The sequence below is a fragment of the Tinamus guttatus genome, unplaced genomic scaffold (assembly GCF_059628265.1).
Source record: "Tinamus guttatus ecotype Peru unplaced genomic scaffold, ASM5962826v1 Tinamus_guttatus_pri_ptg000109l, whole genome shotgun sequence".
Lineage (NCBI taxonomy): Eukaryota > Metazoa > Chordata > Aves > Tinamiformes > Tinamidae > Tinamus > Tinamus guttatus.
In genome coordinates, this window is record NW_028288643.1 from 367,904 (window position 1) to 1,521,336 (window position 1,153,433).

The 1,153,433-nt window shown below is 36.0% G+C and overlaps 1 protein-coding gene across 3 annotated transcripts; it reads right to left on the reverse strand.

The window, feature by feature from the left end:
* Positions 1 to 231,254: 231,254 nt before the first annotated feature.
* PCDH9 (protocadherin 9) lies at positions 231,255 to 885,540 on the reverse strand. Of its 3 annotated transcripts, XM_088520993.1 has the most exons (5): positions 885,048 to 885,540; positions 880,637 to 883,806; positions 584,454 to 584,519; positions 457,113 to 457,188; positions 231,255 to 231,941 (listed from the first exon to the last, which is right to left on the reverse strand). In XM_088520993.1, exons 2-5 carry the CDS (start codon positions 883,670 to 883,672, stop codon positions 231,568 to 231,570), a joined length of 3,552 nt encoding a protein of 1,183 aa, XP_088377119.1. In that variant the 5' UTR covers positions 883,673 to 883,806; positions 885,048 to 885,540; the 3' UTR covers positions 231,255 to 231,567. The 3 variants fall into 3 exon arrangements, with proteins under 3 accessions (XP_088377119.1, XP_088377120.1, XP_088377118.1); XM_088520994.1 differs by lacking the exon at positions 584,454 to 584,519; XM_088520992.1 differs by lacking the exon at positions 584,454 to 584,519 and having other exon boundaries at positions 457,113 to 457,314.
* Positions 885,541 to 1,153,433: the final 267,893 nt, after the last annotated feature.

The following is a 1,153,433-nucleotide window of genomic DNA, read 5'->3' on the forward strand; positions in this document are numbered from 1 at the left end:
ACAGTGAAAGGTCTTGTCACTTGACTGGGTTTGTCTTGCCTTGAGATGATTTTAGTTTGTTTAATCATGGTTTCATTTATTTAGTAATCAGGAAATTTGCCTAGTAATCCATTTTTTTGTTTGTTTGTTTCAGTTTTATTGATGAGAAATAGTTATGTTATGTGGCTTGAATTATCTCTGAACCCAGAATAAACTGTGGTGTGGGAGAATACAAACTCAAGATCATATCAGAGATTTCAGACTATAAATAAAAATTATGGTGACTAATCAACTATCACTATAGGAGTGCAACCTCATATTGTTAAGAAAAGAGATTTAAAGAAAACAAAGAGAAAATAAAACTGAATAACTGAGAATCAAGGGCCATATAAGCTGACTGCATTAAGAAAATGAATAAAAATAAACTTAAGCATACCCAAGACTGAAGAGGAAGAAGAAGGCATTAACACCAACATTAAATGCTTTTCAGTGAAGTGAGGAACAAATGATACATCTTTCATGAACTTCATCTCTTCCCAGGGAAATCCTCAGGATGCTGACAAGTCCTTGTAACATCCTTCCAGCCAGCTAAAACCAATGATCTTAGGAACCAGAAATGTACTGGAAGAAAGAGTATAACTCCAAAGAAAATATGCAGATAAAAAAATCTTTATGTATAACAATTTCTCTGTTCTTGAGGCTTTCCTGGATTAATTTGCACTATATGGTATTATAATATGATTAATAATTAAGGCTACTAACTTGCTATTTTTTTTCAATAGATTAACAGTAAAATGATTGTTTCACAAAATAAGATGTGCTCCGTTTTTCTCCCCTACATCAACATTTTGAGTACAATAAATGCTTAAAGGCAATACACACAATTTTTACAAAAATAAATTCATACACATGGAATAAAAGCAAAATATAAACATGCAAAATCTCTAGAAAAAAATAGTATGTCCATGCTAATATGCAGATTATTTTTATTCCTATTTAATTGACACCAACTGAATGGTGTCAATTATTAGTGTGTTTTTTCTTAATCAAATATAGCTTTGTACTATGATTGAATTACAATTGCCATTGCAATCAGATTTTTTTCTTTGTGTGTGTGCTTTTAGATTTTTTAGTAATCATGTTTAATACTAGCTTTTTCAAATAAAAATTAAAAACAGACAGAAGAGCTGCATAAATCCATATATAATTGATTATAACCAAGTACGGAGACTAGAGCAACAGATTAGGGGACACATCTCTTTCCAACAGTCAATGTTACCAATTTAAGAGAAGTTACAAGAAACTCAGGTGCGAACAATTATGGAATGACTTGTGATTGGGGATATTTTTTTTTTCTTTCTATTTCCTGTAATGCATCTGCAAAAGTTTTTATTATGTAAGTGTCTAACCCTTTTATGAATCCAGCTAAACTATTGTCTTAGGGATATCTTGTGGAAATGGATTCTACAAGTTAATTATGTATTGTGTAGAGGTTCTATTCCCTTTCATCAACTTCAAATTTCTTGTATTTCAATTTTATTCAGTGTTTCTTTGTTACTGTATTACGATTTTTTGTATTTCTTCTCTCACTGATAAGTCTTATAGAAGTGTAAAATATTCCATTATTATAGATTTTAAGATGCATTATCTTTTCTGTATTGAGATCTTTTTTGTACATCTGAATAAACATTACTCTTACTTGTCCCATGAGAGAACTAAACCTTTTTTTCCCATTTTGAATGCATTTTTTTTTCTTAATCTGTATGATCAGTTCTTTCCAGAGTACACTTTCTGGTGCTTAGAAAGCATTGTTTTTAGTGCACTTTGCTGTCAAGAAATTAAACAACCTATTTATATCAATATGTAGTGTTTAAATATGCAATTATATACAAACTGATTTTAATTACTCTCATCTTGCTTACAAAAAGATAGATGTTCTTGGTGTCATAAAACATATCAATAGCTCTATACTAATTCTTGATATACTGTTGAATACCTGATAATTTTTATAAATAAAGCCCAGTTGTGAATATTGAAGAACAGTACATCTCTAAGTTAAATTGTTTTCTAAGTGCAATAAAAAGATTACAAAAATATAATTACTATACACATTCATAATAGAATGACTGCTTAAAAATAATTATTTTGTTATGTTGTGCCTGCTTCTGTTATGAAAATCAAGTCTCCTGAGAAAAATAAAGGGCAAATACAATTTGGCATATATATAATCTCTTTTCAAGTCAACAGATGTGTAATTCAACTCAACATCTGCTTGGTTTTTACTTTTAGTACTAGCTCATGTATGTGAATTTATAATTTATATGGATTGACCAAAAATCAAGTAGGAAATTCCTCAAAAATTAAAGATTTGTGTCCAATAAATATTATGAAATTAGTTTATTTTAATGAAATTAGAAAAAAACCCCACATATTTAGGTATTGGATAAAAAAAGTGTTTAGGGTGAGTATATTAATAGAGATACATTAAGATGGGAGTTAAGAGCTTGCTTTAAATGTCAAATTTAATATCTAGGTCTATCAGAATGAAGACAGAATTTAAACTTCAAACACATGAAATCCACATAATTAATTAATACTCAGGAAGCTGTAAGTGCATGACAGCTGTAGCTAGAGCAATGTGTGAACGTGTGTGTATGTAAATTAATGTATGAATGTGAGGGAATGTAGATTATGTGTGAATCCATAAATGCAAGTATATGCATGTCAGGTGTTCTTGCTATTTTAATTTTTTATTTTAAAGTCATATAGTATCTCTCTGATATTGCCCCAGAATCATTCATTTTACACTCCACTAGACATGAACAGTGTGGACGAAACTGAAAACTAATATAAGAACTTAGTTTTCATAATGCTAATATTCCTATAAACATCTTCTAATGTAGTTAGGGGGCCAGGGAAAGACCATCCTGACTGTCCCTTTGCCTCACAAACCACCCAAAGTCTTTGCCTAACTTGAAATAGGTCTAACATGTAACTTTTCAGCAGTGAAGGCTCCTTCATTTGAGATTAAATGCACCACCCTGATTATCTAAAAGCTAGTTATTCTATGACTGCACTAACTATGACAGGATCTTTTTGTAGTCACTGGAGAGTATCAGGGACCCTCACAAGCCTCGTTCTGGCGGTCTTTAAATCAAATGAAGCAAGTGAACCAAGGGACATTTCTGTTTCTCCACAAGACTTAAAGATATCCCAAAATGCAGAGCACAACTTACAAATTTATTTTTAAATCTCCAACGGACTGTTAAATAAATCCTTTGTAAAGTCAGTCTTTAGGTCTGAAACTTGACAGCAATTATTCCTTGGCAATTACATTTTAGTTTCTACAGAATTTACAACCCTCATCTTTTAATGTGTTTTAAAGAAACTATAGCAACATGAATGTAAACAGTCAATGCTGATAATACTGGTAAATTCAGAATGGTTTTGGAAAATAGTGATAAATATCTTTTCATGTCGTCCTAGATTAGTCAAATTCCACATCAAAATGGCTGACAATGATGCTTTGATGCAATGATGAAAAGGAAGGAAGGAAGGAAGGAAGGAAGGAAGGAAGGAAGGAAGGAAGGAAGGAAGGAAGGAAGGAAGGAAGGAAGGAAGGAAGGAAGGAAGGAGGGAGGGAGGGAGGGAGGGAGGGAAGGAAGGAGGGAAGGAAGGAAGGAAGGAAGGAAGGAAGGAAGGAAGGAAGGAAGGAAGGAAGGAAGGAAGGAAGGAAGGAAGGAAGGAAGGAAGGAAGGAAGGAAGGAAGGAAGGAAGGAAGGAAGGAAGGAAGGAAGGAAGGAAGGAAGGAAGGAAGGAAGGAAGGAAGGAAGGAAGGAAGGAGGGAGGGAGGGAGGGAGGGAGGGAGGGAGGGAGGGAGGGAGGGAGGGAGGGAGGGAGGGAGGGAGGGAGGGAGGGAGGAAGGAAGGAAGGAAGGAAGGAAGGAAGGAAGGAAGGAAGGAAGGAAGGAAGGAAGGAAGGAAGGAAGGAAGGAAGGAAGGAAGGAGGGAGGGAGGGAGGGAGGGAGGGAGGGAGGGAAGGAAGGAAGGAAGGAAGGAAGGAAGGAAGGAAGGAAGGAAGGAAGGAAGGAAGGAAGGAAGGAAGGAAGGAAGGAAGGAAGGAAGGAAGGAAGGAAGGAAGGAAGGAAGGAAGGAAGGAAGGAAGGAAGGAAGGAAGGAAGGAAGGAAGGAAGGAAGGAAGGAAGGAAGGAAGGAAGGAAGGAAGGAAGGAAGGAAGGAAGGAAGGAAGGAAGGAAGGAAGGAAGGAAGGAAGGAAGGAAGGAAGGAAGGAAGGAAGGAAGGAAGGAAGGAAGGAAGGAAGGAAGGAAGGAAGGAAGGAAGGAAGGAAGGAAGGAAGGAAGGAAGGAAGGAAGGAAGGGCCCAGAAAAAGCGGCGGGTGATCGTCGTGGGTGACTCCATGTTACAGGGCACGGAGGCACCGATATGTAGACCAGACCCCTTATCCAGAGAGGTTTGCTGCTTGCCAGGGGCCCGAATAAAGGATGTTACAGAAAGGCTCCCAAGGCTTGTCCAGGAGTCTGACTATTACCCACTGGTACTGTTTCGCATGGGCAGAAATGATGCAATGGGGAAATTGAGGGATATCAAACCTGACTTCAGAGCCCTAGGAATGACCGTCAAAGGTATGGGAGCCCAAGCAGTGTTCTTCTCCGTCCTACCAATGAGGGGAATGGATTCAAGGAGGAGAAGGCAGATATGGCAGATTAACAACTGGCTGCGCCTCTTGGCTTGGCAACAGGGTTTTGGATTCTATGACCATGAGACTCTTTTCTATGACACAGCTAGTGGGGAATGATGGGAACCACCTTAGCAAGAGGGGCACACCTGTCTTTGCCAAAAGGCAAACCTGGTTAGGAGAGCTTTAAATTAGATGAGAAGGGGGAAGTGGAGTTTCACACAGACAGGGCAATCGGTACCACACAGCCGAAGTCAGATAGCATCCAGTGGGAGTATGCTAGTGAGAAGTGAGGATAGGATATGATTATAGACGGTCGTCTTTCACCCCTCCTGGGAAACCTGCAGGCTCAATTACTTCCCTGAAATGCTTGTACACCAATGTGCGAAGCATGGGAATAAGCAGGACAAACTGGAGATCTGTGTGCGGTCCCAGCCTCATGATCTCATTGGAATCACAGAGACGTGGTGGGATAGCTCACACAACTGGAGCCCTGCCATGGGAGGCTATGTGCTCTTTAGGAAGGACAGGCTGGGAAGGGGAGGTGGTGGAGTTGCTCTTTATGAGAGAAAGCAGCTCGAATGCATGGAGCTCAACCTGGGAGTGGATGATGAGCGAGTTGAGAGCTTGTGGGTAAAAGTTAAAGGGCAGGCTATTGTGGGAGACACTGTGGTGGGTGTCTGCTACAGGTCACCTGAACTGGATGAGGAAGTTGATGAAGCCTTCTATAGTCAGCGGATGTTGCCTCTCGGTCACAGGCCCTGGTTCTCATGTGGGACTTCAACTACCCCGACATCAACTGGAAGGACAACACAGCCAGGCACAAACAGTCCTGGAGGTTCCTGCAGAGTGTCGACGATAACTTTTTGACGCAGGTTGTGGAGGAGCCGATGAGGAGAGGTGGGCTACTGGACCTCGTGCTAGCAAATAGAGAGGGACTTGTAGGAGATGTGAAGGTGGCGGGTAGCCTCAGCTGCAGTGACCATGAGTTGGTGGAGTTCAGGATCCAATGAGGAGGAGGCAGGGCTGTAAGCAGCCTTGCAACCATGGACTTCAGGAGGGCCGACTTCAGCATCCTCAGAGACGTCCTCAGAGGAATCCTGTGGGCTAGAGCTCTAGAAGGAAGGGGAAGTTTTCAAGCAGCACTTCCTCCATGCCCAGCAACAGTGCATCCCTGTGGGTAAGAAGTCAGGCAGAGGGGGCAGGAGACCTGCATGGATGAGCAAGGAGGTTGTGGCAATGCTCAAGCAGAAGAAGGCGGTATACAGAATGTGGAAAAAAGGACAGGCCCCCTGGGAGAAATACAGGAACGTAGTCAGGGAATGCAGAGATGTGACAAGGAAAGCTAAGGCATGTTTGGAATGCAATCTGGCAAGGAATGTTAAAAAACACAAGAAAAACTTCTTCCAATATATTAAGAGCAAAAGGAAGATCAGGGAAAACGTGGGTCCGCTAATGAATGAGGTGGGCACCCTGGTTATGAAAAACACAGAAAAAGCAGAGTTGCTGAATGCCTTCTTTGCTTCGGTGTTTACCAAGGGCAGCCCTTTAGAGCCCCAGGCCCTAGGGACAAGAGAAGAAGCCTGGAGAGAGGAAGACTCACCCTGGGTAGAGGAAGATTGGGTCAGAGAGCACCTAAGGAAACTCGATACCCACAAATCCATGGGCCCTGATGGGATGCACTCCAGAGTGCTGCGTGAGCTGGCAGAGGTCATAGCTAAGCCGCTCTCTATCATCTTTGAAAGATCCTGGACAACGGGGGAGGGGCCGGAGGACTGGAAGAAAGCCAATGTCACACCAGTCTTCAAAAAAGGCAAGAAGGAGGACCCAGGCAACTACAGGCCAGTGAGCCTCACCTCCGTCCCCGGAAAAGTGATGGAACGGCTCATACTGGCTGTTATCTGCAGGCACATGGAGGACAAGAAGGTGCTCAAGAGTAGTCAGCATGGATGCACCAAGGGGAAATCTTGCTTGACTAACCTGATAGCCTTCTATGATGGAATGACCAGCTGGATAGATGAGGGGAGAGTGGTGGATGTCATCTATCTCGACTTCACCAAGGCTTTTGACACCGTCCCTCACAATATCCTCTTGGGCAAGCTCCAGAAGTGTGGGATAGATGAGTGCACAGTGAGGTGGATTAAGAACTGTCTGGATGGCAGAGCTCAGAGGGTGGTGATCAGCACTGCAGAGTCTAGTTGGAGGCCTGTAGCTAGCGGTGTCCCCAGGGGTCAGTCCTCGGTCCAGTCCTGTTCAATTTATCTATTTATTTTTATCTATCAATTTATCTATGACCTGGATGAAGGCACAGAGTGCTCCCTCAGCAAGTTTGCTGATGATACAAAACTGGGAGGCCCCAGAAGGCTGCGCTGCCATCCAGACAACTGGGCAGTGAGAAATCTTATGAAATTCAACAAGGCTAAGTGCAAGGTCCTGCACGTGGGGAGGAATAACCCCAGACACCAGTACAGGCTGGGGACTGACCTTCTGGAGGGCAGCTCTGCACCTGGGCATCATGGTGGATGACAAGTTGACCATGAGGCAGAAGTGTGCCCTCGTGGCCAAGAAGGCCAATGGAATCCTGGGCTGCATTAAGAAGAGCGTCTCCAGCAGGTCGAGGGAGGTGATCCTGTCCCTCTGCTCAGCCCTGGTGAGGCCACATCTGGAGTATTGTGTCCAGTTCTGGGCTCTACAGTACAAGAGGGATTTGGTGCTGCTGGTCCAGTGCAGGGCTACAAGGATGATCAGGGGCCTGGAACATCTGCCCTATGAGGAAAGGCTGAAAGATCTGGGCCTGCTCAGCCTGGAGAAGAGAAGGCTGAGAGGGTACCTGATCAATGTCTATAAATACCTCAAGGGAGGCAGTGAGGAGGATAGTGCTGGCCTCTTTTCAATTGTGGCCACTGAGAAAACTAGAGGAAACGGCTGGAAACTGAAGCACGAAAAGTTCCACAAGAACTTAAGGAAAAATTTCTTGACAGTGAGGGTGACAGAACACTGGAACAGGTTGACAAGAGAGATTGTGGAGTCTCCTTCTCTGGAGATCTTCAAAACTCTCTTGGACACAGTTCTGTGCCACATGCGCTAGGTGTCCCTGCTTATGCAGAGGGTTTTGGACTAGATGATCTCTAGAGGTCCCTTCCAACCTTAAGCATTTTATTACTATATTATTCTACTATTCTAAAAGGAGTTGAATGAAAATGAGGCCTGGAAAACAATATATAATATAGAATAAAACAATGTTAAAAAAAATCAACACTTTCAGTTTACTGAAAAGTCAGATGTGCATCTGTATTGGAGATAGAAATTTCTGTGATCTGTAGAGTCACAAAAATCTCCTGTGAGAAGCAGAGGCCAGACCTTCAGAAAGATGTTTGCCTGCCTAGGCTGAGCGATAAGGAGCAGGGATGCAGCTGCTCAGCCCGGTTCACAGGCAGCCCCCTCCAATAACCTGTTGAAGGCAGCTGCTCGGCCGAGCTTGTAACCGACTTAACCACAGACGTCCTCCAAACTAGCTTTGAAGCCCAAACACCTGAAAATGAGGAAGAAGAGGAAGAAGGCAGGACCCTCGAATTGAGGGCTGGGACCCCCGACTGGCATGCGCGCCTGCGCATCTTGGGGGGAGAGTTGCGCAACTCAAGGCGGAGTTTGTCTGCCCCCTGGGCTGCCTCCTGGGTCGGACTGACCTTACGTGCCAGGATGCACCGGGCATAGAGAGGACAGTGAGGAGAGAGCGGCAGGAGGAGAAACTCCTAACTCTGAGGCCTGCGCTGACTCCGCAGGAGCCGGTCAGCAACTCTCTCTCTCTCTGATCTGCCAGCTCGAGAGGATCTTCGGGTCCAGATCGGCAGGTATCACCTCATGAGTAGTTATCCATACTTTGCTTCTTTTATGTGCTTTCACCTGAATAAATGCTCGATGTAGTCACCTCATTCTGGCTGATTATTGCCAAATCCTGAGCCCATCCGGAACAACATCTCTTTGTGTATCAGAGTGACACATGAAGAAATTATACTTCAGCATGGAGAAAATGGTACTTCTCAATTCACCAGTAAGTATATTATCAAGTATCAATAGCAGTAAGTTATAGTTAGAGAAGTACAACAGTCCCAGCTAGAGCAGCAATTAAACTATAGAAAAGTTTAGAAGAGGAAAAGAGTTAATGCTGAATTTGCTATAATTTTTAATTTGTAAAAGCAAGACATAGCACCTGAGAATAAATTTCATCAAAGTGCTGGAAACCTGTGGTAAACCAATAGGCTTAGATCACTGTGATTATCCTGTCTAGAAAGCTGGACCTATATCCACATTGCTCCATATGTTCTGAACATACCGACAACTAGCTTTCACAGAATCACAGAATCAGAGAATGGTTGTGGTTGGAAGGGACCTCTAGAGAACATCTAGCCCAGCGCCCTGGCTCCAGCAGGGGCACCTAGAGCACGTGGCACAGGGTGGGATCCAGGCGGGTTTGGAAGATCTCCAGAGAAGGAGACTCCACAACCTCTTTCGGTAGCCTGTTGCAGTGCTCTCTCACCCTCACAGGAAAGAAGTTCTTCCTCATATGGAGGTGGAGCTTCCTGCGTTTCAACTTGTACCCATTACCCCTTGTCCTGTCACCTGCCACCATGGAGAGGAGCCTGGACCCATCCTCCCTACATTCACCCCTCAGATACTTGAACATATTGATCAAATCTCCTCTCAGCCTTCTCTTCTCCAGACTAAACAGGCCCATCTTACTTAGTCTTTCCTCATAAGATGGATGCTCCAGTCCCTTAATCATCTTTGTCACTCTATGCTGGACCCTTTCTAGAAGTTCTATATCCCTCTCATACTGGGGAGCCCAGAATCATGCACAAAACTCCAGGTGCAGCCTCACCAGAGCTCAGTAAAGAGAGAGGATCACTTCCCTCGACCTGCTGGCAACACTCCTCCTGATGCAGGCCGGGATCTCATTGGCCTTCTTGGCCATGAAAGCACATTGCTGACTCATGGTTAACTTACATCAACCAGGACTCGCAAATCCCTCTCCATGGAGCACCTTTCCAGCAGGTCAACCCCTAATCTGTACTGGTGTCTGGGGTTATTCCTTCCCAGGTACAGAACCCTGCACTTGTCCTTGTTGAACCTCATGTGGAAAATTTTGGAAATTTTGACAAAAATGTTTGATTTCAGCTGAACTAGGGTAGCCAGTTCCTGTCTGAGAAAGGACTATGAGCTTTTCTTTCCAGAAGTGGCTGTATATTTTAGATTTTCTTTTCAACATTTATCATTTGTAAATTAATTTTAGAAGTTTCTAAGGTGCTTTGGGATCTGTAAATGAAAATCATTACTCATAACTTTACTTAAAAGTGTCTCCATAAAAAAATATATCTGAAGATTTTTTTTTAAAAAAATGCATAGATGATTATGACAGAGTCTGCTAATCTATGCACTCAAGTGTGCCTGCTCTCATGCTACGGTTTTAAAAGAGAGGACACATTGGCATTACCGTTGTTAAAACTTCACAAGTTCAGAATTGCCATGTATCTTTCATATGAAGCTGAGCACACACTACAAAGGATTTTATATATATATATAAATATATATATATATATAAATAATGGCACAGTAAAAACATGTAAGGTGTTAAAGACTCCTGCCTCCCTACCATACAGTTTCTGTCAGTTGGACTGTTTTCCTCCCATCTTCAAGACTAGCTATGATCATATTCTGGGGAATATTGCCTGTAGATGCCTAGCAGTTGTAGAACAAGGAAAGAATAAAAAAAAAAAAAAAAAAAAAAAAAAAAAAAAAGAAGAGAGAGAACTATAACATCTTAAAATAAATGACTATTTCAAGAGGGAAAAAAAGAAGTAAAGGAAAAAAACATTTATAATGTTTGCTATAGTGAAAACATATGCATCTCTGTATAAAAAAGCAGAAGATAAGAAAGAAAGAAAGAAAGAAAGAAAGAAAGAAAGAAAGAAAGAAAGAAAGAAAGAAAGAAAGAAAGAAAGAAAGAAAGAAAGAAAGAAAGAAAGAAAGAAAGAAAGAAAGAAAGAAAGAAAGAAAGAAAGAAAGAAAGAAAGAAAGAAAGAAAGAAAGAAAGAAAGAAAGAAAGAAAGAAAGAAAGAAAGAAAAGGAAAGAGAGAGAGAGAAAGAGTAAGGAAGGAAGGAAGAGAAGGAAAGGCATTATTTTGAACAAATATGAAGATTTCCATCTTGTGAAAGAGTGAATTATTCTATTTATTCTGTGGTTGCTTTGCTGACGATGTATGGGGAGTTTAAGACCACACACAGAACCATACTGAACTCAATGGCTTCTTTCAAAATAGATACACAAAATCGTAAGCAACTCTGCTGAGAGTTCAAGATGTTAAGTATAGTGCTGTCCAAACAGTGAAGAACTGCACCTAATCTAGTAAAAGATTTATGAGTATAGGCACATGGCTTCTGATTCAGATCTGCTGGATGTTCAAGTAGCTTAGTTTACAAGCAGTCGTACTGCATCTCACTGGTAGATATTCCTCAAGATATTATTACAAATGATGGATGGAAAGTATTTTTATTCCAATACAAAAATGCAAAGGAGACTATCAGAATGATGTGTTACTATACACGGAAAAAAATAACATAAACAAAGTGCCTCAGTTGTCCAATCTTTGAACATTTCTTTTTTTTTTTTCCAATAAATTACATGAGAACTCCATAATGATAAGCCTAGGATACTATGCAATAAAAGCTATAGGAATCAAATATAAAAATTGGCACGAGATTTCTTATATATCTAAACATAAATCTAAACATTCTTCTGAAAACATGATGTTTTAAATGCTTCAAAAATATAAGTTTTCATTGAGATGGCTTCAAGCCTAAATCATTGAACCAAAAAGTGTTATTTCAGTTGGCATTAGCCTCCTGTAAGTTGACACGCACCACTGAAGTGATGCTCACTTCATCACAGCTATCTATCCAGTTGCAATTTTACGATGCTATTATACATAGTAACATATATTCACATAAACAGTGTGTTAGCTAAATAACGTGATAATAAAGCATGTCCTTCTCACAGTGAATTATTCTATAAATGATTGTCATGACCCAATGCCTCCAGGACATTTTCAATAAGCAGTTGCAGTATTTATCTCTCTCTTTTTTTTTTTTTTTTTTCCTTGTGTGTCATTGTTTTATTTTATTATCATTAGAACACAGTCCTATGAACTGATACTGAAAAGTGAGCAGTTCCCTTAATGAGTGTTGATATTTTTGTTTGGACTTGGCCAAAGCTTACATCTGTGCTGTAGCACTTGGGTGCACAAAATTACAAGCTGCATTAGATTGTGAATGCATGTAAAGTCATCTACAACAAATGGAAAAGGTTAAAGGGAAGCAACTTTGTACTACACAAAGGCACTTTTATTGAGCTGTGACTGTGTTAGAGAGATACATTGTTCTTATATTTATATAATGTAGATGGAAAGAAGAGTTTATATGAGATATTGAATGCTGGAAAAGAGGAAAATATACAAAGGGAAGTAAAAGCAACTAAAATTGTCAGTTGTGTTACCAAACAATGTTTTCATAGACTGAAATTTAGTGCTCATACCTCCTTATTATATTTTTTTCATATTTGTACTTCAAAAATGTAAAAGATGAGGCTTTTTGTATTGTTGCTGTTTACTACAAATTACACATTATCCAAAATAAAAATCTCTTTGTGTCAAGAACTTCTTTCCTGTGAGGGTGACAGATCATTGGAACAGGCTGCCCAGAGAGGTTGTGGAGTCTCCTTCTCTGGAGACCTTCCAAACCCACCTGGATGTCACCTGGTGCCATGTGTTCTAAGTGCCCATGCTTGAGCAGGAGGGATTGGACTACATGATCTCTAGAGGTCCTTCCAACCTTAAGCATTCTCTGATTCTGTGGTCTCAACCATTCTGTGATTCTACGATTTTGTGAAGAGGTGATCTATTTATTTCCTTCCTTTCCTTCCTCTTTTTCTCTCAATATTTACTTCTTCCTTTATGAAAGAAAGGAACATTAGATATGAACCAATCAAATACCTGCTCTTTTACTTGGTCTGCCTTACTAAGCAGACATATGACATTTGAAAAATATTGCATGCTTGCACATAAAAAGCAAACAAGACACATATTTAACATTCTTTCATGATAAAAATCATGAAAGCTTTTACAAAGCTAAATCAAAATTATTTACTATTGTTCACATCTCCTTGGCTTGGCATGAGGATAAACTAAATGTCTCATCTTGAGAAAATATCCCCTCAACAAAAAACTCAAGAATATCCTTTTCATCCCTAAAACTTTTCAGATTATATATTCAATGAAAGCTGTGGCTATTAATCCTTTAATAGAATTGCAATGCATTAATCTACTTGTTAAATATTATGACAAGGCTGATAAGCTTACCGAATACAATGTTATCAAAGCATCATTTTGCAAAAATGCAGTCATGCAATCATGTCGTGCTCAGATCATATATGAATGAAATTGTTCCCATGGTGAATATATATAAGCTGAGTAAAAACAAATCTTGAAAAGATAAGATTTATAGAGAAAAAGAAAAGAAGATAAATGAAATCAAAACCAAATTTATTTACAGAAAATTTAAATAAGAGTAAAATTTCCATACAATTAGGCAGGCATCAGAAAAAGAAATCATAATAACTCTTTTTTTTTTTCAAAAAATAACCTTGCAAAATGTTATTTAGAGCCTTGTTATTTTCAATTCACAGAATGTTGCAAATAGTATTGAAAAGTTAAAAGAAAAATCATAGAAAATCTAATTCAGATCTCTATTGGCACTGTTACAGTATGGGAGATCAGGCCTTTGAAACTGGTTTTATCATCAGATGAAATGCTTGTAACTCAGTTCACCTATCTATCTGTAGATCCTATGTATCTATACACCCAGCGCTGTTAAGGTTTTTTAACTGATATGATCTTATAAAAGCCATAAAAAATACAAACAAAGTGATGATATAAAGTTGTATGAATGAAAGAGTTTTCAGCCTCAGGGCCACTAATTTGTGAGTGCATACTGCTTCAGGAAGGTTTTCTGTACCATCATGATGTGATTCTTCAGCAAAACAAACTTATGGGAAAGGAAAGATAACACCTCCAGCTTAAACATACCTCAAAGGTGCCATGGACCTTATTGTCATCCTTTCATCTGTTGTATCTACAATAAATATTCTACATCATAGAGTCATTCTGTGCATTAACAACAAGTTGTGCACTTTGAATTTGTTGTGTGTGAGCAACTTCTCTAATCTGTCTGGCCTCAAATCTACTAAAAGTTGACTGTGGGACATGGGCCACATGCATACATGGCTTCAGATGCTTCAACTTTTTTATATTAAAGGAGAGAAAAAAAAAGTGGATTCTCAGGCTCAAATTTCAAAACAGACTGACTCACACAGGAGGCAGTAGGCCAGAAAAGAAAGGTTTTCTTTTAATCAAGGCATCACTATAGTTATAACTTCAAAGAATTTTCATTATTTGTCAAGGAAGAAAAACATACTGTTAGTTTTCCAAGAGAGATACTGTCTCTTATTGTTCCAACTGATTTTCACCTTCAGTCTCCTGGGAATATAAATCTGTGCTCCAATAAGAAGTGTCATGCTATCTTTTCTTTTGCCCCTTATGGGAAAGCAAGAATTCTGATGAAATTGGTAAACAAATTTGCTTCCTCCTCTTCATTTCTCTCCTTCAGTCTCTCATCTTTTGCGATAACAAGAGAACACAGAGTGACACAGCTTGTTATATCAAGTATATATATATAAAAATACATGGTAGATATTTACATATGGTGTATATATCTACACACACACACAATACATATATATGTTTAAGTATATATGAGTATGTATATTTATGTGTATATATATATACACGCACACACACTTTATGAAACTGAAGAGGTCAAGCTGATGAAGCTTACTAATTTGCAACACATTTACGAGAATGCAAAGATTATTTTAAAACACTCTCGTAGAGCACAACATCAGCAGTAATCTAGTTTAGATCAACTTCCTTTCACTACAGCCTAAAATTAGTTAATTACATCCCACTCTTGTAAAATAAGAACACATATATAAATGTGAGACAGACACAACAGAATTATCATGGCAACTTATCTATTAACAGGATTACGAAGTTAGTGCTTTAATTACAACCATCCTATGAGTATTCTATATTCGTTTTATGGAATACGTGAGATTATAGGAAGGCCAATGCCATGCAAAGCATATGCAAGTGTCAAAAGCTGTTTTTCAGTTTTTCCACCTTAGAAATATTGATTGCTTTAAAATATTTGTATCTCCTCAATAGACACTTCCTTCTTAGCGTAATTCAGCGTACCTCCAGTAACATGAATAAAGTTAATTTACTGAAAACTAAATAAAGGACTAACCATAGGGCAGAAACAAAATTGTAATTCTTTGCATATTCTTAGCTATTTTCCTTTTTCCTTCTTATGTACAGAATGTAAATTTTATTCTGGATAAGACTTAAGTGTCAAAAAGCAGGAGTCCTAAGTTATTTCTTATTTAGCTGAGAAATGCATATTCTCGATTAGTCTCCTTTTTGTCAATCTCTTGTTCTTTTTGCAATAAAAATAGTCATAGATCTTATTTTTCAGTGTTAAGATGTTCGTTTTGGTACTAATATGATTAAAAATAAATTATTACTTTTTTCTTTTTCTTTTTTTTTAAACATTGTTATTCACTATGCTAATGTTTCAAGAAAACGTTATTTCATTTCCAGAAAAGGTGATACTTTTTTCCTTTGAGATATTTTTGTTGAATTATGCCTATTTTGGAGTCCTGTAAGGATTTATTATGTTCAGCTGGATCTCAGAATATTGGTTATAGACACAGCCTAAGAATTTCTCTTCTGCTAGTATTTTCTAATAGACTGCAATTGTTTCTTGTCAACAGTCATGGTTTCAGTTCCATCCATCCTTTGCAAATATAGGTGTACTTTTAATAAGTAATTGAGAAAAATACGCAGCCAGTTGCAAACAGCCATTTATAACAACTAGTGAACAAGCAATCTAAATCCTTCTTTTAGTAGAAATACTTCATTTTCCCAAGTCAGTTTAATATGACTGCATTCTTGCCATTGAGAAGGTACATATTTTGTAGAAATGTACATCTCCAATTTCACGTCATACAGTTAAAATAGCCTAAGAATGAAAAAATGGCTTTGGTTGAAATCTGTAGATTTTCATTTAGATTTTCAGTGGGAAATAATTGCACAAAGCCATCTTTTGTTTACCTGCAGAAACCAGTTTATGGCTAGAAAAATATTTGTGTACACATATCACAGCAGAGGAGAGTTGAAGGTTAAGAGGTTGATTATACTTACTGTAACATATATTCTGCAGCTGATTCATAACTGTGTGATCTTCAGAACTCTCACTTAACAAAGAAAGCTTAAAGAGAAAGGAAAGAAAATTCCTTCTAATGAGGATTTAAACCACTAAGATTTATTGAATAAAAGAAAAGCTATTATTGGAGAAAGAAGGTTGCCATGTTTTCAACCCATACTTTCATTGTCTTTACTTTCAGAGAAAGATGGCAGAGTGTGTGAAAGCACTTTTTTTCAGGAGCAATCAAAGGAGAAATAATGAGAGGGAGGGGAAGCATTTATCCTTTAAAAGGAAAATCTACAAACCCAAAGCCATGGATAAGGAACAAGATGAAAAGCAGCACAATCCACTTGCAGAGAAAATTGTGGAAAAAGCAAATCTCTGACTATAAGAATCATTAATCAAAAAGAAAAAAATATGGACATTGGCCATTAAAAGTACTATAATCTCTCCAGTGAAATTAATTTTAGGGTCATTATGAATTTAGTGCTTCTTAATGATTTATAATGCAATGGCACCTAGAAGTCATTCCTGGGGTATACACACCGATGTGTTGTAATGCATATGCATACAGATTAAATAAAAGATTCCATTCAGAGAAGTGCTTGCTAACTCATCCAAAGAATCTAGAGCACTACTCTGCTAATTTTTCAGCAGACAGCTGTCAGGCTGCTCTTTGCATTTTTAATTTAAGGGGATATGTATAAAAAAAAAAGAAAAAAAAAAAAGCCATGCAGATTCTTTTTATTCTTCATCACCATTCCTAGAACTTGGGAAATACCTAAGAAAACATTTAAATATTTCATGTTGTGAGGTGAATATAAGATTAAAATTTTATGTCTATAACTGCAGTATATGGGACATTATTTTTCCCATACGTTACACAGATTCAGATTAACAGAGTGTAGCAGCCTTTGCACATCATGCTGAGCACATGTTCAGAATCTCCAGCAGGATTATCTAGCTGTGAATGTATGTGTTTCATCCCACGCTTGACAGACGCTTAAGCAGGAGTAGATCTCCCGCCTCCAGAACTGATAGCCTAATTTCAGTGCTACTGGAACAACCAGGTCCTTTTTTTGCCTTGTGCCTTGTCACTGTGCCATAACGAGACTGGCTTTTCCATTGCCAGGCCAGCAAGCAACTCTATGCCCAGACCTGGCTTTGCCTATATGATTTTTTCAAATTGCTTGCTGCCTGTGATCCCAAAGTGTCAGATGCCTGTGGCTAGAAGGGAAGCAGAGGTTTCAGGAATAATGGTGGGTGTATAATGGCAGAATTTATTTTCAAATTTTAAATCTGACAACCTTAGCAATACTCCACATGAAGCAGGCCCTTAATTTGAGGCAGAATGCCATGATGCAGTCCTTAGTGAATAAAAAGCTTTCTTTAAATCATCATCAACAAAACAGAGAGACAGAAAAAGAGGAACAAACTGAGATAAAAAATGCATGTACTAATGACCCTTAACTTCCACTGCTTTGTACCTTCTAGACACCGCCACCTGTGCAACAATGCCATAGGAAAGGAGAATCCACTATTTAAGAAGAGAAGATTTCTAAAGGGATTATTACTCAATTATTTCTCAACTGTATGATGGGAAGCCTCTATACAGCCATGGTTCAAAATAATCTTTTTAACCATCCTACTGAAACTGAAACTTCTTGGTAAGGAGGTGGAAGTGTTTGTATAAGACAGTGATTTTCAGAAGCTATTGGAAGCTACCTAAAGTAGGCAAGTACAAAAGAGAAATGAAACACCTTTCTCATTTCAAGGCATCTAAAATGAACAAATGAGAAATTGATCCTTCTCTGAGCCATATTACCTTTCTCCTGAGCACACAAGATATCATAGAAGTTTAGGAGCTTCATACAGTACCATCTGCAAACATTTTTTGTTTGTTTTCTTCTCAAATTTAAACATTCTTTATGCGTTCCTTGCATTTCTCAATAAACTGAAATGTCTTTCATGTGAAAGGATTTCACTTACTAGAGTATAATACCTGATCTTGATACTCTGCAACCTGACAGACATGAGGACAAGATAGAGCCAACAGCAACTGACCATCAAAAAAAAAAATTACACTCCTCTGAGTAGATTTATAATTTGGTTCTATTTTTTTTTCCAGTTTTGGTTATAACAGGACAACATGGGCCAGAAGCCTTGAACAGTATGATCTGAAAGAACTACTTGATGAAATAGAAAGGTCATCTAGAGCTGTGAAAACGTCATTTAGGTAGGGAGGATTTTTATTCTTCTTCTAGTGTCTGTCCAATGCTCCTGCAATGGTATGAAAGATCTGCGAAGGCCTATAAATGTCTCACTCCCCTTCCCATTCCAACTCTGTAGTCGTGAAAGACAGCACTTTTTTTTTTTTTTTTTTTCCCTCACAAGGGGATTCTAGTATAACACTCAATAACAAACCTGAGGAAAGGAGAACTAGCATCAGGGAGTTATATCTAACCTTGAGGAATAAATAAATAAATAAATAAATAAATAAATAAATAAATAAATTCCTGTATATCTTGGCTCTAAACACTACCAGGTGACAGATGTATGTCCACTCCAGTGGCTATCCAAAATCAGTAACTGGATGACTATATATGTCATTGTCATAAGGTTATGTGGAGTGCAGGCTGCCTGCAAATTCCATCTGTCTCCACAATAACCATCATGGAAGGCTCTTCACAGCCTCTGTCTGCCCAGCATCAGCTGTGCGAAGCTGCTGAGGGCAGTGGTCAAAACAAGCCGTTCGATGTCTAGTCTGTTTTTATTGTAGAAAGGGTTTCACATGGACCTAAAAGCAGATAAAATGAGCCCAAGTTTTTATTCCTGGAAGCTTCAGACTTCAGACTATCTTTTCCTCTGTGTTGAATTTTAGTAAATTTGGAGTGCTTAAAAAATAACAAAAATCCTGACTTTTCCTGTTGTAGAAATTCCTGATGGTATCAACATGATGATGAGGCAGATTCTGAGGATACAGAATCTGCTCTAGTTTTTTATAGGCACTGAAAAGAAAAAATAATTCTCTAATTGCTAAATGAACCTGCCTTCCATAAAAATATTCTGAAGAATCAGAAGTAAAATATTTTTTTTGTTATTTATTCATTTTTTAAAAAACATTGACAGCATGAAGTGCAACATACTCTCTGTTTCTCCTGATATATTTAGTGCCATGTCACCCTACACATCACTGGCTCATGGAATAAAAAGGCAAAAGCAGAAGATGAATTACAGAATGCATTCTGCTTAGTATTTTACTAATTGCCATGTGGCCATCATAGTGAACTGTGCTTTAAAAGACAATTGAGAACATTTTTCCTCCTGATTCTGAGAATATGCATTCGACCAGGTGATCATCAGTCCTAACTGGGAGAAGGAATATGTCAAAATGTTGTCCTGAAAGACAGTGGAATGATTGTAGCAGGTCAGTGAGACTGTAATTGGTATTAATGCTCATCACAGATTAGAGGCCTCTGGGCCCAAGTAAGATCAAACAATTTTTTTGCTTGTTTATTTTCATCTGACTGGCAGTAGATCAACAAAATAACTGCTGAGTATCGGAATCTCAAAGGGGAAGTATTTCTTTTTCTTTTCTCTGTGTATTACTCAGTGAAGTATAGCTTGAGAAATGGCAGGGACACCCCCTGTAATCATTTGTTTGTATATTTATACAGATCCCTGCTGAGAGGTGGATGGCAGCACCTATTACTTATTGTTTAACTTTTATTTCATTGTGTGCTGGGAGGGGATAACAGAATCACCAGCTACAGCTCCAGACTTTTTAAGTGGTATAGCATTTGAAATAGGTTTATTTAGGTTAAAGAAAGTTCAGAAAAAAATACAGAATAATGAATATGGCAATTCTCCCCTCCTCCTTTGATTCACTGAAGCCAACTGATACAGAAACACAGTGTGTTTGTTTGTTTGTTTAATTTTTAAAATTATTTTCTTTCCACCTAAAATATTTGTTCTTTGAGTTCATCAATAAGGTTCTTATCTTCTCCTTATTCAAATATCTTCTTGACAGTTAGTTTATATATAACAGAACAGGCAATACAATGCAGTGAAAATTTGGTTAACAAAGACCTATGCTAGCCAGACTATGTAGTTTCACATATCTCAATATGGACTTACCAGTTTGAGGTCATCCATTTTTTTATTTTTCCATAACTTCAGGCGTTGGCTCTCAGGAACCTAATCACTCACAGGAAGCTTGTGGCAATGAAGCTTTGCAACAAAGTCTTGATGTGACTCCTAAAGCCTTCACAATTATTACAGCTGGATCCAGATGGAATATCTCCTTACTAGTCTATTTAAGATGGTTATGCCAGAAGCATTAGTTAGTTAGTGAAAGCTTTTACTTTTACTTTTTTTTTTTTTTTTTTTTTTACTTATTTATATATTTCACAGGACATAACCTACCACAAGCATATGCTGCATCAAACAGCAAATGAAGGTTTCTTTGGGGAAATAGCTTTTGTACCATCTGATTAATCTCAGCGACTAATAATATTACATTAAAGAAGCCTGTGAAGAAAAATGCTAGAATAGAATAGATCCATTAGAGGACTATATTATAGAGTAGTGAGATTTGTATTTTAAGTGGAGTGACTTTTGAAACAAGAAGGTAGGAAGGGATACACAGTTCTGCATTCTATTAGGCACTTGAAGCTGATCATTACTTTAGTATTTCATGAGTCTTGAGTTATTCCTCAGGGGAAATGGTGGCAACCTATGGAACCAAGAATAAATAAAATATATTAAAAAAATGAAATAAATTAAAATAATTGAAGTACATGGAAATACTAAGTAACAACTCTACCAAAACTGCAGCTATAGAGCATGGAGTTTTGACTCTTCATTAACAAAGCCCAAAGACTTATTTTTGCAATAAAAGGAGTGTTTAGTTTTTATGCTTTTTTTTTTCTCATGCTGATGCATTTAATACTTTTCTGTCAACTCAAGCAGAGGTTCCCTAGGAGGGACAAACACTGTGATATTTCACCAAAAAATGAAAACCTCCAAGAAAAGGGGTTTTAAACTAAGGATTATAACAAAAATGAAAAAAAAAAGAAAATGATGCTTTATTGATCCAATACAAACATGAACCTCATATTCAGTTATTTTTAGTCGATGACTGACTATTTTCCTAACTATATTATAGAACCTAGGCCATGATCTGTAATGGCATAAGGATGACACCAATAGCACGGTCTTCATGAAGACAATGAAAAACAGTGAAGAATACCAAATGGGATGTTAAAGACAAGTTACAATTTTATCGATATGAGGGAACCCGTAACAGGTCTTTTGGCACAATGGTCTACAACATGACAATGAATTACAGCTGAAAGTTCTAATGTTACAAATCTATAAATTCACCATCAATTCATGTCCCGTGTCTCTATCTTGAGATTCTGTGATTCTGTGAGAAGGCTTAACTTAATTTTTTATTCTAAAAAAGTGAATTCTAATTGCATATCTAAACACCTATCTACATGTACAGCTGATCCTTTCTTCACATAGTTTCAAATTTTACCACTTATATCTTGACAATTATAATACTATGTTGAACTTTTTGTAGTTCAGTATAATATGAGAAAGCATAAATGGAAAAGCTGTCAGTCTTATTTCCTGATGTGGTATTTATTGCTGCTATATCTTGATGATATATTTATAGGAACGTGTACATGATCGTTCATTTAGATTTTAACACACTCAGCAGCTTTAACTAAGTCTAAATTTAACAGTACATCTATTGATTTTATATGCTTGATAATTTTGCTTGATAGCTTACAATCTCAGAAGCCTGAGACATTTTAAGTAAAGAAACTTCACATTTTAATTGTATTCCAGTACTTTTTTATTATTTCCTTCTTTCTCTGGCTGTATAGCTGAAGAGTAGCTCTTAAGGGTAAGGAAAGAAGTTCTAAGTTTTAGGAAAGGCATTCTAGTTGTGCAAACCTTGAGTCCTGAGGCTTTGGGACAAGGAATGTGTGTGGCTACAGGGAACCATGATGGAATGAAAATGGAAGTGGGACTGCAGAGGAGAAAGCTTTGTGCAGATTGAAAATGAATGCAAATCAAAGGGAAAGAGAGGGAGAGGAGAAACACAGGAATCAAATAAAAAAAAAAGTTTAAAAGTATTATAAAAATAGGTAATCCCTTAATTTTACTGTTCTTTTGGAATATTCACTAGTAGCTAAAAACTTAAACCCTTTAGGACATGGACTTTTTGTGTGTGTATATTCCAGCCTACAGAATGACTTTCGTTCATGGTTCCAAGGAAAAGAGCTACGTTTTCTATGGACATATATAAGCATATATGGACACACTTATATCAGGTATACACATCAAGTATTTACAAGCAAGAATTTGCTTGCCCTTAGGCATTAACATAAGCCTCAGATGTGTTCATCTAAAGACTAAAGTTTGCCATTTAATATGCAAACCTTGGAAATTGGTTCCCTTTGCCTTGGAAAAGTTCCTGTACATGAAGTATGCTTTGATTTTTATTATTATTATTTTAATTTAAAGAAGTCATAAAAGCAAACAAAACTAGTGTATCATTCCATTGCTTTTAAGATTTGACAGCTTGGAATGACTAAGTCTATCAATCAGTGCAGGCATCTATCACCTTTAACTCATCCAACAACACGACAATATTTAGGAGTTCATGGTATGTGGTTTGAATCTGAAGCAATGGCATTCCACCAATGATAAACATTAATATGTAGTGTTTTATATTTCACCTGACAGAGACTCAAATTCAGCTAGAATATTCAGGCTTAGCTTGAGAAAGGAAACAAAAATTGACATTTCATATTTTCCTTTTCCAGGGTGATGCTTTACACCAGGCCAGCCTCTGCTGACATTCAAAGCTGCAGGACTCCACTTAACTGTGGCAGCTGTTAGAGCATTTCTGAACAGGAAATAAAAGTTTGGACTTCTGACATTCTGTAGTTATGTATCATACTAAAGAAAACTTGCTCAGATGGTACAAAATGAAACTTCAAAATTTGCCAAGGAAATATTTTAGTATGTCACTGTGAATAGCAGATAATTTTGATGACAATGAAAAGGACTCTATTTATGCATGACATTAATCTTTCTTCCTAGGGGTATATTAGTTATAGTTGTCATTTTCTGAGATGCAGCATGTCTCTGAAATAGGATGATCTTTTTTTCACCTGTAAACTTAAATAAAGTTATTCTCTCTCAATTTGACATAAATATTTCTTTTGTTTGAATGAAGTTTATAGAAGGAATCCTGCCCCATTGAAAAGAAACTATTGCAGCATCTCCCTTCTGAGATTGTGGCATCATAATTAGCATATTAGTTAATAGTTAATAAGATAGTTAATAGTTACCTAACCTTTACTTCATTTGTGAAAGTTAAACTATGACTGAAGAATTATTGGAAAAATTATGATGCTTACTCAATAAATTGCATATTTCTATGTAAGGCTGCTGTATGTGTCCAGGATGTAACTAAATATTAAGGATTTGGGATATATAGAATGAAGCTCAGCAGAACTTTCTTATTCACCAAAACATTTAGACACTTGTTAAATAGGAACAAATTTAAACACATGCTTCAATACTGTGTTGAGTATTTCAGAATGACCTGCGCAGTGAGGGAACAGGGAGCAGTGAAAGTGAACATGTATTTTCTAATTCTGTACCAGATATATGACCAATTCCTGTGAACTGCATTGCACAGCAGTCCTAATCTTTTGTGTTGCATTATAATCTACATGCAGAAGGATCACGATAACAATACAACAATAAGTACACAGACAATAAGTACAATAAGTATACAGACATGGATTTTTAACGGAAGTTGTAAAAGTCTTTAAAACATACCTAAATGAGGTAAAGAAATAATTGTTTTATCCTTTAAAATTGCACTTTCAACCTAATAAAATAATGTTTAATTAATAAAATGTGAGAAAGCAGTGACATTGTATTAAGGCATTTTTTTTTAAAAAAAAAAGTCAGTGTTTGGATCTTACATCATTGTAGTTCCACAGGCTGAATGCCAAGTCGTCTACCTGGCAAGAACCACAAGGTCCTTTGCAGAGTCATTCACATTTAAAGTTAACAGCAAGATATTTTGACTTTACGGTTCTCATAACTTTACAGTCAAGAGAAGATCCTCTGAAAGTATCCTTTTTTGGAATTTGTCATACATTACCCAGATGTCACTGTGATTCATACAGAAACACTCAAATCTATATATTAAGCCTGTAGCATTATAATCACTTAAGAGTTTAAGGAAAAGCACATGTTCCTATAATCACTCACTTTGCAGAGCATGGAAGCAACAAAAGATATTCTTAATTTCATGTTTACTTACATGTCCTCCAGTAATTCAAATTCTATTCCAGGATTTGCCTTTTTGTTACTGCTCTCAAAACATTTACTCTCTCATGTTATGCCAAAAACTCTCTGCCTGCATATATTGCTTTGATATTTAATATCCTACTTCCCTGAGGCTCCTTCAAAGTTCTTTGTGGCTTAGCCCCACTCTATCAATCATTGAGTTGTGAACTAACTAGTATAAAATAGCAGCATTCAGGCAAGTGTGAGCATAATGATCAGGATATCAGGATAGACAAAAACACCCAGTCCTCCAGCACCCACAAATGTACCTGTTAATGTCAGTAAGTAATGTAACTGTGTTAAATTTCTGTTCTGTTTTGATAGTTATTTCCCATTTTGGTAAACACTGTGAAGATGCTGTTAATGTTTTAGTACAAATACATCTTCTAGTTACCAGAGAAGAAGTTTGAATCACAGGAATAGATCAAAAGAGATAGAAGCATCACAACTTGTGTCCAGATTTGCTGGTGAGTGTTTAGACCTTTTTTTCCTCCTCCCCTCTTCCTCCCTTTCCTCTTCCCTTCCCTTCCCTTCCCTTCCCTTCCCTTCCCTTCCCTTCCCTTCCCTTCCTTTCCCTTCCCTTCCCTTGCCTTGCCTTCCTCTCCTTTCCCCTCTTTTCCCCTCCCTTCCCTTCCCCTCTTTTCCCCTCCCCTTTTTAATTTATGTATATATGTACGTATCTATATATGTACAATAGTGAATTCAATACTTTTGATACTTTGATATCATAATAACATAAGCATCTAATCATTTTTGGCATTACTATGTCAGGTCTATCAGGATCATAATCTCAGTCTATACCGCTCATTAAAACACACAGCATTACACCTCTTTGTTTTGCCCAGGAAACTGAAGAAATGCTAGAACATAACACATATGGGAGAGAAAATAATAGTTTTGTTTTTCATTTAATGGTTAGGGAGTAAAGTAGACTTTCCATCTGCTCCTTCTGAAATCCTTATGAGACATAAAAAATATGGACTCCTTATGAGACATAAAAGTGATATTCTCCTGCAGTTCACTAATAGCCAGTAGTTACTGAGACTCACTATCTTAATTTGATCTAACATTCATCAGTAACTGTTTACTTAGTATGCTCTGCTTTCACATTATTGTCCATAAATACATTGTCATTCTGGAAGACAAACTGAATAACTGCATCTATGAAACACAGAACCACTTTAAGAGGTACTTGAAACAGTCATGTTCTCCCTTCTTACCTTTTCCTTTCCAGTTACACATTTAGATGCTCTAATTTATAAATATCTATATATGAGCAAGGAACTCTCTCTAGTCGCTTGTATGTAGGCAGGTAGTATAAACTGAGGTTCCACTCCAGGAATGCATGGGTCTCCTTTGAGTCCTGTATCCTTCTGCCAGCACTATTTAGAAATTTCAGATATCTTGGGAAATCTCAGAGCGTTGTAAGCACTTGTGTAGACAATTCAGCAGAGCCCAAGGTCCCTAAACTCCCACTGTAGGAGTTCCAGGAGATTGAAGGTCCCCACTTTTGGTGCTGGAGAATGCCTGCATGTGGGTTACTGAAGTGAGATTTTACCATTTTGCTCTTGACCACTGACGGATTTAGCTGCTTTGATCATTCACTAATGGTCAAGTGACCATTACTCCTAAACTGTTGTAGCGGAAGCCCAGGAGTACCACTCATGGTGCAAGCCTAATGTCTCTAAGAAATCACAGCATGAGAAAAAAACATCTAAGGCTTAGGAGATGCTGTCCTGAAGCTTTCAGACTTTAGCTGGGATCTCATTAGCAGAAAATATAAAAAGGAGGCTCAAGCAGACCCCAAGACTTCAGAGAAAGAAACTGCTACCATGAACAGATAGTTTTAACACATTGCTTCCAGTAAAGTGTTCAGGAGGATAACAGCTCATCATTGGAAGAAATCATGCAGTCTTTCCTCTTTCATTTATTTCAGGTTGTCCTTGATTTAATAACTTCTGTCATATTCTGTCAAACACAGATGTTTGCTGAATAATTAATATGTATATATGTGTATATATTTGTATCTTTGACTTCATAACCTCCTACATATCACCTGGTAGAAAGGGAAAGAAATCTGTAGGCATATGACTTGAGTTTGTTGATGTTGTCATTGATTTTCTTTGTTTTTATCATATTTGACACAAGTTTATTTATCTATTTGTTTGTCTGCTTTTGAATCTTTTTAGAAAAGCTATTCATAGCTTAGTGTTTTCTGAAACAATCATATTAAACATAACTGTGAAAGAAGGGTTATGTATATTATCAGCTTCTATTGAAAATTTGTGTAGAAGATTATAAATACAAAATAAATATAGTTCTGTAAAATTGTTAGGTTTGTGATAGAAATTTCTTTCAAAACATTCATGAGCAGATTTAACAGTATGCTCTGGTTGTTTTGTGTCAATTTAGTAAACACAAATTTACATAAAACTAGTTTAACTGGTCATTCAAATTGAGTTTATGGATAATTTGTGTCCCTTTAACTGTAGAAAGAAACTGAAGATTATGATTACATCATACTCAGGAATTCAGACGAGAGAGATCTCTCTCTTTATATAATTTGAGCCAACATAGTGAATTCCAAAGATATTATTTTACTCATTTTTTTTATATAATATCTCCAGAAATCCCAAAGATAATATCAGCCAATGAATTTTACAGCTATATCCCACAAATGAGTCTAAAGTAGTGTGCTATAGGATCCACAGTAACATCTCAGAGAGAGAAAGCTTTCCATTTAAATATAATATTGGTTTAGTAATACATGTGAAAACTGGCTATGGGCAACTTTGGAAGGAAATTAGGAAGTTTCCAAACATTGGAAGAATTAGTATCTACATGCTGCTGTAGATAACTACCTTGTTTTAATAAGTGATATATAAGTTCCTAAATAGGTTTCTATGACTGGAAAGCATGTGATTAAAAATAATCTGTGATCAGTAACCCATGGTGTCCTTGTAGTCTTAGGTTGTCTGGTGATTTTTATACATTCTGTAAAGAAGTTAATTTTTTTTTTTGCGTACATTGTTTTTTTGGTAGAACTCTGCTTACTTTAAAATGAATATATTCAGAGGAAGCCACTGCATATTAATTTAAAATTAAATATTTTAGTATAACATTGATTTTATTGTGATTTTTCCCCCCAAAAGCAAAACATCTGAAATCTAAAAACAGGATCAATTAGTAGAGATGTTCCCTTCACAATAAATGTTCAAAATACTATTAAATAAGCTCTTTATGCTCATTTTAAAACAATCCTTTGTTTAGTATACTCTGTATTTGAGAAGACTGAAAAATTACTGTGAGTAGATTGACCCTGTCAGTAGGTAGTTTAAAAGATTTTACATTTTACATGCAATATTTTTGATTGCACTTGTTTACTCTTGCTCTTCACAGGTAGCTGCTATTTTACTTTATGTTTTAGAAAAAAAAAAAAAAAACATAAAATCTCCTCACTTCCTTTTTTTTCTTCTTCAGCCTTTATCATCTGTAATTTGTCTGTTTCCTCCTCCGATAACTATCTTAAATTACTCTTCATTTTAGCTGTACTATATTTTTACAAGGCCATAATTTCCCAGAATCAAGACGATATCTTTAATCACATATTTTAAGCATATACTTTTAACAAACATTATTTGCAGACATACTGATGCATCATTAGACTTATTTTCCATTATAATTTTATACCTCTTACTTTTTTCTTTATTTGTCACAAGATTTTTTATTTCTATCACAAAAGCAGGGAAACAGAAATCATGCATGACAGTGTTTCTCTCTGACAATGTGTTTGAGTACCATATACCTACAGATTCTTTTCCTTTTCTGCTAAGTACTATGTATGAGGTGATGAAGTCTTGCTTCACAAGTGATCACATGAATTTATAAAGATTACGTTTTTAAAAAGCCCCAATTTCACACAGTGATCTGTTTTTCCAACACTCATTTTTTTATGTTAGACACTAAAATACAAATGCTCACATTCAGAGTTTTCCCAAACAGGCAATAATGCTGTTCATCTTTGTGAAAGTAGAGACTTCTGAGATCTTAAAAAAGAATCATTTCTTATGAAACTTACTTGCTTTCATGACTGCCAAACATGTTTAATCTGCAATCTGTCCACCACATACACATATACATGCAGAACAAGTCATAAGATTTCTGCATGTCCTTTCACAGATGTAAAAAGTATCTCTACCCAGAAAACACCAGTTGTCATGCCAACATGACCCTCAGTTTCTCTTAAATCTAGAAAGGAACAAGCTGTGATTTTTGTTGTGTCAAAGAGAAGAGGTTATGATATTTGCTCTGTCAAGAGTAGCAAGTCTGTGACATAATCATTCAGAAATGTTTTTATCTACTCTGGTCGCATTATCTGTATGTTGTGAAGAAAGAAAATATAGGTGTTAAAAGTCAAGTGCTCTCAGGAGGGGTCAGTTCCAAACCTGTATCACTAATTTTGAGCAGGTTGTCTGGTTACACGTAGGTGTCAGCATGTTTTCTTTCTTTCAGCTATCTTTGATAAAGAGAATACAAATGCAGTTTATAACAACTTTGTTTCCTCCCACTGAGTGAAAAGATTACCTGTTGTTATTTGCAAATGATAACACTTTACATAAACACACTCAACTTATGCCACTTTAGATTTGATCTTATATTGTGGTAATAACTTCAGAGAAAGGCACTATTCTTTATAGTGAGTACAATACTGTATAGCTTAGGCAGCAAGGTGTAGAAGTGATGATTCTTCTCATGCTTGAGGGATCACACACATGCAAAAATACAATTTGTTTTGAAAACATTTCAAAAGTGTATTTTTTAATCACATATTCCACTATTCACTGCTGTGCTATATTCCCTGTCATTAACTGAGCTTGCAAAATATATATATATGCGTAAAGCACATAACACATTAGCATTCTGCCATATGTCCCATGGACAATTATCTAGACAGTATTTCTGCATATAGATTCCTTCAGGTTTTCCTTATTAGCAAAAATCATCTATGATGATTATCCTCTTTATTAAAAGTCCAACAGTGTGGATAGTTCATAAATAGTTTGACCATTTTCTATCTGAGAAATAAATCCAGCAATTTGGTTAGTTTCAGCAAATAAATAAAACACGTTGTTGTTTCTCTTTCTTGCTTAACTTCTAAAATCAGGTTTCAAATGTAAATATTCCCACAGATTTATTAAAAAAAAAAACTTTTGGAGGTATGAAACATTTATTTCTTACACTTGGGTATTTTTAGCAATCTTTATGTCTGGTCTGGTATCCATAAAACAGAGATGTTGGAGGGGAAGAGTTTATTCTATTTTTGTAAAATCTTCAAGGCTCTCATTCTGATTCAGACTTGCATATGCTTGAACCTCTGCTTTCTCTCTCTCTGTCTCTCTCTCTCTCTCTTTTTTAATAGAGTGTTTCTATCTGGTTTCCTTCCCTTGAATTTGTGAAACAAATTCTCAGCCTGTATACATCAATATAGTTGAATTTATTTTTGTGAAGCACTACCTGAGAATTAACTTTTGTTTCAGATGGATTATCTCAAAATTTCTCCAGTCAAAGCTGTGAAGGTGTTTATACCAGCGTATACTCACCTTTTGTGTTATCCTAAAAAAAGTCAAATCAATTTCTTTATGCAAAAGTAGCAGGCATACAACAGGAAAGGAATACTTTTTTGTTGTTGTTAAATTGTATCCGTCATTTACCACTATCAAGTATCAATAAAATAATCTAAATATTATATGAGAGAATCAACAGCTGATTTTGAATACAGAGCTTAAATAGAGTATCAAATCGAGGCAAACAGCCTAGATGCTTACACAGTGTGTACTATGGATAGTGCTCATCTCAAAACAATATACCACAATAAACAGAGATTATCTTGCAAAGGGAGAAATATGGGATCAGGCAAGAAATATGACATAGAAGTTTTCACTGCTTAAGATCTGTAAGCTGAAGATTTTTTACGAGTAAAGAAGTCACTATAGTTTAATCTTGTCCCTAGGTCCACAAATTTTCATATTTCATATGTGCTACTCTTTTCTTAACAACCAGCTTCAGTGGTTCTCACTGTTCATCTGATATGTCTACATGTCTTTTTACAGCACACTTGGCTTAAAATATGTCATTATATAGTACTTGCTGGCAAAGAAGTTGAGCATTTCATTCACAGATGGTTCTTTCTTCCTGCCACGGTTTATCAGTACTCTTAAAGATTTCAGTTCTTCACTTCGGTGCTAAGATATCACTGCAAAGAAAGTTTAGAGAGGTTACATGTTTTAGTTAATAATAGTTTGTATCAAGTCAACAGATATCAATTCATGTGGCAATTTTTAACTATTCTTTTTTTTTTTTTTTTTTTTTGTGGATGAGTATAGTTCTGTAGTCATATACATTTTCTTAGACATTTCAGATGAAACTGAGAATAACTGAATTAAGAAAAAAACCTACTTGAGCTGTTAAATAATGCTTAGTATGCTAACAGCACTTTTCTCCCACGTATAGTTAATATTATGGAAGCTACCCTCTTTTAAAAGTCTGGTTCCAGTTGTAGAAATTTGTCTCTTCTGACTTCTCTGAATCTTCTAATAAGTAGTCAAAAAGTAAAGACACATTTTGAACTAAGATATTGTTTCTTCTTTTTCTTAATCCTTGCAAGGAGTGGAGGGAGTTACTTGCTAAAATTTAATAACATTTGTTAAAAGCTGCTTCAAAAATTAATAGAAGTATGAAGGGAAAAGCTCAAAAGATATGAAAGACAGTTACTGGAACATCTGCTGGATCTCTAAGGTATAATTGTGACACATGCCACATGTCACCTTCAGTGACTATGTCCCACCAGCAATGAAAATTAAGAGAACTGGAAGATGGCCATATGTCAGCCAGTAGAAAACAGACAGTCTTGAGCAGTGATAAACACATACTCTAATTTTATCCAGTTTGAGGAACAGTTTGTACACTGTTTATTTGGGATGATAAACAATCTATATATCACAATCTTGTACTTTCAGAGTGTCATTATATTAGATAATGACACTATCAGCATTCTCAAAGATGATGTGTTTGTAAAGAAGCAAAGTAGTATCAGTACTATTAGTATGAGTTTGAAGGAGAAAAAAAAAAATGTTCACCAATATTTAGAGAACTTCTTGACTATTTTCAAAGCTGATTGATTGTCCTATATATAATCAACTATACCTGAACATTAAAAGTGCCACAGAAACAACTTTGACTAAAGTCCTGTGAAGGAAATAAACAAATATGAAAAACAGATTCCTTGCCACAAATTCCATAGCCCTTTACACACATTAAAGAACAGATATTTTTTAATAGAAATTAGAAAATATATATATATATACATATTTAGAAAGGATATGCAAATTCGCCTTACAAAGGTAATAAATAACCATTTTAACCATCTACCTATGAATAGTATATAATAATAGCTATACAGACCTCATCAGTATCTAGAGCTTGTTTCAAGCTGTATATAACTTCAGCCAGACTTTTGTGCTTTTATCAATAGGATTAAAAAACTTTTTGTTATCAAATATTTTCCTCTTGTGTGTATATGCATGCTGAAACATAGCATGCTAACTTGCTTCCCTTAGAAAAGGCAAGCAGAATCTTTATAAATATTAATATTTTAAATGGTTTGCCAGATTAGAACTAGCATGTTTCTTCCAAAACACCTTACTAGCACAAGAAGTGATATTTCAGGAGTTATTAGGCATATAGGATTTTTTTAGACTCATTTATTTAATGGAATCAGTATTTCTGAAAGTCTCTGAAGTTTTACTTTCTGTGCAGTCTTCTACTGAAATGCTTTGTAACTATACCTGAAAAGGAATGTATCAATGACATCCACGGGGAATGGAGCTTGAAAGCACATGCCAAAGGAAAAGTAGCACTATATCCAGACTGGTGCTAGGACCTTCTTTGCAGTTTGTCCATCACCAAGCCTGGAGACATCACGCTTAGGTCTAAGATTAGAGTTATGGTTAGGACTAGGGTTAGGTTTAAAAGAGAGAGAAAGCCTAGAGCCTCATGGGGAGTGGGTTTAGAAAGGGCATCCCAATGTTTACAGACAATGTTTTACAAACAGGAAGTTTCATCTGCATATGGAAAAGAACTTCTGTCCATGTATAACATGGGCACAATGATGGTTCTATAGAAAAGGAGAATAAAAACCTGTAATTAGGAAAACAGAAAAGGCTGATTGTGTTATGATGTGTTATTTTTAAGAATCTTGATTAATCTTTCCTAGAACCTATGTGGGTTCTGCAAAACATTAAAATAATATCTACTATTTTCAACCTTGATAAATATTTCATCATAAAGAGCATTAACAAAGAGATATTGCATATTATCCTGCAACAATAAACACTCAAGTAACACAATGCAAATGATCTTTCTAATTATTACCATTAACCAAAGTGTTTTCCTTGTGACTACATTAGTAGTAATCGTTGGTTGCTTTTTCTTTTTTTAATACGGTTCAGTTTTACAGGTGCATGCTCCTTTGGCTCATTCAATCTACACAGTGAAAATACTTTCAGAAAATTTAGGCATTCATTTATTCATGGACCCCCTGGACACAGCAGTTAACAAGTTTTGCTTATTTTGATGCAGATAATAAGAACTGATTTGACAATAGCATAGTTTATTGTGGTCCAAGTGAAACTAAGTCATTAGTTAGACAGTCTATGATGAGTAAAAATAACACCTCAGCAATACCATCTGGATTCTCTTAATTAAATATAACCTTCAACCAACTTCTAACTTTTTTTTCAGCATTAAACTGCCCTGCAGTTCTTAGGTAAGTATCTTGCAATATTTAATTAACACTATGTTCTATCTTTTGCATATACTTCTCAATATTAAAATTCCTGTACTCATGCCTTCATTCATTTTAACATTCCTATTATTTCTGAGATTTCAGCCCAAGCTTAATGACCTTAGTTTTTAAATACAAATTATCTTCCAATAATCTAGGAGCTTCCCAGGAGATTTGGAAATCTAAGAGAGCAAAGGTAAAAGAAAACAAAAAAATATAGAAAACTTTAGAAGAAAAATGAAGATAAAAATTAATTTCCTTGTATGTATTTTCATAATCATTTGAGAATATCCAGTGGATTAGACCAATGTTCCCTGCAGCTAATATCTGTCTTTAAAGATAGATAGCACATCCTGAAAAATAGGTAAAGGACCATAGGCTTCTAGCTTCCAACAATTTGCAACTTGGGAACATCACAAAATCATAAATTATTTTAGATTGTTCTTCCATTAATCTGTCCAGTTCCTCTCTTACATTGCTGTACACTTTTACCATACTCAATATTCTGAGCAAACAGCTCCATGTGTAATCATGACATGTGGAAAACACATCTTGTTGTTTGTCTATTTTCTCATTCCCAGTATGGAAAATCTTCAATGTCTTCAGCTGCCTGTGCTGCAATGCTGAACTTTCTCCAGTTTTACTGTATCCTCTTTTTAGATACGAAGACCACGACTGCACCCAATATTCCAGATGAAAATACAACGGGAATTTGTGAAGTGATACGATGATGTTCAGGGTCTTAGCTTGGTGATTTTTTTTTGTCTCTTTGTATTTTGAGGGACAAAAGACACAGTTTGCTATTTGCTTGCTATTCTCTCTCTCTCTCTCTCTTTTTTTTTTTTTTTTTCATAATTCCCAGGGTGGAAAATGTGAATATATTAATTCAAAACCTCATGTTTGTTGACTATCCCAAAGAATTCTAGCAGGACTTTAAGGTATGACTTCCTCATAGAAAAGTTATTATTTTGTTAATATGCCATACATATCCATGTCTACTGATTTTATCCTTTAGTAAAATTTCTACTAAATCCTCAGGTACAGATCTCTGCTGTGTAGGTTTGTATCTTCACAGATCTCAGCAGGATTTCTTTTGGCAGGGGGGAGAGGGAGGGGAAGAAGGGGAAGAAGGACAAGGAAGGATGGGACAACTGTCATCATTGTATTATCTAGTATCTATGTCCCTAAGCCTCTGGGACAAAAGTGCCTTTAAGCAAGAATTTACAAGTTGCATATAGTAAATTTAATTCCCAAGCTCTTCTTTATTTTTTTTTCTTGCAAAGCATCTCTAGAGGACTAGAACAGAATCAGATCTCAAGGAAATTTTCTTTATTCAGCTGTATTTGCTCCTTCACTTTATACTCACCTAAAAGATAACCATTCTGTGATTGAACTGCTTGTGGTCCATAATATCAAATAAGAGTTTTGGTAGCATCAGCCAATATGGACCAATTAGAATATTAGGTCTCAGAAGCTAACTATTGGAAGGTTTCATTTAGCTATATTGTAGATATCTGTACAGGAAAGAAAAAAAAGGAAAAAAGAAAACCAGAAAGTAACAGTTGCTATTCTTTTTCTAAATCTATTCAACTTCGTGAGTCTGCAGAAATTAGCAGCTTAGAAAAACAGTTATCTGAATGGCAGCCTTTCTCCATGACTGACATCTTTATGGATTTATATGTTAAAAAGTGAAACAAACAAACAAACAAACAAATGGATTTGATTGTGCTATTCAGGATTCAGGGTTCAATGAAGAAAAAAAAAAATCCAAGGCCTGGGCTGGGCTTTGGATTTGATTTTAGAGAAAATATGGCAAAACTTCAAATTCAAATGTGAATGGGGAATTTTTACTAATGATTTTGAGTGCGAATTCCCATGAGTGGTGTTTGCTAAACTGAAATTAAAGACCAGGAGAGCTGCAAAAACATGGAACTAAAGAACAAAAAGGATTTCCATCTTTAGTGATTATGGAACTAGGAATTATCTCTGTCTTTGCAATATCAATGGCACCCATGTTTCATGCCAAAACCTAATGCCATGCTTACAACTTGCAGCAAATAGACCATTAACATTCAGTTAAGCATTTCATGCTGTTTATACGTTTTGCCATGGTGCAATCTTAATATCTATGAGAAGAAAGATTTATAAAGAACAAAAGCATATTTTCAAGCAGAAAAGAGTACTGTCTGTGTGAGATATAGAAGTGTCAATCAGCTGAAAAGGTAACAAATTTAAAATGTGCTTTTAATAAGTTTGCTCTTTGGGAGAGATTTTTTTGTATTTGATTTGAGAACCACTACATTTCAATTTGGCTATTGCACTGAGATATCCTTAGATTTTGCTGCTGGAAAACTATTTTGTATAGTACTGTGTTCATCCAAAGTTGTATTGCAGTGCTTTATTGGCCTACAGAATCAAGGCTGCTTCATTTAGAAAGGATTCATGCCTTAAAAACTGCAAATATAGACCTTGAGCAGCCTTTACCTGAAATGCCTTCTGACCAAATTTGGTCTATTTTGAAACTCAGTTTGAACAGGGAAATGTGTTGACATCATATTTGTTCTGCATAAAGTATATTGAATTGATTATGACCTTGGAGTACGGAAAGAGTTCATCTGTGCAATTTGCAGGTGTACAGCATGATTTAAAAAATCTCAAGTGTGACATACCTTTATTTACTTAAAATAATTTCCAGTTAGATGAATATAATGAAACTTTATAATTTTCTTCCAGTCTCTATACAGTGCCCACACTTAGTGCTCACTGGATAAATGCCCCTTTGTAGTGTTAAGTGTCTTACTGAAAAAATGAGAAAAACCTTCACAAATGCAATATAGTCACATCCACATGTGTATTTTGCCATGCATATAAAAAGTGGGGAAAAAGGGGGTAAACAGACTTCAAAAAATACTGACTTCTACCTCATTTAAAGAAATAATTTTATCATTTATATAGGTCACACTTTACTTTGTAACTGATAAGAAAAATCCACTTTTTCTTTCTGCCTTACAGCATTGTTCCTGTGCCATGTCTGCTACATTGGAAGCAATAACCAAAGCTGTAGAGGGATCTGCTATTCCCTTGAGGAAACACTGGGGGAAAGCTGGGAAATACAGCTCATGCCGCTGCGGATCTGTAAGATGAGGTAGGTTTCCTAGGTTGAAGAAGTGAGATGATGATAGTGCAAAAATTACTAACAAGATAACTAATATAAGAGCAAAAGATTGTTGGACTATGCAAAAAGAGGAATGGGAGACCATAGAATGGAGGTGTTTCAAATAACTTCTGCATATTTAAGGGGAGAATAAAGAGAAAATTTACTTAGTGTTAGCATATTTAGGGCTTGGTCCTTGGCTTTTATCTCCTGTGGTTTTATTGCTCTGAAACAATTTAATTTTATATTAACAATCCCAGACGAATTCAATGTTTCTACCATTTTTTCAAAATACTTTGATTTGTATTTCCTATTTCTAATTAAATTAGTTTAAATAAAATCTCATTTTTTCCCCCAGACCTACTTTTTAAGCTTTCTTTCCTTTTAAGGGGAAGAGGTAAAGAGGTAAAGTTAAAGTTACCCAAAATCATATATATTTATGTTTTCGTTTGGTTGACTTTTTGACATCAACTTCTTAAAACTGTTAAGCGAAGTCCCTTTACAATGCACACAGAGCAGAATGACCATCATTCTTCTTCCTTCTCTCACAAGCATATGAAGAATATAAAGGGCACATAATAGAAGGAAAAAGTAGAACATCATCTCTATTTCTTGCAGATGATCACCTCTCAAACCCCAGATGATGTTTTCTTGCCATTCAGGATATCACCAAAGTGTGCTCATCTCACTAAGTTAGCCTGAGAGAAAGAAGACTGTACAGTACTATTGGTACAAATACAAGATCTGAAATGTGCTATTTGTGATTTTCATCCAAAGCCAAAGGATGAAAATTTTTCTGAGGGAAACAAAGAAAAAGGTTCATCCCATGAAGTATGGCATGGCATATGGGCAACCAGTATTTTGACATATGCAGTTTCTGATTTCCAGATAAGAAAAAGACCTCAGGTATTTCTTATGCAAAAATATGATATAATGGGAATGTGCAATGGCACTCCGTATTACCAGAGGTTATTTGTGTTTTTAATCTAATTCAGATTCTCCATAAGTATTGTAAGAGACAAATTTTATCTTTTCTATCAGACTACAGTTTCCAAGATACTCTCTAAAAGGGCTTTTGTTTTGTTTTGATTTCCGTTTTTTAGATTATATATAATAGTAGATTTACAGAAAGTAATTTTCACCATTTTTAAAAGCTAATTTGCTTTATAAATAATTATGAAAATTATATACTACAAGGAGCTAAAGTCATTCTGGGATTATTTTTTCTGTCATTCTGCACAACATACAATTTAAATATGAAAGCAAGTTTCTTGAATTTAAGGAGCTTATTTTAACCAGACAATAAGATGAAACTTTTGCCACCTTATGCAGCAACAAATATTGGGAAAATTTATAGAAAAATACTGTGTTATACATGTTATAATACTATGTTACATAATACTATGTTACACGTTATAATCTTTAGAAGTAAATATTCACTGAGACTAGCGGTTGAAGAAATCACAACAATTTTGTCTACTCAAACTTGATTATGCAGTTGAAAATTATTCTTCCAGAATCTGGGAAAAATAATTTTTGTTTAAATTGTTTTTGAATGTACATCGAATCATAATGTACTAAGACATTCTTGAAGATATTGCTTGATCTGTGCTTACCTTTATAAATATTGACAACCCATTGCTGTACTATAAGTTCCCTTGAATTTCTTTTTTCATATCCTATCTTCCTTAAAAAAACAAGCTGCTCCGTAAATGTGCTTATCTATATGTTTGTGTATGGCTATGAATGTAAAATATTTTTAAAAATATATGTTATGCAGATGTATTATTAGTTTGATATGGATGATATATATTTAAATGACTACAAATGATGAATGTAAAAGAGTTAAAATTTTTATTCAGTACATTCCATATAGCTGCACAGGTTAACATCAGGGTTAAATTTTGCCAGCCATTTTCCTTTAAAAAGAATCACATTATAGATCTTGCAACACTAAAGAATGTCAACTAAAATCAGATGTGAGATCAGTTTAAAAACCTAATGGTGGTATAATATACCATTAAACATTTGTCAAAACTGAAAATGTCAGTATTAGTGTAAAATCGTATGTGAAAAAACCCGACTTCTTTCAATCACTTTTATTGGCCATACAATACACATCTCCCTGAAACAGTTCAATATAGAGGAAACATAAGGTTATGTCTAGCACCTTCTATGTTTCATTGATTTTTGCTTTATGTGTAAGGGATGATCGAGAGACTCCATAAACACTTCTTTTGAAGAAAGTGAATTTTAATCTCTACTCTTAATGATCTATCAAGTTTATAAATGTAGTACACGTTCTTACTACAAAGCTGATTGCTCCAACTTTGTCACTGTAGTTAGTTAGTTAAAACTTCCGAACGCATTTATACTGCAAAGAAATTCGGCCATTCCTGCATGAGAAGTTGGATAAATATTCTGAATAAGGTGTATCTATACTGGAGTCTTCTGACAGCATTATTTCTGTCTGAGTAATGAAGACATAGCATACTTAAAATGTTTTAAATGCATCTGTTTTTCATACTTCCTTATCTGAACGGATATGGCAATATTTGTGCACATAGAAATATAAATCCTAAGTAGAACTTTATAATTCAAACTGCACTCACTCAGAGAATACTTTGTTGAAACAATATGCTAGAAAGCTGCTGATAATATTTGCTAATAATAGCAAAATTGCTCCAACATGATTCTGTCCAGAGTGGATCTTTAATAAAATTATTTCCATTATATTTTGCTTCCAAACAGTACTCCTCACCTTGACCTTTCTTTAAACTTAAGATTGTTTTGTTTTACTCTTTTTATTATAACTCAAAAAGTTAAATATTTAGCTTTAGGAAACACAGAACCTCTTTTCAAATATAGGTAAATTTCTAGTGAGAGATGCTTCGTCTTATTCATCAAAATCTTGTGCAAGTTGGGATGTAGGTTACTTTAAATTACACTATTACTAGTTACAAATGGTTGAAGAAGTTCAATAATTCTCTCAAGATATATCAGTGCTATCTTTAACAGATTTTTTTTTCTTTCAGAGCTTAATCCTATGATACATCCTAGTGTGGTACTTCACTGTTGAGTAATTTTTAATAGAGATATCTGCCTGAATACAGTGTTCTCCAACCTGTATGAATGTTGGGGTTTCAGTTTTGCAGAAACAACTTGCATGGATAAAACCAACTATGTTCAAATGTTCATTAAAAGGACTCACTGAACAAATTTAACTACTCTAAACTATCTTTTACACATTTAGATCTTCAGGGAAAAAAAAAAAAAAGCTTCATTTGCACACAATCTTTCTGCAAATACACTTTAACACATAGGCTGAAATGGATCTCATCTGCTCACTTGCTTTACCTAAGCAAGATGAAGAAGCAACATTTTAGAAAGACTCTGCCTTTTTTATTTTCTCATGAAGAGAAATGACTTTGAAAGGAATAAAGATATCAGTTCAGAATTTCTGTCTTACCTTGAAATGCCAATATCTTTGTTCAAAATTTGTTTGGAGGCTTTGTACAACAACAACAAAAAAGTTTTACATGTATAATGAGGAGTTCCTGAATTTGGCATTAAAATTTTACAATGCTTACTTATTATAATCAAGAATTTGTAAAATGCACAAAATGCTTTAACAATGATTAAATAAATGAAAATATTTTCTTAAGACTCAAGAAAACTATAATCAAAAACATTTCTAACTTTCTTAGACTTTAAAGATAAAAGTATTTCGTTCCAAAGAAATGATTTCCACTCTGCAAAAGTGTTGCAGTTGGAATTTTGCAGAAAAGGGGTGGAAAAGCATTGCAGTAGGTCTACTGGAAGTAACTCATGACCTGCCTCCATCTCATGTGACAAATGTTCCCCAACGCCCTTTGTCTGCAGCTGCAGAAAAAGGAATAACCAAAGTAATTGTGGACTCAGAAAAACGAGTCATAATTGCCTGAAGGCACTCTCCATATAACTCCCTGTGTGGCCTGTCAAGAAGCTGGATGGGAGGTGGAGAATGACAATTGATTACCGAAAACTTAATCATAACACTGGCCCACTAATGGTGGCAGTCTCTAGTATAGCTGAGATGATTGTCATGGCTATACAATCAGCAGCACACCCCACCAGGCCCAGGGATGGCCACCCTAGATATCAAAGATATGTTCTTTATGGTACCTCTAGATGATAAAGATAAGCCACAGTGTGCATTTACATGGGATGGTGTACAATACACTTTTAATCGATTGCCACAGGGATATAAACACCCACCATTGCATATAATGCACTCACAAAACTTCTAGCCATGGTAAAGAAACTCCCTGGTATATTCATTTATCAATATATAGATGATATATGAATAGATGGGAGTGACAAGGAGAGTGTAGTAGAAACTGCCCAAACTGTTTGGCGTCTATTAACAAACCATGACATGGAGGTACCATCATCCAAATATCAAGGTCCAGCACAAGAAGTTAAATTCCTGGGAGCTTTGTGTGTACCAGGAGCTGTAGCTTTGCCTGATGATACAGGGATGGGCTCTGGAGAGGACACTCGTGCCGGAGCACCTTGTCTAAAGGAGAACAACCGTGGCATAAGCTGCTGAACGAGAAAGCACTGACAGTGAGAGGCAGCTCCAGAGTCGACCCCTGTGCAGCAGGGCTGAGCTCTGGGCCAAAGGCGGCTCTGACTGAGCGGGGGAGGAGCCGGCAGGGCAGGCGGGAATTCAGGGCCCCCAGGGAGCGGGAGTGACCAGAAGCGCTAGTGCAGGCAGGGGGTCTCCTTCCAGGTGTGGTAAAGAATCCTCTCCACAGATTCTTCCAGCAGCGGGAGATCAGGTGAAGCCATGGTCTCCACTTGGCAGAGAGCTTCCACCAGGAAGACTGTGGCGACACAGACTGAACCACCACAGAAACATGCAGCGGTCCAGGTTTCTGGCTGTGGGGAATGCCTGGGCCTCTCCATGTTACTGGGGAGTGGCAAAAACACAGCCTGCCTTAGGTGTGAGCAGGTGGACGACCTGCTCAGCCTGGTGGTGGAGCTAAAGGAGGAGGTAGAAAGCCTGAGGGCCATCAGGGAATGTGAAAGAGAAATAGACTGGTGGAGCCGCGTTCTGCAGTCTTCCCAGGAAAGCCACTCAGAGAAGCCCCCAATTCAGTCTGTAAATCCAGTACCGTCTTGCCATAGGGCAGACGGGGCAGAATTAACAGTATCAATGGACGATTAACAATGGAAACAGGTCCCTACACGAGGTGGCAGGAGAACACTTCTAGAGCCCGCCTCACCTCCACCAGTGACCGCGTCCAACAGGTACAAGGCCCTGGAACTTCGGGATCAGATAGATGAGGTCATGAACCAAGGAACATCTAGGGGGCTGTCTACAGAGAGGGAGTCAGGTCCATGCTCTGAGGCTGCTCCCCCTAAGGAGAAAAGGAGCACCCAGAAGAAGCAGCAGGTGATCGTCATGGATGACTCCATGCTATAGGGCATGGAGGCATCAAGACGTAGACTGGACCCCTCATCCAGAGAGGTCTGCTGCTTGCCAGGGGCCTGAATAAAGGATGTTACAGAAAGGTTCCCAAGGCTTGCCCAGGAGTCTGACTATTACCCACTGGTACTGTTTCGCGTGGGCACAAATGATGCCATGGGGAAACTGAGGGATATCAAGCAAGACTTCAGAGCCCTAGGGATGGCTGTCAAAGGTATGGGAGCCCAGACAGTGTTCTCCTCTATCCGATCAATGAGGGGAATGGATTCAAGGAGGAGAAGGCGGATATGGCAGATTAACAACTGGCTGCGCTGCAGGGCTTGGCAACAGGGTTTTGTATTCTATAACCATGAGACTCTTTTTTATGACCACCAGCTAGTGGGGAATGATGGGAATCACCTCAGCAAGAGGGGCACACATCTCTTTGTCAAAAGGCTGGCCAACCTGGTTAGGAGGGCTTTAAACTAGACAAGAATGGGGAAGGGGAGTGTAATACAGACACGGTGAACAGTACCACACAGCCAAGGTCAGATGGCTTCCAGTGATGCTAGTGGGGAGGTGAGGATAGGAAATGATCACAGAGGGTCCTCTTTCACCCCTCCTGGGAAACCTGCAGGTTCGATTACTTCCCTGAAATGCCTGTATACCAATGTGCGAAGCGTGGGGAATAAGCAGGACGAACTGGAGATCTGTGTGCGGTCCCAGCGTCATCATCTCATTGGAATCACAGAGACGTGGTGGGATAGCTCACATGACTGGAGCGCTGCCATGGAAGGCAATGCTCGTTAGTAAGGACAGGCTGGGAAGGCGAGGTGGTGGAGTAGCGCTTTATGTGAGAGAGCAACTGGAATGCATGGAGCTCAACCTGGGAGTGGATGATGAGCAAGTTGAGTGCTTGTGGGTAAGGGTTAAAGGGCAGCCTAATGGGGAGATACTGTGGTGGGTGTCTGCTACAGGCCACCTGAACAGGACGAGGAAGTTGATGAGGCCTTCTATAGTCAGCTGGATATTGCCTCTCGGTCACAGGCCCTGGTTCTCATGGGGGACTTCAACTACCCTGACATCAACTGGAAGGACAACACAGCCAGGCACAACAGTCCTGGAGGTTCCTGCAGAGCGTTGACGATAACTTTTTGAGGCAGGTTGTGGAGGAGGCAACGAGGAGAGGTGGGCTACTGGACCTCGTGCTAACAAATAAAGAGGGACTTGTAGGAGATGTGAAGGTGGGGAGTAGCCTCAGCTGCAGTGACCATGAGTTAGTGGAGTTCAGGATCCAATGAGGAGGAGGCAGGGCTGTAAGTAGCCTTGCAACAATGGACTTCAGGAGAGCCAACCTTAGCCTCCTCAGAGACCTCCTCGAAAGAATCCCATGGGCTAGAGCTCTAGAAGGAAGGGGAAGTTTTCAAGCAGCACTTCCTCTGTACTCAGCAACAGTGCATCCCTGTGTGTAAGAAGTCAGGCAGAGGGGGCAGAAGACCTGTGTGGATGAGCAAGGAGGTTGTGGCAATGCTCAAGCAGAAGGCAGCGGTATACAGAATGTGGAAAAAAGGACAGGCCCCCTGGGAGAAATACAGGAACGTTTGTCAGGGAATGCAGAGTTGCAGCAAGGAAAGCTAAGGTGCATTTGGAACGCAATCTGGTAAGGGATGTTAAAAATAACAAGAAAAACTTCTTCAAATATATTAAGAGCAAAAGGAAGATTAGGGAAAACATGGGTCCGCTGGTGAGCGGGATGGGCACCCTGGTTATGAATAACACAGAAAAAGCAGAGTTGCTGAATGCCTTCTTTTCTTTGGTGTTTACCAAGGGCAGCCCTTTAGAGTCCCAGGCCCTAGGGACAAGAGAAGAAGCCTGGAGAGAGGAAGACTCACCCTGGATGGAGGAAGACTGGGTCAGAGAGCACCTGTGTCAGAGAGCACCTAAAGAAACTCGATACACAAAAATCCATGGGTCCTGATGGGATGCACCCCAGAGTGCTGAGGGAGCCTGTGGAGGTCATAGCTAAGCCGCTTGAAAGATCCTGGAGAACAGGGGAGGTGCTGGAGGACTGGAAGAAGACCAATGTCACGCCAGTCTTCAAAAAAGGCAAGAAGGAGGACCCAGGCAACTACAGGCCAGTGAGCCTCACCTCCGTCCCCGGAAAAGTGATGGAACGGCTCATACTGGCTGTTGTCTCCAGGCACGTGGAGGACAAGAAGATGCTCAAGAGTAGTCAGCATGGATTCACCAAGGAGAATTCTTGCTTGACTAACCTGATAGCCTTCTATGATGGAATGACCAGCTGGATACATGAGGGGAGAGCAGTGGGTGTCGTCTATCTTGACCTCACAAGGCTTTTGACACCGTCCCTCACAACATCCTCCTGGGCAAGCTCTGGAAGTGTGGGATAGATGAGTGCACAGTGAGGTGGATTAGGAACTGGCTGGATGGCAGAGCTCAGAGGGTGGTGATCAGTGGTGCAGAGTCTAGTTGGAGGCTTGTAGCTAGCGGGGTCCCCCAGGGGTCAGTCCTTGGTCCAGTCCTGTTCAATTTATTCATCAATGACCTGCACGAAGGCACAGAGTGCTCCCTCAGAAAGTTTGCTGATGATACCAAACTGGGAGGAGTAGCTGCAGAAGACTGCACTGCCATCCAGAAGAACTTGGACAGACTGGACAACTGGGTGGTAAAAATCTCATGAAATTCAACAAGGCCAAGTGCAAGGTCCTGCACCTGGGGAGGAATAACCCCAGACACTAGTGCCCGCTGGGGACCAACCTTCTGGAGGCAGCTCTGCAGAGAGGGACCTGGGTGTCATGGTGGATGACACGCTGACCATGAGGCAGCAGTGTGCCCTCATGGCCAAGAAGGCCAATGGGATCCTGCATTAAGAAGAGCGTCTCCAGCAGGTCTAGGGAGGTGATCCTGCCCCTCTACTCAGCCCTGGTGAGGCCACATCTGGAGTATTGTGTCCAGTTCTGGGCCCCACAGTACAAGAGGGATGTGGAGCTGCTGGAGAGAGTCCAGCGCAGGGCTACAAGGATGATCAGGGGCCTAGAACATCTGCCATATGAGGGGAGACTGAGGGAGCTGGGCCTGTTCAGCCTGGAGAAGAGAAGGCTGAGAGGGGATCTAATCAGTGTCTATAAGTACCTCAAGGGAGGGAGTGAATAGGATGGTGCTGGCCTCTTTTCAGTGGTGGCCGCCGACAGAAGTAGAGGTAATGGCCACACATTAAAGCGTCAAAAGTTCCACAGGAACTTAAGGAAAATTTTCTTAACAGTGAGGGTGACAGAGCACTGGAACAGGCTGCCCAGAGAGGTTGTGGAGTCTCCTTCTCTGGAGATCTTCAAAACCTGCTTGGATGCAGTCCTGTTCCATGTGCTCTAGGTGACCCTGCATGTGCAGGAGGGTTGGACTAGTTGGCCTCTAGAGGTCCCTTCCAACCTTATGCATTCTATGATTCTATGATTCTGTGATTTTAATGGAGATGGAAAAAGGGGCCCCTACCTCAAAACAAGAAGGAACTTCAACAACTAATGAGAACACTAGGATATTGGAGGAAACATGTTCCTGGCTTCTCTGTAATTGTCCATCCTTTATATGATTTGCTGAGAGAGAACAAGTCGCGAGATTGTGCTCCAACTCATGCAGAAGACATTAGAACCGTAAAGGATGAATTAGTTATCAAGCTAGGCCGTCTAAATCCAGTGGACCCTTTTTGGGCCGAATGGGGTTTCTCTGAATATGTCTCCTATTGCAGCATCTTCCAAAAAGGACCTTCAGGTTCTTCACGAGCCCTGCTTTTCTCGTCCACCTCCTTTAAAGAAACAGAGCAGTGTTACTCGGATTGGGAAAAGGGATTCCTCTCCTTAGTACAAGCAGTGAAAGAGGCAGAAAGCGTACAAACCTCACAGTATATTATTGTTCACGGCCCCTTTCCATTGTTAAACACTCTCCTTAAAGGCACCCCCCTTCCAGAGGTATCGCACAGAAGGGAAATATCCGCAAATGGCATGCTTATTTAGAAGGAATAAGCCACCTGTTATCACTAAAAGAAGGACCAACTAGGACCTCCAAATTACAACAGCCAGCAAGCTCAGACACTGCGACATTATGTCTTCCGTATAAACCTTCACCTATTAAGGTAACCCCAGAATTCCCTATATCCTTGGGGTATGGTTTACTGATGCCTCTCCCCGATGGGGCATGGTTTGCTCATGCCTCTGCCCGAAGAACAAGCTCTGAGAATTATAAGGCAGCAGCCCTGGAAATAAGTTCAGGATGGTCAGTAACTGAGGAGGTGAAGGTAGTGTCCAGGTTAGGGAACTCCGAGCCATGTTGTTAGCTGTGGAAAATGGAGCTGAGGTAATTTATACTGATTTCTATGCCACGTTTAAGGGAGCAACAGAATGGATATGTCAATGGGAGGCAAATAATTGGGGGGTAAATTGTATAGCGGAGGACAAGTGACTGGCAGAGACTTTTAGAAGTAAGCAGACACCGACTTTAGAGATAGTTCAGGATTCAACGAGGAGGAGGCAGGGCTGTAAGTAGCCTTGCGACGATGGACTTCAGGAGGGCCAACTTTAGCCTCTTCAGAGACCTCCTCGGTAGAATCCCATGGGCTAGTGCTCTAGAAGGCAGGGGGGCCCAAGAGAGCTGGTTAGTTTTCAAGCAGCACTTCCTCCACGCCCAGCAACAGTGCATCCCTGTGTGTAGGAAGGCAGGCAGAGGGGGCAGGCGACCTGCCTGGATGAGCCGGGAGCTTGTGGCAATGCTCAAGCAGAAGGCAGCGGTATACAGAATGTGGAAAAAAGGACAGGTCCCCTGGGAGAAATAGAGGAACGTAGTCAGGGAATGCAGAGATGCGACAAGGAAAGCTAAGGCACGTCTGGAAGGCAAGCTGGCAAGGGACGTTAAAAATAACAAAAAAAATTTCTTCAAATACATTAACAGCAAAAGGAAGATCAGGGAAAACGTGGGTCCGCTGGCGGACGGGATGGGCACCCTGGTTACAAATAACACAGAAAAAGCAGAGTTGCTCAATGCCTTCTTTGCTTCAGTGTTTACCAAGGGCAGCCCTTTAGAGCCCCAGGCCCTAGAGACAAGAGAAGAAGCTGGTGGAGAGGAAGACTTGCCCTGGGTAGAGGAAGATTGGGTCAGAGAGCACCTAAGGAAACTCGATACCCAAAAATCCATGGGCCCTGATGGGATGCACCCCAGAGTGCTGCGTGAGCTGGCGGATGCCATAGCTAAGCCGCTCTCCATCATCTTTGAAAGATCCTGGAGAACGGGGGAGGTGCCGGAAGACTGGAAGAAGGCCAATGTCACGCCAGTCTTCAAAAAAGGCAAGAAGGAGGACCCAGGCAACTACAGGCCGGTCAGCCTCACCTCCGTCCCCGGAAAAGTGATGGAACGGCTCATGCTGGCCGTTGTCTCCAAGCACATGGAGGACAAGAAGGTGCTCAAGAGTAGTCAGCATGGATTCACCAAGGGGAAATCTTGCCTGACTAACCTGATAGCCTTCTATGATGAAATGACCGGCTGGATAGACGAGGGGAGAATGGTGGATGTCGTCACAATACACAACACAATATTTGGTATCCCTATTAAGAGGTGAGTCCAGCCGCCCCTACTTCCTCTAACCTTTGAGGATTAAATGGAATGCAAAGCGATTCATCTCTTACCAAATTTGCTCCCCTGCCACTCCATCCAACCGCAACATGCATCCACACTTAAATCTATTTAAATCTACACAATCTATTAGAAGCTCTGTGGAGATGGTCACTGGTGACTACAAGCTTTTGCAATTCTCTGCTACATGGTAATCACATGGTTCAGAGCAAATGCAAGAAGTAGGTCCCAAGCACGTGCATAACATATGAGTGTAAAAAGTGCATATTTTCTAGGCTGCAAGTTTTCCCCGAATTTCTGCTTTCTTTGATTTACACAGATGCACTAGATGATGTAATCAGATTCTGACAGCTCACAAATTTCCAGGTTCACTTCAGCATGAGATGATCTCAGCTCAACTTTCTTTAACTGCACAGAATCTATCCCTTCCATCAGACTTGAATATTCCTCTTCCTCCTACCATTATAGTTTTACTTGTATATTCCTTATGTAGAAAACCTATCTATATCTGACTTTAGGCCAGTAGCTTTTGGTTACTAAGAGCAAATGACTTACAACTTCACTGGAAAAATACGAAGCACATAATGGTAAATGCAACAAAATGGTAAATGCATGAAAAGCAGCACGGTTTAGATCAATGTTATTTAAGTTTAGATAAATTTTAAGCACAGATATTAGGGAGACAAGCACTGTTGTGGGGCCAAATATCATTCCATTATAATCAACAGCATTCAAACCCCACAAAACTATGCAATTTTATAAGGATAAATTGCAATATTTGCCATATATGTGATGTAGAACATATCTGAGGAGACGAAAATGATAGGTTTGGATGCTATGTTGTGTTAATTCATAGGACTTAGAACAACAGTCTCAGTGATTTTAACAATATTTTCTACTTACCAAAATCAGTTTAAACATCTATAAAGCTAAGATCTATGAAATTGTATTGACAAACTGAAATTACCCTTTACTCAGGTTTTTTTTTTTGCTGTTACAGACCTCAACTTCTTCATTTATGTTTAGTGTTTGAGTATATGCATCACTATTAGTCATTTGGATAGAGTGGTATAACACCAGCAAATAATTTACGTTCATATAATAGAAAAGACATCTATCCACGATCCATGTTCATTGGTTTTTGCTTATACCGGGAGAAAAAAGAAAAAAAATACAGTCTTGCTTCAATATGCTTTAAAAATGTGGTAATGTTCTTCAAATTTTACTGTATTGTTTGTAATAATGTAGGTATTATAAAATATTTTGAATAAAATGTTTAATGTTAGAAAGTTTTGAATTGCAATTTCAGAGTTGAGGAATAATTTCTTAAGCCTTACAGCCTTCAGGTTATTGTGATCTAGTAACTTCATGAGGCACATTCTTATAAACATCCCCTTTCAGGCATTATCACTGGGGATCCCAAGTGATCTCTCCTTGCAGTTACATCTCTCAGCTATTCGTGTACAAAATACAACTTTTATCTGACAATTGTGCTAACTCAGATGACACTTCCAAGCAAAGCTATTATATGTTGTTCTTTGCAACATATGCTGAAATTTGTAGAGATCAGCAGCCTTCAGCAAGATCTCTTGCTCCTTCCTCAGGCTGTGACAATGACACCCTTTAAAATGTTCCATGGAAATTATCCATCTGATGCTTTCTGCAGTATGCTGAAAACGCAATACCTGAATCACAGAGATAACAAATTTAGCACAGACAATTCCATATGAAACACTTACTTAATGAAATGAATTCCAAAGATGCAATAAAATCTTAAAAATATATCATCAATAACAACAAAACACTCTCAAGCATGAAAGGTTATAATATTTCCAATATATATTGCAGCAATGTCCCTTATCCAGGAAAATTAGGTTCATCTATTTTTTTCTTCTGCTTTGTTCTCTGCTCTATAAAATACCACCTGCCAAGTTTCAGAGTATTTACAGATCTACAATAATTCAGTATCTTCTCTAAATTTGCTAGCAGATGTTGAATTATTCTGGAATTAACTCATTCTTTGTGGTTCCTTGTAGCAATTAAGTGTGTGGCAGCTTCCTGAAATGTTGATGAAACTATTTTTTCATTTGCATAATTGTTTGTTCTACTTAGTAGTTTAAAATCATATGTTACAAAAAGCAGTGCAATTGTAATGAAAGAGTAATAAATAAATAATTAGCTTTAAAGTTGAAGAGAGACTGGTTAGGGCTATTTATGTGCTACCTAAAACTCAAATGAAAATCACAGAGATTTCAGAAGATTAAGTTTTTATGAGTTCAAATTAAACTTTGCTTCAAGTTTACACATGCAGTGTCTAGTTGAAGAAGCAGGGGCAAGGAAGTGGAGAGAGACCAGCATGTCAGAATCAAAGAAGGAAAACCTAGAGTTTCTTTAGAAGACCAAAACGCATCTCCTCATGCCTCTAACTCTCTTAGTATTTTTTTCACCACTATCTACTTCATGCTTGTTCCACTGGTTCCATTGTGCTATGCACTTCTACTGCATTCCTGTTCACTAGAGAGACACAGCTTATTGTCTTTTCAAGGCAATATCTTTTTCTTCGTAAAAAAAAAACGGGAGTTTAACTGTTATAAAATATCTTTTGCCATCATCCAGATTTCAAACTCTGCAGGAAAGTTAATGCATAACAATTTCATAGATAAAACAATAGAAAAGAAATCACCTGCTTTCTGATTGTTTTAGATTGATATAATATTACGTTTGAAATCATAGTTAGCAGTACTAGACCCAGTTAACTGGAACATTGTGCTGTGCTGCTTTCCATTATTCCAAAATAACTCAAACTGAGTTGAGATGGACATTTGCAGTTTGATCTCAAAAGAGAGGGAACCTGCCATAGAACATTTTGTAACAGCTATTATAAAGAATTTATCCAGTTTATTGCTGGAGAATCTGAATTGGAGGAAAAAGTAAATCATTAGTTTATCCTAATTCTGTGCTGATCCTCAGTCTTTTTACATATTTAGTGGTAATTGGCAGTGGACTCAGTTCCCTTGATACTATTTTAATATTCAAAAGTTGACATAGGAATCAAACAGAACTTGGATGAACATAGAATGTAGATAGCTTAGGGCTATCTTCTCATATTTTATTTTGAACTTGTCTTTACTGTAATTAAACAAACAAGCAAACAAAAAACACACAATTCCTTCCTGAAAGGAGTACATGATAATAACACTCCCTTGAGTGTACAAATATGTGCACACCTACATACCCATACATAGGCACACACAGTGCTTTACATTTCAAAAGTATTGTTCAAATGCCAAAAAGCTAAGCTTTTTTATTGAAATACATTTTATTATCCTGCTTCAAATTCTGAGTAAGTATTGAAAATACAGACCTTTTCTCCTTTTTCCTCAAAATAGACGTTCGGTTCTTATTAATACACTCAACATTTCAATGCAAGAGGTTTGGGGATTGCTGAAGAGTGCTTTTATGGAGCTTTAAATAACAAATCCAACTGATCCAAACTGCTCAGCATCTCACATTAATTTAGAAGACTGTCTGGGAAGGTTTTTTTTTCCAGTTTTTTTACTATACTTTTAATATATCATAACAAGATGACTAAGTTAGTCATCACACTAATGGCATGCAACTAAGAAAATTAAAGCTATATCATAACCTCTAGAGAAATTAAAATGATCTCATGATGCTCACAATTTCTATTTCTCACTAGTATCTTTGTGTGCTATCCTCTTGGCATTCGTATTCTCTGGTTCAGACAAATTATGTTATTGTAAGATATTGGAAGCCACTTCTGTCTAGCCAGTGCAACATCTTAAAGTACCATTGGTTTGGAAAGTGAAAATTCATGCAAGCTTATTATCATAGCTTCTTTCTTTCTCTCTCTCTCTCTCTTTTTTTTTTTTTATTTATTTTTTTATTTCATGAGCCACCCGCTCTTTATTTTGACAAGAAACATTACTTGTTACTCTTACTCATTGTAGCATATCTAAATTTAGACAGCAAACTGCTTGGGGCAGGTGTTATGTCTCTAATGTATTGTGTACACTGGATAGTGAATGTTATATAACCCAAGAAACAACAGCATAGGACTGGATGACGCCCTTGAGTTACATGTACAGACAGCCTTCTGTGCAGACATTTTCTTGTAATCCAGTCTGAGAGAAAGGGATATATCAGCTGGCTTCTCAGTTGGACCCTATAGCAATGAGGCCTTGATTGAGATCACATAAGAATTAGCTGTAGGGTTGAAGGAAAAATGGTTAGATTAGAGAGAGGAGTTAAAAGGGGCATGTCATCTATTATAACAGTTAAATGTAGGTTATCAATAAATTCTACTCTAGAGGGATGCCTTGAGCGACCTTCATTAGACCATAAAATCTTAAGTTATAACAATCATTATTACTTATTTTCTTAATGTTAATAACAAAAGGAAGAATTTATGTTTGGTTTTATTCTGAATTTATTCTGAATCTACTTCAATGGAGTCACCCCAGATTTATGTTGGTGTAAATGAGAACAAAAACTGCTTTGATTTATTCTTCTGAGTTTCTATCAAAGTCACTTGGAATAGTTCTCTCTTACTCACTAGTGTTTTTAAAGGAATACAACAATTTCTTTCTGCTAGCCTGCCAAAGCCTCTACATTTTAAACTAGCTCCCTTCATTTAATAACAAGAATCTACGTTTTAACACTTGTCTTGAGGTGACTACAAACATTCCCAATGACAACAAATACTCTAATAAAATTAACAGGACATATCCAGTCATTCATGAAACATCTGCAAATATCATTAGAGGCTTTCAGCTCCACAGTCATAGATTATTCAATCTGTCCAAGCATATTTTAATACTTTTTTTCTAATATAAGTAAAATCTTTACTTCACCATTTCATCTTAAACACACAGATCACAGAAAGAAAAAGTACTCTGATCACTATACAAAGCAGTGATATTTTCCTGAAAATGTGTTAGTCAAAATCCTCCCACAAACAAAAGAACTTTGAAGGGGGACAGTTGGATTTTGCTTTATGTCTTGCAAAAAATGTCCATCAGTGTAAAAGACACATAAAACAATTATTTAATGTTATTCTATTTTTAGAATACATTCTGAAATCTTGAGTAGGAAACACACCATTTAGATGCATTTATTCTGTTCCAAAATACTACTACTATTATTTTCATTTATCAAATGTTCCCTTGTGTTTCAAATTTCAAAAAGCAAGAGTCAAGCCTGCCACTTTCATTAATCATCATTGCATAGCTTCTGGACAGAATCACATCTAACAATCCTACTAATCAAACTGCTTTTCAACATCATAAAATTAATTTATATTCATTTCATTCTGTTTTATCTTCAACTTAGTGACCTTTCCATCCACTCTTTACCATTAGGCTAGAATATTGCATTTTGAGTGTTTTGATGTTTTAACAATTATTTACAGGTTCCGTTTTAGTTTTGGATACCCACAGTCCTCAAAGTGTTGTAAAGTGTTTATAGTATTTGCACAACATGACATAACCAACTTAGTCCATATACCTCATAAGAATTAACCTGAAAAATTATAAATAACAAAGCTCAATTAATCTTTCTGTGTATGTAGTTTTGAATACAGCTTTTTTGAAGATTTATGAGATTATGCTCAGGTAAGATATTAAATTATCACATTCAAAAGTTCAAAATGAGAGCTTCCAAATTATCAAGTGATGGTGACAATAAAGAAAGAGAGAAAGACAGAGAAGCATTGAACACATATATATTAGAAACATTTTAGAATAGTATATTTTCACTTTAGGTTCAAAATACAGAGGTGTAAATTAAAGTAGTTAAGTCATAAATGATAAGACTGGTTAAAAAAAATAAAGGGTAAAGGTAAATAAGAAAAAAAATGATTTTACTGACCATTTTTCAATTTTATGGTTCCAAATTGTTTGCTGTACAGTCCAATGGATATGATAAGCAAGAATTTTCTTAAAAAAGCCTTATATATAATCTTGTACTATAAAATAGGTATTAGCTTTCATCCTCGATGAGAATGAAAGATTAAGAGGTCTTATTTTCTCGTGAGCATTCTTTACACACAGTGATTCTATTAAATATTGCATAACACCATTAATTACATGGTTTTGATGCATGTTATGATATAAAAGAGTGATTTACTTAATTTACTGTGTTACCTGTGTTATAGATATCCTGAAAATCGGGATTACTTTTATATAAATGTTTTTAATTCAGAAGCTATATAAAATGTGATGGTCATGAATGAACAGAGATGAGAAAAGGCAGAGAGGGTAATCAAGATCATTTACTGTAGCTGATGAATTAGGTATTGCCATTCCAAAAATGTTGTCAGTTATGAAAGAAAATAGTCAGAGGAAAATAGGCAGAATGATTCCTGTTATTTGGTAATGAGCACACAAATATGGTCTGTTCTGTTATAGCTCTGCATGTTAGGTCTTCCAGAAAAAAAACATCATCATCACTGTTTCAGAATTTGAAGGTCTGTTACCGTGAGCACACACTGAAAAGTCCATGTTTATGGACAGAGCAAAGGAACCTTAGCAGAAGATGAGAGTCAGGCCATAGCACTTTTTTCAAAGACGAAATAGGATAATGCAGCACTGAAGTATTTGTAAAGACTAAAACAAATTAGGGATCAATAAATATCCTTCTGCACTGCTGTTTACAGGAGCATGCCTTCCAGATATGCCATTTGCTAATGTTTTATGAGTTGTTCTGAGGATATTGCCTGTAGGACTTTGTTCTCACATTCATGATGTGCATTATGGAATATCCAGCAGGGCCTCAAATAAGCCATCTCTAGTTCTGTGCTAATGCTTCCCAGAAATAAAAGGAAGCTTGCCTCTTCTTTTATCTGGCACAGTTAGAAGCCAGAGGATTCACATTTAATCACAGAATCACAGAATGGTTAAGGTTGGAAGGGACCTCTAGAGATCATCTAGTTCAACCCCTCTGCACAAGCAGGGACACCTAGAGCACGAGGCACAGGGTGACATCCAGGCGGGTTTGGAAGATCTCCAGAGAAGGACACTCCACAACCTCCCTGCGCAGCCTGTTCCAGGGCTCTGTCACCCTCACAGTAAGGAAATTCTTCCTCATATGGAGGTGGAACTTGCTGTGTTTCAATTTATACCTGTTACCCCTCGTCCTGTCACTGGCCACCATGGAGAAGAGCCTGGCCCCATCCTCCCTACATTCACCCCTCAGGTACTTGAACATGTTGATCAAATGTCCTCTCAGCCTTCTCTTCTCCAGACTAAACAGGCCCAGCTCGCTTAGTCTTTCTTCATGTGACAAATGCTCCAATCCCTTAATTACGTTCTTGGCTCTCCGCTAGACCCTCTCTAGAAGTTCAATGTCCTTCTTGTACTAGGGAGCCCAGAACTGCACGCAATTCTCCAGATGTGGCCTCACCAGAGCTGAGGAGAGGAGGCAGATCACCTCCCTCGACCTGCTGGCAACGTTCCTCCTGCCTCAGGCCAGGATCCCATTGGCCTTCTTAGCCACAAGGGCACATTGCTGACTTACGGTTAACTTGTTGTCAACCAGGACTCCCAAATCCCTCTCTGCGGAGCTGCTTTCCAGCAGATCAACCCGTAATCTGCACTGATGTCTGAGGTTATTCCTCCCCTGGTACAGGACTCTACACTTGTCCTTGTTGAACCTCACGAGGTTCCTCTCTGCCCAACTCTCCATCCTGTCTAGGTCTCTCTGAATGGCGGCACAGCCCTCTGGAGTGTTGGCCACTCCTCCCAGTTTGGTGTCATCTGCAAACTTGCTGAGGGTGCACTCTGTACCCTTGTCCACGGCACTGATGAACAAGTTGAATAGCACTGGGCCCGGTACTGACCCCTGCGAGACATGACTGACCACAGGCCTCCAACTAGACTCAGCTCCATTTATCACCACCTTCTGGTCTCTTTCATCCAGCCAGTCTTCAATCCACTTCACTATCCACTCATCCAGCCCACAAACCCACTACTTATTTCCCCTCTATTTTTGAAACTGTTAAAATAACATGGCATCTCCATTTTGTATCTCATTAAGGACTACTTTTTCTTATTTTTTAGAAAAAAAAAGTGACCAATAGTTTTTTCTACCTATGTGGCTTTTTAATTCTTGTCTGAATTTATTAATATATTTTATTAAAAAAAAACTATGTAAGTGAAAAAGGAGAGCCATTTCCAGTGGATGTGAAGTATAATGTTGCACAACAGTTTAGCGCTTTATTAAGTTCCTTGAAGTATTAAAAGTTGGATAAAAAAATGCAGCTGTCACTTCAACTAAATCCTTATGCCTTTCCTGTGCATCAAGAGAATGTTTTCTTCTCTTCAGTTCCCATATTATCAGCTAGTTTCTTATTCTCAGTCACTGTTGTACATGACTTTCAGCAATGATAACTGTCAACACCGTGATAAGAGTAGGGAACGCGTGTCATAAAGGTGTAACGGGAATAGTCATACAGCAAAACCCCCACAAGCAACAAAACTCAAAGGTAATGCAAGGAAGGGACTTATGCCATTTGTTGTGACTAAACTTGTCATCTGAATCTTAAACCTTACTATCAAATCATAATCCCTCTTACTCTCAGAGAAGTTTTCCTATTACTAAGGGTGATTTGAAAGATTTTCACTGCTCAGGGGAAAGAGTGTCCTTTGTAAAGGAAACAACAAGTCTTCACTACAGTACTAGACTTGCTCTAGAAACAAATCAAAGTACAAGACCCATATGTCTAGAGAGGACTTTTTCATTAAGAAGTCTAGTGATCTATTTGGCAGTAGATAGGAATGGGCAATTTACATGAATAAATGCAGCCTAAAAATGTATTAAATCACATTAGTAACTTTGGTACTAAGCTCACAACTTTAAGGATTGGATTATATTACTATTGTTACTGTAGTTTTAGTATTTTTATTAATAGTCCTAAAAATGTGTTTTGAACTCAAATTTAATCTTCAGGGAAAAAAAGTTTTCCTATCTACCCATCATTATTCCTTTTCCATTATGTTTTCTTTTTTCCTTTCCTTTCCTTTCCTTTCCTTTCCTTTCCTTTCCTTTTCCTTTCCTTTCCTTTCCTTTCCTTTCCTTTCCTTTCCCTTTCCTTTCCTTCCTTTCCTTTCCTTTCCTTTCCTTTCCTTTCCTTCCTTTCCTTTCCTTTCCTTTCCTTTCCTTTCCTTTCCTTTCTTTCCTTTCCTTTCCTTTCCTTTCCTTTCCTTTCCTTTCCTTTCCTTTCCTTTCCTTTCCTCTTCCTTTCCTTTCCTTTCCTTTCCTTTCCTTTCCTTTCCTTTCCTTTCCTTTCCTTTCCTTTCCTTTCCTTTCCTTTCCTCGCCTCGCCTCACCTTTCCTTGCCTTTCCTTTCTTTCTCTTGCTCTCTCACTCTTTCTCTACCTCTTTCTCTCCTTCACGTTGATGTGACAAGAGATACTACAATCACTTCAAGAAATTCTTAAACAAAATATTATAATCAGTGTTTCTCAAAACCTCATAATAAACCTCCAAACCAAAAGTTTGGAGTGTGATATAAATAAGAAACAAAGATTTACTCTGCTCTCGGATCTTACAGATCTTTACTTCTTTACAGATCTGGATGCCTGTGCCATTTCATATCATGCAGGATTTAGGTTCATTATAGAGAAATAGCAATAAGAGAATTAAATGATACAATAATGAGAGAAAATTGATTAGATAAATGATAACTCAGATTTAGTAAGCATTTCTAAACCTATATAAAAATATCATAAAATATCTAGTGAGGGTTGTACCGGATGTCACCCAAACTATTCAGCTTCTCTGTATTCTGGGTACAGATGAAGCAAAAGTACACTGCTGCTAATGCAGAATTTACATTTAGTGAAACATTTATTGCTAAGCACGAATATGAATTGCAACCCTTAAAATATATTATATTTGCTGCCCAGGAAGAGGAAGAAATGAATTACTTGTGTATAATTTTTGAAGCATTAATGCTAGAGCACCTGCCAAATTGCAGCAGTGCTAAGTAAGAACACAAATATTTTTAAGTCTTCCCCAGCCACAGAACTCCAATACACATTTTTTTTCTGAAAGATTATCAGACATATTTGAAGTAGTTTTGTGTGCAAATATTTCATATGCAGCATATGCACATAATCAGTAAGAAAAGTTCCCTTTAAGACTCTCATAAATGACTTCTGGCATATCTGATATGAAAGTTGCATTAATTTTCAGAGAGTTGGACCATGGGGTTTAATAGCATTACATCACTTGCTAGTAGGTCAGTAATAAGCATAGAACAAAACCTAATAAATGAGCCATCCACCATCATTTACTACTAAAAGAAATGTGGCTGACTTCAGTATTTTAATGTTCAATTGATAAATTAGATGTCACGTGTTACATCCATGCTGCATAAAACTTATACCAAATAATATTTACAGGTCTATTTCATGCAGTCAGCAAAGTACCATTTCATTTAATAACACTCTAATGATAAAGTGTACCCAGCATCTGAATGTTGGGTAAATACTATATTTGCTACAGAAGTGAATACAATTAGATTACAGAAAAACATCATAATATTAGACTTATTTTGACCTTTACACACAGCTTCTAATTAGATTACATTAAGCGACATAATATTAGACTTACTTTGACCTTTACATATAACCTCTAATAATTCCAGTAAATATATTTTGCTTTACAATATCTAAACTAGATGGTTATTATTTTCAAATAAGTTGTCTAATCTCTTTTTTTCTTCAAAAATAATAATTACATACAAAATTATTCTTGTTTGCAGTGTTTTGCACTTTTTTTTTGCAAGATCACCTATTTTTCTTGATTAATTTTATTTAGATTTCACCAGCTACATATAAGAAAATCGACAGCCGCATTCAATCTATCCATACCTTACTTCATTGGGGATTTAGATCCTTAACACTTCCTACTGAAACAATCAAATCCAAATATATTTGGGAATATCTAGAGGCAGTCCTACAGTGTTATCAGGGATATCTCTGCTTAGTTAAGATGCTGTCTGGATGTCTAAGTTTATCAGGTCTTGAAGTGCTCAGAACTCCTTTGAGGGCTTCTTACGTTGTATTCTGCTGCAGTTCAGATTTATGCAGTTGACTGACTGAACTCCATCTCAGTACTCTGGATATGCAGATCATATCAGGAATACAGGTCTCCTGTAATATTACTGGCACTTTTTGCAGGGTAGTCAAGGCCACTATCACAAACATCTCTGCAGAGAGGTAGAGAGACTGGATTGTCATGCACAGAAGAATGAATGACTGAATGAAGACTTCGATGGAAAGCTACCTAACTTAGCCTTGCTGGGAAGCTTGCTTGCAAATTTCCAGAGGAACCTTTCTTCCTATTCTTTCCCTAGTTCACTTACACTGCCTTTATACTACCTTTAGTAGCTGTGCTGAATACATTACACCTTCCTTGGCAAGCAGTCACTTTAGTAAAGCCCATTTGTACACAATTCTGCAGAGTCATGAGACATTTTGGGGTGGACAGATACATTCACTCTCCTCACTGCCTAGACTGATACTACTGCACAAGCATCATTCCATTGCTCTGTGTATGTTCTGCATATGTTTCAACAGCACAGAAAATCCATATGGGATTTGTCTACCTCACACCCGCTTTTTGAAAGACATGCCCAGAAGCTCCATTTTGCTTCCATTTTGCAGTCATTACACAGAGATGGCTGTTCCTTGCTGCTTCTGCTACAGGTTTGTACCAGAAAGAACCACAACTCATTATGTTTATGGGAGGCATCCAAGAAATTCAAAATAATGTGGCTGGGCTTGGCATTGCAGACTTTTCTCTCACTGGAGACTTTGGTACAGGTGCAACCTGAAATATTACTTTTTACCTTTCCTTTCAGGTGTCAGCTGGGTCACAGCTGTCAACAAACAGTGCTTGTGAAATGCTCCCATCGCTCCTTCTGCTGTGTTTGACTCATTTTGTTAAGCTATAGGAGAAGACTTTATTTCGGTATCCATATACCAGAAGAGAGTCCTCAAAACCACTTTCTCTCAGACTAGCTCTGTTATGGGCAATAGACCTTTGTTCATGGCACATTCTATTTCTTTATTATACAAATAAATAGAGTTAGGGACACATTCTGAATATTATTATTAATTTTCTGCTGTATCTTCTGGGTGGGTGATCATAGAATCATAGAAACCTTAAGGTTGGAAGGGACCTTTAGAGATCATCTAGGCCAATCCCCCTGCACACACTTTCTGCCTTGAATTTTGATTGATATAAATTCTTAAATTTTTCTGTGACCTAACTGTTCTCTGGCAAACAAATACTGGTACAGGCCTACGGTTTCTGAAAGAATGGAAGAAATTACTTAATGCTGTTTGACCTAATATTAGTGGGGTCTGTACATGTTAATGTGTTTCTGTAGTTTGTGCCTTTCGTTTTCACCTGGAATTGATTTCTCTTTTTTGTTTCTTGTCTTTGTCTCTTGTAATTAGTTTCTTTATTAAAAAAAGAAAAAAGAAAAAAGAAAGTTTGAATCTGCGATAGGAATTTTCATCCTGCGGAAACTTCAGTGTAACTGTCATTTTTTAATTACAAATATGAATGAAGAATTAGAAAGGTGAATTTATAACAACAACAATGTATTGAAAACAGGCCAGGAAGAACATTTTCTATCATTTATAGGCCAGCAACTTAGATCTATGCAACTAGTTTGGGGAACTGGGACCATCCCTTTCCAGGCAGACATCCAGTAAGGTAAACAGCCAAGAAACTGACTGAGGAAACATTCATGATGCCCAGGTTGTCCATGGAGCCAAGGCTTTCCTGTGTCTCACCAGTTGTACTGTAAGTTAGCCAGAGCTCCCAGGCACTTGGGCAGCCAACACCCAAACAGGTGGGATTTCAGGAAGCCAGAGAATCCGTGTGTCAGTCATTTGACCGGTATGTGAGTTGACAGAAAACCAGGCATTCCTGCAAGCTTCCAACCTACCCATCTGCTTTGTTTCTTTTTCTTTTTTTTTTTTTTTCCAAAAGTTTTAGTTAAATGTCAAGTTTTAGGAAAAGAGTCTAAGTGAATCAAACTAATTATTTTTCAAAGAAGAACTATTAATTGCAAATTTTTGCTCACTTCAGAATAAATACCAGGAAAGTAGGGGGAAAACTTTTGAATTGTTGCAAAAATAAAATCATATAAGTTCTACAGTACAGACGATATACTGGAACATACCACAGTGCAGTCAGAATATTCTGAATATTCCCAGGAGTATTCTTAAGGATATTTTCATATTGGCATGAAATACAACAGTCCTTATAAAGTTATAAAGTAGTACTTTTACCTAGAACTCTTTAGTAGCCCCAGAGACAAGAACGTAAAAGTGAGACCTATTGCTACAGTGATCCAGATCTGTGGCTCAACAAAGTAATTCAGGACACTCAGTCCTGAATTTTATAAATGATAAATTCACTTTAAAAATACATTGGTGTAATATATATGTATATACTTTGTACATTTTTAGTTTCATAAGCCTTACTTAAGAATCAAGGGACAAATGGTTCCTGAAGTGTTATTACTTAGAACTACTTCTTTCTCCTCATTTTGACACATCTGGGGCATGCAATTATTTACAAAGGTCATTTTCCACATTAAAAAAAAAGTAAAGGACAGTGACCAGAAGGCAGCATTTAGGCTATGAATATACCATGACATTTTAATCAATGAGAAAACCCAATGTCAAGAACCCGCTTATTTCAGGGGTGACAAAGACTTATATTTCATCAGATACTTGTAAACTTGCCTAAGGCATAGAGAGTTCCATTCCAGCAGAAAAAGAATATAGAGGTTCAAATACATATATATACATATATAGTCATAAAAGCCGAGACAAACTCATCTTTAGATGTTCAGTTTATAGTTTGCTTAAAGAGCATAGATTCACAGAGTAACCGTCAACATGCATCTGTAGCCTATGCCTAGTGAGACTAAGCTCTTTCTTTATCGGGGACTCCTAAAAAGGATAATCTCCTCTTTATTTGTCCATAAATTTCCAAAAGTAGGTCAACAGAAAGGATTTAGCTGAGGCTTACCTATCTAAATGACACACTATGGACACATAGGTCCCAAATTAAAATTCTCAAAAATGCACACTGTTCCTAGTTATTTATGGAAAGAATTTACAAATAATGGCATTTGAGCAGGCTTACAATTTCCAGGATATACTTAATAGCTTAGTTTTTCAACTCTATCACTATCTACCAGATGATAGATACTTTTTCACCTAACTTGCCTGTTGGGCTTTATCTAATAAGGATAGGGAATTATAGGGAATGTATAGAACAGATTGAACTCAGCACTTAGCCTGGAGACATGGGAGGGTGCAATTTTGTTTTCTTTAGTCTTGAGCTGGTCAGCATTAGGCCACGTGAGTAATAGTATCTATTCAACAAGTTTGCAGAAGTGTAGGAGAATGGAGGAGGATACCATCAGTCCCACTGCGAGTAAGGCACTTTTACACCAGTTTTAACAAATATAAAATATGTGCTGCTTTTCTTCTAAGGGAATTTAGTCCACATGTTCCATATGTGACCTAATCAACAGGACATCATGATTTCTATATCAGGGTTTTTTGTCTCTTGCAACAAAGAAATGCCAAAACTCAAGTCCTACTTAGACATTATTTTACGGGGATACTCATTAAGGAAGGGGATCTCATTCCCTTCTCCATTGACTGCTATATTGTTTTTTTGGTTGATTAGTTGCTTATATATATATATATATTTTTTTTTTTGAAATGTAAGTAGATAGTGAGCCTGAGGAATGTAATTTTATTTTCAATTGTTTTTCTTGTATATTTAAACAGTTACTTCAGAATTACTTTTGATTCCACTGACACTGACAGTCTCATAACTTTTGATTGATTTACAAAAGCTTTATTGGCAAATTAATTAAGACCTGTGCTTAATATCCGGAGTCTCGTGATTCACAGAAATAGAATTAAAATCAGTTTAGCACTGCGTGATAAGACTTTGATTTATCAGGAACCACTTGACATCTTTTGACATATTATGTTAATTAATTTACACTTCTAAAATATCATACCCACTTTTCAATTATCCTCTCAAATATTTTGCTTTGTAAAATTTAAATTTTCAAATGCAGGAAAATTTCAAGCAAAACTGCAGCATTCAAGAATAAGCAGGCATATTAATCAGCCTAAATACTTAAGACAAGCTCCAGATCCAAGTAAAATCAGTCTCAATATATTGTATCGTTTGGTATATTCAATATTGATTAATGGTATGAATATATTGTTAAATTAGTGTTGTTTCGTCTTGAGGATTGGACTGATATGATGAGTTTATGCTCTATATTGTATTACATATCCAATAGGATTTCTGATGCTTGTTTGAATTTAGAGTATCTGGCAAGAATTAGATGGCTAAGAATCTACAAAAGTCAGAATGATCATCCTGTTACTAATATTGGCAAAGGAGTCATGTGTTCCCTTCTCCATCACCCACTTCCTTTTAGGATTTATTTTATTTTGACTTATGCGCCTGCTCCTATTTAGGATCCAGAGAGATGAGCCCTTCTTCTGAAATTATATATCTTACCTGGAGCAAAATAAAAAGAGATTTAGCTGAATGAGGTGTAATAGCAGACAAGATAAACTATCTCAGTCTTTAACTGAAATTTTGAAAATCCTTCTTTAGCTGTTAGTTACTTTGACTATATTTCACAGGTACTTCACTGCCTGACTTCACAGGTTTCCAGGGCATGTCTGTGTCCTAAAATGTCATGCTTCAGTTTTAACCAGGTCAACCACTCAGCACTCAAGTCTACCTGAAATCTAAAAATTAGGCTACCAGAGTCCTCTGGAAGCAACTAACACACATTTAGACTGTTTGAGAAGAGCTTTTTTTTTTTTTTTTTCCTAAGCTAACTTAAACAAGATTGGGTAAAGGAACCTCATACATGTTCATAAATATCTTGATTCTTTGCTGGAACATTTTCAAAGTGATGGTGCAGGAGAAAGCAGTAAGGATTTTAATATTGGAATATTTAAAGAGAATTTAGGAAGTCTCCATCATTAGATGATATCCATGAAGATGATCCATGAGACTTTGCCTATATAAACTCTTTGACTGGTAGCATCCTGTTTGGAGGATTCAGAAGCATAGGGAAAAGTTATAAATTTAAATGGCACTTAGGTTTTTAACCTCAGCACCTAAAATGACATTTAATCATATGCCGACTTAACGATTGTCTTCTTGATTTAAGTTTCCCTTTTTCACTACTGCAGTTCTGTACAAAGTTATCAGGAAAAATATATATAAGAGAAAAGTAAGAGAGAATGCAAAGCAGAAAAAAAAAATGACCAAGAACATTATGTTCAGAGCTAGGCTTTTCTTTAAGTATAGGCTTTCTTTAAGGAATTTAAGTATAAAAAATGCCATGTTTCCTTTTTTTCACTTGGTCTCCCCTGAAAACAAAACTTCAGTGTTATGTTAACAGACTTCATGGTCTAAAGAAATGGTTTGGCCTTCAATCGATGTGGTCACTTTTGCTTCATCAGTTCACAAGTTGCTAAGCTAATTTCTGTAAAGAAACTTGAAAATTGAGCTGTATTCTCATTCCATCAAAACACCAAGACCAGACATCTAGTCATTTCATTAAGGATTATTCCTCTGGTACCTAAAACCACTCTCTCATTCACTGTTGTGCACTTTTTGTGACTATAAGAAGACCCGTTATCATTGTTATGTTTAATATTCAGCTTTAAACAGCATAAAATTATTTCAGTATCATTTGAAGTTGTTGCTGTACACTGATCTACATGTGTATGCTGTTATTTAACACACTTTTGCTAATTTTTCTCATTCTTTTACAACAGGGAGTTGGGAATTGCCATAGATCCAAAAAAGCAAGATTAGGTTACGTTGGCAGTTCCATATGATCTGTGCTTCATTAAATTGAAAGAAAATACTGTATAACTTTATTAGCCTTGAAGTTTGTTCATAATGGCTCTGAGATTACAACTAAGACATCTTAATATTACTGAGCAAAACTGTTAACTTTAGCTACATATTCATCCTTTAAAATTTCTAAGAACTCTTTTGCAAAGATACCAAAGTGAATTCACAAGTGGAATTTCCTATTCAGTTCAAGTTATGAATTTCTTACTTTTCTTACTTTTCTACTCCACTCAACAATAATTAATGAAACATAATCAGTTTACCTGATTGCTTTTGCCTCACTTTCAATGAGATAACTAGACCTGTGCACAAGCATGCACTTTTCCCTGCAAAGATAACACTAACATTCTTCTGCAATATCGCCTTTTAGCAATATATTCAATATATTTTTAGAAACTTGATAAAAACAAACAGAAATAGACTTTTTTTTTGTTATATTACAAATTTATTGCTCTATTTCTGTAGGTCTTTCTTTTCCCATGTGGCAAGAAATTAAATTTACTATGACAAAATATTATCATCAAACTGAGGTGTTTTATAGAATACCCAGAAGATCAACAAATTGCAGTTTTTTTTTCCTTTTTTCTTCTGTTGTTTACACAAATCTAAGTTTAAAAGCTATACATAGCGTATAAATAAGACATTGAGTTTAGAGTACATTTTAACTTCCATTTATAATTTCTATTTAACTATATGAGTTGTTCTTTTGCTAGGCATAACAAAACTTTGTTTGTGAGACTGTGCATTATACCAGGGAAAAGGGCAAGATGGTTGATTTTATCTTGTTACAAAAACAAGAGAAAGAAGAAAAGTTTACCAATTTCAGGTAGGGAACAAATATTTTTGCAGTCTAGCTTATGACTGTTAACATGTCTTGTTTCTGTATGTTTGTTTTGTCAGCTCAAAGCCATTTCAGCAAAGGTAAATTTGATTCAGCACCCTGTGAATGAACAACACAACATAACTCCATAATATGTCAGTTCATAGAGATCTCAGTATGCATAGTGATTGCAACAAAAGATTATAAATATGTAATAACAAGAAAGCAGATAAGAAGATATCTGAAAATGTGAATACTAGCTATAGAGTGTCCATAATTTTAAGCTATATTTTAAAAATTATTTCCCTTCACTGAGGACAAGAGAGAAACACAAAGAAGAATCAAGATGACAGTGGGCTGAAGTGAGAAGTAGGGAAAAAAATAGCAAGGAAATACAGCAAGGGAAGAATAAGAATATAACCCAAATTTGTATATTCATAGTGCTATACCAGGTGTTGTCTGATGTTTATATAAAATAACAAGAGGCAACTCAGAAATATCAAAGACTGGAAAGATTAAGAGATATAGAGAACAAGAATGAAGAATAAAATATTTTCATTTTAAGTTGGCTTAGATTCCTTACATTGTTTTAAGCCTGAGAGAGATTCTTTACACTAATCCATTCTCCTTATCACAAAATTTAAGTTAATCTTGACAGATATTTGTCTCTTCCACTTAAAATAGATTACTTTTAGTGATAGAAGGTTCCCAGGCTTACTTGGCAAACTTTCTAGGCTTTCATCACCTATACCTTCAGAAAGTATTTTCTAATATCTCCCATATTAGAGAATTAATCTTTTCTGTTGCAGTATAAACCCACTAAATCTTCTCCCTTTCTTTGAAAAAGTATCCTATGAATTTTTTTATCTTCTTTCTATTCTGTTTTACTTGCAGGTCATAGCCTTAAGACCTTCAGTCAGTATTTCTGTTCTGGTTTGGTCTCTCATCAACTGGTGCCTACTCACTATAAAGCCTAAATTAAAAAGATTGACAGACTATTCACCAATGCTGAACTGAAAAAAAAAGATGTCTACATTCATCCTGTGGACCACAAGAAATATTTTAAGGAGATGTCAACTTCCTCTCTTTTTTTTTTCTTTCTTTTTAGTGATGTAATGATATTGTTGACTCATGCTCATCTTGGGATCCTCTTTAACTCAGAAATGTTACCCAGACAGCTTGCAATTGCCCTATTTAACTGCATCTAATTCCTTCAAATGCAAGTCCAATTTGTCAAGATTATTTTGAATTTCACTCCTGTCCTCCAAGACACTTGCACTCTTTCCTAAGCTTGGTATCATATATAAACATATTTATTAGGTTAACACTCTATCCCAAGAACCAGGCTAGTCATACAGAAACTCTAGCATGGTATGTTCAAACTGTTGAAACACTCCTCTCCAGAGCAGTATGCAGAACAGGAAGAGCAAAATAAAGAAATATGTTATACAAGTCAAGTAGATCAGTGTAAAATAAAATTACAGAATAAGAATCAAAGAAAGCCATATATAGGCTGTACTGCAGGTATGAGAACTATGCATATGCATAGTTCACTCATTAACTAACAGAACTCAAAAAAGTAAATAAAGATTTTTTTTTTCATAGGTAGTATGTCTGTAAAGTTATCTTCCAGCATGTTTAATCAAACTTCCTTCTTGTCTTGCAAATATTAGATGATCCATGCATAAATTCTAGCAAAAGAATACCACACCTTCCAGAATCCTATATAAATATTAGAAAGGGACCAACAAAAGACTTTTTATTCCTCTTTACCAAGTGTTACATCATTTGATTCTGCTTGTCTTCCCAGTTTTAATATTCAGTTAATAGATATCAAAATATTGTCTATGCCAGTGTCTGGTTATAATCATAGCAATATTATAGCAATATGCAAATAAATATGGCAGTCATATTTCTCTGTTTTCATTTTCATTGCAATCACCTTTTTTTCCAACTTCTTGATGTTATTATAGTTGAACTAGAAGATAATTATGATGTCAGTAAACTAAATACAAACTAAATATGAAAATGCTATAATGCAGTTAAGCAATAGTACCTAAACCTTTATCTTCTATATCCCCAGCCCAGTTCATAGATCCGTGAGTCCAGCCCCCTGAAGGTTCAGCCACAGTGTCAACAATGCACTGCACTTTCTTCTCCAAGTAGCCATCACAGATGTGAAAAATGATGTGGCTTACTTCATGTTAACATTGTTGTGATATTATCAGTAAATAGGTAAAGCCCACAAGGTTGTGCAAAAATCTGAACCAACGCCTTTAAATGAATATTAAATGGTTAGTGCACACTGGCTGTTTCTCCTTTTAAACAGTCCATTTATAGCAGATGTCCGGGAAGAGAGTCCTTGAATAGCAATTGCCAACAGAATTCTTGAGTCAGTAATAACAATATTTTCTGTTTTTATATATTTCTTTATTATTTCTTTATATATTTCATAACACCTCTACAATAAATCCTTAATTTCCATGCCTATGAACTATTTTAATCTTTGGGTTTGATAGCACAAGTTAGGATGAGTTCAGTTCCCTGTTGTTCTTTCAAAGGCGAACTGTACTTTTCTGGGTTAAAAACACACACACACACGCACGAAATAAAAAAGGAAACAAAGACAAAGGGGCATTTGTTATGTCCAAGGATAGTCATAACATTGTAGTGTTGAAAATTAACTCTTACTCTGAAAAGTATTATCTTTGCATCATACTGAAAGGATTGCATCACATTAAAAGAAATGAAATAACATAGTATATGGTGCACCTGTGTAGATTATGAAAAAATTTAACTAGAAAAGATAGAAGTCATTTATTATAATTTAGGTCAGGTGAAATTCAATGATCAGCGTATGTTGATCACTCCTTGTTGTCAATCATGGTTACGCAATAGTTTGAGATTAACATGTATTATTTATTTATGAGTTCTTCTCCCCTTCTTTAGCTAGTATTCTAGAAGAAATAGATTTCTACATAGAATACATACCCCACAGTATATTTAATATAGTAAAATCCAATTAACAGAATTTTAATTCTGGTAGCATAATTCTTACACAGCTGTAATTACAATGAATGCACAGGGGATACAGTTTCCAGTCATACAGGTGGTATTAAAGACTACATTAAATAGGTAGAAGATATAATCACTTTATTATGGGTGCTTCAAACACTCCAACATTTTGACTTTAAAGGACTGAGTATTAACATCTGTTACTCTTCAAAGCTTTCCCTGATGCATATTTCTATATACAGTAGTCCATGTGCCAAAGTGCATGTGTGCAGTGGTGTGTGTATGCATTCTTGTCAGCTTGACTATAGAAAAATAATGGTTGTCCTTTAGAGAAGAAAAATATAAAACGATCTAGACAGTAATTGTGCTACTTTTCCAGGACATATAGAATGATATTTGACTGTATGCTCTCTTTTTATCTGTTAAGTTGCAGCTTTGCATTTAATTCTGTAAAACAGGATCTCCAAAATTCAGTGAGGTTCAAAAGCATACAAATGATGAATTCATTGTGATTTTATAACTCTCCTTATATATCTGAATCTCAGCCCCACAGAAGAGATTACTACAGCTATAAGTTAAAGGGAGAGTTTTCATTGAATGTGTGTATAAGATTTAGCTTGCAGTAAATATCCTGAATAACTTTGAAAATCTCTGCTCATTTGACAGTACATGGCATATACCTGAATATTGTTATTACCATTATTTTAGTCAAGAAGAGAAAATATCATAAGTCAAAGTAAGTGGATTATTTTCACACAAGGTATATTTACTTTGCATAATTATTCATTCTACATAGACTATTTAAAACCTTGATTTAACTTTGCTATTGCCAAAAGCAACAAGCAATACATTAGCATGAGAGTAATGTAAGTTAAGAAGCAGTAATGTTTTAGATTTCTCTTGTCTCAGTTTCATAACAAAGAATGATACTTTTAACCTTGACATAAGGTAGAGTGGAAGTGGAGGATTATTCCTGCACAAGGGGCTCTCTTACTCCTAATTTCCCTCACTCCAATTTGATAGCTTTAATCCTGCTCATTTGTAGATTTTAGCACAATAAATATTAAAATAATAAACTAAAAGTAAGTAAGTCTTAAATTTGTTTTCAGTCATGAAATTACTGGTGGGGAAGGTAGAGGAAAATAGGAATGAACCACTTTTACAAAGAGGTGTAATATGTACCTGTAGATTTATTATCTAAATTCTAAACTTTTTTTTTTTTTTAGTAGAAATAAGTGCTTCAAAGTGTCCTTCTCTGTCCTGTTAGTCCTTTTTTTGGTTTGTTTGTTTTGTATTCAGTCTTGTTTTGGTAAAATAAATTAGTCACTTGTGATTTGAATATGTAGTTTCAGAAGGCAATTTAGATATGGCAGTCCTCCCCGTTTGTCTTCTGACATTGCATATTGCATGGCCCTCCATTAGATATTGATTTCATATTTGCATGATGTTTTGTGATTGGCTTATTTTTTCATAATACTTTATTATTCTTGTTTTAATGTCTTCTGCTTTTTCATTCATACAGCCATTTAATCTTGACTAATTTGAGAAAATAATCATAGGTCTCTAGACACTGATTCTGGCATTTCGTCTTTCTGATAGCTGTCAGGTTACAAAATATAAAGCTCCTGTGAGGGCTCTTTTTAAAAGAATCACATATTTCAATTATTCATTTCCACAAAGGAAAAATCACAATGTGTTAATACTTTCCTACGGCAGATTTTATATTTTGGCATTAGCACACATTAAGGCTGCAGCTTTTAGAAAGCTGGCAAAGTAAAGGAGAGTCACTATGTTACCAGATGGAGTGCTCAGGTAACATACTGAAATCAATGTAGTTTATTAATACAAAAGTGTTTGGATAGGCTGTGTATTAAACTCAACCTTCAAAAGAAGGCTGACGGTGGCTTGCCAGACTTTGGAGTTCACAGAAAAACAGACCCTGTTAACTGATGAAGTTATTTCATGTATGTTCTGAGATTTATTTTGAAGAATCTTTGGAAGGTTTGCCTGCCATGTGCCACTCAATTCTTCTGTCTTCCCAGCCAAGTAGATAGAATTCAGGCTTCCCATTTAAAAGGAGTCCAGGACGAATAATTATATACTCCAATTGTTCTCCATCTGCTGCTTGCTTGATCTACAAATGTCTTTTCTTGTACCAAGCAGGAAGCAAACAGCAGAAATTCAGCTGTTCAGAGTTTCCATCTGGGAAATTGCAAGTTGCTGTGTTCCAGGACATAGAAGAAAGACTTTTTCCTGCATATATACTTAAATTAGATTAAAAAGTATAGGAAAAGAAACCATAAAATATATACAAATGATTTGGTTTCCACCAGGTTAGTACCAAAGGAAAACAGACTAGATCAAGCAGCAGAGAAGCTACCTATTGCACACAAGATAGAGTTATGTAAGTTAGAATGCATGCTGCATGCTCATGATGCTATATCACTGCAATACTCATGAATTCCAGGAATCACTTTTTAGAGTCAGGTACACGTTTCTGCATATTTCTTCTGGAACCATGTGACTCCAAATTTTGCATATTATATTAAAACATAGGGTAAGTCTTATAGTTCCAGAGCCAGACTTACAAGGATGGAAAAGATGTTACAGCTAACACTGGTGACAAAATTCAAAACAGTTCAAAACAAGAGTATTGAACTATTAGAACTAATTGTTTTGCTTGATCTGAAAGAAAATAAACTTGTTTTGTTTTGTAGTAAAGTTGACTATTTCTTTGAAAGGAGACACGCTTTCCAAAATAACTTACTTGGACAACTCAAATTATGCTTGTTCAAACCAGTTAGTTTATTTAGAAAATCTACATTTAAAATACTCATATGAGGTAATTTAAGTACTTTGTATGTGTAGGGTATAACTAAGTAAAATAATTCAGTAAGAACATTTAGGACGGACTAGCAAAACCGTAAATGTATATGTGGGCAGAGAAATCAAAAATCTGATATCATTGCATATAAAAATCAGTAGTTATACAGAGAAAAGCAGAGAAACACTATATATAATAGATTTTGACATGTTTGTTTAAATATATGTTTATCAACTGAATTTTTAGAGAACATTCTTTCCTAGTCCTGTCATTACATTTGGGAAATACATAGAATTTTGCACTGTTTGCTGCATCAGTACCCATAACTCTTGCAGCAGTATGTCTGTATGGTCCAGATTAAGAATGTGCCAACACTCCCTTTGTAAACCTCTATATTCAGAGGATTAGCATAACATGGTATTAGAAACTCTTTCTGAGATGAAACTAAGTACCCGGTGCTTCAGCTTCAGCAGCAGGCTGATGTGATGTGAGGCTCTCATGGCATGACTACTAATATTAATTTCTTGAGCATTCACTTCTGAGGATCTTCATGCTAGACCTGCAGCATGAATTAGGTGCTATAACACCGAGCTTCTCAATGCCTGGGCCCCCAAGGGGAATCCACCCGCCTAAGTAACATGCCTAGGCTCTCTGTACAAGAGCCTGGAAGACTGACAATTTCTGAAAAGGATCCCAGTTGAGAGCATGCTGTACTCAGAACTGCAAAATCTCCGCACAAGGAGACGCTGTAGTAAAGAGAACTTTTTTCTTCCCAGTTGGCGGTGACATTTTTAAAATGTTTGTAGAGTAAGCAAGACTATTAAAGATCTCTGTGGATTTTTGTGAGTGACCTATATAGAGGCCTATATAGAGTTTTGCTGGTACTTGGTCTCAGAAGGAAGCACCCTGCAAAGGCTCCTTTTTGAAGATGAAACTGTAGCTTTTGAAGGCTCATATAGAAGCTTTTCTACCTTTTAATTCAAGCCAGCAATATGAAGTGTTGATAAGGGGTTTTGTTATAGCTGCTTGAGCTGTTTTTGCTGTTTTTTTTTTTTTCTCATAAAAATATCCTTTCTTGGTCCTTGAATTTGTATGTAGAGTTCTACACAAAATTTGAATTCATTTCAAGTGAAAACAAGAAAAAGCAAGTTTGATTAAGATGTTCATAAGAGGTGTTGACATGTGGTGAAGCTATACTAAGGATGATAATTAAAGTGTTTTATTAAACTTGTTCTTTGTTCTATGTCTTTCAGCTTGTCAGGAAAAATTATTGCTACAGGTGTTTTCATTTTAAAAATGAAACAAAATGATGAATGATTACAGAACAAAACCCTTATGGGAATATATCTTTTAGTTACTGTATTGATGTTACTATTGTCTTTTGCGTGGTGTGGCAGACATAAATTTTCTGGGTTTATCATTTTTAGCGATTTGTAGAATTAATCAAGCATAGACTTAATCATATAATGTCTTCTTTTCCTTTATATATATATATATATATATATTTATATATATATATATATATAAAATGAAGCTCCTGATAAACCTCCTCAATCAGAAATATATTTTAAGTAATAAATGAATATATGAAGAAATGCTTAGACATTTAAATGATTGGTCCTTATCAAATTATAAGTATTGTGTCTCATTTTATGGTGTTAATGGATTTTATGTGATTTTTGTCTCTGTCTACAAGATTCATCAAGATTCATCAACTCTGCTAAATATACTATAACCTGTAATGTTGATGTACCCACCACCTGCTCTCTGCTCTCAGGTATTTGGGACCAATGTCTACTTGTTGAGGAATTATTTTGGATGAAATCTGGAAATTTTTCAAGTTTCCAAAATAAAAAAGTATAAAAAAACCCTTACTGGCAAGACAGAAGTGCTAGGAAATGTGAAACAGAACACACATAAAGCTCAGGTTCAGATCCCTCAGTGCTAGGTAACCATGTCCATTTTTTTAACCACAGCACTCAAACAAGCATAAAGTTCCCCTTACAATCAGAACCACATGAATAAAAAGCCCAGCTCCTCCATAAAAGAAAGCCAGTGCAAAAAAAAATCTGCTTCCCAGTTTGTGGCACAGCACAATTAATTGGGTCTACTGTTGTTTATGGAAACTTGTCACTTTCTTTTAACATTCAGCACATCTAATTGCATGAAGATGCAGTCCCGCCCTTTGCAAGTTTTACTAAGCAAAATTTGGCTCTTGGCATGTTTTATATTATGCATGTTGGTCAAGCTGTGGATTTCAAACAATGTAGCTTTGAAATTAATTAATGTGGACTTAATAATTAAAACAGCAGTATCAGCATCCACTAATTTCTGCTACATTAGTCAGTTCACAGAGTTTGTTTAGTTTATCTGAATTAATTAATTCTCTTCTCAGCGCAGTCGTTTATTTTCAAGGTAACTGCTGTTTTGAACTATTCAGCCATCCTAGTGAAAAGAATTCAGTATGGTATTAGAAAATTATATTGTGCCTCTCATTTTATGTTAAAAGCTTAGTAAGTATGTGCGCTGGTTGTAATGGAAAAAAAATGTGACTGTTTTCTTAACAGAATAACATTTCCTAAGATACATTTATGTGGCTATCAGCAGTACATTGCATCTTGGATGGCAGATGCTCTTAAAAATGGCACATTAAAAGGTTTGCCTGTTCTGCTCAGAAAAAAATAAATGAGCTAATCTCTTTATAACTCCAGATTTCTAAAACTAGATTGTGAATTTCATCAGACCTTCACCTATTCTAACTGAAAGGACACTAGCAGAGTTAAGTTTTGGCTATCCTTCTGTTCTTGGAGCTACAGGACAGCCAGGGCTGCATAGCCCTGAGCATAAACTAAGGCAGCATTTGGACTATTTCTACCAGCCAGACACACTTCTATGGGTCTCTCAATACCACACGCGTTTATAATAAGCAATATGTTCAGGAAAACAAAAAGCATGAATTTGATGTTGTTATTTAAAGCAATAAATGGACACATTAGCTTAGTCTTGTGGTAAGACATGGAGGTTTTAACAGGCTTTAGCATTCTAAATATTGGAAAATATGTTAAATAAAAGTGCTTACAAAATAAGACTTCCCTGAAATTTTTCTGAACAAATTTTTTGAAAATTCCAGTTGCAGAAAAGAAAGAAATAGATAACATCAAATCTTTCAGTTAACCAATCATTTCTATCTGATCCCCAAAAAAGAGTAGAAAATCAACATGAGATTTTAGGATTTTTCTTTAGTATATATAATGGTTTTTGAAGTAGATTGCTCTGGTCAGTAAAGCAAATTACATAAAGAGCGATCAAATACTAGGTCTGTAAACAATCTAAATAAAACAGACATAGAATAGAAAGGAAGAGGTTATAGAAAAACAAGTAGTATGACCAGTAACCCTGGTAACTGCAGATCTGAAAATAAAATTTTGGTCTTTTGAATTCTTATTTAGACATCAATCTGCAAGTCCACTTTACATCTAGAATTTCCAATAGAATGCTAAACCTTTGAAAGTAACAGTGATGGATTGACCAAATATTTCACAGACAACACTATAGTATTTTCATGTTTATTACATTAATAATTCTGTTAAGTAAATATTTTCTTTCTGTGATACAAAACTAAACCAAAAGAGCATAGATCTTAAATATTTTATGTATAATATATTTAAACACTCTAGATTGCAGGCAAACAAATAAATGAATTTATTCCTTCTATAGAGCTACTGACATTTTGAGGTTAAAAAGTTTGACTTACAATCAAAAACCTTTCTGTTTAGTTTACAATTTGCTTTTATTATGAGGATTGTTAATTAAATCCCCTTTTTTTTTCCTGAATCTTTTCATAAACCATGCAAATAACAGGTAAAGCTAATTTGTGAATTTGTCCTTGATGAAGCTGAGAAGTGTTTCCAGCTGGAACTGATTACACTTAGTCTGCTGTGTTGAAGAGGAAAAGTAATCCAAAAGACAACAGTAAATAATTGTGTTCCTCACTTGGTTTTAATCTGTATTGTCAGATTAGTTGAATACAGACAATTATCAGAAAATGGTTCACACTGTCCACATGAGTATTTCCTAGTAGGAATAATATTCTGTTCTTTGAGCTAGAATTACTTAGAGTAGCTGACAGTTAACAGTTCTAGAACTACCTTAAAAAGTCATTTTTACTTTTAGCATCTTGCAAAATCTTACCTTAACTGGCACCCTAATGTAAAAAATAAAAATAAAATAATAATAATAATAAAAGATAGGGCATTCTAATTAATGCTAGAGGAGTTTGGGGAAGGATTTATATCAATAAATACAGATTCATAAATTGTCTGAGCACTGTAGTGAGAAAACACATTCATCCATAGCACAGATGGAAAAGACTATATGGGTAGCCAGGATCACAAACCTTTTAAGTGTAATAACTTATTTTGCTTCTGACAAGCTTATCCACATAGTTACATTTACAATGAAATATCCTATTAACATGAGTGGGAGATGTGGATGTAATTCCCAGGGTAGCCTAAAGTGATTGAGCTGCCAAACGATATTTCAGTATTGAGGGAAACAAACAAACAAGCAAACAAAAAGCAGGAGAAATGTGGAAGCACGGGAATAAATAATTAATTTATATATAAAAAAAATCTAGTGCTAGTATGTAAGAGTGACCAGTGAAGTTTGTGTTTTTGTTCTTTTTTTTAATATGACATCATTATCGGCTTCTTGCCCTGTTGCTTATCTTTGCTAACATCTACCCCTCAGCAGGTGCTTTTGCCAGACTAGGATCCACAGATTTCGGTCCTTATATGCAAAGGTCATGTAATGGTGATTTAGCAAATGGCATATTGTACACAGTGTGTCCAAGGAGAACATTAGCGTACTCATGTACGTAGCACTTCCACAGTTCCCAGTTCTCATGATCTCAAGTGATTCATCACACCATTTTACTGTTCGAAAAGAGACACACAGCCCCAGTCATTCAGCAGCTGCAAAACACTGTGCTTTGATATGGCTTTGTATTAGAGTTTGCATTGACTTGGGATTTCAAGTCAGTATCCAAGCTGCCTACCAGTTCCAAGTAGTTAATGTTAGGCATCAAGGCTCCTCAGAGACAACTGCTTCATCACAGAATGAACCTGCAGAAGATGTATAGGTGTCTGGGCCAGAGACAATGTGCATTTCAAACAGCAGATAACTAACACAATGTGTTTCTGTACTAATACGTTTCTCACAGGCTTGAGTTTTCTATATTATGTTTTCTGAGGGTCACTTGACCTTGACAAAGCCCAAGAAGGGCTTTGTTCTTAAAAACACAGCCAAGACGGCTAAGCCCACATTGTGACCAGTCTGAGATATGTCTGTGCGTAGTCTGAATGCTACCCAAACACATCCTATGACCACTTCCCTGACCCATTCTGACAAGTGATGTTTAACAGCTTCATGAGAAAGTTATTAGAAGCATTATGGTTGATACGGAGCAGCCAAGGAGCCAGTAAATACATATTATAGTATCCTAATTCAGAAAACACAGAATCATGCTCTAATTTTTGACACTTTTTAACAGATTGAGTTATCTTAAACCTCCCTAAGAATCATTAAAACCCAATGTAATTTTGCAGCAAGCTTCTTTAAATTCTTCTATTAGTTGTACAGCACATTGCACAGTGGAGTTGTTTCTATTAATTTTCTTTTTTTAAAAAAAAAAAATCTATTTGTAATCAGTATCAGATTTCCAGATAATGACTATTTAAATACCTGCAAATTAAAAATCCTAGGTAAGTCATACATAAGAAGTATTTTTACAAAGTCATTAAAGTTCTTTTTTCTGTAGATGAAAGCAGGGGATATTTTGCATAAAATGTTTTAAATTAAGCACTAAATAAGATATATTCTCTGTGTCTCTCTTGCCAAATTCTAAATGACCATGATTTTTTTAATCTTAGTGCTATAAGCCTCATTTAAAAAAAAAAAAAAGACAGGACATTCTTCATGGGAATGCTTTCAGAAATTCAGCTGCAGCACCTCGATGACATTGTTATGTAAGAATTAAATAGATGTGCCAGCTCTCCTCAATGTAGTTTGTGAAAATCAGAATTCCCAGAAGGGAGTTTCAACTAGATCACTATCAGTTGTTGGAGACTGTTCATTGATGATGTGAGAATTGTTATTCACAGGCTTTTGCAGCAGATCTTCTCATCACTCCAGAATTGTAAAATCCTCATTTATGTCAGCGGGTCATTGAAGTAGAACTGCACATCTCATAGGGAAGAGGTGATATATACAATAAAGTGGATGAATACATTCTGCTGAAGACTAATGCAACTTTTACAATGCCATCTTTTCTCACATTAAGGCTTTTCTGCAGATTATGAAGGCTAAAGTCATTCCTCTAAAGTCATTATATGTGGAAACATTTTACAATATCTGTTTTAGGGAACCATGCAGACCAGCAGCTCCCTGTGAACCAGGTACTGGTAGCAGCTGCCAGTCTGGCTGCCAGGTGCCATCACGCTCCCCAAAAGGAAGAAGGCCTCAGGGGTCTAGGGACAGGGACTGGCAGGCCCAAGCTGGACCACAACGGGGCCATGGGTGGGTGCTGACAAGAGAGCCTTGTGGGGTAGAGACGGCTGGCTGACAGTTGTCCCAATCCAGTGTCAGGGGAGGTTTCGACACGATCCCAAGAGCGAGATTAAGACACAAATGGGGTCAAATGCCACACAACCTTGTTAACTTTAGTCTCATACAACCTTGTTAGCTTTATTCTCATAAATGCAATAGGACAGAGAGAAGAAGAAGAGAAATAGAAAGATAAGCAAGCAAGCAGGAGAGATGCAACAAGATTATAGTTACCACAACCACCAGTCTGTCTAAGTGTCGCTGGCTCTGCTTCGGTGCAGGTACAGGTGCCTCGGTGCAGGTACAGGTGCTTCAGTGCAGGTGATGTGCACCCCTCGGTGTAATTGATCTTCAGGGACAGAAGGCTGTGCATCTTGGTGCAGGTGATGTTCAGAGGCAGAAGGCTGCGCACACCGGTGCAGGTGATGTTCAGGAAAAGAAGCCATGCATCTTGGTGCAGGTGATGATCCACACACACCCATGCAGGTGATGTTCTGCCCCTGGTGCAGGAGGAATAGGTGCTCCTTTTATGTCCCCCTCTCAAAGAGTCCTCCCACTTTCTTGAAGTTTTCTGGTACATGTTGTTTGTGTCATACGCACGGTGTGCTCTGATGTTCCTCTTCAGCCGATCGGAACATGAGCTGCTCTGGTGGGCACTGCTGAGTAAAGTCTTGAGCTGATCTTTCCAGAGACAGCATGCCAATGCCAGGTAGATAGCTGATATTATAGTCTTTCCAGAGACAAGATACCAGAGTTGGGAAGTGTAAATGGGGAAAGATAATGTCCTTGTTTGGTGTCTTGAGCTGGTCTTCCCAGAGACAAGATACCAGGGCATTGTTGAGGTAGATGGTGTGTCAACAATGTCGAGACAAACACAATCCATAATAGTTTCTTACAGCACTGCCCATGGGAACCTGACAATCTGCAGCAAGACCTCCTACTAAATTTTCAACGAAAATACATGAAACAAACCAAGAAAAGCATTTTTTACAGTGTTACATTAATTTGTGTGTGTGTGTAGGGTTCATAAAGGAATCTTTTCAGCTGGACAATATATAAACAACTTAAGCAGTACAGAAACAAAGATTGTCTTCCCCCATCATCCCTACTAAATGCACAATATAAGTAATGAATAGAGACCATTTATAATCCTGATAGAATTCTTTCAAAGATTAGTCTCCATCAGCTGAGATGAAGTAATTACTTTTATGGGGGCTTTCAGCTATTGCAATCCAAATCAGCATAGATTTAATCATGGAGGGGGCACAGGTGAATTTATGTTATTTCTATTTAAAAAGAATAGCACTATTCATATGGTCACTCACTGTGCGTCAGATAAGGGAATAGTAATTTGTAAAGATAACAGATTTCCAAGTACAAATCTGGTCATACCTAGGAATAGAAGCAAAACTAAAAGTGGGAATACACATGGCACCTTCTCCACCATTAGCACTTAATGCAAGATTGAATTATGCTTTCCCACCATGGGCAAAGATTTACTTCATCTTCATCCTGGAGGTGAAAAACTCAATATTGCAGCATTTGCAGCATTGAATACAGAGAGAGAAGATGAAAAACAGAGCTGAAGGTTTTGAACTTGCCAGGACGGAGTGGGGAGGTGGGAAGAGTCAGTGGAAGTTCTTGAGCTTGCAAAGAAGGAGAGCGAGTATGGTTTTGGTGGGGTGAATGGGAGAGGTCCAGTATCTTGAAAGATCTTGAAGAATGGAAATGAGAGAATGGAAAGAATAATCTTGAAGAATGAGGATAGTAAAAGAAGTGTCACTGGATTTGATGACCTCTGGGTTGTTACACAATGATTTATATCTATATCTTCTTGATTGCTGAGGAAGAAGCATTCTGTTATATGGAGTTTATCAGTCACTGCCTCTCCAAAATCATTCCCTTCTGATCCTCCCCTCCCATAGAGCTGTGTTCAAACTATCTAAGTGCTGCAGCAGCTATTTCTCAAACTACTGCTATTTCAGCCCGGGATGAGCTTGCCTAAATTCTGCTACTTTTACAGTGAACAGAATGATCTTGGAGAAAAACATGTCATGGTGTCTGGCCAGATATGCCAGAAATCCAAGATATGCCAGATATGCAAGAAAATGCCTGCTCCTCCTTCTGCTGTCAGAGCCTGAGAGAATTAAAGTGGCTGTATGTATTCCTTTTCCCCCAGAAAAATGTCCTTACTCCCAGTCTATGTCTCAGTGACGGAAATAGTTGAGGATTTTTCAAATGGGATAAAGAAAATAGGCATTTCAGGAAGTACGAGTTGCCCACGTAGATGAACTTAACTTCTTTCTGCCTTAGTTAAGCCTGCCCACAAAACATATCAAGAAATGCTTTTCATCAATGATGAGCAGGATATAGGCAATGATTTGGTAAACTCAGTCACATCAAGACTCACAAGATTTAAACAGCTATTAAAGGAAAATTGTAGATAAAAATGACATGTTCTTACAAAAAATAAAGTTAGCCATATCAAAAATCCTTGTAAAATAGAAGTGTTGATTACAGAAAGATTTAATGAGCAGTCCAATAATGCTTTCATTTATATAAACTCATAACTTTCTGCAATTTGATGCTTAGAGATTTTCTGAGATTCAGTTCTCATCCAAATCATTGTGGTTAAATAGCATTTTGATACGGCTTTGTCCAATTGCTTTCTGAATGTACTCTTACTTTTGCATACTTACTTGCACTTACTTTTTCAAAATATATTGCAGCAATGATTTTCTCCTTAAAATGCTTGTGTGAAATTCTTTCCTTTAGTTTAATTAAGAATGTCACTTGATTGTTCTCATTTGGTGTTGACAAAATCTCATGTAGTAAATTTAAATTTCTATTTTCTTTATGTCACACATTTTACTATAGATCCCTATCATATTTTCCATTTTCTATTCTACCTACCCAGCCATGTCATTTTAACTTCAAAATTCCAGTCTATATAATGAGTTCCTTGTACAGTACAGAAACACTTTAAGACCTTTTATAATTGTCTCTGAATTGTTTAGTTCTACTGTATATTTCTATTATGTAATATTCTATATACATTTTACATCTATATCTCCATATAGTCATACATATGCAAAGAGGAAAAGGTACACCTGAGCTTATCAGAACAGTATACAATATTCAATAAGTAAACATGATGGTTTTACATTTATATCATACTTATGCTTTATGTTTAGCTTCACACTAAAATATTTTTCATAATCTATTTTACAAAGGAGAAAAGCGAAAAAAAAGAAAACCAAAAGTCTTCAATGGGACACAGACTAGGAGATATTCCTTTGCACAGCTAACACAAGAAAAAAGGGTCAGCACAACATATGCCTTCTATTATCATTTAAAGGAAGGGGGGACTCTAAAAAAGGAGAATATAATTATCCTTGTTAAATATTACACCATATACATACCCACTCTCAAACTAGGAGACTCAGCTTCAGTGTTCTCCCTAATGTGAGGAAGTTCAAATCCACATTTCACATCTCCAACAGAAAACTGCAGTCATTAAAACAATGATAAGACTTGACTCATTAATTTCTTTCATGTTTCTGAGGAATTATTGACAACAAAAAGTAAAGAACTGTAAGTAAGTTGTTCATGCAATTCATAGTTTCAAAAATTAAAATAAGGGATTTATTTTCTAGCCAGAGGTGTACTGGAAGGGAATTGGCAACACAAAGTGGATTCTCACAGAAATAAAGAAGCTAATTGTCAGTATCTGTGATAAATTTCACATATCAGTATTTCCCTTTCATTTTTTTCTCCTTAAACTTTTATAGTTTTGAAGCCTTTTTATTTTGCTAACAAAATCACCAGCACAAAACCACAAAACCTGTTTCTTCGGTTAAATGGATATAAGACCTACATTAGTGGCATCTCAAATGGTAGTAATACGTAGCTTAATCAGGTGAACTCAGCACTAGCTGTCTCAGATGTCTAAATAAGATCAAGGTGTCTAATTTATCTTCCACAGCACATATCATAATGACTTTTAGATTAAGTCTTTTCAACCAAATAATTGTATTTGAATAGGTAATGGGTGACACCATCACCAGTTTAAAGGATGGAAGATAGTTAATGGGACCATATGTTTTGCATGTGGACTGGGAAGACATGAACCACTGGTTATATCAGGACTAGCAGAAGGAATTATGAGTGTAAGAAAAGGTCCAAGCCAGAAGTTCATATCCCTATTGTCTCTGAAGTATCTGTGACCCCTCACAAAGTATTTGAACTCTTCTAGTGGCAGCCCACACTAATACTGCCTGAAAAAGCTGTCTGACATGTAAACACATGACATTCAGGACGTACAGGAAAGATGCTAGAGACAGCTGGTCTACCTGAGATTGTACATGAGGTCTTTAAAAATATGTCTCTATCAAAATATGCAAAATATGTGTTGATATGTTGATTTGAACAAAACTATAGCAAGCCATGACAGGTTATAAATGATTAAGCTAATGCCCTAGACCTGTTATGATAGTTTGTTTATTTATTTTAAAGGTATAGTTTGTCATTTCTAGTCCTAAGTGAGTAGTGTGAGATATATATTCACACCAATATGCCTAAGATAGAGACAGAGAATATTTTTTGGCCAAATTTAGATCGCACACTCAAATATTGCTCTTCTCTCATTTGTTCCTTTTGGTGAGTAGCCATATCTACACATTTCTACTATAAACAGCACTCTACTATAAATAGTGGAAAACGCTACCTTAGGAACTGCCAAGGTATCTTCTGGAAAACCACTAGTCAAAACAAGCCATAACTCTTCAAACAGAAATTTAATAATGATTAAGCTAATACCCTAGACCTGTTTTGTGTAGCCTCCATGATTATTTGTCCCAAGCACCTGCTAATAAGCCCAGTTGCTTTTGCAGCTATAGAAATGTATGAGGATAAAACAAACAAACAAAAAAAAAAAAAAAAACACAATATTGAGACCAGTGGTCATAATCAGTGTCCTTTGTTAGACTCCAAATCAGTAGAAACATTGCTTTCTGAAACTCAGGCATCAAGAGGATAATGCCTGTGGTTAAACAAAGACGTACTGAGATATACATACAGATATACTCAGTACATGAGCAGAAGTGCCAACAGAGAGGCAAAGCAGTAAAATAAGGAAAGATAAGGAATATGAAGGCAGGTAAAAGCAGTAAAACTCAGAGGAAAAACAGTTTTTTGGAACCCACATATTGACCAATAAAATTTATATATAAAAGTAAAGTCTCTTGTTATTTGCATGATCTTGTGTTCAGGGATAAGAGACTTCACGTACCTTTTATAAACAAATAAGATGATTGCCTCAAAAACTCCTGATTCACTTTAATCAATTTCTTCTCCTAATGGAAATAATGCCCAGAGTCCTGAACTTCAACTAACTGCTCAGGTCAGAGAGGGTTAGATTGTAGTCAGCCTCCACAGTGTTTCAGAAAAAGCTCCTATAATTAAAAACATGACAGTGGATGAATAGTAAAAGTTTAAAAAATACTGCTGTGAAAGAAGGCAGGCAGCATATTAATTTGAACTGTATTTAAAGTTATGTTATTATTGCACCTTGTTTGTTGTATTTGGGTAATTTGGATTGAAAGGAAAAACTGGTAGCTGGAAGTCTCATATTACAAGTAAAAGGTCTCAAATAGATCTTATTGTCTCTTTCACTGAGCATATCAACAGCAAAATTATTCTGCCTGAGGCACAGGAAACAAATATTGTTAAGTACAACACTATTTCTGTTATGATCTCTCAAGGACTGTCCTCAAGGACTGTCATGTTTCTGATACCAATTTCTTTATATGTCACTTTTTGTAACAAGTCTGTGCCCTTGTATACACTCAGTCTGTTCATCTGTGTTCATAGCTATGGACTTTCAAGACTGGAGGGACAACCAAGGACAATAGTTCTTTCTGAGCTGTAGTACTGTTCTAAAAATCAAGATAAACTATCTCATTTTCTAAGAACTCTAAGCTTACTAGCACACTTGGATTAGACGATGAAAATAGATGTATCACTGACTTATTCTCAGTAAAATTCCAAGTATCTGTAATATCTTTTAATAAGCTCTCATATTTATGTATACTCTCATCTTGTTCTTGTTTTGCTTTATACAAAAGGCTATTACTCAAGCTTCTCTAAGGAGCAAGGAATGAATTTCACCCTTGGTAGATATTAACACTAATAAAAATACAGCTATAGCATTATTGCTAACAATCATTTATATAGCTGTAGTCATGTGCTATGGTTTATAAAGAAAGAAACATTCTGAGCTACCAAAGCTTAAACTAAACAAAGATCGACACAACTATTTCAAGCCAAGACAAAGTAACTCTTCACAAGTAATACTTGTGAAAACTGAGAAGTATTAATTTTGACATAACAAGGAAAAATAATTAAATATGAATTTAAAATATTTTCTAAAAAGGAGAAAATATAGATAAATACAAGGTCAAATGGATGCATTGTGCACAATTTAATGATTCATATCTCTGTTTTTGCTTCCTGACTTGAATTTGTTTCATCTAACTTAAACAACAAATGTACATAAATGAAATCATCCCATGTAGTCTGTTAAAACAGAGACACTTCTCCAGAAGGTAAAGCAGATCTCAAATGACACCAAAAACATGTACTTTAATTTAGATGGGAAGGCATGAGTAGTCATAAAGATTTTTTAAAAATATTTTTTCCTTATTCATATGTGCACATGTATGCACACGTACATAGTGTATTTTAATTAAATTATTAATTAAAATATTAGGTTGGTATACATTGCTGCCTAAGAGAGGCCTAGGGAGCAAGCTAGTTAACAATAGTTAAGAGGTGTGGATGATCAAGGATCTAATACTTACACTCATTTTTGATCTTTGGTTATCTATTCTTCCCAACATAAGCCTCCTATAAAACAGCCTAGCTCTGAGCAAGCTGGAAGCAAGTCCACACCTCTTGTCCTCCAGTCTATGGATTTATCCTTGGATTTCTTTTATGTAGCAAAGCAAACAAAGCCAAATGATATGTTCAAGGTGACTCTGAAAATCTGAAGCAAAGCAAAATACTATACTACCCATCTTTCTTCAGATCCATATTGATGACCCACTTCTATCATGTTGCCTAGAGGGAAGTTATTCACAGATAATGATGAAATAAACAAAGATTACCAGCTTTATTAATATTTCTACTTAATATATATCTTCAAGAGGTAAATTCTTAAGCTTGAAGCTGTGTGTATAATTGAACTAGGCCATACTCTCCTATTAACATTGCCTTAGTTCCCCCTCTCCTTATTCCAGTTATTTATTATCCCTTGCCTTAAGTTAGACTGCAAGATCCTTCAGAAAATATCTGTCTATTACTATTTTGTCAACAGCACTGATCTTAACTGTGACCTAATTTAGTCAGAGCCTTCTAGACTTTGCACTTCTATTGCAATATGATTTCTAAATAACAAAAGAAAAAGAAAAAAAAAAAACTCTTGGATTTCTTCCCCAACCACTTTCCACTTTCTTTCCATTTGTAAATTAATTGATCCAGTAAAATAAAATAGTATACTTATTCTTGGTAAAGGAATGGAAGTTTATCCTGTTAAATCACTATCTCTGTAATCTATTTTCTCCCTTAACTGTGTAAGTAATATTCTGTTACAGACTTTGTGTACCAGGACACCATCTTGATAACTGTGGTAAAAGTAAGTTTACAGATTTTCTGACTAGTTTTGATATTCACCATAAAGTGGTATGATATTACTTTTACTAATAAAAATTAGCAATTTTTTAATGGAGTTGGAAACTCTAAGCTCATAATTGTAATAACTAATACTTAAAGCCAACTGTATGATATTAGCTGTATTATAGTTAATAGTGCTGAGAGTACTTAATCGGGGGTGATTTTCCCGAAGGGGTCTTTATGAGTATAATTAATACCATGTAAGTAGTCTAATTCTGGACTTTGTTATAAATGATTTTAATATACTAAAATGCTAGAAAACAAGAAATGATTAGTGAGAGAATTTCAAAAGATTTATGCATCTCTAGTGAGTACTGAAATGTTCTACCCAACAGTCAACTTGGTTGACAAAAGATGTGTTATTTTGCAACTTTTTTACATAAGTGAAGTAATCAAATGTTGTGTGCATTTTCTGTCTCTTTACACAATGCACATACACACATATGCATGTGCGCATTTCTTTACAAGGGTGGCAAGCGAGTGCATTGAAAGTGTAGTAAGTGAACAAGTAAATTTAAATAAAAAGACACAAGTAGTACATCTCTGAACAATTCAACAGTCAGTGGGACACAATAAGAGATTCCCTTCTACAGGATTGATTGTTTCATTGAAAAGCTTTCCTAGTATTTAATAATATCATGAATACATTATGAAATGTGTCTGGAGAGCTGTGCTGCAGAAAATGATCTGGGAGCATTGGTCAACAGCCAGCTGAACATGAGTCAGCAGTGTGCCCAGGTAGGCAATAAGGTTATTTAGTCTGGAGAAGAGGAGGCTCAGGAGAGACTTTATTGCTCTCTACTACTACCTGAATGGAGGTTGTAGCAAGGCAGGGGTTGATCTCTTCTCCAGAATAACTACCGATAGGACAAGAGGAAATGGTCTCAAGTTGTGCCATGGGAGAGTGAGGTTAGACATTAGGAAAACTTTCTACATGGAAAGAGTGATGAAGCATTGGAAGAGGCTGCCCAAGGTGGAGTCACTGTCCCAGATAGTGTTCAAGAAGCATGTAGCTGCGACACATCTGGGCATGGCTTTGCAGGCATGGTGGTGATGGGTGTATAGTTGGACTTGATGATCTCAATGGTCTTTTCCAACCATAATGTTTCTATGATTCTATAAACAACAAAGAACAACAACAACAAAAAATAGTTTTATGTGAGGCAGCCATTAAAAAGATCAACTAAAATGTGTAACTGTTAGTGTAGGAATCATATATTTTGGCCTAGAAGCTTCAAGGGAATACATGGCTTTAGTATTTTTGTTTTTTTTTGAACTTATTCTCCATTTAGGATAAAACTTCCTTTCAGAAGGTCTTACACTAGTTCATACTTTATTTTGAAAACTTGATTTTCCTTTTATATTTCCTGTCTTAATCAGAACTTTGTTCTGAACTGTTCTCAAAAAAAATTAAGGGAATACTGGAAATACTGGAGATACATCGGCTTAGAGAAATTTGCAACTCTCTACATCTATCCATTAAACATTTATTTATAAATATTCTCAGAAGCTCACATATGCAATAAAAGAGAGTGAGGATTGTAATGTTTCTGAAATTTTACACTTCTATATTTTAGCACTGCTAGCTGGAGATAGCCAGATTTCATTAGACTGAATGTTCTCCTAGAATTAGGCAAAGTTTCCTTAAGGCTTCAGTCTTTTTTATGAAAGTCACATAAATCCAGTAAAATTTAGACTTCTAGTAAATCAGTGCCTGCCTCCACCCCAGCTTCAGTATCTAAAAGTTAAGGTGTCGCCTCAGCTGACCTTCTGAGTGATTATACCCCTGGCTGCCAGTCGCTGGTCCATGACACTGGTCTCCCGTAGGTTGCATGACATATTTATCAGCTGCACTTGGAAGTCTCGGATATCCCAAAACGTGTGAAGTGATGCTAAAAGCTTTTGTGTGGGTAGCTGAGATCAAGATATCTAAGTCTGAGAAAATTCCTTTAGACTTTCTTAGTCATCAGTGTATAAAATCAGTTACTTCTAGGTTCATTTCATTTAGCCTCAAGGTTAGGGACTAAATGTATCTAAGGCTGTTCAGATCAATGCCCCTGCAGATTATTTCTCTCCACTGGTTCCAAGTAGAGTCAAGCGGCCCACACATAAGCATCTAGTGATAGTGATACTTAGTGGAAGATAAGGCAGAAGACTTGTGGGAGATAGATACTCTGTTTGGATGGCAGCTGGCAGCCAGGTAGCATCCCAAGGCATGCCCCCAAGGCAGCATCAAGGGCACCCCAAACAGCACTTGGTACCTGTGTGAGTACTGAAACAATCTCTAGAAGAGCTATCTCAGATGTCTTTAGAAAGCAAGTTCGTAAGTTTAGAAACATAGGCAACAGGTGTCACACTGCAATGCCCAAGAGGCATCCCGAGTCTGTAGATATGAGGCAAGATATGGCAGCTGGAGGCCAAGTGAGTTCCTTAGGGCATTTCCAATGAAGCGAGACTCCTTTTCAGGAGTAAATGAAATTAAGAAATCTCTAATGTTGAGTTCAATATCTCCGGATGCCATTAATTATTTTGACTTTGAGCTTTATTCAGTTACCTAAATTGCATTATCTGCTGCTATTTGGAAAGCCTGAAGGTATTTAAGACAACCAAGCAGGCTGTCAAATAATACAGGACTTACAGTAGATCGCCCTCAAGCATCTTAAATGACACTGGATGCTCATAGTTAGGCAATTAAACTGTGCCCTGACAAAATCACCTGTGGCACCAGAAGAAATCCGAATCACAACTGCCAGATTCACAATGCTCAGTCTAGAGCTGTGTTAATTGGTAGGTCTGTGATTCATTAGATCTTGATGCATTTTTAAAAGCAGACACTTGAAACTTTTGGCCAGATCCTCCCGTGAGTAATGGTCTCTTTGAACTGCTCAGGCTGTGGCTTCTGAAGAATCCATAATCGGTTTGTAACTGTCTGCCAGAAACTCCTTGGCAGATGTCCACTGAGTCCATAACGTCATTCACTACTTTTCTGGCAAGGGGCCCACCAAAAAGTTTCATAGGAGTAGTGTGATTTAGTGATTTAGTTCTTACTGTTGACAGTAAGAACTTGCTTCTGCAGAAAGTTTTACCAGCCATAGCCAGTACACTTCAATTCATAGCAGTGTAACTCTCCATCCAGATGTTTTTATATCAAACTAAGTGTGTCTTTTTGGTTTAGCTAAGGCTGTTTCCCAGAGAACACTTGAAATTTCTGTTCCTGTGACTTAGGAGAACACCTTTCACTCTTTATGTTTCAGAAAGAAATGTTGTGGGCTTCTTTTTGTTTAGCAAAAGCAAGCCAAAACAAAACAAAGAATAAATATAGGTTTCTGAACTGGGACATTACACTAGAAAGTTTAGTAAGAACTATGTTTCAAAAAGTTGTTCTGTATCTGTTAGAATAAAAGCACAAATAGGGAACAAGAATAGGGCAGATGTTTAGAGATCTAGCAGCTATAAGCTGCACTTTCCTCTTGACACGGCCTTTTAAAGAGCGTATGCACCTATAAAGGAATTAGTCCAAAATACATTGCAGCACAACTGTGTCATTTTTTTTTTCTGTCTGTTGTGACTAATTTAAAAATTCAAGTCAACCTCAAGTCTTACACAACTCAGAAGCCATGCAAATTGCTATGTTACTTGAATATGAAATCATGGCTCTTTGGACTGCTCTGAAATATTATTAACCACTAATTTAAGTTACTGCCTTTCTAAATTTACGTTTATATATCAAAGAAAGAGTGCTTTGAAGTGTATGTTTCTACGACTAAAAAGTTAAATAATTAGAATTATTGTAATTCAAAAATCGCTAATTAACAGCACTTCATTTTCTCCATGAAATAATAAAAATATGTTATACTCATCCTCTGCTTATTGTAGCTTCACATCCTAGTTAAATTTTCAGAACAAAATTGCATTGATGAGGGATATATGAAAGATTTATGTGATCTGGCTAACTATGGTGACAGAAAAGTCTCTTTCAGGTCTGTATTCTGACATTAACCTTGCTAGGTTAACATAAAAGAGGAATAAATATAGAATAAATGTATCACATGTATCAAGCCAGTAGCCTAAATAGAAGCTTCAGCTGTCATCTGGTCTACCCTGAGATATCCAAGGGATGTGGAATTGCTAGATATGATTCAGAAAGGAGAGGCAGCTGGCAATTAGCCTACTATTGGTCATCCCAAATGGTAGTACGTCTGGGCAAAGTGAAATAATTGCCTTTCCCTGCTGCTTTTCTGGTTCACATAAACCGTATTTTTTCAGGAGAAGCCATTGTCTTTATATCTGTCTGTAAAGTCCACAGTATGACGTTGATGTTATTATTTAATCATATTAATAATTTTACAAGGATTTGTAATTCTGAACATAAAAAAACAAGGATGAAAAGAAGAAGATTCATATGGAGTGCTTACATGGAATGTAGAAAATCCATGGTTTATTTCTGTTCTTACTACACATTTACAATGTGACCTGAAATAAGTTATTTTATTTGTCCTTTCATCTTATATGTTAACCTGTAGAATGGAGAAAAATGGGCCACTTTACTTGAATTCAGTAGTATTTTAGAGTGCATTATTCCATGATAATTATACTCCATAGAAAAATCTGGGAATGTATCCATATTAATCAGTTAATTGAATAGCTAAACAACTTCCTGTTTTATGAAATTCATTTTAGGGTAATGATTGCCTGAAAACAGTGAGCACGAACTTCAACAAGCATGTATGAATTTCATGAAAATACTTTCATGACATCACTATGGAACTAGTTTAGATCAAAAGGGATTGAGTGGCTTCATGTGAAATATGTATGCGGAAGAAATGTGAAGAGAAAACCAGAATTACTTTCAAAAGAGTTCTCTATTTTTTCTTTATTTGGGTAACTGGAAGAAGAAATATAACTGTTAACTGAACTATAGGATTTATACCTTAGATGCATTTAGAGAGAATCTGATATTTCATGTGTTTATATCAAGTTCTCTTTTATTGTGCTGTGAGGATGTTGTGAAAATCAATATATCACTTTTTATCTGTGCTCAAAGAAAGGGAGTCTTCATGAATATATGCATCAGAAAAGAACTATGTATTGCACAGAGTTTCAAACCCACAACTACACTATTAGAATGGTTGCAGGTATAGATGAACAAGGCAGCTTTGGAGCTTTCATAATACAGAAAAGTACCATATATTGGGGCTGCAGCAAGTAAATAATGAAATTCTATCAGAAATATTAAAACTGGGTGGAAATATTAAAACAGGCAGGAAATTAAGAATTTGGTTTCATATATAGAATCATAGAATCATAGAATCATAGAATGCTTAGGGTTGGAAGGGACCTCTAGAGATCATCTAGTCCAACCCCCCTGCATACGCAGGGACACCTAGAGTACGTGGCACAGGACTGCATCCAAGCGGGTTTTGAAGATCTCCAGAGAAGGAGACTCTACAACCTCTCTGGGCAGCCTGTTCCAGTGCTCTGTCACCCTCACTGTTAAGAAATTTTTCCTTAAGTTCCTATGGAATTTTTGATGTTTCAGTTTCCGGCCATTTCCTCTAGTCCTATCAGTGGCCACCACTGAAAAGAGACCATCCCCGTCCTCTGCACTCCCTCCCTTGAGGTATTTATATACACTGATTAGATCCCCTCTCAGCCTTGTCTTCTCCAGGTTGAACAGGCCCAGCTCCCTCAGCCTCTCCTCATAGGGCAGATGTTCCAGGCCCCTGATCATCCTTGTAGCCCTGCGCTGGACTCTCTCCAGCAGCTCCACATCCCTCTTGTACTGTGGAGTCCAGAACTGGACACAATACTCCAGATGCGGCCTCACCAGGGCTGAGTAGAGGGGCAGGATCACCTCCCTCGACCTGCTAGAGATGCTCTTCTTAATGCAGCCCAGGATTCCATTGGCCTTCTTGGCCACGAGGGCACACTGCTGCCTCATGGTCAACTTGTCATCCACCATGACACCCAGGTCTTTCTCTGCAGAGCTGCTCTCCAGAAGGTCGGTCCCCAGCCTGTACTGGTGTCTGGGGTTATTCCTCCCCAGGTGCAGGACCTTGCACTTGGCCTTGTTGAATTGCATGAGGTTTTTCACCGCCCAGTTGTCCAGTCTGTCCAGGTCCCTCTGGATAGCATCACAGCCCTCTGGGGTATCGGCTACTCCTCCCAGTTTCGTGTCATCAGCAAACTTGCTGAGGGAGCACTCTGTGCCTTCATCCAGGTCATTGATGAATAAATTGAACAGGACTGGACCAAGGACTGACCCCTGGGGGACCCCACTAGCCACAGGCCTCCAACTAGACTCTGCACCGCTGATCACCACTCTCTGGGCCCTGCCATCCGGCCAGTTCCTAATCCATCTCACTGTGCACTCATCTATCCCACACTTCCGGAGCTTGCCCAGGAGGATGTTGTGAGGGACGGTGTCAAAAGCCTTGGTGAAGTCGAGATAGACGACATCCACCGCTCTCCCCTCGTCTATCCAGCCGGTCATTTCATCATAGAAGGCTATCAGGTTAGTCAGGCAAGATTTCCCCTTGGTGAATCCATGCTGACTACTCTTGAGCACCTTCTTGTCCTCCATGTGCCTGGAAGCAGGAATATATGGAATGGAATAGAATATATGCAGGAAGCAGGAATATATGGAATGGAATATAATTTCAAGGGTTTAAAATTTCACAACAGATATTAAGTTTCAATTAACTAATGAATATGAAAATCTTGCTCACTCCTGAAATGACTCAGTACAATGACTACCTGTTGGAAAGCAAAAGGGGAAGAGGGACAGATGCAACAAGGACTTCCCACGTGCTCTAGGTGTCCCTGCTTGAGCACAGGGATGGACTAGATGATTTCTAGAGGTCCATTCCAACCTCAACCATTCTATGATTCTGTGACTAAGCCTATGGCTATTCTGTGGAGTGGTCTTTTATAATTTATAATTTCTTCCTTAAGGCTAGAAACTTTAATCAAAACTTATGTTTTTCATGAAAAAAAATTTAAAAAAGACTTCCATGAAGCATTACTTCTTGGAGGGAGAAAAAAAAAGCAAGATAATGTACAAAAGCTTAGAAGCATAAAAGAGATCTCTGACTGCAATTGGCAAGCAAGCAGAAAGAAATGGATTAGCAAAATATCAGGAAATTTTTTTGTGATTTTTTTTGTGAATTTTGGTAAAATTAAATTTTTGGTACAGTGGTCTTGTATTTTTTTCCAGAGGCTAATAATCTGTAGAAAAAGCTATTTCACTAGGCCAGGCTTAGTGACCAGTAGCCAGGCTGAGTTATCGCAAAACTATATCCCTGAATTGAAGATTTAAAAACAAACAAACAAAAAGGAGCAGGCAAGATGCCTGCTGTGTTTCCTCATTGCAAGGGCTCTGCTTAAGATCCTATGGACAACACATCTTCGGTAGTAGCTTGGGTGTTGTTTTATGGAAGTGAAGAACTGTCTTTCACCAAGAGTGGAGAATATAGTAACCTATTGAGAAAATTTGATAAGTACCACAAGATTAAAATCTTCATAACTGAGTTGGATGGCAATGCTCCTGGGAAATACAGACAGTATTTCTTCCAGCCATCAGAGAAAGTCTTTTCTAGATTCTGAGCTTTGCTATTTTATGTGCAGTGAAGGACAGGAGAGGGGGAAAGGCATGTATTACTAAATTCCTTTACTGTTTCTTACCCTACAGGTACAGGATTTAAATGTGAAAAAGATAAGTCTCACAAAAAGACATATATATGTGCACACATATATTTGTGGATTTTTTTGTTCAGATTTCAGCGTCCTATTCCCTGCTCCCTCCCTATTTCTAATTTTTCCCCCCTTATTTTGCATATAGGCACTATGCATACAAGTGAAAATATATTAATGTTATGTTTTGGGGAGACACTAATTTTCACCATTTCTGGATGAATGATATCTGTTTTCATGTTAAAGTACTGTCATTATTTGAACCAGACCTCACAGGTAAAGCAGACTTCTTACATTAATTCAGCCAATACTTTTATCCAGGAAAGCCCTTTAACTCATTAAAGCTAGACTTTTTAATTTAGAACATTTTAGAAGGATTTTTAATGAATAAATACACTGAACTGTACATATTAAACTTATACATATCAATTTATAAACAAGAAGCAAAGGAAGAGTTTAGATACAATGAAGAACTGCAGACAAACTAAATTTATTATATTAATCCTTTTTACTAAGTGTTGTAGGGCTTTAAATAATAATTTGATCTGAAAATTAGTACCATCGGCCTCGGTAATGGTAACAGTAAAAGCTTAACAGCTGAAAAGATTAAAGATATTTTGAAAACATACAGTAGTATAGTATGTTAGTATATCTGTAGTAAAAAATAGGAATGAGATGGGGAATCCTTATTGATTCTGGAAAGCTAGTCTAGAGTAGCAACAGAGCTGAAGCAACAGAGGGAACTTAATCAGAATCATTAAAAGAAGAAGAAATTCATAATTTTGAGCAATTGATTCCCCCAGGTAGATAGAAAAGTAAGTAAAGTAATCTGAAAACCCAGTGCCATAAATTCTAATAAGATACCAGTATGTCTTCTGGGATATTACCTACAATGACTTATACTAAGAAACTAATTAATTAGTTGTACTGTTTCACCAAAATACTGAAGATTTTAGCTTTACTATGCCTTCTCTCCCTTTTGTCAATTCCTATTAGCCATCTGTGGCAAATAACAAGTAAGAATAGCAAGGAGATAATGAAAACTTTATTATTATCACTTCCTGGGGTCATTTATTGCTTATTCTGCTCAGCTAATGTTTTTGTCCAAGCAGACCAGAATCAAGCAGATGATTGACATTGCTAGTTTTGTTGCTCATAAAACCTAATCACGTATCTTTGAACCACGGACTGGAAGAGATTTTTCTGATATTCAACCATATACGTAAAAACAGGAAGAACTTGAAATTCTGGAATCTTTGAAATCAACAGTCTGAATATTCCAGCTGTCAGGTCCTACAAAATGAGCCTCTAGGGGAACAAAATTAAAATTTGAGGGTATGAAATACTCACTCCTCAACTTCAAAGGAGGTAAGGGATGTAGTAAGTAAAATTTGCTTCCCTCTTCCATGTCCAGAAAAAAAGTAGGAGCAGGGAAGGTTTCTGAAGAAGAAAAGTGAGTGACAGGTAAAGTACATAATAATTTAAAAGTAAACAAAATTATTCATGTCCTGTAGAACAGTTCTGTTCTTGTGTGCATCTGTGAAACAAAGCAAAATATTATTTTGAAATAAAAAGTTCACCTTGTGTGAAGTGTCTGAAGATAATTTTTAATTTATGTATAATGCCTGCAAACAAACAAGCAAACAAAAACAAACAAAAAACTCCACAATGTCCTAGAGTGATCCCGATTTATAAGATTTGCTTATGCACAAATTTCACATGCGTTATTGGATGAGTGGCAGGTTTGAAGAATTATTTTGTTACTGAAATTGTTTGGAAAAAGTTTGATGGAAAGTGTTATTTTTTAGCCAATTTTGAAATTAACTAATATACTACAAAAATTTTTTTACACGTTCTATGAAATTTCAAACAATACTCAAATGCTCAAACTGCTGGTTGTCACTATGTAATTTTGGGAAACATGGGTTTCTTCACACATAACAAAAAAAAATCTTATCTAAGGGAGAAACTAGACTTCCTCATGGAGCCACTGCCAATACCTTTCTATTTCTTTTTTTTTTCCTCTCTGTTTCATGGATTGCATGTGGAGGTGTGGCAGAATATAAGGATATCCAGATCATCTCAGTAGCTGGTTTATATTTTAAAATCATTGTAATATTATATCTAGATCTCACGTAAAAGATTTCTAAAAAGTGTTTTCTTTTCTGAGGAAATCTATGTAAGAAAATAAGAACATCTATGCAGTATTTGCAGAACTGCAGTCTAGTGCAAATTTTGCTTCTGATAGTATCCTGTAAGAAATGTTTAGAGAAAAATAAATACACAGTGTATAGAATTCTATTTCCTTGGAACGTTCCCCTGCAATTTCTGTTTAGAAAGAAAATGATTTTATTAATTTTATTTTGATTCTTTATGACTATCTTTTCAATATTTCCTTTTCCCTTCTTTCTTGTATCATTCATTCTCTCTTATTTTTTCAGTTACATGCAAGATGTATACAGGTAGTAAATTGATCCAACATAATTCTTTCTAGTCACATTTGAGTAGTCCCTCTTGAACAAGCCCTGATCTGATTTTTTTTAACTGGTAGCAGTGTCTTTCAGGTGCAGTAAAATTAACAGAGAAATATGAAGAGAGTACACATCACAGGGAGTGAAAGTACAAGCATAAAGAGTAAATGTGACACAACTCATTTTTAGCCCATGCATAGAAAGCTTGCATGATTAGGGTAACAACTGTACCATAGAATGCTAATCTTGCTCTTGAAACAGCTATATTTTTTCAAATTTATAAAACTTTTTTTTTTCATTATAAGAAAAGTTGTGTTGCCCTTCTGCAGCAAAAATAGGACAATTAATGCTACTCTCTCCCTCCAGAATTCAGAGCTCCTAAACATTAAAAGGAGTGAAATAGTAGCAATATCATAAAGAGTTCATGTCCACAAATAATGAAATATTACCTCTAGAGAAAAGGACTCATAACTGAGATACAACAGCTACTCCCTTAGGCAATGCATCTTAGCAATGAGAAAATAAAAAATGCAAAACCAATAATTTGCAGAATGACTTGAAAAGCAAGAATTTTCAGTTTTCCACGAGGCGCCACCAAAATCCTTACAAAAAGGTTTCATAACATGAAAAAGACATAAAGGCTGAGTTGCATTTTCTGTTTGTTATGAGGGTGCTTTGTGTGCAGAGTAGGGGTGTTTGAAGTTTAACTGATCTATAAAAACAGACTTCTTAAAGGAATCACTAACATTGTGTTTGTACTTTGAAGGGTGTGGATTAACTTAACAGGAGAGGTGTTTTTGATGTGCACTTTATGTTTCAATTTGCAAGATTCTATGACAAATACCTACTGTAATAGCTCCTGTACAGCTGTTTAGAATAGAAATGTGTCAGCATTCCCTTGCCTCGCCCCCTTTTTTTTTCCTTAATAAGTTGAAAAAACAATGAAGAAATAGAGTGCCTTTGAAAACTAAGGTGTTCAATTAGCTTTAAAAGGCAGGTTTGCATGGGAACAAAATACAGAGGGAACACTGAACAGGGAAATAAGAACAAATGTGTTCCTCCATGCTACCTGCCTGTCATTTGATGCTTGTTATCTAACTGTTCTTACCATAACACTATGTTCTGATACAGAAATTCAGTTTGCTCACCAGCACAGAGCACTGACATAAAATCAGCGATCAGATAAGAACAAGTATGAATTCTTCTCACTTTTCTACTCTTATTCAGAAATTCTATCACCAAGTTTCAGCAGTCTGCTTTAGTCGTTCTTGACAATTTTGGTTTGAATTCTCATTTACAATATGGTGTTAGGTGTTTTTTATCTTTGTTTTGCTTACAGAGTTTTAGAAGAATTTTCTGATTTTAGACTTTTCCCTCTTCTAGGGGAGAATATTATTTTTCTATCTTTCTGATTTTTCCTTCTTCTGGATCAGTAATTCTTCCTCCAGTATTTCAAGAAATCTCCTTTTCACCTCTAACACTACAGAAAAACTAACATATCTGAATGAATATAGCCCTTTGGGAATGTAAATAGATGCTTAGTGTCTCATTATATCTTTATTTTCCTAGCTTGATTGATTTTGCCCATGAATGCATGGTAGTGGGAAATGAAAAAGATGTTTCCAAGATGATTCAACCCTTCATTCAACATAAAACAAGCATTAAAAATCCTACATATTTAAATAGTGTTAATAATTAGTTACTTACTGTATGGTAATTATCTAAAAAAGTATCTAAATGATTTCTGCTCTTTTTGTGTATCCAGATTCCTCATGAATAGCAATTCCCACTGCACAGAAAAACTTTGAAACCACTTAGTGCATTATAGATGAAAATGGAAGGAGAATGGAAGCTCAGGCGAGTGACTATTGTAAGACAAGCATTGTCTTTCTTCTCCAAAGTGATTATCCAAACAAATTCCATCACTGTAAACCACCATGTAATTATTTTATCAGGTGGTCCTCGTTGAATACAAATTTAAGGGCTTCCCTAACTAACATTAATATTAAACCCACATTTCAAACCCAAGGGGACCTGGATGGAGAACCTGACAGGGACAATAGAAACTCGGTTTGATAGTGTCAAAAACAGATTTTTTTTTTTTTCTGAGGGAGTCCGCAAACAAAACAGTTTCCCCACTCGGTGTGTTTTTAAGTGACATTTATGGTTACACTTTTGTTACAAAGCAACAAGCCCTGACAGAGTTTGTAATCCACTTAAAGGAATATCTTGGGATAAGGAAACCATAAAAGTGGAAACCTTTTTAATGACTACTACACCTTTTTGAAATGTCCATTCTTTACAAAATAATTTACTTCTTCATGTTCACAAATTCTCCTTAGCAATAAGATGTGCTATTGCACCAAAAAAAAAAAAAAGAAAAAAAAAAACTAATTATAGTATTCCTAAGAAATGAGAGCCGTGAGTAAGAATTATGAAGCTCTTTCTCTCTCTTTTTCTCTCTCACTCTTTCTCCCTTTCTTTTGCTCTTTCTCTTTCTTTTTATCATCTTCAAGGAGGGAGGTGATGGAAATGTAAATATTCTACATTACCCTGTTTTCAAGGAGGTTTTTGCACATCACAAGACATCACAAGGCACACAGGCCAATTTATGTTTTTTCTCAAAAATTACGTCAGATGGGATTTTAATCACCAGGCAAAAGTTTCCCCTCTCTCTTCTTCTTTTCTTTTTTGGCCAAATAAAGTGAAAATAGTTTTAAATATTAAAGGAAGATAAAGCTATCAATCAACAGTTCAAAACTGGTATCCACCCAGCCCTAATAAGGAAGAACAGATAGGCAATGTCAGTGTCTAAGCAGGGGGATCCTACTTGAGCAGGGGGGTTGGACTAGATGATCTCTAGAGATCCCTTCTAATCTCAACCATTCAGTGATTGTGTGACTCTGTAATGTCAGCTATTAGGTGTCAAAATAAAGATGTACCAACCAGCTATTAGGTGTCAAAATAAAGATGTACCAACCACATCTATTGCAGAAAAGATTAATTCTTTTCTGGGGACAGCTGTAAAAGTGAAGGCTGTGTAGGCAAGTCATTAAAAGAAATTAACAGAACGAACACAGAGTTGACATTCCTATTCACATCTGAAAACCTTTTAACTAGCAGAATTGTTTCTTTTGCATGCAGTATGCTACTACTGATTTTAAACTCTTTTCCATCTTTTTAGCAATCAGAATCATAAATAAATAGAATACAAATATAGCAAAAACAACTGAATAAACTCACATAATAATGTTTCTTAGGCTGCTCTTTTCTTCCATCTTCACTTTGCTTTTTACTTTTTTGCCTCTTGGGATTCAGTTCAGATTCTTTTTTTCATACAAATTCACTCATATCCTCCTAAAGGTGCATATGTTGTCTACAAGGGTATTCTGGGTACTCCAGTCTTCCACATGTGCATGTTCAGGTTTTGTTTCTGTCTTGTACATATGAAACTCCTAATATATTCATCAGCTTGATATCTTTTCTTTCCTTGAAATATTACATTCCCACTTTTGTAGGGATTTTGAGAAAAAAAAAAAAAAGTCATGTATACCATTGCTTAATTTACAGTTCTCTGTGATTCTTCTTCATTTTTACTTTAACTTTTTCAAATTCTCATCTTCACTGAGGCAACTATCATACAAGACTTCATAACGATATAGAAAAGCAAATGCAAGAATAGAATATGGGACAGTTTACTGTTAAGAAAAAACTATTACATGGTATGGCAGTAGAATCCATAGTGATTTGTTCATTTCAGTTATAGCTCTGTCTATAATCTTGTCTGGCATAAACTATGCAACAGAGGCAAAACAATACTTCTTGATGCTGTGCAAAGAGAAGTAAAAAAAGAAGAAGAAATGATAAGTTATGAAACTTTATGTAATTATTGGATTAGGAAGCAATAAAAACAGAAATATTGCTGTATAGAAAATAGCACAAGATCATATAGTTCAGATCATAAGGGACCTCTATAGGTTTGTGATCTAACCACCTTCTGAAAACAGGGTCAACTATCAGATCAGACCCAGGGCTTTTTGCAGTCTGGATACAAAAGTGATCCTCACCTGCAGTCCTGTGCTGTTTTAACAACTCCTTTGGTTAAAAGGAAATAAATTACATTTGAATCTAATAACTGGCATTTTTCTTTAAATGGAGGTGTGGACATTATAAATGGTATTGTTCTGTATGTAGTTAGGAAATAGTCATAATATGGATTGGGGATACTTTGCCTCTTCAACACTCTTTCTGTAGCTGAAGTTTAAAACTCTCAGAAACATCTCCCCAGCTGTATTTTTGTATATAGTTCTGCAGAGTTTCGTGCATAGGCAAAATCTTCCATCTGAAGATAACCACTGACAGTCTGCTCTAAAAATACAGATTAAACTCATTCAATAGTCTTCAACATAGTACAAATAAAAGAAGAATGATGCAGCATAAAGAACACTTTAATATTCTAGAAGTCAATTGTGGGATTTACTGAATCTGTTTTGCAACTCCATATGCAAGCTTTTGCTGATGTCTGCATGAAAAGTGTAACATCTTCCCACAAACACATGAGTAGGATGGGATTAACCTTAATAACTTTAGGCTTCTGCTATGTAGAAGCACATGAGCTAATCATCTAGACTCCCTTAAAAATTCAAGCAGAGAAATAGGAATTTTCAAGCTGCACTTCACTTGACCTATCTTAAACTTCTACCTCAAAAGAGGAAAAAATACTGTCTGTAAAAAAGTCTTTAATCCAGCTGCATTATGAAACCCAAACTGTGCTTTTTGTGGAGCAAAGCAACAGAGTTTTGCATTTTGCATGATTTTTTTTGCAAGATGTTTACTGCTTTTTACGTAAGCACCATTTTAAATATTATTTGAAAAAAAAAAGTGCCATTTCTTTCTATTCTATTCTCATTAATATTAAAAACTTTGCTGGCAGAGTTATGCATATGAAGACTCACACATTTTAAAACTCTAATGCTACCAGAGATCTGTAATGTAGATCTGTGCTGAGACTGAGAAATCAACCACAAGCCAAATATGAACGTTTGGAAAGTGACTCAAGGTTTTAGTCTAATGATTGTCAAAGCAGATTTTTGGTGATGCCACTCACACAGTTCAGAGAGTTAGACATTAGGTATTTTGAAAGTTCAGTAGCTCAAAGACTTCAATTTCACATTCATACTGATGGGAACAGGCTTGAAAAGCTGTAGGAGCTCATTCACATCTCAAATCTTAGGAATCCTGTTTGTTAAAATTCTCAGGCAGACATTTCTTCTGCACTGAAACTGTAAGTGGTGTGCTTTTACTAAGGTTGTCCTTTTTTTTTTTTTTTTTTATTTCTTAGCCACATTTTTTTTTTAAAAAAAAAAAGGTGAAACTTGTGCAGACAGTTTCATTATACTCCTTTTAGAAGACCTGTGTGTGTAGAATACATTTGAACAATGCTGTCCTTCAGGTATACAGAATTCCTTTTCCAGTAGACCTCATAAAAGGGGATGTATAACATGTGTTACATGGCTGAGAGGCACCCTAGAGGTACTAAAATTTATTCAGCATCTACTGCTTCAGTGGTACATGCATATTAATTTCAACATGTTATTGTGTGATTTAGAAATTAAGAATCAATTGTCTAATTAAAATTAACTACTAGGCACAGTCCAGTAAAAAGTTGGATACACTGTAAATCTTGTATCTTAGTAAAGAAATGCATTATGTGTCATATCTGTTCAAAATGGTCTCTCTCATTAGATTTATGTATTTTCCATAGTTGTTGATATTACAATCTAATTTAAAATGAATTAATCTCTATAAATTTCTATACAAAGGAAAATAAAAGACAAGCTAATATGAAGGTCTACTTTTACATTGGACATAGTGAACCGTTACTATACTGATATGCACTGGTATCATGCAATATCTTGCTTTACTCTTTATTTATAACCTATAGGAAAGGCTACATTAAAAATCAATTAAAAAGACTAAAATAGACTGAATGCAAAATTTATGTCTAAAGAGTATTTATGTCTAAAGGGTAAGCTAAAAAATCTGCATGGCACTTGTGTATTATGCATGTACCATTAGATATTAAATTTAATCCCCACTGATGTCAGTCAATTTGATTTAAAAATGAAGAATGGGGTTTTTTCTCACTCTTCACAGATTCGCTGGAAGGTATTACCACTCAACAACAATTTACCTTCCTTTGTTTGTAAGACAGTGTACCATTAAGTCATACCAAATTATCAACTATAATATAAAATATAAGATACCAATTATAATGAGGTTGATCATCAGAGTTCATATGAATCCAGTATTATACAGAATAAATAAATAATTAAATCTCTGCATTTTCTTCCACTTGAAAACTAATGTAGGATTCCATCAGACTGTTCACTTGGATTTCAGGTTCATTTCTATTCCAAGAGAGAATAAAAACAAGCATTTTGAAATTTCTTATCATGTAACTTCTTAAAAAAAATAGTATGGATTAATACTAGTGTTTAATTCCAGTGCAAGAGTTCCTATTTATGAACAATGAGTAACACAATGAATGGGAATGTCATTGAGTCTGTGCAGAGTAATTCGTATTTATGTGTCCATTAGTTAATGTCTACAGACAATCAACAGAAACTTAGCTAATACAGAAAAAGAAATCTAAAGAGCTTTTGGGTCATCTTAAAGTGGGTGTCTACATTTGGTCAACTAGGAAGCCCTGTAGACTATATCATGCTGACTAAGGGTCTGACTCAGTTGTCTCTGAAGTTTCCAGCTTACTTTTTGTTGCTAAGAATTGTGGATTTTTTTTTTTTATGCTAACAGCAGCTAAAAAGTCCTAGCAGCCTAAAATAGAATCTTTGCAATAAAGTTAGATGAATCTGAACCTCAATCTTTAAAAAAGATATTGCATGAAATACTTTTAGAAGTATATACAAAATTTCTGTCAAACATGTGAAGTTCAATTATTGTATTATAAAAGGCAGAAAACCATTATTTTTTTCTTTGGAAATGACATAATTTCCAGTACAGTTTTCATCATAATGACTCTAATTTTCAGAAGTTTTTAATATGTAGCAGCATTAGAGCACATGAAATTAGTTTTTTTTTTTTAAATAATACTTTTGTGTAAACCTTGATATTGCTCAGAAATGAACTAGATCATTAAAAAATGAAGATTTCTACTTATGTACTAAGTCTGAAAAATAAATACTCTGACAATAAAGATAAAGATGCACTTCCAGGGCAAAAGTGATCTCATCCAAAACTGTAATAGGAGATGTGTCTTTCTTTTCCTAGAGAGTTCTCTTCCATAAGACAACTAGATATCTAATTTATGATTACTGCTTATCTTTTATGTAGCTGGCATTAGGGCAGATAAAGCCAAGGAGCTTTGAGAAAGCTAGTAGGTTTCTCTGTAAGCAGCTATATCCCCAAGATATATGCACAGCTAACGCCACTGTCAAAGGTATCTACCCATAAAACAGAAGGACCTACCTCAAAAGGACAGCCACCATATTATTTAGAAGAGAATAAAACTGATTTGCACTGAATCCAAATTCAAGGGGCTTCACACCAGATTAATTATGTATGCAAGATTGTACTGATGTTTTTTTAATGAATCCTCATTCATAAATCACACTCCAGCTGCTTTCCTCAGTAGGATGCCATATAACTGAAGAGCTATTATCAGGCTGGCACCTGCCCTCGTCACTTTACATCTTATGGAGATATTTTGATTACAGTTACTTTCAGTTATTTTTGAAGTACTGTACATGTTGAAATGATATGTAGATGACCAGAAAAGTCTTCAATATATTCATTCTCAGTATAGTTCAAGTAATATAATGTTAAGTCAAGGAACTGTACATTTTCAAAACTTTTTGCAAATACTCAAAAGACCTGGTGAAATAACTAGTTTATTAATATTCTCAGATCACTGTCAGGAAAGTTTACAAGACAAATTACCCAAAGAATTCATTAAAATAAGCTTTCATGTATTACCAATAACTGATAAACAGCTGGTTCACCTGGCCTTGATATTTGTATCAGATGGAGCAGCTTATAATTTTAATTCTAAAATGCTTATTTATAACAAATTGAGCTTTTTTTTTCTAACATAGCTTCTCTTTTTGCTACATTCTTTTAGTTTACTTGAAAGACTAGAGAGATCCGGACACTTTTCCAAACCCTCAACCATCTTTCTATCCATCACATGATTGCTCTGGATGTACATACATACATGAAACACCCAGAGTTATCCCATCTAACATTTGAAAATGAAGCTGGGAATGAAAACACACTGGCTCTCAATTTCCTGCAAAGTCACTGAAGAGGGACATAAAGAATTTTTAAGTGAGCTTTAAACACCAAATTGCCCTTTGAAGATTTATCAGCTACAAAAGAAAAGTCTTGGGTTTGGCACTTAATATTAGACTAAAAGAACCTGGGCCTGAATATCTGTAGACCTATATCCAGATAGACTGCAGGACATGTGAAATTCATTTTCCTGATCTAGGAAGTTTAGACCAGAAATGATATGAAGCCCTCCCTGCCTGTGCACAGAGGTTTCTTTCCTGACATCCTCACAGAGAGAAACAAAAAAACGTACCCAATCTTGACACACAGTCAGGATACAGTATGCTAACGGTACAGGATACCCACTTTACAGAAATGCATAATTAGACTAGCTGTGAAGACATTATCTGAAAATAGCCTATATATCCATTTTTCCACAAAAACTGATATGCTGTTATTTGTCTACAAATCCTTGGAAACAAGCTTTTTTTTTTTTCTTTTAGTGGAAATCATATACACAATAAAAGATGAATTCCACAAGTAAAAATCATAAACGTATTAGAGCTCATTTTAAAAACTCGTAAACACTTTAAATTGTGTAATTTTTGTGATGGAATCACCTCAATCAGTAGAGTTTTGTTTAACTTCACAGAGAACAGGAAATTGCAGGAGGCTTTTTTTTATTTCTTTTGTGTAATTTAGACAGAAATTGCTCTAACTCTTTTTACCACTGCTATTTTCTTTCAGTTTAGGAGGAAAATAGTTTGACCTACAATACAGATTCTCTTGGTATTTTGTCAAATTTATTTTATGCCAGCAGCAGTCACTGATTTTAATTGAATGGAAACAACAGTTCTCATCCTCTGTGTCACATTGCTGGGTTTTGTATCGTTGAATTTTAACGTTGCTTTCACTGGGACTTGCCGAGTGAGGCTTACGCCAACTTCTGAGTCTCCTTGCTGTACTTCTTTCCAGGGCAGCATTGTTTGCCTTTTGTCTGCTCTCTGATTAAATTGACATTATTTTACCTTTTGTGACTCCTGTGTCATTTTCTGTTGACAGCGTCTAGCAATGGTAACAAGCCAGTGTCCTTGCAGAGGAGGCAGAAACCATTGATTGTCTGGGTGTATTAATGCAGACCCTTTAAATGTCATGCAGGCATAGCTTTGTGTTCAGTGGCAGCTGAATAGGTGCTAGGGAGAGATGTTATTAACCACAGATAACAGGCAGCACCCTCTATAGACAAGCAATGTCACTTTGTACCCTTTGAGGAACAGTTGGTAGCAAAATTTGTTTGAGCAATCCTTCATCTCCCTATGCACACACCCTGGACTGATGCTATTTCAGGCAGAAGAGTTGCAATAGCATTCTGGTTAGACCAATGTTGGTAGGTTACTCCTATAATTTCCAGGGAACTGAACCACTTTTTGTACCATCCATCTGCACTTCACAGCTTAAGTCTCTTCAGAACAATGAGATAAGACCTGCTGACACAAAAGGTTAAATGTTTACTGTGGATTGGGAAGTTATAATTGTGTTTTCAAAAATGAATGATTAAAAGCGGTTACAAGCAGCACCTGGCTTTTAAGTCTTATCCATAACACAGGGGAAGTATAATAATTATATCAAATCCTTCTAAAAACATCCCTTTAAATAGGATAGAGATGAGAATGTCAGTCTTAAAATTATAAAGTTTATAAAACATGTGCACTTAAAGTGAGTAGTGGAGAATGGTCTGCATAAAATCTCATATGCTTTGCATGCATATGCTCATATACATGGAGCATTTCCTGAGACCCATCTCTGTTCAGCAACACAATTAGAGAGAGGCTTGTCATATTTTCAAGATTTACATGGAAATTTCAATGTTTTGCTAGATTAAGGAACTTGCCAAGAATTAAAGTAGGAACTGCAGTGGGAATTTTGTCTTCCTTCTGTTCCTTTTTTATCATGAATCATGAATAGCACAATATAACCAATGTAATTTGAATTATCATCAGCATTCTAAAGGCACAACTGTTCTTGTAATCCATCCAAAAATCAGACATTTTATCCTGCTTCTAGGTCATTCTGTGACACATTCTCTGCATGAACAAATGAAAATGGTGATGATGTGTCAAAATACATGACAAGAAGTTATGTTAGAAGGTGGAGTATACTAGCTCACGCATGATGTAATGTTAAAGTGACTGGCTTCCACTCTGGAGTTGTCTCACATCCAGTCATCTCTAAGCACTATCAAAATAAGTTCAGTCTGCCTGCACCTACCAATTTTTTTTTTCCAGTTGCTGCAAGACTTTGTAGAAACTGAAAGGAAGCACAAATTCCAATTGATTCCTGTAATATAAGTAGGAAGCACAAATACTTAAATTAATAAATACACAAATATACAATACACAAATATATAAATATGACCCACAGAATAAGTTCTGTTATATGATTAAGCCAAAAGATGGTGTGTGACATATTATTTTGAGGATAGTAAAAATGCTACTTACACATATTCTGTAAGCTCAAAGGAGTGATGTTTATTATGTGATTTTTTTTTCATGACAGTTGTTGTTTTGCAATATGTGGTACAGTGCTATCTAAGTTATTAATGATTACATACAGTCTTGAAAAGGTACGGTCCATTATGAAGATTTCATTAGTTCCTTTCTTTTTAAAAAAAAAAAAAATGGCAAAAAGATAGAGATTTTTCAAACTTGGTAGAGAAAAATACAACAAAAGGAATATTATCTTCTATATAGTTTATATACACAATACCATAATAAGATGCATCCATTTTGATAAAACTTTTATTTTCAATAACCTTCATTGAATAAAGAAGTGTGGCAATATATGTACGCAGAATGCACATCTGCAGAAGAGCTCTTCACACTAGGGTTAATATCCTGGACTTCTCTGCAGACATCAGTGGTGTGTGCCAAAATGCAGGTATTCAGAGCACCATGCTGGATAAACTACAGCATTAATTATATCTTTGTGCTGTATTTGGCATATCCCATTAAATATCTAAAAATATCCCTACAGTAATAAGGATATTGCAACATATATAGGTGTTTGGGTGACATAGAATAGCATCTGGCTTTAGTCATAACTGATATAGGTCTGTCAAGCAGGTTCCTAATGCATATTTTTGTCGCTCTGTCTCCAGTGCCAGGGTAATAGTGATGTCCAAGATACTCAGAGGTTGCTGGAGTTCAAATCTCAATAGATCTGTGCAAAAGATTACATAGTATTTTCAGGTTCAGACTGTTTTCAATATTTGTATCTCCTTTGGTTTGCTGAGGGACCCATTATCCTGTGCAATTTTACAAGGAGATCTATTTCAACAGCAGTTTGCAAGGAAGCTTCCTTCAAATATTTCACAGACACATAAGGCAGCAACTAAAGACAGCAAAAGTTAACTCACATTTCTTCCTTTACGAGGTCTATGTTCGGACCTAGGTGCTACTTAGCAAAAGTTGTTGACACTATCAGACCATAAGTAGAGCAGAAAGTCTTTTTCCTGCCTTTCTTCTCTGGTATTAAATTTATTTGTAGCTGTCACATGTACAGGCAGTTAAACTACTCTAGATCCAAAGGCCAAAGAATTGTAAAGAGGACTTGGGGAGATGGTTCTACTGACACAGCAGATGATACCTCCATTTTTCTTTTTAGAAGAAGATTCACATCAAGAAAATAGGAATTCTGATTTCAACAGTCCTGAAACCATGACTTGGCAGATTATATTCAAAGTCTTCAGAATGATGGAAAGCACTTTTGGATGTCAAGTAGGAATATAACTATTCCAAGCAATTTTCAGTGAGTCTATAACGGGGAAAAAAAATCAAGACTGTAAAAATAACTTCAAAATGTAATGATGACTGGAGAATGATAATGCTATTTCCTGGAAACTTATAAAGTCTCAAAGTCTATTTAAAACAAACCAAGAACTTTTTCTCTCAGCAAATGAAGAAAATATGTATTGATATTACTGAATATTGATACTACAATTTTACGATGCTGTGATATAACACACTAGCCTGCATTTCCTGCCCTGGAAAGATAACTGGCAGATCAATTTGAAACATGCAGAGTAAGGATGTTTGTTAACTTTTTTTTTCATTATTACAGTTTAGTGTCTTGCAATGAAAAATGAAAAGCTCTCAGTTTTGGTTAAAATCAGCAACTTTCTGTTAAACTTTCCTGCTTTAAAGACATATTTCACCAAATATATTCTAAGCCACTCTAGTCATAGTTATATAATCAAATTAAAAAAAAAAAAAAAACTTTTTGATACTTATGATAAAAAAAATCCATGACAAAATTAGAACTGAATGAAAAATATGGAAGTTATTTTGATGTTCAAATAATTCATGGGACAGTTTTTTTCACAGACACAAAATTGCAAATAAATCCTTTTTATCAATTCTAATTAATAATATTTTCCAATACAGTTAAGCATGCATGAATGCAGGTGTTTGTAATTCCTTATTTACTAGCCATGACAGTTATAAATTGTGTGGAGACCTATGCAGGCTTTTTTTCTACCTCCACAGACCATCCATTTTCACTTCTTTTTCTATGTGCTCAGTGATGACCTACACTTTGGCTGCTATTCAGTTTTTCAGCTTCTTTTGAGTTCCCTTCAAAGCAGCAAAAATTGCAATTATTCATAGCTCTTTGCATCGTCATGTTTTCTCCCACCATTTCTTATAATGCTGTGTGGCTGGTCTCCTCCATTGTGTGACTGAAAAAGAGAAGGAAGGAATGGGAAAGACAACTATTATGTAAAGACTGCAAGCAACATCTATCACTGATTTGTCATTTTGTATTTTTCTGCTTAATAAAAGACCAGGCAACTAATGAAGAACTAGAAATTACAATGTTATATGTATAACCAATTACAAGCTGAAAATTATGTTTCTAATATTTAAATATAATAATAATAATAAAGTTTTGAAAAAAATATGCTCATAAGTGGCTAATGGGTAGAATTGCCTGAATAAATTCACAACAGCTAATTTACATTGTGGTAGTTCATCCTTTTTTTTCTTCATATTTCAGGAAAACTTACTCCACTGAGGTATCACAGGGTATTCTGTGCTACATTTGGCCAGGTTTTCAATAGGCTTTTTTTTTAAAAAAAAAAAGGCAGTGAAGACCAGAAAGTCAAACTTAAGCAAACTTAAGATTCCTACAAATATTCAGAGAAATATTAACCATTTTATGAAGGGCACCCTACCTCCTAAAATCATAACCTTACAAGGGACATTGAAAGATAAGCTACTCCATGAAGGTAAATGTAGTCAATATTTACTGCTGCATATCTGCCCCAGAATTAAAGAGCTTTAATGATTAAGGTTTCTAAATGCTTGCAGCAATCCACTGGAAAAGTTCCTTAGCATTAAAATAATAATTTTCCCTACTACCCGGTTTTCCTTGGTGAAATCAAACTTATTTTGTACTGCTGCTTGAAAAAAAAAAAAAAAAAAAAAAAAAAAAAAAAAAACTATTACTTACTCTCCTACAGATTTGTTGTGCATGAAGGTGTTTATCACTCCTCATCCTTTCTTTTCCTTCTTAAGCTTCATATACTAGTATACTCAATGTTTCCTCATTTGATCTTACAGAATAAGTACTTGAAATGTAATTATTCTCTTCATCATTCTCTTGCTATGTTGAGTTGAGAAAATATTTCTAGAAACATGGTGCCCAAAACTGGAAACAGCATTACAACTGAGATTGTAGTGGGGAATGATGGGAACCATCTCAGCAAGAGGGGCACACGTCTCTGCCGAAAGGCTGGCCAACCTGGTTAGGAGAGCTTTAAACTAGGCAAGAAGGGGGAAGGGGAGTGTCACACAGACACGGCGAACAGTACCACACAGCCAAGGTCAGATGGCTTACAGCGATGCTAGTGGGGAAGTGAGGATAAGAAATGATCACAGAGGGTCCTCTTTCACCCCTCCTGGGAAACCTGCAGGCTCGGTTACTTCCCTGAAATGCCTGTACACCAATGTGCGAAGCGTGGGGAATAAGCAGGACAAACTGGAGATCTGTGTGTGGTCCCAGCGTCATGATCTCATTGGAATCACAGAGACGTGGTGGGATAGCTCACACGACTGGAGCGCTGCCATGGAAGGCTATGTGCTCTTTAGGAAGGACAGGCTGGGAAGGCGAGGTGGTGGAGTTGCTCTTTATGTGAGAGAGCAACTGGAATGCATGGAGCTCAGCCTGGGGGTGGAGGATGAGCGAGTTGAGAGCTTGTGGGTAAGGGTTAAAGGGCAGGCTACCTGAACAGGACAAGGAGTTTGATGAGGCCTTCCACAGTCAGCTGGATATTGCCTCACAGTCACACAGGCCCTGGTTCTCATGGGGGACTTCACTACCCTGACATCAACTGGAAGGACAACACAGACAGGCACAAACAGTCCTGGAGGTTCCTGCAGAGTGTTGACGATAACTTTTTGAGGCAGGTTGTGGAGGAGGCAACGAGGAGAGGTGGGCTACTGGACCTCGTGCTAACAAATGGAGAGGGACTTGTAGGAGATGTGAAGGTGGGGGTAGCCTTAGCTACAGTAACCATGAGTTGGTGGACTTCAGGATCCAATGAGGAGGAGGCAGGGCTCTAAGTAGACTTGCAACAGTGGACTCCAGGAGGGCCAAATGTAGCCTCTTCAGAGACCTCCTCAGAAGAATCCCATGGGCTAGAGCTCTAGAAGGGACGGGAAGTTCCCAAGCGGCACTTCCTCCATGCTCAGCAACAGTGCATCCCTGTGTGTAAGAAGTCAGGCAGAGGAGGCAGGAGACCTTTGTGGATGAGCAAGGAGCTTATGGCAATGCTGAAGCAGAAGAAGGCGGTATACAGAATGTGGAAAAAAGGACAGGCCCCCTGGGAGAAATACAGGAACATAGTCAGGGAATGCAGAGATGCGACAAGGAAAGCTAAGGCACGTTTGGAATGCAATCTGACAAGGGATGTTAAAAATAACAAGAAAAAACTTCTTCAAATATATTAACAGCAAAAGGAAGATCAGGGAAAATGTGGGTCCGCTGGTGAACGGGATGGGCACCCTGGTTACAAATAACACAGAAAAAGCAGAGTTGCTGAATGCCTTTTTTTCTTCGGTGTTTACCAAGGGCAGCCCTTTAGAGCCCCAGGCCCTAGGGACAAGAGAAGAAGCCTGGAGAGAAAAAGACTTGCCCTGAGTAGAGGAAGACTGGGTCAGAGAGCACCTAAGGAAACTCGATACCCACAAATCCATGGGCCCTGATGGGATGCACCCCAGAGTTCTGTGTGAGTTGGCGGATGTCATAGCTAAGCCGCTCTCCATCATCTTTGAAAGATCCTGGAGAACAGGGGAGGTGCCGGAGGACTGGAAGAAGGCCAATGTCACACCAGTCTTCAAAAAAGGCAAGAAGGAGGACCCAGGCAACTACAGGCCAGTCAGCCTCACCTCTGTCCCTGGAAAAGTGGTGGAACGGCTCATACTGACTGTTGTCTCCAGGCGCATGGAGGACAAGAAGGTGCTCAAAAGTAGTCAGCATGATTCACCAAGAGGAAATCTTGCTTGACTAACCTGATAGCCTTCTATAATGTAATGACCAGCTGAATAGATGAGGATAGAGCAGTGGATGTCGTCTATCTGAACTTCACCAAGGCTTTTGACACCATCTCTCAAAACATCCTCCTTGGCAAGCTCTGGCAGTATGGGATAGATGAGTGCACAGTGAGGTGGATTAGGAACTGTCTGAATGGCAGAGCTCAGAGGGTGGTGATCAGCGGTGCAGAGTCCAGCTGGAGGCCTGTAGCTAGCGGTGTCCCCCAGGGGTCAGGGGGGCACTGCTCAGTCCGCTCCTCAGTCCAGTCCTGTTCAATTTATTCATCAATGACCTGGATGAAGGCACAGAGTGCTCCCTCAGAAAGTTTGCTGATGATATCAAACCAGGAGGAGCAGCTGATACCCCAGAAGGCTGCGCTGCTATCCAGAGGGACTTGGACAGACTGGACAAATGGGCGGTGAAAAATCTCATGAAATTCAACAAGGCCAAGTGCAAGGTCCTGCACCTGGGGAGGAATAACCCCAGACACCAGTACAGGGTGCAAGGTCCTGCACCTGGGGAGGAATAACCCCAGACACCAGTACAGGCTGGGGACTGACCTTCTGGAGAGCAGCTCTGCAGAGAAAGACCTGGGTGTCATGGTGGATGACAAGTTGACCATGAGGCAGCAGTGTGCTCTTGTGGCCAAGAAGGCTGATGGGATCCTGGGAGCGCATTAAGAAGAGCGTCTCCAGCAGGTCGAGGGAGGTGATCCTGCCCCTCTACTCAGCCCTGGTGATGCCACATCTGGAGTATTGTGTCCAGTTCTGGGCTCCACAGTACAAGAGGGATGTGGAGCTGCTGGAGAGAGTCCGGCACAGGGCTACAAGGATGATCAGGGGCCCGGAAGATCTGCCCTGTGAGGAGAGGCTGAGGGAGCTGGGCCTGTTCAGCCTAGAGAAGAGAAGGCTGAGAGGGGATCTGATCAGTGTCTATAAGTACCTCAAGGGAGGGAGTGAGGAGGATGGTGCTGGCCTCTTTTCAGTGGTGGCCACCGACAGAACTAGAGGTAATGGCCTCAAACTGAAACACCGAAAGTTCTACAGGAAGTTAAGGAAAAATCTCTTGACAGTGAGGGTGACAGAGCACTGGAACAGGCTGCCCAGAGAGGTTGTGGAGTCTCCTTCTCTGGAGATCTTCAAAACCCGCTTGGATGCAGTCCTGTGCCACGTGCTCTAGGTGACCCTGTGTGTGCAGGGGGGTTGGACTAGATGATCTCTAGAGGTCCCTTCCAACCTTAAGTATTCTATGGTTCTATGATTCTGTGATTGCATCAGTGGTGAGCGGAGTTCAAAAATTATTTTATATATCTCTCAGGTTATACTTCCCAGTAATATGTTTTCCTATTATATTTGCATTTTTTCATGGCCTTATCCATTTTGATTAAGACTTTACTAAAGTCAAGATAAATATTTTCTTTTTTGGTTATCTGTTTACAGTTCCTTTTATCCTTTTCATAAATGGAAACTTGTTTATTCCTAATAAATCCATATTGGTTGCAATTCATTTCATTGTTTTCTTAAAGATACGTGCAAATATTTTTTTCAGTATTTGTGCTGTTGGTGTAAGTTAAAGAAGTGACAGGAATATAATTCCCTATGTTTCATTTTGAGGATGAAACGATTGTTGCCTTTCTCCAGGCTTTTGGTACCAGACCAAAATAATTATTTAAAATAATTGTAAAAAGTTTTCATATTTCATCACCTGACACTTTAAAGTACTGTCAGCTGAAGCTCCTCAATCACAGATTCTCTGAAAATCTGTTATTTGCTTTCTGTCATCTAGCCATTTTTTTCTCTTTCAAGGCTGAGATCTCATTGCATGCTAGTGTTGTTGATATAAACTACATTTACCCAATGATAGAAGCAAGACTCTTTTTAGTGAAAACTAACACAAGTCCTAATATTAATTGTAACCTGAGACTAAATAAGAATAACATTTCAACCTTCTTAGCCTTACACACCGGTAAGTAAGTAAGTGCCTATTTCACTATGTAGTGTAAACTCCTTGCCTTATCTTTCCCTTATTATTTACCATGTGCTTATGGCACTGTTTCTCATGACTCGTCATTCTTTTACATTTTTTTTCTTTGATATAAAATTTTAGACAAGACTTTCCAGCACATCTCTTCCACTTAATAAAACAGGGCACCAACTACTTATTGCTTAATTGATTCCACATCACTTGGCACGCTTTTGGCTCATTACATCTTAGACTGAGTTAGGTGATATGAAAGCACAATTCAGTAATCTGAAAAGCCTGTACGGATTTGCCTCCTTTGGCCTTCTACAGTCTTCCAACACTATTACAGTAAGTTTTGCACTGTCAGTCTCCACTGTCAGTCTCCACTCTTGACTACCTCCATCTCACACTCTGTGGCCAACAATGCATATAGCTTCAGGCTATACCTATGCCAGTAAACTCAGTAGTGGCTAGGAACCATCCTCAGTGCTATCACATTGCCAGAAAATCTCCTGGCGTGTTCTTGATACTTTGCCATTAGCACTTTCCCCTGAACACAGTTTGGGAGTTGCAGCTTTCCTGGGGCCATCCCTATGTATACAAACTGCCCGCATCCACAGTTTTGAAAAGATTAAAATATTTATGTTTACTTTACAACTGTTTAAAGTATGTTTACTTTATTGCCTTTGTATGTTTACTTGTATAGATACAGCCTCAGTTTCCTGCTGCAACAAATTTTCCAATATTATTCCAGATCCAGAGCCAAGTGCTATATATTATTCATATGGCCAGCAGATTCATGAGAAACAAAATGTTTTCTATCCTGTTGTATTTAGCAATGTAGAGATAGTCTTTTATTACATTTCTTCATGTTTGTTCTATTTCTCCGATTATTCTTTTAGCAGCAAAACGTAATTTTCTATTTCTTGACACTTTTCTTCTTTCATTTGGAGAACATGCAGTGTAGCCAAACTTATCACTTCTAACATTTCTACCTTTCCTTTAGAGATGATACAGCTTCTAGAAAGTTTTCCATATCATTTTTTTTGTTTCTATTCAAGTCTGTCTTCATGTTTTCCTTCTGTTGCTCTTCTTCTTTCCAATTCTGAGGACTATGGATACTGTCTTTTCATGCTTAGCCTACCTCGTTAGGTCCCACCTCAATATTCTCAAGCAGTTCTTATATTTTAATTAAAATAAAATCCATTAATTAGAATCACATATTCCAGATCTTTTCTGCACCCTCTTTATAACTAACATTTTTGCAACATTTTTGAAGGATTTCATCCCATTCATCCCATCTAGCTATAGAAGTTGAAAGGCACAAGAATCTGACCTGTTCATTAAAAGGATCAGTTAGAGTCAGTGGAGGAAAAGAAACACCTGCATTCTCCATTTGCATATAAAATGATGCACCAATTGGTCAAACCAATTGAGAAAATATTTTTGATCCACTCGCCATTGGTATCTTAAATGAATAACAGCTGTTTCCATAACAGAATTCGTGAAGTGACTTTCCACTAACATAGGACTGCAAACCACACATTGAGAAGCAGTGAAATAATTTAGGATTCTGATCCTACTCAATCTGCTCATACTATATATACACATGACTTTAACTTATTGTCATATAAGTAAGTGCCTTTTACAGAAGTATTGATCATAATTCATTTAGTCACCTTTACACAATTACATTAAATTTTAAGTCTGACTGTAACTGTTATTCTTGCATTGGTTCTCTGTTATGTTATACTTTAGACTTGTAAACATTCTATTTAAAACATATCTGTAAATGAGTACTTTTATTAGGTGTGCAAATTATAGAACAGTTCTGTTGTCCTGGAAGACTACATTGGAAAAGAGTACTTAATTTTCACTTTAGCAAATGCCAACTGTGAAAGCAGGCAATACAAGCAATTAGCCAAGGGGGCCATGACTTTTATTCCCAATCGTCTGTCAATGAATTTACCACCCACAGCCTCTGTGTGGGTTTATGAGCATGTGCAGGGCATTACGTGCATTTTTTCAGGCTTACTTAAATTTTGCTACTAGGATAGCAAGGAAATCAACTTTCATTGGTTTATCATTTTATTCTCTTGTCCTATCAAAAAAAACTCATTACAATGTAGAATAGTAAGGAGCCATATGCTTCTGCCTTTTTAGTCAACGAAGACCTATTCACCTTACAGCCAGGTATAGCTTATTTTAGTAGGATCAAAAAATTTGCATATTCCAAAATTTTGGCAGATTTTCCAATGGCAAAGGACCTTAACTCCTCAGCCTCTCTGATTCATAGTATACATTTGGTCTATTTGAAAATATATTACCTATAAATGCCTGTATTACACTGTACTATATGAGATACTCTTCAAAGAGAATAGGTATATCTTTTAGCAGATATATATCACTCCAGTATTTCAAGTCCTGCAATACTATAATAAGTGCTGATATTTTTATAGGCACTGATTTAATTCTAGGCTAATTTTGGCACTAGTAATAACTAGATTAGTGGCAGAGAAATATCATAAGATATTGTTACTTTTGGTTGCCACATTACCAAGAGGCTACAAGAGAGATCAAGTCACTAGCAGCATATAGGCATAAATCTTGGTGTCATCAAAGAACATGTTATCCGAAGGAAAAAAAAAAAAAAAAAGGTGAGTGATGATGGAAGAGGACAAAAGGAACATTTTCTAGTAGTTTTAAATCTCTCAAAGTTTTTCTAACTGAGATAAAATTTACTCTTCATCAGAGAAAAAAAAAAAAAAAGAAAAACTCAGATGTAGACCTAAGTCAGAAGTCAAGACAGGATTCCTTGGCTAGAGACTAGTTTCAGAAAACGCTAAAAGAAGTCTCATGGCCCGTGTTATATAAGAGGTCAGTCCAAATAATCATAAAATTCTCTGAATCTACCAAAAAAGTACACTGTTGCTTTTGGCAGGATACAGTTCTAACTTCCCCAAAATATTTACTTTTCCACATTTTGGCTTTGCAGCCACAATTAAAGCTCTCTTTTTTGAGAGCTCAAGAAGGATACTGATACTTTCTTTTCCCTCCTCCACCTTATATCTTTGTGTCTACCATTACTTTAAAATAAAAGAGGAGCAGAGTGTGAGCACATATACTAGACTACTGATTGCTTCCCCTGCTTAATGATTAACTTCCTCCCTGCCTGCTACTGGTGGTAAGCACCATTAGTTAAATCTTCCTTACTGAGAAATGCTGTCATATTCAACTCTTCCAGCATCATGGCTTATTTATTTTTTTTCTTAATACCAATAAACAGAGGAGGTACAGATTAGTAGCACACATTCTGTATTCCATTGCACACCATCCTTTTGCTTACATAAGATTCAGATTAAATGGAAAGAACTGTGATAGAACTGTCTAATGGAAAAAAACAAAACAGCAACAAACACAACTCTCCAGTTTATCCTGGAGCATTGCCTAAACATTTGAAACACAAATTCATATTACAAAATAATGCTTGTATCTCAGAAATCTTTAGAGAGCAGAAAAGTGACAATAAACAAGCTTGCTTCCTCCTTTTTTTCATTTTTTAAGATATCAGCATCTGAAAGTTTGCAATCAACTGAAGAGGGTTAGATGTGTAGCAAAGTAAGCAGTTCTGCACACCGTTTCTTGATATAAGAAAAAAGCCCCAAACAAAGCAAACTTATTTAAATGATTATAGAGACTGGATCACCCCAGGGAAATAAGAGGTATGTTTTCTTGCTGTCAATGAGTCAGAAACTTTTCATGAGGATCTGTTTTTTCTTTTTTGTTTAATAACCCTGCCACACATGTAAGTTGAGTGGTGTAAACTGCATCACCATAAAAGTATTTCATCTGTTCTAGTACTAATTTTGAGGTGAATGCCTCCCTATGGGACACAACCCAATTACACATCAGTTTTACTTGTAATTCTTATGAACCGTTCTATATTGTACTTGAAGTTATTAAGTTTCTCTTTCAATAAACCTGTAAGCTAGAAATTTGTTTTTCTTCTTTGCCTAAGTACATAATTTAATTCCTTGTTATTTTTAACCTTGCACTTTCTTAATGCATAATGGGATCTGGAGCAAGCTAGACTCCGGCATGCACCAATGGATGCAACAATTCCATAAGGAGATAACATATTGGCAATCAGTGCAAAAACTGTTAGACCCTAAGTTGCTAGTATAGCTAAAGTATTAAGTTAATACTGCAGAGGCAAAGAAGTTTTCATGAAGACATTAAATATAACTACAGGCTGACATTTGGCTCACTATCCTAGCGCATGCTCTCTCTTAATACATTCTTTTGGGCCAAAAAATATGAAAGACAAAGGTGATCTTGAACACTGCCATCATGATGATGAATGTACCACTTCCTGAGCAGGGACACCTTTTTGCTAGTCTTCTAGCACATGAACAGTCTTTTGGAATCCACAAGACTGATAAAAAAATTAATTCAGACAGAATTAATAACTGAATAATAAATTCACAAATTTAGTCTGAATTTAGTTTTTTGTTTTGTTCTTTTTTGTTTGTTTGTTTGTTCTCTTGTTAGGGTGAAATTGTCATCTGACTCCAATCATCTAAAACTTAAAAGCCTAACCTAAAACAGTTATTTTTAAAATAGATGGTTGGCATTAAAGGACAGTTCCACATCTTACCCACAGATTACTACGTTTTTCTTATTGTCAAGAGAATATTAATACATCCTAGCTGGATGTGAAGAATATCATTTACTATATAAAAATGCACACAGGAGAAAAGAACAAGCAAAGATACCTTAGTTATCACTGGATTAAAACATTCAATCAGCTTGGCTGCAATGCAATTTGTCTCATTATCCTATGTCTCCGCCTTTCCCTTCTTTTCCTAGAGGTCAGGCTGTAGCCTCTAGCACAGTGCCTCACTGCTTTTATCTGGTGGTTGGCCAGTGACTTAATACTGTATGGTGGGCTGACGCAAACTGCCACAATATCCTCAGCTCAGTGAAATCCCAGGAGTAAGAAATTATCTCTATTTTCCCATTAAGCTGAGCTTGCAGTTTAATGGGCAAATAGCATTCATCTTATAACCATTTTAGAAAGCCTAATAAGTTGCTTACTATAAAAGAAATAGTTCTGAAGTTATGAACGTATCTGAACTGAAAGTACTTATCACAAACTGATCCTATTTTCTCTGTGAAACTGTGGTATTTCTTTTGGTGCTTCTCTCTATTATTTTCTCCTTATGGATTTCTCCTTGTAGTCCCTAGATTTCTATTTTTCTTGGATCATAAATCCATATGATTGCACAGATCATCTGGGTGCCTTGGCAAGTCTGATACTGCATAAATTGGGTTAGGCTGTTAGGAAATGTATGTGAATCCTACAGAAGTCTTTTAGGAAATAGCTCTGAACAGTTCCAATATCATAAGCTTACAGCCAGTTACTCAATTTAAGGTTACGTTTAAATGTTCTTTGGATTCACTTTTTGCTGATAGACTTTTTCATATGTTTTCATATTTCTTGTCAGCAGCTCACACTAAAATATGGCAACTCAGTCCCTGAAGCCAGATATCAGATTATTACTCTGAGTTTGAAAGTACAACACGACATTTTCCAAGATAACAGAGGAAGGGTCTTGCATTATTGGAAAAATCTCTCACAGTGTCCTACATTAAAAAGGAGTTTAGAAAGATATTGTTACTGTTGCAGGTCACCACTGATATGGTGAATGCACAGATATCTGTGCATCGACTTCTTTGATTAAATTCACAGACAGTTTTGCAATTTTACTACTTCTAAAAATGAATTGAGTTGTAAAATGAAAATAAGCAAAACTAAATCATGACTCTCATGCAGATCTGTATATATATCTGAAAAAAAATGTAGAAAACTTACTTATCTAAATGAGATAATGGTGAAACTATTTCATTTTTTCCCTGCTGTATTAAAGACTTGTCCATTGCTTTCAGCGAATAAGTGTGTCAATGAATATTCAGTACTTCTAAGAAGCAGTTCATTCCTCTATCAGAACAAGTTCCTTGTATGGGCAACATAAATGCATAACATTAATAGCACTTGATGACAATAAACTATTTGGGAGATACAGCATTTACAGGAGAAATATCCTGAAGTCTAAAACTAAACTGTTCATGAAAAACTCTAAAAAGGAAAGTGTTTATAAATTGTGCAATACTATCTTCCTAATTACGTGCTTTTTTATATTCCTTGAAGTGTTAACCACAGATCCATTTTTTTTAAGATAATCTGAATTGCTCTTTTTGCTCAAGAATATCAGGTGAGAAACATATATATATACACACACACATATGTATACTAGAGAGAGACATAAGTCTCATATCACCAACAAAGCATCAGAACATAATGCTTTCTTTAAACCATAGACTTTTTTCTTATGGATATCTATACTGCACTTCATGCTAGAATCACACATACTACTTATACGTCTATCTTTTTTAATGTGACAAAGAGACTTTACATGAATAGCTAGCCTTCAAAAGGGAAGTATAAGACACCTGAGACTTTAATCAAAGCTAATGAATGTCTTAAGAGTGATTCTTAAACTACACTCATGTTTAAAGGTTACTGAGACTTGGACCACCATGCTGTGGTATAATGTTTCACAAATGTGGTGTAATCCTTCAGTGAAGGATTAGCACAGGAAAAACCTTGTAGACAGAAACACTAATTCCCTTCAGATGAATAGGCAGCTAAAATGACAAGCAAAACTAAAGACAAACAGGATGTAGTTTTGAAAAATATATTTGAACCCTGAACACATTTAGAATGTATAGTACTGTAGGAGGAAAAAAAAATGAAAAAAAAGAAACCAAGAAACATCAACCAAGTGATCCAAGTCAAAATGCTTGTTTGAGAGTTAGAAACACTTCAGATGCTAGACATACTATGTCTGTCCTCTGAACTACATAAGAAACCTGAGACACAGAAGACGTTCAGATCCCTTAAACATCAACTAACAAAAGTTTACACACCATGATTTTCAGTGCAAATCATCATTCATAGAGCACATTTACTATAAGATATAGGACTAACAGTCTGGAAAGTTCTCTTATAGAAAATCTTCTCAGAATGCCACTAGCTCTACACTGACATTTACTCAGTTTGCAGCACAGTCAATTAAAATAAAAACTAATGGTACATTTGTGTTTAAAGGGTATCTATGTCCTTCAAACAGCTTCAGAGATGTTCTTCTAGAAACAGCATCAGTTGTGTGTATATATATATATATGTATATATGTATAAAGCAAAAAGCAAAGCTGTACTTTCTTCTGCGGTTCAACACTGTCAAAGTATAACAGCTTCAAAAAGTAAAACTTAGGTTTAAAATGTTATTTCCTTTCAGAATTATTGAGTATTTTGTCAGTCCTTCATTGTTTGATATATCTACAAGATTAATGAACTGTCATGCTTTTTTTCACATCAGCCATCACATCCATTGTATTTTTGATGTATTATTTAAACAGAGTACCTGAAAATGTGTGGGTTTTTTTCCTGATAAAATTCTTATTTACTTCTAGTAAAAAAAAAATCCATTTGGAAATCAAAATTATTTAATCTTTACTCCTAAATAAGAAAATAGGACACTATTTTATTGATAGTAAACTGCAGTGAAGCAACAAGTATAAGAAAATGATGAAACCATGGAACTGGATTATGCAAATTCCAAAATTAGAATGGTGTTGTATTGCAGAAATCCTGAAAAGCAACTGGACAGACAGATTAGAAGTTGAATGTTTTCAACTACAAGTTAAAGATTCATACCTGTTGTCCAAATAGCATGTTTATTATATTGCAATCTTTTGTTGCAATCAAGATAATTCACAGAACTGATAAAAAATGACAATAAATCTGAAGACACATTTTTAAAGAGCAAATCTGTAAGAACAGAAAATGCACTTGAAAAAAAATTAAAAAAAAACAAGTTATTTGTTCTAGGTATTTGAGAACATTTGACTGGCAGAAAGCTCTAGGATTAGGCAAAGGTTTAACTGAAATCAAAAGGTATTTAACAGATAAAAAGCAGAGAGGCCTCTGATTGGACAATGGCAAGTTCTCAGGAATGTAGATTGTAGCTTGTCAACTAACCTGAATGTTTTTAATGTTCTTTATTTAAATACAGTTGTTCAAGAATATTGGAATTTTGGAAACAATTTACCATTACTGAAAAATCTTGTGACAACCTTAATCTATTTCACTTCACTGTGATATGACTGACAGCATTATAATACTCATGTATAAATCATGTATAAATTCAAAACCAAGTATTTTATAGTTCATCTTTTTAATCCTGATTCTGTTCCCTGATTTCCAGCAGGTACACAATTCAAGTAACACACTTTCAACAGCACTCATCTGCAAACAGAATGTTGGGTTTTTTCCTTGTTCTCCAAGCATGTCAACCCAGCCTATTTTAGCTGTTCTCATAAAAGAGCTTGAGATCAGCTTTAGCAGGAATCAGAAGGCAGAGAAGCACTTGCATATGAAGCAGATGGAAGATTTACGCTCTTGTAAACCACACCTGATATCACTGTTAGAGGCAACATTTCAGAGAAGTCTTGGAATTTTTATCCTTTTTATGCATATTAAACTGAATGAAAAAAAAATCATTTCATCTTACCCTGAACTTTGATATGAAAAGCAAAAGAACACTTTAATACTGCTATATTGTGCCTTTTCAAAAGGAATAGCTGATAAGAATTATTTTCTCTATTTTTTTTAACCTCATATTACAAACATTGATTATAATCTATTCTATGTTATGTGAGGCTACAGTACATAATTTCTGTGAGATTTCTGTCAATGGCTGCCTTAACATGCAGGATTTGTAACACATTTAATAATCAAAATAGTTATGTTTACATAGAGTCATAGAATCATGGTTGGAAAAGACCTTCAAGATCATCCAACCATTCGCCCATGACCACCATGTCTGCTAAGTCATAAGTGCCTCATCTACATGTTTCTTGAACACTACCTGGGACAGCGACTCCACCACTTCCTTGGGCAGCCTCTTCCAATGCTTGACTACTTTGACTCTTTCCATGTAGAAATTTTTCCTAATATCTAACTTGACCCTCCCATAGCACAACTTGAGACCATTTCCTCTTATCCTATTGGTAGTTATTCTCAAGAATACGCTACAACCCACTACAACTCGCTACGACTTCCATGCAGGTAGCTGCAGAGAGCAATTAGATCTCTCCTGAGTCTCCTCTTCTGTAGACTAAATAACCCCAGCTCCCTCAGATGCTCTTCATAAGGTCTGTGCTCCAGTCCTTTCACCAGCTTAACTGCCCATCCTAGGACAGGCTCCAGCACTTCCACGCCTTTCTTGTAGTGAGGGACCCAAAACTGAACACAGAGATCATGAACATCACTGGAGGTCTTGTCTGGTATTAGACACATGTTTGTTGCAGATGAACTGTCATAGATCCCCAAAGACTATAATGAGGGCATAAATACTTAACTCACACATGAATATTTGCATGTAGACTACCTTACTATAGTAGCACACATCAGTTACCTATGCACAGGTGTCTGGGAAGCATAGGTAATTCTGATCCCTCTTTATCCATACAGGAAGGTGCATATACTTTCTGTAACTCTTGTGCCATATTTTGTTCCATGACTAACTCCGGGATCTTGCAAAAAGCATAAAACACTTAGTCAACACTTTAGTCAAAAGAATCACTCCCTTAGTGTCTTATTCGGATGTTACCACAGTAAATCTGTAGAAACCTATGTATACATATTCTGTAACTATCCAGAGGTACAGCAGAAAAAATGAGCAAAAAGGAACTCAGAAGTTAGCATGAAAGCTGCAGCATGGAAGAGGGCTCAGAGGTACTGCTTGAATTTGCATGGGGCTGCATGAGTCTTGCACAAGCACTGTTGTGACAGAGGTCCTTCCAACCTTAATCATTCTATAACCCTGTGCTACTGCAGAGAAACTGTTAGGACTTATATTCCCACAATATCTGACTCACTCAGTTATAACCGAATGACTGTATTAATTCCTAGTTAGAGCAGTGGTATTTTCACATTATTATGATGCTCAGATCTCTAAATCCAAAAAAAAAAAAAAAAAAAAAAAAAAAAACTTTTATTTATTCTGTATTTATTATAAAGTGTCATTATTCTCAAGAAGTTCAAGATGCTCTTTACAAGAAGAAACATCAATAAATTGTATTTATTTCATTTACTACTCAAGGCAGTAAAAAGTCAGCCAACATAGAGGATGGTAGAATACTGTGCATATTACACACCTTATGATAATGAACATAAGATCAACAGTTGTGCTTTGTTGGCTGAGTTAGCAGAGACTACTGGATACAAATGCTATATGGCATCTAAGATAAACCTAGTCTAGGGTTTTTTTTAATTTTTTTCCCTCTGTAAGATGCTGTGAGAGCACTATGATGTTTAAAAAAAGAGAAATATGAAATTTTTTGATACAGTGGGGCTGTAATCCAACCCTCTTCAGATATGGGATGCAGTTCAATATCAGGATGAAGGCAACTAGCAATGCTTTAAGGACCGTGCCATTTTAAAATTATATTTTGTACTATGGTAGACATTGTTCATTGAGTTTTTTACCTTGGTATTTCCATAATTTAAATTAGAAGAAATAGCTGTTATGGTGTTGGCCCTTCTAACTGAAATGTACTTCCCTATTTGAAGCTTGCTTACCTTCATATTCACATTTACTGTAACCATGTCATCAGAATTGGATATTTGATCTGTGGAGCAAGTAATTATCAGGGCAGGAAGAGCAGTGAAGTAAGTGATATTGAGTATTTTATTATGAATAGCAACATAAGGTATTAGTGTTCAGAGCATGAGCATAGCTTAGGAGAATAAGAAATGGCTCTAAGTACAATTGCTCACATTTACAAGTTCACACTTCACTGTCTAGGCATATTCTTTAGTGCTTGCCCTAGATATGATATTTCCACACAAATTACATCCAGAAAACTCATCACTTTAACATTTATATTAAGAAGAAAAAAAAATCAGAATATATATGAGGTATTGGTTCAATTTTAGTGTATTTTCTTTAATGACAAAAGGGCCGAGAATATATTATGTTGTTAACTATTTACATTCAGTACATTTTTACTGAACTTTGTGGCCATTCATAGCCCTTCTTTTATTAAAACAAAAGCCTTTTAAGACCTGACAGCTTTTTCCAAATTGCTAAAAGTGATGATCATTGCAGTTCTTTCTTTAATGTTCTCTCTTTCATTAGTACCTGTGAAAGAGTCCTTACTTTCTGAATAGATTTGGGGTTTGGCTGGAACATACTGCTGAAGCATACAGCCCTATTCATAACTACAATCACCCTGTTTCCTGCAGATTTAGAAAAACCTTCTGTGGTTTGTTAATTTAAATGGTATGATTCAGTTTCCCAAATCTTTAGGGGATGCACAGATGTACAGAGAAAATGCCATGTCCCTGTGGCAGCTGCCACAGGAAATGAGATCAATGATAGACACGATGAAATTCAGTTATCTACACATAGGCATCTCTAGCCATCTGAGATAGCCTATACCATTTCGTTGCCTTCTCGTTCTCTTTCCTTTAGGTTGTATGTTATACCACCCTTGTGCAGGTGTTTCAGGGATTCTGATGATATTAAACATCTGTGTTTAGGCACACAAATTTTACCTAGCGTGCATCAGAAAAATATTAAAGTCAAGAAATCCATTCTGCAACAAAGACATAGGGTCTACAGGGTATCAGTGGTCAAGCAAGAGATTCACTAAATCCTGTGCCTCTGTATCAAATGAGCAAGCCAGAGGTGTTGTGTCACTGAAGCAAAAGGTTCCTTTATAGTTTGGTCCTTTATAGAATCAAACAGAAAAAGTGTTCTTGTGCAAGAGAACAATGTGGACTGGAAACCCAGTGTCTGCTACCTCTTCTAGTGACTTTGTATTTGTGCACAGTGGGGCTGCATCTGGGTAGCCATGGGGAGCCTGGGGGCAGTGACCCCCAGCACTGGTGGAGCCCGCAGGGACTGACCACTGGAGCCCAATCCATGTGGATCTGCAATGGGTCAAACACAGATGTATAATTTGATAAATACAACACCAGAGCAGTGTCCACTCCAGATCCATGGATTCTTCATAAAGAAAATGATTATTTAGACACACACACACACACCGAAAAAAAAAAAAAAAAAAAAAAGAAAAAGAGAGAGAGAAGGCTTTTGGCACATGAAGAAGGCATGAAGAAGGCAGACCTAAGAGGAGGCAGATAAGGGAATACAAGTTAGCAAAAAGCTAAACCCTTCCTCATTTCAGATTGCTTTCCCATAACCTCACTCAGGGAATGAACCCCATTAGTGATGGATTTGAAGGATTCCCTAAATCCATTTACTAGGTAATGAGATTTCTACACATATGCTGGACTTGCAGCTCTGCCTTACCCAATTTGCAAGCAATGCCCCAAATGGCACAGTGAATATCAATGGCACAATGAAACTAATGTAGCTGGTTACATGCATAAGAAAAACGCTTTTATTTTTTTTCCCTACAAACAGCATTTAAGTCCCCCATCTACTGCTCAGACTTTTAACGATTGATTAGTACAATCAGATTACTTGTAATGCGTTCTTGAGAGTGGCATGAAGTGTAATCCCCAAACATTTTAAATTTATACTATATCATTTGAAGAACAATAAGAAAACTTAAAAAATTGTAACTGCCCTGGTAGTCCATTATATGATTACATTTTTCAGTTTTGCTAAACTTATCTCACATAAAGGTATGCTGAATTTGGACTCACAACCACATGCAAGAAAGTAATGTTTTCCGTAACTTTGATTTTTTGCTTTAAAAATAACACTTTCCTTTTTAATTATTAAAATATTGCAGAAATATTACAGAAAAACTGAAAATTCAAAACCGCTACTAATCTTTGGAGAGAATGCTGTAACCCCTTTCTAAATGCTTTTTCTTTTATGTAAGTAATATATTGAAATATATGAAGCTAAATAACTAATACTAAATGAGATATGAATTTGACACTTAGCTGAGGAAGGCATCAGCCTTCTGATGCTGAAAAGCTGCCAGGAACAAAAGAAGCCCTATGTTTATTAATCATACTTCTGACAACTGAAGAATGGAAATGCTTCTTAAAAATATCAGAGTTATTTTAGGTAACACTAATCACGCATGATCTGGTAAATTAGACATTCGCTGAAAACCAGCAATCCTGCCCCACATCCTCCTAACACTGCTCTGCTGGAAACAAATAAGAGGACCAATGTGGACTGCACTGAGTGCACAGGGTACCAGCAGATCAATAGGACTCTTGCCTACCATTAGGATTTTTATAGAATTTCACAAATGACTGAAACACTAACAACAAATGTTGTCTTCCTCCAAAAACCACAAGAGACTGCCTGCAAATTAGGCCCTTTTAAGAGAAAGGAAAAGAAAATAGAAATGATAAGGTTAGGAGGCAGATGCTTCAGGAACAGAATGTTTGATTGAAGAAATGTATAAACTGAAACAAACTCATTTAGCTGGTGCCCTTGCTGATTAGAGAGACGAGCCTTCTTAGGAAAGGCAAACCAACACTGACCAAGCAGCAGAAACAAACTTCTTTTTCCCTGACAGCAAAGAGCAGAATCATTTAGAGTCTTGAAAACTACTGCCAGATTAATGGATGATAGCATGTTTTTAATTGAAATCTTACCTATTTCTTTCAGTATACATAATGTATATATATATGCATACAATGGAAGTAGATATGAATATACTAGACCAGTCAACTGTGTCCATACTTAAAAATATGAATTAGCCAGAGAACAAGTCCAATTACTGAAATTCATACTATGAATTTATTAAAACGGCTTTGGTCCTCCTCTATAGTGCTCAGCATTCCTGAGAGCCAGCAAAGCTGGTGCAGTCCTGAGGTTTGTTCCCCTACATTTCCATAGACCCAGTCTGTTAGCACAGACTAAACACTTTCCATTCCATTTGGTTTCAGAGCCAAATACCAATCCTTCTTCATCTTGTTAATATGCACATAGGATTCCTTCTTCCAAAGCCACAGGACACCAAATTTGTTTGTAGCCTATTTCAAATATGATGCTTAATCTTTTGCAAAGAGTTGTCTCTGTCAGCACATCAATAAGATGTGTTTTACCTTACTAACCAGTTAGCAAAATCTGGCGAACAACTTATTCTATCAAGGAGAAACTCAAGGGCTATAATTTTACCTCATTTTATATGTTGCATTATTATACACAATATTTGTATTACTGATAAAATATTCCGTGACTTGCAATAATAAATAAATAGTTGCAGATGCTAAAGTCTGTCTCAAAAATATTAATAATAATAATTGACACCTGAATGATATAAAGAGCAGTATTAGATGGTGAATTCTCAGCTTAGATAAATGCTCAAAAGTACTGATGTGTAATAAGATAGCATCATCCAAAGTATTTGTGCCTCCTCAGCCACAATTTCCAGTTCTATATAATATGTCTTTCTATAATATATCACTGCAGCTCTGTATAATACGTAAATTGTGAACAAAATGTATATTCAGTGAGAATTCAGTGTATATTCAATGTGATTCTGAACTGCTCAAGTTGAAGTTACAGTTTATCAACTGTGCCTGAAGCTAAACTGTAGGTATAACATTAGATATCAGATTATTCTCCATCTCACTACATTTAGATTATCTCAAAATTTTTTCTCATTTTTTTTCCATGATTCCACTGCTCAGTGGAAAATGTCCAGCACACTACACTCCCCTGCATCCTATGTATATACTGATTTTATCAAGGTGGCCAGATACACTGAAACTAAATGGGGCTGCGACATGACCCAGGAGATTGCCAACATGAATGATTTATGCCCTCAAGCACACTGTGGCATAGCTCAGAAACTAGGGATATCACTGCCTTTGATTAGACCAAAGATTTGATTAGACCAAAGATTAGACCAATCTCTTGGAAGATTTTTTTTTTTTTTTGCAAGGCTACAGATACTACAGTAACATTTGGAGTCTTCTGATTCTTTCCAGATCAGAAAGCAGGAAAGCAGAAGTGTTTTAAATAGCTGCTGGAAAAAGTGTTATCAACTATTTGCTTGAGATTTGATCGCCAAGCACTCTTTATTTTGACCAAATCAGCTCTTCCACACATTTGTGGAGTCCAACAATCTATTGTGCTTTATATGTCATTCTACACAATTTAATAAAAATGAGTAACAGGAAGAGTAATAAAATTATTATATAATTTAATTAGGGGCAGGGTTGACTACATTAGCATTAATTTTCCTTTTATTTGATTTAGCTGCAGTTTACAAGAATGAGGTAAATATCTCTAGAGTTTGAGATGCACATATATTAAGAAAAAACTACAGTTGTACTCAGATTTAACTTGGTGTATGCTTAAAAACAGTGTTCCCTTCTCCTGGAATATTCCTTTTATTTTCTTGGCATAACGAGACACAGAAATTGTGTCAGTTAGAATTTCATAATATATGATAACTCATGGTAATGCCTGCACAGTCACAGGAAGTTAAATACCATATAAAAGGTGAAATTTTACAGAAACAAAACAACTATGTTTTCACGAGACCACAAAGACTATTAAAAGTTTGTAATGCACTGCCTGTATTTTGGAAGTCTTTGAATATTCATACACAGGTAGCCTTAGCTGAGATACTCAGCACAGCACCTTGCCAAACTCTAAAACAGTCATGATAGCATGCAGTTCCCAATATCCATTTTATCGTTAAGTAAACAGAAGTCATTTCAGAAGACTTTTGTAATGATTCACTACTTTTAAATATTCATTCCTATTATCTTTTAGCAATATCAATATCTTCTGTAGCTTCTGAAACAGGCATAATACTATTTATGTGAAAAACTTCGCTTTGATTTTTTTCTGATAAAAAGTCCTCCTCTAGTTTCCCTGTATAAAATTTTATTTATTTATTTATTTATTTTTAATTCTGCATGATTTTTATAGTGTTCCAAAGAAAGTCTTTCCAGTTTTCTCCAGATCAAGTTAATTTGGCTGGGGAGCAAAGGGCATAATTTTTATCGAACATACTGTGGTAGTACATAAAACATCTAATCAAATGTTATGAACTTTAACAAAGAATCTATACTATACATTTCCACTTAGCAGACATACATTATTTTGACTTTAAATGGCTCCTTTCTTTTTCTGCCCTTCTTTTTCTTTTTCTTTTTCCGCTCTTCTTTTTCTTTTTTTCTTTTTCTTCTCCTTTTTCTTTTTCCTTTCTTTTTCTTTTCCTTTTTCTTCTTCTTCTTTTCTTTTTCTGTAGTCATTATTACACAAGGATCTAATAGCAGCCCTTTCCCTTTGTATCCCTCCATTTCTATCTAGTGCATATAGTGGGCATTAACCTTTTAGCTGAAGCTTATCTCTGATAAGTATAAGTTAAAACCCGAAGTTTGACCTTCTCTAAACTTCAGAGGTACTGAAAAGAGTAGACCGAATTTCAATACAATTTATAGGAAAAAAGAATGTTCTTCCTTTCAGAGGCAAGAGAAAGACAAGCTGGAGGACTGAATTAGATGAACACCAAATAATAGAGGATATACTATTTTCTCCTACAGTTAAAGTTCAGCTATAAGTTGTTTAAAAAAAACACAAAGTTTTTTATAAGTTATCCTGAAATCACATTGTTTGTGTCAATAAGGCAAACCAACAGTCAGCTGGGGAGAGCTCTGTATGAGTATCTATCTGGTAAGATGCACAAGCAATGCTCCCTGTAGTAAAAGAGACCCCTCTTTTTTTTTTTTTTTTTTTTTTTTTCTCTCCAGTAGGTTTTTATATAAATATGTGTGTGTGTGTATGTGTTATATATGTTTCATATATATTATCTATCTATATACATGGGAGTGGGATGGTATAGATAGATTATTAGATATATTTAGATATAGATTTAGGTTTAAATTTAGATATAGATATTTATATACACACACAAACCTATCTTCAAGTGTGGATTTTGTGTGTGTGTGTGGGTGTGGAGGAGTGGGGGAGTGTGATACAAGCAAAATATCTTAGCAATTATGCCCAAGTACTTTGTTTGCTGAATGCATTTAGCACGTTTTATCTGATATATGCAGCTTTACAGATGAAATCAAAGTGTTATCCTAATCATACTAGCAAATGACAAATGTACTCTCCCTTTTTGTGTAATTAATTCTTTTTTAGGTGTTCATGGTACACATGAAAGAGAAATCAAACAGTGTTTTTCACAGGATTTCTCTATGTATAATCCTAATGTATAATAGAACTCAAAAGTCTAAGAAGCTGCATAAAACACATTCACATCATATCTTTTTTTTTAATCTCTCCTCACGTACTGAATATTTCCATAACATTTTTTTTCTCTGCCTCTTTTTCCTCTTTCCAAATGATGCCATCTCTTACTATCTTTATCTTGTATGCTATATATTATGCAGGTTGTTTCTATAGTAATATTTTCAAAACAAATATCCACCTTAAATGTTCCATTAAGATACCTCAACTTTTCTTTAATCATCTACTAGATTAAATGTAGTATTAGATTTATCACAATATAAAAATATTATTTAATGGAATTAAATGTCCTAACAGCCTCACTAAAAAGAAAAAAATAAAATAAAATAAAAAAAGGATTTAATTATAATTTAATCATGTCTGTTTCTTTTGTCTCTCTCTCTATCTTTCCCGCTATCTCTCTATTTATTTATAATAGAGGAAATCAAGTTACAAATATTACATCGATATAGGTGACTTAAAGTGTTATTGCCAAACCAAATACGCTCATGGTCCTTTAAAGATTTGGATCAAGAAGAAAAATCATTGTGATAGCATTTCATACATCATATTTCATACATCATTGTAAGGGATTCTAATTTTAACAGATAAAACAGATTCAAAACATTTTTTTCTTCCACAAATCTAGAAATTCTTCATATATAAATAAATATATGAATAGTAAATAAATAAACATTGATCAAGTCTCTGAAGGTTATTTATTCTCCAGAGCAAAGAATTTTACATTTTTTGTCTCCAGAAATATTCTTCAAATTGAACTTTTTTTTTTTTTTTTTCCAAAATGCTACCCTTAAAAGAGGATTGGATTCTTCTGTTAGAAAGTAGATTTTTTTAAACATGCACAATATGGCATATAAAAAAGCTCTAAAAACTCATGTGTTTCCAACTTCAAGACTATCCTTTGAACGTTTCTGTCAGGTAGAATGGATTGGATCACATAAAAATGTAGGTTGAGGCAGGGTGCAAGAGTTATGCCAAGGAGAGAGCAGTTTTAGCTACTGATTTTGCAGTAATTTATAGTGCTTCCTGCTTGGGCCTGTAGGCAGCTTCGTAAGAGACGAAGCATTTAAAATAAGAAGTCAAAAGACAAAACTGAGGCTACCAGATGTAATTCCCAGAACTCTTAAACACCAAATAATCAGCTTAGGAATCTTTAAAAAACAGTGCCAATGTCCATAAGTTATGACGAATGGCAAGACATAGGCTTCCATATACATTTCTAGTGAGCCCGGAGTTGTAGCATGAATTGAAATGAAGTTCTAAACACTTGCATGATGTTCTCCATACCTCCATATTCTCCAGTCTTATCGTGCGCCATGTCTCTATAGTCTTCAACAATGTAGAGAAGTGGTGACAGGAGATACAGTAATTGCTTTAGGAGGCAACACATTAAATCCAATTTCTATACATTTGCAGAAGCCAAATGTTTCCGATATGTTATTTTCCTAAAAAAAAATCTGTATTTTCAAACTAATGCTGTTCAGTGTTCTTGCAGAAGATTATATAATAAATTCAGATCTATGTTACTTTTGTTATTTAAAGAATAAAGAAAATTATAATAAGCTTTGAATATTTTATTGAGTTTGAATATACATTTTCTAACTAAGAAATTTAGGAAATTTAAATAAGTACACAATGCTTCATTGCAAGCTCTTGGTTAACTGAAACTCATTAAAAACTTCCCTAGCACTGATCATTTTGCATTAGGGAGTGATTACACAAGCAGATCACAGGGCAGACTGAGGGTGGGGAAACAGATGGTGGGTGGAGAGTAGGAGATGAGCAGCTGCCTTTGAAACACATGAGAGCACCTTAGCTGACACCACTGTTGGTACTTTTATTAAAAAAAGAAAAAAGAAAAAAATGAATTGTATTCTTAACAGTGTAGGAAGGAAACAAGGACAGAAGGCAGTGAGGGAGGTCACATTCAAGTATATATTTAAACAGTCGATCTAAGACAATGTGGAGTAGAAATTAGAACATACTTAAAATGCACCAAAGGAAAGAGGTAGCTTGCAAAACACTGCTGAGCATTAAACTCTGTTATTATTTGGTATAACACTCAGATTCTTGGTGACTAACTGAAATCAAGAGAGAAGAGGTGCAATTGTCATCTGCACTTTCCTTAATCTTTATCAAATGCCCATCAACAACATGACATTGAGATATTGGATCAGGAAAGGGAGGAGAGAAAAGTGGGGATGGTCAATGCGTACTCAAGATACCAGTGACCATGTCACTGTAAGATATATCCTTTTCTCTCTCTTTTCAACATGGCCAAGATGATGTTTCCAAGCTAATCTGTCTCTTTGTCAACATTTGAATTTTTGAACATATTTCTCACTCATTTTTTTTTCACCAGTGCAAACACAGATCAGTATGACTGACTTGTTTTAAGGTAGAAATTAAAATGTAAACCTCCAAAATATCAACAAAACTGACTTTTTTTTTCTGTTTCTCCAGATAGAAGGTAAAAAGTTAATGGCCTCAGGACAATTCACTGTTCATAAAGGCTCACAGATTCTCCTGTTACACATTACATTCATATAGTATTACACTGTGTCTATTGACACTAGGCCTTTGGGATTTTCATAGATCTCAGAATATGATTTGTAAAATTATTCACAATTTAGCCAGTGCAGACCAACATGCTACTGCTCTAATATTCAAAGGTAAGCCAAAAACACAAGTCTTTTCTTACATTGGCTAGTAAGAGTGTCACATTACAAGCCTAAACCAAGCAAAAGGGAACGGTAATTAAAAGGGCAGGATGTGTTCCAGTTGTTCTAATCAAAGAGAGCTTAATCCCCTCATAAGCTGACTGGCTTTGTTGGAGGAAATTCTGAACAACCTTGTTACTTTTGATAACTGTAAGCCACTGACTCATGGCCCCTTGACAGCTAGCTGAGCATGTAATAACATTTCTCTGTATTTGGGGACTGGCTTAGCTGGCTTTATAATAGATTATTGTGGATGTTAAAGTGAAATGTTAGTCTTTCTTTAAAGCTCTGTATTCCCTGGTAATTAAGGTTATAAAAAGGGCATTGAACACAATGCAGCTTCAAGGTCGCCAAACATGGATACGAAAGTCTTCAGTTTGTGTAAATAAGGTATTAGCCATAGGTTTAGTCTGCAGTGCTAATAAGTAAAAGATGGTTCCCCTATTACCAGTAAATGACAATTTCACTGAAAGCTACTTTTAACAGCAAACAAGAGCCTTCCATTTCAATTAAAGGATCCAGGAAATTGTAAGCACTTAAAAAAAAAAAAAAAAGGGACAGAAAAAAAGGAGAAATATGTGGAAAGGAAACAACAACAACAAAAAGCAAAACAAAACCTCTCTGATAAGTGGAATGTTACCAGATAAAGACCAAAATCAAGTCACACTGCACAAATACATCTGCAAAAGTGGTGTAACAAAAACCTTAGAGGAACTAAGCCTTCAGCAAATCTAGCAAATCTAGAGGGAATGTGAAAACTAGGACTTCATTTTAACTTTCAGGACAGTTATACGTAGTTCATAGATGTAAAGTTTTTTGTAAAAACACGCAAAAAAAAAAAAAAAAAAAAAAAAAGGCCAGGAGTGAGGACAAAAAAAAAAGAAACTGTGGCACTTTGATGAGAAGTGAGTGGTAGGTAAAGAAGGTGAAATGATGTCTGATGACAGCTATTAGGAGTGACCAATATAAATATCTTTTAAGATAACTCTACGTGAATGCATTCATGAGAATACTGTAGCTACATTTGTAGCAGATCCAGAAGAAGTTTCCTTACTCCTTTGTGCCCAGATGAAGAGATCAGAGCTCATTGCTACCTCTCTGTTCTGCTAATTCAATTGGCTGTTTGACAGTGCTCTAGAAAAGACATATGAAATGACTTAAAAGAGAACAACTGTGAACATCCATACACCAAAACATCATAGGAGCACAATATGAAAGGTGATGTGCATTAGCTAAAACAAGCTTAGGCCAAGCTTGCTATAAGAAAACCTTTTCATGACAAAGAAGACAGTCAAGCAGTAGTTTTGGAGAAGTCTTGCAGATTTCCAACCACCTGAGACATGCCTAGGTAAAGTCCAGAGCAACCTGGCTGATCCCATAGCTAATCATGACTGAACAGGAAGTTGAACTGGAGACTTCTTGAGGTCCTTCCCAACTTGAATTATCTTATGATCCTATGTAATAAGACTAAGCTAGAAAGAACAAATGCTTTAATCCACACTCACTGGTGAAAAGAGGGGTTCAGTTTCCAGTTAATTCTGCAGTGATCTTTTAAAATTTACTCAAAGTGAAACTGCTTCAACAAGAACATGAGCAAATTTGAACTTTTCACCACTGCTATGAGTACTGCTTAAGCTGTGATTCCTGGAGAGAATGCAAGCTTAGAAGCAAAAGTTAGCATTGTGATTTGGAGACAGCAAAATTTAAGCACTAGCTGCTGACTACTAACCTGGGAAACACTGAGAGAACAGCTAATTTTTGAGAACCTTTAGACCTGAAATCTTCAAAATATTACTCACCTAATTTGTAGTTACACCATGTCACTGTGGAAGAGAGCATTCAAATATTCTATATTACAACTGAAGCACTGAAGACCTGGGTTGCTCTGGAAACTATGAGCTAATTTCTGTATCACAATATTTTCATATAATGATGTCAATCAAATGTATTACTCTCTAAACTTCAACTTGTCTTTCTCTGACCAGGTCCTATATTCCAACATGTCATAGTAATAAATCAGAGTAGAAACACAGAAAAGAAGGAAAGTATTTGGCTTTGTTTTTCTCCCCACCCACCTCCCCTCCAGTTCCCCTTGGACAACTTCTAAACTTCTAAAACTTCTAAAAAAGCTAAAAACTTCTAAAAAACTTCTAAAAACTTCAGATGTTTTTGTTTGACAATTTTTAGATACAATTTCTGGATTACTCAGTAGCTTGTCACATCAGTATATATCATATCTAGCTTAGTCTGCTCCTAAGTATGAACTTTTAGACAGATTAACTCATGCAAAGTTCCAAGGAAGCACAGTTTCTGTTTCCCTTTAAGAAGGGAGGGAAAATGAAGTATGGAAAAGATCAGCCATCATCAGTATATAAGTCTTCATGCTGTAGTTATAGGAGTACCATATCAGAAACCTACTTAAATCTTATCTATTGGGCAAATGAAGACACAAATTACACATCTTGCAGATAATTATAGTTATACTTGCAGCTCTAATATTTAATTACCTTTTCCACAAAGAAGATAGAAATAGTTATGAATGCAATTTTAAAACATAGTCCCACAGAATCATGTGATCATATTATCATGAAAGTATTTACATACGATATTATAGTACATAATATACTTATAAATAGTAGTAAAGCGTAATCATATTCTCCAAGCAGAAAGAGTGATCACTCCTGAATGTGTACACAAGACTTGATCATGACCATAATTACTTCAACCAAAGAATTTAATTTTGAATTATGAAAACAAAATACTGCTGTTCTTAAAAGAATAGACACGCTTGTTCTGAGGAAAAGAGCTCGGGGAACCTGAAATGGATTAAATTAAGTATATAAAAAGCAAATAAATCTTTCCAAAGCACAGTAAAGGGACGAGGTACAGCTGCATGTTGTGAAGAGTTCAGTCTTGCTGGAAGGCATGTTTTTGAATTGCTTATTAGACTAAGTCCAAGTCTCTTAATTTCAGTATCCTGTCTGGGGCTAGAAGCTAAGGTAGCAAGCTGTTCTGTTCAGGTCAAAAGAAAACTTTGGGGGAGGAATAACAGCAAAAGTTTGAAACACCTGAATTTAGGTGTCTATATATATGCTATCAAGACTCCTTTTACAGTCAACTAAGGTCTACACCATGATTTTAGAGGTCTAAACACAGGCTTTGTGTGCCTTCTGTGATTCCCTGGGGCATTCAAGTCATCTGCAGGTATGCCACAAAAGCAAATGGAGATCCCTATCCTTCTGTAGTGGCAGCTGGAAACCAGGTGGGATGCCTCCAAGCATCTCATTTGGCATAAGATAACCTATTTTCAGACACATGAATAAACCATAAACATCAAAATAGAAAATAAAGAATAGGCTAGTTATTTAAAGATTTGGGAGCCTCCAACCCAGATGTGGTCCTAAATTCCAATATCTGGATTAGCTCAGAAGGACCCACTTAGTTAAGGACAGCAACATGTTAATGTAGTTAATATAGACACCTCAGTGTTTTGTTAGTCCTGTTTAAAAAATGGATGTCCCTTTTTTGGTTTAGCCTGACGCAAATTCTACATGCCACAACATATTATTTCAAAGAAATGGTCTGGGTTTATAAAGTGCAAGATAAAGAAACGAAAATGAAGAAATTAATAATATTTTGGTATACAGACCTAAGTGATATATCCCATCTACTGCTTGCCCTGCATTCAGCTCGAGAAGGCTCTCCCAATTAAACAGGCTCAGCTAAAGAAGGGTTCACTTCCTCTTTTTTTTTTTTTTTTTTTCCCTGAATTGTTACACTTAACTCAAAGTTCTGCAATCAGGTCAGGGAAAACACATTGCCTTCTTCCCACTTTTTATCATCATAAATACTCTAACAAAATACTGAGCATGTAGATACTTAAATAGTAGCCTGTTTTAAAAAATGTTGAAAGTTGTCTGTTGAAAATTTATTGTACATAGACATTGTACATAGACAGGCCAGCATATAGTAAAATAGTTCTTTATATGCATGATATTTCAAGATAATTTTCCTTTGCTTAAAATAGTAGCAGTACTTTTGAGGGAAGAACATGTGGACAGCACACACCCCCCTTTTTTTCTTCTACTTCAGCTAAAACTACTGTACTTCCCCAATTATTCTTCAACTGTACTGCTGTATGCTCTAATTATAATTGTTCAGCTCTAAACTCTGTCTGTGTAGACTACAATTCCCATTTTACACTGAAATAAAAAATTCCCAGTCTAAATTATTCACAGCAGGATATCAATGCACCAGACTTGTAGCAGTTCACAAAAAAAAAAAAAAAAAAAAAAAAAAAGTTGGATAAGATCCCAAAGCAGAGGAGGCAGATAGGTAGTGCTTCTATGATATCAAGCACTGGGCCCTCAACTGCTGCAAAATGACATCTCATAAGTGACTTTATTGGAGAAAAATCAAATTACAGTAAGGAAATTTTGGCTACAATTCTGTGCAAATTGTTGTCACAGGCTTTTATTTGTTTTTATAGCTGTTTTTTATATTCCACTAGGAATATAAGCATTAAATTAAATTTACTAATAAAACCAACATTTGACAAGATAATAGATTATTCACTCTAAGGAATTAATGAAGAATTAAATGATTCACTTCTTATATAATAATCGTCTACAAAATCTCCATAACTTATATTTATGACCCAGGTATTCTTTAGTCAGTTAATAATGATTTTTTCCCCATGGGAAATTCATCAAGACAATCAGGGAAATACTAATGAAAAGTTTCAGCAGATTTTCCTAAAGGCTAGTATAGGATAATTATTAATTATTTCTACCACTTTAGCTTGTGCTAGTCTGCAGGAAGAAGATCAGAAAAATCAGAAAAAGAGTCTAGGAAGAAAAGAAAAAGAGAAAGATATTTTGGAGAGTTTTACTTAGCCATTCTCTCAGAATCTTATGAAAGGCCTTGACCTGTATCATTCCCTTTCCTCTCCTTCTCGCTCCCTTTCCTAGACTGAAGCCAAATGCCCATCTTACGGCCCAATCACAATAACTGAAGTTCATGATCTCATTATTCTCCTCAGATTGATGCTTGTACTTTTTCTCCAGAGTTATGATCGCAATTTCTTGGACTTTCACTAAAAAGCATAGAAATATAAAACACTTGGAATCTTTTTACAATGAGATTTTACAGAAGACTCCAACATAATTTTTTCCCCTCCTTTAGCTATATAATTGAAGAATGTCTCACAACAATTTTGTTCTGCATCAGGATGTGATACAGATGAAAATATAAGAGTATACAAACTTACTGTATTGGTAGACTAGTATAATAGACTCATATTTTACACCTTCCAGAAGAAGCTGTAATGGTATTCTCAGTTCCCAAGAGAACAAGCATCAAGGACACGTATGAAAAGACTGCTCTATTTCCATTGCGTATTAAGCTTAAATTCTGGGCTTTGACACAGCAACCTGCTGATTATCCACCATTATGTTAGTCATGAAAATCTGTTAGATCATCTGAGCTAATTAACCAAACTTAATGTAATTATATAAATATAAATATATATATATGGGTAAATATTTATACACAAATCAAATTGTATTATTCTTTAAAAGACAATAAGCAATCATCCAATTCTGACTGATCCCTGAGAAAATAATAAGCAAATAACTTGTCATAGATTATTGCTCTTAACTGAACAACAGGAAGCTTCTGGCTTGAGCTCAGCAGCAAAAATCTCTCTTTCCTCTCTCTGTTTTTGGGGAAACAGCCTGAGTCTCTCTGTAGTAGTCGTCATAAACACTGTGTCCTTCACAGCTGTCTATGAAGTCCGGCTGTAGGGAAGAATCTCTTTCCTTCCATTCCTGAGGAGTACCTTCTGTTTTTCAGGAATAGAGGAAAAGATGAGTACTCCAGTGACAGAGCTCCACATTTATCTAAGATATAAAAACTAGTTCTAGCTTTTCAAGAAAACACCTAGAATACTGTGTACAGTCTAGGTGATAGATGGTATGTGCAGGATATCTTCTTAATAAAAAGAAGAAATCTCTTTCCATATCTATACATCTTTGTTTTAAATTTTCACTTGATGCCTTTTCTGAAAAACGTCTGCACTAAAGCTTGTACTTACTTTACTCATACATTACTTCAGCACCAATGAGACTGACTTTTCTATAGCATCAGCAACAGAACAATTTCATATATATGTATATATTTTTACCCATAGGTTGACATTTCTCTGTTATTCTTACACATTTCTACCATAAAGCCTTGTCTTTCCTTCTCACTTTCTCTGTGCTTTTCTTCTCCTCACCTATATCTTCCTGTTTCTCCTGCTTAAATTCTTTTAAATGCTAACCAAGAATTTCCAAAAAAAAAGTTAGCATTCTTTCATCTCCTTCTGTCTTTTAACTATGTGGAGTACCAGGATGGTAACAGGTTCAAACAAAAATGTTTCCTCTTCACTCTCAAAACTCTATTTTGTTCCTCAGCTACTATGGCAAATTATTGCCAGTTACTCTTGTGGTGCAATAATAGAGCCCTCCTAGAGTAACTCCATTTTGTATGACAATCTCATCCAATAGGTGCATGCTAAATGCAACATTTTCAAAATACTTCACAGATTGAGCCCTTTAGGGAGCAAAGACATTCCTCCAGTTAATTTCTGGAAACCAACCGGGTTGAGGCATATGGCTGCTCAGAATGGGGCAGATTTTGGCATGTGAAGAGGTGTGAAGAGGTACAAGAGGAACTTGCATTTGTGGAATTTAGCCATGTCCTGAGATCTAGGTAGCAGATGAACACATGTACTCTGGGGAAAGAGAGGAAAATAATTTTTTAGCCTTTCTAAATTAGAAGTCTAAAGCTTAAGCTTTCTTAAAATCCTCAAGAAAATGAACAAAATAATAACAATAATAGTAATAGTATATTCAAAGAAAAAAGAAGGAAAAAAGATTTGGGTTGTGTGACTTTTCTTTTTAATAGTATTGCCAATCTGGCTAGACCAGAAAATGTGAGGAATATCATATTGTTAAAGTGAGAGCTTCCTTTCATGATTTACAAAAGGGTGTTTCAAGCAAAATGTCCTTGTAAACACAGCTCTAGCATAAAAAAAAAGAAAAAAGAAAAAAAAAGGTGGAGAGGTAGAGAGGAAAAAAAGCTTTCTGATACATCTTATTACTAATACAGCCTGCATAGCTCTCATTATAGCATAGGCAGTGGGAAGACTTACTTCCTTATAAGGTACTATGTATGAAAGTGTAGTTATTAACATAAAACAGGAATGGTACCCTCGAGTGAAAAGGGGGCAATCAGTAACAAAGAATAGTAATGATATAACAATCATGTTATCATCAAATGATGACTACTTGATTGTGATGGATTAAACAACTGCAACATTTTATTACTTCATATCCCTCCTGCAGTAGCATTACAGCAGCAATTGTCATTTTTTTCCTTGTAAATTTGGCACCTGCTGATTTAAAGTCATTTATAGAATGTTGTTAAGTTGGTTTCTTAATGCAGGTGCTAAGCTGCCATTAACACACTTAATGACCACAAGGAATATGAAATTGGATCAATTAAAAGAGGGGGTTAGCCCACCCACAGTTTCTAATCACATGTGGACAACCACTAATGAATTGAAGCTCTCTTGGGTATCTGTTCTGAAAATCAAATCTGCTAGACAGTTAATCAATTGAGATAGATATCAGTTGAGCTTGTGCTCTGCTGGATTCCACCGCATCAGTGTTACTGAGAGAAAAAAGAAAACGAGTGAAAGAGGTGTGGAGGTGGAAAGGAATTTTAAAGGGGCTTATGTGAGGTAACATGTACTAAATCATTATGCTTAGTGTCACTCCTGAAGTGCCATGAAAGCTCTAATAGATGGAGTTTTTACACTTTCTTCCTGTTGTGCTATTATTGTTGTTGGGTTGGTTGGGGTTTTTTGTTTGTTTTTGGTAGACAAAAATAACAACAAAATCCCACATGCAAGCAAGACCTATTCCCTCTCTTTCAGATCTTGGACACTACTACTACCATGAAAGCTGTGGGCTAAACACTTTTTTTCTGGCACAAACACAGTAAACATCCGCTTTCGTTTCCAAAGTATTTACTACCCCATACTTCCAGATTCATGCAACTTTACGAATACCAGAACCACAGCAGTGATTTTCTTCTTATTTCCAAAGTTATTCATATGTCACAAAAGGAATGTGTAATGATTTAAAGAAACTAGGAAGAAAACTACATACGTCCTAAACCATAAAAGCACTGTGAGATTAAAAATATCTTAGTGTTTTGTACTGGACTGTACTCTCATAGTAAAGAATAATTTAAGGTGCCATGTTGTGTTTTCAAGTTTTCCTATTTAAATATTAATCCATTTGTCTGAAAATGGTACTTACAGTATGTTGTGTCTGCCAAAGCATACTTTTTTTTTTTTCTTGGTATGAATTTCAGTGATATTACATCTGCAGACAACTAAAAAGCAGTGACTGCTAGCGTTGCATGTTTGGTCTATCTCAAATCTGTAGTATACCAGCTTCTTCAAGCGATGATTGCTCCAGTCAAATTCAGTTCTTCTTTTCCTATCAGTATATATTAAATATTAACTGAAAACACAGAAAGGAGAGAGATAAAAAAGAAAAAAAGGTGGATTAATTGACTGTGCAAAGGCAATATAGCCCAGGCATTCCACATGAAAAGCCTTCCAATCTTTCTCAAGATTTGCCTCTACAAATCTCTGTTCTTGGAAGACTGACTAGCGCTGAAAATTACTTGGTAGAGGGAAGCTCAAGAGTTCATAAACAAGCTATCCCAAAAAGAGCATATGACTTTGCTTCTAAGCCAAAAGAATGCTACTCAGCAAAAAATGGGAATGGAGTTCCAGATGGCAACTTTTCAAATTTGAAAGATAAAGATATTTCTCAAACATGTTGTAGAAGCTGCCTGCTATCTAACAGAATAGGTCTTTAGACTGCTGTATCTGCTCAATCACAGATACTATAAATGTTTAATCATTTAAGTTATTAAGTAACAAAATCTTCTGACTTGTCCTAAATTCCATAAATAGCTGAAATTATAATGAGATCCAGTTCACAGGTAAAATGGTTTCTTCCCTTAGTGCTTGCTGCTTTTCCAGGCATTTTATTTTATTTTATTTTATTTTATTTTATTTTATTTTATTTTATTTTATTTTATTTTATTTTATTTTATTTTATTTTATTTTATTTTATTTTATTTTATTTTATTTTATTTTTAAACAAGACAGTGTTTAAATGTAGACGAGATATCACAGGTCACTGTATTTATTATGTTAAAAAAAAAGGAATCAAATAAATAGTTAATCTGATTTCCTCAATATCTGAGGTCAGAGTTATTGGAATTGCAGTTCGTATTTACATTGTGGAAGCTTGCTCAATGAGATTGTGGGTTTTGATGCAATGGAATGCATCAAAAGATGCAACGGAATACATGTATCAACAGTATAGCTTTTTGTAGTCATAACTCACTGTGTGATCAGACCAGTAAAAGTTATCTTTTATCAGATCTTTCGTACTTCTCACCTTGAAAACACAGTTCATACCATTTCTATTTAATAAACTCTGAATACAGAAACAGAGAACTCTTAATCTTTGTTTTGTGTATAGATATTTGTCTGACACAAGATACTTATATTCCCTTGGATAAAATATTTGATACTGTCAGAATTTTGGACAGTGTAGGAAGGAAATGAAGGAAAAAAGGTCTTGCTGTTCAAATTTCAAGATTGCTGTTGAACATTTATTTTCAACACGTACAGTCTAGCTTCATTTTATTATTGAGAAGTATTTATATGTAACTTTTGCTATTTAACTTAGTATAAGTGTGACAGATTAGAACTTTATACTGGAAACAAAAAAAGAGAAAGGCATTTTTACCTCTGAATTTACCAAATATCAGTGAGATAGGCATCTTATCTCTAAGGTCAATGTTAAAGAGTTTATGTTATATTGATAGAGTGTACATACATTAATTCTCATACCTTCGCTAAACGAAACGGAAGTGCAGAATATCATATGTTGCCAGAATCATCTTTCTTCTATTTCTAGATCTGCATTTTCCTAGCTGAGGATTAATGCTTGTTTGCTTTGAAAGTTAAGTGTTTTGCATTTGACTTTTCCACAGAAAGTCATCCACAGTCATTCTAATCACGTTTTTCTTGTTCTCCTTTTAGTATTGGCTTAACCTAATTAGTGTTCACAGTTAATGGTGAGCTGAAATAACACGCAAAACTTCGTGCAGCCCAATCTTGTCAATGTCTGATATCAATCCAGCTGTGTGTGGTGGTCACTACTGAAAGGTCATTACTGCCCTTCACTCCTGTTTGTCCATCTTTTGAGTAACTGCTTTTCTAATCTCCTTCTCTGTAAAGTTCCTTCTCAGATCTCATCTAGATGCAGAATATGTGAAAGGCACAGAAAAAAAAATCTTTAAAAAGCAGAGAGTGCTTTTTATGCTTATACTCTTTTATGTAGGGAGACACAGAGAGCGAGGGGAAAGAGGGTATCTGATAAGAGCAACAAACACTTTACTAAGTCCTTTTTGCTTTTCGAAACTCCTTTTAGAGAAGGGAGCACTGCTCACAAAGCAGTCATCCTGAAAGCAGCAATGGTATCATCTAAAATATCTCCTTTCAGAACATTTGAAGGTCACAGACCAGATAATGAACAAGAAATGCCTGAAAGGGTCAGAATCCAAAATGCTCATTATAAACCACAATCTCAGCATTATGATACTGGTGTTTAAGGGTTTTACCCTTAAGCATTTAAACATCCTGAAAAAAAGGGACGTCTTATCTTTAAATATTATAAATGTCAAATGATTGTTACAGAGAACAAAGGAAATCTAAGGAGTCTAAACTCCCATTATACAGACAGTAAAATGGCAATCTACATTTTGAAATTGTAATTAACTGTGGTTAGGAATACCCTAAAGAGATGCAATTAGTTTATAATGTATTCTTCACTTTAAAATATACATTTTAATGTCTTTATTTATTATTTATATTCAAGGATAATAGTTGTTTTCTTCAAAACTAATATCCAATCCCCAGGAACAAAGTGCTGACAATATTCATAACAGGTGAAAGCATATATGTTAATGGCAAGATGCAACAAGCAATGAGAGCCCCTGGAGAGGAAATCCAGCAAAATTTAGGCATCCTGGGCTAAATTTGTTATTCCTGAGCACCTGTCACCTTAATCTAAAGCTACCTAATTTATAATAGTACTTTATATTTAAGCTGATTCTCACCAGGTACTTATTAAAGCTGCAGCTCTGCATACAGCCAAAACTGATTTTGTTTTATGAGTCAGAGTAAGTCAAAACCTAACACCATTCACAACCTTCAAATTGCACAGAAAAATCAGAAAAAATATGTGATTTCAATGACTGTTCTACTCATAGGTAAGGACAATTTCCCAGTGAGCAAAACTTAATTTAGACTAAATTTTCTCCCAAAGGGGTTCAAATCTGTAATTCATTCCCTTTAATTCATTTTGATGAAAAGAATGTGCTCTGTGGGGAAGTGATACATATCACGTATCTTGTTCACATTGAATTTATATGCAGAAAATATTTAAACAATAAATACATTATATATAGACAGAAAAGTTCTTTAATTTCATGGTCAGGGTTCTCACTTAAGTTGCTGTAAACCTGGAGTCTGATCTTTGATAACGCCTATTCCTATATTTTTCTATTATTGAAAATTCACAAATATGGCTATGAGGAGCAGTCACAACTTCAAATTCTTGATTACTCTCTAAGGGAAGATAAGGTTTTTGTTTGCTTGTTTGTTTGTTTGTTTTACAAGAGGATTCCAGGTTGTTAATCCCAAATGTCAGTCCTGTTGTTTCCATCTTTGCCTTCATCTTTCCCTTTCTTGGCTAAAGCAAAACATTGAATATTGTGTGAAGGTACCATTATAGAGTCCCTGGTTCTCCTAATATTCTGTATAGAAGCTTAGGTACCTACATCAAAGGTAAGTTTCCCACTCAGAAAAAAAGGCAGACATTTCAGACTCCAATTTTCAGAATTCTCACATCCTTTATAAGATATAGCCATTGATATTTATGAGGAGATATATCCATTAGCTCTACTTATTAGTCAGCAGTATAAATAATAGATAATATTTTTAATAAAAAATATCTAACTAACTAGTAGTGCAATTTTCATATAATAAATGTTGCAGTTTGTAATATCAGCATGATGAATTCCTTTTAAATATCTTTAAATAGCTACAATTAATTTTCTATGACAGTGGAACAGGAAAAAAAAATGTGGATTTCTTGAAGTTACAGAGAAGTTTTATCCTCTAATATAGTAGAAAATGAATAGCAGGTAAAACACAATAACATTACATATACTAGACTGAAAATAGGAATAGTTAGGAGAGGTCAGATGACATAGAAAGAAAATATCATAGACACTTGTCTGATTCTCTACTCTCATATCTGGATATTCACCAGCAGAAGTTAGATCTGCATTTGCAAAACAATTCTGCCAAGTCATGTATTGAATTTTACAAACAACATTTATATACTAGGGTTTAACAATTACAGACAGAAATCCACTTCACTTTGAGACATAAAATATAGCCAGTATACAGTCTTATTTAGTGTGAGAAATTCCCTGCTATTCTTCCAGACAGGGCACCAACCCCTGTGTATGTAATCACATCAGCTGAAGCATCTGTCTGCCACAGATTGATTAAATTAATTTAATTGATTAAAGTTACAAATCAGAGCTATGCTAAATTCTCCATCATATACTACAGAATGGAAATTTGCCAAAAGAAATCTAACTGCCCATCAAATAGTTAGAACTTTTAAAGGTTGAAATCAGTATGATGGATGGATGGTGTGGAAGATGCAGGTGAGGAATTATTTTTAATAGTTTGAGCATAAGAAAATACAATGAGCATAGGCAATGTCATAAAAAATTTGTTTTTTCCAGGTAATATACTATTGTCATTACACCAACCTACAAAACACACACACAAAACAAACAAACAAATAAAAAACCACCCCATTTTATGACAAGATATGTAAAATCAGCTAAAATTTTCTTGTTTTTTTCGCCTAAATGCAGTAATAAATCCAGTTTGTTGTCTTGTTTCACAGAAATCACAGAAAATCACACATTACGGAAGACTATTGTTTCACCTTTCACCATACTGTAGAAAAAAACAGAATGCTCAAAATGGTTTGTTTGGTTGTTTTTTGTCTCCACCTTTTGTTTCACTTACATCTATTTATTCAATTACTTTCAATAGATTGCCACTGAATTAGAAATTTCTCTGTTAAAAACCTATTTTTGATAGGAAATCTGAAAATATTTCGCTATATTAGAGTCAGACCTTGTTACATCACGTGAAGTATTAGCAGGCCATCTATTAAGTACCAAGTATTAATTCAATTAGAAAAGGAACAGTTTAAAATTCTACTCTCCATCTATTCTTCTACATTAATCAAGGTCAGGATGTAAGCTTGAGACTTTCAGCAGGAAATTCCTCTGTGAAGTTCATGGCTTTTACATGGTATATGGCATGTTTAGTAAAAATGAATTCTGTAGCTCATGCACACTGAATCCTGTATGTTTTGCTGTATATTGTTCTAATGGCTAGTGAACATGACCGTTGAAGAATTGTCTCTTAGGTCTACACTAAATTTATCCATCTATACCTCCCACTCACTGGTTCTTAGAAGGACTATTGTTATGATGAAAAGGTGTATTTTATTGAAATCTCTTCTTCTTTTCTGTGTTAGAGTGTATACATACTACATAGACATAAATACACATGTGTATATATGCTCTAGTATATATATACACATCTATATTGGTTGTATAAATGTATGTGCATGTGAAAAAATGTATCCAGAAAAGTTTTAGTCCTATGAAATATTACGCTATCATTTAAAACGCTTAATGTTAATAAATTTTGATGCTTGGTAAGGCATATTCCAAAAGTTCAATGAATCGTTCAATTTCCAGATGTGCTTCCTCCATGTATCAGTAGATTCCCAGTGTCATGCTGTCAAATTCCGGAAGGTTATGTTAAAATTAAACACTCCAACTTAAGCTTTAGCACAGGACAGAAAGCTTATCTAACCTGACAGTATTCTAGAAATAATCATTCTGACTTGTCAAAGATGGTACATGCCACAATCTTTACATTATTTTAAAATGAAGGAAGGAAGAGAAAAGAAAAAAGTTATAAAGCCCTCTGGTCAAATTTGAACTATGGCATAGAAGAGATCTAAAACAAAACAGAAATTAAAAAAAAAATGCACAGAAGCTCATAATACACATTATTTATGATTCAGAGTTTAGCTTTAACCTTTAACTATATCCACTATTCCTCAAACTAAAAAAGTAAACGAAAAAGAAACTAGATATGTCTCAGCAAAACTTGTGAGTTGTTTAACCCAGATTCACAGAATGGTCGAGGTTTGAAGGGACCTCTAGAGATCATCTAGCACAAGCCCCCTGCTCAAGCAGGGACACCTAGAGCACATTGCCCAGCACCATGTTCAGAGAGCTATTGAGTGTCTCCTGAGAAGGAGAGTCCACAACCCCTCTACGCAATCTGTTCCAGAGCTCTGTCACCACCACAGCCCCCTCAGAGTTCCCCCTCAGCCTTCTCCAGACTGAAAAGTCCCACCTCTCTCAGAAGCTACTCATGGGAAAGATGCTCCAGGCCTCCAGTCATCCGGACTAGTCACTAGTCACCAGCAGCTCAGTGCCTCTCTTTACTGGGGAGTCCAGAACTGGACCCAGCACTCCAGATGTGGCCTCACCAGGGCTGAGTAAAGGGGAAGAATCACCTCCCTTGACCTGCTGGCAACAGGCAAGGCAACTCAGGATACCACTGGACTTCTTGGCCACCAGGGCACACTGCAGGCTTGTGGTCAACTCCTTGTCCACTAGGACTCCCAGGTCTTCCATAGTTCTCCACAGAACTGGAACTGCTTTCCAGCAGGTCAGCCCCCAGCCTGTACTTGTGCATGGCGCTATTCCCCCCTACGTGCAGGAGCCTGTACGTAGCATTCAGTTGAACTTCATGAGGCGCCTCTCTAACTCACCAGCTTGTTGAGGTCCCTCTGCTGCACTGACCACAGCCCTCTATGCTATCTGCCACTCCTCCCAGTTTTGTATCATCAGCAAACTGGCTAAGGGTGCACCCTACCCCTTTTTCTAGGTCATATGTTGAACAAGACTAGAGCCAGTAGTGGCTCCTGGAGGACATACAGTTCTCCAAGCAGATCTTGTGCTGCTGATCACAACCCTCTGAGCTCTGCCATTCAGCCAGACATGTTCACCTCACTGTCCACTCATCTATCCCACATTTTCTGGGCTTGCCTATGAGGATATTACAGGGGACAGTGCTGAAAGCCTTGCTGCAGTGAAGGTAGATGATATCTGCTGATGTCCATCTATCCAGATAGTCATTCCAACATAGAAGGCTATCAGGTTGGTTAAGCATTATTTCCTCTTAGTGAATCTGTGATGACTACTCCTGATCACCTTGTTATCCATCCTATGTTTGGAGTCATGGTTTTATATACTAAATACTATATTCTTGTAGCTATATACTATACTATACTATATACTATATTCTTGTAGCTGCCATTTGCAGAAGAGGGCTATAGGTGACAATAAGCATCTGTTGCAGTTTGGCAGGAGGAGAGGGAGGTAATTTGGTGAGAGATGAATCCCCTTGCATTCCAACCAATCCTCAGAGGTTAGAGGGACTGGGGGCAGCTGGACTCATCTCTTAATAGAAATATCAAATACTGTGGAAGCTATAGGCCCGACTGGCAGTACTGGATTAATGAACAGTCTGTTGACTGTAGGTCCTATCGCCTTCCAAACAAATAGCCGATTTCATGAATAGCATGATTTATTCAAATGCAACATTTACAAAGCAGGTTTTGGATATCAGTACAGGAAATTCTCTACTACAGCATGGGATTTTTCGCTAGATCTAATGTACAATCACCACTTACCACAGAAGATGGGAGAGGGCTCTCAATCTCAAGGAGTCTCCTCAGGTGGCGATCTGACCCGAGGGAAGGAAAGGGAGATCAGCCCATCTCCTGATCCAGAAGTTACAATGGACTCTTCCCTCCTCTTTCTGTCCGCCTTAGTTCATCTTTTATATATATATATGTTTCATTTAGGTGGAGCTTGAGTGACTGTATTCATACTCACTTTTGTTATTGATTGATGAGAAGGTTTCTCACTTTCATTTAAAGGTATAGTCAATCGAAAATCTAGAGTGCACACTCAGTGAGGAGTGGTCCTACCTCAGAGGTGAGTAACTTTTCGGATGGAGGGCATTATAAGGAGGTTATAAGGAGTAAAGGTAAAGCCAAGTTTGTCCCAAAGGAGTGATTTGCCACCCTTGCTGGCTCAGCACCAGATGTCTTCTCCTGTATCTCCCATTGGACAGCTACTGTGTGGCTTATCAGCATCCCAGCACAGGGAGTACAACAGAGTTTGACTGCACTCCACCCTCAATTACTCCTCTTTAAGACTGCCAGGAGGGCACATGGCAGTGCCTAGGAAACCACTGGGGAGCAGAGTCTGTGCACACCAGACCATCCTGGAAGTGGCAACTGTGTTTCACTCCAAGCAAGCCTCTGTAATGCCGTAACTTCTGTTAGGGCCTAGTTCTTAGTTTATCAGTAAATTCCCCCTTTGAAAGCAATTCTTCCTTTCACAGCCTTTTTTTTTCTTTCTTTCCTTTTTTTTTTTTTTTTTTTTTTAAATGATAAAGTTAGCCTGGTCTGTTGTTTGTAATGAATTTAATGAAATATCCTGATGATGTGTCCATTTTTTTAAAAAAGTCCCCTTTTCATGAGAAGTGCAAGCATTATGCTAACATGTCTTATAAAATCTGCAAAATTAGAGTTCACTACAGGCCAATATGCTTTATCAGATAGTTTGTTCTATTTGAGCACTTTTGTTAGTCCTATGTTACCAAAACAAATAAATAATATGATAAATGTCTTTTAGATTTTTTTAACCCCCTTTTTATCTGATTGGGCAAAGCTAATTGATCTTGCATGATAACTCGCAACCTGTCATGAATAAACACTGAAGGCTGGTGAGTAGAGGAGAAAATAGAAGAAAGAAGGCCTTGACCTTCAAGAAATAAGACAATCAATAACAAGTTTTACTTAATCACAGTAGATGATAAGTATGCTTATTGTAGTCACGTAGTCAGTGACTGGTGGGACAGTGTGTTGCTTCGTATGTGTTTGAATGTCTCTGATAAGCTGGAGTAGCTATTCATCCTCAGTGTGAGAATGCCCCTTCCCACCTCCTCTAAGCACCAGCTGGGGTGTGACTGAAAGTGTTCCTTAGTCAGCTGCTCTGGTTGGTGAACAGTGAACATGCCTTCAGCCGGCTGGTGAGCTGAGCTGTAGATCCAAATAAAATACTGAAGATGCATAATGTACCTAGAGATCAGGTTTGTCTTTGAAAAATAGTATTTACCTTAAATTTTAAGAAAGATATCACCCCTTAGAAATGTTACCTTAGGCATTTTTCAGATCTTGAGTGTCTCATCCAGTGTTTCGTAACCAAACTAGATAAAGCAAAATAAATTGCATTTATGTAGTCAATTTAATAGTTGAAAATGTAACTCTTATTTCTGCTTATAACTTGTTTTTACAGGGTTCTTAATTTATGCAACAATGTTTGTTTAATGCCTTTGTATATCTAATAGCTGCATATCTTCTGTGAACATCTATAATATGTTTATGACAAGTTTGAAGTTTTGGCATTAAATTCACATCAAACACAAAGAAAAATCTAAATACGTTTTCAAGGCTAAATTCATTCAATAATTACTCTTTCTATATGATGAACCAATGCAAAATCTATTTATTTCTAAAAGGTCTGAGAAGGTCTCTTGACTGCTTGCCTTCAGATTCTCCATACTTTCCAGCTTCCTATTAATTTCCTTTTTGAAACTGCAGTAGAAACTACCAATTAATTTTCTGCCCTGACCAGCAGAGATGCAGTATCACACATTTGAGGAAAAGAAAAAGAAACATAGGTCAAAAGCAACACTAGCAAGTAGGCAAGACTGACTAATGTCTGTAGTTTAAATGTTCAGAGAATAGCTATATAAATAAATAATTTCTCTATTCACCCTCAGATTAAAGGCCAGTTAGCCTCACCTCTGTCTCTGTAAAGGTGATGGAGCAGCTCAGCCTAGCAACCATCTCTAGGCATGTGAAGGAAAAGAAGATGATCAGGAGTAGTCAGCATGGATTCACCAAGAGGAAGTTATATTTAACCAACCAGCCTTCTATGATGGGATGACTGGCTGGATGGATCAGTGAAGAGCCATGGATGTTGCCTGCCTTGAGTTCAGCAAGGCTATGGACACCATATTCCATAACATCCTTACAGGGAAGCTCAGGACATGTGAGTTGGATGAGTGGACAGTGAGGTGAATTGAGGACTACCTGGATGGCAGAACTCAGAGGGTTGTGATAAATGGGGCCAAGTCTAGCTGGAGGCTGGTGGCCAGTAGTGTCCTGCAGGGGTCAGTACTTGGCCCAGGGCTGTTCAACTTGACGAGGGGACAGAGAGCACCTTGAGCGAGTTTGCAGATGATAACCTGTGGAAGAATTGCTTGAAAAGGGGAACTTAAGAGACAGACTAGGGCCTAACAGAAGTTTTGGCATTACAGAACCTTGCTTGGGGTGATACACAGTTGTCACTTCCAGGATAGTTGGTACTCATAGACTCTGCTCCTCCACGGTTCCTTATGCAACACAATCTGCCCTCCTCATAGCTGCAAAGAGGAGTAATGAAGTGTGGAGCAGAGTGAAGACACCGCGGCCAAACTCTGTTGTACTCCCTGTGCTGGACCACTGATAAGCCGCACAGTAGCTGTCCAATGGGAGATACACGAGAAGACGTCTGGTGCTGAGCCAGCAAGGGTGGAAAATCACTCCTTTCTAATGAACTTTGCTTGAACTTTGCTCATTATAAGCTCATTATAATGTCAAATCACACCTTCATCCCAAAAGTTACCCATCTCCAAGGTATGACCACTCCTCACTGAGCACATGCTCTAGATATTCGATTGACTGTACCTTTAAATGAAAGACTATGAAATTAAAATGAGAGACTTTTTCACTAATCAATAAAAAGTATGACTGTAGTCACTCAAACTCCATTTGAATGTAAAGAAAAGTATAAAAGGTGAACTAAGGAGAAGAAAGAAGAGGAGGGAAGAATCCATCATAACTCCTGTGTCAGTTGATGGGCTGAACCTCCCCTGGACTGGGACATCGCCTGAGGAGACTAAGAAGTGAGTGGGAAGAATATAAGAGGATGGAACCAAATTCTTCTCGGTGGTGGCCAGTGATAGGACAAGAGGTAATGGGTACAAGTTGAAACACAGGAAGTTCCCTCTCCATGTGAGGAAGAACTTCTTTCCTGGGAGGGTGACAGAGCCCTGGAACAGGCTTCCCAGAGAGGTTGTGGAGTCTCCTTCTCTGGAGATCTTCAAAACCCACCTGGATGCCACCTTGTGCCACGTGCTCTAGGTGTCCCTGCCTGGGGCATGGAGGTGGACTAGTTGATCTCTAGAGGTCCCTTCCAGCTTCAACTATTCTGTGGTTCTGTAAAGATTTTTTTTGTAGCTCATAGTTCTTGGCAGGAAGAGGTTGTTGCTAGTGTATCACTGTGGGGCTTAGGTTTTAGTTTTGTTTTGGTCACAAGGGAGTTTCCTTTTTCTTAAATTTTCTTAAATTTTCGATACTTCCCAGAGATGTGTAGTTAAATGGAAGCAGAGTAGGTAAGTTCTCATTGTCTTTTAACATAGTCTATGTAAAGTCTTCTCTAATCTGTAGAAGCCATCATTGACTCAGCGATTATAAATTACCTGTTGATCCTCATATTTTAATATTTCCATAGGGAGATGCTGTATAGGACAGATATATCTGTTTCTTTTGTCTTGGCTGTGATTGAGCAATATGTGCTTAATGACATCTTCAATTCCACAGGGCAGATTCAGAATGTTTTGGATTTTCCATAGCCTTGTGCCATATTCCCAGTACTCTGTTCAATGCCCTAAAACATGTAAACTCATATCTGAATCATTGCTTTAGTACAGGTCCTTTGGGGTGTATGCCTTTAGTTTTTCTGTGTTATTCAGCACCTATACAGCTGAGATCCTGGCATAGGACGGAGATTTCTAGTCAATATGATAATAATAGAACAAATTATTATGATTAATAATAAAGAATAAAATGATAATAAGTAATGATAATAATAATATTGATAATAATAATTATAAAGAGATTAAGAATAAGAAGAGTGCATTTGTATAAACAGTGTGATTTGTCTGCATAAACATGAGAAAGATGATAACACTGTAGTCAAGAACACTAAATAGCCACATTTACATGATTTGACTATCTGAGATATATGGTAATCACAAATATCATCAGTTTGTGTGTGTGTGTGGTCTGAATCAAACTATTAGCTATTGATCTGTGCTCTAAATCAGACTCGCTAAATAGAAGAGACAATATCAACAACTGTGGAGCATTCCGAATGAGGACAGTGCTGCAGGACTTGTCATCAGCTGCTCTCTGTATTATCACTGGAGAAATACTGGATAAAGAAGACAAGAATAAACAAAAACAACTTTAGGGCAAGGAAAATATTCCCTGACTTTCCCCTTTTGCAGTTGAATGTCTAATGTAGTAGGCTCCAGAGTCACATTCTCTATTATCACTGACCCACTGGGTCACCGGGTTCATTCTGACCCAATAGATCTTATCTTACTGTCTTTAGAACATCTTATTCCTATATGAGCTAAAAAGTATTTTGCAAAGCAGAATTCAGACTTCTTAAAGGACAATAAGCCTAAAATTCTGATTCTTCTTTTCTGAAAGAGTAACCTCAGTAATAAGTGGCTGTGCAAAGATCACCACTTGTTTTTGGGAGGCTTGGATGAGTGCAATATAGTAAGGTTCATCTCAGTTGTCCAGATCAAGAGAGTTTTGCAAGGTTATGTCTTTTATGAATTCTGAAAAGATTTTGATGTAGGAAATCAATATATAAAGTCAAAGATGGCATAAGCATACTCAGCTCCTTGAGTATAAGCTTGCAGGAAGGTTTTGGTAGAAGTCTTAGTAACGTAGGTTATATCTGGTGTCTATGAAGGCTAAGTAGCATTTTACAGGTTTTAGTTTAGAAAGTACATTTCAGGCTTTTGTAAATTAAAAAAAAAAAAAAAAGAAAGAAAGAAAGAAAGAAAGGAAGGAAGAAAGAGAAAAGTGAAGCAAGGTTCCAGAAGCAAATACTGAGGTTGGAGTTAAACAAGGGAACAAAAAAATAGTGCAGTAAACACAGTTTGACTGCTAAATCAATCTTTATCTAACAGAAGAAGCCAAGATTTAAGCAAGTGATATTGGACACTGAACAGAAATTGTGTCTGGTAATGGCTGTCTGATGATGTTTTATAAAACTAGTGTAGTTATCAATATCTGTGTCTTTGCGTGAGTGTTGCCTAACTCAAGGTCATTAGAACTTTGATCTACTTTCTATTAGAGTAATAAAATTAAAAAAAATGTATATCCTTGTAGGAAATTATCTAGCAAATGAGTTCCTTCAGACTTTAGTCTCAGGAGAAATATTTTACTTGAAGACATAACTAAATAAACACTTGTAGTCAACAGTAGTACTTTAACATTCATTGATATCTGTCCTAAACAGTGTTCAGAGAATTGCGCTGAAACTGATAAAAAGAAAAGAAAAAGGAAGAAAGGGAGTAGGCTGGAATTTTCATAGCACTGCTGGGTTGTTTAATTGCGCCTTTAGAGCTCTGCATTACATTGAGACTTAGGGTGCTTCGATATTCCACCATATAGGGATATTAAATCTCGTTAGGTTTATCGCTCTATCAGATCCTGCTACACAACTTAGAATGAAATGAAATTCACTACATTTTCAGATATTGTATCATTAATATTTAGCTACACAATACAAAATTTACCAAAAGATGTTTTACTAGCTTATTTTAGCAGGTATTTGAACTTTTTATTTTCATTAGTTTGTTCACTTCTTTCATGTTGCAAAAACATTTTCACTATTTTCACTATTTTCACTATATCTTCTTCTTTTCCAAATTCTATCTTAGAATCTTAATTTCTTAGGGATTTAAATTGATTTTATCTATCTGTCTGCCTGTCTATCTATGTATTTGTTTATTGCAAAGACAGTTCTTTATCTTTCTGTGTCTCGATGTGTTTCTAATAAATGTTATATTTTTCCATAACAGTCTTGGAGATTTTTTTTCTGAAACTAATTGAAACCTCTATTCACTATTTTTGTCTTATGGTGATAAATATTTGTGCAAGCTGAGGACTGGGAAAGGAAGAATTTCCATTTCTGGGAAGCTTTACTTGCTTTAGATTACCCTTTTATTTTACCCTACTGTTTTATCAGGAGCTATAGTGTAGTGTTTTTGTTTATTATATATTACATATATATATAATCTGTAACCGCTACCCTTTAATATTTAGGATAACCTTTAATATTACCTCTTCTCATCCCCATTAATAGATATAAAGTGTAGCGTAATTTAATTTTAGCCAAAAGGGTTTTCTGAAAGATAATATAAAAATTATTGCTACTTGAACAATTACATATAATTAATTTTGGGAGTGTAATGGTGCTGAAAGATGAATCACTTACAGAATATTTCTTAAAAACTAGAACTAATTAGACAAAAGAATATCACAAAAATGCATGCAGCTCCTCAGAGGAACTGTATCTGATAGCTTTATTCTACAAATAGCCTTAGCATGTTAATAACATTAATTTCAAATCATGGTTACTTTATGTACTAATATATTAGAAAGATATTCTAAAATATATATGATAGTCTTAAAAAATAAACATAAAATACCATTTGTTTGATAATAATAATAATGTGAATATGCTTTAGTGTGCGGGCAGCAATTTCTTTTTAAATCTGTTCATCATTGTTCATCCTGCTGTGTTTAATTTCAAATTCTAGCACAAAGTAAATAGTTTGTTCACCTGAGTTTCATAGTGCATCAATTCATATGCAACATCAAAAATAATTCTGATGGAAACATACTCACAAGGTTGTAGCAATTCATAGCATTGGTCTTCTTCGCTGTAATTTTATTCCCATATTTACTTTTTTATCATTGAAAAGTATCCTGTGGTAGTTTTATTGAGAGAGCATGAAACAGGATACATGCAACAGTTTGCTTACTGAATGGTGCCACTCCTCAACAGTACATGAAAGCAATGAGATATGAAAACTACAGTGAAACCCAGATTCAGCTCATCTAAATGTAAGCACTGGGTTTAAAATTATGCTTACTACAATTTCCCTCCAAAGTAAGTGAGACTGACTGATTTCCTTTCAGGAGACAAGGCAGACCTTAAATACTCGTTTTCACTTTCAAGACACCTTTAGTCAGATATCATTAGTTTGAGTGCTAGTGTGAGATCTCGTGTTGCATGAGGTGCTAGATAGTCACAGGCTATATCAGGTCTGCAGTCACCGCTGTAGATCACTTGACTTCTTAAGTAAGGCACAAACTGAATATAATGGAACTAGTCTGGGCCTGACTGACCTGGGTCCCACCATGCAATGTAGGATATATTTCATTTTATAATTTCTTAGGAGTTGGGGTTTTATTTTGTTTTACTTAAGTCTTGCTTTAGAGTGCATAATGGCTCTGGTTAGAAATTCTTCATTACTGAAACTTGGGAAAAATGGAAAAAAAACCCTCAATTTCAGTGCAAGTTCCTATGTTGTTTATTGATCCCACGTTTAATTTGAAGCAGAGTAGTAGGCAATGAATTCCACTCTCACTAGATAAATCCCATCCAAGAATAAAATCAAACATCTTGGACATAAGCATTTAGTGCTATTCGAGGTGCATCCAGTTGTTGCTCTAGGAACCATAGATATCCCATAAGGGCCTGTGTTGTATATTGCAAATCCTATGCAGATGTCCCAGACTTTCTCAGGCATCTGAAATGACCCCGGCTGTCTATATTTAGACAATTAAATTGAATCTTTCATCTTGGATAAGTTTTATCTGTTTAGAATAGACATCCAGGTAACTTTTATTACTCTGGCTTTTATTTTATTATAAAGGGCAAAGTCAACATGGTACTTAGTGCTCCGATATATGCATGTCATAAATAATAGCTTAGAAATATCACACATTTCAAATTATATTTTATTTAAAATTAAGTTTATTCATTTAAGATTCAATGGTGCAAATTTATTGACTTAAGATTCAGCCAAAAGCATGGTGTTCTTAATGATCGAGCATTGCTTGTGAACAGATTAACCCTTTCTTGCTTCTGTGGTGAGTAGTAAAATACATAAATTTAAAAGAACATATGGATGGCAAACTTCTTGAAGGTCATTTGTTGTAATAAACACATTGATACATTCATCATTTTTTTTAGATCTTTTTTTTATTATCAGTGGGGATAGAAAATTGAAACTTCTAAATTACTGCATTTCGCCAGGTTCGGGATTTCTTGTAAAAACCCAATTGTTATCTTTAAGAAATACAATAAAAAATAATGCAGATTATTGGGGACATGGCTCATTGACCGCTCTGGTGATAGTGAAAATACTTTTTTAAGGTCAGATTTATATTTGTAGGCTAATACATCCCATTTTCTGATTGATGCATGACTACTTTATAATAGTTTTGTTATTTTCAGAGCAGCTTATCTTGTAAAAGATGACATGCACCTTCCCTCATGTACAGATCCAATTTAATGGAGGTGAAGGTATGCATGTTGTAGTTTGGCAAGCTTTTTAATACTTCTGCCCAGAAGACAGAAAAGTTGTAAATTCTGCATCAATATTTCAAAGCAATAGTCACAGCAACAATAAAAAATCAACATCTGTTACGTATTTTTCCTTTGTTTCTTCTAATTGATCCAGCAAATCTTTGCCAAACATTTGCAGTGTGCTGTAGAAATGTCACTTGAGGGTGAAAAAGAGTGTCACTTTAAAAGTAAATGTCATTTTGCAAGTAAATACCATTGACTAGTGAAAAAAAAAAAGAAAAAGAAAAAGAAAAAAAGAAAGAAATGAAGCTTAGTGGCTAAATGGGTGATGATACAAGCAAGAAGTAGAGGATGTAATGAAGATTCCAGGTAATTTGTAACCCTTCTGTCTGTTGTCCTAGTAGTAGACAGCAATGGAGGTGATAATAATGGATTTCCAAGTCATCTCAGACTGAAGCTGTACCACTGAGCAAGTATCTGCAGTGCTCCCACTTTTGCCAGTCACAGCAATTGAAATGCCTCTTCCTTTGCTTCTTTTTTTTACTTTCACTACATCTTAACTTTTATAGAGTTCTCATATAGTGTCTGTCTCTTTTTTTTCTAACCTCACCTCTTCTTCTATGCCCTTCATTTCTGGATCTTCTTTAAACTCACTTGTCTACCCTAAACACGATGTCCATCTGTTACTTTCATCTAGCTGCATTACTGTTTAATATTTCAGTTACTTTAGTATGTCCTTACCCCTGTTTCCATCAGGAGAACCGGTTTTACTTCTCTACCTGTTTTTTTTGGATGCACTTCCAAAGAAGAAGCGTGTGTATAAACTTATTTGCTCTGCCAGCAAATTAATTACAGAGATGATTGCTAAAACTTGACAAACCCATTTCATATCTTATGTCTTCAGTGGACATAGAAGATTTTTGAGAGTTTGTAACTCATGCTTTTTTGCTGAGCTTTATTATTTTAGAATTGCCTGTTCAAAAGCTACTTGTCAATACACCTGCAGAATCTATGTTCAAAGAAATGATTGACAAGAAGAATGAGGATTTGTATTTGTTTTAGTTTTTAGGATAGAAAGAATATGACAAGTTTAACTAGTTCACATAAATTCATAAGGAAGATTTTTAATGAAATATATCCAGTTATGTGTATTTATTCTATCTTCATATTCCTTATTTATTCTTTCATTCTGTTTCTTAAAATTCCCTTGTCTCTATTCTATTCTTTCAAACCTACTATATGTGTTAATTATTACAGATTTTAGGAATCAGTATGTGTCAGTTTTCAAAGTGACACTGATGTAAGTATTATTCAGAAGAAAGGAACAACTCTGAAGAGGTGCTATCAACATACAGCAAAAAAATTGCTAGCATCCTATTTAAAATAAATTTAAACTGTAGATATACTAGAGAGAAAAAAAGTTTACTCACAGTATCTTGAAGTGATATGAAAAAGATGCAGAAATTCTACCTTCACACTAGCTCTTCACTAAGAATGTTAGTACTTTGCCAAGTAATTTTCACACAAAGATGAAAATCAATGCATCATGCTTATTTTTTCCTTCTGCCATGCAGACTTCCATTCTTTTCAACACATTTATCTGTTCTTTACAACTTCCACCTTACACCTTTCCTACCTTAAACTTTCACTTCTACTCTGCTTTACTTGCAGTTCTAGGGGCAAAACTCTTTTGTATCCTGGGAATTTTGCAACACAAACTCCTCCTCCTTTTCCTGATATTTTTGGAACAGAGAAAAGTTCTCGTTTCTCAAAGAAAGGAAGGACTGTTTTTAAGCTCCAAACTCTCTACTCTCTGTCTTTGGTAAAAGACACCAGAGGAAGGTGGGAGTAATGTCCTTGCTTCCTGCAGAAGCTTTCGTTAGCTCTTCCTCCCTTGAGTATCAAGAAAAAAAAGGCATCCTACAGGGTTTGGCCTGCCCTTTTTTTTTTTTTTTTTTTTTTTCCTCCTGTCCTCCTTGCAGGTTATATTAATAATATAGCTACCTAGACAATTCTGCTTTCTATACATTTTATTTCCAGGATCTGCCATTTGGCTCACTTTAAGCAGTATGTAAGTGTCTATATGCAAAAGGGAATGCCATATAATTGGCAAAAGAAAAATAGACTCCAGGAAAACTGTAGGTTTCTATATAAATTGTGTGCCAGAAAAAACATACTCAGTATCTAGTGCTGTTAGTGACATTCCCAAATTACACATCTGTTCCTTTGGTTTACATTTTAGAGAACCAGGCAGCAGATAGAAGTGAGACATTCAAAAAAGGACTCTTCTCCCTTCTAAAATTATGAAGGATACACTAAAAATCCTGACTGCTGATGATATGCTGATGATATGATAGCATTGTTTATGAGTAAAACGCTGAATGAAATGCCCTATTGTTTAGGCACTTAGCAATGCCAGTAATCTCTGGTAGAGATGATGGATAATTTGAAAATCAAATCAGTCCTGCTGTAAATTCTCTTACTTCTTTCTGCTACAAAATGATTTTTGCTTTATTCTCACTAATCTGTAAATTCATATGATAAGCTTTAAAGAAGATAGAACTAAGATGTACCACATAAAATAAACTTAAGCAAAACATAACAAAAACCTCAAAATATCCTTATGATTTATGATTAGTAAACACCTTTAGAGATCACCCTTAAACCATTTTCTGAGACTGTCAGAGAACTTTTCTTCAGATCCATTCATACGCTAATTTTGTCTGTTATTTCAGTCTTTTTACATAATACACAAAAATGTGATCCTCAACCGCTGATGCTAATAGGCTCTTGGTTATTCACCTGCACTTCAACTTGCTGCAGGTAGATGAACATGCCACTGTATGATGATGTATTTTCTTTTGTTTCTTGTACAGACTCTTTGCAAAGTAGTTGTCATCCTTGTTTCAAGAATGTCATGTCAAGATCTGAAATAGTGTTCGTATTTTGAATAATTATCCCATTTACTTCAGACTTCAATTTTTAACTCCACAACCACAGCATAAGGTTGTTATATTTGTTTTTTAATAGATTCAATAAGATATGAATGTATGATATAATTGTAGTACGCACTTTCATTCCATAATAGAAAAATCTCAAAACCAAAACACACACAACCTGTTTAGAACTTACTATAGTTTGCTTTATAAAACTGGAAATTGCAGCGTAAAATATTTTAACAGCTTAAACTTGTTTGCCTTATAGCTTTCTTTTGCTGTTAGCAGGTGTTAGTTAATCCAAACAGACGAAAGGGAAGTAGAGTGGATTTTCAGAAAATGGAATATTAGGATGGGGCCAGGGGAGATTTGTGACTGCAAGGCTTTGAGAAAAAAAATTCATCCTAACTCTTCAGTGTTATAGTTTAAGTCATCAAAACACAATTAGAAATTAGTTTTACTTCTGTGACCTTTGTTTACTGCCAGATTGGAAATATCACCTAATATCAATTCAAATTACTGTTCAGTGTGTAACACAGAAATATATTTTTGTTTACAACTTCAGACCTAAGCTCATATAGCGATGAAGTATGTGCCATTATGTCAATTTAAAAATGCAATCTATCCATATAGGTGGAGGCCTGCTTCAGGGACAGTAGGACGGAATGTCTTGTTAGTAGATAACCAACATCAAGGACGGCAGTGCAGATGTTCTGTCAGCAAACAAGGAGCAAAAGCAACTATACGGCTGCTATGTGACCAAGAAACTGATTGGATAGTTTTAATATAAGCCTTTAGATTATTGGTTTATTTAGTAACTGTTCTTCACATGCTTGTAGACAAATAAGGTATTGTATCCGGAATAGTACGGTATATAAGTTTTGCCTCATGTTCAATAAAAATGTCTTTGATGCATTACACTGGAATCCCTTCCTTCACAAGTAACAACACATATGGGTTTAATTTGTCTGTACGGGATAAAATGTTTACTGAGAAAAGCAATGCATAAAAAGAAAAAAGATGCAAAAGCACCATGATCTAAAAGACCATATTGGCATCTTTTTCTAACAGTAAAAAAAAAAAAAAAAAAAAAAAAAAAAAACATTAATTCTGATAGCATTAATGCTATCAGAAATAAACTTTAATATCAATGTTTATAATCAGGAAACTCTAAAAGAAAATCAGAGAAACTGTAGATTCAAAGCAGAATGCCAATTTACACAACCTATTATTATCATTCTTTAAAGAATTTAGAAAGCTATAAATTTGGTCCTTGTTTTACAGAATGAATTGATTTCATTAATCTTGTGAAAGAGCTTTTCCATAGATTTTCAGTTTTCTGGTCCTTCCTTCCTTCCTCCCTTCCTCCCTTCCTCCCTTCCTCCCTTCCTCCCTTCCTTCCTTTCTTCCTTCCTTCCCTCCCTCCCTCCCTCCCTCTCTTCCTCCCTCCCTTTCTCCCTCCCTCCCTGTCTTCCTCCCTCCCTTCCTCCCTCCCTTCGTTTTCCTTCCTTCCTTCCCTCCCTCCTCCTCTTTCTTTCATTCTTTCATCCTTATATTTTTTTTTCAGTTTCTGTTTCCTTTTATTCTGGTGGAAAAATGGTCAACAAATGGAATTTGTCTTTCAGGTTTTCACTATGTTTTAATGCGTGTATTTTTAAGCAACAGAACAACAGTGCAATAAGCTGTGGAACTCCTTTATTCAGACTTCATCTGTTATACCCACAGTACCACTCTTTAATAACTCGAAAGCTCATTTCGCACTCTGTCCAAACAGAAGAAGTTTGTGCTGTTGTCTCTTTAATTAATGTGTTGAGCATCTGAGTCTCCATGAAAGAAAAAAAAAATATCTGCAGTGGTGCAAAACCACTGATAAAAAGAAGACAAGCCAGCACCTAAGTGAAGGTAATTGGCCCAGATGGAGTGCTTTAGACAAGATTGATCAAGCTGTGTCAAAGTCTTAGAATATTGTTGCAGAACTCAAGTTGACCTTTGGACATATCTGATGACACACACAATACTAATTCATTTGTCCAGAATTTCAAGAGACTAAACCGTTACATCTAGCCTTCAGTATCCGCCTTATTCTATTAATGAAACTGGTATGTCAATGACAGAGTTGTAACTCTCAGTGGTAAATTTCCTTGGTAAGCAAATAGTTCAGCTATTCCAATAAAGCTTGCAATATTTCTCAAAAATTTATTTGATGTTGCTGTAACATGTGTTTATGCCTTTGTATATAAAGCATATAAATATATATTATATATAAAGGACTGGAACAAATGCATTTAACAAATTGTAATTTTCTAAGAAGAATATAAGGTAAGGATGGAATTTAATCAGACTATTTTTTTTCTGACAAGAGTTTTTATTGCTAGCTTAATAATTCTGTAATAAAAATGGAATATTTTCATAGAATGCTTAAGTAATTTTATTCCTGGTTTATCATGGTTATAATAAAGTGTTGTATTTATCAAAAAAAGGGTGGGCTCTAAAAAGCTCTAGATGCAAATGCGTTTAGAGCAGAGAGACCAGCCCTTGAAAAGACCTCACCACACTGATCACTGAAGAAAAAAGGAAAAAAGTAAGCAATTTATAGGATTGTAGGGGTAAGGTTGATTTTGTGCATATATTTGTATCTTATTCATTTATGACTGAATATATTGAGTGAATCTTCATTGTAAATGACAAACTAGTAATTAAATCACTGCATTTCTGTGTTGTTTTTTGGAAGAAAAAATCCTTTTCCCATCTTGACAATTTTTACTCTGCTAATAGAGATACAAATAGACAATAAAATAAAATATAGTCACCATACCATCTAATAGTCTCCTAATAGAATTCACTGGCTAAACTTCACTGGCTAAATTCTCAGCAATTTTTAAAATAATCACAAACAATATGAGACCTATTTTTAAATTATACTAAGTAATTTCTGTTTTCAAAATGGAGGATATACTTTATGAGCACACAATTATTTTAATACTCTTATTAAAAGGTTTCATTCTTGTATTTAGTTATAGTAACTGATTCCATTAAAAATTGAGACATTTATATCTTTGCTACTTATTTTTGCTAATACCAGACAAAAGATTTGCTTCTCGTTTGTCATACAGAGCTTGTCATTTCATATTAGGACTTAACATGACATATTTCCTTCATGGTACATTTTGATAATGTCAAACAGAAGTACAGAAGTCTAGAATTTTTAGTTAAACTTCCACTTGAAGGTATGGAACCATCCAAACATGCAAATTATTTGTGGGAAAAGATATTAAACAGCATTTAGTTGACTAACAATAGCTAAAACTACAAAAGACACTTTTCTTCACCATGTAGCATAAAGCCCACGTGTTGGCTACAGTATCTGCAGGAAGATACTGTATTATCTTGTCATCTAGATCATCTAAAGCTAAGCTCTGCATATAAAAAATTCTTCAGAAATGTGGAGTTTTATCAAATTAATTGTTTTCTAAAAGTGATATACTCAACAGATTATCTTTTAGACTAATGAAGCTGTAAATAGAATACACTATCTTTTTACTAAACCCAAACATTTATAATAGTACAAAGAAGACCTGAGAAAAACACTAATGGAGGATAAACTTGTCACATTAAAGCATTTTCTTGGCAATGTGGTTATGCACAAAACCTTTCTGTGATTAATCTAAAAGTCTAAACTAGAGAAGTACCATATAATTGCTTATTATCATGAGCTTTTTACAAAATCTTAAGGGAGAATATAATTTGCCACAAACATATGCTCCTTCTTAGACTGTTAAATATTTCTTAAGGGAAAATGTTTAGAACATTAATGAATAATGGTAACAGATAACTTCATTACATTTAACATGGATATAAGCTTTTTTTTTTATCGTATTAAAAATGTCTATTGCCACAGTAGGTGAGACACAATGAGTCAGAATTTTGTTTTGTTTTGTGTCCTGTCTTTTAACAATAATACAACCTGGCAAAAATATATTGTGAAACATCAGATTTACTTCTCTATTTTGTTAATTTTGAAATGCGTACTTATACAAGAAAATAATGCAGCCTGTAGTTATAAAGACACTATCATTGAACTATCATTCTTGTATGCATCTTAAAATGCATGAGATTACATTTAAAATTTTGAATAACTTAATAAAACACAAATCTTCAGAGGCAGAAGGAACAAGATGGAAAATGTTATTCCTTGAAGTCACAGAAACATTGTATTGACCATCAGTTTCCTTTGTGGAGCAGCCCTGCTCTTGCTGCTCACGAAATCAAGTTTTAGTCACTTAACTAAGGATCATATCAGTGTATTATACAAAATATTAATTATTTATCTTATTGAAGTAGGTGTTTGGAATGATGTACTAGGTTCATGACTTTTTAAAAATAACTGGATTTTGTGATATTTAGGTATGCATTGAGAGATTGCTACCAAATTCAGGATCTTACTGAGCAACAATTGTTCATAGATAGTAAGATATAATTATCACAAAACATATCTTTTTAAAGATATGTTTTGCAAAACATAATACATATCTTTATCATAAACATATCTTTATCACAAAAACTTAACTGTTATACAGACAAAATAAGCAATAAATAGAGAAATGACATTGATTCACTCCACAGTTAGAGAAATGATTAGACTCAGGTTATCTATGCAGCATCCACCATGAATTGAAGGAATAGTCTTAAGTACCAGAGTTCTTTTACACAGGACCCTCATTCTCTTTGAAAGCTCTTTGTTTATATCAGGATTCTGGATGCACTTTTCAGGACATATGTAGCTCTGATGAAAATAAGTGTTTTTTTCAGTCTCATGCCTGTAGCAAACAGATGCCTCCAATACCTATAGTTGGGTTCTGTTTCTGTACTAAAATCTCTTTGTAAACCTTAGTCATTATTCAAAGCTATTCCTTTTCTCTTTTCATTCTTACAAATATCTTAATTCAGCTATTTCATCTATAAGTTATAAACCTTCTATCAATATGAAGACTCCAGGGATCTCATGACTCTGAATGCCATGCTACAGAACAGCAAATCTTCATCTATAAAGCTACTCAAATAACCCATTAATTTAGGCTTCAGTAAGAAGTTATGTCTCTAGCATAACAAAATGCCTATGCAATTTGCAACAAACACATGTAAAGAAAAATGCACCAGTTGTTTTCTAAGACAATTGCCTCCGTTTATATCAATGCTCATCAATTTGCACAACTTGGCTCTCTTCAGTCAACATGACTTAGTAAGGATTTGAAAGATTTTGTGGTATTTAATCTTTTTTTTTTTTTTTTTTTTTTTTCCAGAAAGATCATAAAAAATAGTCCTAAAGCCTTAGTACAAGGTCTTTAACTTTTTTTACATTACTATGTGGCACAGCTAATGATGTTAAGTGCCTGGACAATGACATTTGCCTTTCAAGTGGTGGACTTATAAACCTCTATAGACCTGCACAAGGAGCACAACAGCTCCATTGCCTTTTGATAACAACAGTCTAGTCTTGCCTTCCTTTGTATCCATTTATGCTTCCTTGTGCTACTGTGCAATAGACTGAAAATAGTAACTAGGTATAGCATTGTCTACACCATTTAAGAATCTAGGTATGCCAACAGAATTGTGTATATGTCACCAACCTTTTAAAACAATGGCTTATAGGTAGATTCGACTCTTCTTTCACATTAGTATTTTATTTGTTTTAAACTATTATCAAGAAACACATATTAGCCTATAGTTTACTTTGTCTTTTGTCCCTAGCATTCACTACTTCTCACTTAGGTTAGCTTTATTTTCATAATTCATTACCATTTTTTAAATTCTTTTAAATTTCTTTAAATTCCTTTATGTACTTGTTGGTCCTGTATCTAAATATACTATTTCAAAAGCAAGTGCACTGTGGATATTTTACTTTATTGCCTTCTCCTGTTTCAATAATTTACAACTGTTGTCCTAATCACCGTCTAAGATTCAATCTAGATCAGGAAAAAACTATTCCTTGTTGAGCTTTTAACACTGTAGTTTAAGGAAGCAATCCTAAATCTTTCAGTTTTGTCTCCGTTCTACAGCATGCCTCAGAGATTTCCCAATTAATACCAGAAAGGTTGAAATAGGTTGAAATTAAATCATCCATAAGCATAATCTTGTTAACCTATCTTGCCCTTCTTATCTCTTCACATTAGTTTTCTGTTTTTACTTCCTGTCCTTGGAGGTTCATTGTACAGTATATCTGTCTTATTATCCCTTAATACTCTTATGTATAAACTAGCATTACTTCCTGAGGATGTCAGTTTCATTTTTCATCATGCACTCCATTTTTCCTAACTTAGAAAAATGCAATAAAATATAACAAAAAAAGAAAAAAAAATCTCTTTCTTAGGTAACCTGTCACAGAGATGGCTCTAAAGACTACCCTGATATCTGAAAGCTAGTTGGTTCTACTCTTCTAGTCTAGTAGTCTACTGCATTTTAAGTGCAAGATCTCTGCTTCTTCTTGAGCTGCTTTAAGATAGGTTTAGTTTATCTTTTCTAAAATAAACATCCTTTTTCGTCTGTCTCTGATTACGTCAATCATTCACATAAGATGATGCATCCCAGCAATTAAAGCTTTTAGAATTGGAATTTCCCTAATTCTATGACAGGTTTAGCACAGGTATGTCAATATGTTATTTGTAGCTATTATAGGACAGCATTTGGCAATGAAGAAGCTGAAAGACAAGAATTTAAAAGCAACTTCATCCCTTGAGGCCTTAATTCAGGCTTTTAGCTAAATAATAGACTTCAATCACATGATCCTCATTAACTTCAAGATAACCGTTATTCTGATGCTTTCAGTGGAACACCCATTTGCATATTTTTCTGGATTGGTCCAACATTCATATGTACTTGTGTGCACAGAGGTATTAAGAGCAAAACAGTACTAACAAAACTAAAAAAAATAATAACTGAAGGAGGCAAGACAAAACAAGAGGTTTCACAGTCTCATCACAAGTCACTGTGAAAGAGAAAGTGAATATCAGCAGCCTGGGTGGATATCACTCTAGAGAATCCTTAATTAAAGCTGAATTAAACTGAATTAAAACTCGCTCTGAAACGACATTAATATCATGCATTTTAGACTATTATTTGTGCCTGTGTGCAAAGCCATGTTCAATCCTGCCATGTTTCAGGAGACAGTGAAATCGCAACACCTCTATCTAATGTTATGTATTTTCATTGTCCAGCCATATGAATCCAGTGCATGAGCGCTGATCATGGTTTTAATCACACAGTGTACTTTAGCAGCACACTAAGTACGAGTTACTATACCCTGTTCTCAGCAAGAATTATTAGTTCAGCTTGATGACTCCCTAAGTTTATATCAAGACGTTTTTTGTCCATTGAACCCAATAGGGTGGGTTCACAGTTTTGGGGAAGGCACTATGCTGTCATATTCATAATATCTTTTCTGTTTATGTCCAGCTCAACCCAAAAGATTCAAACCCTTGAACCCTACAAAATATCCATGTCCATTGCCCATTCATTCATGCTGTTTCACAGGACCTGTGAGTGTCCTTGAAACTTCTGTTCTTGTTTGGTTAAGTGCATTTTTCTTCCAAAAGGAAAATACAAAAAAAAAAACCTTTCCACTCTCAGGTGTTTATATGGGATATGGACAACATTGCATCTTGAACAGAGCTAAGGAATCACATTAGTCTAAATTTTATGGGAAAAAAAATAACTTTTAGAATAATTTCAAATGTGTAATTTTATTTCTTCTAGACACTGAAATTTGGTTGCCATAGCGTTGATTCTTCATGTATTGTTCTCTCCTACTACTTCACCAACTGTTCAGAATTACAACTTGGGTTTAAGGGAAAAGGAGATAATTTCTTCAAAGCATGTTCTCCAGCCCATGAGCTTACCAGGTTTCCAAATCCACAGAAGCAAAAAAATTCAGCTCCTTGAAACACAAACAGAACAGAAATTGCTTGCTTGTTCAGTACTTTTTTTTCTAGCATTTTTTTTCCTATGTGGGTAATAATATTTGCAAACAGAGCCAGTGTTCCAATATTTTAGGTTATAAAATATTTTGATAAAAATTGTTCCAGACCAGACCAGATTTGTTGATAAAATAATAGACACACAAAAAAAACAAATGCAATCCAAACATTTTGAAACTATGTATATATGGCATTATTTCATCAGAAAACCACAGCCATTGCTGTACCTTTAATTAATACCTAGGCATTTATTTCTCTTTTCTCTCCAGCTCGAGGAACAGAGTTCAATTTCCTATAAGAATGCCAGCTCGTAACCTTTCCAGGTACAACAAATGAAGCACAATTCAAAACAGAATAATGAATGTAAGAACTAGCGATGAACAGAATATAGGGAAAATAGACTATGCCTGCAATCCTCCAGGTACCTTCTTTTATTCTGAACTCTCTTTATTAGCAAGTACCTTAAAATGGTACAGAAAAGGAGCCAAATCCTGCCTATATACCGTGTACTTTTCCCACAGTAGTTTATCTGAAGGCAGAACTCAGGTCCAAATTTCTTTCAATAGAATCACTTCAAATTTAATATAGGCCATCTCCTTTTCTCCTGAGGTCTTATTTCTCAAATTCAATCAAAATCAGTTCTTTTAAAATGTCCTATCTTATCTTTTATCTTTTCACATGAATGCCCTGACTCTGGCACTTTGCCCCTATCTAATTCTGTTATTTTCACTGTCCCTTCATTTCTAACTTCTGTGTACATGGTTTCTTTTCATCTGCTTTTTCTCTCTCTTGCCTGCTGCAGCTGGCCTTCCTGTTTTCCTTCCTCGCTGCCCTAGAAGCCTCCTGTACAACTGGCAAAGCCTCTTTTTGTGGAGTGCCAAGGAGTGCCTTAATTTCCTTGCTAGTTAGATGCTAATTAACAACATTTTACCTGCTTTTGGACTGAAAAAGTTACAAAGCCATCATGCTGAGCTAGTGAAGCATTTGTATTAAGTTTGGGTATGTCACATGTCCCAGTATTCCCAGGCACTGTCACGGTGCTAGAGCTGGCACCGTTGCAGCCTCCCAGGGCAGTGACTGAGGCCCCAGGCTGGGCTGAGATGGGACCACAATGGGGTGGCCATGGCGCCCCTACAAGACCTGACTTTATTGTGGACCCAGGGCAAAAGATCATCCACATGAGTAAGATTCCATGTTCAGTTGGGCTAAGATCATTAACTAAAGCAGCAGTAAAATAATGACCAAATTGCATAGCTGAAAATGTAAACAGGTAGAATAAAGGCAGACTCCCTGCTTCAACTCATGAAAGCTGTGTACCAGGCACTGTGTGTCTCTTGTTGAATTAAATGATACTGAAGAATGTTTTCAATTACTCAAATTCTGTCTCATATACCAATAAACTTTGAGAACAGTTCTTTGCATGCTTTTTACTGGGTCACATAACTTTCTCCTGGATTCTCTCAGGAGCAGTTTAGAAAGCAGCATGTGTCATGGACCTTTCTTTTTTTTACAGATAATTTGCATGTTGCCAACTTGTTCCAAAGGCTAGATATGAACATAGATTATAAAATGCCTGGTGGTTGAAGTGCCACAGATCGGTCTCAAACACGTGTGGTTTACTAATATAGATGTAATCATTAAATTCACAAAAATATTGCAAAAATAATATTGCCTATGGTTCTTATACTTTTTCCTTACATATTCAAGCCCAAAGCACTTTTTAATATACCATATAGAAATTAATGCCCTGAAATGAAATGAAGACCCTAAGCATGTGATTACAAGGGAGATCTGAGAAAGGTATACTAGCATACTTTACTGAGTACTCAAAAATAACAATTCATTTAGGTGAATATTTGAGATTTTATTTTTTAAAACTTTGTATAATCACAAATGTTTTTTTTTGTTGTTATTGTCTCATTTAGTAGTTAATAAATACATCTTTATTTCTTTCAAAAAGAAGATTTAGAAATACTCTGATGCCACAGCTGAGATACTTAATAATGTATGAATCTTTTGTAGTTTAATGCTTCTAACTTGACTTCTGTAACAGATTCTGGATTTGCATTCTTTTGTCTTTGTGTCTTTGTTTCTTATATTAAAAAAGGCAGAATATCTTTACTTGAATGTTTTCTTTGCTAAGCAATGCTTTTATACTGTGTTCACTACAAGTTTGTTATGTTTATTTTAGTGATTATTTCCATTGAGTGGAAAAAAAGAGTTTTGGAATTATCCCTTTTATTTCTTATTATTCCTATACTTCCCATTCTTTGAGTTCCATACAAGTAAAAAAAATGCACTGTGTGATGCAAAGTAAACCTCAGTTTTGTTTCTGACCAATGTCTGAAAACATGGACATGAAAGAACATGGTGTGCAAGAACATGGACAGAGAATTAAAAAAAAAAAAAAAAGGAGAGAGAACTTTTAATCCTCTTTCTAAGTTTTCTAAGTTTTCTAATTGGAAAGCAATTGTGCACAAAGACACCCATTCCATATTACTGATAAAGAGACAGATAATGGTTCTATAAATAATAAGCAATGTCAGTAAAGTGAAAAATGAAATGGCAGTGCCCAGTAAGGTAGGCAGCCCACAGCCCAGGAAGCAGGACCACTGAATACTGAGTGAATTTAGCAACAAGCACAGATTCTCTTTGTAGTCAGCAAGCTTTCAAACTCCTCCTACATTTTCAAAGTGGCAAACAAGGACTTCAGTAGTGAATTTTCCTTTGATTTTAATGAGAATTTCACGACTAAAACTCATCGCATAGTTTTTGAAAACAGCTGTTGGTGGAAGGTATTATAGACAAATAGCCAAAATGTCAAGCAGCAAATATGATTACAAGGAATAAAAAGTAATTAGAAATGTATTTTCAGCTGGTGAAAATTATTTTTCCTTTGACTGAGCTATGACAAATTATAGGATCTTACCCACACATTCATGTGTCTGAAGACCCTGACCATTCATAAAAATTACACCTTTGCAAAAATGTAATGAATTAATTCCAAATTTATACTGCTTATGTGTTTAAAATTAAGCTCATTACACTTATAAACAATATAAACTGACTTTTGCATACAGTTCTAGTTTTTAATGAGTTCAAGGTAATATTTTAATGAACAAGAAATGTTAATGTACATAAACCAGAAATTTGAAAATCCAGTATTTTGACAGGTACATATGAAATCAATTTAAAACTTCATAAGTATGTGTATGTAAACATTGTATCCTTTTTAAAATTTGATATCGGTTCTTATTCCTTATGTTTCTCTTTCAGTTATTTGGGGTTCTTTTACTTTTTGCTTTTCGTCCCTTTTTAGTGAAGCAACATATAGACAGACAAAAAAAATGTAATTACTTCTTTTGTGGTATAAAGGATATGAAAATTTGTGAAGAATAAAAACTTGTAGAAATGAGTCTAAAACACTGAAAATACAAAATAGCTCAAATAAATAAACTTTTCAAGACATATTAAAGCTCTATATACAGGTAAGTGTTGCTATTCCTTCTGATCATAACTTCACTTACCTGAATTAATTAGCCAACCTTAAAAAGAGCCTAAAACTCCTGAATATTTGTCAGAACTGCCATTGTGTGTGACTGTATTTTCTCTTTATCTAGACTGAGCTCAGACTAAAACCATGCTACCTACTAATTCCCTCTGTCCTTTTATCTGGAAATGTCAAGGTCTTCCTAGGAAGGATTTTAACATGTTATATCTCCTAATGCTGGTTATGAACACACTGTCACAAGGACAACTGGTGGAGGCAGGCTGCCAAATCAAAAAGGGAGCAGTGGGACACATCTACAGTACGCAGGGGGAATCTGTGATAATATAATTAAAGCAACATAGAATTGTCTGGTCAAATGTAAATGTCTACTTTAGGATGAGATTAATTGCTCTCTAAACATCATTGACTGGAAACAAAGCATGGAAACAAAGTCACACCAGGACAAGCACAGACAAGTTCTCAGACCCCACAGAGCCAGGTCAGTGCAAAGTCTATAGCCTATAGACCTATATAACCAGTCTATAACAAGTCTATAGCCTATAAACCTATATAACTAGTCTATAGTCTATAGCCTATATAACCACTAATAGCAAACTTGTAAAACACCAGAAGCAAAAACAACAAAAAACATTGAATCCATGATCTGGGAAGTTACCAGGAGCATTTCACTTATCATCAGAAGCATTTGATTTATGCAGTCTTTAAACTATGTTTTATTAGGCCAAAGCATTTAAAAGGCATCAGGAATAACAGATGCTTCAAAATTTGTGTACCAGTTTAAAATCAGACTCCTTTAAAGAACGACATAGCAGGTGCACCATTGGCTATGAGAACTCAATGTTGAGAACCTTTCCACTAATTTCTGAACCTTCATCTTTCATAGAAAACTTTCCATAGTTTGATTATTTTTCTGCATCCTTTTTTCATGCATGTGGCGAGCTTGAAGGGATGTGTTCACAAGCTGATTTATAATAGCAATAATATTTTAAATTATTATTGTTTTGATCCTTCAGTATTCTGAGAGTTTATATGAAGTTGTTTATAATGATGCCTATCATTATAAAGCTAGGACCTATTGTCATTTTAGAGCCATATCCATGAATAGTTCCTATTGTTCCTAAAAGTATTGAATGCCTGTTATGTGTCTGGTTTAGCCGTGAAAAAAATACTCAAAAACATATATTACTAGGTGAAGATCACTACTGACTGCTTTTTAATATATAAATAATTTCAATATCCATCCTTAGATATCAAGAGATCAAAATGAACATATTAGACATACAATAAATTCAACACATCAATTAATCTAATCCAAGAACATAACCTAAGAAGAGCATCATTAAATCTGTCCCCTTTGTCAGGTATATGCTACTGGTATCTTTGGGAAGAAGATTACTTCTTAAGGCTTGTATTCATTTCTTTGTTGTTCTTGTTGTAATGAATTGAAGAGGGTTTTGTTAGTTTGATTGTCTGATTCAACAAAGTCTGACAATACATACCTATTACATCCTTTATTAATTGGCAATTAAATATTTTAGTTTTTATGTTCCAGACCTGGCTGGTTATCAGATATATGAAATTATTTTTCGTTGCCTCAGTGGGGATTATCTGTAAGCTATACCTTTGGTTTTCTTTAAAGTACAACCCTGAGAGTGCATTGACTGGAGCTGTAATATTTGTGTCTATGATAACTAAAATTTCTTGTTACAAGTTTACCCATGGTTATATTTTACACTCTCACTTTTATTTCAAGCTTAACATAGTCTTTACTTTTTTATTCAACTAATTTTGACAGGATACCAAATTATGTTTTCATCAAGAACCAAGAATTTGTCTTCTTTATAGGAAAATTAAACATAATGCATATTTTCACTATTTTCATATATCTATATAATATACGTAGAAAGACAGGGGAGAGAGAGGGAGAAAAAGAAATGTAATCCATATGTCAAGTAGGTAGTTCAGGCTTTCATTAACAGAATACACTGATATCAAATCATATCTGTGTAACTATCTTTTCTCTACACATTTTAATAGGTTATTGTAATTATCCATTTCCTTTCTACCGAGAGGTATTTTTTCATAATTTTTGAAGAGAATTTAGATCATAATAGAGGCATATGTTCAAGGTAACACCCCTTAATTTATTAAGAAAAGAGAAAGCAGCTGGTTCGCATGAATGACATTTTCTGTTATGCACCAGATTTGCATGTCCTCCAGTATTTATTTCAAGGTTATATTTAGAGATGTCATTGGTATTGTTACAGATCAAAGAACTTTGCTAAGGGTAGAGGATATTTAATGTCTCAGTTTCCTGCAAATTACTCTAAAAACTTCACTAATGATACATCTTCTCCTTTGACTTTCTATTCACAGGAAGACTGTCATGCGGATAATGAGCTTAGATTAATTAAAGTAATGGACTAAACCTGACTTTTGGTAACAGCTGTGAGAATCTAAATTGTGCTGTGGATAGTGCAGTGTACATAAACAAGAGACTCAAGGTGTCACTGCTCTTAATTAGCTCATGCAAAATTTATGTATCTGTATTGGTTGGATAGCCTATTCGTTTTAGTATTCTTAAATTAAACTTTTTGGTTTTGTTTTTTGTTTGTCTGCTTCTCTATATCCTCACTAGCTTCACTTGATATGTATCTGTGTTCTTACATTCCAGTAGTCTTATCCCATTTAATTTGTTAGTGAAGTGTTTTTTAAAGGTGCAGGTTTCAACACAGTTGGCTGTTTCATCATATTTCCTACTTTCCTTCAGACAATAAAGTATTTCTTGCTTTCTTTCAGTCTTTGTAGAGAATTAAAAATTCCTTTCAGCAGCAGCTAATAAAATGGCTAATAAGAAATACTTCCATCCATCATATTAGTCATAGGACATCACATTTTGCCATGTTCCTGAAACATTGTTAAGTGTCAGTTTGTGAGAGAGCAGTGCCAGAACAATATATAAAATCAGAACATTCTATTAAAAATTAAAAATCTGGAAAGCACCTTCTAATGTGCTAACTCCTAAAAGAGACTTCTCATATCAGCCACCTTCAAAAGTAATCTCTATTAATTCCCAGTGCCTGAGATGATATCTCACAGAGTCTCTCCCTTTCCATAATGAAGACTTTCTCTTACCGGGCTTTTCTGCAGGCAAAATCAGCCTGACTATAGCGAGCAAGTTCAAAAGATTGTGGTGTATGACTATCTCAACACCTGGACCAAACCTTTATCTGGTCAGACTAGTAAAATATAAACTTCTCTAATCAGCGGTTACATAATCATCTCTGAAAACGGCTCTGAGAAATGGTAGAGGAGTTAAAAAAGAAGACAAGAGGAATCTGTGCTTAAAAACATAATTAATGAAAATATATTCATAGCTCTAATTGCCTAAGGGAAATGGAGAGGAAAAAAATGGACCGCTGGACATTTGTTATAGCACTATTTCCTTGGTGGCAATTGGAAACTACAGTGTCATGTGACAGTTCTCTACATGAGAACTAGAAACTAGCAAGATAGCTAGAAGATATTAAAATATTATATAACCAAACTTCAGTGGCTCCAGGATTAGATATTTAGTCAGTAGGTGTCTTATTACTATAATAGTGATTGCAAATATGGTTAATACATTGAAATTTAGCATTGAAGGGTCTGTTCATGGTCAGTTTGAAGAGAGCGATCAAGTAAGCCTACTTTGAGATTTTGTTCCAAAGAACAGGCAGCATGAAAGTCAAAGTATTGAGAATGAAATCAGGTGCACCTAACTTGGCAGACAGGCAAATCAGGCCATCCAGAATAAGTGCTTAAGTATTCTATAAAGATAATTTAGAATACTATGTGTTTTGTAGAATGCAAAGAGAAATCCAGGCCATCCTAGCTAGCCACTTACCTCTTTTCATTACACATGTATTTAGTCTTGTCCACCAGAGGATGACTCAGTCAATATCTAATATCTAAAAACTAAAAAATACCCCACTGCTTTTCTAGCTATATTTCGTGGAAACGGTATCTGCCATAAATTTGTTCTGATTATGTTACTGTCTAAGGGGTCAAGTTCCTCTTTAAGTGGTGCATCACATCTTAAAAATATAGGGTGAAATGATGACCCTGAAAACTTTATCTCTGCAAACTCATCATGAAACAAAATGCTCTACTGTTATTGGATAACAAATGCTCTACTGTTATTGGATATTTTTTGGGGAAGTCATGGTTTCAGTCAGTGCTTTAAGGAAGCACTAATCAGCTGCAGTACTCAACTAGTGTAATATAGTTGCTTTATATCAATATGAACTCTCAGAAACAACACCAAACTGCAGCCTCTGAATTATCCCCTGTAGTTCAGTTGATAAGAAGCATGTGGGGCCACTTCCAAAGGGCAGTGTAATAGGAACAAACTCTGTTTCTTTATTCACAACCTTGTTCTCCAAATCTATCCCACCATATCTGCACCTTCAAACACTCCCATATATTTTGCCCCATCTACTTCTGATATGTCACATATAATTTGAGTTTCATAACATAAAAAAATACTCTGTTGAACTGTAACAGTATCTTTGCATTATTATTGACATTTTCCATGAAAGAAATATGCACAAAATAGTGTTCTATGGATGTGAGGGCTTCCGCTGGGATCCAGAGGATGTTCAGGATGAGTCTAATGAGTGATGATGCATCAAACACATCCCAACTCTCTGGCAATGTTCTCTAGGCATTGTTGGTGAAGGTCGATCATTCTCATATGAGCTCCGATGCAAAACTTAGACTCTGGTGCTCTTATTTTGTACTGTAGACACAGCCTTAAAAAAAAAAAAAAAAAAAAAAACTCAGGCAGGAATTAGTATTTCTTGCTTTGACTCAATTTATATATTTATTTCAAGTATGTTTGTCAATTCATGTCCTGTGGAATTCTATATACAGAGTTTTACAAACAGATCAGCTTATTCCTTCTCCAGACAAGAAAGTTTTGATCTTCCAATGGATAATATTTTCTATTGTTCAGTTAAGTTTGAGATATGGTTTTAGTCTATCAAAGAATTCTAAATATGAGAGGACAGTATTCAACCCAATATGTTATAAAAAATGCTAAAAAAAAAAACAAAAAAAACAAATAACTTCTGAAGTGAGAAATATATCAATAGAACTTTAAGGAAGAGATGCAATAGAGACAAACATGATTTACAAAAATTTAATTTCTGTAATTGAAATCCAAAAATCCAAATTGACAAATCAAATTTGCATAACTGACTTAAGTAAGCATCCACAATCCATGAACTGTGTACGGTAAAGCAGAGAGGAACATTTGGGATTGAATCTTACCTTAAGAAACTACACATATTTTAAAATTTATTTATGCCAACTCTGCCACTATAAGCCTTGTCTATAAGCCACTATAAAACCATTTCTCAGATTGAGATATATAGATTAGGAGCTGGTAGTATTCAAATCAGGATTTCTGTGCCTGATGGCAGTGACTAACGTTCTTAGATTTGTGGCAAACAAGGGTCCATACCTGACAGGTGGTTGATCATAAGTGGTAGATAGTTTTTTATACCAACAGATTCAAATGGCAGTTCGGTGGTGGCCTTGAGTGAATGTGGGCATCTAAAGAGGCTTTGCGGCTCAAACATAGGATGTGTTGTTTACTTCAAAGAAAATGACTGAGGATGCATTTTAATGTTAATAAAATATTGGTATGAATTTACATAACTTTTTCATAATTACTTGCATTATGCATGCACTACTCTGGTAATGTATCATTGATTTCAGTAAGTTCCATGTATGGAATGCATTATTCTTAATCAGAATTGACATTTTACAAAGAAACTGCTCCAAAGGAACTGTTAATATGGAGGTTGTCAATGCCTATTAAGACTAATTTGCTGAAGCCACCCAAACCTGCAGTATTAGTCTTAAAATGCATTTTCATATTATGCATTTGAGATATTAACTCTAGTGGCACTGAAGGTTTTGCTGTATATGGTGGTGGTGCATGAAATATGTGCGGAAACTACCAAGAGTGCATTTCTGTTGCAAACAGGCTGTTGGAGTGCAAAATAGAAAGAAAGATTGAAGTTGTGTATTACAAAACATGTACTGACACTTCTATGTATCTGCTATGTACAGACTACTGCGGTAGCATGAAGCATTCTACTGTAACATTTTCTATTATCTACATATTACGTCTGCATTTTTTTTTGGGGGGGGGGCTTCTGCCTTTGTTGTTATATTGTAACAAGTTTATTTCAGATTCTTACAAAGACTGGAATTGCCTTGACATATGGGAATTCATAGGGAATCTGGAATAGGCAGTTTAGGAACTAATTTAGAAATCTTATCAAGGATAAACATGAGGAAATAATGGAGACTTATGTACTCCTGGCATCCTTCTAAGCAATTCAATGGAAATCACTGACAAAATGCAGGGATTGAGGCATCCACCATGTTGCTGTTACCTCCAGAAAAACTAAGGCAAGGCTTATGAATTGTGAATTGGTTTCTTTGCACTAGCTCTTCTACTTTTATCATCAGAAATTCTGATACTAAGAGGATAATTTAGCCTGAGAATTATAAATTATCAGCCAAGGCTGCATCTCAAATATTTTTGATGACTGTCGATCACTGTGAAGCAGTGCTGAAAGATCTCATAGTGTCTCTTGAAAATTACACCATCTCTTTGAAATCAGACCTGTAGAGAGTTTTGCCTTGTACCTTCTAAGAAAGCGTATTAGCTATGACTGTATCAGAACACAAATAAAGCATACTTCAGAAATGGGTATATAATTACAGAATCACAGAATTAGTTTGAAGAAGTACAAAATCAAGGCTTCAAAAGTTCAAAGGTCAAGTAGCCAAAGACATAATCACAAATATTGTGTATCCTAAATTAAAATGTGCATTAAATTTTAAGATGTATTTCTCTAGTAAACTGTTTTTATACTTCATGTCATAAAAAACTCGGAATGATAAGGCAGAAAGCATTTAAAGACACTATAATAATATGCTATACAGAAAATTAAAGGATTGTTAAAACAGGTAAGGATATATATATTTCCCCCCACAGAGAAGTAAGCACCTGCTTTACACCCATCCACAGCAATTCTGTCTTGGTTTTGATATCTTCATTATGTCAACAGTAAAACTTAATAAGAAACATTCTGAAAATAAAACATATTTTTTCAGGCTGCAATAAACTACTTTCTTAAGGGGAAAGAAAAAAAAAACGAGATAAAAGAGGAAAAAAGTGTGTGGTCTGCTAAACTAATCCTTCTTCTCTAAATCCTATGGCTTTTGGTGTGATATATGGATTGTGTTAAGAAGCTCAGAACCACTTGATTTTACAGTATCAACTGCTTAATTTGTACAGAAATATGTTTATAACTGGGATTATTAGCTCACTGTATCATATTATAATGTGAGCTTTTCCCCATTTTGAACTCAGACTAAAAACTATTTCTTCTATTAAGACTGCTCAAGTCCTTCTCCTCTTGTTTTCCAATTTAGTGAGAGAACATGTACTTAAAGACTCGAGCAGTTTTTCTTTATATTCAAATTCCCTTAAAACTAGAGGAAGAAAAAATGAAACCAAACAAAAAGATAAACACGCTAGCATTTAGGTTTTTATGTAGACAAGTACTGAAGAGCTGGCTTATCTGTTTTGCTGAATATATTTAGAGAGAATATTTATGATTAAGAATGACTCTGTTTCAACACTTTGACTCCTGGGGTTGTACAAATGAGATCCCAATCAGCTAAATTTTCCTGTTCTAAGTACAGTTTTGACAAGGTATCGAGCCAACAATCTATTCAGGATGGTCTGTAGTCTTAGCACAACACTTAAAATAGCTATAGAATTGACATGTCACCTCACACATATTATAACAACAGAGACTTTCATATAGGAAATCAATGGCCATTACATTTAAGTAGGTGCATAGCAAAATTATCTACATACTGAGTTTTCACTGTCAGATTGTTCTCCTATTCTTAAATAGCTGGAAACATGGATGTAAGAACAAGTAAATAATAAAGATCACAATAAACCATATATCTGAAACATCCACCAAATGTCTCAGAATAGCAGAAGTATATACTACATTTGAAAACTCATAAAATGATGGTTTTTAGAGCTGCTGCTTTGAGGAAAATACATTAGAATACCCTAATAAAACAATCTATATCTCCAATACAAAAGTGTTAGTATTCCTCAGCTGCAGATCTCAACAGCAAGGTTGAGATAACTGAAACAAAAATATCAAGAACAATACTTGAAATGAAGCATACAAATAAAGGTTCTGATTTGATATCTTAGCTTAAACTCTTCCACAGATACATGATTTAGGATTAGGCCCACAGCTTATAGGAACCTCTTTTCAGCCTGTATTTACAAAGGTAAAAATCAAAGTACAGATAACAAATTTTTAGTCCAGGATGTTGATAGCTTCAGGACAACATAAATTCTTTATAATATTCTAGACAATGCAGTGAATTTGTTGTGACAGAATCTTTCAAAGCATTGGCACAGCCAAACTCCATGTTGCCTTCAATCCAGTCTCTCATTTAAATATAAACTGCATTCTAACATCATCTTATTGACCTTTCTCTCTCTTCAGCTCAGTTATGTTCCGTAACCATATTTGTTTAAAATTCCCAGAGCTTTTAAGTGAGAGTCTGGTAATGACATTGACTATTGTGAAGCATGCACCATCTGATCATAGTACTTTGGCCATATCTATGAAATGCATTTCCAACTCTGCATCACAACTATAATTGTATGCTCTCCTTACTAAAGCACACACTGCTACAACTTTGTATGTCACATAAAGTTGTAATAGAGCATGGTTATGCTGAATAAAATAAAAGGTTGCTCTATGAATTTTTTAATGCAATTTTTTCTCTTCTTTTTATATGAAAATCCCATTAACACCTCAACATATTATACTGGAACACACTTTTAGAGCATAATCTGAAAAATTCCATTAATGTATTCTTGCTGATCATCTCAAGAGGGTACCAGTGAAAGTGAAAGAGATTTTCATAGCTCATGAACCAAATTGTTTTGCATTTTGCTGCCAGAGCTCTCTGATAATTGATACATTAGTTCAAAATAGAATCTTTTACTATTACTGGGCAACAGGGACTCTTCTTTAAATGATATCTAGAAAATAGGTGAGCTATATGAAAGTGTAAAATTTTTACATGACAATCATCTGCAGCAGATACTGAGACACAGAAAAACCAATCAGGAAACAGATTGAAGAAAACTGCTTCAATGTGCTTCAATGTGTGTGCTTGTAGTGGAGAATGGTCTCCATATAGTTTAGATGAAATACAATTCTCTGGAGACTGGGTTGCCAAAGTCTCTTTTAACTCTGCTTTACTGGTTCATATCAAGAGCAGGTCAGTAGAATAAAAGTTGAGGTCTTAATTTTAATAAATACTTAAAGTACACAGAGTCGTTCTCATGCCCATTAGAAGTGTGATCTTCTGGTCATATACTTTCCTCATAAATTTTTAGCACTTTTTTTTTTTTTTTTTTTTTCCTCCTGATTTACCGACAGCATGGTTAAACCAACACCTCTTTGTGAATATTCTTTTTGCCCTTACTTTGGGTCACTCCTCCATTATTAGCCTCCTTAGCTGGGAAGTCAGAATGTCCCTTCTTAAATTCTGTGCTAAACAGAATCTACTTGTTCCTGTTATCCCCAGTAGCCTACAAAACAGCAACAACAACAAAACAGATATTAACTTCCCTGCATGTCAAACAGATTTCTTCCATCTCTTTCTAGTCTATCAAATAGACTGTGTCTATATTGCTAAGAGAAATAGAGCCCAGAGTTACTTAACCACTAGGGAATTGTTACAACAACTAAATCAGCTCAGGCCAAGGCTAGTCTGACAAGTTCTAAAAGTCCTGAGGTCGGTACAGAGCGTAGGACTGCCAGGTCAGTACAGAGCATATGCCTTGTATTAGTAATGGAAATACCATATTTTATAGGCTGCAAGTTCCACTTGCAAATGTAATTGAAACTGTCAGTGATTTAATCAATACTATGATTCAAAAACTTGCTGAAGAAAGTAGATTCAATTGGATGGAGAGCACATGGAAGCTTGATCATAAGAAATCATCCAGTCACATATTAATTAGTTCATTAATTGATATCTCAAAAAAATTGAACAAGGCAAGCTTTATTTGAAATATTTGAAGAATATTTGAATAAAACTATGGCATACATTTAAGAAAAAAACACGATTTTTAAATTTCTTGACCTATACAATACTTTTGCACTACTACGTTGTATACTAATACAAACCTCAAAGGTTTATTTGGAAGCATGGCATGAAAATAAACATGAATGCGAGATGATTCAGTTAAATATTCTTAAGTAGCCCTGGAGGATGCAAAACTGTCAACTGCAATTGCAACAATTTACTATCTAACATGATCATATTATAACTGGTACAATGCTGTCATGGTGGAACTATCACAAAAGTAAAGAAATTGAAGAAAGTGAGGAAAAATATATTTGAAATTCTTCAAAAGGAAGACATCCTGCAGAGATGTCCATGGAGCAGTTCCAGACTTTCTACAGAAGATAGGAGCTAAAAGGAAGTGTAGGTGTAACATTACTCTCTCATCTGGAGTTGCTATGTGGTATTTCAGACGAAAAGTCACTGCAGTTCCTTTGAAAGTAAAGTGGCCCAAGAACACAATGAGTACAGATTAGGTTTGTTATAGTAAACATAAGATGAGTAAGCATGCTTAAAAAAAAAGATTATATGTAGCTGCAAATACTTTTACAAGGATTTACTAAAGTTTTCTCTGTCAAAGAATCTGATTTTTTGCTTCAGATGAATCTGTAATATACTGAGACTTAATCATAATTAAGCTTATATAATTTTTATATGGATGCCCAACTGTCTGTCTGTGTGTCCTTTTTCAACAACTACAGCTCTATTGAACAGAATATTGATTTCAAATATGATTATGAAAATAGGTTCTTCAGGAGAGTGGAGATACTAAAAATGTTATCTATAACCACAGTTTATGGAACGGCTGCATGTTGAGCTACAGTCCTATACAACAATAAAGAATTGACTTGGGATTGGAGAGAGGAGGGTGAAATTGGAGGGGGGAAGGGAAACAGGAAAGAGAAATGGAAAGAGTGAGAAAGAGGGAGATCTGATTATAACCCAGGAAAAGGGATATTTACTAGCAGAAGACTTTGTATGGAACCAGTACTGCAGGGTGTCAGGACCTCATCCTAGCCTAGTCTGATTTTAGCTAACAACAGTTCTATAGTGATTAAGTCATTATTGCCCCTTGAGCTGTTGTAGCCAAAGCCCTGGAAATATCAGGAAATGCAACAAAGTCCTGTTTGGGTACCCAAGGTGGTACCCGAATTAGCAAACAGTTGTCCTTTGTGACGGTTGAGGCTGAGGAAGGCTGCTGTGCAACTTTCATCTGGGGTCTCATGAGAAGGAGACAGTGATTTAAAATACATATTAAAACAGCAACAAGCAGGCCACAGCCCTGAGGAGTAAGGGATCCCACAGCACCAGCAGCAGGTATCTGATCCCAGTGAAGAACTTGGGGTGTCATCTACAGACTGTGACTCCAGACACCTCTCTGCTGGAAGAAGCTGACTGTTAAAATTAGGGTTCAGAAAGACTTTGGAAACATTATCTTAATATGACATATTATCTTAAATAGATATTGATCAATTTTCAAAAGGCACAGGAAACATTTCTGTTTATTCTAGGGCTCATAGATCAGCTTCTTTAAACATAACTACAAAATGACATAATTTTAAAATGCAAGATGAAGCCAATACTAATATTCCCAGATTTCACTCAGTAGTTTTTCAATACAGTGCAGTAGTGAAGACATTTTAGATCCACATCTCATTATTTCCTGAAACACCCTGAAACATACATGGCATATTTTTTTCCATACATCAGATAAGAAGTTGTCTCAAAGATAAGTTTGTAAAACATTTTGTAAAAATATAGCATTTCTGGGAAAATAAAAATAAATACTGTATGTACTGTGTGTATTAAAAAAAAAGGGAAAATACCTGTTGCAAATTTTATTCAGTTTAAAATTGATGAACCTTTTGTACTCCGCAGAAAAATCCTGCATGATCTCTTTTAACATTTACTTGCTTCTCTCCCTCTCATTTCTTGCAACACTCCCTTTTTCCTTTTTTTCTCTCCACAATTTCCACAATTCTATGGTCAGTCAACTCATGTAACTCATCAATATTTGTTATGTTTCTGCTCCTCTTCTCTAGAGTTTTCACATCTGTTGGCAATACCAGTTCCAATATCAGGTCCTATCAGCAATTACTAAATGGGCTGCACTTACAGAACAGATTGTCAGCAATTTCTCAGAAGAGCTTTTGTTTTCTATTCTCTTTAATACAGCTTTTTTTCTTCTTCTTCTTCTTTCTTTTTTTTTACCTTTCCTTTTCTTTCTCTCCTTCTTTCCTTACCACTCCCATAAGCCTTTTCATCCATGGACAATCCACAATAAAGACCTGGCACTTGTAGAAGCAGTTGAAAGCAAACAAGAACTAGCACTGTTGTGCAGGACTATTATATGGAACACTGGCTGTTTAGTGCTCTTTTCTTTTATCCCAGTGAGTCTTTAATTTTTACTCAGTCCTGCATAATTCACTTTTCTGAAAAGGATTTAATTTACAATTCGATGGTATCATGGGAAGAAATAAATTGTAGTTATTTAAAGCACAGGATGAGGAAGAACAGATCATACTCTTCTTACAGATAAAGCTATACTCAGATTAAAAAAGAAAATACATACATACATATATACACACACATACATATTAATTAAAAATACTGGGTAGCAAACTCGAATGTAGAGATATTAAAATATTACTTACTATATGACAAGTTTATGCCATTCATGGATCACACACCCCTTTTATCACTTTTTATGGGAAAGGACACAAATCACAGAATTACAAAGATTTCTACACAGTCACATGCTTTAAATTCTGATATTTAAAAGCTGACTTCTGAGACCAGCACTTCTAATTCTCATTTTATTCAGGAAAACAGATAACTCCAGAATAACAGCAGATGGTCTCCCATAACCTCTCTAGCTAAAAATCAAGCAGAGCTATAATCCATATCAGATTTTCTATCTGAAGAGAATGGACAGTATTGAGTCAATCTGCAGTATTATATTCATAGAATACTGTGGTGTACCATAACATGCAGAAACTGTTGTGAAAAAAGGAACCACTACATTTTTTTACATTTATATAAGTCTGGAAGCTGAGAAATATATTTTCAAATGCAACTGACCTTTTCTTCCATCAAAACATTCTTCCTCAAGTTAAGTTTTTATCACTTCTTTCATTAAGCATTTTTACACAGAATTTAACACTAGTATGGTAAACATATGCATTTTCCCCACACACTCTCATGTTTCTAGATTTAGGATTTAAAGGTTTAAAAAGAAGTCAATATGACATCTGAATTACCACTTCTTCTTGAGCAGGTCCATCAGTACAAAGCAATAAATGACTCTGAGCATAGGCAAGCAGGCAAAACTATTCAGAAATTCCTAACTAAACTAGGTGTTCGCAACTATTGAGTGATTATTCCTTGTCAAAAAAATTGAAAGGTACTTGAAGAAAGGTTTTGTTTTATGTTATTTTCTTTTATTTTTATATCACTTTGTTCAGTGTATTTTTACTTTTCTCTTTTAGTCATTTTACTATTTATTTATTGTTGCCATCCTCTTCCTGGTATATAATTCTCAATCCACTTATTTCTTTTGCCAATCTTTTTCTTAGAAGATTCATTTGTACACAAGGACAAAAAAAACAGCTTTTGATCTAATATATTTTACTGTACTATTGCACTATTTATCATCACCAAATCATTCCTTTTGTTTGCTCTTTTTGTTTTTCTTCTTCTTTTCTTTTTTTTTCTTTTTTTTTTTTTTTTTAGGCTTCTTCATTATGCTGGAAGCATGTCCTTATTTCTTGTGCATGTAGCTATGTAGCTCTAGTGTCCCTCAACACAGTAGGACAGGCCTGGGAGTCTGGTGTTGTATTTAGTGCATGAACAACAACTTAATTTAGTGGTGCTTTAGAAATATCATCAGTGCTTTGTTGCTATTACTGCACTGGGGCATGCATTGCATTGTTTTGGCAAACATGTTGGGAGAATTACTTTGTAGTTCATCGCATCGTGCTTCTGGGGTACTACCAGCTAAGGACCCTGGAACAAATTGTTTTCTATTGTACAACTACAGATCACGCTCCCAGTTTCAAAACTGAGTACAAAAGAGTCAGGATGAGGACCAATGATCTTCTGAGCTGTGCACAGCCTGAATGAGAATTAGACTTACTTTACTTTTGTTGAGGTCTCCTATGCCATGGGAGATTACATTTCTCTATTTTTTTTTCCCCCAAATTTGATATACTTTGATACCCTTTGATACCCTTTATTTCTCAAAAATACAGAAAACACTCTTCTGCTTCATTTTATGGTAAGAAATAGAAGAAAACAGAGGGAAAAAATGTACTTTATAATACGTTCTATGAAAGCTGTAACAGCATTTTCAGTTCTATTCAATTGCAATCTTGTGTGGTAAGAGTCATTGGGTTCAATTTTCCATCAGTTTTCAGGAAATCTGATTATTCATACCTTATATGTGAGTGATGATAAAAAAAAAAAAAAAAAGCATTGAAGACATTTTCACAGTTATCGTGCTTGGATAAATTGACTAGAACACAGTGCTAGGAAAACCAAAGTTGCAAAGCCCCAGAATAGTAAGCGTAAAGATGCTCATGAGCATCTTTGCACTGCTGCTCCTGCTTAAGGCTGCATGTTCACTGATTGCTTAAATACCTGAAGATTTGGAATGCTATGATAATTATATGTGAATATTTGTGGATGTTTGAAACTAGGAGCAGAACGCAAAAGCCCTAATTGCCTGGAATTGTACATCCTTGGTTGTTACAGTACAGGCTAACATTAAGGGATTGCATAAAGTACAATTTAAAATAGATTTTTTGCACCTTTGTAACTAATTTTCCTCCCAACTTTTTCTGCCCAGTGCATTAACTTCAGCAGGAGCAACAACAAAAGATTTGCTCAAGTTTGTGAGCGACCATGTGTTTAGGGCAAGTACCTGTGGAACCAAATCTGCAGGGTCAAACAACTTCAAGGTCAAACTATATGAAGTGTTCAAGGTCAAACCATATGAAGTGAGTGGAAACTTTTCCCACTTTATAAACAATATCTTACTAAAAAAAAAAAAAACCATAAAGATGATGATTGCTTTCTCTGTGGAGACTCTACTTTTCTTCCTATACTGCCATATTTCGGGGTAGTTTGCACTCTCTGAAGATATCATTATTTTTCTCCTGACTACAGAGAAACATTAGTTGAGATTGTTACAAACGATATTTAGATGCTGAAAAACTAATGGTTAATAACATGATTCTAACCCTATTGGTCTCAGTCTTTAGCAACAAAAGGTAACTTGTGCAGCCGTGTGTAGTGCTTCCTATATGTGATGGCTTCCTAGATTTGACAAGAAAAGCTAATATTGTTGAATAATCATACCTCATTTGTCCAGCATCTCAAAAGTCATGTAATCACAAAATGCTCCTATTGCTTAATAACTTTAATAACTTAAATTCTGTCTCAGATAACTTTTTCATTAAAAAGCATGTTACCAAACAAAGAGCTATTTAATTATCAAATACTTTTTCATATGTCTTAAAGATTGGCATGTGACACTGATGTTTCAACACGTAATAAAACTGTTGCTCCATTCATTGATAGCATCCTTTAGGTCTTCAGACATAGCATTTGTACTTCTGGTTGCTTAGCAGTAATCATCTTTCAAATCAACTCTTAAAAAGGGGTTCGTGTTTAGCATACTTGAGTTCCATGTAAGCTAGATCTCCCTAATGCTTTCTGCAATTGCTTCAGTGCTAGCCTTCAATATTCTTCAAATGCTACATAGCTATGTCAGCAGAACCCTTGCGTGTAGAAACCATATGCCGAGAAGGACTCTTTCCTTTTAGCCAGTTTGCATGATCTCCCCATATAATATCAATTAAACCAAAAAAAAAAAAAAAAAAAAAAACTGTCTAACAGACATTTTGGTGCTGCAGTTGAATTTTCATACTCTAGTCCAACAGGGATATACTACAAAAAATATACAGGTAGCCAAGATATGAATCTATTATATTGATTTTGGTACACTATTTTCTATCAAAAGCATGTTATATAATCTTAGGAAATAGGTAAGTGTTGCAGGATGGTGCTTATAACTTCCCCTCATTATGTTTTCTGGTTATAGCAATATAGACAAACCTCCCTAAGAAAAGTTTCATCGTTTCCATGCTTTGGATTCATTGTATGTAACTTACTCTGTCTACACTGCAGAAGTCTCTAAGCTAATATTCCTGGAGTCCCTTTGTACTTAATGAAATCAAACAGCCATATATATGTTGCAATATTTTTTACTTGGTTTAGATTTCTAAATTAGGTCTACACTTTAAGAGTACCTATTTCTCTTCATTGAATATAACAGGAGACTAGCTCATGTGAGTCATTTATTTTAGGAATATTTGTATTTTGTCATACGAATCACAGTCCTTGTAACAACCATTATATCTACCTGTTTTATTATTATTATTATTATTATTATTCAAAATGTCTGTAAAGAAAGAAAGGACAATTGTCTCAGTATGTGTTCGTACCACAGAAAACAAAAAACAAGAACAAAAAAGACTTTTCTGTTAAAACCTGTGCTACTTCTATAGCACTAATCTTATGGGGGCATTACTGTGACTAAACAGATTCCAGCAAGAAATGCTGTTTTGGAAACTGTGTCATTACTTTGTCATTCAGACTTGATCAACATTTCAGCTTTATGGTTGGTCAAAGGGATAAGAATGATTGTCTCACACTGGGATTTTTAACCAGTTCTAGGTAATAACATTTTCCTGGTTTTATCATGATCCAAGTTTTTATGTCTCAACCCTGTGCTTCTCTGGAGCACAGAAAAATAGCAGTTTTTGTAGCTGGCGATATTTGTTTAATATTATGTAAACAGACTATACCTATTTTTCACTATTAGTAGTACTTTCATTCATATCTCAAGTACAGTAATAACATTGGATTACAAAATTGAAATATCAGTTCTTCCAAAGTTATGATGCTGATAAAAATATAAGGTTGATTCCACAAGTTAACAGTCATTTTTCAAATGCAGGGCCCTCTATTTGTCTTTACACTTGGAAATATGATTCTAGCTCTTTTAACCATAAGATTTACCAGAAAATATATCAGCTATTAATCGCAATTTGCACTTCATGAGAATAACCTCTCTATTGTATACCTCCTGTTTTGTGAATGCTGAACACTTTTTGATCTTTTACCCATTATGTAGCACTAACAATACTGTTGGGTATTTTAAAGCAGAAGTTGTTACAACACTGGAGCAATTACTAAAATTATGTGCCTTTTTGTTGCTTCTTCTTCCTTTTTTTTTTTTTTTTTTTAAGCTGTCTGGACAGATCTCATGGATGTATTCAAACATGCACAAGGGAATGTTTGAAGAGTTTTTATTATGTACTTTAAGCAACTACAAAATTTTGGTTTTGAGACAGAGCTTTGCCCTGGAGGAGAAATCCTTCAGAGATAAGAGAGGGAACACAAGGACTCAGAAAAGAAGTTTTGCAAATGCAGAGAATGATTAGTACAAAGGAAGGAGGAGGAGACATCTGTTGATGAAATGATTTTTAGAGATAATTAAGTGCATTCATCCAGAAATAACAAACATTACACATCGTTTGCAGGCACACATGGCTTTCTTGAAAATAAGAGAGAATTAAACAGAGCCTACAAAATAATCAGCAGCTTGGGGCCAGTCAAAATTGTGTCACTGGGATGACCTTCCAGATTTTGTACAAGCCTTTGTGAAGCAATAGTAGCAACCAGGTGCTGAGTGATTAAGCTAAAGAGTGCAAATATAGATATAGATATAGGGAAAATTAGGCATTTGCTTTGAACATATTGTTCAGCATTTCTTCTAGCAAAGAATGAATTTTCAACATTAATATTATATAATCACTCTTACTTTTGTAATTCTCTCCTCAAAAATCCTTCTCTTTTCCTAAAACTTGTTAGTCATTTTTTTTATTCTACACAATTCATCATGATAAGAAATGTTTAATCCTTTGTCTAATGACAGATATATGAAAAAGAATTTAAGGTAAAGAGGCACTCTACTTCAGAAGAATCTGTTATTTTAGTGCTCTGTGCACAGAATTAGGGCTACCATATTCTCTAAACAAAAAAATATGTTACTGTTGTTGCAGTTTGAAAGCCGTGATGGAGGGAAGGAGATATCAAATACTCTAGCAGTATCAGATTCACAGTCTATGGACCGTAGGTCCGATGTTAGCCTTCCTAGGAGTGAATCGAGTTCTCAAATAGTGCGATAAGCTCGACTCTGGCAGTATCAGATTCACTAACAGTTTGTTGACCGCAAGTCCAATTGCCCCCAAAACAAGCAGTCAAGTTCACAAACAGCATGATTTATTCAAATGCAACATTTACAAAGCAAGTTTTGGATGTCAGTACAGGAAATTCTCTACTACTACCATGGGGTATTTAGCTAGCTCTGATGTAAAAATACACAATCATCACTCACCCCAGAAGATGGGAGAGGGCTCTCAATCTTGCGGAGTCTCCTCAAGCAGTGTCCTGACTCTGCTTGTTACAATGGAATCCTCCCTCTCTCCTCTTCCTTCCTCCTTAGTTCTTCTTCCTAGTTCTTACTGTCCCATTCTTTCTTCCTACCATATCCCTCCTTAGTTCGCCTTTTATTTATTTTCTTTTACATTTAGGTGGAGTTTGAGTGACTCTAGTCATGTTTACTTTTGTTATTCATTGATTTTAAAGTCTCCCGAGTTAATTGAAAATCTAGGAAGCATGCTCAGTGAAGAGTCGTTGTTCTTTGGAAGCACAAAACTTCTGGGATGGGGTTGAGTAATGGTATTATACTGAGATTAGGAGGAGCAAAGTCTTTCAGAAGGGACTGATCTGCCATCATTGTTGGTCCAGCACCAGACATCACACTATGTGGTTTATCAGCTGCATGGTACGACCAGATCAGGTTGCCACCTCTGCAGGGAGTACAACAGAGTTTGGCCACGGTGTCTTCACTCCACTCCACTCTCCATCCACTCATCGTCTGCATGATACCATCAGACTATCCCCTCTGCAGGGAAATCAACAAAGCTTGGCCATGGTGTTTCCGTTCTGCTCCACTCTTATATTAGTATGTGCTAGGAGGGCAGATTGTGTTGCCAAGGAAATCATGGAGAAGTAGATTCCATATATACCAACCATCCTGGAAGTGGTGACTGTCTCTCACCTCAAGCAAGCCTCTGTAATGCCATAACTTCTGTTAGGCTCTATTTTTCTCTAAGTTCTCCTATTTTGAGGAATTCTCTCACACAATTAAGTAGTCAAAAACTCTCTGGTATAGTAGCAGCAACTTCTCTTTTCAAACTCAGGTCTTCTGGCCAGAGCAGCCTCAGGACCTCATGCTTCAAAGCAATCATTTGGAAATGACTTATTTGCACTTCAACTTCCACTGAAGGTATTTGAAATAATTACTTTTAAAACTGATTTTCACCCTGTAGAAAAGCAGTAACAGAAAAGTTTCAATCTCTCTCTCTCTCTCTCTTTTTTTTTTTTTTCATTCCAGTCTCTCAAAATGACAAATTCTTAAATACTGGCAAGCATTTAACTATATATATATATATAAATGATGTATATAAATGATCAGGTGCTTCAGATTTGCTTTGCTCTGGAATTGTCTTCTGTGCTTGTAGGCCACACAGAGAGCACCAGGCATACAACTGAAAGAATCACTTGCACTCCTATCTTCTAATCAGTTTTTGGTAGTTTGGGATCAGAATCTGTGAAATGAGACTGTTGTGTTTTGGTGCAATCAGAATGATACCTGTGGATGGATTTGAGACGGGACTAACACATGCATGACACGATTTCAGTGGTTAACTGAAGATCCTTTTTCTGCCTAGCATTTTATGCAAGAGTTAAAAAGGAGAGAGGAGAAAGCAGAAGATCTTATGAGCTACTGCTGGGGTCAGAGGTGGCTAAAGATTGAAGAGTCAGCACAATCCTTGCAGATACTCTGCTCAGCAGGGCTGAAAGAAGGGTCATATTGATAAATAGAAAGCTCCAGAGAAATTTCTTCTGTAGGGCTAGATTAGTCAGAAACAAATCGCTTATTTATTCTGTTTCTGTTTATTTTCTAAACTTCTCTGTTACAAAACAGGAAATAGAACCAGTGCTGGCAAAGAAGCTGTTTACCTTGCTGCGACTCATTTACAGAAAATCACAGAATACAATGGCCAGAGCAGCCAAAAGACTTCAGCAGTTAGAGCATACGAATGTGGGCTTTCAGCCCGTAACCACGTATTATATCAGATTCCAGACTTACAGTCCTTGACCTTTGAAAAAGGACATAAAATGGCCCAGATGCCAATGTCTTTTAATTCTGTGTCTGAATCAGCTCTTAAAAAGATAAAGGATTTTTTCTTATCTGCCAGCCATGAGAAATATGACTGCCCCTTTTCCGAAAGAGTTTTTTTCCGATTTACACAAATGCTCTTCAAAAGCATACTAAATAAAATATATCCTGCCCTTTAATCACATGCTATGTACCAGTATTTTCCTTACGTATTGAAGCCATATTGAATATGGTATCACGACTGAGACAATTGTTACAGCAATCTGTGCTGATGAAAAAGGATCAGAAAAGACAAATAGCTGAATAGATTGAGTCAAAGGATCAAAAAAAAAAAGCTTTGTTATTTTATTTTCACAGATTTCATGAATCTTTTTTGATTTCACATAAAAATAAATACAGTTGCAATAGTTTAGATATCACTCACATTAGAAAGACTGAGAATAAATTAGAGAATTCCAAGTTGTTTTGTTCTACCTTCTTCATCATATCACATCAATCATCACATTTGTTTTTTTATTGCTACTTTTCAGTTGTAACTTTATTGTATTCTATTTTACGCTAACATCAGCTAAAGATTCTTGTCTTATGGAGCAAATAATTTATTTGCTCTATGACAGAATGATCAAATGTACATCTCTTTATATGTATATTGTACATCTTTTCATATGTACATACTACCAGTTATATATGTATGTATGTACTGTATACGTATATATGTACTACATGTATATGTCATGTGTATATAAATACATATATACTATTAGTAATATTCTGTAATATGACCCATATCTGCCCATTTTCCAATTTTCTTCATAGATCAAGTATATATACATATACTTGCAGCTGAGGCAAAAATCAGTATGTTTATTCACCTCAGTTCCTGCAGTTAATGAAAAAACACTAGGTGGTTTATCCACCTAATCCATCTATACCATCTAATTTAGGTGCACAAATTGGTCACTAAATTAACAAATTTTTAAGCGACTGTAAGAAGAGGAAGGATCAACTTCATTATACAGGCAGTGAAGATTCAAACTCAGTATAAAATACTGGGCATATCTGCCATATCCATCCACCTGGATCTGTTTTCCTCATCACTTTCAGAGGAAAAGAAAAAAGTATATCTCTACATACATACTTCCATCCCTAAATGTGACCCTAATTTCTAGGTGACATTTGCTTATATATCTACTGGCTCCATTACACTTTCACTTGTGACTACACAGTGATCTATCCTCAAACTGTGTAAGATCTCTTCCAGATGACACTCCACAGATTATTGGTTGCCCAGAAGGATAAGGAGATGTAATTTCAAGACCTAAAAAAAAGAAGATGCATAGTAACTGTCAAATGAGACATGATGTTTATGCACAATTTTCACAATTACAAAATCCTAAGATTGGAAATATCTCTTAAAATAGTCTTTTTTTTCCTCCTTTCTTGTCTTTACAGAGTTTATGCTTTGTCAGCCTTCTATTTATGCTGTCTAGATAGATTTATATGGTCCCACTGCTATGGCCCTTTTTTCCATTGCATTTGTAGTCTAATAGATCAGATCTCACCCCAACTGAATCCTCATTATATTGTCTTTCTACCATATAATCTTCTTTCTGTGATCCTCCAGGATCCTGTGATCCTTTCTATCTTTGGTATGTACATCTTCCTCAGACAGCTAGGGCATTACTAGGAAGCCTCTTTTGTTGTCTTTTAGCAAAGTTGCGAATACTTAAATTGTTTTAATCCCTACTTATTGTAAATCAATCACTTTAGTCCCTTGACCACTATTGTTGCTTCATTCCCTTTGATTCATCAATATTTTTCTGGTAATGAGGTGCCCAGGAGTGAAAGCAGACTTGAATCTTATCACTCTACATTTAAAGTAGCTCTGTGAGATAGCTTTTAAATCAGTGAACAAAGACTTCACAATGAGAAATCGGTCAAGCTGAAGTATTAAGGAGGTTACATTATCTCCTGAAAAACTCCCATTTGCGTACAAAAAAGGAGGGTTGAATTTAGAGTTAAAATCAGCAACTCAGATGAACCAGACTTGATATCTTCTAACACCTGTAACCTCCACAAGTTGGAGGAGGCCCATAAATGCCAATTGATGTGAAAAAAAATAAAGCTTTATATTTAAAAAATTAATGGAAAAAAAGATATTGGAAATGGGAGAAAATCACTACAGATGAAATGATGCTGAACAATATAGTACTACTTACAAGATGCTCAGGAAATTCAGTTCCCACTGAAAGCAGAGAGGACTGATCAGTTTATGAAAAAGATATTACTAGGTTATTATCTATCTTTTGTCATCCCTGCTTGCAATTCAAATAATAAAATAATTTAACTACTGTCCAGGATTTAAATGACATAAGAGGGTTTCACACACATCATAAAGTTCAAGTCCCTTTCAGAAAATAAAAATAAGGCTTTACATCTGATTGGATTGTAAAGAAAAATATTCACATAAACATTTATATTCATGCAGACTATAAGTGGGTCTTACATGTATCTGCTGCATTCGCTTTTCTACTCATCTATCACTAACTCATGGATTCCTGAAGTGCTTAAAATCAGTGATGTTTCTTAGATCTCTTCCTCATACCTACATGGAGATGATTTACAAACAAAGAAGCTGTTTTTGAATGTATCAGCATAAGTTTAGCAACTGTTTTAATATTCAAGTCACATACACACAAATATACATAAGTGTATAAATATTCAATGTATGCATATGTACAATTTATAAATTTTATGTATAGAGAGAGAAATATAAAAACTAAGTCTTTCTTTACTTATGACAGTGCTGTTATATAGAGGTACAGCTGTGATCAGCATCACAGTCCATTTAATTATTTATTCATTTTAACACAGCCCATGCCTTTTCTATAATTGGAATGTAATTGCTACTAAACAAACTAGACTGATGGCTATGCTTTGTTTGGTTATATAGTTTACAAAGGTGTGGAGAATGAAATCTACACTTTATGATCCTTTTCACTGCTAGAGCCTGCCAGTCAGTAATGTCAACTACTGATAATTAGTATTTTTTCTCATTTGTTTTGTGGATTTTATTTTCGTTTTGCTAATGAAGGTTCACCAGGACCTATCTGAGACTACAAATTACTTCTGTATCTGTATTACTTATGTAGAATCTTTCTCTGAAATCTAGTCTAAGCTAGATTCAATTGAAAACATTATTACATCACGGTGGTCAGTAACTTGAAAATTAGAGTATCACCTAAGATCTGGAAAACATGTATTCTCTTCTACCTGACAGGGACTTGAATGTAAATCTTTTTCTTCTAGTAAAAAGTGTAACATCTTTACTAAACATTCATTTCCCTAGCTGTCATTTTTATAAATTTGGCCTGCCTTAAATTTTGCCCGCTCTCTGAACTTGCTTTTAAGGCCCTCTGAAGATAGAGGCTCTATGCACCTGATTGATAAGAACAAAATTTTGCTTCAGAGCAGAGATATGGATGATCTTTGTCATCAAGCTCCTCTTCAGTCTTCTCTGGGAAGCTGATAATCCAATCAAATTCATTGAATCTCTGTTGTGCCACCATTCACTAGAGAATGTCTTGATGCTTACTTGCAGAAGCATATGGGACTGATGGCTACGGTTTGGTACAATTACTTCTAAGTGAGTGGACTCTAGAATCAAACAAACTTATCTTTCTCCCATCTAAGAACTCTTATTTTTTTGGAAAAAAGAAATTCAAGATTTTGAGGTGTAGATAGAGCAAGAATAATCTAACCCCCTTTTCACATCCTAGCTACATGCTCCCTAACATGATATGAAAGGAGAAGATCTGTTTTATTTACTTTTTTAAAATTATTTTTAGTTTATTCCTTTAAGTTGATTTACTGGTAAGAAGTTGAGCTAAAATATTTCACTTTAACATAGAATTTATAGCTGAAGATGTGAAGAGGAGGGAAGTATTTGCTTGGACAGCATACACTGGATTTGGTCTATCTCTCTCTTAATTTTGCATTTCATTCTTGCTAATTTACCTACTTACTTAATCAAGTTCAGAGTATCCTAACCCTTTCTGTTCTATGCACCACTGAGCATTTGTTCTTCTTTAAGAACTGAATACCTCCAAAGAGCAATGGTATGGTTTGAGTGAGGCTTGGGCTTTCAGATAGTCAATATATGTCTGGAATAAAATATGAACATTCTCAAAAATGTTATGTTTCCTTTTTAATCTTCACCTGAAGTTGTGTCTGGAAAGAGAGCCAGAAAAAGACTTGTGCATGCTGTGGATTATTTATATAATTGTTGAGAGTGTAGGTAGGTCCAATATGGTGCATAGCCTTTGTATGCACACTGTATGCACTGTATGCAGACTGTATGCACAGGGATACATTTATCCATCAGAAAGAAAGTTTAAAACAGTGATAGAGAAATTGCTTTGTTCCTAATATATAATTTAGTTATTACATTCTTTTTCCAAAGCTGAAAAAATATCAAACTGTATAGAGTTTGATCAAACAGAGAATCAAATAATTAATAAGAGTTTTATTAATAATTATGGAATGAAAAGAGTGGATTGGGCAGTAGTGTGAAATATGACTTGAAAAGATCCAGAGCAGCAAGCAGCAATGTACAAGAGTGTCACTGAAATAAAAGATGATGGATTGATAAAGACAGTTCTGGAATGGATGCCAAGACCTGGGAATCCCAGCAGAAGAGTCACAGACAGACAGAACCTGGAAAATAATCGAGAGCAACGGGAGTTTCTAACTAACGGACTAATCAGATACTGCAGAAGATGTAACACATAGGGAGTCCTATGTCCAGCAGTGGATTTATAGTGGCAGATATACTAAAAATATGGTATATTTGTATTAGTAATGCAGGTGTGTGTTGCTGCCATATTTGATTAAGCTGTTTCATACTGAGTCTATTTCATATATTCCAACTTTATATAGCCGTATGTGATACACCATGGAGAGATATAATGGAAGAGAATTGTCTTTTTTTTCTCAGAGATTTGATGTCAGTTCTGATAACAGATATTTATTTCAAAGTGTATACTCTTACTTTATAAAAAAGTATACATTAATGTATCACATAGGAAATATGTTTTATTAATGATGTTTTTGCCCAAGTCTCTCTCTTTTTACCTAGGTTTTGGTCATGCACAATTCACACCATGTCCCCTGTGATCATTACCAGAATGAAAGCTGTAAAACAGACACCTGTGGTGACTGTAGTTAATGGAATCTTTTCCAGGAGTTCTAATAGAGTTTAGATCAGGCCATCGAGAGAGCAGGCCCTAATGTATTTCAATATATAGCATTATGCAGATACTAGTAGAACCTTCAGCCGCAAATAAGGCTTTCAGAATCTCATTTGTAGTTCATGCAATTTATCATGTTATATTACTACAAAAAAGAACCTTAATGATCCAGAGCACTTAGCTGAAAAACAAAATGCCTTTTTTCTCATGATGGTCATAGAATCATAGAATCATTATGGTTGGAAAAGACCTTCAAGATCATCGAGTCCATCTGTAAACCCTTTGACACCATGCCTGCTAAACCATGTCCCTAAGTTCCTAGCATCTCATCTATATGTTTCTTGAACACTGCCAGGGATGATGGCTCCGCCGCTTCCCTGCGCAGCCCGTTCCAATGTTCGACTACTCTTCCTGTGAATGGTGCATGACTACAAACAAATATTTGAGCATTATTATCCTACAACCTAGTTAAGGATCCTTAAAAAACTATTGGGGTTGTGGTGAGCTGATCTGACCACCTCCCAATCAGTGTCAGTGAATGAGCAGATGAATGTTTTATTCCTCCAAATCTGTATTTGTAGATAGTGCCTTTAGGAATAACACTTGTTTAATTTTAAGGAGATGCTTAATTCCCACTGACTTTGATGGGATTCAGATTAAATAATTAATTTGAAGCAGGTGTTTGTTTGCCTCCCTGAATAAAGACATTCATTAAGTGCTATTTTAAATTTTGCTCTTTTCCTCTTTTTTTTTTTTTTTTTTTTTTTTTTTCTGAGATCACATTTCCTTTAACTTCCAGTTTCAAGTTAAGAAGCAGATAGTCAACACATCATTTGGAAAACAAATTTCAACAATGATTGATGTAAATTAACTGCCCACGAAAAAGAATCAAGTCTTAGTGAAATATAATGTTCTTAAAAAATTGGACTTTAGATTGAGACTTTTAGTTCCAAAATGAAAGCTTAAAAACTCAGAAAGGAGCTTATGTAAAGCATTTTCTTTAATTATTTTTTGATGCATACATTTAAAAGTATTCCAAGTCAGGACTCCTGGAAAAAGCAAAAAACTTACACAACTGTAAAAAAAATGATAGCAAATAACGTTTTAAAGCTGCTCATGAGTTTTAACTGATCTCTTCAGTTTTAGAAAGAAAAGGGTAAAAATGGCAATGAAGCACAAGGCACCTAATACATTTCTGAGCCCATCTTCTTGCATCTATAAAAGATAAGAGGAAAACACCCTGCTGATACAGAGATTTAATTTGAAGTAAGATGCATAAACTTTGATACCTCCTCACGGGTTTCTTAACTTTGCCACAGATCTGCTGTATTCTGCATACTGTATAAACACAGTTCTGAGGGTAATTCTCACACTAAAATTAGGAAAAAAAAAGAATAGCATGCATATTTAATACCTCCCCAAAGTGTTTTACTTCAGCAATAAAACATAGCAGTGAAGCAAGAAAAAGCTTTCAGTTGCTTTCCTGAGCTATTTGCCTGAAAGGGATCACATTGCAGCATTGGTTTTATTATACGGAAGTGTAGTCATTTGAATAGAAATGCATTTTTCCACACCCTTTTCTTTTTATAAATGAGAAAGAGAAAAACAAATGTCAGACAGCTCAAAAAGTCTCTGATCTGATTTTTGGCAGTTTGGATTTAGAGATGGTAATGCTTCGGAAAAAGCAATTTTCCTACAATTCAAAGTATAGTATATATTTTTAACAAGCTTTCCTTTCTCAAGGAAATTGTTAGATGACCTTTTTTACTGCTTACTATAATATTTCAGCCAATGTGATTTAATACAAAGCTGAAAACAACTAGATTCATGAATAATTATTAATCATGTGTGAACTCATTAGTGAACTTTCAATGAGGAAAGCACTAACCAGACAACTGTACAATAATATTACAATAACACATTATTCTCTAGTGCCATACTATCATTAAATTCTATCTAATAAGTACCCTTGTGATTTCTGATGCAAAAGAAGAAAAAATATTCTGGAAACTTAATCTTGCCATTTTACATTGCACCTATTTGTACCAACTTCACTACAAGCAAATAATAAAAGTAATATCTCTTTTTTAATGATACTGAAGATATATTCTATTATGTTATAGAATGACAGTAACAAAGAAGATAGATAGATACATTTTAAATTTCCTGGACAAGTATACAATGGGACAGAATAAAAGGAAACTTCAGTGTATTTGTAATTACACTGTCTGATCTTACTAAATATTAAATTAGAAATTAAATATAACTCCTTGAATTTGTTTGCACCTTTAAAAATTACATTCTGAAGTGTGACAAGTAAAAATGTATTAAATTCTCTTCACTTCCATACTTAGTGTCTTAAAAAGTCAGACTACAAGAAGGTTCAACTATTAAATTAAAAAAAAAAAAAAAGCTGAAAGGCAAAATTATAGGGGGTGGTCAAATTTTGATTTGAATTACACCATTTAGAGAGTCTAGTACTAGTGCTGGTAACAGATATAGTCAATAAGAAAGTTAATGCAAATCAGAACAAACTGACATGAACTGCAATTAATTAAAATACAGATATACAAGCATCAGAGACAGGAGCATAAAATGTATCAGCTTGTTTATCATGTGGTGTTTGTCCTGAATCATGAAGATTGTTTTTTCTTCTCCTGTGCCACTTATATATTGTCAAAGTTATGTGATGAATCTGATCAGCACTGTATGAATACTTAAGGATATGAATACCTGAATTACTGGAACAGGAACACACCAAAAATAACATGGCAGTAGTTTTAATATAGCACTCAGTGCCTAGGTTATACTTGAAAGTTCATAAGCAATTTGTGCTTTGTCAGTTTAATAATAGCCTACATTCAACTATCAACCTAGTGCCAATCACTAGCTGCAGACATTAAGACAAGGACTGCAATGATAAACCTGAAGATGGGCTTTGCATTAATTTCAAATAAGACTAAGCTCCAAGTAAATAAACTTCATGAGTTCAGCAGATCTTGAATGTCTTTGTCAGACATTAAGTCAGTAGTATTTTCTCTGCAGTGGTTTTAAACTTTGTTGACAGATAATACTTTAGTGTCTCCACTCACCATCCCAAAATTGGGAATTTTGGCAATCATCAGTTGCTTATGTAGCATTGCCCTCTTGAGATGTGAACTCTTTTCTGAGCATAGCCTAAAATTATAATCAAAAAAAGAAAAAGGAATGTTAACTTTTTGGAAAATGAAAAATGCTTTCATCTCCATGAACATTTTTTAGCCAAATCATTACGAGGGTTAGGCTATCAATCTGCTGCCTGGGCGTTCTTCTGTCTTTGCTGGAGGAAAGTTTCTGCATATGGGTGGAAAACTTCTTCAAGTTAAGACTGTTTCATAACCTGGGATATTAAGTAAGTCCTTGGCCCTTGGTGCATCTGAATTAGCCCTTATGTTCTCCTGTTTTTTCTTGCATCCATCATACCCGTCTTGCATTCCGCAATAACCTTAGTGTGGATATTTCACATGCTCTGAAGACCCCACCTGGCTGAGACTTGTAACAAACTTGAAGCTCAATCTTGTCTTTTTATAAAGGAATCTATTCACTTGTGAAGAATTTAAGTTTTAAATAATATTCTCATTTACTGAGATGTATTACCAACACTGATAACATATAAAATGCTTGAAAAGTTATAGAAAGGTTTAACAGTGTCCAAAACTTCATGTTTTGAATACTAAATTCATTATTAAAAAGCTATTAAAAATGAAAAAAAAAATCAGTCATGGGTACTAATAAAAAGAATAAAAGCAAATTAACCTTTTATCTTAATGATTACTAGTAACCAAAAAAGTATTCACAAATGCAGATACATTTCCAGGCAAATGTCCAACAGCAGAATTTACGCTTTGATCCTTAAAATCAGCTTTTCTTGAACCTCAAAAGTAAATTAACCAGATATTAATGAAGAAAAGCACCATTTTATACAGAAAAAAAATCAATTTTATTGTGTATAGAGTGTTAAGTTTCTGAAAAAATAAATTAATAAATAAATTCCATGTATGACAATACTTAAATGCAATATTAAAAAGATTTTAAACAATGAAAAGAAACAAGTACAGGAATACGCTCAAGATAGCAGGTTGTAAGTACAAAAAAAGAAAAAAAAAAAAAAAAAAAAAAAAAAAAGGAAAAAGGTAGATATGCATAAGCTCTATTATTTTTCATTTTATTGCCCTGGACAGTCAAGATTCAGTATCACAGCAACATATGCTGGTTTCTAAATATGCACAGGCATTGCCTCCTGGTCTTCCACCAAATCAAGGGATCCCTGCTGAAGGGACAATAGCCACAGTGCCAAGTTACAACTGTGAAGGAAGTGACAGCATCACACAGCAGTGCTCCTGCCCCTGGCTGAGGTCAACAAACACAATCAACATTGAGGAAGGAAGTTCAGCTTCATTTGCTTCTTTCGTTTTAAACAAATGAATGGTCAAGAGACATGCCACAGTAAGATCTGAAACTATTTCACCCTTTACCATACGGATTATAAACTGTTCCCTTCTTTACAAGGCTGGGGAGGGGGTGGGCCGGGGGACATATAAAACAATATTTAGTCACTTTTTGACATTGAATATGTGTGAAACATTTATTTGGAGTAGTATGTCTTAAGAAATAATGCTGAAAGAAAGCAATGTGTGATTTCAAAATGGCAATTTTACTTCATGTATCTACAGCAAAATATGTTAATACCTATGTATTATTGGGTGAATTTAATCATTCAGGTTAATCTGTGTAAATAAGCCTGTATTTTGACTTTTACAACCCAAAAAATTCTTCTTGCAGTAGCCATGCACTGAGGAACATTATCAAAATAACTATATAGTTATTTTATAACATATAAAATATATTTATATATTTTATATTATAAGTATATAGTTATACCTTTTTTTTTGGTATCAGGAGAATGTAGAGGTTGATTCAGAGTTCTTTTATATATATATATAATAGATTTTTAAGCTACATATGTGATTCGTCTAGTTTCAGTTCAAATTAATTTTCTTTTCCTGAAAGCTTGCCCAACTACACAAGGCAATGTGAAGACAGCTAGTATCCTATTATTGATTTTCTTGTATCATTGAAAACTACTATATCTTTTCATTTAGCTTTCAGACTGTGTAGTTTTTTCTTCTTTATAGCTTCTTCTTTGGACCATCAGTCCTCTAGCTTAAAAAAAAAAAAAAAAACCCTTATGATCTCTGAGATACTTTTCCTGTTAGAATGTCAAAGCATTTAAGCAGTAGCTCAGTCTCAAAATAGTTGTTTAAGGATAATGAGTTTAAGGATCAAACTCTCATGTGCCTATTTATGTTAATCAAACCAAGATCTGCTAATAGAATACCTAGGCAGAGAGGAATTTGGGAACATAATCCAATTCTTCCCTTTTGACCCCTGTAAAGAAGCACTAAACTGCAGTTTTGCTTTTCCCTTAACTATCCATCAGCTAAATGGTCTTTAAAATGCTATTACTGTTGTGTCTGGATGCCCCAGTGAAGATGCAATTCATACTTTTCTTTGTCTCCATCTTTCAGGTCAATGCCAAATGCACATTCTGTTTCACAGTCTCTCTTTTTATTAAGTAGAAACAATTGTTTTTGCATTAGTTCAAAATGATAGTAAAATATCATGAATCTAAGTAGACTTCTCTTTTTCCTTTCCTTGATTTCACCACTCAACATTTTTTTTTTTTTACTAGAAGCCAAAATGAGCATATAATTCTTCCTATTGTTAAGATTTCTGTTTTATCCAGTCTGATGCTCATTCAGCTGACACTCAGCCAGATCCTTACATATATTGTCACTGATGCAATCACAGCTAAGAGGATAAATATATATGTCTGGGAATGCTCAAGCTGCTCATATCAATTAAATTTACAATGTCATGAGTTTTTCAAGGATTCTCACCTACATGCTGAAAAGAAGAAATAGAGCTAGTCTTTATAGGACTCTACAAATGAAAGCTCTTCAGAATGAAGAATATCAAAAGACAGCACTCTTCTTTATGAAAACAGTCAAAGGAGATGTGTCTATTTACTCAGTAGAGAGAAACAGATAGTTCTAAGGCAAGATTTATCTCATCTTAATACAGATGTTGAAAGCAGGGTGGTTTATTTGTCCCGTGAAAGAATGTATTTCTCTCCATTGCCAATAAAAGAAAGACTTGCTGACATATGGGTATTTGTATTACAGAAATATAGAGATAGATTAGATTAATTACATCCTGAAGTATTTCATTCATTTCAAGTGTTTATTTAAGGATGTGTTTGTCCTGATTTCCTTAAAAATATCCCAGTACGTCTGTTATATGGCATAACAGGGTTGTACATACTAGTGACTAGCTAATCCCCCCCTTGAAATTCTAATTTGTCCTCTGATCAGGTACATTACTTCCATTACATCCTCATTCTCTGTGCATTACTTGTTTTTAATCATTAATTAACTGTTTTTATAATATTTCCTACAGAGAGTCCAGAAAAAAAGAGTATGCTTATTCTTATTGCTCTGTAGCTACATACTTTTATTATTATTATTATTATTATTATTATTATTATTATTATTATTATTCCTAGCTATTTCTATTTTTTTTCTCAAAAAATCTGCTGTCAAAATTGTTTATTTTTCTTCACAGGTAGAATATTAAGGGTTTGAATCAGTTGCCTAAATACACACAACTACTTCCGTTTGAACTACTGCTTACCTGAGATATCCCCATAGGGATGACAACTCCAGCATACTCCTGCCTTTTTAGGAAAGCATTGGAGGTCAAGACAGGGTACCTAGCACAACAAGCAAGCTATTAGTTGCCACTGCCTTGGTTACCATATTGTACTCCGCCTGTTAAGTTCGTTGGCTCAATTAATATATGATTTCTGTTCTGCATTCTTTGGCAGTTTTTAGTTACAATGCAGCAACGTTTAGCTTTTCAGGTGAGCTGTCAGATTAAGAAGTACTGGACTCAATCTTACTTTTCTTCTCGTAAAGAAAAGGCTAACAAAGGGAATACTACTTCATCTTCTCAATGAAGATGTTTTCTGCAAGCTCATGTAATGTATGTTATAGGACGGGAAATGCAGTTGTAGTTAAAAAATCTAAATGTGAATATCTATATGTCTACATAATGGGAACATAAACTCTTATTATAGTCAATAACTAGCTCAGCTCAGCTGCCAATATATTTTTATCTATTGTCATTTGAGTTGTAATAATATTCTGCATGGCAGTTATGTGCCATTTCAGAGGGCTGTGAGATTCCTGTAGGTCCCCTCTCCTATGGGACATTGGAGACATCATACAAAGCTGTCTTGGACATCCCTGGAAGTCTCAGATTAGTGCTCAACCTCCAGGTTTGAACGGAATCAAGATCCAAGCTGATATTTTTGTAGGCTCCACTGACAATAATGAAAGTTCAGACACTTAATTTCCATGCCATCGTGGACACACAGATACCTAAATGTTGGGTCTGGAGATCAAGGCTGTGTTTTAAACTTGTTCTGACCCTCGCTCCTACAGAGTTTGTGCAGGATACTTATACAATGTTGATACAGGCCCAGGATGACCCACTACCGCTTACAGGGATTCGAATAAACTAAGGATAGAAATATATCAAATAGCACATACAATAATGAAAAAAAAAAAAAAGTATTCTTACAGTTTCTTTCTTTTCAGTAAAGTTACGGTTAGAGTTACTACAGTGTGTCGGCGCTGTCAACTCAACATGGTGCTGTTTCATATTAAATCAAATGGCATTGTGTTTGTGTTTTTTAATGTCTAATTTTTCTGTTAGACATGAATAAATCCAAGCACATCAACACCCAAGGGAGCATTGGATAAATGCTTGCCCTGCTTCAAAATATTTATACTTATCTCTGTCCTAAGTGAAATCAGAGCTACCTGTTTCAGTAGGCATCACAAGGCTCTGAAAGAGCCAGAACAGCATGGGAAAGTCCTTTCTTACTGAGGGTCCAATCTGAACCCAGTAACCCATGATTATAGAACCCACTTAAATAACAGCAATCAAAGATATCATTTTAACTCATTTCAAGTATGTTTCTTGATTCATAAGATTATTGCCCCAAACAGTAATTTTCTTGGTTAAGCACCACTCTTCCACTAAAAAGTCTTGGGTCAAAGACCACTATTGAAAATCAGCACAAATGATGAGATGAAGAACTCATTTTCCTTGCTGTACCTGCATCTCTCTATCCGTAAAGTGGGAATTATGAAATTAGCCTCCTCCACACAGAGCTTGTGACTGCTTGATAAAAAGCACTATGAAAGAGGTAGCGGTTATTATCATTATTTAAAAAAAAAAAAAAAAGGTTGAAAAGATTTATCTCCTTTCCAGATGGCAAATGATGATTTGTAGGTAACCCTCTGGTGTTATATTTCAGAACTGCATAAGAGTGGGTGAAATTTTCAAAAGTAATTACCTCAGGTCTAAGTACGATTTCATTGAAGTTAATGGAAAAATTCCTACCAACTACTATTGTTATTTTTAAACATTTACTAGTGAAATTAGAAGAATAAAAATTGACTAATAAAGGACCAAACATCTCTGGGTTTTATGTGCAATACGTATACAAAAAATGTACCTCTTCTTTGAAATAAGGATTAAATGAATAAATTAAGCAAGACTGATAGTTGGAATGACAATGAAAGGGCCCCTGAGTACAGTTAAAAGCTGCTATCTAGTAACTTGGAAAAATAAATAAAGAGGAAATAATATCAGAATATTGTGCTTTAGATATATAACACTTTTATACTTTTACCATTCTGTATCCTCCTCATGCCACTATCCTCCACAATGATAAGAATTGTGTCCTCATTACTATTTGTAGTGCCCCTGTTAAGCAGAGGCAGTATTAGACGTATTAATGTGTTTGGTTCTCCTTTAATTTATGATTCCCTTCCCACTTTAATGAGATCTGCTCTACAGCCCATAAAATAATTGTTATGGTAAACTGACTTTTTAAAATTAGCTACACACCAGTTGGTCCAGAAACCTATTCCTCTGGACTATTCATGCACAAAATACCTTTGTGTGAAGCTCTTTCCAAATGTGTAATGACTGGAGTGAGTCCAGAAGTTTGCCTGCAGAGTCTCTCTGCATGATTACCACTGCAAGCAGTCTCACAGTTTCTTTCCTCAGCAAAGTTACGGTCAGAACTACTGCAATGTAAAGATGCTGACTCTGCTCTCAGCCTAACAATGAAAACCATGGTGCTGTTTCACATGAAGTTAAACAGATTCCTGTTTAAAAAAAAAAAAAAAGTGTTAAACTCTCTGTTCTATGCAGCTATGTTACAGCTTTCTGCTACAAAAACCTTAAAAGACGCCTCAGAAGGAAAAAAAGGAAAACAAAAACAAAGAACAGTTTCACTGGTTCTTCCTGCAATTTCGTTCTGCTATTTCAGTATAATACAGTTTGTCCCCCAAACCATAAGACTCACTGAGATAGTTTTTCTATCCCAGTTATTTCCTGCTGGGAGTGTTAGTTTAGGTCTCAGACATTGTTTACCAACAACACCTTCTAATTACCCTAGAGTAAAAAATATTTTCTGTTCCCAGAAAACAGCACAACAGCACACAATGGCTAGATAAAACAAAGATGCTGAGGAGAGTTTAATGATCAAGGCAAACCAATGGTTAAACATCATATGTATATACCATATCTGCATATATAAAGATAAAAACATGTGTTGCCATTTGTCAAAATATGAATATTTCTCTCTGTGAGAGGCAAAACAAAAGCATACTGGAAGGTTTTACATTCCAGTGAAGGAGGGGGAAATCACTTTTCACTCCTGGCTCACACTTTTCTTGGTTCACAACTCACAGCAACTTCTGCAGAATAAGGAGTCTGCAGACAAACAGGGAACTAATCTGGAAGTGAACTCAACAGTCTTCTTAAAGAGCATTTAGACTTTACTCCCAAACAGCTCTAGTGAGTCCTGAATAGCAGGACTCAGGGCATAGTATGCAGTATACAGCACATAGGACTGTCTCACTCATAATTTTGTGACATGGCTGTGGAATGAAAAATGGATCAACACTTTCTGGATCAGGAATCAGATAGAGAAACCAAAGTCCTTGCACCCAACTATTGATGGGTATGCAGTTCTATTTTCCCTAAGGCACCTGAGGAAGTGCAATAAACTTTAGAATACAGAGTTAATTTCATGCTTTCTGTGGCCTCTGGCATCTTGTGTTTTTTCTACGTGTCTACACAGAATACAGTAAGGAGAGAGAGAACCTTCCAAAATACATAAAACATTCCCATTCTCCACCTCTTTCAAGAATATAAGATTGACCACATGCTAATTTTAACTCCATTCATGCTGAAGAGAAAACACAGAGTGCCGTGTGTGAAAGAGATGCTCCCAGAAGAGAGACATGTAGGGCACAAATCTCCTCAGAGTATCCCCTCTTTCTTCATTTCGACAGTTTCCTATTCTACACGTAGCTGCTCTCAAAGCTCAGGGCTCCAGATTATGATTTACATGTTAAAAAGTGACCGTGCTTCTAACAACTCTGTATATAGTCCCTGGTTTGTTTGTTTGCTTGTTTGTTTGTTTGTTTATTTTTCTTTAACATGGTTAGGAATAATAAGGAATATGTTGTTTTCCTGGGAAACTACTCTGCCAAAGACAACTTTTAGCCTTTGTGACTGACAATTCATGAAAGATGGCTGGTTGGGTCTGTCAACATGACTAGGCCTGAAAATTGAAGTTGCCTTATGATAGATAATAAATGATAAGTCAAAGAGTGAATAAGCCTTACTAATGCCTACTCCAGCAAGCAATGAGGATCTGCAATAAGAGCAGGTGGAGTTGGGGATAGGTCTGAACATATTCTCACCACTGTAGTAACATGATCTACAGGAAATAAAATGTTTCAATTTTTTTTTGAACTCTAAACATCTATTCAGCTATTTTATTTCATAAACTGAACTCTTTCTAATGCTAAAACTCTTTAATTTCCTATCAATCAAAGTTAGCAATAATCATTCTAAAATAATCAAACAAGCAAAAATCGTGCTTCTTATTTCCATAAGTAATGGAAGTTTTCTCATTATTCTCTCAAAAATGACGATGTGTTTATATCATAGCAAATATATATTTCTATTTATCTATTCAATTATATAGTTTTTGTTTCTGTGATTTTGCTTCTTTCCAAAGCACCAAGGGTTAAAATCAAAGCAAAAGGCCTTTCAGAAGTGAAGGGGTTAAATAAATTATTCACTACTTCAAAAAAACCCTGCAGTGGCAAAATAAACAAGAAATCATTTGGAAATGCTCTCCCAGTAGGATGAAGATTAACAAACTACCACAGCAAAAGCCCTAGAGCAAACTTCAGTTCCTAGGAAATACGCAGCAAATGGGGAAAAAAAAAGGCGTTATAAGATTACTCAAATTGTCAATAAACATGAACATGGAGCACTCCTACCCAATCAGACACAAATCACGTTCCTAAAACTCTAGAAACTCCTCATATGCCAGTAATCTATCATCATATTTTTAAAAACTTCCTTAAAACTGGAACTCAGAGGAGTCTTTTTTTTTTTTTTTTAAATCATCTTCAGGCTATGAAAAAATTGGCAAAGTGACTCGATGAGACATTTAAAATTTTTCTCATTTGAATTGCCTCAGTCTCCAAAGTGGTTTAACAGTAAATAAAAGTGGTATGCAGTATCTATCTGCCTTCTCTCTGAAAAGCTCAGTGTTAAAATGCTATGATGGGAAGAAAAGCCCGTCTTCAACCCACTCACGAAATCCTTGAGATATGCAAACTATATTAAATATTCAACTATATGTAAACACAATTTAAACTTGTTTATGTTCAGGATGTTCCTTCCTCACTACTTGAGACAAGGAACCTATGTGTACTTAGCATAAAACTGGCTGGTCCACCAGATCAGAGCTATTGAATTGCCAGTCAGCACAAGTTTAGTTTAGCACATGTGGTCTCCTATTCTAGAAGTCTGCTGCTGGGGATACAGGAAAAAGGCTTAGGCCAAAAGCAGATGCAAATCTGTGAAGGATTAGGTTTCATTAATTTCCTTCTTCACAAGACTGTTTCATTTTCCAAGGGGGCATTTTTTTTCCTCAGTTTCTAGAGGAGATACTATTGAACTTGATGTATGACTTTTTAATTGCTTTAAAAGCATGCAAAACCAGTTGTAATATTAACAAGACAATTAGAAAGATAAAGCCATAGGAGCATGTCATGTGACTGAGTTAAAAGGACTAGAGTGACTGTGACTTGAACAATTATACTATATTTTAACTGTAAAAACCCCTGCTCTCAACTGGAAAAGAACACTTAAAGAATTTTTCAAGAGCAGAGTCAATCATAATGCCCAAAAGGAAGGCTAGACCTTTGCTTATGTCTACATAGACATACCATTAAGTGATTAAGCTCTGGCTTTTTCTTCGCACAAAATAAGCATTGCAAACGTATTTGTTAAACCCATGTAGATGACCTGTAATATTCTGCTTTTAACAGTGCAGTTCCCCTCTAGCACATTGTATCTGTGCTGTAGATTTCTGCCATATCTGCTAAGGATATTTTAAAACTAGAAATGAACAAGTACATACAGAGTATTTTAAAATTAATAAATCCTTAGGGGGGGAAATAGACTTGTTGCATACTTACAGGAAGGTTTCTATTCGCTTGAAATAGTTGCATTCGGAAGTCATTTCACTCACGGCTAGTTCTGGTCCTGGGAGGATGGAGGGAAAGGAAGGGCAATATCATTTACAAGCACTTTCATTCACTACTTATGACAAACAGAAGTCATCACTCTATAACAATAATATTTAATAAAAAGTAGGATGCAACAACAGAATTTAATTTTGTGTGTGTACCCATGCTATTCTAAAGGACTGAAGCCTAAAAGTCAGTGTGATCTCTGCTGGAGTAATCACTTAATGATTTACTTTTATTTTTAGAAGCTTTTTGTTTCTTCTTTTTTTTTTGTCAATTCACTTTAATTTTGCAGGTAGTATAAAATCAAGTTTTTTCAAGCAAGCAAATAAAATAGGAAAGACAAACTAGTACATATACTTCCTTCAGACCCCTGTTCACATAAGACTTTCTGTGAGGCCGTAATGGAAATAAAATTGACATGAGGTGATGATTAAAGAGTGTTGAAAATAATGTGCAGTCTAGGAGGTAAAAACCTCAGAATAGGAACAAATAATCCACTGTCAGTCTGGAAATAAGCTCACTTGTTGCATTAACAGCACTAGTGTTATTTAATAATTTGCACAAATTGGTAAACAATCTGATGGTTGTATCTGAGGGATGCATGCAAATAGGTTAGACTATGGTATAGTCACATTCAGTGAAAGGACTATACACAATATATTGACTTGCAAAGGAGTTGTTTGAATTTGAAAAAAAAAAATACAAATCTAACTGAACCTGCAACTGCTTAAACCAGCTTATTAAACTGCATTGAGCTGTCTACCTACATTCTGAGAGAAGACTATAAAAGACAAAAACTTCTGTGATTTCTAATAAATTTAGATAAATGAGGAGGAGATTTGGTGAATCAGCTATGTTAAAGGCAACATTGCACATTATAAGAAGTGAGCTGAATTACCCATATCTATTACTGGTTTCTAAAGTAACTGTAGTCATTGAGACTAAACACCTGGGAAGTTCAGCGAAAACATATGTTAGGTTTGTAATTTAGAAATTAGAAAAAAAATAAATGGAATAGAAAACATTGCAAAAAAAATCTATAATGGCAATATGTGATTTAACAGTGGCAGCAGATGTCATAAAGATTATAACCAGACCTGAAGGAAGAGGCATTCTCTAAACAATTAATGAATTTGCATAACTTTTAACTCAAAGTTGGAAGCACTGTTTTTCTTTTTCCTCTTTTTCTTTTTCTTTACCTTTTTCTTTGTATTTTTCTTTTCATTTTTCTTTTTCTTTTTTCACACCAAAAGAAATAAAGGAGAAATTCCATCAAAATTAATGCTAAGTAGAAACATCTTAAACAAAAAGGAATTTCTGCTTCTTCCTGGCCTAGACTATATGTGCAAATTTATATGTATATATATATTTATATATATAAAACTTTTCCTTACATAACGGCAAGAACAGGGTTCCTAGACTTTGTTTTCTTTTTTGGCCAAAGAAACCTCGCTGTGTTATTGGAGAAACTTCTCTTTATTAATCCACGTGCAGTAGGCTTATCACATCTGCAACCCTAAAGTTGGAATAGTGAAATAAGGATTTGTGGAGTTTAGCCTATGCAAACCTGAGAAGATGGTGGTGGTTACTGTTACCTTGAAGACAAGGGAATGGAAGGAAGACAGCCATTCACACGGCGCTTTCCCCTTGAGGTGAAAGTTTTCACTGTAGAAAAAGCAGAGGTTAGCAAGTGTAAAGGTTTACATTTCCATTTGTTTGTTTGTTTGTTGATTTTCCTAAATATTTTAAACATATGCGATAAGCACTGTAAAAGCATTTGTTGCAGGTGTCCTCTGTCTGTGTCAGGGTGCTTCTTTCTCTATGGGCCCCAATTTGTAAGACATAAAACCACCTATTGCCTGCTGTGGCCAAAGTCTAGTGAGACACTCATCAGTTCATAGAATTGTGAAAAAATGCACAAATGCACTAAATATTTATATACTGGCTTGTAACAGATATAGGAAGTAGGCAGGTGTTTTTTCTCACATTTAATACACTGGAAATCAGGCTGAAAAGTAAGAAAACAATAATATTCCTTTCCTTTGTTCTTCTAATGTATATATGTTTGTTTGCTTCCTTGCTTGCTTACTCTTTTCTAAAAAGACCAATAAAAAACACAGCTTTTTGTACTGCAGCATGCAGTTTAGGGTGCAGCTTACTTTAAGGTCAAACAGCAGCTCAGTGTTAAATGGTAGATCGCATTAAGAATCTACAAAGCAGCAGTATTATCTGTTTTGCTGAATGGTTTGAAGACATGGACTAGTGACGACATATATGACTTCTAGACAAATGTCATCTGCACCATCTGTGGACCATATTGTGTATCAGATGGTAGGATAAAATTTGCAGTAAGAAAGTTTCAGAGCAGAGCTATGTTCCAGGGATTGTAGCCATGATCATCACAGAACATCTGCACTGGGCTGGTCACACGTCTCGAATAGAAGAGACCAGCATCCTGAGGCAGTTGGTGTGCTGTGGACTAGAAGGAGCATGTAGTCAGGACAAACAGATGAAACACTTCAAGGATATACTGAAATAAACTTCAAACAAGTTTAAAAAAATGCTTATGGCTAAGAACTATTGAAAGCAGATAGGTGGGACTGGTGTACAGCAGTTCAAGTTGAAGAAATTCAATTGAACCTACATTTGCTAGCAGGAGTATGCATGGTCTTGCTTACCTGCTGTTAGGGATCAAGATCTCCTGTTCAGAGGTCATTATTGTTCGCTTCTAGACTAAGCATTTGATTTCCTTACAGAATGGTAGAGACAGAGCTTCTGGTGGAGTCAGAATACAAACCTGAACCTGGAGACCAAGATTTTTGCAGGTAATCCTGCTCATCTGAGAAATATGCCTATAGTAAAGCAAGGAGATAGCAATGAAAAATATCAGCAGCTTCAGCTGCTGGAGATATATGACTATATACACTGTATATGGCAAGTGAGGAAGGATACTCCACTTTCCATATCCCACCAGTTTTTTTTTTTTTTTTAATCTCCTGTAATCCATGAGAGACATTACCATTAGTCCCAAAGGACAATGCAGGAAGAACAATTTAGTAAATTTCAGAGAATATAATTCAGGATGTAATTGCAGACAAACTTTTGTGCAAAAGCACCCAGCAGGCATTGCCTGTCTTTTAAGTTGATGGGACACTCAATCTTAAATGCCTGCACTAACAGCAGTTGAAACAACAGAAGTTAAGTGCTTAAGTGTACTTTTCAAAGACTAACTTTAGGTAACAAGACTAGTATCAAGGGATATTTTTAAATAAATAGTCCAATTAATGAAGCAATTAAAAATGCAAAAAATATATTTTGTTTTATAAATGATAATAGAAAAGGCTCAATTAACTTCAATGGATTTGATATCAGGCTTTCAATTTCTCTGAATTTCTGGAATAAAATATATTTTTATGTATACTTTTAACTACTTTCCAGATTTACAATAAACCCCCTAAATCTAGCAAGTGAAATAAAGTGTTTCTGTGTCATGTTAATAATATTCAAGTCAAATTAGCCAGTACAGTGATTAATGTATTGTGTCTTTTTACTATATGCAATGATTTTACTTACTAGCTTTGAAATTTTCCCTGTGAAATGCATTATCAAAAGTTTATTAACTTATAGGCAAATCATCATTCCCATCCATGACTAAACAAAAAAAAAAAAAAAAAAAAGGAAAAAAAAAAGAAAAAAAAAAAAAAGGAAAAACTCTATCTTACTTTTCACTGGTGGCCACCGACAGAACTAGAGAAAACAGCCAGAAACTGAAGCATCAAAAGTTCCACAGGAACTTAAGGAAAAAAATCTTAACAGTGAGGGTGACAGAGCACTGGAACAGGCTGCCCAGAGAGGTTGTGGAGTCTCCTTCTCTGGAGATCTTCCAAACCCGCTTGGACGCAGCCCTGTGCCACGTGCTCTAGGTGACCCTGCGTGTGCAGGGGAGTTGGACTAGATGACCTCTAGAGGTCCCTTCCAACCTTAAGCATTCTATGATTCTATGATTCTATGATTTGACCACTAATAGGTGACCCATTTGACCAGAAGTTGATATCATGGAGGATTACAGACGACCAAGTGCTTATCCTCACATACTCAAAATACACATCTATACTATTATATATTCTATATCAGAAGGCATCTTCAGTCAGACATCCAGAGTTAAAAAATATCAATACTGCATCTCTTACAACTGCAATTCATCCATCTTGCAGATATCACAATCAATATCCTACTTCTAGATGCATTCACAATATAGTGTCACTGGGCATATGCCCATTATTTTAGTTTTGCCTAAACCAAGAGTATACCAGTCAAGACCATTCCAAATGCAATCTCTGTGGAGAAAATCATCTTCTACTGTTAAACGGTCCTGCTATTTTACACATGCTTATTCTGCTATTCAGATATAATAATATTGTAAGAGCCATAAGATGCAGAACATTATTTCTGTGACAACTGGATTTATCACCATAAAGTAGGGGCAAAGTGTATTAGACGGAGGCTCTTTACATATAATGGTAGGTTTTAATGGGAATTCTGTCTGACTCTAGGAGCAGATGGCTGAAATGTTTCCTTAGACAGAACTTCTGTGTGGATCTAAGACCAGACAGGACAAAGTCAGGACTAGGAAATAAGGATGCTGCTGATTGACTAGGGACGGAAGGCAAGGAATAGTTCACAGAGTTTAGAAAAGGGATAATTGAGACTTATTACTGTGTCCATCTCTCTGATTAGAGGTTGAAGCATGCTGCACTCAGGACATTCTTGCCTTCTCAACCTCCTTTGAAGCTCAGTACGTTTGGGTCTACAGTAAAGTCAAAACTGCTTCCGTAAGTAAAAGCTTTTCTGCATATCACCACCTCCTTTCAAAACTTGCAATAGCACTACCATGACAGTACCTGACACTACATCATCTAAATAACATCTTCCAAAACAAGGCTGTATTGCTAGGTCACCCAATAGCACCGCAGGATACTGGAGAAAATCTTCACTTACAACATATACACAGCAGTCCCTTTTTTTTCATGGATCCAACAGACCAGAATTGGACTGCACAATCCTTCTTCTGTGGAGTTATTTTCAGTAAGGCATGAATGAACAAGAATAACATCAGCATCATTAATTGCAAGATCAAATACTTCTTCTCCGGCTTCATGCAGAAGGTCATCATGGAGAAAGCATCTCCAAGAAGACCTTGGCTACAGTAAGCACAATCAAGTATAACAGTTTTCTATTCTCTTTAATCATAGAATCATAGAATCATAGAATGCTTAGGGTTGGAAGGGACCTCTAGAGATCATCTAGTCCAACCCCCCTGCATACGCAGGGACACCTAGAGCACGTGGCACAGGACTGCATCCAAGCGGGTTTTGAAGATCTCCAGAGAAGGAGACTCCACAACCTCTCTGGGCAGCCTGTTCCAGTGCTCTGTCACCCTCACTGTCAAGAAATTTTTCCTTAAGTTCCTATGGAATTTTTGATGTTTCAGTTTCCGGCCATTTCCTCTAGTCCTATCAGTGGCCACCACTGAAAAGAGACCATCACCGTCCTCTGCACTCCCTCCCTTGAGGTATTTATATACACTGATTAGATCCCCTCTCAGCCTTCTCTTCTCCAGGCTGAACAGGCCCAGCTCCCTCAGCCTCTCCTCATAGGGCAGATGTTCCAGGCCCCTGATCATCCTTGTAGCCCTGCACTGGACTCTCTCCAGCAGCTCCACATCCCTCTTGTACTGTGGAGCCCAGAACTGGACACAGTACTCCAGATGCGGCCTCACCAGGGCTGAGCAGAGGGGCAGGATCACCTCCCTAGACCTGCTAGAGATGCTCTTCTTAATGCAGCCCAGGATTCCATTGGCCTTCTTGGCCACGAGGGCACACTGCTGCCTCATGGTCAACTTATCATCCACCATGACACCCAGGTCTTTCTCTGCAGAGCTGCTCTCCACAAGGTCGGTCCCCAGCCTGTACTGGTGTCTGGGGTTATTCCTCCCCAGGTGCAGGACCTTGCACTTGGCCTTGTTGAATTGCATGAGGTTTTTCACCGCCCAGTTGTCCAGTCTGTCCAGGTCCCTCTGGATGGCAGCACAGCCCTCTGGGGTATCGGCTACTCCTCCCAGTTTCGTGTCATCAGCAAACTTGCTGAGGGAGCACTCTGTGCCTTCATCCAGGTCATTGATGAATAAATTGAACAGGACTGGACCAAGGACTGACCCCTGGGGGACCCCACTAGCCACAGGCCTCCAACTAGACTCTGCACCGCTGATCACCACTCTCTGGGCCCTGCCATCCAGCCAGTTCCTAATCCATCTCACTGTCCACTCATCTATCCCACACTTCCGGAGCTTGCCCAGGAGGATGTTGTGAGGGACGGTGTCAAAAGCCTTGGTGAAGTCGAGATAGACGATATCCACCGCTCTCCCCTCGTCTATCCAGCCGGTCATTTCATCATAGAAGGCTATCAGGTTAGTCAGGCAAGATTTCCCCTTGGTGAATCCATGCTGACTACTCTTGAGCACCTTCTTGTCCTCCATGTGCTTGGAGACAACGGCCAGCATGAGCCATTCCATCACTTTTCCGGGGACGGAGGTGAGGCTGACTGGCCTGTAGTTGCCTGGGTCCTCCTTCTTGCCTTTTTTGAAGACTGGCGTGACATTGGCCTTCTTCCAGTCTTCCGGCACCTCCCCCGTTCTCTAGGATCTTTCAAAGATGATGGAGAGCGGCTTAGCTATGGCATCTGCCAGCTCACGCAGCACTCTGGGGTGCATCCCATCAGGGCCCATGGATTTGTGGGTATCGAGGTTCCTTAGGTGCTCTCTGACCCAATCTTCCTCTACCCAGGGCAAGTCTTCCTCTCCACCAGCTTCTTCTCTTGTCTCTAGGGCCTGGGGCTCTAAAGGGCTGCCCTTGGTAAACACAGAAGCAAAGAAGGCATTGAACAACTCTGCTTTTTCTGTGTTATTTGTAACCAAGGTGCCCATCCCATCCTCCAGCGGACCCACGTTTTCCCTGATCTTCCTTTTGCTGTTAATGTATTTGGAGAATTTTTTTTTGTTATTTTTAACGTCCCTTGCCAGCTTGCCTTCCAGACGTGCCTTAGCTTTCCTTGTCGCATCTCTGCACTCCCTGACTACGTTCCTGTATTTCTCCCAGGGGGCCTGTCCTTTTTTCCACATTCTGTATACCGCTGCCTTCTGCTTGAGCATTGCCACAAGCTCCCGGCTCATCCACGCGGGTCGCCTGCCCCCTCTGCCTGCCTTCCTACACACAGGGATGCACTGCTGCTGGGCGTGGAGGAAGTGCCGCTTGAAAACTAACCAGCTCTCTTGGGCCCCCCTTCCTTCTAGAGCACTAGCCCATGGGATTCTACCGAGGAGGTCTCTGAAGAGGCTAAAGTTGGCCCTCCTGAAGTCCATCGTCGCAAGGCTACTTACAGCCCTGCCTCCTCCTCGTTGAATCCTGAACTCCACCAACTCATGGTCACTGCAGCCGAGTCTACCCCCCACCTTAACATCTCCTACTAGGCCCTCCCTATTTGATAGCACAAGGTCCAGTAGCCCACCTCTCCTCGTCGGCTCCTCCACAACCTGCGTCAAAAAGTTATCGTCGACGCTCTGCCTCTTTCTATTTTTTTTTTTTCCAGACAATTAGACTCATCTTTTTCAATCCTGTCATCTTGCTCCCTTCAGGAATCTTCAGACTTGGAGAAAGTATATTTCTGCACAGTTATCCACAAGTGTACACTCTTGTACCCCTTGTATCCTTGTTATCTACAAGTGACACCCTTATAAAGTAGGCTTTTCCCCTTAAAGGTAATACCTGCACTGGCATAAAACTATAGTATCTACTTGAGGCAGATCAGTGCCATCCTTGGAGAATATTTTGTGCAAAGCTTGGAACTCATACACAATATGGTGTCTCTCAGGCTCTAACAGGAGCAGCCACTTGAGCAAGAGGCAAAGGTTCAGAGAGAAGGAAGTCCTGTGGGATCAGGAGGACTGTGATTTACTAAGCTGCATCACTCATCCTGTATATCTTAAGGTGAAAAAGAAATGAATTGTTTTGTGATGATGATTTCTCCCAAGATTTCTAAAGGTCAGTACACCACAGTAGCAGAACTGGACTCCTCAGTGACAGTGGGAGTGTAGGCAGGTTCCTTTCGTACAGTTGTGCTGCTGCTCGGGGATGGGTGAGAAGTCAGAGGAAGGGTCCTCCCAGAGGTAGCACACAGCCACCTACACACTGCAATCACCCGTAATATGTAAGAGCTCATTTATAACAAGTAGCCTGTTGCATGCTTTCTGTCTTTGGACTAATATAACACAGTATCTTTAGGCAACGCTAGGGAAAGTTATAGCTGGTACTTGCTTCTCATATGATCTATATTTCTTCCTAGACAGGGCTGAAAATCAAGTGAGGAGCTGTGTATAGCACAGCAAATTCCTAGGCAGTGTGGAAGGCATTTCTCCTAGAAAGGATAGAAAAATGCTGCAGTAGGAGTTGTGAAGCATATATCTCCTCTTGCAAGCTGAACAATATTTAAGCTAATACTCTGCCTGTCATTCCAGGAACTGACACTCTAGCCCTGTAGATCTACTCCAATATCATCAACTGAGAGTAGTCTGTAAGGACAGCTGCTGAACTGCTCTCCTTTTCTTCTACAGGGATGGGGGATCGCAGGCCATCTGATTCAAATTGAGTCTTTTTTTCTACAAGAAATTTTTAGTGCCTGGCCAATTATTTTAGCTGAGTATCCCATGAACATGCAACCCTCCAGTTTACAAAGGATACAAAGGATAAAAAGGACAACATTGTCTGGAAAGAAAATACATGGAGAAGAAAACTATGCTCTGTAGCATGTGCCTTTTTTTCTTTCTTTTTTTTTTTTTTTCCTTCATGAAGGCTTTCATTCAGCAGTGGCAGGACTCTGATCCTTTTACACTACTTCAGGTCATTCCAGAAGGTCACAGCCACTCTTAGGATCAGTATGGGCTTCCAGTCCACTCCGCTTGTCCTGTGATTACAGGCTAGCATGAAAGAGCTATTGCTATCAGAGCCGTAATCTCTATAATGTGCAGGATCTATTCTTCCATTCCTCTTTCCCCTGAGTAATTCTGATCTTTGCTTAGAGGTCCTACAATACTGATTACCACAGCCAATGCTACACAATCCTCCACCACACTTTTTCTTTAGAATGAACAAGCTGCAGGATCCCACTATCAGGAATTCACTTGTTTCAATACTGTACTTGGTGTTGTGCTTTCTACAAGTCCATTGTCCCTTCCTCTAAGAAATGCCATAATACAAGGCCTTTGTATTATGAAAGGAAAAATAACCCTTAAAAATGGGAGCAGTTTAATGCTTATCTGGCTCCACTTCCTTACCACTGTATCTATCTGATGGTGCTTGAGCAACATGAGACAGTTCTTAACTAGCCAGCAGTGTAGATCTTGTTTCCACAAAACTGTACTGTCAATTGCTCATGCCCACTGCTTATAGTCACTGCGCTAGTCTCATCTTCCTTTCTTCCTTAACTTGTGTCCTTACACTACCAGGTAGTGACAGGGATATTACCTCCAGCACAAATACTTAGATAAGTTAGACAAGTTTGGCTGGTACTTTGATAGGAAACTTATCTAAATCTGTTTTCTAAATCTTTTCTTTTGAGGGTTTGAAGAGGAGGAGAGACAGAAGCAGCAGGGCAAGGTTAGAAACACCTGCCTACAATGTGATTTCAAAGCACAGAGTATTGCAGAGTACTTGTAGAGTATTGCAGTTTGTTCGCAAGAGATGTGTGAGGAAGCTATGAAAATGTGCAGCAGGGTTTTGCAACCTAAGTAAAGCTCTGCTTTACTTAGGCATTAAAGGAGATGAGGGAGGTGAATTTTTAGTTTTAGCATCCATGGAATGAGGTAGCATTGATCTACAGTTGGGTGCTGTCTGGTGTATCCACAGCTACACACTATAACTGAGGCTGAAAGTCTGACACTTTCCATGTTAAGATCATTGTTCCACTTTACTTCTCCATGTAAAGTAATTGTTCATTACACAGCAGGAATACGTGGGGGCATATGAGTTTAAGGATTTTATCATGTCTTTGATTGACATATCCTTTCATTCTTATTTGCATGTAACAACCAGTGACATGAAAATTGCTGCTTGAGCTAATCTATCTCCCACTGAAATCAAAGGGAGTTTTTAATGCAGGGACCTTTGCAGGATCAAGTCACCTTAAAGAAAAAAAAATGTAGCTTTAGAAAATATTAGAAATTCTTCTCCAGACAGAATTGCAAAATATTTATTTTTGACAAACTGCCAGCTCCACAACATCATGATCTGATCAGCTTCTGCCTATCTCTCTCTTTCTCACACACACATACACACACAGGTGGTAAATGCAAGAGAAGGGCAATAATTTCAGAACAGCCTCTCTGTGCCCAGGGTCCATTGTCATGTTTATTGTAGAGCAATCACAATGTCATAAACATTCAAAATACAAAAAAAAACACTGCTGCAAATGGCAGCTTTAAACACTCAATAGATTCAGCAACCAGCTAGTCCATAGTGAAGCCAGCCAGACTATCGCAAATTAGTCAGAAAATAATATTTTGATAGCTGTGCATCCTGAAAAAATGCAAGTTCACTCTCTTTTGTTTCGCTTGCGTCATTTATTTTTTTTTCATTTTTCTTTTGGTTGGTGTTTGACTGACTTATTAATTCAAATGCTCAAAAGCATCAATGGGTTTTAAATAGAATTTCTGTAATTTTGGAAATATACAGACTGAAACCTAATTAAATCGGTAGTATCCCTTTTGAAATCACCCATGCCTACTCCCAATGCTAATGTAGTTGAGTTGGTAATTATGCAATTGTTCAGGACCAAAGAATTACAGAGTCTGTGACTGCAAGCTTATTATAAACAGTAATCACGCATTTGATATTCTAAAAATGCAGAAAAACTCAATTTCTTTGTACTTGCCATACAAAAACATATATTAACTGAATGCATATTTGTGTAGAATTATTGCATGTAAGTTTATTGAGTATAGCCTTCACTACAGTAACTGTATATATATATATATATATATATATATATATATATATACACACACACACACACTATATATATATATAGTAGGGCATCCAAAGAAAACACAGTATTAGCAATATACTTTGCTGTAGTTACATGTTTTGCAAAGAAATAAAAATGTTTTTGTGCTTGTGTGTGTGTGTTTTGTTTCTGTTTTTACCACAGGGTGAACATATTATCTTCAATTTCTCTTTCACCATTGCTCTGCCTATGGATTTTCAGGTTTTCGATATTTGTGATTAGACATGGTAAAGTATCCAGACACAGCTGTTAGCTGTGGAGGTTGGAATAGTTTCTGCACTCTGATTCCCCATAAAGCAGGGTACCAGCTTGTCTAAACTTGGGAATAAAAGTTTTCTCTCTGGAAATCTTCAGAGCTACCTATAGCATTGACTGCCAAAGACCTGCACGAGTTTGCATTTACCTCACATCCATGCACCCAGAAACTCCCCAAGTTTCAAAAGGCTTTCAGGATGAGGCATAACTGCTTGTGATTTTGTTCGGTGTGCCTCATAAAGAAGGTAACAAAGGTATGGTGCTGCATTTTGGTCAGCATGAGTAAGTATGTAGTTCTGGCTGAATGAATAGACTGTTGCACATTTTGCTTTCATAACTTGGTACAGGTTTCCTGTGTGAATAAAACCATTTTATTTATGTGGATGTCTCCTTTTTTGTTTTGGTCTTGGAGGCTTAGTACCACACGGTGGGCAGTAATTATGCATGATCTTTATCTATAATGTAGAAGCAAATTCCTATTGAAGACAGTTTAAGTGTCTTAGGAGTACTAGATAATGCACTAAAAGCATAGGCCTACACCATTCATTCCTTGTGGTAAATAATACTCCTGAAACAAACCACTAAAAAAAACACATAAACCATAAACAGGATTCAGGCTGTCTTCCCTCTCCCCAAAGAAAAGAAAATATAAAATTGTTCATTATAAAAATTATAAAGTATTTACCCATAAGCCTGAAAAAACCTCTTTAAAGAATTTCTTTAAGCACAATAAGGTTATACTGTTTGTTAAACAGTGACTTGCAATAGAAAAAATAATAAATATTGCTATTAATAGAACATTGGATTTTTGCTTATATACAACTTTTTTAAATCGTTCATTGAATTAATTTAAGTATTGGATGAAAACATGAATATCTGCACAACCCAGTATTTCTGCATGATATTGCGAATGAAAATAAATAAATTGATCTCTTTATGACATTAAGGCTTTATTCTCCACACCTTTATCCTTTTTTGGGATAGAACATTTTATTAGAGGTGTATTCCTTTTTGTGTTTGTGATTTTTTTTTAGTGTATTCCTTACTTATTTGGGCCTATGAGTTATTTGAAAACTATCTGTATCAAAAGCTTTTTAAAACAATTTGGTATTGAGCACTAGTCAAACTCAGTGGTAGTCACCTAGATTATATGATATTGTCTCTATCTACATATGATAGGCAGAACATGTCTCAAAAGAAAAAGAAAAAAGATTTCTCAGAAAGAATGGAAAGAATACCCAATAGAAGAAACTCAGCAGAAGAATGGTAGAGGCTTACCACAAATTAGAGTTCACCTTTTTTATGACAAAATAGTATTAAATGTAGCTATGTGCTGTGTGGACAAGGACCTATTAAGAGAGAAGGGTTCTCTTTTCAGTGTTGCAGTGTCAGTTATGAAGACACATTTTAAAAGGGCTTTTATATTCATTTTCCTCATCAAATTCAAACTCACTTTTAAGGCTTCTCTTGTAGTTTACTTATTTCCTAACACAGGCTGCTTGCTGCTCTCTGCTTTCCCCACCATGTTCTTCTTCACTCTCTGCTATTGTCCACTATGAAAGGACTGAGGTTGACAGACTTCTATTTCAGACTTCTATGACAGCACATCAAAAATGTCTAGATAGATCTCACCTTCACTTCCTAGCTGGAAAGTAATAAATAATAAAAAAAGTGCCTCTCTTCATCTTAGGAAGTGGTACAGCAAAAGAAGACAGCAACAGTTTTAGCTTAGTGTTGAAATCTTTGAGGAGTACAGGTGGGTTCTCAATCAATGTGAGAAAATACAAATTGTAGGAGGGAGCCTTAGGAAGTGGCGGGTGGAAATACGGCCATCTGGCATCCCTAAAAAAGAAATGAAAGGATGTGAAAGAATTGTCCAATCTGATAAGCACTAGGAACTTGCAACTGTTGCATGATCAGCCGATGATTTTAGGGCACTGCAGTACTTACCTCTCCAGAAAATATCCAAGGGCAGGGAGAAGTGGAATAAAAAGAAATATGATAAATTGTACTGAGTGAAAAGAAGGCAGAAGATGAGTTTCTTTGAAAGAAATACACATTTAAATGTTAGTGAAATCATGGCCTTTAGAGGTAAACAAGAAAATTCCTGTTGACTTTGATGTAATTCAGAATCATCAAAAACAGTTCTCAGGTTTATCAACGAGAAGTGTTTGAGCTCCTCAAAGAGAGAAGCATTCTAGCTAATCATCTGTTCAATATGAAGATCGAATTTGATGGTGAAACATGAAAAAGTAGTGTCTAGCATACCACATATCTGAATCAGCATCTGTTAAATCAGCTTTCTAAATATTATCTGATTACTGAGCCTTTCCCCACCCCATTTGAAGCTTAACATATCTTTTCTTAAGAAATGAAGAAAGTATGTTCACTTGTGATAGCTACAGTAAGCGAACCCAAATTATTGTATTTATTTTACAGGTGATTCAAAGTACAGGTCTCATCCTAATTTCATTAGTGAATAAGGGCAAACAATCACTTAAAAGCCATTGGGGCATTCAGAGTTACATGAAGAAATGTTAGCTCAGCTTTCCTTTAAAGAAAGGAAACATAGACTTTTGGTCTATCTACAAGGCAGTAGTAAACACATAAATAGACACATTCTTAAAACTCAGATCACTAATAAATATTGTTATAGGCATATATTTAGACAAGAAAAAAAAAAGTTATAATTCCTGTACAGTACTTACCCATTTTAACATTATCACATGGTTGTACAAACAGGATTATAACAAGCAAAAGAAAGCACTTTATTGAATGAATAAATAATCAAAAGCATTGGTGAGGTTAGTCTTAAGAATATGCTGCTTCATACAATTTAAAGTACATCAAACAACAAAATTCATATTCCCAAAATTCCATTAAATAATACTGAGTAATTATGTGATACATAATATTTAAGTATATATATATAATATATATATATATATAATCATTTCATTATGATAATTACGATATCTATTTACATACCATGCAATTTTAGACTGTGCTGCAATATCTAGGCACAACAGGTTGATTTAAAAATGTCTGTGGTGGAAAAAAAAAGGAATATTTAAAGTGAGAGACATTACTTTCCTTCAGTTCTTTCTTGTCATAATATACAATGAGAAATTGAGATCCTTTCTGGTAATTAAGGACATACTTTTACTAGTGGACAGATAGGTAGCAGTATTAGCTTACAGCTGTAGGTAGAGCCATGAGGTGTTGCATTTAAAGAAAGCATTCATGCTTCAAAACTTAACATATGGCATGCATGTCTGTGATATTCTTCTCACTGTGGACCCAGTCCTGTGAAATGCTGAGCTTCTCCCTCAAAAGGATGATTTTTGTCATGTTTTACGGAAATTAAGGGCACTCAATGCCTCATAAGAGTAGGACAGTATTTTGCAGTATGAGGACATGTATCAGCACATAAATTCTATTAGTCCCTGGTGAAGTGATGTATCTATATTGAAAAAAGAATGAGTTTCTAATTTTGTCTTTAGTAGCATTAATTACAGTTTATAAATAAACTATATTGTGTTTAAAAATCCGAATATTACAAATTTGCTTCTTCTCAAGCATTTGTTGGTCCACTGGTTACTAAAGGATTATTTATTCTTGTTACTAATTACGGACCATTCTTGATCATTGCCTTGTAACAGGTTCAATGAAGTCTGAAGGACCAAAATCTGGTCCTTTATGTTATGATCTTGCTATGCTTAGCTAATTGCAAACAAAGAATAAAGTGGTCTGTCACAAGAAGTATAATTTATAATATAAGCAGCAGTATTATATAGGGCATTACATTTCAGGGGAAATAAATGGGAAGAATAAATCAATCCACTCAAGCAAAAGACTATAAAAAAGGATATCTGCTGATTTCACAATTAGGCATCTATCAATGAGAGTCTTTCTGGGAGAAGAGGAAAAGTCAGAGATAGTTTTGATTATGGGATAATTACATATGATGGATGTGTACACCTAGATGATCAGAAGCCAAAGTTAATAAAATGAATATTAAAATTCATTTAGGGCCTAACTGGTCATGATACATTGAATTGATTTACCCAGGATGATATTGTGTCATGTTGTACATTGAATAAAAGTAGTGCAGTGTTCTGTAATTGGTTTCCTATTTCAAGTTTTTCATCACTGTAAAAGGACTGCAAGCATATCGATTAAAAAAGTTGAGATATTGGAATAACAACAAAAAAATTCTTCCAAAGAAGTGTATTAAAGAGAAAATATTAAAAAATAATTGAGCGAGTTTAAAGGCTCAGTTACTTTCATTGTCTGTATTTGTGAATGTGAGCATAGGTGTCTGTACAGAACTCCCACAGCTTGTTTTACATTATGGCAAAGACACCTGTTGTAAAAAAATAATTTGTTTTAGCAGCTGAATCACCAAAGTATTTTGTGGTTGTAGGGAATCAGTCTTATCACGGGTTACTTGTTCTTCTATCCAAATTGCATATGGTATCACTGCAGTGCTCTCATGCCAGTAGGAATACTTTTGTAACCTGCATCTGAGGTTTTAGAGCCTACAGCCTGAGGCCTATTAGACCCTACCCTTCATGCTTTTTGTCATGTCATGTGCCATATGACATGACCTATTGCCATGTCCCATGATTTTAACCATGTCCATATCTATCTTTATCTTATCAGAGCCTCTCTTTCTTCAAAACATCCGAAGATTAAAATTCTGTTCACTGTCCATGATCCTTTTTTTTTTTTTCCCTTTTCTTTACATCAGCTATATAAACCTTTATTGCTCCTTTGGTTTCCTCTAGTACAGATCTATTTCCTGCCCTTACATTGTTCGTATACTTAGAGCTTCCTTTCTCCATTAGACTTCAGTCAACTCTATTTTCAGGTCCTTATTATTCCCTCTCATCAAGATTCCTATTAATAACTTGCAAGAAGTTAATTGTCACACTGGATGAATAATATCAGTATCATTTTCTTTCTACACAATTGTTAACATGAATGTATATTTTCGCATTCTCCTTGACACTGCTCCATACACCTCCTTGTCTACCTCCAAATGGTTCCTTGGGAAAGAGGTTCCGATTTTTCCACCTTCAGTAGGTGTTCAGCATAGCATAGGATTAAACAGAACTATACAGCTACATCTATACATGCTTTCAATATTTTGTTTGGGCAAAGGACCGTCATCAGTGAGATGTTACACTGTTAGCAATCCTTTCAAATATGTACATTAAAATATTGCATCCAGTCTTGCTAGCTGAAGAAAATAAGACAGAACTGGCATGAGAGAGACATCCATGTCTATCTACTCTAGATTACCAACATCTGTAAGTAATGCTTAGCTTCATGTCATGTAAACCTAATGAATGCAAATAATCACCAAGGTTCAGATTACTTCTCATTTTCTGAAGTGCATTTTTTTTAAAATCCTTTTTGACATGTCTTTGGATTCCTGTCAGATTTTATTCTTTTTTGTTTTGTTCTGTTTCGTTTTGCTTGTTTATTCTTTTTTCTTTTGTGTGTTTTTGACACAGCAGTACTAGTATTACTGACTGAGCCAATCAAATAGCTCTAAATGAATGAGGTACTTACTGAATATATACTCAGGGCTAAATCTTGATTTGACTGAAACCTCCACAAAATACTGCTTTGACAAATACTGCTTTGACTTTAATGGGATGAATATCTAGTCCTCAGTTGTACAGGGTGCAGCCATTCTTTCCTTTCCTTTCCTTTCCTTTTTTTTTTTTTTTTTTTAATTTATTGCAGTAAATATTTTAAATTGGGTAAGGCCTTAAGAGTATAAAATTACACAGAAGTCTTTTTGCAAAATGGAGTGAGAAAAATGTTCACTTGCCAAAAATTCAAATCATATTGGTTCTTGTTCTTTTTGCACAGGTTGATGGCAGCACAAAGTACTGAAGTAGAGAATAGAATATGCTCTTTCTATAGTAATAGCCACATCATTATGAATTCTTATTTATAAAGAAATAAGTTTCTGCTCCTGAAGTTTCAAATACACTCTATTTAAAAAGGCACTTATAATTAAAAAAAGAGGTGCTACTATTTGAGTTCACAAATTATTATTTCTTTTTTTTTTAATGCAGAATTCTGTGAAATTCTGTTTTGAATCTCAGCATTTATTGCTACTTCTTTTTCAAAATTTCTGGGCTTTATTTTATTTTGTCTTATTTTCTTATTGTGCTGCAACAAAAGCAGGCATATAACTTTCTTATAAGCAAACATGTACCATGCTTTAATATGAATACAGTTCATTCTACTCTGTACAAAAGGACTAAGGTGGTAAATGGTGACTTTTCTATAAGCTAGCACTGCACTATTATGAAGATTCATGTAAAGTGCTTACTATTTTTGTTTTAAGTATGCCTAACAAACCTGCACCAGATTTGTGTCACCTTTGTGCTAGGTAAGTAGCACTTATTTCAAAGGACTGCTTTTGAATAAACTCCTTACTATAAGAATGACAGAATATGGCCCTCAGGATTTATCAATTGTATATTCCATTCTTAAACATATCTATGTGAACCAAATGGACCATGATATGCTTGAAAAAAATAACTGGAAATTCAGAATGAAACAAGCAAACAAACAAACCAACAACAACAGAAAGAGAGAAATTAATAGGAATAAAGTCCCTTAGGCAGCTGCCCAAGAACTAACACAACACAATCAGGAATTCAGAACATTTATTGCAAGAGCTGAATAACTAAATAACGTTGAACTGGCAAAGCAGTAACAAGGATAACTGGTTAGATATTTATTCTGTCAAAGTCATCAAACACCCCTCACAAACTGACATAAGTACTGCAATAAGCAATGCACCCCTAACCCATTTTATGCCTTTTATATTGTGGAGGAAAAATAAAAATAAAAGTGAGCTGCTATATACAAAGGAATTTAAAAAAAAAAAAAAAGAGAGAAAAAAAAAAGAAGCCTTGTTTTTTTGGTAAGAACAAAATCACCTTCAGATTAAATAACTTCGTTATTTTAAAACTGATGTTTCACTGTGGCATAAGATAATTTTTGCTCTTTTTTTCTGTAAGGATTTTTTTTGCATGCTATCTATTTGTGTAAATTATCTGTCATGCCTTAACAAAAACCATCTAAGAATGTCTGGATTTGGATTTGCTTTACGTGCAACTTAGGTCTTACAAACATTAGGAGTCACCTTGCTGGTTTGACTGAGGTGACATGATACTGGTACCTGCCAGGCATTGACCAACTATGATAACAAACAGTTAAACAGCAATAATTAGAGATTTAACCCTTTAGCTCCCCCAACTAGCCTACCAGGAGAATGCTCTGTTACATCATGAAGGCACAACACATTAAATATTTTGTGGCTATGGTCTAAAAACACTTGTGTTACTACAACATTAACGCAGATGAAGATCAACACAAATGCTGCTGTTTCAGCAATACAAGCTGTCTTAGGTATAGACACACACTTGCCCAACTGGGAAAAAAAAAAAAAAAAGGAAGATCTTTGTATTTCTTTCTGTAGAATTTCCTCCTCTATTCCACTTGGGATCAATGTTAGCTGAAACTCATTAATCGGAGACAGCAGCTAACTTGATTCCAGATAAAGTGTTCCCTCTCACCCACTGCTATCACTACAAGATTAAACATTCTTTTTTTTTCGCAGTTTCCCTGCTCTATGTAACAGAATGGAAGTTAAAACAAAGTTGCTAAAGTTTCAAGCCCTTAGACAAGTCCCTTCATTGCTTTAATATTTGACGAAGGGGGAAAAAAAAAAAAAAAAAAAAAAAAAAAAAGGTCTACCTCAACATCAGCATCATTTACTACTACATAGAAAGGTCCTTCCTTCCTTCCTTCCTTCCTTCCTTCCTTCCTTCCTTCCTTCCTTCCTTCCTTCCTTCCTTCCTTCCTTCCTTCCTTCCTTCCTTCCTTCCTTCCTTCCTTCCTTCCTTCCTTCCTTCCTTCCTTCCTTCCTTCCTTCCTTCCTTCCTTCCTTCCTTCCTTCCTTCCTTCCCTTCCTTCCCTTCCTTCCCTTCCTTCCCTTCCTTCCCTTCCTTCCCTTCCTTCCCTTCCTTCCCTTCTTTCTACCAACATTCCCTCCCATCCCATCACCCACTCTTTCCTTTATAATAGAAGTGTTTTGAGTTCCTTGGAACATTGTGTGTCAGACAGACTACTAACACAGAAACACTATCACTGAAAATAAAACAACAGGAAGCAAATGAAAGAAAGGAAAAAGCAACTGTGAAACACATAAATATGCTACAGTATCTTTTCAAGTGAGCATAAATACACAAAATTTGTAAGTAATAATTGTTTCTATTTACAAGTATTTGAACACTGATTGACTTACAAGTGTCCACTAACATTGTTAATAGCACAGTAGGTTTAATATTTGTAGTTTCGGTTGCTTTGTTTGCAATATGATGTCAAGTATAACAGTCCCAGCATAGATCAATGACAAGAAAAGCACAATTTTCTAACTGCATATGCTTTCCAATCATTGTAATCCTCTGAACTTTCTTGCTCTCTCACTCTCCAAATGCATCTTCTATTGTTCATAGCAGCAGTCCAGGGTCAAAAAACAAGGAAACAAAGAAAGGATATTCGCAAACTGGAGAGATTTCTGCAGAGTTTAACCATGTCTATTTAATGAAACCACATCACTAGTAGAAACACTCTTTCATGTTGCAGGACATCATACTTTCCACGGCGCTAACATAAGGATATGCATATCTCTGCTAGGTGAAGCATAGTTCTAGAGGTCTACCCAGTACATAAAGCTCTGACACACATACAGTATTAGCAAGTCTAAGTAGGCTAAAGTCACTGGTCCAAAGTAACCATTTCTTATAGCTGATGCTCCTTTGGACTCTCAACAGCTCCTGAGGCGTGTTTATAAGACTTCAAGTTGGCCAAAGGAATATCAGTCATGTGATTGCCAGTGTTGAAATGGCCCTCACTGGAACCGTACTGCTTTCGATCACTGAACTGGTTTCTGTTGCTATCTTCTTTCCAGGTTCTTGTCAATGTGTGTCCATTAACTAGTTTGTCCTTCTTAACCCATTCTTTCTGAGGTGCAAAGGTGGAGAGAGGAGATTTTGGCTGTTGGTATGGACCCAAGCTGGGAGGCATCCAACAGTTATCTGAGTGACCCAAAACCAGGCATTCTTGAGTACACATCTCTGTAGCTTCAGCTAATCCTCTTGGCCCAAGGGGCCCATCTATACAAGAAGAAGAAGAAGAAGAAAAAAAAAAAAAAAAGAGAGAGAGAGAGAGAAAGAAGAAGGGGGGAGAGAAAAAAAAAATAGTTAGATATTGATAACAAAATTTGCAAATACTTATGTTTGTTAAGACTGAGAAAAGTAATAAAAATGATTCTGTGACAAAATATTGTACTCTCTTTCAAAAAAACCCACTCATGCTAATGGAAAATCCTAGTTGCATTTTCCTTCTGTTAAAGAGTGTCTGCTTTGATGGGCATATAGTGTCCTCTGTGCATATAATCTCTGTATATACACTACCTGAGAACATTCCAAAATATTCAAACATAACGTTATCACTTCAGGTGATTTCAACTATCAATTAGTTGAAATCTTTTTTTTTTTTTAATTACTACAAAAATATAGCTAGGTAGATAAAAAATTTCAGAGGAAGTAAGCACACTCTTGCACATACTGAATAAGAGGTATGTACGGTCTGGGCCTATTCTAATCTGTTTTATTCTTACCTTACGCTCATAGAACCTTGGTGAACTACCAACATCCTCCAATATGAGAAGTATTCATACTAGCTGATAATGTATTTGCACAAATGAATTCTCTAAATATAGGTTTCTTCTATTTTATAAATTCTGAATAGTGTAAAATGACCCAATGAGTAGGACAGAAGTTAATTTCTGCTGGATTTAGCATGAACTTCATAAAACACTTCAGAGTACTGCAACAGGAAACAGTAAAAACTTTAATTCTTCCAGCCATTATCACATATCTCAAAACTGGCATACCACTATAAAGATAAAACAGTAAACAAACAAACAAATAAATAAATAAAGGAGGCTTATATAAATCTTGTGCTTGATAAAGAACTATTTTTGTAATCCTTTGTAAACGAGGAATATGAGACCACAGGAGACAAAAATGAAGTCTGCTGATGTACTATGCATATTAAAAATCCACATCATTTTTCACACACTAGTGAGGACATAGCTGGCCAGATGCAGGCATCTTGCAATCAAGTCAGCTCAGCAGACAGGTCTCCAGCAGCACTAAATTCCTCTCAGTCTTACTGTATTTCTAAATGACTGAATTTGACCAGACTGGATTTATTAGAAATGACAAGCCAGCAAAACGGCCGATAAACCATTTTGTGTTTCCTTACTAGATATTTCTCAATATCTGAAACATGTCTTGTGATGATTCTTTCATAAAATTTATTGTGATTTCAAGTGAGAATTCTGGAGGCCTTTTCTTGACTTCAGGGCAAATTAACCGGCTAATGCTGTAGATATTCAAAGAGTTAAGAAGACATTTTTCCTTGATTAAACAACCCAATGACAGGGAGGAAATTATAGATTGATTTTTGAGAAAGACAGTTAGCAGGTAGGCATGAGTAGTGAAGTCATGAAGCACCCAGAAAGTAGTATTAATCAGAAGAAAAATGTCAGTGGAGTGTCAGCAAAAAAAAAGGTATCTTAATAATAATGTAATTGAGACTATAAATGACAACTGAGGACACTTTAGCAAAGATTTCTGTGTTACAATGCTAAAGAATGTTTAATTCTCTTGTACTCCATGAATATTCAATATATTACTGTTAGTAATAGATCTTTTTCTGAATAATGAAATTATCCCAATTAATTTTATGGAAACTACTATTCTTTTTCCCAGTCTTTCTAGTCACCACATGACAACTCAGCTGTATTTCTACAGCTTCAATTTTAATTCACATTTTTATGCATTCTTTGTGAGATCTCTGAGGAGCTCCTTTTTTAAAAAAAATATTCTGAGAATATACAGTAAACTGTTTATGTGACAGAATACAGTAAACTATAATAAAAGTTGTTTCTACAGTTACTATATATGAAAGCATCTTACTGCTGTCATCTCGAACATAAAAAATGTATGGAATCAATGCAACTTTCTATTTAGGTCAATACCATATGAAATAATTAAGCCTAAACCATTAGGAAGAAAAAAAAAGTAACTGTAAAGCAGAAGCTTAGCAAAGATTTCAAGGAGACCCAAGAGCCTTGATTCTAGAATGAGAACTGTGATAATTCCCTGGAAGAGAGATATTCTTTTTCTGTAAAAGCTCTCCTTTGAATCGCCTAGTATGAAGCTATAATCATACTGAGGCAGGTATTTAGTACAAAAAAAAAAAGCAATAGTAAGTAAAGGAAGTACTTCCAGTATATTGTTAACATTTCCAAAGGTTAATCTCTAGGTTAAAAGCTGATTATTTTTTTCTGCTGACAACAGAAATTTAATTTTAATTAGTTTTTTTCCCCCATTTTCAGAGGAAGAAAGTGAGAAGTGGCACAACTATTTCCAACCTGCCTGCTCACACAATACAATACTATCTTGCTGACCAAGGAGAAAAGGTTTGGCAGGGATTAAAACTTTCAATACACAAAGAAAACCCTTCACCACAAAATGACACATTTCAGAAAATACAGTGCATGCACTCTATGATTCCAATTTGCAGTGGAATAAAAGGTTACAGGAGAGCCTTCATTCAGTACTACAGTTCTGAAGAGGATAAGTTACTTTTCTGTTTAGTTAAATAAAATAAATTTCAAGAGATAAGACAGCTATTTCCATTTAAAAATTGAGTGAGTTATAAGCTTTTTTTTTTTTTTTCGTCGTCGTCGTCGTTTTTCTTTTTCTTTAGAGCAAAATATACATGTGGCCCTATAAGTTACATGTCAAGCTCTTCTTTGCAAGATTTACTTCATGTGTTTCACTTTCCCTAGTAACAGTTCTGGAGAGATAGTGCTGTTTATCTGAGAGTGGATTTTAAGCACCTACTGCTTTAGATACTGCAAATTTTCTGGGGAGCACTGGAATATTCAGATATCTGAATATCAGTGAACGTCAGCAATCGGATGACAGCACCGAGGTGACTTCCTCATCAGAAGGAACAGTTCCCTGATTTTTTTCTTTTTGCTTTAACAAAATACTAACATTTCACTTACTTAGCTTTCAAAAATGAATTATTGCATGGAAGCCCTCTCCAAGTCAGCCTTCTCTATCCAGCAATTTTAATCAGAGGCAGGACTATGGTGACCTCTGTAGAGGGCAAATTGCACATTTTATTGATGACTGTAGATCACACCAAGTAACAGTCATAGACAGAATGCGGCCCTTGGAAAGAACTGGGACAGTTCCTTTAGCTGCAAATAGGTGTGAGATATAGGCCAACTCTGAACATTCCTCAAGGTGTGCCTGTATATAAAAATACAAGAATTGAATGCACATCCTGACTTGAGAACAGAACACATTCTGTCTCCTACTCAAACAAGAATGCATATTTTCAAGCAATGTGATTCACACCTTCCAGTTCGTAAGATCCAGGGAAGATTTACTTGTCAAAGGCTTAACTTGACAAAGTGCCCTGCTGGACTTAGTCTAACAGGTGATAGCCAAGTATCAATCTGGTTTATGTTCTCAAGTATAGACAGTTTACTCTATGAGTCTCCTTATGATTCTTACTATTCAATAGCCTAAAGTGAAACGATCATGAGTGGTACAATGGGAGAGAGATCTAGGGGAAACCTGCACTGGAGACCTGGCTGCTTTATACTGAGAAATCACAATGTTGACTTAACAGTAATTATCTTTCTTCTCCACCATTGCTGAACAATAGCGTTTACCCAATTTTCTAAAGCTATTTCTTTACTACATACAATGACAACACTTAAAAAAATCTGTTCCTGCTGCTTTAATTTCATAATTGCATTAATTTGTTTCCTTTCTCTTCATAAAAATGTCACTGAAATTTCTGTATCAAGTTTGTCCACACTGAAGTACTTTATTGATATGTTTTTTCAAAGTATTTGTTCTCTGAACAATCCGTAATACATGGAGCTGGTTATCAGTCTTGGCTGCTTGAATATATAATGACACAAGTGCTGATAAAACAGTACAAGCCATCTGTCTCTGGAGTTAAATGTTTTGAAAGCAAACACAAAAGTGCATAACAAACACTCCCTTAAATTGTCTTTGTAAATATTTATATCAGATTTTCTCCAAAAATGCTTTTTTGTTGTTATTTTATTCCGTTAATAGCTGTCAAGCAGATGCATGGCTTGCGTCCTCCAAAGCAGACAGGTGTAAGAAGGAAAATAATGTATGCCACTCAAGAGCTGGTCATACCCTAATCATGGAATTTCTGTGGGGCCTTTTATCTCTTTTTATTATACCCAGAAGCTAAACTGTTATTTCATTGATTAACTTACTGCTGCAATTAGCAACTAGCTTCTGGTGTGTTGACCAGCTGCTTTTCAACCTACTTCTTTAAAATTCTCTTGCGTAAACCCAGAAACTCTTTTTTTATTATTATTATTTACCTAAAAGAAAGTGTCAAGACCACCATTCCACTCAGAGAGACTTTTTGGTCTCAAAAATGAATTGCTACTCTTTGTGCAAAGACAGTAACATTAAATACAGTGGATTTGAACATGGCCACAGCTGTTTTTCAGACAATCATATTTATTTAAATTTTCATATTGCTTCCTAAAAAAAAAAAAAAGAGAAAATAAAGAAAACCATAACAGCAACAACATTTTCAGCTCTATTTAATTTCAAATACAGAAAGCTTTTTTAAAGCTTTAATGGGCTGCTTTACTAAATGACCATTTCTGAAGAGACTACACATTTTTACAACCTTCCCCACACATACTGGAATTGAAATGACATTATTGCATTTCATGAAGGTTTTGCAACTACTGTATATAATAAATATAAAGAAGTGGAAAAGGATTTATAATAAATAGATTCTTAGGACTTTTTTTTTGATTATTTCCTTCTCTTAAATATCAGCTAAACAAATGAGAAAGCTTGCTATTTACTTTTAGTGTGTTAAAAATATCTGAAACTGCCAATCCACACACATGCTGTGCTCAGTGCTTTTTCTCTAGGAATTATTAATTAAACAGAAAGATTCTTCAGTATCTACCAAAAATAGTTTTAGTGACTTCCTGCTTGGTTATTCCTCCTGACACATTTGCTGTTAAAATCACAACCTGTCCCCAAATCACCTCATTCCAAGATCCCCTGATCCCTACCCCTGTTGCTACAAGTTTGGGTAGGTTTACCTCTTCCACCTTGTTACCTGCTGCTTCTCTCTCCTTGTCCTGCAGTTGCATCTTCTGTACTCAGGCTCCCTTCAAGCAACCTCTGCTAATTTCTTTTCCCTGTCTTGGGAAGCTTCTTTTTCATTGCCTCTAACTAAATAAATACCATAAGATTAGCCTGTATCTATGTTACTTAGCACAGAGAAGTTCCCAGAATGCAGAAATTCATCCAAAAAAAAAAAAAAAAAAAGTCAAGACATGGAAGCCTGGCAGAATAAGATTTTCTATCCAATTCTGTGAATTACTTAAGTGACCCAAATGGGTTCTACAAAAATGTAGGTACCTACGATCCAAGCTATAATTCTAAAAATCATTTGACTGCTTCTTTGACTCCATGGGCAGCTCAATTTTGAAATACACAGTTATTCAATTACTTGAAGTTCTGCTTCTGCACAGAGTTGCCTCTGTCTTCTGATGAGTGAGATGCTTCATGCCTACACCTAATGAGATTTAAGAAAGTAAATGCTTCTCTCCCTCAGTACCTTGAATACCTCAATAAGGTTGGTATTTTAAGGGCACAACTAATATACACAAGGAGTTTGTAGCTTTGAACAGTACAGCAAACAGGTATGCTTTTTCTTTCCCCACACCATTTTATACATAGAGGCTGTTTAGAGAAATGGTGCCCGCTTTGTGTTTCAAGCACTGTGCAGAAATTACTCATGGCCAGAACATTCCCAGAAGCTAGGAGAGGCTCAGGTCCACTTCCCTCTTCTTCCCAATGAATTCAGACCCTATGCTTTCCTATCGATAGAAAGGCCTCAACCTTGATCATGGTAATGAGGACACTTCAGATATACAAGGAATAGCTGCCCGCACCCTCCCCACAGAGAAAGGAACTTACTATACTATGATTTCTCACATCCCTAATGAATGAATTTCACATCTCTGAAATTACTCATGTGCTGTGGAAGAGGTATTTGTTATGAGCATGACCAGTATTAGAAAAGATTCTCTCTTGAGATACATTTACCTGCTCCACTCCAAAAGTTACAACACAAGGGAATGGTGATTAGACCATTGCTTTTTATTTTTCTTTCTTTTTTTCTTGCTTTCCTTCCTAGAAAATTAATAATGTTTAATTTATAAACTAATAAGCCAGTAATTACCACTTGCAAATTGCATCTCCTTTAGTAGCATCTCTGTATGCTATTTTTATCTGCCCTGACTTTATGTGCCCATTTCCTTTTTTTTTTTTTTTTTTTTTTTTTTGTGCATATATGTACATATATAAACACATCTATGCGTGTTTGCAGGAAGCAGTGATGTATCATAGTCTATACTTTAAAGCACTGGCAGCCTAGAAAAGTTTTTAACTCCTTTCTCCTGCCAAGACACCTTATGCCTGACACCTTCTAAGGTGTGGGATTCATTTTACAAGGGTTTTCAGATTTTAAGGCTGTCTGTTTCCTAGCCCTGCGTACCTGTAAAATGCTTACCTCCAGATTGTTATCAAATGGGCTGCCTTACTGACCTTCCAGATAGATGCAGACAGATATCACAAGACTAGGCTTGCATGCTGCTATGCCTAACCAAATACCTACCAGTTTGTTAACTTAGCATGCTCATGACAGCTTGCAAACCAGCTTGTCTGGATATGGGGACTCAGTTTATGGACAGGCTTTCTTCACATCTCTCTGCCCCTGCCATCTGAACACATCCTTTGATTCAGCTCAGCTGCACGTTTTTACATTTTTGTTCTAGTTATTTTATGACAGAAATTATTTAATACTGCATTTATTTAGGACATAACTATCAGAAACACCTTGGAGAAAGTGAGTTTCTATACCCTGGTGATTACTGCTCTTGGAGGATTTTCTCAGGAAGCTTTCCAAAACACTGATGGTCTGGAATGATGTTGAGCTGCCTACAGAATATCATGTGAATGATTCAGTGATTTTTACTAGTCATACAAAATTGGCTCTGTGCTATTTGTCATGGACTGTACATAAAATATGCTTAGATTTCTATACTGACTCTTTTTTTTTCAGGATTGAACTGAAACTTTATACCTTCTATTATAAAAGAAGACTCACTAGAAAATCTAGTGGCCCTTCTCATCTTAACAAGATATGTATCAGCAAATATGAACAAAAAAGTGTTTTCTTCTGGGTGTGAAAGTATAAAGTATAAACTTTCACTAACAAATTTAGCCAACTGTGCCAAAGTTAGCATGCCCTTTAGAAATGCAGAAGATGTCACAATTCAGATGCAGACAGAGTCACCTTCTGGGGAAAGAGGGAGAAAAGAAGTGCAACAGCATTTGACAAAAACCTTTTGCTAACAAATAAATAAAGATTAAATGTTTTACACATTTCCCGTACAGATTTCATTCTTCGGTCACAGATAAAAAGTCAACATTTGCAAAGGGAGACAATCCAAACACAATAATACATGGGCAGCCAGAAGAGCAGATTCTGTCTCTGTGAGGATATCGTTATTTAGACAGACTTTACAGCATGATAAGAATAGACTGCATATCTTTATAAATTTCCACCCATCTTCAGCATGGCTTGGAAATCATCCATTTTCTTGCCTGACAAAGCTATTGCCATAGAGAAATGCTACCTCATCTAATCCTATTTCCTCAAAATTGGAATTTTTTTTCCTGCAATACATTTAATTTTAGGGGGACAAGCTAACAAATCAAAAAATCCACAGAGGATTCAAATGAACCTTCTAAATTTGATTTGATCACTTAATGAGACCAAAGCACAGCCAGTGTTCAAGTGCTTGGATTAATATTTATTTCTAGCGTGAATCCTTTTTTTTTTTTTCTCTATTGAGTTCAGATGCTTTATTTCTTTACCTAAAAAGATTTTATTCAAAAAATGTGATGATGGTTGGTGAGAATAAAATATTTATGAAGCATTCCACAGTCACAATAATTTACTATATTTTTTTCTCTCACACCTAAATATTTATGATACTCAATCAAATATTTTGTTGGACTGATTTACAGGTAACCTGCTGAGAATGACACTACTTCCCATCTGGTCCCATTTTCTGATAACATAAACCAGCTACTAGTGAAAAAACAACTGAAGTATCATTTTAAAAGATTCTGTCAACTGTTTGCCATAAAACTAAATTTTGGCAATTACTACAGGATGCATATGAAAAAAGGCAATGCTCAATGTGAGAAAGCCTAGCAGAATGCTGTGAAACTACTGCCACTGAGATAGCTGAACAACACATATTTCAGCACTGTACAATTCTGTAAAGTTTGTATATAATTACTGTATGCCTCACCATTAACTCATGCACAGCAGGAAAAGTAGAATAAGTTCATTTGAATTTTCTTTCAATTTTATGACTTTAAATAGGAGCCTAAATTAAAGAATTGCTTTTCTTGTCTGTTTCCTAACTTACAGTAAAAGCTTGATCTTCTGACTTGAAATAAACACATATCATGCCTTCAGGGCTAGCATGGTATCTTGTGGGTCTTTTTTCCAAATAAGGATATTTGCTTTACTATTCAAAAAGTGAATAAAAGCACAGCTCATCATATTTATGTTCATAAATACACACACATACATGCACAAACACATACATGCACATAGACACATACATATACACACACACACATATATTAGGATATTTGATTTTGTATTTAAAATATCTTTTAGATATCTAATTATATAGAGAGTGCTTTTGATTTAGTGATGTATGCAGTATTGTTTTTTTATGCATACATAATGTTTATGACCATCCATTTAAGTTATTCATCTTCATTTAACAAAAGAGTTGAATAAATAGAGTGCCACATGACGAAATTAACAGAATCCCTCACAAAATGAGCAACTCAACACTGTACCCAGGTTGGTTATCCAGACATCGTAACCTCTTTCTATTATCAAAGAAGACAGAGGGATCTCTACAGTATGATTAAGCTTTCTTAAGACCCCAAAAAATTCCTGGCAATATTAGTTTCTCTTCATTGATAAAACAGGAGTCCACAGCAATTTAGCTCTGACTGCTTCCCACACATGGGATCAGTCTACATCATCATTGCCTCTACAGGATGTTAGAGCCTGATCTCTTGAAATGCTCTTAAACAAAGATTTCCCATTATAAACAAAATGGTTCCAGCAATCATTGAATAAGTCAATACAGAGCTACACTATTCAAACAGCCCAAGTAGCAATGCATCTCAAGGATACTCAGGAAAGTTGCTTCTCTGAAACCTGTAAGAGATTTATTGTAGGATGTCAGCTATTAATATGCCCGAAGAAATACTTCTGGCTTTCCATATGTTAGAATAGGTAGAGGACTTGGCAAAGTTACTATTTATAAGAGAAACACAACTGTCATTTCTGAGGTTTCGAGAAGCATGGAAAATATGCCAGGTCACACAGTTAAAAGCTTGGAAAACATAAAAGTGTCAAAAAGTCAAAATAATTAAATGCAGTGTGCCACAATTAAAATTATTGTCCTTGTTGGTTATTTACTGTAGCACAAATCCAGATGAGTTTTAAATTAGGAAACACTATATACTTATCCAGAGATTCATATGGTTATATTTGAAGTACTTATCATCAGGATGTTCTCAGTATATGCATGGGGTTAATGAATTCAATGACAGTATTAAGTTTTAATAGTTTTGCTAGTATATATTCACCTTCTTTGATTATATCTTCACTTTACCAAATATCTTAAAATAATCAAAATATAATAAACTAAAGGAATATGATAATACCCAGCCATTGATCTAATATAGGTTTGATAACTTAAGAAAGAGGCTTCTTCCCATTTTTTATTGATAGGAAATACTTTAGTCTAAAATTATTTAACGTTTTTAAAAGAGAAGAAGCATATTTTAAAATGTCATAAATGTGTTTTCTTTCAAACAAGCTCTAGAAGTTATGTTCATTTAATTTCAAATAGTGAGTGACATTCTACATTAAAACTAACATTAATGAGAAAGGTTATTTTACCACAACCATACAACTTATTTCATTGTCCTACTACTATACAACCTTCCTGGACTTCTGGAATCTGACCCCAATTTCAACACCTTTCTGTGCTCTTGGAAGCTTTACCTTTTATCAAGTCAAACAGAACATAGTTTTATGAAGCAACTTCAGCAACAGTTTTCATCTTATTTCTCTCCAAAAGTAATAACTCTGGGTTTTAATCCTGCGACAGAAGTCCCAAGTTATTAACTTTGGGAACTTTAGCAAATTTCTAACATTAAGCTTCCACCAGTAGCAATCGCTGTGGCTTCAGCTCAAGTTCCATCACTTAAGTGCATTTCTAAACATTCAGCACTATTTTCTAAATGTTATTTTCTTAGCAGTAGATTAACCTCAATACAGTAGCAAGTACCAAAGTAATCATTCTTTTCCCATGATTTCTGAATAAAAGAGGGGAAAATCAATTGCTTACTTGAAGGAATAAATGAAAAATGGGTAAAGAAACAATATCAAAAAGCCACAAATCTCACACTCAAGAGACCAATTTGTTTCACAACAAAGTCAAATGCAGACATATAAAGTAATCTCTGAAAAAGTACTGTTAATTGACAAAGATAGTTAAGGCTATTGTTGCACAGAAACATGAAGTTCATTCTTTAATTAGCTTAATTACAGCTATCTAAACAAATCATTAAATTCAAGTTGAATACATCTTTTTTAGGAAGCCTTATTACCTCCCTATTTTTCTTGTTTCCATTAGTACAATTCAGATTAAAATCAAATGCAGATAAAACTGAGTTTGTTGCAAATTTGTGACAGATGCCTTATGTGTTAGCACTCTAATATAAAGAAGTAGCTTAACTGGCTTGAAAGCACTTTTTGAAACACATTTCTCTTTGAAGAATTAGGAACTTAAGCTGGGATCTCATTCCCCTCATTTATGCCACAAGAATCTGAATAACTGAAGTAAATAACAGGAGAAAGTGCCTAAATAAGGTGTCTAGCACATTTGATTATATTAATTTTGTTTTCCGTTTTACACAAAATGTCTGTTTCATAACCTCCACAGAACAGAGCTGTCAGATATGTCATTAAACTAATCTAAAGAAGGAGGAACCATTTCCTAATTCTGCTTGTATAACTCTTGTTTACTTCATTCGGTAAAATCCAGTTAAGTCTCAGAAGAATTGTTAGAAATGAAGGTTCATTACATGAAGACTGGCTTTTCTTAAATAAGACTGAGTCACACCCACATTGCAGTTCCTTCATTTTTTAAAAAACTATGTTCACTTACCCAAATTCTTTACAAGAGACTTCCATACGTCTCTTAATGAGCCTATACAATTTATAGTTACACTTCCATTAAGCAAATCTTCCTAAGTCAAAACACTCATTTATTTAAACCATGCTTGACAAAGAATCTATGCAGCACTCAGTCTTATATTGTTCAACATGCTGCAAATTAGCACAGAAACAATATTAGCATGCACCATTTTCCAAAATACCTTGGCAAGAGGTATGCTTCCAGGCTTTCACTTCTTAGCTAAAAGACTGAAGAAAAGCCTTCTGTGGTACTCAACATTTTTTTTTTTCTTAAGAGGAAACAAAAGCATATTTCACAAGTGAAGTTACTGCACATTTACTGGGGGCCAAGAGTTTCTTGGTCTACTTTTCATTTAACCAAATAACTCAGCAAACCACACCTCCCAAAAAACTTATTCTTGTTTTGTTAGTTTGTTTGTTTGGTTTGTTTTGCTTTTAGTTACATATATTCCTGCAAGAGAATGCATAAGATGAACTACTTTACTTGCTTCTAAATTTGTGTATGCAGTGAAGGTTGTCTTAAAGTTAGTGCCTGAAATGCACATATGGTAGATCTCTTCTAATACTCAAAGGCATATCTTTGCTGGTATCTTCAGAATCTTCAACATTCTAAACCAACCCATATTAACAAACATGACTGAGTTTGAAGGGATTAAAATGGATTGAGAGAGAAGTTGAAGGAAGAATCAGTACTATGAGTATGGATAACGAATACGTACACATTTAAGAGGCTCATGCAGCTTGATTTCTCAAGTAATCAAAAACTCATTTGGTAGTTTACTTTAGGAAATAAAGCTCACATATAAAGCAATTTTTAATTCTGTGTAGGAGCATACAAACTATTGTTTGGTTTTCCTTAAGTTTTCCTCTGGTTTTGCATAATTCCAAACAACACCATTTCAGACCTTCTTACCTCCTTAGAATTCACTCCATTATTACAAATATTGTTTCAAAACTTTATCATATAGAAATCATATCATGTAGAAATTTGCCAATTTCTATAAAATGAGACTTCTGAATATTTGGTAGTTTAATTGGATTTTTTTTGTTCCAGTATGACACACAAAGGTAAGGAGTAATTTCATATTTCTGAATTCACTGGTTTTATTTGCCATCTTGTAATGCAAAAAAGAATCTTGTACTTGTTGGGGAACTGAAAATCTTTGAAGCAACTCAGTTTAACAACATGAAATCACACAGTTTGGTTTCCTCATAAAAAATAATAAAATAAAATAAAGCAGAAAAAGTAGCTGGTTTACAAAAAAAATGAAGAGTAAATGACTTCCAGTTTCCAGGTTTTGGTTCACTTAACAACTTCACTGTTTCACCTCCCTGACAGAAACTGCAGTGCAGTGTTAATTATCACTTATAAAATACCTTGTCAAAACACCTAAGAATTATTGTTCTGTTAACACTTTTGTCCCGTGCTTGGGTTCTATGGCTCATTTGAATTGGAGGATGATGAAAAGGATCACTGACACTTGGAATGTGTAGCCTTTCTCTGCAAACCCCATCCAATAATGCATGGCTTTGTGCTGACAATTTAGCTTTAGAAGAGGATCTATTATAAAATTGTAGTTATGAGGGAATTAACAGTCACATTTAAGAAGATTATTACTCTCATATCAAGTGAGCTAATTTGTTAAGTTGTAACTTCAGAGGCTGCAAATTATTTGAAAACAATGACAAATGCCGGAGAGCACAATGAAACTGTATCTGAGGTGCCAGAATAGTTTATTGGTAGGTAAACAGAAGTATCCCAGGGCCATTTATTCTCTGGGATAAGACAGAGGCAGCTGCTTCCCCATGGACTCACTGGATCCATACCTCTTCTTCTTTGAAATAGGGGTTTTGCTACTGCATTCATGGGGTGTGTGACTGGGTCTTTTGTCTCTACAGAGTACTGAGCAGATTTCACTGGCAAGCCTGACTTAGGAAGGGATGCACAGAAGGAAACAGATCAATTCTCTCATGAATTACAGGTCATTCCTTTAGCGTTTAGCTTCCTGGTGCAACACACCAATTCTTCTTTTACAAGTTCTTCAGCTCAAGACTGCTTTTTCTAAGTCATCTGTATATAATTCTGCTTTTTCTCTTTTTGACGCATTTCAGGCTTGGGTCTCATCAACAGCCCTGTTTATTCTCCATAAACCTACTTCCCACCATCTTCTCAACTGCCTGAATGAAAGCTCTTCTCTTACATGCTTTTATCACTGATTTAGTCTCCAGTTTTCACTTACACTGAGTGAAGGGCTTCATTTTGTACGTCACTTAAGAATAAACCTTAATATTACTTAAATGCAGAGTCATAGCTAAACAAAGATTCATTGCACCCTAGGATTCAGCTCTGGAGTCAGACTTCCAAACTGATTGTGCAAAATGAGTATTTCCTACTGTATATTTGCAGCTTAACAGATGAAGGTGTTACAGAAAAGCCAGAGTAGGACTGATCTTCAGATTCAGATTTAACATGTAGATGTCTGCAATGTGTATTGTGTAAACTGTAGAAAAATGCATTTTTCAATTTCTTTTTTTAATCAACATCCTGTCAATATCTTGACTTTTAAATCATCCTGTCAATCCTGCTGGTCCATTCAGTGCAATACAGGGTTATCAGCGGACCAGATGTACTCAGAGTACTGATTACAGCACCATTACCTTAGACATCTAAGGAGAAATTAAGGTATCTAACTCCCATGTTCACACCATCATTGCAGATATCTAAATTTAGTGTCTGAATCTGGAGCTATATCCTACCTTTGGCTTCTCTGTCACACTTCATCACCTTGACCTTTTAAAATGCATTCACAGATTAGGAAACTTTCCTTCACACAGTTATTTCTTTAAAACTGATTACTGCATCAAAACCTTGATAGATTCCACCAGGACTCCATTCTAACAAGTTTTTTGGATGATCTCAAAGCACATACTGAAGAGTCTCACCACAATTAAGATTTGGGGGTTTTATAATGCCCTTTTTTCAGCATTGTGGCATAGAAATAGATTTTCATAAAAATTCCGATCTCATCATTCACTTTCATAGCATTGTGCATCTATGTCACCATAGCAGCGTGGATTTCTGCAGGGTGAAAACAACCAAAGTTGCAGCTGTAGGACAGGGGGCCAGGTCAGCAAAACTGAAAAATAATTATTGATTGAATATAACTGAAAAATCAACTAATGCTAATGGCCCTGAAGAATGCAAGGTGAGATGATGAACATTTCAGAAAATGAACCTTGATTTTGAAAAGATAAATTACACCATAAACTCCTTTTGTTCCCTCATTCAAGCATAAAATACTTGCCGTACTCTATATTAAAATGGAAAATGTTGTTCCCTGCTGTGGAGAGAAGAAAAAGGCACTGAAAACACCTGGCAGATAACTTCAACATGAATTTTTTATTAAGCACAGTGATTTTTTTCCTTCAGTAATTAATCTATTTCAGAGTTTCAGGTAATCACTTTGCAAGTTCTCAGTAGCAAAATCTTCAAAGAAATTTTACACTCTGTCAATTTATATACCTATAACAGAGCACAGGAATGACACATAAATGTTCTGGTAAATCTGTTCACTTCCAGATTGTCTATCCCTTCCACTGTTCTCTTTTTCCAGATTACGACATTAAAACCACTCTTTGTCCTAATGATTATGTATTTACAGTGTATTCACTGGGTCTCTGTTAGTTTACTAAGTAAACCTTTGGGATTCCACTTTTAGAGTAAAAGATGGAGGCAGTAAGAGCTCCTTGTTGACACAGCTGATTTAAGTAAGGCTGAGAATCGCTGGTCTGCACAGCTGCCCACCTCAGCATCGCCTGCAGCAAATCACACCATCTACTAGAAATATTTGCTTAAACTGCAGGTTTAAGTAGGTTTAGTGTGTTGCAAAGAAATTTACTTTCACTGTCCATATTTCAGTTTGTTTATAATACCTATTGCTTATTGGAAAAGCGCTTACTTCAGTGATAATATAGATAAAACAAAGGCAATTAATCAGAAGAAAAATCAAATTCAGCAACAACCAATTTTATAACAGCCTGAGGACTGAAATGGTACTATCTCGATTGTGTGTTGCAAATGTACAGTAAAATTTACTTAGAAGAAAGAAAGGGGAGCACATGTAACCACAAACCTATAAGAATTGATTTGAAGGAAATAGAAGAGAATTAAAAAGAAAAAAAGAATACAGTGGTAACTGAATTACAGGAAGAACTGCAAATTCAGTTTTAAGAATGGTAGGTAATGCTACCTTTCTTTTTAGAAAGAAAGGAAATTGAATAAATCTCGCTTGTGACCACATGCCACACAGTTTAACTCAAATGCATGCTAATAGAACCTGTAGGTTGATTCAAGGAGATAATTCAACAGATGATGGTGAAAAGGAAGTACATTCACCAAAGCTAAGTAACAGAACTAATACTGAATATTTTCAGGAATAACCTTGATATAAAGATACAAGAAGGGCTGATATGATCTGATCCTGACACATCAGAGTCTTTATTATGAGAGAAGTCTGGAAGTTCTAGTCTCATTTAGGAAAACAAAGCCCCCCAAAACGAAAGCATTGTCACTGAATAGCTAGGCAAACATTAGGATTGCAAAAATAACTTTTTAAGTTAGGAGATAGTATTGACATGTGATTTCTGTGATAACACAGACCTGGACCCCCTTCCTAAAGTCTAGATTCTTCTATTAGCAAAAATCTGATATGAAAAACAGTAGTCTGATTATTCCCATACATATTAGTAGAAGTTTATACTCGCATCTCTCATTCTTAAATCTTAAGGACTAACTACAGTCATGGCATCTGATGTACAGAAAAGGTTTGCAACGAAATAAAGTATTAAGAGACTTTACCACAATCTACTGTTTCTGATATAAGATACAAAGGATTCATAATCCCTTAAAGAGAGAAAATGCAGCATTAAGGATCCTGAGCTGAGATTTTTCAGCATGGATCCTGTAAAAGCTTGCATATTTTTAAAAACCTCATTTATAAAAGAAGGCACTACAAGTAGGATTGATCTGATGAAATCCTGGCATTTATAATGAAGAATACCTTTCAGCTAATCATCCAGACTCTTTAAGCAGGTTCTTTTACAATGTGATTCATCTGAAGTCCTTTAGGTTTTACTTTAGGATGAGATGAATTGTGCCCTGAAAGTGTCTATGTCTCCCCAGTGACTACTAAACTACCCAAAGTGCCTAGCTCAGAAGTATACACGGGGTTCTGAGTTTTTACAACTGAAGTAGCGGAAGATGAACCTTTGAAAATATCCACTGGATCAAAGACAATGTGTATGACCTTAAGAGTGTCACCTCATTCACGCATGCCTTTACTGCTCATCTATAATAGGAGGATAATAAAATTTGCACATCTTACAGAGTAATGCAGCGGGTTTTGGATTACATGGCTCTCCAATACCATGGTAATGGAAGCCCTGTAAGTACATAAGCCTCTTTTGGAGGCTGTTGAATGAGGAAACCCAAAATAAGCAGCAAAACTCACAAGCCAATTTCTTTTCAGAAGGGTCTATATTTGGCATCTCCCCAGAGCAAAGTACCATTAAAAGATGGTGCTCCTGCAAAGCCTTCTATGATAAATCAAAACAACAGTGCAACTTTCAATAGAGTGCATCCTTTCCCCCTGAATAAGAGAATTTCTGCAAGATATATATATTTTTTATCTTTGCCACAAGCTGCTCCATTTGTCTCATGATTCAAGTAAACAATTGCTGCAACAACAGCAACAAAACATCCTGTGTTTATTGCCCTCTCATACATGATGCATCCTTTCAGACTTTCTTTATCCTCTTTCATGATAGCCATCAAGGAAATATTTTAGTGAAAGTTTAATTGCAACACATTTCTGTTAATATACAGTGACTTTTCTGAGAAGATATGTGCAGAGGCCAATTTTTAATCTTATTTACACTTATTTATCTTATATATTTGTGTTTTGTAAGGCTAAATTAGCATTGAAACAGAATTCTCCCATAGAAAGTTTACATTTATATATATAGATACAGATTTAGAGAAACATAGAGAGCATATGTTGCACCTTGTGAAGAAACGGACTCAGTCTGGGGTGCAGAGTGAGACAACTTTATTTCCAAACCGACTTCTTTTTATACTTTCTTAACACAAGTGTTGCAAAGCGTACAACCAATCAGCATCTGGCCACCTGCGCGGTTGTCTGGCTTTGTTTCTTTTCTTCTGGCAAGACACGTCGCACACGAGGCAGGGGGAGGTGTTCCTCAGTCCTCGTCTTTCTCGGCTCTGTCCCCCATCTGCTGCAAAGACTGACACCCTTGTGGTTAACTATCTGCTAACAAGGTACTATTGTCTTTGAACAAGCCTCCACATCTCACCCTTCTTTATTTGTTTTTGTTTGAACAGCCATGACTTAATTAAATGATCTATCCTTAAACACATAACAAGAAACAAAGCAGGCACACTAACAATAAACGAAATATACCAAATATCAACAGGCTGTCCTACTAGACAGGTTACAAACGGATTTACTGGACTAGATAATCTTCTGTGGAAATCCCTAAGGAGGGACGGATCCAATTAATAGTTCCCAAAAGTTTTTGAAGATCATTCAAAGTCGTTATGTCTGTCTTTAGGGTCAATGATTGTGGTCGAATTTGATGATCAGAAATTCTCCATCCTAAATATCGCCAAGGCGGACTTTCCTGTACTTTATCTTCTGCAATTTTTAATCCTGCAGCTGATGCTGCTCGCGTAATCTGATGCAGAGCCTCTTCTGCTGTTTCCTTTTGCTCTGCAGCAATCAATATATCGTCCATATCTTCCCATTGGCACAGTACAGGGTGGTATCGGAGTCCATACCATTATCTTAATTTCTCCTATGAAATCTGCGTTGATAACTGCAGGTAACACAAACAGCCCTTGTCTCGTTGTTGAAAATCGCCCAATCAATAGTGCTGCCATTCCTCGCCCCAGGGGGCCGTGGACACCAGTTGGAATTAGCACAACTGATGTATCAGTAATTAGCACTTCTATTGTGGTGGCCAGGTCCACCCCGGCGCTGCCGCCTGTGCTGGCGCACAAGCGGCGGCTGCTTCCCGGTGGGAGCCACTCCGAGGGGTGATTTGCCGTCATGGCGCGACCCCCCGCCGCGCTCCGCTTGAAGTTTCCCGAAGGGGCTAGCGGTCGACCTTCCTTATCAAATTTTGATCGACACTGATTAGCATAGTGTTGTCCTTTGTGGCAGCGCGGACATAGTCCAGGCGCTCCTTTGTTTGCTTGTGTTTTCGGACAGTATTTACGAATATGCCCAAATTGGCCACAAGCAAAACATGGCCTTTTCATAGACATTGTTGCAAATGTTTCGGCCATCAGTGAATATTCATACTGTTTGGTACCGACATTAATACATGCTTTTAGCATGTCATCAATAGTAGGATCCTTTAGTGGCCGCAAAACTCTCTGGCAATCAGGGTTAGCATTCTCAACTGCTAGTTGCTTAAAAATGTAGCTTCGTGCTTGTTCATTATCAATTTGTTTCTCCAGAGCCTCATTAAGCCGATCCAAAAACTTCATATATGGCTCATTCGCATCTTGTCTTATGCTAACAAAAGGTTGTCTTTGTTTACCACTCTCCGGAACGGCCTTAAGGGCGCGGAGAGCAAGTGCCTTAACTTGTTGCAGGCCCTCAGGGGGGATTTCTGCTTGTGCTGTTGTAGCACTGTGATCGCCCTCCCCCATTAGCACGTCCACAGTAACAGCCCGTAAAGGACCTTTTTTCGACAGCCGCTGGTTTTCCTCCCCCTGAGCTCGAGCAAGCTCTCTCATTTTCGATTCCCACATCGTGTATTGCATATCAGTCATAATGAGGCGAAACAAAGTTTTAAAATCATGGGGAGTAAAAACCGAAGAATCACAAAGAGATTGTATAAGGTGGGTGGTATATGGTGCGCCAAGGCCATGATCTGTCACCGTACGTCGCACGTCCTTAATAAGATTATACGACAAACCTTCCCAACGCGGATTCTGGTCTGGTGCACAGATAACGGGAAAGGCTTTCAGCATGCCCACATCCCCCGCCTGTTTTGCTCCTCGTTTTACTGAGGCCCATTTATCGTGAGGATCCGGGGGGTATAGGTCTGGCTCCTTTCCAGGGTCAATAGGACCCGGACCAAAAGGATCATCGTCCTGTTCATCAGGTGGCAGTACCGCAAAGGCTTTTGCAGCACGTTTTCTTTTCTGATTCTCATCAGGACACGATTGAGGTAAAGGAGGCGCGGAGGGGATGGCAGGGGCCCCGATCCCGTCATTTATGTTCGACTGCAACCCACTATGAGATTTCAATATTTCGAGTACAACTCGCCATTGTGGCAACAGGTTAGCAGCAGCCTTATCACCGCGCGTGGCACTATCCCACAGTCGGACCCCAATTTGGTCCCATCTTTCCAGATTAAAAACATTCTTACTATTCACCGAAGGATCGTCTTTAGAAGCCCATGCAAGAACCTTTTGCAGCTCTTCTTCACCTAATTTTTTTCTTTGCGGTTTCAAGTTTTTAGGAGAAGCTTCTAAATCGTCCTTTTGTTCCTTCATTAGGTATGAACCCATAGTTCCCAGCCGCTTACCTCTTTCCTTTCAAGAGGCTTTTAGTGTGCACACAAAGTAAGCTTCCTTTCAGCTTGATCCTTACGCTTCCTTTCAGCGTGATTCCCGGGAGTTCAGCTGGGCGGTGCAACCGGAGAGACAGCTAGTCTTCGTGCCCCACGTTGGGCGCCATTTGTTGCACCTTGTGAAGAAACGGACTCAGTCTGGGGTGCAGAGTGAGACAACTTTATTTCCAAACCGACTTCTTTTTATACTTTCTTAACACAAGTGTTGCAAAGCGTACAACCAATCAGCATCTGGCCACCTGCGCGGTTGTCTGGCTTTGTTTCTTTTCTTCTGGCAAGACACGTCGCACACGAGGCAGGGGGAGGTGTTCCTCAGTCCTCGTCTTTCTCGGCTCTGTCCCCCATCTGCTGCAAAGACTGACACCCTTGTGGTTAACTATCTGCTAACAAGGTACTATTGTCTTTGAACAAGCCTCCACAAGCATATTTATTAAAAATCAAGTATATAAAATATTAACAGCATCAGTAGCCATAAAGAGAAAGTATTCAAAATTTCTATAAATAGTAATAAAAAATCCTATCAGGTTGTCTATGGCTAATAGATAATGATAAAATTAGGAGAGTGCAGAGAAATAGGTACAAAGAAGTACTTGTCAATAGTAACAGCAATCGTATTGTATTTACAATTCAATTTTTAGAGCCAAAATAGACATTCTCCTCTTGTTTCATCTTTAAAAAAATTAACTGCAACTCACAGGCCTGAATTTGAGTCATCTTATGTCACTCACAAGAAGTAATAAGATAACTGTGCTAGAGATGACAGACTAGTAACCTCCTCTAGCAAACCAGACCTGTGGGTGGGTGTCATGTTTTCTGTCTGTGTAGAAAGCACTTTGCCTGCTTAGGAATGCTCTCTTTTGTTCTTCCATAGTGCCTGAAATTCACTCGCAAGAGATATGAAACAGCTGAAATTCATCTCAAAGGGGGAAAAAAAAAAGAGGTTTCCTCAACTTCCAACAAAAGGAACAAAGAATCCCCAAACAGATGTAAATATTTATTTATTTATTTATTTTTATTTTTCTTCTTCTCAAGTTAAAATGGTTTATGCATTGCCAGATACTCACAGAAGTTCTAAGTGAGGTGCCCAGCCATATGCACTACTGAAATTAGGAAAAGATCTTTCCAGTATCTGTTTCTGTGAGACACACATAAAAATAAGCCAATTCTATTTCATTGCAGTCATTTAAACAACAATGAAATGAGGCCAGATTCATAACTACAAAATTGCCACATAAGTTACTGCTAAGCAGACAACTGCCAGAGCTAGAAATGAACACTGATGACTTAATGAGTTATTGTATTATCTTTTCCTAATGCATTTGCACAGCATTTTTACACTTATTTTAATAATTTATTACTCTAAATAAAATACAGCGAGCAGAGAAATCTTAAATCTCAAAGAAACAGAGACATATGGGAGAGCACACTTAAATAATGTCAAAAATATGTCAAAGCACATGAGTCAAAACATATCTTGAAAGATCAGAAGTAGAATTCTGAACCTTCAAATCAAAATAAAGTTGGCAATTAAAAGGTGCAAAACCAAAGTTAATGGGCAAAACCAAGATGATGGAGTCATCATGTATATTGCATACTACTTCCTTCCTCTGGTTTGGCAATTCTATTATCTAATACCAAAATTTCCATTAGACCTCATTTCCTAAAAGAGCTAATTTATAAGACTAGAAATAAGGATCAAAGCAAAACACCTACCTATGGAAACATTTTTAAAATTATCATTACAATGGTAAGCTGTTCCAGTTTAATTCTCAGTGAGCAATCTGTGTGAGTGTCCTAGTGAAGTGTGACTGGCTTTCATTCACAATTGCAAAGATCACTCAAACATGTATCAGCAAGATCTTCCTAAAAAGATACAGTATACGTTATTTGCAGATTTATCAGGGGACTAATATGTCTCTGTGCTTCTTTTCCTCTCAACTCATAAACTTTCATATCTTCTTCCCTCTTGGGAACTCTACCAAACACTAGACAATTTTCCAAAACTACTTATTTTTCCTGAAGATCCTTTCTATCCACTTTATATATAGAACTATTCTAGTATATATATAATACAGTGTAGCAACACATTTATTTTCCTGACATTTTCCCAATGAGCAAATAATTAAAAACAACTCTGCACAAACATCAGCCTTAGCCAAAATGGGAGCTATGCAGGTGCACCAGTGTACACCAAGAACCAATTCTGGAGCAGATCACCAGGAAACTAGGAGTCTGCACATGAGCTCCCCGCAGGAGCTTCTCCATTTATGGCAGAGGGAATTCCAGTTACTCTCCTAATAGCAGATTTTCAAATGGGTTTGTTTGCTTAAGGCTTGGATTTCTTCTGAGGTGTGGAAACAGAGGGGATGGTCAGATATCTTTAAAAAGGACTTGGGCTGTCATTGCAAAAGAGTTTAAGTTTCTCTTGTAAAGTAAGCATTAAACCATTTGGGAAGTGATTTGTTCAAATAGCCAACGAGGAGCATTAATGACTTTGTTAATTGCTTCCCTTTTCAAACATCCTATTCTTCGGTCACCAAGAGGCAAAAGTGATGTCAGCCCAATCTACCCAACAGAGATTTTATTGATATTAGCTTTGATACAAACTGATAATGGGGATTCTGTTTCTTAGACATAGCAGCTCTCTAAGCCTGTCAGAGCTCCTTCCGTGTTCACAAATCTTTCCTAAACTCTGGACATATAATGTCTGTTAGCTTGATCCTCTAAGGGACAAGTAATTCCCTTTACCATATTTACTATCAAAAGTAATATTTCCCTTTTTCTTAAGCCAAAATATCTATGTAGCATAGGAACAATTCTAAAACATCCCCAAATAGTTCTTTTACTTATTTATACAGAACATTTAATTGAATTTTCACCCTGCTTTACAAACACAAATTTATTGACCCATCATATTCAACTTCTGAACAAGATACTATATTAAAGATAGCTGAACAACAAAACACACTTCCTTAAACACTCATTAACTCATCTCTAAATTTAAAAAATAGAAATAACTAATTCTCCTCCTAAACAAAGAAAGGGACGCTGATTTATTTTTAAATTACCTTTTTTTTTTGTTTTTGTTTTTTTCCTTTTGCCTATGTTAGGAAGTTTTCACTACCTTTAAATCCAAAATGCAGCCATATTAAACATTATGGTGCTAAATATCCTGAGAGAAGGAAAGTTTTTCTCTCTAAGTTTTCCTTTTGTTTACAGGAGATGTTAGCTGGAATTATTGTATGACTTTTGTATCATCAGATAATATAAGGGGTGTGATTATGAACATTTTGTACAATCATCAGTACAACAGAAACTATATCTGAAAGTATAACTAGGAGGAATACAAGATTGTTAGTAAATGACTTTCCAGATCAGAGACCTGGCTAAGCTTTTGAGAGCTAAAAAGCATATTATTTTCAAATCAGCAAACACAAAAGTTTTTTAGATAACCCAGCACACACTTCAGAGTATACATTTTATGTGTAATTAATAATAATAAAAAAACAGAGCATAACTAAAAGTGCAAAAATGTGCCAAATGTATCACTCGACTCATTCATTAACAGTAAGCTGATTAACACAATGTATTTTATTTCAGAATTAAATTCAAAGCCTGTTATGGCAAAACAATTTATGCTTATAGGATTGTATAGAGCACTGCTATGCTTGACCATGCTAATGCAGCCCTCTATTTCAGAAGCACTGGGAAGGGAAGCATGAAATCATCAGTAATTATATAAATATTAAGGCCACACAACTGGCTCTATTACTGTTTTCAAATGGTAGCATCTGCAAATTCAGCTTGTAATAAACACCAATGCATCTAGAGAGGAGCGTAGTGACACATGAATGGGATGCTTTGTCAGACTTGCATAAAAATGTAGATGAACTGCAGGGAAAGAAAACCAAAGAATTCAAAGGGTTTCTTGATTGCCTCCTTTAAAATGCCAAGAACTTAAGCTGGCCTTTCTTATCTTCCTCTACATGCATGTGACACTTTAGGAGGTCTTTCTTATTGTACTATAATTCAGTAATTGTTCCAGCTCTGTGCACCATGCCTTCCTTCCAAAGGGCAGCATGAGATATATAATTCTGGTAATGAACAGCTGCATAATTTAAGGGTCGAACTAGCAGGGCACTGTTCCTTATTTGTGTTTCTTTAGCAGTTGCCAAGATATTCCAAGCCTATTTAGGAACACAATCTTTTGACTGCCTTATTCCTCACAGATGATATATGTTGAGACTTGGTCATGTTCCAGAAAGCAGATTTTATCAGCTGAAGTACTAGAGCAATCCTTTCCCTCATTTTGCTTCAAAGGGCAACAGCACAGAACTGTAATGAGGTAATTTTTTTCCTAGGCATGAACATTTTCTTTTCTATCATGCAGACTTGTTTAAATCTGGTACTACCTCCATTCGAAAGCATGATATACTTAATCACAGAGCTATCAAAGGCATTTCCACACAACATTTCTCTCACCAAGGCTAATCTACCAAATGTTAAAAAGGTCCAGGCAGCTAGGTCCTTCAAGATGAAAGCTGCATGCTGATTAATCAACTGCTTTTTTATTCTACTTTGGCAAGCGTTCCCTATTTGTAAATAAAGGTTTACCCTGGACTTCCTGTAAACTAAGGAGCATAAGGCTGCTTTGGACCAGACTCATGTAGCAACAAAGCCTTCTGCTGTTGGATCCACAGGGGTGGCTTGTTTGTTCCATCGTAAATACACTTTCAGGTGTCCTGGAGAGAATGAGCTAATCTAACACAAATATCATTCCAACATAAGAAAATTATGTGCCTACCTAAAAGTTGGCTGCTTATTAATCATGTTATTTGGCTTCCAGCAGTACTTTCACCACTGCTTGCTTCAAGAAACCTACCTGCAATTTGTGTTATTGCAGAAGTTCAGGTTGGTTTATGATGTGAGCCCAATGTAACACAAGTCCTTCACAGAAACACTCTCATATTGAAGACAAATACATTTATTTATGTCTCAGAGTACTGGCTCTCTATTCAGATGGTAAATAGCTGGTGTGAAAGAGATGTGACAGACCCAAGAAGACTAGAAATTGTCTGCAAACTGGCAGCCACTGTGGTTCACTGACAGCCTGAATTACTTTCAGGCAGTTTGGCACATCTCCATTTGTCACACTTAAAAGCTTGAGCCAAAGATATCCAATTAATACAGAACATGGTACTTCTCCCTCCTTGAAGCCTGAACAAAAATGCAAATGTTTAAGATTCACAGTGTGCATCATGCCTCATACACATCATAAGGGGATGTAAAATAGTTATATATAAAGCATATATAACTTAACTCACGTCACACTCTCTTGGCCATCGTTTACCTCAGGTTATCTCCTATGCTGTGCATACCACCACTATAATATTTATTCCGGACAATGATTTCTCAAGTAGACTGAATCCCTCCTGCTGTAAATCATGCAAACAGCTAGCAGAAATAGTTTGTGGGCATAAAATGTAATAGGGAAGGAGCTTTTGAATTATCCATCTAGACCAAAAATGTGAAACTTTCTCCACTCTCCTTCCACCAACCTTTGAAGGCTAGGTGAAAGCTGCTTATTTTGAAAGTAGCAGAACCTTCATGAATCAGCATCAGTTTTTGACACTACTATATAAATCTGTCCATCACGGCATAGCAATGACAGTTTTATCTTTTGATTTGGCCCAGTGTTGGTTTATATATTATTTGATTTAAATTATTGTTAGTGCAGTTATGAGGGTCAGTTTTATGTATCTCCTACATTGAACGAATTTTTGCAGAATCACAGAATTTTCCTGGAGAGTTACCACGATCCCTAAGGAAGGGATCTTTTAGCCAGATGAACTTTTAGAGTGCAAGGATGAAGAGAAAAACTGCAACACATTCATATACTATCAGTTTTAATGAAAAGCCCAGTAAGATGCTCCGTTAGACTCTCTAAGGCCAAACATGACTTATAAAATTGACACATGGAAGGATATACTCCTAGATTTCTAATCACAAGGATTATATGCATGCTTTTCCAATTCACTGGTGAGGTACCCAGTATTCTGCAGTGGAGACATTCCAAGCTTTTTGCAAATAAACTGAAGAAATAATAATGGCCAAATAATCAATAAAGAACAAAAGTGCAGTTTGTGCTGCTACCTGGCAAAAGCACCCATTAGCAGGAAATCAGGATTGCCTTTTTCCTTTAGTTATTCCTCTTGAAGCATCTGCAAAAACCAGTGTTTTAAAGGAAAATGTTTTCAGATACATATCTGAATTACTGGCTTTGCTCATCCAAGGCTTCATATTGAACTCAAACTGACAAGGGCTCCAATAAGGTTACTTCAATGTAGAGGTGTAAATATTATCAGAAGCACTGGCTTTAACTGCCAACTTTCTTTCGCTGATATTTTTTCCAATAAAAGACATGGCATTTTTGAGCACAAAATCTACTAACAACTATAATACATATATATAAATAATAAATATATCAATTGAAAATCTTATTAACAAAACATTCAAGAGGGAACTTTTATGCTAGTATCTGACATATTTTCAGAGTTTTGTGTATTTTCAGGCTGAAATTTTCAGGTCTTTTTCTATGTCTTACCTCATCTCCTAGCATATTTGCTATTCAGGAAAGGAATCAAATAATAAATATTAAATAAAAAGGATTTTTTTAAGATAATTTCTTTTTTTAAGAGTCATCAATCTATTCTAGAGAAAAATGTTCTAAATTTTTACTCTTTTTTTAATTATGTTGTAAGCACAAACGGTCTTTCATATATTACTAAAACTATTTCACAGCTAAAAACAATATCAAAACACCAATTAAAAAAGAAAACATATTTACAGCTTTAAAATATAAAGACGAGCAAGGAACAAAAAGCCCTGTTGATGTTGAATTAGGCTCTAGATTTGTGAAATCAGAAATAAAATGGGCACAAAATGTAAAGTATTTCTGTCTCTTTTATGAAGCAAGAGGAGAGATTAAATCCAAATCACAGAAAATATAAAGTTCTACAGAGCAATAACTATTAAATAAAGCATTTATAACTAAAACAGACTGGAAAAAGCACATGACTATTAATTGTACTCTAATTCTGCAACTTCAGAATTAAATTTGATTGTATTCTTTTGTAGAGGATTCCTTACAATAATACAGATTGAAACCTTGTGTCATTTTGGGTTCATTCAAATTAATGCTATGAAATAATTCCTAAATTATAGTCCAATTTAACTTAATGTAAAATTTTTAGTTTACATTCAAGGTCAGAGTTATGATTACGACAAGAAAGTCTAACTTTACTTTTTTATTGAATTCACAACATAAGCTACAAGGGAAATAAGCATTAGTTTGCTTTCTGCCTCATTCATATAGTTGCATTTTGCTATGCAAAATCTTCAATCGCTTTGCCTTCTTCGTATGAGACAAATAGGTATGACCAAAAACAATTGTAATTTCACTTGTCGTCATATTTACGCATCTAATCCAGGTTATTTTAGATCTGAGAATCTTCTCATTTTGTCTGTTCTTAGTAATGTAGTCAAATAGCCTCAAAGGCTATTGTACTCAAAGGAGCGTCTCAGTTAACTCAGTGGCTCACAGTTGGAAAAACAAAAGCAGCGTGAACGAGATTGCTTGCGCTGTTAAAACGGCCAGGACCTCCCAGGCATGCCTGTAGAGTCCGAATGGGGCAGGGATCATTCCCAGAGGGCATATGGTTTGCTGCCATACCATTCTGGGGACTGGCAGCGCGTGCTCTCCTAGGTAGGAGCTGTCGCCTTCCAATTGGTCTCATTTCCTTGGCTCAGCCCCACGCACATTTCTTGTAATAGGCATGGTCTCCACAGCCAGAATGATCAAATACAACAAAGAATTTGTTGTTATTTGTGATGATTAAATGTTAATGGGAAAAAAAAAGCGGAGTATAATTTTTGTGAAGTGGATACTTATATGTGTGAATAAGCTATAAAAGGAAAAAGAAGTTAAAATAAATAATAAATAAATACATAATTCTATAGGGTTTGGACTAAGGGCAAGGTCCAACTCTTTTGCAAAGATTTTGGTCTGCTTTATGAAACCTATATATCTTTAAATGTATGTCTTATATCAATTATTATCTATTGCACTGCTGCAATAATTATCCTGGCCTATGTCATATTTTATCCGATCTTTGGAATTACGACTTAAATTTCATAGTTCTGTCAAGATTTTTTTGATGTTTGACAATTCTTTTTTTCAAGAAAGAAAAAAAATATCTTTCATTATTTAAAAAGTTTGAGATCACTTCTAAGAGAAAATACTGTAGTGAACCATCCTGTCACAGACAACTGCTAGAACTGAAAAGTGAAAATGGAAGATGATTCATTACACTTGTCTGCTTGCAGCTGATTGCTTGAAAGGTCACCCAGAAGGAAAATGTCCTCCAAACTGAACAGAAAAATGACACTTGAAGAACAAATGATGGCTACGCCTATGACTTATTTTAAGAGAACAAATTTGTCACTTTTAAACACTCCAATAGTGAAAACACATATAAATCACCTAGTGGCTTCCTTTCTATGCACACATAAAGAAAGTGTCCAATTTCTTTTGACCTAAGACAACAGAAGTGTTCTATTTACATCTGCCCAATCTCACTGTAAAGCACCATATCTACAATCTCCCCAATACAGCCTTGACAAAATGTCTTTAAATCTTCCTTTGTTCATGTTTTATACCTTTCACTCTGCGCAATGCCCATTCTGTTGTCACTACCCTCCCACCATATTTTAATCTAAAAAAAAAAAAAAAAAAAAAAAAAAAAAAAAAGGTTGTCCACAGGTCTATGGGGCCAGATGAGTTCCACCCAAGGGTTCTGAAGGTGCTGGCAGAAGTGCCTGCTAAGTCACTCTCCATTATCTATCAGCAGTCCTGGTCAACATGGGAGGTCTCAGATGATGGCAAACTTGCCAATGCGATGCTCATCTACAACAAGAGCCTGATGGAAGATCCAGGGAACTAGAGGCTTGTCAGCCTGACCCCAGTATCAGGGAAAGTTATGGAGCAGATCATCTTGAGGGTAATCACATAGCATGTGTGTGCCAGCCAGGAGATCAGACCCAGCCAACATGGCTTCTTGAAAAGCAGGTCCTGCCTCACCAACCAGATCTCCTTCTATGACCAGGTGACTCACCTAGCAGATGAGGGAAAGGCTGTGGATGGGTTCTACATAAGACTAGTAAGGCCTTTGACACAGTCTCCCACTGCCTTCTCCTGGAGAATCTGGTAGCTTACAGCTTAGACAGGCATGCTCTTCACTGGGTGAAGAACCAGATGGATGGCTGGCTGGGCCCAGAGAGTGGTGGCGAATGGTGTTGAATCCAGCTGAGGACCAACCACAAGCAGTGTTCTCCAGGAGATCAAGGCTAAGGCTGGGGCTGGTTCTCTTTAATATATTTATCAACGATCCAGATGAGGGTATTGAATAAACCTGCCGCAAATTAGCAGATGACTCCAAGCTGGGAGAAAGAGGTGATCTGCTTGAGGGTAGGAAGGCTTGGCAGATGGATCTTGACAAGCTGGATTGGTGGGCTGGGACTAGCTGTATGGGGCTAAATAAAGCCAATGCTAGGTCCTGCACTTCAGTCACAACAACCCCATGCAGCGCTAGAGGTTTGGGGCAGAGTGGCTGGATTGCTGTGTGGCAGGAAACCATCTGGGAGCGCTGGTCAACAGCTGACTGAGTAATAACTAGCAGTGTGCCTAGGTGACCAAGAAGGCCAGCAGCATCCTGGCTTGTACTAGGGACACTGTAGTCAGTAGGACCAGGAAAGTGATTGTTCCCCTGTACTTGATGCTGTTGAGGCCACATCTCAAATACTGGGTTCAGTTTTGTGTCCCTCACTACAAGAAGGAAATGGAGGTGCTGGAGCATGTCCAAAGGACGGCAACAAAGCTGGGAAAGGGTCTGAAGCACAGCCCTTAAAAGGAGAGCTGAGGCAGCTGGGGTTATTTAGTCCGGAAGAGACTCAGAGGAGACCTTATCACTCTCTACAACTATCTGAAAGGAGGTTGTAGTGAGGCGAGGGTCGATCTCTTGTCCAGAATACCTACAGACACAACAAGAGGAAACGGCCTCAAGTTGTGCCAGAGAAGGTTTAGGTTAGACATTAGGAAGAATTTCTACACGGAAAGAGTGGTAAAGCATTGGAACAGGCTGCCCAGGGAAGTCGTAGAGCCATAATCTCTGGCAGTGTTCAAGAAATGTGTAGATGAGGAGCTTAGGGACATGCTTTAGCAGGCAGGGTGTTGAAGGGCTTACGATTGGACTCGATCTTGAAGGTCTCTTCCAACCATAATTATTCTATGATTCTATAATAGGCTGAGAAGGAGTAATACTGAACGAGTTTAAGTGAAGTTAACCAGAGAAAGTAGATCAAGGCCCTGTTTCTCCATCCTAGATAAAATGTTTTTGAAATACGAAGTTTTTTAAGCTAATGTAAAGTCCATAAATAATAGAAAGAATTCCCTCAATTAGTCACTCCTGCATGAGAATGTGCTGTAGGGTATGCTCTGAATTCATAACCAAAAAAAAAATTCTGCAAAGGTTTATATGAACAAATTGCACAGCATCTCAAAACCAAAATTATTCAGCACACATTTTTTTCTTTAAATACTATATGCATGTTTCTTTTGTCCCAAATATGTCATGTTAACAGTTATGTGTTGATTTTATGCACTGCAACACTAAGTTTCTCTTCAGTTGAAGTCATCTCCAGGTTCTCCAGCGGCATCTCCGCAGGATCCCGGCAAGGTGGCGGCTCCCAGTGTGGCCCCAGTGACTCAGCCGTCCACCGCAGAAAGGGCCACTGCTGCTGCTGCCGCAGGGGAGAGTCTCCTTCCCTGGAGACCTTCAAAACCCGCTTGGACGCAGTCTTGTGCCACATGCTCTAGGTGACCCTGCGTGTGCAGGGGGGTTGGACTAGATGACCTCTAGAGGTCCCTTCCAACCTTAAGAATTCTATGATCCTATGATTGTATTATCATACTTATGCAGTGGTATATAAGAGGCAAGTGGCCGTTTAATGGTATCAGTAATGTTTTGCCAAATGATTTGTATATTAAAATAAGGGCACACCGTTTAGATAATGAGTTCTTTTTAGGATTTCTATACTTAGCTGTTATGTTCCTGGAATCCTCCTGAAGCTTAGTAAGCAAAGGAATTCCTGTTAATGCCAATAATAAAAAGTCATACCCTCTAGGTAACACTGACTGAAGAGAGGAGGTTTTTAATGTAAATGTTTACATTTTGCAGAAGCTGAAAAATATATTTAAATTTAATGCAATGAAGAAATGAAGAAAATTACTGGCAGTATGTGTCTTAGTTCTTTTGGGAAAAGTACCCCCAGCAGCTAAATGTCTGCTGTCATCAGCTGGCAATCAAGAGCCTCATCTTTAACAGAAGTCCTGAAACTTAGCTGAAACTTTACTGAAGACCAGCTAAAACATAAGGGGGTGTATATACATAATTCCTTGACCACAAGCCTATTTACAGTATGCATCCAGGTAAGTCCATATGAATGCACAGACTTTATGTGCCCACACAAGATAAACATGTGTGTTTCCATGTAATGTTAGTGAAATTGATGCAAACGGGACAAAGACACCAAGCAAAATTATCGACATTTCTTTTGTTAAATCCCATTGAACTTTTAAGCTTGCGAGTCCTTTAATCCTTCCAGTTTGATACCATGGCTCACAATTTGCCTCATAATATTGTTGTTTAGCATGTTCTGAAGCAGAACTGTACATTTGTACCAGTCTATGAATATATAGCTATCTGGTACAAGGTCACAGTGCTTAAGTAAATTCTTCCAATTGAACTATCCATTACATGGTAATCATGACCAAGCACACAGCCCAGATCGATAAGGAGGTACATATTGCTGTAAAACTGCTCTGCTAACTAGGAAAAATAACCCACCATTTTAAAGACTTGAAGCACCAACCAATTAAACACTGGATAAGGTCAAATATTATTGATTGTATATTTAAGCGGAATTCATTTTGCTGCCTTTCCTCCTTTTGATTTTGCTTGTGATCCATGTATGATTTCCTTAAAATACTCTTATTTTTTTCAGTAGCTGCACTTACACAGCAATATGAGCGGTCTCACAGAACAACATAATGATGCATTGACATGAAGGTCGATACTGCTACAAAACCTCAGAGCCCCCCCCAAAAAAAAAAAAAAGTTTTTCAAAACCTGCTAACAGTCCAACTTCTACAGCTTTCAAACAGCGGGATCTGAAAACCCTATGAACTTTATTTTAAAAAAGCACCAGACAGTTATGCTTTGGTAATTGGGGAATATGAGCATTTTGCAGTTCATCATTTTTTCTGATCCTTTTATTCTCGGCCAATATCACATTAACAGCCAATTTTTATGAATCATTTCTCCTCTCAGGGAAAATCTTGTATGCAAAGTAGTTAAAATCTTCACTTTTCCTTTACAGAGGCTTAGTAATATCAGTAACATATGTTTCCTACCTTAAACTCACTTAAAAAAAAAAAGGAATAAAAATATATTCTTTTTCCAGTTGGCAACTTGCATCAACTGCAGGCTTCTTTTTTGCTAAGATTCTCTCTCATCACAAAGTCCCTTTGATGGAATCTCACAGTGGCCAGATATGCCCTACATCGGCTTACTGAATGGGAGTCTCCAGCACAGAGAATACGGTAGGAAACCTTTATTTCTTTGCCCTTCTGCATCTCTGTGTGGGAGACCTAGCTTTGAAGCTCCCAACTGGTTGGTACTAAATGTATACTACAGCAAACCTTCGGAGCTCTTAAATTCAAGTTGAGCAAGAGAGCTCTGTAATTCTAATGTCATCTAATGCATTTTCTACTTCAAATGGCTAACTAATGTGATAATTATTTGAAGAATATTATAGGTGTCTATGAACACTGAAAATCACCAAGGACATTAACAACATTGCATATTTTATAATTTTATAATACAGGACTTTATTTTTTTAGTACAGATACACCCTTGTTTTTCACTTTTTTTTTTTCCAAATACATTTAACTTTTTTTTTTTTTTTAAGGTTTTCTCTACCATCCCAATACCAATCTCATTTTCCCTAGAAACATTAATAAACTTCTGCTTTCTACTACATTTCTAGACTGTTATTAAATTAGCCACAGTCTCATATGCTTTCTCATCTATCCACAGGTAGAATTATATGCTGGTGTATTTTTATCTATCTGTCTCCAGAAAGCTGTAAACAGAGAACTGGAAATATCACATATTTGGAGAAATGCCATCTGGCACAAATCAGTCACTAGGCGGCTGAATATTGTGAACAGAAAAAACTGACTGCATAGAAAATCCACTTTTTAGATGTTTTAGAATACAGCAGTGCATCTGATTTCACATTTAAGAATGAAACAAAATATCTGTCTTAGGTAATGTCTTTGATAGCATTTAATGCTATCTCTCTAGCATTTCTCTCTAGTTTTGCTAGACATCTGCTAGACTCTGGTTTATCGTGTTTTACTTATGTTCCATTTCTCAGAAGAAGTGGAATAAGAAAGTTATGTCCTCTTTCTATTAAACAGGGCATTGTTACTTTTTTTTTTTTTTTTTTTACTTTAAACTCAAAACAAAATTGAAGCGAGCATAACTACTTAAACCCACTCTCATCCTCTAATGTCAACTGTTCCTATGGTACACATATCCTACCCGCCTACATAGTTGTGCTAGACTTTTCTACTTTTCTATAGGCCACCAGAAACAGCAGTGAGAAACCAATTGCCTGAATTGGCATGAACAAAGCATAAATTATACAAGAGATGTGTTGGACTACTTGAAAAAATTCCATCAAAATGTTTTTTCACTGGAACATAGATTTTTCATGATGCAACTGTCTGTCATTTCTAAAAGGAGAGGAAAGGTTACTGCAGATATAAATCCTGTTAGGAAGATTAAACTACAGATAAAAAACAAGGAGCATGAGGAATCTGTATTGCAGACCATTTGAGCCACCAATGACATAGGCTCATATTTCTCATATTTTTGCTTATTTTTCTGTGCAAAAATACTTGATCCTGAGCTAAAAGATGTTTGGTGTGGAATTTCAGCCTCTTTTTTTACATGCTTCTGAGATTTGATCTGTGTGTAAAAGTCTGCACAGTATAAAAACTTACCATTCTCTCTCATTTTCCTTAAAATGAAGGAATATAAGAGAGCAAATGGAAAATAGGATCTCCAGACTGCATGCAGCCTGAACTTCTGCCTTGCACCAGAGTTTTACAGTAGTTTTGCAGCAGGTGGGCAACAGCACAGCTGAAGTTTTGTTTGAGACCTGATCTCTCAATCAGTGGTGCAGAGGCAGCCCATTTTGGTAACCTTAGACAATAAAGTATGACTTGCAAGAAACTGAGTATAGAAGAAAAGTCACATAACTATGTACTGATGTGATGAGATGCAATAAATTGCACAGCTGCAAGATTAGATTGCATTTACTGTACATCATTTCACCTGCCTTTGGCCTACAAATTCTATTCTGCTGGGACTGCACTGAAGGTGCCAAATCTCTGAGCAGCTGTCAAACACCTGCCACTATTTCTTTCTTTTAAAGAAAGGCCAACCACAAAAATCATGCACTCTTTCTCCACTGCATTGCTTTCATTCCTGTATAGAAGCCAGATTGTGTTCTAGCACTTAGAATTTGAAGCTGTCTCTGAAACAACTTGTACACAAAACTAGTAAAAGTCTTTTGAACTTGGTGAAACCATTTACTAGGTATAAAATAAACTGAAGCACATAGACAAATGCTTGAGAACTATTTTTAATGTAAATGCATGTATAAGTGAACATGTTACTGTTTATAGGGCTGCTGCCTTCTGTGTCTTCTGAATCTATGGCATTAGTTTCCCAAATTGAATGTACTACTTTTAGTTTTTAACAGGAAGAAATCTCCTCACATTCACCAAAACATTCCCTAATTCCTATGCATAGTCCAGTGAGTTCATATTAAAAAAAAAAAAAAACAAATGTAATCCAGTGACTCTCCTGAATGACTCTCCTGCTTTGTCTTTCAGGAACCCACAAACAGTTACAGGCTTTAAGGAACTGACTGGTCTACACGATATGCTCATAAAAGAGAGGGTACAATATGATCTTAAAAAATAACCCTCTAACCAATAAAAAATGAATTATATAGATTTTGTGCAGCAGAAAACATGTTAAAAATATAGGATAAAATATGTAATAATTACAATTTTCACCATACTTTACATCATTATTATTATAGCACCTGCTGAGGATTATTATTGTTTTGTTATTGTTTACAGCTATTTAGAAAGATCATCATTTACAAGATGTAATTATTCCTGCTAAGATATTGTTTAACATAAATTAATTCTTAAGAAAGAGCCTTCATATATTTTGCCAATGACTGCAACACAGTGGTCCCATCAGACACTTATGTTCTATCCCAAAGCAATTCTAGTTGTCATAGTTTTTCTTTTTCTTTCTTTCTTTCTTTCTTTCTTTCTTTCTTTCTTTCTTTCTTTCTTTCTTTCTTTCTTTCTTTCTTTCTTTCTTTCTTTCTTTCTTTCTTTCTTTCTTTCTTTCTTTCTTCCTTCCTTCCTTCCTTCCTTCCTCCTTCCTTCCTTCCTTCCTTCCTTCCTTCCTTCCTTCCTTCCTTCCTTCCTTCCTTCCTTCCTTCCTTCCTTTCCTTCTTTCCTTCCTTTCTTCCTTTCTTTCTTCTTTCTTTCTTTCTTCTTTCTTTCTTTCTTTCTTTCTTTCTTTCTTTCTTTCTTTCTCTTCTTTCTTTCTTTCTTTTCTTTCTTTCTTTCTTTCTTTCTTTCTTTCTTTCTTTCTTTCTTTCTTTCTTTCTTTCTTTTCTTTCTTTCTTTCTTTCTTTCTTTCTTTCTTTCTTTCTTTCTTTCTTTCTTTCTTCCTCTCCTACTTCCTTTCTTTCTTTCTCTTCTTCTTTCTTTATCTCTTCCTCTCTCTTTCTTTCTCTTTTTTTTTTTTTAACACAGGAAAAGAAGATATAGGAATAAATACATAAATTAATAATTATGCATACTAAATCTGTTTGATATGCCTTTTGTTTTCACTTCATTCTTTGGATATGCTCTGGATTCTTTTCCATGTTTCTTCTTCAAATTACGATATCAGGCATTTATATACTCTGATATTCTCCGACATATTCCCTTCAGTCTGGACTGACAACAAAACAAGCAAAAAAAACCTCAACCAAACAACAACAAAAATCAGAGAGATGCTGAACAGAATGATAGTAGAGGTTGCTTGCAATTCTTTAACATGATGCTATGGAATTCTGTATCCTTTTGACCTTACTATTGCTGATTCGTGTTTTGTGCTAAGGAATGTTATGCAACTTATTGATACTGCTATACTTCTAATAGTTCTATTAAGAATGTATAGCATATTCTTGGCAATGGCTCTACCATGTGAATACCCACAACATCTTTTCTCCCCCCCCCCTCTCTATTCAGGGGATATATCGGTGTTATATTAACTCTTGTGAACTTTCAATATAATTGGAAGAATCATAACGGAACATCTCAGATGAACTGATGTGCAGCATCTTTAGTTTGTACCAAGTCAACTTTTTTTCATCATTTACAGAAAAAAATAAATGAAAGTAGGAAGTAGGCCTTATACTTTAATATAGTTGTGCCAAATATTATTTAAAATATAACACAGTGAGACTATTGTTAGGAAGATCTTAAGCTATTATCATGGAAAACTAACGTGGTTTTAAAAAACTGCATACACATGTATAACTGCGTTAGTGGGCTTTGTGAGCTTTCTTTAATAACTTGACTATGTGATTAAAGGATCAGATCTACAGACAGAGAAAAATTTGTGAATATTTTAATACGTAACAACTCTACTGCCATGTACTTGACAATGTCTATACTACGTAGGCTTTGGCTTGCTTCTTTTAACCAGATAAACTTTAGTAAAATAATTAAATGGAAAGAGCTAATAGATTTTATTTATTGTCATAATTAAAAGTGGACAGAAACCCACTGGTTCTATATCGACTGAAAAAATATTATATATAATCAGCAATATATTCTGGGTTATGCATAATTAAAAGTCTAACTGAAGCCAAAATTCAATCTTCTGTATACTACTCAATTAAATTGTTTACAAAAATTAAAGGTTAATTTAAAAAATAAAAGGTTAAGTTTGAGCACTAAGAAATGATAGTGAAGTATCTTAACTTAAAACACTTCTTTAGCATTTCATGTGAGGGTTGCTAAATAGCTTTACTTCTAAGGGATTGATGATTAAAGAAAATAATGGCATTTGAAGTAATTTAAAATGCAAAAATGGCCCCACAACTTCTTATTCAAAATCTTTCACTTTTTAATATTTATTCCAGTTTGCACTAAAATGATGCATATATGAACATACCTTGCAGAATCAAACCCACAAAATCGATTATAAGCAAATATACACAGACAAATAGTCTTGAATTACAACCCTGAAATAAGTGAGCATAGTTCATAAGAATTATTTTCAACCTTCATGGTAAAAATAAATGCAGTCTGTGAAGTACTACATATATATATCAACCACAACAATATATTCAGAGCATTTTTGCAGCCTTCACTTTTACAGCAAATGAAGAGCTGCTCAAAGAAACTTTTAAGTATTGGAATCAAGACTGAGAAGAAATTTGATTCAGAGTTCAGAATACCTTATTAGTAAATGGAATAACTGAAGTAAAGCAAACAAAAAAAACCCAGAATCATCATGGAATCAGAATTCTCAAGAGAAAAGAGGTAAGATGATACCGAACAATACAATACAATATTAACATCAAATGCTTTAATATGTATATATATTGTGAGAAGATGTTGTAGTATTAAGTGCTTTATGTATCATAAGCAAGAGTGCTATTCATAACCAAAAATTCAAGATGGGATCCATCGATCCATTTTGATCTCTTAAGGATATGAGCACAGCATCTTGACAATTTTCAGTCGATATTCTTGCACACAAAAGAAGGAATTGTTACATTAATCCTACTCTAAAGAGAAAAATGTCCCTGATCCATCCATTAAAATACAGAGGACAGGCTCCTCCTTGTGTGAACAGACCTCTGGAGGCCATTTCTTTCTTTCTTTCTACCTGCTCATCTTTCTCCAAAGATGGAGAATTTGTAACCTACTCAAATTTTCTGCATGCTTCCCTACCAGTACTTCTGGATAGTCTTCCTTCCTGAAGCATTGCTTTGCCTCACTCACTATTTGAAGAATAGCCTTTTTAGTAACCTGTTAAATATTTTATAATTTTCACTATCTCCTGTCATATCTTCTTCATGACAACTCCCCTTCCTTCAATTTTAGAGGTAGATTATTGTTTTAAAATCTCTTCTTCATCTTTCCTGTACTCTCTCCAAATGGTCTGTGTACTTCAAGTTAGGGTTCTGCTCAGAATCAAGAAAACAAAGAGCTTATTTCTTTCCATGGACTATTTAGGGAGCCTAGAGTGATTAGCCTCCCAAGGATAAAGCTAATCTTTCTGAAGCACTGAAGTAAATAAATTGTATTTTGTAGTTTCTTGCTAGATGTCTGCAATCTAAGGATCATTGCTCCTAAAATAGCTCCCTGACTGTTACTGTATGGTAAATGATGTGAATGACTTGTTGCTATATTCACAATACAGATGGTCTCAAAGTCCACAGCTATGAGGCTATACTCTGTGAGTAGGTTCTGAAGTGTGCTACTCAGCTATTTTATTAAACTTACCATGTGGAATACTGGAGCGTTTCATTTCAACAGATGGGAATCTTTAAGTCATGTTATGAATCAGAAGGCACTCACTGGATACAAACTATTTGGAGAGTATAAGTGAAAAATGTCACTGTGAAATAATCAGGCCTTGTATCTCAAAATCTCTCTTCATCACATGCTCTGTTGTATTGCTTATCATTATTTCATTGTGAATGCTTTTTAAAATAAATAAATTTAGGTATTTTTTGTGTGTGTGACTCCATCATGAGCTGTAAACTAGGCTTAATCTCTACAGAATATTATTTTTATATCATCAGGTTGCAAAGGCAAATCTCCTGAATACTGGCTGATAAGATTTCTCATGTTATGTATTGCCCACTAAAAAATCAAAAGAAATTCAAGATGCAAAGATAGAAGAAAATATGTTGTTCCTCACAGGTCATTATTTCCTTAACAGTGTTACTTGTGAGTGAGACAGTTTTAGAGGACTGCTGATATATTACATCTCTTCCAAACATTTTATGAACACCACCTAAAAAATACTATGTACACATAGCCTGGATATCACCTCTGTCCTGCTTCAGGACAGTTTGAAAGGCATTACTGTAATAAATCAAAATACTTTGGCAATCCATAAAAATATATGACTGTTGCAATTTTTCCCCCTGTATAGAAAAATCATCATTCATAATAGTGAAAATACATAGTATATCCCTAAAAAAAATATAATAGTAGCACCTTTAGGAGTTATTGTTTGTTTGTTTTGTTTTCTGAACAACAATAAAAACATTTCTTTCTGTAAAATTTCTGAGTAAGTTGTGTTCTCTCCGTAGAAGACCAACAAAGATGAATTGCATTCAAAGAGAAATATCCATAAGACCAAGTACGGAAGCATATGCACTCAGAAACACAACATATACAATAACGAGAAGTTAGTAGTATACTACCTTTTGCCAGCTGAATATTGCAATGGGTAACCTATGTGGCGACCATCTATCACTTGTTGTATAAATGTTAATAAATACTAGGAACACAATGAATTCAATATGGATCTTTCAGCTGACAGCAACAGGTATTGAATCTGGTTCTAAAACAGAGAGATTTATATAGAGGCATCTTTAAGAGAGCTTTCCTCTTGCTAGCTTAGAAAACAAAGGACTGAGAACATCAGAGGTAAAGATGCTCTGTTGTATATGTCCTGGATGAATAAAGCTGTAAAGCAATATTGATAAAAGAAGAAATTAAAGAGAAGAAAACAGCTAGGCATGTTATTTCCTTGTAGATGGCATTAATGGCAAGTTATAAATTCAGCAGCATACTTTTCTGTTTCAGTGCCTCAACCAAGGTCATCCTATGCAAAACGCAACTCTCACTCCAGATGCTGGAGCCAGGAGAGTGTTTATTAATCTCAAGATGTGGTGTTCATAAGGGGTTATCACCTTCATGGCTGCTATGCGATAGATCTCTCAGATCTTTTTAAGTTTATGTTGAGCAAATGTTGATCACTAAAATAGACTGGATGTCATTGTATTTGACAAAACACATTTATTGGCATTATTTTGTGAAGTTCTGGTTTCTACCCAGAGAATTCATGAGTCTGTACCTTGAAGGAATGGGGACAAATCAAATCTTCATATTTTTAAAAACAGCATTATTAGGTGATTTGAAAATACAGTGACAGCAGCCTTCACTCAGGTATTTGAATCCATGTGATTTGTAGTTCATGTAGGGAGAATTCAAGGTGAAGGGAATTAATACAAATGGTAGAATATGCTATCATCCTCACTCTCTGATTACTTCCACACAAACACATATGTTTTATTCCTATTCTCAGAAAATGTGATGCTGACAGCATTTCATCCAATTATCTCAGGTCTATCAAAGTTTTTTTTTTTTTTTTCCTTACAACTGGAGAACTCTGACATGCACGCACCCAAAAGTAAGCCAATTCTTGACAGAATCCCACAGATCAGAGAGTCATTGAGATGAAGCTGAAGAAAACCCTATTAAACGAGACTTCAAGTCTGCTTTCTCCAATACTCTAGTTAAGTTCTTCTATACTCTTATATTGGCTAACTGATGAGATAATCTACATAATAACTTGGCACTACTGTGTGTTTCCATTAAATCAATACAACTTGCAGTCTACACAAAAGCACCACCAGCATGTATTAAGCAGATAGAAACTGCAGTCCCATTACGAATTTCTCAGCTCATGTGAAGAGTCCTCCATTCCTTCCAAACTTGCCTGCTAGCAGTAAAAATATATAATTCAAAGCCGTCTTTCTTCCACATAAATTGAAACGCACTGCACTGGAATGCAATTACTTGCATTTAATAGATGGACTAGAATTGTATAAATGACTTTTCTGTAATAGAACCAGAGATTTTCATTTTAGTTATTAAAAATGTCAATTCATAATCACTGATTTGAGAAGATATCCACTTAGAACTTAAAAAATCCTACTCATATATCCTTTGGGGCTGTATTCTTAAAATGTGCCTTGATGTTTAGATATGACCTCAAAACATTGGAGTTGCTAGCTATGGTGCTGTCCCCTCTCCCTAAATGTATATTTATTGAGGGAAAAAATAAGACTAGATGTTTTAATATCTTTGACATTGTATTTTCAAAGCCAGCTCTTAAAGAAAGAGTTTCAGTCCTTCCATAGCTAGACCTATTCTTTCATGGCTTCTGGAATCCACTCTGCTATATATGTCTACGTATACTACAGGAAGTAGTCTGTAGCAACAGGAGTGGCTTAGTCAATCAGGTAACCTTCTCAAAAGAAATAATAAAATATGCAAATAATATTACAAGGTTTCCTATTAAAGCTTTGTGAAGACAACTACCATGGGTCATGTAATAATGTTAATAAAGCAGACATATTCTAAACTTTATCATTCTGTAAATCTATGTAAAAACAGAATTAACTGGGAAATTATATTCTTAATTTTAGAATTTTTTTTTTTCCCATTTCTATCACGTGCTGAGTGTTTTTCTATTTTAATTTTAACTACAAGTTGTGGAGATGTTACTTTCATAAACCTAACATAATAAATGATCTTCATTAGTGTAAAGTGACCAAATAAAGCCTTTGCAGCAAAACTAAAAGAAAATAGTTGGTTTGATATCAGATAGAATCTAAGTATCTCCTTCCTCCTCGGGAAATTAATACAGATGATAAAAGAAAAACACTTAAGACTTTTATGGAACCAATGTTGATTTCAGTCAAGCAACTGACTGAAAAAGGACTTATCTGGCAGCAGGATTTTTTTTTTTTTCTCAGTAATCATAGCTGTAAGTAATACACTTGAGATATATGAAAAAATAATTAAGAATAGCTGCTTTCTGTCCAGTACATTAAATTGCTTAATTTTCCAACAGACAGAACTGAATTATGAGAGTACATTGAGATGTGAGATGTATGGGAAGAAAAGCACAACTGCCAAGTAAAGGATTAAAATGAAAGAAAAACATCTCTGTTGGGAAAATATATATATATATATATATATATATATATATATATATATATATATATATATACACGAAGGAAGACCAAATGGCAATACGTAGTTACAGCCTTCAAACGTAAATCTTGCAGATTGATTTCCATGCTTTCTTTGCATAGTAGATGTAAAGATTATGCTGAAATCTAGGAAATTATAATTGTACATATGCTAAATTGAATTGAGAACTTGAGTCAAATACCTGCCCTGTTCTAACCAATTCAGAATGAGGAAATAGCTCTGCAAGGCATTTCTTTGTAAGTGCATCCAACTAATTTTGCAGCAATACATTTTAAAAGAGTGTAGGCACAGAGGATGAATCTCCCTCACTAATTCAGTTCGTTCTTTAAGATGACTGAATTTGTGCAGCTTTAGCCTTATGCCTTATGCAATAAGCCAGAATGCCACACATCTCCTCATGTCCCTCATCTCTGTGCTGTGTTTTCACTGTACAATTCCTTTATTTCTTTTTTCTTCTCTTTCTTTCTTTCTTTCTTTCTTTCTTTCTTTCTTTCTTTCTTTCTTTCTTTCTTTCTTTCTTTCTTTCTTTCTTTCTTTCTTTCTTTCTTTCTTTCTTTCTTTCTTTCTTTCTTTCTTTCTTTCTTTCTTTCTTTCTTTCTTTCTTTCCTTTCTTTCTTTCTTTCTTTCTTTCTTTCTTTTTCTTTTTTTTTTTTTTTTTATACTTGCTGTCCCTATTTCTGGGTCATGTTTGGTAAGCCCTTGGCAATTCCTACACCAGAAGGCAGAATTGCTGAAAACCCTTCACACTCCTATTCCTCCACAAGCAACATATCTCAAATGCCACCCGTAGTCTGCTTGATTGACAGATGTACCACCTCTGGAGCAAAACTCTCCACTGCTATTCCTCAGTTGTCTTTGTTTATTTGGAGCAGTTGGCTTTCTCCCTTCAGATACTTGTCAACATTTCCGGAAGATGTTTTAACTGGCACCCTGTCAGCTGACATATCTAAAGCAGGAAGGCTGACTAGCTGTGAAAGATGTGACTCCCAACCCCAGCAGGACTCAAAGCACTGGAAACTGAAACAAACCCCTTAAGAGCATATGTTACCCTACTTACAATGAAGTTTTTGTGACATCCTTTTAATTGCAACCATATGAGACTTGCTTGTAAGCCGGAGGCACAGAATATGAGCAAAAAGTCTTATGTGAAGTACCAAGCATTGAGTATCCAAAGGTACTCTCTAAACAGATGAGGAGCTTTGCTTAAAACACACAAGCAAAACTCTGAAAGCTTTCTTCACAGAATATATATATGTATATATCTGTGTGTGTGTGTGTATCTGTGCAGTGAAATAGAGTGGTCATACATGTAGGACTTTACTAGCAGAAACTTATAAAATACTGGATAGCAACCAGATTTTTTAGAAGATACTCTTAGTGGACTGCTTGGTTCGAGGTAAACTTGGATTGGTAGGAGCAGAGATTAGCATATGACATTTGGGCAGAAGGAGGCAGTGTGTTAAGTTGCTATAAATAATTGTAACACATAACAGATTCCAAAATGCTTTGACTCTAATGCTAGTCTGAGTGGCACACATATAAATCTGAAATAGCTCTCCTCTGAATACCAGTGAAGTTAGTTCATGCTTAGTCTGGAATCAGTGAGAGAATTTATTTATATCTAAGCTCTCAATGCTTTCCTTATTTTTTATTAAAAGATCTAACACAAACGTCAACTAAAACATATTACAAAAGAACTCCGGGTCTTTTTCACCATTCCCATTACTCTTTACATCTGCTTTTATATCCAATCTACTACTTTTACCTCCATCTACCCAACAGCTCCTGCAGTCTGCAAGACACTCAGTTTTGGTTCAGGGTAAAACACACATTAAGGGAGGTAGATAACAGTTACCTGACTGATTTACTTTTTAATTATGCATGAAGCTCCAGATTAGTTTCCATTAGCACACCCTACTTACAGTGTGGGGGATAGAAATGAGAGCTTTACATGCAAGTGTTATGAGAAGTCAGAGATGAAATGACAAGTTAACATACATGATTTCAGCAAAGTATGATTAATATCAAAGACAGGATTGCAAACTGGTAAAAGAGCATAAGCAATATCAAAATCTTAAATGGGAAATATCAGGGGAAAAGCATCTAAAATACAAAGAACTAGTTAAAATTATAGCGCAATGTGATGGATCTCACTATGACTGAGTTTACTCCCGAGTAAGATTTTATCCCTGAGTCAGAAAAGCACTTAAGCTTGTGTTAAATCTATCTCTGTTTAGAGATGCACTTCAGCACACGGTCATCTTCAGGCATGTGCTTTAAGGGCCATTGACTTCTGTGAAACTTAAACAAGAACTTAAAAATGTAATCCTGTAATTAAAGCACTATAGTGAATAAACATTCTTTCCTGAATGGAAGCCTTTCCCATGTGTCTGCAAGTGGTAAAATTGAGAGAACACTAGAATTGAAAGAATAGTGTTGAAATGGAATTGTTAGATTCTAAAATGCAGAAAATAGCAGAAAACAGCAGCTGCCTAATCAGAATTTATGGAAGATGCAGGAATAAAAATAAAAATAAAAAGCCTTAAATGTGTTAAAGAAATTGGGATAGGTACCATACTAGTGGAGTAGGCATGTTTAGGAAGACGTTTTCCTTATCCTTGTGTGCAAATCGCATGGACTCCTTCGTAAATATTTTCAGGCTTCAGAGAATTGTAGGATATTCCTGTCATATTTTGTTCATCAGTTAGTAAAAGCAGATATAAAATGATTTTCCTACTTTTGTTGCTGTTTTGAGGATCCTGACTACACTGTGATTTCCTAATGACGCTCAGGAAAGAAGCAGCCTGGAGAAACTATACCTACCCTTTTGAAAAAGCCTCCTAAAGTCCTTTCTCTCCTTCTCCAAAGAAAATGCCAAAGGAGGTTGCTAGCTTGAAACAACACAGAGGACACAAAGATTATGAAAGGAATGTGCAGTGGCCTTGAGAATAGCAAGGGATAGGAAAGAAACTTAGCAAAATATGAGCAGCTTTTGCCAATTCTGGCCAATATTTTTGGTTTTGGTCTGATACTGGCAAATCACAGAAGGCCCTTGGACTCTGACTCCTATTAGAGTTGAGTTTGAGATCCTCAGAAGGTTAATGCATTTATCCTCTTCAGAGTAGAAGGAAATGAGCTAACAAGATGCCCAAAGTCTTTTTTAGAAGTCTATGTGAAGAAGTAAATTGAATTTACACTAGCTAAATCTCAAGTTGGCAGCAAAGATAAAACAACCCTTTTCCCCCTCTCCTTTCGAATATGGATATTTTAGAAGTTTTCTAAGTAAGTCCTCACTTAAAATCTGTCTCTCAAGAACAGAAACAAACAAACAAACAAAAAACTACCTTGGAAAAAATTCTTGAAAAACTAAAGTTGAAAATACATTAAATCATCTTCCTTTTAGAGGGAGAACAGTTTTCACTAAATGACTAAAATTAAATCAATAATCTATATACTTATGCAAATATTGGAAATGAAAGCATGAAAGCAAAGTCAGACTGAAACGTAAGAGGGTATGATTAGCATTAGAATAGCACAGTAACTCAAACTTTCAGGTATTGTCAATGGGATTCAGGAGACCTAATTTCAGGTGTGTAACAGTCGCATCAGCTACCGGACAGTCACTGCAGAGGAAGAGTTACCTTTGAAAGATAATTGCTTTCTCCCCAAAATATTTTTCAAAGAAAGATAGTTAGGATCAGTTCTACTACTGAAAGTTTCTATTTCTTCATTTTGATAATAGAATGAACTTGAATAGGTTAAATTTTAATGACAAACATCTGCATGGCCAGAGTGGGGGAGATGACTTCCATGCTTTTCTGTCCATAAATGCTGCTGTAGATGAAGAACTTCAGAATCTAAGTGTTTTGATTTTTTTTCAATCCAAGACAGTCATTTATTTGATTGATTTAGGCCAGATAATAGCTAAGTTAAGACCAGAGCTCAACAGGGAACTGGGTATATGTGTGTAGAAAGGTAGATAAAAGCATTTCAGCAGAATCTGACTTGACTAGAAATGTTTTTCAATCCGAAAATAGACTAGAATTCTAATTTGCTTGCAGAAATAGATATTATTACTGCAAGAATTGATATTGTTCCACTGTCCAGAATCTAAAGGCTAGGCTCATAATACTTCAGGCAACTGAACTATTTGAATTAGGAGCAAGCTATTTAAGGCGTATTAGTGAAAGATGAACATATCTCAAGGTAGTTCTGTGTACCTAAAATCCAAATCACTCTCTGCAGGTGCTATCTTCTATTAAAAGACAGAGAGCTAGCAGTTAATATACTTCCAGCCTGGCATCTGACAAAGTATCAAGTAATAGGATGAATCTAAGCCTAATTACAGAGACAATCCTATCTGTAGACAATTTCTAATCCACTAAAAAGCTTCACTGAAAATAGGCTAACCAGCACCTTAAATTCCTTTCTGTAAAAATATTAGTTCTGTGGAACCTCATTCCTTGACTTGAGAAGACACTTTTCTTTTTTTTTTTTTTTTTTTTTTTTGCTATTCTCCAGCTAGAATTTATTCTTCAAAACTTGCTTTGCATACAGTTTTTTAAGGAATGAGCATTGTTTTTGTTTTCATTAGAATCTCATAAAGGGCTCACAGTGTTTCTGGAAGGTGGATTGGTTTAAAACTCTGAAAGATGTTTTATTTGCTATACGTTTTATCTGAAATCTCAAGTTATTAACACTTTCTCAATTCACAACTTTTCTACACATCAAGTAAATCTGAAACAATCTATGATGAAATTTTATAACAGAGCTCAGAGTTCTGAATCAGAGCAGAATGCTGAAATACACTGTATGCCTCACACCAATTTCCATGATGCTGTGGATAACCTGTGTGTGAAAAATATATATTTAACAACTTATTTTAACAGAAAAGCTTTTTTAAAGAAGAAAAAAGGTAAGAAAAAATAGTCAGTCCAGAATAGCTCATTTAGAGCATTTTAAGAATAATAGCTCTAACCAAACATAGACAAATCCACATTATGAAATAAGTAAGAAATGTCTATAAATACTTAAAGAAAGTCTTGTGATATTTTCAATTTGCTCAAAGACACTATTTGGAACTAATGCAATTTACCGTCAATATTCAAAAATTATCTATCATCATCTTCATTGTGTTTTACAACTCTGCACATACTCTTTTCTTCCTAATGAAGGCATCATCAGCACCCATTTGTTCTCTTCCACAGAAACCAAAATTTTCATAATGGAAAACAGTGGAGTTTTACAGGTTGTTTTATTCTTCCTATACACAAAGGAGACTTGGCCTAAAGCATTACATAGATTAAAGTAGTCTTAATTAGTTCAATTATTGCTTCAGTTAATTGTTAGCTTTCAAACTAATCAGCTTTTAAAATAATGGATTCTTTGCTGTCAAATGAGATAAATATTTCTCTGTAAATATCTTTCTGCAACATATTATTGGCAAATTCTGGTAGGCACACTCAAATACCTGTAATAAACTACATACTCAGCTCTCTGGTGAAACCTGGTGAAACTTTGAGATGAAGCTTCATTATTAATACTATCTTGCTTAATCGTATGCACATATGCACATGTCCATTCAAACACAAGAGTAAATGAAACAATCAAATAGAAAGACATACTGAACCACAGCTTAGAGAATGAATTCATCTTAGCTTAGTGAAAATAATAGAGGAGGGAAATTTACAGATCATCAGCAAATATTTTGACTCCTAAAAATTCATAGGGAAGTATTCGCTATATTTGCACATTTCATTGTATTTCTGGAGCTCTCCTCCTAAAAGTTAGTTCTGACACTAATCAATCTAAAATATTGTAATGCATTCATCATCACATATATGCATAACAGCTTTTCAGCTTTCCAATCTGCATCTCCTAATTATTTTCACCCTTTTTCTCTCCTTCCTGTCTCTCCTCCCAGATCTCCTCTGGCAATAAATAGTGTTTTACATAGAATGCTAAAGATATGTGACCTAATGAAAAAGCTGTCCTCCAGTAGTTAATCTGCTTTATCATTGGGGTTTCACTTAAAGTCAAAGATCTCATCTCTGACAGCTAAAACAATTAAGAAAGAGTGGAACAGAAATTCAATTTTCCTCTGCTGGAGAGTATCACTGAAGCCGTAGAAAGCAGTAACAACATGTCAACATTTAGGTAGAAATGATCTATACTTTTGGGCTCAGTAGGAATTTTTTAAAAAGTTTTGGACACATTGATTTCCAGTGTTTAGGCTTTTGGGTACAATACATGTTCATATTTGATGATCCATATGCCCATTCAAAGTAAAATTGTAAAATTTCTTCTCAGTACGCACTGATTCATGAGAACTTTAAATTCAAAATGTTACTAAGGAATGCTGAAATCTACATGAGAGTTGTCACATCTTTTTGCACATCAGAAAAGCAAAACGAGGTAATAAACTTTTGGCAAATTCACACAACACACACGCAACTACATAAAGCAATAGATCCACTGTGATAGCTTAGCTGAGGATTTAGTAGCAGACATTTTGAAGAATTCCAGCCAAGTTGTTTTCCTAATGCCTCTCCACATCAGGCATTGCTGTTAGCTATTCTGGATACATTTTACTTTGTTTTTCTCTTCATATATGACATGCCTTACAGGGATGTCCTAGTGACTGGAAGTAACATCCGTCATGTGTTGTTTGCTTTGACACTGTGATCCTTCCTTACCATGCCCTTTAACTGTTCATCACATTGAATCTATTGTTTTATCTAGTCTTACTACAGTTAGCACTTTTGGGCAGAGTCTGCATATGTCTGAAAGCTCAGTACAAAGAAATCTCTGTGCACTGCCATTTTCAGGGATTTCTTCTCAATGTTCATGGAAATGATTCTTTCAAATATCACACTTTACCACTTTTTTTTTTCCACTGCTTAAATGTGTTTTTCCACTCTCCAACATTAAAAGAAGTCAAAGCAAACTGAAAGGGAACACTCTGAGAATCATAAAGGAAGAAAATATAAAAAAACAAACAACTCTCCCCAAACAATCCTCCAGACTATACAAAAGACTGAAAACATCTGGAATAAATAATAACTCTGACCGGACTTTTGAAAGGATATAGGTCAAATGTGGAAATTACATTCACATGGACACTATTTATATCACTGCTATACAGGTCAACAGGTACTGCCATGAATACGGAAATAGTTACCAGAGGCCATCAATATACACTAAACATCAGTTAAAAGAGCAGTTACTAAGGGAAAGAGAAGATCTCTCCGAGGTCTGAGAAGTAAAGGCTATTTTGGAATAAAATGCAATGAGATGGCAGAGAAAAACTTCTATTAGTCAGAGCTCAAAACAAGAGCTAGAAACCAGTATATGAAAACTGCACGAGATTTAGTCCTAAAGGTAACACTTGGAATTAGGAGATGATTAGGAGTTTATTCCTTTTTTTGTAAACAATCAGCTATTTCTCTCAAAACCCAGGAAAAAAGAACTGTAGAAGATAGTCTGCATTCCTTCAATTTAACAGAAAAGGAACTAATGGCAAACCCATGGCCCAAATAAAGAAAGTAGCAAGCAACTGGGCCTCACAAGTTTTCAGAAGAGTCAGATCACATGAAACTTCCTCTCCAAATTCTTTCAAGGGCTTCAGAAGTTGTTTCAAAGCAGTATTAATAGTTCTATGAGTGACTGCTGTTGAAGGGAGACTGAAAATGGACCTTCTTAGGAACAAAACTGCAAGATGATGTTCTTTCTCTTTTATATGCAAAAATGGTTAGTTGTTAAAAATACACTTTCTAAGAAAGCTGAATTATACAGAAATAGAAATATTCATTCAAAATGTGTTTCTAGGCTATATTTTTAACTCTTCTTTATAACTCTTGTCTGCTTTAACAACTAGATGGTGTTCAGGAACTGTTTTTGAGTCTTTTTTTGGCCTGGGCCTATACTATTCTAGGGAGAAATCTAAAAATGTTAACTGTGTAGACAATTGAATTTCACTGCCTGAAAGCATTCCTTGGAGCTTGTTATTTACTAGGATGGATACAGACGATGATCTGCTATTGATATTCGAGATATATGGAAGATGTTTAAATGACATGTTTATGAACGACAGCATAAAGCCTTAATACAAAAGACAGATCTCTTAGGCAAGGATTTAACAGATTTCTCTTCTTACGAAACAATGACTTTTTACAGAGAATAACTCCCATTCCTCTTCTTATCTACACTTCAAGCAAACTCAGTCTAAACCTACTTCCATATAAATATAAATACATAATTAGTTTGTCCAAAATGAATCATTTTGCTTATTTTTCATTAAAAAGATGAAAGTAAACTTTTATGTTTTCAGAAGACCCACACCAAAAAAAGAAAAAAAGTTGCATGTTCTTGGTTAAGATATCCTCTGTAGTTGTTCTACGGCACATGTGGAAATTCCATTTTAACCTTTTTAACTTCCTGAAAATATGCAGGACAGCATATGTTCAATCAAAGTGATTTCATTTGCTGAAGCTATAGCGGCTAGCTGCAGAGCTACAAAAAGAGTTCATGGATGAACACAATGAATTCCAAATTATCAGCAGTGCAATATGCAGGATTGTCCTAGTCAAGGTCAGGCAAGTATCGCCTTTTTGATAAGTGTATTTCAACAACAGCAGATAAATTTTTTTTTTGTCTGTTGTGAACCAGACCACCTCTGACTACTTAAGTCAGAGTGGAAAACAGGCCTGGTAAACAGCACATGTGCCCACACAACAGAACCAGAGAGTCTCTAATCCACCCTCCAGCTCAAAGCATCATCACCTATGAGATCAGGCAAGGTTGCCCAAGGAGGACTCAGTCAGGAGAGTCTCCAGGGATGAAGACTCAAATCCTCTCTAAACAACATGTTCCAGTGTTTTACTGTCCTCATGGTGAAAAAAATTGTCCTTCTACCTATACGTATTCACAGACATATATGCAGGGATAGCTCTACGCTACTTGCCAAGTAAAATTAGTATCAGTAGGTATGGACATGAACAAACTGCGTATCATACGAGCTGCATATGTAGTCTGACATGACATGAATTGCAACGAAGACAGATGGTTTCTGGGTTCAAAGGGTTTATATGTTGATAAAGAGGTACTGGAATTTAAAAAATAATCACTTGATGTAAAATGTAAATATTTAAAAATTCATAAAACACACTTCACCCAATGATTTAATGTATCATTATTTGCATTCACCTAAAACTTTCAGGCGATACTAGTGTGCCTATAAATGAATTGAAAAAGAAGATGTGCTCTCACATAATTGACCAACTTGCACACAAAACAATAGAGCAAACATACATGCAAGTCATCAGGCTACCTTTCGGGTTATGTAAAGAAAATATTAAAACAACTTTTTTTTTTTTCTTGTTTTTTTTTTTTTTTTTCTTGTATCTATCAAATTAGCTTAAGGACAAGAGCAAACATTTCAGTTTGTCAGTTGTGAATACATAAGGATGTTGAGGCATGATCCTAAAAGGCATCTATCTATAACCGTGTTCAAAAGGAGCTTTCTAAATTTCCTATTACAAGTTAACAGTACAAAGAACAACTAGTTTCTCAGCTGCAATTTTTAAGGCCTTAATAGATGACAAAACATCTTGTCAAAAACTGGATATTATTTTTAGGTCTTTTAATATGTGCTAAAACTTTTTATGATACCACCTTTAAATTAGAAAAACTTTATCTTATATGTACCCAGGTTTCTGGCATCACTGAAAGATTGCCTTACAATAAAGAAGCAATGACAATTAATTTGGTCATAAATGTAACTTACCTAAAAACACCCAAGGCAAAGCAAAGAAAAATGAAAGAGGGTTGTAAAGATATAATCATGCTCAATTAACTGACTTCACATTTTACTTTCTGGAAATAAAATTATTATACCCTGGTTCAGTTACCTTTCTTAAAAAAGGGGAGGGGAGGGAAGCAAAGGGAAGGAAGGAAACCAAAGGGAAGGAAAGAGCCCATTTCTACATCAAATGGATCAATGGAAAATTATTTTCCTTATATAAACAGATGTGAGCATATTGTAAAAGCCCATTAAATACCATTTCTGTTAAGAGCTAAGATTAAAATTAAAGTTAATTTCAATTATATGGATAAAGAATTATGAACTGTGGTTCAAAAGGCAAGGATGTATTGAAACACATTAAAACTGATAATATATACTGATCTCAAGGCTTAGAAAAATGAAATGTATTTGTGAGAAATGTATATTTTAGAGAAAAATACATGCAATGGTAAGGGAAATGGTGTTTCTCTGTCATATCTTTTAAAATGAAGCATTGCTCCTTAGTTTATATCAGTGCTATTGAAAGCTGGTCATCGAGTGATTCTGTTTCCATACAAAGGGGCCCAAAATTAAGATTGATTAACCGATTTATTGCTTACTTTAAAGCATTTTAAAAGGGAGAGATGACTTCTTTAATATTCATCATAATGTTATGCATGAAGTTGTTATTTTCTTGTAGGTGCCATTGAAAGATACTTGCAAAGAAAGATGTTTGAAAGATATTTCCAGCTAAATATCAAGGAGAATTTACTAAAAGCTAACAAAAATTGCCTTTTTGAAAAAATCAGCAACTTTCATTGAGCTCTATTGTATTCTAACTAGTCATAGTACATATCACAATTGTGCTAAACATGTATTATAAGTTAGGGTTGACAACAGAGACTGAAGAATAAGGAAGCTTTGGTATAGCTACTAGTCCCCATCTTCCCAACTACAGCACTACTGCATGTTTAGAGCTCAAAACTATAGTTTCCCTGAACTTCTGACATTAGCACTTCAACAGCATTTTTCAGAGACAATATGTATGCTAGTCACAAAAAACAATAGAGAAGGTAAAATGCTGTGTAAATCCCCTAAATGTGTTTTTCTGTCCTTCAGCAGATCTGCGCTAGGCTCACTACTATCATAAGACGTGAGGCAAGCAAGAAAAGAGGTATGTATTCCCCCACCTCTTCCAGTCCTATATCAATTTCTATGTTGAGCCTAGCCTTGCAACCTAGAGACAGAGTGTCCTGTCACATAAAACACGAAACAAATAAACAAACTGGAAAACCTCCATAATCCACATTATCACATTTCCTTCATGGTCCACAGGATATGACCTTATCTGTTTTCCACTCCAACTCATCCACATAGATGCTTTCAGCCTTGACTGAGGCTGGGAAGGCCATTTCCGTTTTAGCCTTCTATTGGATGAACTGGAAACAAAGCTTCATATTGGTGCCAAAACTGCCAAGTAATACTGTTCACTTATTAAAACAAGAAAACAAAAAATCAATAGCAAAAAGTAAGTTGAATGGAAATAAATAACCGGAAAACAAACAAACAAACAAAAAACACAACTACAACAACAACAACAAAAACAAACTTTAACCACAAACACTGTGAAATAATCCACTTTGATCAAGGTACATAATTGGCATAGGCTAACAGAATTTTGAATGTTTTCAGTAGTATGACAGATGATGAAAATATTCAAATTTACTTGTACTGGTATTGGAAAAGAAAGTTCTTAGAATTACAGATACTAAAATAATAACATTTAATCAGATACTGTCAGATATAAAAAAGATAAATACATCAGAAAGCACATAGACATATCCTTTAAATTGAAGGAAATATTTCATGGTTTATAAGACAACTGGAATTGAATTTTTTACACCAAAACTTAATGCTTACAGCTGAGCTAATCACCCTTGGCTTCTTTTATATTCAAAGAAAACTAGGTTTATCTAGAATGTGATTCGTTTCAGCCTAAAAAAAAACATCTAGAGTAGGTCAAATGAATTGTGCCCTAAAACATACATTCGTTATCTTAATTATAAAGGGACAGCAATATCTGATACAGATGTGCATACTGTGTCTAAAGATGTCTAAAGCTAGGGGAAATGAATCCCTCTCAAAATTACTAGTTAAACAAGATAATAGCAAATCAGTTATACTGAAGAGATTTAGTCAGATTATTCTTCAATAAATCTATTGTGACTAAAAAAAAAAAAAAAAAAGAAAAAGAAAGAGAGCCCTTAGAGCCCTTCTCCTTTACCTTCTCCTTGAGAATGAATTTATGCCACACAAATCTTTGGCTAAGTGTCTTATCTGTTCGTATTTTAAAAGTACTGAAGTTCTGAACTATCATCTAGTTTCCACTTTAGAACTGCAGTAAATTAAACAACAGTTCTTAAGTTGTCTCTAAGTGGCTATAATTAGATCTTTACTCATAATGATACTGTCCATTCCAAGGACAAATTCAATATGGTAAGAAGTGAAGGAAAGGAAAATACAGCAAAATCCTATTACGTGGCATACAGCCATGGGAAAAGGACATACATTAGCACTTTGGCAAGTTGTGAAAGAGTTTTTGAAATAAAATTGATTTGGAGAGGGTATAAAATGGTATAAGGTAGAAACACTTATAATTTTAGCCCTCCACACCCCTTCAACTATTCTTTATCTTATAAATAATTTCTTGTTTTGTCAGGGGAAATTTAATCAAATATGACTTTTTCTAATTCATCCATAAGCAAGGTATAATTGTTTAATTATTTATGAATGATATTAATGGCCTAAATGTAATATTAGAGTATGTATCTCTTTATCAAGCTATTATCAGGATATAAATAAACACCTCCTTATCAAGTCCATACTTTAAAATCATTAGATTTTCTGAGAAATAGAATCCCCAAGATGCTCTTTTCTTTAAAGTTTGTCAGTTTGATGTGGCAATCTGCAAAGCCATCTCTTGCCTAATATGGCCAAGTTAACAGATTATATGATAGGAATGTGAGTGTCAACGGAATGCCCCAAACCGTCTGCCCTGAAACATGTTTGTCTCAAAGTGGATACCACCAATGTGCAAATTAATAAGTTTTACTTAAAATGACCATTAGTGAGAAGTAACAGTAATCAGAGAATTACCAAGGGACTTCCAAAAAAGGCCGTCAGCTTGAAAAGAAAGGTGAAAGCATGACAATTTATAATGGGTGAGAGACATGAGCATGTGAAACTTCCAAAGAGGGTCCAGAGTAGAGCTGCGAAGATGATTAAGGGACTGGAGCATCTATCTTACTAAGTGAGCCTGGACTGTTTAGCTTTGAGAAGAGAAAATTGAGAGGGGATCTGATCACCATGTATAAATACCTGAGGGGGGGATGTAAAGAAGATGGGGCCAAACTCTCATTGGTGGCAACCAGCGACAAAGCAAGGGGTAATAGGTACAAATTGAAACGTGGGAAGTTTCATCTCCATAGGAGGAAGATCATCTTTACTGTGAGGGTGACAGAGCACTGGAACAGGCTGCCCAGAGAGGATGTGGGGTCTCCTTCTTTGGAGATCTTTCAAACCCATCTGGATGCTGCCCTGTGTAACCTTGTTGCATCCTGTGCAACACATCCTGTCACACACCCTGTGTGACCTTGCTGGGCGCCTCCCACTGGTGCAGGGATCTGCAGGTTGCACGGTGCACAAAGCTGCATCTGCAGCGGGAGGTGTTCATCAACAGCGTAACCACACTCTCAGGAGAGACAGGATGTGCTGGGTGCTCACTGTGAGGAACTTCTTGCTATAATAGAAGGGCGGTTAGAAGTCTGTAGGTGCTCATTAACACTATGCAAGTGTCTCGTATTATCCTCTAATTGTTGTACTGCTGATACTGATTCTGAACATAAAGTTCACTGATTGGCTCATCAATTGCATATAATTAATAAATCCACAAGCCACTTTGATCCTGATTTTATGTAACTCATGTGAGTTGAGCAGTTTTTCCCTGACACAGGGCACTGAAGATGCAAGACTGAAGATTTATAAATTAGATCATTTCTTTGGAAGATAAATGTGCATCTAATAAATTGTAAATACAGAAATGCATAGCTATCTCAGGTAGATATTGGCAAATAGTTCAGTCTGCCAAAAAAACAAAGAAATATAGGAGAACCCTGAGTGTGCAGGGGGGGGTTGGACTAGATAACCTCTAGAAGTCCCTTCCAACCTTAAGCATTCTATGATTCTATGATTCTATGAACCTCCACTGGAGAGAAGTACTGGAACAGGTGATAAGCTAACTCAGTTTTCACAAAATTGCATCATGAAAATATTTTTGTTCACCATTATACTGTTCTCTTTCCTATTGCTCTCTCTGGTTGTCAACAGCAGAAACACCATGGTAAAGATCATTGCTGTGGAAGTCAATTTGATCACCCAACAATGAGGCTCCTAAATTTCATTTTGATTTCAATAAATGGCAGCAATCTCCAATCCAAGTTATATCAAACATAAAACTAATATCTGAAAATAAAATAGCAGGGATATTGTCGTCATCTATAAGATATGCATTTGCCTTTTTTATTCCCCAAAAATATTTGGTCCCCCACAAAGTTCTCCTTCCACATATTTTCCTCACTTGATACCTAATAAAACAGTAACAGTGTTGTGTTGTAGATTATGTAATTTCATAATGAGTTGCTTCAGAATGTATTGCACTACATAGAAAACTAATACAAAAATAATTGCACATTTTAAATGCATGAAAACTTTGATTTTTCTCCTTAAATGCTTGATTCACTGTATGAGCTTTTTTTCTCCAATAGTAGATTCTGTCAAAATCAATCTGATGTTGATAAAAATAGGTTAGCTGAAATGTCAGATTGTGAGTTTGGCTCCTTTCCTTTCTTGAGCAGAAGGATGAAAAATATGATCTTATATAAAGTGATTTTTCCACTTTTTCTCATGTACAGGCATTTGCTAGTGCTTAGATGCTACAGTGAACGATAGCAGTATAATTTTGGGCAATATTCCTCCAAAACCTCTATGAGTTTATCCATCTATACTGACACTGAGACCACTAACTGATTGTGAAAGTTAGCCATCTTTTAGCCATCACACATTTCAGAGCGGTAGAGTACATGGAGTAGTACATGATCTTTGTATAATTTTTGCCTTGCAATGCTTTGTAGTCCTTAAGTATACCTCTTTTACTCTAGAGGTAAATGATTTTATCTCCTAGTACTAGTTGTATCTTGCAGTGGAAAGTTAAGTCCTGTTTAGGTGGAAACTTTGTGAATTATGTATTTCTGGATACAGTCTTCATACTTATTTCAAGTACTTTTAAAATTATATAGAAACATTTTTAAATGTCTTATGAAATAGTCAAGCTTACGAGACAGATTAGGCAAATACTTTGGGGGAGTAAGAGCAGAGTCACTGAAACATAAGCACAGAAATAATTATATCTAAGACCTGAGAAGCTGCTGTGTTATTTCAGTTCCATTTCTTTCTTCTCCTAGCTGTTTTCAAACCTGCATTTGACTTTCTAACACTAATTGGAGTATTGACTGGCCATATAAATGCTTGCCCTCATTGCTCTGCTCTCACAGATTAACTAGTGAGTGCCTCCAGTTATCTAAATAAGGTGCTGATTGATCTTGTGGAAATAATTAATCAAGCCAGAGCTGATATGATCTCCAGCCATGTCAGAACTTTCTTTTCTCATTATGCTTACCTAGGTTAGAATTTAAATTTACAGCCTGTGGCAAAAGGTAATGTTTTTTGAGAGGTGTCTACAAGTCAAATTACAAGGAGGAAGTCAGATTTCATTGTAATAAGACTCTAAATGAGTCCAATTACATTTTAGTTCAAACAGTCTTGTTTCAAATATTGTTCTGCCTGTCTAGCAGCATTTAATAGAAGCCAGCATTGAGTTTAGAGCACTGGGGAATAATATGCCAGCTTTCCTGTGCAGAATCAGGAGAAACAGGAGTCCTTAGCGGACAGGCACTTAAATGCATGTAATGCAGAAACAGAAATGCTGTTACAAATGTATTTCTTCTTAAGGACAAGTAGACATAGTAAGCAATACAATAACTTTTGCTGGAGCAACTCATTTATCATGAACAAGCTTACTGTCCTTCACCCTTCACCCTCCCCACTTCCACAGTCACATATCTAGAGGAAAAGAAAAAAAGGAAAAAAAAAAACCCTCTTTTTAACTGCAAAAGCATGAGTAGCATGCACCATTACTAGGTTCAGGAAAGTGTGTTGCAATCTTGGTGATAATATAAAGTCACCAGCATTGTGAACAGTGTCTCATCTAGGCAAGGCACAGCAGAAGGAATCTTCTGAATCATCAAAACTGAGGTACTACGATGACAATTACTACTCGCTAGTCTTGCTTGACACCCTCTTGGACCTAGTTCAAACTTGAATGCAGATGCTTTTTGGAGAACTGGAATACTCTAGCTCCTCCTTTCAGCACAGTGGAAATAAGAGCAGAATGCTTTTCACACGGCTGTCATATTCCTGGAACAACATAAGGAGACTGAGAGTTAATCCAACTATTCCCAAAGTGTGCTACTCTCCCCACTGACGGTACAAGAAGTCTGGAGCCATTGAGATGTACCTAAAGTTCACCCTAAAAGTACTGAATTTCTGCTCCACACAGAAACATGCCATCACCACTGAAAACTAAACAACAGAAAAGGAATATCTGATTCATAATTAGGACTAGCTTCAGCAAAATTCCCACAGAAGTTTTTGATGGGGAATCCAGGCCCTAGGGCACTTTTCCCATCAGAGGTGACAGAACAAAGGCTGTGTTTCAATTGCATATGAATCAGTTTTAAGCTGAATTTTAGATTGTTAACAGAGCATGTCACAGCTTTCCTCTAGCATACTACTAAAATGCATGTTTTTAGCCTTTGAATTCAGAAAGCATGTATTTATAGTGAGGATAAATGAGCTCAATACTGTACCTTCACAGATATATTCACACAGGTAATTTCTATAAAGTGCTTGACATTAAAACATAATTACAACAAGGAACTGTCACACAGAGTATTCTAAAGGAATGTGCTTAGTTTGCAATGATATACCTTTAATAGCCATTTAAGATCTTCACCAAAAGGAACAGCACACAAATCTGCAACATTGCCCAACTGGGAAAAGAAATGGTCATCTTGTTTCACTCATAAACGAGCACTGTTGGCTGTGAGCCATTATGGAGAAATATAGTACCTCATTTCCAGTGGTAGACCATTATCAAATGCTACCAGATGCTCATCTCAATAGTCAATGTCATATCTGAAGACTCTAATGATGCTAGCTAGTTTCCTACCTAGCAAAAAAAAAAAAAAAAAAAAAAGGGTTTCTTCACCTCAAAGCTGTTTCTGTCAGGGTACACTTTGACTTTTGCAGTCATGTCCATTTCCTTTCTGGTTTCTCTAAAATAGACTGCACTATATATTAGAAATTAGAATATATTAGAAATTTACTGTGTGATTTATTAACTACTGCAGAGGACTGGCCTAGTAGCTCTCCATAGTTTAATTCCCAAGGGGAAAATAAATATCTGAAATGCAACCTCACTGTTTATGCTTGAGTAGAAATGAGCTTACCATTAATGTATTTCATTCTTTTTGAGAACAGGACTGCAGTCTACATAAATACCAGCTCAGAATAAACAAGAATTTCTCTAACATCATTATATCTGCCACCTGAATGGAAAATTTCTATGATAAAGGCAATTACTATGAAATAACTATATTTATAAAAGCAAAAGACATTTTTGCCCCATTTTGAGTCTAGAATCCCACTCTCAAACACCTTGACAAATAGCCCCCAGTGTATATTATCGCTTTTTTTGAATTGAGATTGGTATCAAAGAATCATAATATGGTTCAGACAGTAAAGGTCTATATGCTTCTTTTGAGTTTATACAGCTTATCTTGGATATTTGTATTAGTATATTTCATATACATACTCACATTTGATGTGTTGCATATCTCCATTTTTTAAAATAACTATCTTTGAGCACATGTGAAAAGTGAACTTGACTTCTTAAGCCCTAGGAACATATTCAGATGGTCTAAATCCATCCCAAGTCCCCATGGTTAGTCAGTGGAGACAGTTAGAGGCTTTAAAAACCTCTGTAAAGCAAAGAAGAGGCTTAGAAAGGTGCTGAGCAGGAAGATGTGTATAATCTGTCCATGTGTAAAGAGACCTAAATAGAATTTAGGCTGCCTGTAGAGAGGCCATTGTATTTGGGTCAGATATGCTAGGTTCAGGCAGTGTTAAGAGATATTTTTCTGAATGTCCTTTATAAAGGACACTCATGTAATCTATGGTGAAAGCAGATTCTTGAATGCTCTGGGATTCTATTTCATCCTTTTATAAAAAACAGTGGTTTTAAAAATGCTTAATATTTTAATTATTTTTATTTCAATACAGAATTTTGATCAATTAAATATGTTCAAGAACAATGTTTAAACAAAAAAGGCAACATAAACAATATTTATGTGTTTGTTTAAGTCCAACTTGATTTGAGCACAGTATTACGACTTATATATACAGACTTTTATAGAAAATAGGATATATAATGTACATGTATATATATGTACATTATGTATAAACTTTCAATTCTATAAATTATGGCTTAAATTTCAAAACAGCTAATGAATTACAAATAATTATAAGATAATCTGCAATTGTTTTAAACCAGACTTGAGTAAAATAAAAATACCTAGCATGTTTGAAAGCCATGCAGTACATAGCTGTGCTTATTTAAACAGATCAAGCCATGAGTGAGAAAGTTGAATGACCATTTGGTATTGTAAATAATTAAAGAGCTGCCATGAAATAATTTATTACAAATGGATTTTTAAAAGAGAGTCACTAAGTGCATATGAGTTCCTTGCTAGGAGATCTCACTCTTCCATCACTGATTTCAAACGCCATTATTGAGATCCTGCTGGGAGAGCTGCATAGGAGCTCTCTGGATAGTAAGCCAGTCTGCTTCACTCTCTGTTCTTACTGCATTAGTACCACATGCCCTGTAGAAATTATCTGACTACCCAAAAGGCATCTAGAAAAAGTGAGTATAGCAGGTTTGTCAAGGTCAGATTTCAAGTTATAATCACATGCTGCACCAAAGAAAAAATTATATATCCACTAAAAACTGTTGAGTGTGCTTATTACAAAATACATTCTAATTTTCCTTCACAATTCATTTACAGGTCAAGCTCAAATCCAAGACTACTAACAGAGGTTTTGATATGCATGGTTCAATGATGACTTGACTTGCTGTACTAACACATAGTACATTCTTTTCAAATTCACACATCCCTCTCTTGCCCATGCACAAGATGCCTTAGTGTCTCACCACTAATCACAGTTAGAAATAGAGGGTCTCCTACTTCAAGTGGAGAAAATCCATGCTTTTGAAAACATTTAATCAGGGATTTGCCAGCTCTTCCATTCTCCTCAGAGCTTTTATTCATTTAAAAAAAAAAAAAAGTCATTCTGGACTAAACATAGCACTGAGTTTCAGCACTGGAGAACATATATTTCTAGCATTACAAAGAAAAGAAGGAAAACGAAAAGAAGGAAAACAGCAAGAGAAGGCAAGGCAAGGCAAGGCAAGGCAAGGCAAGGGAGGGGAGAGGAGAGGAGAGGAGAGGAGAGGAGAGAGGAGAGGAGAGGAGAGGAGAGGAGAGGAGAGGAGAGGAGAGGAGAGGAGAGGAGAGGAGAGGAGAGGAGAGGAGAGGAGAGGAGAGAGGAGAGGAGAGGAGAGGAGAGGAGAGGAGAGGAGAGGAGAGGAGAGGAGAGGAGAGGAGAGGAGAGGAGAGGAGAGGAGAGGAGAGGAGAGGAGAGGAGAGGAGAGGAGAGGAGAGGAGAGGAGAGGAGAGGAGAGGAGAGATTTGGCTAAAGTGCAACCAGAAACTGCTGTTGAGTCTACATCTCTTGTTATACAAATAAAGTAAAATTTCAAGCACATCAGTGTCAACAAGAATTGCTAATTGCAGTCATATGTTTCATTGCTCTCATAAAAGAAAAAGATATATATTGCAGAACACCTGGCATTGGTATCAATATTCAGGCTGAGTGTTTTAGTTTAGTGTTCCATGGCTAGCAGTTTATGTATATTCTTTGATGCTGGATTTTATAAGTGTTTTGTATCTGAATGACCATGCCTATGACCTCATGAGTGGCCTAGAGCAGCCTATAAACAACAGAATTAATCTGCAAAATAATTCATCATACAGTGTGTAGAAACTCCTCTTAAAAGTCCTGTCTTGCCACTGCCCCACCCACATGCATCCAAATAACTCTTGCTTCAAGTTCCATGGTATCTGCACAGTTTCTGCACAATTAACCGTTTGTAATAGCACACAGTTATTCTGGATAATCAGAATACATATATGTTGCATTAGGTAGGAACTGGAGAGCTTCTTAAGTTTTCTATATACAGGTCATATTAATATTCAGCAGATCCTCTTTTAATCATATTTCCTTTCCCATCTTTCCTTTCATGCCATTTCCCCCAGTAGGTTACTCACCAGAACTCTATATGAATGAGAAAGTAAGTTACATAACAGCAGCCTGTGGCAGTCTCTTGGACAGACTTTCTATTAAAACTAAACCCCAGAGAATTCAAATAAAATAGTAACTTACAAATGCCATAAAGATAATGTCACCATGACATCCAGACAAAGAGGAATGGGAATGACATACACTTTTGGATCATCTTAACTGTAGACAATAACAGTTTACAAAATAATAATAAAGAGCAACAACAACAAGTTTTGAAAGATTATACAATACAAGTCTGCTTAGAATCAGGTAAAAAAGACAACCATGAAAAAATAATCCACTACTACGACTTAAGGCACCCTAGGCTCTCCTAGGCACTCACAGGAATTAAAACTGTAAATTATAGCTTTAATTAAAAAAAAAAAAAAAAAAGAGTAATTTGCTTTGCCAAGGTGAAGCTATTTGTAGGACTTGAATGAAAGTGCTGTTTTGTGATAAGACACCATAGTCATGAGGTCAAAGTATGTAGGAAGAAAAACTAAGAGTTAAATAATATTTATTGTTTATTTAAATAAATAAGCATTTTATGAAATAACTATAAATATTGACTATTTACCTCTTAAATAATTAAATCCATAGGTCTGCATGAAACATACTTTTCCCACTTGTCTGATCTTTTAAGCATGAATTGATCAAGTTGTTTCATATTTTTATTTCATTTTAGAGAAAGTAGCAAGTATTTCATTTTTCATAGTAATGTTTGTGAAGTTTAGAAGATAAAATGAAAACACATATAGTGATAAGATAAAAGCATATTTGCAATTTACTGCAGAGGTAAAAAAGACAAATGTATTAATGCACTGTCTACATGATGTGGAGGCACATAACTGTAAAATAAGCTTTAAATATAAGCTTTAAATGTAGTATTATTAAAATAGGATTGGTATATGTTAAATTCAATCCTAAAAATGCATTTAAAGCATTAATGGTGAGACAAAGTAATCAAATATTACTAGAACAAAGATACAGCTAAAACAAGATTCAAACTACTAAAAACAGACTGGATGAAGTAAGGAAGAAAAAAAATGACAATGAATTGAAATACCAAGAGCATGCTAAAACTCTAGCAGCACTGAAACAAGTTAAAGACAGGAGGAATGTAAAGTTTGTTCTATAATGATCAATCATTCATAAAGATCAATCTGGTGCCATAGCTCAGTGGTCTCCTGCCTAACCAAGGATGGGATCCCTCTGTGCAAATCAAATACTAGATTAAATAAATAAATAAAAACAAAAACCTAGGAGAATTTAAAGGTATTTGTCATCAGAGATGATCCACATTGTTTCACTAATATAAGAAAGTCTCGAAGTAAAAAAAAAAAATAGAGAAAAAAATCAAATGCTGATACATAAACTAGTGTGGTAAATTGTTTATGTTTTGGATGCAACATAAGTTTTTATACAAATCATAGAATCACAGAATTGTTAAGGTTGGAAGGGATCCCTAGAGACATCTAGTCTGACCCCCTTGCACATGCAAGGTCACCTACAGCATGTGGCACATGATTGCGTCCAAGCAGGTTTTGAATTATCTCCAGAGAAGGAAATTGAACAACCTCTCTGGGCAGCCTGTTCCAGTGCTCTGTCACCCTCACTGTTAAGAATTTTTCCTTAAATTCCTGTGGAACATTTCATGCTTTAGTTTGTGGCCATTTCCTCTAGTCCTATCACTGACCACCACTGAAAAGAGGCTGGCCCCATCCTCCGCACTCCCACCCTTAAGGTATTTATAGACACTGATCAGGTCCCCTCTCAGTCTTCTCGTCTTCAGGCTGAACAGGCCCAACTCCCTCAGCCTTTCCTCATAGGGCAGATGTTCCAGGCTCCTGATCATCCTTGTAGCCCTGTGCTGGACTCTCTCCAGTAGTTCTGCATCCCTCTTGTATTGGGGAGCTCAGAACTGGACACAGTGCTCCAGATGTGGCCTCACTGGGGCACAGTAGAGAGGGAGGATCACCTCCCTCGACCTGCTGGAGACACTCTTCTTAATGCACCCCAGGATCCCACTGGCCTTCTTGGTCACAGGGCACACTGCTGCCTCATGGTCAACTTATCACCCACTATGACACTCAGGTCCTTCTAAGCAGAGGTGCTCTCCAGAACATCAGTCCCCAGCCTGTATTGATGCATGGGGTTACTCCTCCCCAAGTGCAGGACCTTGTACTTGCCCTTGTTGAACTTCATGAAGTTCCCCTCCACCCATCTGTCCAACCTGTCCAGGTCCCTCTGGAAGGTAATGCAGCCCTCTGGGGTATCAGCTACTCCTCCCAGTTTCATATCATCAGCAAACTCTCTGAGGGAGCACTCTGTCCCTTCATCCAGGTCATTGATGAATAAATTGAACAGGACTGGACTGAGAACTGACCCCTGGGGGACACCCCTAACTACAGTTTTCCAACTGGACTCTGCGCCACTGATCACCACTCTCTTAGCTCTGCCATCCAGCCAGTTCTCAATCCATCTCACCATCCACTCATCTATCCCACACTTCTGGAGCTTGCCCAAGAGGATGCTGTGAGGGACCGTGTCAAAAGCCTTGCTGAAGTCGAGATATATGACATCCACTGCTCTCACCTTCCCCGCCAGTCATTCCATCATAGAAGGCTATCAGGTTAGTCAAGCATGATTTCCCCTTGGTGAATCCATGCTGACTACTCTTGAGCACCTTCTTGTCCTCCACATGCTTAGAGACAACAGCCAGGATGAGCTGAGACAGTTCTATGTATATCATCTTCGGGGGTTCTGTGAAATTCATGTAAATGTATATCTATAACTAACATAATTATGTTAAAAACATAAATTGTGTTACATAAATCTACTACATAGTATGAACAAAGAGTTTTGCCCATTCCATTTCTGAAAACCGCCCAAAGTTCCTCACTGAGTAGCTTTATAAATAGAAATATTTTTCATTTGATTAGCCCCTTACTAACTGGTCAACCAAGCTCTCTCAGAGACAGTCATCTTCTCATGCAAAACAATTGCCTCATATCCTGAAATTTTATGCTTGTGATCCTGACGCTTATACCCTAAAACAATTAGATGCTTGCCACCCTAACATTAATACGCACCTAGAAACAGAAAAAGTAATAGTAAAGTAGAGTAGTAAGGGGAGCTCTGTAAATCAGAGAAGGAAGTGTTTAATGTATGTTCATTAGTGATGTGCCCATTATGCCAGATGAGAAACAGCTACATGTGCTTAAAAGTTAAAGATGTTGGGGCAACACTGAATATTCTTTAGAAAAACAATTTGCCATCGACTGCTCTAAGCTACCAAGTACTCTATTGTATTTGGAATACTTTCAGCACTAATTAAATAGTTAAGAGCCTGAGAGAAGAGAGAGTCATTAGAAAGCAAACATGCAATTTAATCACTTACGTTTCTATTTTCTGATATGCAAATCCAACCAATTACTACAGAGGAGGGGACAGAGGATATAAGTTTATTTCAGGATCCTTCTATGTTTCTGCTTAGCATGGATCTTTGTTCCCTAACTGCTCAAGTGGGTCTAGGTTCCCATGCGACCTGAAGGAAAACTGCAGGACAAGTCAGTCTATTCATCTCACTGCAGCAGGTGCCAGCTGCCATGGGAAACAAAGGCTGGATTTAGACAAATGATCGCTCTTCTCCTGCATGTACAGCCGTTGTCTTGCAATCCGCATCTCCGCAAAAAATCAAATCATCTCCTAACTTGCTATAATGGCAATGGGCAGTTCGCATGAACTTTCAGTGCCAGTCTGCGTGCTACTGATTGGCACACATTTTCTAAGTGGATAAGGGAAAAATACAAATTTTAGCTGAGAAATGTTTTTTGTTGTTGTTGTTTTACTGAAGAGTAAAAGAGTAAGTTTCTAGAACTCCTCAGAACTCTTGATTTAATCTAATTTAATTAAACGAACCCTCCTTCTTTGGTCAATTGTGAGTTCATTAAATTGCATATATGTATGTGTATAGCTCAACCAGAACAAACTTAGATTTTACGGTAATAAAGGAGTTTATCAGTAAATATAAAGTTTCTTATATCTACTGTAGTCTGTCTATTTAAAAATGAAAGTGAATGGGCTGATAATATGCAAGCTGATATGTTTATTTCTTTTGTGCCAAAATTACAGGAATTTGCCTACAACTAATTAACACCAGATGTATATATTGAAGGATATAGGTAATTATGAAATTGCAGTATTAAGAAATGTGCAAATATTTTATGAATCATTTGACTATTATTATGCTGAAATAAAATCAGAAAACATCATTTGTGTCACTGCAACATACAAGTAACACAGGTAAAGTATAAATATTTATAATCGCATACATGTTCACAGTATTTTATTACGAAAATGTATCTATAGCCAAAACAAATCATACTACAAGTTCAAATGATGATGACATAAAGGACGAAAAAATACACACGTAGATGGACAGGTGAAAACAAAATAGACATCTAACATGCAGCAAAATTAGAAACAAAATTAACCATATTCTCTGCAAAAGCATATTTTTAGTGCTCTGAAATAATAAAATTAATACCAATTTAGCAACAGATATAAAGTAATTTTACTCTTGCTTGCTCTATATGAGAAAGTTCCATTGCCTGAGAAGTATTTTTAGCTCTGAAGATCAAAAATATGAATGAAAAATAGAGAGTAAACAGAGTTATTCGAGTTATTCAACAGTCTGGCTACTTCATACTAAGTAGTCAAACTTTATCATGAGGTTAAAAGAAAGTTGTAGTAGCATGTGATTTTTAAATGGCTGTAGATTTTTCTCTTTTGCTTTGTACTGATATACCATATATGCCAATGTGTCTGGATTTAATAGTTAATATTCATTCTCCTAATTTCGGCATTTGAAAGTCACAATTATTTGTAATATTGCAGTTGATTGACTTAAATTTTTGATTTATTAAATATTCTTAATAGATCGTGCACAAAAGTCACCATTAATGCTCTTATAAACTGATACTCCTATTAATACTGATGGGTTGTCAAAAATGTGTTGAATGTTAAATTTACCTAGCCTAAAATGTTTAATTCCTAACACTTTAAATCAATATCATGTTGATTCCTAATTTAATCATCAAGAATGTACTTTAAGTCACGGAGGACCTAATTTAATGTTAGAGATTAGCAATGATGTACCTCAATGTGGCCGATATAATATTCAAACTCAAAATTAATTATAATAAACTGAATACAAATCTGCTTTTAAATTCTTGTTATTTACTTTCAAAGTCTTCTCAATTATTTATCATTAGAGATAATGTTATTTAGGTGCAGCCATGATACAGCAGTTGATTTAAATGTAGACCATTTATTATAGAATTCTCTATTCTCTAAATTTAACCTATATTCTGTTAAAGATGACTGTATATCTTTGGCAGCTAATAGATCTCTAAAACCAGTGCAAAAGCTTGATGTTCTTCAATATCTAATAGTCATGAGGTATTATGTGGCCTATGAATTAAAATTCTTTTACAAGGAACACTAAGCTCTAAGCAGACAGAAGGTCAAACTAATGAGAAGGGTAAATCTGGGTCTTATTACCGACTGTATCAATTTTCCACACTCACCTTTTCTTTTTAAAAAAATGAGCTTGCCCCTCCTGCTTCTCACATACAAGAAAATGAGCAAGATTTCAAATTCAAATACCACCAATAAAGATTTTAATTAGGTTACAAGTACAACATATGTACCATCAGAGAACACACTGGGGCCTTAGATTCTACACTAATTTTGCAGACTGGGCATTTAATAAAACTTTTTTTTTTTTTGACTGGTAATTGAGCTCTGAGAAAGATTTACTCTGAGAAAGAGTAAAGGAGGCGCAAATATGGAACACTTTGTGATTGTAATTTTTACAATCACTTTTTTAATTTCAGAACCATATCTATACATTATCCCATGGTCCAAAATTTTAACAATAGCCTTTTCATAAAGGCATCCTTAGAGGACAGCGCTTGTGCTCCTCGTTCAAATAAATACAAGCTAAAGCTCCCAAGGAAAATTTCTGGCCACAATTAATATGATCTACACATACCAGTTAGAAAAAAAAATAAGGAACAAAATGTCCCTCAGAAACAGATCATCCATTCAAAAAATGAAATACACAGTTCACTTATAACCAAAAACCCTATGTTTAAAGAATACTAGAGGGTAAAACCTTTCCACTAAAGCAATGTCATACTAACAGGTGACCTTCACACTTTCACCTCCAGTATAAGGCATTATGCAGAGCATAGTGTTTGAAGCGGTTACAGACCTAACAAGGAAGAGAAAAAGAAGCAATTAGTATGCTTGGACACAGCATAGGAAAAGAAAAAAAAAAAAAAGACCCCAAACTTCTATGAAACTGTGTAAAAGCACTATGTTGCAGAACACTGTCTCCCTGCTTTCTCCTCTCGGTGTTCTCCCCTGCATATTAAACACTGGGTTCAATAAGGGACACAGTTTTTTTACATTCTCTAATGGAGAATCATCCTTTTTCCATTCCAAGTACATTATATAACTGTGTAAGCAATAGAAGCCAATTCTACTGCTATGCCCTCGAGCAGCATTCATCTAATGCAAACAGCCATGGAGAAAGCTGCTGCTGCCTCACATGTGATCTCAATCTAGGGAAAACAAAATTCAAGACTGCCACACATCACAGCCTTAACCATTTGATTGCAACTCTTACAGATTTCATAGAAAAAATGTTTATTTTCATTTTGCCTAGTTCCAAAGTAATCAAGTAAACTCCCTACAGTCATGGCTGATCTCTTGTATAAAAGGTTTAGCTTGACTCAAGTTTAAAGTGCTTCCATTTATCAGCTATCATAACTGTAATTTAGTTATCTTAATCTACTGACTACTTCCTGATTTTATATGTTAACATTTTTTTCTAATTATTTTTTTGCAGGACAATAAGCAAAGTCTCCTTGTGTCTTGAATAAAAACAGTTGAGATGAGAACATATGCTTCCAAGTGTTGTGTCAGATAATAAATACAGACTTAAAGACATACAGTTGTAAGAATTGGATTCTTATGCTATTTTTCCCTGCATAGAAAGGTTGTTCATGAATCAAAAATACTATGAACTCTGGTGACCTCTGATTCCTAGCGTGGAATTTTAGAGAAGATTCCTAACTTACAAACACAGCTCAGCATGAATATCATTTGGATACACTTATTTTTATTTCATGTAATGGAGAGAAAATAATGAAATAAAAGGGTGTGGTTAAAAAAAAAGTGTTAATGATGGAAAGAATAGTGAGAAGAAATCAGAAGCAGATTGCAGTGACAAGGCCAGTCCAGTTCAGACTCCCATAAGAAAGATGTGAGTACGTATATCTGCATTACAATATGTATATCTGCATTGCAATAGGAGTAATTGTTTGACCTTTCCTAACATGAGGTGATAAACACCTCTAGATCTGGTAGTAAGAGAATGTTTTTTTTCAGGTTATTGCAATTTCTGGCAGCAAACATTAATCACAGGTTGGCTACTATCAAATAAATAAGACACATGCACAATTCCTTGAGGTTAAAACTTAAAAAGAACTGCATTATCTTTTGGCACTCAGTCACTCTGTGCAGGTTTTTAATGTCATCTGAATGTTAAATCCATGCCAGTATTACTGACCAGATTAAACATAATTTTCACTAATAAATTTGAGGCTTTAGCAGACCGAAAAGGTACGATTCATGTCAAATAACTTCAAATATCTATGCTATACAGATGTCTGTATCTGAAGACAGCCTAAGCTCCTTTATAGTCATTTCAGGGAAATAGAAAATTTCTGGTCACGATTTATCTCATACTGAAGTGGATATCTAAAACAAGTCACATGAATCAGTCCTTAAAAGTATTCCACTGACAATGAAGGGAGTAAGTAGAGTTGGATGTCTACAGTTGAGAAGAATCTCACTCCATATCTTTTGTAGCAGTAAAGATCTACCACAAAAAAAAAAAAAAAAAAAAAAAAAGGCCATCACTGAACACTGAAGAACTCCCTAGCATTTTTATAGCATTAAAAAGGAGTCTCTTTCAGATTGCTTCCAAACACAGACGTACCATAGTTGTACACATCTCTCATGCACCCCAGACATCCCAGTGTTAACATATTTTATGAAATCATGCACAGCAGTAATACCTGAGCAGGAGTTTTCTTAAAACTACCTAGTTAGTAATTCTACAAAATGAAGTAATAAAACAGCTAAGAGTAAAGAACAAGCATATTTGCACTACCATCCTTTTCAGTAGAAAGTTGTCTAAACTCAAAAAAAACTAGGAAATCAGTTACAGATTTCACCTTTAGCCTCTGGTAAGAAAGATGAGGGATATCAGAGAAGAAGCACAAAAGAAGGACATTTTTCCTTTCTTTTCATCCTTCCTAAAATGGATACTTTATTTCTTAGTTACATTAAGTCTAAAAGAAAGCACCGAGTCAAAACTTTCAATGTTATCAATTTGTCAAAAACAAAACAAAACAAGAAAGAATTTTTCTACTGAATGAACATTGCTACATCTTTGACATGTATAATGCAGTACAAAGACAGAAGGCACATCACACTAATGACCCACTAGACACAGTACTTCCAAATACTGGTCAGCATACCTAAGCTTTCACTAGGGTTTTCCAAATTCATTTGCTCTTTTTTTTTTTTTTTTTCTTTTTTTCTCTTTCTTTCTTTTTTTAATTATCTTTTTTCAGTTTGCAGTTGTTTCTGTTCAGAATAATCAAGTCCTAGAGTTCCAGAACAATGGAGGTCCAGGCACTCTTGGAAACCAGCCATGTGCTTTTCCCCTAAACTGCTTGCTGAGCAGGTCAGTAACTTGAGGACTGTGATACTGCTGAGTATGAAACTAGACAGCAGTTACTGAGAAGCTATAAATCACAACTAAAATGTAGGGCCTACTAAAGAGATTAAGAAAAAGACACATGTGATGCTTTTGGCACCCACTGTACAATGGTGACATTGCTTATGAAGGAAAAATTGTTCAAGCATTAAGGCTCTTTTCCCCAAGATAAACTCAGTATTGTAGTTCATTTTATGGTTTATAAAGTATTTGCTTTACGGTTTATAAAATCTGATGAATGAAGTCAGGAAATAGAACACCCAACTATTCCAGGGTTGGGCAAATATTCCAGAAGTTCCTGGAGGTGAGGCAGAAACATTAAAAGACAAAAGAAACTGATACTAGAGAAATGCTGACATAGTTCTAAATCATACGTATGAGTCCACAGAAAGATCTCTGAAAGCACTGAAAACAGTTTTATGACTGTCTATATGGGTGTGTATATGTGTGTATGTCTTTTTATAGAACTTAGAAAGAAGTTGCTTAAACACTGAAGATGGGATGTGCCTTAAGAACAGTGAGGCTGCTGTTCAGGACTACGTAAATAAAAAGAAATAAAAAACAGAGTCTAGGGAACAAACATCAGCCCCATCCATCTGACACCAGAAGATTTTTCAGCAGTGTAACTATTCCTCCCTATCTCCAGATACAAGTATAACTCTGTTTAGTTCCTGTCAAAAACTCTTCCCGAAATTCAGCATATACATATCCAGAGCAGCTTTGAATCATTCAGCCCTACACTGCTTGTTATCAGTACTCACACAGTAGACTAAAGCACGCAGTCTCAAAAAAAAGCTTGTTGATATTCTTCATCAGCTCTATGTCCTCATGCCACATCTGAAACACAACACATAACCTCCATTTTGTGCTAAGAAAATGCTGTTTCGATAGTCTGCAACACAGCCCTCAAGTTACTTCAAGAGATTTTGGACATATAATTACTATCACACAAGAGCACAAACCGGGACTCTAAGGAAACCCGTTGCTGCTGTGTGCTGTAGACACAGCTAATCTGTTCCAGAGGGATGCAGTCCCAAACAACGTGGATACGAGCCATGCTGCACCACTTGTCTTAGAGGCACACAGTCATTTCCCTGAACTGATGCCTTCAGTAGGGTAGATATAGTTACCAGCAGCACTAGAAACTGAAACCAGTCTAGGGCATTTTTTTCTGCTAATTCTGATTTTCCTTTCTGCATCATGGATCCCAGAGTAAAAATAAATAAAAAATAAGAAAGAAAGAAAAAAAAGTCAATTTTTATAAGTATTAAAGCTTTACAAATTGAGAAAGAAAACTAGGCAATATTCCTTGCAGAAATTGCAGGTGGTCTGAACAGGACGTTCTTGATGAGAAAATACATTTAGTAGGAAACAAGTTCATATTTTATTTTGAGGCCAAATGGTAAGACCTGCCAAGATTCCCAACCTAAGGATCAATTTCTGAACTAGTGTCTACATCACATTTATAAATAACTTTTTTCTTCATACTTTGATGTTTGATAGAGAAACAATTTGTTCATAAATGCTAAAAAAAAAAAAAATCTACTTTTTCCCAGTTCTAGTATACTTCTGATATACAAAATTTAGTATATAAAAGATAGGTAAATTTTTAAAAAATGGTTAAAAATCAGAAAACTGGGGCAATACAGCCTGGATCAGCCACTTAATTCAGGAATTTATCTGAGACATAAGTTAGAAATTCAGTTACAGGCATTTCTCTAATTGCTGGAAAGGGCCTGGCGCATATTTATATCCATGCATTTATCCAGCCAAAGTAAGGTTGGCTTAGTTACATAAGGTGATTCCGAATCCTTGCAAAGTGAGACAGAGTGCCAGTGAATGTGAGCATGTGAAAAGAAATATAAGAGAACAGGAAGGGAAGAGAAACTGCTTGAAATGCTGAGCAATACAGCGAGGTGCTGATAGTCTGTGGAAAGTTCTTTACAAACCTGTTAAGAGAAATAGTGAACTACTGTGATCCTTTCTCTCAATAGGTGGCCATGAGCAAAAATGAATGTTGAGATGATAAACTGGGAGCAACAGCAACAGCACACAGTTCATGAAATGTTGAAGAAAAGTTAAAACTGTTTTCTTTCTCTACATCTTTCTAATAAAACTGCTCTTCTTACTTTTGCTGAAAACATATAAGGTACTTCAAGACCAGCAACTGTTATCCTCAGCCCCAGGTACTGATATATCCCTGCTATCTAAAATAAAAGCACTGACTCAATAAGTGAAAAAAAAAAAAAAAAAAAGACAGCTATGTCTTAAAAAAAAAAAGGCAGCTATGTCTTTAAAAGACATCTATGTTCAAGATTTTTCACTTTCCAGATAATATTTAGATTGTATATCCTTGTATTTTTGACCTACTTCACATATTTTATTTCATATTAATCAATCCAGTCCTTCAGATTCTTCTAAGGACAATGAAACTGAAATTTATCATTACGGACCACAATTTGGCTTGCTTTCATAGAAACAGAGATAACAGTACTCCACTGCACAGCATTTTAAAGGATTTCTACTTAAAAAAAAATAAATTATTGATGTAAATGGAGAGCTTAAGGAAATACATAAAGCAACACCTAAAGTTTTATCTTCATACCACTGCCCAAGAAGGACCAAACCATGCTTTGGAAAGGAAGAAAGGGGGAGGATGAGAATCCCACACAATTGATAAATTAAACTTCATGCCTTAAAACCTTTGTTAAACGAATGATTAAACAACAAACCATTACAAAATGAGTATGCGTTGTGGGTGTAATGAGAGTGTGTAAATGAAGGACAATTGCAATAAGCCCTTCTAATGAAAAACAGGAGCAATAAAAATAGATGCATTCCCATCCTTTTTCCAGTTACACCTTTTCAATATTAAAAATACTTATTTTTTACTACAATCAATGCTAGATGCATAAAGATGTATATTTCTACATAGATTTATGATTTCATGCTTATTCTGTCATTGTTAGCAAAAGGGGCATCTAATTTACACTTGACCATTTTTTGAATTTATAGCTGGCTAGTACTTGAGTAGGAGGGATGAAAACAATGTTCTAAATACTCCATTTAGCCTTTATAAGCATTATCAGATGACTTCTGATAGGTAAAAATAATTTTGAAGCCTACCACCACATTATTGCATTTTTCTACACCATTGAAACCTTAGTGCACTGAGTGACCTTAACCTTGAATATTTGAGATTTCAAGCAAAAACCTTTAGGGTTGATTAGCCTCAAGTGCTTTGCACGCCTAACTTTTACGGACTTCAAGGGAGTTGCTCAGGTGTTTCTAATGGAAGATTTTAGTCCTCAAGGCTAAATTTTCAGAAACAGATTAAAATAGTGGCATGTACTTTTAGATAGCTTCACACAAATAATAAGCAACTGAAAAGCAGAGACTAGTCTATATTGAACTGTTAAGCACAGGAAAACTGCAAATGTGTGTGTATACATATATATACTTGGCACACCATTGAATGTATTTTAGAAACTGGCATCCTATTTTGGCATTTTATTGTACATCTTTTTAAAATACACTTATAAGCTCATATGCTTATTGAATAAATTATAGGCAAATTGATTCTACTTTCTATTTTAATAGACTCACTATAATAAGTCCATGTTTTCAGACATGATTCAGTGCCTATGCAATGGCTACAATTACAGCGTTTCTCAGATACAACTAGCAAGATTTTTTCTGATTTTTAAAATTTATAAAGTAAAAATCTGTGTCTGTGAGCCACGTGAGATGGGAATATTGTTCAACTTTTCAGAAAATCATCAGAAAACTAATGAAAACAGTAAACATTTGCAATGTTATTTTCTGATTGTCAGAAATTTCAAGAAGAAAATAGACCAGAATATTTATAATGTGGAAAAAAACATCCTTCCAGTACTTAACTACAAAACAGCTAATTCCACCTACCAGTGATAACAAAGGTCTTAAGTCTTACTTCATTCAGAAATCTTGTTTCTCCTTAATATATAATTTCAGCATTAATTTTGTTATTAAGCACACTAAAATATATGCAAATATGTATGATTCTAAATATACATATGTAGTGCTTCTTTCTTTATCCTCTCCTGTAAATACTCAAAGCCTTTAAAACAATTCCTCCTTCCACATAGCAGAAGTGACGGTGAAGGAGGTGCCTGTGAAGGAGGATGAACACAAGAAGGAAATATTATTGTGCTACCATTAACAGTTCAAGGGGAGACAAGCTCTTACAAGGTTATGTCTCTGAATTGAGATTAAGACATAAAGAAATGACTAATGAAGGCAATCTTGACTTATTTGTGATTAAAGGATTAAGTATTTTTATGGTTCTGAAATTATGGTTACTGATAGGGTTTAAATCTTGTGACAAGGACAGATGTAACTCTCTTGAGTTCATGGCATATTTAGTCTGGAGATGACTTTCACCATATTTTATCCATCTTACAGCATCTATTAGGTGTAGAACCTCTACAATTCCCATGAAAGCATATATAAAACCCTGGTTTTACAAGCTAAAAGTGTAGATATATCAGTATAGATATGACAGGCTTCTTACGCCTTTTTTTTTTTTTATAAGACCTCTAGTTAAGCAGCTTAGAATGCACTGATGTGAAAAGTCTGTTGGAATTCAGTAATGTTGTGTTCGTCTTTCTGCACATCTGCAAGGAAAAAGCCACAGTAACAGTCACAGTTTCCCAACTGGGATGGAAGAAAACAAGTGATAAACAAGGCCAAGAAAGAGGACCTGTCCTGTTTCCTGTAGTTTTACTATCTTTATGTTTTCGCAAGCTTTACAGAGAAGAAAGAGTGAACCTGCCACACACTGAACACAGAATCATAGAATTATAGAATCATAGAATCATAGAATGCTTCAGGTTGGAAGGGACCTCTAGAGGACATCTAGTCCAACCCCCCTGCACACGCAGGGTCACCTAGAGCACATGGCACAGGACTGCGTCCAAGCGGGTTTTGGAGATCTCCAGAGAAGGAGACTCCACAACCTCTCTGGGCAGCCTGTTCCAGCGCTCTGTCACACTCACTGTCAAGAAATTTCTCCTTAAGTTCCTGTGGAACTTTTGATGCTTCAGTTTCCCGTCATTAACACAGTTGAAATTGTTGCCATTTACTTAAAAAGCTCACAATTAATTAATATCATCTCAAGTCTTTTGGTTACAAGAGAAACTTTCCAGTTAGGAACTTAAGCCTTCCTTCTTGTGTTGAAGATGGCCTCAAGCAATAAGTCAAAGACAGGAGATCCATACTACTCATTAATTTATTGGATCTGCTGATTCCAAAACCACTTCATAAAACTTTAAAATGAGCATTGCTTTGGCATGAGTGTGCAACCTGCAGGTAGTAAAAGCAAGAAGCTGCTACGAGAAAGAAGATGACTCTTATTAAGAAGGAAGAGGATAAGGGAAAAAAATTATGAAAGAAGAAAAATAAAACCCAATAATAACAATATAATTCTAAGGATAGTGTAACTAGGTTATGCTGAGCCCAACAATATTTTCCTTCATATTTGTAACTTGATTTAATCTTGTTAATCTATGTATAATTTTCAGTTTCCTTAAATAATCATATTCATGTTGAATATTAAAAATAAAGAGAGCTTGTGTATAAAACATTAGGCTATATTTTTCCTTCCTAAGCAAAGCCTTCTACTGATATCATTGATTGTTCCTCTCTCTACTGCGGAATTTGCCTCTACCTCATCCGAAATTCATACCCAATTCATAGAATATGATTGCACGGAAATGCATATTTTTTTGTAGAATGAATATCTGCACAACAAGGTAGTGAATGAATTTCCTAATTGCTGGATGAGAAGCTTTGAAAGATAAAAAATCACCTCATCATTGGAACAAATTTTCAACAATATTAAAATGCAGCAATCCAAGAAAACGTAGCACTATAACAGTCTCACTGTTGGTGCATTCAGAGGTAAAATTATCTTCTTAGTCCAACTGGTTTCCTATTTATAGATTGCAGTAGCCTTTTTTGACATTTTACTGGAATCATAAGAAGAGATATGTAAATATCTATTTCCTCAAATCGCAGTATCTGCAATTTTGTAATGTTAACTCCCTTAAAAAATTGGGCCTTGCTCTTTCCTTAGTAGGATTACTACAGACTGAAAAAGGGAAATCAGCTTTTGGTTTAATTAGCATTCCTGCCCCTCTTCCAAACTAGACGGCAGCTTAACACTGCATTCTTTTGTGAAGTGTCCTGACATACAGTACTGCAGTGAACCTGGACAAAGCAACGGATGTAGAACCTTGCCTCTTTACCTCATATTTGACGAACCAGAAGAACCCACAGAGCTTAGAAAATTGGTTCCCAGAGGAATGACTCTCATCTTTTGCTTTTGTTATTTTCACTTTTTTTTTTAATCATGTTTGACATTTTCAGAATAAATTTTGTTGCAGAGAGTTTCTTTAGACAATGAGCAGAAGCGATAAGTATTTAGTGAAATATGCTAAGGATTCTAAGTACGTAGTGAAATATTCTAAGAATATGAGATTCACTTTGTTCTTGATACAACTCCTGCTCTTATAATAAAATGAAAAATGCATGTTTAAGACATATTTCCCCAAAGTCCATCTTAAGAACCCCAAACAGATATGTCTTTTGGCAGATATTAAAAAAAAAGAAGATACATTATATCTACAGATCATTGTAACATTTAAACAGTCAAACTAGAATTCAGCTGTGTAATTAGATTACGAGTATCAGGCAAACAAATGGCTCAAGATAAACCACACATAACTAAACAGCTAAAGATTTGCTGAGAGACAATGCTGAAACTATCAACTTTATTTTTTTATTAAAAATAAAAAAAACTCAAAATTTAATTTCAGATGGGCACAGTAAGAAATCTGGAAAATATATACAATACAAGAACTACAGTGGAATTATTAACGTTACATAGTTCTTCTGTAGAAAATGGACATTCTTCAGAAGAACCAGGTTGACCCACAGAGCAGTGAAGAAGCACGTCTTAAATTTCCTGTGTATCATAAGGGATGACAAATACTGAGTAAGGCAAACCCACATATGGATCACTTTGTTGATCAGAAAATAAATATATTTTTCTCTTGAATTTTGTATCTGCTGTTAAAATAAATGGTTTGAACAAAGCTGTCTGATCATTAAATACCACTGGCCACAATGTCTTGTCTGGTGGGAAAGACATTGTGGTCACAGACACCCAGTGGGAAAGACATTGTTGCCTTATCTGCAAGGTAAAAATGCTTGATAGATATGAAATTATATTCTGTAACACATTCTACAAATGAGAAAACTTTGGACCCAATGCTATCAGAGATAAGGGGGAAGAGCTAGCATATTAAACTATATTCACCACGTACCTTTATGTAAGCCAGATAGCTTAGTTGCTCTGTTAATTCCAGGTCCTCATCCTCTTATTTTCCACACTACAGAAATCTCAGTTCATTCCCACATTTTATAGAGAAAAATAATTAATTGCCTTCAAAACAAAACCTGACTGTGGTTCTCAGGATATCTTGCTCCAGGGATCATTTCCAATACCCTGTATAGACATAACTACACCAGATTTGCTTGCTTTGCCCTATACAGTCCTCTAACACCATTCCAGCTGGTTGTATACTTGCAAGCATTCCTGCCTGCCCTCAGGCTAAATCAGAAGATGTGCAGCAAAACCTCACTCTTTGCTGATTTAAAATTCTCACACTGAGGGCTGCAGCACACCCGTCACAGCATTTTGAACATCCGGAAAAAAAGTGGACCAAAAATAAAAGTTTTATCTTGGGGTCATACAGGCATTACATGAAGCATGAGGGAAGCCAAGGCCATGTGCTATGCTGTGTGGATGTAGCCAGTCTGATCTGAAGAAAGTTAGCCCTGAGTAATAAATATGCACATGAGACATTCTGCACCACTTGGCATCGGATCAGCCCCTTGGGGTGGACGCATATGCAGCCAAATTAAAAAAAGAATCCAAGGTGAAAGCAGTATCAAAAGCACGGCATCTGATAACAGTTTTCTACTACTCTTTTCCTTCATAATGCTACCATAAAAGTCTTATATCTCCTTTGAAATCCTGAAAGTTATTTTCTATTTAGATGCAAATATTCATGCTTGTACACAACATCATCACAATCAACATCTCAGATGCACTCACTTAAAAAAACAAAAGGGATAAAACAAGGTCTACTCTACTGCTGAGATTTATAAGAAACATTGGAGGCAACTTTACCACTGCCTATATTCAGATGTCAAATGAGGAGAGGATGTCTATAAGCACTTACACACACAGAGAAAGACAGTGTAAATTTACATGTCTCATCCTCAAGACACCTATAAAGCCTGAAGTATATCAGACCTGCTTTCTCCAGTTCTATTCACTTTCAGGAGCAGCAAAAGTCTCATCACTGAAGGAATGCTAAAATGCTGCATGTGGCAAAGAGAGCAAAATTTATATCTTCAGAAGCACCCCAGCTAGAAATTACCACTCTGTCATTCTATGAGGGGATGTGTGAAATTAGATTGTTAGTTGTAATGGAAGAGTAACACAGAAGGAGAAGAAAGAAAAAACCTACAGAATGTGTCTGACATCAGTCTGAATCTGAACACAACAACTGATTTACATTTTGAATAAGAGAATCCTGAATAAATCGTTCCCTCCCTATTCTTGAATGGTTCTGTGCTGTTTACGTGCTCTATTTCATCCTTTAGTGTAAGACAAGGCTCACAAAACAATTTCCAAAGTTTAAATGAATTACTGCATTATGCTGATACACCTACAGATCAATTTGCCAGCACTCTGAGAACAGTTGACCACATTCAGCACTAACAAATGCAGTTTTACTGCTCTGCTTCAGGCAGTGGAGCTGTAGGTCCTGACCAAGAGTCTGAATGTTGCCTTGCATTTGCAGTGATGTCTCTCATAGATCTCATAGAGGATCAATAACAAAAATGAAACACAATGAGTGGAATAAACAATATGAAGGGAGACTAAATGATCATGTGTCATCTACCAAACAGAAAACTCTAGGGACGACTGGACTCGAAATACTTTTAGGGTAGCAATATGTAAGTGAAAGAATGGATTTATTTAGTCTAGCGAATGGTAAAGATGGGGAACAGTGGCCAGAAGCAAAGGACAGAAAAAATAGGGCAGTAAATATGAAAAAAGGTCTTAACACGAAGATCAACTGGTTGAAGAACTAAGACCCTAAAGAGCATGTGGTCAAAGTGCTATCATTGCAGACAGGCTAGATAAATCATTAGGTGGAATGATGTACCATGCTTCTGCAAAGGGCTGAGCAGCTGAGCAGTCTGATAGGTTTTAGCATTATAACCATTCAAATATCATACAATTGTATGTACTTGCCCCTAGTTTCACAGTTTCTCAGTTTCGCTCTAAAAGGACCAAAGATGGGAAAGGCACTATTAATCTCAATGCCGAGCTATAGACATTCATAGACTCTCAAACTATGAGCTATATATATTTAGTATCTGATTCAGATACTGCCAAGACTCTAAATTTGCACCAGCTTATTGTAGGCATGAGTTAAAATATTTGTCAACAACAGCTGGACTGATATTAAACATAGAACTCTATGTTTGAAATGAACTTTTTGGAGCCTTAATATCTTCAGTAAAATTTCAAGTCACTACTTCAAATACCTTTAAAAAATGCAGGAAAAAAATGAAGGTAGAACTGTAACACTGTCAAGGAGCAGGAATTTTTTTATATATATATGCATATGTATGTGCTTTTTTGATCATGAGGAAAAATTTGCATACAGGCCATTACTGAAAAAATAATTCCTTAAGCGAAATGGACAAAAAGCTGAATCCATAGGAATCCTGAATATCTTGTATGAATCCCTTATTGAAAACAAGACAATAGCAAAATTCGTTGTGACTAGCAAGATGAAGGTTTCATTAAATTTCATGGAGATCAGCTTCCACAACCACCCAGATTAAAATGACAGGATTACATAAACAGAAGTCATCTTATGTAATACTATGAATTTCTCCTGTTGGTAAAAATTAAATCAGTTATCTCTGATAAGTTATTGAAAAGATCACTTAGGCATTCTTCCTTTTCACAGAAAGGTGCACTTTCAAATGTACTTGTTTGATTTCAGTTACAGGAAATTATACGAAATAGAGATCAAATGTGTACAACCACATGCCAAGCCCTTATCACAAGGCAGTGAAGATAACGCAATTGCTTGCATTGTAACTGTACTGTGTTAGTAGGAAAGTAGAGCTTATTTGCAGAGGCAGAGTCTGACAGCAGCAGGTAGTACCTAACAGCATAATATTGCAGTACAATATCCTCAAAGATGCACCTTTTGAATCATCAACTGATTTAGCTAGGATGATTCGAGAGACGCATCTTTGTGGATATTGTGCAAACATGATACATGAGCACTGGCATCTTCCTACTAAGTATGTGGAGCTACATTTTCTCCATAGCAAAATTTTGTTTACGACTTTTCTCACTATGCAGTGTCCAGAATACAGAAAGAACCACATTTTATTCCACTCAAATGCTCAGTGAGCATTACGATCACTGCTCAAGTACAATGATATTGTGGAAGACCTGGATAAGACCTTTTTTTCCAAATATTATGTTCTAGTAGTCATAATATTGAATATTGTTCACTAAAGGCAAAAAAATATTTTCTTTTTTACCTTCTTTGTGCGGAGGTTGCAAATAAGGGTCTTGCTCTTAAATTTTGTACCATCCAAATCAATGTGTGTGTCTTTATATTAGCCAGAAATTTGGTATAGGCATAAAACATTAACCTTGTGTCATGTGAGGGATTTTTTTCTAACCTGCTTTTCCTAAAAATGTTTTAGAAATGCAACTGAAACAGCTGTTAATGAAACTGCATAGAACTTAGATCCCCAAAATAAGTAATGTGTCCTGGATATAGTACACTTGCTAAGTTAGACTCTGCTAGATTAAGAATTCTATTGAGAACACGGTTATCTAAGCTGTTGTTTTCCTAATACTAAAAATAGCATGTACATGAAATATGAATAAGGGTTTGTGATATGAGTTTGTGATCGATTCTACATGTATTTTCCTCAGCTACAGCTCCCAAAAGAAAGCAATATTACATACAATTGACACATAAAAAGTGTTATTTAATTATTTAATTATTTAATATTTGGGATTCAAATGAAGTTCTGTCCTCTCTCATAGGTCCTGTGCTGCCTGACACACACCAAGGTGTGCACAGCTCCCTCTACCCCTGAAGAAAACAATACCGAAGTGCACAGCATTCAGCAATTTGGACAGATGTTTACCAGATTATAGTGAGGATACCAGCTGAGAGGGTCTCTAGTCCATAAATTTGCTCTCTAGACCATAAGATGTAAACCAACTACAGAAAGATTGAGATGTTGGATGAAAATTCAAGATTGATATATCACTGAAAGAACTGTCATGCATTATTTCCATCCTTGCTGGCCCCCATTTATGATAACCGTTAACTAAATATGGAATGATATACTTGTTGTGCCTGTACTCTGACATTGTACTGCATGAATTATCAACTTGATAACTGTCACACAGAAATAAAGATAAAGCACCATATATTTTAATTACTATATTTATTAAATGAAAATTAGTAGTTTATCAACTAAATTAAGGCACTAGCTTATAATTATGAAAGTTTTAAATGACAAGTTAAATGTATAATCATCAATTAAAGGCTTAATTAATTTATAGGGGGAAATTTCAGGGAGTTTTTTTGCATTTTGATGCTTTAATTATACAGCAATAGGTTTATTTTATTTTGTTTTTCAATGATGTTCGCATAAGAGTTACATGAAATTAACATGTAATTAAATAAGGATGAAATGAACTTCTACCTTTCAGTTTAGTTTTGTGCTTTCCACAAGAATGAAATAGAGTGTAAAAGATAAGACCTTTCTAAGCATGGAAATTGATTAATGCTAGGCAAAAGAGTATTAAAAAATGATTAAATAAAAAAATGTATTTTTTTCATAGTGGAATTTATCAAGAGTATTTTCATCAAAGCTAAGAGAATTATACTAGAAGGAGTACACAATAAGTAAAAGAAGGTGACAATGGTATGAGCCTCCTAATTGTAGTGACCCAAGATGAATTCTTTGTTCTGTCAGGGCCCATATGTAAGCAAAGAAATGATTTATTTATTTATTTATTTATTATTTTAAATTCATTGTTCCATCCACTGCAGTAGCAATGGCCTGGGTATGTCTATGTGGATGGGTACGGATTGGCCTAGACTTATTCTGTCAGTCTTCTGCAATAGGAAAAGATGAGTTAGTTAGTTAGAAAAAAATACACTCTCTTTTGGAAGTTGTTGTCAGGTGAATGAGGTGCTTAGTCCACCTAAATAGGCAACTTGGTCTTTTGGATTGTCTATCTGGCTACTTGAGTAAGAACTCCAATATACATGTAACATACAAATAGCACTTTTTTTTGTTTGTTTGTTTCTGTTTTCAATAAAGTACCTTCTAGTGCCAAGAGAATTAATCATAGTATATCTCACCTTATTCTCCACACCATTTAAGAGGACAGACAGTAGTAAGGCATTTTGATTATTTGAAAGGTTCCATTTGTAGTACACAGTAGAATTTTAAATGTAACAAATAACATTATTGAATGTATCTGTCACTTACAGACAGAAAACAATTAATTTTGTTTACTATATTCTCTATTTTTGTGTTAAAGATTAAATAGAGACCACTATCTCCGATGAGCTTTTGTGACCCTGGATGAATAAATAGGACAGCAAAGAGCTAAATTCATAACCTTTAGATCCTTGAATTTACGCATCAGTGAAATGTGCTTTGCCAGAGAAGAAATTAAACTAGAAACGGCCGCTTAAGGAAAGGATAGAGAAATCCATTAAGTCTCGGCTGGATTTCTTAGTGTTTCAGGGAATGTCAACAAATTAACTTTTATTATTTGTGCCTCAGATAATTACAAGCTCAGTGATGTTTCGAATAGAACCTACTGAACTGAAAATACAAATCACAAGAGAATGATTTAAAAGAAAATATTTAAGGTGCTGTAATTAAAATAGAATTAAAATATACATAGCAATGCCATCATCTCAAGGTTCCTCCAGTTTTTCAGAAAGGAAAGCTTCAATTCATTTCTGAGTAAAGAAGAGGTAGGAAAAGAAACATACTGGTGGAGGTTGTAATTCCGCACTTTAAAAAAGCTAATGAGCATTTAGCAACTTCTTTTTGGTTACTACTTAAAAAAAGTCAATGAAAAATATGATTGGCTTTCTTTTACTACTATCATTCAGATTTTAAATCTTGCGCTCATATTTTCTCCTTATTTTTAAAACCGAATTAGCTTTGTCTTCAAGTATTCAGGTTTAGAACATGCCTTAGAAGGCAGTATCTGCTAGTCCTATCCTCTTCCAGGGAAGTTTATGACTGAAAAGAAATGAAAGAAAGTGAACATTGTATATTGAAAGGGTATTATTTATTCATTTTCTTTCATTAAACTTTCTGCTGTTCAGTTCTCTTGAATGTCTTGCTTATGTGTGTTATGAGATTGAAAGAAAATCAAGCTGCCTTATTTACAATATTTGCATTGTTTACTTCCTCAGTTTTCTTTTTATTGCAATCCTCTCTATCTATTTTAAAAAATAAAAAGTACTCATTTTAATGAAGACATTAACAGTATTCCCTTAATACTTCAGAAAAATTATGAAATAGACATATATTATGTCATATGAATTATAGTTTTGTGAAGGAGCAGTGGGAAAAAAATGGCAAACTTTTGGAGATCCCAGATAAACCGTTATCCAAAAGGGCAAATGTCTGTTGAAAGAGATTCAATCTTCTTCCAGAGCAGGACTGTTTTTTTTTTTTTTTTTTTTTTTTTTTTTAAAGGGTACAGGACATCAACATGATTTAACAATACCAAACAAAAACACTAAACAGTTTATTGCCATAAGGAGAAAACAACGTTTTCCTGTAATAAAATGTTAAGCAGAAGTAATCAGTAGACTAAAAAGAAAAAAAAAAAAAAAAGGAAAATCTACTAGCCTGTTCTTTTAAATTTTATCTTTTTTAAGCTCTAATAGGAGTACTGACGTTACACTTAGAAATTACTAAAGTACCACAGTGTATAATACCACAAGATGAAGAAAAAGTAGGAAGTTTAAGAATCCTAATCCTAGGAATTTTAAAACTATTCAGCAAAGTATAGGCTGCTCTACCTGAATATAATAACATCTAGTTGCACTCTGGATTTTTTAGAATTTGTATTTAAAGTCTGTATTCAACTTCATGTGTTTACTGAAGCATATATAGCGCTTATAAATATATACAGCATATGAACCACTTGAGTTTCACATCTCTCAAAAAACAAAACCACCATGAAATTCACAAGAACTGCATGGAATCTGACACTTTTTTTTTTACTTCAGATCAAATTATAAAATATGCTTTTCCGAAGCCATAATTGTAATATTTTAAATGGTCACACAAAAATAAGGGAAGGAAAACATTTGAGCCAAATATGTGAAATACAATAAAAAGCCTCAGTTATCACCAGTTGTATAAATTGGACAGAAATTTTCTCAAAGAAAGAGATATCTAATGTTTTCCAAACTGTTATTGAATCTCTGGTAATGATACAGACTGTATAGCAGCCAACAAATATATCCCTGATATTCTATGGTGGACATGAGAAAACTATCAATCACGGTTGCCATGAACAAGCAATTGAATGATTGAGCTGAGGATTTTATCAAAGCTGGTAATATTCTGAACAAAGGCCTTATCATATACTTGTTTCTGTATCGTATTAATTGGTTTCTTATCACGTTAGCCAACTCCCCTTTCCCTAATAGCATATGAAAGTCAATAATATGTTAAAGCATTGATAATACTTTAAGACTTATTAACAACTTTCATGAGATTAGCTTATTCCATTTTCAATAATACAGCAAAGCTCTCAGATCATCTTTCATATCATATTAGTTGAAATTAAATCATTAAGACAAAAGGAAGATATGATATAAAAGTCTCACTGTGTAACTAACTTCCTACGTATACAAGCATATATTTTATTACACTGCATCACAGAAAACATTTCTACTGGCAACATTTCCCTTGTTTTATTAATATGATCATCGCTGGTAACATTCCACACAACAAACAAAAGGCAGTCTTAGTGTCCTCTCTTCACAGCATAGCCAATATACTAACTCAATTACTGAAATATATCCATGGCTATGTGTCTATGGCAGTAAGACAATTTCATGTCTTCACTCCTTTTCCTGCATTTCCAGTTGGTTGATTTCTAGGAATGACTGACTAACATACTAGCACGGTATCTTAATTTAGAAATATGCTTGAGCTGGCTTTGGAGATGTGTTCTTTCAATTTCGATAAGAAAAATATTTCAAGTTAAACTAATGCAAATTCAAAAAGAAAACTTTTTTTTTTTTTAAGATACATGATGTCACATTTTAGTGCATAAACACACCTCTGCCTTTTGCATATATAGACAAGACTGTCATCAGCTATTAGCTGCATTTGACATGTAGGTCAGAAAGGGGAAAAAATGAACCTACAAGCCTGATGAAGGTTATCACCATCAAGCTGCAAATTTTTTCTGAAAATCTGGGAGAAAAAGGAATGAGAGGATATTTAGGCTTTTTACTCTTTTGACTCCCTAAAGTGGTTAGCACAGATGAATTAACACAGAAAGAATACTGACAGGCCAGGTATTCACAACTAGCATAATTTATTTTCTTTTGGAAAAAGGGAAGAAAGACAGCTATGACTTTCCAAAGCATGGTCTCCAGTTTCTACTTCCATCAGCAAGTGTTGAACTTTCTTATACCTAGAAGCAAAATTTCACTGCAGTATTCTCTCTCCTGAAGCTGTAATAGAGGTACATTATTGCAGAACAAACTACAGTCTTGAAAACTATGGCATTGACCCATTATCTACAGTGTAAGTTCTAAATTTATTTTGTTTTTTTTTAGTCAGGTGTGTTAATAGACCATCTCTGTAGCATCCCGGACTGTAGTTATAACAATACAGATAGAACTTAACAGCTAATAATAATTCTCTTCCTTCCAAATACACAGTAAATGTATATGAATGAAACAAAACTGCCACAATACACAGTTTAGGTATGCCTCAGATTACTTATTTTCACTAAGTTTATAACACATCTGTTTTCTCCAGTTAGATTGGGCTTATGTAGCTTGGGCTTGACATTTATATTCCTAAGAAAAATGCCTTAAAATAGGAATATATGCTATATTATATTATTCTTTAGTGGTAAACTGTTGCTCCATCCTATATTTATGAAATCAATACATTAAAAAACAAAAATAAGCAAAATTCTGAAAAACAAAACAAATAAGTAAATTCACCTCTTATTTATTTGATTCCTTGAACTTAACATGGCAACTTCCGAGTACTTAGTGTTGCTGAGGCATTTAGAAAAAAATTGAGATGGAAATAAAAATTATAATTTCACGAAAAACAATCATGTAAACTGTTACATTTTTACTGTGATTTTAAAATATCTACCTACCATTTTCAATAATCATGTATATAGATATGCAAATAGAATGATAAGCATAAAGTTATGCTTACATAGTATACATATGCATATGTACTATGTATAAATGTATGTATATATACATCTATGTATACATATACCTATGTATCATGTGCTTTTATACATATGTGCATGCATAAACATTTGTATGTATGTATTCTATTAACTTCAGTGGTTTATTCTGATAATGCCAAAGGACAATATTGTATAAATCTATTACAGTTTACACACCAATGGTATGCAATGAGATGCATGCATCTCTGCAATGGTATGATCATCCTTAAATTTGAAAGCAATGGAGATATGGCAGAAACAAAAATGAACTAATTTTAACCTTATTAGATTTTGCATTTAGACAGATTTCATAAGCAAATAGCGCTAACAGTCTTAGTGACAGAATGGCAAAATTTAACTTTAGAAACTTTTTCAACCATAACATGTATTTCACTAAGAAAAAATTAAAAGCACTGTGTTTTCCTAAGTCTGTACCCTAAACGCTTCATTGGGGCACCTTGCTCAAGTTAATGTATTTTTCCACCCTCGCCATTTTCTACTGCTAATCTAATCTATCTGAGTAATAACAGCATCATTTTGTAGTCTTTAGACTCTTTTCAAAGAAAGAGGGCCGGGTCTCCCCATCTGTTTCCACATGAACATTCTCAACATTAGACCGTAGAGACAACACGGGTACAATTAATCTCATCTACTTTAACAATACTGCAATGTAGACAATGGAGCTAATCAGTCCAGTTTCATTTTTAATCAGTGGAGAGAAACAGATGTGGTCAGTCTGAAACTTATTTGATCTCTCACATAGATGATTTAGGATTAGATAAATTCAATATAGAACTTCCATTTTCTTCTGTAGACTGTAATTTTTGTCTGGATAGGTAGCTCATAGATAATGTCTGAAAGATAAAGACTACCCTATTTTTGCCCAGTAAATATAACTTCTTTTTTGACTGATTGATTTACACAAAATGAATGATTAATTCTATAAATGTAGATATTATATTATGCCTACTTCTGATAAAGAATACCTAAGTTCAAGATCCTCTTCCAATGCCTATTTTACAAAAAGGCATAAGGAGAAACAATCATAACAAGAGAGAAATGCAAGCCAGAAGAGCCAAAAAATGGACCTGTTTCACCAATCCTAAAGATGTTGCTCCTATACGTGTCTAGAATGACTTCACAAATGTTTTGAAAAACGGCCATCATCCATTGTGTGAAAGTACAACAATCTTTAGGAAAAAAAGCTATTGTGAGGCAAATAGATCTCACTTCTTCAGGAGAAATTTCAAAAGTTCTTGGTTTTATATATGTATAAATACAGAAAACAAAAGTTAAAAAATACATATCTTAAAAGCCTTCATGGGGTAGAAAAATGCTTTCTTATTCCAATAAAAGGTAGAGATTTTAGGAAACCTAAACAGCAATTTGTGTATCCCAATAAAGTTTAATAACTGTTATGGGCCCACCTTTGCTATTTAAAAAGTTGAATTTCACTTCAGTCTGTATAACTTCTTGAGCCCAAGTTGTGGTAAAACAAACATGCCAAGGTCTTAATTTATCTCTTTGAGCAAGATAAAAGTCTAAGTGTTGCAGTTAACTATATACAGGAGAAAAGATTAGTGTATTAACTAACATTTAAGGCAACTTCAACTGCCAAAAAATAACATTAGAAGATTCTCACTAGTCTAGCTCTGCCTTGGCATAGTGTCAACTGTGAACACAGAGCCAAGTGAGTCACAGGTACTGAACTCTAATTTAACTTCAAGTTTCACAATATTCCTCACTATGCTGTGGTGTAGACCTGCCAAATCTTCAGCTGGAACCAAAAAGGCTCTTAATTGGCCACTAAGGGTGAAGTAGAGCGAAAAATAAGTCCTCTTTCATTTCCCATTGGGAGACTGAAAGCCTGATATAAGAAAATATGACGGTGAGTTCCAGGGTCCTTCTATGTTTGTGGCTTCCAACAAATCAGTAGTTCCTCTTATCTTCCAAGTTATTAGACCAGGAAAAGGTGTTTCTTTTTTCTTTATTTTTTATTTATATAATATCTAGTAAAATAATAACATTTATATTGTCAATGCTAATCCAGTCCAAAATAAAAACAAAAACAAACCAAAAAACCTCTTTTAGCAATTCCTGTGCTAATAGTCATCCATTCCCTATTATGCCCAACATCTTTCTATCCTGGTCTGATGCTGGTCTCCCAATATCTTCTACAGAGAAAACTCACAAGCAGTTATATTTTCAAAGCAATTGGGGGCCTTCATTCTTTAAAAGTCAGAATTGGCTATGCAAAAGCCAAGATCAAGTTGCTAGGCACCAAGTCACTCAGTTATTTGTGAAGATAGTCATGGGTAAGATTCATTCACCTCAGTTGCAATTATGCAGTCCAAACATATTGGTCATGCTCTCTTTATAGTCAAAGGAAATAAATAGGCAGCTTGGAGATAAGATTAATTCAGACCATTTTAAGAAGGAATGAAATCATCCTCTGGGGGTACCCATCTCCCTCCACTGTTTATGGAGAGAGCCTAGACAAATAGCTTAACAGAGACAAATAATTATTAAATGTCTATGTATGTCCTTGTAACTGAGTTCACTGGGAGCTGAGTGCTTAAATAGCTTTCCTCCATCAGTGGAAAGAGTAAAGAAATCTTACTAATCTCTTACTAACATATAACACAGAGCAAAAAAAAAAAAAAAAAACAGTTATTTTCAATATCTTTCCGTCACTTGTTTTGTTTCATATTTTGTGATGTGTGTTGACTCTTAATTTTTTTTTCTCACCCTTTCTGGAATATAAATCACTTGGACATTGTAAATGTGTCTTTCTAAAATACAAGTACCATGTTTCTGGTGGCATTGGTGTTTGGTAGAAACATTACTTTGTGAATTGAAAAACTAAAACACTAAATACTGCTCAATTTATACCTGTGTCAAATGATGGGTAATTATTAGAAAACTGAGGCTTCTCTTTTGCCTTGAGAGCCTTAATATGAACATGGAATATTGTTGACCTGAGTAGTAGAAGTTTGATATATGCCTTCATGACCTATCCTAAATCAAACTTCTATAAAATATTTAGATTTCAGTGTTTGTTACAAGTTTGAACATTGTCTCTATCTATTATGTAGATATAAAAAGAAAAAAAATAAGAAAAAAAATCTTTTCTTACTGAGCGTAGCTTGGCAAAGTATCCTTTTACCACTCTAAAAGAAAACCTGTGTATGCTATTATTACTTCTTCTTCCTTGCTGCATTAAGTTTTAAGCTAGCATTTGACCGTCCCTGAAATAGACAGTTAAATTTCTTATGTAAGCTTTTCTTGTATCTCCTTACCAGACAGAAAACTACCTCTATTTATGTCCAATTCCCGGATGCTACACAGCTGATCATGTAATCTGCTAAGATCTGTTTTTTTGAAAGTCATTTGTATTTTCCCCGATAATAAAACATTCTTGCTCTCTGTCACATTAAGAATGAATATTTACCCTTCTTGAACTCTTCAGCCTGTGTGAGAAACTTTAGCATAAGCTGTCGAAATCTCCATCCACCCTTGACTGGGAAGATTAATAATAATTCTTTTTGATCAGAATTACTCTGTTGGCTAGCAATGGTTTCCATGGTAATCAGGTGGTAGACTGAGCTGAAGCAGATTTCATCAGTTGTAAAACAGCATTAGAAATATCCTACACTTCTAATTATATCTTAGTAGGACTGACTTTTACATACTGTAGCTCACAGGCATACACACACACACAAAAAGACAGATTTGAGTATTGGAAAGCTTCCGTAAGGAAAGAAATTAGAGTGTCCTCTTCCATTTTTTTTCCCAGGCAAGTGTTGTCCTACAAAAGAGATGAAATATGAACTAGAGTTAAGATATACCTTCTATATAACACTGAGGCTTTTAGTCAGTGTTTCATGGGCTAATGGGAACAACTCAAACTGCTGCAGGTCTCAGGAATTTAATGCCACCATAAATCATATATACTCAAAACCAGTAGGTTTAAATGGGGGATAGATGATTCCGGCAGCAAGGACAAGCACATATTTTTGCAACTTCATGCTGTAAATACCTGCTTTGTTTTGTTTTAATTTATTTATTCTTACTATTATTCCTGCTTGTTTCTTTAAGGGAAAGTCCTTGGAATAAAACAATAAGAGTTTTTTATTCCACAGTCCAGCTGGTTCCCCTGGCATAGCAGTAGCCAGTGTATGCATAAACATGCCAAATAAATACTTAATCCTTATTTTAATGGCAAATTCAAGAGTTGGGTGATGCATGTCTAGAATATAAATTAAACTGGAAAAGAAGGCAGTTAGTTAGAATTTATTATATAATAGGCACTTATCGAGGCATGCCTTATTTCAAAGCATGGTGGTACATTTATGGTGAGCATTCCTGGAAGCTCCAAATAGACTCATCAGTGAGAGAATGTGAAAGAAGAAAAGGAATAATCAAGAGCTTATTGCATAGAATTTATTTTGCAGGAGAGAAATAGGTGGGATAAGGCTGAACAGAATGAATCAATGCATATTTGAGAAGGAACCGCAGGATCACAGATATGGCAGCTCCAGTCCAAATTCAAATTTTCAACCTGTAGGTCTGCAAGCAGTTCTTAATCAATGAACAGCTATAACTGTATATATGCAAAATCAAGGACCTGTCTTTGAAACGGTGACCAGTAAGCCATTTAGTGAGTTACTCAATAGCACAGAATGACAAGAAGAAACGATAATGCAATCTTTTCTTCCAGGAATGACTATAAAAGTTTCCATGAAAGGACAGAAGGCCTCACACTGTTGCAATTCTGTAATTTTTCAAGTTTGATATTACATAAAGTTTGAGATTACTAAGATTCATACCATATATATGGTGTATATATATATATATATATATACCATATATATATATATATATATATCTCCATATATAGTGGAGAGTTAGAGTAGGGCAGATATATTGAGAGGTCAGCTTCCTAAAAAATACTGACAACGGAAACATCAACATCATCCTAGGTAAATGTTCACAGAGAGTAAATAATAAGATTGTATACCATGAACATGCTCAGCAGCCAGGGCAGTTTGGGTGACTGGTGGAGGTTTTGGTAGAAGGCAAAAGCCCACAGGCAGAAGGCCCTGAACCAGGATTCAAGTACCTGTGATTCCAGGGCTCCCTCATCCCTAGGGTGTTCTGGACTTGGATAGGCGAGGCAAAAATTCTTGTCTTGAGTCATGCTCTCCAGGATTTCTGATATAGGAAAGATTGTTGGAGCACTAGGGAACCCTGATGCAGAGACAAAGCTCTCAACATGAACATCCTCTGAAGTCTGAAGCTCCAGGATCATGTATCCAGACAAAATGAAGAACTAAGGAGTCATTCTGATTTTTTTTTAGGAAATAGTCTTTGTTACTTCAGGTTTTCAGGCTTATTTTGCCTGGAGATTAAATTGTTACATACTGTTAGTTTTATTGGTGTAATTGCCAAGAGTTCTTGTCAAATTTAAGGACTTGAATCTACTTGATACTATCTAAACATGGAATAAAAAAAATCATATGAAAAATAAGGCTTTAGGGCAAGAGCTGGAATGTAGTTAAAGGACATAAATCTTAAACAAAAAGTCAAGAGATAAAAATCAGAAGGAAAATGAAATACACTTCAGAGTACTAATGGGTACAAAGTCTGGTAAAAGGACACTGACCTTTTGACTTCCAATGGACCATTAGCTTGTATGTGATCCAGTTCATTAGTATGTCCAAACTAAACATCACTACTGAGTGATGGCTATTCAATTGCTTATTTAAATTGATCCTGTGGTCTCAGTTCACTTCCTGCTGGACAGATATCTGCATTACAACTGACATTCTTGTTGACAGTCTCAAGAAGGAGGACATGAATAGAGCAAACATGGAGAAAATCTGTTCAGAGATTTTGATTTTTTCCAGAACAGCATTTTTTTTTTGGGGGGGGGGGGGGGGGGAGGGGGGGGGGAGGTTTAATCCTGCAAATGGCTTTGCATAATTTTTCAAAAGATTTCCTCTGTAGCTAATCTGGGATCGACACTGATTATTTCCTCAGTAAAAAAGTGGTGCTCTGCAAATTTTTATGGAATATATATAGAAATTAAATTCTGCCTGAGTGATTAATTTCAATCACTCTTATTTTTCAGAATTTACTTTCTTTTAGATGAACCGTTTCTGCATTAGGCAAATAGTATTCCAATATTTACAGTTTTTCATAAATGCTTTTAGTCCTGTAATAGGATATACTGGAAGTAGCCCATAATGTGGACTACTATAGTGGATAAAATAATGGTAATTACATACAAGCCTAACTTTCATTTTGGGTAGTCTCATCAAGTTTAGTAGTATCCCTAACTGAAGTTCAGTTAGTTCTAAGCCTAAGTACCTTTCTCTGTCAAGGCAAAACTAATGTAATTTGTCCAAGGTAAACTGACAAAATTATAAGGGAGACCCTTGTAGACCAGACTCACATAAAGGACATCAGGTCCAGTATTCTTTTTTTTTTTTTTTTAAAAAAAAAGGCAGACGCTTATCCTTCCATTTGTTTAAGAGAGGACACGGAACAAGCAGCAAAGAAATAAAGTGAATTCCAGATTTGCCTTGCAATTTGCAAATGCTGGTAATTAACAAATTAAGTTTAATGTTGCAAGGGAAAGCACAGAAGAAGGACAAAAGTGCAACATAATTAGAATCACATTAGAGCAGGAAGACTGAAGACCTGATTCTGCATCCATTGAAGGCAATAGCGAAGCTCCATTATTTTCAACTCACGCAAGATTGGATCCCTTAAAAAAACTGACATGTTTCCAAAATATCTAAATAATGGCTAACAGCAGGAAAAGAAAACAGATTGTTCAGGTATTGCAAACAGAAACAGATAATACAATCATAAAGAGACCCAAAGATAAACTTCTTAGTAAAAAACATAACCCACTATAAGCTATAAAAAAATCTCTGAGGGCCCCTGAACTGGAATATTTTAAAACAGAGGAAAATATATATTTATACCTTTGACTATCCACTTAATAATACATGTTTTGTAATAGAAATGTGCTGGGAAATTTAGGAAAAATATTTATTTGGAATTCACCTGATTGCAACCACAGCTAAGACAGACTTCTTTATATTCAGTAAAGAGAACTAGTATTTTTAGAGAATGATCTGATTTCACTATCAGGTATTCATGATAAGGTAGTTGAATCATATCCTAGAAAAATCTTTTCAGCAACTACAAAGGGAGTCTGGGTGACAAGGTAAAGATAGGTGATAAATTCTATGCAAGATACATAACTAGGAGGAAGGGAAAAAAAAAAAAAAGGGCAAAGTAGAAACCTTGTTAATGTAGGAAAACTTGTTAGTGTAGAGAATCCTTGTCTTACATAAGATTGGGTAATCACTACTGAAGACTCTTGAATGAGGGCAGGGGACTCAAAGCCACTATAGCCTCTGTCCTGACCTGCTTACCATACCTAACATGAACTGAGGCTTGACAAGAGCTCCTTCTAACCACATCATTATGTTCACACATATCTGGAGCCATCTTTCACCCCTCTGCTCTTTGCATGGAAGAGATGTTCATTTGCACCTGCTCAAGGGAATTACTTCCCATAACTTAGCCTATGACAATGTCAGTCTCACACCACCCCTTCTGATTGTGACAGGAAACATGCTGACCATTGGGTTACCCTACAGGCATATTGTGCCTGACTAATCTGACTGTCTTATCTGAGAACTGGCTGTGTGGGTAGGAGAGTAATAGTGGATATTTTGGCTTCAGCAAGCCACTTTTAGCACCATGTTGCCATATTAAAATTATAAAGTGGGCAATAAGGTGAGCAGAAAACAGCGTCGACTGTTGGTCTCAAAGGGCACTGATTGGCAGTTAAAAAAAAAAAAAAAAAGGCAGGTGGTGTCCAGTTACTGAGGCAAATATTTTTTATTTTTGCTTTATAAATAACTTGTAGGACAGAAGAGGGGGCACTACCAGCATGTTCATAGGCTATAGCAAATTGGAAGAAATAAATAACATATTTGAGGGCAGGGCTGCCATTCAGGAGGTTGCAGGCTGGAGGAATGGCCTGACAAGGATCTCACCAAGTTCAACAAAGTAAAATTGTAAAATCCTTCATCAAGGAGGGAATAGTCCCATGCAGTACTACTGACTGGGGGCTGACTGGAGAGAAAAAGGATCTGTGGGTTCTGCTGGACAGGTTGAACATGAGTCAAAACAGCACTCTTGACGCAAAGAAAGCCAACTGGGCCATACAAGCCTGAGTATAGTCGGCAGATCCAGGCAAGTAATCCTTCCTCTCTATTTGGAAGATATAAGACCTCATCTGGAGACAGGTGTCCATTTTTGGGCTCCACAGCACAAAAGAGAAAGTGACTTACTGAGTGAGTTGTGTGGTGGCCACCGAACAGTTAGGGTTTGGATCACATGGCGCGTGAGAGGCTGTGAGGTTTGCTCAGGCTTAAAAAGAGATTTCAGGACAGACCTCATTGCTGGCCTCTCTTACATAACAGCAGGTCAAACCAAAGACAGACTCTTCCAGGAAGTGTGCACCAATAGGTTGAAAGCTAATAGACAAATTGGGGATTAGGAATTTTTGATCAAATATAAGGAATGCCATATATATATATGCAAATACATATATATTATGAGCATGGTAAAACCCTGAACACTGAAATATTTTTCTCAGAGATATTGCGGAGTCATGGAGACCCATGATTCTATGATTCTGTGATTCAAACATAAATGGACTTTTCCTCAAGCTACTTGTGACCCTGAACAAGGAGCTGGTCTAGAGGTTCCTTCTGACTGATATTTTACTTTGATTCTGATTCTGTTTAAATGGTAGCAGCTCTTCATTGATGCTTGCCAAATTTATTTATTTATTTATTTAGATTCACAGGCTACCTGGGAAGAAAACATTAATTCTTTTCCATCTGATTCACTATGCCCTAAACAAAGAAAATATTTACTTATTATTGAATAAAATTTTCCTCTACCTACTCACAGTAGGACCACAGTAAGGTCCTCGTGTGACAGAAGAAATGTAACTTAGACTTCATATTAATGAATATGAAACAAATGAGAGACATATTTCTTTAATCAGCTCTTTCCTAGACATTCTATAGATCTTGAGTGTTCCTGTTTTATGAAATATTTATCTACAAATAAGAGGCCTGGAAAACTAAAACAAAAAGAAAGTTAAGATTCATCATGAAGTTTCCTGACGCCAACTTATGACTTAACAGAAAGCCTCTTACTAGAAGAAAAGGATAAAGTATCTGCTGACCCAGAGACTTACAGAACCTTGTCCAACTAGTAGATTACATAGCCTATTTCATTTATACAGGGCTCAGCTGTATATTCTTTAGTAAAACAAAAAAAAAAAGATCTGTATAGTGTTGACAAAGACATAGCTATCTGCTTCCTCTGCGTGTTGTTTGTTTTAATGAAAATATATATTTTTTGTCTTATTAAGGCAAAGAAAACATAAATGAAGAAATGAAAGTTTTTGCTGTTTACGACATCTAGAAGTAGTATTGCAAGAAATAATCTTAGTCAGATCTATCCCTGGATTAAGGAGAATGAGTTACGAATACAGTGCAAAAACCTTAAAAAAAATAGAAGCGGAAAACCGACATACACCTGGCTTTCAGCGATGTAGACAAATTCATATTTATTTGAGGTAAGGGCACTTCAAAGACATTAGTTAAAGAGGCAGAAATGGAACTAAAGAAAAATAACTTGACCGAGACTTTTAAGAACCAGTGGAGTATCATAGCCACAGGGAAATAAACATTTGGAAATAGGGCTATGAAAAGAGATATAGAGTTATTTAAGGAAGAAGGAGATAGATATACAGCAAGGGCTATTTTTGGAGGCAGCAGTTCTGATGTGATTTTGTTTTAAAGTAGCCATCCATTGCAAATAAGTTAACAGATTTCATCTAGAAGTAGAGTAAGGTATCTCTATCCATTCTTTAATGAAAATTACTTTTAAAATCTTATCTTTCAGGCTGCCACAGAAGGTCACACTTTCTGTTGCCGTTGTTTAGTCTGTTGTGCCAGTCTATTCTTTTCAGTTTCTATCACCATTTCAACCTTCTGGCAAAGGATAGGAACCTTATATAAAGAAATTAAATAGTGACGGCAATATTTTTAATGCAGTTCAGAAATAAAAATAGATATGTATATTAAGGATATAAAGAAGGGCATCTTCTCAGTCTCAGTGTCTCAGTGAAACCTACATCCAGCTTATGTGTGAAAAGGGACGGTAGGTATTTGAATAGGATTATGATCTGCTTCTCCGAGAACAACTATGTTGATCTTAATCAGTTAAAAAATTATAACTGCTTTGTAATGCTATTACGTAGTCAAAAGGCCTGAGAATAGTAAGGATTTTAACAGCACTTTCCAGATACAATCACTTACACAATGGAACAGCTACAGTTTCAAGAGTAAGATAGTTTTGCATAATTCAGAAGAGACCACAAAGCTATATGCTCTTAAAACCAGACTTCATTTTCTTTCTAGAAGTTGTGATTTTGAAGTTCTCATGAACAATCAATGTAATTTTCTGGGTTTATACTCCTCCCCTCTTCCCACTCATAGTTTAATTAAGATGTCGCAACTAGAAGTCGATATATTCTTTGCTCAGCAGACAAGATCAGTGACAAAATATTCACAAATACTTTATCAGTCCAGTTATTCTTGAAAGCACTAGCTTATAATTATTATTGTAGAGAATATTCTTTTTGCAAAATCACAGCATAAATTGTAAAGTTAATGAAGAACTGGCCTGTGGTGTTGGGAAAAACATAAGTAAATAAATAAATGTTTTAATTATTTATATACTGCAAAGATACTGAATCAATAAAAAAGTTGCATGTGCAATTGCTTCTGCAACTATTCTAAATCAGGATCTTTCAGTTACATGACTCAAAGAAAGTCATTACTTTTAAGTCACACAAACAGCTTTATGTTCTTTTGCTTCAGCTGAGAAGATGGAGAAGTCACAGTAAAACAAAAACTTTTAACCAGGTATTATAACCTAAGAAAACAGCTGACCTATTACCACAGATCCAGTCTGCCTTAGTCTCTTTATCAGTTTCAGCCTTGCAGTAACTTTGTCGAGTAGGGAATAATCACACTGATTGAGGAGAAATTTAGGTAATGATAGACCAACAAATACTTCAGAGATAAAGTCCAGTGTAAACAAAATGTACCATAAGCAAGAATTCAATAAAAATCTGATTAGTATCCAAAAACTGACAGGTTTTGCTAGAAAAGTTATTTAGCTGCCTCAAGTTCTGCTACTGTTCAGACCCAGAGGCTACCCCAGAGGCTACGTTAGTTAATCTGAGCATCTCAGTATCCCTTTCACACTTGAAGCCCATTTGAAAGTCAGAAATGGACCTTCACCTGACATCCCTAAGGAGCTTCACCTGATAAGCATGCTGAATACATGGACACCACTGAGTTCACTGCAGAGTAGCTTCTGTCTTTTTTTTCTTTTTTTTTTTTCCTTTTTTAATAGGGACGAGTGAGGAGCACAGCACAGCAACCTTTTTCATAAAGGGAAATAAAGGGGGGAGGGGGCGCAGTAACTGTGTAATTGTGATGTAATGAGTTCTAACTCATCAACTGAGTATGGAAAAATGAGAGGTATGAGAATGATTAGTGTATTCACAAATAAGAGGCAAGTTTGTGTGCTTAAACCATAGTGGCTGTGACTTCAAGTATGGAAGATGAAAGTGCAATGCATCTCGATTTTAGTCACCTTAGAGATGGATACACACTTTATTTCATTATCATTCCTCTATATTCAATTGAATGCTTTCAGCAGACAATTCCTTTATTTCAAGATATTTGTCCAGAATAGAATACCTTTTAACACTGTTTGCAGGAGACTAGGACACATCTTTCTCTGAAAGAGAAACTTGATTCGCTACTCAGCTAAAATTTTACAGAATGAAAATGGTACAATGTCTCCCAGGGTCTCTTAGGCTTTGCACACTCAAGCAAAGCTATGCAGTCATTAGAAGGTCATTCTTAGGGTCAGTATTATGAGCAAGGTTCAAAACATCTGATTTTTATACCTACTCCTTTGCTACCCAGAATACAAGATTCACTCTGTAAAAGGATAGATAATGCCATGTCATTCTAAAATGTGCTCTTCTGATGTCTTGTTGATAAAATCAAGCAGATTCATTCAGTGATTACCACTTTGAGAAGTGTTTATATTGAATCATTCTGGGAAAATAAAACTGTCTAAGAAAGGTAAAGACTTGAGAGATAATTAGAAGATGATTCTTCCTACAGAAGTGAAATTCCCAAATGAGAAAGATATACAGTACCTACAGGTATGTAGGTATGAAGGACTTGCAAAGAGTACATTTTCTGTTCCAGATCCATGAGGCATTAATTCATGGACAGGAAACCAGTAAGTTTGAAAGAGAATGTGCACGCGCATGCATCTCCACCTACCCACCTCCATATGGTCTTTTATCTCTCTCTTTGCAGTGTGAAGTCTAAACAGGGATGCTCTGAAACCCGATGTTTTCATTCCACAGAGCACAAAACAGATGTTTCCAGACACTTTCAGTGACGTATCGTGTACAGCAACGCTGCCTTTAGCCCTTGTGGACACACTATCATTCAGACAACAGCAGCTTTCATTTTCATGTGTAAAACTCCCACAATGCAAAAACTATGAACTGTGCATCATTTTTTGTGCTAAATCTACTCAGGTCCAATCACCCTGTATATATATTCATGAAACTGTTTAACAAAAGAGCCCTTCAGAACTGCAGTACAGTTAGCCATTTTTATGGCCACATGCGTCTATGCAATGCCATTATTTCAATTACTATAGATTTGCCTCTTTGCGACCTGGTCCCCTGAGGCTTAACAGTCACAGGAGGTTAATCTGGTTTTCTGATTTTTGATTTACTCAAAGTTCCACTATCTTTACTCTCATGCAAGTTTCCTAGGGGCTGTGCACTGGAGTGGATACAAGCACAACCTCTCATCTTCTTTAGCTGAAGCATAAACACAGACCAAAATAAAAACCTAGCTTTTAAAGAGCTCAGTTACTACACAAAAATCATAGTAAAGTCACAATGTCATTAAAGCTATACAAAATCTGTGGAAAAAAATAAAAATAATTTGACTAATTATAGAGGCTGTGTGCCTCTATAATACTGAGCTTCAGCTCATTGTCACCATTCCAAATGCTGTTGAAAGGAAACAAGTTCAGAAACCTACCGCCCTGGGAGGATGGGAGGGCTATCTCACTCACCATTAACATTACTATAATCTCAGTGAGGAATGAAATAGCTCCTACACCTTGAGTAAAGGCCCGTGAGTAGAAAAGCCTGGAGATATTTCACTCACAGCTCATGAAAGAATTATACTATATGCCATTATACATAAAAGTATTCCCAGCATCTCAGTCGTAACCAATGAAAAATAGCTCTTTTTTTTTTTTTCCTGCAAAGACAATAAAAGAATAAAAGATCCTATTAACAGCTCGAGACTAAACTTGGAATACACAGTAGGCACATCTATATTTAAAGGAGATATGTTACCTTAAGTGCCATCGGGACCACATTTCAAGCCTCAGAAGTACATTTAAATGACCATATGGATATCATTGGTTGGAGCTGTGTTTACTTTCCACAAACTATAATCCAGTTGGATTATCTACAGGCATGATTTAGCTAAAGATAAAATCAGTACCAAATAAAATGCTCTATCTAGTATCTTATTAGGTGATGCCTTTGGATGTATACAGGGAAGATTATTTAACTCCTACCTAACAGAAATGGAAAAGACAAATTTAAATATAACTGCTAAATCTTCTGCAAATTGGGAAGAATTTCAAGACAGCAATTACCACAAGGGAAGCTGCATTTAGATGAGTGTTGCTCAGGCTGCCATGTGGATTTTTCTTCCTTATGTGGTGATAATCCACTCATCTTCCTACACCTCCACTTTTGAGACTCTCTCATTACTCTTTTGGCTCTTTTTGTTTCTCCTCAGCTCTATACAAAATTCAATTTTATGCACCATATACTTAGGTATTTTAATAACGTTCTGTAAACCCAACTAAATTATTAGTAGCACAGACAAATGCATACGCTATTCATTATATTTGTTTCTTCGGCAAGTCCTCTAAAACAAATTTTAGACAATCCTCTTTCCTCAATAATAGTAAAGTAAGCTAGTCCAATTAGTGTCACTGGGTATCACTACAATATTAATTTCCATTACCCAGTCTTGCATGAGATGATATGGTGATGATACAAAATAGTATTACAGAAAAATGTGTTAAATGTAATAGTACTGCCGGTGAGAAAAGGTTTATTAAATAACACTACAGTAATTGTCTGAATCAAGGGCAAGATAATGGTAATTTAAAAAAAATATGTAATGATGAATTTATTTTCTATATCCTCGTCTCCCACAGTTCATTTGTGTGGGCTTTGCTTAAAGAAACATAAGCATCCATTCCAAAATGAGATGACAATATTAGAGATGGTCAGAGCAAATTCATTTTAATAAACATGAAGGCACTTTATAACCCTTAGGAAAAGATATCTTAATTACCATTGACTCAGAGATTCATCACAAAGAATTTCTGTTCTGAAATTCACTCACTGTGACTCTTCAAAAATAATATTTTAAAATAAATGTGAATATTTGGAAATTACACATTTCTAGAAGAGTTTGTTTTAACATAAGTGCCATACTGACTTATGTATCTAGGTGGGTCACAGGGAATCAGTGTTAGTAAAAGAGATGCAAAATGCAGGCATTTTCAAAGAATCAGTTGTAAGATTAGAAAACAAATTAACGTGCTCTGTCCCCATTTTCCTTCCTCTCTATTAATTGATTTTCATATAATGCTGCAGCTGACTTACTTAAAAGCTAAGAACTTTTACTAATGTATCTAGATTTATTCACTTGGGATTCAGAGGCAGAGTGGTATAACCCTTGAAATAATTTCCTTCTCCTCAGTCGACAACATCTTGTCTAGTAACTTTCTGGAATCAAAGTATTCTCTCTCTAATTGTTGTCTATAATGAACAATTTTAGCTGAAGGACCTACTGTTTTACTGAGATTTTCGGTAAATCTCTAGAAAAGCTAAGTATATTAATATACTAATAAGGTTTAAGCAAACTAATGAGTCTTTTTTTTTTACACAAGCACTTATATAACTGTTCTCAAGGTTTAGGGAGAAGTCACTACTACACTCAAGACAAAGAGCATGGGCATCCTTGTGAATAGAGAAGGAAAAAAAAAAAAGTTTTTCTATGCACCTTTTAATTTGACTGAACCAGAGAACACTTACCCCCTCTGGTAATCTTCTGACAGTGCCCTTGGAACAACATGTAGGAGGATTATTTTCTGTTTAACTTTCCTACTTAACCTTCACAGAATTTGCTCATAGTGTTGTCAGTAAATACACATCTTAATGAATATGCACTGCTGGAAGGATAGTTAAGTGCAGTGTTAACTCACTCTTCCTCCTCTGTGTAAATCGTGGGGGGAGAATGCAGGGATGAAGAACTTTTAGGCTTCTCAAGCATAAAAATAAGAAACTATCAAGCAGAGGTTAGAGACAATTAACTGACTGGTAAAAGTCTTTTATCCTGAAGTAGATATCTCGAAGTGGACTGCAAATCTAATTAACCAGATACCCATAAAAATAAATGATTGTCATTTATCAGTTCTTCTGTAGATTTAGATTTATTATTTATTTATATGATGATATCTCTCTGGACTTATTGACTGAGAACAGGTATTGTATAATGGTGTTTATACAAACATAGGAAGAGACAAGCCATTGATATTATCTACATACACAGGACAGACACAGAATGGAAAGTCAGAAACAGAGATTAAATGAATGTTCAAAGTCACTGACCAAAGTCAGTGGCAGAATTATTAAGAGAATCCAAGATTTCCTAGTCACAGATGAGAGGTTTCAAATTGTCCTACTAGTGCTTTCCACTAGATGAAATTTTGAATAACGAATGTCAGAACTGGCTTTGCAGCCCTAATTTTAGTGAGAAAGGAAGCATTACCTCAGTAAGAAATACGGGATCAAGAGGAAACAATGATTGCCAAGGAAAATTAAAGCTGAACTATAGTGCTCACAAACACCATTCTCCTGTTCATGAAGGAGTTATAACCCAATTTAAAGTCGAGCATTTGAAGTAAAATCACTCATTCTGAACTGACTGATTGGTGAAACAATTGACTTACTAGATGAAAATGCAAAACTAAGTCAGAAAATCAAATACCTGTGCAGAACCTCCTCTCAATGGATTTATTCAAACATGGAGACTGATAATATTTTTTTTGTCTGCTTACAGAATATTGACCAATTTCAGTTTGTATTGGCTAACATTGTAAAAGAGTTATGTTTAGTTGCACAGCTGTGGAAGCATGAAAATACCATTATAGCAGTTATTTGCCCTTGGTAAAATTCAGTGAAGGATTCACAAGCTTGTATGGCTTATAGCAAAAATTACTTTTTGCTCATCTGCCAGAGACACAGGAAGCTGAACATGCACTTTTATGGCATTTACACATTTAAAAATGCAGTTTAATTGAAAGACAACAGAGCACTTAATATGGACTTCTTGGAGATTCTTTTCATTTCTAACAACTTGTCTCTCTTACATAGAGATTGATGCAGTAATACTAGAATAGCCACCATCACTAATCAAAGCATGTTTCCAATAAACACTTTTTTTTTCTTCTTCCAAATCCTGGCAAGACAGTACAGAATAAGAACTTCTGCTCTGATGTCTTCTTCTTGCAACTCTGATGAGACTTTACAAAAACAAAAAACAAAAAACAACAACAACAAAAAAACACCTCTGGTCTTCAAATCATTCTCCTGGACATTATTCTCTACTTTCTGACAATGCTTACAGCACACATTTAGGATCACAGTATATCCTGGATAGGATTGCATCAGTCTCCTCTAAGTGGCCATGTAGGTGGATGAGTTGACCCAGAGCAATATATTCTGTCCAGTTGAATAACACAATAATGCACCTGCTCAAAAGGCTCTGCTCTAGGGAAGGTCATGTGTCACTGCATTAAGAAGAGCTATACATAAGTACAGAAAGGGATGAATGAAAAGGCAAATAATAAAATTAATGATCTTCTGTATGAATTGAAGACAAAATACATGCCTTTTTCAGTGATTCCTGGAGAGTTTTTTATACTGAAAGATTCTGACATGATGACAAGCTCTGTTTTTTTAAAATGGCAAGAAAATCTAAAGTGTCTATGGTCACTTATTGTAGATTGTAGCTTCGACAGCTACTCACTTCAGTATGAAATTCTAGAATTAGTTCAAGGAAACTATAAAAAAATTACATTTTCAAATAATAGATTTAGTATATGGAATCATAAATGTTTAATAAAATCTTTGAAATTAACTTACTGTGTCATTTTCCACCAGTTTCAGCACAGGTTCATGCCTCTTTTTCATCATATCTAGAATTTATCATCAAGCATAAAACTCATTCATATACTAAAATATTTAATATTGCTGCAGTTAGTAAATATCCTCCTAGATTTCTATTGAAATTCAGTATAACACACGCACTTAGTGACAAATTGTGATTATCTACAGCTATTAAAGACTGCATAAACATAATAAAGGTGAAAAGAGTACAGAAAGGAAAAATAGGGATCTTACCATATTCTGTTTTTCCTTATCAGGTAGCATGAATTAATTCTGGATTTGACTTTATACTGACCTGGAAGCTTCCTGATGCTAGTGATACTGATATAACTTTTTTTGTTGATGTTTTTGCTTCCCTATGTGTAACCTTCTATATTTGTTATGACTTAGTGAACAATACAGTAAAATTATAAACACAGCATGTTTCAAAATATTTTTTATTGAGATCCACATCTCAAAAAGTCAATACCAAAGTCTAATAAAACTTTGAGCAGAAAAATCTAGGTTGTCTATATAGGCTATGAAGAATGAATGGCTGCAGCTAATTTGTAAGAGACTGTTATGGGTTGTGTTTGTCTCGTCATCGTTGACACACCATTTACCTGGACAACGCCCTGGCATCTTATCTCTGGGAAGACTGTAATAGCAGCTATCTACTTACTTGGCTTGGAAGATCAGCTCGAGACCTGAACAATGACAACGTCAGTGCCCACCAGTGCAGTTTGCATGCGAATTGAATCCAGGGTGACAAGGAATACAAAGGATGCAACAGGTACCAGAAAACTTCAAGAAAATGGGAGGACTCTTTGAGAAGGGGGGCATAAAAGGAGCACATATTCCCCTCCCTGGGGTGCGAAACATCACCTGCACCAGCGTGCCTGTGCCTGCACCGAAGTGGAGCCAGCGACACTTAGCCACACAGGTGGTGGTGGTAACTATAATCTTGTTGCATCTCTCCTGCTTGCTTGTATATCTTTCTTTCCCTTTTCTCTTCTTCTTCTCGCTGTCCTTTTTGCGCTTATGAGAATAAAGCTAACAAGGTTGTACGGCATTTGACCCCGCTTGTGTCTTAATCTCACTCCTGGGATCATATTGAAACCTCCCCCGACACTGGATCGGGACAAAATTGCAGAATGACAGGTTTATTTTCTAATTTCTAGGAGCAGATGAAAGGTCTTAGCTGCCTGTAGTAATTCTAACACAAGAAAGTCACACAGAAGACTGCCGTTTTCCAAAAAAAAGATTGACTGGCAAGGACACTTTTCCAAAGCAGTTGCTGTAACAGTTGAGGATGGACAGAGTTAGCAAAACAAGTTCAGGGAGAAGGGAATGCTGGAAATTAAGTCAAAATTCAGTCTGAGAAATTCAGAGTGCTTTAATTATCTGTAGTGCTGCTGATTTTAAAAGGAATTGCCTAACATCATCTAGGCTTCTTCAGACCTATTTCTCCCTCTGCATCACAAGCATTGAAGCTCCCTGGAAGCTCCCAGTACCCTCATGCTTTCATTTTCTTCCCATTTAAAACTTATTTTACTACCACTGTTCCCAGCCTCAGTATTCTGATTGCTTGAGTGCTGGTACTCAAGCAACATATAAGTGCTCTGTTCTTGCATTAGGACCTGCTGAGCTCAACCTAAAATAATGCAGTAGCAAGAGAGATGCTGCCATCATTTTCAGTTACATTCACAGTTAGAAGACAATTATTAATACAATCATTTAATTATAAGTAATGAATGGAGGGGCTTATTTTCCATAAGCAATGTTGTGCTAAATACAAATTATGCTTAGCTAAACATTTCTTAGGAAACACTTAAAGGCACAAACTAGCTGTCTATTTAAGGCAAATCTTCCATTAATGTGAGAACTGTTGCATCAGCTATGAAAGAATAAGAGACTAGTTTCACAATAAGTCTCCAGGAAGATGCTGATCACCTTCTTTAATGCTGATAGATAGGATTTTGAAAATAATTTCTGTTGTCAAACCTTGGAAGAATCTACCTTACTTATGTCAACATCTCCACTTTAGACCCCCTAACTCCCTGCATGTCTACATAATCCCATGTGTAGAAGCAGGAACTCATGCCAGGGAATAGCTCCTGTCACTTCAGGCCCTCCTTCCACTGAAAATTACGGAAGTTACTTCTTAAAGCATGTCTAAAAATGTCAGCAATGGCCACAGGAATTTTGCAGGATGCTTCAATGCCACTGCTATATCCAAAACTATCAGAAACATTAAATTGTAAATGTAGCTACAAATCGCCAATGGACATCCCACAAAACATGTAAGACCTTGGAGATTATGCAGATTAATTCACTGCCACAGGAAAACTGTGTGTTTAAATCCTAAAGCAGCATGTTGCATCCATGATCTCTTGCAAGAACTTTTCTTTAAGTAGATTTAGACATACCAACTACAATCAGCACAAACAAGAGCTATTAATGCAATTTTCACATACACAAAAAATGCCAACAGTCTTTTTTTTTTTTTTTTTTTTGGTGGATTAGAGAGAAAAGACAAAGAAAAAGTGGTAGGACCCTTTATAACCTGCAGTATTGTGTGGCTAGGCCAGAAAGAAACATGGAGTGCCCCAAAGGGAGTAAACAGGAGGCCATGGTCCCAGGGGGGGAAAATAAATCCTGGGTTCTAATGGCTGTCATCAAAAACAGGATAAATGCCTTGTTCGTTCTTCTACCCTGGATGCTTATCTTGGCATTTTCATCACAGTCTCCAGGAGTGTTTATGCATTTTGCATAAAAGTTACTGACTTCAGAAACATAGACTTGGGAGCTGGAACTGGAAGCCACATGTGTCTGACCTTTGCCATCTTTTGAATTCGTCTGTCTTTCTATCTGTGCATTGGTAATACTTACCATGCTGAGCAGAAGCAAGAAGTAGCCAAAATAAAATACAATATTTCAGTTCCAATTTTCATGCTATCCTAAAATATGTGAGTTAAAAACATTCTGTGAACAAAACCCACATATATATGGGAGATAGAATTCACAGGATTGCCATCAGTTTACCATTGCATAATACTATTCTGCTATTTAAGTCAGCCCATTACAGAGCTTACACTCACAAAACAAATTACCACCACAGAAATACTGAATTGCCCACGTGGAACAGCTTTTCAGTTTACAGTGCTAAGTAAAATCTATGATGTGATTTGATTTAGGGGTGATGTCTATAAAAGAGCCATAAAGCAAAGAGCAGATCTGAAAGAGCAGATCTGAGGCAAGCTTCCTGTCTTTATATGAAAGAACATTCTTATACTATATTTAGGTTAAAAAGAAAGAAAAATCATTGATTGATGCATTGATATTCAGTGACAACATGCACATTTTTGTCTGTAAGTGATGCTGTAAACCTAAAAGATTTGATGGGACTAACAAGTATAAGTGCTTTTCAGTAACACAATTTCCTAAAATCATTTCTACTTACTGCATTATTCCCTTAGCAATCCTACTGATTCCAGAGACACTTGTTAGAAAATAAGTTATTACTTAACACATTTTCCTGCTACATATACCTGGAAAGCAATATGAAATCATACATGAGAAGATGAATTTTTATATTTTCAGTCTACCCTAACGTGGATTAACATTCAGCATGGATAAAAGTGGACAAGCAAGTTTTAGGTAACATATGTAAAGAAAAGGAAAACTAAAAAAAAAGAGAACTATTTATGCAAATAGACTCCTAGAGGAGACCCAAAATCTTTATTCTATATAAATACAGTCTGAGTGAAGCAGCATATGATATACTCAATAAATTGCAGCTACACAAGATAAGGTCTCATATATTACTTTAGTCCCTTGATACAGTCCCTTCAGTGCAAATAAGACAAATATTAAAGCATATACCATTATACATAATTTCTTAGGGTAATTTTAACATCACAGACATTTTGTGATCACAGTTATGAACAGGTATTGCACAGTTTTGATATGTGTTATGCTTACCGAAAAAAAAACACTAGTAAAAATCAGAACTTTTCCCTGCTGAGAAGTTGCACTGGCTTTTGAGAAGGGTTCTGTTCAACAAGAAGAGCAAAATTGATCTGTTAAGAAAATGAAGTGGGGACTTCATGGGAGCCTTGCTAGGAGATTTGTTTTAATGTGTGCAAAAATGTGCAATGCTGAAATAAAATCTACCTCTAAGACACGTAAAGAGACTGTGAGGCTAACACAGACTAATTCTGTCTCCATTTTGCTAACACCCAAATTCCATGAATTTGGCAAAAGGGCCGTTCAATGGCTCTACTTCATCACTGAGAAGTAAATAAAAACCTTGCTATGTCTTCTTTTTAATCTGATTAAAAGTACAGATTTTTTCCTTACTATATTGACACTCCACCTCAGTGCTGATTATGCTGCAGGCTCTCTCTTTCATGATCCCTTCATACTGAAGGCCTTTTTTTTGGTCTTTTTTGTTAAAATGCATGATTTGTTCTTTGTCCTTGATCAGAACAACTCCCTGAAGTTAGACCCAACAATAAAGACGAATCGATATTAGAAATACTGCATGATATTGTAATTACTATTTTTCAAAGTGCGTATTAACTAAAAAAAAAAAATTCAAAAAACTTTGCTATTTCATCATTGAACTTTTTAAAGAAAATTCATATTCAACCTTTTTTTTTCTAAAAGATATCTCTTTTCATAAAGTCTTCTTAAAGTCAAAATCTCAGTGCTGCTTCCCAAATCTGCTCATTGCTTTCCACACTCATTCTTCACTATCCCACTTTGATAAGATCATCTGGACATTTTACAGAATGCAGAATAAGACTAAACTAATTGAATGCATATATCCAAACTAAACAGCTCTGCATTTTCATTGCCTTAATAGTCCATTATTCAGCAGATTGAATTTAATTCTTTTATGCTTCCTTTTTTACTCATCTTGAAATGCAGTTGTCCTAGCTAACTTCCTTGTGGCTAAACTTGTCCTTCTAATAAAATCTCCAGAACTGTGACACATCTTGGCAGTTTGAGCAGTAGTGTCAAGCACTGAATGAGCAAGCTTTCAGTGCTTAGCCATGCATAGCCATAGCCTCATGCATAGCCATCGCCTCAGGATCATTGTACACAGGCAAGGTACTGTAGAGAAACTTGTATTTCTATTTCCCTTTTCAAACAAAATCTTCAAATCTGCCCATCCGTGGTCACTTTGCATGGGAATTAAGGCGCACAGTAGCCAGTTTTTCTGTAAGTAATTATATAAAACACATTAGGGTCCTACAAACCTCAAAGAACAGACATAGACTTCTTCCAGATGACAAATGAATCTTCCTCTGGAAATGCCTATTTTTTCATAGGGAAAGAATAGCTAATTGTGATCATAATTTCAGTGCTCCTAATTTCAAATAACTCCTAGAGTGAAGATCCTAAGTTAAAGTAACTGCCTAAAATCTGGGGGATAAATACACTCACAATTCACACTGGAAGTATGTTTGGGCTCCTGTAAGAGCTGCCTAGCAGCAAGGAGAGAGGCAAAAAAGATGCTCTTAGGAGGAGAACTAGAGACAGGATTAAATCATGTGAGAAAGTGTTTTAGGGAAGTAGCATTGGAAATATTTCAAACATAACAGCTTTCAACAGACAAGTACTTTTTTAACTGAAAGGTACTTTTTTTTTCTGTTTGCAAATTCCCACTACTGTTTTACTACATCGACAAAATAAGATTCATGTCTTTTTAAACACTGAATACACTGTCCACTCCTGCATTACGGTGAGAGTATGTCGCAGAAGAAAGACACACAGACAGCTTCAAGTGGTGATACAAGTTCAGAGATATAGCAGTATCTTTGATGCTGAGCAACTCAAAGTTCACATTATTTGCATGAGGATGGAAATAATTTAGTTTGTAAGTAACAATGGTCCAAAAAGAGGAACTTTTTTATTGTTCCTGCTTTTAACTTAAAGCAACCCATATATAAAAGGAGAAGAAAGTAACTGAACACTCTCCCCTCCTGTGTATTTATTTAGATTCATTGCTACGGGTCAAATTCTATTCTCTCATGCACATTTCAGGGCAGATTTAGTGTACGGAGAGTTGCAAGACCATAGTCTCTGACTCATTAATTTTCTTCCAACCCTAACTTCCCAAAGGAATTTCTGCCTTTTGATAGATTTGCAGAGAGATTTCTGACTTCAGATGGCACACAAATGTACTATTAACCCTAAATCAGTGACAATATCAAAGTGAAAGATACCACAAAACACTTCAGTGTCTTTTCCTGTATGTCACATAGGAAGTTTCTGTGTTTTCCTTCTGTCAAGGAAAAAAATCCTTTATAATCACAAGAGTCAAGAGTACATAGACGTTATATTCCACATGATAGGTGTTCTCCCAGTCTGCTCTTTATATCTGAATTCCCCACCACGCATCTCAGGGGACATGCAGGTGTACAATACACTTTATTTTAACCTAGAGGTAGAGATTTATTTAGCATGGGACCTAGAAAGTCCTAGTAAATAGCTCAGATTTCATGTCATAAGAAAAGTCAAGACATGACGGGAGTATGCAGCTTCACCTATGAAATGGAGTCATACATGTATCTTAGCCAAAAATAGATCAATCTACTGAGTGAAAGAACTGACATTCCTGAGATAAAGAGATGTGTTTCAGGTAAGTCCACAAAATTTTCTTGAGCAAGCTACATAGACTTTCTTGAAATTTACACAGACTCAAATATTTTCATGCCATAGGTGTTCATCTGCTGAAAAAATAATAGCACCATCTCATAAAGATTTGATAAGTAAATTCATTAATACTTCTGAGATTCTCAAGCAGAAGAGGCAGAGGTCTACAAAAAGAAGTATTTCAGACCAGAAGATGTCCAAATTAATTCTCCAAATTGTTATGATGAATGGCAGATATATGACTGCAGGGGAAAAGAAAGTGAACCACTATTAAACCACACAGCTTATTACTACCACACGTATGTTTATATATGAGAAATATTTAATATATTAAAGTTAGCAAGAATGTAAACAGGTTTCTGAATTCCTCCCAGACACAGTGAATCTCTGGTAAACAGGCTGTCAAAATATTCCACAGAGCTTCCGCTATTTGATTTTTAGGTAGCTTTGAAAGCACTTATTTTTCAAGATTTGTTCTGCTACAGCCTGAAGGGACTAGGCTCTCCATTCCTCAATTTTCTATATTTTATAGCATTGTTAGCATCACAGCAATTATGTTTGCTTTGATCTTGATGCAAGAGCCAGAATCCTGAGAAGTAGTAAGGACGTCTTACTTCATGTATCTCAATGAATAATTCACTATGAAGTTACTCACAGCTCATTTATCAGTATATGTCACCTTTATTTGGGTTGAAGAAAACTTTTAAAATCAAAAAGCAGTAACTTTGAAAAAAGTAAAATATATTTTTTTCAATTCAGAAAATAAGTAACATATACATGTTTTACCACATATGGAAGAGAAATGCGGTCACAATAAATATTGATTAGCGACAATCCTACAAAGTTATGGTCCCCAACCTTGACAGGTTTATGGGCAATGATATTCCGCAAGAAGAATCTGCAACACCACATTTTGCTCTCTCTCCTGGCTCCAACTTTATTTTATTAATATCCTGTGAGTGTAAGCAATATTAAAGACAACATTTTCCCTGTGTACTACAGGAAGGAAGGAAGGAAGGAGGAATTGGTATACTTAAGTCATTGAGTCCAGTATTTTCTCAAATTCATTTCTACATGTACTTTTAAGCTCTTGTCTAATCACGTCTACAGAGCTGAAACAATGTTATATATATCTTTACTTTTTCCAGCTTCATTCACAGAAATTTTATTTGGGTGTGATCATCAAAATCCTGAAAAATATTATGGTAAGAGAAAGTATTGTTTCTGTTTTGCTGGCTCATCCTAGTAATGTTTAAGAAAAATTGTCCACGGTTTTCCGTGGACACAACAGTGACTTACCTAAGTTTCACTGAAAGAGCTCGGAAGTGCAGTTCTTTCACTGAAGAATTGCTGGGCAGAAAAAGTATCAGTTCTATTTTTCAGTTTACTTCCGAAATGCTAGATTTAATCCACAGATTATCTGAACAGCCTCTGGTGAGAGAGCAGTGACTTCAACTCTTGGCTCTCAAATTATCGAGCTAAAGTTAAGCTATTGTAACAGCTTTTTCAATCTTTTCAAATGTGCACTTGAATTAAAAAGTGCAGTCAAGTTGGTAAATTTAAATTGCCTTGACTCTGAAAATGTCAGTTCAAGCTGAAACAAAATTATTTTGAAAACTAGCAATTTAATACAATTTGAGTATAGTACAAAGTAAGAATATATTTGAGTATGTAAGCCCCATCTAATGCTATTCATTATACACCCTGAGAACCTGTGAAAAAATAATATCCTGTACAACTTTTTCCCTAGGAAACAGTATCAAAATATATTATTATACGAAAGGAGAGAAAATGTGTGTTATAAACCTATACAATTTGATGACCAATATTCTTCCCTATTTAAGTAGTTCACAAATAGCAACAGAAGCACAGTACAAATGCCTGCATAAGTAGTATCTCCTTCCATGCTTTGTCAAAGAACTTAGATTTATAAGGGCCCAAAACCATTTTCAAATTTGGCCGGATACTTAAAGCAGTCATCTAATTTTAAAGACATCATCCATTTAAGCTGTTCTACCTTCTCTGTACAGTCACTGGAGAGTGAAAGAGACATCTTAAGGGCATTTCAAAACTGAAATGGGCACAGCCTCTGGGAAAGCTTGTCTTTCTTCACTCTGTCATTGGCACTGATAAAATACAAAATTTGGAGGGGGATCTCAATTCCTTTGGGCCTCATTGAGCATATTTTCAGAAGAGCTCAGCTATGTGATATTCCATACTCAGAGCCTGACTCACATTGTCATCATCATCTGCTAAATTCGCTAGCACAGCATTTAGTCTGGCACAAAAAACTATAGTGCAGATTGTTTCTTTAAAATGCTGCATTTTCTCCCATTTTAAGTAACTTGAGCAACATGTTTTTTACCTTCTCTCCTGCCAGACTATTAACATTAGGTTTTCCACATATGCTATTCTCCCTTGTACTACTAATTTCCATATTTAAATATGTTCATTAATAATATGCATTGCTGTAATAAAAGCATATATCGTATCCCTTTCATTCAACCATCAAAAGCTCTTGTTGTGAGCATGTAGTTAATAACTACTACTTTGGCATAACCACAGTATCCAAAGTGGGTATGCCTTCACTGTAGCTTGACTGAACTTTTATGATATTAATTTAGGCCTTCCTATGCTCTTCTTTGCAGTGATTATTGGTTTGGCTTTGCTGGATTATTATTCTTACTGTTACTGTAATTGCTATCATATGTAGCAATCTGTTTATAAAAAAGCACGTGGAACAACAGCAGAAAACAAGCCACCAAAATAATGTAATGAGAAGCAATTTGCATTTAGTACTACATGATGAAATTGCACAAAGTAACAAGAGAGAGAAATAAATGTTTTTCGTGTTATATCTAAAATTCTAAAATTCTTTACTAAATAATTCAAGGCATATTGATCTCTTACTGGGAGCACGTTCTTGATCTGAGATGGAGGCATTTAGTTAACCATGGAGGTAAAATAGATTTGATCACACATAATGCTCCCCAGAAATCATTTTCCCATCAAGATTTACTTTATAAGTGTTCATAAATCTTCTCATGCCATAGCTGAGCAAAAGACCTTTCGAAGTTTCCCAACAATAGGGACAACCTCTCCAAATAACAAATAAGTGGTGTGAAGGGACAAATGAAGTATATGTCTGCCATCCAGTAGAACACGGATTTGAAGCTATGCATCCCAAGGGAGGGATAGCAGAGCTGCACTTATTTCCTGTTTGCTGTTGAAATTCCTTTGAACGTCTCACAGGATATCCAGTATTTGGATTTCTAAATATTTATCTCTCTCTCTTTTTTTTTTTTTTTCTTCCCTTAATTTTGCTTTTCTTTTACTGGTTGCTGAGCACTTTCAGCTGCATTGTAAGAGAAAAACAAAAAACAAACAAACAACAAAAAAACCCACTATAATTTTCCCTGGAAAAGTTAAGACTATTTTAATATATTAAGAATATATTCAAATATTTTTCAAAGTATTTTGTAAGCATATTTTAACCAGCAGTATTTACTGGAGAAATGACTAATGAATTTAAAGTGGTGCCCTACAGCAAATTGAGCTCTCTTGATTTATGCAAGCAAAGGGTCTGACCCCAAGAGGACTCTAAGAGAGAACAATAAAGCCAGGAAAACACAGATATACATCACTATGTATTGAATTTTGAGGGCCAGGAAAGCAGCATTTCACTCAGACCTATAAACAGTTTTCATTCACCACATCCTTGGAAAAAGTCAGCTAATTAAATAATTAGATATATAGTTGTGGTTGACAGTTTAATTTGTTTTAATGAGGATGGTAATATACCTGCTTTCAGCACAGAGAAACATTGTGCTTTGACAAAAGCACATTATGTTGTCTTACAAAGAAAATGCCACAGAGACAACTATTGAAAATGTAATAGTATAAAGTGAAAACATGACTAGGTTCTTCATTCTGGTGTCATTTTATTTATGCATATTACATTTAAGAGGTTGCTGGGGCATGGTACTCTTTCTGTTAGTAAAGAAGAAAAGGTTCACAACTTAAAAAAAGACAAAGCTTCAAAGGCATTCTGTAGTTCCTCCCCCTCATGCAGAAGTAAGTATTAATCTACTTTCAGCTATTAGTTTAACAGCCTAAGTGACAGAATTCTTTAATTCATTTTTGTCACAGCTATAATAGCAGCAAAAAGGTACAGAATTAAAAAAAAAAAAAATCGCAGTTGGCTTCAGTTAAAGACTGCTTCTTTTACCTGAGCAACCAACACAAGGTCATATTCTGTGAAGACCTTGGGCAAGTCCCTGGATTTCAAGTTAGCACACAGGTATCTCCATTTCTGCTCCTCTGGAAGAGAATTAGGGCAGCTCACCCCTATTTCAAAGTGGACAAGAGGACCTTGCCTGCCTTGAAACCTCTGCCCCCTCACAAGGAGAGCTCAGTATCCAGCTGAGTCAACTATTTGTACAGTCACATCTTGGTGTGTCCTTAAAGAGCTTACACACAGCATGAAGCATGACCATATATTACACTGCTGGACTTTATCTTGAGAAATTAAAGAGCAATACCTTGAAACTCTTTATATACCTTAAACAATAAGAAAGAAAAAGGTGAAGGGAGTTGCAGCATAGAAACAACGCGATTTTCAATCTACCAATTCTCAGCCTCCCAGTCCACACAGATAGAAATAGTATTTGTAAGCAAAATTAGGAGGAAATATGCTGACTGTGTCCTGTTGAGAATTAAATCTCTAGCAGTACTTTTTGTTGGACAGAACAGACTTATGTAGTCTCAAATGTTTCATTGCCACCTTAAAAATGATGATTTCAGATTCCTATTAAAAGAAAAAAAAAAAAAACTCTAACGACTTGAAAACTTTTACAGTTCTAGAACATAAAAAGGCATAGGGGTTTCAAAACTGTCAGCAGTGAAGTATGAAATAAGATTTGGTCAAAAGCAACAAGGATTTTTTATTCTTTATTTTGTATCTTGTAATGAGACCCAAGTGCAGCACTAATAAGTAAGGAGGTAAGATGAAAAGATGGAAAGTGCATCCCACTAACAGTTTTAAAGATCTCATGCTTTTGGAGAATTCCACTTAAAAAAAATCAGAAAAGTATTGTACAATAATTTAACTGATACAGTTCTGTATCAATGCCTCTCCTCTTGTTTCTTGTGCTTTATGCTAAATTTTTAAAACCAGATTTATGTTTGCATAGCTTTCAAAAGTCTTCCTTAACCTACCCTTTACATAATCTTCACAACATTGTTACTCTCATTTTGTATAAAACATTTATTCTGAGCCTGAGTTACACAGCTGCCTGCTTTCACCAACATAACTGAAGTGTTTTTGTGTTTTTTTTTTCTGTTTATCTCTTATATAATGGTGACAAACCTTGAAGAACATATGCTCCTTTTTGAACATTTCTAGTGACGCATGCGCACAAGTTAAACCTGAATTACAATAACAGAATTCCACCACGAACTCCTGAATAATACATTTATTAGACTAGTTCTACAATATAACGTATAATTTGCTGATCAAGGTGTGATAAATGACAAAAGATGAACTCCAGAATATTTTGACATATCATTTGTTATTCACTTCACGCGCTCTCTTACACAAAATAGCTTACAACACTTAACATTCTTGCAAACAAGCCCTTGCTCTAGATATTAATATCTTTATTTAAATGCAGATCTTGATTTCCCCTGGAGACTGGTAAAGCTCCCAGCATTGAGCCTCTGGGGGGGAGGAAAAAAAAAAATCAAGCTTTGAGTCAGGCATTATCTGCAAGAAAGGACTTTTCCAAGTTTTTTTTTTTTTTTTTTCTTTCCTAATTTGTGTGCTGACAATCTAGAACTGTACTTGTTTGTCTTCAACACATATGGTGCTTCCAGTCACAGAACATCTTACAAAGCAATTGCTTTCCTATCATAGCCAGTGTGCAGACTACAAATTTTACAGCAAACTATATTGAAATTATAAATTTTATGACAGTGACGAGGATGATAAAATACTTAGCTCTTCTATAGTATTCTTCTATCAACAAACATAAAGATGTTTAAGTGGACATATAATTACCCTCATTTTACAGATAGGGAAACCGAGGCACTGAAGGAACCTAAAGACTGGACTTCAATCTGCAAAAAGCAGGTCATTAAATTTTTCTTTTTTATGATTTATTTATTTCAGGGAAACCTGACTGTTTAATTGAAACAAAGTTTTGCAAAGACTGGTGATGGATGTTAATGCAATGTGATTTCTGCCCAGTATATTGGCAACAGACTCAGACCTGGTGCAGGACAGCAGAATCCATTCTAAAGTCTTGTTTTGGGGCATTTGAAAATTTGTTCATTTTTGTTGGTGAATTTTTTTTTTTTTCTCCCCACAAGCAATTTTTAACATAGACACAAGAAATCACCTGGTCAGTCATAGAAATGAAGTCCTGGGTAGTTTTCCTTACCAAGGCACTAGAGTGTAATAAATATTTGCTTAGCTTTAACTTACTCATTTAAAAAAAAAGAAAATTAAAATAATCCTTCCAATGTACCAAGAAAAAAAAATAGTAGACACCAGAAAAAAAAATCTGATTTCAGTAATATAAGTGTAAAATGGCACACAAATGGTAGCAGAGGTTTGCTATCATATTTAAGATTTGAAGCTGGTGCATGGTTAATGAAAATACAGAAAAGAAATTCAATATGTAAAACTGTTTCTGTGGGGAATGGACAGTGTCTGAAAGTACAGTCCTCTGCTTCATACTGCACTGGACAGCATTGAAATGGAGGACAGGACCTACAAGAGGTTATGATGCTAAATCTCAATGTTTTTCTGAAGCCAGAAAATATTGTCTTTGTACAAAATACAACTGGGTGGCCATGCTGGAGTTGTCTGGATAGGTTAGGGTTAGCAGGTATCTTCTTTTAAAAGAAAGGAGAATCACAAAGGAGAAGAGTTTGATTTTAGAATTACATTTACCTCACATTGAATAAAGAAGAAGAGTGGAAGGCAGAAGGAGAGAGTGCCAACTTTTCCCTAGAGAGAAGACATGGAAATACCATGGATGATAGGAGACAGATGAGAATAAACAGTCTGTCAGAAAGAGGTTTACAGGTCCAGGAAAATTCCACATGAGGAAAAGTCCTCATGTAAGAAATGATTGCTATTCTATAGGAAGGAATGGAAAATAACTAAAAATTGCTCTGTGGCCAAATTGAAAGTATAAGCAGAGCTGCTCGTAAACAGAAAGAACTCGGTAAGTAGGCAAAGACAGAAAAAGGATTTGGTATTGAGGATGGAAAGAGTAGACTGCATGAACACACAAGTTCAATTTTCTTTGGGTGGGATTCACACACCTTGACTTATGAATGTCACATGTGAGTTAACCAGTAGACTGACTGAAAAGAAACAGCCACTTCCAAAACATGAATCAGCTTATTAAATGAATCCTGCCCCTGAATATGAGAGAGTATTGCCCTTAATGAGGCTTTATCCAGGAAACAGAGGTACCTTTTCTTCACTAACTGTAGAGAAAGTCTACAGAGCAACTTAGGCCAGATGTCTGACTTATATTGAATTAATGAACTAAAATGAGTATGATCCATAGCATAAACTCAAATTATTTATGCATCCTTAGTCACTGTACAAAAATTTATCATTGGTTGTCCATATTAACATCATTCCATTCACTCATCTGAATTCACAGAACTTCTTGAGAATCTACATACTCCACTAGTGAATATGAACTAACAATTACAAAGGAGAGTTTAGAGAAGAAACAAACAAACACTCATTTAGCACAAAATCAAGATGTCAATAATGAAATTAATAAAGGCACCAAGAAGTTTGAACAGAAATGCTTTTCTTGCCTACATATGAATGCTAGGCCTGGGTAATAAAAAAGAGAATTTGGAATTGATATTTTATGATCTAGTCAGTATTACTGAAACCTGGTGGGAAGATCTGCATGAGTAGAATGTTAAAATCCTTGATATACCTTATTTAGACAGGGTCTAGTGGGCAAAACCAGATAGAGACATTGATATAAAAAAGGAGTATTGCCTGCATTCACTGTTAACTCGGAAGAAAAATATTTTGAATGTTCATAGATTCAAGTTCTACCAAAAAAAAAAAAACTTAGATGAAGTACTTAGTTTGGTACTTAGTTTGTGCCTGTGACAAACCATCAATTTATTCTAGAGAAAAGGATGACTGACCTGTGAAGCACTGATTTCTGCTGCGTAGGTGGAAAAACACATTACAATGTATGACTTCAATTTGAATGACATATGTTGAAAGTCTCTAAAATCTATTAAAAAAAAACCCAATAAAATAATTGCTTCATCCTGCAGATTCTGTGGTACATGTACCTCAGACAAACAAGGAGGAATTCTAAACGCATACATACACACACACATCTGAAGGTTGTTTTTGACACAGATGATTACAGCTTAATTGCTTATGGGCAAATAGCAATAAATCCAAACTAGTAAGGCATACACCATTGTCAAGTTTCTGGATAGATAGCACCAAACTGGGGGTGGGGACAAGAGTTGATATGTTTGAGGGAAGGGCTGCCATTCAGATAGATATAGACAGGCTGGAAGAATGGGTGGGCGACAACCTCCCGCTGTTCAAAATGACAAAGGCAAATTATTGCAATTTCTGGGCATAATCCTTAGTACTAGGATGAGTTCACTGGGTAGCAGCTATGCTGGAAAAGACCTATAAATCTGATGGACAACAGGTTAAATTTCCTTCAGCTAACATTTATTATTTTTCATGACTATTTTACTTCAGCATATGTGAAGACTGCAATTGAGAATGAAATTCAAAGTGAATATTAGAATACCTCCACCATTGCTCAAAGTGATCATTACAGGCCATAAAGCTAGGAAATATATATATACACATATTTTTTTACTTAAAAATAAGAAAAATTCTTGAAGTCACTAAAGAGAATATCAATGGAACTCACCAGAGCATTTTCAAAGCTAGTTCTTAGAACATGAATACTTTTTATTACTATTTTTCTTCTCCATTTTGAAGTACATTTTCAAAATGATATACTAAGATTTAAAAAAAACTGCCTTAAAGGAAGAAAAAAGACTTTCCTTTTAATTGGAAAACTAGTATTCAATAAAGGAAAGGTTAAATTTTTCAAGTAAGCTATATGTTTAAGATTAAAAGAGAACTAAACAATGCCAATGACAAAAGCACAGTGTCTGGCCCATAACATTGGTCCATAGGTCATTCTCTCAATAGAATTAACCTGACTTTTAAAATCTTGAGGGGGTTCAAGGAAGAATTACTTAGCAGTACTATGAAAAATTTAATTATTACAATATATCATTTGTCCTTTTTATCAATGTCTGCCTATTTTTTTTTTTTTTTTTTTTTTCCTTAGGGAGTGATTCTATGCTAATACAATGATGTGCTTCACAGCAGTGGGAGGCTATGTAAGAAATGGTGTATAAATGATTGAATTTTAAAAATAAAATTAGAGGCAGAAGAGAAAATAAAGGAACACTCTGAAAGAATTGAAGATAGTTTTTTTTTGCAGAGCTGGTATAAAACACACTACAGGAATTAATGGTTTGAATTAGAATGCTTTCCTTTTTTCAGAGACGGCTAGAAATAGCAATTACTGTTTAATTATTTGGAATACAATCTGCTTTTCAATATGCTTTTGATTTTAAAATGTATGATTTTTAAAACTAAGTTAATTTGTAATAGAAAAAAGCATTGCTTTGGAATCCCATATGTCGAGTTTTCTTTCTGGTTTCATTGAAATACAATATGGATTCTACATTATGCATTTTACTGTGCCCTCTAATTATACCAAGTCTTATCCCACAAAAGCTTTACTTTTTTACAAATTTATAAATCTTAAGTATTAGTAATATTATCTTCCTATACAGAAAAAAAAAATCGTGAATACTCCTAAAAAGGTTAAGAATACTCTCATAGTTCCAAAAAGTTACTGAAAGACTTGGCTCTGCTGCCTCCTGTGTTCTACCATTTGAATGAAGCAGAATCAAAGAGTAACAGTAATTGTCAGTTGACCTTTTGATTAAATCTAGTGCTAATAAATGTTATGAGAGTAATCAATTGGTACTAAACAATGAGCAAAACAAGCAAATAAAATTATTTGATTAAATAGCATAGTTCAGGAAGAGTACTTTTGTTTTTAGCTTGGCTAAGACAGAAATGCAAAGAAAAAAAAATCTCCAATCACAATAAAGGAAAGAAAAGTCAAAATGGTTATCTAAATCTGTCCACACTCTTAAATCAGCTTCTATATTTTCCTGTAGAGTCCTTCCTCTTCTACACTCCTTCTGCCTGCCAATCCAACAGAGCCTATCAAATGCTAAGGTTGATGGAAGAATGGGGCTCAAATATGTGCAGTGAATGGAGATACTTTATATAAAGAGGCTTTTCCTTATGAAACTAGCTGTTGATTTGACCAGGTATAACGATACATACAGCAATACTCTTGTGGGCAAGGTAGGGGGTTAGAGTTTTTAGTTTTAATTCTTGGAAAACTCTCTAATGCTAAAGAAAAAAAAACTTTCTTAGAATCCTGATAAATTACAGTATGCACTTCATTTGGTTATTTCATTAGTTATTTTTCTTGCATCATACTCAATTGCTATGGTAATGACTTTTTATACTGACCTGAGGCTAGCTATTTTTATTGCATGCTATACCATGCACTGCTCATCTGAGAGAGATCCAACCACTCAGTTTTGCTTTACAGTCCCCTAGCTCTGAAGCAGAGCCACTCACCTTTTAAAACAAAAGTGGTTCTCCTCTGGGTAAAATAACAAAATAAATTAATGGTGCAGCATATACAAACTTATTTCAGCCTTCGGAGACTTCTTACTGTCTTTCACACACGGACACTATAAACATGGTAATTCACTTTGATTTTATGAATTGTCTCCTGACTGTCATTGGGGAGTGATGGTTATGCGGTGCTAAATGAAAGCTTCTAATGCAGGTCGAGAATGACTGCAGTGTGTCTCCAAAGATAGATGAGTTGGCAGGTAATGTTATAAATTACCATCAGGTGCCATTCACAGACGATAGGAGCCTCATCCTGCATGACAGTCATTGATCTGATGCAGAACTAAGATGCAACCTTTGATGACACTCCTTGAGGATAAAAGGTTATGCTTCACATTTAGTTATGAATAATAAGGTCATGTTTTAATTAAAGTAGTATCTCAGTGGAATATTAGGGCAGTGAAAATGTACAAATTAGTATTACTCGTATAACAATTGTTGCTGGAAAACAGCCTAGTGCTGAAATAATAATGCAGAACAGCAATGCAGTTACGCTAATGAGGCAAATAGCCCACCTCATTAAAAGGAGCTAAACCACTCAGACCCCAAATTAAAAGAAACAACTATATTTTAAAGTTTATACTTGATATCAAGCCGTCAAAGCAAGAAATTTAGCATTTAGGTGAGAAATGCAAGGGGCATACACCAGTTTTGTGGGATATATTAATTTCAACCTTTGAGAAACACTTTCTGAAAATCCTAATATACTAGTTAAAAATAAGCTTGAGATTGAATGTTTATAGATTTCTGAGTCTTCTCCACTGAACAGCTCAAGAGACTGTCTGCAATATGCCTTCCTTTTTACCCAACAACATGCTTGGCCAAATTTTCTGAAAATAAAAGTGGCCAAGTAACAAGCTTACCCTTTAACAAAGAACTATAAAGTGAAATCTTGTAACAAAAATGATTCATAAATATTTGTGGTATTGATCCAGCAAAAACTTAAGAACCTAGACCAATTTTAGATGTTTAAATGATGCATACAGGCTAGGATCTTAGCTGTTATGCAATATGCTCAGTAATCAGAGAATAGTACATATGACAACTGATACTCCGCATAGTGCTTTAGTCCAAGTCTTAAGAATTAACAGTCATATGGCAAGTAACATAAAAGGTCAGGCATGAAGTTTTAACAAGAAAGTACCACTGCTACCCTGTACATTCTGTCAGCAAGGCAAACTTTATTTATTTATTATTTTGACAAAGTGCAAAACATGTACCACCAAGCTAGTCTTTCTTCCCACCCACAGCTGTTCTAACTTATGGTGTCCTCAATCCAATCTAAATGTTCATTTTGCAATTACTCTGCTGTCAGATATTAAGTGAAATATGGGTTATATACACAGTAAGTACTTAATAGCTTTAAAAATGTACTTTCCATCATGATATCACCAGTATCTTGTCAGAATTAGTAAATTTTAAAGTGTTTAGTGCTCAAACTAGTGGAACATGTCCAGATCAGAAATCAGGGATAGTGGCTCTGCAGGATACCAACTATGAAAACGCTTTGAAAACATAAATTGCTCTGAGGCTAAAAACACTAGATCAGATTGGGAGGTCAAGAGATTATGGAAACGAGCTGCCCACCTCCTGTGGTGTATAACAGATTTTCATTGCCTTTTCCCAACATCACTGGCTAGTCATAAAGCAAAACACAATTACTACAAACACTGCAATACTTGCAGTAGGAATCTTCATACATCCAGGCACTTACAGAAAAGCAAAAAGATGCAGGAAAAGGCCAGTTGCTTTGCACTTCAAAGCTCTCTGCATGTCATCCAAAGCTGGGATAGAAGCTTTTAGGAATTTGGTTACAATTGTCTTGTGGATATACAGGCACATCCTTACAAAGAAGATACAGATTTTTCTCCTTTTGAAAAGCAATCAGTAACATTCCATGTGAAAAATGTAAAGCTATGAATATTCATTATGCATATGCTCTATATTGTTGCTGTTGTCAAACTAACACTAAAATTGTTAAATTAGCACATATCCTGGACTGAAGACTTCAGGAAGCCACACCAAATACTCCAAAATCATTATCTGCATATTGAGATTATTTGTTATTTGTTTTCCTCAATGTTTAATTGGGACTTTCACAGTAACTTGGCAGTAAATGGCAGTAAATGACAAGAGGAGTCGAAAAGAAAAAGAAAAAAAAAAAAGTCAAAAAAATCCAAGAACCCAGAAAATTGCTATAGCCTAACATAAGTACCTCTGCTGTTCTCCATAGTGCCAAGATACAATGTGTGCAAGATATAATGCACACACAAAATATGTAGCTAACCCCTCAACGTCTGTTAGTTGGAGAAATAAAGGGACTATAAGGAACAAAATGTTGGTTTCTGACGTTATTCCAATTTGTGGAAGCTTATTCTTTCTGTTTATTCTTTTAGTAGAAGAGTTGCCTCCCTCACACCAGTCCATGTCTGCTTGTGGGAAAATATGAACCAAAATACAAACTGTGATTTGTGTGCTTCAACTGGAGATTACATGAACACCTCTAGCGGCAGGGGAATCATGAATAATACCTGGATTAAAATTTTACTAATAATTTTTTAAAAATATGTTCCTATAGTACAGTTATTGAATAAGGTAAATAGGCTGTATTAATTGGGGCACAAGAGTATTCAGCAAAAGCTAAGAACTTTATAATGAAAAACTATCATAAGTTCTAAGCTAAAAAAAAAAACGCATGTAGTGGTTGAACTGTCACCAGCAAACTAAAGCCTCTAAAAATGGAGGTTTATCTGACATGCACACAACTTGGATTTGATTCTCAAATACTGTAGGGCAGAAGCCCAGCCATTTTCAAGCAATTCAACAAAAAAAATAATGAGGAAATGGCAGCAGTTTTCAGTGTTGTTGAGTCCTTAAGTAGCATGTGCAAAAGTTGCAGATAAGTAACTGGAAAGGAAATAAGGTGAAGAAGGAAACAAGCAAATAAACAAAACAAACAAACAAACAAACAAAAAAGGAAAATTGTATAGCCTAATGGCAAATACTTTGTAATCTTAAGGCAAAGGAGAGTTGAAAGCCAAATTTTTAGAGTAGACATAACTAGTACTTTCAAATTATTCTTGCAAACAAAGCCAGTAAATTTAGTTTACTAATGAATCTGGCTAAAACATATAAAAAAACCCCTATCAGCATAACACAAAACTGCAATAGCAATGGCACAGTCCCAGTAAATGCTAACATTAACAGAAATTTCCTGGTATCAAAAGGTTATTGAAGGTACAGAATATTGTTTGAAGCTCCTTTTTCTTATATCTTAATAGAAAAAAATATGTAGAAACATACTAAAGATTAAAATTCTAAATAGTTACCTACTTCATTAATTCATGCTAAATTTATATTTTACCTATGTCCCTGCAGTACAAATTTCAAGTATATATTACCTTTTTTATTTTAATATGTTCACTTCTGAGCAAATAGTATTCACCCTTTGGTGACTGTTTAATTATTACCATATCTTGAACACTCTGCCTTTCTTCATTCCTTTGGCATAAATAATATTCCACTTTGTTTTCTTTATTTATACACTTACCCTTCAAAGAGGTAATACAGAGCATGATCTCAATACATTTACTACGGGAAAACTTGACTTTTTGAGGCACAAAATTGACCAACTGGGTTTAGTAAGAACTATCAAAAGGAATTATAAATCATATCCATGATAAGATTTAAAAGCCTCCTTAGATGTACTTATATATTCACCTTTACACTAAAGTTGAAACTAATGCTATGTAGAGCCCTTTTTTTAAGAAATAATAATAACAATAAAAAATGTAGCTACATGCTGCAGCCTGTAGGATATTAAAATGTATTATAATTAACCGCAACATTTAATTTCTGCTGTTTTCCTTTTCAGTTACCTGTAGTTTCCCTTATTTTGAAGCATGCAATATCTACTGTATTCACTCTGCCATATGTATTCAGTATCTTAAAGAGGAAGCAATTTATTTGTACTCAATGGTCGCATCCTTGCGTAAGCCATCAAAATTTTTTTTTAACCCACAAATTAGAAGAGTCTTTTGTAAAGGAAAATTTCAAACAAAAAAAGATTTTAAATTTATTTTAAATTATGAAGTCAATTATAAGGGTTTGGTAGGCTTCTTGTTATTCGGTTTGGTTTTTGTTCATTGGTTTGTTTGTTTTTACTGCTGCTGATTTTCAATTTTCTGTTTTTATAAGTACAGAGCCTCTGCTAAAGGACTTAAAATATTGGTTTGGAATAGATGAACAGATCAACTGACCTCAGTAAATTGCAGGAATCAACTCTAATAAAATATATGGCCTTCTAATTTCTAACCTTATTTAACTGCTTTGAAGAATAATAAATTATATGTTTTTTTTCTAATTATTCTTCAAAGCAGTTAAAGAAGGGCTGTTCCCATCCTTTTTCACTTTCTCATCTTTACTACTCTTTGTCCTCCTACTACTTTTCAAATTCAAATAGCAAAGCCCTCTTCTCTTTAGCTTATTAAAAATCCTAAAGGAAATGTAGACAACCTGTCCCCTTGAAATAATAGTAAAGAAAATTGCACGTACATGCACGCGCAGACACTATCACCCCCTATAAATTTTATACAGATAATATATCCATACTAAGCGGACTAACTTACCAAACTAAGGCAAGCTAAGCAGGAACTTACTGAGATTTTTTATGAAGCTATTCAAAGAGGTATTTCTAAATCTATCTTAAAAATACAAGTTTACCAAATAAGTGATTCAGGTTTTCACATTTTTAGATAGAAATCTTAATTTTCACCAATCTGCAATTCAGTGTTATTTTATTAAACACAAATTGCAAACACTTTTGTACCATAGTTGGGTTAGGACACAGGCGATCGTTACTGCCAAATAGCTAAGATAGAATACAATGCATCATCAGGACACAGTTTCATTTCTTGCTTAGGTTATATCCCAAGGAGGCATTGCAAATGTGTGAAAGGTCAAAAAATTACAGTTAGCTTCTGACTCTGCTGGAACTCCAATTTATTTATTTATTTTTCTCTCTTGCCCTGAGTAAGAATTCTCTTTCTTGAGCACCAAATCCTTTTCTGTACCTTGGACGAAGACATAGAGAATCAGTGTTCAACCTATTAAGATGGCAGTGAAGGCTAGTCTTTGCCTAATGAGTTCCACTATACTCTGCAGAAATATTCTCATCAATCATGTTCTGACCCTATCCCTGAAAAAAGTCGGGAGAAAACTTATTTGAGGATGAAAACAATATGAATTCTGAAAATCCCAAGAGCAGATTACAGGGCCTTCAGGGCTTCTATCTGGCCTGCAGGTTCAAATACTAGAGCTCTGAATCATTAAAAGGAAGTGAGCCATATACTGCAAATCCAGGAAAATGTGAGGAATGCATTTCTCCGTTATCCTCAGGCACTGACTCTTTCGACGATTTTACATATGCTGCTTGTTATGATGATATTGATTATTAAGTCAACAGAAGCTACCACAAGGGACTGCAGATCTCTTTACTACTGATCTGTAATATTAAAATGTCATTACTGAGTCACCAACTTCTGCCCTGCTGTAATATTATTCTCTGATGATTGCCTGCCTGAGTTGAAATTTGAAACTGTCACCCACAGACTTGTAGAAGTAATTCAACTTCACTTATAAGGAAAGTGAAATTAAATATTCATCCCTGGACTGCATTTCAGGTTCAAACTGACTGAAGCTGCTCAAGGCAAAACGTACTTAAGTCACAGCAAATTTTTTTCATTTTAAAAAATTCAGGATGTCTGTTTATCAGGGCTGGACAGTCAAATCATCATTTATCTGGAACTTTAGCACTTGGATTATTTTTTCCCTGTTTTGCAGCATGTTTTTTTTATTAATATCACCATTATTGCTTTGGCTGGGTTAACTCCTTCTTCGGTGCAGATTACATTTAGCAGACAGAACTTCCAGACTGATTCCCTTCACACATCGATATTCAGATAAATGGACAACAAACATCATGGCAGAGTTTAGGTGTAGTCTATGGAAACCCATTCACTGTTACAGTGGTAAGCATTTGCACAGGTAGCTGCCTTTGAAATTAAAGAGAATTACTTTTGCAAATAAGTGATTACAGTAATGATGACAGTCCAGCAAAATCCTCAGACAGATGTGATGTTTTTAGACTAAACCAACTTCCACTTTATGGATTTACTCGAAGGCTTATACACTCTATAATGGAAAGGGTCTGAGTAAATAAAGATAAAATGCTAAATTCCCTCTTAGGCTAGATATGCTCAGAGTAGGTGAAGTGGGGAAAAAAAATCATTGATCCACAACCTAGAAACAAAGGACTCTTCCTCCACAAGAGGAATTCTTTTTTGGGGGCTGTTGCAGTTAGATTACTAGAAAATGTTTTACAGACTTGAAATTTGGTTCATGTGTAACACTCAAAGAAGGAAACAATAATTTATTTAGTATTTTCATGTTTCATTTTAACTATTATTGATCTAATGCAGGGAATCTAGTATATAGAATCTCAGAAATCCAACTGACTATATGTACAAGAGCTTTTCCCTTTCAAATTCATTATAACAGCAGTTTGTTCACTCTGTGTAAGACAATTTTGTGGTGTATGTTAAGACTGTTCTGGTCATATTTTATAGGTTTCCTCCTTGCTTTATCACAGACTAAGGTGCAAAAGGGAGGCAGGATATAAAATAATTGCCTGTAGAAAGACAATAAAAGAGGAAACATATTTCTGAAAGACCTGTGAAATAAATGAGGCACAATAAACACTCTAGCTCCTACAAGATTTAAATGAGGCTGGTTACAACCACTGGTTATAATGAATAGCTGTTGCCTCTAGTAAATACCGGTCCCTTTATCCCTAGAATAAAATCCAGCTTTGAATTTAAAAAACACAAAACAGTTCAAGAACAAATCAGTCAATAACCTAATTCAAGCACAGATTCTAGCCCATGGTTTGGACTTTTTGATCTAAACAATGAGAGATTTCTTCTAGTATTAAAATGGGGGGCTTAGTTTCTCCTGTTTGGACAAAAAGACTTAGAAAACGCTGAAAACTTTTTGGTCAGGGTATCTTGCATAAAGGGATTTTGCTTCTATTTGATTTTAAAAAGTCACTATTACTGTGTAATATTCATTATGCAGATAGAATTTTAAGAAAGATATTTAAGCAAGAATTTTAAGCAAGAAAGCATAACCAGCAAGACTTTATACATATACATAAGACATATACATACACATAAGATTCTCCTTTTAAAGGAAATGTCCAGCTTCTATAAAATTCAAGATCTCTTCTATCTTTAAGTTGTGCTGTCCATTCAAGCTCTACTTTTGTTAAGATATTAAAATGATAGATGGATTTTTGCTTAAATCTATGACATTCATGCCTATCTGCCTTGTGCATTAACAGTGTTTCTCTCCCTAGGTTTCTCTTCTACATGAAAGCGTGGGTTTTAGCCTAATGCATATGAAGTATGGTGTAGTAAAATTGCTTCTAGATTAAACTTAGCTTCTCCCTAAGCAGATGTCAGAACCAAATTAGGAAAGGACAAACTCAAGGATCTAATTGCAGAAAACACACATTTTATCTCTGCGGGGTTTTGTTTGTTTGTTTTTTGACAAAGAGCACAGCTAGAAATATTTAATTATTATTTAATTGTGTATACCAGAAGTATATACAAAGCCTATAATCTTCCAATGATAAATCCTGTGAAAGACACAACAATCAGTGCTAAAAATGTGGAGAATGCAGCTCTAAAACTTACCTGTCATTAAAGCTAACCTTTTTCTTCACTAATTTTTATTCATGTCAATTACAAATAAAATGTTTCTGGTTGCTTTTGGATTAAAATAAAAAAAAAAAAAAAAAGGAAGGAAGGAAGGAGAAAACTACTTGGATACAAGTATCAGAGAATGGGATTGAATTTTTACCTCCTGGCATCATGATCTTATCCATGAGTAACTTCTGAAGTTGATATGTCCTTATAACACTAATGCATTCTCTCAGATTGTAGCTGTACCCAACAGATTATTCATCCCTAAAGTCAAAATAAAAGCAACACCATCCAACTACTAAATGCTCACTTCACCTGCCAGAAAAATTAATGCTCATTCTGGGGTTAAACTTAAATCATCTAAAGACAGTTACTTGATAGAAAGGTTCTTTGTTTATATTCCATTACTTTCAACTTCCATTTACTTGGATCAGAAAGATTCAACATATGATCATACTTTACCATGCAACAAGAAGGGAAAAAGAGTGTTTGAAGAAGACTAGAATTTCATAAAATATAGTGTCATTTATAGTTTCTGAATTATACATATAAATGGTGTCTCACAAATGGTTCATTTTATTGGATTACTGGATGTTTTTCTCTTTCCAAGTGGAATCAACGAATGGTTGAGGTTGGAAGGGACCTTTTATGAATATCCCTAGAGAAGGAGACTCCACAGCCTCTCTGGGCAACTTGCTCCAGTGCTCTGTCACCCTCACACTTGATAAGTTTACTCATGTTCAGACAAAACTTCCTGTGTTTTGGTTTGCGGCCATTGTCGCTTTTCCGCTGTCCACCACTGAAAAGAGCCTGAACCCATCCTCTCAACACCGTCCCTTAAGATGTATGTATATACTCATAAGATCCCTCTCAGCCTTCTCCTCTTTAGGCTGAAAAACCTAAAGCTCTCTCAGCCTCTCCTCATAGGACAATTGTTCCAGACCCCTGATCATCTTCATTGCTCTACACTGGACCCTTTCCAGAAGTTCCACTTCCCTCTTGTACTGGGGAGCCCAGAACTGCACACAATACTGCAGCTGCAGCCTCACCAGAGCTGAGGAGAGGGGCAGGATCACCTCCCTCGACCTGCTGGCAACACTCCTCCTGATGCAGGCCAGGATTCCATTGGCCTTCTGGGCCACAAGGATGCATTTCTGCCTCATGGTTAACTTTTTGTAAACAGGACCCACAGGTCCTCCTCTGAAGGGCTATTTTCCAGCGCCAAACCTTTAAAAACCCTAAAAAAGTGTTCAAACCCATCAAGAAAAATCTGGCTAACCATAAAGATACAAAATTAGTCAATTAACCTAACTCCTCCCATCTACAACACTAAATTTTGAAGGTCCTGGCAAATTCCTTTACCAAATAAAATAGAAATTTAAAAAAGGATGATTTGTCTATGAAGTTTGTATCAGAAAGTCTGAAAGGTTTTTTTTTTTTTTTTTTTTTTTTTTTTTTTTTTTTTGCTATTAAGTTATACTAGATCATTTACATAACATATATCACCTTTGATAAAAGCATTACATATTATTTTAAAGTTAATAAATGTATTTTTAGCTTCCAGGATAGTTCCGTCTCAGAGTAAATTGAAACTGAGAGTTTTTTTGTTTGTTTTGTTTTTCTTCAAATCTGTCTATAAATTCAAAATAAATTCCAAGGACATGTGGATTCCTTGATTTCTAAGATATGTTATTGCAGTTTTATTGGAACAAATTGGAATAATAGTGACAATAGCTGTTAATAAAAATCAATTAAAAATATAAACATGTTAGAAGAATGGTTCATTTCATTAGTCTTATGATCTAAATGGTTCCTCATGCTTAGACAAGGTATTAAGAACATAGCTTCAGTTCTTTAAAGTTCACTAAGTTCTCACAACTATATAACAGCTTATAACAGCTATTTTCTCTAATGTTCAACATTACAATTACAAATGCTATTTAGACTTTATTCTAAAAAGGGACAGTTGCACAGAGTCATTTAGGCAATAGTCTAATCATTTTCCATGACATTCAAGGCAGCAGCTTTCACATACTATTTTGAGAAATCTTAACGCTCTCAAATGTAAAGATGTTTGCATATACTAAAAATAAATTGACTAAATTCTTGTGTTCATATTGAAATTTATTAAAATGCAACTTATACTGTGTGCACTTATACAGTGTAGAATGCAAATGATGTCTATATCATTTTCACAGAAATAAAGTAGCTCAGATTGTGATTTATTAGGTTTCAGTTTCCAGTATGAAGCTATTATAGCCCAGCACATCAGTAACATGAAAATTAGTGCTTAGGGTGTCCAAATCCCATTGAGTAATGCTATGCATCTAATATTAAGACATATACAGAAACAGGCATAAGTAAAGTCACAAAAAGATTTAGAGTCCTCTCATTATGAGGACCTTCTTTCCATTCGTCATTTCTCAACATCTCCCTCACCTTCTTTTTTCCCTTTCATGTGTCACCTTAACTTTATTGGTAGAGATAGAGGTTACACAAAGCTCAGACACAGGATCTAGCAACTGATGTTTAATAAACACCAGTGAATCAACTCACCTGTGTAATCAGTAACCATCTGCATGCTTTTAGCTCACACGAAATGCAGGTAAATCCATAAATTTAAAGTTCATGGTCAATTACTACAGAGCAGCTGATGCATGATAACTTGCTACAGCTGTAGGAGTTTAATTCTACATCTAGCCTAAATGTTGCCATTATTCATTTTCAATGCATTTTACAGTAAAGTGGATTTTTTTCACTATAAATAGATAAGGATGAAAATTCCAATCTAAAGTTCTTTGCCCCAGCTGCTATGTTTAGCAAGATGTGCCATATGAATCTGTCCTGGTAAACTTAGTTATCACAGTACAATGAAATTTTAATCATATTTTGGCCTCTGGTAGGTGAGTCAGCATATGATCTTTATTTTGCTTTCTCTCCATAATTAAACTGGGCACAAGAATTATTTAATAGCAAACAGGACTCAATACTAATTAATATAACTATGACTATAGCACATGTTCCTCAAGTTACTTGCAATTAATAATCTCATTTACTAAATATACGCTAATCATTTTGTCCTCTTAACTCTCTAAACAAAATAACCTTTTCCCTTCCTAGTCTAAATTTGTCAAAAGCCAAAACTATAAGATTTTTTTTTTAGAGAAACAAATGTTACTCTGACAATTTAGACTTTTAAAATGAAAGACAAAGTACTCTGTCATTTATCTGGGCATTGATAATGAGATGGGTGAACTGCTCAAAAAATTCAAGTTACATCTAAATGTAGGACATATTTTGTTGTCAACTCAGCTCAGACACCTGAGTATCTGAAATGCCAATGATGTCATTTTGTAATCCTGATAAAAAAAGATAGGGACAATATTAGCAATGTCTGCCAGTGTAAGTAAATACAACTACTATACTATCTTTTATTTCTGTTTTTGTATTTCGGATTTTCTTGATGGGATTTTTGAGAGAGGATTCCGTATATAAAATAAAATATTCCTTTTCCAAAATTATCCCTAAAGCTTTGTTTAGAATTTAAACTTTAAATATATTACACAATAATTTAAAAAGGGTTATTTTTTTTCTCTGTAACTGTTTTACCTTCAATGATAGCTGCTTCTGTATCTTGATGTCTTTTATACAACTCTGTTCGCCAGTAAAATTCCAGTGCCCTTGCTCTTTGCTTTCAACAAAAAAAATGAAGCCTATAAACTCCAGGCATATCAATCAAAAACAAGAGAGTCAGCACTAAGTCTAATAATGAAAACCATGATTTCATAAATCATCCTCCACAGGTTAGGGTCATCTTTTAAAAATTTCTTATCAGGGGCAGCTCAAGATTTTTCAGACTCTCATTCTTCTTTCTTTAATGAAAACAATGGAATGGATGTCAGCATACAAATGAAATGGCCCTCTTTAGCTTAAAAATATCCTGAAAATGAAAAGATTATGCTTTGGTTTGCCCTTGAAATTGTAGAAGTCAGGATCCTTCCCTTGAAGTTCAAATAAAAACTTTCTCTCACAGCTCAAAAATGAATGCAAGTTTCTAATCCTAAGTGGACTTAATTTAATAAGCTGTAGATTTAATTTAGAGGATTTGGTGCTCTAAAAGACTTTTCTACCTGCAGTCTCTGTCCACTATATTGTAATTGCTAATGTAGCCTTTGTTACTGCAAGTCCTTCAGCAAACCAGGAATCCCCTATTAATACAAACTAAACAAGTTACAATACTTTTACTTTTTATGAGTTATTGTAGTTTGGAAAAAAGTAGCAAAAAACAAACTCCTCGTTCGGTATTTCAAGTCTAAAATATCAAAAGAGATGGGTATGGCAAACATTTTACACTAATGAAAAGCAGACAGTGAAACCCTAAACTTCTTCTCCCACTGCATTGCTGTAGTTTTATGCTGACATAGTCTGAAGACATCACAGTGACTTGCAAAATTCCATTTTGCAATTTTTGCAAGAATCTGATCTATTCCCTCATGAAGCGATTCATTTTCTCCTAGTAGAAAAAAACACAGCAGCACAGAAAAAAAAAAAAAAAACACACAAAAAAACAGCGGCATGAGGACAGACGCACCCACCAAAAACCCACCTTCATCATTTTCTATTTGTAGAAATGAATGAGAAATATTAATCAAATAACAATCAAAGAAGCATTGCAAAACAGTAGAATATCTTGGCTAGTTGTATCTGTAAAATAGATAAATAAATAGGACCATGTCTTGCTAATATTAGAAAAGTTTTTATGTTTATAGGGGAAAGAATCATGACCGTCTGTTTACTTCCACTTAGAAGACATTCTGTTTGGATGTATCTGCATGGCTGGGCAAGATGTGTCTTTAAAAGTAGACTGAGAAACTATTTATAGGGCAAGACTGCAAGAATAGATTCAATCTGATCAGAGCTTGCCACCTAAAATCATGTGCAAGGGAAACAGGATCACACTGCTGGCCTCAGGGACTTCCCTTTTAGACAGAAATAGTCATTGATTCAATGGGAACTACAAATGGTTTGGATGCACCTTGCTGGATGCACCTTGCTGGATTCACCATCTTATGAACACCACATACCACACACTAAAATAATTTTACAGCTGCATAAAATACATTTAACACAAAACTTAGGTTCACAGACAAGAAATTACAATGTTCTCAGAGGTCCCAAACATGCCATTGCAGGTGTGGCTTAGATTTGTCACTTGGCCCAGTGAACCTCTGTAGCAGTTTTGGCTCCTCCAGTCCTACAGCAAGGGATTTGGCTATCCAACAACCTTCATGTTAGCACAGTTTTGCTGCCAGCATGTGTGAAATCCACAATTTGAACTGCTGAAATGCTATACAGCAGTAACCCTTCTAAAGTCCGTGTAGAAGTCTGCTGAGGGTATTGTCTTGTGTAGATGCTCTTATAAGCATTATACGGGAAAATTATTATTTTATTTTATTTTTATTTATCTTTATTTTATTTTACTTTTTCTCTGTGTGCTGACTAGCCTCATAACTTCCATGTCAAAAAGAATGTCACATTCCATGTCACATTCTAAGGCAGAAAATGGTGCCAGGTATATAGGGAGAAGCAACTGTGCAGCCATGACTCTCTGGAGCTTTATGAATATTTTACACCTAAAGTGTTTGCTTGCTTTGATAAATCTAGATTCTCTGATACATGATGCTTCTTTAGGAACAATTTCAAAAACATCCCATGGAAGTGGCATTTAGTTCTCCCTCTTCATGGATTTTCCTAGCTCATGTTTCATTTTAAGATAGAAACCTTTAGTCTGAGCTTGTTAAATCGTAATTAAACTGTCATCATGACTGGAATTCCCTTACTATGGTTATGACACCCAGATGAGAGCATTAATCTCGATCAACTACGAATACCCTGCAGATTTAGCAGCAGAATTTCTCTCATGTCAAAATTCAGAAAGACAGAGCTCCTACTGATACAGCTGATATCTATAGCCTGCTACTGCACCACATCCAATATTTTATTAAGGATATTCAAATCTCTGACACTGAATGATACCTTTTGAAGATCTTTTGATGTCTTCTGAAGATTTCACAGGTATGAATCAGGCTATAGCGAATTAATTAGCAAAGACCTTCCCTTTGTGCAAGTTTGGAAATTGCAGGTATGCCTGTGACATTCCATACGTAACATTTAGTAGCATTCTAGCAAAATAAGCCAGCTATAATATCCTTTATGTAAAATAATATAAAGATGTAAAGTAATTTCTTATTTCAGGCACTATTACAGCTCTCATTTTAACACACAACAGGGTACATGATGGAACAAATTTTAAAAATCCTTTCACCTTCAAAGAAAAAAAAAGCATTTATGAACTAATGGAAGTGAAATATTGCATTAGTATTTACAGTGGTTGTGCACTATACTAAAAGACTACTCTTGCATTAATTAGATGTTTTTAAATCCAATTGACTTAAGCAAGAATGAATTTTTATCAAATAAACTATATGTGTATGCTTGTATACAGAATGTATATACACAATACATGCAAAAATACATTGTATATATACAAATTGAAATCTGTAATTTGGGGGGGCCACATTTAGTGTTAAAAAATTGCTGCAGATTTAATTCATTTTGAATAATGTTTTTAAAAGAAAAGCTTTCAAAACCACAAATGCTGTAAGTATGCTATGTGACTACACAAACCTGCATCTGAATGGTTGTTTCCCTACAATTCTAATATGTATTATGGGACTTATATTGTATATCAGGATATAGCGAAATCCTTCCCTAAACATGTCCTCCATAGGTATGTGCAGAATAATTGATCTGTAACATTGTCTGTTAAGAAAAAAATTAACTTAATTCCAGAAAGCTTTTAAGCAGGAACCAGTACACCTGATGCCTGCCTAAAATGGAGCAGTTTAAAATTAAAGTTTCAGGAAAAGATACAGTTAATCACTTTCCAATGCTAACTGAAAGCACAAACATCTAACCTCACAAGACGCCAATTTCTGTCTTGAAAACTTCTTCATGTGCCAAAGCATCGGCATCATGCAAACCCAGAACACCACACTCAGGGAAACAGTCACTTGTGTCCCCTCTTGCACTCCATTACCACCACCTTTTTTTTTGAGAATTTCTTCATTAATAGAGGTATCTGATGGATTATTTATTTGTTTATTTGTTTTAATTCTGTATTCTGTTGGGCTAATATTGCTAAGCTGAGAATAATATACAGCAAAACAGGATGGTATTTAAAGAAATTAACTGATCCTTTCCAAGGCTGAGAAAATATTGTTTTAATATTATGAGAATTCTTTCCATGTCATCCTAATGTGACTTGAATCTCCTTGTTTTAAAAGGAATTACTGTATCAACAAAGATTACTTCTCTCTTCTTCTCATTAACCTAAGGAAATATGTAATAATTCAATTTAATTTATACCTCCCTGAAGAAGTGCAATTCAATGGATAATACATGCAGAGCTTCTGTATTAATAATACCTAGCTGGAAACAGTAGAATACATATGGAATGTAGCGGTTACAGTTAAGTAGGAAGACCTGAGTCAGACACATTTATATCAGTAGCTTTGTACTGCTTAGGAAAGTAATGGACCCTGAGGCAAAGCTGAGGAACTTCTTTATCTACTGTGATTAAAGATACAGAAAATATCCAAAGTGGTGGCTTCAGCTGTTGTTCCACATTTTATTACTTAAGATATTAACGAGAAAACAGAAACACTGCCTGCATCATTTTGTTAATAACCAGAGGCCATTTTTCATTTGGCATTTCTTCAAGATATATACTGATATCGTTAAATTCATATTTTTTGAAATGTCCCTTGGCTTACCCATATACTAAGTTAATATAATAGCATTACCTGTGTGTCAGGTCTTTTATCATATCTGAAGAAGATTTGAAGGGGTAAATTAAAAAAAATATTTTATTCATTATTGTGACTAATTCTAAAATCATATTTTTTATATTTTTATTCATCAATATTTGGACATCAATGAGAGTATAATAAAAGAATAAAAATTGTTATTTAACTTAAAATGTTATTTCTGCATATTGTTTTGGGACAAAATGTTACTTTCATGCATTATATATTTTGGTGTTTTTACAAATAATCATGTCGAGTATCTCAAGGAAACACTGTCCACAGAGAAGCGGGATGAACACTCTTTCCTATGATCATTATACTGAAAGGGTATTACCCTGAAAACTGATTGATAGTGCTCCATAGAGAAACAGAGAGTTTGTTAGCACTTAGAACCATCCTTTAAAGCTAGATGGGCGGAAAAATGAAATATCATGTCTTAGCAGCAATATACGGAAAGAACAAGTATCACTGGCCAAGCAATCATATGTCAAAGTAAGGTCTGTATGTAAACAGCAAGAGACAAAGCACTGAATAGGGATGAGGATGATGAAACCAGTTTGTCAATCTGTTGTATCTGAGGGTGGGAACAGTTATGAGGGTAACTCTAAAGAGTGTCTACTTGACCCATGAGATTCAGTGGAAAAAAAAAGAAATGAGAGAAAACTGTGCATGCAGTTTAGAATATCAGACTTTTTGTAGATATCCTATATTTCTCTTCTGTTCTGCCTGGGAGGTTCCTTTTTATGTCTGATCCATAAAAGATTAAAAATAATTCATGCCCTAGTTTTAATTGTGTCTTTGCACATATTTAAATAAAGCATGGGGCCATAACTGCAGACTGGAATAATTCACTGGGTCATGTGTCATTTCTTAATGTTCATAGTGTAAATACTTTGGAAAAAAAAATGCATTAGGGCATGCAACCATATAGTTTTTTAGCACCCAACACATGATCCTTAAAGGCCACCCAATTATTACCATTATATCTCTGGGCTGGTAAAGTTATAGTTCTTTAAAATAAGGCCTTAATATACTTTCATATGTATTTATAATATCTGCAAATGTGCCTGCACACATTTATTCTCATATTCATGGGGAAGAGCATAAAATATGAATGTTTTGAACACAGTATGGAGTTGTGGGAGAAAAGGATCTGGCTGCCTGCTAGCAACAATTTAAAAAGCAAAACAAACATATCAATACTTATTTTTATGGATCAGTGCAAGACATTTAGATTAGAAGAACTAAATGAGAAGCGGCTAAATGATGGGATCAGAAATAAGTCTAGAAGATAAGGGGAGAGAATCAGAAATGAAACAGAGATTGATATGATATGTGATTATCTGCTCCAACATCTACAAGAATCTCAGCAGTGAGCTGGTGCGACACTGTCTGTGCAAGTGGGCCTGCTCAGTCAGATTAGCTTGTCATTAGGTTTCTCCCATTTCTTCCAAGCCTGGGCACATTGAGGGAAGAGACAACTATTGGATCCTCACCCTTTCACCCGCCACAATCTCCAAAGATTAAAAAAGATTAAGTATTGCCCACATAAAATTCCAGTTAGAATGGGAAAAGTTTTCAGACAGCAGTTTTTGATTTTCACTAAAACATCTATGACAGAAACACGAACTTTTCCGTGGAAAATGGATGCTTTCCAGATCATAAGTGATGATATATCACCCACATCACACACTCTTTATATAGCTTTCATAATGAAAACAAAACAAAAACAAAACAAAAACAAACAAACAAAAAATCCCCCCCAAAACTGACCAGTTATACAAAAGAACCATTCTGATAAAGGTTTCCTGTTAAAAGCACTCGCATCTTCTCTCTTTAGGATGACACTGAAAAACAGATGGTACACTTCCTTCAGTAGCTCACAAATCGGGGAGTTTGGAACACGTATGGTCTATAATATCTCCTTAATTGCATGTCAGAAGATAAAACAAAACTAGGCAAATTCATTCTTTTCTCTTTTCACTGACTTTCCTGTCATTTCCACAATGTCTGGGATGTAAATCCTGTGCTTCATGCATTCATCTGTGTTATCACTTGCTCTTTATCCACAAAGAAATAGAATGATTCTTAATTATTTTCAAAAGGATAATTTCAAGAATATGCAATATTTGGAAACAACAGAATATTTGAATGATTAAACTCCAAGTTATTATTTATATCTCCAGGTGGCATGCTTTATATATCAAAAGGAATATATGCAACTAGTGCAATATACTGTGTCTACAGAATTCATAAATTGATTCTGACATAACAGTAACTAAAACTCCACATGTATATTTTGACAGTGCATCTTTTGGATTTTCAGCTTCGCACCCTTATAGAATACTCCTTTTTAAATATTTTGTGCTAGGATAATAAGGTTCACAAAAGCTAAAATATTTCTAATGTTGAGCTGACTACATGGTAGATCATTGGGTTCAATTTACCTGACCGCAGTCAGATGCTTTGGTGATATGGCTGTAGACAGCAGCCACAGATCACATTTGAGTGTCTTTTCAAGACAGAAAGGCTAACATGTTGAAGCTGCACAACTTACTCTTTCTATTTGACAGATCGCTGGCAGTCCCATTAAAATAAGATATATGCTTTTACATTAGTCTGACAAGGGATTACACTAAATAAAATGTTTTTGACTGGCATGAGTTTCCTATTACCCAGTTTGTCCTTTGCTGCCAGAATAGGGATATAAAGAGGAACATAACAGGGAATGTCCTTATCCTCCGGCTCCTCAAGATTATTTGGAGGCCCACTATATGCCAGCAGTCCTGAAATTCAAGTGTATTCTTTATTTATGCCTTACTTGTATGCTGTTTTCCTATCATAGTAATTAAATGCATCCATTTTTGAATAATAAACACCATTCTGACTAACAATTCACAATCTTATGTTGCCGTTTTTTACAATTATAGATCTATAATTTTAGATTTTGACAAAATTATTCTTTAATCTCACATACTCATCTCAAAATAATATGCTTGTTGCTCACTTCATTTTATATCATTATTTCCTGGTATATTTTATTTCTGTGTCAAGTCAGAAAGTACTGGCTAATGAATTCAGACTGTTCCATGATGCTTTTAAGCTAAAAAAAAAAAAAAAAAAAAAGTGATATTGAACCCATGTCTCCAGTGGAATTGCTCACTTAGTGGCTGTCTTCTCAGATGGATATTTCATAGTCTGGTTTCTAATGAAGCTAACATACAACATTCAACACTGTGACCATTATGTGACCTTCAGAGAATCTGGACTTTGTCACTCAAAAAAGTACAATCTCAATCTACCCAGAAAGAATTATATGGGTCATCAAATAGCCTGGCTCTTTTAAATGAGCCAAAGACCCCACCTGCTCAAGCAAACATACAATCTATGTCCTGTCTGGAAATCATTTTTGCCAGTTTTTATCTCACTTAGTGGAAAGGACACATCAGAGTTCATCACTTCAGCATTGCCAGATGATATATCCAGCAGGAAAGTCCAAAAGCTAAAATAGGCTTAACCATCTCACAGACTCCTTCAGCCCATAGCTGGAAAGTGTTCAGCAGAGTAAAAGCAAATTCTTGTGGTTCACAGAAGGCATACATTAATACTTCAAAACTAACTCTCATCTTTGGACATTTTATCACTTGTTCTGAATGAGCAGCTCAGGCAGTTCTTCAGTGTTTCTGTGGAGGCAGAGGGTTTCTGAATCACCAAATCAAAATTGTGAAACAATTAGGCCGTGCACCCAACAACTTGAGGGGGCTTACACAGGCTACCCAAAATGCACCCAGTGAAAGCCTAACTGCTTTGGTTCAACTATACTAGCTCATTAAACAATATTTTCTCAATAATTTTTTGTATGTAAACATTGAACAAAAGGCTAAATGTTGTACCAATACTGAATACTGCACAGCAGGGTTTGATGCTAGTAGCCAATTGCCTCCCCTGCAGTTGGAAGACAGCTTGGGTAACTATTCCAAAGATTAATGAGCAATCAGTTCTAAATTAAACCAAGATCTATGTTTAAATCTCTTTCCTTTAGACCCTTTACAAGTCTGAATTTGAGTTGCACTCACAGAGATAAAATGCAGTATTTAGCTTTCTGTGTGTGGTAGGACATTATTAGCAGAGTGAAAAATTGCCTCTTTAGCATTTCCTTCACATTTTTTCAGCTTTTATTTTCCTGAGCAATTTGGAAGGAAATGGACCATGATGAGATCTGCAGTTTCTGCATCGGGCTATAAGCAAAAGTTTTCTGTCAGTCATTTCTAGAAACTGTATACAATTTCTTTTGAAACTGGAACAATAGTATTAGATTTGTTAGACTCAACTGTTCTGAGAGGGCACTTCTGTACCGAGCTTAGTTTTCAGCTATTGACATGGCAATCTGAGAGTATGAAACAAACAGCAGAGTGAACAATGAGGAAAAAAATAGTCATTGAGGCTTTTCAGAGGCTCAGAAAAGAGAAACAAGTTATTTGTGTCTACACCGCCTCCATGTCAGTGCAGTTTCTAAGTTCAGTACAAAATACATAGTTCTGATAAAGGCCATGTTAGGTGCACGTGCATACAGACATGCAGCAGTGGGTAAATGTTGCCAGCACACAAATGGAATTTAGGTAGGACTAGGTGAAGGTGTTGCAGGGTAAGAATATCATTCTAAACATGGCCACTTTGGTATGGATGGCAGAAATGATGAAAATCCATTTCTCATACATTTCAACTCTAATTTCCTATTTGCCCTCCCTTTCCCTTCCCCCCCTCCTGAATTCGAGGCTAAACAGCAAGATACTTAAAATACACCTTGGAGCCTGAAAAAGACATCAAGGATGCAAAACTTACACCATAAGAAGACTGAAAGAACAGGTTAATTTGCAGAATAATTTCTTCCTGTCAGTATGAATTTTCCCCATTTTGTACAATACAGTAAGCATAGTTCAGGCAGCACCATGATCATTCAGAAGCTTGCTAATGGGCATAGCTCTGCCTTTTACTCTAACACAGCCCTAGAACATTGTTCATGCTTAGCTGATTGTGCATGTAGGCATTTATAGTAAAGAAACAATAATTTTAAGCCCAGACTGAGTATTTTTTGACTTATTTTATTGTGTGAAGAGCAAAAAACAGAGCAGAGAAGTTGCTTAGCTGAAAGCTGCTTATGTGCTAAGTATATGGAGATTAATTCAACTACAAAGAAACAGAGAGTAAGTAGACTTAAGAATTTATTGTATCAAGGAAAGTTAGATTTTCATGCTGATACAAAATAGAAGTCATATGATGTGTCACTGGAATTCACAACTGGATTTTTCCCTTTCACTTATAGCAAAAGTACTGCATTTAGTGCATATAAATGCCATTCTTCAAATAAAAGTGCCATTTCAAGGAAAAGACCCATGTTTATACTGTAATCAGAATTTTTTTAATTACTTAATGGAAGGATGACATCACTCAATATTTTTGTACTTTCTTTGTTCTAAAAAGTAGTCAGGAAAGCATAAATGTTTTCAAAAGATCTATTTTTAAAGAATTTTTTTTAAAAAACCCTATTAAATAAAAAAGCTGTACAAATTACATCAGACTACAGTATATATTACAATAGAGATATTATAAGTAAACTAGGTTATGATGGCTAGATAAAATACCTACTGCAGAGTTCAACTGCTATCTAAAACTCTTGAGCCTCACTTTTGAGCATCATGAAATAGGTAAGGGGAAATACCAATTATTTAATATGCTTAGTTTTTTTTCCAATGTGCTTGATATTATACAAAATACAGATAATTTTCAAAGCTCTGCCAATTCATTATTTGAGAAAATTACTAGTGCATGACTAACTTTTCCTGATATTTTCCACATACTTATATAAAACCTTTTGCTCTTGATTATTTCTACAACCCATTTCTCTTAAAAATATAAATATAAAACCAGTGTAGTTTGGATATGGAAAGACTGTGTTTTTGTTCATCCTCTTACTAGGAGTTGTTTGCCAACAAGCTGTGCAAATACATTTTTTCTAATTCCAGACCCAAGATGTTACAGGTTATGAATTTTGTACCAAGATCTCTTCTATTTTTAGTTATTTGGTTGCACAGGAAAGGCAAGATAGGACATCTCCATACCAAGATGACAGACACAACCTTGATAATATCACGATACCCTGATTTTGTATGTACTAGTGTCTTCCAGTCCTGTTTTCATGTGTATGATTCCATATGTGTCTAATATTCGTACAAAAGGGCTATACAAGGAGAACTCTGTATTACATAGTCTTCAGTATTTCCACAGAAATGTGTTTCCTTCCACATTTTGAAAGACTATCATAAATCTTCCTGAAGATTAGTAGTTTGGACTGTTTTCATAAGGCCTAACATATGAAATAGTCTACCAAATGACATGCTTATTACTGGTAGCTTAAGGTTTCCCATCATAAGTTCATATTATTAATTTATTTAGTAAATGAAATTTAGTACTTAGATATGTAAGCAAGAAATATGAATCATAAAAAGGAAGAAAATATAAGTTCTTGTTTTTGAAAAGCCTATGTTCACACTATTCTATCATCATCTTCTAAGATAAATTAGTGTCTTAAATTTAAATAAACGGAAAGTAATGGAAAGTGATAAAAAGACTCAAATTGTCTGTGGCAGATCTTCTGAGTTTAATAAGCTCTGATGTTACACAATGGTTATTAATTTCCTTAGAACCAAATAAACCCTTTTCTCACACACATCAGATTACAGTTTTTATTTTGTTTCTTTTTTTTCATAACTTGTTGCTGCTCTTGTATATTGGGTGACTGACCCATCTAAATGTGTCAAGAATGTCCTGTTTTATGGGTATTAGCATTACAGACGGTTTAAAGAAATGTAGTCTATTTCTCTCACATTATGACTAAAAGCTTGACACCTTTATTCATCTGCTTGTCTAACTACATAGCTGTGCCATTGTAGCTTCCTTAACAAGAGCAAGTGTTGACCTTCTGCTTTGTCCAGTGCCTCCTCACCACCCCTCAGGCCCATTCAGCCTCAGGTCCTCGGAGAAGGATACAAGTCACACAGCTTTTCCTCTGCACATCAGAGACATGGCACATCCAAGAAGATAAAGCAAGGAAAGGAGATGGAAAGACTGAGCAAACAACTGAAGTAAGAAGAGATGAGCAAAAGGAGAAGCCATAATAGGAAATTTTAGGGAACTAGAGAGAGCAGACTAGAAAAAAAAAAAAAAAAAGAGAGAGAGAGAGCAAAGACTTTTAAAGCATCCCAGGGTAGGTATAGCCTAAAAAGTAAAGAGAATGCATATGGGCTATGGTAAAAAGAGAAGGGAAAAATAGGTGGCAAGCATATGGGAGTAAAAAGTGAGGTAATACAGCCCTGGAAGAGAAATAGGAATATAAATGAACTGATTAAACATGTTGATTGGAACAGATAAACTAGGACAGCCAGCAGATTGCTATACAAACAGTTATATATATAAGTATATGGTCAGAAAATAATATATAGGTAAATAGTAAGAGAGAATTAGGCATATTTTTCTAATATTCATATGTAACCCTCTGTTGTCACTGTAGTATTTGATGCCAACTAGCAATAATCACTATTGTGAAGCTTACGTGGGGATATTCATTAAAATTATACTGATTTATATTAATTTATATTCCTCTCTTTTTTTTTCCCTTTTGTTCCATCCATCAATTTTGCATAATTATAAGGTTTATTGGAATATTCTTATTCCCTTGCATTCCGTGGTCTAATGTTTGCCAAGCATTTTAACTTGTCTCATGCCTGTAGAAACTAGTATTTCTGAATCACTTCCAGTCAAGTACAGGACAGTCCTGAGACTGCTTTATGTCCAACATCAGGTGCATTCAACCCTCATACGGAGATATGGATCCAAATTTTCTGAAGGTGTAAATATGAATTACTTTAGTCAAAGCACAAAAATATGCATGCCGACAGTCACTCAGTTACAAAATGGCCTCAGCGAAGCAGCCCACCGCTTGGGCAACCATCAGTCTGCTGCTTGCATGCTGGTCATGTTTTGCATTTCTATGTCACCCACTCTTTCTAGCTCAGTGAGGAAAGTGTGAAGAAAGCAATGGGGGAGCAGGTCATGCTCCAATTTTGTCTGTCCTCTGTGATGGGTCTCCTTTTCCCTTCTCCTCTATCCCCCTTTTACCAGAATGCACAGCTTCTTTTTGTGCTGATGGAGTGAGGAGGAATAGAAGAAAGGCAGTTTGGGTTGGTCCGGAGGCATGCAAGTGTAGGCATGCCATATTCCTGGGGAGTAGAACCATGGAAATGATAAGGAAATCAGAAGAGAACTACATAGGTCAGTGCCACCTTGGCTAAAACACCCCCAAACTAACTCTTTGCAACCTGCCACCCCCATCCAATGATGCCTCAACAAGCTCTTTCTCAGAGTTTCTTAAACAATCCTGTTTAGAAATTGTTCTACCGCCTCCAAAATGTATTTCCATTCTCACCAACAATAAAGGACCAAATAAATTATATCGTATGTCTTAATTATGTCTTAAATATTTTCTAATAGATGTACTTCACATCCACAGATTGAATTCATTATGTTTCACACATAACTTTCCAGCGTGTCTATTTGTTAACACACCCATGAAAAAAATATTTTTTTTCTCAGGTTTAGGGTCTGGTTGTAGAAAATCAGGTTACTTACATGAAAATTAAATACTCTGTGAACATTAGCTGAAATTCAGACTTTAATCCTCATGAGAGCTTATAAGAAATTTGGAAATACATAGTTAACAGAAAGGTAAATCAAAGGTTAATGGTCCTTATGCCTGAGCAGGCATAAGGTTGGAAGGTAGAGACACTTTAGTAGGTTTTTCACATGTTAACTCATTTCAGCTATAAATCTCTGAGGGCTGTAAAGTGACTATCCTACCTCTGTTGCTTGGATGAAAAACAGTCTAGGGACATACCAAGGCATTAGTGTCTAATCAATTTGACATCAGTTGAGAAGAAAGTGCAAAAAGCTATATTTAGGAAATCAAAACTGATCTATGCAAAAGTATTAGATTAAACTTCTAAATAGATGCTGAAAATGACTAATTAATTCTGAAGATATGTGGCAGAATTTTACCTTGTAAAGTGTAGATTAAAGCACTGGATATTCTAATAATTATATCTGTTCTGATATTTTACATAGGATGATACAGTACAGAATAGAGTACACAGAGAACTGATTTTTCAAACCAGGAACTAGAAAAAGGGATATAAGCTAAAATAACATGTATTACTGAAATATGAAATATATTCCATACTCTTTGATACAAAATTTTAGAGTTTTTATAAAATTATACCTGTAAGAAAAACAAAGTAAGTGACAGGGAAAACAACAGCATTTTCTAAATTTACAAAAGACAAGGAGGAGTGCAGCTAGACACATTCTGATGTTAGAGAAAATAGATTTGACTAATGCATCTGCCTGAGGGGATGTGACTTTTCTTATCTCCTTCACAAAGGATAAGTCAGAAATATTTTGGGGCAGGTTCTCGTAATCTACTTCATGTAAACAATTAAGTAGTCACTGGAAGAGAAACTAAAACCTGCATGCTGTCTCCTGTCTTAAATATTTGCATATCTTCTTATATTGAGTAGAATATTTATGACAAAATATTTATGAAAAGAAATACCAAGTAAAATCCATGTCTAAAATCCTTATACTCTATTTAGAGAATGGCATTGAAAAATAAATAAAAAAAAAAACAGTCATTTAAAGCCACTCAGACACAGTCTTGATCTGGATTTACCAATTCTTGTGCAAATTTCACCCCTGAATTTTTGAAGGAAAGAGAATTCATGACAACACTCTTTTCATCTCAAGCTAATCATTAAATGCTATCTCAAAGTCACAGATAATTCTATGGTAATGAAAACACAATTTCTGAACATACTAATCATTGAGAAACTGTCATTCGGTTCCAGAAAACACAGTCTGGGAAAATTAAAAAAAAAAAAAAAAAAGGCAAAAGTCTTAGTTCCAGCTATTTGGTTGCCTTGCAGGGAATGCTGTATCTGTGGTGGAATAAAGATCACTTAAAATGCATTTGGCTGGCTACCACTGTTTCAGATAACACAATGATAACATAACACTTCAAAGTGGTTCTTTTCCTAGAAAAAGTGCACTGCTTGGTTAAAATCAAGACTGTGACATGACTATGCCCTCACAATCAATAGAATTGGGCACTCTTTATGTCTCTCTAATACGGACCAAGAATACTGGCCCAGCACAAAGCTGACCAAGGACCAGAAAGAACACAAAACAAACATGCTCTGCATCTCACTTTCCTCCTGAACTGCACTGAAATCCAGCAAGAATATAGAGGAAATAAAAGCAAATGTTTGAAAAAATACTGACTATGCACAATAACTATTCTGTAAAACCACAAGAAGATATATTTTTGTGTGTTCTTTTTATTTTCTGAATTATGCTATATATTACAGATTATGTTTTCCAATAGACCACTGGGATATATTTATTTTGAGTAGCTTCTAATTTCTCAGAAATTCTAAAAGAAAACACTAAGCAGCCAATTTATTTTACGAGTTGTTGAATTGCTTCGGGAGCTGTAGAAACACAAAGTTCAAAGCTTGCCTAATTGAAAACTTCTATATTCATTACAGATGTCAAATTTTGTCTGCAAAATACACAACTGTTTCAATATTTCTGTGATCCAATTTTAATCAGTAACAGAAATTACCAGAATACTATTCAGCCTTTTGTTATAAACCAGAGTGTGAGGTCATCCAAAGGATTTCTGACATTATCAGATCAAAATAGGCAAACTCACAAGATCTGTCAAAACATGGCATCAAATTTAAGACACCCTGCCTCCTAAAGTTAAGGGTAGATTTGAAGATACAGCACCTCCTAAGCAAAGCTAATTTAGTGCTGACAAAAAGCTTGGTGGATAATATATAATTTGAATTTTGGGATTATTCTTCCTTTCTCTCATCTCCCCACATCAATCAGGAACATACCTTACATTTTCTGAACGAAAAGGAAAGTATATAAGAAACAGTATCTAACAAAGACTGATATGATTTTACCATTATGACGATGCCTACTACAATTATGTGGGAAAACAATAGTAATCATAATTCCAACACCTTAACGTCAAAACTATTGTTTCGTGCTGATTTTAGAATAATGATTTAAAGGGACAGAACTTATTTTGGACATTTTTTAAAACTTTGCAGTGACAATTCCTAAGCAAACTGTTTTGCAAACATGATTCACAGTTCAGTGTTTGAAGACATTTTACTCAACTTTTCTCTATTATTCCAGGAAATCAGTTTTCATTTTCCTATTCTCCTACACAGCTAAAATTTAAAATTTTCAGAATTAGAAAAGGCTACATTTGCACTTTAATCATTTGTCTTGATTTGCTGAACACAAATCAACTTTCAAGCCTCATGAGCATATCAGAAATTATACTAATATAGTCTTCCTAACATTATTTAACAATCTTATATATTGTGTGCTTTATGTAATAGAAATTGAATCTATTTCTCTCTCCTTTTTTTTTTTTTTTTTTTTTTTTTCTTTCTTGGAAGTTTGGAGTAAAAGAAAGCAAGAAAAGAAGCAAGAAAAAAAAAAGAAAAAATGAACTATTGGGAAAATTATAAGCATAGCCAATTATAAAAGTGAATCATTTCAATGTAAAATATCATTGCGTATTATTGAAAAATGTTATTGAAAAACAGTTAGATAAGGAAAGATGGATTTAGAAAATAGAGCTGCACACTGCAATTATCAAATGCATTTACTTCACTGTAGATAGATATGAATGTTGTGCAATTTTGAGAATTCTGTGCAAGTTGTAATCACTCCCAGAGGATCCTAAGTTAGGGTTAACGAGGCATTTTGTTGGTCATCCTGTTTACTCAAACCAATGGTGGAAGAGCACTGTAGTTACTGGCTATTTCTGTGTGTTTTTGGCCTCCAGTACAAAGAAAGTTGTCCACTGCCTGTGGAGGATAAGCTAGCTAAGCACTGTGGTGAAAGGAAGAGAAGGCTGAGAGAGGATCTAATCAGTGTCTATAAGTACCTCAAGGGAGGCAGTGAGGAGGATGGTGTTGGCCTCTTTTCAGTGGTGGCCACCAACAGAACTAGAGGTAATGGCCACAAACTGAAACACCAAAAGTTCCACAGAAACTTAAGGAAAATTTTCTTAACAGTGAGGGGAACAGGTTGCCCAGAGAGGTTGTGGAGTTTCCTTCTCTGGAGATCTTCAAAACCCGCTTGGACGCAGACCTGTGCTGTGCTCTAGGTGACCCTGTGTGTGGAGAGGGGGATGTTGGACTAGATGACCTCTAGAGGTCCTTTCCAATCTTAACGATTCTGATTCTCTGATTCTATAATTAGGACAACACATTCCTCATTTCTGAAAGCTTAAGTTGAGCTTCTGTGGAACAGTTATTTTACATGCAGACATGGAGGTCACATGAGTTATCATAAATATCATGTAATAGCAAAAGTTCTTTATGCATTGACACCTCCTTATAGATTTTGATCACTTTTTTGACCTTACAAACAAAAGTGCAATCTAGCAATCTCTTTCTTATAGTTACTGCTATATGTAAAAGCACATATTACTTTTTAATTAAAAATAATCTTTTTAAAAAATTCTAAGAAGTAGTGAATAATATATTATGTTTTTATATTTCCACTTCTATTTCACATTTAAACTCCATAACTCAAACTTGAAACCCTGGATCTTTCTTACAAATATTTTAAACAAAATAAAACTGCTAATGACAAAAACAAAGGTGTAATTATTATTAATAATGATAAAGTTTATATAAAAGCAGGGAATATATGAGGTGTCCTCTAATAATTGATTTTTTTTAGAGGATTTGTAATATAAATAGTGGTATAATTTATCAGAATTTAATCTACCAGATACATACCTATAGCAACTCATAATTCTTGCTAATATTTCCCCCCTTTACTTTTTCATTTTACAAATAAAATGTGTCATGATTTTGTATTATTTTGCTAATATCACTATTTTGAAATCACTATTTAAAGCACCATTATCCCAGTGAGCGAAGGCAAATAACTGTCTGAAAAAAAAGACAGTCCTCCTTTTTTCCCCAGCACACTGTAACTACTCTGCCTAGCTGATAACTTCTAAAATGGCTCACATATAACTCCTATTGAGAATAAAGAACTTTTTTTTTTTTTTTCCCCAAGCACGTTCTTCAAACACCTCCACAATTTCCACAATCTGCTGGTTTGTATAGTTTGGTAGGGATTAAAATCTGCCTGGCAGTCCCTCATATTAATTCCACAGAGGAGTAACAAGAGGTAAATGGTACACCGCTGCCAAAGCTTGCATGGCACTACTCCTGCTCGGGAAGCATCCCCAGGGACTGATTGCTACCAGAGGAGCAGAGAATCTATCCGCTAATCTCTTCTAACTGTTGTTGACCTATCTCTGCCATCCCCTCCCAAGTATACAATAAATCAAGTACATTTTATATGAAAAATGAAGTAATTACTCAGTGAATCCAATGGCTAATTGCACACAGAAGCCTCTGGGAGATGCGGGACAAATCCATGTCAGTTTTCTTTTTCTCTGCCGCTCGAAATCTAAGTTAATAACTCCTCAAATGCTGACAGACTGAGGGGGATTGAAATGCACCATTTCTTCAGAAAAAAAATGATATCCTACTTAAGGGAAATGGAAAACACTAACCATATATTTTAGCTTTACAGCAACAGCAGCAGTGATTTTGAGGAACCACTGTGCTGTAGCAATCAGTTACCGAAGAAAAATGTCATGGTGCTGCAGTTTCATATGTTAGATATCATTATTACACTTTATTTAATATAACTTTTCTTTTCTTTTTATAGAGCCCCTTGCCTTCCACCTACTCTGCAACTAGGTACTACCACCCTTTCTTTTCTTCTCCCCCATGACCACTGTTTCCAATCCATATTTCCTCCTTCAATTCAATTCAGTTCACTCACTGCCTGTTTCTCCAGCTGCCCACTTTATTGCTTCTTATCCGGTCAAAACCCCCTCGAGCTCCTATTGCCAATGTATCTCTCTGGCCACCTTAATGCCATGTATCTGAGCTAGCTGATTTTCTCAACCACACTATTAGAGGAGGGAGAAAAGCGAGTAGGACAGTGAAAACACAAGAAAGGAAGGGGCCAATTCCCTTCTTCCTATCTGAATTCCTGCACAGTTTTTTGTTCAAAGCAAACTGTATCAGAAAAGTCCATCTTCACCCTTTCAATCCCAGCCTGAATGAAGCATTTCTAGTCATATTTAAGCATAGCATCTCATAATCTGGATAGCATTAGGAACTGTAAGACACCAAACATACTCAGTAAAGACTTTATTTTTTTGGAGGTATTAGTGTGAAGTCCTGATAGGTATCTACAGAACACATGTGTCTTTTAAACTTGGATAAATTTGCTTGGCTTATCAAAGGGATGGCAAAAGAAATATCCATGTCACAAATGCTATCCCCCTGCCATATTTCAATGTCACTTATATTTTAGCACTGAAAAACAATCTATTTTTTCTCTAGCCTCATTCCTGGAAACAGCTGAAGCAATTTCACTGATTTTTTCAAATCTTGATCCTGAGGTGACTAGCCAGCAAGGAAAATTTCAGCCTGAATAGTTATAGAAGCTACCAAGCCTCATATTTTTAGTGTGGGACATGCTTCTTTCTGAGGTGCTCCCAAGGAAGATACTTTCACCTCACATATCTACGAAGCAGTGCTGAGGTCTTTCCCATGCTTCAAGACACCATCAGCAAGACACAGTTGATTAGCTGATAATGTTTTTTGAGTGAAGGAAAAGAAAAGCACTTCAAAATCAAAAACATTTCAGTCACTTCCTTAAAAATAAGACATTAAAAAATTGCAGTGACTCATGGCAATTGAATTTGAGTGCCTTGTGTTTCTCTTCCCTTAACTGGCTAGGCTTTTCAGTAGAACTACAAGCCCTGTTACATCAGGGGAAATAATGTCATGAAAAAAAAAAGTCGTGGGGGACAGAACTGGTTTACCTGTGGTTTCATTAGCCACTATGAATTAAGCACATTCAGACACAAATGTCTGTGTTACAGATTTTAGTTCACCAATGGAGCTTTGGTATTTTGCAAGAAGAGAATATGGTAGACATTTGCCCATTGTTTCTCATGCTTTAATAGAAAGAAATGCTCAAAACAAAAAAGCAAAAAGCTCTAGGGCCCTTCTGGATTTGAAGTAATTGGATATGATCAGATAAGAAGGCAGGCAATTATTTACATAATAAAAAAAGAACACAGAATAAAAATAATCTTGCTTTCATGATATCTTAGAAACAAACAGGCATCAAAACATTATTTTCATGTTTTATTGTCTTCTTAGTTATAATAAAAATGCAATGAGAGATCTGAGATATTCAGAAATTTAAATTTTGTTTTTGCAATCCATATTTCCTTAAGTCCTCTCTCAAAAAGTTTAATTTTGATTTACTTGATTATGTAAACAATTTCATTTCTTTTAATGTAGCAAAACTACAGAGGCACATGTCACAGACATGATAGATGATAGACACAATGTTACAGTCACAGCAACAAAGATGTAAAACTCAAAAACTTACACCAATCAATACCACCAGCTGAATAGATAGATGGCATGCACTATGGTAATACATTTTACCATATACAGATATATATATATATATGCACACTAAAAAGGAAAATCTTTACATTCCTCTCACTTCTTTTTAACAAATATATATTTTTCCGGAAGTGCTCTGTATTTAACTTATTTCGACTTTCAGAAACTGTATTTCTGCCACCATGTCAGAGGAATGTCACTGTCTGCACCTCAGACATGACAGGACTGTAAAGATAGGAGCAACTTACTCCTATGTGAAGTACATGAGTACCTCAAAGTACAGGTTTGAGGAAGGAAAACAGTTTTCTTTGCTGTTGATTGGTTAGGCAGAGGAGGGATACTCAGAAGAAGAAGGTAAATGCATTTTAGGGAGATTAGTGCTGACATAACTCATATCGAACTTGTTTATTTAAAGTTAGTTTGATTATGTGACTTAAATTATTCGATTGAAGTTAGCTAGATAATCCGACTGTACCAGTCGGAAACACAGAAACAGCACAGCGAGTCAATGGCAATGGATTAGTGTCACTTAAATATTAATGAAAAAAAAATCTGATTTTATTTATAATTTCTGCTAACATGCTAAGAATGTTAATAAAAAACAAAAATCCTAACTCTGAAGAAAAAAGTTTTTCCCAAATGCTTTGATTTTAAAAATTCTGAAAATAATTATTCCCTCTTAATTATACTGAAGTCTGAACTCTACACAATTCTATATATTTACTTGGCTAAATCCCAGAAATATTACATCAAATAATAAATATATTTCTATATTTTATATTTTTATAAGCAAAGTATTTTTCTGCAAAACATATTGCAACAGAAAAGAAAGGTACTAATGTACAGCAAGTACACTAGATTCTCTTTTGCACAGAAAATATACGATCGGGAATAAGATGAAGAAACTAAGAAATTTGCCTTTTTCCGGAAATGTGTAGATGTGGTAAACTTTATCATAAATATTAATTTAATATAAAACATATTGTTGTTGATAAAACTGTTGCTTGATAGTTTTTGAATTTTTTTTTCAAAAATATCAAGTTTTTGAAATTGAAAATTCAAGTTTTTGAAATTGAAAATTCAAGTTTTGTCTTTTCTCAACAATATCCCCCCCCCCAAATTTTGCATGTGCTATGCACTTAAACAACACCATTTTGCTAACTCCTTGCATTGTAATTTCAAAGAGTTGGGATTCACATTATATCAAAAGCATTAAACATGGTTTCTGGAAATCCTCATCCAGAGCTTTCTCTTTTAAAATCTTTGTTCAGATCAGTGTTAAAACTTCCTGACTTTCCAAAGAGGTTTCTCCTCACAAAGGCCTCGTACATCCTTTCCGCCTCTAAATGAGACATTGTTTCTTGCTTTTTAACTATTCATATTTGTTTTCTAAATACCTATTACCACACCAATAGTTTACTATAAGCCCCATAAAGGACAACTTTAAATCAGTACAACAGAAAAAAACTCTTACAGTTTGAACCAAATATTCAACCTTCGAACCTCTTACAACTAAATTCTTGCTGTATTTCTGATATTAGACTAGAGAATGATAAGGTAGTGAGTTTTCATGATAAAGCACTAAATCTGACACAGTAAAGATAAATGAGAATTGCTGATAGAAAGCTGCTCTATTTTTACCTTCAGTGTGTGGGGAAGTGGGTTCATTTCCATCTCCCTGTCAGGTATTTGAAAACAACGGGCCTTATCCGTGCTTAATCTCAATGGGTTACCTTCATAAGCTCTTTAAAAGTTATATATGGAAGCTGGAGTAAGCCGATTAGCAATGGCTGTTTGCAATCGGACATCAGCAAAGTACATAATAAGAGTGAGACATCACTGAGAATACTGAATGAGGATGGTAGTGGTGGGAAGATAGAGCAATGTTATTTAAGATACAGAAGGGTCACACAAAATTTAGGAAGTGGCCATGAACATTTTCAAATGCAATCTCTTCCATCCTCATATAAAATTTCCAGACTTTGGGGAGGGCACTTTTGCTGACACTACTCTAACTGCCAAAGCTCAGTGTAAATTGTTTCATAAGTAGATATTTAATCTTTCTCAAAATTTGACTTTCTGAAATTCTAAAACAATAATTGATCACACCCTATGTCTATTTGACTAAAACGTCAGTGGTAACACTTGAACATCCGCACCTGTATATTTTGGATTTTTTACTGCATTTTGTTTTTTGGTTTTTAACATTCATATTAGTATTTTTTACTAAAACACTTTCTCATTAATATTTGTACTGCAACAACATTTATATATCTTTTCTACCTAACTTGGTATAGAAACGAGTACTGAGCAAACTATTATGCCTAATATCCTCTTCTGAACAGATTTTAACCTGCCTTACATCCTTTGAAATGGCATCCATGTCATGTTTGGCAGTCCTGAATAACACTGAAAATTGAGAGAATACTAAAAAGCGATGCAGCTGATTAAAGATAAGAAATAAGAAAATAGCGTATACATTAGCTGAAGTTCTGTATGATACTCCTTTGAGATTACACAACCTTTTGATTTATTTTTTCCTGACAGTGTGGTGTAACATCACGATAGACAGAATGCCCTTGGTTTTATTTCCTCTCACAGTTTGTCCTTATCTAGTGCATGCTTTGTCTGAGCCACATCACTTTTTTTTGACAACACAAATAAGCCAGAAAATTTTTAACCATAGGTTTTGGTGAAAGTGATATGAATGGTCCATCTAGAAGGTTTTGTTGAAATCCAAAGTGTTGAAATGCTTTCTTCAGCTTACAACACTGCTAATTTTTCTACGTTCCAGATGGGCAACTTGGATATTCAGGGATTCCCTACACAGTTAAATAAAGTCTCTATGACAGTACCTCTTTCAAAGCTAGACATAGCCCCTGTTCTCACTGTAAACCCTCAAGCATGTGTTCAAACATGTACATAGGTCAAGCTCCTAAGTATTCTCAGAGTGTGAGCACCAGCTGTGTCAAGCAACCACGAACACGGCCAAGGGCAGGATGGCCCTGTCTGTACAACAGTTCCTAATGCATGGGTGCTTTGAGCCTTTGCTGCAGCTGTGCTACGCAAGGCAAAGCAGTCAGAAGAACTGGGCAATGAAGCTGGTGAAGTAAAGTTTGCACTTCCCCTTGTAATGTATACATAGCCAGGTATAGGCACTGAAAGGTACATAGGTATCTAACCTTAGGTTCTGGGAAATTACACAAAATAGAAGGCAAGTTTATGACCAATTATACTAACGCTTGGATCTTGAAAGGGGGTTTAATGACCTGTGCAGTGTAACACATGACATTGAGGGTAAAATAAGTAAGTCACATAAAATATTCATAAAATCACAGATCCTAATGTCCAAGCTATCACAGCGAGCAATGACCTCTCTTTCCTTTCTCAACTTATCTTACAATATTTGAAGTACACTTGAATAATGTGCACATTACCTGAAAAAAATAGAACAATTATGATTACAACAGTAATGCTACCTTTGATTATACTTAGCATACACAATTTGATTCATGTAAAATGCTAAGTATTTGCAAAAAACATCATGAAAATAAATATATATGCTTCAAGTCCTATCTTTAAATCAGTAATATCTTGGAATTTCAATTTACAACTAAGATATTACTAGAATATACATTTATAATAATAATAATTCTTTCTTACATTTTCATCCATAAATCTCAAGTGTTCTATTACTGTAGACATACTACCTATGGGAAAACAAGATGTGACATCTTTTTACCATAATATACCAGTGAAGATGGGGGAAAAAAACAAAACTTCAATTGGCACGACCCAAGATCTAGTCACAATGTTTCTTTGCATGCCTTGCATACTAACGTAATATTGAAAGTTGAGTAGATTAAACTATTCTGGAATAGTCTAAATTAAATTGAACTATTACCATAAACTATGCATTAAACTATTCACAGGAAGTGACTATGATCTTTGTAAAACTATTTGATTATTCTTTTGCAGTTTTTGCTCCACAATCCACTAAAAATATTCCCATGCCTTTCAGCATGTTATGATTTCTGAGACTGAGTTCCATGCTTCTCCTTGGGAAGGCCCAGGCTCCTGGTGCACGGTTCGCATGTGCTGTTTGTTGACATCTTTTCATCGTAGTGATTGCAGAGGTTGCAAAGGGTCAAAGAAAAGAAAATCTGACATGGCTAGAACAGGCACAATTTTTCTGAGGGCTACAGAAAACAGAATGGAGACAACAGAATGAAGAAAACTTAGGGATACATGGAAAATACTAGTTCTCTTTTGAGCATTTATGGCACACCAGAATACAATGAGGATGATAAATTTGCTGTAGCTTAAACACTAGCCAAAATCCCTGTAGAATATACCTTTAAGGTGCTTTTAAGTAGTCTGACAACCAAACCCTTCTGAGACTTCTGATTTTAAACTGCCTCTTTTGGTCTTTTTATCCCCTTAGAAAACTAACATTTCTACCAATTAGTTAGCCAAAATCTAAACCTGAGAGTAAACCAAAGAATCTCTAACACTAGCTCTAAGATGAAAAGAAAATCCTTCTGCTTAACTTAAATCAATGAGAACTACTAGAGAAGGTGGTGCAACTGAAATCCATCTAAGATGAGACTGCACATTTGTTCTGAAAGCTAAAAGAAAATCTTTGTGAAAGGACCCAAATCCTTCTAAATCTATGGTTACATAGTGAAATCAATTTGAGCATATCTAAAGAATAGGATATTTATATCCTTTTTGCTACCCAGTTCTGTACATTCACATTAACTCTCTTGTGAATATAGATATGCACAAAAATCTATATGAATGTGATGGATGACTGTCCACTACAGAGGAAAAACTGTTTCAGCTCTCAATGCAAAATGCTTTGCACTGCGTATGAACATTGCCCTCCTGGGTTTTAGCACTGGGAAGGTCATCACCCATTCATATATTGACAGTGACCAGTTGCCTCTAACAACTGCAAAGGAATTATTCTTAAATTACAACAAAAACAATTAATGTATTATATAAACAATAAACATACCAAAACAGGCAATGACTGACCTGCTAACACTGTCAATATGGTACCATAGCAGCTTAGAATTAAAGAAGACGAAAAAGTTCCCAATTACACATCAGTTCACTAACTTACTTTTCAAGCTACCTGATTTGGGAATAAAAGTAAAGAGGAACAAGATAACAGTAATATAACACATTTTTGACAAGTTTTCAATTGATATTTGATTGAATCATCCAGTTGTCCACTCTAACTCCCGGCTGTATAACAGTGGAATGTAAACCTTTCTCCATTTATGCTCCTCTCCTTGCAAAACCCAAATATTTACTAAATAGTAGCCCCATGAGGCCAACCCCTCATGTAGTTGCAGTATCATTTGAGGTTTCAGGTGTTTCTTAAACACCTGTAATAGAAAGAAAGGTCATTGTTTCATTTTCTTGCTGAATCCTTTACACATATATTAGTACATTTTCAAGCAATGAATTAGAACATCACAAAAGATAAACCATATGAAAAGTTCAGTATGAGGGTGTAGTGTTCTTAATTTTTATATATATATGGGCTGTGTGTGAAACAGCATAAATGTAGAGTAACCATGGCAACAATACAATATTTTGAGTAAATCAGCTTGAAAACTGTTGAGTGCATTTGATATGCAGGGCAGGGAGGTGCTTATCCTGTTGTCGGATCTTGCCCAACGTAGTGCTGCACATTAACTAGCTGTATTATATGTTAAAAGTCCCCAAACCCTTTCAAAATAAACAAAAAACACTTCAGGCTCCCCAAAATGATTGCATACTTGAATACAGTTAGGGGAAGGCTTTGTTGTAGAATGCTTTGAAGAGAAATCCTAAGCAGATCTTCTAAGCTACATAAGCACTAAAAAACAGTGCAGCCTTGCAAATACTCGTTTCTGACCAAGACCTTACACATGATTTTGAGAAAAATGCTCTGCTTAATGTAGACAGTTAATATAGTATTTTTAAAAGTGAATAACAATCATATTCTTTTAAAATAAATTACAATTGAAATTAATAATTTTGAGATCTAAAACCATAATGATTTTCTAATTATCTTTCTTCAGACTATGATTCGGCCATTTCTTATAGCTGAAATTTATCCTCTTCAGAATTATAAATATACGAAAATGGCAGAGGGATTTTTTGAATGAAAATTCTTTCAGTAATCCAACTTCAGCTAAAACTTAAACTTATTGAAAACAGCAAGACCATGTCTTTCTTTGTTAAATATTAATGATAAGAGATTAGAAGCTTCCAATAGCATTGAAGTCCTATTAGAAACCTAGTGATGAGATTAATATTCTCCACATTTCACTTTCTACATATAAAAGGATTATAGTATGAAGCGTTGATATCTGAATGAATTGTCAGTCGTGAATTTTGAAATGATTGAATTAGAATGACACCAGCAAAGACAAGCCATAGGAAATATGCTCAAAGTATTTATATTGTGTGGATTCTTCAAATATTTGAAAGGAGAACTATATAACATCAGCTAGTTCCTCGGTTTTAACACTGAGAGATTAGATCTCTGAATGTATTCAAACAAGATAAACATAGAGGAATGTATTCTTTATTATTCTATTAATTTATATGCTTATTGATGTTTTTGGTATTATAAGAACATTATAAGAAAGGAAGGCCATATATTTTCTCTGTTACAACTACGTAAATAGGTAACTCATTTAGCTTTTTTTTGGTATCTCCTGATTTACCATTCATTTTTTTTTTCATAATTTTTAGCCAAGGCAGTAGAAACATCTCCTAAACACAAATACCTTAGTAGAAAGTAAATGCTTACTAAATTAACAAAATCAAATGAAGCTTCTATGGTTTCACACCAAATTCATTGTAAATCAGGTCTCAGCAGTTTAAATCCTTCACTAAGGAAACCAAGCAGCCAGCTTCACTGTTATTTCAGTAGTCTCATATTACCCACTCAAATGTAATTGTTATGAAGTCCAACCTTCGGGTACTCTTTAGTAAACATAGTTTGGTGAAAATAACTGGTTTTATGTGTTTTTTGCTCACCTCTGCCCACCACTTCATAGGAGGCAGCACTGTGGAGCAGAAAGCTGCACACACCAGAGCTCACAGGCTCCATGGTGTTTCTGCGAACATACCAAGGTAATCCTTTTTCAGAGTTCCTGAAATGCACCACAAATTTAAAAATGGCTTTTTGCAAGGAGTAACAAAAGATATAGTCATTAACACCCAGCATCGTTTTTCTTTCTCTGTGTTTGTGAAAGAGAAGCTCAGATTTTTTTTTTTCCTACTCTCTCCTGTGGTGCTTTCTATCCTGATCACTTCCATAGATCAGTTGTTTAAAATCACTTTTTTTTTTTTTTTAAATAAACCATGGCTGTAAAAAAAATCTTCAAATAATAGATGGAGCAGGTATGTCAAAAGCCTTCTAACTAAATTCAGGCTGCCCATTAGGAAGCCTTCATAGCCTGTTAGCTGCTATATGGGATACGTGATGACTGAGAAAGCAACCTCTGACCCACTGGCTTTTTCATGCTCTAACTAGTAAGTAGGAAACAACAGGGGTTGAGGGGAACTCTATGAAGTGGTGCTCGTCAGAGTGAGACAAATTGGAAAATGGGCTCTTCTGTATTCTGTAATGACAAGAATATTTAATAGGCTATGCAGGGGGTACATTAAAAAAGATGTTAGCGAGCCTGAAAATACACTCCTGGGGTGAACTCCTAGTCCCGCTGAAGTCAATTGCAAAAAGTTCCATCAGATTGAATGGGGCCATAATTTCACTCCTGGTGTACACACAAGTGAAAATGTCTATTTAATTTTAAAATAGATAGGAATTCCGTGGTATGCTTCTTGGTTCTACACAGAGCACTAAAAATATCTGTTTGGATAAAATGGCTTAGGCCAGTATTACAACTCCTGAGGCTTAAAATAAACCAATTTAATTTTGTCTTCCTACCTCTCCACTCTGAAAATGAGAGTCTGCCTTTGGGTGTTCAGTGGTGAATTATGTCTGCTGCACTTTTTTATCCCACAATTCAATAGGGCGTAAAGGGCCATAAAGTGGATTATTGAAAAGGGGCTTGCAAGACTGCAAAGTAAAATTTATCTAAGCAAGCTTTTTCCCCCTCTTGGCTCATACCTCCAATATTAGTAATTTTGTTCCTTCCGACATTTATAAGAGTTGTGACTGAAAAAAGCCTGAAAAAAATACTGTAGAGAAGTGATCTGAGGGCTGGGGCATAAACCTGGAATCTGTGTTAAAGTCCTTTCTCTTCCAGTAATATCTTGGCAAAGTCACCTTGGACTCAATTTTTAAAGGTGTTAGACTCCAAGTACTCAATTAGATTTTCAAAAAGCATTTAAGGCATCTAATTCTTTTTAACTCTAATGTCTGACTATGCAGAGTGGGGGAAAAAGTACAGACATCTAAGATGGCCATAAGAATACTTTCGTATCTCACAGATGTATCATAGGAATAGATATATTCAACACTGCAATTTTCAAATAAACATAATTTGCGAACACCTAAGCAGTCACAAGTAGAGAAAGATAAGTAGAGACAGTAAGGTTCAAAATTATGAGATTTTGCTTAAAATGAGTAATATCTTATTACTCAATCGTATTTATATAAACAGACATACTGGGTGGCAAAGTAATTTTAAGTGTGAATTAAAGGTAGCAGGCTCAGTCTGAAAATGATTTTGTTTTCACATGCAACATTAATTACCATTAGGATTAGACTAATGTACCACTTGTCACTTGAAAGTGGTGTACAGGGAAAGGAGGAATACAGGCAACCTTAGTGTAATTATTATTCTTTCTGAATGACTCACTATGTCTTTACATGTCTATTTTCTTTAATCTACTAGTGTAAAAATCCTTTTTTTTTTTTTTCATAAACTGCTGAAGAGTTCATTTCATTAATCCTTTAGGAAGAGTTTCTGTCAGATGTTTTCACTAATGGCTCTTAGCCCCTGGAAGAGTTTGAAAGCAAGGTATTACTTGGATCAATAATTAAAGACATGAGTTTTGGGGATACTTTATATAAAAGAAATTATATACTGTTATTCTCATCATTCTTGTTTGGCATTGACTTGTGACTTTAGAAATCTTGTTATAAGACAAAACTTTTATTTGCCATTGGCCATTTCCTTTAAGCTTACATGTCCTAAACATCCTGCTTTTGAAAATATACTTTCAAAGATTTCTTTAATCACTACTATATTAAGTGCTTTCGGTAACAGCAGTTTCCATGACTGTTCATTCCCAGGATGACTAATTTTTTTTACTAAAGTTTCCGTTAACTGTGGATAAATAAACAATTATAATCAACTTTAAACACACATTGAAACAGCTTAAATTTATTTTTTTAAACAAGACAAAAGCTCATATATCAATTCTGGCTTACAAAAGAGTCCATCAGTTATGTGTTTTGAACACTGTTATTACTACTTTAATACCTTAAGTTTTTTTTTTTAGTATTATTCCTTATATGGAGTAGCACTTCACTGCAAAGCAGTCTCATTATTGGATTTTATAGGACTCTTTATTATGCTATGATGATAAAGTTCAATATGAGTCAGATGTAACTACTAAGTATCTATTCACATAATCTAACTAGATATTTAAGTAGGAGGCATCCATATTAGCATTTCAGGTTCATTGAGGAGCGTAGTTTAGAAGCAAGTATTTTCAATTTCACCCTTACTGCTCTTCTGCTCTTTGGTCCACAACATGAGGAAGTCTTGCAGCACACATCATAGTGAGTTTTTCTTTGAGGAAATTAAGCCACAAGATGCATTCTAGTTGCCACCATTACCACTAATGCACACTCAGTCCAGAGGACCAAACTACAGCTAATCTCAAGATGTGATGTGGACATGGTGTCCTCAGCACCACATGTTTCACTGTACAAATCTACTCCACGTCACTTACTGATGTAGGCATCTCTCTAATGCACTCCCACTACTAATAGACATTCAATCTACAAGTTCAGAATAAAACCAGCTTCCCCATTCCCAAGTACTCTGGAAATGTATGAAGTGTAAGCATGGTACCCCCTATAAATTCACTCCTGTTTGACCATAATATTTGCTAATCAGACTTAGGCTTAGAAAATCGAGACAGATCTCCAGAGTGGTGATTCAGAACCGGTAAGTCAGTTACATAAAGGACACAGTGTAGTACTCCTCTCTCTGACAGTTGAGTGGCTAATTTTCTGTTTTAAGAAAAACATATACATATATTTAGTAGTGTTATAGAAAGGACCTTAGGCTGGACAGTTCCAAGGTGCTCTGGCATAACACATTCCAGACACGGAATTGAACAATGGAAGCTGTAAATTATAAGTATCTAACAACCATTATTTCATGGTTTGTCAGCAGTTTCATTATCACTTTGAGATCCATTTCTATCTTCTACTCTCTCTATGCACAGTCATAGGACTCCTGCTCTGCTACAAGAGGTTTCATTCTCTCAGTTAATGTTCAGTACCACTAGCAGCTGGTTCAGGAACTGACATGGGAATGAGAATCTTCTGTGGTGAGAGAGGGAGAAAAGGAAAGGATGATGAAGTCGGGAAAAGTTCACTCTGATTTCCTTCTGATGAGGAGCAGTCTTTATAAAGCTAAAAGTTCTTGTCCTTACGTAATATATGGTTCCTATGAGCATCATTCATTCTTAATCTGTTCATTATATTATTTTTATTGTTTATTGTATTATTGCTATTGTTAAACTAATGACATTGCTGTATTATTTTTCATGTTTGTTTTCCATGTTGTTTGTGATGCTTTTTATTTTATGCTTATTTGTTGATTCTCCATCACCTGTTATGGTAAAACCACAAGACAGAGCTAAGCCTCTGCAGAAGGAAAATTAATACAAATACTACTTCACAGCTATGTGCTATGTAGGGATAAGGACAGACGGAAAGAAAGCTTTGGGGAGCTGAAGTCTGTATCACAAAGAAAATCTTCATTGTTTCAAACAATTAGCTAAAACGAAGGAACTGCGTTCATCTCTACAGTAAGACAGTGCGACTCCACTGAACTGAGTGTTGTGTGTAGCTGAGCTGTGGCTAAACAGTCCTCAGTGCAGTCAGTCTAAGGAGCAGTGGCATTCCAGCATCCCACATATGCAGTATAAGTAAACAATCATTATTCATACAGCTGCTCCCACAAAATAACACTATCCACTTAAAACTATCTACTTAAAACTATAAATCAGTATGGGATTTTGTGGGTGAGTGTAATGGAGATACAAAAAATACAAAGGTTTCCAGGTTAAGATAGCTAGAGACACCTTTCTCATACACCCCTTTCTTATACAAGTGCAAACGCTTTGTGCTGTGCATATTTTATAAATATGAAAATGTATTTTGGGCATAGGTAGTTTATTATGAGGACACACACAAAACCTCAGCAGAGCAATATTCTATACACCAACATTTTCTTCTTGAAGAAAGGAGACAATTTATTAGCTCTTTGTTAGAGATGTTAATTATATTACACTGAGGGCAATGAAACAACAGTCTTCAAGCTCATCACTATGACATATTCAAGATAGAGCAATTCTGTTATTCATGCTTGGTTCTTGGATGTAGTCAAGGACAGGAAATAAGCTACAGCTATTCAGTATTTGTTTTGGGTCTATGCTCATCAACTGAACATACTTTAACTCTTTATTTCCAGAGTATGAAATTCAACTCTCGACACTCACCAGGCTTCTTAGACTTAAATGAAAACCCTCTGAGTTCCAGTATGCCACATAGCCAGAACAGCATGTAACAGGCAGCAGCAGCTGGAAAGCTGCTCATAGACATCTCAGCTTGCAATAGCTGCTTTGCAGCTGAGACCAGAGCCTGAGCACCTCAGTGTTCCTCCTTTGCTTTATGCATTTGAAGGGGCAGCCAAAAGCACCGTTTCCTAGCTAAGTCTGATGCCCAACTGCACAACCTTTCAGGAGATACAGGAATTCACGCAGGTAGTACGCATGTCCCAGATAGGAACCAGTGCTGTTAACTGGTCATGAAAACTGCACTCATGCTGCCTACTTTTCAAGATGGAGAAAATCACATTGACTCTCAGAGGAAACTTTTGAACATATAAGAATATCCACAATGGTGCTGGTACTTTTAGTTGCTACTTGCCAATCAAAAGTAGTGCCACCCTAACTTGTGCTTTGCTCCAATGACTGACTGTCATTTGGACATAACAGATAGAAATTAGTAGTCTTACCTGGCCAAAGATAAGGATTTAAGCCTGGCCTACTTACAATGAGCAAATAACCTTAATCATAAAACTTCAATTAAGTTCCTAAAGGAGGCAAACTGAATCACTTGTCATTCTCAAACCTAATTATAGCTCCTGAGGTTGGCAGTAAGATGAGAATGGCATAAGAGCCAGTATAAAATAGAACAGAATGTGCACACTCATCAGTCCTCTCTTTTTAAGCAATTGGTGGAATATTTTGATGATGTTGAAACTGCTGAGCAAGCTTAGCAGTTCAGTGTCAGCCCATCTCTCATTGTGAGGAAGACACTTAATTATTTTGCAATTCCAAAAGGTCAGGTAATTTAAATTAAATACAAATAATTTGCAGGACATGACACACAGCAAATAAAATGTCCCTAGAATCAATATACCACAGATTTGTTACTGATTGGAATAAATCAATTGGACAACCACATAAAACTGGTTTTGCATGCTTTTCTTTAAAAAGAATGCTCAAAGCAGGTGTAAATCAGACTGCTGAGTGCCATTTCTTATTCTTGCTTTTTCAGTTGTAATACCAAATAAAGTGTCAAACTACCTGACCAACTGCCAGCCACCTACCTCTCAGTAAATGACCAAAGCTTTTATTACAAATGAGGTGAAGCAAAAATGGACTGATCTTAAAAATTATGGGTCTTCTGCATCAAATCAGACTGCCTCTGAAGACAGAATGCACTATGCCTTTCTCTCTAACTTTTTAAGGTTACCAATTACTTCTTTGCTAGCTATATATACTGTAAGGATAAACCCACAAGAAAATGGTGCAGTTATTTTAATTAGAATAAATGAGTGTTTTAGCTTGGATATCTTTGATCATTGTCATGTTAACAAACTGAATAACAATAAAGTCTTCGAAGAACAGACTCTGCTGGGATTTGTGTAGCACATAATGTCCAACTACAGCTAAAACCTAGTAAGCCAGTGCTTTTGTTTCTTTATGCACTTTCATCTTAAAGGTAAATGTTATCCAGTACAGTTATATATTAAACACCATCAATGGCTGTTATGTCTTTTACAGAGAACTGTTACTGTCAAAGGGCTAATCTTCTTTCCTTTTTATCATTATTTTTCTGCCTGACAAAAGGCACAGATAGGGTTTATATGTATACAAGAAATGTCTGCTTACACTCATTAGAGTTATCCTGCTTGTCTAGGTGAGAGACTGAGGTGCACTTAAATAAAGCTTTCCATCCTAATGACACATAAGTAGACAATGCAAATGTTTTACTCATGCTTTTCATTAATTTAGTTCACTTTGGCATTCTTTCTTACTTTCCTCTCCCCCTTCAAAGAGAGAGAACAGAAAGAGACAGAGGCAAACAGTCATATAAATTCACATACATTTTAATGCTCCACCACCGTTAGCACTTTCTTGTGTCTAGAGGATGCCGCTATTCTCATAGCAGACATTTCAGATCACAAGATGAACTGTTTGTTCTTTCCATCCCCAAGCACAGATCATCCCTGTGTGTTCTATTTGATTTAGAAAAAGCAAAAACATGTGACAGTAGGGCTTCTTATCAAATAAAGCCAGTAGTTTAAAGAAGCTTTAATAGCTTTAAAGAAATAAAATAAGAAAGCCTCTCATCCTTCAAAACCCCTAAAGGTTTTACAAAGTCCTGGAAGCAGAGTGCCTTGTGGTGAGCGGGTGCTAGGTATGTGGCAGGAGGATTTGTAAAATATAGTAGCACTTTCTAGATAATAATGAAAAAAATCTCTCATTTGGTAAAACATATCACTAAATGACCTTGTTGAGTTACCCAGAACTGTAAAACTGCAGAGTGAACTTCTTGACAGGGCATCACCATCATCACTATCATCATCACTTCATCAATCCTCAAGCTCATTAGTGTTGATATAGTCTTCAAAAGCCAGCTATGATTATTCAGTGCTTCTGCAATGGACTGAGAGCTTAGGTCACATTTCTGTTTAAATTTGACTTTTTCTATCCTCTGCTTTTCTGGTTTTAAATATTCTACAACAATGGATTTGCAATCTGCTGGATTTGCAGGTTCATTGATTTCAAATGGTGTAAACATTATCCTCTGGAGGTACAGGCAAAACTGATAATGAGCTCACACAAGATGTAAACCTAAGTTTATAACAACTAATAAATGAGAGTCACCTCAGTAACCACGTGAAATTCCTGCTACAGATACCAAGTCAATTTTAAAGCTAGTGTAAATCACAGTGGTTTCAGTTGTGAGCGAAATTATGCTGACTTAAACTACTATGTGATATGCAAAGCCCACAAGATACGGAAGACTAAACACATGCTTAAGTGATTTCCGAATCGGGATAAGAATGAAATTCTTTTACTGTTGAAATGTCTTCTCTCTGTCACAGACTCAGAAGGGAAAATTTTAAATCTCCTCTAAATAGTATACCTAATTCTAGACAAGCTGACAATGGAGAAGTCATAACTAACTAAATGATGAAGTTGAAGACAAGCAATCGAACAGCAACTTACAGAAACAGGAGGATGCAGACAAGGGTTATTTGCCAAGGAAGATAAATAAAACATTAAACAGATTAAAGAGATTGTAATCATTTATCAGGATAAAAACACTTCCCCTGACAATTTAGCCATACAGAACACAGAAATATTGGGGTGTTTGAGGTACCATCTCCTAATTTGCTAGTATTTCTTAAGATGTGCATTATAATATTATTCTCTTTCCCACTTACTTCTTTGGAAGTCACGGATTTGTTAAATATACTAGATTATCAAGCTGCCATATCTAAATATGTGATTAGTGATGGTTACTTTTGAGTCTAGGGGGGAGGAGTTTTTTGTCTGTTTGATTTTGTTTCTTTTTCTTCTGATCTGAAAATTAGAAAGTAGATAGTAGATAAATCTTAGAAAAGATTTATCTTGCACAAGAAGATAACCTCTTTTTGCTAGATTTCTGGTGCTTTATTTGTGGAAATAGAGAATTGCCCTTCAAAAGTGGACCTGATTGCAGGAAGGCAAAACTGTATTGAAGTTTCCTTAAATACTGTTTCCAGATGTGCTACTCCAGAAAAAGCTATAGCCTAGTTAAAATAAGTTCACTATACTTATCTTTCATCACTGAGGGGGAATAAGAGATCTATGTGCTTAGAAACCCCTTGTCGAACCCACAAAAATCTCACAGAACACATTCTCCCTCTTAGAGATTTACAACTACAAAAGAAACACTTTTCCACCTAAAACTAAACAGACGCTAAGAACAGAATGAATGTAAGAAAGAATTCAAAACATCCTAATCAATCTCCTGCTGCTTGTGGAAGGAGGAAACAACAAGATTGGCAAAAAAGAAAATCTAAATCCCCTAACACTACTGAAAAACATCTGGTAGATTAGGGTAGCACATGCGATATGGCTATGCTGGTTTTGTCAATTTAGTCATTTCATTGAGAAATTAAATTTTACCTGAACTACACATCAAACTGTCACTTCCATTCACCCAAATTACATATAACTTATGCTGCCTGAACAATGTGATCAGCAAATTACTTATTAGGTATTTCTTACACATTAACTAAACTTTAAAGTTCTCCAAAAAACTCTGGAGGTTAATCTTATATTGTGTGCCATTGAGGACACAGCTAAAAGATGCACATGTACCTTGCTTACAGTTGTCAAGGGAAAAAAAAAAATCTCTGAAAACCTGAAGTACTTTTATTGTTCTGTAAGAGCAATTAATACATTTTCCCAGTGGAACCACTGGATGGAAAAAGGAAAGAAACTGAGGATCCCCTTTGGGGGGAATAGTAACTGTAAGAGGCATTAAATATGCAAACAGCCATTAGGCATGATTAAAGATTAATTCTGTGTCATAGACAGGACCTAGGATCATTGCAGGTCGTGACTTTCATCTTAATTATTTGGCATACTGTTTTTATTTAATCAGCTTGACTTAATGAGTCTTTGGCTATAGATGTCTGACACAGTTGATTATTGTAGACCACTTACTAAGCAAAAGGCTCATGTATTTAACTAACTTGTTCATAGTAGATAACTAGCACATTCTCAGCAACAAAATTCTGCATAAAACTAGAGTGGATTCTGCATTAGAACATAATCTTAGAGTACTAAGCCTCTCCAAAATGAGTTCTACTGAAATCAATGGGACCTGTGAGCTCGTAATTCTAATACTGATGGCAATATTAGAACTTTGAACAGAAAAATAATCTTTTAGATTTTACTTCATCCGTGCTGCCCATTATATTACTTCCATAGGCAAAACACTCTGTAAGGCAAGCCTCTTAACTCTCACTAAGCACCACATATTGTGCTATCAAGGTATTATTAAGTTTTTATATTCTGCTTACTATTGCTTAATGCAATATATTCACTCAGAACACACAGGAAAATGATTAGTTATATTAAAAATCACAGCTTTTATTGAAACTGCAGTAAATAGTTCCTTAGTGACATACAACCAAAACCCTCACACACTTTAAAACAAAAAATATTACCTCATGCAATTAAAATAAATAAAAACATAACTAACTAACTTAGCATTATCAAATTGTTTTGAAGGCCCATCTCTTCTTCTTATAAAAACATGAAAAAAAAAGTTCATTTATTTCTCCTACTTCTTCATAACCTTTGTCTAGCAGCAAAATCAATCATGAGTATGACTGGATCTCAGAGCAATGTGTTGTCCCCTCCTGTTCCAGTTAGAGGGGTAATTAATCAAACAAATAATAATTACATTCAGCACCTGTAGGAAAGAAAGTACTGAGTGAAAAAAACTTATGATGAGCGCATGGCCAAGGAGACAGGAGCCTCTCTGTGTCCTCCCTCTATGATCCTCTGTCTTCCATATCAGGACAGAAGGAAAAGTACTATTACCTGGAAGGACTTTATGAACAAAACAAAGCTGCAGAAAACCAGTCACTAAAAGAGGCTCCTTTTCCAGGGCCTCCCAAAATTCATGGATCTTTTCCAGGTGAAAAATAGTAAAACTGGAATAAAATTTTTCCTTTAAATTAAGAGAGTTATCAAGGCAGCACAAACATTGAATACTAGGAAGACTAGGAAGAAGGCAAAGATCATCATGGCCCAGATAAAAGTGTGATCTACAGCTTACATCAGATTTCATGAAATTCACAGAATTAATATTAGAAAAGGTCTGCAGTATATCTGGTACAAATGAGGCAGATGATAGGCTGGCAAAGTACTTGGTATCCTGGTACATACAGTTTTAGAATCATTAATGACACTAGGACTCCCTGTTCATCGAACATTTCCATTAAGGATTTGCTGACAGTTGTCAAGAAATTCATAGGAGATGAAGGGCAGGGGGAGGACAGTTGCCACATATTTAGCATTTTGGAACATACTGGTCAAGTGATGCAAGTGATGCAATAAGCAACAAATTATATTTCAGTGGGTTTTTTGTTTGTTTGTTTGTTTGTTTGTTTTTTGTTCTCTAGGCCAAGAAAGTATATGTCATAGTTAACAACAATGCTTCTAGGAGTACTTGGGAAATTGCAAGTGTTTTCCCTATGCAAAGAAAATTTTCTCCATATCAAAGGAAAGAAACACTTTTTGCCTAGGGCAATTAAGGGAAAAATTAAGGGAAAGAACTTCCTGTATCAGACCTGCTAAGAGACCTGCTAAGTTATAGTCCAGGAACTTTTGTCAGATACTTTTTTCAGTATTGGTATAGCAATAACAATTGGACAGATGTTCCTGGCCATTGTTTCCTGTAATCATGTTATTACAAGACTTCTACCTAGAAACAAATTTAAAGTTTTAATGGTCTTTTAATGGTTAATGATATAATGAACTATTTAACTATGGCAGCCCAAACAGGCAGCCAAGTTAGCTGGATGTTCTTAACTGTGCAAGGGCTGAAGCCATCATGTTTTGGCAAATGTGTCATATTATGCTATCAAGCTAGCTTCTCTTCAGCATTCACTGAGGGCTGAGTAGCGGGTAGATCACCTTCTAGAATTTATGTATGCCAGACTCTGCAGACTCTGAAGCAAACAAACAAACAAAAAAAGTGCAATCTGGAGCAATCTGAACTGTAAACTTGCTAAGAAAGCACTGTCTGAAAATCTGGTAATTGTGCAGAGCTCCAGCATATTGGACACTAACTTTTTAGGGATGACAGGTTCCTACATTTTAGCTGTTAAAGTTGATAAATACTTAGACTGGGAATGGAATTCAACCAAGTTAATTTTTGATGGAATGACAAATACTTTCCACATGAATAATCAAACCAAGGATACTTAGAACAAGGAAATAGCTTTGTATTTGAAGTAGCCTCAAACTGAGTCCCTGACTTAATAACCTTTCTTTCTTCACGCGGAAGGAGGAAAAGAGGTTTCAAAGCCCAAAATGTCTTACCTTGTTATTAGCTATACAGTTCAAGACCAGATGCAGGTAAATCAAAGTTGAATTTCTCATATTGTCTGTCCGATTGCCCAGGTTTACACTGATAAATGTTGCCCAAGTGCCATCACAGTTACATTACTTCTTCTATCATTTCCCTGCATAAACAGCTTTCTTGGTTCCATTCCCAGCTGTCTTCTACATCTGAATTTTGGAATCTACATTTAGTTTGGCATTTCTAGAGCTTTACCATTAACCCCTAGCATACTGAGAACAAAAAACAAACTGATATTCTGGAACAGATGCAAGATCTATTTAGTTCAATATCTTGTCTCTGGCAGAGGAAGATTCAGGAAGCCTACCTCAGACAGGTTACCCAATCTACAAGACAAAGAGTAATGTAACTCTAAGATTAAAATATCTATTTCAAAACTGTGTATTTCAAAACAGTGGTTTGCCATTTGTTACAAGAATAAATACATTTATCAACAATATCATTAACTTTTTTTTAAAAAAATCCTCAATATTTGACCTAAATTGCGTCCTGTCCTAATGAACTCCACAGTCCATTTTTATGTGTATTAAAAAAATAAAAAAGCAACCCTACAAACATTTTTGGAGTGTACAATGTCACATTTCATTTTATTATCCACTCCTCCTTGGTCTCAGACAGATAGAAGTTGCCAGATGGAATTTTCTGATTTATGTCATATATTATTGTCAGGTTCCTCATTTGCTTGTTTTTTTTTTTTTTTTTTTTTTTTTTTTTCAGTAATGTCAGTCTCTCTTAATATGACAACATTCTCATCTTTTTCACGATGGTAAGCTTTGTTGAACCTCTTTTTATTCTGCCATATGCTTTAAGACACAAGATGGCCAGTACTCTAGAGCACTCTAGAGGAGACTACACCACTGATGTTCTTAAAGCATTACAATATCTTTCCTGCTCTTTGTTATCCCCTTGCTCATACATTCTAGAATTTTCCTTTTTTTTTTTTTTTTACTGCTGCTGTGTATTAAACTTAAGTACTCCTTGAGTTCTACAAAATTGTACATTAAGGTCTTTCATTTTTTTAAGTTGATATCATTTTTTTTAAGTTGGTATCAAATGTCAAATTTAAAAGACTATAAAGTAGATGATTGAATTCAGGTAAAAGTTATTCTTCCTACAATTTGAATGTATGCTGTTAAGTTCCATTTGCCATTCATTTCAGCTCCTACATATGTCTAAAATCTTATGATTTCTTTAACAGGGACATTTATATAATGATAGATATGTCATCTGCAAATATGTATACCTCATTACTCCCTATAATTTTAGTCTCTTAATTCTAATATTTAAAACAAAGAAAAAAGAATTAATACAACCTAAAGTCAACCTCACTGTTTAAATTTTGCCATAAGAAAAAATAACAATCTTTTTTTATATCATTTTATTACATATTTGACAATATCTCATATTATTCTCTGTAATTTCTTAAGTTATTTAATAACGTATACAAGTAGTAACAATTGCTATGTTATATCAATATTAGCAACACTAAAAATGGAGTTAGCAACCAATTGGACTATGGTCATCAGAAATTCCCTCATTTCTAATCCTACTTTCCCAAATAAATTTATTTACTGTCTTTTTTTTTTTTTTTTTTTTTTTAGTTTTCACCAGGTGACAAACATGCAAGAAAATGTAGTAGTAAATTACCCTCATGATATTCATTACCCTCATGATATTCATTAGCAAAAATGAATATTCCAAGGATGATGCCTCAACAGCATGATACTGGAAATGTTCTCTATTTCAGCTAATAAACTGACAAGGGGAATGTTTGTGGTTGTTAGGTGGTGAATTTATTTATTTATTTAACAGTCTGTTCCTGGTGTTTTTTAGTGGTAGCTTATCTTAAATACATTCCTGAACATAAACAATAGAAAGAATCAATTTTCCATATCAAGGAAGACAGTATGTTAAAGCTCTGAGTAAGCCTTTTACATTCAGCAGCTAGTTTAATGAAGTGCTATAAACAATTTATATGACTGAGTTTTCAGGAGGGAAAAAAAAGTGTTTCCTCCTTTCTATTTTCTCATTTTGCATAATGCTTTTCCTAAGGGAATGGCATTAGAGTGGGGAAATCAATTGTACATCAAACTGTAAAAACACTGACACATTCCTCTAGATCACTAAAGTTAGCAGGCAGCAAGTGAAAAGTGTATATAATTTGTCCAGTAGAATTTGTCAAAATAGTATATGAGAAATCATTAACCTACAACAATTCTAATCACATCTGGCATTAAAATTTTGTATCTGTCTTGCTAACAGAAAATCACCAAGCCAAATTTCTAGAGAGATAAAAATAGTGAAACCCAAGTAAAGATCTAGTTTTCCTGGGGGGGGGGGGGGGGAAATCTGCTTAGTGCTACCATTATTAATTCATTTTTCATTCATTATTTTGCTCTGAATTTCCTGGGGTTTATTAAAGGTTAATTAAGGAAACATAGTCCAGCAAGCGATTAGTCACCATTACAGATACAAAAAGGGGTGATATGAAATAGAAAAGTGACTGAACAAGGAATGTGTTCCTTGAAGTATGTATCTCCACGTAACCAACAGAGACTGTGACACAATAAAAATATCAATTTCTTTTAGCAACAAGTAAGCTGAATTCAACGTATTGCTACTCATAATGTTCAGTTGTAGATTGTCCTTAGATAATGATAGGATGGTTGGAATCAGCAGGAAGTTTTATAAAACCCGAATTATCATTATTTTGTTATTTAAATAGATTATTAATTCATTGTTACACTTCACTGTCACTTATAAATCTTAGTATGCCTCCTTATAAAGTTAAAATATACCATCTGCTTTAGAATTTTGCATTGTTTGTCACAATACAGACTGGAGAATGTCTTAACAAGTTTCCCACTATAGGAAATTATGCATTTATATACATACATACATATATACTTTTTTCTGACAAGGCATGTTGCACACAATTCCCATACTATGATTTTAAAAAATAAATAAATCTGGCACACTTCCTGAGTGGGCTGCCTCTTCTCTTTCTACTCTTTGCAATTCCTCACTAGTCAAAAACAATTAAATTATTTTGTCTTTGGATATCAAATTGGGAAATTCTGTGGCACATGTTCTTTGTTTTAAAAAAAGAAGTAAGCAAAAAACATTATATACTTCAGTTAGTTTCTGGATTTTCATTATATAAGAGGAACGAAACTTTCCTTGCAGTTCACACAAGAATCTAATATTGCCTGAGCTTGTTTTATTCATGAGCACCAGATGAGGATCAAAGCACGAAATTAGAAATAACTCAGTGGGAGCAAGATGGAGGACAAAAATACAGGGAAAACCTATTATCTATTGATGAGAAGAGCAGCTACATCCCTCACACTGAAACCTGCACATTCGTGTTTCTCTTCTTCTTCAGAATTAAACAAGAAAAAAAAAAAAAACTCACATTAGCTCATACATAGAGAGACATACATACATAGACATAGAGACATACATAGGAGACTGGATGGTTGACATGAATTACTGCCAGGCTTCTGTTTATCAAGTATGAGATATTGCAGCAATGTGGAAGAAGGTTGCTCATCTATGAGAAAAAGCTTTTATTATGTCCATTTACAAGAAAGACATAAGAAAAGAAGATCTGGAGAACTATGGGATGCTCAGCCTCACTTCACCCATGGGGAAAATCATAGACTATAACCTTTTGGAAATCACTTCTAAGTCAGTGTGGGACAAAAATGTCATCAGGAGTAGGGAACTCGGGTTAACCAAAGGCAAATCATGCTTTACCAGCCTGGTTGCCCTTTACAATGAAATGTTTAAGTATATACTTGAGAGCAGAGTGATATTTGTAATATATCTTGACTTTAGTAAGGCTTGGTTTTGAAGGGTTTGATACTCCAACACATTTTTCTCAATTACAAGCTGAGGAAACATGGATAGTACAAATGGACTGTTAGGTGGATTGACAACTAGCTGCACCAGCAGACTTGAAGGATAGCTATTGCCAGGTGGCATGTGTTAAAAAGTGGATGATGAGACAAAACACACTTTCAGCAAATCTGTGAGCACTACTAAATTGGGAGGGTATGGAAATTGTCTGAAGTAACCCTGAGATACCTGAGGACTTGGTTAATAGAAACCTTACAAGGTTCATATAGAAAAGCACAGAATTTTGTATTTGGAACAGAATATTGACTGCATTGATGCAGAGAGAGAAGCAGTTGGCTGAGTAGCAGCCTGACTAAAAATGATCTGGAGACTACAGTGGAAGTCAGGTTAAGGTTTGGCATTAGGAAAAGCTTCCATCCAGCATTGGATCAGGTGATGATGCTGTGAAATCTCCATCTTGGAAGATTTCCAAGACACAGAAGTCCATGGTGAACCTGATCTAGTCACTGTAGAGTCCAGCCTCTCTGCTTGAAGAGGGAGGCTGAACTATGTGACCTTCTAAGGAGGGAGGTCTAACCTAACTAACCCTCTTCTAACCCACTTTTTTAAGAATTTGTGATACAAATATGTGCCCTTTGGAAACAACATAGTAATGTTTCTTAGAAAAAAACAGAGTTTGCATACTGTTAGAGAACAGTATGATGTATACTGTGTATATGTTACGCTGTATACTGTTATACGCTGTACAACAGTAAACTGCTGGAGAACAACATGCAGAAATACTAAAATAAAAAGATGCCTGGCCATGTAAAACAGGGACACTTTGACCTCAAATGCTAAAATAAACATAAATAACACTAAAATAAAGACATAAAATGTCTTTATCATTGAGGAAAAATAGCATTTGTCTAACCTTCGGAAACATTTTGCTTTAAGATAAGACGATGATGAGAAGTCTTAGCCAGGATAACACATAGTTTTCAAGGAATTCTAAACAAGAGAAGCTAAAGGACAAATAAAAATGAGTGCAATTTATGATTTGATCCACTGTCGTCATTAAGACAAAAAATGGTCTTTTTTTGGTTATTACACATTAAAAAAACACTCCTCTTGGGCAATACAGTAGATTATTTTCATGTGCACTATTCTTAATCAATTTTACGACCTCACGTTACTTCATATTTATTATTTTCCAGTTTGGTGTTCCAAAAACGAGAAGAAGTCCCTAGGTTAGATGAAAGTCCCATGTTTAACCTGAAAAAGTTGGATGCTGTTACATGATCTATATGACAGCCACTTAATACAGTTCTACAATACTTACACATTACAAATAAAAGGTCACATTGCTAGCCATGCTTTGGGAAAAAAAAAAAAAAAGAAAAAAAGAAAAAAAGAAAAAAAGAAAAAAAAAGAAAGTTAGACTGGCTTACCTCAAGAGATTTCTTCAAACATTAATTAGTGTGTGATTAATTAAAAGAAATGATGAAGAAGGAAAATCAAATGACAAATACTTTGAAAACTCACAGACTGTGCTTAAAGGAGAAATACCTCTCTGATCATAAGTGAAGAACTCATGAAGAAGAAACATGAGAGAAGCCTCAATGCTATAAGATGAAAAAAAAAAAAAAAAGGAATCTAGCATTATTTTTTCTCCAAAATTAAAGCACATTTAAATCACTCAAATGTCAATGGACAAGACTGAAAGACTGAGTAATGTTGCATAACAGATAGTAATGTGTTGTAGTGCTACAAGGTGAGTTAAGGATAGAGCTTTGTTCTGAACTCACAAGGTCTTTGGTAGAATGAGTTGAAGTCAAAACCTTACTGTGAGCAAAATACAGGTTTTATACTTTCCTAGTAAGACAAGTGGGGATACACAGACACCCAAATGCTTCCCTGACTTTTATAAAATCCTTTTCTCCTCTTCATATCTAATACTTGCCTTCACATCCCATTATGTCAAATAAGGTGCTATAGTGCTACATGATGGATATAATCTAATATGACAGGTTTCAGTGTTTCACATTATTTGGAAAATTGGGAAAAAGGCAGTGGTTGTTATAGAATTGGTTGAGATATCTCCGGCTTGTTTTATTATTACTGCTATTTTTAACCCATGCAGAAGAAAACCCTAAGCTAGCAGGTTTTATTTCAAAACACATTATTCAACCCTCATGTGAGATCTGGATTCCTCCACAGGAAACCGATGTTGAAAAGGTGTAAACAATTAGCAACAGGATCACTAGGCAAACAGCCCCTCTAATGACCCAGCAAAAGGAAGACTCATGTGCTAATGCAACATGCTCCATTTTCCTGACAGAAAAAGGCTAAAGTTGCCACACAAACAGGCTAAAGTTTATTTCTGTAATTATAAGTATGAGAAAACAAAGCACCACTGTGTTTAGGTTCTATGAATACCTTTTCCTGCTTTTTATCTTGTTTGGCTTTATGCCCTACTTTTACTTTCAGCATCTTAGAATCCATAAAAACTTCTGGCAAAATTAGGAACAGGAAGACTTCTTCCAGTACGTCTTGTGCTGGTATAGAGTACTGCTGATTGTGTTGAACCTCTGCTCGTTTGTACTAACTAAACACAATATTCAGTAACATAAAGATAAGGCTTACAAGTAAATTCTACAGAGGCAGAGCCGCTGAAGATCTTCTGTTTGTAATTAGAAAACATAAGCATTTTTCTTTCTTTTTTCTCATGTTTATTGTGTTGTATTTAGGCTCCAGATGATTTATATATATATATACAAGTATATAAATTATATGTATATTATATATTTTGAATCAGCATGAGAAATGAATTCTCAGGTTTTCAGCCAGAGGCAGTAAGGAGGTAAGTATAAAGACTCATGACAGATAGAAGATCAGAATAATTTAATTTATGAAATTATTCAATCATAAAATGAAATAAATTCCTATATGTTCCTTCACACCTGTGAAGCTCTTGAACTACTGAAAGATATTTTGATCTTGTAATAAGGTGAATACTACAAAAACAGGAGGAAAAAAGATAGAAATATATATTAATGTACTTTGTATTAATAAATTATAATTTCAGTGTATACTCTGGAACAATGTCCTTAGGTCTTTTTTCTTTAAATCCTTGGGACAGTTTTCACAGTATAAAATGTGCAATGAGACTGACAGCAGCCCTGAATTTAAAACATAGTGAAAATATCAATTTCAAGAAAAGTGTAATTTATCTTGACACAATATTGAACAATGGATCTAAGTATACATATTGATAAAATGATATCTGGGAGATGTAATTGCTGAAAATTCAGAAGACCATGACCTCACTCTCCTTGAAAGTTGCCAGCTGCCTATGTCTGATGAAACAGAAAGCAAGTTTTGAAAGCTTTGAAAGATGCAGATGAAAAATAAAAAGTGGATTAAATGTTAATTATGTATATATATGTGTGTGTGTGTGTATGTATATATATATGTAAAATCTCCAAGTTAATAAAAGCATGTACAGGCTGTAATTTTCAAGATTTGCAAAAATTTTTTTTTTTTCTTTTTTACTAAGAAGTAGATGTCATAACAGATGCAGTCATGCATTTTTCCGCAGATCTACTATGGAGCCCATCATTCTAAGTTTCTACTGGCCTATCGTTGTTATTTCTACATATCAGTGTGAAGTGAGGCAGTATGAAAATATATAGACCCTGGAGAAGAGACTTTCTCATTCTCTGATCAATACTTCAGAATCCTTGCCTATGCAAAAATTATACAAGTCCCTTGAAATCAGTGAGGATAAAAGATGTTCTTTTTACAGCAACCTGTTAAATAAAAAAGAGCCATCTCAGGTTTCAGCTTGAAATTCATGTCAAAAATAGGATCTCAAAAACTGAACAAAGAAAACTTGAAATTTCTGAAGGAAAACAACTTCTGATGTACAGAAGAAAGAATCATTCTGTTAACTGATGCACCTAAAAGGGATGTAAATTTTCAAGTACTAGAAAAGAGGCTTCTTCTTTCCCATACTAGTTTTATATCATTTTATATGTATTTTAAAGTAATATTTCTATGATTACTACCAAAAAAGGTAAATAGCTTACTTATGCAGCTTATCATAATTTATCTTAAATTTCAGTCATGGTTTAAATATCCATTTCAACATCACAGTCTGGAAAGTTATTACTGCAATGATAAATCTTAGGTGTCTTTTTTCAAAGTTTACCCATTATTATGTTTCATTAACACCCAAATAATCCAGAACAATTACCTCCACGCATAACTAGAGTTATTTAGAATTCAGTCTTCTAGACTGAAGTCAATTTCTGAAGTGATGCAAAAGACTTGGCTCCAGTGCTTACTTTGTATATATTTATTTTAAATTTATTATTGCTTATAATTTCTAAGGATGACATGCCCATAAAAAGAAAAAAAAAAAAGAAAAGAAATAAAAAGGGAAAAAAAAGCAAAAAAGAGAGGAAAAAAAAAAAAGAAAAAAAAAAAGAGAGTGAAAAAAAAAGACCAACCTCCTAACCTTGGGGGACTGAAAAACTTCTGCATCTAATTGTCTCAGAGCTTTTCATATTTAGAGAAAAATAAACACGCGCCTTCATAACACTGAACCCTGTGAATACAGTACTTTCAATCTCATTTAAATTAAAAGATTCTCAAGGGAAAACCAAAAGTAAAATTATATTGCTAGAAATACCCAGTAGACTCTTCTGGGTTTTCCCATAATAAAATACCAGTTAGAGAAATTATTTGCTGCTCCCAAGGTTTTATATTTAAAAAGTTATAAAAAATTATTCTCATCCCTGTGATTTCCTTTAGTAGGTCTGGAAAATGTCTTAGAAACAAATAGGGAAGAATTTATACCTGAGCATCAGACTGACATTTCAAAGTAGAATTATCTTTCTTTGTATTTTAGGTCATTCAAAAGCTCGCTGGAAAGATGTCGAATAATGTAGCAGCATGAATGTTTATATCGCTCTGAAAGACACTCACTACTAACACCCCTGCATTTTCTATTACACGATGTCTAATTAAGCCCCATGACGCCACTCTCAAATCTGACAAAGCAGAGATAATTCTTGACATTTTCAAAAACTTGGCTTATGTTCCCCTTCTTTTTACAGTGACATAAACTGGGTTTTCAAACTGATAATGACATTGCAGAAAGTTTCTGGTTTTCCGTCTTTTTCACGCAGTAGTTTACTTGGAAGGAAGGGAGTTGCACAGACCTTTATTTGCCTTTGCAATTTCTCTGCATAGAATAACGACAACCAAAAGACCAAATTTTGCCCCTACTTGCCTGTGTTCAGCACCAAAATCAATAGAAATTGTGTGTTATGCTACCCAGGGAGTGATTGGGTCCATAGCACAGAGTGAGAGCTGATGCGGCACATATGAGGTGATGGGTCACATCAATTGTCCTTATCTTCTTTCAGCACTGGACAAACATCAGGGGAGACAAACATAAAACAGTAAAAAAGCAATAATAATACTCAATGCGCTGTTGCTGTTCCTGTCACTGCTGCTCCTCTGGCCCAGCTACAATCCCAAATTTTCTCTACCACATGGGGTGCCTCACATCTACCTTTCTTGGGCAGCAGCAGGAGGCAGACCAGCAATAGTCTCTTTAATTTCAGACTCATCTCTTTAACATGAAACTATGTTTTTTTCAGATAGAAGAATAAGGACAAGTGTGAAAACAGTCCTTCATATGCTTCTAAAACTATACAGGACCTAAAATTATGCAAATTATCAGAGAGGAATATGCTTTCCTTTTAAAGAAGGTCAAGTATTTAACATTGCTCTGCTTGCACTTTTTAAGGTATACAAATTCTACCTTCTATGTCCTGCTTATATCAGAATATTCACGTATGTTTTATTGTGTTCACAGCAACAGTAGCAGGAGACTACACAAGATCAGTTACTCCATTAAAAGAAACAATAAAAAGAACTGGTAATGACTTATATACTTTTCCCACAGATGTATTATGATGATTAAGAGCTGGTTTACAGATCTTAGGAATAAAACAATAAAACTCAACTAAAATTGCAGAAGCCTATACAAATCTCATTAGTATACGGTTTAAGAAGGCATATTTTGCCATTTCATTTCTCAATCAAAGAGAGCAAATCTCCTAGAGTTAAGATTAATGCAAAAATCATTAGTATTTTCAAATGTAAGCCCCTGAGACCTATGCACCAATAGTAAACTGTCTTGCTTTTTTTCACAATTTTCTTCTAGAAATTGCTTCAAGAGAGTTTAGCAAGAAACATCATTTGCTCAGGTAGTGTCCCAATTCACCCTGCAAACATAGACAACAAAACTAATTCTTTTCAACCCAAACCTTTATGCAACTATATCTTTTGAAGGCAGACACCAAATTGGTGGAAAATTACATCTTACATTGGATTTCATGCTTATCACATTTTTCCCTATCTTTCTTTCTATCTGATTAAATCATTTCACATCTCTCACAAAACACAATTTAGGGGGAAAAAAAGGCAGGAAAGGAGGAAAGGAGGAAAGAGAAGGAAAGAAAGAAGGACAGAAAGAAAGAAGGAAAGAAAGAAAGGAAAGAAGGAAAGGGAAGGAAGGAAAGGAAAGGGAGGGAGAAGGGAGGAAGGGAGGAAGGGAGGGAGGGAGGGAGGGAGGAAGGAAGGAAGGAAGGAAGGAAGGAAGGAAGGGAGGAAGGGAGGAAGGAAGGAAGGAAGGAAGGAAGGAAGGAAGGAAGGAAGGAAGGAAGGAAGGAAGGAAGGAAGGAAGGAAGGAAGGAAGGAAGGAAGGAAGGAAGGAAGGAAGGAAGGAAGGAAGGAAGGAAGGAAGGAAGGAAGGAAGGAAGGAAGGAAGGAAGGAAGGAAGGAAGGAAGGAAGGAAGGGTCACAGTAGAAATATTTAATGTGTATAAAGAATATCCCCATTACAATTGTGGTTTTAACCATTTGAGTGGTCTGTTTAAAGAGCATGCAGGAATCCAATTTATTCATGAGGCCACTAAAACAGTGCAATTGCACCCAAAACTGGTTTGTGCTTGCCAGTCGCACTCTTCTCCCTTCCACATAAATTTAAAGACTGACGGTAAAGCTATTTATAACGAGTCTGTATTTATGTTTGTTTGCTATTCTTGTAACATTAGGAACCTAGTGAATCAAAACACTGGACAAAGTAAGAAAAGACTCCTAAGCAAAGTAGTTTACAATATAATTTGAAAAATCAAACACAGAGATACACATAAGCCTGGAGAAGAAAAATGACATGTCCAAGACCATGGAGCACGTTAGTAGCAAAATTAGTAACATCAGGCACAGGTGTTCACATTTCCATTTCACCTCCTTAGTGTGGAGGCTACACTGTTCCAAATAATTATACTTAATCACTGTAAAGGACACACTTCCCAAGTGTCAAAGAACTCTTACTGAAAAATAAAACACCTGAGAGAAGCCCTGAAAATTTAAAAAATCCAATATAATTTTTCTGATAAATAATAAAAAAAAAACTTATTTCATTCTACTACTCCTAAGAAATGGATTTGAGCAGTTCACTTTATAACATCACCAAATGAAAATTTAGTAAATTTGTTTATCTCACACAATTCAGTAGTCTGAGGAGTGAGGGCATGGAAGAATGATGGGTTAGAAAGAACATTGTGCCAATTGCATAGAGTAAGGAAAGGTTTTCGCTGAAGCTTTTGACATATTTCTGCCACACCAGGTGGCTCTTGGCTGTCCTGTCTATTCATTAGTTAAGTGTTAAGTGTCATGCTAAGTAAAGCTCTTCACACTCGGTAACCCTCAAGTTTTTGTGCAGTTACTGAAAATCATGAAAACAAAACACAAAAACAAAAACGATCAGATTGTACTGTATCGTGCAGCTTCAACGGTTTGGCAAGGCAATCTTTAAAAAGAATTATCCAGAGAGGATAAAGCTTATTTTCTGTCTTTTCTCCTACTTTATATCCTGCACCTAGTGCTTCCATGCTTGAACAGACAACAACCGTGTCGTTCTGAATGGGAGAAACTATCTGACTTAATAGTGACCAATGCCCTTTAATAAAGGCAGTATGTATACACACTTGCTATAAGTATTAGTATATCTTAAGCAATGTAATCCATATGGATGGATTTATAAACTACTATTCTGTCGCTTAATTCAAACAAATGACAGAAACTACAAGACCTGAAAACCAGCACACATTTAATTAAAGATGAGAGCACATATGAAGAATTTTATAAATATGGCTGATTCTGATTTCACCAAAGATAGTAGCAGCATTAGGACTAAAATTTTCTCCAGAAACTATATGGGACATATGTGAATCTGGGATTACTATAGGTTAGGTCTGATGAGTATCTATCTATGTGTTTCTCAGAGGAGATAATTTGTAGCAAATATATCAGTTTACTTGGAACAGATTACAATGGACTGCTTTCTTGAGTCTTCCTTGAGAAATTCCTAATAATGACTAGGTTGATTTGACAGCTTGTCTGTTTCTAGGTAAAGCTGAATGACAGACAGCAACAAAAGAATTTGATTAGTTTATCATTAACTCTATCTTTGTTTAACAGATGTTTTCCTGAGTACTTTGCCTCAGTATTCAGTATAATTTGTCACTATATAATGTGAGTGGCAAACTTCTGTTGTTAAAGTTGTTGCTAAGTTCTTTCAACATTTTCAGCTGTTTGTTTCATGATTTAATACATGGACCATCTGTAAAGTACAATATTTGAGGATTATTTATTTTTAAAATGCAGGGAACTCAGCCAGGGAATTCCTGGAAAAATTGGTTGCAATAAATGAATAGGAGGTGGTAAAGTAGAAGAAAGGGAGCAGGAGAAAACCAAATCTCTCTTAAGGATCCTTATACACATTAGTCATACATTACTAACAATGTAGAGAATATCTGGGCAATTTTGGCATACCCTAGGTGATGCTTTTTCAACTGCTCACTACTAGAGGATTTGAGTAAGGAAAAAATACTAAAAGAATTTCATGAAATTCCAATTTAACTTTTAAGAATTTCTCATTTTGCAAACTAAGGTGATCCAAGTGCAGAAGCCACAATGATTGGCTCCCTCCATTGGGACCTCTCCAAGGACCAAGCGACGTCAGTCTTGGCCTCCCCACAGATTGCACCATGATCTCTGACAGCCTCCTGTCATCCCTTGAGTTTCGCCCAGGCACGAGTCAGTCTAACCAGTTTATTCTAAGTCAGTACTAAAATATGGCTAAACATGGCCCTAAAACTGTTGTCTTCTTTTGAAATTTTTATTCAACTGCACTTATTTTTGTTAAAAGAGTTAGAAACTGTCATGATGAGTATATCCAGAGCTAGATGTATGGAAAAAAATGGATTAGCATCAATCTAACTGAATTTAAGATCATGATATACAACTTCTGTTCTAATTTTAACACAGATTTTACTTGAGCTACTACTATATTTAGCATAATTTTTTAAAACATATCTTGACAAGCAATTTTCTATTTCAAAATAAGTGACAAATATGGGTGGATTTTCTGAGATATCACTTAAGTGAAAATTAGTGTATTCTTGCCGTACTGTGAGGATATCTTGATTGAGAATATCAAACAGTTACAGAAAGAAAGAAACGTGTAGTTTACAGTCCCTTGCTGTCACTTCACTATCAAACACAGTGAAGCTGCATAAAAGATAAATATGGCTATAAGATTCATTTCTTTAATCATTTCTTTCTTAGCAAAATAGTTCTCAAATTTTGTTTGAGAAGAAAGACAGCAGTGTCTACATCTGGGTAATTCCCCTTCACTCCTAGCTGCCATTTAACTAATTAAATGTTCATCAGAATTTGAAATCACTAAGTATAACAAAGCTCCTGAGAATCATGAGAAAAGTCAGGAGGACATTTCAAACACAGGAATGGTTACTGTAGGACAGTCTAGGGACTACATGATGCTCTCAGTATCATTTTGTACTGTACTTTAGGGCTTTAATACCCTTCTAGCAATGCTGCACCAACTGCTAATCAATACCAATTATTTTTTCTCACCATAGAAACAAGATTCTGTTAACCTCTTGAGTGCCTTATCCTGAAATAAACAGAGGACACTATTTTTCCTTTCTTTCTTTTTTTTTTTTTTTGGTTAACACAGATGAAGTTGTAGCCATAGGAAAATTATCCCTGTAGCAGAAGGGCTTCTACAACCAAATGTTAGATGATGCTATAGTCAGCTGAAAAATTCTTACATCCATCAGCTTAAGGTCAGAGTTCTAAATTATTCATTTAAAGAAGTAAACCACACATTGTAGACTGCTACCATACTACTCTTTGATATCATATAATGGGCCCACACTTCTGCCCCCAGGTGTCTTGTCCTGTTTGCTTCAGTTATAACATTAGGACACATAAGAGCCTTCTCATTTGTAGGATAAACCTAAAATAATTGAACTCATAAAAACGAAGTCTATTTTTTACTACTTACTTTCTTTTGCTACATTCAGCTCATATATGAGCTAAAACACATACAGTAGCAATGAATTTCAATGCTAAATATTTTTATAATCATAGCATATTTTCAGTTTGCAGGTCATGAGAGAACATACATAGAAAAAACTCATTACAGTAACTGAAAAAAGCCTCACCCTAAAGCAACTTTTTGTGCTTCTCAGGTAACTAGCAACATTCTCTTTTATATATATATATGTGTATATATATACACACACACATATTTTTATTTATCTCTCTCTTTTTATTTTTTTTTCTTTTCTCATTTTGGTAACAACCTAGATCTATATATACATTTGTCTAGCTGTAAACTAAACAAAGGTTTTCAGACTGAACAACTAGGTTAACTAATCAAGAATCATGCTTGCATTTCTGCTATAAATAGGCAAACAGACAGAGTAATTATTGAACTATATAAATATATCAAAGACTTTTAATATTAGTATCAAATATTTTTCAAATATCTCCTTTAAAGCAAAATGGAAAAATGCTTAGTGGAAACTAAAAGTACTAGGAAAACGCTTATTGATCCTGCACAGTCTCACAGTCTTTATAGTAATGGAAGTAAAGGTTCTGCTGAAGTACCTATAGCAATCTATATATGAATTTATCTGTATCTGGCATAATTGTTATAGACCAGAAGTTTATATATACTTATTTGATACAATACACCACCATATGGGATTACAGTAAAACACAAAGTAGGTTAATTTGATAGGAGAAAAAAAGTAATGAGTCACAGCAAGTAAAAGCAATGGACATAGAGCAGCTGCTTCTATATCTCATTTCATAAAGATAACAATTGCAATAGGATTGAGAGAGAAAAAAATAACCAACTCTGTGGAATACTCTCCTGTAATGGGTTTAGTAATACGTATAAGTAATTTACTTCACATTGCTTTTCAAAAAATTAACCAAGATAATGTATCATTTAAGTGGTCATTTTAGAAAGTGACCCTGTCTAGTATCACGCAGAACCACATCATTATTTAGAATACAGTGTAATATCCCTTCACTTTCAGTGCACCTATGGGACTATCTGAAAGAGTTTTCTCAACCTAAATCAACCAAAAGCAAGGAAACAGAAGTTCTAACAAGCCGTTGCCCTCTGGAGCTGCCACTATTCCCTGCATGAGCTTCAAAACACTGCTTTTATCATTAATCGTTTCTAGCTTTCAGAACAAACTGGCCCACATTATTGTTTGCCATGTCCTCTGACTCATTGAGGCCTATAAGTTGCTGTAATGAAGTATATTTCAAAGTCATAAAAAACTTTGTTCCAGGTGTTTTAGAAGAGTTTTATGAAGAAGCATGAAAATTATTTGCCTTGCACATGGGCTAAGTATTCACTTGCTGAACAGGAATGCTTGGTCAAAAAAAAGAAAAGTCAAGACAGCTGATAAAGTGTAGGAAGTGAGTATTGCTGGAACAGTTAATAAAACTTTTATATATATATTTTTCTCCTCTGCTTTTCCTGACTAACTCTAGAAGGAAGAGCAAAGGACTCAGAATTTTAATGGATTTTTACAACACTTACAATAATAAAGCTAGCATACATGGGACATAACTTCCTTTTACTACTGTCTCAATTCACTGCAATCAGAGAAAATAACATAAAATATGTCTTAGAACCAAAATAATAATAAAAAGCCCAAAGTCTTTTTTTGTTTGTTTTCATCATTACCTTGTCTATTGCTTTACTGCATCATTATCTTTATTCTGATGCCATACGAAAATGATGCTAAGTACCACAAATTTCAGTTGAAGTGATATCTGACCAAAGAAACTTGCATGGTGGCATATAGGCATGCACTGATAAACATCAGTATCCTCTAAATAGAACAGTAATACTTCCCTTTTCAAACACCAATAATTAGGATAAGAATTTTATGTCTACCTGGACCATTTCTTTTTTGAGAGTGTACTGAAAAGAACTAAGTAGAGAGGAGAAAAAAAAAATAGCTTTTGTTGTTGTTGTTTGTTTGCTTTTCCCAAAGAAGAAAGTTTTGAATACAAAACTTGAGCTGAGGTACCAATTACATGCAACTGAGTGAGATGCCTTCCTGCGTCTTATACTTACTCTGTTTAGCATATTATTATGCTTCCATTTATATCATAAATTGTAATGGAACAAAAGCTATACCAAAACAAAAATCTAGTAGGATTTTACATGAGGAAAATGAGTATTTGGAATCTAATAATATTTAAAAAATATTTTTCAGAAGATTTAGAAACTCAACTTTTCTGATCCTAAGACCGCAGAAAATACCAAGCCCGAAAAGCTGGGCTTCTTTCGTTTTTTTCTTTCTTTTCTTCTGGATCATATCAGCTCTTTTTAGGTGGTCTGTTGAATTGTTCAACATATTATTCTCAACAATTTCTTCTGTAAATTTAAAATGCTAGAATGCTTTGGTGACATAGCAGGGGGAATAGGAGAAAAATCCCAGTGAGACAAAAACCCTCCATCTGGATTTCATTAAGCTGTGATTTTCTCATGATTTACCCTATCATGTTAAATGATGAAAGTCATTATATGTATTATTACATAATGATAATTCTCAGGAATGATATCAGAAGTTTGGTATTATTCAAGCATTTGCTTTAGGTATATGGGATGATATTTCAAAGTTAATTATCTGAACAAAAAAATATCCATTTTAAACATGAAAGTCTGCCCTAGGTCTCTCAGAAATTTCACTCAGTTTGAATCAAACACCTACTTAAATGCTGATATTTGCTTAAGTGGATAGTTATATACTTTTCTCTGCTAAAATAATATATACTAACCACCAGCAAAAATATATGGTGGGTATCTTAAGAAAACCATATTCAAATTAATTATTTGTGAAAAAGAAGTTTAGATATTTAAAATTATAAATAATAATCGGATCTGACATATTTATTAGAAGTTCAAAACCCTGGATCTCCTGTGATCAAAAAGGCAGGAGTCAGGAAGCTTTTGTCTTTTTTATCTTGTAATTGTGGCTAAAATAATTTTTATTATCTATTATTATCTATTTTTATTTCTATTTCCATGCCTCTTAAAGAAAGGAAAAAAAATTAAAAAATCATATTGCTGTGCTCAATCACTATCTCCAAATGTCAAGCTAGCTAGCATTAGCTTGACAACAGCCTTTGAATTCATCAAGCTTGGACTCCACAAAGCACAGCATTATTTTGAGAGACTATACACTTATAAGGCAGTTGTAGCTCACCTGATTTCATCTTTTCTGGACCTTTTGTGGACCTTTTGACATTTTCTCTCTGTCTCTTCAGCTTTCAGATATTGTATGGAGGTGTCCCAAAACAAATAATCTTTTTTTTCTTCCCTATTTGTTTTTCTTATTCTTTCACATAGTGCTAATATGGATATACACAGGTTAATCAGCACCTAAATAAAGTCAGTATAGGTATAAGCAGTGCATGCATTACTGGAAGCTCTATTTAGTTCTTAGTCCTTGCTTCCAAAAATGTGTTGAAAAACTGAAATATGTTTTGCAAAGATTTAAGGAAATTAATCAAATGTTTAAAGCTGCTCTTGCAATAAGAGGTTTAAGACAGTCTATTTAAAGTTCTCTGTGAGAAGACTACATGACACCGATCAGATGCTAAAGTACTCATGCGAAGTGAAGATTTCTAAGACACTTCAAACTTTAACAGAAGTTATGGTCTGGCAGCAGAGCTCATTCGGTAGAATTATTTGTCCACTGTTTTTCTAGAGACAGGAGTTGCTATTTGGAAGTTATGAGCTGTACATTATTGCAGCTGTGACGTGCAGCAGAAGCAGAAGACTATCTCTGTGCTGTAAACCAAGAGGTTCTCTTTCTCTCACAAACATACACACAGTGTCAAATAATACGGTAATGGCTACCTACAGAATATAGCAAGTTATAAAGTTACCTATCTTTACAATTTAACATTGAGAATTTTTATAATTTCACTGAAGTATGAAGGAAAGAATCTTTTAAGAAGGGGAGAAAAAGTGCTATTAGAAAGGGCTGAACTAAATGTTTAACACTTGTTTTACTTGTTTCAGCTTACAGGTCAATCCTAATTTTGTATGAAGGATTACAGGGAAATAAGTAAGCAGTAGTACAGAAAACACCTAAAAGAGCAGCAGAAAACTAAATCTTATTATTCAATGTAAAACTTCCTATGCAAATTATAGTATTAAAAGAAAAAAGAAATTTATATGTAGTTCAAACGGACTATCTAGTTTATTCACACTCTCAGCGGCATCAAATCTCCAGCTGGATCAAACATCTGATATCTAGATGCCTACACAGAAAACGAAAAAGAAAATTCCTAGTGCTCACAATGGTTGCATAAGAGCACATGTTTAATGGCAGACACTCCTTATAAAAGCACAAGCCTTTTACCTTAAAGAAACAAAGCACAGTGCTGACAAAAGCATTTAGAGCTAATATAACTTGATAATACTTTGCATATAAGCCAATTCTGCTCACTGATGCAGCTATCATAAGCCATTTTCATTACATACACACTGACAGGACCTGCTACTTGGCAGTTGTGTTCCTCCGTGCCCTTTTTGCACCCTCTGGGTTCTGAGGGGAGCCACTTCCAAGCACAGACTGAAACCTCTCACCACCACTAAACACGCTGTCACTCACAACTGCGCTGCCTGCCCCCAGCAAGAGGACAGGAGTAATGTTCACTTCTAAGTCAGTCCCTGCTAGTGATTGTTCTCAAATAAATTAACTGCCGTGCACACTACTGGATTTCTTAAGCAAACTGGGCATTTAATATCTATTGATGGGACAAGAGATGAACTGTACAGGAAATAAAAGATGCGGTCAAACCAGAATTTAATGTGACTTATTTTACTAATTATGCATATGTTCTTTGCATTTTTGTTATACCTCAAGAAAAGAGAGCACTAAAATAATAGTAAAGTACCCTGACACATTAATTATGGAAGTCTTAAAACTCAGTGACTTATCAAAATACATTTATGTTACACTCTAGATGAGAAATTACAGTCATTTTGAAGTTAACAAGTGAAAATAGTAGCTATGTATCCATCAAATACTACCAATTACATCAATAGTGGGAGGTAAGATCTGAAAAGAAAATATGTGGTGAAAACTTTAAAAAGCGATCACACTGTTAAATCTGAGTAGTGATACTCACTCTCATCTTCAAAAAGATGAGAATTGCAGGTGAAAATTCTGCTCAAGTAACATGTTATTTTAAGATTATGTAAATTTTACTTGTATAACCTACTGAAAATAATATTAATTTCCAGGAAATATGGTTCTATTCAGTGTAAGCAATTTCAAAACTGATGATTACTAATGCTGTGTTTTAGGTCATTATCAAAGTACAGTCAATTTGTCTAAAGAGTGCTTCCACAACAACAATACAAATAGGCTGAAGTCATTTAAGGGAGTAAACTGCAATTTCAATGTCTGTTTTTCTCCAGGTGCCTTAATGTAACTTTCTCAAGAAAAAAAAAACAAAAAACAAAAAACGCCACACCATGCTTAAAATATTAGAATATATCACCACTTTGAAAAAGCAGTGAGGGTGGAGGTGGAAAACTTAAAGATAATATGAGAGGAATATGCATAAATAAAGTATTTTTAAAGAACTTGAGAAGGAGGTAAAGTACATTTTATAAATGTGAACTTATAATTTCTCGTACCTGAGATTTACCGTCCTAGCAAGCTACCAAATAATTGAACTACATATTCTGGTATGCTAGAGGAATCTGGTATGCTATTACCAAGGCAACCATACGCAGTATGGTGTTTACTGTGCTTTGTCTATTAAACTTAAGTATTTGCTTAAAAAAATCCACATTTACCAGCCTATTTTTAGATCTGTATTGTAGAGGATACTTTCTTCCCAGCTTCCTTAACTCTCAAAAGCATTCTGGCTTGAGGGCATACATAATTATATTTGTATAAATGCAAGCTAGTGAGTTGTACGAAGGAGGAAGAATGCAACAATGTAAACACAATGTAAGACAAAAAAAAAAAAGTGTTTGTGAAATATCAGTAAACAGAAAATACTTCAATGAAAGAACACAGTAATTCCAGCTAAATTGAAATGTTTGCAAAATCCTCTTAATTAGTGGGAAGTCACCAAAAAAAAAACAACTTTTTGCCCTTCAAAAAATGGATGTTTGCCATTCTAACAACTTTACATACATATAATCTATTCCATGTATAAAACCAATAGTTTAAAATGCAGTATTTGCAATATATTTTTCTGCCTTTCTAATGATTTATTTCACTCAAAAGTAACAAAAATATTTTTCATTTCTATTAGTACATACTTTAGTTGACTAATATGCTCATATTGTTTAAGACAAGTGGTGACTGATAGGCCTAAAATTCTCATTTACTGCTCTGAGTATCACAGGAGTTAGTAAGATAATAATAACTGTGAAACTTTCAGGAAGTTTCAACAAATTAGAAAAAAAAATCTCTGAACAATCTATGAAGACAATGTAGCTTTGTCTTCAGATAGTAAAATAACACATGCAAACAAGCATTATGAACACTTGATAATGTGAATTTATGGAACTAGTTTGTTTGTGGTAATGCAGGTTAGTCTAAATAGGGTCTGGATATGCCTAACATGATTTCATTTGCAGACTGTACCTATATGACAGACTTCCCTTGAGCATATTCAACTAAGCGGAGGTTTACTAGCCAAAGCTAGTCAGCTGCTAGTTGACTAGCTAGGTGCTTGTCAAGCTGCCTGAAGACCACAGGTTATGAATCAATCATAGCGAAGTGAAAGACAGAAATGTAAATTAACTACTTTGAAGGCAATTTTAATAACATACATGGATGATTTTCCAAGTGTGTGATGATGTTTGCCATTGGCATTCAAATTAGGCAGCAGGCAATAGCAAGAATATTCCTCCTCTCAAAAGCTCTTGGGTTCCTCAGACTTAAACCCCATTGTTTGGCTGCAGAAGGAAATATATTCCTGCTGACAATCACATCTGAGCCACTAAGCTCCCCAGCTAGATTAAAATAAACCTATACAAATTGCATGGGGGAAAAAAAAAAAAAAAAAAAAAAAAAAAGTGTATATTTCTTACCTCACTGATATAGCTATTGTCTTGAAAAATAAACAGGTTTGGTAGAAGGCAAACATGCTCATGTAATCTATCAAAGCATAATAACAGGAAACTTCAACAACTTTAACATACAGCATAATCATTTTAACAAGCACTTATTGTTGGGATTAAAGAACTTCCAGAACTTCAGTGAGGCAAGTCTCCTAGAGCAACAAAAATTGAGAAAGAATTGATACTTCTCTTGTTGTTTGAGAAGTCCTTAAATATACTGACAAAAAGAGGTATTACCCTAGCTAATCCCTTTTACAATGCTAGGGAAACTGTACTGATACTGACAATCCATACTAGTGTTGATCCATCACAAAACTGTAACAAGAACAATTATAATTTGTAACAGAAAATGCTTTGATGTGACAAAAATGTTATCTGTAGAGTGTTATTTATCCAGTAGTTCTGTAAAGATATTTCCAGCAACTATGATAAACAGATAACAAAACACATGTAAAATATACATCATTGGTTTGTAAATTTAGTGGTGGCAATCAAAATTATGTCCCAGTTCTTTTACATGGCATTAATTAGGGGATCTCAAAAGATTTCTTGTTTCAGATTAAGTTGATGAAGTACAGTCCCAATCTCCATGGTTCATTATATAAAAGAAGTACTAATGGGACAATCCCTTTCATCAGTCTTGTGTGTTTCTGCTCCATTTTGCATGATTGCAACCGCACTATAACTGTGAAGTAATCTGTTTTGTTTAGGAATCATAATTACATATTGACAAGTTAAACTGAGAGACCTAAATCTAGACGATTTGGGCTATTATATGAGCATTCTCATGGGGTAAACCTAAAGGGACAGAATTATTTTGCCACAAGCTAACTCCTTTCCAATTTCCTTGCTTGAATGGCATTGAATACTTGTAAAAAAAGGAGCTATAGAAATAAAAAAATATGAGGCAAATATGTATTTCAATGTGTGCATGTCAGAGTTACTATGTATACTTAAAACAAAAATAGATATGGTTTATTAGAAAACTGCTTAATGAAAAAAAAGCATTATATTGCTATAAAATACCTCTTGCTTCTTAAATACTTTTCTTTGTTGAGACAAAGATATTTTTCCCATCTTCTTATATAATTTTTATTATGCTTCCAAATCCTTGCCAAAAATCTCAAGGAAAAATCTAATTTGCTGAATATCTCAAAGAAAAATCTAATTTGCTGAATAATTACTACTGCTAAATTATTAGCCAGAGTGTTTTCAAAACATTCACTTATTTTTGATAAAACGTAGTTTATAAATAATTTATAGCAACTAAAGGATTCAGGACTTTTGCTAAGAAACCCATATAAGACAGCACAATTATAATTTGATTTACATTTAGAAATATAACACACAGATTCATGAATAACTGATTCCTTCTAGAAATAGTATAAGATCATTCTTTTGAGTCAATTTTTAGACTATGCATACAATACATACCCTCCCTAATAAAATATTTTGCTTAGTCTTTACTCATCTTAATTGCTGAATTCCAAAAACATGTTTGCACAGAAGTAATAAATACCAACTACCATATACCTAGCATTTATTTCCTTTCAAAAAATCTAGCTATTAATCTCTTCACTTAAACTGTTAAGTAAAAAAAGTCAAAGCAGAATATAAAATACAAAGAGTCCAAAAAAGTAAACAGGAAAATATGCATCTCAGAAAGCACTTATGAAGGTCTTTAAAAAGTCCTAAACTTTTTACAAAACAACAACAATAAAAAAACTTCAGTAGGACCATACTGTTGCAGAAATAACACAAAGAAGCACTGAAGTAGCTTTGGAAATTTAATTGTATGAAGAGCATAAAAGCCTACCATTACATATGGTAATCATATCCATGGTTGAACCATTTTTTTTTCTTTTGCAGCATTTGATCTTCTGCAACTAAGTCTCACTAACAAAGAAGTAAACACTATAAACACTGCTAGGTTTGGTTACAGTGAACACAAATTTACTTTACAAGCATAAAAGTATATGGCCCCTAGTATGACAATTCTAGCAGTCAATACAACTACTTTTTTTGAGCATATAAAAAGCATAATTTTATAACATAGGTTTTTGCTTGAAAGTGAGCATTTGAGAATAGGGAATAGAATACCCTTCTGTACATGTTTCACTGACTTGGGGTCCTTAATCTCTACTGAAGCAGCACATGAGGTGCAGTGTGTTATGCCTCATGTCTGCATTTTGATTACTTGTAAAGTAATAGCAACCAAAGCAGAAACCATGGCAACCAAAATAGAAACAGCCTATTCTAGCAATAGCAGATTGCTTTCATATTTTACTAAGATTGGCTGTTCCACTTGAGTTGTAGGGTAGTAGATGGGTTACTGGTTTTTAAAAAGAGAATTGCTTACAGAGTCATAGTTTTGGCTCTTTATAAACTAAGATGTATGATGTTCAGCAACCTTTGCTTAGGCTCAGTTAAGGTATCAATTTCACAGGAACTAATCAAAAGAAGATGACATGATTGCAAATTAAATTAATAAGAACTTAATTTAATTGAAAGTAGAATAGTGGGCATGAATCTAAAATGGAGAATAGGAATGGAAAAGCAAAACAAACAAACAAATCAAAGAAGAGCAAAATGATATAATTATAAGGTGATGGCATAATGATTCTGACCTTTCCTGAGGGAAGCAAGCTATGCAAAATCAAGTGGATGCATGAAAGCCATAAAGTTCCCCACATGGATTTTCTTTCAGCAAATTTTTCCTTAATGAGATTGCAGTTTGATGACTGAATTCTTTCCTCCTATCCCCAACTATAAACAAGAACTACAGGGGAGTGGATGATATCAGTTCGAAATAGTTCTTGCTCTTTTGGCAGGGTTTTACACTGATCACAAAGCTACCTCTTCTCTCCCCCCAGGATATATTTACAAAGGGAATAGTAAAAATGTATAGCCAATTTTCAGCCTCACTGTTGCTCTTCAGTGTAGTGATGTCCACAGAAAACTTTGTTGTGGCTAAAACTGAGATAGTCAAAGCAGCTAAGAAAATAGTACAAATTGTTCATTCTGTCCATTCAAATTGTTCAGCATGTAACCCTTTAAAAAATCACTTAACTGCCTGCAAACTGGAGGGTAGAGGGGACAGTTACTCCATGGTCAAGTAGCACCTGGCTGCTATGTCCACAGGACACAAATTCTGCTGCAATCATGTCTGCTATGTCTCATAAGTAGTTGGACACCTCCAAGCAAAGGCTGCATGACCATGTCCTGAAAGCTGTAGACTTCCTAAAGCCTTGTAACTTTCTGTTTAATATTTGTTTTTCATTCTTGACTTTCCGTCCTGACTCTTCAGTTCTTCTCCTTCATTCGTGTTATTCCAGGTGTGCTTTCTATCCCTAGCCAGTTTGCTTAGAGTCCAAGACAGTACTTCTTTTCCCAACTCTCTTGATTACTTAACTCTTCAATTATTTGACATTGCACTAAGCTCTTGCTTTACATCTTCGGACTGGTGCACATGTATCCTCTGACAAGTTTGGGAACTCTATGGTTCAGACCAATCTTTATCTGTTCTTATTTTTATTTATTTTTTTTTAACTAACAAATTCTTATCTTTTTTACTTTGTCACTCTTCTAAGTGCACCAAAACTGTCTATGTTCTGAATTCAGCAAAAGACTAGTTACGAGGCTTGATTATCCATTTGTCATAAGACTGCGGAACTGTTATCAGTGCTTTACACCATTCATGTCCCAAGAAAGGACACTGTAAAAATCTTTTTTACATTTCAGACAATTTACATTAAGACAATTTAGAGTTTCTGTATCTTTTTTGCACTCGGAGAAGATTGAACTCTTCTCCCCACTTCCTTTGTTGAAAACATTTGTCCTCTACCACATATAACCACTTCCTTAAGTTTCTTTCTCTCTGTCCAACAGCTAGGAAAAAAAAAAAAAAAAGAAAAAAAAAAGAAGAAAAAAAGTTAACATACACACACCACACACGCACACAGTTTCAACAGTTGCAAAGATAGTCCTTCTCCTCCCCTTAAAACCACAGTACGTTATATCATTTGGGGATGTCAAAGTCCTCCTTAACACAGAATGTAGTGCCAGTCTGCTGTCACAGACCTGAGCTTCCTTCAGGGGGATCTCTTAACACCTCCCTCTGACCTTGGGAATTTTGTATTCCTTTCACTGCAAATAGTCCTTGCAATTTCCCACTCTCTTGGGTGATGCTCTGTTTAATAGGCAATTACATAAAAGCAAATATTTCTTATTTTCTTTCTCCAGCATTATTGATGCAACAGCTAGCTATTTATTTAGGTCTGCAGAAACTATTTAAATATAATCTTAAGATTGGATTTTGAATTGTGAATCACAGACTACTGTACATAGGTGGGCATTCAAGTCTGGTGAGACACAAGGTCTGCTGAGACACAAGGCAAGCCACAAGGATAATTTGTAATTCCTTATCTTAGGCAAACTTTTAGTCTGCCTGCTGGATACTTGGCAGCTGTTTGGTAGATGGGGCTACATGTAGGGTATGAAAAGTAATGTTCTGAATTTTCAGATTCCTGGGAACAGGCACATGCATCAGCTGTCTCTTAACCCCTCAGCAGGGCATCAGCTGCTTATACATCAATTGCTAGGCATATGAAGGAAATCATAATATACAAAAGAGCATGAGAACTGTGGAATAGCCCAACTGAGGTCAAAATCAAAGCCTGGGAAAACTGAACAGAACAGAATTAGTGTGTCCCCTTCCATCAAATATAGGTGCCTAAATTCTTCTTCCTAAAACAAACACCTAGAAATGGATCTGAGTGCTACCATTCTGAAAGATGCCTCTAATTCCTGTAGACTTAAGTTATGCTTGAAACTTTGCTCATGAGACTAACAGACTATTACTCCAAACATGATTTGTGTGAAACTTTCATAATTAAGAGTCACATTTTTGGCATTACTTAGGATGTCCAACTCCAGAGAACTTCAATACATGTAAATGAGGAGAAAATGTATTTTTTTAAATAATTAATTGTAAATCATATTCATAATAAATACTGTAATTTAAAGATTTCTCTACAGCTATTCATTGTTGATCAATACCACACTTACTTGGAAGAAATAGATATTGTGTTATTACTAATAATGCACTGATATTGTTTCTCTTTACACTCAATAATCACAGTTTAACAAAACTGCATATGGGATAAATTGACTTAAATGGTTTTATTAGACATTTTTGTGTTAGCTCTAAAAAACAGAGCAAGAATCTCTTGCTGATTGAGAAGTGCTAAATTGGGCAATTTAAGCTTGCCTTAATGTAAACTTTTCAGAAAAGCACAAAGCTTCTAGTATTTCAGCATGAAAATCTATGCTTTCAAATTAGGCAGAAATTATTTTGAGTGATAGCTCCTGTTAAAGTCAGGGGAGTGCTTACCTCTCTCACTTTACTTTGTACATGGCAAGCCTCCAGATCTCCTACTGTTAAATCTGAATTAAGTAGCCTTAATATGTGTGATATTTAGTATTTTCAGAAGCTATGAATTAAATCTGTAGACCAAATGAATCCAGCACTTCAGGGCTTTACATACACTCTTTTATCTTTAATTTCACTTGCAACTGGATGGTTTAGTGATAACTGTATAAAAGTTCACATCACCTGGATCTGTTCCTGCAAGATTAGATGAGTAACATCTTAGTCTGAAACTGACCTTTTCTTTCCTTACTACTTTTTGGTCTCTGAATGTTAAGTCTTGCATTAAAAATGAAATTGGAATAATGAGTTTTAATTTTTAAAGACATTAAATATCCTAAAAAAATGGTTAAAAAAATTGCCATAAAAAAGTGCTTAACAATTCCAGTAAAGTGCCGAAGTAGTTGTTTATATATGACTATATATTTTTGCTATGTTAACAGCTTCTAAGAATCTGTACTCTTTCCTCCAAACTGAATCTCTTTTGAAGAATGCTAGATGAAAAACGGGAAAATGAAGTCCCATTTATCCACCCAATATCTTTTTACTTCATTACATGTGGTACTAACCTTTCTGCCAGGATGCTTACATATTCGGAACATGTGCAACATTTAATCATAATGTTGCTAATATTTCTTTTTCTGCTTGCATCCCAAATAAATGGATTCTTTCCTCTTCCTAATACTATTAAAATATCACTGGGTAGTCAAGATGTCAATGCAGATTCAACACTGGTATTTTCTTTCAGTTATTCATATTTTTCAATTTTGAGTTCTAGAGTCTTACTGGGCTATGAAAATTACATTATTTAAATCTGTATATACTAATTGACAATAGCAAAGAGTTTTTTTTTTTTTTTTTTTGGTACAGAAAGCAAAGATTTATACAGTTCAGCCTCATGGATAATGTTCTGCATATGACTATAGCAGTCTAACACTTCACTCCCTTTTCCCATACCTTGGTATAAGACTCATGTTTCTACTGCTGCCCTTAGCAAGCATATGGTAGACTGAGAATTACTACTTCAGTGCCTTATGGAATCTAACACTTAATTGACAAATCAGCATGATTTCATTTCTACTAACATCTCTCTTTTGATCAAATAATGCTAGTATTGTAAAAATAATAATGAGACATTATCCTTGGTCTATACTCGTGAAAGTATTCATAAGGTAAATATCAATCATAGAATCACTCTATAAAATTATATGTATAATCTAGTCTAAATATTTAGTAAGGGTGTGTGACTGGCATTTGTACAAATGGACAAGGACAAAAGATAGGAAGAGCTATCATCTACTCTTCCTCATATCCTTTCAATTCTCTATCATGTACCTTCTACGAGAAGGTTCACATTTCCCACATTTCTATTATCTGTTCTCTGAACTGTAAAGCACTGCAAAACAAAAGGGTTTTGCTCCAGTAGACTACCAAGATTATATATTCCCTAAAAAGTACTGAAAAAGACTAGAAATAAACTTGGCACATTAATGAAATATTCTATCCCATTTTAGAGAGATCATGCATACACTAGAATACCATAAAATGGACAATAACTTCCTTTTTTTTTTTTTTTTGAGATGTAGTTCAAAATAATGATGATAAGAAAAGGAGTTTAAATCTTAGCATATTGTAACAGCAAGAAAAATAAGGCCTTGTAAACTGTGGGTTGTAATGACAGTTCAAAGGAAACTGAAAGGTTACATGCTGTCAACTCTCCTATAAATAGTCAATCTTGTTGTAGGTATAAGGATATCATGGTATAAAAAATTAAATAGGAAGTGGTGGATGCTCCCAGTGGAGGAAAGAGTTTGAAACTGCTGAAGTCCACTCTGTGAACAAATGCAGTTCTTTCCATAGTACAATTTATTGTCCTACTATACAATGTATTAGAAGATAACCTTAGACTGGCATTTCTGAATACTATACACACTATCTATTCTCGAATAGGATTACAACATAGATCACGCGAACTGCTATTCTCTCCGAGCAATACCTTAGGGTGAACTGCGAAAGCAACATATTCTTGATGCTCGGGCTATCTTAATACCCATTTTCCATGCAACTGCTGTCATCCCAACAACATATTTCCAACTGTGAGAACACAGATAGCTTCCTGCAGAGCTTCTAATCTCAGGACCATTTTGCAAAGAAGCCAGAAGGATGTGCTAGTGTAATGAGAAAGCGGGTAACTACTGCCTAGAGATATAACACTTCACGTCTGCTCACTTCTCAAGCTCCATTGGCTTGAAACTGGGATCCTAGCTCAACTCCTAAATCTTTCCCTCCCTAGATAGCAACACATTATTTTCACACCAGATAGCTTAACTTATTGGCTGCTTACAGAACCCCTGAGATCCCTTTTAATTATATACAAAACTAACACACAAGGTCCATAAAACACTTCCAAGTCAGTCAAGACTTCTAACTACTTAGATTTAAAGTGAACACAAACATGTTTGTATTAAGTTGGTACTGATGTTCACACTGCAAGTCAGCACAAAATATACCAAAGAACTAGAACGATGTTACAAAGTACATGCACAGCAGACTCCAAAGTTAGTGTCCCAGATTTGTTTAATTTTAAAGACAACATAGGGTATTTTGGAGAAAAAAAATCTAAAGTAGGTAAAGGGGCCTATTTCAGTACTTTTTTTTCCACAATAAGTTAAAAATCTTCTTCTTGCTAGACATAATTTCCCTGTGGCATTGTGCCACCTCCACATAGCTATCCATAACTCTTCTCCTGCTTGAAACAATCTTCAACATGCCACTCTCGTTAATGACTGAGGTACCCCCTGATGGTGCTTAACATTTAATAGTGCTAGAGCTCCACATTTGCCCAAACAACCTTTTCCATTTACCTTACCTCAAAGGCCTTCTAATTTTTCTTCAGAGACAGAAATCCTTTAAGCCCATTGTATCCTTAGGCTACAAATTTACTGAGATTTAGGTTTCCAATAAGAGTGCCGAGATGAATGCCACCTTCTCATTTATGAATCAATTTTTGCCCATCGGCCTTTCAGTGTTATTACTTTTTATTTTATTCTGCACTCAAAAGGCAGAACCTCAGGAATACATACATACACACATACAATGTGTTGAAAAAAATAATGGAGAACAAATTTAAAATCTACACTGTACAAAACACAAGACACATTCTCCTCAACATATCCTAAATGCAGAAATCTGACATAGCATGTATTCACAGACATAGTATCTTTTTCATCCTCAGGGCTCCGATTATCAGTACTTACCAGAAAGGCAAGTACACTGTTTCTTGGCATCATAAGTTTTTGTGTAATCTTGCAAGTGGTTCAATAACTTTTCTTATCATGCAACAATTCAGCTGATACCCTCACCCATCTTCTGTGATTAGTGTGGTTTTGATTGCAATGCAGACAACATAAATAACACTTTGTAAAATTTTGTATCGAAGGAATAACCAAAAAAAAAAAAAAAAAAAAAAGCCTTGACTGACAAAAAATCCAATGTCTCTTTTCAAGTAAATTTCATACAAATCAAGCAATAAAGTGAATGATTTGGAAAACCAAGTTTCAACAATCATAATTTCAAACTTAGTTAAAAGTTCCGTTTCATTTTAAATCTGTTTTGACTGAAATGAATACTGAATGACATGTCCAACCCATTAGGCTAAGCAATTCTAATTAGGGTATTATATGGTCATGGTCATGTATCAGGTCTAGATAAACTATAATCCAATTTAAACAATTTGAAACAGATTCTGCTGTTGATGTATGGCTCAGAATTCATTCCATTTGAGGAATACCAGGAAGATCAAAAGATGGAATCAACCTTCCACCCAAAGTTAACCCACTACTCTCCTTGGCTTTAGAAACACCTTGTTCAAACTAAGAAGGAAAGTAGTTTGGCAAATCCTAATGACATGAGCAAATTAGAAGCCCACACATGTAATTATGCATTTAGTTGAATAATAATATGGTAAGAGGTTATTTAGAAACAGGAATAAGTTCAGTTGGTGGGGAAGGTGGTATCTTGATTGATTGCTACATCTCTTATGGAAATACTTAGAGCTCATAATCCACATAAGAAGCTTAAGTAACTGAGCAGATTTTTTTCTGAAAGTATAGAACTTGGGAATTTTTTTCTGAAAAATAAATGGAGAGACAGAAAACATCTACCATCTTAAATCTTTAAAAATATATAATATATATAAAATATATAATCTTTAAAATATATAATATATATAATATATAATCTTTAAAAATATATAATTAATAAAATGACATTGAGTTCAGTAACCTCTGTGCACATGCCTAACCCCCGATCAATGGGCAACTAGGTAGCAAAAGACTCTGGGTAAAAACTGAGACACTGAACTATAAGATATAAAATACTACAACAAGTCAAGGCTTGCTCATAACTCGACAAAACAGAACACCCTGAAGAGACTGCTCCTTTTCTCTCTCACTCTTTCTTTTCTTCAGATGCCTTTATTCCACTCACTTTATTCTACATCTGGATTTCCAGTTGCATAGACAGAAGGTATGTAATTGTGAGTTTATTCTCCTAAATAAGCATTATAGCCAGGTTAGGAAAAAGAGAAAGGGAAAAAAAGAAACCTAACAAAACCAAAACAAAACAAAGCAAAAGAAAACCCTCTCAAGAATGCTGTTGCTTGCATTTGGAGAATAGGCCTTGCATAGCAAATATCAGGAAAAGCCATTTTCAAAGGTTATCTCAACTCATGTTAAATAGTTGACTATTCAACCAAGCGAAAAATAGATCCAAAGGATGAAATAATAAAGCACCAGGGACAAAAGATCCACACACTATTTAGCAGAGAATGAGGCTCTCTGTAATGGAAACATAAGCAGTGCCTCTTATGGTACTTTCAAAAAAAATGATTGCAAAGCAAAGCCTCCTGAAACATGAACGTGTTCTGTGACAGCTGTTTACAGTTTTTCCTTTTAAGCTGTTCACAGCTGTATGTCAGGCAGTAATTTAAGGAAAAAAATAAAGATCTGAATGCTTTTCCAGTTGTAGGTGTGCAATAAAAATATACTCACCTGGAAATAAATTGTAATGGCATCACTGGGTTAAAAAAAGTATAGTGCAATGTGAATTTAAAGACTAACCCTTGAGTTTTCTCAAATGCATTTTTGAGGTTTAACATGCATTATTTAATATTCTGAATTAATTTTCACAGTTTCTGGATAAGCCATCAGAACAGCAATGTATTATAGTTGAGAGGTGAAGGAGGGAAAGAGTACATGGTGCATAGCATCTGTAATGTCTCTCTCCACTTCCAAAAAATCCCCAAAGTTATAATAAAACTAACAAAAAAGAGCATTTCTTGTTTTGTTGAAGCTTCTGTTGAGTCTTGCAGTAATGTGTTCAACACACTGTGCATCTCACATTACTCTGAGAGACAGCATTTCCTTCAGCATATTCCTATTCATTTATACGCAGAACAGCAGATCTAGTGACAAAAGAGAGATAGTGGAAAGCTAGAAATGAAAAGAAAACAGAATAATCTCAAAACTGGTCATAATGCTTCAGTTGGTTCCTATATTTTTGGAAAAAAGGCCAAGATTTTTCTAAATGGAAAGGAAAAAAGAAATTAATAAGATTGAATAAGATACCAACATTTAGCAAAATAAAAATACATACATCTATTTAATAGTATAGAGCCAGGTTGAATATCCAAATAGATTCTTTATAGGTAGTTGTAGATGATCTTTTATATAGAATTCTGATTTTCAGTCAAGGTTAATCAGGAAAAATGAAGTATTTATCTTTTTAAAATCTAGTTGAAGTATTTGAGCCAGAAAGGTTAAAAGAGGTTCAAGGAACAACCACACTACAATTTAAGGCTATGATTTATACAACAGATTCGGTTTGACAATGAGCAAAACTGCTAATCAGTGCTCACAGATACTAGATAATAAATTCAATATATTGAAATGGATATTTATAGTGTAGCAAATGTCTGATGATTGAATTAATCTAAACACAGAAAAATCCTCGCTTGCCAAATTTGTTTAGCACATGATATGCTACTAAAGATAAACACAGCATTATCCTTCACCCTCATGAATTAGAAGAGTTACTTGGAAATCAAAAGGGAGTTAAATTGGCAAAGTTTTCTGAGGAACTCATCAAAAAATTAGAGAACAGGAAATGGTAATGGAGAAGGTACTCATTCTTTATTACACTTCATATGGTTGAATAGAAATGGTTTGATTAGTACGGTGTATCAAAAAACCTACTATGCAAAACAGATCCAGAAATAATCAAAGTGCTTCACAATTAGCTGATCTTGCTGGTGCTTCCTAAACACCCATTTGTTGGATAAGGAGGAAAATCCACAAACGCCTGTGCACACATGGCTGGAAGTTTAGAAATGTATGGTAATTAACTTTTATTCCTGGGTATCAAACAAATGTGCTTATAGTGGTAGTTATGGACTCAAATACTTTAAAACCTAAAACCTAATTTTCTAATGTGGAGTACAACAAATTATGACAACAGAATGAAGTATTTTCAAGTTTCTTGCAGTTTGGCCCTTTAGTGTACAGACTAATGGACTAGTAAGATGAAAACAGACTATCAGTAAAGCTGATCCTCAACTACAGAAAGAAGTTCAAAATTCTTTTCAATTTTTTCATTTTCTTTTTCTTTTTTTTTTTTTTTAAACTGGAAGTTTATTAAAATGTTATCCAGAGACAGGCAATTAGCAATACAAATTGACTCCCCGTTGATTGTGACTGGCTGATTCAAACTATTATAGCTGTCGAATAAACTCAGTCAAAAAAAAAAACTTCTGTTGGTTATTTAAGGACCACTAAAACCAAGCAGACAGTTGTCAATGATCTATTTCAGTGGAAAACACAGTTTTTTTTTTTTTTTTTTTTAAATCCACTAAAATAATTTAGATGATCTAATTATTTAATTTGGACTAAGAATTTATTTGAAAAATAAATTTATTTGAAAAAAAAAAGACAACATTTTGTCATCTTTACGTTATTTCACTAAGAATGAAGATACCATTTTGTATGCCTACCACGCGAAGCAAGTTTGTTTCAATATGACTAATACTTTCACTGAACAAAATGTATATAAATTATACATATTTGGGATGGTAATACTGCCTCAGAAAGAAAAAGAAAGAAACAAAACTGTTCTTACTAGTGTTAAAGTTAGCAGAGATGTGCAGTATGCACATTTCCTGAATATACCAGTGGCTGATACTGTCCCCTCTTAAGCAATACCTCTGGCAACAAGACAGTTTAACACCATCAGTTGGTCTATACCTGCTTCTCAGATCTTCAAGCCTCAACCTAATTATATAAATTTTAACAGCCAACCAGAGCAGAAAAGTAGAATACTGCTGTCAGTGAACTGCCAGCTTTATGAGATGCCATACATACACATACACACTGCAGAATACAGCACTGAGCAGGCTGGCATCTTGTGATAGGCAAACATTTGACAAGACCATAAAGGACGGATGCTGAATTAAGCAGAATGACATTCATCCTTTCCCCAAATAAGTGCTCTCTTTCTCAATTTGGTTTTGTTTTTAGTTCGTGCTGGAATTTTGCAGGCTTCTGAGGACAAGTGTTCTCTTCAAGTTTGTTCAGTTGGTAGAATGATTCATGGACATTTTTGAGCCATAAATAAAAGAGCTTTCAGACTTTTGAGATGCACAGATCTTTCTAAAATGTTTCAATAGACTCAGAAGAATGACCTACAGAGATGTTAGTTTCCTATTCCATCTTTCATTTCCCATGCCCACATCATCATACATCATTATCTATCTAGGTGCTAGCTTACCTGACATCTTCCAAACTTCCATACATCCCTTCTCTACTTCTGCAGCAAAAGCAATCTAGTTTTCCCTTCCTTTCCTTCCCTGCACTCCCACAGCAGAGAAGACAATATTAATATTCGCTCCTACACCTACCCCACTGAAATATACTCCATTTTATCATCAACCCCTGATTTTTGGTTTCTAATGATATTAAACAAAAACTGTCATTTACATGAAATGTTACAAGGATTATTTCTGCTAGTGTATGGAGAAAATGATGAATATGAGGATCAGCAAGGGATACTCCTTTCTATTATATTTTGTACAACCTTTTTGTTTGTCTGTTTGTTTTTTTCCTAGAGGATTTAGGAACTAGAATCATAGAATAACTTGTGAAGTAAGTTGCTTAGGAATAACAGGTCTGAACAGCCAAAGAGCAGACTGCTTGGAAACAGTTACTGCCTAGAGAAGCAAAGCTAACAAACAGGATGATAACAAAAACTAGATGAAAATACAGTTTGGTTGACTCATTCTGTCAAAAATTAATATAGTCAAAAAGAAGCAGATGATTTTCTTTCAAAACGAGACAATCAAATTGTATATTGGTGTCAAAGAAAGCTCCATCAGCCTATACTATTAGTCTAACATTTCTAGAGTTTTTGCTGTCATACAGAAGGAAAACATGAAAGTTCGTGACAACTGCATGTAATACGTATTTCTCAATTAAAATAAAAACAAAACAAAAACAAACAACAGTTTCAACTCTGCTTCAAGAAAAGTTTAAAAATACAGTCAAGAATTTCAGTTATTCATAATAACGAATGTATTTTCTTTCTAGTTTAAGCAAATCTTCACTACATTCACAAAGCAAATGAAGAAGATTCAGACATTAGGACACAATTTTCTTGCTCCCACTTTCCTAAGATAGCAACTTTTTGTAGGCAGAACAGAAAAAAAAATGCCTTAAATCTAAAATGATTAAAAAATGATCTCACTCCTCTGTGAAATCTCTCCTCTGTGAACATTTTCTTAAATCGACTCTTGTGCCTCATGAACTTTCAGTGACAGTGTTAACTAAAACTGAAAGCTCTCTATTTAAACTGTAGAAAAGAGTAGAACACTTCTAGTCAAGGAAGGAAGCAGGAGATATGGAGATATATAAAAGGTCACAAAAGATGTTTCTCTAAAATGAGAGAGTAGGGTGGACCAGGAGTCTCCTTTTTTTCTAAGATATACTCCAAAAGATCAAAATGTTATTCCTTAAATGTTTCTCTAACTTTTATTGTGCTTTTATAAAGATTTTTTTTTTACTTATTCATGTATTTGCCTGCGGAACCAGCTGCTCACCCTTCAGTCCTAAAGTAAATTAAATATCCAGAGCAACTAACCATTTGGCAGTTCCAGGATCCTTCATTATTTATTGGACTGTTTCATTACTTAATCATGTTACTCTCAAAATAAAGCTGTTTCATAATAATGTTAAAGTCCCTGCTTGCAAAATGGCACAAATAAGTTCACAAGTCTCTTTAAATGTTTAGCATTTTTTCACCACATTCTCCTCTTTCAACATGACCTCTTTCTCCTCCATTTACTCAAATGGTAGCTCAGAACAGTACCTGATTTGCAGAATAGAAAGCGAGTATCAACACATATTTTAATACCAAAGTCTTTAGATCCATTGGGAAGCATGACTCATGCTATAGACTAGGAAACTCATGTATAATGCATAATAAAGACTGAAGAGACTACCTCTGTTAGGATTTTCTGAGATGAACCGGGGAGGCACCTGAAGCCCAGAACAGCAGGCTGGATATTCAGAAACTGAACTTTAGCATAGGCTCCTAGACTTTCTTGCAAATGGGACCATGAGAGTATGATTAGATTGCATACAGTATCAGCCAGGATACAGCCAGTGATGCATCAAGTTATTTTTGACAATATCAGTCTTTAAGAACAGTCAGGCTAGCTCTGTAAATGCTGAAGGGAAGTTGGACAGCCAAAGGTTTGCTATCATTAGCAAAAATCTAGATTATCTGAACACATCTGTACTAACTGAATGTGTTACAGCTACGCAGGTCAATATGTACATTTGTCTTTTGCAGCTGGGCCAGTCATCTTCATCTATAACATATATGTTTGATATTTTCAGAATCTTTTGCAAATATATTCCTCCTTTGCAAATAAGTATTCCTCTAAACAGTGTAGTTGTTCATGCTGATAGCCATTTATATTTTTAATTATCTATTTACAATTGAAAATATATGACTGCTGTTCATGACTTGCTCAATCAAGCAATAATAAAGGACTTGTATGTCTCATATTGAAAAAAAAAGCAGACCTAGAGTAATGGCACAAAGCAATTACTTCATACTATAAGAAGAAATATATATAGTGTGAAACTGCATCATCCAAATGACTAAACCACTGTGTATTTATGATTATTTTTGATTCACATGGTTGCTTTTCTGAATGATCCAAGACCCTGCAGTTAAATCAACTGAAAAAAAAAGGTATCAGTGCAAGGAAATTTCTGATTACGTTTTTAATTTCACAGGCTAACTTACAAGTGACTTTAAAATTGCTGGTAGCACTGCAGTGCTACTAACCACCTACATTCTACCTGAAAGACTGTAGCTACAGTTAATGACTATGCTGTTCTTGACAGATCACATCCACACTCACAACTGGTAACCGGGTTTAAAGGACCTTGCAGTAACACTAAACATTAAAACCAGCCTTTTTTTTGTTACATTTCTGAAAAATCAATAAAATAGCATTCAAATTGTACCAGTTTCTCTCCTGAAAATAAACTTATTTTGTATGCCATTGCTGTGTTCCAGTAAACAGTTTTGGTAATATGAAATGCATGCTTGTATATTTTAAGTACATTTTAAATTGCTATAATTTACATGATTTGACTAAGAATTTTAAGTTTGGTAATTCATTGACCACTTCTCCTTAATAGAAAAAGATTCATTATTATTCAGTAAAAGTTACACATCAAAACGGGTCAATTATTCCATCACACCGCAATGTCCCATGTAGATATTTTTACATATGCAAAAATAAATAATGCACAAACTGATAAACACACAACCTAATTCTTTCCTGATTTTAAAGATATTAAGGTTTTCAAATTCTTTTTTTTTCAGTCATTTTAAAAGGATACATTATATATAACTGATACTTTTTTTTTTTAATAGAAAAGCAGGCCTTCAATAACTATCTCCCTGACATTTTTCTGTAAGTATAGCTATTCAATGTAATACTTTAGTACTGTTCAGTTAGGCCAAAGTAAAATAAAGTTTCATCTTTCTCAATGAATTTAAACACTTTCTTTAGACTTGGAAGACAACACAGGTGCAATCTCAAAGAGAAATTGGGCATATGACTAAGAAAGCTAAAAGCATCCTTCTAAATGGTAAACACGTACAGAAAAATTATTTTCAAACTTTATCTTGAAAATGACAAAAAAGATTTTTAAAGTTTTTACCAATACACTAAGGATTTTTAAGCAGGCATATTTTTGACAATTGTTCTGTAATGAACATTTATTTAAAATGATACATGATTGGACCAACAGAGAAATATGTGTTCTTAAGTAGTATATCTGCATTCTTAAACATAAAACAGATGCAAAAATATGTCTGTGTCATCTCTTTAACTCAGATCAGGAGTGTACTTCTGAATCTGCTAGCTATCTATCTCCACTTACCACTCTTAGGTTTGTATTAAGGTGCAGTCTTGGATCACAAGAATGGGACTCTTTTTGGACAAAATGAAAGAGAATTGTGTTCCAGTACTACTGTGCTCCAAGTATTCAGTCTATGTCCCCAGACTAGTCCATGGTAAGCCCCTCAAATGCGTATATGGTAGGCATTAACAGGAGGTCTTTCACTATCAGATCCATTCCTACTATGCTGTATCACTTGCTAATGTAGCTATAATCACACTGATTTAGCCATAAAAATAAAAAATATAGGTACATGTATGAAGATAATCTTTTTTATTTTCCCCTAAAGATGACCAGATATTGCTATATAAGGAAGAACATTTTTTATTTTCATTTTGTGTCATGCTTTTATATTGAAAATCTTTTCCTTCTAAACCTGCCAATTTTTCTAACACTCTCAAATATCTAAACAATTTGTTTAGTTATTTATTTTATTTTGAATAGGGAAAAAAAACGTTTCAGACTCTGGTAAAGATTTTGTGTGTGTTTCTCGTTCCTTGCTTCCTTATAAATGTATCTTGAGCTCAGTAGCTTTTGATGGTACTGTATCTGGGTATTCAGGTGTTCTTTCTGCTCGTGATTGACAGGAAGTAATACATATTTCCCTGACATTAAAGAATTAAAAATCTAACATTCTGTGCACATTGAATACTGAAAGCATTCTGTGATTATTTCCATTCTTCCTACTTATCTTCCTTAACAGATATTTACCTGGATCAGTATGATAAGAAAATCAACTATTATTCTTATTTCTGGAATGCCTATGTTCTGAACAGTAAGTATCATTCTTTACTCATTTTCAAACTACTTCATTTGTCTTTGCCATCATTTCTTTCTTTCTTTCTTTCTTTTTTTTTTTTTTTTTTTTTTTGGTTAATTCAACCAGATCAAGTTTACTCACTGAAACTAAAGTATTCTTTAGGAAGGAATATGAAAGAAAAAAAAAAAGAATATTCCCCAACTATATACCAGATAACTCTCAGATTTAATTAAATGAACCTCCCTTTAAATTCACTTTTTTTTTTCCCCCTTAGATTTAAAACAAAGAAACAAACACACAAATATATTGGACACAAATATATAGGTGATTTCTTTAGATATTATCTTTAGATTATCTTTTCTACCAAAAGGACTAGACTTTCTTCTTCAAAAGCAAGATTTCATTATACTTTTTTCATTACGCACACTGCTTATCCAGTGACTGAAATCCATCCAATAGAATGTGCTTTTAAAATATTTTTCTTACTTCAAAGCATGCCATTTTTCAAAATGATACATTTTGAAAATGTATCCAAATGATACTAATATAATACTCATGGTACTTCTCAATTAGTTTTGATGGTTTAAAGAAAGAAAAACTGGTTAGAGACTAAGAAAATAAGAAATATTTTTAGAACAGTGCTGTAAAAGGTTGGATGAAGAGTTTTAAAAGGTTGGTCTCCAGTTTATAGCCCCTCTCTTCCCAAAAGTTATATATATATATATGTGTGTGTGTTCAATTAGTATTGTAATGTAATAAATGAGGCAGAGAATTAGCCCTGTTCATTTGTAAAGGCTTATGTTCAGGCAAAAAAAAATATACCTCAGAAAGATAAGACTATTCCCTTATTAAGAAAAAGAGGTGGAGTTTATCTCACGTTAATGGTTGGATTCATTAGATCTACTAATTTTACTACTTTTTTGCTAAGTCAAAGACAATCTAAACAAGGGCTGGGAAACTATGCTTTTCACATTACAGTAATTATAACCATTTGGTCTCTGGCTAGCTCTCTAGACTCCACTGCTGACTAGGTCACCACTGATTGCAATAGGAGCTCCGATATCTAACATATATCCAAATGAGTTAAAGACACATACGTATGATATATATAATACTGATACCTCTATATAATATGTTATATATAATACTTGTAGTCACCTAAATGTATCAACTCCATTTTGAAAAAAAACTCATTTGCATGCAATGGCAGTCCAGAAGGAGCTTTGAGATACTTAAGACATTTGCATGCAGATATGAAAGAAGGAAGAGCAACCAGAAAAAGCTACGATACCAGACAGTATTTCAAGTAGCTCCAGACACCTATGTGTACCAAATTAATTGAGCACTATATATCTACATTCTGGAGATAAATTTCTATCTCCAAGAGGTTACATGTGAGCTTGGTGTTTGCTCTCCTATTGCATTTGGTAGGAATACAATCAACACAATAAACAGAACCTAGAGAGAAGAGAGAAACTAATCTGACCAGTTGTAGGTATTTTCCTTCCTTCCTTCCTTCCTTCCTTCCTTCCTTCCTTCCTTCCTTCCTTCCTTCCTTCCTTCCTTCCTTCCTTCCTTCCTTCCTTCCTTCCTTCCTTCCTTCCTTCCTTCCTTCCTTCCTTCCTTCCTTCCTTCCTTCCTTCCTTCCTTCCTTCCTTCCTTCTTCTTTCTTTCTTTCTTTCTTTCTTTCTTTCTTTCTTTCTTTCTTTCTTTCTTTCTTTCTTTCTTTCTTTCTTTCTTTCTTTCTTTCTTTCTTTCTTTCTTTCTTTCTTTCTTTCTTTCTTTCTTTCTTTCTTTCTTTCTTTCTCTCTCTCTCTCTCTCTCTTTCTCTCTCTTTCTCTCTTTCTGATTTACATCATTCATGTCTGGAACAAACATATCTCAGCTCTTGCAGCTTCTTGTTTCAGAGATGCTCCAGTTCCTTAATCATCATGGCCCTTTTCTGTATTCCCTCCAACAGGTCTACGCCTCTTGAACTAGGGACCTCAGAACTGGACATATCACTCCAGATGTGCTGTCAACAGAGCTGAGAGGAATGATCACCTCCCTCCACTCGCTGCAATGATCTTCCTAAGGTTGCCCAGGATGACATTGGTCTTCTTTGGTGAAAAACACATTACTGGCTTCTGTTCAACTTGTTGTCCACCCAATCCCCCAAGTCTTTCTCTGAGAAACTACCTTACATACATGTTCAGCACCATGCCTATACTACTGCATGGGGTTATTCAACCTTTTGAAGCAATTTTAATTCCATTCATAACTCGTTTGCTCAATTCTATGAGCTAAACGTGGCATCCCTATTCTCAAATTGCAATATTTCATTTGAATGAGTCAGTGTCTGCTACTGTGAATAGGAGTTGCACTGATCTTATTATAAACAAAATGTGACTTATCAGAAAGTAAATCTCAGTATTACTGCTACAAAGAGACATAGTTGTTAATGCTAACTTTCATTAAACTTTAGAAAAACAATTTGAAAAATCTCAAACAAATACACAGTATTATATAGCTCCCTTAACCACACTATGCCACTTTCAGAAGGTGCATTATCTCTAACTTTTTTTCTAGTTTTTTTTTTCTCTGGTTTTTTTTTTTTTCTAATTGAAATGCTGATAAAGCCCTTCAAATATATTTACCCATGATTATAATCAGGCTATTTCTATTCAGCCATTCTTTTTACTTTTATTTCCCAGGGAAATTGTCTAAAAATAGAAATATCTGCTGCTGCTGTTCTGCTCAAAACAGAAAAGTATTTATAAACAGCAAGATATCCAAATGAAAAACATGTTGTGAAAGGCTACCTGTAATCTATCTGGTAAATATTTACAAATAAAAGTGTGGACTTATATAGCCACAATTCGGAGTAGAAATTTGGAGGAAAAAATATCAGTTTCAGTTGCAGTAAAAATTAGCAAAGTTATGAGAGAGAGGGTTAGGAGGATCTTATAAATGATTTCAGTGTTTTCAAATGACGATCTTATTAAATTAGTATATTTGTTTTACATGAATGTAAGAGAACTATCTAAACATGTTTATGGTATTCACTCCCTTAATAATTCTGTTTCATTTCACCCTGATAAGGTGTTAGAAATGAAAATATACCTACAAGAAAAAAAAAAAAAAGCAACTAATAAAAACAAATAAACAAACAAAAACAGGAAAAAAATCACTTCACTTGGTATTAAATGAAATGCCTTAAGTCCTGGAGTTTCAGTTATTCTAGTATAACAGGACACAAACTTCAGAAACTTCAAAAAGAATTGGCAGCTGCTTAACACAAAAGACATATTTAGAGGTATTATTGGTGATTAGTAAGCAGTAAGTTTTATACTTTGTATCCGATTTTCAATAATAAACCCCTCCAACCTAAATCTTGGGTTGCATGGGATAAACAAAGCCCCTTGCAAAGAGTTAGAGATTCCCATATTTTTGTTCATCCTTCGCTCATTGATATTAAGTGAAATGAAATATAAGTTCAAGGATTTTTTTGACAGAAAGCAGAAAATTCAAGAAATACCAGAAAAAAAAAATTAATGTTAACTTTATTCTCTTTGTACCCTTTGAACGTAACAACAATAATACATTGTTGAAGTCAGCAGGGTGGATTCGAGGAGGGCTCATTCAGAAGAAAATCTAGCCTATTATCTCATATTCTCAAGCTCCTCATGGTGTTGATTCCCTAGTGTTTAATTTTCCATACATGTATAATAAAATATCCAGTAAAGTAAAACATAGGAAAAACTACATGACTTGCCTATAATATGAAATCCGTTCTTCTTATACACTGTATTGAGTGTTCAGTAATTTCCAAAGTCAAGAAATACCTTCTCAAAGGAAGGATATTGGCATATACTTTAAATTTTAAAGTATAATATATAATATATATATTTTAAATTTAGGTATGGGACATAATCCTCCTGAAATTTCATAAATATATCTGCACAAGCATACATAAGCTGTCAGGTTTTACCACAGGAATTGGGTTTTCCTTTCTTTCACAATTACTTTCATTTAATAATGTTTAGTTTACTTTCATTTAATAATCTAAAAGTCTAACAAAACATGAAAAAGTGCTGAAAATGTGCAATTTAGATTAAAAGTTCCACGGTTTCATTGTCCTAACTCTACTAAAATTTCTATAAATTCTCTTTATTTTCCTGTTCTAGGAGAACTGGAGAAAACCATTCTAAATACAGTTTTAGTTAGGAGATCTGAATAGTAATACAGTCTCCACCCCAATTTATTTGGAGTATATGCACCATTTTTCCAGCATATTTTGCACTAGTAAAATCTCTTAAATTATGGGCTCTCTGGTGCAAAGTCAATGGAGTTTGCATTTGAATAACGGTTGTATAAAAGTGAATACACGTTTTATTATTATTTCTCCTTTCATTATCTACTACTATGATTATCATTTTAATGTATTTTCATTTTGATTAATGATTATCATTTTGAGTATTTATTAAAAACTTCTGCCCTGGAACGTATGTCAACAACTTTAACTGACACTGATATGGATCTTCTTTCACTGATTTAATTTAGTCAATTATTTTGACAAATTTAATCTGAGGTTGTCATTTTCAGTTTGAATACATAGAAATTTTTTGCTTGCTCATGATGCATGGAAAAGCACTCACTCACTTTACAAAAAAGAATGATAAAGAAGAAACAGATAAGCAAACTGTTTTACAAGGATTTATTTTTTTTTCTTATAATGGCCATTTAACGTGAAACTATATCATTTAACTGCAAGACTGTTAGCAGGGACTGAATGATTCACTTTTCTTTAGTAATCTAGATAGATCTGGGACCAATATTTGGGGAGAGAAAAAGAAAAGGCCCAAACCCAAACATTTCAAAAATTCAAAACGGTGCCCATGACTTTTCGATTATTTCTTTGTAATGTTTTGAATGTCTAAATTCTGGACACCAAAAGTATAATTTATCACATACAAGTATAAAAGGTAATTTGATCAAAGACAGTAAGCATCCAAAAACTGTTTCCTCTGTCAATGAAAATCTTTAAATTAACAATGAAATCATTTTGAAATATTTTCAAATTATAGGGTTGATTTACAAAATTTTATGCACAATACTGAGGACTGCTATAAAAGAGGTGGGGCTAGATAATGATAACTCTTTAAAATTTTAAAGATCTATGAATCTCTGCAAAAGATCTGGAATCACTCTTATGAGAAGAAAAGCACTGTGAGAAAATAACACTTATGAATTTCTTAAGTCATTCTCATAGCAAAAATATTTGTGGGTCTAAATCAGCCTATTAGCAGCAATGGTAGCACAGGTTATCAGTTTTGGCCTTATTTGCAACCTTCGAGTTCTTTTAATCCTCTAAGACTCATAACTTTTTCTTACAGGTCTGAATAGCTTCCATGCCCTATCTAGCCTTTTAAGCTCACTTGCAATTTTTCCTCTTGGAATTTTTTTCCTCAGCAGCCAGCCAGTTCAGATACATTTGACGCTCCTCGCAGAGAGGTGCTGGGACAAGCTCCCCATGCAAAAGCTCTGCCACACTCATTCCAGATTTACACTCCAATTAGTCCTCATTGATGTATAGTGAAAAAGAAAGTATCACAGGTCAGATATAGGGAAGCGACGTTTCAGAATCAAGACTGCTTTAAAATCCTTAATGCAATGTCGCTACCTCTTATGCCTCTCAGATTTCATTTATCTTTTTTTAAAGAAATAAATGCATGGGCTAAGACTGAATTTAGCCTTCAGACTATTTTATAGCTCTTCAGTAGGCTAATTCACCAACTTGATTCCAGTTTCTCTTACTCCTACTTGCCTGTAGCAAAATCTGACAGTATAAGATTCTGTGTGAGGTATGAACTTGTGTTTAATGAAATGGAGGAAATGACTCAAAGGCAAACGTTCTTCTCTCAGTTCACACAGAGTCTCATATTATGAAAACACAAGTATAACCCTGGACAGTGATTTATCTAGAGAGAAAGCATTAGCAGAGGAGCATTCCTCCCTACACCTTAGGATGTGTATGCTCAGCTGTGGAGTCTAATATTGCCAAGTGTGACAAGCAACTTTTGAGGCAGCAAATGAAAGGCAAGATTATGCAGTGGGAATAGCCTGCAAGGTTAAACCATCATCACCCACTGGGTATAACAATAGTGACACTGTAAAACCAAAGCACTTTGCATGAAAGGCTTAGCTTCTCCACATGGGACCCCATCATATGACTAAGTGTAATACAAGACAGTCTTACCATTACTCTGAACTTTAATCACAATTAAACTACTGCCACAGAGATATTCCTACTTATTACTGGAATTATTGCATGATTTAATATCCCTGCTACATTTCACTAGACCGCTGTAGCAATAGGTTTAGTAAAATGTGGGATCTCAGGTATTTATCAACCAATATTACCCACATAATTTGTAATATACTGGAAATAAATAAATATTAAAAAAAAGAAAGAGGCCACAAACAGTAATATTGATAAACTCTATTATAACATATCTTCCAAGAGTATGGAATTACTTCGGAATTTTTACTTAAATGCTTAGGGCATAGTAGAATCTTTCACTTAAATTGATGTTGAGGTACTGTATTACCTTCAAAACACAGTAATTTAATTAGTTTTTCCCAGCTCACTATTTTTAAAAAGTTACTGCTTTGTGTTTCATAGCATATATTGATACAACTTATTAATGAGGTGCAGAAATTAGGCAAGCATTTACTTAGCTTCATAAATGTATATCAGAGGACATAAATATTATATTTCTGTCTGGTTTTAAAACACTGGAATTGTTACACAGACTCATCCACAGAATATATTTAGTAAGGCTTTCTCCCCAGAGCGGTTCAAACACTCCACTAAATATATGATATTCCTCTTTATCTCTTTGAAGAAAAATGAATCACATCCACAGCTTGCAGCTATCAAAATGTGATTTATCAAGCATTTTCATGAAAGTACGTATTTCCCCTTCCTTACACTAGGAGGCACATTTTTCCTTCACACATTTCTAGCACACAGCTTTGCTGTATGAAACCAGTGATATTAACAATTCCAATCTAAATTTAAGCCCCTGACAATCTTTACTAAACCACATCAAAAGAAAAACTCTTCACTAATAAGCTCTTTTTTAAAAAATACTGATGAAAATAACATTTTAGGCAATGAAAAATAGAAAAATAACATTGTGCACTTGACTACTGTAAAACATTTTTGAATAACTACTGAAGAAATAGTTTACATGAAACTAGATCAGACTCCTGTATGCTTTTAAGGGAACTGATGATGATGAAACATCTTAACTCTTAACAGTATTCTCGCTGATATGTCCATTAAAATCATAAAACAAAGCCATGCTTTTTCCGATAAGAGATGTGATAAAGTCACATCATTAAATGTATTTTTACAATTACGTTTTTATTTTTATTTTAGATTCTAAAGAAATGGGATGTTTTATACATTCATATATGACATATTGACAGGTAAAGAACTTTCATCAACTCAGACATCCTTGGAACATCTTCCTTTAACTTTTGCAGCTTTTAGCTACACACTTTTTAAATGCAAAAAGACAGTGTTCATATGAAAAACACATCAGGTTAGCATTCCACACACCAAAGAACATATAGCTGTCCATTTGTTGTTCAATTTTTTTAGTTCAGATTATTCACAACCTTTCCCCCTCCTCCCCCCAATAAATTGCAGTCTCCCCTTGTTCAGTATCTACTTTGTTTGGTTTCTGTCTTCTTTTTTTCATATTTTTAACACTACAATCTTTCTCCTTTTTGTGTTATTGGTCATCATGGAGACAAACGTTGTAGTCAGGTGCCATTATGATGGTTTCCATTTCTCTTGGCCCATGCTTCTGGCAAAGGCATAGTCAGCAAAGCTTTGAATGCAACAAAACAACAAACTGAAGACTTGCATTAGGAGGAGTGTTGCCAGCAGGTTGAGAGAGGTGATCTTGCCCCTTTACTCAGCTCTGGTGAGGCCGCACCTGGAGCATTGTGTGCAGTTCTGGGATCCCCGGTACAAGAGGGATGTGGAACTTCTACAGAGGGTCCAGCGTAGAGCAACAAAGTTGATTAAGGAATTAGAGTATCTATCTTATGAGGAAAGACTACAGGAGCTGGGCCTGTTTAGCCTGGAGAAGAGAAGACTGAGAGGAGATCTGATTAATAGGTGTAAGTACCTGTGGGGAGATGTAGGGAGGATGGGGCCAAACTCTTCTCGAAGCTGGCCAGTGACAGGACAAGAGGTAATGGGTACAAGTTGAAATACAGGAAGTTCCATCTCCATGTGAGGAAGAACTTCTTTCCTGTGAGGGTGACAGAGCCCTGGAACAGGCTGCGCAGGGAGGCTGTGGAGTCTCCTTCGCTGGAGATCTTCAAAACCCACCTGGATGTGACCCTGTGCTATGTGCTCCAAGTATCCCTGCTTGAGCAGGGGGGTTGGACTAGATGATTTCTAGAGGTCCTTTCCAGTTATAACCATTCTGTGATTCTGTGTGACTTGCCTTACAAATCAACACTGTATGCAAAATTAAATAATCACAACCATGACTCTTGAATAATGAGACTTCCTGAAGGAAATTTGAATTACTTGTTCTTACTATCATTTAATAATGCATAAAAAACCCACAGTGTTCATGTCACTCTGTACCAATATGCTGCTTTTAAGCACAATAGATTGTTGTTCACTGATGGAAGAATTCTGATAAAGCATATCAGAGTGCAAATGTGAAAAATGTGGAATATATGGAAGTTTCACCTGCCAGGTTAACATCATAGTCTTCTGGCAATCAGTTCACATCAATAATGCAAGTTTTGAATGGAAAAGACCCCTTAGGGAGCTCAGAATAAAACATATCTCTCCATCACTCCTCCCTCCCCTCCAAAATATATATATATATATATATATATATATATAAAATCTGAGTTTGTAAAAGACAGGTTTAAATGATGTGAACCAAACTTGGACTGTGCACATCACTATTAACATTCTTGTTAATTTTATTTTCTACTTCTTATTTCCATCTTGTTCCCCTACCCTCATAACCACAGTGACAGTGTGTGGCTGACAATGCTAGCATTTGCAATATCTCTCTACCTCAGTTTCTCACAGTATGAGGGATTAGTGTGTTAAGATTAGCCAGATGACTTCACATTTACTGTGTATATTTTCTCATTAAATCATGTAATTAGAGCTTTTGTGTATAGGCAAAAGCTAATGATGACAAGAAAATAAAACAATCATGCCTTTCTCATACCTTTCTTTGATAAATTGTGTGAGAATTTTAACTCATTTTCTTATACTTCAGGTTCTCAAAACCTGGGCTTAGGTTGCTATTTCAAACAGAATTTAAAAGGCAAAATGCTAATATCAAGAAATAATGGATGCATTTTTATTTACACAACTTCACAGTGTACAATAATAAACCGCACAATTCACTGAGCATTAAGGTCATTAACAAAAATTGTGCTCACCATGAGGCAAGGACTATGTTATCAAGAATAACATCATATTCCAATGAACTAAACCAAACCCTTACTTAGAATGAACTTTGAGAAAAATACTGTAGGGACAAATCTGTATATTTTTCTGCAGATTTTATTCTTCTAGATCATTAGAAAATAATCCCATGAGTTCTTTGTTTTCTCTTGAAACTCTTAAAAGCAAAATAAAAAAGCTGTTCTGTACCATTTATCATCCAAAATTTGCAGCAATACATATACATGGGAATATGAAAGAGAAATTTACTAGAAACTAATGGCATTGGAACCTGAATTTTCTCTGTTAACTGAGAACTTAAAAAGCAGTAAAATGCACAATATAAATGAAAAATAAAGCTATATTTTTAAAAGTTTTTTGAGCTAAAAAAAGGAATATTTTAACAAACATGAAATAAGTAGTATTTCAAAATGAAGACTTTAAGATATAATCTCAAAAACATATATATAGTTTTCTTCATTAGCAATTATACGATAATTTTGTCACAGGCCGTCTCAGTTAACTACAATACGAAATACTTTGCAAGTTAGGAGGCAAAAAGGAGAACAGATTATTAGTTAAAAAATGCAACTTTGATGGATCATCTGACTGATTTGAGGAAAATGTTACCTACCTAAATTAGGACAAAAATGACAAGTCTTTCCAACAGGCTTACTTACTTCTTCTCAAATACTTGTATTTTTGGGGGTTGGTGAGATGTAGATAGGCTTCTATGATACCTCCACATCAGGGAGAATATTGTTTATTTTTAAAAACCTAATTAAATTATTTTCATTGTGCTTTGTACAGTTCAAAGCAAATATAGGTCAATCACTCTATTTTTTATCATTCTTGTATCTGATCTTCGCAGGTTTCACAATTGCAAATTATATATCTGTTAGACAACAGTGGAAGGCCAAGTTTTTGATTGACTGTTCTGTACTTAGCTCCACTAACAGAGTTAAAATAAATATCATAATGACTACCTAACTCATCTTTTAAATGCATAAAGACATGGCTCACTGCTTTGGCTTCGCTGATAAAGTGATCAGAAACATAGGAGTGTCTCATTCACCAATGCTCACATACACCAAGAATTTTTCCATACTTCACAGCTATATGTTCGACCTCAGAATGCCCACAGAATCGTTACAAACAGCTATCCTTTAAACAGCCATGGAAATGAAACTACCTCTAGTGTTAAACACAGCAACTATTCAGCATTCCACAGCAGAGACTAGAAATTCAGACTAGAAGTGTCAAATACCACGCTGAAATGATACCACATCAGTTATTTAACCGTAAATATATGTAAATACCCACACAGTAATTTTGCCCAATCACCAGCTAACGTTTTTACTCTTCTGAAAATTGCTACAGGATCTTCAATAACCATAAACTGCTTTGACCTCCATTTCATATCTCGTCCAAAAACCTGTGCCTCCAGAAGCAAAATAACTTTTGACACAATGCCTAAGCAATAACTTGATCCTGAATAAGATATAAAAGCCAAAATCATCTAACGGGAAGCATCATTCTTTCTCTGCCCTGGGTTTTACTAAGATTTGACACAGTAATGACCATATCACTGTCTTCTTAGTAGTGATATTTGATGAGATATTGAATGCATTTCTCCAATGTCTGTTTTAATTCAGTCTGTTCAAAAGGAGAAGTCTATACATCAATGCTTCACTAATCATCAGTACAGCTTGATGGTTAGATTTTCATAAATTTACCATGAATTTAGCATCCCCAAGGCTAAACTGGGTATAGCTACAGACATGTTAAAACTTTTCATGTACGCTTTAAGAACATTTATTCACGCTGACTAATCTTCTATTACTGTCTGTATTAGGGATGAATAGATCACTCATGATTAATATACTACATGTTCGCACAATGTGATTGACATGGAATTTATAAAAACACATTTTTAATAACATGGTATGAAGTTTATGGGGCATAATTTTTCCAACTCTTTTGGACTTTTTTTATGATACATGCTGAAAAACCGTGCAACTCTGAATCCATGAAGCCAACGTAACAGTACTAACACGTAATACTTCCTTAAAACTCTCCTCTGATCTCGTTAAATCTTTTACACGTCTCATATGTGGGCAGAGAATTAACAGGATAATTCCGCTAAGCTCTTCATTTTCTTAAACACATGTACATTTTTTGCTCCAGAGTCAATTCATTCATGCTTATTACTTTACTATGGTTCTTTGTGTTTCTACAAATTTAGGGTAGTTAAAAAAAAATAAAAATAAACATAATAACGAAAAGAAAGGAGGAATGGAAAATAAAAAAGCCAAACCAAACCCTAAAGGTTTCAAAATGTTTTTTTTTTATCTATTACTTTCCACCACACATCCTCTCTTTTCTTCCACTAAAATGCACAAAAAATGCTTCTACTGTCAATATTTATTCTCATGTACCATGATTTAAATGTTGTAGTTCAGATCCAGCTCTGCTTAAACAAGAACATGGACCTGAATTTTGTGCATCAGATCCCAGGGCCACTTTCTCTCCTTCATGTTATACAGACCCTGTGACAATTCAATCATCATCTATATAAAATGGAGAAACGCCAGAGGGAGAAACTAATTCCTGTACTCCTGGGATGCTTGAGGACAGAAGTTCAATTACCTTCCAAGAGCACAGAAAAGACCTTTAACATGAGTCTGCACCTTCTAGAGAGAAATGTTAACAAGAGGGTTACTGACAATTTTACTGTCCTCTTTCAGTAAGTTCAAGTTGCCATGGTCCAATGCCAGAAAACTAGCTATAGTATTGGTAAAGATCTCAATTTATCTTTTAGATGTCTGTCATAAACATCACCACAATGTAAGTCTACTATACAAAAGGAAAAGAGAAAGAAAAGAAATTTCCAAACCCAGAAAACTGCACATGCTTAATACTTGTGTAAAAATGCATATCCAATAGTTCCAAAAGGCAAAACACTGCCTCTCCAAACTAACAAAGAAGCTCTGCATAATTCGTTGCATTTTTTGAGCATTTTGTTATTACCTGCTTCCTAGGTTAGCCTAACAGCTTCTAAATGTGCATTTAGAAGCACTTTCCTAAAACAAAGTACAAGGCTAAATACAAACAACACTGCAAACAGCTACCAAGAAAAGCTTGTCGCCTTGTATGATTTCCTTCCTCATAGCCTTTCACACTCACTGTGCATTCATTCTGTCTGTAGCTGCTTTCAAGCTTTTTTTTTTTCTCATCAAACATTTGTTTTTACAGTCAAAATTATAACACGAGGAATTGCAGGCAAACAACACTATCGATGCTCCGAAGCATGATGAACTAATACGTCTGAATATTCATTGAGTGCTTGCAGACATCTCTACCGTCGTAAAGGAATGAAGACATCCACTAGTGAGCTACTGAAGGAATGAAAATGAGAACTCACCGGAGTTGGGATCAGAGTTGCCATCAGCTTCAGTCCTCTTGTCCGGTGAAGCCTGGTCGTAGAATTCGTCCTGCGGCTGAACCAGAGGAAGAGGGTGTGAGATCAGGGTTCCACCACCCACCGGCTCGTGGTCTCCCAGACCACTGTCACTGCAGCTTTCCTGGGAGCCATCGGGGAGGTGAAATGTAACACGGCGCTGGGACTACAAAGAAGAGCACAGGACATGCTGATTAGTGCTCTTCTTACTGTTCTGCTGACTCTTTTTTTCTTTCCTTTTTTTTTTTTTTAAACTTATTAAATACATACAGATTCATGAAAAAGAAGAAAAATAAAACAAGAATAACAATCACTCCATCAATCATATTTTTTGTTATTCTTGCTTTTGTTTGTCTTTTTTCCTTTCTTTCTTTCTTTTTGCTTGCCTAGCAACCCAGGGAAGACAGCAGGCAGGAGAGTGAAATTTCAAAGCTCTCCACACACTCGTCTGTGAAGAAAACTTCCCATAAAAAAGTGACCAGTAGACATTTAGGTTTCTTTCTTATGATTTTAAAAGCTTAGCATCTACAAAATCTTATTCTTAGAAGCAGAAAACTTTGCAAATTATGCTACAAACAGCAAACAAGATCAGAAAATATAAAAAGTAGATATAATTCTGACATTGAAATCTTTATTATCAATGTCCATATAGGAAAAACAAAAACACTGAAGTTAAGCAAACCAGTTACATTTATTTCTTTGACATTTTCCAGAAATAGAAAGATATATATCTATTTAGATATTTAACTGATCTAATTATCTAATTTATACAAATCCTTAGCATTTATAATATATTGGTGAAATCACAATGATGAACAAAGAATCAGAGTGCAGTGATGGAATGAGACATCACTTTGGTAAGAGAAATACAAATAAAGATTTTTTTTTTCTCAAAGCAATAGTAAATGAGAGTCAAAATTAACATTTTCTGGATCTTCTTTGGAAAAAAAAAAGGAATTTGCCTCAGAAAAATTCACCATGTACACTTGATTTTGTTCAACACAATTGATTTTGAATCTCTCTCTTCTGGAGAAATAGTCTGACCTTGTGGATTGTGGCCACATTGATTCAGTGATTCCCCACGAGCTGCAGAGCCAATAGCACTGCTGTGAACAGTTTAACCGCAGTGGCTGTGGGATTCATTGAAGGAATTTAATGGCACTTCATGCATCAGAGAACTGCATCTCCAGAGCACTAGAAACAACTAGTTCAAAAGCATCTCAAGAGAGTGGTGAAATTAAGCTAAGCATATCTTTCCTCAAAGATGACTTTAAGCAGTAGGGAGCCTGAGTGATCTGGTTAGCTGGAATGGTTTAGTTTGAGAGATTCACAAAGTTTGCATTGGGCTTAACAACTCTGGCTTAGTGGTGACTTTTTATTACTAACCATATAAAGGTTAGGGGTTATGCCTAAGATAATCATTCAAGATCTCTACACAGTCCATAGGGAAAGAAACATCAGAAAGATACATCATGTGGATACATCAGTATATTACCTATTTTTAAGTATCTAATATTAAGTGTCCTTTATCCCATTCCAAAATGCAAATAATATTGTTAAAGTTGATGGAAAAAACATCAGGCACAGATTCTTTTTTTTTTTAAAAAAAAAAAAGAAGAGAAAAACCTAGAGAGTACTAACTGTATGTTTACTTATTAAAAACTATTTGTTTATGGTAATTACTACCACTTTACATGATGATCAATATCCCCTACCAGGCTTCTTTTTATTAATTTCCCTTGGGTGGACACAGATAGTTGATTAAGTCAATTTTGGATTACTGTGTAATTCAGTACAGAAATAAATGTGATACTATTTGCTTTTGGCTATGATTTTGTAATTACTATTTTGCTTTTAAGTTCTTTCCCCCACTTTAGGTTTAGAACCCAGCTGCAACAAAACTGACTAGATCCTCTGAAGTCATTGAGTTATACTTCTTTACATCAGGTGAAGATCTAATTCCATAAATTATAACTAAGAAAACTTTTACATCACACTTTGTTACTATTTCTCACATTTTTTAATTCAGGCATTGCCACCCTGAAGATTGTTATTATTATTATTATCACTAGACTGCTATACTATTATTATTTCTTTCCTTTAAACATGAACAGAATAATAATATACTTAAGAATAAAATTTAAAATCTCCTCTTCCTCTATTTATTTCCAGTAACCAAGACAAAGAGTTCTGTTTTTTTTTTTTTTTTTTTTTTTTTTTTTTTAATGTAAGAATTCATAGTACTAGAAAGGAGCAAAAAAAGGGCAAAAAGTAATTATCATCATTTTCATTGCTTTGAATTAAAAGATTGCATTAGAAAGAATGAATTTCAATCAAAGATTAAATCTCTCTGTAATAAATTAGCCACCCAAATAATCAAAAAACATATAATTGCAAAAAAATGTCCAAAGTTTCATGAGTTGTGTAGCTAAATAATGACTTTGTTTTACAATAACTAAGTAAATTAATAAAACTCCTCCTCATACTAGCCAAAATCAACAGTGATTCTACATTAACAGGCTACCAGTCAGGCAGTAAAAGTTACAGGCCTAACACTAATATTGGAAGCTCCTTAGACAATAATCCTGTAAGTTCGATCTTTAAGGTTAAAAAATAAAAAAGAAAAAAAAAAGATTGCTTTGATTATACAAATTTCTGAGGCTCTCCTTGAGAATCCCACAAATCACTAAGAATTATGAATAACTCTAAAGGTCAGGTAAACACTAACCCAGTTTCAGACACGATAAACAAATAGCATGTGGCCAGGCAAGAAACCCAAGACTAAGCCATATCATCAAAGGAGTACAGGAAAAAACAAAGATAGTCTTAAAGCAAATGCTTAACTCAGGCATTTCAAACCATTTGCAAGAGAAGTCTGTCAGTCTGCTGGAGTGCCAACTGATCCAGCTACTCTAACTGCTTACAGCAGGGGTGGGAATGCTTTCCACCAGCCTCCAAAGTGCCCAGCAGACTGGGGCACGCTAGACTGCAAGACCATCCTTCCCTTCCAGACTCCTTGGGCACATCACACCCCTAAAGAAAACAGGTGCTCTAAATATTCACATTGCTTTCTCAAAAATCATACTGAATTTCTTCTCTTTCATAGTATCAGGGAGTCTTCTGTTGGAAGAAAATCCCACAACCTGCTTACATTGTGATTGCTTATATTTATATTTCACCTCACCAAATGCAGCTTTGAATTCTTTTTACTAAAAAACAGAATCAGATACCCTGAGCAATGATGTTCATAGTAGGTACAAGACTGGATCAATAATAAGAAGCAATTATGATTTTAAATATGGTATAGCATATGTAAGATTGCATGCAGCATGCAGTGGGGTTATCGTTCTGATACACACCACTTGGCCAAAATCCAAGTCTGAGCTCTGTGACATATTCAATCCTAAATCATCACTATTTTAATCAGAAAAAATATCTTACCCTTGTTATGTCAAAACTGAGAGGGAAACTCAATTGTAAAAACACGATTTTACCTGGTTCCAGTGCAACCCAAATTTATAATCCAGGACAATATATTTTGAATCTGGGTTGAATGTTAAAAAACAGGAAAACAATTGGAATCATAGTCATTGCATCATTCTTCTAATAATCATCGACTACAGCAGATTCTATAAAGCTCAGACAGGCAAAGCATGATTTCACAGCCACAAGCGATACAGAGAAGGAATTAATTCTGTATCTTAGCTGGTGATAAAGGCAGAGAGAATTAATTTTATATTTTAGATGGTGATAAAGGATAGCAAACTCTGGTGCTGATAAGAGGATGGTTCCAATGCAGTAAAGAACACATTCATTTCTGGAGATGTTTCAGATCATGAGGCCAGCCTGTCAGCCATACTTTTTTAATCATAATAACAAAAAAAAATATAGCAAATTAACCGCATATGAAACTGGTCTAGCTCCTTCTTTCTCATTAACAAAAAAAAAAAAAAAAAAAAAAAAAAAAAAAAAAGGAAAACAACCAAAATCCCAAGAATCCATCACATGCGTAGCTCTTTCTAACAACTATAATTTGCTAAATAACTGGCTATAAATAATAACTGTAGTATCTTCAATTTACCAGGGGAAATATAACTAAAATGTCTTTTTTTCTTTTTTTCTGAAGTGGAGGTGAGGAGAGCAGGAAAATTCTTACTCTTATTGTTCGGATACAGAAAAATAGAAACTGCATTTGCTATAACATATGGTATTTTTCCTCATTACAATGTTTTCTTTGGAGATGTCAAAAACATTTTAAAATTACGTCTTAGTCAGAGCTTATCTTTTTTCTTCCACATATTCTTCTGTCACATTTTTTCTCATGTTTGTTGTCTTGATACAAGAAATCCTAATTGGAAATAAAAATAATAATAATAAAAAGATAGAAATATCCTTTGGAGTTTTGTAATTTTCAAAGCTGTACACTACTCTCAAAATATAATGTTGCACCTAGGTACATTATTTCCCACAGTACTAGGTTTTCAAAATGTATTCTGATACCAGAATTTGTGATTTTTTTTCCATACAAAACTGCTGTGTTAGAAAGTGACAGAAAGAAAGAACGAAAGTCACAAATCAGAAACCTTTGCATAAGCAAAAGAATTGGTAGAGATTTTGCCAGAGCATGGCTTTCTCCATGATACCAGCGAGGTTTGGGTACTGCTTGTGAAACTCTTGCTCCATTTTCCCAGGAACCCTCATTCACAGGAAGCTAGTGGGCTGCACACAGTGTAAAACTATTTTGTTGGCCTGTGTATTGAAAATCTCAAAGGGAGGAAAGACCATGGCATACAACGTTGAGTGCTTGACATGTCCTATGGCAAATGCATTACAAGAGGTGTTGCAGACAGAGCTGCAATGTAGGAAGTGTAAAGACTAGTTTTCAAAACTGTTCAGTGCTTTTGATTGTATCCAGGCTCCTAAAATGCATTTCACTTCTAATTATGCACCAGAATGATGACTAGTAGGCTGTAGGCAGTTATGAAATCTGCATTAAGTGAAGCTTTTATGTGGTAAGATTGCTTTATTCTGAAAATTGGACTTTCAAGCTTTATGCAATTATTGTATTGTTTTTACTAATCAGGGGTACAAGAAATAATTATACTATTGTTCCATCTCTGAATGTCTCACAGTGACAGAATTGGCAAAAGATCCTATCCATTGTTATAAAACAAGCTACAATTAAAAACCCATTTCTGCACTGGATTGTTACAAAGATAACCTGCTGAATTAGAACCGAGATGGTTCCTGAGTTTACAAAGCAAGTACGTCAGACAAAATGCCCAGTTCTCCACTCATTATAGTTTTAAGTTAAGAGCCTTGATTACTGCTTTTTCCAGACAAGAAGAAGTCACCAAACTATCTCACTCACACCAAGTAAAATTAAGCTGTACAGAATGGGCCATATGCTTGCTTATTAGAATATGCATTGAAGCATCACACATCTTCCATGTATATAACAGCTTTCATTTTGAATGTGGAAAAGACTTGCATCAACAGAAATTCTTTCTCTTTTCCATCAGGACCATTATATCATACTTTCTATAATGATGGCAAAAGAGCAATACAATGGAAAAACAAAGATGAAAAATAATTTCTGGCAGAATTTTTCTTGCAGCAGAACAAAATCATTCAAGGTATGGAGGCTCAAAAATGAAACTTGAAAAACAATTTACTTTTATGGAAAAGAAACATGAATCTATACATCACATTTTACTGAAACTTAAACCCCACTCATGAATAAAGAAGTCAGAGAAGAAACCTATTAAAATAAGATCAAGAGGAAATAGTAGACAAACACTCTAAAAAGCTTATGAAATGGTGATGAGGAAGAAGTTATTGGTTGTGTACAAGTTTAAGAAAATGTTGTGAAGATGCAGGAAATAACTATGCTTCCTTTGAGGTTCTTTGTGGAAAATGTCTGTTTGATCAAAACACAAGCTTCTGGTTCATGGATTAAAACATGGATATAATCTTGTGATGAGATCAAGCCTGTAAACTTGATGTAAGTCATATAAAGTGGTATCACAAAGAAGCAGCACAAATTCCCTTTTATTCTCTCTTCCTTAGTCAAGTCATCAAAAACAGACTAGTATCGGTTTTAGGGCTGAGGAGAAAAAATGTACTGGATACTACTGGATACACTTAAAATCTAGTTTTAATATGCCATAGCTTCCTTTATGATAAAGCAACCTGGGGTAAGGAGATTCTTTTAAAATTAGAATATACCAGTGGACTTGCACACAAATATTATGTTTGCGTTTGTTCCATATGGCTGCTGCACTAATCTACTGTTATGGACAAATAACCGTTATATATATATATATATATATATATATATATATATATATATATATAAATATAAAATTCTGATTCACTTAGTAAAAGCCTTTTAAAATCTACACCCTACCTTCTCTTTCCAAATCTGGAAAGAATCACTCCTGGACTGCAACTTTTTTTTTTTTTTTTTTCTGAAGGTGTAATATTGTACCCTTCTGGCAAGGCACAAATCCCCTCAAATATAGATTGACATAACTCACTCCAGTGATGACTTGACTTATGCACACTTTCCTCCTCCCCATTGCACTCAAGCTCACAGAAAGATAAGGATCAGAGACAAAACCATTCTACTTTCTCTGTGAAAAGCTCTTTTGCTTCTCCCAGATGATCTTGGCTCAAATAGATCCCCAATATTTGCTAAAAGGGAAATGAGAAGTGGGGAGTTATTTTAGCTTTGTAGTCAGATAGTTAACACAGAAAGACTTGCAGCCAAATCTTGTGGTTCCAGTTATCATTTGTGACAATAATACCTTCTCCTTTTTCTATATAGTGACATTCTATTAATTTATCTTATGAAACTATAGTCTTTGTACTTTTCCCCTGTTTTTATCAGATTTTTTTTTTAATTGGACAATGGAAATACTGGGCAATATACAACTAAAGACACTAAACCCAGCACTACCATTTATTTTATTTCAATATTTGCCTTCCTACTATTCAATCAATCAATCAGAAGTGTTGCTATCTATCTATAATCTTCAAAGTAAATTTGACCCAACAAGAAAGAGGAGTGCTGCAATTTAATCTAATCTAAATCATAATATTACCTTGCTCAACTTGGGAATTAGATAAAATATATTTTCAACAATTTAAATCTTAACAGGCCTCTGATACCTTCTTCCCTTCCTCCTTCCCTCCCTCCCTTTATCCCAAACTGTCTGAGACTCAGGAAATCTGTTCCAAGCCCACAAACAGTCTAATTATTATCTCAGATGTGTGGAAAGGCATGCAAGTGAAAGAGATGGAGACGGCCGTACAGAATAAAACACAAAATAACCAGCTAACGGTAAGGCAACTCAGCAAATGCATTAGAAAATGCTCGGGAATATTATTAACCCAAATTGCTGCTAGATAGTAAACTACAATTCACTATATTTATCAGCCAGAAACTCTAGGGAAAATAGTAATATTGAGAAGAGATTCATTAAAAAATGCAGTAATTTTGTACCTACTTTTTAAAAACTAGTACATAGTCCAGAATAGCAGTCTAAATGCCTTTTATAGCCCATGGAAAAGAGAATCAGCTCTAGTGAGACATTCACGCCATTAAAAAAAGCATTCTAAACATGATAAGGTAAAATGCCTTCTTCAGAGGTAGCCTACCAGTAAGAAAAAAAATGAATCTTGCACTACATTTCTAACAATGCAGACACCTGAATCTGGATAGCAAACACTCAAAATTTTAGCTATCGCTAAGTATTAGGATAGAGCACCATGGAGGAACGGTTCTCACTGGTAACAAGACACCACACTGACTGTGAATTGGCTTACCTGATACTCCAGCATTTCTTATAAAGAAAGTTTATTTGCATTACAGTATGTAAAGAACTTACACATAAACAATTCAGTTATAATAGAACTGTATTTTATGTGATCTTTAGTCATATGAAGAGTTCAATGATCTTCCATCTATTTTCTGTTTAGTCTACTTTTGGTGATGGACCCCTCCTAGGAAGACACATAATGTGCATTACAAGTGTACTCAACTGAAGAACCAGTGCAGAAGAACTGTTCCAACTATAACTATAACTATAACCAGCAAAACTTCTCTACACTCTTGTAAGTTCTACAGTAGTAAAAGTATGTTTTGATCAATAATGTATATGAACTATTAAAATGTAGGAACAGCTGTTCCTCAATTTTTTCAAGTTTTATTATAATAATAAATTATTTCCTGATTTACATTCCATAGAATGCATCTGGCTTCAGTAACATGAATAATGTCATAAATTTGGGGGACTTTATTTTACCTATAAATTACATTTTAAATGTGAGAAAAAAGATTAAGAATTTTTCCCATCTGAGAAGTGTAGATAATCTGTAAGCTGCTTATAAAGAAAAAAAAAAAAAAAAAACTATGATTGTACACACATGACATAAAATAGTGAAAATGTTGCCTGCTATATTAGTAATTATATTGGTGATATCAGCATAAAATATAGCTTTAGTCTGTAGTTATTTAATGAGTTATAGAAGAATGCCATCAACTGAAATTTGTTAATTGTATTGAGTAATGTGGTACGGTGAGGTATCATTTCAGTAATTGTTCTTTGTATTGCATCTTATTGGCAAAGTTGGCAATTACTGTGTTACAGACATGCTGTATATTTATATTTTCATCACTGTCAGCCGCCACAGCAGAAATGCAAAGTAATGTAGTACTAGGAAGCAAAAAACTTCCCAGTGGTCTTTGGGGGCAAAAAAAATGAGCTGATAAAAACCTGTTTAGTATTCTCTTCCATCAGTGTTCTTTATCATGACATATAACCTTGGAGATCAAGATGGCCATAGCTCCCATGTAAAGACAGCAATCTTTCATCTGGGTGATGCAGCCTTCACCCCGTATTAAAATTAAACTCAAGATTGGAATATTTGGTTTAAAATAGTGTTATATAAGAGGAAAAAAAAAAAAAAAACATAGTTTAAAATCATCATAAAATGACCAGCTGTTCACTAAGAAGTTCTGTGCCATTGGACTTTCAAGGCAGCCAGATTAAAAAGGGAAAACTAATTAAAAAAAGAGACTTGCTTTAGATGCCCCTAATCGGAAACAATCAGGAATCATATTGAATTTGTAATGTAAATACTCACTTTTATTTATGTTAATTGTGAGGAAGAACAACTAACAAAAGATCATATCACTCCCAGATGGAATAAAAATTAATACGTGCTGGGAGAGCTCTGTGTTTGCACAGAAATTCCAAGCATCTACTATTTTAGCGTGGGGGCAGAAGAAGGGCAAGAAAGAGACCTCTCAATTTAGGGATGTTGCAGGGGGAATAGTATATTAGAACATCGCCTCCCGAACTAGGACCAGCACATGTACTAGGTATCTGTCACTGACAGCTCACTGGGTTACAATTAATTCTGAGTCATCAGTCATGTCCTCCTGAAAGCACCAAAAGGAGAAATAGCAGCAGCATTGCCCTTTGAGGATAAGACCTTTTGCATGAGATGATTCTGGAAAGCAGCTGTACATCTATTAACACAATGGACACTATAGCTGTCACATTAGATAAATGGATCCGCCCTGGAAAAGCTGCAAGTGGACATGATTGCCAAGGATAATACGGTTAAGCTGGTGCATCCTGGGAAGAGATGTGATTTCCACATATTTTAATCTTGAAACTAATATCATTATCGTAATTGATTGCACACAATATAGGCTAATTAAAACACCTCTCGTAAAGCATATCTGCACCCGTATCAAAAAAAAAAAAAAAAAAAAAAAAAAAGAAAGAAAGAAAGAAAGAAAGAAAAAAGGAGACAATCAAGTATTTTTGCCATGAAAACATGCATTTCATTACTTGGACAGGAAGAATATTTTCTGTATTTTTAAACTGAACTGAAAACATTTGGAATTTTCCTTTTGTATATGCAAAACAAGCTCTGGAAACTGAAAAAAGAAATCCACATATTAATCCTTAAGATTCTTCAGAGAACAATATGTACTACAACATACTAACTACATTTAATCTTTCAGCGATTGGGCCTTTTTGTTTTGACAGTGGGTCTTGCATTTTAGTGTCATGCTGACTATGGAGTACAAAAGGTAAATCTCTGCTACATGAAATTATAGTGCAAAATAAAAGCTACAAAATAAAGAGCAACTTTGTTAAGTTGCCTCCTTGCAGAATTTTCTAGCAACTTATACAACATGCTTCAGCAAATTATATTATGCTATAAAAGAAAAGACACAAAATGAAGAATAACTTTGTTAAGCTGTTTCCACACAGAAGTGGAACATTCTTCAGCTGCTTAGCCAGTAAGGCGGCTAAAACCTCATTTAGGATCAAACAAGACTTAAAAAGAAGGAGGAAAATATAAGGCCTTTCTGGATGGAAATCACCTGTAGAGAGAAGACAGGAATACCACTGTTCTATCAAAACAGCAGATACCCTCACAGTAGTAGCAACAGTATCTTACTGTGAGAGAAACTTATTAGAAATGTATTCTCTGCTGGCCTCAAGTAGAAATAAAATGAGAGCTGACAAGAATCACTATTGTTACTAGACTTCATCCAATTTTTAATATTTTCCACAAATGACATATGGCATGCTCTTGACACATTAAGAGTTATAGAGAAAACAAGAACTCTGACTGTCTTGATAATTTTAGAACACCCTGCCAGAGCCACAGCTCCCCCTTGGAATAGGCAGAAAGATGAGTTTGACAGCCAGTGTTCATATTCTGGTGCTGATGATCTAACCTAATTTGTGCCAGCTGAGTTTAGTGTTGATAAACCAAACTCACACCAGTGAGCTTTTCTCTCTCTCTTTCTCTTGTCTCAAGGAATGACTTTGCGGGAGGCTTTGAACTTACGTCAACTGACACTGTCTACTTCTGCTTAGCTTCCATTAGGAATTTATTCACTAAGTCACTCAGTCGAGAATGCAGACCTTCATATGACCTTGGCCTAACTGTAACTTCTCCAACATTATGTGCATGTAAAAATGAAGGAAATGGGACACTGGAATTTTAGTTCCACCTTAATTCATTCCGTGATTGGTGGGTATTTTGTCTGATTTACATAGTAGCAAGTTCCTCATTTCACGGAATTTATTGGATGCCACCACTTTTGATCCTAAAGTTTAAAGTTGATGGTCTCATTTGTGCACTTTCCACCTACAACAGACAACCACTCCTATTAACACAGATATAGCCAAACACTGCTGACTTTTGAGCCCATTATTTACTAACATTTTGAGGGTAATTTATATGTATTTTACAAATGCCAGCTTTTTGTTAGACAAGCTGACAAGCACCAAATTTATGTTTCACGATTTATGCAACAATATTGATTTCACTAAAAACAATAAAGAGTTGCAAAGAATTGAGGACTTCAAACACACACTGGCACAAAGGAATTAAACAGCACTTTTTATGAATACTGCAAAGGTATCCTAGGTATATATGTAATACTGCAAAGATATTCTAGAAGGTCATCCAAAAAAAAGAAAAAAAAAAAGAGTTTAAGAGTATTTCTACTAGGTCACACTTTATCTTCTATGCTATATCGCTAGCTATCTACCTAACAGATAAAACATACTTCCCAGTTAAAATTCAAGTGAATATGTTTAGATTGAAACTGAACTGAGTTGGCATTGCTGTTTTGATACCAATTTCTCTCACAACAAGGAGATCAGGATCATTTCTGATATGTTCTACCATGACAGATAGAAGAAAATAAATCATGGTACTTTGGGATTTCAAGTGTTATCAGAGTATAGAATACATCGTAGAGCTTAATGCCTGTGGAAGTCATCTTATCTCAGTCTTCCCAAGTTGACGAGACACATAAAGAATGAAGCTGAAACTTCTGATTTGATCTTTGATGTTGGAAGATCAATGATATGAAAATCTGAGAGATTTTCCACAGAAACTGCAGGTGGGGTGGTAACTGATGAAAATATGGCAGATAACCACACCTACTTCAGAGAAAATCTGAAAAGAGAAACTTCTTTTTTTTAAGAGAGAGCACACACACAGGAAGAGGATGTCATTATTAATTTACCATTATAATAAAAATAAATATAATAAACATAATAATTAAAAAAGAAGAAAAGCAAAAGTGTAAAGTGAAAAGAGCAACCAAACATTGTCAAGGCTGAAAGTCTCTGCAATAGAGAATATATTGGCTAATAATTGTTCATGCAAAATTGAATTTAATTTTTATAATAAAAATGGAAGACTAAAAACTTAATTCACAGGAGTAAACTGCCACTGGAAAGATTCTTGATAGTTTTGTTGTGATTAAGATTGGTCTATCAACATTTCTGCTACCACCAAAGCCAATAAAAGTCAAGTTTTTCTACTCAGCTAAAGGTCAGAAGGTCAGCTGTCTGAATACTTTTGATTTCACTATTTTTTTCTGATCTAATTTATGTTATGGAAGATATATGGAAGTTTTTTGCCTTGCAGTGTTAGTTTCTTGTAGGTTTTTTTTTTTTTTTTTTAAGCGCGTAGTAATAATTCTTCTGTGAAATGGTTCCATTAATTGTTCCATTAATATCTTCATTACACAGAGACAGCATGGTCCCAATTGTATCAAGCATCAAATATGCACCATATTATGTCCAGTCCTCAGATATACATGTTATGGAATGACTATAAAAACTGTACTTGGAACAGATATACTCCCTTTGCTCCTCAAAACAGCACACATTTTATTCCACAGAGGAACACTAACAAAGGAGGACAGAAAAAGAGCAAGCAGGCTAGTTGTATCAGTCCTTTTGGTATCAAACATTACTTTAGAAGAGAAATATTTCCACTGAACTGGGAAAAAGAATTTAAGACCATTTTTGAAAAAGTTGTTATTGAAAACCTACGTTTTCCATGGGAATATAAGAATAATCATAGATTATGTTTATTGCTATTGGTTTTATTGAAAGCTATACTATCTGATGATTAAGGAAATTCATTGTATATCTAGTGGAAACAATGGCCTAAAACATAAAACAGACCAGAGAAATACATTGTCTGTGTTTTGAAAAAGAGTTGAGCGTGTAGGCTTTGCTCCTAGAAAGACACATGGTTATTTATAGTTATGTCATAGGAAAAGTCACAGTTCAAATCCTCCAAAACTGAAACTAGGACCTTTCTGCATAATGTATTCTGAAGAGCTATGTTAATAGTAAAAACAACAAATAATTCAGCATCAAGTTGTTCACAGTTAACTTCATAATGAGAAGCCAAATGTTTCCCATACTAGGAAAAAAAAAAGATATTATACATGCCCTGTGTTGACAGATGGAAGGGAAAGCAGGACAGATGTGCTCTAATTTCTTGATTCTTATTTATTTATTTTTTTTCCAGAAGATGAGGCAGAAGAGAAACTGCTTATTCAATAACACTGCGTACAGATATTCACCAGAGCTATAAAGCCCAATATCCTTCAGGACTTTGCCCACTAGTATCATCTCAAATGTTCTTTGGTAAAGAGCAAACTGGCTAACAGCTGGTCCTTTCCTTAGGAATGTCAAAATGCCAAGCAGGTCCAGTCTGTGCAGCCCTGGCAGAGGGCACCATCTGGAATGCTAGCCTGAATCTTAACAATTAAAATCAGGGGCCAGGTCAGACAAGTAGCATTTTAAAGAATTCATGACACTGAGTTTCTAAGCTAAACAGAAAATGACAGAGAAGCTAACACATGAGAGGATATAAGCAGTGGCTCCCACCCAGGGGATGGAGGGTGATCATGTGGTTAAAATACAGGCCATGGAGTGAGAAAAACAGCTCAGGGAGAGATTTCACAAATCGATAGAAAGTTTCCCATTAGACTCAGAATCAGATACCTGGAGTCTGATGCTTCCAGATACTCAGTATCTCCCGATATTCACCAGTGCCCTCAGCTGCTGGTGATGTGAAACACTCACAAATTTTTGTTTATTGATAAGTACGAAGTATCACTGCCTTTCTCAGCTAGGCAAAGCAAACATGATCTTTGAAAAAAAAAATTTAAAAAAAAGCTCAGATAGCAAATGCTGTTTGAGGTGGAAATATTTTATTACTTTATATTTTAAGGAACAAGAAATAGATTTATCATTTCCATTTCTTTAATTGCAAAATGCCAGTGTCTCTCTACTGGGTTGTGAGCAGGGAGAAATAGGAGAGTAGTACTGTGAGAGTAAATACTCAAATAACACAAGGAAGAATGCTCTTCCTTCACAAAACTTACAATATGATTTGAGACTGAATGAAGTAAAGACAAAAAGAGAACCATGGGGAAATAACAAAGGTATCAGTAACAGTTTCATATGATTACCATGGTTAGCTATGTGTCCTGCTTGATGAATTTAAATCATTATGCTTTCTGATTGTTTCTCAGGATATTTTGCCTCTCAAGTAAAAATGCATTCAGTTTTTCCATTATTTCTTTCAACAATTTATTTCTGCTAATCTTTTCTTTAATCCCCTGTTTCCACTTTTAATATTCTTAATTTAACTTTAATGTTTTTCTCTAACACTTTGATTTTTAAAAACAAATAAAAAGAACAAGCAAAAATCACAAATATCCATTCCCCCTTATATATTTCCTTGTAATATCCAGTGGTTCTGTATCTGAAGTCAGCTAAGACATCTTTGGGAGCAGACATTAAGGACTGGTGTGAAAAGAACATTCTTCAAAACACTTCCATTACATGTATTGGAAATAAGTAAATGAGAGTTTCCCGACAATCAGAAAACAAACAAACAAACGAACAAAAAAGAGAAAGTTATTAAATTATGAAATTCAAACATTATGTCAAAATATTTCCTGTACATTCAGAGATTACTCATTTTGCTGAGTTTTCAGATTATTCTTTATTGTCACTTACAAAGATTTTTTAAACAAAGAAAAAATATTTTTTATACTAAAGTGAGTTGACACACATTAGTAGTCCTACCAAAATCACTGAACTAATAATCTATGGAAAATTATGCACGTTGAAATATATTGCATATGGCCATTATCCAGGCAAATAGCCAAATATTGCTTACATGAATAATGAATAATGGTGTGAATATCCCCACAACTTGCAAAAAAACCCTTGCTTTATTCAATCCTATTTTCTGCCTAAACTCTAACATAACAAGTGTGTGTGTTGTTACAACCTCCGCAATAACTTCTTCAAACTGGAGACAAGGACAAGGACAATTTTCTTTGGCATCTAGCACAAGGAACATGTATATTTATTTGTGATTGTGCTTGATTTCATATTGAGATGATTAATCCGAGCGAATGTCTTTATTTTCTGCTGTTTTAACTCCAAGAAATGATCTCGTCTGTTTTTATCTTCTTATAAGGATCGTTACAAAAATGGGAAACAATTAACACTGGGTTTAATGCGTGAATGCCATAGAGCTGAAGTAATTGCACTCAAGGTCTGCTAACTTTTTAATCAGGCATTTGGTTGCAAGCTGCTCATGATTGATTCTGAGAGAAGAACTAACACAATCTAGGGAGTGAAAGCAGGTGTGCCAAAAAAGCAGGCACATTGGCAAAAGCAGTGAAAGAGTCTAGAGGATAAAAGAAATAAACACTAATGGACAACTCCTCTTAAAGACTTGGGATCTAACTGTTAGTGAATGAAATTAAATGAGGCAAATGAAGATACAGACATTTTTTGACCAAAATAATTAAGAAATAGCAACATAAAAAAAACAAAAAAAGCTCTTTCTATAGAAAGATTTGTCAGTAAGAATGAACATGTGAACAGCCGTAGTGAAGGCTATGGCTACTAATACACACAGCTGTAGATTCATATTTATATCAAAGAAGAGCCCTGCCGGAATATCCACTTGCAAGAATATCATTTAAATGAAAATTGCATGCTTATGTCAAAGAAGGAACTTTTCAAATGAGCACTCGCATCTGAGAAATACCTTTCCTTGATTCATACACAAAAGTACAACAGTAGACTTTTTAAAGGATTGTTCTCAAGAAAAAAATAAATCCATTCATATATCTGCATACTATTTTCAAGGCTTTATATACTATTTTCTGTCTTGTTATTTTTAACTAACTCATCTATGTAACTAATTGAAACGATTTTGGCCACAATTGAAATTCCAAATAAAATGTGGGATCTATATAACCTTACATAACAGTTTTATATTAGGAAACCTTCCAAAACATTTGAATTAAGAACAGAAAACTATATTGCTAACAAGCTTCTGACCCTTTATAATGCAAACCACAAAGGAATCTCACTTATGAACCAGTAACCATTATCCACCTAGGTTAGTTAAAGCAAAGTGTTAGGAAGGTTCACTTGAAAGACATCTTTGAATAAACAGGTTGTGTATAGCAGAAACTGGATTGAGCTGATACCCAAGGTACTTCCAAAGCAAGGGAGAACTGCAAAGCTGTAATTATTCCACCTAGCAAGATGTTCCCCATAAAGGCTATAAATGCATTTTTTATCCTTTAGGTACATGGTGAAAAAAAAAAAAAAAAAAAAAAAAAAACTTATCAGCTTCCACGCTTCACTATTTCTGACGCAAAAACAAACAAGTTTTGATAAGGAATCTGTGTTTTCTAGTATTCTTTCTGTTTTTTTCTTTTTCACAGGCTGGTTTACAGTCATCTTAACATGCTTTATGGAAAATAATAGCTACCTACCTAAACATTGTTCTAAACCTTCAGTTTTCTATTTTTGAAGGAGCAGGTCTTACTAAGTACAAGCTTCATTAATTTACTTGATCTCAGCAACACTGCTTACACATGCTCACTTTGAAATATTTTGACCCGAAAGTGCCAATTTTAAACTCTTTTAGAGTTCACTGAGTACAGCAAGTACCAGGATATTAGAAGTCCTAACCAGTGTCCTATTAGCTCTAATAAATAGCATCATCTATTCTCAAAATTGTTCACAACCATGAGAACAGCAGCGTAAGCACTGTAGTCACCAGCAGAGCAAAACGGCAAGGATAGTAGTTTTCAACTAAGGCAGGTGATTTGAGATGCATAAAAATCTTCAAATGAGGGGCCAAAATAACATCAAGTACAGGAAACAACAGTAACTCAGTGGCCACTATCCCACTTTGGTACAAATAGGGAAAAAAAAGTTACTTATTTGTGCATCTGCTGAAACTCCAAAGACAAATTTCTATCCTTCACCTTCCTTCTAACAGCTATTATTCAGTCAATCTACTGCCTGTCATCTGCAGGTGAAGGGTTTTACAGAAATGAAAGGCAGTGGTCTGGCACAGGGCCACCCACACACTCTCACAAAAAAGTCCCTTAATCATAAGGGACTTTCACATCTCTCTGATCTGAGAAACACTCAGGATAGATGCCAGAAGGAGGAAGAACAAAGAAATCGGCATTTGAAAATTCCCTCAGTGGCTTAATAATAGTGCTGAGATGGCTTTTGCCAGATTAAACAGATAGGCTCCTTTAGACTCTAAATATTGCTCTGAAACCAATTCCTCATACATTGTCCAGAGTTTAACAGGGGTTGGGATGCCGACAATCAAGCTTTGAAGTGATTCTTCAAAATCCAGAGGAGTTGGCTGTTGCAGACAGGTAGAATATTCAGGTCTTTCCAGGCCAAGGAGAAAGAGGCAGTCTGATTTCTTTGCAATTGTTGTCTTTAAAGGACTCGGACAAAGTATTTCCAGCACAACAGCTTTTTTTCCAAGACGCTTAAAAGTAAAGAATAGGTGTGAGAGGCTAGTGAACTAGCTGGTGTTTTTGAACAGTGTCTGCATATAGTGCACCACTAATGCATTAGGAGGACTCTACAGAAGCTGTAATACATTAGTGAAGCCTGCCAGGGTAAGGATCATCCTTCACTTACTTTGTATTGGAGCCACAAGAAAGTAACAGGCAACAGAGAATTTCAAGATGACAACTCTATGGATACTCACATGAAGTATCATTGTATGCAAGCATTTAAGTGATGTCAATAGTATAACCCACTGCTCTATAGGCAGAAAAATCTTTTAAAACTCTTGTACATAAGAGCTGTGTTCTGCAAGTGGCTAATGCTTTATCTTCCTCACAGCAATGCTCACCTATATAATTCCTCTGAGACATACTTCAATGATAAAAGAGCCCATTTGCCTATCTAAGTTCATTCAGTTGAACACTCAGCAGGATCACTTTCTTGTGATGTTTCTAGTACTTGGGTTAATTTCATTGCACTCTGTAAGATCTTCATCATAAAGAAATATCAGGATATCAAAATGCAATGTAATACTCAATTCCAGTCCACTTATATGCGTGAATCAAATTAATGCCAATCTGGCAATTTGCTCTGAGTTATGAGCGAATATATTTACTCCTTCCAGGCCCTTATCAGCTTCTGCAGAATCTAAGCTTAAAAAAAAAACTGAAAAGAAAGTGTCTAAACTGAATGAAACTAATACAGTGCCCTCTTCCTAAATCAGCAGACAGGCAGCTGGAGTGCCACTGTTGTAACTCAAAGATTTGACAGGCTGCAGCAGAGTGGCAACTGACAACAACCTTTTGTAATATTTTCCTGCTGCTGTTCAAAACTCTCTGAGCAGTAGGAGACTGACAAGAAGGAGGTTAATTTTACTCTGCAGCTGTTTAGACTGTGGAAGACTGTGGAAAGTAAACACTGTTTCTTTCCTGTAAAACATAGGACATGTGATTCAGGGAAGATGCGTTAGCAAACTGGTCTTTATTTCAGTCCAGTTTCATATGCTTTTATTCATTTATTTTCCCTGGGTTCCATCCTTTAGACAGTAAGATCCCAGAAGAATTAAAAATGTGAATGTCTCTTTTAATGTTCTAGGATACAATCATCTATGGAGAAAGAAAATTTTGTTTTGGCCTTTGGGGGAAGATGGAAAAAGTAGTCATTTGACTGCAATGGGGACATGAGAACCTCTGTAGAGGATGCAAGGAATATACATTGGCTGCCTGGCAGTGTTGAGTGTGGAAGTAAAAAGAGCCAAGACTGATGAATGAAATTGTGTAAAAAGAATAAAACTGGGGCCATGGAAGTTGGTTGAAACTTGTGCATAGGAAGGAGGATGAAATGAAAGGCAAACACAAAAATACTGGATAAGATTAAGATTAGATGACAAGCCAAGAATAAAATAGGGATAGTTTCACAGTGATATGAGAATTAACAACCAGTGAAGAGATGAGAATTAAAAAATATATAGGAAAAGAGGTAAGTGATGAAAGGAAGTAGATTTAACAAGAAAATGGGAGAAATATCTCTAACTGGCCTAGCCAGTTAGGACTAGGAACTGGATGAGAAAAAGCATAATTCACTGGGAAGAGAAACCTCCGTGTAATAGGACAAACCTCTTCTGGGATGAATCAAGATTCTGCAGTGAATGGTTTTATTGTGAGCAGAAATGGATCAGTTATCGCAAATCTATGTGTTAAAGGATAAAGATTTTTAAAAAAATATCACTTAGCAAAGATGGATGGATGAATACTACTCTGAATTAGATTCTGTGCCTTGTTTGACCACACAAAACGTGCATGTGATGCTAGGGAAGTCATTGCACTTTCTATAAAAGACCAATTAGGGTGAAAAGAAGTAGGTTACTTTTCAGGTCAGTGGAGAGAAATGGGCATCTTCCAAGAAAGACACATTCAAGGCAACAATCTTAAAATGGAATGAACCACTTCCTAACAGTGCCCGTTACTTTCCATTGACTATTAAAAATGTCTACTTCCTATAAAGCAAGATGAAATGTCATTTAAGTGATTTCGCCTTTAGTCCTTGTTCTTTATTTTGTGAATGGTTTATTTAGGATCTGGAAGTTGCAACAGGGGCTTTTGCTCTCCTTCTCCAAATCTAGAAAGGATGTTAATATACTTTTAATTCTGCACTGAATAAATGTTTTAATATTTTCAAAATATTCAGATACAGCCACGATAAACGTCATAGCAAATTCAACGAGAAAACTAATAGCTCTGTCTTCAGAACAGGATATGAATGCACCAACAAATAACATCAACACAGAGTGAACAAGAAGGAGGAAAGCAAATACAGAAGTTAAGTCATTAATTTTGACTGACTATTTCACGCAGTGCATAGGATCAGGATTCTTTGGAAATAATGATTGATACATGATTACATAATTATGTACTGTACTGTAATTCCTACACACAGCAGAGACAGAGCTGAATTTCCAGTCACAACATTGACTCTGGTTTCTGGATGACGGACTCTGCCACTTTAACATGATGATTAAAAATTCTTCGTGGATACAGCACTGCAACTCGGAAAGGGTAAGGAAAGAGGATGTCTTGACAAGACATCCGTACAAAAATAAGAGATATGCTCTTCACAGAGGGAAGAAGATGAAAGCAATTGGACAATACTATACTTCCTATACAACTCCCAAACATATTTGCCAACCCCTTTTTTTCATCTTTTTGAAATGTGGTTCAGCTTTTCTCATGTTTGTTTTATATATATCCTTCTTATCCTAGTCCAGGAGTTTTAATTGCTTCTCTTCTTTATAAATTAAAACAAACTGACACGACAATATACACTCAGGTTTCTGTTTTCTGTTTTTCATTTTGCCTGCAACAGCCATCACCAGAAAACACTATTTTTGACTAGAATTCCGTTAAAGCAAATGCATACTTTTTTGACATTCTATCACATTTTTTCAACATGCACTGTTTAGTTTCTATTTATAGGTCTCACGGATTGCAGACTGAAATGCTTCCACAAAGACGTAGTTGCCTCAATTTGTATGCTAGTCCAATCGGCAAAAAACAACAACAGTGTTCAAGGCTGACTCTCTCTTTTCTTCAGAGACAAAACTGCTTTGAAAAGTGAACCTATGCACACAGTCATTGAGAAATCTGAAAGTGCTCTGATTGGAAGTGACAATATAGCTTCCTTAGTAAGGATTTGTTTTGAATGTGAAGTTTCAGAATTATTTACTAATTAAAACTGTTTTACCATAGAGAAACCCCTTGAGATTTGCCTCTTGTTTCATAGGATGCAGGAGCGTGAAATCATGGATGAATGAGCTATAGAACCATAATTTGCTTCTGTCAGTTTAAATGAAAAGGTCTGAAATCAACTGGTGAAATTAGTTCACAACAATTTTACCCACCAGTAAATGCAATTTTACTTTATTGTAAGCTGTAGAAGTACACCCAGCTTTCACAAACTTCTAATAAGACACCAGGCAGCAAGGTTCTTTCCCCTGAATCCTTTACAGACTGGGGAAATGAAGGTATCAACCCACTGACATTATATTTCTGACATCCGGCATTTAGAAGACTATGTGCCTGGCACGCAGATGAGGAGCAAATAGCACACAGATAGCTCCCACTCTACCCTCTGCCCCCTCCCTTACGTGCAGTGAGTTTAGGCTGTTTCCTTCTGACGTTTACTGGACTGCAACAAACAATAGCAAGGAAGAAGGACCTTAACTACTGGGGTGGAAGAATGAAAGGACCCTTGCTGGCAGTAACTGATATGAATGTGACTGAAGGGAACTAGTATCCCTCTTACTAATACCAGCATAAACTCACTCAGCTGTGAAATGACTCATAATTAGGATGACCTCATTCAAAACCCAGTTACAGCAAGATACGAGACAGGCAAATCAAAATCATCTCTTCAGTTCTTTAAAGACAGATAGCATGCAGAATCCATCTGGCAGAGCTACCACCTGTCTTATCAACTCACTATACCTACACAAGTATTAAGCAGGAAAGTCAATTAAGGAGATACATGTACAGGAGGACCTTCACAGAGGGTGAGCAATTGTTCTCTGCTACCCAGTGTCTCGTCCCATCAAGGAAAAAATAGGACAACTCCAGGACAACTTCATCTGTTCCCTGTCAGAGTCCATAGCTGTGCCATCTTCACCCCCTCATTAATAATATAGGAGGTGCTGAATGAATACGACCTAGTCAATATAGAAAGCGGGTTGCCTTTTGTTATCAGCACAGGTCATTAGTCTCAGCATCATACCCAGAAACAAATCTAATTAATTTTGTCGTTCAATTTTTCTGAGCTAAGGCTAAGGTCTTGTGCCCAAGTTCATCATCACCTCTAAGTGTTCAGGTACCTCCACGTGTTAACCCAGCTGAAATTGCATCCGTAGCCTGAGATTGCCAACTTATGCATGTTCATGTGAACTACAAGTTTCAGCATATAGGAAGAAGTTATACTTTGTGATTCAGACTCTACCTCGGCAGTTAGAAATTAGTATCTTTTCACAATAGCTTAACTGTTTTGTTTATAGTCAGCTAAGTCAGAAGGGTCCTTAACATACTACCTGGAGAGAAAATGGTGAAACGTTATTAGTAAAAGTAAAATCACATTTATTGGGAAGTCAGAGAGAATTCTTTAGGAAAGTACTAAGCTCTGTGTTGTAACCTAATTACATTTATAAAAATGCCTCAGTGAGATTTAAGTCTTACAGTCTTAAGGCAGGATTGGATACAGAAGTCACATACCTCCCAAAACCTCTTCAGTGAAGGCACACTGATACTGACTTAGAAAGTGAAATCCAATTGCCTATCTGCGAAATGATATTATAGCCTGATGTCTGCTAATTACAAAGACAGAGAAAAACCTCTCATAAGGAGAAGAGCTTAAAGTTGATTCGCCCTAAAGCCTAAAAGCCTAAAACCTAAAAGGTGGTGTGCTTGGCTGAGTAAGTCCTGCACATTCACTTCACGGGGCTAACTTACTGCATTGACAGGGTTTTATTAGAGAGGGCTCTGTCTCCCTTTCCATGACATTCCTAGGGAGACCCTAAAACATACTAGGCCATGTTTAAAATTCAGTAAAACTGAAAAGTAAAAAGAGCTTTAGTGTAACCTTCAATTACATTCATTCTCTAACTGGAGAAGGATAAGCTTTCTCTACCTTCACTCTGGTACCCTTATAAAAGCAAAATCAACATTCTCTTTGGTCTTAACTTACAATTCAGAAGTGTGGTTTTGTCATCTGTAGTTTGTTTTTAGTGTTCTATTTTAGATTTCCTTTTTTTTGGGGGGAGGGCAGGTGAGGGGGAGAACAGTGACAAACAAGAATAACACTGATGTGCTTGGAAAAATACCATAGCAATGCCATTATTTTAATAAAATATTTGTAACAGTCCAATGTAATTATATGAAGAGATTTTTTTACTGCCAATCTCTGAAGAGATTTTTTTACTATCCCATTCTATTTAAATGTTAATTATCTATTTGTAACATATCATGAAAGTGCATTATCACCAGATTTCTGCAGAAAGAGATCCACAGACCTGCAGTGTTGCAATGAGATCACAGACTGCACAGACCTTCAACTACATTCACACTGAAAAGAAGCAGGCTGGAATGGTCTGAGTCAGGATTTACTGGTCATTTTTTATTTGTGTAGCAAAATATTTGTGCATTCCCCACATTTTACCAGTAATACGGTCTAAAGATCCATCTAGGCCCAAACCCTGGTCAGGATGAATAACTATATTCTATAAAGCAAGTTTATGTCAGTGAGACATACGTTGTTGAAACATCAGCAAAATTTCAGTTTTGTCAGTAAAGTATCCATCCCATTAGGTCATTCTATATTTGTAGTTTATTTCAGGGCCAAGAGGTTTACATTCTCACAGTCAATACAAGTGTTCAGGGAAAGCTTTGTATTCCTCAAAGATATTCATCTGTCTTTGATAAGAGAAACGTGGCTTGGATTTTTTCCTTAAATGTCTTTAGTTTGGCTAGAAAAACATTCCTTTTAAAGATGCCGTTATTCAGTATGTCATAATTTCCATCTGAAGTATTCTGTGCATTTAGAATTTGGGTTTGCATGTATGAAGCAAGCTCTAGGAAGAAAAAAAAATAGCAGTAAAAAATGAATTTGCTAGTTATTTGTTAATTTCATTTCTTATTTTTATTACTCTCAGTTAAAAAATCTAAATCTTAAAGAATCTTTCTGTGTAACAAATTGAAAAAAATGCATTTCCTAGCTATATCTGCACAACTAAAACCCACATTCATCTTTGAATTTCCTCGACGACAGCAACATCTTTTCCCATTTTATTTGTACCAATTCAGAGTACTATTGCAAAGATCAGGTAAGAGCACTACCCCTACCTGTGTTTTAAAGCTAGCATATATGAATTTGAGTTAAAAAAGAGAGGAAAAAGATAAAGCTTATCCACAAAATTTTTATCCCTAAATGTAAGTCTTATTCACGCTGCGTAAGGGCAGCGGAGCTAGCAGTGCAGGGTGTCCCCCATCACATTGCCTGCCTGCTGGGTAAATCTTCAAAGCGATAGCAAGAGCAGTCACACTCCTCAGTGAAGGGGAGGCTGTGGGGACACAGATGACAACATCTGGAGTGAAATGCAATGCTGATGCCTCTTAAGAGCTAGGTCTGCCTCTCAATTATCTGCACCTTGCATCTACGCACCCAACAGCGGCAGCTATTTTCTTGTCTGGGATATGTATTCAGAAAGAGGACATTCTCCCTGCAAGCAAAATTATCCTGTCTCTGAAACATTTTCTAATTAGTCTCTATTCCACAGTCAGTTTTCTGCAGACTTCAATGGAGCCTCCAGTGCCATCCTGCTGTGACCGAGACTTACTGTTCAAGCTGTCATCAAGGACACGCAGCCCTTCTCACTGCACAGGGCAGCACTTTCCACTGGCACCTACACGGCGCAGGACACTATGCAAACAAGTTCAGATGGCTGTAGAAACTCATTTATATTCCAGAAATAGCTCAACCCTGGGATGCTGAAGGATTTAGTCCTCTCCTTGAGGCTCAGCCATAACCCCCCAAAAAAGAACCAAACTTGTTCACAGTGTATGTAGCTAAACCAAGCTAAACAAAGTATTGGGAAGGGAATTAGAGTCTCATGGCATGGTTATGTTTAAATGCCCCTTCATTTATGACAGCTCATCCTAGAAAATAATAATAATAAAAAAATCATCGGCTTACATACTTCTGTCAAGTACCCATTCACATTTGAACAGTTTTCTTTTACAGAAAACATGCTGGCCATAATACTAAGCTCTTTCTTATTCCTTGGCCGCTGCTCTCCTCTGGCGTAGAGCTGCAGACCAAGTCTCTTTGTAGCACTGGGGTGCTCAAAGTCCATCTTTTCCTCAGACTGCAGCCAAGCATAAGGTTCAGTTCAGCATGTATCACTGTGATCTGTGGCACTAGTTCCAGTTTTATTGTATTTCAGGAGTCTACAGTGTTTCATGTGGTTTAAGGTGAGGAAGGGCTATTAGATCATCTGCTTTGACCTCCCATATATCATAAACCATTAAGCTACATCCACACGCTCCTAAATTAAGCCCAAAGACTTTAGTTAGCACTTCAGCCCTCAGAAGACTAAGGTTTGTGTCAAAGGCAGAGAGAAAATGAGAAAAAAACAGATACTGCTGATCCAAACTCCTTGGCAATAGCAGGCAGCTGATTAAGTGAGAAAAGTGATTTATATACACCTTGTCTGGTGCTATGGAGGCATTTGGCACAAGTGGCTAAGACTTGTGAAACACAAATTTCATACCACTACTCTGCCAGTGTTCCAGCTACAGTCTTCAATCAAGTCTCTCTCCCTTTATTTGCCTCACGTTCACATTCATGAAATAGATGTAATTAAAATTTCCTGTCTAAAAGCTTATTACTATTTTACACTGTTTGCGGGAGAGACTTATTAATTACATGTAAGGTTATCTTGCCTTTCTTTAAGTAATGTTTACTTAGGGAAAACTCTGAGCAGCACAGTCCTTTAGTCTAGTACTACTGTTTGCTATTCTGTTTTCTAAACTCAAATCCACTGCTAGCTTCCACTGGGCAATAAGGGAGAAACTGCAGTCTTTTAAGTAAGTTCTGCAACTTGCCTTTTTTTTCTCTGCTAATGTCACAATTCACCAATAACTGCCACTGTAAATGTCCATTCATTCAATCAAAATTAAAACTGTATAGTAGAGGATTGTTATAGAATTGCAGTTATAACAATTCAAATTCAGCAATACAGCTTCACATTCTAGGAACTAATGCTGATGAATAAAGCTGGCAAAAAATGAAAGTGCTATTTTACATACTTATAATACGGTCGTATAATTATGTCTGTAAGTTACTTTTAAAGGGTATATTAAACATAGAGTATTTGGAGAAAAAAGCAAATGTTGGAAGGCTTTTCTACTAGAAAAAAAAAGAACTCTAATAGCGAAAAAGCTTGCAGTGTTGTAATTTTGCTGAAAATTTATTTCAAAGAAGAAAAGGCTGACTATGTCAACTGTCTTTAATATTCATAGAATTGAAAAGGATCTACTGGGTTAGCAAATCCTATGCCACGCTATCACAGGTACCCATGATATGTCATCCTATTCTATTTCCTATTTATATTATTCTATGTATCATAGAAAAAAATGGCATCTAAATAAAAATGATTAATCTGAAATGATTAATTAATCCCTTCATATGAAGGGTTCCAATTTAGTTCCAATTCAGAATTAAGACACATTTCAAAAGCTTGAGATCCTTCATGGGGGAAAAAAGAAGAAGAAGAAGAAGAAATCTGCTTTCAAAAAACTCTAATAATAGACACGCCTAATAAATGACACCCTTCTTGCAACATCTTTTTTTTTCTTTTTTTTCCACTGCTTCAAAATTCTTTCAAATAAATCTGACAAGGCAGCAAACACGAGAAAGGACTGGTAGCAAATACTAAGTGCCTTTCCCACTGTTCATCTGAGAAGAGAAACCAGCAGTGAAGCAGTTTGTGAGTCTAGCACGAGCCTAGCACAAAGTCAGCGCAGCGGGATGCTCTGTTCATGCCTAGCTTAGCTCCATGCAGAAAGCACCGCACATGGAATGTGGAACATGCTCCATTCCCTATGTCCACACCGTGTGTCTGACAGTTTCTGGATGCCATGCGTTTTAGACTACATGCTGCTCCTTAATGCTAAACAGCAACTCTACCATACAGGCTGGTAAGGGAAAAAAAATAAAAAAGAAAAAAAAAGAAGAAAAGAAAAACTCATGAATTTAATATAAACCAAACTTCCTTTTAAGCTACAGGGGGCAGCATGTTTAATGAATGCCAAAGCTGCTAATATGCAGCATTTGAAGCCGTCACATCTGGAGGAAATATGCTGTGCCATTGTCTTATTTTCTTTCTTAATTTTACACTTCTATTTTCATCTTCCTGACGAGATGCTGAAAAACATTATTACAAAGTTAATGAGAAATGAGTGAAGGGGAAAGCCTGAGCAGGTGTAAAACCTATTTTGTTTGTAGGTATTCAACTATTTTGTGTGCATAAAAATGTTTTATACCCTTTTTCTTTGCAAAGAATTCAGAAATTTAGCATTTAGAAATATAGGTACTAACCCTCCAAAAAGCAGGTCTATATAAACCAATTGGTTTATATAGAATTAACTTTATATAGGAATACTGTATCTGGATCAGATCTGAACTGGATTATGAAAACAGCAAGAATTATCCAAACGTTTGACACACAAATCAAACATACTTTGAGGTTATGGTTACTGTAATCCTCTGGGGAATGAGAGTCAAAGTCATGTGAGTCATACCAGTATGCTTAACTTTGGAGGCTCCAGGATATTAAAGATGAGTTGTGCATTGTGAGACGCTTTCATACATGTCAATCTAACACATCCAAATCTACTTTGCTTCCCAAAGAAGTACACAACAAGTAACTTTGTCTTTAATTATATTTTCAGATGGGAATCTAGTTTTACATTTTATTCATAAACAAAAAAGATAAAAGCAGTTGGAAAATACTTGATAGCAGAGTTTTATTGCAACAGTAAATCATACCTCCGCTATAAAAGTTGAGGGAAACATTATGTGAGGTTGTGTTACACTCCAGGATTTTATAGCCCTGAAAAAAATCAGCAATAAATTTGAATAAGGCTAAGGAGGAAAGCAGCTGAAAATGCAAAAGAGAAGCGACACCTCTATACTGTATTTCTATTTACTGTTTATCTGTCATTTTTTCCTCCACATCCTGAGATTAGAAATCTTTTTTTGCATAGGTAAAATGTCAGTGACATCTTTCTATTTTAACATCTTAGGCTGTCGATGACACTTTGTTTTAACAACTTCCAAGGAAATTCAAAGTCTTCTTACTTGGAAGAGAAAGGAGAAAGGAGGAGGGGAAAAAGTGTTTGCAGATGAAAACTTCAATCCTTTTTCTTCCTTCGGTAAATAAAGCTAATACAGATTAAAAGAATAACCAACAGCTTGGAATTACTTGTTATAAATTACATAAATAAATATGAGTTCTTATTACAATAAAACAATTACAATATGGATTCCTAAAATTACAATATGCAATTCTCCAATTACAATATGCACTCCTGAAAATATCAAAGCATCCATGCTCTATCTTGAATAATTTCCACTACTTATTATTCAATATATGAAAAAACCCTAAATTCTGAGGATAATATGAAGTGCTGTACAGTCTACTTGTTTTGTTTTGTGAGGGGTTTGCAATACTTTTCATATAATGCTGGAAAATCACTTCAAAATCTAATCCTGAGTAGTCATAATCCTCTTCTCAATAGTTTCAGAACCTATAATGCCAGCACCGAATTTAATAAAGGATTTATACACCTTTGTAGCTAAGGGTCAGGGAGTGTTTCTTTCCTAAAATCCTAATTTCACAGGCTTATAATTTACAAATCCTTCTGGACTAAAGATATGCTTACAAATGCATGTGTTGGTATTTCTAGAGTACTAGAAAATTCAGTGCAGAACAGAAAGCTTTTCTTTTACATTTCCTACTGGATTATGAATTATTATTATTACTATTTGCAGCTAAATTCTAAGAGCTCTTAAAACAAATTTAATTATTATTTTTCTTAAGCAGATAAAAAATAAAGTTAAGGAGTTCATTCTAAATATTCTTAAAGACATATTTTTCCCCCATCTCCTGTGCAGATACAAATCCTAATTTTGCAAACATTTTCTACAGATATATTTGTTGTGCATCTGGGACTTTTATATACATAATAGTCGGTAGCTATTTCTCCTGTAATGTTGAAGTGTAAAGAAGGATCATTCTCTGTGGATATTGTCTATTTTCTAGTTTTACCTAGTAGATTTAATATGCAGAACGTTGCATAAACTATCATTAGAGACAATATCACCTTCTATTTTATAAATAAGAAGCTTAAACTTTAGGATATTGTTGATTAGGAAAAGAAATGAGAGAAAACACAGCCTTAAAGAAGAGACAAAGAAAAACATATTTTGTGAATTTGAAAATACTGAATGTTACCTGCATACAAAGTGATTCCAGGTAATCTCAAACTTGCATAAATAGCAACTGCTGTACACATCAAATGCAAACACTTTCCATGCTCTACCAATACACAGCCCGCACCTGTAATCTTAATAAGCTTAACAGGTCTAGCCATAATTCAATTGTGGAACCAATCAGCACCCATAATTCACATGAATAGGTTGCTCATGGACAACACAAACTTTCCCCGAAAACATCCTAACAACAACAATAAAACTAGATTACACTACATATCATTCTTAAATGTGCATGCAATAACTAGAATTATTATGTTCTTCTCCACATCTCCTAAAAGAAAATTTTTCTCTAATTAAGGGTAGTTAGGTTAGACTGAGGTTAAAGACCTCAGACAAAAATTGTATCTAAAAATATGTACAACAAAATACTTCAGTTTCAGAGCTTGTGTATCTATTTGTGTTTGTATGAGAAGTTTGTGCATTTATATACTTTTGTAAGCATGTGAAAAGATAGGTAGACAGTGGCTAAACCACAGTCTGCAAATGCACACAAGATTTGGTATTATACAAAACCCTAGCAGTATATCTGCCTCACATTATCCACACTGAAATGACAGTCTTGGATATTGTTAAGGAGATGAGGGCAATTGTTTGTTTTCAATTTTCCATAGATCCACAGAACACTGCCAAAATGGAAATATATGCTAAAGAGATTTTGGTCTGATTTTATCCCTCAACTAACCAAACATTTTCTGTTGTGTTTAAAAAAACAAAAAGATAAAAATATTACCTTTAAGAAAATCAACCATTTATCTTTGCCTAGCTGCTCTCCCAGCAGCTTATGTTGCATTGTGGCACAGATATTGATTAATATTTGGTGAAATTTATCAAATAATCAGAACAAAAAACACTGTAGAGAGGTTGCCTTCATTATTATACTTTGAACGTATACTTTGGGAGATGAAATGTTCACCTGTGTTTCTACTTACTGTTAAAGAATGCAAAATTTACAAGGTAGTGTGTACCTCAGTTAATACTAGGTATTGAAAATTAAGCATCCAATCTCAGTTAGCTGTCTAAATGCAATTCAATGAACTAATACATACTGTCAAAAAAAAAAATATCCAAACACAGTGTATCTATAATGCATTCGTACTTACATACAAATAAATCTAACATGGGGAAGATGAAGCAGCCTGTGGAGATGCCTATCACTTTCCACTTGATCAGATAAATATACTTAATTTGTCAAACAGTTGAATAAATCAAAGCCTAACTCTCGGCCCATAATATTCTAAATATATATTCACATCATGTAAGTTAAAATGTGAACTGTGATAACTGAAACTTCATTTTTTTTCTACTAATAACAAGGAAAAAAGTTTGGAACTTGCCAATTTTCTGGATTAAATAGTCAATCCATACTTTTATAAATATATCAATCTGTTTTGTGAATGTCTGTCTAAAATGGATGAAATGGATATACCAGTCACTTGAACCAGTTAAGTCATGCAAAGCAGAATCGTTATTGGTAAATGTTCGAAACAGTCCTGACATTCAGTGTAAAGAACATTTCTGGTGAGTAATTTATTCTGGGTACATTGGTATTTTGATTCATTTTACCATGCTACTTGAACTTATCTGAGTCCTGAACAAAGAATCTATTTAATCCATGCTGTGAAATTGGGTGCCTCAATTAGCTGCTAGAAATAAAGGCATGAACCTCTGCTTAGGTTTAATGGCAATCCAGATGTATATTTTTGCATTAATACATTTATACAAAAACATATAATCCATACATGATCAAACATTTTTTTTGTTGTCAGTGACCTTCCTAAGTGCCTGTAAATAGTGTGAAATTTACTGCTCCAAAATTTTCCATGTTGGCTTTCAATATCTTCTAATGCAAAAATAATTAATGACATGAAAGCATTATGAGAGAGATATGTCTTAGTGAATTTGGATTATATAAATAATCTACACGGCTATATGAATTTTTTACTAGTCTTAGAGAGTTAGTTGTAAACACCTTCAGTAAAAATTAGGCTAAGTATGTACGCCTACATACACATTTTCTGAGAAGAAATCACTGAGAATATACATGTGCTCTAAGATGCTGAAGCACCGTAGAATAGTAGAATTACAGGCTAAAGAGGAACTGTGCCCAAGACAATGCTGGTTTATTTTAAGGGCTTTCTGGCTGGGTAAATAATGTGTGCTTCTAGCCACATTTTATCTGTGGGACACATCCATAAAATACCACTCTATTAATTATAACTTCCTGTTCATTTTAATGATATTTGAAAAACTTTTGTAGCTCACTAAGTGAGCCACTCGGACTCCTTTCCTGCCTAGTTAGTGACTACCAACAAGTAAGACCTATATCAGGGATAGTCTAATTACTGCCAAAACCAAAGGTCACCTAATTCCAGGCAATGCAAATGGACTAATTATATTGTTTCTTAAGGATTCTTCCAGACATGTGTCAATCAGCAAAAAATAGCAAACAGCAGAATAGGAAGTACAGCAAAAATTCAATATATTTCCATTTAGAATAATGCAGTGAAATGACACCACATGAATTTGGTTGATAGGGAATTTAATTTCTATGCTTTATAGAAAGGAAATTATGGAATATTAAAAAAAAAAAATAGAAACTCAGTGACCTTTAAGTAATTAGTGTTTCATAATTATGTATATGCACCCTGTAGTTATTAGGAAAAAAGAAACCACACACACACACAAAAAAATCCTCACATATTAAAGATATTTTCACTTTTATTCCAAATAAAGAAACTTACTATTGGACCAAAAGTCTTCTTTGTTAATCTGATTGAAAGGAAAATTTGTAACCCAAACAAATTAAACATTACTGATTTTATGACTGACTTCTGCTTTTATGATTACTTATGATCAACTCTTTCTATGTGATGATTTAATGTATATTTAATACTTTTTGGCAAACTGCACCAAACAATTATCAGTGATACACATATCTAAATTAGCAAAGGATATTTCAGCTGAATTGCAAATAGGACCTCTCGCTAGAAAAAGCAGCTTTAGTTTACACTATCTCTGCTCCTAATTTGAGAATTGTATCCAAAAACATCTATCCCAGGAACAGAGGGAATGAGAGAGCTCTAAACTCATGAGCTATACTAAGACCACATCATTCCACCATAGAGCTAATATGGTCATTAACAGCACGAATTAAGAAATTAGAAATCTGTAATACAGGCAGAACTGTGTTGAACAAGCAAGTCAAGACTGTGAACACTATACATGTGACCTTCAGCTGCTATCTATCACAAAAGCTAAAGGTTTGTGCATATGCCCAAGTAGCAAACCATCCACTGACTCCTGTGGATGATGTCGAAAACCAGCAGAGCCAGCAATGAGCTAATTTTCCAGTATGGCCAATATCTGTAACGGATTTCCTAACAGTTTCCTAACATTCTGTATGTGTTTTAATTCTACTTTTCCAAGTCACTTAACAATGCCTTCTTTACTCAGACAGGAGGGAGGGGTACCTAGGAGCAAAAGTAACTCTGCTGCAGAGAGCTGGAAAAGCACAACTCTGCAATATTAAGCCAGAAGCACAGAGCATGTCAAGTTGCAGTCCATCCTCTCTCCAGGGATGAGTAGAGGAAACTTAAAATCAAAGCAAAACAAAGTAAAAAACATTTTTTGCTTTTCCTGATCTTCCGTAATTTATTAGAGTGTAGAGTACTTAGAAACAAAATGATACAAAAATGTTATCAGCGAAACCCATAATACCTGTGAGAAATGCTAACGTGTCAGTTCAACCTCCACTGGCACTTCTCATTTAAATTTGGTGTGAGGACATGTTACAGCACAGGAGTGGGATGTCTGCAAATCCCACAATCAAGAAAGCTTCAATTTTGACGGCAAGCCTATGAGACACTTCCAATTTGTATTTTTTTGCCCCAGCGGGCAGTCACAAACTATTGGCCTGGCACCAGTTTAGCCCAGACAGGCTGTCAATTTGCACAGCTTAACTAACAAGTCACGCTTGTCTCCAGTCATTGTTCTCAGAGGAGTTATACAATACCCCATTGGATACAAGGACAAATAGGTAACAGGGAAGAAAAACTAAAAAATCAGCAGCTGCACTTTCTGTATTGCTTTCCCCCACTCTTGGTGTAGAACAGTTTAAATATATATATATATATATAGAGAGAGAGAGATAGTGCAATGTTACATCCTATAAACTGTCATCAAAGTAATGTAGTCACAGTGCTATTATTTGCAGTTTCTGAGTTCATTCTTCATTACTTACTTATCTTACCATGCTAAGTGTAAAAAAAAAAAAAAAAAAATAGCACACAGTATAATAGTGACTCAGCTGATACATGCAAGTAAGGATGCAAGTAAGCTTCAGAGCATTAAAAAAAAAAAAAGCTTTCGAAAACACTGATTTTGTATTTACATCTTGCTTAACTAAAATTTCAGAAGAAGCAGAAGCAAGCTTTCGTGTGGTGAAGTGTACACTACAATGTTTAAATGAGTAATTTACTATCTGAATTGTCTGCACTGATCATCTAAATTTAGAGATATCAGACTCTTAGCAGATGGTACACAATGGACAGCAACTCTTCGTAAAAAAGTGCTTTTGGAATATGCAATTTGCTATGGTAAACTGATCCATCAAATCAACCTAGCATTCTGCCTCTGGGGTAGGATAACACTAATTCTCTAAAGAAAGATGAACTTCCTCAGTAATACACTTCATCAATTGTGCAGGGCCATATATTCTTAAGAGGAAGAAAAAATCATATGCTTTCAGGTAAGTAGAATTTATGATATAAACTGTAAGACAGCCAACAATGAAATAAATTATATTTTATGTAATCCCATATCCGCTTATCTTATTGACTTAAAAGGAAACTCTCTACACACAGTATTTTCAGCAGTAGACAACAAATTGGCACACAGTTTAATAGCTGAATATAGAAAGGAAATTAAAAGAAACAGAAAATGTGCATGGTTTGTTTTAGGTCAATGCATCTGTGAGGACAGAAAACAATATTATAGTCATTTGACTTCCTCTGCATTGTAGATACTATACTTTAATTATTTTTACTTCAAATTCAATATTTAAGCCTGATTTAGATCATACCTTTGAAAAAAAGAATAAGAAAAAAGTTCACATTCTTATTTCCAGTGGCAGAAAATCTATCTATTGCATCAGAAAGTAGATTCCACAGTTAGTTAAAATGCCTAACTTATTTTTATTTTGAGTTGATCTATATTCTACTTTTAGCTTTTAGACTTTTACCTATTCCCACCTATGGACTTAGTAGACATGTATTATCAATTTTCTATTCTTCACATAGGCATTTATAGATTTAAATCAAATCACTAATTCATCTACATTTTATTTGCTAAACAAACCAAGTTCGGCTTTCATTAGAAAGCATGTACTGCAGTCCTTTCATTCCTTCCTTTGCTCTTTTTCTCCATTTAGTTTATTTATTTATTTAACAATGTATTTATTTATTATTTTTATTGGCACCAAAATAGAACATGGTATTAATGGAGAAATCTTACTAATGCCAAGATCGTGGGCAATATAATCTGCTGATTTTTTTCTCAATGGTTGCATCATTACATCTCTAAGGATGATATAAATACTCTTCATTTTTGTGAACTCACATTGCTTTGATTAGCTTCTGCTTCTCTCCACAAAGTTTTCAGTGACTGCTTTCCTAAATAGCTTTCCATCTGTTAGTATCATCCATCCTCTGAGGGTTTTACATGATCACACTGGAATTCATAGCAGCTTACCATTTTTTTCTGAATTAGCAATTTGTTTCTTTATTATCTACCACTTCGATAACTTATGTGGCACAAGAAAACTGTATCATTATTGAGTCTACGATTTCATTGCTCAAGAAAGTAACAGAGGAAATACAGCCAATTTGTTTCATGCATTACAAAGGCCCTCTTGGTTCATTTTCTTCGCATTTGGAAGTTTAGCGCTCACTTTATTTGTATAATCAAATAAGAAACAATTTGGTCATGCTATTCACACTTGATGCCAGGAAACCTGCTCTATAGTCAGATAAATCAATAAGAGAAATTGGTATGACAAAAAATGACAAAAAAAGAGTTCTACAAGGACTTGTCAGTAACGCATTAAAGTTACAAAAAGCTCAAGAAGTCATCCAGAATCCTGCTTGATGCTAAGCAAAAACATAATTAAAGAAATACTGATATCCATTGGTAAAATTATTAGGACGTTCAAAAGTTCCCTATAAACATTATTGACATTTTATGCAACATCAGACAAAACTTTACTGATATTATATGTAATATCAAACCAGAATTATATATGTAAGAGTTTGGAAACCTTAACTGCATTGTTTCAAATTATAGTTGCTATTTCTGAGATCCTGTTTCCCTTGAGCTGCAACAATAGCAGAAATTTGTGTTACATGTTTTTAACTTATCCTTTCCTGGCTAGCTTAGTAAAAAGTTATTATATTTTGCTTTGCAGTATTATGGTAATAGCTATATATTTTTTTAAAAAAAAGAAGTACTTCTGATTTAAAGTTTCTTGCTTTCTTGCTTTGTACGATTTTCCTTTCTTTTTATCCAGCTATCTATTGTTTTCTTCTCTTGTAATTGATACTTTGCAGCAGTAATAGATAACATACCATACCAGGACTGTATTTTGACAGTTGAAAATTCTAAAAAAAGGCTTTGATATTCTTCTCTAGTTTGAAACAAAGTCAATTAAATTATAATCTACAATAAAGACGCTGCTAGCAAGCTGACCCACAGTAAGTGACATCAGTAGTCTCAGATGGATGCTCCCTTCTTTACTTCCTAATTTATACTCCACATTACGCTACATGACATTGGTAAGGGTTGTCATATTCTACTTCATGGGTATGTGCATTTGTTCATCATTTAAAACACCTTCACAAGCAATATAAGCATAAGTTGCTTAAGTTCATAAAACATCATGCCTACTGTTGAAGCTCGTTAAAACACTATGGGCATATCAACTTAAATGTAGTCTATTTCCACAACAAAGTGATAGAAGAGAAAATAATAGGCACCTAGAAGGAAAATTTGAACCAAAAAGTAGAAGCTGAGCATACCGGTTTATACTTTCCATACAGCATACTGTTAAGGTGTCTTAAAATCTTTTACATCCTGGAAAGCAAGGGTAAATGCTCCCAGAATAATAGTTCTGCCAAAAATATATACAAACTTCCACTTCAGAAAAGAGTTGTAAAGGCCTTTAAGAACAGAAGAGTATGTAGAATATTTTTTTCAGATTCTGTCTTCCTCTAACCTTACTCAAGATCTCCAAGGAAGCATTCTACAATCCTTTCTCCTCTGCAAGGAGTCAATGATAAAGACAAAGACAAGCAAACATATTTTTGATAGAGGTATTTTTTCTAGGTGAAACTTAAGCATGCTGAACTTATATTGTACTGCAGTCTTACCAGACTTTGTATCACATGAAGAGGACAAATTGCCCTCTTCTTTTAATGTACAGTTACATTTCTATATCGCAATATGTGTTCATAATTCAGCATTTACAAACATGCCTTTATCAAATAACAGATTTCACAACTGATATGAGTTCCACATTGAGTCACACCTTAAATCAACCTGAAAACAATCTGGTGTAGATGGTGGCATCCTGCTTGATATGCTTTGTATCTCTATATGAGCATTTGACATCTGCTCTCCAAATCTGCTCTGGCTGCCTGTAGTTTTTCAAGTGGAGTTTGAAGTGCTGTTTTTGACCTATAAAGCCCAAAGTGTCTTGAGTCTTGCTTTTTTGAGAGTCTGACTTGCTTCTCATGTGTTAAGATTACTGACAGCATTGAAGCACCTTAGAGTGAAAGATACAAAACTAATGACAAGGTATATGAGCACTCTTTCACTGCAGTATTCACTTCTATGCCTATCTATCTGAAGTAATCCAAATTTGTTAATCTTTTGAATATACCAAAACCCTATTCATCTATACAGATGAAGGTAGGACTGCTGTCATGAGAAGTGAGATGGGGAATGCAAGCCTTTGTGTGTACTATTTTCTGTAGCCAGGAAATGACTGTTCCCCACTGACTAATGTCCCTGTCCATCCGGAATGGCATTTTAATTTGTCAAGGGCACCAAGAGGTCAAAAAAGATATCTGAAGGTGTTCTGAAGACAACATACAGAGTTTTAATACTATATACACAGAGACTGTGGCATTAGAAATTGTTCTGCATATGAAAGTTAATCTTAGAAACATCCCCCTCAATACACACACACACACACTCATATGCTATTAATTAATTAATTAATATTTTGCAAAGTAAAGCAAAAAAGCAAAGAAAAAACCTACAAATGTTATCCTGAACATTCCTTTAAAGAACTGGCAACTGTTATGCCATTAAAGGCTGTATGAAACATACATAGCCATAATCACAGTCATAATAAAGATTCTTGCTTTCAGGTAATTTAAAAAACATGTAAAACTCCTGCTAGTTTGCAGCTGGTTTAGACTGTGTGTTGGTACCTGTCATCCTGCGTGAGCATCTTCTTTGCCACCGCCACTTTCCAGCCTTCCCCCAATAAACCCTCCCTCACCCCAGGTGGCTACAAAAAGACTTCTACAGCCCTCTAGTGTTCCCGAATCACAGGCCTGGGCTAAAAATAGATGAAAACCCTGCTAACTTCTACCCCACGTCCCGAAGGAGAGCCTGCTGCCATCGCCACTGCCGGGCAGACGGGTGATTCAAGCAGCGCACATCACAGCCCTGGCAGGCTGAGCTACACTAGGGAGATGGTACCGAGCGCTCCACAGCTTGAAAATGGTCTCTGGAAGGAAATACATGAAGGGAAATCCAGATACTGAGAGAGATCCCTTTTTTTTTTTTTTTTTTTTTTTTTTTTTTTTTTGGGGGGGGGGGGAGTAAAAATAAATGAGAGATTTGGGTTAATTTGCCATGTAGGTATTTAAGCAGTGGACTGATGGGTTTGTTATTCGTGATTGCAGGCCCTCAGAATCAGCAATAGCTCACTTCTCCTTTCTCTCCCTCCCTGCTTCTTTCCCGTCGAGTTCCCGTTGACAGAGCCTACGGCTATACGCTCAGAAATCATATAAAACCTGACAATGCCAAAATTTCAACGGCAAAAAAGGTGTCTTAAGGTGTTGCCTTTCAAACCTAATTTTAGCAGACAACTGTGTTGTGCGAGCGCATCCTGGGATGGCAGCACACGGCACACGGCTGCCCATGGGCTGCAGATGGAGCTGTTGACAAAACAGTTCAACTCGCCAGAGACTGAGCTGGGCTGGCACCGAGTGCTACCTAGCCGAGCTCTCTTCATCGTTCAGCAGAATCACACTGCTATTATTATCAACAGTGTTGTCATTAAGTGTTCCTTCCCAACTGAAAGACTATGATGTGTTTCAAACCCTGCACCCTTAGCAAGCCAGAGCAAGGCTCCCTAGTCAACCTTTATGCTATCCATAAAGCAAGCACAAAAAGCACATTGGCAGATCTAGGCAAGGGAGTAAAAACTCAAAGCAGAGATTATGCAAGAAAAACAGGGACTTACACGGTGTTGAAAACTCTGTTACAAATATTAGCTTATTCCTGAAAAGAAAGCAACCACATGTATTTGTTTCCTGTAACACTAGAGAAAAAAAGAATTTGTTACACACCAATATAAAAATTACATCCATGAAGTAAAGGCTTGTTTATCAGAACACTTAAATGTGCAAGAATTACCGATAGAGAGATGCAATAGGACCAAACTCATACTGTGCAACTATATATATTGCCACTTATTACAGCTGTACACACATTGCTGTGAAGACTGACTGCTGTAGCACAACAGTTTATTTTGCACTTGAAATTTCTGATAAATATTGCCTGGAGATGTCTCCAGGGAACTAACCGAACCCCAGCTGTTACATTTACTAGAAAGGAGGTTAATGCCACCTTCCTTTGGACAATTCAAATTAAAGCACTAGGTCATAATTATGCATCAAGCAAGAATGATGACACAGATGATCTTCATGTTCTCACAGGCTATTGAAAGCAAGCTACCTTGTAATTAGTGTTGCAAGCATACTTATGTGTTGCTACAGCTTTGAAACTCCTCAAACTTTAATTTGAAGAGAGGCACAAAAAAATAAGTAATTGCCTAAGCTGAATCAGATGCAAAAGCCTGGAGATTAAACTGGATTTTCTATTTAATTAGTAAATATACATTCAAATTCTATTCTCAGTTACTCTAAACTTTCCTCAGTATACATGAGAAAGTGTGGTCAATTAAAATTCCCGTTTACTACATCATTAAAAGCCTGTGAAGCCAAATTTCAAATGTATTCTGCTGTATGATTCATATATCAGAGTGGCACAGTCCCTTTATGATTCTTTTTTTTTTAAATTATAGTCAAATATTTGCTAGACGTTCAGCATAAATAGGATCCCTCAAGCTAAAATTATGTGTATACATGCTGCATATGACTAAAAGAAGGGGGTAAAAGAAAGTAGCAAAAGAATAGGATTATAGATAACAAATACTAGAGAAATTTAGGAGAATTAATGTTCTATAGAACCCATAACAATCTTTTCTGATGGATTTTTGTTTTTGTTTTGTTGCATTTACCCTCTATCCTCTAAATTACATTTCTGTAACTTCATGCACTATTCATTTTTGTTTGCTTGTTTTCTCATTTGGTTCTTGTTTGTTTGTTGCTTTTCATTTAAGCTGGTTGAAAAACCTCAGCCTTCACGTACAGTTACCCTTTACATAGATATTCAGCTGTCTGGTATTCAGATCAGATTAATTAACTTCAATTTCTTGCAAACTTGCAAATGTGCATTATTATACTTTAATAACTTTGTACAGGGCTTAATTCCTCCATGTTCATACAAATCCTCTATTAAAAGCATGTAATATTGCAGGATTATTTTATGACATTAGAAATTAGATAAAACTCTAATAATCTGAAAGGAAATATCCTTTGTAAAACATGCAGCATCTTTCAGTATCTTCAAACAATATTCAAAAACAAAGTCCCTGCATTTAAAACTATCCAAACTCACTGGTTCTCTCCAAGAGGAATCTGCTCTACAGAGGCCTTAAATGCTGATACAGCTCAGATGTTGACTCTTAGCCTCATGCTCTAGACCCAAATCAATCCCTTGCCTTGAAGGTCTTAAATTTACCCGTCCCTCCCAGAATTCTTAGTTCATGCTTACATAGCGCGCGTGCTGCAAGTTAAAAAAATGCCATTATATTCTTGAGGGGAGACTTGGATCCATACAATAACTGTGTAAACTGAAAATACCCACAGTTGATGATACATATATTTTTCAGAAGTTCTTAAGTTTTAGAACCATACTGCAAGATCTCACAGAAGATTGCAACTAAACAAATCAGTATATCCTGATTTACAGCAATTGAGGATTAAAGCTCACCACTGACCATTTAATTGTGCAAAGCACTTATGTTACATGCCTAGGAGAAACAAAATGTCAGAGCCTTGGGAGGCACAATGAGTAAAGGTGGATTAAGAAACAACTCCAAAGACAACTACTTCTCCAGTAAAATGTTTCAACGAGAGAGACAGAGGTGAAAAAATGTTAGAAAAATGTTACACAGAAAATTTTCACATGATTTGGTAATGGTCTAGATGTCAAAAAAAAATGCAAAAGTTGAGCAGGGTGAAGTTAGGATTGCACAGCTTATGAAAACTTCTGCTCAGTAACACTGCATATGAAAATATGCAGAGGGAAAAGATGAAAATAAGAATCCATGATATTGTAAATAGCTTCACAAGCTAAAGAAAGAGTCCTGTATAAAAATAAGGAATTATTCTACAAGTTTAAGAAATGCAGTTTGATCAGATCTTGATATTGGAGAAAAATGCAAATAAATTTTGCATAAATTGACATGGATGTTGTGTAAAAAGTCTGGAGTCGGTATTGCTGTTGTCAAACAAGATATGATCAAAGAGTAGACTAATTTCAAAATAGGGGTGGGCAAGTTAATTTTAACATGAAAGTCTACTCTCATTTCTAGATTCTTATGTGCCTCTTCATGTTCCCTAATGCCCGATTTCAGTAGGTCTGTGTTCATAGAATAAGATTCTATTGTTTTGAATACAGCGGGCTGAAGTGAATTATATGCGGAAGCATAATCTTATCCTTTTATTTTAATATGACAAATTAAGAATTTGGGTTTGGTTGCATTAAAATCACTGGATTGACACAATATTACATGCATATGGTGTGAAATCTTGGCCCTATTAAGGGCCAAGTCTCACTATGGGCCAAGTCTCATTATAAAAAGGAAACAGGTAGAATATTACTACTTTAAATTTAGACATTTGATAAAATTTATATTTTCCATTTGTATTTTTAAAATTAGAAGCCACATTCTTTTCCTTCAATCCAAGGAAAGTGAAAAAAAAAAAAAAACTGAGCTGCTTTATCAAATGAGGTAATACATCGAGCAACTGAGAAACTTATTTTAATTAGAAGTCAGTGAGAGGTCTTACAACAACTTTAACAAGCTTTGAATTAGACACCAATGTTGATTCTTCATTTTTTAAAGGAATTAGTAGTAACTATAAAATCCTGGACTTGTTATTTACTTGTCCAGGCTTTTGTTTATCTTGTCATTGTCAACTTCTAACAAAACAAACAAACAAACAAAAGTTGTTTATAAACACAAAAAGAAAATCAATCTACTATTTCTTATTACTAAAACAATTCAGTAACTGAAGTCACTAATACATCAGCTGAGAAGTGTGTCTGTAATGCTGGAACTATATCTTAATTTGTGAGTATAAATATTCAACCTTGTGTGGGGTGGAAGAAGCAAAAATTCTTATCTGAATTTTATTTAAAATTCTACACTTGTAAGCTACCTATTACCACTAATTTTATTTCTTTCACATCTATATGTCATTCCAGTGCTTACCAGAACAACACAAGTAATCATTACCAAAAGAAAGGAGAAAAACAAACAAACAAACAAAAAAAACATTCATAGCTGTTCTATCCCTACCAATTTTAAGCTCATGTAAGGTATGGTAAAGCCATATATCAGCTCCTACTGTGCAATGGTTGTTTTCTACAGTTTGACTATATGATGAAAGAAACTAGTTGACATGCACTTACCGTATTAAGCCCTGGCACCTGCATTGCAGACACTAATCAAAGTGCTCCTTCAGAAGGGTGAAAGAATCACCATTTGTAACGCAATAATTAGGCTGGGTAGAAGGGCCTGAAAAGTAAATCAATCTCGTCTGCTCTCTAAATCTGACACAATTCTCCAGGCAGATTGTTAACATAATGAGACAGAAGTCTACAAGAGGTCCCATAAAAGACCTATTTTTTTATATTTTTCTCCTTTTTTCCTTTATACTTGCAGTGTTACTTAGGACATAATTACAGACAATCCCACCCCAAGTCACAGATATAAAAGCAGCCATTTTTAAGAAACACGTCAAAAATAAGATGCCTGAACAAACAGGGTAGGTAACACAGAGGCAGGCTGACTCTATTTTGTTTAATTGGTTGAAGATTATTTTAACCTAATCCCTACTAAAATTATCATGATAGTGTCTTACAGGAAAAAATAGTTAACTCATATAACATGGCAAGAAAATAATCTCAGCGAAATTCTCTTCTCATATTGGGCAAATGAAGAACAATTCCACTAAAATCAATGTCACTATTTCAACTGTGTGAGAAAAGAATCATGTCACATGTGATCACTGTGACTTTTAAAAAGGAAACCAGTAGCAGAGTAACAGCACTGATGGAAAAGTTTTAAACAGACAAGTTTTCCTCATACGGCCTTTCAAATTCTAAGAGCGTAATCTGACTTAATGGTCCAAACCAGCAATTTAATTTTCTTTGATAAGACAGTTGTACCACATTTAATGCTTTGTAATACTAAATGCCTAGAGGCCTTTGCCATAGACAAACCCTGTGTATGTTAAAAAAAGTATAAAAATAAAAGCAATAATCTCTTTATGCTGAAAGGCCTGAATAGGAAAAGTAAACACATATTTGTGTATCCTAACAAAATGCATGGGATAATCTTCTTTCATAACCAAATACACACTATTCATTTTTTTCCATCAGCTACTATTATTTAATTTAAATCCTTCCATCTAATTGTTGTAATCATGCAGCTCTGTAGCACAGTATTGACATATTGTTATAGTAACAGACCATAAGCTTTGTGATGTGATGTGACTGAATTTTTCAGTCATCAGCTCTGAGGGTTTTTTTTAAGGCTTGCTCTGTAAGCCTGTAAACTTTTATTGGCCTGACTGTAGCTCTAGTTTACTTGATTTAGCTATGGCAGCATTTGATGAGGTAGCTATGGATAATTTGTGCGGCCTCACAATGGATAATTGAGGGTGGCCTCACAATGACATTTCCCAGCTCCCTCAGCACTCATGGGTGCACCCCATCAGGTCCCATGGACTTGTGTTCATCCAATTTTGTTTAAATGTTGCCCAGCCTGGTCCTATTCTACCAAGACTAAGTCGTCATTGCTCCAGGCTTCCTCCTGGTTTCAGGGACTTGGTATTCCTGAGGGCTGGTCTTACCAGTAAAACCTGAGGGGAAGAAAATATTGAGTATCTTGGCTTCTTCTGTCACCAGATGCTTCCATGATTTAATACTGGGACCACATTTTCCCTAGCCTTCTTTTTGATGATGAAACCTGGATAGACAGAGCTTTGCTAGGACAGCATAGATGCTATAAGACTATGTTAAGTCAACTTTTAAGATTATTCTTCATGTAAAAAGAGTGAAGTTTCTCCCTTACAACAGCATTATTAATTGATTTATCTAGAAGCCCAATGAATATCCAATTGCTTTGATACTACTTAGAGCATTTATCAGAACATCCACTCACTATATTAATAGTAACAGCAAATTTGAAAATATGCTTTAGCTATTTTACTATTTCCTTGATGAAGATAATGTACATTTTGGGAATGGAAAGGGAATCAACTTTTCTTGAGTTTTCTGATGGACATTTTATATTTTTCAGAAGCTAGATAAGATCGGTGTCATATGAAACTGTAAAATGTTTAAAATTATGTTTAAAAAAATATTATGCATTTTTCATGTTTTAATAATTTGTTCATGGCTTTCTTATGGAAAAATACATTTTTTCTCTCAAAGGTATTAACTGATGAAAATATTATGCTGTTTGTTGACAGATTTATTTACAAATAAGTTGATTTTTTTTCACAGAAAGCCTGTACCAACTAATTGTTTTATTTTTTTTCTAGTTAGCCATAATCTTCACTATAGCACACAGCTGTATTATAGTAAGATAGAACCTGACATTTCAAACTGTATGCGGGAAACATAATCGTCAAGAACAGACATTTTCTGATGCTGTTTTTTTTTTTTCTGTAGGTTTCCAAATATTTCCATACAATTGTGTGTGTGTAACATTCATGTTTTATTGAATGGCTAAATGGATGCAAGTTTGTCAGTTACGCTGAGTCTGTGTTTATGTAAGATAATATGCAGAAGGTAAGTACAGAGCAATCATCATTAAAAATCTTTTACCTTTTGTAAGAATCATAAGATGAATTATCAGGGAAGACAATATTTCTAGTTTATTTGTTGAAGAAAGAAATGAAGATCATTTTGATGGAAATGACACAAACATAAAAAGATTATTAACAAAACAAAACAGCAACCATAACTCATCATACACTTCTAGAAGAGCACCAGCCTCTCCCTTTTGGATGGCTGACAGATTAGGGATCTAAGCATGTTAACGAGAGTGCATTTCTCATTAGAAATTTCTAGAATGTAATTAAAGTAAAAATCTCTTCCTGGTGCTGCCGCTGCACTCTTATCTGCAGTGCAGATCTTTATTGCACTTTTCATGCTCCTCTGTGTACAGACTTTGCAGTTTATGCAATATTTGCAATTTGTACAAGAACATCCTCAACTATTGCTGCTAGTATTGAACAAACCCCAAATTCACAGATACACAGAGCCACAGTAGCTAAACACTGGAATCTAGTCAGCAGTCTAAATACTTCTCAACATCTCAGATGCAATTTAATTTTCTTGCCCTTAGAATGACAAATAGATATTTACTCATCTTGCAAAAGAAGAGGAGAGGTGCAAATCTGTAAAGGAATCCTGCATGCCTGTGTGTGCAGGGGGTTGGATTAGATGATCCCTGGAGGTCCCGTCCAACCTTAAGGATTCTATGATTCTATGCCTGGCACTGGCTTGCTGCTCTTGCAGCCACCAAGAATAGTGAGGGTTCTAAAAGCTGTGGGTAGAAGCAACTTGACATCTGCCACACACCCCTTTTGATGTGCAAACAAGTCCTCTATCCCCAGCAGCTACAGCCAGCCTTGTTTCCAAAGTCTTACATAGCCCATACTAGCACAGCCATAGACATTTTACTATTCCCAATAGCATGTGCGATTTTGCAGAGCAACAGGAGCAGGAGTATTTTATAGTATTTTTATTTTTTCCCTAACCACAATTAGAAGAGGCTCAACAAATATTTAAGAAAAGAAGGCAACCATGTATATTGTCATGACTTGAAAGATAAAGTTGCAGATCTTTCTGACACTCCTGATTCAGTAATCTTACTTTCTCCTAGATAAGTCAAGAGAGGGCTGATGTTACAAAAGTTGACTAAAAACATTAATGGGATATGTCCGTTTTAATTGTTTCAGACTAGCAATTTCCCCTGTAGACTGAAGGGCTTTGAGAGTACAAAAAATCAATTTAGAGGCTAAATTCTGTCTCTCATCTTCAGTACCTGTTAATACAGAATATCTTCCCTGGCAGTAGTCTAGCTATTCATCATTTACATTTATGCAACTAACTGAACATAGATAGCTGAAAAATTCTTTTCAATCAATTTGAAAAAAAAAAAAAGAAAAAGAAAAAAGAAAAAGCCCTATCTAGTACTGTTCAAGGCCAAAGACATTTCAAATGTGAGACTTATTTATTTATTTATTTTTCACTGAAAATATGGCCCTGAAATAATATGGGCCCTGGAAAACATAGCCCTGAATTCAGATCCGTTTTATTACAGGTGGTCATTTTTGGTCATCTACCAGTCAAGTGGCTCTGCAACTAGTCCATAAAACCATAAAGAGCATGTTCAGATTAAAAAGAACTACAAGAACACTTTGGCACGTACTAACAATTGTAAGGCAACTGCAAAGCTCAGTGACTTAAACCACTCATGAGAATTGAATTAATTCAATTCCATTGAAAGAGTGTATTTAACGAAGTAGTTTATGCATGTACTATATCTGGTGTCATGCAAACAGTGCGACAGCCTGAGCATCCAGTTTTGACAAAATCAAGAAAGGCAGGTTAGACACAACACCTAACAACAAGTGTGTCACATGCCCAATGTGTTATTTCTATGGGGAACCTTCCTAATTTAAAGGAGTGTAGCAACCTGAAAAATGTTAAAATCTGTTGGGGTAGATTATAAGGCTGCAGCAGGCCAGCAATCTCAGAGGAGCCAACAGAAAGGGCCCACTAACTGTGCTCGCATTTTATGTCCTGGAGCTCAAATACAAAGAGTAAGAGCCAAGGAAAAAAAATGTTAATAACTGTGGGCTATCTCAGCCACATGCTTACTAAATAAAAAGATAAAAAGCAGACCCTCAGTTATCCTCTAAGTATCCCAACAGTAAGTATATCAAACAGTGATGGCAGAAGTCAAAGAATAAGTGAAACAAGGCATCTGAGGCTTATGTCAACAGCCTCCTCTGCTTATACTGCATTTCCTCTCAGGCAACAGGCGATGGGCTCTGCTACAGCACTGCTGCCCTGAGACACTGCTTGTCTAAGCAGTGCAGACCTAGTTATCATTGACTTTTTGCTGAAGTTACAGGACTTCATGAAATTTGTCACCTTGTAGATGAATTCCTCCCTTTTGCATGCTAATATGTTCCCTGAAGTTTTCCGCCTGTTCTGTTCTGAGTTTCAGTGAAACCTTTTATCAGAGTCATTGTTTTTACCTGATAAAATGAAGAGGCCATCAAGGCAAAAACTGACCTTCAGCAGAAATCTAATTAAGGAAAAAGCAGCTAATAAATTTGAAGACCTTCTAATTGTGAATTAACCCCAGACTCACCCACCTGCTTATCTGCTTAGCTTTCATACTATTTAATTTTCTCTACACTTGTAAAGAAGAAATGCCCATCACTCTTCCTACCCAGGATTTCTTTCAATGCGAGAATACAACAGGAACACTATAAGTCCAGTTACTAAACTGTGATAATGAACCCACCTTAATTGCTTCAATTAGATCATCCCCAGGGAATCACTTTACACAACCTATAGGGATTAACAAGCTCCTCACGAAACACTACAAACAATTACACAGGCATGAGCAACTATCAAGAGCTGGCAGAGAAATAGAAGTTGCTATCTATAGGCGGTTTTCTCAGTTACTCTGTGCGCTCATCTATGGGGAAAAAAATTATCCTTCAAATCATCCAAATACAAAAACCTAGCCAAGACAAGTCTGAGGAGAATTTCTAGAGAGACAATACACCAGGCAACTACTACTAGGCCGAAAGCAAAACACAGTCTCATCATGCAGCATGTGTCACAAGAGCTGATATTTTGTATTTTAACACTCACTTTTCTCAGTCTATGTTCCTTGCCCTTTTCAAGATGTGTTCTCCCTGTTTTTTTTACAGGGGTGTTTATTTGGCACAGTAAGACAGTCAAACAGCATAGGCAAGAAAATCAAAGGAATTCAATGTTCACAGAAAGCAAATACAATGAGAGCATTTTTTTATTTGACCAGTTCTGCTAAGATTTTTTTTTTTAACTACTAGCTTGGCAATGAAATTTCAGAAGAGTACATAGTGTTTATGACAATTTATGTGTGTGGACAGATAGATACACATGATCTTAACACATACATACAAGATATGTATCCAAGCTCACACACATAAATAGGAACACAGTATAAAAAAAAGCATGTGTACAAACTACAAATATCCTAGGGATAACAAACTAATTCCAGAACCATGCTCTGGGCACAATATCCAAGTGGAAAGGATGCAATCTTCTGAATGCATAAAACCCTGCCTTGCAGCTAAAGCTCTGACATCTGTCTGCTGTAGAGAGACCATGCAGGACTCCACATGCTTCAGTGAAACTCAGCTTGTAGATTGAAACTTGCCCCCCAACTAAATTTATGGTGGTTGGGCTCAGGAGATGATTATACTTGTATAAAATGAAAAAGCAGAAGCAGTCCTGTCGCAGCATAGAGGTCACAGTACATTCTGGGATGTGATTAAAAGTGAGGGCTTTTTAATTTCACCATAAGGCTCGCTGAGCTGGTTGATTATAGCATTCGACAACTTTATATACTGTTTCGGGGGGAAAAAGGCATATTCTGAAACAATGGATTGGTGATGAAAAGCATCTACGAAATTTTGATTGCAAACAATATAATTGTTCTTTAACTGTATCTCAGACTCTTGGCATAATAAATAGCTGAAGTTTTTTTCTTCAACTTTTTTTTTTCTATCTTGAACACTGTCACACAACATGACATTCGCTTCTCAGGTAAGCTGAAGCGGCAAGCAAACAAAAATCCCACCCTGCTTCTTTCGATTCACAACCAATACTTAATGAAGTAGGAAAATACCACAAAATATCTTTCTAATAACATGCCCCTTTTAACAGTGGCTAGAACAAACAAGCCACAAGATGCTAAAAAGCATTTGTAGGCACTTTGCCCCGGAATGCCTTACCTGGCCAATTCAGCTGATAAGTACCATCTTTTAATTTATGTTGGGAGAGGAAATGGGCCAAATGAATAACAAGTACCTGCACTCAGGCCTTGAATGAATTCTTGAATGAATTTACTTAAACAATCTGAAATATTTCCTTGCTCTGCAAAGACACAGAGGAAAGCTGAGGGGAAAAAAAAAAAAAAAAAAAAAAAAAAAAAAAAGTAGCTTTGGTTGGTTTGGCAATAAGGAATACGGTTCCTGTGATAAGTTATGTCCTAAAGGAAGGAGTAGGGAAAGTGAAAGGAAAGCGGAAATATCATCAGAAAGTAGGAAAAAAAATGGCATCTACTTTACAATCAGACAGATGTTACAAAGGCCAGATAATGGTTCCATCTAGTAACGCTCCTAATGGTGAAATTAGGAAGAAAAAGACCTGCATCTACTCGATGACAAGTCCTACAGTATCTTTGCTTTTCTAGACAAGCCTTCACTCCCTCTATCAAATGACACCACTTAATTTGGATTATCTCCCAATTTAGTGTTTCATCTCAGATTCCTGGCAGAATTTCCACAGAAATGTAATGCTTTACATTGCATAAGAAAATGGTGATTCATATTGCTCCATGGTGCAGCTGAGACTGGATTTGATATGTTTTTTTTCAATTCTCATTCTGTGGAGGTTTCTGGAGGGAAAGAACTTTAGAGGAAGTGCTTTGACCCTAAGAACTACTCTTTTCGTTATTAGTTACTTTGTTGAGTGGCTTACATTCGGTAAATTTGGGGATTTTTAAGATACCAAGTTGCTTTACTTCAGGTTATATTCTCTAGATTTGTTTCTAATACCAAGGTCATTCAAGGAGGACTTCTAATACCTTAGAAGAAATAAACTACCAAAAAAAAAAAAAAAAATGGAAAGCATAAGTTAAACTTATCTAAAAAGTTAAGACTAAGTCAAAAAGCAACTAAAAAGCTGAATCTAAGATATAGGAAAATAATATGTATTTTCTAATATATTTTTTACAAGAAAAAAATCCTTTTTTTCTGTAACTTAGAGTTTTTTGATTAGTAGTATTTTGTAATTATGTTTTGCATTTTTAAGTCATTATACTTCAGCAGTAATTCTGCTCTGGTTATTTTGGGTTACATTAGGTTGACGTTCTGAAGAACATCTGACCTTGTTTCAATTTAGAAAAAAAAAGAAACTAAAAAAAAAAGAAAAGAACCACTGAGATAACATGACAAGAATGCAGTCTTTGCCATATACAAATTTATGCTCTTGGTGTGAAAAAGACACATGTTCTCTTTCTGCAAAGACAAGTGTCTTGTCATGCCCTTCACTCTTTAAAGGGGTAACAAAAGTATATCCACTACTTGTTAGTATCCTCCTGTACTACATGATAGGATAAAGCCAATAAAATGTATATATTTGGGAATAAGCAACATGTCAAATTGTCTCTTTCTCTATTGTCAAAGATAAAACTTTATTAAGAAAATGATAAAGTCTTTCCAGAAAAAGTGCTGCACCCATATACAGTAGGAAGGAATAATACCTAAAGCAATTTAACTTCGGGTGTGCAGAGCTAGAAGTAGAAATGAATATATACATAGTCAAAATGACAAGAGGGACAGATATTTCCATTTCCCTCCACGAAATAGAAAATCAAACAAACAAACTAAAAAAAATCAAAATCTGGTATCACTTTTTACTGATAATATATTAAAAGGAGATGTACAAGATCTACAGATTTTTTAGTAGCAAAAACTTTGGCAACTGCTCAAAAATGTTTCTAGGGGAAGGGGTTGTCAAAAATTATTTGTTAAAAGCTAACACTGCCCTGGTTGTGTGCAGACCTTCAGCACCATGTGGTACCTGCCACAAACTGCTTACAGCGAACATACAGGAGCGTGACATTTGCTGAGCATTTACACAAAGGAATAATGGAGCATAAGGTTAGGTTGCTGTCATGCTGAGACCACTGCCCATCATGCTGACCAATACTGTCTCACGGCTTCTTTGTGCTCCCCCGTGGTCTGGACATATTTATTATCTTTCATCTTAGACTGTGCAGAGATGTTTTAAATGAGTCACAAGAGCAGGTGGCCCTTATTGATACATCTTAGGCTATTAGGGCTGCTAGAATGCTTATCAGGAGGGAAGAAACCAGAAGGTGAGAAAGCAAATGTCCTATGAGGAAACATACGAAAACCATAAAATTTGGAGGAGAAAAAGTAAGGTGAGAATTGTGCTTTGGTGTTACTTAAGATAGCAATAGAAGTATAGTCCGAGAAAAGGGAAACATCAAGTAGTAATAGCTAAGTATGTCCTCTATTCAGAATGGGGGAAGATTTGTAATACACTGTATTGACCTTGTAACCAGGCATTATAATAAAAGAAGGTGAAATTATTAAAAATAAACCCCCAAAATAAAACTAACAAACAAACAAACAAGACTCTCAGAGATCAGCTCAAATACTAATTCAATGGGGTACAGTTTTAAGACAGCATAGCAATTTGGGCTTGAATGATCAAGGAAAGTTGTATATATAGAACATCTTCTTTTCTACCTAGTTAAAAGTCAGTTGAACAGAACAATAGAACAGAACAATATCAATACAGGTGTATACAAATGTGAACACACACATGTGCACTAATGCTCTCATATACCCTTGTTAGTGAAGCATCTCAGCAGGATCATCACAGTGAAAAGTATTTCAGCTGTCATTTTTAGTGGTACAACTTTCTCATAAAACACTGTGCTTAAGGATGTAGAAACACACAGTGTTCTAACCCAAGTCATTTATTTTAGATGATCCATTAAAAAAAAAAAAAAAACTTTTTACTTTAGTCACATGAGTGGTTACCTAAGAACATTTCTACTGCACAGAAATAAATATTGTTTACCAATTGCTGTTGCTGTAAGAGTTGCTGCAGAGTTTACAAAGAATTACTTTTCTGCTTTAATGCGAGGGACTCCATTAAGAATGGAAGCACAGAGAAAGAATGACATATAACAGTTGGTTATATATTGAAAGTCCTTAATGAAAAGCCTTTTGGAGCATGTTTTCATTTATTTTTATACTAATTTATACATCTCCTTTATGCACAAGATAATGCTGCTGCTTCATAGAAGATGATGTTCTAGACCCACAGAAAGCCATGAGAGTTTAACTCAACAGCAAGAAGACAAACTCTTGAAAGCACAGCTAATCCTCATTTCTGAATGCATTTAACATCACACAAGACATGATACACTACATTTTAACATCATTCACTCATTGAACTCCAGAAGTGACCAGATCTCCTCCGTACTTAAATTTTACAATCTATATTCTACAGTTCTTGAAAAATTAATTAATTAATAATAATAATAATAAAAAAAACACTCTCTCCTGAATTATGGTTCTACTGTATCATGGCTTTCTTTTTTATACATGAAAATGACCTTCTTGACCTTCTGGCGAGCAGCTCTGCAGAGAGGGACCAGAGAGGGGTGTCATGGTGGACAACAAGTTGACCATGAGGCAGCAGTGTGCCCTCGTGGCCAAGAAGGCCAATGGGATCCTGGGGTTCATTAAGAAGAGCATCTCCAGCAGGTCGAGCGAGGTGATCCTGCCCCTCTACTCAGCCCTGGTGAGGCCACATCTGGAATATTGTGTCCAGTTCTGGGCTCCACAGTACAAGAGGGATGTGGAGCTGCTGGAGAGAGTCCAGCGCAGGGCCACAAGGATGATCAGGGGCCTGGAACATCTGCCCTACGAGGAGAGGCTGAGGGAGCTGGGCCTGTTCAGCCTGGAGAAGAGAAGGCTGAGAGGGGATCTCAAGTACCTCAAGGGAGGGAGTGAGGAGGATGGTGCTGGCCTCTTTTCAGTGGTGGCCACCGACAGAACTAGAGGTAATGGCCACAAACTGAAACACCAAAAGTTTCACAGGAACTTAAGAAAAAAATGCTTGACAGTGAGGTTGACAGAGCACTGGAACAGGCTGCCCAGAGAGGTTGTGGAGTCTCCTTCTCTGGAGATCTTCAAAACCTGTTTGGACGCAGTCCTGTGCCACGTGCTCTAGGTGACCCTGCGTGTGCAGGGGGTTGGACTAGATGACCTCTAGAGGTCCCTTCCAACCTTAAGCATTCTATGATTCTATGATTTATATAGGAAATCCACACAATATTTGAAACATCGATATCATTTAGAGAGGATGTAGGCCTTTACATGCTTATAACCCTAAAAAAGAGAAATGATTAAAATTAAATGTAAAAAATCTGAGATTAAGCTATCTGAAATGAGAAATAAATTGGAAGACCCTAATAATGCATACCTGGGAAAAGAACATGGAAGAGATCAATCATAAAAAGTCAGTGAAGGCTTGCAGGACTCCCCTAAATTCTAAGTACACTTCATGGGGACTTCAATTTTTCTGTATCCATGAGGGTAAAGGAGTCCAGCTCAATCCAAATTTAATACTGTGATATTTAAAACTGTTATTTTAAATTAATGCCTGTACTGTACTATGTAAATAAAAACACTTCCTTTCTACTGTCAATAAGTATAGGACCCTGAACAAACATATATATATGTATCTATATATATACACAAACATATATATATCATAAATCAGGCCTATCAATAGAATACTGTTTTACTTGCAATGTGTTTAACAATCTTTACAGTTCTCACTTATATGTATTTCTGGTATGAAATGTCTGAAGTTATTACAGAAAGCTGACTGCAATATTTGTTCTTATTGATTATTTCAGGAGTTGGAATAGACACTTAACCTCTGCTTGTAAACAGCCATCTCTGACTGAGATTTGAATCAAACTAACAAAGCAACACTTCTACTTCATCTTTCTACCTGTTTCTTAGTTCTCAATTTTATGATCCCTTTCCAGCTCATGAAGCAACTATTTATTTATTTATTTATTTTAATAATAACATCTTTCATGGATTATAGCCATGATAAAAATCCTCATTCATGAATTGTAATTTTATTGTTTAGCCAATTGTAGTTCTGAAGTATTAACGCAGGAATAAAACTTGAGCTGTCTTAAATGGAAAATCAGAGCTAACTTGAACTTCAGACTTGAAGTCTTGAAAACTTGTTTTTGCTTATTTCTCTAAAACTTACTTGCTTTTCAATCTTATTTTATGTTCTTCATCCAAAACTGATTGTTATTACACTGATGAATGACATGGAGTCTCTAAGATAATATCTTGTGTAAATACTGGCTGGTTTTAGTGTAAAAGTTTTTGATCCAGAGTCCAGATAACTGTCCAGAAAACAGACTGGCAAACAGATTAGAGAAAATGTCTGTTCACCCTTAGGGCAAATTAATTATTCTTTCTGTGTAGAAAACCTTTGCTTTGTTCTTACTTAGGTTTAAATCTTCACAGCTTTAAATCATTGCTGGGGTAGATGTGCCAAACAGCCTGCTCTCAGCAAGCCAGGAAGGCTTCAAAACTGCTTATTTTGCAACCTCCTCTTCCTCTCCCTTCTCCTGCTCCAAACTCACCATTCTTTTACAGTGTATTGTCAGCTAACTCTGCATTTCCCATGCGTTATTCACGAAGGTCTCATATTCTGATCTTAAGCAGTGAAATCCACCATTCACTTATTTTACAATTTAGGTGGCAGCAGTGTTGCATATCTCACTACAAACACAAATGGGAATAAAACTCCACCTGTAATACATCAAATGCAAGTATTATCCAGTTTTCCAAAGTCTGTTGTTTTTATTTTTACAAATGCAATGCATCATGTTTTATTGTAATGTTCACTAGTATACTGCTAGTCTTATTCTGTCATTTAGTTTAAACTAAGAGGTTTATCAGAATGCTGTTGACTCCACACTAACAAACATTAACCTTTAACTAAAGTGGTTTTACAGACACAGCTCTCAAGCTCACCTCCTTGAGATAACTTGAACATGGTTATTGTTACTTTTGCTATTATGCCAACTATATCAGATGCTCAAGGACAAACATACATACAAACAAGGAAAAACAGTTCATCTTGTTCCTATCATTGTTAGCAGAAGCCAAGAATCAGTAGATTAGAAAACATCTAAGTAGAGCCATTTAAAACACCCAGATTTGTCCTCCTAAGCTTCCTGCATAGTCAGTAATGATAGGTAGGTATCCCCAGAAGTCCATACAAATCTTGGTCACTCTCTGACCACTGAAACTCAGAATGACTGAGTCCCAATTTTGACAGTTTCAGTTAAATGCTTCTTATTAAGTGACCTGAGTTTGGGCCCCAAGTGTCCTTTTTACCTTCTGGAAGCTCCCACCTTTTTAAAAGTTTGTGCACGTGTATGTGTATTTAGTCCTTACACTTATTCAGGAGATAATAAAGTGTCTACTTACAAGAAGAAATAAAAAATCTATTTCTCACAGAGAATCCTTTCATGCACAATGTTACATAAGTCTATCAGTACTTCTACTTGTACATCAGGGGAAATAGAACAGCACAGTTTTCATTTTACTCCTTAAGATCAAGTGCGATTTTGGAAAGGTTACCTGGGAAAGGGAAAATGCTTTGATTGTTTTCCATGTCCTACTCTATTGTTTTTTCAATCCATCTGTGTCTGTCCATCTGAAAAAAACCCTTGCACAAACTATGAAGAAAAAAACAACACTCTATAAAACTAAGAGAATAATTAGCATTTAGATATAGTTTATCCTTTACAAGGACTATGTTTGGTCATTGCCTTAATTACATGGTCTCACCACAAATGAAGATATAAGATTCAGATAAAGGTCTCTGATGCCATCAAAGACTGAACCCTTTCAAAGATGTTATCACTAACGATGTTAATACCAGGCCTAACCATGTTATTACCTGCACAATAATGTTGACCAAATCGGCTTGGAAGAGTCTGGTATTTTAAAACTGCACCTTTATAAATGCTAACTGCACAAGAGTCACCCTTAAATGTACATGAGTAGGTTATCTATGCTTTCAGAAAAAACAGGCAAAGGCAAAGAGGTCCTTTTCTTTTTTTTTCTTTTGTCTTTAAGATATATTGGCAGAGTGGCTTCTTATTTTAATATTAGGAAGAAGAATCTGTAAAATATTCAAAAAGATAATTTCCTTCTATACAAGACAATAGTTAAGAGGGTAAGAGGGATACAATTAACTCTCAAGCCTCAAGAGGTTAACAAATTAAAATTATGTAGTTTTTCCCATTTACACAGCCACAGTACTACTGTCGATTTTTTCTTTTTGAGAGAGGGATTTTTGGGGTAGTTATTTTTACATTGGTTTTAAATGAGACTGAGGAACTCCAAAATGCTAACTTCCTAAAACTATGATCAAATACGGATGTGGTTCTATATGCCATTTAATTTATGTTTTTATAGGGTAGTCGCTAAGCTTGCAATTATAAAAATTCATTGACTATTATTGAAGTCACAATTACTTCAACATTTCTTGTAGTAATGAAGTGAAAAATCACTTACAGGGATCAGAGAATTTCATTCATTCATTGCATACATAAATAACTGCTATCTAAAACTGAAAAAAAAAAAGTATGATCGCAGAACTAGAAAATATTTTAGAGCTTTTTTACCATCTAAATTCAGGTCTGGTTGATGAAACAGTAACTTGTTTCATCTGGCCTGAGAATCCAGCAGAACTGAATTATAAAATTCATACTGCAAATGCATTAGAAAACTTACACTGCATTTCTTTCAACTTTAAAAATCTTTGCTCGTGCCAAGGAGGGTCCATTTGCTACTCCAAGCAACTCTCCTGGAAACGTTCACTCAAAACTTTCTGAATAATTAAGGTCCTTATGCACAGTCCTGTTTTACTTTAAGCAGTTGAAGTTAAATATAGGTGTATGACTCATATTACATTATGCCTATTCTTCTAAAATAAGGACATAATGTACCCTCTAGATAATCCCTTTAATTTTGGTTTAAATCCCACTTCTACAGAATAATGAAGATTGTAAAAAAAAAAAAAAATGTGAATGAACCCCCAAATCAATTTCAGAAGGTTTAAATAGAATTCGCATCATACTTTAAAAATGAGGAAGGGGCAATATGGAGAGCAGTGAAAGAAAATTAGAAGTTAAATGTTAGAATTTAAATGGCAAACCTAACATCAGCTGCACCAGTACTGTACGTAATAGGATCAGGAAGAGGCCTCTGTATCCAAAAGTTGCTTCTTTTTTCCTACTCCAATGAGGAGCCTAATAACATAAACTAAATATGGCATAACCTTGTCCTGCTTTTAATGATCTATTGGTAGGTAAGCATATTTCTTTTATGACATTGCTGCCAATTCATCATTAAACCCATTTTTTTTTTCAAGTTTCTGGAACAAAATCTACTAATATTTTCTACAGTGAAATACTTTATACTTTCATTATGGCAATATTCAGAGGTCTATGTAACAAAGGTCTTAAAATCTGTTACTGGTTTTCATTGCTTGGAAGCATAAGTATGAAAGGGACACAGTATGGCTGATTGCCAAGGAAGCAGTTCAGCCTTACCTATAATTATGCAATCATGCAAATCTCCTTTGGATGTACAGACTCCTTTTTTTATCCACTCCAAAGACTTCTGGGTAACTCCCACCACTCTCAGACCACTGTTTTGGCATGGTCTTAATCATTTGGTGTCAATTTCTTTCCACTGACTACAAGAGGAGCTAAACGTCCAGCTTGCACTTTGGCAATAATTCTGAGGCAACTGTGTTGCGGGAGATAATCCCTACTCAAGATACTCTGAAGCAACCATTTCTAGAGAACTAATATCTTCTATTTGCCAGAGCAAAGCTAATGAAAACTCAACTTTGTAAAGTGTAGTTTTTTTTTTTTTTTTTTTTTTTTAATTTTGTTAATGTATGCTTTGCTTTAACCACTTTTTCTACAGTAATATTTGATTTAAACCATACCACAAAGCTAGTTTCACAGCCTGCCAAAGGAAAAACACAACTAAGCATGAACACAGAGTTTGGAAAGCTTATTAGGATTTTAAGTCTATCTTCATGGAAAATTGTTGAACAGGCCATTCTGTAGTTTACTGTATTTCCCTTTTTTTTGTTTGATTTTGACCTTTTGAGAGGATCATCTGGTTAATGGATTCATTCTAGACATAGATCATTCATTACTTCAACTTGTTTAGCACCAGAATGACTGCACTTCAAACAATAAGTGGCATAAATGATGAAAGGATAACATCTATTTATTTTGCTACAGAATTAAAATGAAACTATTTTAAAATGTAAACAGCGCAAGCATGGCACTTTCAAATCAGAACTCAGAAAAAAAAAAGATCTCCCATTTAACAGACTACAGCATATTATCTCATATCATAGGAGTGAAGAATAATTTCACAGTCCACCAAAGCAATGAGAAACTGCAGTGAAAATATGAAAATTAGCAATAAAACACCAGGGTATTTGGCTATAGCATTAAAAAAAAACGAATAAATTTTCACTTTGTATCTGTGAACACCCAGGAAGTATCTTTAACTAATACACATTGAAGTCCCATGTAATGAGAAAAAATATATATGCATTTTGGGCAATTGTAGCAATGATTTCCTTCAGTGGTTTCCTTCTGTTTACTCTAGATTTTTGTCATGTATGATACCTAAAAATATAAAGTTACATTAAAAAGTAGGTGTGCTGAAAATACATTTGTTAATGTATTAAAATCTAACATGCACATGCAGAAAGGCAGTCTCTTCAGTGCAGCCTTCTCAAGAAGTGATCAGTATGAAAGACCTGATCTTCTGTGGCATTTTACCTTGAGTAATCATTTACACTTCTGCAAAGGCAATGTAAATCACCACTAAATCAGATTATCCACTCAAATAAGACAGCAGTGGGAGGAGATTCTCAGCTGCTATAAATTATTATAGTTTCTGTGAAGCCTGTGACAATTCATAGCAGCAGCAGATCTGTTCCTGAGACTATTTCTTCTGCTTTGCACAGGTGTACATAATTTTGCATGGCAGAGGAAAAATCCAACAGGAATCAAACAGATTTTGATTGGCAGCACCAGAATCTCATAGAAAGACTGCCAGAACCGCTGGCTGTGTTATTAAACACATGTGACTGTAGAGCGATTTTGCAGGTGAAGAGCGAGTTGATAGGTGTTCCCGAAGGGTCCAATACCCTGTCAAATGCTAAATATCTTTTTGAGAAATATTAAATAGTCTTGATTACGACTCTTACCAGAAAGAAATAAATGTTTGTTAGAAAGGGATAAAATACATCCTTGAAAAGCAATTTCTCTAGTGAACAATGAAAATTTTCTATCTAATAGTTCTCCATGTATTTCATCAAGTTACTTGTCTGCTGACATAATAACTTATGTAATCTTCTGATGTCATTAAGTCTACTTTTGGCCCTGCAGCCTGAGAGTCATCAAGAAGTGAAATGAATTACTTATTTTGAGATGATCAAATTAAAACCTCATTGTAGTATCATCAACAGCCCCCCTCATGACACTAGGACAAAATATTCCTAGAATCTACAACTTTATACTGTCTTCATTAGAGTTTACATAGGATGAATAGAAAGGCTTTATTCCTTTTTTTTTTTTTTTTTTTGTATGTAATGCCATGCTAAGGCAGGTTCTTTAACTTAGTGTACTGTCATAACTGGTCTCTTTCCTCATTTGGATTTCTATTATACCATTAAATATCATAACACTTAGAATAAGCCTGTTTTGCCTCTATTTTGTTTTCCCCCACAATAAGCAGAAAATCATTTTTGGCCTTCCTGAGGCCTCTACCAAGTAATTTAATCATAAATAAATTATGGCAAAATAAACAAATGTAATAAATGCAACTATAGACAGTGTCTGGATCAATATGAACATTACCATCTGCTTTCATGGTTTTTTAACTCAAAGAAAAACCCTGCCACTCACACAGAAAATACTTGAGCTTCCACTCCACCAGCGTCTTCTCATTAAGAAATTGTCACACAATGTGATGAGAAGAATGTTCTCAGAAGTTCAAAGGAAAATCCTACAGCATCGTCCTGTCATGCTCATACATCCTAAGACAAAGTTTTTCACTTTAAAAACACAATGAGGCTTTAAGTGTCATTATGATGAAAACATAAGCGAGAAATACAATAGAAGAGAAGCTTTTTGTATGCTTCTTAATCGGTGAATTTTAATTAAAATAATTATTTTTTAAAAAATCAAATTGTTCTTGAAACAGTATTTGCCCCTCTCTCTCAAACCACCTGTTCCCTTTTAAGTTATTTTCAGTTGAAAATATTATATTCTCCTAAAACTGCTGTTTCATATCTTCTTCAAAATCTGGTAATAGAGGCCTTCAAATTTTCCAGTTGCCTTTTTTTTTTATATCTTTAGAACAAGCTTATTTCTATCTCTTTCTATATCCTTGATAATGTATTTCCTCCCAGCTTTTAAAATTCTGAATTTCCCTCTTCTATATAACTTTGAGTCTAAAAGGATGTGGAAGCTCACTGCTCTACCAAACAAAATCAGTGTTTGAAACGGAGTTTCTACTCAAATTACACAGGATATGAAAGACTTGCATAATTCACTTATATCCTGAAATAAGACATGAAACTTTTCCATACACTAGTGTATGGAAAAGTGTCCTAGTACACTCCCTAGGTGTATTATCATTCCTTGAGTTTGTTTATAATCCTCCACTGGTCTTGCAAAAGGCAGAGTTCAAAGACAATTTTGATCTTTTCTAAATACTCAACCAAGCCAAAAAAATAACCAATTAAATAAAACTAGATAGCTAGAGGTAAATAGCTCTTTTCTGCAAGAGGAAGTTTAAGTTTGCTGAACCTCGGAAGCTTTTAAAATATACAAAAGTATATGAAATATAGAGCAAGAGTTTTATTTTCCCTATTTGAGACATCTATGTACCAAACACAAAAATGTAACTACCAAGAGTATAACCCAATAAGTGAAAATAGGTGTGAGGAAAAGAGAAAATTCTTTTTAAAAGTCAGTCAACTAAGTGTGATCTGTCAACAGCCGATAGATTCATGCCAACTTCCAATGCATTTCCTAGATTCAATTTTGTTTATTTTGCCATGATCCATATCAAAGAGCTATTTTAAGCTATTTAAGCTATTTTAAGAAATAGTTCAGGATAGAGAAACCTCAAATTTCATAGATGCACTGACAGTTGGAGGCTGAGAAGGGCAAGTACTGTCTAGAAAAAAAAAATGAGGAGCTTAACAATCAAAGTCCTAAGTGAGGAAACACCTCTGTTACTATATTTTTCGCCTATTTTTTGAATTTTGTTAAATATCAAGCCAAAATCTATTTGGGATGTTCCTAAAACTGTAAGATACAAGAAAAGTTAAAAGCAAGAGCTTTGGTAAACATTGAAAAAAAAAATGGCTGTTATGTAAATGTTAAAAATCCCTCTTGTTTTCCATGTAAAAATATATCATTCCAACCACAAAGCATCCCTGACAAAAGCACTTTGTTGATTAATAAGAATTACATGAAACACCAAAGTTGTGATCTGCTCATCTGAACAACTGGAGAGAATATGATACTATAATTGCATTAGTATTCTGCATTGCAGTTTTAAAGGAGTAAAAATTGATTTTATTTCAAGAATTCTTTGCAGTATAAATCTCTAGTGACTTTGACAAACACAGGTTTGGCTCTTTTTCCTTTTGTTTTGAGCTTCTCTATGTTCTTAAGTAGACTCTTACAGTCCTGACAAGTTTGTGACATGAACCCAGTGGGAGTATAAGAAATAATTTGCAATATTATGGGTACATGCAAGAAATCACACCTTTATAAATTTGGAGGACACTGTTGTAAAGGCAAAAGAGGGTGCAGTATTTATCTTTAGTCTCTGAGGAACAAAAATATTTTCCAGTATGATGTAAAGGTATGCAAACTGCTATAAAATGCGAAATAATAGGTTTTAAATTATTTGGCCTATCAGAGATGCAAAAGAGGCTTGCCAAAATCACTAGATATCTGTTTCATTGGCCTTTAATTGACTTGGGATTAAGAGTTTGTGGAGATTTGTTTTTTAATATCTTAGAATGCACTTCCAAATGATAACGGGATTCCAAATATTAAGGGATTGCTGATTCCTGTAATCATGAATTCATATCATAACTCCATCATAAATAATATTTTAAGTCTTTGTTGGAATAGAGTTAGTTTTTACCTTTTGGAAGAACTAGAACAAGTTCCATCAAAGATTTTAATCAGGAATAGTATCCATATAAATTGCAAAAAAAAAAAAAAAAAAAAAAAAAAAAACACTTTTGTGTTTTTCCTACATGCTTTACTTTCCAAAAGCATAAGTTAATACTGTTTTTCTCATTTCCAAAGAATACACTATTTACACTTCTGAGTCTCATACATATCTGAAAATACAATGGTAAAACCTTGTGGAGAGACTTGCAATAGGAAGGTAAACGCCACAGCATTGTAAAGCTACTGCTAGCAATTCCTTGGTGAGATTGGCATAAGAGTACTGTACGGAAGCCCTACCTTTTGTTTTGATTTCCCTCAGATTTCACTAGGCACACTAGATTGGTTGATTAGTTTTGTCTATTCACAATTCCAATTGAACTTCACAAGATATTTGTAACAGAATATGAATGCAAAAGTTTCCTCCAGTAGATTTCCTTTCCCTGGATAGCTCTTTTCTTGATACAATAATACAAAGAAAACTCTCCATCTGGAAGAATGAACCATAAGAAATGGTATTTCCTTTAATGTATCCACTGAAATTTCATTCATAGGCTTGCATTTCCCAGTCTAACTACATGACCAAATACTCAAATTCTTCCATTGCTAAACTTCTATTTTGGCTCATCAATTTGTTTAAAAATAATAGAAGATCCTAAGATTCTTTTCTCATATTGGCTTAAATCTTTTTAAAAGTCCATTGCCTCAGTACTTGTTTATTTGCAGAAAAGTTTTTGGATGTTACTTAATTTTTCTTTTGTTCTGTTTTCCTAGGTTCTATTTCTGGTGTACCAGTAAAAGAATTAATTGGATTCAATTTATCTCCCACCCCATATAGAACAGACCTAAACAGACACTACCATATATGTCTTAACTAGCTCAATATTAATTTACCAGCATTTGCTTATGTATGCTAGGAGAAGTTTTTCAACACTGTGCTTAGGGATATTGCATGAATCTGTAGCACAATTATATATGAATTAGACATATACCTTTTCTCTAATGGCTTATCGGTCTGATTTTGTCAATATTAGCAAGCTAGGAGTGATGTAGAAATAGAAAGAATGTTTTTGAGAAAAGGACCACCAAGAGCTTAGAAGAAACTGCACAACACTGTTCCTTTTAAAAAACAGCAAAAAAGATGCATGCAAAAATCCAGTTCTTTGTTAAAAAAAAAAAAAAAAATCAGAGCCTGCAAAAATAAACCACCCAATAATGTAAAAGCACTGAATTCTGGGAAACTGGGATTCATGGATAGAAAGTGAAAATGTAATCTTCAGCACAGATAATTATTAAGCAATGAGAAAGAACTGGCAAGACTTCTGTAACAAAATTAATGCTGATAAATGCATCATCAGTTTAGAAGTACAAGTGGGATTCAGGATAAAAAAAGAACCATGTCCTATACTGACAGAATATAATACCATATGTTGAAAGGACCACTATTAATAGACCAGTCTTTGCTGCAAGCTGGAGGAATGCAGCTTAACTTAAATAAACTATGAGATTAATAGGTTTAACTGCTGCATGTAATCTTTATTAGAGAAATTAGTCTTAATTATTTGTAAAAGGAAAGACATGTTTGAACACAATCTATTGAAATCAAGTAAAAAATTCTTGATTTAGGCCAAATGATCTTTTCTGATTATCCTTCATCTTTTTACCTGCTGAGGTGTCTCTCTCTTCTTTCTCACAATCTCATTATTTTTGTAGAGAGTTTGTTTTTTGTGATCATTCAGTCACTTGGGAAAGTTTTCCTCCACGTCTTGACAAGTCTGCCCTATTAACTTTCTTGCTGTTCAGACTTGATCTACCTTCTCTGAAAAATAATGAGCTGCTACACTGGGAATGTTTGAGGTCTTTCTGCCTCTGCAATTACATAGTTTTTTACCTGTGTTAATCAACCAAAGGAAATATTTATTTCTTACATTTACTAATCACTTATAAACATGATTTAAATCTCCAGAATAGGTTCTTTAAAATCATATCCAAACAGATGTTTCATGCTAATGCAGAATATTCTGTGGCAGGTATCAGTAACAAGAAGATAACATAAATCCTGTTAAAATTGAGTTAATTTTTGGTTCCAAGCTTTGTAACCTGGAAGACTACTGTTAATACAACAGCATTTGGTTACCAGTCTTGGACACAGCATATCTGAAAACAGTTTATATCTGCCATTACAAATTGAGTTCTGCTCTGTCCATGAGGAATATTCAGGAATTTTGCAGCAACACATCACTATTTTATAATTCTTCAGCCGATACTGCACCTATATTGCCACAGCCCTAAGTGAATGAGATGAAAATTCAGCTAAGTATGTCTACAGGAATCATCCCTTTGACTGAAGTTCAGGCACACTCATAAAAGAATGAGTAACTCTGTGAACTATTTATTAACACGGGCAGGTGCAGTTTCAAGTATGAAAAGAACTCACTGAAAAATATTAATCACTCCTCCCCAGTATTTAAATTAGCTAAAAATATCATGGATTTCTCACCTCGACAGAAAAAATACTAAAGTAAATTTAGAAGCATGGTTAGTTTGATGATTCTTTCATGCTCACAGTTTCCTTCAGTCCAACTAAACAATGAAATGTTGACTTTTTTTTTATCCCAAATCTGTTCCCAAGTCCTATTTTAAAACAAATCTTTGCAGTCTCTTCATTCTCCTTAACTGCAGCAAATCATCAATTTTTTGCAGATATATTTTCCAGTCTCCACAGTCAGCCCACTGTAGTGGAAGTATGTATTTTACTCATAAGAATTGCATTTTTTGCACTCCATTTTTTCACTGTATTTTTAAATATAACACACAAATCTCTGTATTTTCTCATTATTACACTTATGTAATAACTCCATAATTTTGACGTGCTACTTTGCTTTAACAACAAAAAGGGAGGTAGGCCTTTCACATTTTCTGCACTTCAGGCTTTTGCAGGCAAGAGAATTATATCTAAATTAATTAACAGGTCTTCTTAACGCCTATGATTATCTTTTTTTTTTAAAAAAAAGGATGTTTAAGTATTTGAACCTGTTTGTGCACATAACAATAACATAAATGTGTTTAAATTGTGCTATTTTAAATGAAAACACAGTTAAGGAATGCTAAGAAAAATAATTGGATATCTGTAGAAATATATATATATGTGTGTATATATATATATACGTGCATAATAAATACATAGGATTATGCATGCATGTATGTGTACATGAATAATTATAGAATAATCCCTGAATGACATATTCCTCGGTATTCAATGAATTTTTTGGACACCACAGTGTTCCACAGAGAACAGCAAAATCTTTCAAAGGATGCAACCTTTATGGACAGAGGTACTCCAGGAATTAAGACAGCTTTTTGGCCAGAAGGTGTTGCCCTATTTTTCCCTTCTCCTCGCATCCGGAAGAAAACTGCAAAGCCAGCATCTTGTTTAAAATGCAGAGAACATAAGTACCTATTTTATTTTCTTATTTTGCTTTTCTTCATAGTAATAGGTTATTTACAGCACAATTTTTTGTTTTTCTCATCATCTCTAGCAGTATAGTGTGACAGAAGGAATCCTGTTCACAGTCCCCATGATGCCCTTCTGTTGTACCTATATATACCTCGCTTGGCCTTTCAATTTAATCCTGTACTAATGTTTCCTTTCCAACCCTTCTTATTTTAAATGAGCTTGGGAAAAGTTGTTTCTGAAACAGTGATTTAGCTCATTTTCAAGGCCTGGAGGAATAGAGCTAACTGATTTATTGCCCTACGGATGTTGTAATTGTCGCAAAACATGATGTATTCCCAGAACAGTATTATCAATATGCCATTCTGAAAATATGCCTTGAGCATTCCACTGAAATTAATGAAGCATCATTAAATAGCTGCAGTTTTTAAGCATGCTGTATATTCTGACATACAAGGAGTTATTGATAAACTTCAAGAGGTCGAGGGGTAATACTTGTCAAATCAAAAATAAACACAGTAATAGGTTTAAAGGGGTGCTTTTATAAGATCCCAAGTTGCAGCTTTCTAACCTGCACTGTAACTTTGAGAACATGCTGCAGAAAATGAGAAATGGCTGAACTGACCTCAAGCATGCAAGTAATTTAGGAATTAAGAAAACTTAAAAAAAGTCATTTCTGTTTTCAAAACAGACAAACAAACAAACAACAAAAAAGGAAGAATAAAAACCCAGTCCTTTTAAAAAATTGTATACGAGATTTTTTAGAGATACATAGAGAGGATCAAGTAGAGGTGATTGTTATTTTCATGAAATTTGTCAAATAAAATTCATAGAAAAGAACAATAAGATCAGCAAGCAATATCCTCCAATATTCAGATGTAGAAGAAGGCTCCTCTTTAAGCAAAATCTTGAAAATCAAGCCACAAGACATAAACTTTTAAATGAGTTATAATCTATGACCTAATTTGGAAATCTGATTTTACCAAAAGTTGGATGATATCCCTTCACCGTAACGTTAGGTGAGGGCTTGAGTCACACATTAGTCAAACTCATCAGCTGCCCGAAGTGCCACACACTGTTCTGTAATCTGAGCTGGGTATGATCACTTCAGGAGACTCAGCAAGGGAAATCGGGAACAGATTCATGACACAGTAGATTCAGTCATACACTCTGACACAGTTAGGCAGGAGACTCACGGTTACCTTTGGAAATAGAATCTGATTTTCTGATCATGAAAGTGTTCTTGAAATGTTACGCTCTACATATAATTTTGGCTTGTTTAAATTAAGTACCTCTTTTAGGAAGAGTCACAAAATACACACTGGAGCACAGGTTTTATGAAAACAGCTTTGTTATCCTATGTGACACAGCTTTCCCTTAAAATATCCTAACTTTCCTTTAGGAGTCTGTTTTTGGAATTGGATACAAGTAACAATAACAAAAACAAAATACTGTTTATGATTTCCATTTAATCCCTGGGTTTATTTAAGTAATGCTCAGATGGAACATGCTCTAGTTTTCATGCCATCAGGCCAACATTTCATTATATGTCACATTTACAAGGTAGTTACTATCTCCATCTGGATGGCATTCTAAGCAATATTGAAAGCATTATTAGTTTGTCTTTATTCATGCCAGACAAATTGTACAGAATTTACAGACCGAGATTTTTTGTTTGTTTGTTTCATATAATAGAGCAACAAAACACTTTAAATGGCTGTAGACAACACCAAAAACAGGCATGTGATATGTAAGGAATAATAGATATGAATAAATATTGATGAACATATACACACCTTGGTAAATATTTATATTTACTTTTCTAATTAGACTATTCAGGATAGTTGGATTGTTTTTCCTTTAAAAACATCATAAAAATATATTTAAATGGCCATAACATTTTGGCTTTCCACTACTTTTCTGAATAGATTGTTCCCTGCTACAGTTTTTAATAAAAAGAAAAAAGAAATCAATCAGCCTTAGTTAACTAGTAAACAGGCATCACCCTTCTGAGAGAGTCAAAAATCTATAGTTTCTGTGTTGATAAGATCCCTAGTGCTACAGGAAGAGAAACTCCAGAGATAAAAATAAATTAAAAATAATAATGAATTGAAACAATAAATGCAAATCATAAATATTTGCAGAAACTATATATTCCCATTCTTTCCATTTTATCAAAAAAAAAAAAAAAAAAAAAAGGCGGAACAATTTGTTGCATGTAGCCTTATGATACTCCTCTGAGAAAAAGAACAAAACAATCACCTCAGCAGTATTCTTGGGTGTTTTTAAGAACTATTCTTTAGTCGAGATGTCAAATACACCGCATCTTACAATGACAGTATCTATTTTTTAAGAAGCAAACCAGTAATAAACTATCAGCTTCCTCCTATCCAGTAATCAAAGCTTATACCTCCAAGTTTTACCACTATACAATATTATGTCAAAATAGCAATAAAAATTTTTGAAATTTAGAGAAACAACCTTTTTACTCTAAAATAATATTTGGATATACTAACACAGCAACATTATCATTTTATTGTAATTCATTTTTTAATGTCATCAGAAACAAGATAAAACAAAACCACATAATGTCTTGGCAATTCTTTACTTGCAAGAGGCACATTCAGACTATACTCGTGGTTGGAGTCTAATATCCCACCATGAAATTAGACATGTATGGAATAGGCTTGAAGAAGAACTGACTCATAAGTATCAAAACGGTCCTGAGAAAGTTCTTCAACATTCTCCAAAAAAGCCTTTCACTCTACAAATGAAACATAACAGTGAAAATCTGAATCTTAATATCTAAATGCCTATCTTAATATCTAATGCGTATATATATGTAAGTAATTGCACAAATAATCAAAACCTTCATTGAACATTTTTTTTCCAATTATTTCAAAGCGTGTGTAGAGGGGGGACAGAAAGTACTATTGTTCAGTTATAGACTCTTTACCACTGTTTACTGCATTTAGAAAGCAACCATGTTCCATGCTGATAGGCACCACTATATAGATTTGGGGAGATTACAGTTAATGCTGGCCTGCAACATTAAAAGTCTAAGACTTCGTGAAAAGGAAAGGGGCTTGGTCTATATATTCTCCTGCTCTCAATTAGGTATTCGCTGACTGCCTGACAGCAAAGGGAAGTAACCATCTATCATCTTCAACAGGGAGCCAAAATGACAAAAAAAAATAATAAAAAAAAAACTTAATAATGTTCTGACAAAAACAGCAGGATGAAGACAGTGTAATTTTGAGATGCAAGAATAATACAAATCTTTGATTTTATGATGGAAAATAGCAGCTTAAGGAGATATTCACATCTGGTATAAAGGAGAATTGTGGACTTTTTAATTTATTCTTGATAGTTCATATATCTCTTGCCTCAGTTTGCAAACAAAATCAACAGCACTGAAGTATGGTCATGACACTACCATTTACTCCCTAAAAGCTTAATTGATGCAGAGCATATGGATCTCCTTACTATGACTTTTCAGATAAGCAAGAATGACATGCGTCCAGCACCATAGCACAATGACAACAACATCTCATATTGAATTAATCACTGCAAAACATGCCTGACTTCAGCAGCTGTTGGGAACAGCAGGGTTGCTTCAGTCAGAATAGAGAGAGACTTCCACCTCCCCAGATAAATGCCTTCAAATCAAACAACGCATACCAACAGTCAACAGTACCCTGCTCTTATGTTAACAGTGATTAATCACGTTGCTGATTGGTACTCAACCATATTCACTTTTGTGCTCGCTGTGGACAAGATCACTGAGCTGCTCATTAAAAAGCTGCACATGAGCTGCAAGAAGAAGGGAAGATGATCCCTGAAGAATTATTATAATCAGTCTGAGGCCTTTTCAGCACTTTATATAAGCTTAATTGAGGTCAGGTGTCAGTGATTCACCACACCACTCCGGAGGCCAATACTGCTTTCCACTCCGCTACTGACAAGACTGTCCAAGTAGCACAGTTCAGTTTTATTGGTGATACATTTGTAGGAACTATAGCACAGGGAAAAAAGGACAGTTGGCTGTACATACTTAATAAATTGCTTGGAAGACCTGCTATATGCAGAAATAGAAAAATTGAAATTATATGGGTATATAGTCACACAGCTGTGCTAACTTGGTAATCCGTAACAAGCAGGTTATTATTTAACCTCTCTGCCTGTAATGTTAGACTTCCAAAAATTAGGCAACTGATCTAAATTAGTATTATTTGGTCCAGCTCTATAGATAAAATACACAGATCCTTCGGAGAACTGTTTGCACATGCCCATAGCAAGAATCACTCTCCTGAGATGCTTGGTTTTCTACACTGATTGTACAGACCATGAATGACGGTTTTGACCTCTTAGATGGCTAACTTTTGCAGAAGAAAACAAATTTGTCTAAAAACAAGTTATGATTTCAGACACTGAATTACTTAAAGCTCTTGATAAATCTATTTCTACTGATGATTCTGCACCTGCAGGCTTTGGTCAGATTGTCAAAAACTGACCACATTTTCAGGTGGTACTGGCCTTGAAGTGAGATTGCTGACATCTGTCTTAAATGTCTTAAATTAAATTTGCATAATGCACTGAAAAGGTCCTTTTTTTTTTTTTTAACTGAAATAATTCACTATTCAGCGTACTTCTAAATTCCATTCTTACCCTCTGTTCACTCACTCTGACCAGCCATGTGTATTGATAACTCCTAAAATCAGATCTACTTGAACTTACCCACTGCTGCAAGAAATCTGTCTTTTCAAAATTGAAACTCCCAATCTATGTATAAGATGGCTGTGGAGGTCACCTCACAAAAGTTTTGCTGTAACTTATTGAAGAGGAGCAAGCAGGAAGTTTAAAAGGCATCTGCTACCTAGCTGCACATCCTTGTGGATTTTGGTCTCTGTAACTCTTGACAGCTGCTTAAGTCATTACCATATCCTCATCAATGTAATCAGTACCCTAAGGCTGCCCTACCTCTCAAATTCACAATCTGCAATGCTGCTCACTTCAGTGCTTTGGGGCATATTAGCAACTTGAGCTTTTTCTGCTTTGATGTGCATGTTCTGTACCACTGACCTCAAAATATGCAGGTCTAATGAATTGGCTTTAATAGTTTTCTTACCCACTTAAATGTTTTTGTTTTAATTGGTTATACTACCATGCGTCCTGAACTACACTGAAAAGTTCACAGCATAGATGCTAATGGTGCCTTTCTAATTACTACATAATGAGCAAAGGTCTGTCAGAGCAATTTCAGAGGCTGGAATTCACAATTAGCAACCTCTTTTAATAAAAATCCACCTAAAAACCCCCAGATGTTTACTAGAAATAAAATTATATTTTTAAATATTGTTTAATTTACTTTGAAATATTTGTATAAATTTATCCAGTAACATTAAATTTATATTTTCTCATCTGTAACCTCAACTTTCCACGTTGCCTCTAAAGTGTACTTAACTTTCATGGATCACCACTCTGGGGCTGAACATGGTTTCCTCTTTCGTTTACTAAAGAAAGCACCTGATAACAGAGCGGCAGGGTCATACCATCTACTGGCAACTTTCGCATGCAGGTTTGTGTGGAGCAAAACCCAATGATTTGTGTTAGAAAACTCCAGTGTTCTTTCAAAACAAAACTTTATTTTTTTTCCCCTAGCATTTCCTACTTTATTTCTAGTGAAGGAATTATTTCTAATGGAGATGAAAAGTGGAGCAGCAAGGCCTATTTCATGCCCTATACCACCTGTTCTGTGCAGATCTATGGCACTGTCTAAAATACATGATGTTAACATTTCCATCACTGCTAACCTGAAAGACCTATGGTCATGACAATAAAGTAAAAGCTTAAGATTAGGGCAAAAAAAGATTGGAAGGTCTCCCCATAATGTCCAGAGGCTGAAATAGGCCTGAGCAAGGCCCAGTATTATGGATCTAAATCATAACACCAGCTTTGTGCTTCCTTCAGTCTCCTCATGTTTCATTAGGTGAAACAACTGGGCTGCTTAGCAGAATATTCATCCATCTATGCTGCATGCATTAACTATAATTAAAGCAACACCTAATGTTAGCACAGTAAGTGTGGTTACACACGTAGATGTTCAGTCACCAGCAAATGTAAAGTTCACATGAGAAATTAATTTTTGTTTGGCATGTTGGGACACTTCAGTACTGTCTTCATGTACATGTTTATATATCATTTCTCAGCAATGTGATATCATTCTTTTTTTTTTTTTTTCCATAAGTGTAGCTACAATAACATTCAATTTGTTGCTACAATTCCACCTGGCCATAAATATTTTTCTTTCTCAAAATAGTTTTTAGAAAAAAACATTCCCCTGGAAACTAGCAAGTTCTGTTAGCTGCAGAATGTTCAACTAATGCAAGTAGCAGCATCAGTATTTCTAATGACACTGAAAATTAGCCAGAAAAGCAGGTAACTTACAGCTTTCAATAAAATTAACATCATGGCAAGAATATTATAAACATACATTTGGTTAATAAAATATTTTGGACCGCTAGAAATCAACACTACATTCAGTTCTGTTAAAATGTGCACATACCTAAGTGTACAGCTTCATGCTCAATCTGGATTGGGTTTTAGAATTTAACATCCAGATTGTGCTCATTTACTGAACTTTGACTCACAATGCGGAGAGGTTTGTAATTAAACAAACTGTCTTTCTTTTATATTCAGCTAACCTGTAGGATAAGTTCTGAATTCTAGTACATTCAGTGCAGGACAGAACCAGAGATAGATCAAGTAAAAGACTAAAAATTAATAAAATATATATGCAAGACTTCAGCATCAACTGCCTCATTTTAAAGATGTTGTCCTATTAAGTCACATTTCTTGGTAATGTTGGATGTAGTCTGAATCTACACACTTGCAGAAAGAGAAAATAGCAAACTTGATCACCTAGCTTCTATAAAGAAAAAAAAGGGGGGAGGTGATAGCAAATATGGCTTGGAAGGTTTTTTGCTTGTTTATATATATATATATATATTTTCCTGTTTTTAAAAAGAAAGCAATTTTGCACAGAGAAGAGCACGTTTCCAGAAAATTACTTACCCTGAATATGTTTTAATTATTTATAGCATCTTGCGGAATATCTTCAAAGCTGCATTAAAGTCACTTTCTCCTGTACAGACAAATGAATTGCTAGAATAACTGCCATCTTTATGGAAGCTGCAAAATAGGAGACCCCTATATCAACGTAAAGGAAGCAGAACAACAAAGTTCTTAAGCTTGAATTTGAAGAATGCGATTACTATAAAGTGAGTGAGTGATACTGCATAGCCCCCATCAAGATTTCCAGTTCTTTTGTCTTATGGGGGAATACTCATGAGAATCTCCTACAGGATATTTCTACACTGCCCCTTAAGAAGACAAACCACAGCTTGCCTCTTGACTGTCCATCACAGTGATCCTTACAGGTAAAGAACAACAATCAAAAAAAAACCCACCAAACAAATTAATTAGATAAGTTCTCAAACTGTGAATTCCAAAGTCTTTTCTCACAATGTTTTCTGTCAGAAGAGTTGATGGGTACCAGTATGGAAATGCCATGGTCACAGCTTCACACAAAACCTAAGGAGCAGAGACAACTGCCCAGACCTAGAGAGCAAGAGGAGGACAAGTACATTTCTTGCCTCTACCCCACTGTTCTCTTTAGTCACTTAGACTAAGTGTCTCTGTATAAACACTACCTGGTAAAGAGTCTCTGCAGAGTCTGAGAACCAAAATACAATGAGATTTGAAGGAGTTTTACACCAATTTCACTGTACTTCAGAACTTACAGAAGAGCTCTTAATAGCCCACCCCAAAGTAATTCAGTGTTTTTATTTGTACTTTTTCTCCTTAAAGAAAAAGACTATATCATTAACTACTCTACCATGAATTACTGTGAAAAGTATATCAGACTTTCTGCTCTGAATAACAATGATTTCTTATTCCAGTACATGTAATCTAGTATAGTAATTTAGCCAGAATGCATATTTTTGAAAATTAATATAATCTATGAAAACAAATTATGATTTTTCCTTATTTTGTGTGTTATTTTCATTCCTGTATTACTGGATATTGCTTCTTCCCATGAATTTCATATGAACTTCAGATTAGACTATAGATAACTGCACCTTAAAATAAAAAAAAAAAAAAGAAACTTTAAATAATATCTTAGAATAAAGCAAGTATGCACTGTCTCACTCGGTATATATTTACATTTAATTTTCATGCTTAAAGGACTTGCATTACAGTCTCCGAGCTGAACTTTAATGCAAGCTGTGAGTAGAGAACATCATCTTCATTAAGCATCAACCAGCAATCAAACAAATAAGAACGTTTCAAAGTAGTATTCCCACCCTGCAGGGTTCTAGTAAAGGAAATAATAAAGTGAAATATGAAAAATAAAACTGTTCTTCAAGAAGAACAGATCTAATTAAAAGGAAGACCTAACAACTTCATGGATTAATTGGGAGCCAACTGAGATAATTAGACCTCTGGGAATACGATTACACCCATCATAAACTGCTTTTTTTCACAACTACAGGTTAAGTGCTTAAAGCTTTAATTGGGGGCAGCACTAAAAGGAAAGTGGAACTTGCACAGAAGAATTAATATTTGGTGAAGCAATATGCTGAAGTACTTTGGCATCGTTAAAAACCACATTATTATTTTTCCCCAAGTGCATGGGATTCTTGGAGCCAAGCTGACAACCGTGGTTACAATTTGTACCAATCAAAAAATGCTCACACTATTACACTTTGACCTATAAACCACATGTAGCTACTCTGTACATTAGTAGCTCAAATACAGTTTCACCCTCTGTGATTACAGTTTAAATGAGCTGTTATTTTAATACTTACATACACTATGACAGTGTCTGCAGACAAACTATGTCTTCCAAAAGAAATCTATCCTGAGAATATTGTGCTTTTTTAAAAAAAAGAAAAAAGAAAGAAAGAAAGAATAATCTTGAGACCTGGTAAACTAATGCAAGTAATAACTACTTCTCAAAATTGCTAGCAGGACTAATTTTAGTTAAGCTACTTGAAAAGAAACAATCCAATATTATAATGCAGGTGTTACAGAAACCTTGGCATCCAGCTGATGAATTGTGTGTCCATAAGACAGCCTGGAAAGCACAGTAGGAAAGCCTTACTAATACAACACAAAGGTAGTCAAAACTCCTGCTATGATCTCCTCTTGGTGTCATGAAAACACCTGCAGAAGAGAGATCCATATTTTCTAAAGAACCATATGTCCTTTCCTAAATAGTAGCCGTCAAAATAAGTATGTGTTATTTGCAATTACAAATTTTATTGGCATGCAAAATAACCTATTTCAATACTATTTCACCACCTTTCTTTTTGAGATTATATACAACAAATCAAAGAGTCACAGTCTGTAATAGTTCTAAAATACTGTGCAATATATGGAATCTGATTTACTCTGATACAATTTTCATTTCAAACAAATTACATGGTCCACAGGAATCCAGAGTGATAAGAGAGATTAACTACAATTAATTAATCATCACTAAAACTGTAATTTAGAAAAGGTCAAAGTAGTTCTTTAGACAGGTGTATTTCAGTGGTTTTTAAACATGTTCTTCTCTGAATGCACACACCATAACTAGTACCTCTATGGTCAATTTGTTAAAATATTTTCAAGCCATTCTTAGATTAAAATAGCAAAGCATTGCACCTGAAAATTATTCTTTTTAAAATTGTTTGACATCCACTTCATCTTGTCCCAGCTTTGTCAAGCTGTCAAGATCCAGCTGTAAGGCTCTACCTACACAATTAAGTTGTAGTTATCCATTTACCCATTAAGAGTTTCTCAAAGACTAAGAACAACCCTACAAGTCTGATGCAGTTATCGCAGCTAATAAGCATCCTACGGAATTTTGCTCATTGTTGTTCAAGATGCCTTGTTTCTTGTCTGTTTTGCCATGGTTCTTCTCCATTTTTTCCCAAATTCCTGGCTCCTGTTATCAGCAAGTCAGATTTCTCCCCTCACCCATATTTTAGACCCCATCTAGTAACACGAATTTGGGTGAACAAGAAGCCAGGCTGGAGAAAGTTGTTCAGGCCAATGGCTTCCCATCATGTACAGACTGGCAGATTTCTTGGGTCCTCCAGTTCTCTGACCCTTTTTCTAGCCTCTAGCGATGTTCCCACCTTGTTCTTTGAATTGGAACAGTTCACATCTCTTCCTGTTTATGACTTCTTCTAGCTTCAAAACTTCTAACCTGGTCCTGATGATTGCGACTATCCTATAGGGAGATGCATTAATTGCCATGACTGCAGATGTCAGTTTTAGTCAAAGAATTGGTGTAATAAATTTGGGTAAAACATCATGACTTTGTAAAATAAGAATAAACGTCTCATTAATAAGTGGTGTCTAACTTGTAACTTGGTATAAGAAAGAAACACTGCAATCATAAAGTAGATCTATTGGAAATGCTATGCAACACAGTATATTCTCCAATCGTATTTTACACTACAATTAAAAATCTCTTTCTCTAAAAAAAAACAAAAAAACACAAACAAACAAACAAACAAACAAAAAAACAATTACAGTTCAACAGTTAAAAACAGTTAAACAGTTCAAATACATTGCATTTGAAGCCAAGACTGTCAATTGATTCTAACTTTTTCTGTATTCCTTCTGGATTCAGACACTAATGAACCAATGGTTATCAGCATGACTTTGCTGAAATACTGTTACATTAATGAGTTTGAATCAGCTGCTCAGACAGTTTGGCTGAAAAAGATGTCTGCTCAGGAAATATATTTAGGGGATGAACATTAATGTTAAGCTTTAGTCCTTTAAATTTAGTTGATTACAAACATGATGCCTGAAACCTTTTTTGCATTGGGCTTGATTAGACACTGCACTGAATAAATTAGGCTGTATATAAATCTGTCTTATTTATCTTTAATGCAAAAACACTGGGCCAAGTTCTTCTCTTCATTATACAATTCATAATCCCATTGGCGTCCTTTGTTACACCAATGAAAACCACTGGTGAATTTGTCACTATCATGTTGAAGTCAGCATTATTCAAAACTAAAAGTTATTCCCCCAGTTGTACAATACCTCTATATTATCCTATCTAAGACTGGCACAAACTCCAGTGGGGTCATATATCCCTGGAATTAACATTCTGGCATGAAATGGCAACAGGGATTTACATATGACATTGCTTAAATTAATTCTTTCTGTTGTCTTCAGTACAGCACTTCCCTGGAGCACCTTTAGTCACTCAATCCACATAGAATGAGAAGACTCATTGTATATTAGTCTATTAAAGGAAGCAGATTATGAATCACCATTCATGTATCTTGCCTTTAAGAAAAACCTCTTCACAAAATGGTGATGATAGGATTATTCCTGAATGAATCACCATCTGCATCTGTGAGAAGGTAAAGATGATACACCTGAAGGAAACGACTCAGCATTGTGCAGGCCAAAGGGTATGTTTGAAATGAGGACGGGTCAAGGGCAACAGATGAGAAACCTATATCTGCCACCTTCTTTTCCCCTTTATCCCTACACATTTCCTAGACTATGTCCTGAAGTTAAAAAAAAAAAAAAAAAAAAAAAAAAAAAAAGTAGATTTTAAAAATATTAAAAATACTTCAAGTCAATTCAGCTGAGAAACCTGAAACAACAGTTCTGAACACAGTATTTTAAAAATATTTTAGTGACACCTGTCCTATATAGGAAGCAGCTGTATTTATCTTGTTTAAGTCAGACACCAGCACTTGAGGTTTATTTAACTCCAAGGTTATATTATAAACCCCCTTGAGAGGATTCACAATTCACAAAGTGACGTATTGTTATTATCACCAAAGTGAACTATATTCAACAAAGGAGTACTCAGTGGGCAATAATTCTATAGTGTATAATTATAATTGTCTTTCCCCATCCCAAGATTAAATTTGTTTTCACATTAAAAATAAATAAATAAATAAAATAAAAATAGTGCTCCAACTGTATCTACTCATGCAAATACAAATATATCCAAAGAGATTAGTTTTAACAATTAAACAATTCTTTACCTTGAGTTTCTGCATAAGCCTCACATAAACTATTATTTTCTTGGATCAGCTAGTGCTTGTCCTTTCTTCCTAGCATTACTGTAGGATTTTTTCTTCTTCTGAGTGTATGACACTGCTATCCAGTATAATTATCATCTCCTATCTACATTATAATTAAGGTCTTGTTTATTCTGTTGATTACTGTAAATGCCTTGAAAAAAGCAAAAATCTCTTCAGCTTTTTTCATCAGTATAAAAGACTGTGCTGCTCCAATTTATGAATTATTGCAGTTTATGCAGCATTGCTGTCATCTTTAACTAGCTAAAATTGGCAGACTTATCACCTAAAACCTAAGGTCATATTCCATTTTTAGTTGCATTTGTAGAAATTTAGAAAATTTCCTTCAGTCTACGCTCTTTGGAAGATTGCAGGTAGTTAGAATGGATAAGAATCCTATACTGATGTGGGATAAAGGGCAATAAACTTAACTGATAGCTCAGGAATTTTCATACAGGGGACCACAAGATATTCTTTATTGGTATAATAGGATTAAATAGTCTTGCAGTGCATTGAGCATCCAATGATGAATAATATTTTATCAGTGTATCATACCACCTGTTGTTTACACAGCAACAGTGAGCTCCAAACTACACAAGGGATCACATTACAGGTACCTTGGGCAAGCAATGTATGAAATACCTTCAGAATAAGAAAAAAAAACACAGCTACATTCATGCAACACTGCATCTGAGGAAACAAGTCCTTGGACACTGTACAAATGAAATGTGATCTAATACATTTGCATGATGAAATGCCATCCCGTGTAGATTAATTTGCTTGCATTCACATGAATTAACAGAATTGCATGTCGTAATCTATGTCCCTATGTTACTTTTATTTTATTTGAATTTGCTACAAAATCTTTCTGTTATTCCAAAAGTAGGTCTGTGTTTCTATTGAGGAGCTAGATGTGTGATCAGAAATATCCTAGCTGAAAAATACAAGGCAAAGCTGAAAAATACAAGGCAAAGATTCTCTTTGCCTCTCACACTTCCCCTCTTTTTCTTTCTTTCTCTTCCGCTTCCTTTTTCTTCTCAATATACCCATATGATTATTATAGAATAATAAATCATACCTTATCCACATCTTCTGTGGTCTTTAACCAAACATTTTATCTACCTACTTGGCTGGGTGTTTTGTTTTTTCTTTTGGTTTCTTTCTTTTTGTTTTTCTAAAGACGAAATATTTCCCACAACCTTGTGAAGACACAGCTTTCGTCCATAAAGCCTTTAGCAGTAGCAGTAAGACTTCAAATGGAAATCTGAGAGGTGGTACCTCTGACTACCAAATATAGATTGAAATCAAGTACAAGTCAGAAGCAATTCTTCTACTGACCCAGTTTGTAAGAATGGATTTGTGCATCTGTTCCACCACCTTTCAGAAAACGTGCCACTGAAAAGTGCCTACCACACCAGTGAAAAATAGATATGAAACAAACACAGTCAGAATGAATTTAAGAATGTTTGTAGAAGAGTAAGAGAAGTATGTGAGGACACCTTGCTGTTCAACACATACTTGAAATGACACTAATTCTAACTAACTGTAGACTTGAACTCTGCAGCCTCTCTAATTGGCCTTCCTTGTCACACTTAATTTGTTCTGATTTTATTTTAAACAATTATTAAATACAAATGAAAACACTGAAAGCTATTTTGCTCCATTAGCCCTTTGCATTCCACCCTACATTCAGGCTCTACATCAACAACTGCTGTAGCAATACTGTTTCTTTCAGGATAAAGACAAAACATGGACTACAACCAATTTTTAATCAGCTGTACAGATGGGTTTATTTCAGAAATGCATTAGGCCGCACAGATGGAAGTTCCCGAATGCCTGAAAAGGTGCTAAAATGGTTACTGATATTACAAAGGAATAAAAAAGCATCACTAGAAAATACAATTAGAAGGGACTTTGTCTCTTAATGGTTTATTAGCTCAGAACTTAAATTTTGTCCTTGGTGTGTGGAAAAGAGTTTTCTGGGGGGAAAAGGGAAAACATACATCAGATTAAGTACGAAAACTGTTTTCTGTCCCTTAAGAAAACATGCAGTTTTACAAATATCTAGCTCACTATGATACTTGATATGATACCCAGTGAAACCAGCCAAAAATGTGACATAGTATTTTTAACTATTAAACAATGGAACGAATAGTGGAACCCTGAACAGTAGTTAAAAATAAATTTCTGCAAGGATCGGTGATGAAAATGGTTTATATGCGCTTACTGATATTTTGCTTTTGAGCAGCTTTATTATAAACTTACAGATTTTGTGCCTATAAAAGTTAACTGAATGATCATAACTTTATGAGCATATGAACAGGTGATAGTATTCATCAGCTCCTGAAGCACTGTGCCAGCTTACTATCACAATGCCAAATGTCCTAATGTGCATTTTGGAAATAACATATAAATAGGACAAGTCATGAGTAATTGTGATCATTACAGATTCCTGTGGTCTTGTTTGAAAGAATGGAAGGCTGCAGATACAGTGTAATCTGTATGCTCAGAGAATTAACTTTTCTCCATCTTTATTGGGATGTTTTGAGTCATTCGAGGAATACATTTGCATACATACTGAGTTGGGACCGTTTATGGTGGATCAGGAACAATCTGTCCTAATGTACAGGAGGGTGCACCATAATCTTACGCAGAGCTTTTGCTCTGGATATTTTATTTATAATATGCTCTTGTTAAGGTTTCCCAGCTTTCAGTACTATGTATAAGAGGTTTTCATTGTCCAAAATTCTAGTTTGTCTTCCATGCTACAGACATAGTTCTGTGATAAGCAGAGTACCGCATCAGATAAGCACATCAATCTTTGTTTTTACTGTTAAATAGCCTGTGATAATATGTAAATACACACTTATGTAACATGATATACAAAGCAGGCACCAACGATACACATATTTTACTAGATACAAAAAGGTACAGTGATCAAGAAAGATAGTAATTCTCATTTTAAAATGTAGCTTACAACAGAATGAAAAATGTTCTCAAGAATCGATGACCTGCATGAAGGGACAGAGTGCACAACACAAGTTTGTGAGGAGTGGCTGATACCCCAGAGGGCTGTGCTGCGTTCAGAGGGACTTAGAGAGGCTGGAGAGTTGGGCAGAGAGGAACCTCATGAAAAAGCAAATGCAGTGTCCTTCAGCTAGGGAGGAATACCCCATTTACCAGTACAGGCTGGGGTTGACCTGATGGAGAGCAGTTTTGCAGAGAAGGACCTGGATGTCATGGTGGACAACAAGTTGACCATGAGGCAGCAGTGTGCCCTCGTGGCCAAGAAGGCCAATGGGATCCTGGGGTACATTAAGAAGAGCGTCTCCAGCAGGTCAAGGGAGGTGATCCTGCCCCTCTACTCAGCCCTAGTGAGGCCGCACCTGGCCTACTGTGTCCAGTTCTGGACTCTCCATTGCAAGAGGGACATGGAGCTACCAGAGCATAGGGCTACAAAGATAATACTGGAACATCTGTACTGTGAGGAGGGCTGAGAGAGATGGGCCTGTTCAGCCTGGAGAGGAGAAGGCTGAGTGGGAGGATCTTATCAATGTGTACAAATACCTTAAGAGAGGGTGTCAAGAGGATGGAGCCAGACTGTTTTCAGTGGTGGATAACAACAAGACAAGAGACAACAACCAGAAACTGAAACACAGGAAGTTCCACCTGAATCTGAGGAAAAACTTCATGACTGTGAAGTAACAGAGCACTGGAGCAGGTTGCCCAGAGAGATTGTGGAGTCTCCATCTTTGGAAATATTCAAAATCCTTCAGGACACAATCCTGTGCAATGTGCTATAGGTCACCCTGTCATGCACAGAGCTTAGACAAGATGGTCTTCAAAGGTCCCTTCTAACCTTAATCATTCTGTGATTCTGCAAAGTAGACAGTAAGTTTTGAAAGAATCCTGGTGAGATTGGCATGGCCAAATATTAAAGGCAAAAATATTGTATAGTTTGTTTCTCCATAAGGAAAAATAAATAAATAAATAAATAAAAATAAAATTAAGAGGCTGTAAAAGGTTATAGAAGCCTGCTTCTTTCTGATTCTCAGAAGAGTAATAAATGCTTATTATGTATGTATGACAGATATTAAAAATGAAGAGAGGCATGATTCAGAGCTAGAGTCATTTTGTGAAAAACAAATTCAGCCAAATACTCATTTTTTTACAAGATTAATTTCTGTTTGACAGAGGTAATATTAATAATGCAACATAAGCTTCTATTAAAAAAAAAAAAAAGGTTTCTGACTCTCACAACATTTTACTAGTGAAACCAGGCATTAAAATCAAGTCTTTACACATTAAGTAAGTACAAAATGTCTAGTTAGTAGGTGTCAAAATGTAAAGGTAAACAGGAATTCATTATCAAGCAGCTTTATTTCTACTGATCTTTAGGGATCAAATCTTGGTGCTGTGATTTAAGATTTTTATGAAGATGCTCATGACATAAAGATTAGGTAATAAAAAATTAGGTAATAGGTAAAAGGTTAGAATAAAAGAAGTCATTGATTAGGACAAATTGGGATCAGACTGCAATCTTAGCCCAAGTAAACTATGTACTTTAACATATGATACAGTCACAAGTTAAAAATGTACCTGAAGAATAGCAGGGCGAGGGTGGGAGGGAAACAAACAAAACAAACAAACATGTGGATAATATGCAGCTAGATAAATATGTCCAGGAGGATTTCAGGGTCATTATGGGTAATCAGCTGAACACAGAATCATAGAATCACAAAATGTTTAAGGTTGGAAGGGACATCTAGAGGCCAACTAGTCCAACCCCTCTGCACATGCAGGGTCACCTAGAGCACGTGGTACAGGACTGCATCCAAGCGGGTTTGGAAGATCTCCAGAGAAGGAGACTCCATAACCTCTCTGGGCAGCCTGTTCCAGTGCTCTGTCACCCTCACTGTCAAGAAAGTTTTTCTTAAGTTCCTGTGGAACTTTTGGTGTTTCAGTTTGTGGCCATTACCTCTAGTTCTGTCGGTGGCCCCAGTGAAAAGAGGACAGCGCCATCTTCCTCACTGCCTCCCTTGAGGTACTTATAGACACTGATTAGATCTCCTCTCAGCCTTCTCTTCTCCAGGCTGAAGTTACATAAATATCTTTTCAATTAAAAAAAAAAATCCTGTGACAATTTAAAAGCATAGGAGTCATCTGTGCTTTCAGGTTTAACATAGGCATCTTTTCAAGGAAGTAGAATCCTCTGTAATTTCATGCAGTCCACTCATGATTGAGTTCCTATAAAAGGCACATCTCCTGACCATTTTCAAGAGAAAGAGAAGGAAAAACAGGTCAGCCTTACCCCTCAGAGAGTCTTTCTGAAGCCATGTCCAGGAACATATGGGACAAGGATATGACTGGAAACAGCCCACATGGATTTATCAAGTTCAAATTTTGCCTGATCAACTTGATTGACTTGCGTCATCACACAAGTCAATGACTGCATCCAGGAAAAAAAAAAATTACATTGACATTCTTAAGGCTTTTGACACTGTCACCCACCATATACTTCCAGATGAACCACTGAGACATGATGTGGATGGGTGGACAATAAAGTGGCTGCAAATTGCCTGGACTGGCAAGTTTAAAGGATTGTGATCAGAAGTACACAGTCCAATCAGTCACCGGTGGTGCTCCTTAAGATTTGATAATGGGGCCAATATTGCCTAAACATTTGATGTCTTTATTAATGACCCAGATCATATGGAGCACCTTCACAAATGATATCAAGCTGCAGTGGGAGGTCAGAAGAGCACTCTGCACTGCAGAGCATGACTACTTCTCAGAAAGACCTTGGCAGGCTGGAGAAATGGGCAAGAGAATTCCCATGAAGTCTGGCTATCCCAACCACAAACTCTTTTGCCTTTGGAGGGAATAACCTCATGCAACAATGCAGATTGGGGGTCAACTGGATAGAAAATAGCTCTGAAGAAAAGGACCTTGGGAAACTCAGGAGAACACAGAAATATCTCTCAGTAGTGTGGCATGGCAGCAATGATGGCCAACTGCATGTGGAGCTGTACTAGTAAAAATGTAATCTGTCAGGGAGTATTTTTTGTTTCCTTTCAGCCCATACTTCATCTGGATTACCGTGTCCAGTCTTGAGCATTCTGCCTTAAACTGGGAACTGGCTCTTCAGAGATTCCTTCTAACCTAAATTATTTTATGATTCTATGACTACGACTTATGCACATCTTCACCAGATCGATTAAGAATACAAGTCAGAAGATTTGATACTCTAAAACTTACATATTTGGTTGGTCTTAGAAACATGCAGTCCTACAGGCAATTTACTTTTACATTATAAAAGACTACATCTTACCCAAAGTCTTGACACATCTGCTAAAATCGGGGCCTAGCAAGCCGAGAGTGGGTGAAGTATAGAAGCCAGATCAAGGAGTGTTATAGTGTTCTTTCAGGTTAAATTTAAAACTCATTTTGAAAAGCTGAAGTTCTCCCTAGTCAGTCTCAGAAAAACATGAATGATAATACAGATAAAACTCTGCAACTACTGAAAAAGAACTGGGATCACAGAAAGCTTCAAGTTTGACATTAATCCAACATCCATCCATATGCACATCTCAGCCTTACAAGAGGTGATGGCTGAGAAACAAGTCTCAGTTTTCCATACGGTTTTTCAAAAGTTGTAAGTTGTGAAATGGAAATTATTTTTTTGTAAGTGATACTATACTATTGACAGCTATTGACTGTAGACTTATGAGTGAATAATGCATCTCTCTCATGAATAAAATGAAGACAGCCAACTATCAAACATATCAAGATATTATGCACCCCTTAAAAAATGCAGTGTATGCTGAAATTGAGTAAGATGTGTTTTTTTCAAACCTATTATTTTGGTAACAGTAATGCAAAAACAGTAAAGGAAAATATGCCAACACCAATCAGGAAAGAGACTTACTGATAATACTAATGGCAGCAAAAATATATTTGTTTCACCATATCTAAAATTATAGTTGTGAAAATAACACTATTCCTTAAATAAACATTCAGTTGAATTTCAGTAGATGAGATGCAGTAAGTTAAAGTAATCCCTTGCAAAATCCATTTTTTTTAAACATGGCTGTCAAAGAATGGAGATGGTTATGACAGCTAGCTTTAACACAGCAGTTATGCAGCTATAAAAAGGTAACCAAGAAACACAAAACCTGGCCCTCCAAACCTACACTGAAGCCCTGAAAGATGTTCTAATCATCAGGCTAGAATATAACCATTCCCTACTCTTCCTGAAGACATTGGTCTGTTGTGCAGTCAAGAACGAAGGCTTTATAATTGTGGAAGGAAATGAGGGAGTCTAAAAGTATAAGCACAAACTGAGGAGAAGGAAGTCCCTGGCATCAATCCCTACTCCCAAAGATTTTATCTAATTCTAATCAAATGAAAGAAGCAGCCTTGGAAGGATTTCTCCCACCTAAGTTAGCAATTTCAACAGAAGAAGATGGTATCAGGCTTTCTCTTGTACTTTCTTGTACTTTTTCTTGTACTTTGGATATCTAAATACTGTGTTAAATATTATTTTTAATCTAATGACTTTGGATGAACAATAAAAAAAATACTAAAAAATCATCTTATGACTTATTTTAATGTGAAAGGGTCACTAGCAAATCATTCACCACATATGTTGTTCTGCATCTGTCACTGAAATATCTATACTCTCTAATCACACTTTTATTGAAGTCTTACAGCATAATAAAACACATCGCTAAAGTGTCCCCTGCTATCAGTAATACGCAGTGGCTGGACTTAAAGGTTTTATCAGAACTGTGATAATAAATTATCAGCCAAAACAACTCAAAGAGCATATTACTACTACAAGAAAAGTGGAAGGAGCCTATTTGCCAAGAAGGCAACTACACTGATGTAATAAATGAAACTGATAAGAAGTAGAACAGGACATTCTGATTATTTTAGCAGACTATAATGGCCACTTGTCATAAAAAGAAAAAAAAGGACTTAAAGATTATTGCATATATAAAAGCCTTGTCATATGCATGTGTAGAATATTTAACTAACTATTGTGAAGAAAATATTTTTTTTTCACATAAACACGGACAACATTTCCCTTTATCTTTCATGGAATTTAAGGTTCTCCATCATTTAACTTTTTTTTTTTTTAACTTTTTTTTTTCTTTTTCTTTTTTTAAGGTGGGATCCACTGGATTTTATTTTTGTCAATAGGCATTTTTTATTGTTTAACAACTTCCATCCAGAATAAACATAAATAGGTATTTAAAATTTGAAAGCAGAAAAAGAGTTAGGAACTCATTTTCTCAAGCAAGAATTGCACTGGAGATTTTACCATCTTGTTGTGCTTGATTATTGAAGCTTTATTTTCATTGGTTTCTGAAAAATACTACTGCATTCAAAATACTACTACTATATTCAAGAAAATAGATGAAATGCTATTAGCTTTAATACCTTTTTAAACAGTCTGCTGAAGTAATAATAGATTTTAAAGCAAGTACACTCATTAAACCATTTTTTACCACCATTGTGGTTTCCCTGTTTGCCACACGAATCTCTAAACCTGACACTGTTAATTACAATGATAATATGTGGCATTTGAACACTTGATTAACTTCTTGTTATTTTTAAGGCAGACATAGGACCTTAAAGAGACAGAGAATTGAAGAATTCTACCATCAAACTTAAAGAGTATTATCAAAGTAGTCTAAAAGTAGTACTGCTTGCCCTTTCATTCACTAGGAAATAAGCTGCATAAGATTTCCAGTGCAAAGCTACCAATTTCTTCAAACTGTGAAAATTAAATTTTATTTGAAAGACAATAAGCTAATTCTACAGGTATGAGACATACACTAGCACTCATCAAAATTTTATCGATGGGAAAGGTCTGAAGCTGTCGTACTATTACATGTATACCCAATTTAGATTTTAAGCCACTTTTACTTAAAAAATTGGCTGCAACTCTCTCATGGCTTGAGGCATAGTTTCAATACTGCTTTCTTGTGTCAAAAACACCTGTCTTTTTACTTCAGTGCCAGAAGGGCTTAGCATCTTGTCAGTGAAGTAACATAGCCTGCACATTTATAGGTGTCACTCACTTTACCATCTGTTTCTTAGGATAACAGTCACCACTATCACCCAACCTCTACCAGGGGCTCTAACAGCCTTTATGCATTAAGGTTTAGATCTACAATGAAGAGCAGCTAGCAGTATTTCACGACTTCCAGCTTTAACCTTAATTCTGTGAGCACCCAATATTACATGAAATTAATGACTACCCTGATACTAAATTTTTATCAAAAAAAATTACTTTTATTTGAAGTGGTACAGCAATTAATTGTCTAACAAACATCCTCGTGTCACACACTTTATAAAATATTAACAGAAAACTGTATGCACATAAATACCAGCCCTCATACCACATCCAAATCTACACCATAGGCAGCATATCTCAAATCTCAATAGATAGGACCAACATCATCAGTAATCCTAAATTACATTGTAGTAATAAAGTTATTAATCAGATAATTTGGCAAATGGATTAATGATAAATCAGTGCAGTGTGGAAAAAAAAACATATTTAACTTATCTATTAGCAAACAAAAAAGGTGTTATTTTTAAGACTATTTGGAGGGATTTTTTTCCCAGAAACTACAATTTACTAATGCTATCTTCTTATTGAAAAGAAAGTTAAAATAATTAGACGAAGTTGTGGACTCCCATTGCATGCCTCTTTGTATCACTGTAGTTATAAATTTAGCAGAAACATCCAGGATCAAAATCAGAAGAGTTTTTGATGCAAGGGTGACATATGAATGTTGCTATGAGAAAATATATAAATAGTGGCATTTAAGTTTGAGTAGTGAGAAGAGAAATATTTTATCTAGAATAGAATTTAAGACATGTTCAAATGTTTTTCTCCTTTAGGGATCTATGTAATCATGAAGCATGAGACAGGTCCAAGTTTTACAGTTTATATGACCGATATTCATCCAAATGGAAGAGGTACTATCAAGAATTTACAGTTGTGTGATCTGAAACAAACATTGTTCCAGAAAAAATCATATTATACTACATGTAAACATCATTTTATACTTCCGCTGATGCTAATATATTAATTAAGAAGCACTTATGTCTCCTATGATTTGTCCTTGGCCAGAAAGTAGCACTTTATCAACTGCAGAATCAGAAAGGGCCAAACTAAACGTTAAAATACAGTTAAAACGTTAAAAATACAGCTCCACATTAAAATCTCTGCAAGGACTTTCTAATGATAATGTTTTGGTTGTTACAAGATTCATGTCCACAGGTCTAAAGGAAAACACTGAAAACAGCTAACAGAGGTAAATTTTCTATAGAACTTCCTTCTTCTAAATGCATATCCTTGTCCAAATTATTTGGAATAGCATAACCTCCTTTTTCTTCAATCTCATGCTTCATAATACACCACATTATTATCCTCTTCACTACTGTTCTTAGAACCGGACACATGAAAGGGTGGACCGTGATCACTGAGATGGCCCTGAGCTGCCATAAAGTTTTGCATAAAGTCTCCTCCTTTCCTTTTATAAAGCAAGCAAACGAATGCAGCTGCTGCCCCACATTTCTCTGTAGCTGCACTGCCTGTCTGCCAAGTCAGTCAGTAAGTGAGCTCGAAAGCAACAGTAAACACACTCATGTTGGCAAAATGAACTTCTAAGTCAGTGCATACTGTACACTTGTGAACAAATATTTTATTCAAAATCTGAGTGTAGACTGCAGCTATTAAACAGCAGCTTTCAGAGAGTCTAAACAGTGTTTTCTGCTCTCTCCTCTCCACCTCGTAGCAATTTTTTCAGCTTGCTGGATGAAATCTGTTGCTTTCTCAGATGGGAGATGATGGCTGCTGTGCAGCCTTTCAGTTGTAAGTTGTGTGTGTGCTGAATTAATTGGAAGGATATCTTCCTCCTCTTCCCACTCTATCAAATTTATTATTTATTTATGGGCAAAACAGTGTCTATTGCCACCACTGCACCACCCTTTCAAAAGTCATTTGTGCAGTCACGTTAATAAAGCATCCTACCACTCTGTAATTACCGTGGTCTGTAAGGAGCAATTTTTTGTAGTTATCGTTAGCTGCCGGCTAAGCAGTGCTCTTGGCATTCAGTTGCAGCTGGCCAGCGTTTTTCCACGAGGCCCAATTTTCTTCCCATTTTGAATTGAAAAAGCAGCATCCTGGAAGTCCTCAGCCAAGTCAGCTGGTCTGCCACGCTATGACATTTAGGCTGTGTGGGTGTAGGGGCTGCACACGGTGCCATCTCCGTACAGCGATTCAGTCTCTCACAGAGCAACACAGCAGTGTCAGCGCAATGCTCTCATTACCGTGCAAATATTACTTGTAACCATTAGTCTTCTCTCCTCGATTAGTGACAGTTGGTTAAGCTGTGCCTCCAGCCTGCTTTAGTTGCTGGCAGCGTTACCAACTCTAACTTGTCTCCCATTTGGAAAGTAAACTGGGGAAAGATGGTGTTCACCAGCCACAATTTTTGGTTGTGAGAGGGATAAAAAAGGCAATGGAATAAACTTATTTGAAAATATTATGAAACTAATTGATAGGTAAACAAATGATACTAGGACAGATTAATTTCTTTTTTTTTATTATTTTATTTTCTCCTTGTGAGAGTGAGAGGAATTAGATATCTGACACTGGGAAAGATTAATTTCTTTCTTTTTTTCTTTTTCTTTTCTCCTTGTGAGGATGGGAGGAATTATCTACTATGTGCCAGGTTTGAATTATGGAATATTGTTAGGAAAGGGTTATTTTTTTTCAGCTGGATGTATCAGAATGGATTTGAAAGGTCAGTTGTAAAAAGGCAGTCCTTTCTTCTACATTTGAAATCCAATTAAAATCAACAGAAAACAGAATTCTCTAGGTTGAGCGATAAAAGATATTTCTCTGATAAATCTTGTAGGGCAAATAGTCTACTGATATAAATGGGCATAACTCCACTGATGTCACATGGAACCACTTTTTCATAGAACCAAAAATTTGGGTGCTATGCCTGTGCAACAGGTCTCCTAAACAGATGGTTCTTAGATATGATCAGAAAAATCAAAACTTGCCTATGTGCTAAATCAACATGAGATTTTAGATTATAAAAATACTGTAAGCCTAGGAGTGCTCAAACTAATGGCTCAGAAGAGCACTTCTACCATCTTGAATACATAATATAAAGCTTGAAGGCTGATAACACTGAAGACTTATTGTACCCTGTTTACTTCGGCTCTGAAAACATGATTTTTATCTCTACTTGTACTGCAAATGTTTTGGTATTTTTTGTTTGTAAAGCTCTATTAAGCACTTGGGGATACAAAAGATACATCACTGTTTCCATTATTCATAATATCAAAAATTCCTACTTTCTTTTGATGAAATCTCTTTAAATGAGCTATTCCTGTTAATTATAACCTGAATACTGAAACTTTTACAAGCTGTTCAGGAACTGCATTTTGTTACAATTCAGTAAATAAAATTAGCTCTGTAAGATCTCTCACATAATGAGAATAAATCTCGAACCTTACTTTTCCTTATGACCTCATAAGTACTGCCAAATTTATCAATCCAACTAACTGCTCTATCACAAAATACCATGCCTCACTCCTAAATATGACTTCTTCCAGCAGCCCTTCCACATAGAGAGATTCTGCAGTTCTTACTACTAAAGGTCGGGCAACAGAGCACACATTGAATGACAAGCAGGGGTTAACATGCTGCAAACAGTCTGCTATCAAGAGCACTCTGATAAATGTCAGAAGGCTGGCAAGCTGCAAGAAGCCCATCATTAAGACACTTAATAATAACAAAAACAACAATAATAACAATAGAGACTTAACAGAAATCAATATATGAGCAAGCTACATGTATTAACCTGTCTGTATCAGTCAGTCACCTGTGGACATCTGACCTACTTCCATGATGTCCTCCTACAGTGATACAAGCTTTTCTTCTTCACAGCAGGTAGTAATCTTCCAGGAAGACCTGCTGAGAACTACAGGTATCCTTACTTGCTGACCTCTCAAATTGTTTTGGTGATACGGGCATTTCTGCAGTCTATGTACCTTTTGCTCTCACTCAGAATTTCCCTTTTTCTCTCCGCAATCCAGAAACTGCAGAGAACGAGAAGATTGTAAAACGGAAAGGCGAATATCAGCTGTAGTGGCAAAGTTCAATATACTTTAAATAAACAGCATGCTCTGAATTATTTTTGTTTGCATATTGTCATGTCTTGGTAAAAGGAAAACCTTTTGGCTATCATGTTGCAGTCAGTTTAGATTATTGTTCCTACACATTGCATTTTTTTTTTTACTGAACCTATGAAAAGTCAAGACATCTCTATTTTCTCAAAGTTCAGATTCACTTATCTAGTGCCACTTACAAGATATATTTAGATGAACTCTGCTTAAATCTAAAATAAATGTTTTATATTCACTGTACATCAAAGAAGAAAGTAACACAGAGAAAACAAACGTTCATGTTAATCTCTCTCTCTCTGAAATAATATCCTATCTCCTCTACTTCTGTCCCTCTCTTCTTTCCTGAATTCTTACAGAAAGTAAAAGGGAAAAAAAGTCCTGCTGACTTCACAGCTCAGGAAACAGCAACAAAAATCCAAAATCTTCATAAAATAACTTATGTGCTTCTAACTATATTTTCAGAATAATATTAGAAGATTCATTCTATGTCATCTTACCTACTTTATGTTGCTCTACTGTAGATACAAAAGAAAAAGAAAAAAATACATGTTTCTATCTGAAGTACTCTTTGGGACTGATTAATACAATTATAAACAGTTATATTTGCAGTGCAACAAATTTCCATCTAAAACCAAAATGAAGTTTACAATTGCTTCAGGCTCTGTGAGAATTAACACTTCATTGAATATTAATGAATAAGTCTTTGTGACCAATTGTTATGCAAATAATACTTGGGTCAGAATTTATAAAAAATGTATTTATTTCAGGATAAAATACAGGAAGATTAGAAAAAAATAAGGACTTCCACAATATAGTGAGTTAACCAATTAATGCTCACACCGTAGTATTATTAAACTTTTGGTTTTGTTAATGATTTTGCACAACTAGGCAATATTATTGGTTCATACCAATTTCTCCTTACTATGAAAACTCAGTATCCTAGAACTTTCTATCTCTAAACTTCTTTTGGAATAAAACAATTCATATTCATAAACTTCATAAATCTGCTCAAAACAAAGCAGATACTGACATCCTGTTTATGTCGCCATATATTTCATATTACCGAGTCTAAGATCATGTCATAGTAGAATTTTTTCCCTAAGAAAAGTTAGCTTTTCTTCTGTAAATTTACGTATTAGAAGTGCTTGCATGATTAGAGCTACAGTGTCATCCTTCTAGCACAGCCTTAAGAGAAAGTGTTGTAAAATCAGAGTATTGCCTACTCAGTATTGGTTTTACAAAAGTTGCATCAGTTCTTTTTCCTTGAATTGCAGCATTGTTTCAACATGCTCTTAAAATGTGTCTGTCAAATAACAGAGACATAATTTTTCATAACGCTTCCAATGAACCGGGGAGGGGGGAAGAGGAGGATAATATGTTTCATGTTTTTCTGTTACTCTGTAAAGAAACCTGAATTTGATATTGGCATTGTGCTAAAGCCGTGCGAGATAAAGAGAGAAAAATAATTTGGTTCTACTTGCTCTTTATGCTAGAATAAGCCATATAAGAGGCAATGGTAAGAAAAGGTAAATTGCTAAGAAGTCAGGGAGAGAACTAACATATTAGCAGTAATAATATAAATTATATAGATTTTTTTTTAAATTGTATGGTAGAAACACTAACAGATAGCCCTTTAAAATAACAAGATAGACATAAAGTATAGAAGCTTTTACTAATCTCATGGCATGTTGCTAGTGTTCAGTTTATTAAAGTGAAATATATAGTTTTACAAATGAGATCAACTCTTGAGTACCTGAAACAAATGGATGTAATTAATTATGGTGTCAGCCTCTCTAGAAGAGGGCATCACGTCAGCAGAAAAATGAGCAAGGACGTCTTGTTTTAGACCTTTTGCCATAATGGCAATTGTTTCCTTGCATCTCTTTTCTCCTCTTGCTTTCAAACTGATGTGTGATCTCCAGTATAAAAAAACAGTTTTAAAAGCCATCAAATTCAGAAAATGTAATACAGATTGCTGTATTTTACAAGGTTGCTGCTGCAGTGGTGAGGTACTGTCAGACACCCACCTACCACACATACATATATTCATGAGCCATATTAACCACGTATCCTTGTCCAAAACAAATTTATGATAATTATCACTCCAATTTCACACCACTGCAATTTCATAATATTCTGAAATAGGAAAGCTTCATCTACCAACTCTACAGAGTTAATGCTGAGCTATTAGCCATGCATTAGAGGAGGGACTGCAAGTCCCACTAGCAACTTAATGCAGCCACTGTAGCCAGAGCCATGTATTCAATGAAGCAATACTTTTCCTTTTGCTGTCAATCTTCGGTACCAGAGCAGCAGGGTTTTATTTTATCTTCCCTTTTTTTCCTATTTCACAAGGGTATTTAAAATTTGATCACAACAATGGTTCAGTTCATATGCATATTACAAACTGCTTTGGGGACTGCTCAGTGCAAAATGGGCGGATAATGTTACAGATTAACTTGACTCTGGAGTGTGAACTGTCAGCTATATCCTTTAGCTGGGGAAAAGATTTTAAACACTACCTGGAAAATTGCGAGGCCTAATCTTTCTGCTGTGCTGGTTTGCAGTATAATCCGCATAATGTGAATGTGCTTTCCATCTGACTGAGGCAGGCATGCTGTTAAGTGATTTGAGCGATTTGCCTGGTATAATAACCAGTTGTCTCTGTCTCACTGGATGCCAGGAACTTCTTGAAAATCTCTGGCTACAGCTTGACACAGACTGCTGAGTAGCCACAAAACTGCTTGATAAAAAGCACCAGTTTTGTCCAGTATAAATCAATAGATTTCCGCTGCAATAGCTGTATTTGACTACGGCACTCTGCTGTTATCAAGTAGGGAACCTGTTCTGACTATTTTAACTTCAGAGTATGTATCTTTTTCCCAGCTGGTCTTCAACACAGCAGGGAGGGCTGCGATGTGTGCTCTGAATTTTTTAGCCAAAGAATGTTCAAAATTCACAGCAGTCCACAAGCCTCCAGACAAAGATTAACTGCAAATACTTTTCAATGCTGATATCAAATCATTTTCCTAAACTAAAGTAAAGTGTGGATCTCCAAACATGAGCTTAAATCTAAACTGGGAAGATTTTCCAGTAATTCTCAGTATTTTCATACCTGACACTACCCTCTTTTTCTAAAACAAGCAAAAAACAAAAGCAGATCTCACACAAGCAACTACATGGAGTCACTCTCCCTGTAATTAGTTGAAATAACTTGTTGTCAGTGAAAGGAAGTTGGAATGGCCCTTCTCATACAGACAAATAAATGTTATTGTCATTATTTCCTCTGTTCCAATTACTCACTAAAATAATTTTTAGGAAACTAGAACCTGGATATCCTCATGTCGTAAGAAGAATAATCAACTTTGTTCTCTGTAAAATTAGAATTACATCTGGAGAAAAAAAGAGCATAGCTTTTCCAAATCTGCATGCCACTGAAACTAGAAAAATGTCACAAGTTAAATGTTTCCTATTATATTTTTCCTTTTTGTGCCTTTTAATTTTGTACTTTATACCTAACAGAGTATACCGAAGATTCGCTCAAAACACATACGATCTCAATAAGTTGGTTTGAGAACACAGCAATAGTATCAAAGTATCTGCTGGTGATTTTGAGAAGGTGACTTTCTTTTTTTTTTTTTCTTTCTTTTTTTTTTTTTTTTTTAACTCTGGAAATGTCATTTGTAACAAAGATGGGGGCTTATTTCCTAGCAGAAAATCTTGATTCCACTAAGGTTGATCAAATTTTTGGCCATTACTCCAATAAAGCCTATACTCGATTATTTGGCAGTCCTTTAAAATACATGGATATTTATATTTCCCTACGGTGTAAATGTTCTGTGGGAATAATACTTACTAAGGCTTTTGAGTTTACTCAGCTACTAAACTGTAAGTTTCACATAGATATCTGATAAAGTAGATAGCTCATTCTCTGGGCGCTTTCCAGTATTTCCTGTTTTCCATAATAAGTTTGCAAAAGTCCACTGACAACAGCATTCCACATAAATTTCCAAGAGTCATATGGGCATCTCAAAGCACTCTTCTGAAATTATTTGATTCTAAACTTTAATTGTATATACTTGCAAAATGAGGTTCAAAGAGGTTGAATAATTAGTAGTTGCAATACCGAAAAATATAGCATGGAAAAGCTCTAAGTATTTCTGTCATTTAGTTGGTGTAAAAAGACCTCTAAGAATGTGAGTGGCTGCTAACAGACAATATCTCAAGTGAGAGATGTTCCTTTACAATTACTAGGAGACTATCACAATCCAGTAGTTAAGTGGCCTCTGCCTGGGATGCAAAACATTCAAAACAAACAAACAAACAAACAAAAACTTTTCTTAAATATCTCTAGTTTCTTCTAATCTGATTTTGTAACTATCTTTCAAATTTTGGGTTGGATACTTTGAAACTAACAATTTCATTTATGTTCTGGATCAGCATGTACAGCACTGTTACATGCTGATTTTGACACGAGTTCTTTTGAGAACCTTGGCAAGTTTTCTAGCCTCTCCTAATCAGAAAGTGAAGAGAGAAACTCCACATTTCTGCCATGTCGAGAGAAAAGGAGATGACTGAAGAAACCAGAATAATCCTGCAGAATATGCAAAACCAGAGCAAGTCCTGAATCTAAAAATAAGATGTAAAGAGCAGTTGAGATCACACTATTTACCTTTGGGGAGGAGACAAAGGAGCTTAAAATGCCAACCATAAGAAAGAGGTGAAAGATGTGGAAGAAAACAGCACACATCAGTTCAGACTTCTTTCTCAAAGAGCTTGCAGGAATGATGGACTGGACATATTGGTATGGAATAAAATGGCATCCATTCAGTAGCATCTTGTCACTCAAAGATGATTTAGGATACGTTTGCTGCGGATGATTGATAATGGTTAAGAACTAACACTGGCAATGTGCATTGGTAATGAATATCAATCTGAAGCTTGATATTCAAGGTTTTGAAGCTTGAAGCTGGTGTGTTTGGGAGTCTGCTAAACACTCCCATCACAGTGAGCTCATACCTTCCTGGTGCACAGAGATCTACATGAATTCAGCAGGAATATAATGTTTACATTGCATATTTCCATGGGCCTTTTCAAAGTTTTCTAAATTTTTAGCAATTCTGCACAGAACAAGGATCTGACCTATTGATCAAGAAATAGTAAAATACGGAGCAATGTGAAACATTTACAGCTTCTCCACCTGCCTACATAATTTTCCTACAGACCTATGTAGTCTTAATGAAGTACCACAGTGGGTATTTTGTTTATTTGTTTTTCTGTTTTCTGTACAAAATGCTTCTAAGGTCATCCCATTGGGGTGACATGGAGGGCAAAGTTAATGCTGTCTATTGTTATGGCCTACATGTGAGTATACGTATTCAGGATACATCTCTTTACCTAGGCCTGAGATGACTTTTGAGGACATGAACAAAAATTTGTGGCCTCATGCACTCACTGAAAGTGTGCATAGAGACACCCACACACATTATTGTATATTTTATAGGTAGATGCTTTGTAATATTGCAGGGGAAGGAGGGATAGAGAAAGAAATGATGTTCTGATATCCCTCACATCTCTCTCATATACTAAAATAAAATGGTTATTAAGTAACCATTATTATAGTATGCACTGATTTATACATAGTTAAAGCTTCTCTTCCCTGGTCATCTGTTCTTTCTGGATACCTCAGACATGACATAGCAGAAATACTATGAGACAGACCTGCAATTAGTTCTCTACAGAATGAATGTTTCAGTGTTACGAACACAGAGAAAGGAAAAGAAAATCCCACCAAACACAAACATTTAGTGCTTTTGAAAATCCATACTGCTTCAGCAGAAAACTGCAGCATGTGAAAAGAAAGAAAAAAATATACAGATAACTATTACAGTTTCTTCTTGTTCAGTGAAATAGCACCTAATATTTAATTCGACACCATTGGAATAGTTTATGGAAATAGTGAAGCTAATGGTGAGGCTATCAGTGGACTTGTTAATTTGTGGTGGCTATTTCTCCTGACCCAATTTCCTTTCTCACTTGAAAATTGTTTCAAATTTCATCTCACTACAATCAGGTTTATTGGAAATATTAATGTCTGTGCTTTCCCCATAAGCCACCAGCAAGGTAATTGACTTGAAAGATGAATTATAACATCTGCATTAACAGAATATAGAGATGTAGTGTAGAGTCTAGCTCTTTGTCCTTTACTGCCCTCCCTTCCTTTACTTTGAATGTGCTCCTGACAATTGAGAACCTTCATTTTTTTGAGTAAGGCAGCCTTGCAAAAGCATCATTAATAATGCACATTACACACTGTGGTTTATAATAGAAAGTTGTTTATCTAAAGGTTCAGGAAGGACTCCTGAAACTTATTTGTTCTCTGAAACAAATTAGATTTTCTATAAACTAGCAAGCTCCTCATGATAGTCATAGATATGTGATAAATGCATGATTTATTAACAATATTTTCCTTAAAGGTACAAAAAGAGAAAGGGAAGTCACTAGATTGTATGCAAGCTGCTTAATGAATATGCTTCTAGTGAGAAATGATAAGAGGGAAAAATATCCTTAAAATCTTGTATGTAAACTCACATTTAGGTGTGTTCTGCTTACAAAAGTGATTAAGGATCCAAAAAATCAAACACACAAAGAGACACCAAAGGCAACTTGGAAATCACAACACGGCAAGGATCCGTAGCTCCTCGAACATGATGCCCATAATATCTCTTATTTGTATGTCTAACAGGACACTTAGGACACTTATATGAAAACACGGCTTTGCATATATACATATATATAAATACAGGAATACCATGATGATTACAGTTCAGCATTCCCTATTATTTTGTAATGAAGAATAATGCAGCAAAAGTAAAAGAAAAGTCAAGAGGACAACAGTTTTGTTTTTGAAGAATTACATCTGTAAATGATGTAGTTTCTTACTCTAAAAGCCTTTTGTGATCACTTCTCACCAATACTGCGGTACTTACCTTCTTAATTATTGATGCATTCAGAGTAGGACACAGGCAACAGGATTTGGGGTAGGAGACAGAAGGAAATGTAATTTGTTATCTGTAACAGAGCTACTTCAAATAAATCCTTCACTATGTGCCTCTTCGTAGAAAAACAGAAGATGAAAGGAAAGTAAGAGTGTTCCATGTTACATGACTTAGATCTCAAATGGAAAAAAAAAAAAAAAAAAAAAAAAAAAAAAAAGATTAAAGCTACTTTCTTTGCACTGAGTGAAGGACCCAGAAAATTGATTAGCCAGATAAATGAACCAAATTGGTCTGAAGACTATTTAGCTTTCTAGACTCATAACCCAGACAACACACTAGAAACTCAATACAGCCCTCATTATCACCAGTATAACTGAAAAAGTATCAGCAGGCTTCTGTGTTGGTATCTTCATTCCGCCTATTTCAACGATGTCCAAGGCTTCCTCAACACATACACCATTCTCACACCTTCTGGATCACTTTCTGATACTTTTCTTACACTAATGTCACAAGAGATCAAGTATTTACTTCTGCATCCCCTTACGAACTCCTGATATCTTGAAGTACATTTATAACCTCCTTACCTATTTCTACCTATTATTTAATTCCTCCTTAAAATAACTAAAATTGTCTAAATTTAATTTGAACAAAAGCATTTCCTCATGTTTCCACAGTGCTTTAAAACTGAATTTTACATCCTCAATGCTTTGTTAAGAGAGTATAGTTGATACACCAGTAGTGCCATTCACAATGGTTCAACTTAAAAATAAATGACAGTCATACATCTATAGAGCAGGTTTGTTAAGAACTCTGCAAATCGTGCATAGACTTAATTCACATGATTTCTCAAAAGCAGACGGAGTTGTTATGTCAACTTAAATTAAATACACAATCACATCTCCCATTACCTCAGTTGATCTGGCAGCCCTTTTTCTCTCTACAGGAATTAGTCTTAAAATCCCTTCCCCACCCTCATAAAAACCTGCAAACCATTAGAAAATTATTGCCACGATATGGTTCCCCTTCTTGTACCCCAAACAAAATAGATCTGACAAAATAAAATGATTCCTAATATCTGCTTTGGACTTCCATGAAACATAATGATTTATTGTACTTCTGTTGCCTTTAATTTCACCTTAGTCAGTATAACTTCTTGGGTTAATAACTCTTGACACTCATGTCCACAGAAGTCAGTATTACAAATAGAATATGATAGCACCCGTTGTGGTTAAAGCTGAAAAATAGTTTCCATTATAGCTACCTGTTTCCTTATTGTTGCCTCAGTTGTTTCTGAGTCCAAAGAGGAGAGATCATGGATAAAGTAAGTAGGTCATACATTTAGTTTTAATTTTGATAAAAGCTTTTATCAATGAACAGCTTTACCCTTTCTCTTCAACTGGCATTCTTAGCAAGAACCACCTACAATGAGAATTCCTTTTGCTGATCTTGGCATACTGTCAAGAATTCCGTTCTTATGATTTCATCTTTTCAAAGTATGTTCTTGGTTGATAGCAATGACACAACTACTGTGACATATTAGCTTATTTTCTCTTATATCTGAAAATCACAGTATATTAACTTACCAGAAGGTTTTTTGCTTTCTAAGATTTGGGAACAATTGTGTGGTTTCTGTTTACTTTCAAATGCTTAGTAATAGTGACATTTAGCAATTCACTCCAGAAGAAATAACATGGTATAAAAGCTGTGTTGTTTCTAAATAGCATTTCCAGACATTAGAAGACAAGTAGAGCTGTATAAACAGAACTTAAAAACATGTTAAAGGTAGTTGAGGTTTAGGCTCTATTTTTTCAAAAAGAAGATCAAAAAGAAGAAATTGTTGATCCTTTGATCAAAAACCAAGAGAGGAGTCAATTTACATAACCTAAATTTCCACAGAAACTCTACTCTTTTTCACCTCTCCCAAAGGTCATCCTCTTTCAGAGAGAAAGATCAGATTCCACTGAAACTGTTCAAAGTTGTGTTTTTGTTTTTGTTTTCAGTTTTCATCAATCACTTATATTGTAAGATGGGATACTTCCTTCTACTATTTAAGATGCAGATATATCAGACCTTTAAGCTAGACTCTCAAAGGACATGAACAGTGATGAAGAGACATCTTCAAGGAAGCTCTGAACTTTCTAAGCCACTTTTTCTGTGTTGGAATCTCTACTGTAGCAGCAAAAATCTCCTACACTGCAAAAGAAAAGAGGGTACAATACTCCAAATCAAAGTTACCACAAGTGACTATCAATAACATCAATATCATATAAACTTGAGGTGGGACTGGGGGTATGGAATTTCAGAAAGATCCCTACTTTATCTGCACAACGGATTTTCTCTAGACTTGAATAAAATGAATCTTTCCCCTATCATCCCCCAATACTTTGCTGTGGTCTTACATGAATTTTTGAGCAGTGGAGATCTTGCAGTGTCTCTCAAGGTGGCAATTGAACTTCAAGCAGCAAATGGTTCTGCTAATGATTTTTGGAAGAGAAATGGAGTAAATCTCAAAGAAAAGGAATTACATGCAAGAGAGAGCCCATTTAAATTTTAACATGCAATGTAAATGGCACATCTCATCCTTGAAGAATGTCCCTCCCTTTATCAACCATACTTAGCAATATTAAGCATAAATGGACAAGTTAACTTTTGCCGAGTAAAATGTAAAAGTAGTGATGGTGCCGTTCAAAACAGCAAAGTGTGCTAATATGGACTTCCACACGACTTTACATTTAAGTGCAAATCCCCCCAAACTTGTGGTGGGGAAAGAGGAAAATTTCTGCTGGCAAAAACATACCCTCCAGACACAGCATGCATCCACGGCAATGATAATTCTGATTTCAATTAGAACTTACTAGCTCTCTTGTGCCTCATTTTTACAAGGAAAATAAAATTGAGAAAGGCATCACTGTGATTAGCTCCTAGAGCCACCTTTTCTGAGTAGTCTGAAGTGACAGCCACAAGGGTAAAAATGATTGTACTAAAACGTCTGCTAATGAGGCCCCCGTTGTACTGCACCAAGAAGGACCATTATATGCTGCATTTGTCAGTTTCATCTCTTTGGCTTTCTTTTTATTATCCATAAAGAAAAATACTGATTAAGAGAGGTTTTATTTTTTTTTATTTTTTTAAGCCTTATTCTTGTTTAACCTTCATAATAATGCTCATTGCCTTTCTGTACAGATGAAATGTTCACGTTGGCACTAAAACACTAAAATGTTCCCTACTTGCTACTGACTTTTTCCGTAGTTCTTGAGTCTAATACATTCTGATAATAATGCACAAGCTTTCTGCTGGGCTGTAGAAAGTGATGTGTGACAAATACTTGCAAATATCCTTTTAAACCCCAAAGCAATATCTTCAATAGAAGATAACATATTTTTTTTTCTATTCTTGTGCATTATATATTCATGACATATGTCTTAATATTGGTGAAACAATCAAACAGAAAAAGGAAGTGAAATTTTTAAAAATATAAATCATTTGAAGTAAAATAGAATAAAAATGTAATCGTTAATAAAAAAAAAATCAGAAGAAAAGCATAAAGAGTCATAAGAATAGGCAATAGCTGTCTGGGTGACCACAGGGAACGAAGAAGAAAAAAGCTGATTTCCAAACATGAACAATGATAAAAATAGATAGTGGAATCTTCTTCTGCCATCACTCATAATACCTAAAAAATACATATAATCAGCACCAAACAAAACTACTGCATATCTGACACTTACGGAGGAGTACCATTTTTAAGAACTTGGGCACGCATTAGCAGTTAGATGCGGGGAAACAGGGAGGACTTTCTAGGAATATTGGGGGTTCTTTAGGAATTCATAATTTCTTTCTACTCCTAGAACAGAGATAAAGGGAAAAAAATAATTCTAAGAAATAATTTCTTTCCTTGAATCGCAAATTAAAATAGTGATAAAAAGAGAATTGGACCTGAGTAGGGACAGAAAAAAAGAACACAAGCTTAAATTTCAAAAAAGGGCAACATTCAAAAATGTTTTTTTCTTGCCATGTAACAAATGATGTAAAGAGCAACTGCTTTGGAATAACCAGGTCCAACTATAATAGATTCACAGGTTATTTATATAATATTATAAGTATCCTAATGGCTAAAAAAAGTGGACTAGAAGGGAAAAAAAAAGTGTGTAAAAGGGGGTGAGTGAGTGCACATATATAATTTTTTAAAACATTGAGAATTCAAGCAGGTGGTCATTACTATTTATAACTTTTTAGAATCTTCTTTAGGCTAATTCAATCTTTACAGAAATATTTTTTTGATGGATCACAAGCAACTAGCTGAGATGAGGGCATATCAATCTTCAGTTCTGTTGTTCTGTTAACTCTTGAGAGATGCATGTGGTTTAGAGACATCCCGCTTGGAAGTGGCAGTCTGAAGTACTGGACACCGCATCTGTGATTCTGTTCAAGAATGTGGATTAAGCAGCTAGTTTTCTCTAATATCAAACACTGTTGCTTTGATGTCGTTTTTTTTTTCCGCCAACTATTTTAAGGCACTAATTGTTAGCTACTTTTTATTATGATTTATTAACTTCTTACTAATTACAGGATTTCTGTTGAAACACTAGCATGGTAGAAGGAAAAAATACATTCATTAGTTTTCCTTTCTTCATGTTGTTGCTCTGGAAATGGTCAACACTAGCAGGAAAATCAGAAAAATTCTCATACAAAAATGCTATTTTTTCAGCCATAATTGATTGTTACTAAGAGATAATATATTTGCACAAAATTAACTATTGACATTAAATACTTATCATCTTCTTGTGCACTTCTGCTAGACGGATTAAACAGAACTGTCCTTAAAACTGCTACTATGTTATTACTTTTTTGGGGAAATTTTTCATGTCCCAACAATTTTCATTTACTGGGTTTGAAAAGGCTGGTGAAAATAACTGATTGCTTTTATCTTCCAGTGTAGAAAGACTTGAAATTATTGCTAAGGATTTTTTATTTTTTGCCTTAAAGATCATGCTTAAATTGTATTAGCATCTCAAACCAACAACGCCATTTAGAAACTGTCTCATTATTTTTCCTTTGCTTCTCTCAACCATTCTCTAGGCAGTAGCTTATTTCTTTTTGTAACAAAATAACTTCATACACTTGATTGGTCACTGTATTTTGCAGACTTTCATATAACGATCAGACCTAACATTTTGCAGAAGTAGGTCTTCAGATCTTTTTTCTTGTGGTTTTAGTGATCCAGTCATTATCTAAGGCAGGTGTAACCTTACACAGCAAGGAAGATTATCTCACCATTAATAAAATTTGTACTGTAGTATTAATGAAATTTCCATAAATCATTTGTATTTGAGAATTCCTCAGAAAAGAAGGAAACCATATAGATTTAAAGGAATTCACTTTCAGCTAATCTGATGAGATCAGACGTGTAGTGACTGTTAAATATTTTTTCCCTATGGGGTATGATTGGAGCATATTCCTGTATATGGATTGGAGAATATGATTGGTTTATTTCCTTTATTAGTAGAGGTCTGCAAACTGTTCCTCTGATAGAAACTGCAGTGATTTATTTTATCTTCAATATTAAGCCATTGCTTATAAAAATCTAGCCCTTCCACCACTGTAAAAGTCCCATTCCTCTCAGATGCAATAAAGGCTTAAATCCTTAAATCAACCTCTTTCTCCTTCTGATTTCTTTGTCTGTGAGAACGTAAAAGCACTCACAAGAGATATAAAGTAATCCTTTTTTACATATTATCTCTTTAGTTAAAACATTACTTTTTTATCACAATTCATTCAAACTCCTTCAAAATCTTGCTTGGTGGTTTTCCCAGTAAAATACGGCCAGCATTTTGGTCTTTTGAGGAAAATAAGTCCTTCCACACAGCTTTCACTCCTAAAGTACTTTGTTGAGAGTCCAGCAGTTTCCATGTTACAACTGTAAAACCTCAAATAATTTGTCTGTAAAATAAATCTGAAAGAAAGCCATGATGGATGTCTATGAAATCTTTCTAAATAATCCAGCACACCTTGTAACAAATGTATAGCTACACAACAGCTGAAAAGTCTGAAAAGTCATAGCACCTAGATTTCAGGACCAAGGGCTAATTTCCTCTTCCCTTGCTATTCTGTACTCACAGGTTAAGAAACATTGAGTCATGTACTTTCCTCCAGATCTTTTGTCAGACCTTTATAAAATAGAGACCTTCTGATGACTAACTATTCCTCCTATAATGTTAAATATAATCTTATTTCTTCAAGACTTGGTACATGTTTTTAACTCACAGAACTTTATACACTGATGGCACAGCTTGACTTGTGCAGTTATTTAATGATATATAATTTCTTTAAATATTTAACTGTATGTTAGGCTCTATCAAACCGAAGGAATTATGTCACTTGTATAGAAAAAAAAAAAAAAAAGAAAAGGGATCTGGTTGATACAGATAAATTAATAGATCAAGGGAATGTGATTCGATAGCTTACACTTTATTCTATTCGACTGGGCATGTTGAATACCTCAATGCTCACCCCATTAGTCAGACACAATCCCATTCACTGGAAGACTCATTTTACTGAAATATATTTCCCTTTTTAATTCATTTAGTTCACAAGGTAGTAAGGTAGCTGTACTTTTTTTTTTTCCTCCAACTTATGTAAATCATATTCAAATATTTATGAATTAGAATACTTATTCTGATAAGCTGTTGTCAAAAGTGTTTAGGACACTAGTTGAGGCATTTTATTCCGGAATCTGGCTGGAAAAAATGCAGGTCAGTATTAAACAATAAAAATAAGAAAATACTGGTTGGTGAGTAGGAAATGCAGGAGAATGAAAACACCGAAAGCCAGATCATGATTTTAATTCCATGTTTTAAAATATTTCTAATAAATTTTCTTTATCCATGTTTGAATTTTTTACTGTTTTTAGCAAATTGTCCTGGCAATATTACTTTCTCTCTGAATACAGCTGTGTAGGTTTTATCGCTTCACACTGCTGAGTGGAAAGGATTTGCCAGTTTGGGAAAATGCCAGAATTTGCATTTTAATAAAGATATGTCAAATAATAAACTTGCTTAACATTCTGTGACTGATCTGGTGAAAATGTGTCTTGTAAGTTTGTATTATTGCACTCACTACACTTTTCTGCTCTTGTTGTTTTAGGAGTGACAGAGCTAAAAACAAATTCACACATTAACTTCTTTTTCAGCCAATACCTGAAAATGTGTTTCCGGGGTGCCATAACTCTGCTAGGAGTGCAGTGATCCTAAGGAGATCTCTCCCATATTTGACAACTAACCTACAGAATATACAAGCCAGAAGCTTAACCCGCATCATGAAGAAACAGAGCTGCTTGGGAAGGCAGCTGCAATCAAAAAGAGAAGATCAGAAGTGACCACAAGATAAGAAGATGTAGTGCAAAGACAACAACTCATAGTTTGTGGGACATTCCATTTTCCTTTAGCAAAGGACTTTTACTGTTTTATTGATTACTGATCTATGTGTTATGATGCAAGTAGAAGAGGTAAATATTTTCGGACCCAAGCCATTTAGCTTCCAATATGACTAGTATAGAAAATCACTGTCAAGCAGACTGTAGGAAGAGTTACATAAATCTAGACAGTATCTACTTACCAAAAAGGTAAGGATCTTTTTGACATCCGACAAGAGCAGTTCTAACTATGCAGCTGTGAAAATATAGAGCCATATCACACTCACTCGAAGCAAAGGGTATTAAAAAAAACAAAAACACAAACCAACAACAACAATAACAAAAAAAAAACAAATTTTCACCCTTTACTTTTGAAGATTTTAGGATATTATCTGTATATTACTAAAATCCTGATTGCCGCAGCCGAGACTGAGGGAAAATGACAGAGAAAAATATCAAAATCTTTTGACATATCAAAAGCACAGTAGCAACTGTCTTTTGCATTCAGCATGGGAAACTTGGGCATGCTACGTCAATAGCTGTATTAATGACTCACTCACTTTCTCTGCCTCCCATATTTTATTCAGATACATATGCTAAAAAGAAACCTATATACAGAAAAAATGGTGATTGTTGCATTTTGGGTTTCATATTCCAGAGAAGTGGATTTAAAAAGCTGCCTACGAATTAAATACACAGCTAAAGAAAATCTGTGGAGGACAACCAAAAAAGACATTTTATAGCTCATCAAGTTTTTAAATGGAGCATAGAGGTGATAAAGAATATTTCTGTGATCTTGGCTTCTGTAGACACAGAAAATATAACAAGCTTACAAGATCTTGTGTTTTGCTGAATTGAACAAAAATAAATCAAAAGCTCTTTCCCATCAAGCAAAAAAAAAAAAAAAGAAACAAGTAGCAACAACAACAAAAACAACCCTTGCTAGGCAACCTGTTTCTGAACACAAAAATTTACCAAAGCACTAATCATCATACTTTGCACATGATTCCTTCCTTCCTTCCTTCCTTCCTTCCTTCCTTCCTTCCTTCCTTCCTTCCTTCCTTCCTTCCTTCCTTCCTTCCTTCCTTCCTTCCTTCCTTCCTTCCTTCCTCCCTTCCTCCCTTCCTCCCTTCCTCCCTTCCTCCCTTCCTCCCTTCCCTTCCTCCCTTCCTTCCTCCCTTCCCTTCCTCCCTTCCTTCCTCCCTTCTTTCCTTTCTTCCTTCCTTCCTTCCTTCTCTCCTCTCTCTCTTTCTCTCTCTTTCCCCTAAAAACTTACAAGTAAAGAAAGATAAAGTTATTGCTCTGATTACTACTTCATAGCTTTCCTTCCTTGTCTGTTTGCTGAACCAATAATAAAGTCAGTTGTGCAGGGATAGATATGCCAGAGCAAACTAGTCCATAGTATAATTCTGATGACTTTCAGTCATTACTGGAGCTAATTTTTCCCAGCTTTAAAATGCCAGTTTTCTTCACAAAACCTTGCTCCTGTTTTACACCCTAGGCAGCACACTCCTTGCAACTGGCACAATGAAGTACAATTACTGAGGTTCCGTGTGCTTTATGATAAGGCGGCAGTGTAGAGAGTGTCTGTTGTAACTCCACATTCAATTCCAGTCATAATTCAATGCTGAAAATGTCAACATCTTTAAAAAGGAACAGCAGCTGGCAATGGCAGATACCTAATTACCTTCATGTAATGATACATTTTTCATGCAAATAGTGGCTGAAGTTTAGGTGCACCATAAGGTAAAATGCAAAAGCATTAAACCACTTCTGCTTGTAACAATTGTATCATGCTTGATAGAGATGTCCAATAGGATTTTAAATAGCTGGCAAACATAGACTCTTAAAAATAAAGACTATATTTAAAAATATTTTACAAGTTTAGACGGAGAATTACAAAACATCCATTATTCATCTATGTTACCGGTGTTAATTGGTATAGTCTTTGGGGCACAACCAGCTATTTGCTGTGGGGATTCTCATCTTGCTTAGAATTACAGACTTTGCTATAACATTATACATAAGTACTTATTAATAATAAAACCACTAACACCTACATGCTGAGAATTCTTTTCTTTTTTTTTCCCTTTTTTTTTTTTTTTTTTCCCTGAGGCTCATTACTTTAACTTTTACATTTCATATATCACTTTTGGACACTAAAAGCATTACTCGTACTTTAGATATTTAACAGTCTTCATTTTCAGAGCCTTTATTCTAAGGAAAGTCTATTCTGAATTTTCTGTTGAGGGTGTAAGTTCTTAGGATAAATCAAGGTGACTAGGAGAAAGAAGATAAAGTAGTAGCAATGCAGCTGCCTTCTTTGTACTAGTAAAATATAATTTCTACCAACTTCCCAATTCTTTAAGGATTTTTGGGGGTTTGTGGAACAGGAGTTACAAGTGAAAAGCCTCCTAACAGAGGAAAGCCTCCTAACAGAGATCAATGAGAAATAGAGTCAGAATATTTTATAGACAAATGCTTTTAAAAACTTCAGCACACCAGCTAAGCCATAATTGGCTTCAGTTTTAAAATCTCCTGGAACATGAAACTGTCCTTTCTCTAAATATACCATCTTCCAAGAGCTCTGGGGAGATGGAGAAGTACTGAAAAGACATACAGGTGGCATAAGGTGGGGAGAAAGAGGAAGGAAATGGGTAGCCACCATGTGAGCTAAAAAAAGTACTGTAAAAGGACCAGCATGTCATCGAAAAATTAGGCCAGACTAGCTCTTTAGAAAAGGAGCTACAGCTTGCAGCTATACAGTAGGGATTTAAAGTTTATTTACGTGATCTAGTTTGCAATTAGTGTGTTTGGAGTGAAGTTTCCTTACAGGATGCCAAACATATTACTGCATCCAAGTCATCACACTACTAACTTCTGCAAAAATTATTTTTCCTGTACTGTGATGGAAAAGAATTATGGTTGATATATTCCCTGACCACAATTTATTCTGTATAACCAAATTCTCTGGGTTATGGGGGACGACTTTGAGAGTGAAAAATAAGATAAAATAAAATAAAATAAAATAAAATAAAATAAAATAAAATAAAATAAAATAAAATAAAATAAAATGACTTCTGCATTCAGCCTATTTTACTTATCTATTTCCTTTATAGTCAATGACCAGACATCAGCACTTCTCAAAGGCTTCATTTCCCTGTGATGGTATGACTTTCTTCCCACGGACTATACATGATATTAAAAACAAATGATTTCTCTAGTAAATTCATACTTAATGTAACAAGGTTCAAAGAATGAACAACTGAACCAAAGTTACAATCCGTTACCAATTTTACTTTTGTAAACTGTAGTGCAATATCCTTGTTCTCCAGTTTACTTACCATGTTGCATAAAAGCACACGTCTATCTCATTGGTTTACCTATATTGCTAAATAAAGGCAGCTTCTAATACCTAACCCCTAATCATTCACACTGGAGTGTTTCTTTTGTATTTGTTCTGGACAGGTAAAACAAGCAAATGTGCCACAGAAAGCTTTAGAAGTGCTGTTGACATGAACAGTGCCAGAGCCAGAGATTAGTCCATTGTCCTCCTTTAGCAAACACTACAGGCATGGCCAATGTGTTTAAAAAGGCTTTTAAACTGAAGGAAAACTAAAAGCCCATAATTTATTTTATTTTTTACTACATGAAACTTCCTTGTGTCTCTGGATTAGATTCGTATAATGGCTTCAATCGGAGAAGACACTTAAAAATTCTTTTAACTTTCATATAGTACAAAATGAATCACTTGTTTAGTGGAGCTACTTACAAAGAAAGAAGTACACTGAACTACCACCAGGAATGTATGGTGGGAAGATTTTTGTTACTGAGGTAACAAAATTTTTTTTGTTACTGAGCTCATTAAGAGCTGAAAAATCACCTAAATTGCGGACTGATAACCTTATAAAGTCTTATAAATTTTGTACTAAGATGTAATGAGCAATTCATTGAGAATAGTTTTGAAAGTATTAATTTATTTAATTTCTTAAAAGTCTTCCATGTATAAATAACTAAATATATGCTTCATTGTAAAAATCAGTCAATCAATCAACCAATCTACCTCCCAAAGATGTCCAAAAAAGAAAATATATATTTTTGGCTACATTTTTCATATCTATTTAGTGAATGTTATACATATTTATTTATATTGATCACTCCTGTAATGTCAGCCCCTTGGGTTTTTTTCTTTCTTCCCCTTCCCACTCCACATCCCCCATCCAGAATATAAATATCTTTCTGGTATCAGTGAGTCTAAATGAGAACCAGATTTCACTAACGATTCAGATTTCTACTGAGAAGTACATTTTAGAAGCACTAAGTCACAACTGACAAATTACAAACCTGCATAAGTAACATCTATAACATCAGAAACTATATATACATACGTACATACATACATATATAATACACACATATATAAACTATGCTACTTCTATTCCTAGTTTTCTCTTGTTACCAACAAAGAAGAAACTCTGAATTGAAATCACCAAGACCATTTATGGTTTTATGTATATTACTCAGGTTGAGATTTAGCTGACCTAACTTTAAACATTAAGGTAGATAACTTATTGAGGATGAAAAGAAACAATCTCTGAATATTGAATATAATCTTTGCTATAGGCTTCAAAAAGTATCAGATGGCAATTATTTAACTAATTGCCCAACCTTATCTCAAGGGTCTAAAAATGTTTTTCCTCTGACATCTTCTAAGTATCTCATACCATTTTTACATGCTTCATTTTACAAGAGATAGCAACTTTATAGAGTTGTTGTAAATTTATTCTGCACAACTGATGTATAAATTTAAATTTTGCACATGAAAACTTGCATGAAAATTGGTTATGAATTCCTTTCCTTCACAAATACAGATGTTCACTATTCCCAGAACAGAAGTTTTGCTCGCCTAAGTTATCTTCATCGATATCGCTACAAAAATCTATACATATAAATCATGCGAAAAAAGGAGATTTCTAAGATGATCCTTCCACCCTCCAGATACTCATGCATAAGACTGAAAACCTAATTTCATTATTTTTTAATCTTCAGGTGGACTTAAAAATAAAATAAAAATCAATCTTACTGCTATACTGCAGAATGAAATTTGACCTTGCAATTCATCTGTTTCTACACTGCTTACGAGTTACAGCTGTCTATCTTTCTTCAGGCATAATTTGACATTTTACTAAAATCACTGTAAAACCTCTGTGGATTTCATGCTGGCATTATGGGGTTCAGTAATTTGTTTCGGAGAGCCAAGGCAGTGGTTCATCTTTTAACATATCATGCCACTGTCTGCAAATCTAAAACAGCTCATGTTTGCAATTCAGAAAGCATCTTTTATGGGGTGCTGAGCTGTATTTTCACTTCACAGTAAACTAATTTATTATTATTATTTTTTACAGAAGAAAAGACAACAGAATCTGTGCAGATGTGCAATCTTCACAGCATGACCAGTAAAAAAGCTGAAGGAATAGAATAGGCTTTTACTTCCAAGAGAAAGAATAGTGAATCATCATATGATAATACAACATAATAAAAAATACAAGAACTGAAGCTGTGCACTCAGAGTCTCTTTACATACAATGTGAAAAACTACCATTGACCTTAAGGACTTTGCACATAAACTGGAGACAAAGATCAAACTCTCTGGATGTGGCAATATTAGCAGAAACATTTGGGATCATGCTCTTTGTAATTTTCACTAAATCTCTATCTAATCCTTGCAACAGAAGTGCAAAACGGTCTTTAGAATGATAAGTTCTTTATTTCAATTTGTTTTGGGAGTGAGGAAAGGATAAGTTCATTGTAGAGATTTTGGACTCCTTAGTAATACAAAAAATAATGTATGTGTTTCCTCTTGCTTTGTTTTGTTCAAAAGCTCCTAATGCCACGTTTCCCCGTCTTTAAGTAGCATTATAAAAGAAATTTGTAATTTCACAAAAGAGAAATTAGCCTATAAATATCCTGTGTCTAAAAAGACCCTTAAGGGACATTATGTTCCCTGTGCACCTACTTTTAAGGTAGATTTCTCGAACAAACTGCCTACCTAAATTCAGTAATATCTTGAGCTTTTTTGAAATGGAATTCATAATCGTTTGCTGGGGCAGGCAGAAAACAGTAGTGATGGAGGAGAAGAGAGAAACTGATCAGGAGGAAACACCCATTAAAAGCAACTTTATCTCCAAGACTCGGATCATAGTTGCAATCTTCAGCTGACTGTCACCATGCAACTATGATTCAAAACTTAATTCCTTCTTCTTGAACTTCTATGCATTAACAACCAAAACAACTGCTTTTTTCTTTTCTTCCTCTTTCGAGAATATGGAAGATGGATTGGAGGATAACAAGACCTGTATGTCTGCCCCCAGTTCTTTCTTCCAAAATTACTATTGCATGAATATTTTTAGGAAAACAACAGTATTGAATCTGACCCCAGAAACTGAAGATCACATGCATACCAGAATGACTGATAATAGCTACTGATTCATTATCCCTTTTATCCTGAACTTTCTCCCTTGCTATTTAAACAGATATAGAACCAGCTTCAAGGAAAGGCACTTAAAAAAAAAAAAAAAAAAAAAAAAAAAAAAGAGATGCAAGATGTATTGACCAATATTTCACTCCACATACACAACTGGTTCAAAACATTCATTCTGCAAATTTGAGGTTACATGATATGATCATCATGTGTTAGGCTAAAGCTAAGCATATGCCCCTCCTTGGAAAAAGTGCTCTGCTATGTCTCAACAGAAAGGTACAACTGTGCCCTGGTTCCACTTTCATCTGTCTCCACAGAAAAATGGCAAAGGCTGCTTTGTGCTGCACTCTGTGCTGTCAGTACATGCCACAAGCTCTGAGAGACCATCCGATGGACAACTTGTCCTCTCACTGGGAGGACCACACTCAGCCTAAGGGTATTGGGGATTCACAAGACTGACAACAAAATACCTAGTTCAGGCAGTTCGCTGTCACCTCTATCCCTCTGCATTGGTAGAATTTTTTAGACGCTATCTTTACTTGAAAACCTTGGGTACTTGCAGAGTCTCTAACACCTAAGCCACATATATATATGTATATATATATATATATATATTTTTTTTTTTCCTGTGGATTCCTTTCTAGAGCTTGGATGCTCATTTTTTAAACTCCAGACTCCTCTCAATCTTTTGATTGTCTTTCTGATTTTTCAATTGTATTTCCAACCTCTAGATATAAGTCAGTTCTTGTGTCAGGCACCTATTGTTTTGATAAATATAAATAATTCCCTTCAGATACGAACATATGTTATTTTGTCATAGAAAAGAAAAAAAAAAGATGGTGAAAGATGAGTAAAATGATTTGGTGGTTTCCAAAACAACTGGTAAAAGATGCTCCAAAGAAAATTAAGGGAAGAAATTCCATATGTTTGCAAGCAAACAAAACCACCTCTTGCAGATATGGAATTTCAATTTAAATGACAATACCCCATATGGCAATAACACAGAAAAGACATTGTCAGCTGTAATCATAGATAATAATGGATAATCTCTGTACTAATATGATTAACTTTGCCTTTCAGAATTTATTTATTCTGTTTACCTCCCCTTTCAAACAGAGGATCCCTAGCAGTTTATAGACCACAACTGAATGAAAACCCCACAACTTAGACTTTTGTTCTAGGGTTGATATTGAGGTATTATTTAAGGAACAGTAAGACGTACAAAAATACTCACAAATTATTTAAATTATCTCATCTGGCTTTTAATTCCATTAAATCCCAAATTTATAGAACAATACCATGCCAAAGCAATTGCTGGATGCTTAACAAATGCTTACAAAAGGGAACTGCAGGTTAGGGAAGTCTAAGCCTTCACTTTTTGAATTCCCATTTCATATTGAAAATATTCTAAGCATGCTAGAAGGGTTTAAATTGTTTCTTTGCAGACTGAACATGTGTTACTAAACTCAAAACCGATTTTGCACTGACTTTAATCAGAGAAAGATCAAACACCTACTTCTCTTTCAGACTTACTTCCAGCTCGACTGATCAGCCAACTGGAAGAAAATAAAAGCGTGACGTAAGAAGTTCTTTGAAAGAGTTTTCAACCCTTGTCATACATGTAATGGAACAGAGCTATCAGAAGCTGTTTGCCTTTGACACAAAGCTGCACTCCACGTCCACTGCCTGTAATGGGTTTTGTGCAGCACAGATGTCAGGGGCCTTCGTGCAAATAATGCAGGGGTTCTTGTCCAGGCAGGCACTAGGCACTCCTACCTTCTCTTAGCATCACATTCTCTAATTTTTGTCCCTCTGGCCTTCTTTTTTTCCAACAGTTCAATGCTGCCAATAATCTCTTCTGCTACACCATGTTTTGAGTGTCTTGTTTTAGGTACCATAGATATCCTGAGGCAGATTTGTATGGTCCACCATACATGGGCACAGCAAGGTGCTCACAGAATACAGGTTCTATTACCATTTCTGGTGGTAATCCCCCAATTCTCTAACCACCCTCTGAATACTAGCTCTTACATAAGTAGTCATAATAATAGCTTATATATTAATATAAAATTATATCTAACAGACAACTGCCTCTGTCTCTATTTGGCTTCTTTTTTTTCACTGAAATCCATTAGTAAGATAGGAAATGAAAATTTCAACATGGTTATGTTAAGTGTTTTAATTCTACTGCTAACATTCAGTTGAAATGCCATATTAACTCACAAAGAATACTTCATGGGAAGGTAAAGATTCTTTTGTGGAAAATAAAAATATACTTTTTTAATGTAGTAAACATATATATGTATATATATATTTTTGCATGTATCATGTGTTGTACAATTTCATCAGTGGCCTTTTACATTCCACCAGTTATGTGATTTAATCACTAGCCTGATTTAACTAGGGGGCAATGAAGTGCAACAGGCATAGCTGTTGAAATCTTGTCAGAAATTTAAACTGTGTTAAATAGATATTGCTGTTGAATATCTTTTTTTTCATCTGATATTTCTGGGTTGGTAAAATTCCAATATAGGGTAACAATTAATGTTTTTTTTAAGTTTACTAATTCTTCTCCGCTCACTAAAGACTGCTATAGCAGATTATGTAATGTGGCAAAAGGCTAGAGAAAGAAGAATAACAGAAAAAAAAAAAAAAAAAAAAAGAACCTAGATGTCAGTTTGGCATCCAATCAAAGCTGTTGACTTTTAACCACTGCAGCTGCCTGGGCTTTGGTTAACCTCTCATTGATTTCTCCAAATAGGATTTCAGCTAAAGCACCAAATTAAAAAAATTGAGACTGAGGACTGGTCCTGTAAATTGAAAAGCGTACAAATGAATTGCTGGCAAATACACTTGGCAGCTTTCATCCTTATAAAGCCTCTGCTTCTGGACCTAACAAAACTTGCTAGAAGTCTTTTTTTTTTTTCTGTGAAAAGGGGAAAGAGTAGGAAGCAAAATGTAATGATGTGCTTTATCCTACTTTAAGGAAGCATACAGTTGGGTACAATATTAATAATGTGTTTACTGTTTCTGATATTGGAATGGTATAATGAAAAAAGCATAGTGGAGATCATCTGGAGAAAAAAAATCTCTTCTAATAAATCTCTCTGAACTGCAGTATGTTGTCATGCTGAACAACATGAATTAACAATCATTTCACTTTGTACTATATCCCAATTGCTACATTCAGGTACCTAAGCATACATGCCCAAAGCTCTACAGGTGCTAAAGCAAGGCCCAAGCTGTGAGGGTTTACAATTCTGCAATGTACAACAAATACTACAGCTCAAAACAGGCATTGCAGCAAGCCCTCTAAAAGAATTGAGCACTGTTGAAGCACTTCAGAACAACACACCTCCCTTCCCTTTCCTACAAAGTTCACACTGCTTATCCACACAGTGGATACTCAAACAATCTGATACCTCACATATGAAGGAAAAAAAATAAATAAGGAAGCTTCTTTCTTATTCACATTCTGCAGGTGAATGTGTTGCACTCAGAAACAACTCAATTCGCTACAAATGAGAAAACCTTTTCTACAACTGTTAGGTACCGTATGCACACCTCCCCCTGGAGAAAGAAATGGCAACAAGCTTTTATCCAGAAAAGCCTAAATTTACACAGATCAGAGGAATCACCAACATAAGGTTAATGGCATTTTTTTAATGGACTTTAATTGGGATAAAGATATCCCTATCTATACTTCTTCAGTCATTGACAGAGGTGGTGGTGAATTACACTTTATATATCTTTTGTTTATCCCTACTTTATCACTTCTGTTTTTCCCCACAAGAAAGCTTTGCCAGCTTATACAGACATTTTATGTCCTTAATCAGTTTGTGCATTTGATAGCTTATCAAATCCTACCCTCAGTAACAATCATACGAGCTGGATTTTACAGGCCTTCCTGAGGACAAAACCTGATGTCGCCTGACATAAAAAAAATAAAATGCACAAAAATAATATTGACCATCCCTACACCATTTCAACCTCTGTGAGAAAAGTTTTGCCAAGATTACCTAACCAAATTCATTGGATATGATTTGAATAAAAATAAATATAAATAAATAAACAAATAAACAAAAATAACTTGAAGGCTGTGTTTCAATTCCAGTTTCAAACATCCATAATATAGGGGCCTAAACTCCAATACAGTCTGTGAAACACTTACATTCAGATATCTAAACACAGATGGCTATAATATTTGAGATATTATAATCTACACCACCTACTCTCTACATGTCAATCCAGGTTGACACAGATCTCCTATTATATCTTCCATCTTCATGTGGCTTTCTTGGGTACATTAGGATAGTGTGTGCAGGCAAATGAACAGAGTCCCAGCCACACAGACTTTGCACCCTCCAGATGATGGCAATTCTGCTGAGCCTAAAGGTCAGCAAGAGGGTGATACATCCCCTCCATGCCCGAATCCTGCCCCGCTTACAGAGAAGCAGAAACAGCCGAAATCTGTTTGGAGCGAGCTAGCCGAGGAAGCTAGGAACATTGAAAAGAAGTCAGAGCATGGTGACGTCTGGGCCAGGCCACCACCCTATGCCCCTCAAAATGGCGCCGAGCCGCAGGGGGTAGGGTGGGGCAAGGGTGCCCCCGGCGCGAGTGAGGCGCCGAGAACCAATGGGAGTGACCGGACAGCTGAGGGAGGCCCGAGGGAGGGGCCGGGAGCGAGCCCAAGGGGGGGGCGGAGAGGCGGTCCGAGGGAGGGGCCTGGATCAAGCCCGAGGGAGGGGCTGAGAGGAGGTCCGAGTGAGGGGCCTGGAGCGAGCCCGAGTCAGGGGCGGAGAGGAGGTCCGAGTGAGGGGCCGGGAGCGAGCCCGAGGGAGGGGCGGAGAGGAGGTCCGAGTGAGGGGCTGGGAGCAAGCCCGAGGGAGGGGCTGAGAGGAGGCCTGAGGGAGGGGCCTGGAGCGAGCCCGAGTGAGGGGCTGAGAGGAGGCCCGAGGGAGGGGCCTGGAGCGAGCCCGAGGGAGGGGCGGAGGGAAGGCCCAAGTGAGGGGCCGAGAACCGATCAGAGCGGACATTTCAAAAAACGCCGAAGCCCAACGAAAAAGTACCGGAGCCTGGAAGTGACCAGTCAGTCGAGTTCCGACTCCGGATCAGACACTAGTCAGGATGAGTGGCTCACAACCGATTCAAACTTAAGGAAGGAGAAAAAGAAGGTAAACATCCGAATTAAAGAAAAACCGGCGGGAGCATTCATGATTAAGCATGTTGCAAAGGAAGAGCATCTGACCCCAATTCAGGTGGCTGTTACCTTCAAAATAAAACTAATGAAAATTGTGAGTTTCTGTTCACAGGACCGGATCATCGGACACCCCCGTAACCCGTACACCCCGGTGACAAGCGTCCCGCCCGAGCCTGTGAGTTCCACGCTGACCGAATCCAGAAAACAACAAAACAGCCTCCGCAAGAGGGGGCCGCGATGCCTTTGCGTTATCTTAATTTTGCAGCTTGTCACTATAGGACAGGTAAAGTCACACCAGCCCTTTAAATGGGGTACTTGAACAGATCAAACAATCTCGAGCAATTAGTACAAAAATAACTACAGGGCCACCAGTTTTCAGTGCGATGCCTTGCCAACTAGCACCCATTGAACCCTGTTCCAAACGCAGCTGGTACAAAAATTTGTTCACCGATTCGCCGTGGTTAACCACCCTGATATCCACCTTGATAGGGCCGATCACAATGATCATGATGACGCTAATCTTTGGACCCTGTATATTGAATAAGCTCATGCCGTTTGTCAAGAATCGGCTAGAGAAGGTTAACATCATGTTAGTAGAACACCGACAACTGCTTTAAGAATATATCCACTCAGTATTACCCCCAAGTTATCCCAAGGTACACCCTATTCCTACACCCTGGTATTACCTGTCATCCCCTACCTTCTACGCGCCTTCTTCTTTGTGCCTTATGTTTTATGTCAAGTTTATGATATGTAATTTTAAGATTGGTATAGCTATAAGAATAGAATAAGATAGTAATAAGAATAAGATAGTTGTATTTTAGCTAGTTTTGTTATGCATAGGGAGGGGGGAAGTTGTTGCAGATAGTTAGGGAACGGCGGCCGGAAGATATCGTGCTGTACGGAAAGATAGCCAATAGTGTTTAGTCTATGGTGTAAGCAGACGGATGTGACGTTGTAAACCTAGCTATATAACACCTTGTTACCCATCAATAAACGCCATTTGCCGTCCACCACATTGGTTTCAACTAGCTGATGGCCCGAGTGGCTTGGGGGTGGTCCCCGTGCCGTCCCTGAACCAGGTCGCTGCAGCCATTTGAACTGCAACAGTCAAGACAGTCCTACTAAGTCTAAAGAGCATTTAATATTACCAAATAGTAAGTACATAGGTTCAAAATCTATTGAAGTATCCATTTACTAGCATGTGATACAACATGGGGGACCTGGACAGACTGGACAACTGGGCGGTGAAAAACCTCATGAAATTCAACAAGGCCAAGTGCAAGGTTCTGCACCTGGGGAGGAATAACCCCAGACACCAGTACAGGCTGGGGACTGACCTTCTGGAGAGCAGCTCTGCAGAGAGGGACCTGGGAGTCATGGTGGACGACAAGTTGACCATGAGGCAGCAATGTGCCCTCATGGCCAAGAAGGCCAATAGGATTCTGGGGTGAATTAAGAAGAGAGTCTCTAGCAGGTGGAGGGAGGTGATCCTGCCCCTCTACTCAGCCCTGCTGAGGCCACATCTGGAATATTGTGTCCAGTTCTCCACAGTACAAGAGGGATGTGGAGCTGCTGGAGAGAGTCCAGCACAGGGCTACAAGGATGATCAGGGGCCTGGAACATCTGCCCTATGAGGAGAGGCTGAGGGAGCTGGGCCTGTTCAGCCTGGAGAAGAGAAGGCTGAGAGGGGATCTAATCAGTGTCTATAAGTACCTCAAGGGAGGCAGTGAGGAGGATGGTGCTGCCCTCTTTTCAGTGGTGGCCACCAACAGAACTAGAGGAAATGGCCGGAAACTGAAGCATCAAAAGTTCCACAGGAACTTAAGGAAAAATTTCTTTACAGTGAGGGTGACAGAGCACTGGAACAGGCTGCCCAGAGAGGTTGTGGAGTCTCCTTCTCTGGAGATCTTCAAAACCTGCTTGGACACAGTCCTGTGCCACGTGCTCTAGGTGACCCTGCGTGTGCAGGGGGGTTGGACTAGATGATCTCTAGAGGTCCCTTCCAACCTTAAGCATTCTATGATTCTATGATTTAAGAAACAACATCTCAGAAAGAGGTAAATATCAAAAGATATATATTTTTTTGATACTGTAAACCCCAAACAAAAGAAATATACATGAGAAAACCATAATAGTTATAATAGCATGAATCATACTAGAAAGAAATGTTGTTCCCTTGCATATTTCCCTATCTCTCCCACCTACGATGTTAATTGCTAGTTCAGGATAACAAAACAGCATTAACAATAGCTTGCAAACAGGAATGTCCAAGTGATTTCTTATCATATAAGTACACTGTCACACAAAATCATTCACCACTTTGTGGCACATCCTCCCAAAGATTTGGCATCCTAGGAACATTAAGCCGGTATATAACCTCCCTTAAAATATTTACTGATACATGAAAAAGCTTATTGTTTTCCACCCCCCTCAATGAAAACATAGCTTTTAAACTAAATAAATCTGTAGGAGGATTATAAAATGTCATTTTTGAGAACATAAATCAGTACTACTGTTCAATTATATTTATAATGCTTTTGTTGATTTTTTAAAAATTATTTTATGTATGATTATAATGCTGGGAAAAAAAAAAAAAAAAAGTTGTTTCTCTAACTTATATGCTTTCAATTGTTTCATAGGACCAGCCTTTCCAAAACATCTCAGCACATTATTTACAAGGAAAAAAACAAGCTATCACAATGAAATTGGCCAGGCATATGTAAGAGTGGTTTCTGTTTCACACTTCAGTCATGTACAAAAAAAAAAAAAAAAAAAAAAAACTTGCACCATTTGAAAAATCAGATGCAGAAGATACAGAACTGAAGATGAAGCCCCCAAATTTTGTTGAGTTATTGGGAATTATTGAGTATGTGAAAAATATTTTACATTCTCTCTTTTTCCTTCTGTACAACAACGCATGGTAATATATACAAACTGCCTGTTCTATTGATAAAAAATGCATACAGTGTTTCTGCATAGATAGACATTAAATACACACACCTTAGATATTCTGTGTGTACACATTAAACATATCTCTAAAGATTTGCATGTTTCTTGTTTGATAAAGAGGTATGAGACCATCTTTGCAAACAGGCTTGGTAAACTAGTGTGCGTGTATGGTTTTTAAAACACCAGGGCATGGTGACCTAAAATTGGAGTAAACGAGGAGGTGCCCAGGGGACGGCATGACAGGGAAGGAATTAAACTGTTGGGCTTTCCCTGTGAAAGCACACAGTTAAGGGTTCAAATGCTTGTACAGCAAACACGCTGAGTGGAAATTCGCAAGGGAAGGACACAGGCTCCTGAGGAGGAGGAGTTGTGGTCTGTACAAAAGGGCAGTTCAAGAGAGCTTTGCACTGCAAGAAGGTGATGAGCCAATCAAGAGCTGATGGGTGAAGATCAGGATGATTTTTGTGGTATAGGCTTAACACAGACTGCTTGGTCAAGGAGAGGGAATGAAGTCTTCCTTGAACGCCTGGAGGAGGCTTCACAGTCAAAGGGGCTGGTTCTCAGGAGAAATTTGAGTCACAACAATGTCTTCTGAAAGGGCAACATGGTGGAGCACAATTCCAAGTGATTTCTGGAGATAACTGAGAATTGTTACTTTGGCGCAAATAAATGGCTGATAAACTGACTAGAGGAGAAACATATCTGGACCTATTATTCAAGAATAAGGAAGAACTGTCCAGAAACTGGAAGGCTGATGGAAGCCTGGGCAGAAGAAACCATCACGCTGCAGTGCTGAACATCCAGAGGAAAAATCATAAAGTTGCATTTCAATACCTTCTAACAGGTAAATAATCTGACAGAATATTACAGTATCAAAAGATTTGACACTATAATAACACCCAAACACATTCAGATTTTTATTATATAATAGATTCATCTTTCACAGAAAAAAAAAGGACAAATAAAATGTTAGGAAAAAGAGGTTAAAAAAGGATCAAGTTGGAGGATAGGAGGCAAATCTATGTACACAAAGTGACTAATATCCCCATATAAATCTAACATATATTATAAAGGTATCACTGAATCAGCCAAAGTTTATGCAATTTTGTGAAAAAGGAAAAAGGACAGATATCTATATTCAAAATTCAAAATCGTATTTCACTTTCCCATCTTCTTGAAAAGTATAAATTCTCAAATTACAGATATTTTCAGAACACAAGTTGGGAAACCACAATAAAGTTTGTAAGGACTTTTTTTCTACTTATAGTTAGTATATTTAATTTAACTCCAACTACCTCATTACTCAATTCCTTTTCTTCTCCATGGTCAATGAATAAGAATAATCTCTACTAAGAATAATCTCTACTATGATTGTGAACAGCATAAAGAGGTTAATTTCACCTTCATTTTTCCTCAGGTCCCTGAGAAACTAGGTATAATCTGAAGAGCTGCAGAACCACTAGCTTCCTCTAAATCTCTTCATAAGTATTCAGCACAATGACAATATTTATTTAGATATACTCAGAGGAACTGTGCTACCTCAGGAGAAATCCTGCTGAACTTTACACAGGGTAACGATACTTAGAATCAGAAACAGTACAGAATAAGTGTGATTTTTGACTTAAGCTAGGTCTGTAGTCTTACTTACAAATGTGTTCACTCAAAGCCTAAATCTTCCTGACCAGATGTACTGATAACCTCTTCTTATCAGTAGCTTTAGAGGGAACACACAAGGCTCCTTTCAAAACCAGATATGAGGAACCACATAAGGGAAATCTACATTATTTTTGCTAAGAAAATACACTTCAAACATGTCTCAAGAAACCCATCAGCCAGCAAAGTTGTTATTAATCTAAGGTTTCCCTTTAGTTCTGTTTTAATTTACTATTTTTATTATTTAATTTTGTTTAATTACTGCATATTTATTTTGTCATGAAGAAAAGCTAAAGGTACAAGAGCTCTACTAAAACTATATAATCTTTACAGTATATACTATCGAATGTAGAGTAGGTCTCAAATAGAACAGATAACAGATTTTAAAATGTGAAAATGTTACTTAAATATTATAAATCACTCAATTGTTTTCCCCTAAAAATTATTTCTGTATAGATCTGAGCTTCCTATTTGATTCATTAGGAATGAAAGATAGGCTAAGAAGGAAAACAGGAATACACAGAAGTACCGAGAGACAGCAGTTGCTCTGCTGTTCAGTGGCAAAGTCCTAAGCAATGCCACTGCAATTTCTTAAGAAATGCCATGCCCAGACCCCAAAACAATGTACCCTGTATAAAACAAGATTATGATTTGCATTAGATGCCACACAAGGGTGAGAGATGGTATCTTCATTTACATTTCCATCGACCTCTCATAACAACATTCTAACAGAAACTTGAATACTTTTCCTTAACACTGCAAAATAAAAGAGCAGTTCTTAGACTGTTCCTCTCTAGGAACAGTCCAGAGGCACAGCTCTTCATGAGGACAGACAGACTTGGTTTAACCATTTCAACCAACATCACCATATCACCAACCATCTACTCTGCAATTTCTACACATATTACACTCCTACCTTAACAGCATGTATATGAACTTGTTGATCAAAGTACTGGAATATTGTGAAATAGAACAAGAATAGATCTGCCTGCACCCCAGTAGGGCTCTTGGTTTTCCATATGCCACTTCATGTGCTCATGCTGTACATCTGTCTCAGAGCAAACATAAAATGGAGAGATTCACTATCAATTACAGGCTGGAACAAGTTTGATTTCAATTACAGCAGGAGAGGAAAACAGCTGGGAAATCCCCAAAGGGAAAGTGCAGGATCCAAGGGGGTGAATCAAAAATCAGAACGGTACATTGCACACTACTAATTAGGGAGAAATGAAGTCAAGATATATGTGTAAGTATTTATTTATATAAATATCTGAAGTGGGTCTGTATCTCTACAGGCACATTTGGAGACAGAAAAAAAAAAAAAAAAGGCACCTCATTGACCAAAATCTATTTAAATTAATTTGAAAGAGGAATTTATAAGGAATTTTAATGATGGTTCTAAACTAAGGAGCAGCTTACTTAAAAAAAAATAAAATTAAAATCTAATTAAAATGAAGATCAATGTTTGTTCAGTATCTCTGAGTTATATACAAGTTAAGAGACTGTTTTTAGCAGTTAATAGGCAAAGAGTTGTGACCGGAACAAAATACAAATTGTGAAAACTTCTGCTACGGTTAGTTCCTGTGTCTATAAATGCAGACTGCAAATAAAAATGTGTACAGAACATTCCTCTTTTGAGATTCCTTATGCAAGCAATTATTATCATCTAGCTTCAAGAGCAGAGAAGAAAAATATGGCTTATGTAGAAAAATATTTCTATATGATCTGCTATTTGGAAACCGAGCCAAATGGCCTTAGTCCATCCCCTACAGCTCAGTGTCTCTGCACTCTGTAAGAAAAATTCTGTAGGACAAGGTCAGTCACGAGATTCACACTCACAATACAACCTTTACAAATTTTCCCCTTCCTCCTGTTTTTATTATTCCATGTACCCTTTTTCTCTCCTTTATCCACAAACTCTTAGAGTGGTATTTTTCTCTTTCTCCTTACAAAGGAACAGATGTTAATGTTATTAATACCAAAGCACCACTATACTCTATGATTATATGAATGCTAGAAGGGACCATTTTGATCATCTGTCACAAGGTAAAGTCTACCCAAAAGCATTGCTCAGATAAATGATACTCTGAATACATCTGTCCATCTGTAAATAACTAAATTAACCTCATATGAACTGGAAAACAAAGATATAATAGATTAACTCTATCAATTGTTGCTAACTTCAAACTTATGCAACACTTTTGGGATAGGAGAATAGAGGGTGATTGATAGAAACCTCAATGACAGGTGCTACTTCACTGTTATTAAGGAGATGAGCACGAGGCAACGTGGCCAGTGAAGACACTAGTAGCTTATGAAAACAATGAGATTAAGAAATAATTAGTTTAGAAAGAGTTAAGACAATAGCTCCTTACAGACAAACACATCCATAGACAGCTAACACCATACTGAATTGAAGCATACTACCAACTGAAGCACCAAAAGTTCCATAGGAACTTAAGGAAAAAAATCTTGACAGTGAGGGTGACAGAGCACTGGAACAGGTTGCCAAGAGAAGCTGTGTAATCTCCTTCTCTGGAGATATTCAAAACCTGCTTAGATACAATCCTGTGCCACATGCTCTGGGTGACCCTGCGTGTGCATGAGGGCTGGACTAGGTGATCTCTAAAGGTCCCTTCCAACAGTAATGGTTCTATGATTCTATACAGGAGGCTGAACCTGAACTGATCCATGTCAGGGCCAGGCTGCCAAAGAGGACCTATATGCATCTAATGGTTGAGCTGTGTGTCCTGTTCCTCTGAGTGCTGGTCTGAACTGGACCGAAAGGGTTTGAGCTTTGAGTGGTTCTAGTGTGCTCTGCCTGTGAGTTTTTTTATAACAGAAACGTTATAACAGAAATCTCTTTCCACCCACTACCATCCTTCCCACTTAGCAAACAAAATTTAGATTGTACATCAGCTGAGTGATGAGGTTCCCTTGTTGACTCCATCCTCTCTCTATTTTCCCCAAGACATCAAGTTATCTCAATGGTTGCATAATCAGTCACAGCAGATGTAGGAATTTCTGCATCCAATCCTTTGGTTGAGTTATCATCTGCATTAAAAGCAATAACAAATTTTTTTTACAAAAAGTAATAGAAAAGCCATTAGGTTTCTTGGAAACTTGTGTGGATTCTATTATAAACAATGCTGATGGAGATTTACTTTGCCAAAAGTCTCTTTAGAAAGAGACTGTGTATTAGCTATTTAGATGAGCAAAGTGCTCAAAGGTAATTTGAGTGGTTTTTAAAAAAACAACAATACGATACACATTTATTCATACTGAGTAATACATTACAGATGAGCAGTCCTTATTCACACTATTATTACCATTACATAGCTATATAAAAGACTGTGAAGATATATCAATTTTAACACCATAAAAATAAATTGAAATCCTTAAAATGGTTTCCATAAATAAGATGTGGGAGGATTTTTTCAAGGTCAGTTACACTGACAGAAATGACTTTTTAATTAATTAGCCATGTTGCTAACATCAGACATCAGATGGAAAAAAAAAAAAAAAGTAGTTTTTCATTCCCAGTACTACCTAGTAGATCCTAAGAGAATAAATTCAAATTTTCTTTTCTTTTTTTAATCTAGGAGAATCAGGGGAAGCAGTTTACCCATTTGTTTGACTCTCTCAACCTATTCATCCTAGTTTAAATGATTTGTTTGACAAACAGAAGTAATTCTTAGGGAAAGGCTGAGAGTACCATAAAATCTTCCCAGAAATTAGTTTAGAAGTTTAGAACTTTCAGAAATTTCTCTTAACACCCAAATTCCATCCAAATTATTTCACTAATGTCTGAAACCCTTAAAAAAACAACTTTTAAAATATAATATACAAGCAATATATTTTCCTTCAAGCAGCAGATGGGATTTAGAAACATTATGTTAATATTCTCCATAGAATTTTAAACAAAACAATACAGCAGTATTCATTGTTTTGTAATCACTATGCAGTATGATAAAATGTTAGTGGAAATGCAGGAAGAATTGTCTTCTGTCAAATCAGTATAATTCAGTATTCCTACAAAAAAGCTAAGATTTTAAGCTGTTTAGTTGCATATGGTGGTATTCTGCTGCCTGAATCTATTCCAGTATTGTATTGAGTATATTGCATTGATATCCTTTCTCCTTTGCCTGTAATGGGAACTTAAATACAGTTACCTATGCATGGGCATCTACATATCTAGTATTTGGAGTTGAACCCTACTCATTATTGAGATTATTTAAAAATACTTTGTTCTAACTATGTCTTTTTTTCTTTCAAATTTCCTTCAAAATGCATTACTGACTTAATATTTTTTTACAAGCACTGCAGCCTGTATTAGAGAGAGGACACACAGATAAGAGGTATTTACATCAGATGGTTAAAAATAGGAGATATAGCATGTGTATATGCTAAATATGTATAATAAATTAAAAATTTAAATGATATCTCTATATAGTACATAGTATATACATATGTTAAATCTTCAAGAGTATCCTACAAAACCTCAATGCTTAGAAACCTTATTCAAAATATTTTACACTAAAAATTATTACTTCTGAAATGCTTATATTGAATTCTTATTAAGACTAAAAAAACAGTAGATAGAAAATATCTTTTTAAGTTTACTGCTTGATACTCAATAAACTTTCTTATCTTGACATAACTTAAAGCAACTGCCACTGAGTGCTTAGTTTTGGGGGAAGAGAAGCATAGTGTTGTGGAGACAGCTTCTTACTGTAACCTTGTACTTTGAATAGTTGAACAAGTGTAAATAAACTTGAAAGTATCATGAGAGGACACAAAATTTAGATTAAATTTATAATTTTTAACATTTAAAACACTTGTAAGCTCCAAACTTCTAAGTGGAGTTTCCTAATACAAATTTTAGAAGGGTCCGCTTTACAAAGCACAGCTAGTGGACAGACACTGATACCCCTGTTCATATTGTATTTTATTTTATTTTACAGAAAAAGAGCATGAAAACCAAAGGATTAGACTGGGATTCTGCACAGAGAAGAAATTATGCTCCTAAACATAGCATGTTTCCTCCTAACTGCAGAGATTCAGAAATCAAAGCATTCAACCCTGTCCTTTTTCTAAGCACTTTCTCTGAAAGTAAAGGACAGACACTTGGCACCCACTGCACTCATTTTCTGAGAAGTCTATCTGGTGCTTAAAAGGCCTGCTATTTTCCTTGGCTTACTGAGCAAGAGATACACAAGACTAACAAGACTATGCCTGGAGAAAAGCACTAGTCAATGGGCCCAACTGTGAAATACAAATTGCTCTGACGACCAATAGCTGTTTGCTTGTCTCCAAAAAGATAACAGAAAAGTTCTTATTATAATCTTCAAATGAGAAAAGAGCTCTTTCCCGTGCCAAATGCTACTGCACAGTTCTAGTTTGCTATAGGCATTACTTCAATTTCACACCAGTGTGATAATGTTTTAAAAGAAAAAAAAAATGGAAACACACTTGCATAAATTTGCAGTAATGCTCTACTTTGGAACCCTGCAGGAGTTTTGCCCATTTAATTCAGTGACAGCAGGGCCCAAAATACCTAACTTAAAATTAAATGTTTATTTTGTTTATTTCAGTGGATCTGATATCTTACCACCCATGGTTTCTCAGGTACCCAAATCTCCCACAAGTACTTCGGCATATCTCCAAATTTCAGTGCCTAAAAAGCAATAATATTTAAATAAAAAGATGTGTCATTCTTACTACAGATTGCCAGATATCCCGCCTCCCCACTGGCCCAATATTGGTAATATATAAAGCAAAAGTGTGAGCAAATTTCTAGTGAAGTAAGTAACTCTTTACCAGGGTTCACAAACTTGAGAATTCATAGCCAAATGTTACCAAATATATGCTCGATAACCATTTAAAGTGCTACATCAAACCTCAGTTTGGTTTCCAAAGGCTGACTATATAGCGTTTTGCTGAAACCAGGCAAGATATTTTCAAACTGCAGAGCAGGTTTTTATTGTTCTGTTTAGTGAACTACCACCTGAAATTGCTCTCTCATAATAAGAAAAAACTTTTTTTTCTTTTTTAAATTTAATGCACTATTAAGCTTTTTATTAAGATATTATTAATCAATCAAGCCTCTAAAAAGCAAAAACAGCAGATCTCTAAAACTGCAATTAAAGCTGTGTTTAATGTGGGAATATTAGTGGATGTTCATACTCTGTTACTAACTGCAGAATATAAATAGCACTATGTACTTCAGGTTCCCTCCAAGGTTTAGTAATAGGACACCCCAAAATACAGATTCTCAAAGGACACTCTGCAGTCATATAGGCTCTATGATATGGGTTTAAAAGGGAATTGTGGAGGAAAAGGTTAGCAACTTCACAGAATCTTCAAAATTGCATTTTTCTAAAGTAATTGAAGTGGTTATCCAAACCAACTACAGAACACAGTAATTCTGAACAAAGCAGACATGCAGAAGGACAGCTGAATGGTGGTCAAGTATCAATGTATCACCATGTCTTTGCACTATTTTATTGGTGGAGGAAGTGGGGAAGAAATCTTCCCAGAGAGAGAACATTGTATTGAGAGTAATATGTTGGGGAAAATTGCACAATTTCAAATCCACCCTACAAAGTAATATGCCCAAATTCCTAACATTTTATGCACCATATTCAGAAAGAACATTAGTATTCTGCACAGAATTGTTTACCCACTCTGTAAAACATATGTCTCTCCTGAAGTGCTCCCAGCAGATACCTCAGATATCTTACATGAGTTCTGTGTTCCTGGAGAATTATATCACAGTTCTAAAAGCTTTTTCAAGAACTCTCCTTGAAAGCAGAAAGTCTTCTTAACTATTTATATCTACGAAGAGTATGCTTCTCTGATATCTTAAGTCACATATCCAGCTAACTTCAGGAGGTTCCTTCTTTGCCACCTAAAATTTCATTTAAAAGAAAAAAAGAAAAAAGAAAGAAAAAAGAACCCACACACTTTACATAAGGAGACATCTGCTCTTTGGGCTTACACACTGAATCAAAAGGTACTTACACAATCCATAGAGATTAATAAGTATAGCTTAACAGAAAGGTAAAAGCCACTGAGAATGCCTCATTCTAAAATCTGCCTGTGCTTCCCTCTCATATTTTACATGTGATTGTTTTCCTCATTTATGTGAGTACAAATGAAATGCAATTCACCTAAAGGCAACTGGTGGAAAAGCAGAGGGGGAGTCCCTGCAGATCAAGTTCTCTTTAGAGTGTGAATTGCACATTTCCATCTGTTTTGATAAAAGTGAATAAGTTTCTGCAGGCAGACTGTGTGCTATATTACCAAATACCTTAATATGTGTTAGAAAGTCACCTCTACAAGAATAAGAAGTATTGTTTCCTGAAAGTAACTGGGAAGAAATGACAAAAGTAATTTCAACAGCAACAAATAATGAATGTTTTCCTCATCCCCATCAAGACAAAAGCTTAGTGAGGCCATGAACATTAAAATTATAAACAGGAAAAAAAAAACCATCCATTAAAAGATCAAATCAAAAAATAAGATATATGTCATCATTAAACACCACACCTTTTATTCTACATATCTATTTTCCCTAAAAGAAGACTATTGAATAAACCCTACCTTAGAATTAAAGTGTCCCTTGAACTTTTGCCTTGATTTTGGGAATGGATAACCTTGTTACATGTTGTAGGCTCGGCAAAGAGAAGAAACTACAGCCTCTTGCTCTGCCCATCCTTCTATGGCTTCTTTGTGTCCACCTCACCACTAGAAAGCAGTAAATAAAAAGATTCCTGGTCTCAACAGTCAGTGAGAACTCCAGCTGGAAGTTGCCATGGACTATCTTCTTCACTCAAATAATAATTCACCCAAATAATAATTCAAAGATCCAAATACATTCAAAGAAAGAAAGAAAAAAAAAGTAGCTGTGAGGATATAGTAGCATGAGAAATATTGTTAAATTATAAAGGACAGTTTAAAGTGATTGTTCTAATAACGGATGCGTCCCTTGTCCCAGAGTGTGGAAAGCTCTCCAATAACTTGATGACCTAAAGGCACAAATCCTGAAATGCGTTCATGACTGGTAAATGTTTCATACACAGGGCTGAATTTAAGGTGGTCATAAACATATCTAGGTTCTTCCCCCAAAAGTGTTCAACATAATTTAATGTACCATAAAACATACAATATTTGTATCTTTAAAACTTAGCAGTTTTTTTTTTCTTTTTTCTCCTCAATTGTTCTTCTGTTTTATAAACTGACATCAGCAAAATCCTTCAACTGAAATGCACACAAGCTTTTTATTTCACCTATCATCCGCTATTTACAAGCAAAAACATGGTGAGAATATCTTGAGCTAAACAGTTTGAATGGAGTAGGGAAATGACAAAGTCAGCACCACAGACGAGATTGCAATCCAGCTACGAGGAAGATAACACACACACACACACACACACACAAAAAAAAAAAAAAAAAAAAAAAAAAAAACTTGCCAATTGCTTTTTCCCCAATAAAATGAGCAGATAGAGCCACAGACCTGCAAAGAGTAATGAAAACAACCTACTGTGTCATCATTTTATGCAACAAAGCAAGAGAGAGGGCAGATTAGCCTGAAACTCCTACAATAATATGGATTTTTTTCAGCTGACAAAAGCAATACTATATAAAATCTTTTCTGTGCTTTATTTCTAATTACCTTCTATCCTTTAATGAACAAAAAAGTACTTGATCTTGAAAGTCCTTGTACAGTCAAAACTCCCACTAAAATTAATGGGACGTTTATTTCCAGACTAAGAGTTCTGAGATCAGGCCTCAGACTTAGCTCTTTTTAGGCATCCATTAATCTAACCTTTTAGCTTTTACTCTCCCTTTCTCCCAGGATCATCTATTTTGAAACACAGAAACCAGAAAACATAATCATGTTTGACGAAAGAAACCTTTGGTAGCCTCAAACGTTTACTGAGCATTTTTCGAAATTCCACATAAATAAAACCCCAGTCCTGGAAAAAAAAAAAAGTTACCTAAACACTGATTTTTTTTTTTTTTTTGACCTCTTCATAAAGATTTCATAACCCAGTGCCTGTGGAGGTTAAGCTATCTGAATTAACCTATTAAATTCTGCTTAAACTGTCCAATAAGGCAAACTTCTCTGAAACTAGTGGATCAAAACATAATGGATTCTGAACATCCAGTATTTTGCTCCTACCAATACTGTTCTCTTTCTGGAAGTTATAGGAAAGTAGATGTGTAAATGTCATCGGGAAAATAAGGAATTAAAGTTTTATTCCAGTTTCATCCCTAAACATAACACAATTCATGACATAATTTTGACATTTTGGTGACAAAAAAAAAAAAAAAAAATTCTGACATCAATAAGCCTTAGCAGGGATAATTTGCTTTGTCATCTCTATACTTCTGTAATACATAAACATATATACATATATACACATATGTGTACATACATATATATATATGTATATCCGACAGTGCAACATTTAATTGCTTATTTAGAGAGCCAGTGTACTGGCTGTACTGCCCAAATATACATTTTACATATGGTTCTGCCTGACTTCTTAGATAGGATTTTACCTATCATCTGAGGAGTTGCAGTAAGATCTGTGAAGATCATCCTAATTTACGAAGAATTCAAGATGAACTACTAACCTCTTGCTTATGGTAAAGAAATAAAAGAGTCAAGAGATGACAAAAAGAAGGAAAAATAAGGATTGTTTTGCACTCTGACACTTCCATACACACCCAAATGCATGCACAAAATACCTTCACAATAAGCATTTAATTGATAAGGCCTTGCCAACTTACTAGATTCTGCTCTTTGCCAGCTGGCATGGATTAAATTGTCTTCTGCATCCTTTTGCCTGCAGCTTCCCTTTATTTTAAAATGCTCTACATTGAAATAGTTGAAAAAAAACACAGAAAAATAAGAAATGAATAATTCCTAATGGTGATGATTGCTTGTCATGGGAGAGCAAAAAAAAAAGAAAATAAGAGCAACAACTACAGCAGTTACAGACATGAGAAAATTTGCATTTTTTCAAAGGCACACAATCACATCACTAAAGGATGAAGTAAAATCTTAAAAATAAGATTTTAATTCCTTAAAAAGAATGGAATTAAAGAACATAATGTTAGTGTGGAACTAACATTAGGTTAGGTTCACAAGACATGCAATTATCTTCTTGTACGAGCAATTAAGTATGTTTTTAGAAAGACAAATGAACATTTTGATAGGTAAAGAAGCCAAATACATTCTTCACTGCTCCATTTTTAAACCTGCTCTAGAAGTTGCCTGTACTGGTGTTAGTAATGAATACAAAATAAGAAAAAAAATCTGATGAGAGAAATGTCCTGAAGATCACAGAGAAATTGTATACCATAAAAAGAAAGAGAAAGAGACTTCATAAAGTTTGACTCTCAAAGAATGTGCATTCCCCTATAAAATGTCTGCATCTGTAATATACTGCTCTACACTTTCAAAATTTTCTTGTAAAGGTCATGTTTCTTGGTAATCACTGTTTCATTATTTGGACCTATATTCACCGCTTTTGTTCCAGACACCTTTGTAAAATAAATCTCCAGAATTTGATCAGTAACTAATGTATAGAGGAAGTAACACTGAAAAGACGATGCAAACAGAACAGTTAATCTACCTTCCAGTGAATTCATTTCCCTTATCTATTTATCATTTATGTAATGTCTAACACACACCAATATCCTGGTGTGAGACCATTTTGCAAATTTAGAAGTGTATCATGTATTGTATTGAATATATAACCTCAGTGGAACACAAAGATATAGAGAGGTATTCCATACATGAAAACACCATAACATAATTATTAACTACCTTGGTATTTCTACTACCTTAGTATTTCTACAGCATAATACTTACTGGCCAAAATGGGCCTGGACTGACTTTTAATTACTAATAATATGTATAATTTGGTTCAGCCATAAATATATATATATGTATATAAACAGCCTGTGTATATCTAATTGTTGTGTCTTTTTAGATTCTTTAGGGCTCCCTTAAATTATGTTTTGGGAATTCTTTTATTTCATTCAACACTGACAAAAACAGCGGAAAGACATGGTCAAACAAGAAAATTATAACGTGGTTCTTAGAATCATGGAATCATAGAATGTTTAAGGTTGGAAGGGACCTCTACAGGTCAACTAGTCCAACCCTCCCTGCACACGCAGGGTCACCTAGAGCACCTGGCACAGGACTGCATCCAAGCGGGTTTTGAAGATCTCCAGGGAAGGAGACTCCACAACCTCTCCTGAAAAGATACTTTTCTTGCAAGACCTTCTGGATAAGAAACACATTATTTAGGCCTCCATGCATTACTCTTACACAATATAAATTGGTGGTTTAAATATAACTCAAAGTACATGTGATTTATTATAAAAAGCCACAAGTAAATTACTTATGGGAAATGCTAAGGGCAAAAGTTCAAAGATTCAAACCACTGCCTGACCAACACTGACTGGATCTTCAAGAATAGCATTGATATAGCCTGGTGTGCAGCATGAAAAGTATTTACTACTGTTAATTGCATTTCAGCTATTCTGTGGATACACAGTGACACTAGTGGGTGATAAAGATCTATACACCATCTTTCACTATTGTGAAACTCTCTTAGAGTGAAATTACAGAAATATCATCTATTTTGAAGTACAGGAATAAGATCATTTGAATAGCTGCAACATTGCATTTAGCAGACTGCATGCAAGAAAACAACTTCACTTTTGATACTATTTACTCTGCAAATGCTTCTAAATTTTAAGTGACAGGTTTTTTTATTAAGTTTATAGTCTGGTGGGAAAGCTCTAAGGAATGAAGAGCTTCATTTTAGTAAAACTCCAAGGGCTAGATGTGATTCAGCTTTAAGACTGGCATCATGATTCAATGTACTCATTTTTCTTGACTTTAAGCTTTAATTCCATCCTGTGATCCTATATGCAGGAATCCATACTGGGAAAGAAAATATACACTCAGATTTCCTGGAAATCATTTACAGAGATAGTAGAATCAATTTATTTTGTGAAGAGAAGAAATTATGAAGAGAGTGGCAGCTTTCTGATGAGGAGAATGGACATAGATAATTATTGTTACCTTTCAATGAAAATAAATAAGAATAAACGTCTGATGACAGAAGACAATTATACAGTGCAGTCGGTTCAGTGCAGTCGGTTTATTTTTCCCAACATAAAGCATAGTGTAAAGCAATCCTTATGAAGACCATCAGGATATCAAAGAAATGAAGTAATGCTTGCAAAGAAGCTTCAGAAATTACCGTCATTACAATGCCTAAGTAATTGACTGAGCCTCCTGTTAGCAACACTTCCCTTTTACAATCTGAAAAAAAAACCTATTATTTTGTCAAGATTTACATAAAGAGCCTATATTATTACAGACATTCCTATTCAATTATTCATATACTTTGTTTCTTGTAAGTGTAATCTTATTTTCCTTTCTGTCTAAATGTCATGAATTTTATCTGGGTACTTACATGGATGTTAATATTAGAAGGGGAGCAGAGGATTGTGCTTAGGTTTAATATATTAGATATTGTGCTAATATCTATTATATTACATATTTAATAAAACTGATTCACAAAAACTGATTCACACACTGTTCACTAAGATGGCTTAAGTGGTCTATGTTGATCCCATTGTCCCTCACTATCTCTACATTAAGAAAAAAGAAATGATATCTTCTCTATCATGCTTCATTATAAATTTCAATACCCTCTTAAGAAAACAATATTTTTCAATCTCATTATAAACTCTTTAATTCTGCAGAACAAAAATTTAAAGTGAAAACAAAAGACAGGAAATAACTGCTATACTTGCATTATTTTTCATAGCTAGCATATATTCCACACAAAGAATAAGGTGACAAATCTTTTTTACACTAAGACAATGTCAAGCTGAGCTCAAAGGTCAAAAATCTTGGCTGGTTATACCATCCCACACTAATTTTGACATTGCCAGCAGTTGATTTGTATCAAAGAGTATAACAATATAATATAATTAGTAATGGTAATAGTACCACAAATAGTATAAACAACACTGATCTAGTACCTTTAAATTAGTTTTGTAAGCATGTTAATAATATACCATCAAGCATCAATACAAATCCCTGACAGCTTTCTGCAAAAAGACTGTGTGTGTCTAAGCAATTTTCTCATAGGCAGGTTTTCTTTAGAAACCGTGTTGCCAGTATTTCATTAGCTTAAGAGGGAGGGTAAATGCATAAAAGAATCTGCTAAAGAAGTCTGACTGCTAGCCAAGATAACATATGTTCAATAGCCTGTTTTCACTGCTGGTCAGGATAGGGTTATAGGTAACACTGCATCCAATGAATTTGTGCATCTAGCTCTTCAGCGAATGCTTATTTTTTGCCTTTGAGTTACATAAAAAATTTTAACAGTATTTTCCAGAAGAACTGTTGAAATGAAAACAAGGCAGATGATTAGCAAATAGGCTAGTCATCTTAGGTCTGATTCAAAGTTCCTGAAGTTAAAAAAAAAAAAAAAAAAAAAAAAAGTTTATTTTTGCTAGATTGACTGCTATAATTTGAGGATTCCTGATTCATGGCAGTCAAATGTTACATTATTGGCAAAGGTGGAAACACAGTTTATAATTCAGTTTTCTGAAGCTGCTAAGGCAACTGAACCGCTCTGTGGAGGTATCCCTTCTTTTGCTATAAATGCAACCTAGCTCAGTTGTTCAAACTTCCATATCTGACATTTTGCTGTCGAAAAATCTGCAGGATGAATCTCATCATCACTGCTCGAAGATATCTGCGATACTGTCAGACAGTTGGCTGATCTGATTCACTCTCAATTTTGCATGACTGTTAATTAAATAAGACATTTAATATGACAATAGTTATCCTTAACATTATGACATGATGCTTATGAGGTTAGAGAAAAGTCTATTTTGTCATGTCAGATTATGTGAGATGGAAAACAGATTTTTCTCTAATTTCATTTTTTGAAACAGTCAAACAACTTTTTAATTCATTTTTCTTCAAAAGTGTATGGGTTTGGGGGTGGACTACTTTCATATGATATATTGGCCCAAATAGTTATAGTTTGGTTACTGCAAAGAGTTTTTTTTTAAAAAAATGCACATAATCTTAACTATGGCTGATATAAATCTACATACATATACAGGTACTTACAGTCACATACAGGTAAATTCATACATTTTTTATAAAAAAAATCATCTTATGTGATTGTAAGAAACATTTTTTATGTTTCTATTTATCAAATTGACATCCCATGTATTCCTAAGATTTACTAATTACATGATACAATCTTTTCCATTTATTTTTTTTCATTTATTGCATTGATTCCATTTTGGGTTTGGAAATGGGATACAAGTTTTCTCTGACATATAATAAGAGAAACATTGGAAAAATATTGGTAAAAAAAAAACCTTAAAGAAAGAAGATGCAGGAGCTCCAGAAGCTCTTTGAAAAACTTGAGGTTTAAGGACTAACTAAAATTGCAGTCCCAGCTCTATTTTTGGAAAATCTAAGAAAGCGTTTGAATCCATTTGAAAGCACAGAAAACTTCTATTTTCTTTAAGTTACAAGGAATATGAACGATACATTTATTTAAAGTTGAAAAAAAAAACATTATTTGAATTTCAGTTTCCCCTTGGTTTTCATTCAGTCTTTTTTATTACTAACAGCTTTTTCATTTGAGGAATAATCCACACAATTCATTAGAAGAGCTGCATATGAAGAAAGCAGAAAACAGCTGAACAGAATTTACAGAAAAGTATCAGTTAAAATATCCATGTATCTTTAAGTCAGGCGTGATTTCCCTGAGATCTAATCTAACCAGGTTCTGAAAAGTTTACAATTAAAAGCTTCAGAGTCACTCTAATGCAAGACGATGGCTGATTCTTAAACAAACAAACTCCATATTTTTGGGCAGGACCTCTTCTGATCCATTTACTTCATTAAAACAAGCAAACAAACAAACAAAAAAGCATGCTTTGAATAGTAAATTCTGTAAAAAAAAAAAAAGTATTTCTCATATAGGTCCACCTGAAGTCATTGCCTTTGGGTAACAGAATTCATCACTTCTGCCTTTTAAATTAAACCTCTTAAAAAACTTTGGGGAACCAGTATAATGTGGAAAAAAGATTGGTGAACTAACCTTGCTCCTCCAGTACAGCTTACTTGCCTTTGCATAGCCGGAGCAGAGATGGCATCTGTTTCCACTTCTGGGACTGAACATGAATTTTATCACTGCTTTCCTGTTCTGCTTTCATTTAACATTTTTACATTTTAAGTAGCTTCTGATCAACAGTAATTAATACTTTGCCCATGTCTTGTGTGCAGAAGAGAGTGACTCATTCAAATAAATAAGCCGAAATAATACACTGTTTTTATTTTATTCTGAATTTATGGTGATCATGAAGGCATTCTTTTTGTGGTGAGGCACTCCAGTTAGAGGTGAGGAAAAAAATATCAGGCACCCCATCATCAGCTTGAAAGTATTGCTTAGATTGGCAAATTAGAAATTTATTACATCTTTCATTTCAGCTGGCATGGAAATACAGAGGAAATAGATATGACTCTTCCCTTTCTCTCTTTGAGTAAGACAATCATATAGGACTGACCAGGATGCTACTGTTTCATGACTCAGTTCCAGTTAAGCAGCCAAAATGAGCCTTTTCATTACTATCAAGCTACTGACAAAATATAAAAATCATTCACTTGAGTAGTCTATTATATTACAACTTTCAAAAATATCAGCTGTGCAAGTTTCATATTACATTGACATTTAGTGTCCTTTTGCAAATCCAATATTCCCTGATGCGATACAGAACCCTCTGATGTAATATAGCAGCTGATAATACAGCAACATATTTGAAGCTTTTATTAACTCTGAAATCCAACATGACTTGTTCATTATTTTCATAAAATTCAATATTATCTTCAGAAAATATTAGCACAGCGATGAATACATAATCTATTTTACCATGATAATCACCTATGTCAGATTTTGCAATAGCAAAGCTAGGTTGCATTACAGTTCCTATGTTTAATTACACTTAAGCTTCTGGATTCTGAAACTAGGAAAGAAAGAGAAAGAGGAAGTCAGGAAGTCAGGGAGGAAGGAAGTCAGGAAGGAAGGGAGGAAGGAAGGAAGGGAGGAAGGAAGGAAGTCAGGAAGGAAGGGAAGAAGGAAGGGAGGAAGGAAGGGAGGGAGGAAGGGAGGGAGGGAGGAAGGAAGGAAGGAAGGAAGGAAGGAAGGAAGGAAGGAAGGAAGGAAGGAAGGAAGGAAGGAAGGAAGGAAGGAAGGAAGGAAGGAAGGAAGGAAGGAAGGAAGGAAGGAAGGAAGGAAGGAAGGAAGGAAGGAAGGAAGGAAGGAAGGAAGGAAGGAAGGAAGGAAGGAAGGAAGGAAGGAAGGAAGGAAGGAAGGAAGGAAGGAAGGAAGGAAGGAAGGAAGGAAGGAAGGAAGGAAGGAAGGAAGGAAGACACAAAAAAGCTTATCCTAAAATACAAATGATCAGTTCTGTGGAAAAAAAAAAAAAAAAAAAAAAAAAAAAAAAAGAAACTTAGTTTCAAATGAAGTTTGAAAGAAACTGTGAAAATCATGTTAGAATGAAGGTTAGTAAGGAAAAATATGCAAGATATTAATGTTTTAAGCATATAAATTTTGTCTAGTACTTCTTACCAAAAAGCATTTTGCTGCAGTAATATTAGACAAGCTTTAAATAAATTATATGGATCAATTCTGTACCTGATTTTGCTCACAGAACAAACTCTATGCACAAAATCTATCACAAATCTTTTTCTCCCAGATATGTATATATTATTATATATTATATTTGAAGTGTAACTTTTAAAACAGGTCAACTTTTGTTCTCTCTATATGTATACACAATTTATTCCCTTTTGGATAAGTAGGAGTAAAAAAATCAAATTGCTGGCCTCCATTTGACTGGCAGCTGAGTAGAAAACTTCCATAGGTAAAGCCAAAGACTTTAAAAATTGAGCTAAAGGTTCACATTAAGATTCCCGAGGCTTTAAAAGCCCCTATGAAATGATGTACGAAAGAGAAAGACACTTTCATCTTTTAAAATTTCCTAATAGAATTTTCAAGCCAACATTATTTGTTTCTTCAGTGTTAAATTCACAATCTGTATCAAGTACTGTAAGAATAACTATGACAGAATTAATCAGATTTTATCTGAACTGCAGAAATTAGGAGAACTGTCTAGCTTCCAGATGCAAGAGTATATAAACACAAACTTCCTATAACGTTGACAGGATAACTGGGTACCACAGTTCAGGCCACATCATGTCATCTTGTTTCTTCCAGATGATGAAGCCCAATTATAAAAAGCAAAGCGATACCAAAAAAAAAAAAAAAAAAAAAAAAATCAAAACTACAGGCATATGAAAGAAGGGCAATATCCCATATGCTAAAGATCAAAACTGCAAAACATTGAACATTGCCGAGGACAATTCTCCCACAGTTGAGGCATAGCTTTGGCTCCTTGTTTAACTTGACCTGAGTTAAATAAAAGATAAATTTAAAAATATCATCCGTTTTGTTCCATGAAATACATGGAATGGAAATTTAAATAGAAATGGAAGTAGATAAAGTCATATAAAAGTCTGTCTGAACTTGTGCACCACTATCAGGAACACTTGACAACCCCCATTCTAACATTCATTCCTTGAATCTCTGGTTGCCACCAGAACCATACCTGGAGCCTTTTCAGCTCAGTCATTTCAGAAAATGGCAGTAACTAGAATCTCCTCCTAAGAATCTCATACTGAAGAGCTAGACACTCCAAAAGCATCAACAATTTCCAATGCTATTCACAAACTCAAATCAAGCCTGGGGGACTACCTAACAAGACAAAACATATTAAATGAATATTTATTATGTCTTGCCACAAAGCACCTCTATAACAATCAGCAAATTGTTATATTACATTTTCAAGTTTTTTTCTGACCACTGGCACTACAATGTAAAACATTGCCAAAATGGTTAAAAGAAGTTCACGATTTTATTTCACTACTCTGAAAATATGCCTATAAGAACATAAATCTAAATTTTATTCATTTCTTCTTTCATGTTACTTCTGAAAGAGAAAACCTTTGTGGTATAGAATAAAGAAAATCATAAACTACATCTAGAAAGGAGATTAAAAATGCAGCCATCCTTATTTCCTGAAATATTTTACTGTTTTATCAAATAATAGCAACATTAGGCATTATCATTAAATTTTAAAAGCTGCATTTCAGTTAGATCACATGTCAGTAGATCTTGGGAAAGAAGCACATACTGTAGCTGTGCATTTTTCTGCCTCTGACACTTTTTGATAATTCTCCAAGGAATAACAATTCCAAAGTTCTGTGTCTGGTTTTCTTCCCTTTGCTGTGACATCCACGCTGGTATGCATTATCTAAAGGCATCTTAATATTTAATAAGGACCTAATAACATGTAATTCTTCCCATATTAGACTAGAATGCAGCGAATATTAAAACCAAAAGGATATATTACCTAATTTAAAAATAAATTTTAAAAGCTCTGTAATTTTGGGAAAACTCTTCCTTTTTTGATATTATTGACTTTGTTCAGATTGGACCGATTTTTTTCTAAAAGAAAAATCAAAATTCTTAAATTCCAATTCAACTTTTGAATGAACTCATTTTTACCCAAGTCACTAGCAAAATTTGCACTAGCTTTGGAGAGAACAGGATCAACTCATACACAGTTTTTTTTTTTTTTTTTTAATGCAGTGGTTCTAGAGCTCATTATACAAATGGGTTATAAATCTTCACTTTGAAAATATTGACAACACAACAGAAGCAAAAGCACAAAATTAAATAGAGACTGAGTCCAAAAGAAATAGCTGTAAAAAAAATGAATGTGCCATGTGACAAGTGGTGGGTGATTGGGTCAGGACATCTCCAGAGGGTCAGGCATACTGGTTCAGGTAAAGGACCCCGTCAGCTCACATCCAAGTATCTTAACACCTTCTGTGATATGACCTTGGAATAAGCCCAAGAAGAACACTTGGTAGCCTGAGCCTGCAAGGTTCTATGAACATATTGGATTTATTTCTTTTAGGTCTAAGGGAAATGTGCATTTTTTTGTGAGCACACATTATACAGGGTGGTCACTCTTCCAGAGAAGTTTTGTTTGTTTGTTTCAGGAAACAAAATCTCAATCCAAACCAAAATTGACTACAAGTGCTACAAGTACTCACTCTAGAAGAAAGACTTGGAAAAAACAAGAACAGTGCAAACATCTCTCTAAGCATTCTCCCAGCTTCTGATTATTTGAAAAACAAGGGTTTTCCTTAGCTTGATATCTAATTAGCAATCTGCATCTCTTCTCAATATTTTATATTTATTCAGTATCATTTCTTCCACACTGATAACCTTCATCAGGTGAGTGTTACTTTGTTGAAGTAGCCTGAACTAGTTCAAGCTGAACTAGTCTATACAAGCAAGTTAGAGGCTGTAAGTTGTTTTTTTTGTTGTTGTTGTTTGTTTGTTTTTAATTCTTTTGAACTATTTAGTTATTATGTCAGCATCCAGTAACAGAGAAAAAATCCATAATTTTATAAAAGTCTGGTTTACTATTGTTATTTAGGCATGCATTAATTTAATTTTGTCCATGCACTGATATTCTTACTATTACAGAGCTCAACAGAAAGATGCCATAATATGTCTAGCTTAAAACACTGCATTTCCTACACTGTCTCCTGCGACAAGAAGGCTCTTCTGAAAACAAATTGTAACTTCTGATTGTGTAAAGAGTAGTAGAAAGAATTTCCACTGTGACATTTTTCTTCCACCAGCTTCATCATAAAAATTAAAAGGGGTATCAGATTGTTTCAGAACTAAATGTAGAATGTGACTTAGTCTTTCCTTCAAAATGTTTACTTATAAATGAATGAAGAAATGCATTAGCATACATTGGTAAATATAAAGGAAATCAGAATTTACTACTTAATCCACCTCTTCTGACAAAAGTCTTCAAATACCACTGAGATTGAAAATGCAAGTAATAGACCAGAGTACATGCATGGATACCAAGAGAATTAAGGACTCACCATGCACTAAACTTGAGTTTAGCAAATATTCACAGACTTTAGTCATCTTTTTTTTTAAAAAAAGAGTTGTTTCAGGCTGTAAACTTTCACTGAGATTTAAAAGATTTCAGTTTGTGCTGCCACCAGAAAGGCAGCCCTGACTTCCTTCTCTTTTGCTGGGCACACCCTCTGCTTTGTCAATACTTAAATCAAGTAGCTCACCAGTTATGTCAGTTTCTTGAACTGACTAAAAACTAGACCTGCCTCCCCAAATTAATATTTTTCACGGAAGAGCTGAACAATTGCCAGTGCTGACACAAGAGAGGTGGCAGGAACAGACAGCCAGAGGCAGGGAAAAGAGCACAACTTGCCTTTTTGGCAGTAGTGTGGTCAAAACTGATGCTGAGGGATCAAAGAGAAAGCTAGAATATTATATGACAGGAGCTGTGCCTCATTCCTTATTCTTCTGCTGAACTGGTAAGAGCAGGAGACGAACATGAATTCCCATTAGAACTAGTTTTATATACTGCAAGCTAACAGTTGTACTTTTCCACTACCTGGAACAACGAGCTGGTGAATTATGGTATTGCAAGCTACGTTATCACACCACAGGGGGCACCTTGTGCAGGACCTTGACTTTTTATGAAGTTAAGACAAGTCCTTTTAAAGAACCAGTAGCAGCAGAAACAGAGAATTTTGTCTGTAGCATCTGCTGAAGGAGTCATTTTCAAGTTCCTTGGGAGCTGTTAAAGAAAAGGTTCATCAGACATTTGCCACAACAATGCCCATATGAGGTACATATACTGCACTTGGAGGAAGGAGAAGCAAAACCAAGTATTCATTGTAAGGCACAACTGCCTGCCCTTTGAATCTACCAGAAAATTTCTAAGCTGACTGTAATGGAAGAACATTCACAAAAAGTAGAACAAAAAAGTGTATATAAAGTGTACATAAAGAACGTGGCTAAGGCTTTTAATATTAATCATGAATGAAACAAAACAGTACAAGAATCTTCACACACACACACAAAACAAAAGCTAGTGATTTTTCCTACCTGTGAGTCCACTCCTACCAATTTGCAGCAATGTACATGCTTCTGCAAAAGTTACCTAACTCTAATTCTAGAGACCTGAACTGTTTGCCTTAAATGTTCCTGAAGGTTATCAGTAATACTTTCCTGAATAGGTGTCTAGACTTGAGAGCACACTCTGTACTTTCTTTACAGAAGGAAGTACTTTGTGACAAAATGATGTTACAACTGAATTTAAGAGTGCTTACTCTTAATTTTTTTTGAAGTTTTATAAAACTTCAACCTAAACTTCAGACTGCAGTGAAAAAACAGGTAACAGATTTAGGCCCTTCTCTTACTTCTGTTTCAGAAATGCCCAGATATTAGAGTTTGTTTAGGTGAAGATTCATTAACCGATATTTTTGTAGACATAACTCAAATTCATTGTTAGTCATTCTCCCATTAATTTTCAGTGCAATTATCTACACATAATCATTAAACGGTTATGTTCATAAATACCACAACAATAAATACGGAATATAACCTAGAAATGTTAATGTTTACAAAAATAAAACATACACCTTAAAAATAAGCAAATAAATTTTCAAACGTTTTTGCGCTTTCAGAATGCACATTTTCCGTGCAGACCTGCTTCTCTCTGAGCTAAAATAAGCTTTTGGCCTTTCCAAAACCAGCTGTCAAAATAACTTGTCAAATGGAAGGTAGGTTGTTAGAACATGGATTAGAAGAAGTGGGGAGTCAGAATAGCAACATCAGCTTTTGAAGTTAAATTTACTACCTAAAAAATCCACCCATCAGCAGTTACCCCTAAGCACACTTTAAACAATGTATTTGTTGCCATTTTAAAAGTTACTTTTCAACTACTGAAAAAGGTAGCATTTATGTAAACAGAGCTTTTATTTCTAAATCTATCTTATTACAAACCTCAGACATTTCACAATGTCAAAGCCCTAAAGCATTCGTTTCTTACTGTGGTTTGTTTAACTGAGTGAGATTAGAGCTAAATTAAACCCCATCATACGATGAGTTGTATCACTCTGATCTTAGAGCTTCTGCTGTACAAATGCCCAATTTTCTTGTTCTGATCTCTTTTCTTACTGAAGCATATCCAGTAATCTCAGTTGTACACTCTAAGAGGCCTCAAAGGAGAAAGTATTTTCAACAGCAGTTTTAGGGAGACTGACACCATTGTAAGACATTACTAAGCCCACAGATACTCAATCTCCTTCAAGTCAGTGAATTCAAAAAAGAATTTCTGGTAGCAGAGGGCTCACGGTTTGATATTTTGTGCTTGAATGTGTGTCAACTCACCTTTCAGACTTGTTGGTTACTAAGGTAAAAAACATTTGCACTGTATTTGTTCATTTTTCTCAAGTGGGAAAGTTATTTCACAGACTCTAACACTGATATGGCAGGAAGGTCTAGCACTCCTTTCAATTAAAATGCTGTGGTTTTCAAACTGAGAAATTTGATAATGTAGACAGCTCATGTAAAGTCCATGGTTTGCAAATGACTGAGAACTTGCAATCCATCATCTAAAACAAAAACCACAAGAACTGTCCTAGCATGAAAGATATCTTTCCCAGAACTATTATCCATTGGCATCCTGCACCATTTCACACTGCTGCATTGAGAAAATATGAAAGTGCTCCACAAGCGTTCAGAGAATACAAATGCACTGGGGCTTTGATTAATTGCATTAAATCCTCAAATGCGAAACTTCCACACAGAGAAGTGGGTGAATAGGACACTTTTCTCCCTCTTTTATTTTTGTCTTGTTATAAAAAATGTCACAGTTTTCACTTTTGGGAAATATGCCAGTAATGCTGAAAAACATTAAAAATGTCCAAGAATCAGTTTGCAAAAAAAGTTTTGCCATGTCTAGCAAGTGTTTACATAAAAGTTATTTTTAAGAAGTAAAAAAAAAGCAAACGACAAGAACAACAAAAATGGATGAAACTGTAAGTTCTTCAGATTTTAATAGTATTATGCACTAACCTTTCTTCTAATAATACTGAGCTCTCCCTTTCCTTTCCACCCTTGCATATACACCTGCATATCAATTCCCTTCTTCTCCTAGTAATATTAACCTCTTTTTTTTTTCTTCTCCTCCTATTATATTCCATCTCTTCAGAGATCCTGGAAATCTGCTTTTTCCATCTATGACATACATATGAAATATTACTGTCTTGTGAAAAGTAAATTAGTCATTTACATTTTTCTAGTATTAGCAACAGCAACCCAGCATGATTAACATCTAAGCCAAAATCAGCATAAGCCTTGAATCTGTTTATCTTTTCACACTGGATTGTTGAACTATAACAACCAATTGAGAGAATTTAAGATATTAAAAGTTCTTATTTACATCACACACATTTAATTTGTATGGATAGCATTTATCTGGCTTATAGCCATATGTGTATTGTGGCCCATTTGCAATTGAATTCGTTGTGTAGGCTGTCTGTATTGTTAATTAAAGTAAGCACCCACCGTAGACAAGATGTTGAAAGTTCTCATGCTAAAAGTCCTTATTTCCCTCTAACTATAAATGCATATATCTGCACATAAAGAGAAATGGGAAGGACAATAGAACAAATTTGAAAGTATTTACAAAATCTCTTACTATAAGTTACAAAAATGTTTGAAAAAACCCTTGAAAAGATACAACTTAACAAAAACTGTGAAGTGTGTTAACAATATTTTAAACAGGCAATGCTTGTTAATCTTCACTTTGGGCAATATCTTCTAAAGGGCATCTAGTTAAAATCTGAGATGCTTCAAAGTGTCTTAATTTTTTTTTTTTTTTTAGAAATGTCCAGAATTAGAAGTTTATTTTTAAAATATGCTGCCATACGTGTGCCTATCTCTCTGAGGCAAAGACGTAATTTGTAGCATATGTGTACAAGCAAATTATTAATTAGAATGGGGTAGGGTTAAGTGTACAGTGCAGACTACTTCAGACTGCTTGTGTGCTTGTCATTTGATTGACTCAGAAAATAATAAAAAAATAAAGGAGACTATTTCAGGAAATACATAAGATCTGAAAACAATGATGTAATAGTCCAAGCAATTTTGTCTACTAACAGTGTTTGGATTACTGTAGAACCTAGCAAGGACCTAATCTAGACAGAGGTACCAGTGCTGCAGGCAGGATAAAGAGGTATAACAGCCTTAAAGGGGGAGGAGCAAGAAAAAAAGAAAAAGAGTATAGTAAAAAGAGAACCTACACAAGAAATGATGGCATGAATTACATGATTTTTACATATAAAAGTAGGTGGCATCATTTTTTTTCAGAATCATTCGACAAAACATTGCACAGTTTTTTCATTTGGAAACTGAAGAAGCATGGGCTAGGAAAAAAAAAAAGAATGTTAGCTGAACTAAAATTGCCTGGGTTGCCTTGAAACCAAAGGCTGGACATATGTCTAGCAGCTGGTTAACAAGTGGAATATCCCAATGGTTGATACGTGGCCCCATATGGCTTAGTAACTTCAGTAGCAACCTGGACTGTATCACAGACGGTGCTCTCAATAAACTGGAAGATGGCATTAAATTTGGTGGAGTGATTGATAGGACACCTGGAAAACACTCAATCCAGATGAGCCTTGATAAACTTCAGGCTTGTGCCAGCATGAGACTTAATAATGAAAAAGGCAAAATTCTCAGAAGTAACTCCACACTTCAATACAGTGGCCGCCTGAATAACTACCCTCCTGGAAGGGAGCTGAACTTTACGTTTAATAAATAGCTCAGGCTCAATTTTTATGGACAAAAATTCCATCTCATTGCAAATAAAGCAAGCTACATGTTGGATTACACTAGGAGAAATATGGCTAGAAGCTTAAGAAAAATTACTATGCCCATATATTCAGCATTCCTGAAGTTGTCCCTGAAATCCTGCTGCCAGTTTTGGGCCCTCAGTTCAAGACAGATGTTGAAAAACTCCCAAAATACCAGCAGATGATATCAAGACCAGTGTATTATTATTACTATACTTTTTTAAAAAGGTGATTTTTTGATAAAAAAAATAGTAATTGAACTTCTACCATAACTTCTGTATGACATTATTATAGGAAGTTATGTTCCAGGTTGTCCCAAAATAGCTGTGTCTATATGGTTCCATGTAACAGCACTGCTGCCACTTTGTACTACCATTTTAAAAATTCCAGGACACAATTATATAAGGCTAGAAACTAGGTAACTAAAAAAAGAAAAACAAAAGAAAACACACACACAAAAACAAAACAAACAAACAAAAGATCCAAAACAAGAACATAACCATACTGGCAAAAGGTTTATAGTTGACATACTATAGGTTCTGCACCTATGCATAATTCTTTAATAGGAGGAGATGGAAGACAAAGTGGGCAGGGAGAGAGAGAAAGATTAACAAATTTGACAAAGCAGATAACTGTTTGGGGACTTATGCCCTAAACATCTTTATTTCTATCTATAAATTATTTGGGGATATATATAATTTTTCAGGTATTCAGATAAAATATGGGTATTTGATAGCCTGTAAGCAGAGAACCTGGTTTGCCACCATCTGTAGCATCACATTTCTTTGTCACAACTGAAAGACTTTTCCTTGGAGTGAACAAGAATAGCATTTGTAGAGTAGTCAAATAGCTTCAAAAGAGCCTAATAGTGCAAAATAGTCTAATACTGTATAAGACCACAAAATACTACTTCCTGTCAAGTTATCAAAACACAGGGAGGAGAGTTGCAATAAGCAGAAGGACAAATTAGCAAATGCTTGCCAAGTAGCTTCAACTATTTAGAAGTCCCAATTGGGATATAATATCACTACAAATCAAAATAAAGATGGGAAAACATAGACATTGTTCTAAAAAATAAAATAAAAGTTATTTATTTTAAAATGTACACCTAATAGTGTACATTTGGCGATGTACACTACAATGGTGATAACACTAAAAGCATAATTCAAAAGACTTGGTAATAAGACAGAAGGAAAAATGAGACACGCACAAGAAATTAATGCAACTACAAATACACTTAGTCGTTTTTGTTTGAAGACCATTCAATATAAAACAAAGCAAAAAATGAAAAACAAACTAGTTTTGAGAGCAAAGACACAGAAGATACGTGGAAATTGAAAAGATGCTTCAAGCTGCACATCAGGTGCTGTACAATTAAACATGGACATGAGACAATTTTGTGGATGCTTTGGAAAAGCCAATTTCCCAGGGAGCTTTGGCATATCAGAAAAGAATTCTTCCATTGTGCTCACGAAGAACAGAGCTGAGAATTGGACAACCAGCACAGCTGCCTATAAAAAGCTTTTATCTATAGCTACTCTCTGAAAGTCACACAGAAGAGCATCACTTGTGACAGCAGTAGACTTGGACTATTTGTAGGAATTGTGAAGCTGCCGAACTGTAGCATAATGCTGTTACATCACAGATTTAATTTGCCGTTGTGAGAATTATAGAAATAACAAAATAGGAGAAATGAATCCTAGGCCAGAACACTAAGACAAAAAGAAAGAAATGAGGACAGGAAAGTTTAAAAAGAATTTGAGTGAATAATAAAGATCATGGAACTTTAATGCAAAATAAATGTTTTTCACACCTTAGAAAACATTCTGTCATATAAAGTTTATATCCTTAATGCTCTTGAACTAAATAATAGATTTTTTTTTTCAGTTTCTTGATAATTTTCTTAAAAAAATACAGTACTTATTTTGTAGTGTGTAGTTAGCTATATTTTAGGAGTAGCTTTAGAAGTGGCAGAGTTCAATATGAAATGGTGTACAACCAGCTCTTCTGTTGTATCTCAACTGAAAATAGTTAGAATTATACCAAAGGACATACAGAATAAAGTTGTTTTATGGATCTGATACATCACTAACAAATAAACTACTGAACAGGAGTACATAATTTTTCACTTTGATCATGCTGCTACAAACTTAGTCATTTCATTTCCATAAAACTGTTGTTACCTTTTCACAAAATTTTCTAATCTTGGGTTCTATTGAATGGAAATTTTCCTTGTTGATGCTTGAAAGTGTAAGTATGTAAGCAAAAGACACAGTTCAAGTATTTGATAATATTAAATAGGTTAAAAATAAAAAATTGTAAATTCTTTTGAGATGGTTTGGTCATGATGCTGAAATCTGCCAGTGAGCTACGATGCTTGGGGCAAAAGTAACTTCTGAGTAACCTGATGGTAACTGCTTTTGAATTTATTGATCAAATATAGTAATGAAAAATAAAAATGAAATAATAATGTAATAAAAATGAATTTGAAATATGTTTTTGGGTAGATTTTGAGGACAGTGACATTGTTATTTACTATTTACAGAAGTACCCAAATGACTTCAGCTGAACTTCAAGAAAGCAAAACTGTTACTGTTTGGTTTGAATCACAAGAATTACAAGGCTAAAAGAATTGTATATAATTGCGACAGGATGAATTATATCTTTTTTGGTTGGTTGGTTCATTTTTTTGGTGGCAAATTTGTCTAGTATGACCTTAATAGATCTTTAGATGAGTGATGAGAGCTCTCCCATGTATCTAGGTAGACTATTTCCAGATTTTTTAGTTTTTCCTTCCCTCTTTTTTTTTAAAAAAAAAAAAAAAAATTCTTCAGGAGTTCTTTACTTCTGTTATGGGAAGGAAATTTTAACCTCAGTTTTTAATGCCAGAATTTAAGCCAATTACTTCTTGATGTATCCACCACAGTCACTGAGAAAAGATTACCCCTTTCATCTCTATAGAAGGCTTTATGTACTATCTTTTGTCCACAGAGATAAATGTCATACAGCCACATAGGGTCTGAACCAATGTCTGCTCAACTAAGTGCAGATACACTGTTCTAATAATCTAATATATGCTGTTGCAGATGTCCTATAGAGCCATTTTCCCAGTAGGAAAGGGAGAAGGAGAAAAATCCTTCCTGTAATCTTCATTTGTATGAGACACTCAGATACCACAGAGATGAAAAGCATACTAGAATGTAGACAGCTTCTACCTTCTTTCAACAATAATTTGCCCCACTTCCAAGACTTACAATGGCAGCAGATATTTCCTGGAGTCTTCCTAAAATAACCTGTGGAAATGCCACTTACAACAGGCTTTACAATATGCATAGGATGAGTTGTTCCAATAAAATCTAGCCAAAAAGCTGCATTATGGATTTATATAACAAAACTGAAGTGAAATTAATAACAAAAAGATTGTTTTAAAAAAGATGAGTATTCTATACAAGTGTTCATGTAGAAACATTTTCCAGGATTTTTTCTTCAATAATGCGTCCTTTTCAATGCTAGTTGCACAGTCTGAGTGAGAGCAATGCTGATGTTCTGACTGTTCATATAAACATGAAAAAATTGGGTCTAGCTATATTTCCACACTTAATGTAACAATTAATTTCTCAAACTACAGATTTATTTATTTATTTATTTATTAGAAAATCCAGCTACATCTATTGAGTTTCCAGTCACCACTACTTATCAATCATAACATTTCAGAGGCAAACACATTTCCTTTTTTAAGAATAGGAGTCAGAGATCAAATTGGATGAATTCTTTTAAAAAAGATGAAACGTAGAAAAAAAAAGAAAAAGCTGAATACGCTTGTTAGAAACTTTCTTACGATCTCCAAACATTTTCCCATCTTTAACACTATCCATATGACTACATGACCAAAAAGTTTCTTGGATAATACCCATCACTGCAAGTTTCTTGCCCCTAGATTGTTGCACTTCAGGCTTCCAAAGCAGCTATACAACTTTTAGTGGACGAGATACATATTGTTCTTCTGAGTATCCCCAAATCACACTGGGATGTTACTGGACAAGCTAGATTTAACAGTCAACATAGTAGGCACGGTCTTTTTCCCTGTCAGGCCACTGAGGCATCATTAACTATCAGACAAAACTTAAATAACATATTTGTTTAAAAACACGTTTGCAATGATGAATCATATTATACCAAGATATGAGAACAGAATTCAATTTTAATCCAGTTAGGATTTCCCTCAGACACTCTGGAGTCTTCACTTCTGAAACTAATTAGCCTCTAACCAGCCCCAGGGCTGTCATGCCTTGAGAGCTTTCAAAGATGCACCTTTCTTGCTTTTATCATTAAAGATACCATAACAGCTATCCAGAGCACTGCTCAAAAAGACATGCCCTTTTCCAGACAAAGCTAAAATTCTCTCCTTCCTCTGCTCCTCAGTTTTATGTTTCTTTTTTTTTTTTCGATCTTAATTTTTGGGATATCACATAGCAATGCAGAGGATTATGTTCTTTCCTGGTCCTGGTCTTCAAGAATCTTTAATTAGAAATGTTACTCTATACTCCAGTACAGTTCTGGGTTTGGCCATTTTCCCATAACAGTCATCTGAAACTGGTGAAATCCTATAGGCTTTTTATTATAAGAAATGTCAAATGAACAATCTTTTATTTATTTATTTATTTATTTTAATTTATACCTTTTATTTCCCTCTCAGTATCCTATAAAAGCCATATATCTGTAACAAACAGTCAGAGAAACCAGAAATAAGGTCCTCAATTGAATAATTTTGCACCAGGATACAGTATTAGATAGAGTATTTTAGGAGGAAATCTTTTGGAGACTGTCACAAACCTGATTGATTGGTTTGTCTACTGTTACTCTTGCTCATGCTGTAATATTGTTTTCCCATTTTCCGTAAGTATGGAGATAACTTGAATGATAATTACTGGACTAATTAAATTGTAGATGCATTTTTATTTATAATTTTTTAAAATTTGTTTTCAGTCAAGTACAAGTTATATTTGCACATCAAGGAGAACAGAGAGCACATTGAAGAAATAAACAGGGGAAAGAGTATCCTGCCATGTAGATGTTGTTGATAAAATTTATAGCCAAAAATTTAATATGTTTAGGACTATGATGAAATGCTTATCATCAGCCTGCATTGCCTGGAGTTCTTGCTGATTCAAGCCTGCTCAGCGTATCCCAGTAATGAAATGAAATCGCATGGGCCCAGTGCCTGCAAAATAAAATTCATTACATCAAGAAGCCTTTTTTTTTTTTTTTTTTTATTACTTCTTTCTTAAAAGTTGGACTCAGGGAAATACAGATCATCACCTTTTACGGCATTCTTCATTTTTTTCAAACTGTGTTTTTTATTAGTCAAAAAAGGGAAGCCAATGTCTTAAGTTTTTTGGCATTGCCTCCAACATTGCCATCCACCCCACCCCATGGGGTGGATACTGTTTCTGAGTAATTATTTTAAGAAACTGTATTCAGAATCAATGTCAGCATTGATTTGTTAATATGTTGTCCTCATTTTTCTCAGCTCCTCCTTCATATCTATTTGTTTACCCTTTCCCAAGAAAGGTACAAAAGCTTGCTAGTCTAATGAACACTTAAGGTTTAAGGAGCCAATGTCACTGAAACTCTTTTCATCTTTCCCTGCAAGAAGTCTGTTGTGTTGCAGAGAAGATAAAACAAACAAACAAACAAACACGTCTGTCCCTGATACCATAAAGTTGGTTTTGTTTTTATGTTGCAACTTTTCAGCATCTGCATACTTACGGACAAACATAACTGACAAACAAAACTAGATCATAACTAAATTTTCATGATCTAAAAGATATTCTATAACTATGCTTCATAATCTCACTATAAACTAAGCTACAGAAAAGTTCCTCCACAAATAAAGATGTGCAGAAAGTTCCGTTCAATGACAGCAGTAAGTACAAGATTAGTCTGCTCTACTCAGCTCCAAACTTATTGTGCTCTGACTCCAAGTTTTTATTTTTTTATTTCTAAAAAGTTTTTTTTTTTTGGGGGGGGAGGTTATTTTTTGCTTTAAAAGCAGATACAACACTTCCCAGAGCTATTTTTAAAGCCAAATGTAGAGCTCACATCCACCTTTCAAAGATGTGTTTCCAGTGAACAGACTATACAGTTGTCTGAGCGTCTGGCCTTAAGGTATTTCTTGCCTTCAAGAGTAAATTCAACAAGCCCAATGGATCTATTTTCTGTAATATAAAGATGTATGTAATAAAGAGATACATATTCTATTCTGCAGTGTAGTAACCTTTCTTTTACAGGATAAACCAAAACAGAGCCAGTCTGAAGACTTTTAACATTGATAACAAAAAGAACCTATTATTTAATTTCTATTAAATGCAGGAGTGACAGAAATGAAATTCTCTGCTGAAGTGTACTGCTTTTTTATTAGAAAACTGACTTTTAAAAGCAGATTAAAATAGTTGCATTAATAGTTTTCTTCCAGTGAATGGACAGGTACAGTGATTAAAGAGTTATCTTAGGGCTTTAATGACCTGGCTTCAAGTCTCTATTCCATTCTTTCTTATCTCTTTGAGACAAAAAAATATAGGACTTGTGTTCCCAAAACAATAAAAATACCCAGATGCTCATGTTTCTCTGTCCTTGAAAATACATTTCAAGAGCTTTTAAGTTACTGAACTACACCTGGTAGAGATAAAATAAATTTTAACGGTGCATGATATCTAATGCTAAATAAAGAAGTAAAAGCTTCCTTAGGACATCAGAAACACTTTGAAAAGCATTCTCTGTTTTTTTAATGGTTTTCTGGTGCTCTCAGGTAAAATATCTGCAATTTGAAACATCTACTGGGTGTTTCAAATTGGAAAGCAAGGTTACAGGGCCTTGCTTTTTACACTTCTGAAGATGGTTTTCCTTTCAATTAAGCATAGCATCTAGTAAATGCAATTCTCATTTAAGAGCTCACCCTAAATCATTTGCTGCCATGTTTTTTCTAACTTCGGACCAGTCTATAATTCTACTTGACTGTCATTTTCCACAGTCAGATGCATTCTGAAGGCCCTCATTAGAACAAATGCAGGGATGAGTGGGAAGGAAAGCTCCACGGTGCCAGTTTGGCTTTACTTGAATGAAAAGCACAGCTAAATCTGTCAGAGAAAAGGAGCCTTATATGGAAAATACAAAACAGAAGTACATTCAGCAAGGTGCTGAAGAAATTAATGTTCTACAGGACTAGGTTACCGACCTCATTAAAAACCCCAGGAGCAAACAACTTTCTGGATTTTTTTCCTGACCATGTATCCACCGCCCCTCCGATAGCAGATCCCGTGCTGGTAAATTTAACACAAAATCTTTTGGAACAGTAACAGCCTGATTGCTCCACTCATTTTCTAAGGTCTTGTAGTGATTGCCATTCACTCCTCCTTAAAGTGTCTTATGGTTCTCTAAATTATTTCAAGCTCTCCACAAGGTAATGCTTTATTTTTCCTCTGATTTGCAATTCTGGCACTCTGAAACAACAGACACATACTGGATTATGCCTGCTACAAGTGAGATCTGGGCATTTTACCAGTGAATCTGACCAGCTTCAATATCATTAGAAAGATGATGACATTTTACTGCCTACTTCCCCAAACACATGCCACCTCCTTTCATTTGGCCTTTCGTTTACTAGCACTGTTACTGAGCTTAATGAACCAAAATACCTTTTCATGCACTGGAAGACATAGTCTTGTCATTAGAGAAATGCACTCTCCAAATTTGTTTAGAATAGACCCTTTCTGTCCAGAACAAGAAAGAAAATTGGAATGGAAATAGTTTTCTAATCTCAGGCAATAAGATTAGAAATTACATCTTTTAGCCACTACTGTCATTTAAATGACAAAAAAAAAAAACAAGTATTATTGACCTCTTATGTTTGATCAGCAGCATACATTTCTACCTGAATGTCACTACTTTCTCTTCTAAGTTGCAAAAAAAGAGGAATCCGAGCACAGAATCAAGTGCCAGCAGAGGTCTGGCTCATTGAAATATGCAGCAAGGATTGCTACCACTAAAGGTTTAACAGACAAACACAGCCACGTTTCTGCCATAAGCGGCAGAAAGAACTAGAAAAAAAAGATGGAAGGGGCAGGAATCAGTAATGAAAAACCAATTTGCATCCTAAAGGATCTTATTAAATGAGAAACAAAGCATGAACAATGTGGGAAAAGATATGGCATTGTTTTCTGCCAAGCTTAGGCACATATCGATGTGTGGAAGAATACGCATTGTTTCTCCCATAGTGCCCACAGTGCATTCACAATGTTGATATGTTATGTTGATACAACTGTCCTCTCTCTCTCTTAAAAAAAAAAAAAAAAAAAAAAAAAAACCCTCAAATACATAAAATGTTGAAAGTGTATCTAGAGCCAGACTGGAAGTTGATGCATTTATTGATATATCTAACATTTATGGTTAATAGCAGTCTTCTCATGACTGATTTAACCCACTGAAGATTTCAGAATGAGTGAAGCTGATCCAGGTTAAGCAATTCACTCTGCTGATTACCTTCCTGACACATGAATTTGATGAAATATGTTGTCTCTGGAATCTGTTATCAATAACTACTGCAAATTCCAGCCATAGTTAAGGGCTCAGACCCATAACATACTGCAGTCCTGTGCAAGTAAGTACACTAAATACTGCAGTAAGGTTTATTGAAGAAGTCTTGATTATCATGAAAGCAAACTCTAACCATGGTCAGTACAGCAGAAAGTGGTTATAGAATTTATCAAATCTTTTTAAACCAAGTATATATCCACCCTCATTCTTCATTTTTATTTTTCTTCATCACCCAGCAGAATTTTTTTTTTTTTGGTTTATCGCAAAACTTCTGTCTGTTCGCTCCTCTAAATCACTTGTCACATTCCTCAAGGTCACAGGGGAGCCTCAGTGGGAAAGTATCTGTGTTGATTGATCGGTGCTGTGATGCCTGTGTCTACTGGGGCTGCTAAATGAGCTTCTCTCCCCTCTCCTCCCCACTCTCCCTCCTCCAAGCAGTGACGTGATTGAAGCGGGGGTAAGGGGTAAACTTGAAAGGAAATAAACCATCCTCCTACTCCCCCACGAAAAAGACATCACCTCTCTCCCATGAATTCATTTAGCAAGGTTCATAAAGTGTTAATATCCTCAGCAATCTGAATACCTTGTATCATTAATCCTTGGTCACTCGCTGAGGGACAACAAGGACATTCCCTTGGAAAACTATGTTAGAATAAGTTAGAGGTAACAGAGAGCACAAGGTGAGATGAAGCTGGAAACTGAGTCTGTGAGGGTGCGAGAGAGAAAAAGGGAAAACGAGGGAGAGCACGGGGGTGCATATAGGGGAGCTCAAGCATGAGCATGAGAGGAAGCGCATGCGAGTGCAAAAGGAATTGAGTATATGCAGGCATGCAAGAGAGTGTGTGCCAGAGTGGAAAAGAGAGAGTGCATGCAAGAAAGCATGGGAGCTTGTACAAGAGAGCAGGACAGTGCAAATGAATGAGGCAGAGCACACAAGAGAGCAGGGGAGTGTGTGCGAATGCACACACGCAGGTGACAGCCTGTTAGAAAGCATGTGCCAGTGCAAAACACAGGAAAAGTGCCTGCGAGGAAGAGTGTGACAAAATCAAGTATAATGCAAGAGGAAGAGTGGCAGAGAGCATGAAGGAGCAGGAGAGAAAGGAGACTAAACAAGGAGAAAGAAGTGAGTTTCCTTTCCCGAAAAAAAAAAAAAAAAAAAAAAAAAAGGCAGGAAATTCCCTCAGATTTTCTTCTTTTTTAACTTTTTATTCATTCATTCTTTCTTTCTTTCTTTGTTTATTATATATTAGGAAAAAAAAAACCCACAGCATTTTAATTATACTGGCACTGCATTCCCTAATATGACTCTATTAACTACACAGAAAACATATATATTCTTATCATTTTGGAACAGGCACTGACTATATCTGATACATTAGATGAAAAGCTGTGCTTCTCTGAACAACTCCTTCCTGTTCATCTCTTATAAACTCAATAAACACACAGACATGGCATCAAATAGATTGTATCTGCAGCATCCAGAGGCACTATTTTAATTTCACAGAGTGAAGGAACCTGATAGTTGATGACTGCAGCAGGCAGTGGTGGCTTGCAGATTATCATAACATCTCCAATAAAAAGATCCCAGATTCAAACAAAACTTACTGCTATAGAAATGCTAAATAAAAGATCAGATTTCTTTCTGAGATATTTGTTCTTCATAAACACGTGCAATAGCTGTAGTATTGCCCTTCAGTCATATTAGCAGAGAAGAAACATCAGATACTTGGGGAAAACAAAAAGAAGAAAAAAAATGTCACCTTCCTTCACCTCGCTAATTTGTCACTTGCTTACAGCCTAACTAGGCTAAAAATTCCCACCTTCCTCTTTTGCCACTTAACTCATACTTTCATATAACAGGAATATTAAACATTTTAACCCTGAGTCATCCCTTTGTGACTGACAATTTGTGTCCATCTTCTGTGTTCTTTATTAGCTCTGCCCAATCCATTAAGGCTAGATTTGTTTTAGGTTAGTTCTGCCTTTTAAGTCTCTTCAGCATGAAAAATACTGACAGTTTACTGGGCACACCAAGGCACAACTTTTGAAAGGATCTACCATGGATGCTTTCACTTGTGCACAACCTGAATAAAAGCAAAAAATTTCATTATCTGCCACATATAAATAACCCATTAAGAACAGTAAATCTAATTTTATTCTAGTAATACAGCACACTGTACAAAGATTTAGTTGTCTCCATCCATGCACAAGACACACAAAATAACATTATATTACTAATGGAAGAATACACAAATACAGACCAGCTTTCTCAGTAATGAAAATATTTCCACAGCCAAATTAGCCAGCTTTAGTGCACTAAACTAAGCCAGTAATATAAAATTACAAAAACACCTCTCATGTGAAAATATCAGTTTACAGTGTAATGGCAAACTCACACGACACAGAGAATAGGAGTAGCATTATTGTATTACATACAAACCTTTAAAGTCTTCTTATTATTGAAGATAGAGAACACATAAAGTAGGCAAGTTGCAAATCCATGGTTGGATAATAAACACTTAAATAGGTTGTGAGCAGGTATCGATCTAAGTTATATTATCAAAATAATTAAGCTGGCTTATCAGTTGCATTGCCCAGATGCCAAAACTTAAATACACAAACACCAAACACGTAATATTTTTATAAGTATTTATAGGAAAAATACAAATAGCCACTCAAATTTTAAACGGAATGTTTGTTTCTTAAAAAAAAAAAAAAAAAAAAAAAAGGAAAAGGAAAAAAAACTATGGAAAAACAGTTCAGACAGAATACTGAAACTAATGTTTTACTGAGCAAAATCATTCCAACTAAAAAATTATTTCAAATTTTTCATTAGACTTGTTTGAAAACTGAAAGATAAACCTGAGCTTATGTGGCCACATCTACTATTTATGAAGAATATCTAATATTTTCAGTAGGATAATTGGAAATACCTTACAAGTCAGGAATGAAAAGAAATAAAATGTAATCATAAGGCATCATATGTATCTCTAAATATAGTATTGGATACATTTTAGACAGATAAAAATGATTGGAACACTCCCATTGTAAAATAGAGCAAAAATCTCTATTTTTCTGATTAAGAAAATTCCTAAAGTATAAGTTCATCTTCTCGGAGGGCTTTTTAAAAATGCACAGAAATAAGGAAAATTATTGTTGAGATATATGTTTGTGTATATATATAGTGCAGGATAGGAGATAACAGCATACTAGACAGTAAACATGAACAAGGCATTGTCAATGTGTGTAAGCATATGTATGGCTTCTTTGCTGTAAGAAACACCTGTTTTTGGCTTCTGACTGCTGCATATTGCTAACTATTTTGTCTACATACCATTAGAGTATTAAAACCCATAGGTAATCATCAACGACAGGTAAAACCTTAAAAAGTATTCATTCACAGGAATATCCCAAATCTCAATGCTATCACAAACTACTCCACTCAGTTGTAAAATTATACTGGATGCTTTTTAAGAGTAAGCTTTCCCAGGCAATCTAATACTCCTTACCTTTGCCTGGGACAGATATATTGCAAGGAAAGCATTTGTCTTAATCTTTTTGCTTCTAAGAAATACAGAGAAAAATCAATTAATGTTGTAATAACTTTTTTTTTCCCTTAAGTAAGCATAAAAATAGTGTTTAGTCTGAGTTCTGGGGAAGAGGAAGAGACACATTTTTATTGTTGCTGTTATCCTTATTTCATCTAAACTATTTTTTGTTTTCTAAGTGAGATCAACTTTTTAAAAAATACAGAAACACTCTAATCTCAAGTATTAGTAAAAGTTTTCATTCTTTAGTCTTTCTTAGATTATATTACAAAATAATTGGTAAGTTTAAAACTGACAGTTTATAATCACAAAGTCTAAAATCACACTCTCTCCTGTAAGACAAACCAGTTAATCTTCAGCTAGGTTAGACAGTTAGTCTTCAAATAAGGTCAGTACCATACACATAAAGTACTCATTTTTGTACAAATAAAGTATTCATTTTTGAATAGGCAAAATTGTAACAACAGTGTATTGTACCACTTGGACTTTCTGCATCAACAAGGAGTTTTAATTTGAAAAGCAGCAGGAGTAAAGCACTCAGACTCTCTTGTTCCTCCCCCTTAACACTCAAGAGAAAGTGCTTTTTGTTTATTTATTTATTTCCTTACTTCTCAGCCTGTCTCCACAGCCATCAGATCTACAGGACCTCAATACATTATTCAGGCCAATCCTGCTCCCTATCTTGCTCAGATGTGGGACTTCCTAGCACACTCCCTCATTAATATCCACAAATACATGTGCAACCTGCAGAAAATCATGAATGTTTGTATGTTAAATCCATAAGCAAATCCCTTGGTTGGTGTTAATCGTAAGAGCACACAGCTCCAGTTGTGTTATAAAGCACTCATGGTGCAGATACGTTTTCCTTCCCCTCACTCACAGTCTTGTTTTATGCCTAACCCACGTTCTGATTTTATAAATTTTGATCTCCACCTTCTCTGTTCTCCATGCCAGTTGTTTATTACAGCTCAGGACGACTTCAGTGTGAGACACCGGGGCTGTCACTTGTTCTAAATCCTCCTCTGCCTGCCACCCTCCCCCTCCATGCTCAATTCTCTTCCCGAACAGCTGCATCACAGCTGTCATGGTGAGTGGCAAGGATGTCCTTTACTGATAAGACGACGCCTGTGGCACACCGAGCTCCTCCAAACAGCTAATTAGCAGCAGAAAGGCCACGGCAAGGTTTGGTGCTGTCCATCAAGCTTGCTGCCAACGTCTACACCATCAGCTGAGCTGTCACGTTTGGTTCCTCATTTATGAGGGCTGGCAAAGCCCCTCTGTATGGTGAAAGAGGGATGGTGGAGTATGGACTTTGGGGAGAAAGTGAGGCGTCAGTCTAGATAGGATCTAATGCAACTATTTCTCCACATAACATCAGTCTCTCCTGGTTAGCTCCTCTACTAACAACTCAGATCCATGAGAAGAAAACCAAGACAGAAAACATAAAGGCAGGATAGATATTTTTCCTTTCTGTTTTTGTAAAAGTTAATGCTCCTGTAAATGACCTGCAGTTTTTGGAAGCTATGAAAGCATCTGTCTCCCTCAAATCTTTTTGTAATAAATAAATAAATAAACATGGTTGCTGTGCTCTTTACTTTCTTTTTTTTTTCTCTCTCTTTTATTTTCCTTCCATGGCAAAGTTACTGTGTATACACTGAGCATTAGAAGCTGAAGCCAAACTGCTCAAAATGACAACCTTTGGACTGCAAGAGAACGTTGTGAAGATGAAAATAGAGACAGGAATAAGAAAGGAAATAAATCTCTAATTAGGTCACTATAGACTGTAGTCTCCTGAATATCCATGAGGATCTGCCATCTTTAATTTCAGCATTTTCAGACATCTGAACTCCAGCTGTCAGAGTTAAAGCCGAGTATTTTTCTATGGATCTGAGTCTGTGTGTGATGCTGGTGCATCAGGAAGGTGCAATCTAAAAACAATTAATATAATGCAGCTTGGAATTAAAAAAAAAAAAAAAAATGAAATGGAGAGGAAACCTTGGAGATCTAGTCCAAATTTCTCCTCGAAGCCGAGGCTGACTTTAAAGCAAGATCATGTTCCTCAGTTGACCATATAGCTTATTCCGAAAAAGGTTTTCCTATTGCAGTCTCTAAAAAAAAAAACTATATATAAAAAATAAAAAATATGAGAAAGAAGCAAATATCAGATTTAGCATTAGTTGCTATAGAATCCAACTGTTGGGATGAATAAGCTTCCAAAGTATTTCTTTTCTGTGGTTTTATTACTCATTTTTCATTCAATCTTGTCACATGAAGGAAAAACAACTACCTTTATTTTCGCTTGAATGATTTTGCCCTCCTAGTTTTAAATTAGCTTCTTAAGTATGAGTATCCAACATACAAAGACACACATCTTTTAGCAAAGTAATATACGACAGGAGTATCAGGATAAAATAATCATAAAACTTTCAGAAGAAAACCAATATATAAACGTATGTATGCATCAGTGCAATCAATTAAAGACTGCTTTATTTTCATATGACTATATGATCACTGACAGGTTAGTCCTAGCTTACAGAATATTGTGTGTAGTGATAAGCTGGCTGAAATATTATTAAAAAAAAAAATAAAAACAAGCAGATCACAGAAAGGTGTCCCCTTCTCCCATTTCCTATAAATATTCTGTTTTAGCATTAGTCTTCCCCTTAATCAGTCTACTACAATTGTGTCTTCATTAACACTGTTTCCCGTTGCTGTTTTTTTTTTTTTTTTTTTTTTTTAGTCAACTTATAAGACATAGTTTATAAGACATAAGACTTGAATAGAAGCAATTAAGTTTGATGCCTTTTTTTACTGAGAAGTAATTGGAATGTGGTTATCATCCAGTTTCACAAAGCTACAGGCAAATACTCAATTTCCTCAAATTCTGAGTTACATTTCCAAGTGAAATGTGGAAAATATGTTTTCCATTCCATCAAAATGTTGCCCCTGATTTTCATTTAAACGTTTTTCAACCTCCCTATTTTCAAATATCTCTGCCAGACATCTGCAGCCAGGAATTTCATGCTTGCCCTTTCTGCCAAAATTGTAAGGGTAAAGCTTGAAATTCGCACTCATTAAGATCTCTTTCCATCAACTCTTCAAACTTTGAGAACTTTGATTTTCATCTGACATTGATTTTTGGATTTCATTCCTCTAAGGGAAGAAGTCTTATCAGAGAAACCCATACACCGCACAATAGATGACTTGGTGAAACTACTCAGGTGAAGCAAAGACAGTAACAGGGAACAGCTCCTTGCACTGAAACAGTCTCATGTCACTTCCAGCAGGATTTTAATAAATATCGCAGAGCTTGGGAAAAGCAAAATATTTTACCTAATTCTGTTTTTAATCTTCTCAGTTCTGTTTCAAATGAGTTATCAAATAAATAGGTTCATTTAAATCCTTTGTCAAAAAAAAACTTACTATATGATCAGTTACATACATTTCTCATTTGGTTCTTTATTGTACTTCAGAAAACAAATGAAGTGCATGCATTTCACCTCCCAGAAGAAAATTAACAATTCATAACTACAGAAATAGCAAAGAAACAACTACTTTACTTCAGTTTCAGCTGTCAGCTGAATTTAGTGAAATGTAAAATAAAATTCATCAGTCTGTCTAAGTGCTCAGCAGAAAACAAAAATAAGTCTTTTTTAGTCTGTTTTTAATATATAACTGCAGAAGGAAAGTCTATCAAGATTCCTTAAAAAAAATGATAAAATACAACTCCTGAACCAGCAGAACCTTAAACCACAGATTGAATAGGGCAAAAAAAAAAAAAAAAAAAAAAAGAGCAGATTACTTAAATTCATTCAGTCAAGACAAATAAAAGTTTTGCACTTTTCTAGTCATAATTCAATGGAAAAAGTTACACATCTTTGTACTATGGGAAAAGGTAATCCACTGTACACATCCTATCATTTGAAGTAGTGGCTACTACTAGAAGTAGTAGAACCACTATATCTGACTGAACCAAAAGAGAAGTATTTGAAAAATAAAAATGCAAGAGTTAGTTAGAACAAAAAAAAAAAAAATGAAGAGCAAGGAAGACTAAAGGTAGTAATGTCACCTGTGAAGGGAGCAGGCAAAAAAGAGGCTTTAGATACATGCATTAAAGGAGTAGAGAAGTGGAACACATAAAATCTTAGATGAAGGGTGGAAGAGGTAGGGGAAATGCAATACAGATATTTTTCCTCCTTTTTTTTCAACAAATTCTACACTGCACAGAAATTCCATTTGTTCCCAGATATAAGCCAAATTACATTGATTTTCCACCTGTTTTCACACACCATTAAGCATCTTGAAAATAAGCATTATCCTGGAAATCTGCAATGATTACTATTTTCAAATACGTTTGATTCACTCAGTTCCTACAGTGATGTGACCCTAATTAAAAGTACATGCTTAAATAAAGAACAGACCACTTAACAACTTAATACTTAAAAAGAAAAAGAAAAAAAATAAGAAAAAAAAAATCTCCTGGAGTTCACTGGATGAATTCTAAACCATTTGAACCATTTTAACATTGGATTTTTAATTTTACATTCTCCACGCTTGGGTTGACTTGCCTGTCTCATGCCCCACTCTGACAAATATTTTCATATACACTTAACCTTACGCACAGCCCTCTCAGATCACAATGGTCTCGTTCTTCTGAATTGCATCTCCTATTTCTTACAGTTCTAAGGGGCGAATTTAGTCCCGTTTACCCACAGAAAAAAAAAAAAAAATCTTTTGTGGAAAGAGGAACTGTCTATATCAAGGCTGAATATAATTCTGATCTGATCCCAATGAAAAACAGAAATAAAACAAAAACAAAACAAAACAAACAAACAAAAACAAACAAACAAAAAAACCCAAAACTCATGGGCTCCTCCTTCATGAAAAATGAGATGTGGCACAATGTTCATCCCAAGTTGGAAGTATCCCATATATATCAATTTACACACAGTTGCTTATTTTGGTGGTAATATTGATAGCACTTTTTTTCCCAAATGAAATCTTCAGATCTTGTTTCTAAAGAGCAATTATAGAAGATGGAATTTAAAAGGAATTTTTAACTGAGACTGGTGATAATTAATCATGATCAGCAGACTCCTTGTTTATCAGATTGAGCTAAGTAACAGTTCATTTTTATTGTAAATCTCATTCTGTTAAAAGTTTTTACAAAACAGAAGATCAATAAAATATTTTATTTCCATTTAACAAATAAAAGAAGAAAAAACTCCATCATGGAAGTACTTGCTTTAAAATAAAACAACTGTTACAAGCATTCACACTTCACTCTGAAGCACTGTTTAATGATACATACCTGACTGCAAAGTGATGAGAAACTCATTATAAACAAAAGTGAAATGTTTAATCTGTAATTATTATTGTCTACATACCACAACCAGCAAAAGAAAAATATCCTGTAACAGTTTCATTCCTCAAGCAAAGATCAAAATGAAAGATGAAAGAGATGTGTAACACTGAGTTAGAATGAAAACAGAAAAGGAAATATATGTTTTTGATGCCCATCATTGCAAAACCTTGCATTCTATTACAGACAGAACAGATCCTTCCCCCTCCTTTTTTTTTTTTTTTATTCTGAATTCTCTATATAAACATATATGTAAGAGAAGCAAACACCACCATCACTTAAAATAGGATCTCTGTGGACTTCTGTGAATGGCAAAGTAGCAACCTCAGTTTGAAAGTTCCTAATTTACACTCTGTGAACACATTGTGTTCATATGCTGTTCCATACTGTTCTTTATTTTGATCTAAGGCACAAACACATTAAAAAGAAAACCTGAATACGCAGGGGAAACTGTCCAGGTAGATCTTATGGAGAAGAACTTTTAATAGTGTTACAAAGATAGGGCATAGGAGATTTTCATTTATTTCTTGCTGTGTAAAGGTGAGAAATTGCAAGCTATATCCACTTTATTAGAGGAGAAGAATTTTCTCTCAAGTTTTCACAGAGAAAGTGTGTGCACGGGAAGCTCTTCCAGTATAAATACTGCCAGAAGACAAGTATGCATGGGAAAAAAATAAAAGAAAAAGAATAGAAAAAAAAAAAGGAAAATTAGTGTAGTTAAGACAAGGAGAGGGCGGCTTCTGTGACTGAAATTTTAGACCCTGAGGCTGTTCTTAGGGAGTCAATAAAAAAAAACCTTAAAGATTCATTGCTTCCCAAGCCCATTCTCCCCCTCCCAAATATTCTTTAACATTTTCTGATTAGGTCAGCAAAGTCAATCCCTTTTAAGAGGTACCTGGGGCCAGATTCCTCTCAAACCTTACTGTAATTCAGATCAATCCTATAGGAATATAGTGAGTTGAAGGGAGAATTGCTGAAATTTTAAAGACTATTTTAATGGTGGAATAAGCTTTTTACAAATTTTCATCTTTATGATATATTTATTTCACAGAACAAACTTCAGTTTTCTGGTTACACACTAAGGATTTAATTTTGCTGGAAATGGTATACTGCTGAACATTTAACATAGTCATAGCAATCAAACACAAAATGTTAAAAAAAAATGGTTTTGAGAAAACAAAAAAGAAGCCACAAGAAAAAAAAGAAAAAAAATATCCTGTACAAATAGGCCGATCCAACAGTTTCTGCCCCTCATACTTGTCTAGGCCAAGATCTTCTACACTCAGACCAGTCTAAGAGGCACTTTATTTTTCACCTCAGTCCAAAAGGTAAGGTATTTGTCACCCCTTTCACTAGTTGCTGATACTATCGAAGTATCACGGTGGTGATAATTCACTTCAATAAAGATATGTATAGCATGTATGCCATTCAGTTTAGCATTCCTACAGAATGTCCATCTCTTCACATGTATAGACAGATGAACTCCAGAAGATCCAGTTAGCTCAGCGGGGGTTAAAGGGCATATTCCTCTGCATATTCCCACTCCAGGGAAATGGAGTGTTCCAACTACAATTTTGTAATCTTTTAAAACAGAAAGGCTGTCATAGACTAAAAAGGTTTCAGAATGACAAAACAGAAAAAATCCCTACTGTCTTCATATGCTTATGAACATAAAAAAATTGGAAGTTCCAAATGATAAACTAAGATTTAAGGAAGCATTAACTAAAAAAAAAAAAAAAAAAAAAAAAAAAAAAAAAAAGGGAAAGCAAGGAGTTAAATTCATCCAACCTTAAATATCTGCTGAAGGTATCCACTGATTGACACAGATTCTCTCCAGCAGTTGGACAGTGATAAGCGTATTACACTGAAACTATTGCCAGACTGCATTTGAAACTCGGAATTCTGTCACAACAATTTAAAAGTTGAAGCCTTAGATAATTGTTGCCTCATTTTCCCACCTATATAGATTAAGTATACAATTCTGTAAATACTCTCATAAGAAAAATAAGTTGAGTAGAGAAAACACAGTACTGTGTTAAATAAGTTACTTCTGATTTAGAAAGATTGGGAAGAACTTAGAATACTCTGTAATCAAATGAGGTGAGAACACCACAAAAAGAGATAATCTAATAACTTAAATGATGACTGAGTTGGATATTACTAATAAATTTGCTAATGTTAGCAAGTCTTGTGGAAGACCCATGATGTCTGTGCGGATAAACTACATTTGCTATGTACACATACAAATTATGGTGCAAATGTCATTAGACTATCCCTGCCATGACCTGTATCATGAGTCCAATGCGCCAACAATGCACTGTTGACCTGGGCAGGCTCAGTGATCATTATTCAAAGAGTTCTGGAAATCATATTACTCAATAAAGTAGAAATAAAATAGAAAAGCAGTAAGGTACTATAAGAAGCTTTCCACTATGGAATCTAATATGAGTTTTCAAGTTTAATCAGTGCTTTGAACTGCTTGACTGAAAAGCAGTATTTCTGGAGCAGTATTTCTGGAGCATATTTTTGGGACCATTTTACCTCATAATATTAATGTAAAAATATTTTTCACTTGTTTAGTTTTATATAACCAGTATTAATAAATTAATAGTGCATAGAAAACATCATGAAAAAAGTGAAAAAAACAGTGAAAAAAGGTTTAAAAAGGCAACAACCTTAATGAGGAAACAGAAACATAAAAGAGAACCCTCCAAGTGATCAAGGAGAAAGTCAGTGACACAAACATGAAGACTCCCTAGAAACATACCTTATAATGTCTTTTTCTAGTCTTCTGCAAATTAGAAATTATCACATAAGGACTGCATGCAGAGTTGTGAGAAGAATACTGTCAACTTTGCTAGAGTGAGTTGCACTGAATTAGACTGCCAAATGATTATGAAAAACTAGTTAGATATTTACAGCTCAAAGTGATTATCAACAACTAACTCCACCGCAGAAGAAAAAAAAAAAAAAAAAAAAAACTTATACTAAAGTTGCCCCAAACAAAGCAAGCCACGGAAATTACTGAAAACCTGTCTAAGTTTAAAAAAAGCTATAATATTGCATAGCAAAGCTGAACAGATATAAAAACCCAGATCCAGACTGTGAATCAGTGTTAGATCCCTTCCTAATTCAAAATTATTATATACTGACTTTACACACACAGTTTTCACTGCCAGCTAGGTAGGAAACTACTCCCTCTTAAAACAGTCAGGCTAGGTTACCATATACGCTGGTATGCTATAAGACGTTTAAGGTAATGCAAAAAATGACTGCCTAATCCCCAAATGAACAAACTCAGTAAGAATATGTAAATCCTAGCAGCTTACATATTTCATTTATCTCCGTTTCTCATATTCCTTCAAGTTGAGGCCTTGGTTTGGATCCTAAGACTGCCAACACATTTCATGACCCTTTTATATCAATTACTGAATCCCATTCAGATTGCAGCAGTATTTAAACACATAAATAGGTCAAATCTCAAGAATACAAGAGGCAACATGTTTTTGGGTTATGGGCTGTCATAGTGAACAGGACACAAGGTTCAGATGAGAGCCGCAGTCTTTGGCCCTATACTGGTCCGAATTATTGGCAGACTCATCATGCTCTGGAGGACTCAGCACTGAAAAGAACAGTGTTAGATCTTGCATCTAACAACTGTTGCAATTTATGAGCCATTCCTATTCTCAGCTAACAACTGCAATGAGGACGTTGAAGACAGAAAGACAGGATGCTGTACAAATCCTTCAATATCCATTCCTCCTTGCCACGCTCAGTTTCTGTTTCTAAAATGGAATTTTGGTTCCCAGTCTCCATAATTATTTCTTAGTCTTAATGAACAGTACCTGCACTTTGCATCATTTTCCTTGTGAAATGGGATATTCAACCACTGTTAAATAAACTGTGATTAACCAATAATGGCAAAAAAAGGTTTCACTAAATTTGGCAGGGTATTACTTTACATTAAGGTCACTGAATAAGACCTTTAGGATCTACTTTCTTTCCAGGAAATAGCACACTTTAATAGCAGTACTACATAACTCTAAATGATTTATAATGCAACCTCCTTCTGAAATGCTGCTTCTTTTCCATTTTGTGAAAGAGACAGAATGAATTCAGAGACCTCGACAGTACAAGCAGGTATATTTCCTGTTAGGAATGCTCATTTTCCTGAAGGGAATGTATTTCCTCTGAAGAATATACTAAATTATGACAAACAATATATTTGAAAAGTAAAAATAAAATATAGATTTTTAAAATCCCATTAGACAGTGCTTGGAACTTGTCAGATCCCACACAATTCTTTCTCCCATTCAGCGACATCTGATACTTAGCACATAACATACTAAAGATTTTCATTTGCAAAAGGAGGAGCTTTTTTTTTCCTCCTGTTTTTCTGACCTTTATTTTCATTACCAAATATTTTATTTCAAATAGAAATACATATATTCTACATTCAAATATCCAATTTCACAGAATTATACAAACCTACCCCTGTGAGTAATGTCAAAAGGATGCATCTGTCTTTTTGGAGTGAGATATTGGACACTTTTTATCCAGTCACCTTGTGTTTCAAACTACCTAAAAATGAAATATTAGATCCAAAACCAGTGAAAAACCGAAACAAATACATAGCTCTGTATTTGTATTTCAATTAAATTTTATATTTGATCAGCAACAAAAAAGCATAATGCCTATAATGTTCTCTAAGCCAGTTTCAGAGATTTCCATGTTTTGTACCAGATCTGAGCAGTGGCAGAGGGGGAGGATAGGGAAAAGAAAGGGGAAGTGCTGACGTTGATTTGAATAAAAATGATAAAGCATAAATCTGGTTGTACTTTATGATCCTTGTTACTACTTTTATGCAATGATTTACCTAACTTTAAAAATTTATGGTTATTTTAAAATCACTAGTTATTTTCCTTATAAAAAACTCACTCAACTCAAGGAGTTTCTTTCATTTTAATTATGTAATGTCTATCTTTAGTGATTGGCAAAAGCTCCTACAAATGTTACACTGAATATTTCGGGGACAATCTGTCCTGCCTACATAGCATTACCTCATCCCACTAGCTTTTACAGCAGCTACATGTTATCTATTGCAATGTTTGGACGTAATTTCCTGTGAATGACAGAAGCTGTTAACAGTCCAAGTCATGAAACTGAGAAAAATATTCACTTAATTTTTATATATTGAAAATATATGCTACATGAAAACCACAAATAATTGTTTAAAAAGCCCCTCAGTGCTCTGCTGGAAAGCAACAGCAGTCAAGTGCCCTTATTCAGTTGCTCAATCTACCCTTCTTACAAGATCAGCATTGTTCACAAAAGATCAATAGAACCATTATAAAATGTGTTTGCTATAATTAAGGAGGCAGGAGTCATATTTATGCTGCAGGATGAATTAAACTACTAACAGATACCAGGACTGAGTTAGCACTCTCTCAGCTGCACCAGTTATTCCTCACTAAGCCATGTTTTATTTATTTATTCACGTCAAGTAACACCAATTTCCACTCTCTCATTAAGAACCCCATGCTCTAAACTTAAATGCCCTAAAGGAAATGCATTTCTTTACATCTTTTGGCGAGAAAACAGAGAACATGCTGTAGAGGAGATGGCTAAAAACTGTAGCCCAAGATAAAGCAAAGTGTATAAAACAAAGTGGAAGATTTATTCAAAGTTAAACACGGATCAAATACAGGACTTGCTTTTGGGAAGGGGAGGGGAATCATCCAGCTTTTCATGAATACATATAAATTAACACCAAAAAAGGATTTTACTATTATTATTAGCCAATTTAGTCCTGCAAAGCACATGCTGATTTCTTAAATCTTTGTAGGGCTGAAACCTTAAGATGGAAAACTGTGATTTCCATTTTCCTTAGTCAACGGCTTTTGACAGTAACAATTCTTAGAAAGTTCTCAAATTATGTGTTTATCTGAAAAAGGGTACGGACTCTTATTCATTGTCTAATGCATATTCAGGCAAGTTTGGTTCATGTTAAATGTTCTTGGAACACATCCCAATCAATTTGGTTAAGCACACAATTACTCAGACAAAGACTGAAGTATACCATAACAGGCTGTTGGAGTATAACATCTAATAAATAAATAGAAGCAAACATACAGTGTCTTACATCACTGCAAATATCATAGCATAATAATAGCCAAAGAAACAGAGGAGTTACAAAATCATAATTTCCTTGTAGTTGCCTACATTAGCAGTACTAAGTATCTGCACAGAATGTAGTATTCAGAACTTGTATCATTAATTTCTAAATAAGAGAATCACTAAATGTGTACATGTACATCTGTATGTTTTTAAGGATCTAAGATCTAACTGTTATTATCAGGTAGAGGTCAAAAAAAATTCAAGTATATAGAAAACAATTATAATTTGAATGTCAGCATAAGTTCTTCTACTAGATGTTAATTTCCACATCTTCCCAAGCCAAACAGAAATTGCAATTTTCCAGCACCACTAGGTCTGCAGAAATCAATAAGGAGTGTTTTAAGTGCTAATTTTGCTTTATTCTGCAGTTCATTCTGCATGTTTGTTATGCAAAAGTCTAGAAGGATCCTTACAACTGTTAAAATCAGTATTCAAGTATTAAACTGGAAGGACAGTCCCAAAGAAAATATATGCTGATACAAATAGGATAAAACACAAAAAAATCATATGTTTTCCTCACAATTGGCCCTGTCAACCTTAGAATGATCAGTCACCATAAAAGACTTATTTATTCTACTACACAAAAAGACTTTTTTTTAATGCTATATTAGCAAAAGATATTTAAAACAAAGCAGTTTCTCTGTTTGATGGGGAAGAATTTGAAAAAGTAAAGCAAAGTGAATTCAAATGACTAAATATCAGTCACAGTAATTTTTGTTCGTTTGTTTTTTTTTTTTTTATTTTAGGTCTAAAGCAATTCTGCCAAATGAATAGCATCCCAAATAAATATATGCATAATGTGGCAATACTGAATAATGAAATATTGTACAATATTATATAGCTGTACAATAGCATATTGCTCCAATGCAAAAAGACAATTCCCACTGGTGGGAGCCAGGGCAAGTTACAATGGAGTAATTTCAGAACCGTGCTAAAGCATGAAGGGATAGTGTTAGAAAAGCAAAAGCCTTCCTAGAAATGATACTTGCAAAGGACAAGATGACGAATATTTTAGCAGTAAAAGGCAGAAAAAAGAAAATATGGGAGTGTTGCTGAACATATGGAAAGACTTCTTAGTCAAGCATTAGCACAGGTTGCCTAAAGAGGTTGTGCAATCTCTGTTCATGGAAGATTTCAAAGGTCTGAGTTGGTCTGGCCTCAGAGCTGACTCTACTTGCAGTAGTAGGTCACACTAGAGATTCTCCTTAGGTCCCTGCCATCCTGAACGACTCTGTAGCTCTCTTAATCTGTCATTCTTCTTTCTTTCTTAAATTTTGGAAAAAAAAGGTTTACATTTTGAATATACACCATTATAAGAATAATTCAATTCTTTTATCTCTGAAATTCTGATAGTAAACCTGCACTGAAAGATAAAAAGATGGAAAGATTGAAAATTTTTATCATTTTTATCCATTTTGTTTTCCAAATACACATGTTTAGAAGACACACATATTTGGCTTACATTCTTAATCAAACACACTTAATATCAGAGAAAATGACTCTTAAGAATGTATTTATTTTCACATCTTATTTTACAGTGATTAAGAAATAAAGACAGAAAAAATGGTACTGCTTGATAATATTTAAATTAGACTTTACTTAAGTTACAGCCATCATACCATGTACATGTAAAATAAAATAAAATAAATCAGTTTCTGGCAAAAGTTTACAAATATTGCATTAAATGTACCATTATGATGGAACTGTTGGTAATTTAATTATGAATTGAAGAATTTCACCCTTTTCAAAGTTACCCAGCAGGTTCCTAGTAAATATCTGTAATGCACAAACTAGACTGGTTCTGCCAAAATCCATCAGCACATTAAGTATGCCAAGGAAACAGTGCAGAGAAAGAGGTGAATGAAGAAATGGCAAGCGAAACCTTGCACTTACAAGAGCCAATCTTCTATTCCAAAGTTCAACTGTAAAGATCATTCACATCCAACTACTACGCATCTCTCCATCTTACTATGTCCATACTGGATGCAATTTCAAGTCATTACTCACAAAGCAGAAGGAATATTGAAACACTTTAGTGTGAATCCTTTAGCGTGCTTGTTGTTATTTTCAGGTTTAAATGGTTACATTAGTATTTTATTCCCTGTTCTGATCAAATTTCTATGGTTATATATTTAAACAAAACTCTCAACAAAATATACTTTGAACTATAATGATATCTGCTTGCCTACTTCCTTGTTTGCAACCCATAGGCAACTACTGTCTTACCAGAAGTTCATCACATAGAAGGAAAATGTTCTGAAAGGTTGTAAATTGCAAAAAAAAAAAAAAAATAACATGCCGGATTGGTTCTACAGATCTGCATTACAGACCTCTGTGATTTCTCGACTACACCTTAACATTATATTTCAAATAAATTGAGACAAGAAATGTAGGCATTTGTAACTTTACAGGCAGCTGAATACAAATGCCATTTTGGTCCAAAGACTGCCTAAGGAAGAATACATCAGGTATTTTCATTAACAGCTAAAGGAATTCATTCCATTTCCTGCTAAGTAGGCTGACGCTATTAAAGAATTGGAGCATTGTAAGTACAGTGCACACACAATTCATCCTGCACAATTTTATGCATTCTTCTTTATGCTGCAGAATTAACCCCTTTTACTTGTTTAATGTCGAATCTGACCTTACCAGGATGCTAATAAAAACTTTCCGTGCAGTAGCATAGTATATTTCAACAGAAATTTATTTCTGAAATAGATGAAGTACAACAATGTAACGCTGGTAAAATACTTCAGAAAATAAGTCACTACCTGTCTAGATATGAAAAAATCTGTGTATCTTTGTATTTAGTTCAGAGTTCAAATGCATTTATAGTTCTCAAACTGCAATGTAATTTTAATGGGTGATTAACATGTCACAATCCACCCAAAAACAAGCGCATTTCAGCAGCTCATATTTGTGTGCTTGGACATGAAATCAGTTGAAACTACAGTTTGTCTTCATATACATACAGAAATTTACTGGAATAAAAAACAAGTACATGATTATTTAAGTATATTTTTATACTGTATTGAGGTCTTAAAATTAAGGATGTTCTGAGCGCAGTAGATGAAGTTGTTCATTAAGTGCACAAATGTGTGCACACTCACAAAAATGGTCATCTTAGATTTCAGACAAAAAACAATTTATTTAATTTGGACAGTGACTCTGTAAGGTCAGAATAAAGGCTGAAACTTTGAAATAACATGATCCATAAAACTGGGCAATAATTTGGCACTGTATCTCAAACAATAAATATGTTATTCTATATTGTCTTAAATTTTCTTCATTACTGACTTTGAGGAACAGAAAATTACAAGCAAGTATTGGGGTGGGGGAAGACAGTGGGGGAGGAAGACGGGCAGAAAGTACTAAGTAAGAAGGTATACCTCCCGTATGACTGAAAAGAAGCTAAGGTTTTTAATAATAACACTGGTTTTCTCATTTGTCAATCAACACAAGAGCCCAGTCCAAAATTTAAAAATCTATGAAGTCCTACAGAGTACCAAAGCAAAGCTCTGTTCCCTCAGGAACAAACATAAAAGTCTGTCATTAACATGAGTGAAATAAATGATACAGTAACCTACAATTGACATTCACTCTGCATCTGAACAGGACAAAATTTTACTTTTCCCATTCATCTACTGAAAGAAAAAAAATCAAATTCATCAGGTTGACGGATAGCTTTAGAGATTTCAGTTCAGTGTCATTAACATCTGACATCGCCAAAAGAAAATAAGAGTGACAAGATTCAAAAGCAAAGGTATTACCTAAAAATACCAGCTATTCTTTAAACGAATTGGAACAGCGCCTGACTCCCCAGCAGTATGAAGCATCTACTCTATTAAAATTGAAGTATTGCAGTGCATCTGAAGAAAGACAAATAATAATTCCTTTCAGGGGAAAAAAAAAAAAAAAAAAAAAAGCTTGCTCTTTCTTTTTGGCTCTCCTTATGAACCCTATGATTGAAGAGAAATAGGGAAGTTATGCAGTGGCTACACCTTTCTCTGTGAATAACCAGAACAAGGAACTGAAGCAGTTTCACCTAACACAAAACTCCCCTTACACGCCCATTGATCATAAGGGGGAGTTGGGTGTGAGGACTGAATACAGAATCATGTCCTCAGGCTTCACTCACCTCTTATTGGAGCTGTGGTATAATTGTAACTGACTGGGAAAAAAAAAAAAAAAAAAAAGCCAAAAACCTGCTCCTGCAGCAGTGCTTTGGCTATAGAGCTTCTTATTCATGCACTTCAAAATCATATTAATGCCAGTGTATTTTCAAAGCCAGATTGAAATCTTCCTTCAATTTTACCATTCATAGGGTCTTCCCACACGACCCTGTTCAGTTCTTTTCTAAAAGGAGCATTAATGGCTGAACTATGTCTTTGATGCCACCATTTTTTTATTATTATTCTAGCCGTATAGAATTGCTGCAGTTTCAGGGGCTGCTTTGAGAGTCTTTTTGTAGTCAGGAGCTCAATAATTCCTGCATTTAGGCAGAAGAAGGATCAAACCACAGCAATCTTCAAGGCGAGATCCTCATCTTGATACAGGTATGGGCTAACTCCAGCCATGAACTCATAATAAAGTGCAATACTTAGTCTTTTCATCTAATTCTTTTACAGAAGCTTGATATCTCTTAAAGAGCACATACTAAGTATATGTGGGCCACATTGCTTTTCACATTCACTGAAAACTGATCTTATAAGCTTAAACAGGGGGATTTCTGAATGAAAGATGTATTGTATAAGGAAGAATCTATAAACTCAGCCACAGTGGGGGAAAAAAAAAAAAAAAAAAAAACTCTCTGAAATCCTTTCTTTGTTTTAGGCACAAAACCTGTACAACCTCTGCACAGCAATTTTAGAGTTTATTGTTTAAATCCAAGGTCATGTAGCCGTAGCAGCTAGTTCATGCTCAGAGGGGAGGTAATCATCCTCTGCTCTTCTCAGCAAGTGCTCTTTGCTGAGGTCAAAGAAATGGGGCAATGTAACACCGGAATCCATTACAAATTAGCATAATGTCACCACCTCTCTCTGTGACATTTAAAATGAGCACATATGAAGGACAGTACGGAAAACAATGCAATTACAAGTATCTGGATGCAACAGTAGTTCTGGGAACTAGCAGAGACCTGGTGTTGCATGCAGTCAATTCTTCAACAGACTGGAAGTTTCCTTATGTTGTCTTCCTTCTCTGTTGCCATCATTAAACAAAAAACAAATGAAAACAAATAAACAAGCAAAAACAAAACAAAACAAAACAAAAAAACAGAAATTTCCTTCAAATCCTGGCTTCTGAAGTCAGAAAACCTAACAAAGGTAAAGTAATGCAAAAACAAACAAACAAAAAAAACCCATCAACCTCTACTTCCTCCTACATGCTTTCAGGCTTCTTAAGAAAGTGAAAGTTGGTAAAATTTCAGTGTCAAACTACTCCAGAAATGTTTTTAATGTTATGTCTTTTCTAAAACATGATAGCTAATTAGTTATTTGATTATCATAATCAGAAACACTAATCATTGCAGTCTTGATGAAAATTCAGTGATTATCCCAAGAGGGTCACGGTCCAGTAAATGTGTTGACAGGCTATTTGTTATTATAATGGCAATGCATCAAGATAACATATAGCAGAAAACAAAACACAAATACAGATTAATACTATCTATGATACTTCAATGCAAGAGAAAATCTAATATGACCTCCAGGTCAAACTATGTGATTCCTCCTCAAGTAAAATTTCTTACAACACTTTTTGCAGAAAATTGTAGGCTCCTTGTGAAAGAAAAGGAGAAAACTAATAAAATAAGCAGCACCAAGCCACACAAGGATTAAAGTCTCTCTTGAGAATGACCACACAGCTAACTCTAAAGTTAGAGGAAAACTTATTTCATTGTTTAGAAGTATAATCAAAATTGTGCAACTACAAGCAAAACATACAAAGGGGAAAACTCTTCCTTTGGTAACATTTATTACTTATATCCTTCAAACATCCAAAATGTATTTATTGTATATAAAAATCAGTATTATACATTTTTGTCTTTATATTAAAGCAACCTCTCTGTAAGAAATATTAAGCGGTACCAGACCTTTTCCTATAAAAATTGCAGCAGGAAACTGAAATTAGCTAAACTACCTCTCTCCAAGAACTAAAGTTTTGCCAGCCCACTAGAAGATTTATTTTAACCCCATTCCTTCAGTCTGTAATTTCCTATTTCCACTTTCAGTTTAACATGTGGAAAGCGGAACTGTTCAGAGATGAAATACTCATGGATTTACTTTAAAATGCTAGATTACTATTATCTGGTCCATGAGTTGGAACCTTTTTCTCTCCTCCTCATTCCTGCCTTTTTATTTTTATTATTTTCAGCAGGTAATATTAAATGTCACCCAAGCTCTACAAAAATACCAATGCTATTACTTTCTCTTTTTTCCTCCTCCTTCTTCAAGGCTAACAGCTGCCAGAATTGTGGCTGTCAAAACTGGCAGCTAGGAACTTTTCCCATCCTTGCCAAAGTGTTGATTGGAGATATGCAAATGCACTTTTCCAAAAATTGTCCAAGGAGGTCCCAAGAGGCACAACTGAGGTTAGATACTTTGCAACTCTATGAAACTACTACACAAGCCTCTGAACTCCCAGAAATAGAAAGCAAGAATTCAAGACAAAGAAATGTCATTTTAGCAATGACTTCATAGAATAGCTGTCTATCACTCTGCAGTAGAAATGTATATGGCTTCCATTGTCAAAGTATCCAAGAAGTGGAAATTCTTACTGTATTTTAATACTAAGAAACTGAGGCACACAAGCACAAAATAAAGTTGGTAAAATAAAGATCATGGAACCATGTTAATGAATGTGGAATTCAAACTCTAGAAAACATCTACTTCAAACTACCTAAAATAATGAAAAGCTTAAATTATCTGACTGATGTTTGGCCCATCTGTAGAAGTCTGTAATAAATTTGTGGTTACCTAATTCCAGTATTCCACTGCCTTGAAAGTTTTTCTTTTATTCTTTCTCCTATTTTTTTAACCTGAATCTGTAAATTAACCCCCCCCTTTTTTTTTCTTTCATTCAGTAGTCCTGAAAAAGAATTGATCACTGTTCTTTTTACCACTTCACGGAAGCCTCATGTTTTCTGCGAGTCTTCTGTTGTCTAGATTATACAAAACAAATGCTATCAACTTTTCTTTATAGGCCACATCTTTGAAATCTCTCATCATTCTTAATTGCTCTCTTTTTGGACTTTTTGTGGTTAGCTCACCACTTCCTTAAAGCATGAACCAACAAAATCAGCAAATTTAAACAATATATTAGGTACAGCCTCAAAAGTACTACCAGAGCTGAGTAACCATTTTTCATGTTTTGCATGCAGCCCTTCTGTTCACAGGACCACACTGTTAGCTTATGTTTCATTTGTGATCTGCTGTCTCCCCTAGATTTGTATGAACTGTACTCCTAAATACCCAGATATTTTCTGCTAGACGCATTCCACTTGTCTTTGACAAATATCAACTTGTTGGTTCAAAGCTGCTGCTGGTTCAAAGCTGCTATATTTTGAACACTGACACCCTGCAAGCCCCTGCACCCTCGAATTTCTCCCCAACCTTTGATGTTATCTGCAAGTTTTGCAAGGATACACTAGTCTATCATCAAAGTTATTAAAGAAAACACTGAACAGAGTACTCTGTCCAAGGCAAACATGCTGCAAACCATTGACATGCCCTGCTAATCTGAAGGGAGGCCAACAATAACTGATTAATTTTATTATTTCTTGTACATCACATGATTCTGATTAAGTTGAACCCAAGTTTGTCTTCAGGAATGCCATGTAGAACAATATGAAAAAGCATACTAAACTTGAGCTGGATTACATCTACAGATTTCTACAGATCAGTTAACCTCTCCATATTGACAAAAACACTCTACAATTACATTCACCTCATGAAAGCATTAATAGTTCAGTGCTCTAGACTACTTCCAAGAGTTCATGGTCAGACTGACTGTGGTTTTCTCTGACTATAGAACATTACGGCTTAATGTTCTTTTTTTTCTTATACTGAAGTCCAGGAGTGTATTTACATTTCTCTATTTGCTCTCTCCCATTTTTTTTTCCCTACCCCAGGGCAAGCATACTTCAGTTCTGACTTTTCATTCACTTTATTTTGCTTTACTCCCAAGTAACTCCTTTAAATGTGTCCTTACTTATGTACTTCTTTCTTTTTCAGTACTCTACACATTATATCATACCTCTTTTTCCTTTGCTCTTTGTTTTGTGTATGCATGTGGGGTTGCTTGGTGTTCCTTTATTTTTATTTTTTTTTTTCTTTTGGTCATTTAGCCATCGTTTTGGAGCTAACAAGTTTGTAAGAAAGATACCTTTCACGTTTATTCAAAGAACCTTAACATGTCTCTCTGAATAACTTTCTCCCCTCTTGTACTGATGGTGACTGACCATTCAAAACATGACTAGAATAAATACTGGCACTGAATTTTCTAGAGAGTAAAATGTTTGATAACTAACAATCATTAGCATTCTGCTCTGCAATCACCATCTTGAGTAAGCTTCACTTGCAACTTGAATTCGGGTGTCTTGGGATCAACAGAGTTTAATATTTGCTAGCAACTGGAAAGACCAAGACATTATGTTCCTTAAAACTACAGAGAGTAAATACATGGTAAAAAGATAAATACTAATAAAATGGAATTTCAGAAGACTGAATTAGTTGTCAGATAAATTTTGGAGGGGAGTTGTCACCATAATATGAAAAAAAAAAAAAACAAACTTTTTAAGGAAAAAGACTGAAAAGTTTTATTTGTGAAAGAAATCTTAGATTACTATAAAGCATATAATTTATCTTAAAAGCTGCAATTTCACTTTTATATCTTGTTAACTTCTTCAGAGCAACTAACTGTAAAAACCGTGTTTTTACTTCTTTGCAAATGGAACAGGGGTCACCACATACTCAACTAAGTATTAGCACAAAAGAGCCGACATTTGGCAAACCTAAACCTTGGGTCATGTCACAAAGAACATTTGTACAGAGATCGTCAAAAACACGTCTCCTAAATCCCCAGAATTACTGGTTGGACGGTCTGAAAATATTTTGGCTAAAACATTAATTTCCTTGAAATTTCAACAACATCTACATTGCACTTTTACATGCCTAAACAAGTCTGGAGTGATGAATTTTGCTGTCTAACAGAGGTGGTTTACCTCAGCAAATAATTTCTCACATTAACAACCATCCTTACAAGAGTTGAGTGACCTTGTATAAACATATTCGCTCTATCAAAAATTAAAATACAGAGCATGATTTGATAATCCATCATTTTTACTTCTACAAAATAATAGAAAGAAGGTGCAAATCCAAATGTGTTACATAAATTATGCATGATCTCCATATAGCATACATTCTGAGAACATATGCATTTCTCTAGTTTCTAACTGGGCTTTTTGAAGATACAATATTTCCCATTGGTAATCAGTTAAAAATAAAGTAATGCCTCCACCTTCATTACCATCCACCAAAAAAAAAACTAAATATAAACCAACCCAGATAGCACCACGTTACAAAATAGCAGGAAGAAAAATTGTTCTTTGAAAGTGCAGGAATTAGCTCACATGAGAGGTAACCTGTCTTTACTAAAGATGGAGGTTAAGAGCCTCTAACTGTAGTAGAGATCTTGTTACAATAAAAAGTCTTATGATAAAGCTGAAACGCAGTACACACTACTATAGTGTCGTGAGTTTTAATGGTTTGAATTGTTCAGGGGTTTGACCATAACCGTAAATATTTGTTGGGAACAGATACAGTTCAATGAGAGAGAGAGAACAACGCATCAAGGGAGCTCCTACAACCTACATACTACTTAACAGTATCACAAAGCTTCTTTGTACCAGGCACGCCTGTATCTGCTTAAAACATTAAATCAAATGTTTAAAATGCTAATGAGTAGAAAATCAGATCTCTAAAAATAATTCCAGGACTGAAAATAAAGGTCCATGCACACCATTAAGCATGAAAGGTGTCCTACTAATTTCAGTCAACACTAGTAGGATTGTGTAGTTCACCACTGGTGAAAAATGAAGATTTTTTTTTTTATGAGCATTGTTAAAAAAAAAAAAAACAAAAAAAAAAACTGCTGAAAGATTCTCTCCAAAAGTCTAATGAAGTTGAATAATGGATTAAAAAAAAAAAAAAAAAAAAAAAAAAAAAAAAAAAAAGAAGAAGAAGTGATCTGAATAGTCTTTTATGCTATGGAGATCAAATCACTACTTTTGATCTTAACAAATGTTCCTATCACAAGCTTACTTTTAAATTTATGGTAGCACGATGCTAATAAGTTTTAATTTCATGAAATCAAAAACATCATTTGAAATTTAGTATTTTATTCATGCTGGTTGTTGAAATATATGTTTGTAAGCATAATCAAGTCCTTTTAGTTTATCACGTACTCAGAACATCACCCACAGAGTTACTGATCCTGACTTATTCCTTTGGAATAAAACATGCAACAGAACCATGCATGTGAAATATCTGAGAGCAAATATAAAATAGCCTGGGTAAAGAGGGCTTTTTATGGCTACCAGAAAATATTAGCCCAAAAACTTGCAAAAAAATTCCACGCAAGCAAGCAAATAAGCATACATGAACCTTTTTTCTTTGTATCTCAATTGTCGTGAAGCATTAAAAATCAAAAAAAAGCAAGCAAACAATATAGCTGCTTAATACAGTAAGGATATGGAACTTATTCTTCTAAAAAACTATCCGCACCCACAGGCAAAATTGTTTTCTCTATTTACATAATATAGTACTCAATGAAAAATTGTTATACAAAAATATAGAAGGGACAGAAGAGATAAATATACGATTTATAGTAAGAATTGTATTAAAGAATCACAGTAAACCAGAAAATCTTTGAAAATGTTAAAATTTGCTTCACCACAAAAATTCAGATTTCAGTTCAGACCCCACTAAGCATGTATTAAAACAACAGCAAACTGTGCTTTGCATAATTACTTTATATTTTCTATTCCATAATTTGATAGCTGAGTCCAAAGACCAGATGAGATTTAATTATATAACAACTATCTACTGGCATTTCAAATGCTTCAGACACACCCACATATGACAGGTGTGACATATCTGCTGTCTGATTGGTAGATGGGAGATAGGAACATTAGGACATCTTTACCTCAAAGGACATCTAAAGACTACACTGGGTCTGCCAGGGCATCCTAAACTGCCCAGGACAGCTATGATCAGGCACCTGAACTCCCATCTTTTAATTCCTTCCTGACATGCGAAGTAGCCAAGAGGCTTATTTACTGTTTGTAGGCATGCAAAAATTCAACACATAGTTTTGATTTCACTCTTGTGAACAAAACTTTATTCTCTACCTCATCAGCTGTTTGATTAGAGCTTAAAAATAATACTGGAATAACTACAATTTCTGCTTGTGTTCACTTTGAATTTAGCTTTAACAGGTTGATTCTGCCTAACTTCAGGTATCTAACTACAGTACCTACATTAATTGAGTTTTTGTCCTAGATTCCTACGACGATATTCCCTCTCTGAAATCTGACTCACATTCTGCAGGTGCCAGTCCCCTCCTTTAATTCAGCTGGTTACTTAATATTAGGGGGACCCACAGAGCCATCCTGAAGTTTGGCTGAGCAGAGATGTATGGGGACTTAACAATGTGGCTCCTCACCTTCACACTGCTCTGATCCCAGACATGCCTGGGTTGGCCTGGCCTGGCTGCTGGTGAAAATTACTAGCAGTTTAGAGCTCCTATTTAGACCGAACCTCAGGCATGGACTAATGCTTTATAATTGGAGTCAGCTGGCTGGGATGTGACAGAAGCAGTGGCACCTGGAGTAAGCTCTCTGACCCAAACAAAGTCTCTTACTTCACATTAAAAATAAATCATAAATTCTACAAAACAGTAACACAGCTCTCCAACCTAACGCTTTACTCATTTCAGTATTACAGCATTTCACTCATTGCTACATTGTGCATTGGAATTCTTAAGTCATTCCAAAAATATGATGAGAGGGGCAAAATATTCCAAAAATATGATGAGCTAAAACAAAGCTCCAAAAATGTACACAGAATTGATTATGAAATACATAAGTAAGCCTCCTCCTTTCAAAACAAACAAACAAGCAAAAAACAAAAATAAAACCAAAAAATCCACTACCCTATCCTCCCTCATATCATTATCGATACTGGTCCTGCATCACATTCTGCTGCTGCTTCAGGGCTCCCTACGCTCTCCAAAAAAAGGAGATAGACCATCATATGGAGCACTCTCCCCCTCAGTATAGCAGTACAGGAAATGCAAACCCTCCACTTGGTGCCTGCAGTCTTTGCTGCAGGGTGCTCTGGGCTCTGCCTCAAGCCCACGGGCCCCCAAACCTAGAGACATTCTGAATTCCATAGGAGAATAAACTCCACTTAATTCTAGGGGTAAAGTTCAATTCTCACAATCTTCAAAGTAATCTCACTGGTAAAATATTGTCAAGATGTAACTATCAAGTTACGTTAGTATTTTTAACAATCCATTTGACCAGGATTTATTTAATTAAAATCATATTATCCATTCTGTAAGCCACTGGATCTCAAAAATGCAACAACATTCTTAGTTCAACCCTGCAGAAATGACTTAAATCCTGAAATTTCAAATTGGGAGGGTGGAGGAGACACCAAGAGAAGGAGGAAAATACTGGGAAGTCAGAAGAGACAGAAGTACTGTGAAATCAGAAGTGATAATGAAGCATAGAAGACTGGGGGGAAGTTGATGTTACTGGAGAGCTTTCAGGGACAATAAAGACAACACAATAATGATTCTATGATTCTATGTGTGCTTGCTGCACTGAAAAAAACAGAACAGGATAAAGGGTATAAAACAGGCTTCATCCTTTCATCCTTTCCATCCTTCCTGCAACGTTTTTTGTTGAAATTCTGTTTTTTAATGTAAACCCTTCAGATTTTCAAGAAATCATTCTCACGCACCCACACTGTGTTTTCTGGCTTGAACAAGTTTGTTAGTAGATAAACACTACCGCTGCCTCATGCTTGAAAAGTTTTGAATGTAATTGACTGTCAATGATATGATGATTTATAATGCAATCTGCTGCTACTTCTGCTGCTGCAGATAACTCTAATTTGCCTCTATTGTATTAGATATGATGAACTTGACAATCATTTTCAATTTTCCTATTTGGCGTTCATTCAGGTTGATGTGGCCAGTAACAGTGAATTTTCATTGTTCTCCCCGGAAAGCAATAAAGGAGCAGGAGCTCATTTTATATGAAGCAGTTGGCTGTTTCCAAAAGACTCATTTATTGTGTAATGAAGCTTCTGCCAAGCAAAATATTTAGGAAGAATATGGACTGAAAGTTTTATTTTGGCTATTTATATTTTATTGGATCAAATACTGGCCCATTGGGCTACATGGGAAAGCAGACACGTTATAGTCAGAAAAGATAGAAAGTTGCAAACATGATGGATGCCATTCCATAATTCTGGTCATTCTCAGAACTGGAGTGGTTGGCATACCTAGGAAGGTGAGTGAAAGAGACGGAGAGGTTTACGGTGTCCTATTGGAAAGCTAATCAGGAATGGAAAGGAAAAGCCATGGAAAGGACAGTAATGATGCATACAAAAATAAAATTGTGGTCTTTGTAGGACAAGAAAGTATCATTTGAAACTACTCTAATTGTATCTACTTGCAGTATCTTGCAGTTATATATACACACATATATACTGGGTTCACAGAGATAACAAAATCCCTCCTCAAATGATAAACAATACACTATGAAAACACTCTGTGGCTTTGGATAACCCAACTTCTAGTCTCTCAACTGTATTCTCTCCCTATAAAGGAAAGATAATGACATCCACGCTTGCTCTAACATGCTTTTGTATGCACAGAGAAAGTGCATGATGTAAAAACGATATCTTTTTCAGTCTACCTAAGAGACTATTAACTCTATTTATAGAGTTAAATCTTGCAAAGTTTTCATAATGAGTTGCAGTGTGGTTGTAAGGCCACCATAGCTACAGGATGGAACAGTGAGCTGGATTCTCTCCCGCCTCATCCCTCCACAAATAGGATTGGCATCTACGTTTCAATAAGCAAACTCTACTGTGTGGGTACGATATGAGAGTCAGATCTGAGATCTCAGGTTAGGTTTGCGCAGCTGGCAGCTAGAAAAATGTTTTTTTGACTTGTAAGCTGAGTAAATTTGATAGGGAAATCATTGAGAAAGAATAAATATGGAACTCCATGCTGTCATTTCCAAAGTCAACTTTTTGACTGTGACTGAGCTTCAAGAATGACATGATTTACAGTGTCATGCTTTCAGTATATGAACATTAATTCCATTATCATTCACCCACAATAGACTGCATTACTTCAGAAATTAATCTAGTTTCCAAATAATATGAGAAAATTATTTAAAGGCAAACATGTCAGAAGCTTAAACCTAAGCCAAGTTTTGCAGGATATTAATTGTACTCTTCCCTTTCCCCAAATTTAGACATAACTAGCAAACATCCTTTACATTTGGGCTTACTCATAGCACAAAATAGCACCAGACATGACATGAAAAACGCATGACATTTACCTATGGAAAGTACAAATAAAAAGGCTGAGAGGAATTGATGCTGTTTGTTGGACATTTACTAAAATAATTCAGGAATGCAAGGCTTTAAATGATTTTTCCTTTGCAACAAATGTATTGACATGTATAACTGTAGAGTTCAAATATTTTATATTTTTAGAAAAGGAACATTTTTGTTAGTTGAATGACATGCCATTGTTTTCTGAAAGGCATACGAATTATTTTCAGAATAATTTGCTCATAAAGCTTGCAAAAGAAACAAAATCATGCTTGATGAACTTAGGGAAAAAAATAATGCAAGCAACCCTATAAAGTATCTTTCATGATATTAATTTGTATTGAATAATTAACATATAATCACACATTAGTGAAGCAACTTGCATCACTTCACCTTTACTGAGTGAAATGAAATAAAAAAAGGATTTTAGTTAGAGACAAATATGAAACATTGATTACAGACTTTAGCAAGGAATCAGCTAAAACAGCAAAGTGAGTATTACGGTGAAAAAAAAATACACCTAGACAAGGCACAAAGTAACAAATTAATAAGAGTAAATCTTTTGCATGAGGCCTATCCTTCAAAACAAATTTCACTTTTCCTCTCCAAGCAGATTTTCATTCTGTATGCTTCCTTCATACAGACTGATATTTATTGATAGAAACCCAGCAGTGATCTGTCACTCACTGTGTACCATGACAGACTATATGGATCTCATTTCTCTACACCAGTTAAAGTGTGTGCTCCAAGTATATATACACAACATTTTCTCAGCCTTGACAGTCACTGATCAACTTAAATGCAAAGACTTAACTGACTTCAGCAGCCCTTAGAGACAGACCAGCAGGAGCCATAAATGCATCTACAGAAGTGATGCTCATACAGGTATAAGCTTTACTCTTCCAGCAAAATCAGAAAAAACTATCTATCCTTCAGTGTAGAAGAAAGCAGTTTAGTTCAACAAAAACTTTGTCATAACTTATTTTAGTATACACTGTTTCAAAATTAAAAGGTCCTTCAATCCCAGTAAACAGGCAAAACAAAATATTTCATTTAGAACTGAAATAAAAAGTTATAATCTAACAGCAGTGCAGAAGCTTGGCACAGGCTATGTTTCCCTACAGATTTGATATATATGTATTTGCTACTATCTTCACAAGTTTTCAGATGACAGTTTATTTCTAAGTTAGTTAAGTGGAGAAAAAAGGCTTCTGAGATACTGGCTGGTTATGGTTGACACACTAAATTGTTATTCATCCCCTTCTTCTCTACAGCTTTATTTGTAGAGAGAGGAAGCAAAAATAAAGACAAGCTTTTTAGGAGGCTTGCTTAATCTGCTAAAACCTATTCAAGGTAATCCCTGCTCTACAGTGGCTCCCAGTGGGAAATGTAAGCTGGCAGCAATACAAGTATTCCCCAAAACACTGCAACTGAGACATCTCTTTTAAACATACTCTAAGAGCAGGGAGCTGAGTTAAAAAAAAAAAAAAGAGAGAGAGAGAGAGAGAGAGATTTTTAGGACATTTGTGCATCTTTATCAGGGAACAATGCCAATGGAATGTATGTATGTTCCTAGTCAGAAACTCCGTGAAATTTGGTGCCTCTACTCCCTACTCTATGAAAGAAAACAAAAAACACGCACAAAAAAATCACACGTCTAAACACTTTGCACTGCATATGACTTCTGCGAGCTGTGATAAGTGCTACGTGAATCCTGCAACACGTACAGAACTCAGAAACTGAAATTATTATCAGAGCTATCCGTGAACACATAAAATCCAACCAGTGATAAAGAACTTACTTAGTAGAGTTTTACTGTACAGCTTTGCTACTGAAGCAGCAGCATGTAAAGAACTCCTTTTCTACAGAGACGCCTCCATATGCACACATTGATGAAAGCAGCATCATAAGAGTATTCTGGTAAAAATAAATAAGATTAAAAAAAACCCCTCTCTATTACTTATTTCTTTAACCCTATCTTTCTCTTCTTCCCTTCACTACTGCAGGAAACACAGACCAACATTGTCAAACATGACTGCTAAAAGGCTGTGGTCCTGCATACACATGGGGTATATTTACCTGCAATTTTTATTCAATTCACTAAGGGTGCAGACATTTAGCTTTACATACCAGATCTCAAAGTATTGGTTATAGCCCAGACAAAATGGTATCACTGGGAGGGAAATCATAATCCTGGAACTGTTAAAGGACTGCATTTCTTTTAGATGTACTACATTAGCAAAAATAGAAGAAATATTTAAAAGACATTGAAAAAGATTTTTTTTTTTTGAGAAATTGAACTCTAAATGTGAGAGAGAAAAGGGGAATTTAGCTGTCATACAAAGAGAGATGGACTGCCAGCATTAGAGAGAGTTCTCATTTATAGAGAGAACTGCAAGCCTCAAAGAATGCTCGCATGCTTATCAGCAGTGAATAGCATGATTTACCTTTAAAACTATTCTGAAATGAAAAGACAGTCAATATAGCTGTGACAATTGAATTTATCTCTGTTATCTCCACTCAAGTGGGCACAAAAAAAAAAAAAAAAAAAAGCCCATAGAGGATTTTGAATCTAAATCTTTGGTCTATGTCAATGTCGAGTTTTTTTATTTAATTTAAATAATTCTATTCATTTTGTCGTAGAGCACTTTATTATGAATGCATAGCAAGAAACGTATTTTATGATCTATAACTCTGGTGGGTATTCTTCTAAGTAGGTCAGTTCTTGGGCATCAAACACTTTCGTCACATAAGTGGCAGGAACATTTGCCAAAACATGTCATTTACCACCATGCCATTAAAACAAAATCAATTTTCTTACACTTCTAAGTTTTGTGGCCTTCAGTGTCCTTACTGCTTATGGCAGTGGTCTGCTGCAAACAAAAGCCCCAGTGCTGATGGAAATTGTGGCTGCATTTCAGCATGTTTTAGGGACCTGTCTTGCTAAATTGGTGTTCAGATTAGCATCCAGCCAACCTGTGCACCCACACTTCCTTTGTTCTACGAAGAGAAGGCTTAAGAAAGGCCTTGAATAAAAAAGCCTTGCCTAAGATATGGACTCCAAAGGTGACTAGATATATGCATGCAGGCCTGGTGCTTTCTATAGCTTAAAGGCTCAGGCTCTTCTCCAGACATAACATTGATCTGTGGCTCCTGAGCTCAGTTTTCAAACAGGGTGCAAGAATGCTGAGAAAATGAAAAAGAAAATTACTTAAAAGAAAATGAATCTCTAGTAACTTCAGCTATTTCAGCATTGTTTGTTTTGTTTCATTTTTTATCTATGCAAAGTATTCTCCCAAACTTCCTGTTGATTAAGTAAAATTTCAAAAAAAAGACGCTTAAATCTCTTGATGAAATCCTACAAATTTGTCAATGACTACCATCTTTCTAAATATAATATACACATATATAGATAAAAACCTAATTTTTTGCTGCTTTCAAAAACGGGTACCTAAAACCATCTCTCTTTTTTATTTATTTATTTTTTCTTCTTTTAAAATAACAATCTTCAGGATTGCACACAGCTCTAGTAAACAGAATGTTCAGACTGGGTAATATTGGTTAATATTGGTAAACATCATCCCAGTCAAACAGAAATAATTCCACAGTGCTGGCAAGCATATCATAGAAATTAATACAATGGAAGTAATGGGCTTGTGGTACATGTAGAACATTACATTGGGAGCAATAAGAAATCAAGCAGGGAATATTTAGGCTTCTGTTTAGGTTTGCAAAATAGCAGTGGTGGTACAGGTGCAATTTCATCCTGCACCTAATAGCTGCCACTGCTGCCCCTTAAGAAGATAATCCCAGTCCTCTTCACTCCCCAGCACTCCTGCAGCCAGCAGATAGTTGGTTCTCACTGATCCAGTAGATAAGGGTTTTTTTTTTTTTTTTTTCTCTCTCTCTTTTGCAGGATACAAGACAAGAAACAGGAAGCAGGAGGGCACGAGCAATTACATCAGATTAGGTATAATGTGACACTGTGCCCAAGGCTGCCTCGAGTTTTAGCACTGCCTATTACATTTTAGTAGAGAGGAAAAGAAGAGAAAGCTCTGCTCATTACAGGAATGGCTGGATTACATATCTACGTGAGGGAATGGAAGCGTATGAGAGGCATTCGTTAAACAAGCCATTCAAAGCCACAAAACCCCCAGGTGAAGCCCGATATTAGCTATATCATAAAGAAAAATGACAGTTTAGTAAACTAAAGTTTGTTTAAATGCTACAGCACACAGGTTTTAGTGTGAGAATATACACAGTACTCCTTGCAACGCTCATGTGAATGCGTTTGTCTTGCACTCAGTGTAACTTGTGTCACAACCAGGCACAGCTCTCTACGCTGCAATAAAAGCCAGGTTCCCAATTACCACAATTTTTTTTCCTTCCCACTGGTTAGTGTGAGGCTGTCTCTGCCATTCTGGCTCTGAAGACTGATAGATACCTGTTATAACTAATGGCTCTATTTACTGGCCTAGGCACTTACTGGTTGTACCTGACCACAAATGTATTAAGCCGAAGCTCATAGTACACTCATAGTATGCTCAATCGCAGCGTGCATAGTTCTTGCTATTCTATATAAGACACTTCATTTATTCAACTGTATCCGCTTAAAGGTTTTCTTCTTTCCAGTCAGGAGGCCAGAGATGCTACTGTAACGTTTGTCCAGTATGCCAATAATAAAACTGAAGCACTGCTAAACAAAATAATCTCCAACTTTTTAGGTATCACCTGCAGTTGTGATATCTGTAGAGTTTAGGGCACTCAAAGATCTAAGTCAATACTGCTATAATTTGGCCTACATTTATTCTTTAGGTGACATAGTATGCTCTGCTGACCTCCTTTCCAGATACTACCAAAAAAAACCCCAAAAACAAAAAGCCAACCAACCAATCAAGCAAAAAAAAAAAAAAAAAATCCTCAAATCTCTAACTCATATTGAGGCTTGTCATTTTTTTCTCTTTCTTTCTTTGTCCAGACACTAGTAGGCAAACAGGTCTTTGAAGTCCACAAAATTGATAATAGTAAAAGGTTCAGGATAAAATGAAAAAAAAAAAAAAAAGGCTTTTTGCATAATAACTAGAATATAAGGAACATGCATAAGACTCAACTTTTTAGAGCAAAATCTATTAGTTTCGACATTGGTTTCTATATAGGGCCTATACATACTATAAAAGTAGGTATACAGCCACATACCAATTGCACAAAGGGAAGCCACTTTTTATTTTCCCCTTGATAAGGTGTCCCCTTCTGCCACTACAAGATGAGTAAATTACTCCACCTGTCTAACTGATCTCCCAGTATTCAGCCTGACACTGACAATGGTAGTGCACCTGCTAGTGTGATGGACAAGTGATTGGCAGCATGGCATTTGCAGCTTTCTATAATAAGTTGGTTATTATACAATGATGTTGACAATCGAGACAGACTACAAATATTGAAGTGTAACTAGATGGGAGTTTGAAAAGGGGGAGAGGTAAAAAAAAAAAAAAAAAAAAAGGATAAGGGTGAAATGTGACCCTGAAAGAATTTTATGCCAAAGGCCTTTTACATTTTGAAAAGAAGAAAAAAATCGAATTTAAAATATGTCATTTTTTCTTAGGAGTAAATTATTCCATTTACATGAAATCACCAAATGTCAATTCCGAGTTCTCTCATTTACTATGACATAAACTAAGCACAATACTACAACCCACTGCCTTGATCAGGGAGCTTCTTGGGCATGTTGCATCTACAGCCTTTCAAATAATACGCCTTCTGTGGCCATACTGTACTACCACTTTGATGCAATACTCTCACCATCTTTCCCACGGTCCTACTGTCTGTTTCCCTTTCATTTGCATCATTGCACTGCTGGAGGTTGGAAAGCTTCATCAACTGTCATTAGCTGGACTTCCAAACGGCCTTTGCAGTTGGGATTACTTGGTCTGTGGACTAAAAAAGTTGCTGGCCCGCCTGCGCAAACAGAATAAGGCCCCCATTGGGGAGTGATCTAGTAACTGCTAAGTGCAAGACTGTGATGTGCAGCATGAGAGCATCTGCTTTGTTAAGGTTATCTGATCAAAGTACAGTTTCAGTGCAAAAGGGGTAAGTAACAGCGGAAGCCACAAACAAAACCCACAGAGATGGGAACCTGACAGGCAATGGATAGGGGAGACTGACAAAGACCAAAAGTCTCCAGCCATTTACTGAGGAGCCATTAAGAAACTGCAGGTCCACCTGGGCTTTGGAAATGATAAGAAGGGGGAAATGAGACATGAGGGACAGGGATAAGACCAGAACCTATGGGACTGTCCAGAATTGTATGGGGAAGGGAATCAGAAAGAAACAAATAAGGGAATAGACAGGAACGGGGGGAAAAAGGAACAAGTCCCACAGCAACCAGGAAGGATGCTGTCTGAGCCCCTCACCTCATCTTTGCAGCTTATCCTTCTTATTAATTTTTTTTCTTAACTGTCTTTCTGTGCAGTCTCTCTTCCCATTCTATGTGTGAAAGCTGTGAGGTCTAGGAGCTGGCAACTGCAGAGACCTCCATGAGTGAATTTGGGGCCAACAACGAGAGCTGGACCTTGGGCGATGGTTGGCAGCTGCATCCATTGGTCTAGGACATGGAGATCTCCATTGGGCACCTGGCTGTGCTCCAGTGGCTGGGCAGCAGGGATCCTCAGGTCTTCAAGGCCAGCAGGGGCAGCAACCCTTTAGCCTCCCTTAATGATAAGAACATTACAAATCTATGAATGTTTCATTTAAACAAAACATTTCATCTCAAGATGTTGCCAGCAGCATGTAGAACAAATCCACTGCACCAGTTAGGCACCTGTGAGGTCATGTCACATTCATCCCTATGCACATTCATCCTAATTTTTAATAGTTCAGAATTAGGTTAAACCTTGAAATGTGATTTTTTTTCTATTCCCAATACTACTCTTGTTAGTGTTAATTATTGTAATGATTGATATTCTTGCTCTTCACTTAAATGTCTACAAATGTACAAGGAGTATGATTTTTAATTATGGCATACTGTAAAACATGACAGTGCCAAATTGTTACTGTATTTTATAAGAGCATTTCACCCCAGAGCATGTTACAGTGATAGGCACCTCATGCAAATTCACAAAACCTGAAGATTATAATGTGACACCCTAAAAGCTTCATTCTAATTATATTGTTTACATAAACATTATTTGGAATCCTTCCTTTCCTTTAACCTATAAAATGATACAGGTTTTGTTCAGAAAATGACATACTATATGAATTTTAAATAGTGTTCTCATGAAATTGCTATTCTTGGTCCCAGTGATGACACCTGTCTGCTAATCTGAACAGCATTAGATCATGGTGTTGCACTCTAGCACACACCTATGCGCACAGTCAAATTATTCACTAGCCTGCAAACTGTTCACTGCTTGGATTGGGAAATTTTTGTACATGGTTCAGGTTGTCAATATGGCCTGAGACTGCTCTCACTTTTTTGTGGGAGTGAGGGAGAGAAACTGGGAAGGTGGATGAGAAAAATTTAGGTGTATGAATGTGCCCAGTATTACATCCTTTGCCCTGAAGGCAAGGAGAGTAGCCTTGCTCATTTTTTTTTTCTTTTCTTTGTGCTAATGTGGACAGAGGTAGCCTTGACCTTGTCTGGTAAGGTTGCTTCATTATGCTACCTTACTGGTTTTGTTTGTTTGTTTGTTCTGTTTTGGTTTTAATTATTGAAGAAACATTTAACTCTGGCTTTTCATTTCCTACCATTGAAACAGCTTTTAATTCGCATGAGCATATTCTCTCTCTTACTCCAAGATTATTTCTTCTCTTGAGCACAACAGTCTCTGTTTTTATTTTTACAAATTCAGTAATGGCAAATACATTACACAGAGTTCAACTAACTAAATTAACTTTACCAAAAGAACTTTACAGAAAGCTCAAACTGAGTCAGGACTTTTTTTTTTAATGCTATAATGGTTTGATTCTGCTGAATTAAACAATTAGTGTCAGTAGTACCTGATGAGGCGATGACTTTGTTATTTAAAGGACTGTCTTCATGCTAGGAATTATGGTCTGTAAGAACAAGAGAGATCTGACATCATGAGGACAGTTTTGAATTCTGAAAACCAAAAGCCAATAAGAAGCAGTAATTTGACACAGATTTCTAAAGATATGTAAATAACAGGAATGATTGAAGCACAACATTAACAGCTAAATTTACTGCTTTTTGTCTACATATTTAAAAAGTTGCTGAACACAATTTACCAGTTTTGTTGCATTTCCACCTGAGGCAATGGATTGAAAGGGAGGTTTCTCATGCATCATAAATTGGTACTAGAAGTATTTCTACAATCTCAGGGCTTCCATCAAAACTTCCTGGTGCTTGTAGACTTTAGGTTCTTTTACAAAAGCAGCCTAACTGTTCCTTTCCACATCACAGAAAAGTGATCTCAAAATAATGGGAAGCAAACTCATGTAAGTTTTGAAAACCAACTGCCTAGTCCCAGAGCTGAACTAGTTCTGAACCACCAGCCTGGACAGACTGTATTCTGTCTGTATTCTGAACTGCATTCTGGTAGGATACATCTACACAGACACAGCAAACAGTATCTATGGAAAGACTTGTAGGTCACTCTCAGGTTAAAGCAGTTTGTGTCTGGAGATGAAAGTATCTACATATTTTGATTCTCTTCTTCCTGAACTTATATTTGTAGGGTGCAGAGACACGGCAGTTACTATTAAAGTGACTAAATTGCTTGTGACCTATTTAAGATCAAAAAACAAAATTGAAGCAGAACAAACATGAAGATTAGAACTTTTCAAATTCTTTGGTTAGCTATTAATTAAAGCAAATAAACATTAACATCAGAGAAGAGGATGCCACATGCAAACATGTAAGTCAAATCAAAGTTTAAGCAGAAAACCTTAACCATCCTAGTTTTACCTCAGCTGTTTTCAGAAAACAAAAACAAAATCCTAAAAACCTTCTGCATCTACTTTTGAAGTACACAGACTAAATTTTTGTTCTGCAAATGGAAGGCCAGCTGCTGATTCATGATGTTACTATTTGAAAAAATTGTTCAAGATTCTAGTCACAAGATCTCCTCAGGGGAAAGACAGAAAGGCCTTGAAATGAAATTACCATATTTTGTGTGCACATGGCACTGTTAACAATTTATTAATAGCCAGTAATTATTCATGTCTTAATAAATTAATAATCCACAGTAATTGATAATCCAAGAATCCTATAATTCAGCACGTTGTTTATAACCAAAGGGTTTCAACCACATTCTGTAAGTGCTACCGATCCACTTAAAGCCATCTGCAATACACAGTATTCACCTGTAACATATCTAGTAAATACATTAGAACAATTTCTAATCCTTTTAAAACTATTTAAGATGAATTTTATATAATATTTTTGATATGTAACTGTTATTAATATATTAATGCACACACACATACATAGAGACATACTTTTCTGCTGAATGACTAGTGGAAGGGAAGTCCCAAAATTAAAAGGATGCTGAAACAAGCAGTTAAGTACTCCAAATGACTGCTGCAATGCAAACTCCAGTCTCACAAACTTGTAGAGTAACTTAAAATCTACCATTTTTTTTTTCAACCAAAATACTATTTTTCAATTCACTGGGCGCCAAGCTTTTCAACAAAGTGGATCAATTTGAAGCTACTCATTCAAAAGGCTTCTTAACTGCCAGTTCCAGAATTCAACATGACAGAAGAGACAGAGAGTCATCTTCATTTCCAGTCACAATCCGTTGTGCATGCAATTCTACTTAATAATAGGCCACTGGACTGTGCTGTAGGCATAAGCCTCTAAGGAAAAAGCAGACAGCATTCCAGATTTTCCAAATGACAAGAGGAGGAAAATTAAAATACAAATAAATAAATAAATATTAAAATACAAAAGGAAGCCCCTTCCTTCAGGCAGTTCAGCTCTATAATACTAGGGGTACAAGTGGAAGAAGTGATCCCTATTTTTTGCTAAGAAAATGCATAGTGATCCCTTCCCACATAAAGGAAAATTACTTATTATCAGTGACTTCACCTGATGACTGCCAAACTCAGTCTCTTACACACAGCATTTTAATCTGTGTAACCATTAATTAACTGTAACTATATAGTACAAACGCGTGCCAGAGATCTTATAACAGAGCCCTGATTACAGTCTGGGGGAAAAAACAGTATCCAAAGTCTGTGAAAAAGAGTGGTGACATTGCGCTTTTGAAGGGGCAGGCGGCAAATCAAAGTTCAGATCCTGGAGCACTTGCAACCTCTCCCATGCACACCCTATACCCAAATACTCTATGCTATCCTGCAAAAATCTGTCTGCCTTGAGTGCTTTGCAAGCCGAAGATATGTCATTGCAGACTCATTCATATACAGCTGGTTTGTTTCTGTCCAAACTTTCAAAAGAGAAACGAAAACCAGTACAAAAAGAACACAGTACCACAGAAATGGCATAGGAAAGTGGAAGAAAAAGATATATTAAAAAAAAAATCGTTTCTCTAAAAGCTATCAATATAAAGATTTTAGAGATGTGATTTTAGATCATAACGGAAACACACACTTGCTCCTTCTCACTAGGCTCCAGTGGGGGCTGTGCAGAGCTTTCTTTCCTATTTCTTTGCTGACATCATTTTCTCAATTGCTGTAACAGGAGCTAGCAGCAGAACTGGGATGTCAATTGGGTCCAGTGCACCACCTTCAACTCTTTTAACTCCTTTGAAGTCCAGCAGAATGCTCTCACATGGGGTGTCACCCCATCTGTCCTGGTTTTTGAAGTGCTGAGATTTCCCAGCAGAGCAGATAGATCTGGCACATGCCTCTTAGAGCAGGATCTCCACTCTGCTATGATGCCTGCAGCATCTTCAGTGCAGACAGGGTCAATAAGATGAAAAATTTATGAAATATTTTCATTTCTACAGAAAGGAAAGGTACATTGATCTGGCCTCAAAATGCATTCTGTTTGCTTGTGCAGCCTCTGGTTTCTGAACTGTGTCACATAATAAATTAACATTCCTGAAAACAGCAGCACACCTGGCTTGCCCTTTTGAAACTCAGCTGCATCCAAACAAACAAGGGCCTTCTGATACGTGTCCTTTTCACAGTACAAAAGGTGCCAGTTTTAGTTCACAGCCAGTTCTTTCGCGTGCATGTGTATTTTCCTTTATACAACACTTCTGATTGATAGTTCTTTCAAATCTGCAGCAGTAACTGACATGCAATGCTCCAATGTTTTGCAAACATTTGTTTATTTTCTTTCTCTCCTAAATGTGCACAAAACAACCATAGTTATGGGTATCCCTTAAATCTACCTACTTGATTTGCTAGGAAGATTGTATAGCAAGATGATATACTGCAAGTACCTGAAAAAGATACTCTGGCATTATTTCCACTAACAGCAGTTCACTACTACCTATGCAGTTTGTGACCAGTTTTGTATGTAATCAGTTGCACACATATAGCGGCATTGCAATATGCCTTATAATATCCTAGATTCTATAAAGCATTTAGAAACAAGTCAACAAAAAGTTGTACTCTAATAACTGTGTATTTTTCTTTTGGAAAGCCATCAAAGTGCCACAGCACGAAAAAGTTTGAATAATCAACTAATATCTCTTTGTCCTCTCTTCCTCTTGAACATGTGGTGGTTATCTGTGAAAAATACTAGATACATATATCATTCAGAATACTACTTGGCACATTCCAAGGTTCTACTGTGAAGCACAAGAGAGGTTCAGGCACACATGAAAAATAATCTTTAAATATTTTTTGACATTTGTAAGAGGATAAATTAATGGAATACCTCCTCAAACTATTCAGTCGAGTCATATGCTATTGACATCAGTTTGTATCACTTAAATGCACTTGAAGCCTCATTTACATGCTCCCATTCAAATAAATAAATGAACTAAAATTACAATATTAAGGCCTTTGCAAATTATCAGCGAAAATTGTAATTCCATAAAATTTATAATTATAAAATATGAGGCGGGGGAAAAAAAAAAGTGAAAGAGAAGCAAGGTTTCCAAATTACCCTCAGTGAAATCTGTTGTCCTGGTCTCACCCTTTAACAATACATGCCTGCTCCCCAGAAGAAAGGTGAAGAGCTAGATTTTGCATTCAGAATCACAGACACGCTGTGTTCTTCTGCTTTACTTACAAATGCCTACAATGATGCAGAGAAAGAATGACAAGGAAAGGCTTATCATTAATTGTGGGCATTGTGCCAGTTGACTCCCTCAATACAATGCCCTCTCAGAATCTGAAGAAAATGAAATATGTAAAAGGGAGGAAGATCTAAAAACCGAGAGACTCTTTATGCAACTATTAAAATGAGAAGCAAATCGGGCGAGCATGCATTCATGTGTGTGTGTTAAGAAATTCTATCCCACACAAAGAATTGGGAATTAATTAATGGCACAAGAAATATTTTATGCATACATTATGCTTTGCTTCCACTGACAAAAAAAAATGGAGACACAAACATTTTTACATTGCAAATGTACTACCTAGGTCAAGTTAGGTCTTACATAAAACCCTGATCCTCAACATTGCTAATTAGAAAACATTTCTGAGTAATATTCAGCTGTTTAGGCTTGAAACCACACAGTAGGTTGTCTGTTTTGCATAGCAAAGTACTATGTGGAAGCTCATAATTGTATCCATTAGATGTTAAATCAGTATTTGAAGGAGTGACTGCTATTCTTTGTTCTCAGCACTGCTCAAAATACTATTAAAATAGAAAAGCTGTCTTTTCTAAAGACATTTCCAAAAAAAAAAAAAAAAGTCATATTGGGCTGATTTTGTTTAACTATAAAGGGATATCATTATTTAGCCGTTTTTATCCAGTAAATCCCTGCCCACTTTAAATGAGCAACGCAGTGTAACTGAGGGAACAGGACACTCTGAACAAGTCATTCATACGCAACAAAGGAAAGTATTCCTTCCAAATTGCTTATGAAAAAACAGATTTCTATTTGTCTGAGATATCACAAAATATAGTAGAGACTCCTTTGGACTGAGCTCATTCACCAAAACAGAAAGACTATGGCAGGTTCTGGAACACTATACAGTTTTTTTTTTTTTTTTTTTCCCCTAGTAATAAAATATATATTAATATATAAGTTAAAGTGTAAAGAGTAGGAACTGAATTTTGTGACATGAATACTATTGCATCAGTAAACTGAATGAATAACCCCATAGCCTCTCTGCTAAATGTGCTCCTACTGAAAGTTCTCAATGAAACTTCAGAGTGGCAAAGAAAACTTCTCTCACATCTGGCCATATTCACTAACTTCCTAGTTGACTCTGATACGTTTTAATAGGAAGTTAGAAGTCACAATTTTTGTTGAAATCTCTCTTTCTTCTTTCTGTTTTTTTTTTAAACTCTGAATTCACATTAAGCAGGATTTAATCCTAAATGTAAGACTTTTAAAATCCCTTAAAAATAAAGATATGATTAAAACTAAACAAAGCCCAAACAGCTGCATGCACTTTTAATCTTCATGATAGCGTGTGTTCTGAGAATCATGTTTGTTTTTAAAACATCTGCAGGCATTTTATAGAAAATTACATTCCTCAAAAAACAACATATTGCAATCGGACATCACACACATTGGTGTTCTAATCCTATGCATACCATGCCAATACTTCATATAATCCTGATACAATAAGACTATATCTCATCTACAAATTATTAATGTAATTAATTACAGAGCATATTTTTGATTTGGGAGCACTTTTATTACTAAGAAGGAATATGGCTACGTATTTAAATGACAAATCACACATATACCTATGTGTATGTGTGTGTGCGCATATATGTGTATATATATATATGTGTGTGTATATATATATATATATATAAACAAGAACAGAACATAAAAGCCACAGAATTCCCATTTCAACAGACAGTGAAGATAATTTTACAAGGGAGCATCTGTTCAAGAGATTACCTTTTTTCCCTTTCTATCCCAACTTCAATATAATACTCCTTAATGTATAACACTCCTTAATTGGAACATAATTTGGCAATCTGATGTTAAAAATAACAGGAAAAACTTCTTCAAATATATTAAGAGCAAAAGGAAGATCAGGGAGAACGTGGGTCTGCTGGTGAACAGGGTGAGTACCCTGGTTACGAATAACACAGAAAAAGCAGAGTTGCTGAATGCCTTCTTTGCTTCGGTGTTTACCAAGGGCAGCCTTTTAGAGTCTCAGGCCCTAGGGACAAGAGAAGAAGCCTGGAGAGAAGACTCGCCCTGGGTAGAGGAAGATTGGGTCAGAGAGCACCTAAGGAAACTCGATACTCACAAATCCATGGGCCCTGATGGGATGCACCCCAGAGGGCTGCATGAGCTGGCAGATGTCATAGCTAAGGCACTCTCCATCATCTTTGAAAGATCCTGGAGAACAGAGGAGGTGCCGGAGGACTGGAAGAAGGCCAATGTCACGTCAGTCTTCAAAAAAGGCAAGAAGGAGGACCCAGGCAACTACAGGCCAGTGAGCCTCACCTCCATTCCTGGAAAAGTGATGGAATGGCTCATACTAACCGTTGTCTCCAGGCACATGGAGGACAAGAAGGTGCTCAAGAGTAGTCAGCATGGATTCACCAAGGGGAAATCTTGCTTGACTAACCTGATAGCCTTCTATGATGAAATGACCAGCTGGATAGATGAAGGGAGAGCAGTGGATGTCGTCTATCTTGACTTCACCAAGGCTTTTGACACCGTCCCTCACAACATCCTCCTGGGCAAGCTCCGGAAGTGTGGGATAGATGAGTGCACAGTGAGGTGGATTAGGAACTGTCTGGATGGCAGAGCTCAGAGGGTGGTAATCAGTGGTGCAGAGTCTAGTTGGAGGCCTGTAGCTAGTGGGGTCCCCCAGGGGTAAGTCCTTTGTCCAGTCCTGTTCAATTCATTCATCAATGACCTGGATGAAGGCACAGAGTGCTCCCTCAGCAAGTTTACTGATGATACCAAACTGGGAGGAGTAGTTCATTCCCCAGAGGGCTGCGGTGCCATCCAAAGGGACCTGGACACACTGGACAACTGGGCGGTGAAAAACCTCATGCAATTCAACAAGGCCAAGTGTAAGGTCCTGCACCTGGGGAGGAATAACCCCAGACACCAGTGCAGGCTGGGGACTGACCATCTGTAGAGCAGCACTGCAGAGAAAGATCTGGGTGTCATGGTTGACCATGAGGCAGCAGTGTGCCCTCGTGGCCAAGAAGGCCAATGGGATCCTGGGGTGCATTAAGAGGAGCGTCTCCAGCAGATCGACGGAGGTGATCCTGCCCCTCTACTCAGCCCTGGTGAGGCCACATCTGGAGTATTGTGTCCAGTTCTGGGCTCCACAGTACGAGAAGGATATGGAACTGCTGGAGAGAGTCCAGCGCAGGGCTACAAGGATGATCAGGGGCCTGGAATGTTTGCTGTATGAGGAGAGGCTGAGGGAGCTGGGCCTGTTCAGCCTGGAGAAGAGAAGGCTGAGAGGGGCTCAAACCAGTGTCTATAAGTACCTCAAGGGAGGGAGGGAGGAGGATAGTGCTGGCCTCTTTTCACTGGTGGCCACCAACAGAACTAGAGGAAATGGCCGGAAACTGAAGCCCAAAAGTTCCACAGGAACTTAAGGAAAAATTTCTTAACAGTGAGGGTGACAGAGCACTGGAACAGGCTGCCCAGAGAGCTTGTGGAGTCTCCTTCTCTGGAGATCTTCAAAGCCCGCTTGGATGCAGTCCTGTGCCACGTGCTCTAGGTGACCCTGCGTGTGTGGGGGGGTTGGACTAGATGATCTCTAGAGGTCCCTTCTAACCTTAAGCATTCTATGTATTTGATGTATTCACCTATCAGTTGATCAATGCCTTCTGAATTACATAGCCAGGTCTATGTAATTCCATACGTGTGATAATCAAATAGATATATTTAAGAACGCATGCAGAGTTCCTTCCTATCATCTGAACTCCCATGCCCTGTGGTCTGCAGCTCAACGATGTTTTCACAGACAAATGCTGAGCCTACCAGCTACCCTTTCACTGGGTACCAGGATGCTTACAGGTGACTGTTACAAAACTGTTCAAAACTGTTCGTTCTTTAAGAATAAAACACTTCACACGCTGGTATCACAGTGTCGGTGTTAGTGATGCAAACCCCCCTCAGACTCCACTGTGGTATTTTGCTAATGGCATTAACCTTGCTTGCAAAGCCAACATTTTGAGGTTTGCATGCTCGCTTCTCCCACCCTGTAACAGAGCAGCAACGCTTTGTAATTCATACACTGCTTCCAACAGAGCACCAGATGTCTTCTGTGGACTCCTCTTGCGAGCAAAGGGAACACCAAAGGGAAATCAATTCCCTCTGACTCACTGCTGCAGGCAGCTCCTCATTTTCACCTGGATAGGATGGAGGGAATGGGAATGGGGATATGTGACAGAGAGGGGGCTACACCGGAGAAGCAGGGACAAAAGCAAAAATGCTTTTTTGAGATCTCTATTTTGACTGTTGCATACACAAGGTCTAGATTCCCAATTGAGTGTGAATTGGCACAACTGGTATAGGGAAAGATTTGAAACAAGTCCCTTCTCTGTTATATATGAAAATCAAAATTCCATTCTCAGTTCAGTAAGGCAGAAAAAATAGCAGGATGGTATATGACAATTATGTTAACTGAATCCTGCCACTTTATTGTTAATCATCATGATAATGTAGGCAATTCCTCAAGCAGCCATGCTGTAAGTATATTACTCAAATGAGTGGTGTAAGGGCAAATTATGAAATCAGAAATTGAATATAAAGCAAAGCATTTTTTTCTTTTAATCTTCATTGTCATTTTTATTTATTAAGCACCTATGTCAGTCAGTCAAAATGCAAAATCTGAATGAGAATCTCAAGCAAAATAAGATGATGATTTTTCTACTTCTTGCCCAAAATACAAACAACATATTTCAAGGCCTGATAAAATTCATTAAGAAATCCTACTGTACAGTTTCACTGCCCGAAGTCATTACATCTGTTTTATAATAGCCTTTAGCTTTCCTATGCAGTTGCACAGCCAGATTGAGCATGCCCAGCAGTATGTTCAGCAAGCAATGTATTTCATCTGTTCCTTGTCTTTGTGCGTATACCTGTTTCGACAATGCTCTAATACGGAGAACATTGCTGTCAGAACTAATCTTTTTTGCAACTATAATGTAGAGCCTTTCAGGAAACACGCAAAACTGCTAAGTAAGTTATTAGCATCATGAAATATTGTCCTAAGCTGTTTAATCAAAATCTTACCTTGTGCTTACCATGTAAAAGCTGAGCAACAAATCTCTCTCAACTAGCCCTTCCATCCTAATGTGCAAAGGGAAATCATGGATGTATTAGTTATATTTACACACACACAGTCATTTGCTTTTTTAGAAACCATTACTGCCAGTGTTTTGGGAACATTAATACCTTGTTACTTGTTGCTTTAAAATACTAAAATGAAGACCTAAGTCTTTATACACATAGTAGTGACATTGATAATGTAAAAACAGTTTTCTATTATTCAAGCTTTATGCTGTTTCCACAGTAGGTTTGGTTACATGAATTCTAGTCGCCTTCAGTAGAAGCGGAAAATTCTCAGAATCATGAATTTCTAGTGCATAACTTCTTTTAAATAACATACAGAGGAAAAACAGAGGTTGATGTTCCCCCTTCCAGGCTATTTGTAGCTCTGGAACTGAAATGCACAATTTTGTTAAAAAGAAGGAAACCTAAATTTTACAAACAGTGACTTCACTCAAACTGTGAGTACAAAAACTCTTCAAAAAAAAGTTTTCATCAGATCCCATCTACATGATTTTGATTTAAAAACTATGGTATAAGATTTAAGTATGCGTTTGAAAAATAATCTATCTTTATCTTGAAGCACCTCAACTTACTAACCATAAATTTATAGAAATAAATTGTTCTGACATCCATCCCTAAAAAAGGTGGAAAGTGACAAATAAAGTAGCAAAGCAACATAATAGCTCGCCTAACATTTTCCTTACAGAATTTATGTCTCTTGGAGACATCTCACCATCTCTTGGACTTTCCCAAATATTTATGCTATTTTTTTGACTATTTACATGAATATTGACTACCTTCATTTATTGTCACTGATTTCTTGCTTAAAAATACAACTCTGCATGCGGAATAGAAACTTTTGTCCAAAATACTCCTAGATAAAGATTACATTGAAGAAATCTTATGCCCCCACACAGATCAGTTCTGACTTTACTTGAAAGGTAAGAGGTGACAAAATCCACAGGTAAGAATGCAGTAACTGAAAATTACTAACTTCTTACTAGGAAGAGTGATATTTATAACTTCAGTGTGCCAGAACAACACCATATTTAATATTTAAAATTCAGCACTTCCTCAGCTTTTGACTTTCAGAGAACACTAAAACATCTACATCTTCAATGAAGTGTTTTAAGATGCACTTAAAATAATAGTTAATTATTCAAGGTAATATGTGTGTGAAGAGAAAAAAAAAAGTTCATTTTTCAGAAGAGATAAGTTAGTAAACACTAAGTGTAAGTACACATATGAAGCAGAAGGACCTTGTCAGATAGATTCATTGGTGGTAGTTAGGTAGCAGCAATCGTAACTGCAATTTTCTATCTCCCTGGAGTTTCTGCTACCAACAATAGCAGAAATTTATGCAAAACTTCATGACTTTTATCTTTGAGAAACTGTGTCCATGCTCCATTAAGGACATAAGTTTTTGCATTACAAGAGGAAAGTATCTAAAAGAGTGGTTGTATGATAATTGAGATATCTTTATAAAATTTCTAATATACTCTATTTCCAGTTCTCGAGGCTTCTCTATTTTCTATCTCATTTGAGTTTTTCTCCTGTACCTTCTTCTTTCTACCTCCTTCACCCAAGGATTTTAAGATTTCAAAACCTTGCTGAAACATCAACGGTCAAGCTGAGGCAACCCTGAAGGGATGGAAAATAATTTTTACCATACTCCAGTAAATCCCCAAGCCACTCATGTTTACATAGTTATTGGATTTTTTTTCTTTTTTTTTTTTTTTTCTGTTGTTGTTGTTTATAATATCAAATGGTGCATTCCATTACAACACAGCAAGTGCGCGCACACACACTTCACATTCTATTTTGTGGGGGAATATATATCTCTCAAAACTTTTTTTTTTAAAAACTAGTTTTCTGACTGCTAATCTCTTTGAAACAAAGTATTCTTTTAAAAAGTACCTAAATTATAATGACAGTGATGAACAACATCACTAAAATCTACTAAATTCACCCTATTTGGTGGGGATCCAGAACACGTTTCAGATGCACTCATTTCTCAGTGAAGGAAACTGAGCAGTTTAAACTATTGCCCTACTCTACACCTGAATCTTCACAAAACTAAAACTCTCCATCTGATGAAGATATGAGTCTATTTACACCAGCATATTTGAACTTGTTGGCATAAGACTTACAGGATAAAGTCTACATGCTATACATTTGAGACAGAAGATAAGGGTTTTATTGTACTGCTCAGTGCTATAGATCATCTTGTTCATATAAATAAATAAATAAATAGGCCACTGGTGATGTTTCGCACAAAACAGAAGCTGACATGAGGTTGCAAACAAAGGCAGTCTTCTGCCTTTGTTAAATCAAATAAAATATGGATCTTTAAAGATACATTAGTGTTCCAGTATCAAAATGAATTGTTTCTCTGTTTTGTATCACAGCTAGAATAAAGGAGAAGCGGGTTCCACTGGATATTTATTTTGACTAGTCTTAAAAGTTGCAACTCCAGATAGGCATCTTCATTTAACCTCTAAGTATAAATCTGTTTCATTTTATGTAAAATCTAACTTTGATCCAGAAGGGAGAATAAATGTGTCAAACCAGAATTTAGTAAAGACAGGAACAGGAATAGTATACAGGTCTTAAAAGGAAGTTTCTCTTTGTCAAGATAGAGGCACCATACTTCTCAGGATTGTAAACAAAATACATCATATATTTTCCACCTCCACATTCATAGCAAGGCATTTAGCTTATCCTCTGAGAAATAAGCTCATGTGTATTAAAACAATAATAATAAAACTTGCTTGAGTTACACTTAACAGTGTATGAACGGCTTATCTTAAAAACATGCAATTTTCCTATTTTCACGGATATAACCAGCACCTCAGATAACCTACTGAAAAAAAAAAAGATTCAATCAGAGCTAACAGGGTTGTTGCAGTACAGGAAGCAGACTACAGGGGATCAGAGGAAGGACACTACTTGCAAAAAGAGCATTCATTCTGTGATAATCTTCTTCTCATATTATCCAACATGTGTTTAACCCTCAGCTGCTGCAGACCATGAGTTCTATTGCTATGTGTGTTTCATTTATACAGATAGGTCATGAAAATATCATAATTAGGCTAATTTCTCTGAAGATACACTGATGGTCTTTTTGGAATCCAGATACTCAATTTTACACCTTAGACAGAAATTCTGTCAACTGTATGACAGGAAAAAGGCCAGGCATGTTCTTTGCACTGTAAAACTCTCAGACTACTGCATAAGGTGGCACCCACAGTGAGGATTGAGTGACAAAGACCAGCTTCTGCAATTTTGCAAATTCAGTAATGTCTGGAAAGGTTTTGGTATTATGGTACATATATATATGTGTACAAATATATATAAAAATATAAAAATGAAAAAATAGGTAGAGAAGTCAATAGCTGTATTTGAAAACTAAACTTCAATTAAAAACTGTCTGCTACTCATGCTTTTTCTATAGAGAGATACAGAGGAAAAAAATATAATAGTTTTTTGTTTTATGCACTGCATATTTCCTAGTATGTGGTGACTGAAATGATTATATATAAATATCTTTTCCTCCAATCTCACTGGAAAAGAATGAGATTTTCAGATTAAGAAGAAACTAGCAGATGTTCGAGCACATTTCATGCAAGATACACAAAGCATGAGTGAAATACTACTGTTTGTTAAAATTCAAAGTTTATTTTAATTAAAAAAAATAAAATGTGTAATTCAAAGTTTGAGGTGCTTATTAAATATAAAACAATGCTGATATCTTTGAGAATCAAAATCTGATGAAAATTATTTCTAACATGTTAGATGGTAAAGTTATGAATGCAACATGAGATGTTAAAGTTATGACTATATGTATGTGTATGTATATTTTTAAGACTTAGGAATAGCTCTTAAGGGATATTTTAATAAAAATCACTTACACTGTGCATTATATCTGCTTTCATAAAAACAACTGTGTATGTGATAGGAAGAAAAGAGAAGAAAAAAAAAGAAGGTAGAGAGATAAAATATATTCAACTATCAATTTTACAATTCTGAAATATTTAACATTTATTCTATTCTTAATTCATCTGACCAGCTTCTTTCTGTCTGGCACATCCAGCACACACTTTCTGTCTGACCTTACAGCCTGGAGATCATCTCAAAATGACAACTGAGAACACAGCATGATACATGACATGCAACTCTCAGCTTTCTACTTGAAGACAAGATTCTTTCTCAAACACTTTTAAAGCAGAAAAGAAAAACAGTGAACATTTGTATGCCTTAGAGAATCGCGTACACATAAGAGAGATATTTACTTATACCACATCCACATAGATACCTGATTACATCACTTCTTGCTAAATGAACTGAATACCTAAGGATAAGATTCTCCACTATCAACATTCACAGATCATTAAACTCCCACAAAGCAAAAGAAGCTTTCAGGAAAAGCAACAGTGTATTTTACAACACTTACACTATTACATACATTTCCAGGGACATGTTCATGACAGCCCGTAATACTTTAACTGAAATTAATTTATAACCCCCTCTCCATCTGTTGGCCAAAAGTACTTCCAGCGCTAGTAATACTTGAAAGTATATCTGTTATAAGCATAACGTTTAAAAAGTCATGCTTATTGGGAAAAAAAAAATTATCACCCTTGACTATTTTACTGCTGTTTAGAGTTACCATTTGCTTATTTAGGGCTCTGTAAAAACAGACATCTTCCCTCTGCAGCAAGAAGGATGCTGCAATTGCTGGTGACATGCAAGCTACAGCACCCTGCTTAGAAAAAGACTGCATGTTTTAATAGGAACTGAAAGAAAATTACAACTTGTCTGGAGATTGCTGAGGAGGCTTGCATAAGGGCAGATTAATGTTTTGTTTAGATTAAGTATTTTAATAGCAAGCCCTGTATCTATTTATAGATTACCTCACCTCTAAATAACTGACCCCATTTTTTCTTTATGTTGCTTATTTTCTGATACAGGTGTGATACTTACTTTAGACAATATAAATTCAAATTCAAAATAAAATGTAAAAACTCATCTGGGTTATATATCTGCTAGACCTTCTTAAAAAGAAAACAAAATAAAAAGGGAATTTGCTCATATACAAGTATATAGAAAACTCATCATACACCATCAACATCTAAATTGTATGTGTACACACATGCCTCTTAATTGTTCTAACAGATTCCCCAACTGTGTTTTATTATTTTACAGTTGCAAAATAATCACTTAGTCGCAAAGCTTTAATCTGAACTATTAGAGTAGGTTTGTCCTGTTTGGTTTTTGTTTTGAATCTTTATTTTTTATTTTTATTTATTTATTTATTTTTAAGTTTGATCTTCCCAACCAAGTTGCTCTAGGATATTCATTAAATTTGGCAAGGGTGATTTCTAAAACATCCCTGTATCTATCGACAACCATTTCCCAGCTAACAACCAAGAGGCAGCAATGTGCCCTCCTGGCCAAGAAGGCCAGTGGGACCCTGGCTCAGGAGGAACGTTGCCAGGAGGCCGAGAGGTGATCCTGCCTCTCTACTCAGCTCTGGTGAGGCTGCACCTGGAGTATTGTGTGCAGTTCTGGGTTCCCCAGTACAAGAAGGACGTTGAGCTTCTAGAGAGGGTCCAGTGGAGAACCACAAAGATGATTAAGGGACAGGAGCATCTATCTTATGAGATAGGCTCATAAGGAGATGAGATAGGCAGCCTGGAGAAGGCTGTTCAAGTATCTGAGGGGTGATTGTAGGGGGGATGGGGCCAGGCTCTTCTCCGTGGTAGCCAGTGACAGGACGAGGGGTAACAGATGTAAGTTGAAACATAGGAAGTTCAATCTCCATGTGAGGAAGAATTTCTTTCCTGTGAGGGTGACAGAGCCCTGGAACAGGCTGCCCAGAAAGGTTGTGGAGTCTCCTTCTCTGGAGATCTTTAAAATCCGACTGGACACCACCCTGTGCCACATGCTCTGGGTGGCCCTGCTTGTGCAGGGGGGTTGGACTAGATGATCTCTAGAGGTCCCTTATAACATTGACCATTCTGTGATTCTGTGACTTTTCACTATCCAAATTTTCAATTTCCTCAGGAGCATATTTTCATAATCAACTCTCACATCCCTATTTACAGTTGCCCCTCAGCTAAAATGCCAACACTCCTCCAACCCAGGCAATAACACTGGTGCAGAGGGAAGTGGAGGCACCTTTCCCTCAGACACATTGGCAGAAACCTGAGCTGATCATCTCAGAATTTGACTCTGGCTTTCCTTGGTTAACTTGCTACCCCTGATGGCAAGAGAAGCCATGAAACATCTCTTTAAGTCTTACATTATGACCCTTTAGGCACCGTGCTTCAGGGATTTGTGCTCCATAACAATCCCCTTTTTCTCTTCTTGTCCACACCAATGCTCCCCACAGGTCTTTTTTGGCTCACACAGCTATCCAGACACTTTAAAAAATATGCCTACAAGTGCAACCTTTGTCTTCAACTGTATTTTCCAAAGCCATCATGCAGAGTTCAGACAACTCCACATTGACAATTCTTGAGGAAAAGGCCAGCCACTTACTAAGCTACTGAAGACAGCACGATAAAACTAAACCTGCTCATTTGCAATTAACTGATAGGATGCAACACAAAAAGCAAGATTTCAAAAAACAAACAAACAAACAAACAAAACCCAAACAAACCAGCTAACAAAAAGACAGAAAATCACAATAGCTCTGTCTGTCAGCCACTCAGGCACTATTTTGCGAAATAAAATTAACAGTTCTGCAGTAAAGCCAGAAATCACAGACCCACAAGCAATTTTATTCAGATCAATAGCAAAACAGCTCACAGAGGCACAGCAAAATACAGCCATTTGAAGACAACTATCAGCCAAAGAAATCTGACCTCCAAGTCTGGGGTTCCCTTATCCTTGAGACTCACTCCTAAATGCATTAACTATTGCTCATACTCAAATTAAAAACCCTCATTCTCAAAGCTGCCTTCTAAGGAAAGGGCGAATGAATTAACAAGCAAACTCACTTCAAAGAGCCCTTTACAAAGGAGACATATGTAAATATCGGTGCTTTGATCAACACTGTCCATCAGCTGTCTCTCTCCCAACACAGTTCTACTATTTGTCATAAAAAAATGTACACAATCAATTATAGAGTAGACATCTGCTCTAAATATTGACTATTGAGTTGCAACGTACCTGGCAAACTTCTAAAATTTAGAGTCCCTGCAGAATGCCCTATCACTTTAGGTTGAGACACAGTTTGCCTTTTACAAGCATTTATACTGAAGAAGCTTCATGGGAATTAGCTCACCTTAATTTTTAAAACCCCAGATGCTATTGATATTGTTCCTGAAGAGTTAAAACTTCCTGTCACAGGCTATTACCCTCGTATCTGAGGCCATCTCCTCATAATGTGGAGAAAAATAACCCAAAACAAACAAAAACAAACAAACAAACAACCATAAAAAATGGATTGTTCAATATAGATAGTAAATTTGAATTAGGGTGAGAAAAGAGGAAATAGAAATGTTGGACTAGTTCCTGGGAAAACTGGGGTCTTTCTGGACTCTCCTAACCCACATGCTCTGTGGCTTTTTACCTTTCCAGGTGTGTTTCCAGCCACAAAGAAATATCTCTTTCTACATGGAACCCAACCTTAAGGATCTAAACCACAGAGTCTATGGAAATGCAATCCCATGTCACCACAATGTGGTACACAATGAAGGGGATGAATGAAAGCAATACTTATTCTGGTCAGGCCATGCTTTTACAGTTACTTCACCTAGGGAAGAGGGCCTGAGCTCTGCAGCAATAAAAGTAGAAGCTTAGCGCTCAACAGAGGACACCAAACTGGCCCTTTTCTATCAAGCAAAGCATCCAGCTACAAGGAAGGCACTAATTCAGATTCACGTCTGGCATTAATTCAGACACCATTAGCTCACAGATATGCCATATTCCCCTGCTTCACCTTCAGGACAAGGTCTCAAGCCATCACTGAAGCAGACAGGCTTTCTGGGGAAAAGCAAAGCTGCTGCCTTATTGCTTAGGAAGTTCCCAAGAGAAATTTCTTCTTCAAGGAGGAGGAAGAAGGTTCCCCAGTGGAATCCCTCCTGCTGCAAAGCAGCCTATTAACAACCAATCCAGCATGGATCTAGAGGGTATTGTACATTTACCCCAAGAGCCCAATTCACTACTGTCTCGATCTTTGTATACTGATCTGCACCTGGAAAAAATGAGCATAAAATACTGTTATCTTCTATCTGAGTAGCATTTTTACACGCACTTTACACAGCAGTAAATGATTACACACATTGCAAGGCAGCGAAACTCAGGTTTGATAGGCATTACTTTTTCCCTGTTTTTTGTCACTTCTCAGTGGAAAACAAGCATAAAAATACTGCCAACAGCCTCCAATAAGAGTAATTTGGCTGCCATCTGAAATTTTTGAAGCATTTTACAACCAGTCAATCAATTCCCACCACACCCACATGAAACAAAAAAAAACATATTATTATATTGGCAAGCAAACCAAGCCACAAAAAAGTTACCTGAGGTCAAGAAGTCAATTGAAAAAGCTCACGTTTCCCAGGAGACCTAATTCCCAGTCTCCTGCCCTAACCCTTAAACCACACCAATCCTTTGTAATAGCGTTATCGGAAAAGGCCCTCATTTCATTTTCTATGTACTGCACTTCCTCCATCTCTCCTTTTCCTTTTCCCCAGGCACTAGAAAAGACATTAATCCTCCTCTGATATGAACGTCTGTTTTTCTGACATACTGATGTTCATATAGATGTGGTTTTGCACCTCTGCCTCACTTTTCCTCCCCGTGGGTAAAGCTGAAGGTGTCTTTATGTTGAACTAAAGGGTAAACACAAAAGCAGAAAGAAATAGGGAAGATGAAAAAGAGCAAGATAAGAAACAGCAAGCGGTTCCACAATTTTCTGCAACAGATGACATTGTGTTGTGACAAATCAAGCTTGTATATATTCTGTCATAAACTAGCAAAAAGACAATACAACTTTCAAAGGTCAGCCCTGTTTTCAAAACCTTACATTAAAACAAGATGTTGCCTCTAATTGCTTTTTTCTTCTTCTTCCTTCTTTATTTTATTTTTATTTTTTAAATTCTGCAACTACCTACGTCTTTTTCAAATGCTTACATGAGTCAAGCACTTGTGAAAGAGGGCTGCCAGTCAAGGAATTCTTCAGAGAGTTCAATTCCATACAAAATAAAAATAAAGAGCCGGAATAGCAGCAGTGCTTTTTTCATGAGATGATGCTATTTATCTAATACCAGGACCAGTCAGACTATGCTTTCCTCAAAGAAACCATCTGAAATGCTCAATTCTTCTCATAGAAAACATTGGTCAAGTTCAGCTTTCAAACACGCTTATAGTTGTAGGTGAATTAAGAACTTGCAGATGCATACTTACTCTCCAAGACTGTCTTCCAAACAGGCACTTATTTTTAAATCAATTAATTATTAGAGCCAATGATATCACTATCAACTCATACTGTAGGTTAGATCATTTCATGGTCACAGTAACCCTCTCGAACAACATTGTACACATGCTTACAAGTAATCTAAAATGTCTTATTCTGATGTTGTAGCCACAAACTCAGTCTAAAACAGATTTAAATATTTTCTTTATATCCCATGGGGACTCAGAGCTTTCCTCTCCTAAACAAATCACCACCAGGAAACCATTCTTCTTTCCTCATTGTCAATTGTTGCAGTAAACTTGTTTGTCTGAATTCACACATGCATAACGAAGCTCTGATTATCTATGTCCTTTAAGTTTGCCTCTCCCACCAACCAGCCGACATCAGGAAAATTGCAGCTTAACAAGAATGGCACTTTGCATGAACAGCATGTTGCTATGATCCAACTATTTTCTTCAGATACATCGAACATTTACAAGTCAATACTTTTCAAGACATAAAGCTGAATTGGATCTCAACACAGCATAAAAACCTACGGCATTATGATGCATGTGTAATCACCCATACAGTGACTTAAACTAAAAGTGGTCTTATTATGCAAACAGTAGTTTCTGGTATGCAAATAAATACAAACAAAGCAAAACACTGAACTCAAGAATAATATCAACTGCTGCTAATAGACAAGAAATAATTTCTTATAATCAATATAAAAAAAAAGGCCTGTTTCAAACGTGATTGTTATACACATACCTAATGTGATCAAGGGCATGACAAGATGTATTTAAAAGCCAATTATCTACCTTTATTATTATTTTTAATGGTGGGCTTTTACATGCAGACATTTTAATTAACTACTCCATCATGCAGCTTAAGACAGCACCACTGGCATAGCCACATACTTGCACTAGTGTTATAGGATGTCTATTTAATTGCATAAACTAGTTTACCAAAGCAGATACATTCACAAGGCTTGAGCAGAGGACATAAAAGGTGGAAGCTGCAGTTTCTAAAGAATTAGTAACCTACACCTACTCCCCCCACACATCTAAAATAAAGCAGAATAGAAGAAAAAATGAACATAGTTTTAAGAACTGTCACATTTTCAGGAGCCACTAAGGCAGGAGAGACTCTGTGTCTCCTTTTGTTTCAGAGTTCTTGCAGTAGCTATACTGAATCTGCATTACAATGCTTTGCCTCTGGGCAGCAGCAATACCATAGTATACTACACTAACTATAAATGTTTAATCACTGCCTATGATCTCAGCACAGTCGACCAGTTTCATTTTGTGAGCGTGGGCCAAGCTGTGCAGAAATATCCTAAATCAAGGTTTAACAGCATCAGTTAGAAATTACTCTGACTGTGAATCCTCTTATCTCCTCTTATTCATACTACCCAGCTCTGAAGGCAGTGCTTTTCTAGCACAACTGTTAAACCTAAAGATGCACCCCACAATGCAGAGCACGTAGACAAGCAAATTAACTCCTAGTCACATTAACATTATCTAGACCTCAGCGATATCCACACTCCTACTAGCTACAAAGCCAGCTGTCTGTTCTCTGTGAAGCTAAAAAGTCATAGTAGGGCCCAGAAAAAGTGAGAAAACAAGATCGATCAAGTTCATTTCAGTAATGTTGTTTTGCATAAAATGAGGCTTTGGGGCAAGTAGCTAGAAAAGAGATTTTGTTCTTCACTGTAAGTAAAAGAAATCAGGAAACAAACAAGGCAAGAGTATTCTAGGGAGGTCTATAATGCAATGGATTAAACTGGATTTTCAGGCCCTCTGGACATAAATAGTCTAAAGATGTAACAAACTGACATTCAACATCCTGTAGGCTAATTATGAGCAACTGGACTAGCAATCCTGAATGAACTATTCACCTTCCTCATTGACTGAAATGCACTGCCATAACCTGGCTTTAATAATTGACCGATATCTCCAGTGTTGTGGTTTAATGAGTTCTGATTTGATATTAGTAACAGCTTGCCCCACATTACTGCATTGGTGATGGCCTCCTACAGCTTCCCTTTGAAAGCAAACTAAATTAGGACCATGGAACAACGGACTTTGTAAACTTCAGTGAATAAACTAAAAGAGAAGCACTTATCTATAACAAACAAACATAACACTAATACAATCTAATTTTGTGACTCAAAGGTTTAATCGAATCTGAGCCTATGAAACGTATGTACAAAAATTAACATGTCTGTATTTTAGAAAGCTACCTGGATGCTTAAATGGTTATATTTGTATACAAATACTTTCTGTTTGCAAAATTATATAGTCCTGCCATTATAGATGGTAACGATATTTTCTTAGTATTTCAATACATTCTTCTGCTATGCACACAAATATTTTGTAAATTTATCTGTTAAGTTTTAACTGAAATTGGAGAAAATACTAGTAAACAACCATTGCCAAGTATTCAGAAAAGTTACTGTTTCATAAACCCCAATGCCTTGACTAAGTTTAAAATGCACCTTTCACAAAATTCTAAATAAAGGGCCAACATAATTTCCCCAACAAGCACCACAGTCAGTCATGCTCAACCACCTTGAGACAGGAAATCACTGCTTTTTAGAAGAACTTTTGTGTTACTTGGGATATACTTTTTCTCTGCTCTAGCAAAATGGATTTTTTCCTGAAGGTATTCTTGGGGGGGGGACGGGACACAAGGATCCTTTCTATAAACTCGAATGAGCCATCAAGGTATTCCATAAGCTGAACTGCTAGCTTCAAATAAAGATCTTTCCTGTACTCTCTAGGCCCTGTACTGTTTTACTCCAATCATTTTTATCTGACATGCTATAAAACAGTTTTGAGATTTGTACATTCCCCTTTGCCTACTGCTTTAATAATGTGCATCTTCCCTTCAAAATTACACAAAACTCTTTACACCTTCTAACATCTTTTTCATTTTCAAAGGCACAAAAAACATCCTTTGGAAACCAGTAAGAAAGCTTGATGATATCTGTCAACTTTCAAACATTACTTGCCCTGCATTAACTTACTTTTGCTCCCTGCTCACTGTAACGAGATAAAAAAAATAGAGATCTAGCACAAAGACATCCAGGCTGTATTTGGGAAGCCCATTCTTCTCACCTGCTCCCTTCACCGCAAGCAAGGGGCATGCCTATTTGGATAGTGTTGTCATGAAGTGATCATTAAATTACCACCCACAGCAGGAAGCAAGGACACTTTTGACTAAATCTGTTAGCCAGACTCCTGTGGCGACTCTTCTCTGGACTCCCCCAGGCATCTTTTTGAAGTGCTTATAATATATGGAATACAACTGGGAGGAATCAGAAAAGGCAATGCTGACAACTGTCATAGCAGGTTACAGCTCGAATGGCAACCGAGCAGAAGGTCTCTCCCTGCTTCTCTCATAGCTCAGGTCTTCTTAGCATCACTGCTGGTAGATATCCAACCTCCATTAGCAACAATTTCTGGAAAATTGCACATCTCCCTAAATTCTGTAAACGTAATGCACTGTTCCAGGCCACCAGGTCTTTTAGATGAAATGGTTTTGCAACAGTAACAGTGTTTCCAGTATGATAGGCAGAATGCCAAGATATAATTGGTGATACATAATAGAAATTACAAGCGGTATAAATGGAGGATATATTTCAAGGAAAGGCCCATTTTCATTCCAGTAGCATTTTTATGCCATTAAATAAAGGGCAAAAAAAAGTTAATGCTTCTAAATACGGTATACTTCCTGATCAACCATTTTATCTGATGAATGCTATATATTTATGACATATTGCAAACTGTCTTATCAACTATCTTATTTCATGAGCACTAGAAACTTTTATATAACAACTTTAAAATACCTAGTAGTAATTGATAGTTTTACATATTTTTAATATATTGTTAAAGCACACGTTTTTTGAAATAAAACTTGTTTATGCACTAGGGTACATATGGATCCTACCTTAGTTGGTAATAGCCTATGACTTCCTAAAGTCAGGAAGAATATATCTACTGCAAAGCTTGTTGAAAAAACTGAACTCATGATTACTCTGAATATTCTATTACCTAATAATGATTTCAGTTCTTGCTGATATTTTGCTTTGCAGTATCAATCAACCTTAAAAGGTTTAACCCCAAAGTTAAGACACCTCACGGAAGCTGTTTGAAGGCCATGCATGAAGATGTAGGAAAATGATGAAACGAAGGTAAAAAACAACAACAAAAACCCCCACACCTCAACCTCTGCAAACAAGACTTCAAACACAAATTCCATAGTCTAGCAGAGTGGCTGAAGTCCCACAATCTGAGATTTAACTGCTAAATATCTGGAACAAGCATGTTATAGCAACAGTTGAGGCTACATGATCTAATAGATTTCTACAAATACTTATTTCCATGATTCTAAAATAAATAAATAAATAAAATAAATAAACCAACTGATTTAGTGGGAATTAAAGTATCTACAACTGAAGGATGTTAAAATATAAGTGAACACTCAGCAATAGCAACTCATTGTGTTCTTGTTCTGAAGGATAATTTGGTGTGCATGTGAGACAAGCCTGAGGCCTGACCAGGACTTCCTACAGTGAGAAGAAACAGACAGCATGATATGAGCCCCAAAGCAACACATTCAAGTGCTGAATTTCAGAAATAAATCTAAGACTATGCATAGTAGAAAAGTGAGATAAAGAAACATTCATCTACCACTCCAAAGAACAATTTTAAGCTTTCATTTTTCAAAATCTTTCTGAAATCCATCATTTAAAAAGTGAAAAATAAGAATTAAGTTGTTTAGTAAAAAATACAAAGAAGAAAAAAAGAAAAAGAAAGAAAAGGTCAAGTACAGTTATGTAGAGTATTTCTAAAGTGTGTGAGATGAACTCTACTTGGTGTATGCAAACATGGAGATGATGATTATCTTGGATACTGAGGAAACTAATTGAAAGACGATGTCACATATTGTTGGAGCCATTCCTCATAATGCAGATCTAGTTAATGCTACTTCCCTTAAAATTAACAGACATCAATACTTAATTGAAAATCCGAAGCTAACCCTACTTTTCCTATTCTTTTTCCAGTCTATCATGCTAACACAATAGCTATTTTAGGACTGATCATGTGTGGGATATCACTGATAATGAATAAATTGCATCAGTGAAATATCTGACTAATTGATTGGCAAAACTGAGTGTGGAGCATAGATCAAAACAAAAAAAAATTGTACAGTTATAAATCAATTTCACTTTTTTTCTTGACTAGGGTCTACAAAAGTCTAAAATAGTTACAGCTTCTAAGTGCATACCAACACAACTCCTCCATGCATATTCTCTCCTTGTTGAGGCTGTGGACAAGTCACTAACCAGCACATTTGGAGGACCAGGGCTTGGAAGCACATCATATAATCTCCCACTTACATTTTGACACAGTGTTACACTATATCTCAAATGTTGCCAAAGATAAAAGACTCAGTACTCAAACATTTAGAAGTTATTGTAATAGAACTTGAAAATCTGACTTTGGTGGAAAGTGATTTGGGGCTGCTATGCAGTTATCTTTCTCAAATGTGATTCAGCATAATTGCCTTCTGCTTCCCTTAAAGTAACGAAGACACATTATTCCTATGCCTACACAACTCAAAGTTTCAGAATCAGAACTACGAAAAATGGTTGAGAAAAGTTTTGGATGATTTACCCTAGTGAGACGCTAGCCAAGCTAGACACTGAGCACAGATGCTATCTCTATGAACGGTCATGCAAGGTTTTACAAACAAAAGGTTGGCTGTTTTCTTAACAGCTGCTTAATTCCATTATTCTGTTCCCTTGTTTTCTGTTTTAATGTCTCAGCTTGTCTGCTGCTCACTAGTGGACCCCAACTATTTAGAACATTTCCTTGAAGAAAATAGGAAACATTGCTAAGACATTCCTACTACTTTGACTCACTGTGAAAAGTAAGTTCATACCAAGACATAGCTGGTTCCAAAGCTTAAAGCACAGATGACTCTAGACTTTCAAATTGTTCTTATTCCAAAGGAGGAGAGATAGGAAGGAGGGGGAAAATATTAACAACTATTAAAATCCATCTGATAACATGTATATTTTTCCAGATTAAAATTTGGCCATTCTTTTCTTTGCATTACAATATATAACACTGAAGGAGAAACAGCTACTAGGAAAAACTTATCTAGAATAAATATGAATCATAATTTCTCCATAAATAATGGGTATAAGGGAAATTAAAATCAACTTAATAAATAGCAACAATACCTTTAAAAAAAAAGGACTCTTTTTTTTTTCTTTTTTTCATACTGCAAGTCTTTTTCATTAAAAAGGTATGAACATAATCATTTTAGCAATAGCTATTGTGGTTGAAAATGTCAGAAGTATTAGAAGATGGGATTTTGTGAATACTACTTAATCAATTTAAGTATAAAACCTCCTTGTCAAAAAACCTTCACTGGTAATTTAAGCTGGCTGACTGTGTACTGTAGAACTAAGAAGCACTGAAACTCCTATAGATACGAGCGATCTTCATCTTGTACATGGTAACAAAGGGCAAAAAAAAAAAAAGGAGGAGCATGGAAGAGAGGGAGAATGAAATAATACTGCACTTTCATCGCAGCAATGATTTGCAAGGTTGTATAACACAACTGAAAATTCAAATGGTTGCTCTAATGCAAACCAAGGATTGATTTTCTATAATAAACAGCAGAAATTTTCAGAAGTTGGCATCTATGCAACTAAAACTCACTAAAAATGCAAAATGATAAATTTAGTTCTAGTTTTCTGACCCTAGTTTAGCTTTAGGGAATCTATATTCATATCAGCACATGCCAAAAAGTATTTCACTGCACTGAAACTCTGAAAATAAGATAATGAAGAGGTGTATTAAGGTAGAAATAGTTTGCAGTTGGATTTGTTCTCCACTTACAATTAGCTTAAAGCTGTTTGCATAACGTGGAATTATCAACAGTAGCTAGTGGGGATGCTCAGAGTTTAAGTTAGCATGAAATTTTTAACTTGCAAACACTATCCTCCACACGTGATCTGAATCACTTTTTGCATAGTTATATTTTAAATAAAGATTTTGCCTATTTTACATACTGAACATATTGAGCAAGTGTTTATCCTGTGAGTTTCATATGATGTAAGGCTCAAGCTCCAGTTCTGCATTCACCAAGGTTTAGAAGACTTACATTCAACATTCAGCATTTACACATGCTGTTGCGAAACAGGCTGAATGATCTTAGCATGCTTAGCCTTGGCATTCTTTACTGAAGAAATTATTTAATAATCCAAATCCTTTTTTTTTTTTTTTTCCCAGGAATTCCCAGTTTTTAAAGTCATTCAGACTGCTTTTGTTCAAAAACACCACATACTCAAAGGTAAAAGAAAACATATGCCAGAAACAAAATGGCATTGGAGATCCTGTTGGAAAGTGAGGGTTTCTTGGTACCTTGATAAGGGAAAAAAAATAAAAAAATAAAAAAAATAAATGTTTACAGGGGAAGTTTTGTAGCCTGATACAAAATTGCAACTGAAAAACCTCTTCACAGATACTATCAAATCCTGGACATACCCAATTTACATAGCTGAGGCACAACTTTCATTTTATATACCTCTGATCATTTCTAGATTACTTGATTTCTAGATGGCCCAGTGACTTGACCATCTATGAACTTACTTGCTAGGTTTTGGGGGCAACGTGCTAATATTTTGTTTCCCTCCTACTAAACTCACTGAATACTCATTTAAGTAACAATACACACTGATAACCTCAGAATAAGGATAGTATCGCTGTTCAGTAGAAAGGTTCAGCAATATCCTTGGTAATTGTCCTCTTAGATGAAGATATTTTCTTCATCAGAATTTAATAGATTGAATTTTTCAGTGGATGACCAGGCACATGATTTTCATGGTAATGACAGCTATACAAAAAGTCTAAGCCAGAATTTGAATGCAAGACATTAAAAATGTATACGTTGTTTTGTATAATCCAAGTAAGACACATTAATCTTAGAGGGCACTATTCTCCTTTATGAAAAAAGCAAACTGATCAACAAGATACAAAAAGAGGTTGTGATTTGAGGATTATTCCATCAACATCATCATCATATTTTTTAGTTCTATTTAAAAATAGTCTATTTCTCCTTTCTGCTTCACTAGTAGCACGGACTAGTACTTATTTTCTTTTTATATTCTAATTTGTTCAGAGATTTTTTTTTTTTTTTTAAAAAGACACACACACACTAACTAACTTAATTTGTTCAATAGAAGCATTTAAAAAATTACTTCGTAAATCTTAACAGTGAGTACATAAAAAAGAGAAAAAAAGTAGGAATCAATTCCACTTTGTAAATGTGAAATTAATTACAGAGATAAGCAAATTGTCAGAGATTATTCAAAACCTTTGCAGAAGTCAGAGACTGAATGCCAGATTTCAGCTCAGCACTTCAATGTCATAACCTTTTCATGGCATGCAATGCAACATAGCATCTATTCTGCCACAAAAAAACCCCACATATTTACAGACTTTTTTATTTACACAACCTGTTCTGAAAGTAACTATCAGGAGAAAAGAATAATTTTCTCTATAAAACATGCAATCTTCCCTTTCTTCAGAAAAAAAATCTGTGTTATCATTGCAATTCTGACTGCAGAACCAGATATGGACATTCTTATAACTGAAGAATTCAAGAAAGCTCACTCGCTTATTCAAAATACTGTATATGAGTTCCGGTAGCTTGTGAGATGTGTCTTAGACAGACAGAGAGAATCCAGAGGATTAAAGGCAAGATTTATATTGGTACCAGTGTTAGAGTAAGGAGGTATTAGAGTGGGCAAAAGAGAAGCTATTCATAAGACCTAAAAGAAGGTAAGGCATCACTTAAGTCACTCAGATACAGGGAATCCAGAAGCATTTTTAACTGTAACGCATCAGCAGAATGAGGCTCTGTTACTGATTTCTTTTGTTATCCTTAGTTTTCCCTGACAGGCCTTTTGCTTTCAGCACTATTGTGTATTTGATCTCTATTTCTATCTATACATAGATCTCTGGATCTGTAGATAGATAGATATTGGATAGCAAAAGATCATGCTAAAATAAGGAAAAAAGGTCAGTGATGACTTTTATTCGAGCCTTCTGCTGTCTATATACACCTTAAGCTCACAGCCATTTATTTGCAGGATTTGCTTCCAGACAGATCAAAGGCTGGAGTATCTGTAGATACTCTGGGATCCCCATCATTTGGGATCAAATCCACAGATCAAGAAAAAGAAATCTTGGCTGTTCAGGTGCATCTTAGGGGAGCTTTCTGTTCCTGAGGGAACTCTGCCTAGCATTCCATAGCAAGCACAGACTGGTGAAGGATTATGGTTCAGCTACTGCTAAATTTTCTTTTCAAGTGAAAACATGATAAAAAAAAAAAATCCAAAGCGTATGCTCCTTATCTAGCTAAAATTGGACCTGCGTTTAGTGTTAAGAAATAAGTTCACCATGCACTTTTGCAGTTTTATATTAGCATGATTACTTGTCATGTGATGACAGATGCTTGGTGGAGTAACTCCTGGATAGATTTCATATTTTGAATGGAGTTTCTGCACTCTTTTTCAATTACAGGAATTCAGTGTATGACACAGGGCAAACGGCTAAGAAATTATAGTAATAAATGGTCAGCTCAATAACAATAAGTACTCCAAAACATGAAGAACAAGCTGTAGACTTGAACTTAAAGCCTTCCATGTGGAGGCATGCTGCTTTATCAGTGAATCACCAGATTAGCTCTTCTTTTAATGAATTCACTTTAGAGACTCTCAGAATAAAGATATCGAACACACTGTTCTTTCTTTATTAAGAAAGAAAAGGTCTTGCTTCAGCCTTAATTATATTTTCCTCAAGCAGCAGGAAGACAAACCAAATCAAATCCAAAATGTCTTTACACAAAAATCAAGAGTCTACAGGCCACACATTTTTGTTCTGCCTAGTGATCTATTTGCAATTGCAACCATAAGCTGCCTTCACAGAAACTTATTTTTAAAATAAATAAGATGAATAAGCATATGTGAGGAACATTAAGCTAATTGCAAACCAAAACAAAGCAAAACCCCATCCAGACAGAAGCCTATTTGTCTATCCACTTCAAGATTTTTTTGAAACAAACTTGTTGCTGTTTTGAAGTGGAATGCCTCCTAAAATAATCCCATGCAGTGGATTAGTAGAAACTAGTAGAAAATGAAAGACTTTTCTGGAGATGGCTCCAACAGAAGACAGATTTACCCTTTAGGAGTATGTACAGCTGAGGAAGAATGGAGCTGAAGGGGTGAGAAAAACAAAATAAAACAAAATAACAGAAAAGTTGTACATCTTTCTGCATTTTGAAGTGGTGAATAACCCTAGAGACAGTCCCACTGTGGTGTAAACCACACCACGGTTGCTCACATTTTCACTTAATAAGGCATCCATGACATCTGTCTACTGAGAACTACCCCATCTACCAGATGCCGAGTAAGTCGTGGAGGAAGCAGCTCACATTGCGCTACCACGGGCTGCGGTGCAAATCAAGTTCACTCCAAGCTAACTGGAGATGTCTACTGCGGCTGCGATATCGCCACGGGAGTAAGTAACACACAGCAGGAACAGTTGCTAGGCAAGCACTGAGTGGACAGAATAATCTGGTGGTTGACCTGGTTAGCACAGAAAAGGAGTCAGTGATACCTCAGCTCCTTTTGGGAGATGGGGATGGAGAGACAATCACAGCAGCAGGAGCTCCTGATACCTCACACTGAAATCTGATTTCCCCAGTTATCTCCAAAAGCCACAAATTTGTGGTCAACATATTCAACCACTTCCTCTGGTGACCTCCTTTGTGGTCACAAAAGAAGAAAGTGCTCTGAAAGGCCAGTCTGAATTTCCTTTAGTATTTTGAAATATGCTTTGCCTCCTCCCACTCTTACCTGCTCTCATGAACATAAGTAGAAGGAACAGGATGGGGGCAGGCTATGACCCTCTCACCAAACGAGTAAATAATGTTTGGTTAAGTAGCATGAGCTTAACTGACCTCAATCAGATGCTTTTATCAGTTCATACATGACCAAATAGCTACATGATGAGACAACTTTTCTCAGCTTACTTCAAAGAACATGTGCTTTAAAGACCTTGCCAGCCTTTCTAGCACTGCAAAGATGGATGAAGTTTGATTGAAGCCAATGAACATCCCACTTACACTAGCGGAAACTTTGGTTTCTACCACCTTCCCGGAACATTTTCATATTGAGGTGCCAAAGTAGAGAGAACCCAGTCCCACCAGACTCAGCCAGGGATGAGAGACAGTGTCAGTACACATCCTGTAACAGATGGCTTCTGACTGAGAAAAGAAAGAAAGAAAGAAAGAAGGAAAGAAAGAAAGAAAGAAGGAAAGAAAGAAAGAAAGAAGGAAGGAAAGAAAGAAAGAAAGAAAGAAGAAAGAAAGAAAGAAAGAAAGAAAGAAAGAAAGAAAGAAAGAAAGAAAGAAAGAAAGAAAGAAAGAAAGAAAGAAAGAAGAAAGAAAGAAAGAAAGAAAGAAAGAAGAAGAAAGAAAGAAAGAAAGAAGAAAGAAAGAAAGAAGAAAGAAAGAAAGAAGAGGAAAGAAAGAAAGAAAGAAGGAAAGAAGGAAAGAAAGAAGGAAAGAAAGAAGGAAAGAAAGAAGGAAAGAAAGAAGGAAAGAAAGAAGGAAAGAAAGAAAGAAAGAAAGAAAGAAAGAAAGAAAGAAAGAAAGAAAGAAAGAAAGAAAGAAAGAAAGAAAGAAAGAAAGAAAGAAAGAAAGAAAGAAAGAAAGAAAGAAAGAAAGAAAGAAAGAAAGAAAGAAAGAAAGAAAGAAAGAAAGAAAGAGCTTTTTTAGTTGTTTATCTTCTTCTCACTCTCAGGCCTGAGATGTAAAAGCAGCAAAAGCAAGTGGCAAAGTGGCAAGATGTCATCACTGTTTCAAATCCAAGCAGAGAGAGACCAGAAAATACACCTTTTTGGTACACTCATCAATTTGAATGAAAGGCTGCACATTATTTATGAGACATGTGAGAAACAATCCATTGTACAGAACGACAATAGTCAATCCTAGATATAAATTCTCTGCTGGTCGATAACCACTATACCCATTCCCTTAGCCATGAAAATGACCTGATAGAGCCATAAATTCACACGTTGTCCATTTTTCATAGACGAGCTCCCTCACAGACAGTCTGCAGTACACCAGCCATGACATCAATGTAAACATTTACCCATTTATTATTTTGTCCTGACTGCTTTGCAGCTTCCTGACAAGGGACATGCAAACAACAATGATGATACAACCTGAGCCACCCCAAGCACAGACCAAATACAGGTTTCAGAGATGACACACTGCACTACTGCTTCTATCCCTGCAGTATTCCAGAATTTAATAAGTAGAGATTTTCTTTTTAAGACAAAAAAAAAAAAAAAAACCTTCCATAAATCTGTTATGTGTCAGTTTATACATTCACAAGCCAATGTCTCTAACTACTAGTGTCCCTTAGCACACCAAACAGAAAACTCAGTCTAAACTTACACAAAATTTTACTAAAGCCTGGCACTGACCCAAAATCTTTCCAAAGAACTTGAGTGATAATTAGTGCATTTTCAATTATTTTCCCCTTTTGGAGCCAGTGTTTTAATGTGTTTTAGTGCTGGCAAATTGGTGCTAAGATGTGTTCTGTGCATTAACGTGCGCAGAGTGTTAAGGTACTTATTTGTAATGATACTGTTCCTGTAGGAAAGCCTGCCTTGATTGCTAATGATACTTGAGGCTCTTAATCTTAAAAAGGAGGGGAAGAGAAGCTGCAGGGTGTGGCATAGTTGGCTACACAGCTTGTCATTTACTCAAAATAAAAACCTTGCTTAATTCCATTGATAGCACTCAGAATACTATAATAGGCATTTAATTTTCTAAACAAAACATGTTTTAAGAAGCTGGAGGGATCTAAAATTATGCTGTTTTAATTGTTTATTTTTGTTTCTTTTTTTAAGGTTAGATCTATTCAAAAGTGAGATGTTCAAAAACGATAATAAGAAGACACTTATTCTTCACTTCCTGACATCATCTTTTCCTTTTTTTGTCTTGTCAATTCTCTTTTTTCCCACTTCCTTTCACTGCTGGTCTAAAGAAAAGTAACACAGTTACCCTATTTCTTTTCTAGACTAAATTTTAGACTGCTGTATGATCAATAGAATTACTGCACTGCTGCCTAATAACATATACTGTTGATACATTAATTGGTTTATTGACCACTGTTAAGTTTTACAACCTCTCATTCAGCTCATTGGCCTTGTTGCGAACTTGCCTAAAGAATTACAAGACTCAGTAATCTACAGTAAATTCATTAATGCTACAATAGATACATCCAATAAAAAAAAAGAGAGAAAAAGAACAAAAAGAACACAACTATTACACTCACAAAAGTAGTCTTACTGACCTCAGTACGACTGATTTTAGGAGGCAAAAATCTACCAAGATGATCAGGACTTCAAAGACAGAAAATCAAATCCATATATGCACAAGATTAGAACTCTGAGCATCGTAAAATATGATCAAAATAAAGTTGGAGAACACGGCCTGAAGCCATTATTCATATGTGGTTATGGTAAAAATATGTTATGAAATGAACAACAACAACAAAAACTGTGAAAACTAGGCTGAGAGGTGATGTAAATGTTTTGAACCTTTTAAAATTTCATTCCTATACTCTTAAAAAAAAAAAAAGTGTGCATATATATATACACACATGTACATATATGTATAAAAGTTGCAGGAAAAAAAGTGTCTAACTCTTCCAGTTTGGAATTCAAAGATATATCAGTTGGAAAAAAAATCTCCACATAACAGAGATTTCAAATTTGCCGTAGGTCTATTACAAAGTTGAGGATGAAGAGAGATTGGAAAAAAAATGTTCTGGATCTCTTGCAAGTATCAAGTAAATTCACATACACAAATGATAAAAGACATATGCAATTGTATATATGGCTTTTTCTCTGGAAGCACTGTTGTTACTTTCTACAAAGAAAATGGCAGTTAATATGTATGACATTGTTACATGGGAAATAGTTTTAAATTTGTAACAAACAAATATACAAAGTAGTAGAGTGGCCTTTAAACCTAATTAGGAAATGTGAAATCAGCTGGCTTTTGGAAAAGATAGAGAGAGCAGAATTTGGTATTGAAATAAGACATTGAAAGGAGGTCAAGCGACCTAGTGAACCATCCATTGACCTCATATAAAACTCAGTCCTAATCATACTGAATGAAAATTGTTGTTAGTAGATGGCTGGAAAAGGCTTTAAGCCACAAACCCATTGTGGACTTAATACACTATGCAGGAAAATTAGAGAAAATAGTACGCATTTGTCATCCCTTATCCAACTCCCTAAATTCTCTAGCTGTGAATTGTTTAAAATCACCCTGCATTAATTGACCGTCTATATCTAAACTGAAATATAATTAATTTTGTAATTATATATGATAATAATAATAAAGCAGCCTTAATGCAGTGCTTTGATAATCATAAATACCTAACGTCGATAGCCCTGCTCCTCCAGATACTTTTCAAACAGTAACGGTAAGAAGCCATCTTGGAGTCAGTTACACACCTGTACTTGTCATTACCTTATTGAGTAGCTGTACATTCACGGCTCACAAACTGTAGTACATAAGCTATTAACGCTATATAAGCTACCTTAAAACATGTACGTGTTAGCACATACATGTTAGCAAACATATTAGCAAAATACATTAATGCCTCATACTGAAAACCACTTTCTAGTTATCTATCTTGCTTGCCGTGTCAAACATGTCTTGTTGCCCCCAATTTTCTCCTACATGGTACATAGCACCAAGCTGCCTAACACAGGACTTGGATATTTAAGGATAAATGCCTAGATAATACCTTTGTAGCGCCCAACCAGCCCAGAGGGTCAAATGCAGTTCTGTTTTTGAAAGAAAAATCCTTTTAGTAGTTAGTTCCCTAGGGGAAAAATGCCCCACAACACTGGGACTTGCAGTAAATCTGTCCCATTTTCACCCTATGCGTGGTAATGCCCATAGGACATATATGACAACAGGGAAGGAAGGAGTTACCAGATGTGGGGGCTCACAGCTTGCTAATTATCAGAGTTAGCTATCCATGTTGCTAGTAATCAGGAAAAAAGTTAATAAAGCTTCACCACTTGGGATTTTATGTTCCTTTTTGCATGGCATCTCCATCAAGTTCTTTTCCTTCTTTTTCTGACTATGACTGGACTTCAGTCAGTCAGAGATTGAGGTAGACCTGCCTCTTCCTTTTTCATTAACTAAGCTCTTCAAGGAACATTAAAAATTCCTTTTCTTTTTCCTCTTTACTATGAGCTGTATTAGGAAATAACCTGATAAGTTAGAGAAACAAATACGCCGAGAAAAAAAAAAAAAAACAAACCTCAGAATATAGCTGACAGAAACAAAAACCAACCAAACAAAAAACAGACTATGCACAAACAAAGCAAGGAAAGAAAATGAAGCACGAAATAAACAAACAAGCAAACAAAAAACAACCAACCAACCAAGAAAAACCCAAACCAGAAAAAACCCAAACCCCTCAAACTACTTTCCCCTCCATCCCTTCTATAGCTTGGCTGCATGTCTGTTTACCACTTGGCAGCCACCAGTTCTCTCCTATGCTGCAAGGCTGTTTTCTGCTTTCCCTTCTCTTTCTCTCCTCTCTCCATCTAAGCATGCTCAGCTGCTCCCAGGAAAGGGAGAAGTATCTCCTATGCCACCAGAGCCAAAGTGGCCTGACCAACACAATGCAGTAGTTTTTTACTCAGCTGCCTAGCTGTTTTCTTCTAAAGGGTTATTTTGAAATTACTACAAGTAAATAAAATTAAAAAAAAATCCACCATATGAGTCTTTTCCCTGAAACATGGTTAGTCTAAGGCCTCTTCTAGGCTATTTTTTTTTCTTTTTTTTTTTTTTTTTATCACTATATCCTGCTTCATATAAATTGCTCTGAATTCTTACTAAACATTGTATTAAATTCACAGATCTACAAGACTACCTTCCATTCAGTTGTAGAGTTAATGATGAACCTTCTTCCTTTTTCTTTCTTAACCTAAATTAATTCTACAGAGGTTCTGACTTGTTAGACTGTTTTTCTCAGATGTCCTAAAACACATTTGCAGCGCCAGTTTTGTACTGGCTAATTAAATCTTTTTTGTCAAGATAATCAGAAACAGTTTGGATCAGGTGAATAAGCTTTTCCATACATATGTGCATATGTGCATTGTGTGATGTCAAACAAATTGTTAGTATCTACAGTATCAAAAACCCTCTACCAGAGAGAAGGTACGAGAGGCCAACTTCAGCTATTGTCTTACACTGGATAGACCCATCCATAGACATCATCTCACTGGTTGATACTAACCAGAGGATTTGAAGACAGCTTGTACATCAACTGCAGACCAGCAAAGCCTCCCACCAGCTTGCTTTGAAAAAGACGTTTCAGCCTATAGTAACGAGTACATCCAATATAACTATGTGATAGTCAGCTTTACCAATTAAGTCTCACTTTCCTTCATGTTGGTAATTTGAATTAGTTAACAAATTTAATTGCATGCTGTAAATCTACCTCTACGTAGTGCGTAGTGGTGATGATGTTGTTGTAACAACATCACGGGATGTTGTAACATAAATCATTTTCCATTCATTAAATACAATCACTGATGAATTGATTTCAAAATTAAGATTTCATTGTCAAGTGTATTTTCATAACTGTGAACTCTAAAAAAACTGCAGGTAATGCATCCTTCAGGAAGAAAGTATGGAGACATTAAGATGATTTAACCAGTTTGCCACTGGGAAAATATCTTTCATATTATTTAGTACGCTTTAGCTCTGAACTTTCAACCACTGAGAACTATTTTTTTGCAGTTTTCCTATAAGGGATAAACTTGTTTTTTCAGCAGAACATCTCACAGCTTCTCCTCTCCTCTCCTCTCCTCTCCTCTCCTCTCCTCTCCTCTTCTCTCCTCTCCTCCGTTCCCTTCTCATTTCTTAAAAAAAAAATTGAGATCTCACTCAAAATATGTGGTATTTGATCAGGAAACTAAGAACACAGGGTTTATGGGAGACAGACAGCTAGCTTATTATCTTTTAGTCTCTCATAAGAGTCATTTTCTGTATACACTGCCTTTCAAAGACTTGATGGTAACTTAAGCAGAAAGGATAAACATTAGAAAAGAGACCTTCAAAGCTCTGGAAGCTCTAGTCATAAAACAAAATAATAATAATAATAATAAACAAAAGAACTACCAGAAAAATGTTCATTCTTCTCTGGAGAGATAGAGAAACTAATAAATTCAAGTAAAATAGTCCGGCAATGAATATTGAATGCTCATCCATACTACCTTCACTATCAGTTATCTGGAAATACATTCTGGAACACTGGAACACTTAAAAAAAATAAAATAAAATAAAAACTCCTTTTTCTCTCTCTTCTCTCTCTTATATCCCAAACACACGCATGCACACACAAGACCTTGTCATATATGCAGTCCTCTGGGAACTGTTCAAAGCAGGTAAAACTTGAGGTTGAAATAAAAATACACTTTATATAAGTGTTTGTGGAGTTGAAGTTACCCTTCAGTGCTAATGTGAGAATTTTCAGAGATTATTCAGAATTACTGTTTAAAAAACTGGTCTTCCTTGACAGTGTAATCCTATTCTGTAAATGTTCATAAACAGCACTTTCGCGTTTTCAATATGCCGTAGGATTCACTATCAAATTTTCCCAATTTACAAGTCAATAGACAGTCTTTCTGGTACTTGCAGGCTCAGCATGATATTTGTAAGCCAAGCTGTTGTCCTTCTGGCTTCCTATATAGCTGCCAGCATTAAAGGTTCAGCAGGCAAAACACCACTCCTAGGAGACACGGCGCAATGGACTGGGGTGCTGTGGGCATTTCCAGGTTATGCTTGTTATACTACCCGTATATGCTGTTATGCTGCCGGTTCCAGCTGTAGAGGCAGTAGGAACTGGTCCTCTAACCTTTACAAAAGCTGGTTTTGAAAAAGACGTTAACGTCTGTGACGGATATGCTCCTTCCCCAGCTCATCCTGACTTCTCACACCTAGCCCTGTTCAGGTGCTAACTACCACATTCCTGGTAGCTGCCTCCCTGATTTCTTCCCCCACCCAGACATCAACCATCAATAACAGTCCTGATGGCCCTATCCTGATGGGGAGATAAGGCTAACTGTGAGTACACCAGCCAACAGTCATTTCTGAATTGAAAGAATGACTATCAGTCAATCATCTTATCCCATAAATACGGAGACAGCCCAAGAGCCCATTGAGCTCTCCTTGCACGGCAGCGGGCTGCACGCTGGGATCTCCCCTTGAGCAGGGACGCCTCTCAAGGATACTCCTCGAGGTTAAGAGATCCTTCCCACTACAGATTTGTGGTAAGTGACTATAGCGCGCCTTTCTCTCTCTGAATTTGTAAACTTTACTTTGTAACTGTGCACAAATCCCTTAGTCATAAACCGTTGACCAGGTCTGGGACTAGGACTGGATTCAGCCGCACCCAGACTCCTCTCAGAAGGAGTTTGGAAAGCAAGGGGGTCCAGTCTGAACCTCGTGACCCAACGGGAGGGTGTCCTTGATAATTCTGTGTATATCTTGAACCTCCATGCAGTAACTAATAAGTGACCTTGCCATAGAATCTCGTGAAACCATTGTCATTACCAATAAAACCTATTCCTATTCCTTTCCCACGAGTGAAGTGCATTGTGTCACTCACCCCCCACCACCACTCGTTCCGTGACAAAATTGGCGTAGTCGGCAGGATGGCAAGTTGCATCACTAATTATTTACGGAGGCATGGAGTGAACCCGAGTCCCAACTTCTCAGAGGAGTGGGCTCGTGATAACTGGCATGATTGGGAAGCTGTGGAAGAACATTTAAAGTCGGCTAGAGGTTCCTTAAAGGATGGTAAAGGAAAGGGTATTATTTGTAAGATGCTGGGAACTTGTCTGGAAGTCGCAAAACAAGAACGTAAAGAGAGGACTAAAACAGAACAGGATCTTAGAGTAGAAATAGAAGGAAGGAAAAACACTGAATTGCTGTTATCCTTAAAGATCCAGCAATTACAAAAGCAATTACAAGAAGAACAGGAAAAGAGGCAAAAATTGGAGGAAAAGGTAGAAATGATGCTTTTACGGGCTCCTCGCCCTCCTGATGTGGTACAAATAAAGAAACTGATAGTATCCCCTGAGGATTGGGATGGGGACATTTGGGGAAGTTCCCTCAGTTCTGAGGATAGTAGCTCAGACAATGACAATGACCCCTCATATCCCCCCGAACCTCCTGTATATGAGGCTCGACCTATAGTGAAAACAGAAAGAACTGACGGACCCCGAGGTGGTGCTCCGCGATACACTACCAGGACTATTCCCTGGGACCCTTTACAACTAACCGACCTACAAGAGAAGTATAGCAGGAAACCAGGTGAAACAGAAACTGAATATCTGTGGCGAGTCTGCTTGAGTGGTGGAGATCGGATAATGCTGAGTGGAGATGAAGCAAACGGCTATTGGGGCCCTGGTGTTTTCCTAAACCTAGGACCTGACCCACCAGCTACTCCCCACTCAATCACCAGCCGAGTGGCCTACTGGGCTGGAGGAATAGATGCAATGGACCGGGGAGAACCCTCCATAATTCCTATCAAATCATTAAGTGACATATCTATTGCTGTCACAAAAGCTGCCTGTATCCAGGCCATGCATGAACGAGGGCCTGACAATGCGCCCATATCTGCTATAGTAAATCCTGCAATGCTAAAACCACTGGTAAGAGGTGCCCCAGCCATCCTTAAGCACTATCTGGTGGCCAAACGGGATGAGATAAGGCGGGACACCGAACACAATGAGCAATTAGGTATTAATGACCCCCATCGACAGCTCCCCACTTGGGCTGAGCTAATGCACGGCATAGCTAATTATGGCCGTGAGATGGGTTGGTGTGATCCTAACAACAATGCAAACTCTAAACCCCAAAGTGAACATCACAGAGTGAGACCAGTAAAGCAGGGAACTGAAAACAAGCTCAAAGGGAAAGAGCAGCAGCCCTCACACACTGAATTTAAGAAATGTAGGAATGAAGTATGGAGAAAAGCTCTGGCTCTAGGCATTCCAAGAGCTGCTATACAAGGTAAACCCACAGGTGTAATTCTCAGTCTCATTGAAGCATTCCAGAAACGAGGTAATGGCGAAAGGAAGGAGCGTACATCGACTCCTCCAGTGCCAGACCCTGGAAAAAGAAACAATCCCTTCTCTCACCTTAGAGAAGAACTGCAAGAAATGAGTTCAAAAAACGAGTAATGCCGGGGAGACAATTGGGCCTGCCTGTCCGGCGAGTGGAGGCTTATCAGTGGATAAGTGATAATGGCCCATATATCCTAATTCCTGTTGGTCCTCAGCGACAATTAGTGAAATTTTTAATAGATACAGGAGCACAGATCTCAATACTAACAACACAGAATGCCAAAAAGCTGGGTGTGCAACCTGGACGGCAAAAAGTTACCATTACTGGTGTGAATGGAGCAAGTGTTGTGTGTCAAACTGCCAAGGTTAATCTATGGCTCCCGGGTGAGAGGCGTGTGCTGGCTACTCGCTTTGCAGTTAAAGATCATTATGAAAATATTTTAGGCTTTGATGTTTTAAATGGACGAACCTGGCATTTGCCAGATGGCAGTGTATGGTCATTTGGATCAAACATCTGCCCCAACCTGGGTAGAAATTGGGAGGCTACAGTGTGTGTACTTCGCACAGCCCCTGCACTCCCTGATTCAAAAATTACTAATGTACCGCAATACCCAATCTCTGCTGCGGCACAGAATGGCATCTCTGAAGTCGTAGCTGACTTGGAGAAGCGACAGATTATCTCTAGAACCCACTCCCCATATAACTCACCTGTCTGGCCGGTTCGGAAACCAGATGGGAGGTGGCGACTGACAATTGATTATAGGCGCCTGAATGCTAATACTGCCCCTTTAACAGCTGCTGTTCCAAATATCGCAAACTTAACGGCTACCTTGCAAGCAGCTGCACACCCTTGGATGGCAACACTAGATGTAAAGGACATGTTTTTCATGGTTCCCTTACAAGAGAAGGATAGGGAGAAATTTGCTTTTACATGGGATGGTATACAATACACATTCAATCGACTCCCACAAGGGTATAAACATTCACCTACTATTGCACATGCTGCACTAGCTGAGCTTTTGCAGACAGTCTCACTTCCTCAGGATGTGAAATTGTACCAGTACATAGATGACATCCTAATTGGGGGTGATTCTCCTGAGAAGGTTGGGAAAGTAGCCACAGCAGTATGGCAAATCTTACTTGAAGCTGACATAGAGGTACCACCTGAAAAATGTCAGGGACCAAGCAAAGAAGTAAAATTCTTAGGTACTTGGTGGATAGCTGGCAGTGCAGTGATTCCTCCAGATACCTTAAGAAAAATTGAAGAGCTGCAAATGCCCCAATCAAGGAAAGAATTACAACAATTGATGGGAACTTTAGGATATTGGAGAAGGCATGTACCTGGATTTTCTATTATTGCTCGTCCATTGTATTCCCTCTTAAGGAAAGGCAAACCTTGGAAGTGGGAATTAGAACATAAAGAGGCAGTCAAAACTCTGACTGAGGAATTAAAAACATTTCAGTCACTGGGTCCAGTACACCCCCACGACCCTATTATAGCTGAATGGGGTTTTGCTGAACATGCTACTTACTGTAACCTGTTTCAAACTGGCCCCGATGGACCAAAAAGGCCCTTATTGTTTAGTTCAACTGCATTTAAAGAAACAGAACTAAGATATTCTGAATGGGAAAAGGGACTTCTATCCTTAGTCCGAGCAGTTAAACAGGTTGAGAAGATACATCAAGGACAACCTGTGCAAACTAGAGGACCATTTAATTTACTAGAAGCAATCCTAAAGGGGACTGCTCCCCCAGAAGGAATTGCACAAAAACCCACTATCAGAAAATGGTATGCCTATCTAACAGGAGTTGCAGAAAATATGCAGCTAACTGAAGGGCATACTAAGGTTTCCAAATTGCAGATGTCTGTAAACACAGATCCATTAGCATTACAACAACCTTTTAAACCTTCACCAATTCTGAATGCACCACCCCTCATTGATGGTGCACCAACAGAAAACATTTGGTTTACAGATGCTTCAGCAAAAAGGGTAAATGGTAAATGGCTGTATAAGGCTGTTGCATTAAATATTGCCACTGGTGAAGAAGTAGTGGAAGAAGATGAAGGCAGTGCACAAGTAGGAGAGTTAAGAGCAGTAGTTTTAGCTGCACAAAATGGAGCAAGGGTTATATATGTAGACTCTTATGCTGTGTGGGCTGGTGCCACACAATGGCTTTGTCAATGGGAAGCTCTTAACTGGGAAGTAAATAGAACCCCAGTCTGGAGAAAACAGGACTGGCAGCTATTGCTGGGTATAGCGAGAAAAACACCATTTAAAATGGGATGGGTAAAAGCTCATGCTAAGGATAATCAACCAGCCACAAAGTGGAACCAGAAAGTAGATGAGTTGACTAAAATTAGGAAAATCACCTTAGATCCTGAGTGGTATTGGTTGGGAGAATGGTTACATCAAAACCTAGGTCACACGGGTAAGGAAGCACTTTACTTTGCTGCACAGAGTAGAGGCTGGCCCATAAACAGGAAAACTTGTGAAACTATTCTCACAGAATGTCCTCAGTGCAGATTAAGGTTGCAAGCAGATCATCCTGCTAAAGCTCCACCTCTACATATCAATGAGGGAAAACCTTTGTGGTCTACATGGCAAATTGATTATATCGGACCATTCAAATCCTCTGCAGGATATCAATATATCCTCACAGGAGTGGAAGTGGTCTCTGGGTTGCTTCTGGCAACTAAGTGTAGAAAAGCCAATGGGCGGAGTACTGTGCAAGGACTATTGTCTTGGTTCTCACACCTACCTACTCCTGATTTTATCCAAAGTGATAATGGCTCACATTTCTCATGTAAAGAAGTGCAAGATTGGGCAAAGCAAGAAGGAATTCAGTGGGTATTTCACACCCCCTACTATCCCCAATCAAATGGGATGATAGAAAGAGCTAATGGCTTGTTGAAAAGGAGCCTCAACCCACACAAGGCCCAATGGGATATCCGACTTCCCAAAGTGCTCCAACAATTAAATAATCGTTATGGGCCTACTGGAAGCCCTGTAAGCAGAGCATTCTTTGTGAAAACTGAGCTCAGTGCTCAACCTAGAGGTAAAAGAGAATGTCCAACAACATTACAGCCAGGACAGCCTGTGATGGTCAATTTACCATCCATTGGTACTGTGCCTATGACTCTAACTAAACCTCACGGCCCACTTGCCTGGGAAGCTACTGATAACAGTGGTGCAAAACACAGAATTAGCGCACGATGGATTTTTCCTTCTTTTTAAAATGGGGTAACCTGTTCGGCCTCACCCCACCGAAACAAGTTTCTATTTTCTCTTGCAGCAGCACGCAGGACGAGAGATGGAAATGCTGTATTCATGTTGCTATTCCGAACGCTGGCAATAGTACTGACCTGTGATCAAAGAACCCCAGTGTGGCCATGGTCACATGCTCGTGTTAAGTATACTGCAAGTACAGAAATTGATTCTAATGCCTACCCCCATTGGAATGAACCTTATGTTGGTGAAAAAAAAATCTGCTACACCATGATGGCCTGCATCAAGTACAGAAATGCATCCAGGACAATGGACAAAGGACTCTGATCACTGTTCATCACGGTACAGAAGAAATACACCATGTTCTGAAAAGAGTGAAAAGGGATGGAGAACACCACTGGTGGGAAACTCTTCTCGGATGGTCACCAACAGCAACGGGAATTTTTAATCTCATGCTTCATCCAATTGTAATTTTACTAACTTTAGTGTTATTAGGTCTATTACTTATAATCATATTGTATGTAAAGGTCTGGTACATGACAAAACAAATAACCAAAATTCAACCAGCCAAAATGTATAAATTTGTACGTAATAGCAATACTTTATGCTAACTATGTTCACTTGCCATGGACCTGTAAATGCAAAAATTATTAATACACTATTTATGGCACAGAGGCAAGAGGTGACCGTACCACCACTCTGTGATGATAAGATGAATTGACTATAGTCACGGGGTGGAGTGTGACGGATATGCTCCTTCCCCAGCTCATCCTGACTTCTCACACCTAGCCCTGTTCAGGTGCTAACTACCACATTCCTGGTAGCTGCCTCCCTGATTTCTTCCCCCACCCAGACATCAACCATCAATAACAGTCCTGATGGCCCTATCCTGATGGGGAGATAAGGCTAACTGTGAGTACACCAGCCAACAGTCATTTCTGAATTGAAAGAATGACTATCAGTCAATCATCTTATCCCATAAATACGGAGACAGCCCAAGAGCCCATTGAGCTCTCCTTGCACGGCAGCGGGCTGCACGCTGGGATCTCCCCTTGAGCAGGGACGCCTCTCAAGGATACTCCTCGAGGTTAAGAGATCCTTCCCACTACAGATTTGTGGTAAGTGACTATAGCGCGCCTTTCTCTCTCTGAATTTGTAAACTTTACTTTGTAACTGTGCACAAATCCCTTAGTCATAAACCGTTGACCAGGTCTGGGACTAGGACTGGATTCAGCCGCACCCAGACTCCTCTCAGAAGGAGTTTGGAAAGCAAGGGGGTCCAGTCTGAACCTCGTGACCCAACGGGAGGGTGTCCTTGATAATTCTGTGTATATCTTGAACCTCCATGCAGTAACTAATAAGTGACCTTGCCATAGAATCTCGTGAAACCATTGTCATTACCAATAAAACCTATTCCTATTCCTTTCCCACGAGTGAAGTGCATTGTGTCACTCACCCCCCACCACCACTCGTTCCGTGACAACGTCTTCCTAGAAGATGAATGGCCTGGAAGATCATCCACCTTATTTTCCCATAATTCCCCTGCTTGTATAAGATTAATATTAGTGTTAAGGATAAAAATATGATAATTAATTAATGATTTTAATAATAATAATTTAATAGTTTTTTTTTTATTTCGTGATCATGAAAGAAACCAGAGGGCAGCATATGATAAAAGTTCCACTCAGCCTGTTTTCAGGGTAAAGCTGTGCTTAAAATATCACTCCCTTGACTAACTACTTCCTTTCTAAGGAAAAAAAAAAAAAAGAAAAAAAAGAATGGAAAGATGTGATTGCCTGCAACAGTAGGGAGTTGAACACAGCAACTCCAGAAGGTCTTCGCCAGCCCTAAGTTCCCACATGCTGTAGATACGTATGTCATTTTTTCTCTATATTCTGTTCAAAACTTGCCCCACGAACCAACTGTCATCTCTGACGACTGCAGTTCTGTTACCAGGAAAAAACACCAACATTATTGCTAAGGATTTGTTACTGGATCAATTTTGTAGGTGTTGCAAATCATCAAAGCTTCAGTAACTTCAGCTAAGCAACGATGATTTACAAGGCTCTGAAGATCTGGCCCTCTCTTCTCGTTATTTGATTAATCTGCATATTCCTGTAATCTATACCAGTCTTTTCTCTAAACTGCTCTTACTTCAACCACCTGTTATAAGTCTGATGTGGATTTATATAGAGTTCACATCATACTTTCTCACTCATTTTTGAAGAAGCATTACCCTGAATCTGTCCACGGTCCATAAATGATCTATATAGCTGAGTGAATCAAGCCTGAGCTGGTAGCTATCAGCAGGTATGAATTCAATTTTGCAAAACCAATCCATTAGTAGTTAAACACTATTAATAGAGTGGAGAGGGAGAAGCACTTTTTTTCCATCCCAGGGGATATGAAGCTGGCCACTTCTGGTAGGAAGCTATTTGATCAGGTCTGTTAGAGCCAGGACATCGTGGTCAATACCTTCTCATCATAATGAGTAGCTCTTTCCCAAGAAGCCAGAAAGTTGATGTCAGGAAAACCATTTTACCACATTCCTCAAGATATCATTGAAACTAAGAGCTTAGCAGGATCCCAGAAAGGTGTAGACATTTATATGGATAACAAGACTATCATCAGCTGCTATGTTGGACAATATACCTCCGTTTTTGCAAGAAAATAAATGTTCATGTTTCAGTGCATAAACCAGCCACTCAAACTGAAGTGCCATATAGACAGAGGCTCGATGAAAAGTTGGTAGCTCTCTATACTTCTCTCAGTTTCCTTCAGTCACTAGTTAATACTAAAAAGGACCCTGAGAGAATAATGCTGTGATCATTCATGGCATAACCTGCCAAAAAACAAGTACTTTTATATTTCATTGGAAGATTATTTTTGAAAAATAAACGGTGTTGATCCCAAGTTTAAAGAGAGACACCAGTAATACATTAAATTGATCATATGGGTATTTAAACACATCCAGAGTACTCTGAAAGGCTTTGGGTAGCACTAATACGAAAGAAATAATTTAGATGGAGCTAGAATAAGCATTTTTCTGCCTAAAATTTGATATATTTCCTAAAAACAAATATCCTCAGTGCATTCTCAGCAGAAATATATAACGGTTACCTTTAACAAGTCAGCATTTTTCAAATGTTACAATGCTGTAAATCTGAGATGGTATTTTTTATTTATTAAAATAGAATGAACTGAAACCTTACATGCTACATCTTATTAAGCAGCAAAGGCTTTTAAGCAGCTGTTGTATCATGCCCAAATATAGGAGATATTTAAGGAGGGACATAAGATTCCATACCCTAAATGAGTCAATATTAACACAGAACTGGAGACGATTAAGATTACAATAGTGTGAAAGTGAATAGTGAATAGTATAGTCTAGACTTTCATTCAGTAACAGCAAAGTTATTCTGTACCAGACTTTTATCTAAGTATTCCGCAGCATGAAAGAAATAGGATTTGTTTCTTGCTGATTCACTGAAATAACCAGCTTCAAGAGAAAGAGAATTAAATGAAATAATACTGTAATTGAGCTCCTATTAATTGTATCTGCGTTGCATACATTTTGGAATCGGAATCAATTGGGCATATAATTTAAATAAAATTCACATCTTGCAGCCTTGAAGATTTATATATTTATATATATATATATATATACACATACATACATATATAATCCAACAAGTAGGGAAGTACAAGAACCATCTCCACTTCAAAATTTTTTCTGTACTACAAAAGAATTGCTTGTTTTTCAAGTAAATTTCTGTTCAATGATAAGGAATCCCTAATCAATTCTGACCTGTTTTTGTAGGACCAGGAGAAATACTAAATGGACAGCAGTTCATGCAAACATTTGCACATACCATTTTGTATCACTGCAGTGTTATTGTTAACCTCATAAACTGAAGTCAGGAACCCTAGACATATTAGAATATTCTCCAGTATGCCTATATGAGCCTGTCAGATTATGACTTCTAATAAAATTTTCTACCCTTTTTTGCAGAGAGAACAGTTGATATATATTCAGATTCTCCCTATATGTTTCTAAATTGATAGGGTTGCTGTTGCAGTTCTTCCTATAAGCTAATTGTACACCAGGAGAAATCTTACTATCATTGCTATTCCAAATGTTTAACTTGAGTCAAAAAGCCACCCACCAGCACTCCTTCCACCCTTGAGAAAATAGCACTTCTTAAAGATTTAGCAACTGTTCTGTATACACACACTGAATTTGAATCTCCCACTGTGTTTCAGGAATAACTTTGCTGAAATTGCATAGGTCTTCATTGCATAAATATTAAGTGGGTTTTAGTAACAGCCATATAAAACTAAATAAGACTCATAAGACTAAAGGGGACTGCACAAGAAAAGTAAAGGGGCAAACCACTGAGAACTTCAACCTAGTACTCCTGCAAATACTCTCTCTGCCCTCCCTCTGTTATCTCAAAATCTTAACTTGTTACACCTGCAGTTTTACAAAGCCATAGCTAATTCTCTTCTAACTACAGCTATCCCATCTTCCTGCTATATTTTGTACCTCTTTGACTCTAGCTTCCTTACCAGAAGTGGCTGCATACTCCAGTAGTAAAATATTGCTGCTCATCACTTGCTGTGAATCACAGAGTCACTGTACAAACTAATTAGTGACTGATAGTTACTGCTTTCTGCAGTTCTTGACCCAGGATAAGAGTCTTCACAGAACATACCCCTGTAATCAGCTGCTATACAGTTCAGTGCAATTTGCACTCGCTGATCAGTGACGATTGCTTCTCAGAGATGACTGCTCACCACTGGGAAAAGAAGGTCACTGCCAGTCACTGAGTGGTAATTGCACTGTGCAGAAGTGGATCGGCAGTCATCATGTACCATGGGACGAGAAGTCACTGTGGGTCCAAGTTTGAAAAAGGCAATAACTGCACTAACTGCCCCAGGGCGGTCAACACTGATGAGTTGCAGAATGGCAAATACAGTCAGCAGCAGCTGATCAGTTTGCAGTACTGAAATACCAACTTTTGTCAGGATAAGCAGCACCCGTGGTATTAATCTTTTGCTACCAAAACTAGATACAGGATAGTGCCAGTTACTGACAAATAGTGTCTGTTCTAAACACATGGAGCCCTCACCAACCCAAGAGCACACAATCCATCCAGTTTTAGCAGCTAGGAAGAGGTATACCAGCAGCAACTATCCCCAGCAGCCAGGTTAGCTCCACTTTGATATCATGTTGTTGGCTTTAGAAATGTGGCCTAGTGAGATCCTCCAAAATGCCAAGCAGTTACTACCAGTGCAGTGCCCTTCACCCTTATGTCATGATGCTCCCATCCTGGAGTTTTTCCTTTTATGTTTTGCTACAATAACTTCCCACACTATTACTACTCAGTAGTGTAATACAGTATTCCCCCTGCATATCTTCCCATCCGCGATATCCCCAAGAGCTATCTTTCTCAAAGTTTTTCTAGATCTACACAGGGTACCCAGGATATGATATCTCTAAAAGCTATTTGGCAGCAGCACAAGCCAACTGCTGCCTGGGCAATGATTACTCATTACCTTAGTGTCTTTAACTTGCCTAGAAACTTGGGAGATGGTAGCCATGGTTTATGTCAGGAATGAGGAAGGCTAAAGAAGTGTCTTGATATGAGGTATAGGTTGCCAGGGGCTGGTTTAGATATGTAATATTCATTAAGGTTTATTTCTTAGCATCCAAATAGTCATGGATGTTTTCTTCCCCTCCTCACCCTTGTACTTCAGGGTATACTCAGGGAGCTTTGTCAAAGCACTCTCTCAGCAGACTTGCTTAAATAAACAAATAAATAAATAGCTATCCGTAAATCATATCCTAAAGTTGTGGAAAATGAGTGCCCAATATCTTGCAGCTAATATAATATGCTCTTATGCAGCATTTTGAATCCAAAGGTTATTAGCTTGCTTTCTGTTTTATAGATGTAGAAAATAAATAAATAGTGAAGATATGCGCAGTAAGAAAACTATCTTTACAGAGCCAGGAATGACAAATATGGAATTTTGAATCTCAGTTCAGTGTACTAAGTGTGCAGGAATAAAGAGCCATGGAAATGCCTACAAAATCACAATACAGTCACTGTTTTGCCCCAGTTCATTTTATATGGAGTAGTTTGAAAAGAAGAGGAAAACCAGGCCCTGAATGAGACATAAACCAAATACATATACCAAATGTACTTTCCTTCTTCATTAACTTTCATAATGAGGTTATCCCTGACTATCAGGAACTCTAATGAGACCACAACCATCTATTTTAAATGCCAAGCAAATGCCTGTTAAGCAACAGAGTCCCTCTTCGTAACTAGCTAATTCTCTGGAATCGTAATAGTAACTGACAAGACTTCCCCATCTGGACTCTCTCTTTTTTTAACTTCGCATTTTGAGTATATGTGACAAAGCTCTGTGCAAGTGATTGCCTTTACACGCATATCTGTATGTTTCTTAAAGCGGGTGAACAGTATTGTGATAATATATGTGGAAAGATCAAAATGCAATTTCTTTTTATTATTCCTATTATTGCATTCTCCTACAAAACAGCAACCTCTTCAGAGACATCGTCTGTAACATAATATTGATTTAATGTGCCACTTGATATGCCTGCCACGTCCTCAGATTAAAGATTTAAATTAATATGACAAGTGAAACACTAAGAAATTCAACAAATCATCACATAGGCTTATCCACACAAGGTACATTAACGAAAAAAAAAAAAAAAAAAAAAGGAAGAAAGAAAAAAAAAAACTCACAACAGCTGCCATAGCCTAGGCCTAGGCCAGACAGTTTGCTTGATTGATCTTGAGATATCTGAGCACAAACTTATTATTCTCTTATTAACTATTATTATTATAAGAATTTATAAGGAACCTATAAACCTATTAAACTGGTCTTAACTGTTGCAATCTATTTACTGAACACACCAGCAATGAAAAATTAATTATTAAGCAACTACCACAGGAAAATATCAGTGGCCTTGTCACCTCAGAGCAAGATTGATAGCATGTTACCTTCTGAAAAGAGCGGCTAGGCAACTCTGAGATTTAAACCTTGGAAGGGTAATGCTGTGTGTGTCACAGCATAAGCCACATTTTTAATTTAATGTTTTATTAAATGTTAGATAGAATAATTTTATCCAGGCCTCACAGACTCTGTCTTAATAAATGAATTGGCACTCTTTCAGATGTAAAAAATGGTCACAGCTTCTCAAGGGCATCGGAGACCCTGAAGCATAAGACACCAGTAAATACAAAAAGTAAAGGCAGCGTGGACGGTGATATATTTGCAAGCACTGCGGGTGAGCCAACGCTTTCAAACTGCTGAGGCTAACAAAACAAGGGCAGTGAACTCCCAAAATGGGAAAAGCACCTGCAGTAAGAAGCTCTGCTTGAGTGCTGTTGCATGAAAGTGTCCACTACTGAGAAAACTGAAAAGGGTGTGGGTTTATCACCCTGCTGCTACTATATTTCAGGATATGTTTGTACATTTAAAATTTCATGAGCTCCATTAATAATTTATTTTTCCTCTGTCCTCTAATTGTCTAAGGCTAGACTTTGAAAATAAAAGACAGGCAGGGAGATGACATACTTGCTTCACCTTCTGCAGTATCTACAGCGCTTCTGTTTCCCTACAGAACTGCTGTCATTAGTAATATATAATTTGGCTGGGAGAAATCGTTACAAGTTCCTCAGTCAAAACCAATATGCCCCTGCCCTGGCACATTCCTCCAGAGACATTTCCACAAGCAGTTCTATTTCAAAAACATTTGCCTTAGATAAGGCTCAACACTACCATTCACACAGTGAAAGACTTTCACAGCAAAATTGAGCTGCTCTATATATTTCCACAGACACTAAACAAAATGATTTCAAATGACAGTTAAAACTGCTAGAAAGGTTCCTCCCTCAACCCTCCCTCCTCTAAAGAATAAACAAATACTTTGCACAATTTTTACCAGAACTCTAAAATATCAGTGTTCAACAACTATAAATCCCAAATTACCACATATGCAACTTAGCAAACGTAACAAGTTCTAATAAGCAATGTGTAAGACCAGTGGGAAAGGTACACTAAAAATCTCTTCTCCTGTACTTTGTGCTTCTTGGCTGTGTGCGGCTGCCCTGCTCCTACTGAATGCACAAGAGTGTTTTAACAAGAAGGCTAAAGGGAACAGGATGCTGCAATTTTGTTTGGACCTGGCGTTTTTTCAGAATTCAGGGACAACTATCCAGAATACGAAGACTATAAAGGAAAATCAATAACAAATCAAAGCACATGATTGGGCTGAGGTTCTCAGTAAATATATGACGTCCTTGATTTAACCCATGACAACTGCAAGTCCACTCCTACAACTGATATAGGAGTAGAAATTAGAAGAACTTTCTTCATTAAAAAAGTGAAATGTTGCTTCACTTACACATAGGGTTGCATGAAAATGAAACAATGAGATGGGCTTGCTACCAGTAAACGAGATGGAAAAAAACAATGATGTTGAGCTGTGCTCTACCTCTACGCTACCTCTATTTTTTTGTGGTCTTTGGAAATATATTAAGCCTCAGATGTTCAGAATGGAAATTGCATATTTTAATGGGAAAATTATTTTTCATTCAAAAATGAAGGGCAACATATGAAAATAAATTCTTTCTTTTTCACTTTTGATCTGTATGGTCGATAACTTTGGCATTAGTATATTTATCTGAAGGACAAAACATTGGAACCAACAACAGAAGTTGGTCCAAAGATTTTTAAACTTAGTGTATACAGTTATTTGAAGAATATATAGTTATTTGAAGAATACAAAAGGTCCAACAAATATATGATATTAATACTATCTTTAGGATGAGTAATTAATTATTCTGCTAATAATAACAAAAAAAACCTCACAGTGATAAAAAAGTAGCTTTCTCAAATGGCCACTTTTATTTCACAATAAATTTGTTACACTTGTTTAAAAAATGAGCTTTCTTTGGTGCTAGGAATAATGAGAGCTTCAGTTTTAACAGAAGTTTTTTTTTTTTTTTTTTGCCACAGTTTCAGCTACTCAGGGAAACCAGCTGCTTTAGTATTTTCTAAAGAGCTAATGCATTTTGACTTTATACTGCTTTATACCTCAGGCATATAAAAATGATAGCACTTTTAAACTAAATAGGCAGAGAGGTAAGTAAATAAATATGCCTATTATGCACATTATGAGGGAGTAGAAAATCAAGCACAGTGTTAAGAGGTTTATCAAGATATTCCAGCTACATCTACCCATTGCAGCATGGCTCCATCTTTGGCCAGTCCCGATTTTCTTTCCTTAATAATCAGGATACTGAGAAGGAGATATGGCAGGTTTGTTCTGGAGTTCTAATTATTTTGGGAATCCACACCCTGACCTGGCGACTTGTAGGACTGCTAGGTTCAGTAACACAGATATATTTGTAGTATCTGGTTCCTGCTCCAGAACTAGTAGAAATCTGATACAGGGCTCAGCTCTTTACTCCCAGAACAAAGAAAATGGTGACTCATTGCTACAGTTGTTTCTCAGAGATAACACTCTCAATCCAATGCATTTTGCTGTATCTGAAAATTTACACTACTAAAATTACCAAAAAAAAAAAAAAAGTATGGGAAGTTAGGCAGGAGAGGTACTATAAAATGGTAAAAGAATGCTACAATAATGAATTATTGTAGCTTAATTTTTATAGCCATTTATAGCCATTAGATAAGAAATATAGTCTATGCCTTTTCAGTAGCCAACCATAAGATCATATGTTCTTACAGAACAGGATAAATGGTCATATAAATTTATTGTAATACAGAGAGAGAGAGAAGAAATCTTGCCTATGCCTTGTATGATAGCAAATAAAAGAATGTACCCTGAAATTCATCCTTCTTTGCTTGTAAAGAAACATCCAGTTGAAGGCTGCTGTCCAAGTAAGTCAAACAGACTTAAACGGGCATGGATGCTGAATTTCATCCACAATAAAATGAATATTCATCCACAGTATAATATACAGAGCATCACTGTATCCACAGCAGTGGGTCCAGGTCAAGGCTAAAACCAAATCTAAAATATCCAGAAATCCAGACACTATCAAGGCAATATTGCTCTATTCTAATATATTCTACTTCTGCAGAAGAAGTCATTGCATACAGATTTACCTCAGACTATCGGTTTTATATGCTCACGTTCAGGAAACCTGTAATCTCCAACCTACTGCAACCTTACCAGATTTTTCCAAAGTAAGGATATGAGCACTCAGCATTTTCACAACTGCAGTGAAAAAGCAACAAGAAATTCCAACAAAGACTGAACAATTTTGCATTTTCCTTAGATTTTACCTTAGTCTTTGTCTTAAATCACAATACTTCCCATAAGGTACACAAAACTGGAATGGAACATTTCTTGGAGACATATGGATCTAAATAGAAGATTATGCAAGAGATGCTTTTATCCAATACAATATAATACGCAGGTAGACAAATAAATGGACAGATGTAAAACATGGGTATTGTTGGCATTCTAGTCTGTGACTAGTCTCCTTTGCACTCCTATTAAATGCTGAGCGACTTCTGAATAAATGCTAACTACAAATCGAAAAATCAAAAATCTATGACATGTAGGATGTCTGTCCTAGGGTTTTGAGGATGAAAAATTGAAATTTGCCATCCACTTGTATAGTGATTAATGAGCCAATAATTTACAGACAGATGAATGCAGAATTCCTGAATTCTGTTAAAAAAGGTGTCTACAACCCAAATGAATTATTTTAACTAAAAACAAAAGAGTCAGAAATTCCATTAGAGCCCCACCTTTTCAAGCATTCCAGCCAATCTTTAGGAACATAAATGGAACCGCTTACTGGGAAACCATTACTAGTGAGTATAAATACACTTTTACTAAAGGCAAACCCTTTAAAAATAAATTAATACCCAGAAATTATGTGTATTATGTACTATCATCATGCAAACAATTGGAATTATAAATTACAGTCTATGTTATGGCAAGAAAGAATTAGTACCATTGTCGACCTTAGTTAGGTCATGTCATCATCCTTTTTCCTTTCAGCCTTCCTACTGCTTATTGTATTTTTCTTGTAAGCTCTTTCAAACAGGACTTGTTAATAATAATTATTGGGATTATATCCCAGAAGCATCTCCAGAAGCAACTGTACAGATGTAGAAAATTGACATTGATGTTGAGAGTTGAAGCTGTCAGATCTATCCTATTGTCACAGTTACCTACAGAGCGAGTACTCTGGTTGGAACATGTGCTATATCAAACTGAGTGATCCTGTGTTTGTCAAAACCTCTACTAGCTTATTTCAAATGGTCCTTTCCCATTCTAAAGTTCACTGCAGTCACTTTATTTACAGTCCTTATCACTCTGTCCCTCCCTTTCTCTCTTCACTTGTCTCCCTTCTAACCCACTGCAACATATTGCTACTGTGGGAGGTATTCACACTGTCTAACTTTAGTCAACTAATTTAGGGCACTGAATCACCCTCCAGGAGTGCCTATTTCATGGAATTTGACTATATATGGAATAGACATTTTTAAACTTAGGTATTCTAATATGTACTCTCTTCAAATACCCAAAGAAGCCTGGCATAGGTTGTATTAATACTCCCACTGTAAAAAAGACTTCATTCTATCAACAGTGAGTGAATTCATCAAGTGTTTAACTTGCAGATACTTTTTCACTAGCTTAGCACCTCAGTTTGACTTTCTCTCACCTAGGTTCTACTTTGTAAGCATACATACGTAGAAAAGTCTAAAAACAGGAAAAAAAATATAGAATTTATTCACAGAATTTTGCTAAGAACATTAGTAGAATTAGAAATTACATGTCTATTCAATAACTTGCAGCACTCGGCCAAAAAGTTGCAGCTGTAACACATCTGTCCCAAGCCTAGGGATGTCTTGACCTTTCTTCTGAAACTGTCAGTGAAGGTACCAATTACAGCAATTAAGAACTTCATTTTGTGTTATGCTAAAAACAACTGTTACCAAGGGGACAAAGACCATACATTTTGCTTAACATCAGATTTCTGATTGGCTCAGCACAGATCTTCCACTGATAACAATTTTAGTAAGACTCAAGATGAGGGAGAGTTAAGTGTACAGTTCACATATTTATCTTTTGATCTCTTGGGATACAGAAAAGCTGATACTGCGAATGATTTCCCAGTACATCTTTGATTGTGTTTAACTTGCCATCTCTTTCACACTAAGGGATCTAAGAACTTGTTAGGTTTCTTTTATATGAGGATAAATCTTATACCCAATTCTTCCAACTACAAATGGTGCACCCTAATTCAACATCTTGAGAGCTGCAAGCCAGGCACTCAAGATCAGCTTTTTGAAAGGCCTCCTCTGTCACCTAAACCCTAAAAAAAGGTTTGACCAACATATTTATCATATACTGACTTGTTTACTGAACATGTGATGGAATTATGAGAGAGATAAAAGGATGAAGATCATACTTTTTTTGTTGTTTTTTTAGATCACAGAATCACAGAACGGTTGAGGTTGGAAGGGACCTCGAGAGATCGTCTAATCCAATCCCCCTGCTCAAGTAGGGACACATAGAGCACGTGGCACAGGGTCACATCCAGGTGGGTTTTGAAGATCTTCAGAGAAGGAAACTCCATAGCCTCTCTGGGCAGCCTATTCCAGGGCTCTGTCACCCACACAGGGAAGAAGTACTTTCTCATATGGACCTCATATGGAGATGGAACTTCCTATGTTTTAATTTATACCCACCACCTTTCGTCCTGTCTCTGACACCACGGAGAAGAGTTTGGCCCCATCTTCTTTACATGCTCCCCTCAGATATTTATACACATTGATCAGATCCCCTCTCAATTTTCTCTTCCCTAGGCTAAACAGCCCCAGCTCGCTTAGTCTTTCCTCATGAGATAGATGCTCCAGTCCCTTAATCATTTTCATTGCTCTACTCCGGACCCTCTCTAGAAGTTCCACATCTCTCTTGTACTGGGGAGCCCAGAACTTCACACAATACTCTAGGAGCGGCCTCACCAGAGCTGAGTAGACGAGGAGGATCACCTCCCTCCACCTGATGGCAACACTCCTCCTGATGCAGGCCAGGATCCCACTGGCCTTCTTGGCCACGAGGGCACATTGCTGACTCATGGTTAACTTGTTGTCAATCAGGAGTCCCAAATCCCTCTCCACAGAGCTGCTTTCCAACTGGTCAACCCTTAATCTGTGCTGGTGTCCGGAGTTTTTGCTCCCCACGTGCAGGATGCTGCACTTGTTCTTGTTGAACCTCATAGGGTTCCTCTCTGCCCAAGTCTCCAACCTGTCTAGGTACCTCTGAACGGCAGCACAGCCCTCTGGAGTGTTGGCCATTCCACCCAGTTTGGTATCATCTGTAAACTTGCTGAGGGTGCACTCTGTCCCTCCATCCACGTGGTTGATAAACAATTTGAATAGCACTAGGCCCAGCACGTACCCTTGCAGGATACCACTGGCCATAGGCCTCCAGCTAGACTTGCTCCCTTTTATCACCACCCTCTGAGCTCTGCCATCCAGACAGTTCTCAATCCACCTCACTGTCCACTCATTCAAGCCAAACTTCCTGAGCTTCCCCATGAGGATGTTATGGGAACTGATGTCAAAAATCTCATTGAAGTCAAGGCTCTCCCATCGTCCATCTAGTCAGTTATCCCATCATAGAAGGCTATCAGGTTGGTTAAACATGACTTGGTGAATCTATTCTGACTCTTCCTGATCTTCTTTTCCTTCACATGCCTAGAGATGGTCTCTAGGATGAGCTTCTCCATCACCTTTCCAAGGACGGAGGCAAGAACCCAGTTACAGAACACACACATGTTTTTTATATATAGCTCTTACAAATTGGAGATGAAAATAAGAGTCTTGTTGAATGTGGACTGACCACTGCATGAACAAACAATGATGTGCTGTGTATTAATGGTAGGGAACACTCTGTGATGATATTATAACATTATGCTTTACCTTGGAGTTCCATTAATAGGAGATATGTTGTTGATCTCCACATACAGTATAATATAAACATTTGAAAATCTATTTTAAGTATACACAAAAATATTTAACTGAGGCATACAAAGAATGATCTTGAAAGTAATATAACATTTCTACCTACTGTTCAATAACCTTGCAAAAAAATCTATCAAATACTATTAATTCTTCACTTGATCCAAAGGTGAATTAAAATGAGTGGGATTACTCATAATCAACACAATATTATTTTTCCTTCCTAATCATATATACTTTCCACCAAAGCAATTATTAGGAATTAGGACTATCTAAGCATAACCCCAAGTGGATGAAAAGATACAAGATTTGTCCAAGGAGGTTTTAAGTACAATAAATGTTTTAAAGTGAATCTATATAAAGACAAGCAGACTTCCAGTCCTTGCAGGGATACTTATTTGGATTTACCAATTCCTAGGAGGTGGGAAGAGCTTATGTAACATAGCCTATTTTAAACTTCACATTTTTCAGCTAATGTTGTGGACAAACTTCAAACATTTGGCTAAGATGAGATAAACAAAGCAGTTCAGATATCTTCATGTGCAAACTAACTACTGATTCATAGGAATTCTTCTTTTATAGCTTTTATAGCTAGAATATTTCTTTATTAGTTATTTTCTCCGCAAATCAAGTACTATTTTTTTTCTCCTTCAGTGAAAAATAATACATTATACAATAACAAAATGTGGTGTAATACTGACAATACTACTATAACCGAAACTTAGGCTAAACAAGCTGTACTGGAAAAAAATCTCTAAATCGCCTTCCTGAAATAAATTTTGAACGAACAAAAATGCAGTACCATATATGCAGCACCAAAATACACATATTTTGAAAGTTACGAATGAAAAAATGAACTGATTCTCCATATTTTTATTTTTTAAGGAAAAAGTCAGCACAGAATTTATTATTTTACTATTCTGGGTTGTTCCCCTTTTCTCCTGTAGCCGTAACTTATTGTTGCATGTGTGGCACTTTATTCTGCATGGAACATGAAAAGGAAACTAGAAGGCTAGTCTAATTTCATTGTTCAAAATCAGTAAGATTTCAAATTAAACAGAAACAGATGAACAATGAAAAACAAATTAAAGATTGAAGCTATGACGGTTAACACTGTTATTAACCATTATTAAAATACACACTAAAGACAGTCCTTTAAAGATATTACTCATAAGGCAATGTTCTTTTTACAAAACTGCTATGATAAATACAACATTTCAATCTTCAGACTAGAGTATCTTGAATCACAGTCTTGTTTAAGAGTTTGGGAATATAATAATAATTTGCAATATTATATTTAATTTTGTTCAGAAAAGATTAAATATTTCCACTGATTCAGCCCTGGGTTTCACAGCACTTGGGAAAATTCAAGAGAAGAATTCTGATCATTATGCTTTCAAAAGGCTTGATAATTATATACTAATATTTTTAAAATAAAACTACATATAAGTAGAATATTCATATCTTGTCACAAATTGGTAATATCATCACTCTTGTAAATAATATAAAGTAATATAAGCTTCTCTTAGTAAGATTCAGCTAGGAGAGTATTATTTTCTCTAACAGATAAATGGCATGATATTTTGTGCATCACTTGTCAAATGCTTGATTTGTTGGATTCTCCATTTCTCCAAGTAGAATTAGTATGCAAGAAATTTAAAGCTAATGTAATTAGTAATGGACCTGTCCATCTAACTTTGCTGTTTTCAGCAGTTTCCTTCTGGGAATCATTTATAATTCTTCTTCGAGAGTTTGACTAGATGGTTTGAGGGTTGATTACAGTTTGTGTTACACAGACAAATATAATTAAAAGTGTCAGAAAAAAAATAAAGGTCTTTGAAAAATAGGGAGCCCTCACAAAAACAAAGAGAAATCACAAGTGAGTGCCCATAAATAATAATAATAATAATAATAATGCCCATAAAAAAAAAAGGCAAAATCAACACTTCCACGATATTTTCAACTATATTTTTGTCAAAATTGTATTGAATCTTAGTTCCACTGAGGTCAAAAACAAAATTTCCATTAATATCTATGGAGTCAGTCATCTTCTCTCAGTGAAATGTAAGGAAGCAATAGAACATTTGGTTACATCTGTATAACTGTACCTATGTGGTACACCACCAGTAACTGCAACAACAGTACATTGCCTCAGTTATAAGTTTACTGTGAAATAGATACAAGCCAATGATTAAATGTAGGATGGATGAATAAAGAACTTTTGCAGAAACCCTTTTTTAATAGCTATTAATTTCAAAGAAGGAAAGAAAAAAGCCAGTAATGCTGCTAAAACTCACAAGTCTTACCTTCTGTGCCTCTTATTTCTATTAATTAGTAAGCCAAAAGGAACCACAAGAACAAATTGTCCAAAAATCACCAGATTTTACAGTTTAAACAAACTTGAAATGCAGATGAAAATAAGAGGTACTAAAAATTACATCAAGACTGCTGTAAATAGTCACAGAAAAATTACATGACCTGAAACTAAGAGGTTTCTTTTCACAGGTTTAAGTTCATGGAACAGGAGTTTGCAAAAAAAAATGAAAGTATGCTAGCCAATACCATCCTTTGAGTATTGGTGTTGCTTCATTTGTGTTGCTTTGATAGCACCTTCCAAGAAGCAGTCATTACAGAAGACTAACAGAATGGAGACAGAGAAGATATTAAAAACACTTTGAAAAATGCAGTATCATTCATGGGTTCTGCTATCCCAATAAATGCTGGTGAATAGAAATGAATGTACAACATCCTAGAGAAAGAGAGAAGAAGGTGCCTTCTTGTAAAACCTCTGATAAATCTTTTCCATATTCACATTAGTTTTGATAAAGGCTGTAGAGAAACAGAGAAGAAAAAAAAAACACTATGAAAAATGTGCTGATTCTTCAGGGGAATATCATCAAGATATGGATTTATTTCAGACAATATTCTAATGCTTGTTTATTTGATACATTTTGTCACAGTGGGTTTACATTAAAAATGATGGACTACAGGCTCCATTTAGTGACAGCCTCTTAGAGATGTTGAAAAATATTCTGTGATGTTCTCCCAAATAGCAATGCACTATTAAAAAGGCATATATTAATCTCTTATACTATCTGATACACATACAATTCAAGAGATATATTAATCTACTGCAAATGCAAAGCATGGATGTTTTGAGTATAAAGCCAGCAGCAAGCACAGTATTCTCATTGTTTTGCCTATGCACCGTTTCTGCAAAATTCAAGTCTTTCATCACGTAACATTAAGTCATTTTCTTAGCAAACTGTAAAGACTTAAATAACTTTTCTTATTTTGTGCTTAGAATGTGAAAAGCATTGAGATTTCAACTGTTTACTGCTGTGAGCTTTTGTATTTGTTATACATTTTTTTTTCCCTAAATTAGCTAAGTAGCACATGGTACAGTTTCTGTTATTATATTTGATGTAAAAACATTATTAATATAACACTGTCTTCCTTAGCAGGTATGGCTGTACAATTTACGTACTATCCCTGTCAGTTTCTTATATAGCTCAAACTGTGTCATTTTAGAACTTTCTAAAATTGAGTAGCACTAAGTTTTCTTTCTACTGCTTTGAAGACCTATATTTATATTGTTGATTGTGCTTTAATATTATACTGATATTTTGTATGTCGCCATGCTGAAAAAAAAAGCCTAGCACTGAGTTTTACCATTACACTCTTGGAATTCAGTGTTTTATTCAAAAGCAATAGATATATATGTATATATAATATAGAATCGTAAATCCAGAGAGAGACATAGATTATCCGTGAGCATTAGCAGTGCCATTTCCTTTCCACATTCTACCTAAATCTCATTAGGAAGGGTCCAGTACTAGTTGCAAGGCATTACTAACATTTTAATAACGTGTTCAGAAAAGTGAGATTTGATACTTGCTGTCAACCTCCATTCCACCCAAAACAGTTTACTTTAGTGCTAGGTGAACTATCATATGGAAAATAAAATGTTTCCTATGGATAACACTTGGCAATTTTACAGTACGTTCTAGCTGTCTTTAGTTCCTTTACCAAACAGGTAGGGTCTGAGTTGCAGATGACTGATCATATTTCCACCAGTAAGTTCAGGATGTCTTTTTGTGTCCATTCTGAATCCAATGAAGTAGCATTCATCTGTGCAAGGTGTCCCAAGCAGCCTGAGAAGCCTTCTTCTGGGCAAGCAATCTTCTTTGTGAAGAAAGGTGTTGGGTTCTGTTGCATACTCTAGGAGGCAGGGCTGATGAAGCAGACATTGACTCTCTCAGAGAGAGGATGGGGAACACTTGAGAGAAAGAGAGAGAGATACCAGGAAATAAACAGGCCTAGGGGATTTTAGGACATTTCAAGCCTCAAAATAGGTTTGTCTGTTCCCTTTTCCAAAGGAACTGTGGGGATTCTGAAACTTAAAATATCTTAATTCATAACTGATTTTAAAAGGAAACTGGGAAAATTAATAGCTGACTAGAGCTTACCACTATTTTTTCCCCCTCACAAAGAGTTAAGTGTTAGGTATAAAAGGCAGGGTTATGCCCCTGCCTATTTAGACTGATTATATTCATTCTCGTTTGTTAGAACTATCACCAAGATGATGTTAAGGACTGCTATCTTAAAAGGTCTTAATTTTGCATGTGATGGCATAACATACTGAATAAATTAGTGGATATTCTACCCCTGTCCTTAATTTCCATGCTTGTGATCAAAATAGCGTAGTTGTCTTGTAAACAATAACTGTGAACGTATCTAGCCCTTAACCTTGTCAGATTCTTTGAATAAATGTTGCAAGGGCAAGGTTGCCCTCAAGACACTAACAAAACAAAGTCATTATGTGATAGGAAGAAAAATGAAGCCAAACTTTTCTCAAAGATTAAGAAAAATATTGTTGATTTTCATTATAGGAAAAAGCTAACAGTGCGGTGCTTCAAGGCTCTATACAAGGACCAAGTGTGCAAAATATATTAATTAACAAAAAATGAATGAGCAACAATGTAGCAAAATTTGCAGATAACAACAACAACAAAGTTCATCAAGTCTGAAGAAGATAGGAAACTTCACAGTTAACAGACCTAGGTAGGTGAATGGACAATTAAATAAATAAAGAAAGAAAGAAAGTGAAACTTATTTATTATAAATTCAGAGTAGTGTATAACAGTGAGGAAAAACTATAACAAACATTCATTTTCCCAGAGATCTCAATTAAGAGTGCCAGCTAGTGCAAAGCACTTGGGCAGCTCAAGACAGCTCAAGAAGTGCTCTGATCAATGTGAAGCGGCAGTCAAAAAAAAAAAAAAGGCAAATAAAGTGTTAAGATTTATAAGAAATTAGCTAGAGAATAAGAAAGAAAATCTGTGATTGTATGATTCAATAATTTTCCCTTCACTAGAATAATGTGAAGTACTGGTCACCCTATCATAAAAAGGATATTACTGAATTAGAAGGCATTCAGAGAAGAGCGATTGTGATAATTAGGCTTATAGAGAAGCCTTCCTATGAAAAGACTGAAAAAAATGGAATTGGTAACCTTAGAAAGAAAAGATGAATAAGAAGGAATATGTACATATAAAAATGATAAGTGGTGAAGAGAAAATAGATCAGGAGCTTCTGTATTTCTGCATCTCATAATTCAAGAACAAAAGAAAATTAACTGAAAGTGAAAAGCAGCATCTTCAAATCTGATAAAAGGACATACTTTTTAATCAGCACGTAATTAGATTATGGAAGTCAATGCAACAGGATGTCACTGAAGTCAAGACCTTACCAAGATCCAGAGAAGAACTTGGCACATATAACTCCTGCTAGTATTGGGAATCTGATCAGACTAATCATTAAAAAAAATCTGAAAGAGATATAAAATGTCACATTTTGTGATTTTAAAAATAATTTGGAAAGAAGTTCCCTCAAAGCATAGTTTTACTATGTTTCGCTATTTGTTTATTTCTATGCTTTGTTTGTTTTGTTCTTTTTTTGTGTGTGTGTGTTTGCATTTTCTCTTGAGACATCTGGCCATCTTGAGGGGAGAGTGTGCAATAGATGAGTCACTGTTCCGATCCATTTGCTACTATTGAAATCCTAATATTAGGATTTTGGTCTTTTTTCTTGAGAATAATTATCCTACGCTGTGTTGTATTCCACTCCAATTAGCCAACTGGATCTCTGTGTCATCCAGTGTCAATCAGTGTAATGTCTGCCTTGAAGCTATATAATTTAGTGTATGTTTTTGGAGCAACTATAAAATTCCTAGCTGCAAAAGTATATATACTTTTGCTGTGTCAGCTCTACAATTGATTCCATGTATCCCAATTCTCTTTGAGCCCTACTTCAAATTCCAGCTATGCTGTTGACACTGTGCTTCATGTCCTGCAGCTGGAAAACATGTACAATGTCTCCAAGCAAGAGACACTTTGCTTCTTGCACACCATTCTCCACAGTTTCCTTATCACTTTTTTTTTCTCCTTTCTGCTAGTCATGCTAGCATAGATATGGCATTATGGCATTCTTTTTTTTTTTTTTTTTTCTCAAACTCTCTCTTTTTTGATTCTTTAGCTTTTCTTTCCCTAGTTCTTTCCTATACAAAGACCTTCAATGCAAATAAATGGTCTTTTTCCCAAATCTGATCTACTAAGCCGAAACAAGAAATGTGAGTGATACTTGGTAGAAGCAGCATCACTTATTTTGAGCAATGTTTTCAAATAGTTATTTGACTTATCATAGTCCTATGATTTTTTTTTCCTTCTTTTAGCCAGAAAAAAATATATATATTGAATACTGTGTTTCAGATTTCTTAGCTTGAGCTGGTATGTCTTGAACCATGTGAATTACTGATTTGTGTCAGTGTTAGCTTTTGAGATGTCCACATTGCAATCCCTAGTTCAGGTATGTCTGAGGCTTTACAATGAGCCTGCAAGGCAAACAAAACTAGGTTTATGCTCAATCCCATCCTTTGGGCACATGTGCAACACGCTTTAGTGTGTGCAATATTCTGTAGCAAAAGAGAAGTTGCTGACAGCAACAACAAGGAATATAATTTTAAAAGCCTAGAAGAAATGGTTCCTCTATAGGTGGGGTAATATAATACAGTATGAATACAGCTGGTACAATAGGAAAAAAAAAAAAAAAAACCTACTTCCAGCCTGTGAATATTTACAAGTCTGAGCTTAAGAAACTCTGACTGTGTATTGTTCTTTTAATTTTTTGTTAAAAGTTAATTCTAATTAATGACAATTTCACAACCACAGAGACATGAAATACATTTCGAAGCCACCTACTGGGAAAGGAGTTCATTGCATTTTTCTTACTAAGCTCTACACAAACGCAAATAAAAAATGACTTCCATGCTGCAAAAGTACAGTATTTATAGCCATATTTTATCCCCTTAATTTTACTGAGAAACACTTACTTGAAGTTAGCATCTATCTCAATATTTAATGTTATGAAAGAAGTAGTGAAAAATCTTATCAAAAGAACAGATGTAGGTAAATGGTCATTATTTTTCAACAGAAATGTTCTGGTCAGTCACCAACCCTATCTTTTGAAGCCTTCCATTCTAAATTGTATCATTAAATAATATATAAAGGCATGGTTAAAAAGCATGACTGAAGTCAAATATTATTTTCATATGAAAAATCTACACAATTATTGAAAACTATTCCAATTAACTTACTCTCCCTTCCCTAGCAAAGGAGCATAAATGTCAGCTATTAAAATAAAAGATAAAATACTTGCATTACAGTTATGCAAACTGTATGTTTGCATACACACACAGCAACATTAGCACATTCATGTAACACACATGCCTCCTATCTTTTTTATTTTGCATATTAAATCTAAATAACATTTAGTGCTCTTTTACTGTACCTTGCATTTATATGTGTAATTTTGTTACAAAGGGCACAAACATTATGTCTGGTATGGACAAATAAGTACACGTTCCTTTACTATGAAAATAGAATACTCTCATATTAAAAGTTAGAGAAAAATGTGCATGGAATAAACTTTAGATGGGACAGACTGCAACATCTCAGCTAAAGAAAGAACACATACTTTCCTTCAATATCACTATCTTCTCAAAGTGAGTTTTGGGAGAAGTATCAGTGAGAAATGTGTGCTGCCTCTATGACAAATATGACAACAAAACAGAGAATTAATGCATACTTTAGATGACAAAAAAGGAACACGCAGAATATTACAAAACGCCATTTAGCTCCTTTAAAAAGTATACTAATCTTGAAACATTACTAATTCAGCTAAAAATATGGCTACCATTACTAAAGGTGAAACTTTGGGATGCTCGGGAATGCACTGAATCAAAGGCCTACTGAGTTTTATGCTATACAGTCTACTAAAATATCATCGATATAAGATAAACAATTAAACTCAATTATATGTAGAAATACTTCACTTGCTTATAGCTTCCCTACACATTAATTGGGATTTGGCATATACAAGGCTTTATCCTCAGTCTAACAGTGATTATTTTCCCTTCTCAGTGCAGGAGATTGAGCTATGCTTAATTGGATTCTTGAGGCTGAAAAGCTCCTTTTTCTCAGAGATTTCATTCAGGAATGGTGTGATTGAAAGACAAAAATGCAAAAGGAGAGTTTTGTTTTTTTGTAGAGCTCATCAAGACCTAAGCCACATTTCCATAAAAAGAGTTAAGCAGTTGAAAAAGCTTAGCCATATTTAATACAAATATAAATATACTTCTTCTTAAGTATGTTTTTACTTAATATAAGTAAATTCATATTTACTTCATTTTCATTAAATCTAGAATATACTGTAAAGTCTCAGCAAACTGTTTGCCTCCATTGTCTTGCTATAAACATACTTATTTCATAAAATATAATTTAGTATTGGTTCTTTTTTTTTCACCTATGCTATCTGACATGGAATAAAATTAAAATTTTCCAAAATTAAAATGTAGCTAATATCAGACTACATTTGTAATGTCTTCCACAATATTACTTATGTCTCAGAATCTGTCTCTACTCAGAAGTCAAAGTGTCCAAGGACTAGATGTGCAACCCTTATATAATCAATCCCATGATATTCACTATTACTGAGGTGTTTGTGAATGCGGCCCAAAATCATGGCTTTGCTCTTAGGTTTTGCTCTCAACACGAAGGTCTTTTTTTTTTTTTTTTCCCTTTAGTTTAAATGTCTATAAAGAGAATTATGCAATTATCTTGTGCTATGCAACAGAGACATTACTGCATACACAGGTATGAAAGAAATAATCTCTGGAGCAATAAAATGTTGCCAGTTGGACCATCACTGATGTATAAATTCTGAATCATTCTTTTATTTAGTTTACAATGCTCACTGAATTTTTAGTTCATAAAGTTCAATTCAAAGCTTTCTCTCAAACTATTTCTCTTTGTTTCTGTTCTCCTAATTTCCAAATCCATCTATGTGGGTTTGAGATGAGAGCAGCATTTTGGCTCACTCCTTCCAAAATGTCTCAACATAAGAGCAGACAGATGAGGAGGCTCACCAGATGAGGATGCTGGTGGATAAGTTACAGGAGGCTTCTGTTACTCTCCACTCTAACTAGTGACATGGTGTGAAGGATAAAAGATGGAGAGAGCCTATGGTGTATTCTGAGTTTTTCAACCTCTGGACTATGAGAAGAGGCACACCAGGACTGTGGATATTCAGTCATAAATTCTCCAAGTGAATCAGTCTGCTACAACTGTAGTTGTTTGTATGAGATGATTTAATTCTAGCTAGTTATTTAGTTCTACAATACCCAAGTGGCAAGACTTCGTGCAAACACAGGCTGCAATTGCAACGTAGCATGTCAAAAGCCAAAGGGTAAGATCTCCACTGTAAAAGAGACGATGATGCTGCAGAACTGAGAGCAGACGCTTAGCCAAATGCAAGGACTAAAAAGACAAAAGATTTGTATAGGACAAATGGGATGAAGAAATAACCTTAATCAGCAGCAAACAAGTGAAAGAGATAAAGAAAAGATGCTATTGTTCTTGTCAACCTTAACATTGTATCTCATTGTCCTTAATTTCTCTGGTCAAATTAGAAGTAGTATCTCTTCCTAAACTGTCCATGCCTGCCAAATTTTAACAGAGTTAACACTGAATAATGAATAATCTGTATGACAACCATTATGTGATGACTTTGGATGTCTCAGGACACATTTTGCTAAGCAGTGGTGATGATAATTTGTCATACCAGAAATCAATAGGTGGTCTACAGTACCAGAAACAAAGGTAGTTAAGTCTAAAAACCACAACAAGTGTGCTACTTTACTACCTAATGTTTTGGGGAAATTTATGGGTTTAGTCCTCATGAAATTGACATTTGGCTGACATTTGACATAGTTGCTTGGTCCTATCATTTTGCAAGCTACATGTAAGCATTCTCTAATAGTTCTCCTAAGCTACCTGTCACTTGTTCCAGTGTGCAGTACTACAGGTTCTGCAGCAACAATTAGCCTCTTTAGACTATAATCAGCAATTCCCTGAAAGAGACATAGCTTCACTAAGGAAAAACTTTCCAATGAGAAGCCTAAAACTATTCACTGTTCAGTAGGACTAAATACAACACTTTAGCAGTTCTACAAGAAAACTTCATCATAGTTTACTCTTTTTCTACATCATGGATGAGATTTACATTTTGGACTATGTTTTGGAATGTTATTATTTGCTATTTTTAAGAGCAGTTTAACTATACCCAAATATCTATAACATTATACTAGACATCTCTCAAGTGACACCATATGCACTCAATCTGTCACTCTCAAGGTACTCCGCTGCCCTCAAAGGAAGTAATAGATGGCATTTTAATAAATGAGCTAGCTACAAAATTGCATTTCACTTTGAGGAGACTTTCCTACTATTTTACTCTCAACATAGAAGTGGCAGATACCTTTCCCTAAGGGCCATTTTCTATGTGCTCATAGACCAAAGGGCTCTATTTGAAATTTCAGCGAGAGTTCTCCATCTGAGTCTTCTCATTTAATAGAAAGTTTGTACTATATAACCTTCCACAGGGTAGAGCAGAGGATTTGCTCTCATGTATTCCCAGCTTGAACACGTAAAACTCTCTATTATAACCATGACAGAAATCTCATTTTCCAACCATACTCTGTCTTCTGCAGAATGTACAAGGTTTAAATGCAGATGCAGTGAAAATCTCGTTAATGACTCAGATCAACAGCTGCCATTGATCGTTAAAACATAAATGCAGTGACTTCTGAATCTTAGAATGACACAGCAGCTGTGCATGTTGGGAAACGAGAGGAACTGGGAGTGTAACATAACAATCCATGAATGTTTTTTTTTCTCTCTACATAGATATTACAGAGAAAATTCTAGTTAAAATGAAAAGAACATACCTTTTATATGACATTTTAAAAATATCTAATGAAAAAGGTAAAATGTTCCAGGTTTTCTTTATGTGTATCATGTATATTTTTCTTGATGTCTATGTAGTTTGCTTTCGCTGTGCAAAAAGTTGCTTGCAAAGCAGCTCTGAAAGCTTCTCTCCTCATTTTTTAAAGCCTAAGATGCCATAAATCTTTACATCCTCTGAAGTAGCACATTGTATTGGACTACAAATTTTGAAGTGGAATGACATTGTTATATAGGAGAACCTAAAGTATCACTTGCTAAAAACTGATTAGAATGTAGACTAAGCACATAAATTGCAGGTGATCGCCACCACTTCGACCCACTGCCTTCACCACTTATATCACTTATATGTATATATCATTGCAAATAATATTATGTGGCAATTAAGAAAAAATTACCATCTCATGAACTCTGAATATTCAAAGCTGATAAAACCTGTATGAGTACCTCATCTCTATTTCTCAGATTATATTTAAAACATTACCCACATAATAAAGCATGAAGATAACAATAAATCAAATAAAAACAAATGAAAACAAAGATACCCACATTAAGAAAAGAATCTGTCTCACCTTAAGAACAGAAACCATAAAAAACATACATTCTTGATGAAAAATATTTGAAGCCTAAATTTAACACATAAAAACACAATTCAGAGCATGTGGCTATGAAGTCTTTTCAATCTGCAGACACATGCAATATGTGATCTGATTGAATCAAAATAATAACCAATCAAATCCTTGTCAAGTATCTAAAACAACTGTATGTTGCAAATGAGTTCTTAGAGAAGTCAATGAGAATTACTGGATATCTTGATCCCAAAATGACTTTGATAAAGAATGTGCAACTGCAGTTTTGCACAGCAGTAATAATATCTGACTAGGGGACATAATTTAAGAGATACCTAACAGCTGTAACTATTCCATTTCCCAAATCCAAAAATAACAGAAAATAACCACCACACCTCTCTCACAGGGTATAAGCCATTCCCTTCAAGAAGCTTTCCAATTCAACCACCACACTCCTGCCATGTATTTCCTTAGAAAACTTACTTAAGCACCACAGGGCTTGGTTTCTGCAAAAACAATATAGCTCCTGTAATTCAGAAGGACTAATGTGTAAACTCTAATGATTTGCAGTGCTGCATCTAGTTTTTACAGATCTCATAGCAATTCAGTATTAGTTTGTAATAAAGCCAGCTATTCAGACAGAGAATGGCAGTAGCAAATCTGGTCTAAAATGTTTATCCTTGTAAATTTACTGTGATGTAAATGGCTCTATCCGTTTTAAAGAAAAATACAGCACAAGCAAGGTAATACCTTTGGGGAAAAAAAAAAAAAAAAAAAAAAAAAAACTTTGTGAAGAGCAAGCGTTCATGAAAAGTACTTATCTAATCACTACAAATTAGAAGTTCCTCCCCTTTCCATACACCTCAGCCTGAATCATTGTTATTATTCTGAAATACTTCTGAGATCAAATAGTGTGAGTATGCTCTAGGAGTTTGTAACGGAAGACTAAGAAACAAGCTGCAGACTTAGGATGCATGAATGAAGCAAGTAATCGTCACATGGCAGAGGAAAAAGCAGCTCGCCTCTTCCTGCTTGGCTGGTTTTGTTGTTATTCATTATTTGTCCTTTCCTACACAAGCAGGAAAAATAGATACAGCTTTGAATTACGGGCTAGAGTTTCTTCTTGACTTGTAGGTCTTTACCTACATGTCAAGGAGCCACGACCTCAGGAAGTCATCTGTCTCTGCATACTGCGGAATACTTTCATGACTTGCATAGTAATTCTGTTCCAAGTATTTAGCTTTTATGGCTTAACTGCCTTCATCAGTAACTTGATGGGTTAATGGCTTTGGGTAGCAAACACATGTACAGACCTGTGCCACTCAATCAAGAAATAGCTGAGTGGGTATGTTCTGTGATCATATTTATTGGTGTTTCATTTAAAACTTCTTCTCGGTCATCATTTGCATCATCACCTAAGTCTGATCTCTTTTTTTCAATAAGTCAATGCAGCTTCTTGTTTTCTTGTTCTAAAAACAAGAAATCAAACCTCATGGCTCTATTCCTCCGTTGAAGAGGTCAATAACGATGTATAGGAAGAGATTCCTCACCTCCATTAACAACCCGACTAAAAGAAACCTCCCTAAAATTAGAAGAAAGGGATCAGACTGTCCACACAGAACACAGACATGGTAAAGTAAATGAATACTAAATGAAAACTAAACTGACCCGAAGACAGGCAAACCTCTCTATGGCAAGTGCTCAATACTTACCGTATTTCTAACAAGATGACATAGAAAAAGCAGGACAAGAAAAGACGATGCTTTTGAAGCATAGCACAAATACAACACATCCATCCAGTTTTAAATATCCTGCAGTTATTAACACTGTTGTGCAATTTTGTCTTGAGTGTTTAGCCATTATAAGACAACTTGCTTGTTGCTTCTGTTAACATAGCCATCAAACATTTCCCTCACACAATCCTGCTTATTTATGAATGTCAGGACACTGAATGTTTGTCTAAAACCAGAAAACATTTTTCTTGCTCAGAAATAAATATCATCTTAAGCCAGAACCCAAAAGAAGCTCTTTTGATTAGCATCTTCACAACAGAATGGCCAGGACCACTGCTCTTTATTTTAGCTGCTCACCCTCACAGCTGCAGCCAATAAATTCACTGGCCTCTGAACTTTGGTTTCAGAAATGCCTTTTATTTCTTCAGGTGGGCAAGGATAAGTTCTGCCATACAGACAGCTACTTTGTGGATCAGCTTCTACTGTTTCCACAGCATCTAAATAAAAGGGTGTTTAATTGCTTCTTCTGTATAGCCTGAGGGAAGGATGGTGAGCCAGCGTGCCCTCAACTTAAACTAAGTCTGTGAACAAAGTTAGAGACCTCTAGGTTTAAGGACTTTTTGTTTAATCCCAGTTAACAGACTGCTTAGAGACCAACTGTTAAAGGCCTTTCAGATTAACACTGTGCTTTTTGGACTACTTTCTAGATTTCATCAGCGATATTCTTTATCTACCCACTACCGGAAAGAAAGCATCAGTGTTTCTTTTTTTTTTTTTCCTCATTTAGGCAGCAAAAAGTCCAAGTTGTTAGATAAGGCCTTTAAAATATATTGTTTTGCATGACAGTACAAATGGTAAAAGAATAATTTTCCATAATATCTTGGATATTATTGAGAATATTGGTCAACAGTCTCAAAGTTTTTCATGTAAGCTACAGTGTAAAAGTTCATATCATTACAAATTTAGTTAAGAATATAGACTGGTATATGTTCCAAATTGATAATATATTTCTGATCATGGATGGCCACTCCTACCTATATTAGGAAGGGCACCTTCTGTCAATCATTAAAAATTAAATGCCTTTTACTTCCTGACACCCAACTTTCTTCCAGCATAAAGGAATTACATATTAAAGAAGGCTATGTTCACTCAAAACTTTTTAAAAGTTAAAAATACTTGTCAGTAAGAATAAATAGAATAGTATTTCTTTTAGACATGTAGGTGCAGATTTTTAAGTCTTGGAATTTGCCTGAAACCATTAGCAATAATTAAACAAGATGCTCATGTTCACTCTCTTTTAATATTGGTTTAAGAGTCCAAAGGAAAATGGCAATATTTAATATTCAAATATCAAACATTTTGATTAAATATTACACTGTTAAGCTAATATTAAGGAGGGTTGAAAGCCAGTTTATAGAACCATCGATAGGTCTTTCTGGGTTGCAACTGCCAAAAACACTTTTTGAAATTTGTCACGTAAGTCTTTTTTTTAAAATGTAGTCCAATCCCAAATTCACAGATGTCAATTGTAATTAAAAAGCAACATTTCAGTGTCTGTACTTAGTGCTTGGAAAAAAAATGAGGAAAAAAATACCATAAGAAACAGAATTTGAAAGATGTTGAGCAAAATCAGACATAAGCGTAGCAAATTTAAGGGTCAGGACAAATGTCACCCAGAATCAAAACACCACACAAACAAGAAAAAGTAAAATGGTTCTGCTTTGTCACTCCAACAGATAAGTAATTGTCTCTTTCTCTTCTCCTGAAAACAAATGGAATTTCCTAACAGAAAATATGAAGCTACTAGGCCTCTCAGTTAGTTCTGCAATTTTCCAAATGCCTAAGGAGTTGCCCTCAGTATCTACTTGGGTTGGTCCAAGTAAGTTTCTACATCTTGTAGTCTTTATACCTCCTCCTAAAAATCATCCTTCTTCCCCTCTCTCCAAAAACGTTATTCTACATCTATCATTTATAAGAGTTCAGTCTTGTTGCTCCTGAAACCTCCCATCACAGCAATTTGAACTCAAGCTTCTAAACAAACCCACGGGGATTTTTCCAAACTCCAAGCAAACCTAGAGTTCAGATTCTGAACTCATTGTGAAACATATCCAGTAAGGTTTAAGCCAAAGAAAAAAAGAAGCACTCCCTAGAAACCTACTATTCTCAATCCTGAAACACTGTAGGGATTGCAGATAGGAAAAAAACATCAATTGCCAGATGCAAATATAGAAGCCTTAACATTTATCCATTTTACATCATAGCTGCAAATTATAAAAGCACAATTTCCACTGTATTAGAGAGACAGTACATTATGCTTTCAGTCACGTTTAATGAAGAGAAATTCTTCTACTGAATGAACGGTACCTGTTGGCTACTTTTAAAGTAATCCATTGAGAATGCTACAATATTCCACATGTTTTTAAAACATATTATTTCTTTTTAGGAAATAAGCAAAATAAATATTACTCTCCACTTTTTTTTCCCTTCTATATGGAATAAGAAGGCAAATACTGTAAGTTTTGTGGGTTTAAGGTGTGGGAGGGGGCTTTAATTATTGACAATGGTGAAAAGATTGTTTAAGACTAGCGGTGTCAGAGTTTTGGATACCAAGTGTGACAGGCTCTGCAGGTGTACAGTGCTTTGCCTATTGATACAAATTGAATCTGAACATAGCAATTTATTCAGCAAATCAAACCAATCACTGCACTGCAGTTTCCTCTTTCAGGTCTCATTTCCCAACCAACTACTCTTAACCACTTTTGCTACTTTTGCTTTACAGCAAAGCTTCACCTTTTATTTGGAGTTGTTTTATGGTGAGGGTATGGGGGTTTGCAAAATTTTAGAGACTGTAACACCTTCCACTGCTGCCATTAGGTGCTGCATCAACTACATCTGTTCTATTTTAGCCATCTGTCTCCAAACATTCTTCAATTAAAGATCTTTTTTTTTTTTTTTTTTTTTACCCTTACACTAACAAAAAACTTATCATGCTGTTTTGTCATGCAAAATATTTAAAAACTTCAAAGACCAGAACAGCTTGCAAGTGAAATTTGTTCTAATAAACTCTGAATAATATTTCTCCAAAGAACAAGATTACCTCCAATCCTTTATTTATTTATTTATTTATTGAAAAAGAGGCATCTTTAAAAACAGATTCCTTAAAACGATTATGTCTTTAAGTTATTTTGGTAGAAAATATTCAAGCTACACAGTCCTTCAAAATAACGATAGTGAAAGATCAGAGAAAGAAAATTAACAGTGGATTGCCCAATAGATATATGAGGAAAGAAAAGTAACCAACTCTGGAAAAGCAAACTGACAGACCGCTAAAGGGGGGAAAAAATAGAGCAATCTTACAGTGTTGAGCCAATATATAACCCTGGATTAATAGCTAGCCTTGGCAAGGCTCAAATGTGAAGATGCTCACATTGGGCATCCCAGACTTGCTACTAGCAGAGGTTGTTGCTATGGCAACCGGTGACAGTCAGCCAACAGTAAAATGAATTTAGAAAAGATAGTTAGGAAGTACTGAAAGAGGGGAAAAAGAAGAAAAAATAAAAAATAAAGAAGGAGAATGTAAGAAGTTTGATGTCTACAAGAATACGCATAGCACCATCATCTGCTTCTTGCTCTAGGACAACACAGAAATCACTCCCAGAAATTTATCAGGATTTCCACTTTATCTCCCTGATGTTAAAAGGATATTCCTTCTCCTACGAGTTCCTAATTGAAAGAAATTATTGTCTCGCTCACGCGACAACTTGTCAGTGACTCAGCAACCCAGCAAATTCAGCCGCCTCTGAAAGCTGCATGGTACTGCTAGCACATTGTGCTCTTCTCAGCTGTTTACAGGAAGCCTGGAGTGCCCTATTTCTGTCTTTTGCCTTTAAATCAGGCAGGGGAAGGTTCCACCCTGACATCTAAAAGGGCTCAATGGGAGAACTATTAGTCACTGAAACAAAAAGATTTGCAACTTTACAAATCTAGTGGAAAATTCAGTTGATTTTTTTTTTTTCAAACAAAAGACAGAATCCCAGGCTGGGGTTGTCCTAAAAGCCAAACTTGGTTCAAAGCAGGCTTTCTGGAAGGGCAGTCAGCGGGTCATGAAGCACGGCGCCCATGTCCGGCCGGGCGGCACCGCAGGAAGAAGAGGTTTCAGGTGGCAAGTTTCCCTTCGTGATAGCTGCGGATGCGCAAGCCGGCGAGCTGGGTATTGCTGTTTACTTGCTGTGTTATCTGCGCAGCATGCTAGAAAGCACACTTTTTAGGAATCAGCTTGTGTGCACTGTATTATCTTATCTCTCCTGAAACATCATCCCAGTCCCCCAGAAAACTCCTGAAGGAGCACTGGCAGAGAGAGATAAACATGAAGTAGTGCGTCTAGTAAAACAGGAGAGCTGAACTGGAGCTCCTGATAAACACCTTTTCCAGAGAATGGCTCAGGAGGACGAGCAAGGAAACCTCACACTCAACCCTAGAAACCTTCGGCAGGTGATTTTCCAAGCCTAGAAATGGCAGCTGGAAGCAGAAAGAAGATAAAACTGTGAGATAGGTCAAGTACGGAATAAGCTTCTATTTTCATAAAATAAGCACCTAGAGAGCTATTTGCACAACACATAACAGACACAAGTGCCCTTACAGAAATCAGCCGAGTATTTCTGCCCTTGTTGCCCCAGGAGCATGAGGAGTCACTTCATGCACCCTCCTGAGACTGCGGCTCAGGAAAGTCTCACTCTCCTCCATTCTCTCATAAGCAAAGAGGGGGAAAAAAAAAACACTCAGCATTTTAGAAGTGCTTCCACGCTTAAAGAAAAGTGCCAAGCAAGTGGTAAATATTGTTACAGTAGATTAATACTTTGTTGATCGATATACATTATGAGACTGCTCTTACTCAACATGTTTCCCACTGCTAAGGGGAATACAAGAAATATTAATATGATGGTGATTATAACTGGTAGAAATGCCCCTAGTCGAGGCTGCCAAGTTTCCTAGAACATAAAGCCGTGTTCTCAGTTACTTTCACTTAGTCAAAGTTTTACTTTTATGAAGACAAAACTATACTTGTCCTCTGAATCAGTTTGGTGCATTAGTTGATATTTTATGTTGACTTACTTTTTATCAAATATATCAGTGAAATATGTTTTACTGCTTGAAAATGAAGCAGAGGAAAAAAAGAAATAAAGACCATTTAGCTAACATTCATAATGGGAACACTTTCTATGAAGGGCTTTTTGAAGGCTTGCAGCTAAAACCAGGTATTAAGCAAAAAAAGAACACTGAGATGATAAAAGCTCCCTTTTGCTAGGTTCATGAAAACAAGTTCAAGTAGTTTTCATCAAGTTACAGGTTTCTAAAGGTTATACACATTCAAAAAATAGGACACAGCTTTTCTAGTAAGGAGGCAAGCTTCAGCTGCAAGTATATAAAGCATCACTACAATTTTAAGCAAGAAAGAACATGTTCTAAATATTTGGAGGATAGCTTTGGCAGTGCCAAAGTATTTTCAAATTTTAGATATAAAACATTTGATACACTCCTGTCAGCAATACTAATCAGAGATGAGAAGCATCATTATCTGTTTGTTTTTCATAGAAAGCAAGCATATAACAGAATCTCTTGTAGTTTCTTCATATTCTGAAAGGATATCAGATGTTTATAGTAGATAAGAGAAACCTTCTATTTTTTTTCTCAGTAGATGACTCATAATCCTCACCAAGGTGATTACTGCCCCAGCAAAAAGCTAGATGATCCACAGGATACCACAGGAAGGAAAGCAAACAGAAATCTCCCAAGCAAAATTCTCCCTCAATCTCATGTTCATTCGTTGCTAATGTCCCCACAGAAATAAGTTCTCTGGTCTCCAAGAATGGCGTCTGAAGAAAGCCCTCCTTGAAGGCTACCAGCTCCTCTAAAGCTTTTCAGACTCAATGCTCTGCCCGTGGCCCTCCCTTCACAGAGGGCCAGTACTGCAGAAGGCAAAAGGGGAAAAAGAGGAAACTACCAAGATTTCCACGCATGAGAGGCAATTCTTCCTTTCACAAATGCTGGCAGCACTGGCCTTCGGTCTTTCATATCCTCTTTTAAGAATTTCAGAAGAATCTTAGATTTAAGGATCAGCTAAAAAAAGTGACTCTGGCATATGCAGAATCATTCAGTTATAAATATTTAGAAAAAGAAAAAAGGACTATGTCATTAAGAATGTAAATACTCCTTGAATTAAAGTGTTATAAAGTTTTTTTTTTTTTTTAAGTTATAAGTTATTTTTTAAAAAAAGCTTGGGACAAGACCAAAAAACTAAGTATTTTTACTTAGAACTGACAAAGCTAGCTGACACCAAAATGAACGGAACTGCACTCCTCTATTAAAGAAAAGATAAGACAAGAGCTAAAAAGAAAAAGAAAACCAAACAAAACAAGCACATTAACTCCTAAGTGAAATAAAATTACTGGGATAAAACGTGCACATATGGAAGTAAGGTAAGAATTTCTACTTAACCATATCTGATCTTAAGCCAACATTACATTAGCGTAAGTGGAAATCCAGTAGAAACATTCACGCAGGACACACTGTTGTTAATTCCAGGCATAAATGTTTCTTCTTAATAAGAAAATACTTTTTTTTTTTTTTTTTGCTCCTTAATTATGTTAAATAATGAAAACACTTTAGCTTCTTTTAAGTGTCTGTGAAGTGTTTGGCACTCATCCTAATGCTTTACAGAAAAAGGTCCCTTTTTTTAGCTTTCAGTGCAAGAACTGTTAGATGCCAGTCTTCTTCTGCCCACAGGAAAACTGGGGTTTGCCTTTCCTGAATTCATTACTCATTGAATTTCCCCTAACACTGTTCATGTATGTATGTAATATGAGAATGGAAATATTTTTACCTGTAGCAGCTAGTCTTGTCTTTATTTTTATTCACTTAAGAACACATATGTTTTATTTATATGAATACAGGTTATGGCCTAGAAACTTCTGGCTTTGGAAGATCTCTTTAGGGGTTAGACTAGTGAGTCTGAAGTTTGCCAACGTGCTATGGATTTAAAGTAGTATATTTTCAGTACTCCCTTTTGGAGAAGTAAACCCTGATCATAAGAGATGCTGCACACTTAACCCTCTCTTTGGCTGCAGTGGGAAGTAGGGGCTTTTCTGAAAACAGAAGTACCCTAAGGTATGTGATCAGATCGTGGTGCACCAAACAGGGTTTATCATTTTGGAAAATGTAGCTCAAATTCACCTTTTTCTTTTCCTAAGTTTACTAGTTTTAAAATATATTTTCTAGTCCTTTCAAAATAAGCATTTCTTGTGTATTTTCTAGATATTTAATTTTATAATGTTTTTCCTCTAACTTTTCCCTAACTTTCACTTCTTTTTAAGTGTAACTGAAAAGGAAAACCTGCATACACAAGCAAGTTATTAGGAACCTGAAAGAATCTTGGTAAAAATCACAAGCAGGCCAAAGTCCTTTGATTCAATCTTTTGCTGAAAACAAGCCAAAAGAGTTTGGCCTGCAAATGACTTAGTCACTATTCTTTTTATTGAAACTTCTTAATTGTGTCCCCTATAGAATACTCTGCTTAATTAGTTCTCTACCAGTTTATATCTGCATTTGTGCTAGGAAGTGCCACGAATGGCCTAGTCTCTGAACCCGCTAATCTGACAGTCTGACCCTGATAAATCAACATTGGAATCTATAGCTCATTGCCTTTTGCTCCAGCCGTCTGCAGCACGCTTTGATTAATATCTGCCTTGCAAGAGAAACATATGAAAATTATATCATGTGCAACTGGTTTGAACTGTTGTGCAACCACAAGACATTTAGTTACTCTGAGGAAGAAGCTGAAATGAACTACAGTAGATAAATGTCAATTTTTAGGTTTTTGACTTTATATTATATTGAAATTAAAGGGAATGTTATTCTGGTTCTTTCCTGCCCTGAACCTACTGGTTTTCCCCTTTCAGAAGATTCTGATAAAATATGTGATGATCCTTCGTCAAGACTCTAAATTCTTCTTCGGCGCAGACGGCAGGGCTTAAATGATAAAATTTTAATGACCGTGGACCTGCATAACAATGTCAGGCACCGGCGCAGTTTCAATAAGGCTGTGCTCCTGCAAGGACTGGCATCGGGTGATATTCCTACAGCTGAATCCTACATGTCCTGAGAGGCAGGCTTAGCAGAGATAGAGGCAGCACCGGAGAAAACTCCATTATCATGCAGCGGTCGTACGGATGAAATGGAGATTTATGAATCCCTGCCACAGAAACTATATCACAGACTGTAAATTAAAATGGGGGCTTAACACATGCCGAACTCCATGTTAGAGAGGCTGATTTCCAGATTGCCCCATCTATTCAGGGCCAGACAGCTGTGAAGACCACCCCTCGTTAAACCAACCCGAGCGCTCCTCGCAGCTCAAACTTTCTAGACTTTGAAGGACACCTGCCAAAGGTTTTGCAGGCACAGAGAATGATGATCCTCAGTCATTTCAGTAGGTGTTTTACTTGTGGCATGCTTCATAGCGTGGGATCTAGTTGCTCCCCTCTCAGAATTAGTTTCACTACCCTCTGTGGAGAAGTTTTATTTTACTCCTCTCTGAGGAATAAACATGTGGCAAGCTCAAAGCATTAGATTCTGGTCTCTGAATTACTGCTGCCGTTCATGAATCATAGCCGGGTCACGAATCACTGTGCTCGTGTGGTTCTTCCATCTAAATAGCTAAATCCAAATAATTCAAATTGCTTGTTTTGTTGTAATATTGGTGAGTACCTTTGGGGGCAAGCTCCTTAACGGTAAAAATAGAATTTCTAACAAAAAGATTGTGAGATTGTGAGAAAGTTTTAAAAAATCTCAGTAACACTAAGCCCATCATGGAACTTATAAGGTGAAGGACAAATTCTATGCTGAGATACCCTCTGCATATGCCAGTATTTCAAACAGGATGTGGTATAAGCTGGAGTATTCATCTTGGAATATATTTCCGAATGCAACCTATATATCTGAATAGTTAGAGCTTTAACATGGAAAGAGAAGTGCACAACACTTTTTCTGAAATACACTTTTCACTTCAACCCATTAACACAACATACTTTTTTTTTCAATTCTGTGCTAGCTAAACAAAAAACTCTACATAATAAAACACAAAATAAATTTACTCATCACACTTGTCAAGTCAGCTTCAAGAGACTTAGGCTCCCTTTCACGCAGTCTTTCATATGTTTTGCATTCCTTTGGAAATAGACTTATGCCTCTAAGAAATAGGAAATAAAGATAATTTGGCTCAGCTCACCTTCCCTCCTGAAAAAGGAAAATGCAGCAGAAAGAAAGGGGGAAAAAAAAAAGCAAACCGCTGCCCTGAAACCAGAAAAAGAATACGAATGAACTTTCTTTTCTGCTTATTTGTACAATTTAAAATAAAATGATAAAATTCACTTCACACTTCATACCACTACAAGGAGACTTTGCCTCAAGTGAAAGTAGTTCCACATGGACCATTTTGTGCTTGTCTAATGTGTAAATGTGCTGTTTTATGTTGAAGTAAGTATAAGCAACTATACAGTGCGTATACAGTAACTCAGCTATTACTTTAGCCCCTCAAGTGCCATGCCCTAAGGCATGCTACAGGCCATGCTTCATAAGGCAAACAAAGTGTTTTCAGAGGACTATCTGCAGTGGCATAGCATGTAACAGAAAATGTTCTAGACCTGCAGAAGTTATTCCTAAAAATACAGCATTCTTTCTGGAAGGCATAAGAGAAACTTTGCCACTTTGGTGAGTGTTTTTTTTTTTTTTTTCCCCAGAGTGCAGCAGTCACTTTTTAAAACAAAGTTCTGTAAAACTGCAAGTAACACGGGAGCTTTTACCCTGTGTCTCTCTGTCCTATGAACAAACTTATGTGAGAAGAGGGAACTCTCTCCTTCTGTTTCTCATAAATTCTTGCAACGACTGTTAAGCAGATGAACCAGGTACACCAAAGTACAATCTGTAACATCGTGGAAGATGGAGCATGAAGGCACTAGTTTAGCCTCAAATCCCACACTCAGCAATTGCTCTCAATATGGCCTTGCTGGGAGCTGTTCAAAGCAGGTTTAAGATTTTTTTTTTTTTTTAACGTTGCTGGGATAACAGGTTTTCTCCTTGATTTATTTTCTTTTCTTCCATGAGCACATTTCTTTTGGCTTTCCTCTAAGAGAAATATTGAAGATAGCCAGCACAACAATATCCTTCCTACCAATGGTGAAGTAAAGCTGGCAAAGAACATGTGGGTTACAGTCTATGAACAAGGGTCTTTTATTGAAAGAAGCTTCCCACTCCCAGAATGACAAGTACCAGGCAGTACAAGCACTGTATGTTAGACAGACAGTACACAACATACAGTTCAGAAACAATGCTGGTCTCTAAACTTTCTCTCCTCAAGCAAAAGGCAAGAGGATAGTGTCTTTCTAGCTTCGGGAAGGGGCAAAATATAAAACAGGCCATTTTATAGCACCTGCAGCCAATCATCTCAGATTTCTTCAGAGTTAGTTTACCTATGATTGCAATTTGAAATGGCTAACACCAGGATATGCAAGACTGCATGCAGAAGGATGCGCAAATACCAATCTACCCACCGTTGCATTAACAGTGGAGGCTGCTTGATGCCCTCCCACTCTCCAAAAATGAATCCCTTGAATTTGTTATTGCCTGTTTGTTACTTTTAATACAGATGAGACAACATAGAAAGTTGGATGCAGGCCATTAGGACCCTGTAGTCTAGCTGCAGGGTCTTGGGCAGTCCCTTCCTTCTGAAGGCAGTATGAGGGGGTACTTGCTTTTTACTCTCTAGCTTCACCCTCTACTCTCTTCACCTTGCCAGTGCCCAGAGTGATGCTACTAAATTCAAGTCTGGATTGCTTTAATTTCTTCTAATTGTTCTGGATGATTTATTTCACACAGCAAGGCTCCTCATTGAGATGAAGGTTTCTTGTACACGAGCACCTACAGCATGCATCTGTAATCATGCCCTGTAAATGGCATCAGCAAAAGAAAGCAGTGACACTTCTTCCTCTTGATCACAAGGAATAAACAACATTTTAAAGGTTAAATTATTCAAATTCTACAGTTACCTGTAAAATATGAAGTCTCTGCTGTACCTTGAGTTTTCTTACATCCAATTATTTTATACCATCCCACGTTTCCTGACTACGGCTGCTTAAGGGGTAAAAAAAAAAGCGTTGTAGCTAGTGGCAACTCATTTACTTCCACTGATAGCTACAGCTCCCAATACAAGGCTTTCAACTCAACTCCAGGAACTTCGATGAACTATACAGCAAGTTAGTCAAACAGAAACAGACAGCAGCTAAAAGCATCTCTCAGTGCCTCGCACACTAATAAATCCTTATCTGGATGAGTGTCACTTTAACTTATTTAGGGTCAGACAAATGTTAGTTTGAGAGAAGAGATAGCCAATAATTCTTAAAATGGTCTCTATACAGATGAAGGCAAAATAAAACGAAAAAAAAAAAAAAAAAAGCAGGTAGTTCAGTCTGAAATGTTATCTACATTGGTGTAAACATGTGGAATCAATGCTAACAGTTGCTACTGTTGAAGGAGGTTGTACTATGATGTTCAAGGAACCATACTGACCAACACCAATAAAGAATCTGGACCTTCAGCAACAGAAGATGACATCCAGCTTAATATCCAGAAACCATCGTATTGTTTCTAAGCGTGTACTGAATTTTCATTGTTTGATGCTGGGTTTATCTATAAAGAATAAATCAAAATGTAACAATAGATTATTCTAAATACATATGTGTGATCGTGCAAGGAGGATTTAACTCCAAGACTCTGCTCTTTTAATACCCTTCCTGGCAATCCTTTATAGTTCGCTTGCTTTGCCTCCCAGGAGCACCCCTGCTGCTCATCCCCCTGCCTCTAGCTTTGATTTTGCATAGGTTATCCAACATGTAGGTTTATCCATGAGAGATTCACTATTCTTGAACTTAGAAGATATCAAAGTTGAGAAATGAAAAGCAACAGAGTATAACCATTTCAATCATTCTGTCTATTCTTTATCAGTCCACCAAAGCTATGCCTCTATATCCCGACCTCTTGATCCAGACTACTCTTTCACCCCTTTCTCTGATTCTGTTCCATTTCTCAAGGTGTAACCCCATTAATTCTTTCACATGGTTACAAAATAAAGGATCTGCAAGGAATCAAGGAAAACAGCCAAACAACACTGAGTAACATTATGACTGAGCTCATAAAGAGATGCTGACTGAGGAATTTAAAGTTTATCAAAACTTTTGATCTTGTTTATACATGTGAAGGTTTGATGTGAAAGCTTGATGTCAGTTGTAAAGAGAAACATCTCTCAAGACAAAAATAAAAAACAGACCTCCCGTTGAAATGTACCCAATGAAAACCACTGAGTTTCTGATCTTGAAGAGAACATCATGCTGGTGTCTTGCATTTCATATTATTTTATGCCAAACAGCCCCACTTTTTCCTCTCATTTTTTCTAATTTTTTTCCATAGGTGTTTGATTTGCACATATCTGATGATAAAAAAAAAAAAAAAAGAGAGAGAGAGAGAGAGAGAAAGCTACTGAGATAAATGTTCAGTAAGCCTTATTAGAACAACTGTCCCAATGCCTGAGATTATGTGTTAAGATATGTGAGGACCCTAAGTAAATGCAGCAATTATTCAATTTATTCAATTTATACATTTTTATTCAATTTTTACAATTATTACTAAGCAGAATCATAACAACCCTTTTGTATTTAACTCTGAGCTGCAACCCAGCTGAGCCTTTCATTTCAGAAAGATTCTAGACTTGTTTTCTACATTTCTTAGTTTTAATTTTAATTGTGGAACATCAGTAGAAACAGTGGAAAGAAGTCATTGAATATTTAAGCATTTTATAAGTAAAAAAAAATAGTGAGAAATAGTAAGTTTTTCTTTCTTGTCATGGTATCACAAGCTATAAACCAACATCTAGTATTTTACCGGATTTGTTAAAAACTGCAACAACTTTGCTTGATGACATACTTTTGATGATAATAAATGATACTGAAAATATTCTACCATTGAAAAGATGCTGGCAATTTTGTTTCTAACAAAACAAGCTTTATATATATGCAAAATTCTTGGAAATAAGATACAATATTGATCTTATATAAGAAAAGAATTACCTGTATATTTGCTTGTTGTGGCTACCAAAGGGTTTTGGAAATTGGATTTTTTTATGGAGAGGGATGCTGTTATTTTTAAAGAAAAATAAATCCAGAGACAGCCTAGATATGCCATACGTGAACAAAAATTGCTGCTCAAATGCCACTCATTACCTGGCACAGACTAGGAGACGTTGACAGATATTTTAAAGCACACAGAAAGTGTAGAGAAATATTTTACCTCTGACTAGTTTATTCACCTTTTTTATACTCAAAGAGATTTAAAAGGCTTTCCTATCTACTGCTCACGGTTCTTTTAATGAATCCTTCTGCAGTATCCGTAGAAGGTAATGGAAAAGGTTCATTATAATTTCATGGAACAATATGAAGAAAGTACAGAAAAAAATCTGAAAGGATTACAGGACAATTTATTAGCATTTACAATGTTAACGTATATTTTACTTCTGACCAAGAATTAGATGTTTTTATAATATGATTGCTTGGTAAAGGCAAAGCATCATTTAGCACATCATCTTCAGAGTACTTACAAGTATAACATCGAATGTGTGCCTATATAGAAATGTAATCAGCCCCTTATGTGAATAAAACCCATTGTAGTGAAATAAGGTCAGAGATTTCATACAAAAAAAATGGTACAATACAATATGGAATAACTATGATAGTGATGATAAATCGAAGGCAGAAGTTGTTAAAGACAATGAACAGAAAAACAGTGAGGAAGGCAAAGAAAGTGACATATGGAAAGAGCACAAGGGAAATAAGAATATTCTAGAGTATGCCGGAAGGCCACAGTTTTCCCAGGAAGGTGATTAACTATATTGTATATTTGCCAAGTACATTATTTGCATTTCAGATTTCTTTAAGTCAGTGTGTTCTCCCTAAAGGCTCCATAAAAGGGATGAGTTTTAAAGAGGTATTTGAATGAAGACAAAAGACACTGATTTAAGTCATGAATAGAAGTCTACAGGAGTGAATAGTGAGATCCTGAATAAAAGGCCCAAAAGGTAAAACATATTAGGACAAAATAAAGAACCAAAGAGCAGTAAGAGACACCCCATAGTACAGAGAATTAGGGAAAAGTAACCTTTAAAAAATAAGCAGCTGCAGAGCTGGGAAGAGCTTTGATGAAGGAGGTTTTAGTCTAATAAAAAGTCAGTTTGCATTAACAGGAATCTTTTCACTGACTACAGACCAGACTACATGAATTTCACCTTGATCATCTGAAGACATCTTGAACAAGAACAACAAAAACAACAAAACACACTTTTTTTCCCCTCTTTTTTCCTTTTCCTTCTTCTCTTTCTAATGGCAGAAGCCAAGCTAACAAGAACACAGCCTCACAACACTGAAGAATGTAAACTATGTATCTTCAAGAAGTCTGTTGTCTATCGTATAGTCAATTCCTTGGACCAAGGGTTATGCAATGCAGCAAGTGAATGCCCTGGCAGCATTTAAATTAATACATACTGAAGCGCAGTGCTTCTCAGCTCCTTCCTAAACGTAGCTGAGCAAGTAGAGTCTGCTAAAAGTTACTAGAGCTGATGTTGCCTCACCAAAATGACTGAATCACAATTTAACACCAAGAATAACGACTCTCTGCTTTGTATCATGTAGTCAGTATTTTCTGTGTGTATGCAAAGTTAGATTTTCCATAAGCCAAAAATATTTTAGGTTGATTAAAGCACACAGCATCCTAGAGTCAAATAAAATACCCATATACTCAAAAGTGAATATAATTCTCTTTGATCGACTGGAGAATTGTGCAGGCAGAGTTTCCTATCCAAATTTAGGCTGGGTGTTAGAGCTAAGTCTAATAGCAGGTAATTTGAAGCGCTCATTAGAGATATGCAAGTAATTCATTACCTAACTGTGTCTAATTTAACCATATTTTCCCCTTCAATGAAGCCTGCCCTAGTGGAAATTAGTGATCCAGCCCACATGCTTCCAATCCTGTCGGCACTTTCGGTTTACACCTGCTTTTTTTCTTTTTTTTTTCAGAATTCTAAAAATGACTCTTACTGTCTTTCTCTCCCTGATCTCCACCGGGTATTATATGTAGCGAGTATAATTATGCTTTTGGCAAGCCAGTGAAAATTAAACCCTTACAAGTAAGGGGGGAGGAGGGGAGGGAGAGGAGAGAGTGAAAAAGGAGAGGGAGAAGAGGAAGAAAATCCAGTTTAAAGTGAATTTATCACAAGCTTACTCGTGTGTAAGCAGAAGGCAGCTACATATTGTAATCTCACAGCACACTTCGAGGAGATGGTGACATTTGGCTCGTACTTAATGAAAGCTTAGGATGGGTACTTTAATGAATCGAACAATGAGTGTATCTGCTGGTAGATGCTAAAAGTAATGAAACCAGCAAGTTGTCTTCTGTAAGACAGCAAATGACCTATTCCTAAAAATCCAGTCACACTGAAAAGGAAAGAAGGATCTTGCACGATAGGTCTTGCAGCACCATACACCACACACTCGGAGATGTGATTTTCATACTCATCACTTTGCTTTTTTCCCTCAGTAACAAAATAAGAGCTCCTGCTACTATACTACCCTGCTGCTGATTTTAATTAAAATCTTTACTAGGCCTTGTTCTTTCAAGAGTTATAAAACCTTAAAGTAAAGCAAGCAGTAGATGAGGTATTTGGGGAATTTATCAGTGTAACACTTTCCTTCCTTCATCTCACAGTCTAGCATCATCACGTACCCCCGAGTCTGAGAGCTGGCAGTGCCTCCATATGTTGTACAGATGCACCGCTACAGTGAAGGAAGGGGCTGCAAAGAGCTCTTTCCTTCAAATCTCAAAAAAAATACTCCTCAAAAAGCCTGTTCCATACAATGACTGCAAACAGGCTGCAAAGTGTATCCTGTCAACCATCATAAAAGTTTTTACAGTGCCTCCAAAGGCAGCCTGACAACAAGGGGAAGATGCCCAGACTCGGTTTTTGAAGGAGACACCACGATGCCTTTGCTGTCTGGGCAGAACTGCAACCCGTCATGCAGCTTGTGCAGGTGCGGCCCTCACAGCAAACCTCGCTCTCACAAGCACAACCCGGACAGTTTCCACAGGAGCAAGTTTCTTTGCTCAAAAGTGTCCTGCAGAGCATTTCCTTCTTGAAGAAGAACCACATAAAAAGATTTTTTAAAAAGAGATCTTCTCTCCATAAAAAAAGCTGACTGTCTCAGCTGCCTAATTGGAGCAAAGAAAGGCCACTTGCAATGGCTGAAATGTCAGCAGCCCAATTCCACAATAGTTTTAGCAGACAAAAGTATTCAGCATGAATGAAACCATCTAAAACTGTTCTGTAGTAGGTATCAGCTCTGGTTTGGCTTCACACAAGATACATTGAAGCATACGCATCATAAATGAGAAAAATCTAAGCAACAAACAGTTAATAACTTTATATGTCTGTATTCTTTTGTCATTAGTGCACCTATACCTACAGTAGTGGTCAAAAATTACCTGCAACATGCTGTAAGATAAAGTGGGAAAACAATTAGCCTTTTTTTTTTTTTTTTTTTTTTAATCTTCCTGCCCCTGTAATGGAACAAACAGCTTTTGAATCACTGCAAAAGTGTGTGTTTTGCACACAGAAGCCATGGAGAGAAGCATTACAGCAAACCTGCTGGGAAAGTACAATAAAAATAAATCAGAATGAAAGAAAGCACTGTGGTTAATCCATAAAGATGGAAAGCCAGAATGAAAGGTTAAGAAGTGGGAGCTTAATGGTTATTGTCCTATTATATTTTAGGAACCTGATCCTCATTTTGCCATGGTAAATGCAGTGCCACGTAAAAACGGGTCCATATTTCTAGTCTTAATATTTGCTTATGAAGATGTCACTGACATTCACATTGCAAAACAATCCTTAAAATAATAAAAAATGTTTTGCAAGGACATTGAGTAAAGTCAAGGTTAGAGTGAGTTATTTATTTCTTTAGTGGCTTCTCGGTTGCCAGCTAGATCTGAGTGGAAGCAGAGAGGGCAACTGCTACATAGACATGATCACATGATAAGGAAGGGATAAACCACTCATTGTTGATTGACTATAACTTCCTAGCAGTAAATCACTATCTATCTCAGCCGTGAGTGTCTAATCTCCATTTTGAGAAACATGAATAGGTGCAGCCAGAGAAGCTGTCCTACTAAGAGGAGAAAAAGAGTGCAAAACACCATGGCCAGGATTTTTTTGTTTTACTGAATCAATCCTGGAGTTGGCAGAAAACCTCAATCAGAAAAGTTTCAGGATAAATTAGAGTTTGAATAATTTTGGAGTGGACAGTGAGTTTCGTCAAAGGAAGTGACGAACACACTATTACAAAAAAGAAAAAAATAACAGAGAAGCCACTGAAAAGTGACATTTTCCTTATTATTGAAAGCTCTCTTCTACTTCCCTGAGGAGTTTCTCTGCCTGTGTATTGCATTCATTGATCCCCCCAAAATATTTGGGTCCATGCCTGCTGCATTTGATAAACTGCTAATGAATCTAGAAGAGAGTGGTAAGGGCTCCCATCGGAGCCATTAGTCATGCCAGGGGTGTTCTGCAAAGGAGCCTGGAGATCAAAAGTGCTGAGAAGCCCAAATTCTCACCACATTTTCTCTCTCCTTCTGCAGCAGGGACAGCTTGGGGAGCGGTGAGTCCTGTCAGACCAACAGATCCTAACACCCAAAGTAGCTGATCACTAAGCTGAAGTTGCTGGTCCGTCAAGAAAGCCATTGAGCTTCACCGAGCAGCTGCAAGGAGCCTCTTTAAGTGCAAAACATCATGTGGCAGTGCTTGCAAAACATTTTTTTTTAAATTTGAATTTTTGCTTCAGCAATTTGTAAAAGCTTTAGTTTTCACCTAGTTCAAACTGATTTTTTTGCCCTCCCAAACCATCATGTGATTCCCAAATCTGTATCCCTTTCTGTGATCTCTAGGCTACTTCAACCAAATGGTAGGACTTTCAGCATCTCTATTCTTCATAGTTATGATATCAGATATTTAGCCAGTCTTCGGGTGCATTATTTGCAATTTAGCTCCTAGTTGTTTTCCATATACCATATGAACCTGTAAGTCATGTAGTTTGAGAGCCAAATTTAGAACATGAATAAATTTGTTTGATTTTTAATTTATTTATATATATAAATATTATATATAACAATTAGCTGTAAGCAGCTTAACATAGTTTATCATGTTTGGCATTTGAGGGATCGATCAGAGGATTCTCTGATGTCTAAAAATAGTTGAAAATAGTAATCTCTGCCAATTTTTTCATGTTTATGAGAAGAGAGACCAAATACAGTCAGCATCTGGGTGATGATCAGTGCATTAGTAACTACAAGTTACAGAGAGTTTATAAATGAAGCAGACTACTTTTCTTATTATTGTATCATATATCTCCATTCCTGCAAACTGAACCCTCTGCAAACACTCACATCTGTCCCCTGTGCCTGTTTGTATAATGCCAAATTATACCGTAAGACCTTGAAGCCAGGCTGGGTTATGTTTTTTCCATCTCAGTGAAGCTTTCATCTTTTTTTCACAGAAAAAAAAAAAAAAAGAAAAGAAAAGAAAAACACTGTTCTGATTCTATTAAAATACACTTTCTGTATTTTTCAGGCATGTTTATTGGCTGCAAGATTAATATGCACCTCCAATCCTGGAGGTCACACTGCCTCTTCAGAAAGAAGCATTTTCTCTTTTGGTCCATTGTATTTATCAAGAGTTATACAAGCTAAAGCACTTTTAACCTGTAATAAACAGAGAAAAGAAAATCTGCAATGAGACTGAAGCTACCTATAGTACAACCTTATCACAAATGATCCTTGTTTATTTTTTCCAAATTTAATGTTATTAATAACTTCTGTGGCTACAAAATGTGGCATGTGCAAGGCATTAAGGGAAACATGAATCCCAAACAATGTTTTACAAATAAACAAATTATGTTTTAAAGTGGCAACAAAAATAACAATTGCCTTCAGTTATGTGAGGTTTTATATCCTGAGCAATTTACTCGTATTTCAGAGGATGTTGTGTACCTTCTATTTGTCAAAAAGTAGATGAAAAGCCATTTTGCACTGTGTTGGAAATGACAACTCTAATAAAAAAAATACTTATTGGAGGTAAATGTTTTCTGGTTTTGGTCTGGCCATAAAAAAAAAAAAAAAGAGAAAAAAATTCTCATGGATTTGTTTTTCTTCTGCAAGCTGGAAAAAGTGGAATCTACAATGCAGCAGACACATACAAGACAGTGAAAATCCCCAACAAGGACTGGCAAGCCAATGTGTTTCTTCCACACTATGCATGAATGTTCCCTGTCTTGTTGCAATGACCTTATGATCTCTGGTGCCAAGTGCTCAAGTCCCAGCTGTGGATTTAAACTCAATCTCGTTTTGAGTTTCCATTCTGTTGGCAGCAGAGTCATTCTTCAATGCACTGCTCACACCAGAAAAGGCTTCCTGACTCGGAGGCAGACTCTGATAAGCAATGGCTATAAGAGAAGTTGTAATTGCACAAGCTCTTTCTTCCCCCAAACAGGTATTACTACAAATGAGCGTCATTGAAAATTCTTCTGAGCTTTAACAGGATAGATAACCTCAGAGGCAATTGTGAATCTAACACTGTGCCCAGATTAACAAACGGGAGAGAAAAAAAGGCTTGTGTTGTTTAACCCCTTCCCTGCATTCATTTTGGTGATAAGTCTTTTCTTTAAGGAAGCCTTCCGTGACAAGGCAGATGGGCAGGAAGACATTGCCTGAACATTAGTGAAAGCTGCCCTACCGAAATAAGAGATCACAAGATTAATACTGCAAAATCAGGCCCTAAAAAGTTAGGGAATGCCAAAACAACACTTGTTCCACTTTATTTTGTTTTCTCTGTACATAAACATTGTGTATGTCACCAGCTATTTCTCCACACAGACTACACAGATATGGTGCTTATTAATTAGCATCTAGTATTTACTTTATCCTCACTATCCATTCAACACACCAGACATTTTTTCTTTGCTCAAATCATGACTTGGTATCAACTTACTAACTTCCTCAAGGATTGTTAATGCTGCCAACAATAACTTCTTAGTTATTTCTGAATATTAACAGATTTATCTACATAGCATCTTGTGCTGTGAAGTAGTATTACTGACCACATTTTACAAAGAAAAGCAAATGTGCAGCTGCTCAAGCCAAAAATACAAAGGTATCAAATACACGGAAGAACTCTAGGGTGGTGTATTTGCTGTGGTTATCATTGCAGAGACTTCCATGTGCTCAGAACAGACTCCCTACTGATCTCAGCTGCAAGCACTGGTGCGCACGTACTCTCCAAGTCAGAATCTGTGTATCACAGGTTGTCACAGAGATAATAAAAAACACACAGCGAGCAGCCTTCACTGAAACGAAAACTTCACTTAAGTCACTTGTCACCAGGCTAATTTCAGTTCGCTCTTCTGAATTCCCTCTCCAGGCAATGGAGAGGGGCAACTTAGCATATCTAGTGCAGACCGATGGCCTGACCTTCTCACCGCTGATATCACAGGGATCCTACAGAAGTAGAATTTGAGACTTTAGCCTTCATGAATATTTTCCAACTCAGTGTTTCTATTCCTCATCAACCTGCCTACTTACATTTTCCTTGCTGACTGTTCCTGAACTATCTCTGCTAATGCTCTCCCAGATTTGTAAGTCCTGTTTATAGATCTTGCCAATTCCATTCCTCACCTTTGCTCTTATTTTCAGTTTTCACATTCCTGCCTAGCTGCAGCTGCACTCAGCACCACCCACGTACCACCCTGTCAGCTCCTACTCCTCCTAACCCAACTAGCTTTTCCCTCCATGTCCCCAATTTCATGCTCTATGCCCATTCTTCACCTCACTGCAACCAAGCCAGACGGTAATTCTCAGTTCTGCTGGACACCAGATGGACAAATACTAAAAACATAGAAGAGAAGCTCTCTATGGAGACCAGGAGCACTATTTATTTTAAAAGAAAAGGACTGCTCACCCCCAATAGAAATAGATAGAGCTGTTTAGGAGTGGTTCATGTGCAGTCAGGTCACACCAATGATTTCTGAGAGATAAAAGCAAGCTCAATGCAGACAGAAATCACAGACTTCAGATGCCAAATCCTAATGCCGCTCCTAAGCCAAGGCAAACACAGGTATTTTTCCGTGCTTATGTGTGGACTAAATTTGGGTGCTTTTTCTTCCTCAAGGAAGAGCAAGTTTCATTCTTACTAATTCCAAGTTTACTTTCTAAAGGAGAGAGGAACATAATTTCTTTTAATAAACAGTTATAAGAGGCTGTGTTTTGTGTGTGTGTTGGCTTTTATTTATATATTTTAATAAAAATGGGTGTAATCATGTATTTTGCCTCTATCTCACTGTTATCTGGATATTTTCCAAACTTTGAACCTAGGCAAATCTTGGCACAAGAAAATGTCAAACTTAAATTTGGCACTTTTATGAGCAAGTGAAGACAACCTCCTCTCGTAAAAAGTTGCATGTGTAAAAGGGATGCTGCTACCATGTCACCTATCAGAGTTTGCTCATGTGGGCAAACTATCTAGATTTGCTTCACAACAACAAATTCCTATGCTAATGTACTCACTAGTTCTGCAACACATCAGCTGTAGAAGCAAAAGTGCTGCATTTTGTAGGCCTAATTCATGATTCCTGATGCATCCACATTTCTGTTTTACTTGGCTGGCGTTTAGCCAAGTAAAGTGTAAAGTCTTGTTCATTGCACTGATGGAGGATTTGTTAGACCTCCCCAACTAGCAGTCCATCTGCTCTGTTAGCTAATGCTATTGTCCTGGAGATACTACCTCCTTTATTGTTCTACTAAACAATCTATGCCAGCTCTTTTCTCAGCTGACACTGACAAGTACATGTGTCAACCCGTTTGCATTTTCCTGCACACATCTGTGATACTGAATACAGCCTTTCATGGTTTCAGACAATTTAAAGCCTAGAAAGAGCTAAAAAATGTGATACAATAACAAGAAGAAAATGCACAAGCTTTTAATTGCACTACATGAGTTTATGTCATCAATGCAATGTCCAGATTTGAGTGTTTACTTTGCGCCTTTACTGCCCTTCCCTTCCAAAATAAGATCATTTAGCATTGCAATGCAAAATAAAGTGTTTTAGAGCACTCAGCAAACGTGGCTTATCTTTACATATAAAGAAAATTGTATTCCCTAGCATGAAATATTCTAGCTTAAATTTTACTTATTTTTTAATAGATGTAAGAACAGAATCTCCTTCCTTTAAGGCTGCCTTTTTGGGTTAAATCCACAGAACAGAGGGACCAAAATACGGAAATCAATTTCTGCCAGGAGGCCCCTGAAAAGCTCTAGCTAAATGAACTGATGCAATCTTCATGCAGGACTTACAGTCAGCAATGACAACAAAATTCTCATTACTCCTAGCATCTCAAGGAAAAAGAAGGAGATGGAGTGAAACTATAGCTGTTGCAGATGGTAGAAATGCAAGATTATTGATAAGACATGGAACAAACTAATAATTCAGTGCTTTAGCCCTCACGATATCAAACACTGCTTCATTCAAACCACATGTGAACCTCATGTGATCTAAAACAGTACAGCCTTATTTGCCAATGCCAATTAGTCGGATGGGAAAACAGTGTAGATGATAGCTAAAGACATCATTCTTTAAAAGAATGAACTATAACTTCAGTTGTTGCCTACAGCAAGTAGGTATTTAAAAAAGAAACAATACCTCTACTTGTGGGACAGTATCTGTACGACATATTAAAAAATCGAACATCTACTTTTGCTGAATCATCAGGCTCTCAGGGTGTGTTATTTACTGGATACTCAGGCCTCCAAACCCAGAAAGGGAAGTAGTGTCTCTCTGTCAAGCCAGACCACATTCTCAATTTGTCCTTCAAATGGCTCCTGCAAACTCTGGTAGTGACCAAAGCTCTGGGACCCAGGCAATAGGTGACAGGTACTAGCTTTAAATGAGTATAATGAGGAACAAGCCCAAAGCAGTGTCTTCTCCTCAAGGAGCTGGCATGCCTTTAAAATCCCAATTTCATTTGCGTCAATATAAGCCCATGTCCAGGGATTTCTCTAGACTGAATTCTGCTTCCAAATAGGAAGCAACTGACAATTATCCACCAGTGCCTCAGTTTGACGAAATTGTTTTTAAATTGGAACAACTTGTTATAGGGAAAGGGGAACTTGAGGGGGATATAGTTTTGCCTGAGACACGTGATGGACTTCTTAAACATTCGAAAGAGAAGGTCCTATCAGTTGGACACAGTCTGTCAGGCCCATACTGATGCTTTTATTTTTTTTTTTTCTTTTTTCCTTTGCCTTTTTTTTTTTTTCATTTTACTGTAAAGCATTTCGACAAATGAAAAATCTTAATTATATTTTTTTAAAAAAAGAGGGCAAAAGCACTTGGAATTTGTTTTAACACAAGCAAGCACAGTGAGGTGACATATAATCAAGCATTTCCAGATTGATGTATTAAAATGCTTTTCTGCCAGCTCCTGCCCTGCATCTGTGATGTAAGAATTCTCCTTCATTATTCCTTTTTATTGTTTACCCATGCAGATCATTGTGACCCTTGCAGATCACTGTGAATGTAGATGGTAATAGAAAGTCCTTTCCATCACAGCAAATCTTTTCCTCAAGCATATAAAAGGTTTGTTCATTAAACATCTGAACAGAAATCATTCCTCAGTGAAGGAACTAGTCATCTGATGCATCTATAATAACCCACGGAACAGTGCTAAAAAGGTGCACAGAGGCCAGCGAATCAACAGCATTCACTTCTTTGAACAAGAGGTATCTAGTAATTGGATGTCATGGAGGAAGGAAAAGGAAGGAAGGAAGGAAGGAAGGAAGGAAGGAAGGAAGGAAGGAAGGAAGGAAGGAAGGAAGGAAGGAAGGAAGGAAGGAAGGAAGGAAGGAAGGAAGGAAGGAAGGAAGGAAGGAAGGAAGGAAGGAAGGAAGGAAGGAAGGAAAATACTTTCATATAAATTATTCTGTAAGGAAAAGAAACCTGTTTATATAGTATCTGAACCTTTTTTTTTTCTTCTTCTTCTTTTCTTTTTTTCCTTTCTGCATTCTCTGCATGGATGGCTTTCCTAGCCCTGGTGTTAACCTGAGAAAACAGATCCATCTGGTCCTGACTGTTAAAGTGTAGGAGACCTCTGTTCAACAGCAACTTCTTCCAAATTGCAAAGCATTTTAACTCCCTTAGATTAGAAAACAGTAGACTGGAAAATTGCAGGAGATTGGTTTCCGCAGACTCTCTGTTTACAACTGCAGGCTGTAACAAGACAGCTATGACTCGCTCTGCAAAGGAGCTCGCCTGCAGCAAGTGCCCAGGGGGCAAGCAAGGATCTTCTGTTTTTTTGCAAAAGCAGATATCTAGGGAAAAAAAAAAAAAAGAGAGAGAGAGAGAGAGAGGGGGAGAAACAATCGGTGTGCTAACTCCAGAATTCTGTCTTCCTCCGTTTCCTTCTCCAATTATTATTATTACTACTCCTTTAGCTCAGATATTCAGCCTAAATATCATTAAGGAGACTAAAAATCTTGGCTGGATTTAATAAAATACTATGAGGAGAAAAAATATCCAAGAAGTAATGAAATAACAAGGAATTACTATAAAAAAACCCTCTCATAATCAGATACTGCTTTTATCACATCATATGCATTAAACTTCTCTGAACTGATGTCCTTTTCATCCTAATGTACTAAATTAAATATCTGTTCCTTGTAGAATTTGATTCATCTAAACTAGATTAAAATCAAATCATGTACAAAATCAATTTCACTTAAAGTACAATAATCCCAGCCCACTGAGACCCCCGTCTAGTAATCACAATAAATGCTGTCTCTACCACCATTGCCATCCCTTCCTTTCCCCCCTAGCCTTTCACTGGGTGCATAATTTTCATATTGTATTATAAATTATGACCTTGTATATCTTATTCATATCTTATTACAGCAACCTGGCCAAGAAGCCAGAGGCAAACAACCTCATTCAAACATTCCTCCAGGGTTTTCAGGTCAAGTCATTTTTTAAATTGGGATGGGTATAAACCTCAAGGGATTTCTTGATTTAAGAAAGAACTACAAATATTTAAGCTGTCTTGGGGGGATTATGGTGACATTGGATCGTGGGATTACCTCCTGCATAAGACTCAGGGGATTTGGACTGGTTCGCCATCTCGTCAGAAAACTGGGCAAAAACAGTTCTTATGTGATGTTAATCAGATATTCAATCATTCCTTACTGTAAGCGTGTCAAAAGGTAGCAAACAAAGGCAGAGGAAAGCAGTTGCTTCTAGATGTGTAGGAAACAAAAGTAAATCTCTGACATGCAGCAGTATTTTGGCTTTTTGATAAAGCACAACTCCCGTTTGGGAGAACGGGACAAAATTCTGACAAAACACCAAGCAGTAGATTATTCAGATTGCTTATATTTCAGCAATTTCAGAACTTGCCCTTTGGAATTTCAGATGATCACAACCAGCAAGGTTGGATCTAATTAAATACTTTTCCTAATAATTAATAACGCTTGGCACTTCTACAACAGAACACCATTTGTCTCGGAGCACTTTAATCTAATAACCAAGTCTGACAACAATCTTCCAAAACAGGAAACTACTATTGTAGATTTTGTATTTAGTACTGTGAGAAGGCTTTAGGCAAAACCACTGCTGCCCTAGTAAGAATCAGATTCTTACTCAGATCTGTGACCAAGCTTGAATCGCAATTGAAACCATCCTGTCAGCAACAGTACTCTAATAAATTCTCTGACCATCAAAAGTAAGTGTGAAAAATGTCATTCTCTTTCAGTGGTTTCTCTCTGTCTCTCTCTCCCTCTCATTCTTTTTTTCTCTCTCTCCTAAAGCAGAAGTCAGAGGGAAAGAATGACAGGAATTAAAGTCATCTACCCTGAAACAATAAAAGGAACAATAGCAAGCAACAACCAGAAATAAAAGACCCAGTTGAGAACTGTAGCTGCTTGGTCCTGCCAAATGGAAAGGGTCAGTGCCAGACTAGCATACTGAGGAAAAAAAAAAAATTGCAAAGAAAAATAGATTTTAACAGAATAAATGCTTGGAAGATGTTATAAGTCACTCTTAGAAGAGACAATGCTGTGTTGTCAGATATGAATCCAATCCTCCCAATTAAATTACATTTCTAAACTTGTAATAGCCTGATTCAACAAATTGGCTACAAAAAGAAAAAAAAAAAAAAACAAAAACAAAAAAAACACCACTGACCTGGCATTGATTAATTTAAAAATAAATATATGTCCAGTGTGGAAAAATGATTTTTTCCCCTTGAACTGTTTCTTTGGAGAATGAAGAAAATGTCCTCCTTCAAAAGCACACTCTATATTTACTCTTCCAACCACTGCGTCATCAGACATGTCTCTACCCTCTCTCTCACCTGTTTCACCTCACGTATCACCTGTACAACACATCATGCAAAGGCATCAAGGTTAGTTTCAAACTGCAGAGGCAGAAGATAAAATAGGCTGGGTAGTGATGGGAAACTCAGTCAGAAGTTTGCACTTTTTAAAGGTTCCCAGCAGGACTCACTGATGGAGAAATCTCTCGATGCATAGGAAGTTCTTACGTGACAGCTTCATTGAACCCAGATTTAGCTCTAATAGTCTCTCTGTCTTAAATACAAGCTTTCTTCTCTTAGGCATCACAGGAATTACACTGCACATAACAACAAAGATTGTCTATGATGGAGAAAAAAGGGGAAAAAAAAACAATCCTAACTAAACTTGACAAGAAGCTACTTTCCACTCGCTCATGAAGAGATTCCTGCATCACTGACAACAAGCCCTGCTGATTGGGGTCAGTCACTTTTCAAGCCCAAGGGGACCATCTTTTCCAACTTCAATCACAGTCTTATAACTCCTCTATAAATAAACATACGGAAAAACAAAAAAGCAGGGAGAACCAGCAGTAACAATGCACATACAGTAGTGGCATCCATTAAACCGTAGTAATAACATTTGTGTGTTCTAGGAATCAGTTTCTTTCACAGAGATGAAATGAGCTTTATTTGAACTATGTTTATAACTTTGAATGGATTGGTAATTTTACAATCACATCTGCCCAGACAAATGCATCATAAACACTAACCACCATCTGAGAACCTTCTAACTTTTTATGCTCACACAAGGAAAAACTGCAATTGCATATATCAGATGTTTAACTAACAAAAAAAAAAAAAAGTCCATTTTTAATGCTGATTTGTTAATTTTTCATTTAACTTTTTTGTGCTTAGGACTCCAAAGGTCCTCTACTTTTTTTTCTTTCTTTCTCATTTAACCTGAAACTGAGCTCTCAAGTAATCCTGCTTTCTGTAAAACAGGAAAATAGAATCATAGAATCATAGAATGCTTAAGGTTGGAAGGGGGTCCAGAGGTCATCTAGTCCAACCCCTCCTGCACATGCAGGGTCACCTAGAGCATGTGGCACAGGACTGCATCCAAGTGGGTTTTGAAGATCTCCAGAGAAGGAGACTCCACAACCTCTCTGGGCAGCCTCTTCCAGGGCTCTGTCACCCTCACTGATAAGAAATTTTTCCTTAAGTTCATGCGGAACTTTTGATGCTTCCGTTTGAGGCCATTACCTCTGGTTCTGTCAGTGGCCACCACTGAAAAGAGGCCAGCACCATCCTCTGCACTCCCTCCCTTGAGGTATTTATATACACTGATTAGATCCCCTCTCAGCCTTCTCTTCTCCAGGCTGAACAGGCCCAGCTCCCTCAGTCTCTCCTCATAGGGCAGATGTTCCAGGCCCCTGATCATCCTTGTAGCCCTGCGCTGGACTCTCTCCAGCAGCTCCACATCCCTCTCATACTGTGGAGCCCAGACCTGGACACAATACTCCAGATGTGGCCTCACCAGGGCTGAGTAGAGGGGCAGGATCACCTCCCTTGACCTGCTGGAGACGCTCTTCTTAATGCACCCCAGGATCCCATTGGTCTTCTTGGCCACGAGAGCACACTGCTGCCTCATGGTCAACTTATCATCCACCATGACACCCAGGTCTTTCTCCACAGAGCTGCTCTCCAGAAGGTCGGTCCCCAGCCTGTCCTGGTGTCTGGGGTTGTTCCTCCCCAGGTGAAGGACCTTGCACTTGGCCTTGTTGAATTTCATGAGGTTTTTCACCGTCCAGTTGTCCAGTGTGTCCAGGTCCCTCTGGACGGCAGTGCAGCCCTCTGGGCTATTGGCTACTCCTCCCAGTTTGGTATCATCAGCAAACTTGCTGAGGGAGCACTCTGTGCCTTCATCCAGCTCACTGATGAATAAATTGAACAGGGCTGGACAGAGGACTGACCCCTGGGGGACACCGCTAGCTACAGGCCTCCAACTAGACTCTGCATCACTGATCACAACCCTCTGAGCTCTGCCATCCAGCCAACAATAGAATAATAGAATAAAATAGAATTCATGATAATTCTCATGGTTAACCTAAAAGTCTAATACATTTCTCATTAGTGGTATTATAAAATGCTACTATTTTTATAGAGGGGAGCAACACTTCTTAAATTCTCAGAGCTCCATATCCTGAGGCAATCTAATGTGAAAGCTCATGTGGGGGAAGGTGGGTATAGGGAGGGAAAAGAGAAAATTAATATTAAGGGATTTCAATTTTTGGATGGAGCAATCAGAAATAGATATTTTTTATGAAAACTAAATGTTTTTAAGGTTATTTTTGTAAAGATCTCATTGACCATTTTATCTTTTGGGACATTTTATGTGAATAGGAAAATTCCCTGGGATAATCTTATTCCATCAAAGAAAAATATGCACATACATTTAAAAGTTAATCTGCAGCCGTAGCTATAGATGAGCTTCTAGATATAAAGCAAATCTTAGTATCAAAATACCCGGAGGAATCTTTTGTAACATCAGTATTTCTGAGATGAGAGTTTTGTTTTTCACTGTTTTTGAAGCCCATGTGAGTCAACACAAAAAGCCTAGGAACTGTATACTCGGTTCAAGAGAGACTTGTTTTGTTTTGTTTTTCCACATGCAGCATAACTGTCAGCAAATAAGTATTCTAAAATTGTAATATTACAGAAAAGTGAAGGTCGAAGGACCTCATGGCATCAACTTGCCCATCCCACTACATGCAGCACAATTAAGTATGCCTACCAAATATTTGCTAAACCTAAACCTAAAAACTTGTAGAAATAGGTTTTTCACAACCTCCTGAGTAAGCCAACCGAGGACTTAGATATTCTTATAGCTGAAAGGATGATATAATTCTATATTTTGGATATTATCTCTGTAGGCAACTTGTGAATTAAGTTCTGTGCTCAGCACAGACCACAAGCGCTGGTTCTTCCAGTACTGGCCATGTGTGCTGGTTTTATGACACCCACCACAGGTTGCATCTGTAGTAATAACAGAAACACGTCATCGGCTCTTTCATGGGCACACATTTATCAATACTCTTTAACTCTTAACTTTCTGCCAAACAGCTTTTCACAGGTAATGCCTGAGTGTTGCTGGGGAAATATCTGGGACTAGTGATGATCTCCTACTGGCAGTACAGACCAGGGCATTCTGTTTTGGAGTGGAGGGAAATTTAGCAGGGTAGAATTTAGGCCATACGGACACAACTCTGTTGCACTATCTGAGGGTTAGAGAATGGTCCTGGCCTATTTTCTTTACTAGAACGTTGTCAAGTTCTAGTTGAGAGAGGCATTTTTTTTTTTTTCCAAAATATAAAATTAGCCTTCTGTAAATATGTAACATGACATTAAATTTCCTCTGTGAAATCAAATTTCAGTTTTTTTCCAAACAAAAGTGCATATTAAGTCCCTGAAGAAGGAAAAAACAATCCTGCCTCGTTTGACACTTGCTATACTAAAAAAAAAAAAAAAAAAAAAAATCCCCAAACAATATTACTCTATATGAAATCTATGCCTGTTTCCTAGCACTATCTGCTTCTCGGATTTCTGTGTACACCAGTCTTCAAAGCTTTAACCATTTGCCTTATATCTGAATAGCTGTAGAAGACAGCTGCTCCAAAAAATCCTATTCAGTACCTTCGCAGCAGGTTCACTGTCTGACACCAGAAATGTTCTTCCATGCAAAGAGACACTATTTCTTTTTTATAACATGTGCCAGTAAAAGCTTTTCTTTTTTTCTTTTCTTCTTTTTTTTTTTTTTTTTTTTTAACATTAGGCTTCATGGTGATGGTAAAGAATATGCTTTCTTTAGTTTTATTGGTACAGTTCCACCAGCGGTGACAACATTATGAGTCATGGCCTGCAGCCACTCTTCTAATCATATTGCTAATTAGCTTAGGATAAGAGAAAAGAAGGACTAAGCCTTTGCAAGGTTCAGTAGTGAAATATCTGTCAGGTACCCAGTTGGAAAAAGTATCTGTAGATCCACACTAGATTGTCAGGCTCTCCTTGGTTTTTAAGTGCTTAAGGATAGCTTTGTGAAGCCAGCAGCTTGAGCAAGAACATAGGTAATCAGAAGCAGAAGAGGAGAATGAGTGAAACCCTCCCTTCAGGTAGGATGGTACCTAACTTCAAGCTGTAGTGAAGTTTTTATTTCCAGTATACTTTCTCCCACACAAACCTGCTTCTGGAGCCACGTACTCGAAAAGGTGTAGGAGTCATGTCATGTCGTGTTTTTAATTCTTACATGAAACTAAGGAACAGGAAATATCATTTGTCTTTCTTACTTCTCCCTCTCCACCTTTACACATACTCCACCTCCCGGGCTCTTATGATAGGATCGCTGGATGAGCTGGTCGAGGTTCAGTCTGTTTTTGTTCTGGGAAAGCTATTAGGATGGCAGCCCAGGAGGAAGAATATCAGCTTTGAAAACACCATATGCAACAGGCAGGGCTTTTAACAGGCCAGAAGTTTTGATACCTGAGCAGCTGTGTGTATATATTGATGCAGGCGTGTTGTAGACTTCATCAGCAGATATGTTGGCACACAGCGGCATCAACACAACGGTAGCTAACTCAGCTTTTGAAGATTTCATTCCCACCTAGGTGCTAAGCATACACACATAATCTGTGATGTAAGTGATTAAAGTCCTTCAGCCCCAAATGTTTGACAAGTTTGTGAGAACACAACAGCCTAGAGAATTGCCAAAGCCAGAGGAACTCAGTTGCTTGGAAAAGCTCATAAGAATATTCAGAAATTCACTTGTGTATAGTATGACTCAAACTACTCTGATGACATTTGGAAATACAGCAGTCACTTCCCAGCACTGGCAAAGTAACAAATAGATTAGTAGCGACTCTGAAATTCTCCTGGATGTTTGAAAGGTGATATTTTCTATCATGTCAAAGCATCTGACATTTCATATTTTCTTACCAACTAATTCTAACTTATTAAGGTCACCAAAGCAAGTGTTTTCATTAAAACTGAGTCAGAACATCTCTTTAAGAGAATTTTCAAATAAATTCTAATCACCAACAGTACAACCTTCAGTTAATTTTCCAAATATTTTGTTAACATTTTACAGTTGTGGGTTTCTTTGATGTTTCCTTTTTATGAACCCATATCATATAAAGCTCCTGGTTTCACACTTTATACTCACTTTCCAATGCACATAATCATGTTAACTGGTAATTAATTTGTTTTTGATTGTTAGAATTACATTTTCAAAGACCTTTTAATCATTTTGACGGTGCTTTCTCTAGCCTGTTTACAAAGGCAAAGGGTTTTATCTCTCCAATAGGAGAATTTTTAATGAAATTGTTATCCTATTTAAAGGTGATGACTTTTGCTGTCACAAGCAGTATCACAAGAACCCGAAACAGTTTAAGATTTTAACCTGGTTTATATAGAAAAACATAAATGTAGTCTGAATAGATTCTCTTACAATGCTAACATTATGGAATTAAGAGCCATTATGGAATTAATAATATTGTTTTCCAAAATATTATAGATCAGATTCAGAAATCCAGCTGAGTGTGATCTCAAATCCTCTGGTTGCAGTTCTTCATGAAAAGCACTTACATGCCCACAGACTGTCGTGCTTGCCATTCACTTCTGAAGATTTGGCTTTGGGAACACTGGCTAGGGAGCAATAATGTGTGCAAGGGTAATTCAAGCCTCTTCCCATATATCTGCCAATGCACCTCAGTCCCTACCTAACAATATAAACACCATTCCTGACTGTCATTTGGACAGAGGTTCTTCACTGCATCAAACAATATATTTTTGATTCATTTCTAAGAGAGCTAACTGGAAATTACATAAAGGCCATGATGACTGTTTTCATTTGTGATTTTGAGACACTTTTTTAACTTGGCATTTTAACCACAGCAGCAAACATCCAGCAGCATCCGCTCTTGCTGCTGCTGCCTGGGTCTTCCTTTGCCCTCCCTGCCCTCCTCTGACCAGGCACAGCTGCCATGTGGATGACAGCACCAGCAACTTTAATAAACAGAAAAAGGAAAGGGGAGGCGAACAGGCCAAGAAACATCAACTTGCAGCCTCTCCAGGCTTGTTCCCTTGCCTTCCTCCTTCTCTTGCTCTCAAACTAGATGGAGCGAGTAACTAGAGGAGCCCCTGGGGAAAAAAAGGAGAGCTGGGAAAGAGGGGTCATCCAGGACACTCAGGCCACTGGCTGCTACTTTGTGTAAAAGATTTTGCATTAATGCTAAAATAGATCACATTCATAAAATGAAGCCTCCGATTAACTTCTTTTTTGCCGTCTGCTGGTACTGTGTGAGCTGCCAGCAGCAAAGCAATTAAATGCAGAAAGGAAATAGGATACAAGCTGCAGATTTCATGTTAACTCGAATTTGTTCCTACTCTAGGACTGTCAGCTCTGAAGTTACAAGTCTCCCTAAATCCCCTGCAAAGACTAAAAAAAAACCCAGCGTGTGACCTCAACAACATCTTCCCAGAAAAACTGTCTCTAAGATACAGGGCTGTCCATAAGATGTCATTAAGCATAAGGCAGCGTCTTCATTTGCCTTCATGCATCAGCAGTTAACTCATTATTCTATACAGCTTTTGAGATATTCCTCCTATAGAAAAAAAAAAAAAAGTGTATATCCACCTTACTGTGCAGCTGTGCTAGCTGTTCTCAGTGACTTAAAAAGAAGCAGCATTGACAGGCTTTTGCAGGCAGCTGCATCCTGTCCTCTCAGCCTCAACGCATTGCTCAGGGTAGGGAAGGAGGGAGGACTGCTGCTGCTTCTGAAAAAGCTGGTGATACGAAGCAAGGCACGCAAGCCAAATTGCGTATGAGGTGATAGAGCACGAAAACGCAGACACTCTGAGATCCCCATGAGCAAACAAAGTCTTTTAGTACACAAAATCAGTTGTCTGAGGGAAAAGCAGAATGGGAAAATTATTTTGGAGTTGTGTGTTAACTCTTAACATTAGAATTTCCTATCAAACTTGGTTTATTATCACATGGGTATTCCAAATGGCAAAATAATGTATCATTTTAAATGATGGCTTAATTTCCCTACCTATTATTTGTAAAGCCAGCTCTTTACAGGAGAGTCTCTAAATAGAAATAAAAGCTTTCCAATTAATATATTTAACCTCTACCTGTTGCTAAGTGTTTCTGTGCATGCAGTAACTCATGAACATTCATGCTGAAAAAGTACTCTATTTCAATGAAAAGCTAGGAGTTGTCATTAAGCTTGCGAAATCAGTAACCTTGCTATTGATATATTCATACAAGGACGGCCTTTTATTTTTAGATGTGTGGCATCAAATCATTGAATTATGGATAAAAGTGGCTTTGATATTTCCAACCTTTTCTCAACCTTTTTAGGTTGGATTTATTTCAGGGTCTATTATAATGTTATATTATTTGTTTACAGTAATTGAACTGAGCAATCAACACAAAGCATACATGTTTGAGAGCTTCTCCACTTGCACATGTTGTAATAGTCATTTATTAAATTATACACAGATGTCATTCAACTCCTTGAAAGGACTGCCCTGAAGTTCAAGCCTGGATGTCACTTGTGCATTGGAATTCTATTATATTCTATTATTAATCTTTCAGCCCTTTTTATTTCTCTTTGCAATTCCAAGATTTTTTTTTTTTTTTTTAGTTTATGTATTTCAATAGAATGAATATGGCCTTCTTTGGGGTGTGATAGAATTGAATTATGATTATAAAGCAAAGCATATCTCTGCTTCTAATTCAGAGCCAGCTGAGTAATTTGGAATCACAGCATTGCAGTTTTTGGGCTTTTCCTTTTTATTTTTGTACCACTGCAGTCTCAGCATAGTACATTTACAGGCGTCAATTTACTTTCTGATAAACACATCATTAAAGAAATCAGGCTCAAGGCATTTCCATTTGTGTTTTTTTCGGCTACCAAAAACCTGTGTCAGTGAACCTGTATAAACTAAAGGCAACCAGTGGATCTTACATGGAATTCCTTACTCCAGAAGCTCTAGAAATGGGGAAGGGTGGAGGGGAAGCAGCTTTAGTAAAACAGTAACGTGAATTTGCAAAGGCTCCTGTAAATAATTCTCTTGTATCACTCAAGAAAGAGTTCTCCAGTGATCACACATTAATACATGTTCAGAACTTCAGAGGTATTTCTTTCGGCTTTGGGTTCAATTACGCTTCCCTCGTAGAACTCCTTTCATGACAGAAGTTCATATTCAAACTTACCATAGCCTGATTTGGACAAATATTCTCCACTCTCTGGTTAATTGCTAGAATTGACAATGCATCTTCAGTAATGCTGATGGGGAAACTGATTCTGGTGACAGAATATCACTTTTTTTTTCTTTTCCTCTAATTTAAGTCTATCATTAAGTTCTGGTTAGATACTTAATTGCACACAGAAACTAAGCATAACCTGACCTGTGCTGTGTAAATGGGACTCTGCTAGTTTTGGGTGACTCTGTAGTAGATACATAATAGGCAACTGAATAGGTATCTCCTGTCTTTGACTGTTCCTTCTGGTAGCTGAAAATTGTAAGAGAACAGTCTCATATGTAGTGGGTGAACTAGGACATCACACAGCAACTAATAGAGACGGTTGAGCAGTTTTCTGCTGGTGGGCAGAGTTAGGCGGTGGGGGAAAAAAAAAGTCTCAAGAAAGCAGAGGATCAGCTTCAACCAGGGGAAGTGAGGGAAGTTAAAACTGGAACCCATTTCCATGACTCAGAAATCAGCAGCTTCCAGGCCTCTGAGAAGCTACCTGTGGATGACAGTCTTGGGAAATAAATCCCTGATGACTTTGAATGTCTAAAAACATAAAATAACTGAAATTCATGCAGTTTTTATAAAACAAAAGTCTTTCAGCACCCCTTATTGTCTGGAGGAAAGAGATATTTTACTAGGTTACAAGGTGAGCACAGGAAAATGGGAGCACTTCATGTTTCCCTAGGTATTCAGTGACCTGAGGAGTTCGTCTCTCCTTGGGTGGCAGTATCGCTACAGCCTTTCCTTGGGGATTAGTAAACAGCTTGAATTACTGGAGGAGCATGCTACCATTTTGCAAAAGGAGAAGAGAAAGCGCTGCCAGAGCATAAGGATCCCTGACCCTGGCATATTTCTACTGTTCCAACCTTAAGTAATGAAAATGCCTTCAGCAACCATTGCTCAGGCAGTACACGTCCTCCACTCTCCCTCTCTAAAGGGAGCCTTTAAGAGCCATTAATGGAGTCATTTGTTTGTAAACCAAACTGTATAGATAGCATGGGATTAGGATGTATACCTAATGGTGGGTAAATGTCAAGATATATTCTCTTTAGGTAGATTAAGTTTTTTGTTTTCTTTTTTTTGTTTGTTTGTTTGTTTTAACTGTAGTAAGTTATGCAGCTTTAGCAAAGTTGCTATTTTTTATGGATTAGCTACCAGGTATTCAGCCATTTAAAAATAATGCAACTTATCCAATTTACAGTCCAAATATACACTAGCTTAGCCCTATGATTTAAAAGCCAGCACTTAATTGTTTTCTAGCCATTACTCTTAAACCACAGAAGCCCTTTCTTTCTCACACCCATTTACAGACTCTGCTTTTGCTTTCTTAGCAACCGTGTCCTAGTGCCTCAGGTAATAATTTATTCAGTGCAATGCTGGGATTCTGAAAAACAAAAATAAAAATTACTGTGCATAAAGAAATGGGGCTTCAAAGATGAAAAAAAAAAAAGGAAAAGAAGAAAAGTAATTATTATTTTTATTTACTTACTGGTTTTGACAGTAGCAGAGCTAGGATAGAGGATTCCCAAGTTTAACTGGAAGCTCTGTGCCCATACTGGAGGTTTACACAGCCTGAGTCTGACTGGCCAGGGCTTGTATAGCTGTCACCTCCCTCCAGACTACATGCCACCCTAGGTGATGCTAAATGGAAAATCTGTTGCCCTCTCCGTCCCAACAGTAAATCCATACCTGCACACAACCATCCCTTTGATCTTGGGAAAATCGTTATAGGGGAGGCAATATCTCTAACCTACTATCTTGATACTTCACTTGAGAGAAGGTCATTGTGACGGTTCCTTCAAGGACGGCAGGAAGACTGTATACCTTGGCAGGCCACAGTATACCTTTTCGCCAGCAACAAGCTTTTCTTTCACCGGGACATGCATTTCAGCTAACCTAAGCAGGGCTCCTCGTCTCAAACTGGAAGACTAGTAGCACTGTCAATACCACATTCCCTATGGTCGTTTTCAGACCTTGCATTTGAGGCATGCATTCAATCTGCCCCAGGGCGTATGTGGAAAGGAAGAAAACCAGATTCCTGCTATTTCCCGACTGGCACACGAGTATAATGTTAAATCACTCAATTCCTATGTCTATCTCTCCACAAGAAGAGACTAATAATACCTTCCTCACAGAGGGAATATAAAGCTTAATTAATTTATGTTTGTACAGTGAGCTTTTCAAATGGAAGACACAACGTAAGTAGAAATTACTACTATGAAAACAGGAATTGGGGGAAACGATCACATTCTGGATTGAAGCTTGTTCCTATAAATAGAGAGAACACAGAAGGCAATGTCATCGGAGACTGCAAACACACATTAGTTTATTCATAAAGTTCAGGACAGAATGATTTCTCCTGGCACTTTGTGCTGCAGCCCTGAGTGGGGGACCAGACTCACCCTTTTTAAGTGTAGCCAGGTTGCAGGTGCTCTGTGTGGTCTCTAAGGGGGATGAATCAGTTGTCATGGGTACTTTCTGTTTGCAGTCCCACCGACTGGAACTGGCCTCTGCTACAAAAAGACAGTCTGTCCTTGAAAGCAAAGTACTTAGGGGCGGATCCTGACTAAAGGGATGAAAGAGCTTTGGGGATAAAAACTGACCAAATAGATGAGGAGAAGCAATCAGAAAAAGAAATCACAGTATTAAGAGACTGAGAAATACATCTGTTACATAGGGAAGTGAATTGCTTATGTAAATAATTCTAAAAGTAGTTATTACAGCTTGGTAATTTATCTCAATTGCTTGTGTGTTATTTTGATTGTTACAAGTATGCAGTTATGTTTGTTAATGCTCAGATGTTATTTCAAGTAAACTAAGCATGAAAGCAAACTCTGAGCACTGTTTGGCCTAGAACAGTTCACTCAATCTCCCCAGGACTTAACCTTCTCCACCTACACAATGATAATTACTAAAACCTAGAACGATGTTATGAACATTGCTTAATATTAATGAAACGTTTTAGCAAGACCTCTCACTTTTCAAGTATGACACTACCACCGAAAGCTTAAAAGTGAGACCCTAAGAGCGAGTCTTCTTAGTTAGGGAGATAGATAGGTGAAAATGAAGTAAGGAGAAGAGGGCAATAATGACTCTGGCCTTTGTTGCAGTGATACTTCACATGTCATTGCTTTCTTTATCAGAGCACATCTTCATCTTAAAAAAAGATGTCTCCAAGCTAACATGGAAGATAACAGGCAAAAGCTGAAAATGAAAGAGGGAAATTATGCCATTGTTTCCTTTCACAGCTGCTAACACCTCTCAGAATAACATCCAGCTCACTTCAGCATTATATTTATTACATTGCTAGAATTTTTTTTTTCTTTCTCTTTTTCACTCCAGCCTTCGTTTGTATCTCGGCCCAGAGTTGTAATGCCTTGGCATACTGACAGGGCATTAGTATGAAGAAGCCACAGTGCAGTAGCCTCACTTGTACAGCATTTTTATTTTATCATTAGACAGAGTGGACATCTCTTCCATGGTTGCTAGGCAGGGGGAGAAGGAGTGAGTGTGAGTGTATATGCAAGGATGACATCCAAACAAAAATATCTATGACCTTACCGTCATTTGAAGCCCAGGAGTCATAGATGTTGAGAATTGAGAAATTAAGCTATCTTTCTGCAAGCAAAGAAGAGAGGGAACCTCCCCAACTACCCTAGATCATCAGGACACCCCATAAATTCCATAAATTTGTATCCCATATACAACCATCTCTACCTGATCTTTAACTCCACAAATGTATGTTATCCTAAGGAGGTTGCATATTAGCAGAGAGGCATCATACCATTCACATCCATGTGTAAGCAAAAAGTGCATCAAACCCCAGTTCCAATTTCTCCAGCTTCAGGAAGAATTTTGAATTGTTTTTTCCAGACCAATGTCCAGAGAAATTGGTTTGTCCAGACCCTATACATCTGATAAAAACTGTAAAGAGGTGCCACAAAACACAGTGGAATTTCAAAAGAATTGCCAAAATTGCATTATCTCAAGATAAAACTGGGACATTTACTGTTTGGAACTAGAGACACCTCTCTAGCTCAAGTTTGCTTAAGGCACACACTGTTTTCTGTTGCTTATTTCTTCATGCCCTAAAATGCCTGCACGTATAGAGAACAATTCTCAGTGATAGCTCTAGAGACATCATCTCCTTTAAAGAAATTTGCAGATTCCTGGAACTGGAGGAGCATTATAAAGCCCCCAAGGAAGTGGTTTCTACCTTCTCAACCCCCAAACCCACAATAAACCCTTTGGGAGCATCAGGTTTTTTTTCTCTCCGCAGCTCATCAACTTTGATGGGTGAGTACTGCATAATCAATAACTAAGAAAAACACTGGGAGGGACTGTAATTACAAACATAAACACTACCAAACTAATCACAAATAAAGAGTTGGTTTAAACAAGGAATGTATATCTATACCCATGCAGGAATTAAGAGCTAAGCTTTCTGATATTATTTGTATTTTTTTGTGTGTCTCTACACTCTGTCAGAGAAAAGCACTGTGTTTGGAGAAATTAAGAAAACCTAATGCTTTAAATAGTAGGATTTGCATGCATTTATGAAAATACAGCACTGCCAAAGCACCATTGTAAACTAACTGAATGAATGCTATGTAAGGTTAAAAAAGAGCAGGATCCGTTCTTTTAGAAAAGCTAGAGAATAGTGAGGGTTTTTTTTTTTGGGGGGGGGAGGGGGGAGGGATATACTTATTTATGGTTTGTCCTACCAGAATAGTAAAGGAATAGAATGACGAAGGAAAAAAAAATCCAAATAGCTAATGCAAAACCACTTTACTGAAGTGCCCTAAAGCAGCCAAAACATTCAACAGACAGATCATTTCATTCTCTCTCACAGAAATCACTCTGTATTTTTTACAACACAAAGCGAACAGTGAATATATAATTGTGCAACTTTGTCTTAAAATGAAATAAATTTGACAGTAAAACAGTTGAGTGGTTATGATATCGGTGTGTTGTTTTTATTCAGCTTGCTTCCTTCTTGTTTATGAGCCTGTGTTTACCAGTATATTTTTGTCTCCCTTACTAGGAGTCTACACTTCAATGAGCAGAGTTTTTCTAGAAGGGAAGAAGATGACCATATTTCCAAGGAAAAATAGTTAACAGGGCCGTTGAGTGTTCTGATGAAAGATATAGAAAGGTTTGCAAACAGTAGCTAAAGAAGGAAAGGGATTCATCCTTTCCTATATGCCAGTCAAGATGTTGTGTATTTGAGGCCATTAATAATTTCCAGGCACATCAAAAGTGGTTATGAGAGGGAAGGCAATGGATTTAGAAAGAAGAGTCAGTTGTGAAGAGATTAAGATGGACTTGAAGGAAAGGAAATGTAGGTTACACGTTAGGAAAAACAACCAACCAAACAAACAAAAAACTTCCTAAGAGTTTGGATGAAGAAGGACTGAAAAGACTACACAGAAAGAGTTAGGTATTTTCAATGCTGGATTTTTAAAAATATTTCTGATATTTATCAGAAAGGGTTTTAAGATGAATTTCTCTTTTGGCAGGACAGTTTTCTTGACTAGGTGATTTATTCTGTCTTTCAGAGAAAAAAAATCAGAAGAGATTAAAATACAAGAAAAGAGAGTCGGTAAGTCAGAGAGACTCTTTATTCTAATACATATCCATATACTTCTTTGACTCACTAACCTTAAAAACGTCTTCCATGTTACACAACTCTACCAGTCACTCATTCAGGACTTCTCTGGGTCCATGAAATAATACTGACCTTCTTGGCCATGTGCTTTTAGATCTATTGATCCAATCTCAAGTATGTAACATTCATTCCCATTCATATTTTTATTCCTCTTTCTACTATTGCTATTATTTTAATCTGCCTTACCTGCCTTACCTTAAGTTAATGACCTGATTTTTAAAACTGCACCCCCATTCTGGAAGTTTCCATTTGTCATCATTCAGTACTACACCAATGAAAAAATCTACCTGTAAGAAGCTCATAGTTTGAGGATTTGACGTCTTTTTATGTCATTTTATTTTTCTTTTTTAAGTATGCCTTTTTAAGCCTAATAATTAAAATATATATAAAAACTGTAAGTGTCAGAAAATTAAATGACAGAACTGAGACTTTGAATAAAACTTCATTCTTGGACAACACTGTCTTGTTGATTTTCACTCAACAAGACTATCACTGAGAGCAATATATGCAGTGCAAGAGAATATATCCAGGGCCTGAAGCTCAGTCACTTATTAAATTACTCAAACACACCCTGGCATAGTTTTTGTCAACTAGGCCTCTACCCAAACTATCTTCTAGACAAGCTCTAAGAGTTAATAGTGTTCTTAATCGGCAATTTGTCTGCAGATGCCTTCTTTTCTAGATTAACAGATTTTGGACATGGGTCACCCCATCACATTGGCTTCACTGGAATGAACTCTGAGGCACATCTAATTTACTTGTGCAAATCTGACCTGCCAACTCTATATTAAGTAACATTTTGTGCGGGGGTGGGGGAGTGTTTTTTTAGCTTGATCCTAAAGACAGGATCAGCAACGGCTTTTTTTAATAAAACTTAGCTGAGCCTAATTGCCTGCAATTGCACACCTTAAACTATTCACTCGATCCTTTAACTAAGTGACAACCTGATGTGCAAAACCTTAGGGACCCATTGTGTTACTACTGAGTAGGCATAACTTCCTCACATTTAAGCTACCCACAAACAATCTTATAACCTTGTCATAAGGCAGTCCTTATGGTGCAGCTCATCTGGTGAGCAAGACCTACTGTGTTTCAAATATTCATTTATACAACATCTTTTTAATCAGTTCATCAAATAGCAACTGGCCCCTCTTCAGTACAAAAGTGCATTTCTAGTACAAGGAAACTCACAGAGTAAAAAGTCAGAATCATCTTTTTTTTTCTTTCTCTCTTTTTTTTTTTTTCCTCCAGGAAGGTGGATCCCTTTCAACCGCCATAAATTCAACTACTTTTCATGATGAAAACTTGACTGTATGTGACCAATATGCTTTATTGTGCTACCTCCCAACCTCACAATAATTTTAAATTTTGACTTAGTAATACAGCTGTGTCAGTTACTTAATCTTAGGATAACTCATTTGTAGCACAAGGTGACCTTTACCAAAAGCTTGCCCTTCTGCAGTAGCGTGATGTTAGTGGACTTAACAAGCAGATGAGTGGTGGTCTTCATGAATTGAAGATACAGTAGTTTGCATCTCATTCAAACGACAAGTATACAGATTAATAACAAATGTATTATTAATATGTATTTATTTCCTCTCCAGTATCTGGTTTTACAGCAGGATGCATAATTAATGTACTATTTTAATCATGCTATAGTAACAAAAGTCTCACAAAGGCAATACACAACTGGATTTCTTGCCGTCAACCTGTCTAGTGGGAAGCATTTTCATGTCAATTATAAGTAAATAATTCGAAAAATAAACAAAATGCATGTCACTGGCTTTATCAAGGTAAAAGGTCTTTCTATAGTTTTGTTAAACAGCAACATGAGACATAGTGAGGTTTTATTTTTGTTTTTGTTTTTAAACAAGCCACTTGAAAGAGAATAGATTGGAAAAACGCAGCCACTGAATTACTGTCCTGGCCTTCTTACAAGGTTTGATGTGTCTCAGTGGTTTATTTCTCATAAGCTGCTCACCCAGCAATGGGAAAAGCAAACTGACATGAAAAATGGTCAGCAGTGGAAAAAAAAAGGGTAGGAGGGCAGGGAGCATTGATTTCTCTAAATGGAGAATACAAGCCTATGTACTCTAACAGCAAAATGCACTGGTGAACAAGAAAAAGCACTAGCCTCAGGTTTGGCAGTCCACTGTAACTTGTGATAAAGTAAATGCACCAGATTTAGCATCTATCTGTGAATAGATTGTGCTATAGTGCTTCCAGCATGCCCTTGTAGCCAGATACCTTTGTGAAGATCTGTGCTGAAGTTTAGTTAAGTATGTTGCACTGTTTTCAAATATTACTCTCTACTCTGTACTGTTAATATTAAATATTATTAAAAATAATGACCAAGTTGCATAAATAAATCTACTTAGCATTATTTATTTCAATACTGCATGATAAGAAATTTCTCTAATAACTACAGAAGATTTGAATTTTCCAATCTTCTTAATGGAACAGGCTTTTATTTAAAAAATTCATTAGTATTATAATACATTAAAGTGAAGCTAGCAAGGTCCTTTAAAATTCTAGAGCAAAAACAAACAGCGGGGCTTTTGTCCTTCATAGATGTACTAACTGCTAGGACTAGAAAATATTCTGCTTGCTTTCTATGTAAAATACCGATGCCTCTGTTTCTTACTGTATTTTATTGTCATTCTTCCACTTAATAAGTGTTATGCTTAGCATAATGATATAATCAGTAAAGAAAATAACTGGAACCATCTATTCTGAAACTGGAAATGGACATAATCCTAATAATTTCCATGAACTTTTAAAAATAATACCAGTTCCCCCAAAATCGAATCCAATACTTAGACATTGCTGCAGTCATGAGTGTCAAAGAAACAGGACATAAATCTAATTATAAAAAATATAATCCACACAGTGTTGTGTCCAGTGAACAAGTATTATTATTCATGTCCATGATGCATCCTTACCAGTGATGAAAAGGTTGCAGAATTCCTATGTTAATGACTGAAAATTCTGCTGACTCTTACGAGTGTACGATGTGGGATGGTTTATCTGGAAGTCTTACATATTTCTTTATCTTTCTGGCTAAGAGATGATGAAATGGCAACCAACAAACCAAGCTGAATCCCCCCCAAAAGTGGGGGCCAGGGGGACTTTCAGACATGAGGACATTCCAAAAAAATGAGGACTTTCCGGAGAAACAGAGAGGAGAACTATTCTTTTGGAAAGAAGCAGCACTCACTGACAGGATGTACACCAGTTTTGGCACAGTATAGCTATACATAAGCTTCTATCATGGGCTTACTGCTAGATTTGAACTCTCATGCTCACTTTTTGGGGGCATGTATACAGTGGCTTTTCCTGTCATATTATTTCTTTTGCTGTTTTCTGTCATTTTCCATTTTGTCTATCATCCATGGACTTATGAATTCCTCATAAGCTGTTAACCTTTACAGGTTAAAAATGAAGATATTTTTAGTTTATATATTTCTGGCTGAGCTAGTTTAACACTAAGGTGTTCATTAGTAATGAAGATTGTGCCTGCTGACTAACCGGTTGACCACAAAATGCTGGCGACTGCTCTTTTTTGTATTTATTTTTTAAATAATTATTTTCTGGAGTTACTTGCCAGGAGTGGTGTAGAAGAATATCAAGTTTTAAAGACAGAGTCTGACTACAAGAGAAGGCTTCCCAAGACATACCTTTGTGAATAACAGATATCCCTTGGGACTGCCTGCAGATGGCAAGGTTAAGGTGAATCAACCAAAGTTATGAAGTTAATGCAGAGAAATTAAATCACATTATGCTCCTGTGTAGATACTCTCATTCTGGCTTTACTTTTTGTCATTTAATCTCCTCTTAAGTACTCTACTTCTCAATACAGGGGTTTAATGGTCCTTAATTTAGCTGCATTAACTTCATACTTTTAGTTGTTCTCCCACATAGACATGCCATAAGATATCTAACTAACTGCTGCACTTGCTTAGTAATCACATAGCTAAGAACATGCAGGGCATATCTAAGTGGTGCCATTTATAACTGCATTTATTTGAACCTCAAAACTATTAATGAAGAACTATTAATGCAAAACTATGGACGCTTCGAAGCTTCTCTTAAAATTTGTACATCTTTTTAAACAGCTGTCTTCAACAGGAGGTCTCAAAAGACTCAACAGGAGATCTCAAAAGTATTAAGGTATTGTACCTATTCTTTGTAAGATATGAAGTAATGGAGAATTTAGGGTGAAATCAATAAAGGAATCCAGCATCATTCAGGTCTTCCCAAATCTGTCACTTCCTGGAGAAATGCTTTGGAAGAAAGACAGCAGCACTTGATATTCTAAATGTGTTTGGAATAAAAATGGCTGTGGTCATGACTACTCGTAACTAAACTTACTGCTGTCAGCATATGCTAAGCTTCCTTACAGAGCACCTATCCAGACCAGATCCCATAGGGATTTAGGCACAGGGATGCTTACTTTGTAAATATAAATAGGCTAAATGAAAGTTAGATAGGTCTTCTAAGACAGCAATACGTCTGCGAAAAATCCTGAAAAAGAACTTCTGGTTGACATTGAAGTTTGAAAAAAACAGAAGGAAAAGAGAGGAGAGGAGAGGAGAGGAGAGGAGAGGAGAGGAGAGGAGAGGAGAGGAGAGGAGAGGAGAGGAGAGGAGAGGAGAGGAGAGGAGAGGAGAGGAGAGGAGAGGAGAGGAGAGGAGAGGAGAGGAGAGGAGAGGAGAGGAGAGGAGAGGAGAGGAGAGGGAGGGGAGGGGGAGGGGGAGGGAGAGGAGAGGAAAAGGGCAAACCTACATCACAAAATGTTTAATTAACATGAAAATCATGAAATACTATAATGAGCAATGTGGGGTAGCGTATATTTGAGGAATTGATACTGGAACAGAGGTGCATTCCAGGCTTGCTCAAGAGTCTGCTGGAAGAAGAGCCCATTCTGGGGTTGAGGGTGTGGGAGAGGATGCAGGAAAAGTTGCACAGATCAATTGGACCATGCCCCACATTGTGATTAAAAAAAAAAAAATCTTGTAACTGGTGTCTTATAACTTAAAACTGATAGTGTCAGCTGGGAATTTAGCCCTACAGGCTGGTTGATACGGGAATTCAGAGGCATAGAGGTGAGATAGGAGAAGATTTAATATAGAAAAAAAATGGTAAAATAAAATAGCAGGGCTTCTGGCAGTACCAACCAACATTGAGGGGAATGCAGATCTTTTTGAGAAACAGTTTGTCTTAGCAGGAGCTTAGACATACAGAGGGAAGCAAAAAAAGGGAAAAAAAAAACAGTCAAAGATTACACTAAGGTTATGGTCCCAGGAGACAGGACAGATAGTGAAGTTGTAAATGGAGACAGAAGGGAAGCAGAGGAGAGGGACTGAGGGGAGAGATAAGAAATGGTTTATGTTACATGGAGTCTAAATGTCACGCACTGCTCTTCCCCCTTTTGAGTTTAACAAGCGTTCTCAACCACAAGAAACATGGATGGTATCAGGAAGGTAAGATATTCCCATGGGACTCCTGTCGTGTAGGATTATTTCTTTTTACCTCTGAACAGTTACAAGTGTCCCTTTATAAACTATGTTCTGCTCTTAAGCTGTCTAATTTATACCTTTATAATTCAGATGCTTCAGAGAGGATTTAATGGAAAAATATACACCAGAGATGCTGAATTAGCAAATTAAGGGAAGAAGCCTTTTCAAATCCAAAATAAAGAATGCTAACTAAAATGCTATCTCACTTTAAATATAGCTCATGATTATGTAAAAGCAGGATGTATATGTATGTGTATATGTAAGGTACTTATATGGACAATGAACATTTTCATATCTGCACCTGAACATTTCAAGTTCAGGTGCACCTAAAAGCAGTTTAAACTGACTTCACCCTTTCACTCAGGGTACATCTTACCGCTGCCTCTATTTTGCCCTTTTTTTTTTTTTTTTTTTTTTTTAAGATCATAATGTTGCTCACATGGGGCAGACTGAAGAAGGGATAAGGACCTGCGTCCAGAGAAGAAGGAGAAGATAACCTCGCCAGGGCTGCTTTAGATCAGTTGAGACTGCCAGGGACCTTCATCCTGGAGACTTGTTCTCTGGAAGGGTCAACTGCACATTAGCAGATCTACAGTTGCACAGTTTAACTTTGTTTTCCTTTTTAGAGGAGATTTTTCTTCAGTTACTCAAGAGGTGATCTGTATGTGTGGAGAAGTACATTTATGCAGCAGTAATGGCTTTCATTACAGTCCCGTGGTTTATTTCACATAAAGGTGAAGGATATTATTAGGTAGTTTTCAGTTCACAAAATCATTCTATTGTTTCATTGTATTACTGTAGGTTTCTTTATTTTTTTTTTTCTTCCACCTCTTTCAAAATCTAGTAATAAAACCAGTTTAAGAAGTTAGCAGTGTTGAAATGTGTATTTCAGTGACACTTCTTGTTGTAGTGATTTGAAGTTTGCTCTCCAGTGATGTTTGTTGCTAAGTAAGTGAAGAGAAACAAATCCAGCCTTTAAACTGTGCCATGTAAAAATCAATTGCAGAGAACAATAATGCTGCCGATGCTTTGAAAATTAAGTCACTTATATCTCCAGTCATTGTGTGCTTAGAGTACACACAGAGCTACCCTCTTTCTTTTCAGTTTTAGCAACATTTTTTGCAGTTTTTTTCACTCACAGCAGTTCCTAGAACATCCTCAATAGTCTGATTCTTATATAGCACAGAAGTTTCATTCTTTCTGCTGCTTACGTAAGGGCAGATAATTGACCTCTGATAAAAAAAAAAAAAAGCCACAAATTCTTCCTAAGAATTCCTAAGTCCCTTGAGAAAAAAAGAATAGTTTTGAACCATACAACATCTTGTGTAACAGAATTTACCTATAATCCTCCAAAAGAGTCAGTAAAATTGACATAAAAAAATCTTTAAGAAACTCATTCATAAAAAATAAAAAGATCTTTCAAAATTAATTGTGGTCATGCCTGGATGTTCATTTGAAAAATCAGAGCTAAGACAGAAATAGGTTTTATTTTTCTTTATTACTCCATCTGTCCTTACCTTGAGTCTGAATGATTATTTGTCACTCAGAAAATGTGGTACACTCCTATGCTCAAATTTTTGGAAAGAAATGACAACCTGTTCAAAAGATACATAATCAGAGAACCATAAAAATACTGCATTAATAGTTCAGGATTATTACTAGGATCTATTTAACAAGAATCTCAGAATAAATAACTCATAACATTCTAAATAGATTACAGACAACAATGAAAATTCCTGTTATCAGCCAAATTCCAATATCACTTTATAGCAGATGGCCCTAATCTATTTATCTCTTTCCTGTGTAACACAGTAAGTTCAGCAAATTTAGCCTGAATGCTGAAGTCTAGACTTGTTCAACACTTACTGGAAACAGGAACCACCAGAAGATTTTTTTTTTTCTTCAAATCATAGATTCATTCCTGTGAGACAGCTTTTTTGCCTGCATCTTTCCCTTTCCTAAGAGAATATTTCAGAATTCAGAGTGATTTAATACTCTTACAAGACTTTGGACTACCGTTAAAATTATGTTAACATCTACACCTACATTAGCATCTGGGAAAGGGTCAGACAGACAGATTTCTTCCAGAGACCTTGTCTACACGGAGTCATGAAGCAAAATTATTCCACATTTAATTTTTAAAGTGGATTATTTAAACTACATTAAATCTCTCGTAGTCGTAATTCATTTGGAAGGGAGTTAAGTTAAACCAAATCAAGGCAATTTTAATTCTGAATGAACATCTATATAGGGACTTAATTAGGTTTAACTAATCCACTTTAAATTCGTTTTTACAGATTAATTTTCCTGAAAGTCTCCATATAAATAAGCTTTTAGTGAACCAAATTTAGTTTCAGTAAATTATTACAAAAAAAAAAAATCCTTCTGTTTCAAACACGGATTGTGTTTGGTATTTATTTTCTTGTTAAACTCTGAGTACAAAATATTTCACAACGATATCTTGGCACTAATCCATTTAGATGTCAGAATTAAAATTAACTAGCCTCTTTAATTAAATGGTCTTTTTTTTTAAAAAAAAAAAAAAGATTAGTTATTTAAAATAATATTTAAAGGTACTATCTCATCAAGAGAGACATGTATGTTTATGCAGGTAGCTTTAAAATGCCCATTAATTCTACTTTTTTCTTTTTTTGTGTTCTGTTAAATATTATTTAGACAATGCACAAGGTACATCCTCAGCTAGTTCTGCATATCCAAAGTCTTTAGCAGTTTATATTTACCCTGTTAACTCATAAAAAAGACAACTGCCAAATGAAAAAAAAAAGTTACATAGTTACATAGTGGTTATTGCCCAGAAGTACTTTAAATGTAAATATTTAATTTAGTTTGATATAAAGTGAGTGACAATATTTGAAAAAATAGATACTAACATCATAATATATTTTCTTCTTTGATAAAATAAACTACAGTTAATTTCCTTAGAAATAGCCAAGGATGCTATGTACGGCTGAAGGACAAAATTAAGTGAGAGGGTTGTGTTTTAAAATGGTTCATCCTCCTCCATACACTTAAAGAGTGTTACTCTTTTTTCTTTATCTATCTGCATCGGAATTTAATAGCCACATTTTTTTTGCTAGCAGAGGAGGGCAGTGAGCCTCAGCAAATGTGGTTTCTAGCTCCATTTCTAACTCAGTTTCTTAGTTAATTTGGGATGAGTTCTTCTCTTTTCTTTCGCTTTCCTAGTATGAATATTAAATGCAGCAACTCCCTTGCAGAGTACATGTTACATCTATGCTTGAAAAATAGTATGAAAAGCAGAACTTTGTTAGTGTTGCTATCTTAGTATTTAAGGAGGAAATACTGACACAATGCTGTAATCAAAAGATAACAAGCTACCAGTAGAAAAAGAGTGCAAGAATAGGAAGCACAAACTAACGAATTTACAATGCACACTAGCATATTTACAATACAAACCTAAAAAATCATAGATTTTTTTATATATATAAGCAATGAACCTAATACTTGCCCCAGATTTCAACAAATTAAACTACAGCAGAGCTTAAAACAGGAAGGAGAGGAAGAAAGGAAGCATTCACCTTCAACCAATGCCCTGAAAACTGATGAAACATTTTAAAGACGAAGGTCATTTCAGCCAAGAAATGAGGTGGGTTCCCAAGATGGACTCGATAAACACAGACAACCCTCAGTAGTAAAATAAAAAGCTGTAACATAAAAGTTCTCTCCAAGCAATTGTCTGTGTTGCTGAGCTGGCTTTACTCAAACAAAACTAAGTCCAGAATTATGCTTCTAGTGTAAAGGCTAGGACACTTCATGACGTCAACTTCAGGGAGTAAATAGTTCAGCACCTTCCATCCTTCCCCACCACAAAACAACTGCTAGGCTATGAAAAGAAAACAATGAATCTGGAAGTGTTAGCAGCTGCAAAATGTTTATTATCACTTCCCTGAGTGCTATGAGCATCTTCAATGCCTTCCGATGTCAAAGTCATGAGAGGGTCTTATTTATTGTTTTTACTCAGGACAGAAAACTTCTTTGGCTTGATAAAAAGAATTAATCTTGAGAGCTGCCTCCATAAAGCTTTTTAACTTTTTTTTTTTTTTTTTTGGTGAGACGTACCAGCGTCCTCACATTAACACCTTACACACATTTCTCCAGGAAGGAAGGGAAGGTCCAGGAAGGACCCCCATCAACCTCTAGTATTTCATTTTCTTTGCTGACTGGAGAACATGTGTGGCAGGGAACACAGTGGGCAAAGCATAAGGCAGGAGGGAAATACAATTCTGACCCCACTCCCAAGTTATGGCAGAGCTAATTTCCCTGCTCTCCTGACCCACGTTCTTCTCAGAGGCATGGTTTAGCCTGGTTTTCCTTCTGTCTGACCTGAATATTCTGCAGTGTCTTTAGCATTTTATGCTCCAGTACTGAAGGGTAGGCTATTCTTCTTTCTGAGCAGGGGTTCACAATTCTATGTCCGATCTATGACCTGTGTGCATTTCAAAAAATATGCAATTCTTGTGCTTCTTTACCATCACTCAAAAGGGAAATGTTACTATGTTACTATTTTTTTTCCCCAAATTTCCCCCCCTAAGTAGGAATCATGTTGAAGTTAACTGACACAATCTATAGCATGTCACTCAAAGCAGAGGAAAAGGGAAGATGGGACCCATGGAGAAAACAACAGGTCTAAATGGAACACAATAAAAGGGCCTGACACTGCAAACTGGATAACATTCATGTTCATTAGTTGCAAACAGAGAGGGAGTTGGACAATTTTAAGGATAATAACTTAAAATACGCTTAAACCCTTCATCTAGCTTCTTCTAAGACCAAAGGTTAAAAGTAAGTTTGGCACCTTGTTCTATTGCCTGTGCTTATCCTCAGGTAATAAAAGAGCCAATGAAATATAGTAATGGGTCCCTGTGCTCCATGACACTGTGTAACATCTACTGCATACCTCAGGAAAATCTAACGTACTCTTAGGAGGGATTCAAAATATGCTTTAAAAATGCAGCAGCCACAGCATTTTCAAGTGTTTTTCTTCAGCTTTTCTCCCTCCATTTCTCCTTCTTTAAATGACTTATCAGATTTTTGAGATATTCAGACTTCCATTTAATTTCTGTACGTAGATATCTCTACTTCTTCAGATACTTATTTTTATTCCAAACAATGTTCATATGAATACATCTAAATAAAAATACCTAGTATCCTCATAGCCACTTTTTCATAAGTTTCCTTGCCTCATTACTACTTTCAGTAATTCATAAGAACCTATGCAAAGTACCTTCACATTGCTACCTTGTTTTGATTTGATAACATTTTTATAACTCACTTTGTACGAGAGTAAATAACTAGAACAAACAAAAAAAGCATGAAATAATCTTTCACTAGGTAATTAGATGTGAGGTAAGGAGTTGGACTTGAATCTGTGTCTGAGGTTAAAATGGAAATATGACAGTTTTTCCTTTAAACTTTTCAATACCGTAAGTCCATGAGAAGTTAAAGCACTCATTTCTTTGAAACAGGCATGTAGAATAATTTTTATCAACGATAGTGAAAGATCACAGTAAATTATAATTCTATTATGCTAAGCATTTTACTTAGAGTGGAAAATAAACTCCCTGACTTAAACTCCCTAATCCACATAGGAACTAATACCTAGTTATTATCCCATTTACAAATGGGGAAAGAGAGGCACTGCAATACTGAAGAAATTTGTGGAGTTTAACACAAATTTCATTTCATTTTATTTCATAAAGGTATTACTGCAGGTAGCAGCATTAACCATGTAGTTAAAATTCAGCACATCCTAAATACTTTTCTGAATTGGGCTTGGGTGTGTGTCAATGGTGAAGCTGGAACATAAAACTTTGGCGGTGAGTTTCATGCCTCTACTCATTTGCGCAATGAAGTTAAACAGTTGGCTTAATATCTGCATATTCTAAGCAGAGATACCACTCAGCAGGCAGTAAAAAGCAAGAAAAGGTAAGCACCGTAACTTCTCCTTGAGTTTGAAAAATAGTAATTCAAATTTCTTCCAAATTCATGTTCTCTCTCTGTTCTACATTCCACTGCCTATTCTTCCCTTTTCTTTCAATCTCTTTAAGAGCTGCTAACATCAGCTGCTTCTTTGTGGATTTTTCTTTTTGCCTCGTTGCCTACAAATTGCTCTAAGCTCTTCATTCCCTATGAACCTGTTTAGCTGGAGCAGAACAGCTGTACAGCAGGCTGTTCCTAGAAAAACACCTCTGGAAAATGTATGGGTATAGGAAAATGATAACAAGAATTACAGACAAAAGTAATTTTATCTTTTTTAAGATTTATGGGGGATATATGTTTATAAATATATACATCTAAGCAGGCAAGTTTCTGGAAAATATAAATAACCATTAAAATACTGGGGACATATCTCCAGAGAATAAAAATCAAAAAATTTCAGTCCCTGATTTACATCCTCCCAGATGTCAAAGGATGTCTAACCATTTGAAGTGGAGTGGAAAAACACTGTATGTCAGCATAAGAAGGTCTGATTGCTCTAAAATGAGTGCCTTTAGTTCCTCACCTCCTTACCCACCTCCTCCATAAGAAAAAAAATCTTCACTGAACTGACACTTATTCTTTAACTTCTTGCCTAGGTTCAGAATATAATCAAGTCCCGAAGTCATTTTACTTTCAAAGATGACTGTATTTTCTGAAAATGCATGACTGCTTAATTTTACTTGGTTTGTTCAAATAATAAAAAATACAAAAAGAAACTTGAAGAAAAATTTTCAGAGCAATGTAAGAAAAGGAATAGTTTTGAGCATTGTTTGAAATTCTCCAAAGAGGATGTTTCTAGTTGAAGAAAATCGACCCCAAGATTCTGATCAAAAGCTCAAAGTAGTACATGGAAAGATCACTGCTTACTTCTAAGTGTTACGTCTAAAAGACCTAGTTTAAACCAGATGTGAACCTCAATTTCCTCTGACATAGACTTGCTAGTTCAAATCCATACCATGGACAAGGCAAGGCATCATTTCTAAATGGTGATGCTACTACAGAAGGGGTGGACTCATTTCACCAGAGGTTTAAAATCTGATGTTATACTTCTCTACTGGAGAAGATCTTTCTTACACACATGTTCTCATAATCTTATAAGATATGGTAGAAGAGAAAGCTCATTTTCTTTTAAAGTATTTCTGACTGTCTCAGAGTGAACAACAAATGGGAAGGTAGCAAAATGCCTTGAACTGGGCAGAGGGGAGACAAGCATGGCACCAGAAGTAGCCTGGTGCTTCTGCAAGGGAAGGCAATGAACCCATATTTTGGGTCCCAATGCATCCCGTAGAACCTGGTGCTGCAAATTTCACTGTGGCCAAAGTTCCCTTAAAACTCCAAAGAACTACACAAGCCCTCTTGATTCTTGTGTCAAATGTTTAGTGGTGCTGCAATACTTGAGGCATGATCAAAGACTCAAATACCAGTGAAAGATTTGAATGGTATAGTCCATCAGTACTGGAATACACAGGATCTCTGGAGCTGATGGCACCCAGAGCACACGTAGGAGATCACCCTACAATCAGAAAAACAATTGAAAGCTCACAGCCTGATAAAACACGAAGTATTAATTATAGGATGATTCATTAACCTACAAAAATCCTAACAGGCAGAAGATCCCTGAAAAGTCTGTCCTTCTGCAGTGCTCACAAGTCTGATGTGAGATTTAATAAGTCCTCTGCATAACAGAAAGAAAGAAAGTCTTTTTTTTTTTTTTTCTTTCCCAGTGCAGCTAAAAAATGCAGTCATGACAGAGATTTAACTTTAATTTCTTTTCGGGACTGTGTTCTTTTCAACTAATATGGATTAGAACACCAGCTTTTTAGCAGTTAAAAATGGATGGGTTTATGCAGCAGAGAAAAAAAAACTGTAAATTGAATTTATTTTAGGATTCATTTTTATTACTAGATTTCTCCAAGAAAAATAAAATCAATAAGAGGAAGGTTTTCTCAATACTTGTAGCAGATCCTAATGCTTCATTCAACATGTTGAAGTTTACTTTGCTAAATTCTACACCATGACAATAAAATCTCCTTTACGTAGTGACCTATGCACTGGCAAAACCACACATATCATGTTCAATATCTATTGTAATCATATATACAATTTGGATTATTTTATTTCTTACCAAGAACTACCTTGGAAAGTTACAGTATCGAACCAAGAGTAAAGAAATGCATAGACCTTCAGAAGCAGTCAAGAGAACAGACTGTTAAGTTATAAAATTCCCATTGTAAAGTAACTGTTTTGTGGATATCCGCTAGATGAACAAAAGCTGGGATTGTAGGTGGAGGAGAATGTAATCATTTCAGTCCTATTCAGAAAATATTGAACCTACAGTCTAGACTGATTCCTCTTAATTTCCAGACTCCTGCTCCACCGCTTCTCTCAATCTGAAGTACAGTAAGAACAGAGCTAAAAGGACCAAAGCAAAGGTGAAGCTAATCTCATTTCTGTAATAATCTGCCCACAATGATTATTCTTGACACTGCATTATCAAGAACAAAATACTTCACCAAACCAAATAGTATTCATTTTAATCTTCAATCATTTTCTTCTTAAAAGTAAAGTTTTTAAAATTTCATCTGGTTTTGATGAAACTCAATTTATTTGTGCATGTAAAATAATGATGTTGATAATGACAATTATAATAATGATTCTTAAAAAACAGACAGATAAAACAGGAAAAAGTAATGTCATGCAGATAATTGATTTATTAAAATTAACATGTGTTAATCACACCCTGAACCAGAGAACAATGTTTACATAAGTGTACTACAAAAATTAATAAATAGTTACCTAACCTTTGAGTAGCTTAGATTTTGTTTTATTTTGATTGCCACGTAATTTCAGCATCAAATTCTAGCTGTGGGGATAATACTGACCCTAGTGCACACTGTCTGCAAGAGGTCTCAGCATTAGCTGAACCTAGCAGTTCCACAAACCTGCAATGTAATCAAAACATAAATCCGAAACAGCTTTAGTGGTAGAGAAAAAAACAGCCTCATCATAAGCATAGCAAGGTTCAAGCAGACTGGAGAATTTTGTGAAAGGCCTTCCCATGTCACCCTGCATCCAGATAAATGCGAAATCTGATACCCTCTTCAGATAGGGGAGACTCTTCAGCTACTCACAGACTGATGACACTCTTGCTTCTAGTCTCTTAAATTTAGTGGGAAGATTATAAATTTTGCAGATGATCTTGAGTGTTATAATATATAGACAACAGTGCAGGAAATACATTGTGTTCTCTGAAATGCAAAGCCTTAAAGTAAAATAGGCTGCTTGTTTGGTCGATTGTTTTCTATCAGTTGTTTTGCTTTGTTTGCCTATAATGTCATTAGAATATTGAACACCATTTTAGGTAGTATTTCATAAACAGCACATGAGTAAAGTTACAGCATATACACTCCAGCTCCATGCTGTGTCAATTCTTTCAGCATTAGTGTGGAGAGACTGAATTCATCTTTATGATATGTAAGACTCTGAAAAAAATGCTATTAGTCACACTCAGAATTACCTGCATCATGCTAACATACGGCAAGGACGTTAGGTGCCCAAGGCTGTAACAGCATCTCCCTCACCATGCTGCCTCCAGCAAGTCAGCACCTTACGTGCCCTGACCAAGCAACAGCCAGCAGTTCCTGGGATTAATTTAAAAGAAAAAAGTCCCATCTTGTTGGCAATAACATTATATTCTCTAGATAGTGCTGAGTTAAAAAAACCTCTCACTTCCTAGGCTAAATTTACTACCACTGTAAAATACAATCTTATGTTTTCTATTCTTCAGAATTATTGTAGCTACATTCTAGGCTGTTAAAATCTCACAAATAATTTAGACATCCTTGGCATGAAATTTAGTTATCACAGCTTCAGCAAATTGCCTGTAAGTGCTTATGGTACATTAGCAACCCTGACCCTATATTATAACAATGTTACAAGATAACATCCTGAAATTTCGTATGACCTGATAGCAGGATATTTTACATCAGTTAATGATGCTCTATGTCCTCTTATTTATATTTATACTATGAAAGCCTCTTGAGATACTTTTCTTGAAAAACATGTATCATAACCTGAAAGATTATCATAACCTGAAAGCTTAAGCACTTTCTTCCATATCTGTTCTCCTCCTACACATACCAAAAGACACATCTCACCTGTAACCGTGGGGTCTTTGACTTCTGCAGGGCAGATGATTTAATATAGTTTCAGCACCCAAAACCCCAGTCTCCTCTAGTCACAAAGTTTATTTTACCAGTGATGAGTAGCAAATATAATTAGCTCAAGAGTCCGTCTACAGAGACAAAAACATCCTCAAAGTATATGCTTTTGGTTGACAGCTTTCTCATTCTTCACCTGCTAGGAAGCGAACATTTGGCGCATGGCATTCAAGAAATGATAAAACCTCAATCTGTTTCTGTGGTTGAAAAATATGGGCAGGATTCACTTCATGTATGTGTCCTAAGTGTTTGAACTGTACTAAATCACCTCGTAGTACTGCTACCATGCCGTAAAGAGCAGTACTGTTTTTAGAAGATCAAACAGATGCTACTTAAGTCTTACAAAAAAGTTTTAAGTATTCCTAAAGCCTTTTTTATTTTATTTTGATTCTATTTTATTTAATTCTATTAGGGATATTTTTACATAATCTTAAAAATCATCCCGAGATTATACCAGTTGAGAGGCAAAGTGAGAAAGAGAAACATGTTTCCACCAATATACTGCTTTGTAAGAGCTGTATTAATTCATTCAACTGTAGAAAGGCTTCATTGTTGGCATAATGAACTTATAACGATAGTCTCCTGCTAATATATATATGTATTTTTTGAAACAGTATCAGGAGTAATTTTAAATGGGTGATTTTAGCAAATTGTAAAATTTAAATAACAAGGGAAGGAAAACTCAATTACAGTTAATTCTGAAAGAGGTAATACCTGTCTTTAAAAAGGTAAGAATCATAAGATATTCTATAATAAATAATATATATAATAATAAAATTCTGGGGCAAATGAAAAACACGATCGGTAAACATAAGAACAGCCAACACTAATTAGTGAAAAACAAATTATCTCAATCAAATTAAGTTATTTTTACAAAAATGTCGAGGGTCACTCTCGCGCCAAGTGCCAGGGCCCTCCCCACAAGCCAGAGCAAACAACACCTCCACACAAAGTGAGGTCAACTCCTCTCTGCTGTTGTCTGTAGCAGGGCTTTATACCCATGCAGGTGGGCATGCGCTGAGGAGCAGCACTCATTGGCTACAGGCTCCCAGCTGATTGGTTCTCCTCCAGGTGTTCGGTTGCTAGGCATCGGTCCAGTTCCCCACAAACTCCACTTTCCTATATATTCTTACTAAGGCCCCAACATCTCCCCCTCTTTTTTCCAAAAAACAAAAATTAGCAATAAACATTACAGCATTTACAAAAAACAAAGTAACATAGCTGTAAACCTCAGCATTTTCCCCTCTTTTTACAAAAAACAAAAATTGGCAATATCATGCATCAAATATTACAAATAAAAACATAGTTGCAAACACAAGCATGATCATTCTGGTCACACTTTTATGATAATGTTTCATTTTTAAATTCCCAAGACAAAAGAAAATGGTCCCAAAGGAATACACAATTTCATTTTGCTTACAACCACAGAAATTCTTCTTGGAAAGGTAATTGTGCTCTTCATTTCAGCAACAGGAGAAGGAAAAAATCTTGCCCTTTGGAGCTGGGGAGGATGGGGGTCCAAGTTAGTATGGATATGCTATCATTTTTAGTTTTCAACCTCTGGAAAGTTCTTCCAGTCACGGAGTCTGCCGCTCTTTTCAGTTCCAGACCTTGAGGAAGCTGTCCCACAATCCTGTTGCCACTGCCATTCCATCATCAGTCACACCTAAGCAACTGACACGGTTATCATGACCGGCAAGGACACCTGCTCTATCAGCTTTCAGTGCATCCCAGACATTGCAATTGAAGTCATCATAACCAGCTAGGAGGAGACATAGCTGTCCCAGATTATAAGCTTGCCTCGCGGCGGACCGCCAGCTCGATCCCAAGATCCAACTACGAGCTTTTTAACTGCAGCAACTTTAATATACGCTATTGGAGCTGGAATTACCACGGCTGCTGGCACCAGACTTGCCCTCCAATGGATCCTCGTTAAAGGATTTAAAGTGTACTCATTCCAATTACAGGGCCGGAGTCCTATTCCATTATTCCTAGCTGGAGTATTCCGGCGGCCAGCCTGCTTTGAACACTCTAATTTTTTCAAAGTAAACGCTTCGGGCCCCGCGGGACACTCAGTTAAGAGCATCGAGGGGGCGCCGAGAGACAGGGGCTGGGACAGGCGGTTGGGGGGGGGGGGTCGCTGGCTCTCAGCTCCTCCCCAGGGGACCAGTGCACATCAATTCTAATATGTGCACGTCAGTCTCTAATCACTGTGGATTTTGCCACATAGAGGTCGACTCCTGCACTTCCTCGGGTTGCGGCGGAGAGTTCGTGGAGGCAGCCATTGTCTGGGGATACTTGTTCGCCGCGTCCCTCACAACGCGGCGACTCCCGTTTCCCTGTATCGGCGTGCCATTCTTGCGGAACCGTGATCGACACTCCGCTGCCTTATGCCCGAACCTTTGACATCTCGTACAGGTCCCATTAAATCCTCTCGGGGCCGTACCTTCCATCCTGAATCTATTAGGACAGTTCCTCCTCATGTGTCCTAATCGACCACATAGGAAACATGTCCCATGAAATCTCCTGTCTTCCTTTCTAGACATTCTTTCTCCTTTAATTGCTGCAGCCAAAGCCGCACCATGTATTTTTGCTTTTTGTTCTTCCTCCATCAATGGCGCTCGGGCACAGGTCTCTATCATTTGGACAATTGAAGCTCCTGGTGGCAAAGTAGCTAACAGTTGCTTGCAAGTTTGGTTTGCGTTTTGAACTGCAAGATCCTTTGCCAATATTGCTTTCATTTCCGCAGGCACATTAGGTGCCATATCCAAGGCTTCCTTCAGTCGATCAACAAAGTTGAAAAAGGACTCATTCGGTTTTTGTGTTATTTTGGTGTATGGCAACTGTGGCGTTCCTATTTGTGGTAGGGCAAGGAAAGTGGCTAGCGCTGCATTTTTCGATTGCTGTAGTATCCTGGGGTGAAGCGCTGCCTGGGCCTCGGTTGCCCGGTAACGCCCAGTGCCCATCAGTTGATCAAGGGTGGCAACCCTTAATGGATCGTCCATACTGCGATTTAGACTCTCCAACTGTTTTTCCTCTAATCTTTCCTGCCATTTTGCTAACCAAAGCATGTAAGCGGTAGAGGAAAGCAGGAGCTCCATTATCGCTCTGCTATCCGCAGGTACCATATGAGAATATTTAAACAGGGCAGAGACCTGATTTCTCACCAACTTATTGTCGTGCCCATACTGCATTACTGTTTTTTGTATGCCTTGAACAAATTTCCAATCGAGAGGTTCCCACCTGGGGCCCTGGGCTCCCGTTACTACAGGAGCTGCTAGTGGTGTAAATACAAATTCTCCTTGTAACTGAGCATTCTCTATGAGCCCTTTATACCGTGCTCCCGCATTAAATGTTGGATTAACAGGTGGCATTTCCTCATCATTACTTCCACCTGCAGTGGAAGTGGCTGGGAGCTCCGGCAACAATCCTTCTTCAGCTGGGTCACTTGCTCCAGCTGCTTTCTTTTGAATCTTAGGAGCATCTTTTCGTGCCTCCCACTGCTCTAATTGTTTGTCTACATTTTCCAACCCTTCGACTATAGCCCTATGGGCAGCCTTATAGGCTGCCTTCACATCTCTGGCCTTGGACCCACCGTCTAGTCGCCGCATTTGTTCTAATAATTCTGTCATTTTCTCTGCCTGTCCCCGAAGTTCTTGTCGCATGTTTTGAACCACGGCATTATCATCGTCCGATCCATCTGGGATCGGTACTTTAACTGGGTCCACTTCCATTTCGGGCGCTGTGGGGGTTGGTCGCTTTTCCCCCTCCCATTCGGGCGCTGTGGGAGGTGGTCGCTTTTCCCATTCAGGTGCTGTGGGAGGTGGTCGCTCCTCCCCCTCCCACGGGGGGAGGTACTCATCCACTCCCCCCCATACTTCTTGTTCGGCCAAAGTTACCGGATATGCCTGTTTAGGTGAGGTTACCTTTCTCTTATTATCTATTTTCTTACACTGAATTGGCTCAGTATTGTTGGTACATTCAGAACTTTCAGACCCATTTTCCTTTTCTTCTCCATGGAGCGCTTCCCAAAACGCAATAGCAACTAACCGCTCAAACATAGGCCATATTAGACGAAATGTCTTTGTGAGGCGCCACGCTTCCTCCGAGCCTAATTGTACACCGTCCCATAGTTCTCTTCCTACTCGCTCCCACGATTCAAATTTATATGCTTGGGAAGCTTCTTCTATGATTTTTCTCTTCTTACAAAATAGTAATAAATCAGTTAGCTCGGTTTTCGAGACCTCAATCTTAGTTTTTTGAGCAAGCCTTACGAAGCGTTCAACAGTATCATGTTCCATTGCTGTTGCAGCAACTTTCACTCTAGATGCGCCAATTCCCATTCTGACTCACCAGGTCGTGGTCACAATCCGCTTTTCTCCAGTAAGATCCCTCGCGTTCTCGCACGATCACGTCGGGGTCACCAGATGTCGAGGGTCACTCTCGCGCCAAGTGCCAGGGCCCTCCCCACAAGCCAGAGCAAACAACACCTCCACACAAAGTGAGGTCAACTCCTCTCTGCTGTTGTCTGTAGCAGGGCTTTATACCCATGCAGGTGGGCATGCGCTGAGGAGCAGCACTCATTGGCTACAGGCTCCCAGCTGATTGGTTCTCCTCCAGGTGTTCGGTTGCTAGGCGTCGGTCCAGTTCCCCACAAACTCCACTTTCCTATATATTCTTACTAAGGCCCCAACACCAAAAAAAAAAAAAAAAAAAAAAAAAAGATTTTGTGGACAGGTGAGTTGTAACCAGGATCATTTATCTGTCCTCAAAGTACTTATCTCACAGAAAACTGTAAAAAGTACAAGAAAAGGGAAAGCTTGTGTAAGTGTTCGCAGTATAGAGAGAGTGAAAAATTGACTGGGTGACTGTTTCTAGATAATGACATTAGGTCATTGCTAGAAGTAAATGCTTATGTAGTCTGTTTAAACTCCTATTACTCTGATTGGTTTTCACATTCAAACAAATAATATAACTGGGCCTGTCAGTGTGTTGGATGGTAGGGCTAAAATTCTAAATGTTCTAATGTTGTGTTCAAATGTAAAATACAGAAAACTATTTGGATAGCAGTTTTTCTGGGAAACAGCTGAAGATTTGAATGGATTCAGTCTAAAGTGAAATCAAGAGTGTTGTTCTGAAGCAAGAAAGACACCCTGAGAAACATCTTGGAGAACTCTCTGCAAGATAAGCATAGTAAGTCTTTGGCTTTGTTGCAGTTTTCTAAAACCAGTGATGGAATACTTTTGTTCCATTTTTGGCCAGCTCAAGTGGCATGAACCAACAGGATGAAGTCCAAAGGAGAAAGATCAGGAGTCTGGCCAACAGTGAAAGAACTAAGATTGAATGACCTGAGATTGCTAAAGCTAAGGAAGAAGAGGCTAAAGATAAAAAAGAGAAGATAGTAGTCTTTCAATGTATTAAAGGTTCCATTTATATTAGCTGTTTCCTGCAAAGAGGAAATGTCTCATTCCTGTCCAAGATGTAGTGACATTAAATTGCAGTTAGATGCCAAAAAACTTTCTAATTATAAGGAAGGTTATTGAAACACTGGAAGAGATCGCAAGTGAGAACTCCCACAGTCAGGTGTCCTTAGGAAACAAGCCTCTGTCAGGAATGACCTAAGTGTAGTTGATGTTACATTGGAAGGGACTGGAAAACACAGATCAACCTTATTTCCTCTCTCTCTCTCTCCCAATTCCAATCATTAACTAATGACTAATAATTAACTAAATTAAAGAAGGTAGAGAACAAGATTTCTGGAGAACAATCTGTATTCATACTGCCTGTCAGGAAGACTACCTGTGTGTTTAAGAACTGCTATTCTCAGCAGATAATTTCTGCAGAGTCAAGCCCTCACTGCTGCAATGCCATACATAGCTATCTATATCTGAGATTACAGAGAACTCTTAGCTACTTTTTTAGCAATTACTTGATCAGACCATTTGTTTTCAGACTGGAGAATAAATCAAGTTCAGACAGACACAAATTTCACTGAAAAATTGCAGGAGTGATTTGAATATGATATTTTAAAGCTGCTGCATATAGTTTGAATACGGAACTCACAAATGAGTTCTGGAAATTCAACTGTAGAACTAGAAAAGGCTACAAAAGCTGATGCTATAAAAATACTTGCATGCACAGAATGATGTGATAATGAGCCATACATCAGAAAAAAATTATAGCAAATAATATGAATGGAAAGCATACTTAAACTCAAAAGGACACCTATGCCAGTGTTAGAAATGATTTATTACATGAATTTCAGGTCAGAGCAGACAATACGTGACTACAAGAATAAACTGAGAAAGTCAATTTTTAAATAGAGGCAGACCCCATCACATGCATTTCAAAATCACTGTATCATCTAATGTAGTAAAATTCACTGAAATTAGAATACTATAAACAGCGCTATTAAGAAATTTTAAAGCTCTGACTAAATGAAGACAAATTCAGCTGAAGTCATCACACAAATCTTAATTAAGGCTGCTGTCTTTGAAATATAAAGGGAAAACAAAAACACAGCCATGTCAGACAAGCTGTTGACACTCTCATGCAGGTCCATCAACAAATATGCATCATGACTGTACTGGCAACTCTTAAGTCGGTAGTTAAACCACCAAAGTCAATTAGAGAATAAACCTCTTTTTTGCAAGGGGTGCAACCATATCTATTTGGCTTCATCTTTTCATTCTAACTACAGTATCATAATAGCTGCATGATAATGCACAGTTAGGCAAGCATAAAGAAGCATCAAGGTAGACTGGTACATGATGGTGCAGCATACCATTTCAGAACATTAACTGCATGCACCAAAACCTCTAACTTTAAACGTATTTTCAATCAAGCTTGGTAATTTCTATTAAAAATTATCAAAACAATCTTAACTTTTAACTTAAAGGGATACCTAATGTAGTATTTATTTTCAGGCTATTTCAAATATTTACACATAAGAACACTTTCTGAATATGCACTATAAAATTTATTTAATGGTGTTTTTTGTTTGTTTTTTGTTTGTTTGTTTTCTGCATAAGAAATGCTCTAAAAAAGGCCATTCTTGCCCTATCATTTTCCATTTTCTCACTTATACACATATCAAACAATCACCAAGGAATACCTCAGAAAGATTCCATTTAAGAAGAATGTTGTGGCAAGAACAAGAAATTAGAGTAAAATGGGTTAGTCATGTTTATGCATATTACTTTAAACACTCATGACTGCCAGATTAGAAAGGATTATCCCAAAAGGGTTTATCAGGACTCTATAATTCTCATAAGCATTGCCTACTTGGCAAAATTAAAGGATCGTGGGGATTGCTAACATATTCTCTATGGACTGTTAAGATGAAACTTTCATAAAGACAATTTTCCTCTCAGTTTTAAGGACTGAAGTTTCCCTGAGGAAGTGAAGAAAGTGTGTGACTCTAAACTAGAATTATCCTACAGAGATAAACTGGACTTACTGAAAATAGAGCATAGAACATATGAAATTATGCTGCAAAACAAATTCACTATTTAATATTCTACACTATTTTATATTCACAGAAAACTGATATTCCCTCTTGTAACGTTGACCCCAGCCACAAGAAAAGAGACAGAAAATTATGAGCCATCAGTTTACACTGTTTCTATGTATCTTCACTTTCCTAATATGCATAAAGATAACATTATGCTTTTTATTTATAGCAGGCTACAAGATACTACAGAAATATCCAGTTCAACTGATGCCAAACCCTAACAACGAAAATACCTGAAATTTAAAATACAGTCATAATCAGTTCTGCTGTAGATGCAAGCCTATGCAATTTAACATTTTGTTCTGCACTGATTTGCATCAGTATAATGCTTTACCAGGTTCCTCCTAGTCAAATACCTGATAAATGAATCAGTTACAAGAAGCAATTGAGTATAAAGCAAGTCTTTGAACAGGTTTCTGTTGCATTTGTCACTGCAATAAATGTATAAATCTTTGAAATCACTACTTCTGCTGCATTGCCACAAACCCTCATCACGAAACCTGAATTACAGCACTTGGAGATAGAGAAGGTTGCTTCTTGACAAACAAGGAGCATGCTAATTGTCTTGCTTTGCCTTTCATCCTCAGTAATTACTTTTGTTCCATATGCTGACAAGAAGGCTAAATGTCTTCTACTTGTGTGTAAAAAAAAAAGCAACATGATCTTCTGATACCAACACTACCCCCACTTTGTGTCATGTAAGAGCCTGGATTATCAAATCAAGATCAGTCGTGTGGGTTTGGCAGTCTCATGACAACCTTTGCTAAAATTTCCCTCTGCCACTATTACAGCTGAGCCCCGTAAGGGCTAATCAAGCAGAAATCATGCTTGAATAACCCGATAGCCTTCTATGATGGAATGACTAACTGGATAGATGAAGGGAGAGCGGCAGATGTCATCTATCTCGACTTCACCAAGGCTTTTGACACCATCCCTCACAGCATCCTCCTGGGCAAGCTCCAGAAGTGTGGGATAGATAAGTGGATGGTGAGGAGGATTGAGAACGGGATGGATGGCAGAGCTCAGCGGGTTGTGATCAGTGGCACAGAGTCTAGTTGGAGACCTGTAGTTAGTGGTTTCCCCCAGGGGTCAGTCCTTGGTCCAGTCCTGTTCAATTTATTCATCAATGATCTGGATGAAGGCACAGAGTGCTTCCTCAGCAAGTTTGCTGATGATACCAAACTGGGAAGAGTAGCCGATACCCCAGAGGGCTGCGCTGCCATCCAGGGGGACCTTGAGACTGGACAACTGGGCAGTGAGAAACCTTATGAAATTCAACAAGGGCAAGTGCAAGGTCCTACACCTGGGGAGGAATAACTCCATGCATCAGTACAGGCTGGGGACCTTCTGGAGAGCAGCTCTGCAGAGGACCTGCACATCATGGTGGACGACAAGTTGACCATGAGGCAGCAGTGTGCCCTCATGGCCAAGAAGACCAATGGGATCCTGGGGTGCATTAAGAAGAGCGTCTCCAGCAGGTCGAGGGAGGTGATCCTGCCCCTCTACTCAGCCCTGGTGAGGCCACATCTGGAGTATTGTGTCCAGTTTGGGCCCCACAGTACAAGAGGGATGTGGAGCTGCTGGAGAGAGTCCAGCGCAGGGCTACAAGGATGATCAGGGGCCTGGAACATCTGCCCTATGAGGAAAAGCTGAGAGAACTGGGCCTGTTCAGCCTGAAAAAAGAGAAAGCTGGGGTTTTAACAAGGGTATATAAATACCTCAAGGGAGGCAGTGAGGAGGATGGGGCCAGCCTCTTTTCAGGGGTGGCCACCAACATGACAAGAGGAAGCAACCACAGATTAAACCATTAGAAGTTCCATAGGAACTTAAGGAAAAAATTCATAACAGTGAGGGTGACGGAGGACTACAACAGGTTGCCAAAAGAGCTTGTGGAGTCTCCTTCTCTGGAGACATTCAAAACTTGCTTGTATGCAGTCCTGTGCCACATGCGCTAGGTGACCTTGTGTGTGCAGGGAGGTTGGACTAGGCGACCTCTAGAGTTCCCTTCCAATCATAACGATTCTATGATTCAGTAGTAATAAAAATACTGAAAAAGACAGTATTAAACAAGCATTTTCTGTCTTTTTTTTTTTTTAGCATGGCTGGGATTTTCAGATGCCTATAACCCTACTTAGAGTAATGGGCACTCACCATTCAGAAAATCAGATCTATTCATCAGCCAAGTCTGGTTCTTGTATGAAGAGCTGCTATGGTCAAAGATTGAAGCAAAAAGAGCAGTAACCTTGAGTGAGTTGATGAAAGAATAACAGTGCCCTCACTCCTCTAAATCTTCCAGCTTCACCTTAGTCTTATGGTACTGAAAGCTTGTGTTACTGACAAAATCCATTTACCTGTTTCTCCCTTTGCTCACTGTTACCAATAAATAAATAAATAGATGGAACAAGAAGGATGAGAACAGAAAAATGCAGGAAAGGCATGGTGCAAGCCATAAGCAATGAAAGGTAAGTCTTTTTTGTTTGTTGTAATGAATTACAGATGAAGGGAGAAATTCCCACTGTTTGACCCTTACGTCATGAAAGAACACTGTTCTCTTAAGAGCTAAACTATGAGCAGTATCAACTCAATTCAGCTTATTGCTAGCACAAATAAATTTTCTTCTAACTATTTCCTGCAAGTCTGAAATACACATAGATTGTCCCAAAGCTTTCCCCATATTTAACTCACAGTCCAAAACCTAAACAACTTTGAGTGAGAATCCCAAGAAACAAATAACTGAAGTATGAAGCAGCTATATTAATTCTTTGCAGTCTTGACTAGCACTTAGGTAGAAAGAGCATTCATGAATTTCCCAATGGCATGCTAGTAACCCTTTTAGCCAGCAAACTTGAAAGGCACCTTATATCCAGCTTATTTTAAAATAAAACCAATACCTAAATAATCATGCTTTACTCAGCAATCTTTAAATTTTGAATTAAATATATAAACATTTGCTTTTGAGATACACAGCCAAAATACTTTAAGATGCAGTTAAAGTAGGAAGCTGGTGAATTAAAATGGCTTAAACCTGTCTTTTGATAAGTAAACAGAGCTTAAAGAGTAAACACATGCTTAAGTATTGATGATAAAGGTATATTTATTGTGCACATTCTTTGTAATGTAACAATCTAAGCACTAGCAGTACTATAAAAGGAATCCTATGTACATAAAAATAAGCATGCTGTTTTTACATAACACAGATTTCATACCCACTCTGTGTGTCAGTTCACAAATCAACTTGCTACTATCATTACTACAACTACTTTCCCTAAAGTTAACCCTGAGAATATTTTTAACCTTGCAATATATAGTCTCTAACTACTAATTTTTATTACCAAGTAATCTCTCCCTGATCCAAGTGTGTGTGTGTCTCTAACAGAAAAGACTATTCTTTTACTCTTTTTCTGATGCTTCTTGGTGTCTTCGTTGTTGTTGTTGTTTTGTTCTTTTTTTTCCCCCCAATGTTCACCTTGTAAAATTACATTATTTAATTAAAACACCCAGGTGAAAAAAAAAAGAAAAAGAACACTAAAATGACACCCCTGACAGGCTTTAAGAGGACACCTGAAAGTCATCCAGCAATCTCCCATTCACCAGAGACTTCCCCTAAACTAAGGGTCTAACAGGAGATGTCATATCTGTACTTAAGGCTAATGGTTTTCATCTTTTGCACTTCAGAACTACACTGAATATTTTATAGTGAGTAAATGTAGAAAATTCTTGAGGGAAAGTAGCCAAAGAGATTCTTATGACTCAAATACATATATTTATTTTTCCTGAAAGTGCTCTCAAAAATGTTTTTTTTTTTTAATCAAACCTTCTCCTCTCTCCCTTAAATGAAAGGCCAAAGCAAGAATGGATTGTGAAGCCACTATATCCATGAAGAGAAAAAGAGAGGTTAATTCAAAATTCTATGGTCTGTTGAACCCAATATCCACACGTTCCCCAAAGCAACAACAAATGCACCACGGAAACTCAATCAAGGCATCAAACCCATTCCAGCAAATGTGTTGTGCCAACCCATTATTAATGCTGCCTCTCAGGGATATTCTGTATCAGTACAAACTTGCTGAAAATATTGTTCACAAATTCACATTATACTCTTTCCTTGACATTAGATGCCAAAGAAGGCAAATCAGGAGAGGACCGAAAGAGATTCAAGGATGAATTCTGTTCACAGAACCAAAAGAACTGTGTGAATATATTCAGAAAAGGCTTAATATGCTGACATGAGTTGTTGGCATATTTGATGGGCTATAGATAAGTAAGTTGTCCTTGTGAAGAGAGCTTCTGTGGACTCATTTTCCTGTATTCCTCTCCACGCCAATCACAGGAACAGGAGTGAAATATCGGTGAACAAGCATAGCTGAATTAAGCCATTCAGTGCAAGAGTATGGAGCTTTATTGTGTTCCCTTGCATCTTTTCCTACTGCCAAATAAAAACACCGTTGTCCTTGTTGAAGGATTCCCTTTCATGTCTCAAGGATCTCTGCCAACTGAATTGCAAGAGTCAGTACTGCATACCCAAGTGGAAGTGAGGGGGTCTCACGTCTTCAAATTTATCCCTTCATCCTCTTTTTGTCAACAGAATTTGAAGTGGCAAGCACTGCAGAGTGCACCAAGAAAATTCTTTAGGTAGGTGTTTACGTAAAAAAAAAAATGTAATTTAACAATTTGGATAAAAGTTACAAGAAGACTTGGTATGAATGTTGTTTAAATATGCATGCTAAATGCATGATAACTGCATCACAGACTCACAGTTTCAGAGACCAAATCTTAACTGAGATGATAATGCAGATGTCCACTTTCATAGATGAATGGCTGCAGTAAATGGAAGGGGGAGGACGAAGGGGAATAGTTTCCCATTATGTGACGTAATTAAAATTATAGGTTATAAAGTATATTGATGGCACAAGAGTTCACATATTAAACATATTTTAACCAATTCAAAATCATATTGGGATGTTTAGACTCATTAGCAGACTCTCTGAGATCAGAGAACATAATAAGAAACTCCACAAGAATTTCCTGCAATGCTAGAGACTGACCTGCTCTGGTGCCATACATTTACTTTTTAAAAATGTAATTTGATAAAACAACAGCACAACAGATCATATCCAAAGTTGATATAAGTTAGCATGACTATGAGTTATCTACAGTGTCTATGGTATACAAATCCTGTTTAGTAATTGATTCAAGTTTTAAATAGGCAGCAACTTCTTTTTTTCTTGTAAGATTACTATTCAAAAGAAGTCATGTGTAAAAACATTTTCACTGAGGTTAAAAAAATGACTTTGCTAAAATGGTAAATAATATATAAAACTATGAAAATCATATGGATACTTCCATAAGAGGACAGAATTCTGTAGTCACTTCTTTAAATGTCTGCCCTTTTGTCAGCTTTTGTCACACGTCATGCAAGCACTGGGATGGGACCAGTCTGTAATGTCATTCCATGCTCCAGTTGGATTTGATTTCCTAGAACCTTCTGCAATAAGGACAAACTGTTGTTTTTGCAAAAGTCTGGTCAACTAACTGTACAGAAAACCACTGAAAACACTCTGAATATGAATGGAGAAAAATGTGAAATGCACAAGCCAACAGTTTCAGTTGGTAATAAATTCAATCTTTTGATATAATTGCCATATGGCACATGGAGTTTTATGTAATGCTTAGCATCTTTTCATCAGAAATTGATATTCTTTCTTCTGCTTTAAAAATGCTTTTTATTAGGACAAACAAGCTTTTCTTTATTTCCTTTAAAGTGCAAGGGTCTGACAAGGGTAAGAACATTTTCAAAATATCCAGCTATGTGGTTGTATATTTTGTTCAAAATCCTTTTAAGAAAAAAAGCAATATCCAGATGAAGATGGACCAGAACCGGGACTGTAAATTAAATCAAGCACATAAAAAATGAGATTTATAGCACATTTGCTCCTTCAATCTACAGCTCATTTATTCTAAATACCTTTTCCTAATGAGCAATTTTCTGGATGTCACCACAATTTACTAGGGTCAGCATCCAAGTGTAGTACAAGCAACATATTTAAATTAGTTTATTTGGTCAGGAAAGAGCAATATAACCCGGCATATATCAAAAATTATTAATTTGGCTGTACTCAGGGACAAAAACATTGCTGTTGCAAGACAGGAGCAGCAAGTTGCAAATAATTTACCCTTCTCTGATTACATAAATAAGATTCCTAAAAAGATGCTGAATAAATATAAATCTAACTTAATTCCACCAAGGAGGAAATTAAGGTTCTAACTGCTAATTGTGTTTCAGACTGTAAGCAGTATGAAACAAGATCCATAATAATCTGCATGCATCAGGCAACTTGGACCATAGAAGAGAAAAATTCTGCCCTCCAATTACTGCTCCTTACTTTCAGTCAACAAGCTCAAGATGCCTTATTGAATGGTTCCCATAAGGTTGTAAGAGGACAAAAAATCAGGACAGTGAGACAGCTTTCATTTTCTGACTCTCTCCTTCCACAGACTTGTAACAGGAAAAACAAAACAAAACAAAACAAAACAAACAAACAAACAAACAAAACCCACCCCAGGCTTTATATTGTTCTTTCTGCTGTTTTTTGTACTATGTATTATGAAACTACCATTTAGGTGGGGTCTTTCCAGATCAGAAGAAAGGGACATTAAAAATCCTTTAATTAAAATACATCCTGCTAATGCTGGAAAGGACAAACTCTTTTAGTGTGCTGAACAAAAGAAAAGCATTTCATGATTCTCCAGACTGTATTGTCACATTCATGACAATGCAGATATATTAACAATAAAGAAGGAAGATATGACTTTAAAATAAAGCATGAAAATTCTTTAGGTGAAAGCATAACTAACCTAATTTCTCAATTCAGTGGAAGTTTTGGTATGTGCTAAACTTGCAGTAAAAATGAGTTATGAAAATAGCTGTCACACAGGCCATTTTCCAAATATGAATAATTCAAACAAATTCCTAATTTTTCCCTCAAAAATATTAAACCCTGTGGCCTGTGCAATTAAAGCAGCTGAAAGAGTGAGACTTTAAAAGCAACTACTTATTCAATACAATAACATTTCACTAGAATTTTTATTGTGTTTATTTTCATGGATCTTAATAGACAATACAACCAGCACGTAGAAAAAATGTAAACCATTTTACCAGCAGTGAGTTCAAAAGAGAGATGGAGAGCTTGCACTTTAAATGTTGTGAATGAAAATTGAGAATATATGCAATAAGAATCTGTTGCTTAGTGAGTTATTGAGCTGTGGATCTCCTTATCTGTCAATGATGCTTTTAAATTTATTTTCTAGATTATATAGACCTTTTGTGTAGGAAAAAGAATTCTACATGAAATTAAAGTCAAAATATACAATGAGTATATTTTCCACATCTCCAATGAAAGCAATATCACAATACAATGCTAGTGCTCAACTATCTTTGCTATCAAAAACTTTATCTAAGGTTAGATGCTTTCTAAGCATCCTTTCTTCCTTCTACTCAATCCTTCTTTCAATTTTAAATTATTACTTTTTGCTTACCAAAATTGTCTTGGACACATACTGAGATGCCCTTGGCTTACAGCTGTACCACACATGAACTAAGCCACATCAATGGATAACGTCTATGGTCCTAAATTAATCTTCCATCAACACTAACACAACTAGCTATTTCAGCTCAAAAGATGTGCAGCAACCATTAAGTTTCTCTACCTTGGTCATAAAGTTTAAGCCTCCACTCCTCTCCCTTCTCAGGACTGAGTACATCTTTCTCTTGTTCATCCACATTTGTGAAGGAGGATTGCTAGGGTCTCCATAGCAGGCAATCACACAAAAATCTGGCACCTTGCACGATATTTGTTGCTGCTTCATCTAATAGGTTAGAGCGTGGACCTGATCTGGGCTGAATTTTTTTTGCCTGCCTGATGGGAATCAGAAAGACCATTGTTTGCCACTCTTCATCTAAGGAGATGCCCACTACTCTATCCAAGGTATGTGATCTCTACAGTGAAGTTAATCAGAATAAGAATAGAAAAAGCTTAGCTTTTTGCTACTCCAGAGCAGCTGCATTGAGACTAGAGAGAAAAATGAGGAGCAGATGAAATTGTAGGCTAATGCTCCAGGCTATCTCCTCAAAGAAAATACCCGCTGGTCTACAACCAGTTGAACGAATTTAGGAAGAATCAGCAAACCAGAATTTGAAGAATTATTTCTATTCACTCATTACCCAATGTGATCAGGAGGTGCTTCATCATTATCCCAGAAGCACATTTACCTTTTTACTGCTTCTGTGCGGTATTGTTCTGCTGACCTGTAGCTACAGCACTACACAAAAGCAGGATCTATAGATCCTGGAGGCAAAATATCAGGGAAAACTTCCTAATGATATCACATCTGTAAGAAAATCTCCCAACAGAAATGGCTGGAGCACGGTTTCTTAGCCAATATGAGACAGATTCAGTCAGCATATTAGGAAGTAGAGGATGCAGAGAACTCAAAGTACTGTATACAGCCCCTGACATCTTTCTTCTTTTTATTGTGAAGTTCACTAAATCTCTTGGTATAATTGTATGAGTTTAATAAACTGGACTCCTAGAAAATCCAGAATAATCACAAGAATGCAAGTTTAGGTTCCCACTCAAAGCTGAATATACCAATCTGGCACCCCCCTCTTTTTCTTATTTCTCTATTTGAATTCATTGCACATTATATATAACGTTTCTGATTAAATGTGGTTGATGTATCATCATGATTCAGGCCATCTAACTAACCTTTCATACCTACCATTATGGGTATGCGGCAAACCAAACTTTCTCAAGTATGTAAAGTTGTGTTTATAGCCTATCAGGAGAGGAAATACACCTCCACAGGACTCCAGAGAAAGATCCTGCCTGCCTAGATTTACACACCTTAACCCTCTTCAGTAACTGTATAAAAGAATAAGCACATAAATTAGTAGAAATTAGTATTTCTATTAGTAGAAATAACTTACTAGGCATCTAATAATGAAGAACAAATTGGATTCCTACATTAGAAATTAGGACAGGCATTTATTGTGGTAGTCACACACAGCTCCGCATTTGGACAATGACCCCCCAGTGTGATATTTTCAGTCATGTCACAGCTTTCTGTGCTTTCTGTGCTCAGCACAGAAAGCTCATGTGAGCTCATGAGCACAGCTTTTGCTCATGTCTGTCCATTGGGGAAAAAAAATCTTTTTTTTTTTTCTTTTCTATTTTGCTTTTTCTTACAGACGTTCTTTTTCTTACAGAAAAAAAAAAGATAAAAAAATATTTCAGGATAGGTGAATGAAGAATGAGGACAGTATCACATGGCATTTCAAGTTGTCACACTCACCATATTAGCTCCTTTATTTAGGTTGGTCATAGTGTTGCTACTGAAATAATATTTTCAGAATTTTTTTCATGTTTTGTTGCACATATTATGCATGCACATATATGTATACACATACACTTTTTTGCACTATGTCGGATTGTATTCATCATTTTATAAAAATAAATAAAAAACCAAAATAAACTACATATAAAATATTAAAAAATTGTACCTTTGAGAAACATATTATTTTAAAAATCATTTTAAAGGGTATCAGAGTAATAAGAGAGCAGTATAACTGCTCATGGAAATGAAATCATAATTGATAATTATGACTACCTAAGGGATCTAGCCATTTATGGCAGCAAATATTCTTTACATCTAAAGTATGACTTCTAGTCAACTACAGTAGTAATATGTATATGCAATTGTTTTATTTTTGTAGATTAACATTCTTTTTTTGTGTGTGTAAGCCACACAGAAAACATGCCAAGTTTAATCTTAATATCATTAAGTGCCACAATAAAACATAACATTCATTTGCAATATGTATTAGGAGCCAGTATCTCAGTCCCAGCACTATTTTCCAGGCAAATCTAAACTTACTAGTCGTGCAAAAGATCTAAAAGCTTCCACAAACATTAATCAATATTCACAACCTTTCAGTGATAAATATTAGCACAAATGTAAAGAGAAGGGGAAAAACGACTTTGGAACAAAAATGATGAATTCTAGGTCTGTTAAAAGTAATTTCCATGTAAGTTAAAGACAAATTAGTTAAAATAGTGTCTTCTTACAAATTCAACTAGGACAAAATAACAATCCCAAAAATTCAGATTGCTAGAGTATATGTGAAAACATCTACATTTCTCAGGTGCCTCATTTTGGAACCCTAAATATCAGCAGGTTACCTAAATATCACCATGGAACCCTAAATATCACCCTAAATAGCAGGAACTAATTTAAGGTCCTGCTTCTGAATATATGCAGAACAGTCTGTTTTGACAGAGCTGAACAGGTTCTCTAGTGCAGAATTAAGCCCTGCCAAGATCAATGAACTAGATATTCTTCTGCCTCCCCTTTTTAAGGACTTGATCTCCCAGGCCCTCTTAAGCACCTGTAGCAGATTGAGGTCTGTACAAAGTACCACAGTAAGCACCACTTAAAAAACAAAGCTTGGCTGCAGGAAGAACTGTTGGTCCCATTTATCCTGTGGTTCAAGCTCTTGTGTAACGTGGGAGGATTCAGTTCAATTGTCTTTTAAGAGCATTCCAGCTCCTGTCTCCAAGTAAAGTGCCCTAGCACCAGACTAGGAGCTGTAATGGGGTATTTTCATTCCTGCTTCTGAAACTATATATGACAATCCGTAACACACCCCTCTTCTCCCTGTTATTAGCTGACATAAATAGCTGTCTCCTCATCACATTGCTTCCATCTCCAGACATAGCACTCTTCTTGTGCATATGCAGGTGCCCAGACAAGGTTCAGGATTCAGCCTTGCAGACAGACACGCACGCAGAGGTTTGACATGGCAGTGCTCACAATACAGCCTTCAGTTCCTTTTTTTCCATCTCAGCACGAATGCTTCCTCTAGGACTTGCATTAGAAAAACAAGTTCTCTTGTGAATTTAATGATGTCTTTGACTTTCACTGACTACAGGGGATTACTCTTGCTGAAGAGGTTTTTTTTTGCTATTGTTTTGTATCTGTTTTCCAGCACTAACTTTTTACATGCTTCCTTCCATTCAGATGAGAAAAGATGCTGTATTACCAGAAAAAAAAAAAAAGTAACTTTTATTCATTTTCCTGCGCTACCTAGGAACCAGATTTATTAAAGATTATGAAACAGATATAACTATTTTATCTTACAGAGTTCTCCTCCCCACCAGCACAAACAGCACATTTTCTGTTAGCACAGGAAGAGGGGGAGCCTGTTTATTTGAGCCTGGGAACTCCGAAAAACAAGATGATAAACCTGAAGTGGCTACAGCAGAGAAATATTTATTCTGTTTAAAATAAATGGAGCGACTCTTGGATTATAACCAGAGTCATATGTTATAAATCAGTTTATTGAACAACCCAGCCTTGGAACAATCACTGTTCTGGGACATAGCATTCTACTACATAGTGAAACTTGCACAAAAACAACGATAGTCAATGTTGCTAATAATAAACACTGAAAAACAAGATTTTTTTTTTCTTTCTTCATGCTAGTACCTTGGAAACTGTGTGAGGCTTAACCCTTTGGAATTACTCAAACCAGACATAAAACAAAAACTGTCTTGAAGGCTAAACTTACAGAATTTTTTATGTCTTTTCTTCAATCTGTGCTTATTCTGTTATCATTGACGTATTATCTTCCATTAGTGGATCTTATGCTTTTCATACTGTGAGAATCTAAACTCCAGGAGGACAATGCTACATCTGCAGGACAGCACTCTCCTTTGCTTGTGAATAGTAAAAAGAAAAATCACTACCAAATCTCATTATCATCAGAAGGGTGAGAGAATCTCAGGAATCAAAAATAAAAATAAAAAAGGAGGGTCCTTACTGTCAGAACAGGGGCAGTTGAGATACCCTGAATTTTTCCACCATTCCAGACATGTCAATCAAACATAACACAATGCAAGAATATCTGAGTGACACTTCAAGCGGCATTCATAAGCAACCTGCCTCATTCAAAGTCAATGAAGAGAGAGGACCTACAAGCCCACACTGGAAAGCCATTGAAATGTGACTGACATCTCAAAGGAAAAGTGTCAACTGGATAGCATGACCTGGTGCTGAAACACTGCAAGGTTAATCAAAGTAATGGCAGTGGGGAGCTAGAAAGACCCTATCTTAGATTGAATTTTTGTATTTTGTATTCATAGCACTGGGGCACTATATTTTTATTTTTTTTTCTTCTCCCACTGACATTTACATCCCAAGTTTGTTTCATTTGTCCATTCTTGGTTTTATTTTAGAAAGATACTGGTGTATGCTTGTTGCTCGTGAGAAAATTTTATACATCTGAGTAATGATAGGTCTCCCTTTTCCTCCTTTAGGATTTTGTTGTGCTGTTAACATATGTTCGATGATAGTAAATATACCACTGGGAGATGAAGAAAAAGTGCTACAAATTGTAGAGTTACGTTCAAAAGAGAGTGGGTAAAACCTGAGTTTAATGATAATAGAATTCTCATGAACATCCATGGAGGAATAAAGGGATTCTCCAAGTAGGCAAATGTTCAGACTGTCCCTTAAAATTTTGTATCTTTCCAAGTCTGGAGAGATGCTGACAATTCTTAAAAAGTTAGCAATATCACATCAGGAAATTAATTACATGGATAGACATCTCTCTTCTTCTACTTTTGTCAGTCTATAAAAACAATGTATTTTTTCCCCACTATTTTTGTAAATATGTCTGTAACTGCTATTTTTATTCAGTGTTGTTACGCTGATAATGTAGACCCGAGCCAACCATTTAGCCTAAGCACACTGTAACACAACAAGTAACAGAGATAAACTAAACACTACAGGATACAGCAAATGCAATAGTTATGTTCATCTGTTCATGGTTACAAAATGAAATACTTAAGTAATTTAAGCAAGCTCGACTTACTTTTATACAAAAAAAAGAAGTTGTCTGGTATCTATTTTCTTCTTGGATGGCATTTTTTGCTTTGTTGAGTTTACTTCATATGTTTCTTGTTTTCTTACTCTGTCAGCCCATAGCAATATCCCACAGATAGAAACAGCACCTTCTTAACACTGCATATAATCAGTTGAAAAGGCTTGTGGCTCTATTTTGTTGGCTTCGTTCCCTGCTCCTCCTCCTTCTCTAGAAGGCAAACAGTCTAGAGAGTAAATATGCTTCTTCCCTAGAGCCTAAGGACCTAGAAACCTTTTTCCTTCCACAGACTCTCTGTCTCATTTCTAAATCAGTGGCTGCACTGAATGTCACACAACATTTCCATTATGGAATCAGTCCTCCAGTCAATTATTTAGTTAAAGGACGATATCCAAAATAATACCCCTTTCTCCTCCAGTAAAAGGATAAGAATAATATGATAACGAAATATTTATTTCTTTATCATTAATTATTTTTAAAAACAAAGATGGGGAAAATCAAGATGGAGAAAAGATCACCTTGGGAACATATTATGTCAAACATGACCGACAAGGACTTTTACTTTTAGGAAGAATAATGGTTTAATGTTTAATTAATCCTATCCATTTCTGCATTTATGGGAAGGCAGAGAAGAAGAGTCTGCTTTATAATGTGGAAAATTAAATATTAAAAACTTTGTGCCTATTTGACTTTACATTTTCTTGTTATGAATGGGTATTTTCACTTTATTTCACTTTCTTCAAATTACAAGAGACAGAACCAATTACTGCAGGTCGGCTGAACAAAGGTATTTTCAGTGTACCTTTGATAGCGCCTTGCCAATCCCAAAACAAAACAAAAAATTAAAAACCATTTAAAGTATTAATGAAACGTTTAAAACTCGCATTCAAAGTGACACAGGTTATTCAAGATTAGAAAAGGCCAGAAATAACTTCCAAAAGGCTGAACAAAATTATGTGTTTAAGAAACTCAACCGATAAAATTCAGTGTATACAAGAAGAAGAAAAAGAGTGGAAGAAATAATGTTAATTACCCCTATGTATAAATGCATTCTAAATTAAGTGAACCTATTCAGAGAAAAAGATGTGGAGTGGAAGGATGTGGAAAGTATTTTGGACAGTTCAGTAAAACCATTTGTTCAGTGTACAGCAGTAGTCAAAATGCACAACAATATTATTAAGGTGTGAAGAATTCAAAGGACTAAAAAGGAGAACAATAATGAAAATAAAGCCTTTAAATACAATGACCTTTAAAATTCTGTTCTCTCTGGTTTCAAAAAGGAGATAAAAAAAAAAAAAAAAACCTCCAGAGAAAAGCAGCAAGATAATAAAGATGGTTTAAAATATGACAAGGTACTTACCAGGGAGAGAGGACCATGCAGGAAGTACCAACAGCCACCTGGGAGCAGCTCACATAGCAGCCTGTTTCTGATTTTTTTCTCCCTTCAAAGTGGTACCCCCTATTCTCCTATGCTGTGAGAGTCGTGACTCACTCCTACTCCATCTCCATTCCCAGGACGGTCTATTTAACCTGTTACTGTTATAGAGCCAACTTTGGGGTTGTACTTTGGGGTTGTACTTTTTCTTGCTCTGGGACCACTTAAATCTTCATCTTGTTCTCACCTTACACTTACAGAGGTGGACATCCAGCCACACTCCTCTACAATTTCTAATGACCACTCTTTCCTCACTTTCTCAAATGCTGTCCATTTTCTCCCTTCTTCCATGCTGTTCTTTGCACTTCTAGTAGTTAACAAAAGCAAAGACCCTGTTATTAGCAAAAGCTAAAGTCCATGGCCATTACGCAAGCGTCTTTGCCATAACTGCCATTTATATCATTAATTTCTTGTCATTTTGTATTGTCTTGGTGTTAATTGTGTTATATTATGCACCTACTATAAACTGAGGCCTGCACGTAAATGCCAAAGGGCATGAACTTCTGCAAACGTGCAATAGTCCATCCAGGAGACACTGACACAACTTTCTTCTTGTGTTATTGCCTGTACATGGGATCTAGCATAGACTGCCCTGACAGGTAGCATGGAGGCCTGATTCCTAACACTAGGATTGCTTTTGGTTTGTTCAGCTATTAGGAGATTTGCTTCCTTCTATTCCCATCTATAAAACAGGGTTAGTGAAGGTCATGTCCTCCAAAAAGCTTTTAAATCTACTCAAATTCCAAATTAAGAACTAGGTATTAATTATTTTTGGATCATTCAGAGGTTCTGAAGCCTAAATTTGACTCTGAAATTAGGTTTGCTGATTTTATGCTTCTTTATACATATAGATATATATGTAAGATTTTGTGCAAATGTACTGGTTTCTCTGTCTTTCACAAATGTTCTGGCAGAAAGATTACATGTTTATTTGGAGTCCAAGAAAAGATTTGAGATCTCAAGGCACCCTAATTCCTTTTTTTAAAAAGGGTGCCAATGTAGAGAGGCTAACTTAGCTGAAAATTAGAAAATGGCAAGGAAATTATTATTACAGGAATCTTCAAAGAAAATAAGGGTTTCACATACAGGCTTGATACTTCATTCATAAACTGAGCATCAGAATGATCCAAGAAGTTGGCCTCCTTTCCAGATAAAGAATGCATACAGACTGTCCGTAAAGAATGCATACAGACTGTGACTACTTTTCTTCCCGACTTTTTTCATAAGAAGCCTCAGGAAATTTAAAAATAAATAGGGAGTGGGAGGGAATATTAACTGAAATAGCTGCAGCATGTGTCAAACCTCCAAACCTCCTCATTTTTAAGATACACACATAAACCAACAACATTTTTTCTGTTCCAGCAAAACTGAACGCAGTGGGAAAGTTCCACTGAATTCAGTTCATATATAAATTTTCAGTTGTGGGGGAAAGTGGTTAACCATGTCATCTGATTGAATTGTTTTTTTTTCTATAGGTTCAAGTCTGTCTTAACACCAATGAAACTCAGGACATTAGGAATAACATAGACTTGTTGAGCAAGTCAAACAACCTAATATTTTTGTTAGTTGTGAAAAATAGAAAATAATTTTATAGTTTTTTTTCTTCAAGGCCCTACTTCTGACAGATACAAAATGTATTTATTTTCTGATAGAAGTTGAAACAATTAGAGGCAAGGGGAGGGGGGCTTTTTTCTAGAGCAAAAGCAGTGCCATTCTTGATGTACATTGCCCTGATCCTGATAACTCAGTGATTACAGAATATTTTTTATGACTAATTGAGAAAGGTTGTTTAACAAAATAAATATGCTTTTCTGCTTTGAATTATTCAATTTTGTAATGAGAGCCAAAATCAGCCAGTCCTTTGAAGTAGAAATGCTTATTTATTCACTATAGGGAGCATCCTGAAAACATCCAAAAGGCAGTTTGCTTTTGAACTAAAACTGCACTTTTTTAAAAAACAGGGAATACTCAGATTTACTTGAGTAAAACAGGTAGAATGAGATTATCAAGAAAGGTTCCTTCAGCAGCTAGCATATATCAGAAAGCAGTTGCTTTCCCCTAGGCTTGTTTTCAGACCCAGTGACTCGACCGTGGTTGCAGTACACTCAACATAGTCCTCTTTAGTTCCCTCTAAAATTTCATTTCTGTCACCTCTGCCCTTCCAAAGTCCATTTCTTCTCCCTGCACTTCTCATCAGCATCTTTCTCTCTGCCCATGCTGCAGGCCCCCACTTAGCCGTGACTCATTCTCCAGCCTCTCCGCTCCACTCTCCTCCACAAAAAGCAGGTCCATCCATCCACCCAGTCACTCCTTTTTTAAAAAAAGAACAAAGAAATAACAATAAATATCATCCATCACATGGATACATTCAGGAACCAGGACTGTTGTTCTCTGTTCTTCCCACAAAACATCAATGCGGGCAAAGAAGCTTCATGACCGTAATTGAGAGAACCGTACTAAAACACACATAAGTGTCTTGCAACTATGCTATATCATATGCTGAGTGCATGGATCTGAAGAGATGACACTCCAGTGGACAAACTGTTTCAAAATAGTGCTAATTTATTCTACAGCCTCACACAATCTGCACTAAGAGCTGGTGGCAGCAGATTGAGTGGAACGATAGCTCTTCAACATGGGTCCTTCTCATACCAAAGCAGAATGAGGTGTATTTTAAAAGTTGAAAATGACTACAGAGCCTTCGAGATCTGGCACTGAAATGAGATGCACTGACAAAAAACAATTTGCAACACAAAAGGCAAAAAATCTCTCTCAAATAGAGCAGATATTTTTTGTAACTATTTTTCTCTGTCCTTACTTTCACGAATTAGCCAAACTAAATTTCCAAAAAAGAAGAGAAATGACAAATAAAAATGGGAATCATCAAAAGAAGACATAAGAATAAATGATTGTCACTAGAAAGAACAGTGTTCTCTTACAGGCTTTTTTTTTTTTTTTTAATGTAAGCATACAACAAAATGACTGCTAGTTACACTTGTCCAATCAGGAGAACACAGGGTCAGCTCTTAAAAAAAAAATCTGCTTTAAGCTCTTAAACCTCAGACTGATCCCTTATGACAAATATTTTATCGAGAATACAATTTATGGTACCAATTTGTATGTCTCTCTCTCTTTCTTTCTCTCTCTCCTTCTTTCTTCCTTTCTTTTAAAGAATTTTAGAACTGCATAAAAACAGGAAAGCAAAAGGGAAAAAAAAAGAAGTGCACTGTTTTAACCAACTTAAGTATACTATATCCCACCAAAGGTTTCCTTAAAGAGATCAATATGGAAATGATCTCTAAATGAATTAATCTAAAGCACTGCAACTCAGCTAGACATTTCCAGTAAAGCACACCTAAGAACCAGGCTGAATACATAGGTATAAATTCCTAACAGTATGCATCCCTCCACAGGAATTGGACAGAAATTCCACAGGGCAAGAGCACGCGGAACTAAACAAACTCTGCTTAAATTTTCCCATGCCAGTAATAGTAAGTCAAAGACAGAGATCTAGACCAGATAAAAGGTCTTGTCAAAGCATCCAACTCTTCCATAGCCCCATTACAAAGACTATGCCAGAATATAAAACTGAACCCGTAGCTTTGATGGGTAGACAAGGCAGTGAGTTTTTCACGAACGTGCTGTCAGCCAATGCATGGCTGAACCTTTGTGCACAGCACTTGCATACATAACCCCCTGTATATGGGTCATGGTCAGGCTCTAGATAGCTTTCTTGTGTTGCATTTGTCATTACTTGATGCAAAAAAATGAAAATAAATTGTACCTGTGTGCAAAACACTCAGTCAAAATTCATTTCCTGGACTGCTTTAAGTTTGGGTGCTGTTGGAAGTAGAAAAATGATTTAGTCTTTACTCTTGCTTGCTGACTGGACAGGGATGGGGGCATTTATTTGCTTGTTTGTCTGGGAGGCTGTTTTATTACACACAGGGAAGTGACAAATTCACAAACACCAAAAGAAACATTCTCACTTTTTCTGAACAATCCCTTCTATTGCTTTGGATGACTGCTTTTTCATTACTATTATTGTAATAGATATATATTTTTGGTTAGCTGATATATATTTTTGGTCATTTTTTTTCCTCCTGGCGTCTTCATCAGCTCATTTACATTTACAGAAACATGATATAAAGAATGATTTTCAACCACAGATTTATAAATAAATGTTAAGAAACACAGTAGGCCTACTATTGCCTTAAATCTATTCCATATTTACCTGTGGCTATACCATGTGGGGTTAACACAGTGGCCACAGATACACCATTTTGCTAGTCTCAGTAAAAAAAATCTTTCAAAATGAGGAACTCAAATTCATTACAAAAGGCAAAGTATCCAATGAAATGCACGAGATGATTATCTTTGTATTTCGATAATTGCATTATTTTCATTACCTGTAAATTAGCAATAGATTTTCATTCATTTATTTATTTCAGATTTATTTAAAGCATGTGGTGGCCCAAATGTATACAGTGCTTTAAATATTACATCAGAGCCCTGAAAACATGTCCTTCAACTCTCCGAGGCAAAAAAATAAAATATATCAGGCCAGTTTCCTTAACATCTTTACTATTTTCATATTATGTTCTCTCTGTCACTGTAGGCACAATTCCGTATTGTGTGGAGTTTGGAGTGTTTTTTGGGGGTGTTTTTTTTTTTTTTTTTTTTTAGTGTTAGGTTTCCATAATGGGGGAGGGGGGATGAGGAGAGGGGGCACCTCCATAGAAACAATTTCCCTCAGAAACTTGGTACATTAAGTGGATAATGAAACAGAATGGACCAAATTATGTTAATGGGCCAAATTCCTATCTAAAGTGAACAAGTTCAGTTCTGTTGCTTTCAATGACATTCAGTGATATTGAGGATTAGGGTAGAGCATCACAATACAGAGAGATCCTATGTGATATACCGCGTCTAGCAACTGACAGAGTAAATGACAAAATCTGTCTGCGGGAATGAGGGAGCTGCTGCTGCTACTACAGTGAGCTGCTGCATTGATTATAAAAGCTGCTGGAACTTGTCACTTGCTCCATACGAGTAACGCATATGCAAGGAACTGAAGTGAGAGCAATTTCCCCAAATTGAGTCTCCCAATTGCTACACTCCAGCTAATCTTGAGAACATGAAAGTTGTTTGGCACAGCAGAACGCTCCCTGAGCTGCAGAAAAAAACCTCCTGCATCCCATAATTCACACCGTTTAATCTTGAAAACACTAGAGGACTGCCTACCTTGGAACATCTGTACCTTTCGGTCCTGTTACACAAGCTGGCTTTCATGGCTCCACTGGCTAAATACATTTCAAATTTTGCCTTGCTGTAGTTTCCTCCAGTCTATTCTGCAATGACAGAAGTCATATTGCTACAACTTCCTCAGTTTCAGTTGTACCTGCAATGAAGCAGTAAGCATTTCTTTTTCTAGAAAAATCTCTCCCATTACAATATACAAGCAACTGAGTTAAGTGAATTTTCCTGTTCTAGTAACAGATATTTCGGGGATAAACTGTGTTTTGTCTCACCTTGACTGGCACATAAGTGAGAATAAAAGGACTGGGCAAAAGTCTGGAAATATTCCTTCTCCTTTTTTATCTTCCTTAATAAACGGAAGGAATATTCAAGCTATGGAAAGCTGCACATCATTGCTACTTTTCTTTGGGTTAGCTCTCAAGTTTCTCAATTCATTACAGCTTCTTGTGGGGTTTTCTGTTCTTAGTCATATAAACACATTAAATTTCTGAGGGAAAAAGGCCATGTGGCTTTTAAATAAAATATTCATGTACCTCCCTAGTTGCAGGAGAAAGTTTGAAAATATCAATCATCATATGGGCTTAAAATGTTTTAAAACCAAAGGCAAACAAAATAAACATGAACTTGGTTATTTTTATGCACTGAATGCTTTCTGAGAAGGCTGGAGTGCTTGAGGTTGTCAATGTTTGTTTTTCTGCCAACAGACTACTGAATTGTCATCTCTGCTTTGCCTGGGGAAGGTAAAGAAAAATTAAAGTTGCTGAGCCGGTTTGCAGTGGGTCACCTTGAAAAGGACAATCCTTAAAGAAAGCAGTGGTCTCTGTGAGATTGTTTCCAAGAAAGGAAAAATATATGGCATGATGAAAATGCATTTGAGGAGATGAACATGTACAGGTAGCAAGTGTTTTCTAGATAGAACGTATGTAGATTCAGATAAACATGAGAAGGCATGCAGTTACACAGCTTCTCCAGAAGTTTATTTGTATTTGCACTGTTGTAAAGTAAAGGAATTTATTTAAGCATGTTCACTCAAACAGACTCAAGAACACAGTTTGGAAAGGAGTGAGGTGGGAAAAAAAATAAAGATTTATAGCACTGAAACTTAAACGAGAGGAGCAAAGGAAATCAACAAATATTAAATTTCCTATAAAACTGATAGTTTTGACATTATCTAAATGGCATGTGTTTGTAATATTATTTCAAAGATTAATTTCAATATTTAGAATTATTACAAACATTTGAAGAGATTAAAGCCAACAGTGAGAAGCTACCAACATTTGCCAAAGTGAAAATATTTAGTTGATCTGAGCAGATTTAAATTGTCCATTCATCCTACCACATATTTTAAATTAGAATGCAAGGCCAATCCACAGTGTTTTTCTTACTTTTTAAATTGTTAGCAATGCAAACGCATTGTTTAAGTTCACTTACTCTATTTCACTTACTATATTCATGATAGCGTATGCATTGAGTTTTCCCACACTGTTTGCCATTCTTGACTCTCAGTCACTAAAGTGGCTTCTCTCCAGCCACTCAGAAAACAGCAAAATCATCCCTATCATCCCTACAAAATCATCCCTACAAGAAATGTTTTAAGTTATATCAGACTATTTTCACTCCTTGATACCCTGATCTTACAGATTCTTTCACATGTAAGCTAGGGTTAATCATTTGGTACTTAGAAATAAAGAATGAATTTAGAGCAAGTTCTCTGCATTTTAGTTCCATGCTAGTTCATGAGAAAAAAAAAAAAAAAAAAAAAAAAAGTGGAGTTGTTTTAGGGATGTAACATTTGGAATGGGACTCAATTTAAACTGTTTGAGATCAATAAGAGCTCCTGAACCTTCCAGGCACATTTAATAACACAAAAGGCAACTGTCCGCTTCCTTCAGTAAAAGAGTGGGAGATGTTCATCTGGTTACTGTGATCAATTCATAAACAATCAGTATATTAAGCCTATTTTTTTCCCCACAGCACTTGTCTCTATCCTGTAGGACCTTATCTGACTGAATACAAAATCTTAGGAAGCAAAGTTATTATGCTTTTATTTAAACTGCCCTCAGGATTTACATCAAAAAATTGAGACTGATTAACCCCAAATCCATCCACTATATTTCTATATCCTAGGCAGGATTGGGTTAGCTTTATTTTCTGATTTAGATAATGAAGATGAGTTTTAATGACAGATTTATGTTTCTTTGAGGAGGCCCTAATTTTATTTCCTCTTTCTTTCCACAGTGAGCCACAGCAACTTCACCTGTTCCAAAGCTCCTCTTTCATACAAGGATGTTAAATGCTGCATTAAGTTTCTGGATTTGGAGCACAAGTACATTATGCTCGTTATTCTTGTGAAAATGACTTCTAACTCTTCTTCCCTTTCCTTCTTTGTCTAAGCAGAAGATCAAGTTAGGCATTTATGGTGAAGGAACTGGAACACTGAATAGTCAAAACCTAATCCCACATCTCTTCATTCATAGAGTTCCTACAGAAGTGAGTGGAGCAATTACATATATCTGAAAATACCTGAACCTCTTTTTTTTCAGGGCTGTCCTCATTTTTATCATCTTTTTTTTTCTATATAAATGTAGGCCACATGGGGTCTCCAGACAATCCCTCTTTCCTTTGCCAGCGTGCATTCATCCTCAGACTATTTCTGCCCTGCACACAAAGACATACGTATGAAGTCATATGAAGAGGAAGATACACTGCCTCGAAGAAAAGGATGCAAGAGGTCTTTGCAAGAGGTCTTTTATTCTTCCTTCACTCCAGTCACACAGGGGCTTGTCTGATCACAGCAGAATCTTAGGACAAACCTGAAAACAGAGTCATTCAAGTGTTTTTAGGGAGATAAAATTGCTATGATCACAGCTTCTGTGGGAAATTCTGTGAATGGAAAAGGATTATACTCTGGGTATCCAAACACAACTCTGAAAAATGTTGCCATTTACTCTTTTCCACCTAAGAAATTCCAAGTAATCTGTCCCTCAGATTCTTAGCTTTATTAAAAGAACAATCTTAAACCAAATCTACCGGTTAAAAGCTCTGTTGCGTATATGACCATTGCACTTCCCAAAACAATGAATTAGCAACATTGTTTATTATCTCAGAACTTTAGAAGTCTTGACATGTTCATTATGAGTTATGCTGATTCCATTCTGAGAATTAAAGGATCTGTTTTGTTTGTTTGTTTTCAACAGTAATTAAAAGGAAATGGGGATGCCAAAATTTGATGAAAGTGGTAAACAAAACAAATGGTAAATCACAGTGTACTTCATTTTCTGATATATAATTCAGAGGGAAAACCGACAACTAACAGCTGACCTGTGTTTCCTTTCTGTACTGTGATTCACTGAGGTGAAACTTTCAGGCATATTCCTTTAATTTTTTAAGAGAAAGAAAATGAATAAAATACCCTTTCAGCAATGCTGGTATTTAAATAAATGGCATTTATAATAGGAATGCATTTCTGCCTCCACTTTAGAACCTTTTTTCTCCTTTCTGAGCAGTGGTTGCCCGTGACAAGAACTGACAGTCCATTTCCATTTCTATCTCTGATTCTTGTAGCCAGGTCACACAGTGACATGCAGAGAGAAAGGGAGAGGGCTGCTCACTTTGACACCGAGCCCTTATCTGCACTCGCCAGCCAGCTGGTGGACCAGCACTAAGTCTGAGCATCCAGGTCAGCCTTGCCTGACTGCAGGCATCCTGTAGCAAAGCTATTCCATCGAGGCTTTTGTTTCTGCCCTCAGCTGTCTTTGTCTGAGAAGAGTCCACGATTCTTTGTGCCACAGCATTTGCTCCTAGTCAGTCATGAGCAAATTGGTCTGACCCGTTGGGAGAGCTGTGGGAAGGCTCTGGAGCGCTACCAGCATTTGGGTGGTCTTGTCCATGTGCTTCCCGCAAGTCCTAACCTAAGGGAAGGCAAGCTTCATCTCTCATCCTCATACTAGATCTACAAATCTAGACCAGTACTTAAAGGGAACTGCCAGGCAGATAAGGCTAACCTTGAAATTAATTGTGCTGTATATGCATTTATATGAACTTCCCAAGCAACTCTACCATTTCAATAGCCTATTGATACTAACTTAGATCAAGTTTAATAAATGATTACAGTCTTTGGAACAGTTTACGGTTTGAGGCTGCTGAAAGCTACATATGTGTGTGTATTTATATATATAAATCCTTACAGCAAATCATACAATTCCTCAGCATTACGATCCTATACATCTAGCAACAGCTATTGTGAGTGGCAGTGGCTGTCTAAGAATATCTGCATGTTTATTGTTCCCCCTGAGGCAACAAGCACTGCCTGAAAGGAAAGCTCTGTGTCTGGACTGTCCCTCGAGAACTATAATTACCGTTATAGAGGGATATACCATACTGGCTCTCAAGTAATTGAAAAAGACTGACAGGCAAATGCTTTCTGTGTCCATTGCTCTGGGATCAGATCCCCTGAAAGTTGAAGTATGTGGGCAATGGGCCAATTTAGACTCAAGAGTGAGAGGACTGGCTATACCGGCTTCAATGGGATTACAGCTTTTTATATTGTTCCTGATTTTGGTCCACTGCTTTCAAATAGCACCAAAATAAGCACTGGAAAAAAAAAGAAAAAAAAAATTAAAAAGCACTGCCTTTCTAACATTGTTAATTCTAAGTAATAGCTGCAGTTTTTGGCATGTAGCTGAGTGATTTTTCCAAATGAACAGACTATCTCCTGCTCATATTGTTAGCATGAACAGCTAAGACAGGAGGTGTGATGGAGAATCCAGAGTGAGGCTATGCCTGTCTAAAAGACATAGGAAAAGCTAGTTAGAGGAATTAGTGAAGCTAAATGAGGCTTGAAATTTTAAGTCAAGTTCATAAAGGCACCTGAGATGGTAAGAAAATATGTCAAGGACCAAAGATACACCTCTAAAAGCAAACAAGAAATTCAAAGAAATAGCTAAGAACAAAATACCTATATGAAATAAAAATATTTATAGTAAAATTATTTCAGAATAGATCTTCATCATCATATAAATAATTCACAATTCATGCTTCTCAAACATTCTTTCTGTGGAAAACCAGGATAAATTCCTGGGCTTCTCTGAAGACAAAGCAGCTTTGTCATTTATTCCAGTGGGTTAGGATGTTCAAGTTTACTTATTTTTATACTTCAAATATATTCCAAAATTTTTGGACAATACAGTTCCATCCTCTGAGTCAGCCTTCTCAAAGATGCTGCTAAAAGAGCCAAATGTTATACCATCATATCTTCACAATTTTAATATTTTAAAAGAAAGACAAATGTATGAACTCTTGGTCTGTTCCTTTCTGTCTTCCTAGGGAAGATGGACCTGATAAAGGACTACCATATATCAGCTAAGGTGATAAAATTTTAAGAATTTTAATTAAGATAGATTATTTTATATATTTTAGTAGCTAGAATGGGCTGTCATTCTTAATAAGATGAGTCTGTAGCATTTTGTCATGCAAATTAATCTCATATATGAGTTGCACTGGGTATCTCATTGGCATGCCTTTGACATAAACCCAATGTATTTCTTCAGTATGAAGAAAGCCAATCCCTTAGCACAGTATACAGATATTAATCTCATATGAAAGTAAACCATACAGCTGCAATTTCTAATCAGAAGTAAATGACATCATACTTCAGGATGATCTCCTACGCAGTTTATCAGTAATTGAATATGAAGCTAGAGAACTGGAAATATGCATAGATACAGCATAGCTGTCTCACTGGCTAATTTATATGCTTTAAAAAAATCTCTTTAGGGGGTGATTTGAAAAGCAATGTATCATTGAAACTTAAAAATTGTTGCAATATAAAACTCTTATAAAATTCAAAGAAACTAGAATTTTACATTTTGCATTGGGTTGCATAAGAAAAATGCAAAAAGACGTGGTTCCCCTCTATCTTTACTATTCTAGTTTTGAAGTCTAAGAGAAGAGATTTAGCATATGATTCCCCTGGACTCTTTGGTAGTTCACTTAACCTTTTTTGTGGTTAAACTCTCAACTGAAAATTGTAACATTTACAACTTCTGTCTTTAATGTTTGCTATCTTACTTATTAAGATAAGTGTATATATTTCTGTATTTACAGTTTGACTTTGTACAGCACCTACAATTAAACTCTTAACGTAGTAGGAGTCTGTAGGAGCTATTTCCCCTGAAGGGAAGAGGTTATGTCATCTAAAAGATATTTTTCCCAGAAATAAAATTGCTTTTTATTTCTCCTAAGAGATCTTCATTTTTGAAAGGAGTAATAAGAGTAGCCAGAAGCAATGTCAGTTAGGGTGATATCAACCATCTTGACCAGATTTTTAAATAGTTTTATAACAGAGCATCTGATATTACCAAAATGGAGCATAAAAGTCTTCTCCATCTTGCTTTGAAATGCTTTTTTAGTACTCTGCTAAATAAACATTAGTCAATTATTTTGAAAGAGAAGACAAATCTGAAAAAATAAAAACTGTGAGCACAAGAGTTAAACAATGATTCAAGAAAAGCATCTATTTCAAGAACAGGAATTTGGGCCTCATGAAGGACTTCATTCACAACAAGGTTTAAGAACGAGACGATTGCAAAGGACATCAGCAGATACAAGCAATAAGAAGTCAGAAACAGGAACACGGAGAAAACTGTTCTTCTGTTTGGAACCTAAAAATCCTCCTAATTAGTTTTCTCTGTACCGCACTGTGTCCAAACTCCTTTCCCTCCCATATCCAAATCCTCTGTATTTTCTCTGTTCCCTGGCTGGTGGGACAATGTCTGTCTGGTTAAGAGACATACTTTCCAGGCAGGCACAGAAAGGAGGTTGTTTTTTAAAAGAAAGCCTAATATATCTTTCATTGTTTCCCACTGCGAAAGTCTGTTCGCATTAGAAATTATCAAGCCTGTGGATAAAAACAAACATAGGGTTTATAAACTACAAGCAATTCTTAATTTGGAATTTTATCAAATATTTACTATTTTTACTTTTAACTAAAGAGAAAGGAAAAGGTCCAAATCCAAGAAAAGGATAGCTTCTGTTTCAGTCACATCCTTCACATCTACTTCACATCCTTCTTACAAACACTGACCCTTCCCAATCTTGCAACTTTTTTCATTCATGTGAAGTCTCTGATTTTAGCCTTCCTTTTCTTTCAGTTTGTTTTCTATGACAAGAGGTATTAGCATATTATTTAGTACAAACATATTCTTTACCACTCCTATTTGCACAACTATTATTTCCAACACATGTGAAGTGTTACAAGACTAATTCTCACATAAGGATAAAGCAATCATTTCTGTTAAAATGTCTCCTCATAGATCAACTCAGATGAACATCTAACATAGCCCTGATATTTCAAGCCGTGAAACAAGGCCTGACATTTTAAAAATTCATCAGTTTTAAACTCAGATTCTAAAATCTTGGAGTAGAAATCAGCTCTTTTTCCTGCACTTGGAAAACATCTAATGCAACAGAATCCTGCTGTAAGACCTAATGGCTCCTAAATGGTATATCAGATCACTAAAACAAAAATTTTAGTATTAAATCACTAACACGTGCATTTTCAGTGTATTCCTGCTTATTCAGGCTAGGAAACAGTCTTAGCACTTCAAATATTCATCACTTCCACTGTATAGTTTTATTTCAATCATGCATCATGTTATTCTCACTACACTGTAACACTACAATATTACAACCAGGTTATTTTGTCATTTGGGCATTCACATCTCAATACCAACCATCAAACCACATCAAATGTGTCAGTGGTGTAATGGTGTCGTCTGAAGGATGATGATGATGATGATAGATATTTTATGATATACATCTTTCTTACATTTCTTAGCTTTTTGTTTGTTGTGCCACTTTTTTATAACAGTAGTAATAAGCAAGTTCTTCAGTGAAAGTAATCTGTTTCAGCTAGGGCACATTTATACTGAAGATTTCCTCACAGTACACTGCTTTAGACAGCCTGGAAGCAGCTCACACAAGTTATTAGTAGAGTCATAAACCAAATCTTCTGCCTATTTCAATGTGAAATTACTGGTAACTTAAAAAATAATTATGAAATATTTTTCAGTCTTTAGCCCATTTTACCATTTCCAAGACTATCTACTTAAATGTAAGAAAGAGTCTTGTGTTATTTTCACATAGGTTTCTTACCAATGCCCATCTCCAAATATAAATATTTTTCTGACACCATCTTTCCTTCCATTAATACAAATAGCTTAGAATAAATATATGTGTGTATACATAATTATGCATATGTAAATATGTGTATACATATATACATATATGTGTGTATATGTATGTTGAATGTGTGTATGTGTGTGTTTATTCTGTCCTCAAACACTGCAATCAGATTAATTGATGTCAATGCAGCAGTGATATGGTACATCAACTGCTTTTGAATGTGTTAGGATTGAATTTCCTGAAAACTGCCAAATTTAAAACAGGCATAGTAGCAATGAGCAGGCTTCCTTGTTTGTCCTTGGCTGCTATCTTCTTCACAACATTCTTGACCCGAAATAACCACTCCCAAGCATGGGACTGTAAAATAGTCTCAATGCTCATTCAGCCTTTCTTTTATTCTAGTTTGTAAGCTAATTAATGCACATACATTTTTATCTATACAGCAGAAATTGAACTGACCCAAAATTAAATTGGTAATACATGCAGAGCCGAGGCAGTTAAACAGAAATTCCTTTCAAAAATCTACTCAAATCAGAGTTTTTACTAATTTATTCTAAGGTAGTTGCTTACACACTCTATTTATACTCAGTTATATTCACATAGAAATTCTAATTTGAATTGAGATTCTAAGGGTTATATTCCAGCCATCTGTAAAAACATACAGAAGGCAACCACAGACAGACTGAAATAGTTAGCTTCCATGTCACTCTAAATGATTTTATGTATTATCCAACAATATGGAGAGCATTTTTTTTTTGGTCATAGTGATAGTGACAGTGAGATCTTTAAAGGATCCCTAAATGAGGAAAAAAAAAAAAAAAGAACACAAACAAATGCCACACAGTCTAAAGGAAATAACAAATCATCACTTTTTCAAACTACTTAAAGGTGTTTGCTAATCTGGTAGCAATCTGTTGTGAAGTCAAGCTGTAAATAGATTCTTTTGTGCTAGATCTGCATGCACAAAATGCTAATCAGTTCAGAGGCTCAGACATCTATGTTCCTCAGAATTACAGCAAAAAAAAAGCTCTCTGACATCTTTCTAAAGGAAAATATTCTGTAAGGATTGTGGAAAGAATGTTATCTCCTTTTTATGTACAGAACATATCACATTTAAAAGGTCAAAAAAGAATGGAAGGTTTAAGTTCTTAGCTAATTATATACAGTGCACTAAGTATGTGGGAATTGTTTTGCTACATTCCATCAAAACATAGCTGAAACTCAGCAGCTCAGGAGATGTGATCTCCCTTTATGCATTTGGATTACTAAGCACCACACTTTCTGTCACAGTGTTCCCGTTCAACACTCATTAGATACTGAAACACTTTACTGGAGTCATAGTTATGAGAAAGATAGGGAGAAAGTAAGGATTTCAAAGCTAGTTGGCTTGTCCTCCATTCTTTTCTAAGAAAAGACACATTTGATTCCATTTATTATGAGATTATACACAAATCTTCCAGTGAGGAAAAACTCCTATATCCCAGATGCCAAATTTTAGTTTCTCAAACATGGCATGCATCACTGAGTAGCTTGAATGATCAACTTCTACTTTTGATACATGTTGATATAGGCAGACAAAATTAGCTTCAATTCTGACCCTTTCAACATGTTGACTTCTTGTCCTTTTTTGTATATGTACATATCAAAGATTTTTTACATGGTTACTCTGAGGTAACCCATTCTTTTTTGGAGGAGTCTGTCTTTACCACATACATGCAATGATCTTGCTAATGATCTTGTTACTGAATCTGCCATTCTTACTTAAAAAGGAGTACATCACTTCCCTCCTTCTCAGAAAGAAGGGAGCATGAAGCAGCTTATGCATAAAGTCACAGTTACGGCTGTGTTTTTCTTACTAACATTTTTGATGTTCTGGAAGGTTGAATTCTGTTAGTACCACACAAAATACCTTTCTTAAAGCATTTTAAACCTCAGATAATGAGTAACATAAAAGGATGCAGAAGGCAGACAAGAAACGTCTTGGCATCTACTCTCAGTTCAAGAGTCAGAGGAAAGACAGTGAGAAAAGAACTAGAAGTCGTCTCTTGCCAGGTGGAAGAAAGGGGTATGCAGCAAGCAGACGTTAGGACAGAGTTTAACAGTAAAAATACATGCCGGAAAAAAAATGTTACTATAAAAAGGATTCATGTTCGTGCCTTTTTTTTTTCTTCTTCTTCTTCTGTAAATTCTAGCACAAATCACCTTCCCAACTACATTTTTTCACAATGTTGTCTCTCTCTTCTTTAGGCCCCAGGTTATATTGCAGCCAGGTCTGCATATTATCCCAGTGGCCTCATGGCACTGGGAGATCTCATACAATTAAAAGTCAGATCTGTAATTGTTTGTCTAAATTTCCACAGAATTACATGTGTATAGGAGCCCTTCTGTGCTCCTCAGTGATTTTTAAGACCGTGCAAATGAAGTGTTTATCATTAAAAGCATAAAATACGCACAATAAATCTGGGTACTTTATTTTCACACACAGCCTGATTTATTCCTTTCACTAGAGTTGCATATTCAGATATTTAATATCAGGTCATCCTGATGCTGATAATCACTTCATGATAGCTCCTCAGCTACTGCAGGGAAATGAGAACATCACACCTGCTCGATGGGCTGCATGCCTTGAAGGATGTGCTGAATCTCACCTTTATATGACCAGATTTTGGATGGAATTCAAAAAGACACTGACAAGCTGAAAATGTACCACTGAATACATGGCAGTGGAATTACTACCTTTACTTTGCTTGCATTGAAGGAAGTAAGGAAGTACAAAAGCTGGCATATCCCCCAAGACACCCATCCCTAAAAAAGAAAAGCTCCATCCTGCACTCCCACCAGTATTAAATCCATGTTATATCTTAAGAGCACTCAGTTTTAACTGACAATGGTGTTAATAACAATAGAAGCAAGATGAGAATGCTTAAGTTTCTTAGTGTAGGTCTCCTTTAATTATAAGACTGCAGCAGGACATGCCAAGTGTCCAAGGGTGGAAAGGTGGCCACTTCAGCTAGCTTTCGGTGACCTTACTCTGAGAACACTCATGTTCTTTCATAGCTGAAGATTTAAGTATTAGAGGCTGGATAAAACGATCTTATCCTTAAACAAATGTCCTTTTCAAAAGCCTAATACAAAGCAGGTCTAGAAAGTCTGCAGCTATAATGATTTCATGTTTTGCTGATCCCGGCCTTTTCTACTGAAAGACTTTTTAGTGGTCCCTAGTGGAAAGTTGAGATCAGCATTTAAATGCGACTCTATGTTTTTAACATAAGTCCTCAGCAGCTCAGTAGATCACAGTGGTACTGAGAATTTATAAACAGTTACACATGGATACAGATAAATATATATACCTGAAATGCATATCACAGTCTTTTATGTTTGAAGATTGTAATTTCATGGTACTTTTTGCAGTAGAATTGTTATTTCTGTTGTTTTTTCCCTTCCTCCTCTCAGTTAAAGCAGAGGAAAAAGACACTATCTAATGAGAAAAAAAATATATATTGTTTGAAACACCTCCTTTCTCAGACAATTAGGGACCAATTATAGGCATTTCCCTCCTCCTTTGAGTTTCTGCACCTGAGGTATATACCTTCCTCTCCAAGGTAACAGGGAGGCTGAACATGTGTCATGGGGAATGCAAGGCAAACGCACTGTCTACTTTCTAGCTCTGTGCAGGCAATCTTTATCACCTATATTAAAATGATGGATGATTTGAGTGTTATATAAACAAGTATCCCTGTGAAAGAATAGCAGTAACCCCAAAACCTGCCATTTTAATTTAATTTACACACCTGGTATCTCCTATGGTCATTACTCTCAACCTCCTTCCCTGCATCTGTATAAACTCAAGAAAGCAAAACTCTCTAGGCACTTAAGAGTGCTGTGTATCCTGATAATTATATCATTCAACACTAAGGAAATTTTCATTGTGAGGCCTTTTGGAAAAAGCTGATCAGTGCAAAGGTTCCATGTTCTAAGGTTAACAGGGCCACTAGCCTGCTCATTCAGCTCCTTCTTTTGCTTATTTTACTTTGGCTTCTAGAGAAGCATAGTTAAATGAATTTCAGACTACCTAAACACAGTATCCCAGGCAGGCAGGATCATTTGGTGCTCCTGTATCGACACGCTGCAATTTTACTTCCCACGTGGCAGCGATACACACATGAGGTATGACCTTGTCAAACCTTATCAAGTTGCAAACGCAAGGTTCACAATACCCAACCATGGTTCTTGCACCCTTGAAGTCCTGGCCTGGAGGGATGTCTCCATGCCTTCTTTAGGAATGGCACACAAAGGTAGTTCCAGTGCATGAAAGTGTTTCTCGACCTCTTTTTAACCCTTGCTTCACTCAATCAACTCTGTGCATCTCCTAGGGTCTTAAGTCAGAGTGTACATCCTTTCTCATCTGCTGTTCCTTGTATCTTCCAGATGTCTAGTTCAGAGCTGACAGTGAGGACCTCCCAGAGCCTCTTGATCTTTAATGTTCTTCACCTGTGTTTGCACGCAAGACATCTAACCCCTCGAAGCTTTGATTTTTGCCACTTACAAAATGGGGAAAATGGCCTTTACTAACTGCTATGAAATAAGTCATTGACAACCAGAATGTACAATTCAAGATATCACATCTGGGCCTTCATCTCATTTCCCTCAAAATCAATGCAAAATTCTCATTGACCCAAGGAAAGCAGCATGCAGCCTTTGCTTCTTTAAGTATTTAGAAATTCTATGATATCTGAGACTAAAATGTTACTAGTCATTTGCTTTTAAATAACAATGATCAATGGTAATGGTAATTGATAAAATGGTAATTCAATAATGGTCATAACTGGCCGCTGGAACTGCCTCTGGTGGCAGAAGGGATCTGAGAGAATTAATTCCATTTTGCTTGCAGCAAAAAAAGATAAAGCTTTTTTTTTTTTTTTTAAGCACTGTGGAAGTTGTACTTTATTGTATGTGTAAGAGCTGATCCTGTTCACACTGTAAATCACACATTAGGAGTGTGATTGCTGTCTTCAGTACAATGAGAATGTGGCTTTTAGCAAATCCGTTATACCACAAACTAAATTTTTGAAAGGATTTCAATATAGCTTAGTATCAATCTACCTAAACCTGTCATGACATTTTTTTTTCAAATCAACGGGTATTATTACTTATTTTTGTTGATGGTAAACTTTTTTTTTTTAATCGGCAACAACAACAACAACCATAACAAAAAGCATTTACAGCATAAGAGTTTCTAGTCTGAAAACACAACAGGGATGGAAGAAGGTGGCAATAATGTATGATAGAAGTAGGGCAAACACTGTTTATTCTCAAAGGTTCCTTTTTTTCTTATTTTTACCAAATTCATATGTATTTTTCTGAGAGGAGTCTGAAAAGTATCTCACTTCAGGAAAAATTAATTCAGAAAAGAAGAAAGGCATGGAGAGCTCAATAAAGCTAGTATTTCTAGGAACTACATAGGAGGATTGAGGAAATACATGACTCATAGTACAGCTAGAGAGTAGCATGTCACTCCAGCAGATGTAGTTTGAACCTCTCTGTCTTTTCAACCAGGGAATGAATAGAAATGTCTGTGGGATAAAACCAAGCATGTTTATAGAAATATCATCTTATCTAAGCTTAATAGCAACACCATGTCATAGAGTGTATACATCCTCTGAGCCTGTCATGTTTCACACTTTTGAGAAAAAAAAAGCAAGCACACCAAATATATTAAAAGGAATAAATATCTTGTATTTTCTTTGAGCTTAGATATCATCCTTCAGCTAGTCTTAAGATGAAATCTTGAGTGATTTCAGGGGGTCAGAACCAGACACAAAAGTCAGCCCCAGCTGAACTGTCAGCTTTACTACAAAAAATGGCATAATGAATTTGAATTCTCGGCCTGTGCTGGTTCTGTCTAAGATTACAAAATCAACAATATGCTTCTCAGGGATATGTATCTCCAGTATCTGAAGCTGGGTTATGCCATTCAGGCCACACAAAAAAAGAAGCACGGTGGGAAAATTTTCATTCGGCTTTATCAATTAAAAAAAAATCAAGAAATGTATTTTTCACAAATATGCATCTCCAATATTTTTGCTTTTATTTCACAGTGACAACATATGGCCAGTCAAATTCAGAGACTCCAAAGATAGGTAAAAGATTTTTTTCAAATCTCTGATTAAATCAAGTTTTTGTCGATATGAAAAACCTGAGCATCTTCCTGAAAATATCTTGAGCTTCAAAGTGATTGATGTTCCTGCTGAATGGTAAGACAGGAGAGAATATTCAAGCAGTTACATCTGAAGAAGGCAAGGAAGCAGGGAGGGAAGGCAGGAAAGTAGGAAGGAAGATGGATGCTGTGCTATATATGTACATGCATGCATGCTTTTGCATAGATAATAATGTTTGTTAATGAAGATTTTAGAAGACATGAATCTTCTGGAAGCATTTACTCATGTCTGGAGTTTAAAAGTTACAATTATATGCCCAGTAGCCATGAGTGTGAGAAGATAATGGTCAACTTATTTTGTCATTTTTGATACAAAATAAGAAAAAATGACAAATAGGGGATACTTTTGAAAAAGAAGTAGCACTCCACAAAGAATACTATTAGATTATTAAGAAATTTCCATGCCTGAAATGGAGTAATATTTTTCCTTCTTACTCACTATTTTTCTCTCATGGAAGACAGCACCCAGGCTGCATCCTGCAGCTAGAGTAAGTAACTAAAGTAGGAAGCTTTGATTTTCAACCATGGTTACTGCAATTAGATCTGTCCATAAATGCAAAATGATCAGACAACCCATATTAAGCACATTAGCACAAATATGACCACATTTTCTCATAGTAACTTTTCAAACACATACGATGCCCTAGAGTCAGTCCTAGATCCTGGGTAAGAGTTCCTGATCTGACGACAGGTGAGTTAGCATGTCCAGATTTGAATCTTTCCAGATCTCTACTCTCAGAAGTCCAGTGTTTCACAAAAGGCTTTTCCAAACAATCTCATAGATTGAAACTCTGTTACATGCAATAACACTAGATCTTTGAACAGGACCTGCGTCTATAGCATTTTTAAGAGCTCCCAGTTTTCATGTTCATTAAGACAGCGCAATTTAAACCTGCATCATTTTTCTTCTATAGCTGTACAGTTTCTAATGCGGGAAACATCTCCAGAAAGATGTGTCCACGAGTACTTGCGTCAATGTGATATAAATTAAAGAGCTAATATTATTCCTGGCCATATTTTTGTCACAGCACCCATTATCCATCACATCCAGAGCCTCAGTAACATTTTAAGTTCCAAAGAACTTAAGACACACATAATTTTAACTCTTATACACAGCAAGCACAAATAACATTCCTTAAAATAAATGTGAAATCAAATATTTGAACAAAGGATAAAAATGCCTAAATCAATCAGTCCATCTGTATTTGCCTGTGCAGGTCACACCTTGCTGTAGTATTGAGAACTTCTGCAACCTCTAGTTCAAGTACGGTCTTAGATGTATACTTTCAATGGGAATAATGCAGGATAGTCTTTACTTTTGTCCCTAAAATTTAATTTTAACAGATTTCAGAATACAGCATAGAGAGAGCTAATTTCCATTACTATTCTTTTCTTTCCCTTGCCAAAAATAAAATAAAATAAAATAAAATCTAAAAATGATTGAACAGTGGACTGAACAGATCTCTAAGATTCCTGTAACCAATACACTTGTAACCTAGGGGATTCGTTCAGCCTCTAGGATACAAAATCAGGCTTTTTGTATTTACTGTCCTAAATCCATGATGCTTGGAGCTGTGAATGTTAAAATGGCCTGGTTTCAATAGAAGAGGAAGAAAAAAAATAGATATATATAAAAGATTCTTTTTTTCCTTCTGTTTCTCATTTAGTGTAGAGATTGATATATTTTAATGTTCTTCACTTTTTGGCCTTTGATTACTAGAGAGTTGTCAGAGAGCACCAACTGTTTTGAGTGCTACAGCATCGACTTGGAAGGTTGATATTAATGTTCCTGCTCTGAAACAGGCTTCTACCTGTTACCTTGAGCAAGTTATGTAAGTAATGTATGCCTCAGTTCTTAACCGTTAAAGGGAAAATGGAAAAATCTTTAAATTCACACCACATTATAGAATATAAAACATGACATAGTACATTACAGAATATGAAAGGCAATTATATCCTATGGCAACAGCAGCTATGCTAACACTGTAAATATAAATTAATGCTAGTTAATCCTAGAAAGAGGGACATATTTCTCACAGAACTGTCACAGATTCGATTCAGCTCTAAAACCAATTGACTATAAGTCACTTGTGATCTTTCTGTTGGCATCACTCTGCTTTAAGCTAAACTGTTTCTCAACCTTGTGATATTTAGGGTTCCAGTACTGAAGATGAGTTTTATAATTAATTCTCTAAGATCACTAAGTGTTTGTTTGTTTGTTTTAACATTAAATAATTATATCTGTCTCTGTAAAGCCTTTTGTCTCCAGTCATTTATTTTTTGGGGCATAAAATGCTTGACAGTCTCTCTCCTCACCAGTGAATGAAGCATAGCATAGAAACTAACACAGAATAGGAGAAAAGAAAATGGTGATGACAGTGAGCACTGCAAGAATACAGCAGTGATAAAAACTCCCAAGAGAAAGAGCTGATGTGAAAGATGTGAAAAAAGGAAAAAAAAAAAAAAAGACAGTTGCTACCTGCAGTGGAAGTTAGATAGTACTTGAGAAGCTACTAATCAAATATTCAGTGTAAAGCAAAAGAAGGAAACTCACTGTAAAGAGAAAAGTGCAGGCACACAGGAGAGAAGTATTTGAAATGCGAAAACCCACCAAAGGACAAGAGCACCACTCTTGCTAGCAATCCCAGGAATTTGTCACATGACACACAGATTCATGGCAAGTAAGACATTATTTTAATGCTCTGCCATATCGGTTCTCTCACTAATGGCAACAAAGCTTCATACCACCATGTCCCTCAGTCTGTCATATGATTCTCAGTTGCATTTCTTACCTTCTCCCAGCAAAACAAGCCCATTCGAAGTTTACCAGCTGTCTTGCCTCTTTGCTTCATCTGCTTCCCTACAATCACACCAACTATAATTCTCTGGAAAGCAGGAAGTTTGTCAGGGGATGACACTACCGATTTGGGCCCTGCTACTAATCTGTTCTAAACCAATCCTGTTTGCCATAGGTAGAACCCTCATGCAAAGCTTCGCATGCAAAGTTGCTTGGTGTAGGGGAAAATCAGTTGTTTTTAGCACATTACCATGACAGGAAGCAGCATTATCTTAGAGAAAAACGCCACTGTTTCAACCTGTGTCGCTCAGTCACAAGGGTTCCTCTTTTTTAAAAGCCCAACGCATTCAGCCATGTTGCCCAAGTCTTCCCCACGCTGCTTGTGCTCCACATCTATCACCAGCCAGTGTTGAAAGGTCTCACTTCTGCCCCGCAGTAGAAACACACTCCTGCTCTTTGCTCACGGAATATAAAAACAGCTGGAAATGTAAAATGCAGCCCCTGGGGGTAGCCAAGGCTTTCTGTACATTCCCCACACGGGTGTCAATCCTGCAGGACACCTGGGGCAGGCTGGGGCTCATGGGCATTCTGCCCGTTTTCAGAAGACGGAGGACATGCCTAACATGGAGCGCGTCTTCAGTGTTCGTCAGGTTGGCCTATACCCTTCACTATCATATAGAGACCTTCTCCGGGAAAACAAGAGCATGTTTCACAGAGAGGGTGTTTTTTAATTGTTCTGAAACTGAGCTGCCAAAGCCGAGAGTAAATGTGTAAATATTTGTGTACTTTGGCAGTAAAAATAAAATAACATCACAGAATATGGGCGTAATGATATAATTACTTATACTGAAGATAAAAAAAACAGTGCTGCCAACTTTGTTCTTTTCCTATGCATTTTATAAAGCCTCTGCAACATCACCATGACAAGAATTTCTTCTCACATGGCCTAATTCCTCTCACAGCTCCGAAAATTGCCATCTCAGGACCTAGAAGGTTGAGAGACATGTTTTTCTGCAGATGGCATGAGAGAAAAATTAAGATATGACGTAGAGAGTGATGTTAAGTAGGAACAGACTAATGGAGAACATTTTGTCCTACTTTTGAGAAGCGCATCAGGAACAGCCTGTTTTTATAGTGGCTCCGAAGCATAATCACTGGCACTATATGATTGCAGCAAGCATCCCACTGCACTAATCACTACCATATTATTGTGAGTTTTGCTGAGCATTTTCTAACAGATGCATTGCCTTCTTGTTTTTTTCCAGCACTTATCTTGAAAATGAATCAGATACACCACAAGCTCTAGATGATAAATCATGATTAAGCCGTACCTTTTAGCATTGTTGATAAGTTTCAGAGATCTATTGCTATTCCTTTCACTACAGTTACTAAGAATCAAAACACTGACAATCTATGTATGGATTTCTTCTAGGTAAGTCACAATAACTAAATAGTGGAAGTAGGAGATTTCTTTGATGCAAAAGCCTCAAAGCTTTGAAGAACCTATTTGTAAAGCTGCAGCGTCCATGCATTTTTTGTGATAGTAAAGGCCAAAGATTTTTAAGAACAGTTCTTCAAAATTATTTTCACAAATTTCTGTTCAATATTGGTCTATTTGATATCCATAGTCAGTGCAAACACAATCTGAGAGAAATCCCCTCAAAATCTTATCTTCCAGGCACAACACTTCTTCAGTCTTGCCATCTCAGTTCAACGAAACAGAAACCTACAATACAAATATTAACTGTCCACTTAATTCTCCTCCTGACAAGAAAAAGAAACAATAATAAAATGAACTGCACATGTAGTACTTCTTAGTCACATTACTGAATATTCTGAACAGTAGTATTTATGTTAACAATCCAAGCTACTTGAATTGTGCATACAACAGTTTTCATACGTAAAACTAATGCACAATGTACATATGAGTGATGGACTGCAGATCATGTAGTGTGTTAAATTTCTGAACCTCCTAAATGTGAATCAGGTCTTCTCAAAATCTGAGCAAAAGCAAGTATTTGCAGAACAAATATTCATGAATCAAATCACTGCTTGTCACCTGGACAAACTGAACATTAGGACTCTGGACTTTTCAGAAATCATTAAGAAATTTGCCATTTGCTTCAACCAATCAGTATCTCACTGTGGATTCATCCTGGTAGAGTTATACAGATATATTTTCCCATCACATGGATTTCAGAAAGTGGTGATAGGCCTCATTTTTTTTTTATAAAGTATATTTAAGGTCCCTTTTGCTTTGCCTATATTCTGTTCCTACTCTTTATGGGTTTGAGTGAGTAAGGAAGAGAGGTAAGTGCAGCAATTTCTTCTAGGATTCAAGCCTTTTTCTTTCTCTCCAAGTCCAGTGTTCTTGAGGAATCCCCTAGAAGCTCAACATTTCAGAGAAATCCTGTCACAACCTCTTGGAATCATCTCAACGCTCTTTTTTGATAATCTGTATTCTGTCATAATATCTTTGCATCCACCCCAGATTTGATGGAAAAGTACCAGAAAATGTTTCTAATCTATTTCTTTCCTTTTTCCCTTTTCAGCTGAGGAAAATATATTTCAGTGTCTGAGAAAGCGATTAAAAATACTTCTCACAATGGACTCATGTAATTCTGAAAGGATAAATAAGGGAAAACTATGTATACAAATATGCTTGTTTTCAAGCATATAAGGAGCTGGATGCCATTTCACTGCCTAAGCAGTGCAGAGGATGCGGCAGCCATCAGGTTCCTCTGGCTTTTAGCCAGCGAGGTGCTGAAGTTTATTTGTATCAGCAAGTGCAGCGGCATAAGCAAAGGGCACCCTTGGGCTTTGGCTGGTAAGTGTGGCTGCCTGTGATGGGGCCGTGTCGCTGGCTCGCACGTCGCATGCTGCTCCCGGGCTCTTTGGGAAGGACTCGTGCAGCACCACGGGGCTGTGTAATGAGGGACTCGCTTTCCCAATAGTGCTGCAGTAAAGGCAGCTTATGCTCCCCCAAGAAGTGTGGGTTTGTTTTTTTATTGTTATTGTTTATTTTTCCTCTCGCTTAGAAAACCGTGTCCATGGGATATTCCTTTTTCTGACACATAAAGTGAGCTCTCCCTACCCAAATGGGATTGCTAGGATAAATGCTTTGTGTGTGTGTGCGTGTGTGTGTGCACGTGTGTGTCTATTCCACTCACTCAAGCTCTTAAATTTTAATAGAGCTCACACATAAGTTTCTCTGCTGATGGCCTAAGTGTCGGAAATACAAAGCATGTGCACATACACACCTCCCTGCAAATGAAATGTATCAGCAAGTGCTGTAATCAATAACAATATAATATTCTTTCCGAAATAATGGTGCAGCAGCAGAAGTGTGTAAGACAGTGATGAATTATTCAGGAGGTCTGCTTTGCTGCTACACTGCTCCTTCTATGCTTTAAGCTTTGCTGTGACTGAAACACCTGGCACAGCAGTCTCTGACTTCTGAATACCTAAATCTTTCATTCCCTGGTATAAAACATAAGTAAGTTACCTAAGAGGCTAAAGCTGTACAGAGACCCTCAATGGGAAAATTGTGGGATGCCTGGAAGTTTTTAAGTAAAAGTGCCTTATTTCTATTTGGTAGCTTCACATGGTGATTTGCTATATATGTTAGCAGACAGCTGCATATTAAATGTGTTAAAAAGTAAGTGCTTCAGACTATGGGGAATTTAATTCACAGGTTGCATGACATTCTGGATAGATTATTTATTAAAAGATAACAAGGCAGATGCATTCATCTACTTAAAATGAAAACCCAAGTTATGATATGCATACTTAGACTGAATAGCATGTCACTGCTGAGCAGGTAGACACAGCATAGACACTCTTTGGCATAAGTTAGAATACATACCAATTTAGTTCTATAAAAGCAAACGATGCAAAATGACTTTTTTTTTCCAGTAACCTGGTTCTCTAAAAATGCAGATATATTTTAAATATATGCTCTGCAATGTATATGTATGCAATGTATAACTAAATATAGACCATTATATGACCTTTAGAAACTGAAAATGTCTTGTAAAAGTTAAGCTATGGATGCAATACTATATGGTTCACAGAATGAAGGTGATTTCTGCAAGCTTAGCAGGAATAAAAGGTGAAACTTTTTTTTTCTACAGTCTCAAGGCAAAGTTCATATATTTTCTTTCCATGGTCTTTATTAAAACAATTCTGGAAACTGTTCACATCGTTCTTCTGCATAGACATATATTTGTATCTAGAGGTGTTCATCCAATCTGTTACTCTGCTAGCAATATCTAGGTATCTCTCTTACTTTTAAATGCCACAAGCATAACAGATCCCTCATCCTTCTCTGGGAAGATGGTTGATTCCCTAATGCAGCTTACTTGCCACTAAGCAGTTTTTTGAGACTCAGGCTCCATGTATGTTCTCTTCCCAGTACTTACAGTTAATTCTCTCTGCCCCTGTTATCAGATGAAGCAGTCTGTTTTCTACCTGAGTCTAAGTGCTCTGAATGAAACAGCAAGAAATAAATAATCCACCATTTCAGGTCATCGTTTCTGTGATCTCCCTGTCGCTACACTGTTCCTAGACACCTGCTATGGTCCACTCTCAGAAAGAAGACCTTCAGTGTGCCCCAGAAAGATGTTTTCCTGTTCTAGGGTCACTACTGTAATTCTTTGGCACTAGCAAAGGAATATCATGAGTTTAAACAGGCAGCAACCTTAGCTCTCCAGCCCAAGCTGTACTTCCCAAAGCAGAGCACAGTGCTAAACTGGCATGGTTTGGGGAGGAGAGGATTCCTGACAGCTATTGCATAGGAAAGGTTTGTAACATCAGTCTAAGGCATAGCCAGACCCAGAAGCACTGGCATCTCTCAGTTGCTCAACTACAAGCTCACACAGCAGTCATCTAGCAGCACTGCTCCAAGAACCAGAGAGCGTGCACATGCGATAAGGTCACAAGGTTTTGACCTAGATTTCCATCAGCAGGAGTCTGCATCAGAAAATGAAAATTGGGCGTACTTCAGTGCCCTCGACTAGCAGCTACTGGCCTGAGTGAATGAATAAAATAGGGTGCAACTGTGCCTTTTTGCCATCCCATGTACAACAGAAAAATGAAAACTGATTGTGCATTCATTTATCTGTGGTGTTTTTGTTTGTTTGTTTGTTTTTTGTTTTGTGATAATGTATTCAGACAAAAAGATCCTCTATGTCAAGCAAACTGCTGCTGGGAACACGGAAAATAGCTATCTGCCTCGTGTCCACTGAAACAGAAAATCTTTGCTAAACAAACAATTAAATTTTAATAGCAGACTTTGGAAAAGTGGACTGGGAAACCTGTGCAAAATATTTACATACAAACTATACTATTCTGACAAATGTCCTTCCTTTTCTTCCTTCAAATGCAACAGCTGACTAAGAGTTGTTGACATGACCTGTCTGATCACCATAATTCGTTAGAATAGTTGTCAGTGAAGCAGTTTTCTTAAACTGGTTTTATTAATTTTGGCAAATGGCAATTAAATGCACTTCTCAGAACCACAGTTATTCTGGCAGCTCCAGAACACATGAAGATCATAACTGTGCCTTCCTGTATCAGAATAAAGAAGTAAATACCAGTTCTTCTGCTTAAAAAACACCTATTTTCCATAAATCTTCTGTGTCCTGAGAACAAAAGAAAAATGCTGCTTCTGTTACATAGGGGAGCATAATTTATTAAGGGAAACACTGACAGGATCGCATACGAAAATATATTGTAAACAGCTATCTGCAGTTGTTCACTGAAATGATAAATCAGGTTACATAATCTCAGCTGACAATTCATATCTATTAAAATTATCATCTGTGTTTATCTAAACACTAGTAATCTTAAATCATCAAAACAACTATTACTTCACTCCTTCACATTCCAGTGAAATTTGTATATTATACAGTTCTCATAAAGCAAAATTATAATTCTCCACCTGAAAACAATAAAACTATGAAATGATATAATCTCATTTTAAAGGGATTTTGACAATGTCTGCAATAGCTCATTGTAACCACTCTTCATTTTCACTTCAGCATCTTAAAAGAAAAGACATAATTTCTTTTAATTTCTTACATTACTGAATTCATCAGGAAGCTGAGTGGAAAGCTGTCTTGATTTTCCTGTGATGACAGTTCTTTCTGTGACACGTCTATATGAAATTTCCTTAGTGCAGATGTAAGTACAGCAACAAGGGCTGAGGTCCAGAATCTTTCCTAAATACTATCAAATGGCTGGTGGAATGAGTAGAAGCTAAGCTTTGATTTACCTTCTTCAGATGAACATCCAAAGTCAAATCTAGTTCTCCTTCCCATTCCTGACACAGGCAGGCTCCATTCACTCCAACAAGAGTTTGCTTCAATAGAAAAAAGCAGTTGTAGGGAAAAGCCTTCATATACATGGACAAATGGAAGAAAAGATATGTCAAGTCTGTATTAAGGAAGCCTTGGAATGGGTACACAGAGAGTATGTTGAGATGAAATTGGGTCCTGGGGGAAGCTTTATTAGGAACAGAGAAGACAATCAGGATCTGAAATCCTGCTTTTAATATTAGCTACCAAAACAGCTGAAGACATTATATAGAAAACCAGGTGATATTGAAGGTGATATTCATTAAGGATGTTTTGATACCCTGGTTCATTTGTGAGGGTTTCCAGTGTGAAGGCCATTTACTTGGTGCTCCTCTTCCCAGTTCCTTGGTCGTTTGGCAAGACTTTCTTTGCAGATACCAGTCACATCAAGTACGAACATTATATATTTTAAAACAGTGGCAACTCAGAGAATACTTCTGTCTTTATTTATATCATTTATTTTAATGTACTTGAGAAACAGTCTTTAATTACAAACAAGCCTACAAACTGATATGTGCATACTCAAAACTAACAGTAGTAAAATTATGGATGGTATTTGCTAGATTCCAGATCAAATACCACAACTTGTGCAATTTACCTGTAATATTATACCAATTGCTTGATCAGTTTTTGAAACATCTCTGCTGTCCTCTATGAGCCTCTAAGAGCTTTATACCTGTTGTTTTGGTTTTCATTTACTCATTTCTTTCAATATCTATGCTAAATTTGAAATTCTGTTAGGAGAAATTTCTGGACTCCCCAGCACCAGAGGGTGTGAAGAGGATGGGGCCAAACTCTTCTCAGTGGCCTGTGACAGGACAAGAGATAATGGGTACAAGCTGAAACACAGGAAGTTCCATCTCCATGTGAGGAAGAACTTCTTTACTGTGAGGGTGCCAGAGCCCTGGAACAGGCTGCCCAGAGAGGTTGTGGAGTCTCCTTCTCTGGAGATCTTCCAAACCCACCTGGATGCCACCCTGTGCCACGTGCTCTGGGTGTCCCTGCTGGAGCAGGGGGGCTGGACTAGATGATCTCTAAATGTCCCTTCCGACCTTAACCATTCTGTGATTCTGTGAACATATAAGGCTGTAGAGCTTTGCCACTGGGCATTGGGACTAATGTGATACTTCAGCAGAGTTCAGAACTTTTATCTATACATGCTGCAATGAAAGGGGGTAGAATATTTTCCAACAAGTGGTCTTATTTGGTAAGTTACTGAATAAGAAAGCATTTGCATTTCGTGCTATAGCTAGGAATTTCTTCTTAGGTGATCTTAGCCAAAACATTTTATTCAGAATATCTGAAAGCTCAGAGGTGAAGACAACAGCTTCCTATTTCCCAGGAAAATGTGACAACAGGTATTTCACACTGATGTGCTGAGATGGGACAGTGACAAGGGCAATTGTGGCTTAAGAACAGAACTCAGATGCCATAGAGATGTCTCATCCATCCCTCACCACCATGTAGCAGAGCTCAGTTCAACCCCTTTCAGAGACACGGGAGCTAGGTGATACGATTTCCATCTTACATAACTAACATTAAGTGAACGCAGCAATCCAGTGCTGCATATGAAACTAGCTTGCCCCATGGTTAATTTTAAAAACAAACAATTAATTAGAAAAATTATAATTCACTTGAACAAATCTTTTGCCTCAGGTCAGGAAAGAGTAAAATATGAGATTCTGTGTAAAAATATTGGTTTGTCCCTGTATATATATTTCAGAACATATGTTCTTTCCACAGGCATTGAATTCCACTTTATCTGTGAACATCATTCTCCTTCTCAGACTGTTTAGAGCATGTTCTAAAAATAGGACAACTCTAGATACTAAGTTCATGTACACTTGTTCAGTTCTATAATTTCTCCTGAACTTTACATCAGGGTACGCAGAAGAAACCAGGTCTGAGAACATCATCGGCTACACTTCAGCCCAATTAGAAGAATTTTGAAAGCTCATTGTGTTTCACCTTGTAAAGTTTCTGACTCTAATATACAAGGCTGCCACTTCAGAAGTCTTCAAATAAGATGCATCATGAACGTTACAGAAAGAGACAAGCTCTTCATATAAAGGGCTATGTTTTGCAGCACCTTTCCAATGAGATGTCAGTGCAGTATGTAGCATATCAGCAGTAATGCAGTAAAAATCTGTGTTCACTGGCCACACACTCCTGTGCGAGAATCAACCTGCAAAATGTTATCCATCTGTAAGTCATTCAACTTCCCTCAGTGAAAGAAACAGGAATCCCTGAAAATTGATTCATCTCATTAACTTTGCATGCCTAGTTTAGGAGGGATGATGCTTCTTTTGGAGGTACTTCTCTCCTTTTATATACAGGGCATCCAAGGCCACTATGTTACAACTTTGGACAATTTCATAAATTGGGATAGTTCCAGATATCTTTACAGCTTATCTCCTAAAGAATATAGCTAAAATTCTAATTTAGCTTCTACTCATCTTGCATCCTCTTTACTGAAACCCCTTGCCTCAGCCATTGCAGTCTTGACACATTAACAGTCATTCAAAACTGCAAAAGGCATTCTTGGTCTAATGATTTTATCATATTCCTTCCTTTATGCCCCTTCTAAAGGTTTTTTTTTTTTTTTTTTTTTTTTTTTTTTTTTTTTTTTTAATCTGCATTACTATTCCATACAAATTACTTTTTTTTGATGTTCAAGGACTTCCACAGCTGACCTCCTGTTTATCCATCAATTTTCTTTCCATACTGAGAGTTTGACCTCTGGCTCTGATGAGCCCATGAGGCCAACTTCTATCATCTATCCACTTTCAAACAAATCTGTATATGCATCAAGCTCGGTAGAATGCCTCCTGGCTACCCATTTAAAAGCTGGCCCATTATTCTCTTTCAAATTTTTACTTATAAGGGTCTTCTACCATAAAATAACTCCACATTTTCTTTTTTTTATATTCCATTGTACTTTTGACTCTATCCAGATATTATTTCTATGTTATATGCAAGTGTTAGGGACAGAACCCATCTTTTTGTTCTCTATACTGAATCCAGTACAATAGCTTTTTGGTTCTAGATGTTAATAGTGCATAAATAAATAATAAAATACCAACTTAAAAGTTAACATTTTTCTAGGAATCCCATGCCTTTCTTTACAAACAAAAGCATACTATTCTATTTTTTTCTATTTTTTTTCTATTCTATTTTTTTCCAGCCTTCCCTTTTTACCACAGTTGAAAACTGGAGAGCTGTATGAATTGTTTTTGATAGGTACATAAATTTACTAAATTACAGATTTTAAAAAAAGGTGTCCAGCTTTGTCAACTATAATTGAATAAAAGCAGCCTAATTTTGGTATTTGCACTTGTGTCTCTGCAGAATGTTCTTCTTGTTCCCTGTTAGAACAATAAATATAGAACAAGCTGTTTAATGGTATTCTTTTTTAGACCAAACTGATGGGTTGAAGTAATTGCTTTTGGTGCTCACAATATCTCTAGTTAGATGAATTTACAAGGAAAGCACTTTAGCCTTAGAGCAAAATTATGAATATGTATCAGGCCTCTGTATTACATTTATTGTCGCTAGTACACAAAAATCAACTTTGGCATTACATGAAGACAGAATAACTAACAAACTATCTCCTGAAGTAGAAAACTGTTATTTAAAGTGACAGTCTCACCCCTCTGGGGTGAGGTGAAACCTCTCTGGCTTTAAAGAAAGGACAAGGATCTAAAACATTTTTCTCTTTTTATACTCCTTCCCATAGCCTGTATGCAAGGAGACTGCTATTAGCATAGCACTGCTGACACTAAGATTTTTATATGATAGTCCTGATGACAGCTATTAATGCACTATCAATAGGAGACTTACAATACTAAATATGCAGGAGCTAGTACTTTCTGGCTGTCTGGAATTTCTTTAAAACAATCAAGAGAACTGGCACAAGTCCTAGTTTGCCATCACGTACAAACCAAAACAATTTACACTCATCTAAAGCAGCAAGTTTTCTTGATGCTTATCAGGGAAAAATACTCTCAAAAAGCAGGTTAATTTTAAGATTAATAAATGGTTTGAGATCAGACATTCAGAGAGGAGATCACTGAAATATAAATAAGTGTATGAATGTAGAACAATTGATAATAAGCCTCAAGTGAAAAAAAAAATAACTAAAAGTAATGGAAAGCAATAAACTAAATAATATAGTGGACTCTCACTGTGGCTATCACTTACTGCCTGACAGTATTGGCAAGTCGTTTGCCCATTTTATTTTTTTTCACACAACCCATGACCAAGTTTTATTCCTCCAAATTTTTCTTAATGTGAAATATATGATTTAGGAATCAGTTCAGATACATAATGTGCCTACTTAGCTTCCAGATGATATCAGTTTATGGCACTGCCATAATCGAGTAACATAGATTCGAAAGGCTGATATAAAATGCTCACAACCATAGAGAAAGAAGCAAAAGGCAAGAAGAAAAACAGAGAGATGAAAAGAGTTGCCATATGCCTGAGAGTCACGTAACAGACATCCTAAGCTATATTAGAGATGTGCTTTATGCAGCATACTCAAGAAAAAAATGTGTATTTAAAATTCACACCAAAAAATGCTGATCATAATAGGCAATTTTCATCCAAATCTATTCTTAAAAGGCATAATTGTGATATTCTAAAAAATGTTATTTTTATGGGTGGGTTTCTTGTTTATCTTGCAAGGTAGGGTTGTTTCAAGAAGAGAGATTCTTTGCATGTATTCATGCCTGGTAGAAATTTAAAAGACTGGTATTTTCATGTGCATCTAAATACCTCCTATAAAGCCCTGTCATTTGAAAAGAGATTAAATTGTTGCCAGGAAATTAATCCTTGCTTTCACTCCTTGTTTTGGCCCCTCAAACAAAAACTTAACTTCTGAAAGGTTATTTTTTACTATAATTACTGCAAAGAGACTGCCCTGTAAAAGAGGCTCACTTCATAATCAAACAATGGCTTTATCACAGGGCTTACTGTCCAGCCATTGAAATGTTCATGTCAGTATCGAGTTGAAATACCATCATACTCATGCCAAGTTAACGAGAAAGTGTGTTTAGGCACTTGCTGGAGCTAAGAGGCTTACTCTAGCAATTTGTGAGGCAGTTTCACATTTGATACCAGCCAAAATTTTGGGGACCCAGAATGTGTGACAGATTTGTTTTTGTGTAAGGGAAAGCACTGCAAATAACTATTCATCTAATTCATGCTGAATAACATGAAAATTTGGGGAAAAGGATCTTTCAGAGCTGGAACTTTCACGACTACCATTAGTCAGCTTACTTCCCCTTGCCTATCAGTAAGGCTAACAACTTTGATCAGATGTGAGGCATCAGGCAGCTTTGCACTCTAACAGTCCCTCGTCTCTAAGTCTTTCGGGTTTGCAGAAAATGGGCATTTTGTATCATGGCATTTCCTGCTAAGGAAGTGGACACCTCACAGTGATGCTATAGAGCAGTCAGTCTGGCCTGATTCTTAGAGGGATGCAGTGGTAATGAGTCCATTTTGGTAACAGAGCTAATATTCCATTACTGTCCTTGCAGGCTTTTTTTTTTTTTCCTCTCTCTCTTTGCTTGTTTGTTTGTTGTTGTTTTTTGTTTGTTTTTAGGAAGATGCGTGCTCTTTGTAGCGTTTCAGAAGGGCAAAATCCCTAATTCTCTAGGCATGAGGTCAGTGCAAGGCCATTACTCCCAGGTGTTGTGATTTCCACACACTGCAATAATTTTGACTTCACATGAGCCAGTCTGTGACATCTTATGAAATCAGTCTATAAATTACCTTCTTCGGTATTGAACTGGATTCAGGATAGAGCAGGCTTTACAAGGAACTACCTCCTTAACAAAATCTGAAGTACATAGGATTCAAATTCTGCATTACCTGAAGAACATCTACAGAGAGAACGTGAGACTTTCATCTCCATTATTTTTGATCCAGGAGTTCTAGCCACCACATTTTCATGCTAAAAAATTATGTAGATAGTCAGGGAGATACAGGTATGACCTTATAAAGGGCGCTCTGATCTGTTCTAGATGTTGTTCTAGAAAAACAAAGAGCTGCCTGGTGTTTTTAAATCAGTTGGCATCAGAAAGTTCTAGAGTTTCAGAAAGATTCCTTTGAAAAATGAATTCATGCATTCTTACTGTCACCACAAGAAAATAAATAAATAAATAAATAAATAAAAAGTAAAGGGGATGAAGGTTCTCTTTTCGTAAATAGTCAAAAATCTATCATACTATAAGGAGCTAAGCCGTCTCAAAGAAAGAGTTAAAACATTCTATTATTTATTATTAGGAATCTTTGGTATTTATTATGTGGAAAAGGAAGAAAATATTTTCCAGGCATGTTCATCTTGAAGACAAACATCTTTTTACAAGGACTATGATGCCCAGGAGCAAAGCAGTCAGAATGGAGAGGCTAACAACTCATGTTTCAGATAGGATGCTTAGCCTTGTCATCCTTCTCACTGAGAGGTCCCTAGATAGAGCTGGAAAAAGATTTGTGTAGGTCACTTGCCATGGACAGACCATGGGCCATTGAAGCCATATGTTTCTAACATATTTCTTATTAGAATGTAAGAAATTTCATTCACACTTGAAGGACAGCAACTTTGCAATGCCTAGATGAATGCTGTAAAGCTATTTTTTCATGTTACATGTCTAAAATTTGAAACCGCTTTCTTAAATGAAGAAAGGTTACTTCTTTTACCCTGAATTAAAACATTAACAAAAATGAAACTGCTATGGTGGAACAGATCAAACAAACTACAAAGTCATTTTTCTTATTTTTTCCTTAGAAAAAAAGACTGTTCTAGTGAAAAACAAGATAAATCTTTGTGGAATTTAAAAATGGACAGAACAAACAACTTGCATGCAATTTGCACAATAAAGACTTGTTCTGCTAAGCTGAATAAATAAAACAATCAACTTTAAGGAGGACATCTTTCTTACCACTTAGACAATTTTCAACCACAGGGAATTAATTTGCCCCAAACTGCATTTCATGCTGTCTTCAGCCAACACCACTTAGCAATAAAGTTTAGAGGAGTTTTCATGTGTTTAAAATAAACATGCATTCATGTGAAATTGTGTCAGGTATTTTTAATCTTACAGTTTATATAAATGATGATTTTTTTTCATTCCACATTGCTAATTTCCATTCATTGTTAAAGCATAGCTGACCTTTAACAGAAATGTATGCACATGCAAAAATAGACACTAAATATTTACATTGAAAAAAATAACATTTATTGGAGCATTAGTATGCATTCTGACCATTAAAAGAAATAATAGATTTTCCAGTGTCAAATGATAGATGTGCAAGCACACACAACGCTGTGGCTAACACAGAAAAACCAGTTCAGACTTCCAAATCATTCCTTCATGCAAGTCTCCTTGTAGGAGTTATAGTTTAGAGTCAGTGGTCCACTGGTAAAATAACTTGTTCTTATATAATGTAGGAGAAAAACTGCTATTTCCTAGGAATCTGACTGTTTAACTATAGAGTCGTGATTCACTTGGATTGCTGTGTACGTAGTACACTGTACTGGAAGTAATGAGAAAAGAAGAGAGATTCTGTTGCCGTGATACTCCATGTACTAGATGTGACCTGCATGTCCTTTAGTTTAAAGTTCAAATTTCAGGTGAACTGTGAATGTCAGATTACTATGTGAATTTACGATCATCACTCCTTTTGCTCCAGGGATCCTACTTCCCCCAAGGACCTCATAAAAATATTTGCCCTATCTCAACCTTTCATTTTAGGCAGCAAAGATCCATTGAAAAGGTATCTGTATCACAGCTGCAGTCCAATGTCAGCCAAAAAAGATGTACAAAAAGTTCTGCTGAGCTGCAACTCACTGCACTGAGCTGAACAAAAGCTTCCTTCCTGAAGAACTGCAAAGGCTCCACTTCTGACAAAAGCTGGCTTTCTTTCCTAGCTCTTTAGGATTCAGCATCATGACTTCGGGGATAGCTATAGACATGGGAATGTTATGTGGAGATTTCTGAGATCTGAGATTCAGCTCCTATTATGTTTCACAAATCAGTGTGCTACTTTCTATGGTAAGTTTATTTTCAAGTAGAGAAGTCACCCTGCTGAGACAAACCTCCCTGGAGACAGTACTCTTTAACTGGCACATTACTCTGGAGCTCTGTTCCTTCATCAAATTCATTATCAGCTGCATTAAAGATTCTTAAATTCATTTCAGGTACTAGACAGATGCAAGTTTAAACTTGGGTTTAGCAATGACTATCATTTGACCTGTTCTCCACAAACTCTGCAGGTCCATTCCACACCAAGTTCTGGAATTGGATTACAAGCCAAAATCTAAGGAAGATTAAAATGCAGTTAGCTGCTAATGGATTCTAACCTTTTCCGGGAAGAAAGCCTGCTTCTCAATCCCTTTAAAAGATGTATTAACTTGTTCCTTCCTATTGTGCCCTATAAGTCTTTGATCTTTGTAGATAGTGGAAAGAATCTTCTCATATTTTCAAGACTAGCTGGAAGTTCTCCCCTTCCTCCCTGTCCCTGTGGTTCAAATACTGAGGATATTCCTCCCTGTAATGTTGATCCCTGCAAAAGAACAAACTGAGTGTATCTTTTTGTTCTTTTTCAACACTTTAAGTAATAGAAAGCAAAATAATCTGAAAAGCTTGTTCATTTTAAACTTGTGTCAGGAGGCTAAACTATACTAGCTGCAATTTTAATCACAAAATACACTCACATTTGTCTGACTTTATGAGGTACATGAAGTATAGGCCCTATTTGAAAGAAAAAAAGGTCATAAAAATGGTTCATAAGAAACTGAGTGTTGTGCAATCTACAAAGCTTGGCTCAGGCTTCCACAGAATTATTTGGAGAAAACAATAATGAACATTCAGAGTAGAAAAAAAAACATGCAAGGCAGAAGTAGAGTTCTGGATAAAGATTAATACGGTGTAAATAAAAGATGATTGTTTAAGTTAAGCAAATCTGTCTTAGTGTCATCTCACAAACAGCCTCACACTTACTCTAACATCCAATTTTCATTCCCATCGCAACAATTTCAAAGCTAAGAACTGCAGTTCAAAATTTACAGCACGAAAGACAGAGGAGTTCTTCAAACCCATTAGCGCGGAATCAGATGTAAAGCAGCTCACATTTAGCATATATCGTATTTTTTTCCCTATGGAGTTTATAACATTAGGGTAATTTATTTCCTTAAGTGCACACAATCTGTTGAAATGTCCTGCATGTATTTTCACCTCTTAAAAAAAAAAAACAGTGTTAAGAAAAGCACTTATGTATGCAAATAAAGTCTCTCATATTTGGCTGCTTCTTTTGCACCCTGACAACTACCAGCGGAAAGTATTATCTGCCCCTTATCTTGCGAGGAGACCAGCAAAGTGAGATTACAGCTGGTGGATCAGCGGTAACAACCCTGACAAAGAACCTCTGGGGTAAGGACGTGCATGCAGATTTAGCGGGAGCAGCGAGATCAAGGGCAAGACAGCCTTGCCTAACAGCATTACCCTGCCAATAACTCACAGGGCCCGTGTGTGGCAAAAGAGGAATCCGAGTTCGGCAGCTTAGCAGTTTAAAGGGAGTTTTGCTTTCCAACAAAACAAGAACTGCTGCTCCCAGTTAGTTCCCAGCTATAGCCTAACTTTGAATAAATTCTCAGATATTTTCTGGTGTGTTTAAAGTATTTAAATTTCCACTCGCCACGCTTTGTGCTTTCTTTAGGAACAGTGACACTACACCAGATGCATGAAAAGCTTGTAATACTTGCAGAAGGTCTGGCATTATATTTACCATGCCATTATCGATAACAGTCATATTCTCAGCTTGCAAATTACAGGCCTTAAGTAGTCACATCATTTTGAAGAAGAAAGATTGTGTACTATATTCTTGGCAAGTTATGAGGTAAAAGAGAGAAAAACAAAAAATGAAACCTCAAACTTTTAACTAGTTTCAAACATGAATGGAAATAAAATGTTAGTAATAAACTGCCACTGGATTACTGCTTTCTAAGATCATTGTTTTACTTTAATTCTCCATGGATTTGTGCAAAGGAATAACTTACTTAAGTATATGCAATTTTCACCTGACAATGCAGAACTTTAGGTAAGATTTATATTTGGTCTCCACAAAAAGCAGCATATTCAAATTGTGTCATATCTGATGTATATGCACTAATGATTTACAAAAGCCCATAAAATGTTTTTCTCCATCTGCAAATTATTAACTCTTTTTTTTCTTTTTTAAGGGAAGTTGGAAAATAGTTCTGCAAAAACAATATCTAATTATTACCTGATGTTTTCCTGGGCTCCTGATTCTAATTAATAACACTTCCTAAATGTATTCATATTAATTTAAGTAACATAAAAGCATTCCAAATTGCATTGAAGCATTTAATGTCTAGATACTGTAGTGATAAGCCTGTGATAAAAAGCTAAAATAAGTTAGACAAATTAGACTCAGAGATAAAACAGAAAGAAATCATAGGCAAATAAAATAAATAAAATACACAGTCAGGGATGAAAGTCAGGCAAATATGTTTGGAAGAAAATAAATACAGAGAAACATAAATATGATTCAGTTTGAGGAAAAACTCATGTTTGGTTGCAAAAGCACGGTTTGTTTTAACATCGTTTTAAATATCATGCATACTATAAAAGTAGTTAACATTCCCTGAAACAATGTATTATAGGATACATGTGTTATACTAAACCAGCTCCATCTTACATCAAGCATCAAATCCAAACAATTCAATCCCACAAGAAATGCTGGCATGCTACTGCACTAGAGTCCTTAGTCAATGGAGCAAAATTAGCAATGTTAGTCGTGTGCTGTTAAGAAAGTCAAATGCCTTCTGAAAACCCTATTCCCTGTTTCTCTACAGCTATTTAGAGAGCACAGTCACAAGTGTGACATACCAGTTGTGGACAATTAGGGTTAGGCAAGAAGAACCTCACTCTGAACATTTTGCTGTATCTTTTGGATGATACATCTATGAGTTTCCTGTATTAGAGAAAAATACAAACATAGGATGTGCATAGACTTTGGTAAGCCAAAGAAGCAAAAGGTCAAGCCGTAGCTTCAGTATACATGAGATCACAAGTCTGCTTTTTACTCCTCCTTGCACACCTCCTGCCATAATCAACATGTCCCAGGGGGAGTAAAGGATTCCTGCTTATTTACATTGCTGAGAGCCCAGGAATATAAGGACCCAGGGGCGATAAGCACCCCGTTAAAGTGCTGGATGAGTTGGGATAAGTGAATTATACCTGCCCAAATTTTACCTGCACCCACAGCATGTGTCACTAACCTCCTAGGATTTTTAAAGGTGTGCGTCCCTCAGGAAACATTTGTGGAGGCTCCACACTAGCCATTGCTGCACAGCTTGCATCCCCTGAGAGTGAAGGGGTGCTGCAAAAGGGCTTTGAGATGTTTGGTCTATCTGAAACTGCCTGAATGTTGACAGAAAAACACTGCTGAAGTGACACTACTGACCAGGGGCATGATTTAATTGACTAGCAATGAAAAGTGACTGCCCATGATGAGCAAAAAGCTCATTAGCTGACCAGTGGGCCCAGACCTGGCCTTTTTCACACATAACGAGATTGCACAAGGCCAGCAGCCTGAGGAGCCGGGCTTTAAAGCTGAAGAAAATTCAGTAGAATTGGAGGGAGCTGGAGATTTCTTTGTGAGGCATCACGCAAGCGAGCAAGAGGTTACATAAGTTCCCTTAGATGGCAAGTGGTCTTCGTTTCGAACATTTCTATAAGCCCCTAATAGCAGCTCCTCCTGCATAAACTGCAGCCAGAGTGGATCTGTGTAAACATCATCCCCTCCCCTCTGCCTCGTTGCGTATCTCACTTAACCCCCACTGGCAGATGTGGCTCAGGAGGCAAACAGTGGTCACGCTGTTCTGTGCACAATGACAGATGAATAAAAGAAGAAACACGCTTGGGAGATTTAAAACGTCGAGCTTAGGGACTCCTCGGAGTTTCACTGTGCCTCTGTGATCCTCCCACTAAATAGAAGAGCTGTTTTCTTCAATAAATGAAGCCAATAATAAACATCTCTCTTCATGTCTCTCCAGAGCCCTTAGGGAACTCTGCAACGACAGAGCAGAGAAATTTGCAGAAAGGTGTCCTCTGATGGATTTGACTCACACAGCATCAATTGTTACAAACTGCCAAGAGATGGGAAATGGGACATCTCATAACACCAATGGAATCTAGCCAGTAAAAATTATTGTATCAAATGCATATTTGTGCTTTATTTCAAAGAAGTGTTTGATTCCATCAAACTATTTTTGAACCATAACGGTTTATTTATAAGATCTTTTTGTCTTTCCTACCTCCCTCTGTTGACATTGACACAGTATACTCAACAGTATACTCAAAGTTCTTCTCCAGAAGTGTGTGAAAAAACTTGCACATAAATCAACAAATACAGATTTGAAGAAGTTTTTGAACTTTTATCTCATGCATTCTCCCCAGATAGTCAAGTTGGAATACATTAAGTTGAATATATATATATATATGTATATATATTCTACAGTTGAAAAAGCTAATATCATGTGGTAGCTGGACCTTGCATGTACATGGTCAGCATCTCTTCTAGTGTGTCAAGTCTTAAAAGAGTAGTTAAATCCAGTAAGATGGAGGACAGGTTCTAACTATGTGGTCTCAGGACAGAAATATTATGAGGTATATTACATATATACAACTCCCCAAACTATCATAAATATATTTACAAGAATCAAAAAATGCTTTGTAATCCGAAGTTAGGCCAACACTCAAAGACTGATGAAACCAAAGGGGCTCTTCTTGTTTTTGGTAGTCTTACGATAAAATGTTTTACATTCAGTGCTTAAAAATAAACTCATGAAAGTAGCTATTTGACCAGTTCTTTTTCCTCCCATTCACAGACATCTACCTGTCCAGCCATTCTAAAACATTGTACCTTTAACACTAAGTATCAAGTTTTATACTATTCTTATAATTACATACCATTTTAAAGTAAGGTAAATTTCTGTTCTCACACACTGTCAGCAAAATGAATTATCTAAGTTTGAACTGCAGAATTTTTATTAGCAAGCCTAATATGAAAGTCAGAAACATGCATTGATTTTCAGATTGCATTCACAGATTTGACAATTAGAAAAGCCATCTTTGACTTCCTATTTAATGCTGATAAGAAAGTCATGGTGAGCAGTTATAGAACTACTTTACAGTTATTTTAGAGTCTATTTTCAGATCATATTTCTATCAATATTACCTCTCTCAAATATTTGTGCACAACTTACTTAGAGTAATGGAAATGGAAACTGTTATCAAGAGAACATTGAGCACCCCTAACACTGTAATTCTAATGCATATTTACAAAGATAGGTTAGCTCTTTGTACCAATATCGTCTCAGTGCTCCACAAAGTTAGAGCAACTTCAACGTAGGTAGTTATATATGATTGCATTGTGTAGTTTGGGTTGGTCACAGGTCTGATACACTCTGATAAAAGTCTGAACACCATTTACATGATCTAGGTAGATGTATTGAATGAGTATTCTAACTTCCACAACAATCACTGTCAAAAAACCCATCTTTTTATCAATGGAAACATGATCGTTACCGCTTCATTTTGGCAGGGATTTTTTTTTCTTTTTTTTTATGTTCAGCATTTATACAACAGAGAGGATGCATGCACAATAAAGACAGCAATGTCATTGAGATGAGCTGAAATAGTCTAGGAGGAAGTCACACAAAACTCTGTTATGGTTTTCTGAAACGAACACACAGGTAGGTAAATTACTTACCTGACCAGGGAAAATGTAAGAAGCATCAAATGTACCATCTTACTTAAATTATAAAATACATGCACAGACACACACGAAGATCTTAAAAGCGCACTATATATGAAGTTATTATATATAAGGCTAAATAATATAACAACTACTAGAGAGTTACTAATATTCTACTTGTTTAGTTTGCCAGAAATGTCATTGCAAAACCTTGTAAATAAATTACTTCAAGATTACTGCAAGAAAAAAAGAAGGATAAAAAAAAAAAGCTTTGAAAAGCAAATAACAAAAAAAGTCAAAGTAGAAACAAAGGTAAAGGGTAAGATCAAGAAATATCCCTTAAAACAGTTGCTGAAAGATTCTTACACCATGGATTGAATATTAAAGGAAAAAACAAAATGTATCAATCATTTAATAAAAGAAGTCTAAGCTATAAGTCATATACAGTGTTCCTTCTGACTTACAAGAGACCTGAAAGCATCTTTGGCAAAAATTTATCCTCATGTTCCTGTGACAACTCATTGTGCATCCTTTATATAATGTAAAAGGCCAAGCCAAGCCAAATTTAGCCTTGTACAGTTTCTTAAAAAAACAAATTTTTTTAGTAATGCCTTAAGTCTTTCACTGTTATTTACTATATTATGGTACTACACTTAATATTGCTTCAGTTAACACATGCTCTGTTCTGTATTTCAGACAAAAAATGTTACCAGCACAGGTAATCCAGAAGCTATCTACTAACAGGTAGCTTTGAAACAGTGCTAGATTTTCACTTTCCGTGCATTCACCTTTATAGTTGAGGGAACACAGGAAAAGAGGATGAAGAAAGATAAATGTTTGGGTCTTTCTAGCTTAGAATTAGTGACTGCATAACACTAATAAATTACTATATACTTCCTTCCATGTGAGAATATGAGAGGTGGTAAAAAACAAAATCCTGGTCTCTTCTTCTCAACCTCAGCCCCTTCCCGGGGCTTTCCAAGCAGCTCCAACTTCTATCACAGCCTTCCACAATTCCAAGATGAATAGATGCCTCTCATAGTGGTTCCTCTCACTTCTGTCCTTCTTCATCCTGCAATCTCTAATGAGCCCTATGTTCCATATTGATTTGGAGGGAATTGTTTGAGATTCTTCTAATCTTTGTGAGTAGTCTATCAGTTATCACATCTATTAATCATTAGCTACATCCCATATTATTATTACTATCAGAAAATAATAGTTACATTTGATTAAACTGGGTTAGATTTTAGAACAGCTGAAACAGGTTCAGCACAGGTTTTTATTTGTTTTCATTACAGCTTTGTCCCAAAAATACTGTTAATCTTCTACATTCCAAACCCAACCTTTTCTGATTTCCCCTTAAATTACAGCAGTAAAGTGTACAATCACTTTTGACATTCACATGGTTCAATATAGGCTGAGGACGAGCTTTTAGTTTAAATTTTTCTGCCAGATGCACTCCATTTTTGTTTATTGCCTAACATATTCAAAATTCTCTGTCTTGTTTCCTGAGTTACTACTTAGCTGGGGGCTTGATCTCAAAACACATGTACACACATGTTTCTTTAATTTGTTAAACAAGATTGCTTGTAGAAGTGTACACCAGTCCTATAAGATGTTCTGTAAATGCAGAGTGAAGCAGGTGGGGGTCTGGCTGTAACAGCAATCTCTTGAAATCATTATGTATATTAACAGAGTCTATAATGAAAATACTAATGGGAAAATAACAAGGCTGGATGATTCTTATTCTATCACTTTTAATAATAAATTAATTGTTGATGGAAATTAATGTTCCTCTTTTAACATTTAAGCATAAGCTTTCCTGTAAATTTGAAATGATAGCTAGTTTATCTTTTGATACTTTTTAATAAAGTTTCCTCACTTCTTGCATCTCTTTCTACGTTTTTTATCATCTTTCTCTTCATATAATTCTCAAAAATGTCAACTTAAGATAACCTTTTGTTTGACCTTTCAGCAGATACAGAGCCTGTAGAGATCAAACTTATATTTTCCTGTTTCCCACTTTCAAGTCATCAATAGCAGGAAAAATACAAAAGAATACTGTTCTGGTACTTGTTCTTGAGTTCAGAACATTCGTGCCACTTTAATAATTTTAAGTTATTTTCCTCAGCTTTTAATCTCAAAATCTAAATTAAACACTTTTGTCTGCTGTAAAGATGTCAAATGACACACCCTACTTCCTTTGATTACAATGAGTAGATTAGAAAAGCAGAACACTTTTTACACTTTTTATACATTTAATAAAAGTATCATTTAAAAGGAATAAACAAAAGAACAGATCTAGTTATGCCCAAATATCAAAGGTAAAAGGCACATCCTGGTGTCACTGCTGTCACTGAGAAAATCTGCAAGAATTTGATTAGGTTCATAATGCTAGACCCAACAGGTCTGAACTTACTTCAGTCCTTATTTTAATAGGTGGGAAATACAGAAGAATTCCATTTAAATTAATACCTTTGTACCAGTGGAAATGGTAAAAGTGAAGGGAGGCCTTGGGCTAACTGACTGTTGGTAGTTGGTGACTCACTGTTACTAAATATAGTCTTCTAAAAACCTAGCAGGAAGGAGACAGAAAAAAAAGGTTGAAAGTAGCTAAACCATGACTTAGAAATAGTCATAATTAATGCAAATGAAGAAAGTCATGTGCATATTTAAAAGATGGTTTGTGGGAAAATACAAGGGAATCCTATTGTAAGACCATAGGTTCATCTCTTCCCATCTTCAAAGCAAATCTTCACATGCAACAGCTTTGAAATGAAATTCTATACTTGACAGCCTTCATGCCACTGGCAATCTTTACAAATAATACTCCATGCTATTTCTAGTTGTATACAAATAAAATAGTTTATTTCTCATTTTAATCTGTTTTCCACTATGAACCAAGTGCTTTTTTGTTTTATTTTGTTTTCCTCCAAAGCCCACTGAAATTCCTGAGTCTTCCCTTGAAGGGAAGCTCAGGACCTGGCTAAATGGGAAGAAAGTAAGCTGTAGATGACTCGTGTTGCTTGGCAACGGTATATGGTAAGAAATACAACTTTGAACGTAGCTTCCCATTGGGAAGGACTGGAGAAGTGAGACTGAGGACAAAAGACATGAACCAAAAAGATAGCTTGATTTTTAATTGCTATTGACACAATTATTGAAGTATTTTGATTTTATTTCCACAAAATTGTGGGCTAGGACACTTTCTAACAAATGACATAGGTTTCTAATAACATCAAACAATTAAAAAATGATTAGAATTATAAAAACATGACAAGATTATAAAAACATGAATAAAGATGGTATGTAGTGTAGAATCTTTTGAAAAAAAATCCCAACCTATACTACCTCTACTATCTCTCAGCTGAGAGATCATGGTGGTCTTACATCAGAATAATCTTCTGCTGTAAAGATATATGTCTCTGCTTAATAGAAACACCAAGCAAGCAGCAAAACCACTCTCTTTCTTTTGAAACTTATTGCAAACACGGAGCAAAAGCAGACTTTGTACATAACAGCATCCACAGCTTTTCATCTGGCCTCTTGGCCAAGAAAATGAGATGTCCTGGAGAGTGTCACTGAAGTAAATTAATATCTATAAAATGCACACTCCCAGTAAATTCAAGTATTCCCTTCCTTTGCCGTATGAAGAGAATGGTATATATGCATATAATGTCAAAAATATAAATAGATACATAAATACATAAAAGTGTTATATGCAAATGAATTTAGAGTATTTAATAACACCAGGTGTTTTTTGGCAAGATTTTTATATTGCATTTTCCCTACTAAATATTACTTAAAAAATCATTATGTTTTGACTTAAAACTTCTCCTATTTAAAAGTTTAAAATGCATGGCTGCACTATGGTTTGTGACAAGCTTTATGATGACTCCAGTCAAGGTTGCCCTCTTGACTTGACTAATAATGCTGAAGGCTCACAATGCTTTCATTTATCTTCTTCAGTGTATCTGCACCTTGAAAGTGAGGATGTCAAATCTGGAAATTCCTGTTCACTGGGCATCAGTACAGGTCTTCTTCCTTTCCACTTGTAGCTTGTAAAACTTCTGATAAACAACTTAAATTGATTTTCAGTTAATGCAGATGCTAGTAAATAGTATTCTCAAGAAGAGCTCCTTGTCCTGGACTACTATGCTCTTAAACCAGAAGTCAGCCAGAAGTGTTTTTCAAATTGGGTACTGATAAATCTTCATCAAATTAGTGAAAACTTCAGAAACATTGGTCTTATCACTTTTGGTCCTTAACTCCCTCAACACATTTGGAATAATAAAAGGATTCATATTTGCAAAGCATTTAAAAATCCTAACAGGAAAGACATCATGAACAGTATGCAGAGCCTCATCTAGAAAAGTGCAGCTCTAGCTCCATGGCTACTGTTAGTCCTAAGACGAAGAGTAGTTCAGACTGCCCTTCCAGGCTATGATATCGAGCTTCCTGTGTAATCAGGGAACTGTATGGCCAGATTTGGGAAGACATTTAAGAGACCACACTCCACTGATTTTAATGAGAGGGATCCTTCTGTGGGCTAGGACCAATAGTGCAGAGTCTGACTAACGTTAGATATGACTGCTTCTTCCCATTGACTTCATAGGCAACCCTGGGGAGTAGGCTGTCTGAAAGCTTACCGATGATTTAAACATAAAGCAGGAACATAAGAGTAGATGCCTCGACTTTGGCTTCAGTGATTCTGATGAGATAACAGAAGAAGAAAGTAGTCTGGCTCCAGATGTCATTATGATTTTATGTAAATTATTTTAAGTAAGGATTCTTACTTTCTAATGCTTGAGCATTCCAAAGTCGAATTACTTTTAAAGCTAATTTAGCAAACTTTCTAATATCTGTCATGCAGACTTCATACACTCTTAAAATCCACCTTGAACACAGGTGCATCTGTGTTCAAGTATAATAAAACTCACCTTTAATTACCTTATACTGTACTTTTTTTTTTTTCCATCTACCTAGATGTACTTGCATGAGAGAAGTGGTAAATTTTCTGTCATTATGAAAAAAAATCACAGTGGTGAATTATGTCTTTAGAAAAGATTTTAAATTACCTATAGGCTGATTCTCTATTTACTTGTTACAGAATGAGCAAAAGCCTCTAAAAAGGAGTATCTAAAGTCCTGTCTAAAGAATAATATATAAAGATTGTGGTGCTGGATGACAAGAGAAAAAAATAGGAATTTCACAGTCATGTGTAGGTTTCTATAGAACACTGCTCTTTGCTTATTATCCCATTTTACAGAATTTCTCCATAAAGGTAGATCCCTGCAAATTGTCTCATTACTCTACCTGAATGAGCTCTCAAATTAACAAAAAGAAAATATATATACTATAAAGCATTCCCTAGAGGCTGCAGTTCTAGCATTGAGTTTAGACAGTAAATGAAACTACATAAGACAGAAACCTCATCCCCAAATGCTAAAAGGTTGCTTTTCACAGTATAAGTCTCAGCTATTTACAACATGAGGAAAAGCAGGAAAAGATACCAAACAGATTCCTCACAGCCAAGCTGAACACCACATCTGTCTTTGATATGCATTTCCTTTCCAGAAAATGGCTGTACTGAGTTAGAATTTTTCAAAATATCTATCGCTTTACATATATAGATTTAATTGAATTTCAAACAATTGTACAAATGCACGGCAGCTTCAAAGACAGGCTTTTTCAAAATTATAGTGTGAGAGCTTCCCATGGTTTCCATAGAAATGACCTTTCCTATTTCTGTGGTAATGGATCTAGTTTCATATATTTCTCTTTCATGAGACTTTATTATACCAACAAAGCTAACATCCAGAATACAGTCCTTAACTTACAGATGCCAACTCACTGAGAAAAATCATTTGACTCCCAAGCCCCATGGGCACACTAAGCCTTTGTATGTCTTTTTAATACTGTGTGAGTAACAGAGTTTTGGAAAAGATCACCTACTGCATATTGTCAGTAGAGAAATGCTGATATATTTTGCTCATTGCTAAGTTCCTAGAGGAGCCTCTGGATTCATCTGCTGCAGCCTTTTGCAGACTGTTCCACTGCTCCCAAAGGCAGAACAGCTGGGAAAAAAAAGAAAATGGATTGAGAGCAGAGCATCTTTTAAAAATTCCAAGCTGTTGATCATATCCTGCTGTGAAATAAATGTTTTGCTGGTGTATTTATTGGGGAAAAAATAATACATATATATGTATATGGATCTTTGAAATTACATGCCCACATGCATATATCGTTGAAATTACATGCCCACATGCATGCTGATCACCCAGAAATTTAGGCTTGGAATTGTTTTTTCTTTTCCCATTGCATTTTTTTATCATTATGATTATTGTTCTGTCATTGAAAGCTAAAAACCTCATTTTCGGCCGTAGATTCAAAGCTGTAATACTGAGAGCTACAGGAACTACCTAAGTAGCCCTCTCCCAGCACCCTTGACAGATAAAAATGATCAGATAGACCTGAGGTGTTACGTGCCTAAAGGAATTAAACAGATATGAGGCTCAGACATGACTGCACTGTTATTCTGGTTCACAAACACAAATCCATATCCTTCTGAGTTATGTTCTGTTAAAATTAAATTTGGAAGAAAATTCAATAAATAGTTCAATAAAGCTTCAAGGAGATTTCTTCCATCCCCAGTCACCATATCTAGCATTTGATAATGAAGCAAATGCCATCCATTGAGAGAAAGTAAACAGAAAAAAAATCAGTGAGGAAATCCTTAAAGAGGAGCAAAATTCTTGGAGAAGGGAATAGCATTAAGATAAAAATTCTCATAAAACTGATGGAGCAATTTAGTCTGACTCATGTGCAATTGGTGAAGATGCATGTGAAAGAAAAAATCCTAGCCTGACATTCAGATTTGAGTTGTCTGGGTTAGCCTTTAGAAGAAAAATACAACTTATACAGTAAGCTGTACAAGATGAACAAGTATAAGATGAACACGGGTTTTTTTTTTTTTTTTTTTAATAATCATTAAGCTATTATAATTGTAATCATCAATTAATATTTTGCGGGTTTTCTTAATTGAAGGATAGGATGAGGTAGTTGTGGTTAGAGGGCTTGTTCTTGGAAGTGCTCTAAGAATTTATTTCCTGACCTATTTCAAACAGAAAATGACAAATGAATTGTTTCTCAGTAGTAACAGGTATAAAAATGCATATACCACTTTACTGTTAAATATTAAATGATATGATCATCATTTCTGCTTTTTAGTACTGTACTGCTCTCACAGTGACTATCAGGTGTTCAGTCTGTCATCACTGAAAATGTTCAGTTCCACTGAATTCTCTTCCTTACATATTATTAAATGAACTGCACTGCAAGAAGTGAGATTTATACTATATATTGAACTCTTATTCTTCCTTTTTTAAATTTATTCTGGAAATACTCAGACATGACACTCAAATAGACTTGAAAGAACTGGTATCATCTGGCTTTAGTTCTCTACACACAGCACAGGGCTACAAGGATGATCAGGAGCCTGAAACATCTGCCCTATAAGGAAAGGCTAAGAGAGCTGGGCCTGTTTAGCCTGAAGAAGAGAAGACTGAGGGGGGATCTGATCAGTGCCTATGAATATCTTAAGGGGGTATAAATACCTTAAGGGAGTGAGTGAGGAGGATGGGGCCAGCCTCTTTTCAGTGGTGGCCAGGACAAGAAGAAACAGCCACAAACTGAAGCATCAGAAGTTCCACATGAACTTAAGGAAAAAAATCTTAACAATGAGGGTGACAGAGCACTGGAACAGGCTGCCCAGAGGGGTTGTGGAGTCTCCTTCTCTGGAGATCTTCGAAATCTGCTTGGATGCAGTCCTGTGCCACATGCTCTAGGTGACCCTGCATGTGCAGGCAGGTTGGACTAGATGATCTCTAGAGGACTCTAGAGGTCCCTGACAAGCTTAATGATTCTATGATCTCTACACAAGAGTTACTTTTACCTATCTTCCCTCTGTAATCAACATGTAGAGTTAGATTCATTCAACTAATACTGGACACTTACTTTAGGATGGGAGGAGATGCATCATATGGCCAAATTATCTCTTTTCATTAACTATAAAGGGAGCCTAGCTGGCTAGATCATTTGGCCAGATGAATTCAAGCCAAGATAATTGAAAAGGCTTGCAGCAGATGAGTGCTAGAGTACAGCATTTATTTCTCAGAAACTACTCCTCTTACATAGCATTTTGTGTCATCAGCTATTTAGAAAAAGTTTGTGTTGATTTTTCTTAATTAAGTTCATATTTTTATTGGTGATTCTAAAATTTGTTGATTATTATTCTGAAACTTACTCTTTTGGCCTGAACTCCTCAATGCAGATCTCTCTAAAGAGAGGATGAAGCCTTTACTTAAGTGAAATATTTGTTTTTCACAACCAGCTATTTTTGGATACCAGTGCATTATTTTTTTTTCTCCAAAATAACACGTATTTCCCATTTATTTCCACTGTAGTTTGACATTCTTGTCACATTTACAAAGACAAACTACCTAATTTCTTGTCACGGTCTATAGCAAAGTTGTTTACAATGGTATTTGTATAATGATTTGGATCAGTACAGTAACATATTATTTCCATTTTTAAAGGTATAACTCTAAGTGATGTCAACATTTGCCTCTAATAAAATGATACTGTGCCATTCTGATACAGAACTGTATTAGCAAAGGAGACTACCTAAAAAAGAACATTAATTAGATTATAATATCAAAGAGTGTTTTTGCATACTTAAAAAAACCAGGACAGCATGAATAAGGAGAGGGAAAAAAAAAAAAAAAAACAGAGAGAGAGAAAAGCACAAAAAACTCTATGTCAAAATAATTTCCTGAGCATAAATGCACAAAGCAGCACACAGACCTAAGACCACTGAAGCTTTTTTAAAACACTCCTGTAGTAAGCAGTTATTTTGGCACAGAGCCAAAATATCCTATATCAGAAACATCCATAAAACAAAGCTTATCAACAGCAAAAATTAGTTATTTTACAGCCATGGTTTAAGAGTACACATAAATGGCAAGTGTGCTGGTTTTATAACAATGCCTCCTGATTCTGCCAGCAAACCACATAAAACTCCAACTCCTTCCATAACTCTCTTTCCTGTAGGACACACTCATGGTATTCCTGACTGCAAAGAAAAACGTATGTTAGGGCAGATTCCTCCGTCAGTTTTATGAGAGAGTGCGTGCTTTTCTGACAAGGAATGAGGCTTGCCTCTGCAGTCTTTGAGCATGTCTTTAGCCAGGCCAGTCTGAGGAATCTAGAACAAATGAAGGTTTCCCAGTTGCTGACACTGCTATCGTCAGCCCTATGGCTATGTACTATCGGCCCCCAAAAGCAATGCTTCTGACAGCAAAATGAGTTCTTGCGTTATTTCGTAATTAACATATGTTCCAAATGATAGATTGTGTTTTGAGTATTTAAAATTAGAATAAGAAATTAAAAGCACAAGGAGGGATGATGTGACACTTCTGGAATTGGATTCCTTGGTATAATCTTTCTGTACTGTATTTTCTGATCCCGCTAAAAAGCTTTGTAACTGGTTAAAACATGTCCCATGCTCCCAACTGTACAAACTGTCAGAGCCATTTGGATTCAGAAAAGGATTATGTTCTCCTCTGTTTTTAATTAACATATTTCTGGTCATAGTCTAAGCAGTGCTGAGCAATTTCCATTTAACATTTCTCATATTTCTGAATTCTAATCCACCCACTCCTTTTGCAAAGACATTGAGTAGTGACCTGAAAATAGTTTTGCAAAGCACTTTGAGAAAGAACTTAGAAATAAAGATTGCAGTGTTAAAAATCTGTTAACCATTGGTTACTATTAAAGCTGCTAATGATCTAACAGAGCTGGAGCTGAGACTCTAATTTATTAGCTAAGGTTTGCAAAACATTCACTCTCAAGTATAACTTGTTGTATGTAGCTACATTTACAGAGAAAACAAGCTATAAACAGAAGAAAGAACAACTTTGCCACCTACTAGTGGCAATGAATGCATAGCTAGGAAGCTCTCTGATGGGACATGACATGCATTTTCTCCGTACATTTGAATTTTAAAGTTTTAATGAAAGCATATTGTCAGGGAGTGCCAAAGCCCACTATGTATTTTCTGTTTGCAGTGCTGTGACAAGATTTTGCTTCTTGTTGCAAACAAGAAAACATTTTGTATTAAATGCAAATTGAATATGCAAGAACAAAAACTGAACAAATTCCTCCAATAAAACTGCTCCCCATCAATTCTAGAGGAAGCCATTTTCAAAGAGAAAAACATTTGATTTCATTTCTTATGAAGGCCTGTCAGATATTCTGACTGTGGCTGTTGGAAAAATACTTCTTTTGTCAAAAAAAAAGGTGCAAAGTAAAGATACTACAGCATTTCTTGAAGCATCATCAGAAAAAAAGGTAATTTCCTATAAAAATATTAAAATTGAAATAAATACATCTTTATAGAAATAACGGACTGAGCCTGAGTGTTAAATGATTTTTAACACCAAACTTCATGGATTGATTATACTACTTGATATAGAAAAAGCCACAACAGCTAACAAAAATGTAATATTCCTAAGACCAGAATAAAATTTAATTTAGAGCTCTTTCTGGAGGGTATTGTTACTGAGTTCATATATGTTCCAAAACTAAATTGAATTGTTCCCTTGGTTTCATAAAGTGTTTTTCCTTTTTTCATTTGATGATGGCTAACGGTGAAGGGGATCTAATTTATCCCACCCCAATTCTTGCTACAGCTAGCTATAATGTATTAATTTTGGGGAGGGGCAGAATGTGGACTCCTTTGAAGCTAGACAAGTTTACTGTTGGTGTCTGATGTTCGGTAGGAATAAATGATATAGAAACTGTCAATGATGGTTTTATTCACTAGTCTCCTGGGTGACTCTTAAAAAATTCCCAATAAAAAAAGTCTGTCCTATACCAATGTTACATCAAGATACTGCTGCACTATGAGATTTCATAAAACTGAAACTCAGGATGACCTTCTGCTCATTGATAAGAGGACTCATTTTCCTGTCACTGAGATCAGGTTATTTAAAAAATAAGTCCTGGCTAAACTTAAACTCCTGAAGGGTAGGAACTGATCTATTTAGCAGTGGATCACACAAGCCCTGGCATGCCAGGTAGCACTCACAAGGGCACTGTGCGAGACAGAAACTAACAGGCCCAGTCACAGAGGTAGCTGCCAACTAATATGAGCCAAGGTTACCCAATCTGGCCCTAAATAAGACTAATCACTTAACTTTGGCAGCAGCATTCCAATAAAGAGATTCATAATTCATAGCGAAGAAGGCAACACTATGAACTTCAGCAAAAAGAATGCAGCACAGAGTCATATATCAAGAGACAATTATGGGTCTACAATAGCATAAAGCAGAACAAACTGTGAACCCAGGCAACAGACAACACACTGACTTGCATTCCTCGTGATTGGGACATTTGTTGTTGTTTACTTCTGCTGTACAAAAATGCTGATATTTTATTATACTTGCAAGTATGTGATCCTACCTCCTATCGGTCATCAGTGTTTTCAAACTTGAGATTACTTCAACATCCTTTCCCATTTCAGGAATTAAAAGTGAAAGTAGTTGTCTAGTTTGGGGTATCGATGCTTCAATTTAATTGGTAGTGTCTTGTTAGCCCACAGCAGATCTTTATGGAGGTAGATGATAGCGAGGACTGCAGAAATAGCTGAATATGATGATATTCTCTGCTTTTGATGGCACTGAGTTTATTTTAAGAATCTAAATTTGAGGTTATTCTTTCCCAATGACAGTTCTCATCTACTCTTCAGTCTTTTCAAAGGAGTTACTCCAAAAGAAAGAAGAGAGAGGACCTGGTTTGCTGTAGGAATAACACCATTAATATTAAAGCACTTTTTAAAGTAGACTATTTAGTAGTATTATCCAATATTAGGATATATACATCTAATTTTGCCTTGGACTCTGGTTGATGCTTTTCAAGTGGGAAATAATTTCTGAAAAAGCCTTATGTGTTTAAACAGACAACTTAAGTAGAGGATTTTGAAAGACACATTGATTTCTATCTCAAATTATATCTACATGACTAAATAATTATTTTTAATGTGAAAAAACTGTTTAATCATTTTTAAAAAGCTATATTTGGATTTATAAATAGGAATTCTCAAGTTATGTATATTTTCAGATTTCTGCATCTAGAGTGACACTAAAAGCATCTTGTGAAGTTATAATCTGATGACAATGAAATATGCAGGTATGCAGTACGTATTGTGTGGATTGTCATACACATACACCAATGACCTCAAATTGTGCCACTGGGAATTTTCACAGTGACACCAATGGGACAGTGCTGAATGTTTTTAAAAATTTCACTCATAAATTTGAAAGCTTATTTCTCTCTAGTTATAGTAAATAGCTACACAGTAGTAAATGTTATAGCCTATTTTATCCTCCAAGAAAAAATTACAATGCATCATCGACTTCCTAACCTTTTGAGTCATTCCTAAACATATTGCTAAATAGAAATTTCCATTTCTGAGCAAAACAGTTGTCTTTTTTTTTTTTTTTTTCTTCCAGTAGGGTAAAGAGGACAGAAATTTTAAAAATCATTTTTTTCAAGCTGCAGAGCCTAATCACCTATTTACTCAGACAAATTCCCCAGTGAGACCACCAACGTTTTTATATCAATAACTACCGAATCCTGTAATAATACAAGAGCTTTAAAAACGAAAGAGAATAAAAATGAAAGCTTACAATATAACTGACTATATACTGTACCATTGCATCATTCGGAAATACTGTCATGATTATATTCATTTTTCACTGAGAGCTATAAGCCAGATTTTTAGATATTCTAAAATAAGTAAATGCTTTTCTCTATATTTACCTCATTTTTTTTCATCCAACTCATTCTGTATTGTCTCCTGAATTGAGCTGATCCACAAAATAAACTATACATTTTTTCTCACCCTTCAAGTCCACTACAGAGAATTGCTTGAACACAAACTGAATCTCCAGAAGAAATTACAGAAGTGTCAGAGGTTGCTGTATTCAACAGAGCAGGAACCCCTAATTTAATGAAGACGACTCTTCACTAAATGTAAATACTGTCTTTTATCATATGGCATTGCTCATTTAAATCACGATGATGGTAAATGCAGATATACGCATGTTCAAGGAAGGCAGAATTTTAACAAGGTACCAGTTTAGAAAGATTTCAATAAGAAAATTCAACACAAAGCCTCGACATTGTACAAAACAACTTCTGAAACTTTATTGTGAATTTTAAAGTACATTTAGAAAGGATCTTATCCTTAATGTCATTAATTAAAAATAAATTTGAAAGAAAACCACATACTAGTAGTTTAAGCAAAGTTCAGTACAGACTTTTTGAAGTCACAATATATACATTTATGAGAGTGCAATAAGCTTCCAATGACATTAGGTATATATTTTTAAAATAAATAGTAAGAGTTTTGATTTGACATGTGTGAGAGGCATACTGTTTACATTGAAAATGTTTTACAAAATATAGCAAAGGAAAATGGAATTTAATACATTTTGAAAGTACAACTACGTATCTTGTTTTATGTAGTTCTTAACTCAAAGTGTACAAAGGTCCATTATGCAGGACACCTGATCATTTGCACTGTCCAACACTGATTAGAAACAATAGTTTTAACGATTCATTACTATACATATCAGTGAATTCTTATTCAACTCAATGGCCACTACAATGAAGAAAATATTACAGAATCATTGACAGCATCTTCTTCTCTCCTAAACTATGCATAGATAAATACATAGCAATGGTGCCTATTACTACAATAAGTGAAACACTTCACCTGATTTTTGCATCTATTATTTGCATAAATATAATGCATTATATATATATATTTGTTTATTTAACAATCAATCGATTGCTTATTTTACACTCAGTAACATACAGAAGTACATACACTGCTATCCTTAAATATTTTCCACTCTGTAGTGGCTCATAAGATTCAAAAAATCAACATTGTAAATTTGTAATTCTCAACCTGGGGGAAGGGTATCCCTCAGGTGGACTGATACTACTTATACATGTTAAACCATATTATGAAACCATAGCTTCCACCTCCTAAATACATAACAGGAGTAATATAGTATACTGTGGCTACTACCTACTGCATAATAATTACAATTGTCACATCAAGTGTTCTACATTTATGATTACTCATACATTATATAACACAAGGGAAACTTCTTGCAACAACAGGACTTCCTTTTCCACAGTTTTTTGTGTTTTAGAGAAAAATCATCACACAGTGACTATGCCTCCAAAAGTATGCAAGATGTGTTTCCTTTTTCAGGATCTGAGAGTGAGTGGCAACCTAGTAATTATTTTACAATCAGAATGTAAAATTACATATTTAAAGATAAAGTGAAGTTTTCAGCACCACAGTTAAACAAACCATGTACTGGGTGGCAGGGAGGGGACTGTCACTCAAAAGTGTGAGAAAAGCATGCCAGAAAATTAGTTAGCAAATAATGAATTAAAAGTTGTACTTTCCTCTGAGAGTTATGTGAGCTGTGTCTAACTACCCATTAGGTGGTTAGTCCAATCCTTGAGTTACTTGAACAGCTCAAAGCTGTTGTCTGCAATGAGTTATCTGAACAGCTCAAAGTACTGCAAAGGACAGGACAACTTTTCATCCATTACTGCTAAGATAAAAGCAATACAGTGAAATATGTAATAACCAAAGGTGGATTTCTAAACACGAAGAAGGACTTCTGGGATATTATGATCTCAAGAAGAAAACATGCTATTTCTTTTAAGCACGTTGATATGATGGGAAAAAAAAATCAAATGCCTATGTACTTCTCCAGGACATATTTATTGTAGTTAAAATGAGGCTCTTGCACCAAAGTACCTCACTGTCTTTTCACAGTAACTGATGAGGAAAAAGCTTAATTCTTATTGAAAAAATTGTTCAATAGTTGCGATCATTTAGAGGACAGACACTCCAGTGCAAATATACTTTTGGCTGGGTTCCCAAATCTAGAATGTCCCTTTGCTTTTTCGTGCTAAATGTAATACATTAGGTTTCAGTCTCAAAGCAGATAGAAGTTCAGCAGACATCCCTATTAATAGTAGGAAGAAAGGCTAATAACTACGTAGATCCACTTGGTGCATTTCGTTTTTCTGTCCATTCACCCACTAGAAATTTCACGAGGAAAACAAAAATATGCACTCTGTTTTTTGTTTTCTTTTCTCCATAATATCCATTCAAAAAAGCCTACCACGCCACTGCCATCAGTCACACCATGCACGTGTGTCTACCCACATGCAGCAAAACACAGGGTCAGACCTATGGAAAGCATCAGGGAGGGGAAATCAGACATCCTGGCTTGGATACTGGAGAAAACACGGCTTTCGAGAAAACGCTAATGGTGCACCGACAAGCTGTACTTTAAGATTTATTTAAAAAGATAACGAACAGGAGCTTTCTCCATCAGAAATCTGCTCAGTGTTTCTGTATTAGAACATTACTGGAGGTTAATAATAAATATTTTAGCTTACATTAGGTGGCACTTTTTTTTCCTCTATTTCTACTTTGAAGACACAAAATAGCCCACCCCCTAATAACTGATATCTTCAAAGAGCATAACAGAAGCCTTCCAGGATCCTTGACAGCTTAAGTATATGGTAGGAATTGTTGACAATTACATTTGCTTCTCCCAGGCTGCAGAAAGGATAGCTAATGGAATTAATGAATCGTTTGCTGTTCCACTAGCAAAAAGTCTAAATAACAACATGACCTTCAGTCAACACTGCTGAAGAAGCACTTCCTTAAACGATTCATAATACATGAGAGATGACCTCAGACGGCAATTGATAAATGTGTTAGTGATTTTTCTTCTTTAATTTTATTCTTTTTGTTTAGATCTAACAAGATAAAAGTTTAACCACTTGCTATTTTTCCAAGTGATTAACTTTGGACAAAGGAAAAGTATCTTGCTTTAAAGGCTAAATGCAGCTATCATGAATGCAATATATATATATATGCATATATAAAACGGCTCCATTCCTTAAAAAATACTCCAAAGTTTAGATTTAAGTTACAGAGGTAATAACCAGCTTTTAATAGGTAAGTTATTTCTCAAAGAAGAAGTAGATTTAAAAATAAAGCTATATAACTGTATTCTTGCTTCACCTTGTTTCTATTTCATACAAATTTACTGCTATCGGTGATGTGATTTCTAGTTTAAATGAGTGTGAAAAGAAATCAAGTATTAGTGAACTTCTGGTGTTTCATTGTGCTAGCAGTTTTTGTTTGTTTGTTTGCTTTCTAAATACATCAATATCTCAGGAGAACTTCAGACTAAGATTGTTTTGAAATGGATATTTCTCAAAAGGATAGAGAGGGTTAGGTTTAACATCATGTCTGCATAAAAATGCAAACCACAAAGCTATTTTTATCTGTGCTATACACACACACACGTGCACATGCACACACATGTACATATGTATAGATAAATATATTTTAAATTCTAAAGCTGGAAAAATTCTTTAATTATCTTGAAGAGTTGGACTAACCCTACATTTTTAATCTTTTTTAGGATTTAGTTTATCAGGATAAGAGGTTACAGCAGAGTATAAAATGATTTAGTACAGTGCCTACAATCTACTGATGCTTAATATAGTTGATCATTGAAATACTTAAAATGATAGTATTAAGTGATTCATGTAGTTGATGACATAAACGATTATGACAGCCTTGACCACAAAGTTGCATTCCTCTTGACTTTCACACACACTGTTTGAAGACATGCATGTGTAAAGATCAGTAGCAATTGCCAATTTGCCTTATCTACCACATCACCATAGAAAAACTGCTACAGATTTTCCCCCCTCAGGTGCAATTTTGTCATACTCCATTAATCCTTTCAATCCTCCCCCAATCCTGCAGACATGTTATATAGTAATCCCTGATTGTTGTGGTGAAGGAACACTGCAAAGTCTCTGCTGTCTGCAAGGCAGGATATTACGATGCTGGCTATTAAATTTGGCTCTTAAAATTCCCACTTGGATCAAGCTGGCTTGTCACAATCATAACCAGTAGCCATAATGTCAGGACAAATTATCACCAACATCCAGAATGTCAATTTAAAATTAATTTTGTGCCTCACAAAGCATTGCCTCTTCATTACCCAGACAAAGGCAGAAGTCCAGCTGTATTTTTAAGAAGGGGAATACATCTTAAATCAACACCTCATGTGGAGTAGTAGCTTCACTCACTTATGCATGTCAGGTTTTCAGTTTTCAACTCCCAACAGGGAACTCTCCCACAGGATTGCAACCTATTGTGCAACTGAACAACTTGGCTTTCTTCCACTTGAATCTGTTAAAGAGAGATTACTGGAAGTGTTCCTTTCCAGGGCTGCTCTAGTTAAATACAAGAGTCTCTCTCTACTGGTTCTATTTTTAATTTAACATTTTTAAGTTGTAAAGTAATCTGTCTGGATCTCCATTTCACAGGTACGCATGTATGCACATACACAAAGGAAGCCACAGTGTGTCTTCCTATCCCTTTTCGATTTAGTCATCTATATTTTAGAAAAAAAAAAAGGAATCTTTCTTTGGATTGATAAATGCGCACCTGTAAACTTTCATTTAATTCTACTGACATGAAAAAGTAACAGCTGCAAGCTCCTACCAAGGATTTGTGATTGATTATCTAGTGAATTCTTCAGAGAAAAGCTTGTTTGCTTATTAATTGTATTAAAGTCTGTGTTCAGTGACATAGACAACCACAGTCTTTAATGAAGAAAAAACTGTCTCAGCATGGAAATAAATAAACAAATCAATCACAAAAATAATAAAAGCAGTCAAATCCTCAGAATCAACTACAAAACACAAGAAACTGAAAAAAAAACCCCTGCTACCTCAGATAATAAAAATTGTAAAATTTTATTTTCATATTTTGCCTTTTTAAACATTTTCATTCCAGTATGATTTCCTTCAGAACTCCAAGAGTTGCTTGGTGCTTTGTACCAGAAGAGCAGTCATGAATGCTACTACACAATTTACATGCCCTGCACACACTAGCCAAGTTTGCTAGTATACCGTGGCAAGAATCAGTCTTACGGACTCCTGAGTACACAAGGCATCGTGTATACTATGACCAGATCACTGAGCGAGTTTTATTTAATTCTTTGGTATATATGGAGTGTAACATGTCCAAAATTCTACACACAAGAATCATCTCGTTTGATGTGTATCTACTAAAGTCAAAAACTAAACTTAACACATTCATTACTGGAATGAAACTGGAATTACTTTTAATTATTGGTTTTAAAGACAGCATTACAGGCTTGGAACTTCACTGTTAAATTTTAATATTTACAGTATTAAACTCAATCAGAAATGATACACAAAGATCCAGTTTTGTCGCCCTGTGGCCTTTACAAAGTGTTTGAAACAGTGAGGATATTCTTATGGTAAGAGACTTAGCAAAATGCAGTTGCTTACATGGAGAAAAAAGATTGAAAAGCAAAGAGTTGAGAATGCCTACTGACAACTACACATTCAGTATCTGACAAGAGAAATCAAATTGGGAAAGAAGCTTTGGGTGTTCAGCTCTGACATGTCAGGTTCAGTATCCACTCTTCGTTTTCCAGCCTGAGAGCTAGAAATACTTGCCACACTCTGACAAGAGCAAAGTTTCATATGGTTCATATGATCCTAAACACTTTCACATCAAGAAACAAATACTAAATTACAGGCAAATCCAAATGGAATAATCAAGACTCGGTGGATATATCTCATGCTGTCTTACGATTAGAAACACTTTCCCTTCATATGCTGGGCTTAATGACATCCTTAACTCATCCTTAACTGTTTTAGTTCTCATTTATACTGTATATAAACTGTATATACTGTATAAAGCAATGATACAGGCAAGCATGGGCTGCTACAGAGTCCAGCAGTTACAAATTGTTTATCCCTTCCGCTTTCAATCATGCTTTGGTCTAAAGGCATTCCTACAACATATGCTCACTTCTGAGATATATATACTGTGAGTCTCTATGGGCCAAGTTTCCTGTTGATCTGGACTGCGATGTACAAAATTTTTGGACAGGGTTCATGGGAATGTTTGGCATCAATTTTTGCCTTGTAAAATAATTCTTTAGATGCTTTTTAACTTGAAAATGTAAAGCAGTGAACATTCAGATTATTATAAAAAGAAATAACATTGGTTCTTCTTAAAGTGCTGAAATGATTTTGATCTTTCTATACAATACACCAGTGCATGTTCTGTAGGCAGTATGAATAAAGTATCTTCAGCCAAATTTGTTTCTTTTCTCTGAGGTAAAGTCCTTGATATATCTCAATAGGTCTATATAATCCTGTGTATACACATGTACACACACGTATATATTTCTGTACATACACTTATGCATGCATGTGCATAGTCCTAAGGTAATATGATGAGCAATACTGTATGTTCCTTGCTTGAAAATAAATGAACTAAAAAAACTAAAATTAATGCAGTTTAAAGTAAGTATTTAAAACAGCGTGAGATGCGGTCACTTCTATACATAAGAGGAATCATAAGTTTGGGATAAAGAGGTAGTATAAAATTTGATCAAGCTAGCCAGTTGCTGGAGTTTTTCCCAGCATAAAACAGTTTTAAGATGATGTAGCTGATGTCTTGCTCATTTTTTTTTTCATATTAATGTTGTCATCACTAATGTCTCCTTTTAAAACGTTCTCACCTCCAGACCAGATCAGCTTTTAGGTTAAGTAGCAGACAATACCCTTAGGAATTAGTTCCATGAACCTCATGAGTCTAACCTGAGTCAGAAAGGTAGGCATTTCAAAATGACTTAGCATCAGCTGTAAAATCTCACCAGATTTTATTCAGAAGACTTCTACTAATGCTAAAAAAAAAACTGATAAAATTCCTGTCCCCATATGAACTTAATGACACAGTCACCTCTGTGTACCGAAGATGCAGGACTTGTAGAGCAGATGTTATGCATGGTCAGTTTTCCAAAAATACATCTAAAAAGGTAATGCTATCATTGTAACCTTAGCAAATAAGAAAGCCGTTGCAAAATAATGAATATCATCTTGTAAAGACGAAGGGGAAGCCAAATGAGGAGCAGTTTATTTTTTACCTTTGACAAGAAGAGTATGTTCATTTCCAGCTGTTTCCATTTTTAATTGATCATTTTTATGTAGTGAGCGAGAGCCTGCCAATTTATTTTATTTTTTTTTAGAGAAGTGCTCCTATTCTCTTAACTCAGTAAGAAATGTGTGCTTCTTACTGGTCTATTGCACCATGGGGATGGAATAAAATATGAAAGTAAGGATTTCTTTTTTCTAGCTTTGAAAATTAACTGTTAAGCTCAGTGGGGGCAGAAATTAAGGTGGCATTTAGATATAACTAATTTAGTATCAAACTAAAGCAGAGAGCCTTCTCAGAGAAGAAAGCGACCAAAGGGAACACAAAATTGTACCTGAATTATTTCTGAGTCAATTCCTATAAAAGCAGAAGAACTCTCTTTTATGCTCAAATGGATTACACATTGCCTTTAAAATATGCACATTGTTCACAGTTTTTAAAGATAATGTAATGAACAACAACTGCTAGGCAAGGAATACTGATTTTTCTTTCTTTCTTTTTTTTTTTTTTTTTTTGATACATTAAAGTACAAGGCTCACTTGAAAATGAGGCCTGGACTGTATTCTAAAAATCAAACTGTGGGATAGCTCCTCGTTTGATTTGAATGGACAATGCTCTGTTGAAGTTTATTATTCAATTAGAATGTAATACAACCATGATTATAATTTGCTGACATTACCATATTTTAACGGAATGCCAAAACACAACGTGCAAATTTTGCTCGTTGTTTTTCTTGTTTTTAATTGTTTGGATTTTTAAAAATTATAAATAGCATGTTTTTGAGGGGATAAATTTTCAGTTGTGCTGCCAGACCCAGCTAATCATCCCTTACTTATCCACATTTCTAAAGACCTAAGATTTTGCTTGAAAAGAGGCTTAGAAGCAATTGTCTTGTGTTCATTAATCCATAAACATTTGATTTCAAATCAGACTGCCAGCAGACATAACCTCTTTGCATTCCTACAACAGAGAATTGAATTGATTAATCAAACAGCTCTGATTTACTGAATTGTCTCCAGAATATTTTGTCCCTGACAATACTATGCAAATAGTTGCTGATGTAGTGCTGTCATGCTCATCTTTTTAATATTTGTAAATTTCCCTCTATGAAAACATCAAAATCCTACATGTAATTAAATAAATTATTCTGCCTAATGGTCACTGTATTTAATGAGCATAGTCTCACATGCTATCATTGGCTTCAAAAGTCATTTGCTGTGTTATCTTTAATATGTTGTTTCTTTATACCCTACCTATTTATCCTTTACTGGATTAACAATAATGATATTCATCTATTGTAAAACATCTAGTAAATTATAGATCAAGAATACTATATGTAAACAAAGTAATCATTTTATTTTGGTGTTTGAAACCATGTCTGTTTCCTCAAATAGATCTCATTGATAAGTATGATGATAAATAAAAAGAATTGGTTTAAAAAACAGCAAAGTTTTATAGCTAGAAGATTCCGTGAAGTAATAATCAAAAATCAGCTTACATATTTAACTACTGTTAAAATGCATAACCCTGTAACATGTTACAGACCTATATATGTTCTCATCTCTGATTCACTTTTTAATAAATAATGACTCCTCTGTGAGAATATTTGCTTATTTTTCTGTGAAATAGAGCAAAAGTGAGTGACAGTGAGCATGCAGTCAGGGCAAGAAATAGGAAAAAATGGAAGAATATTCATGTTGCCTTTGGTTACGCAACATGAAGAGAAGCCAAAGTGCCTAGAAGAGATGGAAAAAAAAAAAAGCCTCCAACCTTAGCAAAAACAGTAGGAATCACAATATTTCTAAAAAGTGAAAGCTCCCAATCCCCAGAAAAACTTTGTGGACTTCAAAGATCAACAGGAATCATGGCCAGAAGGCTTCAAGGGAAGTGCAAGGAGGAAGTAAATATCTATTTTTCTGGCCTGTATTAAATATGGCAATTCCCAACAGAGGCTGGTGCAAGTGGTAATGCAGCAAACTCTGATTCTTCCTGCCAGATCACTCTAAGGAGCACTTTGTAACTAAGCCACTGAGAAACTCCTATGAATCTACCAAGAGTTTTGCTCTAAAGAAAAAATATATATTCATAATTAAAATAGTTGTTCGTATTTTTTCAACTACCTACATTAACTGAGAACAGAAAATCAGCCACATTTGCCAAAGTGCAAATTGGTTAGATTAACTCTCTCTGATGGATGATTCATAGAACAACTGAATATGGAGCTCCTGGGATGACCTTATCCTAAGCCCACCATATTGTTTTGGTAAACTTCTTAAGAAATAATTTTGTACTTTAAACTTAGAATTTTCAGTACTTCTCAGAGAGAAATTAGCTTACAAGCATTCACTGTATATACAGCCTCACATCATTCGCCATGTGGTAAGAACATGCACTAAAACATTTACAGCTTTACTGACAATGTACTTAGATTTTATAATTGATGCATATTAACATCAAAAAGAACTGTAGGTACTTGCATCAGTTATTTGTTTATGATTTGTGCTAGATTTTGCTTTCTGAAGTTTCATATATTTATTGCATTTTGAGCTATGGTGTGTATTCAGTGATAATTGCTTAAAGAGTTACAGAACCGTTGGTGATTTCCTTTTCTTTTTGCTTTCTGTTTTTTTGGCAGAGATCTAAGGATTTATTGCAAGGCTCAGTACAAGTGGAAAAAATGCTCACTTGTTTTATAAATAAAAAGTCCAACTCTTGCTTATTGCACCAGTATAAAACATGAGTAATTTCACTGGAGAAAAGCAAGTCATATGTGAGGCCAATCAGGCGCTGTAATGTTTAGGAAGATGTTCAAGGCCCTCTGCACACCTCTCCAGGTGGCAAACCGTGCAACATTAGCCATCTTGCTTTAAGGCAGGGATGTGGTCAAAAGTGAAAGTGCTTTTAGACTTTCAGCCCTTCTCAATTGGGCTTTTGCCCAGCATGCAGAGTAGCATAATGTGCTGTCTGTGTGAAAAGAAAGGTCCACTGCTTGAACAGCAGGAGTGCTGCAAGTCAGAACTCACTGACTTGAAGAAATTTAAAAAGGAAGACTGAGGGTCGTGTTTGCATTTTCATTAGCAGGAAAGATGTGTCCCATCATATCTTTGTATTCAATCCAATGATCTATCACCTGACTTTGCAAATGTTACATTGCTAGGAGATGATTATCACAGCTTAAGCTTAAAATAATAAGTTGCAACTCAATTGAAATGCAAAGACAAAATACTGCATTCCTTTCCCAGCTGAGCTTTTATTTAATGTGCCAGATTAAGAAGCTTGCTCTACTTTACTGGATCAAAGTCAACACAGTTTCATTGGAGAAACTTGGAGATAAGGGGAAAACAGGCCTTAATCAGACAAATTTTTCAATAAAACAAATAGGCATTTTGCCCAGGTATGTTCCGCAGATTCTATATTTTTGCCTTAGCAAAGTCTTCCAAAGTGGACTGTTATTTTCATATTCATATTCTGAGATATCTACACCAATCCACAACACTTAGTAAATCCAAACTTCTCACATTCATTACCAATCTTAAATCAACTAGAAGACCCTTAATTTCCTGTCTTCCCACCCCAAAATTCTCCAGCAAGTTAAAAGAGCGTAAGCGGAAGCTCCAGTGGTACTAGATTTCGTATGATGGTTCTCACTGGTCCTACTACCACAAACTTCCACCAAGGCCTGGACTGACTGGCTAGAAAGTAATGGCATCTATTTCAAAACAGCACCAATTTCTGCAAAAGGCACAGATAAAAGTAAAAAGAGAATTGGTATGTCCTTCAGCTTTCTCTCAAAATACAGCCAGCCCTGACATCCCTGCATACAGAACTGTTTTATTCCTTAAATTGATGTAACCAGTTTGTATATGCCTTAAAAAATGTCTATAGATTTCATGCTGTTCTTGCTGTTCCGAAGATTTTAAGTGTCACAAACATGTTAAAACCCAAAGTGAACGAATGCAGATTGGAAATTGCATCCCAGAAATGTTTATCACTAGATAGTGCCTAATATATGCTGTCTGTATGCATAAGTAGTTCAAAAGTAAGCCATCACAGAAGCTACTCATGTAATATTACATATTACATAAGATATTTAAAACTAATAATTGCAGGTAAACCCATGAATCATACCATAAAATAGGCATTTTCAGTTTGTCTAAACCTACCATGCCCTTTATCGGCAGGATTTCAGCTTTGTCACTTTAAGGATATGCACAATAACTATGACAAACTGAACTAAACTGAGAAGTCAGACTATATATTGGGTATAATACTATACTAGAGCTATGCTTGGAAAACCAGCAGATAGGCAATTTGCTGTTTAAAAACTTAATTGTGGAGAGGGCCAGAGTCCAAGGTTTCCCAGTTCTTGCTATTTAAAATGAATTAATGCTTCATACTAAAAAGAGCAGAGATTACTCAAGAAAGCTGAAGAAAGGATGTGTGCAGCAAAAATGAGTAAAGAGTCTTAGAGAGCACTTCATTTCCTATTGACTGCTGTTTTGGGAAAGGAAAAAGAAAGAAGGAAAGCTTATTGCACAGATATGAGGATTCAGATCCAGATCTTGAAAAAATCTAAGTGAAAAATACCAGTGAAATGGCTGTAATTTTCCAAATATAAAATGAATAGCTGTGAAATCAGAACTTGGTGAGCTCTGACAACCTTCTTACCAAGATTACCACAGGCAGCTATAAACTCAAAAAAAAAAAAAAAAAAAAAAAGAAAGAAACCCACACTCAACTTAAGAGCAAATTATATTAACATCTTCTTGGCCTTTTTCCATAACTATAAAGTGGCATTAGTGTAAATGTGACTCAGACTTGGGATCCCTGGTCATTGTTGCAGCCAAGAGCCTAAGTATATGAAATCTCCTTGGCTCTGGTAAAACATTAGTACTAAATTCTGGGAAATGATAACACTGATTCATCTCAAAACAGTCTATATATAACAGCAAGACACATAAAAATTATGCACTATCTTGCCTCAAGGTTAGCAACATATTCCTAGTAGAAGGAAAACGTTATTTTCATTCCCTACAATCATGTGATAAATAGCTGTAGGGCAGATTCAGCAAGATCTGGAAGGTTGCGATTTTACAATATAATGAATGTAGGTCTAGCTTTTTTGCCACCTGAAAAAGCAACAAAGCAGGACTTCTCAGTATTTTTTTCATGGCTCAAATCAGACAACATCCAGGACCCTTTATGATATACTGCTAGTGTGCCCCAGTGCTTCTTAACTAGTTTGATTACAACATTGACTCTAGTACTTCAATAGCTCTGCTCTCCAGTATATGGCATAATTGGAAGCAGCAGCCAGCAGGTATCCCATGTGAGTGGGAAATGTTTCCTGCTGAGTAACTACTGACTGTGAACCAGATACGCTCTCTTGCAGGTCAGTGTATATTAAATATATATATATATATATATATATATATATATATTTAAAAGGAAAGGATCCTTAAATAGGTGGAGCATCTATGTAAGATAAGAGACAAGCAAATTATCTAGAACATTCAGAAGTAGAAAGTACAAAAAAAAAGTCACTGAGTTAGATCAAAAACAAAGAGAGAGGACGTAAGCACAGGAATATTTTAAGATACATAACAGAGAAAAAAAAAACAAAGCAAGAGTACAAGGTATAAAAGAACTGTTTATTCAGGTGGCTTGGCAAAAAGTAAACAACAAGCGTTAAGGCTGTTTTAGAGGAATGGTAATCTTTCAGTTGATAGTAATTCAAACCTATGGTCATTTCAAAAGGTGAGAGAGGCAAACTTAAAAAAGCAGGTAGACCTAGGAACAGGTAGGCTCCTACTGCAGTACAGAAATTTGCAGAAGCCATCTTATGTTCAGAACTGTTTACCTCAGTTGCAAAGGAATTGTCCTTTGCTCCTATTATAATTATTTATTGTTGAGATAGAGCAGACAGTGGAGGAAGTGTTTTACTCTGATCATGCTTCCTATAAAATACGGTGTTTTACTGCAGTAAGAATTGAATACAGGCAAAGCTATACCATCCCCATCACCATTTAATAGCCTCTGTTAAATTAATGTTTTTGATGCTTCCTATTCCTCCAGTTTTGGGGGGCTAACTGAATTATATCCACTGTATGAAGCTACTGTTATTGATGCAATCGCACATCATTTTTAAAAGGGTGACACCAGTATTTAAGTAGACAGGAAAAGTGTATTGGAATTATAACAGATGGTACTGCAAGCCTGGCAGGAACTTTTAGAGGCAATGCTGTTAGTACCATCAGGGATAATTCTAAAGATCCAGCAATGACTTTACTTCACATCAGCCCTAACTGTATGATTCTTCCTTATATATAGTATTGTGTGTGTATGCATATACATATATTTATATATTACAGTAAAGTTGCACTTTACATCACTACATTACACTCTAGAAGTGTAAAATAACACTGGAATAACTAGAAATGTGGTTCATACTTTCATAAAGGCACCTTTACATTACAACATAGTGTAACTTCATTTTACACTGAAATAGATAGTCCAGCATAAAATCCTGCTAATGATAAGGTACTGTAGTTTCACCTGTATATAGGCAGTTGACATCAATCCCAAGGGTATTGTTCAGGGCTAACCTCAACCACCTACATCAAGGTACAAAATACCCACTCCTCGCCTCCACAAGGATTTTACATTTAGACAACTACTTCACAGTGACTATCTTGATGTAAAGCACACTTTTTTTCAGTGAAGACACAGCCTTAATAAAAATGAGAAAAAGGCACAGCATGTTTAAAGAGTAATGAGTGTACATCACAGTCAAAATGTAAATTAGATCATTCTATCTTGGTCAATAGAGTTGTTCAGATTAACAAAAGGGCTAACTTTCTCCCTTTGTATTTTAAAATTTTTCTGAGAGCTGCAAAATTTGCTTGAGGAAATGTGAAAGAAACTGGCTTCACAGATTTAAGAGGTCATATGCTTTTTTCTCCTTTTTTTTTTTTTTGGTACGTACAAGACTGCATCTACTCGTGCAGGAGTTAATGCACTCTGTGAACGTTATTATGCCCTGGCTTGCTTACAAGCTTCAGCTGGATGGGGTGGCAGTTCAAATCTCATGACAAAATACTAACTTATCTTTGCTATTGAAAAAACTAATGAGGTGGTAAATAGATGCAGAGCAATGTTACATGCAATGATCTGCAGGTTTTGCAGGTTTCTCATTATCTGTGTATCTGTATACAAGTAAAAGTAATGAAAATCCAAAACAGGCAGCAAAAGCTTTAAAACTAGAATAATTTTGCTGTTTTCTAAAGGTAGCATGGTAACTTTAAGCCATCACCAAAAGAAGACTCTAGACGTTTTTCTGCTAGGTCTGAGGTCTCACGGGCAGTGCTTAGGTGAAGGTTGCAATTAATTTGACCTTTCCAGTTTGTTCTGACACTGGTTTTATACTAGCAGAAGAAATGGCATAATGTATGCTAAGCAATCGGAAGGCTTCTCTGTGTTACGCTTTTTGCCAATGGCTTTAAACCAAAGATGCTGTTGTAATGTCCCTACCAAATTGCAGATGACATGTCCCGGCAACAACAGGACACCATGCAGACGACTATCCTGACCCCAACTATCTTTACTGAGGACATTAGGAAACATGCTGTGATGCTCTTCACTAGCTAGCAGCTTCCTGAAATTGAACCTCAGCGATAATTAATTCTCAGGTTAACCCACTATTTTACTAGAACATGAAAATGTTAAAAACTGCCAAGCATGAGATCAGGACGGGAGGTTATATATATATTTGTGTGTATATATTTTAATGTGGTCACCACTAAATCAAAGAACAGAAGTTCCAAAAGCAGGAATTACTGCTCTGACATACTTATGACAGCCAGAAATCACAAATGACAACAAGAAGTACTTTGTCAGGAGCTGATCTGCACCATCTGAAAAGCACCTTAGTAGGCACCGCATGCTTGTTGAAAAGTGCTCAGCATGCTGCTTTAAAAAAGCAGGCACGAGGATCAGAAGCATTCTGTGTATCACAGCAGCGCTCCTAGCTTTCTTACGAAAGATTTATTCTAAGTTTTCCTGCAAGTCCAGACATCCACACTGAGCTTTTATCCATTTTGAAATGTAAAGGTACATAAGTGTTTTCATCTTTCATGCCAATCTCCCTTGCAAATCGCTGAATTCAAGAAGCACCAACCAGTAACTCAATTGCAATCTCCAATGTTCTGCTTTGTGAATATTTACAATACTTTTGTCTTTGTTTTCAGAATCAATTTCCTATCATAACTCTCAGTGAGACACCACACCTATCACAGATTCTGGATGCCTTATGCCATTTCTGAGAAATGCATAAACAATCTCCTTATAAAAAAAGGCAAGCAAACAAATCACACATTAAGGAGTTATTTTGTTTGCTTGCTTCAACTATGACAGGTATGGGATGGCTACAAAAATATCTAGTGAAATCCAGCAGGCTGATACTACACAGGATTGCACAGTACTCCAGCAGTAGTACTAGCAGAAGATACATATAGGGCATTTTTACTGTAAATTTCTGTAACACAAATGTTACCTGCCCTGGGAGAACCTGATCCATACTAATACCATATAAATGCATATTATACCACACAAAGCAAGTTCCAGTCCTCTGTTAGCAAGGTCTTTTGCACATATGCATCAGCTTTATCATATCAATTACATTAAAATGCATGCATTAGTAAACATTAACCATTAAAATGTGTGCATGTAGCGCTATGCAACTAGCATCCTATAGTTTCCCTGACTGCTTATAAATTCCACTAATTTAGAGATAATTCACATTATGATACATAACTCGAGGGCAGGTACTCCTTCAGTTCCAATTATAACCAAAAGGAGATGTGCCAGTTAACATTTCGGCAGATCCACAGTTATGAAATTGGCCCTAGTATCTCCTCTGCCAATCTTTCAGCTCAGTTTCACAGTACAAATTTAGTATGCCACCAAACTACACAGGGGAAATATGTTTTATATATTGCAGCAGTGAATTTCCTTTTCAAATTTATATTAATATCTGTAATTCATTCTAACTGGGTTCTTTTAAATAAAATGAAACAGGAGAAAGAAGTATCTAGCTAGTTATCTAGCTAGTTTAGAAAGCATTTTACTTCCCATAATCTGCTTCTATCCAAATACACTTCCAAATGCATAAACTTCAACTCTTAATGAAGCCAGTTGTGTCATTCTAAGTCCCAACCTACCTCAGTGTAGCATTATGAGTCTGGTCTTATACAAAATGTGCCACTCCTCTACTGTGGCAGTATTAATTGGAGGGAAAATTTCAGATTTCTAGTATCTACATACATATGTTTTGCAAAATTAAATATACTCGAAGAATGAAAGAGGAGATAAAAAAGAGAAACAAGACAGTGACAGTATCTAATAAAGGAAAGAGCTGTGTTTAAACATCAGCCAAATGACAACTATTTTTCATTTCATTTTTAATGGAAGCTTAAACACTGAAGTACTTCAGAAGACATTAGTTTCTCACTATGCTGTGATGGATTAGAGTATTTCTTAATCAACTGCCAAGCACAGAAAAAAAAAGACCGGAACATCATAGATTTTAGCAAAACTGGGACAGTGGAATCCAGAGATTTTCAGATAGTAATAGATATCACCACAGAATCACAGAAGTGCATTAATTTTTTGACTCTTGAAAAGCACCTTGCATTTTGACTGTTTCTTAATCTAGAGTTTGAGGCTAATATGTAATCAGTGAAGCAGATTTAAAAGATAAAATTTTAGCAAATGCAAATACTTATTAAAAATTCTAGACTCTCCATTTGCCTTGATGTACTCTGAAGGCCTATGCAGACCCTCCAGAAGTGGCTTTACTCCACCAGTTAAATATTTTGGTCTGTGTGAGGTTAACTGCAATGTATTAATCCCACTGAAAAAAAAAAAAAGGAAGAAAAGCAAAAATAGGAACATCTTAGTGACACGATATATTTAAACTGCATTCACATGCGACTCACGTTCACATTCATCTAATTTGAAGCAATACACACCTGCAGTCTCATTCTCCAACTGGACTTTACCAACCCCCTAGAAAGGGTGGGCAGCAGAAGACAAGACAAACACGATCAGGGCAAACCAGTCATAGGGGCCCTCAGCTATCTCCATCTATTCACACAGTAAAGGCAGGCACTGCCACTTTAAACTAATTGTAGTTCAAGGAAGAAAAGAGGGATTGTAACAGAAAAATAAAATGCCACTCTCAGGAGCGGATCTCTCGTCTGATTTGGCACTTCCGCTGACTGACAACCTGGTGCTCTTGTAGCATGCAAAGGGCGAAAAAAAGAGGTGTTCATTTCACACAGAAATGTTTGACAGATGTAACAGTTTTCTGAAATGAAACTGATGAAATATCCAATAGCAAAGTCCATCTCCTGTACATGGGAGAGATTAGATTTTAAAAGGCGAGGTTTACAAATGCAGATTTCATTTATTTGTTTATTTATTTTAATCTGGAACTTGTTAAAATATAGGAGATGACTAGCTCTTTACTACTGGTACATAGTCTACCTCCTGCTGCTGGGGATGTTGAAGCTTCACTGTGATCCAAGTTACAGGGCCCTGCTGTCACAAACTGAAGGCCATTTCAGGTTCTGTTACTGGTTAAGACTAGCACTTCACTGATATTTTGACCTGTATTTTTGAAATGGCAACTGTGAAACAAGCTGACAAGTGACTGAAAATTCAGACAGCTATGGACATACACCTATAACTGAGAGGTAAAAATAGAATTTTTACACTGTGATGCCAATGGTCAGATATGACAGAGGTTAAAGATCAGAAGTCTACAATTTCCCTTTTCTCTACCCAAAGTGGCTTCACAGGATGAGGTTTCATGTAGCACTGAGGAAAAACAGAAACACCAACCAAAATAAACAGCATTTCACTGCACTGTTTTCCTAAAAAAAAAAAAAAAAAAAAAAAAAAAGCAGCTGCACAAATGGTCTGATGTTAATAAAAAGTAAATAAAAATTAATCTGTTGATTCATAAGCATTTGGATTTGATCCATATTCTACAGTGGACCTCCCCAAAGGTAACTATGGACACTATACATTTTTTTGCATGTATACACTGTTTAAATAAAATTTTTTCCTATAGAAATACTTAGTCTTACGTCTTTCTATTGACTTTCGTGAGAAATTTGGACTAGATCACACTGGTCAGTAGTAATTATGTGCAGGATTCATTTCACATTGCTTTATCCAGCAACCTTGGCAACTGGTTTTAACAAGCGTATTTTCTTCAGGATGTAATAAATTGTGTACCCAGTGGAGCATCAGGGCTTTGGTGTACAATCATAAGTTAGACAAGATGAACCACCATAATATCAAAAGAAACACAGATCCTACCAATTAGTATACTGTGAAAATTATACAAAATAAATACTCTATTTTTTCTGAACAACATTTGCAGAATTTAGGGCAGATCCACAAACAGAAGATGGGTACCTGAAGCAACCATAATATTTAAATATATACATTATGTATTGCAAGGAGTGGGTTGACGTGAAAATAGCATTCACAAAAACGAACTCACTAAGTGGAAACTTGTTAAAACCACAGATCAAATATCAGCCCTCTTTGGATTTTACATCTTACTCTGCACAGGGAAGAGATGTTCTCTTTAATCAAAATTCACAAATCTGCACCCTTTACTGGAGTTCCCAGATCCACTCCTGTAAAAGTAAGGTGTTAAAACTTTCTTCCAGAAATGCTGCTAGGAGAAAATAGAGACCCCATAGAAACCTTAGTAGTTAAAAGTACTGCCCCATAAAGTTCAAGGTATTCCTTCAAATCCTTAATTAGTCTTAAGGAATCTCAGTGAACATTCCCTGTAAGAATAACCTAATCATATATAGAGATATATACATCCTACATTTCACATATTCTACTATCACAGAAACACAATTGCCTCCATATCTCATGAGTTTCTAAGAAGCAGAGATTTTCAGACAGGATTTAAAATATAGTCTTAGACACTTAACATGGCATTTTAATGGTATTCCCTTCTGGATCTATTACAACCTGTCTATGCATCCAGAGACCAGATACACATGTTATTTTGCTTCCAGCAGGTTTAGCTATTCTAAAGAAATTACTATGACATACCAAGCAAAGAGAAACTATGGGAGTGGTAGACACCATTCCCAACTAAAACATGGACTGCCTCCTAGGTTGTTTGGTGCTCTGAGGGCTGTATGAGCATGTAAGGCATAGGCTGAAAGTAATTCACTTTGTAGAAAATATTGTACAAGCATCTTTTATGGAACAATTAAGAAAATCAACTGCATGATTTTATCACTAGTAGCACACACACAGTAGCCTAGGACATACTAAGAATATCCTGCAAAATTACAAATAAAAGTAGTTGTAGCTCACATCCTACTTGACTGTAAGGACTGAGGAAGAACAGAAGAATATCAGCTTGAGGCAACTAAGCATTTTACAGATCAAGAGCGATAGTTATCTTAATAGTTTTAAGTATACTTAAGTCTGATTTCATTTTACTTTTTTTTTTTTTTTTTAGATTTTGAAAATATTATCTCAGTGTTATGTTACTGATTTTCTAAACAAGTTAATATCAAGAGCTACACCAGATTTACTTCTGCTTTGGATTTGGCTTCAAATTTTGAACTGTTATAGTGAGAAAAGGCTCTTTGTATTTTTCTTGTTGGAATAAGTGTGAATACTCCTGGATAATATTCATATTTCTGGAAAAAAAAAAGTGTGGTATTTTGAAAAAGAAATGGCAAAAGTATAATATCAATTCATAAAAACTACAGAATCTATATGGCAACTGAAGTTAGTTTTGGATAAACTGGCGAATGACTCAGTTCAAGTTAACTATGCAATAGAAGATGCTGGAGAACCTTACCCAAGAATTTAAAACAAATCTCACACACAACTAATTAGCCACAAAAAGTTAAAAGAAAAACAAAAAAGAAAGAAAAATTAAAGCACAACTTTTAATGTTGCTGCATTTTAGAAATCTCAATATGGCTACAAATCGGATTTGTAAGCACCTCCTTATCAGCACTCATAATTCATGGCACTCGGAAAAATGGAAAATTGAAGTGAGAAAACAAGACAAATCTTTCCAAGATCTGAAATTAAAGGGTTTTTTTGTTTGTTTGTTTTTTTAGTTTGATGACGATGTCGTGAATATAGAAGTTATAGTGAACCAAATGCTTCTCTGAACAGTTAGCTTAAAGGAGTAAGATACAAGTCATTTTGTACCACTGCACCCATGTTGTTTTGCAAAACAATTTCATTTATTTAAGTTTTCATAATAGCACAACCAATATAGTGTGACAATTATATCAGTTTAAGGTGTCTTTTGTCCGTAATGGCTATTTCTGTTGCCAGAGAGACTTTATAGCTCACTGAAACATAATCCACTACAACAAAAATAAAAATTATTGCAACTATATTAGAAGGAGCTATTTTATATGATATTTTAATTATAAAGAAACAAAGGAATTTAAGATAGTAGTTTAAGGTTTTGTGTCTAGACAAACAATTACAAGTTCAATTAGGTACAACACCAACAGTTACGCTGCAAGTATCTTGCTGAGAGACACCAATTCAAGTAAAATTAAAGATACCCTCGAAGTTTTTTAATAGTCATGCCTCAGTAAAATATGATAGGATACATTCTCTTCTTATCTGCAACTTGGAAAAAAAAATCTTCTTCCAGTCAGTGGACTGCTATCTCATGTAAGCCAGAAATGAATTGACTAAATGCCTATAACAGACTAGTAGGATAAAGCATTTCACACACATTCTACCATAGGCTGTAAAGTCAAAGAAGTAGTGATAAAAGAAGGAAAAAGTAATGTATGCATTTTTTTTTCTTAAGCACTGATATGGAGTCAACACCAACATTACATAATCATGTGAAATGGCTGTGCCTGAGCAGCAACTGAATAAACGGCGGAGTATAGATTTTAAAGACCACCATGATATTTTGAAGGAGAAGGTGATTCTGAAAGAGAAGGAGCAAAATTGCAGCTATCATTTATACTTCCTGCTAGATCTTATAGAACGTTAAATCCTTTTGGTCGATTATATTCTGTATATTAGGTGCAAATAAGTCCTGGGGCAAGAAGCTACAGCACCTTTTAAAATAAATGAAACTTGTACTCAGCTAGTCCTGAACTATATCTGCATAGATGAGGATTGGTCCATCAGATATTACACATTTTTCCTTCAAAATAATAATGCACTCTATTTCTCGGAACTAGATAAAAAGTTATATTGCAAAAATGAGAATTCTAGATCTGATGAAGCAATTGTCCTATAATTTGAAATACAAACTTCAGACAGGTAAGCTGTATACTTACAGAGTTGTTGAATGTAAATGGGTCACAGTTTTCATATCTTTAACATCTGTTGTTTATACCCAAGAAAGCACATTAGGGGCAAGAAAATTAATTCCCCAATTGCTGTCAACTGAGTTAGGAAACAGCAATAAACAGCTTACTGTAAGCCTCTAGCTACAATAAAATTGCTGTCAATAAAGTGTGGCTGATATGGTTTTGCTGTGCTAGAAGAATAGATTGTTTGGAAGTGAAAATCTGAAATGGAAGCTAGAAAGATCTTTCCTGTTCCTATATATAAAAGAACATTATCACAGAATTCCCATAGTATTAAAGTCTCAGGATCCAAATCTCTGTCCCAGGTGGGACGCAAACATATCAGCATTTGTGAATGCCCTGTCAGGACAGAAGTGATCCCAGTGATTCAGAAAAAGTCTTTTGCATGAGAAACTGTTTTAAAGAAAACGGAAGCTTGCTAAGCTTTTACTGTGTGCAAGTGTATACAAAAAATGTTCCCTATTCTAGTTTAGCATTCCTACTGTCACTATCAAAAATGGTATTATAGCTTAAGGTTATGTTCAGATTTCTATTATAACCCCCAGTTTTCACATGCTCTTTACTTTCTGAAAAATTCTTCTTTTCATCTGAAATTTTCCATGCTTGGTCTCAGCTGAAAGAGGAAATTTTTTAGAGAGTTGAGCAAAATCTGTTAACCTATTTTTTCAGTTATACAAGGATATTAAAAATATACTGTACATTTTTAGCATTTCTAATATTTTAGTATACATATATATATTTATAACTCTAAAATTGAATTTTACATGCAGATGTTTTCCATCGGTCCTTAACCAAGACTAATACCCATGCTAACATATAAAATAAAGAAAACATAACAAGAGAAAGAAAAAACAGAATTGTATTTTTTTCCACAAAGCTGTAAAACAGTGTCACTAAAAATAATATCACATACAGAATTATGGAATGCTATGGTTACAGAATTTTAATATTTGCAGGTGACGTAGGTTCTGCACTGCTATTCCAATGCAGTTTTCCATCATCTTATGCACCTTGAATTGCCACTCCCAATGTGTCAGTCTCATTAAGGTTTTCAGCTTTCCTTTTCCCTTACATAAAGTTATAAATTTAAACACTCAGAGTAAGGTGACATCAATTCCATTTGCCACCAAAAGCGAAAGAGATCTGCATTGATCAGTGGGAACCTGGCTACTCATTCCTCGATCAAGCAAGAAGTCCATTGACTGAAAAATGAGTAAAGCAAGCTCCAAAGAGTTTATATTATTGACTATATGATTAGAAATCTATCTTTAGTATGGAAGGCCTTTAATGTGTCAGTCAAGCCCTAAATCCTTACTTTCTGTCATCAGAGCACAGAAATAAAGGGATAGTGCTAACATATATTTAGCTTTCCTGAATCTGCTAGAACTGTGCACATTGCCAGGATTAATAAATTATCATCTTGATACAGGAAAGTGCTTAGAATGTGCCTGTGGCTATCTTTATTGAAGGCGGCATTTAAAGTCTTTTGGACTTTAAGGATCAACTGTAGTCCCATTGACTTTATACGAAAGTTAAGCACATGCCTAAATGCTATCTGATTAGGAATGGAGCCTGAAGATTTTTCTCATAACCCATACTGATAGATATTTTCAGCCCTGTGTTATTTGTCACTGCTGTACTTCAAATCTGATTAAATGAAGTTGGTATAATTTAAAACTGGAATAACCACAGTAAATTGGCTGCATTTTCCCTTATTATTTAATCTATTGTTAATCTAGCATCAGTGAGTAGGAGTTTTTTGTTTGTTTATTTGCTTTTTATAAAAGGTCTTTCACACAGAAGAATACAACATGTTGTCTTCTGCTATATTTCTATGTAGTTGTTTGGTGTAGTGACTTACTAAATTTGAAGCACATTTTAAAGTTCAATCAAATACTGAAAAGAACACTGATTGAGAAGCCTGCATAGATTTCAGTATTCTTTATGAGTCATAATACTGATTTTGGAAGCTTAGCTATATGAGCTGGAGCTGTGTAACATCCTTTCCATACTTCTAATTATGTTAATTAGCATTTAGAACAATTCCAAGTTCAAGTATTCAAAAATGCTCTTCTCAGAGCATCCACCAGGTTTTCTGCAACATAGGCACTTAAAGAAGGCTTTGGTTTTTAGACTGGGTACTTCTGAAACATCAAACTATACAATTCAAAGTGATATGCGAGGACTTAACCACAGAATTTCCACTGTATTTATTGACAATTGCACAGAAATTGCCCAGGGAAAAAAAAAAAAAAGAAGAAGAAATTTATATCAAACAATAATCTATTTTTCAATTCTAAATGCTTTCTTACTTAAGCGCCATTTTTAACAGATTTCTAGGGCCATACACTCATCCACAGTAATGTTTTTTTCTGGAATAAAGGCCAGGAGGGAACCTGGGTCTCAGCTCATGGTTAAGTTTATCTGTAGCATATACTGTATTTTGCTTAAAGTGGGGAAAAAAAGGTAAGTAAGAATGGGGGATGCTAATACTTCTTAGATACATATAAAACTCGTACTTCTTCTTTCCCTGTCTTAACATTCTCCACACTAATTCCCACACCCTTTCAAAACCATATAAAAAAAAACTTGCTGAAGGTACAGGTGAATTCTATACTCTCATTGTGACTTCTAACATAAGCTCTAGAGAAATTAAACCCCAAGAAAGCAATACAGTGACACAGAATTAAATATCTCTTCATAAAGGGGTTCTTCAAAGACTGTGACTTTAGTGTATCCTACTATTCTGTAAGAGTTTAAGACTGAATACTTTTCATCCTCTATATCCTGTCTGAAGGAAAAAAAAATACCTATGAAAGTATATTATTTCCAGTGTCAATAGAATATTAGCCCAGATGTATCCTAAATTCAGGAACTGCAGATGGAGTAATACTAAGACTGCTACTGATTACTAATGTTGCTGGCTGCACTCCTCCAGCCCAAAGTGACAAGTGGATGTAAAAAGCTTACTTCCTGTATTTTTTTAATTAAAAAAAGCCATTTTCTCTTTCTCCACAGACTAAAAATACACAAGGTCAATTTAAATAATTGCCTGCCTAAGAGAGAGTTGCATTTTCACTTACATTACAGCTTTTGCATGGAGTGATCCAAATCATACATGAGTATCCACTAACATCAAAAGGACTTAATAAAACTTGAATGGAATTAGAATCAGGTCCATATATAATACTATAAATATACTGATGCTATGATTAAGATGAAGCCAGCGTATTTAATGAAATGAACACAAGTGAGTCTGAAAATGTTGCGTGTCCTTTTTTCTTCTCATATTCAATGTCACCATGCAGAGCTTATACATTCTGTCAGGTAAATCTCTTTCCTGATCTTAACTGCCTCATCATGCTGGGCAGGCCAGGAAGGAGGGAAAACTGAGTCTCTTAATAGAGTTTGGAAAGCTAATTTAAGCTCATTAACAACATATCTAAGCAGAAAAGAAGCGTGTGGGTGGGGGATGTTATATTTTGTAACTAAAATGGCCAAAGAAAGTTCTTCTCATATGGACTTCAGCCACATAACCACAGATCCTATCCAGAGTTCTTCCTTTTTTTGAAAAAAAAAAAAAAGCTATGTTTTTTAACTTACACTGACAGTATGTATATGGTACCGCATAACAGCTTGAACACTGCTCCGAGAGTTTATGGTGCTTTAAAGTCCTTTGAAAGGTTAAGGTTTTGTGAGAATTTTCTAAGATGTTTTTGGTGTCTCGTTTTAAGTATGAGTAGCTTTAGAGCAGCTACGTTTAACAGGCCTGCCTCAAAAGTGCTTGTTTTATTCTCGGTATCTTGTTAGTGTGACACCTTACAGACACCCAAAGTCAAGACACAGTTCTGGGAACATCACATTCATCTTAGATAAGGCTAATGCAGCAGCGGGAGAATGACTTTATCCTAAACTTGGCTACTGTCAAAATCTTTTTGCAAAGACAAGCTTAAATGTGTCTTGCTCAATTCGCTGAGATTTGTATCCCTAATAAATTCAGACAAATCACCATAACTTGGAGGGTACAACGCCAGCAAGAATACGAACGTGATCGCCAACACCTAGGAAGTTGGTGCAGTAAAAGCTAAGCTAAGACAGCTCCTTTGCAAATGCACAAGCTTAACTACTGGCCACTCCAGTGCAACTATCATTAAATAAAAGGTTCTTTGGCTGTAATATCAGCTTGATCCTTCCCTCCCCCCTCTTCCTATCTACTGCAGGACTGGCATCTGGCCAGCGTAAGCCACGTAGTACCTTAGTGCCATCTACAGGCTATATTGACATTCTAATTTAGTGGCAAAAGACAAGCACCAATAAAATAAATTAGACAGCGCTGCATTTAAATCTTTATTAGCAAGGAATTATTAGACCTAAGAAAAACTAATGCTGGATTTGGTTGAAATATGAGTTTCTCAGCCTCCTAATCCCTCTTCATATGGCGTGTTTCACAGTTTAAAATGAGATATGACAGATCACTTATGCATTACTAAGATGAGAAAATATTTACAATGGGCTGATTTTGTCTGCATAATTCAGATGTGTTCAGAGAATGCATTCCTTTCAACAGTATGCTTTGGCCATTTTTTTAAATATGCAACAAACTGTCTATGAGATACCAACATTAATCTATTACAACAAAATCATTTGAACTCAAAACAGAGGAAGACTTCCATATGGCTTAGTTATATCCTACCAACAAACCACGTGCTTCACAGATGAAGTAGCTTGCAAATTCTGCTATCTTTACTGGGGAAAGAAATTAACCCCTTTAGCAGCAATAACTTAAGAATGTTCAAATCATTTTGAACCACAAGAGAAACTCAAGCCAACACACTCTGAAATTTGCAATTGAATGTACATATCCTTTTAATCTTGAAACAGTCAATTTTTCTGAGTTAAAATTGGCATTTAAGGAAACAGTTTTTCTTCTTCAGTAACTTTTACATTTGGACAGTCAAATACTGGGGAGAAAAAAAAAAGCCTTTTTTTTAATATATACACATGCCTGTGCATGTGCACAAATGCATACGGCCTTTAGCAATCAGCACTCTTTAAAACATGAAGTATCAGAGGCATTTTGCAAATGCATGGTTGAGCCCCAGGTAAATCATGAAGGGGTAGAGTGTTTTTTTTTTTCTTTTTCTTTTTTCTTTTTTTTTCCTGTTTTTTTTTTCTCTTTTACTGTGTTTTTTTTTCCCCCCCATAGTATAAGTAAGCTAAAATCAGACTTAAACAAAAACATACTGGCACTTTAATACTGGTTGATGGGGCACTTGTATGCAGTACTTATAGACCAGTAAAAGTGCTCGTTTACCTGTCTGGTGTGTAAGGGGCCCTTTGTCTTGAAGCCTCCTTGGGAGCTGCACTCTGAGGCACTGAAGTGATCTGAACTAGTGGAAGAGCGTTTGGAAAGGGTGTCACAACCACCAACAAAGGTGTTGTCCAACGGGAGTTCCTGAATCACGTGGTGCTTTTTCACTGAAACTGGAGTGTCAGGTTTGAGATGAAAAGCAGACTGTGGAGAGGCAGACTTGTAATGCTTGGCAAGATCAGGACTGTTAGGCTTAAAGGTTGTTGGTGGTGCTGTGCCCCAGTCAAATCTTCCTATACTTTGCTCCTCCAGCTCCGCTGGAAGGCTTATTGTCCCGTTGATAGGTTCATGAACTGCATCATCAGGTTTGGACTCCTCAATGGTCACAAAGTTCAAAAGGGAACTCTTTGGAGATTTCCTTTTCTTCCTTTTCTTTTTCTTGTTTTGCTTGTTCTCCTGATTGGGAGACATCCACTCAGCACCCTGCTTGTTCCTTTGGGCTGCTTTGAACCTGGATGCATGACGACAACGCACGAGAACTGTGACAAATATCACCACTATGACAACCATAGCACCTGCCACAATAGCAATCATGATCGTGAGATAGTCCTCGTTTTGGTAGGGCTGGCTGCTGTCCCCTATGTTCCGGTCCAAGGGTGTTTCCATAGTCCTGCGTATTAAGTCGTAAATGTAAGAGGAATTTCCAGCAGTATCATTTACATACAAAAATACCAACACAAGAGTATGCAAGGATTTGGGATAACCCAGATCACTTATGTTGACCACTAAACGATGTAGCCCCACATCATTAGGAGTTGGTTTCTCTTCCAGAGTGATATTACCTGTCACAGGGTCAATACGAAACAAACCTTTGTTATTTCCACTTACAATCGTATACTTCAGTTCAGCGTTCATTCCAGTGTCTATATCCACAGCAAACACTTCTGCTACAACCGATCCTGGAATTGCTGAAAGTGGCACTAGCTTAAAAGATGTATTGGAGGGTGGGTAGATGACAACGGGGCTGTTATCATTAACATCCATGACATTTATGGTGACTTTCGCTGTAGAAGAGCGAGGTGGTTGTCCTCCATCAACGGCCTTGACATCAAAGGTGTAGGAGCTCTGCTGTTCTCGGTCAAAAGAAACGTTGGACTTTATAACTCCAGAGAAAGGATCCAGCACGAAGTTTTCATTGTCATTGAGAATGGAAAGGGTCACTGCTTTATTTTCCCCAGCATCTGCATCAGTCACCGTTATCACCCCCACAGTGCTATACTTTGGCAAGTTCTCCGACACGAAAAATTGGAAGTGATTATGAGTAAACTTGGGACTGTTGTCGTTTTCATCCAAGACAGTAACAATTACAGCTGCTTGACTCTGTAAAGGAGGGGTACCGTTGTCCCTGGCTGTAACGGTGAAAATGAAACGCTCTTGTTCTTCTCTGTCAAAAACTCTGGAGGCTGTCAAAACTCCCGTCTTTCGATCCAGATCAAAAAAGGAGGCATTAGGGCCAAGCTGATAAACAATGTCTGCATTTTTCCCACTGTCTTCATCTGTGGCACTAATAGTTGTTAAGTATAGACCACGGCGGTTGTTTTCAGAAACTGACAGCTCAATTACAGGCTGGCTGAAAATCGGAGGGTTGTCATTTTCATCCTCCAGTTTAACTCTTACCAGGGCAGTCTGGTTCAAACTGGGCTTGCCAGAATCAGAAGCAACAATTTTAAAGCTGAATTCTTTGGTGCCCTCATAGTCCAACAAGGAAGAGGTCTCTAACAAATACTGGTTGTCGTAAACTGCCTTCAAGTGAAAGGGGACCTCTCTCTCAATGAAACAGATTACTTTGCCATTCACATCAGTGTCCTTATCTGAAACTGTAATTAGAGCAATCTTTGTATTGATAGGATCTTTCTCAGATAAGTACACTGTGCCATTGATGGGACTTATAATGTACCTGAGGTCTATGTTAGGAGGGTTATCGTTTACATCAGTGACATTGATGGTAACCGTTGCCCGAGCCGGAGTGGAGCTACCATCACTAGCCAGCACTGTCACCTTGTGAATAGCGGTCTCTTCCCGATCTAAGGACCTCTGAACAGTAATCAGCCCTGTGGTGTTGTTTAAAGCAAAAAATCTTTTAGTTGTAGGGGCAACTTGGGCACCAAAAATATATCTGATTTCTGCATTGCTTCCTATGTCTGCATCTGTAGCATGAAGCTGAATTACAGAAGTGCCTACAGGAGCATTCTCTGGTATATGAACCTCTACTTGACTCTCTTTAAAAACTGGCCTATTATCATTGACATCACTTACTGTGACTTGCAGGATAGCAGTGCTGGATTTCTGAGGGGTGCCTCCATCCTCCACTTTGATTTTCATCACATAGGTGTCCTTTTGCTCTCTATCCAAGTTCTGCTGCACAATCAGTTGAGGCCATTTCTCACCTTCCGGAGTCTCTACAATATCCAGTCCAAATACACTCTGTCCATTTAACAGCTCATAGTGCTGCACGCCGTTGAAACCTGTGTCAGGATCTGTGGCTGATGGAATTGGAAAGCGACTGTTGATCAGAGTGTTTTCTGGTATGGAGATATTGATAACCGGAGATGGAAACATAGGTGCGTTGTCATTAGTATCCTTTACAATGATTTTTATTTTGATCAGCCTAAAAAAGTCATTGGGTAGAATCACCACTTCAAGTTCAAAGAAACACTCATTTTCTTCAGCATAGGAAGCTCCAGCACAGAGTTTTTCTCTGTCTATTCTGTTAGATGTCGTGAAAATCTCCCCGGTGGTACTGGACACTTTGACCAGAGGGGCATCTCCTGCTTTAGACACCAGTCTGTAGACAAGGCTGGCACTGGTCCCCGTGGCAGCATTGATGTGAGAAATGTTCAGATCCTTTGGTATGTTTCCTATGGGTACATTTTCAGGCAGCTCCTCTCTAATAGTGTAAATAAGTTCTTGAGCTATAGCAGAATCCAGCCTTAAACAGGCAATCAGAGCGGCCAAAAGGTAAAAATCCCTCAGGTCCATGATAATGTTTTTATACTCTTTTCCCAGATTTTAGGACTTAAAGGTTTCCACGGAGGAATGATGCGCGATTTGCAAGAGGAGGCATGCATGGACTGCAGGATGCATTACATCTCATTTCTTACTTGGAGACAGCACTGTCAACACAACCATACAGAACACCATTATTGTTTTTTTTTTTTTTCCTAAGGCACAACAAATCCATAATTTCCAACTACTACTTGTTTTTGCAATGTACACTTCCAGCAGTACATTTTCTTACCGCTCCCTTTCGCTAGCAATACCCCCGGATGAATGCACCAATATCCCGTTGGCTGCATTTGCACAGAGAAGGAATGGAAATAACTACTTGCAGGATAAGGGCAGCTACAGTTTCGGCACGTACTTTCTGAATAATTTCTCAGTACACCGCGTAATCCATAACATGCATTCTCCCCTCCACCCTCCTCCACTCAGTCATTTAGTGCAAGTGAAAAACCTTCCTGTACTACTTCTGGCTTCGGTGCTAACTGCTATGTCAGCTGCCAAATGTAATTTGTTGTTTGCTTCCATACATGTTTTGTTGCTCTTGTTACCCAGATCTTGCTCCTTGTGTCTTGCATCCCTCTCTGTTGCTCTCATACTGGGAAATAACCACCCGGACATGCTGCTACTGCAGCAGTCGTCACTGGCTACTTCACATCCCTATTAACTGATGAGACAATAACAGGACTTACAGTTTTTCACACTCTCAGCTCAATGTTTCCCCTCCAGATGCTGGATACTTCTCGTTCTGCTTAAAACCTTTAACTTCTTCTCTTTTTTTTAGCTATAACCTAAAATGGGGATCTGGGGACAAGGGGACAGAAATTCCAAATGCAACTTAGGAGCAGCTGGTATGTTTACAGAGGGGAAGTGGGGGGATATATTTTCTGATCATAGGAGGAGGAAAAAAGGTGCAGCCTTTCACCATTGACACTGATCTCCCTCCAGGGTGTTATTAGCAGCTGCCACACATAAATACTGCAGACTAATAATGCAGGTAAAAAAAAAAAAAAAAGGGAAAAAAAAAAGGCAACAGAAAGATTTCTGCTTACATGCTCTGCTAACCGCGAATTACACGGCTGCCAGGCTCTCAGCATCTACAGTTTGGCGGCACCGGGCAGCCCCCGAGCACTAATCTTATCTGCATTAAGCTGCACAGTAGCTCCTGCCCGTGATTACTTCCAACAGAGTGATGCAGGTAGGGATGCAGAGCCAGCGAGTAGGTGAGCCCTAGCCACCAACATCAACTGCATCCGAAATGCCGATCTTTCCCCTAGATAAGCATCCTGCGTGTCCTTTTTTTTTTTTTTTTCTAATGAAATGCACCCCGGTGCATGGGTAACTTTGCACTTACGTTGGTTGTCTACCTTTGACGATCTGCTGCAGCTAAGCAATGATCTGTTCGGGCAGATACAGCACAACGCATCTGGTAAACCACCAGTTTTGGAGAAATCAGCAGCAGCCAAACGCTTCCTCCTTGAGATATGTGTTGCTTCGGGGTGGCAAATTAGCAACTCCAAGGAACAAATTCACAGTTCTGCCGTTAGTCATCCTCTCCACGCTTCATCTCTATTAAGCGGCGATCCTTCGGGGGTTTTAACGTGCACGCGACAACACAAAACAAGGCAGCGATCAAAAAAAATCCGGTGCACTTCTTTACATCGGGGGTATTTTCCACTCTGCGCTGCACACCATTCCCATCCCCTTTTCAGCAGCGCAGAGGCAGCTACGTTAAGTCTGCAAGTTCTTACTGGAAATGTCAAGAGTTGGGCTGGCGGTGCTTCTCTTTCTCTCTGGGGGTGACAGTTGCCCACGAAAAGAAGGAAAAAATAAAATAAAATAAAATAAAATAATCCTAATCGGTTATTGCTTTAGTGATGGGAGGAAGCGGCAGGGCTCCCCCTCCTCGCCTCCCTCCCAGCCTCCCGCACACTCTCGCTCCGTCTCTGAACTGAAATTCTTGATATAACTCTCCGCCAGCCCGGGGGGAGGGCGCGAGCGGCGCTGCCCGCCCCCCCGCGCCGCTCCGCATTGGCCCGCGCAGCCGGGGGCGGCGGCTCCGCAGCGCGGCCCCCGCATTGGCCGCCGCCCGCGTCGCTCCCGCCGCCGCCGCCGCCGCGCGCGGACGCGCGGGGGGTGCGCGGGGAGGCAGCGCGGAGCGCGGGGCCGCCCTGCCGCGGCGGCCGCCGGGGAGACGCGCAGCGGGTGCGCAGCGGTAATCGGGGAAAAAAAAAAAAAAAATCAGTGTTTGTGCCTTTTGTGTGCGTGTGTTTTATTTTGTTTTGTTTTGCCGGGGGGAGGGGGTGTGCGGAGGCCGGCCGCTGGTGTCCGCGCATCCTCCGCGGCCGCGCCGGGGAAGGTGATAAACCTCACGGCGCGGCCCTCGCTCGGGCGTCTTTCTTGAGCTCTCCGCTTAACCCACGCCTTGTCATCTATAATTCACGGTGCTCCGACGCCAGAGCTGTCTCGGCGCCCGTTTGCGCCCGCGTACCTCTCCCCTTCCCCTTCCCCTTCCCGAGGGGTCAGCCGCGAATGCGCCGAGGAAAGGGGAGCACTGCTGGATGGTGCTCTGGTTTTCGGCTGCGTAAACAGGGAGCTGGAGAGCGTTCCTCGCTGTGGTTTGATAAATAGTAAAAGTGATCATTTCTCCTTCCCCATAAATGACACAGGTAAATTATCTGGCTAGCCACAGAGAAGCATCACATGCCTGGAAGACAGTGTAATAAAATGTCAATGTATTATGATATGAGTGACCTCAAAAGTGTGACAAGAAGATGATTATTGTGCATTATATATAGAGAGCATTTTACGTAGTGCATTTCTCTACATTTTCTGCAGCATGAATGGACCTTTATTTGATTACTTTTATTGCTAGCTTTTTGCAGCTTGAACTTGAAAACTGTATGACAGAGCACCTGTCCGATTTAGTGTGCCTAGATATGTGGCCATGCTAAATAACTGCTATTTCTAGTTAAGGCTTCCAAATATATATGCACACCAAGATCAAGGACAACATCAGTATTTGACTTTTTCCATACACAATACTGCAATTACACTTTCAGTTGATCACATTGGTGAGCTAGAGCTCTGAGTTTTTGCATCAGAAGATTTTACATTTTCCGGATGCGGGCTCCTACCTTTATATTCCCATGTATGCATGCACATCTGGCACATTTAACTAAAGATGGAAGCTCCTTGTAACTCTTGGAGGTCACTAATTCACATGGCTTGGTTTCATGTGACACATATTGATATATGCACCTCTCCTTCCCAGTCATACAGATGCAGACTCTATTGATAGACTAGGTGAATGCTGCATTCATTGTGATCCCGTGATGTGTAAAGATTAAACATCCTTTGCTCTGCTTTGCTTTGCATTTGTGTCCAAAAGACTCTTATTACTGAGACAAAGAGAAAAAAGATTGATCCTGGTTTTGATGACATCAAGTAATGGTAGCAAACGGAACTGAATCTAATAATAGTTTTAAGAAAAATGTTCATTATGTAATGCAGGAAGGATGGCTGCAGCATTGAAAGTCAAGAAAGTGATAAGAAGGAGCAACTTCATTGCCAAAATGCCTAGAGGAAAAAAAAAATCTGTGAATGAATTAAGAATGTAATTCTTTCGTACTTTAAAATACAAAGCTGAACAGCCATTAATAAAGAAGATAATTAGAACTACTAGCATTTTGTGTAATGCAGTCTGCTCCTGAAATACTGTGTGTTTATGTATGCGTTAATAATGCACACATTTTTTCTGACACTAGCCATATCAGAGCAGTATGGCATCACAGACGTTTTATAGCCTCATCCTGGTAACATCACAGACATATACCATTCTTATTCTAATCACACCATAGTCATTTCAATGTCACATTGTAGTCTCATCACATAGCCTGGTAATAATTATTTAACTTTATTGCTAAGCTGAATAGTTTTCTGTTTGCTCAGGGATGACTTTAACTTGTAGTCAGAACTGATTACCACATGCTCATAAATGAGCTTTTCTCATGTACACAAGGTTACTCTTCTGAAAAGTCAAGAAGAAAAATAATAAAATTTCATTGAACTAGTAGCTATTGGATTTAAACCCAGCAAGTTCACAAGTCACAATAATAAAAAACACCTTTTTCCCCTTGTTTTCTGTTTTTTTTTTTTTAAATGCCTAAGATGTTTACTTGAAGGTCTGTCATATTAGTGCCTAATGGCTTGCTTTAAAATGCTATAGTTCTTTAACTAATGGTACATTATTAACCTCTTGGAAAAGATAGGTCTTCAGACTACAATGTTTGCACAATAGATTGTAAAATTGGGACTCAGAGTACCAAAGGGGTTAGATAGAGCTGTCACAACTGCTTTTAATAATCTTGGAAGGAAATTAATAGAACCCTGAATTCCTGAGTAGCAATCAGAATTGCCTGGTGCAGCATTATAAGGCCTCGGAATTTTGAGAAAATTATCTAAAATGCCTCCAGTGTTCACTTGGGTAGCCAGGTTTTATCTTCCAATAAATGTTTATTCAGTTGCTCTAATATTTGGGGAAACTCTGGTATTTGGCCTTACCTCCTCCTCGAGTGCAGCTATACCCAGTTATTTGTACTGTTCCTTAATGGTCTCCAATCTTTACCATAATGTGTTAGGCTTTTGTGGGTATATAAGAACACTGGTCCCCTAATCACACTGTAACCTATTAGAATGGCTTCTGCGTTATAGCATATTAACTATTCCTCCACATCATTGTGTGTTATCTTCCCCTGCATATGATTATGTATCAGATTCTTTTCCAGATCATATTTGACTCAAATTCTAGCATGCTAGAAACTGACTCCAATTATTCTGTACTAGCTATAGTCAAATTGCACTAAATGGAATTGCTTACATTGTATCACATTGGCTATGGGCTTGCACAATACATTATACATGAAACTGATTCACATTATGCCTAGCTAACTAAGGACTTTAATCTTGAAGTGTTGAGCATAAAGCGTTATCATTCTTCATGGAACAGGCTCTGGTCACTTGATCATTTTGTACCTGGGATTGCCTCTTACAGCCTGTTATTATTAAAGGAAAATGACTTTTCCTCTCCGACGGTTTTGCCACGTAATGTAGCGAGCTGATTCATATTGTAATGAGTGAGCTCTTTCCCTTCATGCCATCAGGCACTGGGGCCTGAGCTACACTACACCTATAGCATGTACCCTTCATTCCAGTATGGTGACAAAATGCATCATAAACATTTTCCCATGGGTTCAAATAGTGAATTCCCATGTGTGCTAACGCTTTAGCAAACCTTTCTGTAACCACTGGAAGCCTTATCCCCTTGATGCTGCTTAAAACGTTACCAAGGGCAGCCACAGTCTAGGCTTGAATAGAAAATAGCCAAGGCCAGACTGTCAGTTTTGCCAAGATCATGTAGGGTATTCCCAGTATTCCTCCTTGAACTGAGAGATGGAAAACCCCTGTGTATGTAAGTGTAAGTACTGGTTATCCCTGGGTAAGCACTGGTGCCAAAGAGTGGTACTTGTCCCCCTGCTCACCAGAACCCTTTCATGAAGACAAAGGAGGAAGATGCCACAAAGGATGGAACAACATATAGAAATGTTGCTCAGTGGTAACCTTCCATTTATATCCCTGTTTTCTCCATATCCCTGTTTATTTTGTCCAGTTTTTATACATATGATGATTTGAATTTTAGAGCTTTCTTCAGTTTACTTCTCTCCTGCGTACACAGCTTGACCTGCTACTGGAGTCAAATGAAGTCAGAAAAAAATATTTTGTGTAATACAAGCCGTATGTAACTACAGTATTTGCAAATGGCCAAATAATTCTTGCTTCTTATACTAATTTTTGGAATTTAAAAATGTGTTTGTTTCACAGAGTAGCTGTTAGAGCTCTTGGAATAGAAAAGCACTTCAGTAAACAATTCAGGACTTACATCTTTACTCTTAAATGTAGTAGCACATTAATGATGAATAATGATGAATTGGGCTGCTGAGATGGGGTAATAGTTGTAGAATTGGGCCCTTTTAGTGGGTCTTCCTTCAGGAAAATAAACTCAGTCCCTGGATAATCAAATCACAAAAGGGGCAGGTGATGACCTTTATTCCATTTGAATGGCAGAACTAAATTTAACTGAATTTGCCATTTTTTTTTGACTGACAAAGATTGCAAATGTCAGTTCACGGCTCTGAAGGGTCTACAAATGCACAAGCTGAAAACTGGCATTTTGCAGTGCCAGTATTTAATCCTTGTCACTGTACAATACAGCAAGGTGCCGAACTCCCATTAATTATGGCTGTTTTTTTCAAGGCACAGATTAACATAGAGATTTGAATTGTTTGTTTGAGAGTGTTTTGTTGTTTTGTTATTTTTTTTTCCTCACAGGGCTCTGGTAACTATTTAGTAAAACAATAAAAATCAATTTGGAAATGGCAAAAAGAGTAATAAACAAATGCCGTTTAAAATGCAATTATTGGACCACTTTAAAGAGATGTAATTGCATGTGGCACAGAAAGAAAAAAAAAAGTGTTTTGGTCTTTACTACCCTCATATTATTTATTGCAAAGAAAGTAGCTGATGAATCAGAACACAGAAGCAGATTCCAACCAGTAGGCTTTTGTGTAAGGTGAAAGTATTCCAAGACCTGCAAATAACCTCATGTCTTATTGATGTTTTATTGTTTAGAAATAGGAGAAGGAAAAAAAAAGACAGAAAAAGAAAGGAAGTCTAAAGGCTTTCAGACAAAACAATGTCTGAAAAAAAGCTTTACTAAAGGATTTTTATTCCCCTCAAAAGGTAATGTAGATCTGATTGATGGAGTTATGCTGATGCAATGTTGACAGGATCAGAAGCCGAATGAGACCTCCTTCAAGCATTTATTTTTTATTTTTTTTTTCTGCCTTAAACTTCTGACCTGGTCTTTATATAGATCAGTCGAAAACAGAATACACTCAATTTAAATCAATATATATGCTCTTGATAACTTGCATTAGTGAGATTGACATCTTTGTATTATCTCTGAATTTGAACCTAACTGTCTTCTGCTTTTCAGTCCTGATATCTGATGTCAGCCACACCTTGTCATTTGCAAAAGGTTACTGAGGTAGTGCAATCGATGTGTGTCCTCTTGAAAAAAAAATATATATATATAAATATATTTTATATTTATAAATATAAATATAAATATAAATATAAATATAAATATAAATATAAAATATATTTATATATATATATAAATAGCTTCATTTTTTGTATTGTAGATAGGTAGATAGACAACCAACCTCTGTTTAAAAACACTGTGTTGTTGTGATACTGTTTTACTTTTAATAAAGTAAAACAGTATCTTAACAGTCAGATAAAACCAAGGAATCTACAGTTTGGGGTTATTATTTCTTTTATTTTTTGATTTTTTTTTTCACTTTGGGGTGGTTTGCCTTCTAGCAGTAGAGGTAGTGCAATAGCTACACCTTTTAACTGAGCAGATTATTGTCCAGCTATTTTAACTGTTTCAGGAAAGGGAGGAGTGCAGATTCCTGAGCCACCTCCCTGTCATCAGTGAAGAAGTTATGATTTGCAAAGTATCTTTATTCTTCAGGACCTGCATGCCACTGCTTTCTGGGGATTTAGTTTGATTTGATTCTGGCTTTCTGGAGGCTAATTCCTCCCAGAACTTCTCTTCATATGAGAACCAGAACTTCACCAAGTCCCCATGAAGAGAAGATCCTGAATAAAAACCCATTAGAAAAAATCCCATTAGAGCATGAGACAGAATTTCAGCTCCTTGCTTGGTATACAATCAGAGAATAAGCTAGATGTCACGAAATACCTTCATGTTTATTTACTATTCAAGATTCTTAAAATTATTTAGATTCTGAAAGAGACAAATTTTAAGAGACTCTAAACGCACAATTTACTTCTCCATGGATTTTCACTTTTTTCATTGAGTGACTTAGTGGTGAAATTCCATAATGGGCAGAAGCTACTCAAAGATCTTAATAATGTTTTATTATGTATATGGCAAAATAAGCAAAGCAAAAATGCAGAGATAATGGGACAGAACTTTAGGTTCATGGGAACTTTGTGGACTCGCATAAACAGAAAATAGTTTGGGGGAATAATAAATGGTGAAATTTCTTGTTTTCCCTTTCTTGCTGCTAATAAATCACAGCTTCTGCCTCCCACATTGACAAGCAGCAGATGTTTCAACACAAACTCCATCAAAGTTAGTCATTTGGTCCTCTGCCCTATCAATGTTTCTGTCGCTCTAAGGACGACATGCTTCAAGAAATAAGTAAGCACCTATCTACCGGGGCATCACTCAGTTGTACTTAGACAATTATCACAGCAAAACACACATCAGACTGATCAATAATTGCTCTCCTTGTCAAATTTCTGGATGTCACAAGAAACACCACAGAGAGGGATCAGACCAGAGCAAAGCCTTGTCTAGACAGGTAGATTAGATTGCTTTTAGTCCTAAAAGTAAGGAGATAGGAGGGGACCACAATGATTCATAGGAGAGAATAGCAGGGCACCAATCTCCCTCTGTTCAGGAGCTGGGCCTGGACACGTTGGCATTCAGTAAGCAAGGGAATCTTTTTTCCCTGCTGTGAAGGTCACTCAGGAAAACAGAAAAAAAACAATATTGGGAATTGCTTGGACTTGCCGTAGGTTTTCTGGTAAAGTTTGTTCTGCTGTATGGCAGAAAGTTTTTATTTTCTGATGTATTTACAGGGATCAGTGCTCATATTCCCTTTCATATCCCTGTCTTTCCCCTTATCTTTCTAAAGCTAGGGTAGGCTGAAGGCCTTCTCTCTGATTAGTTTATATCCATACTTGCAAACCTCAGCACGGTGATGAGGAGAGGACACTTCCTTCCAAGGTATGACATTTTGGAAACCAGCAACTGAAGTTTATTCAGCGTCTTATTTAAACTTTCTTTTTTTTTCTGTCTAGTTTCTGTGACTATTTGTCGCTGAAGGGAGCACATGTGTATAATAGCAAAATACAGCTACAGATTTTCTTAGACTAAAGGCTTTGACAAAATGCATGTGATGCTAGAAGATATAGGAAGGCATAATATAAAAACGATATGTTTATCTCCTGTCATGTAATTGGGGAGGTCTTTTACTTCTAGGCATTACAGAGTATGTCAGTCACTGTAAAACTATATCCCCCTCCCTGTGCTATTATCATGCCAGTGAGGATTAATAATTACAAAGACTTTTTTTTCCCAACTACTGTCAATCCTCAGAAGCACCTGCGAAATTTAGTGAACTTCACCTAACTGAACTCCAGTCATTTCAAAAATAAACTTCAGCTGTTATTTGACTTAGTTAGTTCAGCCTGACTGAGAAATATAGGGAATCTTAAGAGGAGGATTCTTCCTCTTGTAACGTGACTACCAGAAGATCTCTTGATATGAAATGAGGGTAGCCAGTTGCACTGGGGACAACAATAAACTATTCATTACAGACACAATTTTGTTTGTTTTGTTTTTGTACTAAAACTGTGGAAATCTTATTAAGATGATTACAGTTAAGTGAATGAAAAGATCATCTCTGTTAGCCCTAGAGATATGCATTTTTTTTACGGATGGAATAGTAGCATTCCTTCTATGTACGTGTACCTATGTATCTATGAGGCAACCAATGGAGTTGTTCAGTTTTCTTTCCCATCAATTATTTGGCCTTGAACTTAAGTCTTTGAAAATGAGTGAAAAATCTTTTAGTTGACAAAGGCATTTGTTATTCTTGCTTTGGTCTGATTTTCACTGGCACTGCATGTTGTAATGAGAGAGTGTCCTGTGCTTTCTCTAACAAACAACAATCCGAGTCATCCTCAATTAGCCTCATCAGTCACTTGGAAGCAGTTAAGATAAAATGTCATAAAGCAAAAGTCAGAGCTAGTTGTTTGTCTGTGACGGATCTATAGCTGAGAGAAATCTCAGATTTTTTAGTTAAATGGATGCAAGCTTCCAGTCAGGCTATAGAGGCTGAACCTATTTGGTTCCCTTTCAGAAGGAATATTATGTTTCAGCTTTTCTGAAAGCAGAAATAATTTTTGATCTTGAACCAGCTCTTGAAGCCTGGACATGGGCCTTCACACACAGCTTTCATTCCAGGTTCAGAAGCTGCATCTTTTCATAACATTGAGAGGAAGTATTGTTGAAAAACGGGATCCTCCTCGCAAAAAATAGACCTCAGGCTCTTTTTCATAATTTTACTTTATTTTTATTGTATGAAGTTAGCATTACAAACGATTATGTCAGTGATCCCATATAGCCCAAGGCAGCTCAGATTTAAAATATACCGTCATAAATTCTGGTCTCATTAATACTGATGTTTCTTAGTCTGATGTGAAGTAGATCAAAATGTGCTTTTAACCTCTTCAACATAATAAGGTAAGACTGAAAATATAACTAATAAAAAACAAGTCAAAAGCATATGTAAAGAGATCTTAGCTGTCTAAATTAAGATGTAAATAGAATGAGGGAATCTACCTCAAAAAGCAATCCTGAAAGTCTGAAATTACATGTCATTACGTTGTGGAGGAAGTTTAAATCCACAGGCTGCTTCAACATGCAATGTCAACACTAAGCTGCTGCTTTTTGTGGCTCATCAGAAGCCTTCTAGTCTTGATATACTTGGCCAACATGTTTCTCAAGCCCTATCGGGATATACAAATGAATTTTCTTCCTCTTCCCACGGTTATATAAAGCACTGTGTGTACCTACAGAATTAAGCTTTGTGCAGAAGGCAATGCATTTTATTTTACTTTACTTTTAAATACTCCTATGAAAGGAGATAGGGTATTCCGTTAGCCCAGAAGGTGCTTGTTCAGGTTTTGTCTTTTTAGACACCACAACTGCTTTTCTTTTTTTTTTTTTTCCTGGAAGAATATATTAACTGCTTCTCCTGATGACACTGCTCACTTCGATAATACACATAAAGCTCCATGGGGACAGGACCTATGTGTGCACAGACTCTCAGCCAACTGATTAATAGATCTACGTTTGCATTCCCTACTCCATGAACTATTTATGTTCCTTATATGAAGCAGTCACTGAATAAAATCCTGGGCAGTGTTAGTAAGCCTACCCCTCTAACAATAACCAAGAGTTCTCAGGTTAAGACAGTCTAGTACTGAAGAGATGTGGGCATTTCAATCACCCAAGACAGGGAAGTACCAGTAGGCTTTCCCATTTCCCAGAGGAACTGTCAAGGATTTCCAGCTTATAATTCAAGGGCTTATGATGGTTCACTTACTACTTCTAAGTGGTCTACAAAAAGTAATTACAAACATGTCTGCTAATGATCACTTTCCATTTCCTATATAGGCTCCTCTTGCTCTTTAAGAAGATCTGTAGGAAGGTTCAAACTGAGAAGTTGTTCTCGACATTGCTTCAAACACAGTGCAACTACATAAATCACTGTGGTAGTGCAATTCCTTCCACTCTGACTTGTTGTAAAGAAAAGAGTAGCCTCAAATTCATTTAAAGTGTGCTGCAAAATGTTTAACTCTTGCTTTCCCGAGACAACCAAGATGCCCATGTAGTGGACAGACATACAGAGTATAGATGCTTCAGTGGTTAAATGTCTTCTTGCAATTCAGCCAGAATTTTATCTACTATGAATTGTGTTATACAGAGGAACAGGGAATGGGAAGTTAACTTCTTTTTTTCTTTTTTTTTTCAGAGAAATGTCAAAGAATGTCTTATTCTGACTTAAAAAAAAGATTAGAGAGTAACTAATCTCCTTGAAGACATTTACATCTAAATAGGAGTAACTAACTGATCTAATGAACTCAATTTTACGATCTACAATGAATGTAGATCGCAGAACAAAGCATAGTTGGAAAAAAAGATTAATATTTATACAGTGTCATTTTTAAACAAAGCCGTACAGAATAAATAAGAGTGTACATGTGGAAGGAGGGAGTTTATATAATTAAGATGTACTCCTATAGTATGTTTTATACCTTAGGATACAATGAAGACTCTTTTGACTGCATTTTATCCTTTATGTCCTTTATGTCGAAAGGAAAGTATTAAATTTTCTTTTAGTTTCATAGATAAATATAGGACCTCTTCTTGTTTTCGCAGAAACTGCTGAAAACGTGGCCATTGACGTCAAGAGAGCAGGATTAGGCTCAAACAGTACTTGTCAAATGCATTTGGTTCAATTTGCAGCTATTTCTTATAAAGGTCTGCAAATTTTCTAAACGCAGTAAACAGTGTCATCTAGAGGATATTTTTAAGTACTGCATGTCGTTGACAAACCAACATCTCTTCTGCAAAGATTTTGACAAGCAAAGTGAAAGCATGAAGCTAGACAGTTGCCATAGTAATTATCAAAAAAACATGTATCATTGAATATGCTCTGCTTTTGGAACACCAGAAAGTCTAATATACTGTCACAATAAAATGCATGGATGCCTTAAGGCTATTAATTTAATGACAGTCATTTAAAGAAACTAAGATAACAGCCATTATTGTTGGGAATCTTTGATTCAGTTCAGTTAAGGTAACACAATATTATGTAAGATTGCTAGTATAGAAAATAAAGAAATAATTTTCAATCAATTACATGCTTGTAATATCATGTAGTTTTGACCAGTACATAGTTAAATAATTAGCTTCAGTTATTTGGACTTCATGTAATATAATTCAAATTGCATTCAGAAATTTCTTTGAAGTATTAAGAAATGCTAACTACTAAAAGCAAAAAAAAAAATGCTCAGATGAAGAGCAGCAGCATATGCCATTTCAAACATATTTGTATGTGAAACAAACAAAGATATTGTTGGCTACCTGATCATGGTCATTTATTCCTTTCGAATGAACTCCTTTTACCTCATTACATTTGTGTCACAGATTTTTCATTAACATGTACTAGATGCTGCTCCAAAGATTCGATTCCTTTGAAATAGCTCATCAAACAGTAGCAGCAGTACTGGGGCGGGAAACTATCTCTTTAAAAGGATTTAAAAGAGAGGTGAATTATGGATCTCTTCCTACATTGACAGCTTGACATCACTATGAGGTTTCTATTTCCAGCCTCAGATGCAGTGAGTAACAACAACTAACACCCTCCCCAACTCCTGACCTATGAAGGTTCCCCTCCACCCTCTCTTTTATATATATATATACATATACATATATATATATATTTCACACTGAGTTTTTCTGGGTTAAAGTCTTTAGTAAGCTTTTTCTTCCTAGATATAATATGTGTATATAAAAACATATATATGTCAAAATTCTAGAAGTGTTGTTTGCCTTAACTGGGACTTTTTCTTTCTAGACCACAAACAGATCCACATCAGACAATCTTCTGCTATGCCTGCTTAGCCAAAAGAAGGACTTAGAAAATTTATGTGCCTTTCCTCTCCTGCTTGTCACAGTTTTATATGAGTCTGCAGGAATTTAAATATCTAAGGCTGCGTCTAATTTCAGTCATGGGTCAGGCAAGAGGGTAATCTGTAAAGAACTGGAGTGCAGTGGGTCCATTAGAGTATAAGTTACTACCTGTTTTACAGATGATCTGCATTAAAAACATACTATTGGTTAATGAGTCTCAATTAAAAACTGGAATATGAAATAAAATCAAACAAGACACGTGATACAGGGATTTAATTATAACAAAGTTTCAGTAAAGCTGTCAAGTTAACTAGCTACAGATAAAATCTTTGATAAAAATAGTGTGGGCTAACGAACAATTTTCCTGTTATGATTCTGTGGCATTTAAAGTGACCATCCATTACAAAGGTCGACATCACTTGCATTCAACAGTAAGCTTCCGCTCATATGGACAAAACTACCCATAGTAGTTTTAAGTAGAATAAGCATAGAGAATGGTCATGAGGTTATTAAAAACACTATTGGATTCTGTGCCTTATTGCCTGACAAGAAAAGTTCTAAACAACTGCAGCAAGAATCAAGCTAGACGAAAGAGGATGACAGTGAGATGATGCCTTCCTTTTTTAGTTAATATCTAAACTGATCTACAAAATGGTTTATATCATAAATATATATATATATTTCTTTTAGTTATCTATCTTATTTGTTTAAACTGCATGCGAGCAAGGACAGGGACTCCATCTCATAAAATTCCGTAACTAGGAGAGTGGGGCGGTGATCTCATTTGAAGATGATGGGCAAAAGTCTCAGAGTGGTAACAGTAGTTATAATAACGAAAAATGCTAGTATTGCTATTGAAAAACTTGGAGATTTCACCATAAAGCTGTGTTCTCTTAAGTGAGAAAGGCATCTTCGTGCTGACGGTGTAGCCAGCTACGAGGGACACAGAATGAATGGCCTGGGGTGCATGGCTGTGGGAAAAGCAAAGTGCGCAGACCTTCTTCTGGAAGGGAAAGTGACCAGGCACAAATGTTCCTACAGCTGTGCAGAACCTTTCTTACTCTGTCTACTTGTACCCCTTCCCTTTCCTTTCCCTTCCCTTTCCCTTCCCTTCCCTTCCCTTCCCTTCCCTTCCCTTCCCTTCCCTTCCCTTTTTCTCTTTCCAAATTGAGGAACACTGCGAGACTAACTGCTCTTTGTGCAAAACTCAGGAGGCAGCGTATGCAATACAGGGTCAGTTTCTTCACATTACTGCTTCTAACATGATCACTAATGTTTTCTACATCTCCAGAGGGTTTTGGTGTAGGAAGACAGTTGCTCTAGTAGGGTGTCTGGAGGAAAAGTGTGAACGCTAATGAAAGAAGTGAAAAAAGCAAACAGCTGGGCGTCCTATCTTGAGATAGCTGGGGAAATGGAAATGGTCCATAGAAGCCAAATAGGAAAATGTGTTCCTTCACAATAGTGGGCTTTTTCTTTATGGGTAAAGTTATGCTTTATGCAATTCAACTTTAGTGATTACATACCTTTAGGAAGCACGAGGCAGCAGATGATATAGGAGTATCCTGAGCAGAAAGGGCAGTAGTCAGGAAGGCCAACAGTGGAACAAAAAGCAAATGAAACACCACGGTTAGGAAACAAAAACAGCAGCATCGGTGTAAATTTGCTGTGATTAAAAGGGAGATTTTTGATTGGTGGTTACACAGTCATACTTCCCAGGTTATTTGCTAGTACAATACAAGTATTTTACATTTAATTTCTGCATATAGTTGATAATATCACAGTAAAGTTGTACAGTTGTCAAGCTGTCAGTAAACTAAAGAAGTGGCCCCTTGTGTGCTCAGAGCATGACATGGCTCTGTGTTAAAAACACTAGCAGGGTGTCTCAGACTGTCCCCACTGAGTAGTTTCAGTGCTTGCAAAAGTGGTTTCTTGTTCAGTGGAAAAGGTCACACAAATACAGTTGCCATAAGTGTGAAAGTTCAATACAAAAGTCTTCAGGTAACTACTTTGACAAAACTTCTGCCCAAACTGAGAGTTATTATTTCATTACACATATGCATCAAATAGGGTAGGGAGGGTCCATAAATTATCTATGCTTCACTGTGCCTAGATGTCCCATAGTCTTTTCCATGCTGCCCTGTTACATGCAGTGTAGGAAAGGTATTTTTGTTTATGAACGATTTATTATCTGAAGGACAGACAGTAGTTTCCATTTACTCAAGTAGAGATCACTGTACAAATATCATTTTTTCATAAAATATTTTTTAGGTGGCATTTGAAAATGTAGGAAGGAACACTGCTGACAGATCATACTTTCTCCTGCTACAGTTAGAACAAAAAACACTTCTTGCTTCTGTTTTTAGTTGCTCAGTAATAGCTAATTACATGCCGTATTGAAAATCCACCATTGCACCAACAAACGTTTGAGAAACAGCAAGAGTTCATGAAGCAAATGCCAGTCCTTGCAAACTGTTTTATGCAGCTGGGAAGCTGTCTTGCAGACAGCAATAAAGATAAGAGTAAAGAATATAGTGAGGATGAGCTCTGGCTGATGGTGTGGGAGGATTGCTGCTGGAACCATCTATTAAAAGTGGATTTCTGGTACTGGACTAGATAATCATGTTGAATTGATAGGGTAGTGTGGCCAGCAATGGCAGGAATATATTTGCTGAAAATTTATGACAAGGTTGCTGAACTGCAGTGGCATCATACCAGTGTAAGATTTTCTTGTCATAACGATCTGGAAGCTTACTATTTCTGACTGCTTCTGATCTGCTGTGGGTCTATTTGAAACTGCTGCCATGTCATGTGTGCACTGGTAACAACAAAAATACCAAACTCCCTCAAGAAGAAGGGAGGCAGTTGCACTGGCATTAGGATTTGAGGAACCTGAAAAGCTGCATATTCTCAAATGACAACTTCAGGAGCAGCTTGTACAGAACCAGTTTGTATGCTTTTTGTTTGTTTTTGAAGAAAACATCAAAGTTTGATGTGATGTTTTTAAGTTTTGGCAGTGTATTCTGTTTTAGGAATCCTTTGCATAACTGCAAGCTTATGAAGACAACAGTAATCATATTCTATTTAGGTGGCAATATTAGGGCATATTGGAGATTGCTCTGTAGATGTTCTGTGTCCATCAATAATTATCTTATATGTGGAAATACATCTTTGGACTTAAAGGCCTTTGCTGGCTTTTTGGATATGAGGAGCTCTGCTTTGTGTGTCTGTGTGTTTGTGTGTGAGATTTGGACAAGACTTGGACAAACAGAGGCTCTGTCCATACTTGGCCAACGGCTATATGCTTCAGCATGTCTTTAGGTCCTTACTCTGCTCAGTTATTTAGTGGACATTGCTGGAGTACTCTGGCTCCCGTTTAATCTATGCAGCCAGATTTCTTTTACAAAAAACTGGAGGTACAGAGGGAGGAAAAAGACTAGAAAAGTTTATCTTTTTGACATGGAGTTAAGTTGCAAGTCGTTCATGTTCCCAGACCTGAGAGTTTGGACTTGCTTATAGTTCCTCAGTCTTGATATAGCTGCACTGTCCATGACAAAAGTAATGAAGTTTTATAATTATTTCTTGCAGTGAATGCTTTCTTTCATGACAAAATATAGACAGATATAGCTCCCTGACTTGGCAGGTGACGATCCCTGAAATTAGGAATCACAGGTATTTCAGTGGTAATCTAGACTGGAAATACTTTAGATCAATATTCCTAAATTACAGTGAGATTCTGTTTCCAAACAGCAGATTTAAAATTATTTAATAAATATCATTATCTTCTGCATGAACTATCTGAAAAATGGGACATCTTTGCAGAGCTCTGTGTGTATTATGGGCAGAAGGAGACCCCACTGAAACTTTCCTCTGTGTTCATGCAGTAAAAGCAAATAATAAGAGAAACAAAAGAACAAAAATAAAGCAAATTCAAAAAATGTCTCTTGGCAATGCATCTTATATCACTCCAGGATGGTCTTTGCCACAGATATTTACGTGTTATGAGTAGAGCTTATTGAAAAACAGAGAAACATTTGTGCAAAACCAAAAAAGTAAATTACCAATATGCAGAGATTAAAAAAAAACTACAAGCAAAAAAAATATATTTTAAAAAGTAGTTGTTTTGGGGGAAAAAAAAGTATTAAAAAGAAACAACTTCCCTTCCTCATATTTTTTCTACCCCACTTTGCCACTTGGTTCAATAGCAAGTGATATTAATATTTGGGTTTAATTTTATTTTTGTATTTTCCTTTTTTCTATTCATAATTCTGTGACTATGAATATTACAGAATGGTGAAAGGTGAGCTTGTAAAAATTGAATATTGAAAAAGTAGCAGACTGGAAAAGTTACATGGTTTAATATTTCTTCTGGTGCTTTCACTTTTTTTTTTTAAAAAAAGGAGGATCTGTAAATATGGAAAAGGTGGAAATAATCCTTCCAAGATTTCTTATGTTATTGCTTTAAATTGCAATCAGGAAGAATATAAAAAGATAAAACAATTTCAACAATTAAATCAACTACTGTCTCCAGGCCTTTTGAGGATAATACTTGAGAAATCTATAGCTGTAAAAAAAAGGTCTTCCCATTCTTTTGACTTCTTTGTGCAGAAAAGTTCATAGGCATTTCCCTTCCTCCCATTTGTGGCCCACTGTCTTTCCAGCAGACTGCTACAGACCTCACTGCAACCTGGTGACAGTGGGCTGTTTATCCTTCCCCTTCTCCTGCAGCACAATCAAATGATAAAAACCTTATCATGTGAATACTCAATGAGTACTACAAAAACTAGGCACCGTACATATGAGTTTTCCTGCAGGTTGATTGGCACCGTGCTTTAGGATGCAGGTTTCCGAGTTTCTTAGGAAGTACATTTCACAGAGAGAGATCTTAGCACTGTCCAAGATGTACTCCTCAGCTTTTTATAATTTCATTTTATCTTGGTATTTTATCAGGTATAATGCATAGCATTTTTAACAGCAGATTCTTGCTTGGATATGCATGAAAATAGAGAGAGATGGCAGGGCACCACAAAGGCGAAAGCCAGAGAATATTGCTAACCTCTAAAACTCTCAACACATGGCACAAAACTCTATTTGTTTTACAGTGGAATTTGTCCCTGTCTTCAGAGGATAACAAAATGGAATTTAAGGCACAGAAAGTGTCACATTTTGGTTCTAATATTACAAGGCTGTTTGTTCCAGTGTAGATAACTATGTTTTTTTATCATCCAGGAAGGGATCCTTCTGAGGATCGGCAAGGCTATTACTCAATGCTTTTCTTAAATGGGCAACTTCTGTGCTTTCTGGATGCTCCCAGGGATGACATTTGACAACATGGGAGAAGCGTGCGTGTGATTAGGTGCTTGTCCACCCATAATTTCTTCTGTTCCTTTTCCCCTCTTCCCTGCCCCGCCGCCGCAGCTCAGTGATCTGCCCATGCCAGCCGCTTGGTCACGGCTGGCACGCGTGCAGCTCACGGTCCCCCCTGCCGAAAGGCTGTGCCTGACAGAAGCTGCTGCTTTTCTTCCTCCTGGATTTTGCACTGGAAAGGAGCGGGGAACAATGTTTTCTCCAAGACAGTGCCAAACACGGAGCTGGGAAGCCCTCTTGTGAGCAGGGGAGCTGGGGAGAGGCAGACAGCGTCTACCCAAGGTGTCGGGAAGGAAACTTCCCAGCAATTCGCAGGGACTGGGCTGTAGTCCAGGAAAACTGCTGGATTGAGGGCAAGGTCAGAAGGAAGGAAGGACACAGGGGAGCAGAGGAAGATTTGTTTTCAGAGCTTTCAAACCACTTCACTCACAAGATCTTAGTTTTTCTCTAAGGGTTACCTTGGTGTGCTCTGAGTTACCATACACAACCACTTTTAAGATTCAAAGAGCTGCTTTGTGTTTTTGGTATGATGAAGCGGGGAAAAAAAAAAAGAAAGAAAAAAGAAATATATCTACCTCAGCTCTGGCTGGCTCAGTATCAGATCACACTCACCAGCGATTTCACCCTGGCACCAATAAACTCCCCTTCTATTTACAGGAAAAGATAAAAAAAAAAATCTTTCTGCATGGCCAGCCTGTAGCAAGAACTGAAGTGGAAAAAAGCCTTACTGTCAGTACTATGTCCCAAAACAGGGAAGGAGATGTGAAGGTAACATCTTCGAAGTGGGTGTAGGGGAGAGTATTTCTTCTCTAGTGCCAAGTCAGCTGCTGCTGGGAGCTGATTAACCTCCACCTAGGGCCACTGAGGAATGAATTCCTCTCAGTTTACAAAGCATAGAAAATGTTATAAGGCGGAAGATGGAAAAAGACATGATAGGGCAAGTTGAAAGCAGTCTGAAGGGCATCTCTTTTTATAAGCTTGCCCAGCATGGGCTTCTGTAATAGCAGGCTGCAGAACTCAGGTTTTGTTAATAACTCAGCATTTCCCCATTAGAGTAAATACACAGTATACATTAAAGACTAGTCTTTATCTTAATCTAAGGATTTACTCCTATTCCCTGCCTTCCCATACATAAATGCCATGAAATACAAACACTTTTATATACTAGTAGTACTAACAGCCTGAGATTAAGGCCATGTAAATATCTAAATTTTCCTAATTGCTGTTGGAAAGAGAGATGTAAATACAAGTGCAAATACCACTGTAAGAACAAGAGAAAATCAGCTGCTGATCAGAAAAATGGGCCTGACAGAAAAGGAAGATGCTATCTTTCAGACAGATTTCTCTAAACTCTGCCCCTCCTGAAGCTTTTTAGTATACCCTGTTACACAATGTCTATGCTAATATTACTACTTTGAATGTAATGCTTGTATTGGTGTAAGAAACCAAATTGATAATAATTGCAGAAGCTCAGACAAAACATAGAATCAGGTCCATGCTGATACATTCTTCTGGAAAGTCCTCAAGGGACAGTTAATATAACCCATGCCATTGCAAGGTATGGCCTTTGATGTCATGCTGTGTGTCACCTTGTAGGGTATCTTTAGTAGGGTAGAGTTGCCTACCAACCAGACCTCAACACTCTTTTCTACAGACCCTTCCTTGCCACTCTTTTCTCTTTGAGATGAGGCGGGTTGTAATAGCTTCCTCAAGGAAACAAGTCAGGTGGTCAAGGCAGGATTGCTTCTGCCTGAGAATGACAAGCAATGGTCTCCAATGGACTTTTCAACTGCATGACTGAATAGGCTGTTGCCATGATCTCTGAGGCTACAGAAAAGAACTGATATGCAGACATGGCTATTCAAACTATAGGCAGACTATTGTGACCAGACTTCAGTTAGCACGGCTCAGCAGTCCTGGGTCGGCCTTCTCAATGCAACCTGCACAGGGGTTTCCCTCCACCGAGTATTGCAAAAATAATGGTTTCTTGTACTCAAGGTAAGGACCCTGAAATTCAGGAGGGAGCATTCTATAGAGTCTTAAGCCCTCAGGCTTCCAGGAAAGTAGTTAGGCAGAAAGTCCACGGGTTCACTAGGTTCTAAAATGAATTGGTTGTGCATGTATAGCTGTTTGTGGGTTTTGTGCATCAAATTTTTCATGAGTTTAAGTCTTTCCTTCCCCCACATTTAAGCTTTTTAATGTTATACTTATTTCAGAATATCTTTATTTTTTCAGATAATTATTATACTTTTCAATTTTTTATACTTTAAAAAGTTTGCTTTGTTTATATATATATATATAAATCTTCTTTCACAAAGAACTTTTACATATTATTGCATAAAATAGCACAAGTTCAGCTTGATAAAAATGAAGATAAAAATAAGAAAAATAAGTTTCTTTCTTCTACATTGAAAAACAAGATATCCCTTATGATTTTCATCACTGTTTTAGAGAAGTCGCTCACCTCTGTCAAGTGAGCCATGGTGAAGCTTTTGCAGATGACACGAAAACATGCTATCACTAAGTAATTTTTGACCTTATCCAAAGAACTCTCCCTCTTTGCTTTAGTCATCAAAAAGCTTTGTGCATGGTTGTGCAACACCCTTGGTGCTGACAACACTTTGTTGCTGGTGAGTAGAACCTCCAGCACAACAGTTGGTAGCTGCTGATCAATAGCGACTGAAGGTGACAGGTTTCCGGAAGACATTGCCTTCAAGCTTCTAAACTCTCTGGAGAACGCTGAGCTGGGATGAGAGACACCTAGAATCTTAAAGTCCTTTTCATCTTCTCATTCTGTAGTTATTACTGGTTCACCCAGCTCTGAAGTGCAATCTTTTTTCTACGTAACAGCACTTGCTTCATGAACATCAAAACGGCACTTTAAAAAGCGACTGTGACCCACGAAGCAGTCACATTCTCCTCCACAGTTCCCTTCTCTTCTTGCCAAAACTCTTATTGCCATCATTAGCTTTCTAGCAATCTTTCTATTAGCAATCTAACCTTATTAGCTAAATAATATTATTCAATGGCAACTTCTACACTACATCTCCATTAACATTTGCGTATTCAATATGGATTTCCTGAAAGGCTGGCAGGTGGGCAGAAAAGAACTGGACAGAGGGAAAAAAGGAGGTCTGATAGAGGGACCCTTTCCCCCACCCCCCCAATATTTAACCACTGAGGATGCAAAATGAAAGGCGTATTTGTAAAGGCATGACCAAATGCATTTAACTCATTGCAGAATTGGCTGTTTATCTACTAGATTATACAGTATGCTGGTCGAAATAGTGCACCTATGTAGAGGCAACGGAAGAAAAGCATGCCATTTCAAAAAGGGAAGTAGGAGGGAGGAGACCTGGCTATGGTCCACCGGGAAGTTTTGCATAGCTGACAGCCTACTCTTCTGTGGCACCTCAGGAAAGCTACTGTTCAGATGAATTTAGAGGTTCATGGTTTATGGCTTGGTCATTCTGCTATTTCATTGAGTCAAACCTCCTGCAGGCATATGAGAATTCAGTTCACAATATACATTTGAGATCTTTCAGGCAGCAAGCCCCCAGCCAATGTGCTAAACAATCAGTTGGAAGACCAGTGGCATCTAAAACTAGAATGCAACACAGGTAGGTATTGAGCAAGGAAAAGCAAGGATGTTTCTAAAGTCCTTTTGGTGAGACTCTGCTGGACTCAGCTGAGACTGTTTTAATAGAAAATCTTTAACTGTCAAATCTCAAATGTTCTAATGTTTTGCTTCCACTCTTTGTCTTCATACCTCATAAATAGTTGAAGAATTCTTTAATTTTGCAGCTGTTGTTGTAATTAGCAAGCTAAATGACTTCTGCTTTTAAAACTGTGAATCACAGTTAACTGCCTAATGCTACTGCAGTAAACATGCTTTATTGACATCCTAAACCCTTTCATTGCAAGACTTCCTCTTCTGTCCTTGCATACACCTCTGTTAATAATCCAATGTCCCTACCTAAATAAGTGGCTCATCAAGCAGGTCTTAACGTGAGACAGTTAGTGATCAGTGGTTTTGAAAGTCATTTCGCTTACACATTTTGGTGTGTTAAGGGCTTAATTATGCTTTCCTCTTCTCTGAAACTATGGCAATGGTGCAGCCTAAAACTTTACAAAATGTTTTACTGTATTCAGGGACATTAAAAATAATGAAAAGCAGATGCAGACTGTTTCTCCTGTCTCTGATACTCTTTTCCACTACAGTGCTGAGCTGTTACGCAAAGTTTATAAAAGGAGAAAATCTGTTTCATTTCACCTCTGGGTGATTGTATTTCATTAGTAGCTGAACTAATTCCTTTGTTTATAAAGAAATTTGGATTCCTTGATATTAATGAATCACAGATAAATTTCGTTATTTTGTTGTTTTGTTGTTGCTGTTGCAAAACCAAGTACATTCCTTGTGAAACTTCACTATCTTTTTCACCAGTTCAATGCTTTGAAAAACATTATTAGCTAGAGAAAGACTGGAAATGAAATGGGCTGTTTACAAAAATTTTGTACTGGTCACTGCTAAAGAGGTAGCATATTCTGCACATCTATGACATTTCACTTACATCTCTATGTGGATGTGAGGCCACTAGCAATGGATAATACCTTGAGTCTGCCTCTCTAAGGTACCTAACTACAATTATAGTATAGTTATGTGCTGAAATTCATATGCTCTGCAGGATATAAATGCAGCAAGGTTTCTTTCTTTCCAAGATTATCAGGGAGATTGATTGGGAACCAGAGAAGAATTTAAATACAGTATTACCTAGTTTCTGAGAGCTTGGTAGCCGAATTATATTTTCTCCATTTGCAATGAACGGGGAAATCAAGGTGCCTGAGAACAAAATTCTCAGAAATTTGCAAGCTGAATGTGGAGCTACATGAATTAGTTGAGCTCATTAAAAATGCTAGGGGAAAAGGGACCTTCCTCGAGAAGAGATAATTATTCCTCTGACAAAGGAACTCCATGGTATAGGTAAGAGTCTGAGACACTTCTTTTGCACTCAGCCACCCAAAAGCTAACAAACAAAAACTGAGCAACAAGAAACCCTTCAGGAAAGTCCTAGCCACTCTCAGGATGGCAATAGGGTATGTGCAGCAATGGGTTGAATTTCAGGATTCAGCCCTCAGTTTCTCTACCTTAGGAGACTACAGAGAGAATAGATAAAATAGGTATGTCTTTTGGATGACGCTGTTCTGACACACAAGAAAGTTGACTCTACTGATAAAGTCCCTAGTGAGAACTGATGAGCAGCCTTGTCAGGACCTTGGCACAAAGCAGTTTGGTGGCATCGGGATCTCTCTGCAGGCAGCAGAGGGTCTTCAGGTGCTTGCAGATGCAGGTAGCGGGGTCTGAGCAGCAGTAAAGCCACAGTGTCAGCGCTTTCTGTATAAACCACTTTTCCTGTAGTTTAGTATGCCATGACACCATCCCTGTATCCCTGTATCCTCCTTAGGGTCTTCCAGGACAGCAGTATGCTTATTGCAGATCACGAACACAAGACTTGGCAGTTTGTGAGGACTTCTTTACATAAAGTACCGTAAGCCTCCCGTGTAAGGTTGTTGTCCTATTGTTAGTGTCATTTAGTAGTTTATGGACAACCCCATTTTAGGACTTTCTTATGCTTTTCCTATTTTATCTCCATTTTAAGCAGCTCGAAGAAGAAATTTAAAGAAATAGGGTGGTATTTGAGACTCTCAGAAGTCCATGTAGCATGTTGAATGATCATGAGGACATCGATAGCAATGTTTATGAGATGACTAACATCTTCAGAAAAAAGCTTTTCCTTTTGGTAAAAGCCAGTTTTGTTTTCCTGCTGGCATCTATGATCTGTCAGAAAGATAAATCAAAAATATGGAAACATTTCAGAATAGAAGGCATATTCTTAGTAAGACTTATGCTGCTCTTAGTTCCATCTGTCTTCTCAAAGAAATAGTAGAAGTGTTTTTCCTCACCTGAAACACATCAGAATGAACAACAACAAAACAAGACAAGAAAGGAAGAAAAAAAACAAAAGAAATAAGCAAGAAATAATTGCAATATGTCTGCAGAGAGTGCTTCAATTAATTTATGAAACATTTGGGGATCTCTGTAAAAATCCGTGTTTTTTTTTTTAATGAAATCAATAAAAATTGCTGTAAGTTGCAATATAATTTCTAATTGCCTGAAGAAAATACAATGTGGAAATTTCATTAAGGAGTGAAACTATTTAAATGTTCAATCTGGATAAGTTGCCCCAGCTTGTGCCTTTATTGTTTAAAATTTATGTGGAGGAAATGTAAGTGCTGAAGGAGTCAAAGAATCTGTATTTAGGCAGCTTTCATATTAATTACTATAAAAATATTCAGATATTTAAATGGAAAGAGCTACTGAAAAGAATGCATTTTTTCTTTTTTTTTTTTTCTTCCATAAAATGGTGTTTTGAGTTCAGTGAAACGGCTAGGTATAAGTAGTGTCAAAATTTCGTTCCATACCTTTTGTCTTTGGATGTCACCAGCGGTGGAATTGATTTTTTTTTTTTTTTAATTCTTGGGGGACTCTTCCAGCCGTTAGACAGACCTATTAGACAGATCGACAAGAAGCTGCAAATGGTATTTTTCTGTAGCTTTGGTGTTACTGAAAATGGGACATAACTGCCAAAACTATTGCTTGTGTTGTAGAACAAATTCTCTGCTGATGTAACGTGACAAAATTCCATTGACTTGAGTGACGTTACACCAATTTATGCCAGGAGAAAATGTAACTCTTTATCCATTTATCTATAAACTGGTTGCTGTGACTTAATTTCAGATGAATTACGTTACTGTTCTTGGTCGGTGCCCTTGCAGTACTTTATTACTTAGAAGGCTAGTCAGCAGAAATAAATAAATATGTGATTTGCAGACTCAGCAAACATCGTAGCCAGGAACAATGGCCTCTCTGCAGTGTTCCAGACTAATTGCCCTCAATTTTCTGCTCTAACCTTCATACCCAATTCATTCCCTTCTTTCACTGTTCTCCATACTCTTTTTCCGTCCTGTCCTCATGTTCACATTTTATCAAAGGTCAGCAACATTTTCATCACAAGCTTGTATTTTTTCAAATTCCTTTAGAGAATTACTTGCTCTGCAGTGATAATAAGAAGTGTGTTATATTTGTGAGAATATATTATTCAAGCAAAATATATACTTTAAATGATTCTTTCTTAAAATCTTGCCCTGGATTTTTATGTCTGATAGTGTATCCCTGTGTTTATGTTAATAAATGCTAATCATTACGTGTCCTGTGCTTACTGATGCATCATCATCCAATATTTCTCTAATTCCATAATTAAAACCTGGCATCAAATATTATAAGCAGTTTAACTGATATTCATGCAAGTAGGGAGATTTTTAGGCTTATTTTAAAGCTGATTGATTGGCAGCCACTTTCTGTTCAAAAACTGAATGCAGTAGCAATAAGATAATGATAAGCATTAATAAAATCATGCTTGAGGTCACTGCTTGGATACTAATGACCTTTTGATGATTAGAGAACTTGTCTGAAAATTGTTCTGGGCACCTACCTAACAGTCTGTGACTCTGGAAGGCATTAATCCAGAACATTGGCTTCATTTTCTCATTAACTCTTCTCCATTATAGAAGCTTGTTTGTGAGGCCTGTTTGAGTGAGCAGTGCACGGGAAAGGATGGAATTAAAGAAACTGGCTTGAGCGAAATAAGTAGTTCCTGGCAACTTACTTCAAGGGGCACCTGCTGAATTTAGCGAAATTGGTTTCCACAGTCCAGCTGCATTTCTGCTGAGTAGCTCAGCCAGGTGTAAAGTCTGAATCTACGACCTTTGTGTGCTTATCCACTATGAAAGCCCATGGATCATTCTGTTGAATAAAGCTAAATGGTAAAAAGGAGAAGAAGGATTCATGAAAGCCGTGATGTCCGTAAAATCAAAACATTAGGTCATTGAATTATTTTATTAAACACATAAGAAAAATGCAAATTGTGCATGTGCATGTGCCTGTGTTTTCAGTTATCTAAATGTTCCTGGTTGAACTTACCTCTATCTGTACTAGATTCAAAGTAAAAATCCATATTACCTAATGCTAAATTATTTTCCAAATAAATCCTTTATCGTATTCCATTCTTCCCCTTCATATTTCTATGTTCCATCCTACTTTTTGGATCATGTCTCTAATGACTTCCATGTTGGACCATTAAAATAGCTATACAGTATCAGACCAACCTTATCTGGCTTGACATTCTCCTTCTAATGTACCCTGTGGGCACTTAAAAAGGACAATTAGGAAACAGGATTATGGTTAGAGAAAACTGTACTCCTAGTCTCATTTAGCTAGTATTGATAAACTTTTGATAAACTCCAGAACAAAAAGATGTGAATCTAATCACGAGTTCCAAAATCATCCTGTTTTCTCTTTCTTATTGTAGATAACTCCACTGTCTGTATGGTGATCCCAAACCCAGAGCCGTAGTATAAAGGAGACTTTCCTTTATCTCATATATTCAAGATTGTGATTCAGTCTTTTCCTTCTGCCAGACCATATCTACCAGGCAAATTTTTGCTGTCGAAGTTATATCAATCAGGATGTGAAAACAAATCTTTAGGTGACCTAACTTAGCTGAAATACAAAACAAAACAAAAACAAACAAAACAAAATAACAAAAAACAGACACATATGCAGATGCTATTCCTATCTCATCGAGGTTTACAGGATGATTTGCTGGTATTTCCAAGGCCTTTTTACGGTATAAACTATATTTCTGCTAGAGAATGGTGTTTGTAAAGGCAGACCTTGATCAAACAAAATCTTTGCACTACAGGTTGTTGGTACCACATCGTGTCATAAATGTCATTCTGGCAAATGTACTTTAAAACCAGTTTTGAGATGTCAAGGTATTCGTGATATTACTTTTAAACTTGACTTCATGTTACTTTTAACAGCCTGCTCGGTCTTCGCCAGTATCTCAATGCTTTCCCATTGTAGTGCTACTCATGGAACTTCTCCATTTCTGAAAAAAAGGCTTGGGATGGAATGTCAGGATGCTGTTGTCACTTCAAACCATGGAAGTCCTATCTGGTTTTTTGGTAAAATATCACGCATACTGTGTTTCGATACTCACCAAACCAGAAACCGTGACCCTACTGCATGTTTTTGGACTTTGTTTACTTCAGGACAGCTATGATTTTCTGTACTTTTGCTCCAAAAAAAATGTCATGCACTTTTACAAAACTATGTAATTGCAAAATATCCAGCTATGGAATTTTAAGTTTCCTTTTTTTTCCCTCCACAGAGCACCCCTCATTACAGATGTTGCATGCTGTCACATGCAGTTTTTTAAATCTTATTTTTATGGTTAAAGTTTTTAATGCCTTTCTTTGGTTTGAGGTTTCTATGAAAGTATGACATTTAGATTTTATGCTAATATGACAAAAAAAAAGGCAAAGCCATTTAAATCATTTCACATCCCATTTGGCAAGTTTAAGAAAGGAAAATCCAACGTATGGCAAAATAAATTTCCTTTCTTACAGAGAAATTGCTGTATCCTCAGAACAATTTAAATTACAATCTTTAAATGTACATTTGGTTATATATAATAACTAGTTCTTGCAAAATAATTGAGCAAGAAATAATTATTCCTCTTTTATTACAGTCAACTTTCTTCCAAGTCTCCCATTTCTCTTCACCTAACCTTGATTTTTAAACATGCATTCACTGTAGGCCAGGTTCTTCATTTGGCTGTAAGCCTGCGGTTCTTATTGGAAATCTCCCACATACAGGCGATCAATCATTATATTTTGTGTTGATACTGATGTCAGTTTCCAGAGGGATTAATTTATTATGTTAAAAATTGTGCTTCTTTTTTTGTTTGTTTGTTTTGTTTTGCTTTGTTTTTAATGTCTGAACTCCTAAAAATGACTCTTGTCATTTGCAGAATACATAACTATTTTGAACAGATATTTTATTCTGTGTTTCTGTGTTTGATATGACCAGAAAGTTCTGAGTGCTTACATTTTCCTGAGTTTTCTTGAGTGACCGGTTAATTTGTATCAAAATTCAGCCTTGTACACTAGGATGAAAATCACCAAATTCAGTGTTACCACCTTGTTTTTAGAAGAGTTCTTTTAGGCATCTATTCTACTTCTATGAACTTTCAGTATAAAGTAGCCTAACACTTTTCTTCTCAGGGAGGGATTGATATGCTCTAGTTTAGGCAGCAAAAATTAAATTTCTGTAACTCACCCTACTCTTTCTTTATAGTCAATGAAGAGAAATAGGCACCTCAAGGGAATGATTCATCCTATCTTAAGAATGGTATCCAGGATAGGTCAGATGAATTGCCCTTTGGAACTGCCAATTTCTTCTCAGTGACTGTCAAGGGAACTGAGGTTATAAGCTCAGGCTTATATCTCTAACTTTTAGGTGTCTAAAGTTAAGTGACATATATAAACTGTTCTTTCTTATCCTAATATTTTCTGAGAGGATGAATAATTAATTCCCTTCAGAAAATATTACCTTAAAGTATTTTGATCGAAACCCAAAATGTTAAAGCCAATTCAATGTACACATATTTGGAATATTTTATTATTTTCTGGCAGAATTTTGGAATATTTGAAGCAAGCAGAGTGAGTAGTGCTGCTCACAGGAGCATTAGCTGCACTCCTGGACACGTGAATCCAGGATTTTATACAGGGAAAAAAAAGATTTAAAATGTATTATGTATTAGTGAAGTTTTTCTCACTTAGCTTTAGATATCTGCAACATAGATGTTTACATCTGATGAAGCCCTTTTAGGCTCCTTTCATAAATAATAGAGAAAAAAAGAGCTTTTAAGGGGCAATACATTTTGCTGATTTTAAACAAGGTTAATTTGATTAATTCATATGAAGATACCATATTTATTGCTTCCCCAAAATGGCTGTGTTATTCATGGGTGGGTCAGGAAGAGAAAACAGTATCAACTGGTTCTGTAAACTCCCCAAACTATTCGGTGACCCTCAGCTCTTTAATGTTGAATAACGCTAATATGCTGCTGTGATATCATTTCTCAGCTCTGACATTGTACAAATATTTATGGCTCAAGTGTGACATTGATTGATTATAAAGTCAATTTCAGCTGTGTAGAGACAATTGCTCCACACACTTACCTATGATATCATTTTTAAAAAAAAAGTTGAGGACTAATGATAATTGAAAATTAGTACAATGAGATACTGTGAGAATTTTCTTAAATGCATCAAGATGTTGATTACAGCCATACATTATTGTGAACATTTCTTATTTATAAGATGATTTTTTATATAATCTTTTCAGTTATTTTGTAGACCAGAAATAATTCTTTTAAGAAATCTTTTTTTTTTCCAGTGCTGTATAGTTCCCCTTTATTCTAAGTTATTTTTCTTCTTCTTAACCTTGATTTTTTTGCTCTAAAATTTTTCATCAGCCTGAAAACAATGAGGACATTAGAACCGCATACTTGGTGTATCCGTAAAACTCAAGAACACATGAACACATACATATATATGCATTTTGCACATATACACGAAAAAAGTATTCCTCACAACAGCATTATTTTGTGAGCCCTTAATTAATTTTATCTTCTCTTGCCCTCAACCTTTCTTTTGTTTCCAGATATCTTTTCTTTTACTTCTACTTGCTTTTCCTACGACCAATTGCCCAGCATTCCGGTCTCAGTAGATGACATTGCAGTAGTCTCCCTAACAATGTTTTAATTGCTTTACTTTTTAAATTCATCAGCAGTTTTAATCATGTCTGTATTTATACCTGTGTAAAAAGAAAATCACCTCTGCCAAGACAAAAACACAATAAATAAGCATATAAGCTGTGATTATTTCTCCTTTTCATAGTAGGACTTTTAGATCTTTTTGCGGTTGAATGTTAAATCATGTGTAGGATAATATTATTGTAAGATACTATGTATGTATCAGTATGTATGTGGATGATATTATTTTAAGCTGATGAGTGTCAAGCAGGCATGCCTTTCATACTCCAAAAATTGCTGTGTATGGACACTATACAGTAAATAACAATAACATGACACTAAAAACACGATCTTCAATCAAGTGCAGTGTCTTTCACTAAATGAAAGTGAAACCAGAGACTGTCAGAGAGGCTGACATATGAAGAACAACTTCTCTCCACTTTACTAATTTTTAGGGGAAAAAAAAAAGCTGAGATACAAGAAAAGATTTTTAATGATACAAGATAATATGGAGAGAATTATATCAACTAATGAGTGATTTTTATTTTTCCTTTCTTCTTATTTATATCACCCCACTGGTGTTTTACAGACAAATTATAAAATATTACATGGCCAGTGATCTGTAGATAATACAATCAAATCTTTTCTTGTATTTTTACTAGGCCTAAAATACACTTGTAAAATGAGACTGATGAGTGTGAGAGTCCAATTTGGATTATTTATTTTGTGGGCCTGGAGATTAAGAAACTACCAATATAGTTCAAATGTGGAAGAGTGAGCACCAAAAGAATATGTATGTGGAAATATTTCCAGAAAGCTCACAAAGTGATATTTATTTAATTTATTTTAGTATCTTAATGCTGTTAAACCTCCACTTTTGGGATTGTAAAGTTTTCTGGGTGCCTGCACATGCACAGAAATCTTCCCCGGAAAGTGAGGTGACCAACACTCGTGATGGTGATGATGGTAGGAGGCTGTTGGTCACCTACACTCCCCTTTATCCCTGAGATGGGCCTGGTCCTACAGACTTGTTTGGAGCACTCTTAAAGCAAACTCAGAGTATGGGTAAGAGCAGAAGCCAGAAGTGTGTCTCAGGCAGCAAGCAACCAGCTAACAATTCAAACCACTTTCAGTTTATGGAGAAAATTGGAATTTACCTTCCTCTTCAGAGAGACTTCTCCAGTCTTCAGGTGAGTGATAGCCATAGCAGCTTGCATTGTCACAGATATTTCCTGATGTTGCTGTTGAATTGGGACTGACTGCAAAAAGAAATATGAGATTCCTGGGGCCAGACAGAGAGATTTAAGAAACTAGATTTTGCAGCTGAGTGGCCAGGCCACCTGCTGATAAAAAGAGAGACACTTCAAATGCTTGGGCCCTGAACTGTTTATGTATTTTTATATTGTACAATAACTGGATCAGAAAAGCAGAAGAAGACAAAGCCAGAAATCAAGTTCCTTCACATCCAAGTAGGATGCTCTGAAAACCTGACTGTTGAGTTCTTCTTTTCTCCTCTTGTCCCCCTACCACCAATATCACATTTCTTCTCATAAGGTGATCTAGCTTCAAACAAGAGGCAAATAATTCACTTACCAAGACTGTTCAATAAAATGTGGACACAAATTTCCTCAGGGTGAGTTGCAGTCCAAACACAAGTCTTTCAGCATTTGGGCATGGGTACTTAGCCGTTATAACACTGTATACAGGCAGCAAGCATCACTCTTTTCTTATTGTTTAAGGAATATAAGTCTACTCAGTTAAGTTTCTTGTCTTTCAGAAATGGGCCTAGCCTTTATCTTAAATGATTATGGCTATCTAATCTCTGAAGATATGTATCCAGAGATATGTATGGAATGTCTTCTATCGACTATGTTTACGCAGCTCCTTGACACCCATTAAAGTTTTGTAGATCATCTTTTTCACACCAGTATCTAGTCATTGCTAATGATTATGTGCAGATACTTAAGCTTCTATCTGCAAGTCACGCTGTTAGGGACAGCTGTCTATATTCGGAATGACATGATAACAGGGGGGTTGGGTCATTGTGTTCTATAGGTATGAGTAAGCACTAGGTTGTTTTCTACAATTATATTCTTTTTCAATTTGTATAGCAGAAAACTGAAAGGAAATAAGTACAATGGAATCAATTCTTCTGGTACAATTAAGGGATAAAAACTCAAGCATATATTATATTTTATATGTTATTTATTTTATGTATATACATATACATATATGTTTAAGTATATACATATATATTTATGTATACATATATACACACATTTGTGCATGCTTGTTTTCCCAGAGCTGTGATTTTAAGTCTAGTAAAACTCCTGATTCTGATTTTCGTGCAGTTCTAATTCACTGTCTAGTCTGCCTGCAGAACCCATGAGTGAAATATAGGAAAATAAAAGTCTTTTACTTTAGCAGCTTTGTAATAATAAAGGTTTTAATTAACCTCACTGCAGCAAAATTTCTAATTCTGAAATAGAGAAAAAGTGAAAAGACAGAGGTCTTAAATTTTGTATTAATAGGTCCTAATGCAACAAATGAATCACCCCTGATATAGCTAGCTGAAAGAAATCAGAACACTTTCAACCAGTTTAGTTTGCCAGGAATCCATTTCTCTTCTAAGAGATGGATGAGGTTCCCCATTGTGAAGAATACAGAGTGATACTGTTACGCCATTCCATTTTATAGTTGATTTATTCCAGCTGTAATGAAAGATCACATATTTCAGTGCTCCTTTTTATTTCCTTCAATTATTACAAATGAAACTCTCTTAGAGTAGGGCTAATAAGACATTTGAGGATACCCTTTGTGTCAACCGGTTTGCCTACTATTATCTTTGCGATTCAAATGACTGTTATTAAGATATGTTTTAATTTTTGTCTTTTGCAACGTCTGTATTGTGAAGTTTGGTCTTGTGTTACTGAAGTTACTACAAAATTTCTAGATCATTATAGCAGATTTTGAATTGATCTCTTCATAATCTGTTCTTAATCTCCTCTAACATACGCTTTGTATGTTAACCTTGCCACGTCAATTAATTCCTATGGAAAAAGTCTGCTAGCTGAAGAAGTCTGTCTATCTAACATTGGCTATTATGATATTGTATCCTGTAAATGACATTTGGTCTTAGTTCCAGAACAAAACTAAATTCAAATTCTTGTTGTTGTTGATTAAAACCTTCAGTGACATGTATCTGGATACCACGGGGAGAATGATTTGCAATGTTGAGTCCAGTTGTATTCTTCATCCTGAAAAATGGAATTGCAGGTTGTAATATTGAAGCTGGTAGGAGGCAGATTATAAAAGCAGTTTCAGATCTATGAAAGTACCACCCAAAGGAGATTAAAAGGACTACATAAATTCTTCTTTTATTTCAAAAACAATGGTAACCAGAAGAAGGAGGAGGGGCAGAAATCCCCCCCAGATCCATGCTGTTTTTTATTATGATCCAGATCTCAAAAATACTGGTAGCTGTAACATAAAATTCTGTACTCAGATTTAGTGTGAAACCAAATATGTGGAAAATAATAGTTCTCAATAATGGAGCAAAATATGTTGCTGCAGGAAACAAAGATGAAAGATTTCCACTACCATCTTGACCATATGCTGTTCTCAAAAGAATCCTTCTTACAAAGAGGAAAGAGTTATCTAACAGATACCATAAAATATCATTGTCTCGGGAGATCTGCTTTCTTTCTTATCTTTGCTACTGATTTTCTAGATGATCTTGCCTGAACTGCTTCTTGAATTTTTCTTCCAAAGTCTATAGAATGGAGATAGTAAAAACTGCAATGTTTTGTAAGCATTTTATGGTCAAGAAAAAAAAAATCCACAAGAAGTTAGCAACCAGACAGTTGAAAATGTGACTCTTGCTGTACAGATTACAAGTCCTTTAATGTCCTTTAATGCTATGATTGAATGGTTGCCCAATTTAATTAAAGCAATATGGAGGCCACTACACAAAATTATGAACTTTTTGAATTCTAGCCAATACTTTTATATGCTTATTTGGAAACAACCTACCAAAGAGTCAAAGGACTGGGACAGTCCACAAGAGGCAACTGAGCCATCTCTTGCTTCAGAGTCAGCTCATCCTATCTAATCCATGAGAAGCCCATCATCTAGTCCATCTAGATTCAAGGCTACTAATGTTGGAAACTCTAGAGTCTCCTCAGGAAATACTGCATAGGTTTGCTATATTTATCATTAGGAATATGTTCAATTGCCTTTCCTCAACATTTTTGCTTCATTTTTAAGCCTTTTTTTTTGCATTGAATTCACTGAAGATACGGAGAACATCATCTTTCTTTCTACTTAACTTCTGGCTTGAGGAGTGTTATGTTCCCCTTCAGTGTTTTCTTCTTTCCTTCTAGTCTTCTGATCATTCTTATTTTTATCTTTTAGACTAAAGGAGGTCTGGTATTGAAATCTTATCGCTCGTCATCAAGACCTTGCACGGGATGCATTTGTCTGTATTATTCAGCATCGAGACAATTGTAGATGCTGGACCAAAGAAAGAGAAAGTAGTAATATAATTCAGTAAAATCACCATTGGCAAAACTTGTGCAACTGTCTCTGAAAACAGATTTTTAATAACCCTATACATTACACACAGTTTTATTCGTTTGTTTCATGTTTTAAGATATTCACAGCTCACTCACACAGTCAGAATTCAGTAAGTCCCGAGTTCTAACAGCAAGCCATTTACTATTAGAACAAGGAAAGCCTTACGGCCACTTTTATTCACAGTATGCAGAAATCCAGAATCTGTTCAGTGTAAATTAAGTTGGAATCCAGCATTTTCAACTGTAACTGTGGCTTTACTGTGATATTCATAGCTTTTTATTATTTTAATAGAATTATTTTTGCTAGTATTTGACTCAAAAATGTAAGTTATTTAACAGATATAATTAGGTTGCTAAGCATTAACAGTTAATTATCATATTAATAAACAGTTATTACTCTCATTCTATACTGAACCATGCCAAAGCAGTGTTATTATGCATGCATTGCTCTTAGGCAACGTAATTGTCCTTAAAGGAAATCATTACAATTTAAATGAAATTGGGAGCTACTGGTTAGGGAAGGCTGCAGGGCATGCACAATACATACTAAGCAAAGAACTGTAATTTCCCCAAATCACATCTTTTCAGTAATTTCACATCACAGGGCTATCTCTGTTTGGTTAAGAGGAAAACAGTTTGTTTTTGCCATGCAATTTTACAAGGTTGTTATTTAACCAAGGACAAAACAGCCTCTGAAATGGAATGCAATACAGATTCATTACATCAGATTATTTAATATGACTTAGTATACTATGACCAGCATTTAAAATGTATTTTCTTTTAGACTACAATCTATAGTAAGGAATGGATTTGCTGTCACACTGGGAAAATTTGCACAAGCAAATTTAAATTGTGATTTGAAGGCTACAAGTAAGAAGGCTACAAGAGTGACATCCAGTGTAAATTATAATTCGATATAGAAATAGCTGTCTCTTTTTGCTGATAGGCTTTTTACGTGCTTTCTCGTGGTCTTCTCTATATTTAACAGATATGTTAAAGAATCATTTTCTTTTTTTGTTACAGAAAGGTTAATTATTTGGCTTAATGTCTTTGTCAACTGTTAAAACAAAAGGAGTTTGAACAGTGATTCCTCAATCTCCTTAGAGTGATAGCTAATATCTTATGATAACATAAACATTTCTTTTAAGTGATTCTCATTTACAAGAAAGTTGTATCATTTGAGGGTACTAAAGAATTTTTGGATGATTTGGATGAATTAGCGAAGAGCTCAAGATGAACAGCAGTAATAGCCATTATGTTTAAAAAATGACACATGGCAAATTATGTGGCTTGTACATTACTTTAACAGAAAACAATCTATGGCCTGAATTCCTGATTCAAGAACGTGACTTTTTTTTTTTTTTAATCACAAAAATAGAGCCAAAATAGTTAAGAAAATTTCTCTATGTACTGTCAGCCTAAGTAAGTCTGACATTTTTTTGCTTTTTCAGGCTATTTGGACCTTTCTTCTCTCATAATACTGGGATAAATTGAGTGAATCATAAGAATTTGGTTGAATTCCATCAATAAAAAATGTGGAACAGCAACAGAGAAAGCAAGCCCTATACAGAGTTAACACATTAAAACTATGCCTGGATCTCTCCCTAATGAAAAAGAAAAATAATTACACATGGGTTGTGGAAGAGTTTAAGAGCTGCAAGAGCTTAACATGTCTTTTATAGCGAAACTTTTTAACTAAAGTAATTCAACATTTCTTTTAATGGAAAACTAACTTTTTGGAAGAAAGATAATTTATCTGAAAAAAAATGTTTTAACAAGATAAATTTGCTAGCCATCATTTTAGGTGTTTGTTTGTTTGTTTCTGGTGGAAAAACATTTACCTTTCTCTAATTTTGTAACACTTTTTTTTTTCAGAAAAGAAGTAAGGGAAAGGAAGAGAAAAGTTAAAAACTGGAAAGATTTTGCATAATTTGCAAAGAGATTTAAGCAGCAGCATTTTCTTCAAAGTTCCTATTGCAATACATATCTCCTTAAATATATACCTTAAATATGTTGAGCTGCTTGTATTCCTGGAGTTTCGATCAGTGCTAAAGTATTAATTTTCTGGATTTAAAAGATAATTTCAAGAAATCAATGTTTTAAAGTCTGGGAGTATGATAAGAACATTTGCTAAATTACTCACCAAATGAACTATTTGGCAAGAAACTAATTTTCATCTCTTGAATATAAGCTTTTCAAGGTCAGATTCTTCCTTCTTCATCATCTGTGTCAACCTGGAATCTTTTTTTTTTTTTTTTTGAGTCTCTGACATAAAATAGACAAATCTGACCTTATTGTAGTGGCTGCTATCACAATCTGCGTCACGAGAATAAGCTTGTGTTACATTCTAAAGTGATACTTACATGTTCTAAAAAGCATTAAAAATCCCTTTTTTTCACGTCAAGACCTGCTATCGGTGGCATTCATTATGTCTAGCTTTATTGGCATTTGTAAGCCTATGATTTACTGCTAGTATCTGGATTTGTGACCTTACACGATGTTCTTGTCATTCCTCAACTTTGTTTTATTTTCACTTTGTGCAGGTGGACTGCCTAAAAAAGGAAGGTAATCAAGGCTGTCAGTGAGGGTTATGGCATTTCCATTGTTGGCATGAGCTGGGATGTGCCACTGCCAAAAATGCCAACTGAACAGAGTTCAGATTACTACTCTGAAATTGAAAATAGGCCCTTGAGTTGCAATTACTACAACGCTCATCTTGTGCTATCCAAATGATACAGTGCTATGGACTTATGGAGGACATGCGATGTTCATTCATAGAAAATATTATAGGATATTCTGGTGTGTAGATTGGGTAATCACATACACAATTTCAGAAGTCAGAGCTTCGAAATGAATTCCGGAGTTGCAGTTTGCATTAAACTGAACGATAAACCAAAGAGCTTTTTCCACGTAGGTGATGCAGTGTAGTCATGTAACTGATACCAGTTGAGCCCCTTGATGGCATTTGGTAAAAAGAGGCCTTTCAGATAAGCTGACTGCCCCTGGCTTAATGCAGAGTGACAATCATTTTGTTTGATCCTGTAGATCTAGAGCCCCCTAAGGGTGAGAGATGTTGTTGCCCAAAATATGGATTATCAATACTAGAAAATAACCTGTGTTGCAGAGGGAGATAATGTGGGAGATGAAGGAGGGTTGAAGGACAGTTACTGAATGTCAATAGCTCTTCAAGTCACAAGAAAATTTCTGTTGTCAAACATTCAGAGGAGAGGACTTCCGCAAGTCTCATTGTTTGATTATTTCCCAAATTTCCAAAGTCCATTATGGAGCATCTTTGCCCTACTATTCTCTTAACTATTCTCTTGGTATTCTCTTGGTATTTTTCTACTCTTTTTAAAGCTAGCATTATTACTAAGGAATCAGGAAGTCCTGCTTATCAAACTTGAGCAGATAATACATTTTACCTCCAATTTTCAAAGTAAGACCTTAACCCAGTAATTCTATTTAATTTACAGGAAGCACAGTTAACCAAATGAACATATCAGAACTATTTTGCACCAGCAGCCCCGGGAAAATGGTAGTATCAGTATGGGACAGCACATTCCTGCTTTCTTTGGGGGAATACTGAAGTGCTTCTCATTTCCTGGAACCAATCAGCACAGTGGACAGCCTTATCAGTCATGTATATATATGTGAGAGAATTGCTTGAGAAAGGGATATCATGCAGCCGATAAGCCACATATCGTGATGTCTGGTGCTGGGCCAACAATGGTGGCAGATCAGTCCCTTTCAATAGACTTTGCCCAAACTTCTCCTTCTAATCTCATTATAATACCAATACCCGACCCCATCCCAGAAGTTTTGCGCTTCCAAGGAACGACCACTCCTCACTGATCATGCTCTCCCTAGATTTTCGATTAACTCGGGAGACTCTTTCAAATCAATGAATAACGAAAGTAAGTACGTATGACTAGAGTTACTCGAGCTCTACCTAAATGTAAAAGAAAATATATAAAAGGTGAACTAAGGGTGAGTATGGTAGGAAGGAAGAATGGGGTAAGAACTAGGAAGGAAGAATGGGCTAAGAATGAGAAAGGGAGAATGGGATGGTAAGAACAGAGGAAAAAGAACTAAGGAAGAAGGAAGAGAGAGGGAAGATTCCATCATAACTTCTGGATTAGTCAACAAGCTGAACCCCTTTCCTCCCCTCGGGTCAGGACACTGCCTGAGGAGATTCCTCAAGATTGAGAGTCCTCTCCCATTTTCTGGGTGAGTGATGATTGCACATGTGTACACTAGGCACTAGCTAAGAATTCTTGCTGTAGTCAAGAATTTCCTATACTGACATCCAAAACCTGTTTTCCAGATGTTGCATTTGAATAAATTGTGCTATTCATGAACCCGACCACTTGTTTTGAAGGCAATCAGACCTGCAATCCTATGTGAATCCAATACTGCCAGAGTTGAGTTTATAGTTGATCACACTATTTGGGAACTCGATTCACTCCTAGGAAGGTGATTGGACCGATGGTCAGCAGACTGTTGGTGAATCCGATACTGCCAGAGTTGGTTGTATAGCTAACACAGTATTTGGTATCCCTATTAAGAGATGAGTCCAGCCAGCTCTAGTCCCTCTAACCTTTGAGGATCGTCTGGAACGCAAGGGATTTCATCTCTTACCAAATTTGCCCCCATCCAACCGCAACAATATACCTATATGAAAATTGTATGTAATTGACTATTCTTGCTTCCAATCTTACTAAAATCTTTTTTTTTAACTTATCTACAAAAATATGAAATAAAGGATCACATCAGTACTCCCTGTTAGCAAACTTCAGTGCTACCCGATATTAGCAGATAGCTCTGAAAGAATTTAGGATTAATATACTTGTTGACGGGTTTCCATGAATCTTGGAGTGTAGTTTTATATTATTCTGCATTGGTCAGCACTCTGTGTGAGCATATTTCTTAGAGCTCCAGGCATTTTATATGGAGTTTTCACTGAAGAAACATACTGCTAACAATTAAAAAATGTCCAATTTAATCCTATAAATGCTATGTAAGAGCATAAAGACAGCACTAACCATGGCATTTTGAAGAGGTATAAGGTTGCTTCTTCTCTCGAAAAGGATACTAACCCTTAGCCATAATGATTAATTACTATAAATATAATGATTTTTCTTCCCTTGTGATATATCAGGAGCACTTGATTACTTTGGGAAGTACAAATTATTAGCACCAATTATTGTTTTTATTTTTTCCATATTTATATGATTTCCTTATGAGTAAGACATTCTTGTCATATTTATTCTTTAGTACTCACTGAATTGGTAAATATTTTTTATTTTTCAAAGGAATATTTTCTTTTATATTTAAAACACATATTCTTTAAATGAGGACAATATTATGATATGTGGTACTAAATGGTGCCAAAAAAAAACTTTCATAAAAAGTATTATTTTATATCTCTTACATTTTAAAACTGTAAATTTTATCCTTTATTGGATAGTTGGACATGTACCATATTTGAAATAAGCCAAAAAGTGGGCCCACATTTCAATCCTAAACATCAAAACATTTGCGAGACTTCTAAAAAAAGTCTTTCAATTTTTCCAAGTAAGAGGTGAGAAAGCAGGAAGAGAGAAGAAATGTTATTTACCAATATAGTTGAGGCCCATTCACAGGATCAAAGAGCAGTTGATGATTGAAATCTAGTTTCAGACTCTACCAGGGCTTAATTGTGAGAGACAGAATGATGTATCTGCTGAGAGAAAGGATGAATTTTGGGGGGGCTTTTTCTTGCTACCTGGTAGAAATGGTCCTAAGACAAAACCTGAGTGTGAAAGAGGCTTTTCTGCAGAGAAATAGCCATATGCACTGCAGCAAAAAACTAATCATAATACTTAGGAAGTCATCAATGTTTTGATACCTCTGCATGAAAACAGTGGAATATTTTACAGTGAATGCAGTAGGTTAATTACAAATTACAGATGTATTTGCTTTGTTCATGCCAAAAAAATGGCCAATAGATACCCTAGGCTTTGTAACTCTTATTGAGCTCCTAGTGTCTACAGGTTTGAAGGATGTGAGGTGGTGTTCTGATAAAACCATACGTCATGACAGCGGTGGAGGAAAACTAAGGAGAATAAGCAGTGGGAAGGAAACAGAAATGAGATAGAATGTAAAAATGAAAGCAGTGGGGGATCAAGAAGGGAACCCGAGAAACAGCAAAGTGGAAGTGTATTCCAACGCATCTGTAGAATAAGAATTGCAAACCAAAGCCTTCAAAGCAAAATTTTCTATTTCAGAAGCTGTCTTCCTTTCCATTCCTTTTTTTCTATCATTTGCTGCTTAGACTACAAACTTTTCAGAGCAGCTGGAGGAAATCAACCCTCTGTACATTTGAACGACTCTCTGGGCAATACAAATGAATCAACAATGTGTTCAGTGTGCAGGAGGAATAGAATATTCCAGTGCGATCTGTGCAGTGTCCAGCATAATGGACCTCTGCTTCTGACCGCAGCCTTTGGGCATTCCAGTGGTGTAAATATTAACCACTACTAACAAAAGGACAAGCACTGTATTTGCATCCATGTTGCCATCTGTTGTGTGGACTGAATCAGTATCAAATACATGGTTAGCTTAATTTACTTTCCTCTAAGCAGCAAACTTCACTTGCTGAAAAGGACCTGACAGTTCCAAAAGCCTCCAGTACATTTTTAGCATTGAAAGACATTGTCAATATTTTATAGTACTCCTTGTTACTAAGCAGTAGCCATAGACTGGGATTAGAAGTAACAGATGATTACAGTTGCTGTTTTCATTGAAATTAAAAATATGTAATGATACTTTTGATATTAATAGATGTTCTTTAAGAAGGTGCCAGGTTAATTACATTGCAAATAGAAGTATTTTCCCTGGATGATATATGTTATCTTATACAGATTTTGCTTTCTTTTTTCATTATATATTAATAAAACACAGTGCAAATAATTAATAGCTCATTTAGAACAAAGGACAGAAGGGACCACCAATCTGAGTGTGGCTGTTGACTAGCCACATCACGTTGACATGTCCCTTCTCCATACTCTCAAGAAACTGAGCTATATTTATTGGGTCCCGAAGAGTACACTGAGTATCTGCTCTGTGCACCATGAGCCACAAAATTGTCCATCAAAACTTTTGAGCCAATGTTGAGCATGTAAAACCAAAAGCCACTATGTGAAAAGAAAGAAGAAAAGATCAAAACTTTTGTCAGTGTCTTAAATTTTTCCCACTTTCTGGAATTTCTTGAGAGAAATGTCCAATTTCTTCAAAGAACTGGGCCACAACTCCTGTTTCAGAGGAAGGCAGAAAAATCACTTGTTACAACTGCCAGCCTGAAATGAGAGTAATCTGTGCACAAATCCGGTGAGTGGTTGAACCTGAGCATATGGCAGACACACCAATAAAATTGTGAATAGGAGCATCAGTGCATTATTTATACCTTTTTCTTTATGGACAGACACACAAGTAAACAAGAATTTTGCTAAGTGATAAATGAATAAATAAGGTGGAATTTTCCCTGAAGTGAACCACAAAGACACAAAACAAAATGTTGGCAAAAATAAGACATCATATATATACTGTGATTTTATACTTAACGGCTGTAGCTTAGTTTTAATTATTCATAGTAGTACTTCAAAGATCCAATTTTAGCAGGATACAGTGCCGATGTTTAGAAAGGGTAAATGACCTACAAAACTATGGGTCTGCTGGCCTAACATTTACTCTGAAGAAAACAATTGCTGAACTGCTAATATTGGATATTGCTAATACTGCTAATACGCAAATATACGACTGACAAAGATAGGAAAATATTAAATAATGGAAAGAATGGAGTGTTGGTAGAAAGCTATCCGGTTACCTTTAAACCAGAAACAATCAAAACACCTTGCGTTTTAGAAAGTCCAAATGTTTTGTTACATACTGAAGAACTAAGAAGAAAATAGATTCTATTTATAGAAAAATAATTTCAAATATCAAAGGTTTCATCATATATAATATAAACTCCCATTAATAATGCTTAGACGGAAAGGCCTCTTGTTGAACATTGCAGGTACAAACAAGGCGATCTTGAGCTAGTATTGGGAGTTCCTTCTACCTGGATGACCACAATGTCCCCTACTTGCTTTATAAAATGTTGTAAAAATAAAGAGATCTTACTAATATTCTGTGAAGAAAATCACTGTGGAATGTAGCTGTTAGAAAATTAGGCAGAAATAATTTTGTGTGCAATCTCTGATGTGAATAGTATATTAAAATTAGACACATTAGAAGGGATTCCTATTGCTATGTATATTTTATTCCTGATTGGCCAATTACTTGAGAGCCATATATCTAAATTAAGTTTGTATTTTTCCTCTCATGGATGGTCAGAATTTTTTCCCAAATCGTTGGCCAAGCAGGTGATTTCTAAGACAGCTTCTCATTACTTTCTCATCTAAAATAGACACACATAAGGACAGGGTAAATGGATTGTACTAGAGGGGTTGGAATAGGTGAATTAATAGACATTCCACACCATTAATTTCTATGAGAAAGTCCAAAAATGGTTCATGACATGGTATAAATTAGAATCCTTCCCATTAAACTCACTTGGACTCTTTTCTACTTGCTTTTGTTCTGCTGATGTATAAATGACTGTAAATTGGTTCAATCATTATGGCAAGAGGCAAGAGGAAGGTATAAGTTAAAAAGTAAGCTGGGTGCTTACTTGACCTACACTGTCTTCAGTCTCTTTGGCATGCCAACTCATGCAAATCAAATCTTTCCTATCAGCTTTAAAGAAAATTTGCAGCTGTGAATCCAGCTCAAAAGTGCTCATATGTAAAATAAACTCACTTTACTAGCACAGGACACATACTGGCTCGCCTTTCCAACATATCACATGTAAGTCATTTCATAGATTCATGAATTCTGAGGCCAGAAAAGATTATCTTGTTAGACCTTCTTGACATAGGCCACAGGACTCTGTGAATTGATGTCTGATTCAATTGTAATAGAAAGACTGTAGCTCTAAGAATAAAGTGACATGCATTTTTTTTTCTGGTTTTCAGCTCCTTGCACACTTTCACAATGGAATTGCAAAATCCAGAATTAAAATCTCTGACAATCTAGCTTTTTTTTTTTTTTTTTTCCTCCCACAATTACAAGTGCTTTAGGAACGAAAGCAAAGCTGAAATCATGTTCACATCTACATCTCCAGCCAGAGCAATTAACATAGAGAAGCATGGTCTATAGGCTAGATTAGGAATAGGTAATTTTATGTATGTTTGCTGCCAAGGTGGCTTATTTTGATATTACATCTTGGCAGGAATTGTTTAAGATAGAAAAGGGGCTTAGAGTCTCTGTTATCTATAAAACACAGTAACTGTGATACTGAATTGCTTTGGGGACAGTAGGAGAAGCAGGGTAATATCTCCTCACTACAGACATATTCAAAGACATGACAGCACTTCACAAGAGGTACTCAGCAGGATAATACTGAAGATACTTTGGGAAAAGAGCGTATAATAAGACTATGAATCAGGCATAACATAGACTCAAAATAAGAATCATACCATGCTACTAGCAAGGAGACAGATCTGCAATGTTTGACTTACGAAAAATAATTTGTTCTTGAGAAAATTTGCACTTATTTTCCTCACTGGAAATCCCAAGAGTATGTGCAGTGTATGAGTAAGTATATGACATTAAAAAAAAACACTCTGTTGAGCCATTCTTACAGTCCCTCTACCCCCAATCTTCCTTCCCCAAAGCTTTTTAGAGAGAAAGTGCATGCACCTTGCCATTCTGGTCCATTGTATGTATGTATGGTCCATTCCCTTCATTCTTCTCTAGCATCCAGACTGTGGTAGTAGAAAAGCAAGAAGATACATCACACTATCTATTACTTTTAGTAAGGACTTACATACCAGCTGTCACAACTTTGTCAAGTATTTCTTTGAATCTTCCAATGTTTTATGCCCCTACAATTTTTTATGGTAATAATTTCTTGAACGTACCCACTTTGTTGAGCAAGAGGTTTTTTTTTTTTTTTTTTTTTTTTTTTTTTTTTTTTTTTCTGTTTTAAACTAATTTTTAACCTTTCTGTAGGTCACTCTCAAGCCGTTTTGCCTTAGGTAAGCAGAGAATGTGGATTCATCTAACTTAGGATCTTACTGTAAAAATTTTAGGTCCTCTGTGAACTAGTTCTATTAAAGTAACAGAATGATTTCCCTCTCTGTAATTCGTGGGTAGGAACTGGTGCCTTTGAAGATCTCTTTTAGGATGGAAATTGTATCTGCTAAAGTTCAGACCCCCTGAGTCAAGCAGACTGAATCCTTTTGAAGGCTTGAAAATGTTTCTCTTTCCACTTAAGAGGTTCTATTTCAATAAAGGTTAAAAATTACACAAAAGTTAGGCAGACTAAGTATTCCTCTCATGTGGTCTGTTCCACAGAAAATGACGCAGCCTCAGCACACATATGATATCTTTCCTCAGTGTCATTGCCTAAAAGAACTAGGTGAAGTCCACCTTGAAAGGACTTCAATGCTGATTTTTCCCTAATTAATTTTATTAAAATAAATAAATAAATTGGATGAATGCATATTCAGACACTTTTGGTGTGGAATTCACTTCCAGAGTTAGAACCCAAGTTAGATTCTCAGTGTAGATGGTGGTGAGCTCAGCAATACAATCAGTGGAGTATGGGGAGCCATCTTCCTTCATGACTTCATGGTGATTTCACTTCTATGTCATTTTAAAAACTTATTTTGTTCCTATGAAAAAGGGAACAAAATTGAAAACAACATCAGCATATATTTGCTTGTATCTGTAGTAAATCCACTGACAAAAATATTTTATTTGTATTTCCCACTTGATTTGTATAGATGTTAATGTTTGAAATTTAAGTACAAATACACAAAAGATTTAGAGAAAGAAGGGTGAATATAGCATAGTGCATCCTAGACTATTTGGCTTGATCTTGAACCTGCCTTATCACTGTCGTCTGTTGATCACTGGGCTGTGTCTGACCTAGTTTACTAGACCTGATCAGTTCCTGACTCTGACTTGCTGACTTGACTTCCCAGTTTTACTTGGGACCTGCCTGTTCACCACCTACCATTTGCAGTTCTCTGAAGAAAAGATTCTAAGATGGTAAGGACAGAATAAAACGGGTAAAAGGAAAGGGGAACTAAGTATCATCCACTAAAACATCTTGAATATGTCTACAAAAATGAAACTCAGCAAGCATTAGAGCCTTTGGATGACTACTCTCAAACCCTGCACCCTGCCTTTACTAGTCTGGTCTCCACCAGTTTCAGAAATCCATATCTAGTTTTACTGTGCATTTGTCATTTTGGGTAAAATAGATTCTGAGTTTCCATTACAGATGATATTAAAGAAAAATAATATGTCACAGGCATCACAACTACAAAAAGGGGGATCATGCATCATCTGTTCCCTCTTTATGGTCAAGCACAGTAGTATCAGCTGGAGGTATTCAACCGTATGTATGCTTGAATGAGTCTGTGCACAATACAAATGTGTCAAAGAATGGGTTTAGCATGCTGCAAAAGATTAGTGATATTAAAAAGCAATATGTACTGATAACAAACACTATATATAACATTTCTATGGAAAGTCTGGTTACCATCTTGAAATATCGTGAGGTGGAAGGGGAAGCACAGAAGTGGTAAATTGCTTTAATATCTGTTTAGATCATTTCTGTTGAACTAGCTTCTAGAGAAAGAATATGTGACATGTAACAGTGCACTTTGAAATGCACAGCAAGGGGGGAGAGTTTATTAAAGCTTTGCCAAAGGGCTGTCACATTTGCTACTAAAAAAAGGACCAGATTATACTTCTAAAACTACTCTTCCAAGGACTCTTGTCCAAAGGGAACAGCTGACCTCTTTAATGTTATAGATAGATTTTCACAAATAAGATTGATTAGTATTTATCTTAGCTCTTCAAGAAAGGGAAAAAAATGGAGGATCGGGTAGAAAAGTCAAAACTTATCCCTAAACACTGAAGAACAACCTGGTTTAAGAAAGAAACTAAGAGGAGTCTTCTCTGGTTTCTGGCTTTGTCAGGGCTCTTTTGGGAGGTGCAGTGGGGGATTACGGATTAAAGCATTGAGGGACTTTTTGCTCGTTTTGGTTTTCCATTCTCAGGGACCATCTTAAAAATGGAATATAGCCACTGACTTTCTTCTAATTGTAGTAACACTGCAGCCATTCTGGGGAAAACTTGCTACTAGAAGTATGTTTACTTCTCACATAGCAAATATTTGAGAAAGTAAATGATGAATTTTTAATCTGAGATATTCCCACCAGATACCTGATTTCATTTCCATTCATTCATTGAACAAAATTTCTGCATCCAATGAAAATGAAAATAATATTGCATCTTGAATAAACAGTGCAAATAAACAGTTTAAAATCTGTATTATCAGGAGAAACTACATGGTGAATATTTGCGGATAATGAATGCAGTCAAGAATGTATTAAGCTACTTGTGGGCACTTGACACAATGATAAGAGGCTAAATGTTATTAAATGATTCACTGTGAAGTATCTGCTCTTCTCCATTTTATGTCTTTTCCACACTACTTCAAGCTGCTCACTTATTTTGATCTGATCATACGGCACCAATAGAGAGTGCAGTGCCAGACGAGTGTCAACCTTGAATAACTTTTATTATTATTATCTCATGTAATTGAGCATTGAAATACCTGGTATGTATATCCATAAATAATTTTTTGTGTGTGTGTTGATGAAGGTACCATCAGAAAGGGGATACTATTCCTGTGTAGCACTAATATGTAGAGACTGTGCATCAAAGAAAGAGCAAAAAAGTTTTTTAATTATTAGGGCATTTTTCTACCTAAATATTCAGTGGATGCATGGAGAAGTTTGGATTTACAGTGAGAAGAAAAGGACAGGAAATATTGTTATTACCTCAAAAACAAGATTAAAAAAAAAATTAATCCATTAATTGTACATTCGCATAACACTTTATAAGTGATGTTAATCTGTACTTCCTTGCATTTCTGACTTGCTCTAAAGCTTGATATTGATTCTGTTGAGAAAAATTTGCTTCACAGAGGCATGAAAAATAAATCATTTAGTATCAAGTAATGCTGGATGCAAAAGAAAAGGATACATATTGAAATGATAATTAGCTATTACCCATCATAGGTACATTTTTCCTGGATACAAGGGGGAAATTGTATTCTTAACCTTGAATATGTGTCTTTACTGCCCATAGTGGTAGGGGTGAACAATCAACAATCAATAAATCCCCACAAGGGAAGAAGGCAAGAGAGGAGATAGGTAAGAGCAAGGAGCTCGTGAAGCTCAAGGAAGAATGCAGGAGCTGACCACAGCTACTGCAAAAGAGCTGAATTTATCTCAACACAAAGGAGGCTGGAGGGTAGCCTTTGTTTTAGAGGAAAGGTTATATCAGCTGAGTGGAATAGCTGGTGTAAATGCAGTGTAAATGTATCCCTGGGAGTTAATCAAAAGAATGTGAGTGTCTCCATGAGCTAGCCAGACGAGCATAGAGAAAGGGCCTAGGCGGCTCAGCCCAAAGCAGAGTGGAAAGCTGAACAACTAACAAAAAAATCTTTGAAGAGAGCAAAGGGCTTCAGGTGGCCTTAAGCCATTGGGTTCTTTTCTGGCAATGCTCAGCTCCAGGATATTGTGCATATTACAGAGATCAGTAATGGGAATCAAATTTGTATCGTGATTCAGCTGTACATTACAATTGCCAAGTTCTGCTAAGTGTAATTTACACCTGTGATTCCTATATTGCTGTATCACCCTGCCAAATCAAAATCCCGTATAATATAGAATCATTATGGTTGGAAAAGACCATCAAGATCATCGAGCCCAACTGTAAGCCCTTCTACAACATGCCTATTAAACCATGACCCTAAGTTTCTCATCTACATGTTTCTTCAACACTGCTAGAGACTGTGACTTCACCACTTACCTCATGCAGCCTGGTTCAATGCTTCACCGTTCTTTCCATGTAGTATTTTTTTCTAATGTCTAATCTGAACCTCCACTGGTGCAACTTGAGGCCCTTTCCTCTTGTCCTATTTTTGGTAGTTATTCTGGAAAAGAGACCAACCCCTGACTCATTACAACCTCCATTCAGGTAGTTGTAGGATGTGATAAAGTCTCCCCTGAGCCTCCTCTTTGCAAATCAAATATCAAACAGTCTGCTCAGGTGAGCTAGTTCTGAGCAGCATAAAACAGCGTTATACTTCTTGGTGGATCACCTCCCTTGACCTGCTGGCAATCAGGACATGGGTCCCCCGTTACTTCTTCAAACAAATGGCATTTGATATTAACTGGTGTCAGTCATAGTGCCTCCATAGTGTTTTATTTTCCCTGAAAATCCAGATCTTTGTGAAGAAAAATAAGCAAATGAAAGCACCCCAAACCCTATACACACTTACACAGCTCAATTGTGTCTAGGGCATATTCTCAAACTTGGGAAAAAAGTTTGTAAAGGAGGCAAAGACCTTTCTTTGCAATCCTTCTGGGATATGATATTTCCTCCAGAGCATGTAATATCCTTGTATCTCTGTAGTTAACTTTGTTTCCCATCTCTCTTACTCCAGTTATATGAGACTATATGTGAACTGAGGAACCAGAGAGAAATTCTCAGGTAAATAACAGATCTAGATGCTCACCATTAATGCTTTGGCTGTTCTGGATGAAAACTCAGCTGATGGCCAGACAAAGGTTCTGGATTCTTTACCAGGTCCTCTCCTGTGGGTAACTTGGGTAAGGACTTATGGAATTATGGAATGCAGCCAACCTAGAGCAGAGAAAGTCAGCAAACCTTTCTCTTAAAATATGTGATATACTTTTCTGACAAGTAACCAGAGCCATCTATTGCCAAGTAATATCTTTCACATTCAGATAAATAAATAAATAAAATAAAATTTCTGGATTGCATGCATCTCTCTGTTGAACATTATCCCATTTAAGTCATCAAAGTTTAATGACTCTCATTGTCTGCTCTGTGATAAAATCAAGAATTTCTCATAATACCACCTGGGAGATTTAGCACAATACTGAGCTAAAAGTCAGCAGAAAAGATGTGCAAGGCCTATTTCTAAGTGATGTTTGCAGCTGGGCACTTATAAAACAGTGCATACTAGTCCTGAATATGAAACACAGCCTATAAAGTGCAAAAATCCTCTTTTTTTTTTTCATTGCTGTATCTACTTAATATAGACATAATGCTTGATGTTGGAATATGTATGTTTTTATTTTGAGGATCCACAAATGAATTAAAACTCAGGCCCACTTGTGAATTTTTTGAATTCTCCAAACACTTCCAGACGTTATTTTTGTTTATGATTATATGTTTTAATAATGTGTAATTTACTGATATGTTCTCATATTGAAGGTTTGGGGTTGAATCTGATGCCTTTTTAAGTAAGTAACAACAGACTTCTCGTTAAAGAGATTAAATGAAAATTAGAAATAACCTTTAAAGCAAGAAAGGCAAGCTTAACCCTTCTTTCCTTCCGCTGCCCAGAACTATAATTCACTCTAATTCTCTTGATGCACCAGTCAGTACTTCATGAGAAGTGCCTTGACAGAGAGAAAGGTATCATATATCAGGTGGCCTTTGTAGTCTTACTGTGGCGTTTTCCTTGCACCCACTCTCTCCTATATATAGCTCAATTATCTTTTCCATGAGACTAAACTGTGTTCAGAGGAGACAAACTGCAAACAATTTAAAGTTGTAATTTCTGTAAGACATAATGTCTTATGAAAACTGTAAGCGGAAGTGTATGGTGCTGAGCAGATTTGTCCTGTGTTTAAACAGTATGACAAATTTATTCTCAGGGGCTTAGTCCAGCAGGAGCTGGAAGAAAGGGAAATGCATTTTTTTATTTACTTACTTTAGCGATGTAATACAAAGTAGCACAGTTCTGTATCTCATTCCAAAAGGCCTTTTAATCAGCAGCAATAGCTAGACATCTCCTTGGTCTTCTTAAGGCATGGAGTATCATGTTCCTCAGTATCTGTTCTAGATTCTTCTCTCACACTGAACTCTAGTCTAAGTATTTCTTTTTCAAAACTTCAACCCTTTGAATTTTCTTCAGAAGCATTATACAGATGCCGAAATAGAATTGAAAAGTAGGAAAAGTTATTTTATGGGTATTAAAAATGAAATACATATCCCTTAGAACAATCTTATATGCTGTCCTCTGAAGGTCAAATAGCAGCAATGCAGGATTGGAAGCAACCTATGGAAAGACAGTTCAAACTCCATAAATTGCAGATAAATGTCCAGTATGGGTTCTATAAGACACCTACTTTGCATGACCTCATTGATCACAGACCACAAATCACTTTCTAGTGTCCTGTTACAAACTGAAAATTTACTGCAAAAGACTCTCAACTGTAAAGAAAGCAGAATCACCATCAATACCTAAGATTCTTGTAGTCAGAAAAAAAATCTGAGAGGCTTAATTTTCATCACTGGCTTTTAGATACTTGTGACCCTCAAGTAGTTATTAACAAGTTTATCTAAAAGCAGCTTGTTATTTAGAGGCTACATAAGGCAAGTACTTTATTTGTAAAGGGAAAGGAGTCCCCTTCATAGGAAAATTTGTTTAATGTCTCCCAGGTGTTTGAGAAAAGTGAAAAATGATAGCTCATTTGAGACACGGTGTATGACTTAGTGAGCTTATTAGTTCCCTGAATTAAGAGTTGTCTGCTCTGCATTTCTTCAGTGTCATTTAAGGTAGAGATAAAAAGAAATAGACTGAAATAAAATCTATTACGCTGCTAATGCCAAACAGCTAAAGAAGAGGAACTTAACAATATTTTTAATATCTATAAAATGATATGTTATTTTAAAGAACACCTTTTTTGCTGGCTACCTTCATTATTCTGCTGATATTCAATGCCTTCTGATTTGTGAGCAGGAAAGAATTTTAAAAGAAAAGCAGGCTAATTGTCTACGTCAGCTTAACAAATAAAAACTGTGTACTATGGAGAGCAAACACAAGAAGGATCTATCATTAAAAATTGATCTGAAATGGCTTGTCTTTGTTATTGTCTTAATAGGATATGGTAATTATAATTGTTTGAAGAGAGATGAGTGATAATATGGAATGAAGTATGACATATTGATTTAGGAAACTATTAATTTTTTTTTTCCAGGTATTTCTCATGCTTGTATGCAGTATATCCCCTTAACTGAAAATACTGTTGCTATCAGCTGATTGCTGAGGAAGCTTGCATATAACTCACTTTATGTTTAAATGGCTGAGCAGCAGAATTAGAATGGTTTATTGAATTAGAAGGGTAATTGTAAATAGGAGTTCAAGTCTCTGCACATGCATTTTCTTTACACAAGTCTCTTTCATGCTGCAAGGAACTTGTAGAGCAATTCTGTAAATTTGGTTATGGCTATTTCTCTTCAGTAACACTTTCATTCAAGTTCATCTTATAATTTCTTTTTTTAAGACAAAATCACTCGAATCACAACTCAGGATATCAGTTTAAGTGGATGTCAGAAAAAAACATTTAGAGCACGCTCCTGACATACTCCATACCAGTTATTTCAGGTCAGTGAATATTTCCTTCTTTTGATATGTTACCAATGTAACTTAGGTGACATTGTACAGTACCTAGCCATCACTCAGTGGAATTTGAAGAGTACATGGAGGGGTTTGTAGGCAGAAAGGACAATGTTTACACATATTCACTTTAGCAAGCTGATGCAAGCGATGAATTTGTTGCACTGTGATTTTATTCCTTTTTTAATGTTTAAAAAGTTGAAATTCATCTTCATACAAGCTCTTATTTTTACAATTAATCATGCTGGAATTAACATTTACTGATCAATTTCTGCGTTTTGGTTGCTTCAGTGTTCCACCAAATGGAGGCACCTATAACTGTATTTGAATATTGGCATCATTTGCACATGAAGGAGAAGATTATGTTGGTAAAATCTGTCTCAAACAATTCAGAATTTTCTAAAATCCACTGCAGATCTCAGGTTTTATATATCAACCATGAAGATAATATCCTTTTCCTTTTCTTTTTCCTTTTCCTATCCTCTTTCTGTGATATTTATGCCATAATGTCAACTCCTCTTAAAACACAAGAATAAATACAAAGAAGAACGATGAAGTTATTTATGTAAAACTAGTTTCATGTTTTGGAGCAATTAGTTTGCTAAACTTTTAGTAGACATCTCTGTCTAGCAATAGAACCCTTGTTCAAGTATCCTTCACTTAATGCTGTGAAAGAAAGTTGCAATTGACACTCTAATGCTGGCTTCATGTATAATTTATTCATCACACACTGCCATTGCTAAATCCTCTAAGAATAAATTTTCATTAAAGAGGAGTGTCAGTGTAGTTAGATCATTACTGTATTTCCAAGAAAGTGTATTACTCCAGAGAGAAGGAAAAATTTTTAGTTTTCGTATCCTTGTTTTTTACCAATGATCTCTTTTTCTCTCTTGAGCTTATTCTTTATCTTTTAAGCTTTCAGAAAAAAAAAAAAAAGTATATATATCAAATGCTACATTTAAGCACATGCTTAAGAACAGTAAGACTTGAGAATGCACTTCTAGAAAATGGTTAATTATTTTGCTAAATAGTGATATATTCACCAGTTAAGGGCTGATTGAGCTCCTCTCTCTGCTTACTCTTTCAGCAAAATTTTTTATTATTTTACCTATCTCTATGAAGATATGGCTGTACTGCAGCTGGGAAATGTGACTTCAACATACATTAGAAGACCTGCATGAACCGTTCTCCTGTCAAGTGTAGTAAATAACAATAAAAACAAATTGGCACTAACAAACAAAACTACCCATTAGACTTACATCTATGTCTGCAAGTATGGGTGGAAGCACTCTTACCCAATTTTAGTCACCAAGAAGTAACGGAATATAGAGTCATTATGGTTGGAAAAGACAATCAAGTTCATCAAGTCCAACCATAAGCCCTTCAATAACATACCTGCTATACCATGTCCCTAAGCACCTCATCTACACATTTCTTGAACATTGCCAAGGGACAGTGGCTCCACCACTTCCCTGGACAGTCTGTTCCAGGGCTTCACCACTCTTTCCATGTAGAAATTTCTCCTGGTGTCTAACCTGAACCTCCCCTGGCACAATTTGAGGCCATTTCCTCTTGTCCTATCTGTAGTTGTAGAGAGTGATAAGATCTCCCTGAGCATCCTCCAGAATAAATAACCCCAGCTCCCTCTCCCACGCCTCATAAGGTCTGTGCTCCAGTGCCTTCACCAGCTTCGCTGCTCTTCTTTGGACACGGTCCAGCTTTGGGAAGGGCCAGTTGTGTGCTTTGGCAACCAGAAGTCTAGACTTTGCAGATAGGTGGGATCCAGTTCCCCAAATATTTAAAGTAGTGACATTTTAGATATCTTGTTGTGCCTTGATTGACTTTCAGCAATAGCCTCTGCAGAATATCTGTACTTGTCTCATGTATGCCAACCCCATCTTCTGGAAGTGTTCTATCTTTTTATTATTTTTTATTACTATTTTTTTCATTCTGTCCTGAACAAAGATTGGAACTTCTCTTTTTTGGATTTGGAGGACTAAATATTAGATTAATTAAGTCAGATGAAAGAATTTCTTCCATGCCTTCTATACTGTCTGGTTTAAAAATCAGGCTTTGTTCTGTGATACATGTCGTATTAAGAATAATGAAAAGTTTATGGAATACATTAAAACCTATAGTAAAGTGTATAAAACATAGACATGAGGAATGGAGTATATAATATTATAGTCTTTGACCTGTATAGCAAGTTGGAGGATAATTATGATCCTCAGCTTGTAATGAATATGTATAGTTGCCCAGTCTAGAGGACTGTAATATGGCACTTTCTGTTAAACTATGCTTTTTAGTTTATGTATGTTACTGAAACTAAAATGTGAAGGTGGAACTATAAGAAGGTGTATGAATTGACTGTGATAATAGAGATAAATCTGAGAAATTTAGATATGTGTTTTAAGAATTTAATGTGAAATACTTCATAAACTAGGAAAAGGAGGAGAGATAAAAGAATATACTTCTTTTTGCTTAATTTTAAAATATTCTTTCAATACTTTCTATTACATATAATTTAATATCACATTCTCTCAGTTGTGTTTTATTACTCAGTAGGGAATCATGGCCTAAAAGTCTAGGTCAATATATTGTCTTTGAAGTATACCTGAAAGCTACATGGCAGGGATCAAGATTTGGAGGAAGAAATAAGTTAGGTTTTGGTTAGGTTTTACATCTGATTTTTAGGGTTAATTAATCTTTCTTTAAAATATTGTAATATACTGATCTTCAAATTTCTGATTTCTTACAGAATGTTCAAATAGGGTAGAGGAAAACATCTGAAAAAAAATGTGTCTATGATTTTTAAGGGGATTTGTCTATTTTAGTGAGAGGAAGCTTGATCTAATGTGTCTGTTTCTTCCTAATTCCATCCTTTAAAGTAGTCTAGGGCAGGAAAGTGCTCCCAAGTTCTGCTCCTGTTGAGTGTGTGCTAAACAGAAGCTCTGACAGCAGTGCTGCTCCTGGGAACCTTTTAAGCTCTGCTTCCTTCCTAGCCGTGGTAGTTCTGTCTAGTCCTGTAAAGCTCATAACTTCCACAGGCTCCTCAGTGAAGACAGGAGAATAAACCACATTTGCAGTTTCTACAACATGCTGTTTTGGGGATATGCTGTTCTGAAATACATTAAGATAATGTACCAAATGCAAATTACCACTGATTTTACAGCCTCTCAAATCTCACAAATGCCTTGTCCAATTACCCTCAAACTTTCTAGGGGGAAAAATCATCTTCTTGCAGAACACCACACAAGAGAGATTTCTAATAGAACAGTCTGATGTTAAAATTAGATGGAAGGGCCTAATTGAGCTTAAAATGGAAGGTACTTACAACCTCAACAATGGAATGACTACCACAGCTCCATAATACTTTCCATTTTAGAAAACCAGAGAGCTTTAGACAGGCTACCAATTTGCCTAACAGAGTTTACTGGAATAAGGGGAAAAAATTCTAATCAATACAGATCTGTGTTTGTCAGGTACTGATACTGCCCTTATTGTCATCTAGAAAAAAACAAACAAAGAAACAAACAAACAAAAAAAAAACCACTGTTGTGTTGTCTAACTAAACATTGACCACATGCAAGTTGAAAAAAAACATGAGTCACATAGTTTTGCAACTGCATTTACTAAAGGTAGGTCATTTATTCTGTTTCTATAATTATATAACATATATCAAAAGCCAATATCTGCCCTGAATTTAATTAAACCAATTAAATTTCAGCCTTCGTCTAAGGCATCACCAGCTTTTCTCAGCTGTGCCAACACCATATTTACATACATGCACATTCATTTTGCAATACACCTGAACATCCTGGATAATAAAGTTTGCACATGGGAGTAAATAGCTTCCTTTCTAAACCTCTATGTCTGAAATTTGGTCTTCACAGATATCTTTATGCAGGTTATAAGCTCTACATTAATTCTGCTTAACTTAAGGTACCTGCTTAAGTGGCTAAATTAGGACCAAAGCTGCCATAGGTGATTCTTACCTCCATTGACTGTGCTAGGATCTGTTAAGAACAGATAAGCACCTACATGAACAGGTAGTCTCTGTGCCTACTTCTCTTTCCAAATTAGGTGAGGAGTGAGTAGAAGTAAGCACAGGATTGACTTCAATGAACTGTCCAAGACAGTTTTGTCTTATGACGGATTATCATTTACTGCCAGATTAGACCAACAGAAATGTATTATCTCATTATTATTTTCATTGAATTGGCCACGGATACATTGCTCAGAGCATCTCTCGGTCACAATGTCTTATAGAGTTACTGATCAGTTTACCTTGCTTTTTGATTTTAAATAATATTTTAATATGCTTTTAGCACCAACTTCTGTTTTTCTGTTTTGTTTTCTCTTCTGTATTTTCAAGATAGATGGATCCGAGGAAATATTCACCCCATTGAATTTTTTGAAGATCTGGGATGTATGTAAAAGGGCTTATATTTTGCTAAATACAGTCTAATGAAGCAGTGACTATGATGTCTTCCTATTGCAGCTGAACAATTACAGAATATGCAGCTTGTAGCATGTGGATGACTAAATAAAAAGAGACTTTTGTTTAGCTATTTATTCATTTTTTTTCAAGCACCACACTGTTCCTATAACAAAGAGTAAAGTTCTTGAGAAAGATTTTGCACCTCTTGGATTTCATTAACTTTGTGTGGTATGTTTCATTATTTCTTTTAAGCTAAGTCCAAATCAGCATCAGGAGTACAGAAAGTGGGTTGGTTTTTTTCACTGCACTAGTTATATAAGCCTTACAACTACAAGACAAACTGTGCTCTAACAAGGGCCTTTTTATTCCACTGACAGTAAAGAGTGACAGATGTGATCAGCTAAGATGTAGATATCTACATTGTAGAGAGTTGATATTGGATGAGATAGTAACCATGTCCTAGATGAGTAGCCACTTTTTGTTCTGGAATTTTGTGGGTCATTTTGCTCTGCCATCTCTTTCCTTATGGTTGAGAGGAATGCATTGCAGCTTCAGTGTAGGATGAAGTTGAATGTAAATGTTTATACTTGGTCACAATTCTGAATGGCTGTTTTTTATGTGGTTCTAAGTGCGTTCAGATAGTGAGTGATAGTTCACTGACTTTCAGGTACAAAATAACCAGATTATCTCCTTTTGTAGAACTATATTTTTGTTTAACAGAAAAGAGTACCAGTGACAAACATCTGCAGGATTCAGATGTGAAAGTACAGAGGGCTATGCTGCCATTCAGAGAGACTTCAACAGTTTGGAGAGGTGGGTCGAAAGGAACCTCATGAAGCTCAATAGAAGGCACATGCAAGGTCCTGCACCTAGGGAGGAGTACAGGACCACTAATATGATTAACAGGACTGGACTATCTCTCCTATAGAGAAAGTCTGAGAGAGATGAGCCTATTTAGCCTGGAGAAAAGACTGAGGGGAGAACCTTGTTAATGTGTATCTGAATGGGAGGTATAAACCATTTGGGACCATCTCTTCTCATCAGTGCCCAGCAAAGAGAAGAGAGGCAACAGACACAAACTGAAACACAGGGAGTTCCACCTGAACTTGAGGAAAAACTTCTTTACTGAGGGTGACAGACCACTGGAACAGGTTGCCCAGAGAGGTTATAGAGCTTCCATCCTTGGAGATATTCAAAACCCATCTGGAGACAATCTTGACCCTACTTGAGCAGGGAGGATGCACTAGATGATATCCACAGTTGCCTTCCAACCTTAAACCATCTCTGATGCTGTGAAAGTTTTCTTTGCAAGTTCCTTCTGTCAACTACAAACAGATTTGGCATGCTTAGGTTTCAAAGAGTCATAATCTGTTTTGAAGAGGAATTAATACATTAACTTCTTGTGTATAGAATGCCAGATCCTTCAGTTCTCCTTGATGGATACATACATCCTTAAAGGATTGTTTCATAAACAAATACAATTTTAGTGTAAATCTGATCTTTATATCCTAGAAGTCTACTTCGAAATAAGTTCTATCCTTAAGTATATCTATGTAGCTGAATTGAAATAGGTGGTGTGAAAGAGACAGAAGTGTAAGATATGTTTGTTCTCAAATTTAGCATATTTATTTTTGGTAACTGTATTAGGTATCTCTCCTCATAGAGGTGAAAAGCACACAACTATTGCAGTTAATGGAAACAAAGGGAAGGACTATTTATTGCAATTACGTCAAATAATTGACTCTTAACTTCTCAGAACGTAGAATAAAATCCAGAAATGTAATAAGGAAAAAAAAAAGTTTTTGTCTCTACTGTTTGGACAGAAATTTGGCAGTCACTTCAGTTTGAAGTGTGACATTTGTTTTTGTTATGCTGATTACATTGTACATCTATCCACACTGCACTTCTCTACTTCTCTCAGCATGCTTCTGTTCTCAGTCTCACAGTTCTGTTCTGAGGCAATTCTTTTTTTTTTTTTTTTTTTTTTTTTTTTTACTTCTACTGCCTCCCGCGTCTCTGAACCCAACAGATTAATTTGTTTCTGGATATGGCACTACATCTTTTGTTATGACAAAAAAGAAGAATTACTGATGGTCACAGTTGGTGGATTTCTGTTGGAGGAGGACTGAGAGACTTATTCATATCTGGAAAGCAGCAACTAGTGTTTTGAAATGTAATGAAGGCAATGGACCTGTATTAAATAAGCAATAATACACAATTACTATATATTTTCCCTTTAGAGATATCTATCAAAGAGTTAAAATTAAGGCCATTCTGTGAAGTCTTCTGCAGAGTTTTACTATATTGTTTGCTTAGCTGTACAAAAATTATCTGTGTCAAGAGGCTTCCTAAGACATCTGTATTTTTCCCCAGTTTACTCATATGTTTTATTTCAATTATATATTGTATACTGTACAGAACCCTATCTGCAAGCAGTGCCTTTGAGAATGTCTTGGCTATAGAAAGTATTTCTATTCAGGATTCCATTGAAGCATGGGCTTACTGCAAGTATCTTGAGTAAGGAAGGACATAAGAATGTATTTTGTCAACATTGGTAGCATGTGTTGTCCACTTTTTCTCTCCTGCAATAGAGCAAGGTCTCTCTGGAACAATTCATAGAATGACTCAAAAGCCTCAAAATCTTTGAAAAAATGGTAATCTCAAAAGGTATTTTTCCAGCACACTTATGATACCGTTAGAAATTCTGTCTGCCAAGGTAATTATTTTTCTGTATTAGCTGTAAATATGCTTCATACATACATCTGTCTGTGCTCAGAATGGTTCATTGTGTGTTTAATTCTTCTCTAGTCAGTCATTTTGGTCTGGTCTGTGAAGTTATCAACACTGTCAAACTTAAACTTCTTTTACAAAAAATGCCTATTTCTGTCTATTAACTACACACATTAACCACACATTTAATACACAGATTAATAAAATTGTTCCTTCTCTCACTGGCTTAAAATTTGAGACTTGCACATAATAGCAGGATGTCATGGTTCTTATTCATACATTAAGAAAAATACATGGAAAGGTTCAGTCTTTTCAGTAACAATACTTGTCTTCTTTATCTGCTCTTTGCAGTCAGTCTTGTAGGTTACTACTGAACCCACTCTCTGTAGGTGTATGGAATCATGCCTCAAAAAGTTGCTCTCTCCCTCCTTCTAAAAGACAGCTTTCTCAGTTCCATTGATTTCTTTGGGCACCTGCCACCCTGTGTAGTGTATATCTACTTTTTAGAGACAGAAAGTAAATGTAACTTTTGTGAATTTTTTACTGTTAAGCTCTCTTCTGTATGAGCATTTATACACACACACATGCATATTAGGTTAGAATAAATGGACCAAAGAGCACTTCAGTTTTAATAACGGGGACTAATTCCATCTCAGAAATTCTACTAGCACAGAACAATGGAAAGAAAAGTGATTCTGAATTCTCATTTTTCTTCTTTATACCAGCATAGAAACTTCTCAATACACTAAAGAAAACAGTTCAGTTGTCTGTTAGCACTATGATTCCTTAATGATTTATACTCACTATGTGTTCAGTCATACACAGGAGAAATAATACTTTTACAAGCTTTTAGAAAGTCTTGAATACATCACCACAGTAATTGCATCAGCAAGGACTTTGGAGCATAGGCAAAATACATGAGAGGGATGAACATCACTATTCCCTCAAGAAACATGAAGGAAAAGATCATTGTTTGCTCAATGAGGAAGATTTAAATAGGCAAAAGGCAGAGAGAATTCATTCTCAAGACTGGGATGCAGAAAATGGATTTTTTTTAACTGCTCTTGATATCTCTGAAAAATCTAGATTCTTTTAAAGATGTGTTTGGTTTGTAGTTAATAAACAAGTGGCTACATAACAAAATTTGGCTGGAGAGTACCCATCAAGGAAGGGAAGGGTGGAGATATAACGTTATGCTCTGAGGCAGTAGGGAAAAGAGGAGTGGGAGAAACTGTGTACATCTTTAATATATGCCTAAACGAAAGCTTACAAAAGCAGCAGGATTAAATTGGCTTTGAACCTTGTGACCAAATATATAACTTGTCTTAATATCAACTCCCTCCTCCCTAAAAAAACGGGAGAATGGTATATAATTCTCACTCATGTTTTAATCATACAGTACTTTTTGTTTCATTAGTATAGCAAACTGGGTTGTTATGTTTCATAGTTATGCACAAATTGATAGCAATACTGCAGCAAAATGAATACGGTTTGGGAAGACAGGTATTTAAATCCCTGTAACTGGGCTTTGATAAGGAAAGTAGTCAGTGGTAACCATTTGCGACTGCTGTGGCAAGGGTTATGCTTTCTGAATGAAAAGGGTCAGAAGCAATCACTTTTACTACTTTCCAGATGCTAATTAAATGAGTCTATCTGCATTTAAAACGTTCTTGTAGTAATTATATTATGAAGACCACATTCACTAAGAGAATATAGAAAAGATGTTTTATGAGTATAAATAATAGCAAAAATACTGATTAAAATAATCTTTATATAATAATACTGAATTGTATATTAATAAAGAATACATAATAATAATGCATATTATGGTTGACAACAGGTTAACCATGAGTCAGCAATGTGCCCTTGTGGTCAAGAAGGCCAATGGGATCCTGGCCTGCATCAGAAGGAGTGTTGCCAGGAGGCCGAGGGAGGGGATCCTGTCTCTCTATTCAGCTCTGGTGAGGCCGCACCTGGAGTATTGGGTGCCGTTCTGGGCTCCCCAGTACAAGAAGGACATTGAGCTTCTAGAAAGGGTCCAGTGTAGAGCAACAAAGATGAAAGACTGGAGCATTTGTCATATAAGGAAAGACTAAGCGAGCTGGGCTTATTTAGTCTGGAGAAAAGAAGGCTGAGAGGAGATTAACATGTTTAAGTACCTGAGGGGTTATTGTAACATAGAATCATAGAATCATAGAATGCTCAAGGTTGGAAGGGACCTCTAGAGGTCATCTAGTCCAACCCCCTGCACATGCAGGGTCACCTAGAGCACGTGGCACAGGACTGCATCCAAGCGGGTTTTGAAGATCTCCAGAGAAAGAGACTCCACAACCTCTCTGGGCAGCCTGTTCCAGTGCTCTGTCACCCTCACTGTTAAGAAATTTTTCCTTAGGTTCCTGTGGAACTTTTGGTGCTTCAGTTTGTGGCCATTACCTCTAGTTCTGTCGGTGGCCACCACTGAAAAGAGGCCAGCACCATGCTCTTCACTCCCTCCCTTGAGGTACTTATAGACACTGATTAGATCCCCTCTCAGCCTTCTCTTCTCCAGGCTGAACAGGCCCAGCTCCCTCAGCCTCTCCTCATAGGGCAGATGTTCCAGGCTCCTGATCATCCTTGTGGCCCTGTGCTGGACTCTCTCCAGCAGCTCCACATCCTTCTTGTACTGTGGGGCCCAGAACTGGACATAATACTCCAGATGCAGCCTCACCAGGGCTGAGTAGAGGCACAGGATCACCTCCCTTGACCTGCTGAAGACGCTCTTCTTAATGCACCCCAGGATCCCATTGCCCTTCTTGGCCACAAAGGCACATTGTAGGGAGGATGGGGCCAGGCTCTTCTCCGTGGTGGCCAGTGACAGGACGAGGAGTAACAGGTGTAAGTTGAAACACAGGAAGTGTTTGGATGCCACCTGGATCCACCGCCTGGATGCCACCCTGCGCCATGTGCTCTAGGTGTCCCTGCTTATGCAGAGGGGTTGGATTAGATGATCTCTAGAGGTCCCTTTCAACCTCGAGCATTCTGTGATTCTATGTATGTTCATAAAGAGTAATTTGCTACATCCTTCTTGCATTTCCTGAAAACATAAAGGAAGTTTTATGTTTTTATGTTCCATTCTGTTTCAGAAAGCTTTTTATTTTTTTTTCCTTTTTCTTTTCCTATGAAACATAGAAGCATGACAGTTTTAAAAGTGTATATAGAGATGCTTGGTCAAATGCAGATAAAAATAAGGTCTATTTCTCTTCAACAGCAACACTACTCTTACTTTCCATATATAATCAAATATTTCCAAAGTAATCTAATAGAATTTCACAGAATAAAGGCTTCAATGTTTGGTCCATGTCATCTTTCTAAGGGCACATTATAAAAATTATGACAAAGTTTTTTTCCAACTTAATAGTTGCAAGAAAAAAAAAAAAGTTTTGTAATGATGGTTTATGTATAGGTGCTGGTGATTAAAAAATAAGTTGGTTCAGGCCATTAAAGCAGGAGTGCTCACCATCTGGAAAAGGTATATGCTATATAACATCTGTTGATTTTGCTCTCCACAACATCACTAAAATACCTATAATTAAGAAAAGCAGTGACTTTGTATAAGCGTAGTTGGCCATTACTGGAAGAAACAGTCTACAACAGATGTAATTTTGATACTGTGAAATTCAACAATGCTTCATGCAATATTAATAGCCCTTGGTAACATATTCTAATTTTAAAATTCATTACTAAATTATTCAGTAGTCTATAAAACAGATGTATGGCACTGCAGCACCCAAGTTGCTGTATCCTTTTATATAATTATATTTTTTATAATCTGCATGTAATTTGTCTTCTAGGTCTCCTACATATTCACTGGATGTCTCCAGGTGCTATGATTCACCTTTAGTTTCCTTTCTCTCCTGAACAGTTTCAGCTGTGTTCACTTATTAGCTGTTTCAACATTAAATGTCAAGCTTTTATGGTTAGTTTAATTGGTGCTGTTGCTCAGAGCTTGATAGGCATATATTTTAGGAAAACAGAACACAGAGAAAATGTTTTATTTTTCTTGCAATCTTTATTTGCATTTGCTGGAGGTTAGGAGTACCTTCTTTGTCTAAGCACTCTTGGTTTCTCACTCAGAAAATATATGAGACAGTGAAAGAAACCTATACTTTTGAAGGAGTAATTGGGGTCCCTCTTACAGGTGACAATACACCTTTCAATGATCTTTGCATCCTCGTCTCCCTTGAATGCAGAAGAAAAAAAAATCTGGAGAAATTCTATGACTTGGGTTGTAAATCTGGGTGACAGTTTTGGTAGTATTAGGGAAGAGGGGAAAATTTTTTTTCCTCTGTTGAGTCTGAATTGATGACAAGATGACATGACAGAAAGTTTGCTTGAGCAACTGTTTGCCTTATTAGGTGGATAATAGTAAAGAGTGGAGAGATAGACTTGTCTAATTATAGTTGTTGAAGTATGAAAGCTGATGAAGTAAAACAGACACAAAGCATAAGGGCAATGGGCTGTGCAAAGCCGAACGCGAACCCAGTATATCAACAAAGTAGGGGACTGAAACAACTGATTTAAAAATGCTACATCAGGATCACTTACTTTAAAAACATAAGTTATGCATCACATCTAGTCACCAAAAAGCTTCAAGAAATGTAAAATATAAATGGGTCTGAGCAGGGTCGGATTGTATCTTAGCTCAGATTATTCAGTGAACATATTTTCAAAGGAATTTATTTTACTATTCTGTTTCAGAGTCTGGGAGGGTAAGATAGGGAGCCCTACATATGTCTAGTTCACATTTACAACAGTCATTTGAATCAGTTTGCTGTTGATATATCTGATTTAGGCTTAATCTCCAGTTCAGTGACTAGTTCAACTAGTGACTAGTTCAGCTGCTTGGCTGGCATAATGCAAACTCTAAATGTACCAAGGAAGCAGGTAGTCTGCCCCAAGTATCATTCATATAGTTTCAAGCAATACACTTGGAAACTAACCTGCCTTGAGCTACAGTGATGACAAAAGAGATAGACTCTTTTTCCCTTTTTTTCCCTTTTGTTAGAGTTTATATAGACACATAAAGCTTTTCATTGCTAAATGGTAAAATATAAGCCAGACTTCTGTAGCGTGATAGCCTGCTAGAACACACTGTGCTATACAGAACCTGTGCACTAAGTATCCACCGCATAAGTCTAGCCCACCTAACAGCTTGCAGCTAGAGTAAAAAGATGCCCAGTAGAGGATTCGTCCCACATAACTTCAAATTAGTAGGATTTTTGTCTATATCTATATTTTTTACATATTCAGTATATATAAATATATATACAGAATATATAGGCTGCCCCTATAATCATTAGACAGAAGTGAGAACCCCAAGAGATGACCTGTCTGACCTACGTTGAATGTCTGTCATTGGGTAGGATGAATCCTCTTTAGGAGGGGCTTGCAAAGAGAGCCTAGAATGACTAGCACAGACACAGATTTCTAACTAAGATGCCTAAGGTAGTGCAAATGGATTACACTCTCATAGAATTACACTCTCATAAAATCAGTCAGATCAGGTATTTAAGCCCTATATGACTTCATGAAATGCGGCATGTTTATGTCATTTAGTCTCAATTTTAAGTGTCTCGAAGAATGTTGCCTCTCTTTTTTTTTTCTTTTTTTACAGGCCTCCTGTGACCCTGAGAGGGATAAAATACTAACCGCATTGAAGAACTTGATTTAACTTTTAATTTTTTTCTTTTTTTCTTTTTTTTTTCCTGCCTAGAACATAAGGAGTGAGACTGATTCATCAAGAAAAGTAAATTATTCCAAAATTTGCAGGATGAGACTAGTACAGTATCAGAGCTGCACAGTCATCCTCTCTCTCTCGCCTTTTTTTTTTTTTTTTTCTCTCTTCCTCCCCCACCCTCCCCTTCTCCTCCTTGAATAGCAACGCGGGAAAAATACTCAACTACAAAGTTAAGTCAGAGTAATCCCACATGGCAGAAGGAAGGGCACTTCATAATCACATAATCAACTAAAACAGCATTTGTAAAGAACAGACAGCTGGCCCAAACAAAACATCAGCAGCCAAGTGGGAGAGTTTGTCATTCTGTAAATGGCAAAATAGCAAACACCTGACCTGAAGATAATAGGTTAATTGCTTTAATATTACATTTTGCTTTATGTTTGTTTTAATGTTGTGATGGAGGAAAAGAGGTCAATTTTTTTTAACTACAAGACTTCCAGAACTGCATATGCCTGCCCAGTGGCCTAATGAAAAACATCTTTTAGGTGATAAAATGAATTGCATGCAAATGACAAGTAGGCTTGATGTGCCCTGAAAACATTCAGCTTGGAGTGACCTGTGATTATAAATTACTGGCATGCTGCATCAGATGCTAGACTTGTAATTGCATCAAGATCAACAAGATGCAATCTTGAAAACTGTTTGCATGATTTGAGGACAAATTGATGCCCTTGTCCTTCCAGACTGTTGGATCTGATGCTCAGAAGCCTAACTACTTTGTGTCTCTAAGTAGCAGTACAGGGCCATTGTAAATAATTAAGTAGAAATTTGTTACCGTTTTGTCAAATGTATTTCTGATGTTACTCTTCCTTAGCCTCCATTAAGAAATCCCTTGATTAAATTTTAAAGTCTTAAACAATTTGAAGGGCTGAGAGCACAGGACACAAACTACAATCTGAATGTTTTGCACAGTAAAGTCATATTCTCTTTGGGAGCAAAGAAAATAATGTGAAGTATTTAGTATGCAATCCCATGATTCCCTTTTAAGATATGATGTTATAGATTTGATTACCAACTCAGTAGCTGGTACTTGTAGGTCATTTATTCTCTCAACTACTTGCTTTTAAAGCTTCAAAATTTCTCTTTGAATATATTTACAAATGTTTCTATTTAAATAGATTGTATATCTAAAAATGTAAACCTATGCAGTTATGTCAAGAAAATACATACAAAATACTACATAGGAATGGGGAATCCTTAGGACAAATTTTGTCGTTCATGACTTGAAACACACAGTTCTACCAATAGGGCTATCCTGAGCATTTTGAAATTCACATAAGGCCTTAAAAAAGTGACAAAATGCTTTAAGAATAAATGAGATTTGAAAAAATGAATCACCCTTGTCTTGATTTCTACATCTGAGCACATGATTATCAGTCATTCCTTTTATTATATGCCCTTTCTAAGAACATATACATTTATAAAACAAACTCATAATTATGCATATCTTGAAGCAGATATATAATATTTATATGTCAAAAGCCATTTACTGTACATTGAACAAAGATCATAATCTATACTCAAGGAAGAAACATTAAGAAAAACACTATAAGAGAGAGGCATATATTCCCATAGCAGAAAACTTTACATTAATGCTGACCTACTAATGCTAACAAAAGTATGGTTGTGCAGGTCAGACTGTGCTCATACAAACAGTATGTATTTTATTTTTATTCTGATATCCTTAACATTTGTATGCTCAGTTACAAACAGCCTCCATCCCTTAAAGCTATGTATCTTTTTTTTCACCTTGCTCCACTGAAGCTATAGAAAATAAAAGCATTCTAGTACAGTATAACATTTTAAAAACTCTCCCATGAGTGGCAGCTCTTCAATCACAGTGTACTCCCTAAGTAGAATTTTGTGAAGATGGCAACTCACTATTACAGTTTTATTCACTCCCGCAGTAATATTTGGACATCCACTTAAAAGATTATAATCATTAATGTGTATTGCAGATAGCATATATACTCCTTAGACTTAATGGTTGAAATATATACAGAAAATGATGACTCCTTCAGTTTTTGCCTCAGATGGACCTAATTATATTTTCCTAATTACATGATCCCCTTTCAAAATTTTAATGTTGGTTTACATGCTTCCCCTACTTAAACTTGCTTTATTCATAGAAATCTCTGTGCCTCTACTATGGCAACACTTCATTATTCCTGAAGTTTGATCCACACTGCCCCTGCAACTGAGAAGTGTATATATACAGTTTCTTCTGAAACTATTTCATTTAATAGAAAACCTCACAAAAACCTACATATGTACCACCAGGTATATCTACATCTTCTTCTAGCTAAATGAGCTGGCTCCACAGACAACATTTTCAATATTTGTCAGTTAGAGGGCAAGAAAGTAGGTTCAAATACCAAACTTCAAAAGCATGTTCAGCAGCTGTTAGTTATTGCAGGCTATAATGAGTAACACAGAGAATGTTATAACCTGCATACTGAGGAAAGCCACAGGCACTATGAGCTGGACTATATTGTCCAATGCACGGTAGACATAATAGCACAGTAAGAGAAAATTGTCGGGTACATGCTTGTCAGAGCAGTGTCCGGCAGCAGGATTTTCTTCTTAGGTTCCTCTATTGGGAAGTCTACATATGCCCTGAATTGTGGTTGCCAAAAATACTATTCTTTGTAATCATTCTACTTAGTTTTATGATGTCTTTGGTCCAGTTTCTCCGCTGGACAGTGCTGATCTAATATCTGGTGAGCTCAATAGAAGTCAGTGATTGTTTTTGTCAAAAGAGCATGAGTAGGCTTGTGTTATGGAATATCTCACCAGTTGTCAACTATACTTAAGAGAGAGATGCCTCTTGGACAGCCAGTAATATAAGAAAACGATTGTTTTTTAAGCATTTGGCATGCTCTTTGTTTAGAATTCTTAACTCACTTACAGTAATTTATATTGCAATGTCGAATGTACAAATAAACATTTCCCAGAAGAACTTTTAAAATAATCCTTTTGATCTACCTTCGTTAATTTTTTATGTACCGATCTTCAAGTGGCTTTGCAATTTCAGCAGTGGAATAGTCTATAAAATGCCCACCCAAAAAAAAAAAAGAAAACTAATAATATAGGCAGATTCTGTAATCCTAGCACAGTGCTGTGACTCACAAAACTAAATCTGACTGTCTGTGGCTGAGAAGATCTATACGGCGCTCAGATAATTGGGGTGTGGCTGGGCCAAGCTCCAGCTCAAGTAATTGCATTCTGCCCCCCTGGAGTTTGTCTGCTAATTTTAATTGAATAAAGAATTAGTCTTCCTTTTCTTCACAGACAGCTGTTTTGCTGAGTGCTTTGGAATATGTTCCAAGATCCATTTCAGCGGTGGCTGCACCTTGTTTATTTGGATTTGATTATCCAAGTGTTGTTCTCTCATTGCTAATTATTCCCATTTAATATTGCCTTTGACTTTGTTCAAGCCGCTGCAGTTATTCCTCTATTAAAAAAAGAAAACAAAAGAAAAAAAAAGAAGAAAGGAAAAAGGAAGGAAGGAAGGAAGGAAGGAAGGAAGGAAGGAAGGAAGGAAGGAAGGAAGGAAGGAAGGAAGGAAGGAAGGAAGGAAGGAAGGAAGGAAGGAAGGAAGGAAGGAAGGAAGGAAGGAAGGAAGGAAGGAAGGAAGGAAGGAAGGAAGGAAGGAAGGAAGGAAGGAAGGAAGGAAGGAAGGAAGGAAGGAAGGAAGGAAGGAAGGAAGGAAGGAAGGAAGGAAGGAAGGAAGGAAGGAAGGAAGGAAGGAAGGAAGGAAGGAAGGAAGGAAGGAAGGAAGGAAGGAAGGAAGGAAGGAAGGAAGGAAGGAAGGAAGGAAGGAAGGAAGGAAGGAAGGAAGGAAGGAAGGAAGGAGCCCTCAGTATTCACCACTTACTAGTTTGCTGTGGTATCTGAAATATCTAAGGACAAAAAGTAAACTTTGATGTTGAAGGCACTGATCACCGACCAATTGTGATTTAATTGATAACAATTTTTGCTCTGCTATTTTTTTTTTTTTTTGGATGTGTTGCCCGGTACTTGCTTAACACACTGGTGAGGACAATGTTCCTTTTCATTCAGCGTATACTTTTATGGCATTTCCTGGGTGAAATATGTGATTCATGATCCTGAGCGGGGGGACACAAAAGACAGCACACTAACCTGTGATTGTGCCACCTACTCTTGTTGACTTTTATCACCTTAGTTGGTGAGACTTTTCAGAGGGACCTAGACAGGTTGGAGACTTGGGCAGAGAGGAACCTCACGAGTTTCAACAAGACGAGTGCAGAGTCCTGCACCTAGAGAGGAATAAGGGGTAGGACAAGGGGTAATGAGTGCAAGTTGAAACACAGGAAGTTCCATCTCCATGTGAGGAAGAACTTCTTTACTGTGAGGATGATAGAGCCCTGAAACAGGCTGTGGAGTCTCCGTCTTTGGAGATCTTCAAAACCTGCCTGGATGCCACTCTGTGCCACGTGCTTTAGGTGGGCTAGAGGTCCCTTCCGACCTCAACCATTCTGTGATTCTGTGATTTTGTGACTATTCCTGGAGAGTGGCAGCTCTTTTTCAGAAGGGTTCTCCTAGCAGTGCAACTCCTGCTGATATTATGTTGAGAAAGCTAAATATTTTTGTTGTTGTTGTTGAGCAGACTCAGTTGTCTGTTGTACTCTGAGGAAAGCTTGGTCCCAACACAATTTTGTTCTATTTAGATCAAACTGCTATTTTTTCTTCTTTCTATTTGTTATTAAGCCCTTTTAGAAACCTTGTTGCTGATCATTATTTTGTGAAAAGAAAAATGTTTTAATTTTTGATTTGATTTAATCTTGGAATCATTCCATTACTTTATACAGTCCAGTTTATTCCTGTTCCTCATATAAATGGAAGACCCTTTCTCTATAAAAAGCAAATGAGACAGGAATATTTTGAAAGGTAGAATGAAATAAGATTGTCATGTTACTTAGTAGGTGATTTAACATTTGAGGCTGTATTATTAGCATATCAAAATGAGACATAAAAGCATCTTGAAAACAGCAGCTGAAAAGCAGTGACAAGAAGTTACCTTCATAAACTCTGATATGAGACTATGGTAGGCAGATCATGTCAGTCTTAAAAACACAGGAAAAAAATTGTATATGAAAACATCCAAGATTGCAGCTTACAGTATCTTCAATTGCTTGTTACTGAAATTCCTTTTGCATGAATTTCTCCCCTTCGTTTTAGTCCTGCTTTAGCTTACTGTGCTCCTTTTTCTTCCTTTTTCTTCTCCCTTTCTCTCTTTTTTTTTTTTTTTTCACTTGCCTTTTTAGCTCACTTGGAAACTATTCCTCCTTCTCATCAGGGAATAACTCTCTCTTTCTGGGCAGTTTTTGGAAATGTAGCTCTTTTGACAAATATAAAGGCAACATTAAGTGGTACCTTTAAAAAAAAATATGCAGCTGACTCTAATTTTCTATCATTAAAAAAGAATCAAGGAAGTGGAACAAAGAACTCTGTGTATACGAATTACAAAATTTCACTTTCACATAGACATGTAGTCACATGGACCAGCTGGTATAAACTGGCATTGCCTTTAATAGAGCTATGCCAGGTGAGAGCCGCTGAGCATCTGGCAGATATTTAGAAGATAAATCATAAATCCTCTATTTGATAGAAATCTGTATTTGCAATAAAGGGAGGGTTGGATGAGTTGGAGTACCAGTCTGCAAAATATTATTTAACAGATTAAAACTAGTCAGAAAGGCACTAGCATTTATGCTCATATCTGAATTCTAACAAGCTTACGTTTTTACAGAACTGTGAGTAATTATATGCCTGACTGGTGGAAATGGAAAGAAATAAATCAATAACATATTATAAGAATTTACTCATCCTTTGAGTGTGCAAATGATCAGTAAGCACTGCAGCAAAGAGTGAGTTCAACTGAACTTATTAATGTCTTATTTACACCTTAGCTTTATACAATAGACCAATAACGACTGACAATACTTAAGAATCTTATAGTTCTTCACTTAGCCTTAGGAACAGATTGTCCTTTTTTTGCTATAAAGTCAGGGACTATTATCCACCCATTTGCTCAGAGATGCACTTCTCTGTCCTATTCTCCCACTTGTAGTCTTTCAAACTCCATTCTTCACTTTTTCTTCATTAGATTTTAGATTAGATTAGAAAAAAAGTCTTTCAATGGACAAAAAGAATAATTCATATTATTGGGGTTGGGGTTAAGTCACTGTCGCTGTATAATTCCCATCTGTGTTTTGTGAATGCCCTGTTATGTTTTACACTTCATTTTGAAAGTAACATTAAATGCATCTTACAGCATTCATTTTAAAGCAGGAGGTTGACACTTAGTGAAGAGACTATAGCTGGGAAGCTTTGATAGAGCAATCAAGGGCCATTAACACTTAATGGCTCTACACCAGTGGATCAATGGGCTTGCTAGCAGCAGGGCCATTGCCTTTGAACAACTCTCTGCCCAGAAGCTGAAAAGGTGCTTGTTCATGTCAGAGCTGGAAAGTTTGCAGCATAAGCGCAGCGATTTGAAAGGAGTCAGTTGGTTTTAAGAAAGAAAAGGTCTCTATACAGGATGTTTCTCCTTTAGTAGCCAGGTGAGCAGTTCAACAGGGCAGAGGTGTTGCTTGTCTCAGAAACCTGGCCAAAATCGTGAATCCACAGTTTATCTAAAGGAACAAAGATGGTAAATGCTTCCTGAGAGATGTAGAGTTTTGAATATACTTGTAGATATGTGTGTATATATATTTATATATATGTATAACATGAAAGTGTGTATGCATTTTTAAAGAAATAACTTGACTAAGCCAGTGCTCCTTTCCTTTGCTCTGCAGGTCCTTGAAGGCTGCCATCCTGAATGCAGGCTTTATACTGTTGAGCTGAAATTAAAAGGGATTTGTTTGTTCATTTTTGCTTTGTCTTTATTGTATTTATTTAATTATTTATTTATTTTTGTAGACACCTGACACCGGATGAGGCCTCAAGGAGACTGACACACAGTCTTTACAATCTTGGAAGACATATCATATGTTTGCATCACCATGAAGAGGACATTATATGATATTTCAAAGAGTCATAGAATCATTAAAGTTGGAAAAGGCTTTCAAGATCATCGAGTCCAACCGTATCCTTATATTGAAGTAGAAGACCAGCTATTCTTCCCAAGTGTTTAGGAAAGGATACAGAACTACTGTCACAGATAACCTTCTAATACAGTTTATAATTCCTGTTGTGCTTGGTAGGTGCTATCATTTATGATTTAAAAGTATTCTTAATTTGAACACAAAATCATACTGTAAATACTGAAGAGATCTGGAGCTAACCACTGAATTTGTTTTTTGCAGAAACAGCTGAATTTGAAACATTAATGCACATTTCTGGTCAGCAGAAATGCTGATGAGGAAGCAACAAAGTCCAATGCAAGATGAGGTCCTCTGTGTTAGAAACTCACTGACATTTCCATACAGTCATTATATTTCTGAAGAAGGAAGTTAGGCTGGGGAACTCTTTCCACAAGGGTTTTTTTTTTTTTTTTTTTTTTTCTTGGAGGGCCTCCTCTTCAGACAAGCGCCATAGGAAGGATACAGGACTACCAGGGACTATAGGGATCTGGACATTCCGGCAGGTTAGTCTCTGTATGACCGTTACATATGTCCATCAGCATGGTGCACATCATCAGCTTGTTGAGGACAGGCTTTGTGGAGAAAATACCATAGATGGCTGGTAATGAGATGTTCTCTTGCTTTTTCTGGTTCAGGCACTTCATTGTCGGTGTTCTACGGTTATCCAGGACTAGCAGAGGCTTCCAGCGGTCATAGATTGTTTCTGCCATGTACCATGAGCCTTTCTTTTATATCAAGGTCCCAGATGTCCAGGCTCCTGGAATGAGTTACCATGCAGCCTTCTCCGATTTTTTTTTCCTGCGCAGTTTGCCCACTGACTTTCTTGGAACCTATGATCAGTCATTAATTAGGTTTTGCAGACTTGTGAGATCCAGTGATCCAATCCAGACCTGACCTACTGTGTCAGTAATACTATCTCAGACAAATCTCATATTGATAGGGTTTTCTATACCTGGAAAACAAAGTATAGAAGGTTATTTATGGATGTATGCATATCTTCTGGCTAGCAAAATCCAGTAGTATGACAGTTGCTTAGGTAACTGAATGTTCTATTTAAGAGCTAAAGAAATAAATAGTAAATGCACTTTTAGGATTAAATTCACTACTTTGTGCAAAATGGCTGAGAGATTGCATGCATATAGGGAGGTAATGGGTGAGCATCTAAAAGGTGCAGCAGATTCAGAAGCAGAACAATAGGCTTGAAAAAAAAAGGTGGATAATGGAATGTGGTCATTAGAATGGGAATATTTCAGGGAACAGTTACAATTTTTGATAGTGGTACTCCATAAAGAAGTACTGAGATGGAAATTTTGTTTTTAAAAAGAAGCATTTATGTAATACAGACTAACTCTACAGCTCGTGGGCACTGATATCACATCAACAAATCACAAGCTTTTTGTTTAATTGAGTATGATTTAGGGAAAAGCATTTAGAACACACACTGTTCCATCACATCAAATCAATTTAAATTAACAGACCAAGATTTCAGCTGTACACCGATGCTAACCAAGGAAAAGATGCTAAAACGTACTAAGCACCTCTTGTAAGTTTTAAAGGACTTTTATTTCCATTTACTACAGGGAAAACTGAGAGTCATGATCCACGTCTTTCACAAAGCTTGGGGTCATTGAAGGATTTTTCAGGTCACATGCAATTATTCTTACTGTTTAGTTCTGGTTTGCCACAGCTGAAAGTAAATGCTTAACATTTAGGTGCCATTCTAAATAAGCAGTGCTAAGTATGCAGTAAAATATCCTTCAATGAATGGTAATTTTTTGTGTTTTGGTCGTTTCTGAAATGATTTTAAAAAAGCCTTTATTTTTGCTTCAGGATTGAGATGATTAAAAATAGCTCCAGCAGAAGCAGTTATTAACAAGATCCTTTTTCATTCTCTAATGCTACTTGAATAATTAAACAATAACAACAACAAGAAAATCCCCAAATGACAAGTTAATCTCATTTTCTTTCTTTCTTTTTTTCCCCCTCCAACTAAAATCCAGAGGGACAAGCAGTTTGTTGGGTCAGCTTTAACAAATGGATGTGCAGTCTATGTTACCAGGGCTACAAATTATGGCCATCTTCTCTCAAAATCATAGAAACAAGACTGCAACAAACATAAATTGCCTATAATTTTCTTATTCCAATAATTCAAATTCACATTTCTATTGCTGGGAATAAGTAAAGGAAAGAATGATTCATATTGCAGTGAGAAGCTGTTAAGGTATAAGATTAATAAGGCTTTGAATGAAAGGTGTTTTTTACTATAAATGGAAAGCTAAAATAAAATCTCTGGTTAGATTAGAAGACATAGTTTAAATCTTTGTACATATGTAGCGGGAAATGTCTATCACCTTTTGAAACTTAACAGTGTCCCCAAACTTTCTAGATTATTATTACATTAGAAAGCAATCTCATTTGCAATGAAGCCTAAGTAATAATCAATCTCAAAAAAAAAAAGTCTAAATAATTTTTTTCTTCACTTTTCCACTGACTTCCTCATAGTGAACTGGAAATGACCTCAAACATGAGGCAAGCTGTTTACAACTGAGTCTCCTTCGAGGAGCTCTATTCATTTCATGTGCTCTATAACTCCTCTGTATTTATACTGGTGGACCTGAAGTAGAAAGAAAAGCTGTATAAAAGTTATCCATACCTTCAGCAGCAGGGTTACCACGTGGTGCACCTGACTGCCTGATGCATCTCCACCCAATGCTTGTAAGAATCTGCAAGTCCACACTTGGCGCTCTAAAAATAGGAGTCTGGCTGTTTCTGAGAGCTTTACACGGTAAGATACTGGTTGCATTGCATGCCATAGTGCATGCCTTTAGTGCCTTCAAGTATGAATCATAGATGTAAGGCTATTCCACATTCTAATTATACAATGAAAGCCTAAGACTAAGCAGTCTCCTTTTTAAATAGCTTGAATAAAAGGTGTTTGGTTCCAGGAGGTGTCTGTTCTTTTCACACCTCCACCAAAAAAGGCAAAAACACTTTCCAGGCAGATAACTATTTATTTATTGACATCCCAAAAAAGATTACAAGAAGTTATTTTTTTTTTTTCTGATGCTGAAAACCCTGAAGTGATGCAACACAGGACATACCTCTCATGTCCAGATCTCCACAGCAAGCTGTGCAGTTCCCACCCATGATGAGATGCACTAACGCTTGTTTGCTTGCACTCTTTTAGAGTCTTTCTTTCAATACGGATTCATCAATCACTGATAGCAGTCATGTCTGGAATGTGAACTTAGCTTTGAAGTGTCCCTTGAGCAATAGGCCTGTGTATTCTTATCTCACTAACAAACCTAAAGTTTCTGAATAGGTGCACATAACAAAGTGGACAGAAAAAAATGCACTGCACATATTCTTACGATTAAATGCACATTGATTACACGTACACTGATAAACTACATATTGATAGTAGTGGTTGAGTGCATGATATGGAGGCCTACACCTGGATTAGCCATTTTGTGGATCACTAGTTCCTTGTACAGTATTCTGGGCTGACCACTACAAAAGGACTGTAGAGGCTGAGATCTGTCTGACCAAATATAATTTATCTACATCTAAAGTGCCAGTGGAATACAGGCCTTTATGTAGATAAACTGCATGTGGTCAGATGAAGTCTTGAAACATAAGTCTAACTACTCTGGTCAGTATTAAAATCTTACTGCAACCTTAATAAAATCAATACAATTCTTCATTTTTTCCCCATTAATAACACTATAAATATAATAACAAATAAATAACACTATCAATTAAACAATAACTGTGAAAACTTAAAGACTATATGAGATTAATAAATAAAAGGAAGAGACATTTCAGCAGCTGTGGTAATTTTGCCTATTTATCATATATCCCTTCCACATGCTCACAGCAAGTAAGAACTAGAGAATATTTGTGCATGTGTGTCCTCAGTCTGATTTGGAATTTGTTAAAAATGTTAACACATTAAAAACAAACAAACAAAAAAACTCGTAACTGCTTTTCCCGTAAGCCAAAGTATACAGGTATAGTAAATGCAGAGATTTCATTTCACAGATAAGCTCTCAGCATGCTTTCTTTGCCAGAAAAGTGTTTTTCATTGCAGATTTTTTTTTATCATAAGTAAATTAAAAGGTGTCACGAGCTCAATCTTTCCAACTCTTTAATACTGATGAAAAGAAATGCAATAAGCTAAAGAATTCTCTTTTGCAAGGTGAAATCCTGCTTCCATACAATCAATGAAAAGCTTTGCCACTGATTTTTATGAAGTCTGGATTTTTCCTAACATCATTTGCTAAGTACCTGTGCTAATAGGCTTTAATGTGGGGATGTAGAGTACAGAAGAGTAAGCAAATTTTCATTCTTGTCACTGAGCACAGGTGAATAAGAAGGTAGGCTGAAGTATGGTTAAGGAAATACACAGCCCAGGCATGGAGGCTTTACCTGAGATACACTGAAATATGTTAAGATTTTCATTTTCTCTTGCTGATGATCACTATTCAGTGATACTTTTTGTGTGCTTTTAAAACCACAAGCAGGAGCAATCGTGAGTTATTGCCACACTGTGACAGACATGCTCCCAATTAAATTTTGTCTCTCATAAACAGCTTTTGAATGCTGCATATGTTGTATGGGCCCCAGCTTTTGTAAAGTTCAGCTTCTCTCCTAGTGTATTTTTTTGTATCATGCACTACAAAGCATAATCTTTCCATGGCTTTCCATTATTCCCTTGTAGCCCTGGGACTTACAAGGTCAAGCCCTTAAAATTTGTTGTTTTCTTAGTTTGCATCATGTACTCTTAGAGAATGAATGGAAGCAGAATTCGGTCCAGATTCAATTGTGTATATCCTATAATTCAAATTACCACAGCTACACTCTGTTTTGTTTAAGGCAGCTTATGTTCTCCTCTTCAGGAAATAAATGGTTTTCTATAGTGGGATAAGGTAGAAGACATTGTTAATTACTCATTTTCATTTTCAATAAACTTTGGTTCAGCCAGGGCAAGGCCAACTCTTGTTTGGAAAAGAAATAGCTACTTATTTTTAGCTTCAATTACCATGGTATAGACACCTTTTAAAGGTCCTGTTTCAAGCAGGAACAAACCCTTTAGACTATGTTACAGAGAGGTTGAAAAGGGAATTACAGAGACATGGAAAAGGAGTTACAGTTAAAATTTCATATATTTCACTAGAGTCAAATGCCTTCAGGATCAACATTTATTTATAGTTTAGATAGCCTCTGTTAGCCTCTATACAAACATTTAACTTTCCTTTTTTCTTTTTTTTTTCTTTAATTAGATCCCTTTAGCCTATGATTTTGAAATAGAAGGCTTTGGGTATTCTTTCTTAAAGAGAAAGTTATTTACTCACATCACTAGGACATCTGGTGCTGGCAGGTTTCAGTTCTTAATTTCCTAGATATATATTCAGGAATCAGTGAGTATGAGTCCTTTTTTCTTAGATTGTGTTTCACAACTACATTATGTTGATTGAATTTATATGGAGGGACAGATGCAATGTGGGGAATGCCCTGAAGTCTTGTTGGCTATTGCTAGATGGAGCTGATTGAGGCTTCTTTCATCCATTCAAGACTCCCCTGATGGAAGGCATAGAATGAAAAAAGAGGACCAAGGAACTGATTAATTAGTCTGGGTATGGGCACTCAGGCATCACTTCTGGTTTCAAAATTGATTCCATATCCCACAGTCAAGACAGAACTATTATGACTGTCTCAGAAAAGTGGTAAACTCAATATTCATTGCTGTATTAATACTTATTTTTTAAAGATATGAGACATTTACAAATACTATGGTAGCTTTTCTCATTAGTCAACTTCAATGATGCACAATTTGCATGTTGGTGATGACACGTCCTCAAATTTGTTAATTTGGCAAGCCATTGTCTCAGCATAAAACTTATTAAATGTTTGGATGAGCACGAGACTTCTTTAGTGTGTTTGAGTTGTATTACACATGAGCCAAAGTCAAGATTCTACAAGGTAAAACCAGTATGCTATGAATGCAGGACAAACCTGTGTGATGACAGCAACTGTTTCACAGTCCAGGTATGAAGGTCAGTGGACTGCATTTGCAATGAAATAATGGTCAAAGCTTGCACAGCTAATGGATATACAGATATGTTCAGATATTATTTATTTCATTCAAAACAGCAAATCCATACCTACATTATGATTTCATGTGTTTAATATTATATTGTCCTTTTCTGATTTGCACACTTCATTTTCCAGGAAAAAGCAGAATATACTGAATATAAAGCTGAATACTGAATATAGAAGATAGTGAATATAAAGCATTGTGTATAGATATCACAAAATATGTATGCTTGCAGGCACAATATTAACCTTTCAGAGTAAAATAGCAGTATTTAAGATAAAGTAACACATTCCAATTAGAGTGATATTTTCCCAGTGACTCAAAACATCTTTATTAATGCTAAGCATAGAAGAACTACGATTTCTTTAGTCTGAGCAGTTATCTTTAAAAGAATTATCCTGAAACATGAGAGAAGCTATTATTATTTAAGTATTTTAAAAGATTAAGAAGAGGAACATCCAAGGCAACACAGAGCTCTAGTTACTGCAGTGTGCATGAGATTGTTTTCAACTTTCAGTAGAGGCTTGGGGTAGGTATTTATAAGCTATTTTTCCAACATCCTTTTTTTTAAGGAAAACTTCTTACTTCATCTGAACTTCTTACTTTTCCAGATAAAAGTCTGATAAATATATATATATATAAACTTCAAATAAGCTATTAACTTCTGTTAAAGTTCCAATCAAATCTCTAATTTACTGAATTTATTGAGTAATAGCAATAATTGGCTTTACAGTATTTTAGCAGATTTTAAACAATTTTCAAAACTAAACAGTACCAAAGTTACAGTAACACTTTGAAGAATGACATTCTGAACTCAGTAAGTACCAGCTAATATTGTTAATGAGAGCCTTAAAATACAGACTTTTCCCCCAGCCTCTTTGCAGAGTATCTTGGAAAAAATGCAATCTGTTTGGAGGTTACAAAGCTTTGACTTCTGTCAATAAGGAGGACATTTTAATCTCTTTGGAGTTATCTGATGGTGAAAAAGTACAAAAGGAAGACAAAAAGCTTAATGGTGAAACTGATAAGGCAAAATTCCAAATTGTTCATGAAAATAGTGCTCTAACCAACCTGCAAGTGAAATATCAGTCAATTAACACCAGAAGCATTTTTAATGAAGGTGAATGATGTAAAAGAAATAATTGATAGTTCTGTCTATCAGCCATATTTACTCTTTCGCTAGAGCTATAATTCAAGGTTTCTCCACATATATAGTCTTTCATGTCATTTCATGTTCTGTAACGATTGTAAGTTGCCCTGATGGTTAATTCTCAGTGACAATATGAGGAGGGTTTGTTGGTTAATAACAATCTAAATTAATGGTAACTAATTGTTACATACACAAAACATATATAAATAACTAATATCTGGTGTGCCTGCCTGTGAGAAAATCATTGGAAAAATTTATCACATAATTATACCCCAAACCAAACATTAGAGATCACATATATTCCTTATGAGAATAAAATGTCACTGCAAGTTACTTGTTAGTAAACAAAAATTCACATACATTGTATTAAATGCACAGTTAATGCATATTTAACAAGATAAATGAAAATATAGCAAGTATATGTTTACTCTGTAACACATATTGATATATGCTCTAGAGGATATTTATAAAAAACACTTTCTCCAAAGCTTGTGATGCCCTACATGACATGTCTTTGCCAGCAAGTGGCTAGTTTAGAGAGCTGATCAACAACTGACATGGAAAAATCTGCTAGAGTCATCTTATTTTTAACCGTTCTACTCTTCCTCACAGGCGAGGTGTGCAAGCATTGAGTGACCGCTTTCATAATCCATGGTGACCAGCTGTCTACTTGCTACCCGAGGGGAATATCCAGAATATTTTGTACTTATGAAGGTGAAACAAAGGCAGACATAGGTTCAGGTTTGTATGCTTGCAATTTTTAAATTGTGTAAAAAGTGTTCAAGAGCTTGAAAAATAATATTTGGAATGCAAATAAACAAACATTTCACAAAGCAAGCTGCCTCGCTTACTGCAAGTGCCTTTGCAGATAGTGACAAGGACTTTTCCTCTGTGAAAGAGGTCTGTTATCCATCAGCGTTGAGAGAAGAGTGCTGGGGTGAGATATTCTGTTAGCCTGCTCTTCTTAGCAGGTGTGCAGCTGCCAGCTGTGCCAGCTGCAGCTTAGTGGTGGCCTTCAGAGTCAAGCCCAGGTAAAGCTACAGCAGAGTGGCAGCAAGATCTTTTGTGATAAAAACACTGTTTTTCAGATAATCATACCATAAAGTTTATGGTGTAGAAATATTTGGTATATTTTTCTTGTTGTACGAAGATCACATACATACACACACACAAAGTAGCTGGAAAGAGGGATCTAATTGGAAATTGTGAACAGTCTTAAAATATTAGGAAAATAATGCTGGTTAATTTGTAGCAAAAGATGGCATATAGCACTAGCTGTCAGAGAGGTAGAAGTTGTAATCTGGAAGTTTTTGCAGTGCCAAAAGTGCAGCTGAAGAAATGAAATTGCAGATGATCTAAAACCACATTTGCAAGAACTGGAAAGTGAATCTTCTTAATGGCTTATTGCTATATATGTTGTTCCATCAGTCACTTGGCATTATTCTCTATGTCAAGGTGTTAGTGTCAAAATTTGCCTTTTACTCACATATCCTTTCAGTAGGTAAGAAAGCTGATTAACTTATTTAGGAGGTAATTACCTGGACAAGAATTAAGAGCCTGACTGTCCCTGGATCTTCTGTATATAATCAAGAGGATAGAAAATAAAACGAACAGCCACTGTATTTTTGTTGCAAGAAGCAGTAATGCAGTTCAGAGTAAGAACCACATGCCCCCATGAGCAAATACCTTATCAAATTATGTTATTGCCAACAAAAATGGCTCCCCACATTTGATTTACCTGGAAATAAGGGAATAAACCACATGTGATGTATGGGTTCCAATTGTTCCGGTTTGCATAGAAAAGTTCTGAGTCATTTGTTTCTTTAAGGCAAAATTTATTGATTCTTCTATTAAAAGTAAAGGTTTCTTCCACGTGCAGTGTGCAACCCAAACATACATATGCAATTTCTATGACTACGTCCTTCAGTAACAGATTCCTGCCGTTGTAAGGAACATCTGAGGATGCAGTTGAGAGTAGGCACAGGAGGAGACACAAAAGGGAGCATGTGAATGAGAAGTGTGAAGAGCCGTGTTTGGAGAAATGAAATGGAGGAAATGAGCAGAAGGGTCACGGCTGGGGACACAGCCCCATGCCAGGGCAGGGACATCCCTGAAGGGATTGTGGCCTTTGGGGAACCTGTGCCAGATCAGAGCAAGTGCAGAAAAAGAAAGGAGCAACAGAAGGAAAGAGTAAGATGCTAGAAATGTTTGAGAGAAACCACTTATCACTGAGCCCAACATGCTTCACAATCCTTTGCCTCTCAGAAGGTATGGGGAGGGACAGAGTGAAACCCATGGTGAAATCAAAGAGAGTGGAAACTAGCAAGGGAGGAGAGGAGTTGGACTGAAGTTAAAACAGGGAAAGAGGAGAAAATGTTTCACTAAGTAAGTGCTTAATTGTGTGTGTGCATGTGTGTGTGCGTGTCTGTGTGTCTTCTCTGTTTCTCAGTACCCCAATTGAAAGTACAGAAGACGTTGAAAGTCAATGGCTTATGAAGCACAATTGTGTGGGAGATTTCGGTTCCAGATAGGGATACTGCTGACTAGATGAGACCGTTGGACTCAGCCCCTAAATATAGAGGGTACAAAATACCGTACATGGGTGCAGTGAGAGACAACCAGATAGGGAAGGTATACTGGTTCCTGTAGGCAAGATCTTAGCTCCTACGGAACTTATTAGGACATGTCTTGTTTACTTTGTCTCTGCTGATTCTTTATTGATTCGACAATTGAATAATCAGGTTAAAGAATCCATCTGACCTCAGTGAGACTTGGATCAGGTTCTGAAAGGCTGAATAAGAAAGTTCCTTTTACTGACATTAGACAATGAACCCTTCCTCCTAACTTCATTAGTTATTCTTTACACTACACTTGCTTCTTTCACAAAAATTGTCCTTGATACATGATTAAAAAAGAAAACAACAAACGAACAGCATCTTCATTCGTGGCATTGAAAGATGCTATTTTGTAAAGGTAAAAATAGTAGAGAAGATAGTATTATTAGCTTTCATACTGCTTACACTTACGTTTTCAGAAATCCATAAATAAAATGTTTAGCTTACTCATTTCTTTAATGCAATGTAATCTACATTTTATGTTAGCAGCTGTCCTTGCTAACATCTGTTTTGGAAGAGCCCAGTGAAGAAATGACCAATTAAAATTATTCCTTTCAACCTTCAGAATGCTCCTTTCTCTTTTACTGCATTGAGATCATTACCTGTAATTCTCCCATGATAGAAAGTAGGCTACAACTGATAGTCTCCTCCAGAAGAAACTGATGTAAATATTGAATGGTGTACTCATTTTTCAAATTCAACAATTTGTAGTATTTTTTTTTCAGGTCAAGCTCAGTTATTAGAACACAAATTTTGGATGTAAAACATCCCCATGCCACCACAAATTTTGTGTAATGACAGGTACTCTGGCTAGACCAAATCCTAAGCAATATTTAGGTACCAAATGCTATTTAATCTACGATTCAGTTCTGCATTTGAAATGAAATGTCTGAAAACACATTTCTTAGACTGCTAGAGACAGTGATTATTAGCTTGTACTCAATAATAGTTTCTATCCAGCTTACTATTGATTGTTGTAAATAACAGACGACATGCTTAATTCATTACTTTTTTTCAAGAAATGTATCAGAATAGGGTTCACAGAAAACTTAGGATACACCTTTTTAACATAGCTCTAACAATTCATCATTTTAAGCAGACAGAAAAGGAGCATATGAATGTGCAAGGCATAATCTAAAATATAGCATGAGAAATATATTTTTCATCACCATATCAGGATTAACAGTGAAACTTTTTAAGATAAATGGAATTCCATATTTCTTGGCCCTCTTAGGATCAGTTAAAATGGTATCAATCAGAATGATTTTATTACTGACAATATATGTCAGAGAAAAATCTAGTTCTTGTAAGACAAGTTGTCCTTATCCCTGACATTCATTTGTTTCACCTAGAGATACTTGAGCTTTCTTTTTACCCTTAGTACCAAATTACTTCTCCAAACTTTAAAGGTGCACAAGTTCAGGGGAACATTGGAGTTTTCAACCTTCAATATAAATACCACAGAGACTTCTGTCAGCTTCTGTCAGAGATGTGAGGTCTTTTGTATTTCATTAAAAGGTCATATATTATCAGACAATAAAACTACAACATGCTGCTCATATAGGATTTTTATTGTATGTAGTCAACTCAGTAAACATCTCCCATTGTGAAAGCCTGAATGATTATCAAGTCCAGCAGGAGATGTATGTTGTGATCAATATTTGCTGAAGTCTGAGGGTTCTTTAAAAAGTTTTTATTGCATGCACAGCTAGCTAGATTGTTCTCAGTCCTTCCTCACACTAAAGATTTACATCTTTGTCTGGAAGTGAAGGCAAAAAGGTCACTCTTTACTCTTGTTGGAGGTTACTGTCACATCCAAAGATCTTCCAGGTGATCTGCTCTTGTGGTCTTTCTTTCATAGATTTCAGCCAGAACAGATTATTCTAGGCAACTGTGAAGTCATCAGTACACATTTTTATTCTGTGACTCTTTAATGAACAAACAAAATTAGAAGGCATTGAGACCAAACTTCTTCTTATCCAAATACTCCAATCTGTTATGCTTTTTTTTTTCTTTTTGGTTTTTTTTTGTTTTTCTTTTTTTTTTTTTTTTTGTATTTTTTCTTCTGAACCCTGTATCCTTTTCTGCGTGGCCTATCCCAAATCTGAATTCCAAGAAGCAGCAGGTTGAAATCTCTTTTGATCCAGAAATGAGGTGAAGATCTAGAAAGATCTGATCTGATATTTAGTTTTTCTTATTATTAGGGTCCACGAGGTTCACCAACCAGGTTATTTGTGTTGTTTCTTACTTGTTCTTCCTCAAAACCATGTCACTTCTGTGAGGAACATGATTCTGCAATATACACAGGTAAAATATGTATTTTATGATATCAGATATGAAACTGAGTCTTTTATCTGCCTAGATGTATTTTTTAGCACAAGAATGCCCCTTTTCCTGATTTATAAAATAATTTCTCATTTTTGCCATCCTCATTCACCTTTCTGTATTTCTATACTTTATACAATTCATTACTGATGAAACTTAATTTCCTCGATGAATTTCTAGATACTGTCTTGAAGGTTAGTTTTAATTCTCCTATGAGTCTCTTAGATGCTTTTCCTGAACTTGGTCAATTTTCATGACTTACCAGAAGTAAATGAAAACAAACATATCATAAGAGTTACAGCACTCAAATATTTTTGCTCTCTCTCTTTTTTTTTATTTCATGATTTGAAACCATCTCTCCCAAATGTTCAATTATATGTAGAATACAGTAAGTCCTGAGATTTCTTTAATGCTTTTTAAAGTAACCCTTTGTTTTGATTTAATGGGAAAAAATGCAACAAATGTAATTGGACTTGTGATCATAAGAAGGAAAGTTACTTTTTTCAGTATTTATTTGTATTGGTACGCATTCCGCAGGGACTCAGGGTGAAGCACTGATTCACCTGGGTATCTTCAAATTTTTTTTTTTTTCAGTGAAGACAACAGTTTTAGGCATTCATTTAGGTTACTCTTCTATTTATCCTCCAAAAAACACACTTTTTAAATGAATAGTTTCCAATGCTGCAGAAATGATCCTTACCTTGTAGAATTTTTAACCTCAACTATACATGCTAGGAATTCCAGGAAAGAAACTCTAGCTGTAGCACATTCACTGGAAAAGTTTTCCTCTTATGTTCTTTTCCATTTCAGTTTCAGAATAAGGGTAGTTGGGTGAAGTGCTAAATGTATGTATATTTCACCAAAAGTAATGCTAAATTACATATCCTTCATTCTTATGTGCAAGATAACAAGTCAGGTACTATGGTGTCTAAACTGTGTGGTAGCTCAAGTAAGAAAGATGAAATTACAGCTGAAAATGGATCAAAGCCTTACACATTATTCAAATTACAGATACACACATACAGAGATAAGTGCATATAACTATGTCTGCAGCCATAGTTCATAGCTCCTGAGGGTCTATAATAATAGATGCAAAATTCAATAAGTCAACTATTCTTAGATTACTCTATATTTAAATACTAGCAATAGAATAGTTTTTCCTCTTTCCTGCTTCTTATGCTCACACCATTTTCATAGTAAATCACTTTTCAAGCCAAGCAATTCTTGCCTCCAGCTGCCATAGGTAAGGTAGAGACCATCTTTTGATGGATCCTTATTACTTATTAAATGTTTAAGAAGCTCTAAAACTAATTCAAGGCTGTATTTCTCTCTTCCCAATTGATTTTGGTTCTTATCATTAAGGAAAGAATACAAGCTGAATGAAGGACACACACTAGTTAGCAGTTTGCATACATGTCAGTAATAATAACTTACACATGTATAATCAGTCTCCAGCCCCCCTTTTTAGCTTACACCAACTTGCATTTTAAAGTAGTAACCCAAGGTTTGGGGAAATAAAAGTGCTGAGGACAGATGGAGGAATAAAAAAAAAAAAAAAACAACAATACCCAACTGCTGTGTAGAAAGATTGAATTCAAAATGACATTTTTCTTTTTTTTCTTCTGTGATTGGCACAATTTTTAGTGTATTAAGAGCAGCAAATAAGGTCACTAGGCTTGACAAACAACCCCCTGTTGTTTTTCTTATCTTAGTTTCTTGCCTCTCCTCTCTGATCTGCTTTCTCTAATAATTATTGACTTCCTTATTTCAGAGGCTCTGTAATATTCTGAACCAAGGATTGTAATCCTGAAGAAGTGATAAAACCTGTCTGGAAGTGTGCATCCATTTTTTGGAAATATTGTATTGAGCTAAGTTTTCAGAAAAATATTTGGAAATCATACAGCATACCCTTGGTAAAGTCCTTATAATTCTCTATTAATGATTTTAAATTGTCATCCAGAGCGTGTTGAGATGTCAGAGTCAGCAAGATGAGAAAAATGTTGAAATTGGAATTGTTAACATACAATTATATAAGAATATATGGCATATATAATTTAAACATAAATATAGATACATGGTGTATAATATTTCTATACAAGAATTTAGTCAAATCTCACAAAAAATTCAAAATTTCTCTTCTCGGCAAAGAACTACAAAGTACTATTTTTATAGACAAATGAGTGAAATGGGAAAATGAGTGAATCAAGGTGAAATGTGATCATAAATTCCCATATTGTAAATGCTTCGCATTGTAATACATTAAACATGACAGACCTAGAATAAAATGGAGCACAGCCAAATATAAGCAAGGGATGATAGCAGAGGCAAAGTTATGTCAAAGGCTCCATGTTTACAGGCCACTCAGTAGTGTTCAATCACTAGCCATCACAGTAGCAGAACTTCAGAAGCTATAAAAAAAATGGTTTTGAAAGTAACAAACAGTGAACAAATAACAACAAATAATATGTGTAGATCACACCATAAATAATCAATCTAGGTGCATTGTAGCCTCAAAGGCCAAATAAGGGTGTAAAATATAAATGTAAATATGTATGATATACATATAAAAATGACCTCAAGTGCTTTCTAGAAGAGAAAGCAACCATCAGTGTTAACATCATACTCCTCCTGTCAAAGAGGAGTATGTGTGTGATTGAGGACACAGAGAGGCGGAGAAAGCATTTTTTCTTAGCCACTTTAATGCCAAGGAAAGGGGTAGATATTAGAAAGTTTTTGTGTGCATCGTTCTGTGTATAATTCAAAGAGAGTGTATGCATCATTCTGGCTGTATATAATTCAAAGTGTGAGTGTTAGAATCAGTTCAACTAAAGTAATAATAATTCTTTGATTACAAAATTCAGACTCTAATTAGATGAACAATAAAGTTGTGGCTCTGGATATATCATGTGCTTCTTTATCTCATAACAAATTTTTGAATGTAACTAACTGGTAGAAATTCAATTAATCTATTCTGTAACTTCAGTGTGTGTAATCCATGTTAAGTCTTTTGTTCTCTTTTTACACTTACCAAGAGTGCACCCAAGATATATGGTATTAAATATACTTTTTTTTCCAAATATTTGCTATCATATCATGTCACGATCATGGTGGCATACTTATACCTCCACAAGTCAGCAGACAAAACTGCTTCTCTGAAGTTTTCAGAATCACAGAATGGTTAAGGTTGGAAGGGACCCCTAGAGATCCAGGCCAATTCCCCTGCTCAAGCTGGGACACCTAGAGCACGTGGCACAGGGTTGCATCTAGCACAGGGTCACACCCAGGCGGGTTTTGAAGATCTCCAGGGAAGGACTCCATGACCTCTCCGGGCAGCCTGCTCCAGGGCTCAGTCTACACTCACAGGAAAGTTCTTCCTCACATGGAGATGGCACTTCCTGTGTTTCGGCTTGTACGCATTATCCCCTGTCCTATCACTGGCCACCACTGAGAGGAGCTTGGCTGCACCCTCCCTACATTCTCCCTGCAGATACTTACACCTGTTAATCAGATCTCCTCTTAGGCTTCTCTTCTCCAGGCTAAACAGGCCCAGCTCCTGTAGTCTTTCCTCATAAGATAGATCCTCCAGTCCCTTAATCATCTTTGCGGCTCTATGCTGGACCATCTCTAGAAATTCCACTTCCGTCTTATACCGGGGAGCCCAGAACTGCACCCAATACTCCAGGTGCGGCCTCACCAGAGCTGAGGAGAGGGGCAGGATCACCTCCCTCCACCTGCTGGCAACACTTCTCCTTTTGCACACTTTTTCTATAAAAATATTATTTCTAGGTATGTATTTGAAATCTGTGGAGACATGTGAGTGTAACAGGCAATAATCTGATTTGTTCCTGAAAAACTTCTTCAGAAAGTGTGGAGCAAGCCTACAGGAAGTAAAACTACTGCACTCGGATGGAGTAAAACTACTGGATCAGATGAATCCATCTGCAGAGCTTGGTGCTTTTTTCCTTCTCCCCACACAAATAACGGAGAATGTCCAACATGGAGAGGCTCCTGCAGTGCAGATAGGGATTGAGGAGGCCAGGAAGATGACAAAATGAAGGATATTTGGTTAAGAATCTGCTATGATCCCAAATATCTCCAAAGCAGGTACCAGATGCATAACTGGGCCTCAAGATGATGGGGAGACTTCTAGCTATTCAGAGGAGAGTATGCAGAGCTTGTCATAATTCATGAAGCCACTGTAAGGTCTCTAGACTGAAAGTGAGACTGAAGAAAAGGTATCACAGTGCAAAGGTTTAGATTGCTAAACACATTCCTGAAAAATCCTATTTTGCTACTTCGAAAATTTAGCTGTCCCTGATTTATTACTGATTTGGTCAGGATGAAAATGCATTCTTCTTTTTTTTTATAGTTTAGAACTTCTTCTTCCTCCTCTCTCCCCCTTTTTTATCCTGTCTTTGAATAAATTTTATTTTTATTTTGTTTTTCCTCCTTGGATTAACTTTTCTGAATTGAGGGCCAGGAAGTGGAAGTATAGGGAAATCTAAGTAAAGACTATGAGACAGCTTACTCATATTAACACTGTCCTAGATCTAAGTAAATGATCACCTATTTTTTTTTTTTAATTGTGATATTATCCCTCTTGACATAAGAAACTAAAAAGTTTGAGATGTTGTGGGGTTTTGCAGTTAGGATAACACATTGATAAAATCCGGTGCCTACCTCAGGTTATATTTTTATTTCAAAAAAACAAGCACAATGTTGATTTGCTGACAAGAATGGGAAATTAAAGGAAAAGAGAAAATTTCCTGGCTTACTGAAACATGTTTCTTTCAGGCATTATGTCCTAAAGTCTCTATAGTCTTTTCTCAGAATTATATTCAAATTCTTTCTTTCTTTTTCCTTTCAGTCTCTGTGATTTCTGTTTTTTCTTCCTCTTTCTGACCTCTACAATGCAAATATTATATCCCAGAGGTCTTCTGTCCAGAAAGCACTCAAGCAGCTAAGCTGCTGCAATTATATTGTTTTGATTTAGAGGGTTCCTTAATAAGCTTAATAATTTCTGCTATTTTTGATGAAGGATGAAATTTGCTCTGCTAATTTTCAAGAGGTTTGATCAAACCTTTAACAATATTCTTTCTGTATCTTTCTTGGAGAAGATTATTTCCCAATTACCTTATTTGTAAAAACCCTTCTACAGCTTCTGATGTTAAGCATTCTGCAATTCCATTTGTTTTTCTTTTTTTTTTTTTTTAAGTAGAATAGGCAATGTCATAATTTGAATGACTGAAATTCGAATGACTTCCATGAGATAACAGAACCTGGGCCTACCTGTGCTTATTTGCATTTTCCATATGCTGCTGTTTCTTTCGTTTTAAGAGCATTGAGGACACTGATCACACGGCAGCTCAGAGGTGAAAACATCTGCCCTCGCCTTTAATTAGACTGAAAGAATAAGCTCTAAAACAATTTCAAAGAAAGCCTATCTAAAGTAATTAGCTTTAGTAATTAGTAGAACTGGGGATACCTCTCATAAAGAAGCCATAATGCATACACTGCAGTAGGTTCAAGCATTTTAGAGCAGAGAAGTATTTATATAGAGGGATTTTGGAATAGCTGTGGGACTGGGCAGTTTTGGCAGATAAAAGGAATACATACAATAACAGTAGGAAAATTTAAGATGAATGCTTTTACTCATCTATTTTCACATACAAGAATTTAGGAACTGCACGCAATCCTGAAAATCAGTAAAGAGCAATGAAAAAAACTTTTGCAATATATAGAGGAAATAATAGTTGATGAATGAAAGCCACCAAGAGTAGACATTATTTGGCTTAAGACATATCCCTACATAATAGGTAGAACGAATAAAATGTATAAACAGAAAGATTTTCAGGACACATGGAGTTTGCTGTGAATGAACAGGCTATCTGTAGGCAGCAGATTGAACACCATCTTGGCTGGGTCAGAGACACTGAGCATGAGCTATGCAGCATGTGTGCACATATTTTTTCTGACAAACCGACAAATCCCTACAAAGATTTGCAGTCAGTCTTTGTTCCTGTGTTTATAATTTAGTTGGACTGGAGAATTTAAACCACTAAGTTAATACACTTCTTCAAATATTTTTACAAAGCTCCAGGAAGATACTAAAATCAATTTGTTCTTAGTTAATTCCAGGAGAGAACTGAGGAGAGTCTAGAGGTCCTGTAGTGGGATGGAAAGTCTTCAAGTGTTAGGTGGGCAACAGGGAAATTTAGACTCTTTAAAATGTGCTTCTAGCTCAGATCAAAAGTGTCAGCACTTTCATACTCTGTTCTCTTCCCTGTTCAAATCTTTCCTTTGGATCAAACTCAAAGTACAGCATGATAAAGTCAGCATGCCAAGTAGTCCTAAAGGTGCTGTGAGGATACAAAAGTAGAAATACAACTGTCCTCTTTTCCACTCCGATCACTACCTGACTTCTTAACAAAGAGTCATTTCTAGTAGATTCTTCCCTTTTGCCTGAGTTTTGGACTTTCTTTTGTTCGAGGCCTTGAGGGATCATCGCAAAAAAAACCCAAACAAATAAATCCTGTGTTTTTTTTTCTTTTTTTTTTTCCAAAATGATATCCTAAAAATATTTCAGCTTTGAAATGTTAAAATGTGACACTTATATGTGTGTGTGAATATAATATATATGTGAGTATACAATGCAAAGTTTTAAACCCTAGTTGCTAAGCTCTTTGATCAGTGCTTCAGTACTTAAATGATAGACAAGATATTTCTAAGAAGTAAGTAAGTACCCAGCAATAAAATCAATTAAAAGTGAAGGAACTTGATCTCTTTAAAAATTACTCTACTTGCATTTACATTTTGATGTAGGGATTTATGCACTTAGTTTGCATTTAAATGACGCACATATATGACTGGCAGAAAATAAAAATTGTTTCAATTTTACAGAACAAATATAAGCATTTTTAAAGTTCTGTAGACTTTATATTTTTATTATATTTTTATTTTATTGTATTTTTTTTTCTTTTCAATGCCATAAAATTACAGACTTTATACAGTTTGATGAGGGTTAGTCACTCAGGAGAGGTGACTTCTCCCTCCCTATGGAAAAGCTTATGGTACAGCACTAAAGACCGAGAGAATGATACAGGTCTTGGGAAAGTGTGCAGAAAAGCAAAAGGATTAAGAACATGTGGTGGCAGCATCTTTTCAAAGTGATAATCTGGAGTCCAGTCATAAACTGGAGCTGTCTAATGTGCCCCTGAGGACATGACTGAGCTATGTCATCTGAATTACTCCCGAGACAAGTCAGACTTACTCCTTGAAGAGGGTGTAAGCCAACTCCCCTCATACTACCACCCTCTGTAGAAAGCTGCCATCCACCTCTCTTTACTCTGTTTCCTGAATTATAAGCAGTTAAGTGTTGATACTTGCCCAGCACTTTCTGCAGATGTTAACGCTTTCAGACATGAACACTGACCCATATAAAAACATAGGAAGTTTTTTTTTTCCAACTAGATAATTTCTAGTCTATTTTTTAACCAGTTCTTTATCCTTTCCTGTGTCTTAATCTGGATCTCTGAAGCTTGTAGTTTTAAGCTGAGACCTGTCATGTAAAAACTTGATCAAAGCCTTGCTACAAATCCAAATAAAATATATTATATGCACAGTCATTATCAACCTTGCCTGTAAAATGAAGATATAGGTACAAAAATCTTAGGCTGTAGCAATGTATTTGCAAGCATTACAATATGATCTGCTTCAGAGGGCTGTTCTTTTGATGTTTCATTTGTAGCATATATTGTTCCATGAATAAGGTAATCCTTAATAACTTTTTACATTACCAAGTGTAGAAAGAATGTTAGGGCAAGTAAAGCTTAAGTGTAAAATGCTGTAGTTTCTCTTTAGAAACAGTGCTTTTTTTTTTTTCCTTTTTTTTTTTCTTTTTTTTTCTTTTTTGGTTTGAGCTTTTATATTTGAGATACAGGACTTTTTGCAGTTGTTGCGGAATATTGCAATTAGAATTTAGAAATTTTCTTGTCATTCGAGACAGTAAAAAATAGGATTATGATTATAAATAGCGTATTGCTACATGTATCAGGAGTTTCATATACTTGTGAGCGACAGTACTTGGGCACCAGAGTCAGCTGGATTCTTTGTATGAATTCTAAATTATCTATATAGCTTTAAAAATGTGCCCATCATGTAGGAGGCATGAAAAGAGTCACAGCACAAGAAACGGCTCAGTTTCTCACTGTTTTAAATCTTCTTATTACTGCTGACCTCCTTGGTTGCTAATTCTGCAACTGGCTCAAGGCAGAGGTTTTGTCAGGGATTGAAAAGGGGTATTGATTCTGGCAGTTGCTATTCAGTGCAGCAGGGACAAGTGTACCATTTGAGGTGGTACTAGCAAGGAAATTACCATTAGCATTTCCCAGCTACTGTACAGAGGGAACTTTTGAACTGTTCAATTCCTTGAAAGCACTTTTGGGAAAGGTTTTCTGTACCTTCATCCCTCTCTGGATGGCACTATACTGTTTCAGAAGTTGTAACTGGAATGTAGCGTCATATTTTCCAATCATAGGATAGGTATAGCATAGATTGGTATCTGTAAACCCTTGCACATTGATGTTAGTAGTTGATGTTGAGCTGCCAAGCTCTTTCCCATGAAAGCAAAATCTGAATTATTAAATCACTCAAGGTTCATGAGAACAAAATCAAGCAATAAAATATAAGCTCAATGTATGTCTAGTAGCTACAATTTGCCTGTTTTTCCAACAATTTCTAAACTTTCCTCGTGTCAACTGAATCATATAGAAATAGGATTGTTTTCTCTGTGCTCCATATATCTGTTTACGAACACGTGTTACAATTCACTGACCTTATTATTAGGTCAACTTCAAATCCCTAGATGATTGGATCAGGGATGGGAACAAAATTTTTGGCTACTGTGGAAGATTTTTTCCCATCAAAAGTTAGCTATTATTAGTCCTTTAATAACACTCTTTCCCTTTCCTTGGTAGTATTGTATATGATAGGTCCTTATGTCCTATTTACAATCTTATCAGTTTCTAATAGCTTAATTTGCTCAATTCAACATGTTCAGGCAGATAAGCTGTAGTGAATCTTGTTTTTATCAAGATTAATGCAAGCAAATTCATCAAGTGTTTTCATATATCACGAGCTGATAAACTATATAGAAAGAAACTTTGAACTTCATTGTCTCCAAAGTGCAAGACAACATTTGTTGCATGACTAATTCAAAATGAAAATTCATAGAAAAATATGACAATTAACAACAGAGGGGGAAGAAGTTCAATAATTTGTTAAAGATAGAAGTTAAGTAAATTTTAGTAGCGGGATGGATAGCTAGTAAATAATAGCATTATATTTCTAAAGACTTTCATTTCTGAATCTTGTAATAAAGTAAAACAGTAGTAGTGCAGATACTAAATTTTTTTTTCTTTTAGGAAAAAGAGGAATACTAGAAGGTTTTATTATGGCAATGGAACAGATATTTAGAAAATTATAGGTATTAAAAATTGATGAAGGATCAGAGCTCTGCCTCTCAACCTTCGGCTTAAAACTTTACCTAGATTTTTGCAGCATTACTTCTCTTTACCCTCTCACACTTCCTCCTCCCTCCACTTTATATTCAGTTGTTGATTAGGGATGGTTCCTGTTACTAAGGGGTTATAAATAAAATTTAGAGTTCATAAAAGGGGCAGCTGGGGAGTAATGTTCTCAGAAATCAGTCTGAAAATAGTGAAAAAATGATACTGATAACCACACTGAGATTTATGAATGAAAGCACCCACCCACATGACTTTTACCCCAGGGACATATACATCTTGAAGAAACCTGCTTTAAAGAAATTTGTAAGATTCTACAGGAAAGATAATATCATACTGGCTCTCCTTCGTAACATCAATTATTCCATGGAAAATACGTAGTAAAAATTAAATTCTGATCTTATTGTTAACAGTGGAGTTATACCATGGACCTGCTTTGAAGCTGTAAGTGCCTACAAGCTTCTTGCTAGTAACACAAGAAGTGAGTTCCTGTAATGATTATTTTCATATATTTGGAAGCCAGGAAATATTGCTATGGCTCTGAATTGTGCCTGTTTCTCTACAGAGAATGTCCACAAAGTTGGTATTGTGATTAGTTATTTGGACAATTCCATATTGCCTCTCTCTGCAGTGGAGTATTTCTAAAAGTAGACACTAACACAATAGCGTGCTGTCTCAGGGGAACTTTGGGTGGGTGGGAGGGTATTGCAAGAACAAATCACACCACTCAGTGACATTTATTTACTAAGCAGAATGGGTACAGTGTGTGTACAGCAATTTCTATTCTAAAACTTCTGTGATGCGCTCTGTAGAGATACACTCATGGCAGTCAAGACCCCTGCCTCTCCAATCCAGCTGTGACTGGCAGCCCAGGCTCCATGCACCAGCACCCTCACTCCGACCCTTGGATGTATCTGGCTTCCAGTGACCCAGACACATGGACCCTGTGTGCAGTGGCTCCCATATCCCTGTCCCCACCTTCGTTTTAGCCTTCTGCATGGTGCTGGATGTCCATGGATAACTTTCCTCCTGAGGGCTAATGAAGTAACTGTTAATTGCTTGCATCACTTGTCAGCTAGCCCCAGGCTAATCTACCAGACTTTCTCCATATCTAAAGCCAATTATGCAGTTGCTGCCTGGGTTACTATCACCTTGTGGTCTCCCCTCCCCTATGTGTTAGGAATATATAAATTTTTGAACAGTTACTTGTGCTGCTTTGTGTCTTCCCTGTGAGTACATAAACCATTAAAAGAGGCTGTGGGTAGACCAGGCCTCTTTTCACAATGCTGTCAGGTAGGCCTTCCAATAAAAAGTATTTGTGCTGCTTTATTTTAGCTGGTGGATGTTAGAGTAATTTTAACAGCTAGAACTGGGTAGATGGAGTGCAAAGCTCATTTTGTATGAAAAGTGCTTTTAGGTCATGCCATATGTCTAAAACAACATACTAGTGCTGCCAGGTTAGTATGTTATATAACTTTTAACTGTATCGTTGACATTTCTGAGTGTCAAAAGGATAATCTGAAGAACTAGGAAGACATTACTGAGCATGAGCAAGAGCATGCCCTGGCTGTGGAAATGATTGTCTCTTAGCCACAGTCTCCAATTAATAAATAACTCTTTCCCTAACCCAGGAGATATTTATTAAGATTATTAATCATTATAAATGATTAATACAGGAAAATATCTTAGAGCAGCATGAATATCTTTAAATCCATATTATAATTTCATATCTTTATAAAGGAAAACAATAAAAATATTAATTTGGCCCACATACTGATGTAAACATCAGGTTTTTGTATGGTCCAGGGAAGACTACCAAACTTATAAAATTGGAGTTCCCAGGTGAAGAGCTCTGTAAGACATTGCAAAGGCAGGATTGCTTGACTTCTCTTATTGACAGGAGTCTCCTTGTCTCATGCAATAAAATATTATCTCTTTCATGCTTTGGATGATCTTGCAATGGTCCTACTGGATTGGGAAGAAGGACCAGGTGAATCCAGTGATGAGCTGGCTTCAAATTCAGTGCTATTTGCTGGCTTCAAAATTAGTAGTGACCACCCACTTCTCAATCTTATTGAAAGATTATTGAAATGTTATTCTAAAGACATTAAGCTGAAGTTATCACACAACTTCCTGCTCATGTCATCTAACTTTTTTTTTCCCCTTGTGCTACTTTCTTTACAACTAATTTTCAGACTGTAAGGCATATAAAAAATATGTTTGATCCTAGTAGTAACTAAAGCTAAATGAGTTCGGAATTCCTCTAGGAATATCAAACAGTTCACCAGGTCTAGAAAGATTGATTTTATTATTATTATTTTTTTTTTCAGGAAAGAATCTTACTGATTTATTTATAATATTCAAACCCAATTAAAATGTCCTCTAATTATTGGGAATACTTTATCTTCTCTAAGGCAACATAAAAGTGAAAATAATTAAAATAACAGGAGTAAAATTGAATACAAAGAATAATTACTAATTGTAATACATTATTAGGAAAAAAAAAACTTCTGAAAAATTTATCTGCAGTTTTCATCCTCTGGTTACTAAATTAACTGTATATTCTATTTGAAAATATGCAGGAAAGATGTAAGGAAAGCATATGCTTACACACTTACGCAGTATAATGCAGACTAGAGCATTTATGATAGGAAAAAATGCATACGTGACATTTTATATTTATATAAATGCCATATCAAGCACCACCTACACTACAGCTACAATACAGTGTAGTTTAAAACTGTTACGTAACAGTTTAGCTGTTCAAATGAAAATTAGTCACTACAAACTGTTTTGTTATCTCTATAATGTAATTATCTTTCCTGGTTTATGTAAGTCTGGCAATGTCTGCATGTGTTCTTTGGGAATCAATTTATTAATTAAAAAATTAGGTCAACTCCACTGACCTAATTAACTCTAATAAATCAACTAGGTCACAGTCAAGATTCTCCTTTCACATAGGTATTTTCTGTCTCTTTAGTGTCATCTATAATTTAAGTCTGGAGGGCTAGTACAATTATTTCTTGCACTTTATACTCCACTCTGTGTCATCTGCTGTACTTATTTGAAATGGTATGAATCCCACAGCTGACAAAAGCTGGGGACAGACTACTTTAAATGCCGTGTCTTCTGTAGCCTCTGTGAATAACAGAAGGAGAAGAAAATCTGTGGTAAAGAATGAGTAGAGTCTTACAATCCCCTTTATTTTCAATGCATCTTCCAGGGAAACAGAATGGTTACCAATTTTTATGTGTTTGTGAGCTTTAAGAATTTGACTCTCTGGTTGAGAATGGCCAATGAAACAAATATTGGTAGGTTAGGTTTGTTCCACTGGAGTACCTTATTGTTAAATGTCTGCATAGTAAAAAAAAACAAATAGCAAGTTACTCTATAATTAAAATTAAAGCAATTTCTCTATTTAAATATAAGAGTTCCAGAACAAGACCAGATCCAGGTATTGTTTTAGGCTTATCCTTACTATTAGTGTGACAGGACAGGATGTTGAGATGTATAAACAACATTCAGTTGAAAGTTCTAAAGTACTTAGTCTAAGCTATTTGTCTTGCTTCTCACTGTAGTTAATTGGGGAAGATAGGCTGTAGACATGATGAGTTATCTGATTAATTATCTTAGACATCTGTTTTAAGAAGGAAAAAGTCACTTTTTGGATTTTTTATGCTTCCTAAAGCATCTAGAATAGCTTATATTAGAACTCTTTCAGATAGTCCTAATATGGAAAAAGCATGGCTATAATAAATTATAATTGATCATATTTCGTTCTGTCCCACCATGTCAGATTGTTTACTAGTTCCTAGTCTAAGTCTATGATAAATAAAAGTGCAAGCAGAATAGAAGCTCTTTGTAGCCCAGGCAGACTGCCCTCTGCCAAAATGAACAGTTCTAGACTGGAGAATGGGAATCAGGACAAAGTTTTTTACTTGCAGTAAGAAAGGTTGAAAGAGTGGAAATACCCTGCAGCTGTCCTGCAGAGTTCATAAATTTGTCAAAAAACTGACAACTAGTTAAAAGACATATATTATTCAAAAATTAGTAATCATGAGTGATTATAACTGACGTGAAATTAAAAATATAAGTTGTAAGATGATCTAATCGTGTTACATAAATCCATAATGTTGCTGTTTCCAAAACTTTTACTAGAACAAAATATAAAGGTATGAGAATTGATTACATTCAATGATCATTATTGATACCAAGCAGTTTCACGAAGTTCCTTACTTAGCCAAACTGACACAGCATTGAGGCAGCAACCATCACTTTTTTTATATAATGGATATTGAAATTGCCTTTTTTCTTTTAAGCTTCACAGAATGGATAAACACTGCATGTTGCTGCTTCTGAAAGCAATCAGAATATAATTAAAAAGCTCCAGTGTATGATTTGAGCAAGGTTTTGACAGACTCTATCTCAAATTGTTCCACTATTTTCATCTACTTATTTGTGTTTGTACAGATTATACTTCAGGAAGAGATATTACAATCGAGTCCAAGTTTATGCATAATTTAACAGCAATAATCCACCAGATGATAAGAAACTATAAATACAACTGCAAAAAAGAAAATTCTCTTTTTAGAAATCTAATAAAAAAGCAATGATCCTTAAATTCAGAATCATAGAACAGATGAGATTGGAAGGGATTTCTGGAGATCATCTATCTAAACTTCCCTGCTCATGCTCCAGTTGGGGTTTGAATATCTCCAAGAATGGAGACGTGAGAACATTCCTATGAAACTTCTTCCAGCATTCAGCCATCCTCTCAGTCAAAGCATTTTCTCTTATGTTTAAATGGAATTTCCTGTGTTTTGTTTTGTGTTCATTTCTTCTTATCCTATCACAGGGGACCTCTTAAGATCCTGGCCCCCTCTTCTTTACTCCTACCCTGCAGGTATTTATAAACATTGATAAGGTGTCCTTGAGTCTTCTCTTCTCTAGGCTGAACAGTCCCAGATCTCTCAACCTTTCCTCACAAGAGAGATGCTCCAGTCCTTTCATCATCTTTGTAGCCCTTTGCTGCACTCACTCCAGGAAGTCTGTGTTTCTGTGTTTCTTGTAATGGGGATCCTAGATCAGGGCTCAGAAAAGTGCTCCAGAGGTGGCCTGACCAGGTCTGAGTAGAGGGGAAGGATCAGCTCCCTGTGTTCTTCCTAAGGCAGCCCAGGAGGCTGCTGGACTTTTCTGTCACAAGGTTAAATAGTTCAGCAAATAGCCCACCAGGATCCTCCTCCACCAAAAGTAAATCTTCCTTGCTTACACTTTCTCACAAGTTTCAGGGTCCTGGGGTTTCTGTAGGCTAGTTTTACCAGTAAAGACTGAGTTGAAGAAGACAGTGAGTACCTCTGCCTTTTCTGTGTTCTTTCCCACCAGTTCCTGAGCCCATTTAGTCACAGGCACACATTTTATATAGACTCCTGTGTTGCTTGTGTCCTGCTATTCTGTCCCTCTAGCAGATACCAGGATGGTTGAAGCCCCCTGAGGACCAGGGCCTGGAAATGTGAAGCTTTTTCCCGCTATCTGAAGAAAGCCTCCTCTATTTGCTCTTCCTGATCAGGCAGTCTATAGCAGACATCAACCATGTTGGGCTACCTGACCTCACAGTCTGCCCCTGTCCCACGCAGACCTCCATGCATTCCTACTGCTCCCTCCAATGAAGGTTAACCCTTCTTCCTTCCCTTCCTGGCCTGTGCTTCTTAAGGAGCCTGTATCCAATCTTCACAGCATTCCAGGTGGATGAGCTATTCAACAGCAACATCTCAACATCTTGTAAAATTACATATTTCCTCATTAAAAATGGAAGCAGAGTATTTTCTAAGAATAACACATTCCATATGACAGAAAAATAATAAAATATGGTGCAATTATATTAAATTATGTTGAAACAAGCTCTATCAACCATAAATATCTATATGTCTCTGTATCCAAAAATGTTATTCTTGTTTCTATAGAAATTGAATGCTTATTTGAACATTTTTGTATATGACCTTAACTGTGTAAAAAGGAGGACTTATTATGTTGGAGCACATCTAACATGATCTTATTCAATTTAGCTAATGTAGCAGCTTCTCAGGATTAGCAAAATAAAGCAAAGCACTAAGAGCCAGAACTTACTGGAATTTTAAGCAATTAATAAACAGAACTTTTACCCTTCCTCCTCCCTGATCTGTGTTTTTTTTCTTTTCTTTTCTTTTTTTTTTTCTTTATCATGGAAGAAACTGCTATTTTTTTCCTTAAATGATATTAATTAAAATTGTATTTAACTTGGAGTAAGGCACAAATATCTGTAAAGCCACCTAGTTCAGCTGCAATGCTAATAGATTTAGCTTTCTTTGCTATTAAACTAAACCATTAGGAAACAGGTCAGCATTCATGCACAAGACACTTGTAAAAACCTGACAAGAAAGCAGGCTAAGTTACTTGGGGCGTCTTCTGAAGACAGAGAATATAATAACCAGTTGCTCATCCCAAGAGAAAAGCACAGCTTGGAAAATTGATGAGCTTATAAATATTCTTGAAATAGTTCTTCTAATGAGATGGATACATCTACAAGCCTTTATATGCTAAAAAGAAAAGATTCTGTGTAGTTAACTGTTACTGCAAAGATGAGTAGGTACATACCCATATGACTAAGAAGTATCTTAATTAAGCCATAATGTGTTGGATGTTTCCACAGTTTAAGCCAGTTATTTTGATAAGAATTGAAACATGCATATTGTTGTGTGTGGGAACACTGATTATAGAACTGAGTTTATGACAGTTTGACAATATTGCATGGATATAAAATGTAAAGACAGTCTCTGTCCCCTGCCTCCTCGACCAAATTCGGTTTATAATCACTCAATAGGTATTCAAATTTCAAACAACATTGCTTTTTTTCTTGTTGATACTTCACAAAAGGTGAGGAAAAAGATTGAAATACTGGATAGCATGTGATAGTACTCTTGTTTGACTACGTTGATGTAGTATTCTATCACAGTATTTCATTTTTTTTAAAGGAAATTTGGAAGTACAATTCCATTGCAAAATGTATACAGAGGCAGTAGTGCACAGGTAGTCTCTCTAGTGCTTTTCTCTGTCTGTGCTGCTCTCCCCATAGGGTTGGCAACAGGAGCTGAGTTGGCTCATCAACACCTCCTTCGGGAAAGAAGAGAAAACAGACTGGGATCTACTTCATTCTGAGATCTGCGTCTAAGGGTACCATGCATGGTTCATGCTAAGGCTTAATCTCTTCCAATGCAATTTTCTGCTGCTCTGCCTTTGACTTTTTTTTCTCCTTTTTTTTTCAGTTGTTGAATATTAATTTAATTCTGCTTTTGCAGAGGGAATCTGCTTCTCATAAGCTTTCTGGGACTCCATTCCAGTTCAAAATCATTGGAGAATGAAGATAAATTTGCTTATGTACATGTTTGAGTTCACTTTTTTAGTATGGCAGATGTTATCTTCAAGGAGAAAAGTTATTTATAAACTGATAAGAGCTATCATTCCTTTAGAATGATCTTGTTGAATCAGATCAATGGGATAATTAATTATTGAATGGAAAATACTCTCCTGATTTTTCTGCTTCTTTGGATGCAGGGTCAAATAATAACTGGATTTTTCCAGTAAGTCAGATGGACTTGGATATTGCACTTTGGTGTCTTGTTGCAGTGTATCTTTATGTTTTATTAGAAAGGAATTAATTTTCACTGATGTTTTCTGTAGCCATAAACATATCTGTGGTAGACAGTGTTCTAAGTTACTGACATGAGTCTTAGGATAAGAGGAATATGTGTGATTGCTTTTTAAATGGGGAAATGATACATCTTACTATTTTGGGACTGTCTGAGTAGGGCTGTATATATAAAGTATATCATTCTGTTTCTAGATGGGAGTATATTATTTTCAGACCTCTAGATGACAAAGAAAACACCTGTTTACTTCATTTTGCGTTAAAGAGTTAATATAGGTGTCATCATTTGACTATATGTGGACAGCGACAGTGAAGACAACTATGTCTGAGACAGTGAATGCTCCTTTACGATCAGAAAACAGGAATAGGCACTTGTGGGATGTCAGAACTGCATCATGAAGTATATCATCAGCGGAGATCAGATTGCCTGTTGACTAGAAGGTCTTATCGCTCTTCATTGACTATAAATAAGTGATATTCTTGTGTCTTTTTAAATAACCTGATGTGTGACTTGCTGGGAAGATGCAAAGAGGAAAGGAGAGCAACACAAATGTATTGTTCTAGGCAACAGAATAATTTTCCCCTTGAAAAGTTTACACTTTAGGGGTTTGGGATTTATTTTCTTTAGAGAGATCAAGCTGTTCCTGGTGGAGCCGCAAACCTGACATTGTATCTATAGTGTAACAATATGTTTCTGTTAATACAGTGCTTCTCAAAAATTTTGAAAATCAAATCCACCTTTGCAGGATCCTGTATCTTTGTGTAACATCTTCTACAAATAATTCCTAGCTAAGCATGCTTTTTTCCTTCAAAATCTTATTTATCACCAATCACTTTAGTATAAAATGAGTGATTTTATTTCTAGGAAAGGTCCTGCATTCCCTATCAGAAACTGAACAATGACCACCATCTTACCTTTTCTCAGCTGGTAAAGCAGCAGATTACTCCTTCCATTTTGACAGATTAAGAAGACGCTTTAATTGTCCAAGGATGTAAACTAAGAATCACTGTGGCTAATCAGACCCAAGGCCCAGGGCCATATCTGCTTTTGTTAGTTTCAAATACTAGCGGCATTGGAGAAGAGTTTTAGAATAATGCCATTATATAGGAGGTACAAAATGATACCTCCTTCAAATAATTTCCTAGTTTTCAGAGATTTGTGGCTCACAGACATGCCAAAATGCTATTTTTCTTTACTCTCAACAATTATTTTCCATTTTAAAACTTATCTGATGACTTTTATTTTTCACATACATTTTTGCCATCTGCTGCATTTTGTAGAATCACTTCCATGGTTTAAAGATGCAGAGTGTGACAAGAATGTCCTCCTTTTTTTTTTTTTTTTTTTTTTTTTTTTTTTTGAAAATAGGCTGCAAGTGTTTATGTTAAGAGAAGTGGCTGTTAGCTACTTTTAATTGCCGGCACTACCATGTCTGGGCAGGGATTTTAACACTGTTCCTATCTATGATTGAAGCTGTTGGAAGAAACAAAACTCAGTAGCTCCACAAAAGATTCTTATTACAATACAAGTGTTTCTCCACAAATGTAAAATGTTCCTGCATAAAATTTTCATGCAAATACTTGTAATTTCATTCTTTCTGACCATACCTACAAGTATGTGGGTTTATATATATTTATAAACAGAAAAAAAAAAAAAAAGTCCCCATTTTAAATGTCAGGAGGACTTATTTTATAAGATCTTTGTTTTTGGACAGATATGTGAAAATAAGTGAAAATTTTATGGGTGACTAATGAAAGAAAATGTAGTTAACAACTACTTTTCTATGAGAAATGCACCAATAAATCATGTCTGCAATAATCTGAAAGCACCAGGATAACTTTGTAAATGTGACTGTTCACATTTATGTTAGGCAGTTACATTGTATAAAGTATACAAAGAACAGAGCACACTTACATCATCACTAATATTTTTGACAAAAAAATGTTCAAAGAATAATGTAACAGAAGGTGGATAATTTAATAGCTTTGATCTGTAGTGACAAAAAAGAGCAAACATATTGGGCTGGTATATTGTCACTCTGGCTGACATATTGGCAAAAAGCTATAGCAATTGATTTTAATAAATTACTGCTGTTATTATACTGAAGTGAAAACAATGTTCATTCTTTTGCCCCCTTTCATCCACCATACAGTACAGAGGCTGTATTTTTTTTTTATGTGTTGGGGTAGTTTTCCCTATAGAGAAGCTCTAAATCATTGCTGTCCCATAAATATGTGAACATAAACAGTGATTTATTGCAATTTAGCTTCTGTTCTAGTGGAGGAGGTTTATGGTGCTGAGAAAAGTCATTAATCTAATTCACAGCTCATAGTATAAACATAACCTTTACAATATATAACAGCAGAAATTATGTGTGGTTATGATTTACTGTTTGTGTTTTGGAAGGAGGAAAGAAGTGCAAACTTGTTTTGCCACTTCCAGTTTTAATGCTCATTGATTAAGCTGAAGAATTAATATGAAACTGCTATAAATAATAATCTATGTATATTTAATTTTTGATACAAGTATTTTTTTTCTAAATAAAGTATTAAAATGCAAATGCTTTGAGAAGTTTACTATGAGACAGGCATATTCTAAAAAGAGTTGCTATTAACCTGATCATTTATTATAATAATAAGTCTCCTTAGCAGATAGATTTCTGAAATTCTCTCTCTTTTTTGAACATCTGCATAACATAGAAAAAGTAGGTTATTAAGTAACTGCTGCGGAAGTGTTAAATTTCTATTTAGGTCTCATATACTTAAGTATGCATATTTTATTAGGAATCATATTCTCACTGAAGTGGAAAATCGCAATTTTGAACCAAGAGTGGCTTTAAATGTAATAATTGTAATATATTCATATCATGTTATGCTATTACGAGTTTACGTTATGCTTCTACTGAATTTTAAGAAAAACCTGTGATGCATGAAAAATGCAAGATCAAAAGAATGATCAATTTTTGGTGTTTCTATTTTACGTCACTAAATGGAAACACTCTGTATATAACTATATAACTAAATATATCTCTATCTCTCTATATAACTATAATTATAAAATCTCAATACTTTTTATACATACTCTGGAATGTTCTCACAATATCTCTTATGCTTTAAATTTCTATAATATGTTTTCAGAAGATTTTGCAAAATGTAAGTGAAATTACAGTGAAAGTGAAAAATAAGTGAAGGTCATTAGGATGTTGCATTGTTTACTGTATTTAGTCAAAGTCATAAAAGACTGTTTCGAATACACTACAGTTTGTAGATAGGAAAGTTAAAAGATACTGTATCAAGAACTCTTGACCAAAAAAAATCATAGTTCTCTTCAGAGAGAGAGCAGTATTTGTACAGAATGCCATTATTGCAGAGAGCCCTCAATTCCCAAAAGTATAGCTTGTATAATAATGTTTTTAAAATAGTACTGATATCAAAATAATTTAATACTCTATTCAAGAATTATAAGAAATTTAGGGATTATTGGACTAACAAACATAAAGCAGGCCTAAAGTGTGCTTTTCCTCTCATTTTGCAAAAATATTTTTTTATTGAAAGCTTTTAATTCATAAATAGTTCATGTCCTTACAACTGTAAGAAAATATTACTGGGTGGAAAATATTGTACAAGGAATGTTGATTACTTTTAGTTCATTTTTCATCTGATTCATGTCACCATTTGTGGTCTTTTAAGTACTTGTGATCAGCTGTTTTTTCAAGGCATAACTTACATATATAATATATTTAGAAGTTAGACCTGTATTTTTAGATATATGTCACTTTTTTTTTTCCCAATTGAAATAGTTTCTCTATAGAAGTCTATACAGTACAGTGACAGTTTCTATACAGTATGAGACTCTATGAGAATCTATTGATGTAGTACATATAATAGCAATGTAGTGCATATAACAGTAATACACTGTTATCATTTACTATGTACAGTGAATATATGTGTATGTACGTATATATAGTATATGTGTATGTGCGTGGTGTGTGTGTGTATATATACACATACAGTATACATATATACAGTCAGAAAATTAGCTCATATTGATTACTTAGCTTTGCTTACAATTTGTGAAAGGAAGAAAGAGTAGCCAAGAGTTTTCAGGAATAAGACACAGTGGTGTCTCTAGTGACAGTGCAAGGGCACTGATGACTGAATTACTGAAATGACTGAGTTACTGAAAATAAAAAGATAAAAAATGAGAGCTAGAAAAGTTTTTTAATAAATTATTTAGTGACTTAGACACTTGAAATACTATTTTTTAACCTACCATTCACATCTTTACATGTGCTGAATAGCACACTATTCCAAAAGATAAATATAATGATTTGGATAACTCTGGGTATCACTATACGATATAGGGACCATGATGTCTGTGTTTGCAAGGAGTTATAAGCAACATGGTGACTTACTTAACCTAAAAATTCTTAAAAAGATAGACACATCCAGTTAAATGCAGTATAATTAAGTGTCTACTTCTCTTAAAATCTGTTTTAATTTTCAATATTATAACCCGTTAAGAGAGTTATAAGCTATAAGGAATGTATAAGCTGTTTTTCCTGTGTCACTTTATTTTTCAACATTATATTTAACTGTCTTTTACAGATGATTAAATATTAAAGAAATCCTTTGTAATACAGTGATAGATATTCTGAGGTAAAAATATTCTGGAATTTATTTAATAGGCTAACAAATTTCAATTTCTTCCAGCAGTGGCAGTAACAGAACATTATGAATTCTGTCTAAAAAACATGATGAGTTTCCATGCACTAATTAATAGAGAACAGTTCACCATATTGTGGAAGCGTGAATCACAGCAGTGAAATCTTTATTCTGAAGATTTAAAACATACAAGTCGTATACTGACTTTAGATGTTTAATGTTTAATGTGATGTTTAATCAATAATTATGCATGAACAATAATGTGGTGATATTGAGAACTCATCCGTGGAATTACAATATTGAAAGGGAGGTGGTCTAGCTGATAAGAAACTCTTTTCTTGAATGCTAAACTAGTGACTGAACCATCAAAATTAAACTGAGACATTTTGGAGAAAGGCTTTATATAAGACAAGCTTGTCTAAAAAGCTTGTAAGGATGTGTTGAAATATTGTAATACCCAGAAATAAATCCCTATAGTGTTATACAAATCTGCAAGTATATTTTCCTAATACCTGAAAAGCAAAAGAAGACAATTGGCTTACAGCTTTTGTAATCGTTCAAACCCCCAAAAGGTGATTTTGATCAGATGGAAGGTTTATATGTCAGGGTTGTTTCCTATCTAGACTACGCCTATCTATAGAAAGTAAGATATTGCTTATAATATTACCGAAAACTATTCTCAATGTTCACAAATTCATTCTTAAAGTACTCAAGAAGAAGAAAATGTAGAACATATTTTTCCATAATATATTTCAGTGTTGCATATCAATGGCACATGTATGCTATCCTACTGGCTACCAGAATAACTGGGCTGATAGAATGAAAACCATGCCATTTAGACTTTTACTAATGTATATTTATAGTTATGCTACTTTATGTAGCATATTTTTTCTTCTTTGACTGTTTTACTAGATCTGCTTTTTATGGAGATATCTTCAGCGGTAAAAAAAAAAAAAAAAAGATAATGACAGTAGAACTGTTAAGAACTAAAAACTATTATTTTCATTTATTAGAGCACAGCATTTTGGAAAGTTTCTTCTACAACCAAACAACATTATAAACTTTATAACTTTATATTAGGAGATGCCTTATTCTCTTTCATTTTCTTTAAGTTCATTAAGTTCAGACACTTCCATACAGAAAGAAGCTGGAAAAGTAAAGTTCTAGGCTATAAAATTAGGTTGTAAATCTTCTCACGTTGTTTCCTTATAAGCAAACAAGACTGCAATAAATATTCCATTTAAAGGATTCTGATTTACTCAAGTTTTTAACAGTTGTCTTAGTGTCAAACAGAATCTGTCCCTGAAAGTATTGTTTTCTATAGAAAAGGACATTATGGTGGTGTGACATTTACTTTCCACTCCTTGCAAGATCCAAAATGCACAGTAATTTTTGATGGGCACTAAAGTTCCAGCAAGGAAACATGTTGTCAGCTTGCTCTTTTGAATCGTGATCTTCATGTATCCTAAGAAAGGCATTCTGTGGGCTTAACTGAACAGCATCTAGGAATAATTCTGCGACATCACCAACTGTGTCTTTACAGCTCTAGTTCTAGGTGGGAACATCATGTAAGATTATAGATTAATTTTTTAAAGGTGCCTAACTCCCTTCACTGAATAAAGAACTCCCTCTATCTCTGAACAGTCCACTGTGATACTGTAGACATGGGAAAATATGGCACTTATTTTAGGCCTACACAGGCTTTTGGCCAGCATTAGGGCATAGAGCTCGTTTAATTCAGAATCTCAGTGAAAGGTTAAAATAAAAATATGTATTGGTCTCTATGGTATAATTTCTGTCCTTTCCATAGGTAATGCTGCAGTCTGAAAGCCATGGTGGGCGGAGAAAGGAGATGTCAAATACTGTGTTAGGTATACGCCCAACTCTGGCAATATTGGATTCACGACCAGTGTGTTGACCACAGATCTGAACTCCTTCCCTAGGAGCGAATCAAGTTCACTATCAGTATGATCAACTATAAGCTCGGCTCTGGCATTATCGGATTCACAAACAGTCTGTCAACTGTAGGTCCGATCGCCTTCCAAACAAGTAGTTGAGTTCAGGAATAGCATGATTTATTCACATGGAACATTTACAAAGCAGGTTTCCTATACCAGTACAGAAAAGTCTCTACTACAGCATGGGATTTTTAGATAGCTCTGATGTACAAATGTGCAATCATCACTCACCCCAGAAAATGAGAGATGGCTCTCAGGTTCGAGGAGTCTCCTCATGTGGCATTCCAGCCCAAGGGGAGGAAAGGGGGATCAGCCCATCGAATGACCCAGAGTCTTCCCTCCAACTTCTTTCCTCCATAACTCACCTTTTATCCTTTTTCCTTACATTTAGGTGGAGCTCAAGTGACTACAGTCATATTTATTATTGTTATTGATTGGTGAAAAAGTTTCTTACTTTCATTTAAAGGTACAGTCAATCGAAAATCTAGAGTGCATGCTCAGTAAGGAGTGGTCGTACCTCGGGGTCAGGTAACTTTTGGGTTGGAGGTGTGTGTTGACATTAAAATGAACTTATAATGAGCAAAGTTCAAGCAAAGTTCATCCAAAAGGACTGATTTGCCACCCTTGCTTGCTCAGCACCAGACATGTTATTGTATATCTCCCATTGGACAGCTACTGTGCCCCTTATTAGCGGCCCCGTACAGGGAGGGCAACAGAGTTTGGCCGCGGTGTCTTCACTCTGCTTCACCCATTCTTCTCTCTGCAGCTGCTAGGAGGGCAGGGTGCCTAGGGAACCATAGAGGAGCAGAGTCTGCGTGTACCAGACCAGCCTGGAAGTAGCAACTATGCATCACGCCAAGCAAGTCTCTGTAATGCCAAAACTTCTTTTAGGCCCTAGCTTTTCTCTGAGTTCCCCCTTTTCAAGCAATTCTTCCACAGTGAAGGCCATATTTCATGCATTCTTCTCCTGTTATATGATCTTTAAACAGTTTGTTTGAAGTTTTTCTTGTGTACTCCTGACCTCAGGACTCGTGTCATGTTGTCTCAGTAATGCAGCATCTGTACGCCACAAATTAAATGCTTCAAACCTCCTGACCTTCATCACTACTTAAACATGCACTTTCAAAGCTCTCCCACACTACAGACATTCTGGTAATATTCTCTTACATTCTTCTAATACCATTTATCAGAAAGGAATCCAAAGCTAGGAGCAGATAACAATTTCTTGATTATTCCACTTTACTTTTGAAACAACTAGGAACTATAGGAAAACTCTCAAATCTTCTCTCCTTTCATGAACCTGATATTCACTAGTATTTCAGGCTGAATCAACTTCTTCCTTTTCCGTTTCCTACGAGTTCTTAAATGCAGTGGAAGTTCTTAGTTGCAGTGGAAGATTCTGCAAAGGATAAATTCTGCTTTCAGATAGGTTCCTCTACCCAGGGCGTGTACTCACTCTGAGAAGCTATCAAACCACCACATGATACTTACTTTACCTTGGAAAATAACTGTTCAAAGTCCTTTTTTTCATGACAGATACCAATAGTTAATAATGCCCAAGTGATTCTCAGATGCTTTCTCACAAGGCATGAAAGATCTTCCCTAAGTAGGACAGTCATTTTACAATACAGTAGAAATGTTACTCTTGTGCAATCACTTCTTACACTTATTGTCTAAAATAGAGCTCAAAATGTGACAAATTCCATTCTTTCAAAAGGCCATCTGTAGTGCCGAGGAAAAGAGAATCCTATGTAAAGTTTCTTCTACTAGAAGCAAAGCTTGATACTACCCTTCAGCAGTGGTGATTTTTGCTCTATCCACCATGAGTCCAAAGGCAGAGGCAGTCTTGACCTAGGTTTGACCTAGACTTTTTTAAAGGATTTTTTACAGTAAGGGTAAATGAAACTTCATCTCATGATGCAAAATTGTGAGCCACCTCTGCTGTTGGTAACTGGGAGGCAATGGTCATGCTGAGGCATAAAAAAGTGAGTTTTCTTTCCTCCTGTAAATTCTTGTGTGTAAAGTACTCCCTTTCATGCTGAAGAAGAAGTTCTGGCTTCTTGTGATGAAGCTGCTGCTGCTGCAGGAACATAGGGATTTCCAGACTACCCAGCTCCAGCTCTAGAGTGTAAGGATACTCTTGAAGATTGACTGCTGCTACTGTTTCTTGATTAAAGTAAGAGTCTATCAATGTTTTGTCGTTGTTGTTGGAAACCAAGAAACTATAATGAACATTACATTATCTCCTGTCTGCTTCGAGGTGAAAGTTGGGGTTCAACAATAAATTCCCCCCCCCCCTTTTTTTTTCCGTCAAAATTCATTTTCTACTTCAGAAGATAAGCTGGTAGCATGACTGGGATACACAGATTAGTTGTTTACTCTTGACTTTGTAGTCCTACATGTTGTTAATGGTAGCAAGCTGTGCATTGTGTGTCAGGAGATTTCCTCACATGCCAACCTTGTTCCCTCTCTCTCATCCATTATGTTTGTTTCTCCTCTTTTCACCCTTGGATAGCTGATCTCCACAAAGAAAGAAGCCTACATATCTCATTATTTCACATTTTCCTCCACACAGATGGTAACTCCACCTGCAGATTTGCCCTTTTCATGCCATTACTAACTTCATGCCCTGTTTAAACTCTGTTATGTTTGCAACCAGATCACCTGCTGAGGGAACGGCTACTTTTGACAAGACCCAATATCCTATTGAGCAAATGAGCTACAGACACAGAGGCCCAATTATTATTAAGTGTTAGCATAATTGTAATTATAAGTAGAGTGTTTCATTATAATACAGCTGTTGAGGCTTTAATGCATTCCTGTAATGTGCTTTATTAATAAGCTGTATAGAATTGCTGACTTCACAATTTTCTGGGTCACATTTATGATAACAAAAGAGGTTATGAAAATGAATTCACTATGGGAGCCCTACTGTGTTAGTTACTGTGATTCACAAGTTTATTATGGTAATAAAGCAACATGAGACAATAATGTTGGGAACTGAAATACACTAATGATGCTTCATATTGTTCCAAAAACATTATGCAGAAGCGGTAAAAAGTGTTATGACTTGCAGATAGTCAAATGTAGCAGATGTCACACTACTGAATAAAAGCAAGAGAGTCACTACTGTTAGCCCCTGCACCATTTGCTGTTTCCTCTCACAGTCTTCCTAAGTGAGTCTTCCTAGTTTCTTCTTATAAAGATTATAGATTTTACTAGGATATATTTTTCTTTTCAAACCACGTAATACAGCTATATGAAAGAAAAAGACAAATTTTACTAATTCTTTCCTGGTCCTACATTCATTTTTTAGTGGGGAACTGTGTGATACTATCTTCACTAGATGTTTCTACTTCAGTAGAAAGTCAGTAAACAGGTCTGTGGAGCAAAGGACTCTTTTTACACAGAATAGCCACACTAGTCTTAAATGTATTCTGAGCTTGTAAAGGCTAACTATTGCCCAGGTAAAACTGTTCTGGTTAAACATATCTCCAGTGGTTCTAAGGAAAAAAGAGCAAGGCAGATCGGAACAACAGCAGAGATAAGTAGACATTTGCTGCCTTCCCAATTTTCTAAATAATGACAGATTCTACCAGCCTGGTAAACATTTGTACATACATACACACACAGATACACGCACACTACAATATACTTTACAGTATAAAACCTTTATACTTTTCCTTCCTACATGTTACAAGACACAGTCTGCCTGAATTAGGATTACCCAGAAATTCATACAAGTCTGTGTAGATCTGAATTTTGATCATTTTTTTTTGACTAATAAATATAACTGCATTGTAAACTATAGAGTGCTAAGAAATGACAAACTCAGTCATCCTATGCTGCTTAATAGTTGGGTGCCTCTATATTTTTGGCTTTCAGCCTTTTCAGCTAGTTTACTCCAAGACAAATAAGCTGTAAAGGCTCCATCCTTAAATAATATGTGACATCTAGCATGAAAACCAGGTTTTGGTCTCTGGCTCTCTTTTGTTTAGTAATATATAGCTACATACCTATATATATGTGCATGTAGATTATATGGACTCTATGTCCAAAGATACAATTTTACATACAATAAGAGACTACATGTGTACTGGAGAACTATAACCAAAGTACACTAGAATAGTAGTAGTTTATTCCTGCAGCAAAACGGTGCTGTGACTTTCATAAAATATGTCATATAAGAGAAGATTGGAGAGTATAATATACACTAAATGCACTGAAGTATGATGACAAGAATGATCATGATCATGAAAAAAATTTCCTTTAAAGAGAGATTAAACTAATGAATGGCAAAGTTGTAAAAATCTGTTGTCTATCTCAAACACAAAACAATGAAAACATTTTGTGAAATTAAAAGGTATTTTCAAAACTTATGAAAACAAATTCTTTACCATAAAGTAGATGGATTCATTACTACAGGATGTTTGTAAGGCTGGTGTTTTAAGGAAAAAAAAAAAAAAAAGAAAAGGAGCAATTTATCTGAAGAAAGCAGTAAATTAAAAGAGATAGAACCCGGTCTTCCTAAAAGTCACTTAAATTACAAAGACAAATGCAATGTGGCTACCTTAGGGAAGTGCTTAACAGATTAAATACCTAATTTCATTATGTATCTGTTTAGGTACTAGGTCTAGATGTTTTGGTATCTGTTTAGGCATGAATGATAAAATAATTTTCATTAGTCTGAACATACCTTATATACTACAAATGCTTAGAATGTGTTTTCTGTTAAGCACTTTTTTTTCTGATTGTAAAGTTAAATTTTGAACTATAATTAGTCTAAAAAAAAAAAGGACAATTTTAAGATCAAATTTGAAACTGTCAATCTTTTTGCTTCGTGACTGTATGTTCTGTTCATCAGCCTCTCTCCATCTTCTGTGGTTGGTCTTATGATGCTGGTGTGCTGGGCTTACACTACCTTGGTGTTAACTAGAGAGAAGAGCAGTATTGCAAGTACTCGTGATTGCAGCCTACCCTTGTCTTTATAGAAACGACTCTTAGACTCCACCAAAACAAGCTCTTTAAATTAAAGCTCAAACATTATTCTACAGTATTACGTAGAACATGTATTCTCAACTGTCTCACTAATGGAGGTTAGGTACACTGGTTGCAAGAGGCCTGAGGTGGGAACTGGCTGTGGTTTCCTGCTAATGCCAGTAGAAAGAGAAGGTTATTTATGTGTTTCTGCTTGTCTTTAGGATTAACCAACTTACCAAATCTTTGATTTAACAGAGAACGTTGGCCATTATGTTAAGACAGACTGAATTGCCCACCTCCTCTTTCCCCACTCCACCCTGCCCTGGTCAAATACTTGAATTTTGATGAGATAGTATTTAGAACAGCTACATAGAATCGGATGCTACACAAACATATTTTGCCCTATATTTTGCGTATTGTATTATGCAATGGCCCATGCTGTACAGTGCCAAGCAGTTAGAAATCTGCTGTGGCATAAGGCACTCCACCTTTCTTAGGTACCTTACTTTTGAGTAAATATGGAGAGCAATACATGATACCAAGAAAAAGGTGAAATGAGAACTGCAAAAAAAGACTGGATCCATGAAAACTATTATTAGACTTAAAAGTACTTCGAAATGTTGGAGAAGATTGAGACTTCACTTAAAATATTTAAAGAATGGTTGAGAGCAGAGAAGTAGACATTTAGACTTATTTCTGAAGCTGTTATTAATGATGTACTACTGTTTCTAATACAGTAGTACAGAAATATGTACTGCACTTATGGATGAGATCTTGTAATCTGGGAAAGTAATTGGAATCTCCTATTATATAACAATAATAATATATTTTTTAAAAAATAAAAAATCTGGATGAAAACAAATGGAGGTTCTTTACAGAACAAGCAGAATTTGTTAAATAAAGAACGTTACCTGAAGAAGACTGAAGGTGATAAAAAATGAAAAAGATTCTTTCACAGTTGGAGAGTGCACTAAAAGAATGAGCTTGAGACAGAAAGGGGTGGGAAATTCAAAGCTAGAGTCCTTCTAAAACTGAGTGATGGAGGACAGTAGCGCTTAACTCTTGGAAAAAGGCAGAGGAAATGCTCATGAATATAACAGATTGCAAATGTCAGAACAGAACGTGCATTTTGACAAAGTGCATGAAAGTACAACTGATTCAGAAGAATTATCCATAAGACATTAGAGAGAATATTGTAGCAATGAAGAAATGACAGGAATGCAAAGTACTAACTTCAAATTAATGCAAAAGGAAATATGATGCCAAAAATAGTGACATTAGTACTGTAAAGAAATCTGTAAATAGTGGAAATGAGACAGGATAATTATTTGGGTCTTATGATGGTATTTTTGTCCACAGATATAAGTATGTGAGATAAGTATATGTGTAAATATATTGAAGAACATGCAATTTTTAATTTCTGTCAGCAACTACAAATAGTCATTCACTTCAACATTAAAAATGAAGAAAAACCTGAGTATGCTTTTGCATATACTCTGAGAGCAGAGATGAAGATACTGAAGTAGCTCTAAAAGAGGCTTTTTTTAAAAAAAAAAAATCTAGGTATCAAAAGATTGAAGAGAAAAAGCACAATTATTTCATACCTTTTACACACGCTACACCAGAGGGAAAAATGCCAAATCATGATGAAATGAAGACAAAACAAGATACCTACGCTCATATGTAAACTCAAAAAAAGTGAATACCTGGAAATTAACTGTTCAGTGAGCTACAAACAAACATTTTTAAAGAGATGACTGATGCCAAGTATTTTCTAACTTCACTCAGCATCCAGGTCCTGGCATCAGACTATAAAAGAAAACAGCTCATATTTATGCACACGGCATAGTTTCTTGGGAAGTACTGTTTCCTTGGACTGCTGTTTGCATTGTTCAGTACTTGTATATCACTGGGAAATATAATGGATTTCTTTTATTGTGTAGATAAGCAATTTCGGCACAGATGATATTTTGATCTGAAGAGTAACAATAAAAAAGCATTGCTGGAGGCACCAGACAGTTCTTGAGAAAGCCATAGCTTCTGGGCTAAAGCTAAGCAAAACAAGTTTAAGCTGTTTTTATTGGAAATATACCTGGGAAGGAATGAAAGTGAGGGGAAGATGAGTAAAACTGATTCCATCCCTAGCATGTCTACGACAACAGAAATTAAAGGCATATGGAGATTCATGCTAAAAATAAACCATGGACTTCTGTGGGTAAATCAGTAACCCCAGAGCACTACTATGCAAAATTGCCCAGTAAAGCTGAGATATAGATCCTAACAAGGAATTTTAAAAAATGAAATGAAATGGGTTTACAGTGTTATGTAGCTGTTGAAACAGTATGGTGAAACTTAGGCATTTAAAACTGTTATGACAGCAGAAAGCTGAAAGGATGTATCTACCGTAATACAGATGTATCTTTGCAGCATGGTGCTAGATTATCTGTTTTTTTTTTCTTTTCTTTTTTTACAGTATACCATTCTTTCTGCTCTGACTGCATTGCATACATACTCTAACTTAATCATAGTAACATCTGAGTGCTAAAAAGCAATCTTTCATCAAAGCTGCTTCTAGATATTTTGTTAGCTAAACAAATACTACTGTGTTAAAATACAGAAAGGGAATCTGTCCTTAGTATTTATGTAAGAAAAGTTTCACTTCAGAATTCTAGAGGGAAAACAGTAGTTCAAACTACCCATAAACTCACTGTTATCCCTGGAATTCTTTCCGAATGGCAAACTGTCTTGGCAAACATCACTTTCTACTATAGGTCTACAGATTAGATATATCTGAGGCTTGCACAGCCATCTTCCAGAGCAGCGCTTAACTATTTTTTTGTGAGTGACCACCTAATCTTTATGAAGTATCTCCAGACTACCTTGTATAAGGCTTTTGTTATGAATTTTTTTTCACATGCAGATAAAAATTGTGATCAATTTTGAATCTTCTCTTTTTTTTTTTTAAATCAATATTTAACATTAGCTTTGCTTGATTTCTTATGTGTTTTCAGATAAATCATTATATGTACTTTATTGTTTTTCAGGCCTCATTTAAATATCTTTCAGATCACCAGCAGATCACCAATGATAGTTTAAGTAATGCTTCTCTAGGCTATTTGACAAAAATATAATGAAGTAACTCCAGAACACGTTTTTTTTTTTTCACTTTTCACCTTTAGAATAGACAGAAAATAGATATTCCAGGGGATAAATATCAATCTTCCAGTGTTAAAATGGTCTTGACCAGATGTAGAAAATATCTGAAAAGAATATATTGTATATTTTTTTATTCATTAGGTACAAGGCAAGGTACAAATTTTCTTAGGCAGTAATCATCACTTGTACAAATAGAAAACAAAATCTTGAAATCTTCAAAAAAATACTGAGAATGATTTTATCTCATGCTGCACTGAAGTCAATATCATCCTGCTGTTGCAGATCTCAGAAAGCTCTATGGAGCTTGGCAAACATAACTACATTATATATGGCTTACAGTGAAAGCCACTAGCCCTGTAAAACACTAGTAGGAACTAAAAGATCAGGTAGAATTTATCTTACTTACAGAATCTAGATATTCTCAACGTAAAATTGAATTGACTAGCATAGAAAAATAATATTTTAAGGCACAAATCTAAATGTAAGAAATCAAAAATGGTTCATATGAAGTTCACCCCAAAATATCTATTTCTCTTCAAATTTCATCCTTTATGAAAAAAAAAAAAAAAAAAAAAAGTCCCAGTAAAGCCTCGAAATAACAGAGATGGTATATTTTAACATTTTTTACATGTTTTTATTTTTTTGTTATGGAAGACCCTCAGATACCTGTGACAAAGTCAGGCACTTGAGAAATTAATTTAATGTTCCTAGCTAAGTGTAGGTCGGAGATAGCTAACATGTTTTTGAACTTTTTTTTTTTTTTTGTAATTTTAAGTTTGTTGATCAGTAGCTGTTACTGAGTATCTAAAAAAGGATGTTTTGAGGGAGTACAGTTTAATATGAATTGGCTAGATTTTTTTTTTTTTTCCCAGAGGCTTATGTTGAGTACTACCAACTAATTAGAATTCAGACATCTTCTGACAGATTCAGCTCCTTGTGATTTCTGAACAATGGAATTTTCCATTTTCAAGGCTACATATTTGTAAATAGAAGTTGACAAAGTTTTATTTTAGAAGTTATTCAGAAATCAACAGGTCTCGAGTTTTAAAAGCTCTACTTGACTAAGTCATATTTTTTATGTGAAATTGGGATATACAGGATGTGTAAGAAATTTTAGCAATGTCTCTGCAGGTTAAGTGCTTGAACAAGTGTTTGACAGCAAGTTGTACATAGACAAAAAGAGTGCTAAACTGTCTCCTGATCATGATAATAGAAGAAATACTGAGAGTTAGCCTGAATTTTTCAATATAGTTAAGTATTCAGCTCTATTATTGATAATTTCCTGGCTAAATTTGGTGGAGTCAATTTATGAAGGAAAAACAAAACAAAAACAATTTAAAAAAACTTCTCATCCATGTTCCTTAAAGATTAATTTAGATCTGTGATTCTGCTTTTATGCTTTTCTTGAGACCCTGACTTCTGTGCATTATCTTCTTGTGGTATGAGCTCCTTGTGGTTGAGCTTATTATGTTGGGGTTACAATGAGATGAATAATAAATCCCAGCTTTCACCTGACATGAGTAGAGAAATCATGTCACAGTGTCATTATCTGTCAACTCTGCTTTCATTACAGTACATAAAACAAAAACAAAGAACAAAGTAAGCCTCTCATTTTTTAAAAGGAAAAATATTGAAGCTCTGTAAAAAGTTATACACATCAAGCAACTGTGTTTTTCAGTTGTAAAAGTAGGAAATCAATGAAAAAAGAACAAAAGTGAAGAATTCAAATGTTTAGAGTTTTAAATGTCGTGCCCTGATTATTCCAGATACAAGATCTATCTATGAATTTCAAATAACAGACTATTCAGAACATGTCTTTTTTCTCTAAACTTACGAAGTCAAAACAACTGCTTTCCATATAGATACTTCTATATTTGATTAAGAATAAAAAAACAAAGCAAAACAACAACAACAAATAATTCTAGAATCTCTCTGCTTGAAATTCATGCTAGAACAGCTCTTCTGTGGAAGTATTTAAAGTATACTACCTAAAAAGAAATAACAGAACTGGACAGTCAGTTTTGTATACTTTCCCCATTAAAGTTAAAACTTCCTACATTTGAGGAAAATTAGTGTATGAAAATACTTGGATATAACAGAGAAACTTCATCCTTCAGTACAAACTTTTCTGCTGTCACAAAAGTGCATTTTCTAATGCCCTAGAAATAAAACTTTATATTTTATAGACATTTTTATAGTAGTAGTTGATTTTCCATGTAGTAAACGTATACATATGTTTATATCTATTTATGTATATACGTATGCATATTTCCAGTGTCCAAAATCAGCAAGTATTGCAGCAATTATTTTGAAGAATATTTTCTTTATAACCTTAATGATTCAGAAAAAAAAAGAACCTGACTTATGGGGTTCATATGGGGTGTCAAGCAGTCAGGTATTCATATCCAGTATAAAAATCACACACTACCACTGTAGTTAACATGCCATTGCTGTACAACTGTGCATACTTTATTCCTGATACAGATGAAAACACAAGATGCAATATGACTGAATATGGCAGCAAGGGAGGTGAAGTAACCTCTCATGCAAAATACCATTTTATTCAACTCTTTGCTCGCAATATGCTGTAGTACTTCAAGTCCTCCCATTTGATCTCTTAAAAGCTGTTGCAAAGCACTGTAGTATTGCTAATTTCCTTGACTATTTGTGCAGCACATTAATCTCTGAAAAAGGGCACAGTGTACAGCAAAGAGGCACTATTATTTGCAGTTCTTGGCTAATCTGAGCAAGTCCCCAAGGCTCTTCTGCTTGTGCCAATAGAATGCTAAAGAAGTGCCATGGAGACACCTTGGCATTCAGCTGATTTGAAGCATCTGGGAAACTTTGATCAATTTGAGGGAATTACACTCATTGGCTTTGTTTTGTTGCACAGGCATCTTTTGGAGCACCAGCCAGCTCCAGGAGGTACTTTTTAAGCCTTATACACATGTGATTTCACTCATTATCTCAGTCAATAGTATTGAAACTTGATAGTAAGAAGAGCCAGGTCAATAATTACTGCAGATTCTTTGAGGGTCTCTGTTAATTGTCACAATCAACAATGTAAACAGATGGATTAAATGTTTGCTTAGTCACTCTCATCTAATCAACAATGTGCTTTGAAAAGGACAGTAATATAGCAGTTGGAAAGCTTCATCCTTGGGAGACATCCTCTTCAAGACTGGGCTATCAATTAATTATGGCATATACTAGGAATGTATTTACCATGTGTAATTTAAGTTTGGTTTTCAACTAACTGGAGTTAGAGGTGAGAAGAATTTTTTTTTCCCCTTGCTTTCTCTCACAAATTTTCTTCCTATAGTGTATCTGTTAACTTTCTTAAAGAATTTAAGAGTGGTAAGGCCTTACAATTACATTAACATCCCCCTGTGATGCACTCACAGTAATTGTTTATGAGGCATTGGTGTATTGAAAAAATAATGATGCATACATGTGCATCTTCAGTATAATACCCTGTATGTTTTCCAGAGCAGTTCTTTATATATAAATATATATGAAATGTATCTAATGTAGAGTATAAAAAGTCTATACTTTTTTAATATATTTCTGTATTTCCAAATATATGGTAATATTTAAGACTCTTTTCCTGGTAGCAGGCAAGTCAGACTTAGATCATTAATTAAAAATGACAGTATTGAAATCACTTTATATATGTCATGAAATATGTAACAGACAACAAGAGTTGATTGGTGCTACTTATGGGTGGCCAAGACATCATTGTCTTCAGAACTCCTAACAGTCCTCCCAGACATACAATTCCATAAGAATATGCAGCCTTGATTTTGTTTATGGCCTTAAGCTACATACAAGGAAGGCTAAAACCCCTTATTTTCTGGCTCTTTATCAGTGTCATATGTGGCCTATATGTGCCCTAAATGGTACCTGTCATAAGACTTGTTTTTATTTTTTATACAAATTGTTTATGCTTATGGAGTTAACACACAGCTGCCAAAGTTACTTCAACCCTTAAAAAAAAAATGGAGAATTGTGAGTTTTGAATGACTGCTCTATGGGGCCTGTTACATTCATGAACATTTATCAAGCAAGGTGTCACACAAAGAAGGCTAAAGCTTTCCTGCCTTTAGCTGCCTTTTTCACTCTTTATCCACCTCTGAGACTTAGAGCTCACTTTGGAGGAGAGTGCTTGGCTGTCGGAAATATCCTCCTCATGAATCAAATCCTATTCAAGACCTAGTTGTTGAATACTCTGAGATCATCTCAAGCTGCCTCAATTGGTCTCAAGAGGGCTGTTAGCATCAGAGTTATCAGGCCATTGGTATCATAATGCCAGACTTGATCTAAGGCAGTACTGCAAGGTCAGGACACCAGCATGATGGTATGAGTCATTACTGAAACGATGCCTACATGACGGCTGTGGTTTTAATGTACCAATTTTAACTACTGCACACTATTTACTGATAGTGCAAAAATCCACTTACATATTAATACTGAGCACAACTGCTAATTTTTAAGTATGAGATGTTTAGCAGGATTAAGTAACATTGTGAAGATGTTCTTGTATCTTGCTTGAGAAGGTAACAAAGAAGTGAAACTAAGGGTGATATATGAGGACTGTCTCGGATAGTCAGTTCTAGGCGTTATAGAGAGAAATAGAAATAAGATATGCAGTCTTAACTTATTCTAGTCTATTCTATATAGGTTATTTTTTTTCATACCAGTCTTGCTTCTGAACCTTTCTGAAATGTGCATTTTCGCTTTTATTCCTTAGCGGTAGAAATATTTCTCAATGTTTTGCTACATACACACTCTCACATTTGTGTAATCATTTATATATTTCTGTTAGAGAAGACGAGATTGGTTGGATTTCAAACAGGTGTGTGATGGTCCTCACTTCCTGGGGAGAGCTGTTTCTGTCTCCCTTCCTGGGAGAGCTAATTCTTCAGTCATTCTAGACTTCAAAGGAGTTAATTAGCAACTGTAACTTTCTGCCATACCCAAAGTAACTAAAGTTAAACAAGTGTCTCACTTTAATTCAACTATTGACTTGTTATTGTAATTTTTAGAAGGTATCATAAATGTTACGTTATATACCAAGCTAGTGAATATGGCCATTGGAGACAATGCATTAAGAAAGAAGTGTGTCCCTATGGTTTCTTTCACAACTTTGCTCCAGGACACTGCGCCCTTAGCTGTGGAAATGACACTTGCACTGGTTTGCTTCTGTATGCTCTCTGTTCACAGTGAGTCAACTTGATGCCTCCAGGGTAAAATATGTGAATGGCTGAAGTGATAACTTTCAATAGTAATTGTTTCTGATAGATGTCAGATATATAGATATATCACATACAAAAGGTAAAGTAATTTTTTTTTTTTTTTTTTTGCCTGGGAAGCCACCACAATTATTTCAGCAGGTCCCAAAAGCTCTTTTGATATATCCAGCCAGCAACTGGGATGGCAGTACTCTGTACCCCATCTTTTTGGTCCTTTCTGCTTTAAGATATGCTAAAAGTGCAAATTAGTATTGTTAGTTTTATACTGCAGTGGTACAGATGTGGTATGATGGAATGGAAAGAGCAGTCAAGTGTGTGGTATTGAAACAGATGAGACAGTTCCATTATCAAGAGGAGAAAAATTCCAGAAGGAGACAGGTGTTTTGTCTGGGTGAGCAGTTCTCCAAATGTAGTGCGGTCTAGAATGCTCTTCAAATACCGCTCAAAAATACTCTTGCTATTATTCATTTACAGCACTTGCATGATGAAGCCTAATCCATATAAAACAAAGAAAAGAATTGATATGAATAGTGCTTTGGAAATCCAGTACAGTTGGAGGACAACAAACACTATTTGGATTTGGTGCATTTTTATTTTTTTATTTATTTTTTATTTCTACAATCGATTTATTTGTAAGAGAAAATAGCTGGAGAGTGAAATTTAATAGTGAAGAATTTTTCAAGGCCATTTAATCTGTATTAATGTGACCCCATGCTGCTATCATGGCCAGTGAGACCTATCATGGCATGCTGAGTAAATGCTATTTGTACAGCTTACAACTACCTGGGGGCAGCATTAATTATAGTAGGCAGTTTAACTCTAGAAGAGATAACAATCATTTGGTGAAGTGTAGTGAAAACCACATTTCTGCTTTTCAATTCATATTGGAGAGAGAGAGAGGAGGGGGGGAAAAAAAAAAAAAAAAAAAAAAAAACCTTTGTCTTCCCAGACTAGCCTACTAACTGCACACTTTTAAAGGAAGTGACTCTTCCTCTATTCCTAAACTATTAAATAATGTACTAAACCATTTATGTGGTTCTATACACTGCATAAGAAGAATTTCTGCCTTGATTATTCTGTCCAATCAGACAGATGAAATGCATGTAGCCTTTGTAGGATATCTCTCTGCAATTCAAATTAAACTAAATCAGAATTGTTATTGCAATTATACCTCAACACTGATAAGATATATTGCTTAATATTTGAGGCTTCTGTAAGTGCAGAGGCCGAGGTAGGACATATCATTTGAAAAAGACCCAAAAGCATTTGCAGATGACAGCTGCAAATTTGGTTGATGATGTCTCTGAAGGTGTGCAGAGTTTATTATTAAGTGTGAACAGTCTTCAGTCGTCAGAGAGCTCAGCTCAATAAAGTCATTATAATTATACCAAATGACTGCTAATAGATCATATTTATAATATGTATATAGATCATATAATAGATCATATATATAATATTTAGTTTTATTGTGTGTGTTAAGTGTTAGGAATCCTTAATTTCAAGTGAAGATACATTTCAGTGAAGAAAAAAAAAGAAAAGAAAAAAAAGAAATAGTCTTTATTTGGTAAGAGTTTCAAAAATTCAGAAATGTGCTGGAAAGCACCATAAAATATATTCTGTTTACAATCCCAGTAATCACAATAATCTCATTTAAGACAATAGAAAGTGAAAGTATTTGGAAGTTATCAGATGGTAATGCAAAGATACTGCACATGAATTCTCCTTTAAACTGTGATCACAAATATATTTTTTAAATTACTAGTTTCTGAAGGGTTACAGTCTAGCCCTCCTTTTCTTCGAAGAAAAATCTCTAGCACTTCTAAGCAAAGATATTCAGTATAAATGTAGATAGACAATACTTTAGACTCTTCAAACTCTTTTCTTAATTTCTTAATTAAGAAAATTCTTTAAAAATTCTTATTTTTCTTAATACTAAAAGAACTACATTTCTTCTTAAAACCAGCTGAGTTTTTGTCATGTAATCCTGATGCGGGTGGCTACTATGTCTGTTCCAAAACATATGGATTAATAGAACCCTGACTAGCAGGGACCTCAAGAAGATGGAGGAATAGGTATACCTAGAACACTACTGACATGTTTTTCTAATATATGTTTAAAAATGTTTAGTAATAGAAATGAGTTCCTTTTTGTTAAGCCTTCTGTTTCCTGAAAATCCTTAGAATTTAAAAGGCGTGTCCAACATTTTAATGTAAATATCTGTAAACTTGATCTATATTTGGCATGTTGATCATTTTTCTCTTTAATGGAACACAGTTTTACAGCAGAGGAAAATTTCATCGTATTTTTTTCCCTCATCTGTTTTCTTCTTCAGAGACGATCATTATTGAATGTCTTACATAGATTCTTTCCAGTTTTGAGCAGATCATTCTGAAAAGGTGTGGTCAAGCTGAATAAGATGCTCCAAGAGTCACTACAGCAATGTCAAGAGTAGAAAAACTTGCCCCCAGATTTCATCGTGGCATTACTGTTAATATATCCCAGAATTATATTTGTCTGTTTTAAATAGCCTCTCATTTGTTAGCTCATTTCTTCGTAACTTGTGAATTGTGTGTAATTCACAAACAAATGCTGAACAAATGCTGCAGTTCATTCTGTCTACTTAGAAATGAGTACTAATGTCATTTGAGATGTTTTGTGGTATCCCACCAGCCTTTCATCTCCCCTTCCGGAAGAGTCTCCTGTATATCCTGTGCCACATTTTCTGTCTTGCATAAACTACGGATCTCCAGTAACACTGAATATCTATACTTGGTTAATTGAAATGCGCTCTAGTTGCATTGCAACTTTATTGCTCTTGTCTGTAGATCAACATTAAAACTAGTAGATATCCATTGATGATTATGGGAGCTTTAACATCTATTTCCCATTTAGATAACTCATGAAAATATCTGGCTCTTAACTAAATCCCAAACAATGTGTCCATATTCTGATTCATTTTACAAGTGTCAAACTGTTTCTTCAATTTATGTCTATTTCATCATGTTAGAATTTGTATTTATTACCATTCTGCAAGTGTGCTTTCTTTCATCATCTAAATATTTTTGAATACATTGAGTAATACCAGACTAAAAATACAGAGTTTTTGAAATACATAATGATTTGATTTCTCAGTTTAAAAGAATACCATATTTAAATACATATTTCATTTTTTTCATTCCCCCCCTCCCAATCCCAGATTTGCCATGGATTGCATCAAATCTCATCAAACCAAAACCTGAGATTCATCACATCAATGAAGTCCCTAATTTCCCTAGGGAAATTGGATTGTCATTCAATCAGATTCAATAGTGACATCATTGGGTCTTGACAAATCCATGCTGTCTGTTTCTCATCATTTGTGTACTGATAAGTTCTGTAGTGGTTTCTTCTGTAGTGGTTTCTTCTAATTAATGTGATTAGGATGATGGTTTCTACTTTCCATTTTTTTTTCTGCACTATTTCAATTATGATGGCAAAAAATATGGAGAAATCATTAATTTAAGATTATAAATACAACTTTTAAAATATTCCATTATGAAGTATAATAAAACTTGTATTTTCTTTTAAATTCTCATTTTCCTCTTCTGTTTTCACATACGCTTTCAGCAAATCTACCTTTCATCTCCAGAGCAAGTGTCTTCTTTCCTGGTAGAATGATATAATAGCTTGTTCTTTTATACTCTCTGATTTCTATGTACACAGTGTTCTCCTCTGTCATACTATTCCAGTCCAATGATTTGGCCAATGAATTTAGTGTGTCAGGCTTTTTTAATATTTTCCCCTTTATTCTTCATCATCCTAGTATTGGAATGTTTACTTGTACCATATTCAGTAAAATATTAATTCTCTCTTCTTATATAACACATGAATTTTCAATTTCACATTATTCCTTTTACATGTCAGACCTTTGTCCTATGGTCTTTTGTTATCTACCTCAATTTAAATAGTTTAAAGTCCTCATTTCTAAGCTCACAAGCTGGTATCTCTCACTTGTCAGACAGATCCTACCTCACTTGTTAGCTGTCTGTTGATAATCTCAAGCTAAAATGGTTCTGCAAGTAGTATTTGAGACATACCTTCTCCTGTGAAAGGTGACTATCTATTATCCTTAGATTAAAAGATTCCATTTCATGTTTTATCTCCTTTATCCTAATGTTCAGAGATTGTAGTTACTTCCTACATGTTCAAAAAGCATCAGCAGCAAACAGAAAGACAACCAATATCTTTCTTGTCTTGCACTTAGGGCTACAGATTTGGACTATAGACAGAAAACGTGTCCCTGCCTCAGCAGGGTGGATGGACTAGGAGATCTCTAGATGTCCCTTCCTACATCAACCATTCTGTGATTCTATATCCCTCCTGGTCCTTGAGTCACAGCATGCCTCATCTTTCTCAGCAGGGACACTCAGAAAGGAGTCTCCAGCTATAGCTATGTGTATATTTTTCCTCCTTGGGGAGGAGAGGGAACTATGTTTTGAAGCTCTTCAAATCCTGTTTTCAGATAGTGCACTTCTTGATACTAACAAACTACAAATACAGGGGTAGACTGTGCAAATTTTTCATCAAAATTACTGCATATATATATATACACATATAATGAGAGTATGTATTATATGTATAATCACAGGTAGTGTCCCTGACATCTCTTGGTATACGTGTGTATATAGGAGACATATGTGTGTATGTGTATACAGGACAACAGGAAGGGCTTCTACAAATACATCAGCAGAAAGAGGAAGACTAGGGAAAATGTGGGCCTGCTACTGAATGGAGTGCCTTACTAAATGTCTTCTTTGCTTCTGTCTTTACTGCTAAAGCTAGTCCCAATGAACTACAGAGCCCAGACACAAGAGAGAAAACCATGAGAGAGGAAGACTTTCCACTGGTCAAGGAGGATTTGGTTGGAGATTATTTAGGCAAACAGCACCCATAAATCTATGGGCTTGGATGGGATGCAACCAAGTGCGTTATTGCTCAGCCGCTCTCCATCATCTTCGAGAGGTCATGGAGAGTGAGGGAGGTGCCGAAAGACTGGAAGAAAGCCAACGTTCACTGCCATCTTCAAAAAGGGCAAGAGGGAGCAACTGGGAAGTTACAGGCTGGTCAGGCTTTGAGCTTTGAGATCCATCCCTGGAGCAGCTCATCCTAGAGACCATTTTTAGGCATGTGAAGGAAAAGAAGTGGTCAGGATTAGTCAGCATGGATTTACAAAGGGGAAGTCATGTTTCACAAACCTGATGGTCTTCTACGATGGGGTGACTGGCTTGGATGGATGAGAGTAAGACTTTCAACACAGTCTTCCATAACATCCTCATAGGAAAGCTCCCAAAGTGTGGATTGAACAAGGGGACAGTGAGGTGGACTGAGAATTGGCTGGATGGTGGAGCTTAGAGGGTGGTGATAAATGGGGCTGAGTCTGGTTGGAGGGCTGTGGTGTCCCCCAGGGGTCCATACTGGGCCCAGTGCTGTTCAATGTGTTCATCAGTGCCTCGGACAAGGGCACAGAATGCACCCTCAGCAAGTTTGCAGATGATACCAAACTGGGAAGAGTGGCTGACACTCCAGAGGGCTGTGCTGCCATTCAGAGAGACCTAGACAGGATGGAGAGTTGGGCAGAGAGGAACCTTATGTGGTTTAACAAGGACAAGTGCAGCGTCCTGCACCTCAGGAGGACTAACCCCAGGCACAGATTAGGGGTTGACCTGCTGGAAAGCAGCTCCGTGGAAAGGGATTTGGAAGTCCTGTCTGGCAGCAAGTTAACCATGGCCTCATGTGCCCTTATGGTCAAGAAGGTGAATGGGATGCTAGCCTGCATCAGGAGGAATGTTGCCAGCAGGTTGAGGGAGGTGATCCTGCCCCTCTGCTCAGCTCTGATGAGGCCACACCTGGAATATTGTGTGCAGTTCTGGGCTCACCAGTACAAGAAGGACATTTACCTTCTAAAAGGATCCAGCATAGAGCGACAAAGATGATTAAGGGACTGGAACATCTATCGTAAAAGGAAAGACTAAACGAGCTGGGTCTGTTTAGCCTCGAGAAGAGAAGACAGAAAGGATCTGGTCAATGTGTATAAATACCCAAGGAGAGAATGTAATGAAGAGGGGGTCAAGCTCTTCACAGTGGTGGCCAGTGACAGGACAAGGGGTAATGGGTACAAGCTGAAACACAGGAAGTTCCATCTCCATGTGAGGAAGAACTTTCCTGTGAGGGTGACAGAGCCCTGGATCAGGTTGCTCGGAGAGATCGTGGAGTCTCCTTCTCTGTAGATCTTCAAATCCCACCTGGATGTGACCCTGTGCCACGTGTTCTAGGTGTCCTTGCTTGGACTAGATGATCTCTAGAGGTCCTTCCAACTTTAACCATTCTGTGATTACCATTTAACCATTCTGTTATTCTGTGGTATTGATATAAAATTAGAAAATAAAGTTTCTGCAAATCTATTTACCATTCTCAGGAATGTAAATATCTTTTTGTTTGCTGTCAGTCATGACTTTTTTTTTTCCAGTATGTCCTCCATTTTCTTATTGCTCCTTCCAGTCTACAGCTGTTGGTAAGGAATAACATTGCAGTTTTCAAATGTCTTTCATGCATTTTCTGTTGTATAAATGACTTAAGCTTCATAGGGATAATTTATCACATATCACTCCTAAGTATTCTAATGTTTTATTTCATTTCTGTATAGGTGTTAAAGGTGATTATGTTGAAAAGTGATTATTTCAAATGGAAGACAAAAAATGTTTTGTGTTCTTATTGAAATGAAACATTACTTCACAGCTACATATTTGGGTTGCTTCCAGCAGCACTGAAGTTTTCCTCAATTAGTCTAGATTGAATAGTCTCTGATAACCCTACTGTGAAATTACAGAAATAGCAGGCCAGATATTCAGCTTGATTTTTGAATCTCATCCTTTCTAGTTGTAAAGAAACCCAAGCAGCATGCCATTTATCATATCCTAAATTAAACAGCTGGAGAGATGCTATAATTCTTCAGTGGACTGCATGTTGTCTTTTGCAAGGTTATTCAGAAATCCTTTGATAAACCACATGTTTTTATGCTGCAAATCTGTTTCCCTACAAAAGTAAACAGGCTTTGAATAATGTCCAAATGCAGTTTTTCCTTTCTGATCTATCATTTATTTATTAAGTCACATGAAGCTGTTTTAACTCCTTAAAATAATTGATCACCATTACAACTGCTCCTCCTGTGTAAATTTTGTGTCTATTTGAAAGTCAAGTCCATCACAGTCCACACTTATTTTTACTTAGTTTTTGTAGAATATACGTCATGGTAAGTTTACCATTTAAACTCTCCCTGAGAAAATATTGTTCTGTAAATTTTCTTAATATATTAATGAATAAATAAAATGTTTTATTTTCCTTCTGAACAGACGTTCAGAAACTCAGAAGCACTTTGCACATATTAGTGGCTTTAAAGATGGATAATTCTCCAGTCAAATTCAAAGTTTAACTGTAGGTTTAATTGAATGCAGTGAGCCTATGCAACAAGTAACAAGTTAGTTTTATACTGAGGAAAACAGCCATCTCCATTTCTCCTCATCATTGACCTAGAGAGACCAGTCAAGAGCAAAAGAATTAACCTGAACAATAAGTGAAAATAAGTTTTAGTATTACACTCTTCTCCTTCTTTATGTTTTATGTTTCTATGTTTTTTTCTCCTTTTTCATGTTTTATGTTCTTCTTTTTTATTAATTGGTCTTGAAGAACTGTACAAAGAACACTAAAATCACTGACTTGAAGATGCAGATGAGCAATAATGCATCTAACAAACAGATGAGTAATAAGCCACATGGACATGGTGGGAATAAGCTATCTCAACCCAGTCTCAGTTTATAACAATTCAAAAAGCATAAAAAAATCCATGAGAAAAATCTATTGAGTTATATTGAATCCTAAGACATCGTCTCTCATTCAGGAAGTTCCTGAGTTGTTAACTTTTTTTTTTTTTTTTTTTTTGACGTTGATGTAGTTATTCTTATGTTATGATGAATTCTGTGTGAGTATCTCCTGTGTATGGTAAAATCAATAATTTCCCTAATAACTTCAGTGACAGAGTACAAGACATATGTCCTAACTCCGCAGACCAAATCTTGCTGAGAATATCTTTATGAAAAACACAGAATGATTTTTGGTAGAAAGAAATGTAATTTACTGCAGTAAAATGTAGCTGAATTGTGGATCACAAGCTGAACACACACAGAAAAATCATGATGATGTGAAAAAGAGAAATCCCAATATCATATTAAGATCTATGAATATCACAATCTGTCAGCTCTATGAAATATTTGGCTACCTTATACTGAAGAAAATCACCACATGAGAAGACTAATTGTGTAACTGATGACAATTTTAAAGGATATAAAAGGAAAAGTTTCACAAATTCATTTAATTAAATAAAAATGACCTTTGAATCTGTAATGAAACAACAGAATATTGCAGCACTCACAGTAATTTGACTTTGGGTAAAATCATTAAGAGATATTTTGATTAAATGGTGCTTTTTAATTTTACCTTTTCAAATACATAGAAAATTATCAATGTCTTGGATTCACTAGAAACAAAAAAATACCTAAACTCTAACAAGTAGACAGTGTTCATCTGGAAAGTGAAAAGGTCTATGGGATATACCGCAATGCACAGCAGTGCCTTTTCACTACAGCTTAGACACACATGGAAATCTCTGATTTGCAGTGACATGTCAGGTGTGTGCATATTCTGCAAAAGTTTAGCTCTTCATATCAGTGCCAATTTTCAGTATACTGATGAGAAGTAGATCAATATTTGAAATCTATATTCCACTAAAGTCAACCAGATCTGTGTTCACTTCAAGCATGTTTGACTTGAATGGAGCTGCATTTAATTACAGTCATTTAATGAGAACCTAGAAATAATTAAATGTAGTGCTTTTTTCAGTCTTTAGTGGTTGAAGCCTTGACAAAATATAAATATTACAGATATAGTAAATAGATATTTCAAGAATGGTTTACAATGGGCAGGAGCAAAATCTTTCATATATAATGCAAAATAAACATGCATCCCATGCAACCCATAGTGTAAAATAAAAGAATATATTATGTATTAAATATAGTGTTTGTAAAACCTTTTATATAAATACATTTTTTGCCCTCAAACATTTGAGGAAAGATTCAGTAAGAATAAATGTAAACATGACCATTAAGACCATCAACATTACTGTGCTTGCAAAAAGAAATCCTTCATAAGTCAAATAGAGTTTTTTGGGGATATTAGAATATTGAAGGATAGTAACCATTACTTTACATTCTGCTTTTTTTAATATTTTTTGAGAAATTCTTCTTTTCCCTTGTATTTATTTTAGTTATGCCATTAATGACTTTGGTTTCTGTGCCTTCTTTGATTACAGAATCAAATACTGTCAGGGCTGACTCATATAGCAGATGAACTGAGGCTAAACTGTTTGCAATTCAGTTTTTGTAGGATATATTGGAAGTTCTCTTCACCTTGTCTTGCAACTAAAGATTAAATTCAAGTCAGCATGCAAATTGCAGTTTTACATAAGTGTAATACTGAAGAATATCATTTTTATGTGATAGTGATACTAATATATACATTTTTTTTCTGAGTTGGTTTTTTATTTCCTGCTTTCTAGTGCTCAGACTTTCTCAAAGGACTGCATCTGTCTCACACATTCTATATTTTTCTGGGGAAAAACTCAAACTATCCCCAAAATTAATTATTTCCTTGCATGTTTGCCTAGTTGTTAGAGGATCACTATAAACATAAGGATGTCTTTTTATACAAAAATAGTAACTGTCAGCTATCACTGTCTCTCTCAAAACTTCCTCTAGTCTGGATACCGTGCAAAGTGGAAGGTAGAAGCCTTCAGGTTCAGCATGGTGCCTTTCAGTATATTTTGAAAGAGTCTTTCTTATTGTTTGGGAGTGAAGCCTCTCATATTTTTCTCCATTTCAGATAATATCATAGAATATGCAAAAAAAAATGTCATGATAGGTACAATTAAGAGTGACAATTCATGGTTGTAACTGTAGAAATTTTGGATAACTCAATACCTTTTTTCATAGGCTTGATTTAGTCTGAATAATTTAGAAATGAGTTCTTGTATAGATAGATACCTTACATTCAAATCCTTTTCCCATCCTACTGAAGGAAGTCTTTAGAAGTCTTCCAAAGTTTCTTTCCAATTTACATTCTGTTGCCCCTCCTTACCTTCAGTTCCGCCATTTAAACTCTCCTTTCAAGCTGAAATTCAGTTACAAATATGATAGAGATGCTACAGCCAATCAGTTCCAGAAAACCAAACCAAGATAGCATCTGAATCTTTATGGGGCAAGATTGTACAAAATCTTCTTAGAGAGTCTTTTTGTCTCACCATGTTCTCAATAAAAGAATTGTGCTTCTGTCAAATAAATGGATTGAGGCTAGTTTTTATTATTACTATTATTTTGTTTGTTTGTTTGCTTTTAGTAAATGGATTGCAAAGACCTGGTCACATGTAATGGGTGCTATAATTAGTTTTTGGATATAAACTTAAGCCAGCTAGTTCAGTAGTAGGTATACGCTGGCCATTTACAATGCACAAATTCTTGGTAACTGAAAAACATAATTGTCTTTTTTTTTTTTTTTTTCCTATTCCAGCATGACAATTTATGTTTGAAAAAGAACAAGTGTTTGATATGAAGAGTTCTCTTGTGATGTCTAAAGCCATCTAAATAAACTAATGAAGAGGCTTCTGAGCTTGCAAAGACTCTATTCTTTAAGGAACTACACATCATTTAGACAAGATTTATTGAAACTTTGCTTGGCATGACAGCTCAACATCCACTTCCAAGTAAGTTCAATTAAATTAGTATTCTATCACAGGCTATTAGTTTCATGGTGTGTAGAGAAATTTTAGGCTGATATTTGCATACATTGAAATCCACCAAGGGAACGAAGCAAATAGAAAGAGGAGTAATCAACAATAGTAATCAAATTCATTTATTGGAAGTATCTAGGAAAAATAATGCAAACTAGAATAATTGTCATAAATGATTCAGATGAAAAATGTATCAGTTAATTACTGAAGGATCTTAAGCTATTAATTTTCTAGTAAAACGGAAAGAACAGGAAACAGAAAAAGGAAGCTTTCAGAGAAAAAAGACACCTCTTACAATGGCTTTAATTCAATTTTTCGGTGAAAAAGAGTGAAGACAGAAAATACTTGACACATCATTTAAGGAGTTCAACATCATAAGCTAATAAGTTGTCTTATTAAGTGTAGATTGTAGCTGTATATATCTGAACTATTCATCATGGTCTGCATAGAAATCTGGTTGAGATAGTCAGTGGAGTCTAGAGCATAATTCATCTTATCATAAGGTAGCCATCCAAAAGGTTCATAATAATACTCCAGAAAAAGTGCCCAGGTTTATTCAATATTAAGAAACATTTTATGATGAACTAATATGTAGCCATTCATAATATTTAAGTTCTGACTTTGGTGAGATTTATCCTATCATCTGACCTGTCTTTTGAAGAGTTGTATTTTAGGGTGGGGCTTGGAGATATGGGTTTGTCCCAAACATTACTATTATTTGTTCTCTTCTTTTTGTGTTTCCATGTTCTTTGTGGAAAAGTATTTCTTATCATGGCCCTTGTGAAATTCCATGTAAAGTGATTGTGAAATGTTGCAGTTTGAAAGCCGTAGCAGTAGTGGTGGTGGTGGGGGGAAGGAGATATCAAATCAGTATCAGATTCGCAAACAGTCTGTGAACCGTAGGTCTGATCACCTTCCTAGGAGCGAATCGAGTTCCCAAACAGTGTAATCACCTATAAGCTCAACTCTGGCAGTATCGGATTCACGAACAGTCCGTCAACTGTAGGCCCGATCGCGTCCCCCCAAACAAGTAGTCGAGTTCACAAACAGTATGATTTATTCAAATGCAACATTTACAAAGCAGGTTTTGGATGTCAGTACAGGAAATTCTCTACTAGAACGTGGGGTTTTTAGCTAGCTCTGATGTACAAATGTGCAATCATCACTCACCCCAGAAGATGGGAGAGGGCTCTCAGTCTCAAGAAGTCTCCTTAGGCGGTGTTCCAGTTCGAGGGGAGGAAAGGGGGATCAGCCCGTCAGTTGACGGGCTGAGTTACGATGGATTCTTTCCTCCTCCTTTTCATCCTTACTTCACATTTTATACTTTTCTTTACATGCAGGTGGAGCTTGAGTGACTAGAGTCATACTTAATATTGTTATTGATTAGTGAAAAAGTTTCTTGAGTGCATGCTCATTAAGGGGTGGTCGTACCTCAGAGGCGGGTAACTTTTGGGATGGAGGTGGTTTTGACATTATAACGAGCAAAGTTCAACCAAAGTTCATCAAAAAGTAGTGATTTGCCACCTTTGCTGGCTCAGCACCAGACATGTTATCATTGGACAGCTACTGTGCGGCTTATCAGCGGCCCAGCACAGGGAGGGCAACAGAGTTTGGCCGTAGTGTCTTCACTCCGCTCCATCCTCCATTACTCCCCTTTGCAGCTGCGAGGAGGGCAGATTGTGCTGCCCAGAGAACCGTGGAGGAGCTCAGTCTGTGCGTACCAGCCATCCTGGAAGTGGCATCTGTGTATCGCCCAAAGCAAACAAGCAATCCCAAAACTTCGGTTGGGCCCTAGTTTTCTTCTCAGTTTCTGCTTTCAAACAATTCGGCCACAGTGATATGAAATAGATAGTATATTTTTTTAGCTTTTCTTATCTATCATAGTATTTTTATTTTCTATCTTACAATTATCGCTATATGAAAAATATTGGCTATACTCTGCAAATTAGGCAAATAATTTAAATTTTGTCATAGGTACTGTGGTAAATCATCATTTTTATCCATATTTCAGTGATGCACATGAAGGATTACATAAACTTCTTTTCAAAGTTGGCTCTAAAAATATTTTAAAATTTGTGATTGAGATAAAATATTGATTTATATATTTAAAAAATAGTAAGGCCTTTAACTACCTAATATTGACATTTAACATATTTGTAGCTTTTTAAATTGTCTTCAGTAAGCCTAGGTATTTTTTCATAACAAACAAAAAGATGATGATTCGAAAAACTTAATTATACACAAATTCAAATGCTTATAGTCCTAATTCTGTCCTGAACTATATTTTGATTTAATTAATGGAAGTTGAGTCCATCTGTTTATAGGGAGACTTTCTTTTTGTCTTGAAACAGACAAAATCATGAATTGCCTCTAAAAAGAAGAAAAAATCTTCCTAAATATACCCTAATACATACTCGAGTTAATAAGGATGCTGTTGTACATAGAGATTTACATGTGGACATAGATGCTTCATGCAAGAGATATTTATCATTTAGTTAAGTCACACTTCTTTTCAATACCTATCAATAAATTTTAAGTATGAACAGTACAAGAATAAAATTAAAAGTCATGTCCATCATGAACAAGTCTAGCTTTTAACTTCACTACTTTATCAGAATAAATAAGAGAAGATTTGTGAGAAAGACATAAAACAAAATGTCAGCTTAAACTTTGAATTTCTGCCCTTATACTCTTCAAAGCTGCTTCTATTTTGAAAGAAGAAAAAGAAAACATAAGATCTAAGCTTCTAAGATTGAATATTATAACATTACAGAAGACTAGAGTAATCAACAGACTTATTTCCCCATAAATAAGTAATGGAAATCTTAATTCAAGTTCTCCATTTTTTTTTCTTCAAAAGCTAATATTCACTTCTCTCCCTCTCTCTTTTTCACCCACTCTACCAGTGTCCATGTACCTCAGGCTCAATCCACACTAAAGAGTTTTAATGGTCTAAGAAGAGGATGTATTTATCTCATTGTGATGAATGTCATTTAACAAGAGCTTCTTGTAAAGTACACTTAAATTAATCAAAAACCTGACCATGATCCTTTAGAAACATATCTGTTGAGAATGGCTAGCCTTTCAGTTCAGAAATGTTTGGGACAAAATAGTGCCTAGCTATTCTTAAGGTCAAGAACAAACATAATCAAACTGAAAAGTAGTTACAAACCAGAATACATTATCAAGAGAGAGAATATACAATAGGAAGGGCTTATTATTGTTTTTGTTTTCTCTGAATAGGCCCTGGACCTTGCACTTAGCCCTAAGGTCTTCTTCTTGGTCAGTCAGACACAACAAATAGGCAATTTATCTTTATTTGTGTTAATAGACTCATGTGAGAGAATATTAGAATGCTTTAATGTTTTAAATAATTTGCTTTCTCCAGTTTTGAATTTTATTTGGCAGTGACCTTAGATTCTAGCAACCACATTGGCTCATAATCCTTGTTTCTTGATCTCTTTTTTTTATTATAAGAACAATTCGTTTACGAATGACATCAGTTCCTCTCTAATACTGAAGCTCTTGACTTTCTCATTGCTGGTCTACTTCATCAATATATATGCATTCTTAGAAAGAAGATCATCTGAGTATCCTGAATTGCAGCAGCAGAAAGTATGTATGTCTATGATCATTGGGTATTCTGGTATGAGACTGCACAAAGAAATTACAACACTGCTGTTAAAATTTTAGAGAAGATTTTTTTGTGTTTGTGAATTGATATAGGGCAAAATTTGTCTTGATTTTGGAGCCATTACAGAGTGGGTGCAGATTTGCAGATCACTGAACTGTGATCAGGACTATGCTCTCTGTTCATGGAGTGGCTTCACAATATATTTTAAGACAATATCTCAAAGTCAGTTTCATTTTTAAAAATGTTTGGAAACTAAAGAGTGTACATTATGAAATATTGAACATCATTATGAACAATGCACATTATGAACTATTATGAATTCGTACAGGAAGTGGAATTAAATGGTTGCTTATGCGACATATGCTTATGCTAACATATTGTCAGTGAGCAAAATGGCAGGCTAAACTAATAAATTCTCGGTACTCTTAAAATACTTCAGATATATGCAATAGCTTTGACAAGGTGTCAAAATCTTGCATTTCTGCTTGTCCTTTATGCTATGATTCTTGATAATTATTGGCTGTTTTTTTACTCATCCTTGGAAAGATTAAGCCTATTTAGGTGTTGAAAATTGAAGTTAACAATGATGGAGCTGTCATTCTTTTCTTTTTCATAGTTTGCACTATTTTTATACTAAAGATGAAGAAATTGAAGAGAGAAGTAGAAAGATAATTAATTTAAATAATCCAGCATAAAACGAATATAAGGGCTGAACTAATTTTGAGTGTGACGTGTGCTGAACTGTGTTTAAGAGAAACAACAATCAATTTTCCTATGCCTAAAATATCACTTAAGCAAGTAATTTCCTGAAGGAATTTTAGATTTTAATTCCTTGTCTTAAAAAAATAAAAATGCATCTCTTGGTGAGCTTAAAAAGAGTTAAAACACACTGTTTTAACATGCGTAAAACAGTTTGAGGCAGATTATTTTTTAGCTCTTTTGTAAATTTTAATATCATTTTTTATCATGCATTTCAGAAACTGTGAGATTTAACAAACAACCTTGCTGGATTAAGTTTTCAGGACCTAAGCAGCTTAATGATACTTTTCTTCTTCCATTTTTCCTCTTAGTTTAGGCACTGAGCAAGATTGTGCATATTTCTGAGACATCAAGAAAGGATGGCAATCTATATAAAAGATTTGGGAAATAAAAGGAAGGCAAACAATAAGGAGCAGTGAAAATGTCTTATCTAAAAACAAAACTACAAATCAAAATTATCTGCATGCATAAACATATGGCCGGAGCAAAACTTTCCATATATTGGTGACCTGTGATTCATTAAAGGAGCTTACTCTACAGTTAGTCACATATAATTCAGGTATTCTCAACTTACATTATAATTATGCCTCAGTCTTTAGTTATTTTGATGACTGGATCCATTAAAAAGAAAAATGAAGAGGAAACAAAGATTTTTTGTTTACATTTGCTTGTAATGCTAGCTTGCATGTCATGAAATTGCTAGATAAGACTTATGTGAAAGAATTTTTAGATTTGTCTCTGTATTACACAGTAAACATGCCAGTGAAAATCAAACAGGAATTAGAGATCAATCTAGTTAATGTGACAGAATCTAGATCCAAAGTGAGTGAATAGCAAGGACCCAGCAAGCAGAAGAAACTGAACAATGAGAAAAAAAAGGCAAATTTTGAGTGCATCCCAAATTATTCCTACGCCTATGACCAAGATCAGGCATTGCAATTTAAACATCAGCATTGGTCTATTAAAAATATACAGATGAAAGGCAGCTGGAAAAAACATAATGTGCCAGCTTTAATAGTGGCACAGAAATTGTGGCAATGAACTAGGAAATGGCTTTAGATGATCACCAATAATTTTAATTGATGAGAAAAATTCATCCAGTGGAAAAACCTAATTGGCAAACTAGTGAGTAAAAGTGATTTAATGTGTTCTATGGATCAGAAAATAGGACCTGGCATGGAGTATGCCTATTAGTGCAGCTGTTGTGAAGATGATATGCATTGGAAAATTGAGCCGAGAAAAGTCACCAGTGAGCAGAAGCTTTGGGAAAAATACTGGCATTCAGCAGTATTTTCTGCAAGAAGTTTAGGATTTTTGTTCTCCTGCAGTTACCATTAATCCCATAGCAAATCATCATAAAGGCATTGTAAGAGTCAATAAAAATATACAGTGATGATTTGATATATTAAATGAAGAGCAAAGACAAGAAGGTAAAATTCAGACTGCTTGATACTCTGTTCCCCTGTTGATTTAAGGCACTAATGACATGAAATTATTGAAAAGGAATAGTCACTGGATGATTAAACTGGATGAGTAGAAAATGAACATTATCGTATTTATATCAGAGAAATCAATGTCTAGCTAAAAAAAAAAAAACCTTAAAAATACACAAAATATCTTGTGTTTGTGTTTGACCACTAAGACTTAGAGAGGAGAATCTAAAGCAGCACTTGGATATGCCAGAGAAGTGACCCTCCAGGGAAGTGAAGTGCCTTTAACATCAACTGAAACCAGTACCAGATTAAAGCATTTGACACTTCAAGGTGAGTACACAAGTGATAGTTGTCATCTTGCCTGCCTTCTGATGTCTAAGCTCTCCTCTTTCACTGTCATGGAAGAGTACCATGCATATAGTGGGTGACTAGGTCAAAGTTAGATGCTTAACAGTTGTTAATAAAGCTAAGTGAGATGAACCCCACCTTCTGTGTACAATTAAAGATATCCAAATATTTTCTACTGTTTGGCAGCTTTCAGGGAAGTCAATAAATTAAATGGGAACATTTGAGGAGTAAGGTATTATGTTACAGAAATGCAGTGTTACCTATTCTTTTACCCCTAGTGAGGTAAACTCTGATCATGACTATATAAAAAAGGGCTACCCAAAATAGATGGCAAACCATCAACTATCATCAAAAAGCTGGATATTAATATTTTGTCTTATGAGCTAGTTATCTGCTAATAATGCTGGAGACAGCTTAAAAAGAAATTATGTGTCTTTAAGCCATGGTGATTACTTCATATTTTATCAGTACTATGAATGTGATAATGCAGTTGCGCTGCTTTGTGCAAAACTAGTCAGGCTTAGCTGGCAACCAAAACAATAAACTGAGACTGTGTATGTGTGCAGAATGTCATCACACTGTCTAACATGTCAAGTTTTAAGTTGGGCAGAGCACTTGGGTGAAAAGGAAATGGATGGCTAATGACTAGCTTGGCATTTTAGCAGAGCTTTTGAAAGCCCAGAAAAAGATTGCGCTTATAAATGCTGAAATCACTTACTGTGAAAGGATAAACATGCAAACTGAAGTCCAATATTTCCTATCCTATTGACTGCCTGCTGTAATTTTTCTCCTCACTACAATGGATGAAAAGATATAGTGAAACACGTTCTATTTTAAAAATTATCTGGCATTTGTTGTGTGCAAATAGGAGTAGGTTAGGCCTCCATCTTTTTAAATAGTTTAATGAATTTCAGTTCAACCTTCCTAACCTAATGGAGATCTTAAGTATATTTACCAACTTTAAATGCATCACGGTGGTTCAAAATGAAATACTTTATGATATACTATTTTGATGACAAAAGCTATTTCTGCCATCTGATCTTAAACAGCATCTTATGTGAAATTTGATCCTACTGAAATCAAAAGGACAGCCTGTGGAATAAGTGGCTACTTATGGTGAATAAAGGTGGCAGAAGCTAACTCAATGTCTTTTATTTATTTATAACACCTGGTTTGAGAGGGTACAACCATTTATTACTAGGGTTTGTATTCACCTGATCTGCTATATCTGTGGTTGACTATTACACAAGCCAAGTCACTGTTTGGCTTTAAAATTCACTGTTAAAGCTGTTTTGATTTGATTTAACCTTGATTTATTTGAAAGATCATTGATTTTTCTTTACTGTGGAACTTTTGTTTTGTTTCCAAATTCTGCAGTGCTTTGAACTGGGTTTGCTGCAAAAAAAGCTCTTTTGTAAAATAAAGTTGTGGTAAGAAAAACATTGTGTGGAGGTTACCTGGAGACATCACAACATGACATTTTTTCTTTAAAAACACTCTACGAGAAGTAAACAGCAGCAGCGAGAAGAAAAACGTCCTTTTAAAAAGCACAAGCCTGCTGCACAAGATAAGCAGAGGGGATAATGAATGTTATAAACCCTGAAAATTACTGCTTATTTTAGAGAAGTCTACATGTCAAGGAGGAAAAAAAAAAGTAGATTAAAAGAACAGAGTAATTTGTGTGCACAAAACTGTAGTTCTTCCCTTCTTCCTCCAATTAAAAGAAAAAACTAGCTCAAATATTATCACTTATGTTCCTTTACAAAGCATTATGGTACTACTCTCCAGGCTGCCAAGTGTCATGTATAGTTAGCTGATGCGGGATGTTAGTATTGTTTCTTTGGAATATCCTAGATTTATTGTAATCATTAGCCCATCAGTAGGTAATTCTGAGTAAATAAATTTCATTCAGATTACCTGAATTAACTTCTGAAAGACAAGAGTAACAGTAGAAATTCAATTGGAGCAAAGATGCAGGTGTTAATGCCCAGAATAGGTCATTTAGAGGATAAAGATGTTAGTCTGATTGCCTTATGCACTCAGTTCCTAAATCTCTCTTGTGGCTGACGGAAGTTTTTAGTGATGCAACACTAGTGAGGTTCTTGTCTATTTGTCTTGGATGGGAATCCCAAACTCATTTCAAACAGTTGTCAGATACCATTGATTCTAATTTTTCAGTCCTTCATGGAAGCAACTTCCTTGGGATTCCTCTGAAGCTTGTTCAGTTAAGTGCCATGGAGTTGTACCTAACAGCTTTAAGTATTGATAAAGTCAATCAGTTTAAATATTTTGTACTTTTACTAAATAATTTCCTCTATTTTCATGGAACATCAGCAGTGCTGAACTTTGATCCTGCCAGATTTATCCACTTTCTGTACAAACACACATATATAATTTAAAGGCACACACACACATACACACACACACACACATATACTGAAAAAGTCTGATTTTGTGGATATAGACAATGGACATTGGGCAACAGTGCTCTCATCTCCACAATCACTCTGTTCTGTTTGATTGTATGTGCAAACAGAAGAGGCATTATAAAAAAATAATTATGATGATAATAATAATCTGGTAAGCCTTAAATTCCTCACATAGAAGAGCTCTTTTTTAAAAGCTTGTCCTGAAGTTCCAGTTCTTCTCGCTGCTGTCAGGGAGGTAAAGAGCTCTTCTCTTTATTCTTCGGTAGAGAAGGGGAGAACCACCTCTCTATGAATGTTCACCTTACCTTGGGTTAGGTACTGAGAGAGCTGGAAGGAGTTGAAGTGCCAGTTCTTCACCACTGACTACTCAGAGTATAAATGATTAATTTAGATTATATGTCTAATCTTTAGATAGTTCAAATTAGGTTGGATAAATTAATAGAATGGGTCAAAGAATAAGTTTTTTTTTAAAAAAAACTCTTGTTTTATATTTCATTTAAACAGCAAAGTATTAAGAGTAAATTTTTTTATTTTTCATTGCTTGGACATTTTCCTCAAAGAGATGTCTGATATAAAATAAAGCACGCTATAGCACGCTAAGCACCTTTAGCAGAAGAGTCAGATCTTACTGAAAACTACACTTCTGACATTAAAAAAAAAGAAAAACATAAGCTGGTGAACCCAACAACAGAGCTGATCAACAAGATGTATGATAGGCAGCTGTGGGACTTAAAGGTCATCCCTAAACATGAAGCACATTTAGCCTTTTAGATACGGTGCTCCAGTCTTGTTCAGGCAACAAACTCCTCAGATTGCACTGTTATCCGTCTATGTTGAGTTACATTGCTAATTTAAATGCCTCTTGATTATCCTGTATTGTAATATCAATTGAAAGGTCAATGAATTCAGGAAATTATTTTCTTACAGCTCATATGGCAATTTTTTGCCTTTTTAAACAAACAAACAAAAAAAGAGTAGTTGATTACTTTCCGTATTACATAAGACAACAATCAGATAATGTAATAATAACATTCACAAAGAGATATGATAGATTTACTTAGGGTTTTAAAAACACAAAATTAATGAATGAGAAAAACAAGCAAGGCTCCTCTGTAAGAAACTTTGTACTGAATAAATTAATATAAAAATATAATATCAAGTTTGGTTTTAAAACTGCATAAGTTCCATAAGTTTTTTTTTTCATTTATTATTATTTTTTAAAGTATAAGAGGGTACAGTACGTGTGCAAGTATATGTGAAGAAATATTTTAAAAACAGTGTTTACAAATACTTGCTTGGATTCTAGATGGGTGTTTTCTTTAACTATGTTCAAACTACCCTTAAGTTTGATAATTTTGCAGAAAGCAAATATCTACAAGGATAAGTTTTTGCTTATAAGGATGCTTGGAGAATTACTTTTTTAATGTAGATATTCATATATGATGAAAGGAATTCATTTATGGGGCATGTGTCTTTTTTATTTGCTGTCTGCTGTTCTCTATTGTCCTTTCTTCAGCTATCCATTCCAGGAGCAGAAACAATACTATGTGATCTAGATGATTAAGCATATACAGCAAACGTTGAGCAGCTAAGAAAAGCAATCCACTGGCTGCAACTGTTTACATTTTTTGTTCATTGACCAATTATAAATAACAGATTTATAGAAATCTAAATCATAAAAAAACTATCAGTAATGCCAGAATGGGCTATGTTTGTCACATATTTTATTAATTTTAAGCAGCTTATTGTTAAAAAAAAAGCTTTCACGTTAAGCTTTTCTGATTTTGTCCTTTTGTCCTTTGGCAAGACTATGAAAAATTCTGAATTCTTAAGTATTTTTAAGTTCTTATTATGTATCAGATGAAGGTATAGTTTGAAATTAATTTTACATAGAAGGTAAGCAATCTGTAATTTACTGTTATGGTTCACTTTTAGATATTAGAATATATATGCATGTTAACAGCTCATTTCTTAAGGTAGTTCTTTGCTTAGATTTCACACATGAAATAGTTTCTTCTGGTCCAAATTCTTGAATGACACAAATAAGATTTCAAGATCATATTTAGATAAGCATTTAAGATTATGTACTTAATTTAAACATGAATAATTACTGATGATGACTTTGCTGGATGCAGTCATGAAACTAATCTTTATGTTGTTTTCTTTCTTCCCCGGGAACATAACTTTAAACGTGTGTGGTTGTTTGTGATATCCGCTAATTCATTTCAAAGAACAGGAAAAAAACAAGTTTGTGATTCTGGCTTTTGACCACTGTTGTCAGTACAGCCCTACATAATGTCTTCTTCTGCTGCTGTTCCTTAGAATCTGCAATTATTGCACAGTACTTAGTTAAGTTAAAAGATATATATATTTTTTTATTCTGTGTTTTTCCTGATGTTTTCAATCTCTATGCAGCAGCTATTCATCAGAAAGTGAAGAGAAGCATAGAAACGACCAGTCGTCTCACAAGGGCCAAAAACGCCCTGAAAACATGTAATCATTAAATATAAATTACAAGCAATTATGATCCAATTGAGCCAAATCTTTTTAATGACCTGATTTGTCTTATTTGTAAGCCTCTTATTTTCTTTGAGCTGATGCAGTCACTCACCAAGATAATGAGTTGAAATCTATTCCAACCTGCAATGTTACATGCTGTCTTCAAACCTGAAAGAATCAGAGAATCACAGAATGGTTGAGGTTGGAAGGGACCTCTAGAGATCATCTGGTCTGACCGCCCTGCTCAAGAAGGGACACCTAGAGCACAGGGTACAGGGTCACATCCAGGCAGGTTTTGAAGATCTACAGAGAAGGAGATTCTACAACCTCTCTGGGCAGCCTGTTCCAGTGCTCTGTCACCCTCACAGGAAGGAAATTCTTCCTCACATGGAGATGGAACTTCCTGTGTTTCAACTCGTACCCATTACCCCTTGTCCTGTCACTGACCACCACAGAGAAGAGTTTCGTCCCATCCTCTCTACAATCACCGCTCAGATACTTGAACATGTTAATCCAATCTCCTTTCAGCCTTTTCCTCTCTATGCTAAACAGTCCCAGCTCACATCATAGTTTTTCCTATTAAGATAGATGTTCCAGTCCTTTAATCATCTTTGTCGCTCTATGCTAGACCCTTTCTAGAAGCTCAATGTCCCTCTTTTACTGGGGAGCCCACAACGGCACACAATATTCCCGGTGCGGCCTCATCAGAGCTGAGCAGAGGGGCAGGATCACCTCCCTCAACCTGCTGGCAACATTCCTCCTGATACAGGCCAGGACCCCATTCACCTTCTTGACCATAAGGGCATATGAGGCCATGGTTAACTTGTTGCCAAACAGGACTCGCAAATCCCTTTCCACGGAGCTGCTTTCCAGCAGGCCAACCCCTAATCTGTACTTGTACCTGCGGTTATTCCTCCCCAGGTGCAGGACGCTGCACTTGTCCTTGTTGAACCTCGTGAGGGTCCTCTCTGCCCAACTCTCCATCCTGTCTAGGTCTCTCTGAATGGCAGTACAGCCCTCTGGAGTGTCAGCCACTCCACCCAGTTTGATGTCATTTGCAAACTTGCTGAGGGTGCACTCTGTGCTCTTGTCCAAGTCATTGATGAACAAGTCGAACAGCACTGAGCCCAGTACTGACCCCTGTGGACACCACTGGCCGCAGGCCTCCAACCAGACTCAGTCCCATTTATCACTGCCCTCTGAGCTGTGCCATCTAGCCAGTTCTCAGTCCACCTCACTGTCCACTCGTCCAATCCACACTTCCAGATCTTTCCTATGAGGATGCTATGGGACACTGAGTTGAAAGCTTTGCTGAAGTCAAGATAGACAGCATCCAGAGCTTTCCCATCATCCATCCATGCAGTCAATAGGATTATACAAAATTAATGTAATAATCCAATAAAATTCACCTTCCAGTTCTCAAAATTCAATAGAAAAGCTACCAAGAACTTACAGGAGAAAGGGAGGAGCGCTTTAAAATATATTAATTTTAAAATATTTTGTCAGCAAATGAATTCTGAAAACAAGTATAGAATGTACCTCCCAATTGCATGAACAAGATGGCAATGAGTCATATGTATCTGTAATGGGATAAATGAGCAACACAATCCAACACAAAGATCTATTTCTAAGTATTTCTATCTCATTATCAGCTTTCTCATCTTTCAATGTTGACTGTAATTTCTCATAAAGCTGATAAAATCCTTTGAGGAGAAAAGAGGGTATTTCAAAGGGAATACATGCATTCATGCAGCCAGCATATGCATACAGGAGCTAGTACAAATCATATACTTCTAAATTAAAAAATAACACTAGAAATATCAATTCTGATTGCCATATAGTGAACATAACTTAAGCACTTATTTTATCTGGCATGTTTTATCAAAAATGAATATTGTTTTATAAGCATCCACTAAATATGCCCTTCACTTCAAAGTGTGAAATATTGGTGACATATGTTTACATGGTCAAATCATATTTTCTAATGTTAATTCATTATGGTCAAAAATAATGGCAGGTATGCTACCTGTTCAAGACTGTACAATGTGAATTGGCAGGAAATCCTGAAACATCCCATTTTTTAAATGTTTTTCTATAATAAGAAACATTACTAATACCCCAAAATATGCTTCAAGTACTTTGAAAGAGAAGAGGAAGTATTCAAACATAGCTACGTGTTCCTGGCAGGTAAGCTGAGTATTCATTTGCGATTTTTTTTCAAGGTGAAAGGACATGTCAGGCATATGGAGAAATATTTATTGATTACTTCTGTATAGATTTGACTAATCTTGCTAAGAATTTTGAGGAATTTGGAGTCACAGTATGCAAAGTAGCCTCACTGGAACAAATGAATGCTGAAAAGAAAATTTTGGGAAGATATCGCAGTGCTTTTATTGATGCCATAAAGAGTAGTCAAAACAGGAATCTTTGTCAGCATAAAGCCTATTGAGTTCTGTAGCTGTGCAAGAGAGAAAACATGGAAGCAAAATGTTTTCCTTGATCTTCTGTAGTGTTACCAAGACATTTTGAGTGACCTTACAACTAAAATCATCCTACTTATCTTCGATATACAGCAATCAAGAGTTACAGAAAGCATTTTTTTTTTCTAAGGTGCACAATATAAACTCTCCACCAGCTCTTCTTATGAAGATAAAATACAGGCAGAGATGCCTGTCTGCTTCAGAGAAGTTATGATCACTGAATATACACAAATCTGTTTGACCTGCACCGTGAGTCATCAAACTACTTAATCACCCATCTGTCAGCATTCTCTAACCCTTGTTCTCAGCACCACTCTCATCGAGTACCTCTGTTTTCTGCATGCAGACATTTTCACCCTCAAAACAATCACCTATAAAAAAAGTGTATGTTCAGAGCTCTTGGTATCCATTACATTTGGGGCAATAGAATGTGATTAAATAAAAATACTGTGAATTTGTTAAAGGATCAAAATGATACTGGATTCTCTCTAGTATATGGAACAGTCCATTTTTGCTAACATAAATTTTCCAAAAATTCAACAGCTCTGTCCTATGATATGTTGCAATATCTTGTGAATTTGTCATGATGGCATTTAATTTTATAGATAGGTCTTAATCTGACATTTGTTTTCATTACAAGCCATTCTTCTATGACCCCTGAAACTAAACACGCAGGTCTGAGTATCTAGAATCCTTCATGATTATTGTTAGAACAGTACCCTGTAGGGCTCTTATGAAAAGGTTAAGCAATAGAAGTTATACCCCCGTCTCAACTTCCACACATAACCATTTTATTGAAACTAAGTAATTCATTTTTTATCTTTTTTTTTAACTGCTACTTTGCTTAGTCAATTTTTATTTGGTGATTAAATATTGAAATGAGCTAATGGTTTTCACTTTGATAAATTATCTCATTATGAGTATATAGCTGCATCATCTGGCACAGGCAAAAAGTGATGGCAAACAATAGAAGCAAGTATTCAGAAGGTGAAATGCTTTGTGAAATGCACTTTTTTTTTTTTTTAGGAAATAATACCTATTCTGCCACAGATTCTTATTAGAGAAGCAATGCAAGAATTTAGAAGAAAAGACTTAAGCTGAAAGTAGAACAATCAGCCATGAATTGTGACATTTCTTTGGAAATTGCTTATTGTGTATTATGATCTGATTTTGTAAAAACCTAATATTTCTGTAATAAGTGAGAAAAAGCTTAAAATGTGAATGCTGATAGGCAATGAGTAATTGGGTATATGTGTGTGTGTTGTGTTGTAAATTTTGATAACACCTGAACTACATAAGAGTAGCGTGTCCTGAGTCCCTCAGCTAATAACATGAGACATGAGACAGATTCAACAACCAGGAGGCTGATCATGCATTGTGCTTCTGAATGTGCAGTATTCAAATTTAAGAAAAAGTGTTATGAGTGTGTTATAGTGTTAAGTGTTATAGAAGAAGGCCTGGATCTTGACTGGAGGAATGATTCAAGAAATGGAGGAAGAGAGCTTCGTGGAGACAAATGCTGGAGAATACCCATAAATCATGGCTGGTGGCGTCCAAGACTCATAACTATGAGCTGCAGTGTGTCACGAACCAACATGACGTTCTATCTGACCTTCCTGAACCCGCAGTGACCTCCCTGGGAGTCCAAGAAGTCAAGACCTATTGAACATAATACCATGGGGGAGTGAGTGAGTGAGTAAAGTGATGGAGTAGGGTGAACACTCCAATCTTGCTAGCTGCTAAATCTAATATCCAGATCCTCTACAGACTGTCATCTCATCTGTCGTGCCACGACAGGTGCTTAGAGTATAATTCATTCCATCTACTTTTAGGCCTCTACAAAGTAATCTTAAACAGATGAGAATTCTGTGCCCATAATACCCTGTTTTTCCCTACTGACAAGTCAAAGCAACAAGTTCAGGTGTATCAGAATGAAAACAGGAGATATCAGTTCCACTCTTGGAGTTATCATTTCTCATTCAGACAGATGAAATTGTTGAACCTCTCAGCAGTGAAGATGCCTACAGGTTTGAGAGATGGGACTTCTGCCTCTTGTTTGATAATTATTAATTGTCATTCTGGGAGAAATTTTTTCCAATAGCTAATAATGTTGGAAAGAGTTTTCTGAAAACTCAGTGCCTATGAAATTAGATGTTTATTGTAATTTGAAATATGGTCATATATATAATATTTAAGTATATATCACATATCCAATATAATGTATAATGTAATAGATGTATATAATATCTATCCCAGATTTCAAATTTGGTCCTTTTCTGTTAACAACTATCCTCCTCTCCATTTATTTTTTGACTAATTGTAACAGAATATTATTTTAAACATTATACTGCACTATACCATATGCATCTCCATGATCTCATTTTGAGAATTAGGAAAAATAATTGGAGTTAAGATTGGGAAATGGAGCCTAACTTTCCAATTTCACACCTTTGTTTCACCACTTCAAAGAAATTAGTCCTCTGCACTCTGAGATGAAGTCCACATGAATTCTGCAGGAATTTGGAATGTGTCTTTTGGTACGTGGTCTTGGAATAGACAACAAACATTCAGTACTTGTGAGTGGCCCTTAAATCCGTAATAATAGATCCTGTTTAAATCATAAATTCCAGGAAGATAAAAGAAAAATGTTTCTGCTGTTCATGTAATCATATTATTTTATATTTATATTGTGTTAAAATTTATAACCCAAGTTAGTTTCATTTAAAACCACAAATAGTATCCTAAGTTAGAAGTAATGATGTTAGGTTATATGAATAAGTATATATGTATTCATATACTTAAGCTGTATAGCTCAGCCTGACTTTTCTTGAGGCTAACTTGTGTCAAAAATGTTCTGGAATCAATGAACACATAGACTGTAGTGATTTGAGTCATTAATATTATTTGAATTTTAAAACACTTGTTGACAAGATTTTTTTAGCAAACTCTTTCAGAAAGTTAAAAGGTATGGGACAAGAAGAAAGGATCACTTATAGACTAATAATTTGTTAAAGATAAAATGGAAGAAGTAAGAATACATTATCATATTTCATGCTTATGATGAGAGAAAAGATAAAGACATTCTGAAGTAGCTAAAAGAGGACTTGGAAGCCGATGCACTGGCACAAACATTCACAAAAGTAGTTCTCTCTTTTGCCAGAGACTGGAGATGTGTCATTACATGCAGTCAACTTTATTAAGAACATACCTACACCCATTCATACGCATTGTCTGTGAAGGATTTCTAGTTGTCTCTCCCATAGTCAGGTCAGTTGCCTACACATAGATGTCTAGCGCCATTTGAAACACCCTACCTTAACTCACCTGACCTCAAGGTGCTGTTCCAGAGAGCATATGTGTACTGTAGGTTGTCTTATATCTACCATTCCTATACAGAATGCGTCTATACAGGGCTGGCAAGTATACCTTGCCTATAAACCCTGTTTTAAAAGTTCCACAATATCTCAAGTAACACTAAATGTCCATTTATGATCAAATGACCACAGAAGAATAAGCTAGATGATGGGACTTTTGTCTGACTTCCTTAGCTCACAGTTGTTAAATTATCATATTATTTATCGCTTGAAACATAGAAGATACATCTACATGATAAACATCAGCTAGGTGGAATTTAAAATTAGATTAAATTAGGCAAATTCAATTCTGATATTAGTATTCCTTTTTCAACAAGATAAAAATCCTATTATTAGACTCCTTTATTAAGTATCTATACACATTTTTCTAACCATTTTTTCTGTCTTCCTAGAGTAAACTGAAATTCTTAAGATGTCTTATATTTTAAGAATTTTATGCAGTCCCCTGGATATTTTTGTAAGTAGTTCCTTTCTGGGCTATTTCCAGTGAGTGATTCCACATGTAGAGGAGACACCAGTGTTGAGTACTTCATGAAAGATAACCCTACAATGCCATGTGAGATTTCTCACTTCGAATTTTGGCATTGAGATTGCGTGCTGGAGCGTATCAGTAGGAACATTATAGGAGTTTTTGTTCATCCATTATTTTTTCAATAAAAATTATAGGGCTAGTTTGTTAGATCTGCACAGGAAAAAAAGTTTTTAGTTTGGAAATATATATTTTTGATAACATAGCAGTTACAATCTATATAGAGTTGTATTTTGACATTTAAAACCATTGTTTTTGGCCATCTAAACCACAAGAGTATTTACTGAAAACAGATGGTAATCAGATGCGCAGTGACATATAGTAGTGATCTTAGGAAAGAAATTATATGAATATCCATCTGAGATTAAATTCTATCCTGGATGCTTGTTTAAGAGAAATTTTAAAGAAATAATGATTACAACTTTACTGAGCATATGCAGATCTGTCATGATAGCTCATTTTATGAAATTAAAATGAACTCTAATACAAACAATATCATAATAAAGCATTCTTGAGAATGCTTTTATTCATATACTGTAATATTATTCTAATTCAAGGCTGAAGCTCAGGAACTAACTGCTGCATAAGGAACAAGTTGTCTGTAAGAGGACTAAAATTATGCTTCTTGGATCTGGTCCGAAAATGCCCTTGAAATGAATAGCAGTTGTTGTATTTATTTTGGTAAGTCTGCATTAGATTCTTAAATGGTGCAGATTTTAATTTGGCATCCTGTTTGATTCAGATAGTGAACCACCCTCACAGTAACAAAGTGCTTTCTTATGTCCAAGTGAAATTTCAAGTGAATTTTCCTGTATTTGCCTCTATTTCCTGTCATTCTGTCACTGGACTCTACTGATAAGAATCTGCTCTTTCCTCTTTACTGCGTATAAGATCCCCCTGATATGGCTCTTCTCCATGCTGAACAATCCCAGCTCTCTTAGCCTCTCCTTATTTGAGAGATGCTCTAGTTTCTTAATAATTTTTGCAGCCGTTTTCTGAACCCACTCCACTATGTCTCTCTTGTAATGGGCAGCATAGGACTGGACACAGTGCTCCAGAGGTGACCTCACTGGTGCTGAGAAAGGAACAACTCTCATTTAGAGGGAAATTTCCCTTTACTAACTTTAGATGGAAGTTGTCTTATGCTTCTGAGTTGATTATTTTTTTCTGCCACTATCATAGAGGAAGAGCACAGAGAAAAAGTTATAACTGCTTTTATGTTCCTTAAGTTTTTCTAACATCTGATTAGAGAAAAGAATTATTTCCTGTTCCCATGCCTGGCCTCCGAGGAAGCACAGTGCAAAACATTCTTCCTACTTTCTCTTTTCCTGAATGCATATAATGAATATATCACATGCTGAGTCCTTTTCTGATTTCATATTGCTTTTCTTTGTCATTTATAAAATCTAAACCTTGTATGTTCCTGTTACCAGGATCATTGCTATTCTTTTTCCATGTGTCTTATATAAATAGAAGCCAGATACCTCAGAGTTTGAAACCAAGAGTGGAATGCTAAACTTCAATAATATCCCAAAAATCTCTTCCTATGCCAGTTGTGAATTTTGTCGAAGATCCATCTAAGGAATATATTACATTGGTAATGTGTTGAATTGAATGTCTTTGAATAATTTGATATCAATAATCATTTTGCAGCAGCTGACGCACGATTTCTTCAGGAATAATAATAGAATTGTATTGAATAAATAAGTTGATATTCTAACAGGTCAATTGAGTTAATATAAATAGGTACAGTAATAGCATCAGTTGCTAATATCAGAAATAAGTTAAAGCTAAACTAATGCTAAACAAATGCATTAATTTACTTAATGTTAGATTTAATGTAGTTAGTCTTCTTCACTAGCAAGTTTCATGGAGGTATACAAACCTTTATTATCTTTGGCTATTACTGTCTTACAAAAAGAACTCCCTCCCTCTCTCTCTCTCTCTATACATATATACATATGTATTAATACCCTAAATAAAAGCATTGCCATTACTATCCAATTTCAATTTCCGAATTGAATTTAAATCAAGAAAAAAAAATAAATGCTTTGTTTACAAATAAAAAGTTCATATGTCTTGAAAATTGCTGCAAATAGAAGCAATTTTAACAGCTTCTGTTGTGTGTTGCTTTCAGAGCTGGACCAGAACAGATATCCAGCATGTAAGCGCCATAAATGCTTTCTGTATTACTCCAGTTTTAGTTTGGCATGTATTAGTCTGTTTTTATATATGAGATCTCTTTGCCTCTCCTGTAACCTTTTTAGCTCCAATGCAGGTCTAAAAATATTTCTTGTTTCTTTTTTCTTTTGTCACAAAATTATGACAAAAGGGTTTTATGATGACACCTTTACAGCCTTTACCTGTCTTCTCTTCTGGAGTAGCTTTGCAGCCAGGTGATCCATGATTGTGAGGATCTCCTTTAAAGAGAAAGAGCAGTTGATACCCCGTCAGTGGAGAGTAGAGTCCATAGAAGTCTGTGTAGAGAGAACATATAGACAGATGAATAATTAATTTACATTTTAAATAAAGGAGTTATGTAGTCTTTCAGGATAGAACCTAGAGCCAATCTACTGATATGTCATTTATCTTCTTTCTTGCCTTATAACTCATGAAAAATAGTTTGTTGCGGAATTGGATTGTTTGAAATAGCCATTTCTTTTTTTCCCATAATTCAAATGTGTGTGAATATTAATAGTATCATCGAGCCTGTATATGTTATGTGGCCTGAATCATTTCCATCAAGACTGTAGATTTATAAGTAATAAATACTTTGGTGTAATACAAAACCTAAGAATTCTGAAGTGGATAAAATACAAGAGACAAAGATTACCGATCCACTCAGAATGAGCATCACATATTATAAAATTGATCAAAGACACAGCAGCAAGTATAATAACCACTCTTTAAAAAATTGAACTCTTTCGTGCAAAGATATTTTAATTAGAAAGTTTCTGGTTTTGCTTTGCAAAGTATCACTGCATAATTTGGAAATTTACAAAATAAATTAGAAGTGTGATTAGGAAGCAAAATAGTGTGAAAATTCATAAAAATAACTTCAAAGAAAATGATCAGTTTTGGGAAATATGAAGAAAGAAAGTCAAAGAAAATACGAAGGAAGGAAGTCAAAAGTTAGTGAATATGTAATATGTAGAGCAGAAGAGGAAAAAAAGAAGAAATCAAGAGGGGAATGTGTCTCACTCAACTCTAGAAATCTGTGGTATAGTATCTGCTTCTGAGTTAGCCATCTAAACTACTTTTATAGAAAATAGCATGATACAGGTATTTCCAGAATGTCATTCATCTCACCTAAGGCACATGTTTAATAGGTCAAAAAGAACTATGTCTTGTTTGTTTGTTTCTCTTAACTATAATGTGAAGTTTACACTAGTTAGCTGTAGGTGTCTACATTATAAATGTTCAAATTAGATGCAAAGAATCTTGGCCTTTGCTTTTTAAAAAAAAAAATCCTGGCAAATTTAAGAACTTTCATTTTCAAATCTCTTATTTGGGCTGATATCGTCTAGTGCTCAACAGTGAGGACTATGGTTAATAGCTCTGTTCTTCCAATGCAATACAGCTTTCTCACTCAAAGGAGGTAAGACTTTCTTTATTTCTTTAGCATAAGTATATTTGAAGAAGTATGAAAATGAAACTGAACATAATTCTCTCCTTGGTGATAAAGAGAAAGGATGAACATCTTTTGATGACATCTTTTGGACATCCTGGAAAATACTCAAACCTAAATGAATACTGTGATACAAACAGCGCATTGGTTTAACAACCTGCTACTCAGTGGTAGCTCTGAATTAGACATGTAGGGCTACTGTGAGCTCCAGTGCTTATTTATTTGATGAGAGAAAAGGAATATTATTAATGACATACCAAAAAAAAATCTCTTTTCTTAAAACAAAACAAAACAAAATATTTTTTATTACTCTGACATATGTTGCCTTTGATTATACTCAGACTATGTGAAGGTTTATTTTCAATGAACTGTAGTGGTAAAGGATACATATTATCTCTGATGTTGTACATTAAACATATAGAAATATGATATTCAAGTAACTTTTCAATAAAATTATTGGAAATGGACTGGTATATCTAGAAAGCTCTATTAGTGTTTACCCGAGTGAGACAACTATATTTTTTCTATTCACTCCATAAAAAACAATTGTAAATGCTTATAATCTATGTTGACCTCAGGTTAACTTTCATCTCTCCTGGCTGATTGAGTAGGTAACCAAAATAAAGCAGCAAGTATCTGTGAAACACAATTCAGGTTTGCATAGCCTTATTCTGTGTCTGCTGCTGCATAGAGCAAGTCAATTCTCAAGAAGGTGATGACAAAGGTATGTAAAGTCCTTGCAGTTAGAAACTAATTTGGGTTTCTATATATATAGGGATAGGATTCAACTGCACAAAAAAATGATTCTCAGTGTCACTTAAGAAGCCTAAGGGAAACCAAAGCTACCTGGCGAGATGCTCTGCTGCAGTTCTAATTGCAGCTATGCCCAGGAGAGTTAGCATAGTTCATCTGAAATGGTGCTATACATCTTTATTTGGACAGGTCAGTCTTCCCTGTGAAGAGTTTCACTAGGGGAAGGAGAGTTTATAATCTTACCTAGAGGTGTTTATAACCTGATACTGGACCCTTCTTGAGTTCTGTGATTCAGCTGTCCATCCCATTGGCATCTAGTGTCATTTGAGAGGATCAGGATCAAGGATGTCTGAGATATCTGCATAGAACTACCAGACATGGTAAAGTACTGAGAGACAGGTAATTTGTTAGAGTGGTGTCTGGAGGCCAGGCATCATGTCCAAGGAAATCTCAAGAGGAATAAGCCACTAAGTTGTGAAAACAACTGAATTAAGCCTGTGATCTCTACTATGAGACTAATCTTCAATATTTCTATTTTTTTATTATTTTCTAGGAATATGTGTTACTTAAATAACTGAAATAACTAAAAACTGTGTAGCAAACACATATTGGGCCAATGGAATACAACTACAAGAGAATATTAATGCAGAATATTAATGGAAATCTCTGTTGCACTGGGAGAAGGAGAAAGATTGTGACAGATGGATTTCACTTTAGATCACTTTTATGAATGGGTCTCATATTAAATGGGCTCATAAGAAGTCTCATAAATGAGCATACATACTCATATGAGCATACATACATGCTTAACATTTGTACATGTTCTTATACCAAGGACAAATATGGTCAAAGAATGCTTCCATAGATGACATTTAGGATTTTGCCATTGATTTCAGCAGGACCAGGAATCAGCCCAGAGAAATTAAGCATTGATGTGTATTTTTCTTTCCTCTCATACACTTATGTACAGGGGGCACTTAAGCATTTTGAGGTCAAAATATGTGGTTTCTATAAAGCATTTTTTTAGAAAAAGATTTTTTGTTGCATAATTGAAATGAACTGAATTAATAGCAACCAAAAATGTCTCAAGAAACACTTTTTAATGTGTTGCTCTAGTATATCTCTCTTTAGTGTCTGTCGAGAATATTCTCAAGAGGTGAACAATTCTGAATACTAAATAAGTGACTAATATTAAAAGTGTCACTATACTGATCTTATGCACCACTGCTTCTGATGATCTTTGGTTTCTGCATAAATATGAATGTGTTCTTGCATTTGAATGGGCCCACATGATCTAGAAAAATAGGAAAAGGATGTTCCTGCTACTTTGAACACAGTGTCTATCTTTAATCTGGTGCATGACTCATATGGTTTTATGTTTCAATACCTTACACATCTTTTGCAATGAAAAGTATCATTAATATTATTTTTTTACTATAGTTTTACTTTAGTGCAATATATAGTAGACCTATTTCAAGGCCGAAGACCTTAAATCATGATTTCCTCAAAGATTTTATGTTCTCCATTTAGCATAATCTGATGCAAGGTGAAGAGTGAGAAATAGTGAAGGAACAGAATAGAGAATTTGGGGAGAATTTGAGAAATTTTGATAATGAAAGATGTATCATAAACATTTTGTGTGTCATAGGTGAGTTAATACATTTTCATATCCTCTTCTGACTGTAACTGCATACTCATTTAACGGCTGTGCAGGTGAGGCATAGATTGAAGTTTGAGAGCAGGAGAGATTAAGAAAGACAAGTCAGTTGTTATCAGAGGTAACCTGTGTAGTGGCTGAGCATTAAAAGTTTGAGATGGGCCAGCTGGAGGACAGCTTGCAAGACAGTTATAGAAGTGAGATTAAAGAAGAGGAGGTTGGCTGGGCTCAGTTCAGTCTCCCACAGAGTCCACTGCTATTTTGGACTCTGCAGAGGCTGGGAGCCTGGCTGCCAGCAGCTGCTGCAGATGGACATGGACCTTTTGTACGTCCTGTGTCACATCTACCAGGCCCATGTGGATTTCCATATGCCCTTGGGTGTCTCAAATGACAGTTGGTTATCGTGTCTAGGCAACTGAGTCTTATTTGCTTTGACAGAGAAAAAGACAAGGTGAGATTTTAAAATACATTAAAATGGATACATTTCAGACATCTACATCTATGCTATCTACCTTAACTTGTGTTTATAAATGGTAAGATAGGAAGTGCTTCTAGATGTGAAGTAGCTTTTTACTAGGTCTCTGGAATAGTTCCATCATTTCTCTCCATTGAATATAAAGAGATGATAGGCTGGAAGGTAGATATCAGCACTGATGAAGTCAGGTAGGAGTCATCAGGTTCAGGTTGGAGTATCAGGATTTGTGAGGTATATAGGGCTGTAAGCAAGAGATTGGCCTGACATTTCGGGGGGTCTAAAAAGAGGCAGCTGGCAAGATCAAAAATTTTGATGGTAGAGTTGAAAAGTATAGATTTTTAAGTGAGAGAATTTTGATAGGAAGCCAGAGAAAGGTGTCTCAGTCTCAGTGAATCAAGACCTTTTGCTATTCATAAAGAAAGCTTTATTCTTGGACTGAGGAAAGTGGCTGAGTTCTCATCCTGGCTGTGCCACTCCATTGACGGCTAGCAAAATATCTATTTTTAGGTATTGAGGTCTCAGTTTCTGAGATCAGAGCAGGAAATGATAATGTTTTAAATAAATTTAAATATTTTATCAAAAAATACTATAGAATAACTTCTAACTGCTTTTTACAGAATATTTTTCAGTTAAATGCAGAGAGACCAGCCTCAATAGTACATATAAAATTACAGAAAATACCTATTTGAATTACTAAAATGAGTTACCAAAAAGAAAAAAAAAAAAGAAAAAGAAAAAAAAAAGTTTTAACAACGGAGTAAGCCTGATTTAAAATGGTTTAAAATCCAGTTTGAGAAAATAATCACACTCACACAGACTGCTGTTTTGGCTTTTTTTCTCTAGTAGGTGTAAAATTGAAATCCTCACATTACTATGGAAGAACTATTTTAGGTAATCAGGGCAAAGCCCATGTAAGATGTGTTAGGCATAAAATATCTAAGATAAAGAATTAAAGTGTGATCAAAATAGGATGTTATAAACTTCTGAAGGCACAAGATGATTTTAAGTGGCGAACTGCATTAGCTCTGAGCAGTTTTTATTACAATTTATGTGATTTATTGTAGCACTAATATGTAAGCATTTGTAACTTCCAATTCATCACTTCTTCACTTCTCTGTTCCTCTTCTGTCATTGTAAACACTGTCAGCAGTAATTAGTGCACTAACTGGGAAGGCAGTTTTGCCTCTTGCTTTGCTCTGTAAGCCCAGGCAGAATCTAAACTTCACTGCAAGTTATTGATAAGATTTTGAATTCATATATTCATTGTAAATGTTAGAGGATTCCAATGCTGAAGATGTCTTTCTGTAACTTGGGGAAGGATTCAGCTCCCAGATGGTAGCTTGCAGATGTTGATTGTAGATAATGAAATTCAGTTGTCTCAGTGCACTATTCTACATCTGATCTAGTTTATGTTACCATTACAATCAATGAAAACTGTATTTAATGAATATGAATTCCGATTCATATTCAGTGAAGACAGCTAGTGAATGAAGTTTAAAGAGCAATTCAGTTTGGCATAAAATGGACAACTATGTTTTCTCATTTGAAATTTTCTGTACTCCACCAACTAAATATCACCTAAGCATTATATTAACATTGGTACCTATATATATAGCTATATGAGATCTTCCTCTGCCTGTCCTCAGAAGTACCTACTTTATCTCTCCATGTAGAAAAGGATTAGATATTTTTTTCCTCCGGGAGAAATGAATTTAAATTTTATGTAAAAGATGCAGACCTAAACTAGGCAATTTAGTTGCACCTGGAAACTTACCACGGCATCGCTGTTGGATAGTTGTCCATAGTGAATGGATAAAAAGTTCTACTGTCATAGTAAAAACAAGCATGCGCGTACTACAGAAAATTACATTTTAACAGATCTAAGTGTCAGTTATCATGTAGTTAAGGTGTTAGAAGAGGAAAACCTATTTTCCAAGAAGACTGTGAAAGGTTTGCCATGATCCAACATTGCTGATTCATTGCTCTTGTGATCCTGGATTCCATTTAGACTGCAAGCAGACAGCATACTTTGCCTCTTGAGCAAGTCAAGAGCACCAGTACTCCTTTTCAAAGTTCAAGAAGAATACTGGTGCTATCAGTAGCTTAAATAAATTGCTGGATTTTTTTTTTTTTTTGAGTAACACAACAGCAAAGTGGCCCCATTTTCAATTAGAATACATCTAGAGAATTGATCAGTCATAAGGATATATGAATCAACAGATACAATTTAGGAAGAACCAGAAAATAAACAGATTTACAAGAGTTTAATAGCAGTGTAAAAGTCAGTAGAGAGAGGACAAAAGTTTCCTAGCAATAGGAAAGCAGATTTTCAGGCCATGCTTTTAGTACAAGGAATTGTTCATATGTTCACTGTCTGGGTGTGCATAAGCCCAGGTCAACAGAGCATCGGAAATGCAATCCACGAGAGTGTGGGGAAAGCACAGGTATGATGCTACACCTCAGGCAGGCAGTTTCCAAAGAGCTCATCACTTGAGCTGAGGCGCTGCAAAAGCCTCGTGCTGACTTAATCTGTTGACTTGATAGGACTATAGACTCAGAAGTTACAAGTTAACCTAACTGCTACAGCTCGGCCAGGCTATTGGCAGGGTCATGCTGCCACGTTCTCCCTCCCCACCAGCCCTGATACCTTCTATTAGTCAGATCACAGCCTGCTCTGAGCTGTGAAGGAAGAGATGCAAAAGGACATGCTGCAAGCTTGGAATCCCAATTGGCAGGGTGCAGGTGCTTTGCTTGTGTGCAGCTGTTACTGCAGCTATGACAGCACAAGTCAGACGATGATGCTTGATCTGACAGGGGCCATGGAAGACTCAAAACATGTCTAAAAATATTGCTGCTAGAAAGCAGTAGCAAGCACCAGAGGCGATTTTTTTTTTTTTTTTTTTTTTTTTTGCCTTGGAAGAGGGGAAGCAATTGTTTTTGTAGTGCTGGGTCCTGCCCTTTGGTCACAACAACCCCTTGCAGCACCACAGGCTTGGGGCAGAGTGGGTGGAGAGCTATGTGACAGGAAAGGATCTGGGGATGTTGGTCGACAGCCGGCAGTGTGCTCAGGTACCCAGATGGCCAAGAAGGCCAACGACATCCTGTCTTGTATCAGGATTAGTGTAGCCAGCAGGACTAGGGTAGTGATCACCCCCCTGTACTGGGCACCGGTGAGGATGCACCTCCAATGCTGTGTTCAGTTTTGGAGCCCGCACTACAAGAAAGACATGATGGTGCTGGAGTGTACCCAAAGAAGGGCAATGAAGCTGGTGAAGGGGCTGACGCACGGACCTAATGAGGAGCAGCTGAGGGAGTTGGGATTATTTAGTCTGGAGTTATTTAGTCTGGAGAAAAGGAAGCTCGAGGGAGACCTTATTACTCTCTACCACTACATGAAAGGAGGTTGCAGTGAGGCGGGGATTGATCTCTCCTCTGAATAACTACAGATAGGACAAGAGGAAATAGCTCCAAGTTGCGCCAGGGAGGTTCAAGTTAGACATTAGGAAGAATTTCTATATGGAAAGAGTGATGAAGCATTGGGACAGTCTGCCCAGGGAAGTGGTGGAGTCACCATCTCTGGCAGTGTTCAAGAAATGTGTACATGAGGCACATAGGGGCATGGTTTAATAAGCATGGTGTGCAAGGGTTTATGGTTGGACTCAATGATCCTGAAGGTCTTTCTTTTCCATCCATAAAGATTCTATGATTCTATGTCTCTGAGTATATGATCTTTATCACTTGGAAAAAATCAAAGTGAGATAAGTTTGAGTTAGCTTATGTAAGTATTCTCAAAAAGTAATATTAAATAGATATTCATCAATTTCCATAAAAATTCCCATAGTTTTTATATTTTGATGTCAAAAAAATTCTTGTTAGAGCTATTGGAGGAATCATCTACTTTCAAAGCACATTTCCAAACTGCATTGGTATACAACATACTGCAAATTTCTGATTTCAATTTTTATTTTGTTGCTAATTTAAATACTAGTGACTACTTCACTGACTGTCCAGTCATATTCAAGGGTGAAAATGCTTACTGTCGGAATAGATTTTAGGTGCTGACAATCACATTCACAGATAGTTAATATGCAGAACACTTTATAAATCATCAACAAAATTATGTGTAATATACACACAATAATAAATAGAATTCATATAATCAGTGGAATATTCATTCTAGCTCATTATCAGATTAAACTTTTTTGATAATCTGTCTCTAGTTTATGAATTATTTGGTCTTTAATTTACTAACTATTGAGGTAGAGAAAAATCAATTGTTAGGAGTAGTAATTGAATAGCGTAGAAATGATTTATAAACACTAATAATTTCAAGCTTTCAAGAAATATTCCATTGACGGGTAGAAAATTTAAAATTTAAACAGAAACATATAATTGCAAAATGGGCATTTACCCTGTAGAAGCTAAGCTGCTGTCAGATAAAGAATTCAGATTTCAGTCTTCCATGTTAATTTTTCCTTTCAGTGGAATTTTTAACAGATCTCTCTGTGACTAATTTTATTTACTATATATATGCTGATTGTTCTCTGGAAATGGTCATACAGAATGAAAGAAATCCGCCCTTTCAGGAATGCATGGAAGTTTCTTCTATCTCAAATACCATTCTCAAAGCACTGTAAAAGTTCACACTTCTGTAAATGCTAAAGCATAGCACTAACGTCTCTTCTGTTTGCAACAGTATTAAAAGAATAGTAATAATAATATATGCATATAGACACACACACAGAGTGTAACATCCCCTCAATTTGAACTGTGGCTGACTGAATAGCAAATGAACTTTGTGTAATGAGGATAATTATATCACTGAGGCCAAGAGCTTGGCAAGATTCAGAAAGTAATTTGTCATTAACAGGAACATCCACAGGATTAAAAATAAAACCAAGCAGTTTAGAAGGGATGTAAACTTATATGCCTCAGGACTCTCTGAAGTAAGTTAGGAAGAAATACCCCTAGGAGCAAAGAGTTGAAGAATTCTCCACTTCATTTCTCATGCATTTGCACTAGGAAGTAATGGACATGTTGGAGAATAAATACTATATGGATGCTAAGTGGAAATTGATATCTTCTGCTGTGCTAATTTTCTATACTCCTGCTTTTAGACTCAGTCCCATCTAAGTGTAAATGCATGTGGAAGACTTACCAATATGCTAATGGTCTAGAGCTTCTGTATTCTCTTATACTCAAATACAGCAAAAATTGAACAAAATATGAATGACATATTCTATGTAAGTACTTGAATTTTTTAGATGTTAAAGAAGAGCAGCATCCTTTTTGAGAGATGCTACAATGGGAATAATAAGAACAGAGTTTAAAGGACTATCAAATTCGTGCAAATATAAATGGAGCATCACAGAAAAAATTGGAAACAAAAAGGAAAACAAACACACAGATCTAGACATTTAAAATATCTCTTTAAAGGTCCTTTTGCAATTTAAACTGACAACTGGAGTAGTAACTTAATATAACAAGAAGGTGACTTGCGGAGTTTGATGTTAATGCATTCTTGTCCTCCAGCATGAGTCACACACTCAATTGCTGATTTAGTTACAACAACTAGAGAGGGATTAAACATCAACATTTAGTTACAACAACAAGAGAGGGATTAAACACAGGGACCACAGTGATCACTGATTTTCCACACCTTTTTCTTAATAAAAACCTGTGGGCCTGCAGGAGCTAACTGTTCATGCACCAGCAACTGTTGTCAAGGAATACCATAGCATTGGTCTTTAAATTCTTTTTTTTTTTTTTTTTTTAAATTCTGTGAACAGAGACATCAGGACAAACTCATTCTTAATACATAAGTTAAAAAAAAAAAAAAAAGTAACAGTAGTGATTAAGCATTTCCAAGGTTGCTGGAGAAGGATAAAAAAAAAAAAAAAGAAAAAAAACTAAAAACCTTCCGAACTCTTCTGAAAAGACTGAAATATGAACAATTAGACATTGTCTAAAGCAAAGAGAAATGGTGCATGGGGTTATTCCTCCCCAGGTGCAAGACTACACACTTTTGCTGGACTTCATAAGATTCTTTTATCCATTTCTGAAGTCTGTCAAGGTTCTCTTGAATGGCAGCACCCATATTCCAGATTTCCTGGATCCCTCTTCTTTTTATTCCCTGGGATTCTTCCAAACAGATTCCTGAGAAGGCCAAAGCTCTCCTGAGGTCTTGTAATTCTTTTTACTTTCTACTTCCTCATGGGATTCTGAACTCTACCTTCTCATGCTCACTGCAATCAAGGCTGCCCTTGAGCTTCACATGCCCAACCAATTTTTCCCCAGTTTGTATGTGTTGTGTCCAGTAAACTTCTCCTCTTCTGCTACTCAGTCACCTATATCAGGAAGATGTTTTCTCTGGAAAGTATCGGTGCTTTCCAGAAACCTCCTGGAGAACTGGTATCCTGCTGTGTGATCCTTACAGGTATTTCTTCAAGTCTCTGAGCACGCAGTTCTGTGTCAGGAGTCCTCTGACTTTCTTTCATGTCTTCTTTTTATTAATCTTTGTAAAGGTTTGCATTCTACTGAAAATCAATGCCATGGATTGTGTCATATCTACCGTAGGAATTTCTGGTCTCATAGTCATCTTGTCCTCTTATGAAGCTCTGCTGACTTCTTTATCAACTTGTATACCTTCCTTGCTTACAAAGTTGCTTGGATGATATACTTCTAATTCTAATTTTTTTTTCCAACTTTTGCACTGTAAGCCTGGCTTTCAAATAGGTGTTGAGAAAGGTTTGTTAAATGAAAGACTGAAGAGAATACATTTTATTTTCCTTGGAAAATTCATCACAAATACTTTGAAATGTGTCATCCTTCTCACTTTTTCCATTGAATAATATTTTCAGAGATAAATAACATATTGCATCCTAACTTTTTTTTTTTTTTTTTTTTTTGATCACCAGGGAAAGCTATATCTTTAAAAAACTGTGGATTTTCTTAAGGGTAACTTTCTTAAAAAGTCATGCAATGAAAAATAAAATGAACATATTTTTAAGGAATAAACTCATAAAACAGATTAATGAATGTCCTATTTTTTTCATTAACATCAGATTATATCTTTCACTGTCAAAGAATTTATGAGTTGTTTTGCTGAAAATTGAGGCACTTATAATTACCATAGTCCAAATTGCCTATTTTACTTAAAGGTTTTTATTTAAAATGTCACATCTATAATTTAAAAGAAATTATTATTATTATTTAAACTGCAGACATGACATTTTAAATGAAAAACTTCAGTGATGTACTAATGTTCATGTGTCAAAAATTCACAAAACTACTAAACTACTAAATTGTTTGTCTTAACTTTGGTTATAGTTAACAAATTTTAACTCTGCCTCTAGCAAAATTGTAAAAATGTCTTCAATTTTGTGTCATTCTTAGAAAAACATAATAGAAAATTTCATACTCTGCTAATACAGCATGCATACCCTTCTAACAAGCTGAACTGTGATACTGTAAATTCATGTTTCTTAACAGAGGGAATCTGTGAAATGCCTACCCAACATTAAAGAAATATTATTATTAAAGAAACATTAAGGAAATTGGCTGGAAACTCCCATTTGTCAATGACTTCCAGAAATTCCAGGATCTTGGAAGTCAAACAGAGAAGCTAAAATGTGTTTTCTTTATTGCCCTCATTTGAAGATTAGATGACTTGTTTCCTCCTTTCTGGCTTCAGTTGGCAGCATGCCTAATACACCTCAATAAGGTTGGATATTTCATGGCAGGCAGTTGTAGTTACCAATAGAGAAAATGGCAAGGGTAATAGAGAAAATGACAATATCTTCTCTGTCACAGTTTCACAGTGTTATACTATCAGCTGTCCTAAAGACTAAACTGGGATAGGATCCTCCCCTCAGATCTTCCAGTTATGCAGTCCCAAATTTTGACCATGATGGAGATATTCAAGCCATAACCCGGTTCCTCAACATATTTATTTCCTTCTACTTGGACAGCATAAATGTGGGTTTTATATACATTTAATATTATATACTGATGAGCAGGTTTACAGTCTAGCTGTTAGACAGCAGAGTGAAAGATGATAGAAACATAACAATTCTTGTAAAAGTTGAATAATTTATTTCCATAACATGTTATTTTGTACTATTGAAAAAATAGTACAACATTATTATATATTTCAGAAAAAGGTAGTTAATAAATTCTATCCTGTGTAATCATTTTCATTTGTTCTTGCATAATTCATCAGAAACATGGGCCTAGAACCCTTTTTTGTACCCTGTACTTCTATACTGCTCAGAGATATGTGCAAATTTGAAAGGAGGGTAAAAGGACTTTTCTTATGCCAGGAAATTGCTGTTAGGACTTAAAATATGCTTTAAAAATGTCATTTTCAGAACATGACTGGAAGTGAGATTGCACTGCCAGATATCAGTAAGCATAGAAGCATATTATGTAACATTTATAACTCTCTCTTGTGCAATGGCTTTCTATGCTGATTAACTGAAAAATTCTATCATTGTCATTTTGTGGCCCAGAGTGCAATGTGATGTTATTTAATAAGATGTATAACCTTCCTGACTGCCTGTTGTTGTTGGCTCTATTAAATGGAGTATAAATACATCATCATGATGGCAGCAATAGTTCTTGTTGATCTAGTTACAGTTTCAAAAATACTTAATTGCAAGACATGTTGACGTTATTAAAAAAATCAAACTAGAGAGAAAAAAAATATTCAACATTAGTTTCATAACCTCTCTCTTCACAACTTTACAGTACATTTACTGAGTCAGGAAAAGGACAGATATCTTTCAAATCTTCCTGAGAATTAAAATAAGAGAAGCTAGTCACCAACTATAGCATTCTCCAACTAAATTTCAGGGAAAAAGTCCTCATGTTATGTCTTCTACTCACTGCTCTATTGCTCATTTGTAAAAACAAATATTTGCCATGAAGACATAACTGCCAGTTTAAACCAAGACAAATGAGATAATGAGGCCAGTGGCAGCCTTCAGTTGAAAAATCTAGCAAAATGCCCAACTCCAAGTAGGAAGATTTCCTTTCCTGTCAGAAGGTCTATATGCTAATGCTAACTATTTTGCTAACTTTGGCCCTACATTGTTTGACAATAAGAGTGCATCCCAATTTGTTACAGATGTGACATTAATTTAGATGTAAGCTATAGCTGGAGTAGGTAATTTATGCAATCCTCTAACCCAAGATGCAGTCTTGCAAAAAAATGTAAAACTTTGCCTTGTAAAAAAAAAAAAGAGTGAAGGACATGTTATTAAATTAAAAATTGTGAAAAGAAAATGGCAAAGGCTACAACAAATAACCAAAGAAATCAAGCCAATACAGTCCCCAGATCCCCAGTCCCCTTCGCTTTAATGACCTTACATTTGAATTAAGTGATAAAACAAAGTATTTACTCCAATTTTGCATTCTAGAGCAAAAAAAATAGTTTAGCCCTGAAACTTATTTGAAGGGTGGTACACTGAGAAAAGATTTCAGTATATTTTCAAACAGTTACATAATCTTTGAGAGGTCATGGAAAGTGGGAGGAAGGTACCGGAGGACTGGAAGAAAGCCAACATCACTCCAGTCTTCAAAAAAGGCAAGAGGGAAGAGCTGGGAAACTACAGGCGGGTCAGCCTCACCTCCGTCCCTGGAAAGCTGATGGCACAGCTCATCCTAGAGACCATCTCTAGGCATGTCAAGGAAAAGAATGTGATCAGGAGTTGTCAGCATGGATTTACCAAGGGAAAGTTGTGTCTGACGAACCTGATAGCCTTCTATGATGAGGTGACTGGCAGGATGGACAATGGGAGAGCTGTGCATGCTGTCTACCTCAACTTCAGCAAGGCTTTCGACACAATCTCCCACAACATCCTCATAGGAAAGCTCTGTGGACTGGATGAGTGCACTGTGAAGTGGATTGAGGACTGGCTGGATGGCAGAGCCCAGAGGGTGGTGATAAATGGGGCCGAGTCTAGTTGGAGGCCTGTGGCCAGTGGTGTCCCACAGGGGTCAGTACCGGGCCCAGTGCTGTTCAACTTGTTCATCAGTGCCTTGGACAATGGCACAGAGTGAATCCTCAGCAAGTTTGCAGATGATACCGAACTGGAAGGAGTGGCTGACACTCCAGAGAGCTGTGCTGCCGTCCAGAGAGACCTAGACAGGATGGAGAGTTGGGCAGAGAGGAACCTCATGAGGTTCAACAAGGACAAGGGCAGGATCCTGCACCTGGGGAGGAATAACCCCAGGGACAGATTAGGGGTTGACCTGCTGGAAAGCAGCTCCGCAGAGAGGGATTTGGGAGTCCTGGTGGACAACAAGTTAACTATGAGTCAGTAATGTGCCCTTGTGGCCAAGAATGCCAATGGGATCCTGGCCTGCATCGGGAGGAGTGTTGCCAGCAGTTGGAGGAAGGTGATCCTGCCCCTCTCCTGCCTCTCATAAGTGAGCATGATTGGGTTCCTAGTTAGAAATAATGCTTTGTTTTCATAAAGATATTAGTGAGCAAAATGACATTTACATATTTTTTTCCATTTGTAACCTTTTAATTTGCATGGGAAATATATTTCTTAAATACCTGACATACTACGCAACAAAAAAATCACTAGTTTATACTTTTTTTACCCTTATATTATGTAAGAAGAACCTGTCATTTTAAAGCAATATTGTCAACATTTTTTTCATGCAGAACATGGCTGAAGTCTTAAGTTATGCTGCAGATAGGTTGAGCTGCATGTTGCCCTTGATCAGAAAGCCGCTGCTGCTGATGTAAATGGCGGTTTCATGTGTAGATCAAGGACAGTAAAGGGACTTGCACTAAGATGTCTCATAGGAAAAAACATTGTTTATGTACCTTAGAGCTATTATAACATCATTTTTCTCCTATTCATAATGCAACTGTTACAGCACCATTCTAATGTGGGTGAGTAGAAATCATCATATTTATAGCTAATGTACTCGAAACATACATATATGGGCCTACATTGATTTATTAAATGATCTACGAATAAAATGTAGGGTTTCTTTGATGAAAAAACAAACAAACATGGCAGCCAATTGGTAATTGTATATATGACCGTTACATACATGATCAGTTACTTAAAAGAGAACTCTAATTTTTAGAGTTGTTTTCTCTTTTCATTTTTCTTAAAGAAGTACCCTGTTCTAATACATTTTATAGAATAGGTAAGCAAAATGGTGACTAGGGTATTGATTCAGATCGCAGTGAGAAAAATTAAAGATGTATCCTAAATTTAACGCAGTACCATTCATTAATTCATTCAGAATTCCAAACTATTTGCTATAACATCTTAACTTTTGCTTTTTTTAATGATTGCTTAATGATTTTAATGATGATTGTAGAGTTAGAACCAGCATTTCTTAAGAAGACACTGTTCCGGATGGGCTCGGGATTTGGCAATAACACACAGAATGAGGTGACCACATCAAGCATTTATTCAGGTGAAAACACATAAAAGAAGACAAGTATGGATAACTACTCATGAGGTGATACCTGCCAATCTGGACCAGAACATGATCTCGAACTGGCAGATCAGAGAGAGAGAGTTGCTGATCGGCTCCCGCGGAGTCAGCGCAGGCCTCAGAGTCAGGACTTTCTTCTCTCCCCCTGGCTCTCTCTGCACTGTCCTCTCTATGCCCGGTGCATCCTGGCACGTAGGGTCAGTCCGACCCAGGAGGCAGCCGCCTTGAAAAACTCCACCTTGACTTGAGCAACTCTCCCCCCGGGTGCGCAGGTGCGCACACCAGTCGGGAGTCCCAGCCCTCAAATCGAGGGTCCTGCCTTCCTCCTCTTCTTCCTCATTTCCAGGTGTTTGACCTCCAAAGCTAGTTTGGAGGATGTCTGCGGTTAAGCTGGCCACAAGCCCAGCTGAGCGGCCGCCTTCAACGGGTTTCCAGGGGGGGCTGCCTGTGAACCGGGCTGAGCAGCTGCATCCCTGCTCCTTATGGCTCAGCCTAGGCAGGCAAACATCTTCTTTCCCAAGGTCTGGCCTCTTCTTCTCACAGGAGATTTTTAGGACTCTACAGATCATAGAAATTTCCATCTCCAGTACAGATACCTAAATATAATGATGAACACAATATACTTCTGTGATATTCCTCTCTCCTCTGACAAGTATAGGGATCTCAGGCATTCATTGTAGGAAAACTGGTTTATTAAATATGGCAAATTTAAGTGCGGGATTGGTTCCAATGCTAGTCTTCTTGATGTTATTGACAATACATGAAATGATTGATTAAATACAATGATTGCTAGATCGAGGGTATTCACTTGTATATGTTGAAACAGAGTGGTAGAATCATAATAACCCAAGAGCAAGAAAAAACACAACCAACAAAATCGGTTTCAGGGAAGATAAAGACTTGCAGATCCATATTCATATTTTCCATTGAATCCCTGGATGATTCAGATTCACTGTGTGGTGTGGACAAGACAAAGGCAGAAATTTTCTGCGTAAACAAATTATTAAAGGCAATGCTAGCAAGAAGGGTAATGTGAACAGCTTTTGAATGGAAGAAACTTACCAAGTTGCTTAGCATGTTGCCAGTGATTTATTTCAGGTGCTCATGAAAAAAAGATTTATCTGGCAAAGTTTTTATGTAGTAATTTGGAGAAGGTATATACATACATAGACATATACATGCATAATATATACATATGTCATATACATATACATATACACGTATATAAGCAAAGTCTGCTCAACCCAGCAGTCACACAACACAGAATGTGTTTAAGATGAGTCTTTCTCTATGCATCAGACGACATAAAAATATTAACAAAACAATCACTCAAGGACTTTTGGCTTAGGAAAGAACACATCAGGAATTAAATAATACAACTAGTTTGAAAGAAATGACCATTGATGCTACTTTGTTTTCTTTGACTTAGTAGAGGGTAACAGACAAAGCAAAAGTGATTAGACCATATAATACAATGACATGGGCTGTCTAAAGGAGTTTCAACTCAGTATGATGAAGATGCGATTATATGTTTAATATTTCCTGGTCTTCCAACTCTGTCAATCTGTGCCAATACATCTCTTATATTATGTCTCTTGTGATAATTTAGTTTATTCATTTTCTCAGTACTGATAGACTTAGTTTTGATAATAAGAGTGGGTAGCACTGGTAAAAGCACAAATTACCTCCGGATTCCAATAGAAACATCTGTTTTGCTCATCATTTTCTCTTGAGTTTTGTTTTAAAGTTTATCAGACACCAAATTTCAATCCATTCAAAGTACACTACATAAACTGTGTATGTTTTTGATCATAATTGCATGATCACTAGGTTAAGCATTATGAAAGTTCAAGTAAATTATATCACCATTTTTCATCTCAATTATCATAATCACATATAAAAGAAATCAGACATATCTGGGACCTCATTACTCTAAGACGTTGTTGACCACCATTAATTAATCTGTTAAGTCTTTAATGAAGAACTAGTCTGCTCTTTTGTATTACTCTACCTTTGTAATATTGCATTGGTTCTGGACAATACAGCCTTACTTTAAATCTCTGATTATTTTTCAAATGGTATTATTACAAGAAAAATAAAATTAGAATAAAAAGTCTCAAAATGCCAACATTTTTCTAAATTAATATACTTCAACAGTAACTTAAATTTTGGATTCCCCTGAACAAAATCAACAAGAGCCTCTTATATTTTCAAACAGCCAAATAATGCTTTATGACAGAGATCTTTCCTCCCCTGTTCATCAGAGACGTACAGTGAGAAAAGATATAAAACATATTTTACTTTCCCTGTAGCAGTGCTGTTGCATGCAGTCATTAAATAGAAAAGATAACAGTCACCACATCCTAAAGTAGTTCTTTTACCATAAAGCAGAGATTAACATTCAGATCAAGATGATCTTCTTTTTGTGGCAAAGATTAGTAGGTATACATGAGGCTTAGAAATGACCTAACTAAACTACGTTTAGCCGAGTTGGGAGATTACCTAGAAAACAGCTGACTACGTTAGGTATCTATGTCTGGGTGAATACTCATTTGACTGCAAATCCATCTTCACTCTGAAATGAATTTGAAGAAGCAGAACAGGCTTCAGGTGGAAATAAAAAGCAAAAGGTTCAGAACTGATCACTTAAGAGAGAAGAAAAAAGCAGTGTAGACCTATAATCTGGATAGTAAAGGTGGGAAAGAAGCTTAAGAAAAATGGTACCTTCAGCATGATTAGCATTTTATTAAGGAGAAAAAATGAAAACCACATTTGTAGAGAGTGAACTAAGGAGAGCACTTGCTATTGTTAAAGTGGATGACTGTTTGTTAGTTTACAATGGGAGAAAATAATCTTACAACACGGGACGTAATTTACTACAATTTATTTTAGACATCTGTTATATAGATAATGACATTAATGGTGATCAAGCTTTCTTCATTGTTAGTGAAAAGAAGGGGATCAGTTAGGGGTCAGTTCACAGAAGTGATTTTACATGTATATTTTTAAAGTTAAATGTATAGCAGTCTCTAACTGTGTATTTCTCTTCATTACTGTGAATGAAATCTAGACAATAGGTTTGGATGTAGGCATCAAATGCAGAAAGCATCTTAAGGCCAGCTGTCTGAGACAAGATATACCCCACCTCTTGTTCATATTTCTTATTGGCAAGCAGTAACATTTTTGGAAGGAAGGAGCTAATTCTAATTACAAGCCTTATTTAACAATTTACTTTGGACAGTATGCTTTAATCCACTAGTCCATGAAGAGCATCTTCATCAGAACTGTATAAAGATATCAAAATCAAAACTAAAATAAATCTTGGCTACCAATATATGTGCTTTTTCTTTCCTTTTTTTTTTTTTTGACTTTTTAGACAAACATAATACAAGATTCTCTTGAAACAGAAGAGAATAGATTTATATCTACCTATGAACTTTTGGGTCATAAGCACTAATAGTACCAGGATACCAGCTATGGTAACACTATCAGTTTTTTAAGGCTGCCTGAGTCCTCCTTTGCAAGCCACTCATTTCAACTGCTAATAGCTCTGTTGAATTTTAACTGTATAGCTGGATTTTTTCGAGCTGAGTGTAAGACTAGGTGATGTCAGTGGCCTCAGAAGAGTGGCACCTCCAATGATTTGCCAGGAAATGTCTGAGGAAGAATCCATGGGGGTGATCACTGTCTACACATTGCTGTTAGGGTTTGATTTAACCTCCCACTGTTCTCATGATTACCACTGTTATTGGTTCATGGCTTCAGACCACGGGATGAAACCATGCCAGACACAGAGTCTTGTGTTCACTCCACCTCACCGGCTGACCACGTCTACAAGAATTCAGTGTCCATTTAGCATTCCACTGGCATTAACCAAATGACCTGAGAAAATCCTGGCCTTTGTCTTCCTTTTACGTTATACCCTTATCCTTGTAACAAAAATCATATTAAGGTATGTGGAAGTGGCAGCCTCTTTCATATTTGTTTTCTTTTTCTTTTATTCAGAACGCTACTTCCTGAACTTTTAGCTCTAGTCAGATAGCCAACTTGAATAAAGGTGTGCGGAAGTAGGTAAAAATAAATTATCTGAGAATGATGCTTACAGAGCAGTTTCTTCAACACCTAAGACAAACTTATATTAAAAAATAAATCCTGTTGTTCTAAAGTTGTTTTTATCAGGAGTTATGAATTTCATCTTGTGAAATCTTTCTTCAACAATTTTTTCTTTGCATTTCAAAATGAAGTAAGGAATGCCATTTCACACAGCTCTCTAAGGTTACAAGCTGGGGTCCTGGTGTAGACAACCTATTACCATACCACTCATAATTTGGCCAAGCTGCCTTTAATAGCATCACACCTGTAACTTCACATTAGCTTCAGCTGAGAATTGAGGTGGGCTAGGTTATAAATATACACTTTGTACATGGCATCAATTACAGCCTCTTCCTTTTCAGTTGATGACTCCGACCTTCTCAACTGGTTAGATGAAAAAATGAAAGGAATTGCTGGTTTGCTTGATAGGATTTAAGCAACTGATTACCAAATTATGATTTTAGCATGCCAATTTCTTTGGTTAGTAAGCTACATTTAAATACTCATTTCTTTTGAGATATGGTTTTCTACATGAAGCATGAGGACTAAGAATAATACATAATTAAGGTGCAGGAACTCTGCTGATGAATACTAATCTTGTTTCACTCATGTTCCTGCATTTTCTTGTACTTGAACCTGTTAATGAATATATAAAAAAAACAATTTTAATGCTCATAATACTTTGCAAACAAAAAATTAAGATAATTAAAATGGAGGCCTTAGTGAAGGCCTTAATGGAGGCCAAAAAATTAAAATGGAGGCCTTAATGTTTAAAGCCCATGACTCGTAAGATTTGACTCACAAGATTTTTCTTTAGAACTTGAAAAAAAAAATTTGATTGGTGGTTATGAAATCAGTATGGCTTTTATTTTGCTTGTTTTGCTTTAGTGAGTCTCTAATAAAAATGATGGTAATAGCATTTCCTTTGTATGTTTTCTTTATTCAAACAATAATCTATTCAGAGCAAACATTATCTTTCTGAAGTGTTTAGTACAATCTTGCCTTGATCAAATTATGTCTTGTCATTACAGTATTTGTACAATAAATATAACGGTTATATCAAACAGTCTGGGTACTTTCCACAGTGCATCAGTGTTGCAGAGTCACAATATTTAGTTGATATATCAAGCAGATCTCCTTGATTTGTCTCTTGGCATAGGCATCAAACACAAAAAGGGATTACTTTTTACCATTGTGCATACTTCCAGAGGCTTTGTTTTTAATGTATAAGCAAACAATTCTATGTGTGTTAACAGTTACTTTGTTTCTAATTTTTGATTGTATTTCTTCATTATTAAATGAAATCTCTTCGTAAAAAATGTCAATTCAATATTGCAAAACATTCAGTTGAAATACTTGTACATTCTGCACCCCTCTTTTTAAACTTCTTTACAAGTGTGCTACCTAACTGCCTGGCTTTCTGCCACCAATGCAAATTTCTTCAAATGTGATTCTAAAATTGTTTGAACGCAATGAGAATTGAAAGTGGAAAGTGACATATTTTTGGTGGTATTCAGAAACAACAATAAACTTGGTCTCTTTTTGACATGTATAAGCAATACTTCATCCCCATGACAGTACATCTCTGGCTATCATATAACATATGTTGTTTGTCTGCCTGTCTATATTTAATCTACTTTTATATCAATATATGGTGGCACTAGCAACTACTCCAATGGGTAACGATTCATTGTTCTAAGCTATTAAAGCATAAATCAGGACATTGTATGAGTTTCAGATTTCACTTTGTTAAAAAGTCAATACATTTATTAATGTAGCTGCACATCAGATAGAACTCAAGTAATGTGATGCAAGTATAATATTATGAGTCTATTTCTATGACAGCATAAGAAGTGTACAGTCTTAAACTAATGGGGTAAAAATGCACATGGACATCAAAACAGAATCTCAGAATTATGGCAGGAGAGAGAGAGACATGTTCTGTATCTGTAGGTCGTCATGTGGCTCCCAGAGTTAAATTTATTATTTCCTATTAGCTGCCAAACTTCCACCTACAGTTGAAAAAAATTCAATAGCAAGAAACAAAATTATCAGTAGCCAGCACAATAAGCAGGCAAATGCACAAATTACCCAACAGAGAATAGGAGAGAACTTAGGCATCTCCTTCACCGGGCAAAATTCAGCAATTATATCTGAAGGGGATTCACAGGGTGAAACTTTCTCCTTTTAGGCTGACAGCCTTTCTGTGTGAAAAACTGGATCTTTTCCCCTCTCCCCTCTCTGAAATGTGTCAGAAAGCGTCTGTGTTGCCCACCTTTCATGGAATAGCCTAGAGCACACATCCAAGTTGTAACAGATCTCATTTCTGTGGCTTCCTTAGCCTGAGGCAGTTCAAACCCCCATTTCCCTGGAGAAGGACTTAGCCAATGGAAAAGGGAGCGAGCTTCCTCTCCAGCTCTTCTACCAGAGCTTTGACACTGCAGCTACAAATTTAAGATTTATGAGATGAAAGAGAGTAAGCACAAGAGATCGCCTGACTCTTAACCACTGGTGGGACCATTCATCTGCTAAAGCATTTTTGCATTTTAATCATATATTATGGAATGTAAAGCATGTAAACAATTGTGGGAGCAGGAACTGGAATTAGAGACTTTCTTTCTTACAAGTTTGTACTCAAATAATTAGACTTTGAAGTCTGCCTTCCCTATGGTCCTAAGAGTGTTTCATATATTTCTGCACTGTGTTACGGTTTTAGCAAAGATGGAGAACACACCTTCCTACTCTCCCAGCCTGCTGTTTAGATTAATCTCTTACAAGAGGAGAAATTAAGATGTGAATCTTGAGGAAAAATTCAGAGAGTGAAGAAGACAGAATCTAGCAGTTTTCACTCTGGATATAAACCCTAACCAATAATCTGTTATGCAAAAATGAGTACATACTATTGTATGTACCACAGCCAAATTTCTACCTCTGTATATCATTAGCTATTATTCCACTGGAGATTTTATATAAAATTGTCTGACTGTTGCTTTGAGCTAAGTTGGGTATTACAATGTGTATTAGAGGTGGTTGAAACTGGTTCAAGCATCCCTCAAGACTTTGTGTGAAACAGTCTTAACAGAAGAGATTTTTGACACTTCTAGGACTGGCCAGATGCAGAATTCTGAGCATATTAGATAGATAAAAAGTAAGCATCTGTGTTTTTACATGATTTTTACATGAAGCACATTTTAGTTGTATTATTTTTCTGGACAGTGCTGGATAGTATCTCTACCTTCCCTACTGAAATTTTAAGAAGAAAATAATGTTCTAAAGTCACAGAAAAATGTAAAAATATATTTTGGGATCTACCTCAAATATTACTTAGTATCCAATATTTATTATATATGTAGATAACATTGCACTATGTTACAATTTATTTTTGTTCAAGAAATCAATATGTCTTTTTTTTTTTTTGGCTTCCACATTAGAACCATTGATCACATCAGGATAAATGTGTACATTTAATGTGTTCAAATGTGTTCTGCAGAAATAAATCTGTGCAAATAACATGTGTTGTAGCAAAACAATGAAATAAATACTATTTCAATGTGACCATTGTAAATTAAATGAAACTATTTCTTTGACTGCAGAAGAAGCATGTCATTTTATTTTTAACTCTCTTCCAATAACTTGAACAAAATTGAAATATGTGTAGCAATGAAACAGTTCCCATAAAAAATATTATTCAGATTTCTTATTAAACCAACTGGCCAAATTAAATCTTTTTTTCATTATTCCATAGAAACTTTTAAGGGAATAAATGAAAACAAGAATCTTAACGTGTAGATTTCATAGGCATGCACAATGTACAGCTATAAGTACTATTAAATTTAGTAACAATTTCATTGACCACATGTGTTGCCATCATATGAGGGTTACAGAATAATATTAATTACAGATTGAGAAAGAAGGCTGTGCGTTTACTGCTTCTTGAAAACAATATTTATAGTTTTAACACTACGCTTTCACAAAGCTGTAACAGACCCAAACAGCCTGAAAACAGGAATGTACTAATTAAGCTATACAATAGAAATACCTTAGGGAGAAGGGGAAGGAAAAAGTCTTCCCTTCATCATGAGATAGGAAAATCCTAGTTACAGAAAATACAGGACTTTTTGGAAGGAGGAGACGTGTAAGATCAGGATAATTTAGCTTTGTATGATGTAGTAGAAAGGTCTGGATTTTTCTTTCATATCCTTCCTGTCTCCTGTTACAGGAGAAGAGGTGAAGGTGTCAGCGTACCTCAGGATATAGCCTTTGAACCTGCTTCCTTTACAATAACAAAGCTGTTTTCCAAGAAGAAAGTGACTGATGTATACCGACTTTTAGGAGCTGCAGTTTTTGAAACTACGCATACATATATATATATATGTACATACAAATATATATATGTATGCATGTATATGTAGGGTTCAGAAATTCTCAAAAATTAGGTAAAATGAACTTCTTAAAATTGTGGTTTTGTTGGATACATAACAACAAAAGAGTTGCTAACAGGAGAAAAGTTTTATTTTTGGAGGAATTAAACAAAAAGTAAGTTTGCATACTCAGTTTATCTGCAGGTCACCTTTGCAGCTAAAGCTGATTAGAGGGAGAATTGTGGTGATGTGCTGGAGAGGTGTGGAGAGTAGGTGAAATAGTAACCTGAGGCAGATTTGCTAGCACTAGAAACAAAGCTGCTGAGCTAATAAAACTTAAAAAAAATCCTATTAAAGCAGGACTAAAGAAATCTTAGTAATCCCTACTTTACCAAATACGTAACGTTTTAGAAATACATGATAAGAGAGCTATATAAAGGCAGACAAAATTAGTACTCTATAAGCCACAAGGAAACAGAGGTTACCACTGTTCATTTGAAAAGTGTGAAATATTTTGCAAGATTATAAAAGCAAATTATTACAAATTTGGATTTAAACTAAGAATCACAGAATCATAGAATCATAGAATAGAATCATAGAATGCTTAAGGTTGGAAGGGACCTCTAGAGGTCATCTAGTCCAACCCCCTGCACACGCAGAGTCACCTAGAGCACGTGCCTGTGTCCAAGCGGGACTGTGTCCAAGCGGGTTTTGAAGATCTCCAGAGAAGGAGACTCCACAACCTCTCTGGGCAGCCTGTTCCAGTGCTCTGACACCCTCACTGTTAAGAAAATTTTCCTTAAGTTCCTGTGGAACTTTTGATGCTTCAGTTTGTGGCCATTACCTCTAGTTCTGTCGGTAGCCACCACTGAAAAGAGGCCAGCACCATCCTCCTCACTGCCTCCCTTGAGGTGCTTAGAGACACTGATTAGATCCCCTCTCATCCTTCTCTTCTCCAGGCTGAACAGGCCCAGCTCCCTCAGCCTCTCCTCATAGGTCAGATGTTCCAGGCCCCTGATCATCCTTGTAGCCCTGCGCTGGACTCTCTCCACATCCCTCTTATACTGTGGAGCCCAGAACTGGACACAATTCTCCAGATGTGGCCTCACCAGGGCTGAGTAGAGGAGCAGGATCACCTCTCTCGACCTGCTGGAGATGCTCTCCTCTTAACACACCCCAGGTTCCCATTGGCTTTCTTCGCTACGAGGGCTGCCTCATGGTCAACTTGTCGTCCACCATGACACCCAGGTCCCTCTCTGCAGAGCTGCTCTCCAGAAGGTTGGTCCCCAGCCTGTCCTGGTGCCTGGGGTTATTCCTCCCCAGGTGCAGGACCTTGCACTTGGCCTTGTTGAATTTCATGAGGTTTTTCACTGCCCAGATGTCCAGTCTGTCCAGGTCCCTCTAGATGGCAGCGCAGCCCTATGGGGTATCAGCTACTCCTCCCAGTTTGGTATCATCAGCAAACTTGCTGAGGGAGCACTCTGTGCCTTCATCCAGGTCACTGATGAATAAAATGAACAGGACAGGACCAAGGATTGACCCCTGGGGGACATCGCTAGCTACAGGCCTCCAACTAGACTCTGCACTGCTGATCACCACCTTCTGAGCTCTGCCATCCAGCCAGTTCCTAATCCACCTCACTGTCCACTCATCTATCCCCCACTTCCGGAGCTTGCCCAGGAGGATGTTGTGAGGGATGGTGTCAAAAGCCTTGGTGAAATTGAGATAGACGACATCCACCGCTCTCCCCTCATCTACCCAGCTGGTCATTCCATCATAGAAGGCTATCAGGTTAGTCAAGCAAGATTTCCCCTTGGTGAATCCATTTTTTGAAGACTGGTGTGACATTGGCTTTCTTCCAGTCATCTGGCACCTCCCCCGTTTTCCAGGATCTTTCAAAGATGATGGAGAGCGGCTTAGCTATGACATCCGCCAGCTCCCACAGCACTCTGGGGTGCATCCCATCAGGGCCCATGGATTTGTGGGTATCGAGTCTCCTTAGGTGCTCTCTCACCCAATCTTCCTCTACCCAGGGCAAGTCTTCCCTCTCCAGACTTCTTCTCTTGTCCCTAGGGCCTGGGACTCTAAAGGGCTGCCCTTGGTAAACACCGAAGCAAAGAAGGCATTCAGCAACTCTGCTTTTTCTGTGTTATTCGTAACCAGGGTGCCCATCCCATTCACCAGCGGACCCACGTTTTCCCTGATCTTCCTTTTGCTGTTAATATGTTTGAAGAAGTTTTTCTTGTTATTTTTAACGTCCCTTGCCAGATTGTGTTCCAAACGCGCCTTCGCTTTCCTTGTTGCATCTCTGCATTCCCTGACTACGTTCCTGTATTTCTCCCAGGGGGCCTGTCCTTTTTTTCCACATTCTGTATACCGCCGCCTTCTGCTTGAGCATTGCCACAAGCTCCCTGCTCATCCACGCAGGTCTCCTGCCCCCTCTGCCTGACTTCTTACACACAGGGATGCACTGTTGCTGTGCATGGAGGAAGTGCTGCTCAAAAACTAACCAGCTCTCCTGGGCCCCCCTTCCTTCTAGAGCTCTAGCCCATGGGATTCTTCCCAGGAGGTCTCTGAAGAGGCTAAAGTTGGCCCTCCTGAAGTCCATCATTGCAAGGCTACTTACAGCCCTGCTTCCTCCTCATTGGATCCTGAACTCCACCAACTCATGGTCACTGCAGCCCAGGCTACCCCCCACCTTCACATCTCCTACAAGTCTCTCTCTATTTGTTAGCACGAGGTCCAGTAGCCCACCTCTCCTCATTGGCTCCTCCACAACTTGCATCAAAAAGTTATCGTCGACGCTCTGCAGGAACCTCCAGGACTGTTTGTGCCTGGCTGTGTTGTCCTTCCAGTTGATGTTGGGGTAGTTGAAGTCCCCCATGAGAACCAGGGCCTGTGACTGTCAGGCAATATCCAGCTGACTATGGAAGGCCTCATCAACCTCCTCGTCCTGGTCAGGTGGCCTGTAGCTGACACCCACCACAGTGTCTCCCACATTAGTCTACCCTTTAACTCTTACCCGCAAGCTCTCAACTCGCTCATCATCCACTCCCAGGTTGAGCTCCATGCATTCCAGTTGCTCTCTCACATAAAGAGCAACTCCACCACCTCACCTTCCCAGCCTGTCCTTCCTAAAGAGCACATAGCCTTCCATGGCAGTGCTCCAGTTGTGTGAGCTATCCCACCATGTCTCTGTGATTCCAATGGGATCATGACACTGGGACCACACACAGATCTCCTGTCCGTCCTGCTTATTCCCCATGCTTTGCGCATTGGTGTACAGGCATTTCAAGGAAGTAATTGAACCTGCAGGTTTCCCAGGAGGGGTGAAAGAGGACCCTCTGTGATCACTTCCTATCCTCACTTCCCCACTTGCATACTCCCACTGGAAGCCATCTGACTTTGGCAGTGTAGTACCGATTGCCCTGTCTGTGCGACACTCCCCTTCCCCCTTCTTGCCTAGTTTAAAGCCCTCCTAACCAGGTTGGCCAGCCTTTTGGCAAAGAGATGTGTGCTCCTTTTGCTGAGGTGGTTCCCATCATTCCCCACTAGCTGGTGGTCATAAAACAGAGTCCCATGGTCATAGAAGCCAAAACCCTGTTGCCAAGCCCAGCAGCACAGCCAGTTGTTAATCTGCCATATCCGCCTTCTCCTCCTTGAATCCATTCCCCTCATTGATAGGATAGAGGAGAACACTGCCTGGGCTCCCATACCTCTGACGGCCATCCCTAGGGCTCTGAAATCTCGCTTGATATCCCTCAGTTTCCCCATGGCATCATTTGTGCCCACGCAAAACAGTACCAGGGAGTAATAATCAGACTCCTGGACAAGCCTTGGGAGCCTTTCTGTAACATCCTTTATTCGGGCCCCTGGCGAGCAGCAGACCTCTCTGGATGAGGGATCCTGTCTACATATCGGTGCCTCCATGCCCTGTAGCATGGAGTCACCCATGACGATCACCCACCACTTCTTCTGGGTGCTCCTTTTCTCCTTAGGGGGAGCAGCCTTGCAGTGTGGACCTGACTGCCTCTCTGTAGACAGCCCCCTAGATGGGCCTTGGTTCATGACCTCATCTATCTGATCCTGAAGTTCCAGGGCCTTGTTCCTGTTGGATGTGGTCACAGGTGGAGGTGAGGCATGCCGTGGAAGGGTTCTCCAGCCACCTCAAGCAGGGACCTGTTTCCATTGTTGATTGTCCCTTGATACTGTTAATTCTGCCCCCTCTGCCCTATGGCAAGAGGGTACTGGGTTTACAGACTGAATTGGGGGTGTTCTCTGAGTGGCTTTCCCGGGAAGACTACAGAACGCAGCTCCACCAGTCTATTTCTTTTTCACATTCCCTGATGGCCCTCAGGCTTTCTACCTCCTCCTTTAGCTCCACCACCAGGCTGAGCAGGTCGTCCACCTGCTCACACCTAAGGCAGGCTGTGTTTTCGCCGCTCCCGGGTAACATGGAGAGGCTCAGGCATTCCCCACAGCCAGAAACCTGGACTGCTGCATGTTTCTGTGGTGGTTCAGTCTGTGTCGCCACAGTCTTCCTGGTGGAAGCTCTCTGCAGAGTGGAGACCACAGCTTCACCTGATCTCCCGCTGCTGGAAGAATCTGTGTAGAGAATTCTTTTCCACAGCTGGGAGAAGACCCCCTGCCTGCGCTGGCACTCCTGGTCACTCCCATTCCCTGGGGGCAACTTCTGAATTCCTGCCTGCCCTGCTGGCTCCGACACTGCTGAGTCAGAGCCGCCTCTGGCCTGGAGCTCAGCCCTGCCTGCACGGGGGTCGGCGCTGGGGCTGCCTCTGGCTGTCTGCGCTTTCTCATTCACTGGCTTTTGCCGAGCTGTTTGCCTCTAGACAAGGTGCTCCAGCATGAGTGTCCCTTCGAGATCACGATATTGCCTGTAGCTTGCCTGAATTTCATTAATTTTGAGTGGGGCATGGTGTACTGAGAAGAAAAGCTCAGTTATGTAGCCGTTAGCCCCTATGTTGAGAATTCTATAGAAATGATTAGGCCAGTAGTAGCCACATGTCACTGTCTCAGGCACCCTGTACTCCAAAGATCATGCAAGAGTCAAATTAAACATTGCTTTCCCTGTTTAACCATGTCTTTCCATTTTCAGTCCTTACACAGTACTTAAAGCACTATGCTAAATACATATCTTGTAAAAAGTCTGTGTGATATTTCTTCTAGTAAAGCTGTATAAAATTGCACTAATGAATCTACAGAAGGTTTTATCAGAGAGAAGGGGCTGGAGGGAGCAATGTGCTATTTAAAAGGTACACAATGGAAAGATTAACCAAATGATTTGGTTTGGTTTATGCAGAAGGGAAAGGTTTATTTATGCAGAGAGGAAAGGGGAATAAAGTAAGCTCCCTCAGGATCAAGAACACAGTTATGGGGTGGTAATCTGATAAAGAGAGAGTGGGTAAGACTCTTGCATGCTTTCTGGCACTGATTCATAAAATCTTTCCAGTGTATTAACCATACAGATTAACTATTTGCATCTCTGTGTGGATCTACACCTCAATAGGTCTGTAAAACATGTACATAAGTTCAGGGATCCAATATCTTTCTCAAAATCTACTGCAGATGGTCTATGGGATCTGCCTTACAGAAAGGATTACTGGGTTACTGCCTTCCAAAGGCAGATTACTGGGATCTGCCTTCCAAAAAGGATTACTGAGCTCTGCTCAGTACGTGAGATAGCAGTCTGAGAGAAAAATAAGTATCTCAATTTATTGTAAGTATATCAATTTATTACATTTTTTCTACTCTTTTTTTTTCTGCCCTATCAATACTTTTTAATTATACTCTGTCATACAAGTCCTTGAACTTCTCCAGGATAGCATAATGACAGGTTTCCTTAACCAATTAATCATTCAGACCTTACATACTAGTATATATTTTATGTGTAGACCTAGGAAAAGCAAGAATATCCTATTTCAGCCTAGCAGCTAAACTACCTCTGTGGTGAAAAAAGAAAAGCAGAAATAAAACTGAAATAAAATATGAACATTGACTTTTAAATTATATTTCTTTAGGGTTGTATTACATGTAGATTCTGGACTCATCCTTATTTAAGAAAATTAGCTAACATAAAAATTATTCTATAAACAAAAAAAAGATATTTTAAGGTGGCTTGTATTGTGGACAATTTCTGATAGGTTGTTCATATTCTTAAAGTATAAATTACTTTCGGTAAATATCTTCTCCAAAGCAGTCTAAACTGCTAGCTCATGGTGATCCAAGTTATTTGCATTAAATAATTTATCTCCACATAAACCTAACATAAAACTTGGTGTAACAATTAGTATGTCAGGTTTGTTGTTTTTAGATACTCCTACTATAGGCCAAGCTTGATATACCTGCTAAGAATGTGATGGACTCTTTAAACTGCCACTGACAGAAGGCTGTTTTGGTCCTATTCTGTGAATTATATAGGTCAGTCGCTAGTACAGCTTGGTTAATACCTAAGTAAACAGTCTTTATGCAGTTGCTTAAATAAGAGATGGAAATGTGCTTAAGCTGAGTTTGCATCCCCTTTGTGCTAGATTTCTGTAAATATTTCTTACTGAATAAGCTACTGGCAGCATGCTCATGAATGCAAGTTTTAAGCCTGCATTAAGAATATGAATGTTGAACCTCAAAATACCAGTTTGTCCCATACATTCAGCTCTCAGAATTATCCATCTCATTAGGAAACAGATGCCATGTGACTAGAGTAGATATAAAAATAAGCAAATTACTTTATAAGAAAATTCTATTTTTACTGTTTTTAAAATGTCTATTTATTCAGACATTTTTCCTCACTCTCCATTTAAACCAAAAGAAGCAATAACAAATGCTAACAGCAATAAAATTTGAAACTGATATTAATTATACTTTAATATACAATAATAAAAGGCAAAATATAAAATATCAGCTAACTCTTACACATTGAGAAACCAAAACACCAAAATAAATCTAATCTTAAATATGAAAGAAAGAAAGTAGTATGGTGTTCCCTTTAAAACAAGGTCCAGACACCTTAGCCAAAAGGAAAACTTGAGATCACTCTTGCAAGTAAATATAGATCATGGCAAACATTAAAACACTGTGCGCTGAATATTATTTATGCCATCAGAAAGTCAAAACTTAAATGAGATTCTTGTTCCCAGTTACAGGAGTCTGTTGTTAACTGCACATTACTAATATATCAATATTACTAATAATACACTTCCACATACAATGCATAGGCGTGGCTTAGGGAATCGCATGGGCTGAGGACCTGTCCCAGCAGCAGTTATGGGTAAGGCTGCCCTTCCTGGGGAGAAGGAGAACACGGAACCTCTTCATGGTCGATGAACAGCCCATAACCTGTGCCATTTGCTTATATAGACATTGCTGAAGACTAACAGTTGTCAATGTACTGGGGAAAATCCAGTGTTATAATTTTATTACAGAAAATAATGCAATTTAAATTTTCTCCCTCAATCTTTATGGAAGAAGAACTAAGAGTATAGCAACATATGAAAGGAAGGAAAAAATGGATAGAACTAATCATTGTTAAGATATTTAAAAATTATTTATACACATTAAACTAAATTAATCTAAAGCACTTCTGTAAATGAAAGGAGAAAGGAGGCACCTTCAGAAGGTAATTCATGCTACTAGGGATCCCAGGGGGGATGAATTACCCCCTAATCAGGGTCTCTCCCACTAGTTTTGAACATAACCTAGTATGCCATAGGTCTAACAGCTATTTTTTTTTTCTGAACAAAGTTAGGTGAGCTGAATCCACTATCTGCATACAAGTAATATCTGAAAACTATCTGAAGAAAAATGGTTGGTTTGTTTCTTTACTTATTTATTATATAATGCAAAAGAATATTTTGAACTAAGCCTGTAAATAGGTGTAGCGTATGCTTTTATTTCTGCTTATTTTTTGTCTCTAGAATGTATTGAACATCCATAAAGAACATGAGCGTCATCAAAAAAAAGGAAACTTCAATTAGAATTTTAAAATTCTCTGTGTGTTCTCTAGGAAATTCTTATTTCTCTTCTTGCTTTGGCTTAGGATTGGTGCCTGCATATTTTAACAAGAACTGTATCTCAGGCCAACATTTGCATCCTGAAACAAGAAAATCTCTGCATTAAAATACACATATACATATATTTAAACAAAAAAAAAAAGAAAATTTCATTCTGAAATATCAAATTGGCAGGAAGTGATGCAATATATAAATATTTCTGTTCTATTACATTTTGATGTAAAAAAAAGTATGTTTTTGTGGCTACTTGTACCTTACATGTACAATATTTTGTAAATACTGAAGCCCTATGTGCGTATGAGAATTTCAGGATCTACTATAAGAATGATGCAACCACAGAAAGAAAAATGTAATTAAGAGATGCAAACAGTGTATCCTAACAGCTGGCTCTGCATATTTTGTCTGATTACAGCAGGAGAAAAGCTGTGCAGAATGGCCTTGAAAAATTTCGTTTGAAGACAACCCATTGCCACTATGACTCAGACTACTTTTATTACCATGTCTGGAATTTGTCATTAAAGCTTTGATTAAGTTCCCACTTCTAGGGGAATAAGATGACTGTGGCATGACAGTAATTGAAGATTTCTAGAATCATTAGCCTTTTTTTTTTCACTTCACTTAGTGAGGTTGCATTGCAAAATATGAATGGCATGCATTAACTGCATTTGTTTGTGATCTCTTGTAAGAAAACAAAACAAAAGAAAAGAAAATAACAATAAAAACTTTTCTAAGGAAGCTTACTAAACAAAGAGCTTGCAGCCCATTTTTTTTTTTGACCTGTTAATAGACTGTTGATAGTCTAAGGTATTTATGTGGTCAACTTAAGCTATAATAAATAGAATTATTCTTTCAAGACTTTCTTCCTTTTTTTTTTAAGAAATACATTTAGAAAAGAGGTCAGTCAAAAGCTTCAAGAAAGATGACCTGTGTTCCGATTTCTAGTATATTAAATACTAGTATTTACCAATACTAGATTTCTAGTATATTAAATACTAATTTTAATCCCTTGGACTCAGGGTAATTATTTGTAATTTATTATTTCTGTAAATGAAATATAAATCTGAACCTATAATTTCAAACATTTCCAGCTCATGGAAGCCATTGATCACAAGATTACAGTTCTTCCCTAAAGATAATTATGGTTTTCAGTCAGGTCATGGCATGCCATAAAGCAGTGTCCAGGGAGATATTACCCTTTATACAAATTACCCTTTTGTTCCTTCCAAAGGGATTGCTGATGACATTTTAACAGTTGTAAGTGAGCTTGATATTATTCTTCTGCTTAGGAGAAGATAAACGATGCTAATGTTTGCCTTGAAAGTAAAAAAAAAAAAAAAAAACACAATATGGTTATAAAGTTATGTCATTGTTTACATGAGAGCTGTTCAGGTTTAAATATTTACAGTATATCATACTTTTTTAATGTTTCTAGGATTTCTAAAGGCCAAGCATTAACATAACCATGTTTGTATAAAGCATTCTTTTCTGTTTATAAACTAATCATTTAATGGCATAAATAAATGCCATTATTACCTGTTTCATAGTTACCTTTATGAAAGTTCAGTCTGTATTGAAAGTCAGATGCTGAGTTTTACAAACTGCTATGATCTCAGGAACTTCACGGGCACTATGAAGAAACCTTCCTTGAGTTCGTTCCCAGAGCACTATTCTAAAAATGCAGAACTTCATTTACTTCATTGGTTTGGGGTCAGTGCCAGGGTTTTTAGCCCTTTTTACCTCAACATAGTGATTTATTTTCTACGGTCTAATTGCACAACATACTTTGAAAGAATAACTTTTATTTATTATAACTTTTGATATCCCAAGATGAAAAGTACTATAAAAATGAAATGCATTACTATTATTACCTTTCTTCAATTTAAGAACATGAAGTCCTTCATGCTTTACCTGACTCATATGTAAATTCCACATTCTTTGTCATTTAGCATTTGTGCTATAAAAATTAAAGGCTCAGAACTATGTTCTTTTCATTAGTATAAGTGTTTTTATATGAATATCTTGCCAATACAATTAAGTTTAATACAAGAAATTAGAAACTAGAAATTATTAAGCCATTTTGTCTATCTATCCAGTAGAGGTTGAAATAGAGTTTGCCTGACACATATTGGTTTCACATTACCATTATATAAATTTAAAGAATGATAATGACTGGTTAGGGGCTATTACTGTTCTAGTTCTCAAAATCTTTTGGGAGATAGATAGCTATATATTAAGAGGACATTGCTAGGTCCACAAATAGACACAAAAAAATCAAAATTAAATGTAATATAGACCAAACGTGCATTCATTACGTTCCCCAACTTGTACTTATCTGGATAGCCTTGGCAAGGCTGAGTAGCTCAATCCTGTTCTTGTGCCTCAATTCTAACACAGTCTTTGAACAGATTTAATGAAGATCTTATTTGACAGGTGGGGTCTGACCATTCTCAGCATACAACGACAGGAATATATAAGAAAGAATGACTATGACAATAGATAATTTCAATTAAAAAAAAAAGAAACTTTTGCCCACCTTATTAACAATTGTTCAGTTACCTGAGAGAAAACTAAGGGGTTCAGCCATTTCTTCTATGTTGGAGGACAGTTTTCATCAGAAAACAGAGAAGGGAGACACGATTATCAAAATAAATGACTAATGATGCCAGATATTTCATTTCCTATTCAGGTCATGCATTTGACATTTTAGCCAGTGATAATTTAAAGGAAATAACATAATATTTCTGAGAGACAAAAATCCATATTTCTTTTATTGAGCAGCTCTTATTCTTTCCATTGGTTAGGAAGCTATTTATACACTGTGTATAAATTTATGATTCCAGATTTATTGCCCAAGAAATCTCAGCACCTTGGGACACCTGTGTCTCCTCACCTGATTGAAGAACTACTTTTTGGCATATGCTCCTCGGGACCATTATCTCAAAGAAACAACTGTAATTTAGAGACTAGAAAACAAAACAAAAACTTTCCTTGTCTCTATATCCCAAAACTTTGAGATAGAACTTTGTCCAGGCAAAGCCTATAATAACTACGTTTTGGAAAATCTGAAGATATGGTTCAGTACTGCAAAGAGGAGAAAATATAAGTTCTTAAAGAGTGATTAATCTCAAAATAGAAGGAAAAAGAAAGCCTAGGAGACTGCGGGGCTGGAAGTTAAACACAGAAAAATACAAATGACGAACATACATACAGTCAGACTGGTTATCTGTTGAAAACAAACTGCAAGAGGGAACAGTGAACATTTTATTTCTTGTAGTCTTTATTTCAAGATCACGTAGCACTTTGACCTGTTTATTTAATAAATCATGTTTATGATTAGCTGTTTCTGTAAAATATATGTGTATTTAATTATTGCCAGTGGTGAGAACTTGCCAACATGCTACAAAAAGAGTTTCTGAATAAGCACAGAATTATATGATATTGTGACCCACTACAGCAGAATTTATTACTGATTATTGTACTGGAAACTACTCAAGAGATTTTCCTTAGTGGGGGGTACAGAATTTGTTCAGTTTTTTTGAATAGTTTTCTTATATTCTGGAAAATGCACAAATCCTTTTCCTGGCTGGATTTAAATACATAACATAGCACTGTCTTTCTGAACAACGCGTCCTGTGAAAGCCAATCATATGCACTATGTATAATTTAAAATAGTTTGGATGTTCAGATCAGATTTGTATGTCAGAATTATGATCTTTTAAATATTATTGCAGCTTTAAGTACAGCCAAGACCCATAGCCCAGGTGCGCACATCAAGCATATCCCCACTCACAAGCAGTTAGAATCCCAGACATGCATCAACCACACTGCAAACACATGCCCATGTTTTCAAAAATCCGAGTTCATGGATCAGACAATACACAGAAAACAACTTGAACATTTCAGTTGCTGTCCAGCATGTGCTTGCTCTGATCATAGATTAATAGCATTTAAAGTTTTATCATTTTACCAAATTTAATGTAGTTAAAAATTATTATATGGAAAAATGTGTTTCCACAAAATAACTTATATGAAATGTATAGTGTAGGCTCATTGATTCTGGTCTGTGTTTCTCTTAGAAGGTGTGTTATTTTCGCTACTTTTCAATGATTATTTAACATCCTGAAGAGTTTCATAGCCAGTTTGGTTATCAGTGATCTCTGCCAACAAATAAATGCTCTTTCACAGGAGATAGTGTTCAAAGCAGTTACATGCGAGTGGTACAATTCTTAAATAAAGACATATATCATAAAATGTACCTTGGAAGATTCCTCAGTCTATTACGGAGATGAAGAATTTAGGATACATTTCTTGTTCATCAGTTAATGCAAGAACATTTGTTAGCAATTTCTTGGTCATCCAATTTGTCAAAATCAGGACATGTATAGTATAAGACTGATTTTGCTCAAGTGTTTTCTAACTATGTTTCTATACAAAGCTTTTATATCAAAACAGTGATCTTAAGATGGTCAGATGAATTGGATCTTTAGAGAGCCTATCGCTCTCTGTTGTCTGCAAGAGAATACCAGACTGCTAGTTCAGGTTTAGATCACGACATTAGATACCTAAAGCTGAAGCCCTCTGTAACTGATGGAAAGATTTCAGTGTGTTTCAGAACCTGAAAGATGTACCTTACAGAGAGGTATGAGAATCTCATTTATCTCATTGAAAAGAAGGTCATGAAGTAACTTAATGCTCCTTAATAAGTCACACTGAGTTAGGATTCTTGATATTAAAGAGTACCTTAACGTATAAAAGAAGACTGAAATCACCTACTTGGACACTGAATATTTATAGAAATTACATTTTTTAAATAAGTGCATTTTTCACCAAAATAGGCTACTATGTAATGACTTCATCCTTGAAGACTTTTAATTGAATGTGATATAACAAAAATTAATGGGTTGCATAGAGAATCTCTACAGACTCTACTGCATACAAGGCTAACTGATCCTACAGGTCTTTACGAATCTGTAATTTGCATTAGTCATTACTTGGCCTCTGCTGGAGATTAATCCCTTTGACTATACCAGTGTTTCTGCACTTGAAGCAGTCCATGAAGCAGACTTCCTGTGCTGACAGGATTTCAAGCCTAAAAAATATTTTTTCTTGTTGTTTTTTTAAAATTCTCTTTAGAAGCCACAATATTTTTATGACATTTTGTTCTGTTACTAATAAAAAAAAAACCTCAAAATATTTTAATTATGTTTTATGCAATATTGACAATTTTTTTTTTTTTTCTGAAGACTTTGCTTAATCTCTTTCCTATTTGCCAATCATGACAGGCAGGTGTTCCCTCTCACCGATGTGGGGGAATAAGGACTCATTAATAATTAAGGTACTTAAGATAATTGCACAACCTATATCAATAAGTGCCACATAAGAAATTTGTTCTACCACTTCAGGCTATATAGAAACACGACATCAAAAAGTATTTTTTCCCTCTGCTAAGTCCTACATATGCAGATTCTGATGGAAGACCTTTTGTGTGTATGCATCTTTTTTTCTTCTGTTTATTTTCTTTCAACAGAAGTCCCTGAAATCCCTAGCTACTTTGATCATGTGTTTCTGACAAACAGCTTTTGTTTGTTCCCCCTCCAGGCCCACATCCTCTGCTGTGATATGTCACTACTGGTTGTGTCAGTGATGCAGATCCACAACAAGTGTTAGAGAGGAGCAGAAAGTGATAGCTAAAATGTCTAATCAATTTAAAAGCATATGTTATTAAACCATAACACTAAACAACACATAATTGTTATAGCAGTGTAGGTGTATTTAAGACCAATGTGTGCATTTCAATCAAATCACGTGCATAATCAAGGTTTATATAAGTGGCAGATGAGCATTTTTACAGAGGACCTATCTATTACTTATTTGTCCAGTTTTCAAGTAAGAACATGCCAATTTTTCTGAAGCTCAAATGTTTTCATTAACAGGTACTGGAGACAGAGGAAGAGGGAGGATAAGTCATATTCTGGGAAAGATAAATAGATGTGGATATCGGGAATTAAGTTCCCATAAACCAGGGGTAGTTTTACATAATATTGCTGAGGGAGAGTTAGATTAAAATTATAAAATCTAGATTAGGAAACATAGTTTCCGTGTGTCATATCACCAACTTCCCTTTCACGAATCAAGAAGAAATGTTTGTCCATTTCTTTTAGGAACTGGAAACTTATGTAAGCACTCACAAGCTCCTAATTTTGGCACTAGAAATGAATATTATATCAATTTGCTGTAAAGTACTGCAAGGTAACACTAAACTTTTGAGTGGTCTCCACTGTATATTTTCTTGTTTTGGGTGAATGGAATACATACAGCTGCTGTTGTAGTACATCACTAGAATTAGTTTCCTGGGATTAGCATAATGTTATTCTATGAATCCTCCTTGCCATTTTACTGATTTTGTGTGGTTGTTTGTTTATGGAAAGTCCTATCAATCTCCTGGATTCATTAAAAGTCTGCCTAAACAGCACAGTTCTGTATACTTTTTTTACTGTTATTTTTAAACCTGTGCATGGGAAACCAGGGCCTATGCAATTTTTTGTTCAGTATAACATGCTCCTTTGAGAGGTAGACTAGATTTACATCAAGGCTGATTACAGCAAGATACGATCAAGCTGCAATAAAAGTATGTAAAAGCATCTACGCTTTTCATTAAAAAGAATCATTTTGATACAGAAAAGTTGTTTGGTCTGGGATAGCAATGAAAATGTTTTGCAAATGCTATTCTAGTATAATGATATTCAGGCACAGCCTAACAACCGCTTTCAATATAAAAGTTTGGAAACACCCTGGAGAAATCCACTTCTATAGATGCAGATTTAAAAACAACTTTGCAGCTGCTTCCAGCAAAGCCATGTCTACTAGAGGGAGAGCTTGCCTTTCTCTCACCTTCCTTTCTTTCTTCTGTCCTTCCTGATACTAATCTAACTTCCTGATAGATACTAAAGATGTAGCTGAGCAAAACTCATATGTGTAGCACTACATGTTTTTCGTAGTGACCTCTTATACTGAAAGCTACATGGCTGATGGAGCTCAGCTCATGCAAAAGAGTCTTTGGATATTCTGTACGTAATTATTGTTTTCACATTCAGAGAAGGGTGTGCATGGTTGATGTTGTGCAGAAAAGAAATGGATGAGAAAGGATGAAATCCACTGAACTCAAGGGAAAAACTGATACAAGGGGGCCAAAATAGTATCTTGAATGTTTCATAGGATCATAGAATGGCTTATTGGAATATTCTTGGTAATGGCTGCTCTAGCTATGAGTTAACTGTATTTACGTTGATATTACAGTCCCTTTGTCGCTGTGTTTCCACACATCTTCCTTTCCTTGATGGCTTTCCTACTTCACATTCATAGCTTTTATGTTTGGCTGTGACATTTAATCATGTTTTCCTACATACTGTGAAAAGAAAGGCTCTGAAGATGTACAGCATGCATTTCCTCCGCATTGTGCAAATATGATATCATCATTTAATTCCTTTGACATATGGAACGCCTCACTAAAATTTCATCTCCATGGTAAAATTCACAAAATTCAGAGCTTCCTCCCACGAGGGGTAGGAAGGCAGAGGAAGGGGGAGAAAGAAGTGGGATCTAGAAGACATTAGTTCTAAGATGTGATTTGAAAATAAAAACACCTAATACGTTAAAGAAGCGAGGCTTACTCAGAAATCTTGTCTAACATTGGAGGAAAAATATGCATGAGTAAGCTAGCCTGAATGGGATAGCAGAGCTTCTTTCCATTTTTGTTTTATTTGAAACCTGATATATTTTACTTTGTTTATTATTTTTATGTAAAGACTTCTGTTTGCATAAGATAATAGGTCAAGGCTGTAGGAAATTTGGGGTAATTTGGTTCACCTCCATTTAACCTGTAGATGGCATCACTACTGCATTTACAAACAGAACTATCCAAAAACAGGGTTAATACCTACTGAAAAAGAAGAGGTTTCCTAAAACACTTCAGTGCTGATCATAATGGACCAAATACATTAGAAACTGTGATTTCCCTCAGTGTTTCACTGGCTTTTAGGTCACTTTGTGCACATTTTGTGGGCCATATATTGTGACATCTTTTCGAGAAGTTTCATTAGAGGAGGGACATGATGTTAGATAAATCACGTAACGTTTATTTTTGTTGACTCCTGAGGATGCTGCCCCAGTTTCTCTGCCTTCCCTGTCATTCATTACTCATGTTGGGATAGCACCTCTAAGGCATAGGTGCCCTTTTAGGTGCTGCACAAGTATATGAAAGTGAAGTTTCCCACTGCCGTGCATTTTCTCTTTAGGAAATAACTGAATGAGAGACTAAAGAAACAATTGACAAGGGATTTTTATCTCTTGGGTTGATCTTGGCTAAGGAAGATGCTCTTTATGTTTCTCACTTTCCAGTGACTACAACTATTTCAAGATGAAGCTGTGAGAATCAACTTGTGGGCTAATTCTTTCAGACATAATTTAAAATAAAAATAACACATTTGAATGGCATGAAAATGTGTACGAAGAGTTAAGACCTTAGGTCCTAGTTATGGTCAATTGGGCAGTGATAGAAAATAGAGTTAATCCTAAACTAGAATCAGAACAAAAGTGGAATTTAGAATTGTAAACTCTATCAGAATGCTAGAAAAATATATGGTTCCTGTCAAAATTTACAATACATAGTTTGGGGTAGAATTTGCAATATGCTAGTTTCAAACATTTCCCATGCACTCTGCATTCATCTGTTTACTTTGTACACAAAAAGTACATCTAAAATGCTCTGTTAATAAAACCTATTAAATATTTCACTGGTAGCTTGTGCCATGACTTGTTGCATTTCTTTCAATAAAATATATAGATTTCAAATGTTTTAATTTCAAATGTTTTAATAGCTTGGTAATAGTGTAATATTGTTTCCCACTCTGTGATAATGTGATTAATAACATTACCCATGGCAGTCACCCTATTACTGTATGTACAACTAAAATTCTCGTGGGTCTTTTTCTATGCTACTGTGTTGTTTTGGAAACAGTTTTAGTTTACCTTATAAAAGGAGAAAATAAATGCAAGAAAAAAAAAGGAAAAACAAAGAGTATTCTAGAATAATGATTATCCATTGAATTTCTTTGTATTCGAACCACGGATTGAATTGAATGTGAATTATTGAAACCAGCTTTTTCATTTTCCCTTTTCACTTCCCTTTCCTTCCCTTCCCTTTCCTTTCCTTCTACAAACTCATTCCTGCTCTGGCATTTATTGAACATAGTTATTGCTGGAGAAGGACTAAGCAGTGAATCTGAGCCCCTTTCCTGTTTTATTGATTGTAAAGAAAAGTTCAAATGCCAAAAAGACTTTTTGTTGTTGTTGTTGACTATGATTTGCTAGCATAATAAACTACAAATACTGTGAATCTGAAAAGCCTGTGGAAGTATAAATGCTACTGAAAGTGATGGAGGAATTAACTGTGAAATACACTACCTTTATAATTGGAGAAAACATCCTTTTGAAATAAGGCTGTGAATGAAAGATTTCAGAAAGAGACAGTTGTAGTTTTCCAAGCTTCATCATTCAGCAGGAGGACATGCGCTTAAATTAGGGAACAAATTTATATCCTCACTCGAGAGCCATTTGGTGAAAGCTGTTTTGCAGATCATCATTCATTATTTCAATCTCTCCACCTTGTAAATGGCTGTTCCTGCCTTTTGTGCCCCATTGCAGCAGGTGCCCAACTTTGTTGGGACCTCTTTGCTTTTTCTTCCTGTCACGGTTAAAAGTTCAGGCAAGAAGGTAGTCGCTTTACAGTATTAAACATCAATGCTAAGCTGCCAGCTTCTCTGGTGCAGAAGTGAAGTCCTTCTCCCCAACATACCAAGCACCTTATGAAAAGCCTATCATCTACCACAAGTTGGCACTAGTGACTAGCTTGACTGACTTCCCTTGCATATGACTCTGTACAGATAGTAGTTATCTTCCTAACATGAGTTTAAAAAGTGATTCAACTCCCACATAAAGGTGAACATCTTCCCTAAAATTTGGTGTATTTGATATAATAGTTTTGATGGCCAATTACCAATCATACTTCCATGTCTGCCAGGTCTACTACTGCATAATTCCAGTTTTCAGCTTCCCTCAGCAGTCTGAAACCTATGACCAATAATTGAATTATTTCTTTTACGAAACCCAGGTATCACCTTTTTTTTAAATTTCTTTCCTGTACCAACTCATATTTAACCTGATATCAAGGGCTAGTGCTGGCTTCTCACTCATGTCCCCTGTACGCAGTTTTGATTAAAATAATGATTCAAGTGGATACTCCAGCAAAAGCTTTACTTGTACCTGGTATGCATTTGAATGCTGGTGACCGATGAACTGCAAAACCTCAATCCATTCAGTTTTTTGACTGTCGGTCATTCTTGTTCATTTAATTCAGGCATGAGCAGATTTGCCCAGCTTGAAGGACCTTACGGTCTGCCTGAAGTCAATTCCACTTCACATGTCCTACTCTACTCTTATAAGAAGTGCCTGTGTTAAAATACCTGTGATCACCTAGAGATGAATTGCTTAATTCTTTCGTGAGAGGAGTAAAATTTTCTGACTTGAATCTAATTTACTGAAAACACACAGATTTACACTAAGGAAGCAAATTCCTTTTCTCCAAATAATTACCTATTACTGTCTATGTGTTTTGGGAAAATTAGAGCCTGAGAAATAAATGTTATTTTGTATCAGATCAGACACTCTTGAAAATGACATCAGTATAAACTAAGTGGGTTATCTCCAGATCAGTTTAAATTGTAAGGGCTTTTAAGCTCCTGAGCTGCAGTTTTTGTTTTATGGCAACTTATTATACAGTAAAGTGCACAAGAGACAACATGATATGATTTCAAAGACTAATCTTGGCAGATCTTCAACATTCAGAATACTTGTTCTGAATGCAATGGAACAGATATTTTTACTATACTATACCTCTGTTGGTGAATTGCCTTTCGTTTCATTGAAAATACATACATACATATACTAAAATACATTTTTGCAAGCATGCAAAAAGTATATTACTACATCAACTGAATCATAGGGTAAGATGATAAATAATCTTTTAAGAAATTGCTGGTTCAAATGAACAATACTAGCATTTATAACATAGCAGTCCCAATTTCTTTTATTCTGTACATAAAAGAAATGCTCTTAAACATTTGATTAGTCCGAAGAATATATCATTTTATAAGAAAACAACAGACATACATATGTGACACATGCATAGATGAATGTAGAAGGTGATGATTTGCTGTGTCTGTCTTCTTCATATTACACCAATGGCAGACATAACAATGGGGATGTTCTCTTACTGGCTATTGTGTTTATGAGAATTAAATATTTATTTAATCCTCACACCTATATTGTATCAAAATAATGTTCCTTAGCTCAAAATATTTATAAGAAATCCACTGACAAAGCCAGAAGCCTGTGTTATATCATACTAGATTTGATTAGGTAACAACCCACATAGTATATTGCCATGCATGCACATTCAGTTCATATCAAGCAGTATATACATCAAATAAATAATAATTGCTCCAGATTGTTAGCTGGTTCAATTAGCAGATTAAATATGGCTTAAATGCTTTATCACTGGTGGGGTGGATCAAAAGCAGAAAAAAAAAAACAGAATTTAAAACATTCAGAGTTTTCAAAAACCTTGTCAGAACAGGGTAGTTTGCACAAAGGAAATCACATATTTTATCATAATCTAAAAGAATAATTTGCTTAGACTTCTTGTAGTAAGCTGTTTAGTAAATAAAAATACATAATTCTAATATTATTTTGCAAAATTCTTCTATAAGGGATTTAGAGCTCAGCTGACTGAACTGTCTCTTGAGTCACATCACTAAAAATGAGAAGACGATGGCCTAAATAGATAGCTTTCTTTTAATTATTTTCAAAATTTTATAACAACCTTGAAGACAATTAGAAGAGTTTAACAAGATTCTACATTCTTCTGCCTCACAGCACATTCTTGTCTCAAAATAGCCTAAGATGATGGCAATTACAGCACCCTTTGTATAGGTAGCACATTTTATAGCCAACAATTCTCTAAGTAATTTTAGCAGAATAATAAGCACTCTCAGCCTTACTTTCAGCCCTTGGCTTATATTGTAGAGTCCCTCAAGTTATTTTAGAATTTCTAGTCACAATATCTTTCTGTACTATATTTCATATTTTTAGACCTATTTAAATGTCTTCATTTTATCTTGATATTTAATTATAATGACTTTTTCCATCTGTTCCAAAGCAGTTTCTAATTTCTTCATCTTCAGAAAAAAATACCAATTTCAGTCTCATTGTTTAAGTAAGCTGATATATAGTACTTAATATAACAATTTACTCCTGAGCTGCCAAAGTATCCAGGCCAGCATGGAGTTGGATGCAGGCAAAAGAATAGACTAAATGACCAGAGAACATATTTAAAGGATTTGGTACTTTCTTTGCTTACTTTATTTTCCAGAGTAAGATTAAAATAGTTCTGTGAAAAAATGGAGAAATTCATTTTTCAAGGACATCAATGGAATTTCAGAGGCAGGGCATGTAAAAAACAGCAATATCTTCCATTAGATCTTTATTAACTGAAGGAAAAAAAAAAAAAAAAAAAGATAAACTTTTGGCTCCAAATCAGTCAGTGCAATATAATTACTTTGGAGAAAAGATGTGTTTTTTAATATATATATATATATAAAAGATAAAATTACACCATTTGTAGTGTTTTACTTACTTATTCATAGGTTTGCAAAGGCTATAAAACTATTATTGTGGATGTTACAGAATTCCTGCGCCAGCGTTGCACTAGATGAAAGCAAGTACCTTCATTGAGATCACAGTGATAAAAAAAAAAAGAGATAAATGAGTGAGAGGACCAACTACAGCCAAGCTTTAGTCATCTGAAATGGCTGGAATATAGTGGATATTTTTTCAGAGAAGGAAGAGGCAAAGCAAATGGCAAGACAAGACAAGCAGGCAGAATATTTGAGGAGGAAGAAATGGAAACAAGGGTTAAAATGCAAAATTAGTTTTTTTGTTTGTTTGTTTGTTATTGTTTGTTTAGTTTCTTTTTTTGTAAAGTAACCCTAAAATGAGTATGAGCAAGAAAGAGTGTAATGATGGAGAAAATCTGAAGTTTAACGATTAAAAGGAAGAAATTACATGGCCATAGTAACAATGTAAAGGTTATAGTACCATAAGATTTAATGCTTCTGAAAGCTCAATAAAAGGAGCCAAACATTTCTCAAGGACAAGCAGGCAGTATTCTGGGTATATGTAGAATATAAGGGAAACTTTTGCTTTTTCAGAGACAAATTCTGAAGATGGTTCAATGTCCTTCGAATCACAACACAATTCTGCAAAAAAAAAAAAGTGACTAAGTAGATTAAAACAGCACTTTTTATTTTATTTTTTAGGAGAATTTATGTACATTTCACTTCTCTATCAGTTCTAGATTTTTTGCTTGAAAATATACAGTGTCAGAGTTATTAAAAACATAATCTAGACAAATTTAGATAATATATAAATAGCTGATATATAGCTGTATCTCTATATAAACATATAGAAATATGCATGTTTGTCTATATATGTATATGTCATATTTCTGTCAAGATCTAATTAATAGTAAAGAGTTTCATGACACATTCAGAACTCCCTCTGTAGGAATCCTGAGACAGGAATATTGGATTTCAAATACTAACTTCTCCTGAGAAGGCTGCTGTGATATGAAAATATGAATAGGATCTCTCTCTCTTTTTTTTTTTTTTCTCAAAACCAATTTTGGGCTTTGAGCAGAGATCCTACAGTTTTTGGAGACACAAGCTTTCTACATCTTTTATCTGTCCATTTGAAATTGTCAGAGGGTTTATATCCGATTGGACTGCCTTGCCTAAAAAATTCTGGAAACATTCACAGCATTTCCTCAGGTTCCATTTATTTCCGAGATGATTGACTTCCCATGCAAATATTACCCAGATAAGCACTGAGTAAGGACTGTAGGCTTTGGCAAGTAATGAAATCTCAATCATACATTCAAAATGAGGAATATATTGAATGAATTTCAACTTGGATTTCTGCTCAGAAATAAAATTTTGAAATTTTTAGATATGTTTCATTTGGGTCACATTGTCTGCAAATTCATTTGACAGGTTATAGCCCAAGGACAAAAGATAAGCCCATAAGAAAGATGAACAGGCATTTTCATTCTGATAGTGCCCATGTTTGCTGATACACCAAACACCAAACCTCAAACATCTTCATAACAGTCAGTCTTTTTCCTTACTCCTTTTGTTTATCCAAAGTTGGCTGAGGAATTCAACCAGTTATTCTGTTTGTAGGCTTTCATGATGAGATTTGAACATTATTAATAAAGTTATACTGTTATATTGCATCATATGTTCTCAGGGTATGATTCTCCTGAGTATTGGAAGATGACCATTGTCCTCACTTGGCAGTTAAAGTCATTAGGAAACTCCCACTCATTATAATGGAAGCTGACATTGCCACTACTGAATGCTTTACAAAAATCCACTATTAAGCTGATACTTAATAAAAATAGCTTTAATTAAAAATTAGTTGTTCAAGACTGAATAATAATCCTAAATCCTCTCAAATTAGAGAAAAAAACATCCTCTTTCAGAGCTTAACATAGGTGTTTACTTGTTCTCTTTCCTCAGCTAGGTCTGCCATTATTCTGCCCTAAATTGAGGTATCCAAGAATTACAAGTCTACATCTCAGCTAGTTATCACAACTTTTTTTTTTTTTTTTTTTGAGATAGTAGATTGAAGTAATCTAAGGATGATTCATTGCTCTATTTTAAAGGGCTAGGTGGAGTTGATTTCCTTCCCTAGACACTGATTTTCCTCCAAGGACTATAAAAAAGCCTGAGTGATTACCTCAAACAAACATACCTCTCGTTCAGATAACTAAAACTTAGAGCAAGTCACTAACTAAAAGTTAGAGCAGTCACTTGCCTGAATGCATAAACATAAGATAAAGCCCGTATGTAGAACTGTCTTACTAATTTCTTCAATTTTTAAAAATTAATTTTCTGCATGTAGAGCAATTCTGCAAAATATCTTTGGAAGACAAGCCAAAATAATAAAACCTCAGCTGAATCACATTAAGGTTCTTTAACTGTTTATGACTACATGTAGATATTGCTAATTTGCATTACAAAGGAAGGAAGGAGCCATATCATTCTGAAGAATTTGACCATTGTGATTATTCTTCACATTTCATAAATATGCAGCAACTTGATTTTTTCCTTACCAAATACTGATCCCCAAGGTAGTCCATGTAAGTTATCTTTCTGTTAAACCTTCTTTTTTTTTGTTTTTCTTTTCTCTCTCTGTCTCATAGGTATTACGCTAGTATGCTGTCGGATTTTTTTCCCCTTCTTTTCTCAGTCTTTACCATGTTTTATTCATTTGTCCTAGCTGAATCCAAATATTACAGAAATATTTCACATCTTTATTATAAGCTTTAAAAAACTTAAGAATTCACTGTCTTTGTACTCATGTGAATTCTTTGAAATATAGCAGCTAATGAATAAACTTGTCCTGTTACTTTCTCAGGTTGGCTGAGCTCACTTTTGTGAAATTATGGTCTTACAGGTCAGGTGAGAATTCTGTCAATTATTATGTAATTAAATAGAACAACTTTGATGCCAGGTTTTTTTTTGGCCTCTCTTTCTTGTTATTTCTTTTTAATTTTTTTTTTTTTTTTATTCACTGAAGTTATATAACATACAGCTAAGTAAATAACAGAGTCCTGCACAACCTAAACTAAGAAGTCAAATAAATTGCACAGTTCAGCTTGGCAAAAGATAAGTACATCTCTAAAATTAAAACAGGGATTAATACATTTTAATTATATGTACTACTTGTGTTGGTTTCATTAAATTTTGAAAGAAAATATACAATTTATTTCCAAGAAAATGTCACCCAGATTTTATCTTATAATGAAATATTCATTTTGAAATCTAGTCGGTTACTTCAGATTTTTATTGATATTCTCTCTCTCTCTTTTTTTTTTTTTTTTTTTTTTTTTTCTATAGACTCTGGTGGATATTTTAAGTGACTTCTGTGGAGTTGCTATCACTATCTTTTTCATTCCTGAGGACTGAAGCTATGTTCCCTATTTACTTAAGTATTTTGTTAAATGGTAAGACAGCACTACAGAAAAAAAAAAAAAAAAGTGCAGTTATCACTCAGGGGTAAAGAGCTGCTATGTGGTCACTTAATAAACCTTATACTGTCCTATAAGTCAACAGTATTTGAAGGTCAAAGATCAACTCAATGACATTGCTGAAAGCATCTTCAATTTTACTTTCTGTTTCACTTCATTTGCTTTATTATTCAAAAAATTTGAAGGCTAGTTAGTATAATTTTTTGTTGGTGCTATTACTAATACCTTCCATGGATAGAGGCACTTTCAGCTGAAAAACTCAGTGAACAGTTATTAATTAAGTCTCAATGAAACTACATGGAAATGGGATCAAGTGTATTGATGTCTCATCTGATAAAAGTCTGTCTAACTTGTTCTGCAAATCCTCCAATGAAGGGGAAGTGTTCTTAAGAAAGTTGTTCCAGTGCTTTACAGGCAGGTAAAAATTTTGTTAGAAAAATGTCATCACTGAAAACAGTATAGAACATCAAATCTCTTTCCAGAAGCACAAGGAGCAAAATAACTTTGCCCAGTAGATGCTCAATAGTTTAAGTCATAAAGTTGGGGGAAAAAAAAAAAAAAAAAAAAGACCAGAGCCTTTCTTGAAATGAAATATAAAAGGAAGTGTACAGCAAAATGTAACTCTGTAAGGAAAGACTTGGCAAGGAAGACAAGATAAATATATGCGATTGTACTTTATTTGACCAGAAATAGTGAAGTCAAGTTCTTAGGACTAATTTTTCATCTGAAATATTATCCTTACAACTGCAGAGTGCCCCTTAAAAGCAGAGGAACTGATTCAGTGTTGAATTAGAGGGGGAAATACTGCCTACTAAATCACTAGTGCTATTTCTTGTACCATCTAGCCTTTTCTTGGAAGCTTTCCATCTGAGCTGACCTCAACCCTTCTATGCAACTAAGAACAGTCAGGACCACAGTAAAAAACTGGTATAAGTAGAGGACTTGTGAATATAAAATATTATGCTACAGTAACTCACTGCAGTTAACTATTTGTTAACAATGATCAATCCAGCATCAGTGTTTACAAATAAATAAACAAATAAAAAATAAAACATTTTCGAGATGGTTGCATTATGTTGTTCACTTACTGCTGCAAATTTGAGGCAAAATCCCTTCTTTCATCTTATTTAAAATGATATGATAAAAAACATTTAAAAGAATGAGAAGTGACTTAATAGCTTGTAAATTGGATGGGAAATTATGCGACAGAACCAGAAAGATGGTGGTGGTATCTAATATGAGGCTGAAAATTTGGAGCATAAATGTAAGTAAGTAAGTCATCCAGACTAACTAAGCTACAGGGACTTCCAGAAATATTAAATGTTTGGGAAAATGCCCCAAACCTGAAAATACAGAATAGTTCTCCCTCTGTATCTCTGGCACTGTCAATCTGAAATGTACATGCCTCTAAATTCAACAGAGGGTCTGCAAGTGTCCCACTCAATGGTCAGACAGTTATAAATCCTGGGATGTGAGAGTTAAGGGTTGGGTTTGAATCAGTTCAGGTCTATGGGTTCTAACTAGCTTAGTCCAGTTAGTCCAATTATTTCTGCACAGTCAATTATAATAATTCATGAACAGATAGGTGGTAATACTTCCTCTTGCCTTTCTTTGATTTATGATTTCACAGAATCACATGGAATAATTACGGTTGAAAGGGACCTCTAGAGATCATTTAGCCCAACTTCCCTGCTCAGGAGGGGACACAGAGCATGTGGCACAGGGTGGTATCCAGGAGAGTTTTGAGCATCTCCAGAGAAGGACTCCACAACCTCTCTGGGCAGCCTGTTCCAGGGCTCTGTCAGCCTGAAGTTTTTCCTCACATGAAGACGGAACTTCCTGTGTTTCAATTTGTATCCATTACCCCTTGTCCTGTCACTGGCCACCACAGAGAAGAGTTTGGCCCCATCCTCCCTACATTCATCCCTAAGGTACTTGTACATGTTGATCAGATCTCCTCTCAACCTTCTCTTCTCTAGGCTAAACAGGCCTAGCTCACTTAGTCTTTCCTCATAAGATAGCTGCTCCAGTCCCTTAATCATCTTTGTCACTCTACACTGGATCCTTTCTAGAAGCTCAATGATGTTCTTCTTGTATTGGGGAGCCCAGAACTGCACACAATACTCCAGGTGCAGCCTCACCAGAGCTGAGTAGAGGGGCAGGATCCCCTCCCTCGGCCTCCTGGCAACACTCCTTCTGATACAGGCCAGGATCCCATTGGCCTTCTTGACCATAAGGGCACATTGCTGATTCATGGTTAACCTGTTGTCAGCCAGAACTCCCAAATCCCTCTCTGCAGAGCTGCTTTCCAGCAGGTCAATCCCTAATCTATACTTGTGCCTGGGGTTATTCCTCCCCAGGTGCAGGACCATGCACTTGTCCTTGTTGAACCTCATGAAGTTTCTCTCTGCCGAACACTCCAACCTGTCTAGGTCTCTCTGAATAGCAGCAAAGCCCTCTGGAGTGTCAGCCACTCCTCCCCGTTTGGTATCATCTCCGAACTTGCTGAGGGTGCACTCTTTGCCCTTGTCCAAGGCACTGATGAACAAGTTGAATAGCACTGAGCCCGATACTGATACCTGAGGGACACCACTGGCCATAGGTCTCCAACCAGACTCAGCCCCATTTATCACGACCCTCTGAGCTCTGCCATCCAGCTGGTCTCTAGTTTTCTAGAGATTTCTCTCTAGTTAGCTTCTATTTAGTCTAATTTTCTCAAAAATTGATTGATTGATTCCTACTCTCTGCAGAATGGAGTCCAGCTATACATCGTTCCTGATTCTTTTCTTGACTAGTAGCTATATAGTAGGCAGATATACTTAGCAGATTTGACTGAGCAGATCTCTGAGATCTGTAACTTTACACATGCATCAGAGACAGATCTTAAAAGCATAACACATTGAATATTTTCTCAAGGATCACAATTTTTTTTTCTTAAGAAATTATGAAACCAAAACTTGGAACTGACTTTAGATGTCACTCAAGTTGAAACTAGGTGACCTAGAATGCGAGTCTCTTTTTGCATATTCATGAACATCCATCTATTCTTTTCTTCAGGTTTTCAGTAGTGCCAGAGTGGTATTAAAATAACTAATATCACCACATTATTTTCCTACATTTTAAATATTCTTACAGATACTTAAATTTGAAAATCATTCATAAGAATCAAATATTGATAGAAGGCACTTCTATTCCTTACAAATCTACTTGTTTTTATGAGTTATTAATGGTAATTTAATATGTAAAATATTGAATCTGTTGCTTGTCTGCTTATAGGCAACAGTATTGCTTGTGTATTAATGTCTTTAAATCTCTTCATATCCACAGCAATCTCTTCATAACTTTGGGATATTGAAAGCATTGATACTGAGGAAGACCATAAATTTCTTGCAAAAATTGTGTGTGCTTTGAAAGAACATAAATATCCGCAGCATTCTTCACTTTCCTTGACATTACACAGTCCGTATGTCTTTTCAGGAGGCACAGAAGTATAAATAAACATATTGTAAATTTAAATGCACTTTGGCTTGAAATACTGTTATATTTAAACACAAATTTCAGATCTGTCACATTTTCAGTTTATATATTTGACATCACCTGTCACTATGGAACTGATCTACTGATATAATAATAATGAAATGCGGACATTTATTGTAGGGTGCTAAAGTAGACTAAAATTCCCTTTTGAATAAATATTGTGAATCTGTTCACAATATTTAAATGAGAACATCATTGGTTTACTGCTGTTATATGGTGCAGTGGAAGCTAAGGAATATACAAGAAAAAAAAAAAAAAGAGAAATTTTACCTTCAACATTGGCAATGAAGTTTTGTAAGTTGTTTGTTATTTCAGTGAATACAGCAGTGCTAGCTTTCCTGGACATCCACAGAGCTGTTTGTTTTAGATCACAGATACTTAACTTTTTTTTTTTTTTTTGGTTTGGGAGCAGAGTAGTTTCCAGTTTTATCTTCTCCTTAGATCCTCAGCTATCTCTTGGATAAGATGCATCAGACTCCAAAACTCAGTTACTGTAGACAGCCATATGTGTTTAACCATATATATTCTTTCCAATAGTTTCAATTTTTGAATGCTCTGTTTTATAATTTGCCACTTAAGAATGCTATAGAATAAGCCAGAATCACTAGATCTGCTAAACCTGGAGACCCAGTCACACTTCGTTTAACAGGGAAAAAGGACTCCAGTGTTATAGGAAACATGCAGTGTTGCTCTTTCTTCCTGCCTTAGCTTCTTCTGTCTTGTAATTTCCCCTGAGGAAGCCTGGCACACATATTATTTGCACTTTATCTTAAAGCAATAGAGCTGGTATTCTAGAACTCACAAAGGTAGTTCGTAAGATGAAAGAAAAAAATACACTATAGACACATTTTTCTAATGTTTGTTTTTTCTTTTCCCCTCAGATTTACATTTTTATTTTTACTGATAGAGTGGTTTTGTTTACTTATGCTGAATGCATTGAAAATACCACATTTGCTGTAGTGTGACAATATGGTTATGATGTTTACACTTCCTCCTTTTTTAAATATGGCAGCTCTGCTTTCGAAAAGAGTTTACATATGGCCAATCCTATGACATACTATGTTTTTCTATACTATCTGTCATGATTATGAATATGCTTTTGACAGCTTTAAACATAATGAATGCTATTTCATATTTAATATATATTGGTAGTATAGCTGATATCAGAAAAGACACAGTAGAATGAAGCTTCTCTCTGGACACCACACTAGAAATGAAAATAATTTCAAAGAAATGAGAAAAGAGGGACTTTTCTTTGGATGCATCAACATTTATTTCAATAACGATATTTCTTATATTGCTGGGCTCTCACAGCCAGATCTTGAAGAAATAAATCATTTGGTTCATAGGTTTTTTTTTTATTATTTGTTGGCGAGATATTGTAATTTGAGTTTCCTTTTTTATGTAGTGAGCTTAGGTCTGTTTTGTTGAAAACTGAATCATAATTTAGTTTGTACTGCTTAGCGTATTTTTACCAACACTAGTTGTATGTTAAGTGGGATTTTAATTTCTTTTCTTTTTTTTTCCTCACTAGACTTGAGTTGCTGGGTCACTTGGATGAGCAGTTTTTCATCACTGTATAAATTCAAGTGCATGTAGTTTGTGCCTATTATATATTGAAGATAAAAAGCCTTACAAAGATGGGATGAGAACAGGCCAGCACAATGAGATTTCATGATTCTAATTATTATATTTCCTTCATTCAGCAGGGATAAGTGAGGTTTAAAGTCTGTAGAGGTCATTCTTTCAATTCAGAATATTGTAAACTCTCTTGGATACATTCACACGGTATAAATTATGATTTTACTGTCATTGAGACTATTTTAAAATTAGGTACATGTATCTATATGTGTGATTTATACTGCACATGTAGTGCATCAAACTTCCCTTGATGATCAAAGAGAAAAGAACATCTCAGAAAGCTTCTAGAAAAACGGGGTAGGAGCAAACCTTTTTCTGATGCATAAGTGGGGAATTTAAATTCCTCTAAAAGGAATTTTCAGATAAGCCTAATACTGAACAGGAAGCAGAAGGCCGTATCGTACCACGAAGGACCATAAAAGCCATGTGTCCTGCCATCTGAAAAATACTTATCTCTACCTGGAAAGTAAGAAGGAGGACTATCCTGAAATCTTGAAACCTTTTGTCACCAAAATCCTGGTGCATACTTAATTACTGCTTAGAAAAGTACTCTGAGAAGATAGTGGTATGTGTGATCTTATTCTATCTATCTACCCTTAGATTTCCACATTTTCTCTCCGTTTCCTCAGAAAGTCCCAGAGCACACTCAGTTCTTTCCCACTAGCAAAAATGTAGTACTTGAATGTACCTGTGCCTGCAGCATTTTTCCCCTCTTATTTCGTCTTTTCCCCCCTCTCATAAACACCTTTTTTTTTTTTTTAACTTGTCCTCACCGGGCCTCCCCCTTCTTTTCTGTGATCCACACATGCCATATTTGCCTTGAAAAAAATTACAGCAAAGGGTCTCTACAAGATGAGGACTAACACATTTCTCAGCAAGAATTTTAAGGGAATATAAAACATCATCTTGTTATGACTGTAGTCAGTAGTGACAGTTGTGATCTATCTAGATCAGTCCAACTTCATTCTGGAGTGCCTTGGGTAATTCATTTCTACTTTAGGACTTTATCCATCTGAAAGATGGGAATATTTTTGTCACACATTCTGTCTATTGATTAGGACAAGGTGTTTGACAGGATAGGCTCATGCATATCCAAGGAGTGCTCTATTCCCATCCCACCTTTTGGGATTCCTCCAGGTGTACTTTGTCAGAAGAATACTATGTCAATGTTAGCAAGATTCTGACCATGCTTGGCACCTTTCATGACAGAATTTATCAGGGCTATACATTCAGATTCTCAGCCTCAGAAAGCTCATCATTGTCTCCGCTTTGCCAGTCATGGCAGGTTTGAGTTTTAAGAAAATGTTAGTACTTTTGTTTGTGCCCTGTCTAGGAGTTCAAGATGTAGAAGAACTTTCACTTCTAGATTGTTGTTTGCATGATAAAATATGAATATCTAATCCAAGATGAAAATTATTTAGTCTCTAGAAGTCTCCTTTTTCTATAGGCCATCAAGAGAACTGACTAGTTCACAGGTAGATGTGTGTCTTGTAAACACCTACATTCAGTCAAATGAATTCACAGTAGTGGAGACTGTCTACATTTCAGAAAGTGATTTTACCTTTGTACTGTTAAATAAAATTTACATGGAACATGAAATCAGTAGGCACTTCCAATTCGGAGTGCTGTGTCCCTTGAGTTATTTATTTATTTATCAAAATAATTTCTAAATTGTAGCCACAATTCCCAGATAAAATATGAGAAACTCATATGTTTATCTGCCCAAAACAATTGTTAATTGTGAGGAATGGAGCCAGTCTCCTTCCTACCATATGTTTTTCCATCTCTGTGAATCTTACATTTATTTCAGCTCCCTGAATCATCTCTTCGTGGCTGCAATATGGTCCAGCTTTAATGTGATGACCAGAAAGTTTAAAATAAAGAAAAAAAAAAAGTGCTTTTCTACTCAGCACATAATTAAATTATCAGACTTATTAGCACAAAATATCATAGAGGTCAAAAATATAAATGGGTTCAAAAAAGATCAGATGAATTCACAGGAGAAAAGTTCAAAGTTCAAAAGCCATTAAACATCTTGATGCAATCTTAAGTTCTGGCTCCGAAAGTGCCAAGCTGTAGTTTGTTAAATGTTCTGAAAATATAAATTTTACTTGCCCTGTTCTTACTTTCTTTTTGTTCTGGTCACTCTTTAACTCAGTTTCTCAGGAAAGAGTTTGATCAGAGGGCATTATCAAACTAGCAGTATTCTTTAAGTAGTAGTAGAATTATGTTATAATAATAATAATAAGATAACAAGATGAGGTTTTAAAAAACAGTTGGGACACAAAGCAGAGTCCTTTGATAGTTCACATGATTCCTTAAAGATATGTCTTAGAGATGAATGTGCATGCGAATACCTTTGACAGGAGATAGACTTCATAATCCTTTTCTGTTGCATTGTGTCACTGATGAACAGCTTGGCCACATTTAAGAAAACAATGATGACAAAATACCTTAGCTTTGTGAGGCCTCAGATATAAAATGTATCACTGGAAAGGTAGTAATATATGGAGGAATCAGAAGAAAGCCTGGGACCTAGTCTGAGACCTATGCTCAGTTTATATGTGAAACAGGATTTTTTTGTGTCTGGAAATCATATGCATCAGATGACCTCTTCAGGTCCATGTATGCCCAGAAGTTTCTGAAGTAACCTTCTAACGGTGGTTTGGGAGGATGGTGGAAATCAGCTGGGATACAGGGTGATTTTATTAATATCATCACCAGGTTTCATTAGTGCTGTGATAGAATAAAGCAGTAATGCTTAAACAAAATTTTAGTTTGTGCTTTGGAGGTGAAATAGCTCAATGGCATTTACTTGAATCATAGAATGCTTAAGGTTGGAAGGGACCTCTAGAGGTCATGTAATCTAACCTCCCTCCACACGCAGGGTCACCTAGAGCACGTGGCACATGACTGCATCCAAGTGGGTTTTGAAGATCTCCAGAGAAGAAGACTCCACAACCTCTCTGGGCAGCCTGTTCCAGTGCTCTGTCACCCTCACAGTAAAGAAATTTTTCCTTAAGTTCCTGTGGAACTTTTGATGCTTCAATTTGTGGCCATTACCTCTAGTTCTGTCAGTGGCCACCAGTGAAAAGACGCCAGCACCATCCTCCTCACTGCCTCCTTTGAGGTACTTATAGGCACTGATTAGATCCGCTGTCAGCCTTCTCTTCTCCAGGCTGAACAGGCCCAGCATTCTGTCTTTCCTCATAGGGCAGAGTTCCAGGCCCGTGATCACCCTTGTGGTGTCCTGGAGGTAATATGAAGAGTCCCTGGGGCAAATTACCAAGGATGAGCACTAGAAAATGAGATATAGAAGAAACAAACTATTTTTTTGTCAGGATTTGCAAGATGATAAAGCAATAATGTAGGAACTGCTTTTGCTAACTGTTAATGTAAAAAGATGCATATAAAAGTGTCAATGGTAATATCAGCAGCTTTGGTTATGAGTCAGTATACTTCAAGATAAGTTACCTACTCTATATATAAATTGCTGAGGATTGGGACTTTCCTGTTATGATGAAAATAAAAACAACAAACAAACACAAAAATCTTGCTTTTCTCTTCCAAGCAGTGACCAAGGCCATCTGCACACTCTCTCTGGACTTTTACTGTAGAGTTTGAGTTCTTCCTCAGGAAGTGATTACATACCCTGTCCTTAAGTTTAGTCCACCCTGAAGGAAGAGAAGGATTAGTAACAAAAAGGTAGACACTAAGAGCAGTAGTTCTCTACCATGGGCACAAGCACACTGGACAGAACACAGAGACAAGGATCTATCTTGTCATCTCTTTACAGAAGTTAGACCAAACATATAGACATAAGAGTTAGGGGAGGGATGAAATAAGAAAGAATATTTGAGAAATGAATGAAAATGCATTATCGCCTATGCAGTGTATGAGAAGAAGATGGCTGAACAGTAAAAGCAGATATCCAGAGAAGCCATTGGCTCTCTTCCATATGGAGAGGACAGCACTATTGTACGCCGTTCTGTCATTCCAAACTGAAATTTGTGACTTAATCCTGAGGCTAAAATGATTGGGTTGAAGTGCCTTGCTTGTCCAATGTCTGCTTTACTAGTTTCCTGCTAAATTTTGCTGACCACTACCATGACAAAGGAAAAAAAAAAAAGAGGAATCTGAGAACTGTCTATTGACTAAATTTATGTAATGCTACTAACATTTCTTATGGAAATCTTACACTTCGTTATCTCTGCAGAAAAGAATCACAGTGCTGTTGGCAATAAATTTTGCCTTTTTTTGAATCATGTGAAAAATGTCCCCCTCTCTAAGTCGTAGAGGACTTAATAGAGTAAGTGTTGCCAAATGCTACTGGAGGAGGAAGAGCAAATATAATTTTCCACAAGGGTAATGAGACCTGATTAACAAAGTTGCAAAGCTGACACTAGCAAGTCAAAAGACAAAATTCTAGAGAAGTTGATTTAGTGCTCATGTTTCTACCTGCTGTTGACTGGGTTAGACTATGGTCTTGTCATTGACTTTTGTGCCATAATTTAATTATAGATGTTCATTCTTTCTGGATGGCGCCATCCTTGGAGCAGCATACTAATAGATCATCAGCTGTAGATGATCAGTAATGATGAATCACACTAATATATCATTAGCTCTGTCATACAGGTGGCTTTACAGATTAATTTCATCAGAGCAATGACCTGTGATGATGATGCATTATTCAAAGAATAGTTTTGATAAGAATGGGTCTTTGCCATCACTTTCTGTTGATTTTTTTTTTTTTTTAATTTCTCTAAAGCTTCATTTGCATACTTTGGGGTAATATATCTGACTGACCCTGAAAATGCTGGACTAACTTGTAATACATCTGGGCCAGACTACACAATAAAGATTGAAAATGGTCTCAAACCACAAAGTGACTATAACAATAAAAAATAGTGAAACACCCGAGGTTTCCTTTTTCTTTTAGTAAGCATTATATTGTTGAAGAAAAATGTTAGGTTAAAACTACGCAGAAATAGTGCAAAATATTAAATCCAACCTCATTTTAATCAGTTCAAAATATAAAAGAGAGAGGAAAAGAAACACTCCTAATCTATTAAAAAATCCCCCAATATTCACCCTTGCTGTTTCCTTTAAGGTTTCTATCCCAAGCAACAATGATTGATTGAGGAAAATTTGTTAAAATACAGAAAACTTCTTGCTTATTTATCATTTTTTCCATACTTCTGCAGACTGTATAGTGTATTCTGTATAGTTCATGCTGTATATGTTATGAAAGAATGGCTTTTTAAATTTGGGAGAAACATTTCATAAATCCATCTTCTCTCAGTCTCTTGTTCTGACTTTGACCTGCACCAAGAGGCGCTTACTAACTCTCCCTGCCATTGCAGATATCTATCTTGTCCACGCAGATTCATGATCACATTATGAAGTAGCCATGGTACTTACATATAGTAAATTCTGATCATCCTTTCTTGAAAGGAAAAGATAGAGAATCACAATAGAAGTGATCAGCTTTATGATATAAATTATGCTTGGGGAGAAATGAAGAAACTAGAATTTGGAATAGACATGTTTTATTAAGAAAGAAATCTACAAAGAAATAAATGTATGAAAAGCTCCATCAGATATAAAACTATCCACAAAAGAAGGAAAAAGGACATGCAATGAAATGCAAGGAAAGGGAAAACATTCAATGAAATCAAGCATCAAGTTCACAATTAGGAGAAGAGTATACATTTTCTTACGGCACAATTAAATCATGGAACTCCGTCACAGAAAGTGCTGTGGAAGTCCAAAACATAAAAGCTTTCGAAAGGGCAAACGAATTCAAGCTGGTTCCCAATTCTGGCATAGGAAATCTCTAATTTGCTATTTACAGGAAAACAAGAAGGATTTATTCTATTTAAACTTAGCCTTTGTCCCTAAGCACCTGCCACATGAGTGTTTCTGGACATAGGTTATTGAACTTTTGATTTGACCTAGCAGTGACACTCTTAAGTTCAAGCACAATATTTCTGAGTGATTAACCTTTGCTTTACACTGCCACTTCAGGGATGAGCCAACAAATGATTTGGAGCAAAATCTGTGGTGACTAGATTTTGTTTTTACCTAGTCACAGTGTTGGACATCAGGACACAAATGTTGGAATCTGACCTCACCTTCTGTCTGTGCTTTGGCATCAATTCTACATTGGTTTCATTGGCATGATTTCTTTAGTATATTATAGTACATTTGCTGGGATTGTGGTCATTTATTAAGCTGCTTTGAGGAATGCCAAAGGACTGAATTCTAAGCTACGTAATGTATGTATAGCTGGGTAATAATGCACAAATATATTTTTAATTAGAAAACACTGTATAAATCCAACAAAAATCAGAGGTTGTATGCAAAAATCTATTTTCTTGACAGACTTTGTATAGAAGAATGAAAGAGAAAGAAAAATCATTGTGGATTTTTTTTTTAAGTGGTTGCAGATTCACCTTCTCAAATAAGATGCTTTTTTCTTCTACTTGCCAACTTTCATGGTCTGACATAGAATGCACTTTGTTCCACAGATAAGGGCCAGAGAGTCACTAATACCACCCAGTGTTCAGATTATATCTTGAGTGGCATGAGTTCAGCTATTCTCATGGTTTCAGAGACCTTCCATTTCAGGAGTTGTTCAGAAGCTGTTAGGTACTAAAACAATATTAAAAGCACTTTTTTTCTTTCTTACTAAACTCAGCATCTAAGGAAATTAATATATGGAAGAAATAGCTCTTTAAGATGAAGGATTTATATTCGGTCTCTTTTTCGAAGAGAATCAAGCTTGAAGAAAGAAATTCTGCAGAAGAAGCTGCATTTTTGGAAGATAAAAATGTAATGTTTTTACAGACAATTTAAAGCAGTTATTCTGTTCTTGCACTGCTATATATAAGAACATGTTAGTGGATGAAGCTTTCTTTATACAAATTATATTGTTTTTCAATAGTGGGATATGTAATCACTCTCTGCTATAGTGTTATTCCAAGATTGTTTTAAATTAATTAATTCCTATATTAGGGAACAAGATTGTGGCTATATGTCAGAGAAATCCTCTATTTCCAAATGTAATATCTACAAGAGAATGAAATAATATTGAAAAGTCCAAATAGTTCTTTCTGAAAAAGTTTCAATCCTGTGGCAAAGTCAGGATTTGGAATAGTTCAAATATGAACCAGAAGTCATTAAGAAAGTTTTAATATATGATCCTTGATGCTGATAAAGACCATATCTAACAACAACAACAACATCAAAAGTGAACATTGGTAGTAAGAATGAGAAAATCTGAAAATTTTCTTGACACCTTCTGACATAGAATTGGAAAAAAAAGTAAGCAAATTTTAAACCTGGTGCTTAAAAGTGCATAAATGAAGACAATGAGGCAGTAGAGAGACAAAACTGGCTTCTTCTCATCTGTCCGTCCTGAAGTTTAAGCTACTTGTGCCTAATTAGCCTAATCTTACTGTGTAGGTTCCTCTGGAGTGAGTGACAAGAATTAGGCCATCCAGGAAGCCATTAAGCTACTTGCCTTAAGATAAGCAGAATAATTTATTCTGTGGAAGTTGGAGTCTCCATTAATATGTCATTATTATGTCATATAATTAATATGTCCGCTTAATATAAGTCAGCTAGCTTTTTCATAACTAAACTTAGGTAAAATAGAACCCACTATTGGTGTGGGAAACAGTTCCACACTGTTGATGTCTAACTAACTGTGGAGGGATGTGTAAAGGTAAGTGACTATATAGGAGTTAGAGGTAGCTCCAAAACCACAGAGAGCTTTTCTGTGCAAGAAATGCGTCTGAGAGTGAAGACCTCTGACCAAACTGGAGACGTCACAGGGCATCCAACCCTCCCACATTGGTTTACCACACATAGCACAGGAATTAAAGGATATATTTGCCCTTCTGGAGCAACAGCATGATGTTATGTGGGAATCACAGCTGATTTTATCTCTTTAAAGAAACAATACAAATGATAACAAAAAGATGTTATAATCTATTATTTTCAGTGTTTGACTAAATAATGACAATTTTACATCACCAAAACCGTGATAGACACAGACCTTAGAATATAGTGCCTGTGTATCAAAGATGATATCTATTTTGCTGGGGAAGGAAGCTTTTGGAGTAAAAGAAAACAGCTTCTTTGTCCTTTTCCTTCTTTCATTTTTAGGTGTTTAACTGTTTTTATCTCTAATGACTGTATAAGATTAGAAAAAAACTTCATGACTGAAGGCAAATTTCATCATGACTCAGCATATTCTCATGATTTCCTGATGAAATCCTGTTTGACATAGGAAACAAAAATGGTTCAAAAATATTTATAAAGTGATTACCACCATAATATACCTCAAAGTCAAGAAGAGGCAAAATATAAGGTTTTTACTTATCTATCTGCTTTACCCAGCAGACTCAAAACTATTTAAATCTTTTTTTTGTTTGTTTTTCTTTCTTTTTTTTTTTTTCAGATCAGATGATTTTCCTTATAGAAAGACTTGGGAAGTTACAGAAGAGAAAGAACCCTGAGGTTTCTCAGTGAATTTGATTAAAAGGATCTCTTCCTTTTAATCGAAGAAGAAGTCCAAAATATATTCCTCTATTTTCCCATGGCTTGAATTTGTTGCTCCTGTTTCAAAACCAAAGAACCCAGAATAATTTTAAGTAATTTGCAGAAGTGAGATGATAACATCTTTGCCTCACTGGATGAGACAAAGAGGGTACCTCTTAAAAGCATCTGAAAGAAAACAATAAGATTTTGAATATGGTTTTTTAACAAGCCGCTGTGGTATATGAGCACCATAACCTAGTCTCCTTTGTCTTTGAGAATACGAAAAGGATTGAAATCATCTTTAGTAGGAGCTCATTGGCAGAAGCTCATCTAATTTTAGATATCTACAATGCAGACATCTATTGCTGAACTAGTGGTCTAGAATTACTCTAAAGGCAGCTGGAAGAAATAGACGCTTGCAGGGCAGACTTAATCTCAGCCCATTTTTAAAATCAGAAAAAAAAAAAGTTCTTTTTTTTTTTTTTTCATTTGAGTATCTAGTGGGATAATAATATGCCTAAATCTTAGAGTACTGTTATAGTTTGTGCGCGGTCCCTTTCCATCCCACTCAATGCACATTGCTTCAGTTGTGGATTTATTTTTAAAAGCAGGAAATTCTTCCAGCCATGAGCAACTGAATAGAACATTCATATCTTAGTTTTATTCTGATTATAGAATGGAACTCTGAATAGACTTCTGTCCTAATTAAATGGTGCTGAGAGAAGTCCTTGAGGAATATCCCACAACAGAAGGCTCCATAAAGTTAGACAGACTAAATTAAACAACGCTCTTTTTAAATCTTAATGCAAGGGTTTGCCTCATTTGTGGATGTAAAATCTATTGTAAATGTTTAAATCACTTAAATAATCCTTTAACATATAAATGTTGTTCACTGAAGGGGGCTAATTGGTTGGTGTAACCCACATGAATTATTTGTCAGTTGGATATTTTTGCCTCTGCTGGGACTAGGCTCTCTGGGATCCTAACGTAACTGTGACAATGTCGATTTTTTTAAAAAAATGATTAAAAAGATGATTAAGGATATTTCCAGCAAAGGGAAATGAAAAGAACACAGATATTATATACTTCAAAAATCAGGATTAATCATGCTTTGTATTTTAATTAGAATGCAACAGATCTTCAGAGTTTTAAGCTTTGCTGCCCAGAGTGAGGGAACTTACACTTTGTAGTTTGCATATGTGTATGTGCGTGTGCATTTGTTTGCTTTGAATTAATTGAATATGGGGTACTGTACTTCTTGTATGTATTTTTAATGTGATTGCATTTTTTCTTCTCAGTGCTTATTAAATTGATCAATGGAAATGCCATAGTGTTATATTTTAATTTTCCTATCTGATTAGTTGTGTTAATGGCAAAACATTACTCAGAATTACAAGTACTAGATGTTACGGAAATGACTATGGTCTTATGTTTTGGTAGGTGTCTGACACTTAGCTTTTACTGTTGCTATGACTGCATCACTAATGCACACAGGAATAATTGTTAACTGTCAAGAACACAATGTATTTCTAATCATATTCCATCAATGGCATGTGTTTTACATTGTTAAATCATTTTGGCTGAAAAACAGAGGCTCAGAATGCAATATAAATAGCCCATTCTTTCAGTTTCTTTGCATTATTCATAAATGCAATACCTTGTCAGCACTTAGAGTGTAATCAAAACATAAATGATGTACGAATATTTTGTGTTCAAACTGCATGTAGGATGTTCCTAAGTTACACAATACATTGTATTGTCTGTTTTATAGTCAGTATAAAATTTTAACTATGTATGTCCTATGTTCTGTAAAAGTAAGACTGCCTGCTGTTTCCTTTTTTCCTGATGCAAAAGTATGAGTTGAAATTGAAAACAATAAATAAACAAATCTAAACGTCCCAAAATATAAGCTGTTCTGATCCTTTGCCACTATATCACATTCATGCTCATTATGCTAAGTTAAGTTGATATCATCTTTCAAACTCTATTGAACAGCACTTTAAGTTTTTTTTTTTTTTTTTTTTTTTTTTTTTTTGTAGTGAATAACAGGATTGTAAAATAAGACTTCTGGCTTCTAACAGCTACGAATCTCTGCTTATGTATTGAAAACTGAAGAGAAAATAATTTCAAATTCTGGAGAAACTGTGAAGTCAAAAAGATATAACAAAATCTGACACACTAATCCTAAGAAAGAAATAAAAGGAAAGAAAGAAAAAGAAGGAAAGAAGGAAAGAAAGAAAGAGAAAGAAGAAAGGATGAAAGAGATGGGTGCAATATGTGTTATATCCATGCAGCCACATGTATGCATGTGGCTTTAAAATAAAATGCAACTCCTTAGCCCTAAGCATAATTTCAATAAAATGAAAGAGTATCACTCAAGACACTCAAGAACCTTTTTTTTTTTTTTTTTTTTTTCCTGGCATTTCTCTGAAAAATCAAAGATGTAAATCTCTGTAAGTTTATAATCCAAGGCAAAGCTTTGTCCCACTGAAGCTGATGGTAATTCTCCTTTGATTTTAAGAAGGAAAAGAAATTGGTTCATTGGGTTATGAGAATTAAGTGGAATATTGGCTTTTTTGATAGCTCTATTAGCTAGAATAAATGTCATGCTTTTCTCTCCCTTTCCCAGGCAAACAACTGAATCTGCTTTTCAGTTCAAAGAAAGTTCATAATTTATAATGTCCTCAATGCAAAATATCTTCAAATTAAACTGTCAACTGAATGTAATTTTTTTCCGCTTCTTGCATAAAAATATTTTAACAAAAAAAAATCTGAAAAGGGAAAATACCATTTATTTTATAGAATACATAGTTAAATTTTTTTTGGTATATTTGTGTCATGAGGAGTCAGTCTTGAAAATTATGTGTTAATCTTTTGGATTAGGAATGAATAATTTCTAAAGATAGAATTGGAAATGTAAGGCAATCGTGCGAGGTGGATACTTTTCTTAATGAAACAAATGCAACCTAAGACATTAACTTAAAAACCCAGAGCAAAATAAACCTTGGAATAAGTAACGCCCTTCTAAAGAAAATACCTTTCAAATTGCATTTATTTGCTTAAATGTATGATTTTTTAAAATGCTAGCTCTAGAATACACTATAAAGAATTTTTAATAAAAATAAAATACCAATACTTAATTATAGGCAATCAAAATGCATTTCAGCCCCCAAGAAAAATATGCTCCAAAAGTGTGTTTATGAAGAACAAAAAAAATATAATGAATTCTGAAGACTCCAGGGGCATCATTTAAAAACAATGCAGTGAGTTTATTAAGTTTTACTTTGAACATCACTGCAATTGTATAGGAAAAGAGTTACTTTTTGTTTGGACCTTTTTCTTTCAAAAGCTGTATATGATTGGTATAGGACAAATTTCTCTTTAGTATGCTTACATGATAAAGTATGTAAACTAAAGTTTCTCTTTAGTATGTTACATACAAAAGTACAAATGCGTTTCACAGTAATGCTATCATTTTCACTTAACGAATGCCCAGAAAGACATATTTTGTGCTAGTAAAGGAAAATAGGCTAATCAGTTTCTTTCCACCATATTTAGTGGTAATGCATCAAGACACAAGCTTTAAATACTTTCATATGTATAATAAGTAAAAACTGATTCAAAATAGCCTCATACCAGTGCTACCAGTTTTATATATCTAAGTGAAAAATACTGTTACAGCATGTAACTCTAAATTTTTCCCTTGTGCAGAACATAGGAAGAATTTTGAAATCACAAAATTATTTGATAATAAAGAGTCCTTTTAATAAGAATAATGTAAGTCTTACAAAAATAAAGAAAACATTCAAGACACAGCAGATTAGGAGACAAATTTTTATACATCTATCTGCTATATCAAGAGTAGTAAAGAAGAATTATAAATTAATGAATCACCTGGAAAAGTAGGCATTTTTATAATAATATACTTGCAGGATTTACCTTCTGATTTACTAATATGCAGAATCAAATGCTCTTCTTGTACACTGAATGTTAAATTTTGCTTGCTACGCAAAAAGTTGTTAGTGTTACAGTGCACCCTCAAGCAATTTCTGTGCATCTACATAGTGACACAAAATAGAAATGAAATGTTACATATTTCAGCAGGATGTGGTTTAATTCTCGTGCCGTGTCTTGGAAACAATGCATGAAATTCCTAACTAGTCATTGTTTGGATGGTGGGTCTGTTTCCTAAGAATGACTTGTGTTTAATGGGAACACGTAAGACTCTCTCAGTTCAGCATTTTGCCACCTTGTATTTAATATTTAATGGTAACAATCAACAAAGGTCTGCATCTATACTTTATATCTATACATAAATATGTCTTTATAGATTTACAAAGACAGACAGGTACCTGAGACTTTGGAAGTATGTATATCGATTGCCAGTTTTCTTAAACTCTAAAGGACTGTGTGCTTGGGATCTTCCAAGAAAAACAGCTTAAATTAGCTTTAATTCCTTTGTTAATTTTGTTACAGCAGTTTAAGCATCTTTATGAAAATGAATAAATTCAGTTTCTTTTGAAATCACAGCTTTAGTTCAAATTTACTGTTCTAAGTATCCCTACATATCCATGCCTAAAGGCAATATCTAAAGAGAAAACTGAGCATTTGTTATGTCATGGACAGGCAGGACTAAATTAGCTTTAATCCAGCGAGCACAGGAAGTACTCAGCTACACTTTGATCAATTTTATTCATATTTTTTCAGGAAAAAAAAAAAGTATAGTCCAGACCATTATTTGTTATAATAGCCACATTTAATAAGAAATTCATTATGCTGCATCATCATTATAAAATGAACATTAAGTTCAAACTCATTAATATATAAATAAGTAAACTTTATAGATTCTGAATTTGTTTTATGTTTTAGGGCAACTGATCAAAATATTTTAAAACCATAGATACTTAAAAAGGTATTCAGAATTCCTTCAGATTTTCAGAAACATTTAGCTGTAACAGACTTGTGAAAATTCCAGATTTTACATGTGCCTAAACCCTACTACAATATTATCACAGGTTAAAGAAAGAAATCAGAAAATGCTTATTTAACAACAATTAAAAACAAAAAACCCACTATTTTCTCAAGTTATTTGTGTAAACCTAATTACCTACTGATGTTGTTTGCATGTTCTCTATTCACATATGTTACCGAGAATAATTATTGTTTACAAATGTTCCCTAGAGAGGAATTAAAAAAAAATAAAGGAAATTAGCATGTCTCTAGATGCTGTCTGTGTCCAGTCAGTTTTTGTAGTTGGACTAAGATTTCAGTTCATATTTTTAATTTTAAGATGTTCCACTTCAATAGTCATATATAAGAGAGCAAATCAAGTTGTCCAGTAGCATTTTAAAGCACAAGACTATCTGCATCTCCTTACTGAGAAAGACAAAGAGGAGGAGTTGCCGTGTATGAGAGAATGGTGGGACTCCATAAGGCTCTGCCTATGGATGGATCATGAGCCAGCTGAGACCTCATGAGTCAGAGGATAAATGGCCAAACCAACATGGCTGCTGTGGTTCATGTCTGCTATCACCTGCTTAATGAGAAAGTGGACAAAAGAAAGTGTCCTTTTACAGACAACTGGAAGAAGCCTGACTGTCACAGGTCTTGGTCCTTATGGGATCTGTTGGAGGGACATCACAGCAGGACATGAGCAAACCAGGAGGTTTCTGGAAAGTATTAATGCAGATGATCAAGGAGCTGATGATGAGAGATACTGTGCTGGACCTTGTACGTACACACTGGTTGAGAATGTTCAGGATGAGGGCAGGAAGGATCGTAAATTTGGGTTTTGTGAGAGCAGCATGACCTGTTCAGGGATCTATCTGGAAGAATCTGAAGTCATACTGCCCTAGAGGGAAAACTTGTCCAAAAGACATGTGATATCAAGGATCACTTCCTCTGAGTTAAGGAAAGATCCATCCCAGCAAGCAGAAGATCAAGCAATAGAGCTCAGCATAGAGGAGGACAAAGTGTGATTTGAGAGCCTGTGCATGAGGTTTAAAGGGTAGGCTCACAGGGGCAATTATGTGGTGGGTGTTCACTACAGGCCTCCTGACCAGGGAGAGGAGGTTGATGGAGCCTTCCACAGGCAGCTGCAAGTAGCTTTGCAATCGCAGGCCCTTATGGAAGTCCTTATGGGAGACTTCAACCACTCTGATGTCTGTTGGAATGACCACATGGCTAGGAACAGACGGTCCAGGAGGTTCCTGCAGAACACTGCAGATAACTTCTTGATGCAGGTGGTAGATGACCAATGAGAAGAGGGGGTGCTGCTGGACATGATGCAAACAAACAGAAATGATGCAGCAACCACGAGATGGACAACCTGGACTTCAAGAGAGCTAACTTTCACCTCTTTGGGGAGCTCCTTAGAGGAATCCCCTGGGCCAGTGCCCCAGAAGGAAAGGGGCCCAGGACAGCTGGCTAATATTCAAGCGTGACTTTCTCCAAGCTCAGGAACAGTACATTCCTACAAGAAAGAAATTGAGCAAGGGAGGCAGCAGACCTGTGAGGATGGGCAAGAAGCTGTTGGGCAAACTTAATGAGAAAAGAGAGCATACATAATGTGGAAGAAGGGCCAGACCACATGGGAAGAATATAGGAGAATTGTCAGAGAATATAGGATGCAGTGAGGAAAGACAAGGCCCATTTGGAATTAGAGTTAGTGAGAGATGTCAGGGAAAACAGGAAGGGCCTCTATAAATACAACAGCAGCAAGAAGAAGACTAGGGAACATGTTAGTCTGCTGCTGAATCGGCTGCCTTGGTGACTGAGAATGCAGAGAAGGCAGACTTACTAAATGCCTTCTTTGCTTCTGTCTGAAACTGTAGACTGGTCAGCCTCACCTCCATCCCTGGAAAGGTGATGGCGTGGCTCATCCTAGAGACCATCTCTAGGCATGTCAAGGAAAAGAATGTGATCGGGAGTAGTCAGCATGGATTCACCAAGGGAAAGTCGTGTCTGACAAACCTGATAGCCTTCTACGATGCTGTGACTGGCAGGATGGACAATGGGAGAGCTGGGCATGCTGTCTACCTTGACTTCAGCAAGGCTTTCAACACAGTCTCCCACAACATCCTCATAGGAAAGCTCTGTGAACTGGATGAGTGGACTGTGAAGTGGATTGAGGACTGGCTGGATGGCAGAGCTCAGAGGATGGTGATAAATGGGGCTGAATCTCGTTGGAGACCTGTGGCCAGTGGTGTCCTCAGGGGTCAGTATGGGGCTTAGTACTGTTCAACCTGGTCATCAATGAGTTGGACAAGGGAACCCCCAGCAAGTTTGCAGACAATACCAAACTGGGTGAAGTGGCTGACACTCCAGAGGGCTGTGTTGCTATTCAGAGAGACCTAGACAGGTTGGAGAGTTGGGCAGAGAGGAACTTCATGAGGTTCAACAAGGACAAGTGCAGGGTCCTACACCTGGGGAGGAATAACCCCAGGCCCCAGTACAGATTAGGAGATGACCTGCTGGAAAGCAACTCTGCAGAGAGGGATTTGGGAGTCCTGGTTGACAACAAGCTAACTATGAGTCAGCAATGTGCCCCTGTGGCCAAGAAGGCCAATGGGATCCTGGCCTGCATCAGGAGGAGTGTTGCCAGCAGGTGGAGGAAGATGATCCTGCCCGTCTCTCAGCTCTGGTGAGGCCACACCTGGAGTATTGTGTGCAGTTCTGGGCTCCCCAGTACAAGAGGGATGTGGAGCTTCTAAAAACGGTCCAGTGTAGAGAGACAGAGATGATTAAGGGACTGCAGCATCTATATTAAGAGGAAAGACTAAGCGAGCTGGGGCTGTTTAGCCTAGAGAAGAGAAGACTGAGAGAGAATCTGATCAATATGTACAAGTACCTCAGTGGAGAATGTAGGGAGGATGGGACCAAAACTCTTCTCTGTGGTGGCCAGTGACAGTGACAGTACAAATGGAAACACAGGACATTCCATCTCCATGTGAGGAATAACTTCTTTCCTGTGAGGGTGGCAGAGCCCTGGAACAGGCTGCCTGGAAAGGCTGTGGAGTCTCCTTCTCTGGAGATCTTCAAAACCCTCCTGGATACCACCCTGTGCCACATGCTCTGTGTGTCCCTGCTGGAGCACGGGGGTTGGACTAGGTGAGCTCTAGAGGTCCCTTCCAACCTTAACCGTTCTGTGATTCTGTGACCATTCTGTGATTCCGTGAATGAACAAGACTTCTGACACAAAATCAAAATGAAAGCACACAAGAGATATAAGCAATGGCAGATCGGTTGAACCACCAACGTCCCTTTTGTGGCCAAGAAGGGCAATGGTATTCTGGGGTACATTGCTAGCAGGTAGGGAGAGGTGATCCTACTGCTCTGCTCGGCTCCGGTGAGACCACATCTGAAGTGCTGGGATTCTTCAATACAAGAGTGAAATAGAGCTAATGGCCGGGGGGTCTAGCGGATGGCTGCTAAGGTAAGTAAGGGACTGGATCAAGAATTGTTTCTACTGTGAGGGTTGTTGGACACTGGAATAGGTTGCCCAGAATGGTTGTGACATTTTCATCTTTTACATATCCTTCTGTAGTTTACCCTGCTTTGAGCTGGAGAGTTGGACTGGTATTCTATGTTTCAATGTGTATGTATTTAGCTTCTATTGACCCAGGTGGAGCAAGGCTCTTCATGCAGAAATTTTGGAAACTGGAAGCAATAAGCTGCAATTCTCATTTTATGGCCACGTATTTAACAATATATTGCTATACTTTTATTCTCCTTTAAAAACATACATCAGTATTTTATTCAGATTTAATATAGAAAAATGAGAGAGGAACAAAAATGAGAAAATGTGAATATGAGCGATCAAATTTGCTGCTGAAAAACAGAGTAAGGTCAACAAAACTGCAAAACTGCTAAGGTCTAGTAAGCAGCTGGGTTATTAACAATGACAAATTGCCAACTATGTAGCATTTTACTGGATATGTGACACCTCCTGCTCCACAACATGCAAAACAGAACTAATACAATTGCATTGTTCCCTCTTGTGTTGCAAACACCATCTATTCATCTTTAGCCACATTTCATCTCCCATGTAGCACTATAGCAAACTCCTCTTTTCCTGACTTTGGAATTCTCATAATTTTGAAGCTTTTCAGAAGCTTTAAATTTGTACAAATGTATAGCAGTCACTGGGAGCCTGAGGCCAAACTCTGTATGTCCACTTTGAATGTGATTCTCAGTTCAGTATGCTTAAGCAAATTCATTACCGCCAAAGACAGAAATACAAGTAAGTTCAACAAACTGGCAATGTTGATCTTAAGACAAATACTGTAATTGTATCATAAGAATTGCAATTTGATGATGTTTCCCAAAAGCAGTCAGAGAGACATTCTCTGTCACAACACACATTGTGTGCCTCAAGTAGAAAGTTTACAACTCTGTGAACTAGGATCTTCCCTCAATGATCTAAGTATAAATAGCTTTCAGGATTTATATTAGTAGACTAGCTGTCATTAAAGGCATATTTAGCATGCAATGGAGATCTCTCAAGTCCTGAAAACTCCCTGAAAACTGTGTGATTTGCTGATTTGATATGTATTAATTCTCGTGCAGTCTTTTGAAATATCACAGGTTTGATTCATAGCTAGTGTGGATTTAAAAACATTTTATTCAGTGTACCTGTTTAATAGTGCTTCTACATTAATGAAGAAGCTGTGCAGATTGTGTAAAGTATATATATAACTTTTAATTTTTCAAAGGAGCAGAATTTAGAATACATGCAAATTGCAAATTTACCGTTTGTGTCATTTTACAGCCCAATTAAATTCATAATAGATCTGACACAACTGTTTTTTTTTTTTTCCTAAGAGATATATCATTTTTATCACTGGATCTGTAAAAATTAAGATTTTATACCAAGCAACAAGAGGTTTTTTTTTTTTTTTTTTTTTTTTTCAGAAGGTAGGGTGATTGTACAGGCCATTGAACAAATACATTGACTTCAGATTTTTCCGTAATGTTTATTTAATCTTCTTCTACATTAACTCTGATTATTCATAAATATTTTCAGGCAACTTATGAATAAAAATAAGTATGTGGGGAAATAATAAATAATGCTGGTTGTATTCTTAATAAAATAACTCAATATAAGTGCAAGTTTAAAATGATTAGAAGAAGAAATAAATATATGATCTTTAAAGCTAAGCATAATAGATACTTTGCACAGCACTTCTATCAGTAGATATTGTTGGCATTACTTGTATTACCAACATTCCTTCCTTCCTTTCTTCCTTCCTCCCCAGCCTTCCTCCTTCTTTTCATGGGAATATCTCATGGTTATTAAAATTCTATAACATCTTTCCAGCTGAGTGCTGGAAATATGGATTATATTTGGAAAATGGAAATGCAGGGTGCTGAAACTTTTCATATACAAAATGTTGTAAATCTATATTATATTACGATATACAATACTTTTGTTAATCTGAAAGTAGTAATCATTGATTTCTCCCCACCTCCCCATGAAGAGATGAAACTACTTTTTTTTTCTTAAATTTGACTTTATTGGACAGAGTCATATTTGGATAATGTAGAATCATGAAGAAAAATCAGTAATATTAACATACCTTGAAAGAGTGACAGATGTAAATTATTATGGAAATAAAAAGATCTAAGCTCATACAGCGGAATATTGCTTATATTGAAAACATTTTTGATCGGGACCCCAACAATATGCATTCTTTTTTATTTTGAGAGAGAGACTAGATATCCTGGAAAACAGAGTGGGAATGTACTTGAATCACCTGTTAATCAGCCTTAGCTTTCATAGGCTGGAGGCACATTCACGGTCAGGTCACTGACACTCCAGGAGCCTGACTTCCTCACTGGCCGAAGCTGCATATTTCAGTTATTGTGAATTCAAGTTCCTCAAGAAACACTTTCAGTTTGCATTGCCTAGTCATCAGATTTGACACTGGCTTAATCTGCCATGTTTTTTTATTTCAATATGGGCTGGGTAACAAATATGAACTATCAATCAAGAAATGTAAAATTAAGTCCAGCTGACCTAGGAACTCAAATCTGTGACTAGGCTTTTCCTTGTAAGTGTCATCTTATTTCTGCTTTGTCACGACACATTTTAAATCACTTACTACCATCTATCATACATATTTCTATCAATTCTTAAATAGCTATTAATTTTATGCACGCATATTGCATTTAGGTAAGCTCCTCCATATTACCATGCATTCAGTTCATGTATGAGCCTTGTAACTCCTAATGACGTATTAGGACATTTTCCTGCATGCATGGTGTCTTTACATGAACTTGCCTTGATTAGCGAAGCAGGGAAATCAACTGCAAAGCATACATATACAGTGAGGTTTTCTCTAACCTTCTCAACAACACATACAGGTATATTGATGTTTCCCTTAAGGGGGCTTTAAATCTCCAAGTAATAAATAACAATATTAAATCTTGTTTTATCATTCTCTATAAATAAATGAAGCTTCTGGGAAAAAAATAAAAATAAAAAGAAAGTATCTTTTGATAGTACATCACTACTATTGTCTTTGATTGTACTGTCCTTCTGGTATGTGTTTTCTTTCTCCATTGAGGCCAGGCAAAGTCTCTAAAATCTTTGAAAAGGGTTTGCTTTCTAAACTTTATCTGGGACTAAACATTATTATGACTAGTATAGCAATGGTATTTTTATAGCATTACTATAAATATACAATTAAATAAGCAGGATTACATGTGTTTTTATAGGTAAGTAAAATTTTGAAATGTTTATCACATTGAAAGGCATAGAATTCAGTTTTAAAAATATCAGAAAAAATCACAATAGGTTGATAAATCAAGGGGAAAACCCAGTAAAAGCTCAAAGCTCAAAATGAGCTTTTCATAATATTAAAGACTTGCTTTCCCAGTTATTTGTTTCATAAATCATATTTGCAATACGATTTAAAATGTCTAGTACCATTGGAGGTGTGTTCTGCCTGGAGGTTGGCTACCACTTCAATGGGGCATGGGTCTCCCAAAGACAGCACGGCATGTCTGACAACCGAGAGTGGATGTCTCAAATAACCTAAAATGGCAGTAAATACTTCTGTTCAGTAAACTGAATTGAGCCATAGCTATCTTCTTTCAGGTGAAAAGGAGAGATCTCCACATGCTGATTAGACTCCAGTGTCTATAGCTCACATGTGGAGACATGCATCTAGTCATTTAGTCATTTCATGTTAGGTGTCTAGATTCTACAGTTGAATCCTATCTCTGGGAGGATTTTTCAAAGTCTATAAACATTCAATGCCTCCAGAAAGTCATCCTGAATAGTTTTGAAAATTCCATTTGACACTTACATACACTAAATATATTCCCCCTCCCACCCCGCCCCCCCCCCCCAAAAAAAAGCAATGGAGATCAGCTCTGGTTTTTATTTTGCCTCTATTTCATGTTTTAATTATATCATTATTTTAGGATTGGATACTTCATTGCCTGCAGCTGAATTCTTGGCTATTCTTAAGAATTTTTTTCATTTCTTTTCCCAAGGTACACGTGCTTTTTTTTTTTCCTTGCTTATCTCCAGTAAAGGATTACAAATGGCACATTACATAAAAAAAATGTTCAAATAAAATAAATGTTATAATGACTACTCAGTTTGCAAGAACTGTTTAAGAAGCAGCTGTGTGTGATAAAAATCATTGTCTGACAAATTCTGGTGCCTCAGAATTCAGCTTTATAAATTTTCATTTTACAATATTTTTATTGTATACAAATGGAAATTATACTGTCTTGAATTACTTTGGCATATATTTTTAATTAATTTCTAAATTCAGTTTATTTTAAGCAAAACTATTAATATACTTTTACTGGATATTCATTTCTCCTTTCCTTTTTCATATTTAGAAATATTTCTATGCATTAACAAAATAATGCTTCCTTCCTTCCTTCCTTCCTTCCTTCCTTCCTTCCTTCCTTCCTTCCTTCCTTCCTTCCTTCCTTCCTTCCTTCCTTCCTTCCTTCCTTCCTTCCTTCCTTCCTTCCTTCCTTCCTTCCTTCCTTCCTTCCTTCCTTCCTTCCTTCCTTCCTTCCTTCCTTCCTTCCTTTTCCTTCCTTCCTTCCTTCCTTCCTTCCTTCTTCCTTCCTTCCTTCCTTCCTTCCTTCCTTCCTTCCTTCCTTCCTTCCTTCCTTCCTTCCTTCCTTCCTTCCTTCCTTCCTTTTCCTTCCTTCCTTCCTTCCTTCCTTCCTTCCTTCCTTCCTTCCTTCCTTCCTTCCTTCCTTCCTTCTTCCTTCCTTCCTTCCTTCCTTCCTTCCTTCCTTCCTTCCTTCCTTCCTTCCTTCCTTCCTTCCTTCCTTCCTTCCTTCCTTCCTTCCTTCCTTCCTTCCTTCCTTCCTTCCTTCCTTCCTTCCTTCCTTCCTTCCTTCCTTCCTTCCTTCCTTCCTTCCTTCCTTCCTTCCTTCCTTCCTTCCTTCCTTCCTTCCTTCCTTCCTTCCTTCCTTTTTGAATCTGTAATAAAATGTTTGGTTTACTCTTGCTTAATCAAAACCATTGTAAATGTCTGGTCTCATTTCTCCAGATAAACACTTACAATGACTGAACAGTTTATACTGATTATATGATAAATAGGAGACATTAGAGTTATAGCCCCCGTGTAATTCAAAACTGAGTAATTCTTCAAAGCATATTATCTACGAAGTGATATGTAACATTTTTCAACATTATTTTAACATGATACCACACTAAACCAAACCAAACCAACCAAAACAAACCAAACCAAAACAAAAAGACTTTATCTTAAATCATTTGTGGCATGATGTTTGTCCTGGTCCCTTCATTATCTAAACTGAGTATTAAGTAATTCCTTGTCCCTGGTTTTCCAGTGCAAACCAAGGAATAGGTGTTTGTGATGGTGCACACACAAATTAAAGCCTGATGAGGAGAATACCTAGCTGAGGGGCTTAGGAGCCAAGTTCTCCAGTACAGATGGTTGTGTGAGGCTCTTCGCAACTACTGGACATTTGTTTAAAAGTTCAGCTTCCATTTTTATGCCATATGTTAAATGTATTTCATGCATTACTTACCTCTTTTGATGCAGATAAACCCACAGAGTTGTTGCATAAGTTTCTCTGACCTCGTACTGCAAATAAGAAATTGCTGTGAACTGTATTTCGTTTTTCAAGACAGGATGCTTAGCTCTTTGCTTTAATGTCACATAGCAGACCTTGAACTAGTTCAGGGAATGCAACTTGCAGGCAGACTAAGAAAGACTAAACAAGGATTAAATGAAAAATATCTCAGAAAGAATTAGTTTCTGCAAATGCTGATGCCAGGATCTTTTCTCTCAAATTTACTTGATGATGATAATCTAGAATTATTTTTAGTGCTATAAGCAATTCAACCATTCTCCTGTGGAAATAAAATGAGGGAGAATAGCCTTTTCAAAAACTATTAGTTATTTCATAAACTCTTAAATATTTCTACCATAAATATTTCTATCCATAACAACAAATTACTAATTTGTAGTCAGTGCTGTCCTTGGTTGTATATATATGTTTTTTTCTTTTTTTTCTTTCTTCTTTTTTTCTGGTGTGACTCTATCCAGTCCAAGGTGTCACACTGGCATAGACGTGGTGTAACACAACAGAAATGCAAGCCATTTTTTAGCCTTTTAAATAAAATGATTATATTTTTTGTCATTTTGAATCAGATTTTCTTTATAACATCAATTCCATTGTTTCTCATGGGGTTAGTAAGCTGTCTTTTTTGTGTGAATTGGATTTAACATTTAATGTCTTTTAAAATGTGAGCTAATATGAAAGCTTGCTATTTCATAGTAACTCACTGGGAAATCAGAATTTAGTTAACTTGCATTGTCTCCTGACTTCCACAGTATGTACCTGCAAGGCCACCACCTGCAAGGGCAAGGATATAGTCACAAGAACAATTTCTGTAGCTTTTGTTAAACAGGAGGAATAAAACAGATCAGATGTGTTGACTGTCACCATCCTCTAGCACTCCACATTCTCTATCAGTGACAACACACAGAGATTGTTTTGACTGTCAGGAGTGACAGATAGGAGAAACTTGCCTGGTTTTGCTGCATATACTTACTTAAATTTTGGAAAAGGAGTGCTTGTTATATGCCATGCCTGCCGTCCTTAGGTGTGTTCCTCAAAGGAGAGAGTGGGTGCTGTGTATTAGTGAAGATTAATGTTGAGAAACAGATACACTGTGGAAATATATTAGGGTCATACATGCTTATGAGAAGGGAGGGAAATATAGCCCTCTTGATTTTGTAAAATTCTGAAGGTTTTACAAAAAGATATAACTTGACAGCCTCTTGCTCACATTTGCCCCAGATACAAACAGTAAACATGACCTGGCATGCATATAAGGCGTAGCAAATTTCAAGACTCTCGGAAGATGCAGAATTTTAACGCACTTAGGTTATTTTTTAAACTGTAAGCCCTCCTCAGTTGAAATTATAATGAAACTGCTCTACTCTAATGGTGCTCTGCTCTAATATCCATCGATTGTGTGGAGCTTAAACTGTTGGTATAATCCCTGATTTCAGAATTTGTTTATTCTGGGTCTGCTGGCTCTAAGCAAACTGCAGGATGCTGAGTTATGCTTCTGATCTTGGTCTCACTCAGGAATTCAATTTGCTCTTCATCCTGAGTTTTATTATGAGCCGCAAACCACATTTATTTTCACCAGACACAAAGTATGTGTGTGCATTGGGTAGCTAGGGTTGGGGAAAAACATGAAAATTATTTCTATAAGATTTATGAATCTCAGGATGCTTTTGCTAACATAATTATACCTTGTTTCCTGCTGACGTTCACTAGAAGGAATTTACTTGAAACATTTTTGTCCAATGCTTGGCACATTACCATATAAAATTGAACCCGAGTCTTCTACAAATTGTGGGGTTAACGGAATTCCTCTGAGGTGACAGGAAAGTAGAGCGCCTGCTACAAAACTGCTCAACCACCAATCTCTGTCAAGTCTGAATCCCTGATATTTTCAAGTTCAAAGCATGTGTACAGACACCTTGCATTTCAGTGCCAGTGAGTAGCAGTACACATGTTGGAGCACTGACTGCTCACAGTGTTAGCTCTGAATGATATGCTAGGCTCTCTGTCCTCCCCAATGCTAATTAAAAGGCACATTTTTTGTTTTCCTTGAGAGTAAAGATAGGTCTGTTTTTCATCTCGCATATGGTTTTCCTCAAACTCCCTTTCCTTCTAAATGCTCAATCTTTTAAATTTATTTTTCACATTAATATTTAAAGCCTTATCATCACCACTTTCTAAAAGGACAAAAACTTCTTATACAGTGAAATCAAATATTCTGTTTGAAGTCAGTGAGTTTTTTTGTCACCAGGTTTTCTCCCACAAATCTTTACTTCTGGCCAAAGGCAGAAACCACCAAAAACTATAATCGGATGGGTAATTCAGGATCTCAACAGAATTGCCGCATAGGAGGCAAGAAGTTAACACTTATTGAATCCTAAAATCTTCTTTCTTGGGGGAAGGAAAGGTCTCTGCTTAAATTATTTGCTTTATTTTGCATAAAACACAATTGTGCATGTCTCGAAATATAGTGGGCAAAAAACACGAATCATTTGTTTTAATTTACACCTTTAAATGCAGGAATGGGGGACTTCTCATGGGGGACTTCAACTAGCCCGACCTCAACTGGAAGGACAACACGGCCAGGCACAAACAGTCCTGGAGGTTCCTGCAGAACGTCAACGATAACTTTTTGACGCAGGCTGTGGAGAAGCCAAAGAGGAGAGGTGGGCTACTGGACCTCGTGCTAACAAATAGAGAGGGGAGATGTAGGAGATGTGAAGGTGGGGGGTAGCCTCGGCTGCAGTGACCATGAGTTGGTGGAGTTCAGGATCCAACAAGGAGGACTCAGGGCTGTAAGTAGCCTTGCAACCATGAACTTCAGGAGGGCCAACTTTAGCCTCTTCAGAGACCTCCTCGGAAGAATCCCATGGGCTAGAGCTCTAGAAGGAAGGGAGGCCCTTTTCAAGGGTTAGTTTTCAAGCAGCACTTCCTCCACGCCCAGCAACAGTGCATCCCTGTGTGTAGGAAGGCAGGTAGTGGGGGCAGGAGACCTGCGTGGATGAGCAGGGAGCTTGTGGCAATGCTCAAGCAGAAGGCGACAGTATACAGAATGTGGAAAAAAGGACAGGTCCCCTGGGAGAAATACAGGAATGTAATCAGGGAATGCAGAGATGCAACAAGGAAAGCTAAGGCGTGTTTGGAATGCCATCTGGCAAGGGACGTTAAAAATAACAAGAAAAACTTCTTCAAATATATTAACAGCAAAAGGAAGATCAGGGAAAATGTGGGTCCGCTGGTGAATGGGATGGGCACCCTGGTTACGAATAACACAGAAAAAGCAGAGTTGCTGAATGCCTTCTTTGCTTCGGTGTTTACCAAGGGCAGCCCTTTAGAGCCCCAGGCCCTAGAGACAAGAGAAGAAACAGGTGGAGAGGAAGACTTGCCCTGGGTAGAGGAAGATTGGGCACCTAAGGAAACTGGATACCCACAAATCCATGGGCCCTGATGGGATGCACCCCAGAGGGCTGCGTGAGCTGGCGGATGCCATAGCTAAGCTGCTATCCATCATCTTAGAAAGATTCTGGAGAATGGGGGAGGTGCTGGAGAACTGGAAGAAGGACAATGTCATGCCAGTCTTCAGAAAAGGCAAGAAGAAGGACCTAGGCAACTACAGGCCAGTCAGCCTCACCTCTGTCCCCGGAAAAGTGATGGAACGGCTCATACTATCCGTTGTCTCCAGCCACATGGAGGACAAGAAGGTGCTCAAGAGTAGTCAGCATGTATTCACCAAGGGGAAATCTTGCTTGACTAACCTGATAGCCTTCTATGATGGAATGACCAGCTGGATAGATGAGGGGAGAGCGGTGGATGTCATCTATCTCGACTTCACCAAGGCTTTTGACACCGTCCCTCACAGCATCCTCCTGGGCAAGCTCCGGAAGTGTGGGATAGATGAGTGGACAGTGAGGTGGATTAGGAACTGGCTGGATGGCAGAGCTCAGAGGGTGGTGATCAGCGGTGCAGAGTCTAGTTGGAGGCCTGTAGCTTGTGTTGTCACCTGGGGGTCAGTCCTTGGTCCAGTCAATTTATTCACCAATGACCTAGATGAAGGCACAGTGTGCTTCCTCAGCAAGTTTGCTGATGATACGAAACTGGGAGGAGTAGCTGATAACCACAGAGGGCTGCGCTGCCATCCAGAGGGACCTGGACAGACTGGACAACTGGGCAGTGAAAAACCTCATGCAATTCAACAAGGCCAAGTGCAAGGTCCTGCACCTGGGGAGGAATAACCCCAGACACCAGTACAGGCTGGGGACTGACCTTCTGGAGAGCAGCTCTGCAGAGAGGGACCTGGGTGTCATGGCGGATGATAAGTTGACCACGAGGCAGCAGTGTGCCCTTGTGGCCAAGAAGGCCAATGCGCTCCTTGGGTGCATTAAGATAAGTGTCTCCAGCAGGTCGAGGGAGGTGATCCTGCCCCTCTACTCAGCCCTGGTGAGGCCGCATCTGGAGTATTGTGTCCAGTTCTGGGCCTCACAGTACAAGAGGGATGTGGAGCTGCTGGAGAGAGTCCAGTGCAGGGCTACAGGGGCCTGGAGCATCTGCCCTATGAGGAGAGGCTGAGGGAGCTGGGCCTGTTCAGCCTGGAGAAGAGAAGGCTGAGAGGGGATCTAATCAGTGTCTATAAGTACCTCAAGGGAGAGAGTGAGGAGGATGGTGCTGGCCTCTTTTCAGTGGTGGCCACTCACAGAACTAGAGGTAATGGCCACAAACTGAAGCACCAAAAGTTCCACAGGAACTTAAGGAAAAATTTTTTAACAGTGAGGGTGACAGAGCACTGGAACAGACTGCCCAGAGAGGTTGTGGAGTCTTTTTCTCTGGAGATCTTCAAAACCTGCTTGGATGCAGTCCTGTGCCACGTGCTCTAGGTGACCCTGCGTGTGCAGGGGGGTTGGACTAGATGGCCTCTAGAGGTCCCTTCCAACATTAAGCATTCTGTGATTCTATGAATCCTCATTACAGTAACATTTGTCATCAGTTTCCCTGTGTTTTAATATTTTGTCTCAAACTCTGTTCAGAAAATATTTGTTTATCACTGGAACAAATTTAAAATTTCATTTCCTTCTAGTGGATTTCTGATTTTTTTCAGAGGTAAAATCCTTTGAATATTTGAATAATGAATATGAGAAAAGTGTAGATTGACATGAACAGTCAAGCTTTCCTTTGTGCTCTTCTTTTATTGATAGTTATTCTTTCTGGAAAAAAAGAACATCAAGAAAGCTTTTTTCCTTAACAGATAAAGGTACTCAATTGGCTTTTTGTCTGAGATTTATTTTTTTCTTGAGTGTCTAATCACACATGCTCTTTAAACATGTTCTCATGTGGATGAAATTCATTTCAAATCCAAATACATAAATTATATTGCCTTCATTTGATTTATGTGATTTATAATAGAGATACCTTCTGCCCAACACATCTAATTAAGACATTACAACATCAGAAAATGTGTAGAATATCATCTCTTACAATTGTATGTATACGCATATATATACACACCAATATATTTACAATATATTTGTAGATTAGGGAGATGTATCAAAACCATATATTCTTAATGAAGAACAAGTGGTGCAGGATTTTCTAGTGAAACTGCCTATGTTCGTAGAAAAGTGGTTTGTATGGAATATTTTTGAGTGCCAGGTTGGATTTGACCCAATTTCAATCTATTTTAATTCATGATGAAGCCTCAAGTTTCTTGAAAGGATTGCACAACCACATTTTTTTCTTAATGTCTATGGAACTTCAGTTAAATCAATGTGTATAAAAACAGCGATTTCACTTCTGAAATCTTACACAACTCAGAAAACAGAAATAGAAAAAAACAAATCCTATATTCTTTATTTTCTCGCTAACTGTGCTTGTATCTATTTAAGATAGTTGGAACTTCACTAATCTAATCATCTAATAACCCAGTGAAGTTTTGTATTAATATAAAATTACTTACATTTTTATCTTATTAAACACTTTAAAAATTGTACTTCAGCCTTCATTTGTTTTGTCAACAAAAATGCTAATAGAGAAACCTACTGAGTATAACACATGAAATTAATATTTAATGATGCATCTTATTAGACTTCTATTTCTGTTAGCCGTGCAGTGATATTACTATGGACAACAAACAACAAATTAGTTATCTTCTCATAAACAGTACTATCTCATAACAAATGATAGATGACACAAAGATTTTTACTTAGTTCTACAGTAAAATTAACAGAACATATATTTTTATCAGTAAAATACAGTATCTAAATTGTCTGCTGCTCACTCATTCATTGCTTGTGGAATGTTCTCATCTAAAACGGAGATTTAAATAGAACTGACTTGCATTATCCATCTCCTTTCTTTGCTTCCTTTTATAATAAAATGCACTTGTCTTATGCCTATTCATTTTATATGTGGGCATAATTGAGATAGGTGGATGAAACTTGACATTTGCATGAACTCTCCCATATTTTGAATGGTGATGCAGCTGAAGACACCATCAAGAAAAATAATTTCTTTCTGTTAGCCTCTGGCAGATTTAATAAATTTCCCCTTTACCTGAACCAAGACGACCTCTCTACCATCATTTAGGGAATTAACAAATGATGATCTTTCCAGGACTCTAATTCATAAATAAGCACAAGTAGTTTGAGATTCTTGATGAAGTTATCCGTCAAAAATCAGTGTAGACTTATCATAAAACACCATACTGCAAATTTTGGTAGTAATATAGCTGATTGGATCAGCAGCAGTCTGTGAACCAAAAGATGAACTAACAACTTGCTGAGATAAATTAAATATGCCATTTCTAACATTCAATTCCCATTCTGGATTCAGGATGGTCTGGTTTCAGATAAATATAGCAATAAATCATTTAGTGTTCAGCAACCAAGTATTAGATTTTACTTACAGTTTTTGGGAAATTACTCATTGTACTGAATTTAAATCTGCAGCAAATTATCTAAGGCAATTAGGACATCACAGCTTCTGCAGTCTGACTATTAGTAACAAATGAAGGTTGCAGCAGGTTTATGTAAAATTAGAACTTACTAAAGATTTATTATAGTCTTCATCATGCATAAAACCTTCCCTTCTTAGCCCTCCGCCAACATGCTTTACAATGGCAAGAAACCAGCAAGTTATGATAGCAGCCTGATATTAATTAATAATTTAGCCTTTACAATTGTGCTGACCTTTATCCTAGAAGTGCTTTTTGTGAGCCCTGGCAGTTTATTAGCAGATGCACTGCAGGCAATTAGGAGATGTCTTCTTCATATGGCTCTGTTGCCCATTCACCTATTTAATAAAATATTTTCATTACTTTTCTTTGGTATCAGTTGGTACAGGTACAAAAATACCTCCATCTAAAGACAGATATAAATGCTTTATAATAACTCTATTGTCATAGGAAATATATAGTGCAATTACTATTCCATTAATGGGGATATAAACATGAACAAAGAGACGGAATCTTGATTTGATTTCTGATACAGATCACTAATTAAGATTTCAAAACATAGGAGCATGTGCTTGTCAGTCTGGTCATTTATTTACCACTTTGAAGAAAGCAGTTTTAAAGATGATTTTGTATAAAATAGTTTCAGCATTTTTTAGGCTTTAATTACAATAGTGCTTCAGATATTTTTCCTCTTTTTCCTTCCTTTTTTGAGTTTCTAATATCTTGATGAGACAATGATCCATAACATAGTGGAAAAGTATGAAAGTATTTAGCATATGCAAAGTGCTCTTAGAAATATATGAAGATTCTGATATGAATATGATATACAGATTTTAGGCTTATTTTAATAATGATTTCAAAAATCTTATTTGAAAAGACTTCATAACACTTATGAGTTGTATGCAATAGTCAATGTCAGTAAAACACCATTAGATACAAATAATACCCTTTCATGTTTCACTAATCAAGAAAAGAGGTTGAATGAAAATATATACAAATAACCACCCATATTTTGAACAATTTGATCAAAGGAGATCAATCTCCACTCATTGTAATATTGGGATTTAGCTGTTCTTTCTTCTTCTGTAGGAATTACCTATGGTCCTGACAGACACAGTACATAGAAAGAAAGGACCATATGTCTAAATTACAGCATTAGGTATAAAAAAGGGGGAAAAAAAGTACCAAGAACCCACCCCATTATTGTTTGTTTTTCAATAATAACAAACAATGCATACAAGCACATACAAGGTGGAATTCATTCCCCAGCTATAGCTTTCTAAAAATTAGGTATCTAGTCTAATCTTTTTTTTTTTTTTTTTAGAATCTATATGGAAACACTTCCGTTTCTTTCAGAATAACTGTGAGTTAAGAAACATAACCTGTTTATTTTTAATTGAGCACTTAGAAATATTGCATATAATGAAAAATACACATTAATTCTAACAAAATGGAAGCAAAAGTGACAAATCTGAAGAAATACTGTTGTAAGTATGAAATAAAAATCTTATACAACAATAATGCCATCTTTTCCTTGATGGCTCTTTCTATAAAAAGCAGTTGTCCTCTACAGTTGACAGACAAAACATAAATCTCCAGACATGAGTTCATAAACTTTTAAGTATGAATCTTGAATCACAAATCCAATATAGAAATTAAGTCATAATTGGAAAGAAATAATTTCACCACACTTTAGTTGCTCATTCAAAATCAAGGGGACAAGAAACATACACAGGAAAAGCTTCTGATTGCTATTTCAGGGAAATCTTTGCTTGGATTAATTAATTGTTCTGTTGAAGACGTAGGTGGGAAAGCTTTGCTTGGTGGGGACGTTGAGAACTCTGTGTGTGTGGTTTTTGTTTGTTTGTTTGTTTATTTTTACTACGGTCAGTGAAAATGGCAGAAACAAAACTTTTTACTATACTTCTACTCATCTCACAAAGGCTCCTGTTAGAATTAGCAGAGAAGACCTTCAAAAATTATTACTGAGAATAACTTGTTTCCAAAAGTTCATCCAGTTGAATGCCCATCTGTTCAGTGGGTCTGTCTATTGGGGGTATTAGTGGATCTTATTTTTATTTTCAACAACTTGGAAACAGATAACTACCTGCTTCTGTTAAACTGTGTTACCTAGTATAAGCACTGACAATTCTTTGCTTGGAGCTGTATCTACATAGGCGGCATCAGGCTGCATGTTTGCATGGTATCTTGTGGGTGTTCAAACCAATTCCATGCTTTCCCAAGTAACACGTTGAGAAAAGCCTCTTGAAAGTTCTTCAAAAGTTTCAAATAAACATTTGGGGAAAACATGTGTTTCTAATTAACTAATCATAACTTTATGCATAAAATAGCCAAAATATGGAATGATATCTCATGAATAAATTAAGTCACATTCTTTTGAAGGGTCTCATTGGCAGATGGTGTTTCTGTTACATGCAGTAGGAAGTTTAATGAAATGAACTTTATCCAAATTTTTAACTAAAGACCAAAGTAAATATAGGAAAGGACAAATTCTAGATTAATCAATATGTTGTCTTCTCTATAGGAAAACCTTATAAAATTATGTCTTTAAAATCACATGGCAACTAGTAATCATTATTAAAGTTAAGATAGTAATGAATAACAACATTGATAGTAATGAATAACAACAAACCTTTCATTTGTTTGCATGTTTTGAATGTAATTTGGAAGCTGTTTATGTATATGGTCACATGCTCTGATTAACTTTAGTGGGAGAGGAAATGTAAATAACTGTCTTCTTTGAAAAGACACATACTTTCAAAAGCCCATCTTTCAATCTCTAAGTACAGGAAAAAATATACAGCAAATTAGCAGCAACTATCATGACAAAAAAAAATATATGATTCACCTTATACTTTGCCAAGAAGTTAGCTGGATCACCAACACTGGAATAACAAAACCCAAAGAAAAAAATATAGATGTTTAACTTAATTTCATGAACAAAATTGTGAATGTTTTACTAAGTCATTAAATATGTAGTGACTACTGTACAACTCAAAGAGCAGGGCTACAAGGGCAAGTCTACTAATTAGCTACGAGTTTTCCTGAAATTCTTTAAGTGAAAGTTATCTTTTCCCTCCATTTCCCTCGGTCATGAGCTAGAGCTGCATTATTTTGATGAAGGCAAGATGCTCAACATCCTCTATCAGGAAGCCTGTTTTAGTCTTGATTGCTGCAATGAACCACATTACTGAGGAAATGTTCTGTCCTTACATATTTGTAGATAGATGACTTTAGATAACACTGAGCTATCTTAGTGAAAGGCTACCAGAATTGTAGTTTCTGTGTAATAGGTAGTGAGATACTCATTCTCTTTGTAAATGGTTTGGAAGGATGCCTGTTTGCAGAGATAAAGACTCATCTGGTCTCTTAGGAGGAAGAGAAATTTGAAGCAGTTATATGAATTAATTATCAGGAAAACACAGATACTTCCTGCACGGATGAAAAGTAAAGATGAGAAAAAGAACAGGTCTGAACAAATCAGAACTATATATTCCTTATACATAAGTCACTCTAAGCTTAGATGTGATATTTGGATGTTTATGCTCAGCTATATTATCTGTATTTCAGAAAAAAAAAAAAAAGATAAGTTTGAACATGTGGTATCTGGCTGTCTGACTTTTTTTTCTTTTTATTTTTTAAGGGACAGTACAATCCCCAGATTTTTCCACCGATGGTATTTTAAAGGGAAAAAGCAAATTTTTATCTCAATGTCACTTCCTATACACTTTTTTCCCCTATGCTTAACACATCTCTAGTGAGGAGATGTGGCTGCTTCTCACCAAACAAAACTGCCCAAGAAGGACACAACACAGCAGAAAACCCTCTACAATGAGAGAAGCTATGTGAGAGAGAAAAAGCCAAACTGTTATGCCTACAAACTGTCCTATTACAGTGACACCCATAACTCTTTCTTTCCAAAATGCATTTCTCCTCCTGAGACTTATGGAACATGGTTTACTAGTTTTGATAATGCAGATAGTTCACTGAATCAGTCACATAACTGATTATGGGTAAGACAAGCTCAAAATTAAAACACTTAAATGTTACACATCTAAGCCAGAGTGCTTAGTAGCATTTGAGACACCTGGAAGGTAAGAGAAAAGTCCACATTGGGCAAGCAAGTGTGGTACACAGCTGGAAGAACACATGGTTGGAGGACATATGTAATTCATGAGGGCAGGCATCTCACATGGTATTTGGGCACAGGCAAGTGAGCTAAATCGTAGGTATCCCCTTTTACACTAAGTGGCTACCTAAGACTTCATAGTTGTCTAAACACAGTTCCCAAGAGTTGTCTGAGGTGTTTCCTGTCTGGACTTCAGCTGATGGTCTGGAAGGTCATGGGCACAATATATAACTCTTGATTTAATTACATGGATATGCACAAAGTTGATCACATTTTCCCAGAACCCATATTTCTCGTGAGCAAAACATTTATGATGCTTCCTGATAATCTAGTAGGTCCCCATTGATTATGTGATTACATGATACAAAGATTAAATAGACATCATCCTGTTTTTTTATGCTACACGTGCATATAAATGCTTGTATATTCATACATTCATATAGCTATATACATGTTAGACAGCTATGGACAACTGCCAGGCATATGGAAGAGCAAGAAAGGGCCTCTTCAAGCAATTAATAACTCCCAGTAGCAGAAAAAAAAAGCAAATAGTGGCTCTCACTGCCACTGCAAATAACAGCTTTCACAGATTCAGAAAACTTTTAGTCTCTTCTATAAGAAGCTGTTCCCCAGACATTCACTTTGGAAATATAAAAGTACACCAACACTGTAATCAGAAAATTAAAGTCTGAACCATGATAAGGAAATTTAATTGATGCTTCTTATTGCTTTTTACTTTGTGGTAATAACACCTTCTATTTTCTGTTAAATATGCTAAGTTATTAGGACTTCACTAATAGTTCATTGAATAAATATTTCATTGAATAAATCTAAACAGCATCTGAAGTTTTTAATAAATACATTAGTAAAGAATTACAGTTGGCTAAATCTAAGTCTCTAAAATGGTTAATAAGTACATTAGTTAACAATTATAGTTGACTGAAATATCATTGCTTAGTTCCTCAGTAAAAAATATTTGGGGAAAATATGGAGAAATATTCAAAGTTATGTGAAATTATACTGGAAGAGCCTGTATCTGAGCCTGTTTTCTGAAAAACTTGTTGAGAATGGATTAACACAGGATTCAAGGACATAATTTTACTGCTGTGACTATTTAGACAGTCTTGGACTGAGCAGACTTAATCTGCCTTTTTTTCCCTCTTTGAGATCAGATATTATATCTGTGTGCATATTTGATGACTCGGGTTTTTCCTTTCCATTGTGCTTTCAATTTTAAAAATACTCTGAGACACACTGAACTGAGTTTATTCACTGGAGACATACTTCCCCCCTGTTTATTGCAGCATATTGAATGCATTTGTAAAGAAATCTTAGGACACCATTAGCTTAGGCTGATTACTAAGTGTTATTAATGGGCATTTTAGGCCATTGATTAGTTTTCAGTTGTACAGGACTTTCCCATCTCCAACACACACACATCCCTGCACATGCCTGAAGATAAATAAGAAGATGCTGAGCTAGTTGTTTCACCTTTATAGCTTACACTACACTTCTAGCCAAAATAAATCTATAAAACTATCTGAAAACTAAAAATCAAAAAGAGCCAGTGGTATATTAGGTATAAGAAACTGCATTAAAGATATAAGTCATCTGAAAGTTTAAAGCTAGAAGCAACGCCAATGCCACAGAAAAATGCAGTTACAGGTGAATAAACATAGCATTAATTGTCCGAAACTAGAATGAACTCTCATACAATTATTTGATACTTTTTATATATGCAAAACAGCTTGGGAATATGGTCTCCTGAGGGAATGATAAGACTTAATGAGTGAAATTATTTTTCAAAGGAAGCAAATATTAATGTCTGACATTTCATTAGAGAGCTGAGATTAACTTCTGACAAAAAAGAAACAGATGGATGGACAGACTAAAGTATACGGCAACAATGACAGAAAACTTCAGGTAGACACACATTAGACCATTTTAAACTTCAAAGCAGACACACGTTTATTTATGGTCCAGTATACATATGATGAAAACCTTAAGGGTGGTTCAAGCCACTGTAGAAAGAGAGAGAGATTAAAATTGATTGCTGCTCGCAGAATGAGTTAGAGGAGAAAGTTATCATGCCTGTGTTTTATACACTGTGGCTAACGCTGAGGAAGAGAAGGAGCATAGCTGGGAGGGGTGGCCTACTCTCTCTGAATGCATTTAGCGGGAGTGATGAATGAGCAGTGTATCCAGTGTTTCTGTTTGGATGGAAAATTCATCTTAGATCATTGTTATTTACTCAGCGGGCACCTGGAGAATAGGTCAAAGCAAAGTCATCTATGAATGAATTCCTGAAGTCCTACAGGAAGCACAAGGTGTCACTTCTGCTTCTGTATATAGCTTTGATCCTTGTCCTGTACATTCTTATGAAAGCTTTATTTTTTAAATGTCACCAAAAATGACAATTTCCCAATCCAATCTTCTCACTTTCCATTCCATCTCTGGGTATACATTCAAGGAAGATCTACTATTCAAAGACATCCACCTATAATATATACTCTCATCTTTCCTCTTCTCCAGTTCCACAAGCAATTCCAACATCCTCCTTATTTATTTTTCTCAAGTTAGCAGCATAGCCCTACCTGCAACTGCTGTTACAATGTGTTCATGAGGCATAATAAAATATTTGTGCATATCAGGGAATATATGTGGAAGGAAGCGGCACAGAAAGATACATCAATGGTGATGAGCAAGAAACAAGTGGCTGACACAACCTTATTTAATTTACAGTACCTCACAAAGTTTCTCCCCATTAGATCTATCAAAAAGCAGTGCCTCATACTAAAAATGGAAGCTTTCATTGAACACAGTTGTCACAAGATAGGTAAATAAAACTAATATCCCAAGTCTAAATGCAGTAGTTCCAAGTAGTGCTAAATGCAGTAGAATTGTTATTGTCAAGACGTAATCTCAATTGGCTTAATCGTTACCCATCTTCCCTATGCATATAGGAAGCTTTGATTAAGGGTTTTCATCTGGGGCTATCATGCACATTTTTTCTTACTGGACCCCTATCAGAAATGAAAATGAAGGCCATATCCAGACCTTTTGTACATTTTATTCATTGGTAGGGTATATTTTACCAATGAGGATTTACTACATAGAGAATTATTTCTTTATCTCTTGTGGGAGAAGAGAGGAACTGCTAGAGGTAACTGCCCCAGGAATAAAGGATGCTGCAGAGGCATTGTTGTGTTCTGCTTGGTTACTTGGTTACCTGCTGTAGTTCCTGCACAGTAAAGGGGAAGGTTTGATATACCTCTAGTTTGATATACCCCACCTTGCAGTATATGTGCTAGCTCAATAGGCTGTGCTGCCCTGCAGCAGAAGAACCTCAGCAGCCACCTTGGCAGAAAGATGCTGACAGCAAACTTCGAATTTAGGACTCCTGGAGCTGGCAGTCCATGGGACATGGGAAAGCTACTTTTTTTTTTTTTTTTTAATTATTATTTCCTTTGGTCTTTTCTTTCCTGTTGAGAACTCAGAGGTGGCAATTTACTTTCTTGTTCATTTTTTCCATCATAATATATCTTAAAACTTTTTAACAAACTCCTACAGAAATCTAAAAAGTGATCTACAGAAACCTAAACAGCGATAACAGCAGACTAGATGCAAAGTGGATGAACTATTACCACAGACACGTCTTCAAAACACTGACAAAACTGCTACCATATATAGATTAACCCTTTTCTCAACTTTTTAAATGTGTAGCTGCCTCAACTTTTCCCCTTCTTGTTCCTTTTTTATATATGTGGCTGAAGAATTTCTACTGTTTGCTTTAATTTCCTTTCCAGGTTTAAGCTCAACTAGGCTTTTGGCCATTATCTTTTTATTTTCACCCTTTTGACCTCTGAGGCATAGCTCTTCTTGCTGATCAATTCCTTTTCCCATTCCTTTTAGGTTCTTTATTTACTCTAAATATCCTATGTAAAGTGCTTCTTCCTCCTGGGAGGTCTGAAGCTCTTTCCTGACAGGATTTCTTTTTTGTTTTCTTTCCTTTTTTTTTTTTTTTTTTTTTTCCATTTTGCTTGAAATACAAGCTTCAGATAATGTTTGCACTTTTGACTTAAAATATTTCAATTCTTCCACTTCCTTGAGCTGTTCAGTTCAGTCAACTTTGGCAACTAATTTCTTAGTTTTTCAAAGATTGTTCTTCTAAAATCCCAGGCTGCACCTATGGATGCAGTTTTGTTTGTCTTGCTGTTTAAAATGAACTGAATCAGCTTGTGATTGCTTGATGTAAGCTCATTTTTATAACCAGCCCCTCTGCTTCTCCTCCCTGCTGCTTACATAAAGAAGCATCAGCACCCTCTTACTTCGTAGACTATTTTGTAGTGAAATTTGTCAACTAATGCATTCAACCATACTTCAGATCTACTTAACACATACTTGAGGCCTGTGGGGTCATTTCTTTTCCAATTAATGTCAGAAAATTAAAATCTCCCATAATGTTGTGTGTGTTCCTTTCCCTTCCCTTCCCTTCCCTTCCCTTCCCTTCCCTTCCCTTCCCTTCCCTTCCCTTTCCTTCCCTTCCCTTCCCTTCCCTTCCCTTCCCTTCCCTTCCCTTCCCTTCCCTTCCCTTCCCTTCCCTTCCCTTCCTTCCTCCCTTCCTTTCTCCCTTCCTCCCTTCCTTCCTCCCTTCCTTCCCTTCCTTCATCTGTTTTCCATTCTTAGATATGTGTCAGAAGTTGCAGGGCTTCAGTAACTACCTCCTAGATTAAAATTTTTGATCATGAATCCTGAAATGTTGTTTGTTGAGCTGTGTAAACAGAGCCTGTTCTTTGATAAAAGTAAAATCTCTGTGTCTGGATGTTAAACACCCTGAAATGCTCCTTCTCATACCTGTCCTTGAAGTAGATGTCAACTGTCAAAAATTGAACCACTCTTCCTCCCTCTTTTGCTAAGGGCAGGAATAATGTAATTTTCTGAAATTCCATTTCTCTACAAGTCTTCCCTTTCACAGGAGTAATCAGCCTGAGTTCACATCAGTGAGTATTTGACAGTCATTTGTTCTTCAGTATGAAGAATAATCTGTATCTTCTTCCTTATTACATAAAGTAACAATTTGGTTCTTACTTGCATTCTTTTTCAAAAGCAAATCCAGATTGTGTGATTCTTGACAAATTAAATAATTCCTTGCAAGTCAGGGGATCACGAAGGAAAGAATGAATGCTACTGTTAACTTTTCTGTGCTTTAATATTTCAGAGAAGTAATTCCAGAGACACCACTTTGATACTATGTTTAAATTGACCTATAAGGCCAGGTCTGTCATTTTTGGATATCAGGTTACAAATATACTTCATAAAAGCATAATGCCTTTTAAAATTACTAAACTAAAAATAGTTTAGGATTTCAAGCTAGTGCAGCCTGTTTAAAGATGTCTGTATTATCCTGGAGAAACTAACCAAATGATAAAATGTTATGTTGTATAAATTTTTTACAAAGTCATGTCTATGCTTCTGCCTTGGAACTGAGCGAGCTTTATAAGTCTAATGGAATATGAAGTTTGACATTAAGCATTGTCATTAGTTGGCCACTTTACATAATTTGAGAAATGAACAAACCCCTCATAGTTTTCCTGATATCAATAATTTAGTGTTGACTTGGATTTCTAAATTATCATACTCCCTTGATGAAACACTTCTCTTGTGCAGGTGAGGGAATGCAACACTGAGAAATTAAAAGCTGCATTGTCCAAGGACTTCAGGTGCTGTGTTGTCTACTGATTTTCGGAAGAGTGTGCTTAACCTACATCCAATCTGTTGATTCAGTAGAATTTCTAAGGGGTTAGGTTCAGTTTTTTTGCATAAGTCCCCTACACAAGTATTATTTTTTCCTCTGTAGATTTCAACCGAAACAACTTGTTCAAGGTCATATGGGAAGTTTGTGGCAAAGGTGACAAAAAGCCTTTAACATCCTGGGTCCAAGATCAATGCATTAACCACAAAATTGCCTTCTCTCACCAGCAGTCAGACTCAGATACTGTGTCTTGCAAACTGCCTTAAATTGCCACAATTGCTTACATAAACATTAGAGTGTGGAGAACATTCTGATTATTGCATGCAACATCTGCAGTTAATTTTGATATTCATTTACAGGTCATCACATTTTGCAAGGTTTGCTGATATCACATATCTTCCCATACTCTGCTCAAACAAATGGACCAGTCAAAATCCAGCCTTCACTGTTTATGCTTGAATGATGTTAGAAGCATTAGAAAGTCATTAATATCTTCCTGACATTACTTACTAAATATTCATAAACATGGACAAATACCTTTTCTCTTCTGCTTATGTCTTGGAGCTCTGTCTTTGTTGAACTTCAATTTTGCTGTCTTGAGTGAAGTAAATCAATATAATAAGTCTCATTTCATATCAGTATGACTGAGGAAATTTGGGGGTGAAAATTAAATAAGAACAAAGAAATCTACTAGGGAATGTGACATATTTCAATTTTAAAATCTCTGCAGCATTGTTAACTACATTCACTATTTACACGATTCAATTCAGAAGACCTGAAGAATTTAAGTGGGGCTCAGTGTCTGCTTTTCATCCACTTTTCCTTTTCTCTAAATCCCTCCTATTCCAACACCAGCCTCTTCTTGGTGTTCAATTAATTCATTTTATAGCAGCCTAATGGTATAAACTTAATCATTGTTCTAATTTTTATTCTTAAAAAAAAAAAAGAAAAAAACAAGTATTTGCTCCCAGATCTATTCCTTGTCTATGAGATTAAGTGAATAGCAAAGCAGAGCTTTTTTTTTGCTAGAAAAATAATAGAACTATCTAGAACAGAAATGGTAGCCAATAGTTCTGAATAGGATTATTTACAATACAGTGTTCAGGAACTATATGACTTTACTTTACATGATCAATCCATGTAAAAGCATATGGGTAGAATCATCAAGCTGTGACTTTTACATTACAGAGCTTCAAACTTTCAAACTACGTGACTGTAGCAACCTAGTGTGATTTATGCTAAAGGCACCATAGAAAACTGGATGGTATGGAAACTCTCTACTGCTCTAGGATCTTTTAGCAAAGGAATTAATAGTTTGGGTATTCCCAATGATTGAACCTAGTGATTCTTAAACTCAGTTTGGCCTCATATTCCAATCCAGATCTTGAGGACTGTGAAGCCTATTCAGAAACTGCTAGTCCTTTCCCTTTCTTTCCCAATCAGATCCCTTTCAACTAGTAGTCTAGGCAGCATACCTAGTAGTTCTCACTTAGAAATGAAAGAATGCCCAAGACATTCTTCAATTTCAAGAAAGGATTTTCAGTCTCTTTTTGACCTTAAAGGCAGACACATACAGAGCATTTAGAAATCTCTTCACTTAACTACAGAAGTTCTTAGATAGGTCCTCCCATAGGTTAGTGATTTTTGAAGACCGTCTTGAGCTCATTTATTTTACTGAAGGTTGTGAATTATAAGAGGTTTTAAATTATCTAATAACTGCTAAACTACATTACAATATAAGTTATCATACTCCAGATGCATAGTCTGGTAATTCCTCCCATTCTTCATTTCATTTTTGGACACTTGACAGGACGTTTCTTTGCTGATTAGTAAGAGGCACTATTAGGAAAACACATATTTTGGTACAAATTACATATATACTTTTGGATGAAACAAACAGAACTGCTTATTTACTCATTCAGCGAGAGATTCTGCATTAAGCCCAAAGATATAGGCAGTTTCTAGGACATCTCTTGTTTTATGGCACTAGATGCAGTTGTCAACTTCTCACTGATCACTTAGTGCGACTGGCATTCTGCCATCGCTGCTAAACCTAGATAAAGATTTCCAGCTCTAGGGTGCTCTGAGGATAAAATGAGGCATTTAAAGCTGCAAGTAATTAGCTGAAATATTTATAAAAGAAAGTAAAGTAAGTGTGTTGAACTTTTTTTAACTGAAGTATTTACATTTTCTGACTGACAAAGCTCTTTAATACATTTTTGTGGGGGTGTACCAGCTGTTCTATATGTAATGTTATACCAAGACTTTTCTGTGACTGTTAACAGTTACAGGAATGCTTTCTGAAAGGGAACTGTACCTCCTGTTATAATGTCTGTCTATCAGAAAGTGATTTTTTGTTTGTTTGTTTTTAATGGATGGTGTAGTTCTCACACTACCTAACTTCAGGCACCTCATTTACATGCTGAAGTTAGAAAGCAAGATTTGCTCTTGAAAATTCGGCTCACTTCTGCACTTTTAAGTAACATACCTGATAGGGATCAGCCATTAACTACAAATGGCTGTGAGATGAACTAGGTAGGCAGTGGAAATAGTCCCCTTTCCAGCTTTATATAAATCTTAAAGTTCCATATATACATAAGCCATAATTACATCGGATTATTAGACACAGTAAGTAATCAAAGCATCTGGAGTACTTTACCTCATAATAAGGAAAATTTTAATTACATAAGATAACATGAAAAAAATAATGAGCCTGAGAAGAATACTATGTGGGCAGCACCAACTCCAGAAATACAGAGAACAGATCTGGTAACACTTGAAATAGGCAGAAGAAACTTGAAAGACTGAGTGTGTATTGTTACAGCTAAAATAATCACCTGCCCTCTGAGGCTGTATCTATTCTTTTAAATGAAGGATGCCCTGGGACCAGTCCTGTTCCAGAGGCCAGAAGAGCACCAGCTGACTCACTGCACAGACCTAACTCACTCTGTGGCAGATTTACTGCGGAGAGCCAGTTGCAGCAGTGCAAAAGAGAGCTGAGCAGACAAGTAGCAATTAAGCACCGTGGACGATTGTGCCAGAATCCTTGAGCGTGAGCCTGCCTCTTTCTCTTATTTAGCAGTATTGATAGGCTCTGAAAGACTGATAATGTTTGCTATTTAATATTAAAGACCCATTAAAGGCTTCCTACATGGCAGTTCGTGATGGGGCCCGTTGGTTAAAAAAAAAAAAAAAAAAAAAAAAAAAAAAAAAAAGATTTTTGCTGTCATGGATATTTCTTCATTTACATAGACATTTTCAAAAGGAGAGATGGGGAAGAGGAAAATTGAGACAGAAGTAAGTTCTCCCCTGAGCTTTGTTTTCTCAAAAAAAATAAAAAATAAAAAAGAGAGAAGACTCCTTACTGCTATCTACAACTACCTGTTCAGAGGATACTGAGAAGACAGAGCCAGACTGTTCTCAGAGTTGCATGATGGTAGGACCAGAAGCAACAGACACAAGTTGGGACATGGAAAATTGTCATCAGATATGAGAGTTGTGTTTTTTTTTTTTTTTTTTTTTTTTTTTAATGATGATGATTGCAGAAAAACAACAGCCCAGAGAGATTGTGAGATCTCCAGTCCTGGAAGTGTTCAAGACTTGATGGATAAAAACTCAATATGATTAACACCACTCGGAGCAGTGTGCAGGATTAGGTGGTCTCCAGCATTCCCCTTCCTAAATTTTTCTGTGATTCTAAAATAGACATGTCAGACTAATTATATACTTTGTGGCTGGGACATTTATTAGTTTTCAAACCTTCAATTAAGCCTACAATCTATATTTGATTGTACAGTTGCAACGAGAAACTCAATATTAAAAACTGTAAATACTGATACAAAAAATTAGTTTTGATATATTTTCATATATTGCGGGAAAAAACAAAAACAAAACAAACAAAAAAAGCCTTTTTGACCAACTCTTTCTAAGAGTCTGTGCTCACAATTCCTTCCAGAATTTAGCTGTTATAATAAACAACAACAACAAAGAATAAAGTATGTGGGAAGAGTGGCTCTATAATTTGTCATAGCAGTCAAGTACTACGGGGTGTTTGGTAATACATCTCAATTGCACTGTGATGCCAAATGCTGCATTCTTCAGACCTCCAGAATACGAAGCCTAGGTGAGCTATAAATATAATAGCCCTTCTATTTTCTCATATAATTATTTGAAACCCGAATGGATATGCAGTGTAGAACTGAAAGCATTGTTGAGGAAATAGTGGGAGAAGATAAAGATGACAAATGATTGAATCTAATTTTAAAACAATGTTCACTTATTCTAAACCATAATTCCAGATACTTAACAATGGCATCTCAGGTATTCATTGTCCTCTAATATCTGCATAAGCACTAGGTTCATCCAGAATGTGCGTATGGCTGATGATGTTGTACAAGACATCACACATACAATGGTGGATAGTAGTAGATAAAAATTAGTGCACTTTTTTAGGTTAAAAATAAACCAATGAGATCTTTCTTTCCTCCAGGTTCTCTGAGGTTGGGGGCTTTTTGGGTAAAGAGCTTGGCTTCCTCTGCTCTAAAGGGAGATAGATAGAAAAGAAAGGCTTCTCACATCTCATTGAGTTCCCATCCAAAGATTTGCTTTCCACAGAGCAAAATTGCTGTTGAATGGTCCCTTCTCCCTTTTTTGCTCCTGACTCCTTTTCTCTAGTAATGTTTAAACTAGGACTCTTGTTCTCCTGAAGGCAAAGAAGGGCTTTGACAGCCAAATATTGACTGGGAAGCCATTATCAGAGATGGAAGAAGACTATTATGTAAGCACCATTTTTTTCACTATTTAGTGTATGCAGTCAGTCAGAAAGGATAGGAAAATATTTTGGGTGTCATGGTGCTCTGAATCCACTTATTTAATGACTCAGGATTCATCAGTGTATAAACAACAGCATGATATGAAATAAAACTGTATGATAACATTGTTACATCTCTCAAAATCTAATGTTTCTCTTTTAACTCCACACTTTCATCATCAATTTAACCATTAAAAAAAAAATCCAGATAAAAGTTGCCTTCCCTTATTTAGACTAACATACTCACTAGAGAGAATAGCTGAAGTCAGCAGACAGAATTTCTATCTATTTGGAAAAAAATTGCTTCAAATACTTTTGTGGAATTCATTGGAATTCATTCAGGGGGAAAGGCTGAAAGAGAAAGGGTTAAAATTGCCTTTTAAACTGGATCTTCATTATTTATTTCAAAAAAAATCCTGCATATATCAAACATAGGAAAAATGTTCTTGATAATGAAAAATGCTTTTAATTTAATAATTAATTCACTTCCTTGGATTAACACCTGCAATATCTGGATTCATGTTACTGAGAAAGGATTTAGACTGCTAATGACTAGAATAGAACTCCTCACCTGCTAATATTTTAAGTATATTAAAGTCATCATGAGCCTTGTGTTGTAAAACTCTACTGACTTCAGCTTGTATTCACTGATTTATGCCAGATATGTTCCCAAGGAAAAAATCAAATTGATCCGATGTTAGTCTGAAGACTAACAAGCAAGGCTTCTCAGTTTTTCTCTAATTTAGAAAGATTTCTTTACACTCTAATTCTGGTGGTACTGCATGGAAATTAGTGTATTCTGTTACAATTACTTACAATGCAGCACAAGATCTGGGTAGTCTCTGTTGGTTGTTTTTGGCCTTCTTAAAGACAAATTGGTTTCTAGCTTTCTCTTACTTTAATGGTATCTGGGTGTGGAAACTGCAAGAGAAAATGTAAATATTCTTGAGGATCTCATGTCAGTTCTCTGAAATAGGTAAATAAGGATCTGAATTCATTATGTCCACAGCATTCTCACTTTTCCAGATCTTACATATAGTGTGTTACAGTAGTAGGGCTAACTTGACTATTTGGGATGGCAATATATATATATTTTTAATTTGTACTACCATTTCTTTCTGAAAGTTTGGATCATTAATACCCATTATTGAGGAGAGTACTACCCAGAGGCCAGAAGTGCTATAGCACCATTTTAAGGCAAAAAGCAGACTATGCTCAATGACAAAGAAAAAATATACATGGTATAAATTCTAAAATTGTAATTGAAATAGAAATTATTCTAAAAAGCATAGAACAGACATGATACATATCCTTACTGATGAAAAATGTATCAGTCCTGATATTTGAGGGATAATTCTTTTCCCCAATCTAATTATCTCAACAACAACAACAAAAAAACTATTCTGAAGAACACTCCACGCCCCAACCCCCACCCTTATTTGATTTAATCTGGTTAAACAGGAGGTTATTTACCTCTCTCATGCACTATGTGGTGAGGTTGTGCCAGCTGGTTTCTTGTTTAGAGTGTCAGTTTGACTTAGTTGTTAGTACTCATCTCTCTGAGCAAGAGGACTTTGCGTCATACCGTATTAGCTGATAGCCATGATAGTATTGCAGACTAGTAGTAATGAGGGCTGAGTGTATAGACCTCATGAAGGTAATTATCTTTAGAGTTAAATGTGGTGCTATACCACATTTTCATTTGCAAATTTCTGATGATTCTTTTCAGATACATGTTAAAAATCTCTTACCACTCTGGGATTTGGCCAACTTTCCTTAGCTAAATTAATACCATCACAGACTAATTAACACCAATATAAATATTCGCAGCTGTTTGCATGATAGTTCTGAATACAAAATGCTGTGTTTGCATAAGCTGTTACATTACAGACATACAATTTATATCTCTGCTAAGTGGGATGCGAGGTATATAAAAATAAAACAAAATCAAACAACTGATACCCATTTTCACTTGCACTACCATGATTAGCATAATAGTGCTATCGCCTGTATTACTGAGAAGCTTTTGCAAGCAGAAAGCAAGCAATACACCCATTTATTATCATACATACATGAAAGATTGCATGTGTTGATATTATTTAAAAATTGGCTTGTAGGTACATTTAGGGAAAAAAATAAAGTCTTTTTTTTCTGGTAAAAATCCTTAGACTGTTTGAAGAACACCCATATGTGAAAGAAGTCTTCTAAATATTTCTGCATTTCACTGACGTTTGCTTCTTTGAAAAATGTAATTGATCTCTTTATGGGGAAAACTACGGGGAAAAAAACAAACACTTACTTCTTGGCCTGTTTAGGATTAAAAACAGATGACAATGTTAGAATGACCTTTCCTACTATCTTAAGCCTGAAAAGTTTGAAATAGTGTTTCTAGTTACATCAATATCAAGTTTTTTGATTTTGTCATTTTAAGCTATTGACCACCAAAATGCTTTCCAAAATTGTGCAAAATAAAACCAAACTGAGGTATTTCTTTCCTTCTTATGTTGCCTATAAGATAAAATACTTCATATATATTCTTAGGTAGGATGAGGTCTTAGTATTCTGGGAATCATTTCAGACCCAACCTTGAACTCTTTGGGTTGTTCCTTAATTCATAAAAGAATTTTCTCAGGTTAGTTTTAGCAGCCATTAAAAATAAATATTCAGTCATGTAAATATATCCAGTTGCATGTTAACTGTATAAAAAAATAGATAAACATTAATTTTGTTTATTAAATTTGTTATGCCAAGCATTGTGGCTATAAAAGAAAGTATGATTGCTACTTTTATGGATATTTTTGCTGTGAATAGAAGACAATACTGAAAAGATTAACTTCAAATCTTGAGAAATCAAATGGAAGTAAAGCAATACTTTGGGACAACCAGAACACAGGACTTTGAGGAGCAGGAAGACAAAGCAAATAAACCTTGTAATTTAAAAGTAATAATGAAAAAGGTAATTTCGAACTACAACGACATTTGCTAGAAAGTCTACCAGGTGCAAAGCAAACTGGAAGTATTAAACTAAAAGAGCAGTACTGAGATGAGAAACTCAAAATCATGTAAGTAAAAAATGTCTGTCAAAAACATAATTTTATTCTTCTGAGTATGATAATACAAACATCCTAATGACTTCATTAGATTATTTTTACTGGAGACATTTCACTCTTGTCCAGAATGGGTAGTATTTTTTTTTTAAATGGACAACAGTTCATTTTTTTTTTGTCTTACTATTTATCATATTTGTTGTATATTTACCGCATACTATTTAAACTTTTCTTTAAAGACACACATGGCATATTTAAGTATTAACTCCATAGGCTTTTTTCATAATGCTCCCTCTAGAATCTGAATGACTTAATAATTTTAATTAATCCATCTTCTTACATTCTGTAATGAGGGGAAGAGTGTCTTAAGATGAGGAACATATATGCACTGATATTTGAGTGTCCAACTTAATTAAAGTAAGTCTTGATTTTTAAGGGAGATCAGATTCCTATAAGACTTCATTCTCACAGCATGGATCCATTGGCTTTAACTACAACTGTGAGCACTTATTATCTGTGTAAATGAAACCCCAGGGTATCACTATGACATAGATGTAAAGTTTGCCTTAAGGGCATAAAAATATAGTGGTAGGATAAGTAAAGAGTTGAGGTTTTTGTCACACTAATCAAATGACTTAATTGCAGGATTTTTTCCTGAGAGATTTTTTTTTTCCATTTGCAACTTAAGAAAAAAAAAAAAGCCCACAGGTAATTTGGTGATAAGTTTTGAGATTCTTTCACTACTTCATGACCCTAAAGTGACACAAGTGTACTCAGTACAAGGAATAAACAAGTTACCTGTAGAGAAGAAAGCATGATTACAAACATGATATCACCATATTAATGTGAATCTCAAATTGTGTTCTTAAGAACCACCTTAATTCTGTTCTTAATTATGCTCTAACATCTGATTGTTAGATTTTTTGCTTAAAAATTTTGAACATGAATTTTTGGTGGGATGCTCCCTCTTACCTTTATCATAGGTGTCAAGCAAAATCTATGCTACAAGTTCAATGGTGTAGTTTGCTACCAAGAACAAAATCTCTCATCCTCACAACCTGAGCTAATTGAATAACTAAGAACAAAAAGTTATTGAACTAGAATGAGAAAGAGAAGACACTAGAAGGAGATTTCACAGGTATTGACTGTTACTTGCATTCTCCTTAAGCTTTAGAGGCGATTAGCAAGACAGATTCTCTCTATTCTCCCTTTTCTTCAGCTACAATTCTTTGGACAGCCTGCTTCTTAATATTATAACTTTGTTATCCAAATTTTAACATCAGTCTCAACCTGTTAACTCAGCCAGTCAAACCATCCCCTCTTCATACTTATTAATTACCATCACTCTTGACTATAATAACTTTTGCTACTTCTCAGTAGTTCCCATTATATCCCAGCATTGACCCACAACTCCTTATTACGCTCTCTTTATTCAGCTAGTTTTTGTTCTCAGTATATGATGCTTCACATAATTTGTGAAGATATTCTTCTTCTTACTCTTCTCCTTCTTTTCCTTCACATTTATTCAGCAGCTTATCCTCCCTCCTTTCCTCTTCCTCCATTACTAGAGCCTTCCTCCTCAGGATCTGATCTCTATTTGTGTTGCTGCTCCAGGCAATATGGTCCCTGGAGTCCTCTCTCTCTTCTTCTCTCTCTCTCTTTCTTTCTTTCTTTTTTTTTTTCCCTCTTTCTCTTGTGTTTTGCAAGTGTTTATCTCTACCCATTAGTGTCAGGAAGTTTTCTCTACTATGCTGACTGGGTCTTCCCCTAAGGAAAAAATGCGGGTGTGAGTGGACTTCAAGCCTGGCTCATGAATGTTAGTCTTAACATACATACTTATGTTCTTTCCTAGGGAATACAGAGACAGTTTTGTTGTTCCATGTTCATAAGGGTGGATCTTTTGAAGCAATTACTCGCAGTATGGGAATGCTATTCATTTCACTCATTATTAATTCTTTTGCAGAGTTTTGCAGAGTACAAAATTATGACTTCCATGAAAAGTTTGGAAGATCTCTAGCAGTTTTAATTAATGCTTTAATTATTAATGAGCTAGAGCTATTTCATGGCCACAGAAGACAAATGTACAGATCAAAGCAACCTGTGAAAAGCAGCAGAAAATTTTGTAGTGACTCACTTGTATTGTAGTGGCAATATACTGGGTATATAAGAAAGGAAACACAGATTTGATCGAGAGGGCCCAAATCGTTCAATTCTCTATGATATTGTATTAATATACTCATTAAGTATGACTAACCATGTTATTACAATAGTACTCAATGGGCAACCAAGAATTGTACTATGAACCACACTAACAGGAAAAAAATATGTTAGTTCTTGCCCTATCTTCTCTATCTCACAGCTTGCCATGAATATCTTCAGTTACAAAAGTATGAAGCTACTGTTTCCATCAGTTAGAAAGATCTTTAATGAAATAACTTCACAATCACTTTGCTTCTGTTCATTGATATTTCCTCATTGTTCTACCTTGTGCTTGTATTACCCACAGAGAAACATATATTGACGCTCTAATATTCAGGGATTTTTTTTCTTTGTTTTTCTGTGGACTACACATGATGCAGCATTTGGCTAGTTACAAGAGTCAGTTTTCTTAATTTTAGCCAACTAAAAGCCAGCAGACAGCTTAGCTAAGTGTCTAATTTATGGGTTATCCCTTTATTGTTGAAGAAGAAAGACAAGTCCCTACAGATTAATTTTCATCCCAACAATGTCAAAAGACCTACCTTTGGAGACAGTTATTTCTCTGTCGACTGACATGGAGAGAAATAATAGTCTCAAAAGGTAGATCATCTAGCATAGTTTGGATGAAAATTCCTAGGTGGGGTGAAATTCTTAAGTGGAATGAAAGTTCACCATTGGTATGAAGAATGGCTAGGTCACTGATATAATGATACAAACAAACACTTAGATGAAATCCCATTCTTTACTATTTCCCTTTTATCTATAATTGCTCTCTTAACGAAGTAAATCATCAGTGGTGAAAAAAAAATCTAGAACACATACTTGTGTCAGGGACACTAGCATCAACTACAACAATTTGTGATATTTATCTACTCTAGTTTCAAAAAAAAAAAGATGATCATATAACCATATGTCAGAGTAAGAAGTTTCAGCTATTACTAATCTATCCAGACTGTATGCAGGCTGGTATGAACTCATGGCTCTTTTTTCCAAAGCTGGTTGCAGATTCACTAGAGGCTTCAAGGGAGCTAGATTTTACTGGTAAAGGCTTTGTATCCTACTTCAGTTATGTTCCCTGTAGGTTTGACACAAGGAATGTGTGGATTGTTTGCCATTCCTATCTTTGCTAAGTACAGTAACAAATGCTTTTGTTTTCTATTTATATTTGGTAAGAGTTATTGCTGGTAGCCCATAAGCAAGATCCAGTTTTATATGGTTTTCAGCAAGATATTTAGTATCAGTTGTGATGTTGACATGTCTGGAATCCCTTAGAGTTAACAAAAGCTGTTAGTTATGTCACTTTCAGTAGGTAATCTGTAATAGCTGTTACTTCTTGAGTAAACAAACTTCCATCAACCATGAGACTTTCAGACCTCTTTAGGGATCTAAAAAAAAAAAAAAAAAAGTAAGAATTGAATGTTTTGAAAGTCACCACTGATTTTGCAAATCTTTTGTATGTGCTATAATGCACAAAAATCTTCAAAGGATAAGACAGAAAGACACCATCATGGTATTTTAAAGATAAATATATTTAACAGAGTGAAGTACATTCAATGAAGCGTAAATTTTTGTAAAAGGAAAGTCTATTGATACCTGTACTAAATCAAACTGATACCTAAGTTTTTTTTTTTTTTTTTTTTTTGTTATCACTAAAGTTTTTAGGATTGATAAAACTATCATTGATGTTCAAAGTTAAGAGATGTAAATGAGCTTTGAAATGTTTGCCTCAGATAAAAATGTTTAGATGGCTTGAGAAAGCTGTGACTTGTCTTTGAGTTTAGACACTGAATCTGCTGAAAATTCAGAAACTGAGTCTGGAAACCTTTAAATCTAAAGATGAAAATGAAAAAAATAGGAAAAAGTAAGCAACAACACAACAATTTGGTTATAACCTTTGGAAATAATTGCAATAATTTTGTATATGGCATATGTTTAGAGAGCCTATCTTATTTCTAAAACATTTTTGCACTGATAATGTGCTATCAATTCCTTCCAAGAAGAAATTAAATCACAGAAAGTTCTATAAGCATGGATGTGTTAATAAGACAAAGTTCTGAGGTTTGAGAAAGGGATATCTACCCAATTAGGCAAGATTTCCCACCCTGTTGGTAAGGGGAATATAACTGTGTTACTCACCAGGATAATGAAAAGACATTGTGTTAAGTAGTACATGAAAACAAAAATCAAAGCAGATATGAGCAATGGACATTATAATCACATACGTAGCTCAGTATTAACCCTAGCAAAGGTCCTGCAACCTTTAAAAAAGGGAATAATTACTCCCCTTAAAATTCCGTAACAGGAGATAATAGGGATATTCATAAGTAAATGAAATATTATGTGAGAATATCAGGTAAATTTTTGAAATATCCATAAATATTTTTCTAACGATATGGAACTAGAATTCCAAGGGTCATTAAATACCTCCATATAAATAAATAGTTGCATAGTCATTTGATAGTATATAAGCAGTAATATCTGTAACAATTAGAAAAAGTACACAAATATAAGATTATATATAGCACATATTATACTGTATGATAAGCATATAATACAAAATCACATCAAAATGACATTTGTAACTGCAGAATGAGTAACTGAAGAAAGATGTAAGCTTGATTAAATGTTTGTGTATGCAGACAGTGTCTTTAACTGTTGATTTTAAGCTGCTGCCATACAATTCCCTCCCTCTGTTGATGCACAGTGAGCTGGAATAAAACCAAATTTTAACTGGAATAAATTTTGGATATTTATAGCTATAGAGCTCTGTGAAAATAAAGTGTTCATAGGAGTCTAGAGAAATTGCTAATGGTTTTAATGTGCAACCCAAAGTTGTGATTAGATTTGGGAGCAATATCTGTGGTAACAGGTAAGATATGTGCACAACCATTGACGTGTGATTATCATTTTCTTTTTTTTTTTTTTTTCATATTTAGCATATTGGAATGCCTGACAGTCAAGACAGCTTTTACTTGACAATTCCTACACATGCTTTGAGGGATGGCATGAGTCAGGGACTGCTCCAATAGATGTTATGGATGAAGCACTTTGTTTCTGGAAAGAACAAAACCTGTGTTCCGCCTACGTACAGGGCCGGAGAACAAGGCCTTGCCATTTTATTTACTGGCATATGTGTGAATCAATAAGAGTTTTGAATTCAATTATTCTTTTCCTTATAGTATGCACATCCAGAAGTCTAAAATCTCTAAAGCTAGGTTTTAGGAAAACACATACACACCCCTACACAGACACACACACACACACACACGAAAGACTTGGTTAAATTTGCAGACAGATAAAATGATGATATGCTTGATTAAATAAGTTTAAAAATCATGCCAACCCCACCCAAAGTGTCCCTGAAAATTATTTACTTAATGTTACTGTTTGTCTAATAACAATAAATGGCTTACAGGAGTGCAGCAAACTCAGCTCTGGTGTGACCACATCTGGAGTAGTGTGTGCAGTTTTGGGCTCCCCAGTAGAAGAAGGACATTGAGCTCCTAAAGAGGGTCCAGCCTACAGTGACAAAGATGATTAAGGGACTGGAGCATCTATCTTATGAGGAAAAACTAAGTGAGCCGGGCCTGTTTATTCTGGAGAAGAGAAGGCTGAGACGTGTACCTGAGGGGTGAATGTAGGGAGGATGGGGCCAAACTCTTCTCTGTGGTGGCCAGTGACAGGACGAGGTGTCACAGGTGTAAGGTGAAACACAGGAAGTTCCATCTTCACATGAGGAAGAACTTCTTTCCTGTGAGGGTAACAGAGCCCTGGAACAGGCTGCCCAGAGAGGTTGTGGAGTCTCCTGTGAAGACGCTCAACACCCGCCTGGTTGCAACCCTGTGCCATGTGCTCTAGGTGTCCCTGCTTGTGCAGGGGGGTTGGACTAGATGATCTCTAGAGGTCCCTTCCAACCTTAACCATTCTATGATTCTGCGATTACCAAGATCCATTTTGGTCTGAATGATTATTTGATTATTTGTATGGACCAACAAAACAATGAAGTAATACTGCTTCTTCCTCTGGGTATTTAAATGAGGTTGGACATTCCTAAATTTATAATCTTCTCCTGAAGAAACATGAAAACAGACTACAAAAGACCTCTTTTCTCACTTTGTTTAGTTCTCTTCAACAGGCAACACCAAAATGCTATCATAAACTGAAGAGTTCATTTGGAAGTCATTTTGCTTTCTTGACACAACTGCTTCTCTTGAAAGGCTGTCCCAGATGTGCATTCAACTGATGTTTTGAAATCATCAGGACTGAAAAGCACAAGAGTTTGCATATGAAGAGGGCTTAGGGATTTCTTTTAATCAAACATGCAAAAAGATATCTGGAACTTGTTCCAAGAAAAATGAAAAATCTCTGAACTTAGATGGATGATTTATTTCTTTAAAAAATGGAATTGGGGGTACAAAGACTTAGGAATCTTCTAATGATATTTGGTGATTAAAACATCAGAGGAATAATCAGTTTAGAGGAAAAGTAGAATTTGAGATGTCAAGGAATCAATGAGGAAGCATCATCTAATGAAAACACTGGCACATACTTGGGCTTGTCCTAACTGTGTTGTATTTTTTGTTCAGAGTTTCAGGATAAAAAATGAAATTCAAAATTCTTCACAAATCCTCATTTGTAGTCATGGTATGAACAGTGGCAGAATCTCAGGATAGGCAAGGTTAGAAGGGACTTCTAGAGGTCTCCTTTCCAAATCCCTACTCAGGGCGTAATAAACTAGAGCAGGTCATCTAGAACCTTCTCCAGTAGGTTTTGAATAACTTCAGGGCTGGAGAGGAAAATAAATAAATAGATAAATAATGGAATATCCTGCACTTCAGTTTGTGCTCATTGCCTCTCAGCCTTCCACTGGGCACCACTGAGAAGGGTCTGGTTCTGTTCTTTATACACCTGCCGTCCAGATAGTTACACACATTGACAGTATTTTCTTCAGCCTTCTCCTCTCCAAGCTAGACAATCCCCAGTGTCCTGGACACTGTATGTCATATGTTCCACAACCTTGGTCATTTTAGTGTCTTTAAGAGTTAGTAGCATATAAATTTCCCAATGAACTATATATTCTTTCATTGTTTGCTGCAACAAAATGTATTGCACTTCACAAACTTGACATTCCTTTGCAATTAGTTATTTTCAAGACACAATACTGCAATTGAAGGAATGTTACCCTTTTGGGAAGCACCCCCACTTCTCTTCCTTCTATCCTTCAAAAGTTGCTCTTCATCTGCAAAATCTACATGGAACTCACCCAAATTTCTTTCTTCCACTGCTGACTCTAGTCCAAGACATGAAGTATTGAAGACTTCTCACTGATGAACTGGTAAAGGGTTTAAATGTACTTTTCTTATATACATATATGTATATGTATATTACCTTTCAGTGGATAATCTGCCATTAGAAAGCTGTAGGCTTTGCAGATACGTGATGTATGGAGATAGACAGTAACTATTCTTAGACTTGAGCAATCTAATCTAACTTTGAATTTGTGTCTAATTTCAAGTACCTTCTTTTTGTTCAGAGATGGGTGCCTGACCAGATGATGTTCAAAGATTCCTTCCAACCATAATTTTCCTACAGTTCTGTTAAGTTACGGTTGATGATTTCACAGATGAACTAATGCAAGTTCATATATCTCCCCGACTCTTTCATGGAACTAGTGACATATCTGCCTAGGATATAATAATAATGCAAACAGATCAGAAAGCATTTTTATTGGTGTTATCATTTAAATCCATTTGTATTTTAGATACTAGAATTACACATACTGAATCTGTCTTTACAAATTCACAACACCAACTGGCTTTCTAAAATGAACTCTATATACTTCACTGTTTTTGTTTTACTGGAGTTCTGGGTTTGGGCTTACTGTCCATGTTTATAGACCATATAATCAGTCTTTGCCCCAAGGAGGTAACACACTAGGATTATGATAGATGTAAGATATTGTAATGATACATAAATTTTTGTATCATGATAAACAATCAGTTTCTAATATTAATAAAATAATTAATAAGAACATGTTGTATTTGTCTAATTAAGCGAAAATGCTGTAATTAAATGAATACTTTATTTATGCATAAGACATTAAATAGGAGTCACCAGATGGTGCTGTAACATCTAATTTTATCAGTCCTTTCTTTAGGCAACCTACGAACTCTATACTGGGCCACAAGAAAAGTTACGATCTTTCTAGTTCATTGATGAATTTATTTTAGGGAGAGCTTTTGCAAACAACTAAAATAAATGTTTTCTAACTTGGTTTCATTCACAAATCATGTTTTAAATTAAGTAGATTTTATGTGTTTGGACTGAAAATCCCAAAAACAGACGATTTGTTTGAGCTTAATCTGTCCCTCTGTGAGAAAAAAAAAAAAGTAGGTGGTGTAAAATCAACACCTTTAGCAACATAAGGTAAACTGCTGATTTTATTCTCAAGATTGGCTACCACTTGGCAGAAGACTAACAGCTTGCTCATGATATATTAAAAACAAAAACAGAATTGAGTATTCTGTCACCTGTATTTACAGAGCAGAGAAAAACTTTGTAACTGAAGCACTTTAGCACTGCCTCAACCCAAGTCTTAGATGGTTGCAAAAGGAGCACTGAAGCCCATGTCAAGTTGTTCAGGTTTCTGAATTTATGATACCTTTCACTTCATATATTTTCATCTGTGAATTCACAGGGACTTTGTTTTACATACAAAAATGTATACCAATATTCATTTTACATCAAGGATCTTTCCCATTGCAGACACGGATTTCCAGTACCACTGGTATGTTGTTATGCTTAGGGTTGATTTGGCTAGAAAAAAACTTGCTTCTTCCACCCATGAAGTTTAAAGGAATTATAGATTGAATTTTTAGTAACAAGTAAGGGGAAAAGCTTGGCATATGACCCTCTCATTGACCTTGAAGTTCTGTAGCTTTACACATCTTTCATTACAAACACAACTAGAAACCAGGATTTGTTCAGAAATCTTTGTATATGTGCCTCGAGAAAATTTTAGTAGTGGTTCTTCCCGTACTTCCCCACTTGTCAAAGAGTAAGAAAAGGAAATATCAGTAATACTGTTTATGCGAAGCCACAGAAAGAACTGGAACACTCTTCACATTTTAAAATTATTTTTCCCCCATCACTATATATTTACTTAATCTTTCCCCCTCTGTAGTTTCATACTGCCTTCCTAATTTTGCAGAATGCAACTTTCAGATGAGGGAGAACCAAGCACCTCTCTCTCTTATTTAAGCACCCAGGGGACAATGAAAAGTCTGCACCTATCAGCTTAAAAGGAATGTAATCTTTTTTTTTTTTTTTTTCTCACTTGCCAGAAAGAGCAGAAAAAGAAGATGATACTTTCTTCCTAAAACTTGTAGCAGGGTCTTCAGATTTTTGATATATGCTAAGAAAGGGCTGTGAAATTTTAAAATAGACATGGAGAAACACAGCAGAACAGGTGCAGCAGCTTTTACAACAACAAGTCTTAGAACATAGGGTTTATGTATCACTATTGTGTGCAATGCATCATAAGTTATTTTATTTTCTGAAAGCTTTTTAGGAGTAGTTAATTCATGTAATGCTGCCTCAGAATTTCCAGTTTGGCATCCATCCTGTATTTTTATCAGAGATCTGGCCTGCTGGGTATCAGTCCAGTCCGCCTTCAAATACAAGAGTTTGCATAGGTATGAATGAAAACAAGTCTATATAAATACGTTAAAAGAAAGAAAGTTAAAAATTTAGAAATATTAGATTTATATTAATGGGTTCCTGAGAATTTTACTGTAAACATGATCTAACCTTTGCTTCTCCATAGAACACTAAATAATTTCAGGCCTGATATCTAATTTTCAATTGGTCACAAATATGTGTTCTGTAAGTACATTAAATTCTAATGTAAAAGGCAAAGGTTTCAAGACATCTCTCAATAAGTTGTTTCAATTCCTGATTAAGCTAACACTTGAAAATCCATCTTTTACAGTTTGAATTTATCTGCCTTTAATCTGGTATGCAGGCTAAGGTTGAGATGCACAACTGCATGACTGATTACTGCTTATCAGATAAATTTTGACAGCTGATACTATATGTGCTGTTAGCCTGTACAACATTTGAACTAGAACATCTGAATCAAAATAACTTTAACTGAAATTAAAAAGAAAAAAGAACATTTGCCTCAGATACCTGCCAAAGGTTAATTGACACCCAGTAACAAGATGAAAGTTAAACTGCAGTTATCAGCTTTAACTGAAGAATCCTGATATAGCTGAAACAATCTTATTGTTATTGGATTGGATCCAACAATTATTAAATAATTGTTAATTTATCCTACGACAAACAGATAAGACGATCACAGATATGTAAATGAATAGGTGCTCGGGAGTCCTAGCTTCAGCTTTCCAGAGAGAAGGCCTGATATTATCTATACCAATATACAAAACTTCAGAATTCCATGGAAGTTCTCTCCAAAATTAATTATCTCAAAATGGATAAGCTTGGCTTAACTTGTAATTTTCCCAAGCAGAAATTCTTGCATCTTATGAAATATCTGTTCTCCATTAACGGGCTCTAAAAAGGATGAGGCACATTATGGTTATTGTTTTAGCTAGCTTTAGATCGCTTTATTTATGTCACAGGCACAGATGCTTTTTGTTAATCAGCAGCAAGGTTTAATTCCATTAGAACTTTCACACCCACTTATCACATGAGGCGAAGACAAAGTAGCCATCTGTGAAAATCTCAAAACTTTGTGAAACACAGTATTACTAGTTTATCCATTTACAGTGGTCTTTTTTTTCCCCTTTTTTTTCTTTTTTCTTTTTTAATTCCAATTCCCTTGCCTATTTCATTTAGACCTACATTTCAGTATATTAGTTGAGCTATATTTTTACCGTTCAAGGAATCACATACTTTTTACATACCATTTGTTATGAATAAAGTTCTGCACTCTGAAGTTGAGTCATCTGTTTTCTAGCATAATATCATAATATATAATATTATATCATATATATATATATCATAATAGATATCATAAATCTCATCTCTCTCATCTTTCATGAAACAGTTGGACATTTTTGCTTTATTTTTATCATTTCAGTACTTCAGTACCAGTTCAGAATTATCAACATGAAATTCATTAGTACTTCTTCCCTTTTGAGAAGTGATGATAATACTAGCTTATAATTTGGTTATGCAATAGTGTTAAGCATGTCTCGATCCAACTAGGAAAGTGATTGAAATAAGAAAAAAATTATTAAACAGATAAAAAGTTTGATGAAAAATATGTAAAATGCGTATGGCTATAACATAAAATCACATCTTACTCTATCCAAATCACAAATAAATAAATAATATAGCAAAACTAATGTGTAACATTTAGTGTGTAACATTTAAGAAATCCAGTGATATGTTTCTCTCTAAGAACTTACAGAAGATCATGCAAGTCTTAGCTTGTACATGAAAATATTCCACTGATACTAAATCACTTAAAACCCTGTATACTAGGAAGCACTATTTCTAAAAATTATACTAGGAAACAGTGTCAGGATCCCTAGAACTAGTCCCAGATGTCACAGCCACAGTCTTTCAAAGCAGAGAAGAAAAATTCTTCAAAGCTGAGCTGCTACTTCATTTTCTTTATCAGTAATTTTAAAGTTAGCACCTCACATTTTCCACCATCTACCATTGGTATCTCTGAGTCTGTGGATGTCGAATCATTTTGGGATGGGATGCTTCTGAGAACATATCCTAGCGATCCTATGCTCACTCTTTTCTTAATAAAGGCAGTCAGACAAACTTCAAGGGAAGATTCTTTGCTTCCAACATATACAGAGCAGACATCCTCCTTAGTACCAAACTGAAATGATTTTTAGATTTTTTTACACTGTCTTCTCCCATTGATGTCATATTTACAAGCAAGTGGTGTTTAGATACATGTTTTTATTATTCCTTCATTCTGCCTCCTTTGGAAGGAGACAGCTAAATTTGATTTTTGCTGTTGCTGTGAACCAAGAATTACAAGGCTGAAGCTGGTACTAAGCATCTGAAAAGATGCGACAATATGATGCATGGAAGCACTCAGAATGAATGTGGCCACTGAAATGCAAAAGTATGACTTGTCATGCTGCATTACTATAAATGAGGCATGATTGATTGATTATACCTTGTCTTTAGAGGGTCTTTCAGAGCAGAGAAATTAATTTAGATAAATACTAGGTAATAATATATTTATATATCAAAGGAATATGCAAAACTGTTGAGTTCTGGCTAAGGAGCTGGTGATAGTTCTGCAAATCTCACAGTTGAATGCTACTGCACAAAATGATTTTTGTAGTGGGATGTATAAATTGGTGAACCATGCAGCAGAGAAAGGAATGCAATCTTAGTAACATTTAATCCTGAAGCACACTTGGTAATCATCATTTTAAAATTTGGCAAAGGCAAAAATGAGTAGCAAAAGCAATAGAAAAAAATGAAATGCATATTCTAGGAGGCATTATTATCCCTTTATTATCTGCAAGAAAAAGGTGACAAAGCCAAAATATTACTAATTGGAATATAATAAATATTTGTGAATGAGTTAGTTAAGGAATATTTTAATTATTACAGATCATTGAGAGAATCAGTAAAAAACCATCTACAAAGTACAAAAACATATATGTTAGGAATCCCAATTGATTCCCTGAGCACTCCCAATTAGAGTGGGTATAATTTTCCAAAGAAGGCATAACACAGGGGGCCTGACTACAGAGAAATATACTCTTTAAAAAGAGGGTGTAAGAGGAAGCTAATCATTAAGCCTACAAATGACAAAATAGTTTCCAAGAGCAATATTTAGGTTGGTGTTTGCTCAGCCACCTATTGCTGAGTTAACAGTCTAAAGTATACATCAAGAATATAAGTTTCATAGCAGCTAGCTAATATTTTGGTATAATTTTAACTTGGCTATTGGCTAGCTAGCTTAGAGGTCCTGAGTGAATCATGCCTCATTAAGGTCTTTTTTTCTTAAATCTTTTTTCCCATCTACATCTAAATGTAACTATTGAAATTAAGTACCTAGTCTAAACTAATCACCTAACATCCTTTATAATCGATGGATAAGAGATAGGCTCTTTAGAGAGGTCTCCTATGAAAAAAATCTAAATATGAATAGATGGTACCTCCTTCCAATTTCTCTCCAATAGGTCATTATTTAATAAAGCAGTTAATTTAGCTGGGCTGAAATTCCAAGCAGAAGTCACCTCCTTCTCTTCAGTAGCTATATGTGGGTATAAGGCCGTTAAGTAGGTCTGGTTACCAATCTTAAGTACAATTGCTTCACAGCTGTATTTTAATTAAGCCTCAGTGGGTAAAGTTGTTACTTTGGCCTGAGAAGAGGATGTTTTTTTTTTTTTTTTTCCTTATCTTGCATATGTTGTTTATTTGACCTAGGACAAATCATTCAGGGCATGACATTCTATGACATATCATAAGTAAAGATCAAGCCTTCTGTAATTTTACAGTTTACAGTTTCAAAAGTGAGAGGTGGTGAACCTCCCTGCAGTCTTCCAGGGGAACAGCTCCAGAGGGAAGACTGGCGCTCTGAAAGGAGCTAAGTCGATGGCCAGAAGCCGCCAAGTGAAACGCAGGCACCAGAGCACGGAGGCCGAGGCACCCCCAGCCCCGAGCGAGCGGCGCTGGGGCAGCAGGGGTGGCGCCAGCAGGGAAGGGGCCCAACCCCTGCGCCTGCAAGAGCAGCCCCCAGAGCGACCAGGAATGCAGGGAACAGAGTGGGCGGTTCATTAGGCTGTGGCGATCGCTGGGGCGCAGCGCGACAAGTAGGGCAGCAGTTAACACAGGTAGCGTGCAGTAGTGCGCCCCTGGGAGAACCACGCTATAGCAAATATTCGGTTGGAGGACCATGTCAGCACTTGCCAAAAAAGAGGCGGGGACCCAGACTGACATCTAAGAAAAGCAAAAGCATGCAGCTGTCCAGGTGTCAGGATGCACGGAGTGCCAAAGTGTGCCTTTGGACAACTGCAGGGATCGCAATTGTGTGAGATGTGAGCAGGTGAAAGGTCTGCTCAGCAGAGCTATGAGAGGAGGTGGAAAAGCTGAGGAGCATCTGGAAATCAGAGATGGAGATAGACTGGTGGTGTCCGGTTGTGGCCTCAGAAAAATATGAGCAGGCAGCAGGAAATATCCAACAAGAAGAAAGGAATATCAAATCCATACCCCAGGCAACACAGGGCAGAAGATACCAGGATGAGAATAAATGGAAAAAAAAAAAAGTCCAGGCTTGAGGTGGCAGGAGAAATCCTTCTTCTCCCATCTCACCCTACCAGGTCCTGCTATGCACCTGGAGGATGAAGGGCAATCAATGGATAGTGAAGGCGAGAGTCGAGTCCCTCTCCTCCAAAAATATTGCTGTGATCAGGCAGGCCAACCTCCCATATTGTAACCACCTGCAGGAGGAAAGAATTCCAAAACAGAGGGTCCAGAGAAGGGACTCTCCTTAGATGGAAATCTGCTGCATTCCTGGGACCTAGGTTAAGGATATCACCAGGAAATTTCCCAGCCTGGTTCAACCCACAGAGCATTACCCATTGCTAGTCCTACACGTGGGAAGAGAGGAAGTAGCAACACGAAGTCTGAAGGCAATCAAAAGGGCCTTTAGGGAATTGGTTGGATGATCAGTAACTTGGGCATGCAGGTCATCTTCTCTTCCATTCTCCCCAGTGCTAACAGCAATATGGAAAGAAACAGGAGGATACAGCCCAATAACATATGGCTCTGTGGCTGGTGTCGTCGCCAAAGCTTCAGGTTTTCAGCAACAGGAAGCCTTACATGGCACTAGGAATACTGGCATCAGATTGGATGCATCTTTCCCAAAGGGGGAAGAGGGTCCATTGGTCATGAGCTAGTGGGGCACACTGATAAGGCTTTAAAATAGATTTGACAGGAAAGGGGGATATCATCAGGGGTATGGTGATAAGGTATGGAGGGTAACTTACCATGGTATTCATGCCAGCTTAACACCAGAGCCAGCAAAGGATACCCAAAGTCTGGAGAGGGAGCACAGCAAAATGTGGAATAGGAGAACTGCTGAAGACCCACATAGTTGAGTTACAGCTGCCTTACCTAGAAAGAGAGGCACACTGGGAGCCTACCTCAAATGCTTCTGTGTAAACACACATAGCATGGGGAATAAACAAGGGGAACTGGAGATGTGTGTACAGTTGCAGGGTCACGATCTCATTGCAATTACTGAGACATGTGACAGCTCTCATGACTGGAACGTGTGCTTTTTAGGAAGGATAGGCCAGGAAGGCGAGGTGGTGGAATTGCTACTTATGTGAGAGAGCAACTGGAATGTATGGAGCTCAGCATAGCGGGGGATGAAGTGCAAGCTGAGAGCCTGTGTGTCAAGATTAAAGGGCAGGCCAACAGGCGTGACACTGTGGTAGGTGTTTACTACAGGCCACTTGACCAGGGAGAGGAAGGTGATGGAGAATTCTACAGGAAGCTACAAATAGCTTCACAATCGCAGGCCCTTATAGAAGTTCTTATGGGAGACTTCAACCACTCTGATGTCTGTTGGAATGACCACACAGCTAGGAACAACAATCCAGGAGGTTCCTGCAGAACACTGCAGATAACTTCTTGATGCAGGTGGTAGATGACCAATGAGGAGAGGGGGTGCTACTGGACATGATACAAACAAACAGAAATTATGTAATTGGAAATGTGAAGATTGGGGTAGGTCTCGGCTGCAGCAACCACGAGATGTTGGAGTTCAAGATCTTGGGAGAAGGAAGCTGGACAAGAAGTAGGATTGCAACCCTGGACTTCAAGAGAGCTAACTTTCACTTCTTTGGGGAGCTCCTTGGAGGAATCGCCTGGGCCACGGCCCTGGAAGGAAAGGGG

Coding starts and splice junctions, on each gene's coding strand:
- PCDH9 (XM_088520992.1), bottom strand. CDS start 883,672: ATGGACCTGAGGGATTTTTACCTTTTGGCCGCTCTGATTGCCTGTTTA. Junction 457,315..880,636: donor GCCCCTTACACACCAGACAG/GTAAACGAGCAC, acceptor TCTTCTTTGTAG/TCCCAGCGCCGTGTTACATT. Junction 231,942..457,112: donor CAACTCTGATCCCAACTCCG/GTGAGTTCTCAT, acceptor CTTCTTGTATAG/ATGGGCCCCTTGGGCCAAGA.